This window comes from Python bivittatus, unplaced genomic scaffold (assembly GCF_059951505.1).
Source record: "Python bivittatus isolate LINGU-HERP-01145 unplaced genomic scaffold, Pbiv_v1 ctg000700_np1212, whole genome shotgun sequence".
Classification (NCBI taxonomy): domain Eukaryota; kingdom Metazoa; phylum Chordata; class Lepidosauria; order Squamata; family Pythonidae; genus Python; species Python bivittatus.
This window is the reverse complement of record NW_028277098.1, coordinates 78,503,887-79,657,319: the sequence shown is the minus strand read 5'-3', so window position 1 is coordinate 79,657,319 and position 1,153,433 is coordinate 78,503,887. Positions and strand designations below refer to the sequence as shown.

The window sequence follows — 1,153,433 nt, the reverse complement described above, 5'->3', positions numbered from 1 at the left end:
GATAATAGTTTTTTTAACTGCACACAGAATGTTTTTTCCCTCAAGAAATAAAGAGCACGCTCACACACAATTTTCTGTTTCCCCATTTCAAGTATATCCATGCCTAAAAACTATTTTTTTACATTATACAGTTGCTTTTACAGATATTACTATTAACAAACCAGCCTTGTGTATCAAATCAGATTGGTTTCTTCCCTTGAAACTCAGCATAGCACATTAAAAAATGTCATTCAAGAAATATATGTATTACTGACCTATCACCGTTTGAAAATGTAACTCAAAATAAATGAGTTCAAATGCCACTGATTCCAGAGTTGTTATTAAAACAGTTTGGCAGTGAGGAAATTGCTTTCATAAACATCCTGGTAGCTTTTCTTTCTTTTTATGTCTGCTGCACAGAGAAATGTACTTAATCTGTAAAAATTCACAAAATGCATCAATAATGAGACAGGAAAATGTATCATTTCTGGATATGGACATAATGAAACAGAGAATGGGACAAAAGAAAAACTCTCATTTGTCAGACTGTTGGAATATGATATACATTTTGACATAATGAGTGCTCTGATCTTGGATTCTTATTTACTCAAAAAGGTAACAAGTATATCTGGTTTAAAATACAATGAACCTAAGGAATCTGACTTGCTAGTGTAACCATAATTCTAAAATAGAATCAGTGGATATTCTTGGCAATACAGCAACATAATGGTTTGGGTGTAGCCACTGATTTATCTTCTGATTGGCTGTGAAGCATCTGTATTTGGTCTTTCCAGCATCATCCTTGTCTTGTCCAAACAGTAAACGAAGAATGGGCAACTGAAGATCCTCTAGAATGGTGATGAATGACAACCAATATAGATCACATTGGCTTTAGTGACTCTGACTGCCACCCATATAATAAATGTAAACTGCAAAATGTGTAGATTTCAATACTGCTGCAATCCAGCTTCACTGCTGCTGCTGAAATATGTTGTGAAGTTAGTTGGTTTTTAATTTCACTCTTTAAAGCAGAAAATATGAGGAATCATGGGAGCCTTCAAGGTAGAGAAATTTATAAGCATTCCTTGACCCTTGCAAACTGCATGGGACTCATGCTTATCTTCATGGTGGAACAGACTCTCAGGCATGGATAGCAGCAGCCTGAAATACTGATGTATAATATCCACTGAATGATCCATAATGTTTGAACTTAACAATTTAATACTACATCATTTAACCATTCACAACAGGTATACAGTATGGGGGTGGGGTGGCATTTAAAAAAATAAGACTATAGAAATTTAAAATAATTGCTCTGTCAAAAAAAATCCTATATTTAGAGGCAATAACCAACATATATCACATGAAAATAGCTAGGAGTGAAGAAGTACTGTTTTCATGTTCTAAATCAGGTTTCCCAAAGGCACACAGCTAATTGTAGCTGGACTAAATCTGGAGTGGATAATCTATGTGCTTCAATTTCTGTTAAAATATATGGGGAATCTCTAGATTGCCTACTCATGGACTAAATCATGAGAATTTAACAGTATGAAGGGAGATAATAATTTATTAAATGTATTTTAAAACATAATGAACAAAAATGAATAAAGAGGGCAAGGTTGACAAAACTGGACAAGAGCCAGACCTTCAAGGCCCTTCGAAACACCAGTAGGATGGGAGCTGTACTGATCTTGGGGAAAGATCTCTAGTCCAGTCCACTGCTTAATCCAGGCTCTTCCAGCTACAATATTTTTGTCTGATGCTATGCAGCCTCTATTTAAATAATCCCTATTAAAGGGAACCTAGTTCCTTCTGATGTAGTCTGTCCTACTATCAAACAGGAATTACTTACTAATGGGGAGATTTGCAATGTCCACCTGTTAATTCTAATCCTGCCTTTTAGATCCAGTCTTGCCTGGCCTGACCGGGGTCAGACATAAATGGTGATCCAGACAAGAGGATAGAAGTGGACAATATAAAGCAGGTTCCTTAGTAGACAAACAAGAAGACACGAGTGATAAAAGATATCTGAACCCTCCTGCCAAATATATCATATTGAATTTACTGTTACCTAACATGAAAAAAGCAGTTTTAAATCAGGATTATGCATTCCACTAAGTCATGATTTAGTTTGTTTGGTTTTGGCTTAGTATTCTGTATAAACCCAGCCATTATAGTTTGTAAACCATAGTTTGTTTACTATGTTACATAATGCCAGCCAACTGTGGTCAAGCAAGCTGTGGCTTAATGCGATATGTGAACTAGTTCTTTATGTCTTTACAATTTCCATATTTAAACGTTGAATCAAGAGTTGTTGGTTTGTCTGATATTACAAATAAATGGGTAACCTGGAATATCACCTGTGTACAACTTCTTAAAAGGTCACATCAGTAATATTTAGAGAATACAGTATTGGGAACAGTCTATTAGCCAGAGTTTTCTTTAAATGTAGAAATGCAGTCAGAATGCTGGAGAGAAATTGCTTTGATCATTGTCTTATGGAGGGAATGCTACCAACTGGCATCAAAAAGGACTTGTCAATAAGCATGCAAATGCAGGGATTAAAAACAGTACCAAATACTCCAAAAGAGATCAGGAGATTCTTAACCGAAATTCAGAATGTGTCAATATGCATTAAAGAACTGGACTGTTGTAATAAGAGCAGAATCCTTGGCATGATTTGTTTAAAATGTAAAGCCTACCAGTATGCATCTAGGAATAAATTATTGCATGGCAGCTAAATTGAAGAAAATTATGAGTATTTTTCCCCCCCATCCCTCCTGGAAATCTAGACATGTAGACCAATCTGGGTTGCTAGGCAACTGAGCCTGCACATGGCTGATAACACTCAAGGCATTATTTGCCCGCCTGACTGCACTGAATCAGAACAAAGGCCAGCTAACGAAGCTTTCAAATACTGTTGGTTCTTCCCGTTGATGGTTCACCACAGGTTTTCCCTGCACATTTGCGACAGTTACAGCATCCCCTACAAAGACAAACACCTCACAGGTTTGAATAGCAAAAATCCAATGAAAACTAGATGACGAATTAGATCATGTACGGCCAGCAAAAATGTCTGACAGAAATTCAGTCACTCGTTTTCCAAAATGGAGGAATACTGGAAAGGGATATGAAAGGCAAACTAAATGATATACATGCGTCCCCTGCCATAAACGCTTGAACTTATCTAGAGGGATCTTTGCATCCAATACACCTTTGCTACAAAGACTGAAGCGAGTGGCCCCTTACCTCAGAGCACACAGGTATAGAATAAACAAATTAAATGGTATTTATGAAACTTTCTGGATTAGATCATGATTCGGATTCAATTTATGCTGTGTATATACCTCTTGATAATTCATAATGTGATTTTTTTTTTTTTAGTTTAGCATGATATGATTTAACCCCTCATGGTGTAGGTTTATATGCATTAGGCTTATTCAACAATCCATGGTTAAAGAACATGGCACTGCATTATGTGTGAATGCAACCTTAATGTTTTAGGATTGTAAATATCTGTTTGTTTGCTTGGTGGTTTATAATTTAGATTTCTAGGACCACTCAGCCCATCAGCAACTCTGGGTGACACACAAAGTTAAAAATGACCACATAATATAATGCAATAGAATAGAATGCCAAATATGATTAACAACAATAACAACAACATTTATAACAGGGAGAGCAGATGTATGCTATCAATATCCAAGACCTGTTTCATAGTGGACATACACCCTGCCCTAGTCTATGGCCTGGGGAAAAAGTGAGGTGATCAAAGCTTATTTGAAGGAAAGAGGACTGGGGCAGAACTATGCTATTGTAGCACACACTGTGACGTAGAAGACGCACCTCTTGGGTTCTATAAAATGTCATTGCTTGATTGACGGCACCCAAAGCATGCCAACCTGGCCAGATATTACAGGGCAGGCCCAAACCATGGGAGTATAACAGTCCTTTAAATAGCTAAGCCTTATTCCATGTACGGCTTTTCAACCAATGCCTTGAATTGTACTGGGAAGCTTACTGGTAACCAGTGCAGCTTGCACTGCAGATATATTACATGGGCATGCCAAAGAACAACTGTAACTGCTTATGCTGCTATGTTCTGAACCAGTTAAAGCTTCTGAGTAGCCTTCAAAGGCAACCCCATGTAAAGCATATTGTAATAGTCTATCTGTGAGGTGAAGTTAGCAGCCTTCCCCATCTGATGATCTCCAAATGTGTTGGACAGTTTCCAAAATTCCTTGCCTTCATAAGCTAGGAATTTTGGGAATTATAGATCCAGGACATTTGGAGAACACCAGGCTGGAGATGGCTACAATATAAATTGATAGCTCTCCAAAGCAATACCAGCACCATCCTTCCAAAGCACAGGGGGGGAAAAAAGCCGATTTATGCTCTACAAATTATTTGCAAGTAAAACACACACATACACACTAATTACAGAAAGATTTAAAATATTCAGTGAGTTTTTTCTAAGATTATATCATGTTTATTCTGTACATTAAAATCCAGCTCAAATTGGAACAGGGTTTTTGTGTTGTTGTTTTTGCTAAATTAGGTTTCACTAGCCTAGGGCATCAAATTGTGGAAGGCTGATTTAGCTGGACAGTTACAGCTCTTGAGACAAATAAATAAATAAATTTCCATAAGCAAGATAAAATGACAGCCACTATGCCAACATTTACACAACTATAATGTAACTGGTATCTTCTTTGTCAACAAGTTAAATAGCATAGAAACAAAAATTTTGGCAGTCGTTTCTAAAATATGCCCCTGGAAACTTTTCCTATTAGGAAGTATGATTAAACCTCCATTTCAACAATATACTGTAGAAAAGACACTAATCTACATATAACAGAAGCAATATCAAGATGTAATCCCTAAATTCATTCTGTACTCCAAGCAGCTACTAGAAAAGCCAATAGTCTCTTATGGCATTTCATGCTTGTTCATGTATTAATGGCTCAATACTACACTTGGTTTTAATGAGATCATCTGAGGTTTGTGTACAGTTGTTACAAGCTTGTCTACTGGCGAATTGGGACTGAGACTTCCATGTTACTGCCTAGTTCCTTGGAGTGAACTTTCTCATTACTGTACCTTGTTGCACTAGACGTTAAATAATGGTGGGAGAAATCTACAAAATGTACAATAGAAAAGAGTCTTGACGCAGGCATTAAAATCAACGTGCAGTGAATTCTGACTATACCTCAGAGGAACTAAGTGTGCTTTGTTTTTTTATTTTACAGTGTTTGTGATATGCCCCAATCCATTGACTCACAAACTCTGGGCAACACACAATAAAATGACTTTTAAAGAAAATTTCACATAGAAATTAATACCTTCCTCCCGAAGATGGCCACTATTAAAGAATCAACTTAAGCTGAAAGCTAGTGGAATAAGGTTACTTTGACAGCAGGACAGAGGGGGCTGAACAAACTCTCAAGGACAAGGAATTCTAAAAGATGGGAGCTACAACAAAAGTCTTGCTGCTTAGTCTACATCCCACTAACCTCAGATGAAGTGAGGATCTGATTTTGTTCTTATCAAATGGGCAGTTTCAGTCTATACAAAATGGTTTGAAAAGTTTGTGACTAGTATAGTGCTATTTCTTTCCACTTAAAAATTAGAGGCAAGTTGGTTGATAAAGTTGCCTTCATAGGAACAGCTAATTTGTAATAACAGTTACTACAGTTGTAGACATCACTCACAATCTTCTAGGACTGATGATGTGCTTAGATTTGAAACTAATGTCCATCCTGGCAAAGTGGTCTGCTAATGAGTCTCATTACTACATGCCATTATCTGGATTGTTTCCAATTTGCTTCATTGGGTATATAGGTTTATTTAATTTATGTAAACTTTTCCACCAGTAAATAGTCTTTAGAACATCTATCTAATCCCTGTTCTAGTTACTGGAGAAAGGAAAGGGGGGGAAAACCCTTTTCAGATGGTTTCAAAGCATGGGAGCAGCCACCAACAAGGCTTTGTTTCTTATGCTGGCCTCTGATGATAGTGGAATCAAGAGAAACACATCACATTAAAATTGTGTATGCAATCTAAGCTATCTCAGATTTTATGGTATTCTACATGAGTCAAATGAAAACAAAAGCATATACAAGAGTGTAGAATTCTACCCTTGATTGCCACTCATTTCCACTCATCTTCCTGAGTTGTTTGGTCCTCCTCCTTCCTCAACATTCCTGCCTGGGAAATGTGCAGAGAGATGAAAGTTTACATGGAGGTAAGACACTAGAAAGTGAACCTTTTGCTCTTAAATTTGAACTTTTTCCACTTCGCCTATGACTGACACAGATCTGGGTTTTAAAACTCATATGTGCGGCTGTCACATATTTTTTATTGGTATACATCAGTTCTTTCTGCTTGCCAAGTTACAGCTACTCTTAATGATGCAGCCATAGAGCCAAAGAATGTCCCATATAGAGGATTTCTAAGGTGCACCATCCCCAATGCCTGTATGATTAGTATATATAATAACTGAAAAATAAAGATTATTTTAAGAATTATTCTCAAAATGCACTGTATTTGAAACAATATAAAACAGGATTGACCTTTTCAATCCTTTTCAATAGGAGATCAGCTAAAAAAAGATGTTTTCCCCCCCCCTGTTCTTAAATACTACAGTTAAAAGCTATATCTCCATGGACAACAATATCACCAATTTCTGGTGTCTATTTAAATCTATATAAAATGCTATAGCTGGCAGGCTAATGTGATAGAAAACTAATTCACTTAAGATTTGGCCTTGCTTACTTTCTTCTAGCACTCTGTGCATTTTATTTATTTACACCATTTTTGCATGAATACAGACTTTTTAATTCTCGAAATAATTTCATTGAATAATTGTTCTGCAAAGTACTGTACAACTGCAATAATAATAGAACATTATTTTAAGGGAAACTTGTACGAGAGAGCTTCCTGATGTCTTTTGCCCACATACAGCTGAATCTATTCTTTTAGACTATTTCTGACAGAAGAAATGGGAAAACAGATTATCCAGCCTCCCTATCCCTCCTGCCTAATCCATGATGAGCAAGGGTGTCTGTACATTCAAAGATGCTTCTGAATCATCAGTACATAAGATGGGCTACCGGGGCAACAACTGTATTTTAAAATGTGCTGAGACCCAGAACATCACCGAGGGGTGCTCTTCAACTGCTGCATTAAAAGGAACAAGAGAAGTCACAGTTGGCTGCTTAAAAAACAAAACAAGAAAGCTTAGCATCCCCATTAATTATTTTAAAAGCTTTGTAAAATATACCAGTTTGATTTTTCTCATAGGTGATGAGACATTTCTGGGTCACTTTACATACTTGTGTTAACTTAGTAAATTCACTTCAAATTACTTCTGTTGCTGCTGTTATTTTATCCAACAAAAATGTTAACAAAATCCCATACGCTAGTGGCACAACCTATCCAGTTTTAAATGTATGTTCAATAGATGAAGCAAGATCATGAAAGTAGGAAATTTCAGTGGGAAAGATAAAAGAAGGGCTGGAGAAAGGGCTGAAACAGGTATTCTTCCCAAAAGGATTCCCAGGCAACTCACTGGTCCAGTGTCCTAAAGAGGTAGCCATTCCACAATCTAAAGCTGAATTTGATTTTTTTAATCCAAAGATTTTAATGTTTCTGAAGATAAAACAGGTGGTTCATTCATAAAGCCTAGTAGTGCTAGGAGAGTCAATTTATCAACCCAGTCTCCTTTTTATTTAAACAATTGTTATCCAGACCTTTAAAATGTTGCAGCAGACCTTATTTAAATCTGGACTGCAAAAATATAGACAACTACCTGATAGCAGCAAATATAGAAAAATATTTGAAAATATAGAAAATTCTGCTCATATCTGGTATCTAACCCTAACCTTAATGCTATCCTTCCTTATCTCTGTACCAGACAGACTCATCTCAAGTCAATAAACATCACTTTATTTCAGCTTTTTTTTTTTTTTTTTTGTCTGCGCTCAGTCATTACTGACCCTGCAGTGACTGCTTGGATGAGTCCTTGCAGTTTTCAAGGCAATTGTTTCGGAAGTGGTTTGCCAGAGCCTCCTTCCTAGAGCAGAGCCCAGCTGGCGAGCGCAGGAGGCGGGGTTTCCATTGCTTCGCGCCCTTTTCGGGCGAGCGCAGTTTCGCACATACCGGCAACTGCTCCTGACTCCCGTGAAAGCAAGCACCGCCAGCATTTTTCCTCCCACCGGAGTGAGAGTACCCATTTATCTACTCACGTGAGTTTTCGACCTGTTGGGTTGACAGGAACTGGGGAGGAAACAGGAGCTCACCCTGTTTAACGCGAAGGCTGGACTCGAACTGCTGAAGTGTCGACCATTTCTGGCCGGCAACTTTCAGCGTATCCTCACAAATTCCCAGCCCAAATTCAGCATGCACCATTATGTAGAAGTTTCCTCTGCAATGCATGCCAAACCCTTGTCCCCTGGTACATATTGCATGTTTGCTCCAAACCAAGCATCACATTACTGCATCAAGTCAGTACAATCCACAGTGTCAGTCTGCTCTTTTCCTATCCTAGCACTATATTGCCTGTTATGAAGGAGCGCCAATATGGTGTGGTGGTTAAGGCACTAGGCTAGAAACCATGAGATGATACTGTCTCTCAGCCCTGAGAAGAAGGCAGTGGCAAACAACTTCTGAAAATCTTGTCAAGAAAACTGCAGGGACTAGTCTAGACAGTCACCAGGTGTCAACCCTGACCAAATGCACACACACACACAAAGTTATGAAGTCAGGGATGCAAGTAGCAGACTGGATTGGCAAAAATTCTGTATCTTCTCTACATCTGTTCTTTACCCGTAATTTCACATAGACATTCAAACTGCTCTCCTTGGAATAAACATAGGAGTTGATCTATTAACAAATTAAAATCAAACTTTATAACTAACACAAGAAACCAATAACAAAGAAAACACTTCCCATCTTTCCAATAAATAATACATGAACAGAAAGAATAAGTTCTTTAAATCCTGCTGAGAAACAGATAGGAGGAAAATGCTTCATTTGTGGAAAGAAGTTCCATAAATATGAGGATATGAATGAGAAGACCCTAATTCTCATGCCCATCAACCTAAATGATCTGAAATGTGGCCAGGGATCAAGATTATATCTGGATGAGTTTGTGCAGATTGTGTGCATGAAGATGACCCTCCTGCTGGATTTTCATGAGTTAGCAGGCCTAAAACACAGGCCCAAGAGCCAAGAAATACAGTGAGTCAGATGTGGTTGGGAGCTCAAATTTATTTACCAGGGCCTGGTTATCTGAGAGACTACCTATCTCCAATAGTTTATGCCCATCCAATAAGATCAGGCCAATAAGGTGAGCTTCAGGTCCCTTCTATTAAACAGTGTGATCTATTGGGACATAGAAAGCATATTTTCTCTGTCATGGTGCCTGCCCTTGGGAACAATATTCCCCTCGAGAGATCCATACAGTTCCTACCCTGATGATATTGGAAAAGGCCTGGAAAACCTGGCTGTTCTCCCAGGACATGGAGGAAGGTGGATGCTGGTTCCCTGTTAATTGATTCTTTGGTATGCTTTGCATCTTTTTTTCTAGATGTACATGGTTCTTTTCCTCTATTTTATGGTTCCAATTTTTTTAAAGTGTAAGCTGCCCAGAGCCATCAGGAGTCAGGCAGCCTCTAAATTTAAATAAATAACTAATAACTTGAACTAACTAACCATTCACTTTCTTCTGCTTACCTGTTGCTCTTACTTCTGAACTTGTATTAATCGGCAAAATAAAATGCTCAGTTTCATAGCATTTTTAACATTTTAATAAACCAAGAAGCTTCCAAGAAAATCATGTTGACTGAAATCCCTTCACTTTTAAAATAAAGAATTTTCTAGATATAGTATGACAGATTATGAATGAAATATGGTCTTAAATCTTATAATCTGTGTGCTTTCAGGATTGACATGCATAGTTAATTTAAACTAAATAGATGATGAGACTTCCCCAAGGCTAATAAAAATAAAATAATATCATAAGAAAAATATGAGTATGATTGAATACAGGATGTAGAGGACTACACTGATAAATGAATATGTTTCAAGGATGCATATCATGCTGGCTGAGCTTGGCTCATATTTAAGTCGCAGACACAAAATTCAATCAATCATCAGACCCAAGAACAGATGACAGTTTGAAGCAAAATTATCCCTATGTTTGAGTTCTGACCAGCAACATATGTACAAACCAAGACATGCAAATAACCAGTTAAAAGTAGTAAACAAATGGAAATGAGTAGCACACAGTAACTCGGAACAGTGCTTGTGAATAATATCCTAATGTAATCTTACAATTTATTCTTCCAGGAGGAAAGTGGAATACAAAAATAACTAACTACTGGTATCCTTTACCTTAATTTGATCCTTTCTAAATTAGGGATGAACAATGATAGCCCTTCAGATGTTTTTGAATTCCAGTTCCAATGGGGATGACATTGGTAAAGAACACTGGAAATAACTGTCAACACTTGGAGGGTTATTCATTGCCCGCTCCTTAAATAACCATTCCCTTTTATCCTTCTTTGCCAAATTGATCTCTGTTCTGTTTTTTATCTTTCTAGAAGACTGCATGTCTTACCTTGGGTGGAGACAGGTTTCAGTTCAATACACAAAAAGGAAATAATTACTTCTCATTTCTTCTCTTGAGTAAGCTTTAGGAAAATAATTGGTGGAATGTTTGCACCCGAATTTTATTTATTTAGGATAAATAATTTTATATCTGTCAGGCCTAGCCCAAGGAAAGCCCATTGTCCAAAAGACAATGCAAATTCAGTTCAGCTATGTTTATTAGCTACAACCTCTAGCAAGAATCTTCCCAGACTGAAATCCCAGCTCCCAAATCAGCCAGCCACAACATTGTGAATTCCTCAGGGAGGTGCCAGTCTCATCCTTTTGTATCTCCCACGCTCCTCTGGTGAGCTAAGAAAATGTTTATCTCTCTAAGCCTGGCCTTCATAATTCCATTCCATCACAATATCCCACATTTTCACTGTTTCATTAACAGTTCAAAAGCAGATATTGTTGATCTAAAAATATCAGATATCCAAGTCTGAACACTCCATTTAAGACTGTAATCTTAGGCAGGTATCAGTGTGTATCAATACATTCAGAAACAGGCAGTCCCTGGGTTTTTCAAGAACTTCATTCCAGGAAACCTTGCGTATGACAATTTTGGCACATGTTGAATTTCACACTACTCATGTGTGCAAACTGACAGCTATTATTTGGAGCATACACAAGTTGGTGGATGTCATTCTTGTGCCTTTGTGCATAAAATCAGATGTATAAAGATCAGACTTAGCAGGGACTACCCATACATTCTAGCTGGTGGAATGTCACCAGTAGTATGTTGGCGTGCAAGGCAATTACTGTATTAGTGATCCTAGCTTGCGTAGAATAATGTGAATATGCTCTTTTCATTTGGAGTATTAATTCCCAGTATCAAAGTCTTATCTCCTTGTAGGTTAACTGCTACCCCAGCAAACCTGCCAGTAGTCAATATAAGTTTTGGATATAGTTGAGAATTCATACACAAAACAACTCCATTTCTTTTTTTCATTTCTGCTGAAATAAATTCTTCACCCAAATTTTTGTGACTCAAATATTTTATATCCTTTTTCCTAATATGCATTTCTTGTAAGCAAATCACATCTTGTTTTAACTTTTTCAAATAATGATTTTTCTCTTTTGAGGAGTTTTTGCTCCACTTATATTCCACATTAAGCATTTATAATCCATAGTTATGCCAAGATTTTAGAAAAATCAATACCTATAGTGCCCAATTTGGTAACATCTTCAGTGTCCTGTTGTATTTGTTGTGGCATTTATTTAGTCACATCTGTCATTGTCACTTCCATTTGCATTTCCTCCAATTCTTCTCTGAATTTTCCCAGTAAGTTTCTTGCTTTCTGCAGAGAGTTCAGTCTGAATCTCTGCTGTTTAAAACTAAAAATCACCTTTTCCAACTTATCCCATCTAAACGGAATCTTTTTTTGTTTGAGTTTGTCAGAAAAAAAATACTCTTTTCTCTTGTGCAGTATTCTAATTTGAATTTCCTTAAGTACAATTACATCTGTATTTTCAATTCTCAATCTAGTATTAAAATGCTGCTGCAGAAAATCTCTAGTCTTCTTCCTGACAAAGTGTGCAAGGACATGTCTTGGAACATTTCTTAATTTTGCAAATTGTGTATTAATCCTATAAACTTTATCAATTTGTGTCATCTTCATTCTGATCCAAAAAGTTAGACAGGGACTTAACAATCTTTTCTCTGGTATCTTCCCTATGGTCTTCTGAAATTGCTCTAAATCTTAGACAAAATTCTTTTTTCTCTCAGTTCCAGTAATGCCAAGTTATCCAAATCTTTCTCCATCTGTTTATAACTCCTGCCTTGCTTTCCAAAACTTGCACTTTGTTTCACAGCTCCAGCCAATTGTCCTACAGATTCTTCAATCTTCTTAACTTCTTCTTTCATATCCTTTTTTATCCCTGGAAATCCTTCTTCCATTTCCTTTTTAAAAGCATCCAAACTATTGGCATTTCTTTCAGTCATTCTCTTGGCAAATTCCTCACAGATTTTCTGCAGTAAATCTAGCATGATGCCCTTATCTGTAAGTTGTTCTAGTGAACCTTGCCTTCTTTCTCCTATTTTTGCTGCTTTGCTTGTGGTTGCCATTGTAATATTTATGGCCCAAAGGTGAAAGTATGCAAATTACAAGGATGAAAGTAAAAGGCTAGCTTCTCCCCCCCCCCCCGCCGCCCCCTGGTTTTGCTTTTCCTTATCTTTAATACTTTAGTCCCAATGAGATCCCTGTATCTATAGTCACAGAGTCTGGCTCATATTACCTTTATTTTCTTATTTTGTAAAATCCACCAATTATCTACTTTCCTTAGTAATAAACAATTAACATTCTCATGAAGGTGTGGTCTGTTTGTCTAGTTAATTTTACTGTTTTCAAAGGCACTTTTGTCAAAGAAAAAAAATTCTTCTGTTTTCTAAAATTACTGTTTAAAACTTTCTTAAATCATAATCACGTTAAGCTTTTTGCTTTTAAGTCAAAATCCTTTAAGACAGTATTTTTTTTTCTCTTCTTAATTCCAAAAAGAAAGTGACTCACCGAGTGTCTTTATTCTTTCCTGCTGGTCGGAAGATCTCTCTTAAGTTGTAAATTATCTCCGAAGGTGTTTAAGAAACTGAGGCTTTTGCAGGTGAAATGTCGATAAATGCTGCATAGCAGTTTTGAACACGATGATAATCCCTTAGCTCCCAAGCCACTCAACCCACGATCAACCACAAGAAACTCAATTCCTGCAGTCTCCTTGTGAGGAGCATCTATCCAGAGCATAAGTGGGTGATCTCTTGATCTCTCCTTCTCCAGAGAGAATTTCGTCAGCCAGAACTTGCTGCCTGGCCACCGATCTTTGCCATGGTGCTGTTCCTTCTTCTTTTTTTTTTTAATAATTTTTTTTATTCTTTACAACAAACACAAAACATCCATAAACAAACAAGAACATACAAAGGCATAAAAAAAAAATCTTCCATTTTATACCGTGTGTCAACCAGTTACCAAATCGTTGGTGCCCCTTTCATAATCTTCACTCATTTATATAAATTCTCATATCATCTATTCAAAATATACTTGTATACTTATCAATTATCAATTATTAATCATTTGTAGCTAATCTATAAAATCATTTATTACAAGAAATTTTAGCTTTCATTATAGGATTAGTAATACATTTATATCCATCGATTATATATGTATATATATATAGTAATTAATATCAAATTTCTATTATAAAATTTCCTAATCCATTACATTACTATATTTTCTCATCTAACCATTAATAAAACAAATCCCGTGTCATATAAAATTGCTTATCTTCTTACTCTAATTTCAAATATCAATTTAACTCATCTCTGCACATTCCATAATTTTCAATAACTTCCTCCTGCATAGGTACTTTTTCATTCTTCCAATTCTTAAAAGTTACAGTTCTAATCACTATCAAAACATACTTCATTCTTCACTACATGTTTCAACAAGAATATCTCTAGTTTAAAATCTATATGTTACTATGTCCAACCATGTATGAATTTTAGTCTAATATCTTAAAACATTTACAATCAAATACAATTCTATACTATATATCTCAGTTTTATACCTTATTCAAACGCTTGCATAGTTTTAAGTTCACCCTTTTCATTCAATATCCCAAAATATCTAGCTGTTTATTCCTTTTTCTATATTATTGGATAAGAGAAAGCAATAATAAATGTCCTTTCAAACATTCTGCTTTTTGAAGCTTCTGTCAGTTCCATCATTGTTGTATTCCCCTCGTTTTTTCTTTAAGCATCTGGAGTAGTTTCTTTCAATATTGTTTTACTTCTTCTTTTTAAGTATTCTCTTAGTACAATTTTCCATTATAATCTTGTATAATCTTTTTCTCACCCTCATTACTAAGAACAAGTCTGTCCCTCTTCATTTATCAATTGATTAACCCTTTTTGATTCTCAGTTTATAAGCCTCAAAATAGTTCTGTTTAGTGTTTCTGATTTCTTGTGCTATTTCTTCCTTTTCCATTGATCCCGTTTTATGTTTAATTAAGTCCATTTTAGCTTTGATGTCTTTTTTTTTTTTCTTGCGGGAATTTTTGCAGCTCTTCTTCTAGTTTTTTATAGTCATCCTCGATAGTTTAAAAATCTTTTTCTGCATTGTGTTTCTCGTATAGTCTATTATCAAACCCCTTGTATAGACCTTCATTAAATCAAAGGATTCTTTATCTTTGTTCTTGCCAAGAGAAAAAAAAAAGAGAAAAAGAAAAAAAAAGAAGAGGAGGGGAAAGGCTAGGTCTCTTTAAAAGTCCAACTGGGGGGGGGGGAGAATAAAGAGCAAAGCAAAGCTTCTACCAGAAAGAAGAGCTACTGCCACTAAACAAGGCTCTTATGACTAACTCAAACTTTCCATCTTGAATATTTTCAAAATCGCTTTCAACTCCGCTTTCTTATTTATAGTTATTCGGATGGCACCTGTATAAACATGCACATCCCACTATCTTTTTAGAAAGCCCAAAGTCCTTGAGTATACGTCACAGTGAAAAAAAAAAAAACTATATCAAACCTCTAGATGGCAGTGCAACTTTCTTTCATTTACTTTCTCTTAACTCCACTTTCCCCATTTCCAAAACAAAAAATATAGATTTCTTATAACAATAAAAAAAAATCTTAATCAAAAAAGAAGCTTGAAATAAAAGATTATTGAGTATTGAAAAGAAAAAGCCAGTCCAGTTAAAAATATATTTTTTTAAAAGAAAAACATCTTACCAATTCCACTAAAAAGGGAAAGTTAAACAAAGATTTTTTCCCCCTTTTTTTTTTTATAAGGCTCAATCTCGCCGCTTAATCTACTTTTCTTCACTTTTAAAAATCTCTTTAAGTTACTTAAGGTGTTCTCTAAGAATAGTTGAATAGTAAAGGTCCATCTCACCCGGTTGACACCCCTCTCCTTCTTCTTCCTTTGGAGCTGTCCCGGCTTTCGCAGTCATTAAATGGCTGCCTCTCCTCCACCAGCTTCAAGAGCTTCTCCTGGGATCAATCTGGGACTTGCGGTGTCCCTGAGATCCGCAGGACGTGCCCTTTGCAATCACCGTCTCTATAGGACAGCTTAGGTCCATCGGGACCATCCGGGGGGGGGAGATATCGGCTGCGATCCTGGGAGTCCAGGATCCCCCGCCGTATCGCCGCGACGCCAGCTCCGCCCTCTCGGTGCTGTTCCTTCTTGCAGAGACACTCGCAGGGACATCTAACCTCCATAGGTCCTCACCCAGAAGCTGGTATATGTTTGATTATGAACGAAAGGCCAAAATGCGTGTCTGAATATATGAATTAGTGTCACCAAGATAGTTGTGGGTGCGTATAAGAACCCACAGGTTGGTGAAGCATGTTATATCCTAGTGAATGATAATGAAAATCCAGAGATAAGTTTTGGGAAAATGTGGGCAAAATTCTGAATGAATGTGATCCAGAAGGGAAAAAAAGTGATGAATTATTTCAAATTATACATAAATGGTGAAAAAAATAGAACAATTAGGTTGTGCATCTTGGTAGAAGATTTACTAAAGATGGGAAAATATATTATTTAAAATTATCTTAAATAATTTTAAGATGTGCAAATGCTGCTTAAAAGATAATGGGTATGGTCTATTGCATAAAATGAACATTTGTTGAAGGAAGCAAAAATGGCTTGTATGCCTCTGCCTGATTTATGATCTGGAAGTGAGAGTTGGGTATGTCAGGAAAACTAAAAGTAAACTGAATGCAGTGGAACTGGATACTTAAGTGTATATAATAAAACAAGAACATATATAGTCAACTCTTTGATTAAATGTCTTTAATTTCTTTGGTTTGCAATTTCTTACTCCTTTTCTGTATTTTTTTTGGTTTACTATTTGTTCTCCTTTTCTATATTCTGTGTCCGGAAGTATGCATAGCCTCTACCTTATTATTATTTGCAAGAAAACCAAAGCTATATTGTTCCAGTTTAGCCTCTGGCCACTAGTAGTTTTGAGTAACAGATGCATCTTATATATTTCATTTATGGCTTTATGATTACTGTATAAACTTTTACTTTATTGCTGTACACTGCCCTGACTTCTTTGGATTGGGGCAGGTTATAAGCCTTGCAAATAAACCAATAAGTAAATACTTTGGATATATTCCACTGACCTAATAATTATATTGCTTTAATAAACATTTTGAGTCTCACATGCATGCCAACAAATATGTTGGCCATTTTAACCATCGATTTCCTCCAGGAGTAACAATTTCTAATTTTCACTTTTGTCATGATTTCGATTATCAAGAAGAAGAGGGCTAATATTCTGTTTGCAGGATGTGATTTTCTGGGTCCAATTGGCTGGTTGGATTTTTCAATGTTTGACTGCTGAATGCTTCAAACTAACAATAATGCTCAGGGTTACATGCTATCATTTCTGTCTCATTCTGTCTCTTTGTAAATAAAAAGAAATTGAAAAGGCTGGGTTAGTGCCCCAAAGACTTTTTGAGTGTAAAAATATTCACATCACTTTTTATAATGTTTCAGATTGGTGTGGTTTCCCCAGCTAATGAAAAAAAAAACCCTTATTAATTGTAAAGTGTCATCTTATCCTATTTACCATATTATTTGGTTCACACCTTGAACTGGTCTTGGCTTAATGTGTTCTGTGAACACAGTTCGTAATAAGGTTGTTGTCTCCTCACTGGATGTGATTGGATGACTACTGAAGAAGCTGCCACCAATGCTGTCTGGAAGCATGTGATATGAAAGAACAACTGGAACAGGGTTTCCTGCAGAAAAGTATTGGGGAAGAGTCTCATCTCCATTTCTGGAAGCCAAGAGGAGAGAATCCTGTCCTTATATTAAGAGAACTACTTTTGCCAATCCATGATGGTCATACTGTCTCTCTGCCACTTACTGCTCAATCTTGCAGCCATATGAGGAGGCTAACAATGGAAAGAAGGGTTGACAATTTCAAACCTTTCCCTTGTGAAGGAAAATAAAATGTCAACAAATAGCTGCAAATTAATGCAATCATGTTCCAGAGACTGCTTCTGAAAGAGAAAAAAGAAAGCTGGCAATTCCGCGATTCTGTCCTTACGTAGTTTAATATTTTGGTTAAGAGCCCCAGGTTTTTATTTTCATTACCAGTCCTGGGCTTCCATCTATTAATGTGCAACATTATTTTTTAAAAAGGCTTCTCTTTCACTGTCCAGGTAACATCAGTGCTGAAAAGAGCAAGGGAAAATTGTTTATTAGAAGGAAAATTACAGCTTTGTGAATAATGGCAAAGGAGATGCAGCTGGGGGCTCAAATGGAGCCTCCATTATAGTTGTGATTAGGGATAATGTGTGAGGGAAAGGGAATTGCAGAAAAGCAGATTAGCTGAGTGGTGAGGGGACTAATAAACTTCAGATGTATATTTCATGCTTTTTCTACCTATCTGATTTTAAGAACATTGTTACTGTGTAAACAGAAGTGGCTCACATGCTAAGTCAGAAAGTACTTTGCTTTTTGAAGCATAGGATCTTGTATGAATGCTAGTTTACTTGATAAACTATGTTTAAAAATCCTGGCACAGTATTGTGTGTAAATCAGACCCCTTTTTTAGCCAAGCTAAATTATAGTTAAGAGGGTTGTCACAGTCTGAAAAAGGAATGGTTTGAACATATGACTAATACTGTAAAGTGTCAGAAAGTTCTGTATCTGATCTGCTTTCGATGTAGCTCTGTCCCCTGCTCCCCTTTTTTTAAAATAAGAAGAGTGCTGGAAATCTTGCCTGTTCCACCTTCCCATATGCCAAATGCCCTGTTTGGGGAATTGCTGCTATCAGCAGCCAGCAGAAGCACTGATTCTGGCTTATCTTCTAGTGGCATAGAAAGGTCAGTGTTGGTTGTTAATCAGCTCAGTATCTGGAGGCTCTTTGGGAAAGGTTAACAATGGTTGCGTTCATGTAACAGGGTTGCTATATAAAGAACTTAACTATAACTCTACTGGATGAAGACCATGCAAAATCTGCTTTAAGCATTAATTACTATTTTTAAAAAGTTACTGCTGCCAGTTTACGAAGTTTTCTCTCACTGCTTGAATTTATAGGGGAAGATGTAAGGTGGCTCTTAATAACTTCCACAAGTTTTCCTGACTCCCTCCAGTATTATCTAAGTCTGGCACCCCTCCTCCCTCTGTGATAGAGGAGGTGCCATCTGACTTGCATGACAGTGTTAATTACTCACATACATAGAACTTCAAAGGAAATAATATTTGGTCATATAGGCCAAATGAAATGCAAGAAAGATTTCTGGCAAAACAGAATGACAATTTATTTGACAAAAAACACCCTACAGTCCTTTGCCTGAAAACTAGGAAGGAACTCTGAATGCAGGGTGGGATTGTCATTAATTCATAGTGTGCTTCTTAGATAACATCCTCCAGAAAGTAAAGGAAAGTTATAAAAATAGCAATTGTAGATTTTACCTATGTTAATCTGCCTTCCAGATGTATACATTGATAAAAGCTTGGTACAAGAATACTTTATGATTTGGGAAACAAAAAATAATAATTTCAGATTATCTGTTTGTAATAAGACATGAATTCACAGCATCATGCAGTGTGACAAGGAGGCAAATGCTGAATCATGATTTTGCAATATCAGGATGCAAACTCTGTCGGGATTTTCTTTCTCATGGGAAAGGATTCATCCCGTTATCTTTACAACAATAACAAATAATATTTTGACTATAGAGATCATGTGAAAAACACCTGTTATTGTGTGTTGTGTATTGTGCTAGTTACTGCCACCTATTGGAGTGTGTATGCTAGTTACCCAGTGGGGGTGGCATAAAGCTATAATACAAGGAGAGGAAAATGTGCAGCCTCTCTGAGTAGTTGTTAGTTGTTTTAGTGTTAGCCACTATGTAGGTTTTATGGGCTACGTAGTTGTAACAAAGTACCAAGTAGTGTACCTCTTCTCTAAGAGTTTGTAGCTAGAGATTTTGTTAAGCTTGTGTTGCTAATAAGTCTTGGATGCTACATTAAATGAGAAGATGTGTTTTTCTTTATATTTTGTATGATATTTGCATTTTATGGAATGTTGCATTTTTATCAATAAACACCAGTTAGTATATATTTTCTGACTGGATTTCTTTGGGAAACAAGAAATGGACATTGCATTGTGTTTGCTTTCATGGCTAATATTTTCCTGGAGTTTTTGCTGCGCTCTGCACAAACAGGAGTGTTTGTGATTATCACTCTGCCCGACAAACTCCACCTCTTTTGTATGTGCATTGTGATATATATAAAGAAATGTACTTAAATAGATAAAGAAGATCAGAACTTGAGTCTTGGTGTCATGATGCACATTTCATTATTAGCTGAATGCTATGCTAACTACCTTGGTACAGGAAACTGCAATTTTCCAAATTGCAATGGACCAAATTTCATTGATTTATGTCATGTGCGTACCATTACACAAACTATGGGATCTGTATAATTTGCCTGATGATGTCATTGTGCCAATGATGCAAGTCATGTCATTTGCATCTTCTATTTATGTTAATTGCATAATTAGACAATTATTTGCATCATCACATAATCTGCATAATTGTTTGTGTAATACTGTCATCACGCAAATGATGCCAACGATGCAAGCAACCAGTTTTATTTATTTACAATATTTGTTAACTACCTTAATGATGTAATTTTGCTCAGTTTGTATTGTGCAATAAAGTACTCCACAATTTAGTAGACATTTGGAAATAATGGATATCTCCTCTTCATAATTAGTCAGTTACAATGAGATTCCATTATAGTATTTTGATATTTTTAAAACTCTAAACGTATTCAATAAGTTAAATATAGAGCAATAGCTTATACTGTACTTCCCGAAATCTGAGCACTGTTTTCCTCTTCTAATAGTTTTCTTTAAATTTGTTAATTAATCACTGAACTTCAAATAATAAACATTATAAACATTTAGCTCAGTTACTCAATGCATCTGAGGATTAAATCAAACAGTACTCCAATGGCTGTGTTAGCTTAACATCCTAAATCACAGACTAGCCAGTCACGTTTTAGTCCAAGATATTTCCAAACTCATTGAGACAGTATGCACCGTCTGCCATCCCAGACTGACAAACTGTTCTTCTTTTCTGATAATACAGATTGGGAGAAGGACAATAAGAACTTTTTCCAACAGAAAAAAGGGGAATGTTGAGTTGGCAAGAAAAGAAGAATGCTGGATAGATTTGAGAAGAAGTTTTGGAAAAAGAAAAAGATGTAATGGCTAGAAAACTGAAATGGATTCTAAGCAGTTTGAACTGATGAAGAAATGTGGTTTCAGAAAAAGATGTAGCAGGAGTCTCAAAGTGATCCAGAGAAGACTATAAAGAAGGCTGGTGATAATATTTCTTCTCAGGTGGCTTCTGGGGGATGCTGAAGGGAGAAGATGAAGTGTAGAGAGTAAGAGAGGTGATCTTGATTGAAATATGCAAAGGAGGCTGAAACATTCTTTAAGCCCTGGGAAGAAGATAATTTTCGGAAGCAGCACAGGCAATCACCTCACTGATTCATTGGATTATAAGAAGGAGGAAAGGTATAAGATAAGCAGACTTGCAAGATTCTTTTTTTTTTTTGAATAATTTTTTTTAAAAGATTTTACAAAGATTTTAAAAACTACAGAAATATAGAAGAAGAAATAGAAAAAGATTGTAAAAGGGTAAAAGAAAAAGTGAAGAATAACAAAAAAGAAAGAAAAAGGAAGATATCTAAAGAAGCAACTTTTGATGTTACAAATATAAACTAAACGTGACTGGCTAGTCTGTGATTTAGGATGTTAAGCTAACACAGCCATTGGAGTACTGTTTGATTTAATCCTCAGATGCATTGAGTAACTGAGCTAAATGTTTATAATGTTTATTATTTGAAGTTCAGTGATTAATTAACAAATTTAAATCTTGCAGACTTGCAAGATTCTGATCTTATAGCCTATTTCTTTAATGTGCAGTTCTGGTCTTCCTGTGGAATTGATTTTCTGGTCTGATCTATCTAGTGGGGCTGACATGAAGTGCTTCCAGCCTGAGAAATTGCCAATCAAGCCTAATTAATGATCTTCCTTAACTCTAACTCAAAGAAAAGGGAGCATGGAGGAAGTAATTGCTATTCACTTCCAGGTTATAAGGAGAGGTTGTACCTTCGAAGCAGAACTGTAGTTTATTTAGATACACTAAAACAGGTCATACATTCAAGCCATATTCTACTGGTATAAGGGAAAAGAGAGGGATAATTTGACACTCTGATTGTGTATCTAGATTGAAAAATGCATCACTAGTATTTATGCTTGAAAATGAAACTAAGAAACTTACCTATCTCTGCTAAGACTCTCACCCCCAAATCACCAGGAAGGTTTTGTGTGCTGTGTGTTGAATCAAGTTCAGAGGTCTCCAAAGCCCTTATAATATTTTTTAAAATTATGGTTTTCAAACAAAGCATTAAGATCCATTTCATACATAATACTTTAATCATAATGGATGATTCCCCACATTAAGCCAAAAGGAGTGTGTGAACCTGACTTAAGATATAATATAGTTTTTTATTTGCTTCTGGCTTAGTACATTATGTGGACCGAGTCACTTTGGCTTGCAAATCATGTTTTATGGCTTAGGCTTCTGTATGAATCCAGCCATTGTGATTGAGTCAATAAATATTATTAAAATAAATCATGGCTTAGGGGATAGGTAAACCCAGTTATAATGTGATGCTGACTTTATCACTACTTCATGATATGCACAATTGGAGGGTTAAATGTTGCCTCTCCAGCTGTTTTGATTTTGAAAACCACACCTCCCCACCTGGAAGTTAAGAAAAAGAAACTCTATTGGTGTCTCTCTTTTCACTTTGTGTTGACATGTCCATGAAGGATCTCTGAACATTGTGCCATTTTCTGGGGAGTGATCTAGTATAAGCATTCAAATTATATAGCACTGACTACTGTAGTTTTGTTGGATTATACTACAGCTTGGTGTGAATTGACATGCCTTTGGAATCCCCCCATTTCCCTGTTGCAGAGTGAAATGAATATTGGTTGAAAAATTGTCACTTTTCTACTATTAATGATCTTTTCTTTGACGAACTCCTAATAGTTCCTGAACAACCACAGAGTCCTCCCCCAGGAATGATAGCCTCATATTTGAAAAATTAGTTTTGTTTGAGTTAAGCTTGATTTCTGGTGGCTTCATGAATACATTTATTGTTGTTGCCCTAGTTGGGCAGATCTCTATTTAGGTTTGTGCATTTTGTTGTATTGATGTAAACAACACGATACTTAATTAGAACCAATTTTTTTAATAAAATTAGAAGACTGCAATGCTTTGGGAAGTTCATCTTTTCATCATCACGCTGTTTTCAGTCCCTTTACATGTGTGAAAGAAGCAAGGTCAAAGTTACAACATATAATGGTTTATCTCCCTCTCCTCCACCAATGTTTCGTTCACTTGCTGTTTCTGTTGTAAACCACTCATGTGTGAAATCAGACAGGAGGTTATATCAACAGCGAACATCTTGCCAGAAAAAGGAAAAGGATACCTGAGGGTAGATCATCTTGAACTATTAGGTTCCCTTTGATTTTTTTTTTTTAATTTGCAAAAGAACATATTAGACTGGTTCCAGTTAAGGGCCAAAATATTTTCATTGTTCTATATAGGTGCAATTTATCTCTGTTATGTTATGTAAAAGAAGAAATAAACATAAGAATAGCCTTGTTAGATTAGAATGGTCCATGCAGTTCAGCATCCAAATATTCAGTTCAATATCTTCAAAAAAGCTCCCAAGATGGGCTTAAAGGCACCTGCCTTAAGTTACTGACCACTTTTAGCTCCTGATATTCAGAGATAACTTTTCTCTGAATATGGAAGTCTCACTTTTCTAAGGTCTCATAGATTTCTCAATTCGTTGCAATTACTACCTCTTGTGAAAATTGAGCTGTGTCTATGAAAAAAAAATCATTTTGTTTTCTTATTCATTTTAATTATCAAACGTTTCATTTACTTAGTTACATAGAATTGCATTTTGATTCAAGACTAATCTGGAAATACTTCATTTGTTTCCATGATGAACATTTGTTTTTATTTGTTATTGATTTCTAAGAGGGTACACAGAAAGTCTTTTTCTGCCTGAGCTTTTGATATATTACATTGATGATGATGATGATGATGATGATGATGATGATGATGATCTCTAATTCAGTGCATTAGAATTCCCAGATTTCAAACAAAATAGATATGTGCATTTTAGAAATATAATATTGTCATTGGGGGCAGGGAGGAGTGGAGGAGCTCCAGTTCTAACAAAATGCATTAATTTAGTCACAATTGTAATTTCTGTGAGTGACTTAACTGACTAAATACCATTTATTCTTCCAATTCTACCAGATACATATGCATTGCATGACATAGTACTTATTTTGTGTTCTGATTTTTTTTTTTTTTTTTTTTTGGTGCCTTCAAGTCAGGGTTGACTCTTGGTGACTGCCTGGACAAGTCCCTGCAGTTTTCTTGGCAAGATTTCAGAAGTAGTTTGCCATTGCCTGCTTCCTAGGGCTGAGAGAGAGTGACTGGCCCAAGGTCACCCAGCTGACTTTGTGCCTAAGGCAGGACTAGAACTCACAATCTCCCAGTTTCTAGCTGGGGCCTTAACCACTACACCTGGCTCTCATGTTTTGAACTTACTCTGATCTATGCACTATGCACTATGCAAAAATCTATGATTTTTGGCTTCAAACATTATGAGAGAGAAAGAAAATTCACTATCTCCACTCTAACCATCATATCTATATGAATGATAGGCAACCTGGTACCCTCCTGAAATCCACTTCTATTTTTCATCAGTTAGCATGGCCGCCTTCAGTTATTCTCATGTTTTTTTTAATCTCACTGTTCCTCTTGAACCTCAAAATGGTCTCCCTTAATCTTATCTTCAGAACAAAAACAAACAAACAAATAAACAACAAAATGCCTATGAAGTAGGTGGGACTGAGAGATTACAACTGGCTTAAAGTCACTTCGTAAGTTCCAGATGATCAGTGGCATGGGACTGTGTTTCAGATACAAAATATCTGAAAGGCACCACGTTGCCTTTGTTGTTGTTGTTGTTGTTTAGTCGTTAAGTCGTGTCCGACTCTTCGTGACCCCATGAACCATATTGCGCCAGGCCTTCCTGTCCTTCACTGCCTCCCTGAGTTTGCTCAGTTTCATGCTCATTGCTTCAGTGATGCTATCTAACCATCTCATCCTCTGCCGTCCTCTTCTCCTTTTGCCTTCAATCTTTCCCAGCATCAGGGTCTTCTCCAAAGAGATCTCTCTTCGCATTAGGTGACCAAAATATCTGAGCTTGAGCTTCATTATCGATCCTTCCAATGAGCAATCAGGGTTGATTTCCTTTAAGACTGACTGGTTTGACCTCCTAGCAGTCCAGGGGACTCTCAAAAGTCTTCTCCAGCACCACAGTTCAAAGGCATCAATTCTTCGGCGCTCGGCCTTTTTTATGGTCCAGCTCTCACAGCCATACATTACTACTGGAAAAACCATAGCTTTGACTATGCGGATCTTTGTCGGCAAGGTGACGTCTCTGCTTTTTAATATGCTATCTAGGCTTGCCATAGCTTTCCTCCCAAGGAGCAAGCGTCTTTTAATTTCATGGCTGCAGTCTCCGTCTGCGGTGATCTTGGAGCCCAAATAAATGAAGTCTGTTACTGCTTCCATTTCTACCCCTTCTATTTGCCAGGAACTGATGGGTCCAGATGCCATGATCTTAGTTTTTTTAATGTTGAGTTTCAAGCCAGCTTTTGCACTCTCCTCTTTCACCCTCATCAAGAGGCTCTTTAGTTCTTCTTCACTTTCTGCCATTAGGGTGGTATCGTCCGCATATCTGAGGTTGTTGATGATTCTCCCTGCAATCTTAATTCCGGCTTGTGATTCTTCCAGCCTGGCATTTCTCATGATGTACTCTGCATATAGGTTAAATAAGCAGGGTGACAGTATACAGCCTTGTCGTACACCTTTCCCTATTTTGAACCAATCGGTTGTTCCATGACCGGTTCTAACTGTTGCTTCTTGGCCCGCATACAGATTTCTCAGGAGATAGGTAAGGTGGTCTGGTATTCCCATCTCTTTAAGAATTTGCCACAGTTTGTTGTGATCCACACAATCAAAGGCTTTTGCATAGTCAATGAAGCAGAAGTAGATATTTTTCTGGAACTCTCGTGCTTTCTCCATGATCCAGCGAATGTTGGCGATTTGATCTCTAGTTCCTCTGCCTCTTCGAAACCCAGCTTGTACATCCGGTAGTTCTCGGTTCATGTATTGCTGAAGCCTAGCTTGTAGGATTTTGAGCATAACCTTGCTAGCATGTGAAATGAGTGCAATTGTGCGATAGTTTGAGCATTCTTTGGCGTTGCCCTTCTTTGGAATTGGAACGTAAACTGACCTTTTCCAATCCCGTGGCCACTGTTGCGTTTTCCAAACTTGCTGGCATATTGAGTGCAGCACTTTAACACCATCATCTTTTAGTATTTTAAATAACTCAGCTGGAATACTGTCATCTCCACTAGCTTTGTTGTTAGCAATGCTTCCTAAGGCCCACTTGACTTCACTCTCTAGGATGTCTGGCTCAAGGTCAGTGATCACACCAGCGTGGACATCAGGGACATTAAGATCTTTCTTGTATAGTTCTTCTGTGTATTCTTGCCACCTCTTCTTAATCTCTTCTGCTTCTGTTAGGTCCCTGCCTTTTTTGTCCTTTATCATGCCCATCTTTGCACTAAACGTTCCTTTCATATCTCCAATTTTCTTGTAGAGATCTCTAGTCTTCCCCATTCTATTGTTTTCCTCAATTTCTTTGCATTGTTCATTTAAGAAGGCCTTCTTATCTCTCCTTGCTATTCTCTGGAAATCTGCATTCAGTTGCTTATATCTTTCCCTTTCACCCTTGCTTTTCGCATTCCTTCTTTCCACAGCTATTTGTAAAGCCTCATCAGACAGCCATTTTGCTTTCTTGCATTTCTTTTTCTTTGGGATGGTTTTAGTTGCTGCCTCCTGTACAATGTTACGGACCTCCGTCCATAGTTCTTCAGGCACTCTGTCTACCAAATCTAATCCTCTAAATCTATTCATCACCTTCACTGTGTACTCACAAGGAATATGATCTAAGTCATACCTGAGTGGCCTAGTGGTTTTCCCTACATTCTTCAATTTAAGCCTAAATTTTGCAGTAAGAAGCTCATGATCTGAGCCACAGTCAGCTCCTGGTCTTGTTTTTGCTGTCTGTATAGAGCTTCTCCATCTTTGGCTGCAAAGTATATAATCAATCTGGTTTCGGTATTGACCATCTGGTGATGTCCATGTGTAGAGTCGTCTCTTGTGTTGTTGGAAAAGAGTGTTTGCTATGACTAGCTTGTTCTCTTGACAGAACTCTATTAGCCTTTGCCCTGCTTCATTTTGTACTCCAAGGCCAAATTTGCCTGTTATTCCGATTACTCCTTGACTTCCTACTTTAGCATTCCAATCCCCTAAGATGAAAAGGACATCTTTTTGGTGCTAGTTCTAGAAGGTGTTGTAGGTCTTCATAGAAGCGGTCAACTTCAGCTTCTTCAGCATCAGTGGTTGGGGCATAGACTTGGATGACTGTGATATTGAATGGTTTGCCTTGGATACGCACTGAGAACATTCTGTCGTTTTTGAGGTTGTACCCCATTACTGCCTTTCCCACTCTCTTATTGACTATGAGTGCAACTCCATTTCTTCTAAGGGTTTCTTGCCCACAGTAGTAGATATAATGGTCACCCGAATTAAATTCACCCATTCCCGTCCATTTCAGTTCGCTGATTCCCAAGATGTCGACGTTCAATCTTGTCATCTCATGTTTGACCACATCCAGCTTGCCTTGGTTCATAGATCTTACATTCCAGGTACCTATACAATATTGTTCTTTACAGCATCGGACCTTCTTTTCGCTTCCAGATACATCCACAGCTGAACGTCCTTTCGGCTTTGGCCCAGCCGCTTCACTCTTTCTGGAGCTACTTGGAAATGCCCTCCGCTCTTCCCCAGTAGCATATTGGACACCTTCCGACCTGAGGGGCTCATCTTCCAGCATCATATCGTTTAGCCTTTTAACATTGTCCATGGGGTTTTCTTGGCAAGGATACTGGAGTGGGTTGCCATTTCCTTCTCCAGTGGACCACATTTTGTCAGAACTCTCTGTCATGACCTGTCCGTCTTGGGTGGCCCTGCACGGTATAGCTCATGGCTTCACTGAGTTACGCAAGCCCCTTCGCCACGACAAGGCAGTGATCCATGAAGGGGACCACGTTGCCTACTTCTGTCTTATTCCATTCCCATTTGCTCATCTTTTCCCTCTTTAAACTAAGATGAACTAAATGTTTTAGCATATTGCAATGGGTTTTGGAAGGTGCATTTTTTTCTCTTTTCTATACCTTTTACTGCTATAATTTCCCTGTAAATAACACTGTGCATATCACTGAAAGATATGCACAGTGCTATCTTGACGTATTATGTCGAAGCAAGTTTGTGCTTCATCCCTTTCTTAATGGTTTCCATTCTTTTGTTTACCCATATATTAGTTCCAGTGGACACTATGTTTACACTGAGAGTAAACTGTCCATCACAACTTCACGATCATTTTCCAGGGCATTCACAGCCAATTGATACTGAATGATGGTGTTTATGAAAATGATTTTCTAAGTTCTAGTATGTATTGCTTTAAAGTTGTGTTGAATCTCAGTTGTCAACTCATTGCTCATGCATGCTTTTTTAATGTTTCTGGACTCTGTGGTTGATTTAGTAACAGAAATTTGTATTTGTAGATAGATGTCTATGGTATCAGCAATTACTGCTATATGGAAAATTTGATATTACTTAACACGACTTTTTTTTGAATCAGTGCAGACTCATAGCCATAAACTGTAACATGACACTTAATTCTTCAACTCTACTGTACTGTTCTTAAACTTAATTCAGTCAGTTTCTGATTTTTCAGTGCAATGACACTGCTAATAACTTCAGTAAATTTACTTAATATTCCCCTCCACTCCAACTTGTGTTCTTGAAGATATTACTGACATATAACCCACATCCCAAATAAACTAGTAATTTAATTAGTGAAGGGAATCAGGGACAATAAACAAATAGCATCCTCTTAAATGAACTCAGTGTTTCAGAGTAAGTATTTGCACAGTGAATCCCTCCAGTGCTCCCATCAGGCCTAACCTTCTGCTGGTTTAGAATTTGCAGCCAGTTGCTAGAGAAGAAACTGTACCCACAATGAAGTCTTGCTGTTCCTTGACTCAGCAAGCTGATTGCGAAACATACAGTAAGAAGGACATTGGAAAGGGGAAACTCTATATCCACCATCAATTTATCCAAGTTTTATTTATTTTCATTTCTTTACATTACTCAAAGCTACACTGTAATTAACCCCAACAAGTTAATGATCAAATCTGGTGTATTTTAGAAGGTGGAAATCTGGATACCCTCTTTTGCACTATTGTGCATATTCTAGTTTTGTTCATCTGTACAAACATAGGATTGCTGCCAAGTTTATCGCTACTTACATGCCAAGCATTTGGGCAATAGCTGTAGCAGAAGGATGTACAGCCTGTAGGACTAAACATTGGAGGAACTCCAAGTGACTTTGTGGTATTGATTGGATGAACTTATACCCTCTCTTTTCTCTTCTGTTTGAGAAATAAAATCTATGAGATATTGAACAGAGCAGTATTGTTGCTGGCCTGTCCAGACTATGGTAGAAAAGGAATTCTACTGATTCCTGATACATAATCAGAAAGAAAACTTCAAATATGACTGTTACTTTCAGCAAAAGTATTTAATTACCCTCAGGTTGCTTTAAAAATGAAGGTGACTATCTGACTGAAGAAATTTTTAATTGATTAATCTAGCTAATCTAAATAGTCTGAAATCTGATATTGAGCTTCATTATGAGGTTATTTTAACCAGCTAATCCAATTAATTAACTCATTAAATTCTGCATAATATATTTTGAAGTTTTAGATTTGCTAAATATTTGAGAATTGCTTTGTGATATAAGCTTTGTAGAAATTAAACAGTATTTCTCCCCTATGTTGGGTCCAACCCCATTTGTGATCAAATGGGAACAACTGGGAGATCTTATGATTGCCACTTAGATAGCCTGGGCTGGCTGGGCTGGCTGTCCTGCCTGCCTGCCTGCCTGCCTTGGGTGTTATGTGTATGCACATCAGCCTGGTTTGTTACCTTCACTGCTGTCTGTTCAACATATGCCAATGAAAAATAAAATAGGCATTGCCCTCACATTTGGAGAAGCAAACAAGCAGGCATGCCAAGTAATATCTTGGGAGGAAGCATGCTGTAATTGAGGTTATTTGCTGTACCCCCCACTTTACTGCCTTCTTGTACAGAATGGCAGCATGGGCTTTCAAAAAACTGTCTTCCCTTCCACCCAGCACTCTAAAATTGTTGTGTATAATTACCTTCCATCTAAAATCTAGTTCCCCCTCCCCCTTTTCAGCTTCTTTCTGTGCAGTGGGGTTACCAATCACCTCTCTCACCAGGGAGCATTTCAAATGGCAGCAGGTCTGTTTAAAAATAAAATGAAAATTTAATGACTACAAAACACTTCTCTATTCATCAGATAGAATGTGCAATGATGAAGGGAAGAATAAAGGGGCCTGGGGGAATATCTGATACCCACCGAACTGAGTGGTGTATTTTAATTCAGCAAACAGAGTTTGAACAAATGTTTAACTTCCTTGTGTTAAGTCTTGGATTGCACACATAGAGCCATAATCTTGCGACTTCAGGATAAGTGTATGTAGTATTCTTCTGGTGTTCAGTAATGTGGATTAAAACCCACAATTTAAGATTCAGTAGTTCTCATGTCTGCTTTCAGGTTTTCCATGCTGTAACTGGGGAGACCATTCAGGTCTCCTAGAGTTGATTTGAACTTACTTCCTTGAGAAAGTTAAAGTCTTCAAATATTTATAGCTTATCAGTACAGCACCATAAGAGTGTAGGTGATTCATAGGTAGACCTCCCATGATTTTTAAAATATTATATAACTTATGGCAAATGTAAACAAGCAACAAAAATTTCAACACATTTTCTTTATCCAAATTGTCCTCCCCCCCCCCAAAAAAGACATAAAAGTAATACATTTACCTAAATGTAGACCTTCAGTTTTTAGTATCCTGAAGTTCAACTTAGCTTTCATAGATAATAGTTATTGATTGATTTTCACAAATATTTTACAAATATTTTTAAAAAGCAGTTGAGCTAATAATGATTTTCACCCTAATGAAAATGAATCTCAAAAAGTAAAGACAATTATTTTGGATTGTAAAGGAATTAAAAAACTGCATCTGTACCATCTGTATCTTTTGGTATCTGGTATCTGACACATCTTTGATCTGTTCTTCTTGAGAAATTGTGAAGCTATGAATAACTGCTGCTGGTCATTGAAGGTTCTTTTTCATGGTTTCCATGGAACTGAATGTTGGAAAACTTCCTGTATTTGTGACAGAGCAGCAAATGTAACAAGCAATCACCAGTAACTGAAAAATCTAGTTCCTGGACCTAGAAATATGGTCTATATAATAACATCCAGAAGGACATAGTAGTTTATCCATCTATCACATTCGTGCAAGTGTTTTTGCAAAGTTGTTCAAAACTACCAAAAGATTAACAATAAAACAATAACATACATTAATAAATAGCAAAGGAAAATATTGTAACAAAAGTGATTGAAAACCATTATTCCAGGGGAAAGCTTGCACTTAAGATCAAAATTAAATATTAAAATGGCAGGAATAAGGAATGTCATAGCTTGGTGTCCAAAAGACATTGATCTCTGTAGTCATCTCCATATTTTGCTTGATGAAGATATTTGAGGATGACCAGTGTCCTTGAGCAAGTGCACATAAATGTGTGTGGAACTCACTTCAGAGGTTTATTATTTGAGCATCCATGTAAGAAGCTATAAAGTGAGATTCATTACATTGAGCTGCACACTACAGTAAGGTAAACGTTCAAGCTGACCTTAGCCTGCAGATTATGGCTATAGTATTGAGCTATTGGGCTGAGATGATTAAATTGTGTGTGATACCACATCAGGTTGCAGAGTACTAACATATATTTGAATGTATGTAGAAAGCTATCTACACATAGTAAACCAGGATGGCAGGAGAAAGTTGAATTAAAATATAATGCTCATATACAGTGTAAAGTGGTGAAGCCCAAAGTCAGCTTTCTCCAATCTGATGCCTTCAAGATCTGTTGGGACTACAATTCCCAGAACTCCCATGCAATCAGAATGTTGACTGTAAATTTTGTGAGTTTGTAATCCAAATACACCTGGAGAGCACTAAGTTGAAAAAGGCTCACATAAAGAATAGAAGGATCTGAAGTAAGAGAATTCTGCTGGTTGCACTTCATTCAGTAGGAAAAGGAAACAAACAGCTAGAATGTTTCTGGAAATCTAATATGGAAATATTGATAGCACAGAGTTGCAGCACACATTTATTTTAATAAATGAGATTTCCTGTCTCGATTAATCTTCTTTTTATAGGTCTAAGGTGAATTGTTCCTCAAAGCCATCATGATTTTATATGAACAAATTACAATTCTTTATTGAATCATTTATATTGGTCATTTTGTTTCAGTTTGCAATAAAACCCTGTGTGCACCTAATGTCAATTAATTGTTTTATTTTAGATGTATACTTTGCAAAATACCCTGAAGCCCAAGGCCAGTAACAACCATTTTCTTTGCTTTCATAACACTTCTGAAAGACAGATAGCTATTTTAACACATGACAAACTGAAATTGTCGTATACAGTTTCTTACGCAGGTCCAGCTATTCAATCCATGACATTCTACTACTAAGAATTGAATATATTCAGTGGATTAAATAATGTATTTCATTTATTTAGTGTGAATTTATTAGGTGCATCCATATATTTGAAAGTGATGTTTAAGTAGAAGAAAAGAGGGAATTTCTAATGATGTACAGATTATTTTGTCTGGATTTTTTGTTTATTATCTTTTACTTCCAATATTGTACAATTCCCTAAGAATTCTGAGTGTGGTAGCCTGAAAATTCAGGTTCAAACCTCTGCTTAAAAATGGAGCTTTTTTTGATGGGGGGTTGACTTTTGGCCAATACCAGATTTTTCCTAAAAAGGGCTGTCATAGGTCTTTGAACAAATAGAATTTTGAGCATCTTCCAGCATAAGACAATGTTTCACAACTGGCTGTTCATTTGCCTTGCTAAAGAAAAATAAATAGAGGTACGGACTGGGGATGGCAGCCTGGGATTTTTTTTTTTTCATTGGTGCTTTTTTGCCTGTGGTCCTTTTTCCACATTAATAAATAGTTAAAAGGCAATTAGAATGTTAATTTGCAGGGCTAATGTGCTACAGTGGAAGCCACATGGACTAATGTGGTGAGCCCATCAGTTTGAATTAAGAGAGTAGGGTACCCAGGGAGTTTTCAGAGCGACTGAAAAAAGAAGAGGAAAAAAAAACAATCAGTGTGTTATCAAGGTTGACACTGAAAATGATGCAATCATGGTCAAATGTCCCTAAAGGACCTTATTACTGAATAAAGATAAAAGCTGTACTCAACCTTTTCTTTTATCATTTGGTTCACTGAGAAAAAAAGTATATTAATAGCTAAAGTGTAAATTTCACTCTAGAATCTTCTATTTTTGGTTTTCAAATGCTATTTTGCTTTGCTTGTGTATATTACCTTCCAAATTATATAAGCAAGTTTGGTAAATGTGGAAAAGCATGTGCTTTTGTGATGCAATTTTGTTTTCATTGCTACCACTACAGAAAAATCTGCTTAAAGGAAATAAAATGCTCCTGTTCAGTATTCCACTTAGTCAACCATGTCATCCTCCATAATATGCCATTTCATCCTCCAACCCAACGGTCAGTCAATATTCCATAGCTATTAAGCATGCTTGGTTCTCACTAACCTCATGACAATCCCAGCTTTTCAGTTTGGTGCTAGAGCATCTATATGAAAAGGACATGTCCTAGATATATCAAAAATAATTCTCCTGTACACAATAATGGCTTAGCTTTATGTGACATTGATATGTGCAGGAATCACTTGGGAGAATCATTTACTTACGCACTACCCAACCCAGCTAACAACAGTTAAACCCAATATAGAGTAACATTATTTAATGGGAAAGAGGCGAGTGGGAGAATGATTACAAGCATTATAGTAAAAACAGGAAAATGTTATCATCTAAGAAGTGACATTCAATACTGGGTAACATTTATATTACCTGTGGAACAAATGCCCACATAGGGAATTTGAAATCGGTGAAAGGCATCAGAGAGTGTACCAACCTAGCTTCCTGAATATCTAAGTTTGGCCCTTTCCTAACCAGCCACACTTCTGTCAAGCTGGAAGATAAAGGCTCTTCATTTCCAGTGCAGATAGTCTAATAGAGGAGGAACTAGAAGTTAAATCATCCCAGGTATTGATTGGATAGTATGAATTTCCTTCCCTGGAAGAGAGTGTAGGAAAAAAAATAATAAATGAGCCATTTGCAGACCTAGGAATCAGTGAAGATAGTGATGAGTATTTGCTTAGAAAAGAGAGCCAGATTGGTGTAGTAGTTAAGGAATCAGACTAGAAACCAGGAGACCCTGAGTTCTAGTCCTGCCTTAGGGACAAAGCCAGCTGGGTGATCTTGGACCAGTCACTCTCTCTCAGCCCTAGGAAGAAGCAGGCAAGGTTTCTGAAAAAACCTTGCCAAGAAAACTGCAGGTCCAGGCAGTTGCCAGGAGTCAAGACTGACTCAAAGGCACCAAAAAAAAAAAAAAAAGTCTGCTTGTTTTGAATGATTAAGCATATGAATATAAATCTAAAAACACAATTTATTTAATAATTATTATGAAGTTTAAGAGAATTAATGAAAGATACAGTGCAATTGAAGTTCTGAAAGTGGGACAGACCATTTTTTGATAATGTGAAGAGCAGATCTTGGGGAAATGGGACAAAGAAGAAAAGGATAACAGTGAAAGAAACAAGATTAAAATAGAACAAGTCAGAAAAAGAAAGCACATATTTTGTATGGAAAAGTAATAGAAGACAGACAAATCTCCCAAAAGAATAAATAGAAAGTGGACATAAAGAAGGGGGCATTGCATTTGCTTGGAACACAGTGAAAAGAATTAGGGTACAGAGTGCTACAGAAATATGTGCAGTTATGCTAATGAGTATGAAAAAGGTACTTGGTGGGATGATGAAGCAAAAGAGACTGTGGATGAGAAAAATGCATATAAAAGAATGCTGCAGAAATAGGATGAGGGGAAAGTATTGTGTAATGTTTATATAGGAAAAATATAGTTTGAAAGAATGTAGTCAAGAAAGCAAGGAATTATTGGAATTAAAAGAGGAAGAGAAAATGCCAGATTATTTTGATAGAAATAAAACGGTTTTGATAGATAGTGAGAAGGGCTAAAGAAGGAGCCTCAAGCAGACTGAATGCAATAATAAAAGTGATAAAATGATTTGGGATGAAACTGAAGTGAGGGTATTTTAGAGATTTGTATGGAGATGGTAGCAATATGTTGAAGAGTGATATTTAGTGATAGTATAAACACTAGAGCAAGAAAATGATGAAATGGAAATCAAAAATGCTGCCAGAATATTGAAAAATAGTAAGTTTACAGATGTAGATGATACAGCTGGGGAAAAAAATGGATGTGATTTTGTAACAGAGTGGCTGTGTATTTAAAATGTGTCTAAACAGACTTCTGTGCCTGATGGTTGGGACAATGCCATTATCGTTACCTCTTGCAAAGAGAAAGCTAGCAAGAGTGAATACAAAAATGATAATGGGAATATGTTTGGCATAATTCTGATTAAAAGGATACAAGAAGTGACAATATGCAAAATTTGGAAAGTGCAGTGTGCTTTTATGTTGGGCAGAGATGTTCAAACTAAAATTTTGTTGTTAAGCAGGTCACTGAGAAAAGGATTGAACCTGACAAAGAAAATGTATTGTATATTAGTTGATTTAGAAAAAGCATATGATGTGAAAAGTTTTGTATATGGAGTTCAGGGGCTGGTTCCTGAATGTTATAAGAGCAATGTATGATGCAAGTAAAGCATATCTGAGAAAAAATGGAATGTTTAGTGAATTGTTCAGCATTGAAGGATGTATGCTGTCCTTTGTTATTTAACATATATATGCAGAAATATATAAGGAAAGCATGTGGGAATGTTAGAGATCTGTTAGTTTGGGACATCAGTGCATGTGTATTTTTGTGTGCAGATAATGCTGTGTTTTTGCTGAGAACCTGAACAGTTGCAGTCTATGCATACTATGTTAGATAGTATGATGCAACAAGGAATATTGATCTGTAAACTAATGCATCAAAGATTATGGTTGTTGTATTTGACAGGGAAGATGGAGTGAATGCTTGTGATTTATACATAAATGAGAAAAAAGAGCAAAAAGATGAATTCAGTTACCTTGGTAAATATTTAATAAAAATATTCCCTAAAGAGGGAAATGAAGGGGCTCTTAAGATGCACAAAAGTTGTTGAAAGTGGAAAGTATATGGTTTGTTATGGATGAATTTTGTCAGAAGCAGCAAAAACAGCTTTGTATAAGTGTGCACATCTGCCTATTTGCTTACATGGAAGTGAGAGTTGGTTATGTCAGGAGTAAAAGTAATTTGAATGTAATGGAAATGGGATACTTAAAAAAGTGTATAGTAAAAGCAGAAGGAATTTGGTCAAGAATAAATGGGTCTTTAATTTATATGGACTGAATACAAAAAGTGAATAACCAGTGCAAAAGAAACACATTGAGGTAGATAGAGAGACCTAGGTCACATACAGAGAATGAATGAAGATCAAATTGCAAAACAATTATATAAAGGAATAAGAAAGAATGAATGGATTGAGAATAAAGGGAAGACTGAGAAAGTCATGGCTGGAGAATGTTGATAAGTTTCTCAAAAAGGTAAGAAGTAAGAAGTTTAAAGAACAAAAGAAAGTAGAAAAGCATGGAAAAGTGTAGAAAATGGTGCTGATGTGAACAAGTTTAGCCATGTTTTCTTTTCTTTTTAGCTTTTCATGCTTTTCATATATTTGGTTTATTATTTCTTATTCCTTTTCTGCACTCTGCATAATATTGCTTACCCCAAAAGAAAATAGTGTGATGGGTATGTATCTATACTGTCTGAAAGTTAACTAAATCCCACAGAAATCAACCTTATCGGGAAGCAACTATAGACTCAAGATTTATCCAGGCTGTTTAGTCCCACTAATCTCCTTTGCATATTGCTTTGGAAATCATTTTCAAGGAGTCATAGCCTTAATAAGTTTGAGTAATTTTAGGCTTTGTTTTATTTTGAAATCAACCACCCATTTCTAAACTTTTTTTCCCAGTTAAGGGTTTAATAGAATCAAATGGAAATGGGAATTGCTTTATTCCTATTTCTTGAGGTTGGTCTTCTTCATCTGCTGAAATCCTATACATGCTAATTTGTTTTATGGATAATAAAAATACCATAATAATGTGCAGTAAATCTCTGCAGTACAATAAAATGGTCAAAAATAACACACACACACATTCTAACAACAGCAAAACAGTGACAAGAATAAATAACAAGATAGTGATATTCAAACATCAAAGACTATCTTAAATTGTTCTCTTTTAATAGTTTCCATAAACTTAATAAGATAGAGGCTGCTTGAATTTTACAGGGGAGAATATTCCAAAGAACCAGACAAAAAAAACAACAATGTTTGTGGGACTCTATCCTGCTTATCCTTCTAAAGTGGAAATTATTAACTGATTCTCCCAGGAATGTCTTAACAGATGGAGAAGAAAGTCCTGCTGGCACCTTGTTGCTAAGCCATGTAGAGCTTTAAAGGTCCAAACCAGCACAAAACTAACATATGCTTAACTGTCTTACACAATAGTCTCTGGAATTCATAATACTGTACTAAATATTGGATGGATTGTACTTTCCCAATGAACTTTAGATGACACTCTGCTTCCTTTTAAATTTGATACATATTTCACTGATATTGTAGATGGCTGCTGCAATCCTTCTGACAGAAAGCTTAAGAAATATGGATAGGAATGGGCTGTATGACCCTGTGCTAAAAATAAGCACAACTAGCCAAACTAGGTACAAACAGCTTCTATTTATTGTATTTTCCAATTCTTTAAAAGCAATGTTCAGTAAGTTGGACTGGATAATCTAAAGTGTTTCCATGTAAATACTTAATGAAAAATTATTTAGAGCATTTTATCTGCATCATTTCTGCCTTTATACATTTGATGAAACAGGGTAATTTTTACATGCATTGTTTCTGCCTTCATGTAATAGATGAAACAAGCTTTTGCACACACAACTTTTCCCCACAAAAAAAAATATATCAGGCATTACAGAGAATTATCTTAAAGACTTGCCTGGACTTCACAAAACTGGAAGTTTTGTGCCAGAAGCATACACGCATGTTAAGATGTTTAAAAAGGGGAAGTGAAGGAAAAATATTATATAAGGCTAAAGGAATACCATGTAAATCTTTAAACGCAACTTTTTTCAAAACAAATAGAAGTTGTTTTTTTTTAATGATATATGCATTTTCATTTAAATGATTGGAACACAGTTTGGATGATGCAATGTTTGGGCATTTTTTCCAGTCTCCATGTTACTACAAGACTGAGTTATATCAATCTCTAATCACTTCAGTATAAATATTCTATAGGAGTTCAATCTGGCACTTCCCTTTTTACTATTTTTTTCCTGTTCATCATAAAACCTTTAATATCTGTTATATTGAAGCTTCTGTTGGCATTGCCAGTGAAAGAAGCAATAGACTAGACTGAAATTTCAGTATGATAGACCTGCATGTAACACGACTAGGAGCCATATTGGCCCCTTTGCATTAACAGTAGCACTTCATTACAATTTTGGTATCCAGTCTGAACAATCATTTAACATTATTATGGAACTGAATGCTTGGCAGAGTCCTGACTTTTATCTCAGAAACAGCAAAATTTAGTGTTAGACATACCAAAAATAATGTAACCATCAATGTATTGCATTCTCTCTTTTCTCTTATATTGGCTCTATCACTGTAGCTTCAGTTAGGAACACACTGCGCAAAATATGTGTTCTGTATCTTTACATATCAGAGCTGAGTGTAATGGCAGCATCTTTTAAAGGAACTTACCTTTATGTGCCATCAAGTTGTTTTCAACTCCTAGCAATCACATAAATAGATTCTCTCCATGATGATCTATTCCTAACCCTAACCTGTTCTTTCAGGTCTCCTTGAAAGGTTAGAGTAGATTAATTTTATCCCAAAGCATCCCAGGGGTGTTTGAGGATAAATAAACTTCTTCCAATAACTTCTTCAGCACAAAGATGAAATCTTAGTGTGATCAAGCCATTTGTAAATATGTACTGCTGGTGCACATAAAGTATTTGCCTGGGGGTAGCCTGGCTATGAGGCAGCACCTAGCCCACATTGGCTGCTCACAACAAGATAAGTCCAATTGGACTTGGTCAGTATTTGGATGGGAAATATTTCGGGGTTGTAGACTTGATTGAAAAGTTAAAAAGGATCCTGAAAGAAGGTAGTAACAAGACACTTCCATACCGGTGTCAAGAAAACAGCATATTTGTAGGCATGTAGTAACAGGAGCCAAGCTCAACGCAAGTAGACTTACTTTAGGAGCTCCCTTGGCAAGGGGGGCTGTGCAAATACTGGCCTAAGTTTTGGAAACTACATTGTCTGTCCTTCTGGGCATTGGGTTATTGATGAGCTGTCTATGGTACTGAACCATAAATAAGTGTAATGCAAAAAATGAAACAGGGGTGCAAATGAAATGTGTCCGGTATGACATTTAAATTAGATATTGTATCTTTCATTCATTTGATGAAATGTATGAGAAAGGAAAAAAGATTCCTCAAAGTGTAGAAGGTCATTAAAATCTATGGTAATAATTATATACATAAGCCTAGCAGGCTTTATAAATATTTTAGATTAATTAATACATAGCAAAAGCTATCTTGTGACCATATCAAAATACTTGTATGTTGTTCACTTTGGCATATTCAAAGCAGTTTCCTCCATTCTTGTTTTATTCTTGTGCCATGGCTAAGTAAATGAACTATGAATCAGGAAGCCCTTTAAATCTCACCTTTGCCATGAATTGGCAAGGAGACAAATAGATGTTTGAGTTCAGCTTGCTGTGAATTATTCCATATAATCCATTGGCTGACTCTTGAAGACAGTAAAACAAATTCACTATCACAGTCTGTAAATGTCATTGTGCTACACCTTTTTTAAATTTTAGACAGTACCTTGAGAAAGTATTTACAGTTGGGAGAGAGGGAGGAATAGGAAAAAAAAGTGGTATTTCATCAATGAGTGACATTTCTTTCATAGGTGATAACATTTTCCACCTTAATTGACCAGAAAAATGCAGAAGGAAGTCACCATTCTAAATGTACTTTTAGGAAGCAACTTAAAATGCAGAAGAATTTATATCATACTAAACATACATAGACTTACAGCATAAAGTGAGTTCCCATTCTTTGATTACAGTGCTAACACATGGGTATATTTTATATGTATATTAGTGTTTCTGAAGATAAAGAAAACAAATATTGTTCCAACTCCTTCCTTTTCATGGTGTGCTAAATGAGGTTATAGACTAAACAGATGGTATACTGGACTATACCAGTTCAGATTCCTGATGGGAATGTGTGTGTGATTGTGTGTGTGTGTGTTTTAATGGCTATTCCACTTTTAAAAAATGATCATGTATATTAAATGAACACATGGGATTGGTAATATGTAGTTAAATGTTTCCATTTTATGAGTTGGTTTATTTGCTTGGAGGCAAGTATTTTTATGGAGGGAGAAACATTCAAATTGTGATTTTCCCCAGTACAGAACTGTATAAGTCAGACATCCACACAGCCCCTGTGTTTTGCATACATCAGCCTAACTTGTATCCTCTGGCAGTGTGTTGGCACTGCCAGCCCCACACTGTCAGTCAGCATAAACATCCAGTAGATAGGAATTTGAACAGTTGCAGACCCCAATATAGCTAGAGAGCATCAAGCCGGGGAAGGTTGGCATAGCTAATCTGTAAGAATGGGACCATAGAATTTCTGATATATAGGAATGATTTGTCATGTTTATAAAGACACATCAATTTATTAAACTTAGTTATCTATATCTGTACACAAAATATACTTTTGATGCACAGTAACAACAAACTGGAGTAACGATCATCTTGAAAACTATTTAAAAATGTATTTAACATTATATTATTTACCAAAATAATTGTGCTGTGATAAAGTAATTAAATATATATATATTCTGCACTCCTTAAATGTCATTGTTTATGGCCTCTGGAATGAGGTTCCCCTGAGATCTGGACAGTTCCCACCCTGATGACAATCCAGATAGCCTTAAAGATCTGGCTCCCAAGTCTTGGGGTAGGATCTTGGGATAGAACCCCTTGCTAGATGTACCCAAGTACATTCAGTCTGGAGAGATTGATGTCAGGTTCAGCCCAAAGAACTCCCTGAGACAGTTCAGATACAGTTCTGTTGTGTTTATTAGCTTCCACCGCAAGACAGAAATCTCTCCAGACTGAATCTAACTTCCCAAGCCAGCAAGCCAAAACACTGTGAATTCCTTAGGGTGGTGCCAGTCTCATCTTCTTAAACTTCCCACGCTCCTGTTGGGGGCTAAGAGAATGCTTATCTCTCCGAGCACGGCCTTCATCCAACCATTCCTTCACAATTTGACATATGTTGCCTCTGTTTTGGTGTTAGTTGTCTGGATTTTCCATCTTATTTTCTTCATTGTATTTTTTTCAGAGCCAGTTTGGAGTTGGGACACACCAAAATAGAGTAAAATAAATAAATAATTGCATTTACCTACATAAATGATACTTTTTTCTGCACTCCGTTTCATATGCAGACTCAGGCCTAAAGTTATATGATCTTGGGTACAATCTACTTCTCTACAGAGTTTTTAGAATCCTATTTTTTAACATGATAGCATTTTAATGCATTTAATTAAGTTGTATATGTAGTTGCATCCTATGTGCAAAATGCATCTACATAAAAAATGCATGTATGTATCTCCAGTTCTGCATATATATAAAAATCCTGTGAGCAAACCTCAGCCATGTTATACTGAAAAAGGCTAATATCTAGGTTCTGTTGTGACCTAGCATGTTTTTCAAACCCTGCCTCTAAATCTGTTGTATAATAGGCATTTTCTGCTTCACTAGCTAGTCAGATAGGCAGGAAATGGTGTTGGCTGTAGGTCAAAGAACATCAAAAGCTGCCTCTTGCTGTCCCCTAGTGAGAGGGGTTTATTGCATTGATCTTAATGTAATTGCAGAATTTATAGGCCAGAAAATAATCCAGAAGGGTTGGGCTGAAGATTCAAAACATCAAGAGATTTGGGCATCATCTAAATTATTATTTTTTTTTTTTTTATCTGCGCTCAGTCGTTACCGACTCTGCAGTGACTGCTTGGACGAGTCCTTGCAGTTTTCAAAGCAAGTGTTTCAGAAGTGGTTTGCCAGAGCCTCCTTCCTAGAGCAGAGCCCAGCTGGCAAGCGCAGGAGCCGGGGTTTCCGTTGCTTCGCGCCCTTTTCGGGCGAGCGCAGTTTCGCGCTTACCGGCAACTGCTCCTGACTCCTTTTGCAAGGCGCCACCAGCATTTTTCCTCCCACCGGAGTGAGAGTACCCATTTATCTACTCACGTGAGTTTTCAAACTGTTGGGTTGACAGGAACTGGGGAGAGAACAGGAGCTCACCCTGCTAATGCGAAGGCTGGACTCGAACCGCTGAAGCGTCGACCATTTCGGGCCGGCAACTTTCAGCGTCAATTATACTGATAGAAAATTGCAATGCCCACTGAAGATTTTTCTATAGGGAATAATGTTGACTTGGGTGTGTAGCTTTAACAACATTGCTCCCGCATGAATTTTCTAGGATTTAACCATGTCAGTTCAGAGTTAAGAAGTGTATTGATCAGAAATAATAAAACTTCAGAGGAAAATGGTTAAATCTCCTTCCAGAATATTCAAGACTATCAATAGTAATTATGCATAGGGGTTATATATTCAATGTCAGAGTCAGCTTGACTCCCATTTCAGATTCCTAGAGAACATAAGAGGATGTTCTTGTATTTCATGTCTTGCTGGTGGCTTCCTACTAGGGTCTAGCTGGCCACTTTAGAAATACAGCATTTGAACATTTGTCTGATCCTACTAAGCATTTATATTGTTTTAACAATCTCTACAGCAATATTTAATGAACGTTTAATTTTTAATTAAATAAACTTCTAAGAGTAACAGCAGCTTGACAGTGAAACCAGTTACCAGGAAACTGATGGACACCCCTTCATAGGACGCTAAACAATAGGTACATCTGCAACAGGGGGTCCAAGGAAGCCCAAATGGTAGATGCAACTGCAGATCAAAGCCCAGCACCTTTATATGTGCACATATGTGTATGTTGTGTATGTTGATATGTGCATACTGATACATATACAAAGGTGCAAGTCTTCAGTCTGCAGTTGCACTTACCACTGGGCCCTCTTCATCCCCCCCACCCCCTCTCATAGACAGCTGCTTTACTAAACAGCCATCTGTCTGGGGTCCTTTAATTTGGATTCTTGCACTGAGCAGGAGGTGTTGACCTAAATGTCCCTTGAAACTCTATAATTCTATGAATTCTGAATTCAGAACCCTGATTTGCACTGCCATATTTACTTTCCAATCTTGTAGTTGTAAGATACAGCACTATTGCTGTGCTGAACTGATGGGAAAAGGAACAACACAAAAGGACTCATTTGATGGTGTCTCTTATCTCAGAAATGAAGCTGACACTATTGGCTCCTTCTGGGAGCTTCCAAAGCAGGATAAACAGAAATGATGGCCTGAGTTGCATGAAGCAAAGAGATATGGTGAAGAAATAATTCCCCATTGCTTTCATTCCCCCATGACCTGCAATCTACATTATCACAGTCCTTTTGCTTGTGTACATTTGGCAGTTAGTCACAATGAAAAGCATATATAATATCAGCATAAAATGTGTCATTGAGGCCTAGAGGGAATATCACGTGTCAATCATTTCTGAACAGAGAAGTTAGAGGAAAATAGTTGGTGCTGCAAAGCTTTCTTCCTTAAAATATCATTTATATATTACACCAAACAAAGACAAAACAAAACAAAAAACAAAAAAAACAATGTAGCTTCAGATATACAAACATTTTACAGGATACTTGAAGGATCATAAGGATCAGAAGAATATATAAATATAATAAAAATACAGGCTTTGGTTGATTATTTTAAGAATAATTATCTAAAGCTTCTTTTGTTAACAGGTGAGAAATAATGAAAGAGTAAATTTTAATCATTATTCTATGATATCAAGGAAATTTGAAACTATTATATGAATGTAATAGGGAATGGACAATGGAAGAAACAATAAAGATTGCTTTTCTGACAGTGAATGATAGCTTTTGTTTATTAAAGTGTACATTGTATTGCTCATCCTCTAATATCTCAAAATGTCACTTAGCTGAGCTCTGATAATATGCAGACATTTATTAACATTTATGAATCAATTATATTTAAATGTTGTTTTTTCATTAATAAAATGTAAAGGCAAATCAGCTAAAATCTGAAAATAGTTGTCAGCAAAGATTTGCCTGGAAAACTAACAGTGAACATGAAACTGCCAACCAGTCATTGATGAAATAAAATGCAATTCCAGAATAATAATAATAATAATAATAATAATAATAATAATAATAATTATTATTTTATGGGGAAAAGAAGAGTGTGCTTTTTAACTTTAGAAGGCAAATGGTGCTGGTTGGAGATGAGAGCTGAAGTCCAGTGCAGCTGGAAGATGGGGAAAGCTGGGGTGCATTTACAGAGATGGATCCATTGATTAGCCCTCTTTCATTTTAAACAGAAAGAATCATTACATGATTACATTTTTAGCAAGACTTTTTAAAAAGAAAACTATACGTTGATTCCATGCCATGCAGGACCATAGAAAAACTCAGAGACAGCAATCAATGGTGAACTTTGCAAAATACCTCTAGATACCAGCAAGTGCTCAAGCAAGTTATCACATTTATAAGTATATCCCTGTATAAATAGCAATGTTTTGACAGCATTGTGCAGTTAGACAAAGAGGGAAATTGTCCAAAAATAACAAGATTATCCTCTTCTTCTCCCCCCACTTCTGCTCCCTTGTGAGGGTTATAGATTCAGATTAAAAAAGAAAATGTTGATTCTTATCAAGCTCTGAAACAGATACAGGAGGGGCAAATATTTATTCTGCTATTGACCTTCTCTGGCAAACAGTGCTGTTAGGTGGTTTGCAGCTTCACACTTTAGGGAAGTGAGAAATCATAAAAAAGGAAGGTGAGAAAGGGTTGAAGAGAGACAACAGATTGTGCTGAGAGACTATAATGAATTCTGCGAATGGCTGCACTCTGAAAAGCCATTATCACAATGAATACGGCTAAATAAAATCCATGGATTTTTAGAGTGACATCTGTCCAAACAAAAACAACCTTTCCCCTTACTAGGATGCCAAGATTTCTGTCAAGTCTATTGAGCCAAGGAAATAATCAGCACCTGCTTTGAGCTATATATGCAGAGCTGCTGCGTGCGTATTTAGCATTTAGGTTTACGGATGTTAATTTTGTCACCAGGTCAAGGCTCTGCCATTAAGTGGATCAGGAGTCTTGACTCTCAGTCACTCATGCCTTGGTCACCTCCAGAATGGATTACTGTAATGCACTCTACATGGGGCTACCCTTGAAGAGCATCCAGAAGCTACTACTGGTGCAAAATGCAGCAGCACAGACAGTTATGTGTGCTCCTTGATCGGCACACATTACATGACTGCTCTGCGAGCTGCACTGGTTGACAGTTTGCTTCCAGGTTCAATTCAAGATGCTGGTAATGACCTATGAAACCCTGCATGGCATGGGGCCAGGTTATTTGAGGGACTACATCTCCCTGGTTGCATCTACCCATCCCATCAGGGCTGGCAGGAGAGGCATGTTACGGGTCCTGTCTACCAAGCTATGTCATCTGATGGGACCCAGGAGGAGAGCCTTTTCTGCCATGGCCCCTGCCCTTTGAAACATAATTTCCTCTAGGTTAGACTGGTCCTGACCCTGCTGGCCATTCAAAAGGCTCTCAATACATGGCTTTGTCATTGTGTCTGGGGATCCAGTGGTGATATGGAGCCTGTTAGCTGGCTGCATTGTTAGTCATTGTATTGATTGTATTCTCCTGCAAATTAAGTTTTAACGGTTTTAATTGGTTTTTAATGGCTTTCATTTTGGTTGTTAAATTATAACTATTGTTTTCTGTTTTTAAGTTTGTGAGCCATCCAGAGTCACACTACATAAATTGAATGAATAAATAAATAAATACATACATACATAAATAACCAAGCATCTGGTCAGCATGGGCCATACAAGTAGTCCTCTACTTATGGCATTTGTTTAGCCACTGTTCAAAGTTACGACAGCACTGAAAAAGTGACTTATGACTGGTCCTTGCACTTATGACCATCACAGTGTCCCCACAGTCACATCATCAAAATTCAGGCACTTGGCAACTGGCATATATTTAAGATGGTTACAGTGTCCCAGGGTCACATGACTGCCATTTGCGACCTTTTCAGCTGGCTTCCGGCAAGCCAAATCAATGGGGAACCATATGATTCACTTAACAGCCATGTGATTCACTTAATGACCATGGTGATTCACTTAACAACCACCACAAAGAAAATGTGGTAAAATCAGGTGTGGTCACATGATGCCTCACTTAATGACCAGACCACTGAACGATGAATTTTCCAGTCCCTATTGTGGCTGTAAGTTGAGGACTACCTGTACTAATCAATTTATGTGTTCCAGAGTGTGTCCTTCTCTCCCCCAGTGGATAATTATCATAGGCAACCATATCTTTTACAGGTGCATAGTAAGGAGCTGGATAGGCAATCCAAAATTTTTGGACAGAGATGCAAAAGTACAGATCTGGGTCACATCCAGCCTGCCAGCATCTCTTCTGTGTTTATGGCCTGCTGGAGGATGTGTCCTCAGATGAGGAAGATGGGGAGGAAGTAGAGTCAAAGGCACCCAGTAGAAGCAGTCCTGTTGCTGGATATTCTGGCAGTGGGGTTAAGGGAGAAGATGGGGACCTTAAATCTTTCAAATGCTGAAGACACCAATTTCAACCCTTAAAACTCCTGAACCCCTCCCAAAACATACCCCTTCCCACTTTTCACATGCAGTTCTCAAAGTGTGCAAAGCCTGTTCTAGCCCTCACACCATCAGAAATTGTACAGGAAGAAGGCGATGGCAAACCACTTCCAAAAACGTTGCCAAGAAAACTGCAGGGACTTGTCCAGGCAGTCACCAGGAGTGCAACACTGACTCAAAGTCACCAAAAAACAAAACAAAACAAAGTTTGTGTGTTTCAAACAACTGGGATGACTACAGTGAAGGCTCAACCTTGAATTGCCATGAAACAAATCTGTATAGGCAAACCTCCTAAGCTAAACTCAGTATGATTGGCATGCTGAGACCCTAGCCTCAATCCGTGGCATCTCCTGTTAAAGGAACAATTTTGTTTTAAGATCTTGGGAAGCTGCTATGGGACAGAGTTGACAATGATCAAGGGAATAGATATAAGTCATCTTAGTTTTATCCTCTGGAGTAATGGTCAGCACAGTGAACCTTAAGACTGAGTATGAATTTGAACATGGATTTTCCAGTTCTATTTTACAATTCCAATTGCTCCTCTAAGCCTACCATATCTGGGATTCAAAAACCTGAATCACTGTAAATATTTGCTGAGGTCATAGGACTGTCAACCCTTCAAGGTAAGCCAGGTTAGAAAACAGGCACTACAAGGATTACTGGAACCCTATTGTTTTAGGGAATAATAATAGAATCTTGGAAGCCTGTCTGAATATCTTTCTGCTCCTCTTACTTTGAGTTTCTTTCTTAGCCCTTCTTCTTTCCCAGGACTGAATTGTTGTTTACTTAACCATTCTTTCATTCCTTCTTTGAGGTTATTTCTGTTCTTCTCCACAAGAAGCCACATTTACAGGGGCTATTTCTTAGTTGCTTACTAAAAGACCTTGGCTATGGGTATTCATCTGCTTTGGGTTAGGGTGGTCCTTATTCTTCAAAGACGAGTTGCCTGACAAGATCATAACCACTGTTGGCTCCAGAGACTCAGGGTTGGGACCACATCTAGAATTTCCAGGGTTCCGACCCATTGGCTTTTCTCACTAGACTCTTGTATGTTTGAATCTTGGGCACCTCTTCAAGCCAAAATGACAACAGTTGTCTATTTCCTATAACCAACTTGGATAAATCAAGCTTGAATGGTATATAGGCCAGTTCAGTATATATTATACAATTCAGTCAGCATTGTGCTTGATCACCCTAAGTGCCACATGACACAGTAATCTTGATGGAGTCAAGTGGAACTGGCTACTAACTGGGCAAAACTACCTTGGAATTTTATGTAAGTCTCCCTGAATTGCTGCAATAAGTTGGAAACATAAGTCACCTTGAATTGCTTTCTTTTCATGGGAGAAAATCAAAATATGAATGTGACAAAGAAGTGCAGCCTTCAACCCCAGCAACCTTGAGCACAGCATTCTCTAACATCTCAGAGAGAAAAAAAATGACATTACATTTTTAATGTTTTAGAGAAAGACTCCTTTCTCTTTTTCCATCCACCATCTTTCTGTCCCAAACTGACTTTCTTCAAGATGCTATAATTTTAGTGAGTTCCTCATGAGAACTGAGACACTGCCACTATGCAATGACTCAAATATACCATGCAGATTGCTCCAGAGATACTTCTGGATCAAGTGATTTGTATTTAATAATATGAAAGAGTTCACATAAAGGACAGTGTCCTGTTGACAGTTTGCAATTTGAACTTGGGAATGTGTATGTGTTTGCGTACAGGCATGCAGGTGTTTATCCAGCTGACAGCTTTAATAATAATCAGATGGGGAAAGTGAAGCTATGCAGCAAACAAAGTTAAAGCTCCTGGCATCTGTCTGACAATTTGGGGGTATATCTATATGTGAAGTTTACAAGGTACCTTTTTCATGGCTTCTCCAGGATCGTCTGATGCCAACATCACTAGGCAAATGATCATCAAAGCACTGGGCAGATGATCATCTTCATAATGATGCCATTCATGGCTAATTTTCCAGGATTGGAAATGAACTGTAGCTGCTGCGGCTTCCACCTTTGCCGCATAGCAACGAGAGCAGAAAGTCAATTAATTACCATCTTGGTGGAATCCAGGGGCCCTTTCATCTTCAGCTCAGTCGAGTGTGTAATGGAAAAAGGGAGAGAAACAGACTGCATCTGGCCAGTAGGGAATTGAATGACAAAGTGAAAGATGAGCACTGGGGGGGAAAAAACAAGAGGGCGCACAATAGGAGGTGGTGGACATAAAAACTGGTTGTATGAGTTCATTTTGTGCACTAGCTGGGTGAGAAAAAATAGCTACTGATCACACAATTAGATTATTATAGAATTGTATCCTAATAAGCTTTGCTCTTTTGTTAATCTTACTATGGAATTTCAGAAGATTTATCCTACTAGGTCTTTATTATGTTGCTCCAGTGCAGATACAACTCCTCATCCTGTTTCTAAACATCTCAAAAGCTTGCCTGTTTGGCTTGAAAGGACTTCTAACCCTCAGTAAATCCAGCCCTTTGAAGACCTGCTTTCATCTATCATCCCATACTACCTTTGCATATTAACATAATTTTTCTTTTTCTTTTCTTCCTTTGCCATTCTGTGAGTCATAAAGTCCTACCGTGAATTACTTTTACAGTGTGCATCAGTTTATTTATTTTTGTCATAGTAAAAGTCAAACAAATCAAGCATATATGACTTTGGGAAGTAGGTCTCAAGACTTAAGTTACATTGACTCAGTAAAGGACATTTGTATTTTTAAATATAAACTAACCCTTTGCTTTATAGCAACTTGACTAAGATGCTTATGCTAATATCACTTAATTAGTTTTTTTATTCAAATACTTGTTTATTCAAATACTTTAAAAAGGAAGACATGTCTTATCATTGCTTAAGGTTGCACTGACTAATATATATATATAAGATGTTGGCTCTACTCTTTAGTAACTCATTGATCCTTGAAGCAAAGCATTAGTTCATCTGAATGTAACATTTGAATTGGACAATAGCAGTTAAAGCTTGAATGAAACACCATTTTTCCCAGTATTCAAAAGGAATGCTAGGTATAGCTCTTATCGCTTTGGCAATAATATGATTACATGCTTTCAATAGCTGAGTTGGCTTCAGTATAGGATTAGAACCAAGGGATGGAGAAAGGGATCCAAAGGAAAAGATATTGAGATTTAATTTACAAAATGTTATAATGCAACTTATGAAAATGTATATTTCCAAAAATAATAAAAATGAACCTGTTGGCAATCATGAATATGCAGATTCAAGTCCTGTTGCATCAAACTCCTGCGTGTAATTTTTTTACAAATAAGTCCATGCTCATTTTATGAACTGGATGCTCCCATCTCAGCAAAAGCTTTATTTGTAAAGCTTCTTGTAACAATTGATAGATCCTTTTCAGAGATGTTCATGCAGTGTAGAAATGTTCATGGTATATAGTGGGTCAGTGTCTATAGCTTTGCTCCAATATTCAGAATATGCTTTGGACAGGAACCTATGTGTATGTATCTTGAATTTAAGTAAGACCACCTTTACATGTAATCCATGATTTTGGATTATAAATAAGCCATGTGCAAAAATAAGCTTACTGTAACTGGGCTAAAAAAAAAATCTGGACAAACATCAGCAAAGAGTTAATTTATCTGGCTTTTAACAGCCCAAATATGGCAGGTCAAGCAAAAGAGACTTTAAATGTATAGTGATCCTATAGGCATGCTTTTACCTTCCTTGTTTTATACATTAACTTCTATGTTTCATGAACATCTGAACTTCTACATAAATTGAAAGTCAAATAAATAATATTTGACGATTTCTTCAGCTATTTTTGCTACCATGTCTGGACTGCAAAAATCTAGATGGCAGCAGAGAAACAGAAAAGTAACTCTGCTGACATCTACTGGTTGTTCAGATCTATACAGCTCAGATAAGGTAACCCTATTCCCTCCAAAACTTAGCCACTGCAAACAAGCTCTTGTTGTCTTAAGATGATCAGAAGTGGCTAGCAGCAAATGTACATGCTCAGCTTCAAACTTAAACAGAACTATTCTCTTAACTTAATCAAGTCCCAGATATAAGTACTTACATATCTTCAAAATAGTTTTCATCAATTAATTCCAACTCTATCTAATAGTGATGGAACCCTGTAGATCCATTTAAGAGATGGCATTGCTAGATAAAATGTGCATTTAGTAAAAGGGTGGAGGAGTTAAGATCAAAAACAGCATTTCAAAAACTTGTTCTCGCTTTCTGGAAGCCAATTTTCAATAGGTCCCCAATTGTCATGATTTTAAAACTTCCTTAATTTCTCCCCCAAACCACTCTCAATTAATTAATGGAAAAAAATGGCAACAGGGTTGCTTTGGGTGCTATAAACTCATAGCCTATGGACACCTATCAGTGCCCTGTTTGACTTTATTTTTTAATAATAATAAAAAAGGAAGCTAACCTGCCAGGAAGCAAAGCACTAGCCTTTAATATACAGCACTGTGCAAAGGTTTTAGGCAGGTGTGAAAAAATGCTGTAAAGTAAGAATGCTTTCAAAAATATATATTGTAATTGTTTATGTTTATCAATTTACAAAATGCAAAGTGAGGGAACAGAAGAGAAATCTAAATCTAAATCAAATCAATATTTGGTGCAACTATCCTTTGGCTTCAAACCAGCATCAGTTCTTACACTTGCATACTTTGTACACTTGCACAAAGTCAGGGATCTTGTAGGATTAGTCAGGTGTATGATTAACCAATTATACCAAGCAGGTGCTAATGATCATCAATTTCATATGTAGGTTGAAACACAGTCATTAACTGAAACAGAAACAGCTGTGTAGGAGGCTTAAAACTGGGTGAGGAACAGCCAAACTCTGCTATTAAGGTGAGGTTGTGGAAGAGAGTTTCATGTCACAGGTCATACACTGTGGCAAGACTGAGCACAGCAACAAGACACAAGGTAATTATACTGCATCAGCAAGGTCTCTCCCAGGCAAAAATTTCAAAGGAGACTGGGGTTTCAAGATGTGCTGTTCAAGCTCTTTTGAAGAAGCATAAAGAAATGGGCAATGCTGAGGACAATAGATGTAGTGGTTGGCCAAGGAAACTGAATGCAGCAGATAAAAGACACATCATGCTTATTTCCCTTTGACATTGGAAGATGTCCAGCAGTACCATCAGCACAGAACTGGTGGAAACCAGTGGGACCCAGGTACACCCATCTACTGTCCAGAGAAGTCTGGCCAGAAATGGTCTTCATGGAAGAATTGCTGCCAAAAAGCCATACTTCTGATGTGGAAACAAGCCTAAGTGACTCAACTATGCACGAAAACATAGGAACTGGGGTGCAATAAAATGGCAGCAGGAGCTCTGGACTGATGAGTCAAAATTTGAAATATTTGGCTGTTGTTGTTTAGTTAAGTTGTGTCTGACTCTTCATGACCCCATGAACCATATTGTGCCAGGCCTTCCTGTCCTTCACTGCCTCCCTGAGTTTGCTCAGTTTCATGCTCATTGCTTCAGTGATGCTATCTAACCATCTCATCCTCTGCTGTCCCCTTCTCCTTTTGCCTTCAATCTTTCCCAGCATCAGGGTCTTCTCCAAAGAGATCTCTCTTTGCATTAGGTGACCAAAGTATCTGAGCTTGAGCTTCATTATTGATCCTTCCAATGAGCAATCAGGGTTGATTTCCTTTAAGATTGACTGGTTTGACCTCCTAGCAGTCCAGGGGACTCTCAAGAGTCTTCTCCAGCACCACAGTTCAAAGGCATCAATTCTTCGGCGCTCAGCCTTCTTTATGGTCAGCTCTCACAGCCATACATTACTACCTGAATTTGGCTGTAGCAGGAGGCAGTTTGTTTGCTGAAGGGCTGGAGAGCGGTACAATAATGAGTGTCTGCAGGCAACAGTGAAGCTTGGTGGAGGTTCCTTGTGAGTTTGGGGTTATATTTCTGCAAATGGAGTTGGAGATTTGGTCAGGACCAATGGTGGCCTCAATGCTGAGAAATACAGGCAGATACTTATCCATCATGCCATACCATCAGGGAGGTGTGTGATTGGCCCCAAATTTATTCTGCAGCAGGACAATGACCCCAAGCATACAGCCAATGTCATTAAGAACTATCTTCAGTGTAAAGAAGAACAAGGAGTCCTGGAAGTGATGGTTTGGCTCCCGCAGAGCCCTGATCTCAACATTGAGTCTGTCTGGGATTATATGAAGAGACAGAAGGATTTGAGGCAGCCTACATCCACAGGAGAACAGTGGTTAGTTCTCCAAGATGTTTGGAACAACTTACCTGCGGAGTTCCTTCAAAAACTGTGTGCAAGTATACCTAAAAGAATTGATGCTGTTTTGAAGGCAAAGGGTGGTCACACCAAATTTTGATTTGGATTTCTCTTCTGTTTGTTCACTTTGCATTTTGTAAATTGATAAACATAAACAATTACAATATATATTTTTGAAAGCATTCTTACTTTACAGTATTTTTTTGCACCTGCATTAAACTTTTGCACAGTACTGTAAATTTTATTTCAAAGAATGCTTCTCAGCCTTACATAAGCTCACTGTCCAAAAATTTAAAAATGGTTGGGAGGACCTGCTTCAGACCTTGCATGATAATCTCTTAGCTATTCATTAAAAGAACCTGACTTGTTTTAGTCTTCCATGTGAGCCTGAAAAAAGGTGATATCACTTTAAGAGTTTCCATAACTTTAAGGACGGAATTCCTTCAAGCGGTATGTCAGGTGTGATTGGGCAGAATGGGTCACATCAGTTAAGCAGGGTCATCTTGTGAGACCCAGTAAGTGTGTCTTCTCTGTCATGACACCTGCCCTCTGGAATGATATCTCCTCAGATATAAATGGCTCCCACCCTGATGATGTTCCGGAAGCTATTAAAGACCTGGCTATGCTCCCAGGTTCAAGGTAGAATGAAGGTTGAGTCTCCACTCAGTGGATTTTCTTTAGCTATGTTATTTTGAGGGATGTTAATGATTCTTTTTTGTGTTTTGCATTTTTAGTTTTAATTGTATGTGGCCCAGAGTTATTGCAATTAGCAGCCTATAAATTGTATAATAAAGTACATAAATCTTTTTTGCAGGATCTCAGAGCAGCCTTTAAAAGGCTGGGTTCCTTTAAAGAATAGCAGAGTGTGCAGTTTATACAGTTGTGTGAGGTCTGACACATTTATTTAGCTGACTCCTTGACTAAATGGAGGAAGGGCTGTTCTCCACATAGGGTAGATATTCCAAAGTCCCCACCTACCCTCCCATTTCTAATGGCAACTGCAAAGTGAACACCTAATCTTAGGCTGACTTCACACAACACATCTAGTTTTTGAATTAACCTTGGTTTGCATAGTAACTTGAAAAGTAGCCAAACAGACTAGATTTATATACAACATTTAGCAGTAAAACAAAGTAGGGAAAGCATGCAGAACATGGCTTCTGGAATTCTGTACTGGAAGCTGCCCTAGATGGTATCTGTATTGTCTTCTGTGTAATGAAGTAATACATTGTCTGTGTAGGTGATGTGTATTTTTCTACTTTCCCCTTCTGTTGTGTCTGTGTATTGTTTGCACAGGGCAGCTGACATATCTGACCAGGAGGGGTAAATGTTAAGAATGGATCAGCTGATACCATTCTGACCAGCTGCCTCTCCCATAGCAATGCACTGAGGGAATTTGCTGGAAAACTTTTTTTTTTTTTTTTTTTTTTTGCAGCCCCTGGTCTGATTCAACCTAGTTTTGATCTCAATCTTTCTTTTGCTGACTTCTTCTACATAGCAAATTTGGTTCCACTTTGTTCCATTTTCAGAGTTAACTTACTCATGGACAGATATGAATGGAAGGACAGATAGAGTTGCAAGTCCCCTTACATAATTGCTTTCCAACGTTCCATTTCCATAACCTCATTTCTCCTTGATATACCTTTTTGAGCTGCATAGATGATGGGTCTTTCCTTGTGAGGCAGAAGCGATTCTGTGATTTGTCTTACTGAGATGCTTCACATTCTTCTGGGGATCCTTTGGCATGTTTAGCAGGCAGAAAATGCTTCTCTGCATATTACTGGGTGGACAGGAGGGGGCAATCACAGCTTCCTAAAGTGAACCAAAAAAGTATCTTCATTTCACTTTTGAGGGGGCACATTATTTCACAAAGCTACTGTACTTTGAAGTTTTGTAAAACCCTAGTAAAGGCTACTTCAGCGTAGCATATCAAGTGAATGCATCTGCTGGAGTTCACTTGTCCTGGTTAAACAACTTATCTGAACACAGCTATTAGATTCAGAGAGAAAATAAGGAAGTATCTAATTTTTAATATATCCAATAGGGAGTAGGGGTGTGAATGTAACACCTGCCTGCAACTACTTAAGCCAAAAGCATTTTTGTAGGATTGCATAGCAGCTGTGGAGGACAACCAAGTGATCCCAAGAAAAGCTGTGACTTTTTAAGTACTTGCAGACTGGCACATGTACTCTGAAGCATCCTTTTGCTTTACATCTGAAGCATTACATAGCCCTAATACCCAAGTTTTTAGTAGTTGGTGAATTGAGAGTTAATACTCATACTTTAAGCTGAGACCAGACATAAACAGGCACATAAACATCTAATGAATACATAACAGAGGCCTGTCCAGGCTTTGACATAATGGAGCATGTGAAAGGATGAACTCGCTGCCTTGCAGTTCTCCCTCCTGAGATCCAGGGTTTCATGATGCCTGGAAAAGAGGCTTAAAACAGCCCTACCTTCTCCTTATTGGAAAGCGTGTCTCATAAAATGGGCAAAAAACCCAGGACATGTGGAGTGGTGGTGAAAAAGGAGTTGAGCCAAGCAGACTGCAGAGAAACAGGAAAATCCTCCAATCCCAAAGTAACCAAACTCAGCAGCAGTCCTAGGACAATGTGAGGAACCACAAGCTTGGAGCAGCTGCCCAACAGGCAAGATGTGCTGAGGCAGATCCAAAAGACAGGGAGAAAAGCCCAACTACCAGCTGCAAGCAGCAGCCAAAACAAGCCCACAAGAGTTCCACAGACTCTTGTGAAATAGTCCACAAGAGTTTCACAAGCCAGGTCCAAGAAAAGAGGACTGTGAGGGTGGGGGGTGGGGGAGAGAAAACTCAAATACTGTAAGACTTTAGAGGAGGAGTGAAAAGAGCGTTCAAATATACAGTAAATGGACTGTGTTTGGCTACCAGAAATGAAAACCTGGGGAAATAAGAAAGATGCAAAGAGATAGGAAATACTTAAGAGAGGAAAACATACAGCTAAGAACACAGGGATAGGAAAATAGACATAAAATATAGAGGTAGAAATGTATAGATTAATTAAGGTATTAATTGTAAACTAATAGCAATAGACTCTAGGGTAAGCAGTAAGAAAATAAGTAGGAAGTAGACATAGGGTTAGTATTAAAATTAAACATAAGATTGGGATAATTATAAACATTTTAATTTTGTATAATAAGACAATCCTTAGTGAAGCAAAAGCAAATCTTAAGCTTTGTGTCTGTGGTCTGCACCAGCTTGAAATAACTCTAACAGGGCACCACTATTTGGAGGTTTAGATAAACTCATGAGCTCAGTTGTGCCTTCATGTGGTTCATTTGCCTTTTGATCAGCAATCATTGTCCCACTCAGGATAAAATTTAGGTTGCTAGCAGATTTGGAACCAAGCAGATTTCTGGGGTGGTGGTAGTGGAGGGCAAGACTAGCCAGAGATATTTTCTGGTACTCTTTGTGTACTGAATTTCAAGATAGTGGTGGGCTATTTGGCTATTAAGTGCACAGTGAGTTAAAATAGCTAAAATGGTCATAGCATGGGCAGGGTAATGTCCACTGACCAGAGCCATCAATTAATTCTCAGAAGTGCCATGAAGATGAAAAACAATTCCTATGACGTATCTGCCAAGTCTGTAGTAATATTGGAGGAAAGAAATTCTTTAGGGCCTGACCTAGGATCATGGAATTGGAAGGACCTGTGATTGATAGCATCCGTTGACACCTAGAAGCCTACCAAGAAGAGGCAAGTGTTGAAAATGGCTCTGGACTTTGATACTATCCCAAAGAAAGAGCTAGGTGAGACTTATCCATATTAATTTACTGCATAGTGCCTGCATTGTTATTCTTGCTGGCAGATCTCATTTCTAATGTGGCCAATAATGAGGTTTACCCAATCTAACAAGCCTTGTTCCTGGGTTGCACTAAGCTTGTGTAGATGGGTGTTAGAAATTGCTTTTCCATTAACTGTATAAGATGCTTAAAACAGTAAGATTGTACCACATATGATTTGATATCAAGGTTCTACAGTAGATGCTGTGAAAAATGTTCTGAAGTGACTCTGGGAGACAATCCCTGTGGGCTAGTAATATATGGTTTTCAGAATGCTTAGCATTTGCCTTTTGACCTAGTCATTGCAGCTACATAGAAAACCCATCACTTTTCAGATTGCTTCTTTGCACAAAAATGTTTAGCCTGAAGGAACAATACAGTGGTGCAGCATTATTTTTGGTGGAGTTTTCTTGGTGCTTTATTCATAATATTCTGCAGCTGTTGCTTAGCAAAGCTTGACAGTCAGAATGTTGTATCTTCCTTATATATATTTGTCTACATTTTAATTTATTTTTTACATGTATTTCTTGTTATTTCAAACAAAAACATTTAAAGCAACTTATATTAAAGATATTGATTAATCAACAGCAATACCAATTGGTACAAAATCAAACACTCTACAACACAATATGAGCATACTAAAAGCTTTTAAAGTTTTTGTCAATTGAAATCCTTTGGAGAAAATCTGTTCCATAGGAGCAAATTCATTTGCACTCTAAATGCTAACTCTCAAATTACATTATAATTACAATTTATAAAAATAATTGTGCTTTTCCTGAAGACAATTATTTATTAGATTTATGGACTTTTTGTTCATTGATTAAATAACCTCAAGGCAGAGGCTTAGTTTATTGTATGGGAAAGAAAGATCATAAATGTAAATAATAAAGATCATAATTTAAATAATAGGGATATGTGGCAATGATATTGAAATTCATGCATGAAGACAACTTCCAAAGGAATTCAGCCTCTGAAAAGCAGAAACCACCACTGCAATGCCCAGTGAACTGGCCTTTTGTCTCCAGAGGGCACCGAAGATTAAGAATAGCCTTCAGACTACAAAGAGTTGGCACCACTGCTCAAAGTATTGCTGAATGACAGCACCCAACAAATTCCTATAGCCTGGCATTGGCGAGAGATGATGGAAGCTGTAGTTCATCAATAAGTGAGGGGACACAGGTACCCAATCCTTCCCATACAGTGTTATAAGTATTTATCTTGGTTGATCTTAGCAATGAGAGGTTCTATGGAGACTTCCTACTTCCTACGGAACTGCTCATTTAGATGGCATGGCTCAATAAAATAATATGCATTAATATATTATTACATAGGTGGGTGTTTCTTTTTTCTTCTCTGGATTGTATTTTTTGGGAAAAGAAACTATGGATACAGGTACTTCAAAAGCAATAGGCACAGCGAGTCCCAGGGTGTACTCAGATTATTGTCACAAAAGTCAAGAGGACAACTGCAATAGTGTGATTGAAGCTGTGCCTGTTTTTAATGTGCATCACATTTATTTTATTTAAAAGACTTATATGGCCACCCATCTTAAGAGACACAACTCTGGGTAGCTCATAGCAATGATATAGAATCAAAACATCATAAAAACAATAAAAATGAAAAGCAATAAAAAAAAGTTTTATGTGCAATATACCATCACTGCCACCATCCTGACTTTTTTTACCACACCCTATAGACACTCCTGGCCAGCCTCAGTGACTGATTTATATCTCACTTTTTCTCTAGGGGCTCAAGGCAGCATACAAGGTAATTTTATCTCCACAACTGTCTTGTAAAGTAGGCTGGGTTAAAAAAAGAGTGACAGGCTCAAACTCACCCAGTGAGTTTCCATGGGTGAGTGTGAAACAACTTCACCACCATTCTACACCAACAGACCATACATTTTCTTTCTGTTAGTCTTGTTTCTCTCTCCTCATGATGCAGATAAAACAGATTGTACTTGTCAGAAATCTGAATGGATTGCTTGAAGTGGGCTTCTGAAATTAGGCCAAGGAGCAAAGGCAGACTAGCTCCCCAAATGGCCCAACCTGATTTATATAGTACCTTCTACAGACAAGTGCACTGTTTTGCACGGTATGAGCTAGTATAACAAAATTTCACTAAAGCTTTTCTTTATAATAAATAAAATATTCTTCCATAAATATATATGATGCCATTTACTTGAAAGAAGCTAGGGTTTTTTTCCCCAAACAATTCATCTTTAAAATTGGCCAACTTAGATTTACTAGGAATGCTATAATGGAAGAAGCTTAGCAGTAATTTTTCTGCCTAATCCTTGTGTGTGTGTGTTGAGAAAAGGGGAGGTGTCTTAAATTCAGGGTCCTCAAATTCAGGGTCCTCAATTTTTTGATGACACTTTGTAAACCCCAACTTTACACACTCAAATCACTATTTTCCTTTGTACATGCATTTAAAATGCATAAGTCTCTCCAGAGTTATTAACCAGGTCACAAGTTTCTCCCAAACTTAACTGCCTTTTTATAGTGTTTCATGTAACTCTTCATTATTTTGTCAGAATTCTATTCCCAAGACTCAGCCAAAGGAAAATGAAATAGGAAGAAGCCAGAATGAATTTCCACAGGCATACATGATTTAAAAACAAGGGGATAAAAAGAACTAATATCTGCAACTATTTTTGCTCTTCAGTACCAATCAACTCTCCAGCTAATCTGTGGCAGAAACAATAATTACCTACATATTTTATTTATTTATTTATTTATATATATATATATATATACACACACACACACACACACACACACACTGTATACACATACATACACGTGTGTGTGTGTGTATGAATGAACAGCTACTCCTTGTTTAGCAACCACAATTGGGTCCAGCAACTTGGTTGTTAAGCAAAGAGGTCAATAAGTGAAACGGCTATTGTGCTTATGAATCTTACTTCAGCTTCCTTTTGCTTTACAGACCTGTGAAGGTCATAAATGCAAGGATTGGTTGTAAAGTTTTTTTTCCATCAGTGTCATAACTGCAGTCGCTAAATGAGGCAGTCACTAAATAAGTACGACCTGTATGAGTATATAGATATACATACCCAAAAATGCAGTTTGTAGTTGCAAGAAATTATCTCTTATCCTTATTATGTTGTACTCTACATCTTGCTGTGGAAATAATATCCAATACATATTTTCACTTCTTTTAAGTTATAGGCTTTGCAACCTGGTCATATGCAAATAAATCTGTAATTTATCATGTTTCTTACAAAGGACAACCAGTTCCTCTCAGAGATTTAGAGAGGCCCACGCCATGAAATAAGACATCCCCTCCAAAAGTGAGACCTAATTTGAATATTAATAAAAGTCAGTATGATGTAATTATTAAGTTGTTGGACTAGGAGCAGGGAGACTCAGCCTCAAGTCCACTTTCAGCCACCAAAACTCACTGGATGATTTTGGGCCAGTCATCTCCTCTCAGTTCTACTTACCCAAACAGGTTTGTGGAACAGAAAAATTGGAGGAGTAAGTGTGCATGCCACTGTGAGCTCTTGAAGAAAGAAGAGAGAGATGCCCAATGAATAAACAATATTTTATTTATTTAAAATAACAGATGTTTCATTTTGAGATCTCTATTGAAATGAACTTTACTTTTTAAAGATAATTCTGTTGCCTAAATTTTTGGTAGCTAACATACTGAGACAATAGTATACCAAAAAAAGAAAAAAACAATGTAAGCATGCCATTGTTCCCCCAGAGTAAGAAGAGCTCCTTCTATACCGGTTCAGAGAAGTGATGTTTTATACAACCTCAGATTTGGTCATCAGAGAAAAAAAAGCTGAGGGTTTTACTGGGTTAGGCTAAAAGAGACAGAAAATGGTTCAAAGTTTTCAAGGAACAAATAAATGGTTCAAGGTTTTCTGGGAGATTTGTGGCTGAGCAAGGATATTAAATCAGGTGTATGTGATTCTAGTACAGTTTGCTAGCCTCTCTTCTCTATAGCTCTAAAACACATAACAAGAAAGACATAGAGTGGTATGACAATTTACAAGAAGATTGATTTAGAATTAACAGACACTGGTTCAAGTCTTGTTTCAGCCATGAATTTCATTGGCTGGGTTCATACAACCCAGGCCAGCCAAAGACCTAGTAACTTAGGTGCACAACAATTTAAAGTTAGCCTTAGTTTAATTTCTTTTTGTTTTGGTGGCTTAGTGTATTGTGCGAACTCAACTTGTTTGGTTAGTTTGTGATTATGCAATCCAGGAAAATAGGTTAATTCACTAACCAAATTAAGAGTATTGTGTGAACATAGTCATTAAGTGAACACTTAGCCTAACCTCTTTCATACGGTTGCTTTGAAACTAAAGGAGATGAGGAGTAAATTGTATATACAACCTTGAGCTCTATGTGGAAAGGGTGAGATAAACCTGTTTTGAAAAAGAAAAAAATTAACATTATGTTGTCTGTTATTAGAATAGAACCCTATTCTGTATCTAATAAATTATGAGATGAACACATGCTATTTTTCATTACCATTAAATATATGACATTGGGCAGGATCAGCTCAAGACATTTTGTTATTGCATTGGTAGCTCTTTCAATAGCCATCGTTGGGACCTGGGTACGAGGAATGGACAACTCCTTCTTCTTTTGGATCCTTGGTGGTATTTGATACCATTGACCATAATAAAAAACATACCTTTGACCTCTTGCAAATAGGAGTAACATACACTGTTCTTCAATGGTTCTGGCTGATCAGGTGACCAGTATTGAACTGGTGTTTGGAGGCAACATGGAGTCACTGTTTGTGCAGAAAGAATCTCTGTCAGTGATAACTCTTGATGGGGTGGCACTTCTCCTGAAAGAGGTGATATGCAACTTGAGGGTCCTCCTGGCTACTCCTGGATAGATAGATGGAGATTATGACCATGGAGGTCTTCCCCACATTTTGGCTGGTACACCACAGTAACATGTGCAATAACAGTAGGGTATGCATTTGCCTGGATTATTACAATGTGTTCCACATGGGCTGCCTTTGAAGACAATTCAGAAACTGTAGTTGGTCCGGAATGCATTGACATAATCCATATAATACCTGTTTGATGGTCACTGTGCTGATTACCAGTAGGTTTTCAGGTGCAATTCGAAGTGCTGCTTTAAAACTCTATATGACCTGGCACCTATGTACTTAGGTACTGATCCACATAGTAATAGCTTACCTGACCATCCAGTAAGTGCATCCTGTCAACATTTTTGGATTGTCCTCCAGGCCCGTGAAATGCAAGAGATGGGGACTCACATGCAGTTTTTTTCAGTTGTGGCCCCCTACTATCACCTTCATTACTGGCCTTCTGGAAGGGCATTTGCAGAGTCATGCTGTTACTATTGTGTTTACTTGCACTTTGTATCATTATTTAATGGCATTTTAAAGTTTTGAAAATGTATGATATAAACTTCCAGGAGTAATTTTGGACTGGTTGTATAATTATGTGCCAACAAGTCAGTGTCAATTCTTAGTGACTATTTAGATAGATTTTCTCTGTGACAATCTATCCCTAACCTGGTGTTCAGATCTTCCAATGGTACGCTCATCACAGCTGTAATTGAGTCCATATGCCCTGCTGCTAGTCATCCTCTTTTTCTCTTTCCTTCTACGTTTCCCAGCATTAGAGCCTTCTCCAAAGAGCTAGGTCTTTGTATAATGTGTCTGAAGTAGGATAATTTGAGCCTGGTCATTTGTGCCTCAAGTGAGAACTCTGAGTTGATTTGTTAGATGCTCTATTGTTTTGCTTTCTTGGCTGGTATTGTCAGGCGTCTTCTCCAACACCAAAGTTCAAATGTGTCCATATTCTTCCTATCCTGCTTCTTCAAAGTCCAACTTTTGTTTCCATAGTGCCACAGGGAATACCACTGCTTGCACAATTCTGATATTTGGAGGTGTAGGCACATCATGGCATTTGAATATTTTTTCCAAAGTCTTCATGGCTGTTCTACCAAGTGCTAGTCTGCAGTGTATTTCTTGACTACTTGTTACTGTACTGTTGACAGTTGACCCTGAAAGGCAGAAGCTATCTACCATGTTGATATCTTCATTGTCAGTTCTAAGGCTGGTTGTTGTACCCATTGTCACTAGTTTACTCTTTACATTTGATTTTAGTGTCATTTCTTCACTGTGCTCCTTTGCTTTTATTACTAGAGCTTGCAGATCTTTTGTGGTTTTGGCTAGTACTGGCTGTATAAAAACCCAATAAATAAATATGCATATCCCATGCCATACTGTAACTCAAACACACCATTAATTCCATCAAATATTTTTCTACAGTTTAATAGAATTTTTCTACTAAATCAAATATTTTTTACTGTTTCCACTTCCTCTGCTTCTATTGTTTTCTTTATGACAAATCTCCAGCTGTAAGCTCACTGGGGCTGGGACCTCTCTGATAATACATATTTAATAGCAGTATCAATAAATACCCTAGTCATTTCTTTCTAGGATTCCAGATGATCCAGGTGAAGTAATTCGAAGAGAAAATCCTATGAGTCCTGGACACCAGCAAGTATATTAATGAGCTGAACAATTCATTTCTGGAAGCATTGTACACAGCTTTGTCTGATACCTTCCTCAGGAACTGGCTTAACAACAGCTAATGGAGTAAAACATTTTCACTCTGGCTGAGGCTGATATTTTCAAATATCCAGGGCATTCCAGGTTTGGGTAGTGATGCACAGTCTAAATCACTGTCATGCCATAGGAAGAACACTCCTTTAGTCTGGAGGTAGAGAACCTAGAACATGCAACTTCCTTTTTGGTTCCTTCTTTCCTGGAACTCTTTCTGAACACACAATGAAACGGTAGTGGCACAATTGTCAAAAACAGTTTCTTGCCATCTGGAGGTGGCAAAAGTAAACCTAAAGAGGTGGAAAAATAAGCATCCATAGCTTCTCTAAAGCCCTGGAAAATCCTGGTCTTGCCTATGTCCATTACTCAGCTAGCCCACTTTTCATCATGATTCCAGACACCTCAGCTCTTGCTTCTCCCTGGAAACAATGTCTTGTTTCCAGCCATCACAAAGTTCCTTGTGGGCAATCAAATAAAGGTGGTGGAAAATGAGCTTTTATATTTCTAATTCATTCCCCTTTGACTATGTTGCTCCCTTCTTGGTTTTTTTTATTATTATTTTTTTACTTTGCAGTGTAATTGCAGCTCTGCAATTTCCTGGTGTTTGTCCATCTACATACCAATCCACCCTGCTTTGCTTTTCAAAATTAACAAAAATTGGCTAGGACCTGCCACCTAGCTGGGGTGCATTTGATTGGGGCCACTTATCTCCAATGGCTTCTGCCATCCAGTAAGATGTGGTGGATGTGCTCCATATCTCCTCAATTGAACAGTGTCGTCGATCAAGACCTAGGAATGATCCTTCTCTAACCTTCTCTGTCATGACACTGCCTTCTGGAATAGCTTTTCCCCCAGAGATCCATATGGCTCCCACCCTGATGATGTTCCAAAGGTTTCCAAAGACCTGGCTATTCCAAGCCTTGGGGGCAGAGTGGCTGTGAGCCCCTGTAGGTTTCTTTTTTGCTTGAAATATACATACATACATACATACATATATACATATATACATATTTCTTCTGGAAGTGCATGCCCTGTTTTTTCTTTTTAAAGTGTAAGCCACCCAGAGTCATTTGCAGCTGAGTGGTTTCTAAATTCCATGTGTGTGTGTCTGTGTATATGGTGGAACTGCTGTATATAATTGAACTGCTATTATTAGAGTGAAGAAGTAGCAGTAGTCACTGATTCCTTACCATTCATATAGTATTTGTTGGCAGTTATGAGAACTACAAACTTCAAACTTTGACATTCCTTCCACATAAGCAAATACATTTTGCCAAAAACGTATAAAAGAAAACAATGGCTCATACGTTTGCTAGAACTGATTACGACATCCAGCATTTTCTTGGTACAAAATCTTTCTTGCTACCATCCCCCAGTCCATCCTGTGCCAAGGAGGTTCAAGCCTTCTGTGGTTTTATTTTGTAGAGTTATTAATTCCAGATCTGCAGAGCACAGCCTGCTCTGAGGAGATAAGGGCAAAGCCATTAACCCCTTGGAGGTCTTCATAAGACAGTTTATCACTGTGCCCTTTGAAAGGTGATTGGCTTGCCGGGTGGATTCAGGTGGGATTTATACTTTGAACTGGAAAACTCTGGGTCATATGATTTTTCTTTCCCTCCAGGAATACTGACATAGACTTCATCTTTGAAATGTGACTGACCATTAAGCGCTGTATAGCAGAACAGGAAATGTTGCATCTTCCTTTTTATCCCCCCACCCCACCCCAACCTTGGCCTGTTTTAGATCTCCCTGAATGCCTCCAGGTATTTTACACATCTCTCAGGACCCAAGGACACTTGGTTTCACACACCAACAAGCATGCACCGGGGAATCAAAAGGGTTTGCAAATGGATTTTTGTTTGCCTCACACTAGTTCCATTCTGAAATTGTTTTTTGATCAGAAGCACACTCAGGAGACCTAATAACCTTTGAGCATTATTGGCATGTAACATTTTGAGAATAATTATGAGTTAGCAGGAGAGGGAGTAATGTGGCCTGATTATTTACTCATTTACTCTACCCTTTTCTAAAGCTGATCTGTTCTCCACTTGCTATGTGGATGATGTACTGATGGCAAACCAATCACTGGTAAACCAAATATTTTCCCATCTTCCTTCCTTCCTTCCTTCCTTCCTTCCTTCCTTCCTTCCTTCCTTCCTTCCTTCCTTCCTTCCTCTCCACAGGAGATGTGGTGATGGTAATAATGTATGATGTGTCTCATGCTAGCAGTAAAAATGCAGGAAAGTTTGGAAATACAATATGAAAGGCACAAACACTGTTGAAGCAAAATATATTGCAATTGCTGATTGATAGGTGCCTGTACTCTGCCTCTCAAGGGAGTCTGTCTACACAACCACCCTGACTCCCCTCCCCTCCATCTCATGGTATCTCAATCCCACATCAACCAAGCCATCTCCTGCATCCGAGGAAGTGGGCTGCAGCTCCAGAAGGCGTGCACCTTAGTAAAAGGGTTAGTTTCACAGGGGCAGCCAGGCTCTTCGGAATACGAAAGGTAAAAGGGAGACAGCACTACTCTATCAGCTTGGAGTCCCCTGGACTTGTTCGACTACAAGTTCCACGATGGCCAGACACTGGTGATAGAAGCTGCCGTCCAACCATCTGGGGGACGCCAAATCGCGAAAGGCAGCTGTCACAGCTCGAGCCCCGTTTCCCTCCGCCCTTTCTTGCCCTGGGATTTCTCAGACTCCGCTCCCTCTTCCGCGGTCTCCCGCCGGCCCCCCGAAAGGCTTCCCGCTTACCCGGGTTCAGTGCCCTCGAGGGCGGCGGGGCGTCTTCCCCGTGAAACGCCCGGAGCTGCGGCGGAAGAGATTGCCAGGCTGCTGCTGGAAAGGGGGCTGGGCGACTCACGCACCCGGCGGGCGAGGGTGGGCCGGGGGGCAGAGCCGCGGCGCGGGACGCTGAGGGGCTTCTTTTGCAGCCTGGCTGGCTGGCGGCTTGCTCGCTCGCGACCGCAGCTGGCGCAATCCAAGCAAGACGCGAGGCAGCCTCGGCGTCCGGAGTGCCCAGACAGACAGACAGGCGGGCGGGGGTGAGTATTCGCGGCGCTTTTCGCTCCGACGAACTTCTACCTTTTCCTGGCGCCGCTGATGGACTCTCGGAAACGGCGTCAATCGCCCTCGATTCTGCCGCCCACAACATGCCAGCTCAGCCGTGTGCGATAGCTCGCTCTGCTTCGCGGCGGAGCTGGCGGCATTCGCGGCCCGTCTCTCTTTGCGGAGCGACGGCGAGGAGGTCTGTCTCGGCCACGGAGAGAGGAGAAACGCTTCTGCGCTCGGCGGTGAGTTACGCGGCCCTTGGTTACAACTTCCTCTCCTTGAAGGGTGATCCCGGCCAGGTACCGTGAGAAGAAAGTCCGGAGAATCCAAGAAGTTACTCCCCGGTAGGTGTCGTTAGGCTTCAGAAGCTCCAACTACGAAAGCGAAGAGGGAGCAGCGCGGATGGAGCGCGGCTCTTCGCTGCAAATCACCACGACTTGCCTTTGTTTCCGCGGGCTCAAAACGCAGGTTCGCCTCGTCCTTGCGAAGTTGGAGTCAAAGAGAACGAGTTGGAACTCCCTTCCCCAACCTGGTGCCCCTCCCATTTTCCCCCTTCCCCATGTGGTTAGTCTAAGGCTAAAGTTTCCGAGAGTCGAGTTCAAGGTCTGGCGCCCTGGCGGACCCTTCCACGGACCTTTCTTGGACATCAGTAGGACGGGATTTGCCATTTTCTTCTTTTGGGCTGATTTTTTCGACTTCCTTACAGTCCTGGGATCTCCTGGTGGTGTCCAGATTCTAACCAGATCGCAATATGCTTAGTTTTTTAGCCAGGGTGGAGTTCCGTAATTCGCAGTCAGCTTAGTGAACCTGCTGACTGCTAATTATGGGAGTTGCCGTCCAACAAACCTGGGAGGCAGCTGAGGGGTAAAAGCCGATTTAAAAACTGGCCATCATTCTAAGCACCTTTGCTTTCGTCAGCTCCAGCTTTCCATCGCTGGGTGAACTTCTTCCTCTGAAAGAGCAGTGCCCCCGGGTCTTGTCGGTGTGCCTGAGCGCTCTTACCTGTTTCGTCCCTGCCGTTTGAGGCTGTTGGTGACGTTTATGGAGTTTTAATTCATTTGTAGTGCTATCGGTCCGCAGAGCACTTTACTCTAAAAAGAAATGAAAAAGAAGCAGTTATTTGCCCCAAATAGCGTCCTTGGAAATTAAAGATGATTTCATCGAGCTGGTCCCCTGGCGATTATATTGACGCCAGCAGTATTCTTGGCGATGGTGGCGAAGTAGTTTGCCACCGCCTTATTCCGAGATAGTTTTCAACGTCTCAGTCTAATTTGCAGGCAGTTTTGGTAGTAGCCCATCCAAAGCCTAACTTAGCTCCTGAGCCCAAACAAAGGAAATGCGAAGCTGGCTTTAACCCCTTCTAACTGGTGCTTCCAAACAGGAACTCTTAAGACTCCATTTTTTGACTAAAAATATTTCTTTTTAACTTTTAAACAAACCTCCTTACTTGAAAAGACTGTTGGGAGAAGAGATAGGTTTCCCGGATAAATTAATCTGGAGTAATTTTTGACGGGACTTTTATGGGTGCTATGTACAATCGAAACACTTAGGGAAAGTCAATTATTTAAATTGGAAGAGAAATTGGTCCCACTCTCCAAACTGTGCTCTAATGAAAGACACCATCCCCCCTCCCGGTAGCTTCTCAGAGACAAAATCGAGTGAAAGCAGAGAAAAAAAATGATGACGTCTGTGAATTAATGGAGGCACTTAATGGCTGTATTTATATATTAGGCTTAACCTGATTGGTGCATTAACCCATTTTCAGGGTTTGCACAATACGTTGAACTATAAACCCTAACCTAATGGCTTGGATTTGGAGAAAAGCTAATGCGGGTTAAAACCAAACCACTAGCCTGTTGTGCAAAAGCCCTCGCTAAATTTGAAACTGGCCTTGTTCAGTGCGTTATACAGACACAACTGTCAAATATTGATTGCAGCGCAATTAAGAGTCTGGGTTGTGTTTAGGTCATGGGAGACTACCGGAGAGGCCAGCTGGGTCATTCTTAGGATGAAAAGGGAAGTTTCTGAAACTTTAAGCAAGCCGTCGAGTTCCGAGCCATTCTTTTAAGTTCCTCAGCAGTGTCTCCCTTAAGGATATAACAGTTCAGATGAAGAACCTTGCACCATTTCAGTTTAAAGCTAGCACAACAGTAGGTAGCCCATTTCCTGAACAGCGCTTCTTTTTCCAGCATGGACAGGTCTAGAAAATTTCGGAATCAAATAACAAGCTACTGAAATAAAATTTCTTGGGAAAAATATTAACCTAGGAAGAGAGAGGATGCAACTGGATTGCTGCGGGCTGCTCGTTTGTTTCCTGAACTAGAAGGTTCCTGCGGAAGAGAAGGGAAGATGGGTGGGGTAAACGCGAGAGTGGGGGTCGCATTGGGAGGAGGCTTAGGAGCAGTGACGTCATCTAACAAAGAATACTTAATGAAGACAATGGGGCTTTCCCCGTTTAGAATTCACCCGGATTTCGGGCGGGGAGAAGCTGTCTTTGACCTTTCCAAGTCAAACCAGTTGTCTTGGGGTTACTAGTAGAAGGCTGTTTATTCCAACTCTTTTCTTTCATATCGTTTGCAAAACACTCAGATTTTAAGAGGGGTATGCAGTATAATAAAATAATGTATGTTTTCTCACTTGGGGTCAGTGTGGTTATAATCATATGTAAAACATATAAAACATAAAACATAGAAGATGCTTATTATGTTTTGGTTTTAATAGGAAATATACCTACTATTTTATTTCCTTTGGTGTGGTGGAAAGAGCAGGGAAGGGAAGAAAAAGAAGAATGCTATTCTTTTTTGGTTACAGGGTTTTTTAAAAAAAAAAATTCTAAGAATGGGCTATTCAGCTGTCTATGCTATGCCCATCAGAGATTGCAGCCATAGATTTTCCCCATTAGAAGGGCATATTAAAATTCGTCTGGGAACGCTAGCGTTGTTCCCTACAATTGTTGTGTTTTATTTAAAATCTCTGTGCAATCTGAAGTAGGACTGTTGACAACCAAAAGACAAATTAAATTAAAAGGCATAAATGGAACCTCATAATGGAAAGGATACCCATTCATTAATATCTGGCGTTACTTTAGTTCTGTATTACAAATGCCTTGACAAACATAAGAATTTGCCAAAATAATTTTTCTTTAGGTTCTGTGAAACGTGGGGTGTGGGGATACTGCACTGTCATTTCACAATGGGAATTAAAATTTGGATGCGGTTTGACTGTTCCTTTGGTTCATATGCCTGCTGGCTATTTCTAAATATGGAGCAGAGGACAAAACAAAACGCCTGCGCTTTTCTTCCTCGACCTATTTGTGCAACGATATGTGATAATTCCTTCTTCAAAGCAAAGCTGGAGATCGTTTTTGCTAAATTGCAGTTACATCTCTTGTCCCATTCCCTCCTTCCTAATTAAAGGGATGCTGAGAAAGCTATTCGTATTACGGGAAAATTAGCTTTATTAGCTGCAAATTTCAGCGGAGTGTAAGCGTGGCTCTATGAATCTTTATGTAACTCAACGTATTACCTTGGATTTTTTTTTGAACCCCAGGAACCTGTTTCTGAATAATGCCAACTATTTTAAGTCTTACTACTTTAAAAAATCAGCCAGGATGACACATATTGTAATGATATAATTTTTCTGATTCTTTTCAGGCTCTAATAAAAATATACAGGCTGCAGGTTTTACTGAAAGTTTATTTAATAAAGTGAAACATTTTATTAGTTTATATGGCATTTGTATACCATCCTACTTCAACAGATTCAAGGATGTTTATTAATTTATATGTAGAATAATCACGAGTTCACAGGCCCAACACGCAACTATTTATCACTAGAATAACGAAAAAGCAACAGGGCAGAAAGGGGAAGATCGAAAACTCCAACATCCAGTCCATCTTCCACTCTTGCACAACTGCAACTTTATTCATATTAACCCCTGTCTACAATTTCTCGCGATCATATATAGTTGGGAAGAAATGTGATAAGCACGGTTTCTTTTCTCCTTTGTCTTCCTTTTGTTCAAAATGCACAGTCCAAACCTTTATTCTGCAACTGAAGCCGATTTAGAAAACACACGTTTCAATATTTCGAGAAAAAGCATTGTCAGAACGGAGAGATCCTATTTTAGGAAGCTTTAATTGCCGTATTAATAAAAGAGGGAGTGATTGGGAGGAGGGGAAAGCGACCAATCAAATGAGCCACGAGTTGGCTGAAAGTGCGGAAGGTGCTTTCAATTTCAATTTCGCAACACCTGCCTGCCCCCTCCGATCTCCGCCCACGCAGCCGCAACACCCTATTTCTTGCTGCAGTATTTTATCCAGCCAGGTGCTGTCTAAAAGCTTGGCTAAAATTGAACGGTCGCTTTTTCCGTCTAAAAATACGATGGTAATAAACCGCAGGCAGTAAGGCGAGCTGCTAATGCCATACATAATTTCCAAAGACGATGAGAGAGATTCAGTACGCAGTTGGCGTGGCATCATACCAACCTGCTTGGCCATATAACCAGAGAATTCGAAGCAAAATTCTCTTACACGAGGATTTTCCTTTATAGCTTTAAAACCGAACAAATCGGATGCAGCCCCTCTCTGCTAGTAGCCAAAAGTCAGAGGTCCGGAAGCAATTTTGAGGCTAATGCATTTTATTAAAACTTTTTAATAAAATGTATTACATTTAATAAAATGTAAAATGTATCAAAAGGTGCTTCCGGGCTCCTTGCGATTTGGGGCTACCCTAGATTAACTCAGCTCTCATCCTACAATCTTTGCCAACAGGTAACTCAAGGAGTACATTTAAAAATCGCCATTTTTCTAGGTCTGCCTTGCTGGCTTCATCCGCCGTACTTTCCCCTTCATACTGGGGAAGGTGGTAATATTTAGGTCCCCCAAAGAGACATAATTCTTAGGAGATCTGGATCGAATGAACCCAGAGGGCAGTGGGTGAGAAAAGGTACATTTCCGAGCATATTCGAGGAGACAACTGTTTGGGGGGTTGCGGATGGCATAGGGGATCCCTCCCCCCAGATTTCGGTATAAAAGCTGGGCTTGGCTGCGTTCTGCATACCGCGCCTGGGAAGGAAGAAATACGTGAAGATGCTAACTGATCCCCCCTCCCTTTCCCTCTGCAGTTCGTCTGAGGCGTGGGTGTTGCTGTTGGGGAAGGGGGGGAGGGGAGAGTAGAAGTAGCTTTTGGTGGGGACCTCCCCCAGAAATGCAGCAAACCTTTCCTCAAGCTCCCTTCCCCCCACCCCACCCCGATCCCGCTTCCCCCTCCCCCTTCCTTCTGCTAGTTGGACGCGTGGGGACAGAGACGTGCCGCGCGCAGCAGAAGGCTTGCGTGGCAATCTGGTGACCACCGCTCGTCCCCCTCTCGCTTCCCCCTCCCCTCCAGGTTCCTCTGCATTGCATTGGCACCGCTGAGGCTGGAGAGACAGCCCGCCCGCCTCTCGGCTACTTAGGAAACAGAAGAAGCCGGAGAGGAGGAGGAGGAGGAAGGACGTTGGGGAAGGAGAGCTGGGCGGCCGCTTCCATCCCCACACCTGTCGCACCCGCTGAGGAGCCTATGCCCCAGGCAGAAGGCGAGAGCTGCCCCTGCAGGTGCCGAGGTCATGGTCCAAGGGACCCCGCAGAGGCGAAGGTCCAGCTCCAGGCGAGAGTGGAGATAGCGCCCTTCTAGGCTCGCCCTCAGCCGCCGGGACCAGCAGCAGCAGCAGCAGCAGCGGGACTGGCGTGCCAAGCGGGTCTGGCACCACAGTAACTGCGCCGGCTCCGGCTCCTTTCCACCTCTCTGCCCGCTGCCCGCCTTTGGGGCGTTTGGTCCGTGCCTACACCCGCACTCACGCACAAGCGAGGGAGCCTGGGCGAGCATCATGGCGACGCTAATTCGCAGCAAGATCTCCAATGTGGCCACCTCGGTTTCCAACAAGTCCCAGGCGAAGGTCAGCGGCATCTTTGCCCGCATGGGCTTCCAGGCGGCGACCGACGAAGAAGCGGTGGGGTTTGTTCACTGCGATGACTTGGACTACGAGCACCGGCAGGGACTGCAGATGGACATCCTGAAATCCGAGGGCAGCGAGGAAGGAGGAGAGCCGCCCTTGGAAGGAGATATCCACTACCAGAGGGACGGCACGGGGCCCCTGCCCCCGTCCGCTTCCAAGGACGAAGGCGTGTGCTCCGAGCTGTCCACTCAAGGGAAGCCCAAGATCACTGCCTGGGAAGCCGGCTGGAATGTCACCAACGCTATCCAGGTAACCTTCAGAGCTCCGTTTCCCTTTTCCGTTGGGTGAAATCCTGAGTTACTTGGGACTTTCCTTGGCCTTGGTTTCCAGTGGAGCCAGGGAGTCCAGACTGTTTAAGGGACTGCAGCAGTTCGTTCATCTAGAGCAGGGTTCGTGATGTCCGGCCACCTTGGATTATAGCATCTTAGAAGCAGAAGGCGTCCCCAGAGGGACATCTTATCCAACCCACTGCCCAACGATGTAAAGGGCTGCCTACCCATTTTCAAGTAACTGCACATTCAAGAAATACTTATGTAAAACCATTTTCTAATTCACGTTAAAAACACAAATCAACACATTCTAGGTGTTGTTGCACTTGCTCCCTCCCCCCATCTTTGTCTCCTCCCCCAAATTCAGCCCAGCTTTATCTCTGATGTGGCACTTTTAATCTGTGTTAATGATGACGGGATGGCAATTTAAAAATATCAGTTGTACTGTGCATTCTAAATTTGCATTAGTTAGTCCTTCCAGTTTTATCTGTATTTATTCCTGAATTCTTTATATGTTCAAGGCAGCATATGGTCCAAATGGGACAGCCATTCTCCCCTAGTTGTTTTATATTATTCCCGCTTCAGATAGAGGCATTTGCAAAATTTGGAAAGAGTGAAGCAAGCCCCTCCCCCTGGCCTTTTTTTTTTCTATTGTATATAAAGAATTTGGGGCTTTAATCTGCAAAAGCTGAATGTGTAATCGTTCATCTTAAATTTTGTTGATATTGTTGTTTGCAACAGTAATAGGATGCAACATAACACAGTTACATCCAGAAAAGATTTAGTCCTTTTCATTTTCAATCCAACATTGTTCAGATCTGAAAGAAAGAAAATAATATTGATCAGGAGATGAACTTTTAGGAAGATGAGTAGCATTTCTATATTTGAAATCAATTTTCATTCAGTAGTGAAGATCTGAAAGCAAATTTCCACAAGATTTCTGTTGCTTTCCTCCCGCCCCAATTACTGTCCACTGATTAATATCTAACTTAAATAAGCAAACAAACAGAACTCCCAATATTACTTTCACTAATTAGCATTTTTGGTGGTATTTCTAGCAATAATTATAAACTTCTAACTTTCTGCAAAAATAATGTCTGTATAGCTGCAATGGGTATAGTTTGAAAATCTGTCCCTATTTATCTGGAAATAAGCTGAAGTGAACTCAGTGAGACCTACTTCTTAGCAGACATGCATAGGATTGTTTTACAAAACAATTTAGTCTGTGCATTCAGTTCAGGTCCTTTGACCGAATTGGTTTGATATGATAAAAATGGCTTCTATCCCAGTAAACAGCAATGACGTTTACAGGTTGATTTATAGCAATCTGATGATCAAACTTCATTTCTTTTATCTGATGCTGCATCACAGACATTACAAGTTAAAACCAAAATAAGTCATAGTAATTTTAATAAGTGAGTTTACAATTATTGTCTAGAGTGATTAATACCTATTCAAAGAGATGCATTACTCAAGGAAGCATGGCTGGTCCCGATACTATTTTCTTTTAGAAAGCTTTTGAGGAGATGTCTGTTCTCCCAGACATTTGTAGGATAATCCAGAACCAAACTATCTTTGTTTGTTACATTGCTTTTTTTTAAAAAGTGCTTTAATTTTTACATTTATAGTTTTAAAGGTATTGGTTTTACTATAATGGTTTTATTTATTTGTTATTTTTAAATTGCTCTGGATTCCTTCAGAAAAGTGACATGGAAAAATGTTTGTAGTTTTAAAATGTATTCATTTTGAGTTTTCAGCTGATTTTTTTTTTTAAAGAAAACCAAACCAATTGTTTAAATGACAGAGGGTCTTCCCCTTTTTTCCTAGCTGCCTAAGAATTTATGGATGTAATATTTTTAAGAGCCTTTCTATTCAGGAAAATGAAGTCTATCCTTGCCTGTTTCTAAAAGTTTTAATTTTTACATGGGATAAAAAAAGCAAGTTCTTACTATTTCCATTTGTATATTTTCTGGGAGAGTAAATGCTCACTTGCAAATAAATCTGAGCGATACAATATCCATTTTCTGTCTTTCTAGGGGATGTTTGTTCTTGGCCTGCCCTATGCTATCCTTCATGGTGGATACCTAGGACTCTTTTTAATCATTTTTGCAGCAGTAGTTTGCTGCTACACTGGGAAAATCCTCATTGCCTGCCTCTATGAAGAGAATGAAGATGGAGAGATAGTCAGGGTGAGAGACTCCTATGTGGATATTGCAAATGCTTGCTGCACTCCCAGGTTTCCCACTCTTGGAGGCAGGATTGTAAACGTGGCACAGATCATAGAATTGGTCATGACCTGCATCCTGTATGTGGTGGTCAGTGGTAACCTGATGTACAACAGCTTCCCAAACTTGCCAGTCTCCCAGAAATCATGGTCCATCATTGCGACAGCAGTGCTCCTGCCTTGTGCTTTCTTGAAGAACCTCAAAGCTGTTTCCAAATTCAGTTTACTCTGCACCTTGGCCCATTTTGTGATAAACATTTTAGTGATTGCCTATTGCCTCTCCAGAGCCCGGGATTGGGCATGGGATAAAGTCAAGTTTTACATTGATGTGAAGAAGTTCCCCATCTCAATTGGCATCATTGTCTTCAGCTACACCTCTCAGATCTTTCTGCCTTCCTTGGAAGGGAACATGCAGAATCCTAAGGAGTTCCATTGCATGATGAACTGGACTCACATAGCTGCTTGCATTCTGAAGGGACTCTTTGCCTTGGTAGCCTACCTGACTTGGGCTGATGATACAAAAGAAGTAATTACAGACAACTTGCCATCCACCATTAGGGCTGTCGTTAATATTTTCTTGGTAGCCAAGGCTTTGCTCTCCTATCCTCTGCCTTTCTTTGCAGCTGTGGAGGTCCTGGAGAGATCCCTCTTCCAAGATGGAAACAGGGCCTTCTTCCCTAATTGCTATGGGGGTGATGGGAGGCTCAAATCCTGGGGACTCACCCTCAGGTGTGCTCTTGTGGTGTTCACATTGCTGATGGCCATTTATGTCCCACATTTTGCCCTCCTGATGGGCCTCACAGGAAGTCTCACAGGGGCTGGCCTCTGTTTCCTCCTTCCCAGCCTTTTCCACCTGAAGCTATTGTGGAGGAAACTCTTGTGGCACCATGTCTTCTTTGATGTGGCCATTTTTGTAATAGGTGGTATATGCAGTGTGTCAGGTTTCATCCACTCTTTAGAAGGCCTCATTGAGGCATTTAGAACCAATTCAGAAGACTAAAAGATGGGCTAAGTTGGTTGCATTGGAGGGAGGAGATCAAAGAATCACATTTACATAGCCAAAAGATTATGCATCCCCATAAAGGAGAAATGTTGTTATTTTAGTGAAGTACATCCAACAAACATAAGCAAGTTTCCAGATCAGATGCTTACCCAACAGACTTTTTAAATAAATGAAGAAACCCTATATATTTTGTATTATTTAGATATTATCAGAGAGAAAATATTTGGAATATTTCCCTGTCCTCTTCATAATCTACACATGTTTAATCTTTATAAAGAAAGTAAAATCCTCTATTTGGAAATAGGGAGTGATTTCATGGTAGTATTTTTGCAAGTTTTATGGAACTCAGCATTGTTTAAAAATAATATAACTGTCCATCCAGTTGCTTGGGATCATTATGCTGGATCACTGGAGTACCTGTACAGCTTAATGCTAAATTGTATGAGGAACAAATTGAAACGGCTCTGATGACCATCCACGAGCCTAGCAAACTGTAGTGTTTACAACTGTATATTAAAGCAATCTGTAAGAACTGCTTAACACTTCCATATCAGCTCACATCCAGTACCAGCATGTCCCATTTCGAGTAAAGATCTGCAGCTGATTTGCAGCTGAGATCAGAGACTTAATGTCAGTTATGGATTGAGTTATTTTTATTTCTATTCTTAAAAAAAAGGAATAAAATTGTTGGATTTGACAGCTATTATGGATATGAAACAAATCATATACAAGAAAACATTTCTGTACAACTACCAGGTTTGTGGAGCTGTTTCAAATGTATGTGTGGTGTAACTGTGGTAAATACAATGACAAATGTATATCAGAAAATTTATCTTTAACATAGAATGTGATTCATCAATATATCAAACAATAAAGAGAAACCATAAGAATTATGGCTGGTATGGTTTGTTCTAGGAATACCTTGATAGTATGTTCAAAGCATTTCATCTCCTATAGATATTTATGTGGAATTAAACTCCATTGACTCAGCACGTCTTTCTTCTTTGTAGCCACCTCTTTTTCCATTGCAGGGTAAGTCAGTATTATTTTTGCAGACACAAGATGAAGATTAAGAATCAGAGGCTCATCATATGATGCATATAACACATACGGTGAATTCATATAATGTACCAACTTTGAATGGATGATTTCTTGGCTCACAAGTATTATAGTTCAATGCATATTTATTGAGAACTAAATACCCAAGATTTCAGTGGAATTTTCTCCCTGATTAAGTACTGGATTATGAGCTTACTTTCTAACTCTGTTTAGGACATGTGTTATTCAGCCGAAACACAATACAGTATTCTATCAGAACTGTGATGGAAGTTACTTACCAATAATATTGCTAAGTTTTTGTCTCTTGGCTATTCATTTATTGCATAGTACTATTCAAAATATATTTGAGATGCTATATTTATTCTTTGGAAAACATTTAGCATGGATTACACTATATAATTTTTTTCTTCTCTCTTATTTTGATTTTAAAAAGCTGTCAGAACTTGGATTATAATAATTTCTATCTACTTAATGAATCTATCTATCTATCTATCTATCTATCTATCTATCTATCTACCTACCTACCTACCTACCTACCAACCATTTATTTGGTTACTTATGTTCTCTTCTTTATCTCTTTCATTTCAGTTTATTTGGTCTTTGGGAATTCCTGCAATTGTTTGGTTGAATGTATTTCTGGGTATTCAGTTTCTCAGTTCATGATTGACTCTCACTATTAAGTCTTTTCAGTCTGTAAACTATTTTTAATGTTTTGAATATTATTTCTTGCAACAAGATGTACTCTGATGAGTATTCTTATTTTAGAGAAGGGAAGATAAAACTGAGAGGGACTTATTCAATAATTGCTGTGAAGGGAACAGGAATAACAACAGAATCCTTGGGTCTACCTGATGTAAGAATTATCTGGTACTCCTCTTTCTGGACTATATTTTTTCAGAGTACAGGAAAGGCCTTCATAGTAATGGATTGCCTCCTTTATAAAGGCATTTTCTCTGTCTATTGTAATCTGCCATGAAAGGCTGAAGACTGAAGAACTTTGCCTCTCTCCTAACAATCTTAAACCCTAAACATGGATTTTAAAAAAGCATGCAAGAAGGATTCATAATGCCTGCGCAATCCTCTCAGTGCCATGCCAGTTGATAATTGTAAATCAGGAACCTCCTTCTCCAGCTTGACCCTGCCATCTTGTGTAGCCTTCTAGGGAAGATCTGCTGATCCCTTACCAGGAAGTAAGAGGCGGGTGAACCAGGAGGTAAGACTTCCTCATGGCAGCTCTCACCTTATGAAATACATTGCTCAAAAGGCAATGAAAACTGTACTTGAGAAAGGGGCATTGACTTCTGAGCATTTTTCTTTGAGGATCTGTTAGTCATGTCTTTTAAGTTATGGGTTTTTGTTTGCTTTAGGATGAGGGATTCATGGCACAGTTTATTGTTATTTATTGCTTGTACACCACCCTGAGTCTTATGAAAGGGCAATATAAAAATTGGGTACTACAGTTCCTAAATCAATACTCTATCTTTGCAATGGGTCTGAATAATGCAAAATTGAAATGACATGGAAGAAAAATTGTTCTTCGGATGTTTTCATTGAGGTTTAATTTCAGTTTAATTCTTTTCATGACAATCTTTTCGTGAAAATGTTTTATTTATTTATTTAAACTGAGTTATAACCTTTTTTGAACTGTTGAAGTAGTGAAAGACACCAGTGGATTTTTGCAAATAAGATGCTATTTAAACTAATTAAATTACTGGGCTTATTTGGAGATTACAGGCATGCTAAAATTGCCCAACCCTCATCTTTGAATAAAATTGTTGTTCAGTTCTACTATTATATGTTGCTTGTGAGCTTTTGGGTATTGTTCCAGAGTTCCTTGAAGGACAGATGGCATAAAAAAAAGAGAAAGAATACCATTTAACAAAATGTGAATAATTAAATTTCAGAGTACTGATAATATGCTATCCTATCCACTACAGTAGAAAATATAGTATTTACATTTACAGAAGGAAGATAACTTGTTCTCAAATTAAGCATATTGAAACTGTGATCATAGTCCTGAGATAGGGCACCTTTGACAAACATATTAAACAACAACAACAACAGTGGGATGTAATTTACAGAAACATATACTGGATTGGTCAACAAAGGCTGCACTAGGTGTCCTATTTCCTGGACATCTGGTGACAAGTGGGCTACAGGACTCAGGATTGTTGGCTAAGCAACCAGGGCCAGCAACTGCAGGACTACTGGAAGAAAAATGGTTTACCCGTTGCAAATATATGAAGACTGAAAACAAAGAAATAATGATCTGCTATTACACATCAAGTCTAATGAGAAGAGGATATCTGAAAAGAGTGTATCAGTTCTGGAAAGAACAACATCCAGAATCAGAAATAACAGAACAGAGGTTAGCAGATCAACATCAATTTATAATATGAAATAAAGTTTTCACAGAAGTAGAACTGGAAGAACTACAAAGGTCTACCCAGGGTAAAGAAACCGAAGCCTTGCCAGAAGTAGCTCAGAGTAGAAGCAAACCAGGGGGAGTCAGCAGTAGAGGAAGCCAGCATAGCTACTGAATCGTTTTCATTCCCAAAGCAGGCACCCTCTCCTCTGCCTTCTCCTCAGAAAGAACAAAGCCCTCTAACTAAAAAAGAGGAATTAAAACAAAGAATAACTGAGCATCTAGAACAGCACAGAAACAACAGAATAAGGTACCTGCATTGAAGCTTGTTACAAAGAAACAGCTAGCACAAGTATTAAACAATGCAATACTGTAATATCAAATGTAAGCACCAGCTCACTGCAAGAAACAAACCAATTAATGTACAGCATGGCTGAAGCTATAACAGAATACCTTGGATGCAAAATCACCCAAAAAGCCAAACCACCAAAATGGTAGATTAGGTTGGAAAATAAGATTAACGTGCTAAGATCAGATGCAAGCAAGCTAGAATAGATGAACGAAAAGAAGCTGAAGAATAAGAAGACCAAAGAATACCTGATCAAGAAATATCACCTAGAAACAAGAAGATCAAAGAACCACTGGAAATAATAAAGCAGGAAATAACAGCCATAGCCAATATCAGCAGATACGAAGCTCGAATCGTACAATATAGGCAATTTCCAATTTCAGTCAAACCAGAAACATTTCTACCAATCTCTCAATGGAGAGATTGCAATGAACCACTCAATATTTGACAAAGAAGAAACAGTGCAGTTCTAGGCACAGTTATGGGACAACAAAGAAATACAACAAGAATGTAGCTTGGATAAAGGAGGTGGATAAGAATAAAAAAATAAGCTGAAATGAAAGAACTTGTAATAACAGCAAAAACAGTGGAGAAAAGGGTAAGGAAGATCAAGAATTGGTCAGCACCAGGTGAAATGAACCGCATAGTTTTTGGCTGAAACATCTGACTACTCTGCACCCACTCATTACCAAGCAGTCTAATAACATATTGCAAGGAGGTGAAATTGAAGATTGGTTAACATCTGGCAACACCTACCTAATAATGAAAGATCCAGCAAAAGGGGAAACACCAGGCAACTACAGGCCAATTACCTGCTTACCAACAACTTTTAAATTGCTAACTGGTGTGGCAGCTGATGCAATCCAATAGCTTTTAGTTGAAAACAAGCTCTTTCCACCTGAGCAGAAAGGAAACTGCCCAGACAACAGAGGAACAAAAGATCAGCTCCTAATTGGCGAGACAATTTTGGAAAACTGTAAGAGAAGGAAAACCAACTTGAATGTAGCTTGGATTGATTACAAGAAGCCATTTGACTCCCTGCCACTTGATTGGATAATCAAGTGCCTAGAAATAACAGGAGTCAGTAGAAACATCAGAAGCTTTGTGCAAAGATCAATGGAAGACACAGTTGCTGGTCAGTGGTGATAGACTAGGAGAGGTTAATATCAAGAGAGGAATCTTTCAAGAAGACTATCACCACTACTGTTTGTCATTGCATTGATTCCTCTGCCAACAATACTGAACAAGTCAGGCCATAGCTACCAAACATCAAAAACATCTGTCAAGCTATCCCACCTCCTTTACATGGACGATCTGAAGCTGTATGGAAAAAACAACATCTGAAATAGAATCACTACTCAACACTGTCCAAATATACAGCCAAGATATTGCAAAGGAGTTTGGACTGGACAAATGTGCCACCCTTACCATCAAAAAGGGAAAAACAGTGAAAACTGAAGGAAACAAGGTGCCCTATGGAAATAACATCAAGAGTCTGGATGAAGAAGATCACTACAAATACCTGGGAATCCTTCAAGCCAATAACATCAAGTGCACTGAAGTCAACAAGAGGGCTAGTAGTGAATACAGCAGAAGAGTGAAGAAGATCTTAAAGTCCAAACTCAGTGGAGGAAATACCATCAAGGCAATTAACACCTGGACAATTCCAGTAATTAGATACACAGCTGGAATAGTGGACTGGACTCAAGCAGAACTAGAAGACCTGGATAGCAAGACCAGAAAAATAATGCAATGAATCATGCCCTCTATCCACAGAATGACTTACCAAGGAGCATAGGTAGGTGTGGAATGTTGCAGGTACACCAGACAGTTGAAGAAGAAAAAAGAGCATTGGAAGAATATCTGAAGGACAATAAAGAAGTTGCACTGAAGCTAGTACACCATGAAGGCTTACTGAATACTGAAGAGACCAAACCGGCCTACAAGAAAGACCAAATGAAGAATAGAAAAGAGACATGGCAAGGCAAAGTATTACATGGGCAGTACACACACACACACACACACACACACAAACTAGCAGGCAAAGTAGATAAAAATGAGACCTGGCAATGGCTAAGAGCAGGAAAGTTGAAGAAAGAGACAGAGGGGCTAATTCTGGCTGCACAAGACCAAGCCTTAAGAACAAATGCATACAAAGCCAGAATCGAGAAGACAGCAACAGATAGCAAATGCCGCCTCTGCAAAGAAGCTGAAGAAACAGTGGACCACCTAGTCAGCTGCTGCAAGAAAATCACACAAACTGACTACAAACAACAGCATGGCAAAGTAGCAACAATGGTGCATTGGGATATCTGCAGAAAATATCATTTGCCTGCAAGCAAGAACTGGTGGGACCACAAAACAGACAAAGTAATCGAAAATGAAGAAGCTAAAGTGTTCTAGGACTTTAGAATTCAAACAGACAAGCCCCTGCCCCACAACACCCAGACTTAACAGTTGTTGACAAGAAGGACAAAAAAGTCTGGCTAGTGGACATTGCAGTACCTAGAGACAGCAGAATAGAAGAGAAAGAACTGGAGAAGATCACAAGATACAAAGACCTGCAAATAGAAATAGAACGACTGTGGCAAAAAAAAAAGAAAAAAGAGAAGAGAAGAGAAGAGAAAAGAAAAGATAGTACCAATAGTAATAGGCACCTTGGGTGCAATCCCAAAACATCTGGAGCACCACTTGAAGACCATCAGCATTGACAAAATCACCATCAGTCAACTGCAAAAGGCAGCTTTACTTGGAGCAGCTTATATCCTGGGATGATTCCTTTAACACCATCAAACAACATCTGCCTATCCCAGTCCTCGGGAAGGACTCGATAGGTGGATAAAAATGCCAAATCCAGTCTAGACATCTGGCTGACTGTGCGAACAACACCAAGAATAACAACGTTTTTCTTAAGAGTTCTATGGTTCTTTATTTTTTCTTGCTAAATTCTGCCTTTATTCATATTTGGAATTTCAAATAGTGCCTCCTAGTGGGCGTTTAAGAATTGTTTCCCTAAAACTCATTCGAGAATGTCCAATATTTTTGCAATCTTGCTGAATGGAATATTGTTGAAATAAAAAGCCCTTTCAGACAATGTTCCACAAAAATGCCTTCCTAATATCTGTAATAGGTGTGCAAGATTTTTTTAAAAAAACCTTTTACTTTTTTGAAACAATGGAAACAATCCATTTCAAAGGGAACAAGAAACACTAATTCTTGTATTAAAATTAAGTCCAAAATGTGAAATTCAGAATTCTCCTATTGTATACAGAACAAAGACATTTTCTCCTTGGAAAGGAAAAGAGGAGTATGGAAACTGAGGCTGGGGTAACTACTTCCCTTAGATAAAAGTCCAGTGGAAACCGGTGAGAATAGTTTCTGAGTAGTCGGATATAGACAAGACCTTTCAGAAATAAAGTGAACTTTGAGAACTTGTGCACATAGGTGTGCAAGAAAAGTATGCATGCCTCCTTGCTGACAGGATTGCAGTCTATACCACAGCACAATTCGTTCACTTGACTTTATAATCCTCATAATGATAATGAATTATCATTCCTTCCTGCTCAGCGTCGCGTTACCTGCAGGACGTCACAATTGCATCGTGAAACTTTTGCAGCTCGTGCGTAGCCTAAACGGACCTACTTCGCAAGCCGTCGCCCGAAGCGTTGAAAGAACAATACGGCATTTCATTGTCTCCTGCAATAATGGAACCTTTCTCTATAGGAAGGTCGACCGTTTGCAAAATAAAAAACGTCTTACGATACAGTTTAAAAACAAGGATACTGTACCGGTAGGTACCTTTTTAAAGATAGGTCTAAACGAGCTCATCTTCCTGCTATAATAACCTTCCCCAACCTGATTTCCTCAAGAAGCGTTGAGAATATCCATTCCCAAAATCTGTTTTCCTGTATGGGAATTCTGATATTTAGAATCTCAGTCGCTCTGAGAGAATCCAATTTGGGGCAGGCGGTAAGCTTTTGAGTCCCAAGAAGGAAGACTTTGACCCTGTTTCTTTTGCAGCTCTCGTGTTTCAGACGAGGCAAATAAAACCGGACAACTGAGGGAAGAACCGCGCCAGAAGACAAGCTGTTGACCATCCTTGCACTTTTAAGTCCTAGCGCTACTTCAGGTAACGCAATGCAACGTTGTTGTACGATCTTCTTTACTGGACGTAGCTTTTTAACAGGTCTCTACGACTGACGTCTCGCCGTTTCGGGGAAGTTACGTTTCGGGACGTAAAACTGTCCCGGTTTTGGAATAAGATTCTACCCTTTACTTCCGACAGGGATGAGTCGCTGGTCGTTTGTTAGATGAAAGCTGTGAAATCCACCCACATTGGACTCCACTAACTAACGTGGTCTAAAGTTAAAGCAACCGATTGGGCCGAACGATCGTGAAAGGGGATCGTATTTCCCCCTTTCTTTTGCATTTATACAGGAGAGCCACGTTGTGCTGTTTTTTGTTTTTTGTTTGCAACCCCCCGTAGGATGTTTTTTGGGCACGTTATTCTGCCGCACAGAGAAAGGGGGGGGGGGGGCTGTTGGATACGCTAAGAGAAACCGACGGTGGGAGATGGAGGGGAGGGGGGAAGAAAACGAAAGATCTGGGCTGGCCAAGGGAGCCGAGACAGGTAGCTACGATGGGTGCAAAAGCAGAGAGAAGGCATTGAAGGGGGGCTTTTGCACGTTCTCCCGGCGATAACGAGGTTGAAAACGGTCCTGTTTAAACCAAAGGAGTGCTTTCAAACGGAACTGCTCGCCAAGAAAATCGGTTTGCAAAAACCGTAAGCCTGGAAATCGGATATCGTCACTCTTACCTCGGGAGGACGAAGATTGGATGACCGGACCAACCCCTGGTGAGGAAACGGCCCGTTCTTTAAGCAGGATTTCTCATCCTTAGCAACTTTACGATGGGTGGACTTCAACTTCCAGCCACTTCAACTGGCTGGGGAATTCTGGAAGTTGAAGTCCACCCATCGTAAAGTTGCTAAGGTTGAGAAATCCTGCTTTAAAGCAACTCCTGCTACCATCATGTGTACGTTAGGAAAACCTGCATGGTTTATTTGGAAAATATTTTCTGTTTCCCAAGATACAGAAGGTACCTTTTCTAAGACATATTCCCAGGTGTGGCTATCTGCTCAGCCACCACATGGACATCTCAGAGTATGATGGTCGTCTCTATGGATTCTAACCCCCATATGATTTATGATCCTCCCCAACCTGGTGCCCTTAGCCATGCTGGCTGGAAATTATGGGAAATGAAGTCCAGCATATCTGGAGAGTGCCAGGCTGAATAGAGCTAGGGATAGAGCCATGGCAATTAAGCCAGTTATTTATTTCAGCAGATTTGCTTGACTACCACTAAGACTAATTTCTTCATTTGTGATTAATAATGAAGTTAGCCTTTATTTTGTCACAGTGACAGATTGATACTTAAGACACTGCAAATCATGAGTAAATGGCCCACAACTGTGCTTTTGGGACAAGTTCCATGGGTTACTTAATGTGTGCCCCAATCAGAAGGAGCCTGATATCATCCTTTCTCACTAACAAATTTTATTAAAAGGTATTAGCTTTCATGGGCTGCAGCTCATTTTATCAGGTGCATAGAATAGCCAAGATCTGCTAATTTGCTTAGTTTTCTGAGTTTGCAAGCACCTTACCTTAAAGTAAACACACTAGCTGGATTTGTCAACATGCTAAGATATAAATGAGGTGGTCTCAGCAAATGACAAATGACTTTAGCTATCTCAGAAAGTAACCAGCATTGGCCCTGATTAATACTTGGATAGGAGACCATGTGGACCATTCCAAGGCTGAAGAGTAGACAGGGAAGTTTTCTAAAAAATCAAAAGAAGTAAACCATTTATTTCATGCCGCCAAGGAAATGGCATGGATGCAACCATCAGGTCACACTCATTTTGAGGATGTCTGTATTTTGAGTTAGGGATCTAATGTGCTGTTGGTCTGGATCTATTGGGTATTAAAGGAGAAATGTTTGAAGGAGCCAAATAGGACAGGCTCCATTCTGAAAATAATTGAGGGTTCTGTTATAGTAAACTATTCTATTGGCTGTTGCTCATGGAGGGGAGACATGCCTCCTGGGTCCCATGAGATGACACTTTGTAATAGATGGGGCTTAAAGCATGCCAACCCTGTAATATTTTATTGGATGGGCACAGCTGGATTTAGATGGTCCCTCAGATACCCAAGCCCTATGCCATATAGGGCTTTATAGGTGATGACCAGCACCCACAAGCCAACTAGTAACTAATGAAGCTCATATAGCATACTGAGGCATACCTGTCACTGCTCACACTGCTGCATTCTGGGCCAGCTGTAACTTCTGAATGATCTTCAAGGGCAGCCGCATGTAGAGCATATTGTAGTAGTCTATACATAAGTTATCCAAGGCATGAGGGACTGTGAGTAGGGACTCCCAACCCAGGAAAGGGTTCAACTGTCATGCAAGATGAATCTGTGAAAAGGCTTTCCTGGCCACAACTGCCACCTGCTCCTTGGGGAGGAGCCGTGGACCCAGACCTCCCCCGCGCACAAGTTGTGCACCAGTTCTGCCTGGGGAAGTGCTATCCCATTGAGAACTAAATTTGAACAATCTCCAGGATTGGTAAAATTCATCTGCAATCACTGTTTTCTGTAATTCTTGAATAATCTAGCTATATCCCTTCTTTTGGCTGTCACATGCTGCTGAATTAAATGCAGCCAAAAGGTGATTTGGAGCTTCCTCTTTTCAGAGTTTTCTCTGTAGAATTCAGATGTGGTAAATCAATAGACATGCTTTCAGTTACGGTAGGATGCAAATCCCATCATCCCCAGGTAGAAAGTTTGCATCATTAGTCCAGCATGAAGGATCACTTTCTGAAAGCGAAAGGTACATCTCAATATTGTACTTTTCCCATTCTCACCCCAAATTTAATGAATCTAAAATGGTCTCGGCATTTAAGTTTTGATTTGGAAAGATAATGGGAGACTTCAAAGTGTCCAAAAAACTAACCACCCTTCTGGTCCCAAACAATTTCTTTTTTCACTCCCTACAACAAAACTGCAAGAGGAATTGCTATTTTTTAAATCACCATAAGGCAGGTGAGACTATCTAACCCAGTGTTTCTCAACCATGGCAACTTGAAGGTGTGTGGACTTCAACTCCCAGAATTCCCCAGCCAGCCATGCTGGCTGGGGAATTCTGGGAGTTGAAGTCTACACGTCTTCAAGTTGCCAAGGTTGAGAAACACTGATCTAACCAGTTACATCTGGTTATCTAAGCAGTTATTGTTATCTAACCAGTATGTCAGAAAAGTGAGATTAAACACAGAACTCTTTTTCCTGCATGTTTAGTAGAACTCTTTGTGACTCAGAAACCTGCTATCCAACTGCTGTAGGATTTTCAGTGAAATAATAGGCTTAATGAAATACTAGCCTGTTAAATGTTGTATAAAAATTAGATAAATTCTGTTGGAATTAACATGTCTTAATACTAAGGGAACATAGGTACGGCTGCTCTGTTGGCCCTTACTACTAATTTAGATTTCAGTTTCTTTTCAGTGTACAAAATTAAGCCTGAGGTTCCCTCACTACCAAATCAAATCAAAAACTTTATTATGGCCAAAACCTAGGAAAAACAAATACAAAAAGACAAACCAATAATGAATATAGGAGGAACTTAGTCTTCAGGATGGTTCATTTGCCACATTCTTGAAACTAGATAACACAACTGGTAATATTATAAGCCATCTGAAAGGTCTTGTTGGCTAATAGGAAGGCTACATGATGATCATCTGAATGCCTTCAAGAAGGAGAAATAAAATGTTGGTGTAAGGTAAAAACAAAACAAAACAAACCCCAAACTACAATGTGTAATCGTTTTTTGTGATACCTGTCCTGCAGCGGCCCAGAGGGAAAAGCATTGCAATTGTCCATTGGTATTTAGAATAGACCAGAGTGTAAAGATAAGATATCATGACTCTTCCATCCAATATAGTTGGGGTCCTACAGAATCTGAATATTTGACCTTGATTGAACTGCACCTCTAAAACCAGGAAGCCTTGTGTGATCAGTTCTTTGGCCTGGTCCTTATTTAATGTACATAAATTATCAAGGAGTAAACCCCAAGATATTGTTTCTGGATAAAGGCTTATTCCCATGCTACATTTCCCCAGGATTTCGTCTAACACCAGCAATTTAAAGAGCTTCTTATCTCATGGAATAGATGTTAGAGCAGAGGACTAGGCCTAGGAAAGTCACTTCACAGTGGTTGTAAATCAGGTATGCATGCTTTTAAAAAATTTCCTGTTTAATGCTTTTCCAAAACTCTGTATCTTCCAATCTCCCTGAGTTCGCACAATGCCACTAATGATCCTACAAAAGTACACAGTAACAATCTCCTGTGCTTCCACAGAAACATCTTGCCATGCTGACAAGCCACAAACTGGATTGCTGCAGAACCAACTGGAACTGCAGAACTGCTGGAACTTGTAATACATTTTTTATTTTTAGCAGCCTTTTCCATCTTGCTGTTCTCCTGATGGTCTGAATTTCAATCCTTATTATCCATAGCCAGCAGATTACTGCTAATTATGGGAACTGTAGTCCAATACAAGGGAGAACACTGAGATTAGGAAAGGCTTCTCTGGAATCTCAAGGAGGATCTAGGAGTGACTCATCCTGGAGAACATCCAAATATCACACCTACATCTCAAAGAGGTAGGGGAAGGCAGCAAACATTTCAAAACTAGTGAATAATAAGCCAGCAAGCTTATGAAGATTTGGGGTTTTTTTGAGAGGTGGAGAAATTTATTGCTATTTTCTCCTTTTACTTATTCTGCTTATTTACTACAATAATCTACATGGACTCCCAGCAGTGTACATCCATAAAACACAAAATCAGTCACATTACAATTAAAATTAAATCATGGTACCATGATATCATCATATAAGATACTCAACAGAATACAGATGGCAGTCCCCCTCAACCCCCAACTATGTTGCAGAACAATTCAATTTTTACCAAATTCCAAAGCATAGGAGTTGCAACTATCGCATATGTAGTTCAAGCCTCTCCTGAGAATACTAGAAGATTTTGTCGGGGAGTAGAGAAGGCAGTCCTGCAGGCTAAGCCACGTATGGCTTTATATTTTGAATTGCATCCAGCACTCTGAATTGCACGCAGAACCTATTGGCAACCAATGCAATACAGGGATTATATGATTGCAGCAACTCTTATTCACCAACGAACAGGATGCTGAGTTTTAAACCAACTGAAGCTTCAAGTAGTCCTCGAAGGCAGCAACATATAGATTGCATTGCATCAATTCAGCCAAATAATCATAAGGGCACAAATTATCATTCCTAGGGGCTCCCATTCCAGGAAGGACCACAAATGGTGCCCCGGTCAAGTAGATTGGGGAGAGAAACAGTGAGTGGCCCAAAGTCATTCAGTGAGGATTCGAATCCTGATTTTCCCTGTCCTAGACCATCATCTTTACCATAATACTACATTGGGTCTCACTGTACCCTTTCCTCAGATTAGCAAACCCAGAGACGAAGAAATATGGAGCTCTTCCTAGGATTTGTGAGTGCACCAATGAATACTTTGTATATCTTTTATCCTAGTTAGATGACTGAGAAGGAGATTTGGGTGAATTTTGGTAGTAGGATGTCCAGTCCTAACTTATAGTAAACAAGATTTCAGGATAGCTTGCGATTTAATAATAGACAAAATGATTTGCTGTAACAGTGGGTCAGATTCTTTCATAATGCCTCCCTGCTTCATCAGAGCTTTAAATGCAACAAATAGACAACATAAGAGACAACCACCTTTCCTTGAGACTTGGCTTTGGTGTCACAGGAAACAAGAACTTTCTTCTGTGGCAATAGGTTAACGGACAGCAGCAGTGAGAATTCTATGAAAATCAGCATTTGTTCCAGAATCATTTTTTTTCACACATATCCAGTCACCAAGATCCAGTAGCCACATTCAAAAATCAATCAGAATGGCTGCAAAACTCGGTTACTTCTTATACCTTCCTGAAACTAAATAGTTGTCCAGTGCTTAATACATTACTGTGCTTATCTTAGAAGTAAAAATGTTTTAGCACCATTTTCTAGAGTTACAGCTGTGTGTATATAACTTTTTCCCCTGTTGATTAATCTGAGACCCCAAGTGCTAATACTTTAAAGACAGTGTTGAAAAGGCTGCTGTTCCCTTGTTTTCTCTAGGAATTTAGAAGTGGAAAGCTGTACTGCCAACAAATTATGGAATAGCTCAAATTCTTTCTGGCTAGGTTTTGTGAGTGCTGCAGATTACCTTGACAAAACTTCACATCATCTAGAACCATGTTTTGTCTGAAATCCATTGGGTTTCTGAGAAGCATTGGTTAATGGTGCTGTGCAACCCACATTATTCAGATATACTTTTAAAAGTACTTACACTCTGCTTGATATTTTATGATCTTAAAATAAAGCTGCATGGTCCATTTAGTAGCCAAGAAAACCTCTAATTAGTTTTTCGGCATAATACTAAATATACAGTACCACAAACAGCAATTACTAAAGTTTTAACGTTTTTCTTTCTGCAGTGCCATCTTATGGACACAAAAAGCAGTGCAAACTTTTAATTTTTTTGAATAAAATCTCAGAGTTATATATATCATTTTTCCAGTTGACTCATTTATTTTGATTTTTCAAGTAAGTTTTCATCAGAGCATCCCCACAAGAAGAGTGCTTTGTATTCCAATATGCCTGAATATGTGAGAAATTCTCCTACTGGTCTCTTTCATTAATCACTTTAAACATATAAAAAGTAGTCTGGCATATTTTAGAAACTGCAGCCATGAAAGGAAAGAGATTACATTCCAGGCCAGATAATGATTTACTGACAATCCTGTCTACAGTTGATCTTGTTACCTCATTTTATATATGAACAATGCAATACATAATAAAAGGAGAATACATTTAACAAACAAGCAAAAGGAACATCAGTATGAATGATCTGGCTATGAATAAATCAGTTTATATATTTCAAAGCCCTAAGGATGGATTTGTGATTATATAGATTATCAGACTAAAGATAATGAAGGGGTTGGGTTAGGAAGAGGCAGCTAAACCCTTCTGTTTCCAAAATATGAAGAATGATACGTTTTAAGGTAAGACATCTAGTTTGCAAATATTCAAATAACTGGTAGGTGGCAAAGAAATACAGAAAACACACTGCCCTCTAGTGGCCATCTGTATTTCTGCATCCCAGATATTGTAACCCTAGTACAACATTTGTCAAACTTTTTGCTACTGTAGATCACTAAAAAAGTGACTGGAAAATATGAGGATATCTCAGTTAAATGAACACTGACCCACCTCATTTTCAGCTTTAAAAGCATGAGAGCCCATGTTTTCCGGTGAATGAAACAAAGACTACAGTTGCATTTGTATATGCCTTCCCATCTGTTCATTTTAAATGTCTTTTTAAATTAAAATTTCTACCCCCAAATATCATTCCACATTAAGTATTTAATTACCACTTGGTGCATGCACAGAGGCAGTCAACGGCTTTGGTCTGGCCAGCTGACTGTTGGTGAATGTGGGGAGGCAGGCGATTGAGGCAATGAACAAGTTCTGGCCAATGAATATAGGGTGGCTGCAGAAGACCACCTGATGGACTTCTGTGGACCACCAATGGCCCATGGATCCTGGATATCACTGCTCTAGTATTTTTTGCTTCAGCATAATTCTAAAACTGGAAGTGAGACACGCTATATTCAATAGGGTGAACTTCTAGCTACGTGTATATACAATTGTTGCATCATTATTGTATCACGTAAGAGTGAAGGACAATCATTCTATCTGAAAGCAGACTAAACCTGTATCCTGTTGTAATGCCTACGAAGCCTCATAACTGTGGCCTCTCTCTCTTTAATCTACCTAGCTTCATTATAGATTTTTTATTTCTTGACCATACCTTCCACCCCACCCCACCCCACCCCCCAAAAGAGTTATGATGGATTTTGGAGAATATGGAGAATTAGCTCTTGATATTCATATCAGTGAAGTTCAGGTGCTGCAACAAAGTCAAAGAGAGATTCCAAGTGAGTTTCTATAGGGAGGAAAGACCTCTGATACATATAAACAATTTCGAGACTTTTTTATTTTTATTTTTAAAAAGACCTTCTCTTCATCCTCTTTGGCAGTTTTACTTTGCACTGTAAGTAGTGCAAGAATTTAATTGAAATATAAGGAATCAAATAAACAAATGTCCCTGCTCTTTACTGCTGACTCATTAACTAGTACTCTTTTTTGTCAGAAAGTAGTTTATTGCTTCTTCTGGAACACTGGATGGAACATTATGGGATATAGTGCTTTATATAAAAGTGCATAATTCATGATTGAACGATGCATAATTGCAATATTTTTGTCTCAGTCTTTTCTCTCTACATTGAAATATGTACTCTTTTATTAAACGCTGTATATACTGAACATCATAATTGTTGCTGATGAACATTGATAGTTGTAATCTTTTGATTATTTTTCCAATATTTCACGTATTTCACGTATTCCAATATTTATAGCTTACCTATATTTTAGCATTCTTATTTGTTGGTATTATGGTGGTAGAAATGCTATTATTTTATATAGTTTTTAAAATGTTTATCAAATGCAATTGTCTATTCTTTGACATTTTTGTAAAACTTATTAAGAAAGAAGATCTATGAAATAACAGACTTGTTTTCACATCAGGTAGGAGAAGTTAGCAAAAAACCCCAAAAACCTTCAGTAAATTATATTGTTTGTAAAAGGGTTGTAGTGATTAGATAGCAATCTGAGCACAAGTATACTTTTATATACTAAACATATACTTTAATTGTATCCCAATGGGTTTATCATCAGGCTGTACAAATGATGAATTATTACAGCATACAATTTCATAACTGAAAACACTTTGGGACCAAGATGGAGAAGTACTGTCCTTGAAATATAGGCTTTGAATTATATGTCAGCAATGATAAATTAAATGATTGTTATCTTTTTAAAATCTCGAACTCTTGATCTAGAAGCAAGGCAGGTGAAGGATTATGACCACAACATTCATGGTTTATAAATTTAGATCAGAGCTTGTTGCTATGCATGTGATTACCCATGACCTATGCAGTTGGCAAAGAGATGCCTATTTATAAATGAATAGACACGGGGTCTTTACATAGAAATGAGGAAAGCCTGCTTCAGACTTCAGAGTTACTTATAGAAGAGCATCCATGGATGTGGCTAGGTTATGAGTCAGCCAATTTAGCTTGAACCCTGAAGCCATATAATTTCATGTGATTATTGAGAACTGTAGAAAGAAGTCTTCTATATTTCTGGAGGCTCTTCGTGTATTAAGGACCTAATTATAATCAGAAAAAGGTTCTGAAGAGTTATAGGACTAAAAAAAGATCAATGTCGCAGATCCAAAGACAATGCTTTAATAGCAGACTAAGGCAGCTTTCATTGAAATGTAAAAGGTACCTATAGTTTCTTTGCCCCTTGAATAGCATTAGGCTGGTCTGATATCTAGTGGTATTCATCACTAGAGCTAAAGGAAGCAAATAGAGTAACGATTATGATCGTGATGGGAAAAGCAACTGATTGTTCCCACTTTGGGAAGGTCGGGGGTGGGGGGGATGATGCTAAGAAGCAGTGTTTCCTGGTAGCAATTCCAGGCCTTTGGAATGGCCTCTCACTTGAGGTTAGATTTGCTTCTACCTTGGCCACCACCTTCCAGAAGGTGTTGAAGACTGAACTGTTCTGGAGGGTTGTGATGCTTCTTTGATTGCTATTGTATGTTTTATGTTTTTAGTCTTTTTTTTCATATTTCTGTATTTTTGCTTTATTGTAACTGTAAGCCACTGAGAATCTGTTGGATTATGGCAAGGTCAAAAATTAACAAACAAATACGTAAGTTTTGATGTGTTATTTCTAGATCCTTTAAAAAATAGAGGATTAAAAAAGAAAGAAAATGAAAGAACCAAATTCAGTAAAAAGAAAAGATTTTCACTTTTTTTTCTTTTCAGTTTGTGATATAGTCCATGTCTCATGATCCCATTTATTGCATGGAGGCCCTCTAGTGAAGATTGTGGATAGACATGTTACCATTATTTATATTACTATTTATATTCATATAAATGACACACATTTATATAGTATGGACAACCTCATATGCATTTTTCTCAAATTCTTGCATTTGATTGTTGAATACCTTCAATATTCCCTTTATTTGAAAAATAGGCACGTTACTTGCATTTAGAATTTTGGATTTTTAGGGATACCTGTGGCCATTCTGTATTGTTGGACCATTAGTTCATTTTGCTAAATACAGTTTTCTATTGGCAGAAATTTTCCAAAGTCTGAGGCATTATGTTTTTTTCTACCCTTGCCAACTTTTATTTATAGAAACCAGAAGTTCAAGTTGGCTTTTAGTGTGCAAAGCTGTTATTTATTTATTCTATTTGTGTTTCCCCAAGTTTTCATCCAAAGAACTACCTGAAACAGAGGAAAACAGGAAACAGGATAATATTAAGCTAAATATCAAAACACAACACAAAAACATCAGACAATGTCAGAATGACTTGGATTTTAAATGGCTTAGAATTTCTGAAATTGATGGAAAAAAATGCTCATTCATTTCCAGACAAAAAACAGAATATATCCCATTTTAATTAGGTTACAACTGAATGGGAAAGTGACTCTGCTAAGCCAAGATAGGAAGTCACAAACAAGGTCACAAGAAATTCTGGGTAATTTATATAACCTGCTACCCTTGATGGTCAAGTTAGTATCTATCAGTTGGCAAGTAATATTGAGTTAAAACCTAATACTCAGTGTCAAGGGTTATTTGAATAATGTCTTCAATAAAGCATTGGGGTAATATAAACATAAGGTTAAATTTACAACAGTTCTGCTGTGCATTTTGCATCAATTACTGTATTATGTAACATTTTGTGTGAGTTTCTCATCTCATGGCCTAAGCGAGGGAAAAATTAAGTGCAACAAGGAAAATCAGGTAAGTATTTAGAATCAATATATTTTACTTATTTGCAAATGTTGTGGAATTCTAGAATACCAGCAGAGGGTGCTCTAAACCAGGAGCAAGGACAACATCTGGGAAAATACATACAAATCATCATTCACCATCACAGTGAATCGGTCCATTGTTTTAACCATGTACAGTGTATATTCTCTTCTGCCTCTTTTGTTAATAGATGCATTTATAAGTGATATGTATTTTGATTTTCACAGTGCAATTTTAAACCCTTTCAAACTCGATGGAACTTATCTTTAGGTAAGTGGATATTGAATTGCAAACTTTACTTTGGAAAAAAGTGAGCGAAATAATTGAGGTGGAGAAAATAGATGTAACAAACAAAATGGAAGCTGTACTCTTTTTCTACCTGTCTGGATGTGGATGTGACATGGGTCAAACCCAGCCCCTTGTTATGCCTAATCCTCCCTGCTTCCAGACACAGCCTACTGCAATCTAATCAAAGGATAGAAGCCACCTCACCAGCTCATAGTACAGACTGATTTACCAGGGAATTACAACAGAGTAACAAGGTGAGAAACTTCAAGGTTCCATCCTCAGTTAGGGACACTTGCCTGATTAGCTCGACCTTCCATCTCCTTAACAAAGAACTTCCCCAGCACTGCTCCTGCTCCTGCTCCTGCTCCTGCTCCTGCAGGAGGCCTGTTTTGCATAATAATAGAAATAACTCCAGGTTCATGACAAGGACCTGTCTAGCTTCCCCCAAAGTTGCCACAAATCTGATCTTTGGCATTTCCTATCCTGTAGCCCTCAACCTCTATAAAAATCTTTGCTTTCCCATTTTTGGGGGTTCCTCCTTCTTGTAAAGTTGGGATCCAACAATCATTGAATAAACATTTGGTTATTTCTCCCCCCATGTGCTCTGCTCTTCTGAATTTTCCATGACAATAATCAGATTTTCCGTATCTCCATATTTTGCAACCTTCCTGTACCTGGAAAACATAACATTTGTAAGCTTTGTTATTGTGAAACCTTTTGTATATTTATAACAATTCATTATTTTTCAGCTTATTCTTCCCCTCAGCACATTTTAATTCTATTGATTTCAGGAGGCCCCTCTGCCCAACTCTCTGCTTACTTGTGGACATTCATGTAATAACTGAAATCATCCAATATAGATATATGGCTCTGTACCTTACTGGTTAATATTAGAAAATCTGCATTTTAGTCTTAATTTTGAATTATATTAACAACTCAGTGAGATGGGTTCAGCTGAAGTTCAAATAACTTCATTATTACAAGCCAGGCAAGATGGATCAAGGTAAATATAGTAAGCTAACTCAAGGCAGAAGCCCCTTTGTAAATAGTGGCCAGAATCAGTACCATGGACCACACCAACCCACCTTTCCTGGCTGAGACTTTCTTCTACCAGGAAAACATGAAAAGTTAAATCCAATGAAAATTTCAGGTACACAGTGAACTCTCTGATGTGTTCAGCTCTGTCCTTTGGGATATGTTGCCAGACTATTAAAAGACTTTTATCTGATTTTACCATCTCCGATTTCTAACATGAAGGAAAAAAGGGCCAGCAGTAAGAGAATGGAGGTTCTTTTAAGAATTTGAGCGAAAAATAGGTAGAATGCCACTTTTTTTTCTCCTAATTCGAAAACAGTCAGTCATCACAAAGGTTTTATTTGCATTGGAGAGGTCTGTGCACTGGAGCTTCTACTCGCAGTTGCTAAAATTAATGGAAAAGCTTCCTGCTAATTTGAGGCAAAAAAAACCCACTTGAAAACTACAGCCTAACCCTAAAATAAAATAACCTGAATTACTTTGGTTTAATTAATGAAAATTAGTTTAAAATAGTTTTAAAAGTCATGGCTTGGATACACAAAATTAAAAAAAAGAGCCTTTCACAAAAATGGTATGTGCATGATGATATCATGATACAAATGCCACCATTTTTTGTTTCTGATGTCTGAGGCAAGTAAGCCATGGCATTTGTGTGATGATGTCATCACACGTATCATCATTTGTCCTTCATGCTGATTGGTCAGATGGGGAATTGTGAGGCATGCATTTGACACATTGACTAAGGAAAACGGATACCTGTCATAAACAGGCATCCTTAGAGCACCCTGGCCTGCTAAGAAATAGTCTCTTTTAACAAATCAGAGTCTGTAACCATAATTTCCTTAATAGCAAATACATAGTGGCAATTTAGCCCAGCATAACCACATACCAAGCTCACATTATATTTGTATCTGACCTTTCTTCATGGAACTCAGAAGTCTCATTACAACCTCAGAATAACATTGAAAATAAAGTCATATACTTATTATAAAGTCATCTTGAACCTGAAGAATGACAGGACTGAATTCAGAGTGCATAAATTAGAGTGAATTAGAATTAGAGTATTTGCTTGGATACATAAATCTCTCTTTCCAGATCATGTCAAGTGTGATGAATAACATAAGCCCAGCCAAAAGGTTGAACTGAGCCACACATGGATCCTTTCTCCTCCACCCCATCATGGAGAAAGGACAGGCTGCATCTTGTGATTTTCCCAGCCCAGCTCTTACTGTAGTGAAAAGTCTATTTCTGAAAGCTGTAAGGTGTTTTCTCTGATTTCAAAATCCAACATGGTTGAAAAGGAAGCTGTATAAGAGCAGAATGTAAAACAGCAGTTACCCTTGAGGTGAGTTCAGCTCTTGGTGATGTCTATATATTTTTTATGGCAATAGTACAGAAGTAGTTTGCCACTGCCTTCTGGAGTGTGTCCTTCATTATTTCCTAGCCTAGGCTACACTTCTGCAGTTCTCTGATAGTTTCCCATCTAGGTACTCACCAACCCTGCTTAAGTTCCAAACCTAGACAAAGCCTGGTGGGACTAATAGAAAAGCTAGTCAGCCATTCAACTCTTTCTCTCTCTCACTCTCTCTATAAAATAAATAATGCAAACTAAAAAACTTAGGAAAAAAGAGAAAGAGAATCCCACACAATAATACAGGGGAATGTATCTATTTTCTACAGTATAAGAATAAATAATATTGGTACAGATAACTATAGTTCAAGCTTTAAACATGAAATTAAATCTAGATCACTTGGAATTATATTGTTTGATCTTACCTTTCCACAAACAAAGTACCAGTTCAAAGTCTGGGAGTTGTCAAATTTCATTGAGCCAACTTTTAGAATCTGATCTGCATATATCCTTCCATGAATACCTAATCGCTGTTTTTTGAAACAGTCCAGGCATGGTATATCCAAAATTCACTATAAGTAGACAGACCTCAGACTTTGGGGATATAATTTAGTAATGCAGTGACATCTTTAACCCTTAGCTTTCTCCACAGTACCTGGCCCACCATAAAACTAATACCTAACTGAAAAGGAACTATAAATAGGCATAACCACAACATATGTATTACAATATGTTCAAATTTATTGCATCTCCCCAAAAAGGAAGGAAGATAGCCAACCTTTTATTGTCAACCATTGGAATGTCCAACAAACCTGAAAAAGAATTTTTGTTGAATTAATTTGGGTTTCAAATTGTAAGGAACATATTTAGTGCTCTAACCCTAACCTGAAATGTTGCTTTTGTTTAATAAGGGACAATCCAATTTCTTATTCCAAATTTAATATTATAAAATGTATTTTTGGAATTTTTTACATCAGTTTATAGAACTGGTGATTTGGTCTTTGTAGGAAACTGTTCCAGATCATTTAAAACTACTGGAATTTCATGGGAATCCTGACTAAATCAAATACTTGGTAAATGTTTTAACTATCTATATTGTCATTCAAATGTTTCTGGTAAATTATATACATTTTGCAATATTTCAAAGGTCTTAAATGTATCATTACTGATTAACTGATTAAAAGTGATTATCCCATTTTCCACCCATGTTTTTTTTTTTCAAAAGAAAGTTTTCCCCACAATATTTAGAAAGACCTTTCCAAGCCATTGATTTCTTGTGTGAACTCAGAGATATGTGCCCCTTTGCAAAATGTGTGAGAGAGGAGAGAATGAGGTATCTGTCCATGTTGTTCAGACTGGGATCCCAAGCTGCTAGGACCATATTATTGACCCTGAAATGGGTATTTGGGGCATGTGGCTGCCCTAAAAACTAATGCACAAGCTGATAATTCCAAGACTTTCATGTCAAACATACCTTAAGCAACCTCTAATATGAGGAACTAGGTTGGATTCTTAATTCTATGGCATGTTTCCCTGATTTCTATGAGGATGGTCCACTGTGTGTTAAATAGAAAGTTCACCCTACATTTTGAATACAGCTCCTTAAAGGCTTCTTCTGTTATATTTAAAGAAGATGAAGACATTACCAGCAGGTAAGGATGCTTCAGCCTTCCATTCTCCTTCAGACACAATAAGGATTAGTGGCAAGCTACAGGCAAAGCCTGCTATTTTTCATATAAGTGACTTTTGAACCTTCTTTGAGAAAATAAGGCATGTGACAATAAAGTATGGAGGAATCCTCATGGAATCTGTATCATTCACAGTTCCAACATCGATGGTGGTTCCATTTCCCAGTTTGAGTGGGAAGTTTCATATAGGTCTTTATGCAAAATCTCTCCATGGGCATTTGACAAAATACACAAAGAATCACTCTTCAGATCTTTCTGATCAATGTAGGAAGGATACAGTGGAGTGAGTACTGAAGCAAGTAATTGGACCAAGAATCCATGCTACATCCACATTTTATTTCCAGATGTGTTCTCCAGATACCCAAACAGAGATAGTATCTATGCAGGAATCAGCTCGTACTCAACAAATAAGACTAGTGATCCAACATTTGAGGGCTGTAATTGTAATCAAAACAGAAAGGAATAACAAACAAGACTTACTCCTGCTGTGTTATAACTTTACAACCATAAATATGGCTTTTTAAAAATTTATTTTGTAAAGGAAACAATTTCTTGGCTTCTGCTTTCCATGTAAAACTCCTAATAAATGTAGGAATAAATCTTCACAATCCTGCTGGGTGTTGGCACTGCAGATGGTGAGAGCTATTGCCAGTGTTACAATTGCAAGATGAATGGTAATTAGGCATTTAAAGTAACAAAAAAGTTCACAGAACAGGAAAGACTTGTATCATTCATCACACATGTGATCTCATTCCATACAATAATGAATAATAAGAGTAATAAATGCCCTATGTGTAGAAAAAATACATTTTGTCAAGTAATTAGAGTTTCAGTATCATCAGAAGTTCAAATCTGGGATGGGAAGGAAGAGATGTGTGGCTACTTATTAAATGAATTGTGTAACAAACTGAACAAAAATGTGATATTTTATACCCCCTACAGGTAAATAGCAGCTTCTATAGGGCTATATTAACTGTAAACAAAACATAGGGAAAAATTAACTCCTTAAACATATGGTTTTGTACTGAAATTAGAGTTGTCATTGCTACTAATTGTTTAAGTCTGAAACCTCCCTTTCTCCTGCACTATATCTGGCATGGTTAACAGTCAGACTTGACAACTGCTAAAAGAGTCCTCAAACTGTGGCTGAGCAATATTTTTCCTGTGATAAAAGGAAGTGTAAGACAATGTCCAGATATTGTGGCTTTGAGCATTCTAAACCTCAAGGGTTATTTCAGAAAAGGTGATCACAATCCAGGAGATAAAGTGATCTCAATAAAGCTTCACTGACTTATCATAGGGGGAGGGAACTGGGAACCCCAAACTGTATTGATTTGTCCAGTTTGTATCTTACCTACCCCCAGGAGCTCACGGGAGTACATATAGCATTCCTCTTTTCACCATCACAGTAGCTCTGTGGGATAGATTAGCTGTGGGATGGTGATGGGCCCAAACCTCTACAACTAGAATCAGATACCATTGACCAGGTTTGCTAGGGTGGTTGGGAGTTCTAGCTCAGCAGTGTCTGGAAGGCCATAGATGCCATACCCTTGATTTATCTCAGTGTTCAAATGGGACCATGGAACTCCCTGTTAGAATTATTTCCTACCAGTTCGTTTCTGAGTCGGGATCAAAGAGACAACAGGCAGTTGCATGAAATTAAGTTCTTTATTCTTCACCCAAGAGCAAAAGCGATGACAGCAAGCTGTTAGGTGGGTGCCTGCACTTGACCCCCTCCTTTTGGCACAATATATACATTTCATTCAGCTCCTCCTTAGAATACCACCCCTTACTCAGTCACCCATTTCCCACCTCAGTATCATTCCATATTAGGAACTTCCTTCCTTCCTTTACAGGCCCCTTGACCGTTAACTAAACACCTTTTCCTTAGGAAAAACTATCCTTGGAATGTACACCTTATCTTGTTTCTGTGGGTACAGCTTATCTAACAAGGTTAGTGAAAAAGGCCTCCAAACTTACAAACTTAAAGAAGGAAACAGGATTCAGAAAACCTTAATGAAAGCCTAAATGTCTCAGTACTAAATATGAAATGCATGTGTATGTAATTATATAAAATCTTATATCATCCCCACGAGCTATCAGACTTCTTAGGCCATTTAGGGCTTTAAACATTAGAACTAACATCTCAAATTGAGTCCAAACCCAAACTCATAAACTGAGTTGCTTCTAATCTAGGTTACTCCAGTCCATATTCTTCTATCAGCCATCAGACAATGGTATTCTAAACAAACTCTCAGAAGGCAGTCACAGTAATTGTATTTTCCAGTAGGCTTCTAGCCATGTCCAAACATCCTTGTAGTAAGTAAACAAGTGTGATTGGTAAAAGCCATTTCAACCCATAGAAGTTCAGGTGCCCTTGAGTTGTGACCCAGCTTGTTAAAGGAACACTGCCCTGCTGGAGAGCTATTTTCCCACCTAACTAATCCACTGAGCAGCTTGTTCTTGACATTCTGCATTCCCACCTTATTCTTCAGTATCTCAGATAGTTGTTCAGCCACCACCACACTTGGATCATGCAAAAAGGAGGAATAGAGCTAATCATTATCAGCACACCACTGAAATTGTATAATAGCCTTCCAGAACTTCGCCATCTCCAGAAAGCCCATCCAAGTGACCTCAACCAACAATTTCATTGAGTTTACATATGGGTACTTCTAATCCATGGTCTTTGAAAATGATTGTTGTCTTCCCTATTTCTTCCCATTAGGGGAGAAGATGAAAGATTTTAGTCTCTATCCTGGCCATTGTGGTTAAAATCACTGATTCCCCATTGCTAATTTTACAGTAGAAACAGTCATTGTCTCTGCACTGAGACTTCTGATAGTTACCATAGGACAGCAAGCTTGATCAATGTTAGTGGTGAGTTTTTAACCCACCCAGCAATCTTCCTTGGATTAAAATTTCTTCCCTTTCCAGCAGTTGTGTCTATGTGTGCATGTACATGCATGTCTGTGCAGTTGAATAGATGCTGTGTTGTAGTTTCATCCATCAGCCTTACCTACTTCTGAACTCCCACAAAGAGTCTTCTGTTTATATGGTTGCATGGTGTGAAATTCAGCAGTAAGAAGATTACATTATGAGCTTATCTTTTCTCTCCTAATTAAACATACTTTTAAAAAACAAAACAAAAAAACACCTCTGGAGAAGCAAGAAGAAGGCAGAACATACCATTATACATTTCAAGCACCCTGGGCAGTTGGGAGGAAGACTTCTTCACAGGAACTCAATTAAAGACTCTTTCCTCTAATTATTATCTCATTCAAAATGAGAAATATTAAGCCTTTTCCCCTTTTAGTGCTATTCACACACACACTGTTATTTTTTTGAAATATAGTTCTCTGTTTTCAGATTCAGCAGAGGGCAGCATCTAACAGTTTGGGCTAATCTCAGAAAGCTAAGCAGGGTGGAACCGGTTATTACTCAAGGACTTTTTTGCTGTTTACCTTCCCCAGATGTATGATGAGATTCAAGACCAGATCTGGATCTTTTGGATATAAATCATATGCTTTTTTTAATGAACTGCAGTCCTTCCTTTAAGACATTTAGAGTAGGGCAAGATCTCATTAAGTTCTTCCAAGGGATTATGGATCAATTTCCTGAATGATAATACGTCAACTACTGCAAAAATATGTGCACGTCATGAGTGATGATAAAGGTAGAAATAGTATACCTTTCTTTGTAGTTACAAACACTTTTGAGACACCTCACAAGATGGCGATATTGCATTAGATTATCGGTACCTCCGCTGCAGCAGAAAGGAACGAAGAACTACTGTTTACTGAACTATCTTTCTGTTTGATTCCAAAAAGAAGAATGAATGGTCAGAAGTCTGAGGCTCTGATGGAGCTCTCCAATTGCAGGAACATGTGTACTAATAATGTAATAAGCAGACATGTGCAGAGTGCCTCTCTTTCAGCAATAATTGCAGTGAATACTGATATATTAGGCAGCAATCTAAACTAGACAGTGTCTCCTATTGACCAGTGGGACTGATTAGACAGGCCCAGTCCCTGGTAAATCACCATCTTGAACTGTCTCAAGTGATAATCCATAGCTGCTACAAGAAAATTCCAGATATCTGTTTGATCTTAATCCAAATATATTGTTATATTTTCTTACATTCTCCTTTATCCCTCTTAGCTATCTTATTTTGTGTCTGTTATGAATCCTGGCTTCTGGCATTTCTCTTTTCATATATGATCCTATTCTTCTTTATAAGATCTGAAGCAAAACTTTGCTTCTATTAGAATATAGTGCAATGGTTCACTAATTTGCACAGTCTCTTGCAACTCTGTGGTTTGGCATGGTACATGCACTAAACTTGGGAAGGTACTGATTGAACTCAACTATTCTAGAGGAGGGGGATGGTGACTAAAAAGTCACACATCTGTGGTTCCTGAAGGTGGCAATCTGTGAGGGGGCATATAAAGAGCCAACCCTACTGGATCTTCTTGAATAGGCAGATTTTACTGAAGGTGGTCCTATAGATACCAGGCCCTGAAACATGAAGGGCCTTAAGGGTGAAAACCCAGCACCTTGAATTGCACCCAAAAGCCAACTGTGCACTTCTCAAAGTGGAGGTATTAAATATTGAGCTGCTGAGTTCTGGGCCAGCCATAACTTCTTGTTGGGATTGAATTCCAACCTGTTCTTCCCATCCAGACCCAGATAATCTCCAGGAACTTTGACAGAACTTCAACATCATTTTGGTTAGGGAACAAAATGTACAGTTGGGTATCGTTACTGTACTGATGACAATTGTGGCTATCATAACTTGTTCTGAAAGCTACTTGGATCTTTTCCTCTTTGAATTGTTGGGAAAAGTTTTTTTCAGTGTTGTTTTCATAGCGTCTCTTATATCTCCCCATAGCTGCTAAGGTTGTCTTTCACGTAAGTTAAGTGTACCTAATCTGTTCCTTACTTTTATCTTATATTCTGATTGTATATTCTCCAGGTAAAATCTTGCTGGCACACCTACACTCCTTAAATTTAACACAATAATTCATGGTATGTTATATAGTCAGCATCTGAAACTCTATCCTGGCTGACTGGTTTGCAGTTATCCATTTCAGTCAATTAGATTCCAATATTTTCCAGCTGGTGATATTGTTTATCATAACAACATAAACATACCATAGTGTTTATGTTGCTTGAAGCAGGTGTGAGCAATGAACAAAGAATTATCCTAGCAAAGTTTTATTAAACATTTTCTTTCATTTTCCAAATCCAAAGCTTCCTATAATTCCAGGTTCTTCCATTTTTCCAACTTTTAGATTCCAGTCACCATTAGTTGTACTACATCCTTTCTAAATGTTGCATTTATTTCTTGCAATTGCCATAACACATCCTCAGCGTCTTATAAGGTTGCACTTACTACAGATTCATATGCTTCTATAACATTGACATTCATTGGATATTCACTAGTTCTAATGCATATTATCCTGTCATTTTGGGGGCTATAAGCAAGCACATATTCAGCAATATTCTTTATGAGTATCATTACCATTCCCTTTCTTTGTATGACATTATGTCCTACATGATAATGTAAATTATCTGATCTAAAGTGATCCCTTCTGATCCTTCACTTATATCTAAAATGTCCAGTTTAGTACATTCATTTCCTTTTTGACCATTTCAAGTTTTCCTTAGTTCATACTGCTCACATTCCATGTTCCATCCATAGATGTCCTTGCATCATGAGTTATTCCTGTTTCAATACTGGCACTATCAAAGACCAGATTTCTTTGTGGATTTGGTCTGGCTACATCATTGCCTCCAATTTACTTGTCAAAGTTGTATGCTCTTCCCTAATAATTAGAGGAGTGCATTTTGACAGGGGGAGATCATGTATCTGGCCCCCAAACTCATCTACTTGCTACAGCCACATCCACGTAATCAAAACAGAAATGGCTTGCCATTGCCTTCTTTCAGATTTGATTCTGGAGTTCCTTCCCCCATGGCTTCCCTCATACCTGCAGAACCCTACTTGTCCTTACAGTATTGGTTATCCTTAACTTGTTTATGATTTCAGTTTACATCCTGCCTTTTGTACAGGAGCTCAACGCAGTGTACAAAATGCCCCTTCCTTCTCTTTTCCCCCACAAGTACCCTATGAGGAAGGTTGGGCTGAGAGAGGATGACTGGCCTAAAATCAACCAATGAGCTTCCATAACTGATGGTGGACTACAGCCTGGGTCTCCATCCAGTTTACAGTAGGTTCTGTCTGTACTAAGCTTGTAGCAAAATATAGAGACTTCTTTTCAAGCTGTGAGATTGATCCAAACATAGTCTTATTTCGATCAAAAATTCATTATTTAGATAAAACTTAGTGGGATTTAAGTTCAATGTACCCAACTCATGTACCATTAATTTCAGTCCTCCAATCACTTACCTGGGAGTGAGTTCCATTTATTTAGACAGGCTTGCTTTTGAGTGTGTGTGTGTGGGTGTGTATGTGCATGTGTGTGGGTGTGTATTTGCACTTGTATGTCTGGATATCATTCTGTGATTATATTCATATGATTGTCTTAGTAATCAAAGCTGCCTGTCCCTATCCAGTAAAAATGTGTATCTGTATGCTGTCAGATTCATTAATTCTAGGCGTAGTTTGACAGTTCTATTTCTTTACATTTATTTGTAAACATTTTAAAATATTTATTCCAGCAGGCCAGTAAATTAAACACTTGTGGTGGCTTTTTGGATTTGGAAACATTCAAACATTTATCTAAGCTGTAAATGGTACCTCCCTACGTGTAAGAGATAAATAATATGTAAGGAGAAACTTGATACCCAAAAAGATTGAGAAGCACAGCTTGCATATTTGGGTCATTGTGTCTAATTTACTTCTTTGTTTATGCATCATCAGTGTCTTCATCAGCCTAGATGCTGGGGATTAGTGGAACTCTGGAAAGCTTTTCTTTTCTTGCTTAATTCAAATAAAATGTATCCACTAGGATTAAAAAAGCTAATTTGGAAACAACTTTATTTTGCTTCTGATCAGAGCGGAAGACAAGAACTTTTTTCCTGATGTAGTACTTATTTCAGTGAGAATGCTTTGGGGACGATAGCTGTAAAGAATTCTGAAATGGCATTTTTGGAATTATGCAGGTATATGGACAGAACCCTTTAACCATCTCAATGAATCTGGGCATTATAATAGCGCAGCCAAGTTTTGAGTTTAAAATCCTTGTCTCTGGCTGTGGAGAGGAGGCACTGATGTCAAGGAGAAGGAGACCTGTTAGAATCTTATGGGAGTAAATGGAAATGTACTGGGTTGAGCTTCCAGTTACCATGGATTTCTGTAGGACTCTACTTTATCTCCAAAGGTGTTTAACAATGATGTGTAACCACTGGAAAATCTTACCCAGATGGTTTCATTAATATATAAATGACATCCTGCACACCTTCTCTCTCATTTTATTTCAGTAATGGGTGTTCTATACTTATGCCTGGGTGGGATAATGAACTGAATAAAGGCTAGTAAAATGAAAGTAAATCCAAACAAGTTAATTGTCCTTTGTTAGTTAGGACCTCGGTTCAGCCTAGCTTGGAGGGCAGTTCATTCCCTGTTAATCAGGGGAGCATTAACAAAGCCCTAAGAACTGCATGTCTCCTGCAGAAGCCTGGCAGCATTCAATAGAGAAAATCAAGACATTAGGTACAACAAGGAAGAAAGTGGGACAAAAGAATAACTCAACAACTAATTGAAAGAGGTTTCAGTTTCTCTCCTCTGGCTCCTCCCCTAATTGGGATCATGCACCCAGCAAGACAAAGAAATCCCCAACAGCTCAGATAATTTAATAAAATAAATCTAATATCCTGAAGCTAAAACCACTATTCCCTAGACTGCCTTCTTTTCCCTAGTTCTCCAACCCTTCTCCAGTGTGGGGCTCTTTTGTTTATGCAAGGAAGAAATGCCATTGTTCCCATGAAGAACTCTTTCATGTCTGAACCTCTTGGGATGGTACTTCTCCCTATTCACTATAGCAGGTAAGGCATATGCTGGCAGCTACCTCTGCAGAAGTCAATCATCCTGTCCCTCCTGCAACCCAAGTCAGAATGGCTATGAAGGGCAGTTCCTGGAGACCAGAGAGCCTACAGTGGACATAGAAGTTTGGCAGATCCTAACGTCATTACCAGGATAATTGATAAAGATCACAGATCATGTCCATGGTACGACTTGTACAGGAGAAAAGGAGACCCACTACTTTTAAACTAGAGCAGTTAAGCTGCCTCTGAGGTGAGTAGGGAGTGGAACGAAGGCAGAGTCATGAGGAGATGCTCTTTAACAATAGCTAGTGAGGCATCTTCAGGCTTCAGTGAGAGCCTGAAGATAAGCCCAGAGTCAACACCTCTGTTAAGCCATTTCTCTGCAGGTTAGATATGATTACATTTTGTAGAATGACTTGTCTGGTGTGTAATTAATTTCCCCCAAATGTGAACTTTCTGAAAAGGTCCTGAATTAATATTTGGCCTTAATCAGTGCTGGTAAAATCACAGGTTTTTTTTTTTTTTTTAATGCTACAGTATTTTAAAATACTTTTTGAAACATTTGGAGCACTAGAAATGTTGTGTTAAATATACTAACAAAGAACCATCTAGGGAAAAGGAGATGGAAAAGAAACTATTTTCCTTCTAGAAGGAATCTCAGTCTGTTACCTGTGAGGGAATGAAGCTGGGGTTGCTATCTGAATTTGGGAAAAGCAGCTGTAGCCAGGCAGAAGCACTTCCCAACCCCACTTCACCAAGGCTCAGCTCCTGCTTTTTCTCAAAGGCTGTAAAAGTTTACAGCCACAGAAACTAGAGAGGAGATGGGCTCATTCGCTCATTCATTCCCCTTACTTACCATTTACTCACAAGCATCCCCACTAGCATTCCAGGTGTCTGGTTAATTTCGTACCACTTTGAATTGTGCAAATCAGGAAAATTGTAGTGTAAGTCATGACGTAAGCATATAACAGTTATAAAACAAAGAAAACCAACACAGCCCAATTCATTTTGCAGCTGCCAGCCGTCATCCACCCAAAATTGCTCTCCTCTGCCCTTCAAAGGGCTTGGTGCCAGGGCTGAAGTGAGTTGTATGTCTGGTGCTCTGGTGGAGGGCCTCTTGCTTTGCAAGGACATGAACCGAACTGTTCCAGTTGGCTTCTGGACAGCCCTGAAGATGGGACAACCAGTTTATTTATTTGCATGCCTTTCCCATTCACACTTAAATTACAATTTGGAACCCATGTTTCAATTGACAAGGAGTAAGAAGAGGATGGAAGATGTGAGATCTTTTTTCCCCTCCACCTTGTATTTCTGCTTGAAATTGCTTTAATTAATCATCTTTCTCCCAACCTGGCTTGCTTGTGCTGTTGGAGAGGGGGTGTATGAAAATTGATTATAGTAATGTGTTCTAGTCCCAGTTGTTCTTCTGAAAGCAAAGAACAGATTTTCATATGACTCTGGTCCAAGTACTGATGAGATCTGACCCTTATTAGCTTTGCGGGATCAACCGAGATTGGCTAGGTCTTACCACTAATAAAAGGATGACAAGTCAGTTCATATCCATATTTTCTATTTTTTATCTGAATGCAATAATATTTGTAGACAAAGCTCCAAGATTCTAGAAGGTCAGTCTTTCTCAGCATGGTCTGGTATAATGTGATTAATCTGCAGCCAGGTGAACCATGAATGAGATCAAGCCAAATAGTTATTTCATATTTTCCAACTGATTAGATCATGTGTTCCCCTGGCTTATCATATGATTACAATATGTTAGAAAGGACAGTAGCATCAGATCTGGCCAAGAATCAGATTGATATATTTGTTGCTTTTATTTTCTTGAGCAGCTTTGATAAATGACCATTAGTTCTTTTTTTAGGTTAGCAATGTGGGAGTCACTACTGTTGACATCCATTTTGAAAGGAGTCACTTTTCTCTGTTTAACAAGCTTTAATTTTTCTCCAGTCTAAAACTTGACAATGACTGTCACCTTCATGCTGATATAAAATGAAGCATTTGGAAAATCAGCTTCAAGTACTATACAAGGACAAATGTTTCTTTAGAAAAAAAAAAAAGCTGAATATTAAAGACTTATCTTGTATGGACAACATGTGCAAGTCTTTCAAGACACAAATCACAATCATTTTGGAAAAAGTCTTTCCATGTATCATGCTAAATTCATAGCATTTTAGAAACAAAAGGATCAGATATCCCTGATAACTTCTGGTTTTCTGTATCTAGAAATATCCATTCAATTGACTAGATACCTTATCCATTTTTATTTAAATAGTACTATCAAAAATACCATATGTGACATATGTGATATACTGATAACTTGATAATGTGGTATCTCTAAGAATAGAAACTGAGCCAATTTGCCCTAATGGATTAAGGCATTCAGTTAAGAGAAGGGAAACCAAATTCTATTTCTGCCTTAGGCATGGAAAATGCCTAACTTGGTGACTTTAAGCCAGTCACTCTTTCTTAGCCCTAGGAAGAAGACAATGGCAAACCAGCAGACAGAGGAGGAAGGGAGGAAGGGAGGAAGGGAGGAAGGGAGGAAGGGAGGAAGGAAGGAAGGAAGGAAGGAAGGAAGGAAGGAAGGAAGGAAGGAAGGAAGGAAGGAAGGAAGGAAGGAAGGAAGGAAGACATGGCATCAGAGAGAGAGAAAGCAGGCAAACAGAATAAAATGATATAAAAAGAAAGAATGGCTGTCCACAGCCAAATTTGGATCTACCTCCACCTATTGGTTTTTCCACTCCCCCCCCCCCCCAAAATCAATGGTAAACAATGAGGCTTTCAATAGGGAGGGCTTTGACAGAAAAGAAATTATCCATCTCTGGGATAGGTCTACATGTCTGGTTAGAGTCCAGTCCTACGTTATTCCCTATTGATAAATAAAGGCAAAGAAGAGCCCTGTTGGGTCAGTTTAAAGGTCTGTTAGATCAGCATTCTGATTCTGATTAGGTGCCTTATGGAGACTAACAAGTGGGGGTTGACTGTTGGGCTTGATTTCAGAATTTAAATTAAAATAATATAATACAGGTTTTATACTCTGACTCCTTCATTTTATTGATATTCTGCTTATTTTGTAACTCTCTGTCTAGATCCTGGAATCTTCCTTTCAGGAACCCATTCATCCAGATGGATTTTTTTTTTTTTTTTGCATTTTGGGCAAAAAGATTCAAAATTATTGGTCTGTGCAGTTTATGTAACTATGGAATACTGAAATCCTGTAGAGCTTTTTAATTCTGCAAAACGATGAGTTGATATTACACTTTGATGGATGGAAAGTAATCAATTCACTTGGGTAGCAGTAAATTTTATGCCATCTTTACACTGGCTTGCCACATTGACTACAGTGGTTTCCTTGGGAAAATATATCTAGCATCTTTGCTCTTTTTTTAAAACGTAAAAAAAGAATGGGGAATGCCACTTGGTAGTTCTATGGAGAAAACACTGCTAAGCTTGCAATTCTGCTAAAGATAGCTCAGATTATCTTTCAAATAATTCCCCTCTTATTTCCCATCTTTCATATGAAGCAATGAATGCCCCTTTTATGAAGGCACTATTTCTGCAGGTGCTTTATAAGTAATTTTTAAAAAAGAAAATTAACCTGAAATATATTTAAATCTCTTCACCTCTCCCAAGCTGATTAATATAACTGAACAATGAAAAGAAACACTGCAGACTTGCTTATATTAGTTTGGAGGAAGTCACCCCCAGAAATCTAACTGATGTTTGTAGGGCATCCTGATTGCTTGTTCTGTAACTTGATGAATCTCTTGTGCTAATAGGTACATTTAGTAATATACATAAAATATGTATTGCAAAGTTCCTAAAATTATATAAAATTTTAGATCCAGATTGCTGTATTTGAATGAAGTAAATTTAATTAAAATCAACCAAATGTGGCATTGTGTGGAATTAGGGGCCCCCAGAGATCCATACCAATCTGAACATTTGGACTTTTGGCAAGCTGCTTAAGACTTGGTTGTTCTCCTAGGCCCTTGGTGAGCATGGTGGTTGAGCCCCTTTGGTTTTTTTTGGTTCTGTCTTCTGGTCAGCTGTATTCTTCTTTTTCTGATATATGTTGTTTTGTTTTACATTTCTTTAAATTTTAAATTCTAAGCCGCGTAGAGGTGCTTTGGAATTGGGTGGTCTCAAAATTGAAATAATCAATCAATCAGTCAATCAACCTTGTGGCATCTCCAACTCTAGCACATTAATTATGGCATATGTTTTTAGAGGCAAGTCCCCTTTCATCAGCTGGCTGACTTCCACATGTTTTATTCCGAATATTTATTTCAGTTTTTTTAAAAAATGATTTGTCGCCCATCTGAAGCAGTTAAAAATGATGCATAGCTTGAAAATTCAATAGCATACACCAAAAGTGTAACACCAGAAATGGCTCTTGCTTCATTCAGCCATTTCTTGAGGTCTCCCCCATGTATCACTTCCATGTCTTTTAACCATTCCATGAGTGTGGCTGTTGCAGGGGCCACATGCTAATATGATTGTTTGAGCAGCTCTGCATTAACAAAGAGTTAGGGAAAGAAAGTGGTAGATATCCACACAAATGCTGTCATAAGGTTAATGTATTGATATCATTTTGATCTCTTTTTTCTTAAATTCCTACCCTGTTTTTCCTCCAAAAGCTCAAGGTGGCTTTTGTGGGGATTACCTGCAAAAAGAATCCTGTAAATTAGGCTGGGCTGAGAGACAGCGATTGGCCTGAAGTCACTCATTAACTTTCCATGGCTGAGAGTAGACTTGAACCTGGGTCTGCCCAACCTAGTGAAACATCATTATGCCATAGTGGCTCCAAAGGCAGCAGTCTTGCCCATTGGCCAGACTCTTATGCAGGATTAGCATTACTACCGAAAGTAGTGGGACATTTGCCAGGACCTGCATGTGCCACTAGGGCTCATTTGGGATGATCTTGTTGCCTATCCCAATGCCTGCCGCTGCTTTTGCCCAATGAAAACAGCACCGCTGCATCCCCCTGTCCATCCTTCCCTCTCTTGCAGGTGAGCTTATCAGAAGTGGCAGCCATGTAACTCTTTGGGCAATACAACGTGGCAGCTGCTTAGCCTGAAGCTCCATTCCTGCTCCATTGCTATGAAAGCCCACATGTATGTGAGACAGTGTAAGACTGGTGGCTATTGGTACAATATGGTTTCAAAATCAAATAGGGGAGCAAGTCACATAGTAGGGAAACTATGCACCTGAAGATTTGTCTCAGAGCTTCAGGCAATATGTGAAAGAGGATAGCAGTGAGTCTAGCTGATGAAAATACAATGGAGGAAGTACTTCAGAAATCATAGGGTTGTCCTCCCCCTCCTCCAGTTCTGAAGTAGGCTTTGGTTAAATGCAAATTACATGCATGTGTAAAGTTCAGTAATGGATTATGGACATATTGAATGAAAGGGTCAGACACCTGAGCATCTGCTGTTGGAATAATATGGGACTCAAAAGCAGAGGGAGCTCATCCTGGGAATTATATAAAATATTTTGTGAACTGATTCCTTACCTCATGCAGCTCCTGGACAGTATGAAAAGGGTTAAATTCTAAAAAGAATTCTTTGGAAGAAAAGTTTAGGCTGTATTTTACTGCAATTACATACTTTTAGGAAGTGAATCCAAACTGCTAACCATTCTGAGATTCAACCATCACTGCTAGCAGAAAATTACTTTCCACTTCAAAGATGTATTAGTAATGATGGGTTTGTGTTCAAAGTCATTTTTTGGTTCAAGTTAACATATAACTCTTAAAATGTCTGAGAATTGCTGCAGGTATATGAGGTCCTTTGATCACTCTGAGTACACTGAATTCTGTGTTCATTTCAGACATTTCTTTCCTCTTTTTTTCCTCTATGATAATCTTCTCTCTCTATTTCTCCAAGAAAGAGGATAAGATTCTTGATCACTGTTGAAATTGTCACAAAATGGAGTAATAAACAATAGATTTGTTGGGCTTAGAGTGAACAGTTGGACAAGTTTGCCAGCTATTTTTTTTCTTCAGTTCTGCATTATATGACAACCATTTATCCTTCTGGAATTGAAACACACGTACCTGCAATGAGGGCTAACGGGCTGAGCAATCTAGAACGATTGATTCGGATAAGAAGCAGCTCAGAATTGTAGGGCCATGGTTTATTAGGTTATTTGGAACTGCACTGAAAAGTACATTGATGTTTTACCTGTGCTTTAGCTATGTTGTAAAGCTATTAATTTTCACCTGGGCATTATTTGGCAGAATTTCATGTTCAGAAATACCCTCTAATTCATGCCTGAAAGTAAAATCAAGAAAGCACCCAAAGGCCAAGTTTATTATATCTAAAGTCTAAAAACCTGCAAAGATGAGAAGTGATTCTAAGGGTTGCATTTGGAATATAATTCAATGAGATTCAAATCAAAATGGTATTATTTTAGGAAAGAAAAAGGTTTATAACCAGAGGCAGAAATAAAATAAAAGGGAGACATTTTGGAAAGAAGTACAGAATAACTTTAACTCCAATGGAATTTTGATATAAGACGGAAAAACTTTGAAACTATATATTTACCCAAGCTTAAAATTCCTTGGTTTTCTTTTCTTGTGGGCTGGCGCTGCATGACTTATCTTTTCTGCTGTGTGAAATGCACATGACATAGGTATATATTTTTAGAAGGGATATTTAATCCTCAGGAGGTATGATGAGAGGTTTATATCAGCAATCCTGTGGCAGACATCACTTTACCAACTGAGCATCTTCTGCTAATTCCGGGATCTGTATAATGTGCTCTGTCTAAAACCACAGCTCCTGGCTTTTTAACATGAATATCTTCACACTTACTTGCCTAGTGGTAAGAAATATCAATGCTTTTAAGAACACATCTTACAAAATTTGAATGCTCAAACCTCCAAGAGGTAGAAGGTCTTTCAAAAAGAGAAGGAAACCAAAGCTTGTTAGTAAAGTAGAAACTACACACTTTGGGAATAGAGCTATGAAGACATTATTCAGAAAAAGAAAGCAGGTGATAGCTGATGTTGGGACAAACATAGTGGAGTCGTATTAAAGAGCTGTTTCTCACACTCCTGTAAACCATTCACTCATAGGTTCTACCTATGTCTACTTTGCATGTGACAGATTTTAAATGTGCTTCTCAACCCATTTGTGAATGAGACAAATGTGTGTTTGCAAACATATTCATTAAAAAAATACACATTGATATTGGCTGCAGCTTTTTGCTGATGGTATATTTTATGTTCTTTCTTAGAGAGTTTTTAAGATTCCAGAGGAAGCTATAACTTAAAACTCTTTATGACACAACAGTTTTAAATTCAGCCTTCCTACAGTTCTCCATTTTTTTTTTCTCTCCCCCTATTAAATCCTCCCTTTTCCCGTCAGGCTTTAATGTCTCCTGGAATCTCTAGTACTACATGTTTCATAGTAAACCTAGATTTGCATTTCTACAATGGGGAAAATGTCTTTGGGATAAAAACCCAATGTAAAATAAGTAAGAATATATATTATGAGAAAAGGTTAAATAGAATCCAGAATAAACTCTCATATTCATAATGTTATGAATGTTATGGTGTCATTTGAATCTGAAGACCAGATGGACTATCAGCCTGGAGAGATGGCAGGCAATCAAGCAGCTAAGTTAGGCAATGGACCTGACCAGGTGGGCCCTGACTCAGCTGCTTTCAGTTTCTGAGTGACCCAGGTCTGGGCCAACTACTACAGGAGGCAGAGGTGGTCAGTTCATCTTGAGAGGAGAAGATGGTAACTCTCTTTTTTAAGCCATGCAACAACTGGGGTTACATAAGAGCAACCTCCAGGCTCTTTCTGTTTTGTTGCCTGGGGGTTGAATCATGGCAACTGGACTTCTTTTCTTTCAGTTTGATATGTTTCGCTGCTTCTCCAAGCAGCTCCTTCAGCCTAGAAAGTTGGTTAGGGGGGACCCCATAAATGTCTTCCAGTGTGGCTGCATTTCTCACTGACATGTTGGGCTTGTTGAAGGGAAACACAGCCATCCTGGAAGACATTTATGGGGTCCCCCCTAACCAACTTTCTAGGCTGAAGAAGCTGCTTGGACAAGCAGCGAAACATATCAAACCGAAAGAAAAGAAGTCCAGTTGCCATGACTCAACATCCAGATAATTCCACTTGGATGACTGAGAATCTTCATCAACATATTCCCTTTTGTTGGGAACAATTCTCCTGCTTCAGGTCTGCAATCCTGCTTCACAACTATCTTGTTCTTTGTCCTGGTTGGAGGAATTCTCTGGGTTTCAATTTCTAGACTTCTTTGGACTACTTTCAGGTCTCTGCCTCTGGATCAACTGGCAAGCTATTCAAGTAAAAGGTAGATAAAATCTCTTTGAACTCACCAAGTCTTAATTGCTCTTGGTCTAAATACTTGCATTATTACACAGCAATAAAGACTCTTGGACTTGTCATTACCTTGCATTGTGTTTGCACTGGCTTGCATAATACAATGAAGCAGAAAGAAAAGGAACCCCAATAAAATGGTCAAAGCATGTTGAGTTGATCAGAAGGGCTTTACGCTGACTTGTGAGGAAATTGGTATGATTATTCTTGTAACACGAATATAGCAATTGGAGGATAGACTTTCAAAAGAAACAGAAGCAACAGAAAGGGAGGGGTTGCATCACATGTGAAAAAAAATCCTCACTTGTGTATTAATCTTGATGGCATTTATTTTCATCTGGGTGAAAATAAAAGGAAGAAGGAATAAAAGCAGTATTGCTGTTGATGTCCACTACTGACCACACAACCAGGAATATGTAGATGTTTCTCAAAGCAAATGATCAATCTTTCACAAAGGCATGAAATACTCACGATTCGGGGATTAAATTATTAGGGCCATGCAAAGTTTCAAAGGTGTGCTTCACACACAAATTATTTCTTCAAGCCTACTTTACCAAGTAACACGCTCCCTGCTTCTTAAAGTGAAAAGAAGCCAGCTCTTTGCTTCACGTCATTTTCCTCCAAACTCCTCAACTAGCAGTTTTAATAGTTGGAAGAGGCTACTGGAAGAACAGGAGAGGTTTCTGTGCATGCTCAGTGCGTATGTAGAAGCCCTTTCAGGCTATAAAACTGCCAGATGAGCAACTCAGGGGAGGACAAAGTACCTTGCTGAGGAGAACTAGGCCATCTTATCACCTGAGACAAATGGAAGCAGTGGGAACTTGGATGCTGGACTTTGAAGGGAATGAAAGCTGAATGTAATTGAACCTCTGTCTCAGACATCAGAAAAGTATATTTTAATAAACACAGACCTGTAATAAACAAAGTTCCCTGGTAGGAAGAGCTAATGGGAAAAGGAATCCAAGTATTATGGGAATTCCTAAACAAGATGATACTAAAATCAAAACTGCAAACAAGAAAAGAAATAGAAGAGAGCAGAAGAAGCCAATGCAATTGTTCAAAAAGAAAGAAAAAACTGAACATTAGAAAGGACATTAGTAAAAGTTGAAAAAAGGGCCAGGTCACCAAGAAAGAGGACACACTTTAATCGCAGGGCTCTGTACTTTTGTCCTTCTACATAAGGCTGCTGGGTGAGATCATCCACTGGTTTGGGATCAGGTATCACCAATATGATACCCAGTTATACATCTTGACCCTAGACTGACCAGGCAAATGTTGTCAAAATCTTGTATGAGCGACTGGAGGCTGTGGCAGAGGAACAGCTTAAACTCAGCCCTGGTAAGACTGAATGGCTGTGGGTTTTTGGGTCCCCCAGGGATCCAAAGATGTTTCATCTTTAGTTCTGAATGGGACTGCACTTTCTCTTTCTGATTGGTGAACAATTTGGGGGTCTTCTTGGACTCACAGCTGCTGCTTGAGGATCAGGTGGCAGCTGTGGCTAAGAAGATATTTATATACATCCATCTTGTGTGCCAATTGCACACTTACCTGGAATGGGAATCTAATATCCACAAAAACAGTTTCTTTTGATTGTTTCTTTTGCATTCTTTTATTTTGAAAACTATCTCTGAAAATGGCAAATAGGTAACAAGAAAAAGGAGAAGTATTCAGCTTCTGTTTTGACACTGTGTTCTCTGAAAATATATGCATTTCATCGAATTATTATCCCTCCCTCCCTCCTCTTTCTGCTCTGGTGAGCACTTGAGGCAACTACCAAAAATCTTAAACAAAAATAGTATATAAAAAGTTAAAAATATAAATTAAAATTAGCAGTAAAATAAATACAAAAATAAATTAATATTAAAAGGCTAGGTGAATGAAAAGAAATAGCATCCTAAATTACTGAAGGAATTTGCTAATTCTCTATCTCTATCTTTTCTTTGAAAAATTTTGGAGAATGGGTGAAGAACCAGATGATTAGAGCAAGGCAAAAGTTGATCCATTTACAGTACTCAAATGTGCAGTAGAACCCAAGGGTTATAAAATGAATGATTTGACTCCTTAAAATGACTAATAGTTTTATCCATTCACCTTGACAGAAACTCAATGAATATTTTTCTCCCCATAGTATAAAATACTTTGCTTTAGTTCACACATCATGCTAAACTATAATGTATGCATGAATATGTGATCTGTGCTTGGCTTAGCATCATGTATGAACCCACCCACTATGGTATAACATTACAGCATGTGCAAATCAGGCCACCATATTTTATTCAACCAAACAATGGTTTAAAAAATCTGGATCGGCATTAAATTTGAAAATAGGCACTGGTTTGCTTTCTGGATATGCAGCTGTGTGAGGCAGCTTCAATTCACTCAAATGAGGTGCTTTGTGTCACAGAGGCAACACAATTTATCTTGTGAGGTACTTCACAACACTCTAATGGCTGCCTCTAAAGTTTTCAGCAACTGGAAGAGACTTCATTTTATGTGGAACCTTAATAAACATTCATTTAATTCATAGATTAGGTTAGGAACTCTTGAAGGGCTAATGTGTTTGTTTTTGTAAAGTGATGTCAGGTGAGAATATTAGCACTGACCCCACCACTTACTTCATCTTCCTTGCTGATTGTTTATTAGCAGCAATTATTTCCTGAGTAGTTTTTGATATCACCGCTGCAGATAAATGTTTCATCTAAAAAAAGGCCAGCTCTGAAATCTAGATAAAGCCATTGGCCTATTTTGGTAACATTTCAATATTTGGGTGCATATGATATGAAAGGAATGGGAGTTTAAGGAAATACTAATCAGAGAGTGATTATTTTGTCAACTTAGCTAATGGCCTAGTTACATCCTGCTTGTTTGGAAACTGCAAAATGAAGGTTTGAAAGGAAAGCTTTAAGAAATTCTGCCAGTCCCTTGGACTCTGTAATCCTGAGCTGTGAAGGGATCTGGTTTTATAAGACAAGAAACAAATCCTCATCAGATCCAAGTGCTTGTTGTATGCCAGGGTGGGTGAGGACAAGATGAGCAAATCATTAATGTTGCATGGGACTGGGAAATTAATGCTATAGTTGTGGAAAATAATGGCCAGCAGTGAATTTTTATTCATAATCAAAATGTTTTGCGAGTGATAAAGTGATATATTTACATTCAAATAGTTTGGAATTTTATTCACATGAAACTAACCTAATATATACAGAATGTGTTAAAATGAATAAGCATTCCTCAGTGGTTCAATACTATTTTAAAAGCATTTTAATAGTCCAAAGTCTGAGGTAACATGAACTATGATATGACTAGTAGTATGTACCTCTAATATTTTATCTCATTAGGATTTGTGTAGTAATGTCATACTGAGTTGTTATTTTCACATGTGGATCATCCCTGTTTGGAAAGTGGTTCCTCATTGTCAACATCTTTAAAAATATCTGGACAATCTAATATATATACTGTATATAGACTAAATATTACATATGACTAAACCATTATTCTCTTCAAGAAGAAAACCAATTATACCCAATATATTGCTTTTTATGCTTGTAGACAACTCCCCAACATAACTTTCTACGCATTTTTAATAGAAATGCAGAAGTAGGACCAGGGTGAATGCCTTCCAAGGTATAAAGTCTGCCATAAACAGAAAAAGCTTCCTGTGAAATTACTACCCTGTAATGTACTATCAACATTTGTGCTTCTGAAAGGTCAATTGGTGAGGTAAAGGAGAAAGACTTTCTAAAGTTGTTATAAAGTACAGTGGAACCTCGGGTTACGAATGCTTCTGTTCACGAACTTTTTGGGTGACGACCAGCTCCAGCCGCAAAATTTTGCTTTGGTTCACGAACTCCGCCTCGGGTTACGAACAGGATCCGCGGCCATTTTCCCTCCTGTGACCCAGTCTGCGGTCATTTTCCCGCCCGTGACACGTGGTCTGCGGCCATTTTCTGCCCCTGACACGTGGTCCGCAGCCATTTTTCCACCCCTGACACATGGTCCGCGGCCATTTTTCCACCCCTGACACATGGTCCGCGGTCATTTTCCGCCCCTGACACGTGATCCGCGGCCATTTTTCCACCCCTGACACATGGTCCGCGGCCATTTTTCCGCCCCTGACACGTGATCCGCGGCCATTTTCCACCCCTGACACGTGGTCGTAGGGAGGGGGACTCTCCCTCCAAGCAATAGCCGCCTCCCTGTCCTCCACGCCAGAACGGATTAACGGTAATTACATTGAACCTTATGGGAAAATTTGCTTCGGGTCGCGACCAATTCAGGTCGCGACCAGAGTCATGGAACGAATTAAGTTTGTAAACCGAGGTTCCACTGTATGTTATTTGTTATTGTGGAGTACAAGACACTTCATCAAGACAAATCTTGTGTCTTTCAGCTCCAACTTTACCTTTATGAATGAGGAGGTACAAAGTTTCCATTTATAGTTTAGGACAAATCATGATTTGCTCTTGGCTTAAACTCAAAACTATGGTTTGATGAAACATTTATTTATTTAAAGCATTTTATATGGTCACCCAACTCAAACAATGTGACTCTGGGTGGTATACAAAAATTGTCAACAGCAAACACAAACCACAAAGAAAAACAACACATAACATTAAAAACCAACTAAAACAATAAAATGGTGGCCAGAATTAATATACACTATAACTCATCTGACTGGGACACTTGATAACATAGATGAATCTCATATTATGAACCACAGCTGCCAAATAATAATATTTTGTTTGTTATAAACTAGGAATCAAAATTCTAAGCCTTCTTTAAAGGAAGGGAAGGTTTGCAAGAAAGGCTCTGCTGATTTCTGTTCATAATTGAACAGATGTAATAACAGCTATGAATTGTGCATGTGTTTTTCACAAGTATTGTTGAAAATACATGCAAACGATAGCCTGAATATTTTTGGAATCCAGGGATAGTTTATTAGTTCTTAGAACTTAGAGTTGGAAGGTCTTCTAGTCCAATCCTCACCCAGGGTAGGAATCCTCACATCGTCCCAGACAAACTGCTGTTCAACCTGTATTTGCAGCAAATATAAATAAGGGTCTTGTGGTACCCTAAAGGTGGAAAACAACAACAGCAACAACACCAAAAGCAAAACAAGGCATAAGTTCTGTGTATCATATCTACTGCACCAGATGTGTGAAGTATAGCACTGCATACATCCCATGAGGAGGATTGTGAGCCATGAAATAATTTGCAGTGATACATTACAATCCAGAGTTAAATTTCAGTGATTCTTAGTACATGTAAAGAGTAGGGTGCTACTTGGCAAATTAAAGACAAGTTTTCCTCAAGTTTGATGAGATCAGGAGTTTCTGGACAATGCTTTGGATTTAGTTTGCTTAGACTTCAGTAAGACATCTGATGAAGGTGACAATAGCCTCCTTTTTGACAAAATGGACCAATGTGGAATAGATGGTCCCACTACCAGATGGATTTGCAGTTGGCTGAATATATGGTACTTAATAGATCTATGTTTATATGGAGGAAGGTATGAAGTGGTATACCCCAAGATTCTGCCCTGAGCCCAATGCTGTTCAACATTTTCATAAATGGCTTAGACAAGGGGATAGAAGGAATGCTCATCAAATTTGTAGATGACACAAAGCTATAAAGAGGAATTGTCAACACCTAAGAAGACAGGCTCAAAGTTCAAAAGGATCTTGATACACTTGAATATTGGTCCCTATCCAACAATATACAGTTTGGTGGTGATAAATGTAAGGTTAAGCATTTAGGTAGGAAAAAAGCAGATGCATAGGTACAAGATAGGTAGCACCTGGCTTCACAATAGTACTTGTGGGAAATTTCTGGGCATCCTGGTAGATCACAGGTTAAGCATAAGATAACAGTTTGCTGCAGCTTCCAAAAGAACCAATGCAATCTTGAGGTACATCAACAGAGATAGAGTGCCAAGATCATGGGAAGTGATAATTCCATTCTATGCTGCACTGGTCAGACTGCATCTGGAATATTGTGTCCAGTCCAGACTGCCACAGTACAAGAAGGATGCTGAGAACTGGAAAGAGTGCTGTAAAGAGTGGCAAAGATGATAAGGGGTTTGAAGGGTAAATTCCCTGAAAAATGGTTAAACTGACCAAGTTTAATGTAAATAAGAGAAAGTTAAAGGGAGACATGATAGTGGTCTTCCAATATTTGAAAGTCCATCACAGGTAAGAGGGCATAGATTAATTTTCCATAGGGCCAAGAGTAGAACAAAAACTAATGGATGGAAGCTTTATAGAGGGAGATTCAAACTTGAAATAAGGAGATCTTCGGTGACTCTGAAAGTTATGAAGCTATGGAAAAGCCTAATTCTGGAGTCATGGATGTACCAGCACTGGAGCAAAGGTTGGACAACCATTTGTCTGGAATGGTATGAGAATTCCTGTCCTGGACCAGAAGACCTTCAAGGTTCCTTCCAACCCTATGATTCTATAAGCTGAGCTGAAGACTTCATGGATACATTCACGCAGTTTTTTTTTGGTAACAGAAAGGAAGTGTCTGCTGTTGCCTTTTTCTGAATTCTCAATCTTGTGTACAGTTCTAGAAGTCTCTAATGGTATCTCATTCAAGTACAAATGAAGCTTGACCTTGCTTAGTTTCCAAATCAGACAGATGCTCTTACCTGCTGAGAGAATAAACAAGTAACCTCTTTCTATTCCTAGAAATGTTTTAAAGTAAAGTTTGTAGCTTGTAGCTTGTCAAGGTAGCCTTATGCTGAATTCATTACTACTATTCATCTGGATATGACAAAGATGTGGAAAATATAAATTTGCTTTTTTACAGTTTGCCCTAAAATAGCTACTGCAATGCATTGGATTATTATTGTTACTGGTTGATTAAGCAACTTCTATTGTTTCTCAGTTACCTAGGACAACTTGTATATATTGTAATTCTTGCAGACTCAGTAGAGTTTCAGTTTTTAGAACTTTCAGTCAAGCAAGCAGCAGAACCCCCCCCCCACTTTTGACTCTAGTGTCTTTTGTTTCATCAGTGGGAAAGACACAACAGCTGTGACTACAGATGACAACAATAAAAAGATTATAAAAGATAAACATGGGGGAATGAGTGTTGGGGTAGCTTTAAAATGCTGGGGGTTTTTTTGTTTTTGTTTTTTGGCACTTCAATACTTAAAAACTGTAATAGTCATTTCTGATATATTCCACCAATGCATTTTGCTTCTGCTTCCATATCCATGTATTTTAGCAGCTATAAATAGTGCATTAAGTATTCATTTGTGTGCCATTCTTCATTATAAAGCACAGCAGTATATCTTAAATGATTATCTAATGAGTAGTTTTCTGCCTTTTTCTTACTATGCTTAGCATCTGGCACATAATCAAAATTGCTTTGGGTCTACTCTCTAAAAATACCACTAAAATATAGCTTGACTCAAATAAACCCACATTAAAAGATGAATATTAGTGTCTTCTTGAAAAATGAACAGTTCTTTGTTTAGTATAGTTCATATTCTGGGCTAAAAATAGATAAACCCATAAGGTGAAAAATGGGGCTGTGATTGTGCTGTGATGTATATAAATGGACAATAAATTTTAATTATTATTATCAGAATCATAAACTCATAAAGTTACAAAAGGCCATTTAGGCAACTGAGTCCAACACTCTGTTCAGTTCAAGAATCCAAATTAACGCAACCCTGACAGATGGCTACCTAGTCTCTGCTTGAAAACGTCCAATGAACTGTGTGAACATGTCCAACATATCCACCACTTCTCTAGGTAATTGATTCTACTGTCAAATTGATCATATTTATTTTTAATTGAAATTTATAAGGTTGCCCAACTCTTAGTAGCTGGACAGCATGTAAAAATATTGTGTCATTATGAAGAAGAAAATAAAAGATGGCCACAACCAGGGGAAAACAAACATGCTGCAGATATACTAAACACAGCCCCATTCGGATGAACACACACACCTGCTTAATCCAGAGCCTAGGAAAAAGCCAGGTTTCAAGACTCATTTAAAGGATAGCAGGGTCGGGGTAGTTTGAACCTTCAGGGGGATACTGTTTCAGAGGGCAGGGACTGTGACAGAGAAGCCACACTTCCTAGGTCCCATCAGATGCTGTCGATTAATGCATAGGATCCAGAGCACACTAATTTTGTCAGCAGTTACAGGATGGGCAGAAACAATGGGAAAAATGTGGTCTCTCATATACCCAGGCCCTATGCCATGAAGGGCTTTATAGATGATAGATAACCAGTACCTTGAGTTGCACTGGGACCTCCCTGGCAACAAGGAGAGCATAGCAAGAGTTTACATGAGCATACCAAGGCACACCCTGCTTGGGTCAGCGTATTCTGGACCAACTGTGGCTTCTGAGTGGTATTCAAGGGCAGTCCCATGTACAGTGTGTAGCAATGCATGTTAGGACGGTTTTTCTAACATTTGGTCAGAATCTGCCTACAAGTCAATGCGTTATTGGATTGTTCTATAGTAACATCCAACTCCTTTTTCTTAGATACTTGTGGTTGCCACTTTTGAGGTCCCTCTTTGCTCTGGGATGCATAGTTTTTAAATGCTCTTCAGGTATAAGATCTTGTTTGTGTATTGGTCCTGCTGTTTAATTCCTGCATAACAAAAATGTGTATAGCTTTCAGTGGACAAAATAACTATATGCATCCTTCTTCTCAGATTGGCTGCTGTAGGGTTTTTTTGTTTTTGTTTTGGCTTCTTTTAATTTGTTCATTCATTATTATGCGTGAATAGATTTATGGGCAGTGTACAAAATAAAAACATTTTCTTAAAAAAAAAACTGATATAAAATGAATTACAGAGCAGCATTCTGCTGGCCTTTGGTAAGTGGCTGCTTCTTCCTGTAGCTCCTCCCGGCTGAATTTCCTTTTCTATCATTCCTAAAGTTTTTACAAGCATATCCTAAACAGATTTGATGAGATCCCATCTTACAGTCTCTTTCAGTCTGAGGCCTTTGCTTTCTTTTTTGATTTTTATGGCTTAAAATATGAGTTTCTCCTGTAAACTCATCTCAAATTACAGGCCCTTTTTTGTGGGGAAGGGGGCACTCCTTGGTCCTATTATCATAGAGTTTAGACCAGGTAGTTTGCAGAAAGAGTTAACAGTCCCATTCAGGGGGAACAGAGATACCTGAAATTTCATTGATCCCTTCTAGCTCAACAGCTATGCTCACAAAAAAATTAGAGAAAAGACATAATTATTGTAGAGCAACCTGCCGGTCTGGGATTGAGGGATTATGCATTATCCTTCTTTATTGCCTTCCCTTTTCTCCAAAACATCTTTAGCTTTGGAGCTGGAAAAGGTAGTTGGATTTTTTTTTTTTTTGGTCATAAGACTACAAAACCAACTAGAAAAACAGAAGGACCCCAAAACTTCTGGGAGATAAGGTGGATGGCTATTTCTAAGCACGTAACTCATTACTGTAAACAATTATGATGTAGTCTTCAACCCAAGCTTAACATTCCTTGATCAATGCCTTGTTGCTAGCTATGAATTAAAAATTCTATCAAGGATAATGTTCATTCAGTGTGAAATCTCACTCTGAAATAGATCCTCGGGTGATACATCTGTGATGAGCTGTTTTAAAGAGGGAATGATATGTCTCAAAGATTTTCAGGCAGCGGGGAGGCAGAAATACTTTGAGATAATACCCTGCTAAATCAATAGCCAGACATCACAACCTTAATCTCATATAACAATTTTGCTATGCAAGCGGAACACTCTGGATAAAGATTTTATAACATGCAAACATTTGGAGAGATATGAAAAAGATCTCACTGAAAGGAGTTATAACTGAGCTGAGTTGATATGAGAGGAATGGGAAATTTTTGTAAGCAATCAGTATGAAGCCTGAATTAAACTTTTTTTTGACCTTGCTGGGCTTTTTCCTCGATCACTTTTGGTGATTGCTTTCATACATGCCCCGGGTTGCATGTATCTGTGTTTCTGTGTGTATTTTATCTTTTTTAATTAAAAGGAGTCGCCTGAATTAGGATTAGCTAACTGCAAGTAATAAAATTGCTAAAGTTTGAAACTGATATGTGTTAGGAAACACACACACTTCACACATTAAAAACCATTTGGAATGTTGTCTAAAAATTGTAATTTGAAGCCATTATGATTATAAAAGTCATTTAACTCATTCCCATTTCCTCAATAAATTGAACTCCCTACACGTAGTTTGAAGTATGTAGAAATATTTACTACTCAAACATTTATTAGTCGCTGAGGGTGAGGGCTAAATCAGTCTTCCCTTGATGAATTGTGCACCCCCTTTGAAGCTGCACAATTCACGAATGCAACTTGCCCCTGAAGCTTGACAGCATGCAATGTCTCCCCAGTTTGGTGATATATTTTTTGTTCATTGTGGAAATGTTTATTTTAAAATGCTTTGAAAGTGTTACATTTGAGTTTGGGTTTATATAAGGGTTTTTTGTTTTGTTATTTTTGTTTCTGCAGAATTACTAAATCTAACCCTGCCCAGTGTTTGGTCTTGTTCCCACCCACTTTTCTGGACCCTAACCCTCAGTGTGTTGTATCAAGATAAATGTGGCCCTTGACTTGAAAAGAATCTGCCTTCCTGCCTGTCATATCTCACCCTAGAGAGATGTCCAGATTAAACATTCTTGGAACCTCTAATTATTGAGATGACTGGGGGCAAAACTGGAAAGGAACTTTTGAGGCAATAGATGATATAGTCATCTATGGTCACATGCTACCTCTTCATCTTGTGGTCACGGGGGTTTTGCTTTGTTTGAAAGCAGAAAAAGCAGTGCCTCTCTTACTGCTTTATCTACTGATTCTAGTAAGGGACACACTTTTGAACTGGGCTATGGTAGCTATCCACATGATTGCTGCTATACTATAGGCACTTCAGCTTCTGGCCATGTCGACATCTTGATCACAGACTCCTGGTCGAATCCAGCCTACTGATGCGACATTCCTATTGTGCCAACTCCAAAAGAATTTTTCAGTAATTCATATGGAGAGAATTTGTCCAAGCTGGCAATCATCCTGTGAATCATCAATGAGACATAAAAAGCCAATAAATACATAAAAATTAACATCTTAAAACAAGACAAAAGTTCTTCTTCAAGACATAAGTTTTAATCCCTTTCTAAAGGTGAAGTGGGTAGGAGTGTGCTTGTAACTTGAATGCAGTGCAGGAGATGATGTCCTTCTGCATGTTTGACAAATAGGTCTCAAAAAGCAGGAGTTTTCTAAAGAGGGCTTCTCCTGCAGAGACAGAGTACCTTTTAGTACCTGGAGAGTTTTATAACCAGGAAGAAGGTCACTCAGACAGGATCTAAGATGCTTAAAACCCTACAGGTAGTCCTTGGTTAATGACCACTCATTCAGCAACCATTCAAAGTTACGACGGTGCTGAACAAGTGGTATTTACAACCGGTCCTGGAAGTTCCAGCTGATCCAGCACCTCGGTCCCAGCACTTCTGTGGTCACATGATCATGATCTGGGTGCTTGGCAACCGGCTCGCACTTATGATGATTGCAGTGGCCACGTGATCACCATTTGCAACCTTCCCTGCCGGCTTTCCACAAGCAAAGTCAGTGGGGAAGCTGGCAGGGAAGGTCACAAGTTGCTCCTGTTTGTTGCTCCTGCTCCTGCTGCATTTTCTCCTGAGAAGCCCAGCTACAGAGTATGAGGGGATCTCATACTCCGTAGCACATGCCTGCCCTCAGCACCCCTCCACCCGCACTCTAGCACATGCCTGCCCACCCAGCTGTGCTTGCACCAGGCTTCAGCACCTCCTGGCTGGCCGCACTCTTGCCGCACTGCAGCAGCCACCTGTGCACTCTCCACACCAGCTATCCCCCATCTGGCTATGCTTGCATCATGCCACAGCAGCCACTTGCATGCCCTCCTGCACTCCCTAGCAGCTCCCCCGCACCCGGCTGCACCTGCGCCATGCTGTGGCAGCCACCTGCACAACCTCCTGCACTCTGTAGCACCCCCTGCCCAGCTGCACTGACCCAACTGCTAGCTTGCTTGTGAGCCACCTGGGACTTGTGACTTTCTGTTGGCTTCCCCATTGACTTTGTTGTTGGAAGCTGGCAGGAAGTCACAAGTCATGGCCATGTGAGGTCCTCGCTTCATGATGACAACAGGGACTGCCAGGATTGCTGTCACTAAGCTATGTGGTCACATGACATTGTGCTTTATGACCCCATCACTTAGCAATGGAAATTCTGGTCCCAGTTACCATTGTTAAGCAAGGACTACCTGTAAAGGTTGGAAATAAACCTTGAACTAATAGTGCCTGGGAAATAATAATCACTGCAGGCTTTTCAAGCATGAATGCCACATGGTCCGAATATCATGAACTAGATATTTTGGAAACATTATGCAAAGACCCAGCTCCCTTGAGAAATCCATAATACAGGGGAAAGTAGAATGAAAGGAGAGAAAAGGATGACCAGCAGCAAGAACTTGATTACAGTGGAGATGGGTAAACCTGAAGGGCCAGGTTGGAGATAGATAATCCTGGGAAAGGTCTATCTATCTGGTTGCTAAGAGTTGACACCAACCTGATGGCACATAATCAAACCATATACTGGATAACATCCTATTTATCACATTCTGCAGCAAGGGAGCTTTCCAGATATTCTTAGCTCCATATAGACCACATTGTACCAACCATACTTGGCATGTCTTCAAATCAAGAAGCAGAAGCTAGAGAGTTTAAAGCATGTTAAAATGGTCACTTTCCCCCAAACTGCCTGCTGAATCCTTGATTAGGTTTTTAACTCTTGCCACTTACAGCTTTCATCAGAGGATCTCACTTCCTGGTCTCTCATTTGCAGACTTATTCATTTTATATTACCTTAAAATTAATCAAAACATGAAGCCTGCATTGGGCTTTTGTTTACTTATTCCTTTGAATGGGACAATTGTTTCTCTAATAACTGATATTATTAAGCTTTCTATGAGTAGAGTATGATAAAGGGGTGATGATGTTATTAGTAGGGCATTCATTGCTTTTCTTGGTAATTCTTTCCTGGGAACAAATAGAAAGAAAAATGATTACTTTTAAAAGAATTCAACTGAGTTTCAGGTGCAGATCACAAATCAGTTGAATTGAGTGATCTTGGCTCAATTTTTTATGAACATTTATTCTCAACAGAAAAAAATTGCCATCTTTCATAGCTATTTTTAAATAGTATAATAAGGATAGAAGAAGGGATACATTTATGAGTCAAAATGAAAATACATGAATAGACATGTATGAGGGAAACCCAAACAGTTCTATCTCCTGTCATCAGTTGAAAATTGTAGTTTTGGGAACAAAACCTTTTGAAATGCAAAAAGGAGCAGAACTAGGCAAATAAAGGAAGCAATTTTGCCACTTCATATTTAGTAGTCAATTATATAAGCCAAATAAATAACAGTACTAGAAGGCTATCTTTGTCTCAATTAAAAGAATCCAAAGCTGATTTTAACTCAGTATCAACAGCTGATGTTCTGGCTGTAGGAACCTGTCACAAACGCATGGCATTTCTTAGTCTGTCAATCTATCCATTCATGGAAGTAAGTCCACTTAATTTAGAAGCCCTTCCTTCAGAGAAGCAGACAAGCATTTAGCAGTCCTAGTTCTTCTCAGACATAATTGTGCATGATATGAAATAAACATTAAGGATCTCCCATTTTTAAAAAATAAATGAATTTGAGGTCTTCTGGCTCACATTAAGACCATGGCGCGCGCGCTCTCTCTCTCTCTCTCTCTCTCTCTCTCTCTCTCTCTCTCTCTCTCTCTCTCTCTCTCTCAATTATCCATCTTTATCATCTATCTGGGACATATCAGCTTTTCTGTTCTGGCTACCATTCTTCTGTAAGTTGTCTGCCTTCAGTATAATTTTCTTCATGAAAATGATTGTCTGCTAACATTGAGGAAAAAGCCTTTATAGTGGTGATGCACACTGGATTTGAGTTGCACCTTCTCCACATTTACCACTGAACGGTCATATAAAAGGAAAAATAGCTTTTAATATTCTATAGTATTTTGACTTGCCCTGAGTTTCTGAGAAAGGAAGAAATAAAAATCTGATAAGAGATGGAGCTGGTAGGGTTTTGCCTGTGTGAGCAGTTCTAAACCTTAGCAGGAGGATGAGAAGGGAAGAGCTCAACAATGAACTGAGTGCTAGGGCTGTGGTGGCCCACTCCAACTACCTGTCTACCACTAGATGGTGCTGCTATTTTGTGTTTCTCTTCTCTTTGCATGTTGCTGTAACACTGAGCAAGATAAACAGTTCTGAATGTTTATAACACTGAAATTGGGATCAGTATCTATACTGATAATTTACAATCTGCAAAAATAGCAATTCTGGAGATGTATCAGTGGGAAATTAAAAATGTGATATATTTTTGGATGAAGCTTTGGCAACAGTACAAACTGGGTAAAGTATGTGTTTCTAACACCTTTCACCAGCAGTGGCCATCTGTAGTTTTTTCTGTGTAAAGTAAAGTGTTGTGTTCATGTGTGCATTTCTGCTGTCCCCTGATATGGAATCTCTGGGCGTTTGTGTGAATATGTGAACTGGGGTACATAGGGGGGCTGCATATGCTTTGCTCTAGGTTGCATGCCCAGAAGGACTTAGAATAGAGCACATGTGGTTTCCTCTTAAAGTTCCAGTGTTATTGGCTGATATTCTTTATAAACAGAGGGAAAAAAAGGCTGGAATTTTTATTTAAGCATTCTATTACCTGTTAAACAATACTTTCTCCTTATTTTTGCAGATGCTGACTCTTGAGGAAAACTCCCTTATGACTTCCCCTCAAAATTAATATTTAATGACTTACTTTAAGCTTGCCATCAACACCTCCAAAATGTCTCCCCAGCTACACAACACACTCCAGACATGATGTACTGCATACTTCTAAAAGTGGTTTATATGGCTCTTTTTCTTGAAGAACTTCTTGAATTGGTTGTACAGGTTTGCATTGTCTCTTGTTTGCATTTTCTCATTTTTTACATCAATTTGTCACTGAATGTTTCAAAGATTCATGTTGGTCCTAGTGATAGGACTGTTGTTTGGTGGAATCTAGAGCTTTGGAAATGGTTTTATAACCTCTTTCAGATGATAGACATCAATGAAATCTAATGGAGGTCTTCATAAAGTTCTTTAAGTTGGACATGAATCTGTGTGGAGAGAACTGCATTGTACTGAGTGGAGCCAAAGTCTGTGAGATTTATATAGGTCAGGGCTTGTCCTTATAGTACTTGCACAACTGGCCCTAGGTATTCCTTTAATTGAATTTATTGATTTATAGAGATGATAGCATTACATGCTGGATGACAAGCACCAAATTTTGGTGTTATTTATCCATTCAGATTCTACTTACATGTCAATAAAAGCTTTGATAATATTAGTGGCAAAGATATGAAAACATTCTGAAAATCTGAAAGGGGACAAATACTTTTTCAAAAGCTGTGAATCCAGTCATCTTAGGTAGGCAAATTATTCTTCCCACCTGATTTCTAATCAGGATTCCTGATAATTTGGACTGGAATGACTCTGGGTAACAGCCTCTTATTTATTTATTTAATTGATTTGCTGTGTCTCTCATTTTTCTACAGTGGTAAGTAGTCAAAGTTTAATTTTGAGTTCCAGTGTATTAATATCTGTTCTAACATGTATTACTTTTCTTTTTCTTTTTAATGTTTGGTTATCTATTGGTGTATTTATTTCTGGGTTTTGTATTAACATAATTATGTATTTGGTTATTGCTTTTCTTTTCCTTTTATTATAGACAAAAGCAATGCAACTTATATTTTAAAAAGCAGCTAACATAGATCATGCACACTTACATAACTGGTCATGTTTATTACCTTTTGGGGTAAGCAGTGTTATGCAAAGTGCAGAAAATGAGTAAGAAGAGAGTAAAAGCATGAAAGTAAAAAAGAAAGAAAGGAAACTTAGCTAAACCAAATAGGGACAATACACAAAATGGGGAAAATGTTTGCTTATTTTGAGCCAAGAACATAAACATTTGGTTTACAGATTCTAGTGTACAATTTTGGGCTAGCTGCAGTTGGGTAGAACTGAAAGCTGGAATACTTTGATACCAGGTTTTGGACAAACCAAAATCTGGATGGGACAAGTAATGCGTGGTTGGTATGTATGGCCCCCTCTCTTTCCTCCTTCTCTGAGCAGTTTCCAGTCAGGGTATAACAGTGGCCCACCCACCACCACCTTTCCTTCCTTTCCTCCCTTCAGCCACTGCTGCTGATGTCTGGGTGTGGCATACTCCCACATATGTTCCTAACCCTTTCCTTCCCTATTTCCCTTCAGCTACAGATATTCTTGGTTATTTCCCCTGCCTCTATAAACCTCTTCTGCATGGAATAAAACAGCTTTCTTTTGCTCAATGTATGGACTAAGACACCTGAACCATGGGTGTTTGGATTGGGGCATGGGAAATCAAAATAAGGTGTTTCATGCATGAAATTTTGCACATCCTTAGTTTACACCAACATGTTCGATATACTTCTTCATACCTTTCTATCCCTGCAAACTGTCCTTGCTTCCATCATGTCCACACCGTACATAATTCATTGCTTCTTGTTCTTTACACTTTTCACTTCTCTCTCTTGAAGAATCCCATCAGCTCCATCCAAGCATGATTTTCTCACTCCTTCCCTTCTTTTTGACCCATTCAGTCTCCCCTCGTATATTTGTTTTGCAATGTGATTTTCATTCATTGATCCACCTCAACATACTTTTTTTGTACTGGTCACTTAGTTTTACATTCAGTCCGCATTATTGCAGTGCTCATTAACATTGCTCTTCTTGTATTACCACACACATTTCTTAAGTAGCTTATTTTCACTGTACTCAACCTCCTTTTTGCATTCAATCTTGAAGGATTTCCCTTCACGTAAGCAAATAATAATGCCATTCTTCCAAATATCAAGCATAGATGCAATCTTCCCAGATATATTAAACAAGTTGCACAGCCATTCTATAAGCAAACCACTTTTATATTTTAATATTACTTCAGCCTTACCATTTCCCAAAATTCCCCCAATGTTTTTGACCTCCTTTTTTCTGTCTCTTAATCTTAACTATTTATTGCTCTCTTTGAGTACATTCTTTGCAACTATATTTTTCTCTGTATGCACATTATGCATTATTTGTCTTTTCATTTTTGCAACAATTGTTCTCTTATAAGCATTTTCTCTCATCCACAGCATCTTTCACTTCATCATTCTATCAAGCACTGCTTTCATACTTCCTATTAGTGTAAGCCCACACTCTTCTGCGTTATTCTTTAATATAATGATTTTCACTCTGTTTTAGGCAGCTTCCATATCTTCTCTTATGTCCACTTTCCATTTATTTAGTTGGGAGATTATCTATCTTCTAAGACTTTCTCATACAAGGGTCATACTTTCTCTTCCTTTGGTCATTCTACTTTCAGTCTAGTTTCTTTCACTTCTTTCCTTTTTTCCATGTCCATTTTTTCCTAAGAACTCTTCTTGACACCACCAAAAATGGTATTTCCAAGAATGGTAAATAGTGGTACAGGTAGTCCTCAGTTAACAATGGTAATTGGGACTGGAATTTCCATCACTTCCATCCATGAAGTGGTTGTAAAGTGCAATGTCATATGACTCATCATTTAGCAACAGCAATTATGGCAGTCCCCATTGTGGTTGTTAAGCAAGGTTTGTGAGTCATTTAGTGAGGACCTTCTTGCAACTGCATGCCAGATTCCAACAACCAAAGTTAGTGGGGAAGCTGGCAGGAAGTTGTAAGTCCCAGGCAGCATGTAAGAAGGCCAACAGACAGCTAAGTGGCTGCTGTCAGGTGAAGGAAGGTGCATGATGGTGCGTGAGGGGCTGGTGCAGTGCAGCATGAGTGCAGTGAGGCTTGGAGTGGCTGCTACCGTGTGGGGGAAACTTACCGGAGTAACTTGTGACCTTCCCTGCCAGCTTCCCTATTGACTTTGCTTGTGGGAAGCTGGCAGGAAAGGTCGTAAATGCCAATCATGTGACCACAGGGTGCTATGACAGCCAGAACTTCAAGGACCGGTCATAAGTCCCCCTTGTTCAGCGCCTTTGTAACTTTGAATGGTCGCTGAACGAGAGGTCATTAACCGAGGGCTACCTATAGTTCCAAATAACCTTTGAGTTGTGCCTGCCATAATTGGGATTGGGCACCTATAGATTTTGTTACTTAACTTGATTTAATTGTTGTATATACTGTTATTCTATTTAAATCCTTTTGTGCTGTAAAATGCTGGGAGTTGTATTGGAGTATGGCAATATAAAAAAATTGGAATAAATAAATAAGAACCTGTCACTGCCCTTGCATCCTTCATTATTCTCTCAGTCTTTCATCATACAGTATAATCAGTTATGTCTAATATTCATTCAAACCATTTTTTGAAATAAAGTACTTTTTTTCTAAGTGGCTTGTCATGGGCTCTTTTTAAATCATGTCCAATTAGATTGAGCCAGACTCAAAAGAGACACAAAAGCACTGGACCTTGGACCAGGTGGTTTTTTTATAACTCCCTATAAGAGTTGGGGAGATGTTTTGTTTTCCAAAACAAAGATATAAAATAATATGTGAAACTTACAAATCCATATGTGAGTGCTTCCTATTACTTTTATCTTATATTCTGTTCTATTGCTATTATTTCTATACTACTATTATGACAATTGCTATTAATATGGCAATTACTGTTATTTTTACAATGTTTCCTCTATACTCTATACTATTACTATATTACACTCTATACTGTTGTTATTACTATTATATTGCAGTGACTTCTTCTTACAAAGCTTGTTCTGTCTTAATTCCTCTCTCTGGGATTTCTCCTAGTTTTCTCTTCTCTGTTAATGGCCAGTATGTAGAGCCCTTGCACTTTTCCATCTTGTGCTTTCCCTTGCTGGGCCTCTATACTTCTTTTTTATCTTCATTGGCCCTTCCGCATCCTCTGAAGAAAGAAAAACCACCTTCTTTCTTTCGGCTGCTGCTCATATCTGTTTGCTGGTGGCTGCAGAGCTCCAAAACATATGTGTCTCCTCCTGTCTCCTCCCACACCTGTGTCAAGGTGGCTGCTTCAGTGGCAACTCTGCCCTGCTGGCACTGGGGGAAAAGGCTCAGATGGGAGGGAAAGAAGGCAACACAGTTGTCTGCAATTTTGCCCGACAACCTGCTGTACCACACAGCTATTTATCAAATAATTCATTTTTGGGTTTCTGAATGGCCCAATCATTTTTTCTATAATCTCTCTTCTCATTCATGACACCCAACAGAACCATTTTTTCTCCCAGATCACTTTCAATCAGAATATTGTCCATTATGACCATAATATGCAACTATCACCCATCTATAATGCATCCACAGCAATTTAGATGATAACAATTCATACCTTCTGATATATATTTTAGCCCTTTTATTCATAATTAAACCTACACTTCTGCTTCCATAAATGTATTCACAAAGTCCACTCCACAAGATTGCAGCATCTTTATTCAGATATTGTCAGCCTTATGAGATAGTCCAGGTGTACTAGCTCTATCTTTATTGTAAAGTTACGCATTGGACTGAGGATGTTACCTTGTTGGGTAATGAAACGTCTGCAAGCAAACAACCAAGCTCAGAGAGCACCAAGGACTTCACAGACTTTTGCACAAGTGTCAATCCCCTTCTATTCACAAAGGGTGCCCCACAAATAGGAAAACTTCTCAGTGGCCACTCACTTAACTTTAGATAACGGACACTTGAGACTCATAGAATTTCAGACTATTTGAATCGTGTACAGAAATGGACCAGGAACCAGCAGAAATGTTTTAATTTCTTATGAATTTCATATTAAAAAGCTATGATAACATAGGTCTGTAATTATTCATTGGACCTCACCACTTATCTATTGCAATTCATGCCATATACTGTAAATCAGGACTGGCCAATTTCACTTTACATATATTTTTTGTTTTTAAATTGGAGACATGCAATTAACCACCCAGAATCAAATGCAAATAGAAGGAAGGAAATCATAATAATATTTCAAAGCACATGCACAGTTGCAGTCACAGAGCAATGCCTTCCTGGTTCTTCCTGTTTTGAATTTTGATTTGGAAGGAAAGAGCTTTTCTCTAGTGGCTAGCCAGAAATGCTTGGTAATGTACTGAAATCACCCAGAGAACTTCCAGCTGGTTTCTATTTATCTGCTGCCCACCTGATGTAAATAATGTCAAAGTACAGATTTGTCAGATGCTATTGGGAAACGAATTCCTGTTATGCCAAATGATATGGGATTGATGTCAAGAGTTCAACCTATTTTTCACATGGTTCAATAGAGGCAAGCAATCTGACCAATTTCTGTAGAATGAATGATCAGATTCTTAATACATGAAGAAATAGTGACCTCCACGCGTAGGCTGGGTATAGACAAGTACAGAAAAGAAGTACAGGTGGTCCTTGGGTTATGACCACTCATTCAGTGACCGTTCAAACTTGTGACAACACTGAACGAGGAGGACTTAGGACAGGTCCTCCGAGTTCTGGCTGTTGCAGTGTCCCTGCAGTCATGTGATTGTGATCCAGGTGCTTGGTGCCCAGCTCACGATTATGACATTGCACTATGCTGCATTCATGTGATTGTGATATCCAATCCCTACTGGCTTCTCACAAGCAAAGTCAATGGAGAAGCTGGCAGGAAATTGGAAGTCACAGCCACATGAGGTCCTCGCTTAACAACCCACGCAGTCCTTGCTTAATGATGGCAACCAAGACTGCTGGAACTGCCATCGCTAAGAGATATGGTCACATGACATTGCGCTTTATGACTGTGTCATTTAGCAACAGCAATTCTGGACCCAATTGCTGTCGTAACCTGAGGACTACCTGTATAATGACTACCTATATAAAGATATAGGGTTCAACTAAGTTGCATTAATGACTTATCTCCAGGGAAATTCCTAAGAAGAAAAAACTTGGAAGTTTTGTTATGGGAAACTTTATCTCAGTGCAGTAGAGAAACAAATGCTTTGCATGAACTTGCTGTTCTCTGTTGCTGTTATTAGCAGAGAAACTCATCTTGTTTCTACAGACTCAATCGTTTATCAGATGGCTTGGTGTGTGTATGTAGGGGTGGGATAAACATATTCCCTGGGCACTCTATGGTCTGTAAATAGAACAACCAAAAACCATATTTGGCCCAAGGGTTATGAGATACTACTCTAAGAGAAGAAGCCATATAGCTCAGGGAGAAAAATCACTAGACTATCACAAAATATAGCTGATTCTGAATAACACCAATTTTTATACATCAGAGCAGCTTATTAAATATCTTTCTGGAACTTCTAGGCATCTTATGTTTAAATCATCTCTTAGGTTGCAGTCCTTTAGGTTGCAGGACTGGGCCATGTGACTATTATCCTTTCTAAGGAACAAAGTAATATATGAAGTGTCCTTATTTGGGGGTTTCTTTCTCGTCCTTTAATCTCAGGCTTGAAAGAGCTCTTTCTATAATAGTAGATCGCAACTAATACTCAAATGACCCAGGTGAGAATGGCCTTCATTAAATCAAGGACTTGGAACCAATCCGGTATGTACTGTAATAATAATAAGAAAACCTTTGTAGGCTAAAAATACATTATACCAAGAATTTCATATATACGCAACCCCTGTGCCTTTGTAATGCACCCAGCTCCCTAGGCATTTCAAGAATATATAAAATGAAACTTCTGCACTTTTCCTTGCACTAATTGAATTTCAGTCCATAACATTTACCGACATTAAGAGAGAGACGATATAATTACCTTCTTTTTTCTTCTCTTAGATTTTTCTCACTCTCTATTTTAAAACTCATTGTATTGTGTCCTTTTACAGAAATTGGAATAAATCTTTTGTTAACTTATGAATTATTATTCCAAGTACACAAAGAACACAGGAATAAAAGCATCTAAGAGATACCCAGTGCGGTTTTCTGAATTTCTCTTTATGGTTCAATTAAAAATAATGTGGACTTCTGTAAGTTTGCTAGCATGACCTCTTCCAAAGAGAATTGCCTTTGCTATCCAGTGTTGACAAATATTTTAGATAGGAGATGGAGACTTATCTCATCTCTCTTTCCTTTGGCATTTTCCACATTGACTTGTAATGCAAAGATCAGCAAATGCCTAAAACATTTACCTTTTTGAACTATTTTTTCAGAAATAGTAGCCCATTCCCAAATCATGATGCATCCCCAGTTTAAGATAGATGAATGAAGGAGAAGAGGAACCCTTTACCCTTTGAAAGTTTTTTAAATGGATGTCTTACCACTTTTGCATTTTTATGTGCAATTTGATGTTCATATTAATGTATTATGCATGAACCTATGAACATATACAGGATATACAAATCTATGAAAATATACAGGATATACAGGTAGTCCTTGCTTAATGACCACAACTGGGACCAGCAACTCCATCACTAAGTCAGTAAGCAAGGACTACCTGTATCTATATTTTAGGATTTCTTGACTAAAGTTTGTTGATTGCTAGATTGTACATAATGCTACTGTAAGTCTTAATCATGTATGACACAAAGCCACAAGCAAATTAATAAGCTGCATTATGGTTTGTTATGGGTAAACTAGGTTACAGTGTTAGAGTTATACTTGGTGAATAATATGGCTGTAAAGTTTTCCAAGAATGTGGTTTAAGGGAATAATTCTTATATGTAAGGAATGATTCTGATATATATAATCATTCTTCTATGTAGATTCCTAATAAACAAAGCTGAGAGAGTTAAAAGTTGAATGCCTATCTCTCTAACAAATGAAGTCCCAACATGTCTGGAGGGCTGGGGAAGACTGCTTTACACTGTTGGACCACTTTAATTTTATAAGATGACCTTGCTTGAAGATTATTGGTTTAATAGAAATTGGAACAGTTAAGAAATTATTTATTTTGGGGCTTTCGGTGAGAATATGGCGGCTTAAACATCTCTCCACAACAGGAGAGATGATGACACTGCAGCTGGATTGGTGGCTGGCCACCCAACTTGCTCCAGATTAACAAGGAAGCAAGGAAATTGACCTATATGGTATTCGGACAGCCATTCCTCGAAAGCTAATCATGGAGACAGAAGCTGGCAAAATTGATGGTTTGACTTGAGATAAGACATTGTGTAATTTTAATGTTAATTGGAAATTTTATTTTATTTTTTTTACTTCTTGGGAGACATAGTAAAATGAAATTATTTTGTATGGGTCTGATGATTAGAAATAATATGGGTTAATAGAAATAATGGAAGTTATGTTGTAAATTTAGAGCAAGAGTTTGATGTACATTGTTACTTATATCTGTTGCGGGATGGGTCAGAAGTCAATTCTTTTGTGTGTGTGTGTGTGTGTGTTTTCTCTTTTTTTTTTCTTTTCTGCACTTTTTCTTTTTACTATTTGCTTTTTTCCCCAATTCTTTTTTTTTTCTTATTTTTTTTCCTTAATATTAGTTTTAGTTAAAGATATCAGTTGGTCCATAAGATGTTTAAAGAATTAACAAAAGTCTAACAAAAGTCTTAATTTTTTTAGTTGTTAATGATCTTAATGCTCTAGGGCAGTGTTTCTCAAATTTGGCAATGTTAAGACATGTGGAGTTCAACTCCCAGAATTCCCCAGCCAGCTCCACATGTCTTAATGTTGCAAAGTTTGAGAAACACTGAGCCTAGGCTCTTGCAGGATGTCAGTAGACACATGACATATCTCGAACAATTATGGTAGCATGACGATGTACATTCAAAATGCTGCATATCTAGATTTATTTATTGCATTTGATTCTTGATGCTACTACACTGTGATCTGAAGGATTTTTTTTTAAAGCAAAGCCAAGGAAAAGTTTTTGGCATAAAGTGAGAATGTGTTTCAGTGTGTATGATGAATATTTGCTGCCAACAGAGGCTTGTTAACATTGTCAGACTGAAACATCACCCTGCCAATTCAGTGGCAAAACAAAATTAAGACACTTTATTAGACTGTGCAAAGCATACAAAAACTGTTGATGTGAGAGTGAGGCTACTTGGCATTCCTTCTACAATATTAAAATAGATAGTTGGTAAAGGGCAACTCTTGAAATATACATGGAATAGATTTTTCTTCACAAAGCATTACAGTCAGTCATGCAATGTGTGAGTCTATAAGCTGTCATAGACATTATGTAGTTTTACAAACCTGTTAAATCTTTTTGCATTTCAAATAACTATTTTCTATTGCATTACCTCAGTCCTCCTCCCTGCAGTGGACCAGTTCACCCTCTTAGACTATTGCTTGAACAAGTAGCATGTCAGTGACCTTCACCCCCAGCTTGCTCCTTTCCTCCTCCAGGACTGGCAGGACCAAGTCTGAAAACCAGATACCATTTTTAAACTCTTCCACCTGACAGGGACATATCTTTGCCAATGGCTTGATAATAAATTAAGCCTTCTCGCCTTTCACAAACTCACCAATACCAACAAAGTACTATAATGATGCAAATTTTCCTTCAAAGTAGCAGAACTCCATAGGTCTTTGCCATCTCAGATCTTCTGGTTCTATCATCCTACTGCCCATAACCCCATGTTACTGGTGGCCAGCTATATCTACCATGTTAACTCAGAGACCACAAGTCCATTGCCTTTCTCAACGGTCAAACAGTTGTTTTGCCATCAGCACAGGCGCTCCAAAGATGCAGCACCAGCTAAGGAAAGGCTCTACAAGCCATTGATGGAATTTCTGTATTCTCTGTCTCAAGCAAATATTTATATATTTATTTGCTTATTTATTCAATGTAGGTGCTACCTGACTCCAGACTAAGTTTGTGCAGCTCACAATGTAACAAGACCGATAAAAATAGATTGTAATGTCCTTGTCCATCTCCAGCTCTCATTATATCTCTATTTCTTCTTCCAATCCAACTGTTTCAACCACAAACTCAGTCTAGCAAAATTAGCAATATTCTGACCCTTATAACAATATCCAGCCAGGGTCTTACAATACCACTTTTAGCCCCTAATATACTTAAATTTGACTCTCCGAGAAACCACCAGCAACCAAAAACATTCATGATTGGATTCCTAATGAGGATCAACTCACTGCTTAATGCCATCTGAATTAGACTAGTTTTAACCAGAAATAGGGATAAATAAGTTTTCCTGTTCTTTTTGTTTATTCTAATATGGATTTATTCTATCTTACATTCCATTCTTCTTGAATTAGAGTGCTGTGATATCATCTGAATGCAATACAAGGCTTAGTCTGCCTAGATACACTTTCTTCCCTGTATACCTATTCTTAGAATATTTTGAGAAAAGAATACAAGTTTACAGGAAAAATATGAGTAAAATGAAAAAGGCTTTGCTATGCTACATCTGACTACAAAATAAGGGGGATTCATCCATGAAGGGATGCAAAACAATTACTGAGGCCTGAAGCTGAAAGCGTGAAGAGCTGCTTGGTTGTCTTGGGTGATACTCAAACGGCTTCTTTCTGTCTCTGTCAACTGACTAAAAAGAAAAACAAAGAAATAAACAAACAAAACTGGAAGCCATGTGGCCCTCCCTGTTTCAATCAGATTATTGCAACTATGTATGTATCCCATTACACAGTGGTAGCAGCATGTGGGATTTGTATTGATAACAGACTCCATAAATTTGAGTGGCTTCCAGTGACTTTTACCCACCTTGGAGACGGAGGAGAGGTCCAGTTTCATGCCTAAACAAAAAGATTGGCTGAAACATGATTACTTCTGAAAGGGGGATGGAGGAGGAGAAAAATCTTTCCCTTGGGAATGGAAAGTCTGAGGGCTAAACTCATGAAGAAATGTTGGAGGGGGTAATCCTTGAACAATTTTTGCAAGTCCTTCCCAGTTCGTTCAGGTTTTGGTTCAAGAAAAGCAGCCTGACTTAGAACTTAGAACAGGAGCATTAGCTGAAAATGATCACTGCTTGGAAGATGAAGAGGCTTGTAGGCAGGTTTCTGAACTTGGCGTTCTTCCTAAAGTTGGGAATGGAACTCCTACAAAGGAAGTCTAACAAAAATCCAAGCCACATAAAGTGGCAGTTTCAGGAAAAGGGGAAACTAAAGAAACGCCAAAGGGCAGTACAGTAGCAAGGAAAAGGGGAAAAGAACATTATGTTGTAATTTTGGTTAGCCACTTGGCTACCTCTTGCACCAAGCCCTCTACTTTAGCTCTCCAACAAAATTCCTAAAAGAAAAAGGGAATGATACCCACTGAAGTCAATGGACAAAAAGCAGAAGCCTTTTGGACACTCACAGTGAAAGAATATTGGATAAGTCACATCTAGTAAAAATGCTTGTAACATGAGTTCAGAGGCCATCAGTAGGATTTGGAGGGAATCTGGAGAAATCCCAATGATTGAATCCTGGGCTCAGATTTCAGGGAAAAAGCAGAAAATGACTGTGAGTATTGTAGAAGAATTGCTTTTTAATTAATTATTAGTACTAACTTGCCAATTTGAGAGCAACTGATTCCTGAAAATCCTATATTGCAAGACAAGCAGGAAGAAGAACTAGCTTAGGTAACCAGAAGGGAACAAGCCAAACAACTTCAAAAGCTGAAGCAAGAGAGGGGGAAGGAACAAGCAGAAACAAATACAGAAGCCAGTTTGTTTTGACATCTAGGGTTTAGGTGCATTTCTTTGTATTCTCTCTGTGTTTGACAAACAACTGTATGCATGCTAAATCTTGTTGCAAACAGTTGGCTCTCTTCTCTATAGTGCTGTATGTTCTTCCCTTGGTAACAGCTCTTCTTTTTTTTGAAAGATAGAAGATTGGATGCATACTATCATGAAACATTTGCATTAATACTGCTCTCACACCATATCAAAGGCATCAATCTGTAAGGGAAATGGAAGGTTAAAGTACAGTGTCAAGACTGAGAGAAGTCATGATGTGTTTTTATTCTGTTTTGGCCAGATTCCACCAGTTCTACCATTTTGTTCCACAGCCAAGGACACTGGCAAACTGGAACACTCCAGAGAAGAGTAAGCAAAATGATAAGGGGCCTGAAAGAAAAAACTTAGAGGCCCTGGGTATGTTTAACCTGGAAAAGAAAAAATTATAGGGAGACTTGATAGCTGTCTTTAAGTATCTGAGATAACTTGTAGAAGACAGGACAGAATTGTTCATTGTTGTTCCAGATAGGAAAAGAATTAGGAGTTTAAATTACAAACAAGTAGATTTTGGTTGAATATCAGGACATTTTTCCTATCAGTAAGAGCTATTCAGTAGTGAAGAGACCGTTTTGAGACGGGGTTGAGTTTCCTTTGCTGAAGGCATTTAAGTAGAGGCTGGATGACCATCTGTTGAAGTTGCTGTAGTAAGACAGAGGGCAGGGGTTTAGACTAGATAATATTTAAGGTACCTTCCAACCCTTACATCCTATGATTCTATGATTTTGGGCCTTATAACAACTATTCAACTTTTACCAAATTCAGCCTAGTCTGTTTTAAGTCAAGTAGTCATGTACTAACTCATGATGGTGTCTTCAGAGCAAATGGTCTGCTATATTAGTTCCTGTGGTAACTGTTAACCTCTGCCTTACAGTACTACATTCATTTGAAAGGTTTTCTTTGTCAGGAATTCAGATTAAGATACGAATCAAGGATGAAGCCAGAACTAAGGCTAATAAAAGAAGAAGGAGAAGATACTGTCAGGTAAATGAAAGCTATGGTAAATCAACTTTAGAACATCAGTCTCACAGGGCTGAAGATGTACCAGATATAGAACATCTTATTCTGCATCTTATACTTGGAATTATAGAACCAATAAAATAGATTATAATGGTCCAATGTGAGAAAGAATGATAAATATATCTGTCTTCCCTTCTGTGGTTTTATGGTTGCATTGCAGGCAAAGCTTTCGGAAAGTAATTTTGTTTCCACCTCATTCTAAGTGAAAAGTTTTCATCTTCTATATTTTTGACTGTCACTGGTAATGATACAAGAATCCTACTAATCAAAAAGGCAATATTTCTGACCCTTTCAATATGAACACAGCACAATCTAAGCAAGAAGAGCTCCAGGATCAGGTGGAAATTTAACATCTACTTTTGAAATGGAAAATTGTTCGCTTAGTCTGAGGTAATTCTCCCAGTGAGATAGCACATGGCTGTACTTCCCCTTTCCTCTCTTCAAAACTTGTTATCAGATACAGTCTGTTTAGTATGCAGCATATAGTCAAAAACTGACTCCACTAACAAGAATGAGATGCAGCCAATGTTTGGGTGGACTTGGCGATGATCCACAGATAGCAGCTGTTATGAGCATGATTCAGTCTGTCTAGTGACGTTTATGGATTTGAGTAGGATGATCCAGCTATGGTGATTCTTCTGTATCATTGCCTCATCCTTTACCGTTGTTTTTTGGGCTTAGAAAGAATTAACTGTAGAAAGACTGTAGACAGGACTCTCAGAGCTTCACCCAAATCCAGTGACAATATCTTTGGGGCATGGATTGAATCTGCCCTGGATGTTTGTTTGTTTGTTTATTTATTTATTTATTTATTTATATTTCTCTAATAAAATACAATTCTTACAAGGTCCTCCAGAAGCCAGCTTGCCTACTTTACCCAGTTACTGGGGGTGGGGGTAACATGAGATGGATTCTGGATTCTGAATTTATATTATAGCAAGAAAATAAAGGGCCAAAAAGAACAAGTGAGAGGTACAACGGCTGCAGTATAAATAAATGGAATATGTCTTGGTTAAGGTCTTCCAATCATTACTGGTTCCTACCTGACTGGTAGGCCTTTCACCCCAAGAATAATATTAGCCAAGGGCTAAGAGATGTCTAGAGCACCGCTGGCAGAAAACTAAAGATGAGTCTGACACGGGTTAAAGCCGCTATTAAGGCCTACCTAGTGGCGGTAAGGGTGGTGAAATGCCAGTATTTCTCCACTCTTATTGCATCCTCAGTGTCGCCTGGCAGCCCTGTCACTGGTCACCCGGTCCCTCCTGGGTAGGGAGGGGCCAGAGGACTATTTACAGGGCCGTGCAGAGGAATTTGCTAAACACCTGATGGATAAAATTGCTCAGATCTGTTCTCAGTTGGAGGCCAAGCATGTGGCGGGCCCAGTGGAGTTGCCCAGGGAACGTTCTTACCTAGTTATCTGGGAATGGTTTGATCCAGTTGGCCCTGAGGAAGTGGACAGGGTCCTCAGGCCTGTTAGTGCAGCAACCTGTATTTTAGATCCTTGTCCCTCCTGGTTAATTAAAGCTACCAAGGAGGTGAACTTTGGGTGGATACTGGCGGTGGTTAATTCTTCCTTACAGGAGGGGGTGTTCCCAAAGCCTCCTCAAGAAACCATCGCTAGATCCCACCCTTCTGGACAATTTTCATCCAGTTTCCCACCTTCCCTTTTTAGGAAAGGTGGTGGAAAAGGTGGTCGCGCAGCAGCTTCAGAGGATCCCAGAGGAAACGGATTATCTGGACACCTATCAGTCAGGGTTCAGGCCCGGTTCTGGGACTGAAACAGTATTGGTCGCACTTTTGGATGATCTCTGGTGAGAGCGGGATGGGGGTAGTGCATCCATCCTTGCTCTTCTTGACCTCTCGGCGGCTTTTGACACCATCGACCATGGTATCTTTTTGGGTTGGCTGTGGGAGTTGGGGCTGGGTAGCACAGTGTTGTGTTGGTTCAGCTCCTTTCTCCAAGGCCGAACCCAATTGGTGTTGATAGGGAGCGAGAGGTCCAACCCATGGCCTCTACTTTGTGGGGTGCCTCAGGGTTTGGTGCTTTTGCTACTTCTATTTAACATCTACATGAAACCGCTGAGTGAGATTATCTGGCACCATGGGATGAGGTATCATCAGTATTCTGATGATACCCAATTATACATCTCCATCGCGGGTATCTAAGTGATGCTGTGACTACCCTCTCGTGGTGCCTGGAGGCTGTAGGGGCCTGGATGGGGGCCAACAGGCTTCAAGTGAACCCTGTTGTGGCTGTGGGTATGGGGAGCCTCAAGATCCAGGAGTTTATCATCTTTGGTTCTTGATGGGGTCACATTACCCCAGATAGACCTGGTGCATAATCTGGGGGTCCTCCTGGACTCACAACTCCTGTTCGAAGATCAGGTGGAAGTCGTGGCTAGGAGGGCCTTTGCGCAACTTCGTGTTGTGTGGCAGTTATGCCCCTTCCTCAATCAGGAGGCCCTCCGCATGGTCACTCATGCCCTGGTCATCTCCCGGTTGGATTACTGTAATGCGCTCTACATGGGGCTACCCTTGAAGAGTATCTGGAAGCTTCAGCTGGTGCAGAATGTGGTGGTGTGGACAGTTCTGAATGCTCCTAGGAGGGCACATATAACACCGCTGTTACACGAGCTGCATTGGTTGCCAGTCTGCTTCTGGGTCCAGTTCAAGGTGTTGGTCATCACCTTTAAAGCCCTTTATGAAACAGAACCAGGTTATCTGAGGAGCTGTCTCACCCCGGTTATTTCAGCCTGCCCCACTTGGTCCAGCAGAAGGGGCATGTTGCAGACCCCACCAGTCAAGGAATTTTGACTAGTGGGATCTAGGCAGAGGGCCTTTTCTGCTGTGGCCCCAGCTTTATGGAACAATCTGCCTCCTGAGGTCCGGTGTGCCCTCACTCTCATGGCCTTCAGGAAAGGGGTGAAATCCTGGCTATGCCAGAAGGCCTGGGGACCAGATGGGGGCTCGCACCAGTGGATGTGGCTTATGGGGTGATTGACCTTGCCCCCCCTCCCCCCCGTCATCTTGCATGTTTTTAGTATTTATGTACAGGGTTTATTGTTTAGATTTGATTTTTAATGGATTATTTATTTAACTATTTATGGGGGGATTTTTAATTGTTGATGGGGTTTCTAATTTTAATTGTGAGCTGCCCAGAGTTACCCACTGGGGGGAGATGGGCGGCATACAAATTTAATAATAAACAAACAAACAAACAAATAAATAATAAAAGATTGTGCTTTCTTCATGGTAAATCTTTCCATTCATACCTTTTCATTATTTTGGAGATATTCCAAGTGGTTGCCTGGTGATTTTGAAGAAAAATAAAGGGACAGAGTGAGTATTGAGCAAAGGCTTTTCTAAAGTTGGTGGGGTTTCAGTCTGGGACATGGATCCAATTTTTCCTTCAAAAAAATCTCTTCTTGTCTCCCACCTTCACATAAACATCTATTCTCACTTTCTAATTTAAATTCCAGGTTTTACCACAGCAACATGACACAATCTTGAGGTTGGCCTCTTATGAACTTGGGATTTTAGTCTGATTGCAGTGAAGAAACTTTGCAGACTTTTGATGCAAATACGATTTGAAGTGAGGCAATTTAAGTGGAGGATTGTGGGCCAAATTTGAACTATTGGTATAGTAGGCCCTTTGTGGAAGAGTGTCAGAAACCAGTTTCACTCTTAAATAAACATCACTCCCCACTCCCAGATGCATGATATCCAATCCACAGGAAATATCCAATAATATCCAATCCACAGAAAGTAAACTCACAATGTTTTCCAAATATAGAATAGGATTTGCCTCTTACCTAGGAATCATTCTAAAGGATACACAGATTTCAACCCTTTCCAAAAATGGCTGTTCCATAGCTGAAACCACTCTGAAGAACCAGCCATTCCTCTTCCACTTCAGCAGTGGTGAGGCAGACAGTAGGAAGCAAGCAAAAATCATCTTCTTAGTTCTTCTTGCTCCTCACTCTTTAATGTTTATTTTTGGGCAGAGGTTGTAATCCTTGCTCCAGGCATCACAGCCCTGACCTAATCAGCTTCTGCTTTACAAATGACTGATCTACTACGTTACATCAATCTGACCTTCAAACTATGCTCTCATCTTAGCTTTTTGGAAACTACACAGTCCTGTTAAGTGAAATTGTTTCCAGAATAGCTTCCTGTTAAATGTACAGCAATAATTACATTTAAACACTTGAAAGGTATTTCATAACTGAATAGTTTCTTGTAGGAGACTTTGTCTCTATGTATGACTCACAATGAATGTTTCAACCAGCTCTTGTCATACAACATGTTTGTTTTTATCATAAAAGTTGGACGTTAAAGGTGGAAGAGACATGCTAGTTATCTAACTAATTTCTTGGCATTCAAGTCGCTTTGTGTGAGATGGGCAGCTATATAAATGTGATGTATAAATAAAATAAACTAGCATTTGTTCAGTCCAAGCACAGCTACAGTATGTTGCAAAGCCTCAGTCTTACAAATAGCTGTTTTTCATGATCAGGAAGTAGGATTCAGGTAACAGAGATACTAAATCATATTTGTGGCTTTAATGAGAGGAAGATACATTATGAGAACATGATCAAGTGTAATCATTACAGTGCCATGTATCCAACATCTTCTCATTTGCACCATACTAAAAATTTGGCATGGGATCAACTTGATGAAAAGCAACATGAACAAAGACAATGTTGAAGCTGTTTAATCCTACTTAAGCAGAAATCATTTATCTTCTAGGATGTGATGGTGTTACAAAATAGTTCTTCAAGAACTGATGAAACTTTAAAGGTAAGTCACTGGGGAGGTGTTTTTGATCTCTCTCACGCAAATTGTTGGATGTTGGGTCTTCTCAAACAGAATAAAGCCACAAAGCATTGGAATAGAAATGAGTAAGTTAGCTAGAACAGCCTATTTATAATTTCTTCTCATTGCTACTAGACATTCAAACAATGAAATTGCCCGTTGGCATATTTTAAATTTCAAATGAAAGGAGGAAGCAGATAACAAAATATTTTAGTATTTAACCTTCTCCCTGTACCTACGTTAAAGGAAGACTCATTATTATTCTTTATATCCCCCAATCCCAATTCCTGCAACATACTGCATGAATCAATAGAATGTAAAAACACACATTATTTTTATGGGCTGAAAACCCATAGGTTTTCACAATAGTTTTAAGTGTCCTCTGTTTTCACCCTGATATTATTTAAAACACACACATACACACACACAGAGACACACAATATTTAGCACAAAATATTTTAGATATATTTTGCATTTTTTGAATATTTTTTTCTTCAAATATACTTAATATATTTCAAACTTACCCCCCCCCAAAAAGGAAGTGAAAGATCTGAAGGAGAATTGCTTTCTGATCTGCACTATACACTATTTAGAATATGTAGACCAGGTCAGTTCTTACAAGAATCCACAAGGAATGAATCTATCAAGAATATGTATCTGAAAGTGTATCTCATTTAACTTTTGTTAATTTGGAGTGATGTCCTTACTGAATTGCACAGCACATGGGATATTTCTTCTTGGGATTAATAAATAAGAATTGATAGATAAAATGCACAACTTTGACATCATAGTCTGAAGGCTGATGAAAAGCAACGTAGTAAAAAGAGAAGGAGAGAAGCAGGATTGAAGTGCCAATCAAAAAGACCTAGGAGGGAGATTGTCCTAGGCCCCCAAGGTACAAGGCAGAATTTTCATCAGATGATTCCACCAATTGTTCTGCAATGTTCATGAATGTACCTGGAGTGCCTCACTTTTTATGCATGACTCTTCCCTATGTATCAATCGTATCACCATGAAGCCATCTGTCTCTAGCTGTGGAAAGTCTTATCCTTGCACTTTAACACAAATATTTAGCAAAAAGCGTTATCACAATGCAACTTGCCTTTTTCAGAGCTACAGAGCCCCTAGATCATTGGTATTATTCTGTTCAAATAACTAAGAGAGAATGATAGAATTCTTGTCTGATCCTGAAAGTTGATACATTTTAGTTGGCTAATTTATAAAGGGCATTTCATATGAGATGATAGCTGTGAATTACAACACATCATCTGTCAATGGATGGGACCAAAACAACGATATCAGATTCCTGCTCCTGGCAATATAGGTGTTTATTTATTTTTTTAAAAACGTTTCTGAGCTTCTTTAATGTTTATGATGAAGCAGTGCCTGTAAACTGTGCCTAAACTGCACTGATTTTCTTAAGAAAAAATAGGCGTACACATCTTACATTTATTTCACATCTGTGATTTAAAAAAAAAAAATCCCATTTAAGCTATTTTTACAGGGACCTCATTCTTATACTTCAGCTTTCATACCCTTTGCTAGAATTATCAGTAATTTGAACATAATAAATAGGCTATATTATTTGTTCAGTGTAACCGGTGAATACATTGTAATGCTATAGAACTGATCCTGTGTTCTGCTTGAAGAAAGAAAGGCCAGCAGATGGTACTGAAAGAGAGAAGAAAGATTTGATATTCTAAAGTATAAATGTGGTGGTGCAGAGAAATTGATGCAACATGTGAAAAGAGACATTTTTTGTTCTGAGTTTCCTCAATTTGGCTATAGCTTTCCCTGATTTGGGGTTTGACCATATTTTCCAAGGCAGGTTATCTGTGGAGGGATGTTGTTCTCTGCAGAAACAATGCTAAGATTATCATCCTGATAAAGTCATGTATTCTGTGATAGGTATTGGGTTCCAGATTATAGGTAATCCTTTATAACTATAAGTAACATATTAAAATGCATAATCATAACAAATCTTGGCAAGCTATTGTATATAAACAGGGAGAAAACCCCACCCGCACTAACATTGATGATGTTACCTAGCTGGGTAGTGAAATGTCTGCATGCAAACAACCAAGCTCAGAGAACATCAAGGACTCCACATAACAAATCTAAACCTCAAAATAACTATGAGTAAACATGAATAAAACATATATGGATGGTGCTTATAGATTTTTTTAAAGACACAAAATGTTATCCTCAAACTTATTTAACCCAACATTTTTTTTTTTAAAAAAAAGACTTCAAAACCTGATGGGATTGGAACTGGTAGTAATCCCTGCTGTAATCCTATAACCACTGGCATCTGTAGGATGTAGGATTGCACAGAAGACTCATTAGTTTTAAGAAATTTCCTCTGTGCCAACTTGCATTTTTGAAGAGGAATGTTGCTTTTCAGTTTAAACTGAACTTGATGAGGGCTGTCTCTTCAATGTGTTGGAAACTTCTAATATATTTCTATTCCTTCTGTCTTTTCCACTCTGATTTTCCTAATGGTTTTGAAGACTCCTGATAGGACATCGGAGACCACTGGTGATTCCTGGACCATGCTTTAAAAACTTCTATCTTCTTTTGTCCTATAGCGTTCCCAATAGCTGTGTAACAGAAAGACATGGCAGTGCACTTTGTGAAAACTGGGTTTTTCTTTGTCTTTTATTGTGGGTTGCTTCAAGCAAGCTGATATGGGCTGACCAAGTCTGCACAAAAAGAGAAGTCAATTAAAAAAAAAATAGAACTATAAGAATGCTTGTCACAATTCAGATTAATATAGTAAAAACATGATATGTAGCATGGTGGTTAATGTGCTAGATTTGGATCAGGGAAATTAAGGTTAAAGCCCCATGGCAGCCACTGGGAAAGTTTGGGCCCACATTCTGTTTCACCAAGACATTCTACCTCGCAGGTTTATTGTTGGGAAGATAAAAGAAGAGGTCCCCATGAACATCACACTGGCTTTCAAGAGATAAATGGAACATAAATTGGTACAGAAATATAATGCAGCAATCCTTACATTTAAAGCTTAGTATACAAAACAGTTGCGGTGTATTTATGTGAATGTTTATTGATTCTGATTGTTATGGACATGGAGTGTTATAGTGTTCACCATGGATAGTCTATTGTTTATCATCATTTTTAAGTTGGGAAAGAAAAGAATTTCTGGAGAAGAGAAAATTATTCTTTCAGCTAAGGATTTTTTTTTTTTTTAAATAGAATGGTCTAGCTGACCATCTAGGGAGAGAAAGTCTAGTATTAGAAGAAATACAGCAGCATGCCCTCTAACTAATATTTCTTATCAACACCTTTACTTCTTGGTGACGTAGGCATGGCATGTTATCTTTTTCTTCCTAGCATTTTTTCCTGCGTGTGCAGGGTCCGCTTTCCCCCCCCAGATCAATGGAATGTTGATCCATTGGTTGCGACAGGAATTGACTGACTGGCTTGTCGCCCGAGCCTGACGTCAGGGGCTGAGAGAGAGGGACTGGCCCACAGTCACCCAGCCGGCTTTCATGCCTAAGGCAGGACTAGAACTTACAGCCTCCTGGTTTCTAGCTTGGTGCCTTAGCCACTAGAACAAAGTAGCTCTCTGGCATCGCATGTTATGATCTACAGTATTTTATTGCAGAGCCTTTGAGTTAATCCCTGAATGCCATTCATCACTACCTTTCTGAATTCTCATTGGCAATTGATTATGTCTTAGGGTTTATCAGTTAAAACTGTTGCTATATTGATGGATTGTTAAGCTGTAATTTCACTAATTTCTTTGATCCTCCGCTCTTCAATTTGTTTTCTTGTATCAAGATTCTCCTATCAATAACTAAGCCTTAAATTAATCCCTTTCAATTTTTAAAAAAATTTTTTGGCATAGAGACACCCTTATCTACTTCCTGAGTTTGGACTGCACATTTCACTGGAACCTCAGAAATCTTTTTTTTTTTAAATTAGAAATTAAAAAAAAATGTTATAATTAAAAAAAAATGTGACAACTATCAGTCAGCTATTGTTTATCACTGATATGTAGCCAGCCTTATCAAAACTAATGCCAATCTTCAAAGTTACTGAAGCCAATTCAAATCACACTTGTGTTTCTATATTCTATTAAAATAAAATTCTTTTCTGTGGGTCAGACTACTTTATAAGAGCTACGTGAGAAAATTATACAATTTAAAATGTATGGTTACCTAAAAGGCAAGAACACATCATTAAACATATTGAACAATTGCAATGCAAATTCTTCTTAACATTGTTTTTATATATAAGTTTTATAAGTTTAAAGTGGGGAAAAAGGCAACAGCTTCAAATCTTGATTCACCTTTATGGCCTTGTCTGATTCTTGACTTTAAAGCAGTATCTCACTGTGTAGACCATCTTTGAGATTTATTGTCCATTAAACCTTTTTATCAACATATTCCCATATCAGTTTTTATTCTTTCAGCATTACACATCTTAGCCATACAGAGATAAAAGCCCAGTACGGTATGGATTTATAGAGTATCCTGTGATCAGTGGTGTGCTGGAGCTGGCTTGCACCAACTCACAAGACTCCATTGTTAAATTTTCTGGAATTTTGCAAGCCTGTTGACAGCAGAAGAGAGCCTCCATGGCTGGTGCACCAAACAGCTATTCCATGGATAGCGGTGTGGTGCAGCAGTGGCAATGGAGCTGGCAGAAATCTTAAACATTTTACAGCATGCCACAAACTAGCTCTTCCTGTTTCCTCTCACAAGTTGTGAGATATCAAACTTCCTGCTCTAATCCCAGTTAGATAATTAGTCCCTACTTTTGTCTTAGCCAGGCACCCAATACCTGCCAGACATTTAGCAATGTAGCTAATCCTCATTAATATGCAATCTTCCCTTGCTGATACCTAAACTAAGCAACTTGGGGGGGGGGGAGTAGAAGAGCTATAAAACTTCCCCAATGAAAGCAATTCCTTTATGAGTTGTTTCTCTCTCTCTCTCTCTCTCCCTCTCTCTCTCTAATTTTTATAAAGAAAGGATTTTACACAGAATTCAAAGGCTTCAAAAACATAAAAAGAAAAGTAGAAAGAAGAAAAAGAAATGAAAGAATAAAAGAAAAAGTGAAAGGCAGGAAAAAACTAAGAAAAAGAAAAGGAAGCAACTTCTGGTCTTTGCAGCAGTTACAAACATAACAATTACCATTTCCACCCTCCCAAATTACATATCAAGGTTCCCTTCTTCCCATAAACTACTCTTTTTAATTGGTAAATCCCAAAATTGCCAATTCATTTTTGTCCATTTTCAGCAAAAAGTCTGTAAGGGTTTCCAGTCTTTTATAAAAGTAACTGCTATTCCCTCCTTAACCAAACAAGTCAATTTTTCCATTTCTGCAAATTCTACCATCTGCACGATCTGTTCCTCCATTGTGGTATTTCTGTGTTCTTCCATCTTTGTGTGTATAATAACCTTGCTGCAGTTACTTTTGTGAGTTGTTTCCATTGAAGATCATTCTTGCCACTTGGGCTCACTGCAGCTGTCTGGGGATGGAGTTCTCTGGTAAGTATTGGGATCTTTTAAATAAATCTTTATTAATTATAAATGCCCTGGTGTCTTTCTTAGTGTTTACCTATTTTGGCATCTGACCAGCAAACAGACTAGCCAGCTACATAGATAATGGCCAGCAAAGGGCATATGGTGCTGGAAAGGGTCTCTATTGTCCCAGCCATGTCCTTCAGCCCCACTTCCCTCCTGCCTATGTGCATGACACAGCTTCTGGTTATGTGTTATGTAGTACCTCTGCTACCATCCAACTTCCTGGAGGAGGGGAATGCCTTGACCAGAGTCTACTACCTTAATGCTATCATATGAGAGAGATGGGGCTCTCATGGTCTGAGCAACTTATCTTAACCATTAATTGAGCATAATGAAAATAAGGAAGATGGTGGTGATAATAGTGATAATGAAAAAAGAAAATGAACTCTGTACCATCATCTCCTGGGCTTGATTGTTTTGAGGCATGTGGTCACAAGAATGCAGGCTTGCCTTCTTTTGAGGAGATGAAATCAAAAAGTTCAATCTTATGATTAAAAAAAAATAATTTTATTAAAATAAGAAAAGGGAAAAGTAAACTTCTCTTTAGCTTTAGGGTTAAAGCCCAAGCAATTACAACTGGATGGAACAGGGCATTTTGGGACAATAAAGTCACAAGTAGTGGTTCAAATGTTTGTCTCCCACAGAATGCTGGGGGAAGGCTGGACATAGACCCAGATGGGTGCAATCTAAGGTCCAAATAGCTTAGATTGAACAAAACACATTAAAAATGGAGTTTGCACAAAGGCAATAAATGCTGATACAAAAATCAGGGGCAAATTCCTTGAAACAGTTATCAGACACATTCAACATATCAGAATCCATAAAGCAGAATAGCTTACCTTAAAACAAAGGATTCTCAACATAAATCCTGGCCCTTAACTTCTATTTTACTTTCCAGGGGAGGGATTTACCTCCATCTCACTTCTACCCGTATTTGGTCATGACCAAGATTTGACTCCCACAGATTGCCACCTTCAGATCAAATTTCAGTTCCTGTTGGTTCCCTAGAGATTTCTGCTTCATGTTTTGGCACCTTCTCTCACCTTCAGCCCAGAGACATTGAGCTGTGCTCTTACTGGCCCCAGACAGTGCACTTTGGCCAGTTAGAATTCCTGTCTTTTCCATGCCCTTGCAGGCCTCTGCTCTCTCCCTGAATCTTTTCTCTTTTTCTCTTTTCCAGATGTTCATCTTCTTCTCTTTCCTCCAAGCTTATTCACATAGTGCAGCTATCTCTCTCCCTTTATCTAATAAAAAGTTTTTTTTAAACAGGAGAGAATGGAGAATCTCCTCATTTTGCTTTGGCAAAACTTTCCCCCCATACACATTTTCTGAAGACCAGGATTCCAAAAACACCAAAGCTTTGTTTTCTCTAGCTAAAAGGGAGATGCTATGGATCATTTCTGGTGTACATACGTTCGAAATTGTTACGGATTCTCCTGCCTGTTTGCTCAGGCATCTGGGACAAAGTATTGGCTGTTTGGTTGAATGTGAGGGAAGGGAAGGGTTGGCCATGCCTTGCTTGAGAGAATAGGCAGTTAGTCTGTTCACTACAGGATTCTTTAATACAATATTTGGTTCAAACATTACTCCAATTATTTTTTTTCTTGTTCAGAGCCAACCTGATACATTCAGGTTCTGACAGTTTGTCTTCCAGTAGTAATGATCTTTTTTTTTCTTCATAGGATCCATAAAGCATCATGGTGGTTCAGGCCAAACCTCACTAGCCCCTATCTTTGTCTCATATCTTTTCTTACACTATTAAAATATGACCAGATTAATACATCTTTGCAAATCTTTAAAGAGGTGCTTAACTTTGAAAGAAGGTCTTCTTTTGAAGAGTCTTCTCAATGCAGCATAGCTCTCTTGCTAAGAAAAAAAAACAAACCCAAAGACTCACTTCTAAGGTCAGTCAGGATGGCTTGAATGTACTTCTATACGTGGACAGACCCTCTTCTGGTCAGCTGCAGGAAATGCCTGGAGAGGCTTCTGCACATATGCAATGCCTCTTCTGACTACCGGAATATCCATTAGGGCTTTGAGTTAAAGCCCAACTCCTCATTGAGGAGAAATAAGTTACTTCTTTACCTCAAACAGGAGGATACATTACTTCTGTGGCATGAAGGGTCTCACTGAGATAAAGCCAAGGTGCCTCACACAGCCCTGGAGACTAGCACTTTGAAGCAAATTTTCCACAGTCCTGAGATAATTGGATTCATGGTCTGCCTGGTATAAGCCAAGTTCTTATACCTCCATAGCTTCTTCTAAAAAACTCTAAGGAAATGGATTCAATGCTTTCTATAGTTAGGTTATTTAATACTGAAACTAACCTTCCTTTCCTATAGTTTGAACTGGGTGTTAACCTAAACTTAATCACCCTGGTTTGTAATATAGACAATTATAAGGATCATGTCTGGACATTTCAAACTAATGAGATAGAGATGTTTTAGAAAAAACAAAGCAATTTGGTAAGATTCCCTTAGGAAGAACTAGTACAATTCAGTAAACCAATCCCTCCCTCCCCCCCCCCCCCAGTCTCATCAGTATCTGCTGAAAAGTTTTTTTTTGTTTTTGTTTTTAGGAATAGTAGCATATAAAGGGGAACAACTATTTCAGGAAAATATCTAATAATTGAGTTTCAAGTAATTTTTTTTTTTTTTGCTTTACTTCCAATGAGATGATTCAACCATTTTTATCTATTACCATTGCATCTGGGCTTCTTCTAAGTGATTGAGATGGTAAAGATATTTCCCCTTTCAGTTCATTCTTGGAAAATCATTAAGTGCAAATTCTTTCTTACCTGCAATTATCAGCAAGTACACATACTTCAGTGATCTAGCAGTAGAGGAAGAGATCTTCCTGTATCATTTGATTGCTCCATTTCTCAGTCTATGGAGAAAAGATCTGCACAGACCAATGTTTTCCTCCTCATCAGACCATTGATGCCAAGGATTGGGACTTACAGGGAAGGAAAGTTGGATGGGGAAACACCAAGCCAGAAGTTCTTTATGCCTTTTTTTCCCAATATGAAGAGAAACCAGAGTACATAACCCTGTTTTATAATCATTTCACCAGTTCAAGGGTTTGCTTCTATTGGATTTCATAACCATGGTGCTTCCTCCAATTCTTGACATTGTATGATCTGAATAGAAAACTCTGTCTTGTTCCAAACTTTGGCATCATAAACCACCACCTAGTATATAGAGAATTTCCTGCTCCAGCAGTCTTTATTGTGTTCTCTCATTGTGGTGTCTTGTTCTGGGCTTTTTAAATTACTTAATATCCCCCATTGCTCGTTAGCAATGTGAGAAATAGCTTTTATATACCCACATATTAAACAAATAAAAGACATTTGGGGAATTTAAAACCACCTCCAGCTGCTTGAAATTTATAGTTTAAACTTTCATTATTTTTTTTTCCTTCTAAGGCAAAGTTTATTTATTTATTAATTTGGATTCATATACCTGCTACAGTGGGAAATGAGGTTATCGAAATATATTGGCGAAATGAGATCAGCAGAAAGTTTATTGGCCATGTCTTGCTCACAATGCAAAGCACTTTGAATGTTTTTTTGAAATGTCTTAGAAGGAGCTTGCTTCCAGATTCTCTCTAGGCCAGAGTTTATGAGCCAAAGAAACATTTTCTTTTGGTACACCATGGAGAATTTAAAGCTTTATTTTGATTTAGAACAATAAAGGAGACTAATTGTTAAAGAATCTGGTGCTAGGGCATTACATTTGTTGGCTGCAAGTTTTCCAAGTCATATACTGCCTCTTGTATGTGTAACTATGTGTATGGATGTATTGGTTTGCTGAACTGATTTCCATACCATTTCCCTTGTCAAATGACATATCTGTGCTGAGCTGCGTTGTGCTTGGCTATGTATAGATTCCGTTCATGCTTGAAAGGCATTGATCTGGATTGTACTAGTACCTTAATATGAAGCCACCATTAACAGCACAAGTAGAAGTAGTAACACAAATTCTGTCACAAAATTTTGGCATATCAAGGAGCAGATTGTTTTTGTCATAAAATTGCTTTGACTTTAGTTGGAAGAACTCTCTTCTGGTAAGAAGTAGATTCCACATACTACAGTATTTTCTTCTATTACAATAAAAGCCTTCACTTACATTTATTGCTATGCAAATATGTATGCGCTTCAGATACTGCCACGGACAATGCTTCGCAACAGAAAGTTGTACATGAAGTTGGACTTTTGCTCTCCCACAAAGTGTGTCTGTTAATCTTCCCACAGGACACATAGAGAGCCAGTTTGGTGTAGTGGTTAAGGCACTGGGCTAGAAACCAGGAGACTATGAGTTCTAGTCCTGCCTTAGGCACAAAGCCAGCTGGGTGACCTTGGGCCAGTCACTCTCTCTCAGGCCTAAGAAGGAGGCAATGGCAAACCGCTTCTGAAATCTTGCTAAGAAAACTGCAGAGTCTAGTCCAGGCAGTCGCCAGGAGTCAACACTGACTCTAAGGTGCACACACACACACACACACACACACACACACACAGAGGACACATATGTGTACTACTGTATATGGCAAGCTCAACTTACCCTACACCATTAATTGTAATTTATCTCCCAGTACTCTTGGATAGAAAGAATCATTTGGTTGTTTACATTATTTCCTAGGAATTGTGTTCTTTGGTAGAAGTAATTAATATTCAGGTTTGCTGAGTTCCATTTTTAATACAGATAAATACAGTATGGTTTATATTATTTGAAATAAAGATGGCTATTAATTATTATTAATGTTTATAATTCCATTTTTTATTTTCTTAGCAACTCTAGCATAACAACATTGCAGCAACCCTGGGTTTGGCTTAAGAGCAAAACTATAGAAATGATACTATATCCCGGTCTGGGTAATTCAGATATTTTGCACGTTTTAACCAGTTAAAAAATCCAGTGTTTTCTGAGTTTCTAGAGCTCCCAGAATTCTGAGACAATCAATCCCTGTTGCGTTATCTATCTCCTTTACTGATGGCATTCTTTGGTCTGTGTCCTGACAGTGCAGTGATTCCAAAGGAGAGTTTCTTACTCAACTCACACATTGCTATCCTCTAAGTGGGCATTAGCTGCACTGTCCTGTTCATTTCCACCCTGCATTGTTCTGCTTTTCTTGCATTTGCATACAAACACCTTTGAAACTTCTCAGGTGACCTATTTTCTCTCCAGTTATTTCTCCTTTAGTTTTATTTATCAGCTTGTTTCTCTTTTCTTCATCCCATAGGGCTCATACTCTTTTAAAAAATAGATATACTGGTTCATTTCTTTCTCCTCTGCCTATCTATATGTTGATTTTCTGCACTGTTTCCTTCTTCTCTTAGAGATTCAATAAAAATGAATCCGTCTGAACCATCCATTCATTTTAAATTTTGTAAACTTCTGGATTCTGTTAGAAAGATCTTCAAAGAGCTCTAGATTGGATTCCTACATCCAATACCCCCCCCCCTTTTCCCCTTGAGACAACAAATTATAAATTAGAATCAGTTTATACATAGTAACTGAGCTATTGAACTTTTTCTGCAGTAAGCAGAGATATTTGACAGAAAATGACAAGGAGAGTGCAGCAACAATCAGTTTGAGCAACAATTAAGTGGTCCCTTCTGCCTGCTCCTATTCTCTGGTCTAGATTTTCTGATCATTAGGTACTGACTTTTAGGAAACACTATTTTTATTGGCACTCTTATGAAATCTGCTCACCTATTTCCTGAACATTTCCATTCCTTCTAAACAAATTTCTATGTCATTCTCAGAGTACTTTCAATTTTCTTTACAGTTTCTTTCAGTGGTGCTTGTTAATGGTCTTTCTTATTACAAAGTGATAAAGGATGCTTCCATTATTGTTTCTGTTACCCACTTTCCATCACTCTGCAACCTCCTTGACTGCTCCTGCTTTCTTTCATTTTTTGTTTTGAATAAGTATACATATTATGTGGTTTTAAAAACTACAGATTATTATTTAGATTCAAATAATTTATAAATGAGCCAGGTTGGTATAGTGATTAAGGCACCATGAAAGCAGGAGACCGTGAGTTCTAGTCTGGCCTTAACCACCAAGCCAGCTGGGTGGACCAGTCTCTCTCTCTCTCAGCCTTAGGAAGGACTCCTGATGTCATTCCTGGGATCTCTTGGAGCCACTCTCCCAGCTTAGAAGTCACAGTCCCAAGTGCTCCTACCACTTTGGCCTTTACTTTCCATATCCTCCCTAGTTCCTCCTTCAGGCCCTGGTACTTCTCCAGCTTCTTATACTCCTTCTTCTTCATGTTGCTGTCACTTGCCACTGGTACATCTATCATCACTGCTGTTTTCTGGTCTTTGTCTACTACTGCTTATTTATACCACTACTTTTTCAAAAATATACTATATGTGTGTGTGTGTGTGTGTGTGTGTGTGTATGTATGTATAAAATTTTGTTCAGACATGTCCAATTCTCAGAGACTGCCTGAAAAAATCCCTGCAGTTTTCATGGCAAGGCTTTTCAGAAGTGGTTTCCCATTGCCTTCTTCCTAGGGCTGAGAGAAAGTGATTGGCCCAAGTTCACCCAGCTGGCTTTGTGCCTAGGTGGGACTAGAACTCACAGTCTCCTGGTTTCTAGCCTGATCCCTTACCTACTACACCAAACTGGTTCTTATTTTATTATCTATTAAATGTTTACTATTACTGTTGATTATATCTATATCTATATGTACAGTGGTACCTCGGGTTACGAACGCCTCTGTTAATGAACTTTTCGGGTTATGACCAGCTCCGGCCACAAAAATTTACCTCGGTTTGCGAACTCCGCCTCGGGGTACGAACAGGATACGCGGCCATTTTCCCTCCCGTGATACGGTCCGCGGCCATTTTTCCACCCTGACATGTGGCCCGCGGCCATTTTCCGCCCCTGACACATGGTCCACAGCCATTTTTCCGCCCGACACATGGTCCGTGGACATTTTTCTACCCCTGACACATGGTCCGCGGCCATTTTCCACCCCTGACACATGGTCCGTGGCCATTTTCCGCCCCTGACACGTGGTTGTAGGGAGGGGGACTCTCCCTCCAAGCAATAGCTGCCTCCCTGTCCTCCACGCCAGAATGGATTAACGGTAATTACATTGAACCTTATGGGGAAATTTCCTTTGGGTTGCGACCAATTCGGGGTGCAACCAGAGTCACGGAACGAATTAAGTTTGTAAACCGAGGTTCCACTGTATCTATATCTATATCTATCATATCTATCTATCTATCTCAACAGCAATAATGGATATTTAATAAAGAATAAAATGAGATTAAGAATTACAATAATTTCTATCCCAGCAGTTGAAGATCTATCCTTATTTATCAGACCATTATTTATCAGACCACTAAATGTTAGAATATTATGTCTTTATGTTAAGAGAGACCTAAATTTTGGATGTGATACAAATCCGTATGTAATATAGAATTACAACCCCCCAAAATGGTTGCCACGTTAAATTAAATTCTGTGTCATATTTACTTTTGAAATATGAAATTATTTTGGACATTGAAGAATAGTCCCACAACTTAATTAGCCATTCTTCCGCAGAAAGAACTGTACATACTATCCAGTAGGAAGTGTAGACTGCCCTTGCAGCAATTACTATACACAAAGCTAGTTTGGTATACTTTGTGGGGATGTAAGGGTTAGTAATATTTAATTTACAAACTAGCAGAAAGCAAAAGAGCGGAAATTCAAATTTCAGAATTTGCTTCATTCTATTATAAATAATTTTTAAAAAGTGCTGAACTTTACAACATTGCAGGTACATATTAAAAAAATGATCCCACCTGGTGATTACATTTCCAACAATTTTTAGAGAATAAACTGTCTATTTTAGCAATCAATATTGCAGTAAAACATCTTATATCAGCTTTCTCTACGTATAAGATTTAGTGTGAATTTAGTTTTGTCTTCAATTGAAATCTCCTTGCATATCAATTATTGAACTAAATTCTGCATTTCTTAATGATACAGTCTTTAATTTGTTTGGTTCCTAAATCATATTTCACCAACAATTTAAAAACAAGGCCTAGCAAATGGACTGTTCCTGCTTTTTGATATGAAAACAACTCCCCTCCAAAAACAAACCCCAGCAGAAGAATGCACTCATGCTGTCAACCATTAGGAGTTAACTGAAGCATAGGAACCCAAGGAAATAAAAAAGACATGATATTCACACATGGGTTTTTGCCATCTCAACTCTAAGACAAGCATACTGGTCTTACTTCCCACCAATCGGATTTGCAATGATATTTTCTTATGCTATGTAGAAAGCAAATGCTCATGAATACTATGGAAAGGAACAGCTTGCTGAAAATTGAAAAGTGATTGGGTAGTATTCACGGCATGAAAAGATGCCACCCTAGACAAAATAACTTAAGCTATAGTAGCTTTTGCTCTTGCAGTTAGGAAAAAAAAAAAGCCTTAGAAATGTAGTTAGTGTACACCAGTGTTTCTCAGCCTTGACAGCTTGGAGATGTGTGGACTTCATCTCCACACATCTTCAAACTGCCAAGGTTGAGAAACACTGGTATACACACACGTACACACACACACACACACACACTTCATCACATTAAAACAACAACAACTGTCTGACATGGAAATGTCTTGTGGAGATGATCCCAATGTAGTAATGAATATCTAAGAATTCAGTGAAACATACTTAGTTGTAGAAGAATAGCTGAAGTCATCTTTATTGAATATAATTTCATTTTAACATATTGCTATGTTTCTGAGCTATTATCTCCACTGTGCTTGGAGAATAAATTACATTGAAGCCTTTACTTTTGACCTATGACATCAGTACACGCCAGGGACTGATTCCAAATCTCTGGCATGGCTATTAAATTATAGTAGTGAACAAACCTTTTTAGAAATGAAAAATGGTGTTGGAGCTTTGACCTTTTACATTTCAATTCACAGAGCACCTTGTGCAAATGGGAAACGTTGATCAAAATCCAGTTACTTTAATTTGCTACACTGTCCTTTTTACACTTAACAAAGAAGAACAGGTTGTATATTCTTGCCTACAAATACTTGGGATCGCCATACTAAATTTTGCCTGAAAATGAAAAGGAATGTGTATGGCAAATATATTCTTGCAGCTAGAGATAAACACATCTATCTATTTCATGATATTTTACAAGTACAGGTTCATGCTGTTCCTTTTTCATATCAGTTTGTGACATTTATAAACTCCATATGCATTTTGATACACATTTCTATGCATATAGACATTCATATTTATCACTGCATACTTTTCCCCAATATACTCATTTATGCAAGCACTTTCTCTTAATGTATGCATTTTGATAAGACAACTGCATCACAAAAATCTGAAGAAATTTAAAAACAAAAAGAATTTGCAAATGGAGTCAGTTGTATTTATATATGAACCAAACAATTTTTCTTCATTCCTGCTTACTATGTATAAGATGATGACATGTCCAATTTAAATAAAAATCATAAGTTTATTAAGACAACGAGTACTAAATATGTTTCTCTGATAGATACAGTACTGTTTAAAAAAAAAAAAGGATCTCAACTCATAGGAGTGCAGCTATAGCCCAACAGTATACATCAAGGTTCAAATTAAAATTTACTGAGGCATGAGTCTAAATAAGTACCTTTGATGATTGTGCTGTAATTATGGATTCTCATGGACATGCTCCTAATATATTAAGTTTTATGATAGCCAAATATGTTGTAGTTTTTATAACTAGAGATGATAAAGTTAATCTATAACTGGTCTGTAATCATTTTATTCATAAATAAGTTAATTCATGAAGGCATTCCATCCCATTTCCACAATAATCTATTAATTAAAAAGTATGCATGCAAATTTGCTTTATTTTTTAATGTTAATATTTTATTTGAGAATATTGTTACAAAATTTAGATAAATCTGAAAATAGAAACTCTATTCTAGTTCTCATATTCATCCAGGAAATATGATTTGGTTAGTTTACTTTAAAATAACAATGAAAATCTCCTGCATCATAGTTGTAATTCTAATCAGACTTAACAGGAAGTAAGCCCAAATGAATTCAGTTTTATTTCTTTGCAAATATATTGCAGCATGTATAGTTGATGAAAGTACTTTCATAGAATCATAGAATATAAGATCTGGAAGGGACTTGGGGATTATCTTTTCCAACTCTCTGATCTCACCATTGCAGGAATCCATTAATGCAGGGCTCCTCAACCTTGACAACTTTAAGACAGGTGGACTTCAACTCCCAGAATTTCCCAACCAGTTTTCTTCTTTATTCTGTTTGGTCAGACCGCACTAGGTTTACTGTATTCCATTCTGGACACTGCATTTTAAGAAGGACATTGGCAAATTGAACCATATTCAGAGGAGCTGATAAGGGGCCTAGAAAGAAATGCTTACAAGAAATGGTTAGCATTCTTCTTCTTCATTCTTTTTCATGCATTCTTCTTCATGTTGAGTCAAAATCTGCTTCCTCTTAATATAAACCCATTGTTCTTGCCTTGTCTTCTGAAACAACACTGAACAAATTCATCCCATCTTCTACATGTCAGTCTCCCCACAGTCTTCTCTTTTTCTGTCTAAGCCAGTGTTTCTCAACCTTGGCAACTTGAAGACATGTGGACTTCAACTCCCAGAATTCCTCAGCCAGCATTGTCCAGAATGGAACACAGTAAACCAAGTGTGATCTGACCAAACAGAATAAAGAGGAAAACATGATTTCCCTGAATCTTGATGCTATATGTCTATGGATGCAGCCTAGGATTGCATTTGCCTTTTTTCAACTGCATCACACTGTTGGCTCATGTTCTGGTTGCAATCTACCAAGACACTGAATAGCTATTTGCAGGGTCTGTTGCCCATATATTCTCCTCCATCCTATATTTATGCTTTTGATTTTTCCTACCCAAATACAGAACTTTGCTTTTGGCCCTGTTGAAATTCATCTTGCTAATTTTTGCCCATTATTCCAGCTCATCAAGATTTGTAGAGAGTAGAGATGATGGCCTTGAAGGACAGAGGAAAGATCCATTACCAAGACAATGATCAGGTAAACGAGGCTTGATCCCATGCCAAGAAAGAGATTTATGAAAATGCCTCAGACAGTCCCCCCAGCCCAATTCACATGGATATAAATGAGGGAAGAGGGGAAGCACAGACTTGCAAGATTCTGTTACTACAGCTGTTCTAATAAAAGTAATTTTAGGCCTACACAGTGTTTGTTACTTAGTCTGCTCTACCTTATAGATTATACCTGACAAGATTGTCCTGAATTTAAGGTTTATTATCCCCCTCTATCTTTGTGTTGTCTGCAGATGCTTTCAAATATTTTTCTATGTTGTATTAACTGTCAGCAGTAATTTGATGTGGTGGGATAAAAATGTAATAAATAAATATATAAAATGGCATAATACAGCAATACTAAAATATTGGACCGAGGTGGGATTTCAATTATTTCATATGGAGTTCATCCTGTATTGTTTATCTAGCTGGCTTGTGTATGTATTTGAATATTTTATGCTGATGATAATCACTATAGCAGTTCTAATATCTGTGTGGTTTTATAAGGTGCTTGCAGAAATGTCTATTTGGGAATGCTGTCCAGTCATATGAGAAATAAATAAGTTGTCAGCACCACTTCTGAGCCTGAGGTCTCCTGGAAAGTTAAGCATCAATTTCTTTTACTCACTTTGCTATCAGAAAAGCTGAGTTTGTGTTAGGTAACAGAGAGCTGGACCTTTCTGCTAGCAAAGAGATCCCTCTAAACAGGAGCAGGAGCCTCTTAATTGGTTCTAGTAAACACACACATATATATATATATATATATATATATATATATATATATATATGCTTGAATGCAAGTATAATATTCCATGTGGTCCCAGGCCCTCCTTTATTTGGGATTGCATGAAGCTTTCTTGCTTTCTGGTGAATGCACATTATTTCCTCAGATGCCTTTGCTCAATGCAAGATAGCTAAAAAGAGGAAAGGGTGAAGTATAAGGATATAGAAGGTGGGACCAACATGCATTGCTTTATAATTTCACCCAATTTAGTCCTTATATGTTCACAAAAATTAATGTGTAGAGCTATGGAATCAGATGATCAGGAACCAACCGCCTTCACTTTTCTCCTACAAGAAATCTTAGGACCTGCTGTTCCATTTCAATATGAGGGAATTCTCAATCATATTGAACTCCTCTATCTAGAATAGCTCCATTAAAAAGCAACACAGAAAATGTTCTTATTTCAAAGCAAGCCAATTTTCCCCTCTATTTATTCACCTCAAAAGAAGCTAAAATGCAGTGATCAATTTTGACACATTTTGAATCCTACAAGACCACATGATCTGAAGTACCAAGATAATAGCTACAAACTCAATATGCTGGGTTGACTAATATATAATGCCATCATGAAAAAAAGAAATTAACTCGAAACCAACCACAGCAGTAGGTGCCACCACTCCAAAGTTTATTTTATAATTCTATATGCCTTTTAAAATGAAGGGTTTCCAGTAAATATATATTTACATACATACATACATACATACATACATATATATTTGAACTCCCACGAATCAATCTATGTTTAATTCTAATTTATATAGCACAGTAAACTTTATAAATTCCAATTTATATAGCACAGTAAATTTTATAAATTCTAATTTATATAGCACAGTAAACTTCAGAATTTTGATTAATTTGTGTTCTGATCACATCTCTTGTGCAGAGGGAACATGGATCACTTCTCATCTCTGAAACCTGCGCCCTCTACTGCAGGGCAGATATACAATCTAACCCTAAGTGCATATGGATAAGCCTTTTCCAAGGCTCGCGTTGATGCCCTCCCTTCAGCACTGCTGGTAGGAAGATTTCTCTTATTTACAGAGAATTTGCCTTGTGGATCCAGGTAGGTAGAAACTCTTGCTCATGTCCTTTTGCGGTGTCCTTTTTATGATGCCCCAAGACGCTCTGATCTCTCCATTCATTTCTAAATTTGAGAGCTGTACTGATAAATTTTATGTTTATTACTTTTTAAGGGATGCTGACTCGACACTCACATACCAGGTGGCCAAATATTTTTATCATGTTATACAATTAGTTATGTTGTTTTGTTATTTTGTTTTCCTCCTTCCCTGATAACAAATTGTTGTGTTGTTTATTTTTACAAAGGCTGGTTCAATACTGTAATACAGATAGATAGATAGATAGATAGATAGATAGATAGATAGATAGATAGATAGATAGATAGATAGATAGATAGATAGATTTATAACCTGGGCTTGTTCTTAGGCATAATAACTATATTAGGAACAAAAAGGGGGCATCTAATGACTGGAGCATACACTTTGGGCAGAAAATGGTTGGCACTGTTTTAAAATTGATTTGCTGGTCTCTTCATTAGAAATCATGTTGGGGGTGTTCTAAAATGCATTAATTGCATAAATGTATTCACTGAGATTTCACTTCTGGGTTGTCAGTAATGAATCTATTACATACTTGTTAAATCTCATTTGTTAAATAATTGCCATTTGGTATTTAATATGCAGTATGTATCCAATGAAATCCCAATGAAATTGTTTCTTTCTTCAGACAGAACATTTCATGTTCTCCAGTTGATTCATTTAGGAAGTGAAGTTATCATCAGAAAGAATCCTATGCGTGACTTTTCTTGTAGCAGTTAAGGAGAGAATAGTACCATTCTGCTAATACCATTAAATGTACTTGTATAATTAGACAGCACAATCTGTATTGTTCTGCTGTCCCCATATCTCGCTTACAAATTTCCATCACCCACCCTCTGCCTCAGGAATTGCCTTCCCAGTGAAACATTCTCAGATCATCACTGTTAGGATCTACATCTAGGAATTTGCATAATGTCTGGGATAGGATCACAGTATAGCTTTTCTGTTCATTCAATATCTGGAGATCCTTTCGTATGTATAACAAAAAGGTGGGATAATGCCTTAGGTTTATTAGTAAAAGTGACTCCTAAGTTGAACCCAGACCCTCATCTCAGGTCTGTTAATATGCTTAGAAATTAATACGCTTCGCAATATCAAATAACAGGAATATACTTCTTACAAAGTGGCAATAGAAGGAGCTGATATACTCAAATAATGCCCTTAATGTATAGCAGGGCTAGGCAACCTGGTGCTTCCCAGAACTTTGGGACTAGAGCATCTAAAACACTTTGCCATAAACTTAATTGGAGTTCAAGTGTTATTGTAGAATGATGAAGAATGAACTTTATGATTGTGTTGCAATGAGAGAAATGAACTTTATTTTATCACAATGTTAATAAAAGTTGTTCACCATTACAACTCTAATACATTTTTTTTGGTTGTGAGCCACCCAGAGTTTGGTACAAGATGGGAGGCTATATAAATGTTATAAATAAACAAACAAACAAACAAACAAACAAACAAACTGCAAAACAGCTGAGTGGTGATATAGAAGAAAACAATTCTGAAAGTTCCTTGGATAATGGATCAACTGGAATAGTTAATTCTATAGATCAGTATATGTTCAGTTCACTTTCTTTGTATCATTGTTCAATAGGCATTTACCTTCTTTTTTGTGTGGATTCATAATAATTACAATTCTGGGGCCTTCAGTGGGAGGAATGGATCATATTAGGTTAGTGCTAAATAAAGACCCATTCACAGGTTACAGTAAAGACAGGTGGATGTGGATAAACAACTGCATGATACTCATACTGAAAAAAATTGAGTAGAAGAACCCTAACGGAAGAAGTAATTGGAATTTGGAAAAAAGTTGTTTATCAATGAAGACTAAAGTGTCTAGAAGAATGTGCACTAGTGCCAACAGGTAGGAACACTCTCTCCCTCTCTCTTTCTCTCTCTTGTATTTCTGAATAATTAATCAGCATTTACAATGGCTTCAGAGCTCTCACATTTTTTTTACAGATTCTAACTAATAGCTCTCAAAGCCCTGACTGGAAGTCCACTTTACCTAATCTGTTGGGTTTACTGAAGTAGGCTTCAAGTAAGCTTAAAAAAAAAAAAAGTTCAAGACACTGGAATTTCAAAGACTTAAGGAAAGGAACAACCAAAATAAGTGAATTGACTCAGGCCCAACAAGTTTGTAGAACATACCCAAAAATGCTAGCATAGGCAAATGGCTAACTTGCCAGCAGGCATCAGAAAATGAAGAGAGGGGAACATTATAATCTCTGTATCTTTAACCATTCTAGTTTCTGAAACTCCAAGCTGGCTGCATTATTTGTATCCTGATTTACTGATTTTATGAAATTCTACAAACTATTTGCAAACATATTTTTTTTGCATCTTGTTTGTTTCTTTGTTTGCATCTTAATCTCAGTGGATCAACTGATTCTTATTATTTCAGATCTATTAGGCCCCTCAGAGAATGTGTGAAAAGGGTTGGATGTTACATTTGTTATGTTGGTGAAATGTGTAGGTTCTTTAACTCACATGATTTGGTTTTGTTCTGTAATAACTTTCCTTTGGTCTCAAATTAACATGTAAATATAATTTGGGGAAGAAATATTTAAGGATTGCAGTGTGAAGTTGAATCACATTCCTAAAGTATGGAATTTGTCATCTTATAAAGAGCTTTGCTTTATCCAGTTTGGAGTGCAGCAAAGAAGATAATCGTATATACCTGGAAAGAAAGTCACTTTTCTGATTTTAAGGAATGGATCCAGGATAATGTTTTTGAAAAAAAATTGTGCTGTAAAATGAGAAAATGACATATTACATTGCTACAAGTCCAGACTCAATGATAAGCTCAATACATGAATTAATTCTATATAGGCATTTATATTTATTTTATGGCTGTTTTATTTTTGTTATTTTTTTTTAGTTCCTTCAACCTCCCTTAGTTTTGCCTTCCTTCAGTGTATCGTGACTACTCAGTGTAGGCTTTTTTTTTTTTTTGTATTTCACTATTTTAACATTTAAACATTTAAATTTATCCCCATGAAAGCCCAGTGGAATATAATGAATATTTATAATTTCAGATCTTAAAAAAATAATAAATGCTATTTTTACTTTGAATCTGTTTTAAACAGCATGATATATCTTCCTATTTCAGAAAATTCAACTCCAACTTGTTGATCATCCTATTCAAGATGTCCATAGATGTTATTACTCAGTTTCACTGTCTTGCTAAAATGAATACTGTGAGACAGAGGAAAAGAAATGGGGGAAAATCTCAAGGGAAAAGAGCATATTAAAATTCAAAATGGAGCTGGAAGGAAATGTACCATACAAATTATACTTAAAAGAAGCTGAAAGAAAAGAAAGAGGTAAAGAAAAAAGCAAACTGTTCTTAAACAAAAATCATTGCTCTTTCCTCCTAACAGTTGACAGTTTAATGTAATATATGATTGCTAATTATTTCATACTGCCACAGTGATTTATATTAAAGAAAAACCATGTCAGGTTAAGGTCTAACAATACACCTCTCCTCAGAACCCACTTTGGAGTGATTGCTGAGGATCAGAGCATTGCATGGATAAGTCACACAGCAGCCAGTGTGCTTCAGGGTAGAAACGTCCTCTGGAACCTGTATGGGAGGGTTCATGTCCATACAAAGGAAAGGCCATGAGAAAAAGTTCATTAGAAAACAGGAAGAATTTTACTTCTTTTTTTGGTGAGAACTTAACATACATACTCCAAGAAAAATAAGGAAATAATGCCCAATATAGCGATTAGCAAGCTTTGATGCCCCAAACCAACTTATACATTCTAAGCTGTAAGTTTCAATATAATATAATATAATATAATATAATATAATATAATATAATATAATATAATATAATATAATATAATATAATATAATCCCACACCATTATATACATAGTCTTACCCATGGTAGAGAGAACAGCTGAGAGGAGTCAGGAAGAGGTTGAGGAAGATGTTACATTCTCTCTGTGATCACCCCTTCCTGGTTTTGAATTGGTAATTTTCATGTAGGAACTCATAGCATTTATATGCTTAAGGGAGTCTACTGTAAGACTACTCCCTATTATGTTTGGATGCAGAGATAAATGTAAAAGACATCCCTGGGGTATTACAACCAGGAGTATGCCCAAAGTCCTTTTCACCTTTTGAACTCTTGGCTTGAGCCAGGTAGACGCCTCTAGGACTTCTGTCTGAGTTTGCTATCTGTTTTGTGCCTAAGTTAGGGCTTTGCCTACGAACACTTTGTTTATCAGCAACCTGTACGGGAGTTGTGAGCAATTAGTGAAGCTAGCCTGCTCCCACCTTTCCGTTCCTGGAAAGCTACCATACAGGGCTGTCTGGTGATGCAACACCAAATGGTGGATGAATTGTCTTTTTGAACATGATCTACTGACAACTAGATCAAGCAGGTTTTTAAATATATGAAAGATAACTGTCTGGTATAGGCAATTGTAGCTTGTGGTAAAACATCTTAAATCACAGAATAGAAACTTTCCTAAAAAGGAATGGAGGTTTTGTGTGCTAATGTGTTCATATTGGCCACTAATGTATTTATGTTCTGATGGTTATTATTGTTGAACCAAAAACAAGTAAAACGTAGTATCAGGCTGTACACAGCAACAACAATGGGGCAATGGTTGAGGATCCGATTAGACTAATTTATTATATTAAATTCAATGGGTCATCACTAACAGGATGTAGTTTGGATTCAATTCAATGTGATTCAGGTTCACAAAACAGCACTCTTTCACTGGATAAATCTGAGGAAAAAAATAATTTTAAGAGCGGCTTTTCCCTCCAGTTCAGATCAAAAGCTCATACATATTTTGCATTTCAGAATGAAACCATTATAGTTTGCCCTTTAGAAATAATATCCACAGGCAAATGAAACTCAAAGTGCTCAGTTGAAATCAATTTCAATGCATCTTTTTAAATACTCTTCCGTAATATAAATTGGATTTGAACTTGTTAATTTTTTAAAGCCATTTTGCTCCACTGTATCACCTCAAGCTTGAAATACCCATTCCTTTATCTCCGTGTCTTAAGAAAAAAACCTTACTAAATTAAGGTGCTGCTAGCATGTGAATGTATGTATTTTTAAGCAATGAAAAGCCATATATTTATTCAACCGAAAATCTTATCAGTTAGTGGTCGAGTATCTGGAAAGATATTTATTTGGCTTAAGTTATTCTTCACATTGTTAACCATGCATATTTAGACTGATTTAACTAGCAGCATTTCTACTTACTACCATTATACATAATAGAAACACTTTTCTATAATCACCAGGCATCACAGTGTTTCAACCTGGTCATGGATTTAAGCAAAACCACACCTTCTGAAGGTGGCAAGATATCTTTATTTGCACAGTATTTACAAAACAGGATGCTGAAGTTCATGTGCTGGAGAAAGGGTAAAGAGTACTACCTGTTTCTTCATTAATGGATTGGATATTATTCATATTAATTGGGTACCTCTACTGTACAGCATCTGTGCTGAAGCACTGACAGCTGGCAAGATTTACTGAAAGAAGTGTAGATAGGAAATAAGGAAATCATCTAATCCAGTGTTTCTCAACCTTCTTAACTTTAAGCTATGTGGACCTCAACTCCCAGAATTCTTCCACACTACTTAGGGAATTCTGGGAGTTGAAATCCACACATCTTAAAGTTGCCAAGGTTGAGAAACCCTGGTCTAATCATTGCAATGGATCTTATAGGTTTATCGCTGTAATTTCTGTGCATTGGACTAAACCTATATCCAAATTTGAAGATGAGTAGGGATAATTTGAAACAGAATTTCATTTATCCCGGGTGGAATTAATGTTTGCTCTGTTCTGAATTCTAGCCTTCCACAAATCTCCTGTCCCCACCTTTGGTTCTGGACAGTGTGTTGCAAGTAGCAGTGGCTAGCAGACCTACCAAAAAGGCAGAAAAGGGATAGCTGTTCTGTAAAACAACTAATTTGGGAGTGTCCACTTTCAGTTACTCAAATAACAGTATCTTAGGAGAGGCAGCGAGAACTTGGGACACAGAATCTTAGGTTTACTATTTGCTCCATTTCATTACTTTCTACTTTCATCAGAGAATAAACTGTAACTCTCTCAGGAAATGGCAGGATTATTCCCAACCACCATCCCTTATGGTAACTTATATATCTGAAATTTGTTATTAATATTCTTTATGATAAGAACCATTTTTACTGCACAGTTCATGACATTCTGTCTCAAATTAGATTTTTAAAAAGAGTAGCCGAAAAACCTTTGCACAATTTTGGTGATATTTAGAATTCAATCATTTACCTATCTGCTAAACTACTGATGAAAAATAAAAAAGCGCTTAAAAATCAGTTGTGAAGGAATGTAATTCAAAATCTTTAGAGTAAATACATATCTTCTCATAATAGCCTAATCCTTCTGCAAATGTTGTCCTGTACCAATAAGCTTTTCTAAAATGCTTCAATGTCATGTGCTGTGGCACTAAAATGCCACAGAGTGGGATTTTTCGCAGAAGATTGAAAAAAGAGTCACAACACTTTAGCCTCATGACTTCCATCTCTTTGGGGAATGGGCTAAACAAACAACCATGAATAAGTTTCTTGCAAGATTTTTATCTCAATCACAAAATAGTTTCCATAGAGGTAAGAATTTCCCTTTCTTTGTAGCAGGACTCAACTGGGCAATTGAAGCCCCACACCTTTTTAACATACATTGCACACATCACATGCATGCACATAAAAAGGGGTGGGACTTCAATCATCCAACTGCACACACCACTTTGACATAGTTCGCTCCCCCTGCAGAAGCCCCTCTGGAGACTTACAGGAGTTGAAGTACACAACATCTGAGTGGCATAAGATTGGGGAAAACTCCGGTTTTTGGCCAAGCATATTTATATTAACAATAATTGGGTTTTTTATATAATGATTTTTATTAAAAATTATATTATACAGATAAAACTAATACAAACTACAAAAGATAAAAAAGAAAAAAGAAAAAGGGGAAAGTGAAAAAAGAAAAAAGAAAAAAGAAAAAAGAAAAAGAAGTAACTTCCCTCTTCTTCCCAGAAAGTATATACAACTTTGACAAGTTATCAGTATCCCTTAAAATACAACAAACAACCTCTTCACCCCATATCATCTCATTTTCTATCTATAAATCCTCATCTTCCATCCTAATCAGAAAAGTCCATTAAGGGTTACCAGAAATAACCGCATCTCTATTAAACTTAATGTAATAAGCCCACACAATTTCCTTTCTTTACATTTATATTTTCCATGGGGAAAAATAGAAAAGAAGAGACTTTAAACTAAAACATCAATACTGTTATATCGTTACAGAGAAATTATAAAAAATAGAAAGATACACTAACATTTCTGGTGGTATCTCAGATGACATCAGTGTTGAGATACAGACAATGAGGACAGCACAAATAATCAGCTTTGCAGCAATGGCTGACCTTATAAAATGCCAATATAAAAATAGCATTGCATCTCCTTTGCACTTACCCTCTTGTTTCAATTATGCACTATACTGGAATAGACATGAATGTTCCTGCTTCTTCTTGTTATTTATAAAATTCTATTTCATTGCAGGCTATAATGCACTCCAGACTGAACATTTCTAAGGAATGGTTGTAATTCACTGATGGTTAATCACTTGGCCTTTGGCCTTGTGGCTTATAATTCCATTTGACATGTCCTATAATTACTACTTGGAGAGTTTTATTACTTAATTATCCTATCAGCGACTGCAATTTAACATGCCATCAATCTCTTGCAACCACCTCTTTCAGCCCACAAACAAATCCTTACTCTCAATTAAGGCTCCTCCACAACTTTATGCATCACTATGTACTATAAAGCTTTGTTTTGATTGGGAAATTTCCTTTAAGAAGTATTTTTTCTTTAAATTCTTTCCCCCTTATTATTTATTTATTTTGCAGTTCTCTGATTTACCAGATTTCTAAAACATAGTTACAAGTGCTTGCATGAAACAGCTGCATCTTCTTCTCCTCCTTTTAAATGTGTCTCCTTCAAAACAAATTAGGAACCCATCAGACAAGCTGTTGGCTTGTTTGAACATCTGTTTGATACTTCATGGACTGTTTACAAAAGGCAAAACTAACCACGCTATCCAATGAACCAGCAGCTAGTTCTGCTGAACCAATAAATATTTGCAGGCATGATATCAAAGGGGGATAGTATATTTATTGTTTTCTTGAAAGACAATGGTCAGTATGCTATATGCTGCTTTCCTTTGCTTTAGTGTCTATGTGTGTGTCTGGGGGGGTGGGGGTAATTCACTGATTTTACTATTGTATTTGTTAAGCATTTAGCCTGGCATTTTATGTTTAACATACTACTGAGCATTGTGCAATTAGCAATCTGAACAAATAAATATATATTTTTTAAATTCAGCAACTTACATTTCCCCAAAATGTAGAAATGTTAGAGAAATCCACAACAGATTGCTTCTCAATTGAAATAATGTGATTAAAAAAAAAAAGAATATACTACGGCTAGGGCACATATTTAATGGAATTCACTAATTTCTTAATCAAAATATTTCTTCTTCTAAAATTGCATGTATATGAGGAAATTGCATTGAAGATGTTTACTGGAAAGTTCCTGTAGTGATTACAGTTCAGTTTGGTATTTATAGGAACAATATTTTTATCACAGAAAGTTTTTTCCCCCAAAATCTTGTGAAAAGCAGCACACACAGGGTTATGGTGTTGACAATCTTTTCAATTCTGTTCCTGATTTTGTCATCTTTATCTTGTGTCTAGTTACCTATTTTTTTTCCTAGCATTCAAAAGAAAACATTTTAGTGGTGGTCATCATGTCAGTGAGAAGTGCAGCCACCCTGGAAGACATTTATGGGGTCCCCCCAACCAACTTTTTAGACTGAAGAAGCTGCTTGGACAAGCAGTGAAATATAACCAAAAGAAAAGAAGTCCAGTTGCTATGACTTAACCTCCAGATAATTCCACCTGGATGTCTGAGAATCTTCATCAATAGCAGCCAAGAAGATGCCATCTTGGCCTTTCAAGATGCTTCCAAGGCTTAGGTACAGTTACTACCTCGTGTAAAGGAATACAGAGATGGCCATGAAGAAAATATGTGGCAACAGTTGTGGAAAACATGAACGTAGCCTGGGGAAACAGGAAGGAATGAGAAAGAAACTCAAGTTTGCCCCACTTTGACTCTCTTTGGTATAAGAGGAAGGGAAGGAGAAACAATCTCAGGCCTTTAGGGTTCTGTTATTATATCAACTTTACAGTACAGTTCTAGCATGTCTTGTGGCCTACCCAGAAGGGCTGCCCCTCTGTCATAGTTGGGACATAGAGAAGGACCTCTCCAGCAGATCTCAGAGAGCAGACAGATAAGAGAGGAGATTGTTTGTAAGGTATCCTAGACCTATGTACTTCAGAGCTTCAAGGCCATTATCAACAGTTTGAACTGAACCTGGACACAAATTAGTTATCCACACTGTTATTGCAGTACCAACTGTAATATGTTCGTGGGCTAACAACATCCCCCAAACTGCATTCTAGACCAGTTGCAGTTTTCAAAGTCTCTTTAAAGTTGGGCTGAAAAACATATTACAACACATTGCAAATGGCTAGTCTGATTGTAGCTAAGACATGTGCTAGATCTGAATGTATCAATAATGGATGCAGTTGGTGCACTAATTTAAACTGGGTAAAGACCTTTGTGGCTTCAGTCATCACATAAGCCTCATAGAGTCCTGCTAACTTCAGCCCCAGATCCATCATCTTCCTGGACGTTCTCCTTTTTTCGTAATGTTTTGTTTAAATTTTTATGTTTTATGTGTTTATATATAGTTATGGTTTTAATGTTTTGTGTGAGCCGCTCAGAGTTCTGCATTGGGGGGAGATGGGTGGAGAGAAATTTAATAAACAAACAAACAAATAAATAAATAAGTCCTCCTGGTACAAAGTTGAATCCAAAAATATTCCTAGACGTTCTAGACCAAGCCACCAGAACCTTCAAGATATTGGAAGAAAGACAGACTAGAAGGCATTTCCCTGCTTCCTCTTGCAATGGGCAGTCTGTCTATCACCACTATTCCTCCCACTGTTCACTAGCATTGTAATGGATGCACCCTGTTCTCTCTGTCAGACATCACCCACTTCAGTTTATTTCTTTGTTTACTGGACAGTATACGATACTCCGATCCAGCAAGACCCTTAAGTGGCTTACATTCCCTTTTAAAAATACATAAACAATTTATTGAAACAATAAACTACAGTAAGAAATTATACAATCATAACAAAAGTTACTAAGAAAGACATTAAGGCCACCAGGAACAAAAACATTGAAATACAAACCAAGGTGAGGGCTTTCATTTAGATTAGATTCCCTCCTAGGGCTTTCTTTAAAAGCCAGTTTAAGAAACTCTGGAATCCTTGGTGCTCTCTGGGCTTGGTTGTTTGTTTGCAGATGTTTCATTACCCAACTAGGTAACATCATTAGTGCGACTAAGTGTAGGTTTTGCTCCTGTTTAGATATAGTAGCTTGTCCTGCCAGTATTTTTCCTCTCCAAGAAACTCTCCTAAAACACAACAGGGTGAGGTCTAGTCTGATCTCAGGCAATAAATTATTCCAAAAATAGGGAGCTGCAGCAGAGAAGACTTGACCCCTTGGGTTTTGTAGATGACAATCTCTAAGTGAAAGGGCCTGGAATAAGCCTATTTTGCTTGATCTTATTGGACAGGCAGAAGCTACTAGAAATGCACAGTCCCATAGAAATCCAGGCCCTGAGAAACCATCACCTTAAATTGAATCTGAAAGCTGCTGACTGTTTCTTGGGACAACTTTAGAATTCCCATCACTACTCAAGCAGTTGCATTCTGGATCAGTTGAAGCTCCCAGAATGAGAGGTAGCTAAGACATGAGTGACACTGAACAGGGCCTATTAGACTAGGAATGGTTGCAACTAGCACACCGGATGTAAGTGTGCAAAAAACCTCTTGCCACAGCTGCCATATGCTCTTCAGGCAGGAGCTGTGAATCCAAAAGGACTCTCAAGTTACATACCAGTTCTGCACTCCCTTCGATAAAATCCATTCAAGATATCTTTAATGCGTAAAACTTTAGGGGTTGTATTATGGAAAACATGCCCAATTTGGCTCTCAGTTATTCACGTTGAAAAGTGGCCCTAGAAAGCATCCAGCAACCATTGTTTTTGTTCTTTTCTTCAAGCACCAGGTGGTCTAAAGGGAACGAAGTCTATTTGAGCTAAAGTCCACTCAGACTAATAGACCCTTTGTTAAAGATTTATGAAAGAAAAAGCTTTGTCTAATCCCTAGGTGATTTTCAGCTGCAGTCTCAAATAATCATCTGAGCGATGGAAGATATACCTGAACAGAGGTAGCCCAATACCTTTTACTCTGATATCCTGTGCATGTTTACCTGGAAAAAATGCCCAGTAAATCAAATGGGATATTCATTTAAATATATGCAAGATTGAACTGTGTGTGGATTTCAGAACTAGAATGGCCCTTCACTCAAGCTTTGGGCTTTCTGTAACAGTGGTTTGAGATTTATGTTGCTTTTACCTAAGTTGATTCTGTTGTGCTTTATAATTTTCCTTTTCCTTTTATTGCTTTTATTCTACCCTGAGATGGACAGTATCAATGGCTTAATTATTAACAAAATAACAAGAATGATACCATATAGCTTTCTTGGGAATAACTATTAATTTGGGTTACTAGTTACATGTTACAGGAATTGCCTTAGGTATCTAGCCAAATTATGGAGCATAAGGCTACTAAGGCTACAGTATTTGTCCCTGTCTTCAGCTTTGTAGGTTGCTAAGTACCATTTGCCAAGGAATGAACGATGTTCTCCTGGGTTTCTCAGAGGCACTTAGCTGGCAGGATACGGAACTGGTTAGACCTTTAGACTGATCCAGCAGGCCTATTTTTCAGTTTTTATTTAAAAAGCAATTTGGGAAGAAGGGGTGTACAATGGTTGAATAAAAACTACCCTCTGGCTTACAATGTAAAAAAGATTATGAGAAAAAGGAAAGAGGTATAACAAAGCAAAAAGCAAAACAAAGCACAGCAAAACAACAAGCAAAAAGCAGGGAGATTCTTGAGAAAGTATATGTGTTTTCAGACTGCTGAAAAAGCACTAAAAAAAGGAGTGTAGTTAGTTTCAGAGAAGAGCAGCAGCAGAAAGAAAAGACGGGAGGACCTGAAGTAACTGAACAGGCCAGCTAGCAAGGAGGAGTTTAAGGAGAGTCACAGCATAAGTAGCTTCATGGCACTTTTGATAATAAGTTACATAGAGAGCTTTATCTCCTATCTCACCCCCAACACATTTTGTGGGTTTCTCTTTATGTGCCCATAAATGCAGATACAGGATTTTATTCACTCTTAAATATTTTAATTCATTCCCTCAGCTTTAATTTGGAAAATGCTCATTTCGCTTAGAGTTCAGTTACTTCAGATCCTCCCGTAAGTGCCCCTGTAAACAGAGCAACAAGCTGAAGTGGGCTATCTATAAGTGAGTGCATGAAAGCCAAATAGTTAGGGGTGCCAGTCTCCATTGCTCTGTCCCTGAGAGACCAGCTCATGTTTGCCTCTGCTCGATGGTATTTCCAGGCAGATAGGGCCACCCGTTGGCTAATGTGTCTCTATGTTATCTAAGGAGAAGACTTGGACAAAAGGATTTACAAGTGGACCAGTCTAGCCATTGGCTACACCACTCCAAATCAGTCAATGGATAGATTGGCCCAAGGCAATTTTTGGCCAATAATTAGATGGGGCCAATGGAATCATTATCCTAAGCACAATTGTATTGCTTTGTGACTTTTGTATCCAATATCTTTTTTGTAGAAGTTCACATTCTGTGGGAATTCCATTTTGAATACATAGTTTTAATATCTCATTTTGCACAAATCTATTTTCAGTGTTAATCTAAGGGTGTGGGGGAAGGTGCTGCAAGCCTGGTGTTTTAGTAAGTCCCCAGATTCTTAAACTGGCTCTGATCAGGGTGCAAAAGACCCCTGAAAGTGCATAAACCTTGTTCTGGTTCCACAGATAACACAGGAGAGTACAGAAAAATAACTTAGGTTGCTTTTTCATCATTGTAGAAGTGAAGAAATTAGTCTTCATTAATTTCCTTTTTTTCCTAACTTCTTTGACTAATAATAAGCTTGGCAGAAGCATATTTTTTTCAGTCCCCAAGACTGATAAAGAAAAACCTGTGGTATACCTATGACTGGATGAATGAAGAAGAGACTCTGAATTGGAATAATTTAAATTCTCCCAACTGCATGCATAAAGATTGCAGTTTAATCAACTTCTCTCTAATTTTCTCTGTGCAAATTACTAATCATTCCCTTTAGGGCCACAATTTGTTCATGGTAAAAGCTAAGATGCTTTATATGCCTTTCTATTAATCTATCTGGCATAATTAATGAAGTATGTGCAGTGCATGACACATCTAATAGTATTTGGTGGACATAGCACATGTATTTATTAATGCTGTTTTACTATCCTTTTTCTTGAAATTTCAGTGGAAAGAGAAGCTTATAGTATGCAAAACTCTATGAATTGAAGATTCTTAATACATACTTAAAACAAATAAATAAACTGTAATTGCTATCGGAATGCTCCATTTTATAGTTGCAATTTACATACACATTTTTGAGAGTACATTTAAGTTAATTTGCATTCATAGGATCAGGTTGTATCAGAAAATAACCAGCTGTTTTGACAAAATCATCTGATTCTCATCAAACTGATATGCAATAGGAAATGGGTTTTTCAAAAACATGGAGGGGGGGAGAGAGAAATAGAAATGTTATGGGGAGAGGATGAAACCACAATTTATTCTTTGATTAATATCTGCTCAAGGTCATTCATGCAATTCTACTAGTCAATAATAATAAGATTAGTGTGATGTATTATTCAGCATTTATAGTGGCAAATTTATCATAGCAGCTGTAAAGTAACTTGGAATCACCTTTCATATTCTCTGGGTGCTGCTTGATGTTGACATACAAATGAGATGTGTGTATAAAAACTGTAGGTGAAACATGCTTAAGCTGGCAGAGGGGATTTTCATTCCTTAGGGGATGCTGTGTTAACAGAACCTAATTGCTTTTTTAACTAATTAGTACTCACTTGTAAAAGTTCTAAAGAATTTTAAAGTTAAGACATTGATTAATGAAAATAATTAATAAAATTTGTATACTTAAAAAGGTTAAACATAAACCTACATAGGATTTACTACAGTATAGATGAGGAGCCAGCTGCCCCCAGGGGACATGGGGCCAATGTTTTATACCTGTTCCATGTTCCAGCTCTTTGGTCTCAACCCCTATACCCCGTCAGCAGACCGTCAGAGGCCCTGGCTTCCGGCTGTTGCTCTTAAATGTCAGGTTGGTCTGTAATAAGGCCTACATCATCTGCAATCTGATCATGGATGAATGGCCAACCTGGCATGTATTACTGAAACCTGGCTGGGCCTGGAAGTGGGGTGCACCTCTCAGAGATGTGCCTAGCTGGGTTTCAAGTGTGGCACCAGCCAAGAACCCAGGGCAGGGATGGTGGTGTGGTGATTGTCATCTGAGAATTGCTTATGGCTTTCAGGGGCACTGCCCACAGGTTACTGGATGTGAGACTCTGTTCATTAAGTTGGGCTCTAGGGATCAGTCGGGACTGTTGCTATTATGCTAGCCTCCCTGCTACATAGCAGCCTCCCTGCCTGAGCTCCTTGATTCCATCTCTGGGTTGGTGGTGGAGTTCCCCAGACTTATGGTCTTGAGGGATTTTAATCTGCCTTCCCTGGGAGTGGGATCTGAGGTGGCTCAGGAGTTCATTGCCACCATGACAGCCATGAGCCTATCCCAGATCATCCGGAGCCCAACATGGGACAGTGGTCACACACCAGATCTGGTGTTCCTGTCGGAGTAGTGGCTATGTGATCTGCAATTGGGGGAGTTGTTGGTGTCCCCCTTGTCATGGTTGGATCACACCCTGATCACCATGGGATTCTCTGGCGCCACTATATACTGCAGGGAGGCTGGTGACTGATGGACCTGGAGGGGTTCCAGAGGGAGATGGGGGCTGTTCCTGCTGGTCTGCTGCCCGGCCCATCTGAACCCTTGATTGCTGCCTAGAATAAAAGGGCAGCTGAGGCTTTGGATCAGATCGCCCCTATGCGACCTCTCCCCTCCTGTGGATCCCGTCACTCCCCATGGTTTATGGAGGAGCTGACGGAGATGAAATGAGAGAAGAGATGTCTAGAGTGTTGCTGGTGCTCATCAAAGGATGAACTCAACCAAACACGGGTTAGAGCCGCTATTAAGGCCCACCAAGTGACGGTAAGGGCGGTGAAGTGACAGCACTCCTTTGCCTTTATTGAATCTGCAGATTGCAGCTCCGCAGCCCTGTTTTGGGTGATATGGGTCCTCTTGGGTACAGGGGGCCCGGACAACCTTTTGAGGGTTCTGTGGAGGAAGTTGCTCAGCATCTGTTGGATAAAATTGCTCGGATTTGTTCGCAGTTGGATGCTGGCTTTGCTGCAGGTCTGTGGGAGGATAGAGTCTTGCCTGGTTATCTGGGAATGGTTTGAACCTGTTGGGCCTGATGAAGTGGACAGGGTCCTTAGGACTGTGAGCTCAGCCACCTGCTCTTTAGATCCACGCCCCTCCTGGCTTGTGAAAGCAGCCTGGGGGTGTCGTGTGGGTGGGTTCTGGTGATGGTGAATTCTTCTTTGAGTGAGGTGGTTGTTCCTGCACCTCTAAAGGAGGCTTTGGTTTGCCCCTTCCTCAAGAAGCCATTGCTGGACCCCACAAAACTGGATAATTTTCATCCAGTATCCAACCTCCCCTTTTTGGGAAAGGTGATTGAGAAGGTGGTTGCGCAGCAGCTTCAGAGGACCTTGGATGAAGCACATTCTCTGGATCCTTTTCAGTCAGGATTCAGATCTGGATATGGTACAGAAACAGTATTGGTCGTGCTTTTGGATGATCTCTGGCGTGGGCGGGATGGTGGTTGTGCATCCATCCTTGCCTTACTTGACCTCTTGGTGGCTTTCAATACCATCAGCCATGGTATCCTTCTGGACTGACTCAGAGAATTGGGGGTGGGTAGCACGGTATTGTGCTCATTTGCCTCCTTTCTCCAGGGTCGGTTCCAGTTGGTGGTGATTGGGGAGAGAGATTCCATCCCTGCCCCTTGCTGTGTGAGGCGCCACAGGAGTTGGTTCTCTCACCTCTCCTATTTAACATCTACATGAGACCGCTAGGTGAGCTCATCCGTCACCATGGGGGTGAGGTATCATCAGTATGCTGATGATACTCAATTGTACATCTCTGCCCCTGGAGACTTAAACAAACATCCTATCTCGGTGGCTGGAGGCTGTGAGGATCTGGAGGGGAACAACAGGCTTCAACTGAACCCTGGCAAGACTGAGTTCCATCACCTAGGGAGATACATTTTGGCAGGTCCCAGGTGGCGACCCTGGAGAAAGGAGGCAAATGAGCACAATACCGTGCTACCCACACCCAATTTGAGCCCCTCTGGTTCTAGGATTTTACCATGTTTGGTACTGGATGGGGCCACACTGCCCCAAACAGACCCTGTGTGCAGTCTGGGGGTCCTCAAAGAGCAGGTGGCAGTCATGGCTAGGAGGGCCTTTGAACAACTTGTATTGTGCACCAGTTGCACCCATTCCTAGGTCAGAGGGACTTACTCATGGTCATTCATGCCCTGGTCACCTCTCAGTTAGATTACTACAATGCGCTCTACACGGGGCTGCCCTTGAAGAGTGTCTGGAAACTTCAGCTGGTGCAAAATGCAGCGGCGCAAGCAGTTATGTATGTTTCTAGGAGAACACATGTTACACCTCTGCTTTGTGAGCTGCATTGGTTACCAGTTTGTTTCCGGGTCCAATTCAAGATGCTGTTGACCTTTAAAGCCCTTCATGGCATGGGGCCAGGCTATCTGAGGGACCACCTCTCCCCGATTTCATCTGCCCAACATACCAGATCCAGCAGAGAGGGCATGTTATGGGTTCCATCATCTAGGGAGATACATTTGGCAGGTCCCAGGTGGTGGCCCTTTTCTGTTGTGGCGCCTGCGCTGTGGAAACTTCTCCCCCCTGAGGTGAGACTGGCCTCATCATTGTTGAGCTTCTGGAGGTACCTTAAGTCTTGGTTGTGCCAGCAGGCCTGGGGACTCCAGGGGACAGGGGAATTAGTGAGGTGGCTCCCTTATTTTTAACTTCCTTTTATTCTGTTTTATTTTGTTTTATATATTTTTAATGTATTTTGCTGTTTTTAGTTTTATTGTATGCTGTCCAAAGTTGCCTGTGGTGAGATGGGCTGCTATATAAATTGATCAAATGAATGAATGAATGAATGAATGAATGAATGAATGAATAAATAAATAAATAAATAAATAAATAAATAGCAAATATAAAATATACCTGTTTGCCAGAAACTGATTTGCTAGAAATCATTTTGCAGTCATGAAATGTAACCCATGGCTTCAATTAAAATATCCTGTCATATGTTTTTTAAATTAATTAATTAATTAATTTATAAGACTTGCATGGCTGCCCATCTAAAAACACAACTCTGGGCGGCTCACAGCAACAATAAAACCCAGAACTATAAAAATAAGAAAACATAACATCAAAAAACTGATATATTGGTGATTGTGTTTGATCTCTTAATTAAAACCTCTTATTTTTAAAAAAATAGAGTTTGAAATTGACCCATAATTTGCAGGACTGCTTTGGAAAAATAATATAGGAATGAACAGGCAGTTGCTGGCTATATATTGCAAGTTCCACGCCCTTAATACTGAGAAACTATTAGAATGTATTTCAGCAGCACAAATTCTACACAATAGCTCTTCTAACACACACTGAGTTCTTTGCCCTATATAGGTATTCATCTGGAGTGGCTGATACAGTGGTTCCTGATAGAAGCAGGAATCTTGGGGTGGGGATGAGGGGGGCGTGAAAATGTGGAATGGGAGTGGGAGGTAACTGACTTTCTGTAATGATGAGACTGATTTAACAAAAATGCAATTACTTCCTCTTGGGTTGGATGAATGCTCGTTATATAGGTGTAGAAGTGGAAAACTATACCTTATTATTATGGATCAATGGAATAGAATTTTTACAGTTTTAAAAAAAATCAGTAAAAAAGAAGAAATTATTTTCTCTACTTTCCCTTCACATTGTGCCAAAAAAATTTCTGAAGTTTTTTCAATCTGAGGCTTGATGGTAGGGTAAAGATATCAAGGATTTCCCTTGTTTAATTCTTGTATTTACTCTGCTTTGGAAGTAACTTGTAAGAAATAAAGAAAATGCACTAATCACTGCATAAGGATAAAGAACTAGTAGCTACTATATGTTTCCCATAAATGCTTAAAGTTATGTTAATAAGGACTCCTTTATTCTACGACACATATTAAGTATGGACTTGTCATAACTGATTAACTAGTATCAATGGCTGTTTATTCTGGAGCCTGAAGATGGCCAAATTTAGCATAGCCAACCAAGAAGTTTGTTTGGTTTAAGTATGTCCTGTTGTTTTGTTTTCATAGAGCTTGAAGTAGAGAACTGAATGCTGAAATCAAATATTAATTTCCATGCAAGAATTAGAACTTTGAAAAAAGTATGAGATGAGATAAACTGGTCTAAAACCTGTAATAGGGTGAGACTTCATAGTTGTGTACAAAGAAACAGACTTTGGAATTTATGAAATTGTACAATGAATATTTTCAGGGGGCAGATAAAAGTTTGGAATAAATGTGATCCTTTATAACAAAGATCAAGTCATTCCCTTTTAATAATGTAATTAATTTTAAAAAGCAGATTCATTGAACCCTTATAGCATCTTATCAGAATGTGCTCCATAATAAATTACGTTATGCAAGTCCTATAAAATCTGACTTGGAAAAAAGAAGCTAATCCCTTTTGCTTGCATTAGGATATAAGCAACTCTGTGATGGACTGAAAAGTATTTTAAAGACCATAAATACAGGACAGCAGATTAACTTCTAACAGATCCAGGCAAGAGAAGCTGCTCATTAGAATGTCTTGGGGTATTTGTTGGACCTGCTCTTATTTAATAATGACATTAATGTTCTGGAAAGAAAGTAAATGGTATATTAATTAAACTCACAAATCATCCTAAAAATGGAGTAGTGTTACAAACACCTGTGGGGACAGATATATGAGAGAAGGATCTATAATGAATGGACATAATATAGAATATTACATAGAGTTATCTGTCCTGGAAAGATGACTTTCACTTAAATTTCTGAATGTCTAATTCAGCAAAGAACAAAGGGCTTATCCTTAGCCTGTTTGGGAAGCACTGAACTATATTTATTTTTTTAAAGATGGCAGGGAAAAAAAAGAGGAGCTGGGTGAAATTTGTGGAATCACTAATGTTTACAGTATTCAGTTACTGATACCAAAACCATATTTTCAAGGGGGATATGTTTGCTTTCATTTTATTTTTGTGGACATATGTTCAAGGAGAGCCAGTTTGGTGTAGCGGTTACGGTCCCAGGCTAGAAACTGAGAGACCTTGAGTTCTAGTCCTACCTTAGGCATGAAGCCAACTAGATGACCTTGGGCCAGTCACTCTCTCTCAGCCCTAGGAAGCAGGCAGTGGCAAACCACCTCTGAAATCTTGCCAAGAAAACTACAGGGATTTGTCCAAGCAGTTGCCAGGAGTCAATAATGACTTGAAGGCAAACCCCCCCCCCCCTCAATGTTCAAGAAACAATCTTTTCTTTCCACAGCACCCTGACTACAGGTTGTCAGCAAGAGAATGAAAGTGGGTCTATCCACTGGGGGAGGTGGTGGTCCTGCCCAGCATTAGCTTGCGTTCCAATATTCATTGGCATGTACTCAGCAATAGATTATCCTTGAAGGGAACGTGGCTCTCACCAGAAAAAAAGTTGTCTGCACTTGGATGACACAAGAATAACATTTCAGATAGGAGTCTGTTCCAGGCCCATTTGGAGATGTTAGAGGTTGATGCTGAAGACCTTTTGGATGTAAAGGATGTGCTCTACCTTTATCACTGAACTATGGCCTTTTCCATTGTCTACTGAACTCTCTTGGTTTATAGTTGGAAATAGTTTATTACTATACCTTTATAACTCTGGTACAATGCTATGTATACCAGAATCTTATGACATTTTAATAGTAAATTATTAAGACAAAAAGATATTCCATTTGCTAAGTAATTTGTTTTACTAGAAAGAAAATTGGAAGCTGCAGAAAAACCATTATGAAAGATTAAAATGGTGGAGTGAATCTGAGTGATAGAATATGAATTATTATTTTGTCTGCTGCACAACTACATGTGCTATTATAAGTTTTTAAATTATAAAGCTAACAACTTAGAAAATTAAATCTTCGGGGCCAAAAACATATAAGCCACATAAAAATGAGAGTCAAGGAGAACTAAAAGTTAGATGCAAATATATTATGGAATTAAAGAACAGGCAGCCAGTGGATTTGTTTGTAAATGTTATTGACTTTAAATTTTATTCTGAGCTATCACTGTCTGTTTAAGCATCACTTCACTGGAGACACTAAGTTCTTTCAAATTTATTACATGCTAATCAATTTTGGTTTCCTGATCTTCACTCAGATCTAACAGAAAAATGCAGCTCAAAGTATCTCTCTGTGTGCTTGTGTGTGTGTCTCTGTGTGTGTGTGTGTCTGTGTGTGCAGGCTTTTTTGGCATTAGAGATTAGCTTCTGCCAGGTGCTGTTGTCTATAAAAAATTAAAATATGCATACGACTACCGGCCAAAGATCAACATGGTTCATCTTACCTGATGTTCAGCCAATAACATGAAAGGGAGAGTAAAAAATCTTGAGTGCTGCATTGTTGAAGAACACAGGGTTTGTCTGGCATAGGTATGTGTGTATTTTTTAAATTCATTTTCTTCTCAAGGATACAGTGTTTGACCTAGGCTAATTGCCTGGCAACAGTTGAGTCAAATTAATTGCTTGGAAACAGTTGACTTGGGTTAATTACTTGGAAAGAGAGAATGGTTCCACACTTTGCTTTGGATCTTAACTTTCTTTCCATGAACAAAATAGGTTTCTTCTTCTCATTTCAGCTTCTCATAAAAAAACAAAACAAAGCAAAACCCTACTGTTACACACTAGAAACTATGTAAGTGGGAGATGGAATTGAAGAGGAAAGGGGGAGTTGTCTACAATCACCTCTTTCTTTACAGGAAAAGTAATTTAGGAGCCAGGCTTTTTTTATTTGACGTATAAAGACCACAGTTCAAATCTGTGTATACTCAACTGCCAGTATATTGCTTAAGGAGCCCAAAAGCATGTTCATGCTGGTCAGTAGTGTTTGGGTCCAGCCAATTGACCCTAATTACCAGGTTCAGGACTTGGTGTGAGGTGAACAGAACACCAAGATGAAAATCAGACTTTTTATCCACTTTATTTCAGAGCTCTAAATAAATTGGAGACTCCCAGCGAAAGGAGGGAGTCCTGATTACACATAGCTTATATACGTTTTCTTCACAGGATCTACGTGACAGTTTAAACAAAGAAACCGGTTAACTTCTTACAAACATCAGGTCACTGTGATTTCAATCCTTCCATCTTAAACTTACCTTAACCCCATCTCTCTTCCCCTTACCCTGTCAGGATAAGAATATTGCAGGCATATAGATCTTGCATGTCCTGTCAGTTGGCCCAGTCCTGGCCCCTTATCAGACTGACCACAACTGGTCTCTCCCATCTCTGCTATAGGGTCAAGGAAATCACAAATCATACAAACATTCTTATCTTCAAGGATACAGTGAAAGCATTAGAATAGTATAGCTATATTTAAAGCTAAAAGACTACAAAAACAAGCAACGGGATTACAAGGAAGTCATAAGGCACATAACTATCTTCAGAAATTGCATGGGCATTCCTTGGGAAGAAATACATCACTCGTGACAAGAACATTGAACACAGTTTCTATCACAGATGCACACATTCTCATATGCTAGCCCCCCACCCATGTCTTCATATGCAGGTACAACTTCCATATACTCAGGTCCATTATCAAATTCAGACCCCATCAGTAGTATGGTAGAGTTGGAGGAACAAGTATATATAAATGTAGCAACTCTGGATCCCCTTCTGAAAAGTTGGTTGGTGTAATTAATTATTTTCTTGGTGAAAATAAGAGGGCATAAGAGTAAGCTGTGTATACAGACCAATACAAGCTTCCTTACCCAGTTAGGCATACAGTACAAGTCAAAGTCTGCATATTTATTGTACATATGTGACAGACTTTATCCAACATCCATTCCATAGGATTAGTTCTGGTTATCTGTTCTACCTACATGTGCTGGTAAACATATGTATGGCATATGATATAGTTTGCAGTGGGGTCCTTGGGGTTCTCTGAGCTTGGTTGTTTTCTTGCAAATGTTTCGTTACCTGGCTAGGTAACAGTGCTCTGCACTGAAGATGTTATCTAGCCAAGTAACGAAACTTTTGCAAGAAAACAACCAAGCTCAGAGAACCCCAAGAACTCCACAGTTCAACCCTGAGCTACACGTACTCACTTCTATAGTTTGCAGCTCAAGCAGAATTCAACAATAAGTAAGGTTTATATTGCCCAAAGTATATGTTCTGAATGAATCATCTATATGTGGGAATGCAAATGAAAGATGAAAGTGAGAGGCTAGCTGAATTGTGAACTGCCAACAAAGTTGTGAATCATTTTAGTTATGTTTAACCTACTTCAGGAATATCTGCAAAACACCACATGTACAAGAAATTTGATGCACGCTAATGTTCATAACAAATCATTGTTATGAATGAAAGTTTTGGTAGTGAAGCTTGTTCTTTGAAATCTGCTAGCAAGGCAAAATCCCAAATCTTCAACAATAAACATACTAGCAATGTAATTATCTGTTTCTAAAGTTCTTGACTGAATAGAAAAGTTGTATTATCTTTGATAGTGAAACTTCATGTTCTCTATGTATGGTCTTGGACTTTTTTTTTCCAACAAATTTTGTACAAGAAAGTGGTCTCCAAGACTAGCTTTCATATTAGATTCCAGTAATTAACTGGAAATAAAAAATACAAACTTCAATAATTTACTATATTTGTGAGAAATATACATAAATTTGAACTGAGGGCTAAGAAATGTTATCTGAACCCATACATGTTGATTTTGCAGTTAATCTGAATTTAAATAGAATTTCACACTAAACAAAATTAGAACAGTTTTATCTCATCTGAAAGCAGTTTTTCTCATGTTATTAATGAATACAAAGCTTAAGCAATATTGGCATTGTTCCAGATGAGGCTTTTAATGGGAAACCTCATGCCTTTCTGAAGGTTGAACTAATTTAGTAAACCAACTCAAATCTTTTCATCATGTTCCTACTTATTGTGTCATTGTGTTCTTAGTGCATAACAACTGTCAGGGAAGGAAAGGGAACAACCACTGTTATCTCTTGGAAGGAGTTGGTAGAAAAATATATGACGTAGGCTCAGCGGTGACCAGTTCTTAGAAAAAGTAACTGATGTGTTGCGCAACATAAATAATATAAAGAAAAATGTTGAAATAAACCTGATTGGAATCTTCTTGTTCATTCACTCTCCTTTGTATTTAGCAGAGCCTAACATGTCTGAGTAGAATCAAGCCCATTAAAAGCATCTAGAGCAGTGTTTTTCAAACCCAGCATGCTCGCTAGGGAATTCTGGGAGTTGAACTCCATACATCTTAAAGTTGTCAAGCTTTCCATCCTTGGTGTGGGGGAAAAGAAAAGAAATGGAAGAAAGTATTCTATTCTTCCCATAGAAAGTAGGTTAAAGAGAAGAGGAGAACCTAAGACAAATTTTCAGAGGAAAGCAGAGCACAGCTGAAGAGAGGAACAAAGAGGAAGTCCCTGAGTTGCTATCACTAATCCTAATGTTCCTAATGATCAACAGAATAGAATATACTAAGAATCAATGCTTCTTGAGCTGTAACTCAAACAATGCATTGAACCCGTAAGGGATGCTCTGCCCTTATTGCTAACCAGGCATAATCCAATTATAAAACTGATGAAATTAAATTGTGAACATTCTCAAATTGAACTAATAAGAATTACTGCTCATCCCCTCATAACAGTAATTCAAATGAAACTTACTTGCAATTCTCTAGCATTGTTCTTCATGCACTATTTTTAAATATTAAAAGTATATATTAATTTATAGTGGAATAGTAGATTAACAAAAGTAGAAAAAAAATCAGCCAGCTTGTTTTCTAACTAGATTAGACTGTGTAGTTAGATCTGACTGTGAAATGACTAGAAATTGGATGCTCTCATATGACATTGATAAGATTTATAGGCAGTAAATCTGTTCAGAATTAGGTTAGCTGCAATCTTCTTACTCTCTGATGCAGCACTCATTTAAAAAATAACTATTTTTTAAAATTGAAGATGCACTGATAAACCCATTAAAATGCACTTCATTAAAATAACTCTGAAATGCTTGCTTTTGAGCAAGCTGGCAAAAAATCTGCATGGTTACTATGAGACATGGAAAAGGAGAAGTGACAGTATTGAAAATGTCATGTTATCCCCACTGGAAATGGGAAATCATGTGTTACCAAAACTGTATAGGAGTTATTCAAACCAAAATATTGTTCTCACTCTGAGTTTATTTTATTTATTTATTGGCCACCCATCTTAAGCAACTCTTAAAACAACAATAAAATAATAGCTATAAAATAATCATAAAACAGTAAAACAATAAAATGATAAAACAAGTTTATCCAGAGTAGATAATTAAGCTGGCTTATGCTTAAATACCCCATCATGGATCATGACCTTTTAGCTGTGAAGGTATTACGAGCTTTAGGAGTGTATACTCCCAGAAGGGACACACATGGGACTTAAAGATCATAAAAGAGGAGTCAGTTTAAACATGGAGAAAGAAATAGCAACCCATCATGCTCTGCCAAGAAAACTAAATGGACATTCACAGCCAGGACTGCATCAATATGGTACTGAAAGATAAACCCTCCAGGTCAGAAGGTATCCAATGAGCTATTGGGGAACAGCAGGGAGCAAGTATGAGTAGCACAGGTATTTATGATATGGCTGGATTAAAACCAAAAAAAAATTATCCAGCTGCTGATGTGGCCAAAAGAAAGTTCAGAGCTGCAAAGAATGTCACAACCTGTAGAGAATCACAGAGATGACCCTGGAGAAGGTATGTGACAGGTGTTAGCAAACCATGAATCAAGCATGGAAAGGGAAGATTGTGGCAATGGGCAAATATGTTTACTAAATATGTACATATAAACATACAGTACCAGTGGTTGCATGGCTACTGCTTCTTCAGAATTAGATAAATGGCATGCTTTATGGTAGAGGATTAAAAAACAAAACAAAAAAACCTATGCCTTAGGCTCATTTTGTGTCAACTCAGGTCACATCTTCTTTAGAATGCACTCTCTGCAGAAATAAATAGATCTATTCCTCCTAGTTTATTTTTTAAAAGGCCACCAAAAAATCTCTTTCAATACACATTTAATTCTTGGTAATTTATTTATTTGTTAAAAATCTCTGTTTAATTGTGGGTTTTATGAAATGTATGTACCTCGTCCATCCAACTGGACTCTTGGCAGTTTACAGAATAGGTAATAAAGCACAACAATAATAAATTCAATAATATGAAAAAGTACAAAATGATATCTGGAGTTACATCATCCAAATTATTTATTTATTTTTAAAATAATGCTAGATAACAATAAGCATGTAGACTTATGTAAGCAGAAGCCCTATAGCATCCTGATGCTATTCAGTCCAGTAAGGGTTACCAGAAATTTATTCATCAAATAAACCAACTTTATATTCCTTCCTTTTACTTCTAACAATCTTAAAATCTTAAAATAATTTTTAAAAGTTCATTCAAATAATGTCAAAAAAACTTGATTTCTTTTCATTTTTCTTTGTCCCTTCTCACAAGATCCTTCAAAACTTTCACAAGCCTCTTCTGTAAATCCAGTATAGGAAAATTATATTACTTGTCACTCTCTTGGTTTATTGTTTGTATATCCCTTTTAATTATTAAGACTTCAGCCAGTTTCTTTTGTATGTCCAGTGTAACATCTTCTTCCATGTCATTCTTGTAGCCTGTCATTTGTGAATCCACTTTCAACTTAGTCTCAATCTTGTCAGGTAGAATTTGTTTCTCTTCCCACAAGATCTTTTAAATACTTTCTATCTATAGAGGTAGACACTCTTAAAATTAACTTCTAGGTCCATTGTTCAAAAATATCCTTCAATTTGTCCAACATTAGAATATTTTGCTTCATTTTGTAATTGTAAGTCAAGTTTATGTGTTCTTCTCCTTTAATTGTAATCTTTAGTGCCCTCTAGTTCCCTCATGTCCAATTTTTAAAATCTTATTATATTTTATTAAAAAATTCAAAACAAAAGCATTTTCCCATGGGAAGGATTCTTTATAATTAATTCCAAAATCTTATTTCAAATTTATCTGGACCCTTAGTCTATCTGTAATTTTCTAAATCAAAGTTTTAATCATCCTTTTGCTGTTTATTCCCCCCCCCAATTTTTTTTTTAAAGTTCTTAAACTTGTAGTTAAAACTTTCTTTCTCTAAGGATTGAAGGAAACCCACCCACTGCTGTAAAACTTGTTGATCCAAAGGTTCCTAATAGCTGAAAAGCAGTTAACAAGCAATTTCTGAAAGTGATTAGAAAAGGAATTATGCGAACTTAGCATCCTATCAAAGGCATTGACCATGGTTTGAGCAAGATGGCTATTCCCTCATTTCCCAGAACTCTAAACCTGCCAGAGACAACTATCTTGCAGTCTCCTCATGAGAAGCAGTCTAGAGCACTTGTGGATGATCCCAAGTCCTCTTCTTATCCAGAGAGGAATTATCAAAGAGCCAGTCTACTCACCGGTTCTTCATTCTACTGTGGTTGTCAGCTCCACTTTTTGGAGCAATCCACCATTTCTTCCTCTGGAAGTCCGACTTTGGCTACTCTTGATAAGCTAAGTAAGGTCATACCTAGTCAGTACTTAGATGAGAGTTATCTAGCTTACAACAATGAGATTTTCTGCTGGTATCCCATCCAGCTACTTGAACTATCTTTGTTTAGCTTTTTTGAAATCAGTCCAGGTCAGTTAGGTACTGTCACCTCTGGAAAAGTCTAATTAGATGAGTCCTTTTTAAAGAATGGCAGATGAGGCAGTGTGCCTGGCAATTTCCATTGACCCTCTTCTATAGAAGTGCTTTTGTAACACATAGATAACACAGGAAGGAAGCACGGAAAGACACAGCTCACAGCCGAAATGCCTATTGGCGTTTTCTCAGCTCAGTTATGTTCTGTGCTTCCAAGTCAAACAAATAATTGCTTTAAAAGTCCCTCTTTTCCTCCAGCTGCATAGAAAGCAGGTTGTTAGCTTGGGAGTGTTATTGTGGTTCCCTTTTCCTATCCAGAGGGTTATGGATGGAATCTTTTTCAATATTAAAATGCCTGTGGTCATTTTTTGGTAAGATTTGCTTGGCAGAATGAAAAGTTTTTTTAAATGGGTTCTTTCCCACCTTTCTACTTGCTCTCTTGGGACCTGGTAGGATCAGGCAGTTATATTTAAACTAGCTGATTTTTACCCAAGGTTAAGAGATCAGGGCTGTGAAAATAAGGATGACCACTAGATGGAAGCAAACAGTCACAGAACTTTACCTCTTTGGTACCAATGTTTGTGGTTTTCATATTCTATTTTTTTTTAATGATTTTTAAATTTTTATAATGATTGTTTTTATAATGGTTATTTTTATATTGCGGTTTTATTTGATTGTTGTACGCTGCTCAGAGTCACTTGTGGTGAGATGGAGGGTATATAAATTTGATAAATAAATAAAATAAAATAAAATAAAATAAAATAAAATCTAATAATCATGTGAATCTTTTTCAGCCCAGATCTGGCAGTCCTATTTTACTCTCCTGACAAATGCAAGCAGTAAATTGCCTTAAAAGACAATATTGTTGCAAGGAACAAACATATTACAGAAAGCTGTATTCTTTTTTTCCACCTTTGATCTTATTTTGAAAGAAAAAAACTTTTCATGTTTAATTCTTCACTGAACTTGAATTTTAACTGGGATGTACTTCTAGGAACCCATTGCACATCTGTCAAAATCTTTTCATATATTGGTTTGAATGCACATAACGTTTTGCAGATCTTGAATTCATCTTGAGCTCTTTGAGGATCCAGCAAAGAGAACTGCTGCTAATCTTTGTCTGTGCCACAACGAAGTTTTATGATGAGAGGCTTCCAGCTACCCCATATTGGATTTGCCATTTTCCTCTGAAAATACGGGGGTTTGCTTGAATTTGGCTACATTAAAAAAAAATGGCTTCAAAGGGAATAAGGAAGCCATTGAAACTTCTGAGAAAATTGCGCTACTAATCATATTTCCATGAGCAGCTCTCCGTAGCATTACAGTCACACAGTATATTTATAATTTGGTTTATGTGAGCTACAGTTTAAGTTGGAGAAAATTGGTTTCCTTTTCAAAATGTCATGTTTCTCATTTCCCTTTCTAAATTTCAGGCTGATTCAAGCTCTTATCAGCCTTTAAATCACTTGAAAACACAGTCCGTAATTAAAATGCAGCAAATCTGCATGAATCAATTTAAGTTTTTTTATTTGTTCTAAAACACATTTAAGTGAAGCTGAAAGCCTGTTCAAATGTGATATAATGAACGTGAATACAGATGAAGTGTGTGGTGTGTGTCTGGGAAGGAGAAAGGAAATGAGTGGGTAGCAGAAATTTGTGTGTGCTTGTGTGCCTCTGCATGTTTGTGTAAGGAGCAAATATATTGCAGATGGGGGTGAATGGTTGTGTGGACTGGAAGCTAACTCCGGTACCTTCAGCAGGAAGTATCAAAAGTAACTAAGCTCTTAAATACTTATCTAAGAAATGTGTAAAATAGGAAAATGTGAGTATCATGGGGCAGATGTGTGACTTCTTGGAAGTAAATCCATTGAGTTGAATGGGATTTACTCTCAAGTGTCTTGGTCCACAGTTTTAGGTAGGTATATTTAATAATGATAAAATGTATTCAATTAAATTTTTGTAGTAGCCCCCTCCCCCGAAAACAACACAGCTTACCATCTATATTTCCATTCAGTTCCTTCTGGATACTTTCATATAAAGAAAATATGTTTTGCCTGCTGTTTCTGCTGCTTTTAAGCTGATGGGTATTTTTTGTGTGTGCTAGATTGCCATTGTTATTTGCTGTTCCTTAAAATTGTTTTAACATTTGCAATTTGCTTCAGCTCTGCTTTCTGAATAACACAGTAGAAATTTTTTGAAAAGTCAGAATGAGTCAAGGTTCGTTTTGGAAATTAAACTAGCAGAAATTACTCATTGTCTCATTTCCTGATATTGTGGTATTTAATTTTCTGTTTTTGTTTTACACCAATAATGGAACTCCTCATTTAACAGGGGAAAAATCCACTCAACTGTCTGGGAGGTTACACTCAGAATATCATAGGTACAATGGCAATTCCATTTATGTAACTAGCAGCTATGAGACAGTTGTGCATCACAGGACATAGAAAGTGAACGCTTAACTCCTTATCTTCTATAATGGCTCCAAAAGAAATTGGTTCTTGGGCCTAACACATGAATTTTACTGTTTCTCAGGCTTCTTGTAGCTGTTGTAAATAGCATTCATTTATTGGTATCTATACTTGTGTGGGATACTATGCCAGGTATATGTGCCTAAAGTCTGCTTAATTGTTCCAAAATATGAATGAAAATGCATTTTCAACTTAAGAGTAAAGGACATATTAAGAAAGCAATGGCTTAGTTCAGTAATTGTTGAACTCATGAATTCAACACATACTGTTTCTAAGAACAAAATCTGAATTTGCCTATGTGGGAAGGGTGCTGTTTATGAAGTTAAAGATAAAATATGGCACAAAATCGAGCACTCTGTGCAGTCTTCTTTTCCAAATGATCTACCTTGCTATAAATCAATTATCAATAAAATCTAGGATTGTAGTCCTTATATTACAAGAAAAATCTACCTTGAAGAAAGGGAAAATGATAAAAAGTAGGATATATAGAATATTAAAGTTGCAAAGCAAGAGGGAAGAAGGAATTGTTTGCCTAGAAAGGAAAGGAAACTAGGAACTTTGTAACCTTTCTTTTGGGCCATATTGATTTAGGCTACCAAATTCCAGCTCCCTAACTCAGTTGCCATAAATAAGAAATCCTATTTCTCCTCCTAGCTCTACAGTAGATAAATAACCACTGGTGAACTGAGTTAAGGAGTGTATTTGTACAACCATATTTAATTGCAGAGGCATCTATGGTCTGTGTGTGAGACAGATTGGGGGTCAAAAATGTCAAAATGATAGTTGTGACTGTGCAATCAAAGCTCTGCCCCCTTTTTAGGCACACTGAGTGTGATCCAGGTAAATACAGGGGTGGACTTTAATTGTGTGGTCATGGACACCATCTTGACTTTTTTGATTCCTCCTTGCAGACGCTCCTGTTTAATTGTCAGTAATTTGGATATCTCGGAGGAAAAAAAGGAATCTGTTTTCTCCTTTCTGGAGCTTGGGTTTACCTGTGACCTTAACATCTGATTCTTGTTGACATAACGTGTAAATTTCTGACCTTGGGAAATGTTCATACATCTAATAAAAATGACCATCAGTTGTTATTGTCTGGTTTGATACTCATGTCTCCAGCTGTTGCCCTTTACCTTATCCTTCCATGTGCATGACTTCTGATCTCCTTGTGACTGCAATGTGCCATAGATTCATAGAATGCATGAATTTGCATGCATTTAGCCCAACCAAAAGATTTGAGTACTCCTTGAAAAATTAACTTGCATCACATGGGCAATTTCTTTATCATTTTTCTAGCCTGATATATTCAATGTCTAAGCACTTGGGAATCCAAATATTACATATTCATCATAATGAAGGGACCAAAACAATTTAGTGTTTATAGCAGTTTTGAAAAAGCCTTTTATCGCCCTCTTAGGAATTCTGGTGTTTGTGGCAGGTGTCTGCCTAACAGTATTGAAGATTCACATACTTCTGTTTAGATGGGAAAAAGGCACTTTTGTTTAAGAGTGGAGCAAAGTAAAGTAAGCTTCTGCCAGTAGAAGCAACTTTCAACGTTAATTTTATTATTTGTTTTTTAAACTTATCCATGCAAGCAGCATAATTCATCCATGGAGAGAAACAGGATTTCTTTAGTTGATAGTTCCATCCAGGTTGTGTTGGAAAGGGGTGCATTTCTTCCAAATCAGTTGTTCTTTCCTCCCAAATGACCTGATCAGAGTTATCTTTTTGGCTGTCTCATGCATTAAAGTGAACCAGAATTTTTAACAATGGTTTATTGAACAGTTATCCTGATTCATATTCAGCTTGGGCTTCATGAGTTATCTGAACTGGGAAAGAGTTCCACATTAGCCAAGGTGGAGAATTTAATCTCTGTTAGAATAGTTGCTTCATTTAACCATGTTTCATACATTGTCCAGCCTAGACAAGGCACAGCCAACAGCTAACTCTTCGTTCTGGTTTTTAAACAGAGTTGAAAGAAAGAAGCAGCCACAAAGTGGAGCTGTGCCTGCACAATATTTCCAAAAAGCGACCCGTTTTCCAGGTTCTGTTTTTCACTTCCTACAGGCATGCTTACCTGCCAAAAAGGAAAGCACTTGGGATGAATTAGGCAGCCCTGTCTACATGTGGTGGTTGCAGATAGACAAACAAACAGACACACAGACAGATTTTAATTTTTAAAAGCAGAAACTTAAAAAAAAACACTTGCCAGTCATCACAAAGTTAGCTGGAATATGAGCAAAGTAAGCAAAAGAGAGAGCATTAAATTGTGGTTGAAAATGGTTTGCTGTATTTTCTAATGCACTGCCCACTGTTGTATCCAAAATTTCTTACCCACACTTAACATTAAAATGAGGAAATAGTTAGTTTTGTTTTTGTTTTTGCAAACAAAAATAGATACTGTGCTGAAAAATTAAAGTGATTAAAAGTACACATGGCAAATGAATGAATCCAATTTAAAAGTATGATTAATCTGATGGTTTATGATGAAAGATTGAACAAATCAGTGAAGGATACAAGGATGATAAGTTCTCAATGCGGGTCATGCAATTTTTGGAAGTGTCAAGAGTGGCTCTTGTGAAAAAATGGACATGAAAGAAAAGGAAAGAAGTGGAAGAAACAAGAATGAGCTTCAAGATAAGAAAGCTTGCATAGTATATGAAAAAAGTATTATAAGATAAACTATTCTCCTAGCAGAATTAATGGAAAGTAGATATAAGGAAAGAGGTTGTGGAAGTTGATTGGTACAGAGAGAAAAGAGAAATATCACAGAAGGGTGGGGAATGTAAAAAGGAGAAGAAAAATGCATATATGAGAATGATTGCTGCAAAAAATGGGGATTTTTGGAAGTAGGTGAAGAGGGCTAAAAAAAGGAGCATCCAGCAGAGTGAATTGAATTAAAAATAAAAGTGATGAAATGATTTGGGATGAATCTGAAGTGAAGGAATCTGAAAGGAATATTTTAGAGATCTCCATGGGGATTATAGGTCTTTGACGAACAGCAGGATTGAAACAAATACTTTCATGTTATCAAGAAAGAAATTAAGAAAAAGGAAGCCATAAATGCTGAAAGAATGTTGAAAAATAGTAAAGTTGTAGGAATAAATGGTGTAATTGGAAAAATAATAAAATATGAGCATATTTTGCTTATCGAACTTTTTTGAATTTGGGCAGGTGAATAGAACATCTTTGTCTGATAATTGGTAAAATGCCATGATAGCTTCCCTATACTATGGGAAGGTAACAAAAGTGAATGCAAAAATTACAGAATTAATCTGTTAAGTGTGCTGAAAAGGTGATTGGCAGAACTGTGACTGAAATACTCTAGAAGTGACAATAAAGAAAGTTTGCAAATTGTGGTAGGGCTTAATGCCAATCAGGTGTGTGCAGATTTTTCCTCTGTAGCAGGTCACTGAGAAATGCATGAATGTAAGAAAGCAAGTTTATTGTACATGTGTTAAGTGTGTGATAAAGTGAATAGGCTTGTATTATAGAATGTCTTGCATGAATATGGAATTGAGGGTTGGTTGCTAATTGCACCAGTAGTATGTAATGGAAGTAAAGCTTGTGTGAGACTAAGGAGAATGCTTTGTGAATGGTTCAGGTTTAAGCAGGGAGTGACACAAGGATGTATGATGAAATGTATTAGTTGTTAAATATATGTATGAATCACTGTATAAGAAATGTTTCTAGACATGTTAGAACTTTGTTGGTAGGTACTTTTATATGCAAAAGGCCAAACATTACAAGGAATAGATGAATATGTAGCTTGGTAAAATTCTTATTAAAGATTAGGAATTGGATGGAGAAGTTTTCAGATGCGAAAGCCCTGGTAGAATAGTAGTGCATAATATACAGTATGTTATGAAGAATTAATGTTTGTCAAAAGAAACTAAAATAGCTCTTTCTGTGCCTACTTTGCTATATAAAAATGAGAGGTGAATATGTCAGGAGGAATATTAAAGTATACTGAGTGCAATGGAAATGGGTTCCTTCAGAAGTGTACATATGTAGTAATGAGAAAGTTGTGATAAGATGGATTTGATGAGATCTTCAGAAGGAGAGAGGTGAAAAGTTTAAAGAGCAAAATGCCATGGATGAAGCAATGTATGGACATGGTGGAAGAAACAATAGTTTGCCAGGATAGAAAAGTATGGGGAGATATAATGAATGGTGTTGATGAAAACTAGGGTAAACTGTGTTTCCTTTTTTTATGCCTTTTTATTTTATTTTCATACATTTACTTTCTTTGATTTACTAATTCATACGTCTTTATGCTCTGCAACACTATTGCTTACCATGAAGGAGATGAGTGATAGGTACTTTTCGTTCAAGGGAGGAAGGCAATAACACAAACTCAATCAAATTCATGAAGGATGACATTTCAATAACTGTAATGATCAGAACAGTTAAAGCAATGGTTTTTCCAGTAGTAACATATGGCTGTGAAAGCTGGATGCAGAGAAAGATTAGATGCCTTCAGATAATAGATTTAAAGATAGTTACTAAGACTATCATGGACTGCAAGAAGAACCAGTCAATCAGTCTAGGAGCAAGATGGATCAACCCCTTACGATGACAATCAGCAAGCAGAAACTCACATACTTTCAGCTTGTGATATAAAATTATGACAGACTAGAAAAAAATTATTTATGCTTGGCAAGGGTGAGGGAAGTAGATAAAGGACAACACAATTGATAATGTGGGTGGACAGGATCAAAAGGTTTACCCAAATGACTTTGGAAAACCTATAAGCTATTATTAGAACCAGGTTTGATAGCAAGTATTTGTCATCCATACAGTTGTTAGAAATTGAACCTGACTCAATGACAGTTAACTACTATGTCCCATAATAAATGGGTTTGCATATCATACTACTCCCAAAACAAACTGGCAAACAAAATACATTGTGGTTTACAATTACTAATGTCCAAGCTTAATGACTGCAATGTGTTATGCATGGACTGCCTTAAAAAGTCTTCAGAAACTTTAATTTGGGCTTTCCTGTATCCGTTCATCCAATGTTCAAAAAGGATAGTAATAAGATTAGATTTCAGTGACCTTTCCGTCTGTTGGAACTCAAATCCTGCTATGAATAAAAAATCTAAGAGATTCCTGATTTGTCCTGATGGCAGTGTCAGGTCCTGTCTCTTTACTCTTGTCTTTGAGCAGACATGCATATAAGGCAAGATATAGAGGACTAGAAAATATTGCTTTGCTAGCTAGTGCTTCAATTTAACCTGCATTCTTTAGATTCAAGCATTTCCTTGATACTAAAAGCTCTGTAAAAAGTTCTACAATACATAAAGTTTAAGTATAATAATAAAGTTCTATTGTCATATTTAAAATCAGTTTAATTATCAATGTTTACTAGGCATTATTCTCTGGCAAGAGGGTTTGAATTATAATTTAGAAATCCCTACCTTCACAGAAATTCAGTTCCAAAGCAAGGACTAATTACTTTGATTTTTTTAAAATTAAAAATTATCATTAGATAACTGTGTTTCATTCTGGTTTCTTATTTTCCTGTATTTTCAAGAAGGTAACAGTGGTGATATTACCAGGATTGGTCTTTGTTTTCTCCATGCCCAGATACATTCAAATAACCCCAAGATTATGCCAACTTAAATATGAAGTATTTCTATCAACATGTTTTGACATTGATGCTTTAATAAACAGCAGAGGGATGAGTAGACTCGTGCTTGTGTGAGGTCCAAAGCTTTTCTTTTAAATGGTTTTTGATGTGTTCACAATGTTAATGTTCATTACTGGATGAGGAGAGGATTAAATGGTCATTTGCATGTCAGAAACTGGTTGTTCTCTTTAGGTGTCAGATGTTATTTCCAATGCAACGTTTCTCAATAGAATAGTTCATCAATGGAAGGAAGAATGTTTGAAAGAGAATTGAATGGGGAGGGCAAGCTAAAAGCCCCTAACTCAAATACATCTTTCCAGGGAAAACAAAGCACTGTCTCAGCTTTATGGTGTCAAATCAGGCAACTACCCCCTCTACAAAGCACTAAAACTAAACCTAAAAACTAAAACTGGCAGCCCAGCCATAAAAACATTTAGAGGGCCAAAAATGTTGTTATTCAGCTGGGAAAAGATAATTGTTCTGGGAAAGCAAAGAAAGTAACTTCCTAGGAAAAAAATCATGTTCATGAAATACTGACTCTTTGTTCTTCCATAACCACCACTGCCTTTCCAGTCCTGCCTCATTATCTCATAGTTGCACATTAATGGCTTCACTGACCTCACTAGGCACAAGATATGTTGTATCTAATTAAATACCTGGTGCTATATCTAACCACATGCATAGTCTAATTTCCCTATAAAGAGGGACTGTAGTCCCATTCTTGTTTAGGCCGTTAGACCAATTTGTGCTTCTGTGCAATGTCTTGTGGTCTCTGGTTCAAATGTACCTCTAAAAAAATTCTACTATAAGACACACTAAGAGCTGATGAGGTCAGAGGTATCCGCAGAATCAAAGATTTTCATCAGAATGATGAAAGCAGTGTTACAGCATTGTGATGCAAGCTCTGGCCCTTTCATATATGCATGTGATGTCACAACTCACATACAAAGGGGGGGGAGCTTTTGTAGAGACACCACAATGCTGCTTTTGCTCCCCTTTCTCCCTTCTCCCTGTGGATGCCCCTAGATTAAATAATAATAGTCTTGCATGGGTGCATTGACTATAAAACTGCACAATAAAGCTTATGATCCTATTTAATTTTATATTAAAATTGAGACTATTCTCTCCCTCCCCCAACAGCATTTACCTGTAGAATCAGAACTGCAAAAATAAAATAAATAGGACCTTTCAGCTGGGGTTTTACCTGTTACTGAACGCTGGCTCATTAGGCAAAGTAATTAAAGAGCACCGCTGAAATAATTATAATGATTAAGGAACATTTGTGTTTCTTATTTGGTTACTCTCTTTTCTTTTTTTAAAGGATTTATATAAGCTAATTTCTTTTGTGAGGCTCATTCCTAATAGCAAGCACAATATACAGAGTGAAGTTCTTTAGTTACTTAGTTTAGCAGAGCTAAATATCCTGACTTGCTTGACATTAAAAAGCACCAATTACCTTACCACAGAACACAGTGTCCAAAGTGGAAATGATTACCAACGTCATTATTCTGAGTATTTTTTTGAGCAATCATTTAAAATAGGATGGTATAGCTATTGGTGCTAGTTGCCAGAAAAGCAAGGGAAAAGCCCAAAAACTCTCTTCTACTTTACACAGATTTTTTTCCCCCTGGGTGCTTCCACCATCAGATAAGTAGCATGTGAATAGCAGGGACAAGAATTCCTTTTCTGTTCCAGAACTTGGAATAATGCTGGGCGCAATGACCTTTTGAGCTTTTCATCAAACTTGTGTGCACAGATGCTTTCTCCAAAGGGATGGACCCCCCCCCCAACTTTCTCAAGGGCAGAATTCCTTTTTAGTGGGGACAATAGCACACCTACTGTGAAAGCTAATGGAAGGAGTTCCCTCATGACGTTTTCCCTTGGGATTTCATAGAAGGTAGGGAGGCTGCAGTCTCTTGGAAAGGGGATTTTACCATGAAAAGGAGGAAATTTTCCCACCCACCTCTTACGTTATTATATAAGTGCAAGAACATTGCATTTATGTATGAGAGTTTCTATGAACTTTTCCTGAAAGAATTCTAAAGCAAATTTAACTGAATTAAAACTGAGCGAAAAAATGCAGAAGTTCTTTGCTTAGCAATTTGGCACAATTTCCTTAACCAGAGGCCCTACTGCAACTTGGATTTATGCCAATGGTAGACCACCTCTGATTCATATGACTGGTAAGGACAGTTCTAGTTTATTGTCTTTCATGGTTAAGTTTTTTGAAAGAACGATAGTGCTGCGTGTTCATTTCTGTTTTTGTTCTCTTCATTTGCTCTCATGGTATTTACAGATCTGAATCTATTATATTTAGAATCAATAACTTCGGCATACTAGACCTAGGTGTTCTGTTACAGAATAGAGTAATGGGTGCTACAAGGATGGAGTTCACATGCTAGTCTCAAGTGTTCCCTTTATGCATGGATCTTTCCTAAGACAGCCAGCTATAAACCTTTTAGCTTGGCAAGAAGACTCCTACCCTTCCCAGTCCTAAATTATTATTGTAATTGAAATTTTGTGGGTCTCTGTGCTCTTTGGAGCTTCAGAAAGCCAACACAAGCTGTGGAGTTGGGGTAACTATTCCTCTTCCTGTATTAATTTTGCTTTCTAACATATGATTTAACCATTTCATTGTTGCACCATTATGACAATATTAATTTAGTATGTTGATTTTGTTCTATTTCAGTTTCTGTATTTTTAATGATGAGAATTCTGGGAGTTGAAGTCCACACATCTTAAAGTTGTTAAAGTTGAGTAAATTGCATTGTGCAGAGTCCACCGGGAAAAAGCAGAACATAAATTAAGCTGAAACAAATGCTAAGCAAGGATTCAACAATCTGTTGCCTTATTAATGTGATTTTTAGGCTTATGAAAGGGCAGCACCTGTTTAGCTGTTGCTATTGATTTTGTTGTTATTATTGTTTTACTAACAAGGTGGTAGAGAGGGACTGGCACAATTTTTTGTCCTGGAGCAATGAAAGAATTGTCTTGACTTGATTGGAAAGAATGGCACCAAAATATAAGCTATATAAACTTGATAAATAAATAAAATAAGGTACCACTGGGGATTCTGATTTTGGCTCCTACTCTGGTTTAAAAATGTATTTAAAGAAACAAATGGTGATTTTTTTTTCTTTTTTCTTTTTTGTTCTACCAGAACTACTTGCTTTAGGGGCATTCTTTTTATTCACTTATCACCTGCTGCACTCTATTGTTCCCCTGCTTCTGTTTGTTTACTTTTTTTAAAGTTAGACCATGCATGCTATTATTTTTGCAAAGGTTTGAATTTATTGAACCTTCCCCAGAATTACTAAACAGCGGCAGTGAAGATAACAAAGAGATTCGACTTCTGCAGGTACAAAAATAGGTGTATTAAAATGACTCTAGCATTTCCGCACACACAATCTAAAACCACATTAACTCTGCTGGAATTTATCTCTGCTCCAAAACTAATGAAAAAGGAATTAGAAAGCCTCTGTGGAAAAGAAAGGGGAGGGGGACGTGGACCTCAACCGAAATTAAAGCAACATGCTCCAGTTAATGTATGAGCTCAGCTACATCATTGTAAAAGTATTTTTCATTCCATTTCCAATGTACCTAATTAATTATTACATTTTATCTGCCTTGCCTTCACTCTCTGCACTGAGCAGACCAATATCTCACATTCTAAGACTCAAGCTGTCATAATAGAAAATTCCTCTCGCTTTGACGTTACCAGGCTAATAATTAAGAACTAATTGGAAGATATTAATGGTTATAAGCACAACGTTAGCTCGCATTGACTAGATGCAGCTGAAGCCTTTTCTGAACTTGAGAAATTTATTGCCTTTCTTTCCTTCAGTCTTTCTTTGGGGGATGTAATTGGAATTATAATTTTTATTGCTCATGGGCTACCAGATCATTTATTACTATACATCCCTTGATAGAAGCAGAAGATTAAAATCTCACCTAAACTTTAAAATGCCCAAACTAAATAAAAAGAGCTATTCCCAGAGCATCCATTTGCAGATGAATTTTTTTTTACTCTACTGAGTTTTCAAAAAAGTGGGATTTAACAATAACATACTATCACACATTTTTTGTATCACATGCTTTATGCTATGATCGTTTTCATTATTTTTAAAGTAAATATGGGTAAAAAGAACTTATCACTGCAGTCTTATTTCTTTAAAAATAATAGATGTTTTGCCAGCCAGATCCACAATTTAAATTTCTTGCTGTGTCCTTTTCTCCTTTCAATATTGTATATGTTCCATAGTTTTTTTTTCCCCCACACCATTACTACTGGAGAAGGAATTTTTATATCCCTTGTATATCTAGATAAAGATCTTAAGCAGCAGAATGGAAAAAGATGAGTTTGTGATCCTTAGGAGGAGTAGAATACAGACTGAGTTGTACTGACAGCATTGGATTGGACATATTATTACTCTGGCTCAGTATAAAAGGATTTCTCATTTCAAAAGAACTTTATCAAATTTTATAAACCCCGGTTTCTTTGAAGAAAGAGAACTGGTGTCCTTTCTTCACCATTCTTTCTTTTGGTCCAGTGTGGTGCAGTGATTCAGATGCAGACCAGGACCAGGCTCCAGTCCATCCATAGCCATGGAACATCACTGGGTGACTTTGGGCTCTCCCCCTAACTTACTGTATAGGGTAGTTGTAGGGTAAAATTGGAGGAGGGAGGGCTATGTTCATTGTCCTGAGCTCTGGGAGAAGAGATGAGATATAAATCTAACAAAGAAATTAATATACATCACCTAAAGGAAAGAATAAATAAATAGGTTCCTTCATGCCAGTATGGCAATAAGTGTATCAGATGCAGTTGCATTGATCCTATACAACAAACTGTACAACTCAAGGAAACAACTTCCAGTCAGAATGCCCAATTAATTACAACTTTATTATTGCTAATTTGGAATAATCGCTCCAAGTTTAGGGCTGGTTCACATAGTTGATCCACTTAAAAGTAGTACACCAGGACCTTCGTAGGGTGAGAGTTCTATAGTTCTGGAGTGGGATTAAAAAGTAGCTGATTCTGATACCCATCAGGTTACTATGTCTTGAAAATATATCAAAAGCTTCTGAGGTTGGTCTCTCCTTGTGGGCAGGATAATATAGATAATGGTAGTTCTAGGTGGAGAACTTACTTCTAAGTCTGCAGATAGCATTGGACAACCATTTGTCCAATAAAGATTGGACAGTCGTTTGAGATGGTATGAGGACTCCTGCCTTGGGCAGGGGGTTGGATTAGAAGACCTCCAAGGTTCCATCCAACCCTGTGATTCTATGATTCGATGCATTTGTTCAGGAGCAGTCAGCAAGAAGATCTTGGTTTTCTAATCTTTGTGCTCAGAAGTTTGAAAACCAGGGATAACTTTTCAAGATATGCAGGGGTACTTTGTGAAGAAATTCAGTTTGAAAAGTCTATTCTAGTGCAGGAATGCAACAAACCTCCAAACATTTTGTTGAAAAACAATAAGTGCTCTTGAGATATGAAGATATACAATTATAAACTTTTGCATGTATGGCCATGAGTAGAAGAGCAGCAATTTCTGCAATTTGTTAGGCATATTTTGCAGATGTGTCGGTCTCACCTGTCATGCCACATTTTGTCTGTATCTAAAGATTCCTGATAATCTCTGCATTTTCCCCAAATTTAATTGTCCACATGATAGTGAGAAAAAAACACATCATTCAACAACGCTTCTATTGCCCAAGGGGAAAAGACAGCCTTGTGCTTCTATGCATTGTGTCTGAAAATTTCTAAAGTTGTCAAACATAGTGACTGCTCTATATTGCTACATTACACCTACATTCTATAAAATGCAATAAAAATGCTAATGTTTAAAATAGAATAAACTTCACAATGGTGTTTTCTGTCCTTGACAATGTGAATTATTTCATAGACCACCCTGAGCAGGAATTCAATACATAATTTCCAAGTATAGCTGCATCAGGACTATTATACAACAATTTAGTTAGGGCAGCCTCTGTAGTAGGGGTGGACAACCTGCAGTCCTTAGTCCATTGTCAAAGGAGCAAGTCAGAACAATGGTGAGGACTTTCTATTCCTTCCCAGGAGCCATCTGATTGGGAGAATAAAATTTGTATTGGAGAAAGAAGAATGTCTCACAGAGGGAATGGGTGTCCCACAGCAATTTGACTCTGGCTCCACCTCTTCCTACCTTCAACCTTGCCTACCATATCAGCTCCAACTTTACTATTGCTAAGGTCATGCAGCCCTTGGAAGAAAAAAGTTTGCTATCTCTGTTCTAAAGCATTAGGGTGATTAATTGATCTGGGTTACATTAGTCAAAGAAAGAGGGTTTCGTTGCTGCTGCAATCTGTACAAAGGGTAATCTGCAGCTGAGCAGAATTTCCAACACTCTATTAGCAAATTAAATTCACACATAGAAATAAATATTCACTTTTTTCATACCATATACTATACCTATGCATTAAAATGAAACTGGGGGTTGCTGCAGAGGTTTGTTCTCATTTTTTTCTCTTTTACAGTGACATACTTACTGGTCCCCATTCTGGACAAAAATGTAAATGCAAATTAAGACAGCAGCATTTCTTAGTTGAGGGTTACCTAAGCTGTTTCTTCACCCTTGAAAGCAAATTTAGAACATAAATGAATGCATTTGGCTCTGTGGGTTGTCATGGCTGCGACAAAGATTTTCCAAATGTGGGAGATTGTATAATCAGCAAAGATGACTATTGTCATATTATAAACAGTGTTGGCTATGTACAGTAATGCATTTCACTTTTAATTCCTGCAGTACCAGGCTACAGTAGCAATTTGACACTATGATGCAGCATGGAAACACCTGCTTTTAAAGCTGCATTTTGTAACACAAGCTGAAATCTTCAGCACATCTGTTGGCTATATGGAATACAGGTAGTCCTTGCTTAATGACCAGAATAGAGACTGGAAAATTAGTCATTAACCAGTTTGTTCTTTAAGAGAATCACATGGTCATTAAGTGAATCCACCTTCCCCAATGGACATTTTTTGCTTAACAACCACATGATTCTCTTAATGACCATGTAATATGCTTAATGACTACAGTGATTCACTTAATGACTGTCGTAAAAAAAGTTGCAAATCACAATCATGTGACTATGGGGGTGGTACGATGGTTTGCAACAGTGAGTACAGGTCGTAAGGCACTTTTTCCAAGGCCATCATAACTTCAAACCATCATTAAATGAACGGTTGTTGAGCAAGGACTACCTGTAATATTATGCTACCTTCTGTTTTTCTGTATGGTTGAGATTCTTGAACTGACTTTATTGTTGGAGGTTGCCAAGACTGCTGGTACTGGCATTGGTTGTTTTCTGTCACTCCTCTCTCCATCACTTCGAAGTGACTTGCCTGGCTGCCTACACATCCCAAACTGAAGATGTCTGGTAAGAGGGATTCCCTTCCCTCGTGATGCTTTCCCTTGGGATTTAACGTAAGTATGGAAAGCCAGGAAGGCTGCAGCTTGCTAGAGAGATGACTATAAAATGAAAGATAGCACGCACAGTATCTCATAGCTAAGGTAAGTACAAGAACACTGCACCCTAGGCAAGAAACCTTTGCCAGAGTGCAGTCTAGAGGCTGGGTAGATGCAGTCAGAGGGCCAGGGTAGGATACTGAACTTGTCTGATTAAAAGAATTGACAAGATAAGAATATTTTGCCCTGCAGCTTCAAAGGACTCTGGATGAAAAGGATTATCTGGACCCCTTTTAGTCAGGATTTAGGCTGGGGCATAAGACTGAGATGGCATTGATTGCATTCTTGGATGACCTCTGATGGGAGCGGGATGAGGTAGTGCTTTTCTTGACCTGTCAGTGGCTTTCAATACCATCAATCATGGCGTCCTTCTGGACCAGCTCTAGGAGTTGGAGGTGGGGAGCATAGTGTCATGCGGCTTCTCTTCCTTCCTCTGAGGCCAGTGCCAGTCTGTGTTGATATTGTGGGTGGGGTGGAGAGAGGTGCAGCTCACAGCCCCTCCTTTTTGGGGTGTTGCAGGGCTCGGTTCTCGGTTTTTTCTCCCCTCCTGGTTTAATATCTACTGCTGGGTGAGGTCATCCAATGGTTTGGGGCGAGGTATCACCAGTATGCTGATGATACCCAGCTTTATATTTCCACCCTAGGCTGCCTGTGTGATGCCGTGTACATCCTGTCTCATTGCCTGGACGCTGTGGGGGCCTGAATGGGAGGCAAGAGGCTTTGGCTCAACACAAGCAACACTGAGTGGCTTTGAGTATTTGGACCTTCCAGTGCTGGGAAGTTTCCACCTTTGGTTCTGGATGGGGTGGCACTGCCTCAGACAGATCTGGCGTGCAATCTGGGGCTCCTCCTGGACTTACAGCTCTTGCTTGAAGAACAGGTGATAGCCATGGCTAGGAGGGCCTTTGCACACCTTCCGGTTGTGTGCCAGATGTGCCCTTTCCTGGACTGGGACCCCTGCTTGCTGTTGCTCATGCCCTTGTGACCTCCCATCTGGACTATTGCAATGCACTCTACATGAGGCTGCCCTTGAAGAACATTTGGAAGGTTCAACTGGTGCAGGATGTGGCAGCATAAGTAGTCAAATGGCACTGGTCATTTGGCACCATTAACACCACTACTCTGTGAGTTGCATTGATTGCTGGTGTGCTTCTGGGTGCAGTTCAAGGTGTTGGTTGTCACCTTTAAAGGCCTTCATGGCTTGAGACCAGGTTACTTGAATGACCGTCTCTCCCTGGTTCTTTCTACCCATCTAATCTGGTCCGGCAGGATGGACATGCTTTGGGTCCCATTGGCTAAGGAGTGCCAGTGGGTGGGGCCCAGAAGGTGCCCCTTTTCTGCCATAGCACCTGCCCTATGGAACATTCTCCCTCCAGAGACTAGGATGGCCCCGGCCCTGTTGGCCCTTTGTAAGGCAACAAAGACTTGGTTCTGTGCCTGAGTCTGGGGCCCTGAATGCGTAAAAGGACCTGTCAGCTGGCTGTATTAGCACTGTTGACTGTGTTGTTTTTCTAGGCTGCTATGTATTTTTTGTATTTAATTTTTGTGATTTACGACGTAATTGTTTTTGTTTTTGTTATTGTTTGCCACCCAGAGTCATTTGTTGAGATGGGCAGCTTTACAAATTGATTACATAAATAAATGAATAAAATTTTCTGATCCATTTCTCTGAGGAGGTTCAAAACAGCACAGAGATGTTTAAAGAGCTTTATGTGTTTGCAAAGTTTTTACTTTAATTTTTTAAAAATAAAAATTAACTTTAAAAATATTTTCAACTTTAAAATATTTCTTTTTAAATTACAAATTTAAAAATGTTTTACTTGGGCAAAAGTAGTTATGGTGCATGATAAATGGTACCATGAAGAAGAAAAACCTGCATTTCTTTCCTACCAGTTGTCATTCAGTTTGAATTTGCTTTCAAATTTTTATTTCAAAGATGAAGAAAATTCTGGTGGAATTCTCATGAGCAGAATGTGGTGCTCTTGCATTTTTAATTATGACATAATCAAAAGTGAATATCTTATATTTCATTGTGCAATGATTTCTCCTACAGTCTACAAATACTCTGGCTTCTCACACTTCAGTGAAATCCCATGAGTAAACTCCTCTCACGAACCTTTTCAGAGTGGGATGTATAGACTGCCAGGAACCTTCAAAACTATATCTGTATCATCTGTATCTATTTCTATATCAGCTACTTCTATTTCTATTTCTATATCATCTATATCTATCAGCAGTAGGCAACTCTGCCATTTCCAACAATAAAATAATCTCAAAAACACCACCAAAAAAAATAAAAAAGAAATGTTCAAGCATTCAGAGAATAAGGTTGAAAAATGGGGAAGTAAACTTCTGAAGTTATTTTTAAAGGTATGTGCTGGGGAAAACAAACACCTTTTAAAATAAGGTGTGTGTTTTAAAACAAGGTGTTGGGCTGTTTAAAACAAGGTGGTGATGTCACATTTGAGATTAGTGGCAACAATGTAATTTGAGGGCAGCCTTTGAGGACCAGTTCTGGATATAAACTTCCATAATGTGTTTGGTCTGTTATGTGTCCTCACCAGCACTCGGGCACTGGTAAATGTCTCTGCTGGTTTTACATGCTTTAAAGTTGATACCCTTGCCTGAACACTTCTGATGCCCACAGGTTGGAGGACAGGGATAGATACCTTTTTACACACATTTTTTACACACAAATAAGGATTTCACACATCAGCCTCGCAAAGCAGATCCTGGTATCGATCAACAGACCCATTAATCCAAACCACTTGTGTTTTTCTCACCTCTAACAGTTTCTGGTACAATAAACTTACAGCAAAGCTACAGTTCAGCACTAAGTGACAAAGAGAAATGGGCTATGTAACTATGGGTATCAAGGACAGAAGAAAATGTCTGTTGCTAGCACAACAACTATATTAAAAACATTAAGGTTGTGGAAGGAAATTCAGTTAGAAGAGAGTGATATGCAGCTCGGTACAATATCTGATAGGCAATGGAGGGAACTGCTTTGAACTTTTATTAAATTTCCAAGTTTTTATTGCCACCCACCTCTCTCCAAACACAATTTAACATACATCTGAGTGAGAATCTAACAGTTTTCATAGAGGTGGATGGAAATAAAAATGTACTAGCTACAATTGGAAATTAACACTGCTCTACAGTACAAAAGTTTAGGATCAGATTCTCCAAATGTTGAATTACTTTGAGATGTTATCAAGAAGACCTACCTGAAACCTTCAGTATTACACAAAATGGTAGCAGGATCAGACATAAATCATAAAAATTAAGTCTGTGAGTGTTGAATTAATTTGACACTCCATAGAAAATAGATCTGGTCAACTTTGGGAACTATTTGAAACTATAATTATGAAAAATGAGCACAATATCATTGTACAGTGCAGTAGCAGGAATAAAGGTTCTGAATTTATAGTTTCTATGGATCCCTTTTTACCCTAATCTTCTCTCTCCTGGTGTCTGTCAGTTACGAATATTAGAAATTGTCTTTTATGTGCTGGTAGAAACAAGAAAGTCTCATTCCATTTGCTTCCTCGTAGCTGTATTTAAGATTCTCTTTTGACTCTTTTTGTACGAACTGTTTCAATCTGCTAAATAAACTTTCAGTATAAAACATAACTTGCTTGCTTTGAAAATGATTCAGAGAAGTGCTTTAGACCTTTCATGAACACAGCACTCTCCATATTTATTAAAGCATGCACATAATTTTTAAACTTGCACATGAGCTTGTAAAAAGATTTTGCTGCTTTAATGAATTGAATAATTAAAGTAATATATCTTTAATGCATTTTTAAAGCAGCTACATTTTCCCCTCCGGGGTCATGCTTTAACAGACAGCAGAAGGTTGCTGTGGTTGCACTTGTGCAAGGTCCAAAGCACTTCTGAATCTTTTTGAAGCGTGTACAGACTTAATAAGCATGCATATTTATTTATTTGATTTAAATAGCTGCCCATCTCACATATGTGAGTCTAGGCAGCTTATAATAGCTTGTTTATTACTATAGCTTGAAAAGAAGACATTTGTAATTAAGCAACAGTAATGGCTATGGATGAGCAAGTTAGTGTGGATGATTCTGAATAAGCAAATAGTATAAAAAAGGCTAGAATAGCACAAATCAAACCACAGGCAGCCAGTTAAAAGGATAAAAAATAATAATACAGGTCAACTTTCTCCAATCTGGTGCTCCTCAGGTATGTTTGACTGCAAAATCCCAAAAGTGTTGTGTATATTATCTGGAGTTCCTGGAGGAAAGTCAGGGTATACATCAGACAATTAAACAAACAAATAAACCTAAATTCAATGAATCCTCAGCCTGTTCAGGAAATATGCCCACAACAATCTAAGAACAACTCCTGGCTAGTTGCCTGATTAGTAGTGTGATTAGTTCAATTAGTAGGGTGATTCAGTTTAAAGCATTGTCCATGGAGCTTTATGGGATGGAGGCAAAAAACTTCTGTATTCTGACATTGCCACATAAACTCCACCCCTTTCACACTTGCATCATGATATTGTACACACGTACACAAAGGACGGAGCTGGCATCAAGACACACATTTCACCATTCTGATGAAATCTCAGTGTGCAGATACCCCCACATTCATTTTTTACTGCTGTAGCTTGGACTGACATACTGCTTTTCATAGGGAGTAAATGGGGGCAATTTACACAAGATAAAAAGAAAAAAAATCTAAAGCTACAGCAATAAAAAAAAAAAGAGAGAGAGATTAGCGCCATATTTGGGGCCATACTGGAATCTGACAAGACAGAAGTTGCCTGTCTTTTATTATGCATGTGAAGGCCATGCCTGGCAGCTTTGCCCACAATATTGGAATGCTTCACAAACCTTGCCCTTGTATCCATGAGTCTGATGAATATGGGATCTACAGTCATATACTTGCAGTCACATCCATCTCAATCTCTCTCTGTGTGTGTGTGTGTGTGTGTGTGTGTGTGTGTGGTCGAGAAAGGTTTCTGAAGGGGTGGAAATTGATGCTTATATAGTTTCCTGTGGGTCAATTCTACTTTTTAGATCCCACACAAAGGCCTGTGTCTGGTGGGCAGTGTAGTAGTAATAAAGTAAATAATAATAAATAATACAATAATTATTTATTATAATAAATAATAAAAATAATAAAGTAATAAAATCAAGTAGTAATCAAGTAGTAATAAAGGAAAAAAATAGTACCAGGAGTAGGGCAAATAGATGTAGGACTATTCTCCTTCCTGGTGTGGAGGTAACGATTTGTCAGTGATTGTTCTATCTATGGATACAAGACAATTGTTGATGATAGCATGTTGCCTCATATAGAGGTGTGTGTTTGACAATCAATTGCCACTTTTCAACCCAAAAATCAAGGCTAGACCTACCATTAACCAGAGCAAGGCTACCTCAAGTGATATGGATGGATAGATGGATAGATGATATAGAAGTAGATATATAGATACACAGCTGTATAGATACATAGATGGGGTGGGGGAAAGGGAATGGTGGCATTAAGGTATTGGAGAGCAGTGTGGGCTACACATTCTGGCCCTGCATCCCTTAAAATAGCCCTTTGCTGCAATGCATTTTGCAATTCTATTACCAGTAAGATTCAGTTCCCACTCTGGTCAAACTTTGGTATATAGAACAAGGAACCATAATTTTGCCTTTCATCTCAGGTACTAAAATATCTTCCAAACATTCATCCATTACTGATAGATCTATTGCAGATTCAAGAGACAAGGTAGATAAGATTTCTTTTGTACCTTTCTCCATCTGTTTCAAGAACAGAGTTGCTGGATGAGTAAGGAGGAGATGGAATGCATGTCAGGGTGGGAAAACATTATTTCAATGTGAAGAAGAAATTTTACCTGGCAATTTTACTTGGCTGTTGTACTGAGCTGTCTCGAGTGAGATTGTTTATTCTAAGTAATATTCTACAGTCTATTACAGATAAGCAGAGTTTTGGAGTACATAGATGACAGAACATATTTCACACCTCAGGAACGCATTTAGCAGTTTGTTTCCTAATAAAAAAGCAAGCTTGCAATGCAGTTTTGCAGTTACAGTAGTATATTTGTAGCTAACCATGTTTTTCCTTTCAGGAGAAAAAGTATTTTGGATCTGGTTCAAATATCACAACTATGCTGGTACAGGAAATCTCCTTAGGTCCCAATGACATGGTAGAATGTATTGTTTTTAGTATTACCACATGTACATTGTCTCTCAGCAATCATCCAATCTAATTCATAACAGTTCCAAAGCAAGAGTAGGGAACCTGTGCTTCTAGACCTATCAGATCCAGGCTATAAAAATCTGGGTGACCTAATACATGGCAGCAAAGGGTTGGAATTTTCTGGACATCTGGATTTTTGCAGCCCAGATATAGAAACCTTATATGTTCCTCCAGTTGTTGCTAATATACAGCTCCAAGCTGAATTGTGAAGTCCCCAGGCAAGCTACTGTATATAAACAGGGAGCAAACCCCACACTCACCAGCACTAATGATGTTACCTAGTCAGGTAATGAAATGTCTGCAAGCAAACAACCAAGCTCAGAGAGCACCAACCCTGAGCTACAGATATTCTCTTCTGTTGCAACCAAGCAGCCTAGCCAGGACATCCAATGATTAGGAATGGTGGGAATTATAGTGCAGCAATTCCTGGAAGGCTCCAGGTATGGATAGTGAGGAAGATTACCTTGACAGAGATAGGCTAGATCCATGATCAAAGTGAAGAAGAGAAAAACATAGCTTATGTCCCAAACAAGCAGAAAATATGTGGAAGCATTTCAGACACCTTCCCTAATTCACATGGGTAGAAGAAGGGGAGGAGGCACAGCACAGTGAGACCTGCAAGCATCTGTTATTATAGCCACTCTCAGTAAAAGTAGTCTTAGCCATCCTGTGGAATTGATTCTTGGTCCAGTCTAGCTGGTGGGGCTGATTCCTTACGTGAGAATCTTACGTATTTTGCTGAAGCACTCAGTAGTATAGTAGCACTCTGATGCTGCAGTGATGTAAAATATCATTAAAAGTGATCATATCCATGTCTTGCCTTATTCTGCTCCTTAATCATTCAAGTGTAACTATTTTGTCTAAAGGGATTGCTCCTGACTGATTAAATATATCTTACAATACAGTGGTACCTCAGGTCACGAACTTAATTCGTTCCGCGACTCTGGTCGCGACCCAAATTGGTTGCGACCCGAATCAAATTTTCCCATAAGATTCAATGTAAATACGGTTAATCTGTTCTGAACCATATGTATTTTTTTAAAAAACCACAAAAATATGAAACAAAGTACAGTACAGTACAGTACGAAGAGAGAGAAGGCTAACCTTGCTTGAGACAACTTCTGGTGTGGAGGACAGGAAGGCGGGTGGGGAGGCAGTTATTGTTTGGAGGGAGAGTCCCCCTCTCTACAGGAAGCCACGACCACGTATCACGGCAGGGAAAATGGCCGCGGATCCTGTTCGTCACCCGATGCAGAGTTCGTGAACGGAAGCAAAATTTTGCGAACGGTGCTGTTCGTGACCCGAATTGTTCGTGAACAGAAGCGTTCGTGACCCAAGGTACCACTGTATATGGCCAGGAACCAGGATTGAATTCTTTAACCCTTAGATTGCAGGGTGCATCATCTCACACATAAAGTCTATGATGAACATATGTTTATATTATTGGAAAAAAGGATCCCTGTTAAGAATAAGAGATTTTGTGTCCCTATGACTCCATAGTATCAGTGAATGTATACAATTAATGGGTATAAGTCAAGAATCAAGAGCATAATTCATTGTCTATTATTCCAAAATCCAGAGGACAAATTACTCTAGAATTCGACTAGAAGCCCACAGGATTGTGTGTAAGCTTTTGAATCATCCAGAACTCCTCATCAGGTAGCAGTAGATAAAAGCAGGAAAAAAAAATGTTTGGGTTGTGTCTAGGTTTGTACTAGGGGTGGGGGTGGGGAAGTACTGGAATTGTGGTGTTGCATTATAATCTAGTTCCTCTCTATTTCTATTTTTCACCTAGCAAGGGAGGAGTTTATTTTAATGATGTAAAGCAGTGGATTTTTTAAAAACTTAAATTAAGATTGATTTATTCAAGGTTAATTTATTTCTGAATCCAAACTACACTAGCTAGGTAATGTCTGAAGACTTCTATCTTGACAGAGGGCTGTGGCATGTGATTTTGCAATCTTTGGGTATCTAATAAAGGTATTGCCTAATATGGATTGTAGTTTCTTGTAGCCAACTTACTGTTGTTACTTAATATTTTAAAGCAGTAAAGGATAGTCAACTGTACATATCATGAGATACTGTTTGCAACTTATTATTTATTCTTATGCTGAGCACAACATATCAAGAAGGGCTATGCAAAGCGTTTGGATGGACAGTAACATGAAGGGTGTTTTTTCAAAGCATTAAAGCAGCCGTGCCCTTTGCAAAGGCTGTGTGACAGCTTCCAAGCTGTCTGTGGTTTCTAGGGGTTAGGCAACCCTTCTGCTGGAATCACCATTTGGATGTGCAAGGCCTTCCCTGTCAACACAGTAGTGCCAGAGGGTGAAGGACTGCAATTATGGTGTGTGTCATCGTTATTTTTCCTTATGAATGCTTGTAGAGGACAAGGGAGAGGGGCCCTTTTCAGTTGTGGCACTGAATCTATGGATAGCCTACCAAGAAAGGTTTGTCAAGCCCCATCTCTGCCCATTTTTAAAATGGATTATAAAGCTATTTTATTCTGGCAACCATTTGAGTCAAGCAAGAGATCTGTATTTATTTTTATGCTGCTGCTACTATAATTTTTTAATGAGGAGGTTTTAAGGTATTTTATGTTCATTTGCATGTGCTGGGTTGTTAGGCTTGTTTTTAATGATACACTGTGATTTATATTTTTATTTGTAAATGGCCCTAATTTAGAGAAAGCTGCCTTGAATCAGAGAAAGGTGGAATATAAATACTCAAGCAAGCCAACAAATCATATGTATTATGAAGAAAGAGACATAAGAGGGCTCTAATTTGCCTGAAATTTACACAGACATACACATTTAGAAATGACTGTTATAAATACATCGGATCACAGTGGAGAAGCAAATGACCAAGTGATATGGTTGTGTGTCTTCTCGGCCTTCTGTCCAGCTACCAAATGGTGAAAGTCATCTTCAAGATTCATGCATGCTAATTTCAGGGTTCTTTGTTTGTAAACCAGGCTTGGACTACACAGGCATTCAAACAGAGGTGGCTTTCTAACAAAAGACTTTTCTGCCAGTCTTTCCAAGGGCAGCCAAGTAGCTACTCTGCAGAAGCAGCAGGGGGAAAAAATCTGCAGGCTTCAGTGCATAACTAGGGGCTGTTGTGAAGGGTGTTCAACTAGCTGTTTCCAACCGCACCCTCATAGCTGCAAATTTGCATGCCCTTTTATGTTAGCAACATGGCCATCCTGTAGTTGGTCCTCAGTATTATGTTTCTCACTGTGCTAAGAGAGAAAGGCAAAGAAAAAGATGAAGTTCAGCAGGTCTGCAGAAAAAAAAATTATTTTATTTATTAGTTTTATAACCCATCATTTTTTATGAATAAAAGATGGCCCAGAACTTACATCCTCTCCTTCCATTTTATTCCCAGAAGAACGACCCTAAAATGGCTACTCCACACACATGCTGTGATGCATAATGGGTTATAAAGGTGTCATTTTAAATTCCACCTAGAGGATTTTAGGGGAGGAATTAAAGCTGGAAAAAGCCAAATTTTATTTGTTGGGGGCAGTTCCCACTATAGTATCTTACAGGTTGTAATGCATAGAATTTGGGATTGAGTGATGCACCTCTGTATGAAATGGCTGAGACACTATTAAAATAAAGTTAATAGTTAAATTAACTATTAAATTAAACCCATGCCTACTTTTAAGGAAGAAGAAATTAGTCATCATTAAGTGCTTGAATTATTATTATAGTTCTTCTTCAAGTTAAGTTCACTGAGAAGAAAATATGTGATCTGAATTCTCTAAAATCAAAATCAATTTTTCCCCGCAAAGACAAGATTGCTCCATAACTCTCCAAAAACTGGGAATCCCCCCTCTCCATCCCCTTACAACTGAAGAATTTCTCCATAAAGCAGGATTTACATAATCTTTTATACAAAGTTTGATACTAGGTTGCAATTGACCTTCTTTGTCTTTTTTTCTCATCTTATGGTTCGCTGTACCACGTTAATGTTATTGACCATTACTAAGACTCTACATGCGTTAACATGACTAGTTTCCATGTAGTGTCAAGTAGGACTATGCCCACAGAAGTGCACCAGTTCTTGGATGTGCACAGGACTTCTGTTTTCATTAAATAAATATTGCTGCTTTAAAGAAAAGTTAATAAAACTGAATACAAGTCTTAAAGCAGTGACTCTTAAAGCAGGCCTGTTTGTTTCAGTTTTGTGACTTAAGAGTAAGCCTGTGTGAATACATGGTGAAGGGATGAATATAAATGTCAAAGCATAACTGATTTGTTTATGATGAAAGACTGACAGATTTACAAAGAATATGAGGATGATGAGAAGTTCTGAATGTGGAACATACAATTTCTTTGTAGCAAAGAGTAGATCATGGGGAAAAAAGACATGTAAGAAAAGAAATGAGAGAAACTTGAATGCAAGTAGAACAACTTTAGGAAGAGAAAGTATGAGTCCTGTATGGGGGAAAAAAAAGGGAATGGGAAGTAGACTTAAGGGAAGGTAACGGGGAAGTTGTTTGAATGGAATGATGTTTCAAAGTGCCATAGAAGTGTGTTCAATTGTTCTAATGGGAAATATTTAATAAAAGTTGGTGTAATTATGAGGTAAAAAAGACTGTGGATGAGAAAAACTGTAAAAAAGATTATTAATTTTGCAAAAATGAGGGCGAGGGAAGTATATTTTATGTATATATAAAAGAGAGCTGCAAAGAATGTAGTGAAAGAGAGCAAGGAACAGTTATAATTAAAAGAACCAGAAGAAATACAGAAAGAATCTGGTGGAATTAATAATTGTTTTGGAAGATAAGGGGAGGGCTAAACAAGGAGCTTCTAAGAAGATGAATGTAATTAAAGATTGAAGTGATTAAATGATTTTGGATGAACCTCAAATGAAGGAATTTATTTATTTAATATATTTATTTATGTATTTCATTGATTTATATAACAGCTGGAAGGACTGCTTTATGGGAATGATAGTGTTATGTTGAAGAGTGGGATTGAAAAAAAAAAATTATAGATGTTAGTGTCCAAGGAAAAAATGATCAAAAGGAAGTCTTAAATGATGTTATAATGTTGAAATATGTAAGGCTACAAGTGTAGATGGTGTAATTGGAGAAATGTTATAATATAGAAGCGATGTGTTTACTACGTAGCTGAATGCCTTGTTTAATGTTTATATGAAGACTGCATCTATGCTTGATTATTAGAAGAATGCTATTACTGTTCCTTTATGCAAAGGGAAAGCTAATGGGAATGGGGATTAACTTCTGAAGTGTGTTGGGGAAAATGCTTTACAGAATTCTGATTGAAAACATAAAAGAGGTTACAATAAGCAACATTAAGAAAATGCAATGAGGCTTTATGCTGGCATGGGATGTGCACATCAGATTTTTGTTGCTCAGTGGGGCATCATGAAATGTATGAATGTGAGAAGATACAATTCATAGTGAAACATATTGTACATCAGTTGATTTAGAGAAAGTGTATGATAGTGTATAGGATTGAATTATGGGATATTGTGTGTGAATATGGAGTTGAAGGTTGATTGCTGAATGACATAGGTATGTATATGAAAGTAAAGCATGTGTAAGAATAAATGAAATGCTTACTAAATGATTTAACATTCAACAGGGATCAAGACAAGGATCTGTGATGTCACCTGGATTGTATAATGCATTTAGAGATAAACATAAAGACTACTTGTGGTGACATTAGAGATGTATTGCTGTTGTATAAAAATCTAAGTCAGCACTATTACAAAATAGATCAGTGCCATTATCATGAAGTGAATCAGTAGACACATGTTCATGAAGACACAAAAAACAAAGATGCAATAGGGAAAATATGTGCAAATTCAATTTTCATTTGTAACTTTTTAGATGACTGCATTCTATGTAATTTTAACACCTTTGCCAATTACAGATAGTCCTCGACTTATGACCACTTGTTCAGCAAACATTCAAAATTGCAATGGCGCTAAACGAGGGGGACTTGCGACTGGTCCGCAAAGTTGCAGCCATTACAGCATCCCCACGGTCATGCGATCACCATTTGCGACCATCCCTGCTGGCTTCCCACAAGCAAAGTCAGTGGGAAAGCTGGCAGGGATGGTTGCAAGTTGCTCCCATAAGTCACTCCCACTGCTTATTCGCTTGAGGAGCCCCAGGGATTTCATATTCCGTAGCTCCCCTTTCTGCCCGTGGTTCCCAGTGCCTGCCCACTGCCCTCACCAGCCTGCCTGCTGCCCTTGACAGCCTGCCTGTGCTTCTTGGCACTCGCCCACTGCCCTTGCCAGCTCGCCCATGCTTGCCAGCACCTGCCCACAGCACCCCCCATCCCCTTGTTCTCCTAGGAGTTGGACTCCCAACTCTGTCCTCTTAATGACTGGCACAGTCCTGAGGTTAAGATGCCAACTGGGACTGCTGGGATTACCACTGCTAAGCAATGCAGTTATGTGACATTGCGCTTTATGACCACGTTGCTTAGTGACAGAAATCCTGGTCCCAATTGCCATTGTAACCCAAGGATTATATGTAGTAGATACCACGAGTTGGCCTGTTTTATGTGTGTGTAAGACACAATAAAAGACTTTGCTTATTGAGGCCCTACAATCTGTTCCCATGGGACAGATCCAAAGCTGTTGTTAAGTAGCTTAAATAAAAATAATTTTTCTCTTTATTTATTGGTATATTTTAATTGGGTAAGAGGAAACAATGCTCTACACATTGGCCAAGAACACAGTTGTGGATGTACCATTCAGATGATGTTGAGCTGTTGGCAGACAATTCAAATGATCTACAGCAACTGTTAGATAGATTGCATGATACAACAAAGTGTATGGACCTGGAAATGTATCAAAAATCAAGGTGGTTGTGTTTGATAGAAAATAGAGTGAACAATTGCAAATTATATATAAATGGTGAAAAATTAGAGGAAGTGGATGAATTTGTTTTCCTTGATAGAGTTTTTAGTTAAGATAGGTAAATGGATGGAGAAATTTTAAAATGTGCAAATGCTTGTCTTACTCAGTAACTTCCGTTGTTAAAGAAATTAGTGTTGGAAAATGCTGTCAAAATATGTATGAGCCCAATGGTGAGAAAGTGTGATACACTCAGCAAACAGGTGCTGAGTTCTGTTCAGATATTGATGACTAATCTGAACCGCAAGGAACCATTATAATTTTAGTGCTTCACAAAATAAAGTGAAGCTTAGTTTAATCAGAGAACATTCTGTTCAAAGACTGATACACTTTATATGTGTATATAAAACTCTAGCAATTATGCTTGACGAGTCATCATTGCTTAAGTACATGTCTCTTCTGCAACCCTGTGTATTTGAGGTGTGAGCCACACTGATTTCTCACTTGACACCCTCTGAACTTTAAACATACATTCGTCAGAGAAAAAGTTATCTGCATAATTTGTGGTCTTATGCTTTCCAGATAAAACATGTAGAAAATGTTGTAGATCATCAAGCTACAAAAGTACCAATCTTCCTTTGGGCCTGGAATCCTGATAGCATCTTAGCTGATGAAAGATGTACCAATTTTCTTGGGCCTCTAAGTATTTCAGGGAGTGACAGGTAAACTAATAATAAAGTAAATATCTCAGAATGCTTTCTATTTAATGGGCTATTGAGCACGATCTTGACATTCCAAGTTAGAGAAGAATTGGTGGGGAGGGGCGGGGGGGGGGCAAATGCTGCCATAAGGCAAATGGACATGATGAACTGGAGAAGTCCGAATACTGAATCAAGAAAATGCATACTTTGATGGCTCAGTAACTGAATAGAACATCATACAGCATGTTTAAAAGAGTCAGAAAATAAACAACTCAATCTATAGATTTTTTAAAAATTGCCATTATATGAAGTGAAGTGAAAAATTATCCTGGGTAATAAATTAGTCTTCACAGTAGCACAAGATTCTTTGTAACCTGTGCCCCAATTAACAGGGCTACTGCTCTGGATAACATTTGAGGCACAATTGTGTAAGTTGTGAGCACATTTCTTGTTTGTGCACATAACATTCTTGGAACGAATCCTATCCTGACATGGATAAACTGAGATTCACTTTCTTACAGCGCATCTCCCTAGAAGACTTGATTCTATAAATAAGAACAGTTAGTATGCTCTACTTCCTTTATAGCTTTTACATGGCTTTAAAAGATGCATTTTGAAATTTGAACAAGACTAAAAAAAAGCAAAAGGAAAAAAACCCGCAAAACTAAACCCAAATCCTTACAGATTGCATGAGTATCTTTGCTCTACATTCTTCATGGTGTGATATGTGAAGAAATTTGCATTGACTAGATCTTTTAATCAGTAGCTAATTACTGGCATTATGATGAGTAAGCAATTGGGACTGGGATGTGGATCATATTTGCTGAATCTAATCTGCTGTTTGAATGAATGTTGGCATATACAAGCTTTTCAGGCTGTTAGAAATTGAGCAAATACTTTCTTACAGCCTCATGGAAATTGTAGTTTGATTCATCCACAACTTGTCATTTATATAGATGTTTAAAAAGCATCTCCTACCTGCCTTTGCCTTCTCATGACGCATTCACAAAAATGAAGGTAAAAGAATATCAATGTGTTGAAATTCTCCAAGAATCTAGCTAGGAAGAAAAAACATGGGATATGGTCTGAGCTCTGAGCATCCCACAAGTTTAGCCTCATTATGAGATCCTTAATAATTACAACACTGGAAGAATTGACTTAAAAAAAAAAAAGAACAAGGAGGAAAACACATGGGTAAAACATTTCTGATAGAAAATTCAAAGAATAAAAAAAAACAGGAGGGTGAATTCTCTAATATTCTACAAGGCTGAATGAAAAGTATTGCCTTCACCTCTATAACTTTAAACAGAATATTTTAATAAATTAAACAGAAAAATAAATTAATAAATTAAACAGAAAAATTATCCTTGAAATGAGATCTTTTGTTGCCTGTATTTACTTTTCCACATAATTAACACCATTCGCTACAATAACAGACAAACTTTTTAAAGCTGTCACAGAAGAACTCCACATGCTTCGTTGTTTCAACCAGGTCCTGACAGTTCTTTCCACTTCTTCCTTTGAATCAAAGAGATGGCGAAGGCATTATTTCAATTTTGGGAAAAAAGTAGTTCAGTGAATTAGGGAGGCATTTGAACTGCTTCCATATGTTATCTCATGGTTCTGGTCTTAAAAAATGCTTCAGCCCCTTTTGCCTAGATAACAGTTCCTTCATCTCTCTGTTAAGGTTATCTTTCTTATTCTCTAAGACGCTTAGACTGTCATGTTGCAGGAAAGGTTTCTTCTGGTACTTCCAAGCTCTGCTTAATTGTTGTTCAAAATTTGAATTTTGCAATGTAGTGCTATGAGTTGATAATGGTGCCAGGTTCAAGGAAATCTATGTGTTGCTGTTCCAGGTCATCCACTTCGTTCTTGATCACACAAATCAGCTCTTCCTGGTTCACCATCTCCACATTTTTTGGCTCAGCAATGCACAGTACTCATATCAACATAGTCATAATCATAAATGGCTTAGACTCAGCAGTGAATTTCAGTTGGAGGAATTCCTTTCATAGTCAAAAATTCAGTCAGAATGCATTGCTTAAAACACACTGAAGAATACTCAGTGCAGGCTTCCATATCACAAACAATAACAACACAACCTTTTCTCACAACAACTTCCTGCCAATTTAAGTAAAAGAACAGTTGCTAAAGAATATGTCAGAGCTTCTAGAGTGTCAGTTGTCAACTTATAACATTGGAAGCATTATTTCATTCAGCCTTTGTATAAAAAGTAGACAAACATCAACATCAACATCATTTAAAAATTAACAGGAAAGTGAATGTCACTGGAACAAAACAAGATAAAGAGCATATATTCATATATCATATAGTTTTGTGCCAGCTTCCAACTCCTGGAGATAAGTCACTTCTCAGAAACTTCATATTTGGAATGCGTGATTTCACTTACACATTCACTTTTCATTTTCACATTTTCAGTGCTGCATTTTAACTTCTGGAAGTCTAGATAATGTTTTATATGCCCAGTTAAAAGTTAATCTTCAAGAACATTTTAAAATAGTGCTGCAATAATATGTAAAAAAGACTTTTATTACTGTTGGGGTTGAGTCAATGTATTGACCACCAGGAATTTAGGGATTTCATTTGCTGTAGGACCAATGAGCCCCATCAGATATCCAGGACTCTGGATAGGACAACATAGAATACTTACTAATCAATGTGCATATAATGGTTTATGGGATTTATTGAACAAATGTGGTTAATAGCAACTTTGGTTTTGAAAAAAAAAATCCACTCCCAGTTAGGGAATAAAATTCAGTCATGTTATATTTTTACATATATATTTGTTTTATGACAAAGAGAGAAGAGTTTCACTTTGTCTCTCAGTCTTGTACTATTCAAAAAATTGCATGAATATTAGCATAGAAATTGGTACAGGTTTCCTTGCATATCAATACACATTTTTTATGTGCACTTTTGCTAAAGCAAATTTTTCCATGTACCTTTGCCCAACACAGTGTGATTGGCTGGCACTTTTCCTAAATATACACTTTTCTGTATATAAAAATATGTTTTAATTAATACATGTGTATTTGCACATTTTTTTAAAAGTTGTAAATTGAATTGCAAAATTATGAAAAATGCAGATTTTGCTCACAGTGGCATTCTGGTTCATCTTTAGCTTGGAAAGTGTGTACTGAATATGTTCATATAAAAATTGGTTTGAAGAAAATCTTCCCTATTCTACTAATTGCTTATGATCTTCCAAATAGAGCTGTTATTTGCAGAAATGCAATACATCTCACTATAATGTGACCAGAACTCAGACTGAGTATGTTACCTGGGTTTCAAATGCTTCAAAACTACTTATAGTCCTTTATCTTTAAATCAGATTTGGATTGGCAGCCCTTCAAATAGGAGAAAAGAGCTTTCAAACAGAAGATGATCTTCAGTAAATTAGCACACAGCAGCCTGCCTAGTTTACAGTTATTTTATTTATTATTATTGCAATACTTCGGAAAATTCATATTTGAGTGCTTTGTAAGGCTTTGCTATCCACAATCCCATCATTCATATCTCTTAGCCATGATGGATAAATCCCCCAATGCAAAGTATGCTATGTTCAGTTCAAGAATGTCAGGGCTTTCCTAGTACATGTGCAGAGTTTGCTTTTATAACATAGCCACTAGATGGAGCTAGTAGATATCAGCCAACTCCCCTCCCCCCCCCCCCGTTTTTTTTAGTGAAGATATTTTCAGTGCAAAGGAATACAAAAAAATGACATTAGGGCACTCAGTCGCTGTGTTTCAGGGCAATGTCTCCCTTTAATTCAGACTTTGCTATTGATCAAGAAGGCACCCATCAGTTTGTTACTTTAAGTTAATGTCCAATGTTCTCTGCACACCCCCCCCCCAACCAATGTTATATTCTTCCTTGAGATATTTCAAATTAATATGAACATACATAATGCTATTAAGCATATGAAGATGAAGACACGTAATACTGATAAAAGCAAGATGAAATAAAACAAATTATGGAATCAATAAATATGTACTGCTTATTTTATTACAATTATTTATATGCCATCTTTTAGAATAATTTAAATAAAGACACAGCACATAAAACCAACCCCCTCCCCCACATTTCTAGGATCCTGCCAGCCCTTTAAGGTAAGCCTGTGAAGAAATAAACACTGCAGAGATTCAAAGAACACTACTTTATTGTTTTAGCAGAATCTTGAAAGCCTGTCTAACTTGTTTTTGCCCCACCTTATACTGTACTAAACAAAATCAAGGTGGAGTTATTTTGAATTTCTTTCTCACACTCCCTTCAAACTCTGGACAGTGTAATCTGTTTCCCAAGTCTCTCCTTAATGATTCAGTCACACCTTCTCCAAGGTCAGCTCTGAATTCTTTTACACTACTCCCTTTACATCACTCTCCCCTCCCGTGTGCGAAGACTGGCCTGGCAAGTCTTTAGACTCACCCCTCCTCCCTTGCTTGCAGATGGGCCTAGCAGCTTGCCACCTTCAAGCTCTAAAAGCAAGATTTGATGCCTCTCTGAAGAAAGAGTAGTATCAAACCTTTGAGGCCAGGTAAAGAAACATCACAAGGATTCCAGGAATGCTCCTTTATTGTTGTAATATATAATAACATAATTTTGAAAGCCTGTTCAAGCTTCTCTCTGTCCCATCTTATACTAAACAAAATCAAGGTAGGGTTATTTTTAGTTTCATTCTCATGCTTCTTTCAATGTCTGGAATGTATAATCTCTTGTCCAAGTGCCTCTTTAATGGGTGTCTTATACCTCCCCCAAGGTCAGCTTTAAATTCCTTTACAGATTTCTCTCACAGGGCAGTTAGTGGAAATGACTTTCTGGACATATCTCCAAAATGTTGGCCATTGCCATGTATAAAAGTGATGGGGCTTTGATCAAAATGTCATGCCCACCATATTGCAGATTTTGACACACAGAGACACCACTGCTTTTGGAGGTAGGAAGGAAGATTCTAGGCTTCTGGAAAATGATCATCACATCTTTCTCTCTTTTTCTTCAGGGTAGCTGTGAAAGGCCCTTTAAGGGAGGATACTTCTGGGGTGGTCATTGCTTGTCTCCCTCTCTCTCCATAAATGGATCCTTCCTACAGGGATTTTGTAACGATGATTCTATGGGGCAGTGAGAAAGAAGAGTCCACCTGGGTAGGCTCCTCTAGGGGTCACTGTCTGCCTTCTCCTCTCCCTTTGGGCATCTTTTTCAAAGGAGCCTACAGAGATCAACTCTTTGGAGATGATATTAAGAATCCACACTTTACTTTTGATGTAAGCCTCAAAGTGATTGCAGGAGTTGCAATATAAGGTAACATCAGAGCACTCCATCAGATAATTAAAAAATTAAAATAAAGAGGATAGCACAGTGAGATAGAAGAGCCAATTAGGCTAGAACCTACAGTGCCATGAGCTCTAGTCCCACCTTAGGAACAAAGCCAGCTAGGTGACCTTGGGCCAGTCACTCTCTCTCAGCTCTAGGAAGGAGGCAATGGCAAACCACTTCTGAAAAACCTTGCCAATAAAGCTGCAGAGACTTGTCCAGGCAGTCATCAGATAAAAAAACATTCAAACAAAAAAACTGACTCAAAGGCACACACAAACAGTGAGAGTAGAAAAGAATTTTAAAACAATAGAGCAAATTAACAAGGTGCAAGTTACCTAAAAATACCATCAAATCATATGAAAAGCCAAAGAGAACTGGCAGTGAAAAGACTGTAATGATGCAAAAAGTGAACTGTTTGGAAGTTCACAATTTGGGAGCCGCTTTAAAAAAAGGCCTTCTGTCTAATTGCCTCCTGTTTAATTTTAAAAAGTGAGGATATGTGGGGAAGGATCTCTGGTCAGGATCTTAACTCATGGGTTAGGTTCAGATGAAGAAACAACCAGCAAAAGTGAAAGACTTTTAATACTGCTATGATACTTTCTCAATGACAGTTTCCAGTTAACAACTCAGCCATGTCATTTTTTTTTTAAGAACATCTCATCTTCAAAGCATTACAACAGCTTAGCATAATTGTAACTAGTGCATGGGATAACTGTAGCCACCTCCTCTTTTTCCAGAAACTCTTTCCAATAAGTCCAAGAGTTGTCTCCCAGTGCCCATTTACTTACACATGAGGCAACCTTGCTAGACTTAAAGGAATGTGTTTATTATGGTATAGTTGTGACTGCCTTATTTACTGAGATGGGACAGTCCAGTGAACCAAACCACCTACCCAGAAAAGATATAATCCCACACACGGGGTTGGCCATGCCAATCAGACATTTGTGGTCAAAGTTTACCCTTTCCAAAGGCACCGGATTTAGCTGTCAATCTGTATCCAACCCAGTTTATAAATTGTGGATAAGGTGCTAATCCTCACTCTTCAGTTAGAGCATTGCTGCAAAATCTTTTGACCCTGCTAAACATTCTTGAACTAGAACACTGGACATTGCAGCCGTATGTGACTTTTGCTCTTAGCAAAGAGAGTTACTAGGGCAACAGCTAAAAAACCTGTTACTATTCAAACACACATCTTTCACTTTCTCATGCAATCCTATTCAGGCATAGGAAATTCCCTCTTAAGTCCTCCTTTTTGTGGCAGAATGGTGAACAACAGTAGGAATAAACCAAAGAGAAGCAAAATGCAATTTAAAACTTTACTTAAGAATATATTGGACACAGTTTAAGGACACAAAATAATGAGCTGTAATGTTTATTTGTTTTGATAGTACTGTAAAGTTCAAACTAAAATTAATGAAGCTGCAGATTTCATTTGAATGGGCAGCTCAGCTGATGATTTGATGACAGATAGAAGGTGAAGGATGAGACAGGGAAGAAGGAATGGAGAGGACCAGTTATATGCCACTGAAGCAGCATCTGATGAAAGTCCTCTAGCTCAGGCCTCCCAAACCCAGTTTTCTTATAGTTTCTTGGGATCCAGGTTACAGATCTCTATCTCTGGAATCAGGAGATGTAATTTGTGGTCCGTACAAACAGCAAACTCCCTCATCTCAGGATTGGTCCAATTAGGTTACATAACCAGTCACAGTGTAAAGATTTTGGTATCTTGCATGTACTGTAAGTTTCAGATATGTGCTTATCCAATTCCTCTTATCTATCCATCTCAGAGTGTTGTCTATGCCTCACCTTAAAAGATCACTTTATGTCCAGTCTGCAGCCACATCGTTTATCAAGATGTTCTATACTGGAATGGCCCCATGTTTTGCTCCCTTTCTGGCATATGATGCAATATACTTTACAGCAAATTCATAAATAAATTAGCAGCAGGCTTTTATTAATAGTATGCCTATTCTATTAATTCATTACCATTGCATTTAATGGAATTGAACAATCACAATGCAAAATTCACACATTAAAAGTATATAATGCACATATTAGATCAAAGTACAATAAAGCATATGAAGTCCCTTTCAGATTTTATCAAGACACAGAACATCAGGAAAAACTGATAACATGTAGTATGCATGCATCCTGCATTTCTTTCAAGGACACAGTGACATCTAATTCACAGGTCACCCAGTGAGCTTCATAGCAGAACAAGGATTTGAACCCAGGTCTCCTGAATCCAATTCTAGTTCTTTAGCCATTATCACATACTTTCGCACCTCCAGTTAGAGTGGTTACAATAGCGGAGTAATGGGATAATGGTTTTAAGTTACAGCAAGGAAAAGAAATCAATATACCAATTTACAGCAACTGAACAAAAATTGCTAACAACGTTATCACCCAATGCCAGCAGATGTGATTAGGCTGTATAACTATATGACCTACTGACCAGTTTGGAAGAGGGCTTATTTTGATGAAACATGAAAAAGAAAAGTCTGGGACTGCGAGAACATGTGGGGCTAGTTCCATTTCCTTGATGAAGTACTCTAGATCAACACCGTTTCCAAGCTGACTGAGAAGGAAGTCTGAAGGGTTTGGATCTTTGGTTATAACATAGGGACAGGAATTCCGATTGGCTATAAGTGCTAAAACAAAAGGACTAAAATGAGAATATTCACTTGTTTGGATCAGGAATTACCCTCAGTGCACTGTGGTAGCAGCCTAATTTTACTCACCTTTGATACGAGAGATCTGTCTTTTCCCAGGCTGCCTGTTCTATAGGAAGAGAAAGAAGGAGGGAAAGAAGGTGTTAAAAAGAAAAGGGGTATGGGAAAGAATGAAGTGTTCCTTCACTTCTGGCTCTGATGCCACCCACTGTTTATCTCAGCCCCAACCACTCTGTGCATGTACCCTCCTCCCATAGCAGGTTATTTCCTTGTGTCCTCTATCTTAGAGAAATTTGCCCACTGTTGCAGAAAGGGAATGAAAAAACCCTATGAACAGTCATCCTTATTCTGTGCAACCTGATTCAACACAACTCAATTTGCTTTGTTGAACTATAAGAGCACTTAACTGGCAAGGCTTTGCTGATTGTTTATCTTGATTCAGTGCCAGTTGTAACAGCTACTCCATTTGTCTCCCCTGCCTAGTCTTTAATACAACACAAATATGCACTGCTTCAGATCCATGTTGGTCAACACTAAGTGCTAATTGGTGGAACCACTTAGTTGCCAAGCTCAAAATTATTCAGAGTAGTCAAGATGTGTATATCTCTGAGCTTCAATTTATTAAGCTGTGAAAAAGCTTATGGAGTGGTAAGGCTATGAAAGGGAATAATGATTATCATAAGCTGTGTTTACATGATAATTTTTCAGAGACCTGAAGGTGGCATATTGTTGCCTACAGTCCACATATTCATTTTTTCACTCCTGCTGCTATTTCTGATCAAACAGATATGGCAGTTTTTCAAAGCATAACAACATTCTGGGGAAAAAAACCCTCCTTGACAAGTAACTAGAGTGGAAGAAAAATACATGGCCATGAGATTGGAATTTAGGCTAAATCAGAGGCTGAATTGCTAGTGAAAAAAAAAGCTAAAAATAATACCCCCGTTTAAAAATAGTCAAATTTTCCTTTCTTAACAATCTCATACTGTCTTGTGGTACCTCATGCCAGAATGCCAAAATCTTGTAAGAGTTTGTGAACTTGGAAGAAATAGAGATAGAGATAGATAGATATAGGATAGTATTTAGGGATGGCCTGGGGGTTACATTTCTTTTAAAACTGTAGATGGTCCTCTTTGAAGAACTTCCAACTCTGATTATTCATTCTGTCAGTCTAAATCTCTTTACCTCCTACATTTTCTTCAAAGTAAAGGAAAAAAAAAACAACAACACCCGAAACTGGAGATTAGGAATATAAAATAAATATGTCTTGGTGTTGTTCTTCTAGACAAAAATGCCAAAGTGGTCTCATTCTTTACCATGACATGGGCAACACAAATGAATGGAACCTGATTATGTCCAGTCATACCAGTCACTGTATTTTAAGAAAACTTACATAAAACCTTGCACATAGTAGGGAAAGTTTTAACAATGATATATGTTAGGGATTAGCTGCTGAAAGGTGAAGCATCTCTAGAGGAATGCTATGTGGAAAAGAATATTGATTAGATAAAGCTGTCTAGGAAAAAAAAAGAATAAGGGGTTTCTTGCATAGAAAAAAAAAAGAGACTAGTTTGTAAGTTATGTTAAAAATACACATACTCATACTGTGAAAAGGTACATTCCGAATCTATATACCAATTTGATATCCTCTGCTTTGTAATTTGACAAAATAGAATACTGTGAGAGCACATATGGTGTTCTCATGGAATGGATTTAGGTAATCCAAACAACTCTAAGCCCTATGCAATATCTTAAAAGAAATGTTAAACTGGAATGTAAATTAGAATGAGTTGCCCTGAGGTAATGCCTCCTAAAACCAGACTAAAAGTTGTTCATGGCCCATAGTACAGGCAGTCCCCAGTTTAAGAACGAGTTCGGTTCCCAAGGTCTGTCCTTAAGTCAAATTTGTATGTAAGCCGGAACAGTATTATTTTATAATATTGTATAAATAGTATTGTGTGATGAACTCCAACCATTGTGCATTTAACTCAAGCCATTGCGTATTTAATTCGAAGTTAGCTACAATAGGCTCCATTCTTAACTATGGGTCATCTGTAAAGTGGGCATTCTTAACCTGGGGACTACCTGTATTGGATAATATATCTCAGTGAGAATATAATGGCATAAGTGATGGGTGGAGATGACTCATTTTTATTTCCCTCTTCAGAAGGAAGAGGAATGAGTCAAGTCTGAGGATAAACAGAAAAATGATCACACACACACACACACAATCTATATCTATATCTATATCTATATCTATATCTATATCTATATCTATATCTACATCTACATCTACATCTACATCTACATCTACATCTACATCTATCTATATCTTCCTTCCTTCCTTCCTTCCTTCCTTCCTTCCTTCCTTCCTTCCTTCCTTCCTTCCTTCCTTCCTTCCTTCCTTCCTTCCTTCCTTCCTTCCTTCCTTCCTTCCCTTGGATTAATCCTGGAAGAGACACACCAACAGCAAAATAGCCCTCTATTAGAATTCTATGGTGCTGATTAGGTCCTCTGATTAGAGAGCTTTATCTGTTGGGATATTAATGCTATGAACATGTACCCATACTTCATATATATATTTTTAACTAAGTACAAATAAAATCCAAGTTAACTGCTGGAACTTTGAACAGTTCAGAGAAATAGGATGCTTGTCAGATAGGCCCATTACTAAGTCCCTTTATAAACATGGATCACTTGTGAAAATCCTGTTCTCTCTTTGTTTTCCAATATATACATTTAGACCATAAGTTTCCAGTATGAGAAATACAATACAAAATGAGCCAGTAATCACCACCATGAATGTGCCACTCTGTTCCTTGAGTCTTACTCCATATAAGAAGTAGAATAGGAAGAAGGGTAACAGAAATGTATGGCTGCATGTCACTAATACCTCAGTTGCCTTATTAACCCCTGATCTCACAGCATAACAAAACACAGTTATGAAATAGGAACACCATCCAGCAGTTATCAGATGGAATGATGCTAAGACTACACTGGTAGCAATAGGCTAACATGAACCATAGATGAACCATATATAAATATGGTTCAGTGACAACATCATGGAATAGATTTTTTTTTCTCATCTCAGTTGTTTTCCTTTCTCTTCTCTCTTCTTGCCTGGCACAATCCTTCCTTTCTTCCTTTGCTTAGCAGAGAGTTGTTGTTTGTTTGCTCTGTTTCCCATTCCTTGCTCAGCAGGAAGAGTCTTGCAGGAGGCCACCAAGACCCAGCCTCCCTTCCTGACCACCACCTCCCAGCCCATCTTTTCTGGCTAAGCCTTGCTTCCTGCTGCTTCTGCCCATAGAAATTGGGCCACCTTAAAAGCAGTACCCATCACAGAGTATAAGAGTTTGAAGGACTGCCTTTTCCCAGTTATATCTACTCAACCCACCAGATGTATAATACCAGGCATGGTATATTATGGATCCCCACCATTAAAGAGATTCATCTGGTGGGACCAAGAAAAAGGGCCTTCTCCATGATGGCTCCCTCCCTATGGAACATCACACCCCCAGAGATAAGATTGGCCCCCACCTTGATGCTCTTCCAAAAGGCCCTGAAGACATGGTTTTGCCAGTTGGCCTGGGGATCCCAGGTTGATACGGAGCCCATCAAATGGCTTGTCTGAATGTGTTGTTGTCACTAAGGGGGGGGGGGATACAGTGGTTTTGTATTTGGGTTCTGATTTCTGTAAGCCACCCAGAATCACCGTGTGTGAGTTGGGCACCCATATAAATTTGCTTAATAAATAAAATAAGTAAATAAATGAGAATAAGCAGGAGGTCCTGAAGGGTGGCACTGCTTGGGCTGTGAGGCTTTACAGCCCAGTTGACCAAGCCCTGCTGATGCCCAGAGAATTGCCAAAATGGTCTGAGATGAGCCACCATGTCATTCCTCTTCTTGGAGAACATTCTATGGCCTAGCCTGCATGTCCTCATGACACTCAGACCAGAACTCGACATAACTTCTTAATCCATGGATAATAAAATAATGGATAGTCATCCCAAGAGGAAACAGCTTTGGAGAAAACGATAATGGGAGATCTCCAAAGGGATCAAAATTTACATTATTCACAAGTACAGTGGTACCTCGGGTTACGAACGCCTCTCCTTACGAACTTTTCAGGTTACGACCAGCTCTGGCCGCAAAAATTTACCTCGGTTTGCGAACTCCGCCTCGGGGTACGAACCAGATCTGTGGCCATTTTCTGCTGTGCCACGTGGTCTGTGGCCATTTTCCGCCCGTGCCACGTGGTCTGCGGCCATTTTTCTGCCCGTGCCACGTGGTCCGCGGCCATTTTCCGCCCGTGCCACATGGTCCGTGGCCATTTTTCTGCCCGTGCCATGTGGTCCGCGGCTGTTTTTCTGCCCTTGATGCATGGTCCACGGACACCGGAACGGATTAACGGTAATTACATTGAACCTTATGGGAAAATTTGCTTCAGGTTGCGAACAAATCGGGTTGTGACCAGAGTCACGGAACGGATTAAATTCGTAACCTGAGGTACCACTGTAGCTGAGTTGGGCTTTTGTGACAAAACCAAAACAGTCTTGGGAAAACTGAGACTAACACATTTACCCTGGCAGAAGCTTTTGTGGAGTGCATTCATTTTAGCAGAGTTTAGATCTGCAAAAATTTATACCTAATATATTTGTTTGTTTATAAGGTACCATGAGACTTTCTGATGTTGTAACTTTATATTAAAAGTGACAGTCCATAATGGATTAAGAATTCTAGAATTTTGTGCCAGAAGAATTGAAGGTTTAGAAACCACTCTATGGCTTTCAGTGTCAAAACGTGTTTGTGTATGGCTTTTTGGTTAAGTACAAATGTTTCAAAAATAATTCACATTTCTTTTAAAAGATGAGAATAATTGAAATAATTGAAGCTAGTACTATATTGGGAGCTCATTTATTCATAGTCTTTTCAAACTTTTTAAAACGATCAAATTTTAAAGTTGTTCTAAACCTGTTAATTGCTCTATTGGTGCAGGAAGGAAGTTTTAGGGTGACTTTTCATTCTCTATTTTGTATTTTAATGCTGCGTTATATCCGCTTTTGCAAATAATAAATATTATATGAGGATAATATTATCCTCATATAATACTAATAATGACTGCCAATGTATGGAGTAAGACTGGATCATACTTCCAGAGAAACAAATAAGGCTCTTTTTTCACAACTGAGTATTTTCACTTCTTTATATCGGTCATGAGATTGCCCCTCAAATAGAATCTGATTCTTACAGCTGGCTTCTTTTAGCACTATTCAGTAGACAAACAACAAAGGTCTTTGTGGTAGCCGGGTGACAAAGCATCCTTCCCATCCAGTTACTCTTTTTCTTATACTTTGAAAATTGAGGAGAAGAACTCATTTACCAAGAACCGAAGGTAACTTTTTGCCTCTGTTTCAGCTCTTGAGTGCTCCTAATTCACAGCTATTTCCATTCATATCAGCTCTTTCTAAAATGATCCACACCTTGCCGAGTGAGCCAACAGGCGCTTATTTCCTGCAATATTTCATTAATCACACAGAGGTGCTCTGTTCTAAAGCATGTTGATTGAAAGTCTGCCTGTTTGATTGTTGACTTCAAAATTCCAATTAATGGTGAAGCTCTTTGTGGAAAAATTGTGGGATAAAGCAAACACATTCTGTTGTTGCTGTTGACCTTGCTGATTATATAAATTAACTCCCTGGCCAGAAAATATTTTGTTTGCTTTGTTTGCTTTGCTTTGCTTATGAAAACAGTCAAGATGCAATTGTGTGGCATCCTCTACAGGTATTTTACATTTAGTTCCAGAGTCATAATGAAAAAAACCCTGCAATCTTATATTTGCACACCACTTCCTATGTCAAAGCACCTGAACTCATTTTCATTAACGGTAGAAACAAAACAAAACATTAAACTAGTATAAAATAACCAATAATTCAAAATGTCCTCTCAGGCCGAGCATCTCACCTATCCACTGTGCATCAGGATGAACTGGTCGCCCACCAGAGGAGGTGTATTTGCACTTTCAAATGGCTCAAGGATTCACTGTAATGCTTGGCTTTTTCTCAACTAGGTGATTTTTGTATATGAGCAGAATCAGGGCAGGATGAGAGAGAGAGGCCTAGGACTAACCATGACTGGAAATTGTATACCAGGAACCAGGAACCTTTTCTATCATGTGAAATTACACAGTGGCCTGTGGGTTTCCCCAAGCCAAAATCTTGTATGATCATGAAGTCTCACCAGATTGTAGAAGTCTGATGCAAGATTGTAAAAATCTCATGAGATTTTACAATCTGACAAGAGTTCAGTATTAAAAAAAACCAAACATGTTGGGAAGGCAATGATATCTCTTAGGGTTACCCTGTATCCTGGCCCCCATAGTATTGTGGATCTTTGCTGTTAGACAGGTTTTTGATCTGATCTGATCTGATCTCTCTCTTTCTCTTTCCCCTTCTAATTCTCAGGCAACTTTAAGCAAATCTCTTGGCATTGTGGTTTCACTTCACTACAGCACAGATTATTCTGATTCAAGTTATAGCACTATAGCACAGTGTCTTACACTGTAGAATGTTTAATGCCCTATACTGCAGAAACCCAATGTCTTTTTCAATCAATACAGATATCATTGGAAATTGGCGCTTTGCTATTTTCCTTTCTGAAAATCTATATGTCAGAATGAAGGGTACAAAAACTCATATCTTTATCCACAAGGGTTGCTTAATCAGCCAACTGCGTCAGTCATACAAGTTGCCTCATGATCTCTGAAGGTCTGTATAAACAACAGCTAGGGATTCTGCTGTGCAAACAAAGATGTTTGAGTGTGATAAAGCACTCTGCAACACCTGAAATTATTTAAACAAACCTCGGTCCCCATTCACACCATGAACTGGGGAAACAATCAATATTTACCAAGTGGCAAAGAAGAGAATTGGCAAGTAAGAAAGGGTCTATGTATGTGAAGAAGTGAAATGATAAATGGCAAATATGATCCTGACTTTTTATCAGGCAACACAAGCACAACAGTAAGAATTTATAATAACAGCAGCAAGGCTAAAGGGTCTGAATTATGGGAAAGTATTAGAAGAATTAGATATGCTTGATGAAGCTTGAATAAAATATAGTGTAGAACATGCTGTAACATACAACAATTCTATTTCTCTTGCAGAATCCTGTTGTTTTTCTGAGAACATCAGCATTTATCTATTCCCTTGCAGAATCCTGAGAACATCAGCATTTATTTTAAATGTGTAAGTTTCTAGCTGATATTATCATAAAGCATATTCAGAGAATAAGTTTAATATGAATACATTGTATTCAACAGTGTTAAGAAAGAGTCCACCAAATTCCTGAAGAAGCCTGTAGTGTCCAGGAAGTTATGAAAGTTAAGAAAGTTTTCTAGGAGAAAAAAAGGAGCACAATCTCTGGCAGAAAAAGTGTAAAATTATAATAAGAAATATAAGAAAGAAGAATGTATGCCTCCCCACCCCACCCACCCCCAAAAAACCTTAAGGGAAAGAATAAGAACTTGCCAATAGAGGTGAATATGTGTAGCTCAGGGTTAAACTGTGGAGTCCTTGGGGTTCTCTAAGCTTGGTTCTCCAAGCTCAGAGAACCCCAAGGGCTCCACAATAATAACTTGTTTAAACATATTTTCAACAAGGAGTAAGGGGATAGTCAAGAAAGTTTTGGAGTTTGCAGAGAAAATGAATGGATTATTTACAACTTTCTTCACTACAGAAGATATAAGAGAGGTACTTGATGCTGTATGACTTTTGCAAGCAGGAAATTGGAATAACAGGCAAATTGAAATAACAAGGGAAGATGTTCTAAGGCATATTGAAAGACCACACTAACAAATCATTGGATCCTATTGTCCTTCTAGGAAAAATATATAACTTGTCTCTCAAATTGGACTTTCTGCCAGGGGACTGGAAGATAGACAATGTGTCACCAATTTTCAGAAAAAGACCCAGATTAAAACATATGCCAATCAGTTCAACATCTCTTCTGGGCAAATTGGTAGAAACAGTAATCAAATAAATCATGTGGTTTGGGTCCTAGTCACCTGAGAGACCATCTGCCTGTCCCACATGTTTCAGTTAGCAAGGTATGCTGCATGTTCCCATTCCCCCCTGAAGTTAAAGGAGGACAGGCAGGAAATCTGCCTTTTCTATTGCTGTCCCAGTCTGGTGGAATAGACAGCCCCTCAAACAAAGGATGGATCCTCCCTGCTGATGTTTAGGAAAAAACCTGAAACAATCTTTTTTCACCAAGCTTCTAGATCTTAACCTATTTGAGACTGACACTTTTATATTTTACTGGCTGGTTTATTTATTTATTCCAGTGCAATTGTACCTTTTATGATTTTATTTGTTGTTATTTATTGGGAGCCATCCAGAGTCAAATGATTGGCATGGTATAGAGAAAGAAAGAAAGAAAGAAAGAAAGAAAGAAAGAAAGAAAGAAAGAAAGAAAGAAAGGAAGGAAGGAAGGAAGGAAGGAAGGAAGGAAGGAAGGAAGGAAGGAAGGAAGGAAGGAAGGAAGGAAGGAAGGAAGGAATTTAGAATAATGTATTTCCTACACAATAGGAATAATGTAATTCCTACACAATACATAATTAACCTGTGGGATTCATTCCCATCATTTGGATAGCTTTAAAAGAGGATTGGATACATTCATGGAGGATTCACCTACTGAAGCTCATTAATTGTGATACTCAGTGTTACCTGTGCATTGGAGGGAGCATGCCTGGGTGCATAGGGACAATGATGGGAGAGGGGAATGTCTCTGTCTTCTCCCTGTGGGCATCCCAGAGGCAACTGGTGGGCCACTATGAGAAACAAAATGCTGGACTAAGAAGTGCTTTGGCCTGATTTAACAGAGCCATTCTGGTGTTCTTATGTAAATTATTGAAAATAACAAAACCCTAGAGCTAAGTGGCTATGGGTGGGAATGTTTCGTTATAATGTATATACAATTAAGTGTATAATTTTCCACTGGGACATTTTTATCACTAGAAGTTTACCTTGAATAATTTGGAGCTGTTTTATGAAATAGGTATCTAACTGATACCTGGGGATGCAGTGTTTAATACATTTGCTTTTAATTGTCCAAATTGGATCTTAGTTGATTAGGCAAAATAAGTAGTTATAAAATGCAAGGTACCATTAAGATACTATTACAAAAGATTTAAAAAGTGTTCCTCCTTACCTAGGAGGGAATATGAATTAGTCCATTGTTTAAAACCAAATCAAGCATTGCTTCTTGATTCAGAAATATACACAAATTTATTCCAGTGCATTATGTATTACTTAATACATTTCTAAAATGCCAATAACTGATATTCTTTGTGTTTCTACAGACAATTTTAAAAAGAAAAGAAAAACAGTGAAACAATAGAAAATACAGATATGTATATATGCCACTATTCCATTGTAGAGCAGATGCTTCAAATTAAACTGAAACACATATGATTAAAACTATTAAAAATCAAGTTTAACTGTATCCCTATTCCTCTTATTTTTGGCTGGCAGGAATGTGGAGCTGTGGCCCTCCTCTAGATCTGTTCCAGTTTCTCAGAATCCTTCTTAAACTATGATATCCAGACATGGGCATAGTACTTGAGGTGGGGTCTAATCAAGACAGAATGTAGTGAAATAATTACATTTTTGTGATTTTGCAATTATACTTTTGTTGATGGAGCCAGTAATAGTATTTTTTTTTTTAAGCCACATTGTGTTGCTGACTCTTATTCAGTTTGCAATCAACTACTATTCCAAAATCTTATTCACAGGTTACCATGGCAGTTACTTGTCACTGTTAAGTGCCATTCTGTTACTTTGAGTTCATTTCTCTAAAGCAGCGTTTCTCAGCATTGGCAACTTGAAGATGTGTGGACTTCAATTCTCAGAATTCCCCAGCCAGCTGGAATTCTGGGAATTGAAGTCCACACATCTTCAAGTTGCCAAGGCTGAGAAACACTGCCCTAAACTATCAAGATCATTCTGAATTTTATTTCTGTGTTCTAGGATATGATCCCATCCAGTTTTGTGTCATCGGGAAATTTAATAAATTTCCCTCCATTTCTTAATCAAAGTCATGAGTAAAAATATTGGAGGCCCCATGACTATTCCTTTTGATGTACTCTTGATATTGCTCTCCAATATCACATGATGTTGTTAGTTTCCAAGCTAACTATGTATCCATTAAACTGCCATGCCATCCAGCCCAAACCGAACTAGTTTGCTGATTAGCAATGCCATGGGGTAGTCTTTGAAATCACAGCAGTGGCAATGGAGTCAGTAGAGCCAGTTCTTAAACATTTACCAGCATGCTACTGAAGTTATCTATCAAATATTAGATAACGTTACTTTGACAAGATTGATTCTTTGCAAATCCATACTGAGTTCTGATACTTACATTGTTTTCAAGCTGCTTACAGTTCAATAATTTTATGATTTGTTCTAGAATCTTCCTAGGGATTGATTGATACATAATTGACTGGGCTGTAGATTGCTGGATTTTCTCCATTATGAAGATAGGAGCAACATTTTCTATCCTCCACTCATCTGTCATTTCACAAATTCTTCAGGATTTCTCAGAGGTAACATATAAAGGTTCAACAAGACCATTAGTTAGTTCTTTTAGTAACTTACAATGCAGTACATATGGGCCTGGAAATATAAATTCAGTCTACATACAGAGGTATTCCCTAACTTTGTTTTGATCAATCACAAGTTTCAATCAGGCTTTTCAGAATTTTCTGGTGAAGCCCCTCTTTTTTGTTGGAGAAGGCTGAAACAAAATAGAAGTGAGTAGCTCTTTCTTTGATACTTATTAATATTTTGTCATATTCATTGAACACTGGTTTGTTTCTTTTCATTTTATGGCAAAATACCTAAAGAAGTCCTTTTTTGTATTCTTAGCATGTTTTGCTAGCCTCAGCTCATTCTGAGCTTTTGCTTTCTTGTCTACAGCTCCGGAATACTCTGCCTGTACTCTTTGTTTTTGACCTGATCTTCTTCCCCTTCCTATATATAGTATGTCTTTTTTGTTATTGTTGAGATCCTCACTAAACTTTTCATGTAGTCACTGCCCTCCATTTTTTTCCTTCATTGGAACTGTGCTTATTATCTCCTTCTTTAGGAACTTCCAAGCATTGTAATAATCTTTTCCTATTAGCTTCTCCTGCCATAGATCCATTTATTTATTTGTTAGTTAGTTAGTTAGTTAGTTAGTTAGTTAGTTAATTGTTTATTGGATTTATAGGGTGCCCAACTCAAACAATGTGACTCTAGGTGGTGTACAAAGAAACAAACAAGAAACCAAGAAAAATGACCATACAACATTAGAGAAGAAGGAGCCAATATATAAAATGTAAAATGACAACCAAGCAGGATAATTAGACAACCAAAAGGTGACTGGATCCCAATGCCTGGGGGAAAAGCCAGGTCTTCATGACTTTTCTAATGGCAAGCAGAGTTGGGACCAGTCATATATCAGGGAAGGGGAAAAGGGAGATAGTTTTAGAGAACAGGGGTAGATGCCAAAAAGGCACTCAGAATCACTCTGAGTTTATCAAAAATCTGCTTTTTTAAAGACCCATATTTGACTATGTTCAGTTTTAATTCTTCTTAGTGAATCACCAATTATCATAACTCTTCTTGACTTACAGGTACATGGCTTACCTGCATTCTCTTTGCAGTTAGCAATCTACCATCCTGTCCGTTTTGCAATGTCTTTTTTATTTCCCTTGGAGACTCAGAATCTATTTTGTCTGCAAGAGCTTGAAAAGAATGTCTCAGTTGCTGTGACGCAAAATATCTGCTACATCTCTTGCCTCTAGTTGATGCTGTTATCCACTAGGCATTACACTAACTTCCTTATAGAAGGTGACTTCCAGTGACATTTCCTCTTGTAGATTGATTCTTTGAAAAGATGACTCCTTACCCTTACTCATCAACTGAAGTGTGGCTGTTTGCTGCTTCAGTCTTTGATTTTTTTTTCTTCAAGGACCACTATGAGCTTGCATTTCCTGCAAATATATTCCAAGTTGTTTGGGAGCAGGAAGATAAATGTTATGTAAGTATTGGAGATCATAGTTGCATACTGCTGTTTATTCATCTTACTTTTGCTTTTTAGGACATAGACATCACCACTATTTCTTCTTGTTCACGTCTCATGTCTCAGCTGAGCCAATACAAACTCTTGACTTGGAGATAAAAATTGTTAGGGTCTCCCCTTTAAATTACCCAATCTAATTCCCCTGGAAAATTCTTATTAGCTATCCTTGTTTAGTCACTCGCTATGTGAACAGTGAGTACGCTCACAATTTCTCCCAAATAAATTTTGAAGCACTTAGAGAATATAAGAAAAATATTCCCTCCCACAGGAAAAGTATATTTTTTAGAAACTAGAAGAAAGACGTCAGTATAGTATTAATCAGGATACAAACAATGTGCATTTAATGTATTTTGGCTCTGAAAAGTCTATAAATAAGGGGAAATTTGTAAAAGGATAACAAAGCAGTATGTAATAAAAACTACTGTCCAGTCCAGTAACTTGCATCATTCTATTGATGTGTGCTAAAAAAGTGCATTTGAGATAGCTGTTGTGAACAAATAATTAATTTCACAGTTTACAGCAAGCCCAGATGGCATTTTACTCCCATAATCACTTTTGATTCATCAGATCTGTTTTGAGACTAATAGCCCACATTGCTGAAGTCCAAATTCCTACTGCTTCTTCCAGTAACTATTCCATGTGCTTCAGGTATTCTCATTTAGTCATCTGAAAGGATGCACATTTATAATGCATTGAGCCCAAAATAATCTGAAGAACATGTTTATTAGATACTTTGACACCTACATATTGCTATTTACATCCAGGAGACAGCCAGGCAAATCAAATTTGTATGTCTCTTTTCATTTATACTGCAGCTAAATACAGGATATCAAAATGATGATCAGTGATAGAGCTTCAAAAACACTTCCTCTTGAGCAGACAAGGGTGATGCTAGCCTGTCAGATGTCATTCAAAAAACATCACTTCCAGAAGCTACTTGACATATCATCAACTCCTAAACCCATTTGGGATATTTTTTTCCCCCTTAATGTATTCTAACTTACTGCAAAAGTAGGATTGCCACTTGATTAAAACAATTAAACTAAGAGTGACTTGCTCTTCTGACTTTAACCACCCCCATACTTTTAAGGACAATACAGTCTACAGAAATGAGCAGCATAAAGCTTTTTGACATTGGAAATAAGTTTAACTGCTAATTCTACTAATTAAGGTACTATAAAATTACGGGTACAGCTACAGCTACAAAGTTGGCAATCCAAACTACAGAACTCAAACAAATATAACAAAGGAGTAGATCAAAAATCATTATAATTATTTAACTCAATCATTAGTTAACTTCCCCAGTCCATTGTACATACTGTACAATTTTCTGATGTTCTGCTCAGTGTTGGCCATAGCCTTGCATAAGCAAAAAATTCAGCTCCATGGGAATAAAAAGAACAGCCATGCTGCTGCTTGCATTAGTTCATGGAGTCAGAATCTTCTAAAAATCATAGCTAGGTGGTCTCTGCTTAGCTTCTTGCTTTACAATAGTTACACAGATATGCAATAAGCAGAATGAATAAAAGTCGGGAATATAGCTCTGGTCTTGAGAAGGAAGTGAGAGGGGTAAATGGTTGCTCAGCCCTGAGAAAGTAAAAAGTATGAGAAATGGACTGGAACAGCTCTGCCTTGGCCTTGTTATCCTTAAAAAGGGGGCAGTGACAATTTTGGACGGGCTTTCAAGATTCTCTCAATATAACCTACAACAGGAATGTAACATTCCTGGAATCCCTGTGATGTCTATTTTTGACCTGGCCTACTTTGCAGGACTGACAGAAGAGACTTAGGTTGTCTTTTCTAGGAGATGAAATAAAAAGAAGTGGCAATCAAACAGCTAGAGTGGCACTGAGAATGAAGGACTGTTGGTGTCTTATTGAGGGGGATTCTTTCAATCACAGAATTAGTTCTGCCCAGCTTATGTTTACTTCAGAAACTGTCAACTCATGAATGCAGCTGTGTCTTTTTTTTAGGCTTCCACAGAAGCGTGAAAAAAAGATACAAGCGCTTTAAAGAGGTGCTGTATTCATGCCCCTGCATGTTCCAAAGCACCACTTCTGAATTATTTTTCAAACTTGCACAGTAGACTAAGGCACAATAAAAAATTGTGAGTTTCTCCTGTTATCAGGATGGTCAATTTTCTTCAGGATGTTTATTTTATTAAAATCTTTGCTTCCTTGTTTATTCCTCCAATCCTTTGAGATGGTCTTGCAATCTCCCCCAAGCTTTCAGTTCATAAGTGATCAAAATGGAATGTCCACAACTAATACTATAATTAAACTGCTATAATTGGTTCTCATCTCTTACGTTTACCACCAAGAGAGTGAATGTACTGCTATTGTATCTTGAATACACATTTTCACTAAATCTGTTTAAATCAACAACCCATGGTTTATATGGTGGCCTTCTGTATATGCTCTGTAATGAGCTTAGAAACTGGTTCAGAGAGATACTTGTTTTTAGGTATACAAATTCACCAAAGGCAAGCATCAAAGCAGCATCGTAGATGCAGAGGTCCTTGCATCAAGTAGGCTTAACACCCATCAATAGATTGTGGGCAAGGCAGAGGAGAAGGATTCTGATCATGCCTTCCCTCACCTATTGGATGCAACATAATAAATGCACTGAACCTGCAGCCATACAGACTGTGTGAGCATAGAATTTGAATGTGCAAGGGAAAGCCTACGTTTTTGTGAGAATCAGACCCCAGTGAGAGAGAGAGAGAGAGGGAGGGAGGGAGGGAGGGAGGGAGAGAGAGAGAGAGATGATTATGATATATAGAGATATGTAAATGTCCTAGTATACTGTAGTTTCCATTTTGCTCATGTTCTACCATATACTGCAAATCCCACTCCTTTTTCTTTTGCCTCCTTATTTTGTATAGTGACTTGCTCTGGCCCCTTAGATTTTGGCTATAGGTTTTTGATCTTAGAATCCTGAAAACTGTCTACCTATCTCGTGAATTACTATGAATTTATCCTTTGATTTATCTCTGATTCCCCAATCATGACTGTGCCTTTTGACTTATGTTCTCATTGGAAATGATGTTTCTGTTTGTTTCTGGGTTTTGGCTTTGCTGTCAGCTTGTTTAATGGCAGAGGAAGGCCCAGCGATTTCTCTAGGGGCTTTAGAGACTTGGATAAGGAGTAACTGATTTTTTTCACAAAGAAGGTAGTATTTCTGAAGAGAAAGGAACACTACCAGAATCACATTTACAGCTGTGATGCTGCAAGACTATGATAAAAAGCTAACATGTGCTTCTCTTGTACAGAATCTTTACTAGTCTGGGACCAGAAATAAGTAAGGAAAGTATAGATTTAATATAGTATAGACTTATTTGGGATCTTGGTTATGCCTGGTCATGCCTGCAATTATTTTTTCCTTAGAAAGGCAAGGGAAGATCATACCAAATGTTCCTTTATTCAATCAGACAAACAGAAAGCCAATTCACACCAGAAAGAGTGCAGTAGAGAGGAGGGCTAAATAAATGGGGCTGGGGAGATGTCAGATTAATAGGATTGTATAAATGAGCTAAGTAGTGTTAGAAAAGATCAGCATTTACTCAGTGTTTGGCAATCAACTATCACTTATATTGACTAGTAAATATTTATATCTATTTGCATAGCTAATGCATGCATACAATTAACCTATTTGAAGGAAAACTTGCTGTATGCATAGATAATTTATCTTTAAAATAAAATATTACTTAATGGGCTCCATAAACTTAAGATTTATGCATATTGATGTGCTACTATGTAAGCAATGGCTGATTAACAAATGTGTATCAAGAGAACAGATTCCTTGTTAATCCAATGACATTTAGCAGAAAAAATAGTCAGACCCAGAGAAATGATACAAGTTGGATATTTTGCGGTCATTAGTAAAGTCAGATGCAATACCACAGATTCCCCAGCCCCCAGGAGTCAGATCTAGAAGGAACCATGTAGGCAAAGTATCAGTGGTGTCTAAAACTTGACAAAGAGCAGAAATAAAAATCAATCCATTCCATATCCACATAGATTTGTGATGAACTTGTTTATCCTCAGGCTACTGTCAAACTGAGACAAATGGTATAGGGTAGAGGATGCTAGAAGAAAAAAAAAGTATAAGTAATAAAGGACTTTGTGAAGTGTTATTTGGGCAGAAGAATCTGAGTGCAAGTCATCCTTGGTTCTAAAGCTCTGGTGGAAAGTTGCATGGACCACTTTCTCAGAGCCCAGCTTGCTGCCTAAGGTTCAAGCTAGGTTCAAATCAAGCTTAACTTCTAGTGATATCTAGACACATCCATGCATGTTTCTTGGCAACTTTATGGAAGTAATTTGTCATTGCCTCTTATGGGATTTTTATTCTTTTTATTCTTTTACTTCCCAGTCTAGCTTATAGACCTGGTATCCCCCCAAGGTCCCCCATTCAAGAATTAACCAAAACCACTCTGTTTAGCTTTCAGCCTAGCGAAAGACTTACTGCGAGGATAGAATAGACAGGGTGATTATACATGCTGCCATAAATCCTTGGAAGAAGAATGGGACAACATTTTAAACAAATAAAAATGCTTGGATTTTTTAGTAGTTGGAAATTAAATATTTGGTAGCCTGAGTTTAGTAAGTTGCTGGAAAGTGGGAGGCATGAAGACTTGTATCAGAATTAAGGATCTGGGCTGTTCTCTTAAAACTCTTCCAAAGTACAGTGGTACCTCGGGTCACGAATGCTTCTGTTCACGAACAATTTGGGTCACGAACAGCACCGTTTGCAAAATTTTGCTTCCATTTGCGAACTCCGCATTGGGTGACGAACAGGATCTGCGGCCATTTTCCCCGCCGTGACACGTGGTCGTGGCTTCCTGTAGGGAGGGGGACTCTCCCTCCAAGCAATAACTGCCTCCCCACCCGCCTTCCTGTCCTCCATGCCAGAAGTTGCCTCAAGCAAGGTTAGCGTTCTCTCTCTTCATACTGTACTGTACTGTTCTTTGTTTCATATTCTTGTGGTTTTTTAAAAAAATACATATTGTTCAGAACGGATTAACCGTATTTACATTGAACCTTATGGGAAAATTTGATTCGGGCCGCAACCAAAATCAGTTGGCGACCAAATTCGTAGGGGTCAGAACGGATTAACCATATTTACATTGAACCTTATGGGAAAATTTGATTCGGGCCGCAACCAAAATCGGTTGGCGACCAAATTCGTAGGGGTCAGAACGGATTAACCGTATTTACATTGAACCTTATGGGAAAATTTGATTCAGGTCGCGACCAATTTGGGTCGTGACCAGAGTCGCGGAACGAATTAAGTTCGTGACCCGAGGTACCACTGTATTCTTTAACTTTCAAGACGTCAATAAATGGTTAAGTGTTTATATCTTTTCATATATGTTTTCTCCATTCATGAGGACTACAAATATGTAAAGATGAGGTCTCCAAGAAGCCTTAGGCTTAATTTAATGTATTGAAAGATGTCTGGTTAGCTAGATTAGGCTATAGGGGTATTGAAAAAAAGTTGTGATACTCGACTGAAATTGGAGAAACAGAGGACTAGAAACAAACAGAAAAAACTATTTCACAGAATGCATTATTTTTCTAGTTTGGGAATATTGTTTAAGTCAGTTTTATAAAGAGTTTTAATTAAAGCATTAGGTACCTGGAGGATAGATCTGTAAACAAAACTCAGCCTCTGTACTATAATATATCTCTGATTATTGGGAATGTGGATATGCTACTACCTCTAGGGGTTTTTCTAAATATGACTCAGACTGGAGCCAACATAGTTAGTATAACCCAATCTATCAATTTTTAGTGGACTTTCAAGAATTATTTTCAAAACATTATATCACAGAAGTGTCAAGCAAAACCCTCAATGTTCATTTCTATTATTTTTCACCACTTAGAGCAGGCCCCCCATCTACTACTCTCTGATTGTACTGAATTATAATTCCTATCAGTCCAAGCCCTTGTCCCAAGATTGGGGATGACAGAAAGTGAAAAATACAGGATCTATCAATGCATTCCAGCAACAATGGCAACAACAAAAATAGTCCTACATATTACATCTTAATTTATTGCATCTTTATAACATCTTCACCATCGCCTTTCACCTGTCACTTCATTTCTCACAGTGATCTTTGCATCATTTGAGCTCTTTCAGGATAGACAGCAATTTTAGAGAACCAGTTTGGTCTAGTGGTTAAGGCACCAGGCTAGAAACCAGGAGACTGTGAGTTCTAGTCCCACCTTGGACATAAAAGTCGGCTCGGTGACTTTGGGCCAGTCACTCTCTCTCAGCCCAACTCACCTCACAGGGTTGTTGTTGTGGGGAAAATAGGAGGAAGAAGGAGTATTAGGTATGTATGTCACCTTGAGTTATTTAGATGATGATGATGATGATGATGATGATGATGATGATGGCAAGATAAAAAGTCTAAAAAAAAATTCAGGACTCAGAAGTCAGTTGATGGTGAACACTTACTGTCCTCTCTTTTTAAACTTAGTGGAAGCCTTCAGATAAGAAACTTCTCCAATGTTATTTGAGAAATATGCCAGTCAAAGGGACACATCAGTTTCTTTGGCAAATTTGTCGCCAGGAGATATAGAAAACTTGGCAGGTATGACTGGTACATTTAGATTAGGAAAGCTCTGTTTTGCCATCCAATGGATTTCCGTACCATCTTTCAGCCGATATCCATTTGCTGAAAGGAATAAAGAGAAATATTTATGCTTCAGTTTATATGTGTTGAATATATCAAGAGTGATATATTTCCTGCTGGGTATATTTGCATCTGTCAGACATGAAGGAAAGGAAGAGGAGAAAAGAGCAGAAAAACAGAGGAGAAATGTTTTTTTGATTATGTTAGGTTTGTGATTGAGAAATGCTATCTCTTTTCAGGTAGATGAACCCAGCCTCCTTGAGTATTCTTCCGTCTGGAGAAAGTAAATTATAAGCTACCTCTGATGATTAATACTTTTGTTTTTTAAAAGCAAAAACATAGTACAAAGAAAAGGGAAAGAAGGGGCATTTTGGTGGCAGCAATAGACCCCTTTACTTAGCATAATGTGTCAGTATGACCTCCTTAACACTGCCCATGACTGACAGCCATAAAGTACTCCTTTTTGGCTCTTCCTTTTGGAAAACAAATGTGCGTGTTATGTCCTGCAAAACTGCACAGACAGCAAGTTGGCAAAAATTATTAAATTCAAAATAATGATCATCACAGCTCTTGCTGAGTGATAGAAATTAATGTGCCCTCTGAACAGTTCCCCCCCTTTTTTTATCTCTCTGCTTTGTACTGATATTCCGCGTTTGAAACAAATCTCTCTAGGCCTGAAGGATATTTGGAAACAGCTGATGAGGCCTATAATGAGGATTTCAATCTTTAAGTCTCTGATCTGAAATTAGACATATGTCCTGGTGTGTTGACATTAATTCGCCCTGTTGTAGCTGCTAAAGGTTTTTTCCTGGAGTCTTTTAATAGAATTGCAGGGGAGATAGCTGGTCTGTTGAAACAGGAGCTGGTGAATAAAAGGGAGGCAGAGGAAGAGTTTGCTGAGAAAGCATTATTCCAAAGGTTAATTTAAAACTGCTTCACTTGTCACAGCTTTTCTGTTTTGATGCTTCCAGCCTTGATATTGCAAATATATTACTACACAGTGGGAAAAATGGGTTAGGCCACAGTTCTTTTTCCTGCTAGGGATAAGACATGTTCCAATATATGGTTGCTTATAAAAGAAAAATAATTTGATAGTGAGGTACGACTATACTCATCAAGAGGACACCACTTTCTTTCCTTCCAGCCTTAAGATTCAAGGTGACCTCCTATAAAAACAAATTAATTGACTCTTTAATCCTGAAATATTTTTAAGAGCACTGAAAAAAAGTGAGAGAATCACCATTTAAGCCCTGCCTGAAGTTAAAATACTTGGAATTTTGGAAAAACTGCAGAAGTAGTATGCAAGTAGCAGGTGGGCTGAGGTTCATTTGGATGGGTGGAGGGGAATCAAATGGCAAAGTGTGAGGTTTAGGTACTTAAGTTATTCTTCTTCTTTATCATTAAAATAAAAGCAGTAACAAAATTTAGACTGTTGTTTTTTCACTGAGCTCAGGGTGTTCTTTTTAGAGTTTCTGGCCATTCTTTAGAGTAAAACAAGCAGATCCGTGCAGGGCTGAGCTATGCTGAATCCCTAAGCTATGTGAAGTTTAAGGCTCCATAGCGTTAAAAAAAATTCAAATAAACGGATAATAAAAATAGAAAGAATAAAGGTTGTTTTTCAAACATACTGTATATACATACTTGGCAAGGTGCAATGAAAAACTAAGAATCTAAGAAAAAGTATTGTGAGGTAGCTTCACAGACTGCAAGCTGCAAAGACAGGGCTCCTCCACACAGACTACTTCCGGTGGTGGAAGAGTTCCTGCTCATCATTTATGGAGGATATGCCCTCACAATGGAACCTCCAGCTCAAAGGCAGCTTGCTACTGAGGCACTGAAGACATGCCAAGGTGTTCTGGTTTGAAAACAAAGACCTCCCATCTGGACACTCTGTGGTACATGGAGCAGGAGGAGGCTTAAGAAGATCCAGTAAGGGACAGCTATCTGATTGGCTATTAGTGGCCAGGCAAGTCTACTGTGGGTGTCTCTTTCCATCTGGCTTCTAGGCTCAGTGCCTGCTTTAGACTATTGTTTTGGCTGCAAGGGAGAGAGATTGGAACCCTGACCTCTGAAACCACTTCCTTTTTCTTTTTTAAAACAGGTTGGTTGACCACAAAATCTACAAATTAAGAAGCCCAGAAATTGGTGGGCACATCCTTAGCTTTAATTGTAGCAATTAAAATGATGCACTTTTGTGCTTCTGTAGACTTGTGGTGGGGATTTTCCTCACTAATGGCTGTTATTCTCAGGAAAATCCTGGCTTCTTAGTTTTTCTTCTCATACAATGCTCTTTTAAATGTCTGTTCCTTCATAACATGAAGGAAAACCAGGTACCAACATGGCTTCAACATACAGACAGGTTCTTTTTTTCTCCTATTCTTTTGGAATAATAAGAGCTATATGTATGCTGTGATTTGATACAAGAGTCAGTAAAGTGATTTCTCAAACCGCAGTTCTTCAACAATACTTATGTAGCAACTGGCTGCTCAAATCTGGATGACCACAAGATGGTAGCAAAGAGACAGAAAAACTACTCTGTTGCCACCTAGTGGTTGACTGGTTGATAGATCAGTATCATTTTATGGAAATTAGGTGGAGGTACCTGACAGAACACCACAACTAAATATTCTCTCTCATACACAACTGAACACCTTTCCTGAACTCTGGCTCCAAGAAGGCAGCCGCTTCATCTGAGCTGCACAGATCCAGATGACCACCACCTTGCAATTAAAAGAGACCAAGCCTTTGCTGCCATCTAGTGGCCTTTAGGTTAATGTTGAAAGTCCTTAGGGGAGGAAATAGAAAAGATACTGATTATATGGAGCTTACAAGCACCACCTTGGCACATATTTTGTATGGCAATTGTTGGTGGCCTTTCTTGCAGTTGGTGATGTTTCAGCCAGGGAAAACCACCAAATCAGTGGCCTTACAAATGCCATGAGGAGGAGCTTCTGTATGGACAGCAGCATAGCCTGGCCCCATTCCAGATATCCACTAATGGCAAGCTGTGGAGCAGTGTGGTTTATGCTGACATGATTTCTTCCTGTCTCTAGGCATTGTAAAGCAAATGCATGGATGAACCCTCAGATGAGCAATCAATGTAGCCAGAGGCATGACTTTTGTTCAGATCTCCCAGCCCCTCATTCTCATGGCGGGGGGGGAAGCTTTGTTCTTTTGAAATTAGAGGCAGAACTCTGGGGAATGAAAATCAGAAGTTGCTCTGCCTGACCTGGGCAAAGAGGGAGGGAGCTCTGAGAAATATCTAGATTTGCCCCTAGAAACCAGGGAAGATTGAGGGAAAAGAAGCAGAAGACTTTATTTAATTATTTATTTCAGTTTAGAGGCCACCTGACTCCAGACAATTCTGAGTGGCTTATAATTAAGATAGGAAAACACACACACAAAGGAAAAAAGAACCATGCGTGTCCAGGAAACATACGTTAAAACAAAAACAACCAACAGGCTTGATGCTCAGGACTTTCCTTTGGGATTCAGCTTATTTCTAAGAAATAGGCAAATGCTTTAGGCAGAAGCTGTGTTAAATCTTATTCTGTTGGTGGTGGTGAAGGCCAATATTTTTTACATCTCTATAAGCTTAGTAGTGGCTATTTGCTTAAAACAGTCTTGAATCATGTATCAGGCACATTCCAGAAGATCTAGTATTGTCCTCTTTAAAATCTAACAACAACAACAATAATATAGTTATTAATGTGATATTTATAGCATTGCATTGTCAGCTGATTTTTTTAAAAATCACAATTTAAAACATTTTCTTTTGTAGTTTTTTAAAAAGTAGCATCTTTGATGGTGTTGTCAACAGAGAGACTATGACGTTTTAAACTTCTATGCACATTGTGCTTAGTGAAAAAACCCTTTCTGGCAATATTGACTAGAGTTCATTCTTGATCTGTTTCAGCTACGAAAATTAGCTCTCTTCTGAACTGATCATTAAAACTAGACACAAAATGTACCACAATACTGCTTCTACTTTTGTGAGAGTCAACTTAATTTTATCTTTGATGACAACTTGATAAAGATCCTGATGGAATAGATGCCCTTCATTTGGGTCATTTTGAATGCTATAAACATAGAAATGGCCAGATCCCCAGCAAAGTCAACAATAACATAATCAGAATATTATTTAATTAAAGTTTTATACTTCCACACAATTTATTTTCTATGTCATCTGAATCAACCCCAAAATAAAAAGAGGAAGGAGGAAGGAGGGAGGGAGGGAGAGAGAGAAAGAGAAAGAGAAACTGTTGTTCAAGTTGGTTTCAATTACACCAATCTCAGGAAAAAAGGACTTCACTCAAAAGTTATCCCTTGGAGAAAACCTTCCATCAAGCATCAGGTGCTTTATCATCCATGACTTATTTTTTTCTTAGTCTTTTCCTTTTATTCACACATTTGTACTCTTCATGAGGTAGATTTTCTTTTACTTTCAACTGAATTACATCAAAGTGTTCTTGAGTTTCTTTCAAGAAATGAGAAGGTGACATGTAAAAGTTCACATATATAAGGGCTATATATGGATCCTTGGTTTTGCTGATCTTCTGGAACTGATTTAACAAATGACTTCAGCATGAACACAAACTCTAATTCCTCCATTTAATCCTGAAGAATGCCAGCTTCTCTCATGTCACATTTTTCACTGTCACTAGTCTGAATATGAGTAAGAGCATCAAAAATCAAATCATCCTCAGCTATGGTTTAAGAGGTCTTTGCATATGCTTCCCACCTAGGGTAAAAGAGATGGTTTGGTATTGTACAGTGCAGATCCCAAAAAGATTTAAATACTACTTAGCACTTTGTAGAGGCACGTAAGAAGGTATTTGTTTATTGTATAACAGCAAAATAAATTACTCCATCTAGGAAATCATCAACTGCAGCAGGCCCAATAAGATATAGTAAAAGTCCGGCATATGAAATATGAGTGTGTGTGTGTATTTTCTAGAAGTTTTTGCTGCATGACTTTATAGCTTCTTACTATGGTAGCAGCATTAACATATGGCCATGCTGCACTTACTGAAGTCAATTTTATATACCTTGTATAAATAAATCATATTGGCCATATTTTCACTACTAGGCTTTTCTAATTCAGGAGAGTCAGAAAGTGTTCAAAGGTAAAATGGTCTTCAGGAGATACTCTTACAAGAGTAGCCAACTGACCTACATGAGAAGGGTCTGATGCAGAGTCAACAGAAAAACTGAAGTATCCTACTTTTCTCAAATCCTCCAAAACTGATTATCTTGCTTTTTGAATATAACTGTTCTTCACAGAGTGTTTTTAGGCTTTTCTGCAGTGCAGACATAAGCTCCTTTATTTGTCTAAATCATATGGAAATGAAGCCAGCTTAAGAAGCCCTTTTCCAGATTTCAAGGTCTTCTGCTTTGACCACAGTGCTGGCCTGACATTCTGTTGGGTTCATATTTAAAGTGGACCGTGGTTGGTGGATCCCCCTGCTTCTTTATCCTTCCCATTCATGAGGAAAACAAGAACCAAGCATTTTCCTTTCTGGGGTGGATCTTTGAGGACATGTAGTTTCCATTATTAGACCTTTTATATGAACCCACCTTTGTTGACTCCCTCCTGTACTTGACACCTTCCTGTCTTCTTACCTGTGGGCAGGTAAGAAAAAGAAAACACCATAGTTTTCTATTTTTTCAGGTCATTTGGGCAAGAAGGGGAAAGTGGCAGAATTCTTGTCAATTATATTTGTTTAATTTTTTTTTTAAAAGACAGGTCCACCATTTCATCCTCCCATCCCTGAGCAAAGCAAAGCAAAGCAAAGCAAAGCATTTCATCCTTCCATTGATGAATCTGTAGAAAAAGAAATAGCTGTGAAGGACAGTGACCGTGACTGGAAGGAAAGCAGTGCTGCTGTCAAAGCTCAGAGTCGTCAAGTGGAATACAGGTGTTTGTTTACAATGAAATGAAGCACAGCAGGTGAACTGAACAGCATGACTTGTGCTGGCACAAAAAAGAAAACACCACTTTTGATGCACAGCAGGAAAAATTGGTGGATTTTTTCTTCCCCGTGTTCTGGAGGCAAGAAGAGGATGATGTTGTGCATTCCTGCCCTGGAGACACGGTCAGTGGCCTGCACTCATGCTGGGGTAAGCAGATCAGCCCTTAGACAAGTAGGAAGAGTTTTCACATTCTCAGAGTCATGTAACAGCCAAAATTACCCTTAATATTTTATAATAGTATTTCATTCCCAAATGCTCCAGCTGAACAGGCTGGCACTTTGCTCTTCTGCCAAGCTAAGGCCTCTTTCAAGCCACCTTAACTTGCTTGCCAGCTCCTTGTAGACCATAAGGCTTCATTATAAGAGAAGATTGCTTAATACAAATCCTAGTGTGGCCTTATTGTTAGGCCAGAGTATTGTGCAAGCACTGAGCCAAACAAGGGGGTACAATTTAAGTGCAGGTAGCAAATCAGATAACAAGGTATACAATGCAACATTTTGTTGCAGGACTCTATTTATCAAAGTATTCAATAACTTACAAGACAATTTCCACAACATATCTGTGGAATAGAACAGAGCATATGGATTTTTATGATGACTCAATATAGGAAGAGTTTACTATGTACTGTTTGTTATTTATCTGGTGTATTCTTCATTGTTTCACCTGTTTAAGCATGACAGTATCGTAAACTACTCAAAAGATGGGAGTTAATTATGGAAGTCACATATAAAAATAGTAAAACAAACAAACACAAGAAGACACAGGAAGAATAAATTAATTAATTTCAGTTAATAATGGTGATCGTGGTGATGCTGGTGATATAAGAACAAGTCTGCTTTTGTGGCCGTAGTATGCATCTGGAGTTGTTTAAGAAAGGTATTACCTATAGGTAGTCCTTGCTTACCAACCACTTGTTCAGCGACCATTTGAAGTTACGATGGTGCTGAAAAAGGAGATTTACAGCTGGTCCTTGAAGTTGTGGCCATCACAGCATCTCTGCGGTCATGTGCTTGCAATTCGGGCGCTTGACAACTAGCATGCATTTACAATAGTCGCAGTGTTCTGTGGTCATGTGATCACTGTTCGTGACCTTTACAGCCAGTTTCCTTGTTTGTTTATATATATATATACACACACACACACACACACATACATACACACACACAAATAATTTTATTGAAGTTTTTAAAGTAAAAACTAATACAAACTAAACTAGAGGAAAAAAAGAAAAATAAAAGTTCAGAAGGTGCAGAAAAAAGAAAAACAAAAGGAAAAGAAAAAAAGAAAAAGAAAAAAGCAATAGACAATAATAAAGAAGTGGCTTCCAACTTTTATCAGACTGAGCATAAGCTAATATAATAACTTTTCACCCTCTTTTAAAATTATGAATAAAAAAACTCTTCTCCCCATGGCCTATCTTTTATCTATATACAATCCAGAAATCATTATCTTTTCAGTCCTGGTTCAGCAAAATTAGGAGTTACTAGAAATATCAAACAAATAATTTATCCCTAATCAAATAGTCCAACTTTACATCCCTTTTTTTTGCTCTTCACAATCTTAACTTTTAAATCATTCCAATGGCATCACAGGATTTGAACTTTCATCACTCTTTGGCATTCAAGAGGAGTCTTCAAAGCATTCACCGGCCTACTTTGTAAATTCCATAAAGAGGCATCATCTAGGATTTCTTGTCACAGCTGTTCCATGTCCAGATCCTTGTCTTGATTTGTCTTTTGTATTCTCATTTTGGTGATCTCAATTTTGTTGTCTTCCATGCCTTCAAACTCTATAATGTCTATGTCAGGTAAAAGTTTTTAGATTTTTTTCTCATCATCTTCTAAAAATTTATCCATTAAAATCTGTATCCTTTCTGAGCTATTAGTTATTAATATCTCAGTCCTGTTATCAAAAAAAATCTTTAAGATAAGAAATGGTTATAGCCAGCTTAGCCATTTTAACTCTTTTCTGCCTGCTCCTTTAGTTCCCTTTAGTGTCCATTTGCAACCTTCATCAAGCCTCAGTTCCTAATATGGGTTTAGTTCCATTTCAGTAATTTCCCACAAGTATATTATTTATATTCCTGTTTTTCAAATCTTACAGCAAAAATAACCAATATTTCAAATCTCTCTGGTCTCCTAATCTGTTTAAAACTTTCTTACATCAAAATACCCCCCCCCTTTTTTTTTTTTGCTTTTTGCCAATTGTATATTGCCAATTCTTAAGTCTATGTTTAATTTTTTTTTAAATCCAAAGAAAGTAAAGCTCACCAAGTGTCAGATTAAGCTGGCAGTTTTAAAGGTCTCTACTACCCATAAGGTGGTTAAATTGAACTTTTCCAAATGTGATTAGAATGTGTGTTTGGCTGGCTTAGTGTCCATATTAAAGGCTCTGCCACTGCTGACAGCAAAGATGTTGTCTCCCTAGGCTCCTGGCACTCAAACCCATGGGAGACCACTGTTTCACAGTTTCCTCACAAGGGGCTGCCATTCAGAGCATTTGTGGGTGATCTCCCATTCTCTCCTTCTCCAGAGAGCTTCAAATGACTGGTCTACTTGCCAGTCTTTCATTTTACACACTGATTGTGGTCTCTGCTTGTTCGTGGAGATGTCTTCAGTCAGCCATGACTCACAGAAGAAGCCCTCAACTTCACAACCAGCTTCTAACAAGCAAAGTCAATGGGGAAGTTGGCAGGAAGTTGCAAGTTGTGATCATATGACATTGCACTTAATGACTATGGGTGATTCGCTTAACAACTGCAGCCAGAACTGATCTCGTAAGTAGGTGTGATCATGTGACATTTCACTTAACTGTGCCACTTAGTGACAGAGTTGCTGGTCCCAATTGTGGTTAGTAAGTGAGGACTACCTGTATAAGCAACTCCATTGCTGGCAACAGATATGGAGGGGAAGGACAAATAATAGTAAAAAGCCATTGTAAAACAAATGAAATAAAGGCAATAACAGAATTGCATAAAGACAGTTTCCAAATGAAGGTATATGATGCTCATGTCTTCTTAGAAGAGATATCAATTTTTTATTATTTTTATAAATATTTTTAACCCTGCTTTCCATCCCATTCTTCATGATGTGTCACAAACTAAGGTTTCCTCATTTCCCTAACCAACATTCCCAGTTAAAAGCTTATTTTAGTAGAAAACCTGACATGCAACTGGCCCTTGAGTTCTGCTGTTCCTTCCAGGGCTAGAAGGTTCATTGATCTGCCTAGATACAAAACATCTCTCTATTTACAGTGAGGATGCTTTTCTTAATATTCCACTTAAGTTTATATTCTTGCAACAGGCTGTATAAAACAAGGAAATCAATAGCTTAGTTACAGAATAGCTAATGTTCCACCATAGAAACAGGAATGTAAAGCATTGATGAAATCTCTGAATCTGATCATATGAAATGAGAGCTAATCAATTCCATTCCACCTTGTGAATTCATGTTCACAAGAAGAAATTATGCTGCAGTGTCATCTTTTAAAACACATGAAAACAGATAAGATCTCGTTCTTGCTCTTTTTATACTCTGAGTTTAATACAGATTGAAGGATTTTCCCAAAGGCAAAATCAGGCAGTTTCAACAGATTAGAACACTAGGTATGATGCAAAGGCAAAGACAGATATTGCTACATATAATAGGTACTAATAAATAGCCTGTCTTCTTGAAGATAACTTTACTAAATATTGTTATTTGCATTTTTATCACTTAGCAACAAGATGCCAAAGTGTTCCTGCCAGAGGCTAATTGATGAGTTTAGTAATTCTTTTTTTACACTGTAAATAACTGGAATGTAAGCACCTCTATTTGAAAGCATCTTCTTTTTTAATGACTACAGATATAGATACACAAACCCTAATGATAATAATAATAATTTATACACTGCTTTTCCATTTGAAAAGGCCACCCAAGGCTATGTTATAGGATGCTGCTGGGCTTGACTCTTTCCCAGTTTAAAATCTACATGAAACCACTGGTTGAGGTCATCCATTAGTTCAGGGTTAGGTATATCAATATGCTGGTGCTATCCAGCCATACATCTCATCCCCAGTGATACAAGGTTGAGATGCTATTGCAGTGCTTAGAGGCTGTCAGGGTATGAATAGGAGGAACAAATTTTGGCTCAATCCCAGCAAGACCAAATGGTTGTTGGTTTGTAAACCATCTGACTTCAGGGATATTTCATCTCTGATTCTGAATGAGGTCATGCTTCCCTATATTAACTTGTTTGTAATTTGGAGGTCCTCCTTGACTCACAGCTCCTGCTCAGAGACTGGGTGGCAGCTGCAGCCAAGAGATGTTTTGTGTAGCTTCATCTGATGCAGGGTCTTTTCTGAATTGGAGGCTCTTCTCACAGTCACTCATGCTTTCGTCACCTTCTGTACTCTTGAAGATCAGTTAGAAGCTATACTTGTAGCACCTTATGTCCTTATGGGTAAGCTTTGATTCACCTGTTTAACATTGCTAATTCAAGAACTGCACCAGTTGGCTTCTGGATGCATTTCAAGGTGCATGTGGTCACCTTTAAAGTCCTTCTTGGCTTAGTCTCCTTGCAATAGTTTCTGCCTGTCCAGTTAGTTCAGGTAGAGTGGATTCCTTCCTGATTTTCTTTCTAAAGGAATGCCATCCACAGGATTCTCAAAGGCAGGCCTTCTGGATCACTGCTCCCCTTCTCTAGAGTAGCATTCCCTGGAGATTCAACTTGGCCCAACACTGCTGGGATTTAGAAAGCAGTCAAAATCTATTTATTTCAAGAGGACTTTGATGGGGGGATGACTGAGAGAGATTTTTCCTATTTTTATATAATTATATGATTTTTTGTGGTTCTTTGGTGTAGGAATATTTTTCTGTGAAATATTTGCTATTTATTTGGTTTATTCTTAGTTTTAATCCTGTTTACACATGGTATGACTGTAAGCCATTCAGAGCTGTTAATAAATGGAGTAGCATATAAAAAATAAATAAATAACAAGAAGAGACAGGAAGAGAGTGATGGTGGGAGTAGTCATGGTGATGATGCAAAGATAATAATCTACTTTTCTGGCCCTTGAATTCTGTTTGAGAGAAATATTACCAATAAGCAACTCCACTACTGGCAACACAGATGGAGGAAAGCCAGCAATATAAGTGGGCAGCATAAAGTAAATGAAAATAAAGACAGTAATAGAACTACATAACGATCCCAATATTAAAAGTATATTAGAAGAGGTATCAAGTCAATAAATAATTAAAACCAAAGAGAAATGGTTTCCTTAATAAAACATACAGCAGACCTCAGAAGTGGTGAAGTACGCATGGGATCCTTTCAACAGCAAATGCTTAGATCTTGCATTGATGGACTACTGCAAAGCTTCCTCAGACAAGTGAAGGACTGATACAGTAACATGTAGCCTTGTAGGGAGGGGCAGATATTGAAACAAGGAAATAACTTCCTTACAATATAACCAGAATAAAATGGCAACTGGTATAATGGAATCATCTTGACAGAGCAGTGTATAGCCCTTGAGATTGCCCTGAATCAGATACAGGTAGTATTCAGGAATATTGGCATAGCTGCTTTATTCTGGAAAAATAGATTAATTTTTCAAATCAAGGTTAATCAGCCTTTTCCATTATTGCTGCTATATTCTCCTTTTCTCTCGATCACTGCTTTATTGTAAAAAAGTCATATTTTGCACTGAGATGCTATAACTTCACCCCTGGGGCTTTTCATAATGTTATGAATTCATACATACTTGCTTTTGGTTCTTACAGCACCTTTTCACTTTCCATTTGAGGAAGGTTACACTGCAGAATTCATATTTTCACTAGAATATGTCGGGAAGCCTGGACTTGTATATATATATGGTGTGTGTGTTTAGGAAAAGTTATATTACCTGCATGACACATATTCACATATTTTTCTCACAATAAAATGATCATCAAATAGGTGCTGACATTAAAATATATTAGTCCTACATGGTGTGAATACTTTGTACCATTATTTGATGATAATTAATTGCTAGAATAGACAACCTAGAAACAGGGTGAAAGCTTTTAGTTCTATTAACTTCTCATTCAAAAGGGGACTTTTGTTTGAAGATATGAATAACTGTGAGTAACACTAACCTGTTGAATTTTCTGCAGAGTAAGGGCATCATTTCAGATTAGTGGCAAAGGAGGGGCTGTTTTAAACTTGTCTTTGTTCTCAGTGACAAACTAGATGCTCAGAACCCAGAAATGGTGGGATGGTCTATAGTTTTAAATGCACCCTTAATGCTTGGGAAAAGATGGAATTAAACCCTATGTATTGTAATATTCCTGGTCAGGATCAAAGCTCACACTTTACCATTTTTTCATTGATAAACTGGGAAGCAAAGAGGAATCTTTGGCTTCCTCTGTCAACAATTTTTCCTTCCTTCTTCTCCTTTGCCCTGAAACCCATCTTGATCAGTTGGATAGAGGAAAATTATCATAAGGGAAATTGGAGAAGTAAAGACCTAGAAGCAAACTGATGAAAAACTCTCCCAAACTTGGGAGTGGAATGTTGATTAGCTTGCAACTGAATTGGATGAGCTAAAGAGCAAATGTCATCTGCCCAATTTAGTCGTGTGTTATGGAGTCAATGCTGCAAGTCACTTCATGGAAAGTGGACAATCTCTTGCCATTTCTTTCTGATGTTGGTTTTCCTTTTCCCCCTCTCCCAGTAAATTCAGTAGGAAAGAAAATATCTATGCCTTTCTGAAGCTGGTACACCATAGGACCTGACCATAAGATCTTACTTGGATTGAATGTGCTCTGAATCTAGTAGAAATGAAGCTTCTTTGGCCTCATTCTCAAAATACTAAGTTTTGGGGATTTCCAAAAGCACTGGGAATTCAAGGCAGATGGCCCCTGTTCTGGCTGAATTCCTCTCTGCTTCTATGGAGGGAAGATTGTGGATCCTACCAACCTCTACCAACCTCTGAAGGGCAGATCTGTGATTCCTTCTATATTTATGTCTATGCCATGATCTGATGAACACTGAGTAGTAGGAGAATAGTGATTCAACTTTTCAGGATACACTTTAACTCTACTTGTGAAAAAATCATCACCTCTTGGTCAGACTCTGGAAATCATTCTTCTAAGAAAAAGGGAAAGGATAAGCTTCTTCTCTACTTCAGGTTGGAAATTTGGCAAACACAGCTGAGAGAGAATAGTAGGAAAATGAAACATGCACATTTTAGAAAATGACATTGCTTGGGAAAGTCTTATAATGTGGACTACTGATTGCTCATCTGTTAAATAACCTTTTTCTTTATATTTTACTGCTGTAGAACAGCATCTGGTTAAAATATCATTTAAGAAAAATAAAGATAAACCTAAACATTATAATTTATGGGTTCCATACAGGATATGATTCTCCTTTTGTTGCTGATGTGCCTGCAAAGAGTGCACAATTCAGTGGATTTGGTGAACCACCCCACTACCTAAGACCTATTTCTACTCACAACTCCTTCCGCATTCTGTGCTTATTCTGATTATATAATTAATAGATTAGAGTAGATGATGCAATAATGTTTAAAATTTTCCTCCACTGAAAGGAATTGCTGATAGGAAAGGAATCTTGTTTATATATAGGAACTATACAAAAAAGTCCTGCCTTTCTTATATGCACTGCATAGTTCATTCATTCTTGACACACACACACATGTATGTATATGTATGTATATTTCTTTGAAAGCAGATATACTGCTAAAGCCCTTAAAGTCTATCATGATGTCAAATACAGTGGTACCTCGGGTTACGAACGCCTCTGCTAACAAACTTTTCGGGTTGCGACCAGCTCCGGCCGCAAAATTTACCTCGGGTTACGAACCGGATCCGCGGCCATTTTCCACCGTGACACGTGGTCCGCGGCCATTTTCCCGCCCGTTCCACGTGGTCCGCGGCCGTTTTTCCACCCTGCCGTGTGGTCCGTGGCCATTTTTCCGCCCTGCCGCATGGTCCGCAGCCATTTTTCCACCCCTGCCGTGTGGTCCGCGGCCATTTTTCCGCCCTGCTGTGTGGTCCGCGGCCGTTTTTCCACCCCTGACGCGTGGTCCACGGACGCCAGAACGGATTAACGGTAATTACATTGAACCTTATGGGGAAATTTCTTTCAGGTTGCGACCAAATCGGGTTGCGACCAGTGTCACGGAACGGATTAAGATTGTAATCCGAGGTACCACTGTATCTGCTACTTTGCATTATCCTTGGGACAAAAGCAAATGAAATCCCTTATATGTTTTCTGAGATGGAATTCCTAGGAGATCACTATGGTTTTTGCCCCATGCATTGCAAAAGCTATACAAATTAAAAGAGCAATTGCTGCGCTTGGTACTGTATGTATTTATGAACCAATATTTTTCGCTCTTTCCAATAACACAATTATGAGCACAGAGCCAGTCTGCTGAGGACTCATTTACCATCTTATTTCCTTCCTCACAAATCCCTCAAGAAAAGATAAAGCTATCTCTTTTTATTGGCTGTGATTTGGATTTAATGACTTCTTTCTCCTCCTCCTCTCTTTCCTTTAGGTCAGTTAGGAACACAGTGTGCATGTACTTGCTCTCAATTTTTCTCTTTTATTATCCACATCTGTTAACTTGGGTGCTGTATTTTTAACAGCTCAAGTGTAGAAACTAATCCAATATAGTCAGGAAGTATTTTTCACACGAAGCACTGGCATTTCAGAACACCTGCCCCTGTTTTTAACTTAGCCAGTGGCTAAAATGCTAGCTAGTTTTGAGTGAACTCCAGCATATTCTTGTGGCCACAAACCAGAGGTGAGTCCAAAACACTTAGCTTTGGTTTCATGACCCCTCCACAGGTGTTATTTGCACCACTCTCAGACAGGCTCTGTGTCCATGTAGCCACATGCAGATAACCCAATTACAGTAACATCACAGCTAAGGAACTTTGGCTTCTGTTGTGGTGCAAATGAAATTGTTGGGAATCCAGTTGGCAACATGAATGCTAGAGCTTCGAGACTGGTAATTTTCCATCAGTGTGACCTTCTCCCTTACCCCAATTCCTGGATATTTCCTCCCTATATCTAATAAACCACCCTAATACCACAATATCTTTGTACCAATCTCATAAATTTGAGCAGAGGGCAGCATTGCCACTCACCTTCTCAGCAATCAGGTTGTGGAAGGACTACAGGTCATCTCATACAAAGTTTCACGTATGAGAAGAATTGCAAGCTATTTTGGAAAATATTCTGAGGGTTTAACAAGTGAACATAGTGCCTGTGTAGAAATGCCATCATTCCTTTGTGAAAGAGAATCCCCTTTATTTTTAATTATTGGCAACGTCCTCAAGAATCTGCCTTAATTCCAGGTGAGCAGTCCACAAGTAAGGGGGTGTCCTACAGAGAACTGTCCAAACTATGAACTATTGTTGTTCTGTCAAATACAGTTTCTGAGGGTCTTGTTTCTATCATCCTTTCCTATAAAATTATTCAGGTGAAAGAAACACTGCAGAAGCAGTGGAAAACCACTCCACTTTATTTTCCCAGGAAAACCCTCAATGGCTGAAACAAGTACAGGGACATCAAAAGAACACAGAACAATGCTAGCTGCCAACCTCCATGAGGACACAGCAGTAAAAGAAGAAGAAAATAATTTCTACCAATTTGGTACTATGCTAGTTCCAATTTTCCTGGACCACAAGACTAGCAGGGGGGAAAAAGAAATATATAATTTCTGTTTGCTGTTATTATTATTATTATAGGATTTGTGTTCTGCCTTTCTCAGATATAGGTGTTTAGGGCAGCTGACAACAGCAATAATGTAAAGGATAAACTAAAAATCACAAGAGTTAATAAACCCACATTTTAAAATACAATATAACATTTTATGTGTAATAAATGTAACAATAATCTTATAAAATCAATTATTCAAAAGACTAAACTTAACAAGATGTGCCTTTACACCCTTCTGGAAAGCAGAGAGAGTAGGGACCAACTGCAACTTGAGTAGGTATGTTACATAATTCGGGAACATAGAAAAAGACCATTTTCTGATCCCTTAATGAATGGGCCTCTGCGAATGGGGACATTTACCGAAAGGCTCTTCATTCTCATCTTAAGGTCTAGAAAATGGGAGAAGCAGTACCTCAGATAGCTGGGCCTTAAAGCCCTACTTAGAGCTTTAAAAGCTAATAGTAATAATTTAAAGTGAAGTGGGAAAACATAGTGAGTAGAGTAGTAACCCTAAGGTGGTGAGGCTGGCTAGAATATTCTTTTTGTTTAAAGACAGACAGACAAACCTCTGTGTGTAACAGAGAATGTGTGCATTTTGCCAGAGAGAGATTCTTTGTTAAACAGTGTAAAGCCCATGTTGGAAATGTGATATTATTCCAGATGTTGTTGGAATGTGTGATCTATCAGTTCTGGAAAAGGTAATAGAGACTCAGTTTGGTGTAGTGCTTAAGGCACCAGCCTAGAAACCAGGAGACCATGAGTTCCAGTCCCACCTTAGGCGCAAAGCCAGCTGGGTGACCTTGGGCCAGTCACTCTCTCTCAGCCCTAGGAAGAAGGTAATGGCAAACCACTTCCGAAAACCTTGCCAAGAAAACTGCAGGGACTAGTCCAGGCAGTCACTAGGAGTCAACACTGACTAGAAGGTAGAAGAACGAACAAACAAACAAAAAATACTAACCGAAACATGCAACAGTATGGGTTACTATGCAGAGATGCTGGGATATTTTACAATAATATGTTGTACTGTTCATATTATAGAAGTGTATTCATTAGTACATTAGTGCCTCTTGATAAGTATAAAATATAAGGTAGTTTTTTTTTCCTCTTCTTTCTTTCCTTTTCTATCTTTTTTAAGTTTAAAGATTGTTTGGTTAAAATAAATAAATAAAGCCCATATTAACTGGTTTGGGGGAATGTAAATTAAAAAAAAAAAAGATTTGGGGCTATACATGACCTTGAGGATGCCAGCAGTTCTGTTTCAAACACAAGGAAAGAAACATCAGACATCCTTGTGACCAGTTCAAACAATAAGCACACCAGCAATTTTCTTTTTTCCAGATCAAGGGCCCTTTTCCACTATTCCAGGGTGGTCAGGGCTCAAGGCTACAGGAACAATAGTAGCGGGACAACATCAGCCACACTTCTGATTCATGAAATGATTTTATGAGGCCCTGTTGAGCTTGATTGCAAGTGGTAGAGACTTTCTTGTTCTGGTTGCCCTGGAAACCTAATGTCTATGTGTGTGTGCGGGTTGGGGATGGGGAGAGACTGAATAGGAATATAAAGGAGCAATCCATAAGTGCATGCACCTTTTTTGTGTGTTGAAGCACTTAAACTTTCTTGATGAGGGAAAGGGGGGAAATTTGGCTTGATAGGGAAAGAAAACCTTCCGGCGTGTCTATAGACATGCTACTGCATAACCCAAACCAATTCTCTGCAGTTCCAGGCTTGTAGCTGTTGGTGGCTGCTTAAAAAAATACAAGGGATTGTATTTGGTTATAAACAAGCTGGTTTCCTTTTTTTTTTTTTTAATCCCTGAAGGATGTGCCCTTTTCAACTAGGGCTGAAAGATCTACCCTGCAAGAATATGAGAGACCACTAGATGGTAACAAAGAGCTACTTTTTCTGAGTTTCTGCAGTCCAGACCTGATAGCTGTAGCTGTGTTTTTCAAACTTAGCAATTTCAAGATGTGTGGACTTGGACTCACCACCAGCTATGAAAAGAGTATGTAACTATTCCCCCAAGGAGAAAGCAAAGAATTTCACTGACAGACCTTGGATCTGTCATTCTCTACCCTAGAGAATTCTGGGTGGGGAATTCTGGGAGCTGAAGTCCACACTTCTTAAAGTCTATTTGCACACATTGCATACATTGAGGTCATCTTGAGCCCAGGATTGTTAAGGTTCCTAGGAGCTCAAGGAACAAATGCAAGGAACACATGAGTTTACATAATTATTATGCTATTGGAATAGTCATTACAACTGCAGTTTTGCCTACCTCTGTCTTAACAGAAGAAGAAACATCCTACTGAGTTTGTTTCTTGTATACCTGTTTAGGCGCTTGTCTGAATGTGTAAGGTCTTCAAATGTGTGGCCTCAAAAGACAACTAGGATGCCGTTATATGCTTCCAACCTTCCCACCTCAGATGTCCATTCTTGCCATGGAGTAAGATCTGTATAGGAGATCTGCATACATTCTTTGAATAAAATAAGAAGCTCTGATTATGCACACTTCCATGAAGTGTGATTATGCTTCCATGAAGACAGTTCAACTCATATTCAGATGAACCCGCATGGAACTTCTCTTTGCAACTTGCCATTCAGTGTGGTCATGATCAGGGATTTGACTGGGTGGGACCAGAGTCATAGCCCTTTGCATCTTGATGCAAGTGCCTGAACAGGTTTATAATTGTACCCATATCCATAACTGTTTCAGTCCCCACTGGAAAAATCTACTAAATAGATTCTTACCCCTTGGCAAACTGGCAAGCAGGATGTCCAGCCGCTAAGCGATTATTTGTAGTCCTGGTTCCAAAAAACAGCTTTTAGCTATCTTAATGGGCCTGCCATGTCTCTGTGGAATTGAGGATTGGTTGGGAGAGTTGAGCTGCATATATGAGGATTAAGTACAGAGTCCATAGTTTTTACACAAATATTGAACTGATATTAGTTTTCCCTATGGTGCTGTTTCTGTAGATTGTTGTTTGAGAGAGATGAAGCTACAACATTTGATTTTCTTCCAGCAAACTGTGAAATATCTGTAGCAAACTTGTAAAGTTGCAACTGTAGTGGAAAAGAAGGAACCCATCCGTCTGGTATAGAGTTTAGGTGCCATCAGAGTGCCATGTGTTAATAATTTATGTTGAAATGGAAGCCTTACTCATGTTCCTTAATCTTCTGACAAATCACATTTGATTATTTACAGCACTAGCTTAGCATTAAAAGGACTGTGCTACAATGATATGCGAATGGAAAGGATAGAGTAGTTATCATTAATGGCATAAACATAGTCTTCGTATTCTCCCTAATACCTTAATCAGTTTCAATTAGAAACTGCACTGAGCTCTGTCACCAGCATTTTTTAAAAAAAAAATTACTTTGTTGTTGTTTTTAAGAGAACTGGCCCAAGTTTTTGGAATAGATGACTAGATCTAGACAAAGGAAGATCCAAGTTCCAGTCATTTAATAATTTTAATCCAATCAGTCACTCCAGCTTTCTTCAGGTATAAAGCATCATCTTGTCAAGCTTCACCTGGAAGCAGGACTGGAAGCACTTGGATAAACTCACAAGAAAATCCAGGAACTGAGAATGAGTAATATTTATTGGGAAAAAAAATGAAAGCATTACCAAAAGAATTTCAGCAACCGCAGTTACTAATTAACTTTAACAATTTTCATAAATAAATAAAAAAAACTAGCCCAATTTATAAAAACATGGTTCAACTCCTCCTATGTTTAATTTTCATCCCACCTTAGCTAATGGACTACTTGGCCCTCTGTTTTATCAGGTTGGTTTATTTCAAACTGTCCTTCATTTTTACAAAGATCAGATTTATTCCTAACTTTTTTTAAACTGACAAATTAAGAACTCTCATTCATCTCATCTGATGGATTTTTGTGTCCAACCCCAATACCCTTTAAATATTGGCAAGTTTTTACACAATGTGAAGCTCCCCATTTGATTAAGAAAGGGCATTTTCTATAATTAAATGATTTTCTTGTTTACAAGATGTTTGATTTTCAAACACATAGAAGGAAATGAAGCTGGTAATAACAGACAGCACTGTTTTTCCAGCAAATCATGCAGAAGTGCTGAATCACTGTTTGAGTTCATTAATGGCCTGCATAAGGGCTAATTAAAAGAAACTTAATCCGATAAAATGGATTTACCATGGGCAGAAGGTTCTAATTCTAAGCAGATTCTAACAGGGAATCTGTTTGAATGGGATGGTACTTTTTTTGGAAAGCTCACGTTTACAGCCTGGGAATTTTCCTTGATCCAGTTTTGTTCTTTGAAGTGCAGATGCAGAGAATTTTCAGCCACCGCAGGAGGATACACCAGCTTGATCATCCTGGACAAGAACAGTTTGTAAACAGTGATCTGTGCTAAGATAATTTAGATGACAATAATGTAGTTTACTACTTTAAAGTATTGTAATTTGAGGTTTACAAAAAGTAGTGTATATATTTCTGAATAGATAAAATAAGCTATGTGTTGTCCATCAGGCTGTCCTGGAAGATGATCTGGAAGTTTGAAATCTAAATATGGCAGCTGATATATATCTTGGTCATTAGTTTATTTCCAAGCTCATTATTGGTATGAATAATTAGGAGACAACAGGGCCCCTGAATAACAAGAGGTCAAAGATAACTGATCAGATAGTCAGATGGATATCCATCTGAAACTTCATGGAGGCAAAAGAACCAGGCCTCCTTTATGTCTGCTCTTCTCTTCCTTATAAATTTCTAAAACAAGCCTGAGAGAAAATTGTCAATTACTGCGGTAGCTTAACACCTTGTGGTGAGCTGCCCTGATTGAGACAGGAATTGCAATTTGTTCTCAAGGTTAGGATTTTTTATTGATTTGCTAGCTCCATGCAAAGAGTCACATAGGTACCTAGAAGCTTTTCAGGCTGGTTAACACACCTGTAAGCAGGCACATCTGCCTTTTGGTGAAAATATATAAAAGGGCAGGTCTGTTAGGCAATGGAAATTGTTGTTGGAGGTTGTTGGTGCTATGAGAACCTGAGCGTTCTTACCCCAAATGCCAATTTCAATTGAACCCCGTGAAGCCCTAAACCCCCACTTGCTCCTCAAATCAGGCAGTTTGTGCTGTGTGAACTGGAGGTGCTTGTGTGAATCAAGGAACAAGGATGGAGCAATTGGAAGAAAGCAGGCACAGTTGGAGAGAGGATCTCTGGAGGAAAGAGAAATCTAAAACCAAGGAGTCAGCAGGGGCAAGCAGGTTCAGAAAAGCAAGATCTCTGGAATGGACAGGTGGGTGAAAATGGCTAAAGCTGCATTTGAAAAGAACAGACCAGAAGTTAATGAGCAAAAGTATAACTAAGGTACTGACTTTACAAGAGTCTCAAAGAAGAGTTATTTTCCCTCTTTCCTCCTCTTCTTTAATTTATATACAGTTAAGTGCAAGCCAAAAGCCAAATCTTAACAAAGCACTGATTAAGTTCAGTCCTGTGAGAATAAGGAAGGAGGACAGTAAAAAAAGCTCCATATATAAATGTATGTATATATATATATATTTAGTAGTCTGTTAAGCTAAGGCACTGTAACAATAAATATTGCTTGAGTTTGTAGAAGTAACTATGTGTTTGTGTCTGAATAAGTTCCTGTCCATTGAACTCTCCGACAGACCTGCTGTATAATCCTTAAAGGAAGAATCTTTAAGGACTTTAATTTTATTCTGTAATTGACTTGGTGTTGTGTTTGTTTGTTTATTTCTTATATGCTAGTCAAGGATCACAATATATGTTCCAACATTAATTTGAATGTTTTTAAGCTCTTCATGTATTAGGGCAGGAACCTTTCAGATCATTTTCTTGTTTATCAGCTTACCTAATCATAAAAGTCTTCCACTGATCCTCTTCCCAGGATGTTGCCACTATCAAAGATCAAAGTGATGGCAAAGAAGAAGAGGACTGTCTCATTGGTTCAAGCTTCATTAAGAAACTTCTTCCTTCAGGAAGCTTCCTGGCAACTCTGTATGATTTTTTTACATGACAAGCAAATACATTTTCAAGTTCTCAGGCATTTCAATGATTTGTATTTTCAACATAAAATATGTGGTATTCTAAACACTGAATATGACATTTTTACCTCTGCTGTTTTAATGGCTTAGTGATTTGAATTGCACTATGTCAGATTTTATTTTTAATGATAGACGTGGTGAAATATGATATATAGATGCCTTAAATAATTACACACATAAATAAAAAACAGCTGCTTTCCATATGGTAAAGGTTTCCCTGGCATTCAAAATGCAGTCTGTCGCTGAGTGTGGTTTAATATGGGATCTTGGTATAAAAGTGAATGATAAAAATAACCAGTCCTTCAAAATGATGAAGATTATGAGGATGCAAAGCTAGGTACAAGCTAAATAAACACACCTATGTTGACTAGCAGCTTTATTTATTCCAGGACCAAGATCACTCAGCATTCATCATGAGAAGAGCTAGTAGAAATGCTTCTATTACTACAACAGAGGCTTTCAAAGAAATGGAGAAATCAGTGTTTAAGAACCAGTGAGAAAAACATAGCAACCATCCTCTTACATTGTTCAGAGAAAGCTCTTAAGTGATTGATGTTATGCAGGCAACAACTTATTTCATCTAGAAAGGACATTATAAATAATAAGCAATTTTGCAAAAAGAATGCCATTTTTAGAAATGCTAAGATTTCTAGAAGTATAACAACTTGCCTAAGGAGGCATGGGTCCCTTCAGTTCAAATACCTATCCCACTCTGTCCAGTCTGTGATCTGATGTGGGGAGCCAGTATCTCATTAGTTAAGTCGACAAGTCATTAATGGGGCTGTGGTGCCAAATAAAGCAGTTTATGCTTCCCCCCTCCATGATATTTCTGGATAGAACAAGCATGTAATACCATGTAAGTCAAAATAAAATATAGGAAGATTACCATAACTATTTTCTTGGGTTCAGTTTAATCACACCCTTGTGGAGAACCTAACATTTTAAAAAGAAGTTTCATAGTATTATGTTTATATCTTCACTCATACAGCTGAAAAATGAATTTGACTAGAGGTATATAATTAGGTCCAAAGAGATTATCAGGAGAATCATTTATAGATGGCACCACAAGTAAACTGGTTCCTAGGCCAATTTTTCTCAGACAAAACATACTATAAATTATTTCTGAGTAGAGTCTTTTTTGTTTGGGTGAAGTCATGAAGATGAGAAAGATATGACTGAAAATGTTTATGTTCTATCTAAAGTCATATATGTTTGCTCTTGTGTTTGGCTTGTTTATTATAGTCTTATATTGCTTCCATTCCCCACTGATGTGTAGTTGATGTAAAAGATGTACATTGGATGCAAGCAGAACATAAAACTACAAGACAGAAGGAAATATTAATAGAGTTCTTATAGCTAATTTACTGTGGATCTCCTAGATCAAATCTCAGCAATTTGTGCCCCCCAAGTTATCTGTAGTCTATCAATCCACTGACCTTTTTAGAGGGTTATCAAATGCTTGTTCAAAGAGTGGGACTACAGATTATATAAACTATTGAATTCTTAATTAATATTAATACAATTCTTGGCTTTATAGCTCCTTTAAGGGTACAAAATGGGGAACACACTGATTATTTTATCAAGATACATGAAAGATTCCTCTTGGTCAAAAATATATATTTACATATTTGAACTTTTAAATATATTAAGATTGTATATGCCATGTACTTCTAGGACTCAGGGCAATTTATAGTAAATACAGCAGAAAAATAATAAATTTATTCTCCCCAAATATGAATAAAAGAACTAAGTAAGGCAGTCTACTCATCATCAGCTCCTGCAGAATATTAAGATGTTAAGTGCCATTTTGAAGGCCAGAAAATTAGCAGTATTCCATATTAAACGGGACAAGATATTCATTGAGTGGGGCGGCTGCTGCTAAGGATCCCATCTCCATTTCTTTATGTGGGGTGGGAATCCTCAGCTCTCTCCCTCAAAGAATGCATGAAATAGGCCAAATCTCTCCAGGAAAGATGGTCCTTTAAGTACCTGGAAACCAAGCTTTATTAGCTTGTAAAGGTGACAACCAGAACTTTGTACTGGACCTGGAAGCAAACCAACAACCACTGCAGCCACCATTTGGTACCAGTTCTACCTTCCTTAACATCTTCAAAAACAGTTCTGTACAATGCAGTAGTTGGGTCATCCCAGTTCAGAAGGTCTGCAGAACTTTCTCTTGCCATGGCATCTATCTGCTGCTCAAGCAAAAGCCGCAGATCCAGGAGCCTCTCCCCCCTCCCCACAAATCATGGACTCGCTCCTTTATGGGGAATACAATCACAACCAGAGTTGAAACTAAAACTAAGCCAGATTGATCATTGACAAACACCAGCATCCTCTTTCAGGGATTTAACTCCTGACAATGGTATTTCCATCCTATGCCCATGCCTGAATCCTGGTTCTAAGAAATGTATAGAAATTTTCTCTTGTATTTATAAGATTATGAACAGCATTCATCCTACATATGGTTGAAATTGTTTTTATTCTTTTCAACCCCAAAAAAATTGGGAAAGAAATAATGTAAAGGGCTTAGAACATCTCTTTATCTGGCAGAATGGGATCAGATCTGATGTGGGGGAAGACAGATTAAATTTGAAAATGGGCCAGATCAGGCCAGGGGCTGCAGAAGGAAAAAAAAAATCCACAGAATTCTCCCAATATATTTGGGAAGGCAATTTGCTATGGGAGAGGCATTTGGGTAATGACACAGAATGTTGTTGACTGTTCTATTCTAAGCCCTCCTCCCTCCTCCTAATTGGTAATGAGATCAAGAGCTAAGGATATGCAGTTCACCCTGTGCTTCCAAATATACATGTACAAATATACACAGATACATATGAAGGGGCAATAGAAGCACATACATTGATGCAACACATTTCTTCCTCACACAGAAGAAAATACTGATGCTTCCTAAGGCCAATACTGGTAAAGGGTTGGAAAGAATTCCCCAAATCACATTCTGCATGCATTTCCTACCTTACTTATTTTCTTCTGCAAAGAGAGCTTAAGTTTATTTTTATGTTACAGAAAAAAATGAGTAAAAAGTGTCTTTAGGCTTGAGAAAATATTTAATTATAGCTGAACTGAAAGTAGAGATTTTTTTCACAACTTTTATCAGCTTTACCCCTCCCTTTTAATAAACAGTGTATTGCAGTGGAAATCATGGTAGAAGGGATGGAACCTAAGTATTGTCTGAATAGTCTTTATGTCACCTCATGTTTTAGATGACTTCTCTGATCTTCAAGAACAGTTTTGTCCTTGATGTGTTTGCCTTTTGTGATGTCATCAGTTAGTTCAATCTGATTCTCATGACATCATTACATTAATTATGTGTCCTCTGGTTGTCTGGAAACAATATATATGGAGAAAAAATGTTTTTAAGGGGCAAAACCATGCCCAAGAACAGCAGATTGAAGAAACAGTAGCACTAAAATTTAAATATTTTCAAGATTATTTCAATTCCCCCACCTCAAAGTATCACTTTAAGTTACAAAACTGAAATAGACCATCCTATATGACTCAACTAGTTTTAATGCATTATGCAATAAAATTTATAATAGTTGACTCCAAATGTCTAGTCCTTGAAGGTTCCCCATAGCATATCCTATGGTTCATTTTTAAACAGATGCCATTCCATTTTGTTGGGGAACAGAATCTAGCAAAGATAATGCTTTCACTGTTTTTATCTGTATTTTTAGTTTTATGTGCATGCCTTTCTCTTTTTTTTGGCTAAAAAGCTGCCTCAGAATCAACTTCAGTTAGATGCACCCTTTTCAGACTTTATAGCTTCCCCTGATTTGTTCTTTTGTTTTCTATTTCTGAGACAGAGAAGAATCACACCTTTTTGTAAATGACTTCCTTCAGTTAGATTCTTACACACATGCTCTGCAAAAAAAAAAATGGCTGCTTTAAAATCTGCTAAAATGATCTAAAAATGGCTGTCTCAAGAAAATCACTGCATTTCACACCATATGTGGCAGCATAAGAAACATGTCACCTTCAGTTAATCAATCTTGTTTGCCCACTGTTAGGGCCTAGGTTGGAACCTATGTGCGGTTCCCATAGGAATCTATTTTTAGTTGCCAGGTGCCAAACCAGAGAGAAATACAATTAAGTGACAAATTCCAGGAATAGAGGGAATGGTGCTAGGGATTTGCAAGTGCTGCTGATGGCTATTTATAGTAATACATTCCTCTGAGACTCTCCAGATCACCACGCCTTCCATTTCCAAAACATTTACAATTTACCAGAAAATGATCTCTAAATAATTATACACATGTTTGTATTTTATAGAGAAGGTTAACCAACCAGTGTACATCCTTAGTAGCTCCAGTTTGTCCAGTAGCTGAATATTCCGCCCTCTGCCCTCCCTCTAATACTGGCTTAAAATGTAATTTTCCTTTCTACCTACAAAAAGAAACTAAGTAACCTGCTGGTGTTTCTCCCGCAAATCCACATATGATCTGTATGTATTTATATATTGTCTAATGGTTTGTAAAAAACAAAAACAAAACCTCCTTCCAAGGCTCTGTGGGAGGTGGGATTGAGGAAGTCATTGAATAGCTAACATGGCAGCAAGCCTGCATTCAAAATGGTCTTTCTGGCTGGGTGGCTGAGTCCCATATTTGTATTCCAAAATGTTCCCATGGCTATGGCTGTGGTGATGTGTTACTAAACCTCTGAGGAGGAGAGTGAAAAAGAACAGATCTAAACAATGCATGTGGGACATTGGAAGCTGATTGCAAAAGGCTAGAATAAAGCTAGATATTTGCAGAAGGGCTGTGCTGTGGTTTGGAAATAATTCAGAAAAAGAAGCTTGGGAGCACTAGGGAGCAGTCACTCTTTTACCAGGATTACACAGCTACTTTTTGCAGTTGCCAAGTGATTCTGGAAAAAGACACAGCTGCTTTAAAAAACTTCAGACAGGTGTTGCATTCTTGCTGCCCTAGGCTCAGAAGCAACTTTTTGGAACTGAATCCAAAGCATTTCACAGTCTTAATTTGCAGTTCCAAAGAACAAATGCATCAACCTAGTCCTGTTACAGTACATACATTGGAAATGTAATAAATGCCAATAATAAGAAGTATTCATCATTATTAATGCTAAAGTTGTCTCTACCAGGTACAATAAGCAAGGGCATTTTCCTATTTCAGCATAAGGGATAAGTTTTCAAATGGAACATAATGTACACTGATATTAAAATGAATGGAAAAGTCTAACTTCTGCAAGAGTATTTGCCTGCAATTTTAAAGAACAAATTTCCATGCCATTTTTCAACCCAGAATAATTAGCTGGCAATTCAGGCAAATGGAAGTGTACAATGACAAAATGGTTTTCAATAACTGGTCACATTAGCTGTTTCACGTTTAATATACGTACCTGGTTATAATTTGTTTCTCATAAAATTTTATAATAAGGTAATATACTTCAGAAGAAAAAAATAATTTTGACAAACTTGTCTGTGGTTTCTACTATGTGCAATGTGAGATAATTGGTCATGGGAAACTGATGAGATTGGAGTGTAGCAGAAAATGTGTTTATATGTAATGGCAGTGGTTGTTCTGAGATTACAAAATCAGATTTAGGAAATTCCTGTTCTAGCTATTCAGACTCTACTCCCATCCACAAATATGTGGATAGTCCAATATTTTGTATAATGAAGCTCAGAAGTGTTATTTCTTCCAAATATTATTTAGTGGCATCAAGCTTAGAGGTTGCATAGAAATTGATAACTAATTTTTTATCTTTGCCAAGAACAGTCACAACATGGTCTTTGTCCTGTAAGTCTGTGTAAAATTAAAGATGGCTTTTATATAGTGAATGAAAGCCACTGGTGGGTTTGATCTATTGCAATACTTTGGATAATTTCCATTCATTCCTTTTAATGACTCAGTAGTTTTCAAACTCAAATTCAGGTGCTCCTTGAAATCTTCTCAAGAGTTCTTCAGTGGGAAGATCAGTAATAAATCCCTCAAAGATCCTCCATACTGTTCCTGATCTTCCCTTGCAATGTGTAGTTGCAGAAAAATATTAGTTATATCCTATATCTTATCCTTATTTCACAATACAGCCCAACGGAACTGCTCTGCCCCATGAATTAAATTTATTCTAGAGTAGATATCAGAATTATCTAATGTAGAGTAGGTCAATGACAGATCTGTAGGAAATATTTCAGCAGTAAACTCAATATAAAAAAGATTTCCTGACAAAGTATGAACCTTTCAAGTCAAGTCATTGTATCCTAGCAATAAACGTTAGAGGCCTTTTGATAGGCTTAGTGTAACCATACAGTATGCTGGTCAACTGGTCAAGGCCCATAGATTACTAACAATGATTTGGACTGACTTGCTTGCCTGTCCCTGTTGGAACAACTTTTATTTGATGATGGTAGCTGAAAGCCAACCATATTAAACTGTCCCCAAAGTCCTAAAATACTAAAGCATTGGGGTACTGAGGAACATATTAAATGTAAATTATGGCATCACAGTTGGTTGTCTTTTGGTGTAGGACAATTCATGCTTGTCACACATGACTATACTATTGACCTATAGTCCTGTACTTCCTCCTCTTCTTCCTCTGATTATTGTTTTCTTGTGGTATTAAAGAAATCCTATTTATATAGGTGAGGGATGTTTAAGCCCTTTGTTAACTAAATAAAGTGTGTGCCAGTCCTTCTTGTAAAGTGATAGAATGCCAGTTCATAGGCATCCATTATTAACCATGATGCTGCAAAAATATTGAAATGTGCATTATAACATGATGAGACAAGCTTCACAGTTTTGTCTTTGTGTTGTGACATCACAAACAAGTATCTAAAGGATGGAGTTTGCATCATGGCATCACAACACATGTTCCATTACTTGTTCACCCTTATCCCCTTCCTGCAGATACCTATGAGTGGGAAGTTTTGCAACAAAGAAACAGACAGACCCAGGTCAGTGGAAATAGTTCCAACAAGAAGCTTTAAAGAATGCTTGACAGAAGAATCCATAGCACATATTAATGTCTTCTGTCTGTAACAAGCTTATGTCAAAAAACTGTGTAAACAACTGCTATGAATTAAGCCCCCTTTCCCCAAATCTGTAAAACTACAATTCAAGATGAAGTTTTTATGTGCTACAACAGTATATTTATTGAAAACAGTAGGCTTAAGAATTATCATGATATTGCAAAGAAAACTAAGGCTGAACAGTGTACAACCTCTAAAGAGAAATGTTAACCATATTTCAGAAAAAATACTAATCAACTTTTTTAATGTATTAAAACTGTCAATATCCATAGTAAGAAGATGAAGCTGTTGGTGTGAAGTAAAGAGGAAATTCCAAAAATAAGAATAAAAGAGTGATGTTCTTCTTATTTTGAAGAATCTCTTCAAATTGCATTTGATTATAATTTAAAACATAGTAAGAATTATTTTGCCTAGTGGATGTCACACATACTTTAATTTGAATACCATTGATGCAACGTAATTTTAGGTGACCTTGTTTCTGTTAAGTAGCTACATAACTGAAAATCTCTTGGCAAAAATGAAATAATATATCAGGAAATAAATCTAACTAGTGGTGTAAGAAAGGGAAATATAACATCCTCCTGTTTCCAAACCTGATTTAGCTTAAATTTGGCCAAGCTGATAGGATTGGATCCAGACTGACAGAATAGGACTGGATCATCTGACAGAAAATCTATTGAAATCAATGACACTTACAGAATTGGCTCTACCACTAGACAGGATGAGGCAGTCATCTCATGATAATTTAAGTCCCATTGATTTCAGTGGTCCACTCTAAATATGACTGAGTCTTGATTCAATACATAGTCTCAGGTAGAATGACAACAGAAACAGATGGGTCAGGTTCTACTGCCAATTTTCCATTACAAATTCTTCTTGACATTATGGTTGTTTCAAATTATTAAAAAGTGATAGGTATTTTCAGGAGAGAATCAGAAGAATGAAACATTATTATTATCTGCTGATCCTTTTCTCTGTGTAGGGGACAGATCATGCAATAGGATAAAGAACAAAATATGGGCTTGGGAGCCCATGTGTTCCTTTACAATGTCCAGTCAAGTGACACACAGTCATGTGAAACCTAGTTCTTCTGAACTCAGTGGGATGAACTTTCCTATGGTGGCTATGTCTTAATATTTCTTTTCTTACTACTTTTACTCTTGACAAGTGCAGTTATTATCCATATAATTTCACTTCTTTTCCAATTCATAGAATATTTGTGGAATTAAGAGGATCAGGATGGTGTTGCAAGGTCAGCTCAAGAATCACTCTTCTCTTTTCAACAATAATGGCTGGGGAGATGTTTCTAGATACACACAGGCAAGATATGAACACAATGGCAATCCAGGATTGTGTTTCATACAATGGCTGACCAGATGTCTCAGTAAAAGCCATAAACAGGTCAGAAGTTAATTCATCTAGAGGTCATTGATATATTTATTTTATTTTATTTATTAAATCAATTTATATAGCCACCCATCTCACCACAGGCGACTCTGGGCGGTGTACAAAGCTAAAAACATTAAAAATATATTAAACAAAATACAACAGAATAAAAAGTTAAAAATAAGGGAGCCACCTCACTAATTCCCCCATCCCTTGGAGTCCTCAGGCCGGCTGGCATAACCAAATCTTAAGGGACCTCTTGAAGCTCAACAATGACGAGGCCAGTCTCACCTCAAGGGGGAGAAGATTCCATAGTGCAGGCGCCACAGCAGAAAAGGCCCGCCACCTGGGGCCTGCCAAATGTATCTCCCTAGATGATGGAACCTGTAACATGCCCTCTCTGCTGGATCTGGTAGGACGGACAGATGTAATTGTGGAGAGGCGGTCCCTTAGATAGCCTGGCCCCATGCCATGAAGGGCTTTAAAGGTCAATACCAGCACCTTGAATTGGACCTGGAAACAAACTGGTAACCCATGCAGCTCACGAAGCAGAGGTGTAACATGTGTTCTCCTAGACACGCATAACTGCTCACACCACTGCATTTTGCACCAGCTGAAGTTTCCAGATATTCTTCAAGGGCAGCCTTAAGGGACATGGGCAGCCCCATGTAGAGCGCATTGCAGTAATCTAATGGGAGGTGACCAGGGCATGAGTGACTGTGAGTAGGTCCCTCTGATCTAGGAATGGGTGCAATTGGTGCAGAATATGAAGTTGTGCGAAGGCCCTCCTAGCCACGACTGCCACCTGCTCTTCAAACAGGAGTTGTGAGTCCAGGAGGTCCCCCAGATTGTGCACAGGGTCTGTTTGGTGCAGTGGGACCCCATCCAGTACCAAAGATGGTAAAATCCTAGAACCAGAGGGTCTTGAAACCCAAAGCCACTCACTCTTGCCAGTTGAAGCCTGTTGTTCCCTATCTAGATCCTCACAGCCTCCAGACACCAAGATAGGATGCCCACAGTATCACTTAAGTCGCCAGGGGTGGAGATGTACAAGTAAGTATCATCAGCATACTGATGATACCTCACCCCATGAGGAGGGATGAGCTCACCTGGTGGTCTTATGTAGATATTAAATAGGAGAGGTGAGAGCACCAAGCCCTATGGCATCCCACATAGCAGGGGGTGGGGGCAGGATCTTTCCTCCCCAGTCACCACTGACTGGAACCAACCCTGGAGAAAGGAGGTTAACCAGCACAATACTGTGCTGCCCACCCCCAATTCTCTGGGTCAGTCCAGAAGGATACCATGGTCGATGGTACTGAAAGCCACCAAGAGGTCAAGTAAGCAAGGATGGATGCACAATCACCATCCCAATCATGCCAGAGATCATTCAAAAGTGTGACCAATGCTGTTTCTGTACCATACCCAGATCTGAACCCTGACTGAAAAGGATCCAGATAATCCAGATATAGCTATCTATCTATCTATCTATCTATCTATCTATCTATCTATCTATCTATCTATCTATCTATCTATCAATCATCTATTTTATATAGCAGCCCATCCAACCATTGGCACTCTGGGCAGCAAACAGATGAAAACATAATATAGTTATCCAAATCAATTAAAAGAAATAAAAAGCAAATTGAGGATCCGATGAGGATCTCATTACTAACATGTCATACAGATCCATGCCAGATCTCATTACTAACAAGTCATACAGATCCATGCTCTATTAACATCCTTGTCCCAGTCCCTAAGAGGAAAATCAGGTCTTCATGGCTTTTGTCAAACCTGTTGCTGTTTTTTGTGACAGTGAAAAACATATCGCTTGCTTCCAGAACAAGACTTTAGACAGAAAATTTTATAGCAGTTCTATGCTTTGTCTAGCAACGAAATGTAAAAGAGGCTCCATCTATAACATTGTGATATATTACTTATTTAGGCATTGTAAAAATGAGCCAGTTTATTGTGAGCTGAAACTACAAGAATTGCTGTTACTAAACTTGCCTTTCTTACATTGCTGCAAATATTCAGAACATCCCAAGAACGCAATACTATTGGCAATAAGGACTTGTAAAATATCAAGTCAAAGTCCAATTTCCTTCCTTCCTTCCTTCCTTCCTTCCTTCCTTCCTTCCTTCCTTCCTTCCTTCCTTCCTTCCTTCCTTCCTTCCTTCCTTCCTTCCTTCCTTCCTTCCTTCCTTCTTTTATAAGACTGCCCCAACTTAAAACCAACTCTGGAAAGCATACAACTGAAACCAGTACAATACCTAAAAAAGCAAACACAGTTTTTAAAAAGGCATTAGCAGGGAGAAACATGGGGGGGGGGGGACCTGACTTATTCCAGATCTTGAGGGAAAAGTGAAGTTTTAAAAAAACATTTACAGACCTGAAGTGTCAGGGCAGTCTGAACCTCTGGGGAATACTATTCCAAAAGGCAGGCACTGCAACAGAAAAGGTCCTGGGTTCCATCAAATGATGTTGCTTAATGGATTAGACATGAAATACATAGTTCGCTGATGTTATAGGATGGCAGAAACAATAGGAGAAAGGTAGTCCCTCAGATAGCCAGGCCTTATGCTATGAAGGGCTTTATAGGTGGTAACCAGCACCTTGAACTACACCCAGAAGCTCACTTTAATCAGTATAGCTTGTGTAACAGAGGTTTACATGGGTGTATTGCAGTGATCCATAACTTCTTTTCCCACAGCATTCTAGACCAACTGTAGCTCCTGAGGGGTCTTCAAGGGCAGCCCCATTGCATGTTATAGCACACTGCAGTAGTCCACATGTGAGGTGACCAAGGTATGAGTGACGGTGAGAAGGCTCTCCCAGCCCAAGAAAGGATACTATTGATGTACCAGTTGAATCTGTGTGAAGGCTCTCCAGCACAATGTCTCCTGCTCATCAAGCTGAGTTCAGGATTTCCCCCCTCCCCCAAGTTGTACACCAAGTTGTACTTTGAGGAAATACAACCCCAAAGATGGAAAATCACTAGGACCAGAAGAATCATGCACCCATAGCCACTTGGTCTTGTTAGTATTAAGCCTGAGCCTGTTTCTCCCCTCTAGACCAAAACACCCTCGATGAGCTGAGATGTGATCTGGACAGGATCACTTGGTTGACCAGAAATCAAGTTGTACAGCTGAGTGTCATCATCATCATACTGATGGTACCTAACCTCATGTTGAAAGATAACCTTGCCCCACAGTTTCATGTAGATGTTCAACAGGAAAGGCAAGAGCATTGAACTTTAAGCCCCTCAAACCAGGGGATTCAGAATAGATCTCTTCCTACCTGGAGCTGGCCATGGAGAAAGGAGGAGAACCACCACCTTATTATGCCTGCCACTTCCAGACTCCATAGTTGGTCCAGAAGGACACCATGATTTATAGAACTGAAAGCCACTGAGATATCAAGAAGATCCAGGATGTTCATATCACCATGATCTGGCTCTGCCTGAGGTCATTAACAAGTGTGATAAATGCTATCTCCGTATTATGTCCCAGCCTGAAACCCAACTGCAATGGGTCTAGATAATCTGTTCCTTCCAAGTCCTCATGGGGTGTAGTCTGATTACCCTCTCAACAATCTTATCCTATAAGGGAAGATTGGAGACTGGATAAAAGTTGTCCAGAATCATTGGGTCCAACAGTTTCTTGAGGGGGGGTGCACCACAACCTGGAACCATGTCTCAAGAGGATGAATTTACCACTACGTAGATCCAACCACACATCACCCCTTGAAGAGTTTTAACCAACTAGGAGGACATGGATCTAAAAGACAGATAGCCAGACTAAGAGATTAAGGATTGTTCCTGCTTCCTCAGGTATCACAGGGTCAAATATTTTTCAGGTAAACAGGATAAGAGAATAATGAACTCAACAGGACCTGCCTACAATCTAACTCAGACCAGATCCAAGTGACTTTATCTACTATATGCTAGAGTATTCCTCACAATGGCCCTCTAATACCATTGTAATCTAGCAGGGAATGGATAATTTTAAACAGGGCTGCTGCTTGGTTCTCTAAGGACATGATAACCCTTCTAATTCCCCCCTCCTTACTATACTTGACAGCCCAGTATCAGTAGTAGAGTCCTTGAAGTTCTTGGGTTCTATAATCTCCCAAGACCTGAAATGGATGCTTAACATCACAACCATCATCAAAAAGGCACAACAAAGGATGTTCTTCCTGCATCAATTTAGGAAGTTTAAATTACCTCAGGAGCTTTTGGTACAGTTTTATAGAGGAACGATTGAGTCTGTTATCTGTTCCTCTATAACTGCCTGGTTTGACTCTGCAACCAAACAGGACAGATGCAGACTCCAACAGATAGTTAAGTCTGCAGAAAAAAATAATTGCAACCCGCCTGCCTTCTGTAGAAGATCTGTATACTGTGAGGGTTAAAAGGAGGGCAGAGAAGATATCTGCAGATCCCTCTCATCCTGGACATAAATTGTTTCAACTTCTTCCCTCAGGATGGTGCTACAGAGCACCGTATGTTGAAACATCTAGACATCAGAACAGTTTTTTCCCTCGTGCCATTGCTCTGCTGAACACCTAATTAATGCAGCATGACAGACTGACTGACATTGCATGATAAGATATGATTGCCAAGACGTGACTGATAATGCTCTGTTAAATGTGAATATATGCTAGACAATAGCTTCTCCTTTTAAAAATGAATATATGTTAGTCAATAGCCATAGCATTATTCTTCCTCCAATTCTCCTCTTCTGATTGCATAGTTTTAGTATATAATGTTATTACTGTTTATTATTCCTTATTTTCTGATGCTATGCAAACACACTGAGAGTTTTTTTGCACTGGTCAAATTCCTTGTATGTCTCATACTTGGCCAATAAAATATTCTATCTATCTATCTATGATAAGAGTGGGAAAATAATTATGTTTAATCTTTTTGCCACCAGGTAATCCCTAATATGGGCTGTTACACACATTTGGCCAGATTTGCTCTTTGTTTTTCTCAGACAGCACTCTGGACACCTCTTCTGTCATCTCATCTCCTGAAGCTTCTCAGAAAACCAAAGAGCACCAGAGGATCACTGCACATGGACAGACCACATAGGTCAAATCCAATCCAAGGCCTCATCACACACCCATTCCTCAGTTAGGCAGTCCACCTCTGAGTATATCACTCACTTGGGGAAGTCCAATCAAACAGCTTCTACCTCCATGCCGAGGGGCAACACCAGCAAACCAAAGAGCAACCAGAGAGTGATCTGACCATGGGCAGAAGGAATAACCTTGAGGAACAGGAGGAAGAGCCACTACCTAGACAATGGTCAGATAAGAGAAATCTGAGTCTGGAGGAGAACTATAATCTGAGTAAGCATCTCAGACAAGACCCTCCCTAGTTGTTATGAAGATAAAGGGAAGGAGGGGGAAGTGCATTCAGACTTGCAAGATTCTGTTGCTGTAAGCTTATAATAAAAGTAGCATTAGCATTCATGACTTTGGTTTCCTAGTCTGGTCTACCTTGAAGGGCTGACATCATGACAAAGGACTGGTGGTGATGTCACTATCGCATCACAACTGCCAAGAGTAAAAAGCCAGCTCAAATATGTGACTTCCAGCATGTGTTTGGGTCCTTAATGGCCGGTCAGGTCCATGGTTGTCATGGTGGCTATGAACTTCTCAGTTGCAACAGACTCTAGGTTGCATGAGGGCAAGTTAAAATCTCCCAGGACTACAGTCTTGGAGGTTCCACTGCCAAATCAGCAAGAGGCAAGCAGCTCAGTCAGGGATGTCACTCTCAGCGGGGAGGCTGGTGCAACAGCAGCTGCCCAACTGTTCCCTAGAGCCCAGCTTCAATCACAGGATCTCATATCTGGTTATCTGTTATGCACAGCTCTGAAAGCTGTTAAGGCCTCCTGTATAACAACTGCCACCCTTTGGATTGTGGCTGGTGCCAGACCCAAAATACAGATGGATGTAACTCCACGAGAGGAACACTCCCATCTGAGCCCATCAAGATCTCAGTTATACATCCAGGTCAGCTACCTTATCCACTATAAGATCATGGATGAGGGACACTTATTAAACATTGACCTGGCATTTAACAGTGCCAGCACCAGGGCCACTGAGGACCCAGTGACCTGGCAACAAGAGTGAATAAAAGGAGCCAGAAGGCAAAATCAGTAACAAGTATTGACTCTGCATTCCCTGTTTGTGACCCTTTCCCAGATTCCCACTCTCTGCCCATCACCACTTGGATGTTACTGCCTGCCCTATCTCCTCTATCAGTCCCATTGATCTCCAACCCCTGCCTCTTTTCCCCCTAATCCTGGGAATCATCTAAATTAACCATGCTCAGCCAACCACCCTCTGCCCACCACTGGTCCATAGACTCCTCCCAACCCTATTTCTGCTCTAGCACCCTCAGCAGATGTGGGGGAGCCAGGTTGCTGTGAAGGGTGTCCAAACACAAGATACTTTCACCCCACATATTCCTTGTACCCCTTGCTAGCTCCAATCCTTAGGCTTAGAAACTAGCACACTCCTGACTTTATCCAACAATAATAAACCAGGCCAGGACCCTTCCAAAGACCAATTATGTAAACAGCCCCCCAAAACAGTCCAGCAGGCAAGTTTCATGACTAGTTAATGGAATAGTGTCTTCCAGAATGGCACCAACAGGTGGGAAGCGTGTTACATGTGCACTAGGCCAACACCTAGGCAGTCTTAGGGCTTGGGTGAGTCCAGCACCTTACCACAGAACCACCAATAGTCTCTACTTGCCACAGGACCAGTTTGCTACAAACACAAGCCTCTGTGGCACCACAGCTCCTCCCAGTTGGCTGTGCAGCTTGGAGAAGCAAGATTTCAAACACACCATACCTACTCATAATTAGGTTTTTTCAAAATTAATATGGATTTAAGAAATACTTAAATGCTGCTTTAGAAACCAATAGAGGGTTACTTTTGAAAAATGCAGAAAAAAGGAAGCAGGTGAGCAAATTATATTAATGATGGCATTTAAAAAGCAGTCATTTTGACAGATTATTTTCTACATAACCAAAAGAAAAAAAGTGGTGGCCAGTTTAAGCAACACTTCCTCATTAGAAACCTGTGAAAAATGTTGGCTGGTTTGTGTAGATCCAATGTGATTGCCATTTAAAAAAAAAATTAAAATGTGTCTCCTATGAAATCTTCATTTGTCAAATTATCCTTGTAATACTCATTTTTTGTAGCAATTAAAGCAAATTCTTCCCATACATTTCTTGACAATGATTTCCCAATGAAGTGCTTTTTCTGACTGATGTCTTGCAATTTTCCAGAATGTAAAATGTATTGTTTTGCAGACCATCTGTTCTAAAATAAGGAAAGAGGATGCAAACTCTCTTCCTTTAATAAATATTTGCATTTAATTAAGGAATTTGGGTGATGACTTATCATTTACTATGTTGCTGCTAAGTGTGAAATATTAAAGATGAAAAATAATTCTCAGCAAATATAAAAAGCCAAAGAGAGGAATATATTTTCTCCCAGATGAAGAATCACATCACATCTTGAACGAGCTTTCCCAAGACTAACATATCAAAGGAAAACATCTACTGTACACTACAGACATATCCATAAGATGACATAGGGAGACTATGTTTAAGAGTTAATTTCTTCCTACTCATTCTTGGCTAACAATGCTTATTCATAGAAGTTAGTTCCATACCACAAAATATTTCAGTTATTCAAACATATGTAGGAAGAATTTTTGTTTTACATGTGTTTGAGCTCCTATGAAGTTTGAATCTACTCTTTATTCATATGGAAAACACATCTTATTTATTACTTGCAGTGTGTCTAAACTATGCACAATTGTTCTAGCATATCTTGTGTGACTAACACCTTTTAGGCTTTTTCCACTGAGGTCTATTTGTTATCAAATGTTATGGTTATTGGAGCAGAAGGTTAACTCTTGTGATGTATAGTTATAGTAATTACTGTTAACTCATGTTGAATTCATGGATTCAACATAATTTCAAGAGTAATTCTACTACTATTACCATCACACAGTTTTATATTTTGTTTCAGATTCTGCCAACTATGACCTTGGCGTGTCCTGGTATGTCCCTGTTTTTATTCTCTGCTGTTTCTCCCTTATATTTCTCCTAACTTTCTGCCTATACATTATCAGGGAAGGTGCTCAGGGACCAGTAGAAAAGTCTCTAGAACACCACAAGTTGCCCAAAAAGTACTTACTCAGCATAGTAAGAATCACAGAGAGGATGGGAAGTAGAGTTTGAAACACAACAAGGAATAAAATTTGAACATGAAAATATACTATATTGGCCTTGGACATCCTTTTCTGTGTTGGTTTAATTCAAGATGGGCTCTCTGGATCTTGTTCAGAAGTGGGTGTAGGTGCTATACTGCTTGTTAGAACTATAGAGCTTGCAGAATCACTGTTTAAGGTTGGTTTTAAAAAGTGTAGTGCACACCTTGGCTTTCAATGTTCAAAAGGTAGAGGAATGTTGCTCTTTATTTCTATCCTCCCTGGTCAGCACAAGTGGTTGAAAAAGCTGCCTGCATTGATTGATGCTTCTGTTCTGCAATATCGATTGGATGTGCTAAAAACAGTCAAATAAAATAAAATAGTATTTGGTTTGGTTCAGATTGAAAAATTCATCTCTGGTAACCTTTTACTGATCAGCTCTTACTGCATTATGTTTTGCCCCTTTGGTCTGGTCTGACATTAAAATGTCAAGAGGCTATTCCAAAAGTGTATGGTTATGTTAATTAAAATCTATTTAATATTTTGGGTCAAACTATCCATTAAAACCCCCCCATATTTCCATGATTCTAAATTATCTTTCAATTTAATAACATCAGAAGCAATATAAATAAGAAATGTGAAACTTTACTATCCGTAATGTACCATCACCCATTAATCATATTCTGTTTTGCTGCATTTTATGTAAAATTGTTGGCCCCAATGCTTGTTCCAGTGACGAATAGTGACATTATAATTGCAATGAAATCCTTGGAACAATTTAGTTGATTGAACTTAATTCCTATTAGTTGTAATAGAAAAGTGTCACTGTCTTCATCAAATGCATAGAGAACAGAATAGCATGTACTAACTGCGTGTTACACTGTATGCATATGTACAATTATAAGTACAACTAACACTTGCATTAGCAATCCTGACAGTGTGAAGAAAGTCTATGAATAGAGTTATATGCATAAACATTTTATTACATTCCACTAAAATTCAGAAAGGAGGAGGCTTAGTCTACGAAAGTGTAGAAATTTGGGATTAGGCCAGTGTAAATGACCCTTCACAATATATTTGATGAATACTAGTTTATGCAATATATCTTATATTGTACAGAAATAAATGGATAAATGTGGATAAATCAACATATAAGGAAATAGACAGGTTCACTAGACCGAGGACAGAAAAATGCTACTGTATTGAAATGAATGTGAGCTGTGAGAACTCAGAATTGTGCTTTGTAAGATTTACTCACATTTCATTCCAAAGTTTCCATGGAACCTAAAGTGAAACTCCCAGAAATGGGCTATTAAAAATGGATTGAATCTCCCAGAAATGGGCTATTAAAAAATGGATATCCCCCTCTGAGTGAATCAGAGCTGAGCCAGCTTCTCTTTATATTAGGTACATACAGGAACCACTCAATCCTTCCCCCCCAAATAATCACTTTATTACATTATAAGATGCAAATAATACATTATGAAATATAGATATTAGCTGGAAACAGTGGCATTCATGCAATATAAATTTGAATTTTTAAAAACTATAATGGTTTAGATCAGTTAAACCTTTAAAGATAAGGAGAAAAAAGTTTATATCAGTGTTAAATATAATTTCTAAAATGGTAATAAATATAAGGTTGTTTGGATTGCACAATTAAAGCTAAGAATGGTATTGATAGACAATTGCAAACTGCCTTAAATTATTTTATAATATAAACAAGGTTTTTATTTTGAGCTTAGTGCTTAATACTAAGGTCTCCACTGTTTTGTTGTTTATTATTGTTTATAAATGTTTAGGAAAAAGGGGGGGGGGAAGAACTGCTGGAAAACTAGATAAGTGTTTGATTTCTGACTTCTCCCTTCCTTATACTCCAACCAATTTGCAGTATTTATAAACATTCAGACCCCCTTAGAAACCATGCTCTAAGTGGAACTACTCAATCATTTTGAGGGGGATGTCATCTGGAGTTCTGGAAAGAAAAAATCATTGTTCTCCTAGACTGGAATGAGATTTGGGAAAAAAAAGGGAGTTTTCTTCTTCTATAGTCCAAGATGGGGAAAAAGGACTATAACTTATTTTCAATATAAAATTATGCTATTTGCTGGAAAACTGCACCTTCATTTTTATGAAACTTGTCAAATGTCATAGAAATTAATACTATATGGGAGTTTTTGAGTTGTGCATCATTCTTTTAGAACAGAATGTGATTAAATTTGCAGTAACAGACACTCTTATGGTTAAGAACACCCATGCCACATTTCAGACAGATAAGCTGTATTCCAGAAAAAAATACAAGCAGTTCTTCAATTGATTAAAGTTTCCTTTCTTATGGACTTGCTTTTTCTTTCTATATATTGCTGTTAAATGTTTGTTTCATACAAAAATAAAACTAAAGAGTAAAAATGAAGGGAAAGGGTACAAGTTTATAAATTTGTAGTCTAGATAATATACTCTTTAGCAGGAACTCTATTCTATTCTGACCTGTCAACCTGAACAGTATCGTGTTGAGCTTTAATGTTGAGCTTTGTTTTTTTATGTTTTTACGTTTTTCTGAGCTCTAACAGCACCCCATAAGAGGCTCAGGTACATACAAAGTTTTGAAATATCCCACTCAGCCTCATGACTTGGGCATCTGCTAAATCCAGTCCATACCTCAAGTATATATGGCTATGCTTCATCCTCCAGGCACCATTCATCCATAGAGTAATGGCAAGTGAGGTACAAGCGCTTATCACCAGCACCTATGAAAGAAGTATGTAACTATTCCCTCAAGGAGAAAGCAAAGAATTTCACTGACAGACCTTGGATCTGTCATTCTCTAGAGAATTCTGGGTGGGGAATTGAAGTCCACACATCTTAAAGTTGTGGACTTAAAGGCTGAGAAACACTGCTTTAGATCAAACATGTCTTCGAATATGGAGATATGGAGTGTGATGATAGGGAAATCTGCTCCTTTTGAGCACTGCCATGTCCTAGATGCATTTGGAAGGTTGGTGGAAGAAACAGCATAATGGCCTAGATAAACATATAGTCTGACCCAGCTGAGCTTTTTCTATTTTCTAATATGGAATATGAAAATTACCCTTTGAGATGGTATACTGCTATGCATTTTCTACTATACACTGTCAAATTAGCAATTTTATGCTCATTAAATAATTGTATATCTACCTTGGTGAGATATTAACAGGGTGATGACGCCATGAAGTGTCTCCATGTCACAAAGCCAATTCAGAATGAGGGCAATGCTTTATACCCATACTCTGAGCAGGCAAACATTTTTGCTTGTAACAGTGGACTCTTTTAGCAGCTTGAGAAAGCTTTTAAAAATGTATTCCTGTTCCTTCTCTGCAGTCAATGGACACAGGCTATTATCTTACTTATTTTTATTATGTTTATTACTGAAAGGTAATTGTTTTGCCTTCTTTAATTGGTTTTCTTCTTTTACAATAGAAGCCTAATACATTTGATGTCTCTGAAGAGCTTTTAACAATTTTATTATAGCATCCTACAGAAATTTTAAACCTATGTTAATCCTTAATAAATCTAGGTGGGAAACCCTGATAAATTTAGATAAAGGAATCCCAGGAACCATTTTGGAGTATTGATTGCATCTTAATTATTTTCCCTGTCAATGTGTAGGACATATTTTATTGACTTCCAAAAGTATAGCCTCCCTTTGTGCCTTGATCACAATTCCCACAACATTAGTTCATGAAGCAACAAATGCATTGGGTGTGTATGCATGTACTGTATGTGTACGTGTGTATGTATGTGTATACACACACATGTACACATACACACATGCATACAATATCGTACACATGTTTAAACTGCTGGGAGGAAGGGATGGGAATGGATATTATTCAGATGAACAGCTTTCCTTTTAAGTACATTCAGTTCACTGTGCCGTGAGAGCAGACAAAACCAGTAAGTGCCAGTGTTCTCAGTGCCTCAATTACATTTTTGCTTCAAGACATTGCTTAAAAAGGCCTGGGAGTTATTGCAGCAGGTATAAGTGAACATCAGAAAAGTATTGCTATAGCAGACTAAACCCCAGTTGGGCTATTTGGTTACATGAGAGCAGAAAATAGTTTTTGTGGCTTCTTCCTTGTTAAACCATACAAGACATAAAATTGCTTTATTTCTGGTTAACTCTTATCATATTATGATAGATCAATGTTCTATATCTCATGTAGCAGAAAAATGAATGTCTATAAGACTTAAATGATCCTCTCATCCATGATATGCTAAAATTAAAGTTGCTGATTTCCTGTGTCCAACAATTTCTGTAACTACAGTGTGGGATTATCTGTAATCCATGATAGAGATGTTTGGCTAGGGCTTTAGGAGGAATGGAGGTCATGGAAAATGCTATATAAATACTGTTATGCAAACTAGTTTTTACTTCTCCCACTCTTGCTATAGACCAAACATGATCTTATTTTGATCAAAGAAATTATGAGGAGGATGGAAGGAAGAGAATAGGAACCTGCTTCTCTACTTCACGATAATGTCCTCCATTCCTTGATGTGGAGTTGCAATCATCAGAATTTCAAAATTACTAAACTCTTTTGGTGCTATCCAACATCTTATTTCTGTGGCTCTTGACCTTCTACCTTACTACACCTCCTGCTGTCCTTGCTTAAGACACCTCTGTCTTAACCATGGCTATCATAACTGGTCTGGATTTCCCTGGGATCCTCAAATAACCATAGAGTGGGACAACAGAGGCTTGGAGTGATTTATTATATTTCTTCTCCAGGATAGATATAGCTAATGACAATACATTAAAAATACACAATGAACAATATCAACATATATATGTTATTGAGATATTTCCTACAAGAGGGAGTCTTTCCTATGAGAGAGAGAGAGAGGGAGCTCTCTTTATCACAATGTCTCTCTTTTACTTTTTGATGATGATGATGTTAGTCATTCAATCGTGTCCGATTCTCGGTGATTCTATGGACCAGCTCTCTCCACATTTTCCAATCTTGTATGGCTTCTTTCAGTTGTTTTATGCTGTAGTTGGTGTTGGCTTTGATGGTGTCTAGCCACTGTGTTTTTTGGCGGCCTTGTTTCCTTTTACAGCTGACCATTCTGAGCATAACTACCTTTTCCAGTGAGTTTGATCACTTGACATGGCCAAAAAAATAAGGCGGAATTTTATGATTTTGCCTTCCAGTTATATATCTGGTTTTATATACTCCAGAACTTGCTTGTTTGTCATCTTTCTTATCCAAGGAATGCACAGGAGCCTTCTCCAACACCACAGCTCAAATGAATAGATTTTCCTCCTGTCTAGTTTTTTCATGATTCAACTTTCACAACCATAGGTAGCTATGGGAAATGGATCTAATTTGTGCCCATAAAGCCTCAAAGAAACTAGCCATTGTCCAATTACACAAATATCTGTTTTTTAATATATGCAGATAATTGAAAGACAGTATGCAAAGCTATACTTCAAGCATCAGATAACATCACCAACTAATGATGAGAGCCTGTTCTATGTTGATAGTAAGCAGGATAGTATGGCAGTGTTCTCCAGTTACATAGCATCTGACTTTATCTGAGCTCAGAAATTAATTAGGGTGAGACCTGGGTAGTGCCTGAATGAAGAAACACCAAGGCTGTAGGCTAGACTTGGAAGATCAAAAACTATTCTGGAAAAGGGCATTGGCAAACTAGTTATTACTATTTCCAAGAAAACGACATGGATGTATCCATGAAGTTACCAGGAGTCAAGCTGGCCTATCTAGATAAAAGTTGCTTATTAACTTCAAAATCCATGGCTGTTTTTGTTGCATCATGAAATTTAGGATTTTTCCAGGGTAGAAAAATATCAGAGAAAAAAGTATGAAATAGCTCTAAGAAGATGCTCACCTAAATTACCACAAGATTGTTTTCACTTGTTCTACATCACTCTACTAAAGAGCTGTACAATGTATACAACATAGATCTAAACTTGAATGTTACAAATGAAACATAGGTGTGCAAAATAAAATGGCTTTCTTGAATATCTTTGCTATTTGTGAGTCTCAAGTATACAACTTTCAGCATTACAAACCTCAGTCAAAATGGTATTTGAAAAGTATCTAATGTACATTTTTTCAAGAATTTACCAAGGTGGTCCTTCAGAGTAATGATGTGATGCTTTAAATTCCTCAGGCTTATGTTTAGAGAGAAGACACTTTGGAGATGGCCATCTAAGCTGAATCCTATTATTATATTCTAATTACTAAATATAGGGTTTTTTTTTTCCTTTTGCTTGAAGCTGGTAACACATGCTGTTGAAGTTTAAGACAAATGGACCTAGGTCAGGACTCTATTGGCATTATTGGTTGAATTTGCCCCTCACTTCAATAAAACAAAAGGGTTGTTTTTCAAAGATAAAAACTGTATATAAAATACAGTTCTATAAGTAAAAATTTCACATTTCACTTTATTCTTATTGAATGCAGAAATGAATTTTGTATCCTTGTCTTGTCTTACAGGTTAATTCTATGGTAATAATCATTTATGATCCTTTTTCACTTTCTTGTTTCTCTAACCTGGGGCTCTTTAAATGTTTGGATTAGAATTCTTTGCATTTTTAGCCTCCTGTATTATAGGGCATACACACACATACACACACACACACTCACACACAGAAGCACATACACTGAATGTTTCTACTTGCACAATCAAAAATGACTGAAAAAATGTGGATACTCTTTCAAAACTCATGATTATACCTTTGTCTCATCTTTTTAAAATATCCTGCTGTTTAATACATGATTAATGTTCCTTTATCACATCAACAGGAAATGTGTGTGCGTGCATGTGGGTGGATGTGTAGGCATTTCTATTTATGGCAATGTTTATGCTACTGTCTATTTAAAAAAAAGAAATTGATTATTTATATACCACTCTGACATTGAGAAAAGTGTGTCTATAGCACTGAATACAGTATCTATCTGGGGTGTCATTTATATCCAGCATCTGGATGAATACTCTGGAGGTCACTTTTTTCCCCAGAATATTTTTGAAAAATATTACAATCAGAGGAGAAACGGAAAAAAAATCATAGTAAAAAAAAAAAGCAAATATATCTAGATCTGTAAACATTCAGCAAATATTCTTACAAAATAATAACTAGAATGCTTGAAATCCACCTGATAAACAATAGATATATAATAAAATAAGCAGAAACCAAATGTCAGCAAATACATCTTTACATTTTTAAAAATATTCCAGAGGTCAGTTCCTTCATATTACGCACTCCTTGTATGTACTCTAGAGGTTACTGAGATAGAGGGTTTAAAAAAAAAAGAGGAAGGGTGATTTACCCTATAAATTATATGGTAATTATATTAAGTCTTTAACATTTACTAAATAATTGTTAAATGGATGTTTATTTTGGAGTTATATTTAGGATATGCACTGTGAGCAATTCTGTCAACCATAAGAAATAAATAGCTGGAGTTATTTAAAAAAATGGTTGCACTGAATCTTACTTTATGCTTTAGGTAAATAGATGCTATGCCTATATGGATCTTAGTACTTTGTTTATAATATTCTTGGCTTCCTTCACCCTATCCTTAAAAGGAAATTTAAATGATTCTCCATATATAATATTCCTTAGATGTGCTATTCAAAAAATGCCTTAGAGTTTTTCCATCTTATGTGCTTCATATGTTGTGTTTCATCCGCCCCAGTCAAATAAGTTTTTCAAGAGCAATTTCCAGGGGACCCAATATAGTGCCAAAACATATGTGACCAAAGATGGGATACCAGTGGAAGAGAATGAAAACGTTTAATTAAAAATAATATGAGATGTTAAAATCTAATACTGGTGGTAGCTGCTGAAACTCACATAGACAGATACTGTATATCAAATATATTCCATTAGTAGATTTTAGAGTGGAGCCTCTGTAGCTTCATTTTAAATGGTACATCATATTTTATAGTGAGCAGTAACTGGCAGAAGTCCAATAAATCTCAGGATGAATCAATAGATAATTTCCAATAAAGTTCCTATCCCAAACTAGAATTTAGAAATAGAATTGACACAGCTTTCATGCTTTAAATATTAGCCACTATGTCAGTGACAGGGGTATGTGGAAAAGTTTAGATGATCCTTGGAATCTGAGCCTTGGAATTTAGTGTAAAAGTGACTTGGTTATCAAATTACATTTGATCTTCCAGAACAGGTGGTACAGTGAGAGTCAGAAGAGAGAAACCTAATTGGATTCTTAAAAATTGTTTCTCATACACTATAATATTCAAGGTATTCTCTCCACCATGAGTACAGAATGCATAACCTTATGTTGCCAGGTACAACACATTACTATGTAATAAATGTGGCCTAAAGATTAGGGAGTTTGAGAGCCAGTCTGGTGTACTGGTTAAGGCATCAGGCTAGAAGCCAGGAGCCCATGAGTTCTAGTTCTGCCTGAGGTACAAAGCCAGATGGGTGACTTTGGGCCAGTCACTCTCTCTCTCTCTCTCTGCCCTAGGAAGAAAGAAATGGCAAACCCCTTCTAAAAAACCTTGCCAAGAAAACTGCAGGGACTAGTCCAGGCAGTCACCAGGAGTCAAAAACTGAGTTGAAGACACCTAAATAACAAAGAAATAACAGCCCCATGTAGAGTGCATATTTAAACAAATAAATAAATGGAGATGCATCAGCTTGGGATGGAGTCTGAAACCTGAGATGAAGTGGGATGAATCAGAACATATTTAGAATTTTATTTTATTTATTTAAATTTTTAAATTTGGTCACTGCCCATCTCATGAAGAAGTGACTCTGGGCAGTTTACAATAAAAACAACAAATACATATAAATTAAAATGCAATAAAAATAGTATAAAATACAGTAAAAATACAATAAAAACCAAATACATCCATAAATAATAACTTCCAAGGTGCTGCTGGTAGAAAAGACATTAACATACAGGAGCATCTTCAAGGTGGGTGCCCCCCCTTTTTTTTTGCCCCATGCAAGTTGGCAGAGCCAGGTCTTAACTGCTTTCCGGAAGGTCAAGAGAATAGGGACCTGCCTTACCTCTGGGGGGAGGGTATTCCATAGGGCAGGGGCCATGGCAGAGAAGGCTCTCCTTCTGAGCCCTGCCAGTCAACATTTTTCGTTGATGGGGTCCACAGCATACCCTCTTTGCTTGACCAGGTGGGACAGGTCAATATAATGGGGGTGAGATGGTCCCTCAAGTAACCTGGTCCCATGCCATGTAGGGCTTTAAAAATGATAACCAACACCTTGAATTGGACCCAAAAGCAAACTGGCACTCAATGTACCTCCCACAGCAAAGGTGTAACATGTGCCATCTTTGGGGCACCCAAAATTGCCTGCGCAGATACATTTTGAACCAGCTGTAGCTTCCAGATACTCTTCAAGGGTAGGCCCATGTAGTGCACATTGCAATAGTCTATACAGGAGATGACTAGGGTATGAGCTATTTTATCCTCCAGATGCCCAGAAAACTCCTCTGTATGGCCCTGTAGGTGGGTCACTGGGCCCAACTTTCCCAAAAGAGATCAGGTGATCTTAAGCAGGGCCACTGGGTGGCATTCTGCAGATCCAATAAGAGTGGAGAAGTGTTGATGTTCTGCCACTCTTACCGCCACAAGGTAGGTCTTAATAGTGGCTCTAGCCTGTGTTCAGTCAGATTTGGTCCTGGTTTTCCTCCAGCGGCACTCTAAACATCTCTTAATTCTTTTCAGAACCCTCAACTCCTCTGTAAACCATGGGGAGTATCAGGCTCGATGGGTCAAGAGAGGTCACCTGGCTGTGATCTTGTCCAAGGCCTTGGCCACCTTCCTATTCCAGGTGGCGGTCAGGGCCTCCACTGGATCGTGCAGCAGATTCTTGCATGTAGCCCCCAGCTCCCTTTGGAGCCCCATTGGGTCCATCAGTTGCTGGGGATGGACCAATGGGATGGGTCCCGCTTCGCTGTGGAGGGGAGCAGTATAGGAGAATCTCAGGGCCACCAGGGATTCTCCTTACAAGAACTCAAAGAAACAGACGCTGACAGTTCTGGAAAAAAATATCCATTTGGTCATGAAGAACAAGAAGCAAGAAAATAATTGTTCTCTGGCTTCTTATTCTTCATGGCCAAATGGACATTGGACAACAACAAAATACTTATTGCTATGCTAATCATGGACACAGCCAAATATATCTCTTTTTGCAAATGTTCACAGCTCCATATATAGATCATCCATAAGAAGGACCACCTTAACATGTCCTTTTAAATTTCATTCCATGTCTTAACATAATTATTTTGAAATAACATACAATTCATATTTGTCATAATAATGCCCAAATATTTTACATTTTTTTCTCAAAAAATGAATTTTCTCCATTAGTTCTATTTGATCTTTTATTTTCATATTTCTTTGTTAACATCTTCATCTTCTGATTATTAATCTTAAAACCTGCTAGCATACCAAATCCTTTAATTTTCCCATTAATGTTTCTATTCCCTCTAGGGGATCCTCCAAAACTATCACCAGGTAATCTGCAAATGCCCTTAACTTATAAGTGTATTTTTAAATCTTAACTCCCACAATTTTCTCATCTTGTCTTATGTCTCTATTCAACACCTTAGGAACTAAAATGAACAAGAATCGAGACAGCAGGCATCCTTGTCTTGTTCTGTTTTGAATCTCACAAGGTTTTGTTAGTTCTCCCTTAACAATTATTTGTGGTTTCTGTGAGGTATAAATTGATTTTACCTATTTAATAAAATTATCTCCAAGGTTCATATGTTCCAGAACTCTAAACAAGAAAATCCAGTTCAAATTGCCAAAGGCCTCTGCATCTAAGAAGATCAATGCAGCTTGTTTTTCTCATTTACATTAATTTTAATGAATTTACATGTGAATTATTGTTGATTTTATCAAGTATACACTATTACTAGAGAAGTCTAGGCATACCAGCGAGAATGCCTTTTGGAGAAAAAGAAAAAAGGATTTGTAAATTATATTTAAATTTAGAGTACTATGTGGAAAAAAATCAATCCAGAAATTACACTGTCACTTGAATATAACACAGTAATTGAGGCATCTAAATATTAATGCATAAAGGAATTGACTTTTTGTCATGGCATAAAGTGAAACTATATACTGAGATGATCAGGGCAGCATAGTTAATTCTTCAGAATTATATAAAATTAATCAACAACACAAAGATGTGGGCAAAATCTCTGAGTTTTCTAAGAATAATAAAAAAAGAAGATAAATGACAGCTTGCTAGAAACTCTTAAAGTTAAAGGATTAGGACTATTGGAAGCCACTGAAGAAGATGGATATATCTCAACAACATCTATTGTACCTGTAGAAACTAGAGAGGCCCATTAATCAGTAAATGGAATGTCATAGTTCCTGTAAATTGAAAATTGATATTTTGAGAATTGTGTATACTATTCTTGTTGTCTTCTGTAAGATGAGCTAGCAGAAATGCAAGGCCAGGATCACCCCTGAGATCTCACAAGTGAATTGGTTTGTAAGTATGTTTTAATGCACCAATACAAAAAGGCTAAGATAGTGGTACCCATAAATCAAGGGGCCATTCAGAACCTTTGAAATATGACTGCTTTTTATTCATCTGCTACTGTTAGATGAAAATAAATTTTATCATCAACTTTTCTTTCTATGGTGCTTTAGGCAAAAAATGAATGAAAGGAAATACAGTAAACAATTTTTTTTCTCTCTCTTAGAAATGTCATCTGGCCCGGATGCATCATATTTAAAGTTTAAAATAAGATCTATTGTTTACATTGTGTCTTGATTATATTTTATATTCGTATTGGGAGGCTATATTTTGAAGACACTTAGACATACACACGTTGCATCCCTTTATTTATTTATTTATTTATTTATTTATTTGGCTTGTATGTCACCCATCTCCCCCACGGGTGACTCTGGGCGGCTCACAATAAAAAAGAAGAAATACAATTCTCTCCAAGATGGCTAAAAACTATAAATAATTTAAAAACATATTAAAAATACCGTAAAAAACCTCCTCTAATTTTGGCCGTATAAAAATCTGTAAGATGCTGGGGGGGGCAACCCATCATCCCACCAGCCATCTCCACAGGTGCAGGCCCCCCTCTGGCCCCCAGGCCTTCTGGCAAAGCCAGGATTTAATACCTTTCCTGAAGGCCATGAGGGAGGGGGCACACCGGACCTCAGGAAGCAGGATGTTCCATAGGGCGGGCGCTACAGCAGAAAAGGCTCTCTGCCTAGACCCCACCAATCGAAATTCCCTGACCGGTGGGGTCTGCAACCTGCCCCTTCTGCTGGACCGAGTGGGACGGGCTGAAGTGACCAGGGCGAGGCGGTTCCTCAGATAACCTGGTCCCGTGCCATGAAGGGCTTTAAAGGTGATAACCAACACCTTGAATTGGACCCAGAAACAAACTGGTAACCAATGCAGCCCGCGCAACAGCGGTGTTATATGTGCCCTCCTAGGGGCATTAAGAACTGTCCGCGCCGCCGCATTCTGCACCAGCTGTAGCTTCCGGATACTCTTCAAGGGTAGCCCCATGTAGAGCGCATTACAGTAGTCCAACCCAGAGGTGACCAGGGCATGAGTGACCGTGCGGAGGTCCCCCTGATCCAGGAAGGGGCGTAACTGCCGCACGACACGAAGTCGTGCAAAGGCCCTCCTGGCCACGACTGCCACCTGCTCTTCGAACAGGAGTTGTGAGTCCAGGAGAACCCCCAAATTACGCACCGGGTCTGTCTGGGGTAGTGCAACCCCGTCAAGAACCAAAGATGACAAAGTCCTAGATCTTGAGGCTCCCCGTATCCACAGCCACTCCGTCTTACCAGGGTTCAGCTGAAGCCTGTTGTCCCCCATCCAGGCCCCCACAGCTTCCAGGCACCGCGAAAGGGTAGTCACAGCATCACTTAAGGCACCTGGGATGGAGATGTATAGTTGGGTATCATCAGCATACTGATGATACCTCACTCCATGGCGCCGGATGATTTCACCCAGCGGCTTCATGTAGATATTAAATAGGAGCGGTGAAAGCACTGTGGCACCCCACACAGTAGGGGCCGGGGGCTGGACCTCTCACTCCCTATCAACACCGATTGGGTTCGGCCTTGGAGAAAGGAGCTGAACCAGCACAGCATTGTGCCACCCAACCCCAACTCCTGCAGCCGACCCAAAAGGATACCATGGTCGATGGTATCGAAAGCTGCCGAGAGGTCAAGAAGAGCAAGGATGGATGCACTACCCCCATCCCACTCTCGCCAGAGATCATCTAAAAGTGCGACCAATGCTGTTTCTGTCCCATAACCAGGGCTGAATCCTGACTGATAGGGGTCCAGATAATCCGTTTCCTCCAGGATCCTCTGAAGCTGCCGCGCGACCACCTTTTCTACCACCTTCCCTAAAAAGGGGAGATGGGAGACTGGACGAAAATTGTCCAGGAGGATGGGGTCTAGTGACGGTTTCTTGAGGAGAGGGCGGACCAAAGCCTCTTTGAAAGGCTTCGGGAACACCCCCTCCCGCAAGGATGAATTAACCACCGCCAGGACCCACCCTAGGATCACCTCCTTGGTGGATCTGACCAACCAGGAGGGACACGGATCTAAATCACAGGTGGTCACGCTGACAGCCCCGAGGACCCTGTCCACTTCCTCAGGGACAACAGGATCAAACCGCTCCCAGATAACTGGGCAAGAACCCTCCCTGGGCAACTCTTCTGGACCTACTCCACGCTTGGCTTCCAACTGAGAACAGATCTGAGCAATTTTATCCATCAGGTGTTCAGCAAATTCCTCTGCACGACCCTGCAAGTAGTCCCCCACCTCCCCTTTTCCCAGGAGGGCCCGGGTGACCCTAAACAGGGCTGCAGGGCAACACTCTGAGGATGCAATAAGAGCGGAGAAATATTTAGCCATCATTACTGGTTTTTGCCTGTGATATACTGCTGCAAATGTGTGTATTCCCTGGGATGTTCTCCATGCATGCAGGATATTGATGAAAAAAAAAATGATCCTGGTACAATAGAAAGGGACTAGATGATAGAAGGAATTAGAATATAACCTTTAATGGTATGCAAACCAATTGGATGGGCACTTGGTAGTAGTCATTTACTGATAGTAACACTACACTGTTCAGAGTGTTGAGGTGGCCACAAATTGAGCAAAAGATTCCCAGACTAATAGCACCACGATTTTGATGTGGCTACCTCTTAGAGGTACATTCAACTTGAATGTAGAAATGGAACAAATGCTTATCACAGTTGCAGATGGTCACAATTAGAGCACCAGCCAAAGCTGGGCATAGGCCTCGCTGGCCACTAATTCCACCTGTTGTTCCAGCAGGAGCCCTGACTTCAGAAGGACTCCCAAATCATGAGCCTGCTCTTTGATGGGTAGTGCTTGCTCATCTAACAGTCATGTAATTTACTGTTAGTAATCTGCTATCAATAACAGGACATTTTTGCCTTGTGTTATTATCATTTGTTGTGAAATGTTTTGGAGTCTTAAGCAAAGGATGAATTGACTTTTGGGTATCTATTATTTTAAAATAAAGGCCTGGATTTGAGAAACAGGGTCCCCTGAGATACCTAGGAGGGATCATTCCTATTCCTTTGTCGTTATTTAAATAAGCCGAATGGCACACCTCCAACTAGTGGGTCTCCCATTCTTGCAATAAGAAATCACATCTCCAATTCTGAATAGACAAAACAGTTTTACTACTTACTGCAACTGTGCAGACAGTATTATGCAGCTACAAGAATAGTAAGCTATTGGATTCAATGGTATCAATCCCCATTTTGTCTCAGCAGAGAGGCTTGCTGGAAGCTACTAGTCCATCCTTTCCTCCCTCCTTCCCTGCTCTCTCTCTCATATCCAAATGAATGAGCAGTATTAAAAGCATAATTCCCATTTAAACAAGCCAACACTCCCCTCCCTTACAAACTTGTCCAAAGGCAACAGCTGGGGTAGGAAACAGTTTTCTCACTCTGCTTCTGGGTTGGATCCCTTCTGACTGATCTAGTCCACCTCTGTCTTCCATGCTGTCTCTCTTGACTCAGGCAAGCTTTAATTCTTCCCAGTTGATTTACTGGGTGCTTTGGTTTCCCTGCTGCTGAAAACCTTCTGCTTCTCTCTTCCCACTGCTGAGCATTACAAACCAGGTCTCACTAATCCTTTGAATCACCAGACTGCTCTTCTTCCCTGCTTGCTGCAAGAAATGGAACCCCGCTTGGTTGGGTGCTGCAGAGGGAAAAGCTTCCACCCTTTATTTTGTGCATACTCATGAGTAGTGCTTCTTTTTCTCTTGTGTCAGATAAAGAAAAGGCTACCCAGAACTGGCTCTTGGGTAGGTTTAGGTTACTTAACTTTTTAGATTAGCCTTTTCCTTCATTGCCTAGCCATGACATCAGGCTAAACCTCTGCTCCCCTATCATCATCCCCCCACCACAACCACACCTGGTCTTTCTCCTGCACCAAATGTCATAGCTCACTTTTACATCTTTCCTAAATTCTAAGCTTTATTTCTTCCTTGGGGAAAGGACTTCTGCCTCTGAAGTCTCTATTTCACTGGATCTGCTAAGTCTAACAGCAGACCCTTTATCACTTCCTTTAATTGTTATCCTCTATTTACCTTTACATCTCTGAGGATTTTACGCTCTCTGATCCTTTAAACAGCAGCTACTTACAGATTTTGCAACCAGATTTTATTCTTTCACACATCCTCCTACTAATTTGCATCAAATTTTAATCCCTTTAATTATTTCTCAGCTCTAATGAAGCCAGTTGAAGCCAGTTGGATTGCAGGTGCATGCCAAAATTGTGGTGTGTGGTGTGTGTCATCTTCCAAATACTAACCAGACCTGACCCTGCTTAGTGTTTGTGATCAGCCAAATTAGCTCTCTCTCTCTCTCTCTCTCTCTGTATACACACATACACACACACACAGAGTCTCAATATTCTGTTGCTTTGGGAAAGAGGTGAATATAAATTTCCTGGGTCATGCTGATTTGAAAGAATACCATTATCCTGACAGAGTTCTTTATGACAATTCAATAGCTGGAATAGTTTCAATAACCTTTCTAAACACTGTACCTCAGAAATATTGTGTATTCATTATTGCTGGACTAACACAGTTGTAACTACAGAAAGTTGTTTAAAGCAAGCCTTCCCATATGACTTTGTAATGTCATTCCACAATTATGTGATTTACATATGCCAGGTATAGATGGTAATACCTGAGATATACAACAATATTTTTGTGCTTTTCATGTCAATAGAGGACTATTTCTGACATCTGGATGAAGCTTTATGACAAAATATTTGTTTATTCTAAACATATGTGCACCACATCATGACTGGGGAAGAACCCTAATGGCACTTTTATTTACATTTTGAGCAGGATAAGAATCATTATGCCAATTTCAGGAGATGCAGCCTATTTCAGTTGGGGTATAAGGAACAAATGAAATAATATTTACATTTATGAAAGAAGAGAAGCTACTAAATATGTTTTTCTTCATCATTTTTCATGCCATTTTCCTCCTTTTCCTAATCTCTCAGAATACGTTGAAGACAGTAGAAAGCCTTTATTTGAATCCCATTAATCACTGATAATTTTTCGGCTCACAAAAATGGTATCGTTATAACATAATATGCCCCTGTTTGTTGTATTTGACTTTTTATTACATCATTGCATTCTTAAATAGACTACCTCAAGTTGTGGCCAGAATTTTTTTTTTCCCCTAGGATTCCATGTGTAGACATGGACTTCTCTAAACATCTCTCTCTCTCCCTTCCAATGCTGGGAAGTTGGGGGCACATTTTACAATGTGTTGTGGGCATATCCACAAAATGAGGAGGTATGCCAATGTTTGGAGCAGCTCCTTTTGTAGATGAATTAAAAAAAACACACACACAGAAGAAAGAAATATGAGTGATGAGGTGTAAGTGAATGAAAGAAAGAGTGGAAAAGAAGGAGGTGAGTGGGTGGGAGAAAGAAAAGACAAACGGGAGAGGAAAAGGGGTTGATTAGTTTGTATCCTTTTGCTCACTTTGAATAGAGAGGAGAAAACCTCCTTTGAAATACCGCTGGATGGGGAGAAACTGACCCCTGACAAAGACTGTTCCCCAAGACATCATAGCAAGGGTAGACATTCTTCTCCTTTTCAGCTGTTTCTTCAGCATTTTTCACTCATGCAAGAGAATAGAGAAATGTGTTTGCCTAGGCCAGTGTTGTCCAAACTTGGCTACTTTAAGATGAGTGGACTTCAACTCCCAGAATTCCCCAGCCAGCCATGCTGGCTGGGGAATTCTGGGAGTTGAAGTCCACTCATCTTAAAGTGGCCAAGTTTGGACAACACTGGCCTAGGGAGAATAGCAAGTGACCATCTTTCTTAAGCCCTTTCTGAGCACCACTGTTTTGAGAGTTGAGGTGGATGGCTACATACCCAAGGATTCTGTACTCACCAATGGAATCTCATTTTAAGAAAATGATCTGCAAAGAGAAATACGAGAGGTACCTTCGTTACTGCTGTTTAGAAACCAAGGTGAAACGGACATATTTAATAGATCTGGGCAAATCTTTATTCTCTTCAGCCCTTGATAAATCCACCGACCTCTTTGGAGTGGCTCTCTGGAACGTGCAGCACTTCCCTTCAAAGTGCTTTGGACATGCTGCACCGCTTTGATCCAAATGTTAAAAGGCACAGCAGTGCATGCACGGAGGCCCATTTCTTGCAGAGCCAGGGCACAATGCCTCAAAGCAGAGCATGGCTGCCTAGGCAGACCTAATATTTGCCAGAGCTTTTAAATGACTGACTTGCTGTTTCTTTGGTGATTTACTGACTCTGGTCTTGGGTGGCTGCTTAATGACTTGTTTTTGGAAATGATGACTGTTTCTATCATTTTAATTCTTTGATCCACATTGAATTAATGTTCATTTCTTTGATTTCTGTTGGTATATGGCTTCTTTTTATAACAAGGCACTTCTTTGGATAGGTCTGTAGAAAAGTAGCTTGCAAATATTCAATGACTGAGTGCTTTATTTATTTGTTTCTTGTAGTGAATTTTCAGGGCTGGTACAATATAGAGAGCTAACACTGCCTAATGCCATCGGGTCATATAGCTCAGTCAACTCATAGCAACACTCCAGGGGTTTAGAGAAGAATCCTTCCCAGTCCTGCCTAGTGATGCCAGGAATAATGCAAAAGCTGCGTTTTGTGACTCAGTTACAGTCATTTCCCTTCTGTTATTCTGGTTTTCAATCATCCTGTCTGTGGGGAACTCTTCCAGCTTCAGTTCATCTCCATAATAAGCCTTAGGCATATTTCATGGAATTCTTGTATGTTGAAAGAGATTTATAGGGAAAGGGGAATAGGAGAGGTCATTTGAATACAAGCTTATGGGACACTTTAGAAACTGTGTTGCAATGATGAATGAAGCAAATATAATTTTAATGAAACAACTACAAAACAAATGACTTTCATTTATACAAATGGCATAATGGAATGGGATAGGGAATCTTCCTCAACCTTTTTTCTATTTTTTTTCTGGACATCAGAGGTTATTCCCAGCCAGCTTATATAAAACCCTTTTTAATTGGAAATACTGGGCATTGAAACTGGCATCTCTGCATGGAAAACTTGTGCCCTGTTTTCAGTTATATAAGCTCTGCTCCTCATGTGGCAATTGACTCTTGCAGAATGCTCATCCTTTCTTATTTCAAAGGATGTCTGTTTCTTTCTGCTTTGTACTAGCTGGATTTATACAACATAGTAATTTAAAATGTGGTTGGTTCAGTTGTAGTTCAGTTATGATGTGCAACTTTGGACACCTGGTTAATACATTAAACCATGATAACTATATGGTAGTCCTTTGGATTTGAAGAAGACCTGCTGTTGTGCAGCTCATCTGTGGACATGGAGGTGGCCCTGCAATTCCAGTCTGGAAGTGCAGAGTCTAGCACAAGGGGGGCACTGGAAATCCATTGTTGTACTAACTGGCTACCCTTGAAGAATATCCGGAAGCTACAGCTGGTCCAGAATGCGGCCGTGTGGGCTATTTTTGGAGCCCCGAGAAGGGCCCATATAACACCATTGCTCTGTGAGCTGCATTGGGTACCAGTTTGCTTCTGGGTCCAATTCAAGGTGTTGGTTATTACCTTTAAAGCCCTACATGGCACGGGGCCAGGCTACCTAAGGGACCGCCTCTCCTCTATGACTTCAACCCGTCCCACCCATTTACACAGAGAGGGCATGCTTCGGACCCCCTCAGTAAAAGAACTCCATCTAGCAGGGTCCAGAAGGCGGGCCTTCTCTGCAGTAGCCCCCGCTCTTTGGAACATTCTGCTCCTGGAGGTGCGATTGGCCCCCTCACTCCTGGCCTTCCGAAGGACCTTGAAGACCTGGCTCTGTCACTTGGCCTGGGGCAGGGAGGGAATATCTCAAGCAGGGAGATGGCTAGCCCCATAGTGGCCGGCTGTCCCCAGCCCGATGTTCCATCTTCTTGGATTGTTCTTTTTTAGTATTGTTTTAATTTTATATATATTATGCATTTTATATATATTTATAGTTTTAATGTCTTTGTAAGCCACCCAGAGTCCCTATTGTGGGGAAGATGGGCGGTGGAGAAATGCAATAAATAAATAAAATAAACTGTGGGTAACGCCACTCACGATTTTCTATCAGTTTTTGGCAGTGCCTGTCTTCAAAACTGGTGGAGGCTTCATAGCTCAGTGCTTGCCAGCAGGTTCTGTCAGCAGCCACAGCTTCTAGTTCCCTTCATTGGATGTCACAGTGACATAGGGTTTCTCTCACAGCATCTTTGTAGTGCTTGCATGGTTGACCTCAAGGTGTCTTCCCAGACTCCAGTACACTATAGAGCAACTGGCAAGGCATATGGTGGTCATCCATTCTGATGACATGTCCCACCCACCACATCTGGTCTCTCACAATCAGGGACTCAATGCTAGTGGACTCCTTGTAATCCAAGACCTCCAGATTGGAGACACAATCTTTCCAATGAATGCTGAGGATGGAGCCCAGAGTGAAATTGAAATTTCTCCAGTTGTTTGATGTGCTTCATTACAGAGTCCAGGAGTCACATCCATATAGGAGAGAAGGGATAACCACAGCCCTGTAGACTTTCAGCTTTGTGGAGATATGGAGGTTGTGTTGATTAAGCATTCTAGCATGCAGCTATCCCAGTGCCTGGCTGGCCTTGCTTATCCTGGAGTCAATTTCTTTTTCCAAAGACTCATCACTCGAGATGATGCTTCCCAAGTATTTGAAGCTGTTTACATTTGTCAGCTGGGTGTCATCAAAAGTGATTTTTGGTTCTACAGAGTTGGTATCGGCATGGGCTAGCAAAGTACTTCAGTCTTGTTCAGGCTGATAGTCAGGCCAAAGAGCACAGCAGCATCTGAGAATTTGTTTAGCATCAACTGTAAATCACTGTCTTTGTGTGCCCGAAGCACACAGTCATCAGCAAAGAGGGTTTCTTGAATGACTGTACAGAGGCACTTTGTCTGTGTGTTCAAGCAGTAAAGGTCAAAGAGAGAGTTGTCCAATCAGTACCTGATGTACACTCCTTCAGACCCTGACAGCACCCTCCTTACAGACACATGTAAGTGAAGAACAGATTGAACAGGACTGGGGTTAGCACACAACCTGGTTTTACCCATTGGGAATGGCAAATGAAGCTGATTATCACCGTTGTAAAGAGCCTGCCCTGTCATTCCATTGTGGAGTAGCTGAATCAACTTCACAAATTTCTTCAGGCATCCATAATGTTTCAGAATGATCCAAAGACCCTCCCTGTTTACAGTGTCAAATGCCTTTGTCAGCTCAATGAAGACAGAGTAAAGAGGTAGCAATGGAGGCGAATGTGTGTAGCTCAGGGTTGAACTGTGGAGTCCTTGGGGTTCTCTGAGCTTGGCTCTTTTCTTGCAAATGTTTCATTACCCGGCTAGGTAACATCTTCAGTGCTGATGTAAAGTAAAGAGTAAAGAGGCTTGTTCTGCTTGACACACTTCTCCTGGACTTGCTTCATGGCAAATATCATGTGTGCTGTACTCTGTTCTGGCCAAAAGTCACACTGCGCCTCTGGGAGGTTCCTTTCCGAGACAGTGACAAATCAGGAGAATGCAGGCAAAGATCATGCCTGCAATGGACAGCATTGAGATACCCCTGTAGTTTCCGCAGCCTGATTTGCTCTCCTTATTTTTGTAGAGAGCCACAATGAGGGCATCGTAGAAATAGTTAGGCATCTCCTCTGTGGACCAAATGTCTTCCAGGATGCCTTGGAACACCTATAAGGTGTTTGGGTCTAGTGCTTTGTAGATTTCAGCAGGAAAGGCATCCTGTCTTGTTGTTTTATTTGAGTTCATCTGTGAGATCGCTTTCTTGATCTCATCAGTAGAGGGAGGCAGGTCTAGGGCATCCAAGACTGGCAGCTGTGGAATCTGCTGTAAGACATCATGATCAACTGTGGAGAGCCTATTAAGTAGGTTGGAAAAGTGTTCAGCCCAGCAGTATTTCAGTCCTTCCTGGTCTTTGATCAGGCTCAACCAATCAGATGACAGCAAGGACCATAAGCTGATTTTATGGCACCAATGAACTCTCTGGTGGCATCTATGTCTGCATAGCATTCCACCTTCTCAGCCTTTTTCTGCCACCACTCATCCTGCATTTCTTGCAGTTCTATCTGTACTTTGGACTCCAGGTGCTTAAACTTGTCTTCCTTTGAGACAGAAGATGGATCATTCTGCCAGTCTGCATAGGCCTTGTTCTTGGCCTGGAGGGCTGCTGAAATGGTCTCGTGGTTTTCATCAAATCAGTCTTGATGTGCCCAAGTTTTCAATCTGAGTACAGTTGTTGCAGTCTGTGTGATGTCATTTTTAAGCTGCATCTAGTTTTCAGAACAGGTTCCTACAAGTGGTAAATTGCCAGGGAGTTTTTCATTAAGTACATCTTGGAAATGTTGGACTTGGCCTGGGTTTTGCAGTCTGCCAGTGTTGAATGACTTTCTGACAGTCCTTAGTTGCTTATGATGTAAAGGGGATATGTGCAGGTTGAGGACCAACCAGACCAGCCTGTGATCTGTCCAGCACTCACCACCTGGTATGGTTCTGGTGGTGGTGATGTCTTTAAGGTCGCATTGATGTACTATGACATAATCAAGTAGGTGCCAATGTTTGGATCTTGATCCATCCTGGTAGTTTTGTACTTGTTTGCATGTCTGAACATCATGTTAGAGATGCACAGGTTGTGCTCAGCACATTTGGTCAGAAGCAGCAGGCCATTTCTATTTAGTTTTCCTACCCCATGTCTCCTGAGGACTGTGTCCCAGTTTTTATTGTCTGTCCCCACCCTAGATTGAAGTTGCCCAAAATGACGAGTTTGTTACTGCCAGGGGTTATTCAAATAATCTGGTTCAGGTCCTTGTAGAAACCTTCCTTGTCTTCATCTGGACTCATGAGATTTGGTGTGTAGGCGCTGACAATGGTGATATACCGGGACTTGCTGAGAGAAAAACAAAACTTCATAATGTGTTCATTTATTCCAGCAGGTAGAGTAGAGATGTTCTTCAACAGAGCAGTTTTGATTACAGAACCTATTTCATGAGTCCTATTGTCAGTCTGTGGTTTCCCTTTTCAAAAGAATGTATATCCACTCGCTGCTTCCTGTAATGAACCCTCATCTGCCAGCCTGGTCTCACTGAGTGCAGTAATGTCAATGGTATAATGGCAAAGTTTGGCTGCTATGAGTGCTGTTTGTCTTTCAGGCCTTGACACCTTGTCTCTATCTGGCAAGATGCAGATGTTCCAGACTTCGAAAATGAGTTTTGATTCATTTTTCTTGATACTTGACCACTAAGGAGATGATCTGCCAGCCGTGGTTAGCTAGCCAGATGTTGTGGGGCAGGCAATGTTTAACGTACCTTTTCTAACCCCCTCCCTCATGTGAGGGTAGGCAGTGCTATCCTAGAAGAGCTGTCCAGTCACTCTGGATGCTGCTCAACAACTCTGCTGCCCCAGGTACTGAGATGAACAACCAAGGGCTGCCCATGTGTAGGTTTGTGACTACACTTGCCAGTGGTCATCTCCACCTGTTGCTTTGGCACACCCTCATTGCCGTAGGGCTCAATGAATTAGGTTTGAACTGATAAGATTTGCAGATGAGTTGTAGATGAAGATGAATTGCATAACAGAATCTTATGCATGATGTAATTTTAAGTGGATCAGCCATTGCATGGGGGCAGTCCCACTGTCTCAGCATAAGAGACCTTCATCCAGTGGCATGGAGAACCATTATGGCTGGAGACCTCTCCTGCTCATTGGATGATCAGGATGCCTATCTTGTCATGCACTTAGTGTTCCACAATGCCTGCTGGGCCTGCCTTCTTGACCATTGATTAGTCTCCTTCATTCAATCTGTCAGGGCCAAACTTCACACACTGGGATAGACAAAACCCCTATCTCACCAAGAGTCAAAGACCCATTGGCTACCCTCAGCTGGTTTCACCTGTTTACCAAGACGGTTTGCTGAGGTGTGGCCACTGCGCGTTATAGCTACTTGAAGCCACCAGGTGGAGGCCAAAGGTGAATGAGCAGCTCTAGAAAGGACACAGCTACCCCTCCCTGGACACCCCATACAAGTAAGGCATAGGTTAATGTGATATGACATGGCTTGAATTTCACCTTCAATTTTGACTTCTCTACCCATATGGGTTAAGGTATATTATATTGTCACTTCTTTGTGAGGGTGATTCAAGTACTGCATGTGTGTGTGTGTGTGTGTGTGTGTGTGTGTGTAATGATAAAACCTTTTGACCTCTATCTATCTGTCTACCTACCTTTCTACCCTATCTCTAAAGGCTTTTACGATTTGTATTAGCATTCATTTTTAACTCTGTGAATGCTCAGTCAGTTTAAGTGATACCAATGCTGTATCCTTTTGATATGGAGAAATTAATTAAAAGAAATTTACTTTCTCAGCTGCAAAAGCTTTACCAGAATTTAAACTGGATCCCATAGGAAATCTTGTTGTCTGCTTGAACAAATGCCAACCCTGGTTTTTAGCTGCATCTCTCAAAGGCATCTTTCCTTCAAACATCCCTTTATGCAGTATTTAGCCAACTCTTGGACATTACCCAAAGAAGCACGTTATGCTCTTTTTCTTTGTTTAACTAGCTTTAATTTTTGATGGACAGTGATACTTAAGCTATTCCTATAGCTTTGCAGGCATAACTAAACATGCAAAATGGCTGTGAGATAAACATCTTTCAGACCATTTATTCCTACATAAGGGTGCATTTCTTTCAGAAACAGCTAATAAGTTTTCTCTTAGCCACATGTTCTTTACTTGGCTTCAGAAGCTCTGCTTTCTGAGTTTAATTGGCAAGAGCGGGTTCACACAAAGATCACCGAGTAAAGATTGCGCATGTCTATAACTTTGGGATATTCTGGATTATATTAAAGCAATATGTGCTTTCACAGACAGTAGGAAGTAGCAGAACACAGCATTATCACATAAGCAATGCAGAATAAATTCAGAGGTTTGGGTAGCTGGTGACATTTGTGGATAGTGTGATGATCAAGAGTGGCCAAGCCACATCAGAAATATTGGCAGGCATGGTAAAGTTTAGGGTAGGTTTTTCCCTTAAAAAACAAAAACAGAAAAAAAAACGGTTAAATCTGCTTAAGAGCTTATGAAATCATTAGCATATATTCTCCTTAAAACAGCAGAAAAATGGCTTTTGTTCCAGGCCTAGGGTTAATTTTTTTAGGGTGCTTTTGTGCTTTAATGGTTGTTTTTAGTGCAGACCATCTTGCTTTGTTTTCTCAAAGTTAATTGTTTTAATTTCACATTATGTTTTGTAAACCACGCAGAGTGGGCAGCTATAATAAATTTAATGAAATAAATAAATGTTAATGAAATGCACCATCAGTTTTAGAGAGGACTGACTTCCACAACCTGGTCATATCCAGATGAGTGGCCTTCAACTCTCTAGCCACACATGTGGAGGGTATCCAACTTCGAGAAGTCTGGTGTTAGGCATTCTATGGTGCAAGAGATACCATGTGCTCAGTTTTTATCCTTATGGCTAATTCCTTAATGGAGTGTTCTTTCTCCTGCTAGGGCTCTGGATTGACTAATGCAGAATCAATCTTGGATGGATGGATAAAAATAGTGATTCATCGAAGAGACATTCGGAGATTGTGGAGTACCTATTCATGGCACATTTGGGTTTGCTCCAGTGATGATGTTTGGGTATGCTCTTGGGGTCAAGGTATGTGAAATGAAATGCTGTACATCAGAATAGGCCAAGCAAAGAGAGTTACCGTATGTTACAATTTAAATGAAAAACAAATTATCTTAAGAAATAGAAAAGGTTAGTATTTCTGACTCCTCATATTTTTCGTGGGATTGGTAGTGTCAGTCAGAGGGCTCCTCATGTTATCAACACATCACATATGATTCTGTTATTCATCGCCCCTGAATGACATTTGCTATAAATTATGAGTCACATGGAACATATGTTCATAGTTTCTGTACTCAAATACGCTCAGCAGGTAGTCATGAATTCTCAATACTTCACAGAGATACCAAAGAGGAAATCATCTGTAAGCTAACATTTGGTTTATTCACAAGGTCAAAGTAAATGGTATTAGTTCTTTACGTGAATCTTGCAACTAAAGAAAAACGCGATCAACAAAAAGCAGAATCTTCTCGGGAACATAATTTTACTTGCCCAAATTGCTTTCTATTATGATGCTGATTGTTTTCAGTCCTACTTTGATCAGAGCAAGGCATTAGGGAATGTAGCAATATGAATGGACACCACTAACATAATCCAGTGAGAAATTAATTAGTCAGTATTTGCAATTCATTTGGTGCTGCTCTGATGAAAGTGCCAAAAAAGAGTAAAATAAATAGTAAAATAAAAACATCCCACATTGAAAATATTGTGTATACAGTTGAGTGATTTACATTGATTTACATATAATTTATTCCTCATATATTTAGCTATAAAGGCTATGTAAACTAAGATTTAAAAATAAGTTTACATAATATTAGTAAACTAAAGCCAGATAAATTATGCACCTAGAATATTTTATCCAGTAAATTTTCATCCCTTTTGTGTTTATGAGTTACCTATGAAAAGCCTTTCAATTTTATGAATGTATTCATTATTCAGAGATTTGATAACACTTTGGACAAACTCCTTATGTGTCCATGTTTAACTCCATTTATAGCCAAAGAATTGTAGCAACCTATTTCTATCAAGTATTAGCTTCATTGTGTAAATATGTTTTAGTCTGTTTTCTGACTTCTCATCAAATATAGTAACTGAAGGAAATTCACATATTTGGTATTCTATTTTGCTCTGCAGTAAAAATGAGAATCTAAAAACTACTTATTGAAGGTGATTTCACACACAAAAAGTAACCCTGAACATATTTTTAATTATCCATTTGTTCACCAATCAGGAAGCTGAATAAAAGGATAAATCTTTGCTAATGTTATTCAGACCAAGACAAATTTCAGTGCTTAAACTTCCTGGGATACTGAAGGAAAAAACAACATTTGTCAGTAGGAATCCTTCTGGATAATAATAACGTAATATTATTTTATATTTATATTATTAATATTATATTAACATAAAAATAAAACAATTATATTATTTTATAATATTTTATAACATTTTTATTATTATTATTATTAATAATAATATGTACAGAGGCCCAGAAAGATTTCCAGATTTTAGTCATTCCCTTTCACTGTTTGAACCTAGTTAAAATTTATATGGTACTCATTATAAAGCATCTTTTTTGCAGTTGTTCTCTGATGGAAGCCATTAAAGGAAAAAGAATTTGGACTTAATTCTGAAGACAAGGAATTCATTAAGTCTGTAAAGTAGCATTGAGAAGTGTGTATCATAACTTTGCAATTTCCTGGCCCAACAAAATGTAGTATCACCATAAGTTGTAGTAGTGACCGCCCTATATAGTTAATGACTTCCTTGCCCCCATTATCTCACCAATTATTTAAGGGCATAAAGTTCTGCAAAAATTGCATTTCATATTTTAATAGAATAAAGCAGCACAATTTACCCAGAAAAACTCCAATGTCCCTTTATAATGTTTTAAGGTCATTTGTTTGCTTGGGTGTTATGAAATTTTACATTCCATAAAACTAAAATCAGTAAGAACAAAGAATGTTGGATGATCAAAATGTGTGGGAGCTATAAGGATCTCATTTGCAGTTGAATGGGAAATTTTAGAATGGACACAACCTTTTAATAACAACTCTGTCCTTCTTTGCTGGAACTAATTGTTAATGTAAAGTAGATTGCAGAATATAGTTTGCAAGGAGCATTGTCTGATGATCAAGGGCTTAGAAAACCCTGTAAGTCTTTTTCTATGCTTGCCATAATATTAATTAGAGCTTATCAGGCTGAATGAAATCAGAGACAAATGCCCTGATCTTAACTGGCCACTGTTCAACTTCTAGAGTAAGTGGATAAAATTCAAAGAGCCAGCATGATGTAGTCCAAGACAGCTTCCCATAACCTGGGTGCTTTGCAGATAGTTCTCCATCTAATTGGCTCCTGAAGGGTTGTTTAATAAGACTTAGAATCCTTACAGAAGGTTTTCTAATCGTCCATCATTTAGCCCGTGGAAGTTCACACATCTGGAGAATATCCAGGATACAGACAGATGGTAAAACAAAATCATAGGCAAGTCTGAAAAGGTCCTTACATGGGGACAGTACGGCCTCTATTCTGGTCTATTGATTCCTCTAGACTGCAGTTGTTGCAGACTCTGTTCCTGCCCCAATCAAGGAAACACTGTAAACCAGTTACTCTCTCTGTAAACTTGACTACCATTACAGAGGATGAGATGTAGAGTCTTACTGAAAAGCTTTCTTTCACCTTTGGTCTTATTTGGGTTCCACTCCCAAATCTTTACTCCTTTGCTCTGGAGCTTTCCTCTTTTTCTTTATTAAATGTGATGGTAACCTCCATGTTTCCTCATGCTGCTGGCATTGAATGTAAAAACCTGGCATAGCTTGCTGTGTGATGGATCGGGCAGTCCAACAATATCACTTGAGAGCTGTCACCAGGAGACTCATGTGATACAAACATAATTTCACAGTAAACGATCATACAACGTTATTCTGAAATAGCAACTCAGGAATAACCTTTGAAAATCTGTCTCTGCTACAATTCACTACCTGCTACAATTTACTGTGATCTGGAATAGTCTAATCATCTTGCAGCGGTGATGTGCTGAAATTTTAAAATTCAGATACATTCATGATCTTCTAGATGACAGACAATACACTCACTGCACTCCATCCAAATATAACAATTTAAATCTTTATTATAAGGATTATTGGGAATAATATAAATGATGGACGATTAGAATACCTTCTGTAAGAATTCTAAGTCTTATTAATCAACCCTGCAGGAGCCAATTAGATGGAGAACTTTGACAAGCTGTGCCAAACTTTATAGCATTCTTTTTTTTTTTAATAAATGGGGAGTCTATTTCTTAGGTTAGACAGTACTAAGATTCTTATCAGGGATAGGTATCTGCCAATCTTTCTGCCCATCAGATTTTAATTTTTGTAAAGCAGATTCCTTTATTTTTTAGAAAAGGGAAAGCTAGTAAGCTGAAGATACAAATATTTAACATTGATTTTATTTATAGGAATGCCTGTGGGACAAGTTCCATAAGCCATCTCAGAAAATAAACATAGGAGGCAGCGAAGTCCAGTGCTTTGGTTGGAAATATGTCCATCAGCCCATAAAATGGACAACAGTAGATGGAGGTGGTAGAGAGTATCTGTGAAGGCTAGAATGGTTATAAAAGCATCTCAGTCAGTTTGCCTTTTAGTAATTTTTTTTTTTTACAGGTGGTGGTGGTTGAATAGCCACACCCATCCTCGTACCCACTTTGTGAACAGACCTCTCCCTAGAGCAGCCTGTTGGCCAACAGATTTAGAGCATTTCAAATGTATACCCTAAAAAGCTACCTATCCCCATTCTAGTCCTTGTGGGTATGGAGAAAAAAGTGAAGACACAAAGTTAGGAACATGTGATGGATTGTTTATGTACGTCATTATTTGAAAACACGTTTTGATAGGGATTTAGCTCTTCATGTGGAGTATACCTCTGCATGAACTTCCAACTTAAAAAAAAAAGTTTTCTGGACATATAGCAGGTGCAAGGAAAGAGGAGAAGCAATACCAATGTCTCACCAATCTTATGTGGAATGGTATCAAGTGCTGCATTATTTTACATAGAAATATTCTCCTTGGGAATCTGTACTTCCCAGATCCTTACGGTATACAGTTTCTGGCTTAATGATTTAGTGCAAAGTCAAGCTGAGTGAATGAAACAGCTGTGCCGAAATGGAACATGGTGTACACATGATTATTCCCATTCATTTTCTTTGACTCCTCACTTCTTAAAAATGTATTAGCCCTAATTGCTGGAAATGATTTTACAAAAATTAGTGAGTTCTCTGCTCTGAGAAGAATTGCACATAGAGGTCAGGCTCTCTATTGGTTGGAGACTTAAGAAAGCAGATCAGCCATTTTTGCCTGAAGATATCTCACATAAATTCCCCTTTATGTCATTTAGCTATTGATATGACAGCCAAAGATTTTTGCTTTGGAATAAAGAGGGAATATATTTCTAATTCATCCCAACTCAGCAAGAGAAATAGAAACAACGAAGGGGAGAAGATGTGCACAGCTACTTAATGAATCATGTCTTTAAACCCCCATACCTTCATAATACTTACTATTGTCATTAAAAGAAAACAAAATAACAATAAGCCTTATGAAAAGGAATTCAGAAATTATCATAAATTCCTGCTGATAATTATTCAGGTATTTTGCTCAAGGTAGTTAACAGGATTTACTGATGTCCCCTTTGAGACCTTGAGACAATTCAGTATTCATGGTAAATATATCAGGAAGCTTCATAAGACAGCAGCTTTTAAAACCAAGCCAGACTAGTCTACTTAATAATTTACTGACACTGATAGCAAGGAGAATGTGTAATAACAAGTGAGGTTGACTTTCAAATAGAACATAGAAGATTTGGGGGTTTGTTAACAAATCAAAAGAAATTCTTTTTTAAAACAAACCTTAACCAGCATTATTATAATTAGCAGTATAGCCTCCTGGCACTACTGGGTTGTTTTTAACACCTGGGGCTACAGAAGTCAGGGAACAAAGGGATGTCTTAACTCTTCAAAAAGTTGCAAAGCCCTGTTCATATATATTTCAGAGCATTTCTGATTTCAAACAGCCTTGCATAATCATTGCCTTTGCCAAGTATCTTTATTTACATCTATTCCTTTGGAAGCGTGAAAATCCATAAACTTGATAGGACTGAATTAATAAGCAATCGTAGTAAAGGAAAAAGGAGCTACAGAGGGGAAAAAGAAGACTAACATCCTATCCCTAACTCTGTATCTGTTATTTTGGCTGTTGCGCTCTACCTTACTAAGTTTTCCAGTCAGTTAAAACCAGTTATCCTTAATAAAAAAAAAAAAGGGATTGTACTGTTGCTACCTTCAACATCATCTACTGTACAGATATATACTGATAATTAGTTTCTCAGCAATCATCTTGTTTTCCTTTGTATATCCCAGCACAATAATTCTCTATAAATTTCCTGAAATCAGTGTAAATTCTATATATATATTTTGTAGTAGTAGTTTTTAATTTATCCCTTTTTATGGCTTAGATTTATCTTGCCAGTACTTATGGGTGTTTTTATTCTTTTCACTCAAGCAGGCCTCCGTTTCTTAAAGTAGTTTCCTTATCTCTGGTCATTGTGCTTAAACATAGATAGTCCATTGACAGACATTTCCAGACATAAACCAATTGAATACTGAACTGTGAGTCTGAAGCATGGGGTCTCAAGAATGCAAGTACTGTATACTAGGGATATGCAAATCCTTAAAAAAAAAAGTGTTTCGTAAAATGATGTACCGTTGGTATTTGACACCAGATAAATTGTCAAAGATGTATAAAGGTATCTCAAATGTTTGTTGGAAATGTAATCAACATGAAGGTACATTCTATCACTTACGGTGGACTTGTGAAAAGGCTAAGAAATATTGGAATATGATATGTACTTTGATTCAAAAGATTTTGAAAACAGATTTACAATTGAAACCAGAGACTTTTCTTTTAGGTATGATGGATAAACAAATGGAAAGACAACATAGAAATTTATTTCTTTATATGATAACTGCGGCGAGATTTCTATATGTGCAAAAATGGAAAGATATACAAATATCTATTGCTGAAGAATGGATATTGAAACTAATGGAATTGGGTGAGATGTGGAAACTCACTGCTTTGCTCTGTCTAACTTTGTCTCTAACTGGAAACCACTCAGACTTTTTGCTTGATACTCAAAAAAATGCAACTTTGATTTTGGGATTTGCGGATTGATGTTATATAAATATCTTATATAAACTATATGTATTATTCAAATAGATTAATTTTTAGGAATTTCTCTGAATATTAGATCAAAAACTATACTATGTAGATTTTTTAGATATTAGAGCAAGAGGTGAATATATTTTCTATCTATACCTGTAACAAGGAAAGTTGGAAGCTACTCTTTTCTTATGTCCCTTTTTCTTCCCTCCCCCTTTTTTTCTCTCCCCCCCCCCTTTTCTCCCTTGATTTTTCTGTATTTTAACTTTTGTGGAAAAAATTAATAAAATTTATTTTTTTAAAAGTGTTTTGGAATATGCAGGAGTCTGTATAAGGCACCTCTTTTCAGATTGCTAAAGCAGCCAGGTCTTTTCTCAGGCTCTTGTGGTTGATTCAGAAGCTGTTCCTGGTTGTCTTTGAAGGGATGTGCGTGAATAGTTGTCATTATATTGTTATTGGCATTGCTATGTAATTATCATATCACTGAGGCGATGTAATTTTGTATCAGGTATTTCTGTGAATGAATATATATAAAATACTGGGTGCCTGAGATTCACTCAAAGGTAGCCACAGAGGCAAAAAAGTTTGTTTCTATCATGTCAGTTTATGCAGCATGTGGAAAAGTATCAGAATGAGGAAAAAGACATAGCAACAAGAAGGGTCTTCTAATGGAAGAGGGTTCTTAAAACAACAGCTAGTTCCCAGGTGAATGTGGCAATGGATGTGACCCATGGCATTCCAGTGGAAAAAAGTATCAGGAGATGGTAGAAAAGTGCCAAGGTGGCACTAACCACATCTTGAGGAACTGCTCAAGCTTGTTGGAAGGCATTAAAGTACAGGGGAAAGGTACTACTTTAGAGTCCACACCTAGCATAAAGTATCATACATGGTGAGCATCCTGCCCTGACTTTTCGAACTCATTCTATCCTGGCCAGCTAGACTGTTTATGAAAGAGTGAAGCTTTTAGATCAGCAAGTGAACAGAGAAATTAGTTCCACAATTTCTCCAAATAATTTCAGAAGTAGAAATCCTTCAACTGTTTCTCAAGGCAGGATCTCCCCTTAATGTAATCACTGCACTGCTACTGGAAAAGCCTAATGGGAGGTTTGCATTTCTTGAGTTTTAATGGAAACATAGCAAGTCAGGGAGGCTGCAAATTACTGGAAAGAGAATTGCATAATGAAAAACAGGATCTCCAAACCCATCCACTTGCTACCTTGCAATTAAAGAAGTACAAGAATATTCTACTCCCCTGATGAGAATTTCTCAAAAAAAATTCTCTGTTGAAAGAAATTTTTAAATTAATTTTCATCAAACTCAATAAGAAGTAAGAGAAACAATTACAAAACATTTTTTTCTACTCAGCACTAATCTAATTAGCAGTTTCTTCCAGACTGAAGAACAATGGTGTCAGTGAATCCTGAGGAGTTTTTTGACTAGTCAAACCAAAGCCAGCTCCTGTACTCTTTTATTGGCCTCCCAAGCACCAGGTGTTGAGATATCTATCTGTCACCTTGGAGGTACAATGGCAGGTAGACTTGAAAGCAGATGGCCTGAATCCCATCTTTTTGTATGGCACACAGGAATTCAAGGAGCCTGGGGAGGAAGAAACAATGAGAAATAGAAGAGAAAGGCTCATCAAGAGTGACAAAAGCATTTTACAATGACTAAGCAGTGAGGTTTCAACTGCCAAAAGCTGTCACAAGATAGAATAGGCCAACAACTGATATCAGGAAAGCTATTTGAGGCCAAGCTGATTGGTATGAAAAATAAAGGTTTTGCAATTATGTTTTCTCCCTGCCTTTCATGAAGTCTCCACAGCAAGACAAACCCCAACAATGATGGATAATTTTTATCATGCTAGTAACCATTATAGCTATGCTCACTGAGATAATAAGGGTAATCAAATCTCATGCTTCAGGGCATAAACTGATTGCTTGAGGGGATCAAGAAAAAAATTATTTCCTCTTCACCTAGAGCATTGCATATTAATATTATGGAACCATCTTGCTTGCTCCCTGTGAAGCATCACTGAATGCTAGAAATGGGTATTTCACTGAACTAGCTTGGGAAAAATAATTTTATATTGGTGACAATCACATAAATCCTCCAGTCCTTTAAGAGGCCTAAGATTCTCCTATTAAAATACAAAAATAGCTTAATACAGGAACCAGTCTTTGTTATAGGAAGATGCTATAGCATTGTATTGTATTGTATACATAGTATTGTACAGTATTGCTGTAGGAAGATTGTTATATCAACTCCATGCATGTGACTTGTAAAACAGGGGTTCATGACCTACCAGTGAATTATAGCCAAATGGAATTTTAGATTCAATGTTTTTTTCAAGAAGTGACATTGTAGGAAAGATCATTGGATTTTTAGGGATAAGTGGGACCATTTTCAGGGAATATGTGCCAAAAACAATGGGGTATTTTAATTTTTACTGACATTTTATAATAGTTATTATGATGCTTATGTTTTTTAATTATTTGATTTGTGAACTGTCTAGTGTTGTGTAATTATGGTGATATACAAACACTGGAAATAAAGATAAAAAATTTGAACAATATATGGTTATTTATACCTAATCTATAAATGAATTTATCAAGTGCAATGCACCCTTGTTTTCAATGGCTTATTTTCTATTCTATAGTTTCGTGTCCTCCATTGACATAAAAATTAATTAGCTCATTCACATAATCAGGGAAAATCTAATTGAATCCAAAATATAACATTCTGTCTAATCACAGGGATCAATAATGAATGAAAGCTCTTGCACTGAGAGTCAAATTCCAACTGAACATTCCAAAAAAATAATAGCAATATTGGGTTAGAATGAGAAGATTTTATTTCAAATAAAAAAGCACAACACTCCATCCAACAAACCGATCCCAAGGTGTTGTCCAATACAGAAGCTCAACTTCAAATTTATCTATGATATTTTTAGATGTGAGAGAACCTCTGGCTCCACCTGGCATGGTCAATGTATTTGCATATAAGAATTAAAACAATAAGAACAATAATAATATCAACATTGGTCATGGGTTTCTATAAAATTTATATTTGAAAGGCACAGCTAAGGATGGGGACTTCTGGGGAAGCAATGGCAGAATGAAGACAGCTCCGTGGAGAGCGGAGCTGATGGGTGCAGCGGAAAGAGGAGCCAGTGAATGGATCAGCTCCTTGGAACTCCTCTCCAGATCTAGGAGAGAACTAGGATCACTCACGTTTGCTTCATTCAGAGGTTCCTCATGAACAGATCATAAAATAGAAGTCCTTGGTGGGTTTTAGAGCTCTGGAAGCTGTGGGGTGGGGTGGGGTGGGGTGGGGAATAATCTTACCTAAGCCATGGTTTGGTGCCTTCAAATGGACACTGGGTTCACCTACTTCCTTTCTTAACCACCTTAGGAAATTGCTTGTTATTGATTTTTTGGATGTCAAGAACCATCAGAAGGGTAAGTTTCATTATGCTGGGAGAGTTTCCTTCTATCCTTGATGAAAGAAGTTTCATGTAATTTTAAGGATTAAAAAGAAGAAAAAAAAACTTGAAAAACAGCAAAATGGGGACTAGAACATTGATTTTGGAAAGATAAGGGGCCAGATGGACTTGAAAGAATATTTCTTGTGGGTTGTTTAAAATTTTAAGAAATGTATATGAAGATTTTGAAATTAACTGTAAGAAATCCTCCTGTGGGAAAGTTTTGTTGATTGAAAAATAAAAATATGATAAGACGGGACTTTGAAGGTTGGCTAGAGGAAACCAGAGAGAATTAAATATTACAATTAAAGGAGAAGAGACCTATTAATACAATGGGGCAATATTATTTGACTTTGGAAGAAATCAAGGGTATTTGGGAACAATGTACCCAGAAATTACTCTTAAGATTGTCTCCCACTATAAAAATGGTTTTAACAGAGGCTACAGAACAGATTTTACTGGACAAAATAGACACTGAGACTCATCTGAATATGGATCTGAAAATATACTTAAAAATGCCAGACTACAAGACTGATATGGGAAAAAATGCCACATTGGATTTACAAATGAAACCATCTGATGTCTTAACAATTAAAGGGGACATACAAATAATAAATCCGAAGAGTGACTTGGATAGCTTTCTTATCTTGAACTTAGAAAAGAGATGTGTTAAACTAGTGAAGGAGTTTCTGAGAGGAGACAAGAGAAAATGATAAGAAATCAACTTGGATATTATTTCAAGGGATTAAAGATCACATTTTTAAAAAGTAAATGGAAGGAATATAAAGTGGATTTATTTGATCAGGGTTAAAATATACATATTGTGGTTTCTGGTAGCTCTTAATGGAACTTTTTTTTACTAGGAATGAATGATGAGGCTTTAAAGATTTATTAATAGATAACAGATAAAATATGGGGATAGAAAGGGATAAGTTGGAATATAAAATGGATTTGATTAAGGTTAAATATGTAATTATTATTTCTGGTAGCTCTTAATGGACTTCTGCTGATTAGGACTGAATGACAAGTTTTTACAAATTGTTTATTGATAAGAGATGAGATATGGGAAGAAGAGATTTTTTTTTACTGAAATATTATAGAAGATGTTAAGTTACTGAAGTTGTTTATACTTGTCTGGAGGGAGGGGGAGTCACTTCTTTATGTGTCTTTTTTCTTGATTTTTTTTCTTTTTCTTATTTTCTTTTTCTCTGCACCTTTTATTTTTTATTTTTTACTTGTTAGCAAATTTGGAGCTAACTGTGGCAGAGCTAAGTATACTTCATTGCAGCAAAGGTAGCAGCAATTAGTACTTCTGTCTTTCTTCAGTTAAAAATTGAAGAACACAAAAAAGTCTACATCAGTTTGTATGTTTTAAACATTTTTTAAAACGATATAGTTACTTTTTAAAAACAACCGCCACCATGCATTCCGGAAATTTATTTTAAATTGCCCTTTTTGAAAAATTGATTATGTGCCATCAAATTGGTGTCGACTCTTAGCCTAACCACAGATATTCTCCATCACAATCTGTTCCTAACCTGGTCTTTTAGGTCTTCCACTGGTGATCTCATCACCACTGTAACTGAGTCCATCCACCTTGCTGCTGGTCATCCTCTTCTTCTCTTCCCTCCCATCTTTCCCAGCATTAGAGCCTTTTCCAGAGAGCTCAGTCTTCGCATAATGTGTCCAAAGTAGGATAATTTGAGCCTGGTCATTTGTACCTTGATTAAATTGCACTAGTGAATTTATATAGAAAAATATATATCAGAAAAACACATAAAAGGAGGCGAAGCAAGGGCAATTAGTAGAATAAAGACATGATGAGAATGTTTATATTTAAAATACCATATATGGGAAAGCTGTGTACAAAAACCTCGCATGGCATGGAAAGCTATACACAACAGATGTGGAGTTTTTAAAAGTTCATTAAAAATCCTGACAGGTTAGAATATTGCTCACTAATGCTGATAGTAAAACAGACAGAATTTTTACTGATCCACATGTTACCAAGTAATTGCAGTAGAAACCAACAAAATAAAAACAGATTAAATCACCCTAACATGAAGTTTCATCACATTACAATAATCAGCTCCTGACTCAAATGCTAACAGAATAGGAAGATTTTGACTGAATAGTAATTACTAGTCCACATCGTTCTTTAATTATTATTATTATTATTATTATTATTATTATTATTATTTAGACTACTTACTGATTTGACATACCAATATGGTCCATATGAAAGGTATTTTCTTCTCTTAAAATCTTGACCAATTTTTGTTCCATTTAAGTCCTATAGATTTCCATAAGATGAGGCTCAACAGCTTCCATCAATCAGCAAGGGTATTATAATAAGACATCTCTTAGATATCTTCAAGTATAGATCACTGACAACCCATGACTCCTTAACCACCCCCATTCTGTTATCTTCTGCTACTTCTTTAAATCTGTGTTGTCCAAAAGGGTTGACTAGCTGTGAACGTTCAGCCTTCCATGTAAAGCGATTTATTCTGTCCCCCTTTGTTGATATAAAGGTGAATCTGAAATTGGTATTCTTGAATTATGCATGCACAGAGTCTTAATTTCTCCCTAGGCAAGGAATATATTAAGGAAAACCTTATGTAGAAGACCAGTGCCAAAGTGTCAGATATCTATTAGCAATTTTATATTGCGGCTAGAATTAAAAAGGCAGCTGGTATCTGTGTTTATGCTCAGAGTTAGCTCCAAATTTGCTAACAAGTCAGGGAGAAAAGCTGAGGGAAGACATGCCATCATGTGGAAGAGTGGTGGGTGAAGTCAGATGGCCATTTTGCTTTATTGGCAATTGGATGTTATTTAGGATACCACATATTTCTGAACTATTTCTCTATGGCTAAGCTCAGGAGTCTGGCTATTATACTGAACACAACTGAAAAGTATCAGGCCAGGGAACACTACTTGATACAATATAGAAGTGAGTGGAATCTCTGTTCTAGGCAACATGGGGTGGATTTGATATTGAGGCAGTGCATGTATTGGTTTGGCTATAAGAACTACAGAGAAGCCAGCATTCTTTAAAATTGCCAATGTATGAGGGACATAATTCTCCTTAATCATTATCAGCAACAGTTGAGTTTTCCATTCTGCATTTGGTTTCTTCAATGCTGGTCAGCAGAAGAACAGCAATTTGGGGCGAGGAGTGAGGCTTACCTTTCATTGTTGGTGGGGTCAGGGAAATTGGGGATGTGTGACTCGCACAAATATAATGTAATATAGAGAACTATTCCAAACATATATAACAAAACATTGCATGATGAAATACAGTGAAAGGAAGCTTGAAAAATAGAAAGTAAAACATCCTAACCAAGCTGTAGCTGCAGAAGAGTACAGACTGCTAATAAACTATTGTGATTTTTAGAACCCTTCTGTAGTAGCAAATCTTAGTAGAACTAAATCCTATGGCAATAGAAAGAGTTGCAGTTATAATGAAGAATTGAGTTGACTCTCTTAGCTGTCCTCTGTGTTTTGCAGCTGGATGCTATCTAGTCATACCGAAAACAGCAGAATAAAGTGTGTAAATCATGCCTTAAGACAAGACAAGGCCAGTCTCATGGATATGGGGAGGGGGATTAAAAGGGGTTGCTAGACTGTTTCTTTGAGATCATAAATAACTAATGAATAAAGGCTCTTCATCTTCCCACATGTCAAAATATAATCATTATAGGGTACATCCAACACAATATAAATGGATTTCCAATTTCCCAATGGTTTCCTCTCTCTTCTCTTCCTCAAGCCCCTGTTTACTCTACAGCAGTGTTTCTCAACCTTGGCAACTTTAAGATGTTTGGACTAGGGAATTCTGGGACTTGAAGTCCACACATTGAAGTTGCTAAGGTTGAGAAACACTGCTCTAGAGGATTTCCCAAAGCTGTACAAAATGGTGCAGGGGACAGAGATGAACACTATGAACACTCTTGACTTTAACACTGGGACAACCTAATAAGAATATATCCTACACATTACAGTAGGGTTGGGGGAGTAATCTACCAGGTAGACAGAATGCAGAAAGTGTAAACAGAAGTAGTTGTTATTAATAGTGGCCTTCCACAAAACAATTGTCAGTGGACAATCACAGACATTCTTTAATGTAAGGTCCTTAAAAATAAAACTTTCATCCCCACTGTAGGGAAGTTTCAGTGAATAAATGGGGAAGTTCTCTCCTGCCTATTCATTTATTAAAGAGGCAATCCTTGCTTTCACATTACTAAGAATATTAAGGGGAAAACACATTAACCAGCTGTAATCTGCAATTGGCTTTTTGTAAAAGATGCGTACAAGCAAAATTAGTCCCTTTACAGAGAATTGCTGAGTCCACATGACATAAGCCACTTACCTTCTTCCTGAAGTTTTTAAAATTAGTTTGCCTTTGCTACTGCATGGAATTTTGCCTGGTATACATATCTATATGCTGGTCCTAAGCTTCGATAAATTGAGAGGGCTGGAGAAAACTTGGTGACCTACTCCAGTACTATCACTAAAGCTTTATGAAAGGTTCTCAAAGAAAAGTTCCAAAATGCTCCTGGAAAGTGAGACCTAGGCTAGCAGTTTTCAAAAATGCTACTAAGGAAAAGTAGTAATGTGCTATGAGTAGTCTAGGAAATAAAGATGCAGTAGGGGAAATGCCACTAGGAAACCTGAATGCTAATGAAGCTTATGACAAAAAGAACCATCTGCGCGGGTAGAAAAGGAACAAGACTGGCACATGGAACATATGAAGGATGAACCATGGGAAACTGGATATCATCAAGAAAGAAATGACAAGAATCAAAATAGGTGTTTTTGGTGTCAGGGAGAGCCCAGAAATGTCTTTCAAGAAGGGAGGGAGGGAGGGAGATAGTTGTCAGAAGAAACCATCCAAATTGCTGAACAGAGATGGAAGGCTAAAGCTATTGGTAACAGAGATAAGCAAGATAGCGAAATAGAGAATTTCAACATAAAGCTAGAAAAGACAAAGAAAATTGCTGGAATGAGCACTGCAAAGAAATGGAGGAAAGAAACTGAAAAGGACACATTTGAGATATTTTGTTCTAATAAAGAAAACTTAGACACCATTCACTGCACGCAAAGGAACAATAAGGGGTAGAGACAGGAAATTACTGAGTGATCAGGAGCAAATCAAAAATAGATGGAAGGAATACACTGAGGAATTCTATACAACTACTAATGTACTTCAACCATGTAACAAACAGAAATCTGAAGCAGAGTCAGATATATTAGAAGATGAGGTAGCCTGGGCACCAAAACAGCTGCCAACAGAACAGAACAGAACAGAACAGAACAGAACAGAACAGAACAGAACAGAACAAAAGCTCCTGAAACCAATGGCACATTGTCAGAACTGGTTAAATCCAAACCAAAAGTAGCAATTACAAAATTATGTAAAAAAATATGGGACACCAATGAATGGCTGAAAGGCTATAAAAGGTCTGTGTTCATCTCAATCCCAAAGAAACTGAATCACTCCAGGACATTTTTTTCTCAGTTCCAAAATCAACTGAAGAGGACTCAGTACTGTTCCAACTACTGCACAATAGCCCTGGTATCCCATGCTAGCAAAATTCTACTTAAAATCATACATCGGAAAAGAACTTCCTGACATACAGATCAAGGAAGAGAACAAGACCCTTGAGACCACAATGCAAATGTTTGCTGGAACATGGAACAAGCACATGAATTTAAAAGGATGTATATTTATGCTTCATTAACTATAGCAAAGCCCTCAACTGCACTGAACCTGAAAAATTATGGATGTACCTGAAAGAAATGGGCAATCTAGAACATTTCTCTCAGTTAATAAAATCACTCTATAACAACCAAGAAGCCACTTACAGTAACACAGCCTGGTTCAAGATTAGAAAAGATGTATAGCAAGGCCATACTGTATCCCCATGTCCATTCAGCTTATATACAGAGGCAGTTTTGCAGAACCTTAGCTTAGATGAATTCAAAATTCCAATAAAAATTAGTGACAGAAACATTAACAATCTAAGATATGCAGATGACACCATTCTAAAAAAAGTGAAGAGTATACAAAACAACTTACCCTAAAAATCAAGATGGAAAGTGAAAAAGCTAGATTCCAGCTAAACATAAAGACAAGTAAAGTAATAACCGCTGGAAATGGGGACATCAAGATAAAAATAGACAGCAAAGAAACTGAATCACTCCAGGACATTTTTTTCTCAGTTCCAAAATCAACTGAAGAGGACACACTGCATCCAGAATTAAATGCAGAATATCACTTTGGTGCGCTTCAATGATTAGCATGGAGAAGATCTGGAGGAAAGATATTGGTCTTAATATCAAGTGCAGAATACTAAATGCTACTGCTTTTCCTATAACTACCAACAGTTGGGAAAGTTAGGCAATAAAAAAAATGGACAGAAAAAAACTAGACTCCTTCGAATTATGGGTTTGGAAATGGCTACTGCACATATCTCAGACACCAAAAATAAAGAATAATGAGGTTTTAGGTAATGTCAAGCCATAAATAACACCACCAAGCTAAGGCTCTCTTATTTTGGTTGTGTCATGTGATCAAATTCCTTAGAAAATCAGTTCTGTTGAGAATGGTTGGAGACACAAAAAATGAGGCCAGCAAAAAAATACACAAAGTACTGATTTAAATCTAGAAACATTAAATGAAGTTGCAAAACATGTAAAGAACAGAAAGAGCTAATATTGAAGTAGGTTTCATTCAGGGATTACTTCTTAATGTATAAGATAGTTCTGTTAAACTATCATCTTTTGCAGTCTTATCTAAAATAAGACTCATTGATTCCAGCAGAACTTTCTTCTGAGTAAACATACAAAAGATTGCACTGAATATTTGATGATTTGGAACATACTTTTTAAAATAAGTAAGAACAAGTAACTTACCTAGCTTTTTCATTGAAGCATCATTTTTTTGCATATGTTCTTAAACACATACAGTGTTTGAAACCTGCTAGGCTTTCATTCACAGCCTCTGCTAATTCCACACCTACTTGAGAGCAGATGATCATGCTAGGAACCATGCACCAAAAGACAATGGTCCACAAAGGCAGGAGTAAAAATGGAACATGCAAAACCACTTAGTACATTGACCATTATGTATTCAAATGCTGATTCTTTTTACTACCAGTTCTACACCAAAGCATTAGATGGCCACAGGTATAAGTTGTGACCTAGTTTAAGAATTCCACGTGGATTATGAAGGATGCTTTGGATCAGTTTTTTTATAGCTAAAATCACCTAATTAACAACCCAGTCATATTGTAATACTGATTTAAGACAGCAGACTTTCTTTTTGTAGCCTATGAATTCAGGTTTGCTTTTTACAGGAACTTTACAGAAACTCACAAAATATCATAGAAATAAAAGGAAATACATCTTTAGATAAGCTCAATGTATGTGGAAAAGTGCCACCTAATGCTTGGAGGTGTCACATATAATGTTACACTACAATTTTTGGAAGTAAATCCCATGACTTCTAGTAGAGGTCGTTGTTGTTGTTTAGTCGTTAAGTCGTGTCCGACTGTTCGTGACCCCATGAACCATATTGCGCCAGGCCTTCCTGTCCTTCACTGCCCCATGGACAATGTTAAAAGTAGAGGTCTTACTTATAAAAAATTGAAACCAAATTACTGCAGTCATAATCAGAAAGCTTACTACTGCAGTGTTATGCCATATCTAGGGAATTACTGCTCCATTCCTGTATTCTGCATATTCCTTTTTGTTCCTGTGGCATACATGGATTTCCATTTGCAAGTATTTGAATGATGGAATGACTAAGAAAGCATGCTGGATTGGGGGGTGAACAAACTGAAATTAATTCCAGACAGGAATTATCCCAATTCCAATGTCCAGGACAATGATGCTGACTGTCAGTAGAAAATGAGACTTGAGCATTGGGATTCAACCTGTTTTAGAGCAGGTTCTACTCTCCTGAAACAGCGTCTTTGCATCCTGGGATACACCTTGACTTGATACTTCCTGTTGGTTCCTAGGTGGCAACAGCAGCAATGGGTATATTTGAACAATTATGTTTAGTGCACTGGCTGATCTAATTTCTAATGATCTCATTTCTGAGCCACTGGACCTGGCAACAGGTTTCCATGTTTCACCTACACAATGACTACGCTATCGCAGTGTGGTCCAATGGGACTATCTTTACAAAGAAACTTGAATGTTCAATCCAGTTAGGTTGCTATTTGGATATTAAGCCTTTTCTGAAAAATCTGTTGATAATTGTTCTTGTTGATGATGATAATTGTGATTGGTTTTCCAAAGGATTCCAAAATGGTTGCCAATTGCTTTTTGGTCTCAGCTTAAAAGACAGACTCTATATTTTATAGCCTTCATAGTGGATGCACACTTGCAATCTCCTAGAAGGAACTTTCTCAACCCTTTTCCCATAATCCCTCTTGCACTCTCTCACAAGTCAGGGGATAGATGATTTGAAACATGCTGCTATCAGCCACTAGTCCCCAGAGAAATCTTCTCTGGTGCAGAATTACTCAGGAATATGTAGAATGACAAACTTTTTTTCTTTTGTCTTCCTTTCCTTTTGTAGCTTGACCACACAGGAATAAACATGTATTAAAGTTAAATTCCTTTTCATAACGAGAGTCACTGATTCAGTGAGAATTCAAGTCTTTATTATGCATATCAAGGTTAAAGAATTAAATGGGAGTTGAAAGAACAGAAGGAAAAAAGAAAACAAAGAAAATAACTTCTTAAGGGGTATATTAGCCTGCCCCCAGAACAAAGACATCACAGCTTAAATACTTATCCATAAAATAAAACCAAAATTCTAATCCTTAGCTACCAATTCTTAGATTGCTATACTGTCTCTTGGAGCACTAAGTCTCTGGGTCAGGGGGTCTGTTATGTGGCTCTGAGCCAGCCCAGAGACAGATACACACCCTCTTCCCATCAGAGAAAAAAACAAAAAGTGAACCAGGCTTGCCTTCATCCTCTTTTAAAAGCTTACCTGAGAGGTAAACATTCTTGCTCCTGATTGGTTGATCAAGGTTTGATTTTTTCCAGGCTCTGAATATCTCTTCCCACTAGCTAGACTGACAGGTTAGTTGATTGTCAGGTCAGGTTTAGGCTATTCTTTTAACTCTTCCATGTCTGAATTTCTTGTGACGAAATTTCTCTCCATTCACTAAACCTTGAACAGCTTAGAGTTAGGTTATATGAAATATTGTTTGTATATTTATGAATAACCAGACTTGAAGAGGCCCATTTATTGTAATATGCAGGAAGGATCTTGTTTTAGGTCACACTTAAGTTGCAGAACACATTATTTTTATCTGTGTTTTAATTAATTTCCTATTTGCTATATTCCCAATTGTTAATTGCTATACATGCCATTTTTCTTTGGTTGAAAAGTAGGGTAGAAATCTATTTTGCAGCACCCATTTTGCTCCTTCCCAGATCTTAAATATATAAAGATTGGCTAAGGTTCTGGCTCTGTGTACGCTGAATGGGGTGCACAAAACCAATGCTGATGGACTCCATGTGGGGCCACAGAATAGATGCTCTGAGAATATCCTAGAAGACGCTCCTCCTAGAAGAATGGATTCCTAGAAATATAAGCAGCATACAACTGAACCAATTAAATGCTGGTATTGGCCCAGTGAGGACAATGGAACACTTTCTAGCCACTTCACTACCTTCATCAGTTGCATGCTTTCAAAGACTGCATTTGATTGGTTTAACTGCCTGCCATTTGTATTTCCATTTTCTTTCCCTCCAGGATGTTGAATGGGAAGATATGGCAATAATAATAATAATAATTGTTATGGCCACTGCTGCTAGATAAAAATAAAGAATACAAGGCAGTAGATAGGGGAAAGCAGCAGTTGATACATACATTTGTACAAATACAAATATATTCTCTGTCCTTCAAATCGGGATGAACTGGTGTCCATATTCTCTCAAACAAGGAATGAACCCCTTTACTCCATAATCAGTGGGAAAAGATTATAGTAGCAACTGAGGAAACCTTACAAGCTGCTGACAATGTTTTTAATTGTTTTCCCAGAATTAGCCAGCAGTCAGAACTAGGCCAAGAATTCTGACAGTGTGCCAGAAACAAGATTCTCACCTGAGCACCATACCTTGCCTTTGTGAAACTGGCTTTGTTCAAACAACATGTTTACCCATGGTTAACTGCACCAGTTACTTAATTGCCTAAATTTATACAACACATTGGCTGTGTTTGCACAATTCAATTACTCATGGTTAACTGAACCATATTTTATTCAGTCTTATTTTCTGGGTTTGCATGAAACCACTGAAGCACAAAGTAACCATATGGACCGGGTTGGGATACCATGCTAAGCTAAAATATGGCTAGTTTGTGATTCAGCATGCCATGTGAACACAGCCCATGTATCTGATTAAGATGTAGCCTGTTTTGTATCCAAATTCCCAGTAGTTTCTTCCCCCACCTGCTTTGGCTTTATACCCAACAGCAGACACAAAGTAACTTAGTTTTTGTGTCCAGAGCCTCTTCAGCATGGCCCACCTGCCCTATTTTCTGTTGATTGTTTCAAGCTGCCTCTTTTCCTTTAAGTTCCCATCTTATTTTCTGAGCTTTGCTTTCTAGAGTCAAATGTAAAGTTTATTTCTCTTCCTCTAAGCCTTTCTGAATTGGAATTCATGCTGGCATGCTGAAGTTTCCAATTTGGATGCTGCACACTCACTTTTACTATGCCATAACAAATGTTCATTTGGAAATATTGCCCTGTTATACTCCACAGGAATCTAGATATATTGTACTGTGGTGACTGCTTCAGTGCACCTACATTCATGCCAAACCTAAGAGTGGGAAAAAGCCAGACTATTCTAAAAATTATAACTGAACTGGCCTGGTACCATTAGCAGAAATGCTTCTTTAAGTACATGGACTTTCTTTTTGCTTTGCTTTTCCTGTAAACATGTTCATTTATTTACAATAAACAAAGCAACAGATTGCTTTCACATATCCTCACTACCAGTTTTCCTTTGCCTGATTGAAATGAACTGCAGTGCTGTAGTTCAAAATTTGAGGCGCAAGAAACAATCAGATTCCACTGGCTACAAAGGGTCATGACATCATTCTGTTTACTGGATAGGAAAAAACACGTGATTATGCCAAGGACAAACATGAAACAGCATGCTGCGGAAGAGATAATACCAAGCAGCAGCTGAAAAAACGGTTGCATTTTTTCAGGATATATCTTCCAACTTTTAGTTATTTGGGATGCATTTTGACCTCATTAAAATGGCTAGTTAGGACACATGAGCATACATGGCTTGGGCCCCACTGGGTTCCACAAAGGGGTGTTTAAGTACTTCATCTACTTCACTCTCCCTACAACTCCTGGGAAGATAAAAAGTGCTGCCACCACTTTTTTCCAGAGAAATCTATCTCTGCCCTGGTTTATTGAATAGGAAGCTAGCAGCAATCTTTCCTTCTTCAGGAGCTAATCTGATAGAGGACCTATGCTAAAGGCTTTCCCAAGCAAAAGCAGAGCGGATTCATTATGAATTCAAGTCTTTATTATACCTAACGAGGTTAAACAACTAGAAGTAAAAAGCACAAAATGAAAAAAAAAAAAGAAATCCCCTAAAATAATGACCTCTGGAGAACTTGATCTCAGCTCACTGTTCCTTTACCTAGGATTCCTCCCTCCCCCCCAATTCCCACATTCAAATCACAGTCGATAAAATAAGATCAAAATTCTAATCCATAGGTAGGTTTCCTACTCCCCAGTTTGCAGTATAGTTCCTGATCTTCCACCTGGATCTCTGTGAGTTGGGGCTTCTTTTCTTACCTGGCTTTTAGCCAGCCCCTGGGGAAGAGCTCCAATAGGAACAGATAACATGGAAAAACAAAATAGAACTGTCCCCCTCCTCTTTTTAAAAGCTACCTTAAGGGGGAAAACTCCCATTTCAGACTTGTTTGCACGCAATTTTCCTGGACTATGACTGTCTTTGCCCACTACTTGGATTGACAGGCCAACTCATTAACTCTATCAGTGTCTGAACCTCTTGGAATGAGACTTCTCCACCTCTCTTAGCTCCTATAATCCAAACATTGAAACTATGACTCTGCATAGCTGTGACTGAAATAATAAACTGCAGTTCTGTGAGTTGGTAGCTTAAGACAGCAGTGTCAATTTCATTTTAAGCTGGAATAAAGGTGACTAGAATAGGAAAGCTGAGATTCAAGGTGAGGCAGAGCAAGTCTTTAAAAATGATTATTTAATTACATAATGCCCTAATGTGGCTATTTATAATTAATGGAAGCTGTGAATAGGAAATTTCTATAGTTAACAGAGAAGCAGCTTTTGCCATTACTGTAGTGCATTTTTTTTTGTGGGACCTTTAGCCTGCACAAGAAAATCAAATCAAATCTTTACTGTGGTCATAGACCAGCATAATGCACAAGAAAAGATGCCTCTGATATTATGGTGCATCACCATAACTGCAAAAAAGCAGGAGACACACATTTCAGGCAAGGACAACCCAAAGGATATAGGCAATGTCATGTTCACACAGCTGCACTGGAGATCAAAATAGGGAATGTGTCAGAATGGGCATTGATTAGGAAGAAAGAAAGGATTTAGATTTTTATCCAGTTTATCAATTCGTAGAAGTATGAAACACATCAGACAAAATGAAGCTCTCTCTTGTGATAACATAAGGGCTGCCCTCATGTTTTCATAGACCAGTGTTGTCCAAACTTGGCCACTTTAAGATGAGTGGAATCAACTCCCAGAATTCCCCAGCCAGCTCTTTCAATACCCTGAGATGTAATCATCTGGTATATGACATTTGAATTCATTCAGAGCAACTTGAATTCATTTTAATTTGGAGTTTAACAATGATAAGACTAACAAGCCTATGCAAGTCTACCCAGCAACAGATCCCACTGAATTTAATGAGAACTTCCTGGTGGGCATGAATTGGATCCCTGGCTATGATGTCACAGCATCTCACCAATGTTTAGCATTTGAACTACTTGATTCCTGCTGTTCCATTCCCCTATTTTCATGGCTGCACACTTGATGGTATTTACTTTTATGTAAAAGAAAAGAAAATTTGGGTTATTGTTGCCATTGCTGTTTGTTTCTTACTTCATGTTTGTTAAAGTCTTTTGAAATGAGCATCCAATCCCTAAAGTGGGTGCAACTCCTTTCAGTTTTGAATCATCCAGTCACTTCTGGTCCAGCAGCTTGGGGACTTCTGTGTGTGTGTGTGTGTGTGTGTGTGTGTGAGAGAGAGAGAGAGAGAGATTGATTGATTGATTGTTGGCAGAATTCTTTCCCTATAGTTTATTACGTGTTCAGGTCAACACACCAGATACCGTAATTCTGAGTGCAAAAGTTTTATTTAGCACACAAGGTAGCACTGAGCATGGCTGGTCTCATGCAACTGATGCAATAGTGTTTTATAAACAAGTATAAACTACTAGTCTGCGCATGTCTTCAAGTTTTACTTTCCTAATAAGGAATCCTAATAAGGAAGAACAGGAAGGCCTGGCGCAATATGGTTCATGGGGTCACGAAGAGTCGGACACGACTTAACGACTGAACAAATAAGGAATAGCCTGTTCTCTCTGTTCTAATTGGCATACCTTATCTCTGTAGCTACGAGGGTAACATTTGCCCTTACATTCCTTTCTAATCTATGCGTGTGACTCTCCTACTTCTGTGTAATGGCAAAGCACTAACTCCCCTTCTAAAATGGCATTGGCTTAGCTTTTTAATAACTACTTTCTAGCACTTATATAATTCTCATGACTGATGGGTTTCTCTTCTCATACACACATCTTTCTCCTCACTTCATGCTTTGTCCATCCTCTCCCGCTGCATCTCAAAAACTGAACTGTGAAAAAGCTTTGTTTCACAGGACCTTCGTATCCAAGAAGAATGATATGGTCATGAGTTACTCTTAATGCAACAGCGGTCCCTACTGGCTATATAGGGAGTAACGTTGCTCCTCTTTCTACTGAGGTCTGTGTGACAAGAGGCTCGGTTTGTCCGCTCGGGGGTGGAGTATGGAAATAAGAAAAAGCGGCAGGGGAGAGCAATCTAAATAACGCAGGCGTTAAAATCGCGCTCCGCGAACTGCAAGCGCTGTTCGAAAGCACGCAGAGGTTTTCATGGAGGGCCACAGAAAAGCGTCCCCAAAGTTACGAGAGGCTGTTAGAAGTGAAGCTCCCGCCACGGGCGGGTCGGTGGCTTACGGCATTCATTGGGATTTATAAACCCAGGACTTGAGGACAGTCCCCAGCAATCGAGATGCAGCGAGCGCTGGAGAAGTGGGCGGCGGCGGATGTGTGTGCGCCACTAACAGTCTTACAACTCCTCCTTTCAACCGCTTGTAACTGTCGCCACTAAAGTGGGACCGTCCATCCGCTGCGCCACTCGGGCCCACGCGGGCGCTTTACAAGCTCGCCTTCGCTCGCGCACCCCTCGGCACTACGTTTAAAATCTGGGAGCGTGTTATGTCTCGACCTCCGAGTGCGCGGGCTGAGCGGAGGTATTTAAGCAGCCAGCTCGATCCGAAGTTAAGTGAATAATGACGAAAATTACTATTTTCAGCTGGAAATGTCTGTTAGCGCTTTTAGAAAATTTGATCTAATAATGGCCCCCCTGGAAACCTTGCATTTTTGAGACTTTCATGCTCATAGCAGGGGGCTCTTCTCTCTGCGTTGCGCAGTTTAACTGCAATCTCTTATTATTCTCCGGTTGAGGAAGGGTGAAGATTGTTTTCCTCCCTTCGTTTTATTTCTCTCCTGCCCTGCCCCCCGACCACACGTAACCAGCAGTGCCTTATCACACGAGAAACGACTACCTTGGCTCGCAGTTTCCGTGTGTCGCTTCCTGGGCTCCGGCTGGAGCGGAGAGCGGCGCTTACCCATCCCTTAGGCGGTGGGATACACGCCGCGGCACGCGCGCGCAGGGGGAAAACAAACCAGTCTTTCAATTGATTTTGCTTTGAGAACGTTCCAATTCCCTCTCCACGCGAGCTGGGCGTCCGGTATAGAAACGTCTTGTTAATGACTCGCATTTCCCCGCCCTCCAATCGCCTAGTGCCAAAACAAAACGGAATGCAGAATGGGTTTTTTTCCGATAGTGAAGCAGACAGCAAGTGGCGACTGATGCGTGGTGCTTTCTCTTGTTTATTGCCCTCTGCTCGCCTTCTCTCGCTCCTTCCCTCTTTATGAGCCGGAGAGGGAGAAAAGGCGAGCGTTAGGACTCGGGGGAAATCTCCCCCTTTTTCGCTTCTTCAATCAGCTTGTCCTGCTCCTCAGATCAGGGATAGCTGAGGCTTCAGCCGTGTTCGGGAGATCAGCTCCAGTCCCAACTCTTCGGGTTTATCAATGCAAGAGATGTTTGCAGGACGCACGGAGAACCGGGTCTGCTGCTGCTGCTATTGCCGTGGGAAGGGCATGTGAACTCCCTCAAAGAATGACTAGGATTGCTACGTTTGCCATTCTCTTGCAGCTGTTGCAAAGAACCCGGGGACAAGTCTTTGCAGGTAAGCGGCGCCCGGCTTTTGCGGGGAGCGCGGGTAGAGCTTTTTTGTATGAGAGCAGTGCTTTGCTTTGAAGTAAACCAGTGGTTCTAAGGCGACGGGGATTGCGTTGCGATGTCTCGTGTATCTTCTGCCTTCTGCCTCTCTCTCTCTCTCAGTAAAACTGGATCATGTCGCCATTCGCTCCATGGCTAAGTTCCTGGAGGTCCTTGGTTTGTGTCGCCTGCCTGTGGTGCCTTAGGTGTCAGGGAGTTTAATGGCTAAGGTCAAGATAACACCTTACCACGAGCAGTTTGGTGAAATACTTTCCATTTCCCTTATCTTAAAGACAACAAAAGCATCCCTTCAGTGCAATCCTATGCTCATTTACCTGGGTTGGGATTAATTTCCATGGAGCCCAGCTGGAAACAAACAAAGGTATCTGAAGTCTTTTGTTTCACACTAGAACTGGAATATCCAAATAAGTGTGCTCTCTTTCCATGTGGCTTGGTCTTTCGTTCCTTCTTTCTTTCTTAGGAACCTTAGTGATGTGCCATTATTTTTAGCCACAGGAAGCTTAAATGTTGCGCCTTATATGATACTGAAGGCATCTTCTCTTTAGAGTCAAGACACTCAAGTCCTTTTTATAGCGAACAGTTGGTCTCCATCAAAGGAAAAGGAGAAGCACCAAGCATTTAAAAAATGTACATCAGGATCCTTTAACTCAAAACTTGGCCAACAGAGTTAGACTTTATTGGGTGAATTGCCTCTACAGCCCTCTCCATTAATCAGCTAACCTCTTGGGATCTAGAGAGTTGGATAAACTTGCACTGGATGGTTGACAACTTCCATTTCCAGTTGCCAATAGTTGTCACTTTAATCTGGAAGGAGTTTGTGTTTCCCAGGGCATGGAGCTAAGGAAAAAAAAAAAGATTCTGAAAGCCTTTTGGAGTCTACTTCCCTTTGCTATCCTCTCTGATAATTTTTGCTCTAATGAACCATACACCCCATGTAGGCCAACTATATGTGAGTCTTACTTTATCCTACTAAGGAATGTGTCAGTGTGTGTATCTTAAATCATCATTTTTGTTTGGTGGGATTGGTATGTTTGTAATTCAGGAAATCTATATTTATATTAAAATGTCTGTGTGGCTGAAATTCCTTTATGCACACTATAGGCAAGGTATAGCTGTTTGCATATTACACATTTCCAAGGTTGGTTCCTCCTGGAACTTTCAACTTTGAACAGTTAAAAGGACAGTCTGTTCTTTCAACATTTTCAGCTTTTCTAAATATACTCATATGAGGATCCTAAATAAGCAGGGAGTTCACAGTTCAAATGCCTGAAACAACACTTTTTATTTTAATAGAAACTTTTTCATTAAATACCTATAAATGGAGAAATAGTGAGCATAGAAGTGGTCTTATTAAGCACTATAAAGCACAGAATGGCATGGATTGTGTTCCCTTTAATGTAATGGCATCTATATAATGCCATGTAAGATGACAAGGAATGGAATCTTAGATTTGGGCTTTTTTAAAAAAGGGAAAGATCAGTTAATGACCACTTCCTGTGAGGGGGGAGATCACTTATAGTGCTATACATGTCTACTAAGAAGTAAGACCATTCCAGGTAAATGTGTGTAAGATTGCAGATTAAATATCTTCTTCATTGTTAGCAAACAGTATTCATGAGTAGAGCATTTTATAAATATGTGAACTTGAAACAAGTTGTGTTCCATATCAACTTGCAAATTTAAGGGTTCCTCATTCATGTGATGGGTTTGTGCATCATGCTAAGCCATCGCTTATTTAATTATGGTTTATTGAATAAATCACAATTGGCTAGTTTGTACAACTGGCAAAGCCACAACCACTGGTTCACCAACCAATAGTTTCTGGGTTCACACAACCCAACAATCCCAAACTAAAGAAATGTGGCTTAGTGTAATATGTGAGAACTCAAACTGTACATTTAGGATTGTTATATGAAACCTAAGGTTGCATGAAAACCTTGACTATGGTGAATGTTACAGTCTCTGATTCTCAACTTAAATTCTTGATAGAGGCTTTGTATGATGATGAACATAACAGACCTTTACTTCTTACTGTTGCACTAGAATCAATAAAACTTCTTTAACATTTATGCATTGCCACCATGAGTCTTTCCAGATGTTCTGCAGAAGGTACAAGTGACAATTATCTAGTTTGACTAAATAGCAAGAAAGAAAGAAAAAGAAGGGGAAAGGTGCCTATTCAGGTTTCATTTTTAAACAGTAGCATTGTGATTTGATGCTCAAAACAAATTTTCAAATGGTATATGGACAGATATGAGAATATAGGCATTATTACAATTTTTAATTATAAACTAAAAGTGGATTGGGCAACAAAGATTAGCAAATGGGTTAGAAGCTTTCATTTTCTCTGTTTATTAAGGAAGAAGACTATGTGAGTCAGAATGTCAACTTTCACCCCTTTTAGTACTTTGCTGCTGAAAAAATAAGGAATACAGTATAGGAATAAACATGACTTGGTGTCTAGTTTTATAAATGAGATTATAGAGAATGTTGCTTCTTTCACCTTCAAGGTTATACTTAACTGCTGAAGATTTAATGCCTTGCAACCAACTTGCATGGCTAATACTCAGATAATGAAAGAAAAGACAAAACTCTGTACTCTGATGGATTTTAACGTTAAAAGTACATGAAAGCTGCTTTTGCAACCTATGCACTTCAACTGTTGTCCATCAGATGGTGCTGCCTTCACAGCTGTTTCAGCGTCATTATAGACTGGCACAGGACTTTGCCATTCATCTGTGTTTTCAGGACCTTTATGTATACGGTCAGTGTTTTTTCAAAATTTCCAGGGTATCCACTTGGGTGAAAGCTGGCTATTAGTTTTTTTTTTTATTTTGTTTTTAAAATAGTGACCCAGAGCACTGCACAGATATACACACAAGAACTGTCCTCCCATCTCTGCACCTAGGTTGACTGACTAAAGACTGACAACTCACACATAAATATAATGGCTAAGTTTTTGGTTTGGGTTTATTACAGCATGTGCGCTCAACCACTGTCATTTGTATACCATTGTTTTGCATTTTGTTTGAACTGTGGGCATCCATGGGGGGGGGAAGGGGAAGGAATACAGTAAGTGATATCACATTTGCTATCATGCAAATAATGTGATGATGACATAATTGTAGCTTAGATTCCTGTAGTATGAATCCAACTACTGTGGCTTTGTCACAAATAATGGTTAAAACAACTATGGCTTTCCATGAGGTGTAAACCAGTGAAGATATATGTAGTCTTCACAGAGGCTTTCAAATATTCTTCCTCCTAACCACCTTATTCCAAACAAGGTTGGTTTCTACAAAACTTCTGTGCAGTACTGAATATTTTTTGGCATCAGTTTCATCTGATACAAGGATAAAGTTTTTTGAACCACATATTTCATGGGAATGATTGGCATAGTACTGTTAAGCAAATTGCCTTCTCTACCATAACTGATCTTCTGTCATTGAGAAAAATTGTAGAACAGCTAAGATCAGTTCATGCCATGCCATGCCATGCCCTGGTTACCTCCCATATGGACTGTTGCAATGTGCTCTACACAGGACTCCCTTGAAGAGTATTCAGAAGCTATAGCTGGTGCAGAATGTGGTGGTGTGGGCAGTTATGGGTGCCTCTAGGACTGCAGATGTAACACCGCTGCTGCGTGAGCTGCATTGGGTCCCAGTCTGCTTCCGGGTCCAATTCAAGGTGTTGGTTATGACCTTTAAAGCACTTCATAGCATGGGCCCAGGTTGCCTGAGGAATCTTCTCATCCCCATTACATTGACCCATCCCACCCGGTCCAGCAGGAAGGGTATGTTACGGATCCCACACCTGGCGGGGTCCAGGAGGAGAGCCCTTTCTGCCGTGGCTCCTGCCCTCTGGAATGTTGTGCCCCCTGAGGTGAGATTGGCCCCCACTCTGCTCGCCTTCCGAAAGGGCATTAAGACCTGGCTCTGCCAACTTGCATGGGGACCCAATGGGGGTTGGCAGCACTTGGGGTGGCTGTTAGCCTGAGGATGCTCTCTCCGCTTTTTAATTTGCATTGCAATTTTAACTTTTTGGCTTAATTTTAACCTTTTGCAGTTTTTAACACACACACACACACACAAAATTTTATAGTTTTTATCTGTAATGCCGCCTAGAGTCACTTGTATAGTGGGGTGGGTGGCATATGTAAATTTGAAAAATAAATAAATAAAATGAATACCACACCACACCACACCACACCACACCACACCTGATCCATCTAGCCCATCATCCTTTTTTCCACAGTGGTTTGTTCCACAAACTATGTTCAACCATAGCATCTTGAATAAATCAAAATTGGCCGGGTTCCTGCAGTGTCCTAAGCTGTAAAATGTTTTACAAACCACAATGGTTGACTTTCCACAGCATGCTAAACTGAAAGCAAACAACCCCCATTTTGGCTTAGTATGTTACATGAACTGGAGATGTTTCTGGGAACATGAGGGGAGTAGCTGTGTGTTCCTCCAAAGCTTATAGTTATTGGTGTTGCTTTCAATAATGAAAACATAGGGTGTGTGTGTGTGTGTGTGTGTGTATTTTTTTCTGTACAAAGAGTTTCCATTTGTGTTTTTCAGTGGCTATTTGAAAATGATAGCTATCCTTCATTTGCCTTTTAAAACCACCTAAGCCAAACTTCATTATACTAATTTCTGATGGTAAATTATGTAAATTATATATTGTATTTTAAAAATATTTTTGTTTATCCTGAATTTATATCCACGTGTTGATTATAATCCTCAGTTCTAGCATTAACAATTTCCTGAAATATAGTTTGAAATATTTTTACTTGACTTCTTACAGTAGAGGTGAAAATAGATGCTTGTTCATATGCAACAATTAGCATGTACTTCCATATTAAGCATACCTGTGTCTAATGAAATATTTTGGGGTGATATTAAACACTTTAATACTAGACAAGATAATTCAAGGGACAGTGATGCAATATGGAGAGTTTGTATATATAGTCTGTATTTCTGTATTATTATTAATCTGTGATCAAAGATACTTGTGATATCTTGGGCATTTGGTTTTATGTTCTGAGCTTTCATCGCAGTGCAAGTAACAAAATGAAAGGGAGCAATTCATGTGCTGTTTACAGTGATCCAGCCTATTTAGTGGGAAGACCCTGGCAAAAATGTTTGAACTGAACTCTCTGAGATGGAGTCAGCCTTTGTCACCTAAAGATGGGAATACTCTTTCTGTCTGCTTGCAGGATTCTGGTGCAGCAAAGCATTTTTGCTGCTGGAATGCATGGAAATAGAAGTTTGGTCACTTTGGGCTCCCACTGCAGAGAGAGAGAGAGAGAGAGAGCGAGAGAGCGAGAGCACGAGCGAGCATGTTTTAATGTCTGGGGAGATCCCTGAACAGTAACACTGAGGGCAAGGATTGGATACCTTCTTCTCCTTTTTCCACTATGGGAGCAATTGCTTAAGAAATGTTGCTCCTGGCAAAGTAAATGGCCAAATTCAACCCTGTGTGTCTTTGTGTGTCTCTATGTTTAAACAACAATACTAGTGCCTACTTAGTCATGGTGTGAAATTGCAAGTTAACTTTTATCAGTTGCAATGATGCTGCTGATCTCATTGTTATGTACAGCTTTCATTCATAAATGAGGCAGTAATGGTAACAAAATCCAGCTACAGTGTTTTTGTCATTTGCCATCAGTAGTATGCTGGTCACTCGGTGAGACCATACTTTGAAATATTGTGGAATTGAATCAGTAGGGTTAGATAATTCAGTGGCTGGACTCACCTGGTACTCTGAGCCATCATTTGTTTTAGCGTTGGTTTGAATAAACCACAATGGCTGGGTTCAGATATGGCATGAATGCAGTAGTGCAAAAGCGCAGCCTAGGGATTGCATGCAGCCACTTCATGAAGGGTGTGGTATTAAAAAAAAAAGTCTTTTTGTTCTTTTGCAGGAAGCTAAAATTGGGCATGCAGTGCCCAATTTTAGAATGTGGCCCTCCAGCCAATGGAATTTCATGTTCTTGCATTAAGCTGTAAACTGTGATTTATAAGAATCTGGGTTTACACAATACATTAATATTTGGAATTGTTCTATGTATAATGAATAGTATATGGCAGGTCTTATGAATAAATAAAAACAGCCCAATCATATTATTGCTTAATGCAATTTGTTAATTCAATGCCTTGTTAACAATTACCATGGACATTTATCTAGGGAGAAATTTGTATGCTTGGGTTTGAATGCATGGAATTCTGTCATGTCAAACATGTAGAGTAGGATGGCAAATCATTTATGAGGACATTAAGCATTACCCCAGGCAAAAAGAACTGAAAGTTGAAGGAAATGGGGAAAAATCTGGGATATATTTAATTCCTTTTGCTTAGTTACTAGTTTCAGTATGTTGGTAGTGTGTAAAATAAATATCTATATGCCCTTTGTAAAAGGCTGTCCATAGCAGCTCCCATAGAATGGCAAGTTAACTCTAACTACTTTTTCATTCCTCTGGGAAGCTGTTAGCTGTACATGCTATTTTCCTTCTTGGCTCGCTTGACTTTTCTTCTTTCATGAAAGAATAATTAATGCTAACAATGTGTTTGGAAAAATTACCCTTTTCCTGTAACTGCGGGCAATTGGTCTGTCAGGGTGAAGGAAATTATTTTTGTATTTCCAATGTATATTGCATCTTCCATTCCGAGTTTACCCAGAATCACAGAACTGTTTTAGACCCATGGTTCTCAATCTTGCCTATCTTCAGTTCACCAAACACATTATCAAGCTACCTGGGTCCCACCAGATGGCAACCAGAAGTCCACTTTTTTCCCAGAGAAGGATGATGTTTATGAAGATACATGCTCTTATCACATTTATTATTTATAGCAAGTTTTTAAAAAAGTTTCAGTGATTTACCCTGTGCCCACAGAGATGACTACTGAGCCCCACCTGCATTTTGTGTACAGTGGAGAACCACTGTATTAAGCCATTACAGAATTCTGAAGTAGCCTTCCTTTAAAATAAGAGATCTCTTTTGGTTACCATGGAAACTACTGTGCTGCTAAAAAGGTAGGTACTGTAAGAGTTTTGTGGAACTCATGGAACAAGAATTGGGGCAAAGGTTATTCTTTTTTCTAGCAACTGCTATTTGTGACATTATATAGACCTTTTCCTGTTAATGGACTAAATAAGATAAATTGATTTTGCTTATTACAGCTTGTAGCTCCTCTGACTTTCCTTCTTTCATGATCAGGGAGTTTGTTTTTCACTTTTAGAATTGCTTTGTTGCCTGAGACAACTTTTCCTAGCAAAACTGCACTGAAGTAAAAAGATTTACACTAGAGAAAAATGGCATGTGAGCTGTGCAAAAGGTTGTGACATCTGTCTTTTTACTCTTTTGTTTCTGAGAGGTCTAAGGAACTAAGGAAGACAGTAAGGTGGTGGCTGTAGCTTTGGATGGAGAAGAGATTGCATCTGATGTACATTTTACTCCCAGATGACAACATTGAAGTACTTCTGTCCTGCTTGTAGGACAAAGCTGTGATTTGAGTCAGGATTTTTCCACAACTGTACATCAATCTGAAAATTTGCCTTCGTGTCTTCAAATACAAATGGAATGCTAAACAAAAATTATGTACTCTTCTCTAAATCCTGGAGAAAGAAATTCTTAATGGATTGACAAAGGATGAATCGTATCCTAATTCTCAGATATAATGCCTGATGCTTTTATGGTTCTATTGTACTTCCATTTAGCAATTGTTTCAATTATAGGACTAATAACACCAATGTTTTTCCCCATTTGAGACATTCTAAGGAAGACTGAGTGCTTGTGGATTGTTAATAGTTTATTATGTGTACCTGCTGAGAACCTATTCCAGAATTTCCTTTTGAGGAAGGTGCCTTCTTCCAGTTTGTGAACAGGTCCCCAAAATCAGTGTAGGAGAGGACATAGCTCAGAGATAGAACTTTGCATAAGAACTGAGACCTATTTATTTCTATAGGCAAAAGCTGAGTCTCCCAAACTGCAAGAAGAGGTAGATTGAACAACCACTCTGTATCAGGATAGATGTTCTACATTACAAGGACTCCATATAAAGTAACTGCGCACATCAAAGTTGGGCTGCTTTTCAGTTGCTGAGGGCCATTTTTAAAGTTGCTTAAAAAAAAAAATAGTGTGATGATGAACTGTTACCAGATAGGGCAGAATTTGGGATAGAATTTGTGCTTCTTTTGGGGGGTAGAGCAAAAAAACCCCTTTGTTTAAAGTACCCATTTTTATTTGTAGGCTGCTTATTTTCTTTTGCTAAGTGGCTGAAATCCCCTGCCAGCAAATTTCAGCATTTTTGAAAGATGCTAGAAGCCCCCCAAAACTGCTTAAGGATCACATGCAGCTACAAAGCATTCACTCTTGCTTTAGGTGAAAGAAACCATAATCCTCATTAAATATAAGTAGGTGGAGTATCCAATGTTTAGGATAATTGTTTCCCATCTTCCCTGCCAATAGCATTTCAGGAATAGGGCAGCTGAAGTTGGTAATTTTCTATCTCATAGTCTTATACAGGTGCCAGCTGAAAGATTAAGGAAGAGAAACACGCACACCTATTGATAAATGTTCAGACTGAATGATTTGGGTATCCAGTATTTGCCAATATCTCTAGATACTAGGAGGATTTGGCAGAGAAGGCTGAAGTAAAGAGGATTGCAACTGCTTCTCCTGCCATTTTTCTCTCAGTGCTGTCATCCAGCCTTCTTGGTCACTAGCGTGTGGCGTATCTTAGAGTTTTACTATTTTAGGAAGGTGAGGAAAGAGTAGGTAGATGAAGGGACCTATTGAAGAGGGAATATTGAGGGAAGCCATGCTCTATCCTTGCTGTAACGTTGCATTTAAACATACAGTTAGAGCAGCAATATAGAACCTACATGGTAAATACTGAAGGAAAATTATGTGGTTTTCTAGTCTCTAGTTCCCTTGCATTAGGAATGGAGCATTATGTGACTATGTTATATTCAACTTCATAAAAGGGCTTTGATGCTATTCTGATAATTGGATATTAATGTAGACCACTTGCCTCTTGGTCTCTGCACTGTGTGATCTTACATGCGTTTCTCCCCATATTTTTTTGGAATGTTCTCAAAACAGCTTCTGCTTCTCATCATGGGGCATCGTTTAAAGTGCCACATTGCCTCCTACTCCACTGCCTGTTTCAGTAATGGCTCTGCCTTTTTTCTTAGAAAATTGCCTTCTTGCATATGGACTCTGTTTTGCCATTGTAGGAAGGTCATCACCATTAAGCACAGTGGCACTCTTATACAAATGAGTAATACTCTCCATCTAAACAATTACTTTTTCATGAGTCAGAGCTCAGTAGTCTGGCCCCATTGCTGCAGAAGCTCCTGCTGCTACTAATAGAAAAAAACCAAGATCGTATTTCCTTTATGGGAGAAAGAAAATTGTTATATCTAATCTGAACTAAACATATCACATGTACCTTTTAATCACGGCTTCTGTTTTCTTTTTTTCTTTTCTAATAGCAGATAAGTGCATATAATCTTATTATGCAGTAATTCTGAAATGCCAAAAATGCCGAGAACCAGATCCTAGTGCATTAGATAATACCAGATGAGAGATTGTGATGATTTAATTGATACATAATGTAGCCCTTTGCTATAAAGCATGCAATTACTTATTTATTATGTATCATTACACAGGGAAAGTGTGGAGATTAGTTAGATTTTAGTTTTCTGCAGGAAAGGCTTTGTAAATAAGGAGGCAGAGATTTGGAGGGAGGCATCTCTTTGCTCTTTTTTCTTTTACTAAATCATAAGGTTGTGTTTTAAATAAGCAAAACCAAGTGTGTATATAGGGGGTGGAAACCAGTAATTTTGGGTTAACATCCACACCCAAGCATGTACAGTATTTAATACAAAGGGTTGACTTGCTTTGGTAAACGAGTCAATACAGGTCATGAGCAGGATATAGGAAGTTGCCTCATTCCGATTCAGATCTTTGACCCAGCTGGTTCCATATGTTGAGGTAGGCTATAATGGTTTCTTCAAGTTTTTAGGTACATTTTTTTCCTACTTGGAAATGGCAAGGTTTGAACCAGGGATCTTCTGTGAAGCAAGCTCTCTACTATGTCCCAGTAGCGTACCACTGGGAAGACTACCCCTTATCCCCAAATAAGGTATTTTCTACTTCAAATGAATTTCCAGTACAACATTACAAAAAAGTGGGTCTTGTAGTAGACCAGGAATTGTAGTTTAGTTGAGAGAGAGTTGCTCCAAATATTTTCTTTAAAAGTGCCTTGCTGCACTAGAGTAGATGGAGGCTTCAATTCCTTTATTACTGATTTATTACATTTATATCACATCTTTATTCTGCCTAAGGTGGCATACATGAGGACCTCCAGGCCCCTCATGTTATCCCCACAGTAAATATTTTGTAAAACAGATTGGACTGAGAGAAAGTGATTGGCTCATAGTCACCAAGTAAGCTCCATAATCAAGTGGGAACTTGCACTTCCTAGTGCAGCACTGTGACACTACACTGTACTGGCTCCGATTTGCCATTCAGCCCATGACATTTGTTCTGATTTCATGCTCAAATGGTACACTGACTGGTCTATCAGAAGTAAGACTTCACTTGTGCAACCTTTCTAAATGGCTACCATAGATTAGCAGCTGTGCCTAATGGGGGTTAGATACTAAAGCACCAACACCTTCAGTTTCGAGCAGCTCACTGTTGGAACAGCAATTGTCCCTTCTTCATGTCTGATGCTCTGAATGCTCTAACCTCGTCTCATGGAATCTTGGTGTGTGACTTTTGGTCAGCAATTTTCACCTATTGTTTGGATTTGTGTTCTTGACTTTGGGATCTATTTTTCCTTTTGCTGTGAATGTACCCTTCTTGCCATGGACTGACTCAGACATTCCCAGAGACTCCCTAATAATCTATGAGGGAGATATGCTTTTTGTCATGTCCTGGACATACCACAGTCTCTCCCTCTGCTAGAAATAGAATGGGTTTGCTTTTTTAAGAGCAAAGCATAATTGAACTAGGAGAAGCTAGGACAGAGGCTGGACAAATGTTGTAGTTCATCTCTATCGCTATCTGATAAAGTGGAGTTACCCCAGAAAGCAGAAGAATGTCTAGATATGTGAAACATATCTTATTTTGGAAATTATTCTTATAGAGATAGGTGAAAGACTAATTTAGAAATTGTGCTATTTTTTTTCTTGCTCTTTAAATGTAGAACTAAATCAATTATAACATTCTTATTTCTCTGTACAGTTGAGATATTGAGTGTATGCCTCAGCCTTGCATTCCATCCTTCAGAATGGGCAGGAAGAACATTTATTCATGAGTTGGGCAGTTGGTGGTATCACCTTGGAGCATGTTTGGTCTTAGTGGAAGAAAAGTTTTATTGGTAGCAGACTGCCATCATCTTGTGGTCTGCTGGGAACATTGCATGTACTTTTCTAAATTTATTTTAAAGAAAAATAGGTTTCATATATATTTTATTGTCATCTACTCTTCTTCCTCTCTGTCCTCCTCCTCCTCTTCTAACAAAGCTTGATTTTGTTTATCTCCTATGAGATTGGTCTGTCTCCCAAGGAGGAGATGAAACTTGTAGTCCCGTACCTCTAAGCTACAAAGTTAAAGAGGTTGCATTATAGCAAGTTTTTTTTTTTTTTAACTTTTAAGCATCAGAAAGTCAGTAAAGGTTGTGATAGTTTCTCTCTCTTACATATTGGGGTTGGAGAGGATGCTGAGTGAGGCATGACCCAGAAAATAGGGAGCTGCTATCCTGTGGTGTGAAGACTCAGAGGACCTTTGGGAGAAATGGTTTGAGATCTTCAGTGTTTCACTCTGTGGGCTTAGCTAATCCTGATATATTTTATATGCTGATCTGTGCAGCTCTAAGTTATCTTGTCACTGCAGAAGCAGGACATATTGCATTTATTAGCTTTGCATATATTTGGAATACTAAAAACATTGGGGAAATTATAATTATATACTATATAATTTCTTTCTAAAAAGGAGTTATTGTAGAAAGAAGCAAAATCTGAGTTCTGCATATTTTATCCCTGGCCACATGAGTCATCATTCCTACTCTTCACTGCTCAGATGTTCATCCAGAAAACACAGAGCAGCCTTCCACCACCTACATGCAGTCTGGATGTGTGGAATTCAGTTCCTTGAATTCTTCAGCTGGCATGGCCATTTTTGACAATTCTAGGAGTTGAAGCCACACACTTGGAGGGCACCCAAGCTTGGGGAAGGTTAGTATTGCCAGACAAAACTGTACAGATATATGGTTCTCTATACCTAACTGAGAAATTTGTTTTTCCATAGTTCCTAGAAAATGCAGAGACTACCAATATTGTTGACTGGGTATGCATAGACAGCAGATATAGCCTGCTTATCAGGAATGTAAAGTAAAAGATACCAACTTACATTGTTAAGTCAATATTTTGAAAAATTGTTGGAATCCCGGACAGTATTAGTACCACATAAAATTCTGCTGGAGATTTTATTCAGTTAGTCCTCAATGACCAGAATTCTATTTAACAGAAGGTAGAAATTAAAACTTACAAAATGAAATAAGATAAAAATAAACAACAATAACTAAATATGATTGGTTACAGCAAGTTTTACAATCAGTAAAATATAATTTGTCCACATTCAGAGAGACTGAATCATATTAGCTAATTACAACTGTACATAAAATAAATTTGAATGACCTGGAAATTTAGTTAATAAGGGGGATGTAAAACTTAGCTGTGCGTTTTTACAAAATGGGCAGTGTAACAATACATGATTTGTATTTTCAACTTCCCTTTGCCTTAAGGACAGAGTCTTAAAGAGTAAGGGATTTTCCTGAACTTTCCTTCAAGAACAGCTGTTGGAGATGTGTTAAAACATGCTAGGGTTAGTGCTCAATTTTGGGATCGATATTTGTTTTAAATATTTTGCTGGTCTATAAAAGGGAGACTGGCTAATAAAAAAAAAATTCTAGGGAGGCCGAGAAATCCAATTTCCGTTCTTTGTCTATAACACATTGTTTAAACTTGAAACTGCCTGCTTGTAACCTATCATCCGTAATAGATCCTGTGAAAAGCCATAACTCTGCAATTTCTGATAAATTAATATTCTCTCAGTCAATTCAAAGTTATCAACCAGGATCAAGGGACCTAGGCCTCACAGGAAAAAAAAAAGGAGTTGCAAGCAGAATGAAATTATACATATCCATATGCTGGTTTCCACTCTAATCACACCAACTTCATGACAAAGGACCACATTAGGCGTACTTTGTAGAAAATAACCCTTAGAAATTTAAATTGTACTCTTTCAACAGGGCAAAAACTATGTTGGCCTAAATGGGCAGCAGATAAGAGCTGTGCATGAACTTTTGCTGTGAATCCTTAAAGAATGGGAGATATAAATCATGTCTCTCAAGAGTAATAGAAAGATGCAAATCCTGTTGCCAGAACTTCTGTTGTAATACTTAATCCAGAAATTGATATGCAAGTCCACTTCTATTTTAAAAATGTTTTGTAAATAGAATACACTGACAGATTAAATGATTTCCATGTAATCAGTTACTGAAATTTTAATAATTCAAATTTATGTTAATACATAACACTTCACTGTTCAGAAACAGTGTTGTTAAACTGATCTCCCATCTACATTAGGCTTGTGCTGGTCATGTAGTTGGCCCTGAGTTCCAGCACTGGCTTCATGTTTAATAAATTTGAATTGTTAGCCATATGAAACAATATATCATAAGCAGACTGCAAAAATTATGATAAATGGAGATTTAACAGAACAGATAGACATAACAAAAGGGACGAGACAAGGTTGTCCACTATCGCCCTTGTTGTTTGTCTTAACATTAGAAGTGTTGAACAGGAATATAAGAGAAGAGAAAGAAATAAAAGGAATGAAGATCAAAAAGGAAGAGTACAAATTGCAAGCCTTCGCAGATGACCTAGTATTTATACTAGAGGACCCACTGGAAACAGCACCTAAATTAATTGAAAAGATAGAAGAATATGGAAAAGTAGCAGGATTAAAAATAAACAAAGATAAAACAAAGATATTAACAAAGAATATGTTAGCAAGGCAAAAGAAAGAATTGGAAGAAGTCTTGGAAATACAGGTCACAAACAGGGTTAAATACCTAGGGATATATATTACACCAAGATGTAGTACATTGAAGGAGGATAATTATGTTAAACTTAAACGACAGATTGCAATAGATCTGACAAAATGGGAGAATTTACAATTATCAATGATTGGGAGAATATCCACTATTAAGATGAATATATTGCCTAGGATCTTATATCTATTCCAGACAATTCCAATTCGTTTAGGGAAAGAGTTTTTTGATGATTTAAATAAAATTGTATTGAAATACATCTGGCAGGGTAAAAAGGCAAGAATAAAGCTTAAATTACTACAAGATGCAAGAGTAAGAGGTGGGTTTGCCTTGCCTAACTGGGAATTATACTACCAGGCGACAAATCTGATGTGGGTAAAGGACTGGATAACTTTAAGAAATAATAGACTATTGACCTTAGAGGGACATGACCTGTTGTTGGGCTGGCATGCTTTCTTATGGTATAAGGGAACGAAAACACAGGGCTATTTTAGAAGGCACTATATTCGAGAGACATTGTTTTTAAACTGGGAGAAGACAAGAAGACAATATTATTTAAAAGTTCCACGATGGATATCCACTATTGAAGCCTTTTCTTATTCAATAACATATAAAAAGGAACAAACAGTTAGATATACTGAGATATTGAATGAAAAGGGTGAACTTAAAACTATGCAAGCGTTGGAAGAACAAGGTATAAAAATGAACTGGTTCTCATATTTGCAAATACAATCTAGATTCGATAAAGATTTTAAAGCAGAAGGTATTTATGATGAGCTGACTGTTTTAGACAAAATTTTGATGGGTACTGATGAAAAGGTGATTAAAAAACTTTATGGACATTTACTAGAATTTAAGATGGAGGAAGAACAGGTTAAAGATACAATGATCGCATGGGGGAAAAATTTTGGATACGGAATTGATTTAGAGAAGTGGCAAAAATTATGGTCTCAAAACTATAAAATGACAATGTCAACTGCATATAAAGAAAACTTGTATAAGATGTTTTATAGGTGGCATTTACCTCCAGCAAGGATTGCGAGAATGTACAAGAACAAGTCTGATAAATGTTGGAAGTGCCATCAGAAGCCCGGTACATACTACCATATGTGGTGGACATGCCCAGAAGCTAAAAGATATTGGATTAAAATCCACACATGGTTGGAAAAAATGATAAAACAACATATAGACTTTAAACCAGAGATATTCCTATTAGGAATTATACCTGAAACATATAGTAAAGAACTGAAATATTTGATTGTAAATGTTCTGACAGCGGCTAGAATTGTATTTGCTAAAAATTGGAAAAATGAAAAAGTACCTATGCAGGAGGAAGTCATTAAGAAAATTATGGAATGTGCAGAGATGAGTAAATTAACATTTGAAATTAGAGAGCAAGAAGATAAACAATTCTATATGATATGGGATCTGTTTTATCAATGGTTGGATGAAAAGGTATAATAATGTAATAGATCAGCAAATTATATAATAGAAACTTGACAAACTGATATAAATTACTATATATATATATATATATATATAAAAATATATATATATATATGGATAAAAATGATATAAATCCTATTATGAAAGCTGGTGTTATAGACTAGTAACAAATGAATAATAATTGATAATTGATAAATATATAAATATGTGTTAGATAGATGACATGAGATTCTATATAAATGATGAGTGAAGACTATGAAAGGATGGCACAAATGATTGGTAACTGGCTGACACACGGTTTAAAATGGAAGATGGTTTTTTTAATGCTTTTTATGTTATTGTTTGTGTTTGTTGTAAAAAATAAAAAATTTATAAAAAAATAAAAAATAAATTTGAATTGTTTATTTTAAAGTATGTGTCACCTGCTTATATTAAAATAATATTTCAGTATCATTTCAGTATTATTCAGTATTGTACAAGACAAAAGTGGCATTCTTAAATTGTTTTAATAAAATAATTGCCAATAAAAATATCTATAGCTTAAACATTAATACAATCAATGGAATATTCCATAGAAAGGCAAGTGATGAGCAAAGTGAGAAAGCTTTACAGCTCTGCTTTATGTGTAGTGGGGAAAAGCATTCAAGAGGATGGGGGCAGTGGCTGAAAATATTTTTTGCTGGGTCACCACTACATGGCAGTTGGCAGCTTCTGATATCTCTTTGGGGGGGGGGGGGAAAACCTTCCTTAATGACAGAATGATCTAAAAGGTTGATAAAGGGGAGAGACATCTCCTTAAAATCCTATTCTGAGTTGCTTAAGGCTTTGTAGATATGAAGTCAAGCCTCTTTTGAGTCAAGTCAGAGTTCATGGATGCATCTGTCCCATTCTCTTGACCATCCCCATCTAACCCACAGGCCTCTGATTCCCTGGTGGATTCCCAGCCAAGTGCTAATCACACTCCATCCTGCTAAGCCTCCAAAGGCAAGTTCACTGAGATACTGTTTCCTGTTAAATTTTATATTGGCCCATCTTTAAAAAAACCACCCCATTGTTCTGAGTTAACATGCGCTGTAAGTTCTGTTCTAATGCTGTGTTGAAAATGAATTTGTATAGTAGAGGATTGTTCAGAAACTTAAATGAAATCTGTGGAGCCCTCACCAAAAAAGTTTAGTTTAAAAAACTAAAGTTCCTCTATTGGCATAGTCACACTGAATCTAAGATGATCCTCCTTTTTTAAATAGAAGATTAACTGCCTTGCTGTATCAGAGTAACTAAGTGCACCCTGTGTGGCAGTGGTATTTGAACTGAGTGTGCCCATCTGTGGGGTGACCCTGTGGCACAGATAATCAAATGCTATATCTGAAATCCAGATTACATCACAGAAGACATTTCACAGGATCTTTATTCATTTTGTATATGCTCTTTGGAATGGCTCATTCCCTAACTTTTCTAATACCAGATGAAAACCTTGCTTATTTTCCCTCTATTTGCTGGGTATTATTAAGTTTCTGTGGATATATTTTATGCTAGAATATTTCTAACGTTTTTACTGTGCTATTTGTGATTTTATCTCAATACTAGATTTTTGAACTGTTTGCAAGGGCATTTTTCCCATTTGTATTTTATGCCAAAATAAAATGGGAACACAAGTCAGTGTTAGAAGAAATTGGAACATGGTAGCTACCCAAAAAGAGGTGACAAGCTCAGAAATGAGCTTTTTTTTCCCCCTGGCATAGAATTAACCCCAAAGGCTGCCAGTTCCCAGAGTTGGAGAAATTAGAAGTCAGCAAACAGCGTCTGAATAATTAGTTATCCTTATATGAACTTGCTAAAGTAAATAGATCTTTGCATAAGAATGTTTCTATGATAGAAACATATGTATGATTGCTTTTTTCCCTTTATTTTTGTGTAGCAATGGAGTACATATTTTTAACAATGGAGTGTTATATGAACACTAGAAGATACATGTTTTAAGTAAAATTGTTTACAAAATCTAAATAGAAACAACTTTTCTTTATTGATTAAGCTTGGTATTTGCAGCCAAATGAACTTCATCAATTTTAACTTCAACAGTTTTTACCACTATAAAGATATAATTTGCTAAAGGGGAAGCATTTCTCACAAATGTTTTCAGTGCTGTAAACACATTCCTGTTCCTGTAATGGTCATTTGGACATTGGACAATGGACAAAGGTGCTTATCCACTAAAAATGAGATCTGTGTGGTTTAAATGTTTGCCTTCTGTACATAGCTATATTCTGTGAATTTTTCAGGCAAAAGTAAAAGATGCCACAGCTGATAGAATAGATTTTAAAAGGAAAAAGGTGCTTTGCAATGTGTACAGGTACTCACATAGCACCTGTCAGCAACTCCATAAATGAAATGCATATTTTCCCAGGATTGTGCCTGCAGCTGTGAATGGCAGCCATATGATCCTGGAAAAAAAATCAGCTACTTAGAGCATTAAATACAGTGGTACCTCTACTTACGAACTTAATCCGTTCTGTGACTCTGATTGCAAGTCGAGTTGGTCGCAAGTCGAAGTAAATTTTCCCATAAGGTTCAATGTAATTACTGTTAATCTGTTCCGGCGTCCGCGGACCACGCGTCAGGGGCGGAAAAACGGCCGTTGACCACGCGGCAGGGCGGAAAAATGGCCACGGACCACGTGGCACGGGCGGAAAACGGCCGCGGACCATGTGGAACGGGCGAAAAAATGGCTGCGGACCATGTGGAACGGGTGGGAAAATGGCCGCGGACCACGTGGAACGGGCGGAAAATGGCCGCGGACCACGTGGAATGGGCGGAAAAATGGCCGCGGACCACGTGGATCGGGCGGAAAATGGCCGCGGACCACATGGCACGGGCGGAAAAATGGCTGCGGACCACGTGGAGCGGGTGGAAAATGGCCGCGGATCCGGTTCGTAAGTCGAGGCAAGTTCATAAGTAGAGGTAAATTTTTGGGGCCGGAGCTGATTGTATCTCGAAAAATTCATAAGTAGGGGCATTCGTAAGTAGAGGTACCACTGTATTTGCAAATATTTAGGCATCCTGGAAGATGGGAGTCAAAATGATTGCTCACAATAAGAAATTCTGATGACATAGAAGACTTAATAGTGACTTCTCCAGCTGCTCCTTTTGGGTTGGGCAGAGCCAGGAGTTACATTATTCCAAAATGTGATACCCTTGGAAATACTTAATGCTCTATTTTTGCTGTTGCCTATTAATATTATAATTATGAACTGCTCTGAGAAACAACATTATTGAGAAGCAGCATGCAAATATTGAGTTGAATCAAGAGTAAAGTTTTATTGAAATCAGTGGAAATAATTATTTGATTAAGTGAAGTCCCAGTGATTTCAATCGAAATTACATGAAATTAATTATCCTGGAATAAATACCACTGAATTCAATGTGTCTAAGTTCCAAGTTGATAGATATACTGTGTACACACACACACACACACTAGTTCTGTTAATTTGGATCCAACCGGTTGTAAATTGATCTTGAAAAGAAAGTTATAAAATCTTAAATCAAGATTGATAGAAGTATAAGAAACTGTTAAGAGGAGCATCATATTATTTTCCAAGAAAGTTAGAATTGCTTTGATGAAGATTGTAAAGTCTGTGTAGTCCAGTATGTTTGTCTCCAGCAGTATCCTCCTGGGACATTTGCAAACAAATCTCAGATGATGAAAAGCCATAATGGTAGTTTGTTCCAGTACCTAATTAGATGATTTCTAAAAACACAGTAAATAAAAATTAGCATTTTTAAATTGAGTTATGAAAAAAACATTTTCTCAAATGTAGTAAAATACTGTGCATATTCTTGGAAATAATTTATCTGATTTTCCAAAATTAAGGGTGATATTTGCATGACAATGCAGTATTGCAATTATGATTCAGTACAAATGTACTATCTGTAATGTATGTAAATATATGAAGATGCTTAAAAAGAAATACATTCTAAAATAAATATATCAAATCAAATCTTTATTATGGTCAAAGACCAGCATAAAAATAAATATATGAATGGAAAAATTGCCCTTTCCTTTTCTCTGCATAATATTCATCATGAAATACTCTCAAGAAAGTTGACAAGTTCTATTTTATTTCCCAAAGAAAATCAGCATGTTTATTTAGCAAAGCAATTTAATATTGTCATCTAAGAAATAAAAGTGAACTTATTTTTCTTTCAATGTGTAATCTGTCTTTTGAGGACATAAATTATACACTATCCATTTAGGGAACTGGTTTACATGCACCTACAAATGCATTGCAAATAGCTCTCACACTTGTCTTTCATTGTTGTACAAATAAAGAACGTCCAAGTTCCGTATCTCTGGCTTCCTGCACAGGATTAGTTTGACCAGGTTAAGCATTAAATGTGGATATAGATGATGCCTACCTGACCTAAAGTGCTCAGCACCTGGAGTGACCAGGATGTCTGTTGAGGGGTGGGGTGGGGTGGGGAAACCAAAAAAAATCAAGATGGTGGCCATAGCAGTATGATCAGAGCCCCACCCTTTTCTGTGTATGTGACACACAAACAAAATGGGCAGGGCTTTGATCATGGTGCCTGAGAGGCATCTTGACTTTTTTTGATCCCCATCCCCATCCCCCCACGGGTGCCATTGTGGAGTGAGGTGTTGGTCTTCAGCAAATTCCAGGCCAATCCACTACATTTAAGGATATTTTAAAGACTTGAGTCTCAAGCTGTTTTCCTTAAGAAGAAACATTTAAGAAGCACATAAACAAATCGGTTTGCTCCTACATTTTGCAGTTATGGTGAAAGTGTGCTTTATGTACTGGGATGTCTAGGATGCAATGCAGCAATATTATCAATATTTTATAACTATCTTGTTAAATAGTTTTGTTTGCCAGTACAGCTCGGTCTTGATTAGTGTGGATAATGAATCCCATGAAGAGGCTACATGATTCGAATGTCCACTATTCGAAGTTATAATTATATGTAAAATATGGTAATTGGTTCCAGCTTGATGGAAATAGGCAATGAAAAATGTAATAATGAACCTCTTCTTTTGTGCTTGTAGTGTTTTTATCTGAAGGAATCCTCCTTTTGTCCATTTTGATAAGGGCACTTCTTAAAACAATGAAAGCAAATCATGAAAATGGCAGGCAGGAGCACATGTGTATGCGAAGATGAACAAGCACAGACTGAAGTAGCAGCATCTGAAACCCTAACAGTAACCCAGTAACCTCAATGCATATGTGCTAGCCTCACATTAACTGAATTTGGGTTTGCATTAAACGCGACCTGGTATCCTTGTACAATTCACACTAAATTGAGTATCGCATTATTTGAACATGCATTAATTGCAACCTTGCTGTACTGACGTGATAGGTAAAAAAAAATCTGGTATTTCAGAAATGGAGTGACAAGCAAGCAAGGAAGCATTAAATAAAAAATAGATTTTTTTTTTAAAATCAGATAGCGTTTTTGAAGAAGTTACCTCCAAAGAACCAGATGTCTTCAACCAAAACGGTCATGAGTGCTACATGAGGCTAATTGGGTGTTGCGGCTCTCAGACCCCTTTCAAACATTAATCCAAAAAGTCTCTAGTAGGTCAAAAATATAGAGAGTTAGAGTATTGAATTTAAACATTAATTAAATTAAAAAATGTTATCACAAAACAGCCATATCACTTTGGCTGCTTAATTGGCAGTGTTTTTCATTCACTAATTGCTTTTATTACTGGGTTGATACGTAATATTTTTTCAAGATTGCATCTAGGATAATATAATCTAGGAAACCCATCCCAGAGCTGCCCAAATACTGCTTTTCTTTTCTTTTTCTCAGCCGAGCAGAGAGGCCTTTCCTTCCTTCCTTCCTTCCTTCCTTCCTTCCTTCCTTCCTTCCTTCCTTCCTTCCTTCCTTCCTTCCATCCATCCATCCATCCATCCATCCATCCATCCATTTTATTATGTTTTCCAAAAAAAATTAAAATACAGAAAAATCAAGAAAAAAGGAAGGGGAAAAAAAGGGAAAAGAAAAAAAGGGGGGAGGGAAGAAAAGAGAGCATAAGAAAAAAAAAAAGAGTAGCTTCTGACTTTCCTTGGTACAGGTATAGATAGAGAATATAGTCTCCTATTACTCTAATATCTAAAAATTTACATAGTGAAAAATAGTTTTTAATCTAATATTCAGAAAGATTCCTAAAAAATTAATCTGTTTGGATAATGCATATGATTGGTACAAGATATTTCTATAAGTACAACATCAATCAGCAAATCCCAAAATCAAAGTTGCATTTTTTTCAGTATCAAGCAAAAAGTCTGAGTGGTTTCCAATTAGAGACAAAGTTAGACAATGCACTGTCTTTGAGCAAAGCAGTGAGTTTTGCCATCTCAGCCTATTCTGTTGGTTTCAATATCCATTCTTCATCAGAAGGTATTTGTATATCCTTCCATTTTTGAGCATATAGGAGTCTCACTGCAGTTATCATATAAAGAAATAAATTTCCATGTTGTCTTTCCATTTGTTTATCCATCATACCTAAAAGAAAAGTCTCTGGTTTCAATTGCAAATCTATTTTCAAAATCTTTTGAATCAAAGTACATATCATATTCCAATATTTCTTAGCCTTTTCAGAAGTCCACCATCAATGATAGAATGTACCTTCACATTGATTACATTTCCAGCAGACATTTAAGATTCCTTTATACATCTTTGACAATTTATCTGGTGTCAAATACCAATGGTACATCTTCTAACATATAATTAAGAGTAAACTTTAACCCTTTATTCCATATATTTTCCGACTGATCCAACATTATGTTATATCCAAAGTTTTTTGCCCATTTAACCATACAATGTTTAACATATTCATCTTCCAAATTCATCTTTAACAAAAGTTTATACATTAGCAATAAGATGTTCATCATTAGTACACAAAGCATAGTCAAACTCAGTTTTCTCAGTGGTAGATTCATAGCTTTTCTTATCTAATTTAAACCTTTCCAGCAACTGCATGTATGTAAACAATTGTTAAACAAAACCTTCCGATTCTAGAGAGGCCTTTCATTTGATTGTTTTCCTCATTTGCTTTCCCTCCCTCCTTCCCTCCCTCCCTCCCTTCCTTCCCCCCCTTCCTCCAGCAGGGAGATCTTGCGTGCTGTCTTTCCCATTCCTTGCCCAGCAGAGAGATCCTTATGGGCAGGGCAGCCAGACCTGCCCTTCTTCCTGGCTGCCTAATCTTTCCCTTGGGTGGTCTCAGCTTCCTCGCCTCGTCTCCTCATTGCCCATGCCTGGAGAGTTCATCTCTGTCTCAGAAGCAGTGCCGGCCATGGAGCATGACAGCAGGTGGAGGTTCCAGTGGGTGGTGTTGCTTTGGTGTGAGAGGCCTTAGAGCACTGACTAGCTCAGTCTGCCAGACCTGCTGTTGTCCGGTGAGTTACTTTTTTGGGCTGAGGTGAGTTATGAGGCTATCTATTCTTGGGGTGTTTCCTGCAGCCCAGCCTGTATGTTTCTGTTGCTTAGCATCCTGGCTTTGCTAGACAGCATCTTCAGGATCTTGTGGTCTGTAAAAAATGTATATTGTATATTCTAACTCGTTCACAAGTTGAGAACAATCAGCTATTCCAGGTGACTTCATGGATGTATCCTTGCAGTTTTCTTGGCAACAGTATGGCAGTGATTTGCCATTGCCACATTCTGGGATGTTTTTGGTTTCTCAATCCAGCCTATAATTCTTTTATTCTCTGATAGTTTCCCATCAAGTGCTAACAAGGCCCTGCCTTGCTTAGCTTCTGAGCCTATTCAAGTTAGCAAGTGCTGCCATTTACTGAGGCATCTTCATTATTAGAAAACACTTAAAAAGGCCTAGCATATTGCATACACAGAGGACTACCATGTTTTCTTGATTTGCCATGCCAGCTATTTATGATGATTAAAAGTCTACTTAGAGATTGCAGACATCAGATCTTGGAGTTGCTTCAGTGATAGTAAAGTTCACAAAAACCCTCATAAGGCCAGTAAGCTTGAAAGAATTAAAAAAAAAAAAAGCCCTGTTCTATTAAGTCAGGAAATAACCAGCTGCTATAATCTCAGCCATTTATTTTAGGAGATGATATTCAGGAGGTCATAACCATCTAATCAACTAATGGCTGGTAAGGCTCTTCTTTATTAAGGTATTTATAGAAACTTCCCCCTGAGCTTCACAGTGCCAACTATAAAACAGTTTTTTAAAAATGCACTTATTAAGTTGGGCCTACTTTTCTTTGGTGAGCAGATTGCTTGTTAATGGCAGACAGGGATGCTGATATTTTTTCAGTGGGAGCTAATTGGAGGTCTGGAGGTCTCTTTTGTCGGCCATCAGAGCTGACAGAAGGCAAAGGGCTTGCTAAGAAGAGGGTCTGATGTAGCAGCTCTGTATGAGTTGAAGAATATGGCAAACGTTTGTTTATAAGGTGGTTCTCTGAGGAGATCTGCTCTCTAGTTGAACTGCACAGCAAGTATCTAAGCTCTGTACATCTCCATGACATCCTTTCCTGCCATTAAGAGAATCAGAGAACCTCCATCAATGCCATTTGAAAAAGTCAAAGCAGCAGAGTGCTTAAAATATTAAGCAGCAAAAAGAATAAAACAGACTGACTATACCAGATCAGTTAAAAGCCAAATGAAATGAAAACTTCTCACATCTGACTCTTTAAGGAACCTCAACAGAGATGGGGCTGCCTTACCTCTTCAGTCAGAGCATCCTGGTGCCTGCAAGGGCTTATGTTTCCAGCTGTGATTATCCTAATCAGTTGAATACCCAGCAGAGCCAGTTGGTGAAACCACACTGTAAAACAAGGATAGCATCATCAAACAGAAAGGGAGTCACAAATACAGGTAATGCGTGCCTGGGTAGAAGCGTATCAGCAGTCCTGTGACTCTTTGGAATGCAGTGAGCATAACTATAAAATAGCATATACATGAAAAATGCATGGAGACTTGTTGCTTCCTTTTCCTATGCAAGCAAAGTTAGAAAATAATATTTTGCCAGAAGTTGATTATAAGGTGAAATAAAGCTGGTTTGGTGATGGAATGTTAATGGTTATCTCTGATGTAAATAATGAGAGGGCTGTTAGCTTCAGTGGTTGGGGAGGGGGGGTCATTCCTGTGCACAAACAAGGTGCTTTCTGAGTGACCTTGCAGGACTTTGAGCTACACATACAGTGGTACCTCTAGTTATGAACGCCCCTCCTTACGAATTTTTCGAGATACGACCAGCTCCGGCCCCAACATTTTACCTCTACTTGCGAACTCCACCTCGAGTTACGAACCGGATCCGTGGCCATTTTCCCTGCTGCCATGCGGTCGCGGCTTCCTGTGGGCGAGATCGCGGTAGCAAGGAGACGTTCAGGGAGGCTTGTGGTGTGTTTTGTGGCGTTTGGAAGGTTTTTGGTGTGCTTGTCAACATGGCTCCAAAGAAAATGCAGAGCAGGCTGGCAACTGACTTTAGACAGGTTTTTCCCCAGAACTGAGCCTGCAGCTAAGAGGCAAAGAAGAGAGGAAACCCCTGAAGGAGATCTCCCCGATGTCCCTTTGGAGGGGGACTCTCCCTCCAAACAATAACTGCCTCCCCACCCCATTCTCCCTCTTCATACTGTGCTGTACTGTACTTTTTTTCATGTTTTTGAGGTTTAAAAATAAAATGCATATGTTTCAGAACTGTTTAGCCATATTTACATTGAACCTTATGGGGGAAATTTACCTCGGGGTGCGACCAAATTCGGAGGGCGGATTAGCCGTATTTACATTGAACCTTATGGGGAAATTTGCCTCGTGGTGCGACCAAATTCGGAGGGCGGAACGGATTAACCGTATTTACATTGAACCTTATGGGAAACTTTACCTCGACTTGAGACCAACTTGAGTTGCAACCAGAGTCACGGAACCGATTAAGTTCGTAACTAGAGGCACCACTGTATTCGCCTCCATTGTGAGCGTGCAGGGTTGTGGTTGAAGCCTTCTAACATTCTTTGCATAGACACTAGTTTCATTCTTCCAGAGTAGCTTTCTATCTCATGAGGGATGATCCTGTTTGGGATATATTATGGCTGCTAAATGCAATAAGCTGATATACTAGCAATATGTGGTTTGGTAATGCAAAGATGCATTTATTGCATAGCATTTAGCCCTTAATCATGTTAAGCTGCAGCTGCATTTTAGTCCTAATAAGTGTTTTCTCATGTGCTGATCCATTCAGTCTTAAGAACAAAGAATCCTTTGATTAAAAAGCCATAAAGATGAAACATTTACTATACTTGGCGGAAGCTTTCACTGACAGGGATTAGGGTTTTTTATTTTTATTTTTTGCAAAAACTCATGTCATAATGCATTTCTTAGCCTTTAAGATGGCATGCCACAACACTTTTAATTGTTTATGAAGTAATAGACTAATAGGATAACCCATTTGGAAATCAGAAAGTTTTCTTTATGTACATGGTGGCTTTAAAAACATTAAACTATTGACCTGCACAATAGTTCATTTTCCTGAGTAAAAAATGTGGAATATTCTTATGAATGGACAGGTATAATGGCTGTTTATAAAATTCATTGGCTATAAGCAGAAGTACCTTCCATTTGGCAGCAGCGAGGAAGGTTTTAACTTCTTTAGTCAAGTATAAACAGAAAGGGGAAATTCAAAACAGTGAGATGGTCTGTGAGGGAGTAATAGTTTCACAGCAGATGATAGAAAATGTTCATTCGATGACTAGGAAGGAGGTAGGGGTTCACGGAAACTACAGTTTTCCATTGTTTGTAGCTTTTTGTGTTCTTTCTTCTAGTGAGAAAAAGGTTGTAAAACATGCAATCTTTTAAGGACAGTGTGCCATTTATATCTCATGAGGCTGTGATAAATGATGTCTTGTTTTGTTTTATTTCTGGCAAAGTACCTTGAATTCTGTGTAGAGACTGAACATATCTGCAAGAACTCCCTGGCAGCACGTTTCCCGTCCATCTTCAGCAAGGACATCACACAGGGTCTCTGAACGTGATCTCCATTGCAGGGCAGGCATCTTCTGCATGCTTTGGAAACTGAAGCTGCCTGGTCCAAGACCATCCTCACATAAAAGAAAAGCTCTGGGAAGCTACTCTTCAGGTCCACATTGAATCACACAATATTTCTGTTGATTTGCCCTCTTTTCCATTGCAATTTACAGCAAGAGTCCAACTCGTCTTTCTCAGGACCTATAAAAACACTTACTGGCTCTGGGGGTGAAAAGGAAGGAGCATTTAACCAAACGTTAATTGCTCAGCCACAGTGATTCAACCTGGCTAATTGTAAATAAAGATAGCTACTAGACCTCAGGTATCTGCAATCAGAAGGAAATAACTTCTAGTACATCATGTTCTATATGTGATTTAGATTTTTGCAGTTTTCCATTGACTTACGGTAAATGCCTGCCTCTTTTCTGAGGAATGTGGGAGATATAGTGTGAAATATGTCACCTCTTTACCAAGCATGTACTGTATCCTGGAACTGGAAATTTGCTGTTGTATATTTACAGGTTATGCTGATCTTATAAATGTTAACTTTTAAGTATATCTAGAACTGTTGTTTCTGAGAAAGAAGGTGATACTAACTATAAAATAAATAAAACTGATCAACTACTGGGCTAATCTGTTATTTCTACAAGCCACTGTTCACATGATTGTACCACTCAGCCTTTCCTAATTTGGTACCCTTCAGATATGTTGGAGCTACTACTTCTAGCCTAATGCAAGGATGTTTCTTTGTGTTGAGCACATACTACAGTACTACCACCCATTGCCTTTCTACCTGCATTTGCACACCTTAAAATGTATCTCATCTTTCATAAATATTCTGCCAGGTGACATAAATTCATCTATTTGCTCTGTTTTGTTACCTTTGTGTAGGGTTTGCAATTGTTCACTCCATTTCTCTGTCAGACATAACCACCTTGGCCTTTGATAAGATCATTTTTCAGATCCATGATCTTTGCCACATTGTACAATCTAACATTTTCTGCAAATTATTTAGGTTCCTAGCCAACTACTTAGAATTGTCTGCATACAAAGATACACATCTTTGAGCAACATATCACAGCAGTTATTGGTACAGTGGTTAAGATATTGGTCTAGGAACGGGGAAGATCTAGATTCATATCCACCCTCAGCTATAGAAATTCACTGGGTGCCTTTGAGGCAGTTACTCTTGGCTCAATTTTCCTCATGTGGTGGTGGTTGTAAAGAGTAAAATGATGAGAGATTTCCATATAAGCAACCATAGGTTTTTGTGGAAAGGCAGGACAAGGTATAAACCTAATAAGTAATATAAGTATAAATAAATAAACTTCATCAGAAGCACTCGTTTATCTTAATGACCATAGATCTGCCATTCTTTGGGTAGGATTGCCTCTGGGGATTTTCTTCCACCCCAGCCCAGTGCAAAGGAGAGGGGGAAAGAAATCAAGAGAACCTATAAAAGATTGCAACATATATGTTTCCATTCAGGAAAAAAAAAAGTTCTGTCAAGTTCAGATGGACTCCTAGATAAATGAGTACAGCATTATATCATGAGATAGGGAGTTCTATATCCAAGTGATACTTGTATTTAGAATGTTTGTTTGGTCCCTCGTCCACAACTTTATGTTCTCCAGATATATTGACTGGAAATTCTGAAAGCTACAGTCCCATTGCATATAGAAGACACCAGCTAGGGAAGATTGGGCTGAGGGAAGGTTAATTTGCAACTAAATATCCACTTGGCCCCAGTCTTTGCTATGTGATCTTGGTGCAATTGTTCATGCTTAGCCTAACCTCCATTACAAGACTGATATGAGAATAAAGATAAAGAAGAATCTTTTACATTGCCTCAAACTTCTTGGACGGAAGCTGGATAAGGATGTAGTCAATGGTTACATTAAAATTAAAAGCTACAGTCCCTTGCTTGTTAGTTTGAAAAAGAACTTCTAGTGATGCTTTTTCAACTCAATTGTCTGCCATTTATCTTTATTTGCTTGGTCTACTGTTTTGAATGGTGGGCTAGGCATGCATTCTGAAGGCAATTTAGTGATGCTAAAGAGTATTGATACAACTTGGTTTAGACAAGTCAACAGAGTGCCCTTTTAAGACTGTTACAGCAAATATTGAATGCTAGTAAATACTGTAGTGTTTTGAGAGTGCTTTATAAAGAATGTTTCATGTCTGATATCAGCTCTTTCATATAGATATATTTTTATTTTCAAGTGTTGGGGAAAGGTTAATATATTTCTTCTGAATGATAGAAGCACTTAATAGATGGGATTGTTCTTCAACCTAAGTTTACATACTTGAGCATTTATTATGTACTTGAATTTATTCAGAAAAGCTTCCTTCTCTATCTACAGAAGAAATCAAATGCAAGATTTATTGAGAGCCTTACGATTTTTTTAAAAAAAATCTGATTTATCAGTTTAAAACTTAATGCATCTGTTAGACTTCTCCAAGTCCAATACTTGAAATATAAAGCTTGTAATCAGAAATTCAATGGCACAGCTGTAATAAGAAACATTTATGGCAGATGCTTTCTTAAATAACAAAGAAAACCTGCTATTACATGCTGTAAGTTCCAACTCTTGTATATAGTAATCCTGAAGTTCAAATGGTATATCTTCCTTCTGCCCTTACTATGAACTGAGAGCCATTAGTATCTCTGCAGAAATGGTTGATACCTGTGCACCATTACTGTTATAGACCAGAAGGCTTTTGCTTCTTACTTTTCTTTATCTTGCTGAATCAGCATCTAAATGCTGTAGTAGAATCTACTGTCTATAACTAAAGGTGGCTATTAATATCTAAGGGTTCCAAGTTAGATTGTAGAAATGTGGGTTAGTGTGAGGTATTTGGGGTCTCTCTTTTTACTAGTATTGAAATACAAGTTTGATGTTTGTGTTACAGTCTGTAGGTGCATGCAGTCTTGACATGGATTGGATTTTTATTAATTTTTTTTTACTAATTTTTACTAATCCACTTATTTCTAGTGATAACATAATCTTGTAACCTGAACAAAGGCGAATATTTATGTATGGGTTTTTATTTTATGTTATTGTATTTTATCCAGTACTTTCCTCTTCATGTAATTCTCTTTCTAGGCAGGCTTTTTTTAGTTGGTTGCTTGACTGTCATTTGAAAATGGTCTCCCTGCTTTGAAATTTTGGGGCTAGGCTATTAAATATTGGTTCTGTATAGATATTTTCCCTTGCACATTTTCCAGTCACCCCCAATCAATTTGTTGGAAAGGAAACTGATCTGGTTATCTCATTCACATTCCAAAAAAAGGAAAGGAAAAATCCAGTGAGATTCCTGTAGATGGAATGTAGAGTCCTTGGTATTACAAGGTGGATGAAGGTAATGCATGAGTATCTCATCTTTCATTCTGCATCCTAAAAATAAGATAGAGAAGCAGAAACTTCTTTCATATGAGGAAAAAAAAAAACCTAAAGAATTTGGAAGGCAAATTTCAGTGCAGATTTGATAAAAGTCTTGAAGGTCTGGTTTCTAGAATTCTAGAACAAGTCCCATATCTGCATAGAGAACTGTCATTGACATCTGTCACTGTCCTGACATTTTCTCTATTGACTTGGGGAGTCAAATTATTTTTTAAAAGTTTCTGACAATTTCTGATGCTTAACCTGTTAGAGAAATGGGCTGTTCCTTCACTGTCCAGTCAGTTTTAAGGAAGGGGGGAACTGTATGGGCTTCTAGGATATTTTAGCTTCTTTTTTTTAGAATTCTCTTTATCTCTTCACTAGAGGGAAGTAGTTGATGGTAGTATGTCATAACTGTAAATGAATGTGCTGTAAGTGGATTTATTATTATTTTTAATCAGTAAATGCAGTTCCATTTAAGAGATGTGAGCCATCAAGCGATGGTTCCAATTTGATTTCTTCTTCAAGCTTCTTTTATTGTTAGGGCTCTGCTAGCAATGAAAGTTATTTGCTACACATAAGTGGGGAAAAGAGGCTTCCTGAAGACAGCTGGAGTTTGCGTTTTTAAAATTTAGCCTTTCATTTATTTGTGACCTAGAAACAGTGCAAGTATGCCCTAATGGTGTACTGGATAGTACATTTTTGAGTTGTGAGATTTGGCATGAAGAACAGTCAGCATGGGATTTCAAGTGTATAATCCATACAGTGTCTACATATTACCGTATTTTTCCATTAATAAGACGCCCCATGTATAAGACAACCCCCACTTTTCCAACCCAAAATTAAGAAATCAGTATTTTAAAGATAAAGCAGAACACATTTTTATTTAGTAATTAGGTAACATTTACATGATACACTCAGTGGAAGGAGGTCCAAACTGTCTCTCTGCAGCTCTGTTTCCATGCTGTTTTGCATAACTGATTACATTCAGTTTGAATTTTGCAGAATAAGACATTCGCTTATTTATTTTTTTATTTTCTGACATCTTTATGGGCTCAGAATGCTCTGACATTACCGGTCCCTGTCGCATCTGCACACTGCCTACACACTCTCCACCTCCAACGGGATGTGTTCCAATTGGTTTGTTCAGCATCAGCTGACGTCAGTTACATAAGGCTCGTGATTGGAGGAAGCCTGTTTGCAGAGACAAAGTATGGGCAGTTTCGCAACTGCCCGGTTCTCTCCTTGGCTTACTTCCTTGTATAAGAGGACCTTCAATTTTTAGTGTAACAATTTTAGAAAAAAGTATCATCTTATACACAGAAAAATATGGTATATTGCCAATCGCATTGGGCCCATGCTAAAGGTCTTTTTTTCTTCTACACATATTATACCACATTTTCAAGAAACATGTAAGAAGTATCAATATTTATGTAACTGCAGAACTGAATTTGTGAATGATTTGCTAAGATCAAACAAGAATTTAAAAAAAAACAGTTTTTAAATACTGATTCCTAATGGTCCAAAGATGGATGCAGAAGTTTCTAGATTTAATGTCCTGCTATAGAAGTAAAGGAATTTCTGATAGTAAATGTGAGGCAAAAAACAGCTACTTGAGATGCTAGGGAGCTGCTAGCAAGTAGAACAGATGGTATTTGTTTAGATGGACAAATTGTTGCATATAAAATGATTCATATTATCAGTGGCATCTGTTAGACTGCAGTCCTTGTATTGTATGCCTACCTTTATTGCTTTACCTTCATGACACCAACTTTGATTGCTGTTTCTTAGTAGAAGTATTAGTTGGTTTGAATGGATTCTGACCGCAGAAATGAAGTGGCGTCATTTAAATTAGGAATATGTGGAAATGCAGTTTGCAGGTTTGAATTGAAGGCCATTTGATCAGATCTCCCTACCGGATCATCAGATCGAATTTGTTGCCTCTGAATTGATCTGGACAATCTGGATAACTTCTGCATATGTGCAACTTTTTTTTCCTGAATTGATTTTAGAACACTGAATTAATTTGTTAAATCAATTTGGATGCCCAAAACAAATTAGATCAGTTTTCCAAATTGGAGGGCTGAGATGAATTAGATTACACATCAGAAACAATTATTTGGATTCTACTTGACTGACAATCTGTAGATCAAACCAGGGCCAATTACCTATTCTGAGGAGCATTTTCAACATTTCAACTTTTAGAAAGCTGTATTTTTGGGTAGAGTAGCGAGAGAAGTGGAGAAGAAAGTGTTGGTCAGATATTGTTACTAGGTGATGCCCCTGCAATTCAGAACCTAATCGGGTGTGCAGAGCCAACGGAATCCCAACCTCATGCAGAATACGATTCTTTTTATTGTAATTCATTATTCGTGGCTGTGGTCATTTTTACTCACTAATCCTTGTTCTTTGTTTTCAACAACCCTTGCTTATTTCATTGCCAGTCTAGTCATACTTCTGAAATCACTGTTTGAGCTTTTATGTAAAAGGCAAAGAATCCCTTAAGTTGAGCTCAATTTCTAGTGGCTACATGGACATACTCAGTACGGTTGTCTTAGCAGCAATATGGAAGCAACTTGCATTGCTTTCTTATTGGATTAAAAAACAACAACTTTCCATAACTAATCTATAGCCCTTTCCTGATATCCCCTCAGTGAAGTACAAACTAGGTCTGATCCTGCTTAGCTCAGCCAAGGTAGCTAGGTGCTGCCACCCACTGTAAGCAAGTCCCTGAGTATCCTTTCCCAATTCACTCAACAATATTCACCCATTTAATATCTGTTCATTATGTATAATTGTGCCACTTTCCTGTGCTGTTCTGTTCTACTATATGTCACTTGCTCATTGTTTGCCCCAAAGAAATTGTTTTGTCATTCATTTATGCATATTCAACCAGTGATGACTGCTGCACTGAGGAAGAACATCAACATTTCATATGAGCCTTAAGGACTAGGCAAATCTTTTGAAAGAGGTGCTTTGGATTGAGCGGGAGTGCATCCAGAGGGTTTCTTTTCAAAGCTTTAAAGCCACTGTGTCTTTTTCCAGCCTTGCACAACTGTTTCAGAAGCTGCTGCTTGAGTCTGCATGTATGTGTAAATGCATAGCCATTTCACTTCACAGTTTTACAACAGAATGTATGCATACTTGCTCTAAAAATGGAAGGAAAATTGTGATTTCCCCTCTCTTCTTCACCTTCCTAAGTTGTTGGTTTCTATCTCACTTGGCCTGAAGGAAGGTTTTTTTCCTTGTCAATCTAGTTGCTGCTACAGTGGGATAAGAGACAATTGAGACACTTCTTTAGAAACCATCCAGTTCTGTCCCTGAAGACATAGATGCTTGCTGTAAAGCTGACAGCAGGAAAAGCTCACATACTCAGTATTCCTGCAGTAAGCAGCTGAGCACAAAGCTTAGAATTGCTTTTCTTTCCTTGTATGATATTTGGATCAGCTGTGTTGACTTCCATGTTTTGCTCCCTTCCTATTTCTAACATTTCTCTGTGTTTTTGACCACAAAGCAAAGATCAGAAATTAGCTAAATAAGAAATGCTGGGCTCTTAGAGTTTTGTAGTGGAATATGTATATGTATATGCATATGTATAGCAAAGGTGATATTTGTCCTTGATGAACTGAAAGGCTATTCTTGTTCTGCACTGTGGCTTAGCTGATAGCAATAAAGGCAAGCTTATTAATTTTTTAAAAAGCAAATCTGTTGGGTTGTAATGACTTTATTTATTGTATTATAGCTGAATATCTTTTTCCTTTTACTATTTGGTAGCAGACTGAACAGCAATTTTAATAATAATAATAATAGCATTCCTACAGTTGAGGAAATTTAAAGCTACCAGGTCTGAGCTGCAAATCTGGAAAACTGCTAGATGGCAGCAAAGTGTTTTCTGTTTCCTACCATATGGAAGCAGCACTGGTGGCACTTGCTAATGACATCTGGCAGAGCTGGGATGGGGAGGATGTTTTTTGATCTCTCAGTGGTTTTTGATACTACAGATTGCAGTATTCTTCTGGACCAGCAAGGCTTGGGAGTTGGGGGCACCATGCTATGATGGTTCTCCTCCTTTCTTGATGGCTGGTTATAGTTGGTGTTGGCAGGGGCAGAGATTGTGCCTTTGGCACCTCATTTGTGTGGTACTTCAGAGCTCAACATTCTCCTTTTATTTAATATTCACATCAAACCGCCAGGTGAGGTTATCTATCAGTTCGAATGATATCCAGTTGTACATCTTGACCCCAGGCTGGTCAAGTGATACTGCCAATGTGGACTTCTTGGTGCTCTCTGAGCTTGGTTGTTTGCTTTCAGACATTTCATTACCCAACTATGTAACATCCTCAATGCAAGTGAATGTGGGGTTTGCTTAAGATGTTTTGGAGGGCTTATGTTGCTTTGTGATGCCATGTGATTCTATCAGTCTGTTGGTTGTTTCCAACATGTTTTTGATGTATGGGAGTGTTATCCTTTTCATAGATTGTCCTAGTTGTGCTGTAGCAAGTTGTGTGGTCAGGCACTTTTTGATAAAATTGTGAGGGTATTCATTTTGTTGGAAAATCAAACAGTGCAATTAGTTGGGACCCAGGAAGCAAGCCTTCCCTGTCACTGTAGAGGGCTGTCAGTCATGGCACCCGTCTGTGGAATGATATCCCCCAAAGAGCTGTCTGTAGTCCCCTCCCCTAATGACATTCTAGATGTCTTTAAGGACTTGGCTGTTCTCTCAGACCTTGGGGTAGGGTGTTTGTGGAACCTTGTTGGCTGTTTTCTGCTTGTAGGAGTGTGTTTTCCAGAAGCATGGAATTTTCTTTCTGTTTCTTTTTTACTGTTTCCTGTTGGCAGATTCAGAATAATTTCTTCTTGGGTTCCTGTTCCCTTCAAATAATGCAAAGATAAATTTAATGACTAAAAATAATCAGCAACAGGACGGCTGAGGACTTCACTGAAGGAAATAGATGAAGGAAAAAGGCCTTGTATGAATCAAAGGTGATTACAGCTTCTGTAATTTGAATTCATTCTACTTGCTGGAACTCTCTCCCATGTTTACAAGAGGTTAGGGATGGATGATCATCTTTATGTTTGCCTTGAAACTTGGCTGGGTTTTCTGAGTATTTGAAATACACTTGAGTGCTTGCCTCCTTTAAAAAAACCCTTCACCTCCTCAAAGCAATGGGAAAAGTAAAGGGGGATGCTCAGTGAGTTCTGAGCTTAAAAGTTCAAAGTATGGGTGTCTTCCTCAATTCTGCTTTCTGGAATTTGGACAAGGGTCAGCTGGACAACCCTGCTTTGAATTCTTGATACTACTGTAAACTGTACATTATGAGAGTGTTATGTTGTCCTTTTTCCATAAAATTGTTATGAAAGCCTGGAACCAATTCTTGATGTACTACATAAGAGATTTCAAAGCTTCTTCTCCAGAGATTTATTGCTTTAAGCAGCACTTTTATAGGCATCAAAGGAAACCCTTTTGATTGTGAAGGGAAGGAATGCAATTCCTAGCTTCGCACTTTCATCTAAATGAATTCTGAAAGCTTGTCCTGATTCTCTTTCCCGTGTGCAAACCTTATGTGGGTGGAAGGATGGATGTTTTCCATGCTGATAAATGGGCTCACTGAATGCATTTATAAAGCATAGAATCCTAAACAATTCAAGACTGCAGAGGTTGTAAGCTGTAAGTGTAGGAAAGTACCAAGATATATAAAATAAAGTGGAAAAACAGCCATAGTGCAGGAGGGCTGGTTAGGGTTAGTGGGGAATTAGATACCACCTTATTAAACATTCTTTCTAATCACTGTACTACTAAGAAGGTAGTGTACAGTATATCTTGCTGAACAGACCAGTGGGTGACCAGATGTTTCTGGGAAGCTTACACATAATACATCAAGAGGGAAGTGCTGAGTAGCCAAGCATTTTGCTCTTGAATATGAAGATTCAGTTTACTTATTGTTGGATTCCATCTAGATTATTGCTCTCTGTGCTGCATAAAAATAAATGAGGTGTTACTTCATGAATGTAATGAATTAGGGATTATCCCATGGTGAAGGGCAGTGAAGTATCAATATTTCTTTGTCATCATTTCTGCTGATAGCTGTCTAGCAGCCCTTTTAGGGTGACTCGCTCCCTGCTAAGTAAGGTTGGGCCACAGAACCATCTGCAGGGCCACTGTAAGGAATATGCTGGCTATTTGGCAACTACAGTTGTTCAGATCCATGCCAAGATGGACTCTGACTGGGCAGTCTGGCTGAGGGCACAGTGTGGTGGTGTGATCTGGGATGAATGAGTCAATCTCAAGGAAGTGGACAGGGTTCTCTGCACTGTTAGTTGGACCAAGGCCCCTCTCAAATCATTAAGGCAGCCAGGAAGGTGACCTGTACTTGAGTCTGTGCTATGGTGTTGGCTTCCTTGAGGGATGGGTTGTTCTAGTGATCTTGAAGGAAGCGTTAGTGTGCCCCCTCCTTAAGAGGCCATTCCTGGACTCAACTATTTTAGATAATTACCATCCCTTTTTAGGGATGATAGTTATTTAAAATAGTTGGGTTCAGGGACAGCCTCTTTCTAGGGAAGATTGTTAAGAAGGTAGTTGGGCTGGAATTGGAGAGCAAATTATCTAGACCCATTTCAGTCAGGTTTTAGACTGAGGTTCAGTATGGAAACAGACTTGGTCATGCTTGTTGCTGACCTGTGGCCAAACCAGAATTGAGATGATGCATACATCTTTGTGCTCCTTTATCTCCCAGTGGCTTTTGATACCGTCAACCACAGTATCCTTCTGGACTGGCTCCAGGGGCTGGGTATTGGGGCTATGTATTATGGTGGTTCTCTTCCTTCCTTGGGGGCCAATTCCAGTCAGTGTTGGAGGGGGTGGGGAGAGGATGCTCCCTAGGCCCTTCCTTTGCAGGGTGCCACAGGGCTCGACTCTCTCCCCCCTCTTGTTACACATCTACATGAAACTGCTAGGTGAAGTCATCCACAAGTTTGAGCTCCAATATCTTCAGCATGCTCATGAAACCTAATTTTACCCTTCGATCCCAGGATGGCTAAGCAAGGCTGTTGAAGCTTGACTCCAACTCAATGTTATCAAGACTGAGTGGCTGTGATTGTTGGGATTGCCTAGGTCTGATGATTTTCCATCTGGTTTACTTCCCCATTTAAGAGTGATACACAGTCTGGGTGTCCTCTTGGATTCACAGTTCCTATTCAGAGAGCAGGTAGAAGTTGTGATCAAGACAGTCTTTGTATAGCTCCCTCTGGTGTGCCAGTTGCACCCCTTCCTGGACCAGGCAGTCCTTCAGACAGTCACTCACATCTTTCTCACCTCACAGTTCTACTTGCAATGTGTTCTATGTGGGGCTGCCCTTGAAGATGACTTGGAAACTTCAGTTGGTGCAGAATGCAGTGGTGTGGGCAGTATTGGACTTGCCTCAGTATGCCCACTTGAAACCCCTGCTTTCTGAACTGCATTGGTTACCATTGTGCTTCCAGGTGCAATTCGAGGTACTGGTTATCACTTATAAAGCATAGGACCAGGTTATTTGAGGGACTGCCTATCTTCCACGGTTTCTGCCTGGGTGGTACAAGAACAGAATTGGTGTGCTCCAGGTCCCTTTGATTAAACAGTATCATCTCCTGGGGCCCAGGAAGTTCACCTTCTCTGTTGCCTTCTGGAACGAACTCTTCCCTGAGATCCATATGACTCCCATCTTGATGATGTTCCAGAAGGCCTTAAAGACCTTGCTTTCTCCCAGGCCTTGGGCTAAGGTGAATGGGCCCCTTTGTTAGTTGTGTTTTGTATATGTTTTCTGGTTTGTTTGGCTGGATTTCCTACCTTCATTATTTATTATGTATAATATGTTCTATATTCCATGTAGAAATAGAAGCTAGAGAGAGATTGAAGGAACTTCCTTTCCAATTACTTTAGAGCCCCACAGCCTGCAGCCCCAGAGACTTTACAGAAGTTACTACTTGCAGCTGTAATATTGAATGTGATTATATGGGGAAAATTATCAAAGGCATAGAAAGTAATTTTGTCAACAGTATTTAATTAAATTATTAATTTTTAAAATTAATTGAAATTGTCTTGGCCATGCTTGATTTGAATCATGACCTAGCCTGCTCTCTGACGTGTGGTCCCTGGCAAGTCATTAAAATGCCAAATGTGATGTTCAGGCTGAAATCTCTCTGTCTGTCTGTCTGTCTCTGCCTATCTAGATCACCTCTTATTGCATGGATGAAAGAACCTTTTCTTATCTGAAGGGGATGCTAATTTAGCAAAAGTACTTGTTGGATACAAGAAAATTAAATTTGATAAAATCAGAACTCTCTTAATAAATATTTAACCTGATCTTCTTGTGCACATTAAGAAAATGTACACATTTGTTTGTAAAATTATAAAAAGAACCTTGATATATCTAGTTGTCTAATTCAGTCAAAGTGCTGGGTATGAGAGATGATTTGTCAACATACAGCTATACATTGTTCTTCTATTTTGTCTCTGCAGATTGTTGAACTGTCATGTCCTGCTTTATTCCTCGAAGATGGCAATAAAACACAAGCTGTTTGAAGATAACATTAAATTCAGGGTCTTACAAATACAAGAAAAGAGCCATTTCCAAAGTTGGGGGTTCAGAGCCCCGGAGAAAAGACAGCATGATCCCATATCCAGAATAGTCTGAGGTCAGAGTGGGAGTCATGGCAAAGCAGAGGAGCTGAACAACAGGACCATGACACTGGTTATCTGCAGCTCCACTTATTGGGAAAGACAGCTCTTTGAGGGCACTCCTAGCTCACAGCAGCAACAGTGTATGACTCTAGTGGACCTGTACAGCCTCTGTTATAAATAGACACTGTATTTGAGTGTCTGCACTCTTACCAGTCTTCTCTCTTTAGGATCCTGGCAGAGGGATTTTACCTTGTCCGTCAAGATCAGCTGTTACATTCTCTGTAGCACTGTTAATGGCTATCCAAGCATCTTGTTGAGATGGAAGCTGCAAATCTGCAGACATCTTCTGGGTTTGGTGCTCCCCTTCCTTTCCCGCATTTGTCAGATCCCATCTGGAGCAATATATCCATTGATTCTGTGATAGGAGATAGATAGCATCTCCTTCGGGAGAGGCATAATATATCCTCTGATCACTCCTAACCTGAATTTCCTACCTAGATAATCCAAATAACTCTGGAAGGCACCAAGCATGGCTAATACTGATATAACAGGTGTCATCATTCTACTTTCCTGATCTCTAGCTTCAAAATTAATGGATGGATCAGAATATGATATGGTCCAGAGTCATAGTCTGCCCATATTCCCTAACAAGTTCAAAAATATGTCCTTCCTTCCTTCCTGAGCAACTGCAAAATGTAGTAGCTAATATATCCAAAGAAAATTAGTCCCCAAATAATGGTACTTTATGATATATTATTTCTTCTATGTACATTGTACCCTTCCCCCAAAATAGCAAAAAAGTATTTTTTCTCATGTATCGGTATGGGTTAGCTATAGGGTTTTTTTTTTCCCCCCCTTTCAGGAGGGTTAGGATGTCATCATCTTTGCACACAGGTGTTCCTGCAAAGTGTATTCCTTTGAAGTTTTCATAAATAATCCTCTCTGTCATCTCATAAACTAATAAACGGATTGTATTCTAAAAGAATCTAAAGTGGTTTAAAAAAAAAACTCTGACATGAGGTGGAAAGGACTGTTCGTCATGCATGCGATTTATAAGGATTGAATTCAGTTTGATTCGTCCATGTCTTGTAAATAAGTGAACCCAAAGCAGTGGCAAACTATATGCTGAATAGCATATACAAAATTTGTAAATAACTACAGACACATTTATAGTTCCTTAATATAGGTTGAACAAAGGGACCAGTTATCTTTTAAGGTGTTATTAAGAGAATCTCCAGTTAATACTTTTAACAAAGACCATTTAACTAAATTCAGTGGCTAGATTTTTCAGTGTATTTTTCATTATTAAAACTGAATTAAGATGTGTCAAAGAAAGAGCAAATAGGTTTCAATCTGATGTACAAGCTATTTAAAGTTAATGAGAGTTAATAACTTAATGATATTGTAGGATTACAGTCATTGGTGTCAGGATGCCATCTGGGTGACTGGCCTCAAACATCAAGATTTTATTAATAATAAAACACAACAATGTAGTCAGCCCCTAATTTAGAAGAGAGAACAGTATTTGAGACAGAACCCAGGGATTCTACTGGGTCAGGGTTCAGTACTGAATAAGATATGCATTCTACTTCTGAAGCACATTAGTAGAAAGTTCTGGGATGATGCTGGAGTCCAGTTTGCTTGTTGAACCTGGAGTGACTTCACAAAACATACTGAGATTAACCTGTCAGGATAGGAACGGCTTAGAACTTTATCATCTCCATGGTAGTCATAGATGTCTTCCAATTTCTATTTGATCCCATTCATTTAGTAAGCTATACTTAGAATCTTTTTGGCTGTTTGAGGTGGGATGGAGTTGATCTGCATGTGGGTTCTCTTATACTACCGTATTTATGGTTTTTGTGAATAGGCCTCTATCTGATGTCAGGAATGTTAATGGATCTGAATGGTTTCCTGACAATGTTTGGAAATTCTCTTGACACCTTGCAGGCAATACTCTTGAAACTTGGGTTCCTTGAAGGACTCTTCTCAAGATTTCTAACAGTCTTATTACTGTTAAAAAAAAAAAAAAAAAGTGCCTAAAATCAGCTGTCCTGTTTGGTTTGCATCAGCTTGTGCCCGAGTGGGCATAAATACCCAATTTGTAAAAATTCATTGAGATTATAGAGTGGTTTTCTTCTCATTTTCAAAGATGATTGTTCATTTTGGGATTTTTGTTTGGGGGGGGGTAACAAATTATGAATCTACCATACTATTAATATGAGTGGAGATAGATGGTGCCAGCTATTTTTTCCTTTTCAGTACCATAATCTCCATACTGTTCCCAATCTACCCAAGTTCTTAAAAGCATTTGGTAGGAAAAGTAAGCTACAATTCTGTAATTGTTCTACAGTTAATATTTCTAGTTTGTATTTTACAATTTGTATTAATATCAGTGCTTGACTGGCATTGAGATATTATGTTACATTTGGAATGCGAGTTTTGGTGTTCTGCACATTAATATCACAACTTTAATCCAAGAAGCATACTAAGCACAGGGTTAGTATTCAGTAAGTGGTTGGATCTGTAAGTGATGGTTGGATGTTGTGCTCCAAAGCTCAGCCTATTGATTTTGTCTTCTGAAGTGAGTGTAAACACACAGCCTGTAGATTACACAGAGATAGGGCCTTTCCACACTTGCATCTAATTGCTGACAAAGAAAAAGCAAGTGATGGGCTGGCAGATTAATAGTGATTAAGTGATGGGGAAGGGCAAGGTTCTTCAACTCATACTTTCTTTTGTGTGATATGATGTAGATCTGGCTTTGGAAATCGGTGATGAGTGAACAAGCTGTTAAGTGGGGGAGGGGGCTTTAAGAAAAGAGTACTCAATCCTTAGAGCAAAGCATGAGAAAGAAATTTACCCTGAGAAAGAGATAATCTTGCCTTGATTTTGTTGTGATTAAGTAATTAAGTGATGGGGCACAGAGACACTGACAGGCTTTTAAAATTCTGTTATTCTATCCTACAACAACAACAACAACAACAACAATTAAAAAAAAGCATTACTGGAAACTCTACCATGCCTATTTCTTAATCTTGCCTACTTCAAAGGGCTGATACTTTGGTCTTCTCCCCAGAGGGGAACTGTTTTCAAATGGACCTAAAAAATAACCCAAAGAATGAGTTAAGTAATGAGGTGGTTAAGGAATACTTTGTGACCAGGAACAAATTTGAATCTTCAGAACCAGACCAATTACACCTGAGATCCTCAAGAAACTTGCGGATATCCAAGCCTTGCATTCTATTATTCTGTGCTCTGGCAACCTTTTTTTTTTTCTTTCTGTTAAATCTTCATAAGATCCTCAGCTCATACTTGATGCAGTCTCAATTCATCACTATACTGGTATTAAAGTATTGTTTCCTAACAGATGTTTGCCATGGGTATTTTCTGACATACTCCACTGAAGATTTTGTTGGTAGCACAGTCAGGTAACCTCAAGCAGTTGGGATCAGGTCAACAAGGTAGCTGTGGGAGGGCTTTACAGAGAGGTAAGAGATGCTCAGCTCATGTTCTGTTACTTCATGGCACAGGTCTCCTGGTGCCTGTCAGTTCTTGTTTGGACTGCATTGAACACTGGTTTAGCATTCTTTTTCATTAGTGCTAAACCCATGTCCCAGAGGAGCCTGATTTTCAGCTGAAGAAACACACACAAAACACTTCCACAAAACCAAAGCTAGTTTCGATAGATGACCAAACCCATCAGTCTAGCCAACTGTGAACACTCAGACCCATCCTTTGTTAATGAGAATGTTTCCTGCTGGCTGGTAATGTTTAATGGGAGGAAAGGAAAAGAAAATCGGGGGAATTTCCCAATCCTTGTCCTTAACTTCCCCTGTTGGCAGCAGATGTTATGCTTGTAATAATTTTCTACTGGATAGCACTTGAACTCAGCCATGAGGAAGCTATATATAGCTAGTGCTAAATAGACAAATTTTATATAGGTTCTGTTTAGAAAAGTAAATTAAAAGGCAGAGATGGTCCCTGAATGTATTATAGATGTGTTTTGTCTGAATATCATTTGATTTTCCTCTCTTTGTTTTGACCTACTTTTTTGTATTTTCATTTTGACAACTTTGAAAGGTCCATAACTGAAAACCCTCAAACTGCTGTAAGAACCAGTTTTGCTGGATCATACCCTGGGGTTCAGCTTCCTGAATGCCTTCCACTTACATCACATTTTTACAGTTCTATTATCCTGATATTAATATACAATATATTAATTCTGGTCCCTCTCATCTCATGGTGACTTGGTGAAATGAGCCAAAGAACCTTTTTCAAGCATTCAATTGATGTGAGGAGGCATTGACTTTGAAAATGGGTTCATTAGATAGAAAATCATCTAAGATTTTATCATCTTTTTGACGTTCCATGAATATTAAAAATTCATGGAATTTTTCCATCGTATCATCGATCAACATTTTTAGTCATGTAAAGATGTTACATTGGAGCCAGAGAGTCTTACTGCCTAAACAGCTTAGGCCTGGCTTTACACAGGTTAGTCTAGACTTTACTAGAATTGCTCTGCAAAGGAATTCAGTGGCCCTCTGATGAAATCCAACAAACTTATCTATATATTGTGTGAAGTTAAGAATCTCATTTGCAAGTCTTGTTTTACAGATCACTACTTAAAGCAATGGTTGTAAACATATGTAGAATTGAATATAATTAACCTAGCACTTTTATTCAGTTTTGTTTTTATTTTTCTATTGATTTTTAAGGAATTTAAATAAGGGGAGTTCAATGAGAAAGCAATGAGGTTTAAGGAAAATGTTGCTTTTTGAGTAGACTGGAAGTATTATAAATAAAATGAAATGAAAACAAAACAAAAAAAAGACATGTAGAAAGAGAAAACATAGTCCCTGATTGTACAGAGATTTGAAGAATATTACGGTCTGTGCAGGAATAGTCCTTTGGCATGTTTGTGAATTATTACACTTTGGCCTGAGGAATTTATTTGTTTGTTTATATTTGTTTATATCTGTAATTCTGAAATGTGAAAAGTACGGTTAATACAGAGGAGTATGGAGATAGCTTTGAAGAAAATATATTGGGTTAGTCTGGAAAGACAAGTGAGGAAGAAACTCAGGATTGGCCCCCACCTGGGTATGAGGAGGGAAGGAGAAACCTTGTCAGCCTTGGTTATTATAACCTATATTAATTTAATTTTACTCTCCCTTGTGGTGTCTGTTTCTTGACCTGGTTTACCTCAGAGGGCTGCCTGCTAGGAACGTGCACCTCTCATCTGTTATTCCTATTTCCTTATTTCCTCATTTGTGCCTGAATCATTCTTTTATCCCTTCTTGAGGCATTGCATGTCCTGCTTACACCACAAAGGTAAATAATTTGTTGTGGAACTTTCTCATTTAGATTATAGTCCAAATCGATGCAAAGGGAGTTTCTCTTTTTGTATTGTTGTTGCTTGTTGTTGAGTCTGCCGCTTGCTTCCAACTCCTCGTGACCTGAACGACATCTTTGTGCCAAGACTGTCTATCAGCAACTGCTTGTATTCTTGTATTCTTCTGCTTCAATCATCAGTGATAGCATCTAGCTACCTGGTCTTCTGTCAGCCTCTTTTTCAGTTGCCTTCTGTTTTTCTGAATATTATTTGTATTAGGGATTGCAATACAGTCTGGCATGAAATACCTAGAGAGGACTGCATAGAGGTCTTTGGGTTCCAGATCAGATAAACAGCATGCTATCACCTTTGAGGACTCCAACTCTATGATGCATCAGTCCGCTTAGTTCCAAAACGAATCAGATTAGACTGAAATGAGTATAGTTGTAGAAAACTATGGCATGCTTACAATTCTAGTTAAGAGCTAATGTATAACTATGCTTATGAGTATAAATTGACAAGTCTTATGGTAAACTCATCACCCATGTGTAGATTTCATTACTTACCACTTTCACCAATTTATTACAGTAACTGAAAATGCAATGCTGCATATAATTTTTGAAGGAAAGACCCATAGGGTGGACACAAGATTGGAGTCAGTTTCTTCTCTGTAACAGAGAGGTTGATAGACACATCCCTTAAAGTGGGGGTGGGCAAGCATAGAAACTTAATATAATTACTCCAGCATGTTTACAAAGGAAACTGCAGAATCAGAGACTATGTAGAATAACAACAATAACAACAAAAAGAGCAGTTTAGTAATGGTGAGTTGCATCTATGATTCAAACAACTGCATAACATGCATATAGCAGCAAAAATTATGTTCAGTGTACATGTTCCAGATAACAAAATAATGTGATAAGTCCTACTTGTGCTCAAAAGAGAAACATTCAGTCAGGGGAAAAAAATGATTTATGCATGCTCTGAGGAAAGGAAATTATAAAGCATAAAAATTGGAATTGGACCTGGACTAAATGTATAGACTACAAAGATGATGTTTAAACTCAGAATGTTCCTCATCAGTTGAAATATGATTATATTCTTGGTTATGATTTGCAAGAGCCTGGAATAATAGGATGAATAGCATTTCCTTCTTCCCAGGTTGAATGTCAGATTCAGACTCTGCTGTTAACTAGGCTCTCTAAACATTATGAGGTTTTGAAAATCTAGTGTGACAAACTAGAAAATCTATCAAAGAAGTGACCTGTGTTTCAGTGCAGCCTGGTGTGTATCATTGTTTTGATATAGATGTAACCCAGTGGGAATATTTTCAGTGCAAGTTTCAATGACATAAAAGAGACTTTCATAGGAGCCCTTGAAAGAAAATATAGCTAGTGAATTGTTTCTCATCCCTTTTGTTGAATATGTACCTACAATTTTAGTTCAGGGCTGAGTTTCTTTTACTTCCTAGTATAGGAAACATCATTAGTCATTACACTATTTATTAATCTGTGTCAGAACATCTGATTGTTGTATATTTCAGAGCAAACATTAGAATAATTTTTCCTTGCTGAAATTTGATAATGGTATCTGTAAAAAGACCATTTGATTTAATTACTGAAATGCAAATTTCATGTACCATCCATTTGAAGTTGGCAATGCATATTATCTGGTTGAGAATATATTTAATGTTGGATTTCAGAGAAGAATAGAAATGTACACATCAAAGTTGATGTATCAGTTTTGACATTTTGGTAGAATGTCACCCATAATTACTGTTTTTCAGTGAATAGTACAAGTTAGCATGGGCGAGCAGCTGCATTGAAGATAGTAGTTTAGTGGTGTTTCCTTTTTAGTAAGACACATTATAAACAAATGACTATTGCTAGGATTGGAGAAGCAAAAGAATTCAGAAGTGTTATTTTAAGCAGGCCCAGATTGGAGGTACTGTAGAACAATGAAGGTCAAATAGTGTGCTACTTTAAAGGCTGCAACTGTATATTTTCTTTTTTAACATTGATAGTCCAAGATTGTTTTGGTATCCTGATATATGGAGGTGGGATTTAATCTGTCCATCTTCTCTTGCAATTTTATCAAAGGTTCCACATAGCTAGATTAGTCTCAGTGGTTTTTAGCCATATTAATTGGTGCCACATTAAATGCCACATGCACATTAATTGTGCATCAAAACAGTTGTGGATAGAGAAGATTAAACTGCCTCTCCTAATTAGAGGGAGGATTCCCAACTCTCTATATTTCTTTTTATATTATAATATTTGTTTGCATATAAAATAGATTAATAGCCTCCTTTTCAGGTTAGAATAGCATCACAGTCAATTAAAAGTTCAAAATATACAATCCTACCCGTAACCCAATATTTAGTGCATTAATAATTAAAATAACAAACACGATATAATTAATATTAGCAGATATATCATTTATTCAAGTTATATGGTAATAAAATTAAGTGAAGGTAGACTAGACCAAAATTAGTCTTCAAAATCCTGGTCCTGGTGTTTTGTCCATTTCACAGTTTTTACTGGCCAACCAAAAGCAGGTCTACAAATGCTGATATTAAAACTTGGGCAGAATCAATCCAAATTGTTTAAGACCTTAAAGGTTAATAACAGCAGTTTAAATTAAACCTGGCAATGAATGTATAACTAGTGTGGCTGGTACAGAAAAGTTATAATATGATTCAGGGGCCTAGCTTCTATGGTTCCCGCTGCTGATGGTTGATTTTTGTACCAGTTGTACATTATTGTCTTTAAAGACAGCCTTAAAGGGAGCAATTACAGTAATTGTATCAGTGTTATAGGAAAGGAACTCCATCTCCAAAATTGTCACCTGGCTAGTAATAGTAGCTATGTCCATTAGTTTCCATTAGTCTCCTTTCCAGTTGCATAATTGTGCATGGCACCTGAGTCATACTGTTTTCCTTTTTCCTCTTAACGGGAAAGGTTCTTCTGATACACTGCATTACATGATACATAATCAACCTTAGTTCTAAGCAAAACATAAATATAACTTAAAATCATTGGACTTCAAGGGGTATCCTTGGTTTTCTAATAATACCCAAACTTATTCAAAATGCTATTGGAGCCTTGATCCTTTACCCATTAATAAATAGACTCTCATTTTATTATTAGAGATTTCTGTGACCCAATTCTTATTTTACACACCTCCAGAATGTCTGCACATCTTCACATACACATACAACCTGCTTACTTGCATTTGAGAGGGCAAAAAATAAGGCTTCTCCCAGTTTAACTAGAAGAATCTGGTAAACAGGGATTGATGGCAGCACAAACACCCTGAAAAGATCTTGGATTTAGCCCAGCATATGTCAATATTTAGTTCATAGGAAAGTGGCAATTTGTGTCACTGCTCTTTTTTTTTTTTTTAATGTTTTTTTGTCTATTGGAGTATGAGCCTGTGAAAATGGACTTCTTAAAATATAAACAGATCTGGAAGACTTTAGGCTGTTGATAAAACAACCACCACCACATTCCTTCATCTAATCTCAAAATAAAATAATGCCACTTGCAGCTGCAACTTACATTCTGTATTTATTTATTTGATTTGTATCCTGCTTTTATTTTGTACAACTCAAGGCAGAGTACACAGTGTTCCCTCCTCCTCCTGTTTTCCTCACAACAGCAACCCTGTGAGGTGGGTTGTGCTGAGAGAGAGTGGCTGGCCCCAAGAATCACTTCTGCATAGTTATATGAAAAGTATTTTCTGAATGATGTCTGTATGCACAGATCAACTGAAAAAGAAAATGGTTTCCTAGAAAACGATATGCATAACTGTAAATCAGAATGTTTACCTGATTGAGATGATGCCGGAAGGGCATAAGTGTATTTGCAGTATATATGTGGCCAAATTAAAATTCAGGCAGGTTGCATCATTAGCCATTATATAAATAACTTATTAAGAAAGACACAGATATGTTTCTCTTAGCAAATTTAAAATAATCATTAGACTCTTTCAACAGATTGCTGTTAATTGGGTTGGGAATTAAGCAGCTTTGTATGAGTGCAGTTAATTAATAGCTCATTACTTTTTTAATAAGGCAAATTCACTTGTAAGTAAGGAAGATGCCATGGAATTTATCACAGACTTGAAATTAGACTGGGATTTATCATCATCTTATCCACTGAGAGAGTTAATCTTATATCTTGAAAGCTGTGGACTACGTCTAGAAAGACTTACATTAGCTCCTCTCAACTCCCTGGACATTAAGTTTCAAGAGTTTTTAATGTTATCAAGTGAATCTATGAAAGACAAGACATTATTTTCCTTTTTGTTTCTACATTTAATCAATATGAAGAAAGAAGGAAGAAATAGGGAGTCCTTTAGAGACCAAGGTCTTGCCTTAAAGAAAGGAAAGGAACATAAGTCAATGCAGGAGAATATATTTATTGCTAAATACTAAAATAAATGGTGGAGAGGTTGTTAAGTATTTATTTACTTACTTACCTATTTACTAAAAGCCTCTCCATTGCCTCTCCAGTCAAGAACTCTGTGTGGCTTACATTCCCCTCAACAGTAAGGTTGAAACAAGAAGTTATAAGAGCAATACAAACAATGGCATAAACTATTACAATAGCTGTTTGAAGGAACGGTATGTACATATATGATTTAATTTGTTTTGGTACAAGAGGGATTTTATGCTAAGAACCTTATTTACCCAGCAATTTATATGAGTGTATGGATGTAATTCTGGAAATTTCATAAGAATCTCTTATACAGATATTCCTCAAATGATGAATTGATATCCAAATAAAATGCAGCAAACTATTAAAACCATTTAACCAAAGAGTTAAAAATATAATTGTATTCCAAACATAACCATAAACAAGACTAATAGAAATACCAGAAAGCTTCTATGCAGCTTGACACAAATGAGGAAATTAAATGACCATTGTATGGAAGAATGTTCCAAAACTTTAGTGGTCCTGCTACATGGAATATACTTCCCAAAGTCTTAAATACCTATGGGGCAATTTGAATAAACAGAGCTTTCCCTTTCTCTTTCTTATTTCTTGGCTTCACTCTGGGGTCTGAATTCATGCCCACTGAGTTTCAGAGTGAACTGACCTCCTGAAGTAAAACATGTAAGTTATTTTTTGTTGTTGATACATCACTGCCCAAACAGTTCTTAGGAGACTGTTTATGGTTGCACTTCAGTACTCTTTTTGCACTTTTTAAACAGTCCATATTAACTCTGTATTGACACATTGATTCCTAAAGCAAGAATTTCAGAGGAGAAATTTCAGGTGCAAGTAAGAAACATCCTTTCATATGATACTGTAGGAATGAATCGCAGGTGTTTTCAGGAACAAGGACAAAAGCAGCATCACACTATTGTGCCAAAAGCTCTGCCCCTTTGGGACATATGTGTGTCATTGAAACACATATACACAAGGGGCGGGCTTGCATCATGACAACATGGCACTGTTTTGGTCATTGTCCCTATTGTCCCCCTCAGGTGAACACTGCTGGAATGAATACATTGCTGTATTGTTGCTTTTGTTTTTAACAGTTTTTCATCTGATGGATAATGAGCTAAATAATGTTCTCTTCCAGTGTGCTATAACAATGTACCATTTTCATTAAGCAAGCAATGTCCTTATTTCTTCCTTCCAGAGTCCATTGGAGTTGGGCAGATAATACATTCAAATAAATGAATGAATGAATGAATGAATGAATGAATAAATAAATAAATAAATAAATTCCAACTGTTCTTCCTTTTGTAGAAACCCTAACGACTGTATTTTTAATGGAACATAACCCACAGAATTAATACTTTTGAAGATTTCAAACTTCCTTTTTGTGGCATTTTGTAGTCAGTTTGTTAGCCCTTAAGGTGCTGCAAAAACTCTGTCTCTCAGAAGAGTTTTTATTTGTTCAATTACAAAATTCAGAATCCGTCTGTCTTAATAAGTGGAAATATGGCCTGTGGTCAAAGCAATAAATAAATTGAATAATAAGTGGAAATCCATGTTTTGATTTCTATTTCTATTGATATATTTTATATTTATATTTACTATTATTTAAATTAAATTTGTATTGTTTTCTTGTATATTTATTTGTATTGTTAATAGGGCTGTGTTGTCCTTCAGATTTAATCTCCAAAGACTGCTTCAATATATGCAGGAGTTTGAATATAGCACCTATCCGCAATACTGTGAAGCAGGTGTATCTTTTCCTGGGATTGCCCAGTTGCTTCAACACTAGGTGCTATATGTTTCTGTACACTCAGGCATCTTTTGGATACTGAAGCTGAAGTGCTTTTCTCAGAAGCTGGGCTCTGGATTTTTCCAGACTTCTTTCCCACCCCTTCCCCTGTGTCCCTTCAATAAAATGCACTAGAATATAAAACTTGACAAAGTAAAATCTTTAATATGAATGCCATAATTGAAATTCTATTGCTTGAGAACTTGAGCTTGAGAAAATTTTCTTAGTTCCTTGACAAAAAGGAAATTACCCTTGTGACATCCTATCACTGAACGCTTTAGCATTTCAACTTGAAGGGTCTTAATTCACAAGGTCAAATCAGCTGTTTGACTGTAACAGTGCCATTTACAGTTATATGCTGGAAATCAAGAATATGAACAACTGGGAGTCATGTTTCAGGGTTGCTAATTATATATGAGGTTTTGGTCACTATGTGTTGAAAATCCCTCAGAGACCATATCAGCACAGTCCACATTTCTTTACACATTTATTTCTGTAGATGGGACAATTTCTTGCATCGGAGATGTAGTCAGAACCTATAGAATCAGAGAGTTGCAAATTTTATTTACTTATTTATTTATTCTATAAGATGCCCAATACCCAAATAACTCAGGATGGCTTATAACTCAAAACTAATATATAAAAATACAACTGAACAGAACAGCAAAATACCAAAAACCAAAATAAAACAAAACAAGGCAAAACAAAGCATGTGCCACAATCACCCTGTTTCCTAGGTCTGGGAGGACAAGCAGGTCTTCAGTAGTTTTCTGAATGATATAAGGATGGGAGCCAGACAAATTCTGGTGGGAGTTCATTCCAGAGGATAGGGATCGCAACAGAGTAAGTATGGTTCTTGGGTCCTGCAAGATGACACCACCACGTACTGTAGATACCACCACAGGGACCCAATCACAGGTTACCTCCCAGGCAGCTTTAACCATCCAGGAGAGTTTGGATTTAACAAGCAAGTGGCTAAGCTCACAGAAGTGGAGAACCCTGTCCACTTCCTTGAGAGTCACAGAATCAAATAACTGCATAAGGCCTTGCTGTAGCTACTCAACTGGGCCCATCCAGTCAGAGACCAAAGTTGAGTGAATCGGAGCAGCTTTATCTGTCAAATAGCAAGAACATTCCTCACAGTAGCCCTGCAAGTGGTGGCTGGTCCCTCCCCAGCAGGGACTGGGTCTCCCTGAACACGGCTGCCGTTCTGCTACTGGCAGATGCAATAAGAGTGGAGGAATAAGAATGTTTTGCCAACCTTATTGCCAAGATGTAATTGCTAAAATGGGTTCTTACTCAGATTTTCTCGTTTTCTTCCAACAGTCCTCTAGGCATTTCCTCTTGCGCTTCATTTCCCAGAGTTCACAGAAAACCAAGATATACCTCAGGATCTACCCAGGGAGAGATGCCACATAAGGGCAATCAGAAGGTCTAAAGCTGAAGTCTTGCAGCCATTCTAGGGTGCTACTAGGGCCTCAGCTGAAGTGCCCCCCAGACTCTTGGGGAAAACCTCAAGGTTCCTCTGAAAACCAGGCAAGTCCATCTGACAGGCCCTGTCCCCCTGCCCTGTCACACTGTTGAGCTGAAAAGCAATCAGAAAGTGATCCTACCATGATATTGAGACAAAACCCAGAACTAATGTGCAACCCCTGATGGGGGTGGGGGGGTGAAGCCCCTGATGACCTGGGAAAGGTTCATGGTTACCTTGGAGGCCATGAGCTCCTGAGTTGCCCCAGAGTCAGTGTTGCTGGGCAGCAAATCCCTAAGGACTATAAGGTTGGGGTTCTCAACTATCAGCCCAGCAATGGAATCCAGCAGCTCAGGTTGGGAAAATGCTGTGCAACAGCGAGGAATTACAATAGAAATGATCCCATCTATTCCCTAGAGCCCAATTTCAACCAGAGAGTCTCACATCTGGTTATCTGCACAACAGGGCCTCTGGAAGCCATCCCACTTCCCCTCTGCCTCATGGCTATCAGATTGTGGATGAGGATAGCTTTATTATAGGCTGACCTGGCATTCAACAGCAACAGCCAGAGCCTGGGGTCCCCAAGGATCCAGAGAGATCCTGTAGGCTGGACGTTGGGATCACTCTCAAGCAGTAAGCCCAATGTTACCAAGTGTAGCCTGCTCCCAGGATCCCATCCCTCTGCCTCTCATAATTTATTAAACTTGCATGCCACTCATTTCTCAATGACTCTGGTGGCTTACAATAATCAAAGAAATTACAATAACATTAATAAAGATAAAAGATGGCAAGCATGATAGACCAGATGGAATGGAGTCATGGTCCTGATGTTCCAGCCTGCACTCTCATGTCCCCCAGATCCCTCCCACTCCTCACTCTCCTTTCCCAGGGCAAGACATCTATTCACCCCACCCACTCACACTCACCCCAAATACACTCCAAATGGAGATGGGCAGCATACAAATTTAATAAATGAATAAGTAAGTAAATATTCACACGCACACACCCATACTCACCCCATGCTCTCACAGCAGCACAACAACTCTACTATAGGCCATTCCTGACCTAGGCACTTGACAGCCCAAGGAGGGAAGTCATGCTACTATATCAGTTCCCTCAGACACCCCATTCACCCAAGCATCACTTCCATACCTGATTGGCAAACCAGGTGAAACTGGCTAGAGGGCTAAGGATTTGGCCTAAAAGAGGGAGCCAGTAGAATGATGTCCAGCCCCACTGTCCCCAGTCTAAATCCCTCTAGGTCCTCTTCAGGGCAGCTCCTAAAGTGTTTATCCCCTGGGCAGAATCACCCCAAGAAACTGAAGCACCCAAAGCACCAATTCTAGCTAACTCTTCTCCCCTCAACATGAAGGAAGACAGTGCTGGATGGACTAAGTGAGTCCATTGTGAGTAGTTCACTGCTCTCACCAGTCAGAGACCTCACCCGGTCCTTCCAACCACAGCTGGCATTGGGGACGGCCACCAGAGCAATTGAGCTGCCTCTAGCTCCCACACCTTTCTGACAGCCTGGTAGCACACTATGCTCCAGATGGCCTCTGTTGCACTTCCATGATCCCAGTCCAGATCCAGGCTAGGTGTGGACCACGGGTGATCGAGCAGTTCTTCAGCTTCTGAGGCAGTTCTTTGGCCCCTTCCTTCATTGAAGCCAACTTTGCCAGAGCCACAGATCCCCAGCTCACTTCTGCCTTTGTCACCACCTCTGCCTCCAAGCCAGCCTCCAACCACAGGACTACTCTATGGGGCCTCCAGGTGACCAGTGGTGACAGGGCTCCAAGGATACCCAGGATACTTCCTTGTGCATTTATTTTAATGTAAAAATTTTCCAAAGGAGCTGGATTGAAAAATGCAGAGTCTTTCTTTCTATCCAGAGTAAATATTTTTTAAGATGATGAATAACTAAGCTGATGGAATTTTCAATTTCTGCACCTCCAGCTGCATATAAATCTAAGGATATTTTTCCTTTCTAAGTACTGCTTCAAGGTAGCCTTCTTTCTTACAGCAACTTCATTATACTCAAAATTGAAAGAAATACCATAAAATGTTTAATACCAAAGGAAATACTTAAAACATATTGGAAACTTCCTTCAAAACATCCTGGTTTGTTCTCAGTTTTAAGAAGAACCTTCTTGAAAGGAGAGATTGTGTGTTGTACATCATAGAAATAAAGGATGTGCTGGAGAAGTTAAATAACAGTTAATGCTACTACCTTAAATAATTAAACTATAAGCATAGTTCTAACCTCAGGGTGGGTTTTTTGGGGGTCTTCTAGATGCTGCTGACCTAAACTACTTGATAGCTCCCACTTGCAATTATTGCATGGCCATCTTGTAATTATCTTTTTTTGTAATTATTTTTATTGTATTCTTATTTACTTATGGCATTTTTATGTTGCTCTTTATTCTGCGAGCCGCTGCATTATGATAATTATGATTATTATTATAGCAACACCTAGAGGACCATAGTCCCCCCTCTCTGCTTTAACCCCCCCTCCCCCAATTTTGCTATCTTGGGTTTTGAAATGAGCAAGCAGGGAAAATGAAAATGAATCTAATTTAGAACAGAAAGGACGTTTCACTGCTGTATAATTGGAATTAGGTATATGTGTAGTGGTGTTGTGATCTTTACCAAGACAGTGGTTTATGACAGTAATGGCATTTCCCATCTCCTTTTCCCTCCCAGTCACTCACTGCATGCTTGTCATTTCATTTTGCTAATGCCACTGAGCTTATCATTTCACAGCTGTTGGCCTTTGGTTTCAAGCTTACTGGGGACTTCCTCCCCACATAATATACCCACAATTTTACTTTCTTTCATTTGGAAAAGGGGCTGTCTTCCTATTGTCTCTCTGAAATAAAATTCCCCATGAGTGAGCATGTACATTAATACCTATTTAGTGCCACTGCCAAGCTGGATAAGCTTGTGTTTGATGGAGCTCGGGTGCTTCTTCTAATGGCAGTTTCTTCTCAAATATAGCCCTTTGGGGAATTTCAGCTATCCTGCCTCTGCAGCTGGTGCAGTGCTGTTGCCATTCAGATGTCAGATTGTCAAGGTTCTCTTTTCTTACAAATAGGACCCAAAGAACAAAGTCACACAAAAGAGATGATTTTTAATAAGGAATGGCAGGGTGGCAATGCAAGTGTGGCTTCTTCTGTCCCCTAATGGCAACCCGTTACAGAAATGAGTTGCATTCAATTCTAAGTATGCTTGGATTCTATTATCTCATTATAAAGTAATGTTTTATTTTATTATTGGTAGCACTTAGCTCTTTATACCTATCTCCAAAGAAAAATGCTTGTGATCTTTTTTTAAAAAAAAGGTCTTGAACCCCCTAAGTTTCTTAGAGGCTTCATCAACAATAAAGTATTCTCCTTGGCAGGGAGCATACAGTCTTACCAAAAGAAAAGGAGCAGTACTCATACATATATATCTGTATGCTGGCATTTCTGTAGCAGTAGAAGTATTTTTGTGTCCAGCTATGCAAAATTGTGTCCCTGATGCAAAATTCTAACACCATTCCTTTCCATTCCACTAGCCTACAAGCAATCTTAACTTTTTTGAAATGCTATTCTCCTTTTATTCTTTTATGAACTTTTGTTTATCTTTGGTTTGATTTTTTATATCTTTATTGTTTTTTAATTAATAACAAAAAAAGAAAAAAACACAATGGTAATAATGATGGAGATACATACATTATTCAAATATCAAAGAGGAAAAAAAACATAACAAGTGCTTTACAAAAAAGTGAAAAAATAGTATACTGTATGTCATTGTCATTATAACAGTAAACAGTTACAATTCTATATGTAATTATCTAATGCAAATATTATTCAAGTATGTATATATTTCTAATACATTTATATGACTATCGTTGTTTTTAACCTACTTTATTTTGTATAAATGAGTCCCATATTTCATTATACTTGCCCATACAAAGTCTATGTCCAGAGGTAATCTGCTCATCAGTGGCAAGTGCAATCAGGACTTCAATCCATTGAGTGAATGGGCCATACATTTATCTTTCCAGTGCTGCAATATGAGTCTTTTAGCCACAGTAAGGACACAGAGAATCTATTTACATTGTCCACTTGTCAAGTTCCATGTACTAGGTATGTAATTCAAGATAATATTATGTTCTGTTGGATTGTTTATGTGCCATCAAGTCATTTTCGACTCATAGTGACTACATAGATTTTCTCTATGACGATCTGTTTCTAACTGGGTCTTTCAGGTCTTCCAACAGTGCACTCGTTGCTACTGTAACTGAGTCCATCCACCTTGCTGCTGGTTATCCTCTTCTTCTCTTTCCTTCACTCTTTCCCAGCATTAAAGCCTTCTCCAGAGAGCTGGGTCTTCGCAGAATTTGAGCCTGGTCATTTGTGTCTCAAGTGAGAACTCTGGGTTGAGTTGTTCAGTGTTTCATTTTGTTTGTTTTTTTGGCTGTCCATGGTATTCTCTGAAGTTTTCTCCAACATCAAAGTTCAAAAATGTCAATACTCTTCCTATCTTGCTTCTTCAAAGTCCAACTTTCGCTTCCATAGAGTGTCATAGGGAATACTATGGCTTGCACAATTCTTATTTTTGTAGGTATGGACACATCACAGTGTTTGAATATCTTTTCCAGAGCCTTCATGGCTGCTGTACTGAGTGCTAGTCTGCAGCGTATTTCTTGACTGCTTGTTCCTTTACTATTGATGGTTGATCCTAAAAGGCAGAAGCTATCTACCACTTTGATGTCTTCATTTCCAATTCTAAGGCTAGTTGTTCTACCTGGTATTCTTTATATTTAAATGTAGTCCCACTTTTTCACTGTGCTCCTTAACTTTTATTACTAGTACTTGCAGATCCTTTGCATTCTTGGCTATCAGGATAGTGTCATCAGCATAGCTCTGGTTATTGAAGTTTCTTCCTCCACTATTAAAAACACACTCATCTTTTTCTAGTTCAGCTTCCCTTAATAAATATTCAGCATATACTGTAGGGTGAATTAATAAGGGAAGAGTATATGGCCTTGTCATATTCCTTTCCCAACTTGGAACCAGTCTGTTTCACAGTGTTCTGTCCATACTGTGACTTCCTGACCTGTATATACAGTAAGTTTCTCATGAGGTAAATGAAATGTTCTGGGATTCCCATTTTTCCAAGCACATTCCATAGCTTGACGTGATCGACACAATCAAAGGCCTTTCTATAATCAATGAAGCACATATTGACTTCTTTTTTGGTATTAATTATCTAGCATGGATCAGCAATAATGTCTTGTGTTTTTCAGCCTTTCCTAAAGCCAGCTTGGATACCTGCCATCTCTTTTTTTCTGATGTAGGGCTCTAATCTGCATGGAATGATTGCTAGCGTGTGAAATTAAGGATATTGTACAATAGTTTGCACACCCTGTTGTGTCTCTTTTTTGTGGTATTGGAATATAGATTGACCTCTTCCAATCTGTTGGCCACTGTGTTGTTTTCCTGATTTGTTGGTATAGGTTGGTTAGAACCTTGACTGATTCTTCTGTTGCTTGCCATATTTCAGTGGGTGTTCCATCAGTTCCTGTAGCCTTCCACTTGATAATGACTGGAGTGCTGATCTAGCTTCATTTTCTAGTACTAGAGGTTTTTGAAAGTAGGGAATATCTTCTAAAGTATCTTGGATGATGATATCTCTACTGTATAGTGTTTCAGGATACTCATTTCATCTTAGTTTGATCTCCTTTGAATTGGTTATTATCTGTCCACTGGTGTCGTTTAGCATGCCAATTCATGCTTGGAACCTCCTTCTGAGGTCAGAGGTCTTTTGACAGACTTTCCTCATTTGTCCACGCTTGTTTCCAACTTCAGTGTCTCTTTACAGATGTTGTAATATGGCTTCTTGCTCTTCTAACAGCTCTTTGAAACTATTTGTTAAGTTCTTTTTTGAGATGTTTGTGTTTCTTGGCCTTAGCTTCTCTTCTTGGCAATTTCCATGGTTTGTTCTGACATCCAGTTTGCTTTCTTCTCTTTCTTCATTTTTGGCAGTCTCTTTTCACATTCATCCTTAATGGCTTCTTTAAGTTCATTCTATAGTTCCTCTGCTTCTCCATCAATGAGGTTCAGGACTTCAAAGCAATTTCTGGTGTTCTCCTTGAAAATGGTGGGTATATATTCAAGATCATATGGTGGAAACTGGCTGGCTTTCTTCTTCTGTTTTAGCTTAACTTGGAACTTGAACATGAGCAATTTGTGGTCTGTTTCACAGACAGCATCTGGCCATGTCTTTGATGCTCTAATTGAGCTCCTCCACCTCCTTTTAGTAATAATATGGTCAATTTGATTTCTGTATGCTCCATCTGGTGATGTCCATGTATAGAGACATTGTTTTGATTGTTTGAACACAGTGTTAGCTATGAAGAATTCATTGGTGTGGCAGAAATTGATAAGTTGGTGTCCTGTTTCATTTTGGTTTTCTAAGCCATATAATCCAACTACATTTTCCTCTTCCATGTTTCCAACTTTGGCATTCCAGGCTCCAATCACAGGCAGCACATCTTGCTTGCATGTTGTGCTGATTTCAAATTGAACTTGATCATAAAAGTAATCATTAGATATTCAGTTTTAAATGAATCAGGCCACAATGATTTTCTTATCAAAAGGGGCTTCAGAAATTTTCCACGTGCTGAAGCAGAAATAGGGGAGTACAATAGATAATGGGCGGTTGGAGCATAAACTTGAATGGTCATCATATTAAAGAGTTATCCACAAAGTCTGATCAATATTATTTGGTCATTCATTGCATTGTAGCCAAGTACTGTTCTTGCTATACTCTTCCTTGACACAAGCAAAGTCAATGGGGAGGCCAGCAGGGAAGGTTGCAAGTCGCTCTGGTAAGTTTCCCCCAGCCTTCCTGCACATGCACCCTGCCACACCATCCACCTCCCAGCCTTCCTGCATGTACACCATGCTGCAGCACCCTCCTCCATCCTCCCCCAGCTTGTGCATGGCCTCTGCTGGCCCTCCCAGGGCCTCCCCAGGCCTCCTCCATGCTCCTTTACTTGGGACTCCCACCACTTTCCACTGAACAACTCTTCCATCCTGGGGTTATGACAGCAACTGGGACTGCCAGGATTGTCATTGCTAAGCAATGCGGTCACGTGATGTTGCACTTTACAACCACATCACTTAGTGACAGCAATCCCAGTCCCACTTGTAACCCAATGACTACCTATATCAGTTACAACAGAAGCCCAATATGGAGATGCTTATCCTTTTTAAAATTTGGATGTCTGGCAGGAGGGAATGCTGTACAGACATTTTCTGTCAGGATTCCCCTCCAATGGAACAACTTGGCTCCTTCCCTCACAATCTTCCAGCTGCTTTTAAAAACTGGATAGTTCTGAGTTAGAAGTGTCTGTGTGAGATGTGGTACCATGAATGCTATTGTTAGTAGAGGTTATTGCAATTAATTGTTTTATTGTTACTCTATCATCTGTTATCATGTCTGTTGTGACTATACACTGCTTAAAATGAGTTATGATTGATGCAGTATAACATCAAAGAAGCAAAGAGGACAGGAAATGCAAATATAGTGGTTTATATCAAATGATATCATTTTTTTTAGCACCCTACTTATATTCTTTGCAGAAAACTTCATTTTCAGTCTTGTATCCAGTAACTTAGTTTTTGAACATGCTTTTTAAAATAACTGATTACCCAACGATTATAACATAGCCTAACAGAATCAGTTGTAACTGAAAATGGACCACTTGCTTAAGAAAATAAGAGATTTGGGGATATAAAGATTTGGACTAGGCAAACTACTCTAGAAATAGATTTATCTAAATCAGGTGCCACTACAATGAAAGTAATTTCAACTGGTTGCCATCTGCCTGTCCTCAGGAGGCAAGGAGAAAGGACTTGAAAATAAACCTGCCTAGTAATTAAGGATTGTGGGAATAGAAAGCTGTACAAAGTTTGAAAAGTTAAAAGCAGTACTTTTATTTGAATAGTGTTCCACAGTACAATCTGCACTTTCCAACAAGTAATATAAGGCTAAACATGCATAATGCAACCGCTTTGGAATATTATCCCAGTAGTTTAGAAAAGTGACACTAGCTTTTGAATAAATAATTTATTTAATAACAAATATTCTCAGCATTATTGCAGTAAGCTCACTTTATCCAATAACAGCTGTTTTTTTCCCGTATATCTGAAATAAGTAACAGAAGCACATTTGTATATATTTCACATGCAGTCATGAGTAAAGGTGGAATGAATTTTGACTGATGCATTCTTCAGCAGCTAAAATAAAAGGTTGCAAACTTCAAATCGCAAATTACATCTTCTGGCAATATTCAGAGTGTAATGCATAAAAAAGCTATTATACCTCAATATGTGCCTTCCGATAATGGCAATGAAAGCACATTCCTTAGCAATATGCTATACAACCCTGAAAATCTCTTCTCAGTGTTTCTGATACTCGTCTGTAAGATTATAAGGATGGGTTTGCATTACATGTTCCTGTTATAGACAATTTTGATGGAGAACTGAATTCATCTACTTTGGGCTACCAAAACTCAAGTCTACAGTTGGGTTGCAAAACTTGTTTGGAATCCTGGTAGGAACAAATATGTGATTCTGCTTTTGGCAGACCCTGGAAAGGATAGATGCCAACGAGAGCTAATTCTGGCTAATATCTTTCCCCAGAAAATATCCATGGTGGGGATAGATGGGACTTCACTAATTTTAAAAGCTTTCTAGGAGGTTCCCTTTATGTTTTCTTTCACTAACATTTAAAAAGCCTGGTGTGCTTATAGCAGTGCTAGGCTGTTTCAAGAATACAATTTCTTGCTCAGCACTTCCTGGAATGGCTATGTGTACATGCAAATGATTTTTAAGTGTTAAAAGAAGAAAGGAGAAACGTTTTGAACTACCTTCTAAAATCAAACATAAATCCAATTCATGTCCACCCCTGGGTCTGATGGGGTAAATTTGCACTCTAATTCTAAAAATCGGAGTGGAAATTTTTAAACTGAGAAATATGTCCCTAAAGCACTATTAAATGGAGGATGCTTACACTGATTTGCAAATCTCTTACACTGGTCACACAAGATTAGATTCAAGTAAAACATAACCTAATAGCTAGGACCAGTATGATAGGGATACAGGGAAAGAGAGGTGATGTTCCTTATATCATATCTATGTAGGCACAAGACAGACTTGCAAACAGCAGGAAATGTAAATGAAACTTGACTAACTAGTGTTCATACTCTGTGATTCCCAAAGACTTGAGTGTGGCTCCAAACATTCATTCCAAAAGTTGCCACCTTTGGGAGTTGGAGGTTTGTTGGTTCACTGAAAATGGTCTAATGTATATCATACAGACACAAAATCTATTTTTTTTCTTTTATTTGACCATAAACAAAATGAGAAGCATTTCTTTCAGCAGTGCAGAGTTTTTAAGTCAAATTATATTATCTAAAGCATTTACAACTATCTCTCCTGGAGTTTCCCCACTCTCCTGCTTTCCTGCAATCCTTCTAAAAAAGGTAGAAGTAAAATAGAGCTTTGATTTATGCCTGGTCAAACATTACTAGGTTAACTCTTTCTATACTGCTAAAGCTTTCTGCTTCTAGAAAAGTCTACCTTTCTATGGGTGTAGCTGTTTTTATAACTGTCCCCACTTAGAGTTAAGCAAGGCATTAATTATTCTGGCTAGCAGTCTCTCTCAGGATGTCAGGACAGAGTCTACTATTAGCCACCTCATTGGGGCCATCTGCTCAGAGAATATATGTCACTAATTCCCCATCTTCCTTTGATGTCTTTTGGACCCCAACCAACCAGCCTCCTCATCAAGGCTTTGTAGCTGGTTAGAATGCATTTGAAGTCATCAGTGAGCAGATTCCTCCTTCCCTCAACCATTCTCTTTACATTTTTCCAGCTCTCTCTTGTCAGCCCACCAGCTTCCCTTTTCTCTAAGAAAGATTCTTCTATGAGAAAGATGTATTATCCCTTTTCTTAGCTTAATCTTTTAAAAGAACAGCATGCATGTCCTAACTTTACTTACTGGATTCTATTACACCACCAAAATTTTTGGTGTCTTTTAACATGCTGAAACGGGAAGTTATTAAATTCACAGAAATAGTAACAATGATTACATTTGATATAAACCAAATCAATTTTATCTTTGCCCTGGGCCCACTGCTTTTCTGTATCTCTGGCTTTGTAGTGTGACTCCTAGCATACCTCTCAAAAGGTAAGAGTTACCCTCAGGCCTGCAAGATTCCTGGCATGAATAATGGATTAGAACAGAATAGCACTGCAATTTTGGAATGATGATTGGTTGGAAGAATTAGCTGTCTGAAAAGATAACAAATCAGGAATGTATATAAGCCTTAAGATACTACCTTCATGTCTGTATCTGCTTGATATCTTGAAGGGATAAGTTCCTACATCTTCCCTTTCTGCATGCATACACATAACATGCAGATTCTGCCTGGAGAAGCCAGTCCCCAAGGTACTTGAGCCAAGCCAAATAGTACTTTATAATGCAAAACCAAAACTTTGATTTGGACATGAAAACCTACTGGCAATCAATACAGCAACAAATGGTGTAATATTACAAAAGCAACTCTTACCTGCTAATATTCTAGCTACTGCATTTTGTACCAACTGCAGATTCTGGGTTGTTTTCAAAAAAGTCCCATGTAAAACATGTTGCACTTGTCTAAGTATGTAGTTGTGAGGGCTTGAGTCATTATTACTAGGACTTCACAATCCAGGTAGAGATGCATCTGGTGCAACAGCCTAGGCTAGGCAAAGATCCCCATCCCACCCTGGGCTCAAGGTGGTATTCCAACAGGAGTTGTCAGTCCAAAACTCCCAAGTTGTGCACCTGTTTCTTCAGAACTCTCATCATGATCTCCATAGAACCAGAATGTTTCTGAACAAGCAAAAACTCTTGCCTTGCTGAGATTTTATCTGAGCTTGTTTCTACACACCCAGTGCCTCATATCATCCAGCCACTGAGTCAGTACTTCCATAGCATCTGTTGCCGTCATGGCCCTGGGCCATGACAGTTTCTCATCCTAGGGTGACCATGTATAGCTGGGTATCATCAGTGTACTGGTAGTACCTCCTTTCAGATTGATGGAAGACCTCTCTTAGCAGCTTCATGTAGCATGAGGGAGAGAACCAAGCCCTGCAATACCTCCGTTTGGAGCAACCATTAGCTCAGCTGCTTCTGCTTGACTGGAAATGCCTGCTAAGGTAGGAACAAAACCATTCCAGAAGTTACAGATGAACATATGGTGGATTTTGTGGTACATGTTTTTGAATTGCAGAATGCTGTAGAGGTTTGATGGAATGAAATAACTGTTGAATGCATTTCATACTGGATATAAATGGATCTAGATAGGTGGCTCTCTCTATAAATTGAGAATATATTTAGGATGTTGCTTATTTGGAGGGACAATGTTGGAAGAATTCAGACCAAAACCTGATTATAGACAACCTATTTTCAAGTGATGAATATAACTTGCATTTTGATAGTTACCTATTAAGCCTGTGCACTTAGCAATATGGTGGAAATTTCCACATGATCTTCTCATTCCATCTGATATGTATATTGTGACTGTAAAGACTGATAATCTTTTATTCTTAAATTGAGGTGTGATTTTCTTTTGATGCTGTTTATTGCAGAGTTCATGTTAGTCCCCCCAAATGCTATGCAAAAATGAAAGCTTGTGTTTGAAATTAATGATACTACTTATCTTTTTCTCCATTTATTACAGTCAGAATAAATGAGTAGTATGAGGTTTATTGGCTGGCACTTGGAAAATATCAATAGTATTTCTTTTGGCAAGAAAAATGGTGGCAGAACTCCATGTACCTGTGTGCATTTATACTATAGATTTCAAAAATCTCCTACATCTGTCAGATTGTAACACTCCAGTTTTCTTCAGGACTAAAGCAATATTTATGTCCTGGGGTAGCCTTATTTCTAGGAAAATATACCTGTAAGGTAGAATACCAGCCCTTGAATGTGTGTATGTGTGTGTTAATTTTAATAAACAGCAGAGAAATGTGATTTTATCTTGACCATTCATGGATTTTGACTTTTACTTGAGGCATCTTTTTTCCCTTTTCTTTTTATCTTAGGCAAACAGAGAGTTGTTAATTCTTCCCTGCCACATTCCTGACATTGATCTCAAGAAACATCTGAGCAATGCCAATTCCTTTGTTTTTCTTCAGCTGCAGAGCTGAGTAAATTGGAGGCACCTGTATTGCTCTCTTGTATTCTGACAGAGCTGTTGCTACAGCTGGACAAAAGTGTGACTATAGAAATCCTTAGAAGGAAATGTCTGGGTTAAGGCAGCAGGAGGGTGGGGGACGAGGACAGCGACAACCCTGTCTTTTCTTTCTTGCTTTTCTCTTTCTGCCATCACCAACTTAAATCATAGCTTTGTTGTTGTTACATTTGACATATGATTGGAGAAAGCTAGGAGAAAACCCCAAAAGATACAATTCCTGGTTTCCTGTCTAGTTCTGTGAATGGCATTTATTTAGATACTGCTGATACACTTCTTCAAAGCTTTAGCATCCTTACTTTCCACAAAGGAGATCAGTTCCTGCTTATTCCCACCTGCCAGCTTACTGAGTAACTTATTCCTTATTTTCTCCTGGAGAAATCCTTTGTTATGGGGGAAACTATGAGATTTATCACTTACTTAGAGAGATGGATGAGGGGAGAAGAATACTATTCCTTTTCTCCTTTCTTCTAATACTGATAGGTCCATTAGCCCTATATTTCCCTTTTTTTAAAAAATGAAACTTTATTATAAGCATATAGTTACTTTATATTCTTCAAGATGATAGTGAGAATAGATATGGAAAAGTGAGATGCTGAAACAAAGTAAAAAATAAGGAGGAACTTTTGATGGCACATTTTCCCTAGCTGCTAAATCAGCCCTGTATTTTCTGAAAGGAAGAAGTGCAGAAGGAAATGGTGGACAACATAGCACAGCAGGGAACAAAAGTTAGGATTTATTTCATCAAGGAAGGGAAGAAGCTCTGCACAGTTCAGTTAAAAATACAGTTTAAGTTTCTAAGCTAAAAATTAAAAAAAAAAAAAGACATGTTGGAATTGTGTGAAACAAGCACCACAAATCTCTCTGGGTTAAACAGAAGTAAAGTTTATTGAAGCGTTTACAAAGGCTGGAGTCCACACTGAAATACAGATTTCAGCAATTTTTAAACATCTCTACCCCCGGCTGTAAATCCCTTCTTGTTTCCTCATTGGCTGAAGTACTCCAAGTTACACTCTACATGACCGCCTACTTCCTGTTACCCCCTTCTACAGACCCCTACATACTACAAACTACATACATTACGTGTTCATGGTAAATAGGTGATTAGCTATGCAGGGTGTGGTTTTTGTTATGATAATGAAGGTTGGGATGGCAAGAGTTCACTCATTCCTAAAAGATCTCTGCTAAGTGTCACTTTAGACAGGTCAAATTGCTCCAGACTGGTTTTATTATACCTTGACCCATCCCAGAGATATCTCCCCCTCCTCATTTCCTGAGCTCCTTGGTAACCATGGCGATGTCTCCTGATCTCTCCCTAGTTGGAGGTAGAGCGTTTGGCAGCTAGGTACTTAGTATTGCAGCTACACTCTTAGCATGCTCAAGTTACTATTTCTTTGTCAATAATAACAGATATTTTATCCCTCTCTCACAGAATCCAAAAAAATTCTTCACCCAGTGCTGAACTGCTAGAGTTTCTTGAAATTCTCCCTGGTTACATTCTGGGCAAGAATGCAGTGATCGGTCTAGAGCCTGTGATACTGTCTGGCTTTGGATAAATGCTGTGTGTGGCCAGAAGACTGCTATTCTTTCCCTCACAATCATGACTTTTTATTTATTCTGTAGTGCCCACAGCCTTTTGCTATCTTAAATGGACAACTTTATCGCCTTTTAATTGTTTTTACAAATTTCTCATCAGAATCTTCCCACAGTTCTGATTCTCTAGTAAAAAAAAAGTTGGGATTATACCTCCTAAGGCCTGAAAAAAATAGGTTCTTATTGAGATTTTCCACAGTGGGCTATGTTATTTGGGTTGCACATCGATATACAGTAATACCTTGGTTCACGAACGCTTCTGTTCACGAACAATTCGGTTCACGAACAGCACCGCTTGCAAAATTTTGCTTCCGTTCGCGAACTCCGCATTAGGTGATGAACACGACCCGTGGCCATCTTCCCTGCTCTGACACGTGTTCATGGCTTCCTGTAGGCGAAGGCGACTCTCCCTCCAAACAATAACCGCCTCCCCACCCACCTTCCTGTCCTCCACGCCAGAAGTCGCCTTGAGCAAGGTTAGCGTTCTCTCTCTTCATACTGTATTGTACTGTACTTTGTTTCATATTTTTGTGGTTTAAAAAAAAATACATATGGTTCAGAACAGATTAACCTTATTTACATTGAACCTTATGGGAAAATTTGATTCGGTTGGCGACCAAAATCAGTTGGCGACCACATTCGTAGGGGTCAGAACGGATTAGCCTTATTTACATTTAACCTTATGGGGAAATTTGATTCGGTTCGCGACCAATTTGGTTCGCGACCAGAATCGTGGAACGAATTAAGTTCGTGAACTGAGGTACCACTGTATGTGGTTGCTAACTCACTAGAAAGCATACACATACACACATGGGTGCGCACATACCCATACTCAGGCCTGTGTGTTTTTATCTAAAAGGAGAGGATTGTGTGAAATAATAGCAGCTACTAATGTTAAGTGTTTCTGGTTTATATAGGTACCACCATGAAGTGACTTTTGCTACAAAGGGCAAATTCAAATGTCTGTAGGATTTTATGTTTGAACTAAAGCTCTGAGAATTCCCAGTTAGTACACCTAAAAGGCCCCAGGTTGGGGCAAAACTCTTCTATGCAATAACTGTTGCCTATCTGAGAGATGTTAACATAAAATGAAAACAATCTGAAATCACCTCTTTGTTAGCCCTTGGTTATTCATGGTGAAACCTTAGCTATGATTTTGATATGTTTTGTGGTGATGGTAAGTGTGAAAAGAATAAAGGACAGTTTCTGAATATAAATATGACTCAAATTTTTGGTGACTTGTTAATCATCAAAGAGACTGAAGACTGGGTGCCTTTTATCACCTGAACCTCCTTTTCTGTAGTTTGCTTTAAACAAGCTGTCTTTACTACTAAGCTAAAAGACCCTTTCCTTTTTCTTTCTGACTCTATGCCCTAATTTATAGTCTATCATGATAACTGGGGAATTCTGGAAGTTGAAGTACACATGTCTTCAAGTTGCCGAGGTTGAGAAACACTGGGTTATAGAGTTGCAAGTTTCAGAATCAGGGACTAATTACATTCCTGGACTTGAATTGCTTCGCAAGCTCCATTTAGAAGATTTGTCTAATTGACTGAGGAAAGAGTGTGAAGTAGAAGAACATTTCTTTTCATTAGTGCTCAAGTGAAGTGCAAATTATAGAACATCAAAGCCTCCATATTTCCTAATGATAAAAGCTGTAAGTAGAAGTAAGAAACAGAGTTTTGTTTTCAGATTTGGAAGAAATATATTTTTGGGGTGGAATAACACTTTTTTTTCTTTAGCATGGATTATGTGAAAGAAGTTGATTTTAGTAAGCATCTGATTTGTGATTTTCATGTAAGGATAGATTTCAAATTAAAGCTTGGACTCCTTATTGTGAAGAAGGCTTCACCAGAGTCCATTTAGCAAATGTTCTAGGGAAAAGATGGATTACCCCTTTCTGTTAGAGTCTTTACTCTTCTCATGATCCAGGAGTGTATCTTTGGATTCCTGTAGGACACAATCTTAATAGATACTAGTACTTGGTGAGCAGTTGCATAAAATTTGCCAGTAATGAATTTGTTTGGAACAATTTCATATGAATGTTGCTATGGAAAACCAAGGTTAAGGACAGTATTACCTGGGTAGTCCTAAAATATTGGAAAGAGGGATTGACTGAATTTGGACAGTAAACCCACCTTAAGCAGTTCCTCCTGGGGTGTCAGAATTGAAAATTATTTTGAGAGATCAAATGCAACAGACAGAAACCATGAGGATTTTCTGGAATGACGGTTGAAAGGATTGGATCTTGATCTTAAAAGAAACATGAATGATGAAGTGGATCTCAAAGGAGGCTTCTTACACAAAGCCTTACAGAACAGAGGAATTCAGGCTGAGAGCACAATTCAGTGTTTATCAAGGTTCCCTGAATGGTTGAGACTATTATAGCTTAAATACTGGTGTATATATATTTTAAAAGTTTGCCAGTATTACAATGACTGTAATAAAGTATTATTAATGTGACTTGTAGCTTAAAGATTAATTGTGAATAGTATCATGAGTAAGCAGCACATAATGCAACTGTAGTAGTGGTGGAATTTGAATTGAGACTGCTACTTTTGGAAAATGGTTGGTCTGTATGCTATTATTTTATTATTTTTTTTGCTATATAGCAAATATCAGCTTTGAGGTCTCAATTTATATTAGAAAATAATATGTGTCTTGAAACATCTTCCAAACCCTAGCCCTGATCTCAGTTGGATCCCACCTCCCAATAACTCTTTCAAATTAACCACGTAAACAAGGTTATTTTTTCCCCCCACTAATTGTGTCTCATGATGGCTGTCTTGAAAGTTATACCATAGAGTGGCTGTAGAGGATAAAAAAGCTTTATCCTCTCAAATATTTACCCTGTAGTGGTGGCCTTTTGATTTATTATGACAGCTTTCCTAGATGCTGTTGTGAGCTGCTCGTCTTTCAACAAAGGTACTCAACTGTTTTGTGTTTCTCTTCTCCTTGCACTTGTTGTAAAGAGAGGAAGATGGACTATAAGACTTTATGAGATTTTGAAGTTGTTCCAATATAATGCTTGCCGAAACTTGATTATCTGTCTGACACTTATATTTTTCTGTTAAAATGGGGCATGAGTTGTACATGAATGTCTGATCTTCTTATATATCTAAGCAGTTCAGTGATAGGAGAGATTATATCACAACACTTTCCCTCATAAGCTGACTTTCGGCCATCTGTTGATTTATGGAAACTTTAACACTTGTTATTGCCACCTGCAATTTAAAATGATATAGTCCTGGGCAGTCTGTAACATAATTTATATAAGGTGACACTTCTCACATTATATAAATCATGTTACAGACCCCCCAGGACTATATCATTAAATATTAATATATTAAAATTAAATAATAGTAAATTATTAATTTATTTTATATTATTTATACTATTAAATAATAGTAAATATTTTTGGCTGCAGTCAAATGGGTTTCTTTTGCTATTAAAATGATACTTTCATTTGCGTAAATCCCAATGGTATTTATTTATTCTAGATACTATACTTAACATTATTGTATGTCAGAAGAGAAAAAGCACAATATTTAGAGTTACTGCATCTTCTCCAGGAGTCTCTGAATTTCCCTGTACAAGTAGACCTTGCTTACCAACTGCCTCATGCGACTGCCTCATTTGAACTCATCACTTAGTTTGTATGGTCTTATGACAGTGCTGAAAAAAATAACTTTGTGACCAACGTGTGCATTTACGACCTTTGCAGTGTATCCCTTTCGGTCACATGTTTGCGATTACAGTCAGTTAGCATGCGTTGTCCTGTGCCTGACCTGGTTTTTTTTTCTCTTTTTTTCCCCCTCACAGAGTGGAGAGATTGCCTAAATAAGCAACCTCTTTAGGCAATCTCTCCTGTGCCTGACCCATTTTTTCTCCTCCCCTCCCCCACTTGCAGAGCAGAGAGATTAGAGAGGAAGGGATTACAAGAAAGTAAGCAGGTACACAATGGGGAATACACATCAAAAGGAGTGCTCTAGCACGCTAGGCAAACAGCTGGTGTTGATGCATTCCTTTTGATGTGTATTCCCCATTATGTGCCTCCTCACTCTCTTGTAATCCCTTCCTCTCCAATGAATGTAAATATAAACATTAATTCCCTTCTTGTTAATTATCCCAGCGCTGGGGTGAGCATTCCAAAAGGCAGGGGAGTGGGGAAAAAGGAAACCTGAAGTAAAATTACAAGCACAGTTGTGGTCCTGTGATTCTCTTAGTGGCTGCATCACTTAGCGACTGAGTTGCCAGCCCCAATTGTCACTAAATGAGGATTGCCTATATCTCATTCCTCTCTTCCTGAAATTGTTTCAAAATGATAATTTAAAATGGAAAAAAAAAGAATACACATTTAAGAAGTTCAGAGGTGAAATTTTGTGTTGTCAGAATAACTCATGCATTTTGAATTGCATTCTGTGGCATTTTGTGGAAAAAATATATTATTGTAACTTCTGAGAATATTAAATCCTATTTAGGATGCAAGTCTTAATTATTATTTGGATAACTATTCTTTCATAAGCTAACATTTTTTTTTTAAAAAAGTAGAAATATAAAGAGCATTTGTAAAGATGCCCATCAAAGTATAGAGAACATTTCCATCATTGCTGTCCAAACTTGACTCAAGGGGCAGACCACACTTCCTGAATCAAGTTGTTTCCTAATATTTAATCCCTTTCACATATAGAAATACATTTTCTGTTTCATTAGTAGATCTATCATGCAGTTAAAAGGAACTGGTTTAGTTATTATTTCTCATGCGTTGTTCATTCTAGATAGGAGTACTTAGTTTAGGCTAAGCACAAGCATGTCCATGTGCTGGAAATTTTATTGATTGGTTTTAACTCAGGAACACCTGCCAATGGAAGAATCTACCATTTTAATCCACCATTTTAATGTAGAAGTTGACATTTCTTGAGTTCCAGTTTCTTGACCAATGCGTCTATCTCTCTCACTCCCACATATGATGCATACATCATACCAAAACAATCAGGTTTATTGGCTATAAATAACTGTATTGTCACCAGTTTCTTCAAGTTCTGTGAACAGACAAGATTCAATTAATGTAAAATAGATATTCTATTATTTCTAAAATGATTTTGTGTGAAAGAAATTTTTGAGAGCTAAGCTTTCAAAGGAATTAACATATTTACTTGTTAATTTGCAGAAGAAGATAGGTTACCTCTTGCAATGGAACTATATAGTGTTTGTTACACAGATGAAAATGGCTGAAATTTTGTTTCTGGACTAGAACAAAATTGATTATGTCTTGTGCTGAATGCTCATTTTGTTTGTATGTAATAGCACATGTTGACTGGAGGAAAAGCTCAGTAATGAGAAGGTTTCCTTTTGTTTGCTATTGAACTCTGCCACTGTTTTCCCACACTGCATAGCTATTCAAATATTCAGATAGGCGATCCCGGAGAACTGGATATGATGTAATGGACAATATATTAAGATACTATGTAGCCAATGAAATTTTACCAATATTGATATTGCTTTGGGCACGCAGAAGCAATTCATATAGCTTTTATGTTATTCTGAAGTAAATGAGTGTTTGCAGGACTTGGTTTTAGGAAAGTCTTGGCAATCTGCCTACATGAACCTCCATCCTATATTTTTGTTTTCCACACATCCATAACATTTACATGGTAACAACAAGAGGAAGTTAGTGCTCCCATTTCAATTTTCCCAATATGATGCTGCCTACTTCCAAATTCAAGGACATTATTGAAAACTTAAGATTGTGGCTAATTTTAAATGCAGATGATCAAGGTTATGTTCAGTAAGCTGTCCCAAATTCCTGGCTTCCTGACACAGAGTCAGATAACAATACTGATCCTATCTCCTTTTGACATGATTGCTTGCCCCTTCAATAATCTCCACAATTGGGAAGGAGAGATTAAAAGTACATCTTTACATTAGATTGTATCTACCCATCCCCTCTGATCAGGCAGGAGGGGCATGTTACGGGTACCATCTGCTAAGGAGTCCCATCTGATGGAACCCATTCTGTGAGCCTTTTTTGCCATAGCACCCACTCTTTGGAACATCATTCCCCTGAGGTGAGATTAGCCCCAACCCTTTTGGCTTTCCAGAAATTTCTGAAGATGTGATTTTTCCAGGAGGCCTGGGAATCCCTTGGAAACAGGGAGCCCACAAGATGGCTTTATTATGTATGAGATTTTAAATACTCTCCCATGGTCTTACTTAGTTGTGTGTTTCTCTTGTTTTTTAATAGTTATTTAAGGTGTATTTTTATTGTTTGTTTTATTATATGCTGCCCCGAGTCACATTCATGAGATGGGTGGCTCTACAACTTTGATAAACAAATAAATAAAAGGCTTGGTCTAATATCTATAACTATTTGGGGGCTATTTTGAGGAAAGCAAAGTAAAGTTAAAAATGCAGCTGCTACAAATCTACAGTGAAAAATAATGCTGTAACAACAACTCTGCTTTATGTCCAACAAAGTCTTGGAGATAACTAGATTTGAATGTAGCTACGTAGTTCAGTAGTATAGTGCAAAACTGAAAGTCCAGCCTGTACTAAAGATCTCTTCATATCCCTTTGTCCAACTTGGTGTCTTCCAGATATGGCTACAATTCCTTATAGGCCTTGCTCAAACAGGCTGGAAATTCTGAGAGTTGTAATCCTAATAGCTTCTAGCAGTCATAGGGCATAGAGAGGGCACTAGATTGACGAAGACAGTGTCTGAATGTAGGCTTATTGCTTGGATAGATAACATAAGGGCTGGCTACTTATACAGTATTCTACTGTATACTCATGGAATACTCATATTCTATGAGTATACAGACTTGCTACATAGAAATTTAACCAAGACCTGTGAAAAGGATGTCAAGTATGTGAACAGCACCTTTCAATATTGAATGTCAGTAGCATGATTACATGGAATTTAAGTTAGTGGGGCATGATAGCATACTTGGTTCTTTTTGCAATAGACATTTCAATCCTACAGAACCCATTTCCTTTCTGTGTCTGTACAAGACACAAAATTAGCTTTTGATTTCACTAAATGTATAAATATCTTGGCCTAGAATAGGATTCCATAAACAACACTAACCAGCTTGTGTTATGAAGTCTACATGCAGTGGAATGGGTCAAGAAATATATCTTCTATCCTCTGTCTTGCTATTTATTTTATTGTAGTTTACGTATTGAATTAAGAAACCATCTGTTGTCCATATTCTTGGGCAGGATTTAGTTTGCATCTTTTCCCCAGAAATTAAAATACTTGCTATTTTAATACATGCTGGAATACAAATCTGGAGAAAGCTAAATTGGCTATGGCATTATTGTTGCTAGAAAAATTAGGAAAAGGTTTTTATACATTTATGCTGTGTATAAAGTCTGAAGTTTCCCAGATGACAAAATAAATATGATTTTAGGGGCTTAGGCATTTAGCATTTCAATTATTATTGAGGATATACACTACTGTTTTAAAAGAGCCAACATATTGTACTTGTTTTTATCAAATGCTTATACCTCACATTGTTACTTTTCTTTTCCTTGATAGCATGATATAGGTGGCCATATAACTCTAGCATGGGAGCTCATTACAGGTGGATTAATGGACTAAGTTATTATAGTAATGTGTTCCATTGATTACTAAACATTAGAATCTGGGTAACCTGAAGTTGTTCCTAAGGCATATTAGATGTTAATTTTATACTATAAGGTCCTTGGAACATCAAGCATCTAGCAGAATTGAAGTCATATAATTTTGTGGTTGAATGTTGAGCAGCCATCTTGCCAGAACCATGCAAGATGCTTCTTAAGAAAATTAAGATTAGCTTCACATTGCTACAAATCAACATCAACACAGTTGTGAGCCTTAGTAATCAACTACAGATGAGACTCCATCAGCCTGTGGCAGAGACAGAGGTTTATCTTAATGACAAGTTTGTCTAGTAATGCCATGTTATTGTGTTTGATTGAAGTACAGTGTATCCTATGTACAGTAATTCATGATGGTGCTGATAGCTCTACATTAATAGGCTTGTAGTAGCATGTGATAATAAGGACGTTGGAGACAAACATAGACAGCTGTAAGGCACTTAGATTTATTTATATATGTGTGAGTGGTGGGAAAGGAGAGAACCATTTTTCTCAGTTCAATTAATCTTGCTAGTCAGTGTTGACAGATCTGTTTTTCTGAAGTGGTTAGACATGCCTCCTGGATTGTTTCTTCTCCTCACACATATTGAACTGGTAAAGCTTAAAGAGACTTTAACTAAACAAATCCTACAAAGTGAAAATCAATATTAGAAAGGTAGGCATTCCCCAAAGTTTTGGTTTGTTGATGAAGCTTTAATGGACAACATCATCTTTTCACATCAATAGCAGATGGCTTTAAATAGCTGAACCAGCATTCCTTTATATTCTACAGAGCTGTGATAACCTACATTCTCTCAGAATAAAAATGGATGAATGGAAACACCAGAGTTATAAAAGTATATCTTAAAAAAAAAAAAGCTGTTCATTCTTAATGTTAGTGTTTTGACTCCTCAACATATTATATGGATTTTGTTTGTATCAGTAACATTAGTTGAGGTAATCCTTTTAAGTACAGTATAAATATTTCATAGCAGAGATGGCCTTTAAATGTTTTACTCACAGTTGATCATAGGAAAAGAAGGTACAAATATTTTGTTACGAAATAAACCATTGGTTTGAATATAAATTTAATTTTTGTAGTCACTTGGAATATTCAGATTTCCTTTCTTCCCTCAAATAACTATTAAGCATGAGACAGAAATTTGTTCTATTTGCATGTTAAATATTAGGATGATGATGGATTAGTATAGATAGACCTTGCTTACTGATCACTCGTTCAGTGACCATTTGACATTACAGTAGTGCTGAAAAAGGAGACTTATGGCCAACTCCTCAAAGTTGTAGCTGTTGCAGCATCCCTGTGGGTCACGTAATCACAATTTGGGCACTTGGCAGCCGGTGCACATTTATGACGGTTGCAGCAGCCTGTGGTCATGTGATTGCCATTTGCAACCTTCCCAGCTGGCTTCTGACAAGGAAAGTCAGTGGGGAAGCTGGCAGGAAGCCACAAGTTGCAGTCATGTGATGTCACACTTAATGACCCATGGTGATTCACTTAATGACCATAGCCAGAACTAACTGATATAAGTTGGTTGCGGTCACATGACTTTTCACTTTACAACTGCATTGCTTAGTGAAGGAGTTGCCAGTCCCAATTGTGGTTGGTAGGTGGCTAAAATTACTTTTACTGAGTTTGACTATAACAGTAACTTGCAAGTCTGATTGTACTATACCTCCTCCTCCTTCTTATACTCCAGTGAATCAGGACAGCATCTGCCTGAGCTGCTTCCAAATGTTATTTCCTTTCTCTGGATTAAAAAAAAAAAAGTTACCTTTTGCCTAGGTAACGGTTCTTGCTTATTTTTGTCAAGGTCACCTTCCTTACTTTCTGCAAGTATACTGATATATGTTTCATTAATGAATGGGATTACATACGTCAACATATTCTAATAGGAACTCCTTTTATTTAAAGTTAGAGGCAGATTTATTACTGTTGTCAAGAGGAAGTAGGAAGAGACCAACTAGAGAAATACTGAGGCAATAATGAATTAAAAATGATGGACAAAGACCTTTGCTTACATCTAATCACATATACATTTATGGCCTGTTGGGAAGAATTTTGAACTAGCAAAATGGACGCTCTAATAAAGCAGAACAGGAAAATCTAAACTGTGAATAATTTATGGATATAATGAAATATTCCTGATGCAAATTTAGCAAACTTGGCATCAATCTTATGCATACTTACTTTGGGATAAGTACTACTGGACTTGATGATTTGGGATTTCATATTTATTTGTTTCTGCAATCAAAGTGTTAGAAGGTCACTTTCATAATGTACAAATGAAAGTCTTTTGCAAACATCAGAAATGTTTGTGTGTTGGGGAGTGGAGGGGGAGTGGAGGGGGAAAGGTTTGTATATTTTTATTTTTATACAGGACATATGCTGCTTATTTAGCTGATTGAATGTAGGTTAATTTTGTTTGTCTAAGTCAGTATCAGAGATTCCAGCATGATAATCTAGTACTTTATGAAATAGCTACGCACTGAGATGACATTTTCATGCTGCAATTCTGTACTCACTTATTGAAGAGTAAGTGCTATTAAACTCAGTGGTGTTTACATCTGAGCAGATGTATATAGGATTAAAGTTGTTAGTTGTGTGTCCCATGAGGACTTCTTGGATTGTTTTTGTAATGTAACTGCCAATTTACGTTCCATCAGAATGTACGTGAAATGAGAATTCTGGTAGGTTGCTGCCATCAGCAAAGTTGGTGACCCGGCTGAATTTCATGTTATATGTATGTACGTAATTTGAATAGCACTGGTTACATCATTGAGCAACCATACTGCATCTTTACTACTTTATGAAAGCTATGCATTTAGTCTTGCCTCTCTGTTCCTTTTTAAATTCATTTCAGTACTCATAAAAGTACACTTTCCCTTCAATGCTAGATTTTCTTTTGAGTCATTGGGCACTGGGACTTTGAAAAATACAGTATGTTGGAATAACTATATTTCATATTTGCTGATACTCTCAAAGAATTTCAAATGATTCTTTCTTAAGATAGCATGCTTACTAGGCATGCTTATTCTTTTATATATTTAACAAGGTTATTCTATCCCATTGTTATCAGTTTATCTGGGACACTAGTTAGGTTGATAGAAGTATAAATTGCTAGATTCCCCTTTACTGTATATTCCTTTTTTAAAAATGTTACATTTCTACTGTCTAATATACTGCTAAAGAGACCTATTTAACATAAGTTACATTATACGCTCAAAAATAAGATATTGAATAAAAATTCATTTTTTCCTGTTTATGCTACAGCTTTATTATTTATCATTGTGGGCGTTTTAACTAACATATTTTGTAGTGAAGACAATTCATTGTTCTTAAGTAAAAGGTAGATGCTTTCGATCAGATTCTTTCACATTTCTCCAAATTTAATATCCTTACCTGCCATCCTTATTCTAAATAATAATGCTGCTGTTGCTAATGCAGAAGTGAAATATCATGCTAATATAAATGAAAGAGTAATCCTGGATCATTTTGCCACTCCTAACTGGTCTGGTCAATATTTTTGAGTCTGATGGAAAAGTTAAAAGAACAAGTCAAATGTAATTTAACTGAATAGTGAGACATCTACAACATCAGGAAAATAGCTATGTCATTCAATGCAATATTCAGTAATTCAACCAGTTATTTGGCCTCTGCATTATTAGTGTTGTCGTTTCAAACATTATTAAACTTTTTAAAATAAAAAGTAGCAGCATATCCATATTAGCTTGGCAATATGAATATTTAGAGAGCCAGTTTGATGTAGTGATTAAGGCACCAGGCTAGAAATTTGGAGCCAGTGAGTTCTAGTCCCACCTTAGGCACAAAGCCAGCTGGGTGACCTTGGGCCAGTCACTCTCTCTCAGCCCTAAGAAGTAGGCAATGGCTGATTGCCAAGAAAAGTACAGGGACTCGTCCGGGTGGTTGCCAGGAGTCAACACTGACTCAAAAGCATGCACACACACACAGAATATTTAACTGAAAGCTAAGAATGTAGATTATTTAAAAATTGATATGTTTTCAGAGTTTCCATCAGTGTATTTTATAAGAAAGCCTGCACATATATTTAAACTATCTCATACTGTGAGAATAAGATTCTGACCGATGAGCAAAAAATATGGTGGAATGATGTCACTGAAGTTCATAACAATAATCCAGTTTAGGGTATGAATGTGGTACATTGGTGATGAATGTTTAAGTTGCAGATCAGCTTCTGAATCAGATTTTAATACAAATTAAAGAATACCTTTCTCCCACTCTTACTACATATATACATGTTTCTAACACTAGAGCAAGGTTTCTTTGTCTCTGTTACAACTGGAATATTGCTATAGATTCATCTCAGGAATCTTAGGAAGTATATTATTTCCAGAATGCTTGAATTCAGTCAGGTACTGCAAAAGCTAGATATCCAAAGATAGTTGGGATTTTACTTACATGCACTGCTGTCAACCATCATCATTACCAGGAATAATAATTGGGAAAGGGGTTGTGGGTTAGGATTAAGGGTATGGGGCATAATACAGAGATGTCTAGGTAGGAACTATAAAGGTTATAAGCACGGTGGGAGAGTTCCTCAAACTCCATCCTACTGTAGAAGTGCAGTGAGGTTTATATTTGGGTGGGATTAAGCCATACTATTTGGGACAGGGCTGGCTTGTTTAGCTTGGTTTGTCAAAAACAAATGTGAATACAGCTAGAGGAGATTCATCAGTAGTTTGAATTCCTTATTTCGATGTTAGGATGAATCTAATCCAAAACCTTTAGTGTCACACACCTCAAATTCTATCATGGACTTACTATTATTTATTACAAAAGTTTTTAAACCTATCCCCCTTTCTCAATACTCTGGTGAGTTGCAGCATAAATTAGAATATATATATTTATATAGAACAGCAAGCTAAACTAAACCCTTACAACATCAGCCCAGGTTATCACTACCTTTCAAAAGTCTCCCTAAGTAAAATGGTTTTGACAATCTTGTGGAAAGCCAGCAATAAGCAGCCCAGCTGTAGGCCAGGGGGCCAAGTATCCAAAGCATTGGGTTACCACAGATAAAGCCTGCATCTGGGTCCAAGTCCCATTTATCTAACAGGGAGGTTGAAGCAGTGCCTCTGAGTCACCTTACAGGGAGGGAAAAATCATTTTGAAGGAAGGAGTAGTCCTTTAAATAATCTGACACCATGCTGTGTAAGGCTTTACAGATAATAACCAGCATTCTGAATTGGACCCAGAAGCTTATAGGAAACCAACACAGTGTCCGAGGAGTACTTATTTATTTCAACTTTTATGACCTCCCATCTCGCAATAGTGGCTCTGGATGACTAACACAGCTTAAAACCCCAAATACAAATATCAACAATAAAAAAGAAAACATATGGAAAAAAGCATGAAATAGCAACTGAGGATAAACCAATCTCAATAAATTAACAAACACTTTGTGGGCTCAACTAAACCCCTGATTCTCATTTCCAGAAAACAGCTTGGTCTTAAGAGCTTTCCAAAAGGCCAACAGGATTGGGGTCAACAGGATCGAGTGTTACAGTGTTCTGGGGTATAGGCGCCATGTCAGAAAAAGCTCACTTCTGGGGTCTTCTAGTTGACATTCTTTAATTGATGGGACCTGGAGCATGCTCCTCCTGTTGGACATGATAGGGTATATAGAAGTAATTGGAGAAAGGTCATCCCTCAAATAACTCATCCTCATGCCATGGAGAGCTTTATGTGACAACAAATACTTTGAATTACATCTGGAAGCATATTGGAAGCTAGTGTAGTTCATGGACCAGTTACAGCTTCTGGATGTTCTTCAAGGGCAGACTCAGAGTGCATTGTAGTAATCCATCTGGGAGATGTCCAAAGCATGAGTGAGCAGTGCCTCCCATTGTAGGTAGGGTAAAGTTGGCCCACAAAACGAAGTTATGCAAAAGCCCTCCTGGCCATGGCTGCTAGCTGATCTTTGAACAGGTGCTGGAGGTCCAGGAGGACCTCCAGATTGTACGGTAGTTTTAACTGGGGTATTGCCACCCCATCCAGAACTAAAGATGGAAAATCTGGGAGGCTCTAAAATCCAGGGCCACTCAGTCTTGCTATGGTTGAGCTGAAGCCTGTTCTTCCCCACCCAGTTCCCTACAACTTTTCTTGGTCAGTCTGGGCAGAGATGTACAATTGAGTGTCATACTCATGATACCTCAACCTGTGCCATTGGATGATTCCACTCAGCAGTTTCCTGTAGATGTTAAATAAGAGTAAAGAGAACATTGAGCCCTGAGGAGCCCTATACAAAAGGAGACATGGGAGTGAATCTCTCCCTCCCCATCAACCCCCATTGAATCAGACTCTGGAGTAAGGAGGAGAACCATTGTAGTACTGTGCTCCCACTCTTAGCTCCCAGAGATGGTCCAGAAGGATACCATGATCAATGATACTGAAAGCCACTGAGAGATCAAGAGAACAAAGATGGACATACCACTCCATCCCGCTCCCACCAGAGGTTATCCACAAGCACAATCAATGCCATTTCAGTTCCATACCAGAAACTGAACTGAAAGGGGTCCAGATAATCTGCTTCCTCCAAGCAACCACCTTCTCAACAAACTCCCCTAAAAAAGGAAGGTTGGAGACAGGATGAAAATTATACTATATGGTGAGGTCTAGCAATGGCTTCTTGAGGAGGGGGTGGACTCGCACCTCCTTAAGCTACCCCCTACTCAAGGATGAGTTCACCACTGCAAGATCCAACCATACGTGTCTCTTGGGGAGCCTTAGCTAATCTAGATAGACATGAATTTAATACACAAGTGGTCAAGCTCACAGCTCTGAGAACCCTGTCCAGTCCCTCAGGACTAAAAGGATCAAACTCATCCCAAATAACGAAGCAAGACTGAGCTTCAGTCATTTCCATGGAGCCTGCCTCATGACCAGAGTCCAGGTTGGAGCACATCTGAGTGTCTTTATCCTAGATGCCTAGCATATGATTTTCTAACTTGTTAGTACAATTATTAATGAAGTTAATAAAAAATATTGTTCTCTGGACCTATATCACATAAGCAGTCACTTATTTAAAGATATGATTATTATTTTTATATAAAATAAATGTTTGATATCTAATGTTATAAAATCGCCTTGACATTTGTTAATCATGCTATATTTGTGAGGACTCTGATACCATTAGCCTGATTCACTCTGTGCTCATAGCTGATATTTACAGCACAGTTTCTTTGGGGCCAGTATATTGCACATGCTTATGATACTTTTCTGGGTATATTATATTATCTAGCACTTCATTTGTTTCTTGAATGAAAGAGGATTCCTTTAGGCTCAGCAAGAGTCTTAAAAACATTCACTTGTGAGTATAAATAAAGCACAAAATGCAGCTGGTGAGCATGCCAGTGATAAAGAGAGCTTTGAGAAACCTGTTTTTAGTTTGCTCTGAATCCCTACAGTCTCTCAGCACCTAACACTGGCTCTATTGATTTTTTTCCCCTTTCTTAGAAGCAAGGCAGTTTCTTTCTTAGCCAAAGCTTCATAATGACAGATGTGATATAAATATGACTCAAAAGTTGGAATGTTTAAAAGTCTCTTCCTGGTTATTGTCAGCAGCATAGAAGAAAGTGAACACTGCTAGCACATTCTAATATAATTATTACAGTATACCAGGAGGTACTTGAGTTATGATGACATCTCATGTAGCTTAAAATATTGAAACAAAACACCTAGTTTTAAAAAATTTAAAAATGTTGCTAGTTCATGAATGACATCCAGTTTATTTCCGTGTAGCAGAAACCTAAAACAGCCCAATAAGTGGAGGGGGAGGGAACTTTAAAATATATAGCAATAAATGGAGTTTTTTTTTTTTATTGCGATTTTGGAGGGAAGAAAGGGCCTTTGGTGCAATTTATTTTGTTTGAGGGACCTCCTCTCCCCAATCCCCTTCATCGATCACTGCTGTGTCGTGGCGAAGGGGCTTGCATAACTCAGTGAAGCCATGAGCTATGCCGTGCAGGGCCACCCAAGACGGACAGGTTGTGGCAGAGAGTTCTGACAAAACATGATCCATTGGAGAAGGAAATGGCAACCCACTCCAGTATCCTGGCTAAGAAAACCCCATGGACAATATCAAATGGCTAAAAGATATGATGCCAGAAGATGAGACCCTCAGGTCGGAAGGTGTCCAGTATGCTACTGGGGAAGAGTGGAGGGCAATTCCAAGCAGCTCCAGAAAGAGTGAAGCAGCTGGGCCAAAGCCGAAAGGACGCTTAGTCATGGATGTATCTGGAAGTGAAAAGAAGGTCCGATGCTGTAAAGAACAATCTTGTATAGGTACCTGGAATGTAAGATCTATGAATCAAGGCAAGCTGAATGTGGCCAAACATGAGATGACAAGATTGAACATCGACATCTTGGGAATCAGTGAATTAAAATGGACGGGAATGGGTGCATTTAATTCAGGTGACCATTATATCTACTACTGTGGGCAAGAAACCCTTAGAAGAAATGGAGTAGCCCTCATAGTCAATAAGAGAGTGGGAAAGGCAGTAATGGGGTACAACCTCAAAAAGGACAGAATGATCTCAGTGCGAATCCAAGGCAAACCATTCAACATCAAAGTAATCCAAGTCTGTGCCCCAACACTGATACCAAAGAAGCTGAAGTTGACCGGTTCTATGAAGACCTACAACACCTTCTAGAACTAGCACCAAAAAAAGATGTCCTTTTCATCATAGGGGATCGGAATGCTAAAGTAGGAAGTCAAGAAATAATCGGAATAACAGGCAAGTTTGGCCTTGGAGTACAAAATGAAGCAGGGCAAAGACTAATAGAGTTTTGTCAAGAGAACAAGCTGGTCATAGCAAACACTCTTTTCCAGCAACACAAGAGACGACTCTACACATGGACATCACCAGATGGTCAATACCAAAATCAGATTGATTATGTACTTTGCAGCCAAAGATGGAGAAACTCTATACAGTTAGTAAAAACAAGACCGGGAGGTGACTGTGGCTCAGATCATTAGCTTCTTATTGCAAAATTTAGGCTTAAACTGAAGAACGTATGGAAAACCACTAGACCACTCAGGTATGACTTAGATCATATTTCTTGTGAGTACACAGTGAAGGTGATGAATAGATTTAGGGGATTAGATTTGGTAGACAGAGTGCCTGAAGAACTATGGACGGAGGTCTGTAACATTGTACAGGAGGCAGCAACTAAAACCATCCCAAAGAAAAAGAAATGCAAGAAAGCAAAGTGGCTGCTTGATGAGGCTTTACAGATAGCTGTGGAAAGAAGGAATGCGAAAAGCAAGGGTGAAAGGGAAAGATATAAGCAACTGAATGCAGATTTCCAGAGAATAGCAAGGAGAGATAAGAAGGTCTTCTTAAATGAACAATGCAAAGAAATTGAGGAAAACAATAGACTGGGGAAGACTAGGGAATCTCTTCAAGAAAATTGGAGATATCAAAGGAATGTTTTGTACAAAGATGGGCATGATAAAAGACAAAAAAGGCAGGGACCTAACAGAAGCAGAAGAGATTAAGAAGAGGTGACAAGAATACACAGAAGAACTATACAAGAAAGATCTTAATATCCCTGATGTCCACACTGTTGCGGTCACTGACCTTGAGCCAGACATCCTAGAGAGCGAAGTCAAGTCGGCCTTAGGAAGCATTACTAACAACAAAGCTAGCAGAGATGACAGCATTCTAGCTGAGCTATTTAAAATACTAAAAGATGATGCTGTTAAAGTGCTGCACTCAATATGCCAGCAAGTTTGGAAAACACAACAGTGGCCATGGGATTGGAAAAGGTCAGTTTACGTTCCAATTCCAAAGAAAGGCAATGCCAAAGAATGCTCAAACTACCGCACAATTGCACTCATTTCACATGCTAGCAAGGTTGTGCTCAAAATCCTACAAGCTAGGCTTCAGCAGTATGTGAACTGAGAACTACCAGATGTACAAGCTGGGTTTCGAAGAGGCAGAGGAACTAGAAATCAAATTGCCAACATTCGCTGGATCATGGAGAAAGCATGAGAGTTCCAGAAAAACATCTACTTCTGCTTCATTGCTTATGCAAAACCTTTGATTGGATAGATCACAACAAACTCTGGCAAATTCTTAAAGAGATGGGGGTACCAGACCACCTTACCTGTCTTCTGAGAAATCTATATGCAGACCAAGAAGCAACAGTTAGAACCAGTCACGGAACAACCAATTGATTCAAAATAGGGAAAGGAGTACGACAAGGCTGTATACTGTCACCCTGCTTATTTAACTTATATGCAGAGTACATCATGAGAAATGCTGGGCTGGAAGAATCAGAAGCTGGAATTAAGATTGCAGGGAGAAATATCGACAACCTCAGATATGCAGATGATACCACCCTAATGGCAGAAAGTGAAGAAGAATTAAAGAGCCTCTTGATGAGGGTGAAAGAGGAGAATGCAAAAGCTGGCTTGAAACTCAACATTAAAAAAAACCCCAAAACTAAGATCATGGCATCTGGACCCATCAATTCCTGGCAAATAGAAGGGGTAGAAATGGAAGCAGTAACAGACTTCATTTATTTGGGCTCCAAGATCATCGCAGATGGATTCTGCAGCCATGAAATTAAAAGATGCTTGCTCCTTGGGAGGAAAGCTATGGCAAACCTAGACAGCATATTAAAAAGCAGAGACATCACCTTGCTGACAAAGATCTGGATAATCAAAGCTATGGTTTTTCCAGTAGCGATGTATGGCTGTGAGAGCTGGACCATAAGGAAGGCTCAGTGCCGAAGAATAGATGCCTTTGAACTGTGGTGCTGGAGAAGACTCTTAGGAGTCCCTTGGACTGCTAGAAGGTCAAACCAGTCAATCCTAAAGGAAATCAACCCTGACTGCTTGTCGGAAGGATTGATTCTGAAGCTCAAGCTCAGATACTTTGGCCACCTAATGTGAAGAGAGGACTCTTTGGAAACGACCCTGATGCTGGGAAAGATGGAAGGCAAAAGGAGAAGGGGACGGCAGAGGACGAGATGGTTAGATAGCATCACCGAAGTAATGAGCATGAAATTGAGCACACTCTGGGAGGCAGTGAAGGACAGGAAGGCCTGGCGTGATATTGTTCATGGAGTCATGAAGAGTCAGACACGACTTAACAATTGAACAACAATAGCAACTCTCACCAATCACATCTGCCTGTTCCGTTAGGTCTGGCAGGAAGGGCATGTTGCAGGTCCTGTCCATGAAGGAATGTCATCTGATGGGACCCAGGAGGAGAGCCTTTTCTACCATGGCATCTGCCCTTTGGAATATCTTTTCCCCTGAGATCAGATTGGCCTTGATCTTGCTGGCCTTCCAGAAGGGCTTGGACATGACCTTGCGATCTGGGGGATGGGGATCAGGTAGCGTGGGTATGAAGCCTGCAAAGTATTGCTAGGGAAACTCTTCTGCAGATTATGCTTTTTAAAAGTTTTTGATTGTTTTTAATTTTTTAAATGATTTTTGTTAGGTTTTTGGTTATTTTGTGTATTGTTTTTTTGTGTTTTTAACTATGTACACCACTCAGGGTCATGTATATGAGATGGGCGGCTACATAAATGTAACAAATAAAATAAATAAATAAAATTAATAATTGGCTGCCTGAAATTGGTCCCTTCCAGTTCCCCTTCAGTTGGAAGTTCCATGTTGAAGGAAAGATGCCATTGACATGATTTTTAAAGTGGGTTTTGCTTAGAACAGTTTTCCTTTCATTGGGAAAAGAGAATCGTGTTATATAGTTCAAAGATTATGTGGTCAAGAAATCTGTTTTTTATAGCAGTGAACTAGATTACTATAGGAAGTCCAAAAAGAAAACAATGATAGATTTTCCATTGGTACTTCGAGAAATCATCTTGTGCTGCATGCTATCCCTGAATATAGAAATTCTATATAGACATCATCTTAACTAACATCCATTTAGAGTTATAAACTTTATGAATTAATGTGATCCCCCTTTAAAGCCATTGAAATTAAGAACCACTACTCAATATGGTTTTTTCTGTCCACTTACTTTACTCAAGGTGACAAGTCAGAATAGGGACTTAATGTATAAATATGAATCCTTTTCCTTCACTTGAACTCACTTATTATAAAAATAAAGTTAATCGTAAATATCAAGGAACAATAAATCCCTAGAACAGAAAATTGTAATGATTTCAAGAATAGATTTCACAAAATACTATATTAACTCATTCTTGAGAAAAAACTTTATTGCCCATAGTAACATGGTCTCCATAAAGGAAGATAAGCAAAAACAGACTCACTTTCCTTATCTTCTTTTATTCCCCCCTTTTTATATATATTAAAAGATCAGTTTGCTTCCCTTGTCTTCTAGCAACTAAGCTTATCTTAATTTTGAAATGCAAACTTTATGGTATGATAAAATGGAAATAGTTTCTCAAGGATTATTAAAGCTTAAGCTCCAGTTATTAGATAACACTGTGGTCTGGGATTGAATTGGCTCTCTCCATCCTTGTAAGCAGGTCCTGATGGAAAGGAGGTAAAAAAACATGTAGCTCTTGACACAATCATCAGGTTAGCATGGAGATTATTTCATTTCCACTTATTCAAGTTCCTTATTGAGGCAGCGAGGTTTATCAGACATCATTAGTTGGATTTTGGGCCCATGACCCTGTCATCACATCTTGCTGCAACAAATTAGATATGTACTCCTTTATAGTGCTAAATATTTGTGGACTATCTGGAGGGACCTTAAATGTAATGATGGCATCACTCTGAAATTGGCAGTGCCATTGTATGTTCCCGTGACATTATGGTACTTCCAGCAATCTTCACATGCTGAGCTGATTAATTTAGGAAGCTAATCAGCTGAGCAATTTCAGCTGCAGTAGAAAAGCAGCAGAAACAGATTAGCAGGCTTTCTCTGTAGGTGTAAGTTTGGTGACGGCTTCCTCACCCTGGCTCCTGGTGTTTCTCATCCTATTCTGAAGCGAAGGTGCCATAGCATCTTGTTGCCATTTGTACGTTGCTTTCTGTCTGCTTTGACAAATGACTTTGCCATGCTTCTTTGCAGGTGCCTGTTCTTGTTCCTGGTTATTTTTTCTCTCACCATAAAAAGCAAACACAGAATGGGAAGAATAAGAAAAATAGTTTGGAGCTGGCTGTTTGCGCTTTTTTATGCATCCCTGTTGATTAACTGAAGAGTGTGCTGGCTGGCTCAAGGAGGGGATTGAAGACATTCATAGAATACTGCATAATGGTGCAAGAATGCTTTTGTTGGGTGGGAGGATGAAGCCGATGGCTGTGTGGATAGTGTCTGAATCTGATAACACAAGGTGGGCCATTAGATACCCTCCAAATATTTTGAATGGTTACTTTTCCAATCTCTTTAGGAGAAGGTTAAAGATTTACCTTTTTATCCATTCTTTTTGCAGTTTTTCCATTGTACATAATGGTTTTGAGTCAGACAGTTGTGAGGTCAACAGGAACATGAAACCAAGAATGCTCTGGTCCTCCAAAAAAAGCTTTCACTGCATGGCACTCAGAGTGATGGACTGAGATTAAAACCGTGCAAGAGTTACAGCGCTTGGATGCAATGGCAGATGTCTCTAATCAATGAAGCTAAGGTAATTCAGTAGAGAAACTCTTGGAAGGGACATAGATAGTTCTTCCAACACCATTAGTCACTTAACATCAGTACTTGACATTTTATTCCGGAAGCAGTAGGATAGATATAAAATTGGCCTTATATCTTTATAATGTGTATGCTATGATGGGATGACCTGGGCTGGATTATTTCATTATTGTAACCATTTCTAACTTCATTCTCCCTATCATTTTGCAGTATTTCACAATATTGTTGGGCCTTTTTCTCAAGTGTGACAAAAGTATAAAGACGAATATGGTGTGCCTATTGTCCAAGCAAAAATAGTTATAAAAGTATTTCCTTGGTGCAACTAAAAATCCATAGTAGGTTCCAACTGAGGATTATAAAACATGGGTTGAACCTATGCAACACTATGCAGTTCTGAACTGATTCTGTTAAGCTTTGTAAATAATCTTATGTATAAATCATTATATAGACTAAGGTAAAAATTGGATAGGAGGCATACAGATGAGGTGGTTAAAATCATTGGGTTGCCCTTGAAGGGAGCACTTTGGCTGCACTGTTGTAACTTATCTTCATCATCTATTATTTAAAAGGCATCTCATACTTGCTAGGCAGTGTTCTCTGAATATTCCATTCAGCAGACAGAACTGTAGGGTCAACAAACTTGGGCATTTGCTGGTCTGTTTTGTCATACCCAGAACTTCTCAGGGAAGGAAGAGCTGTAAGCATTTCAGTGTTTAATAATAGAATCTTGCAGAAGTGGCTGATAGATCCATTCTACTGTGACCAACTCACCAAAACAGCCCATTTGTTTTGCAAAAAAGAGAAAGAAAGAAAACTGGGAGGAAGCCGTCTTATAGCTTTTGTGTGCTTATGTTTAAAGCATAAGCACACAATATAAAATCAAGAAAGGCAAATTATCACTTTAGAGCAAATACAAATGCATCAGGATGGGTGAGCCAGTTGTTTCTCTTATTTTTAGTGATATATGGAGAGGTTGGGGACTAGTGGGGCAAATAAAAGTAGGCAGATGACTTGATATTTAGAGAACTTCAATTGAGGAGGGGTGAGTTAAAACCCTTTTTTAGGATGTGAAAAAGAGAGGAGGAGTGGAATACAATGAATGAGAAATTCATTGGTGGTACATTTTTTACTGGTTTTCATGGCTTCTACCACAGCTGAAAAGGAGTAGCTACTGATGGGGACAGTAGAAAGTTGAGAGGATTCAATGAAATCAACAAGCTTGAGCTCCAGCTCATCCCATCTCATTTTAGTCAGGTTTTAGCTGAGATTTCTGTGCCCCCTTATAATTTGGACATTCGATTTTGTGGTGACTGGAGTAACATGGAAGGTGTCCTTTACGACAGAGCCTTGCAAAGTGTTGTTCATTGCTGTCATACAGTCTTGAGCAATCTGAGTCAGGGTGTGCTTCTGCTGATGTAAAATGTTTTTACTTGGAAATAAAGAAGGCTGTCTTCTAAGTTTCTGGTTTCCAGGGGGTCAGGGTTCAGTTCAACTTTGCATGTTTCTTTTAGCACAGTAATATACTCAGGCTAGGCAGAGGGGAGAGGTCTCCCTTGGAGCTTGTTCAGAATTCACTACAGAACCTCAGATCTAAGAAAAAGTAAATAATAATTATAAAAGGGAAGTCAGTTGTATTTTTAAATAAACATTGCAAAAACTGGCACACGCTAAGGGAGATACAGTATGCTGTAGTCACTGTCAATATACAGCTTCTTAGAAAATCAGATGTAAGTTGAAAGAAGAATTCTTATATATTTTTTAAAATATTATATGTCTGGAATGGTATGAGGACTGGGTGACCTTTAGATGTATGGGACTGTAAAACCAATGCTGACTCAGTACTCTGAAAGTTCCAGTCCTAGCATATTTGCAGTAGTCAGGTTAAAGAAAGCAGGCCTGATTATCACACTCAGCCCCAAAATTCTACTGGACAAGAGGTCCTACTCATTAACTTTGGAGCTAAGAAATTCTAATTAAGGGAGATATGGTATGTATGCTCATGTGTGCTGCTGATTGAAAAAGAGAGAGCTTGTTAACCAGAAGATGGCTCTGGTTTCCTGTTCTGTAGAGCAGGAAAAATGTTTGGTGACTATGAAAAGCTGTTGCAGCTATTGTTAAATTTTCCTCTTTTTAGGAGAGCCTAGAATGTTAGGGCTGCAGTGTGTGTGAGAGAGAGAGAATTTATGTAATCTGTAGTGTAGAATATTCTTGAAGAGGCGGCTCAGAATTTTCAGTTTTTAAAACAGATTCCTTTTTTACATTCCGAGGACAGAAATGTTTTGGGCACTAAGCCTGTCTTGGCCCTTAGATATCATCCTGCTGCACATTAGTTAAAGTTCACAACTCATTCATTATTGCTTAGTCTTCAATTTGCATTGAAACTCCAGGAAATGAGTGAACCATTGGAATGCTTGAAAAGCTCTCATTGCTGATTCTCCTCCACCCGTCTAAGTAATAGATGAATTAATTATAAGCCATAGTGATGGAGGAAAAGAAAAATAGACAGCAAGAATAAAATCCTGAAGTGGGGAGAAAGCTTTCATTGGAAAAATCCTTTTAAAGAAGTAGAGAGTTAGGTAGCTATAGAGGCCTATGTTTTCAAGCTGGGCTTCTGTAAAATATGAGGTTGGAGATTTTATAGCTTGAATGGATTTGTGATAATTCCATCTAATTTAGAAAACATCTGTACTGTTAGTTCACATAGGGACACCCTAGGGATAACTGTTGCAGAGCAGATGTTGTGTCCTGGTGATCATAGCCTCATAGAAGAGAGTTGCAAGGGATTTCAGATGTCATCTAGCCCAACTTCCTGCTTGCTATAAGATGTACTAAAGCATTTTGGCCAGATGGTTGTCTAATCTCTGTTTGAAGGGGAACATGCCACTTCACAAGGCAACCTGTTCCAGTAATTGCCAGTTCTTAATTTTGGGAAATTTGTCTTAAAATCTAATCTGAATCTACTTCCTGGTGGTTTCAATCCATTGATTCTGACCCTGCCCATCTGGCAACAAAGAATAAGTCCATTTCCTCTTCTACATGGTATCTGAAGTCTTCTGCAGACTACCCAATTCCTTCAAAGATTCCTTTTAGGAGTTGGTTTTTAGTATCTTCACCATCCTTACTACCTTTCTCTCTACTCGCTCTAGTTTGTTGATGCTCTTTTTAGATTTAGTGGTGCCATAGTATTCCAAGGGGGACCTGTCAAAACAGATTAACATGGAACAGTTAATCTGATTCCCATGATCTTGGCTAGATCAATGTCTGTCCTGGTTCCACTGGGCACCTGGGTGGAGTAGGTGTGGCTGAATTGGGAGGTAGTTCTTTGGGGGAGCGTGTGATGCCACAGGTCCTCAAGGCAGTGATGTGCTCCCTCCTGAAGAAGCCATCTCTCCATCCAGCTGAATTTGATAACTTTTGCCCAGTTTCCAACCTTCCCTTTTAAGGAAGGTAGCGAGGCTTCTATTCCAGACAATCCTGGAGGAAACAAATTATCTAGATCTCTTTCATCTAGGGTTGACCTCTCACTAGTCCATGTGATTTGAGTCCATCTGGATTATCTGCAAGACTCAGGAGTAAGAGGCAATATTTTGTGATGCTTCTGCTCCTGAGTACACAGTTCAAGTCGGTGGTGGTACTCCATTGTAGATTACTACAGGGCTTGATCCTCTCCCCCATATTATTTAACATTTATATGAAGCCGCTCGGAGAATAATCTATTACCTTGGCCAGGCCTGACTTGGAGTACTGTGTTCAGTTTTAAAAAGACATAGATAAACTGGAGCAAGTTCAGAGAAAGGCTACCAAGATGGTGAAAGGACTGGAAACCAAGTTCTACAAGGAAAGACCTAGGTATGTTTAGCTTGCAGAAAAGAAGGTTGAGAAGGGACATGATAGCTGTCTTCAGATATCTGAAGGGCAGTCACATTGTGGAGGGTTCAGACTTATTCTTGCCTGTTCCAGAGGGTAAGACTAGAACTAATGGGTTGAAACTTCAAGGCTATAGACACATCAGGAAGAACCTCTTGACAGTAAGACTTAATCAGTGGAGTAGGTTACTGCAAGGAGTGATTTCTTCCCCTTTGCTGGAGGTTTTCAAACAAAGGCTGGATAGTCATCTGTCAGGGATGGTATAGTGAATCCTGCAGTGTGCACGAAGTTGTACTTGGTGACCATTTAGGTCTCTTCCAACTCCATGATTCTATGATTCTTCTGCCTCCAGCATCTTCCTATATTGCTACTACCCAATATGGGTGCCTGATGGAATTATATACTTTTAACATATACTGCTGGCATTCTTTGCTTATCCCTTCTAGGAACACTCCTCACCAAAATGAGGCAGCACAGCAGGACTTGTTGGGTTGGGGCTATATGGTGATACATCTTAAGGAAGCATGATTTTTCCAGTCTGGTCTAAATATTGAAAGGAGGCCTATTAAGACTCCCACGACCATAGTAGGTAAGAAAGGGATTGGACAGAAGGCAGGTCTTCCAGGCAATGGCAGCACAGATTGGAACACGTTGTCTCCAGAAAAGTGCTTGGCTCTCACTTGCAATACAGTTCGGAAAGCCTTTAAAATGATTTTCTTCCAGTGAGCCTTTGAGCCATCTGATTCTAGTATTATTCATTATTCATTTATGTAACCTGCCTGAGGTCTTCTTTGGGGTAGTTTATAAGTATTGTTAAAAAGAAAGGCAGATAGATAGATAGATAGATAGATAGATAGATAGATAGATAGATAGATAGATAGATAGATACAGTGGAACCTCGGGTTATGAACGCTTCTGTTAACGAACTTTTTGGGTTACGACCAGCTCCGGCCGCAAAATTTTGCTTCGTTTTGCGAACTCCGCCTCGGGGTACGAACAGGATACGTGGCCATTTTCCCTCCCGTGACGCAGTCCGTGGCCATTTTCCGCCCCTGACACGTCTGCGGCCATTTTTCCGCCCCTGACACATGGTCCGTGGCCATTTTTCCGCCCCTGACACGTGGTCCGCGGCCATTTTCTGCCCCGACACGTGGTCCGCGGCCATTTTTCCGCCCCTGACACATGGTCCGCGGCCATTTTTCTGCCCCTGACACATGGTCCACGGCCATTTTCTGCCCCTGACACGTGGTCGTAGGGAGGGGGACTCTCCCTCCAAGCAATAGCCGCCTCCCTGTCCTCCACACCAGAACGGATTAACGGTAATTACATTGAACCTTATGGGAAAATTTCCTTTGGGTTGCGACCAATTCGAGGTGCGACCAGAGTCGCGGAACGAATTAAGTTCGTAAACCGAGGTTCCACTGTAGATAGATATCCTGATGTGTCGCGATTTCTGCTATAGATCCAGAGGCTAAGTAGAAACAGGTTATTTTAATATAACTGCCACTAGGGATATGGAGCTCATTCAAAATCAGCTTCATTTTTTAAAAGACTTGCTCATGCTTACAGCAGCTAGGCCTTTTATTTTGCTTTTTAAAAATTTATTTATTTTTTTTGCTGAGAATTGTCACATGAATAGCTCAGGAGGTTCCAAAAAAATGTGCGGAACATTTTAAAGGGTAAGGGGAAAAAATGGGGAATTGTCAACTACTTTGTACAGTTACCATAGAGAGTTCTATCTCTGTTTCTAGAGAGGGTTTTTGTTTATTTTAAGAATGACAAATACTAGCCAGACTACTTTTTTGCTAGGGTGTGTCCTACTCTGAATTTTTCTGGAGCAAAATGCTCAGATTAACAAGAACATGAAGAGAGTGATGCTGACTGTGAAGAAAGCAGATTGTGCAAATACGGTTACTTTAAACATCAAACATGAGATCTAGATCTCTATAAATTCTATAGCCATTCCTTCCATGGTTGTATATATATATAACTTGTCTGGTTCCTCCAAACTACTTTTGTGTCTTGGGAAGCTGAAGACCACAAAAGAATTGGCAATTGGGAGGATTCATTTGCCAGAGGTGTGCTGATAGACATGGCCCCTTTTAGCATGTACTGTAACAAGGAAAAGTTGCCCATGGCAAAAAGGAATGACTTGTTTGTACATGTACTGTATATTTATGGATGTATGTGCATGTTTTAGCTCCACCCATTGCTGGTCTGTGAATCCAAACTAATTTCTCTTCAGAAAATCTAAACCTTTTTGGAAAAGAGTTCCATATTCCATGTTTAAAGTGAGCTGACCCAGCCCTTTGATTCTTATCCCTTTACCCGTAATCATACTTGCCAGGTGCTTTTTCCTGTTTTATTCCTTTCCCCAGGTTCTTCAGTGATTCCACAACTCTTAAGTGGGTGAAAACAGACTGCACCCAAAAACTGCCTTTCCCCTGAGTCTTGGGAACACTACTCCCTTCCAATTATCTTAATGAATTTCAGAGCTCTTATATGTTTATTTCCTATCTATACTTTTTTCTATTTGCTAATGGTAATGTCTGTTCCACCCCTCCCCCCCCCAGAAAAAAGGGAAAGGGAAAGATACATACTGTACATCAACAAGTCAATAAATTAGCCAGGCAGGTCAGCAGTCACAGATGCCTGGCTAATCTTACCAAAATACTTGACTGAGTATGGTGAAAAGTCCTACCTGTCAGCCTGGGCAGCTCTCAAGCAGACTGGTGGGTGGGTGAGTGCTATGGAGTGAAGGTGTGAATGGGGTGCTGTGGCGCTGTGCAAGTGTGGGTGTGGCAGTTGTGGATGGGTGCATGCTACAGAGTATGAGATCCCTGCGATCTCGTACTCCATAGTGGGCTCCTTGGGAGAAAAAGCAGTGGAAGCGACTTATGGGAGCGAGTTGTGACCGTGGGAGTGCTGTGACAGCCAGAAGTTCGAGGACCAGTTGTAAGTACTTGTACTCCTTCAGGTTTCAATCACACATGCACACATCGTTTCTTGGGAGATTATCAATTTACTTCAGGAGATTATCGAAGCAAAGGAATGTAAATGAAGCAATGGCTTGCCTGCAAAATTTGCTTTGAAATAGCATGCAGAAGTGTCCAGAATTGGTCCAAGGTTTCAGAGAGTTGGGTCAAGGTTGTCAGCCAATCCAAAGGTCAGAGGTCCGAGAACAGAATCCACACACGAGTGTCATGCACAAGCTGGAGGTCAAACAGTGAGATGGTCAGATGTTTCCAGCAAAGAGCCCAACTAACAGCTACTCTTTCAATAAGGCTGCCACCAGCTGTCAACAATCAGAATGTTTACTCCTTTGTGTAGTGAGAAGCCTAACAGATCTTCTCAGTTCTGTTCGCCTGGTGTGGGGACTGGGAGGCTTTATGTCATCCTCACCTGACTTGTCCAGCTGCTCAGGCGATGCCTGTGATGGATCAGCCTCATGTGATGCCTGGCTTTGTCCTTCCTGAGGCTGACATTCCGCAGGCCCAGCTGGAGCAGCTTTTTCAGCTTCAGACTCAGAATCTAAGTCCAGAGCTTGGGCCATTACAGTACCACTCATTCAGCACCTGAACAAGTGGTTGTTAACTGAGGACTACCTGGTAGCATATAAAATATTTTGAAATGTTGAGAACTTTATGATCTGTCACAGTTCATAAAGCTTGAATTTTACAGCAACCTTGTCTGCTATTTAATGGCTACTGGGTCAGTGAGACAATAAGCCCTTAGATCAGATCCCTACTTCAGATAATCTAATTGTCTGATGCTTTGTTGTTGTTGTTTAACCAATGGTGATGACAATCATGGATCCAGCTGTTCTGTTAAGTAATGTGTTTTATTTTATTTATTCATTATTTCAAGGTACATGGCTGCCCATCTCAAATTCATGACTCTGTGCAGTTTTATCTTACGTCACCGATAGGATGTCTGGATTAAATTCTATATTCTAGATGAACAGACAGCTTCTTTGTCCTTGCCTCCATGCCAGCTTCCTAATACCATTCAGGGCTTCACCAGTTTCCAGATATCAATACATTTGCCTTTTCTACCTCACTATCCAAATGATTCCAGTGCTGCCTCTGTCCGTTCAACTGATGAGCATCTTGAGAGTTAGCGTGCAGAGTCTGTTTATGCTACTTGCCTTCTAAGATTGGCAAAAGTGAAGAAGGAATGTTCTCTTTGTGGGTTCTTCTCCTTTTCCTGAAAAGGGCCTGTCAGGGCTGATGGTCGATAAAGAGTGGAATTCTTTCTTCTTGGCAAGAAAGAAAAGGGGGAGAGTTCCAAGGAGGACATGTAGCTGTTGAGGAAAGGACAAAGGGGAAAAGCATCAAGTGTGGTTGAGAGAAGGAGGTTTTCAACCATGAGACAAGGAATGGAAAAAAAATTAGCAGAAATAATAACTTCGTGAAGGGGCCATATAAAGACAAGCCGTCTTTCTTTTTGTTAAGACTATCTCTAAGAACATATTGGTTGCATAGTTTTTATATATTAAATAAATTTGTGTATGTATTTCATTGAACTGCTCATTGAGGACTATCCTGTGATTGCTCGTTGAAGACTGACTTATTACATACTGATAAAACCTGGCTATTAGGATTTTCTCTTAAATGTCCAGTCCAAAAGCAAACATGCAAAGGGACTTTTTTATTTTTGCCCAGGGAGGAGTCTCCCTCTGCCCCTACACAAAAACACATGGTGGCAGCTTATCTTCATGAAAATGGCATCTCTTGGAAGGCAGTTTGCTGGAAAAACGCTCTAGAAGAGCAAGAGAATCAAGAGAAAAGGATGGAGAGTGAACTGGAGAAAAAAGGGTACCCACAGGCAATGAAAAAATGGAGGCAAACAGGGAGTCTTTTCTTCATCTTCATTTTCCCTGATACCCATTGTCTATCTTCTATCCTAAACACTTTTCTCTTTAAAGTAAATGGTAGATAGGAATAACATCTTAGGCTCTTTATAGCAGTGGATAAGGAAGCTTTGATGATATTAATTAATATCATTAATATTGTATTAGCTCATTATTTTTAATATTAAGCTTAAGTAATAGTTAATGATGCTGCAAAGTACACTAATAAAACTGCTTGTACTGAAGTAATTAAGGGGAAAGGTAAGGAGAGTCTCATGAGTATTCAGTCATGTACAGTTACAAATGAATCCAGCTTAGTTCACAACTTTGGGCTGCATTTATTATCTTCCTGCAACCTCCCCATTTATTTTATCATGGGTCCCGAGTCTTAATTATATATCAGAATGCTGCTCAGATTTTTACATTACCTGAGGAAAAAGGATACAGACACATGTGTCCTGACTGAAAACAATCTGGCATACATTTGCAGCAAAACAGTCCTTTGATAGGATGTGAATTATTCTTGAATGGATAAAAGCAACAACTGGAAACAAGAGATGTAGAATACATTCTGCACTGCTGAAATGGGGCCTCTTAAACTACTCAATGAAAAATCAGAACATTGCCTTATAAAGTTCATTGCTTTCATTGTCTATATATAGTAATGTTCAGCTTGAGCTGTTACTACAGAAAGGCAAATAGGATTTAATTGATGCCAAGGAGATTTTGCAGGATGACTTTCATGACTGTTCAAAGAGAGAACATATAAGAAATAGGACAGGAGGAAGAGTTACCCAGTATGTTAAAACTATCCATTCCTCCTTAGTAATACAAATGAATTCCCATACTTGCTAATGATTTAGAGATCATCCTGGATACGGAGGAAGAAATAAAAAAAATACCGTTGGTGTCTATTATTTACCAAACTGAAGAGAAGATGTGCAGCTTTCTTTTGAAAGGCGTTATCCACATGTTTCAGAAAGGCATAAAATAGTGATGGGAGATTTTAATGACTCCAACATCTGTTAGGAGACAAATCTGCCAAGCATGGTACTTTCAGAACATTCCTAACTTGTCTTGCTGACAGATTTCTCCTTCAAAGAATGGAGGAAGGGACAAGAGGATCTGCTATCCTTAACCTGAGACTTTGATGTGATAAATGTTAAATATATATGATTTAGTTGAAGAAGTGGAAGTAGCAGGAAAATGAACATGTAATGCTACATACAAGTGAATACAAGTGAACATGTAATGCTGGATTTCTTGCTTTGCAGAGAAACTAAAATCGAGCATACTTAAATGCTCATCTTGCACTTCTTTTTTGTAATAACTTTATTAAATTTTTAAACAAGAAAGATAAAAACTAACAAGAACTAACACTTAAGATAAAAAAGAAGATAAAGAGAGAACAAAGCCAAAAGTAGAGAAAGAAAAGAAAGAAAAGAAAAAGAAATATAAAGAAATGACTTCCAATTGTCTTTTACAATTATAGGTATAAATTTAAATTGAACTCTTACTCTAGGGTTACAACATAACTTGCATTTTTTCTATCTAATATTTCTTCTAATCATCAAACCTATATATCATAACTTCCTTTTTTTCTGTTTCATGCAAAAAGTCCAAAAGGGGTTTCCAATCGGCTTTGAACTTAATCAGTGTTGCTCGTCTTGCACTTTAAAAGTATCAGATTTTAATAAACTCAGAACAATTATAAGTAGGATTTTATAGGAAGAAGAGAAATTAATAGGAAAAGAGCTCAAAATGGATAGGAGTTGCTAAAGAAGGAGATACTAATAATACAATTGCAAAGAATTCCAATGAAGAAAAAAATAATGGAGGGCAGCAGAAAAAGCCAGTGTAACTATACAAAAATATTAGTGGACATTTGAAAACTGGAAGTAGCCTCAAACTGTAAAGTTTGTATCAGGAAAGAGAAAGTTCAGAATCAGTTGAGGTTAGGAAGGGATGCTAAAAATAACAAAAAGAACCAAAACGTTAAAAAAAAATCAGTATACCAGTTTATCCGCGTGGCAGGTGCTCAGCGAAGTTAGCAAACTGTTAAGTAACACTGTAAAAGTGGAACTACTGAACTCTTCCTTTGATTCAAACTTCTCTATCAGAAAAATAAGCGTCTCAACCAGGAAACTCTGAACAGCAGGAAAAAGGGGCAGGATTAAAATCTGAAATTGGTAGAAATATGGTCAGGGAATACTTTAGTTCGAATGAATTTAAATCTTCAGGACAAGACTAATTGCTTCCTAGAATACAGAAGGGACTGGCTAATGATCTGGCTGAACGCTTGTATATTACTTTTGAGAAATGCTGGTGAAGTGCCAGATGACTGGAAGAAAGGAAATCTTTTTTCCTATTTTGAAAAAGAAGGAAAAAGGAGATCCAGCAGAGTATAGGCCAGTCAGCCTAACATCTAGGAAGATTCTAGAAATTGTTATTTAAACACCACAAAAATCATATGTGATTATCAGAAGACAACATTGATTTATCAAAAACAAATCTTGCCAGATTAACTTTGCATAATTTTTAACTGGCTAACTTTCTTAATAGTTCAGCAGAATGCAGTGGACACAATATTGCTGTGTGGCATATTGTCCCTAGTAAAGAGATGATGAATGACTGACCACTTCCAGGTGCAGGAAGGTCAAGGAATTAGGGAGGAAGTTGACTGATTTACACTTAAACTCTCATTATTTCATCTTTCCACCAAATACAGCCTCCCTTTTTTGAAGCTTCATAGTTTCCCATATCAAACTATAATTTCAGTACACAATATAAGCTGACACCTGACAGGGGAATCCTGAATATTTCTACCTCCTTGTAGGCATTCCTTAGAGTGCACTTAGGAAAGAGAAATCAAATGCATAGCTATAAGACAGGAAATACCTGGCTTGGTTACAGTATTTGTGATACAGGTCTTAGAATAATTGCTTACTGCAAACTAAATAGCCAGTTTGGTCTAGTGGTTAAGGCTCCGGGCTAGAAAGCAGCAAGCTGTGAGTTCTAGTCCCGCCTTAGGCATGAAAACCGGCTGGGTGACTTTGGGTCAGCCACCCTCCTCAGGTCACCGCACCTCACAGGGTTGTTGTTGTGGGGAAAATAGGAGGAGGAAGGAGTATTAGGTATGTTCACCACCTTGTGTTATTTATAAAAATAAGAAAGGCGGGATAAAAAAAAAAACTTTAAAAAACCCTAAATATGGGGCAATATTATGATGAGGCTGCAAAAGAGACGAGTACACTTTTGTATATTTTCTGAATCATGGGAACTAATCATGCAGTTTATTTTTCTTTGATCAGACTTCAAGTATTGAATCCAATTCTGAGCACCACACTTCTGAAGGATTCAGAGATATTGGAACAAGTTTAGGGAAGGATGATAAGGATGATCAGGGAACTAGAAATTTAGTTTTGAGGAAAGATTGAAGAAGTTGGGGAAATTTAACACCGAGGAAAGATCATTGGAAGGAGAAGAGGCAGTACGAGATAGGACATGATAGCTCCCTTCAAATACCTGAAAGGATAACACTAAGGTCAGAACCCATTCTCATTCCAGACTTTAAGATACAGAATAATGGATTTATGTTACAGGAAGGTAATTCTGATTGAATGCTAGAAAACAAATTCCTAGCAGCAAGGCCTGTTCAACTATGGAACCAATTACCCAGTGAAGTGGTCTCATATTGCCAATATGATAGAAGAATTTCTGGATTCAGCTTAGAATGGGTTTATGTAAAGTGTTTTATTTTATACATTTTCATCCTTACACATTATCAGAGGTTGAAAGGATAGCCCAACAGAAATTCTCTTCTCTGTGAACGTTACCACACGGTCTTCCTACTCCCAAATGTCTTCCATTTTATCAGGTGACAGTAAAATGTTAACATCCCACAGCATCTCTTCTGATAAATACATTTTTCATATTATTTATTTACCTCAATTTATATTGTTCCATTCACTTCAGGACTCTACAGCACTGCTTCCTCCTATTTTTTCTGCACAGCAATCCTGTGAGATAGTTAGGCTGAGAGAGAGAGATTGGCCCAAACATACTCACTGAGCTCCTATGGCTAAGGATAGATTAGAACCTAGGTCTTTCAGTACCTAGTCCAACACCTTAACCATTACACACAGTGGCTCTCTCCTTTATGCACAGTAGATATAGTTCTTACATAATGAATTTGTAAACGTTGTACTAGAGATGTCAATATTCATAGGACTTCTCATAGTGGCCAACTAGTAGATTGGTATCCTATTGGTTGAGTTCCATAGCAGCTGCAGTTTAGCCACTTACAGATTTAGATACAAAGGTATGTCTCCAGAGTGATATTCATTTCAAAAATGCTCCATCCTTGCCCTATTTTATTTACCTTACTTGGAAATGGTAGAAACATTTCCATTAGGACGTCTCTGATGCCCTGAACATTTCTTTGGAAGCACACTGAATGCCAGGATGTTTGGACAATCTTCATTTCCACAGCAGAAAAGCCACTGACTGTTTTCATAATTTTTTGTTGCAACAGGTGACTTTGGGGGTCTATAGAGTGTAATCCATTGAATGGAGTTGAAATGGATATCTCTGAAAGAAGCAGCATTTACTACTCCTGAATATTCAAATGTCGTTTTAAAGCTTTGTTTAAGAATAACTTCTTGGGGTTTTATGGTTTCAGCAGATGTCAATGCTGGCTGCTTTTAGAAAGACAGGTTTTCAGGTGAAGGGCATGATGTGTAAGTTAGAAATGCTCCCAAGTTTACTTTTTAGAGAGTAATGCTCTCAGATTTACCATTAGAGAGTAAAAGCTATCAGATTTAGTGGACATTAATATTAATTGCAATTTTATCCAACTTTTAAACAATGATAAATAAATACAGAAAAGAAGGAGAGAGGTCCTACTGTCAAGGTTTCCAGAAATGAAAGGGGAGTAGAACAAGAAGTGTAAGAACTGCAGACCTTGGGAGTTTAGTCAGCCTAAAGTAAGAATGAAATACCACTTCCCCATACCCATCAGGAGTATCTAGATAATTATTGGGTTTATTGTACCTCTGATTGCTAAAAATGGGACCCCCCCCACTATTTATGTAAGTTGTGGGGGATATCAAAGGTCAATAGTATCTATAGGGATGTTAGGATTTTACTCTTTATTCTGTGTTTATCATCACTCTATTTCCCACTCTTTCTGAATTCAAAAGAACCATTAATATTAATTCTTCAGCTAGAGTACCTGCAGTATTCAATTAGTTTTTAAATTTATTTCCCACAATCCCATCCCTTCCTCCTATTCCAGATGTAATATTATTCTAAGCAGGAAAAAATCCTGAAGATTTGTGTACGTGTTTGTGCCTATCTGTACTCAGTATATGTATTCCTTTTTATCAATTTTGCAACATAACTTTGAGAGAAGTCTGAATTTTGACAAGCATGTATATTCTGCTCTTCCATAAATTTGGGAGGCTTGAGTGCACTGAAGTCATAAAAAATCAGATGGAATAATTTCCCATCTATATTTAGCTAATCCACCTCTATGTTGTCCAGTGGCCAGTAAGATACTGAGGGAACTTTGCCCTATGGGTTTGGAGGAACAGAGTGGCCCAAAGAAGACCCATGTCCTCCCTCAGAGTCCTACAGTCCTAAGGTAGAAAGTGATCCAGCATGAATCAGGGTAGGATTATGTAGAATTTAAATTCTGTCCTACACTGGTATCAAAATGGCTTACGTAAATTTGCCAAGTCACTATATACCCATCAGCGTGCCACACTTCTCTCTTTTTTTTTTTTTGCTTGTTTTTTTTACCTTCTGTGTCTTAATGGAAGATAGAATTTTTCAAACAATTTGGTTGAGTTTTTACATCCTTTGCTCAAGGAGGGAGGAAGATAGCCTTTGTATGTCCTTCCTATATCTGGAAATGAAACAATCAGTTCAAAATATAGAGACAAAGGAGGGAGAGGAAGATACTGGGCAAACAAAATGGAGTCACGGTAAACAACTGGGAATAACTTTAATGTGTTTTTAAATAATTCAGGTGTCTTTAATAGTTTACAAAATAAACAGGAAAGATGATCTCAGCTTTTTTGTCTTATACTGCTTCGGCATCAAGAAGTCATTAGTAAGATTCCAGACCAAAAAATATCTGTCAAGTTGTAAACTTTAATAAAGTCATCTGTGAAGACAAGTATAGATAATAACACCACAATTCTTTTATGTAATGTCCGTCCTCTAAGCAAATGATTTTCATGATGCTCGTTAGCAACCACTGATGTCACTATTTTGTAGGTATGTGTTTGTATGTATGTGTGTGTATCTCTATATATCCATATGTGTCTATAAGTGTATATGAGGAAGCAGATTATCTGTTGCATTACACTATTGGCTCACATTTATCTTATAATCCAGTAAGATACTCAGATATTTTCCACCCGTACTGTAGCCCAGTATGGCTTCTTCATCCTATACTCATGCCTTTAAATCTTTTTTATTCTACTTATTGAAGGCCTTTGCATTTGTCCATGCTGAAATTCTTGTTATTGGTTTCTGCCAATTGTTCTAGCTTTCAAGATGCTCCTAAATCTTGATACTGTCCTCTTAGGTGTATACTATTCTATTCTTTGTGTTATCTGCAAATTTGATAAGGATATTTAGCCTCTCACTCCATGTTAAATATATCCATATACCACATCCTTATTTCATGCTTTTTAATATTAGGGGACATGGTCTTGCATTGGCTGTCTTGCAGCTTAATACAGTGGTACCTCGGTTCACGAACTTAATTCGTTCTGTGACTCTGGTTGCGACCCGAATTGCTCGTGACCCGAATCAAATTTTCCCATAAGGTTCAATATAAATACGGTTAATCCATTCTGACCCCTCCGAATTTGGTCGCGACCCGATTTTGGTTGCGTCCCGAATCAAATTTTCCCATAAGGTTCAATGTAATTATGGTTAATCCATTCTGAACCATATTTTTTTTTTTAAAAAACCACAAAAATATGACACAAAGTACAGTACGAAGAGAGAGAACGCTAACCTTGCTCGACGCGACTTCTGGCGTGGAGGACAGGAAGGCGGGTGGGGAGGCGGTTATTGCTTGGAGGGAGAGTCCCCTTCCCTACAGGAAGCCATGACCACGTGTCACGGGAGGGAAAATGGCCGTGGATCCTGTTCGTCACCCAATCCGGCATTCGCGAATGGAAGCAAAATTTTGCGAATGGTGCTGTTCGTGACCCGAATTGGTCATGAACAGAAGCGTTTGTGACCTGAGGTACCACTGTATTTTATTTTCTCTTTTAAAATATTCCACATGCTACTTGTGCTGAATTCTTAGTAAGCTGGTTAATAAAAATCTAATGGAGATTGCTTTCTGAATCTGCAGTGTGTACATAGTATGTATTTACACATCTTTTTCAGCATTATGTAATGACTCTGAATATATGACTAACTGATATTACTCTGTACCTAGCTTGTGCCTCAGCAATATTCAGAGCAATAATCAGAGAATCACTTCCTGCATAGATGGCTCTTTCTGACTTGAGTGGTGGTGGATGAGTTCCCTGGCAATCTCTGTTCCACAACAGTGAAGAAAAAGAAACATTTTAAAAATAGCTAAACTTGTTATGGAAGAATATAAGGCAATTGAATTCACTTCCCCCGTTTTGAGCTGTGACAACAACAGAGTTCATGTTACTGTGATTTATGGGGCAGAAGGATGAATAGCTTAAATGTTGGTGACTAATTAAATGCAATAAACTTAGCCAATGTAGCAATCTGAAATGAAAATGAAGCCTTATGGAATGAAGAGGATATAGAGGGAAAGAAAATGGGAGGTGGAGGAGGAAATATAACGCAGAGCACAAACACACTTTGATCTCAGGGATAATTCAGAGCAGCCTAGTCCCTCTGCTAGTGGCATTAGATAAAAGTGTCATATTCCCTGGATGGATTTTACTGGCACTGCAAAGTAATTAGCTTTTGCCTGTTTGTAAAGCGAACATAAACAGGTACTGTGAAAAAGAATAAAATTTCCCCTCTAAAATGATTAAAGGCATGTCTGCCAAAGGAAGCACTAGTATTGAAGTTCTTCTTCTTTACTGTTTTACCATTACTAAGAAACATACTAAAAATGGGGTATCTACTAATAGGGGCAAAGCTCAAAATGGTCAACAAGTCACAACCAGTCAGGCATTTTCGTACTCAAGCTGTGATCCAGACTGATCATGAAAAACCACTCATAGTTCAATCCCACATCTGTATCTTCAGAAGAAAGTCCCTTTGAGCGACTTACTTATTGTAAAATCTGTTGACTGGAATTTTATTCCAAAGATGTTCTCTTGACCTGAAGTGATTAGAAGAAGCCACATTGTAAGTGGTCTAAAATCCTAGTATTGAAGTGAACTTTTTTATTTTACTTACTTTTTTGTAAGTAGAAGCTGATTTTTTTTTTTAAAAAAAAAACAATCTCTGAAACTGTTGGGATGTGCTAATGTGTGGTGTGATTAGGGAAATTCTGGGAATAAGCAAGAAAGCAAGAAAGAAAAGGGTGTGGGGATTGTCTGTTGCCCATCATTAACTAACAAAGACAAAACAAGGGTACATATTTATTGGCAGAAACAATGCCACCCTTGGCTAGTTTGCATCTCTTCTTCTATTCATTTTTAACTGCAGTCTTCAGGAAAGATAAGTTTCTTCAGTAGCAATAAATTAATATTAATTAATTTAAAATTAAGAAAGCAATAAAATAAAAATAGGTTGTCCTGATTTTAATGCAAAATATTTCGGGTTAAGTTAGTCTTGAATGGGCAAAAGACCCTGATTTTTCTTCTAAAATATTTGTTCCTGATGAAAACAGCAAGAAACTCTTGAAGGAAAAGCTGTGGTGGCTTCCATGATAAATCTGTACTTCAGATGTGACCATTACACCACTGATAAAACTTAAGCAACCCTTAAATGCAGCAGAATCAATGGGACTTAATCCCAGCAAGAGGTGCACTTAGAAAAATTACACCAGATTTTATAGGTCAATCCTGTACTGGTGGTAGGAAAGTCAGCTGGGAAGAAACAGCCACTTCCTATACCTCTATACTTCCCATACAGCAATATGGTATTGACAGGAGGAGTATAGTGTGGACGGAAGGATTTGTGCATGAATTGATTTTATCAAAATAATTTTTCTTCCCATTTGGCCTTTTAAACATTCTCTTCTCATTGATCTTAACATCAGGAAATGTAAAATTTGGTGTGATATTTCAGCCTTTGGGGGGATATGTCAGGGTATACTTTAATAAGGGGTTATCTACACAATATATTTCTATATTGCCTTCATATAGTAAAACAGCTTGAAGCACTGTGCATGATACTCAGTTAAATGAGGGAAGACTTATTGAAGTACAGGAAGTAAAATTGTAATAAACTAAAAGCATTCTACTTGGTAACACACATATATGGGTGTACATACATGTACTTGGTAGGAGGAAGCAAAAAATCCCAATCATTTCCACAAATAGCATTTGCACAGAGAAGGCCTGGATAAACAACTGTACCTTAATCCAAAGACATAAAAGTAGGTGTCTCCTGAATATCAGGGGTAAGCATTGCAGAAATTTGGGGACATGATAGACAATGCCTGCTTGGCCAATAAACTAGCAATAAGCATATGTGGATATTAGGAGGCTTCACAAGACACAGGTGCATATGGAGAGTACCTCTTTTTGAGAGTCAAAGCTGCCCTGTGAACAGTGAAATGAGTTAGGCATCCACACATGGAAAAAGATGGGGCCAGTTTCCAAAAGAGCTCTTTTGAAGGCTTTGCAAGTGGATATATGGTATCAGTAACTTGGTATCATTTACATTTCCTTGCATGCTGAAAACATCAGAAGACCTCTGGTGTGACTTGGTTGAGGATAAAGTTAGGGTAGTTTCTTGAAAAATGTTGGTGGGAATTGCTGAAGTAATTTAAGTGAAGATTTGCTCTAATAGAAATATGTACTGATCATATTGAACAGCTTCTTTCTCCTCGCTCCTAACTGATGTTTGCAGCAAATCTTTTAATTTTTTTAACCAATAATTCACCTGGCCTGCCTAAACCTCCCTTTGTGGGTTGTGGTTCAAGCTTTGGATGTACTGTCACTGTTCTGAATACTGTATAAACATTTTTGATTAGATATTGGATTGGGAATTGATCACTGCCTGTATTTCAGTTGTTATTGCCATTTCCCTTCTGCATAAGAAGCAGTCTTGCTAGCTGGTAATTCCAAGAGTGTGTTTCATGAAGATCAGATTCGAAGATAAATATCAATGTCTAACACTCCAGTGGAGGCATTGGTACTTTTCACTGTCATTGTGACATATGGGTTAGAAGATTTACTGCATCGGGAGAAATTTAGTGAATTCTCTGTGCTATATGCAATTTTTTTGCATATTGCATTACCTGTACTTCTATCATTCATGAGTTCAGGATTATTTCAGTTGCAAAGGTAAATAACCACATTTGCTTAAATCTACAGGTAGTCCTCACTTAACCATTTGTTCAGTTACCATTCAAAGTTATGGCGGTGCTCAGTGAATGGTAGTTATGGCTGGCCCTCGAAGTTACAGCCGTTGCAGCACCGCCGTGGTCACATGATCAAAATTCAACTGCTTGGCAGCCCGCCTGGATTTATGAACATAGGGTGCACCCACCTATTCTCTCCCACATCTCTGCCCTTTTGGCCATCCAGCACACCACCACTCCCTACCCCTGCATCCCCCACTGACCTTTGCCATCTTCTTCCTCCCGCTGCTGATGAGGTATGCTAAAAAGTATTTGTTTCCCAAACCCAAGAAAATTACATTTTTCTAATGTTATTTATAGAGGCAAACGATGTATGCTTAACTGACCTTGCAACTTGCAACTCTTATTCTTTTTTCCCCTAATGATTATTTAAAATAGAATGATTGAAAAGCACCTCCTGAGAACCTTGAGGCACTTACGGATATAGCCAATTACCAATTAATATCTCTGATGGCCAATTTTTGTCACTCATTGACATGTTTCACATAGAATAACAAAATATTTAAATCTAAAAATAGATTTAAAATACATTTAAATAAAAATCTAAAATACATTTAATACATTGATGTTAATGCATTTTAATTAACTTCAGCACAAAATTCAGAAGAATGAAAAGATTGAATAACATTGTTTAGTTTGTGCATAAGTCTGCAAAGTGCCAGCTAGGTAACTTCATATCCAAATACTGTAAATTACCCTTGATCCTTACCAACCACATAAATCTATTAAATTGTTATACAAAACATGATGGCAATAATCCTCTCTCATAGTTGTAACTCATATTCAGTTATACATTTATTTCAAAATAGCAATTGTGCTACTAATGCGAATAGAGCTATGATATCTGAGATGGAAAATTCTGCACAACTGCTAGATGGCAGCAGAGGATTAACATTTTCTATGTCTCTTTGCTGCCATTTAGTGGTAGTCTGGATTTTGCAACTCAGATATGATAACCCTAGGTGTCAGTAGGTTTATTGTTCACGGGCGTGTCATATGTCCTTTTAAAATAATCTCAGCTAGCAGTTATATCAGTGAGTTCTGTGCTTCTTTTCTCTGCTGCCCATCAATTTGATATTCAGTCCCTTGAGAAGAGAGGAAAAACATATATTGAACAGAGGTTATCAGTGCAAGGAGTGGACTTTTTGCAGTCTATTAAGACAACCTCAGCCACATAACTATAACAAGCTATTTTGCAACAACTCACAATAGCACCTAGTTTCATATTTTTATTGTGTGACTTGCAGTATTTCATTTTGTTTCCTTCTTTGTCACAAAAATATATATATATTCCTAGATTGGTGATTTCCATCATGTATAGAAAGTAGTAGCCTTTTTATATCAACTGGGGTTCTGTGCTACAGGAGAAGAAAAAAAAAATCAGCTTTTGCAAGCTAGTTGGCTATTTGCCGCTTCATAGTGTAATTGTGCATGACTCTCCCTCATTAGACAGCAGTATTTACCTCTGGGAAATGGGGATCTGCAGAACAAGATGAATTAAATTGAAACTTTGGCAAATGGTTGCTGCATTTGGCAGCTCTGAAATAAATGAACACCCTTCTTACAGTATGGAGGGTGTAGGAAAGAGCGAGTAACACCTGGGCTTTCTCTCATAGGCCCAAGACTATATGTTACTATGGATCAACTGGGAAGTTCACAAGGAGAAATGAATGAAAATAAAGGATTTAATTAAAAGAGGATTAGGACATTTAACCTGTCTTAGTTGCAGTATACTGGAGAGATACTCAGAAGACTTCTGTTTATGTCACTTTGCCTATAGAGGAATAGTGGAGATTGTCACTGTTTCTTGGAGAATCACATTTGTGACTTAGACACGCACTAATAGTTTAAAATCAGAAGATGTCTTTTTAATTTGAATATAGACTAGCTATATCTGCCCTGCTCCCTTAAAAGTTGTTGTTGTCACCTAATGAAACTGGACTCCTGTTTTGTACCCAGAATGTCAAAGATTTGAATGCAGGGAAGATGCTGTCTTAGGGTGGAATCGATACCATACTGAGATTGGTCTTTTGATTTCTTTCCGTACAAAAGATGCTTCTGTTTTTCTACCTGATTGGCCAGGTGCTTTTGAATATTGTTTGAGGATACTTGAGCTTACCATAATACTACGAGATAGTGGAGGATTGTTTCAGTTACAGGTTTCTCTATCACACTGCAACTTCCCTGGCTGCTTATTCTGATCTAAAAAAAGAATTTCCTCCTGATTTTCTTTGGGATTTAACTGAAGTACAGAAAACCATGGAAATTACAGAATTGGTTGTACCAATAATGGCAGAACTTTAAAACTATAATGTGCAAGAGCCCCCACATTTCTCCCTGAGTATTGTACATTTTAAGTATTAAAATTGTTTCACATTTTCTTCTCCTTTGAAAAAAAAATTGAAAATGATTTAGATCCCATCATGTTGAATGAATATATAGAAAAAATGCAAAAGAAATGTTAGATATAATATTAGGTGAAAAAGATACAATGGTATAAAAATCCACAATCCCATATTTAGTTTCCCCTTCTTTGGCTATATCAACATTTAACTATAAAAATCTGTGACCTGTCATCCTCACCCTGGCTGGATTAATACTTTGTGCTATATTATGTTTCATTAAAGAATTCAATTATAGTTTATTCAGTTGTGCCAAATAAACTTCCACTGTCTGGGTTCCTACAACATGCTAAGCCACAAATTATAGTTTATAATGCAGCTTGCTAGATAAAGTCAGACACATGATATTAACACAGCCATAGTGTGTTTTTTAAAACCTTACTCCATGTTACTGATTAGTGCCAATAAAAGTCAACCAAAGTTGTTATTCTGCATCATAAGCTTTTATATCTGTCATAGAGGAAAAAGATAAAAAACTCAGCAAAATAAAGATTGGTCATTTTAATGACAATCCCATTTTTATTTTCAAACATTTCTCATGCCCTTGTATATTTCTGACAGATTTGGCAAGTATATAACAACAACAACAGGCAAAAATCACCAAAAATGTTTGCATAATTAAATTACACAGTTGTTGTTGTTGTTTAGTCGTTAAGTCGTGTCCGACTCTTCGTGACCCCATGAACCATATTGCGCCAGGCCTTCCTGTCCTTCACTGCCTCCCTGAGTTTGCTCAGTTTCATGCTCATTGCTTCAGTGATGCTATCTAACCATCTCATCCTCTGCCGTCCTCTTCTCCTTTTGCCTTCAATCTTTCCCAGCATCAGGGTCTTCTCCAAAGAGATCTCTCTTCGCATTAGGTGACCAAAATATCTGAGCTTGAGCTTCATTATCGATCCTTCCAATGAGCAATCAGGGTTGATTTCCTTTAAGATTGACTGGTTTGACCTCCTAGCAGTCCAGGGGACTCTCAAGAGTCTTCTCCAGCACCACAGTTCAAAGGCATCAATTCTTCGGCGCTCGGCCTTTTTTATGGTCCAGCTCTCACAGCCATACATTACTACTGGAAAAACCATAGCTTTGACTATGCGGATCTTTGTCGGCAAGGTGACGTCTCTGCTTTTTAATATGCTATCTAGGCTTGCCATAGCTTTCCTCCCAAGGAGCAAGCGTCTTTTAATTTCATGGCTGCAGTCTCCGTCTGCGGTGATCTTGGAGCCCAAATAAATGAAGTCTGTTACTGCTTCCATTTCTACCCCTTCTATTTGCCAGGAATTGATGGGTCCAGATGCCATGATCTTAGTTTTTTTAATGTTGAGTTTCAAGCCAGCTTTTGCACTCTCCTCTTTCACCCTCATCAAGAGGCTCTTTAGTTCTTCTTCACTTTCTGCCATTAGGGTGGTATCGTCCGCATATCTGAGGTTGTTGATGATTCTCCCTGCAATCTTAATTCCGGCTTGTGATTCTTCCAGCCTGGCATTTCTCATGATGTACTCTGCATATAGGTTAAATAAGCAGGGTGACAGTATACAGCCTTGTCGTACACCTTTCCCTATTTTGAACCAATCGGTTGTTCCATGACCGGTTCTAACTGTTGCTTCTTGGCCTGCATACAGATTTCTCAGGAGACAGGTAAGGTGGTCTGGTATTCCCATCTCTTTAAGAATTTGCCACAGTTTATTGTGATCCACACAATCAAAGGCTTTTGCATAGTCAATGAAGCAGAAGTAGATATTTTTCTGGAACTCTCGTGCTTTCTCCATGATCCAGCGAATGTTGGCGATTTGATCTCTAGTTCCTCTGCCTCTTCGAAACCCAGCTTGTACATCCGGTAGTTCTCGGTTCATGTATTGCTGAAGCCTAGCTTGTAGGATTTTGAGCATAACCTTGCTAGCATGTGAAATGAGTGCAATTGTGCGATAGTTTGAGCATTCTTTGGCGTTGCCCTTCTTTGGAATTGGAACGTAAACTGACCTTTTCCAATCCCGTGGCCACTGTTGCGTTTTCCAAACTTGCTGGCATATTGAGTGCAGCACTTTAACGCCATCATCTTTTAGTATTTTAAATAACTCAGCTGGAATACTGTCATCTCCACTAGCTTTGTTGTTAGCAATGCTTCCTAAGGCCCACTTGACTTCACTGTCTAGGATGTCTGGCTCAAGATCAGTGACCACACCAGCATGGACATCAGGGACATTAAGATCTTTCTTGTAGAGTTCTTCTGTGTATTCTTGCCACATCTTCTTAATCTCTTCTGCTTCTGTTAGGTCCCTGCCTTTTTTGTCCTTTATCATGCCTATCTTTGCACTAAACGTTCCTTTGATATCTCCAATTTTCTTGTAGAGATCTCTAGTCTTCCCCATTCTATTGTTTTCCTCGATTTCTTTGCATTGTTCATTTAAGAAGGCCTTCTTATCTCTCCTGGCTATTCTCTGGAAATCTGCATTCAGTTGCTTATATCTTTCCCTTTCACCCTTGCTTTTCGCATTCCTTCTTTCCACAGCTATTTGTAAAGCCTCATCAGACAGCCATTTTGCTTTCTTGCATTTCTTTTTCTTTGGGATGGTTTTAGTTGCTGCCTCCTGTACAATGTTACGGACCTCCGTCCATAGTTCTTCAGGCACTCTGTCTACCAAATCTAATCCTCTAAATCTATTCATCACCTTCACTGTGTACTCACAAGGAATATGATCTAAGTCATACCTGAGTGGTCTAGTGGTTTTCCCTACATTCTTCAATTTAAGCCTAAATTTTGCAGTAAGAAGCTCATGATCTGAGCCACAGTCAGCTCCTGGTCTTGTTTTTGCTGTCTGTATAGAGCTTCTCCATCTTTGGCTGCAAAGTATATAATCAATCTGGTTTCGGTATTGACCATCTGGTGATGTCCATGTGTAGAGTCGTCTCTTGTGTTGTTGGAAAAGAGTGTTTGCTATGACTAGCTTGTTCTCTTGACAGAACTCTATTAGCCTTTGCCCTGCTTCATTTTGTACTCCAAGGCCAAACTTGCCTGTTATTCCGATTACTCCTTGACTTCCTACTTTAGCATTCCAATCCCCTATGATGAAAAGGACATCTTTTTTTGGTGCTAGTTCTAGAAGGTGTTGTAGGTCTTCATAGAAGCGGTCAACTTCAGCTTCTTCAGCATCAGTGGTTGGGGCATAGACTTGGATGACTGTGATATTGAATGGTTTGCCTTGGATACGCACTGAGATCATTCTGTCGTTTTTGAGGTTGTACCCCATTACTGCCTTTCCCACTCTCTTATTCACTATGAGTGCAACTCCATTTCTTCTAAGGGTTTCTTGCCCACAGTAGTAGATATAATGGTCACCCGAATTAAATTCACCCATTCCCGTCCATTTCAGTTCGCTGATTCCCAAGATGTCGACGTTCAATCTTGTCATCTCATGTTTGACCACATCCAGCTTGCCTTGGTTCATAGATCTTACATTCCAGGTACCTATACAATATTGTTCTTTACAGCATCGGACCTTCTTTTCGCTTCCAGATACATCCACAGCTGAACGTCCTTTCGGCTTTGGCCCAGCCGCTTCACTCTTTCTGGAGCTACTTGGAAATGCCCTCCGCTCTTCCCCAGTAGCATATTGGACACCTTCCGACCTGAGGGGCTCATCTTCCGGCATCATATCTTTTAGCCTTTTAACATTGTCCATGGGGTTTTCTTGGCAAGGATACTGGAGTGGGTTGCCATTTCCTTCTCCAGTGGACCACATTTTGTCAGAACTCTCTGTCATGACCTGTCCGTCTTGGGTGGCCCTGCACGGTATAGCTCATGGCTTCACTGAGTTACGCAAGCCCCTTCGCCACGACAAGGCAGTGAGACACAGTAATTAAACACTGAAAGTATAAAACAACTTTCTAACCATTTTTATGTTTAAAATAGCACATTCATTGATTAAAATTCCTGGGAGAATAAGAACATTTTTTGCTTGTCATTGAAGAGATGGTAAAGTTGGCACTATTTGAGAATCCGGAGCTAATACAGAAAAGGCCCAGTTCTGAGTATAACCTTGATATCTTGGGTATGGGGAGCCATCTGTGGGAAAATTTATTCCTTCAAATACTATTGTCCTACATTGTGAAGGGCTAATTTAATGCCAGCACTTTGAACTGGGATTGGAAATGAACTTGGAGCCAATGAAGATTGTGTTGATTATATGTTGCATTCTCTTTTTCAAAACTCAATCTAATGAAGTTACCTTGCTTCAATAGGCTTTATTTATTTATTTATGAAGTGCATCATCATCATCATCATCCCCTGTGACAATACCTTTAACACAATCAATCAACAGATTCTTGGGAAGGACTCAATAGGTGGATTAAAATGCCAGATCCAGTCTAAACATCTGGCTGACTGTGCAACCAACCATAATTGCAGCTACATATAAGAGATAAGTTGGCTTTTGAACTCAGCATTTTGCATTGAAGAAGTAAGGTATAATTTTAATATCTCTTCAAATATATATCATATACCATGCTTTTCAGTTTTCTCTCATGGAAATATTTTATTTTAAAAACATACTTCAGTAACTGAAGCCAGCTTAATAAACTCACTGGTTCTGCTTTTGCATTTTTTGACAATCAAGGGAAACTGGTGAGATTTAAATTGCTGTGAGTAAATGTGCAATTTTTGCAAATTTATTAAAACAAATTTAAATTCACTTTCTATCAGACAGAGATCTGCACTGGCAATTTGTCCCCACTGATTGTCACCAAATAATTTTCTTATTTTCTGTACTCACTGCTTTTTATGAGGGTTTTCCAGTCCTCTGGGAAAAAGAAAGAGCAAAATTCTCTTCTTCTCCTTTTGACATTACAGGGCTCTGAGTCATGAATTTTGTTAAATATGAGATTTTATAGCTTAAATTGTTTCAGGCAAATTAATTGTTAATTTGGCTGCTCTAAAGTTAAAATGCCAGTACTGAAACTCTTCTGTAGAACAATTGATTTGTGTCTGGTATTGAATCAAATATCAGCCAATGAAATCCTGCTTTTATGTTTCACCTAGATGCCTGGTTTGTATCAATTAAAAAGTTGCAATGTCCACAGGCCAGGTCTCACTCCTGGGACATGCATATATATATACATATACATATACATATACATATACATATACATATACATATACATATACACACATATACACATACATATGTAAATACAAATATACAATTATGTCACATGTATATAGTTTTTTGAATGCCTCAAGTGGAAGGAGTGGAAACATTTTGGACAAGAGCCTAAACCATTCTTGAATTTTTAGAACTGTTGTAATTCAGGATGGACGTGTAGGCTTACATAGCCTATCTAGAAGCCAAACCTTTAGAAAAGTCTATACTTTGCTTATAGACAGACTGCTTATAGCTGTGTACCTTTATATATTCTTTTGTTGTTGTTGTTGCCTCCTACATGCTTTGGGTCCCAGCCACAGAATTTAAGGATGACAAGTTAATGAACCATTTGAGCTGCAGTAAATGACCATCTTCATTTACACTGAATAATGTGGGCTGCAGCTGCCTGTGTTCCTGCCATCAGCCCTGACAGAGACAAGAAAATAACGGAGGAGAAGTCCAGTTTTAACAGAAAGAAAACCAGAATGGTTATTGTGAGAAGCTTTTTAAGTCTGATTGATTTATGGACAACTGTGTGACGGATGGTTCTCATGCTTCGAGCTACTTACTCTAAGCTGCTGCTTGTAAACATTATGGGAAGCACAGACATCACGTGCAGGAAGGGGAAGAAGAGTGAGATATGAAGCGGAATGAAATCTGTTCTGCAGATTTGCTTTAGTTGTTGTTTTTGTATGGTTCTATGCAATCATGAATGGTTTATTGAACAATACAATATGGATAGTGTGTAAATGAATAAACAAGAGTACCGTTGACATATTTTAGACTTGGGGCTATATGTGGGATAGGAAATTCATTGAGTAAGCAGGAATACTAGATAATTGAAATGGCTGTAAGGAGATTCTCTTGTTATTTAAACTGAATCTTCCATGTTACTGGAAGTGTCACAGGCAGATGCCTCAACATTCCTCTTATCTCCCATATTGACTAAGCACTGTACCACCTGTTGTATATAGGAAGTTATAGGTTATTACACCAACAGGACTAGCAGCATTATTGCAACCTTAGTGTGGGCTAAGGAACTTTGATCTGGTTCACCCACTGTGTTAAGCCGCAGCTTTATTTAATGATGATTCATTGAATAAAATATCTTTGGTTGGGTTGTATTGGGGGAGACTGTCCTTTAAGTAGTTGGATACCTAAGTTTGGGTGCAGTAATGGAATGGATACTGCTTCTTGTTAAGAAAGGAATAATCTTGCAGCATTGTCAAAAAGAGTCTGTTGCAGGACATCTGATAACTCTACCCTCTCAGATCCTCTCTTGAAACTGCTATCAAATTCATTTTTAATATAATTGATAAGGGAAAATTGTTAAACACAGGGGAATATGCATATTCACTTAACATTGAATTAAATCAAAATACATGTTTATCTTGAGCCCATTATTTTTGGAGGATGGCACTCCACTAAAGGTTAAGGACCATCCTTGGCCTGATAAAAAATTCTTGTGTACTCCAAGATTGTGGCCAAACACATATTTTGCACGTACAAACTATTTTCACCAGCAGGGCTGGGAAAATCTTTCTGAATCTCTTGGAGACCCTAACTGGATAGTTCACAACACTATGCTGGTTGGACCAAAGATTTTGCTCAGTATAAAGCTGCTTGGAGTACACATATATATTGTTTTGTAGCTGAATATTGTTCTAGTAATTTAAATATAATCTGATGCTTTGTTTTTAAAATGAGGTTTAACCCTGATTTGTTATAATGTGCAGTGTTTTGATAATTTCACATTCAAAAAGGTCTGTATAAATATAAATTACTTTGAAAACTATTCTCTTTTGGCCCTTTTTTTTTTTTTTAAAAAAAGCCTGGGTTTGGGATATAGATTTATTAATATTCACAAGCACTGCTTAGTTAAGCCTGCTTTAATTTTGCTGTGCGCAGTGTAAACAGGGATTACAGAGATTTTTGAATTTTGCATGCAAGATTTCTCTGTAAACTCTATTTATGTTCATACAAAAATAAGTGTGATATGTTGAGAATCTGTCTACTTTGCTCTAAAATGCAAGATACTCCTATTTTTCTTTCCCTACTCTACTAATACTGGAATACTTAATTCAGTATTAGGAGCTGAGCTTCCAAGATGTTCAGTGTGATTTAGAATCCCAAAGGCTGCAGAGGTTTTTGATCTGTGAAGTAAGCATGTTTGGCAGACACAGCTTAGCATTAATGCTAAGAGAAAGAAGCTTTCACAGTTTGGAAAGAAAAGCCAGTCTTGGAGGAAAACACTACTGTTGTTGAAAGTTGCATTCAACGGTGACAGTTGTATGCATTAGTTTGAAACCCCAGTAACACTGGCCAAATGAGCTGGAAAGAGTAGCAGCCTTTTCTAATTATGTTCCACTGTTGGAGGTCGTCTTGTAATGAAACATCTGTAATTTTAGCCGGTGGCTGGGTACAGATGAAAGTAAGTCTGATAAAAAGTTAATCTTTGACTGCTTTTTTAATATATTTTTAAGCAAGGATGGTGTTTATGAATGTGCCATATTAATAGCAGGTTTTAATTTGAAGCATGCCTCCTTCTCATTAGCCTCTGGTCTTGGTTCTTTCTTAAACATATGAAAGAATGAGAAAGAGCACAGTTGAGCATGTGAACAGTGAATTGCCCTACCACTAGGAAATTGTGGCTGCTAATCCTCATATTTTGAGTTAACTGGTCAAAAGTGTGGGACAGACTTAAGCCTAAATATGAAATTTATCTTGAAGATAAGAATTTGTTTCTTACCCTTTGGAAAAGGAATGATAAAAGAGATAGCAATTATGAAGTCTTCAAAAAACTTTGCAATACAGAGGCAGTTACGAATCATGTTTCAGAAGTGGGAAAAAGATTGAAGGCAGGAGAATGGTTTCATAAAGCAAAAAACACATAGCTCTAATACATAACAATATACATCTGCAGCATCTTTTTACTCATAGCAAACTCATTCTCAGTATTGATCCTTTTATAACTAAAATGGTATCTGTCTTTCATATGCAGCAGCGCACTATCAGCAGACTTGATGTGACCAGAACATTTACAGAAGTACTGAAAACTAAACTAAAAAATCTTTAGGAAAAAAAAGTTTCCTGGGAGGAGACTAAACACACAAAAGAGTATGAGTATTATTCTGGAATACTAGAATAGGCAAGCTGATGGAAATGGGTATCTTGGAAATGGCTGAGTAGAACCTGAGGAGCAGCACTCTATTCTGTTTTGTAGTTCTCATATGTTCTTAAGAAGAGGGATTGGGGCTGGTGAAAACCATTTGGGTCCTCGATTGATTGTAATTTGGGGGTTTATTATTGAAGTAACTAGAACCACTGATATAAAGTTTAACATTCCCGTGATCTCCATGTTCAGTTCTTCATCTCTCAATGTTACAGCATAATTCACTCTCATTCCTAAAGATATATCTGTATTTAAGAATGCATTTACTAAGGCTGTTCAAATCTTTTGAAGAATGTGTGGCAGGAATATGTGGGAGAACATACAAAGCATCTCTTTTCAAATCAATAAAGCATCTGCATTTTTTCCACACTCACTCCGCTGCTTTGGAAATTGCCCACTTATCTCTGTATGTGTGTGAGAAGTGACTTTGAAGTGCTGGAAGTGAACTGGCTATGCAGACCTAGTATGTGCATTCCTGAGATTTTATTAGAATGTTATATGCCAGAGCTAGGCAAGGGATTAATTGAGCTCTAATGATAGAATTATGGAGATTTCAAATAGAGAAGAATTCCTGACTCCAGCAATAGGTGAAACAAAATGGTTGTTTTTCTGAAATGAAACAAGCTAGGGTGGAGGAGGAGAAATCAGGTATGGGTTTTTGTAAAAAAGGATGATAAATTTAATTTAGTTCTGGTAGTTAACAACCTCCTCTTCTCTAAGACCAAACCAGCAAACATTAAAACATTAAACCAGTTAAAAAAATTCATGTATATAAATTACATAGAAGACAAAAACAGGTAAAGCTGTGAGGAGGGCACCAGCTAATTCCTATATGCCAAAGTTAGAGATAAAAAAAATTGGCACTGCCCTAGATACATTTAAAAATTGGTCACTTAAAAGGAAAGCAGTGATTATCTTGTCATGAAGGAGATTAAACTTTCTTAGTTATAAATTTGGATCACAGTTCTGTGTACAGATTGGACACTTTAATACAACATGGGTTACGGATTCAACCTCAGTATTTGAATATATAGAAGTACGATTTTCATATGGGAGGTTGAAGTATCCTCCACATTTTGCAAATCAAGATATTTTGTTCAGTTGAATGGAATATAAAATTGTATACATGCTGTGTCCTTTGTTTCTCTGTGGATATGCATGCATGTATGGTACATGTATTTTTGTGTGTCAAGACTTTCAGAGAGAGAAACAGAAAAAAATGGGTGCATATGGTTATCCTCAACTGGCCACAGCACCACAGCATATCTTTTAGTTTCTTGAGTTTTTTTTGCTTTGTTATTCTTGGATCCAGTTGGTTTTCTTTCCTGTTAATTCTGGCAGACATACTGGGTTAATTAATTCCTTTCTGCTGTTATATAATTTGTGCTAAGTTCAGTAATATATTTCAAACGATAGCTTTTTGTAGCTAGTACCCAATGTCTGTTGAACAACTTCTTTCTCCTAGGAATTCAGTCAGGTGTGATTCCAGAAAATATTAGCCTGGTTTTTCAACATTTCAATATTTGGAATTATATTTAGAACCGTTTTGGAAAGAGATGAAAACAAAGGTGTAAAATTTGCAGAGTTCAATTTTCACTATCAGTTTTAAGTAGACTTAGTTGCTTAAGTAACTTAATCCATTCAAGTTAATATGAATGAATTTTGCGTCCTATAATTTTCCAGTTCTTAACTAACCTCTGATTAATGCACTGTTGTGCTGCTTGATTCCAAAAAGATTCTGTTCACATATTCTTGGGGAGAAAAGAATGTTTGTTTTACCTTTTGCTAGTGTTGTTCTATTCTTTTTATTCAGAAACATAGGCAACATATTTGAGAATGTAGAAAATTACGTTTATCTGTTAAAATATTTGTTAATATTGCTATCTTTTGTCTACAGTGAATGAATTCACACATCACACTAAGCTGTCATTAATTAACCATGCTTTATTGAATAATCTACATTGTAGAATATTATGTTGATAATAACAAGGATAGAGCTTTATACCATGAAAAATGGCAACTAAGTCATGACATAACTGTAAATCCAAAAATATTACCTTGTTTTGGACCAGCTAATCTTTAGGAATTATAAATGTGTTTCAGGAATTCTGAGTTTTCCATTTTCCTTTCTGACCATCTGAATATTTTCGGGACTGTTTTGTTCTGGGCACTGACTGAAATGTAGTTGTTCTACTCAGAAGAGGTTCAGGGCAGTAAGGAAAAGACATTGACAGCTGTGGGGTAGTAGTAAAGAGAGGGGAAAGAGGATACTAGGAAGATTGGGGGCAAGTAGGATGCTGAATTTGTGATCCTGAGAGTTGCAGCAGCCTTTACTCTTTACTCATATAATCATTCTAGAATCATTCAAATTTTGTTTCAGCTAAAACTGGAAGGAACCAACATGTTCCCTCTCTTTTTCTCTCTACTAAATTGCAACCTAGCCAGAATGGTTGAGGCGGGCATCTGGGACCCAGTGTTTTTTCTAAGGTTAAAATAAATCACATTTTCTATTTTGTGCACACTTCACACGTATCTGGGCTTGCAGACTGTGGTTCAAAATTGCTTTTAAAATCATTTATTCAAATAGGTTAGTATAAGTAACTTTTTTTTCCTCGAATATTATACAATCGTGAATCTGGTATATAGTAAACATACTTATTTAATTTAATATACTTCCAAAGCTTTAACTCTTAACAGCACTGTATTTTCTGTACAAATCTATTATTCCAAGCTTTATTTATTTCACATCTGTGCCATTTCATAAACATTTGTATTAATTTGACACAGCAGCTTTGGTAAATAAGCCACTTTTAGGCTTAACATGAGATTTACCCAAAGCTTATTAGAATCCATGGATGCTCTCCCATTCCCTCTGTCTCGAAATTCATCCAAAACTCAGTGGTGTAAAAGTGAGTTTTATGCCAAATTCATCACTGAATTCCAGGAAGCAGCAGCTGTGAAGTTGACATAACACCGTTTCATGAACTTTCCCTCAAGTGTTCTAATATCTTTTAACATCTGTGGTCCACTCCAGGTTGCCAAGATGTTACAAGTCCACAAAGAGAGTGTGTGTACATGATGGATGTCCCAGTTTTACACTATGTTGCAAAAATTGTGTAGTGAAGAGCTGACTACAGGCCCTTTGTTTAGAATGAACCTTTAAGATTTTTCTATCCCCCTTTCCCCCAGCACTCTCACCTTTCTCTTCCCATTGATCCTATTGTATATGTTTTATATTTCACTTTTTATATATTGACATTTTGCTGAATGAACTTGCATAAGTCTGTACAGGATTTTATTAATGGAAGCTGTGGTTCTTTAAAAAGAAAATGAAGTAATTGGATAAAGGTGTTATATTTCTGAGGCAATTTTCTCCCTGCTCCCCGTTTGGAAGGGCAGTGACAAAAGGTTAGATCAAAATGTGTTCATGTACTTGTTCTTATGTACCTGATCTTTAATGGTCCCACCTTTTCCATAAGAAGAAGGCAGATAGACTGATTCCCACATTAGAAGCATCTCTTTTCCTGAGATGTTGAAGCGTAATCTTTCCCTTCTGGACCAGCTAATAGCTTCTCCAAGGGAAAAGACAGGCTTGTGTACAAATAACCCCCACCTGTCTGTAGAATGCTGAATTGTCTGCAGATAAGTGAAAGGATTTTCTTTACTGGAGAAAGGAAAATGACCCTCGGGAAATAAACTGAGTTGCCATTGTCTTTTTCCTCTAGGATACTGTTTGAAAAGTGATGAAGAAATCTCTCTCTCTCTCCTCTCTCTCTCTCTCATAAGGCATCTACGTACTTGGGAATCATGAGACATACTATATTTTTGAGATTTATGGTTATACTGTACATGTCTAGGGTTTGTTTCCTCATGGCATGCCCAGTGCCAGCTGTTGAAGAAAAAATATCTGGAAGTGGTAGTTGTTGTGGTTAATGAGTATACCATCCTTACAAGATGATTTACATCGTAGTAATTTGATTACAATGTATTGCAGTTCTCTGAAACTATAGTCTCAAAGTCCTTTAAGTGATATAATTAGGAATCAAGAATTTAAGACTGAAGTCAGAGTTGGGAATTCTGAATCACTGAGAAACAGAGACAATAGAGGTTGTCTTCAGACTGATCAGGAAAGCCTTACAGACTTTTCTGGTGAGAAGATCCAATACCCAGCCTGAGTAATCTCAAAATTCAATTGGGGAAATGTTGCAAACTGCATTCTCTGAAGGTTCACCAGATGGTCACAGAGTTGTAGATTTCTGATTCAAACCTCATCTTCTCCTAACCTTGTATTCAGATGGACTGCATGGCATAGCTTGTATTGGAAGAAGCTGCAAAATACTATTTTTGAAGTGGAACAAGAAAATTTGGATGGGACTGCCTTTGTGGTGAAGCAGAGGCCAGTTGTATGGATTATCTTGTATGTTCATGTCTTCCTCAGTTAGTGGGGCATCTTCATGCAATGTCAAGCAAGATGTGCTGATAAGCTCTTAGTATTCACAAATGTATTCCAGATACTTTCATATAAAAAGCCACTGTGGGGTGATTAGAATAAAGAATGCCACTCAGTAATTCTTTCTAAAAAAGTTGAAAGCCCTTTCCACTTTTCCATTATATATAATTTCTATAAAAGATAGCTAGATTTAGCATAGATTTTAAAACATTTCTCGTTGCTAGATAGCAGCCCAGAATGTGTTTTTAGTTGATGCTGCATTGTTCAGTGAATCTATCCTTTGTTTATATTTCACCTGCCAGTCAAATTAACATCTTTACTATACTTGCCTGTAAGAGGAAGAAAGGGAAATTAAATTGTGAGTGTGTGGGTAGCATGGACTTGATTGGCACATAAAATAGTAACAGACAGGTGCCTGTTTTTCATTTAAGGGCATTTTGCCAATTGACTCTAGTACATCATCAAACAGGGTAATTCCTTCTTTCAAAGAAAAGGTAATTCAGAGTTATTTCAGTCAGAAAAGGTAGGAGAAGCCAATAAGGAAGCTATTCTTTTAAAATAAACTGTTATTTTTCTGCATCTCACTTTTCCAAATGCCATCCTGAATCTAACATGTCTTGGTCTTCTTTTTCCACTAGAGGAAAAGTAACAGTCACCCCCACCCCCCCGCCATGGTATCCTGGTTAAGGTGCATTTGGAAAAAAAAAAAAGATTGTTTATGCTTACAAAGTTGTATGATGTTTCTTTCCCAAAAACTTTAATTTGTATTGGTATTAATGTACATATATCAGTTTCTCTTTCATTTTTATCATGTCAGCCCTTCAAGGTTGCCCAGATCAGGAAATAGACTCCACTAGAAGACTAGAACTAAGCTTTATTGAGAGAATCTTACAAGTCTTCCTGTGTTTTTCCTCCCCTCTTTCTTATACTCCAGTGAAGTTGGGGAGGAGCCAGCCTGAGACTTTTTCTAATACTATCTCCTTTCCTGGGGCTCAAGGAAAGTTTCTATCCTTTTTGATTTTGTAACAGCTTCTGAATATTCCCTCAAGGCCATCTAGATGACTTCCTACATAACATCATATGAGTTATCTTGAGTAGCTTATTTGGAATACAGCTGAAATGAGGGAATGCTGAAAGTGTATTTTAGAAACCTGTATAGGAGTGATAGTGATATGCTGAAGAGTGGAGTTGATATGACTACTATAAATGCTGGTATAAATGGTAAAAGTGAAGTTGGTAAAAAAAAAAAAAGGTAAAGCTGCAAGTGCAGATGATATAGTTGCAGAAATATTAAAATATGGATGTGGTTTGCTTATGGAGTAGTTATGTTTCTTCTTTAAGATGTCTCTGAAGACTGCATCTCTGTCTGACAGTGAGATAATGCCCATATTGCTCTCCTATACCAAGGGAAAGTAGAAGGAGTGAATGTAAAAATTACTGGAGGAATAATTGGTTAAGTGTGCCTGGGAAGATGTCAGAATTCTGACTGAAGATAAGTAAAATTTGGTAAGTGAAGTGATGTGGCTTTATGCTGGGCAAAGGGTGTGTAGAAAAGATTTTATTATTCAATTGATCGTTGAGAAATGTATGAATGCAGCAAAGATGTTCTTAATGTAGAGAAAGCATATGATAAAGGGAGTACTTGATTTATGGTATGTTTTATACAATATGGAGAAGATTTGCTCAGTGTGATGAGTAGTATGTGATAGAAGTAAAGCATGAGTGAGAATAAATGAAATAGTGAATGCTTAGTGAATGCATTAATACTGAGCAGGAAGTGATGTCTTCTTATTTGTTTGAAGCATTTATTGATAAATATATCAGGCATCCTTGTGGTGATGGCAGAGATGGGTTGGTTAGTGAAGTGTACTTATTTATTGAGGAACTGAATCATCTGAAGGAAATGTTAGACTATATGATGCAATGAGATGTATGGATCTGAAAATTAATATACCAAAGTCCAAGGTAGTTAAGTTTGATAAGGATAATGAAATGAACAATTGAAAGTCATACATGGTGAAAACTAAAGCAAGTAGATTAATTTGTGTCCTTTGATAGAATGCTTATTAAAGATGGGACAGTATATGGACAATTTTAAGACCTACAAATGCTAGTAGAAAGATGTGGATTAGTATGTGAGGTGTTGTGATGAATGAATGTCAAAAGAAGCAAATTGTGTATTAAGAGTGTGCTTCCATGCACACTATTTCACAGAAGTGAGAATTAGATGGATCAGGAGAAACACAGAAGTAAATTGTATGTGGTGGGAATGGGATCCTTAAGTCTGTGCGGTAAAAGAAGAAGAGGTGGAATTAATGAATTAATGCTGAATTAATGTGGATTCAGCAGAAAAGTGAGTGACCAGTATGAATTATATTTGTTGAAGAAATGTCGTATAATGAGAATCAAATTACAAAACAAATTTATAAAGATAGAAGGAATGGATTGGGAGGAAGGAGAAGACAAAAAATGTTGAATCGAGTCAATGAGATCCTCAAAAAGAGAGGAGTCGGAAATTTAAAAAAACCAAAAAAAAAAACCAGTATCTGAAATGATGTATGGATGTGGCAGAAGTAAGCATGGTTTACAAGGATAGGATGGTGTGGAGAAGTAGTGTGAATGGTGTTAGTGTAAACTAGTTTTTAGGTATGTTTTCTTATGTTATGCCTTCTGTTTTGCCTTACTGTTTTTTACTTTTTTGTGCTCTGCATATTGTTGCATACCCCAAAACACAACAGTGTAATGCAGGGAGGCAAATTTCAAACCACTGCCATGGGTAATTGAACTATAAAAAGGAAGGTTTTTGAATGCAAAATTGTGACTTTTTTTGACAATCCCTCACCCCACTACTCTAGTTAAAGTAAACTACTGTCTTTAGTTGGAATGGCCTAGTCAGTAGATTGTGACAATTTAACTTGAATTGCAGACCAGTATAACTTTTTCACATGAAAGTTCTAGAAATCATTTTGATAGTTTAAAACAAAGTTCAACCTAATATCTTTCTGATTTGTCATTTAGTGCTTGCTGATGTCCTCATTTTTCTGTGTCTATTAATTGATTTTTCTCCTTTTAAAGGTAGTCTTTTGCAAAGTTTTCAAGGGAACACAACTCTGACTGTCCTTTTTTGTTGCCTAGATAATTATCCTTAAAAGTACCTTCCATCAAGTGCCTCTCCTTAGGTTTGCCATTCAGGTTACATCCATTAATGACAATAATCTGCTTTATAAGCCCATTGTAACAGAGCAATCTTAAATTGCTCCATATAGTTTCTTGCAAGGTAGGTGGTAGTTAAAGTACAGCAAAGGGGGAACAGAAGATAAATGACAACCACTGTATTTGAAATCCAGGGAAATTTGTGATATAAATATCTCATGATTTCTTGTTGCTCTGAATATGGGCCAAAGTAAAATCCCAATTTATCCTAAATGGCTAATAATTTGCTGTATTATGTGTTATATGCCTTCTGGATACCACCATGCTAAGGCAACATTAATGTGTAGTATTGTTGGTTTAGAAAGGATATCTAATGCAGGATGCAGCTACATGATTTCCATCCCTTGGATAAGTATTTCCAGTGAAGTAGAGCCCATTATCTCCCAAGGAAGCATCTCTTAATGTGTGGCTGAAATCTGCTTTCCTGCCGTTCCTATCTGATAGTTCTAATCCTGCCTTCTAAAACAACAGAGAACAAATGTCATCTTCTCTGTGAAAGTCCACTAGTTAAAAACAGCTATCAAGTTTCCCCTTGATTGTTTTCTCCTCCAGGCTAAAATTACCCAACTCTTTCAGCTGTTCTTTTCAAAGCCCTTAACTACCCCAATTGGTTTTCTCTGGATTCATTCTAGTTTGTCAATGTAGTATCAAAAGTCTGCATTTTTAAAACAGGGATTCAGTACTAGAAAAAGAGGTAATGAATTCTTTTTTGTTTTTCCAGGATTTTCATTCTGTTCTTTTTTACCAAACCTTTCCTTAGAAAATTCTTATTTTGTGGTCTTTTCTATCTTTGTAACAATGCTTTATAGGACCAGAGCGAAGAATGCTCTTAGAGTAATATTGACTAATATCAAATAATTAATCAGGTGGATTGATGACTGTGTGTAAGTCTCTGTCCACCAATCCTCTTACCAGGATTATAGTATTTGCATAGAGTAAAGAGTATATTGAGCTAAACTGGCCAAGCAGATTTTTGTTCCCTTCTTTTTTTTGGCCGGGGGGGGGAGGCATTTTCTTCATTTAGTCTTTGGGACAGTACCATTGTTTAGTCAAGGTACCTGTCAGCCTTACCAAGTAGACCAGACAGGAAACACAACCAGATGAGCTAATTCTACTTTATTGTAAGGCTACATGAACAGAATCTTGCAAGTCTGAACATATAGTTCTCTCCCTGTCTCCTTTACAGCCTGAGAAACTAGGGAGGGTCTCTTCTGAGCCTCTTGCCCTGCCCACTATTCAGCTGTGGGCTATGCTGTCTCTTATCTGACTGTTCCCTAAGCAGTGTCTGTGAGCCCAGCATCGCAAGGTCATTCCCACATACCATTACAGTACCAGAAAGACAGTGTTATTTCTCTGCAATTTTCATAACACCAAAGCAAACATATTTCAGACATAGCTGACTGCAGTGTTTTGATTTATTTTTAAAGCCGTCATTTAGCACAAACCAGCCATGGTAAAGGAAGTATTGCTATTATTTCATTTCTTTCCTGGGGCGGGGGGGAAATCCTATTGACATGCACAGAGAGCACACCCAGGCAGCTAACCTAGAGGCTTAGGAGCTCTCAGTCACAGCAGGTCTATAAAACTCCCCAATGACTGTATCACGCAGCTAGCAAAAAATATTTTCCATCTTCTGGCTGCATTTTTGTCACTCAGTCTTTGAATCAAGGGACCAAGTAATGCCTTTCCAAGGTTTCATCTGAAATTCTTTTTTCTCTTTGGGTTTAATCTGATGGGTTTAATTTTCCTCCCAATATGGGATTTGGGGGATAAAGCCAAGGTAGCCTTCAGATCACTCCCACCTCAGGATATGTACACTTTAATTATTTCAGGGATGCATTGGCTTTTATTTATTTTTATATAAATAAATTATATATAAAAATTAATATATATATATTAAAAATAGCTTTATAAGTCATGCTAATTAATTTATTGCTATTATTTATTATTCTGTAGCTTTTACTTGAAGCCAATGACATTATTTCTTCATTGGACAACATCTGCACACTGTAGCTCTGGATGTTAACTACTGGATCTATGAAAAAGTTACCTAAAATCAGGTAAAAGAGCAGTGTCAAAGTACAATACAAAGGAGGTTTTAGATTGCTAGGAAATATCTGATTATAGAGGCTCATTCTTTATAGACAAAAGGTCATTTAACGTGGTTTTATGTTAATCCTATTGTCTTAATTGGGGTACTGAAAGTTCTATTTCTAAATGCTTTATGTGACCAGAGGAAGTATAAAACAATTGCTTGAATTTTAGTTACATAAGGATTATTCTACTTCACCTACATTTTCTTTAAAAGGTGACAAATTTCAAAATGTGCATTCTTGTTAGGTAAAAAACCTGTCTCTTCTCTCAAAAGCTGGGGTCAGAATATTAGGTGAGGCTGACTCTCATGGTTGAATGAGATATGTTGTTTCTTGTGGTCCTTGGCATATTGTATGGTGTTCAGATGGTTCTGCTCTAAGTTTTGTTTTTGGATTTTTTAAAGATGGACTGTAAGTCACCCAAAGTGATGGAAATAAGCTGGGTGGCTGTATAAATTGTATGTATGTACGTATGAAAGAATGAAAGAATGAAAGAATGAAAGAATGAAAGAATGAATGAATGAATGAATGAATGAATGAATGAATGAATGAATGGCATCCAGCTCTGCATCCATGAGTGATTTCATCTCTGTGGATGTCTGTTCACTTTTGAACTCACTTTTCAGCCAAAAACACTTCCAGAACATCCCAGATAGAATTTAGAGAGAAAATGACAGCCAGTTTAGAGTGTGTAAGATGTGATACAGAAAGAAAAGAAGATTGGGTGGAGAGAAAGAAAAGACATGTCCTTCTTCATCATGATCCCAGGACAACACACCTCTTATCCCTACAACGGCTCTGATTTAGTTAGTTAGTTAGTTAGGCTAAGTGAAGAAGAATGTTCTGAGTTATGATTCTTTGTAGATCAACTAAGTGTTTATGTCTCAAACGTAGTATAGATGAAGGGAAAAAAACCTAGTGTAAGCAAGCTCAGCTGCTAGATATAATGTATTTCTTTCCGCTTTTTGGTGGTTATTCAGAGTATCTTGTGCTAACTTAGAATAAGAGTTTTGCTAAATCAGATCAAATGCCCAGCATTTTGTATCTGATAATGGCTGACCAGAAGGAACCAGGAAGCTTACAAGCACGCAGAGAAGGGTAAATGCCTTCTTTAATTACAGCTTCCAGCTGCTGGGGTTTAAGGTAGGCTTGCTTGCAGTTTAGAAGTTTAAAGACATTAAGACTAGTTGCAATTGATAGTTCTATTTTCTTTAAATTTCACTTTTCCCTTTAAAAACTGGTGCCTATCACCAAATTTGATGGCAGCACATCCCATAGCTTAAGTTTACTAAGTGACATTCAGATTATTTTATAATTATGGTCTTCTGAACTACCTAAGGGAGCGGCTTTCTATCTCTTCCCAGCTGTTACAATAAAGAACCCAGAATAGGACCCAAGCCAGTGACTATAACACTTTATGCTATGTTTGCTAGGGCTATTTAGTAGTTTGGATTCAATTCCAAATAGATGCTTCAGAGCAAAAGTAGTTCCTATCATCAGCTCTTTAAAGAAGTTACATCTTTTCTTAGGATTCCACAACTGCTGCAGGATCTGTGGAGAAGGAAAAGCGACTTCCTTAAAGAGTTGCAGACCAGTGCCATGTCGTACCCCTGTATGCTCTGAAGCATCTTTGGGAATTAAATCCAAAGTATTGCACAGCCCTAATTGATTACTAGTATTCTGTACTAGTCTGCCAGCCCCTTAAGGCTAAAATATTTAAGTATGAAAAATTATGCAGTTAGAAACCCATGTAGAAATCTTGAAGGACTGCTGAAGAACCATTAGAAAAATAGTAATATTCCATTCTAAAGGTTTTGAATAAAAAAAAATGTATTACTTCACAGTCCATAAGTGTATGACTTTTGATAGACAGTTTGAGACATTTTTTTTCTCCTCTTAAAGCAAGGATTTCTCTAATTATTCATCACTATTGAGGAATGAATGACCTTTTAGGGGAATTACTTGAAATGTCAGACATAGAGATGCATACCAGAAAGTCATAGACTGCAAGTGAAGAAAATAAATCAATAATGTATAAAATAAATGATTAGTAATAATAATTCAAATGGAAAACGTAGTAATTATGAATTGAGAGTTTTGCAGGAAAGATTAAAATTTGGCATTTACTCCTTGATGTATTTTTTTAAAAAACCTTCTGGCTGAATTGAAATCACTGTTTAGAAAAATACAAATTGCTAATAAAATCAGTGTCTGAGAAATACAAATTACTGATTTCCTCATGAGAAGAACTGGTCCTCTCTAAAACAATACCTATTTTTATTTTAGCTTAGATGAGTCTTTAATCCAACTCCTGTGAATCTTATGCCTATAGTTTATACCTAAACTAATTGTCTCTTCTGGATCTTCCTGGATCCTTATCAATCCTCCTCAGCTTTCACCACTTCAGCTTCTTGGGAGTGGCTTTCTGGACTTCTTTCCTAGTTGACAGCTATACATTTATTTTCACCCCTACTCCTTAACCATGAAGTTAATCTGATGTATATTAGTAAATATGAATTTAGTAAACTTTCCACTAGCTTGTACACCATTGTTGCTTATTTCCTATTTCTAAATTTATTCTAATTTATCTCAACTTTAATTCTACTCTGATACTTCATTGCCCAGCTACCCAGCTCACTGGAGCTTTTAAAGAACTATTTTTTTTTCCCTCATAAAGTGATTTGTGGGTTTTGGAAAAGTATCAAACAACAAATCAATCTTACCATAGGTATACGGTGAATTCTCTGTTCATTATGGATGATAGCTCCATGTCTCACCCTGGAAGAGGTCAAACTTGACAGCACTCATTTGAAGTGCTTGCAAAACATTAAACCTTTCAATGCTTACAGAAGTCTTACAGATACATAAATGTTCACTTCTGCTGTTTTTCCCTTTTTCTAACCTGATCAATTTATCTTGTTGAAAACAGCAGCAGATGCAACACAGGCTCTGGTGCATCTTTCTTTTCTCTCTATCTCCCTCTCTATCCCTCTCTCTCCTTTCCCCTTCACTTGTGGAGATGAGGCTACTAGTAGAAATAGAGAAATGGGGGAGATATTGTGCTAGGAGATCAAGGCAAGGAGGTCCTTGTTTTCTGACCTTGAGTATTCACACTTTTGCATGTATCCTTTCAGTTTTATATATTAGTTCCATTTAGATCCAGTTAGATGTAAATGAGATCCATATGGCTAGTTTTCTTAATTTACCAGGTTAATTATATTCTTGTTTTTCTTATAATTCTCTTGAAAACAAAAAATAGCATGCTAGGTGACATGTTTTGATTTTCACCCATTCTAGGGAAACTGAAAAACACTATGTGAGAACAAGAACTTGGTTATAATAAGTCTGTTATTGTGCATTTCTGTCCTGAACTATTGGGAAAAAGAAATATATAAACTGAAGCAAATCAGAAAGTAGCTGTCTTGAACCTATCTTGGAACTGTCCAGAGTTCTGAAGTGCTGTACACTTACAATGTAACTAGCAAGGAATTCAATGAGGTCTTAGTCCTGATGTTTCATTAAGAACTATTTTGATATTTCATTAAGAATGATTCTACAGTATCAGAAATTAAAATTGTAAGGTTACATGAATTAATATTGTTGGACGAGCATCCATCTGGTTTCTAAAGCTATATGAAGCCTTTGTATAACTACTCCATGTGCACTGATCCACTGATAGACATTTAAGCATATGGTTAATTCTCCTACTGAAATCGTTGGGACATGAAAGTGTTTAATTGTGGATGAATCATGTCCCATGTTGTCACAGCATGACTGAGAGTTCTTTTATAGCTGTGTCTTTAAGGAGAACACTTGCTTCACAGAGACAGAAACAGGGAAAGCCTTTTTTTTTTTTTTTTGTTCTTTTACTATGTACAGGTATGTTTTCAGGAATTAAGGGAAAAATCAGAACTATTTAAGCAGAGAGTCCAAACTTCTCAGTCTCTAACTTTCTCTATCTCTCCCACAGATCTCTTTGCTAGCAACCACCCACTCTGTTGCTTAGCTACCAATTCACCCTACTTTCTCCTCCTCCCTTCCCCTCAGCGTTTCACTAAGAGAGAAACAGGAATGGAATTGGCTGAGTTACTTTCTTTGTGCTTTTCAGGACCTCCACAACTTCCCTCTGTGTAGATATTGTGGGATGCACCTCCCTCTGGGCTTTCTGCCCTGCCCTTCCTGGTCTGGGGCTTCCCTGAAGGCTCCAGGCGTCTGTCTGCAGGCCAGCCACCTCCCTCTGTCCCCTGTCTGCTTTGGGCCTGTCTGGGACTTCTCTTCTTTTTTCTCAAGGAAGCCTCCAGCCAACATCTTCACTCTCTTCTCCTTCAGGGGCCAAAAATTGGCAATTGCACATTCCAGTGGCCCAGTAACTAAGGAGCAGGGTTTCTCTCCCCAGCTTTAGACCCCAACAGCTATATAGTAGGTTTGGCCAATCAGAATGCTGACTCCATCTGCCCCACAACAGTCCTGGCTAGCAGCCAGGCAACTCATTTGCCATTATGACAGCATAGCTGCACTCCAGGACCATAGCTGAGCCTCTTCTCCCTGTCTTCTTTTCTTTTCCTCTGCTGACCCATGGCAGACACAACAACCATATGCTACATATGTTATAGAAAATAGCATACTGTAATCATTGACGTGTGTTTAGTGAAATGTAAATGTGCAGGGTTTTCTTTTTTTCTTAAAATTCCTAAGGTGAACATCTATTAATTGTTCAGTTAAAAAAATAACCTTTTGAATAATAATATCCACTTGTTTGCTTTAATTATGCTACTGTCAGTTAGATAGATGGGTGGGGTGGGTTTGTGTTTGTGTGTGTGTGTACACATACATACACATAATTCATTTACTTTGATGATTAATATTTAGAACTTTCCTGTACTTGCAATGAAAATATTTGTTTTTTATTTTCATTTTATTTGTAAAACTGCTTAATCATACTGTAAATGACTGAAGACAGTGTGTAAAGAGGATTAAAAACAGGTTCATAAATTGCCCAGGGCCAGGACCTACTGGAAGGGCCACATTTTTAAAGTCTTTCTAAAGGACAAAAGTATTGGGGACATATAGACTTGGGGGGGCATGAATATGCTGTTCCAGAGGACAGGAGCCAGTATTCCAGCACCTCAGTTAAGTTGCTGAATATACTCTAGACAACTGACAAATAACTCAGAACTCAGAATAACACTATCTTGAATTTGGGGACTCCTGGGCAAACTGAAGATGGCTCCACTAAAAGTGGAGGTGATGACCGTGGTGGAATGAAGAACCGGTGAGTAGGCCGGCTCTTCATAATCCCTCTCCAGACAAGGAGAGGACCTGGGATCAGCCACAAGTGCTCCAGACAGTTATTTCTTGTGAGGAGACCACAAAACATGGGTTTAGAGTTCTGGGAGATGAGAGAACAACCCATGGTTTTCCAATTTGCTCAACCCATGGTTGGCACCTTTAAGGACACTGAATTTGCGTACTTCCTTGTCTAATCACTTTCAAAAATTGCTCGTTAACTGCTTTTCAGCTATTAGGAACCTTTGGACTGAAAAGTTTTACAGCACTGGGGGAGTTTCTTTCAATCCCTAGTGAAAGAAGTTTTAAATACAAGTTTAAGGACTTAATTTTTTTCTGGAATAAACAGCAAAAGGGTGATTAAAAAAATGATTTTAGAAAATTACAAATGGACTAAGGGTCCAGTTAAATTTGAAATAAGATTTTGGAATTAATTATAAGAATCCTTCCCATGGGAAAATACTTTTGTTTTGAATTCTTAAAAAAAACAACAACAACAGGATGGGACTTTGAAGGTTGGACACTAGAGGGAACTAGAAGAAACTCAATATTAGAATTAAAGGAGAAGAAAAAATTGAGTTAATAATACAGAAAGAAGCAAAATATTTTAACATTGGACATCTTAAAGGATATTTTTGAACAATGGACCTAGAAGTTAATTTTAAGAGTGTCTGCCTCTATAGATAGACTGTGTTTAAAAGATGTTATGAAAGAGGAGCAAGTTTTACCTGACAAGATTGAGACTGATCTGAAAGTAGATTTAAAAATGACAGGCTACAAGAATGATATGGAAAAAGATGCTCCACTGGACATACAAAAGAAGCTGGCTGATATCTTAATAATGAAAAGGGATATACAAATAACAAACCAAGAGAGTGACCTGGATAATCTTTCTATATTGGATTTACAAAAGAGGGTTGTTAAAGCTTTGAAGAATTTTGTAGAAGAGACAAAAAATGAAAAGAAATCAAATTCTAGGACATTATTTGAGGGACTAAAAATTATTGTTAAAAGTAAAAGGTAGGAATATAAAGTTGGTTTATTTCATCAAGGTTGTGTTATCTCTGGTAACCCTTAATGGACTTTTGCTACCTTGAGGACTGAAATGACCAGGTTTTTAAGGATTTTTTAATAGATAAGAGATGGGATACAGGAAGAAGAGATCATTTGTTGTATTTTAAGAGAATGTGATAAGTTACTAAAATTATTGATACTTGTGATGAAGGGGAAGTCATTTCTTTATATTTTTCTTTTCTTTTTCTTTACTATATTCTTATTTTTTCTTTTCTATTTCTTTTCTGTTTTCTTTTTCTTTTCTGCACCTTCTATTCTTTATTTTTTTAGTTTGTATTAGTTTTTTATCATTGTAGTTGTAATTTTTAATAAAATTACTATTAAAAAATACCACTATCTTGAATTTGGAATGGATTAGACTGTACTGTAGGACCCAGTGCTAGCTCTCTGTGTCATCTTATATTTGCCTAAGTACCAGGTTAAGTTCATAATAGGTCTCCCAGCATCTGTGATATCTGTTATGAAATGTGGTAGCATGAATACTCTTCTGAGTATGGGTAAAATGAACTAAAGTTAGACTGACCCAACAGTTCCCTTTTAGATAGAATTCTTCCTTACGTAATAACTGCATATTATATTTTTGTAAAGGTTAGGATTCCAACTGTGATTATATATTTCTCATACTGAAGAGGACATGAACAGTTAAATAAAAGTAACAATATACAATGAATATGTTTTTGAGTAAACCACACATTTTAGATAATTAAAGGAAAAGAAAATCCAAGAGGATTTAAATTAAGCTTTTCTTTTTTCTGTGTGGTGATTGTGAAACTGCTCCAGATTAGTGGAATAGCATTGGGGGGTGGGGGGGGGACTATTAGAATATGCTTGATTTTTATCAGAAAATAAAATGGATTCAGAACTATGCAGATTCCATTTTATGCAGTATATGAATAACAGTAATTTTGGAGTGGATCAAATTTACACTGGTTTGATGAAATCAGTAACTAAAGGGATACCGAGGCATTGATGAACTTTCTACTGCTTTTCTGGGCTTTTACAGAGCACCCATTGACCATTCAGAGTTAAACGTGAAGTGAGACGTGAAAGGCCATTCATATAAATACACACACATAGACAGATGACTGAGTAAATAATAATTACAAATAATTACAGAAAATGTAAGAAAACTTTAAGAAGTAGTCAGCATGTGGCAGACAATGACCTTGTATTTTGAAAAGTGAACAAAATAAACAAACAAATAAATCAGTGCAGCACTGAATCATTTTAAAGTAAAAAGAAGTACAAGGGGATAAGAATTGAGGGGAAAGGTAAAATGCTGATAATGATTATGAAGTTACATCTCTGAAAAATTACAGGTTATAAGCAAGATCATGATGGATTGATGGAATTTATAGATTCTCCAATTTTTTTCTGGAAAATATCCTTAATTGGATTAACTTCAACAAAAAAAGATCAAGAAATGTTCCTCTAGTTCCTTAGATGGCAGCAGAGAGCAACCTGTCTACCATCTCTTTGGCCCTGCAGGAGACTACAGAAATTCCCCAGCTGTTTTCCATTACTTAATTTGTGTGTGTGTGTGTGTGTGTGTGTGTGTGTGTTCCGTGCAGCAGCAGCACGGGGATCAAGGGGAGCAAATGATGAAATGGGTGTAGTGCCACTGCACTGCAAACTCTGCCAGTTTTGTACATGCATTACAATGCTTGTTTTGTCATTTTTATGAAATTGTCTGATTCTGCAGATACCTCTGCTCTCATGGTCTCCAATGAACTGATAATCGGTGCTGCCATTCTCACCAGGAGTCATGCTTTGCCCCAGTGGCTCTCTTGTTCATCCCAGAGACTATTCTTAGTCTCTGGGACAACAGGGGCTATCCAAGGTGTTTCCCTGGGATCAGTGGGGTCATCCTCAATCATTTTAAGGGCCAAGGATCAGAAGTGATGGCGCAATATGACAGAGGCAGCAATTGCCTTTAGTATGTCAAACATGTGCTAAGGAAACATGGTTTACTTGATTTCTAGCTTGCTCTCTATCTTAAACATATCTCTACATTTTTGCTTTATTTACAGAAACTTCACCTTTCCTCTGACAATTGTAAAATACTGACACCTCAGTTTCTTACTGTCTTATCAACACTAATATGCAAACAGAAAGATGTACCTTGACAGGTGGCAATGCCTGACCAACTGTTTCTGGGCTTGGAAGCTAAGCAGGGTTAGGTCAGGATAGTACTGAGATGGGAGTTCCCCAAGGAATTCAAGGACTGTAGGCTAGATGGGGAAGTCAAGAATAAAAATCTGGAAGAAGAAAATACCACATCACTTCCATATTGCTGCTAAGAAAGCTGCATGGATGTGCACTTGATTTAAATTGAGCTTGACTCACGGATGACTTTATCTTTTAAGCAGCATTGTGTTAGCTTGCCGTTGAATTTGCACAGCTTTCTTAAGTCTTAATAAAGTCAAGTGATAAGTAATAATTGCACTTATCTTGTCTCTGCTCTTTTTCTGCTTGAGAGTTAAGCTCTTACGGTTATTTCCTTCTCTCCTAGAAGATTCAGGAGTGGGGTCAGCTCTAAATTCCCTGTTGTATACTGAGCAAGAATACTGAGCAACTGACTTCCTTGTTACTTGTTGGTGTGAGCAGCAGATGTCTTTACAGCATTTGCTGTTTTATTTGGGTGACTCTCAGTATACTTTACAAAGGACTTCATTAGTAGGTCAACCTTATTTTTGACTGAAGTCAAAAGTTCGAAGATCGAGATCACTGTTTGCACTGTGAGCAGGCATTGCCTAGCTATGAAGACTGTTACGTTCTCCATTTTTGAGTCCATATCATCCCCTTCTTGTATAAGCAATGCAGCTGCTGAAGAAACAGCAGCAGTCTGGGGAGGAGCGGTGTCCTCTACCAGGGAAGAAGAAAGTTCTGTAAGCTGTTGACTTTCAATTTCTGTGTGTAGATACCATTCCAAAGAGTTATAAGAGTTATAATTGTCATGTCTATCTGGAGAATAAGTAGGATCAGAGTTGCTTACTGAAGTTGTCTGTTTGTATATTCATCCATTTTCTGCTGCTTCAGAGGCTTGGGTGGCATCTGTGTTGTGGAGTGTACATGCTGTCACTTCTTCCTTTTCCCATTCTTGAGTCCTGTTTTATATTTTATTGAGTTGTAGCTGGAGCAGATAGATGACTTCCCAGTTTTTTATAAAGTAAATTAAAAGTATGTAAAAATGAACATAGCAAGTTGAAAGATAACATAGAATAAAACAGAGCATAGATTCAGAGCTGCTCAGCCATCAACAGCTTCACCCATTAATAGTCAAGTGATAAAATGCACTTACATTAATTGACTGGTGTGTTTCAGCCAACCTTTGATATAACAACCTCTGCAAGCACTGAAGACTTCATTTGACCTACTTTTTTGTTAGCTGTAATTAGAATAATAGTGGGGTATTGCTATTTCACTTTCAGTGGCCTGATTATACCAAGTAGTCAAAGCTTGAAATGTAAATGCAGTGATCTCTCCTAGATAAGTAAATACTCTTCCTAAAAAAAGAATGAGGAGTAGGCATGTGGAGACCAACAGCTTGATAGCCCAACTCAGTGTAGTAATTACTACTAAAAGCAATGAGCCATGTGAAAATCATTCACTGCTGAAGAATATTTTTAGCAAGCCTGACTTATAGTCAGTGGTCAGTCAGATGCATTTGTACAAATTGAAAGCAAGACAGGCTTTGAGGCATTTTTCCTTTTGGTGTGATAGAAACATCTCTTAAAGAGCCTAGTCTTCAGTTACTATTGTTCTTTCAATTCTCACAGTCCTTTTGGAGTTGATTCATTTTTTTTCTTGCTTGAGTCTGAAACGTATGTTTAAACCTCTTTGATGTGCTGATGCTTCTAATTGGTTTCTTACAGATAACGGTGGTGGTGGTGATGATGATGCAACCCAGTGGTTACAGGAAAGACTGGACAGGTTAAAGCTGTTAAGCCGCATATCTAAATTGCAAAATGCAGGAAACAGGGTTTGCAGAGATTTGAAGATGGAAGGCAAATGGAGAACAGTTTTAGGGATGAGATAGAAATCTCTTCCTGTCTGTGAGAAGTGCTGGTTTGGGGGTTTGGTTTAATTAGCGGCAGCCTAATCATGGGGAGGGGGATAGAACTGAGGGGCAGAAGCTAATTTTGGAAGGGGGGAGAGAGAGTGAGAGTGCACAAGCTGGTTTGGAAACTTATGTAACACTCTCCCCACCCCCACCTTCACCCTCTACCTATGGTTAGAAAAAGTACAAATCAGCAAGAGGTAATGGAGATAAGTCATGAGGCTATATGCAAAGATGTTCAGAACACCCCTTGGCAGAAATAGGAAGAAAACAAAAAAGCAAAAAAACCTGAATCAGTTCTTATTTTTAAACACCTCCGCCCCCCCCCCAACTGCTCCCATTATAAAGCTTTGTAAATATATGGCACTCTTTTCAGTTTCTTTCCCTAGGAATTTTATCCTGGGTATGCATACAGTACATCCCAAGTGGGGACATATCTTTTTGCCACATTTTTACTCTGCAGTAAGTAACACATTTTTAGTGTTGTCTGTAATTTCTTCTACTGGTATACATTTATGGAAGAAATTTCAGTATGGTGTGTGGCTCAGTTCAGTGGCATATGATCAACAACATACCAAATGTTCTGTTTAAATGTGAAAGTAGTGTTTTTGACCCTACCACCACATTCTGAATGTTTTTAAAATTTTGTCTTTATCCACTCCTGTTTCTTATTGCTTTTCTTTTTACTGGATGTGGGAGAGCACATTGGAGAATAAGCTATTTGCAAGTGTGGGAGAGCAAGCTGAAACTGAATTTGGACAGGACAGAATGAGTGCTAGTTCCAGGTGCTGATTTCTGGAATTGGGTGATATCTCTGTTCTTCATAGTGCTGTGCTCCCTCTTAAGTAACATGTTTGCACACTAGAGGTCCATCTAGATCCGGCATTGATAATGTATAGGCAACCTATATATGTTGGTGGCAAGAGGGGAGCTGTTTATCAGTGTAGTCTGATAGGCTTAATGTTCCCCTTCCTGGAGGACAAAATGCAGCATCAAGTGATGGTAATCTTAAGTTTGGATATTGAAACGTGCTATTTGTGAAGTGGACTTTAAGACTCCTAAAATGCCAGCTTCCCAAAGCAAGCCATGATACTGCTGTGTTGAAACAGCTGAACTCATTGCTGGCTACCTTCTGAGACCAGTTCAAGAGGCTCAACTTGGTGCACAAAGCCTTATATGACTTAAGCCCCTTATTTGCACAACTGACTATACTTGTAAAATCTGCACTATACTCTGTAGACTTCACTGGGGACCTTTTGCAGATCTTGTCTCAAATAACCTCAAACATCAACTGTAACTTCTGCTTTTTCCATGGTGGAGCCTTTATATGAGTTGAGGCAGTTCTGTCTTACTCTGTGGAAGGCAGTTTAAAGCATATTTATTTACCCAAGACTGAGCTACCTACCTTCCTTCCTTCCTTCCTTCCTTCCTTCCTTCCTTCCTTCCTTCCTTCCTTCCTTCCTTCCTTCCTTCCTTCCTTATTTATTTATTTATAATATTTTTGTAAACTGCCCAGAACCATTCAGGGAGTAGGCAGCACATAAATGTTCTAATGAACAATTTTCCCCCCTTTAGTTGCTGCTTTAGCAGGCTGTTTTTTTTTTTCATTATTGCATCTTATTCTCCTACAGTCAAGTGGGTTATTTTAATCCATTGGGGATCACATTGTGAACAGGATTATGCAAGGAACTTATGCCACTTACATGACTGAAGATAAGTAAAACCAATTCACAGTAAGGGAAATGTGTCATGCATAGTAACACCTTTAAATCAATCACAAAATTATCACTGAAAGGATCGTAATTTTTACTACTGCTAAAAATGTCTAGCCATATCTATATTTGGCTGAAAAGGCATATGATTCCAGTGGGAAAGAAGGATTGAAGTTTTGAAGAATTGATATGTGTAGCACGTTACTTCCCAGATATCGTGCTTAAATAGTACTTGTTCAATTGCTTTGGGGAAAGTTTAGATAAAATGACATCTAACTGAATCTACAAATATCAAAATGATGCTTTGGGGCCATGTCAATCAGGGCAAAAGTTCATATGACTTCAGAAATCTTCTATTGGATTTCCTGACATGTATTTATTTTCAAATGCAGTTGCTTCATATTTTTTCAGAATAGTCATCAGGGTAAAGATGCTAAACACTTTATCTCTACACCATTTTCCTGATATACCTCTCCCTTCCCGCACCCTTCTATTAACCCATTAGTATCAGTTCCAGAAACATTTTACTTCAGCAGGAATTCATGTATGATTTGTGCATTCACTTGGAGTCATTGTTTGCTCTAAAAACATTACTCACTTGAGATCAAACCACCACATTCCCTGCAGTTTGTTTTAGAATCTGAAAAATGCAAATAAAAATGTTATTTAGCTTAGAAAATGTGATAGCAGAGCTCTCAGAACTACACAATTTTATGATAGCTATTTCTTCCTTTTTGTGATAATTATTTTAAACACAGGATATTTTTATGTGGTAATTCCTGGTTAATATGTGTTACTCATGAGGATCTTTTTTATGTCGTCTCCTAATTAATGTTCAGTACTTTTCTGGAGAAAAACAATCCTCATTTCATGACATATAGAATAGTCTAGGTGAAAGGGTACATGTGTGTGAAACAGCAGGTCATCTACCACATCTTTTTCTTTTTTTTTCAATTTCCAAATGATTTTTAATTCCTCTCACTGATCTCACTGGGAGGATAATGCACTTTGGAAAATGAAGGAACCATGGAAGAACAAGATCTAGGGGTCACTACACCATGTAATGACAACCTACCAATGATGGAAAAATGATTGGTGGTAGATCTGCATTTGCAGAACTTTCCCTGTGCATATTGAGTTGCCAAGGGGGATGTGCACCCTCCCTGTGGAGCTTCTTTTCTCCACCATAAAGGCATTTCTATACCAATTTAACCTGCCTACCCAATAGGTCTGGGATTGCTGTATAATTGAAAAGCTGTCCTATTTGGTGTACCTAATAGTGGATGCCTCCTGACCAATGATTGTTTACAGTATACCTCTGTTGCAGTTCTACAAATTAAGTGTTATTAAATGTTTCATGAGCATTATTTTGTATAATGGACCATTTGATAGTTTAGAATTTACTGCTGTACGGATTGAAGAAAACAGGGAACTGTTGTAACCATGATCAGAATTCCTTGAGATTCCTTATGTATATAAACAAAAGTATATGTTCAGCAAATAAATGGGATCAGGAACTTGATGGTTTTAATACTAAGTTAACAGTCAAATAATGACAGATATTCTTATCTTTTCTTGGCAGAAATTCCTCGTGGATTAGTACATTATCATATGATTTTGAGATATGAATTTATTTTTATTAGTTTCCATTAACAATCCTGGATATATTAATTCTGTGGAACCAGTGGACATGATGGGAATATTGGTAATATCATAAGCTGTTAGTCTCAAGTGTGGTAACAATGTCAGACTCTGAAGCCCTGTGTGTATATTGTTTGTATTAAGAATTGAGAGAAGACCTTGCTAAGTGAGCAATTTTTCTTAGGCTAAAGGAATTTACAGCTGACCTTGGGGAAAGTATGAGAGAGTCATTAAAGGGGGGAGAGAAAGAAATGAGCCAGGGGTGTGTGTGTACTTGGTGGTGAGATTACACAGCCCTGAGATAGAGGGAGGCATTAGAAACAAACTCAAACTAACCCCACTTTGATCTTGTTTACTAGTGTAAGAAGGGACAGAAAGAAATGGAGAGGCTTTCAATATTCCATTACTCTACCTTTCTATAATAAACAGTTTTGGAATCCCTGCTGTGTCTGTTTTTTGATCTGGCCTATGAAGGGCAGACACACCAGTGTTGTTAACCAACCACCCAATGTTTATTGTATCCTAACAAAGGTGATAACTTTCATGCCACCTGCCTGTGCTGAGAAACTTCTCAGATTCTAGACTATTTGAGTCCATAATATTATCATTAGTACCGGGCCCATATCTCCCTTTCTGTCCCCATGCGCTACACCATTCAGAATTTAAAAATCTGATCTTTTGGAAAACAGCCAATTGCCATCCACCAAAGTTGATAATCTGCTTTTTAAACCAACATTACTCATGCCAGCTATGTACTGTACTTAGAGATGGGAAGCTATTGAAATGATTGAGTGAGGCTTCATCATTTAAACTCATTCTAGCACTAAAATCATTCACCAAAACTGGCAGCATTGGAATATTCCAGCAAAAGAGCTACTGTATTCTCTTCAAGTTTATCTCAGCTATTATGTACTTGGCATAACTACTGTTGTGGGTGGAGATAAGCGTTGACACACTTCTAAATATATTATCACTATTGCTTAGTATGTTGCATAGGATAATCAGAATGCTTAAAATCTGATGCTTGTTAGCCAGGATTTCAACACCCAGCCTTATCCCAAACTTAAATGTGGCTTTAAGTGAAAGCATTGTGTTCCAAAAACCTTTGGCTCCATGTCTCCTTAAGAGAATAACATCATTTACCAATTAAATTTAGTAAAAAATGGTTCATCACATTTGAAAAACCAGCTGGCAATGTTACTGAATATCAATGACATCTTATACTTAGGCTCTCCTTGAAATGATCTAAGGGTCAACGCAGAGACAGTGCCAGGAATTAATTACTGGCACAAGGTACATTTCATCTAGTGACTATCCTCTTGCTTTGTAGGTGATGACTGACCAAAAAAATTCTAGCCAAGACAAAAGCTTCACTATATATTGGACTGCCCTTGAAATACACCTGGAACCTGCAGCTGGTCCAGAATACAGTGGTGTGGGCAGTTAGGCTTCCAGATGTAAGTGAAGGTGCTTTATATCACCTCTAAAGCCCTTCATGACATGGGGTTGGAATACTTGTGGGATTGCCTATCTCTAATTAAATCTACCTTTCCCACAAGATCCAACAAGGTACGTATGCTTTGGGTCTCCTCCATAAGATTGTGACATTTGGTGGGACCCAGGAAGTGTGCCTTCTCTGTCATGGTATCAGCCACTTACCCCTTGAGATTAGGGTGGTCCAACCCTGCTGGCCTTTTGTAAGGGTCTGAAAACTCTCTGTTTCTCTGGGAACTGGGGCAATGTGATGGATGAGCCTGGCTGAAATGTGGAATGATTATGGATTGGCCTCAACTGTGTCATATCTTTGTTCTGTATTTTGTTTTTGCATTCATTTTTATCTTATGTTAGTTCTCCAGAATCAGAATTTGCAAGCTGGATGGTCGTATACATTTATTAAATAAATAATATATAGGTGGGACTGACAAGTGTTCTTAAATAGTTTGGACAGGGAAAGGCTCATCTCTTTCTGCCTGTACGGTGGGACAATCTTTGTAGCAGGAGGTTTTGCTTTGCAAAAGCACTCATTTGCTTTGAATGGTATTCTTTCTTTTTGTTAAATGCTTATTATACTGTAGTTTGTGAAACACTTTTCACAATTCTTAAGATTCAGATTAATTACAGTTCTGCTTTGGTTAACTCTAAACCAAAGTAGTTAAAACAACAGACTGTACAGTAAAATCTAACCGTGCTTTAACCAGGATGATGTCAGGACCAAGCTAAATTGATTTCAGTATTTAAGGCCCTCAGGGACACAAATTAGCCCTTCTCCCTAAGCTTCCTGTATGAATTAAAGAAAATTATATTAAATCCTAATAGAAAGAAGAAGGAAACACAATTATATGGCTGGCAAGGATTAATTCCGATAATTAAAATTAAATTCAGTGGATTTTTGGCAATTCGTTGCTGACTCCTCCTGGAGAAGGCTTCCTAGTGTAGAAGGATCAATCCAATCAACTATCTGGGAGAAGCATAATTCAACTCTTTTTTCGGTAACAACTCTTTTGAATTGAATCAAGAATGCATCTCTGACTGGTCATTGGAATCTGAAAATGGTAAGAAGATTCCCATCAAACTACTGGCAAACTAAAATTGATGGATAGGCCCCAGCTTTTGTGATTCTTGTGACTACTTACTGCCAAAGGCTTCTCCATTCAAATAGCTGAGAAATGGGGCCAGCCTATCACTGTACTTTTTTTTTTTTTTTTAAAGGAGGCTTTTCTGACTTATTTAACCATCAGCCAGTCAGCTTCCTGAGTTGATCAATAAACTATAGTATGTAAACTGTGTATATTGGAAATTACTAGGCAGGTTAACATAGGGTAATGTTCTGACTGAGAAGCAAGTGATATTCAGAGAGAGGAGATCAACATCTATACCAGCATTTCATCCAGGAAGCTTGTCTTTGTCATATTTGACTCATGAGTCAGCATCGTTGAGACAGGCTATTGTTAAGTTAAAACATTCCTCCATGGACTGGAGATTATTACTCCTAATTAAAATTCTTATGATGGTATTTGGCACTAGCTCTGGGAATGTGACAGCCATATAACCCATTTGTTCAAAGCCCTATTCACAAAAGAGTCAAGAAACTGTAAATTTTACCTCCTTTCTTTTTCAACATCTGTGTGAACTCTGTGATGCAAGTAGAGTCTGAAGTGTATTTTCATCCCCCAAAGTTAACAGACTCCTCTTTGTGCTTTTATATTCTGACAGTATGGCTATTCTCTGAAATGAGTCAAGCTGGCTTTTGGGCGGGGGAGGGGACTTGTCAGGTATTGTAAAGAAGAAAAAAATAATCATAGATCTTATCAAAATGAAAACTATGATCCTCTCAAGGAGAAGAATTAGTCAGATACAGATGGACAAAAATTGGGATAACTTAGAGCAATTTAAGGACCTGCAATTATCTTGGAGATATTTTCCAGTCCTCTTAGATTGAAAGGGAACAAACAAGATTTGTTTCTAATAGTGTCCAAACAAGTTCCAGGACTATCCTAAGCTTCTTTCTTACTGGAATGGCAATTATATGCTAGCTACCCTTGAAAGTTTTAAAGGCAAGATTATCAGAAGAGAGTTGTATGGTCCCACTCTGTATTCAGTGAAAATGTTTGAGTTGCATTTTAGATCTGCTGATGTATTGGATTTAGGGATAGTCCTTCTTGAAGCATGGGTGTTTGACATTTTAAGTTGATTTTTTTTTCAACTGAATCTCTGGCCTCCTGGTATTCCAAGATGGTTATACTTCATCCTGGAAAAATGAAATTAGAAATTGTCTTCAACATCATAGTGTCTTGGAGCAATCTTTGATTACTTTGGGTTTTAAAAGATTAAGTCTGAAGCTAGGAAATAGATGGTGAATGTAGACCATCAAAAACCCTGACCCATTTAAATGAAAGCGCTCAGATGAGGATCTTTACATCTGCAATTTATTATTTAATGTTGCCTATGCAACACATTGAAGAATTTCAGATTTAGCCACACTAAATGCTTTACCCTTGGTGCCTTTTGGAAAGGAAATACAGCATTATACCCAAATTAAAACAAAAATGTTCATGTGACGTTGGAGAAAAAGAGACAGTTTTCCACATAATGCTTCCTTCCCTATTCTATGGATTATTACTCTGATCTGTTAATACCACTTCTAAACACATATAATGGTAGAATGACTATATGATCCATTTACTAGTAGATGAATCATCAGTTATAATAAGGTGACTAAATTCTGTTCTGTTCCTTTCTGTTTCAGAGATCAGATTCTAAACCTTACTGTTGCATAAGGTGAAGTATGACTGTAAATGAAGACTATTGTTTGGATTAGATTATCAATTGTAAAAAATTGCAGCAATTCTTGTAAGGATGGATAATGTATTTCTAGTTTGTTTAAATTTCAGGTTACTTTAAAGTCAATCTGAAGACGTATGTGTCGTTCAGGACAGGAAGCTTTCGTTCAGACTGCAAAGCTGAAGGGATCCCCATTTTCTGTTAATGATAAATGGTCAGAAGACTTTCTCTTACTGAACTTGAACAGGCCATTCTGTGTTTCTGGGAATTTGGAGAGTGGTAGCCCTTGTCGGGTATCAGCATAGACACTGTGTTGTGGTGCTCCGTGAGTGTTGCAAAATAACTAGTCTACAGTCTGTTTGTAGAAAACTGTACACAGACTTTTACTGTACAATCTATACAGAACTTACAGTACACCATCCTACCAGCCACAGCTCCAACTACCAGCCACAACTCCGACCACCAGCCAAACCATAACCCATGGTGCACCTTATATACTGTAATTTGTGTTGTGTCATGTAGCCACGCCCTTCAGGTGTGAGCTCTGAGCGAGTTGAGTTGATTGCGTACACAGCTTAGCTGTGCTCTGTCATTGCCATGTTTACCCTGATAAATTTCTCCTCCAGGTAACACCCTGACAGCCCTGACAATTTTTTATATATAATTTTTATTAAAGATTTTTGCATAAGTAAGAGATAGACATGAAAAATATTAAGAAAAGTTAAGAAAAAGAAAAAAGAAAAAGTGCAAAGAACAGTATAAATAGAAAAAGAAAAAAGGTAATGAAAGAAGCTACTTCCAGTCTTCTTTACAGCAGTTAGAAACAAACTTAGTATCCCTCCTCCCTCTTTAAAATTATATTACATACAGTAGTTCCCTTCTATCCCATATGCAACCCATTTTAATCAGCAAGTCCAGAAATCACCATTTCATTTTTTTTCTGTTTTCAGCAAAAAGTCCATAAAAAGTTTCTGGTCTTTATAAAAGTACTTATTGTTTTATCCCTGATCAAACAGGTCAATTTTGCCATTTCTGCAAATTCTGCCATCTTCATAATCCAATCCTCCACTGTGGGTATTTCAGTATTTCTCCAGCACTCTGACAAGTTTTTAAGCTATCAGGTTAATGTGTGAAATAGTCAGTGTATATTTGTGCTAACCTTCGCAACATTATTCAGATGCAAGCTTCCTAAATGTAGTTTTCTAATTGAAATCAACTGGATTTTGAAGTCCTGAATTTCAACCTTTTTCTTTGTTAAAACAGTAAGTTTTACATTTGGGTTCCGTTAGGGAGAAGTTTTTACAGAAGAGTGAAGTTCTTTTTTGGCGTCGCAAAAAGTACCACAGTTTTGTGGTCAGAGGAAATTTGGCTCTGGAGGAAGAGTTTCAGTAGATTCATCTGGGTTTTGGATTTCTTAATAGGATTTTTTAAAATAGTTGTATCTGATCATTCCTAGAAAAACAAAACAAAACAAAAAATCAGTTTTTTAGGAATCTCATATACTCCACTTTACACATTTCTTTTTCACTCCTGATCTGCCTTTCTTGCTGCTGGTGTTTCATATAGATCTCAAGGAATAACATGACACTGTTAACTTTGAAGAAAACATTCTCATTTACTCCTGAAACTAAGTCACAAGATAATTAAAGGGAAGCCAATTTAAGAAAGAAATGGCCATGTAAATTCCTTGCCCAATAATCTGTTGAGGGGGAAAAAAAAAGAATGCTGCTGTTTTGTTTTTTGTTTTTAATCATCAGTCAGTATGGATGAGTGAGAGATGCATAAATGGCACCTTTAACATGCATTTACTAGAACAGCTGCTTTATTTCTTATCAGAAACTATGAATAAATAAATACATCTAGAATGAAAGCAATGCTCTCCCTGACCTTGTGAAAAATAATCTGTCGTATTACCATGTTGAGTAAGATAAAGAGAACATGACAATAATTTATAATCATCATCATCATCATCTCATTTTTGTACTATGCACAGGAGTGCATAGAAAAAGAACAACAAAATAATTAAATTGAATTATGAACAAATGTCCAAAAATAATTGGAAAAGCAGCCTTTCATCCTCTATGGGCTTCAGCAGGGTATCTTATGTTTTCTGCTTGGGTGCCCAAACTATCTGCCTAAGTTGTGAAAAACATCATTCACACGTCAGACCAATCACTGAATAAATAAATATCATAAACCAGTAGAGAGGCAATAAAGAAGAAAAAGCATTACCTGCCAGTATTCAGGAAATTCCTACTTGGAATTCCTTCCCCACTCCCCCAACTTTTTGCATATGGGCAAATTTCAAGGTAAGGCAAAGGTCTTACCCTTACAAAAGGGTACTTCCACCTTTCCAGCAAGGCGCTACAAGGCTGAGAACACCAGGTGCCATTCAAAGTGCTGGTTATCACCTTTAAAGCCCTTCATGGCATAGGGCCTGGCTATCTGAGGGACCACCTGTCTCCAAATTGTTTCTGCTCATCTGATATGGTCAAGCAGAGTGGATGCCCTCTGGGTCCTATCCAATAAACAGTGCCATCTTCTAGGAGCCAGGAAGTATACATTCTCTGTTGCAATGCCTGCACTCTGGAATGATGCCCCCCCCCCATATTTGTGCAGCTCCCCCCCTTGTGATGTTTAGAAAACTGTTAAAAACTTGTTTGTTCTCCCAGGTGTTGGGATAGGGTGGTTGGGGGTGGGGGTGGTTTCATTTTGTTATGTTAGTTGTGTCTGCTGAATATATTTGGTATGCCTGGTATATTAATTTGTACCTCCTTATGTTATTTTTCTTTTTTATTTGTAAGCTGCCCAGAGTTGTCAAGAAGTCGTGTGGCCTCTACATTTGAGAATGAATGAATGAATGAATGAATGAATGAATGAATGAATGAATGAGCAAACTAACCAACATGCTGTTCTATTCGCCTCATATTCTGTCATAGAGATACTGAAAGCTGAAACTGAGGATGGGACTTTATAAAAAAAACAGTGAAGACTGAAATCACAGGAGCGAGCAGAACAGGATGAAGGTTTAGTTCTATACCATTCCAAATGGACTCCTTTATTTCATCCTGTAAAAGTGAATTGTCAATATTATTCCTTTCATAGTAAATTTAAAATCTGTTCTAGATAGTGAAACTGAAGTTAGCCACACAGAAGTTTATTGCTTTCTCTTGCACGGGTAGTCCCCGGTTTAAGAATGCCTAGCTTAAGGACCACCCATAGTTAAGAATGGAGCCCGTTATAGCAAAATTCGAGTTAAATACACAGTGAATTGAATTAAATACACAATGGTTCAAGTTCATTACACAATACTACTCATACAGAGGTATAAGTACAGGTATTAAAAGCCTTGGAAAATAAAATGTTTAACATTTGTTAAAATGTTCAGCAGTATTATTGTATAATACTGTTCCACCTTACTTAAATTTACTTATGTAAATTTGACTTAAGGACAGACCTTGGGAACAGAACGCTTTCTTAAGCTGGGGACTACCTGTAGTAGAAACCTTTTTGTAATTGAGTCCTGGCTGTTTAAATAGTGACTTTCAGTTTTTCTGGCATGAACCGTTAGGCTATGTTGCCCAACTCTCTTACCGATGGTTAACTTACATATATGTAATAATTTTTATGGCATAAACATAATGGCATCTCAAGTTGAGCTGAACTTCAGTGACACATGTTCCCGGTGCTGTCTATATGTTGACTATATGTCAATATGTTTTGTTTGTTATTGTATTGCTTTAACTCAGTGTGGAATATTATACCACTGAGAGTTGGTTTGAGATTTGAGTGCCCTTAAGTGCCAATAAATGAATAAGGTTTTCTTGGCAGCGATAGAGAAATTGTTTGCTGTTGCTTTATTTTGGGTTGCTTGATCCATAAATTAATGGTACAGGCTTGATTCCCATCACACTCTAGACAAAAATGTGATTGAATTGTTAGCTGTACAGTGTGTCATGCAGACACAGGCTTTGATTGTTTAAACAGCAGGTTAAGAACATTTTATTTTCCAAGGCTTTTAATAAAAGTGCAGCCTGGGGAAAATAGTATGTGAAACAGCTCTGAACTAGGAAAGGCCTGAGGCAAATGGCATTCGTATAGATAAGTAATTCCAAATTGATTATGCTTTATTCTGCTTTAACACTTCCTGTGTTTGATTAATGTAACCTGTAACCTCATTCCAGCTGTTATTTTATGGGACTCTGAGCTGCAATAACCTCAAAGTCCCTTCCCTGGTTGCTGCAGCATTTGTTGCCACATTGTGTTCCTTAGTTTCACCTTAGTGTTTTAGCCTTTACTCTCGTGTTTTGAATAGAAAATGGCATTCGTTCTTTAAATATTTGTGGAATCCTTTGTTTGGCAAAGAACGTATTTCATAGAATTACACAAAAGCAATAAAATTTGTATCTCAGGATGTCATAGGCCATCTGTACAGTATGGTTGTTGCTATACCTGTAGTCCTCATTCGGTGACTGCCTCGTTTAGCAACCTTTTGCAGTTACTATGGTGATGAAAAAGTAACTATGATTAATCCTTGCATTTATAACCTTTGCAGGTCTGTAAAGCAGAGGAAAGCTGAAGTAAGATCATAAGCACAGTTGTGGTTTCACTTAGTGACTGCTTCACTTAATGACCAAATTGCCACCATTGAGACCCAGTTGTGGTCACTGAATGAGGACTACGTGTATATACTATATTGATGAACTGCTTATAGAAACTACATTTAAACAGCTATTTTTTCAGAAACTAGGCATCTCTGCAGATATCATGGGATTAATAATATTGCATCAACTTTCTGATGTCCTCCTGGATTATTTTATCCTACATCCCACATCCCACATCCTGGATGTGGGACTAACTGCATCACAAGATGTTGTCAGGTCTTTATTTAGCTTAGACCAATGGTGGGCCAGTATTGCCTCAGACTTTATGCTGTGCTTTTCATCAAAATGAGAAACTTGACATAGAATATTAAATATAATAAAAAAATTAATAAAATAGATTAATAATACAGTATTATTTAGTATTTATTTAGATAATGAAATAGTTTATATTTCATTGTTTACCTCAGGATAATAAATCCTTTAAATTGGTTAGCAAGTAATCTAAACAAATGAAAGTAAAAGTAAATATTATTGAAACAAGCTTCTAAAATTCTTTGCACAGTGCAATTTGTGGCAATGAATATGGGGACAGGGCACATAGAATACAGCTGAACAGATTTTATGCGCCTTCCTCTCACACACAAGTGCACAGGCAGAAACATAAACACAGATAGATAAACCCACACAATATTTGGACCTCAGTAACTGTGAAAGATGGATCAACAGAAATGTTGAATGAATAAAAATAGATTCCTTTGAACTCTGGTGCTGGAGAAATTTGTTGAGAATAACTTGGACTTTAAGAACACACAATTCAGTCCTAGATGAAGTAACACCAGATTGCTCATTGGAAGCACTAATTATGGAAGCAAAGCTCAAATATCTAGGACACATAATGTGAAGGTAGGAGTAATCGGAGAATATCCTGATGTTTGGAAAAATTGAAGGCAATAAAAAAAAAGAAGCCAAAAAAAAGACAAAATGGCTAGATACTATGACTAATGACACACGTGGGAGCTTTCAAGAATGTGAAGATACAGCTGAGGATAACAGTTCTGAAAAAAATGATGTCCATCGTGTCACAAAGAGTTCAAAGTGACTGAATGGATGAGTAAGCTTTAGTTTGGCTGTGCAGTTGGATTGAGGAAATGAAAAGGATGTTAGAGTAGCTAATGTTTCTTCAGGCTTAATTAAACAATTAGAAACTACCTCTTTAGTTTAAAATGCCTGTGAAATTGGCAAGAAAGTAAGGTGTTTTTTTAAAAAAAAAAAATCAGTGGCTTACAGAGTAAGAAAGAGAGAAAATCAGAAGAGAGATTTTAATGTGATAAATGATGCCTAGGGAACAAATCTTGGTAACTATGGCAAGAGAAAAATGGCTATAATGTGAATTGAAAATGAAGAGAATGGTTTGCCTGTACTAAAAAATGAGTTTTAGGGAGCATTTTGGAGGGATTTCTATATTTACTGCCATCATAGGTTAATGAAGGGCAGCACCAAAACTACAGTATATAAAATTGTTAGGTGAATGTTGACTTATAACCATATAGTACTGGTACTCTGTGTGACAATAGCCTATATTTCCTTAGTGGTTGATAATTTGCAGTTTTCCAGTATTATGGTCATAGTTTTGTTGTTGCTGTTGTTGTTATAATAAACAAAATTATTTTTCTGCTTGCACAAACTAAATTGAGTTTTTCTGTATTAGATCATATTGGTTATTCCATCCAAAGTTCAGCAAATCATTTTGATTTCACAAGAAAGGAATATATATATGGAACTATAAAAACTATAGTTGGTTTTGGTCACATTGGCTTACTTGATATGTGTATTTTAGTTAATTTCCAAAATATAATTGAATTATGATCAGTTTTAAATCTTCTGGCACAAAACAGGTTTTTTACAAATTGGAATGTGAATTCTAGCACATTGACTGGAATATTGTTCGTGGAACTACAGTGAAGTAGAATATGAAATAGTTAAGTGTGATAAGACTGTATTTAAGAATTTGGGGTTTTCAATTTTTGAAACAGCTGAGGATGGAGGCCTTCTCTTTTTATGTTTTAAAATATTTCACTCTCCAACTTTTTAAAAATCAAGATAATCTTTGCCTTTTGACCTTCTACTTGGGAGCTTGCTTTTCTGCAGATTGAAAATGATATGCTTTGACTTAAAAAAATAGCAGTAAAGTGTCTACTGTCTATGTGAATATAAATAGCTAGTTTGAGAAACCTCCACCAACAAAACTTTAACTTTATTAATTTGCTTCCCGTTGTGCAAAAAGTATAGTATCCCTTGCATTTCCTTCCTTCCTTCCTTCCTTCCTTCCTTCCTTCCTTCCTTCCTTCCTTCCTTCCATCCATCCATCCATCCATCCATCCATCCATCATCAGACTGTTTCCTTGGGGGATATTTTGTCACCTTAGTTTTTAGATGAAAGTAGCTAGTTTAATTATATAGAATCCAAGAGAGAACACATGTTCCAGCAAAAGAAAGAAGTTTCATTCTCCAGTTGAAGAAAACAAAACTGCCAACAGTCTCTGGAATCCCCCCGTTCATTAATCTTCTGTCAAGCTCAGTACTTGAGTAAGACCATCATAACTTCTATGGTCTTGGCATCACTATGGTATTTTTTAATGAATACATAAATAATATATTGACCTAATCATCTGTGTTTCATGAGCCACAATACCATTTGAAAATGTATTGACCAGATTTGTTATCCTTGAAGGAATGTTCACTGACATAAAAAAAAAAAAAAAAGGAATGTGTAGAAAACATTGTGGAAAAAACTCAGATACAGTCTCTCTGTCCTGAAGGCCCTATATACAAAACAATTTCAGAAGATATTTGCAGTGAGAGGGTGCAGAACTCAGCATATTATCTTGCTTTTGTTTGCCTTTGTTTGCCTTAATTTTTTTAGTTGATATATATCTAATTTTTGAAAGAATGATCGCCCACATAGATTCAACATTAGATGTTGTAATGATATATATATACATGCACACAAACCTCCACATCTCTACAACCAAGCAGATTTTAGTTGGCTTGGTAGATACCTCCCCTGTCAAAGCTGTAGCTTCCTGTGTGTTTATTTTAGGTCACATCCACTAAATATTTAATTTCCATTTTCCATGGAGTGAGTAATTGTGCTAACCATATATGTATGAAGCAGTATGGAAATACTGTAGGAGAAATTTCTCTCACAAATACCCCCAAGAGGTCATTTGAAATGGGAACCACTCCACAATTCCCATGAAACAGGAATTGTTTATCGTGGTACCAGATGCAGCAAAAGCAAACCTAAAGAGGATGGAGATTGCTTTTCTTCAGATATAGGTGCATTCTATGAAGTAATGGGGTGGAACTATAAAAACAAGCTGTTTATAAGCAACAGTATTCTATAAACATAGATACTTTCTAAGGAGTTACCTTTATGGGTTTGTCTTACATGCCTTGCTTCCCAAAATTTATGCTCAGCTCCTAATATCTTCTCCCAGCTTACTCAGCATTCCTGGCATTTCCTAAAAGTTTTATGCTTGGATGGATAGGTTCCATTGTTTTCCAAGTCCCTGGTAGGTAACTGAGGAAGAAGATATTTGCTTATTCTAACCATACCACATTTCTCCTATAATAGTCTATTCAACTCCTGCATGTTTGTTGACATAATTTTGGAGACTTTGCCAAATTCATTGAACCATACCCATAGTACTGTTGCCCATTTGCAGAGTTTCACTCAACTCATAGTGGCCTCTATATGCAAATGTCCAAGGGTACACATGCACAAACGTGTACAAACATTTTAGTAATTTGGCTATTAAAACCTATGCTACAAAGATTAATTTGTAAGAAAAGCTCTTCATTAGTTCAGAAAGTAATATTATTTCTTTCGTAAATGTCAGGAGCCTTTTAATTATGCAGGTTAATGTGACCAAAATAATGGGTAAAGCTGGATGTTTAAGAGTTGAGATTGAGAAGGCACTCTTAAGAGGCCTCAGTTTACCTAGCAAGTCCTTGCTTTGTTGTATATCAGTATGGAAAGAAAGAAGAAAATGTTAATCTAATATCAGAACCCATATGTCTAATCCTTCTGTGAATTGCTAGAAGCCTGCACTCTTAAGTGTTTGCTCATCAAAGAGAGATAACGTGTTCATTTATTTTTTTTTTTTACTTTTCCTTCTGGTATTTGTTGAGTAACATTTATGAGTTAGCATTTAACCTTAGATGGAGTTGCCTCCCATACTAGCTAGAGTATATTTTCAAGCAGAGAAAAAAACAAGAAAGGCCTCCCGGTGGCAAGAATTGTTGGCATCTTCTTCAGTAGAGTTCATCTTCAGGGATAATCTTGAACAAACATTTTCAATCTGGAATCTGCAACCATGTGCAGATACAGAAATACTTTGTTCCAAAGAAGACATACATAGAAAATTTTTATGTATCCAGAAGGTGTCTTTCATTCTGTTTCCTCTGTAATTGACGCTTCATGTTTTTCTTCCCTGAACACTACTCAAGAAAGACCAAAGGCGCTTCCACACTGCCATTTATTTTCACTCTTCAATTCTTCTAATTCAAGCAGTTTTCAGCTGATTCCTTTCCTGGTGAGGAGAAGGGGGAACTAACAAAATTGTCAATTTCACTCCTGCTGGTTCTCTCTAGGTTACAGAGGGACAGTTTCCAACCCATCAAGCTAGTAACATTTCTCTTATAAGACCTGAAGCTCAGGAATCCTGAGGAAAGATGAGGAGAAATTTCCTTCTAATGTGGAAATGGAGCTACAGAATCTTGGAATATACATCCTCCCCCAGCCACTTCAGCTGAGCTGTAGCTGAGCCAATAATAATTCAGTTCAGTACACCAATCCATAGAACACAGAAGTGCAGAGGTGTTTTTAGATTGGCTCAGAATCCTTCCATGGAAGGGCCTCCAGCAGTAGTCCTTCAGGACCTTGATCTATTTTTTAATGTGCAAAGAATCCCCGCCCCCCAATTTAGATACTAGATGAAATCCATTGTTTTGTTTTCTATTTGGTCTTTGGAGGGTAGTTTGGTGGCGGTGGCGGCTGCTGTCTGTTGCGTCTAGCAGTTATGCTGTATTATGTTTATATGAATTCATTGTGTATTCGTGTTTTTATATTTTATGGTTTGGTTTGTGATTTTTTTTTTTTTTTTACTGCTATGAGCCATTCAGAGTCTCAGATTGTTATGGCATGCAATACATATGTAAAATAAATAAAACAAGTTAAAAGTATAAATTCTTTATACTGTCATCATCTAAAAAGTAAAATGTGCAATTCTGAAATATGGGAAATGATTGGAATTAATGAAAATGTGGATTTAAAATATATATCTTATGATATTTAGAACTTCTACATGAGGTAGCTGCATTAAATAAAAATTAGAAATGCTAACATGAAGCCGCTTTCAGCGAGTCCACTCTTTGATTAATCTCTAGGTATCATTGTTACTAGTATGTATATAAATCTATGAATGAATGAATGAGTGAATGAGTGAATGAGTGAATGAGTGAATGAGTGAATGAGTTGGAGAAAAGTTAAATATGTAACAGCTGTAAACAGTATCTTGCGTGAGCTTCAGTTTCAGCTGAATTAGGCTTCCCTAACTCTGTGCTGGGCTTGTCAAGATGATAGCTGCCCAGATGGACAGCTAGGACAGCTAATAATCTATCTGGAGATTCTGGCTATTGTAGTCCCACCACATCTGAAAGAACTAGTTTGGGTAGATCTAGAATAGATAGATGCATATTTTGTAATGCAAGTGAGACTGCTAATTTATTGTTTTTTAAACAAAATGGCAATATCATCTGGTGTACTTTAAGCATGAGTTTAGCTTCTACAGAAAACAAGTAAATCTGCCAAAGAAAGTAAGCATGTCCATGTCATTTCCATACAGACCCATCCAGTTCTTTTCAGGCTTTGTTTTCTCCCTGATTCTTTCTGGTTAATATTGGAACTACAGATTCTGGCTGTTCAGTATACTTACTTAGGAACTGCTACAGTACCAATGAAAATTTGAGTTTTTTTCTGTTTCTTCTCATCCTTTTATTTTATGGAAGAAGTCCTTGGAGCCCCCATGGTGACAACAATATCTATTTTAAAATTTTTATCAGGTTTTTAGTATTAAAAGTCAAAAATCTATTAAGTTGGAAGGAAGGGAGCAAAAGGCAAATGACCTAATGCTGGGAAGATCCTCCATCAAAAATGGGTATGCGGTATCGTTTCTTCTGCTCCAAATTTAATCATATGTTTTGGTAGTAGATGTTTCCTTCAAGATTGGGAAGGATTGTAACATGCTGATAGAGTACATGTTTTGCATATAAACAGTCCCAGGTTTTATCACTGCCATCATCAGGCAGAGCTGGGAAAGGTTCCTACTGAAATGCCAGAAAGATGCTGCTGGTCACTGCAGTCACTGCTAAGCTATCTGAGCTAATGATCTGATTTAGTATATGACTTCTTCCTAGGTTCATAGCACATTTGCCTTACAGGCATTTCAAAAGCAGTGGTGAAGTTTATGGTACATATAGAATGGCTCTGCTGGTATTTTTAATGTGTACCAATCTAGAATATAGATAGGTAGAAACTTCTTGTGATAGGCATGTGATGAAAAAAGAAGCCCACAAGATAATATTCTCAGGGATTACAATATGACTAAGATGGCCAATATAATTGTCACTGAGGTTTCCTACACAGTGTATTTATTAGATCCTCCTCAAATAAAATTTCTGAAGAAAGTTCAAGGAAAGCTGAAAAAAGTGGTGACATTTCTCAGGGGCTTCTGCATCCCTGAAACCAATATGAATATCAGATGGGGGATGAGACTTCTATATTATTTATATTTGTTTAAATGTTTATTAACTACTACATCCTTAGCTTGGAAGGGATAACAAAACATTCTACTCACATTTCTTGTTTCTACAACATTTACCAGTTTGCCAGTTTAACCCTAAGGTAAAAAGATACTTTAAAATCTTGCTCAGTACATCTGTAATAAAGAGTAGCACTAAGTGCCATTACTATATGAATCAATTGTCTGGATTATATAGAAGTTATAAAATATGGTTATTATATGACTTTTTAATTTAAAAAAAAATCACCTTGACTCTAGCTAGTACACAAGGAACAACAGCTAAGAATCAATGAGACAAATACATAGAATGTGATGATAAGCCATAATGAAATTATAAATCCTAATGGCTGGGTTCAGACATTATATGAAACCAGTTCTCTTGGTGTGATGTATGCACTCAATGGGCATAAGGCAACTGTCAGCCCTGTAGGGTAGATCAGACTAAGAAACCAATGCCATGTAGGTCTAAAACTGCTCTTATTAGAACAGAATAGAATAGAATTAGAAAGTAACAGAATCTTGCAAGTCTGAATGTGCTTCCCTCTTCCCTCACTTTATCTTTGTGTGAATTAGGGATGGGACTCTTTGAGATGTTTTCTCAGATTGGCTTCTTGGAATGGACTTTTAAACCACGCTTGTCTGATCGTTACCTAATGGATCTTCCCACTGTCTTTCCAGGCCGTTCCTTATGCTCTGTTACAGGAGCTTCTTATGTTCCTAATAAGAAAACATTGGAAGTCTGTGACAGTGAAATGTTTAGCCTGGCCCGATGCTGTTCATATCAAACAGTAAGCAGTCTTTTGCAGAGTTAAAAATCACATGAATGTCCATCTCCAGTACTGTACATAACCCCCCTCCCAGTCATTCATGGTATAACATAAACTTCTACAGGGAGGGTATTTCATGTAAAAGGCTATATATGGAGAAGCTCTCACATGAATACGAATCCTGATATTGCACGTATACCTTTTGAATGTTTAGTTGTACATATAGAGGCCCTGGTCCCATAAATACTTATACTGCATACACTGCAGACCCAGTGCCAAAAGAGGGCAAACTTATGTAAATGTTTCTGATTAACTTACATGCTTTGCAGAATACTGGCTTTTATAATTTCTGAAATAAAAAACACAAGATGACATTAAATGAGTATTATTTATCTTGCTATAAATCAATAAAACATGTTTAAACAGTCAATTTTTGCAAAAAGAAGCATAATTTAACTGCGGTCAAATCCTCACAGCATAATACCACTTGACCATATGTACTCAGTTTTTGCTTTGGGCTCTGCAAAAGAATAATAATAATAATGTGGAAAATAGATTACAGGACTTCATTATTTTCAAGACAGGCCTTTGGAGCTCTATTAGTACTTTACTTAGGTTAGGATTTTTCTTTTCCAAAAAAAGAAACTGTTATTAAACATTTTAATAAGAATACCAGACTAAATAGTATTAGATAGGGCACAGAGAGTATCAAGAAGAAAAGGTTTAAATGGATCAGATCCTAAGTTACCTGATTCCCTGGACAGCTTGCTATCCACTTTGCAATAGCAGTGGCACCTGAACCTAGTATTGGTAGTCCTTACGAGCATTCATTCAGTGACCGTTTGAAATTATGACGTTGCTGAAAAAATGGACTTACAACCTGTGCCTGAAGTTATGGCTGTTGCAGCGCCCCCATGGTCACACGATCACAATATGGGCACTTGCAAAAGTGCCTCCCTGCACTTTTAACTGCAGAGGCGCTGCAACTCCCCCACCTGCCTTTTTTTTTTTTTTTAATCTGCGCTCAGTTGTTACCGACTCTGCAGTGACTGCTTTTGGATGAGTCCTTTTGCAGTTTCCAAGGCAAGGTGTTTTGGAAGTGGTTTGCCAGTGCCTCCTTCCTATCTACCTGCCTATCTCCCCCCAAATTGTGCACCCCATTCTCCAAATCTCCAGCCCCATTCTCGCAATTCATTCTCATGATCCCATTCTTGCGATCCCATTCTTGCAATCTCCATTTCCAAATTGTGCACCCCATTCTTGCAATCCTTTGGAAACCTTCTGGTCTTCTCCAAATCTCGCGAGAATGGGCGTGTGATTTGAAGAAGGAATAGTGCAAGTGGCTTGGAGAACAGAACGAGCAGCCTCTGGAAGAAGGCCTGGTGTGGCCAGCAGCTGCATCTTATACAGTAGGTCAGGCCTGGTGCACTTCATCAGCAGCAGGAAGAAAACAGTGAAGGCCAGCTGGGTGCAGCAGAGTCTGTAGAGCACAGGTCAGTGGGGGCAACTGGGGCTTTGTGCAATTGTGCTAGGCTGACTAGCTGTGGTGTGGGGACTGAGGTGGCATTTCTCAGTGGCAGTGGCAGCACTAGGGCTGAAGTAGAGGCCTGGGGAAAATAGGAGGAGGAAGGAGTATTAGGTATATTCACCACCTTGAGTTATTTATAAAAATAATAAAGGCGGGATAAAAAAAATCTAAAAAAAAAAAAAACCCCATTGTAGCTCTAATAGAAATTTGGCATTGCAAACATTCTGAAAACAAACTTCACTATTGTTATTTTATTTTGTTCCAATTATGAAACAAAAATGAGGATTTAGGGAAGTTATTTAAAAAACCCATTTATTTATACATATAAATATATATAAGAGGAAAAAGGGAAAAAAACAAAAGAACAAAAAATGAATAAACAGAATTTACAAGTCACATAGAATTAAATAGGACTACATTTGTTAGATAAGAATTTTCAATATTTCATTACTTAGTTTTACATAACATATCTTTTACCAGTTTAGAAAATGCAGGTCATGGTTAAAATGAATTAGCATATAAATCTCAATAGCAATAATCAGCACAGTAAAAAGCACAAACTGAGATAAAGCTTTACAGTAATTTTTGTCAGAACAATGAAAGATCTATCCTTATTTAACAGATAATTAAAAGTTAGAATATTAAGAATTTCTGTTAAGAGAAATCAAATTTCGGATGTGGTACAAGCCCATCTTTGGAATTATAATCCAGAAATGGTTTCCAAATTGAATTCAGTTCTGTGTCAGATGTATTTTTTAAACACAAAGCTATTTTGGACATTTGCCACAACTTAATGAGCCATTCTTCTCCATAAGGAACTACACATAAAATATACTTGCAGCAATAAGCATAGTAACTGAAATGTATTCTGAATTGTTGATAGATGTAGGCATGACTATTTATATAAGTTAATAGCAAGGATTCCCTTGGTTTTTGTTACATTGGTAGATATCAAGTCTTGTTGATGCAGATTTTAAAGGAATGTTAAAACATACTTTTTAATTACAATGTTAATGTGATAGTAAGATTCCTTAAGCAAGGAAGAGTTTCACCCCCCAAAAACTGGCTAATAGACCAATATGTATTCTGCCTTATGAAGATGATGCTGTCATACTATTACACGCCTCAGTAAGTCTTAGAAGAGCCATAGGAGCACTTATCCATTTTTGTAGGGAACACTCATTACAGATTAACTATGAGAAAACAAAGGTCATGCATTTTGCAAGGGGCTTCAGAAAGGTTTTCTGGACCCTCAGATGACACATAATTGAACAAGTTCCTTGTTTTAAAGAATTCCAAACAGAATTGACTTCAAATCTCAAGTCTATTATTTGAATTCCTAGTGATAGAAATCAATTGTCTTTCCTGAAAAGTATCAGAATACCTTTTCATAGGTTACGTCAAACCTCCATCCATTGTGCTCTTGCTTACACTCTTAGTTTCTGAATTTATGTTACATTTTTCTTCAAGCCCCAAAGTACATTGAAATATTTTAGAAGTGTTTTCACATTTGGAAGGTAAGTCGGCTCTGATTTATACTTTAATTTGGGAGCTACCTTTGTGAAGACTCTGGAAACTGCTCTCAGGAGACCATTATCTCCACATCTTCCTAAATTTAACAGAACCTCTTTTCTTTCCAACTATTCATTGGACAAAAGACGCTCATCCAAATAGTCTGTGTTTTTCACTGTGAGCCTTCTTATTAAGTCTGACAATATGTTATGGTAGTTTGATGGGTTCCAAACAGACAGTAAATGTTACAAATTGTTTCAGGCTTTGCTTGAAATTCATCAGTTAGCTCTAAAATATGAACAAGCAAATGTTTGTAAACAAACAGATAAGAATAAGAGAGCAATACAGAACAAAGAAATTATAATGAACATAGTTGAAAACACTGCCTGAAGCAACATGAAGACTGGTAGTATTATACTCACCTCCAATCTTACTACAAATTTTTAGACTAATGTTTCAAAGACAGAAGTTTAACCTTTTATTAACATATATATTGCAGGAAAACTATATTCTTTTGAGGGTAGAAATACTGTATTCTTTGTCACTGCAATTGGTCCAGAACACAGCACTGAGAATGCTGGTGAATCCTCATGGAGAGAACCATATTATTCTTGCCTTTCAAAGAAAACTTTGGCTACCAGTAAGTTATCAGAGCCAATTCAGAATGTTGTCGATGACCTTTGAAACCATATACTGTAGATTTAGACACAGGTTAATTTAGGGATTATCTTATTCCAAATCAGCCTATCTGCACTTTGAGATATAATGGAAAGTCCCTTCTCTGTGGGGCGGGTATTGTTGATGTGAAGAAGAAAGAGTCTTCTTAATGGTTGCACAGAATTGTGGAATTTCCTGCCCTGTGAAGCTCACTGATGAATGGTTGGTTGCTGATGCCGGATGTCTGATTTGAGAGGACATTTCTTCCACAGGGAATATAGATCTCGCCTATTGTGTTTTATTTAAACTACTATATATGCCTGCTTATATTATGAAAATATATGTGTGTGGGTATGAATGATGAAGTTTCTCTTGTGAGGATTCTGATTATTGCTAGTTGTCCTGAATATTACACAAGTAATAGAACAGTATGATAGAAATGTATGTATAAACAAAGCATACACATAGTATAAGCTTCCCACTATTTCAGCTCCTAGTTCAGGGCAACACTGCCCTATTAACATTATGTGCATTTTTAAAAGATGGGCAACTCACAGATTGTTAACACATGTTGAATGTTACTTGTGGCTCATACAAAGTCTCAGTCAACTGGACACTCTACTCAAAGCTAAGAGGTTAAAAAAAAAAAAAAAGCCCAATTGTTATTGAAGTTATGTGTGTTCTTAATTCCTTCACTTGAAAGCTGAGATTAATTCACTGACATGTTTGCCACTTAACTGAATCCAAAACAAGTTGGGTTACAGACTATTTCTTTGACAGCAGTTTTAATTTTGTTTCCTTTTGTTTTTGTATTCCTGTTCCCTTGTTTGGGTTTGAGTTTCCCCTTAGTCATTGCTAAGGGAAATGGAATATGCTATACTTTGAAAGTGTATTGGACAGTTTCATTTTCAAACAGCAATAAGAATTAAGTTAATTTCAGGTAGTTGCCTATATTCAGTTAGACTTTTATTAGCTTAGGTTTCTTCTGGCCTTATATTAAAAATCTGATGTAACATTTCTTTTGGGGTTCCAATCATAATTAAAGCACTTGAATATATTCCATCATTTAAGATATTCTTAAATGGGAGGTTTAGGAGATGACCTGTGTAAATATGGGTCATGGAAGTAAAAGAATTCATGCTCTTATTCTTCTTATTTTTTTTTAAAAAAAACTTAAACCCACGAGATAATACACCCCCAACACTTCATTCCTGCTTTGTTTTAAATGGACTGATTGGAAGAAAATGTGATCAGCTACTAGCTGAAGATATTCAGTGGTGGTTGTGACATAGCTGGTCAGATGTTAATACATAGGCATTATGTAATTATGTTAATACATAGGTCTTACATAATTATGTACTTTGTGTCAGTTTTGTCTGCCCATTTTCTTCCCCCGTCCCATGGACACCCAGTAGTCAAATGCATCTGATCACTTCTTAGCCCATTTTTCTCCTCAACTCTTGGTTTTGTGAAACTGGCATGAATTGTAGGATGTATCTGATTCACATTTGCTTTTTCAGCAGATTGGAAATGATGGACTTAATGTGGCTGTCACAGGCTGCAGTTCAAACTGTAACAACATTAGACTTGCTTTTTGAAATTGATTTCATCAACATAATTATTTCACAGCTTTATTGCCATAATTAAGTAATTCCAGGGGGTCTCTATTGGGAAGATAATTGCAGTAATAAAATTATTTTTGTTTTGATTTGGTTTTTTAAGGTATGGTCCATCTAGAAGCCTGGTTGCCTGCCTGCCTTCCTTCCTCCTAGAAATTCACAATAACTCATAGTACATTAGGCTGTTCAAGTTAAAAGTGACAACAAAACATCAAGAACATGTTGCTATTTGAATTGATGGGTGACGTATGGGACATTTTACCCAACATTTCTTTTAGGAAGGAGTCTTTTCTCCTCTTCCACATTTTAGAAATAGGGCTGAAGGAGTTTCTCTACTTTAAGAGGGAAAACATACAGTACTTAGAATTTTAAGTACCAAATGGTATTAATTTTAATTCTCAGCGCTTGCTAACTCTTTTTAGACGTTACTAGTGCAATGCTGAATCTTGCTCCCAATTTTGAAAATATCTTTGTTCCCTGTAAAAGAAGCATTGTTTTTCTGCTTCCCTTTCAGAACATGGAAGAATGTAGTTGAAAATTAATGGGGCAAGGAGTGGGGGGTGGGAGAGAAAGACATTTTGTCTCATTTTATTAAGTGTATGAGGTAGTTGAGTGGGTTCTCTCTTTTATACTGTCAAATGTAGGATTCTTACCACTTTAAAACAAATAAACATATGAGGTCTTGCAGAGAGATCAATCTGAGAGTTCTGCAGAGAAGACAAGCTCATGAACATCTTTCTGATTGACTTAAAGGATGGAATAGAAGGCACTCTTATCAGATTTGCAGATGACAATAATCTAGGGGGCTTAGCAAATACATTAGAAGATACAATTAGAATTCAAAATGATCCAACAAGCCAGTAGGATGGTGTTGAGTTGTGACAAGCATAAAATCCAGCATCTGAGTAAGAAAAACCAGAGATACAGGACTAGAGGGAACTGCTTGAATCAATGCATGTGAGAAAAATCTTGGAATACTATCAGATCAGCACCTAACTTGAGCAAACAATGGGCTCAGTTAAAGACCCAGTACAATCTTGTGCTGCATGAACAGAACTTCTCCTTCCAGATCATGGCAAATAATTGCCCCATGTATTGCCACCTGGTGGCCAGCTGGGAGTCAATAGGTTCTTTAGGATTCAAAGGCAATAGTCTCAAACCACAGTGAAATGCCAAAAAGGATTTTATTGAGTACATATTAAGAGAGTTAACAGAGAAAGATATACCAATCTGCATCCTTTCAGCTTTCCAAGAACATCAAGAATGGCAGTAGATGAATCCCCTGGGTCAGTAGTTGCATAGCATTGGCTTTGGGTCTACATTGGGACTCAACCTGACTGGGAGCTTTTGCTACCTTTTTATACTAGGAAGGGCCAGGGAATCTATATAATAGCACCTGGAGATGGCTTGGCAGTACATCTTATCAGGAACTTGATCATAACTTTAGACAGTGAAATCTGCCAAGTATATTTTTAGAGAAGGCAGGGTCTCTAGCAGTACCTGGGATGGTCTGATGACATACAGTATCTGGTCAATAATTTGGGTACCCTGATAAGTGATCCTTTGCTAAGACTATGTATGTGAAACCAGAGCTTTGGGTAGGCAGCAATTGTTCCCCCTCCCCTTAGCTAAGGTTAGATTAGGGTGTTGATGTTGTCCTCTTTATCTTAATTATTTCAAGTGGGAATAAGATATGAAGTGAGCAAGAGCGATTAACACTACAATGATAGAATCTGCAGAGCTTGCCAAGTAACTTCTAAGGACATGTGTGGAGGAATTTGCAATACAAAGCATGCTAAGTTACACTGGCAAAATAAACCTTTCTATATAGGTATAATATGTGTAGAAGGAAAAAAAGGTGCTGCGCTACTGTTTCCTCACCAATCTTCCATGGTGCCAATACATCCTGTTTTCCTCTGCCCTGGTCAGACAACCTCTGAAGTACAGTTAACTGAGACCAGACTTAAAAGGGACATGGAAAATGTGGAATGGGTTCAGATGGAATTATCCAATTGATAAAGGACTGGAAACCAGCCGCTTTGAAGAACAGTTTAACTGTTAAACCAGTGTTGTCCAAAATTGGCCACTTTAAGATGAGTGGACTTCAACTCCCAGAATTCCCCAGCCAGCATGGGGAATTGAAGTTGAAGTCCACTCATCTTAAAGTGGCCAAGTTTGGACAACACTGTGTTAAACCATTAAAGAGTTTCATTTATAAAAGAAAAAACTAAAAGGAGATATGAATACATTCTACAAATACCTGAAAGCTGTTATTGCATGGGAGATGTATTCCTTCTGTGTTGAAACTTGAGAGCAGGACAAGGACAAGGATTAGTGGGTTAAAGGTCCCTTCCAAATCAGACATTCTATTACTCTGTGAACAAAAACCTAGTCTGTACATTTGGAAGTATTATTCCTTCACCACAGTATTATTTCTTGAATAATTTTTTTAATTCTTAAAAGAATAAATAAAAACCACCATTACATGTTCATATATATCAAGCACACATACATACACAGAATTTTGAAGTGGGTGGAATTATTATTTCCTAAATAAAAAGTTCCTAATCTTCCTCTCCAACACAATTACTTATTACTTCTTACAACATACTTTCATGAATGAAGTTTGTTTATAATGCTATACACCAGGGTTCCTCAACCTCATCAACTTTAAGATGGGTGGACTTCAGCTCCCAGAAGGGTGGACTCAGCAACTTTAAGCTGGCTGGGGAATTCTGGGAGTTAAAGTCCACCCATCTTAAAGGTGATGAGGTTGAGGAACCCTGCTACTGTATACATTAATCTACAGTGTCACAGTTTGGGGGAAAATAAAACTGGGGAGGTCACGCAAGGTTTATCTTTGAATTTGTAGCAGTAGCATATACTGCAAGAAAACTTTATTAAGGATGTGCAGTGTTTTGAATTTGAAGGCAAAATATGCTTTAACAGATACAGAGGCACAAACATAGTACCTGTGTGGTTCCTTAAAACCAAATTAGTTTATTTTCAGGATCATGTGGTAGCTGTGAAGAGGAGCTGAATAATCCTGGGAAAAAGTGCAACTGCTGTAAATAATTACAGAGAGGTGTTGTGTTTGCCCCTCCACATGTTTTGAATCACCTTTCGATTTGAACCCTTCACAATCCTAATATATTGAGCTACAATTTTTATTCTTTCTCACTCAATAGAACCTTGGAAAGAAATTTTGTAAAGGGGTTTAGGACTCTGTCCATCTGTTTGTCTGTCACCAGAACAATTCTAAAAAAAAAAAAAAAAAATGAACAGAAGGGAAATAAATTTGATGTGCCAGTTAGGGAGTAGCCAGTAAAGCTAAATGGGAGAGGAGTGGAACTATTATTAAGGGATTGGAAAGAATTCCATAAGCCATGATTTGCATGGCTCCCAAGTTGGGTAACCACACCCAGATAAGTTGCTGCTTAAATGCAGATTCCACTACAATCTGGTGAATTAATTTTCCTAGATGAGTCCAATGAATTGCAGTTGCAGTTTTTGTTTCATCTGCCATGTCAGTTAATACTGTGTATGTGTGTGTTAAATACACACAGCTTTGTAATACTGCCAAGAAAAATTGCATCAGTGCAGCCACTAGAAATCAGCCGGAGGCCATTGATACCCTTTTATCGTTGAAACTACAAGTTATAAATTTGAGTCAGAGCCCAACCTGGATTTTTAAAGAATTAAGAGGGATGTGGTGTGGTGATAGCACACTGAAAGAAGAGTCTGCTGTGCTCCAAGTGTCTTAATAAATGTGGATATCCTTCATGGTAAAGGTAAATTAAGAGTTGTTATGCTAATTAAAATATAGTGCAAATGTTCCTGTCGCCAGTATAAACCTACAAGGCTAGAAGCTGCCATTAAATGTCCAATTACATTTAATTTAATCTAGTATTCTTAAGAGGAAACCTTAACATGAGGTAACTCTGCTTGTGTGTATTATTCTGTTGCTCTATTTTTGGAAGCTTAAAGTCCAGTGGTGATAGATCACACTTCAGGTTATATGCATTTGCAAAAAATCTCCTACAGTTTGACATTTCACAACATAAGTAAATTGGAAGGAAAAGGTATGTGAACTTTTCATCTTCTGTAATTCCTAATGATCCACCAACTTATATTTGAAACTGCAGTGTTACATCATGCATTCTTGTACTGGAAATGAAGCACTTATAATTGGATTCTCACTACATATTCTTGTTATTACACTTTTGCTATTAAATCACACTTTTGAAAAGGTGTTTCAATTTTTGCTAGCTTAACATGGTCTTGCATATGAAGTTACTTGCGGGAGAAAATGCTTTGCTGTGCCATGAGAAGAGATGTGTCCTTTTATTGCTGAATTCAATTTCCCAATTAAATAAGGACTTCAGGCAAGGCTGTATAGTACAGAACTACTTGGTAACGTACAAGGTTTTCCCCTTATTTCTGTAGATAGTTCCACTTTGTTGAAAAATGACATTGCATATTTAGCATGAAGATTTTCAGAAGCTGATATGCTAGTTTTTCCCAAAGATTTCATTTTCAGAATTGTTGGTTTGCATGTTACATCAGATTATTTGGTATTACTATACATTCCTGCTAATCTGGAGGCTACACAGGTCTGATTTAATTGTCCGTGGTTGTGGCTTTGGAGGCAAGTGATCAGCATAGGTTTTATTTTAGTGGGTTGCTATTACATTTAGTGATGATTCTTGCTTATCTTGTTCTTCATTCAATTGTCTTGTTACTTACCATGCAAACTATTTTGTTGTTTTGTAAGACTGAGAGATTAGCAAGAGGTTTATGTTTTCTTATCTTTCTATAAGGCACATTTGTTTACTACATGCAGGTTGTAGAACTCTTGATCCACAGAAAATCTTCAGGCAACTTCTTGGCTGAATTTTCATTAAGGATGTGCATTTGATTTATCTGAATCCAAATTCGGTGGAGGAGTCTGGATAATTTGGAAGAGTTTTTCATTTACTCAGGCCAGAGTGGAAGAGGCTAAGGGACATATTTCTACTATCTGGTTGTCCTGTCGCCAGAATGGGACAGCAATCATTTTAGAGGTCAGGAATGTACACTATTCTGTACTTATACCACTCGCCAACAAATGCAACTTTTGGCTGCATTGTCCTGCCAGTTTTAAATTATCTTTTCCCCCTTATTTCACCTTGAACCAGTCCCCCATGTTTTGGCTGGTGATGTCATTATAGGCTAACACAGTAGTTCATTGGTGACTTTGCAGAGAAAGGAAACCCTCTCACCTTTGTTAATGATAATCATGGTACCAATGGTAGTACTAAAGGTGAAAACACTTGCCTTTAAACTAGATGAATAGCAGAAATACTTCTTATTTACTGTTTTTCTTTCCCTGAATTAGCTGCTTTTTCCATTTCATTTTTCCAGTCACTTGGGGTAGAAGGTGGAAAGAGAATGAAGCACTAGACTTTTTTTTTTTAAAAAAAAAAGCCCTGGAAAAAGTAGAAAAATAATAATTAAAAAAAAAATTCTGCTGGGTTTTGTATCTGCATCCTTCTATTTTGAACATTATTCAAGCGAGCACAAATGCATTGCAGCAACCCAGAACAGCAGAAAAAGGAAAAAGACCACCTATACAACGTCTTCCAACAAAATGGATATCCATGCAACTTTATCAAAAAGTGCCTGACCACTCAACCTACTATAATACAACCTACACAAGCTATGAAAAGGATCACACTGCCATATATCAGAAATGTCTCAGAAACCACCAACAGACTATTACAACCACATGGCATCTTTGTAGCACATAAACCAACAAAATCACCCCAAAATATCTTAAGTAAACCAAAAGACCCAGTTACCCAAGAAGAAAAAACTGGAGTCATCTACAACATACAGTGTAAGGACTGTAACAAACACTATGTAGGACAGACAGGCAGAAGACTAGCAGAGCGTATCCACGAGCACCAACTAGCAGTCAGAAGACATGATGAAAACTCCTTAATCTCACAACACATGGACAGACTTAACCATAGTTTCAGCATTTTAGACCAAGCTAAATCCAAAAGTGCAAGAGAATTCTTGGAAGCTTGGTATTCAGACAAGGCAGCAATTAACAGACACATAAACAGCATCTACATACTATTCAAAAGAGACAAAAGATCAGAAGATTGCCTCACCAGCAATCATCACCCAGATCAGCAAAGGTTACCATCAGGCACACAATCAAGCAGTAAACATATGCTAATCAAAGAACTACCAGAGGAGCAAAACAAAACCCCCACCAGCACTGGCAAGGCATGCCACAGTATATAACTAAAGAGCAAACACCAACCCATTTTAGCACTGAAGATGTTACCTAGATGGGTAATGAAACGTTTGCAAGAAAATAACCAAGCTCAGAAAAACCCAAGGACTCCACAACCTTCCATTTGCAAGGCAAGTGCAATAATCATTGTGTCATGATAGTGTAAAGGTAGTTCTAAAGACTATTAGAGACCAAAAGGGAAGTAAAAAAAGGAAATTTTATTTTAAACTGGTTATTGTATTTGCATATGTATTCATTTTGATGCTTTAGCTTTGCATATGCAGGTAGTTCTCACTTAACAACCGTTCGTTTATGACAATTTGAAGTTACAATGGCCTTGGAAAAAGTGCTTTATGACCTGTACTCACACTTATTACTGCTGAAAGCCATCACACCACCCCTCCATGGTCATGTGATTGCGATTTGTGACCTTTTTATGATGGTCATTAAGCGAATCACATACTCATTAAGCAAATCATGTGGTCGTTAAGCGAATTCTGGCAAAAAATGTCCATTGGGGAAGCTGGATTCGCTTAACAACCATATTATTCACTTAACCACATGATTCACTTAACGGCCATCATAACAATGGTCGTAAAATTGGGTCCAATCACATGGTGACTCGCTTAACAACTGCCCTGCTTAATGACCAATTTTCTGGTCCCTATTGTGGTTGTTAAGCGAGGACTACCTGTATAAGTTCACCTTAACATATATAAGCAGCAGGCGTATGTGTGCATAAGCATATACTGTATGTCATTGAGATCTGCACTCAGGAAGAAAAGCAATTGGCAGTTGCTTTCCTAGAAGAGAAAGGTGGGAGGTCTTAGCAGCAGGGGAATTTTCCAGTGGGAGTCTGTAGTAGCTTGCTGTCCAGACTGAATACCTTGCAAGCTGTTGCCACAGTAACTGAGTCTGGTCAGGATGCTCTTGAGGATGCAGAGCGGATATGCTCTGAGGCCTCTTGGCTTGGATTCTGACTCACTATGAAGTGGTTTCTCTAGAACATCACCACTCTGCAAAGGGTGTCACCAAGGTAGTGGCAGTAAAAGGGAGAAGGGAAAATATATTAGTCCTCTACATGAAAGCCATAGTCAGTGAAGAACAGAATCTTGGATTCAGTGACCTTTGCAAGTTGACCAGCATTAGTCACCCTAATTACAGCATTTTGAAGGATAGAAAAAACCATTGGCATAAAAAGATGAGAGATCCTTAGTTTAACCATTCAGTCTATGATGTTACTCTGCCTCACTGACACCCCCATTCCGAGCATTTTTTGAGCTGTGTTGGCTAGTTCCTCTTTTATACTTCTACTTCCGCCCCCATCAGTTTCACTGGGGCATCATCAGTCCTTATGCCTACTTTCTTTTTAGTATAAAAACCCTCAACGCATTTGCTTAAAACTGGGGCAGATGTTCCCCATAGAAGGATTGCTACTTTTTGTTTTTTACAGATCGTTGCAATACAAGAAGCAGTAGTTGTTAAAAAAAATACCTAAAGAGCAGTAGCTTGAAAATCCTGGCACACTTCACATTTACTTAAAGGCTCTAGCTTAATCTGCAGATTTTATCCATTTTTCCATATGTTTTTCATTTTAATATACAGCGATTTCTTCTTTCCTATACAAGACTATGGACAAATAAATGTGAACTGTCCCATAAAGCAACCTGGACAAGATCAATTTATTTTTAGATTCCAGATCACTCTGAACTAGACTAGACTGTGTCATCTCTGCACACTACTATTTTTACTGCTCTCATTAAGATTTTTTCTCAACAAGCCTTTGGAAATGGAGAAATGAATCTTTCCAGCCTATGTTCCATATGTCTTCCGTCAGAAGTCTGGCTCAGTCCTGTTTCCTGTGTATGAAAATGAGATTTAAGTAGTATACATTTTCTCAAAATAAATATTTTGGATGCATTTTCCCCAAAATATGCATTTTCATCTGCAGTTTTGCAGATTGTATAATTTTTTTTGGTTTGTTTTTTGCTTTGCTTTAGCTAAGAATTCATATAATTAAGACAAAGCTGTTATTTTGGAATTAAATTTGTTCTGATCCAGATTTTCATCAGGGGAAGCAGAAGAGACTGGTTCACTTAAAAATGGAAATTGAATGATATTTTGTTCCATTTTGTTGTTGTTTTCTGCCAGCATGTTGTTTGTTTTAGGATATCATTTTCACCCAGTTTCAATTTATTTTCTGGCTTATGTAATTGGCTAGTTTTAGGGAAAAAAAGTGGAAGAGAAATATCAATAAAAATAATTTTGTTTAGACATAAATTGATGTTTATGTTTTTAGCATCATATTGGTTTTATTTTGCAATTGAATCAATGTTCATCCTTCTTACCTGCATAGTTGAATCGGTATTTGTTTGTTTTTAATCTGTTTTATTTGCTTTCTTTTCCGGGATTATATAGATTGGAATATTTCAGATACTCAGTTTTATAATTTAAGGGTTCTGCTGACAGAAAATCTGAATGGGATAGTGGCATCATTGTAGATACAGAGGCCTTTTTACTGTTCTGAATGGTTAAGAGCAAGAATTCTTTAATTGTCCGAACAATGCAGTTGCATCGCGTAGCACTGAAACATGGCCAGAACTAATCTGATGATCCTGGCTTTACATTACCTGCAATTTGTCAGCAGCTACTTTTGGCTAGGACAATTTTGAAGAAAAAGCTCAGAACAACAATGTCTTGTGATGGATGAGGTGCAAGTAACCATTTAAAGTCTTTCTACTTGTAAGGTTAAAAGATGTTGTAGAGAAAATTAGAAGCATGTATTTGAAAGGGATGGGAAAAAACAGCTAAAGTGATGGATAGGAGCATGTTTCAACCATAAGAAAGTATGAACTGTTGCTTCTTACTCTGGCTGTTGACAGTTATAGGTGCTTCTAACAAAGTTATTGGCTTGCTATTGTTTTTATTTTTGCTTCCACTGCTGTTCCTCCTCCCCCTCCTCCTCCCCTATATTAAGAGACTGTGTCATTAGTGTTATAAGGTATATATTTCTTTTTCTTTGTCCCACCTGTTGTCCTTGCTCTTAATAGCCAGATTTGGAGAACAGAACAGCTGGGACCTGATGTGTATGCCATAGATCAGATATTTTAAATGTAAGATATTCTGCTGTGTATTTGTAAATAGAAAAGTTGAGTACCCAGGAGGAACTGCTGTGGATTTGGAAGAAACTTTATTAAATGAGAATTGTTTCAGTTGACTCTAGTTGTTTTGTACAGGAAGTGCAATGTAAACTTAAAATATAGACAAGACCAATCATGTATTATGAGTTAATGTTTCTGGTGATATCAGTGAGGAGATAGATAAATTGTTAAGTGAGATCTAAGAAATTATATAATTTGGTCTTCTCTTTGTATTATGTTAAGCAACAAATCCATATGGCATGCTCTGGGTAGATGTAGTAAATTGTGTAGATAATTATATTATGAAATCTGGCAGCTAAGACTCTTTCTGAACAGTAAACAATGCATATGCAGACTTGGCCTTTTGGCAAACAGCCATATTTTATGCCATAATTTAAAACACCATATTAAAAGAGAAATGTTGGAAGAGGAAGACTGTGCAGGCCAGCACTCAAACATCAAAATCCAGCGAACCAAAACCAAAACTCCCTTCAAAAGAGTCACACTTAATAAAAACTGAAAATATACAATTAGAACAGTATTACAAAGCTTGAATAATTGTAATTTAATTGTAATTAATTAATTAAATTTAAAGACTTGTATAATTTTAATAGCAAACAATGAAATCAAAATTTGACAGCATGATCAGAAGTGGCTTCCATAGTTGCGCAAGAGAAACTGAAGAAATTATTTGGCAAAGACTGAGCCTTTTTAAAATATTGCTGTATGCCCTATGAAGGAGACTTTTGCTCATATTCACCTCATACTAGCTTTCCTGATGACAGAGGTGTTTATCTGAATATATTTGTCCTATTTAAGTTGAAAAGGTATTTTAGGACAGAATACCTCAGTTCTCTTCTGGGAAGAACATAATGATGTTAAACTTTAAAATTCAGGTTTATGAAGAAAGCAAGTTGAAGCAAGAAAAATGTTAGTTTAAACACTCTTTTGACTCCAAGGCCAATTTAAGGATAAAGAACCAAAACAAGGCTGAACATGGCCCTTGAGGTTTCCCATAACATTAATATGTGGACAGCAGATTTAAGTTGAGAATTAAGTCCCCTGTTCATTAAGTCCTAAGTCGTCTTCCCAACTATAGTAGAACACTGCATTCTATTTCTATGTAAACTATACCCATCAGTTCTAAATTTGCCTACCATAGCAATTACCCCCCCCCCAAAAAAATCTGAAAATAAAATAAGGTTCTCAAAACAGTGGAAAATCCCACTCACTCATCCCCCACAAATAGAGAAGAATATGTTGTAAGCAACTTGTTATCAGACACGGTTTCTCTGAGAAATAGCACTAAGCTCAAAATATACTGTATCTATTTTTTTTAATTGTTTAGTAAATTCTGGTGCTAACAATTTGGTAGTTCCTCTCTGCTTGTATTGTGGTGACTCTATTGTCATAGATTTGAATAGCTAATCTTTAAAACAGAATCAGATTCCAAAACTGCAAGTATGATGCTCCCCGGGGCCATTTCTTGCAGTTCATGCAAATAGACTTGTCTCAAGTTATTTACTTATTTATTTATCCCTTTTTTTAACCTTACTTTTTAACTAACACCACTGAAGAAGTATGTAATAAGCAGTCAGGCAGATAGATAGATAGACAGATAGACACATACATATATACATGCATACCCATACACAGATATACACATGCAAACATATACATAATTTAGAAAGCAATCTTAAACACCATTTATAAACTAGATTCACAATGCAGTAGGACCATTCCAACATATACATTACCTTTTCAGGTCCCACCCTGCTATATACCCATGACCTACTTTTCTAGGTATACCTAGTAACTTTTATTACTATCAGTGCCTAGTAAGCAGTCTTCCAGCACAACATAATGGATTTCCATAACATCAGATGTAAATTGGTCATTCATGATCTAAAAGCATTTATAGGCTATTAGTTTTATTAACAGAGGAAGGCAGTGCAATGTGCAAATTCCCTCGTTTTCTTATTAACTCTGATGACACAAATGATTCTGAAAATACAATGGCTGGCAAAACATAATGAGTTTCTTTACTCACTAAAACATAATCATAATTTTCTTGAAGCCATAATAAAAATGTGCCTTTTGATTATAAGTCAGCCTTACCCAAGCTGTGTAGCTTCCATATGTATCCACCTTAAGTACCAGTGTTCTCAGAGATGTCAGTTCTGGGCAGGGAATTCCTCGACATGAAGTCCATGCATTTCTAGGGCACCAGGTTGAGATAGACTAATACAGTCTGTAGTGAATACAGATTTAATTGGATGCATTTGATAAACACAAATAAGGATTTGTAAATCTTTATAGACCATTAATGGCTCTGTAAGAAATATATACACCAACTTGCAGTTATAAAAGAGGTTCAATTTCATTAAATATATCACATGTCACCTCCCACTGGGGTTACTGCTTGATAACTTCCATATTTAAAAGAAAAAAGATGCTTGAATCTTGCATTTAATGGTGTGCCATTAAAAAAGAAGTGTCTGCAATAAGTATTTTTGTTGAACTTTAACAATGTGCAAGGATATAAGTTGACATTTATGGAGATTAGTGCTGGCTGGGTCTAAAATATATGTGCATGTTAGAGCTAATTAATCAGAGGTTCTGGAAACTATTAGAAGAGGAGTCATTAGAATTTATCTTAAAGGGTGAAAATCAAGAATATGTGCATGTGTATATGTTAAGTCCCTCTAATGGGGATATTGTGCAGATCCTTCCTTTGCATAATCCATATCGTTTTCCCAGGGACATAAGAGCCAAGTCTTCCAACTGTAAAAATGAGGTTTGTTGTCAAAAACAATCATCTTTTTGATGCAGTACCTTCAAATACTATGTGGAGAGAGTAAGGAAAGCTGTTTGCTTTTGATGTTTGTGTTCTCTCTACAAAAGAACAAAAGGTAAAGAGCATAGGCAGCTACATAAGTTCCTTGCTATCACAGCTAGGAAGCAAAGCATAATGCTGGTTGTCCCTAGTTGACAGGATTGATGCCCCTATGAAACTGCACATATGGGTCTTAAAGAGTAAGTTGTATGGAAGGTAGAATTGACCTCTAGCACACAATGGAAAAACAATTATTTTAGTTACATGATTACTGAATCCTGCTGAGATGTTTTAAGAAATGCCATCAGAATAGAAAGGAACCGCCCCTCCCATTGGAGATTTAATATATATGCCTTCAGTGGTGGAGGAAACACAATAGCTTGCCTTCAGTTTCCATAGGGAAGTGTTTCTCAACCTTGGCAACTTTAAGATGTGTGGACTTCAGCTCCCAGAATTCTCTAGGCAGCTGGCTGGGGAATTCTGGGAATTGAAGTCCACGCATCTTAAAGTTGCCAAGGTTGAGAAACACTGCCATAGGGAAATGAAATTGTATTTGGCATGGTGTATCTAGGTATAATCTAGCCAAGACAGAAGTTTTCCTGGTCAGGAAACGGCCTGCTCTGAGTATAGTACAGGATTTTGGAAAGGCGAGTATCCCATAAAGATCTGTGGTTACTTCTAGATTCATCTTTGTTGCTTGGAAGCTCAGGTAGCAGTGTAAGCTTGGCAACTGCATTAACTACAGATCATATTATGATAGATAACTTACATACGACTAAACTGCATCATTGCAACGCATTCTACTTCAAAGTCTTCAAGAAAACTGCACTTGGTCCAGAATGCAAAAATTAGTATTCTATTGGGTGTTTTCAGAGAAGTCCATTCTATTGCAGACATGAAAGGGCTTCATTGGTTAGAGTTTGTTTCCAGGCTGAAGTTCAAGGTGTTGGTGATGGCCTTCAAGCCAAACGCTTTTTTTAAGGTACCAGCTGTGGTTGACCCATGATTGGTGCGGATGAGAAAATCATCCTAATCTGAGGAATTTCTTACTTCAAGAAGCTAGGCTAGTACCCTCTCTGATGATCTTTCATCAGTTAATAAACTTTCCTATTTCAGAAGGTATTATTTTCCCAGCAAGGGAATTTGAATATCTTATCTGCCTACTTTTGTTAAATAATATTTTAGTAATATTTATCTTATTTTTGTTTTCTTTTGAATGGCTTTAATTTTGCACTGGTTTTAATTGTTGTTAGCCAATCCAAGCGATCCATAAGCAGTAGAGGAGTTGGATATAATTTTTATATAAAGAAATATATTAGAGTCATAATGGAGTCAGGGCAGCTTATAAATTTTAAAAAATTAAATATGTATTTTATTGCATAATAAAAATATAATTTATTAAATTTATATCCATTTTTCCATTAAAATTATTGTTAAGGAGCTAATAGTAATACAGTTAAGCATCATTAGAATTAAACATAAATGAAACAATTAGAAAGAGAATAGAAATATAATTTAGTACATAAATAATAAGAAATCAATTAAAACTTAACTCGGGAGATAAATCAGGTTAAATGTGAAGTGCCTGGCTGAAAAATATTTGTTTGCTTTTGGTAGAAGAGCAACAGAACAACAGTTTCCACTGGCAGTGAGTTCCAAAGCTAGGAAATGCTATTAAAGTTTTTCTCTGTTTTTCCATCAAATGAGTCTTTGATTATGATAATATTTCAATAAGAACTTTTTGCAAGATCTTAAAGCCTGGGAAAACCTGCAGAGGATAATATGATGGTTCATATTTTCTAGCTCCAAATCATATATAGCTTAATAGATCATAATCAGAATTTGATTATTCTTACTCTGCCTGGAAATAGAACAGATGGCACTAAAGGTGCTGTATTGAAATAATATAATCACATGTTCCTATCATTGCCTCTGATAATAGATTGGCATGAAATTAAGTTTCTGGATAGCCCACACAAATCTGTTATCCATTACATTAGTAATGCCTGCCTGGCACAATACTAACCATTAATATATATAATATGAAATATTGGACAGGAATAATACAAATTGTTACCTATAGTTTTTGGTGATCACACGAATAGAACATTCCCAGACAATCTGGACTTTTTAAATGGAAGAGCACCGCTGATTACAAATTAATTTTAAAAAATGCTTGGACAAATGGAAAAATTAGAACTTCGTAATATTAGACTCTTGGGATGCTTCATTTCTTTAAATCTATAATTGTAATTATAAAGGTGTCCAGAGCTTAAAAGTTAGCAATATGGATTAAAATGGGAAAGATTTGGAGCCCAGAAGAAAACAGGTCTCATCAAAATGTTCTACTGGAACATTCCAAATTGGTTATGTTCTGCTGGAAAGTTCTGACTTGGCTGGGTTCTTTTGAACAGACTCTTGACTATTTTTCTTTTTTTTACAATTAAAAAAAGAGACAACTCTTTCAAAATACACATGCTTGGTTTCAGTCTCAGAATATATAAATGGCCAGTTCTGAGGTCAGTCAAAACAGCCTGTTTTAAGGTTGAAATGGCCCATGTTCAGTTGTGTTGTATGATTAGAGCAGTCAGGGTGACACTGCTTGAAAAGGCCAGATTTTGTTCTAAGAAAACTCTTGAATTTTCTTCCAACCTTGAAACCTGGAGCACTTGAAACTGTAGTTCTAAGTTGAAACAGTTTACATATACTTGTTAGAAATCTATATAACAGTGTGATTAATATTAAATAGAAGCAGTGTCTAAGAAATATGATGCTGATTGGGGGTAGGGGGGAGAGAAAGAGAACCTGCTAGGAAGTAGTACACATTCTTAAACTGGGGACTACCTGTATAGTTGTTTTGTGGAGAAGATGAACAGCAAAACAGATCATGAATGATAGCCCTTCCCTGCAGACTTTTTCTAAATTAAAGCTATTTGCTAGATATCAAAGAAGATTATCACTGAGGCTTTTAACATTTATGCATTTTCAAAAGTTGGTTTGTGAAAACCCAGATTTTCCTTATTGTTTATAACCAAAGTATCATAAGTTCTGATTAGACATACAAAACCTACTCTAAAATGTTTCAGCCCTTTTCTTCTCTTGGATTTTAAAGCATTATTTTACAGTTCAGATTACTGACTTGGAGCTAGACATTTTAAAATAAGTGTGTACAGGTTTAGCAAATATCCCAAAATTAATTGCTTGAACTTAAAATAAATTTCACATAAATCCATTTTAGCACAATGTCATCAGATGTGTAGCTTTCTGAATGCTCTTAGATAGCATAAATATGTAATAAGTTAATTCATGATGACATATTTGTGGTGCTAATAAAAATTATTATTTAAGATAAAGCTACCAAAATGAATGGGCTTGGCAGCTCTTGTTATTTTTTTGCCTGCCACTAGTGTCAAAATCTCATGTCCAAAAAGTTTTTGCCAGCTATAGACATATTGATTGGTACAATATTCTTGTTGTTATTACAGTTGGGGTTCATAAATTCTCAAAGGTAACTCTCAACCATAAATTGATAACCCTAACCCTAACTCTAACCCACTTGGTGGGGAAAAAAGTTTGAGAAAGCTAAAATAAGTAGATGCAATCAACTGGTGCACGAAATTCACTGGCAACCAAAATCTTTTTTGTGGGCAAAAAAGGTACAAGACTTGGCTTGGCTTTAACCTGTCAGAACTTTTATCATTCTTCTGTTCAAATATTCTTGATATGATAAAATAAACAAATAGGGCTTCAGGATATCTTCTAAAAATTGCCTTTGCAAGGGTTGTAAAGATACTCAATATATTTCTCTAAGAAGTTTGAAATGTTTGGTGCTGTTTTATTCTTCTTCCTTAGTTACTTTACATTGCAGTTCTGGAAGACAGAATTCTGCTGATGCTGTGAGTGAAGAACTTTTTTCCATCATTCCCAATCCTATTAATAATAGGCATCTTAACATGGAGTACTTTAAGATCTTTCCCCCCTTTTGGAGATGGAAAGAGAAACTACAGTACATGTAGTTCTCACTTAACAATGGCAATTGGGATCAGAATTTCAGTCGCTAAGTGACATGGTCATAAAGTGCAACATCACATGACTGTGTCGCTTAGTGACAGAAATTCCTGCACTTCTGGTTGCTGTTGTTAAGCAAATCATTGTGGGTCATTAAGTGAGGAGGTCATGCGGTTGCCATTTGTGACTTTCTGCCAGCTTCCTCATTGACTTTGCATGTAGGAAACTGGCAAAGAAGGTAACAAATGGCAATCACATGACCGTGGGACATTGATGTCATAATCATGTGCCAGGTGCTGAGCACTGGGATCATGATCACATGACTGCGGGGACACTGCGATGGCCATAAGTATGAGGACTGGTCCTAAGTACCACTCATTCAGCACTGTTGTAAATTCAAATGGTTGTTGAACAAATGGTTGTTAAATGAGGACCACCAGTAATGTGAAATTTTGAAACTAAGAATGAAAAAAGAAACCCTGTGAAATAGCAGAGTGGGGCAGTGCAGGAATTGGCAACCATTAAACCAATTCCTGTTTCTTCCTGCTTTCCAGCTGCCACCTTCTTTCCCAAACATATGTTCAAGTTCTGTTGCCTATGTCAGGTACATGACGGAGCTTGGAAGATGGTAGGAAAACAGGAGGTACTGGATATATAATGTGGTAGTTGTGTCACATAGTCTTGGTGAAAGGCAACCTGGTTTTGGTCTACCACAACTTGCAGTTAAATACAAGCTGTTTAGCTGTTGTAGTTAGAAAGGAGTTTGGAGGCCACAAAATAGAGGTTTAGAAGTTCCTTATGTCCCTATGGCAACAGGTTGTCAACCCTTGGTTTAATGTACGCTTTTTACTCACTTCTACATTGTCAAACTTGAATTCACCATTGTTGTTTTATATGCAAGAACAAGGGTTCATATTTGAGAGAAGTTCCATTGTAAAAAAGGAATGTGGCAAGAGTTTTCTTCTTCAAGAATATGTGTGATATCCAAATGTATCTGGTCTTTGGTTTATAATGAATTTGTCCATCTTTAAGGAATTATAAGTCTGTTTCTTATTCCTGTAACAAGCTAATACGAGTAAAGATCTCCTCCATGTTAGATTGCATGTGCCAAACATTCTGCTATACCATGGCTGTGTTTTGTGGTGGCAAGCATTTTACCATTGTGCTGTAGCAAGATGAACTTCCAGTGCAGTTTGGAAAAGTATGATTTTGAAGCCCAAGTGAAGGCCCTGATCAGTTAGAATGAGCTCCAGCAGTCATCACCATCCATCATAGGTTCTGGACGCTGCCGCGCAAAGGTTCCAAAATTGTAGTCTTAGGTTCAAGCAAGAAAGCCTCAGCAGGGCCATCAGAAGCAGAACCCATTAACGTTCAGGTATTATGTATGAAGCTAGAATAGAAAAAACAGGAATGCAAACATAATGGCGTTATTTCGGCTGACCCAGCAGAAATTCTTTGTTTCAATAATTGCTATTACCTTTGCTTTATAGGTGCACGTGTTTTAATCAGTCCAGCTTTCCTAACTTAATTTCCTTTTCAGTTTAGCATTCTTTACTCTTTAGTCTATGAGTTTTTGACATTGGATGACTTTATAAAACATTCCACTAATGGAATTTGTTAAAATAAATAAATCAAAAGCTAATTGGGATGTGCCCTTCCATTATTTTACTTACTGAATTAGATGTAATGGTGTGAAGTCCTTTTTATCATATTTGTGAACTTATTCAAACACCCCCTGGCACACAGTTCTGCAAATTCAATTATATATTCAAAGGAAGCACTCAATTTATGCCAGACCAGTTTACATTTAATGCAGGGGCAAGACTCAATAACTGATGATAGGTCTGTTCAAAATTAATTAAGATATTTCAAAGAAGCAGTCGCATTGGTACTAGCCTGCAATGTAAAACGGGTTATTTCAGTCTTTGTCATGATAAGTGAATATTGCAAGCTTGCAATGGGCCTGTGAGCTTTTGTTATTCTCTCTTAATTCTGAGAGATAAGTTGTTCATTTTCTTTGCCTCTTGGGAGACCAGATGGTTTGTTTCTTGTCTTGCTTAAAATTATTAGAACAGTGAAGTTCTTCGTAGTATAAAATAAAAGGCATAGCTGATGTCAAAGTAAATCTCCCCTAGAGCCACCCTCTGGGGGAGTTGGGCGGCATATAAATTTAATAATAAATAAATAAAATAATACATAAATAAAAATAAATCAAGAAATTGTATCAGGATCTGTTCTAACAGGTAATAACAATGAGTTTTTATTAACCAAACACTTCCCAAATGTTGGATTCTTTGTAGAGTTATATCAGCAGAAAAAGTAAAGACATGGTGGACTGGGAAACCTATACCCCCCTCCCCAACCAATCCTGTTAAACTACCCTGGCCAGCCTGTCTCATCACTGGCCAAGCTGAGACTTGGGTTGGTGATTTATATCAGTATAGAGATAATCAGCACAGAGAAGAATGTAACAGAGAACCATGGTGGCAGCTGGCTGAGACCGCTGAAGGCCCCGGGCCTCTACTTCAACTCCAGGGCCACCACTAAGGAGTGCCACTCTGCAGGGTGGCCAAAAGAGCAGAGATGAGTGGGAGATGGGTGTGGGAGTTTTAGAGGAGGCAGTCCCTTACCTTACTGAGTTTCGGGGCTGGGAGAGGCCAAGCCGGGAATGGCTTGGATTGGGGGGGGGGTCCTCGCCTAACGACTGGTGTGGTGGCAATGGGGACTGCCAGGGTTGTTGATGCTAAGTGATGTAGTCATGTGACATCACACTTTATGACCGTTTCGCTTAATGACAGAAAATCTGGTCCCAATTGCCATCATAACTCAAGGACTACCTTTATAAAGACTGCATCTCTATTGGACATTTGGAAGAGTGCCATTATTGTTCCCATATATAAAAGAAAAAGAATATGTCACTGGCAAACCAAAGAAACAAGAACCACACAGATTTCAGAAAGGAATCTTTGATACTAATCTGAGGTAAAAACATAATCTCGAAAACTGTAAATTTTCACCCTGACTTATAGTAAGTTAATTAATATGGAGTCTCCTTGAACTGGTTCCTTTCCACAGCTGCCACATCTGGGCTGGGTTGTCTCTTCTCATCTAAACTGCATTTCACCCCTGCTTCCTCCCCAAAGTTTCCTACAAAGAGGAATCCAAAAATTAAACAGTTTGTTAAGTGTGTCTGGGATGGGGTTTTGTAGGAGTTTGATCAAAAACGTAAAAAAGGTGACAGTGAACACAATTATGGGAAGTGGAGTGTGGTTTTATGTCAGGATGGCATGTACAGATCAGATTTTGTTTCTCTTCAGGTTTTTGAGAAATGTATGAATGTGAGAAATAAAGTTTATTATGCATTTGTTGATTTAAAGAAAGTGTATGCTAAAATGAATAGCCTTGAATGATGGAATGTTTTGCATGAAAATGGAGTTGAAGATTGGTTGTTTGATGTGATAAAATATATGATAAAAGTAAAGCATGAGTGAAAGTAAATGGAATGTGTAGCAAATAGCCCAACGTTCAGCAGAGAGTAGGACAAGGATGTGTGATGTCCCCTTGGGTGCTTAATGCATTTATGGATAAATATATAAGGAATAATTTTGGTGGTGATAGAGGTATATTGTTTTTAGACATCAATGTATTACCTATTTGTATGCAGATGATGCTATGTTGTTAGCAGAGACCTCAAATAATATGCATGATGCATTCAAATACATGGAGAATGATAATGTTGGCATAAACTAGATTGAGCCAGTTTAATGTATCTAAGATTAGGGTAGTTGTTAGTTGAAAACATTCTATGCATCCAGCTGGTGTGTGCCCAAATCAAATCATGCACCCACCCACTGCAGAACTGGGACGTGTGTTATGGGCAAACATATTCCAGCATGGGAAATACTGGGAAGGAACCAAAGCTGGTTGTGGTGTGGGAAAGGATAAGAGAAAGAAAGGGGAATCCTAGGTCAATCAGGGGAAGCAGTGGGTGGGCTGGTTGGGCTATTCCACATTTGAAGTGAAGTGTGGCATCAGCAGCAGTGAGGGGAAAGGGAAAGAAAGTTCTTGTGTGAGGACAATCATAGGAAGGAGGGTACAGACTTGCATTTAAGCTTGAGGCAGAAGCAGTGAAAGGAAGTGGGAGGAAGATGATAGTTCTGGATTTGTGTTGTGCTTGCATTCAAGTGAGGCAGAGGTCATAGTAGAGGGAAAGATGAGGAACAAGATGACACTGGGATGATTGGGGGTTGGAGTGGGTAGTTGTGGGCTCTTGGATTTTGTTGTGCTGGAATTCAGACATGGCCAAAGCAGCAGTAACAGGAAGGGGGAGGTACTGGAACTGGAGCAATTGGAGGAAGAGTTGGGATCGATGTGGGTCATTGGGTTATGCTACTTGTATTCACATGCAGCAGAGGCAGCCAAAAAAAAAAAGGGGGGGGGGATGAGACATGCAAATGCTGGTAAAGAGATAATGAGTAGGTAGTATGTGATCTGTTGGGAGGAGCCGAAGTATGTCAAAAGAAAAGAAAATGGCTATGCATAAGAGTGTGTTTGGCTCTCTTTGTTATTGGGAGGTGAGAGTTGTGTATGTCAGGAGAAAAAAAAGTTGAAAGGAATGGGAATGGGTTATTTCAGAAATGTTGTGTGGTAAACCAGAAGAGTTAGATCAAGAATGTGGATCCGTACAACAGCAAATGACCAGTATAAAAGAACGATGTTGTGGTCATTTGGTCATACAGAAAGAATTTATGAGGACAGAATCATAAGAAAGATATAAAGGCCAAATGAAAGGCTAAAGAGGAAGGGGGGGGGAATGAAGAAAGTCATGGTTAGATAGAATTGATGAGATCTTCAAAAAGAGAGGTGAGAAGTTTAAAGAGTGAAAGGTAGCAGAGGAAGCAGTGTATGGATACAGTGGAAGCAAGAATGCTTTTCAAGGATGACAACATATGGAGAGGTATAATAAATGGTGTTGGTGTGAACTAGATTTAATTATATTTCCTTGTCTTAGCTTATGCTTTTAATTTCTTTGTCTTAACCATCTCTTACCCCCTTTTTGCCCCTTACCTAGTATTGCTTGTCCTGAAAGGGAATAGTGTGATGGATATGTATGCATAGATTGTTTCTGTTCAACTAAAATATGGAACCAGCCTCCATACCAAATAACTGGAGAGTAGATACCAAGTGAACATACATAGTTGAACCTATGAACATCTCTGCTGAAAGGCTTAGAAGTTTAAATTGCACACTGCAAGGTTGGTGTCTAAAAACGTTTTCATCTGGCACACATTGCCAAAAATTAAACAATAGTAGAAGAGTTGTGGACTGCCCAAAGTCAGTGTTGTGCAGCAATTAAAATATTTAATGAAAATTAGCCACTTTCAGCATGGAAAGTCACTGGGTGAGTATAGACCGGTTACTGTCTCTCAGCCACGTCTATTTCACAGAGATGACATGGGGATAAAATTGGAGCAAAAAGTATTGTATATGTAATAGTACTGTATATGCTACTATATGGATCTGGAGGAAAGATGAAGATGAATCTTTATGAAATCTCCCTGGCCAGTATTGGATGGTGGACACAGGAATATTTCCTGTGATTCAACAAGCCCCTTCTTGTGTTCAGTAAACTGCATGTTTATCTTGGTATTAGCAAACAAGAATAATTTCCTCTTTTGAAAGGGGGAAATCTCATAAAACTTATCTGCCCTCTTCTCCTTTCCTACAAATAACATTCCAACTGCTTTTATTTCATATTTCATTTAAAGCACATACCCAGATAGGAAAAAAATTAACATGTCAGACCTCTTAATGGTGCAGTGAGTGGGATTCTCTGTGATTGCCAGAAAAACAAAGCAAAAGTTGGTCATAATTTTATGAACTTAGAATGTTCAGTTGTTGAATAAAAGAAAAAGGCCTTTCCTAAAAGTGACAGTTTTCTTATAATGTTCTCAGCTTCTATAAGGTAAGGAAAGTTTCCCTATATACCAGCATACCCTATCCTCTGGTCCTTTATTTAGTGCTTTTAAAATCTGTTAATCCTTTGATTGTCCATAATTGAGATACCAATGTCATTTCTAATTAGCTGATATTAAAAAGTAAGTATTTTTCATATCCGGAGCAGTTATCTGCTTCATGAGATAATTATGTCATTGTATTCTCTTTTATTTACTTGGCTTACATTATGATATTGACAAGCAATTAAATTCTGACCTGATGTAGATACATTTAATTATGTTGTTAAAGCAATCTATACTCCTGGGAATTTAGCAAGAGATTTCAACCTTAGGGGGAATATGGAAGGTAGGACATTGGTTGCAGTGAGTACTTGGATTCCAAACAAGAAATAATGTTACTACTACAATAGTAGATCACAAGCAATTGAACAATGGCTCTGTGTATTTATACAGAATACATGTTAAGATGACAACTTCCAGAATGAAAGTTGCAGCCATTGTTTAGAGATAATTTCCATCTTGGGATCTGACTATCTTGACTATTGTGATGACAGTCTACTAATTTAAATCTTCTAATGGCATCTCCCTTTCATACATATCAGCTTTGTTTATTGCTCTGCTATTGCTGTTACTGATCTGGTAAAATTTCACACAATCACTTTGTGGATTTATTTCCTGTTAATGGTTAGGCATTTGTTTGAATGCTTTGCCCATAAGTTTAACTGCTAGGAGCAAGAAACCATCTTCTTATCAAATAGTGATCTGCATGTGTTCATGAAGAGCATATTATCCAATATCATTTTTACTAATGACTTTTAGATGGAAAATAGGTAGGGACAAATGTGCTTGCAATATAATCTCTCCTAGAACTATGATCTGTTTTTCTTTCCCACCTTCAGCTAAGACTTTTAAAATATTGTTTATGTTACTAAGATATGTAGGTTTTTCCCCAAAGCATGCCAATGCTTATGTTAGCTGATGACATATTTCAAAAAATAGATTGGTATACATGAAAATCTCAGTACTGAGATGTGAAATTGTCAGAAAAACAGCAGAAATTTAGGCTATACCCAGAAGTAAAAAATAAACAACAAAATCCTCTACTTGGATATGTCCTTGACATTACCTGCAATTATGTTCAGCTTGAAGAATTCAGTGCAACAATAAATCAACAATGTAAATTAAACTAGAAAAAAATTAATTTAAGAGGAAATTTAAACTGCACATTTATCATATTTATTAAAAATATTTTTACTGTTAAAATATTTCAACCTAGCATAGAAAAGGCAGACCAAGCTACAACTTAATTGCCAGTCCTATCTCTTTTCTGTGAGTATTCCTCCCTCTGTTTCTGGTGCAGAGTTTCTGATGAATACATGTGTTCGAAACTTTCCTAGACCTGTGAAAAAGTACATAATTATGTTCCTTCAAAAGCCACCAAAATACTTAAGGAAACTAGCCATGAGCAATTTGGCTTTTTTTTTTTTTTTTCCTTTTTAATTCCTCGAAATGTCAGCCAGAAATAGTTTTAGTCCACTGGATAGAGAAAGAAATGGGATGTGCATCAAGGAATCACAGTTTGAATGCATCATAGGTATGAGTGTATGCTTTTGTTTCCTTACAAAGCTAAAAAATAAAGCAGATGGTGAATGCTGAACAGAGAGAACTTGAAGGGCCCTTCTGCTGACACTCTGTTGTTGTCCAATAACAATGCACCGCCACTCTAGGCTACTTACACTATGTATTATCAAGCATGTGGCTCTCAGCAAGGAATAAGAGGTCAAATCACATCTCTATTCAGCCCTGTTTCTTGGCATTGAGCACAGCAGAGCAAGTCGGTGGTTCCTTTCAGCAATACTAATTTGCCCTATGCATTTTCTGAAATTTACAGAGTGAAAAGAGTTTCCTATTGAGTGTCTTTTGGGAAGAGGAAGCAAATGATATTATAATTACCATGTCAGATGATTAAACCCATTTCTTAGGGGAAAAAAAAGGAATTGGGATGGTGGATTTGATGCATTCTGTTTTGATTTTTTTCTTATACACATTAGACAAGCTTGTACAACAAAGGTGAAGACTCTAGTGATTTCCCTAAGGTAGCTTTCAGAAGTAATTGGTTGTATCCAAGCCTTCCCCTATTTATTAAGACAGAAGGACTTGTATCTTCTGGCAGTGCATTGTATTTTTTCTACACCGTTCAGGGAGATCTACAAAAGAGTGTCCTGGGAAGTTGAAATGTTCTGACTTTGTCCTGGTTCTGAATCCTGATGACAAACTTGTGTCCATTAATTCTTTCGCACGAAGTTTGTCCCATTTGTCCTATATAGAGTCCATTTGTCCTGCGTAGAATTGCATGAGAACAAACATCTCAAAGTGTTTGTTTTGGAAAAATGAGACTTTAACAGCACCAGTGAGCAAGAGATTGCTGAACTAAAATACATCACAAAGTTTCAGGCTGTTTAAAAGCCTTAGCAAAAAAAAAAAAAAAAGTTGTTTTACACATTATTATTGATACTTGATAAACTAATCTGTCTCACATATAACCTGCATCTGCTTAACCAACTTGTCTTCCCCCTTCCCCCTTTCTCATCCCAATGTAAATCCTACATCAGTAGCCATTCCATGTATCTGAGGAAGTGACCTGTAGCTTATGAAGCAAGCTTGCTTTATTATTTATTTAATTACTGAATTTGTAAGCTGCCTGACTCACAACATCTCTGGCTATGCCTATTAATAAATTTTTATTAATCTGAAAAGGTGCTATCAGATTCCTTCAGTTTCTACTGTAGACAAAGATGGCTCTCCTCCTACAGTTGTGATAAGTGATTATGAGGGACATTACTGCATTCAGATCTACTTCCTGGACACATTGGGTAGGTCACTGTGCAAAACAGGATCTGATCAAAAAGTCCTATCTGGTCCCACAGTGGCCAGCTAGATGCCAATCAGAAGCCAGCAAAGGCTTGAGTTCATATAAGTTATATTCCCTAACACATGTATGTGTTCTTCTTGTGAAAAGTTCTGAACACAAACAGTATAACTAGATAAAATATATATTGTTACTGGATATCTACCTAGACAATGGAAGCTGGTCCTTTTCTCTCCCCCTGTATCCTCACAAATTTGTAAACAGTGTTGGAGTCCAGCTGGAACAGTTTCTGAGGGTGTAAAAGAGGTTTACTCCATCAGTAGAAATGATTTCCACAGGTAGAAGCATAGCAGTGACTTCCATGTTATAAATATGGTAGTCCCCAGGTTAAGAATGCCCTGTTTACGGACAACCCATAGTTAAGAACGGAGCCTATTGTAGCAAAATTCGAGTTAAATACACAATGATTTGAGTTCATTACCCAATACTACTTATACAGTATTATACAATAATACTGTTCCAGCTTACATACAAATTTGAGTTAAGGACAGACCTTGGGAACGGGACTTGTTCTTAAACTGGGAACTACCTGTATCCATGCCTAAGACTGACCACAGAAAAGTACATAAACCTGGGATATTTTATAACTCTTAACATTCTTTCCTTTGTGCTTACAAACTGAAATGAAAGTGGTAGAAGAGTGTCAAACTTTAATGTGCTGCTTATCCAAAGATGAAGCTGTCTCCTTCCACTGTACATGATCTTTTATGAACATTAGGTTTTACTGCACAGTGCCTGGAGGACAGTTAACTGAGATGTGAACACAAATCTTCAGATTAATGCTTGGCATATGACACCACTGTCTGGATTGTAAAGATTTAATGCTGTGGCTCAAAAAGTGATCTAAGGGGAAAAAAAAAATCAAATTTAAAAAAGGCAGGTCCATATGTTCCAAATATACATTAAAGATCTAGAAATCTTTGCTATATTCTCTTAGGGCAACTGCAAGAATTTAATGCAGTAGAAATTCATTTTATTTTTGCCTTGCAGGGTTTTTATAACAGGCAGTAATTTAAATGGAGTAACATGATGAGATAGAAGTAATTATGGCAGAAGTATTTATTCATTTCTTTTCTCCTTAGGCGGTTGTTCGTTTGATGAACATTACAGTAACTGTGGTTATAGTGTGGCACTGGGGACCAATGGATTTACCTGGGAACAGATTAATACCTGGGAGAAACCAACAATGGATCCAGCTGTCCCAACTGGTAAGTACAAAGCATAGTAGACAAGAAAACCTTTAAGCATTTTTAAATTTTCCAATGTCAGAAAAATACTGGTTAATGAGATTGTAAGAAGTTTGTCATGCAATTTTATAGAAAGTTGGTAAAAATTAGCACATCATAGTTACAACAATTTGCATTGTTTGACAATCAGAGTATATACTTTTTCAGATGTTTCTCAATAATTTCTTTCTACAGTATGTTGATTTTGATTTCCAACTTTTCTCTATTCATGTAAAAAATGTACTACCCTAAGGTAGTTATTCAGTTTCTACTATTTTTATTGGTGACATTGGTGTTTTGAAATGGGAAATAGATACTCAAGATACTCAGGGTCAATCTAATTCAACTGGTTGTCTTTCTGTTTCTGGACATACTTCAGATTTCTGATTATGAAATAGTAAATGGCTTTGGATGTGTGTGCCTTGTTATTGAGATCTGCTAGAAAGGTTTGTTTGTTTGTTTTTCATTTTTTTGGTGGGTCTGCCAGTAACCTGGTTCAGTTCATGACCACAAGAAAATATTTTCTCTATTTGCCAAGCTTTGGTATTCTTTCTTTTGAGAAATATGTTTAGACATTCTTTTATAGCTACCTTTTCCTGAAGGTAAGCTTTTGTGAAGTCAAAATGAATAGGTTTTTTCCCCTTTTTGTTTAATTGTTTAACCAGGACATCGTTGTTCTTTTAATGTTGGTTTGGATTTTATTCACTCTTTATATGATTTATTAGATTTATAATTTCTAGATTTAATTGGGAACCATTAAGTATGTCTTAATTTATGATGTCTGGCCAAATGTTCATCATCTTGACTTATTATCAACAACCCATAGCTGGTCCAGAAATAATCCTATGATTTCTTTGACCCTGTCCATCCACTGTATCCATTTTCTGATGCTTTCCCATTGCCCATCAAACCTCTCTTTCTAGTGGAGTTGATTTTGGAATAAATGTTATTTCAATGATATTATTCTATCATTGAATTCATAAAGAATTTCTGTATAGTCTTGTAATCTTTTATTTCCATTTGCCTCCATTAGCTCTTTTTCATGATTACTTTTGAGTATTCCTACCTTAGTTCTACATTTTTTTACACTTTTTATTTTATCAAAAATATCTCTCATTTTCCTTGCCTTGTTGTTTTCACAAAAACTACAGCACCAACAGGGGGGGAAAGACACTAATAATAGTTATAAAGTCAAGGAAAAAGATAGATGTTATGGTGATTAAAATACACTAAATGTGAAAAAGAAAAGAAAACTTAGACCACACTAAATCCAAAAACATGAGGGAATTCCTGGAAGCTTGGTTTTCAGACAAGTCAGCCATCAACAGGCACACAGAGATAAACAACATTTTACACACCATTCAAAAGAGGCAATAAAAAGGAAACAAAAAGACCAGAATACCTCCTGGCCAGCAATCAACACCCAGATAAGCAGGGATTAACACCAGGATTAACACGAGACAAACAACCAAGCAGTAAACAATACCCTAATCAATGAACTACCAACTCAGCTGAACAATCAAGCAGTAAACAACAGTCTAATGTAGGAACCAGCAAGAAAAAAGCAACACCCCCTCCAACACTGGCAGGACAATCTATTGTATATGAACAGAGAGCAAACCCCACTCCCTTCTAGCACTGAAGATGTTCCCTAGTTGGGTAATGAAATATCAGCAAGAAAACAACCAAGCTCAGAGAATCCCAAGGACTCTACAGAAAAGAAAACTATTCAACAGAAAAAATAAACGATACATACAATAACTATTAATAGCAATATAAAATGTATTCAGTCCTTATTAAATATAGGCCATATATTATAGAAACACATTGCTTAATTTTCTCATTATTAGAACAGAGATTTTTCAAAGATAGATGATAGGCTCATATCCTGGTTCCATTTCTTATAATCAGGACAGTAAGTTTCTTTTCATTTACATAAAAATTATCCTTTTTGCTACCCCTCAGGCTCAGTAGAGCCATAGCTCTTCATGAGATGGCAAATTAAGAAACATCCATAGTACTCACCAAATCAGATGAACATAATATTTTCAAGGAAGTGAGAACCAAAGATAGTTTTAATGAAAATCAAATTGTATGATAATTATCTTTCTTGGTATCAAGAGGGTACATTTTTTCTTACATACATACATACATACATACATACATACATACATACATATATTTGGACATTATGCCATATGTTTGTATATAACACAAACAGGGAACAGCTGTAGTGCAAACAGTGTGACACATATTTACTAGTCCAATGAGAATTCGAATTAGTATTTGGGGGGGAAGCAATGTATTTGGATAGACATTTGCAAAGATGTAAGGTAAGGTTACCACAGTAATGAAAGGCATCTACCTTTGCTTTTCTTTGTCCTAGAATCTTGTTGATACCAGTGCTAGCTTTTGGAGAATACATTAATTAATGTCTATAATTTTCATTTAAGGTGATTTTAACTGAAAATGTAATAAATTATAACTTGTCCTCAGCTAGAAACATGAAAATAGCCAAGTGTTCTGTCTTTAGTTTGACAGTTGGGATAGAGGAAGGCAAATAGAATAGTGATCACTGTTCATATTGTTGGTTTAATAATACACTATCTAATGTCCTTGGTAGACCATATTCAAAGCACATTTATGCTGATGAATGCAGGAAGTATGTCAGACCAGGCAGAATAAAAATGTACAATAGCTGTTCCTTTTCAGTTCATGAATAATATTTCACGACTAGTTATTTGTATTCTAAGTGGTACAATGTATTCACTTATTCTGCTATGAAGAAAATTGGATTGATACTGAATTCCATGATTTTCTTACTCGAGTTATTCTTCGAGGCACACCCCCATGAATATCATATATTGGTCATGTCCTAACACTCTTTAGCTCACTGTCCCCGAAATAATATACCTGGACTGAGTCAGGGTAGCTCACAATAATTTGTTGCTAATTGTCTTCCATAAAGGAACATGGCCAAGAACATGTTCCTTTATGGAACTTTAAAAACAGTGCAATAAAATATTATTGTCAGTTGATATGCAAAGAATCTTAATGCAATAAAGTAGACATAAATTTTAATTTTTATGAAATATTCATTTTGCAATGAAGCATTGCTTTTAGGAAGAGATGCGTTTTGGAAAAGCGTAGAAAACTAGGTGGGTCCTCGGAAATAGGTGGGGCCAGGGCAAAAAGAGTCTACATTTATGTTTTATTACATTAACACAACTACAACCTATACATTTCATAATTTCTCATTCTGTAACATTAAAAAGTATAATTTAATGGCACCTTTTGGGGACCAAGGGGATTCAGCCAACATTTTGGAAGGCTGCAGCTATCTGTGGAGTATCAGATTGTACACTTCTGTTTTAAGGTGATATAGACATGCATTTGCTCTAAAGAGGGATGGGCAACTTAAAAATCCCAGCCTCTTTTAAGCAGAGCCCAGAGCACCCTGCAGGAGCACGCATCCCCAAAATCAGTTATTTGCTTGCTTTCCATTTTGAGATGGGAATCATAGCACATATATTGTAAATCCTAAAATAGGCTTATTACAGTTTAATAAATGGAAACTAAATGAAGAAATCCCGAACCCGAAAAATAATATGAAAATTCTGATTCTACCCATAAATGTGATATGGAACATCCACTTTGCATCACCATCGCAGACTTTGCCTCCCCTCAAAAAATTAAGGGTGGCCGTCAGCCATAAAAAGGTCCCCCATGATGTTCAGCTTTGTAGACTGAAATACCTTCTATTTGTCTTCCAGCGCAAATACATTCTTTTCATCTTCAGTTTGATTCTTATTGTTAATCCTTAGAAGTTCCGTGTGTGCCAAGAATCTTTTTTCTTCTTCCTTTAATTGTCAGTTTAGAAATGTATCTGCCTGCCTGCTAGCCAATATGACATGGCTTGTGTGTCCTTTTAGATATTCTGCTAGGCAGCTTGTGGGATTCACTTATCTATAAGCAGTGGCTGCATGGCTGGGGGAACATCGAAATGACTTAGCCACTTGGTTGGAGGATCAATTGCTAGACCTTTGTAGTGGAATGAATTCTTGCTGATAAGAGGCTCCTCATTCCTGAAAGAAGGTTGAAAGAGCACCTTGGCATCTAAAGTTCCAGTATGAAATGCAGTGCTGAAAAATAATCCTACTTTTTCTTAGCTTCAGAGGAATAATGTATTAGCTTAACTGTGTATAATAGTCCATGAAATGTTAATAAATAATATTTATTTAAAGCATAACATTTGAAACAAATAGAGTTCAGTTCCATCCTTGTATATTGATTTATTTATATATTTATTAAATTTATGTGCAACCCATCTCCCCCAGACTTTTTGTCCATGGAAAATTAAAAGCTGAGAAACAGGCCTTGCTGAAGTGTCACATACTTGCTGAGTGTCACACTAGTTTCTATGGTACAGCTTTGTTGTTCATTCTGTGTATTTAACAACAACAACAACCTTCCATTTAATGTAATGTTTCCAATTCCACCTACACTTGTTTCCAAAATTGAAATGTAAAATATGAACTTTATAATTTGTGCTACATAAGCTGCAAAAACCTTGCCCAGAAACTTGTAGTCTTGTATTCTACAATGATTTTCCAAATGAGGATCCATAACTGTTACAATCAAGTTTCAGCTGCAAAGAATTATATCCAGACAGGTATTTAGCAGGTACATCTTCTCAGATCTTTTGATGGAGATGCTCTTGGAGAATGGGTGCCTGCTGTATCTCTATAGTGCTTCCCCAAACTTCTAAATATTATTATATCTTGTCAGGCAGAAATTGAATAGGTCCACAATCTATCCACAAGGTTTGCCTTAGTGATGCTTTGTAAAGCCATCATCACATGCAAGACTTTTATTTTATTCAAAGACAGCTTCCAGATGATTGAAAAAGTTGACTTGCTCACTCTTAGCTTCCTACTTAGAAAAAAAATCAGAAATCATAATTTTTGATGGTTTATGAGCAATTGAACTGTGTTTATACTATATGATGGCAAGCTCTTCTAAGGACAACAGAGGGAGGAGAGTTGCATTGGGTGCATACAGCAGGATACATAGGTAGCAGTGTAACCTTAAAGTCAATGGATGATAGGCTGGGCTATAGACTGTTAAACAACAGGAAATAGGATGCATCCTTGACTTACTCCTGTCTGGGGAAGGAATTGCTTCTGACAGTTGAGCCTCAAGATTATATGCAAGTGTCAGAAAGGTGTTGTAATATTTAACATTCAGCATTCAATATCTACTGAATGAGCAGCCACAAGCACCTACAGTATCTATAAAGGACTGCTTCAGTTTCCTCCATAGCTTGTCTCTAGATATGAAATCAAAAATAATTTTAAAATTAATCAGACTTGGATTTATTGTCCACCTGGTAAGGCATTCTAATTTTCAGCAAAATTAATCATTGGTCAAGAGTAGCCCCATCCTAAAACTTATGTTTTGTTTTGCTAAGATCTTCCTTCTATCAAATTGTTCTAACAATTTCCAGTTATGATCATAAAATCATAGCATTCTAGAATTGGAAGGGACCTTGGAAATCATCCAGCCCAATCCTTGCCCAACATAGGAATCACTACTATAGTATCCCTGAAAGATGGCCATCCAACCTCTGTTTAAACATCTCCAATGAAGGAGAGTCCATCACCTCATGAAGGTTGCATATAGTCATTGTCAAAACAGGGGTAATAACTGAAACCCAGGACCTTCCTGAATGATTTCTAGAGAGCAGATCCTGTAAATGCTAGTTTAATATGTGATTTTGTTTAGAAGTTGATTCTGAGGAATTAGAAGACCTTACAGAAGCATACAACTCTGTCAACTTACATCACACCATTGGTGATAAAATCTAGATCGTTCACCATTTGTATGCACAGGTCCATAGAATTGCAATGTCTGTTCTTGAGTTGTCATGGTGAGGGATATGTATTCTTATTTTTAGTATATGTGCTGTTCGGTTAGGCCAGTGTTTCTGAACCTCAGCAACTTTGAGATGTGTGAACTTCAACTCCCAGAATTCTCCAGCCAGCATGCTAGTCTTTGGTTTTGGTTTGTCCATAGTAGCCTTCCAAAAATCACTGCTACATATGCTGAAGAATATGGCTTTATTTATTTGTTTGATTATGAGTTAGAGATGCTGGACCAGAATTAACTCTAAATACATTTAATATAAACCTTTTTAAAGAAAAAGCCTTGAGCAAAGCATGTCATTCAGCTACATACTTGTGGCATTTTTCAATTCCTCTGAGCATTCAATATAATGATACAAGTGTATCAATGCAATGTGTTTTCCTTTGTCACAGGTTACCTGAAGGGCTTTAATGCATTCAATTCTTTTCTTTTCTTTCTTCATTAAATCACAGAAAACCAAGAACCGATTAAGTCGTTTCATTGTCAACCCCAAAGAACTTATAGGATAATTTGTTTTTGATCATTACAAGTAAATAGTTTTTGTAATAGGTTCCTGAGGGTTGGAAACCAAAGAATTGCTTAATTAGAGGATTAAGAAACAAATATTGATTTCCTTGCCGCACTTACCTTCCTTTTCAATGAATTCTCTATTAATGTTTCCCCCCCCCAAAAGCTAGTTATTGGGGAGTCAAATAGAATTTTAGTCTATCTTCCCTTGCTGTTTTCTTGGTTGAGTCATATCAGTACTCTATCATTGCCTACTTTTCATTGTGAGATATTCATGATCCTAGTCTTAAGTGCTGCTTTCAGATCTAACAAGTCACTTCCTTCAAGTATTTGTTTTTGCATTTCAGCCTCATTCATACTCCCAGTAAGTCTAAACCATTTCATTGTATTTCTTTTATTTTGGTCACTCACATCTGTATGTAGTCTAACATCATTCAGCACTATTTGTTCTTGACTCTATCTCTTCCCCATTTCTACTGTATTCAGCTTATTTTAGGGTTTTCCTATCATGACTAATTTTTTCTTCTATATAACAAGTGGGCAAAAGGACATTCTTCTACACAATTTTTTTTTCAACAGACATTCAATTCTTGTACAGACCCATCCTACCCACTTTCTACCAGTTTTTGCACATATTTTAATATATTTTTCCATATTTAGTGAGTGTTCTAAAAAAGGATATAAATTCAATCTATTTGCTATAGTTCTATGTACTGTATGTAACACTTGCCATTGTTCACTGAAAGTTCTATGACAAATACAACTACCTTGATCTTTGATATATTAATTTTCAGAACCGTACTCCACAGTGCATTGTACTATCTTATATTCATGACAAATCATTTGGGTTCTCAGTCAACAACATAGCACTGTCTGCATACCAATGTACTTGCACATTCCTGTCTCCAAACCACTCACCTTTAATGTCACCACAATCATTCCTTATACATTTATCCATAAATAAATTAAAAATGGCTTTTTCAGTTTTTCTAAGATTTACATCAGCCAGCTGTTTTTCTTTTTTCCTTGATTTACAGAAATATTGATGTGTGCAGGCTTAAGGTCTGGCTGTCTGAGGGACCACATTTATCCTGTTGTTTCTGCCCATCCAATAATAGCTGATACTGGAGGCTTGTTCCAAGCAGCATGCCTTCTCTTTTGTGGCACCTACCCTCTGAAATAGTATCCCCGTGGAGGTTTGAGTTTCCCCAACCCTACCATTCTTTAAATGGGCCTTGAAGACCTGACTTTCCCCCCAGGTACTAGGTTAGGAAACATACGTTGCTGCTAGGAATGTTCATTAGTGTGTTTGGTATTTTAATCCACCATGATCACTTCCTTATTGCAGTTGTTTGTATTGCTCAGAATTGCTGTGAATGGGCAGCCTCTACATTTGATTTATGAATAATTATATAAATATAAATTAATAAGATATTAAGAACTTTTCAATGGGAAGGACAAACCTCTAGACATTCTTTTATGGCTGTCATATGATGAAAGGGGTTCAGCTTTGTCATTGGGTATATATAGTATTTTGACTTCAGTTTCTCTAAAGCAGTGTTTCTCAACCTTGGCAACTTTCAGATGTGCGGACTTCAACTCCCAGAATTCCCAGCCAGCTTCCTCCTCAGCTTGCTGGCTGGAGAATTCTGGGAGTTGAAGTCCGCACATCTGAAAGTTGCCAAGGTTGAGAAACTCTACTCTAAAGAATGGAAGCAAACAAGTAAAAATACCACTATGAGCACAAATAAGATCTGACTATTCCAGAAAGACTTTGAGAATTGCTATGATATGTTTAGTCTTTCTCCCCATCCGCCACCCCTGATGGTGGATTATTTACTGTTTCAGTTGTGGTTCTTTAGGATCTTAAGAAATGTTAAGTATTTGTAATCTTAACATGAGGCTAATTCATTTTTCTCATGTTTACTGGTCAAATTTTTAAAAGGTTTGTTGTCAATCTCATTGTTTTTGGAAATGTAAAATAAGTGAGAGGTTACTTATTCATACATTAAGGGGTTGTTGTTCCAATTTGTTATAATATCAGTTTAATTGATATCAAATGCAATATAATCAATATAATTCCAATTTGCTATAATAGGCATGAAAACTGGCTGGGTGACTTTGGGGCAGCCACTCTCTCTCAGCCCAACCTACCTCACAGGGGTGTTGTTGTGGGGAAAATAGGAGGAGGAAGGAATATTATGCATGTTCACTGCCTTGAGTTACTTATAAAATAATAAAGGCAGGATAAAAAAATCTTTTAAAAAATCCATATTTTTTGTTATTATGATGTTACTCAGTTCAATACAGTTTAAAGATGTGAATGCACTTTTGGATTCTATATACAAACTTGGTATATATGAAGAATTGTGGATTTATCAAGCCTGAGGGACAGTATATAAAATTATTCTTCAGTGTTGTAATGACAGTGTAACCCCAGATTTATATTCTTGGATTTCTGATATATGTTCACTTTTTGGTAATGAACTGGCAACATTGTTTTCTCCCTGAATGAATGAATGAATGAATCTCTCTCTCTCTCTCTCTCTCGATTACACTCATTCAAAGTGTGCACAATTTTTCTTAAAATTCACCCCTAGTTGTTGTCAATGAGATTGACAACAAACCTTTTAAAAATGTGACCAGTAAACATGAGAAAAATTACTGTTACTGTGTCACCATTCACTGGAACATCACTATCTCCAGCTGTGAATTCCTGCTTTCATACATACCCACAACAACTTAGATGACATATTTTCCAAGATATATTGTAGATATTCATAATTAAATCTACATTTTCATTTCTTTGCATGGATTCATCAGTTCTGCTCCACAAGGTCATGCTACCTTCACTCAGATCTATTATATCCTGCCTCTTTTTCTTAATTTCAATGACACACAGCTTATATGTTTCCCTTCCCTTCCCTTCCCTTCCCTTCCCTTCCCTTCCCTTCCCTTCCCTTCCCTTCCCTTCCCAACTTGTGTTTTTTGATTATTTACCCTTCTTACATTCCAAGTTGCAATTTTCCTTATGTCACAATTATCAGCAAATGGGCCTACGGATACTGCCCATCATGGCTTTGGTCAAACAGAGCTTTCACATAACACTTTTTAATAAGATAGAGAAGGTCACCAGACCTAATTGCATTTATGACACATATATAGCATTCCCTGGTTCAGTACCAGTTTTGATGCATTTGGGCCAGTATGCTACATACAAAACCACTTAAACAAATTATTCTTCCCATATCTCATGTCTTTACTATAAACAAAATCTTAAAACCTCATCATTCATTCCTGGTCAGCAAAAGTCCATTAAGGGTTACCAGAGATAACTACAAATCTATTTTAACCTTGATCAAATAAACCAACTTTATATTCCTTCCCTGTACAGTTTTGATTTTATTAACCCCTTCAAATAATGTCTTAGAACTTGATTTCTTTTCATTGTTTCTTTGTCCCTTCTTAGAAATTCCTTCAAAACTTTAACAGGTCTCTTTTGTAAATCTAGTATAGAAAAGTTATCCAAATCACTCTTCTGGTTTGTTATTTGTATGTCCCTCTTAATTTTTAAAACATCAACTGGTTTTCATTTGCATATCCAGTATATCATCTTTTTCCATATTGTTCTTGTAGCCTATCATTTTTAAATCCACATTCAAATAAATTTCAGTCTTGTCCAGTAGAGCTAGTTCCTCCTCTGTAGCATCATTTACACACCATCTATGATGACAGACATTCTTAAAATTAACTTCTAAGTCCATTGTTCACAAATATATTTCAAAATGTCCAACGTTAATGTATTTTGTCCATTCTGTGTTAACAAGTCAACTTTAAGAATTCTTTTCCTTTAATTGTAATCTTCAGTTTCTTCTAGTTCCCTCTAGTGTCCAACCTTCAAAGTCCCATCCTATCATGTTTGTCCCCCCCCCCCCACAAGGAATCCAAACAACAGCAATTTCCCATGGGAAGGATTCTTATAATTAATTTCAAAGTCTTATTTCAAATCCATCTGGACCCTTAGGCATATTAGCCTCATGTTGTAATTCTGGAGAATAGTACATTGTCTTCTTCCTCTACTTCCTGCAACTGTGTATCAAACTTGGCAATTTTAAGATTTGTGGATTTCATATCTCAGAATTCTTGGTCCTTAACCAGAAGTTGAAGTCCACGTCTTAAAGTTTCCAAGTTTGAAAAGCACTGTTCCACTCTGCAGCCTTCACTGATTCAACATAAGAGGTACTGGAGGATAGAAGAACATAAAATTCCCTGAGCCTGGGTTGACCCAGTCACATTAGGATCACTCTGCTAAACATAAAAAATATATTGCACACAGGATGAAAAATACGATAAATTTTGCACATTAAAGGGTAACTTGAAAAAAACTCTAAGGGCATTAGTATGTGTCTTCCAAAAGCTGGTTATTAATACTTTAAAACTATCACATCATTTACTAATAAAGAAGAAATTGAACGATCAATTCTTTTTTCTGGCAATTCAGATATTTCCCCACACATATTTCCCTATTGTGTGGGGGAAAGCCCAAAACAACGACAAGGACATTTCATATCCACTGTACATGCCAGAAGCACTTTTCTTCTGAAATCATACATCACCCACAGAGCTTCAGAGACAGTTCATCAATTGCCCGCAGATGCCATCCCCCTAAGAACGTGGGGTGGGGGGAGAGAACTATGTTATGAAAGTGAGATTCTCAGGGAGTCTTTTAATGGCCCAGAATGAATGGTTCTCCTTAGGATCCATAAAATCACTACACCCTAGCTGTGTTAAATGGTAGGCCTGAACTATTTTGAGTCTGCTTTCCCCCTTCTCCTCAGCAAAAGCAATCAAGAAGTGAACACTTCTGGCTGTGAAAGTTAGCACCTTCCTATTATCACCATTATCTGGATAGTATCCGCATCAAAAACTCAAGGATGTGTCCTCGCAGAGAAGGGGAGATATAAAGGGAAGAATATACCTCGGCTTGTATTTTGAGAGTCCTGTGCCATTTTTAAAAATATCCCATTTTTTGGCATGTTTAGAAGTAGCATATTGGGCTAACATACTCCACCTTCCTATCATCCAGCAGATATCTCTTTAGCAGTTGGAGCCGGAGTATATGGCAGAAGACTCCTTGGGGATGCAAGAATATGTCCAGGTCATTGACTTAATCCTTCTTTTTTTTTTAACTGTCTCCCTTCAGATAACTGTTTCTGTGCTGTTCCCAATGGGCAAAGCTTTTGCTATTTTAATAGCTCCACAATATTAGAATCTGGTCCCCTTATCTCCCAAATTATGCAAAACTGTATGCAGCCAAAATAGTTGACCACCAGCTTCCTTTTCTGCATCCAAGAGATCTCATCTTAGCTTAGGAGATAGACAAAAGTAGGGAAAGGTTTTAGAATATGTGAGAAAGATATGAAAAGTGCTGATTGCCTCTGTGGGGAGGAGTGCAAGCGGGGGAAAAAAACATACACAACTACATTAATATTTCAGGGTGGCTAATATTAAGCATCAGAGACCTATTGCAGCATTTTCTTGGTTGTATTTTAAAAAGCTAAACGAATATGCAAATGTCATCCAAACAGAGAACACCCATTTTATATTGTCCTGCCTTGTTAGAAATGTTAGAAATGAGTGACTGATAATTTGTATCTGTAATCCCATGAGAGTTAGATTGTAATATTGTAAATTAGTTCTTGTTTTGCAGCTCTGATGGGAAAAATATAAATGCATTTTTGTTTATTAGAAAATATTGGAAAATTAAGTGAAGTAAAGTAATTTTCTGCATTTGGAGGACTTTTCAAATAAACAGCATTGCTCAGTGAATTCTAATTGTCTAGAACTTCTGCTTATGCTTTTTTAATATGATTTTCACTGAATTATGGGAACAGATGTAATTTATGATAAAAATGATGTGGGGTATGGAATTCAAAGACAAGCAACATATTTTTTTAAGCATTTGAACATTGTCCTCTGATATTTCCCCTGTCCTTTTTCTATATAAAAGACATGGGGAAAAAGAAAACCTTAGTAACAACTGTTGTTAATCACCTCTTCATGTTTAGCTAGGTCAGTTGAACCAGTTCTGATTTCTTATCTTCAATTGTGAAAATACTTAGCATTGTTTAGGAACAACGAATTTTATACTTAATTTTAAAAACTTGGAAGTATCCATATGAATGTGTAATTAATCTTTTTACTGGCAATATAGAATTATATTAGAGTAATGTCAAAATACTTTCTAATTTCACTGAATTGGAATACTGATTTTTTAAAAGATACCAACAAAGTTCTGAGGAGCGAACTCAAACATGAGTTTAGAAACCTCTTAAAGTGTAGCTCAAAATGGAAGAAGCTTCAAAATGCTTCTCCAGTTACTTTTTTGTTTAAGCAAAAGAAAAATTCCCCCCAGCTCTAAGAGCAAACCAATCAACACTTTCAGGGTCCCCTTCTTTTCATTTCATGTAAACAGGAGCAACAGAGTATTTCTGTTTTTTCTCTCTCTATAGATTTCCTTTATCTTATCAACAGCCACAGAACATAATACAGGGAGTTAAATACACAGTGATTCAAGTTATACACAATGCTTCGAGTTCATTGCACAATACTACTTACACAATAATACTATTCTGGCTTACATACAAATTCGATTTAAGGACAGACATTGGGAACAGAACTTGTTCTTAAATTGGGGACTACCTGTATTAGAAATTTCTAATTCCATCTCCAAAATCATTTTCCCCTCCTCCCAAACCTGCTATGAAAATGTCACAGACGTCTTGCACTAAACTGGTCTCCAGCTAAAGGCATTCCTCTTAATCTTCAACTCTTATATATTTGATTGAATGTGTATTCCTGGAGCCAATCAGCTTCTTTTTATAACACAGTTGGAATTCTGTTGTGATGGAATGCCTAACATACCTTGGGATTGCAGAAGAGGCAGCAAAATAGGTAAAGGAAGAACAGGGCCATTTCAGAAGTGATTATTGAGTCCAGGGGAGAGAGGAAGTATGAAAAAGAGACTCAGAGTAGCTCTACCATATTTACACTAAGTATAAGTTGTGTGGCACAATTTCCTTGCCAGGCTTTGAAGATTCTACTATATTACTCTACTAGCAGTGAGGATCTTTCCAGAAATCCAAGTGGTTCTTGTTTCCTGAGTTTGCCAGCCTTCAAAGCTTGACATCTATAAAGGAAAACTCTTCACAAAGACAAAAAGAAAAAAAAAGGAAGGGAAGGGAAGGGAAAGGAAGAAGAAAACAAAAAATGAAAAAGAAGAAAAAATGAGAGACTGTACATATGTATATTTGATCAGCTGCTGTTTTGAGCACATATAGAGCATGAAGGCTACAAGATAAACTTTGTACTTTATACTTACCACTCTTGTACTTGTTAATGAGTGCTGTTGGAAGACCTTTGAAACATTTTGCTTCCAATTTTATTAATTAATGTTCTGTTTCTAAACTGGCAAAACATTTTTGGATTGAGGTATAACTCCAGGCTCATCAGTACAAATGTACACAGTGCTTTGGTTGGTCCTGCTGTTGTGTTGCATGTGAGGTGGACTGTAGATAATTTGAGCATTGGCAGTGTGGCTACTTAGGGCTTAATTTGTTTCATGGGAGACCAGACACCCCACAAAGCTTTTCAATGCTAGGTCTTAGTTTTTGGAACTGAAAAATAGCAATAAAGAAGTAAAGCTTTGTTTACTTTTTTACTCCCTTTGCTTGTAGAGTGCCTTTCCTTCATTTTTAAGTAACCACATGTGATCTTCCAACATACATAGGATGATGGTGAAAGTCTTCCAGGACTGAGAATTAGGTGGACAGGGAGATATGAGATCCCTTTTTCTCAGTATTTTCATTTTCAGTCTTATAATTGGTAAATTGTTCAAGTGCTGTTGTTATTTATTTTACAGCGTATGGATCTCCTTTCAATGAGTCAGACTTCTCATCTATTTTTCTCAGTACTGTCTTTTCTAACTGTTAATTATTAACCCAGATCTGAAGCTAATGTATGAAGTGCATAGTCTTAACTCTGCAACAGAAAACAGCTTTGATGACCTTAACTGTCTTCAAAGCATCAAGTTCTCAGAAAACATTGATGCAGGATTGCAATAATTAGAAGGATTTAAATTCCTTTTTTTCTAAATATTTCTCAGTAAATATGTTTACTTATGTGAAGTCATCTGCAAGTAAGGAGCAATTTTCCACGAGACCAGCACTAGTAAAGGGGCTGGGTTATGAGAAAAGGGTTTCTGTGCAGTGCTCTCTTAATTCTCCTCCACTTGAGACTCATTTACGTGAATTGTTGGTATCTCAAAGATACTAATGACTAATGGAGGTTTGCTGTGATGTACAGCGCGTTCTTCCCAAACTAATTAAAATAATACTTTTGACAGGATAGTGTTCCAAAAGATACCAAGGGCTAAGGATCAGTAGGTTAGTGTATGTTTGCTCCATGTTACAATCCATTTTTAGGGATAGGAATATTATTTGGCAAATTATAGGTCCCATTTCTTTTAATTAAAAATTGTGCACATTCACAAGGCATGGAAAGAATATGGATTTGCTTTATACATTTTACAAAACATTTGAGAATAATCTCCCTCCCTCCCTTTCTTCATAAGAAGGCCTGGCACCTGACACTTTCTGCACCAGGTTCTTTAAAGCATAAAGATTCTTTTCCAGCTTTCCCTGGAATTAAGAAAAAATGTGTATATGTGGGGTGGGGTGTCATTGCAGAAATGTCAGGAATTTGCAGGATAGACCAGACAAAATACAGTGTAAATGATTGATTAACTATGTGCCATGTTGTTTTCGACTCCTAGCAACCACATAGATTTGTATTTTCTATCCAAGTGGTTTTCTTGGTAAAAATACAGGGGTGGTTTACCATTGCCTTCTCATGCATAGTATGAATTGATGCCTTTACCATTGTCACTAAAGTGATCATCTCCCTCCAGTATCTTTCTGTATCACTGCTGCCCAATATAGGTGCTTGCTTGCTTGCTTTAGCTGGGCAGCTGGGATGACCTTCATGCCTGGACGGTCATGTGACATGTAGGCATGAATTTCCATCTGTGCTAAGAAGTGGTACAGGACAGAGATGGGCTTCAGTAAGAATGAGGTCCAAAGTATGGGAGGCAGAGCCTCTTCTAAAACTAGTGACTTTCAATAATTTTAGACCTATACAAGTCAACCATATACAACCCACTAGATCCAAGTAAACTCAATTCAAGCAACATTTTATTGTCTTTCTAGGATAATGGTAAACAAAATTGTGTGTAAGGTGTGAGGAACCAATACATCTGAAGAGGTTTTTCTGAAAGTCCCACAATTCCTCTTCGTTGGCCATGCTGGCTTTACTGAAGAGAACTGGCATGTAACATCCAGAGAACCATGTATTCCCATTATCTGTTAGGAACATGTCTATGCTGTCTTTCCAAAAAATTTCTTCTGCCTTTAGGTTTAGCTAATGGATCTTGGATTTTTCTTTGGCAGTGATAAAAATATATCCATAAGCTTGTGGTTCATCTTATACTTGCCATTTATAATGGATATGAAATTATGTTTGTTTCATGCTGTGACCTATACAAAAATGTTGCAATAGTGGCAGCCAATCAGAATTATAGTATGAAGCATAATTTTGTCAGGAAATATAATTTAGAGGGAAACATCTTAAAAGCTTATTTTAATTGGATTTTTGTACCAGGTCCTGTCATGTTCACTTAGCGAGAATAAGCAGTCAAAGGGGGAAGGAAAAAGAGACTTAAGATTTCATCAACAGTTGCAAAAAATATGGTAGTTTATTAATTGCCTTTTTGTCAATTTCTGACAGAGTGTGTCACTTATCATTGAACACAATATGTCTCAAGGTAATAACAGTCAGGCAAGGGGAAAATACTACAACAGATTCCTCAGATAAAACCCAGAATTCCTTATGCTGACAAAAAAAAAGAAAAAGAAGAAAAAAGAAGCTTAAAGCATTTATTTGGAATACAATAAAGCATTTTATTCTTACTCTCTACAAATTAAAAAAAAATGTCTAGAGCGGTTAAAGGCAACAAGAAAAAAAAACACAATTGGGCTTTTATTTACATTGAAAATGGTCTTGCAGAGGCATAGGAAAGCTGTATAAACTGAGAAACAGACAACCACAATTGCCAAATTTTTACTTACTTTTCACATGGTATTTAAAACTGCCACTTCATTCCATTAGAAATCTACTAGAGTTTGGTACTTTTCTAATGTGTGTTTCTACATATATGTGCACTCCATCAATATTTGCATCTGGTGGATCTTTGCTCATGTATTCTTTCATGGCTTGCTAGTATCCTGCATTTCCTCTTATCTTCTTTATATTTTTTTTCTTCCGTACCAAGTTGCCCCCTTTTCCAGCTGCAATTTCTCTTTATTTAATAGATTTTTATTTACTGTAGTAGATTTTTAAGACTGTCCACTTGGGTGGTTTAAAGAAGGTAAAACAATAAAAAACCTGACCATTAAAAAAACAACCATGCTGGGAAGAACTGTTGAACATTATAGTTCACAGTAGAAAAAAGTTGCTATGGACACAGCCACTTTTTTCTGTTCACTTTTATAGTATACTGTATGTATATATTGGATTCACTGCATACTTTTTGTCATTTTTTTTTCCCTGCAAGATTGTCTTGTATGTGTATTTCTAACATATATATTTTATCTTGTTTTCCTTTAATGCAGAGGTGGGCAACCTGGGTCTGATGGACCACATGGATCCACAGAACTCCATTTAAGGTCACAGTGTTGAAATTTGATGGGCCAGATGATTTCAGACTGTTTTTCATAATTTGGGTGGTTTTAAGGGTGACAGTAGGAATGGTTAATCCATACCTAAAAAGCTGAAAAATGGTTAAAAATGCCAGCTGCAGTGCTTTCAGCAATATCATAATTCAATTTGATGTCCTCCTGGGTCTCTTCAGAAGGTTGGGGACAGCATTGCAACCCCAAGCCATTCAAATATTGCTCAATGAAGCTTTTTGTGCATAATTACAACTCCAGACTCTCTGGTATATATCAAATTGGAAATTGATATTTTAAATGTAGAATAATTGTTGGGATCCTTCTACCAACCTTAATTCCTTTGCCTTGATGTCAAGCATGAGCTGGAACAATATATGTATTACATTTTGTTGCCGGGTTTGAAAATAGGCATGGGTATCAAGCTAATATTTTAACTTAAAATAAATGTCTTGGGTGTATCTGATGAATTTAATTCTAATAGCTCAATGTTCAGATTAGGTGTTATTTTCAAACCAATTTGATCTTCATTACAGTGAATTTTGCATGCTTTCCTTCTCCATGGTAAAAGTGAGCACATTTTCTGGCCTGAAGAAATAGTGTAAATATACATTTGATGTTTTATCATTATTTCTCAAATTCTCACATTACAAACAAATTTATAAACAAAATGCCAAAAAAGGTGTTCTAACCTTGCTGGTTAATAATAATCATATACTGTTTAAGTCAGCTTTGGACCTTGCCAGTAATCAAACCCTGGGCCCAGAGAGTTTTGCCAGTTCCACTTCTCTGAGCCTAGTTGTTAAATAATTTCTTTCAAATTATTCTGGAAGTTGTTGAATTATTATCAACTTAGGTTTCTTGCTTTATATAGTCTTTAATTCATTTAAATGTATTAATTAAATTCATTTAATTAACATTGAACAAGCTGCAAGCATATGTAAACTGCTGTTCTCCAGAGAGTTCCCTCTCTGATATATGCCATTAAGAATGGCAGATGATTGAAAGAGCTTTCCCTACCTTCTAGAATGCTAAAACATTTTAAAGCTGGGTTTGTGTACTGAATGTATGAATTCTCCACAGTTTGTACAAAACTTGAACATGTATAAGCTACTCTGTATGGCTATTTCTCAAAGAATTCTGGTAGCATATATGATGCTAATATTTAGCATTTATATAGGGGTTTTGATCACAATGTCCCATAAGTTAGACAGCATAATTATGTCCCATAGAGAGCTGATTCTAAGTTACTGTAAGGTTACTTAGTGACATGAACATGGAGATGCCAATTATATAGCAAGACCATCTTCTGAGATCTAAAAATCTCTTGCTCTGAAGCTGCTTCTGAATCATCTAGGCATGGAATTATTCAGACCTTAATCAGGGTTGAGTAAGTAATGCAGAAAGATTTTAAGGGCAGTTACGTCACAAACTATCTCAGTTTACTATGCAGAGGACTAATCCAATTTGTATTTTGATTTGGTGACTCAGGAAACAGCACAAATGCTTGGGATTTGGTGCTGTTGAATAGATTCATTTCCCCCCATAAAGTTCTCCTTAGTGGCTGAATAATAGTGGAGGTCAGTTTTCTAGAACAATGTGATCCATATCATTCTGTGTGATCAAGTGTGCCATGACACACCTTTTCTCTTGACTTCTTCCTTACTAACTTACATATTTATTTGAGATAGGGAGGCCTTCACTTATAGGCCCCTTTGTGGTTCTCTTCAGACATTCTTAAATCACGCAACCCTCTGCAATTGAGAAGGAAGAACAAGAATCAGCACTGTAGCTCCGCCCCCTCTAAAGTAGAGTTGAAACATTTTCTTTTTATGAAATCGATGCAATTCAGGATTCAAATTAAAGAGCTGTTCTGGACTGAATGATTGCTTTGGAGTCAGTTCTGAATAAAGTAGTTTCCTCATTTGAATTGATTGCTGTACTTACACTCAAATGAATTCACTCAAGATCCCTTCTATGTGGATAGCTGGAAAAAGGCAGGGGTGGGGCTGCATGTGGACTTCCATTTTCTCTCCATGTTGTATTCTCCATACATTCAGTGAACACTCCTTCTGAATTTCTGTTTTATTAAGAAGTTCTGGTGGGGGAGGTTCAGATTCTGTGTTATTTACATAGAAGAAACTCTGGTTTGATCTGAATATGTCCACATTTTTTCAAATGAATCTGATTTGGTTCTAGAGTTGAGATTTTCTTGAATCCAGTGCATACCTCTACATTAAATCCTAATTAGCACCAAACTATGTATGATGCATATGTGTGTATGTATGTATGAATGAATGTGTGTGGGTATTCTTGATGATTGATAATTAATTATGTGCCATCAATTTGTTTTCAGCTCTTAAAGACCACATAGACACATTTTCTCCATGACGATCTGTCCCTAACCTGGTTTTTCAGCTTTTCCAACAGTGCACTCATTGCTATTGTAACTGAGTTCATCCACCTTGCTGCTGATCATCCTCTTCTCTTTCCATCAACCTTTCCCAACATTAGAGCCTTCTTCAGAGAACTGGATCTTCACATAATGTGTTTGAAATAGGATAGCTTGAGCCTGATCATATTATATTGATAAATATAGAGTGTGCAGACACATTATAACACCCGTATGGGCTCTTTGAATTATATGCAGTGATGCAAAATGTGTGACATTGCATCTGCTGTGGTTCAAGTTCCCCCTTCCCCCCAAAAGACAAGCAGTGAAGCTGAATAAGGCATTGCTAATGCTGAAGGGTAAGGCCAGTCATGACATTTACCCACAAAGCACTTCTTTGATACTATCTCTCTTACTGGATGTTGCTCCAGAAGATTATCTTTTCTAGAAACCTTTGGCATAGCTCAACTGTTTCTGGGTCCTGAGACAACTGAACTGGAACAAGGCAAAACTTGGACCCCAAACTACAGTACATTTTTTCCATACACAATGCTAATACCTATTACAAATAGGTGACTTTGAGGAAGTTCTTGTAGCAAAAATTGAAACATATTTTTGTGCTTGTGTTTCTCTTATGCTACATCAAGGAAGGATATAAACTCAGAAATAAATACATCCATAAGACATTCTCTACCTCCACGTATTTTATATAGTTATTATTGAACCCTGCTGTGGAAATGGTAGTGGACTAAAGGATTGAATGGTGATTCTTTTGTGAGTATTGCAGTAGAAACTAGCCCTCAGCCCCATTTTTCAAGCCCACCAATTGATTGTCTCTATTAAAATACTTTAAGTAGGACAGTATTTGCATCACTTTAACTACCAGCCACAGCTTTTGAGTGCTAAGCACAGCAGGTGATAGAGACATTTACATGTATAGTTTCTCTTTTCACAAGTCTCTCTCTCCCTTTTACTCTCTCCCTCTCTGTCTCCCCCTCCTTCTCTCTCTCCCTCCCTCTCTCTCTCTCTCTCTCTCTCTCACACACACACACACACACACACACACTCCCTCCTGAGCAGACAGGAATATTTTATGCTAGGTTATGGAAAATGCTTCCTCAGAACTTTAAATTTAAAATTATCTTAGCTTAGAAATATATGTGAAGCCTAAGTTCTAACCGTCAGAGGCTTTGATCTCTCTTTCCTTCCAACAGGAGAACATTTGCTCCATGCACATCTAAAGATACTAGCTATTTTTTCATTTCTACAGTTCCCAGAGTTTAAATGAATTTAATTTCAAGATACTGGAAAAAGAAAATGGGTTACTCCTTATGGCAATTTAAATGTTATAAACCAGCTGTTAGGGAAAATGAATACTGAATTCCAGTAAGAGACAAATTATTGCTGTGTTCTGTTGAAGAAAGTAAGGGGAAACATCCAAATGCTCCAGAATGTTCACAATCTTGCAACTATTCTATAGTTTTGAGATCTTCTTAATACCATCTATCAGCTACTTGGCAGACTTAGGTATAGCTTCAGCATTGGCTATTCCCCAACTGAGCAGCTTAGTAGCTGGTTCTATTGCCCTTTCATTGGGCAACTCTGAGGGCAGTTAGCTTTTATAGACACTTTTGTCACTATGTATGTCCTCTATCTGGACCTCTCTGTTCATGCATCTCTTCTCCTAACTATGTTTCCTGAAGCATGCTTGTAGGTGACAAAGTTGCCATTCAATTGAGTATAAAGGTAGTATTTTGACAAACAAAATTCATGAAATTCTGCAGATATATTTTCCAAAGCAGTAGTAGATTAAAAAGAAGACTGCAAGAAGGTGATAATCCAAATTATTGTGGTTGATTAATTCAGATTGAGAAAAACAAAACAGAAATCAATCACAATGTCTTTGTCTGGACATGAGAGGGAAGGAGCAAAGACTAGGCCATTCTGGGTGAAGGCTTGTAATAGAATAAGTTGATAGCATCAAACAAAGCCCCAGAACAAACAGGGAGTTCTATTCTCAATACTTGTACAGTAGGAAAGATTAATAGGGGCAGAGGGTGAAACTGCTGCCTTCCAGCACAATGCTGAAAGGCCTTCCAAAAACCCATTACAAAAAGCAAATACTTCTTGAATTAATAAAACTGGCAACACTAAATTGGAGATACCATTCTAGCTCCATATTAAAGGGCTAGGGAGGTCATGTTTCTTAGGAACCAATTTTCCTGTCATAGGAACTATATTATAAAATTGGAGTTGTTGCAAAAATAGGAACAGATTTGTCTTTAGGTGGTTACAAACAAACTTTGAGCCATTTGACAACTTGCTTTGAACTGCCATTGCCTCCTAAGGATCATTTGGAAGCACTGTTTATAATGGCATGCACAGTACGAGGACTGCCATTGCAAACTGGGTGTTGCCCAAGTAAGTTCTTTATTTAGCATAGTTTTACTGTCTCTTTTCTTAAAATTTGCAATCACTCATATTATACTGGTTCATGTGAAAAAGTATTGTCTGAGACAGTTGCATGTTGACAGCGAACTATAGATAATGAACTGCAAGAATCCTCATATAGTCAGTGAAAAACAGTAATAACATATCTGACCACTGAAGAAACAAAAGGCAGATCAAAATAGGACAACCTGCTGAAAAGGAAGGGCCAAGCATTCTGTTGTATAGGGCTGGAAGAAGAAGGAGATGCAAGAGGGTTCGAATATCGTTTCTCTGTATCAGGCTTGTTCTTAAAATATTTTCACATTTACTCAACAGGCAATATTGGATCCAACTTGGTTAGGAATTTCTTAAGAGCTTGCTTGCTGATTCCAATGCTGCCTGTTGAGTGAAGACTCTGATGAACTAATGCAATCTCCCCTTTAAAGATGTCTCATGTTTTCCAAGATAATGTTTCATCAGTTGTTTTCATTAGTTATAATGCAGGGATAGCATATATTGCAATCTTGGAATTGCATCTTCTTTCCAGCCTTTGCAGGACAAAAGATAGATTGATAGATTGATAGATGATGGGATAGATCAGCATGATATCACTTTTCCCATTAACCTTGCTTACAAACAGCAGCAACAAAGAATCTAGTGAGTGTTCCGGAATGATTTTAGCTAATACAGCTTCCAACCCTATGGTATTTATAATGGAATAGTGTTCATTCCTATTTTCTAGTCTTCTAATATAATTAAGTGTGTTGATACATCTGAGGACAGCCCAAAGACAGATGGTGTATTATATTCTGAGTCAATTTAACATGCTCATACATGGACTGAAAATTAACATGTCCACATTGCTCATAATACAGATATCTATCTACCTTATGTTTAAAGATTCTGCCTAGTCTAGCTGGGATTAATTCAAGTTATGGAAATTCCATATGTGCCCTTGGAAATCATTGCACAATCTAAGGGGCATCACCTGATAAAATTTTGTGATAGTAAAAATAAATAGTATCTTGCTCAGGTTCATCTTTTTCCTGTTCTATCTAATTAGAACTATATATTTGCCATATGCAAAAAGTATCTAAGTTCTGATCAATGTGTGGGATATCTTGATCATACGTTTGTTTTTCCCCAATCCATATTTAGGTTCCAAATATGGATTTGGAAAGCATATACAGTACAGTATTTTGTTACCAGGCTTTAGCACCCTTCTAATCCAGATGGCATAAACAACACCTTATTTATTTGGAGCAGCAACGGCTATAAATTGTTCTATTTGCATCAGACAGAAAGCCTGGCCCTAATAGAAATCTTAGCCATTTTAGCTCCCATTTCTATTTAAATGCAAGATGAAATACAAGTGCCATTCAAATTGCTTACAATATTTTGTAAAGGTTAATTTGCTTAAAGGGTTTTTCTCCATTTAATATACTGAGATCCTGGTAATTCTACCTGTATGCTTGGAAAAGAAAATGCTTTAGTGAGTACCTGCTGATGACTTATACTAGATAGAAGATTGTTGTTGTTGTTTAGTCATTAAGTCGTGTCCGACTCTTCGTGACCCCATGAACCATATTGCGCCAGGCCTTCCTGTCCTAGATAGAAGATGCTTCAGTTTATTTATGTACAGAGGAAGGATAGCAATTCAATTCTACATCATAGGAACAGACAACATTTTTAGCTGGGAGCTGCCCTTTTTGTTTATTTACCTCAGAGAGCATGTGGCAGTAACAGTGTCATCTCAACAAAGCATAGTACCAACTTTTTTGGCCTGGTTTTCCAGAGGAGTTGGAGTGTTTGCTTTTAAGGAAATAAGCGCTAAAGAAGATTTCTAAACCATCAGAAATCTTATTGAAATTGGCAGTATGAAAATACTTATGATAAAACAAAGAAAATGCCTGCCTGCCTGCCTTCCCTAAGAAGAATGCTTTGAAATGGGATGGTCCTAGTAACCAATCAGACTGGTCCAGAAGCAGGCCCTGTAGTGAATAATCTTCCATCATTGTTTCTCCCTAGTAATTAATACCATAAGCCAACATGAATTATAACTTCTGGAGTTATGGCAAAGAACAATTCTCAGGAACATACTTTGAAGCCATCTGTGTACTTTTCTATATACTTAACATAGTTTATATGCGGCTGCTCTTGAAAACCATTAAGAAACATGAGTTTGGGCAGAATGCTAAAACATTAGATAAAGTACTGTGGTTGTATGAGACCATTACCTTATCAGCTGCATATGTTGGTGGTTAATTTCAGAGTTTAATTTAATATGCTGGTTATTTTAAAATCCTGCTGACACTGTCCCCTGTAAATTTATCTACTACATTTCTCCTGTACGTGCCACATTGCTTTGAAGATTTGATGATAACGTTTTTTTCCCTTCTGTAAACAGTTGTTAGTATATAGCTGCCCAAGATATTTGACAATCTTCCTTTATATATATATTCTGTGGATGACTAAATACATTTCTTCATAAACATTTTTTGTTGCTTAAGTTTATTTAGCTCCTTTTGAATTTTTACATACATACAATATGTACATATTTCTCTTCATATTATTTCTAATCAGATAATCTTGCTCTTTTTTTTTTTTTGCTTTGTAAATACACTTTGCCATCTAACTAGTGTATTTTGAAAGGTGAAAGATATATAGCAAATGCATAAATCTAATATATTCAGTAGCCAAATATATTGCAGGCACAATCATATATATTGGCATTCCCCTTTTTGGCGAATTAAGTCAGAGTATGTGGAACAAGACTTAACAAAAATCCTCAGTGTAAGAGCTAGAAAACATCCCAAGAATTGGGGGGCTCTACCTAGTACATAACTGAATTGAGGGGAAAAAAAAACATCCATACATATCTTTCTTGATTAAATTTGGAGAGAATTTCCATGGGTTGGAATCATGATCTCCACATTTGGTTAAGTGTCAGGCAGCAAGGTGTACAAAAACATTTTAAGATAAACCAGAAATCAGTCCCCTAGATTGCAAAATAACTTAACTGAGGAAACCTTCCATCTCTGCCCAGATCCCAGAAGTTCATGGACAAAAGTGAATCCCTAAAGGAGTTTCAAAATATTGTTTGTTTGTTTTTTCAGTCTAAGACCTTCTCTTCTGTTTTGGTATTAAAAAAATTCAGAAGCATTTTCCATACTCCAGTATGAGTATATTTAGCTTCAGGGTGCAAATATATTGTAAAATATTTTTTTTGTAAATGAAAATAGAAGAAGAAAACTTTGTGCAAATGTTCATGATATATTTTACATCTGCTATTCAAGCCAGAGATCTACCCTGCTCACTCAGAGGGCCAGAAATATGCTAAATAGTGAACTATCATAATGAGAATTCATTGTTTCATATTCAAGAACCTTACTAGAAAAGGATGCAAACTACAGTACATATAACAGATTAAGTGATGCTTCTCAGAGATAGCTTTTTATCACATGCTATGAAAATTGAAATGAGATTTAACAGTTAATACTTGAGAAAATTGGTGCTGCTAGTATAGCTGATTTTTTATTCAATTTGTCTTTTAAATTTGGGTTGATTGCAGGAGCAATGATGATCAATCTGTCTGTCTGTCTATCTTTTTCTTTGTTTTGTTTTTAGAGTTTTTTTTATATAGTCAAACTAATCAATAAATTAACTGATTATTCAGTTTGTCTTTTGAATTTACTGTTACCAATGGTTCCTCTATAGTCTATAATTCCCTCTTTAGGGAATTTACATATTAGATTTTGTAGATTTGGCCAAATTACATATATGGTTTTGTGCATGCTTACTAAAGGGGGGTGGAGGAATTTCATCAGGTCCATATTTTAAAATGAACTGGCCTTGTCTACACATCCTTGGGTAATAGCCACCCTTTGGACTGTGAATTTCTCCCAAAATCATAATGCATAAACCATATATATATTTTCCATGTCCTGTGTGTTCTATAAATGTAATTCCTAGCTAATATGCAAAGTGAATTGAGGGAAATTATGGATAAATATATGTGAAACTGAAACAAAACAGAAATAATTAGATTTGTCTGTGAACCTCAGGGTTTATGTTTGTGAAATATTTTTTTTTATTTTTTTAACATTAATGTCTAATCTAAATACTAATCTAAAAACATTTAATCTCACTAAAGCAGCACATTTCATTATTTGGATTTCAGCTATCTCTGTTGCATTAGAAAGTAAGAGTTCAGGAACATAAGTGAGTTTCATATTGAATGTTTCAGAGCATCACTGTCCCAGTAGAAATAGTTTTTGCTGCTTTCAGGCTCAAAACTGTGGCAGATGCAACACTGTTCTTTACTTCTTTGGATTCAGCCCACAACACCCATTCAACCTATTGAAGCAAAACTGACAGAAGCTGAATTTTAATTCCAGTCACAGAGCAAAGACTCTTTAGGGGATTTTGGTTTATTGCACATGAGTACAATAAATTCTGTTTTGCTTGGACTGGACTTAGATCTAATTTAACTGTGTTGCCGCTAGGGCTTTCTTATGCTGGGCTGTGTGCATCATATACCTATTGGTAAAAATGAAGGAATTAAATTGAGGGATAGGCAGCTATGTAGACAACAGTACAACTGTCAACAAAGCTGCCTATCCCTTGATTTCCTTCCTTCCTTCCTTCCTTCCTTCCTTCCTTCCTTCCTTCCTTCCTTCCTTCCTTCCTTCCTTCCTTCCTTCCTTCCTTCTTTTTTTTTTTTTTTTGACCAATAAATATATGGTGCACATTTAACACAAACTTTTTAATACTATTCACTGTTCTGGGTTGCATCCCAGAATTACATATTGAATAGTTTGGAGAAAAGAGCCATGTTAGTCTATGGTAACCAAAAATTAGAAGAAGTCTGGTAGCACCTTTTCAGGCTAACAAATTTTATTAAAAGGCATATGCTTTCAACAGCTTATTTAATCAGATGCATGGAGTGGCTAAAGTGATATGGGATATAAATTGGATTAAGCAGAGGGGGAAAGGGAGAGGAAGACACGGTGGTTATACAGATGCAGGTTGCATCAGAGATCGGTTAAAGTATATCAATTAGCAGTTGTAATGTATTAAAGCTTATTGTTTTTATTAAGACCTGAGATAGCCTAAAACATTTGATGGATGTGAATTCAGGATTCTCTCACTCAATTGTGCTGGCAAAGTTTCTTTTTTTTCTAAAATGGCTACTTTGAGATCTGTAATGGAGTGTCCTGGGAGGTTAAAATGTTTCTCTCTCAATGAACAAGTTCACATCTACTACACAATGAACATATTAACATCTGTGGTTTACAGTTCAAGCCACCCTAACACATTATTAATAAGCTACAGCCCATGCTGGACAATGACACTGCACTTTCTCAGGCACCGGGTGGTGGAGTCATACTTGCTTACAGACAACTATTTAACTTAAAACAGCTTCTCATAAGCAACAAGAAACAATAGGACAGTGATGGAAACCAGACCCTGCAGCAAACCCAGATGTCTACTTTGCCCCCACAGTTACACCAACAGCACCATCACAGGCCTCAACAACTTCACATGCAATATTAGAGGCACCTTCACTTGTTCTTCCTCCAATGTGGTAGATGCCATCATCTGCCAGCAGTGCCCCTCTTGATTCTATATTGGACAAGCAGGCTAATGTGTGCAAATAATGGACACAAGTTGACATAAGAACTCAAAACAAGGGGAAAGTGATATCAAACCATTCTAACCTTCTAGGATACTCCATTGCAGAATGTGTAATGTAGCCTTTTTGGGAAAAAGAAACTTTACTAGCACAGTTGAGTGAGAGAATCCTGAACTTAAAAAGATCAAAAGGCTATCACAGAAGGTTTCAACAAACACAATGGGTTTTAACACTTTGTGTGTGTGTGTGTGTGTGTGTGTGCACCTTTGAATCAGTGTTGACTCCTGGCAATTGCCTGGGCAAGTCCTTACAGTTTTCTTGGCAAGATTTCAGAAGTGGTTTTCCATTGTCTGCTTCTCAGGGCTGAGAGAGAGTGATTGGCCCAAGGTCACCCAGCTGGCTTTGTGCCTAAGGTGGAACTAGAACTCACAGTCTCCCAGTTTCTAGCCCAGTGCCTTAACCACTATACCAAACTGGCTCCCCTTAACACATTACAACTGTTAATTGATAATGTAGTTGTAATCTTTCTCACATGCAACCTAACTAACTTGTCTTCCCCTCCCTCCTCCTCTCGCTACATCCCAGTTTATATTTTACATTAACTCCATGCACCTGATGAATGGGCTGTAGCTCACAAAAGCTTGTGCCTTTTAATAAAAATTCTTAGTCCGAAAAGTTGTAACCAGACTTGTTCTAATTTTTGGCTACGTATTAAATATTGTTTCCAGGAATTTCCAAGCTAAACTACATTCATCTAATGCAATTAGTTTTTTTTTTTTTTTAAAGTAGAGAATGACAAGCTGTAGATATGCAATGATTCATATGCCTATATGGGTAAAGAGAAACAATGGAAAAGCTATTTGTTTGGCAAACTGCTTGATTTGAATTTTTTGTCTTACAGTAGTCACAACAGTGAGTCACATTTTATATGTTTTGGTGTTTGTTCATTTTAATGATATATTTTGTTTAATATATCAGCTCGGGACATACTTCAACTGGATTGAGCATTTCTCTGCCAGCTCTATTTCATGCACTGGCATCTCATGACATTTGTCTGATCAATGGTGGTTTGAAATGGGCAAAAGGATTGCGGGAGACCTGAAATCAATGCATTTGTTAGCAAATGCTACTTTTGTAGAGGCAAATGAAAATGGAATGTGAACTGATTTGTAATGAGTGGATATGAAGGTACATATCTACAAACTCACATACCCATTATGATATTCTCTTTTAGGATAATGTGATGGAATGGAATTATGAAGGCCAGACTCAGGGAGAAAAACATTTTCTTTCATCTCCTGAGGCGAGAGGGAGAGATAAGAGGATGAGACTGGCACCACCCTGAGGAATTCACAATGTTGTGGCTGGCATTACTTGGGAACTGGGGTTTCAGTCTGGGAAGATTCTTGCTAGAGGTTGTAGCTAATAAACATTGCTGGACTGAATTTACATGGTCTCTTAGAGTTCCTTGGGCTAGGCCTGACATCAATCTTCCCAGACTGAAACCCCAGTTCCCAAGTAATGCCAGCCACAACACTGTGAATTCCTCAGGGAGGTGCCAGTCTCATCCTCTTATCTCTCCCTCTCGCCTCAGGAGATGAAAGAAAATGTTTTTCTCCCTGAGTCTGGCCTTCATAATTCCATTCCATCACAGATAAGCAGCATTCTCCAAAGTGTAAAAAAGGAATAAAAGAAAATAATAAGCCAAAGAAATTCAAGGAATGAGATAAGAAGAACAGGAATTAGAGCATGGAGATCCTGTTGAGAGTGCTTTGGAAAAAAAAGAATGAGAAAGAAACAAAAGTGATATCATTATAGGAGATTATTAGAGACACATGGAAGATAGGAAAGAGGCTTTTTGGTGTCAGATAACCAAACTCTCAAAAAGTTATCTGATGTTGTGCCTCAACAAGGCACAATTCGTAAACAATTTGAATTAGAAGGAAAAATGGGAGACATCTAAAGAGACAAGTGAGGATACAGAGAGACCTGTCTAAAATGATGGAATGTATGTATGTATGCATGTATGTATGTATGTATTCTAGGCAACCCATGACCCATTGGATCATCATTTCAGAGGTATTTCCTTACCTAAACAGAGAAACAGAATGACCAAGAGCAATAAAGCAGTGGGAGTGTGAGCGACTTATGACTTGCTGCCAGTTTCCCCATTGACTTTGCTAGTGGGAAACTGTCAGAAACCCTCCCTCCCTCGCTCCCTTCATTTCCACATATAATATAGGCTTGAGTCATTTGCCCTCCGCTCATGACCCTCAGGAGAGCCCCGATGAAGCCGCCTCCTTCTCCTCCTCCTGCCCCCTCCCCTTCTTCCTCTGCCTCCCCCTCCTCCTCCTCAGCTGAGCAGCAGAACTGCCTGCTGGGGGGAGGTGGAACAAAGGGAGCCATGGACTGTGAGAAGACTGCACCCCCGCTCTCCTTTCCGGCATGTCCCCAAGGGCCCCCTCCCTAAAGGGAGGAACAGGGCTCACACATCAACTACTGCCACCCCCCAACCAGCCCTATCTTGTCAGCAGACATCCGAGTCACTCCCTCATCCTTCCCTCACTGCTAGCTGCTGTTAAGAGATTTCAGATTTCTGCCTTATTTCCAAAACAGCCAATCTCCACTTGTCTGTCAGGCCTTGCTGCTAGCCGATTGGTTGCAGGGGACAGAGGGAGGCAGGAAAGAGGTCAGGAATGTGCGCAACCTGGGCTGACTGCTGCAGTGCAGTGCTGAAGCAGCCACAAAATCCCCAAATTTCAATCCCACAGGAGTAATGAGTCCCAGAATTTGGATGCATTCTGTAAGTTGGCCCATTTGAGGTGCCTTGGTTCAAAAATTGTTGCCGAAACAAAAGGAAAGCTTGTTAGGTCCATTATGAGGAGCAAGTAGTAACTTGGTACTGGGTGATGTCAAGAAGACAGAATATCTTAACTCATATTTTATGTTTGTCTTGTTGCAGAAGAGAAACGTAGCCCTATTTGGCCATTGTTGTGCCTCTAGTGGAAGGAATATGTTGCGGCTCAGAATAGATAAGGAGAGGATACAATAAAGCTTAGCTAATTTAAATGACTTTATCTCCAGGGCCAGATGAATTACATCCTAGAGTACGGAAGGATCTAGCAGAAGTGATTGTATGGAAGCAGTTAGGTTGATTGGATCAGGAAAAGATGTGACACAGACTTCTGTATTGTAATTTCTGTTGCTCCTTGCCAGATTGTACAACTTGTGCTTTTTCTGTAGTTTCTCACCTGTAATGAAGTCATCTTGGGACAAGCATAGTTTGTAGCTGTTATATTTTATATTACTTTAAAATGTATTTGCTGAAAAAGTAGAAGCACTGAAAAATTGAATTTTATATAAACAGAAAGATGATCCTTTTTTAAGAAATAATGAGTATTTTTAAATTGCTTTTAAATTTTTAAAAATTTTAAAATTTTAAAATTAGAAATTAGGCTTTGTTAGTCCCCACAAACACATTGTAGATGCTCTATTACATAACAATAATCCAGTGTTTTCCTGGTGATCTCAGGAAAAGTTCTTTTCCATCACTACCTTACCCACTTGTCTGAAATGTCAAGTATTGAATCTGTAATGAAGCATCTGGGGTGCATATGAAACATACACTCTGCCACAATACCTGCACTTGCTTTTTATTTCAACTCTGACAATTAGGAACAGGTCCCAATATCACCTGAAGGCAGCAGAGTAGTTTTGGAGGTATTCACAAGCTTCATGGCAACCGTAGTCCCATCTTGCAACAGAAGGAATGGCTGGGGACCTGTCCCTCTACTTGATGCAGATATTGCATTCTGTCTAATGGTAGAGCTGGCTCTGGGAGCATCTGTGTTACAATCCAGCCAGGTTAATTAGTTCGTGTCTGTTCCTGTGATTATATAGTCAATGTCACCCATTTTGATATGTCCTTAATAATAACCCAAAGCCTTTCCAATACTCTACTTGTCCTATCCAACAACTTTAGCCACCATTATTTTTTTAAAGAGGGAAAAGAAAGGAAAAAAAAAAAAGGAAATCAGCTAAAGTAAAAACAACACTGATGCCTTTTTCATGCTGAATATGTGTTTTACCACTGGAGTATGGGAACATCTAAAGCAAATGCTAATTAAATAATCAGAAAGCATCTTTAGCTGATGCTTTTGCCTCTTAATAGTCTCTAGCTACTTTTTTACTCTCAGAAATGCAGTTGAATGAGCATAATGATAATGAAGCCGGAAATCTGTGACAAACTTTTGTTAGACTACTTAAAGTGCCTGATCTTTGCTCGTTCCTCTATAAAAAGTCCTAATTCACAACTCTGAATTGTATAGATCAGCACACAGCTGCCCAATAGATTTGGTACCTCTTCAAATGCTGCAGTGCAGTTATTTACATTTCAAGGTAAATGTTGCAGTTCTACCTGGGGATTTATCACAGATATTCAAGTAAAATATATATATATATATATATATATATATATATATATATATATAGGGGAAAATATCAGGGAAAAGCATGCAAAAGTGACCCAGGTTGAACACTGAGAACATTATCCATTTCAAGAGGTTTATGAAAGCTCAGGAGAAGGAACAAAACTCAGTTCATGGTACTTGGTGCAATCAGGCTTACTCGTTCTGTCTATCTTTTCTTAAGTATAATTCTGACGTTTTATTTCTTGAACTTTTCATCTTATCTGCCTCAAGCTACTTTTTATTTTATTCTTTTTAAAAAGGCCTGGGTTTTGTTTTGTTTTGTTGCATCAGTGTATGATGGAATTTATTTAGGGAACTGAAAGGGTCTACTAAAAAATAGCAAGTCCATATGTGTCTATTAATATATTATTTGGATTCCAGCTAACTTAATTAACAAATGATATAATTCTTAGTAATATAAGTTTATACGCACTGCAACATTGAATAAGAAGCTTGCATATTTTATGCATAAGCAATTCTGTTGGATCAATTTTTCTCTCTGGAGATTTTTTTTCCCCCCAATTAAGTGATTTTACATGGCGGTAATCATTACAGAAAATTTTGATTACAATGTCATAAAATAAAGCTGATGTTGGGGACTTGTAAACATTTAAAGCCTCCGTACAGCTTCTGAGGCATGGGCCTCCTTTGGAACATATCATGAGAAGTTACATTTGCTTTTTCAAAGAGGCAATAAATTTCCTTATACAAAATTGTCTTCTCTGAGGAGCTCATATTGAAAATATCCTGAAATTTACCATGGGGGAAAACACCTTCTCCTCTTCCTTTGAAGTACACATAAAACAGACCATTAGTAGAACCAGCATTTAAAATAGTGGTTCATTCAGTCTCATTTAACTAAGCACGAAAACTCTTAATCAAAATGGTAGCTCTCACATAATCAAAGATATCTGTATTTACATCGAATTTAGTATCAATTACTGAGAATTTCTAAAGCTTACTTCAGAAACTAAATAGCAGGTACATTATACCAAGGATGTCTTCCAAGAACTTGGTAATAGTCAAGGAAGATACTCTTTTCAGATAGGATGTGCATGCCTGAACTGTAAGAAGTGGTGATGGTCCTTGGTTACTTGAAGATGAAATAAATGACTGAAATGTTTCTGTGCTTCTTGATCAATGCTAATTAACATAGTAGTTAATTTCTAAACCTGCCACTGCATATTTAAACTGCAACTGAAATCCCTCTATTTTGCTCTCTAGGGAAAAGAAGCATATAATCGTCAAACAGGTTTTTATGTGAAATTCTGTTTTTATAGTAAGACCTTGAATATACTTTACAAATAGCATTAGGAAAAGGTGGACATTCCTGTTTGGTACCCATATTTATTTGAAAAAAACAAAACTCCATATCTGATCCATGGATACGAAGTAGTGCTTTTGCAGACAATAAAAACACATAAATATATGTTACATGTAACTGATTATTCTAGATATAACAAAACTTCAACAGTTTGCTCTATCTAGATGTATTCAAAACATTAAGCAGAGTGGAACATAATTTTCTTTAAAAAATTACTGGAATAGGATTTGATAATAAATTCATTCTATTGTTAATCATTTAGAGTTGCAACTGCATATTTCATGAAAGGCCAAGATCTGTCAAATAGTTTTCTGATTTGTTTCATGTTTACCACAAAGACAGTTAGTTTGAGCCAAGTTGTCCTCTGTGAAAATTGGATAGCCTCTTAGCACAAAATTGAATATGCAACTTAGGTTTAAGCTCTTCCAGTTCTAGATTTTGGTTTGGCTCCTTTCCATAACATTTTTACTGAAGGTATTTAACAGTGGCTGCAGGTCAAATTGTGGAAGTCTATAACAAGATTTTATATTCTTACAACCTGATTATATGTATGAATTTGGAACACTGTTAAATGCTATCATCTTGCAAATGCCCTCCATAAAATGGACCAGTTAAGGCATTACTAATTGCAGCCTCAAATGTTTGCAGAAAAAATAAGTTACATTTGAGGCTTTGAAACATTTTAATTCTATTCTCTTAAAAAAATCATAGTTACTTCCATTTCTGAAGTCTTTTAAAGACTCTCTATTTTTAATTTGTGAATATGTTGATAAAGCAAATAAAGTTTATCAAAACCATCATTTAGAGTTGCAACTGCATATTTCATGAAAATGAAATAAATTTCAAACTACAGTATTACATATTATACCATTATAGAATTATATGTAATTAATATATAATATTAATTATATTAATAATACTATAGTAATCTATATACTACTAAAACTCTCATTGTGTTTATCTGTTTATCTGTTTGTACCCTCAGGTTAGCCCAAACGGTGCATTATATTGCAACAATTTTTGAATCAAAGTACCTAAAATCTGCTAACGTAAAGAATGTGTAAAAAAACCTGGGAACCATTACTCCTGTGGAATTGAAATTTTCACGATGTTCACACCAGTTTTATTTGCAAAGTTGTGGCTGTTGCAGTGTCCCTGTGGTCACATTATCGTGATTTCTGATGCTCCCTACCAGCTTCCCACAAGCAAAATCAATGGGGAAGCCGGCAGGAAGTCGGAAGTTGCTTCCGCTCCCACTAATATTTTTGCCTGCCTGTGGTCATTATGTTTATCTCTTTAGGTAAGTAAATATGGACTTATTGAAGTTTGTTTGCCACTACAATTATTTTTCTGTTTATGATATATACTCTTCTTCAATGTTCACAGGACTGTCCATGATTGGGGTAAAAAAATATATATATATGGTCAGCCTAAAATTTAATGTTCATTCTGGTCACATCAGACTGCACTACCTTTCTCTCAATGGGTCACAGCGTTGTCTAGTATTATATAAGGCGGGATAAAACCATCATCATCATCATCATCATCATCATCATCCACTGTGCATATTCTGACAAGCAAAGCACTACACTTCAAGAGAATATCTACTAGAAGTAATACTCCAAGTTTGACAACATCCCAAACGAACTTTTTGTTTTTCAAAAAATCAAATCCATTATAGTTTACATACAGTTTACATTGTAGAATAATGCATAATTATTTGCTCCTTAAAAAACAAAGAAATATATGGATATATAGTGTTAGCATATACCTCTGGATATGTTTGGTAGACAATGCAGAAAGGATGAGAGAATGAAATCTTAACAATATGCTTCCACAACCTGGTGCCCTTAGTCATGCTGATTTGGATTCTGAGAATTGTAATCCCAGGATAATTGGAAGACTAATTTATGGGATCTTAATGTGAAAATTTTGAATTGCATGCTGCAGCTATCAAAGTATCTTAGGAAAGACTAAGCAGCTGTTTCCCATTTCCTTCCAAAATAATTTTTGCCAAGTACACAAAATGATTTGGAGAAAAGAATAACAGGACACATTTGTTATCTTTATTTAATTATTGTTTTCCATATATAAAATAATTCAGAGTGGAACCTACAGCACAGTTAGTGACAAAGGATGGATACTGACTACGGCAAAGTTTTAAACTTCTGTCTACAAAGTTTTCCCCAATATCCAAGTTATTTTTTTGTCCATCCATCCATCCATCCATCCATCCATCCATCCATCCACCCACCCACCCAGACAAAATTCTTTAACTACCTCTTCATTTTTAAGGAACAAAATCACTAAATATGAGTGGATGTCTGTCCATGAGCTATTTTAAATCAAGTTTTTGTCTTTGTAGCATTATTTAATCATGTAGAATTCTCTCCTATATCGATTTCTTAATACCATAGTGTAGGAAATCCTACTTCCATTTTTTTCTTTATGATAAGTATGATGATTTTTGCCCTTCCTACTATGATTTTAGAGTTCTAGAAGAAATTCCCTACTTTCTATCCTTTTTCATTTTCACAAAACTTTAAACTCTTAACCCAGTGTATAGAGAGAAAATTGCTCCAACTGTCTCTAGTATCTATTGGTTAAGAAAATTATTTTTAGATCATTAGCTTCCTGAAGAAGATCAGCCTTTAAATGGAGCACAGAGATTTGTCTCTAAAGGAGCAATCTTTTATGCTATATTGCATCAGTTTTAATAGAAGATAGAAGAAAAAAATTCTTAGATGGAAGAATAGGAATATTAGTCCATTTGCAACAAGTTGTTGCTTAATTTCTTCTGAAATTGCCTTCAGGTTGTATTTAGACAAGTATTTCCCATTTTCTGGTTGCAGTCACTTCTGTAATCACTATGTCTTGGGAATCACATGAAACTAGAGATTAGCTGTGGAATCACTGCAGTATCTTGTCAGCATTCATCTTATTCAGTTCTATTAAGTTAAGCATTTTTTTTCCTTCAGTAACCAAAACTGGACGGAAAACAGATATTCGTGATTTTACCAGTAATGTTCACAGATAATAAGCAGGCATATGGCCAACAAACTATGACATTTTATTCCCACAAACAGTATTGTTTATGGGATTCAAACTACATGTCATAATCAATTACTTTCCTAATGTTTTCTGTAATATCTTTTTTTTTATTCTTACTAAATATGAATAAACGTGCCAAATGTACCAACTTTTTTTTTCCTTTGCTCAGCCCCACCCAAGAGCTCTGTGCAAAGGGACTACTTTTTTTTTTTTTGCAGTCTGAAGGGCATTGTTTTGATACACAATTTTACACTCTCATAATGTGTGGGCATGCATGTGATAGTGCACTCTATCTTATTTACAAAGGATTAACTTGCTTTGTAAAGAGCACAGCATTTCTTTCCCCCACCTTATCTCTTTGTTGAATGCCTGATTGCCTTCTAAGAGAGCACAGCATTCCCCCACCCCATTTCCTTTAGAAGCAATTAGCCAGATGCCTGACTGAACAAGTAAGCTATAAATTAGATTCGTACCAGGCAGGCAGAGACACCAAATTCCAAAGAAGTTAGGTATTTCCTTGATAACCAGAAGAAAAAGTTAAACTTAGATTCACCTCTTTAGGCCCACCTTTACTCCTCCCTGGACCATCCCAAAATTCCCTTGTATGGATATGAGGGGATGTACTATCTGAATACATCTGAATATGCCTATAAAATCTTTGTTGCTTGCTTTGCAAGGTGTGGTTCTGGGCAACACTCCTGCCACAGTGTTGACTTGAGCCATCCAGAAGGTTCCTTGGCCAATAAAACCTCTGTTAATTAAAAAGCCTCATCTCAAGTCTTCTTATTTGGCTTTATTGAAACTTGGGAAATAAAAGGTGCCATACAAATCGAAGCCTAGCCCAGCCTGGCCCAGCAGCCAGGCTGGGCACGCCTCGTCAGCAGCGGGAGCAAGAAGACAGCAAGGTCAGCTGGGACAATGGAGCGCATGGTGGCAGGGGTCTCAGAGTGCAGGGTGGTGAGGGCAACTTTGGCTGGGACTGGGCTCGGGCAGCTGCAGATTCCCAGAGCATGGCACCGAAGGACCAAGCCTGGAACGACTTGGGTTGTGGTGGGTCCTTGGCTAACAACCAGTAAAATTTGCTTAACAATGGCAAGGGGAATTGCCAGGATTCCAGTCGCTAAGCGCGGTCACGTACTTTATGACTGTTTTGCTTAGCAACTGAAATTCTAGCCCCAATTGTGGTTGTTAACCAAGGACTCCCTGTATTTAAGAACCGTAGAGTAAATTTTTTTGTGTATTTTTTTTTTAATGTCTTCTAGAAAATGGTGGGAGACATAGCTCGGGTCATGTAGCAACCTATGCTATGCCTGCAGAAAGATCTATGTTTCCGTCCTTTTTGTACATTAATGATGGACATTAATAAAACACCATAAACCCCTTTAATATTGTTTTACAAAAAGAAAAAAAAAAGAGCCCAATGTTTGAGTTGAATGTGAACAGAGGAAGAAGACTGCTTACGGTTTTTCTGGGTTAGGGATACAATTTTCCAGGAAGAAATTAATTCTTCAGTTTTTGGATAGATTGGTAGAGATTAAGATAGATCTCTAAGAGACAAAAATGGTTCCCAGTGGAATCTGCGGATATCCATGGAAGGAGATGGAATGCAATGCTCATGCTAAGATGTGAATGTCTCTGGAATGAAACATTCCATGTCCAGAATGAGCTTGCCTGTCTATTTCCTTTACAGTGGTGATCCCCAGGAAAGAGTTTATCCACCTAGGCAAATTATGGTGGGAAGTTGTCACGTACACACCGTTCATGATTTATGTAACTTAAATTGGATAGTTTAATGTTATAATTTTATTCCATTCTACAACAGAAATAAAAGTTTGATCTGCTCTTTTGAATGGCGTTTTATTTGCGTTATAACTTCACACATTACAAGTCTGCTGTGACTGGCACGAATTTCTAAGTATGATTAAGAACTTCATTTCATTTGGATTTTTTGTGATCAAAATAAACGTTTTGCTGGAATTCTCATTGTAACTCATGTGAGTGGGCACTTGTGTGCAGCAGGGTAGGAGGAACTTCTGTTTGAATTGTGTTTGCTCATTTTAAATATAACAGCTTGAGTTGTAAGAGAGAGAAGACCTGTACAAACAGGAACAATTTTGTTTGCCTCCTCTTTCACTGACTGTCTCCTCTGTATTCCATCCCAGTGTAGTGGCTTCCCTGGGTTTTTGCAGGGTAAGACAGCTATGAGAAAGAAGCCTCAGCAGATGACAGTACCTAGCCAAGTTGACTGATCGCAGAGAGTTAAGTATGGTTGGACCTCATAAATACTTGGTTGGAAGACCATCAGGAAATATCTGGGGCATAGGATAGCATGAGAAGATAGCAACAACAATAACAGCAAAAAAATTCTGGAAGGAGGCAATATTAAACCACATCTGTATCATGCTGAGAAAACTGCATGGACCTATATTCAGATAGTCACCAGGGTTGAGCTTGACTAGATCAAGCCTTTACCTTTTTACCTTTTACCATAAAAAAAAAGGAAAAAAAAGCTTTCCAGTAGAAGGAATTCTATTTCCAAATTTTTTTGAAGTCAGCCATGTTTTTAAGAGGACACCCTCTTTCAGCATCTTAAGTCTGATAACTGTTTTATAAAATGCTGCCCTTCTTAAAACACATATTAAAGATTGCTCTGAATAAACATTTTTATCACTGAGGATGAAAAATAACAAAATTATATCTTGCTTATTTATGGATTTTTAATAATTTTAAATGTGAAAAAGGGTTAGAAGTTTTTAAATGCACCCTGTGGTCATCTTTAATATCTACCCTATATGCCTAATTCTTTATTCTACCTTTAATGTTTTAAATTGTTTCTATACATCATGTTTTGGATTTTTAGTTTTTATTCCTGATTACACATTAACATGCTTCATTAAATAATCATTCTCTAATCATGAGTCAAATGATAATCTATTACAGATGGTCTGTAATTGCTTTAAAGTACCATCAATTTTCATAAAGAAATGGATAAGAAAAAAAAGTTAAACATAGATGAATAGAAAAGCAAGATAGGGGTATGGAGGGCAAAAAGTGATTTGGAACATTTGTGGGTGTACTCATAACACCTATCGGAACAGATTAAATCAGTGTTTCTCAAACTTGGCAACTTTAAAATGTGTGGACTTCAACTCCCAGAATTTCCCAGCCAACCATGCTGGCTGGAGAATTCTGGGAGTTGAAGTCGACACATCTTAAAGTTACCAAGTTTGAGAAATACTGGCTTAAATGAAAGACATGCAATCTGTTGGAGAGGACAGCCATACAAGTCCAGGAAAAGATGCAGCTGCTTTAAGGTGTTCCTGACAGGTATTATACGAATGGTCATGCATGTTCTCAATCACTTTCTAGCCTTTGAAGCTTGTACAACTGTACAAAGCTTTATTATAACAGGGATGCATTCATACAGTGAAATAATGGGAAAGGGCCATTTAGGGCATTGAATCCAGCCTTGGTCAATGCAGAAATCCAAATTAAAGCATCCCAAACACATGGCTGTCTAGTCTCCACTTGAACACCATCAATGAAAAGGAGTCAAGCTCTTTCTAGATAATCAGTTCTACTATTGAACTGCTCTTTGGTTAGAATAAGCTTCCCGATACTCACTCAGAATCTGTCTTCCTGTGACTTATATCCACTGTCCAATATCTTGCACTCTGAAACTAAACAGAAGAGGTAACTATCTTCTATGTGACATCCTTTCAGGTTGAAGAATACCATAATAGCCTTCCCATGCTCTTTTCTCAGGGCTGAACGTTTTAAAATCTCTTCATATGGCTTAAGTTCTAGGCTCCTGGTCACCTTTGTTGCCCTTCTCTAAAACTGTTCCAGTTGGTCTGAATCCTCCTTCAAGTGTGATGCCTAGAACTGGACACATTAGTTGAAGTGATAGCTGACCAAATCAGAATAGAATGGGACCATTAGTTCCCATTATTAGGAAACTACACTTCTGTTCATTTAGCCTAAAATTTCAGAATCTGTTTGCATTCAATTGCTATTCCAAGTTTTTTTTTTTTTTTTGCAAGAACTGTTACTAAGGCAGATATCCCTCACATCCCAAACTTCCAGATTTAATTTTTGTTTTATTTATTTGTATTTATTTATATTTCAGATTTAGCTACTGCCCATCTCACAAGGAAATGACTCATTTTCTGTTATATTTTTCTCTGTTACTTTTCAGCTTATTTCTCCAACCTATCAACATTATTTAACTTTATTCTTATCTTCTACAATTGTAGCTATCCCACGCAATTTTGTATCATTTGTATTTGATTTCCCTCTGCCTACTCATCCAAATCATTAATGAAAAAACTGAAGAGTAGAAAACTTCTGATCTTTATGGCACTACATTTAATACTTAACTCCAATCTGATTAGGAATCAGTGTTGGATACTTACGAAGTATGATTTTTGAACCAGCTAGATATCCACTAACTTGTCATGCCATCCAGCCCACGTTTAACTAGCTTGCTAATCAGCATGTCATGAGATACCTTTTTAAATGCTTTTTTGAACTCAAAGTTTATTCCACAGTCTGTTAAATAAGTTACCCAGTCAAGAAATGAAATAAGATAGCGTGGGAAAGTTTGTTCTTGACAAATCCATTCTGACAAGTGGTAATTACTACATTGATTTCAAAGATCAATCTCTTTATGATTTGCTGTAGAAACTGTCAAAGTACATAATATCAAACTGACTGGTCTATATTTTATGGAATATTCCCTTTTCCCCTTTGTAAGGTTAGGGACATTTGCTCTTCTTGTCATCTGACAAAGCAGTTGTCCACAATTTCTCAAACGTGATACATAAAGTTTTGACCAGACTATCAACTAGTTCCTTCAATACCCTAGGATACAATTCATCTGGTTCTAGTAACTTAAATTTATTCAAAGTTCAGAGATATTACATGAGCTGATTTCTATCACTCTTAAGTTTCAATCTTATTGTCATTCTACCTTTCACAATTTATTGATGAAACATGCTGTTTTTGGTGAAAAGGATTAAACCAAAATAAGAATTGAGTAGCTCTAATTTACTGTGTTATCTGTTCACATGTTTTCTTCTGCATTGAGCATCTAAAATACTGATTATTCTCTTTTCATTTTGTTTTAAACCAACATAAACACTTTTTAATATTCTTAGCACCCTTCTCTAACACCAGCTCATTCTAAAGAATGCCATTTTGTAACACCAGTTCTTCAGTTCCAGGCTGCTTGTACTGTTCCTTTATGACCTGACCTTCTTTCCATTTGCTATATGTGCCCTTTTTGATTTCAGTGCTTCATTAATCTTTCTGTATAATCATATTGGCTTCTTTTCTGTCCTCCATTTTTTCCTCCTCATCAGAATAATTTACAATTGTGTTTTTAATATTGCCTTATTTAGAAACTTCTATACATCCTGAATTCCTTTTCCTATTAGCTTCTTGTCTCATAGGAACCAATTTAACATTGTGCTGAATTTATTAAAATCCTTTGATTTTACTCAGTTGTGCTTGATTACACTCAGTTTTAATTTCCCATAACCCTAGCATTACATGGTCATTTCCCCTCAATGTTCCTGTTGCAAAAATTTGCTAAGGATTCCCTTTTAATCTCTGTGGATGAACTTTTGTTAGTTCCACCTTTCAGTTCACTATGTGAATTTACTTCCTAGAATCAGCTTGCCTTATATTCCTTTTACAGTCTCTGTTTACTCAGCAGGAACCACTCACAGTAGGCAATCAGCAGCTCTCAGGATATACTCTTTGCAATCAGCAGCTATAAGGGAGATTGTTTTTCCATGTCTCACAGATCAGCACTTAATCCCTCAGAATACAATGCTTTTCTAGTTACTCTTCTGTTTTCCTCCTTTGTAACTAGTCATATATCAGGGTTCACATCAGGGGTCAACAATAAATTACAGATCTCCAGAAACTTTTCCCTCATTCACTTCTTGGTTAGACTTGACAGAAGTCTCCTAGACCTGACTCATTAAGAATACAAACTGTATGGCAGGCTAGAATGTAGACTCTAATGCAAAGTTGATCACCTACTATAGAGCAAAATCTTCAGAGACCTATATGTATCTGTGCTCCAAAAATTAACAAGCAGATCAACAGGTAGAATACTAAAATGCTCTCAGTCTGGCTGCATTTTTGAAAATATATTTTTATTAGTTTTTAACAAATGATATTGGGTAACTACATTAACATAAATCCAAGATACATATGCTGTAGAGAAGAAAAAAAAAAGAGAGAGAAAATATAGAAAATATAATAGAGATATAATGCAATGTGAATAAAGAGACAGGTGCTGTACATATGAAAATTTGCCATAGATATAAAGTATATCAGAATATTGTCTATTGCTATTGGGATAAACCATATAATTCATCCAAATTTGATAAAATTGTGGTCTCATTATTTTGACTTTGTGATTTTTTTCTAGTGTGGCAATTGAAGAGGCCTTGTTAATCCACAACACAATTGTTATGTTATCTAGAGTTTTTTAATGTTGCACAATTATTATTCTGGCTGCTAAGATTAAATAAATAAGTTCTTTATTTTTAAGCTTATGGTTTGGTTCTGTAAATAAATGCAATAAGCCTAGCTCTGGGAACATTCAGTTCTTTGATTAGTGGTAGTACTTATTCCCACAAAGATTTTATACCAAAAGGTATATAATGTGATAACATGGCCACCACAAATGAAAAAAAATGACCCGTTTTTTGGACAACCTCTCCAACATTTGGAAGAATAATTTTGATATATATGTGCCAATCTAACAGGACCAATAGAAGAGAATCTATGTCACTCAGGGTTAAATCATGGAGTCCTTGCGGTTCTTTGAGGTTGGCTGATTTCTTGCAGACATTTTGTTATCCATCTAGGTAACATCTTCAGTGCTGGAGATGTTACTTAGATGGATAATGAAACATCTGCAAGAAAACAACCAAGCTCAGAGAACCCAAGGACTCCACAATCTAACAAGAGTCAAGTGCCAACTGTGTGTAATCTTCCACACAGTTCTTGCATTGAAGCTGAAATGAATCCACCCAGTTTCCATAACTTTTGCCAATTTGTCTTCTGATTACCAAGATCAGTATCCCAAGCTTCCTTTAAACCATATGGTGGATCTCCTATTTCTGATTGTAATAATAACCTATAATTTTTTTTTTGAAATTGTTGCTTTTGATTGTTCTAAATAATGAAGTTTTAAATTCTTGAAATAGGTATAGGGCTGTGTTGCTGAAGCTCTAATGTTTCTATTGCCCCAAAGAGATTTGAGTTAATACCAAAAGATCCATGGTAGCTTATCATCTATTCATTGCTCAATTTGATCTTTATTGAAAGGTTCCCTATTACTATAAAAATATTTTAGTCTATAAAGATTATATTCTCTCAATGATTTCATTTTAGCCAAATCATAATAATTATCCTGATTGATGTATGTTATTAGAGGAGTTAAAGGGGAAGTATTTTTCTCCCCCCTTTGAAAATCACCCTCTTCCCTTATCCCTCCCCCCACCCCATCTCCCACACTGTACCATGTCTCCATATCCAACCTCTTTACTCTCCAAACCCACTTAGACCAATGGCAAAAAAATTGCAGAGGATCCCTTAAGCGTCCTCTTCATGGTCTAAGGTAGGGGTGTGTGTGTGTGTGTGTGTGTGAGAGAGAGAGAGAGAGAGGGAGAGAGAGACCTACTGAGATTCCTTCTCCTCCTCACCAGCCAATAAACCCTCAAATTTAATTACAATAGGTCATAGTTTTACGTACATTATTATTTTATTTAATTCTTTACTCTTATTTATTTAACTCTCTCCTTTCCCCCTTTCCTCTAAACCTAAAAATTCAAAAAGAACAATACAGTCAATATAATTTCTTTTACTCCACAGCTTGGTGCAGCATTCTTATTTAATCTTCCGCCTATGGCTGAGCCTGCTTTCCACAGTTCCAAGGACAAGGGATAGATTGCTTCCTTCATCCTTTATTAGAGAGCTCTGTCAACAAGTTGTACAATCTCAGTCAAAGTAAAAATAACTTTTTGTCCTTGTGACATAAAAACAATTAACTTGAAAGGGAATCCCCACTTGAATCAAATCTCATTCTGCATAAGTTTTTCTGTCATGGTTTGAATTCCTTTCTTTGCTGTAATGTAGCTACGTTGCTATCTTGGAAGAAGAATATTCTCGCACTGTCCCATTTAATCTCCAGATCATGTGACTTTCTTATAATTTTATCTTTTATATTTGAATTTACAAATCTGACCCAAATGTCTTTAGGTATCTGTGTGTTCCTAAGAGAATAAACCCGGTGAGCATGTTTAATATCTTTATCTGTTACGTTCAAATCAAAGCTCAGTGGCTAACCACACCCTCAGTCTGGCTGCATTTAAGACCTTTTGGCTGCTCTCTCAGAAGCAGCCCTAACAGTGACTAATACCCCAGGAGGAAGGGGAGAGAAAGCTCCCTTTACAGGAAACAGACCCTAAAGCAGGTCAGAAAATTCCAAGTTTAGTACCAATATCAAAATCTTTAACCAGAGTAGTAAGAAAGACAATTTTAGTTTAAAAACCCATGAATGTTAAAAATCACTAAGTAACTTGGAACAAATGGTAGAATGGATTTTTAAAAAGCTGTACAAACTAATTGAAAGATCTGAAATTGAAAAGTTGAAGTGAAATAAAACTGGCATAAAGCATCTTAAGAAAGGTAGGAATAAAAGAAGTAGCCTGCCACACAACTCTGAGATGGAAGAGTGGGCAGTACCTAAAGAAAGCATAGCCAATGTGAGACCAACCATCGGAGTGAGCACAGTACATCCTATGGGATAATTTGACTCAGATACAGTTGTACTTCCCAGAATCCTGAGATTAAATAGGAAATAGTTTGACAGATCTTGGCATATTTGCTTCATTCCTTTTAAACTGATATGTATAAATTGCCCCAAACACAAGGACATTCTAACACAGGAGGAATGGAAACTAGATTGCCTTCATCCTGCACTTCAGTCCAAGATTACCAAGGAAGATATCACTACACCACTGCCAGAACAATTATTTCCTTCACCTCTGCAACAATCATCTCACAAGTATATGAATCTAAGAACTGGCTTGAAAAGAGTAGTATCCAGATAACTAGATAGTCCAAGGAGCAGCACTTATCTAACAGTAGGTATGAGGACATTAACACTATTTTAAAAACAAAAACAAAAAAACCCAAAACAATCACCTAAACAATTTAAGACCATTATTCCTAGAGTAAATGTATAGCAACTCCCATATTACCACCTATCTCTGGCCATGATGAAAATTCTGCCACAGCCATCAAAAAGTACTAGGCAGAAAGTAGAACCTATGCTTTGGGTGTACAAGACTGACCATGAGATACCTAGAGAATGAGGAACCAGGTGACAAGATGAAAATGCTTCCAGTTCCTGTTTCACCACCATTTGACATACATAGACAGACAAATGTGGTCAGAGTACAAGATGTTAAATTACAACATGATATACACCTACCCTTCCAACTTAATGATTCACCTAAGTCATATAAATACTCATGCTTCCAGTAGCTTAGAGTTTCCTTCTCAATAGAGCAAACACAATAAAGCATAACTTTCAATGACTGAATGGTGAAAACCTATCATACCCAGGCTTACCAAATGAGCAGCAAACAGAACTGCATCAATATAAAAGATGACATTCAATGCAGCCATCCCATAAGGCTTTATCAGTCCTGGTTTGGAACACTGCTATATGGAAAGCACAGGTTACAGATGGAGATTTTTCTAAGCTATTATGTGCCCTTGACGTTGTATGTCTACAAGAGGCATGGATCCCTGCACAACAAACTTAATATACAGACTTAATATACAGTATTTGCTGGCATTCAGAATCTAGTATATTCTAGTAGTCAAGACAACCTGATTGCTACTTGGCTTGTCCATTCTAATAAATTGAAAATGGAATTTGGAATCCACACACATTAAGTTAGACTTCTCCACTCATCTTGTAGTGGTGAAGCTTTGGATTGAGAGCAGGTTTTCTCTAATAATCATTAACAACAACCATGAATTGTTGTGTGAGCTTGATGTACTGTAAAGTAATTTCCCAACTTCTACCATCATTTTAGTAAGAGGCTTTAAGGCAAGTCTTGAGGGTTACAAAAATAAGCTCAAAAACTATATAAATATTGAACCAAGAGAATTATTAATATACTGTATTTTCCTTTTAATGGTGGCATGACAATCAGATTTCCTCTATAAATGAAACTCTTAAATTCTGAGTTGGTCCTATCCTGGAGACAGTCTGGGAAATTACACCTCTTTTTCTGTAAATGGGCTAAGCATAATCGACTGTGTGTGTGTGATCATCTCAAGGGGCTGTAGTAATCACCAACCTCTGACATTTCAGTACTTAGCCTTAAACATAGTGATTTGCTAAGTGAGCACAGTGGACACCTAGTAGATACTGAATTAACTAATAATATGATAATTAAGTCAGTTGAAATGAAGAGGAATCCATTCCACTTTGTACTTAAGTACACTAACAACATTCCATGAAAAATTGTACAGGCAGATCCTCTTTCTTTTGACATCTTTGGATAGCAGAATTCTTGCAACCAAGACTGACTCAAAATTGCAGCAAATTGAGCTGTTCTCAGGTCAGCAACCCCTGATGTGATGCCGAGTGCAGAACTGTCTGCTAATGCAAGATGATGTGCATGAAAGGCCAAAGAGAATTATTCACCCAGAATGATATCAGAGCTAATAAAAATCAAGAAAGACTATAAAATCCTAATGAAAAAAAAAGAAATAATTCCACCAAAAGCTGTTCTGGCATACCTCAGAGTCTGCGATAAGTTCAAAGAACTTTGGAGTATAATAAATAGTGACCTATATGTAGATAAATCCCATCTGGATGCAAGAGTCAAACTGAGAACTGTATTTCCATTCCTTACATACTTCCTTTCATGACTGTACTAATATCAATCCAATCTTAGAGCTTAATGACATAGAACCATGGCCACCAGTCACAAGAAAAAAAGTTGAGTCACTGATAAGGGCCATTCCCTCTAACACAGCTTCAGGGGGAGATTTCCTGTCTGTAACTTCCAATACACAATGGTGGAAGCCTATCTTAGTCAAGATCATTAACTATATCGGTTCCATCTCTCAGGAAGCTGAAATTTAAAGACTGTTATTCTAATCTTTGAAAAAGGCATTTAAAACTATCTAGTGAATTATAGACCAGTTAGTCTTATTGACATGGCCAAGCTCTGTGCCAAGCATTTCCTGCATAAACTGGAAGACTGGATTGTTAATAGCAATATTCTTTTTGAGAAACAGGCTAGGTTTCAACCCGGTTACTCTACCATAGATCACACCTTCTTATTTACCCAACCTATTTGATTAATAAGTACATTAATATCACAAAGAAAAAATGAGTGGGCATTTGTGGACTTTCATTCAGCTTTTGATTCCATTGGCTGAAACAAGTTAGAATTCAGACTGGAAGCTCTAAACATTGATAACAGACTGCTGACTTTAATAATGAGATTATAGATGAACACCCATATGCAGGTTAGGTTTTCCCCAAAAAGCCATCTGACAGATACCATCATTAGACATAGACAGGGTTGTGTCCTAGTTCCACTTTTATTGTATCTTTTAATGAATGATCTTGTATTGATCTTGAAGGGAGGAAATTCTTTCTAATTAAAACTGGTGATAAGAAACAGGCTGTCCTTCTCTACACTGATGACCTTATCTTAAGTTCCAGGACAGAATTTTGTTTTTGCAGGCTGTTTTGCAGACCTCTTTAGATCAATGTTACTGCTTTGACCATTGTTGTTGTTCAGTTGTTAAGTCGTGTCCGACTCTTCATGACCCCATGAACCATATCATGCCAGGCCTTCCTGTCCTTCACTGCCTCCCTGAGTTTGCTCAGTTTCATGCTCATTGCTTCAGTGATGCTATCTAACCATCTCATCCTCTGCCGTCCTCTTCTCCTTTTGCCTTCAATCTTTCCCAGCATCAGGGTCTTTTCCAAAGAGTCCTCTCTTTGCATTAGGTGACCAAAGTATCTGAGCTTGAGCTTATTAATCCTTCCAATGAGCAGTCAGGGTTGATTTCCTTTAAGATTGACTGGTTTGACCTCCTAGCAGTCCAGGGGACTCTTAAGAGTCTTCTCCAGCACTACAGTTCAAAGGCATCAATTCTTCGGCGCTCAGCGTTCTTTATGGTCCAGCTCTCACAGCCATACATTACTACTGGAAAAACCATAGCTTTGACTATGCGGATCTTTGTCAGCAAGGTGACGTCTCTGCTTTTTAATATGCTATCTAGGTTTGCCATAGCTTTCCTCCCAAGGAGCAAGCGTCTTTTAATTTCATGGCTGCAGTCTCCGTCTGTGGTGATCTTGGAGCCCAAATAAATGAAGTCTTTTACTGCTTCCATTTCTACCCCTTCTATTTGCCAGGAATTGATGGGTCCAGATGCCATGACCTTAGACTTTGACCATTAATCATGAAAAAAACGAAATTATGATATTTGGGCAGAATTATCCTAGACATAAACAGAGTAAAGACATCCATCCCATTGACCAAGTAACCTCTTATTTCTATCTTGGCCTCCTGTTTACATCAAGAAGCTGGTTGCCTGCCCCCTGGCCCACCCAATTAAAATTGAACAACTAAATGGACCACTGAAAAGGACTGGTAATCATCAAATTCTCCTAGCATTACATATCTTCAAGATGAAGCTTGTCATCTTTTTTATCTTCATGGATCTCCATCATAATCTTGATTTTTTTAAAAAAAATCCTAACAGCCTTTTTTGGAATCCCAAAGGTACCCCCATAAACTTCCTCAGCACAGAGACTGGCATCCAGCCTAGTAAAATAAGTGTAGTTAGAGCCTTTATTCCAGATGACCCAAACATTGCCTATCAGGGCAATGGGCAAATCCTTATCAATCCATGGCACTGAGTGGCATCACTTGCACATGTGGATATTAACCAGATTTTTAATTTTTTTTATTTTTTTGCATCTAGGAATAACTTAGCTCCACAAATTTTAAATAGGTTATTTAATATATCGGCACAAGTTAGGTTCAGCACTAATAACAACATTGCCCCTTTATATGTGACAATAAAAGCTAATGTCAAATTTGAACAATATTTGAAATATATTACTGTCTGCGCCTTACAGTCAGCATGAACAAGTTTACATTGCAACGAGTGGAACTAATTATATGTGGCAGTCTAGAAGACATCCCTGATGATTTACTTTAATGACCAATCTTCTGTGCCACATATACCAAATACTTAGAACCTCTTCTGAAAAGGAAGTATAGTATACTAGTCAGATTCTGTAAGATTGATTTTTTCTTGAAACACAGAAGACAGCTATCTTCTGAAGATTGGTAGTTTTGCTCGAGCAGCAGTTCCTTCACAGTGTAATTAAATGGAGATAATTTTATGTTTGTAACATTTTTAATGGTTATTGACCTAATTTTATATAATTTTAAATTGTATCTATTAATTGCCTTTCACTGTTTTACTGAATAATCAATAAATGTATATAAAATTATAATCCATGGGTTGCAACAATCAGCTATAATTGATTGATCAGTTGGATTGGTAATGAGGATTGTAGTGGGGAGGGAAACTTTAATTTTCCTTTATGGTTGTCTACTGTTATTTCTCATCATTTTAATTATGTTGTTATGGTTCTCAGTTTATACTAGTTCCCTTGACAGGGAAGGGAAGGAGTCATTTTGTAATACAGTGGAACCTTGGGTTATGAACGCTTCTGTTCACGAACTTTTCAGATGACAACCAGCTCCGGCCGCAAAATTTTGCTTCAGTTCGTGAACTCCGCCTCGGGTTACGAACAGGATCCGCAGCCATTTTCCCTCCTGTGACCCAGTCCGCGGCCATTTTCCCACCCATGACATGTGGTCCGCGGCCATTTTTCCGCCCCTGACACGTGGTCCGTGGCCATTTTTCCGCCCCTGACACGTGGTCCACGGCCATTTTTCCGCCCCTGACACGTGATCCGCAGCCATTTTCCACCCCTGACACGTGGTCGTAGGGAGGGGGACTCTCCCTCCAAGCAATAGCCGCCTCCCTGCCCTCCATGCCAGAATGGATTAACGGTAATTACATTGAACCTTATGGGAAAATTTGCTTCGGGTCGCGACCAATTCGGGTTGTGACCAGAGTCACGGAACAAATTAAGTTCGTAAACCAAGGTTCTACTGTATCTTGGGTGGGGGGGGGTTATCCCAAAAACATCCAACATGTCAATTCTGATTCCTACTTTCATCTTTTTAGTGAAAGGTATGAATAGCCTAGACCAGGGTTTTCAAACTGTGACACATAGAACCCTATGATTCCATAAGAACTTGTTGGGGTTCTGTGAAATCTGAAGGGGGAAAAATAACTTGAATGCAACCAATTCTCTATCACTAGAATTTTGCCTTTTGATCAGAGGTTCTCGGTATTTTATTTTTTTAACTAACAGGTTCCTGGGCCTGAAAAAATGTAAAAAACCCTGGACTATGTGGTAGTTTATAAAGGAGGATCCCATTTGTACTTTCAGAGCCATCCCAATTAGCTTTTGCAGAACATTTCAGCTGAAGAAGTTATGTTTGGGACTGGAGGTTAGCAGGTTGAAACTGATTTTTCCCATTGTATATTTACTAATCCCTACATTAAAAAAAGTGTGCACGTGCGCGCGCACACACACACCCCGATACAAAGCCCATTTTATTTATTTATTATTTATTTACTGAGTCTTATATGCTGTTCCAATAAAAAATAACTGAGTGGCTTACAACTCAAGATACAATTAAAAAAAAAAAGCTTTTAAAAAGAGAAATGCAACACAGTAATAAACCACAAAATATGTCAGCCATAAGATCAGCAATAGCAATACATAACCTTTTCTTGAATGAAACAAAGACTCTAATGTTCCCCCAGGGGCTCTTTGGAAGAGTCAAGTCTTAATGGCCTTCAGAAACCATAGCAGTTAATGAATATTAACTGAACAATCATCTTAAAGGTTGATCATATATACTATATATAATATGCTATATATTTACAGGGTATATAGAGTGTAAAAATAATTTTGTAATTTATACTAAATCGTAAGTTATGTGGTTTATCCATTCATTTTCATGGCTCGATGGTTAGAAGGCCTTTTGTTGGGGGGGGGTGTCAGGTAGCTGTCAATGTACTCTTTTTTTCGTTTTTGTTTTCCCTGAGCTATAGCAACAGAAGATTTCTCCCATATATAACTAATCATAATTCATTCCCCCAACACAGATTTCTGGAAGAGCCAAGTCTTGAGGCTACAAAAAGTATAAATTGTCATGGTTAGACCTGACTCTGAGAGGAAGGTTTGCAACATTACTTTGATGCATTGAAATGGCTTCTTCCACTTCTCCCGCTGACTGTCTGATCCTGAAATTTGATTTGTTACCCACTGTGTTCTTAGGCATTGAGGGATTACTATTATAATGCTGCAACAACATTGGCTATAGTTTGCAGGTTAGAAATCCCTGTCTCTAAGAAACTTAAACTTTAAAAGGTAAGGAAGGAAAGATAATCAGGGAAGAAACAAACAGTTGCTTCAGATATTTAATTACAGGTTGATTAGAGTAGGACATGAGAACTAAGCAGTGGTTATTGGTGCTCAGAGGAATTGTAAGAGTGGATCCCTCTGAGGGTCACTATCACAGAGCCAGGATGTCTTCCTCAGCAAAGTCTATACTTGGGAATATCAAAAGGCTGATTGTTGGTGATCATCACGATCTCCCTCCACCCCACTAACAATTCTTTTCATGCTCTCAGTCAACTGATTGGGCCCAGGATTGGGAGCATACCCCAAACTATCTGAAATGGTACTTCAGGAATTTACCCTAGTCAAACATTATGAATACAGAAATATTGTCCCTCTAGTTTATTATTCCTCTTTGAGGAGGGAAATGATAATGAGTTGAAGGAGAGGAGCTTGCATAAAGCTCACCTGGGTTTAGACCTACCAGGAAAGAGACAGGAGAGTGCACCTCTTGTTACTCCTGGATTGCTTGGGGGCTTTTGATACTATTTAAGCTTGGGGCTGGAAATGTACTTTATGTGATTCCATTCCTATCTCCTTGGGTTCAACCAGAAAGTAATATTGGGAGAATTTTACCCAACCCCATTGGCAACTATCCTGTTAGAGAGTGGGGAGGGAGCACTGTCCTATACAAACCCATCTGTCCTTTCTTGTTATTTAATATTCATATGGAACAGCTGCAGCAAATCATTCACAGGATTGAAAATCATTGTCATTGTTATGGTGATTATACTCAGCTATACTTCTTTCCTTTCAACAGGGGATTGGACATCAGGAGTTTTTACAACCTGGAGACTACATTCAGCACAGAATGGGCCCTACATTGCCCTCTTGTTGAAACTGGTTGCCAGTTGCCTTCTGAATCCAACTGGCAACTTGCTTGGGCAGCTTAAGCCCAATCTAGTTGCAGGACTGTCCATTTATTCAATCTGCCTCATCCTCTTTGACCATAAATGGGGCACCACTGTTTGACACCTAGAACAATTCAGTCCGTCCATGTCAGGACCTGGATTATGGAATAAATTGACAATGCTGTTACCACAGGGGCTTTAGGAGAGACTGAAGACATATTGATTTTCCCAGATTTTTAAATATCACTGTTTTTGCTTTCATATTTTTTTTTCCTTCCTCCTCCTCTTTCATTAGACTAATATTTTAATAGAAGTTGGTAGTATTTTTACTATACTTTGTAAGCCACCCAGATTTGCTAAAGGAGTGGATGACGTATCTAGATTTTTCTAAATAACAAATACATGTGATTTTTGGTGCCTATAAAAGAAAAAAGAATACTATAAAAGTATGGGACATGGGTAACATCAACTCTCTCTCCTAGTCCCTGTGACATTATCTTAATGTTCCAGATCATATTGGCAGAGAAAATATGTCAACGATGGGACCTCTTTAGTGAATAAAAAATTTAGGTTTCAGTGGGATCCAATACCAGTTCCATTGCACCTTAATCCCATGTCCTGTTTTGGGACCTAACAGTTGCTCCAATTACAGCCCAATAACAATAATTTTACATCCACTCAGATACCAGAAAGCACTTAGTGCTGTAATGTGAACAATTCTGATAGAATATAAATTCAAACAAGTATATAAATAATTTTTTCTAGACCTCTGCTAGATAGATGGCATACAAATGCTTTAGTTAAATGAATAAGTGCTACTATATTTTGTTTTTTGACATTATCCACCAACAGGATACTTTTTTAAAAGATACAATGCTAATATAGTATGTAATAATATAAATGTTGATCTAACATTCTATAAAGACCTTAATATAAATTGTATAAATAGATGAATTTTAATGTAAAGTATAAAGGAAAAAGTACACAAAGAAGATCTTAGGAAGCCTTACATTTGAAAGTGGGAATGATTACACTCTAATAAGTTGTGAATTTTGAGGTGTTTTGAGGTGCTTTGTCAGCTCTTTTAGCACCCAACAGTCCTCATGTAGTCCAATGGCTTGTCTTATATTCCTTGGTAAAAAAAGATGCTCCATGCCCTACTTGCTTCAGTCCTGTGCTATGTGTGTGTCTGGGGGGGAGGGGGTATCTATATATCTATTGTCCCATTCTTTGTCCCTCTAAATTAGTAGAATAGAATAGAAACCTCTAAATTAGTGGAATAGAATAGAAACCTACTGATTTAGTCATCCGACCATATCAAAAGTATAAAACTGATACAAGTATACAAGTAAATACAAAGAAAACAGTAGGACTTATTCATAATATTCTTTGTCCTTCTAAGTTAGTACTGTAATGTTGATTGATACTCAAATTCAAAGCAAGTCCTAAATCGCCTAAAGAGAAACACTTATTTTTGGAATCTGAAGGTAATGATCAAGCAAGAACAAACCATGCAATTGCTTAATTAACTCACATTTGCTGAGTTATATTGTTTCTTGTGTTTAATAGTTCAAGACTATTTGGAGAATGTATTCTTTTGTATCTGAACTCTTTGGAAACATTTTTTTGTAATGAAAATCTGTTGCTAGGGAGTTTTTTGTGCTTTGTTTTGTTTTGTAATCATTAGGAACATGATTGATTGGTAAAACTTCCATTCACATCCTAGAACTCAGGTACTAGAAAACATAATAATGGAGAACATTCACATATATTTTTCTTGTATTGGAAAGTATAGTATGTACAGTTCACTATGCTATTAAAGGAGGCAGTGAAGGACAGGAAGGCCTGGCGCAATATGGTTCATGGGGTCACGAAGAGTCGGACACGACTTAACGACTAAACAACAACAACAACAACAATTTTTTCCATTCCAGGAAAAATGGAAAATGATGTGATACAGGTTTATATCTCAGATAAGGCAACTGATTTTTGAACAGTTATTGTGGAAGTGTAGCATAAAGGGGAAAATGATGAGTTGCGTGCAGGAAAATATATTTCATAGAGTGGGAGAAAATGCAATCACTTAGACTTCACTTTTGAATGGGAATCAATATGCAATTAAGTCATGACTCCCAACCTTATTCTCAGAACAAAGGACATGATACATACAGAGGCAAGGGCAACTGTGTGCCTGTGTGTGTCTCTGTGTGTCTGTGTGCGTATAGTATGTTATATAGTATAAAGCTACTTCCAAAGTATGAATGAGCCATCAGTTCTCCATATTTTTAGCTAACTGCAATTGTATTTCAGGCTAATGACACCTTCAGGGTCTTTATTTCTAATGGAGAAACCTCTCACAACCTTCTATGCTTTGACTGGAGCTTGTTAATATACCTTCCCCCATAATTTACATATTTTTTAGACTATATTAATTTTAAGAGGGAGAAACATAAAAAACTGGCATGATGAAAGAAAGCTATAAAAAAAGAACATTTTAGGTTTTTTCCATATGGCAGCATTAAAGTGATGCTGTTCAGTGAAAGAGCTGATGCAAAAGTATGCCTGATCACTTACTTTGGATCACACTGTGGGCTCTTATTCTGGCTTGGCAACAAAGCAGAATAGGAGATTGTCCACACTGAGAACCCGGAACAGCAGAAAGACAGGAGAAGACTCATAGATGGGATAGGAGAACTGGCACCAAAAGAGCCATTTTCTGCCTTTCTCTCACCTCCCACTTCCCTTGCCTTGTGTAGCTGACAAAGCTGGTGAGAAAAGGAGGAGACAAGAGAGATGGTGGGAAAGTGTTCTTCTCATCCCTCCCTGCAGGAATGTAGGCTGCAGACCCACTTCCCATGGCTTCTCTTTCCTGGTAAGGTGTTGCTTTCTCTGTGGTCTGGTGCTACAGAGCCAAAGCTGGGAGGGGCATAGATAGGTGTCCCTGAAAGGCCCTCACACACCTGTCTGAAATCACAGATAGCAATCTCGATATGCTCCTGCAAATTCACTGTGGGTACAATACAGCCTTGGGAGTTTGGCAAATCTGCCAGGGGGAAGTGCTTCTGTAGGTGGCACCTGCGGAGTAAAGTGGACCTTCCATGGTAGAATCAGGTCTTTTCCAGGGTGCTGGAAAAAGTGGCACCAAAAAAGACCTTCCCCATCTTCTTTCCCTCCCGCTAGTCTTGTACCTGTGAAAAGAGAAGAGGAAAATGACTCCCTTACTACTGGTTCTCTGACACCACAGATATCAGAATATCCAGTTCCCTCTCCCCCTTCTCCCTCCTCTGGCTTATTGGCACAGTACCCAGCTCTGACACTCCTGCTGCCAATAGGCAAATACATTTTAAAGTCAGTAGTAAGGAACCACAGGGGTGGATGTGCCCATAATGGCCAATAGCAGTCCCCACTCCTCAGCTTAGAAAGATTCATAACAGATTGGCCACTTGGGATGGCCTATGGCAGCAAGAGTAGAAGAACACTCCTGAAGTGAAGCATGAAAAGATGAGAAGAGACTGCCTTCACAGTGGGCTGGGGACAGGAGTAGGAGAGTGTCCTCAATCAGTGGTAATGGGATATTTTTCTGTCAGGTAAGCAGTCTTTAGGGCCTGTAGTCTTTAGATGCTATCATGTGAGATGCACTTGAACCCCATCTTGGATTGGTTTCTGGCAGACATTCTCCACTTCTATGGGTCTGTGTTCTTTTGTTTGAGCAACAGAAGAACTTGTGTCTTTATTGGCACTCTGTAATTGTGATTCAGCAGGATGATTTTAAATGTAGATCCACTTTCAATTTGCTGCTTTATTTGTCTATCCAACTAATTTAAGTTAATTTTATTTCATGATGAAACAATATTAAAGAACTCCTTTTTGCATTTTAATTGAATTCAGATTTTTTTTCCAAATGCAGCTTGACAAAAAACATTAGTAAAACTTAATTATCTAGTAAATAACAGAGATTTTCTAACATAATGAGGAATGTAGAAATTAATTACTGATTAAGCATTTGGTGTGCAAGAACATGTTCTCTATATGTGTGCATGAAAGCATGGGAAGGGGAGGAACTGCAAATTTCAGGAGATATGTGCATGTGGAATAAATAGACACATCTGTCAAATTATTTTTGATTTACAGATTACACATATTACAACTTTAATATGTTGTTTCCTGAGTGTCTGAATCCATTGAGAGAGACAGCGCTGCAGAAGCTAGCAGCTGTTCATGGACTTTTTCTACATTACACAGTTGAATGAGGGAGAAAAATATGCACCCACCGTGGCTTAGTATACTACTATACTGAATAATTATACTTTTGGGTACAAGTTTGCAAATTTTAAATAATTGTAATTGACAGAGACTGAACTGATAAGTTTTGTGGGGGGAAGGGAAACAGTTTAAATCTTTAGCAGATCAAACGAAAAAAATTCCAAGCATGTTATGTCCTCCAATTCCAGAAACATTCTAGAAGTATGGAAATGTAATATGCAGGACAAAATCCAGTTTAGACCCACCCAATCTGTATTGTATGATGGTTGCTGCTAGTTTTTAAATTAAAATTTCTGTAATCTAAAAAATAGCCTCCCAGCAAAATACTTAGTAGAGTTCTTAAATTTGAAACAACTTGATTGAGCTATACTTAGGGAATAGTCAGCAGCATTCTAGCGTACTTTCATGCATTTTAGATGTTACCCAGTGGCCATTTCAGATGGCATTATCTTTTCCTTTCAAATTACAATTTAATTACCTTTGCAAGAAAGTGGGGAGACTTTTAAGATCTTAAAAATCAGTGTACCAGTCATGATAGACTGTATTTGGCTGGACTGTTGTTTATCATCTTGTACATGCTTCATACATTTCTCATCAGAAATTGTTTTATTTCTGTTTCAGCCATACTTAAAAGCACTCAAATGGAGTATTCTTCCTATTCCTTTTTTTCAGCAAATATTTTTATTTTGTAATATATGATACTGAGTTAGGCTCATTTGATTGTGACCAAATCCATCAGCTAATTAAGCATATAATTTTTATAGCTTAGATTATAGCTCATCATATAGTTTTTATAGCCAGTTTCAGGCAAGCATTCACACTGAAGGGAAAACTTTTGATTATCTAGAAAAACTTCATTCTGCCAGGACCTGTCCTCCACCAGTTACTGACATGAAAAGCCGTCAAATACTAGCTCTCAGATCTGGAGGAAAATGATATAAACCAGTGTATTTTATGAAAGTTATGGGCTGCATAACTTTGGTCAGTGTTATTTCAGGGTAGGCTACTACTGTTTCCTCATTCCCTTGCCATTGGTCATGCTGACTGGAGATAATGGGAACTAAACTCCATATATTATGTGTTATGCCGTCAAGGACATAACATTTTGAAGCAAACTTGTAAGAAAGCAGGAAAAGCAGAAGGGAAGAAGTAGAGATGGCTCTCTACTCTTGAGGGAGGGTTTCAACAATATTATGCTGAAGCTCAACTTTTTCCTCTATATGCAACATTTTAATTTCTAACTTTTTGCTATTCTGTCTTTTAACTTATTGTTTTGACAATATGGTGTCCAGAAATGAAACACATGGGACAAGAGGGGAACTAACTGATGCTGAATTTCAGTGGTATAGCTACTTATATATCCTCTTTCTAAATAGAGATTGTGGGTGGGTCTGTGTGGGGGTGTTTTGCTTATTCAGTGTGCTTGCTTACTGCTGCTTTGCTTTCCACATTGTGCAGGCAGCCCTCCTCTCTATGAGAAGACATCCATTCTATAATTCCATCTTAAATTATCAGTGGGATAGTAGGGGCTAGTGAAAGATACTGATGATTTAATTATGTCATTATTTAGCCGTCGGAAGCCTTTAAAACCAGCATCTAGCTTGATAATATCTGTAATTGACTGGTGACCAGGCATGGGAAGCCATTAAAAATGTCTGAAATCATCTGTTGCTCAATCTGGGGCCTCTCCAGAGAACATCAGTTGCAATTATGAAGCTCTGGGAAAGTTCAACTTTTGTAGTTCAGGTATTTTGTAAGATCTAGAGAATAATAGTCTATGAAGCTATAGAGCAAAGGAATGTTAATGAGTATGCAAACTGCTACAAAGTCGAATAATTTTGTTACTTCTTTATGGAGTAATCACAGGTTTCTATTTTTTAAAAATGAAATGTATTTCACCACAGTTGGTCTTCCTATTATTATTTATTGTTCCTCCCCTCCCTTTTCCCCCCTAAAGATTCTAGAAGGGTTTTTGTACACAAGAAATAATAAAATTGGTCCCCATAATGTCTAATGTATAGGATTTTTTTTTTAATCAGGAAATGAAAAATTACTTTTTTTGCACACTTTCTTTATTGTATCTGCCCTCAGTAAGGTCTGCAGCATTAGTTTCACTTTGCACGTTTTCACCCCACTTTTCCTTATGAAGCTTGTAGCTGAAGTGGCATTGATGACTCTGGCTGGTAACAAGGTTCACACATTGTTGTAAGCCACATTGTGATTTTAGTTTTGATTTAATGCAGTTTGTAATGTCAGACCACTGTGCTTGTAAACCATGGCTTATCACCTATCACTATGGTTGACCCCAAACAATTGTATTTCATTCAATAAATTGTAGTTTTAAAAATGTGTTATATTTCAACTCAGGTCTTTCTGCATACTAGGAAGAAAACTTCTGATTGGTAATTGGCCTTTCATTATTTTGTTATTTATTTGTGTTCCTTAATCAGAGAGTCAAGTTGTTTTGTTCAGTTTAAGTAACTTTAGTTTTTAAGTTATTCAGCTTCTTATATGACAAAATCATAGTGAATTTGAAAACCTGCAGATATATAAAAGTGCCTAGTTGAAAATATGAAGGAGTACACTTCCAAAGCTGGAGCAGTTCTTAAGTGGAACTGTTCTTTTCTGGCACCAAATTTATAGTATAACTATTGTCTAGGGCTCTGCAGTACCTTGGATTCTGTTTAGAAGAGGTGCTTCAGATACATGTGGGAGCATGAATGCAGCATTTGTCTACAACTCCTTAAAGCAGTCATGGCTCTTTCCAGGATCACCACATGACTGAGTTAGACTCACAGAGAAGTGACCCAAAGCACCTCTCCTGAACTGATTCTGAAGACTTATGGATTAGACTTTTTTATCAATAAATATTGATAGCAATTTCATGGTATACTCTATAAGAAATTAGTATTTATGTATACACTTTGTAGCCCACCTATATTCAGCAGGTAGCCAACTTGGGCTGAGCTCTATCAAGCAGAATTAGAACTGGTTAGCACTGATTCTCCTTCCCTTTAAAAAAATATCTTAGTACAGACAGACATTGGAGTTCTCTGAGCTTGGTTGCTTCCTTGCAGACATTTCATTACCCGTCTAGGTAACATCTTCTGTGCTGGAAGGGAGTGGGGTTTGCTCTCTGTTTATATACAGTAACTTACCCTGTCAGTGTTGGTGGGGGAGTTATTTTCTCCTTGGTAGTTTCTTGATTAGGCTGTTGTTTACTGCTTGATTGTTTGTCTGGTGTTAATCTCTGCTTATTTGGGTGTTGATTGCTGGTGAGGAGGTATTTTGTGTTTTGTGTTTTTGTTTTCCTTTTTATTGTCTCTTATATATATTATGTACAGGGCAAGCTACTGTATATAAACAGAGAGCAAACCCCACTCCCTTCTAGCACTGAAGATGTTATCTAGACAGGTAATGAAATGTCTGCAAGAAAACAACCAACCTCAGAGAAGCCCAAGGACTCCACAGTTCAACCCTGAGCTACATTTATTCCCTTCTACTGGAACAGACATTGGAGTAGTTTTTTTCAGAGCTGTGAGAAATGTTCCTGTTCTTACCACTATCCTCCGCAGCATATAGAGGTAGGATCCTGGCATTCAGCAGTTTGGGGAGACTAGAAAATACCAAGGCTGTGAACTAGACAGGAAAGTTTGGGGTGCGGTGGGGAATCACAGCAATGACAGCAACAAACCATTCTGTATTGTTGCCAAGAAAACTACAGGAGCTGAGCTCAGTCTGAAGGAGACTTTATTTTTAATGTACTTTTATTGAATTGTTAGCCACATCAGTTGCTCTGCTTAAGTGGAATAGTTACATCAAATGCCAATCTATTAACTTGTTACTGATATCCCTCTATACTTGCATTATTAAAGAAATCATCAGGAGATATTATATTCAGCTATGCAGTGAATAAGTCTTTCTTTAAACTCCCTAGCACCACTGGAATTGAATCCAATGTGCTGCAAATCCATACTGTCTGCATGTCCACTTACATAATGAATGAATTGATTGATTGATTGATTGATTCATTCATTCATTTGTGTTCCTTTTGGTCTTTAACTAGCATACAGTTTAATAACACAGGCAATACAGAATCACACTATTGTTGGATGTTTCTATTATATAAAGGCAATCTATAGTATTAAATGTTAATAAAATATATTTACTGTAAAATACCCATAGGGCTGAAATTTCTAAAGCTAAGAACTTCACTTAAATGAGACTATGACCTGTTGATGTCAAAAGGGCTTAAGTAGATATAGAATCATGCCATATATTTGTTCAAACTACTGTTCATGATTACCAACATTATGTTGACCAACCTTCATATATGTGTTCCGGGGTAAACTTTGTGAGAACTTTTATTGTTCCTCTTTGAATTATTATATTAATACAATTTCCAGTGCTTGTATTGCCACTAAATGTACTGTGTGGCCCATCTGTACCTCAGAAGGTTTGGGATTCAGTGAAATGCCAAAATTTGGTAGAGATTCAAAATCCCATTTTGCAATATTCCTTTTTTCTTAAATGCCAGGTTTCTGGATACCATACCATCCTATGTTTATTTACTCAGATCCAGGAAATAAACTTGATCTCACAGAAATGCACACAACTATTTTACTTTTGCACTCCAGTTCCCCTTCCCATTAAAAAATGTCTTAGTAAAGAAAGACTTTGGAGTACTTTTTTTCAGAGCTGTGGGAAATGTTCTTACCACTATCTACTATAGTATATAGAGGTGGGATCCTGGCATTCAGCAGTTTGGGGGGAGGACAGTGTAGATAGGAGGACTTTTCATCTCTTTGTTGTAGAATATTGTGCTGTAGCTGTGTTCCTTTCCTGCTCCTTTCAGTTTCTCTTTCTGGATAAAATCTGTTCTTCAGCTTTCAGTATAATGGTATCTGTCCTAAAGACAAATCAGAGTGAAGTTTAAGTGAGAAACATTACTTTCTGCCTTCACCCTGGGATCCTCTGGATGATACATCCATCAACTCAAATCGTTACATGTCTAACTGTGTGACCTCGGGAAGCAGTTCTCCTCTATTCTCTCGTCTTAGATTCAACCACTAGACATCTCCTAATGGAACCTGCTATTAAGAATCTTTAGAGTAGGCTTTTTCACATTGCCATCATTCCAGATTAACTACTGTTGAAGGGACGTATTTCCTAATGTAATTTATTGCTTTCATTTCCCATTCTCCTTAATGTATTCTTGGGGCATGCATTGGGTTCAGGGAAGTCTAGAAACAAAACAGGCTAATATGGATCTGCCTGAGTTGAAACAGGGGTCATCTCAAGTGGTCAGTCCAAATCTGGGCAATTTTGAAGCATTGTTGGTGGAGGGGCAGAGAATAGCTGAATTTAGGCAACTTGCAAAGTCAAAAGAAAAGGTGAACCATAAAGTGTATAAAGCTAATTTACTTCTTGTCACATAAAGCTTGTTAACTAAGGTCTGAGGCCTTGGTCAATAAGTCATACACAATTGGGGTTGGGAGTTATCAATTAACCATAATTTCTTCATATTAGAAATGTATCAGGGTGAGAAGAACAGCGAGGGACAAGATGTGATTTTGTTTTGGGACTTACTGCTCTGACACTTGTCGAGTGTGAATAGTGTTGCCAAGGGATATCGAAGTAATATATGCAAGGAATATTCCAGTGATCAGAGTTCTTTTTCCAGTTCTTTCTTCCAGACCAAGAGTATTAAATGAATTTTGGTGTACAGTGTAGCATCTGGCAGGAGAAAACTCTGAACACTTACTTACAAAACGTTGGCTGATAGAAACTGCTCAGCTTTGTTGCTATATTTATATAGCAATAATAATAGAGAATAATAATAATAGAGTTGGAAGGGATTGTTTAGGGCATTGTTTAGGGCATTGAATCCAACCCATTGTCCAGTTCAGGAATCCACATTAAAATGGCTCTCTGGCCTCCAACTAAACATACCCCGTCTGGGAAGCCTGTGAGGATTCTTTGTTTTCCAAGGACTGGACATACCACAGTGTAGAACTGTACACAGTACTTTATTGTGCCACACACCTTCCCCAACAATAGGCTGTTGCTCTGGGTTAACTCCACCCTCCTAGGCCTTGCAAGTTGATGTAGCCACATAAATAAGTCTTTAATACCCAGTCTGTAGCTTGTGTTCCTGGCAGTTGACTGATAGCCCTCTTACTTGTCTCTAATAGTTGTACATCCCAGATGTCGTTTCCTGCTTTCTGGTCTGTTGTTTTCTTGTCCTCTTTTTCTCCTACAGACCCACACTTTTGTAAGCTAAAGGCCTGGGTGCGGTGAGGCTCCCTGTGGACATCGGCACATTCCTAAAAACTCTAGGGTGTGGCTCAATTAGCCAGACACCTGGAATGCTGGCATAGATGCTTGTGAGTAAACTGTGAGCGGGGGGAATGAATGAATGAATGAATGAATGAATGAATGAATGAATGAATGAATGAATGAATGAATGAATCTATCTTCTGTCAAGTTTCTGGGGCTGTAAACTTTCACTGTCCTTTGGGAGAAGGGATGAGCTGAGCCTATTGTTGGGGAAATGGTGGTAGAAAGCACTTCTGCCTGGCTGCAGCTGCTTTTCCCAAATTCAGACAACAACCCCAGCTTCACTTCCTCACAGAGCCCATCACTTCTCTTGGGAAATGGTTTTACTCTAAGCTGCTCTTATTGTTAGGACCTTATTCTATGTCCTTTACTCTGGAATAATTTAGAAACCAGTCTTAACCTTCTGTGTGACATCCTTTCAGGTATTTGAGTGGTGCTATCATAATTTCTCCCTTCCTCAGACTTCTCAAGGCTGAACATTTCCATTTCCCTCACTCTGTCTTCATAGAACTAGATGCTAGTTCCATGTTCATCCTCACTGTCATTTCAGTTTCTCTGACTCCTCCTTAAAATGGGGGTGCTCAGAAGTGATATTTGATCAATATAAAATAAACTTCCTGTAATTTAGAAATTTTGATAATGAAGCTCAAGCTCAGATACTTTGGTCACCTAATGCGAAGAGAGGACTCTTTGGAAAAGACCCTGATGCTGGGAAAGATTGAAGGCAAAAGGAGAAGGGGACGGCAGAGGATGAGATGGTTAGATAGCATCACTGAAGCAATGAGCATGAAACTGAGCAAACTCAGGGAGGCAGTGAAGGACAGGAAGGCCTGGCGCGACATGGTTCATGGGGTCACGAAGAGTCAGACACGACTTAACGACTGAAAAACAACAATTTAGAAATTGTACTTTTGTCAATGCAATTTAAAGTTGCATTTATCTTTTTCTTAAATTTTATTTTTGTGTTCTACAGTATTAACTATCCCACCGAATTTTGTGTCATTAACAGATTTAGTAAACACAAATTCCACTTTTTCATCCATTTCAATAAGAAAAAAAATATGCAGAGTAGAGAACCCAGGGAGAGCCAGTTTGGTGTAGTGGTTAAGGCAACAAGCTAGAAACTGGGAGTTCTAGTGTCACCTTAGGCAGAAAGCCAGCTGGGTGACTTTGGGCCACTCACTCTCTCTCAGTCCTAGGAAGGAGGCAATAGCAAACTACTTCTGAAATCTTGCCATCAAAACTGCAGGGACTTGTCCAGGTAGTTGCCAGGAGTCAACACTGACTCGAAGGCCCACGCAAACATACAAAACAAAACAAAAAACAAAATTGAACCTTGTAGACTTCCACTCAGTACCTTATTCCAGTTTAATGAAGATGCCATCCTTTCAAATTTGTCCAGACCAGAAAACAGAGTACAGAAGAAGACTAGAACCAAACTTTATTGAGATACTTATATTAACAGTATCTTACAAGTCTGACTGTTTTTCCTTCCCTGCCTCTTATACCCCAGTAAGTCAGGGAGGAGCCAGCCTGAGTCTCTTCCTAATACTATCTCCTTTCCCAGCACTCAAGGAATGCTTCTGCCTCCGCTTTTCTTTTAACAGCTTCTGAATATTTCCTTCAAGGCCATCTCCATGGCTCTGTACAGAAGAACCACTGATGAACACTTTTTGAGTACAATATTTAAGCCAACTATGCATCCTCTAATTGTCATGCTATCCAGCCTACACTTAAACTAGCTTGCTAATCAGAATGTCCTGGAGTATGTTATCAATATTTTTGCTGAATTCAAGATATAGTAATAGGATTCTCATAATCTACTAAGAAAATTACCTGATCAAAAATTACAGAAGAATTAGTCTCATGAAACCTGTTCTTGACAAATTTATACTTTCTTTAAATGGCACTATTCCACAAAGGCCAACAATGATATACATGTAAATAAATACCTTTTAAAATATTAGTTGACAATAGTAACTTTGTTTTCCTGACATAGATCCATGGATTTCATATATACAACTGAAGGACAGGGAAAAAAAAAAAGCACTTACAATGGTTATTTACTTCCATTAATATTTACCCACAATGTTAAGGTGATGTAAATCACGTATTTAATTCCAGAGTAATTTAGCATGTAATATATTGTGTTTATCTTTGCTCATCTGGTGTCTGCAATAATTTAGCTTTAAACTTGAGGAGCATCTGAAAGGTGATGTTCAGGCAGCCTCAACTGAGCACATTCTGAGCTGGTCACAAGGGTTTCTTCTTGGTGGCTCATTTCTTCAGCTGTCATCTGTAGGAACATCGTCATGTAATCTTAATGAACAATGTGCAAAGCCATTAAAAACTCAATTATGGCTTTCTTTTTTCACTGTAGATGTGAGAAAATGCAATCATAAAGTGATGATGTGTAAACACAATAGACGCCATCTGCTACCAAGTACGATTTCAGCTCTGAAAAGAGGATATATGTTGCAGATGCATCAATAATAGGAGGCTTATCAAGGCATCATTATGCACCAAGGAGGAGGGGAAATGAAATTTATGTGTATCTAGAGAGTACTTCATGGTTTAATTCCCCAGTTTTATTTGTACGCTCAGTGCAAGCACCATTTTATGCTCCTTATCATTTTCAACTTTTTTTTTTAAGGATTCTTCTCTTTCTTTATTTAAACTGGACTGATCTGAGCATATAAAATGTATTTTTTAATCTTTGGAAAACTGGCAGCAACAGCAAGATATTAATTATGTTAACCTGTTGATCAAAGCATATTTAATACAGCTGACCTGATATCCAGTCTGTTTGCAAAACCAGATGTCCCAGTGTCTATATTAATAAGTACAAACCCCTCAGCATTTCACAGCATGCAGAATATTTTTTTTCCCCCTCTAAGAGTATATTGCCTGTAGTCTGTTTTCAAATGAAAATAGCAAATGGCAGTATGGATGTATGAATGCTTAATTTAGAAGGAATAATGATAAAATTGTCTTATCTTAAGTTACCAGTGTTTTATAAAATTACTAGCACTGGAAATATTGAGGAGAAATCATTTGATAGCTATTCTTTCATTCTTTTTCTCAGTCGGATAAAACAACGATTTGATTCGTCATAGAAATAAAATACAGGAATGCTCATAAATGCGTCCGATTGCCCAAGATCTGCCACTACTGACTTCCCCTTGAGAACAGGATGGTACTCACAAGAGCAATTATTTCCATTTAGCTTAATTGGTGGCTGAATTTGCCTAGTGGTCTCTACTCTCAATAGTCTTGGTACCCTTGTTCCAGGCTGGTATCTCAAGAAACATTATTTCCCTATCTACCTACAAGTCCCAAAACTGTCTTTTGTTTTGTGATCCAGGGTGTCTGTATTTGACATATCTAATTGGTAATACACACACACACACACACACACACACACACCTCTTTCTGTATGTGTATGGTATAAGGTACATGTGTGCATATGTGTATATATGCCTGTGCATTACCAATTAGATATGCCAAATACAAATACAACGTGTGTGTGTGTGTGTGTGTGTGTGTATGTGTAGTGTGAGCCTGTTCAGTAGCAGAGTTATTTAGGAAAATGCTGCCAAAATCTCTGTCTCTAAATATAATGCATAGGGCTGCATACTGGGTAGAACTGATCAGAATGTTTATCTGGCTTGTATGGGTGTCTTGCACTACAACAACATGGCACATAAAATGAAAAGGGGGAAAAAATCAGTAAGTTAAAAATAAGACAAGGCTTTCCAAACTCAATCTTCTGTGAATTGCAAGAAGGCCAGCAGAGAAATATATTTGTAAAATGACTTGGCAGCAGCCTCAGAACGGAGAATGTCAAGAGGGGTTGCATTTGATTAAAAATTACTATGTGTGACTGCTGAAATGGATATTTCCTTTTTCTCCTTCTCTTGTTTCCCTCCCCACAATCTGTGATTACTTGTTGCTTGTTTTCCTGACGGCATGTTTGCACACATCCCCAAAGTAGATTCTTTAAAGACGACGAAACCAATAATTCTCATTATTTTTAACATGTTCACCATTTATAATGTTGGTAGCAAAGGGCAATGATGAGCATCTAGAAAGGATTCTTTGCAGATAAGCTGCTATGGATTCCAATGGTTTAATTCTTTTATTATTTAGACACATATTGTGTGACATAATGGTATTACAATCCCATCCCTCTGTGGCAAATATGCAGGAATACTGTTTGCAGGAATGCCGGTGGGTCTGATTTTCTCCCTGACCCCAATGGTACTTCTTTAAATTCATGCATCTATTATTTTTTATTGCCTCTAGGTCAAATGCTCCCTTAGACATTTCTCCTCTATAAAAGTGCTTTCTGAATTATAAAAACCAGTTGGGTTACTCAAGATATCTAATATATGTGTGAATTGTCTGTATTTGGGGATTAAGCTCTTTGTGAACCCTGAGTACCTTAATGAACTTCATGTGACCCTTGATCTAATTTCAAAAAACCTTTATAAGTGGTAAGTTCAGATCCTGGGTGGGCATGATCTGTTCCTTCCTCTATAGCTCCCAGGATGAGGAGGATGATAAAAGAAAAATGGGAGTCAGAAAGTAAAAAAGGTGACATAAAAAGGAAAGAAAAGAGAATCAGTATCCCAGCAAACTTAGTCTACAGCCCCACCCAATGTTTACTTCATCCTGGGACATCAGTAGCATATGATGTGTTACCCAACATGACCTAGATCAGTGTTGTCCAAACTTGGCCACTTTAAGATGAGTGGACTTCAACTCCCAGAATTCCCCAGCCAGCCAGAATTCTGGGAGTTGAAGTTAAAGTGGCCAAGTTTGGACAACACTGATCTAGGGCTCATCTTCATGTCCTGCTAATCAGGGCACAACAATGCCTCACACACCATTTTTGATGTTGCCTTTGTCTCAACATCAGCTTACCTTTTAAGCAACATATATCCAAATTTAGGAGGAGGTTCCCCCCCCCACTTTTCCCAATATATATTTTGCCATACAAATGATCTTTGTCTTCTCCTCAACCATGCTGATGATGATGCAGTGAGGGTCTGTGATTTACTCAGCTTCTTGGCTACATGAAGCTGCTGGAGATATGCCACTCCTTAGCACTGCCCTCTGTGGCTACTTTTGCTGGGGTTGCAGGAGAGACTGGACACCTGACTTCTACAGAGGCAGATGCAAGGAGAGAGGGAAGGAGAGTGAAGAAGCTCCATTGAACTCAGTCTGCCCATTTGTATGTGTGCACGGAATTATATGTTTCATACAGGAAGGAAAGTTCCCACAATCCAAGGCATGTTTCTACTGCTGAATCCTATCCTATCCAGAGAATTTGAAGGGTCTTACTCCTAAGCACCCCTTCATGGATCAGTGCCTTGTCGTGGCGAAGGGGCTTGCGTAACTCAGTGAAGCCATGAGCTATACCGTGCAGGGCCACCCAAGACGGACAGGTCATGACAGAGAGTTCTGACAAAATGTGGTCCACTGGAGAAGGAAATGGCAACCCACTCCAGTATCCTTGCCAAGAAAACCCCATGGACAATGTTAAAAGGCTAAAAGATATGATGCCGGAAGATGAGCCCCTCAGGTCGGAAGGTGTCCAATATGCTACTGGGGAAGAGCGGAGGGCATTTCCAAGTAGCTCCAGAAAGAGTGAAGCGGCTGGGCCAAAGCCGAAAGGACGTTCAGCTGTGGATGTATCTGGAAGCGAAAAGAAGGTCCGATGCTGTAAAGAACAATATTGTATAGGTACCTGGAATGTAAGATCTATGAACCAAGGCAAGCTGGATGTGGTCAAACATGCGATGACAAGATTGAACGTCGACATCTTGGGAATCAGCGAACTGAAATGGACGGGAATGGGTGAATTTAATTCGGGTGACCATTATATCTACTACTGTGGGCAAGAAACTCTTAGAAGAAATGGAGTTGCACTCATAGTCAATAAGAGAGTGGGAAAGGCAGTAATGGGGTACAACCTCAAAAACGACAGAATGATCTCAGTGCGTATCCAAGGCAAACCATTCAACATCACAGTCATCCAAGTCTATGCCCCAACCACTGATGCTGAAGAAGCTGAAGTTGACCGGTTCTATGAAGACCTACAACACCTTCTAGAACTGGCACCAAAAAAAGATGTCCTTTTCATCATAGGGGATTGGAATGCTAAAGTAGGAAGTCAAGGAGTAATCAGAATAACAGGCAAATTTGGCCTTGGAGTACAAAATGAAGCAGGGCAAAGGCTAATAGAGTTCTGTCAAGAGAACAAGCTAGTCATAGCAAACACTCTTTTCCAACAACACAAGAGACAACTCTACACATGGACATCACCAGATGGTCAATACCGAAACCAGATTGATTATATACTTTGCAGCCAAAGATGGAGAAGCTCTATACAGACAGCAAAAACAAGACCAGGAGCTGACTGTGGCTCAGATCATGAGCTTCTTACTGCAAAATTTAGGCTTAAATTGAAGAATGTAGGGAAAACCACTAGACCACTCAGGTATGACTTAGATCATATTCCTTGTGAGTACACAGTGAAGGTGATGAATAGATTTAGAGGATTAGATTTGGTAGACAGAGTGCCTGAAGAACTATGGACGGAGGTCCGTAACATTGTACAGGAGGCAGCAACTAAAACCATCCCAAAGAAAAAGAAATGCAAGAAAGCAAAATGGCTGTCTGATGAGGCTTTACAAATAGCTGTGGAAAGAAGGAATGCGAAAAGCAAGGGTGAAAGGGAAAGATATAAGCAACTGAATGCAGATTTCCAGAGAATAGCCAGGAGAGATAAGAAGGCCTTCTTAAATGAACAATGCAAAGAAATTGAGGAAAACAATAGAATGGGGAAGACTAGAGATCTCTACAAGAAAATTGGAGATATGAAAGGAACGTTTAGTGCAAAGATGGGCATGATAAAGGACAAAAAAGGCAGGGACCTAACAGAAGCAGAAGAGATTAAGAAGAGGTGGCAAGAATACACAGAAGAACTATACAAGAAAGATCTTAATGTCCCTGATGTCCACGCTGGTGTGATCACTGACCTTGAGCCAGACATCCTAGAGAGTGAAGTCAAGTGGGCCTTAGGAAGCATTGCTAACAACAAAGCTAGTGGAGATGACAGTATTCCAGCTGAGTTATTTAAAATACTAAAAGATGATGGTGTTAAAGTGCTGCACTCAATATGCCAGCAAGTTTGGAAAACGCAACAGTGGCCACGGGATTGGAAAAGGTCAGTTTACGTTCCAATTCCAAAGAAAGGCAACGCCAAAGAATGCTCAAACTATCGCACAATTGCACTCATTTCACATGCTAGCAAGGTTATGCTCAAAATCCTACAAGCTAGGCTTCAGCAATACATGAACCGAGAACTACCGGATGTACAAGCTGGGTTTCGAAGAGGCAGAGGAACTAGAGATCAAATCGCCAACATTCGCTGGATCATGGAGAAAGCACGAGAGTTCCAGAAAAATATCTACTTCTGCTTCATTGACTATGCAAAAGCCTTTGATTGTGTGGATCACAACAAACTGTGGCAAATTCTTAAAGAGATGGGAATACCAGACCACCTTACCTGTCTCCTGAGAAATCTGTATGCGGGCCAAGAAGCAACAGTTAGAACCGGTCATGGAACAACCGATTGGTTCAAAATAGGGAAAGGTGTACGACATGGCTGTATACTGTCACCCTGCTTATTTAACCTATATGCAGAGTACATCATGAGAAATGCCAGGCTGGAAGAATCACAAGCCGGAATTAAGATTGCAGGGAGAATCATCAACAACCTCAGATATGCGGACGATACCACCCTAATGGCAGAAAGTGAAGAAGAACTAAAGAGCCTCTTGATGAGGGTGAAAGAGGAGAGTGCAAAAGCTGGCTTGAAACTCAACATTAAAAAAACTAAGATCATGGCATCTGGACCCATCAATTCCTGGCAAATAGAAGGGGTAGAAATGGAAGCAGTAACAGACTTCATTTATTTGGGCTCCAAGATCACCGCAGATGGAGACTGCAGCCATGAAATTAAAAGACGCTTGCTCCTTGGGAGGAAAGCTATGGCAAGCCTAGATAGCATATTAAAAAGCAGAGACGTCACCTTGCCGACAAAGATCCGCATAGTCAAAGCTATGGTTTTTCCAGTAGTAATGTATGGCTGTGAGAGCTGGACCATAAAAAGGCTGAGCACCGAAGAATTGATGCCTTTGAACTGTGGTGCTGGAGAAGACTCTTGAGAGTCCCCTGGACTGCTAGGAGGTCAAACCAGTCAATCTTAAAGGAAATCAACCCTGATTGCTCATTGGAAGGATCGATAATGAAGCTCAAGCTCAGATATTTTGGCCACCTAATGCGAAGAGAGATCTCTTTGGAGAAGACCCTGATGCTGGGAAAGATTGAAGGCAAAAGGAGAAGAGGACGGCAGAGGATGAGATGGTTAGATAGCATCACTGAAGCAATGAGCATGAAACTGAGCAAACTCAGGGAGGCAGTGAAGGACAGGAAGGCCTGGCGCAATATGGTTCATGGGGTCACGAAGAGTCGGACACGACTTAACGACTAAACAACAACAACAACTCCTAAGCAAGTGCTTAATTGGGCAGCACCATTAAAACAGTTTGCCTGCCCGTGCTTGATCTGCAGTCCAGGACAACTTACTACTGCTGAAGCACATCCTCCATCAACTTCAAAGGAGCTGACTCAGTACTTATTCGGATGGCAGTCCTGTCAGGAGAATACCAGCGACAAAGGGGAGCTGCTGCTTTACCTGCACAAAAAGATATACAGTTAGAGTCAAGATTAGGATTGATATGTTTTGTGAAGATTTCTTCAAAGAAATAGCCCTAGCCTTTGCCCAAAAGAAGCCCAACTATCCTTTGGTTGTTGGGCTTCTTTTGAATGCACTCCTGCAAAAGCATTTGACAGAAACGGAACTTGGATTGACTGATGACTAAATCTACCTCTCTAGCCATCTGCCAAAACTTACCTCTTGCCTAGCCCCACTGTCTGGTAAGGAGAGCTATCGGTGGATGGTTTTTTCAGGCAGCAAATAAAGCCAGGAGACTCCAATTGCTTTCTTTAACTTATCCCACATTTTAACTGTAAGGACAGCACTACTCCCTGGCTAGGTTAGAAACATATGTTTCTGCCTCTCCAGACCATGGGGAAGAGCCTCAATCCTGCATTTTCTCAGAAGATAGAAGTGCAAATCCAAAATGAAGGAAGAATGGATGCTGTCAGGCATACTTTCAATTCATATGAAACAAAACAAAGTCAGGAATGATATATTAGAGGGGGTTTGGTGGAAAATCACAAAAGTGCTGAGGACATTGTGGCACTACCCCATTAGTGCAGAAGTTATGATAAGGGTCTTCATCTCTCTCTCCTCACATTTAAATCCTATGAAGAGTGGTTAAAGGAACTTGGTATGTTTAGCCTAAAGAAGAGAAAGCTAAGAGAAGACATAATAGCAGTCTTCCAATACAGGAAGGGATGACACAGGGAAGAGGGTGTAGATTTATTTTCTAGAACACTCAAAGGTAAGACAAGAACCGGTAGGTGAAAGCTTTACAGTGAGAGATCCAAAGTTAAAATAAGGAGGACTTTCCTGACTGTGAGAGCTATTAAGCAGTGGAACAGCCTGCCTACTCGAGTTGTAGATGCTCCATCACTGGAGGTTTTCAAGAAAAGATTGGACATCCTGGGATGGTCTGAGGATTCCTGCACTGGGCAGGGGAGCAGATTCGATGATTCTAGTCCATGCTTGCCCTGATTCAGGGGAAGGAATTGGCTTTATCATGTTCATGTTTTTGGAGCTTAAAGACTCTTCATCTCCTGCCAGCCTTAATCCCCAGCCAAGTTTAGACAGATGTCCCTCAAAATAGAGTTTTATGAAAACAGAATTATGCTTTCTAGTCCTACCCTATTTTAATCCTTTAACTCCTTTTTTCAATAGTAATTTTATTAAAAATTATAATTGCAACAATAAAAACTAATACAAACAAAAAAAAAAACCCAAAAGAATAAAAAGGAAGAATAGAAGGTGCAGATAAAAATAGAAAGAAAAATAGAAAAGAGAGAAAAAATAAGAATATGGTAAAAAAAAGAAAAGAACTACATAAAGAAATTGCTTCCCTCTTCATCATAAGTATAAACAATTTTATTAACTTATTGCCTTCTCTTAAAATACAACAAGTGATCTCTTCTTCCCATATCCCATCTCTTATCTATAAACAAATCTATAAAAACTTGTCATTTCAGTCCTGCTGTCAGCAAAAGTCCATTATAGGTTACCAGAGATAGCAACATATCTATTTTAACTTCAATCAAATAAACCAACTTTATATTCCTTCCTTTTACTTTTAACAATCATGATCTTTAGCCCCTTCAAATAATGTCCTAGAATTTGATTTCTTTTCACTTTTTTTTTTTTTGTCCCTTCTTACAAAATTCTTCAAAGCTTTAACAAGCCTCTTTTGTAATCTAATATAAGAAAATTATCCAGGTCATTCTCTTGATTTGTTATTTGTATATCCCTTTTAATTATTAAGACATCAGCTGGTTTCTTTTGCATGTCCAGTGTAGCATCTTATTCCATGCCATTCTTGTAGCCTGTCATTTTTAAATCCACTTTCAGATCAGTCTCATTTTGTTAGATAAAACTTGTTCCTCTTCCATAACATATTTTAAATCCAGTCTATCTATAGAGGCAGATACTCTTTAAATTAACTTCTGGGTCCGTTGTTCAAAAATATCCTTCAATATGTCCAATGTTAAAATATTTTGCTTTATTCTGTATTATTAAGTCAAATTTAAGTGTTCCTCTCCTTTAATTGTAATCTTTAATTCCTTCTAGTTTCCTCTAGTGTCCAACCTTCAAAGTTCCATCCTATCCTTTTTTTTAAAGAATTCAAAACAAAAGCATTCTCCCATGGGAAGGATTCTTTATAATTAATTCCAAAATCTTATTTCCAATTTATCTGGACCCTTAGTCCATTTGTAACTTTCTAAAATCATTTTTTTAATCACCCTTTTGCTGTTTATTTGAGAAAAAAAAAGTCCTTAAACTTGTGTTTAAAACTTCTTTTGCTAAGGATTGAAGGAAACTCACCTGGTGCTGTAAAACGTGTCAATCCAAAGGTTACTAATAGCTGAAAAGCAGTTAACAAGCAATTTCTAAAAGTGATTAGAAAAGGAAGTATGCAAACCCTTTATCTTTTTAAAGGTACCAACTGTGGTTTGAGCAAGATGGCTACTCTCTTGTCTCCCAGAGCTCTAAACCTGACAGAGACTGCTGTCTTGAGATCTCCCCATGGGGAACAACTGTCTGGAGCACTTGTGGCTGATCACAGGTCCTTTCCTTGTCTACTCACCGGCTCTTCATTCTGCCATGGTCATCGGCTCTGCTTTATGCAGAGCCATCTTCAGTTTGCCATTTCTTCCCCAGGACTCCCTTAATCCTTTAACTTCTATGCTGCTTATGAAGGGTAGATAAAACCAAGCATTTGGGATTCTTAAAAAAGAATTTGTTCATTTTAAAGATGAACTGGCAAATGTCAATATTACTTAATGCCATGTTTTGGGTGGCCAGGTCCCTCCTGGGAAAGAATATTCTCAGCATCAGTCAGACAAGGTCACTCAACTTCTTTCACTGGCTGGGCAGGTCCTTTGAAAGTTCCTGAGACATGTTTGACCTTACTTATCTAGGAAGAGTTTGAGCTGGTCAGGAAGTAGATAGGGTCCTTGCATGGGTCCTGGACCCATGCCCCTCTTGCCTAGTGAAGGCCTTTCACGAGGTCTCATGTTGTTGGGTTCAAGGGGAGGGTGTTAACGCCTTTTTCTGGGGGGGGGGTCCACCTGCCTTGAATGGCTCCCTTCTCAAGAGGCCATCCTTGGACCTGATTGTGTCAGGGAGAAGTCTAGCCTGCAATGGGGAGTGCTTCAGTGCTTGGGTTTCTTACTGCTCCTCTTTAGCATCTACTAGGTGAGGTCATTCAATGGCAAGGGGTGTGATATCATCAATATGCTGATATACAGTTCGACTCCTGGCTGGGCAGATGACATCATTTTGCTGCTGACTCAGTGCCTGGAGACTGAGAGTCTGGATGGGGCGGAACCAGCTCTGACTCAACCCTAGCAAGATGGAATGGATTTGGGTCTTTGGCCCCCCTGGGTCCAGTGAGGTATTATCATTAACTCTTGAAGGGGTAATACACCCCTAGACAGAGTTTGTGTGCAATTTGGGGGACTCGTGGCTTCTGTTGAAGGCGAAGGTGGCTAGGGGGGCCTTTGGACAGATACAACTTGTGCACCAGTTGCACCTGTTCCTGGAACAGGAGACCTTGTTCATGGTCATTCATGCTTTGATCACTTCCTGGTTGGACTATGTGCCCCATGGGGCTGGCTTTGAAGACCATCCAGAAGTTACAACTGGTCCAGAATGTGGCAGCTTGCACAGAGCTTAGCACACTTTGGTTTGCCCATGCTACCCCATTAGTCCATGAGCTGCACTGGCTCCTAGTCTATTTTTGGAAGCAATTCAAAGTGTTGGTTATTATCTTAAAGCCCTACATGGCACAGGGCCAGGTTATTTGCAGGACTGCCTGTCCTGAGGATATCTGCCTGCTCCACTAGGCTAGGTAGGGTGGGCACATTCCAGGTTCCATCTTTTAAGTGTTGCCATCTGGTGGGACCTAGGAATCCGATGGATGGATGGATGGATGGATGGATGGATGGATGGATGGATGGATGGATGGATTGGCAATGGTAGATCAGGTGCCTGGTTGTTTTGGTTTTCTTGTTTTTGTTTTTATTATTGTTGTGAGCCACCCAGGGTTGCGTTTTACAAGATGGGCAGCCATATAAATCAAAGAAATAAATAAAGTATGCTATCTAGTTTAAACACTGAATAGTTTGGAGTCCGTGGATTTATTGAGTCTTAGGAAGAACTTCTACTATCAAACTGTGGAACTTTTTTTTTTTTCCCCAAGGATAATTTAGAAGTGAGGATCCAGGCAATTGCTTAGATGGCTAATCTCAGGGTTAGTTGGTTATTTATTGAACCATCCAGTCAGCAACTAAAGCAAATAGCACAAAAAGTCCATGATGTCTTCCATGCAAGTGATTTATAGCATCATCCAACCATTGCTTTGGCAATACAAACCCTGCTCATATTAGTGTTCTGTCACCAGAGTAATGTTGCCAGATGAAGTTTATATCACTGGTGTAGATTGATTCCATATGTGAAGTAGACTTGTGATAGGAATAAATGGGTTATAATGTAATATAAATTACTGTAGGTGTTCTGAAGTTGAACAAATCGGTAGGTACGTATGTAGGTGTGGGTGTTGGTTAGTTTGTTTATTTTGGTATGGTTTATTCTTTGCTTAGAGTGTGTGCAAATGTGCAATATGTGTGTAGATTATATGTGTATCTTTTTTTTTTTGTTCTTTGTTTTGCTTTGTCTACGACTAGGTGCTGTATTTGTGTGTTTCTATGAGAAACGTTTTGATTGTATTGTCAGTTTTAAAAGATAACAATTTTCTTGAGTTTATCTCAGTTCTACTAACTACATGAATACATCCATGCACTTTTCTTGGTAACAGTATAGAGGTGGTTTGCCTGTACATTTAGTTATCCTTTGCAGGAATAAATGTGTGAACTGGCATTTGGACTTGACCCACTGACTCATAGTCTCTGAGTCTTATCAGTTTCTCTCTCAAAAGCTGTTGAAGCAGAAAAATGAGGGTTCCAAAGAATGGTTTTAAATGTTGGATTTCAGTTCTCACCTTGTAGTTAGGTTCTTTAGTAAGTTTGATTCTTCTACCATTATCAATTTTCCATCTTGTAGATGAGAGCTGTGTGAACGGCCATGCCATTAAGGCAGTCATTTTGAAATCTCTGCCTAACACAATTCAGTGGTTCTTCCAAAATTTCAACTGACCTGCCAAATTGTAGGACTCTTGATATATTGTAATCTATAAATTTAGACATGTTACAAAGCAAACAGCTTAATAGTGATTGTGTATGCAATCAAAAGAGTCTGGTAGCTTATCTTCAGTACAGTGAAAAAGGAATATTATATGCTCTTCATGTCTGAAGTCAATATTTTGCTGTCAGTCAGTTTGAAATCCAAGGTGGAAAATCTGAAAATAATAATAAATGGCTCCCTTTAACTGATGATTCAGGCAGTGGATACAAATGTATTTGTCATTCCTGAAATTTTGATGTCTTTTTTCTCCCAGAAAAGTGCTGATAAAAAATAATAGATTTGAGTTCCTTGAAATAAACCCCTGTTTGGTTTCTGACTGTTGACCAGATTATTTAGAATTATTGACTCTTTAATTAATGTAATTTAGTTGTAATATGAGGGAAATAAACCATTGATCTTTTCTTTTCTTTTCTTTTCTTTTCTTTTCTTTTCTTTTCTTTTCTTTTCTTTTCTTTTCTTTTCTTTTCTTTTCTTTTCTTTCTAGGCTCCTTCATGATGGTGAATAGTTCTGGGAGGGCATCTGGACAAAAAGCCCACTTGCTTTTACCAACACTGAAGGAAAATGACACCCACTGCATTGATTTCCATTACTACCTGTCCAGCCGAGACCGTTCCAGCCCTGGATCCTTGAATGTTTATGTGAAAGTGAATGGTGGACCTCAAGGCAACCCTATCTGGAACGTCTCTGGGCTTGTTACAGAAGGTTGGGTGAAAGCAGAGCTTGCTATCAGTACTTTCTGGCCACACTTTTATCAGGTACATTTGAGATTTCTCTTCTTATATCATAGTGGTAGGCAACCTGCAGCCTGTGGGCCACTATAGCTTTTTGAAGTTCCTTGTGCTCATGAGATGAGCAAATTGCTCATTTTCTACAGCTTGGTTTTTAATTTTTTTAATTTTGCAATTAGGGGTGAGGAAGGGGTAAAATATTTTCTGTTAAATGAACCTCATCCTCCAGCACTAAACAAATAAATATTTTAGCCACATCTTCTTTGGTGACATTTCTGCATCACAACCTTGCTCCTTGAGGGCCTTGGAGGAGGAGGAAAAGGGTATTATTATTATTATTATTATTATTATTATTATTATTAATAATAAGAGGAGGAGGAGGAAGATCATCATCATCATCATCATCATCATCATCATCAATTAAAACTACCACAACTCACAAATCAAATATATGAACGTGTCCTAACGAGAGGTAAAATCTACTGATTTGTGCAGTCCGGTTTTCCTTGCCATACAGAATATCAGCCCAAATCCCAGATACTGTACACACTACATTAAACTGAAATGTTTTTTTTTTTTTAATCTGTCCTATACAAACCTAAGTGTAGATCTGACTGGTAGTGCTGAATTTTTGAAACTTGGATAGCTGACCATATTCAATCACTTACAAAAATTAATTTTTCTCTTATATCCAGCATGCTTCTTGCGTATCATTTACCTTGAACAATTCATTCTTTTTCATGGGTAAGCCTGGTCAAATGATTGAATGAGAAGGAAAAGTGGCACAGAGGGAAATGGAGGAGGTAGAAAGAGAAAGGGAGAATGGGATGCTACCCCAAATCCTGTTTTGGCTGTGCTTACTATTGGAATGACTTTTGAAAGATTACCCCTAAAGGAATTAGACAACTGGGTTTTTTAAAAATAATAATAATAATAATAATAATAATAAAAAATAATGATGATGATGATGATGATGATGATGATGATGATGATGATTTTCCCCAAACTGCTCTAGGATTTTTTTTTTCTCTGAATCTGAGTGATGACCCCAAATTATGCATCATGACTGAGCCAATTAGCCAATTGTTTGGGAGTTGCCAAAATCACAATGACTTACCTTCGTTTATATAAACCATTTGGGACAATTTAATGTATACATACATACACATGGATCACTCACTGTGCATGATAAATATTGCAGGGTAATGCTATTCGGATCACACAAAAAGAATAAGAAATAGTAAGCCCCCAAAATTAGAAGCATGAGATTAAAAAAAAAAAAAAGTAGATAAAACTAGTTTACACTAAAATGGTTCAGAAACCATTGTTGCTTCCACCATGTCTGTACATTGCTTCATATGTGCTTTAACTTCTCACGTCTCTCTTTTTGTGGATCTCACCATCTCTGTCCAGCCATGACTTTCTTGATGTTCCCTTCCTCTTAACTTATTCAGTCTTTCTTCATATGTTAGAAGGAGGCTTGTCCTCTTTTATAGAATTGGGACCATCCAACAACATCATCCCACAATTCCAGGGGACTATTGGTAGATTTTAAAAGCTTTATTCTAGTAACATAAGCATCTCACATCATTTAGATCTTACATACCAAAGATCCTTCTTGTTGCCAGGTAACAAAAGGGCATGGGAAATCCCCTTGGAGTGCTCTTCAAGATGAATCTTGATGGAATAGAAAATGGCACTTCAGATTTCTCTCCCCTCCAGCTCTTTTTTATAAGCAATGCTAGATTACCTCATCTTGATTGCTGGGTTACCTAAGCCTCACGCATTTTGTCATTATCATTTATCAAACGCTGATAGTTAACCATCTCATCAGGATGTCATTTTCTATGACCATTCCATAACCATAGGGAGTTCAAGAATCTTATCTGAAAAATGTTTTCAAGGGTTCTATATCCCTTCATAACTTGGCTTGGAACAACTTGATATGACCTTGCATGTGCATACTTTTCAGGTTTCTTCTGTGGTGCATTCTTTTTAACCATTTATTGTCTGGCCATTAATTCATTCTATAACATATATATTTCCTTTGCAATTCAATCCACTTGCATATGATCAAACTGAACATATGTCTTTCATAAGAGTAATTTATTCAGCATCCATACATTCTGGATCATATCACCCACGCAGAAGTACTCCATTCCCACTGCATTCATGTTCCTTCTGACATACAGAATTCTCACTTTCATATAAGTGGGTACAGTCATTTTTATTTTTATTTTTTCATCAAGCATTCACACCTCATATCACCTACTATCTTTCTACCAGGATTTGTACATCTTAACATTTCTCTCTCCATTACTCATCTTTTGTAAAAATTCTACCATGTCAGACAAACTTCCCAGCAGCATGCCTTATACAATTATTTCTAAATGCATTAAATAATCAAGGAGACATTATTTAGCCTTGTCTTGCTCCTTGCTCAATGTTGAACATTTCAGTAAGCATTCCATTTACTTCCATATTATATTACTCTGACAAATTCAGCAACTAACCTTCAACTCTTCTCTGGTTAAGCAGGTTATTCAGATGCAAAAAGGCAACACTTCTAGTTAGAAGAGTTGATTTCAGTTTCCATAATAACAGCCATTCTGTGTTTGTGTGTCATGCTATACCACAGATGAACCACTGATTGTAGTTAAGGAACTATGTGGGACAGGGATGAGGGAACATATGCCCATTAATACCTATGCAATAACCTTGAATGTCTTTTCCCTAAATTCAGCAAACCTATGCAATAACCTTGTGGACTTTTCCCTAAATTCTTTGTTATGATTAGCACATCATAACATATCCTAATGTGTTTTCCTTTCTCAATTTCCCACTAGTTGCAAATGGATTGAGATACAGAAAATAATATGATTATGTCATGAGGTTACTAAATAGGTTGAATAACATGCCAGGGGGGGAAAAAGGCATAATGGGTATTTAAAAAATTCACATTTCCAGTTCTGATTTTTTTCTTATAATTTCTTTCTGCCATCATAGTTCTGGGGCTTAATTAAGATATAGCTGGTTTCATGCTTATTTTTATTGTTAATACCGTTTTTTTAGTGCACAGTGTTGTACGTACATACATGCACATTTCTATTCTTTTTAGTGGAGGTGCTTTGGTGCTCTGTGAAATACAGGTAGTCCTTGTTTAGTGAATGCCTTGTTTAGTGACCATTCACAGTTACAACAATGATGAAAAAGTAACTTTATGACCAATTCTCATATTTACGGACTTTGCAGGTCTGTAAAGCAAAGGAAAGCTGAAGTAAGATCATAAGCACAGTCGTGATTTCACTTAGTGACCGCTTTGTTTAACAACCAAGTTGGTCTGAATTGTGGTTGCTAAACAAGGATTATCTGTAAAGCATCTATTACAGAATCTGAAGTTTGAATGCTTTGTACTTAAGCTATGTTAGAGAGATGGTTTCTGTATAATTTTCAATTGTTTACTTAATCAGCTTGTTGTCCCCTATGCATTTCAGGTCATATTTGAATCAGTTTCCTTGAAAGGACATCCTGGGTACATAGCTGTGGATGAAGTCAGAGTCCTTGCTCATCCATGCAGTAAGCATCTTTTTTCTCCCCCTTTTCCTCCTAACCATAGCAATGCATTTCATGTTCAAATGAGTAATTTACCCAATTTAGTCAGTTCTGAAACATTTTCTTTTATCTATTCCAAATGCTTGTGGAGTGGAAGCAATCAACCCTGAATAAATGCATAATTTCTCAAGTTGTACAACAAGCAAAGCTGCTTCAAATGTGCAGCAAGTGCCAAAATTTTAAACCATTATTAAAGGGAAATAAAGGCCTGGTCGTTCGGACCATTGAAGGGAAAGAATTACAGGGTTTTAGTGATTCCTTATAGAATTAACTTAAAGAAAGAAAGTTGGGGTGGGGAGGAGAACCTTCACGTATACAACTAAGCAAATTAGCGCAACATTCACACTGGAGGAAAAAAAGGCCTGGAGTGTTTTTCTTTAAAGAAATGTAAATCTTTGCAGTGCCTCTTTGAAAGAGTTTTTAAAAAATATGTATCACTTTCAAAGCATGTGACTCATACTGTGAAGTAGAGAAAGAAGTCAAAGATTGTTTTGCTACATTTCCTAGGCTACTGTATTTTCTTTCAGCTGTTCTATTCAGATTTATTTTAAAAGCATTCAATTAGGAATCTCTGTCAAATCGACATTAAAGATACCCAGTTCATAACCGTAAAGGAGCAAACTTACACAGTATGAATTTGGATGTTAAGTTAGGCTGTTTTGTATGCTCATGGGATTATCTGACTTCTTTATTTCTATGGAGAGCTTAATAATTAGGGCAAAGTATGCAGAATAAAGAACTTCTAAGTCCCACCAACAGGAGGATGCTAAGTATAGATTTTTAGATAAATTTCAAAAAATTTATGAGAGCCAGTTTCCTGAATAACTTAGGCCACGCAACCGCGCTCCAACTTACCTTGCCAGTGTAAGCATCCCTGACGGGTAAATGATGAAACTTGTGTGACAATGTCATCATACAAATGCTTTGACTTAGGCATCTTGGGTAGATGTCGAGACATCTAATAGTGGCATTTGTATGATGATGTCACCATGTTGTGCTGCCATTTTGGCATGATCACAGTTTGCTACAGATACTGCTGTATGTAAGGGTTGTTGCTGAAAGGATGAAATGATGTAGAACCCTCATCTATAGTGCCTTGTAAATAATGCAAATCAACTGTGGGTACATCTTTCACTTTTGCAAAATGAGCTGGAACTCTTGAATCAAACTGCCCTAAGTTGGTTCAGAAGCTTTCATCTACTCAGTGCATAATAAACCCATTATTAATGTGCAAAGAAGAAGCTTTGCAGATTGCCCATCTTCAAGGAATTACCAGAATATTCTTGGAAAATGATGGCATGGTGAATCATAGGTTTCAGAAAATTCAGATAGCTTGGCCCTCCTAGTGCAAAACATTTAATGGGATGCCCATTTCAGAATCTTCTAGAAATCTGTACTGAGAAAGTTGTGGCAGTCTGATTTTTCTATTCCCAGGTGATAAATTTAAAGCATCAATCTGGTCTTCATAAAAAGAATGTGGATAACCTGATAACTCAGTGTTTAATGAGTGTGACTGCAGCCTTTTCTTTCACAAACTTTGTCTCCATGCTTTCCTGATATATTTAAACTCAAAATTGTGATATTATGATAGAATTATTGCAAAAAGTAATATGACAACTAGTATTCTAAATATGAGTTTTGAATGTGAGATAGGGTCGTCTATACATATACTAGGTACTACATAAAGAGTTTGGGAGCAGAAGAATAGTACTGTCAGTCCAGTGTGTTCCTTCCACCCAAATTAGCAGAAATTAATCTATCTCCATTGTTCCAAAATGGCTATTCCTATTCCCTTTGCACCTAGTTATAGAAAAATCTGAAATTAATTAAAATGAGCCCTATCTTCATTAGTTATTTCAGAAATCTATAAAGTTCAGAATTCTGTAGAAGAATGAAAATTCAACTTCAAAGTTCTTCTGTTCACATAGCAGGACTTTTTATTTAAAGTAGTATCCTGATCTTAATTCATATAGTTAATGTGGCATATATAGTTCTCATTCCCTGCCTTTCAACCCCCCTGCCTACCCTTCCCCCCAAAAAACTCTGTGCAGAAAGTCACAGTGACTGGCCTAGTCATCCAGTGTGAGTTTCATGAATAATTCATGATTTTGAAAAGCTAAACAGGATCTTAATGCATGAATAGGAGACAACCAAAAAAAAAAAAAAAAATACTAGGGCTATAGGTAAGACTGAGAAGTTAAAAATTCTCTCACAAGAACTAAATGATAAATCATTTTTCTTTCATCACCAGGAAAACGACATGGATTTGTCCATGAAATTATGAAAAGTGACTTGAAGGAGAGTTTACTAACTTTCCAAGCTGAGCATAACAGAATATAAACTATTTGAGAAATAAGATTGCAATCAGCAGGGGTAGAAATATACGTACAACTGAGCGTCCACTAGCATCCTTTTGCAATAATTCTGCACGCTATTTTCCCTAACTGTTCTTGTCTATTTATGGTTAAGGAATTGTATCAAAATGTTCAAAGAAATTAAAACCAGCACACACACACACCCCAGCCAAAAAAAGGGTAATTGCATGGTGCTTTACATATCAGTTTGGAAAATGTAGATTAGTGTGGTTTGTATTAACATGCAAACAAGCAGATTTTGCCTGCTCCTATTAGTAAATGCTTCCTTTTGTTCTAAGTCAGAAGTGCCAGAGGACTTAAAATCTTAGAATTATTGTCAATTAAATAGGTCCATACACTGAAGTTGGAAGGAATGGAAGGCATTAACTGTCAAAATTGTTTGCTGTAAATATTCTACAGAAGCAGTATTGCTTTGTATCAAGGGCTCTCCATTTCAGATGACAGATCTATGACCCTGCTTCAGCCAAGAGCTAGTACATCAATACATTTTGACATGGATAAATTACTGACTGGCTAAAAGGGATGGCATAGCACTACTTAACTTGACTGACTGGATGTGGTTCTTCAGGAGTACAATACATGCTGTTAACAGATACTAGCTAGTTTTTCCTTATCATGGATGTTTATTTTGCTATCTGGAGCAAATAGCAGGTTTGGGGAATGATTTTAATATAAAAAATATAGATGGCTGAAAAGATTAAAGTCTTTCTTCTCCAGCACTGTGGTCATGATTGGATTCTGTGATTGCTAAAATCTGAAGGAGATTCTGATCAGGGATCTCCCATTCCACTTCTAATGGACTCTACAGTAAATAGTTACTGTAAAATGCTGTGGTTTAGCAAATCATTTACTATTAATCACGGATACATTTTCTGAGATGGAATCTTTGAAGAGTCAAATTTGGTGAACATCTTGAATTGTTTGCCTCTGGAATGCAGTTATAGCATAGAACCAAACATATTTTAATAGTGGGTAACATCAGTTAATAACATCCATGCATTGCATTTATGCAATACATAGAAATGAGTGGAAAAGGAAATGGATCTTGACACCCAAAAAGCATTTGCTTTGGTTACATATTTGAAATGCTAGTGACGTTATGAAAGAACAAGCAACCTAGTATTGGAGATATTCTGGAAGGACGGCTCCAACGTGAAACATGGCCAGGGTGCTCTTCTTTACCCTGGACAGGCTATAAACTTATGTATGGGGCCAATTAGAACTTTCCTCTGAAAGTGACTTTCATCTGAAAGATCCAGATGGCCCCCACTCTGCTGTTGTTTAGAAGAGCTGCAACTCTTCACCCAGGCCTTTGGTAAGGGAGAGTGAGACTCCTCGCTTCATTGCACTTGCCATCTTTTATCCTTAGTATTTATGTGATTGATATTATTGTAATTTCTTCATTTGTTGTGAGCCACCCAGAGTTGTTGAGAGTTGGGAGGCACAGAAGTTTAATTAATTAATTAATTAATAATTAATAATAATAATTAATAATAATAAATGCTAGTCAGTTATAGCTTCAAGCTGTATGGCATTGAGACACAGAGATGTGATTCCTTGTGGCTGGGTTATTCTGTTGGGAAAAATAATTACAGAGTTTGTCCTTAAGATAAGTGTAATATATATTTTATTGGACTAATTTTTACTTCTTTTACTTCTATGTTGTATTGGACTAATTTTCTTTCTTCAAATTGCCACTTTTACTGTTAATACACATGTAAGTTTAGTTAATCAGAGTGGAGAACTCATTCTACTGAAAGTTTAGCCTAAGTAAGTAGTAATGGAATAAAGTTAAGTTTACACTTTAGGTATCAGGCTTCATCTGATATTCACTTACTTAGATGCAACCCTCTTGATTGGATCTGTGCGGAATTGGATTGCATCGGTCTCCTCCTCTTCCTCATTTAGTGAGAAAGTTTGATGTCTCAGTTTGCAATAATGAGTCCCTAGGGCTGGGAGCAGTCCATCTTCCTATTCATATATACTATTAGCTATGCCAGCTACCTGAAATTGGAACTCTCCTGTAGATTTCACAGGCAACCTTATTGATGAACTCAACCTTAATTTTGTTGGTCAAATTTATTTTATTTATTTGTCAAATTTAGAAAGCCACCCAATTTCCAAAAGACTCTGGGTGCTGTACAACATTAAAAACAATAACAATAATAAACAAAGAAAAGAACAATGCACATCCAGAAGAGGAAACATTCAAGCTAACATCCTTATCTACTTCCTTGGCTTAAAGTCATTCCAGTTAAGTCCTCTAGATGATGGCTCAAGCACCTTGACAGGACTTGCACAGTCAAAGTACAACTCTGTACAGTTCCAAGTGACTTTACTAGCCAGATAGCTGGAATATTCCTCACAGCAGCCCTGCAGATGATGCTGCGGCTCATCCCTCCCAAGCAGGGAATGAATCACTCTAAACATAGCCACTGTGCAGCTATCTATGGATACTACAACTGTGGAGAAATAATTACCTTTTGCCACTCTTATCTTTACGATATAATCCTTAATATGGGTGCTTACTTGTGCTTGGTTGGATTTACTCTTCATCTTTCTCCAAAAGTACTCTAGGGATTTCTCCTGAGACCCCCAGTTTAAACCATGTCCCTTCTTGCTTGTAAAGGTTGCTCAGGAGGTGACATGTGGTTGTGTCCATGTGGTGACCAGAGCTCCCCAGAGAAAGGATCAGCACACATTAAGAGGCTGCATAGGAGCATTTGATCCACGCTCTCTATCACCTGCACATTCCAAGCCACAACTAAGTCATTGGCCAAACTGCCCAACAGATATCCAGGGTAGATCCCAAGCTCTCTTTGCACCTCCTTCCCCTGAGTCTTTTAGTTGTCTGGGACAGACAGACAGCTGTGCTAAGCGAAAATGCAATCAGTAGTAAAGGTCTGATAGTAATGTCCTCCACCACCAGATTATATTGCAACTGTCCAAAAACAAACCCAGTGTGTTTTGGGCCTTCAATGACTTGGGTGAGGTCCATGGTTGCCTGATCTGCCCCCAATTCTACATTACCTGGGGTCAAGTTGAAATCTCCAAGAACTAACAGGTTTGAGAATTCTATTGTTAATCCTGTGTTAGAGTCCAGCAGATCAGGCATGGACGTTGCTGTGCTGCAGGGATGGTGCTACAGCAGCAACAAACCCAACTGTTCCCTAGAGCCCAACTTCAGCCAAAGAGTTTCACATCTGGTTATCTGCAGGGTAGAGCCTCTAAAAATCATCGAAGCCTCTCATATGATAATAGCCACCCCCACCTCACCTTCCCTTGCTTTGAGGCTGGTGGCAAACATGAAATTCAGGTGGGCATAACTCTGTGAAGGAAAGTTCCCTTCTGGACTCACCCAGGTTTCAGTTATGTGTAGCAGGTTGGTTTACTCATCCATAATTAGATTGTGTATACTGCTATAAGGCATGTACTCTGAATAATTGCCTCATCCCATGTCCTAAGTGCTAGACTCAACCAAGCCATTAATTCTTCCACACACACTTACAAACTGTACATTTCAACCTACAACCATGGTTGAAGCTGTTGGGAACAGTTGGCTGCAAAATTACAGTGCCATGTTGTCATCACAGTCATCACAATATTAATGGGAATTAAAATTCATAAAGAATTATGTCTTGAGGACCAGGCAGCTTGAGTTTTTTGGTGTGTGTGTGCATGTGCGTGTGTGTGTGTGTAAAACAGCCAGGCAAGAATACACTTGTACTGAAAATATATATGCATGGAGGAACATTTTATCCTATTTGGTGTGGGTTGGGGATGATAAGCTTTTTGTTACTCCATGAACTACCATCCAGTAGTTGACTGAATGATGATTTCTGGGTTTGCCTAATAAACAACAGGAGAGATACAGAAACACTCCTAGTTGGATATTTTCAGTAATTCTGAGATCAGTAGCACCTTAAAACTTGTTGAAAGGATTGGGGAATAGGAAAGGTGCTTATGGAGGTATCTTACACTAAACAATGGTTGAGCATAATAGCCATGCACAATCAATGGTCATAAGTGGGTGTAACAACTGAGGAGGAGCTTTAAGGCTTAGCATAAATGCCTTTGCTTAGGTTTGTTTTACAAACTATTCGTTGTAAATGATTTACTCCTTGATTTCTCTCTTTTTAAAAAACATTATTTATCCATCTTTCCACAGAGGGCATTTGCTTTTTGCTTCCAACAAACATTAATTGAAATATACTCTTGGGCAACGTGGGATCCTTTTGTTGCAGAACAGTTATTTATAGCACACTGTTCATGCCAAGATGGTCATTGTGTTGCTTTTCCTCTCCTTAGCTAGAACAGCAAAGGCGGTCTGCATTTAAAAGAAGAAAACCAAAAGACAAGCTCAGCACTGCGTTGCTAGGTCATTTCTTCTGGGGGAAACTTGGCATCATTGCAAAACAAAACAAAACAAAACAAAACAAAAAACTGAAAGAAACTGATTCTCGTTCTACCTCTGCTGTCATGATGCATTATGATGGTCTATCCCAGTGATATTTTGTATTTTTGTTAGGAAAAGCTCCTCATTTCCTGCGGCTTCAAAACGTGGAGGTTAATGTTGGACAGAACGCGACATTCCAGTGCATTGCAGGAGGAAAGTGGTCTCAGCATGACAAATTGTGGCTACAGGTAAAAGGACAATGGAGCCTTTCTGTTCTTTAGAAGTTTCAAAGCGTAGATGGATCACCATATTTATCATCTATCAGCAAATAGATACTGTGAATCCTGTGGAGAATTTCCATGTATATATTCAGCAATTCCCTTTCTGTAAGAGAACATTTTAAAACACATAAAACAGGGTTTAAACGTGTGCCGTAAAAAATTATTCAGCTGAACATTCTTAGAGCCTTAAGCAGTTACATGCTTAATATTATAGGAAATATTTTATAAATGTGTGCATTTATCTACTATATTTCTACCCTACTTTCTTATTATATACCTTTATATTGCATAAATGAACCAAATGTTTCTTATGTTCCCAATGGAAAAATCAGAATTAGCAGAATTAGAGATCTGATTTCAGGGCTATGAAGAAAAAGAAAGGCACTAAAAGCCTGATCTTTCAAAAGAGTAGAATAAGATCAATGTGAGGAAATTTCAGGATGGCTTACCTTATTTCCACTTGAAGTCTTTTTAATTACTTAAAGATTTTATTTGCATGCATAATTTATTCCAGTCATACTACTTTATTAATCTACATTCATGGATCTGATCCTAATCATTTTCAATCACACCTTTTGTTAGAAATTGTAAAGTATCTCAGCTAAATCTCAGCTACTATTTTCTCAAGGATGGTTGTGGTTGTTACTACTACGACTACTTCTAGAATTGTTAGCTTTACGGTGAAGAACTGACTGTACTCTTTGTTCAGCTGAACAGATTGCCTCTGACAAGCATTCTCTAAACCCAGCACAAATACGTCCTGCCAATCATCTGAGTTATCTGTTTGTCCTTGAAAATAACAACCGATATACCTGTGTTTTTTTTTAATTCACAGCTAGCATATATGTTGAAAAAGAAATCAGAATAAATAAGGGTTTTCAAAAAAAAATTGAAGGCGGTTGTTATGATTCTTTCATCTGCCGTGAGGCAGTACAAGGCCACAGTACATGTTGAAACAAAATTCAGTGGAGTTTATCGCTGGATTGTGCATCCTACATACTTTTATTACATCCAAGTCAATGAGTTTTTGATCTCGGCCTAATATCTGCAGAAGGGAAGCCTGAGTCACTTTATACTGTCAGGAAGAAAATGAAATCATACATCTTACCCACTAGGTGACCTTTGAATCCCCATAAACTACACACATTTCAGAATTCTTACATTTGTACAAATCCAACCTTTTCTTATTTATAGCTTTTATAATGGAACAATGCTGTGCTGCAATCTGTTATCAGCCTGACTCAATCCACTGCAGGATGAAGGTCTCTTCACTGAAGGTTATGAACCGTAATCTACCAGGCTGGTCCAGTGTAGGCTGGTAGAAAGATGTTTTTTTGACTTCCCACTCTAAAGCTGATGGAGTGTGACTGGCCCAAAATCATCCAACCGGCTTCCTTCCCTAAGGAAGGACTACTCATGTAGTAGAGCAGGTAGTAAAATATGTGGTAACTACTGCTCTTGATCTAAAAGTGGAATTGAATTTTAGGAACAGACACTAAGTTTAAGTAATTCATTTGGGAAAACAAGTGTCATGTTTTTGTAAGAATTACAAAGATGGAAGCTAACATGAGTTAAGAATACTCTTTTCATGAGCATAAGATACTCACCTTGATCTTTCTGCCTCTGTTTGTGTGGCAGCAGTGGAATGGAAGAGACACAGCTTTAATGGTCACCAGAGTAGTCAACCATAGACGTTTTTCTGCTACAGTCAGTGTAGCTGATACATCCCAACGCAGTATCAGTAAATACCGATGTGTAATCCGTTCTGATGGTGGATCGGGAGTTTCAAACTATGCAGAATTAATAGTGAAAGGTAAGTGGCAATTAATTAAAAATGTGGATTTTGTGGTTTGTACCTGCCTCAAATAGAATGGTGTCTGAAGTACAAAATAATTTTTACCATAGACCAAAGAGTCTAAGTTCTGGTTATTTGAACATGCTAGTTCTATTTTTGTCCATGAATTCCAGTCACTTGACCTGAAGAGGAATAAAGCAGTAAAGATTATTATTATGATTATTTACAGCAATTATTAATTTAGTAAATATTAATAATGTATTATTAATTTTGCTAGCTTACTAAATGAAATCTTTATTGTAGGAAATTGGAATGTAGTCAAAAAATATTAGCTACTGAAACTTGAAAATTCTGTTTGTATTTTTAAAAACTTGGTGTGGTTTTAAAGACATAAACTGAAGTACTTTATGGGATATTGCTTATAATTTGATAACAAAAACTTCTGAGATATCCTGAAGACTAACACATATTGTACTCATAAAGATTTCATTGGTCATATTTTATGAAATATATTCCTGTGACAGATTTATTATATATCATACAGCTTTTCTATCTGCATAGCTACTCCTCCGGTAACTGTAATAATTCCTAAATCTATTGCAAAGTTAATTCCTGTTTTCAGAATTGCTGTCAGATTTCTACTGTCTGAGACAGTCACAAATGAGCTTGGAAGTTATGTTAAATGGTATTTTGGAATTTGAAGTGAATGTAGTGAAAAACTAGTTAGATTAAAATATACAAATTTCTTAAGAAACAGCAGATTCTGCTTATGGTGTAAAAAAATTGGAATCCCATCTTTGGCTTGGACTAGGAATCTCATCTTTTGGTCTGTTGGGGAGTGGGATATTGTAGCTGACTTTATCTTGCTTGGAAGGACAAGGCAGTATCCAATGTATCCTTAAATTCTAATTCCTAATTCCTTAAAATAAGATTTTTGACTGTAATTTCATTGTTATTCCATTGTTTTCAAGAACCTACAGCTATTCTTGGTTTTCAAAAGGGTGATTCTGTTCCCCCTCTCAATTTACCAACTCCAAATTTTGTTCAGCCATTTTTGACAACGATTTACCTCACGCCACAAAAAGTCTGTGCAAATAATTAGTTGCATTTTCATGTACATTTCTAGTGTTCATGTTTTCATTACTACACATCATTTTTCTAAGTTATTTTCCAGAATAAATTGTATTTTTAAGGTGTTCCATTCTCCAATATAGACATTTTAGTTGCAGACTGTGTCAAAATGTTGCAAAAATGTGTATTTTGGTTTGGTTACGCATTCCAAGTTTGCATATACATTTAGGAGATTATAAGCAAATAAAGGCTAATAACCCTACACATGCACTCAGGCACACTAAAAAGACTGAAATGGAAGCTATATAATTAGACCTATCACGTGATCACTTTTAAAGTGGGCACTGTGAGTTTATAAGTGCTCAAAACCACTCATGGAGCAAATATCAAGTGAGTAAAAGAAGAAATGCCAAGGTTTCTGAATAGCAAAAGAAACCCATAGCTGGATAAATAAAGCATTAAAAAAATTACAGTGGCTGTCATGTTGTAAATAAAACTGTAAACAGTGATGAGTGGCCAACAATAGACAAAACACTGATGGATTCAATGTTGGAAATAAAGAGATGGTGGGATAATAAAGGTAAGTTTTAGTTTGTCAAGACCTATTCTTTGTTTCTTTCCAGTTGATAAATTTATGACTGCTTCTTATGAGGTTAACTTAATGAAGTGCTGATGTCCGTTTGGAGTTATATGGATCAGTGCTTCTCAAAAGTTCTGCATAATTTTGGTCAGGATACTATCCAATTTGCAGCACTGTCCAGCAGCTAAAATGAAAGCAAATTTGAAAACATCATTCCAAAGTGCTGTTTATTGAATTGGATATGTTTGGATATGCATTTACATTCATCTGTACCGGAAACCTAGCTCAGCTGACTAGTTAATTGCTAAGCCTAGATGAAGACAAGCCTAAAACATGGGTTTGAATTCAGATATGTAGATGGAATGGAAGATGTGCCTTCTCTCTTGTCAGGCTGAGACAAAAATCTGATTTCAAATTCCATCCCAGAGGATGATCCTATCTGATTGAGGGAAAAAGTTATGCAGGATGAATGTAGATGGTTCATACGTTTCAGGAGGGAAAATACTAACAATACACCAAGAACTGAAGCCATCATAATTTCTTAGATTAGTGTTGCAAATCCATTAAACACATGTTAATTAGTTAATTGAGTTTTATTTTATTTAATGTGTTTATTACATTTGCATCATGTGCTAAAAATACTATTTCTGAAAGAAGTATGTGCTGCCAGATGAAAAACTGATAAGAAAAGCAAAACAATTTCTCAAAGTATTGCTCTATGACTTTATTGCTAAAAGACAATAAAGAATAAAGGAGCACCACATTGATTCAGTATCAGTGCTGGTGCACTAGTGTCTATTCCTCAGATTAGCTTAATACACATTGTTTCATCTTGTAACATTCATGTCCCATTATGAATGGAAGCCTGCTGTTGTAACATAAGATGGGCTGCCCTGAGCATTTTTCAAAGTATTTCAAGCTCAAAAGCAGAGCTGTGTTATGCTCCCAGAACACTCAAAGCAACAATAATTCCATGCTTCAATGGGTCAATGGGTCAATCTGTGAGGTTTCCAGCTCAGAATGTTTTGATAGGAGACATTTGCATACCTGTAAGGTAGAGAGATGTAGAGGAGGCAGAGAGACAGATAGAGACATGTGTATCCATATGTTAGAAAAGTCACATAATCTAAAACAGCCACAGGTTATATGCTTTTCACACTAGAATGAATTCAGTCAAATCTCTCTGATAAATATATGCATTTCATTAATAGTTGAAGCAACATAACATATGCAAATTAATTAATTTGAGCTATATTAATCTGTATAATTAGTAGATAAACTATGAATCCTTCATATACAGTATGAGAGAACAAAGAGGAAGATAAAAACAGCTATGCAGTTGACAAGATTCGATTAACTACACACACACACACGTTTCATACATACCTATTTATATTTTAGGAAAATGTATCATGGAACTAATGAAGTGAACTAGCACAATGAATGCGTTCATCTGTAAGGAGACACAATACTCTTCTAGTTTTTATTGTTATTTTTATTTTCCTTTGTGTATCGTTCTTTTGTTTTGATTGTTATGAGCTGCCCAAATTCACATCTGTGAGATGTGTGGCTATACAAGTTGAATAAATAAATAAAAATAAATATATAAATAAATACATGACCCAGACAATTATTGGAAAAGTCATATGAAAGATGATATAATTGTGAAATGTGTGTGTTATTGTGTAATGTCACTCAATCTGTTCTTACAAGTTGCAAAATAGCAAAGATAAGGATGAGAGTTTTTGTTTTAATTGAACTGTTCCTGGAATAGACACTTTAAAACCTTTACACTGTTACCCACTGAAGTTGCTCCAATAAAAATCTTTACTCTGTGCTTCATTGGCCATAAAAAATACATGGCACAGAAGATTGTTATGAACTCTGAGAAACTTCCTTGACCTAGCATTGATTTTGCAATAAGGCCATGTCCAATTCTCACTGCCAAGCTTGTTTTGCTTTGGGTCCATTGTCTTTGTTCCTTCTCTGTATGGTTCACCACAGGAATACTGAAATGAAGTCTTGAATGAGTAGAATCTTAACTTTGTTTCCATCATATTTAATGTTACATAAGAATGAAATAAAATCGGTAATGTAGGTGTTTAAATTCTGATAGTTTATGACTTAAGAGGAATGGTTGAGATAAAACAAATTGCAGGACAAATTCACGTCTGCTAATCCCAGCAATTCTGATAGTTGTTGTATTTTAATAACATTTCCTAAAATATATTCCTGTAAGGAATGTCTAAAATTTTATTTGAACCTGTTATTTCATTAGCTGAATTTGAAATAGTACATGTGTGCCCAAAATGAAGAGAAGTTGCTGGATGCATTAGATTTCATGGTTCCCCATGTTATCAGCTGGGATGGATTGAAATTTAGCTATTTTTACCAGCATGTTTCTCCATCCCATCTAAATAATGACAGTTTATTACAGCTATAGCACTGCATTGAGAAACATTCAGTAAGCAGAATATAGATGTATGACAAGTTGGCCATGGTTTTGATGTGCCATGTAATGAAGTGGCTCCATCCCACCTCTGTATGCTATATGGATGTAACCTCTGTGTGTGTGTGTGTGTGTATTTCTGTGTCAGCTGTGTACAAACTGTCCATAAATGCTAGATTATTCCCAATGTTATTCACATAGCTAAGAAAGGCACTTCTACTACTATCTGACAATAGGGGAGGGGGGAACTTGCATCATTTCCCCCTGCTCTGATTCTGTCATGATAAAGAAGTGGTTTAAACCAGAGCTGGCGCTGTCCTTGAATTAATAGAGGAAAGAGAGAGTTGTTAGGAGGAACAGATCATATTTTTAGCTCACTCATTCACATCAATTTTCATCATGCTATATTCTGAAGGATTAAGGAATGGCAATACATGGAAATAACCTGATTATTACTGATTATCAAATATCAGTATGGCTTCTTTGGGGGGGGGGTGAGTGAGTGAGTGAAAGGGGCAAACTTTTGAACTTGGAGTGAATTGCAGTTATGCATCCATTCCCCATGCTATTCATTCATTCATTCATTCATTCATTCATTCATTCACTCACTCACTCACTCACTCATTCATTATATTGTTATATTTATTCATTCATTCATATTCATAAATTCATAGATGATCAGTATTAATGAATAGGTAAAGACAAGGAGAATCATATCTAATGGTGGTAACCACTGTTCCTGTCAGTAGTCTCCTGTTCACATAATTTGAAGTAATACAAATGTTTCAGAAGAAAGGTGTTATATTCTGAAATCTGGAAAATGTATTTGCTTGATGATTATAAGGAGGAGAAGCTGGCTCCATTTCGGTTATGCCTTCTGAATAATGTATGCATTTCCTTCTTTTTCTTGAGAGTACAATGCTGTATTCTACTGGGACTGTTATTTTTTTAAAGAGAATCTTGTGATTTTTTTTTTTTAAATATCTTGTCTCCATTAACAGCGGCAATCAACATTTTTAGTTTTATTTTTAGTAGGATTAGACTTCTTGGGTAGAATCCAGTATAGTACACTGAAAAAGATTTGTTACTGTACACAGTAGCTACATCTGGCAGCCAGAAGCATTAGATAGTTCCCTTTGGTAGTATATATTCAATTTACATCACATTATCATTTAATTATGAGTTGCAAATGGGGACCAACCTAATTTCATTTAACATATCTATAGTGCAGGGAAGGGAGGCTCCATATTAATTGGTAAAGTTTAATATAAAACCAGCAAAACTAGAAGGATGTTTGTGGTGGGATGAGTCTTGTGGAACCCATCTATCCAAATAAAGCAAGCAAAGAAGGTGAATACATTTTCTTACAGATTTTGCACATTTCTTTTAAGAACATTGTTTGTAGGCCAATGTGATTAAAGAAAATGTAAAGGTTGGCTTGGGCAAGATAGGAAGAACAGAGATGGCTGCCTTAAGTTGTGTCTGATCATTAATCCATCTAGTTCATTCTTTTCTGCACTGAGTTGTACTAGATGTTTGTTCTTTATAAAATGGCTGAGACTGTTAACTGAACAACAGTAACTTAGTTTATTGAGAATAACAAAATATATAAACCTCTTTCAACTTTTATTCTGGTTTTCTGAGTAGAAACCTCACTCTCCAGTTAACTTCCTGCTTCTCTTCTTTCTCAGTTTTTGCTTTCAATTGTTGCTTATTCTCCTGTCTGCTGGCTAGGATCACCATTCACTACACTGGATCTTCAGAGTTTCAGATTAGCTCCTTTATTCCTAGACCTACCTGGAGATAACAATAATTGAATCTAGAATCTTTAACATAGAAAATAAATGTATTTTTATGGAATTATAGCCCAGTCCAATATAGAAGTCTGACTGAAAAATTTGAGAATTAAAACTGGAACCTGCTGTATGCAGATTATTGCCCGACCACTAAAGTATCATGGTCTCCAAAGAGAGAGTTGCTAAACAGACAATTTCTGGGAGATGTGTCATTGTTCTTGTGGGCTTTCTCAATAGAAATTGCATTGACTGATTTAATGGGCAAGACACGCATGACGAGTAAAGTTCAGCATTTCCGAAATGAGGCTTAAGTATTGATCCAAAAAAAGATGTGAGTCAATTGCACAGATATTTCAGACAAAACTAATTGCTCAGAGTTAAAATATCTAGCAGTTTTATCTTTGCTGAAAATGTTCAACAGTGCAAGTAGAATGGAGCTTGATTATATTCAATTGTAGTTTTTATTCCAACTGTGCTATTCACCCCAAGCCAATTTTCTCTTTCCCACTCCTTTAATTCTGCAAATGAGGTTATAAAGGCTTGTTAAAAGTGTAGAGCTATTTTTGTGGACTTCTTTTTGGGGGGAAGTTAATCTATTAGTTATAGCTGCCATTCATTAGTGTCATTGTTACTTTATTTTCTATTAAAGATCTTATTGTTGGTTTCTTGCTTTTTAAAACGTTCAATCAAAGCATTTCTCACACTGCATCACTTAAAATGCACAACTCCTAAGTTATACCTAATTAGAAGGATACACACACGCACATCCTCACACACACACACAAAACATAGCATGATTATTTTATTTAATTTATAACTGACATGCAACTTATTGGCACAATGAAGCCCTGAAATTAATTTTTGCAGTATCTGGAACCCTACAAGGTTCCACTGGAAAATTAAAGTTGCTACCTTTTTATGGTGAATGAAAATGTTAATGAAATAATGGCCAAGTGATATAGTGTAAGCCAGTTCACACATCTATGTATTTTCATTCCCATAAAACTATTTCCCTGCCTTTAAGTATTTGGTCATTTTTACTTTTCCTATGAAAGTTTGTGTTTGCCTAAATGTTTGTATGTATGTTTATGTGTTTGTGTATATATACATATACATATACATGTATATACACACACACATTCATACATGCACACACATACTAGTTCAACAAATTATGTTGATTTGGTCAAAAATAAAGAAATCGTATATAAATTTATAAACAACAGAAAAACATTTGCTGGAAATATTCATATGCTTTGGTTTGAGTTAATTCAGGATTGGAGTATTAATGGAGTCTGTGTAGCTCAGTGGCTAAGAACATGATTGTTTGGAAATCATAAATTGCTTAAAATCACTGGGATTCTATTCTAGTTAATTTATTTTGGAACTAAAATATGGATGATTCCCCTCCTTACTCTATTTTAAAAGTGGTTTTAAAATAGTCCCTCATAGCAGGCTTCAAGGAGTTGCTAGGTAGAGCTGGAAAAGCTCCCGCCTGAATCTACAGAAAGCTATTAACTATCATTCAATGGACCATTAAGCTAGATGGACCAGTGATGTAAATCAAGAAAGGCAGCTTCCTATGTTCCCTCTCTTGCCACATCTAAAATGTAACAAAGGAAAGACAGCTACTAACTTTGAGCCTGATTTTCTCTTCCTTTTTTCTACAGCTACATTTTCTATAGTTCATTTCCCGCACTTTTCACTAGGTTTTCTGCATATGACATGGATGAATACCTATTTTGATTAACGTTATAGGGGAAAATATAATAGAAGGAGAGAAATGTATAGTGCAAAAACAGAGTTTTAAGCCAGATATTCTTCATTTAGGTAGATTTACTGTAAAGTTATCAAAAATTGCTAGTAGGGGAGTATTCTCAGTTTTATGGTCTGAATGTTTCAAGCATGTTGGTTCCTCTTGAGTCTCTCTTTCTCTCCCCTTAAAGCTAAAGTTAGTTGTGGCGTAAGCATGGATCAAGGATTCAAACTGGAGATATAAGATTCAGAGTCAGTAAACTACTTATTCAAACTTCCAGTTCAAGCCTTAAGGGCAAACCAGTGCTTCTTTTAGGGCACAGTTATTGGGAAAGATAAAGGCTCCAAAATGTCTATCCTCTAGAGCAGGGTTCCTGAACCTTGACCACTTGAAGATGTGTGGAATTCAACTCCCAGAATTCTGGGAGCATGGCTGGCTGGGGAATTCTGGGAGTTGAAGTCCACATATCTTCAGGTGGCCAAGGTTCAGGAACCCTGATCTAAAGAACTTGGATAACCAATACAGAAAATATTGTACTTTGATTTTATAATACAAACATTTTCTTTTAATGAAGTCTCTCCTTTCCACTTGCTTTTCTGGGCTTGTAGGCTTGGAATTACACTGAAGAATGACTACATACTTGATCTTATGGGATAGTGTAGTTTTGCTGCCTTTGATCACTGAGATTTTTGGGGTGCTAAGAGAATTTGTGTAACTTACTGGCAAGCATGGTCCTTCCTGCGAAAGACCTCTGCTATCAAAAAGGTTGTGACAGCATTGTAGTTTGCTGGCAGTACTCTATGTTAGTTAGCTAAGAGAGGCAGCAGAAACAGATTGACCATGAAATGTAATGTCATAAAATAAACCACAGAAGAAGTGGCTTTTGTAACCTTGTCACCCTCACCCCTGTATTTGAAGCAGGAAAAGATCAGGCTGTCTCTTGCAAGTGTAAGTCTAGCAGCCATTCAGCCCTTTGTCAAGAGACTTACATTTGCCCCAATCATACAAAATTTAAAAGCATGATCTGCACTGAGTCTGTATTCAGAATGCTGAGAGCTGAGCTGAGCTCCCAGCTATATTAGCAGGACCACCTCAGATATGTAACTTCCCGTCAGCAAAGGAGAGAGCACAGTTAAAGTGTGTGGCTGGTCACATTACAGAAGTTGAAAGCTGAGAAAGGGAATGAAGCCCAATGTAATTAGTCTTGCCACCTTTGATAAGCAAAGAGTTTAATGAGGCATTAAACAGATTGGCTGGCTACTCATCTCAATGTCTGAGACCCTACACTATTACTTAACCCCTCCCCAAAGTTACAACAATGGCAACTATGTATGACAACCGTAAAAGCAGTTGAAAAGAGATCACATCTGTAAAACTATTTGAAAGGCTGCAGAATCTTTAAAAAGCTATAAAATATCTCAAAGCCTCCAAATCTGATTTCCTGGTTTGAAGGCCCTGAGTTTCAGTCTGCAGATTTGCTTCAGCTGGGTTATTTGGTTGAAGCTTCATCAAATCAAAACAGTTCTTCAGAGTTCTGCACAGCCCTAGCATATGCTACCAGTGGGTGTGCTTTTGCTATCAGACACATATGATAAAAATGCTGTGGTGAGCTTTTAGCAGTTCTTGAACCATTAAAAAGCCTTGTCAAATAAATTTCTTCTCAAAGAATGGCAAATCATTAAAAATGTACAACTGTTTAGTTCAACTTCGTGTGCCACAGTGACAAACCAAATTTGGGAAGTACACACAGTAGGATTGTAGGCCAGTAGTTCTCTTCCATTGTTGTTCCCCTGTAATGCTGGTGATTTTACCAGAAGACTGGTAAGAAAATGGGTAGAGGTTTGTATCTTGGATGCATGTTACATAGAACTTTATATTTCTATTTAATGGTTCAGTATATAATACAGAATTAAGAAAGCATTTAATCTAGTCATTATAGGGCTATACTTGGGTTATACTTTAAACAGATATATAAAGGAGTCTAAACAAATGCTCCTTAACCTGGATGGCCTCATTTTTGGCAGAACTGGACAAAACATTCCAAGTACAAGATAGAATGAACTTGTCCTTGGCAAACTCCAGTGAGATGACACTATTGAAAAGAGGTGTGAGTAATGGTCATCAACAGCCTGTACAAGCTGTCAACCCCTCACCCCCGCCCCATGGATAGAACTTTGATGCAGACCTATCTCGGAGGGTGCTGCATATTGGCTGGTGTTGAAGGGGTCCACCCACCATAATTTCTTTGGGATTCCCTGAATGATAGAAGGGACGTAGGGTCTTTTTTTGCATTCCTGTCTTCTTAAATATTCTTTTTATTGGTGTCTTATGTTACATGTTACAGTATTATTTCCTTATGTTGCCTTGGAATAAAGCCTTCAGTACTGATACTGGTCTGGTCATCATTTCTGAATCCTGCTAAACTGAAGACACAGCAATATAACCCCTTCCCCCAGTTTATATTTAAGTTATGCCGCCTGTGATCCAGAAAGTTCTATACTACCATCATGCCCAGTAAGGATCGATAGTCTTATCCACCATGCACTTGTTGAACTGGTGGGTATCATAGTCTCTCTCACGACAGTAAATTCCTCAATTTAAATATACATTGAATAAAGAAATGCTTCCTTTTATTGGTTCTGAATCTTCCTTTGTTGAATGTCAGTGAGTTTTGATACTGAGTTCTAAGCTTGTGTGAAAGAGTGAGAATAGTTTCTTTCCGACCATATTTTCCACCTGCTGCATAATTTTATGGATTTCTGTCATGCCTTCCCTTACCTGCCTTCATTCTAAGCTAAAAAGCCCCAGTGATGTAGGCTTTCTTTGTAGGGCTGGTCCTATCTCCATGCAGTCATTTTGGATATCATGTTCTGCACCTTTTACAATATATATGTTTACTTACTAGAAGTATATATATTTATATATATATTTACTTACCAGAAAATGTAATGGCCCTGTGACTGTTGTATATATATTTAAATCTTGCCTACACAGAGTATAATATTGCTGAATATTTCAGTGCTGATGCCTGAAATTTATGCTCCAAGGCAAAAGTTTCAGTTGTCAAGAAAGTAGAAGCAAGATATTAGTTTTGGACAAGTTTCCAGTCTGTACATGCAATAACTAAAAAGTGATGGGGGTGGGAGTGTCTGTGTCTCATCCACGACAGTCCCAATTTTCTGGCTCATCTGTAAATCTTTAAACACGTGTTGTTTAGTTCCACTAAATTTGGCTGAATGTATTGCATATCTCCTCAAAGCTGAGGACCAGAGGAATTTATACTGAGTGAGCAGCTTCATATAATATGTGAAGCTTGTAATAGGCACAGCTGACTGGGCACAGTTGACTCCTAACATAATTCCTTCAAATTGCATTATGGAAGCTCAGGAGATCTGTGTGGTCAGATTCCTGAGCAAGTACTATTTCCCCTTTGTGGTTAAAAGGCTTAGGAGAAGGCAGCTTGAGCGTTGTGTTCTTTTGAATTCAAAGGCTGTGGCTGTGGGGAATGAGAAGAAAAGACCACTCCAGGATCATGGAGAATAAATTTTCCAGGATTTAGAAGAGAATCAATTGTTTGCTGATTTATAGGTGCACTAAGTAAAACTGGTTGAGTGTGTATTTTATTTTAGATATGCTCAAAACTTTGCTAGATTTATTTCACAGCTGCTTTCCCAGAGGCTTAGTTTCCATTATGGACAACAATACCCTTTCTTCCTTGGTTTACACTTACTCTTTGAATCTAGTCCTTTTTCTCTTAACCCAACACCCCTCCATGTTTCTCTTTGCTGTTATATGTCTTAATAAACTAAATGCTATTTCGAACATGCATTTTTGGTAACAGTTTGTGCCAGGATTGTAATCTGGTAACGTGCCCCAGAAGGCATAAACCTTTGCAGATTATTAATATTCCAATTCCATGCTGCAGTGTTTTTTTTAAAAAAAACTTTTAATAGTTACAAAAATTCCATCCAATATGAACATTCACAACTTAACAACCAAACCAATAAAAAAGCTATTTACAACTAAACCAAACCCAAACTCCACAACCATGGATATTTAAAACAACACACTGTAGTATGTATCGGTGTGTGCACAACCATAATATTAAACAGGAACTGCCAACATTAATGAGAATAAGGTGGATAAACATACTCCCCAGCAACCCTCAGTCCAATAAAAAAGTTTTCAACCCCCTTTTGAAAGCCATCAGATTTTCATAAAGATGACAAGAAAGAAGAAAGACTAATTCCAGAGTCATGGGATCAGGTGTTTGAAGACCCAGAACCTAAAGAGAGCAGTCCTGGAATGGAGTGGCGGGTATGCTGTCTCCGGACAGAACATCAGGGCATGATGGTGTCCAAAGTGGAGAAAAGAGAGCCAGTTTGGTCTAGAGGTTAAGGCAACAGGCTAGAAAGCTGGAGACTATGAGTTCTAGTCCCGCCTTAGGCATGAAAGCTGGCTGGTGACTTTGGGCCAGTCACTCTGTCTCAGCCCAACTCACCTCAGAGGGATGTAGTTGTTGTTGTGGGGGAAATAGGAGGAGGAAGGAACATTAGATATATTTGCTGCCTTGAGTTATTTATAAAAATAATAAAGGCACGATAATTTTTTTTAAAAAAATCTGAAAAAGAATGTATTTAAGTCCACTTCATTTCTAACTAGTTTATGCATGAAACTCCAGGAGCATAAGGCTACAGTGTGCAAAAGCCCAAAGACTCAGAGTGGGGTTTTCTTCTTTCCTTCCTTTTAAAGAGCATTCCTTTCTGCCCTGAGGCAAAAGTATATCAAATTCAGATAAGCCCACCTGGGAAAAATGTGGAAGAAACGAAATAATCAAGACTAATAAAAAGATGGCCATAAAGAGTCAAATGGGGGGAAGGATCAGACCAGGTGACTGGGTTAGGTTAACAGATTTTCTTCTGGCCTGATCAAAAAAGATAGTTGGCCCTGGAAAGGTTTTCTAGGTTTCTTCTTTAGATTAGCAAAAGAGATTCCAGGAAAGGGCCTGTGTCATGGCCTCAAAGCCAGGCTTCAATACGCGTATGGATCAGGTCCCACCAGGCGCCATGCCAGAGATCCAGCAGTCACTGAATCAAGCACTGATGCCTTCTCAGGTCCCTCTTCAGCCGGCACTGATCCCTCTTTAGCCAATACGGGTGCCAAGAAGCAGGGCCTCCCCCACACCCTCAGCCTAACAACCCTGAGCCCCAACAAAGTAAGCACCTTGTGAGCAAGTAGCAAGACTTCTGTCACCTCTCCCACCCATCTGCTGCCGTTTCTCCAGCCAAGCCCTCCTGACACCTTCACAAGCCTCACTGCAAATGCTCCGCTCCAACCACCAGTATCAGTACCTTCCTTGTGCCTCCCCTGGTCCCCCCCCCCGGACATTTTTTACCAAACCCCTTCCGCAGTGTGTGCATTCGCTCCCTGGCACCTCTGCAAACCTTGCCCCAAACCACCTGCATCACACCCACATCTTGCCTGTCAGTTTGCATCGACATTTACCCTGTTCACTGAAGCCAAGACACGAAAGCCTATGAATCATTGAAAACCATGTGCCCATTGCTTTGACTAACAAAACAAATGGTCCAGGAAACATTCATGGTTCTGTCATTGTTTTACCGAGACTCAGCAATCAGCAGTTGTATTGTATGCCATCCAGAATCATGTATGTGAGATGGGCGACTATATAAATTTAATACATACATACAGTACATACATACATACACGCAGATCAGAAGACTTGAGGGACTGTTTGCCACTCTTAGTTACCAAGCTGCCTAATGTCAGCCTTGTGTCCTTTCCTATAATTTCTCTTCCCTATCATTATTACAATTACTGTATAGAAGCAGTCATTGAAGGAATATTCTTCAGAATGGAGTCCTTTACCTGCCTACTGGACTTTTTCTTGTACATGAAGGTATTAGTATTTACTATAGAAGGGAACTGTTTCACACAGTCAGTATTTTTGACCAACTTGTTCTATTTAGCTCACTGTTAATGGTATACAAACATGAAATCGAGTTGGGGACATATTTTAGAGCAGGGAGAAGGGGGACAAATCAAGTAACCCCTTGCTTTGGCCACTTTGGGGAAAGGTAAGGGTTGATCAAAACCATTCCTTCAGCTCTGTGTCCACTGATTACCTCTTTATTCTTTTATAGTCAACCATATCATCACAATGGAGAATGTGAAGATGAACCAGGATTTCCTGATAAAGCCTGAGCTGTTATTGACAAACACAAATAATCCCCAGAAGTGCTGCCTTTGCTCAGAAAGCACTGCATTGTTTTTAAACTAAGATCAGAAAGAGGAAGGTGAGTTTAGGGAGGCAAGAATAAGTGGGTTAATCCAGAGATGTACAATATGTAGGCTACCCACTTGTGATTCTGGATGCTACTTGGAACAGCAAACTCACATTATTTTTGTGAGGCTCTGAAAAGAAAGTTTGGATATTTGAAGAAGAGCGTTCCTCTTATTACCTATACACAGTGAAGTATTAGACACTGAGAATAAAAAAGAAGCAAGTTTATTTTTAAAGAGATGGAATATTCCTGTTATATAAACCATCCCAATCTTGTTTTTTCTCATTGAGGTTATAAAAGCGATCATTTTCAAAATCTTGTTTCCATAGTTGGGCTTTTGAATATATAGAAGTGTAAACCATATATCAGGATGGACTGTCCATCTTATGTGGTAAGCAAGAAGTGTTTTATGTTTACATCACAGTAGAGATATATTGAAAAGTTGAGTCAGTTGTGCCTTCTCACCACATGCCCAATATATAAGATTAATACAGGTTGAGTCTAATAGCCAAAAATATATAAGATCATATGAAGAGATGACTTTCAGGTAGGAATTTCATTAAGAACTATAGTTCTTTTGGGAAAGAAAACGTCTGTGTACATCATGTGGAGAAATGTCAGCCAGGCTGGGTTAAATTAACTTAATTGAAGGTAGTTTTCTCCTGTGGTTCATCAGTTTTCTGTATTTTTATCTCTCATAGTTAAAAGCAAGAAGATTCTAAACTGCCTCTAAACTCAGTATATCACTTTTGACCAATTAGCATTTCACTCAAGATTTTCAGACTTAATTGCAAGTTTACTTAATCAACAAATGCTGCCCCATTTGTTATAGAAAGCCTTAGGGGAAGCTGTTTCATTTTGGTAAAAATTAGATCCCATGTTTTTAATAAGGTCAGTGTGAATATTATAATAGTGTATTTTAATACAAGACACTTTCCTATTAACTGATAAAGGAAAGCACTAAACACCTCATTAAAATTATATTAACTTCATGAAACATTTTGGTAGCAGTAGTGGGGAGGAGAGGGAAACTATTTAAGATATAAATTTAATAATATGGACATCTGTCCTCCTTAGTTTTCCATCCTTCACGTGTGAAATAAGCATACAATACAAGAACTTGAGCAGTAATAAAAATAAGTTGTGGTCTTTTGAACCTTTTTCAGTTACTTGATTGCATAATTGATTGTATAATTTGTTTCAAGATTTTATTATCTTGTATATATTTGTAGCTTTATACTAAAGAAAATATTTGGAAAGCAGTTGCTTGATTTGTTAATGTAGAGGTCTAAGAGTATCAAATACTTATTGTACTCAAGGAACCTTTACAGTAATAACTGTTTTGTGTCCTAAAATGAATTTGTTTGCTAGCGGGCAACTCTTTAGATAGAAATTCATCAAAACTGTATACAGGTATGAACTCTCTTTCATAGGTCTGGGACTTCCATGGCAGGCAGATTAGAAACAACCATCCTTATACTAGTTGAAACATGGAGACAAGTTTAATGATCATGAAAGCCTTAAATGTTTCTTCAGACTGACATGTACAATTGGATGATTAATATATTACAAAAAATACTGAACCTCTGTGGGTATCTTGCATGAAAAATTTATAGAAAAATTTAAGAATTTCTTCCACCTGCCCTCAAAAGTGTAATAGTGGAGAGGCACTTTCCGTATCACTCTAATTTTTAAGAAAGTAAATATTTAAATATTCTTTGTGCTGCTTGACTGATGGGATTTCATAGATGCATGGATGGGAAAACATATAGAAACCCATCATTTGTGCCTCTAATTTAATTCTTCATTGATGACATGATATTATCTATGCATTGTTTGAGTACAGATATTGTAAAGATGTGGGCAATAAAACTTAAAGCTGAAGAGTATCCTCCATGATGTTTCATTATTTTTCCATGAATTGACTCTGTTCTGCCTTCCTCCAGGTTTAACATAGACAATGTCTAAAACTCATTCCAGAGTTAATGTGTTCATAGTGTACTATAGGCCTTGGCTCCAGCTGTTTAGATGTAGTGCTGCTGAAAAATTACCCATAAAAAAAGTACACAGATTGCATCAGTATTTCTTTTTGCACTGTGCTTTATCAATGCAGAAGAGCTTACGCACAACCTGGAAAAGGGAAAAAATGGGAAAGGGATGTAAATAAATAGCACAGTGATTCTCAAACTGTGTCTCTGGACTACCAGTACTCTATGGAGGTTCATGAGGTGGTCCACCAGAGCCTCCCCACTTACATTATTATTCAGTGGCCAGATCCTGTTTACATGTTCAGTTTGCCTCCCTATGTTTACCACCAGTCAGCTGGCCAGACTGTGATTCTACAAATGCTGTGGTATGATGAAGATGAAGTTAAAGTATGAATAGGATATGCATCAATGAATATCTTAAGATGAAATTTCACTGGGCTGGAGATCCACAAATCCCTAGTCCCTTAGTACTCAGAGATTTTGACTGAAATTAAGAGTTGTTATTATGATATGGGATATATAAAATAATTCAAGTAGTAGGTATTTGTTCTGGATTAATTGTTAATGGTTAACTGATTTTGTAGTTTGCTGAAAAATTAACCACAATTTGACCACAAAGATTAGTTTAAAGAGGCTTTGAAAAATTGAGGGAAGAATACACACATTCCATAATCAAACTTATTTGAAGAAAAAAATGTAGTCTAGTGCTGTTATAGGGAGGGAAACATAGATAAATATAGGAGTGAGTGTTTGTTTGATTGATTGTTTCCCACATTTTCTGAATATGCATTTAATGGCCACAGCTGCAGGGTTAAGAAACACTAGAATATAATGTCTGTGCACAATACTCTGTATAAGGTTCAGTAGCTAGGAAGAAGAGGAGGATAGCAAAAAGCTAACATATCAGTACTGTTTGTAAAATTTGGAATTCCCAAATCTCTCTGGAAAGTTGGATATTGAGAATTCTGTTAGCATTTCTTCTTCCGCAAGGGTTCTTGCAAAGCATTTGCACAAACATTACCAGTAATGCTTCAGCAGATATACAGATAGATTGTGAGATTCTATATGCTTTTCTGTAACAGTAGAATAGGTTTCATTATATTTAATTTTCTGGGCTGTTGCAACATTTCTGAGGAAATCACCTATCTGTGATAACAAAAAGGCAAGGTATTACGTTTCTGTACAACGAAACAAGTACTAAGTTAACTGTGGACTAATGAACTATTGCTTTTGAATTACTGTCCCTTGCTCACATACCTTTTAGCTTCCTGATCTGAGCTAGAGACATATACGGTATAATACAGTCTCTCTTTTTTTTTTTTTGCAGGGGAGGGGGTAAGGGAATTACTAACTTGTTTGATATTTAGCAGTTGTTACATCAGAACATTTATTTGAAGTCAGTTAAGAACTTTGGAAAGATTGGCATCAGCCGATGATGATGATGATGATGATGATGATGATGAAATACATAGATTACAACATTATATTTAAGTATCCTGGAGCCTTGAGAAGGACCTGATAGTCAAAAGTACCAAATCCAATCAGAACTATCTGGTAGACTGTGTGTAAATAAATAAATAAAATAAAATAAAATAAATAATAATGCCTCGAGACAGCGGAATAGAAGAGAAACAACTGGAGAAAATCACAAAATACAAAGACCTGCAAATAGAAATAGAACGACTGTGGCAAAAGAAAGCAAAGATAATAGCAATAGTAATAGGTGCCTTGGGTGCAATCCCAAAACATCTGGAATACCACTTGAGGACCATTGGCATTAACAAAATCACCATCAGTCAATTACAAAAGACAGCTTTATTTGAAACAGTTTACATCCCGCATCGATACCTTTAACATTATCAAACAACATCTGCCTATTCCAAATCTTTGGGAACAACTCAATAGGTGGATAAAAATGCCAAATCCGATCTAGACATCTGGCTGATTGTGCAACCAACAGTAATCATTTAAAACAAGCAGTGGGTAAATCTTAGTGATGTTTCTGGTTTGACAATGGCCAGAAGTTTAGATTCTTGAAAGCCATATTTGTTTTTCAAAAACAGATAAAAGAGATACATGGTCTCAGTGGAATTTCATTTTATTCTTAAAAATAGATGGAGCCTTGAGAATGCTTCTAGGCTTGACATTGTTTCTGGATCTCTAGTAGCAGCACTGCCAAGAGTACCTATTGCTAATATTTCAGCTTCTAGGAGATAAGAGACTTCTTCAAAATAGTAACTCATGCTCTTGATTTTTAGGGAGTGACTCATGCAGTACTCTGTTGGTGGGGCCCTGGGACCCACTTTGAAAGCAGTGATGCAAAATATTCATTAATAGGTTTGAATTAGCATACATATATTTGTGTATCATCTATTTTGAAAGATCTTTACTGGCTGCCAGTACCTTCCTAAGTTTAATTCAAAATGTTGTTTTTGGTCTTTAAAGTGCTGTTTATGACCTTACTATCGCAGTGATTTTTTCCTCCCATATTAAGGTGTAAAGCAAGACTTTGGTTCAGATTGTAGCTGAAGCTGGCCTTTTCCACTGTGACCTCGTGGTTCAGAATGGCATCTCATGGAAAGGTTGCATGGCATTTTCAGAGGAATGTCAAATTCTTCCTTCCCTGAAAAAGTTTGAGTTGCTCAGTTGCTTAATGTTGCCACTACTAGCTTTTGTATGATGATTCTTAGTTGAATTGGCATTACATATGATTACCAAATATTTTTAATAAATAAATGACGCTACAGGTGGAATATATTTGAATCTACTTTAATATAGTATCACTTTTTTTGCACATTATGTAGCAGGTAGGAAAGCCAGAACATGAAGAATGGAAGAAGAAGGGTTTCACACATTTTATTCTGTCAGCTTACTATTTATTGCATGCAAAACTGTAGTTGCCCTCAGTAATGTTCACATCACAAGCAGGGATATTAATAAATCACTACATTCCTGGTTTAATCAGATTGGAGACAGAATATTAATTATTCTGAGTATGACTAAAATTTCAAAATGTTTAAATTCTATTTTGAAAAGCCTTTTAGGGAGCTTAAACCATGCAGTGAAGACTGTATCCTTAACTGGGTTTGAAAGCCCTCAGATCACTGTTAAATCATCTGAATGTAGCCAGCAAAGCCAGTGACACCATCATGCAGAATAGTCAAAATGCAGGAAATGAAGGAAGCCAATTAAAAATGTTACCTTAATGATACTGTATAGTGTGTGTAATATGTTGTACCAAATAAAATCTAAGGAGTGTTAGGTTTTCAGGAGCTGGCTGTTGGATTTCTAATTGTCAAAAGCAGCTTCTGCTACAAAGCATTGCACTGCATTATTATTTTCACTTGTTCACTTGTGACCTGCAGATTGGATTCACACACAAAATACTTATGTAGGTCAGTGAAAAAATCTATCAGCTGCATTCACACAGTATGCTAGGTTTTATTAGTTTAAATCTTCGTTTGCTCTGGTGTTGCTAAGCATGTTGTGGAGACCAGCCTCTGGTTAGTTTATGATACAATATATTGTGCAAATCCTGGAATGGGTTAATTCGGTAAACAGATGAAAGGTGTTCTATGAAACTTCCGGTGCAAAACTGAAGTCAATGGAGGTTATAGGTAACTAGGTATGGTACTGTAGTCTTTTTTTTTAATATAATTTTTATTAATAATTTAATTACAATAATAAAAACTAATACAAACTAATACTAAACTTACAAAAAGAGAAGAGCATGGAAAGAAAGAAGAAAAAGTGCAAGAAAAAAGAAAAAGAAAGAAGAAAAAGAGAAGAAAGAATAAAGAAAAAGAAAAGAAATATATAAGAAGTGACTTCTCACCTTCATCACAAGTATAAACAGATTTAATAATTCTTCACCCCCTATAAGGTTAAACAGATATTTCTTCATACCATATCCCATCCTTGATCTATAAGCAAATCCATAAAACATCAACTTTTCAATCCTGGTGTCAGCAAAAAGTCCATAAAGAGTTCCCAGAATATTGCAAAAAATGTCTTATTTTAACCTTGATCAAATAAATCAACTTTATAGTCCTTCCTTTTACTTCTAACAGTTTTAATCTTTAATTCAATCAAATGTTGTGGATTTGATTTCTCTTCAATTCTTCTTTATCCCATTGCACAGATTTCTTCAAGGCTTTAACAAGGCTCTTTTGTAGCTCCAACTAGAAAACATCTTCCAGGTCATTCTCTTGGTTTATCATTTGCATTTCCCTTTTAATTTTTAAAACTTCAGCCAATTTCTTTTGTATATCCAGTAAAGTGTCCTTTGGCCTGTGATTTGTAGTTCCACTTTCTGTACTTTCTCTGTCTTATCAGATAAAATTTGTTCCACATCTACTATTCCTTTATTAGCATCTTTCAGACATAGTCTATCCATAGAAGCAGACATCATTACTGACAGTGTTGATGTTGCTGTTACTAATATCTGGCTCCATTCTTCAAAGATCTCCTTTAATATTTCTGATTTTATAATGCTTTGTATCATTCTGTAAGTCCCAGTATTAATTGACATCAAGCTTGTATTTTTTTTTTCTTCTTTAGTTCCTTCTAATTCCAATTTCTAAAAATCATCACTTATCTTTTATTATGACTTGCAATTCCCAGGCTAGAGACCAACATAAGTCTGTTTCCCATAAGAAGTTGTTTATTTTTTATAGTAATTCCAAAATCTTACAGTAAAAGTCAATATTCCAAATTTATCTGGACCCTTAATCCATTTATAACTTTCTTAGATCAAAATCTTATTTAGCTTTTGCTGTTTATTTCAAATTGTTTAAGTTACTAAGCTTGTAATTAATTTTTCTTTTGTTCAGAGTTGAAGATAAACGCACCCAATGAAGACTTTTCAATCCTGTCATTCCAAAGGTCTCTAATAGCTTTAGAATAGTTAACAGGCAATTTCTGAAAGTGATTAGCAAGTGAGGTTAGCAACCTTAGTGTCCTTTAAAAGGCTCCACCGCGGTTGGAAGCAAGATGGCTGATCCTGTTGTCTCTCAGTGCTTAAACCCATGGAAAATCACTGTCCTGTAGTCTTCTCATAAGGAGCAGCCATCTGGAGCACATGTGGGCAATCTCCCATCCTCTCCTTATCTGGAGAGGTACCAAGGGACCAGTCTATTCACCATTTCCTTGGTCTTTGCACAGTTGCCGGCTTCACTTTTGCAGAGCTGTCTTCAGTTTGCCATACCTCCCTCAGAAGCCTCAGTATGGTACTATAATCTTAAGGTGTTTTTGAACCCCTCCTGTTGTTACACATTTATGTATTTATTAAATATTTTGACATCTTATTTTCCAACTGCAAAGGGGGAACCAGAGCTGCCAACAAAGCATAAAGAGACATAATAAAAATGATAAAACATTCAAATATACTATTAAATCCCAGAAACATTGGGTCCAGTCAAAATTGAAATCATGATTGAGCAAATAAATAGTGCCCAAAGGAGCCAGTGCCAGAGAAGCCTCCATGAAGAAGACATTACTGAAACAGGATACCTTAACTGAAAAGATGTATATGGGAATGCTTCCTAACTTACTTCCAACTTTATTTCCACTGGAAAATAGCCTCAGAATAAGTTTCCAAACTCCAGGAAGGTTGGAGCTAATGACCAGACAAGACAAGAATGAAAGAAATAAAAGTGGAGCAAGTGGTCAAATAGCAGGAAAAAGTAATGTAATGATGGGAATGTATAAGGAGTGTTGTTTCAGGAATGAGTAGGCTGACATTAAGTGCAAATGCTGTGGGAGCTGCCCCTGAAGGCTGTGTAGCAATATTTAAAGAATATATATATATAAATTCTGAACGAGCTTAATGGATTTTAACTAATGTGGGAACAATTCCCATGTGAGAGTTAGAGTACTTGAAAATAAATGTGTGATTTTGGCTTATTGTTATTACCTGGCTTACAGTATACCCAGTGGGGAGAGGAATTTATTATAACATCTTTAAATAAATAAGTTCCTGGGAACTGTGCAGAAATGCACTTAATGATTCTGGGTTTTAGATCCCTTGAATACAGCAGAGAAAGAAAGAATAGCCTCAGCTCAGGGGAAAAACGAGGAAATGGGATTCTTTAATATGAGAACAAGAACTCTCAGGTATGTAGCATCTGAGTGCCATAGAGTTCTTGGTGCCAGGAATATTATATTGTCAGTTTTTAACTGTAATTATATATTGCATTTTTCTTATTGTGTACCATTGTGCTTTATTGTCATTACTGTCACACTGGCTGCAGCTGTTGTCTTTCATTACCACTTACAGTGGGTCACTTTGACTGCTGCAGTTTATAAATCCAGTAAATAAATAAATTAAATTAATACATGTTTCTATAACAACGATGCCACAGTCCTTGGGATGCACTGGTTATGCCCAACCCTTCAGAATACTGCAAGCCTACAGGCATTCCAGGTTCCAGACTAGGCCTACAATCTAACAATAAGCAGTAGAGCTCCTCAAGAAATGTTTCCACCACAACAGGAATATGTAGAAAATGGCTTTATACAGATAGAAAATGCAGTCAACAAATGACAACCTTCAATCTATTGGGTGTCTTTTTATGAGTTTCCCCTAGTATGTTTCTGTATTATGATATTTTTTCACATTATAATAATTTAAATTTGCATATGTTGGCATTCCAGGATTTGTAACAGAATATCACTTTATTTTCCTCAAAATAATAGAGGCCCCATATGTGTTTATTGGAAAATACGCCAAGCTGGGATTAGTTTTGGATAGTCCATGCTGGCGTGTAGTCTTAATTAGTCCTTAATTAGCCCTAATACACCTGCAAAGTGCCTAGATTAATGGCTGGTAATTGGCAATCATTGCTGTATATGTACAGCTGAATTATGCAAACATGAAAACTCTTGTCAAAGTATAAGTAGGGGAGAATTCTAGTATTTAATATTAGTGGCCTTGGAATTTAAGCAACACAATTTGACAATTCATTTCAACTACAGGCAGAGCATATTTTTTTTCCCACCACTGACTGAAGTTTGTTACATTCTTAGACTTTAACCATAAAACGGCAGTGGGAATTCCACTTCCAATCCTGGACTTTGTACTACTGGTGCTCCAGTCCTGGAATTTGTATTACTGGTGTTCCATTTCATTTAATTTTATACAATTGGAATAGGAATGGTGGAACAAACTGTTCAGTGAAAACCAGGGAGGAAATGTTGTTTTAGCTAAAAATACTTATCTGCTGCCAAGGGACCATGTGTCATGTCCCCAAGGTGTTACAGCATTACTTGGAGGTCCCTCAAGTATTGCTGATGAGGTCTATGAGACCATCCATTTTCTGGGGTAGCAAAATGCTCTACTGCACTTGAACCCCACCCTTAGAGACTAGTGGCTGTCATTCTGAGCATCTGGTCATCACGCGCATTGTAATACATGCCAGTTCCTCCATTGTTCTATGAATTTGGTTATCGGTTTCTGTGCTCAGAAGAATGTCCAGAACTAGAGAATTAGTATAAAAGTACAGAAGACTTCATCACATAGTGCATCCTCCAGAGGTTAAAAAAAGGTCATCAACATTTTTAATAGATCCTACCTTCCTCTGCCTTTAATATTTATTTATTTATTTACTTATTTATTTATTTGTTTATTTATTTATCAAATTTGTCACCGCCCATCTTGTTGAAATGACTCTGGGTGGTTTACAAAACAGTTAAAATCAATTAAAATTACAAAATTACAGTCTACTATTAATAAATAGAAAATAAATAGATCCAAGAATTGGTAGTCACTCAGGGAGTGTCATCATGGCGCTAGCCAACCCAATCCTGGGTTCTTATCACCCCATGCAAGCTGGCAGAGCCAGGTCTTTAATCCTTTCCAGAAGGCCAGGAGGGTAGGGGCCTGCAACACCTCTGGGGGGAGAATGTTCCAAAGTGTGGGGGCAACAGCAGAGAAGGTTCTCCTCCTGGGCCCCACCAGCCAACATTCTCTCACTGGTGGGGTCCACAACATGCCCTCTCTGCCTGACCAGGTGGGATGGGTTGATGTGATGGGGGTGAGATGGTCCTTCAGGTAACCTGGACCCATGCCATGTAGGGCTTTATAGGTGATAACCAACACTTTGAATTGGACCCAGAAGCAGATGGGGACCCAATGCAGCTTGTGCAGTAAAGGTGTTATATGTGCCATTCTTGGGGCACTCAAAATTGTCTGCGTGGCTGCATTTTGAACCAGCTGTAGCTTCTCGGCTAGAGTATTGCAATGCACTCTATATGGGGCCCCATATAGAGTGCATTGCTATAGTCTAGCTGAGAGATGACCAGGGCGTGAGTGGCTGACCAGATAGCCTCCTGATCCAGGAAAGGGCGTAACTGGCATACCACAAGAAGGTTGGCAAAGGCCCTCCTGTCCACAACTGCCACCTGCTCCTTGAGCAGAAGTCAAAAGTCCAGGAGGACCCCCAGATTATACACCGGGTCTGTCTGGGGCAGTGCAATCCCATCCAAAACCAAAGATGGTAAATCCTTGGATATAGAGGGGCCTCCAATCCATAGCCACTCCGTCTTACCAGGGTTCAGCTGAAGCCTGTTGCACCCCATCCAGACCCCCACAGCCTCCAGGCACTGCAAAAGGGTGGTCACGGCATCACTCACCTCACCCAGGATGAGATGTATAACTGGGTATCATCTGCATATTGATGATACCTTATCCCATGGTGGTGGATGATCTCACCCAGTGGTTTCATGTAGATTTTAAAAAGGAGCAGAGAGAGTACTCGGGCACCCCACAAAGGAGGGGCATCGAGCTGGACCTCTTCCCCCCAATCAACACTGATTGGGATAGAGCTTGGAGGAAGGAAGAGAACCAGCACAAAACTGTGTCATCCACTCCCAACTCCCCAAGTCGACCCAAAAGGACATCATGGTTGATAGTATCGAAAGCTGCTGAGAGGTCAAGAAGACCAAGGATGGATGCACTACCCCCATCCCGTTCCCGCCAGAGGTTATCATTATAGCCGAACTATAAATACTAACAAAACAGTTGTTGCCCTGTCTTGACAACCTCAACTTTCTTTTAGAGACAGAAACCAGAGTTTTTGAATAAAGAAATAATGTTAATTTTAATGCATAAGTATAGTTCCAGTTTTTGCATAGGATTGGGTAGTACAAATTGGATAAGTTAATACAAAACTTCAAACTGAATTAAATTCTCTTTCATCCCTATGCCTTTTGACCAAACTACTTTCCCCCTTATGTGGCTCTGTATTGTCTATTCTGACAGCGGCAACTCTCTAAGGACTCAGGTATTTTAACTGGAAATATCTGGAATTAATCCTGGGGCTTTGTGCATATCAATCATACATTCTCTTAGTATACTGCAATCCATATTAATATCTTGGGTGGCTCTTTCTTCTGATTTGTCACACAAAAAGAGCTAAAATGAAATAAAATGTGGTTCACTCGTACACTGTTCAGAAATGAGAGCTAAATAAGATGGGTTCTTTTCATTCATGAATAAGGCCTGTTCTTACATTTTGCTTTCTGATTACATTGAGCACTGAGAAAGAGGAGCACATGATGAGAACAAACCCTTCAGTGCAGTGATCAAATAGGACAATTGGAGATAACATCTAAAGAAATAACCATTCATATCTCCTTAATATGGCTTCACAGCTTAACAATGGTTGTGAGCATCATCCTGCTTATTTTTTTTTTCTTTTTCAATCCTATTCTGTCTTTAATTTTTTATTGTGAGGGGTTCTTCCATTTGCCTTCTTTTAAACCCAGATATGGTTCCAGTCATTCTGCATTACAGATTAGTTCAACCGATGATAGTAAAGCTATTTCTGAAAAAGAGAATTCAGATTTGTTATTTTTGTGCATTAATGTTTTAATATACAGTAAACATTACATCTGTTTTGCAAGTTAGCTAAATATTGCTAGAGCATGTTGTTCAAATTAACAAAGCATCAAAATGTAACAATTTCAGTACTTCACTATTTATGTTAGTTGATTGCCATACCTGATTATGCCAATTTTAATGTGTTGTCAAAATCCAAAATAAATATATTACTTATTACTTGAATATTGCCAGCCAAATCCAAGGATGAATAAATTAATTTTGAAGACGAAGATTTCTTTCTGCAGTGCAGTTACTTTTGCATATTTAACTCAGTTTGTCCCATGTCACTTTTAGCCCAATTATCCCAAAAGCTAACACAGAGCATGAATTAAAATAATTAGCACAATGTGACATCAATCCTTTTGGTATCCTTTTGGTAAAAGTGAGAATATACAATATTGACAAGAGAAAACTCAAATATTTTAAAAGACCCAAATAAAAAAAGAGTGGTGATCATCATGCACAATGTCTTGACAAAAACAGGAAAACCTGGGTGCCACCATGGAAAAGCTCTGTCCTGCATGTAACAGTATTTTTAATGGTGTTTGACTTCATTTGATATGTTCAATTATGGTTCTGATTTATCTTCATTTTAATATTGAGCTAGGGCTGTGAAGAGACAATCCATCTTTTTTTCATGGGATCCTAGACTCTGAAGCTATTCTGCCTTTTCTTGCATTTGGGTGGGGGTAATCAATTTTGGCTCATCCCTGATGCCAGAATGTGAGTTGGCATTGTTAGCATAAAAATGTTTTTAAAACTATTGTCCCCATCAGAAAGAAGTGTGTGCTTCTTTCTTTCTTCTGTTGCTTAGCTGGAAAGAACAAAAGAAGAAGTACACAGAGGTACATTAATTACAGAGTAAAAGAGAACAAAGCCAATAGATTAATTTCAGAAGGGATGGATGAAAGGGGAAGGGTTATAATAATATATAGTATGAAAGGAATATGGAAAGGAAAGGAGTTGGAAAGGAGAAGGATAGAATAAAAAGATAGAATGGAAGCAAGTGAAATGAAAGCAGATCAAGCAAACATGGGCAAAACAAGCATGAGGTTAAGAATGATGAAAAATAAATCAGTTGATCACAATCTCAGTTTGTTCACAAGAAAGAACACTATCCAACAGAACAATTTAAGACCAGAGCCTGAGCAACTATGAGGTAAGCAAAAGGAAATACACATTTCTCTCTGTAACCACTTCTCCAAAGAGCTACATTTTAATCACGGAAGTCACTGTGCTTTGAGGACAGGACGATTAATCACTGAAGCCATGTTCTCCCCCTTCTCTGTCTGATCAAGGTTTTTGAGTAAACAAGAATGTTTAAAATATACTGTATATCTTTTTACATTCCACTTTTTGGTGTGGCACTAATAATACCTTCAGTTGCAAGATAGTAGAGCACCAAGGTACTTATCAAGAGGGAGACTTCACTGAGGGCTTTGAATCAGAACATGCTAGATTAAATATGTCCACTCTGCCTCAATGCACTAAAAACTACTCCCAGTTTTTGCATGCTACACTAGGCTTCTCCCCAGATTGAAGCGCAGCCCTGATAAAAAAACATGAGAAAAACCCTCTGGATTAAGTCCATCTAGCTCAGCATTTACTAATATATAGTGAAGAATTAGATAGTCAAGCAGTGACAAGAAGACAATGCCCTTTTCCACCACTGCTCCATAGCAGCTGGTGTTCAAGATATGGAGCCTGAGATTCAGGAGATATTAGACAGATACAGATGAATACCCATTGATAGCTCTTTCCTCAATTTATGGAGTCTCTTTTTAAAATCATTTGAATTATTGGCTATCAGAACATCAAAACAATGAGATGTATAAGAGAATTACCATATTTTATCAAAACCTATTTAATTTCAATGGATGGCTCCAAATTCTATCACTCTGAGAAAGAGATACAAATTGTCAGTTGCTGTGGAATTATTCTTAGGTTGTTTTGCTGTTCTTTAAAAGGTCATGTGACAGGACAATACAGAAATATAAATGAACTGGGGGGCATTGGCTTGTTCTGCCTTTTGAGTCTTCATATTATTTCTTGTATGTATTATTTTAAAAGAGCTAATAAATAGTATGAATTATCTCCTCCCTGCTTCGTCTGGGTAGAGCCAATTAAGTTTAATATGCATGGTTGCCTAAAAAATATAGAATTTAGCTAAGTGCTTTCTGTAACTTAGAGTAACAAACTGAATGGAAAGCTTACTAATTTAAGCTAATGTTGTTTTGAACTTTTTTTCCCACATAACTTATGCATTTATTTTGATGGGGTATGTCAGCAGGTAAGTAACATTTGATATGCTGGGTTGGTTATGTTGTTGACATACAGTGGCTTGGTTGCAATAGATGAATTCCAATCCAAATCTATTTAAGCCTCTCTCTTTTGATATACAACACAATGTTCTCTTCTTTTCCTGTTTCTTTCTAAATTTGGCCTTGGAAGTTTAGCATCATAGGTTTTCTTATGAGGTTTTTAGAGTAAGAGAGGACACTGCAATTCAGTGATAAGTTCATCTAAAAGAAAATAATAACTTCTGTTAGGTAGACTTTCATACAGCAACCCTTAACTTTGTGTGACTACTTCTTTTCATCTAATTATGTAGGATTCTTGAGATGTATTGATCTGAAGAGGTTCCTTACAGCACTTACACTAAGCATGGAGATGGCCCATCTTAGAGAAATCAAAAAGGAGAAGGTTGGTTCATAATATGCATTTGACATGAGGGCCATTTTAAAGAAACTCTCAGAAGTCATCAAGGTCAAATTCATTGATTAGAGTTTTAGTTTATGGAGTGCACTTTGAAACAAAACATCCCCCCGCCCAAATATAAAACAGAGATAGTGTCTAAGCTGGAAAATACAGAACTATTTTTGGAACACACAGCTTTTGTTTTTCAAAAAACATTTCACAGATAATGCCCAGAGCTGGGTCTTATTCTCAAATACCAGGTTATGAACAAAAGGCAAACAGTAGTCATAGAAACATACAGGCAAACCATTATTCCATATCGGACCAAAGCCCACTCTCCCCCATCCCACCTCATCCCAATGCACCCCCCCCAAAACATGCAAATTACATACCACACTAAAACAGTTAATATACTATGTTAGCTAGCATTAGCATGTTAAAGCGTTCAGTCCAAAGTACACACATGACTGGTGGTTGAGTACATGACCCAGTGGACCCACAGGATTCCTTCAGTGACAGTGGCCCTGATGTCAGCCCCACTAGGTAGACCAGACCAAGAAATCAACTCCACAGGAAAGCTAAACCCACTTTTATTGGAATTGACTACAGTAAAATAATCTTGCAAGTCTGATTGTACCATATCTCCTCCCCCTTCTTATACTTCAGTGAACCTGTCTCAGCCTCTTCTGCAGATTTTCTGCTTGTTGTGGTCTTAAAATATGTTCTTCCTCTTGTCGCTTTGGTAACAAATCTCACCTATCCCTATCAAGGTTATCTTCCTTATTCTCTACTGTTGTGGACTTAAAATATTTTTCACCCCTCATTGCCGTAGCAACAGATCTTACATATCTCGGTCAAGGTCATTTCCCTTACTCTCTATATCTGGGGAGTGGTATTTTCCTTTATAGGGGAAAATCGCCTAAAATAATCTGGAAGGGTCAGAGGTGTGAATGCAAATAAAGCGGTACCCTGAATCCTAATATATTTTAAGATCTGGATCAGAATACAGTGTGAAAAAAGCAGTCTTAAGAAAAATGAATGCATGATAATCAGGCAAAAAGAAATTTTTGCAATGTGGAAAAATGTGTGGTTGGGTAGAAGAGAGAAAGCATACCTGCTATAATAGTGATCAAAGATATGAGAATTGTAGCCTTGCTCCTACAGTATATAAAAATATCCATATTTGTATCAGAATTCTTGGAAAGTTTGTAAATTCATTCCAAGTTTAATATCAGCTGTGTGACAGTGACCTCAGTGTTTACTGCTGAGACCGGTGATGAATAGTGGGAATTACTGAGCCTAGTGATACATTTTCTTGGACACTATTTTTGGAGATAATTTTAGCCAACATCCATCACACTGTTCTTTGTCTGCCTGAATTATCTTGAATTTGGCATGTTTTTTGTCCTACCCAAAATGATTGGCCAGTTCAGCCCTTTTACACTGCTTTTGAAAAAGTAGTATTATGAAAGTGCAGAAAGGTTTATTGCAGTGTATAAGTTCACTCTTATATGTGCCATTTTAAGCCCCTAGAGATACTTTTTCCAGGCCGAGCGCTACACTTAATCTTTGGCTACACTCCAAAAATTAATGGGTAAGACCCGAACAAAAATTAAATTTGGCTTCATTTCATTTACATTTAACATTAAATTAAAATTGAGCCTAATAAGATTACTTGCCAATCATGTAGTCACTAATTTCTCCATTCTGTCATGTTAATATTTACAATTTTGTAGCAACTTTTGATGGTTTCTAAGGACTGTCTGCAATGCTTTTTGTAGGTCATATGTAGCCTTGGCATCTCAGGTTGTGAAACAATCAAAATCTGTCCTGGAGGAGAAGCCGAATATAAGCTGATGAAGATGACAACAATAATAACAACACAAATCATAACTAAATTTTTCAAGACTGTTTTCAAATTTTGATTTATAAAATTCCACATGAAAAATTCTTGGGAAGCAGCTCTTTTTAAACATAATATGTTTTGTACATAGGTTTACTGTTTCTTTCACCTTTATGCACTTTGTTTGAATTTCAAATTCTGAAAAGTATGGATTTTAGCAATGAAGTATGTTCTGCTTCTCATTTGTACTTGAGAAGTATTTTATTCATTTATTTATGAATCCAATTTATATGGGCACTTAGGGCAGGGGGCAGCCATAGAAAACTCCAAGGCTAACATGAAGCAGAACATCATCTGCTCATGATGAAGGATTGATGACAGCATCCCCCAACTCCAGATCCCATCTCCACTGTCATGAGATAAACAGATCTAACATGTGACCCCAGGATGCATTGTCAGTTTTTGCCATGGTGGCCACAATGGCCACAACTCCTGAGAGATCTCTGACCCCAGGCCAAGTGAAGGCTGGTTGAAGTTCCCAAGACCATAAGCCTAGGAAACTCCACTTCCAGTTCAGCCACAGAGTTAAGCAAAGAAGCTGCCATGCAGCAGGGAGGTTGGTACACAAGTAGCAGTTTCATCTAATCCCTATAACCCAACTTTACAGATAGGGTTTCACATCTGGTTATCTGTGGAGCAGCATTCCTGGAAGTCTCCAGAGTCTTCCAGATGACAATGGCCGCACCTCCACCCTTACCTTGGAGTGTCAGTTGATGCCACACCTGAAACCCAGTTGGGCACATTACCGAAAAGGGATACCCCCACCCCAACCCCCAGCCAGGTCCTGGTGATACATGCCAGTTTGGTTCTGTCATCCACTGTTACATCATGGATAAGGGAGGCCTTATTGCAAACTGACCTGGCATTCAGCAGCAGCAGCAGGCCGAACCCAGGGCTACTGAAGCTCTAATGATAGGTGGAGCACAGGGGGCTGGAATGGTAGTGATGGGGGCACCATCACTACCTTCCAAACCTACCAATCACCAAGGCTACCTTCCCCAAGACCAGCCCTCCATACCTCCCCATGCCCGTCACCACCATGATATGTACACCTTACAGAGCTCATCACCCCCATCTTCCCCCAGGCCAAGCAACCCCATGCCACAACCCCATATCTTGGCAGAATAGCTGCTGGGCCTTGGCACCTGGGAGCTTCTGACCAGCACTATGTGATCTCACTATCCACACCCTCTCTCATACACTCTCATACACTCAACTTCACATCCCCCCAACACCTGCTCTCACCAAGTGGATGAAGGAAATACACTATCATACAAATTGGAAAGTTGTTCATTTGGTCCTGACTCTTCATTACCCAAAGGACATTATTTTATTGGGCCTCTTTGAGTCCTTGTAAGCTCCTGCTTGTGTCATCAGTGATTGCATCTAGTCTTCTTGTTTTCCATCAGCTTATTTTTCAACTGCCTTTCGTTCTTCTAAGCTTCAGCATATCCTCTGATGATTCTAGTCTTCGGGCTATATGTCCAAAATATTTAAGCTTTGGCTTTGTTATTACTACTCTCAGTGGTGCACACATATTTTTAAGAGCTATCTACAATTTGTTCTGGTCTACACAGTCACAAAGCAAAATTTAATGCCATTTTGGGACTCCCTTGCCTTTTCCATTATCCATGGGATGTTAGCAATTTGATCAATTTAGATAAGTCTACTTTTAAAGTTGAAGAAATTTCTCCATCAACTCTAATTTTATTTTTATACCTCTTCCCAAATTTATTTATATTTTTACAAATAGGCTAAACAGAGATGCATGTTTTAAAGTAATTGTGTAGTTTTTATTAAGTATAAATAGATGAGCATTTGTCAGCTTACTTCATATTGCCCAGATAAGAAATGCCAGTTCTAAACAACAGTTACTGAATGACATGCCAAGCTTGTGATTCTTCATTCTTATCTTTGCTTGTTTGCTAATTTATAGCAGCAGTGTGGATGTTCAGAGTAATATTAATCTTTTTGCAAGATATTGGGAAATGTGATACTGAGGATCAGTGAGTAACTGGGTCCTTGGAACTGGCAGGCAATCTGAAATCCTGGGCAATCTTTGCTGTTGCTTGTGAACAGATGCAGAGACCTGCCATTAGAGCTAAAATCTGGAAGTGAAGCTGAGTAATGGAAAGAGCACTCCATCCACTGAGAGCAAGTATCAGGGAGAGAGGAAAAAGGGAGGGAACGTTCTTGTAAGATGTGGTTGCAAGGGCCCCTTCTATTTCTCCTACTTAAGCAATTATCTCTAGTTGTCTTTGAATAATTAGTAAAGAAAGATAGAAGGTATCAAAATCCCAATGTTAATCTAACATTCTGCTGTTGTGGCCGCTATAATATAAACACACGATACAGTTACACTTAATTGTACAAAACAGGGCATGAAATTGTCTGCTTAACTTAACTGCTTAATTTGGATGAGCTATAAGCTTTTTTCTTTAAACTATGTCAAAACTATCCAAAGGTACCATTTTTCTTGACTTTTAATGTGACAGCTGTCAGAAAATTGCAGCCTTGCAATCTGGCAATTTGTTGCTGAATTTGGTAGCATAATGTCTGGGAATTACAACAACAACAACAACAACCAACAACAACCACAAATCAGTTGAAAGTGCACTGAAGCCCTCAGGCCACAAGCTGTGCCTCCATGATTAACAGTATAAACTTGTTTTATTGTGAACATAAAGATACAATACTCAACTGGGTATAGCAGTTGAGTGGTGGTTCAAATACCTGTAACTCCTTGCTTTCCCATAGCATGTGCAATCTATGTAGACACTTTTTTCCCCCCAAATCACAATTTTAAGAATATCTTTTTAATAGGGTACATTTGTTCTTTTGATTGCCTTGCATGTTCCTCTAGCTTCAGTCTTATACACAGGTACATAGGAGTATGTCCTACTTAATATAGGGATATGTTAGTAAGTTAATAAGGATATAAATATCAACAGGACTGTACCGTTAAATAATGTTTCATTTGTACTTTACAGCTGGAACAAAACCTATTAATTGTTTTCCAAGTCCTCAGTGGAATTTTGCGGTGACTCATTAAGCCAATTTCAGCTCTGAGGATCTCTGAATTACCAGTCATAAAGGAAAAGGGAGCCCTTCTCAAAGAGAAATAATTGGGTAGTCTAGTAAAATATTCTCCATATTCCTTACTTGCTGCATGTAAATGTTTAATAGCTACCAAAATATGTAATAAAAGAAGTATGCATCTAGAGAAATTTGAGGGAAAATGGGATTGTTATATCAATCTGCATAGAAATACTACAAAAATATTAATTCTAAGATTATTGTATCTGTAGTTTATAACCCAAGCATGTGTCAGTGCACTGCATGTACTTCTATTTGAGGGGATGTGGACAACAATATGTTGGCTTGAATAGTGATCTCTAAATTAGAGATCTTAGTTTGTATAGAATCGTGTGAACATGAACTAAAACTAGGTTTTGGTTGCACTTTTGGGACACTGGCCAAAATGTGTTAAACTGGTATTGTCCGTACCATTAGCAGGGAATGTTACACATAAAATAGGTGTCCGTATCTTCTCTGTCCTCAATTGACCAAAGCTATGATGAGCAGCTGAGATAAATATTTGTAAGCCTATCTGGGACAATCAACAATATGAAAGGTTATGATTTCTGTGACAATCTGAATGAATACAATCCAGGGGGAAAATGTTCTTTTAATGACATTAATTGATGGCTGGGAACAAACAGAAGAGTACAGAAGACCCAAAAATGAATTAGAATGGTGATGATTGTGTATCTGCTTAGAAAAAGTTGTGTTTTGTTTAGTTTTCAAAAAAGGGATTTAAATGTAAGTTTATTCATACATATTGTGATGGACGGCGTGAGCGGGGAAGGTTCTGGAATGGAGCTTCAAGGTTGCCAGGAGGGGGAAGAGATATTCCAGGGGAAGCACCTCCTCAGCCCCCAGCCGGCGTGTGGGAAAGCCAAGAGAATGAGACTGGCCCCTCCCTAGAGCCTCATGGTTATAGTTACTGTTGTTGTGGTATAGATTTAGTCTGGCGAGATTCTGTCTATTAGTGTAAGCTAATAAAGGAGTTAAACTGTTCTGGACTGTCTCGTTGTGGTTCTTGGACTGAACCTGACATATATACATGGCAAACACATATATGCCCATTATTGTTTATAATTATTTGTGATGACAGATTTAGAGAATTAATGAAAGAAAAGAATTATTACAGAGTGCCTTGTGAAAATATGTGAAGTTAATACTTTAAAAAAGCCTGCTGGAATGATGAAGTGAATGGGGCCATAGATGTGAAAAATAAATATAAACGAGTGAGCAAGATTAGGAAAGCATACCAGATTTTTGTTCTTCAACAGGTCACTGAGAAACATATGAATATGAAAAAGAAAGTTAACTGTACATTCATTGATTTAGAAAAAAGTACTGTATATGATAAAGTGGGTATGTACAGAGTAGTATAGAGATGGCCCTGAAGAAAACATACAGCAACTACTGTGAAAACATGAACTTGCTGGGAAAAGAGAAAAGTCATGAGAAAGAAACTCAAGATTGCCTCACCTTCGCACTTTGGTAACAGAGGGAAGGAAAGGCTTTCAAGATTGTGTTATTATACCCTATACCAGTAAAGTAGAATTCTAGTATTTCTTGTGTGTGTTTCCTGACATGGTTCACCTTGAAGGGCTGATGCTGCATGGAAATTATTTCCTCCTTTGTGTCAGTTATGTGTTTAAAGGTGGTTGCAATAAGAGAATATGATGGAAGGAAAAGTTTGCTTCAGAATAACTTAGTGATTGGTTCAGTGCTAAGCAGAAAGATATGTAATTTCCCTTATTTTTATACTGAGTTGATGCCATGTTTTTGGAAGAAGACCCAAATGATTTCCAGTGAATGGTGGATAAATTATATGATACAACAAGGAACATGGAACTGAAAATTCATGTATCAAAGATCACAATGGCTGTGTTTGACAAGAAAAATTGATGATTATATATAATGGCACACACAAAAAATTCTAGAGCAAATACATGAATTTGCATATCTTGGTAGAATATTTACTAAAGGTGAGAAAATGGATGGATAAATTTTAAAATGTGCAAATACTTGTAGAAATTTATTATTTCATACTCTTTTTCTGTGTGCTTTGCATAATGTTGCTTATCCCAGAAGTGATAGATATGTATGTTAGTATGAATCTGTTGTTTAAAAGGCAAGTCTCATTTCAGGATATGTGTTAGAATATGAATTTCGTGTAGTAGATTGGTTGATAATTTATATAATTCTATAATTTCCTGCTGTACTTTGTAATAATTAGTCTTCACATTGTATTAAAATTATTTAAAATTTGATTTGCCTGTAGTGAACCATAACATTGCTCAAACCAATGTCAATAAAGCATTGATAAAAATAAAGTGGGACTGACAGAAAAAGAAACCAGATAAGACACATTGCTTGTAGAAATTCATAGTTTATCTTGTTTGGAAAGAGATCAGTTGTTTTTTCTTTGTGTTCCAAATATGTATATTTTCACTCGATATATAGGAAATTCAGGTAATTTTTCTTTAATGATTTTTTTTATCTGTTTGCACTGATAGAATATTTGATACCACTTTTTTCTCTCATTTTTTTCAGTGTTCCTATTTGTTGAACATGGACTGTTCCACATGCAATCTGAAACATATTATGAATTAGGGAAATCTAAAAACCATCTCCTAGTAACTAACTGATCCTTCCCCCTGCCTAACAGCAGGAAGATTTTCTGTTTATCATGAACTATGTTCGATCCATTTCTAGCAGTCATGGCAACAGAGGCCAAAAATGGGGTATAAATCACATTGCTTGGTCTAGGTGCAAGCTCATTACCATTGTTAAATCCAGGGGTTAATCCGAACATCCAGTCACTGAGTTTTTAAACTCAGCGGTGGCCTAATAAAGACAGAAGTTTATTTATTATATTGTATCTACAAATAAAACATCCTTCCAGGAAGATTTTGGACAGAACAATGATCTTCATCCTGAGCTAAAACACCTATAACTAGGTCCTCATATTTTTTATCCTTGAGGCTGCTGCTGGATGTTCACAAGGCTTAGAGTTCTCAATGGACAATCTCATTGTCCTTCTGGTTTATTAAATGCAATAAGTTACCGCGTGTCTTTCTAAGGCTAACAGCTCTGTCTAATTGCATTAGCACTCTCAACATCTCCATTCAGGCACTGGGAAGTCTCCAGCCAAGTTCCCTTTTTATAGCTGAATGGCAGCTAGAATGGTCCTCTAACTGGGGTCTTACTTCACCTGGTTTGTTTTTTTTTCTCCCTGTAGGCATGGCTGAAAACCTAATCTCAAGATTGGTCTGTATATCCTCTGCAGTTTACAACTGATCAATTTCTGAGAATAATGGCCCTCCCAAGCTGGAGCTGTCACATCTGCTTCCTGCACTTACTTTCCTCTGAAAATTGTGTGGACTTTCTACCACTAATGGTTTCCCTATCTTTCATCACCTAGCAAAGAGACAGATTACATCCTGTGACCTACATAGTTTTGCCATTTTAAATAGCATACTTTCAGATGTGGTCTTAAATGCTGTCATCAAAATTCTAAACTTCAGTGCAAATTCCAAAAATTCCCAATACTGTGAAAGAAAAAAAATGGAGATTTAACAGTAATCTCTGCCTTCAGGGATAAAAATAAACAGAAGTGAGGTTTGGGGCCTGAGTGCTTAATAGGAGACTAGAGTATTAATGTCAACTTTATTTGAATAATCATGCAAAGTACCTTTTTATCTCTACATTTCAGTCCTCCTTAAAAGTCATGTACCATGATAGAAGCATTATTATAAGCTGTGATGACTGTCAGAGGGTTTATATTTTAGACAGGATATTCCTATTCTAATGGCAACCCAAGATATTCACTTCTCACAATCCTTCTGATTTATTAATCCATTTGATTACTATATGTGCTTAATAAATTACTAATCAATAAAACCAAACCTGACTTTCATCCCTAAACTGTGAAAATAACTGTAAGTTGAAATTAATAGAATTCAGCTAAACTTCATTTTTTAATTTTAATTTTATTCATTTCTATTTCATAATTTTTATCGTAGTTCTCAAATATTTCTACTGATAGTATTAAGGCAGCCACAGACAGTTAAATATAGAGTAAGATTATTGTATATCAACAGTTTTTAAAAACCCAGATGAAATCAATAAAATAAACTAAAACAATTACCACCAGTTAAATAAACATGAACTAGCTGCATGTATTTTTATATACATCTCTCTCTCTCTCTCTCTCTTAAATTGTCACATATCACTTTTTAAAGTAACTAAAGGTATGAATTGGTTTCTGAAGGCCATGTGCCATGCAAAATAAAATCTGTGAGCTGTACAGAATGTGGAAAACTTGCATATTTTGTACAAGATTTTGGCTGGAGTTGTTCAACTCTGTGATACATGTTTTCAAATGTTAAAGAGTTCATCCCGTTTTGATGGACATGTATCTTCCACAAATATGTGGTTGCTTGCATTTGAGTTCATATCCTACCTCTCCATCAATTATTAAGCGGTTTCCTAGGCTGATGGGGAAAAAAAATCACTGTTGTAGAGAAGACAATGTTGGATAGACAGAGAAAAGCTTCATAAATAGCTGGTAGGGAGCAAGTGATGTGAAGTTCTGAGTTGGCATTTCTCAGAAATGACTTTCTTCCTTGCAGTCTCTTCATATCATACATGCAGGTTGCTTGTGAATACATCTTTGGAACATCATGGAGCAGAGTTGCATTTTGGCAGGTCCTCAAAGCCTGGCACATGTCTGAAGAAATGATTGCTATTCACCTCAGTTCCTTTGATCACCATTAAATCATCTCTAGGACCATCGTCTCTGTTTCTTGCTCTTCTTCCAACAGATTATTGTAGCCATTGGGCTTTTTACTATGCTCCTTTGTTTATTATTTACTTCTCTGGTTTGGATTCTTGGAAAAAAAAGTAGAAAGTTTAGATTACATTTTTATGTCATTGTGCATCTTTTGATTCTTTATGTCATTAAGATGTCTTAAAGTTGATTAATGCTACTGAAATGTGGACATAAACTGCCATACTCTGACAGATAGCTTTGTGCCACTTGTGCTTGAGTGAAGGATATTTAGTGGATTTCTGCCATCACTGCCAAAGTTTCCCTATGCAGACACAATGTAATAATTCCTCATGCCTCAGGGCATTACTGTAGAAAGGGGTTGTGTGGGCAGGCAGTTCAAGAGTTTCTGGAACACCTAAGGGCACTCAAACATAACCAGAGGTTGAGAAGTCGTCTTTACCTGTTGCATCTGCATAATGGATATCTTCCTGTCCATCTCCTCCTGGTGCCATCAACAAGAGTCATATAAGTTCTAAACAATCAAACACATAAGAGTTATAGGGCTATCCTATGCTTTATCTATTGCTGAAAAATATTAGTTTTGCTCACTTTTCTTCAGGACATAATTTCTCTTAGAACCAATGAAAATCTGAACCAAGTGTCTTCCCAGAATGGGAATTAGTAGCTACTGATTGTTATGTTCTCCACATAGTGAGTCAAGACAATTGAGTTATCTGCCTCACTGTTCAGTGGACCATGTTTCCTGACATGTTTTCATGGGATTTCATTCTCTGTAACTTTATAAACATACTCGTTTGACAAGGGAACAATCATAGCAAAGGGTAAGGTTTTACTTGTGTTGCTTTATAATCCCAAAATGGCTTCAGTGGAGGAAAAACAGTAATGGTGTTGTTAACTGATTTGGTCCCCTCTTTTGTAAATTGGACTTCCAATTTGACTCAGGGTTTGACTTTAACTAGAGAGCCAGTTTGGTGTAGTGGTTAAGGCACCAGCCTAGAAACTGGGAGACTGTGAGTTCTAGCCCCGCCTTAAGAACCAAGCCAGCTGGGTGACCTTTAGCTAGTCACTCTCTCTCAGCCCTAGGAAGCAGGCAAGGGCAAACCATTTCAGAAATCTTGCCAAGAAAACTGTAGAGACTTGTCCAGAGAGTCTCCAGGAGTCAACACTGACTTGAAGGCACAACTAAATAAAATAAATTGACTCTAACCAAGCTTTGAATAAAATGTTATTAAAAAGGAACTAAAATTCCTTCTCAACTAAGGTTATTCATCCTCTCAGCCTTATCATGTGCATAGCTGATTGTTATATTTATAATAAGACAGTGACAGATTTAGCAGAGGGATATTTCCATTAGATATGTCTGACAATTCTTTTGATGACTAAATATACAAATACCCATATTCTCTGACTATCCTTTGATCATGCTCTGAGGAAAAGTGATTAACCAACCAGACACTGAACTCTGTTACTTATTATGTATATTATGTATATTCCTACATCTTTTTAATGAATGCTTTTCTTCAGTAATCACTGTTTAGTTTCATACTAGAATCTATTTCTAAATTCAGCCTTTATTTATCCTTCCTGTATTTCCTGTTTGACTCTTTTGGGGTTACATCCTATCTGCCTTAAAAATCATCCTTTTTATCCTTCTTTACAGCAAGAAAACCTAAAAGGATTAGGACCTGAGGCAATATTAGACTCAATCATATTGCAGCTCAAATAGGAAAAGCTTTTGATCTTGATGAAATAAACTTCTTGGCCGCAGCCTGACTTTCTCCATTGCAATTTACACCACTGTGGTAATATTTGGCCATAAAGCTGATTATAGGAGAAGGTGGGAGACTTTTGATCTGCTAGATCAACAGCAAAGGGAATTACCAGAAAGGTTTCTCACATGTTGGGGCAAAGGCTCCATTCCAGCTTGGCAGAACCATTGGAGATGTTTTTCCATTATTAAAACACTGGCAAGATGCTCCTAAGACATACATGAACTTTTGCAAGCATTTCCAGCCCCTGTGAACACTCTGAATGTTACCCATCCTTTGAGTAACACTTATAAAATTGTAGATATTGCTTAAACAGCAGGAGCCATAGAAGTAATTACCATGTAAGACCCTTGGAGATTTGAACTTCCTGTTTAAAACAGAAGGGAAGGTTGTACATATAATTATACTCTGTGAAGGAAACAAACTAAATATTGAGGTACTGTATAATTGGTAATTCCAGTGTTCAAGTTTGTCATGTCCTGCTGCTGCTGATCACTTTAGCAAGGGCCTTTGTGTAGGATTATCATTCACAATATCTTCTCTTTCACTAATCATTATGCCAAATAATTTCCTCCCATTTCTTCCCTCCTTTCAATCCAGGAACGAAAAGGGTTTCTTTTCCCTGTCAGATACCTTAGAAAGTATAAATATGGTCCTCAAACAATCAGAAAAGGGAACAGTAGGGATCCCTGCTTAGTTAACACCCTTTCCTTTCCTTTCCTTTCCTTTCCTTTCCTTTCCTTTCCTTTCCTTTCCTTTCCTTTCCTTTCCTTTCCTGTCCTGTCCTTTCCTTTCCTTTCCTTTCCTTTCCTTTCCTTTCCTTTCCTTTCCTTTCCTTTCCTTTCCTTCCCTTCCCTTCCCTTCCCTTCCCTTCCCTTCCCTTCCCTTCCCTTCCCTTCCCTTCCCTCTTTTCTTCTTTCCTGCCTTTGTATTGTATTCAAAGAAGCTGAGTCATCTTCCATCACATCCACTACTGCAAAGGAAAAATAATAATTTTCCTCTGTGTTTCTCTCTCTCCTAAACAAGAAATCCTTTCCCTGTTTTCTTTCTTCCCCTGCCAAAGTAGCACCTCTTTTTTTCATTTCCTAGTTAAGCTCAGTCCTGCAATGTGCTCAGGAGACCTCCACCTTAGCGCATGTCTATATGTGTGTATTAATGTAAAATCTTAAATTTCTTTCATTTGCGTAACAAGAAGCCTTAGACCCTTTCTCCATCTTTATGCACTAAGAAGTTTAATGTTACAAACTCATTTTGACCAGCAAGTTAACATCATATTGTGACATGTCAACTGCAACTTTGCAAGACATTCCAAATCCTGACATTTGTTAACCAAGCCTCTGGACCACCCTTATTCAACACTACCATTTGGACACCAGAGCTAGGTCTTATGTTGAGTCAGGTGGTACTGTCATCGTTACTGCATTATCTGGACAGTCCCACATCCAAGTCAGTGTAGCTGACTAGTAGCTATGGCCATGTGAAACATGTGGTCATAGTGAAGAACACCTTGCTTACCTGTACATGTAACATGATCATCTACATTCACATGGCTTTCCCACCTCCCTGCAAAGGTGTCTAAATACATGTGTTGCTTTTGTAAACCTACTGAAATTCTTTGGAATATTCTAAAATGTTCTGATAGCAAGAACTCACATGTGTAAATGCACAGGTGATTGCTTGAAAAATCAGTTATAGGTAAAGAACTGTTCTTTCTGATAAATTTTCTGAAAATGTTATTTTTGGGGAGCTACCCCTCAGTGGTTGGAGAATATCCTGGATAGTCAGTAAACTGTCACTTAATTTCTTAATCACCAAACAGAGGTAAGAACTTTAGAAAGCTTTCTTTGCTCAGACCTTCTATTTTTCTTTTGGAAATTGTAAAGCTAGATGGGAGGAAATAAAGTGCACATCTTGATTTGCAGCTTTTGAGAGACTGTTCTTTGGGTTTTGAGATTTACTTTAAAAGAAATGTGAAAGCTGGCATTATGTATCTACAGAAATTGTCTCATCAGCTATGTTTACTTTAGCTATACCAAATATTAATTATGTTCAGCTTGCTGTTGTATGTAGAATTGATGGCCTAATTCAGAAAATATACACAGATGGAAGATCATTTGGTTTGTGTTCAACTGTTCTGTCCTGATGTAAAAACAACATGCATCAGACTTCAGCAGACTGTCAGAATGGGGTTACCACCCCCACCAATTGCTGGTGTCCTCCTTCTTTATGCAACCTTACTCTTCTCCCCCCCCCACTTTATTCTTTCTTCTGCTCCTCAAAATTCTTTCTACTAAATTCTCCTCTTCCAGCCTACCTCCTTTCCATCTTACCCCTCTCTGCCCATTAATTGTTTTACCAAATTGTTTTCTGGAAGAGCTATATTATTTAATGGGCACAGGACTCCTGTCACTCTAAGTTATCTAAGCTCTGATACTAGACAATTAATTCCAATACTAGACAATTAATGTTGGGTAATTCAAGATGCCTTTCACCTGGAAAAGAGTAGAGCAGTGACTCACCTTCAATTCCAAAGCATAGTTGTCCTATCTGTGGAACAGATCTCATCAGATATGAGCCATGCCAAGGACACTCAGCAGTCTGCCAGCCCTTGGCAGCTGTCGAGCCATGGCCAACACTGAATTTGCTCTGCGGTACACTTGTATCCATATGAATTTCTTCCCTACAGTGTAGTAAAGATCATGAATCTGATCCAAAGGAACCAGTGTTTTACTGAGTACCTAAACAGATGTAAGCTTTCTGTTCTATGGAATTGTTTAAAAAGAAAAGTATGCAAGAATCCAGAAGCATCACATTCAAAACAATGAAAATAACAGTTTTAGGAATCCACCTGTCCCTCTTAATCTGAGTTACTGCATTTAGCACAAAATCAAGACATGCATTGGTCTCACCTTGTAAATACAAGTTTTTTTAAATATATATATATATGTTAATCCCACATCAGAATGGAAAAGGAAATGTTACTTCTTAGCTTGATTTGCTAATCTGGTTTAAGATGATTCAGATGAGGTAACATGTTTACATTTTTATATGAATGACCTGGTTTGCACTCCTCAGACTAGTATGCAATTATCCTTCAATTTCTGGCATTTCTCCAAAGTTTTGAGACACAGTTCTCTGATCAAAATGCATACAAAAAGGTGTATACTATGGACAATGGCATTAAAATATGTACATTATGGAAAATTGTGCAGAAAAATAATATATGGAAAAATCCTTGCAAAAAGTATACCTAAGGGGAAATTTTAAAGGAAAATATAAACTGTTTTTTAAAAAATGGTTTGAAAAAAGGATGGAATGAACATGTGCTTGTAAAAATTATTCAAAGGTTATAAGAGAATTAAATAGAAGAAAAAAAAATTGTCCAGCAGTACAAGTAGCACATGCTGCATGTAATTGTTTTCAGAAAGAAATTAAATGCTCAAAAACTGCATTTGGATGTTTTTCAGTTGAGCAGACTGAATATTTGATTTAAATATCCATTTCCAAAATTGGCTGAGAGACTTTCTCAGTGTTGAGCACTTGGTCCCAATGTGCCCAATGGGACTGTCAAGAAATTAATCTTATTTTCATATATTGTAGATATCTACTTTTAGAGAGACTACAGCAGTCAACCAGTTGATGTTTCGCTCAGCTGAATTATTTCACAAGCCAAGGCAGAGTTTTCACAGCCACTGCAGGCCTGTCAAGCAAATTTAAGTGGTTGCACTTCAGAGGCTGCAGGCCTGTTCAAAGTAGATTCAGAGAAATTGGAATCATCAGAGAAAATTCTTTGTAAAATGCCTCTTTAGGCTGGCACATAGTCAAAGCTAAAAAGGTTCACTCTCAGGTATTTTATAAATCAGACCAAGCAGTAGAAATAATGGAAAGCTTTGGTTCCCCTCCCCGCCCAACTTCCTTGGGGAGTTAACAAATGGTATTTAATAGCACAAGTTCTGTCAAGTTCAAGTGGCCTGTTGTGTATTCTTTTCTGTTTGGTGCACAGAATTAACTGGTTCATTCATCAAAAAAAGACTAGGTGTTTGGCAATGTGCATTCTAACAGAAATATTTTCTGTAAATGGATATTAGGAAACTGAAAAAAAGCTGAAACTTTTTTCCCACCCTTACTCTACATCAGATCATGGAGCCATCTAGCCCTGTGGTGTTATATTGAGTGGCAACAGGGCTCCAGGATTTTGAATCCCTGGGATCTTTTGCATGTAATCAAGAAGTGTGTAACCTCAGGCCCAGGACTACAGGTTCCCAGTGCCTTTATAGATGTTGCCACCAAAACATACTTTAGAATGTGTCAGAAAGGGAAAATTCTTACATATGTGGCTAATAATAATAATAATAATAATAATAATAATAATAATAATAATAATAATAATTCCTCTTCTTCTTCCTCTTCTTCTGCCTTCAAGCCAGTGCTGACTCCTGGCAACTGCCTGGACAAGTCCCTGCAGTTTTCTTGGCAAGATTACAGAAGTGGTTTGCCATTGCCTGCTTTCTAGGGCTGAGAGAGAGAGTGACTGGCCCAAGGTCACCCAGCTGGCCTGTATCTAAGGGAGGATTAGAACCTGGTTTTCTCTGTTCTGAGTCCAGTACCTTGACCACTTCACCATACTAGCTCTCTAAGTCTCCCCTTCTCAAAATTTTGACATATATGGGTAAGAGAGGGGTCAGTATCTGTAAGTCTATGCCTCTCTTTTCCTGAAATTAAATGTTCTGCCAGACTTAGGTTTCCCTGTGGATTAACTGTCTAATCAGTCTGGACAAACTCTTTATGGAGTTTTTAATACAAATATCTCCAATCACTTGCTGTTTCAGAGGTTATAGACTAGAATCCTTTTCTGCTGCATACAGGGATATGTCACATAGCAAAGCACATATCTGAATTGATACCATTGGTAAACCTTTCAAAAACTCACTGTCTTAATAATATCCTTTTTAGGATATTATTATAGGACAAGTAACATAGCAACTGATGAAGCTTCTTGAACTTAAATTGACCCAAAATCACATTACACAGTCTGTATGGCTCTGTCTTCTTTCTGCCAACATTTATCTCCCCTCAGTTTTTTGCATGGTGTAGATTACTAGTGCCAATGGGAGATTAGCTGCTTACCCATACAGAAAATTGAAATGGATTTAATAACATATGATAGATCAACCAGAGCAGGGCACAGAGTTAAGAATATGAGCTACAACTGATGCTAGGCCAAAGCATTTACTAGTGCGAGAAGCATTCTTTTGAAAAGAAGCTAGTGCCATTTGGGATTATATTAATCCACTCTAGAAGAAGCTTGGCAGATTTGCCAAGGGTCACTTATATATCCTTGGTTAGCCAGCTATCATGATTTAAAAAATCCTTAGTAAGCATACAGTTGAACAGAGCACGACTGCTTTATTTTCTACAGGGTAAATGAAAATACAGATAGAGCCATACAGCTGGCAGTGGAAATTGAAAATCATCTAGTTCAACCCACCTCTAAAGCAGGAGATCTCTTTCCATATTATCACTGACAGCTACATAAGCAGAATCAGATTAAAAATAGGGATTATCCACAGTTGCCACTGAAGCCAAGAAATACTGAATTTATCAGATATTCTTTTACCTGATATTATTAAATGAAAATTATCCTGGATTGTTGACGTTTATTGTGTATCTTTCCTCTTTGAAAATTAGAGAAATCATCTAATCATCTTTCAAAAATAAATCATCTAACCAGACAGACAGTTTAGATGATATTTCCTTAGATCCAATTATCAAATTATCTATCTGGTAGATGATTTATTGTAGACTCTTATAATGCTTATGATACTGCTTCTTTTACCTTATATTTTTATCAATGGATTCTCAGTTGATACTCCATGATTAGATTCATGGATTTGTTCATATTATACACATTCCTTAACTATAATGCTACAAATATTGGTCTATTCCAGCTTCACCTAATTTACTGCTATCCAGATATTTTTAATGTTAATCACCTGTGACAATCAGATTGTGAGACTGTGTTCACTGGGAGTCCAAATATTTGGAGGGTGCAAGCTCAAGAATCTGTTTTTTTTTTCATTCTGAATATATGATACCCTTCAGTCACTTGTTCCAGTCATGAGTTTCATCCCACTATATTTCAATGATGCCTTATTAAGTTAGATTTGTTATCTTATTTTAAAATGTCAAGTTTGTTCTGTTTATTTCTCATACTCTGTGCTATCTCAGTTTCTTTCCTGCTGTTTCTGGTACCTAATATTATGCTGTCTTATGCCTTTACTAAAATGGTTTAACCTGCACTTCCTCATCAGTTTTTGAGAATCCTGCTAAATGTACTTCCCCAGTGTTTATGAAATAAAACTCATTTCTTTCCTGAAGACCTTCATCACAGAATCAAAACTTTTCCTCTTAACATCTGTCTGCATTGCTAATCATTCACTTACAGTATTCTTATATCTCTTCCTAAGCTTTAAATAGGAAGTGTGATGAAAACACCATCTGTGATCCACCTTCCCATCCAGAGCCTCATAGTCAAGTTGTAATAAATTGAAAGCTGTGTCTGGCAATATTGTTTGTTTCTATATGAATCAGCAGGATAGGATAATAGTCAATGGGCTTGATGATTCCTGAATAGATTTTTTTGCCACATCTTTGATATGCACATCAGGATAATAAACATTTCCTGCAATTATTTGTCACGGCAGCCTCCATCCCTCTCAGGAGGGAGTCACAAATGAGCAACATGGTTTCCCCCTCATAGTTGCAGCAAAGTTCTTTCCATCTGTAGAAGCTTCTAAATGTTACTTTATTTTCTGTGGAACGAAATGCAGCTATTCTTGTACTTTTGGGCCAAGTTCATTTGTCAAGCTCCAGAACTGACTACGCAGCTACAAAGACACCCCATGACTTAAGATTGTCTTTCTCTGGAATATGGCATTCTTCCATGTGTTAGCCTCAATATTCCATTTGTTCCTTGTTATCCCTTATGTGCTTCCTGTGCTGAATCCAGAAGTTCTTTATCTTCCATCATAAACTGAAACATACATAAGTACAACTATGTACCTTATACCTCCTCTTCCAATAGAAACACTTCCCATTAGGGGCAATGAAGAAGATAGACATAAATAGATCTATAGAAGTCTATCTCAGACTCCCAGCTCAAGACCAAACTCATTCTCCTTTTAAAGATATATATTCCAATCTTGCAAAAAAAAAAAAGATTATTTTTTAAAATTGATCATATTGTTTATCTTTAGGAAATAAAACAAAAGAAGCCATGTAGGCTTAGAAGAAAAGAATTCAAATCCACAATTGACTCTACTAAAGATACTGCTCAACTAAAATGTTATGAAATGGCAGACAAGTTCCCAAAGGAGCAGCCATGTTAGCCTTTTACAGCAAAATCTTGTGACAGTTTAAATACTAGCCAGGAGAAAGCTGACATAAACATTAAGGCGAATGGGGGAAAAAATCAGATTCTTTGGTGTCTTGTACACTGAAGGCCATGGGATGGAACATATCCAGCAGAGCATTTTTATACCAACCATCACAAAAGGACTAGACCCGGTATAAGGCTATGTCTTAAGCACAGAACAGATAATTGGTGCAGATACTTCATGTCAGATGATAGTTTTCTTAATCAGCTTCCTAGAGAATTAATCTTGCCCCAGTATGTTAAGTATTCAGCCATGGAATTAAAAGAATCATCAGGGGTAGGGCCATCTAGTTTTTCATAATTGTTTCTATTATTATCCAATATTATTCAAGATGGTTATCTGAACTTATGCCAATAACTTTAAAGAAAATATTTGGAATTACATTTCTAATGATGCCGAGGCAGCCTTGGAGCATCACTATGAGAGGATACTACTAGAATAGTAGTGTTATATTTTTGGCAAAATAAAATAGAAGATCTGATTCATTATGTATTAGCTGTCCATTGAATAATGAGTCTGGACAGAGATATATAACCTCTTGTTAACATCAGGGTGGCTGAAAAACTATATTAGTGTTAGTTTTCTAGAAGATATTGACATATCAGCTACATATAATGTGGCCTTTTTTGTGTTAGCACCCAGGAAGATCAGAGAATGTTAAGTAACATTATTGTAAACCAGATTGAGGATCCATAGTTTTAAGGTTTTATTAGATAGATAGATAGATAGATAGATAGATAGATAGATAGATAGATAGATAGATAGATAGGAAGGAAGGAAGGAAGGAAGGAAGGAAGGAAGGAAGGAAGGAAGGAAGGAAATGGAAGATGGTTAAAACACCAAGAAATAGTATAAAACATTACATCAATTTATGCAATGACTCTTTGCTGACATTCATAGAAACTTCATCAGAAAAGGACAGCATGCAAAAGGAAAATATAAGTGAGTAATTAACAGACAAGAACAGAATAAGAGAAAAAATAAAAATTAAATATAGTTAAGTGTAATAATGACTTCAGTAATAATAAATTAAATCAATATAATGATATATGAATAATAAGTATAATGAAAACAATGTTTACTTAGTAATAACAAAATTCTATGAATTGTAGAAGAACTGCCTATACAGATGACTGGAGGGGATACAAGGAAGAGCTCAAACTTTACAAAAAGTGTTAATTATTTCAGAGATTATTTGTCAATAATAATCCTTTAATCCTGAATTAATAAAAGGCCAGTTCTATGATTGGTTATAGATAGAAATGATGGCTAAATTTTCTTATGCCAAGCTCAGACAGGAATTTTGCGGGTTTTCAAAAGCTTCTCCCAAACTATTGGTGAGCTGTTAAAGCTTCAAAATTCTTCTCAAACTCAGATTAAAATTTGGGGGAAGCCTTCCTTGCTCTTCCTAGCAATCTGGTTTGTTTGTTTGTTTGTTTTTCCTGGATTGATAATCTTTTCAGCTGGGTAGGCTTTCAACATGTCCCAGTGTAGGAAATAAAGAAACACTCCGAACTGGAAGTCCTTCTTCTCTCAGAGGTCAATATTTCCTCTTGATTATGTGAGTTAATGTGAGTTGTTAATGTCTTTCAAAATAGTGTCTTATAGCTATTGTACAGGTAGGAGAGATCTGTCCAATTATTGTGTAAGGTTACAACCTGTTTTGGATTGGATTGCATATCATCTTTTTAAAAATTAGGTCCATAGTCTGGGAATGCATATGAAAATCATCACTATCAGTGGTTTGGGGTGTTTTTTTAATCATCAACCATATCACTGATAGCCATCTATATAGCTATAGAAAGATGACTTCACCGCTGTCCTTTATGTATGACTTCCTCCAGATTAGACTGCAGTGATGTATCCAGCATAGGATTCTTTTGAAAAGAATTTGGAAACTGCAACTAAATAAAAATATTATTAGAGTAAGGTAAAGAAAACAGGAAAAGCTAAGGCAAGCAGAATATTTGTTTGATGTACATTGGTTTCAATTTTCTGCAAAGCGCACAAGAACATGCTGTTGCCAAGAAGTTACTGGTATGTCTTAGAAACTGAACATGTATTTAAATGAATATAACTTAACTGATGCCAACTAAATTAGATTGTCTATGTATTTTTAAAAGAATTGAAATATCTTTGTATTTTTTTAATATAGATTTTATTAAAACTTTTAAAGAGAACATAAAAACTAAAACTAATACAGCAGAAAGAAAGAAAGAAAGAAAGAAAGAAAGAAAGAAAGAAAGAAAGAAAGAAAGAAAGAAAGAAAGAAAGAAAGACATAAAAAGAAGCAGCTTCCAATTTCCTTTGCAGAAAATATAAGTATGGTTACAAAATTATCTCTTACTCTATGATTACAAAAAAAGTTCACTTTTTTCTATTATTCTGTTTTTTTCCCCCTAATCATTAAAACTACAAATCATAAGTGCATTTTTTTATACTATAAGGGGTTTCCAGTCATCTGTAAATGTAGATATTGTCTTTTCTCTGATCAAGGACGTTAATTTAGCCATCTCAGCAAGTTCCATCATCTTTACCAACCATTCCTCCATTGTGGGTAGTGTCAAACCTTTCCACTTTTGAGCATATAATAGTCTTGTTACTGACTTTTTTCTAGTTGCCTGTCCATTAGTCACAAAAGAAAAGTCTCTGGTTTCAGTTGTACTTTAACCTTTAAAGTCTTCTGAATTAATGTATGTATTTCTATCCCCCCTTCATGTTGTTCACATTTCCAGTAAAGATTTGAAGTACCTTTATACTAATAATTCTAGACAATTTCTCTGGTAACAAATACCAACAATACATCATTTAACATAATGTACACTTTAAACCTTTCAACCACGTATTTTTCCATTAATCCATTTGTATATTATAGCCAAAATTTTAGCCCATTTTATCATACATTCTTTCACGTGTTCTTCTGTCTCATATTTCAGCAAAAGTTTATACATTTTAGAAATAACGTGTTAATCATTGGTACATAATTCTATTTCAAACTCAGTCTTGCTTTATTCAAAACCATAAAATCTTTTATCCACCTTAAATCTTTCTGATAATTGTACATAAGAAAACCATTGACAAGTATATCCTTCTGTTATCAAATCTTCTTTTGATTTCATTTTACAATCCCCTTCAGAAAAACCTAGTACATGACAATAAATTAGCCATTTATGTTTACTTATCATTTCTCGTCTGTAAAATGCTTCTTGTGTTGATAACCACAAGGTGTTTTCGGGCACAACCTAGATTTATATTGATTCCATAAAAATACCTTTGTGTGTTAATGATAAATTTTCAATGTTCTAAATATTTTTTTAGTTTATTGCTTCACTGCCCTATATAATCTCTTCATTTTTATAAGCCATTATCCTATTTTCTAAATCTATTATTTTCTTTTTCACTTCAGAAAATTTTGCTTCCCAATTTATTTTAACTCTCCAGAAAATTAAATTGCTCACAGAAAAGTCCTATGACTGCTTTAATGACCATGCTATCTTTTCTTTTCTTGAATCATGACTATATATGTCTTTCTTCCCTTCTAAAAGTCATAATAAAACTTTATTTTTTATCAGTTAGTTCTATGTTTTAATTGAAAATCAATTACCAATAGTTATTCAATTAAATTTTCTAAATGCAAAAACCTATTTAATTTCTTCAGTTCAGAACAGTTTATCAGCCTCCATCATCATTACTTTAAATGAACTTGAAGCTTTTTACATGATTACAATTTTCATATCAATTCATTCAATTTATTGTATTTTACTAATTAATATACAGTACTTATTTAGCTTTTATAATATAACTTATAAATTTTATTACTTGAATGATCACCATGCAGTAAATTACATTGATCAGTATTCCCCATTATGGCAACAACCAATTCAGTTAAAAGAAAGAAGTGAATAATGATTGCCTAAGTATTAATTCTCCAATACATGGTCATTCCAAAAATTCTTTATTGCCTCAAATAAATTATATGGCTTAAAACAATTAGTTGATTAACCATCATCTTATAATAGATACATTGACAGATTAATTAGCATTAAATCATAAAAACTACATTGTAGAACTAAACCGATGTGAACAATTTTGCATGCAATCAACCTACCTAATGTCTTTAAGATATTCAAAGTAGAATTCAGTATTTCTAACATATTTATTAATTTAAATGATTTATAGAGCTGCCTATCTCATAGCAGTGACTCTGGGTGGCATACAAAGATTAAAATCATCATAACAGTATAAACTCATGATTAAGCAATAACCCTCAAAACAAAACCACTACACCATAGAGCTCACCTACCACCTAGTCCAAAAGCCTGGAGGAGCAGCCAGGTCTTCAGAGCTTTACAAAAGGCTAACAGCATTAGGGCCATCCAGATTTCTAGGGGGATGCTTTTCCACAGGGCAGGCACAGTCATAGAGAAAGCATAACTCTGGGGTCCAGCCAGATGGCATTGTTTGATGGAGGGGACCAGAACATGTCCTTCCTGCTAAATCTAGTGGGGCAGGCAAAAACAATTGGGACAAGTTGTCCTGCAAATGGCCTGGTCCTATGCCACGTTGGGCTTTGTAGGTGGTAACCAGCACTTTGAATTTAATTTAAGCCAGTGCAGCTCACGGAGCAGCAGTGTTATAGGAGTGTATCAAGGGATACCAAAAATGTTGAAGCATGCTACAGAAGCTATCAAGATGATATGCTATGCAATAAATAAAATGGGAGCATTAGCACAAGTTTAAATACTTGAATAATGATCAATCTGCTAATGCAAGAGTAATTCCCTACAATTATTTTGTTAATGACCTTTATCTACTTTATAAGCAATTATCTGCCTATTTTTATCATGGCCTTTTATTATTCCTCTGCTCCCCCCCCCAAGTGTGTGTGTGTGTGTGTGTGTGTGTGTGTGTGCATAAACAAACTCCTCTCAGAATAATCTTAGGATCCTGATCTTAGGTTCATCCAATACTGTTCCAGACTATTTGAAAAAGGGAGACAATGAGGTGCGCTAAATAGCATGTTTTAAAAATTAGCAGACTGTTGGATAGATGGAATAATTAGCTAGGAATAATCCTAGGAAAAACTACAACTTAACCCCTTCACCATTTAGTGTGCTATCCTGAGAGACATCAGAACCAGAACAGGTAAACTCTATTCCACTTTTTCCTATTTAGTTGCCAATATGCCAGATATAAGATTTTGCAATAGGAGTTGAACCATTTTCTATTACAACATTGATTGATTGATTGATTGATTGATTGATTGATTGATTATGTGCCACCAGATCATTTTAGACTCCTAGTGACCACACAGATAGATTTTCTCCATGATGATCTATCCCTAACCTGGTCTTTCAGGTCTTCTAACGGTACAGTTATCACCACTGTAACTGAGTCCACCCTTGCTGCTGGTCGTCCTCTTCTTCCCTTTCCTTCCACTTTTCCCAACATTAGAACCTTTTCCAGGGAGCTGGGTCTTCACATTATGTGTCCAAAGTAGGATAATTTGAGCCTGGTCATTTGTGCCTCAAGTGAGAACTCTGGGTTGATTAAATCTGATCCTGATTAAGATCCCCTGAAGGTATGCTAATGGGCATAGCTATAGAAGAAGTGGTATTATACTGGAGAAGGAAAAGAACCATCTTCAGATTGCAGTTTATATCTTGGAGACTCTCTAAAGGTACCACTAGCTATAGGTCCTAAGTGGATAATTCATAGTTATGTTGATTGTCTGCCATACACAGAATTCAAAGCTTCTTCAGGTTGAGACCCAATTTTAATTTAACCTTGGATCTGCCTAATTGGTTTTCTGTCAATAGAAAGCTTAAGGAACAAACCTCCTCCCCATTGTAGTACAATCTCTAGGATTCTGTACAAGTTTAGTTGATAAGCTTACTTCTTGCCTAATATTTAATTCTTAATTAATTGAAAGATTCAATTATTTTTGACTAGTTAAACTTTTAAAATCTTGGTCTCATGAACATAGTCTAGAAGCCTTGAATATGCCTTAAAGAGCAAACCTTCAGATTCATAGCCCCATGTAAATTCCTGACATTCTCCAATTGTTTATTTCCTCCAGCTACTCATAAATATAACTGTTGATGATATCTGAGTACTGGAGATATCTTTGTTACCATCAGATTTATGGTTCGCTGTGCAGCAGTTGGGATAAAGAAGAGACTTGTATTTTAAATGCATTTCTGTGTAGGGAAGAGGAGACAGAGATGTGAAACAAAATACAATAGATGCTATTGTTTAATGATTTTCTAGAACTACTACACATTTGTACTGTATTTGTGTGTGTGTGTGTGTGTATCACATCTGATTCACTTGCTGGATTTCCTTTTCTTTTTCTTTTTCCTTCATTCTTTTTCTTCATCATCTTTGCTATAAAAGAGCTATACTGATCGAGTAGGCTTACCATTTGTCAAAATGACAGGTAAGACAAGGCTTTGTGAAATACTGCCACTTCCCTCTCCAAGACAGACTTAGAAATGTTGAAGTGTTCCATAACATTAGTACTAAAGATGTTATAGAAAACGTTTGTTCAAACAAAAACACATCATCCTTTAAGACCAGCCACTGTTTTTGCCCCATTCTTCCCCTTGCCCCAATAATTATCTACAGCTGCTCCTTAAATATTGTGGCTAGCCATTTCTAACTCAGAAAAATGACTGAGAATGTGAGGGAGCGTAGCCCTAGCATTTTCCTTCAGGCTTGTTAAAAATACAAGAACCCCATATGCATGTCTGGGAAAGGTATTTTTACTCCTGAACTATTAGAGGTGGCAATTTTATTTTTTTAAAACCCTTTGCCTTCCATGTAAAACAAAACTAAAGGTTGTTTTTACTCAAAAGCAGACCCACAAGGTAATAAGGCAAATATATGTGTATCTAATCGTATTGCCCTCAGTGTGGGTCAGAAAAACAACACTGGAAAAAGGCCGCTTCACAAAAACTTTCCTCCCTCAAATTAGTGAATCAGTTTCATATTTTGAGTGGATGAAATCATTGTACTTTCTACTGCTATCTCCTGATAAAAGTTACTTTGTAAGTATTGGTTTTATTAACACTGGCTACAAGAAGGCTACAAGTCTTGCTTTTTTTCCCCTCCTTAAAATGTGTCTTAAAATATAGACACCAAAAGGAGCATTTTATTCCAGCTTTTGCAACATCCCTGATAACCTCTACAATGTGAGCAATTTCCATCTAATTCACTTACCTTACACTAGGAATGAAAAACAATTCCACTTAATCCTGTATTTTTATCAGTGAATGAAAACATCTCACAGAGATTTGGAGATAATATACTGTAAAAGACAAAAAGGGGGGGAAAGAAAAAAAACTATGAAAATCTCAGGAAGTAGAATGGCTTGATCATTCACCCTCTCATTATTCTCTGTTCTCCAGTTTTAACCTTCTGCTCTGTAAGAGAGGTTAAAGCTCTCTTTTGTTGTGGGGCAGCAATGAACAGAAATACGGGACAAGAAAGGAAATTAGGAAGAAGAGATCCAAAAGGAGATTTTCCTGAGCTACATATAGTTTCTTCTATTAGAAGATGTTTCCCTTTATAAGGCATCTGGGCTTTATAAACATTGTGATACTTATGGCAGTAATTTATACTTTGCTTTGATAATACTGGGGGCTTTAGATGTATTTTGCTGATATCTCTGAAACATGCTAGCACATTCCACTGCATGTTTATGATGGTTTGGAAAAAAACATTCATCAAAAGGACAGCTGAGCAGAGAGACAGGAAAAATTTAAATGATGTTGGGATCTCTAATGAAATATGAACAACGGTCCATTTGCTAATAATGCTTTAAAAAGCAACTATTTAAGCTGTCAAGCACCTGCGGTTTAAGATGTTCCAGTTTTCCCATTTGAAGACTGCCTTAAAACTATTGTGTAAGCAATCATTTGGAATTGTTTTTTTCAAAGCCAACTACTTCACCTCCACTCACATAAGAAAGAGCGAATCAGCTGAAGAATGAGCAGCAGAATAAAGCTGAACCTCTCTTCTTCTGCTTCCCCTCTAAACAAACCTGCCTAAATATTAATTCTAGAAGAGTGAAATGCAAACACACAGCAGCAGTCTCTCAGGACCTGTGCTTAAGCAAGTTTGCAGACGTAATCTCTCCAAAGTGGTGGGAAGTCAACTGGTTTGACTGAATGGCTTGAACTTTGAAGATTAATCACAATTTAAAGCTTCATATAGCTTTATAGATTTATATATTCATATATATAATCACATAACTGTTGGGCTCTCACAACATAGTAAGCTATGATGTACTAATCCCAATGGCTGGATTCATACAATAACAGAAGCCAAAAGTAAACAAACTACATAATGATTTAGTTTGTAATACGATCCAAACTGCTGTAGACTTTTTCAAAAGAATATATGCTTCTCCTACACTGAGCAAAACAAGCTAGGCAGAGTCTTCAAATTCATTTCCTTTTTACACACATTTTAAGATTGTCATTTGCCCTATCCTTGTTTGAAAGGAATGCCAGCCTGATACTTGTTTAGGTAGTTCAGCTGTATTTGGCTGGCTCAGTTTTGGTATAGGCAGTGCAGGACTTCAAGCCCACACAACTGTGAATTCTGAGCTTGAAATAAGATGCCTTTCAGCCTTTTCCTGGTTTTTATATTGAGACAATCCTCCACTGAAAGTTGTAATAAAAATCTCTGAGTCTTTTAATGTCTAAAATAAAATAAAAGAATTGGAAGCTCAAGGAGATAGCTAGCAACATTGTGTTTACAGTGCATACCATAGAAATGTCTTGTTGGAATGGTGAACATAAATACTACAATTCAGTGAATTCAGGCTACTGATTATCAAAGTGCTTTTTTAAAAAAGCCAATAACCGATAAAGTCCAGGGACAATAAATTAAATTGAATGCTCAGATGAGAATGTGAAACATTAATGGCAGGTAATAGTCATAAAACCAAGCTGATAAAGCAGCAAGTGAAAGAGTAGTGACATTTCCTTCCCTCTGATACAAATATCTAGGAGCCTCCAATGTTCCCATTTTTTCCCAGAAAAAGCTCCTTGACATTTCAAACCTAAATGGAAGAAGTCCATCATGTGTTATGGCTGCTTTTATCTTGTTATTCGCCCTAAAGTTATTGAGAAGCTGTTGGCAGAAACTTGTTTGGATAATATTTACCGTTACTTCCTTGGGGCTTTATTCACACAGTAAATTGCCAGAGAAACAGAATCACTTTTGTCTCAATGCAAAAAGAATAGAATCGTCCTTGCCCATTTTGTTAAAAACATACTATATAATGGGGGGCGGTGATTTTTTCAGGATGGTTTTTTTTGTTTTTGTTTTTTGGTGCCTCAAAAGATACCATGTGAAGTTGGAACATTTTTTTCTAGAAGCATAGCCAACTCAGAAAGTATGTTAATTATTATTTCCTATTATAAGCAGTTATTTCAGGCAGTGTTTATATGTCCAAGAGGATCTCACTGATATCAAGGTATTATTATTGTTTATATTCTTTTGCAACAGATGTTCTTAGTTAAACTGTTCCCCCTCTCCCAACCCCATTTGCCATTTTAATATATCCACACATTTTTATGAAACTGAATGTGAAACACAATGGACATTGTTTATTGGGTAATTCTTTATTTTTAGGAATAAAACATAACCATACAAACGTTTTCAGTTTTGAGGCATGTGGATATTACAATTGTCAGCATTAAAGTGTAGTTCAAAGTAAGAATAGGGTAATCTTTTCTTCAACAGCAAGAATGTTTCCCTCTTGGACATGGTGGCAATTGTAGAACTATATATTACAACTCTTTGGAATATTGGGGACAAGTGTGTATGCATGCACATGCAATGTATGTATGTATGTATGTATGTATACACACACACATACATACATACATTCATATTGGTATTTGGAACTGCTATAAAGTTGTTCTTTCTGGCTAGAGACCATTCATTCCAGTTTTGATTCTATTCATAGTAGAAATGGCTGAGGCATAATCAAAGTGTCTGTTCTCCAGTTGTAGATGATGGACTGAAATGAGTATTTTACCTTTTTAAGATATCAATGGTAAACATTTATTAGGGGTGGAGCAAACCTACATGCTTGCCATGGGGTGATGACACCACAATAACCATGCTTTGAGGATGTTAATGGATAGCATTTTAACTCAACACTATGAAAGCTGTTCTGAATATTTCACTGTTCATTTTTTCCATTCTAGACCAAGGATATCAAGTTTGAGTTCTCAGATTTGGAGACAGAGTTTTAGCTTATGATATGTACATTATTTTGAGTAAAATATTTGATTTATTTAATCTATAATTCATACATTCATTATAGTATGAGAGCAAATAGATCAGTCTTCTTCAGGTTTTATCTCCAGACATGTTGGAACCCTGACTTCTCAAACCATACATAATACATTCATTTTTTAATACAGCAAGTAAGAACCATTCCTAAATCAGAGATATTGATTCAGCTCCCTCAAGCTGAGTTAATTATGTGCAGTGTCATCTAGAATTGGGGATATTACCACCAGTTCCTTGTCACTCCCTGATGACCCTAGTTTACCATAGCACCCTACCCTTCCATAGGGATGCTGGAACTTTTTGATTGGTCCACCCCAGAACCCAACTGGGTTTCAGAGGAGCCTTGGGATGGACCCTGAGGCCTTGGTTGCTGCTTGGAATGAGGTGACAATCACTTTAGATCAGATCATGCCTATGTGGACTCTCACTGTGCACAGATCCTGGTGTGCCTTCCTGGTTTACAGAGGACCTTCAGAGGATGAAGTGATAGAAGATATGCCTAGAATACCACTAGGGGAAAACTAGAGCAACTTCAACCCGGCACAGGTAAAAGTCTTTATTAGGATCTACCTTGTAGTGATAACAGTAGTGAAATTTGTCTATTTCTCAGCTCTTATTACATCCTCTGGGTGTTGGTCAGTGGCCCTGATCAGGGTGACTCCATCCTTCCTGCAGCTGCCCTTGAAGACTATCTGGAAGCTTCAGTTGCTCCAATGGCATATGCATACCTCATTGGTCCCGTAACATTTCTGGGTGCAATCAAAGCTCTTGTTATCACCTATAAAACCCTGCATGGCATAGGACTGGGTTCTGAGACCACTTTCTCCCAGGAGTGTCTGCTCATTCTACATAGTCCAGTAGGGAGGCAACACTCCAATGTTCCTCTGCTGAAACCATGTCACCTTGTGGTACCCAGGAGGTTTGGAAGATGCTCACTACCCCTCCCAATATATACAGGTTAGCCCATAGCCCTTTAGAAAGGCAAGTAACACCTGGCTCTTTCCTCAGGTGCTTGGGTCAGGATCAGTAGAATTCACAATTGGTGAGATATTGTGATGGAAGGCATGAGCGGGGAGGATTCTGTAATGGAGCTTCAAGGTTACAGGGAGGGGGAAGTGACATTCCAAGCATCTCCTCAGCCCCCAGCTGGACTGTGTGAAAGTAAGGAGGAAGAGACTGGTCCCTCCCCAAGGGCTTGATGGTTATAGTTGCTCTTGTTGGGGAATTAGAGTTAGTCTAGCAAGATTCTGTCTCTTAGGTACTAGCAAATAAAGAAGCTGAGCTGGTTTCCAGACTGTCTCGTGTGATTCTTGGGCTGAACCTGACAGATACAGTATATTTTAGTCTTGATTAATGTTTAATTGTTTTAGTTTGCTTTTGCAGTATGCTTTTTTTTGTGTGTGTGTATTTTTGCTTAATGGTTGTGAATGCCACTCAGAGCCATTGTTTGAGTTGGGCAGCCATATGAATGTTTTAAATAAATGCATACAATTAAGTTTTTAAAGTTATAGGCAAAAATGTAGAGGCCAAGATAATAATACCAACTTTCCTACCAGATGTATCCACAAGGGGGATCAGGGACAGGCAAATGACAAAAACATTGCATTGTGTGGTGCGAACTCCACCCCTTTCGTATATGCATTTTGATATAACATGCATATATGAAAGGGATGGAGCTTGCATCACAACAGTGTGATGCTGCTTTTGCTGTTTTGACAAAAGTGCTAGATCCTGTGGTCATCTCTGATTCCTGTCTGTTATCATACTTCTTGTAGCAAAGGAGCATTTAGAGTCAAACTTTAAAAAAAAGGCTTTCTGGGAAGAACTTTAAACACAAGAAATTCTCGGTTTCTGCCTAACCATGGCTGGCTCTGATTGCCAGCACTACATAATCTCTGACTTGTCACATGCAGGAGGCAGCATTTCCTTGGGTTGGATAGTTGAGCATCCATTTCTAGGTCTGAATTACAAAGCCTAGAGTTAGGAGTGGTGGGTTCTGATCCCTTCTTATCACTTGTTAGGGCTGGAACTTCCTGTGTTGATTACCCTGTCTTGGTGGTCCCCCTTATTTGAGGATGATTCTTTGGTCAGGGAGACGATGTAATTTTGTTTGCTACAAAACCTTCTGGACTGCAGTGCAGTAAAACAGACTTATGGAGTAGAAACCTATGGAAAGAAAATTATGCACAGCAATTGTTTGGGTTGGTGAAAGTTTTGCCACTAGAAAAGAGGAGCTGGATTGAATGGAGAATTATGTGTTCTTCACATATGAGATTTCTCTCTGGCATTTTTAAAGTCACATGTTTTGTCGATTGTGTATTGGGGTATTAGGTATCTTAGAAGTTTTCTTTCTATTTTTTAGCAGCTGAATGCAGTGTTCTAAATAATCAGTAACCCTTAGGAATATAAAATATATCTAGTTGCTATTTTACCAGTTCATGTTATCATAGTAAACTGTTTACTCCAGCTAGCAGTCAAGGACATAAGAAATGTCCTTTGAGAGCATATCAGTAACCCATATTCTAATCTTTTAGTAAATTCTTTTCAAGGAGAATTAATGTTTATACCAGGTTATTCATTTCTATACAATAAAGTTATAAGGTTGTATTTCAGATTTTTAAAATAGTTTCCTTCAATGTAGTTTGTATCTAATTAGGACTGCAGCTGATGTTCTGAATAATGTTGGTACTTGAGTTTTTTGCGATATTGCAGTCAGTTGTGATATCACGAAGTCTTGTGCGCATACAAAAGCGCTGCTGAGTATGGAAATAGTGCTATGTAGGCCTGGGTCATCTTGTAGTCAGAAGTCAAAAACCATTCTTCTATACATGTCAAGTAGTCCCAATCTTCCCCACCTTCTAATCTTCTGTATATCTGTTAAAATTATAAATCTACTTCTACGTCTTCATCTTCAGTTATAAATCAGTTTGTGCAAATGTAATGAAAATCTGTCACATTTTGTCCCCCTTGGATCACATGTCCCACTTCTGTGGAGCCTGCTAGGTGACTATATGATGGTTAACTGGACACACTCTTTGTATGCTTTGCTGCCATTCTGTTTCTTATCTTGCTTTTACCTTATTTTAATTTTAATTTAAATTGTGGTTTTTAATGTTTTTTATGTATAGTATCTTGTCTTATTACTTATGCCACCCAGAGTCAATGGGTCAGATGGGCGATTATATGTATGTGATCAATCAATCAATCAATCAATCAATCAATCAATCAAATTGTGATTCATGAGTAGTGACTCATGATTTTCTAATAAGGTCCAATCTATTTAAAAATGAAAAGGATAGATGCACATAAGTTAGCATCAAACTCAGTATCATAGTGGCCTAATCCATAAGTGTTTTGATGAGACAGGTGTTCATCATACAGCAAAGGAGAAAATTGCAGTCCTGGTTATTTTAAAATTGTGCATATTTGTTTATTTTAATTAATTAATTTTATTTAATCGATTTGTAAAGCTGCCCATCTCAACAAGTGACTCTGGGAAGTGAACAATAACAAACAAAATACAAGCAATTATATCCTGAATACAAAAATTAAAATACATAGCAGCCAAGAAAAACAACACAGTCAACAGCCAGGTGATGGGTCCTTTCACACACTTGGGGCCCCATGAACAGGCAGAGAACCGGGTCTTTATTCCCTTATGGAAGGCCAGCAGGGTTGGGACCATCCTAATCTCCAGAGGGAGAATGTTTCATAGGGCATGTGCTACAGCAGAAAAGGCATGCCTCCTGGGCCCTGCCAACTGGCACTCCTTAGCGTGCCCATCCTGCTGGATCAGATTGGATGGGTAGAAACAACTGGGGAAAGACAGTCCCTCAAGGTCCCTGGTCCCAAGCCATGAAGGGCTTTAAAGGTGATAATCAGCACCCTGAACTGCACCCAGAAGCACAGTGGCAATGAGTGCAGCTCATGAAGTAGTGGTGTTACATGCACCAAGTAATGGACACTATTAACTAATTGTGCCACCACATTCTGCACCAGTTGAAGCTTCTGAATGCTCTTCAAGGGCAGCCCCATGTAGAGCACATTGCAGTATTCCAGACAGGAGGTCATGAGGGCACAATTGACAGTGAGCAGGGCACTGCAGACCAGAAAATTGGCGTAGAACCTAAAGGTATGCAAAGGACCTCCTAGCTACGGCTGCCACCTGCTCTTTGAGCAGGAGCTGTGAGACCAGGAGGACCCCCAGATTGAGCACTGGGTCTGAGGCAGCATTACCCCATCCAGAACCAAAGATGAAAACATTCTGGCATCAGAAGGTCCAAACACCCAAAGCTACTCAGTCTTGCATGAGTTGAGCTGAAGCCTGTTGCATTCCCATGCATGCCCCCACAGCTTCCAGGCACCGGGATAGGACATCCGTGGTATCACTCAGGTGGCCTGGGGTGGAGATATAAAGCTGGCTATCATCATCAGATACCTCATCCCGAGCCATCAGATAGCCTCACCCAGTGGCCTCATGTAAATGGAGAGGAGAGAGAACTGAGCCTTGTGACACCTCATAGAGCAGGGGCCATGGGCTGGACCTCTCTCCCTCATCAACACTGACTGGGACCAGCCTCAGAGTAAGGAGGAGAACCAGAACAACACTGTGCCGCTTGCCCCCACCTCCCAGAGCCAGTCCAGAAGGATATTATGAACAATGGTATCAAAAGCTGTAGAAAGGTCAGGAAGAGGGAGGATGGACGCATTACCCCCATCCTGCTCATGCCAGAGGTCATCTAAGAGTGTGATTAATGCCATCTGTCCTATATCCTGGGCTGAATCCCAATTAAAAGGGTTCCAGTTTCATTCAGTGTCCTCTGAAGCTGCAGTGTGACCACCTTCTCCACAACTTTCCCTAGAAAGCATATATCTGTTTCATTCTTATGTTTTAATTGAGAATTGAAATTGTTTTCAGTTGTCTGGAGATACCATAAAATATATTGTATTTCTATAAAAAAGATAGTGTTACAGATATATGTACTTTCTGTTGTATCAGTGTAAGGTGAAGTATTTTTGAAATCATGATGAACAAATTCAATGGGTAAAATTAATGCTGTATTAAAACATGATCCTTTATTTCTTATTTGTTCCTCTATTTTTCTTTCTTAACCACACAGGGCTTTAGAATTTAGATTCAGATTATTTTGGTTGAAGGTTTGTGTCTACTGTTTTACAGTAGACCAAACAAAAACTGACTGTGCCCTTGAAGTAACTGGCAGAAACTCACCTAAGGTGGACATGTGATGTTAGCAGATGATGAATTAGGAAAAATAATAATACTTCTCAGTGATGAGAAAAGTAGAAGGGGAAAGGGGATACTGGAATGTCTTTGAAAAAGTTACTGGGACAGGTTGGGATAATGAACATTTGCCCATGTCAGCCCAGAGCTGAATTCAACTCAATGGTATCAAATTAACTAATTGTTGCTGTGAAATAGTGGATGGGATTGTTCCTGTTACAGGGAGTCCTTGTTTAGCAACCTCAATTGGGACCAGCAACTTGGTTGTTAAGTAAAGCGGTCACTAAGTGAAAATCATGTGACTGCAACTGTGCTTACGATTTTACTTCAGCTTTGCTATGCTTCTTGTTACAGTACTTCCTTCAGCTGTGGGGTTCTTTCTCTTTCTCTCTGAGGACATCTTCTTATGGGATAAATAAGTAAGTGAAAATAAGAGCAGAGAGATGCTATGTAGGTTGTAAATGTGAGGACAGGGAGCTAAGTTGTTTTTTTAGCACTGTTGTAATTTTGAACATTCACTAAATGAGGCAGTCACTAAATGAGGATTACCTGTACTCAACTCTTTGTCCTTTTGCATCCTTCCCGGCTTTTCCCATCTGGAAAACTTCCACTGGATGATTTTGTTTAGAACTGGGTAGAAAAATGGCTTTCAAAATGGTTTACCAATTTGTGAGCAGCAAAAAAAAAATAAAAAATGGGTAGAAGCTTTTTCTAGTAGTAGTACTCCCACAGTTTCTGAAGACTAGGGCTCCTCCTTGAAGATAGTAGTGCCACTGGGTTTTAAAAGACCCTTTTAATGTCTTCCGTTGAGACTTAACTAAAGTATGGGAATCTAGGGATATTGCAAATTGTTGAAGAGGTGAATGTACAATGAATCCTATCCCTTGATCATCTTGTACGTGAAAGAACCTCAGACCTGAGAGTTTGTGAGTTTACCTTTCATCAGATTAATGAGAAATGGTATGGGAGAAATGCAGAATAATTTCCTAAATGACAGAATGGGTAAAATATATTAATGGAAATTGAAAAACAAACTTGCTGGAATAAAAATCTTTCTTCTGAAAAAGAGACTTGAAGGGGAAGGATTAGCATTCTCCCTCACCCTAATATGGATTAAACTACTTTGACTTATTTCTTTTTGAAATGCAAAGTGGAGTTTTACAAGATGTATGGTATGTATTAAGCAGTTTTATCTTTGCATGCACACTGCTCGGTGCATCCCTGCAAATTTTACTATTTTTTCTTTTTCTTTTTTGTTTTTAATAAAAACCTCCTAAAATCTATTTCTTTTCCATCAAATAAAAATGAAGGTAAAAAAAAATACAGAAGAGATCAGCATTAGCTAAAATACAGCAACTAGGCTGAATGCTGAATGTAAGCTGAATGCTGAATCTGGTTCCCATTTCTGAAATTACTGATAGTAGACTTGGAATTGCAGTGGGCTTTCTTGTGCCAGTGTATATCACTCTGCCTTTGTTGTACCCTATTCATTTCTGATGATAGCACTGCAGCTGTTTCCAATGAAAGGAATAAGCAAAACACATACTTTTGCAAGTTTTCTATTATGTTCTTATTTTTTAAGGTTACAAGTCACTATGAAAGCCACCTCAGTGATTACACTGAAGATTGTACCTGAATGCATACAATGGATTCAGATGCCAATCTGGCAAATTTACAGTGGATTTCTAAAGTAAGGGGTTTTAAGAGGAATGATTTTATTATGGTGATCTTACCTATTGAATTTGAATCCCTCCACTGTTTAAAATCTAGTTAGAATTTTAGGAAATAACAATACATTATATTTAAAATTCCTTTTCTAAGAACAGACAAATGTTCTGAATGTACTTAATACAAGTGGATGGATTTTTTTTATTTATTCAATTTATATGGTTATCGACCATGGTGACTCTGGATGGCTAACAACAATTAAAAAAACAAACATAAAATACATGATTGGCAGCCAAGGTAAAATCCAATCAGCAACAATTAACATAACCATCTCACAGGCTCTGACCAACAATCTAACTCCCATGCCGGGCACACAGCCATTTCTTCAGGGTTTTGCAAAAGGCTGGCAGAGTTGGGACCTATCTAATCTCTGGAGAGAAGATGTTTCAAAAGGTAGACATCACAACACAAAGGGCTTGTTTCCTGAGTCCTGCAAGATGGCATTCCTTAATTGACATTATCCATAATATACCTCTCCTGCTGGATCTAATGGGACAGGTAAAAGTCATCGGGGAGAGATGATCCTTCAAATAACCTGGCCCCGTGCCATGAAGGGCTTTATAGGTGACCACCAGCACCTTGAATTGCATCTGAAAGCATATTGGTAGCCAATGCAGTTTGCAGAACAGAGGTGTAAAGTGAGTTCACTGAGAAGCACTCATAACTGCCCACACTGCTGCATTTTGAACCAACTGCAGCTTCCAGATGCTTTTCATGGACAGCCCCAAGTATAGCATATCGCCCTAATTCATCTATAAATGACTAAGGCATGAATGGCTGTGAGCAGAGCTTCTTGGTCCAGCAAAGGGTGCAGTGGGCACACGATATGAAATTGTAGAAAAGCCCTCCTGCCCACAGCTGCCACCTGTTCCTTGAACAGGAGCCAGAACTGGTTTTGTTTGGGATAGTGCAATACCATCCAGAACAAGAGATGAAGTCCCTGGAACAATGTCCCTTAAGACCCTAACCTAATCAATCTTGCTAGGGTTGACCTGAAGCCTATTCTTCCCCATCTTCCCCATAGGATCCAGACACAGCATCACTTGGTTGGCCCAGGGTAGAGATATAAAACTGAGTATCATCAGCATACTGTTGATATCTCACCCTGTGCTCTCAGATCACCTCACCCAGTGGATTCATGTAGATGTCAAAAGTGGGGAGAATGTTGAGCCCTGAGACATGCCACAAAGCAGGGTCTGTGGACTAGACCTCTCCCGACCCCCACCACATCAACACTGACTGGAACCAGACTAGCCCTAACCACTCCTAAGCCCCAAAGCCAGTCCAGAAGGATATCATGATCAATGATATTGAAAGCCACTGAGAGATGGAGAGTCAGGATAGATGCACCACCCTATCCTGCTCCCACCAGAGGATATCCATAAGTTCAAACAAACATGCCATTTCCATCCTGTACTCAGGAAACTGAAAACTGAATGAAAGTAGTCCATGGAAGCCTTCCTCCTAAAAAAGAAAGGTTGGAAAAAGGACACAAATTGCCCAACACAGTCAGATCTACCAATGGCTTTTTGAGAAGGGGGTGAACCATTGCCTCCTTAACTGTTGGTGGGAGCAACCCTTCTATCAAAGAAAAATCCACCATTGCCAGAACCCAACTGCATGTCACCTCCCTGGAAGCCGTAGCCAATCAGGAGGGATGTGGTTCTAATATACAGGTGGCTGAAGAATGCTGTCCACTTCATCAGGACTAAGAGGTTAGATAAACTATGTAAAGTTTTTGTAAACATTGTCACCATCCAGCTACCTGTAAGTTATGTTGTTATTTTTCCCATTTCTCTGCCTTTCACCGATTCCTTTATGACCAAATCAGTAAACTTGCTGTGTCCTTTTATCTAGGGAATGGAACAAAAAGTGAGGTTGGAAATTTTATACAGGAAAAAAAAAAAGTCATATAGTTTACCAGAGCCCCAGTTTATACCTGAATGTATTCATCAGTCAAGTGTAGAATACTGATTTCCTGTTTGTATTTTGTGAAGATTGCCAGTTCTTGAAATCAAACATGTTCAGACACATGGAAGAAACATGGTTTTGGTAGGTGTGAGGCATATCATCGCAAACTCTTGTTTTATCAAGCATGTCATAAGAATGTAATATACAGTAGTACCTCGGGTTACGAATTTAATCCGTTCCGTGACTCTGGTCACAACCCGATTTGTTTGCAACCTGAAGCAAATTTTCCCATAAGGTTCAATGAAATTACCATTAATCTGTTCCGGCGTCCGCAGACCACGCATCAAGGGTGGAAAAATGGCCGTGGACCACGTGGCAGGGTGGAAAAATGGCCACGGACCATGTGGCACGGGTGGAAAAACGGCCGTGGACCACACGGCAGGGTGGAAAAACGGCCGCTGACCACGTGGCACGGGCAGAAAAATGGCCGCGGACCACGTGTCACGGTGGAAAATGGCCGCGGATCCGGTTCGTACCCCGAGGCAGAGTTCGCAAACCGAGGTAAATTTTTGCAGCCGGAGCTGGTCGCAACCCAAAAAGTTCGTAAGCAGAGGCGTTCATAACCCGAGGTACCACTGTAGTTGCAAATGCTAGTGTGTGATAATTTATTTTACAGAGTCTCTGAATTAGAATTTAGGCTTGAGAGTTGAGTTTATACAGCATATTGTAATAGCATATCTCTTTCAGTTGGTCTCATTTCCCCAGATTGGTGTATAAAAATACACAATGCATGTATATCCACGAGTTATGACAAGCAAATTATTATTTAGGGGAAAGTGAGAAAAACCAGCTTTTTCTATTTTAAGTTTCTAAAGTAGCCAGAAAATTAGCAGCAGAAACAACACCTGAACTGTTTTGTTTTATTTTATCAACTTTTACTTTCTTTTCATCTGGTAGAATAAAGTTAACTTTATTTCCCAGTTATTTTATAAGTGTAGAACTCTCATCATTATTATCAATTTCATGCTTTAGGTTCAGTATTTATTCATTATCAATGTGTGGCTCTAGGAAGATGTAGAGTTAGGAAAATACACTTTTTTATTTCTGAACATGTATATAGTTCACTCAGAATGCTTATTTTACCCATGTTCTCTAGATGTTTTAATTTGTTAATATATGCTTTAACCCTCACACATATACACATGGATAGAAACTTCTTTTTTAGTTACTGTGGCTTTGGTAACCAAATGTAAAGCAGGCTTAAATAATTCAGCAAAATGACCTGATCATGGGCTTTTAAAATGCCAGCTCCACTGAATGATGCAGTTATTCTAATTGGAATGATCACATTTGAAACAGAACAGAACACTATCTTTTGTAACATAGGAGATAAAGTCACCTTACTAAGTGCCTTTATAGAGTCAGTTTATATGTGTGTATTTCCTGAAAATTATCTAAGGGCCATAAAGTAATTCATGGCTTTCAAAATACTAAAGAGTAATTTGGGGACTTTTCAAAAGCATCTTAAAGTCTGTGTGCTCCCTTCTATCAAAGTGGTTACTCTTAAAAATAATTTCCCTTTACTTCAAGAGAAACCTTTCACCAATATGCTGAATAAGTAACGCCAGCTGTGCAGTGATGCATTTTTGAAAGGATAAAAGTGATTTAAAGCCTGTGTAGGCATGTACGTCACACCTGTCAGCTGCCCCTTAAGGAAGCTACATTTTTTTTCCTGGGCTTGTAATCACAGAAAAGCATGTTTGATTTAAGGAGGTCCTGACAAGTGTGACAAACATGTCCACAAACACTGAAAATAATTCCCCTTTGAATCCAGATTGCTGCACAGTTGTAGATATCTTTTCTGTATGAGCCATTATTGTGGTCAATAAGAGATTTAATCTGTGAATTAAGAACAAGTTCTTTGTCATTAAAACAGTCGCAGAGTTAATAGAATAAACCCAACAAGGTATGTAGATCTTTGTCCAATGGACATAGACAGAGATTATCATGTAAGTATTGCTGCTTTATATATAGTGTTTTTCCATTAATTTCATCTTATTCAGAAGTATGTTCCATGGGATCACACCTAGAATGGAATCTGGGCATGTGGGTAGAATGCAAGAAATCTTTAATATTTATCACATGCTGTGGCCCCAGTCCAGATTAAGCTGTATGCAACTACAATTTACATTGCCAGAAGGACAACCATTTGTTAATATTCATGGATCTGGTTTGGGGAAATGCAAGTTTCAGGCATGCTAAAATGTTGATGATGATTCAGTTGGGACAAAGGATAGAAGACTCCTATGTTTGTGCAGGAACCCAGGCTGAATGCAAATACCTTGTGTGACTACACTTGGAACGTTATATCTACACCCAATTCTGCTACGCCCATCCTATAAACTTCAGCATTCTCATTTTTCTTATAAAAACTCATTCCATCTTTCAAGAGTGGGAAAAGTTGCCAGCTAATGTGCTAATTGTGACAGTTATATATTTATATGGGGAATATGTTTTTTTGGCATTAGGTGAACTAATATCTTTTTCATTCTCAGTGAATGTACGTAAGTGTTACAAGCTTAGAGAATGTCAGGATTCTTTCTTTGGCAACTGGATTTTAATAAAAATAAATAAAAGTCCTTCATGTCCAGATTTGGTACTGATAAACAGGGGCACTAAGTTTAGATCTGAAATTTTGTTTAGAATGATGGTTTATGACCAAGATGATTGAGTTTTCAAGAAAGAGAGTAGTATTACAATGTGAATTAAACTATGTACAGGTAGTCCCCAATTTAAGAACGAGTTCCATTCCCAAGGTCTGTCCTTAAGTCAAATTTGTATGTAAGCCCAGCTTGAGGCTTTTTGTGCATTTTAGATTCATAATCAAATTATTATTTTCCCAATCTCCATTTTTCAGTATCTCTCTGTTATAATTATTAGAAATAGCATGCTTGTCCACACGTTAAAGAGTAGATATAGCTATCAAGCTGTTTCCCTCTAGTGTAATGTATTTGCCTGCGTGTATGTATGTATTTAAAATTTTTGTAAATAAAAGAAAAAAAAAATTGTAAGCCACAACAGTATACAGTAATACTGTATAAGTAGTATTGTGTAATTAACTTGAATCATTGTGTATTTGACTTGAATCATTGTGTATTTGACTTGAATCACTGTGTATTTAACTTGAATGTTGCTACAGTAGGCTCCGTTCTTAACTATGGGTCATCTGTAAACCAGGCATTCTTAACCCAGGGACTACCTATACTCATATCTGTGAGAGGAGGGGAAACAAATTATGCCCACTCAAATCAGTCCTCAGTCTATATGCATTCATAATTATTTACAAGCAGAGACTACTTATTGGTGAAATTATGGATTTGTAGGGTTCTCTTGACTATTCTGGCAGAGCCTGTTTGAAAAGAGCAGCTTACCCAACTTGGTGTTTTCAGATTTGTTAAAACTGCAACTCTCAGAATATATAATCAGCATGAGCAACAACTGGAGGTTTTAGAAACTAAAGTCCCAATACATGTGATTTCCAGATTGAGAAATACTGGCGCAGAATTTGTATGGATGCAAGTTCAGTTCAGAATTTATGCTGAAAGTTAATGAAGTCTCTGCAATTCCATTCTTATACCGGGTTCCTGAATAGGACTACAAAACTATTTCATGTGTGATTATTTAAAAGTTATGATTTATCAAAGGAATTATTTCTACACAAATGGTTTCTTGAAAATAAAACAGTATTTATTCCCATGCTAAAGTTTAGATGAGTATTTTAATCTATAAATTATCTCTCTAGGTAATGCTTGAAAATGACCTGTTGTTTCTTTCATATTGCACAATATCTTCTCAAATAGAGTGAGCAAACAAAAAACCTGAGTGTTTATATATCTGTTTTTGTTGTTGCTTCTTTCAGAACCACCCACTCCTATTGCTCCTCCAGAACTTCTAGCAGTTGGAGCCACATACCTATGGATCAAGCCAAATGCCAACTCCATCATTGGAGATGGGCCTATCATCTTGAAAGAGGTAGAATACCGTACAACCAATGGGAATTGGGCTGAAACCCACATTGTTGATTCTCCCAATTACAAATTATGGCATCTTGACCCTGATGTGGAATATGAGATCAGAGTGCTTCTTACCCGTCCTGGAGAAGGAGGAACTGGACCTCCTGGGCCTCCACTCACAACAAGAACAAAATGTGCTGGTAAGCCACCATCCTTTATGAATGCCATACAAAACATAAGAGCTATTTGGAGGGAGGGATGGAGAGATATTGATATCCTGTCTGTTTTTCTACTTTCTTTTTCTTTAATTGTCCAGTTATTGTCCAATTGTGCATAATTTTCCAGTTATTTGGGAAATATGGATTTCATGTTCTCTATTGTGCCATAGGCTATATCGTATTCTTTAAGTTCTGGGTAGCTCATAATACAAAAACAAAGCAATATTTTAGATGAAGGTACTTTCTGATTCAGTTCTATTTATTTTATCTTCCTAAAGCACTGTTCTGAAAAAGAAAAAAAGAAAGAAGTGTGAATTTGTTACTGAAAACAGCCTGGTCTTTTCTGCCTTGCACATAATAAATTAAGTCTTAAGCATTAAGCAATTGCATTTCTAAAAGATTTAATTTTCTCAGTGCAAAATTAATATTAATAAATCCACTTTAATAATAGCAGAGTGAAAACATGCATCCTATCTCTGTTTATCTGTGTTGACTATTTAACTAAGTAGTGTTTCATATTTCCTGATTAAAATCCCTGCACTCAGTGAGTTGTTTTAGGCAACAAAGTGTACCCAAAACACTTTATGATACACTAAAAGGATCAGAGCTTCTATCAGTCAGCTAAAATAGCACATGCAGTTCAAAAAGTATCCCTTTTTCAATAAGAAAGGATATAGTGGTTTTATATATAGTCCTGGTAATCATCCTGCCTCTGATCCAGGTGAAGTTGATTAAAAGAAGAAGAAGAAGAACACTTCTAGTTAGTAAAAAGTTTGAGAAGTTAAGCATGCCTCAAATGTGAGATCCATTACTTGCACTTTGCACACTGATTTTTAGTTATATGAATGGGGAAAGCCTCTGCCAATAGCTGCATCTACTATTTTTTCTCCTCCTGACAAAAATGTCCGTTCATTCAAAGTTTAAGCTTTTCATTAGTGGTATATAAAGCTCTAAATGTCTTTGGTCTAGGATATCTAATAGATCACCTTCCTATTACAAGCCTGTAGGTGGCCACACTTTGGACCCCATATTTCTCTTGGAGCAGATGTGTAGTGGTATGGATATGGAGGGAATTCCCACTTCCTCATTGCCCTGGCCAGATCACTTCCTGGTCCAGATGAGATTGACAGTCACAATACATTCCTGTAGGGTGAACAGGCCAATTAAGATGGTCCACCCCAGGTACTTTATGGATGCAGATTGTTTCCAGTGGGTCCTTTGTTGATGAGATTGCTTGGGGTTCTTTTTGACTATGGAGCCTGAGGAAGTGGATAGTGTGATTTCCTGGCTGTTTCTGGCAACCTGTAGGCTTGATCCACACACCTCCTGGCTCCCTAAGCAGTCTGATGGGGCTGTGGCAAATGGGATCTGGGATGTGTTTAATGCCTCTCTTTGGAAAGGGGTAAGGCCAAAAGCCTGCCTTCCCTGGAGCCATGTGTTTTTGATATCTACCATCTGGTCTGTAATCTTCCACTCCAGGAGAAGGTTATTGAATTGAGCTCACTGTATAGCTACAAAGCACTCTGGAGGAAGCAGATTGCCTAGCCTCTTTCCAGTCAGGGTTCAGACTTGTCATTGAATGGAGATGTCCTTGGTTGTCCTTGTGGATGACCTGTGTCATGATTTAGAGGAGGACAGTGAAACCCTCTTAATCCTTTTAGTCCTCTCTACAACCTTTGAAACCACTGACCATGATATCCTTCCAGACTGCCTGTAGGAGCTGAGATTAGAATTGTTCTGCTCCTCCCTCAGCAGATGGTTCTCATTTGGGGGCAGGGTTAGGGATAGGGAGAGATTGTCCAAGTAGCTGCTCTCTTGTGGAGTGCCATAGGGTTAGGTCATTTCTCCTCTGCATTCTAACATCTACACAAAACCAATGGAGATGTCATACATTGGTTGGATTACAATATTAGCACTATGCTGATGACAATTTGATTGTCCATTGCTACCCCAGGCTATACAAGAGAGACTGTCAATGTCTTATCCCAGGGTCTAGAAGCTCTGAGAGTTTTAACAGGACAAAACAGGCTGAAGTTGAACCTAAGTGAGACAGAGTTGCTTTTTATAGATTTTCTGATGTATCCAGTGTTCTCTCTTGATGGGGTGGTATTCCCTCTGAAAGAGCAAGTCCATGACTGGGGATCCTCCTAGAAAATAGCTACTGATAGATAGGCAGAGAAAGGCCATAGCCAGCTTGCATTTGCTCAGTTTCATCTGGTACACCAGTTGTGACCCTCCCAAAGTCCAAGGAACTTGCAATGGTAATTCATGTTCTCTGCACACCCATCTGGTCTATTGCAGTGCATTCTACATGGGGTTGCCTTTGAGGACCACCCAGAAGCTTCCATTAACTAGAATGTAATGGCTAAGTGCTGGCTGATAGACACCAGCCTGAGCACATAATATCTGTGCTCCAGGCTCTGTACCAGCTCCTTATTTGCTCCTAAGTGTAAGTCAAATTGCTGTTTTATGGGGTTTGGCACTGAGTTAATGGAGGATCACCTTCTCCAACTGGTCTTGACTTGCCCAACTCCATCCCAGGAGAATCTGTTTGATATGCCATGAATGTTGATTGGCTTCTTATGATCACTCATAAGAAGACCAGTTCTTGGGGGTCATGCCTGCTCTTTGGAAAGCTCTCTTCCCAGTAATTGAGGAACACCTATGATACATTGTCCATATTTTCAACTTCATCTTTCCTGTGTGAGTAGTAGAGACAGGTTTTTATTTCCTATCCATTTTTAATGTACCAATATTACAGTAACTGTTTTAATTTAATGTTGCTTTATTCTTGTTTTTGAATTTGATTACAAACTCCTTTGAGATATTTTATGGGAGGCAGTACATAAATGTTTTAATATCTATAAATAAAAATCAGCTGATAGGGAAAGCTTCCCCTGGTATCAGGAGAAGCTTTTTTCTTTTCTGAAGCTTTATTCCTGCATGGGAAAGGGCAATGTAAGAACATTTTGTAGATAAATAAATATAAGTCTGCCCCATTTAGAGACAAGGATATTTTAGGGAACCTACCCCGGCCAATCCCTGCTCCAAAAATTCCAGTCCAGATGAAGAAATGGAATTGGACTACAGCTGTCATTATCTCTTACAATTGGCCAAGTTGGCTGGGGCAAGTAGGTAGGTGGGTATCTGAATTCTTAATCTCTGTTGTAATGACATAGTGGGAAGAAAGAATGGGAAGGTATAATGCAGCCAGCAATCAGCTGCTGTAACACTGAAATGAAAAGTGAAGCAAATGGGGAAAAGCTAATCATTTAAGCAGTTCCCCTTGTTATTGCTCTTGTAAGCTCCATCTCTATTTTAAGGGCTGAAAAATATCTTCTGAAATGGCACCAAAATGGCTGCCTTTCATACATTCAATTGTGTCATGTTGGTGGCCTTGAAATAATGTTCTGAGCTTCCTTTTTTTTCCTCCCATCTTGGTAAATAAATTAAAAAAACAAAACAAAACTGTACCATCCTCACCAATCATAAGATAACTTTTATACAGGAAAGAATTGTTCTAGTTGCTACAGGTGGCATAAGCAATGAGAAATATGGATACTAACATCCCAACCAGCTCATTATTGGTGATCATCATGCCTGTACCATCTCCTGTTTAACCTTTAAAAATCTGTGCCTCTGTCATATTACAGCCTGCAACCAAAATTGGTTTTGTAAAAAATTGTTTTAAGTAACTCTAGTTGTAAAACAGGATGTTTCTGAAAAATCAAAATTTCTGATAATTATAGGTTGTTTGTTATAATAAGATATACTTGAGGCTCAGCCTTGGTTTTCAGCTACAGCTCAGAGTTTTTAATACAGACGTCAGTACTCATGAGAGGTTGCCATGTAACCAAAGAATTCTTTAATATGATGTTCTACATCTGCTGTGCTCCATGCAACTTCCATATTAGTGTCTGTCCCTGTTCTCTGTAGATGTTAAAGTAGCCTTGGGGCTATTTCCCAGCATTTAAATTGTGCCAAGTTCCAAATAAGAAGGAAATCCATGATTGAACATCTGGTTTCCTGTGAAGGAAAGTATTTATGAGAACATTAACGAAGAAAAATTACATGGATTTCAAGTTGCATGCTGACTGTTCACTAAATAAAAAGTGAAGTTGCACGTTTATACTTGCTGTGTTTCCTGATTACTGTGACATCCATCTAGATTTTAGCTCTCTGGGCTAATTGTTTTCCCTACCACACTCTTCCAGTCAAAAAGATATGAGAAGAATTTCAGGAAACTGTTTTAATAGGACTGCTTTTACCATTTGGCACCTTGAAATAGCAGAGTTTGAATGTCACAAAAGAATAATAAATTGTTAGCTGCTTACTATATACCTTGGCATGAATAGTGTCACTTTCTCTTCTGCTTCAGGTACCAAAATATTTTGAACTGGTTCTGAACTTTCAGCATCCCAGTTTTCTATCAGAGAATAGCATGTTTTATTCCTGTTCCTTGACATGGTGGGGAAGGTACAATACATTATAAACATTGCAACGTGTTTTTACTGTCCCTAGAAGTTCCAGATTTCTTCATATCAAAGAATTGTATCAGGAATAGCTTAATGTGAGTTAGAGAAATTGTGACATAACAGTTTGTGATGGTTGGAATACTTAATCATAAAGTGGATGCATTCTTTCAGAACTCTACAAAAGCTTTTGGTTTATGAATGGGAGTAAGAGTTCAGAGTGAATATTGATTATGAAAATTACTGCTTTACAAAAATGGTATTTTATATTAAACAGGATAGCAATGTGGATTTTTATTTATTTATTGTTAAAGTATAACTAAAGTATTAATGATAATGTTTTGGTGAGGCACACTTTTCTGGGTCCTTTGATGTTTACAGATTATAGTCAAAGAAACCTGCTGTTTGATTATTGTGAAAATTGCATTCTTGGTAACAAAAAGCATTTGTGAGATAGAAAACAATGTTGCCATTGGCAGGGCAGATTGAAGAAAGCCTTTTGTGGAGAAGGGAGGGAGGGAGGGGGACACTGTACTCTAGCTAATTTACATGGGTTGGCAATTAGTACCAGTGTGCCATATTTTATTTGCATATATGAAATATAACCTATCTAAGGGTGCAGAAAGATATATTTAAATATTTGTGTGCCATTTTAAATGTCATTAAAAATCACAAGGTGACTTATAATAAAATAATAAATGCAGTACTATAAAACAACAAATCCATTCTCTTCCCCCTCCCCACCACTAATGCCAAGCATTTAAATTTGTTTTGTTTTGTTTTGTTTTGTTTTGAAGTGCAGAACTGTTCTTTGGGTGGAGGCTTCTGTGCCATCAGGAAGAAACAGTCAGTCAGTATTAGCTTTTGTCTCAAACTTACTCTGTAAGTTTATGTTTACAGAGCCTGACTATGGAAAGCTACACCAAAGCCAGTCCTTTGGTTATTAAGTGTATAAATGTATGTGATATTTTATATTGTCTTCTGCCTAAGAAGACCTTCTTCTTGGAGACAATAATTCTGAAGAAACACCAGCCATCTACTTTATTATCCCTTACTACCCAAAGTTATATCTTTTGGGTAAAATATGTCATTTTAGTGGCAAAATTGAAGGCAGGAGATAGCAGATCATGAGTCTTAGGAAGACAGAACAAGCCATTTCCTATCAGTGGAAAGATGAATTTCATGACCTACTTGAAACAAAAAGTTGAACTAAAACATTTGGATGAAGGTCACCCTATGTTTTGTTTCATCTATATTTTGCTTTATGACCAATTGTTATGAGAAGAACAACCATTCCATCTTACAGAGAATGATCATCTTGTTGCTAGGGATCAATGAAAATTGGTCTGAAATTTGAACATTTCTTAGTTTCAGCTGAATGCAGATCAAGGTGGTGGCCAAACTGATTCTGTGTATGTTAAATTTTCTTTTGCACTGAACTAAATAAGGCTAATATACTGTTTTGTATGAAACAAATAAAAACATTGTGTAAGAATGCTGAATAAATGTTGTTGCTTAACAGAAAGGATTGAGAGAAGAGCTTCGTAGAGGAAAATCATTTTTCAGATGCTTTGTTGATTAGGAGGAGGTGGTTGTTTACTGAACATGTCCTTTTGTTATCTCTAAGCTCGAGGTGGAGCACAATACCTGAAACACTTCTGTTTTTCTGCTTCAGTTGGTAAATTTGGGAAATGTTTTGATTATTTTAATAAATGGTGACATAGAAATCTTCAGGTAATCTTTCTAGATCTTTACTCATTGTTGCAATGTATCTATAAGGTTTCCTTAACTGTCCATAGCAACTTCTTTCCCATGTCTGCAATGCCATTAGGTTTCTTGATTCATTCGGTCTGCTTTTTATTGTAATGTTTGTGTTGTAGCCAACATATTGTTGGGATATAATAAATTTTAAAAATGTAGTTCAATAATAACAGTAAGCAGATCATTGCTAACAAAGACCTACTCAAGAGCAAATTGTGTACCATGAACTTTCTTATCTGTGTCCAATAATGACTGTGTCTTTTTTTTCTTAAGAGGAGGTATTAACAACCTTTTAACTAGTTGATTGATTATATGCCATCAAGTCGGTGTTGACTTTTAGTGATTTCAAAAGTATTCTCCAGGATGATCCATTTCCAACCTGGTCCTTCAGATGCAACAGTGCACACATTGCCAGTGTAATTGAGTCTGTTCATCTTCATCCTTTTTTGCCTCTTTCCTTCCCCTTTCCCAGCATTATTATACACTTCTCAAGAGAGTTAAGTGTTAGCATAATGTGTCCAAAATGTGATCATCTGAGCCTGGTCATTTATACCTAAAGTGAAAACTCTGGATTGATTTGTTCGATGACCGTTTGTTTTCTTAGCTGTCCATGATATTCTCAGGAGTCTTCTCCAACACCAAAATCAAAAGCATTGATACTCTATTCTGTTTCTTCAAAGTCCAGCTTTCACTTCCATAGAGTGTCATAGGGAGAAACATTGCTTGCACACTTTTCATCTTTGTATGTATAGATACAGCCCAGCATCTGAATATCTTTTCCAAGCCTTTCATTCCTATGCTACCAAGTGCTAGTCTGTGGCATATTTCTCAACCGCTGGTTCCTTTACTGCTGGTAGTTGGTACTAAAAGGCGGAAGCTATCCACCACTTCACTATTTTCACTGTCAGTTCTAAGGCTGGTTGTTGTACCTGTTATCATTGGTGTGGTCTTCTTCATATTTAATCTTAGTCCCCTTTTTTTTCAGTTGCTCCTTGTCTTTCATTACTAGACCTTGCAGATCAATTGCATTTTCAGCCATCAGAATAGTGTCATCAATATAGTTCAGGTTATTGTCCTGCACAAACACACAGAGAGGTGGTTGCAAACTTTACTGATAAGTTTGTGAAGTAAATAAGCAAGTGGCAAAGGAAATGTGAGTGCAACTACACACATGCACACAGAAGAGAAACAAGTCCCCCAAAGTCCAGTAAGCTTGCCTTAAGAGAGTTCTAGTCCCAAACAGCAGGCACAAGAGTGGTCAAGCAAAGTCCAAGGGTCCAAACGTTGTACGATGTTTGAACGTCAAATGGTCCGGGTCCAGAATCAAAGTTGTAAGGTTTCAAGTCGGGAGTCAAGGCATACAGAGTCTGGGTAAACTAACGGTTGTTGCCAACAGAGAGGCTTGAGCTCACTGCTCTTCTTAAATAGAAGGAACCCCGGTGTTGCTCGTTTGGAAGGGTGAGGCTCCTTTCCTGTGAGGAGCCTTGCAGAGTGCCTTTGCTCTGTTCTCCTCTTTGCATGGTGAGTCTTTGCACTGGGGGGGGGGGGGGGTGGCAGCTCAAACTCCTTATCTTCAGAGATGGGTAGAAGCTCTACCTGCTGGTTACCAGACAGACTCACCTCCTCTGTCTGCAGCTCCTCAGGCAGCGGTTCGTCTGGCAACACTGGAACTGGCTGCTCATTGTCAGGCTCACTATGACAGCTATTTCTCCAGTTTTAAAACCACACCCATCTTCTAATCCAGCTTCCCTCAATATGTATTCCACATGTTGTTGTTCAGTTGTTAAGTCATGTCCGACTCTTCGTGACCCCATGAACCATATTGCACCAGGCCTTCCTGTCCTTCACTGCCTCCCTGAGTTTGCTCAGTTTCATGCTCATTGCTTCAGTGATGCTATCTAACCATCTCATCCTCTGCCGTCCCCTTCTCCTTTTGCCTTCAATCTTTCCCAGCATCAGGGTCTTTTCCAAAGTGTCCTCTCTTTGCATTAGGTGACCAAAGTATCTGAGCTTGAGCTTCATTATCAATCCTTCCAATGAGCAGTCAGGGTTGATTTCCTTTAAGATTGACTGGTTTGACCTCCTAGCAGTCCAGGAGACTCTTAAGAGTCTTCTCCAGCACCACAGTTCAAAGGCATGTAAATAAGGGAGAGTTTACAGCTTTGTCTCACTCTTTTGTCAGCCTGAACCCAGGCTGTTTCACCATGTTCCATCCATCCTGTGTCTTCCAGACCTGTGTATAGGTTTCACAACAGGAGATGTTCTGGGATTCCCATTTTCCTAAACACAATTCTCAGCTTGGGATGGTTAATACAATCAAAGGCTGTTCTATAATCACTGAAGCCAGTACTGGCTTCTTTATCCAGCAAGCATCAGCAATAATTTCTTTGGTTCCTCAGCCTCTTTCCATGTAGGGCGCTAATCTGCACTGGATGATCCTAAAATTTATTCTGCTACAATATGAAATTAAGGATATTGTACAATAGTTTGCACACTCTGTTACTACTCCTTTGTTTGGTATTGATATGTAGACTGACCTCTTCCAATCTGTTGGATACTATGTTATTCTCTGGATTTGCTGACATAGTTTGGTTGCTTGCCACATTTCTGTAGATATTCCATCAATTTTTGTAGCCTTTGTTTGGTAACAACCAGAGTGCTTCTCTGACTTCATCAGTACTAGTGGTTTTTGTAAGTAGGAAATATTTTCTAATGTATTTTAAATATTGTCGTCTCTACTTAAGGAATCTCAATATACTCCTTTCTTTCTTTGATATTCTTTGAATCAGTTACTGTCTGCTCACCAGTGCCATTTAGCATGCTAGTTCAAGGTTGGAACCTCCTTCTGAGTTTGGTGATCTTTTGGAAGACTTCCCTCATTTTTGTGTGTGTTTGCTTCCATCCATAATGCCTTTGCAGACGTTGTTGTAATACTGCTTCTTGTCTCTTCTAACAGCTTCCTCTTCTAACAATTTGTTCCTAAGATCTTTGTCTTTCTTGCCTTTGGCTTCCCTTCTTGGTAATATCCACTGATTGTTCTGATGTCCAGTTGGCTTTCTTCTCTTTCTTGCCCTTTGGCAGTCTCTTTTCACATTCATCCTTAACATTTTTTCCCACAGTTCCTCTGGTTCCCTATCACTGAGATTTAGGACTTCAAAGTATTTCCTGATGTTGTTCTTGAAAATATGTGTATGCTCAAGTTCATATTATGGAAACTGGTTGGCTTTCTTCTTCCACTTTAGCTTTACTTGGAACTTGCACATGAACAGTTTATTATCTGTTCTACAGTCAGGACCAGCCACATCTTTGCTGTTATAACTGAGCTCTTTCACTTCTTTCAACCAATAATATAATCAGTCTGATTTCTGTGTACTCCATCTGGTGATGTCCATGTAAATAGGCATAATTTTGATTGTTAGAACACTGTGATAGGAATGAAGAAATCATTGGTTTGGCAGCAGTTGATAAGTCATTCTTCTGCTTCATTTGTGTTCTGTAAACCATACAGTCCAGCTAAGTTTCCTCCTTAATATCTCCAACTGACATTCCAGACTCCAATACAAGCAATACATTTTGCTTGGATGTTCTGTCAATACCAGATTGAACTTGACCATAAGTATACTATGGTTTTTAAGATTTTGCAGAGTTTGTGAGATATTTTGCATATACCATGAAATTATGGTGATCCTTATGACAAAGAACATGATTTGTATTTATTCAGGGCACTATATGTCTTAGCTTTGAATTTAAATGTGTATTTTATTATCTTTTTACATCTATAGTAAAAGATACTACATTAGCAGTCCGGAGAGAAATAACCATTTTAGGATGAACAAGAATTCTGTTCATATCCTGCATCTTTTCTCAGATAATTCTATTTATAACCGGTGGTACAATCTCATGGCTAAAAAGGTATTTCTCAGGTAATACAATTGGTGCCTTGGTGTATTATCTGCCACATCATGATCATTTCATTGTTTGTTTGTTTGGTGGCCTCTGGGAAGCAGAGAGCAAAACACAATCTCATAAAGTTACATTCCTTATCTTATTTATTCATTTAACAAACTTATATAGCTGCCCATCTACCAGTGGAACTCTGGATGGCAAACAAAAGGTAAAACATAATACACAATATATTAATTAGTTATGTCCTGACTATTGAAGCAAAGAGAAATCAGGTTCTTTAAGGATTTGCATGGATACCGAAGAGGAAAGAGAACATTTAATATGCAAGTGACTCACTTGAGAAAGATTATTTTTCTTAATTGCTACAAGTTCTGGAACAAATCTTCATGGTCATTTTCAGAATTGTACTATGTGGCCTAATACCCATTTCTTCATTTTGCTACTTCCTTTGACATGGTTTAACCCATGAAATTCACATAAACTAACAAATCAAAGCAAAACAAACACTCCTGACATTTATAGCCTTTGAAATAGTGAGCTATGACCAGAATTTGTCTGATTTTTTTTTTTATAAAAACAAAATGCAAACAACCTTTTACAAAGAAAAAGGATTTTATTCCCTACCCTATAGAAGCATATTTCAGTTCATACCTATCTTTATGGTTGTTCTTAGTTCTGATATATTTAAATAATGAATTCTACTTTTTTGTTTTGCATCTCTCTATTCAGTAAACACAATTCAGTGATGAGTGCCATTATCTATGCCAGTAGCTCAAGAGAGAATGCCCGAGGCAGCAACAGTTATGAAAGGAAGTTCAAGCAGAGGAAGTGCCATGGCAAGACAAGCCCCTGCATGGGATGTACCATCAACAGGTAGCTGAGGTGGCTGACATTGGGAAATCCTACCAGTGGCTGGAAAGGTGTGCACTAAAAGGAAGCACAAGAACAGGCACTAAACACCAGATCCATAAAAACGGGTCAACCACACTAGGCAGGACCCAAGGTGCAGACTGTGCAATGACAGTCCAACATACAGTGGCAGGGTGTAAGATGCAGGCAGGAACAGTATACACTAAATGGCACAACCAAGTAGCTAGCATTGTGTACAGGAACATCTGTGCAGTGTATGGACTAGACCCTCACAAGTCTAGAGGGGAGATTCCACAGAATATCATGGAGAATACCAGGGCTTAGATCCTGTGGGACTTCCAGATCCAGATGGACAGGCAGGTACTGGCCAATCAACCAGATATCATGGTAATAGACAAGGACCAGAAGACAGTGGTGGTGATAGATGTAGCAGTGCCAAGTGACAGCAACATCAGGAAGAAGGAGTATGAGAAGCTGGAGAAGTACCAGGGCCTGAAGGAAGAACTAGAGAGGATGTGGAAAGTAAAGGCCAAAGTGGTCCTAGTGGTGGTAGGAGCACTCGGGGCTGTGACTGCTAAGCTGGGAGAGTGGCTCCAACACATCCGAGGAACAACATCAGAGTTCTCTGTCCAGAAGGATGCAGTGCTAGGAACGGCTAAGATACTGCACAGAATCCTCAAACTCCCAGGCCTCTGATAGAGGACCTGAGATTGAGGAAGACACATACCATCAATAGGGGTGAGAGGGGAGATATCTACCTACCTACCTACTTGCCTACCTATCTATCTATCTCAGGATTCTAATACAAAATGTATAATTCCAAAAAAGGATGAATAACGAACATTTTTATATTAATGTATTGATGTTGAAATTCCATTGGTCTCTACTAAAATAAATTTTAGCTTCCCATTTTTATACAGTACTTATTTTAACTGTAATTACTAAATTTAATTTTCAAGTTGCAGATCTGTAAGTTCCACAATTTCTTTAAATAATACATTAGAATGACTTTAGAGTTCAGTGGTATTATATTTGTAATAAATACATTTCTATAAGTTTTAAATTAGCCCAAGAATCTTATCCCTATCTCATTTTGATACAAGGGATATAGCATTTCAATGTATGGATAACATTAATTCTGATGCTCACTAACACATTAATTAGTGAAGGGGTAGATGTATGTAGGGATAAGAAAAAAAGAAAAAAACATGTTATAACAAAGTGTTGCTATGGTACAGGGATAGTTTAAGGATATATGTTGATTTGATTATTTTGTTTTCATAGAGGACCTGATGAATACTCAAAAAGTAGGGTATGTAATTATGTAAATATTAAGTCTGTTATGTATACCTGAAGCACAAATAACAAAGTTGATTACCAAGAATATTATTGGCACTATCCTGTAGGAGACCATAGCAGAAGATTGCAGTCACAATTCGTATTATATCTTGAAAAGGAAATAATAGTATTCCAAGTTCTTGGAAATAGCTTTTTCTCATTGCTTGTTTTTTCAGGATACTAGGGATTGAGTTCAGGACCTTCAGAATGCAAAGCAAATGCTCTGCCGTTGTGTTATGGTTGATTCCACAAGAATGAGGCATTATTTGACATGACTCCATAATACAAAAGTAGCAATGATGTAAGAGGGGATCTGGCCTTGGAAGAGAAGCAAGAATGAAGGAAAAAGTCAGAAATACAATAAATCTCAATCAGAGTCTTTACTTGAAAGATAGTTATTGTGATTTCAGAAACAAACTAATTAGCTCACACTTTTTAAAAATAGTTACTTCCGAGTAGTCGTTGGCAGTGTATTAGTGCATTACATTTGTCAGAGGCAGATGTCTGTGCAGTATCAAGTTCAGTCGGAAGGACACAGGTAGATAATGAAGCTTTTATGTGCATCATGAGAAATGAAAAAGGAATGAAGTCTAACCAATTTGCTAGTGCAATGTGAAAAGAAACCTTATAAATTTACTGAGGCATATTGCTCATCAATAGAATTTAGGAACAGAAGAGACAGACAATTGAAATATAAGATCTGGAATTTAGGAATGCTTAATAAGATCTGACCAATTCTTGGAATATAGGTGTATTATGAGTTTAATGTTTCTGTGGGGAAAATTATATCCAGAAAGATAGTGTTATGTGCTTAATTGTGTATTGTTTTGTCCTGTGAAGCATGTTAGCATTGATCCCCTGGAGATGACTCTTAACCGCTTACTTCATGAAGACGAACTCATTGGCTGGGAAAGGTTGCAAAGCCATTCTTGTGATGACAACAAAGGGAATCAGAGCAACAGGTGCTTCCCAATGGGGAGCTCCCAACACTACCAAGCAAAAGATTTAGGCAACTATTCAGCTACGTTTTTCTTCCCTTACATAATTTTTGGTCAAAGCCGGGGGGAGTCAAAGAAGGACTGGGACAAATGGAAGATGGCGTCATTTGGACTCCCCATGAAGGAAGGAGTTTCCTCTGTAAAGGCAAGTATTATTGCACATAATAGTTAAGTTTAGACATCATGTTAAGCCACTACTGTATATGGCTTACTTGGTATTTGGTTTAGCTTACTGAGTTAACCTGCACACTACAGTTTACAAATCATGTAGCTTCTTCAACTAAGTGTGAAAACATACACACACACACACACACACATATATATTGCTGTGTTGTATGAACCAAGCAAAGCACTGTTGTGCCTGTTAAAATGAAAACAGAAATGGTTGCAGGTGTTATCAGTATTTGCAGGATAAACAGCTAAACACTACAAAAAGAGTTTAGTCAATGCACACCTAATCCAGCATTCTGTTTTCAAAAGCGATTAGAGAAGATGCTGCTGGGAGCTTAATAAGCAAAGCCAGAAAGCAATAGCTTTTGTCCCCTTGTTTGTATGCAGCATCTAACATTCATAAATATAAACACAGGGGTTTCATTCACTTGACACCTTCTTGACAGCACAATCCACAGGTTAATTATACATCAATGCTGAGTGTAAGTGAACAACATTAACTTAAATTTATACAGTACCTTAGTCTGGAAATGGCTGATGGTTCAGCAGAATCCATAACATCTAAATCAACCAAAGGTTTTCAAAATAGTGCCCTTTATATAAAGAACAGATACAGTTCCATTATCTGCAAAATCCTCTTCTTAGGAATGTACAAGTCGAACAGATGGTAGGGAAGTTATACATGTGTTGTCTAATATTTTCTTGGATCTGGTCTTGCTTATAGTACAACCTACACTGCCACTGCTTGTTTTTTTTCAAGATCATCATGTAGCTAGCTTATTAATATAAAAGTATCTTTGAATACTACTGGAGAACCCACCTTCCTGTTGTCCAGGTTGTCTGATTTCACAGTGAAAATTAAGCAGAGCTTGAATGGGCTGTTCTGACTATTTATACAGTAGTTACTAGGATACTACTGAGGGCTTGTTTGATGCAGTGGTTAAGGGTCCTGGCTAGAAACTAGGAGACTGTGAGTTCTAGTCCCACCATAGGCATGAAGTCAGCTGGGTGACTTTGGGCCAGTCATTCCAATTCTGATTTCCAGCTGCTACTCTGGAATAATGGGATCTGGCAAGATGGGGTGAGCTGGTTATCCTCTCCAATGATGATCAAGACTTTCCTATGCAATCAATATTGTTGCTTCTGAAGCTACCCCATTCCCTAAAAACAGACATAGTTCAGCAGGAAGAAGGCACTGGTGGTTTTATTTTTACCTTGACTGCTGATTATATATGAATTGTGGCTTTATTATTATTTGTTTTTATCGCAAACACTTATGTTTTTAACTGTTCTTAGCTGCCCAGAGTTATGAATTTGAGATGGGCAGCCATATAAGAATGAATGAATGAATGAATGAATGAATGAATGAATGAATGAATGAATGAATGAAAACAGTCAGTGACAGAGTGAGGTGATCAGTGGACTCAGTTTGCATTAACATTGAAACTTTACTTCTACTTGGAAAATCCACATGTCACACATAACAACTGTTTTTTTAAATAGCCACTATCTATAGGTAGTTTCAATATTTCTATCTTCTCCTTTCATTTTTCCCCTTCATCCTCTTTCTCTTTCTCTCATCTCTCACCTCTCTGTGCATCCTCTGAAGTAGAATATGATCCACAAAAGCCCTCTTTCATTATAATAGGTTTGTCAGTTTTTAAGGTGCCACAAGTCTTTTTGTTACTTTGCTGCAACAATGTAACACACATACCCCAATGGAAACTTTATACACATGAGCACTGCCTTCAAAAATGTTATTGAGGAGCAGTCATCCTAAGGACATTTGGGCCTGCTTCCCCTACCTCCTAGATATATTTTGTCAAAAGTGGGCTGCAATTACTTCAGAGATGTTTTTTCCTCCCCCACCTCTGTCTCTGAGTGTGCATGTGTATAAAACACAGAAATAAGCATTTCCCACATTTTGCTTTGTGTTTAGCTATTTATTTCCACATCAAGCTGTGCTTCTATAAATTATTTTTGGTGTTTCAATTTCTGACTTCTTTCTAGCTGTGTGTGAACTGAACATTCTGTTCTGAGCAGCTAAAAGGATGATAATTAACAGACTACCTCTAAGGTAGTCTGCATGAACCTTATGCTTTTGTCAAAATAGACAAGTGTTCCAAGTTAGACTGTCTCTTGCTTGCTCCATATTAAAGTTGACCATAAGCTGCTCTTTCCATTTTATTTCTCTCTGGGATTTATTTATTAGTTATGTGCACTAACAGCCATAAAGGTTTTGTTTTCTCTTAATCTTAAGATCCTCTTTAGCCAAAAAAAAAAAAAAAGCTAGCCAAAAAACCCCAAAGTGTTTTATTAAGGTACGGTTTAGCCTGAGACTTACTTTGATTGACAGGGTTCATTCTTGGAGAATATGTGATGTTATAAGAAAATATGACTGAACATGTTAACTTTTGCTTTATGTCTAAATAACCTTAAAGATTTGAAATTAAAAGAATTTCAGTGACTTGAGAGGGAAAGATCATAATATGGCCATAGGGAGGTAATGGCAGATGGCGCAATCTTTGGATAAGGATCCAAACCAGAGGCTAATGATGGGTTTTGGTAATCAAAACTTAAGCAGTGTCTTCTGCACTCTGCAAACTTAAATTATCAGCTTAAGAAAATGACTATTTTGAGCGACATCATATAAATGCAATAGTTCAAGTGCATCTCACCCCCCAAAATCCTCCACCAACTCTCACAAAACAGTGATGAATCTCAGGTGAAGCTGCCAAAACAATATATACATACTGTACATACCCATTACACTATTCTCTTTTGGGATAAAGCACATAAAAGAAGTGAGAAATAATAGCCAAACAAATATAACACATAGATAAAGAAAAAGAAAGGCAATGTAGCTAAATCTCATTTACACCAACACTATTCACTACACCTTTCCATATCATTCTGTCCTTGCAAACCATCCTCACTTCCACTACATCCATATATTGTTTCTACATTGCCTTTTGTTCCTGAAACTTCTCACCTCTTTCTTTCTGATGAGTTCAACAAATCCATTCAACAACTTTCTCAGTCTTCCCCTTCCTCTCAATCCATTCAGACTTCCTTCTGTCAGTGCACCCAAACTTTTTTTTTTTTTGGTAGTGGTTACTCATTTTTAGATTCAATCCACATTCATTCTTTACCCCATCTCTTTTTGTTTTATCATAAATACTTTTATGATATTACATAAAATTAGGGATATTAGTATCCTATTTCCATTGCATTCAGCTTATTTTTATGCTTCTCCTGACATATTCAACTCTCACTTTCATATAACGAAGTGAGAAATAGCACACGTGCATACACATACATTTTCACTTATTTTGACAAACATTCATTTCTTACAATAGATCATGAAGTACTTACAATCTTTCTTCCAGCCTTTGCATGTCTTCATCCACTTTATCATATTTAGCAAACGTACTAGCAAGGCAGACATTTTCATTTACTTGCTCTAATTTTGTAGCCACGATATATATAACTTGCTAGTGTTCACTCCATTATCCTTGTCAAACATACTACCTGGGACTTTGATACATTAATTTTCAGATCCATATTTCTCCTTGCATCATATCACCTATCCAATGTTTTCTGCTAATTATTCAGCCAGCAACACGGCACTCTCTGCATGCACATTCATATATACTCAGTGGTGTGCTGGACTTGGCTCATACTGCCTTGCAAGAGCCAATTGTTAAATTTTCTGGAATTTTGCAAGCTGGTTGAGAGCAGAGCTGAGCCATGATGGCTGGCGCACCGATCAGCTGTTTATCGGCCAGCAGCATAATGGGGCGGCAGCAATGGAGCCGGCAGTGTAAGTGAGGCTTGCAGGCCTTGGAATTTTTTTCTTTTTCGAGAGCCAGATGTTAAACATTTACCTCACAGCACACTATATATTGATGTCCAAACCAGCATACCTATAAAATCACCACAAGCATTCTTTACACATTTATCCATAAATACATTAAACAATGAAGGAGACATCAAACATCTTTTTCTTACTCACGGATTAACTAGTTCCTCAGCACTCCATTTATTTTCATGCGTGCTCTGCTTATATTGCACACTACTTATTGCATTCAGCAACCAACCTTTCAATTCCATATTCAGGCAAAATATTTTATAGTTCAAGCCTATTCACTTATTATATATATTTCCCCTCCCCCCCACATTCATGCATTATTCACCGACCTGCTGAAAAGCAAAATTCTGCTCCACCCTCCTTCCCGCCTGCATAAAACTACATTGAACTTCCAACTGATGTTACGTTAATATTGCCCTATACAGTAGAGTTCAGTATAGTTGCAGCTCTGAGATAAAAGCTATTCTTCAGCCTATTTGTCCTTGTTTTTATTATCCTGTACCGTCTGCCAGATGGTAATAGTTCAAAAAAAAGAATGTCCCGGGTGGGATGGGTCCTTAAGAATGCTTTGAGCTTTCTTAAGGCAGCGGGAGCTGTAAAGTTCTTCCAGAGAGGGGAGAGGGCAACCAGTGATCTTCTGGGCAGTGGTGGTGACCCTCTGGAGCGCTTTCCTATCTGCCACTGTGCAATTAGCAAACCATACACAGATGCAGTAGGTTTGCCTTTGGGTTTGCTACTTTTCCTGTTCTACAGAGGAACAATAACAACATTCCTCCAATTGTCAGGCACAGCTACAGTCTTCACACATATGTTTCATGGCTTGGGCAGCCACCCTGTAAACAGTTTCTCCAGTTACACCATATACACCTGCAGCCTCACCATTTCTGAACATTTTCTCATAATATATATTTTTACATTTTATCAGCTCTTTCTTGGAGACTAACATTTACAGCATTTGAATCAGTTCCACTTTTCAATATATCATTATCATATCCACACAGCTTTCCCAGAGACTCCTTCCAGCATCCCCTTCATTCAGTTTAATCCCAAATAAATGAGCTGGAAAGTCTATCTAGCCCTCTTCACCCACTTTCAAAACATTTTTAAAGATCCCCATCAAAATTGCTCTGCGTTTACTTTCCTTTTTAAAATTTTATCTGTACCTTGTTATCTTGGACTACATTCTTGGCAACTATTTTTTTCTTTCTGTACAAATACCTTTATCTCACCTCCATTTTTTGCAGCAGTCATTCTTTTATATATTTTTTTCTCACCCACTGCCTCTTTTGCTTTTCATTCCACCAGGCATCCTTTTTCAAACCTCCCATTAGCACCATTCAGTTTGGTGGCACTCTGTAACATAATTCTCTTTACTTGGCTCTAAACAGTTTCCACACTCTCTTTCTTTATGGCCTCTTACCATTTTTTTTTCCAAAGATCTTTTAATACTTGCTAAAACAGAATTCATATTTTCTTTTCCTACTTTATTTAACTTCTTTTCTTCCATGTCCATATTGCTAATATCCACTCTTGACACTCTTCATCAACCTTGTATCCTTCACTAATTCTCTTACTTCATCATCAGAAATGATCAGATTAATTGTGCTTTAAATTTACGGCCAATCGTTTGCCAAGATAATGTAGGAATAAATTTAGGCTTCAACCATGTATCTGAAAACCAAAACCTTTTTCTAAACATATGCTGACTAAACAGTGACCATTCTCATTCATCCTTGGGTATCTAAATGGCCCGATTATGTTTTCTGTACTCTCTTGTCTCATCCTTACCACTTAAGTCACATCATCTAACAGAATAATTATTCAGAACAAGGCACAATTTTCCCCAACATTTGTATCTGTGCTTCCATTATCATCAATTATTGGAACATAACATACAGCTTCAGCTGGCTTATGAATTCCTATTTTCATACACTTAGTAGTCAAATAACACCAATTCATAGTTTCTGGCATATATTTTAATACTTTCATTCATAATTAATCATACATCTTCATTTATCAATTTCACACTACAAGATCAGACCACTAGACTTACTACATTCTTCCCCTTTCTCTTAAGTTTACAGACAGCATATTTCATTTCCTTTATTAATTCCTGTTCTTTAACATTTAATGAGATTTCAAAATTCCTGAAAGATTTCACAAGATTTGGAAATTCTTGCCACAGATTTAGTGGAATTTCAGTAATTTTTAATTTGGTCAGTTATAACGGATCTGGTGCTTGCTGTCACAGAGAATGGTGCTATACAGCATAAATCAGATTAGAAGTTTTTTGGATCTGAAAACTTAACTTCATGTTTCTGGTGCCTTGAAATACTATTGCTTCTGCTTTGGAAATATAGGATAGGACTGATTATGCCATTTATTTCAGTGTGGATTCTATAAGAATGGCTATAAAGAAGATACGAAAGTTTTCACATATTGCATAGCACAATGTGGCATATATCATGTTTGTAAATCATCTGTGCAGAGCAATACAAAAAACTCTATTATTTTATTTAAGAAACTACAAAGAAAGAATAAATCAGAAATCGGCAAGCCTTCCTCCACCCCAATATATATCACAATAAGAACATTGGTGACTAGAAAGAGGAATCTTACTAATACTTGGGAGTTCTTGTGAACTGATGTATTTAGTAGGCAGTGTATGTTTTATATTTAAACAATAAATGACATTATATCATTTCTGAAAAATATCTCAACCTTTTTCAGTCCTCTTTTAATAACATATAATCCACAGTAAAATGCCTTGCCATTACAGGCCAAATGCTAAATAAATGAAAATAAATACAATTACATTGAGGCTTTTAAGTTTCATCAGCTGAAAACACTTAAGAAAAATGAAAACAAAATCTCTTTTCCGTTAGCACACAATCTGCTGCTAAGGGTATTTTGCTCACATCGCATGGTACCTTCTACTGCTTGCTTAAGTGGCATCTTTCATAAACAGATGGTCTTTTCTTGCCATTGTGTTTTTGTGCGGTGACAGATAAGATTAGGATTCTTGATGCTTGATATCATGTAGTAGTAATCCGAAAAGCAGATAATATTAGCTGAATTAAACTTTACCCTAGATGCTCTGAATGCACCATCAAATCTGTTATATGATGTTTCCAATCTGTGGCTTGTTGCTACAGATTCATGGCATTTTGCTATTCTACAGTTCATATATTCTTTCTTACTTCCTTTAAGAGTTCACAGATGAGATCACAAAACTGAGTGTTAGTAAAGAGGGTAAGTTGGATAATTGGGAGAGAAATTAGTATTTCTCTCAGCTGACAGCAGCTCCTGTTTCAATTTGACTGGGCTCAATAACTAAGCAGGGTTGGGTTGGGTTAGTTTTTGAATGGGAGACCTCCAGGGAATACCAGGTTATAAGCTAGACTGGAAAGCCAAAAATCCAGCACAGAAGAAGGCAATCCTTTGTAAATTGTTGCCAAGATATCCATATATCCACGAACTCCCCAGGAGTCAACACAAAGAAGACTGTTTTATTCATATGAAACCACATCTGAGAAAAGAATGTTTGTAGCCCCCCTCCCAATACTTTTCTTCATCAGGGAGACTCTAAATCTCCTTCACCCTGGAATTGTATTATTCTAAGAATAATTTATTTCTTATGACTTCAAATCAGGAACTTGGGGCAAGAAAATATTGAATTTTAATTTAGAAGGCATTTTGAAAATGGATGGCTTAGATAGTTTTAAGATTGCAGTGGTGAAATAGAAAACTGGAGTTTTGGTACTGACTTGGTTATGAGAACAGCCCAGATAAAAATGGCTCAAATGAGGATTCAATCCAGATTACAAAGATGAAATAGGAAAATAAATTGACAGCCTTTGATGAAGAACTTGTCTCAAAAAATATAATACTGGGAGAATAGATGAGCAGAAATCAAACCCAAGAAAAATATGGATGTGCAGAGAAAGGTAAAAAGTAAGGAAACAACCAGACCAACTACTAGAGATAAGATTTGTCATAAAGCTGGTCACCAGCAACCATCAAGATCAGACAAGGTCCAGAATGACAGCTGCTAAAGGTAAGAACTGCATGCAGCAGGTTTTGTAATGGTCAATGAAAGGTTGAAGTGTTATGTGTGATTGATGGTATATACTCTTTTGTCCAAAAGAATGTGGTATTAAGCCTCAGCCACTCCTATCTAGCCTTGATGGATTAGGTATATTCCAAGGGAGATGTCCTGCATGTGTGTCTTAGGGAGTTTGAAGTGGGGGAAAAAAAAAATGAACTATAAACAGAGGAATTTTGTAGTATTTTGGTGGAAAATCACGGGGACATTAATTGGAATGCTCTTGATTCACATAGTAATTAGAATCATGATGCATCTTTGGAAGAAAATGTGTGAGGATGACTAAGGGTTTGAAAATTCTGAAGGAGATTCTGTAGAAGTCTTACAAGGATGACACTTTGAATTGGTCCTGGAGCTCAGGACTTGATTTCCAACCAAACCAGGCCTCCATGCCTAGGGATCCTTTGCTTCAGAAATCATGAAGAAAGTCATGGAATGAACAGCGATCAGGTAGGAATTGCTATAGCCATGGCTGAATGGTGTTATAAACTCTTGATTAGACATGAAAAAAGATTGGAGGATATCTGAACTTCTGCTAACCTAAGACAGAGGGATAAAAGTAGGAGTCTGAGCCAGGACTTACCTGAGTTTTTCCTGGGACATCTGCATTCTTGTGTTAAACAAGGTTACAGTGAGTCAGCTAAGTTCTTCATTTACTTAATTATTATAGGTTGCCTTGCTTGCTTCTGCTAGCATGGAGAAACAATCAAGAAACTCATAAAAGCATATCATCATAAAGACAGCAATCATTCTGGTTTCCAAAGCAGGAGGGATTTTGTAATAGAAAGAACAGCAGGATGGATTTTTAAAAGAGGAAGAAAGGCAGGAGAGAAGGAAATGCTAACAAAAGTTGTGTACAAAGGTCTTGCCAATTTTATCTTTGGTTGATGGAATTTTGGTGATAAAAGAAAAAAAAACTGCAGGTTTTTAAAGGAAAAGTATATTTGGATGAAATTTATTTAAGAAATACCTTGGCAGGACATCAACTGCCTCTCTATGGGAATTATATTACTCCTGTGGAGATGAGTTGGTCAAGCAGTAAAGATTAATTAGTAGCTAGCCTTTAAAATTTTAATAAGAAATTGATGAAACAAATGAAACTCAAGGACAAACTTAAAAACAGACTCCTCTTTAGCCCAACTTCTCAAACATGCAAAGGAAGAGTCATTGGAGAATTCTTAAAGAGCTCAAAGCTAAGTACATACAGTCATACTAAAATAAAATAATTAAAAACACACTCACCCACTCTTTATCAAGGGACAAAGATTATTACTATGTTTCTCCCCCACCCCAAACTCCAGGAGACTTGAGTAACTGAGATATTGGGAGGGGGGAGGGGGAGGGGGGAGGATCTTACTTTTATATAGTGTTGCAGCCCTTACAACATCAGAGAGATTGATGGCTTGCTGTTGACTTACTACCACCTCCACATTCACGGGTACTGTATGTGTGGGTCTGCTGAGCTTCTGGGTAGCACACAAAATCACAGCTTCTTCTACTGAGTCATTCTTGTCAATGTACACACAAATGCTTGGTCCATCAATTTTCCCCACAGATGTGGAAAAACCAAATACTATTCTAACAGCTGAAAATCATTCATTTTCACTGGAGAATCATTCTTTGAAATAAGTACGGTTGACTTCATTTTTCTGCCTTCGCTTTTTTCACCTTGTTTTACCCCATTTCTGCATCATTTTCTAAATGTGTGTATCACAGATCTGCACAAATAATTGTATGCCTTTCTGTGAATATTTATTCTAATATATACATATTACTGCACACTTTGCCAATCATGTCTACAAGTAATTTATCCTACTATGTCTTTTGTGTACACTTTTGCTTAATGTTTATTTTGCTTCAATATAAAGATTTTTGTGCTTTTTTAAAGTTGCAAACTACATTGCATAATTCTGAAAAATGCAGAGCTTGACATGGAAGTGTATTCTGATTTGCTTGTAGGTTTCTGGACTGCAAACTGAGTAAGTTTGCATTAAAATGCAATATGAGCAAAATAGTCAACTGCCTCTCTGGAATGAACTACTTTGTACTTCGGCCATGACTTGACTTGTTAATGCTGCGAATGCTTTGGATTCCAAAGCAAGAAGTTGGTTTGGAACATAGGGAGACATGCATATATCATGTGTTCCCTTCTCCTTAAATTGAAGGCATCTTTCCTGGGATTAAACTGCAGCTGTGAAAGGCGGCCACATAGTCCAGGAAAAGGGGTAGCTCCTCTAAGAAGTTGCAGTCAGGAAAAGAGGTAACTCCCCTTAGAAGTTGCAGTCGGTGCTACATGACTGCTTCTGCATGCTTTGAAGCACCATCTTTGTCTTCCAGTCTGAAACGCTGCACAGCTGTCTAATTCATATACAGTGGGGCAAAAAAGTATTTAGTCAGCCACCAATTGTGCAAGTTCTCCCACTTAAAAAGATATACCTCAACTATGAGAGACAAAATGGGGGAAAAAATCCAGAAAATCACATTGTCTGATTTTTAAAGAATTTATTTGCAAATCATGGTGGAAAATAAGTATTTGGTCAATATCAAAAGTTCATCTCAATATTTTGTTATATATCCTTTGTTAGCAATGACAGAGGTCAAACGTTTTCTGTAAGTCTTCACAAGGTTTTCACACACTGTTGCTGGTATTTTGGCCCATTCCTCCATGCAGATCTCCTCTAGAGCAGTGATGTTTTGGGGCTGTCGCTGGGCAACACAGACTTTCAACTCCCTCCAAAGGTTTTCCATGGGGTTGAGATCTGGAGACTGGCTAGGCCACTCCAGGACCTTGAAATGCTTCTTACAAAGCCACTCCTTCGTTGCCCGGGCGGTGTGTTTGGGATCATTGTCATACTGAAAGACCCAGCCACGTTTCATCTTCAGTGCCCTTGCTGATGGAAGGAGGTATTCACTCAAAATCTCACGATACATGGCCCCATTCATTCTTTCCTTTACATGGATCAGTCGTCCTGGTCCCTTTGCAGAAAAACAGCCCCAAAGCATGATGTTTCCACCCCCATGCTTCACAGTAGGTATGGTGTTTTTTGGATGCAACTCAGCGTTCTCTCTCCTCCAAACACGACAAGTTGAGTTTAGACCAAAACGTTCTACTTTGGTTTCATCTGACCATATGACATTCTCCCAATCCTCTTCTGGATCATCCAAATGCTCTCTAGCAAACTTCAGATGGGCCCGGACATGTACTGGCTTAAGCAGGGGGACACATCTAGCACTGCAGGATTTGAGTCCCTGGCAGCGTAGTGTGTTACTGATGGTAGCCTTTGTTACTTTGGTCCCAGCTCTCTGCAGGTCATTCACTAGGTCCCCCCATGTGGTTCTAGGATTTTTGCTCACCATTCTTGTGATCATTTTGACCCCACAGGGTGAGATCTTGCATGGAGCCCCAGATCAAGGGAGATTATCAGTGGTCTTATATGTCTTCCATTTTCTAATTATTGCTCCCACAGTTGATTTCTTCACACCAAGCTGCTTGCCTATTGCAGATTCAGTCTTCCCAGCCTGGTGCAGGTCTACAATTTTGTTTCTGGTGTCCTTCAACAGCTCTTTGGTCTTGGCCATACTGGAGTTTGGAGTGTGACTGTTGGAGGTTGTGGACAGGTGTCTTTTATACTGATAACAAGGTCAAACAGGTGCCATTACTACAGGTAACGAGTGGAGGACAGAGCCTCTTAAAGAAGTAGTTCCAGGTCTGTGAGAGCCAGACATCTTGCTTGTTTGTAGGTGACCAAATACTTATTTTCCACCATGATTTGGAAATAAATTCTTTAAAAATCAGACAATGTGATTTTCTGGATTTTTTTCTCATTTTGTCTCTCATAGTTGAGGTATACCTATGATGAAAATTACAGGCCTCTCTCATCTTTTTAAGTGGGAGAACTTGCACAATTGGTGGCTGACTAAATACTTTTTTGCCCCACTGTAGGTGATTCTCAGAAAATTAAGGATCAGGATGAACATTATAGCATTCCAATTAATTAGTACTTGGTTATACCTAGAAATCTCTGAGGAAAATATATTGATTGTTAGAGCACATGCTTCCTGCTTTATTCTTATTAAATTAGCTGATCCTAACCAAAGAGGCATCCCAGCCAATGAGAAATCAAATGGCACGCACAACATCAAGAAGTCAAACCAATATTAACCCCAGGGCATGTTTCACTGTACACCAGTTCCAAGTATCTCTTGATTGAATCCGGCCAATATGACATAATGTTCTTTCCCTTTCAGTTTTTTTCTGAATGGAACATGGGTGATTCCAAACAACTATAATTTGCTTTCTTTCTTAGAAAGACATAAAATAACCCCCCCCCCTTCAAAATATCGAAGTGCAGGAAACATCATACAACTTCAGCCCTCTTTTCAGTGTAAGAAAAAAAGAATAAAATTTTGCTCGAAGTTCTACTCTAAAGAACATCTATTTTTACATGATAAAATACACATGAACTGCCCAAATCTTAAAACAGTGTTTTTTATTCAACATACAATAGGAAAGTCTTGAAAGTTGCTCTTCAATTTCCAGTTCCCTGCTCATCTGTACCTTTTGCTTTTCAGGAGACAGCATGAAGGCTAAATGATGCTTTTATTTTATTTTTTTCTCCAAATGTATTTTTAATGTGCACAACCCTGTATTAAAAAGCACTCAACTAATAAGCAGCATTTTGGTTTACACACTTAAAGTGCCCATTTTTGACATTACTGAGAATGAAGTGCACTTTAATTGGCTTTTGGAAGCTTAAATGTATAATAAGAAGGTGAAGAAAGGGCCAGATTTAAAAGTACCCTGTTAAATATATTTTATAGAATTATGCCTTTAACTTAGATGGTAAATCATTTAAGTATTTTTGTCTTTGAATGTTGAATTGGTTTTCATTGTACCAGAAATTAATATTGCATTATTCCTCTAGCTCTTACCCCAGGAATGAAGGGTTGGAATAAACATGGTGCTCTGTATAATCTTCCATCTGTAAATTATTACCATGGTCTCAGTAGCATCAAAGTTTCTGGCCTTTTCTTTTTTAATACTGATATATAGCCAGCAGGGAAATGTAAAGAGAATGAAACAGGCAATCATCCTGAGATAAAACTCTGTGTCTTATATTTTTCTCACAGCACTGTTTTGATAACCCATTTTCTTTGTGACACTGCTATGTTTCAAAAGCACATTGGATTTCATTTTTTGGAACTTATCAGAAATCTGTGACATTGCTTCCCAATTGCAAAAGTCTTTCTCACACTAAAGAAACTGTTTTACATCTGATCCAGTAGGGTTAGATCAGAATATTCATGCCCAATCTTATGAAATTTAAATGTTTGTGATGGTCTGCTGTCCAGAGATATTTATCTGTCACCCTCCTACTTTTCCAGAGAGAGCTGAAAGTCAAATCACTCATTCTAAACATGATGCTTTTTCCTGAAAATGCTCATGGTGATACGTTTCCAGGTAGTTTTCCATGAAGGCATTAGGCTTCCCTAATTGTAGTAGGGTTGTTCCATCCCATGAATCTTATATACTTCTTCTTTAAAATAAACCAAATTACTCCTCTATACTTCCCAGCTCCGTAATGTGTTTGCCGCCTCCTGACTGCCATCCCTTCATTAACGGTAAAGTTAACAACTGTGAGATTATACACAAGGCAAGGCTGTAATTTAAAAGAAAACAACAGGAAGGAAGAAAAAACCAATATTCCTAAATTTTACTAACCATTACAAGCCAAAGACTGATGACCTTATAATTACTAATAGAATAGGATATATGTGGCTCAGGGTTGAACTGTGGAGTCCTTGGTGCTCTGAGCTTGGTTGTTTGCTTGCAGACATTTTATTACCCAACCAGGTAACATCATCAGTGCTAGTGAGTGTGGGGTTTGCTCCCTGTTTGTGTACAGTAGCTTGCCCTGCCAGTGTTGGTGAGGGTTTGGTTTTCTCCTTGTTAGTTCCTTGTTTAGGGTATTGTTTTCTGCTTGATTGTTTGTCTGCTTGATTGTTTGTCTCCTTGGTAGTTCCTTGATTAGATTATTGTTTTCTGCTTGATTGTTTCTCTGGTGTTAATCCTGGTTTATCTGAGTGATGGCTGCTGGAGACGATGTGTTCTGGTCTTCTTATTTCCTTCTTAGCTTTCTTATTGTCTCTTTGTGTAAATGTGGTTTATCTCTATGTGTCTATTAATGGCTGATTTGTCTGAGTGCCAAGCTTCTAGGAATTCCTTTTGGATTTTTTACTATAATTTTTCCCAATCTTATTAAGAAAGCTTCTGTGATGGTCTTTTCTCAGCTGTATTAGTTAGCTGAGTTGGTGTATCTATACACATATTTTATGGAAAAGACCACCAAGTTTATCTCTCAAACTTCAGACATCAACCCTGACCACTCCATTAAATTCTGGAAGAGGTATCATCTCTACTTATGGATGACATGTGACTTTTCACAAATCTTCTTTGACTTATTTCTACAAATTGACAGTTTTCTGTACCACTGCAATGTAGAACCTATACATTAACTTTTGTACATTTTATCACATTCTGCCCCTTCTGTACAAAATTATGGGCATTTTAAAACAATATAAATAATATTTAAAAGGAATATCATTCAAAAACTCTTCAAATTTATGCAGTTAGGTGCATTTTACCCCTTCTTAATCATTTACTTTGCCTGAAAACTTCATCCCATTTGTCTGAATTTTTTTGAAAAAAGATGTTATAGCCACTTGTGTTTTTGCAATTATAGTGAATACATCTAGCATATGTTGCATTGTTGAAAAGTTAACAACCCCAAAACCAGCTCAGAGATCTCCAACAATGAAACATTTGTATTTTCCCCATGTATCTGTGTGTGTGTGTGTGTGTGTGCGTGGATGGATAGACAGACGGACTATGTATTCCTTTTCTGAATCTGAGTATCAAGGCTACCACTAGAATGAGAAAGACCAGACATTTTGGAGTTTCAGACTGAATTACATAGTTTCTGTACATTCCTGTTAGGTGTAATGTGAAAGTTTGGGTGGTAACAATTCCAGCAGAAACCAGCAAGCACAACCTACCTTCAGATGTACAAAGACATTTATGAAATGTTAATTTCACTGTATCTTTTGATGATTGCTGAACAGTAATTTATACCAACGGATAAGAACAGCTTCCTTTTCTTTGAGCCGTTTTTGGCACATTCTGGCTGCATATGAATATGAAATATTGGGCCAAGATATGCACTTTTTAACTGCCGTAAAAGAAGACTACACAGCAGTATCCAGCGTTGTTTTCTAAACTACCTGGCAGACAGGAGAAATATTTACCTAATTCCATATTGAAATAAATTCTACACTAAGCAAGGATCTGGGATGTAATTAGGTGCCTCTCATCTTCTCAGTATTTTGTACAGAAATTGATTAGTCCCTTAATCCAAGGTTTTCTTTTTTCTTTTTGGTTTATTTACTTTAGCACATCAGATGCGAGACATTGATGCATCTGGACCCAGCCAGCTTCTCAACCTCCCCTAACTGATTAATGGAGGCTTATTAGTATAAATGATGGTTTCCCTATCTTTACTTTTGCAAACCTAAAGCCAGAAAGATATCCTCAGTTGTACTAAGGGATAATCTCCAGATCAGATCATAAAGACCCAGGCTGAAAAGAATATTGTTTTAGTAAATTGCAGTTTTTCTTCAGGAAATGCACCTGCACCCAGAAGCTACAGTTATTTTTTTTCCTGATTTTTGCCTTGATTTGCCAAATGGCATGAGACTCCAGTCCAGAAAGCAGTAGTGGTTAATTTCTAAAAAGAGAGAGGGGAGATTTGGAAGCTTCTTATGCCCTAGAGGCTATTAAATAAAATCCAACATGTTGGTACTGTTAGAGATTATTCAGTTTTGCATGGAAGGCAGTTTGCAGGTTATTACAAGCCCTGACGGATGTAGCTGAAACATCAGAGAATAATGTGTTATAAACACTGTTATTAGTGCTATAATTCAGGGCTAATACATTGGCGGGGGGAAGAATCACAAGATTATCAAATTTCTCAAGATTTTTGCTTCTAAATATGTAAGAAAATGGGAAATGGGTAAGAATAAAAGTCACCATCAAGATATCCCCTCCCCCATTCTGAACAGAATTTGTTCCGCCTTTCAATTTGTAAAACTTTGATGTTAAACTCTTTTTTTTTTTCTTTTCATAAATGGGGACAGAATTCAAATGGAATCATTGTTTGGCATAGCAACACTTTACATATATCTACAGATTCCTCCTTATTCAAAGAACGAACTATTGTGGAAAATGAAAGGTGGGTGGGAAACTTTTTCACACTTAGTTCTATTCTGGCAGAAACCAAGGTGCTGGTATCAAATGGATTTTTTCATTAAATTAAAGTTGAAATAATGTTGGCTTAAAGACTGAATTCTGGAATTCTATTTTATGCTAATTGGGGATCAGCAGTGAGAAGGTTAGAACATTATCCTAGAATAATGATTTATAGGTGCAGAAAAATGATATTTACTTGCATAATAAAAGAGATGATTCTAGGTTTTAGGGTAGAGTTTAATGTGATGTCTTGTAAAAAGCTCTAAAATGTCAGAACTAATATATAAATGATTGAAGTTGGATTGAAATATTTATCTTAAAAGTTAGTGATTTCCACCCTTATTTCCCATCCTCTTTTTAATAGTTATGTTGCTTTATACTTTCTATAATACCAACAGAAGGGAATATATGTAGCTCAGGGTTGAACTGTGGAGTTCTCTGAGCTTGGTTGTTTTCTTGCAAATGTTTTGTTACCCGGCTAGGTAACATCTTCAGTGCTAGAATGGAGTGGGGTTTGCTCTCTGTTTATATATAGTGGCTTGCCCTGCCAGTGTTGGGTGTGTGTGTGTGTGTGTGTGTGTGTGTGTGTTTTCCTGGTAGGTCCTTGACTAGGATGTTGTTTACTGCTTGATTGCATCTCTGGTGATAATCTTGGTGTTAATCTCTGCTTATCTGGGTGATGATTACTGGTGAGGAGATGTTCTGGTCTTTTGTTTTCCTTTCTATTGTCTCTTTTGAATAGTGTGTAGGTGTTGTTTATCTCTATGTGTCTGTTGATGGCTGCCTTGTCTGAATACCAAGCTTCCAGGAATTCCCTTCCCTTGGCTTTAGCTTGGTCTAAAATGCTGACATTTTCCCAGCTGAAAGTATGGTTAAATCTGTCCATGTGTTGTGAGATTAAGGGGTTTTCATCGTGTCTCCTCACTGCTAGTTGGTGTTCATGGATGTGCTCTGCTAGCCTTCTGCCTGCCTGTCCTACACAGTGGTTGTTGCAGTCCTTATACTGTATGTTTCTATAATAATATTTATGTTTATGAAAGGTACAATTTTTCAAACAAATTTATTTATTTATTTATTTATTTATTTATTTGCATTTATTGGCTGCCCAACTCCATTGGACTCTGGGCAGCATATAAAACTAGAAAAGAATATAAAAACAGCTAAAAGCATTAAATCAGGCATATAGCCCAGGTAAAATGATCTAATAAACAACAGAATTAACAAAACAAAACAAAAAATTGTGATAGATTTAATTAAATACTTCACAGATGGGATGCTGCAACTGAGCAAATGTAGAAAACACATAGGAAATCATTAAATAAATATGAATTTGATGTCAAGGTTTAACTTTCTGTAAGATGGACATATATCTGGCATGGAGAAGATAAAAGAAAACAATTAACAAATATCAAGTGATTTGGGAATTATTTATACATTTCAATAGAAACTCCATTAAGATGAGATGTACATATGTATGTGTGTATGTGTGTATATACACACACACACGCACACAAACATGCACACACCCCTAGAGTCATTGAGAGTTAGGTGGCATACAGATTTAATAATAATAATAATAATAATAATAATAATAATAATAATAGTAATAATTCCTCCCCATCCCCCCTCTCCCCTCCCCCCCCCTCCTCCTCCTCCTTCTTCTTCTTTGTTATTGTTATTTGGAACCATTCCTGTCTGTTCAAGTGTAATATTAATGAGTTGGTAATACTAGCAAATATATGTCTCCAAGTTATAACTGATTTTCAAATTGTGAAATATTACTCAGATTGTGTTGAGAATAGAGGATGACCTTGATGGAGAGAGGGAAGATCTGTTACCAAGGCAATGAGCAGATAAATCACCCAGAGTCATTGGGAGTCAGGCGGCACATAAATTTTAACAGGGAGGCAGCCAAGGCCTTGGACAAGATTGTGTGACCTCTTTTGGCCCATTGATCCCAATACTCCTTGTGGTTTATGGAGGAGTTGAGGGGTCTGAAAAAGATTAAGACATGTCTAGAGTGCTACTGGAGGAAAACAAGGACCAAATGTGACTGAACACAAGCTAGAGACGCTATTAAGGCCTACCTTGTGGTGGTAAGAGTGGCAGAACATCAATATTTCTCCTCTCTTATTGCATCTGCAGAATGCCACCCAGTGGCCCTGTTTAAGGTCACCTGATCACTTTTGGGAAAGGTGGGCCCAGTGACCCACCTGCAGGGCCATGCAGAGGAGTTTTCTGGGCATCTGGAGGATAAAATAGATCCATTCCCAGTTGGATACCAAGTGTGTGGCATGGCCTGGGGAATGTACTTATCTGGGAACAGTTTGATCCTGCTGGGCCCAAGGAAGTGGACAGGGGCCTCTGGACTGAAAATTCTATCACTTGTCAATTAGATCCATGCCTCTCCTAGCTGGTTAAGACAGTTCAGGAGGTGACGTGTGGGTGTGTCCAGGCAATGGTGAATTTATCCTTGAGGGAGGGAGTATTTCCAGCTGCCTTTAAAGAGGCACTGGTACACCCCCTCCTCAAGAAACCGTTGCTGGAACTTACTGTGCTAGATAATTTTCATCCAGTCTCCCGCCTCCCTTTTTTAGGGAAGGTGGTTGAGAAAGTGGTGGCACTGCAGTTCCAGAGGATGAGTTCCTGGAGGAAATGGATTACCTGGACCCTTTTCAGTCAGGTTTCAGGCCCGGATATGGGATGGAAACAGCATTGGTCGCACTTTTGGATGATCTGTGGTAGGAGCGGGATGGGGGTAGTGCATCAATCCTTGCTTTCAATACCATCAACCATGGTATCCTTTTAGGGAGTTGTAGGTGGGTGGCACAGTTCTGTGCTGGTTCACTTCCTTCCTCCAAGGCTCGTTCGAGTCAGTGTTGATAGGGTGTGAGAGGTCCAGCCTGTGGCCCCTCCTTTGTGGGGTGCTGCAGGGTTCAGTACTCTTTCCACTCTTTTTTAACATCTACTGTACATGAAACCACTGGGTGAGATCACCCTCCACCTTGGGATGAGGTATCAACAATATGCAGATGATACCCAGTTGTACATCTCCATCCCAGGTGACTTGAGTGATGCTGTGGCCACCCTTTCATGATGGGTTGTTCATGAGGGGAGCAACAGGCTTCAGCTGAACCCTGGTAAGACAGAGTGGCTGTGGGTTGGGGGCTCCTCTGTATCCGGGAGTTTACCATCTTTGGTTCTGGATGGGGTTGCACTGGCCCAGACAGACCTGGTGCAGAATCTGGGGGTCCTCCTTTGCTGAATTTCACATTGTGCACCAGTTATGCCCTTTCCCAGATTGGGAAGCCCTCTGATCAGTCATGCATGCCCTAGTCATCTCCTGTATAGACTTTACATGGGGCTACCCTGGAAAAGTATCCAGAAGCTACAGCTGGCTCAGAATGCAGCCACACAGGCAATTTTGGGTGACCCAAGGATGGCACATGTAACACCCTTGATGTGGGAGCTGCACTTCATGCCAGTCTGCTTCTGGGTCCAATTCAAGATGGTGGTCATCACCTTTAAAGCTCTACATGGCATGGGACCAGGCTACCTGAGGGACCGTCTCATCCCCATTACATCGAGCTGTCCCACCTGGTCAGGCAGGGAAGGTATGTTATGGACCCCTTCAATTAAAGAACATCAACTAGCGGGGTCCAGGAAGAGGGCTTTCTCTGCCATTGTTCCCACCCTATGGCATGCTCTCCCCCCAGAGATGAGGTGGGCCCCCACTCTCCTAGCCTTCTGGAAAGGGGTGAAGACCTGGATGTGCTAGCTCGCATAGGGCTTGAGGAGGGGTAACCAACTCTGGTGGGGGTTGGCACCCTGAAGATGCTCCTGTAGGTCGATTACCTATTATACACCATCGATTCCTTGGAATATATTATTTGTTTATGAACATTGTTTTTATTGTATTTTAATTGGTTTTTATTCCTTTTTTTTTTTATTGAAAACTGCCCAGAGTTGCTCTGTTAGTGAAATGGGTGGGGACTAAATTTGAAATATAAATAAATATATAATGATAATGATAATAAAATCACCATTGCAGAAGCTGGGATGAGGAGGGAGGGGCCCAGAAGCATCTCAGATAGACACCCTCTCACCCCACCCCCATCCCACCCAAATTCACATGAAGATGAAAGAGAAAGGAGGAACATCACATTCAGACTTTTAAGATACTATTACTATAGCCAGTGTTAATAAAAATATGTTTTGGCACACTTGGCTCTGTTTCTTGGTCTGGTCTATTTCATAGGACTGACAGATTGCTACAAGCTGCTAACAAGAAAGTTATCTCTCATGCTATTGTGTTATAAATTAGAGGTCTTAATGTCCTCTCCCCATAGAAATCTATACTGTTCACGTACTCGTCAAAATATACTTAAGAAATCTTCATTAAAAAAAAAAAAAGCAATTTATGCAATAATAACCAAAAACAAAAGTTGACATATATCTTGACTTAGGTGCAGAAATATAAGTGTGTCCTTAAATTCATATAATTGTATTTGTTTCTAAATGGAGAGGTGGGATTTTTTTTTTTTTAAGTATCATGTGATTTGCTACATTTATGCTGTGGCAGATAGATGGCCAAAGTAAATCTAATTATTCTAGTAGCATATTTATTATAGCATATATATTCAGTCAAGTGATATTATTAAATGTTCTGGGTGAGTAATTTAATACAGAATGAGTTTATCAGGAGCTGTTTAGCTGGCAGACAGTTTCTCTAGCTTTTTGAACTAACATGTTATTTTAGATTTTTATGGCTCAGCAACATCTCAAGAGTCAATCTGTATGTCCCATTTGCCTTCACCATGAAATGAAACCCACAATTTAAAACAGCTTTAAAGTTATTTATTAAACAAAACAAGAATATCAACATAAAATATATTGTAACTGAAAATAAGGCAATACAAAACACGACTCAGTTCATCTTCAAGCTAATGCATAAAGACAGGTTTCCTCACAGGACCTATGACTTGGCCTGTGAATTCCCTCTGAGATCCAAGATGACAAACAAGGGATCTGGAAGTTAAGGATAAGGCAGGCAGGTTGAGTAACCTGCTTCTTTGGACATCAAAGTCCACTAGCATCTTTTTTTTTTAAATTACACTGAAAATTGCATGCAAACAGGGGCAATTACATTGAAGAGAGTTTACACTTTTGGAATTTGTTAAAAAGCCATTGGAATGGCTTAAAAAGCCATTATCAGGGAAATCTCATCACAGAGATTTGATGGTCCTTGTTACAATAACAGTTATAAATTTGGAGAAGATGAATGGAAATCCTCTGTGTGCAAACAGGATTACAAAATGTTCTACATTTTTTTTAAAAAAAGGAAATCATAATAAATACATGTTTAAAAAAAAAACAAGCAAATACAGTGCTATAAAGAATATGAAAGGGGCCTGTGATAACATTACTTGCTATTTTATTCCTCAGTATAAAATGTTTGAGGCAGTGGTTGTCCTGGACAGTAGCTAAGGCAATTAACTCTTCTCCCTGCTGCTTTCCAAATTATTATTAATAATAGTTGTGGGAATAAAGTTGAAGCAGAAGTAATATTACCAGATCCTTTCTCTACTAACTTACCTAACTCTTCTATATTTACAAGGGCAACAGAGCGGTAGTGGGAATTCTATACAATTTAGAGGCCAGAAAAGAATTTATTGTGCTGTCATGCATATCTGAATACTATGTAAATCACAGCACAGTTGGAAACCCGGGTTTCCTTGAAAATAACTAACTTGGAACAGGCAGCTTTCTGGAAACTAACAGCCACTTGGTAGCAGTCATTTATTTGATCCTCGCTCTCCAGATCAATAAGACCTTTTAACTTTTGACTGAGAAGAGCCTGATGAATATAACATGGATATTTTCCTGTGAGGTGTTTATGTATGGGTGTGTGTGGAAGTCATTTCTTCTTTTGAATTATACTCTGTATTTTAAATATGCAAACCATCAGGGCCTGGACATTAAGCAAAATGAAGCAAATGCTTTGAGCGATAGACTGGGAGAAGTAGTGAATTAGGAAAATCTTGCTCACTCCTTTGCCCAGAAAAACCATTCCAGAGTGTCTAACCCCTGTGGGCTTGTCATTTGCCAGCTATTCTACTGCTGTTATTTCATGGAGGCTCAGAACATAGCTTGGTGACCCACTGAATGTAAGTGGTAGTGTTGATGCTATTTAGGAAATGGAGTATGGAAGAAAGGGGAGCAGTGGGCAGAGTAGGGGTCTTCCTTTCACATCAAATAGCAGTCTTTTTACAACCTTTGGTCTTGCAGTGTCACTTGGGTAGTTGATCATAGCTTTCCCCATCTGTAATCTCGGTCTTGCTTCAGAGTAGGTCTTGGCCATTACCTTCACAACATCATATGGCTCTTTTTCTTTTTTAAGCTCATCCTTATTAGGTTCTCTTCAAAAAATAAGAGCCGTGCATTGGTTTTCAGATAAGCGATGGAGAATGCTAGTTACATGCTTCTTTAAACCAACAGGATTAATGCCGAGAAATAGTTTTCCAACTTAAAATGCTCCGTGTTTATTTGGATGTTTCATAATATAAGCATACAGGTATTCCTTTATACCTTTCATTCCGTGTGTGGACTTTGTAAACTTCAAATAAATGCCAAATGTTCTTTTATCTCCTCAGTTTGTCTTCTTTAAAAGCTCATTTATTATCATTGTTCCTCATGGCTGCTGGACCTGTCTTCCTTTTGTTTCTGTAAAGGAAAAATACATATTTTTAAAATCCACATAGAGCCTTGGCTGGGCACAGCCGCTAGATGCTCCTCACTTTTAAAAAGCTGGTTAGAATGCCTAGCATCCTTCCCAGGTTCATTCTGAAGGGGGGGAATTACTCCTCTCCACCCACGATTATCATATTGTGGCATTCCCAGAAGTAGTCTGTCTAGATTTTAAACTAGCTAGCAGTTGGCTGATGTTTACAACTTTTTCAATAGCAACTTCTTTTTCTCAGGAGGGAGGGAGGGAGGGATCATGCTAAGAGCAGTGCCTTGCAGTTTCTTACTGTTCTGGAGTCTGAGCCAGGTGATGTCAGATGGACCTAGCAATAGTTCATTGATTAATCTCATTTGGGGCCAGAATACAATAGTTTGGGGTTAGAAAGAGATTCACACTGCACAAAATGTAGGTCACATCTATAAAGCCTTCCATGACATGGGACCAGGTTATTTGTGGGATGGCCTCTCCCTGGTTGTTTCTGCCCATCCCACTAGGTCAACAAGAGGGGCAAACTCTGGGTCCCTTCAATTAAAGAATGTCATCTTATGGGACCTTGGAAACATGCCTTTCCTGTCGCAGTACCTACCCTCTAGAACATCATACCTCCCCCACAAACACACACACACCAGAGATCAGATTGGCCCTGACCCTACTTGCCTTCCATAAAGATTGAAAACCTGGTTATGCTCTTGGGCCGGGGGGGGGGGGGAGAGATGGCCCTTTGAGAGGTCTATGACAAATGTTTTGTTTGGGTTTATCCTTGGTGATCATTTTAGATTTTTATTCTTTGCTAATATTAGTCATGTTTGCAAACACATTAATCATTTTGTCATTATTATTAGCCATGTATAAATATGTTCTCCACATGTTTCTTTTTTCTCCAAAATAGATGCTTTTGAGTTAAGTTCTATGTATCCTTCCATATTTCATCTCATGATATTCTAGTTACCATCCCAACAGAGGATTCCAAAGGGAGCTTGGCGTTTTCCCTAAGTTTTTGTCCAGCACTTCAGCTGAGGCCTTGGTTGCAGCCTGGAATTAGGTAAATGACTGAGGCACTGGACTAGATTGCTCTTATGTAGCCTCTCTGTGTGTCAATCACATGTTGTTCCGTATTCCTTCAAGGAACTTCAAGAGATAAAGTGCCAGAAGTGACATCTGGAGCACCATTGGAGAAAGACGAAGAGTGAATCCAACTAAATACAAGTGAGAGCCTGTATTTGGGTCCATATCATGGTGATAAGGGCAGCAAAATGTTATTTTTCCATACTCTTGTAGCACCCACCAATAGCCACCCTTTGTCCCTGTTTAGAGTGACCCACTCCCTGTTGGGAGGACTGGGCTGCAGGTTCATTTACAGGACCAAGGTGAGTAATATTCATGTTATCTGGTGGATAAAGTCACTCAGATTTATTTGGAGTTGGACTCAGACTGGGCACATTCTTGTGAGGTTATCTGGACTGGCTTTGATTCTGTGACCCCCCCCCCCCCCCAGGAAATGGACAATATCCTCCTGTCAGTTCAGCCACCTGTTTGTTAAATACTGGCCCTTCCTGGGCTGTTCAGGCATGTGGTGGTATCAGCCTCTTAAGAGATGAGGTGGTCCCGCCAGCCTTGAAGGAGACAGTGGTATGCCCCCTCCTCAAGATGTATTTCATGGACCCTTCCATTCTGGACAATTATCACCCAAGCTCCAATCTTCTCTTTGTGGAGAGGGTTGTGGAGAAAGTGGTCAGACAGCAGTTACCAAGAATCTTAGAGAAAATGGGTTATTTGGACCTGTTTCAGTTGGGTTTCAGACTGGAGTATAGTATGGAGACAGTGTTGGCTGTGCTTGTTATTGGTGGGATGGTGGAACCTGGATGGAGGTGGAGCAAGACTTGCAAGACTGATGTCAGCTCCACTATGTAGACCAAACCAAGAAACCACAGGCTAAAACTATTTTTATTAATATTGGCTATAATAACAGAATCTTGAAGTCTGACTGTACTTTACCCCCCCCCCCCCCACCTTATACTCATGTGAATTAGGGAAGTGTCTGCCTAAGTTGGTTTCACATATTTTCTGCTTGTTTTGGACTTAAGCCATGTTTTCCCCCTTGTCGCTTTCATAACGCATCTGACCTATCTCTGTCAAGGCCATCTTCCTTACTCTGTATACCTGTGGATCAATTCCCCCTACTCTCATGGTCTCCTGGAAGCTTATGAAGACCTGGCTATTTCTGAAGGACTTTGGAGATTAGATTATTGTTTTCAAAGGGATTTGGAACTATGAATGTTGTATCAGAATATGTTTATTGTTAATTGGTTTATTGTATCACTGTTTTATATAAGTATATGCTCAGTGTATACTGTTTAGAGTTGTACAAGACTGAAGCAGTATAAAAGTGGCATACGTATGCTGTAAATGTTAAGAAGATATGGGGACAATATGCACCCTTGATTCTGTCTTCTGAACCATCTGTTTCAGCTGTTCTGGTACACCCATTGACCTTTATGTCTTTCACATTCTGGCATGATCAAGATACTCAGAGGCTGTAATCAGTGAAACAAAGATAAACCTCCTCCTTGCCTTCTCCATTATCAATCTGATCTTGTGTTTCTGCCTTTCCCAAAACCTCCCAGTTCATTTAACATTTCTTTCTCCACTTGGCTCTATTCCTTTTTGTAAGAACTTAAGCAAACATTTGCTTGTGCAATGGTACAGTTATGTGCATCTTTTCTTGCATCTCCCTTCTTCTAGATATTTTTCAATCTCTAGATCACGCTGCCCTGTTCCATATTTGTTGTTATACAGCTGATAATGTTTTCACTATTTCTTCTACTATAGATTTAAACAATTAAAAGGTATTTTGTCATCTATATTTGATGCCTTGCTATTTAACTACTGCCCTATTGCCTGTCATACCTCGTTTTCTGATCATTTCAGAAATCATTTCATGAATATATTCTTTCTCTAATAAATATTTCTGTCATTCTCTAATCCTGTTTGTAGAGAATTTAAGTATGCACTTTCAATCTTCTTTTAACTTCATTTGCCTTTATTAGATCTCTTCCATGATTACTCTTGAGTATTCCTACCCTAGCTGTAAATTCTCTTGCCATTTTTCTGAACTTCTTAAAAACGTCTCCCATTTTCTGATTCTGGTTATTTTTCTGTTTGTTCACATTCTTGATGGAGGTACCTCTCCTTGACCTTTCTTGCTTAACATTGAAAGTGTTGCATTCAGTCAGTGTGTATCTTTCTTCTTGCCCAAGGCTTTCATTCTCCATCTTTCTTTGACTGTCACGATAGCTGGTTTTTAATGTCACTGGAATCATTTCCTTTTTGAAATGTTGGGAGGTTTTTTTCTTCTTTGGTTTTCACAATGTCTCTTATCTCTTCCCACAGCTCCTCAGGTTTTCTTTTGCATAAGATAAGCTTACTGAATCTGTTCCTTACAATAATCTTCTATTCTAACTGAATATCGTCCAGGTTAAGTCTTGCTGGCACAGCAATTCTTCTTAATTTTCTAAACATATCCCATATATTTAACACCAATAATTAATGCTTCACCTGGAAGTTACCTGGGAGACTAGATTGTTCTTCACCATATAATGTTTCCTGTTTTGTAGTTGATTTGATTCCATTGTTGTCCATCCAGTGATATTTAAGTATAGAGTAAGTATTTATATTGTCTGAAGTAGGTGTGGTCAATTTAAGAAAGAATTTTAATATTAAACTCTATTAATTCCCATCTTGCATTATTGCATTTTACAATCCAATTATTTTTGCAATTTCAATGACATTCCCATTTTTCCAACTCATTATTAACCCTAATATGTCCTATCTAAATGTTGCATTTAACACTTCTTGCAGCTTGTCACAAAATTCCCTTTCTATCCATTCCGTTTATGGTAGCGGCATAGACTTGTATAGCTTTGATGCCCACTGGAGATCCACTAATTCTAATAAATATAATCCTGATGTTTATTGGTTTATAGTCAAGTACATAGTACATAGTCCTTAGCAGTGTACAGTCAAGTACACAGTACTTAGCAGTGACTTTTTTGAATAACATTGCCATTCCATTCTTTGTATGTTTTTTATGCCCAGAATTCTTACTGTCAATTTTCCATAGTGGTTTTTGCATAATCTTAATTGTCTGTAAAATGAAAACACTTCTGTATCTTGCGATCTTGTGTAATCATTCTTTTCTATTTATGTTGTATTTGGTTAGTCATTTGTTTGAAGAAGGGGAAAAAAAGAACAATTGAATATTTGATTAGAGTAATATGTTTAACAGCTGGCATTATAAAGGAAACTGAAAGATAAAGGGGCCTGTTCTTCTGCAAAGAAATGGTTTGACACTACAAGCTTCTAAACTCAGTCTCTATCTCAAGAGATACCAGCTGACCCTCCCCAATTTCCAACAAAGAACTATGGAGAAAATATAATGGCATTGCTAACAGATGGGGGTGATGGTGTTCCATCAGATTCTCCTAGACAAAATGTTCCTTCAAAATGACTATTTTACTGAGATTTTACATTTTCTGTTTAGTACTCTTGGTATCATAACGGTGTACTAAACCTTTTTCCCCCTGTAGTTATGTTCCAACTAGGGGGGAAAATAAAAAGATTTTTGTGAGTTTGGGATAGCAAATCTCCTAATGGAGATGTTTTAGAATATATTCTGTATCACCTTTTAAAAATGGCAATTATCCCTTTGAGCTTTATATCACTATAGTGATTGTGCATTTAATCACATTTCATACTGGATTATTATCTAGCATGGAGTGGCATGGAAGAGAGTGTTATAATAACTCTAAGAAGTCAGTAACCCTGTTTGATTAATGGATTATGCATATGTGAAGTGTAAAACTTTTGGATTAAACCACTCAGTTCTCAATGTAGCTAATTTTCATCATGGTGTAATTATTTCTTCCATTGCCACTAGGAAAACAACTCTACCTATTTTCCCATTCCTCTTAATACATCTGATGTCCATTTCCTTGATTGAAACATTGGTACAATCATATTTCTCCCTTTTTCACCTTTGGTAATACTGAAGTGAAGGCATGATATTTTCAGGTGGTGGATGGGAGGTGTTTTGCTGTGTCCTGTTTCCTTTTCAAGTGTTTATTGAGTTTTGTTCAATATAAAAGACCTGAGCTGAAGGGCTTTTGACCTTTGGCAACTTAAGTCACAAGGTAGCTTGTGGTGCTATTTGTAGCTGAGGATTGTCGTGAGTTTTCTGTGTACAGTAACTACTGCTGCTAGAAACTGAACAGAGATTATTCACTTTATGTCCCCAGATCTTCATTTTCTAGTGTTTAGAGTCTATCTTAAGCTCCTATTAAATGAAATAAGACTTGATTTGCAGAGTATGTGTTTTGAACAGGAAAACTTTTTTTTTCCATATAGAAAATAGAAAGTAACCTATATGGAGATCATTATGTGTGATTAGTACTCTTACATAACATTTCTTAATATGTATACTGTACAGTATATCGGAAAGACATGTTTTTGCACCCACGCATAATATGTAACTGCTGTATATCACAAAATGCAAACAATAGTGTGATTGCCACGTAAGATGATATTGAGGAACGTATCATGCTTTCGTAACTGGTTCAACCTTCCACATCAAATATTTACCATGTTTGAAGTGGGGATCATATATATTTTGGTGGGGATCACATCTATTTTGTGAACTGGAGCTTCTCAAATGTGATATAAATAATGAGACAAAAGCAATTAAATAATTTACAGAGCAAATGAAGAATGTGGGGAGTCGGGATTTCTTGCCATGTGCCCTGTGTTTGGGCATTCCAAAGATATGCTGTTGCAAGTTTGTGTGAAAGCAGATTGTAATCCTTTTCTTTCCAGATGTAGACAGATCTGATTGCTCACATTGAAAGACAAGTGCTAAAGCAACTGAACAGATTTTGAGGCACAGGTTTAAGGTCCTTCCACATTCCAGAACAGCACTAAGATTGAGCACCACCGTTGAGAGTCTCCATGATGCCATTGGGCTTCTGAACTTTGGAAGCTCAGCTTCTTTTGCAGAAGAAATGCTGTGAAGACAGCTTTTCCTCTGGAGCTGCAGTATGGGTAGCTTCTCCTTAATAAAAACTCTGGCCTTATCCCACTACTTGGCTCCTGGGGTTTATTCTCTTGAAGCAAAGAGTCATGGTCCTTGGCTCTTGTTCCCCATTGCTTTTGGACTGCTCCGAGGAATACTACTGCTTACGGTTAAAAGAGTGAAGCCAGCAGTCATGTGGAAGAATATGCCTTCCAGTTTTAACTCATCAGTTCTTTAATTCTGCCTGCCAGCGTCTGTTAGAATATAATTCCAAATTAAATTGTTTCACAATTGTATTGTTACTTAGGACAAACTCTTTTGCAAATCACTGTTGGTGAGAATATCAAGTCCCAATGGATGTTAGTACTGGGACATGCTTCTCATATTGTCTGACCAAAATTTTTAGAATTATCTCAAGATACAAAATTGAATCTTTGGTCTTTAAAATAAAGTGTGGCTTGAATTATTTGCTTAAGGTACAGTACAGGTTCTGTTCATACACAAAGTTTCTAGTAGGGGTGTGTGAAACTGCAGGCTGATTTGTTCTCAAACTCAAAATAAAGAATTTCACACTTTTTGGCAGTGTCTCTAGCTCACAGGGTTTCACACTCAAGACAGTTAGGAATGAGCCATTTTGAATAGTCTTATTTTCTAGATCCTTCTGTATGTATTTTCTAAATAATTGTGTATTAAGGATATATCTTTAATATAATTTTTATTAAAGATTTTTAAAAAGGAAGATAAAAACTAATACAAATTAATATAAAGTAAGAAAAAGAAAAAGAAAAAGAAAGAAACCAAAGAGAAAGTTAAAGGTGCAAGAAAGGAAAAATAAGTAAAAGAAAAATAGAAAAAAAATAAAAAAAATACAAAGGAGTCGCTTTCAATCTTATTTACAACAGTTATAAGTATAATTATAACTTTACCTCTTACTCTATGGTTACAACATAACTTTCTTCTCTCTATAATCTATCCTGTCTAATAATCAAAACCACAAATCATAAGTTCATTTGTTCCTGTATTATGCAAAAAGTCCATAAGAGTTTTCTAGTCAGCAATAAATGTAGATATTGCTTTTCTCTAATCAAAGAACTCAGTTTAGCCATCTCAGCAAGTTCCATCACCTTCACCAACCATTCCTCCATTGTGAATAGTGCCAAATCTTTCCATCATTATGCACACAATAATCTCACTGCCATTATCATGTACAAAAAAACAAGTTCCATGACTTCTTTCCAACTGTTAGTCCATCAATCCCAAAAGAAAAACCTCTGGTCTCATTTGTATATTAATCTTTTAAATCCTCTGAATCAGTGTGTGTATTTCACTCCAGAATTCTCTACCTTTTTTACACGTCCACCAAACATATAAAATGTCTCTTCTTGTTCACATTTCCAACTTAAATTTGAAGTGGTTATATACATTCTAGACAATTTCTCAGGTGATATATACCAACAGTACATCATTTTATAAAAAATCTCTTTAAGATTATAACATAGTGTAAATTTCAATCCTTTCAAGCACATATTTTCCAATTGTTCCATCTGTATACTATAACCAAAATTTTAGCCCACTTTACATACATTATTTCACTTATTCTTCTGTTTCAAATTTCAGTAAAAGTTTATACATTTTAGCAATTACATGTTCATCATTTGCACACAATTCTATTTCAAACTCAGTCTTACAGTATTCAAAACCATAAACCCTTTTGTCTACTTTAAATCTTTCTGATAACTGTAAATAAAAGAACCATTGACAATTATATCCCTCAGCCACCAGTTCTTCTCTTGATTTTATTTTATATTCCCCTTGACAAAAGTCTAGTGACCCACGATAAGTTAGCCATTTGGGTTTGCCTATTATTTCTTGTCTATAAAATGCTTCTTGTGCTGAGAGCCACAAAGGTGTCTTCGGGCATAACCTGGGTTTGTATCTATTCCATATTCCCAATATGGCACATCTAACATAATGATTTTTAAAATCTACATTAACCTTAACTTTGTCGTGCCACAAATATCCATGCCACCCAAATCTCAGCTCATGTCCTTCTAACTCCAAAAGCCTTCTATTTTTCAGCAGCACCCACTCTTTCATCCAAATCAAACAGCAACCTAAAAATACAATTTCAAATTGGGTAGACCCAATCCTTCTCTTTCTTTTGTATCTTATAACACCTTATATTTAACTTGTGTTTTTTTCCCCTGCCACACAAATTTAGATATATCCTTCTGTCACTGTTTAATTAGTTCATCAGTTGTCAAAACAGGTATTGTCTGAAACAAAAACATCATTCTAGGTGAGACATTCACTTTATCACAGAAATTTTCCCCAGCAATAACAATTGTAGTTTCTCCTATATTAACATGACTTTTTAAAATTCATTCCATATCTTAACATAGTTACAGTATTTTGAAATAAAAGAGAGTTCATATTTAGTCATAGTGATACTCAGATATTTTACCTTCTTCTCTATCTTAAAACCTATTTTATTCATCAATTCTGTTTGATCTTCTGTTTTTCATATTTTTGTTAATGTCTTCATCTTCTTAATCTTGAAACCTGCTAATTCACCACATTCTTTTAATTTGCCCGTTAATATTTCAATTCTCTTTAAAGGATCTTCCAGAACCAACACCAAGTCATCTGCAAAAGCCCTTAACTTGTAAGTTTCTTTTTTAAACTTTACTCCCACAATCCTCTCATCTTGTCATATACCTCTATTCAGTATTTCAAGAACCAAAATAAACAAGTGAATAGACAGTGGGCATCCCTGTCTTGTTCTTTTATATCTCACAGGGTTTTAATAGATCTCCATTAACAATTATTTGTGCTTTCTGTGAAGTGTAAATTGATCTTACCCATTTTATAAAGTTCTCTCCAAAATTCATATCCTCCAAAACCTTGAATAAGAAAGCCCAGGTCAAATTGTCAAAAGCCTTCTCTGCATCTAAGAAAATGTTTTTCACTATGTTGCTCCAAATATTCTATAATGCCCAACACTTGTGTAACATTCTCCACTAACTGTCTTTTAGGTAAAAACCCACATTGATACTCATGAATAAATTCTTGCAAAATTATTTTCAGTCTATCAACTAGAATCGTTGTGAACAACTTATAGTCATTATTCAATAATGATATCGGCCTATAGTTTCTTGTTAGTCAAATCTTGTCTTTCTTTAGATATTAGTGCTATATTGGCCTCTTTCCAACTCCGTGGCACCTTTCCTCCTTGTAAGATAGAGTTAATTGTGTTTTGTAAAGGTTGTAAAAGTTCATTCTTGGAACATTTATAATAAGAACCTGATAATCCATCTGGTCCAGGCACCTTTCCTGATTTAATCTTTTTTATAGCTTCAGAAATTTCCCTTATTGTTATTTATTCATTCATAATCTGTCTCTGTTCCTCTGTAATCCTTGGTAAATTTTGTTTTTTAGATATTAATCTTTGTTTTTCCTGTAGAGAGATGTCACTTCCCTTACACAAGTTTGAATAATGTTGATGAAATACTTTTTGTATGGCTGCATCATCCATTAATACAGCATCTCCCTCTTGTAATTTCAATACCATTTTCTTTTCTTTTTCTTTTCATATTTTATATGCTGGCCACCTCCCTGGTTTATTTGCAAACTTTACACAATTCATTTTTATTTCCATTTCTCTTACTGTTAACATGGATAATTGTTGTAAAAGCTTAATTCGTTGAGAAATACTTATCTTTGGAAATTTGTTTAATTCTTCTTTTCTCTTTATATCATTCAAAGTAGCTTGTGTTTTCTCTTTTCTCTTCTTTTTGAGTTCACTATTAGGTTGTATGAAATAACATCTAATAAAAGCTTAAATTCCAAACTATTCTTAATTCAGTGCCTTTACCTAAATTATTTTCAGAAAAATTATTTTAATTTCTTCTTACAATCCTCCACTATTGCTTCTTTCTGTAGCAACATTTTGTTAGTCTCCATCTAAAACAATTAGATTTTCTTTTATAAAACAAACTCACAGGATTATTATCTGAAAAATAATAATAAAAAAGTTATAAGTAATATCTCTACTTTAGAAACCTTAGTAGCCAAGTTCTTTGAAATCCAAATTATGTCTATTCTTGAAAAGGATCGATGTTTTTCAGAGAAGTAGGTCTACTCTCTTGAGTTGCCATTTTTCTGTTTCCATATATCAACAACTCTAAACTGTCCATCAAATTTTTTTTAAAAAAAGTGTTGGTAATTTGCCTTGAGTGATTTTAATATTTTTCTCAGAAGTTCTGTCCAGTTGTGGAGAGATCACCCCATTCCAATCCCGCATCAATTTTCATAAGAGAAACCTATTAATCTGTCTGTAAGTCCTTTATAGAACAATACTTTGTTCTCAACGGGGGCATAAATTCCCAGTATCAAAGTCTTAGTCCCATGCAAATTAACTTCTGCCCAACAAATCTACCATGCTCATCAGTCAGTACAAGTTCTGCTTTTACTTGGGGATTTAAATACAAAACAATTCTATTTCTTTCTTCTTTTTCTTGTTGCTGCTGAAATAAATTCTTTACCCAAATGTTTATAAATCAAATATTTTATTTCCTTTTTTCTAATATGTGTCTCTTGGAGGCAAATTATATCTTGTTTTAATTTTTTCAAATAATTTTTTTCTCTCTCTCTTTTGAGGAGCATCTCTCTATTTCTATTCCACACTAAGCATTTGTAATCCATAATCAAGCCAAAAATTTAGAAAAATCAATTCCTGTAGCACCTAATTCAGTATCATCCCTTTCAGTTTCCTGTTGCACCTGTTGGAGTTTTTGTGTAGTCTTCTCTGACACCTCCATTTGAATCTCCTCCAATTCCTCTTTGAATTTTTCTATAAATTCTCTTGCCTTCTGGACAGAATTCAGTTGAGCCTCTGCTGTTTAAAAGTAAAAACCACACCTTCCAATTTGTCCCATTGAAATGAAATATTTTTCTACTTTAATCTCTCAGTCAAAAGAGAATACTTTTTTTCTCTTGTGCAAAATTCTAATAGGAATTTCTTTAAGAACAATTACATCTGTATTATCTGTCAATCTTCAGTCTTGTATTAAAATGGTGCTGTAAAACATGATCCCTTGTCTTCTCCCTGACAAAGTACACCAAAACATCCCTTGGAATATTTTTTATTCTGACAAATCTTGTATTTATTCTGTATACTTTATCAGTTTCTGCTTCTGTATCCTCCTCATCCTAATTCCAAAAAAAAAAAAAAAAATTGCTAAAGCTTTAATAATCTTTTCTCTAATATCTTCAGCAGAATCATCTGGAATTGCTCTAAATCTCAAACAATTTTTTTTCTCTCTCAATTCCAATAGAGCCAGATTAATTAGTTCTCTTTCCAACTCTGTCTATAACTTCTGTCTTACTCTCCAAAATTTCCACTTTGTCATTAATTTGTTCTACATCTTCAGGCGCTTATTTTACAGAGCTTTCCATCTTCTTCTTTTCATCTTGTCTTTCATTTTTACAAGTCTTTTATCCATTCTTTTTTCAAAAGCTATCAATTTAGTAACAAGTGATTCTGCTAACTTACTGGCCAGTTGTTCAAACATTTTCTAAAGCAAATCTGGTGTAATTCTTCTGTCTGCAGGTTGCTCTAGTGATTCTTCCCTCCCCTCCATTTTTGATGCTTTCCTGGTGATTGCCATTATGATATTAAAATCCAAAAATGAAAGTGTCTCAATCAAGGGAAAGAGAAAAAGCAAGCTTACCCCCCCCCCTTTTTCCCCTATTTTTTCTTCCTGTTCTTCCTTCCCTTCCTTCCTTCCTTCCTTCCGTTTTTAATACTTTTGTCTCAAGTGACACTCTGTGGTTACAGTCAGCATCACAGTCAACATCCCCATTGTTACAGACAGCATCACAATCTGGCTCATATAACCTTTATCTTTTGTTTTGTAAAATCCACCAATTGTCTGCAATCTTTAATAGTGAACAAAAAACATTCCATGAAAGTTTGGTCCATTTGTCTATTTTAATTCCAATTTATTCAAAAGCACTTTCACAAAAACAAAACAAAACAAAACATCTTTCAAAATAACAATCCCCTTTATCTGTTTTAAACCTTCTTACGTCCACTCCTTGTTAAGCTTTTTGCCAAAAGTGTTTAAATCTTTAAAACCTTTTTTTAAAATTCCTTTGTAATCCAGAAAGAATGATGACTCACAAAGTGGAATTTTTACGTTGCCACTCAGAGAATCTCTCTTTAGCTGTAAATTAATTACAGGAAGGCCTGGCGCAATATGGTTCATGGGGTCACGAAGAGTCGGACACGACTTAACGACTAAACAACAACAACAAAAGTGATTATGAAATGAGGCTCATGCAAACCTTATGTCCATATAGGCTGCATTATAGCTGTGAGTTTGATTGAAATCCCTCAACTCCCAGCCACTCAACTCATGAACCAATCACAAAAACCTCAGTTCCTGCAGTCTACTCACAAGGAGCAGCTGTCTGAAGTGCAAATGGAGATCTCACAACCTCTCCTTTTTCTGGAGATACAGCACCAGCCAGAATTCACCATCTTGCTACCAATCTCTGCTGGAATGCCATCCCTGCTCCTTCAGGGATGTCTAGTTTGCCATGAATCCTCACTGGAAGCCTAAATGCTTGTGATCACCAACTACAACTAACTGCTGATCGACTACCAAGTGATGGAAGATTCTCAGAATGTTAGTAGGCAACAATGGTCAGTATAAGATAAACAGGATAAAGCTGTGTACCTGCCAGCAACTAGAAGGGCTGTGATCTGAATAACAACAGCTACAACATATGGAGTACTAAGATCCCAAAAAGAAACACTTAAGACACAAATGTGAAGAGAAATAGTAAAGTGTGATATTTACCTATTTGTCTGCTCCTTATTACATTTAGGACAAAAGAGGTGTTTACTTGGACCCAGAAAGAATGGTCCCAGCCTCATTAAGGGGAGCCATAAAGAGACCACTACTGGGAGGGGAACACATCACTGGTCCCAAAATATGTAAATAACATTAAGTCTCAATTTTTATTGAGCAGATAGTGGCTGATCTGTTCCAGGCACTCTTGGGTGAAACTGATCTCCTTGATTCATTTCATGTAAGGTTTACACCTACTCTGGCATTGAAACTGCCTCGATTGTCTTGTAGGATGATCCTTACCAGATAAAAGATAGGTAGAATGCAACTTGATTGAGTTCTCCTGGATTTCTCAGCAGCTCTCAATGCCGTAAACTATGATATCTCTTTTGCAAAGGTTATCCAAAATAAGAATAGGTAGAAATGTCCTTAGTTCACTGATGGCATGCAATTCTGCCTCTTCTTTCTATCAGGTCCAGGTAAGGTAGAGGACATGCTTAATTAGTGCCTGGCTGCAACCATGGACTGGATGAGAGCTAACAAACTGAGGTTCAGTACAGACAAGACAAAAATATTGTTAGATAGTGGTTGGCTAATATGTCCAGGTAAGTGGTATTTAACTTGGTCTATCTAAAGTATCAGGTTCATAACCTGAGGATACTTTAGACACACATGCACATCATTAGCGACCCAAGTGACTTCTGTAGCATGAAACACCAGTTATAACAATTAACTTGATATAATCTAACATTTCATTTAGTTTAGTGCAATGTGTTTATATATGGAGCTTCCCTTGAAGACAATCCAGAAATGTTGGTTAGTTCAAATGCTGGCTGCAGTAAAAATACTGGCTGAAAGAGTACATTATTAATATATGGTGCCAATTTAGGCAGTCTTCAAGGAATCCCAATCCCTTTTCAGATCCAATGGAGTGTGCTGTGTTAAGGCCTTAAGATCACAGTATCTGAAATAATGCTTCTTTCCATATATTCTAAACATCTTCAGAGGTCCTGCTCTGGGAGTCCTCTCATGGTCAGGTGCAGTGAAAGACAGTATTTTCCATCCTAGTCCCCACTACCCCCGTATTCTGCAATGACCTCTTTAGTGAGGTGCACCTGGCATTAATTTTGTCTTTTTTTGGCACTAGGCAGTCATATTTTTTATTCTTTTAGTAGTTCTAATATATTAAATCATTAAATTTATATTGCTTTTTTTATTATTTCTGCCTTTATTGTATATTTTTATTATTAACCATGTGTTTAGTGTAATTTTAAGATATTATAAATCACCCCAGGAAAACCCAGGTTTGAAGGGCAGAGTACTAATTTCTAAAATAATTGGGGGGGGGGGTTCCCCTTTAAATTACAGGTAGAGGGACCAGAGTCTCAGTTGTTGACTGAACTGGTCATTAAATGAGATGCCCACATGACTGCTTTATACAATGACTGCAATCTGGGCACTCCCAGTTATGACGTTAAGCGATCTCTCAGGTCGTTAAGCAGATGGAGCGAAAGAGCTGAAATTCTTCAGCAGACAGCTCTTTCGCTCCGTCCTCTTTCCCCTCCCCTCTCTCAGTGGTGAATGGAGCACCTGAAGATTTGAGATCCGTAACTGCCCAGCACTGGGAAGTTTGAGTGGTGTGAAGGAATGGACCTCAAATCCTGAAGATTTGAGCTCCATAACTGCTGCTGAAAGTGGAGGGGAAACCTCCCAGCACTGGGCAGTTATGGAGGTCAAATCCTGAAGATTTGAGCTCTGTTCCTTCACACCAATGTGTCCCCTCTGCTTGCAACCTTCCCTGCTGCCTTCCAATGGCAGAGAAGATTGCAGATGTTGATCACATGATCATGGGGCACTTGGCAACTGGTCATAAATGCAAGCCGGTTACCAAGCACCCAAAATGTGGTCACGTGACCGTGGGGGGGGGGGTGGCACAAGGTTTCACAATGTCCAGAAGTGCTTCACGCTTCGTAAAGCACCCTTTCTGAGGCTGTCATAATTTTGAACCATCGTTAAATGAATGGTCATTAAGCGAGGACTACCTGTATTACTATTCTAAAAATACAAGATGAAACTATACCTATACAAACATAACTACCCTTCAATTATCTTCCACTAGTTAGTTGGTGGGGACAGGCCTTATCTCTGCATGTTATATTATCCTCTGTGCATCGAGACAGGCAGTGTCATGGCCTCAGAGCCAGGCTCCAAGATGTGGGCAAATCAGGTCACACCAGGTGCTGTGTTGGGACATGCCACCTCTGTTGGCTAGAGAAGGTTCGGTGCTGGCTGAGGAGGGATCTGAAAGACTATCAGTATTGGATTCAGCAGCTGTTGAATATTGGGAGAATCCTGCACCCCATCAAAGTAAGTGCCTCATGAACAAGTGGCAAGACGCTGACTCTACAAGCAAGCCTGATACCTCTTTATTGGCAACTGCTGAGCAGGGAAAGCCTCAGCTGTGCATGCTTGGTGGGGAGAGGATTTAACTGCACAGGTTAAACCTTCTATTGCTGGAAGCAACTTGGGTATCTGGATTTGTGAATTCCTGCCCTTGACCAAGTCTCTGGCTCATTCCTTGGTACTTTTCAAGCTATTGTGTGGTATTTGACTATGGACTGTCTGTCTTGGATTATGCCTTCTCCTCAAGCCTCTAGTAACTGGTGTGCACATGCACTCTCTTTCTTCTGCTTCCCCAACTCCTCTTCTGTTGCTTCCCCCTGCCTGCCTCTGCTGTCTCTCCAGACAAGCATTGCTCCTAAACCCACCACTACTTCTGCAGTGTGTGTGTATTCCCGCCCAGCACCTCAGTAAGCCTCACTTCCACTTCATGCCTGCACTTTGGCTGCCAATTTGCATGGGTAGAGAACCCTTTGTTGAAGCCAGGATGTAAAAGCTTGCTTCCAGCCCCCATACCTTTTCACAAACATTGTACAATTGGGCATAAAGATGGAGGCACTGCATCAAAAGAACCAAACACTTTGTGATCAGCTGGGCAGTTGGCTATAGCTATGGCCAGCCTGCAGTCACATCTGGATGAGCTCAGCACTGCTGCTCCCCACTGTCCAAAACGCCCTGTGTCTATGCCTGAGAAGGTTGATGGGCGCTCTGAGTTGTTTCCTGCTTTCCTTGCTCAATGTAACTTGTATATACATCTGCGTCCAGAGGCTTTCCCTTCAGAAGCCCATAAGGTGGGGTTTGTTGCAAGTTTGCTGACTGGTCCTGCTGCCAAGTGGGTTATCCCATACCTGGTGGCTGAGAGCCCAATCTTGCAGGATTGGGGGTGCCTTTTCAGGGCGACTCTGGTGGACCTTTGAGGATCCTGCCAAGGCTGATGCTGCCAATCAGAAGATAAGACACTTACGCCAAAGGGGGCACTCTGTGATTCAATATGCTACTGAATTTAAGCAAATTGCCCAGGGTTTGGGTGGAATGAGGCAGCGCTGCTGGACCAATTTCAGGAAGGCCTCTCTGATGCTGTGCTTGATGAGCTGGCTAGAGTTGAGTGCCCTGATTCCTTGCAAGGTTTAATTTAACTTTGTATGCATATAGATGTACATTTGGAAGCATGTAAGATCCAAAAGGAGCGTTCAAGCATGAGCAAGAGAATTAATTTGCTCCTGCCATTCAACACCGGCTCCTTTGTCAGTGGACTTCCGGTGGCCAGTGCAGAGGAACTCATGCAGCTGGGCAGCAGTGGAGGTCAATTAACAGATATGGAAAAAGCCCGTCAGGACATGAAAGGCAGTACATTTAATTTAACTAGTCTACTGCAGCCCCCATGTTAACTAAAGAGTCACAGCTTCATTTAATTAGTTCATCTCTTCTCTGCCTTTATTCTGGGGCTATAGAAAACTGTATGAAAATAGGTAGTCTGCCAATTAAGGTTCCGTGATGTTCTTAAGCACTTCTTTTGTGGACTTCTAATTATAGTGATTTCTGTGTGAGTTTGAAAATGGATTTCCTCAATATATTTCAATGTAATAATAACTTGCCAGTAATAAATACATAAATCAAGTTAAATGTGCCTTAAGAGTTATATGTTCAAGCTTTGTTTATTTGAATGGAAATTTTTTGAGCTGAACTGTAGTCATGATGACTTAATTTAGAAGCACACCTTTTCTATCATTGCATCTCCCCTCTGAAATGATATCTCCCTAGAGATCTGAATGGGGCCCATCCCAGTAATGCTCAGGAAGCTGTTGAAGGCCTGGCTATTCTCCCAGGACTAGGGGTAGGTGGACACCCCATTTGATAGTGTTTTGTTTATATGTCTCTCTCCTAGCTGCTTTTGAATAATTTTTTTTTCTTTTAACGGTAAGCTGCTTAGAGTCATCAGGAGCAGCGGCTTCCAAATTACTTAAATAAATAGATTCCCATACCTACATAATTTTTTTGGCAATAAAATTGAAGTGGCTTACCATTACTTTCTTATTGTTCCCTGTCTAACCACTGCCTTTTAGTATCTCAGACTAATGTATAACCCTGGGATTTTCTGAGGATCTCTTATCCAAATACTAACCAGATCTGACCTGCATAGCTTTCTGAGATCAGCCATTGAAGTCAGCTTAGTGTTGTCTATTGTGTGATGAAGAGTTAACCATGTGCTTAAATATTTCCTAATCTGGTCAGAGACATAAATGGCCTTTCATTTGGATCTGTGGTGTGTTATATCTTAGATACAAGTTTCTAGTGTTTTGACATATGGACATCCTGTTGTTGTTGTTTAGTCGTTAAGTCGTGTCCGACTCTTCGTGACCCCATGAACCATATTGCGCCAGGCCTTCCTGTCCTTCACTGCCTCCCTGAGTTTGCTCAGTTTCATGCTCATTGCTTCAGTGATGCTATCTAACCATCTCATCCTCTGCCGTCCTCTTCTCCTTTTGCCTTCAATCTTTCCCAGCATCAGGGTCTTCTCCAAAGAGATCTCTCTTCGCATTAGGTGACCAAAATATCTGAGCTTGAGCTTCATTATTGATCCTTCCAATGAGCAATCAGGGTTGATTTCCTTTAAGATTGACTGGTTTGACCTCCTAGCAGTCCAGGGGACTCTCAAGAGTCTTCTCCAGCACCACAGTTCAAAGGCATCAATTCTTCGGCGCTCGGCCTTTTTTATGGTCCAGCTCTCACAGCCATACATTACTACTGGAAAAACCATAGCTTTGACTATGCGGATCTTTGTCGGCAAGGTGACGTCTCTGCTTTTTAATATGCTATCTAGGCTTGCCATAGCTTTCCTCCCAAGGAGCAAGCGTCTTTTAATTTCATGGCTGCAGTCTCCGTCTGCGGTGATCTTGGAGCCCAAATAAATGAAGTCTGTTACTGCTTCCATTTCTACCCCTTCTATTTGCCAGGAATTGATGGGTCCAGATGCCATGATCTTAGTTTTTTTAATGTTGAGTTTCAAGCCAGCTTTTGCACTCTCCTCTTTCACCCTCATCAAGAGGCTCTTTAGTTCTTCTTCACTTTCTGCCATTAGGGTGGTATCGTCCGCATATCTGAGGTTGTTGATGATTCTCCCTGCAATCTTAATTCCGGCTTGTGATTCTTCCAGCCTGGCATTTCTCATGATGTACTCTGCATATAGGTTAAATAAGCAGGGTGACAGTATACAGCCTTGTCGTACACCTTTCCCTATTTTGAACCAATCGGTTGTTCCATGACCGGTTCTAACTGTTGCTTCTTGGCCCGCATACAGATTTCTCAGGAGACAGATAAGGTGGTCTGGTATTCCCATCTCTTTAAGAATTTGCCACAGTTTGTTGTGATCCACACAATCAAAGGCTTTTGCATAGTCAATGAAGCAGAAGTAGATATTTTTCTGGAACTCTCGTGCTTTCTCCATGATCCAGCGAATGGACATCCTGTAGCACGTCCAATTTCAATTCACAGTTTCTCATATGGATATTCCTTTTCATTTCTCCTACTTAATATCTTTAAAAAGGAAAGTCAGAAGAAGGTAAAGTCCCAGCATACTGTGACCTTGATGTCTTTCAGTGAAACTTTCAAATGAGCATAGCTTTAAAAAAAAATACCAAGAGTGGATGCCATCCTGGAACTAAAATACTCTAAGTACTTAAATTAGAAAAGAAATCTGAAATGCACATATAAGCTTTGCTGCCTAGGGCTCTGGAGTGTGCTCTGAGTAGAAGAGGCTGTCAGCAAACAGTACAGCATGTTCCAAGAGAACAGTAAAAGCAATTATCTTCCTTGGCACCCTTGCTTTGAAAAACAACAGTGTTGTAGGGCAGGGAGCTAATTGTTCCATCTGTTGCTTTGGGTCTGTGATGACAAAAGTGCTGTTTTGCTTCATTGTCTCTTGCCTGCAATAGCTGGTATGAAAATACCTCTCAGACTAGAGTGGGGGATAAGATAAAAGAAAATTTAAAAAGTATGGAAACATGCTGAGCAAGGTTTCTGCAGTTCTTTCCAATCCTTTCATAATAGCTCCATTCTGGGTCACATGATCTGGAAGGAGCAGGAGGGGGCTTAGAATAAAAGAGTCAGCAACGTTCCAGGCCATTGCCCAATTGCTCTATCATAAGAATGAATTGGAGGAATTATTCTGGATATTTTTCTCCATAACCTCTGTCCATATCTGGGCCTTTTCAAATTCAGTATTTCTTTTGCCAGCTTCTCCAATACACTAAATTGGGTCCTGTTCTGTTCAGATTTTGGAGAGTTATAGTGCTAGACAGACAAATTTGAGACCTTTATATAATTTCTTTCCAAACTTCTGTTTGGAAGCATGCAGAGAATGGTTTTTGGAATTCTTTCAAATCTGTTTATCACCAATGGCCACATGAGCCATCTATATTTTCTTCTCTATATGTATGTTCATGCTATTCTCTCTTGTTATGTTTGTGTATTGGGAAGTAGAGGGTAGGGTACATGAATTTCTGTCTGGGTCATGTAACCAGGACAAAGGAGGGGTGGGGGCTTTGAATGAAGGAGTTGTCCAAATACCTTTCCCATAAAGGATGCATCGGGGTGGGATGGGGAGGGGAGATAGTTTTAGGGTTTTTTCTCTGCAGCCACCAATCAGATCCAGAGTATTTTCAAACTCAATTTTTCCTTTGCTAACTTCTCTTCCCATGGTTCTGTGGAGAGAGTTCTGTTCAGTTTTTAGAATTATCAACAATCTCAGGATAAAATTAAAATCAGAAAGGGAAAGGAGCACAGCAGGCATCAGGTATGGGGTGGGGCATTATCGCTTGCACTTTGGTGCCTGTAGCTACTATACATGTCAGCCCCTGGAGTGAATGTTAGTATATTCTAACTTGTTATTTTTTTAAAGAAACATGCATATTAAAATGATTAAGGATAAGAATAATATAATTTTGTGTGTGTGTGTGTGTATACACGCAAACATATACACATACATACATACTTTCTCTGTGTTTGTGTGTGTGTGTATGAATTAATGAATGAAATGGATCTTTATGCCTAATTTTGTTTTGTCAGTGTTGGTGTATTGTGTAATGGTATGTGGGAAAGACCTTGGGAGATGGGGCGAAGAGATGCTGCTAAGGGAACAGTCAGATAAGAGAGAGCATAGCGCATGGCTGGATAGTGGACAGAGCAAGAGACTCAGAAGGGACCCTCCCTAGCTTCTTGGGCTGTAATGGAGATGGCAGGAGATTTGTACTTTCTGTGATAGAATGATTTGGTGAAGGCCGCGCTCAGGGAGATAAGCATTTCCTTAGCCCCCAGCAGGAGCGTGGGAAGGTTAAGAGGATGAGACTGGCACCACCCTAAGAATTCACGGTGTTTGCTTGCTGGCTTAGGAAGTTTAGGTTCAGTCTGGTGAGATTCTGTCTTGTCGTTGGAAGCTAATAAAAGAATAGTAGGCTAGCAAAATAAGTATGACAACTGTCTTAACAGAGGACATGTACCAGTACTATGTATCTTTCCACAATAATGCAAGCAAGCTTTCTCTAACTTATGTATATACCCATTGTATAAAATGAATAGCATTTTACATTAATATGCTTATATGTAAACAAGCTAAGGCTATGCTAATTAAGTATATATAGTCCCTTAAACTAAGGATGTGGTGTGCATCAGATCTGAAGGTACTTCAGTATAAACCGAAGCTGCCTTCCTTACATTTCATCTTTTCTTGAACTTGCACCAAAACTGCAAGATCTCAGGAAAATACATGTTTGAGTTAAGCAGCTGCCAACTGGTTGCACCAAGGTGCCTCAGAATGGGGGTGGACTGACCATCAGTGTCTCCTTAACTCAAATGTGCATGTTGCCGGGATTCAGCAGCTACCATGCAAGTGAAGAAAAAGACACAACTTCTTTAACAGTTGTCTGCATGTGAATATCTGCTCTAATGTACCTTTTTAGCTCTGAAAGCACAGCCATCTTCCAAAGACAAATATTTTAATCCGATTCCCACACCAAACATCATTTTGGAATTGTTGTACCATAATTCCAACCAGTTGTCCCTGTCGTAAAGTTAGCCTAGAAGATCACCTTTTTCTGATACCACTGAATGGAGCAATTGGTCATTGATCAACAGAAGTAAAAGAGCTTGGATGTAGACTTCTGGAGGGGGAATGAAGAGATAATTGTTCCTTTTTGTTTGTTTTCTTCTTTTAGCCTCCTTTCTTTGCAAATAATATCTCCCATTCCTGCTGTGGAGAACAGCCTTAAAATTAGGAACAGAAGGGAATTAGAATAGAAATATTTCCCTCTAGCTATACAGTTGCTTTTTTATTTCATGATGGCACTCTGCTCTCCCTGCCAACATTAGGAGCAAAGACAGCATGCCTCTTAATGTCAGTTCTCAGATATCACAGTAGGAGAAAACTATTTCCCCAATTTTCTGCTTCTGGTTTATTAGTACAAGGTAGTTGCTTGGCTTCTGTGAAAATAAAATATTGGTCCAGATAACTAGCTGACCTTGACTGATATTGAAAAACTAAGCAGTATTAGATCTGGTTAGTATTAGAATGGGAGACCATGTGGAAACCACAGGGTCATAGGCTAGACTAGGAAGGTCCCCCCTTCCACCCCCAGCCCCACCCCCAGCCCCACCCAAAAAAGTCCCAGAAGAAGCTGGTGACAAGCCACTTCAGTACTGTTACTAATCTTATGGAGATTTCTGTGAAATCACCAAGAGCTGAGCTTCACCTGAAAGAGACTTTACTTTCCTCTAGATACCTTTTTGCTCTTATCTAGAAAAGAGTGCTGCTTTTACTACCCAGTTGCTTCCTTGAAAGTGCTTTTTATCTGATTAGCTCATAACTATGCTGACTGAGGAATGTGAAGCTCTGGTTAATGAATTTGAGGTTTTGAAAATCTGGTTAACAAGTCAAATGCGTCATGTGGAGTGGCCTTTAGGTAGCTAGTGAGGGCCCCTCCTCTTGGCATCTGTCTGTCACTTCAGAGGGAACTCAGACCTGCTTTTTTAAAATCTCAGACATCAGTAGATTTGGGGAGCTGAGTTGGATTTTTTTTTTTTTTTTGGCTTCATGCTGGTTTATTTGAAATTGGAATGATGCTGGGCTTATTGATCGATTATTTCAATGCTCGGCCTTGTAGGTTTCTAATTCTATTTACATATTTTATATACCACCTATTTCTTGCAATTCTAGGTGACTTAAAATATACACAATAAAATTTAGATTTTTTTTTGTTTGAAGTTTTGTTCTATCTGTTACTGAGTTTTGCCTTTTATTCTTCCTCAGTGAACTATAATACTATTGTTTATTGTTATTTTGCTGTGGCATTTGTGTTTTGTTTTCCATTGTTTCTTTTTTAATCCTAATATGTAAACTGTCTAGAGTTTTTTATTGTCTCTTTTTTAATCCTAATATGTAAACTGTCTAGAGTGGCCTTTGTGATTTCACGCAATCACAAGTCACACACCAATTATTTGTTTCATAAGCTTGTTACACACAGCATAACAAGTTTATGAAACAAACAAATGAACGAACAATGAAATACTCATAAAACCAAGCCCATTAAAATCCATAAATGAATACTACTAATAGTAGGTTGCTCATTTATCAGTTTGATTATAATGTTTCCTGTCTATTAGTTGAGCTTCTACTTCATCATGACTCTGAGCTCCTTGATGTAAATAAGTTGCTGTTCATCATTTGCTGCATCCTAAGTAGAGAAAGTAGGGAGAATGATAAGGGAACAAGGAGAGCAAGCAAATTATTTGACTGATGGAAGTAAAGTGTCAGCTGTCAGATTCAGCCAGCGCGGCACAGCTAGGGAATTGCCCAGCTGCGCTGAGTCTGTTCCACCACCTGAGCGCAGCAAAGCGGAAAAGGGGAAGTGGGAAAACCGCAAGCTGATTAATGGGCTAGCTGGGACCGCTTAACTGAAACCGCAGAGCGGATGTTTTGAATTGGTGCCCATTAGCCTCGAGCACCACGGACAAAGGGTTGAGCAGTGGCGAGCGGCAAAGCAATCAGCGCGCGATTAGGAAAACCCCGGCTTTGCGCGCAACTGAAAGAACCAATGAAGGCGTGACCCTGGCCGGGGGGAACAAGCAATCAAAGACAAAAGAACTAAACTGAATCTGCCATTTCAGCGAAGGGGGGAATTACTGCGGGTGATTTGTAACATAGCAACGAAGCAAAGCGTGGGAATAGGGGACTATAAATTGTATCATAAGATGTGCCAAGCCAGTTCTGGCTTTGTCTGTAATTACGTACGTTATGCTTGAGTAAACTTCTTTGTTGAACACACATGTCATGAGAGTTTCTCTAGACAAACGGGGTAAACCTTACATCAACTACAGCAGTAGCAGCCCTGAATAAGTGCCACCCCATCTCACTGTATGTCAGGGGCAATCAAACGTGACATGGCCCTTCCTCCTCTTTCCCCTTTGACACTGAAATGGCAGAAGTCTTATTGACAGCACACCCCTGCTCCACAGAGGGGTCCCCTAAGGTGCAGCTCCATGACTTGGGAAGTGTGGAACCTCCATGACTACATTTCAGGCTGAAAACCTTCCTACCCCTACCTCTGCCACTACCCCAAACCTGTTGATAAGCATCTGGTTACTAGATTCAGTAGTTCATCTTTATAGTTTCCAGTAAGGCTTTACGCAAAGGTGAAGTGACAGCATGACACCTAGGTCACTTCCGCTCTTACTAAATGACCAAAAGCACTTATGTAAATTGAAATTAAAAATGTGAGTAAGTATGGGGGGAGGGGTAAACAATGTTCTGCACATCTCTCCTCTACTTGTCATTTTGCAACACAGCTCCAATTGGACTTAGGAGTGACAACATGACATTCCTGAGCTTTGTGTTATACCAGATGGCTGAACAAATATGCACATGTATGAAACCATGACATCAAGAGGGGGATAGTAGCAATACAATCATTTTCATTTGTTGTGGAATTTTGGCAAGGGATTCTTGTTTCAGCAGAAGCTATCATAGCTCAGGGGGTGGAACTGAAATGTCTTTTTATACTCTCCTATTGGTGAGCTGGAAGAGAATGTTGACTGATTGTTGATGAACTGAGCATGATGGCTGTGTTTTGAGGCCAGCAACAGTTGAGGTAGTTGCACAGTCAGATTTCAAACAGTTTGGAGGGATTGGAGTGTGGAAATGAACTAGGAACAGTGCCAGTTGGACAAGTCTCAAGTGGCACAGTGCACTAGTAACACTAAGATGAAGAAATAACAGTCCCACTGGAATTGACTTAGCAATTAAGGGTATATTTCAAGAATACTAAGAGGAGTGGGGTTGTTATTCTCACTCACTCACTCACTCACTCACTCACTCACTCATTCATTCTTTCAAGATAATTTTTATCATGCAAGATATTTCCAATTTTAACTAAGTTCTTTGGATCTTGCCAGAATTGTTCCAGTGCCATTCCAACTGTTCCAGAAGTATTCTGAGCTCAGAACAAGCTCAAAACTCTTTCAGCATGACTGGAACAGCTATTCCAAACTCAGAACAAGGCATGGATTTTTTTCCTACTTCTTCCCAATGCTTCTGGTGTTTTTATAACTTTACAATTTAAATAATAATAAAAAAAAACCTCAGTGAATTTAATGTTTTTCTTTGCAACCCTAGAAACCTAATAAACGACAATTAGTATGCCAAATTATCATTTTATATTTGTATGCTCTCTATAGACAGAAATCCACAGAATACAGGCAGAATGTAAGCTATATAAGCATTATTCTATGTAACAATTGTCTAAATATATGTAAAGTGAATTACTTTAAAGTGGTCACTTGGGCCTTTATATTACCATTGAGACAATTTCATAAGACATGAATGGCTCATCATTACAAAATGAATATGTTGCAAACATACCTCCTTTTTCCTCAGTTTTTGACAGGGAAAAAAGGCAGAACTGCTTTAGTCCTGATCATATTGTGCACAACTCTTCAAAATATCACTGTTCCCCAAAGTGTATTTATTTAATGGGTTCTCTGTGCTAGCTTTTATCTTCATTTTTTTCATGCAGAATAAAGTTGTAAATGTATATTTAATACTGGCAGCCTTTGGGAAATTGTCTGCCAAACAGTTTCACTGAACATAATAACAAAACAAACTTTTTTTTTTTCCCCCTGCTTTCCTTCCACCTGCTTTTGCAGCTGCTGGGTGCCACACGTCTCATTAAATCTGCATATGCACACACAGAGAACCACACAACCCTTACATTTGGTATCCCATATTTTTTAGTCACCAACTAACTGTTGTACAGACTAAATGAAATCATTTTTACTCAATTCCATCCTTCCCCATGAAAAGTTTATTGATGTACATTTCTTGCCCACAGGCTATATCAAAGGAGTGTTCCCCATTTCACTTTTCAAACTAGGGAAAAGCTGTTATCTCCTGGCCTATACTGCAATCGGTTTCTTAAAGCTCTATTTGCTATGTGAATGATATTGGAGATAGGATGGAATAGTCTTCTGTCACCTTAACACTGTGGTTGTTAGGGTTCTATTAGTGGTAGCAGAAGGGAATTATCTGGAAAGGAAAACAGGAATACAGAGAATGTAAACATTCAACCACCTTCAAAGAAAAAGACTTGGGCTCACGAGGAGACTAATCTGTATAGGGGAAATATGGGAAAAGAGTGTGCAGGATTTGAAGTAGGCTGGGTATAAATTATTTACCATCTTTCTTGCCCCTCAGAGACTTTTGAATTGCCTGTTATGGTTGCCATTCCAGAATTAAAAGAAACATTTAGTTTCTAGCTATGTTCATCCAAGCCTCTGGGGAGTTATAGTCCAATTCATCCCTGTGTTGAGGGAACCTGAAAGTCAATCCTCTGGAAAGGTATCCTCCCTCTCACAAATAAGCACTGTATCTATTGTGTGGAGAGTCTTTTCTTTCTATACATATCTAATGTGAGAAAAACAGATGTCTACATGCATTTGAATAATAATTTCCCATCATGCTCATTTCGTGGTTTTCCTTCTTTGTACAAGTCTCACTACATCCATTTATAGTCTCCTCACCCTCCTCTCTTCCCATTTGTCTCACACTTGTCTGTACTTCAGATACGTATATGTGCCAGGAGGAAGTGAAAATGGTCAAAGATAATAAAGGACATTTGTTCATAGTAATCAGCAACCAATTAGGTCTGTGTGCCTTTGAGGAGGTTGCATTTGAAATGCCTTGTCCTTCTACATATCTTTGATTCCTGGAATCCCTAGCTTAATAGGTAGGTGACCCTATTTTGTTTACAAAGCCAGTAGCCAGAAAGCCAACTCCACTGGGTGCATTTTAAAATAATCTAGATACTGCTTCATCTTTATATTACAAATAGATACTGTAAGAAAAAAGGGTTACCATGAAGCATACATGTGGGTAGTGAGAGATCATAAATTAAAGACAGGCAACTTTAGAATATGAAGTTTACAGTGAGATGGGTGGCGTATAAATTTGATTAAATAAATAAATAAATAATTTCCCTTAAAGATAGCCAGTGTGACCACTAGCCAGGGATTATGCAAGTAGTACCCCAAAGCATTAACCATGAATAGAAAATGAACAGGGACTAAAGAAGTTAAGATGCAGTTTAAGATTTCTGTGTAGGTGGCAGATGTGAACAGAGATATATTTGGCATCCTTGCAGCAAATATTTGTTTATAGCAACAATATTGTTTCACATTAACAGATTTGAAGAAACAAACATCAATGTATTGTCGAAGGCTTTCACGGCCGGCATACGATGGCTGGTGTGGGTCTTCACTCTCTGGGCACAGAGAGAACTGCTCCTGTCTGTGCTCCTGCCCTCTGAAGATGCCGGTCACAGGTGCTGGCGAAACGTTAGGAAACAAAACTTCCAGAACTCGGCCACACAGCCCGGAAGACCCACACCAGCCAAACAAACATCACTTTATGCTTTCTTCAGCATAATTTTTTTTTTCTTAAAATATTCCTTATAATAAAGTTCCCTTGTTCTACTATTACATCCTTTCAAAAATCTTGACATTTCCAGTTGGGATTTTCAAAACTTGAACATTGTTTTGTCAAAGTCGTTGTGCTTTATGTTACAGTTTGAACTATTTTTAAAGCATCTTTTATTATCACAGTGATGAAGGTTCTTATGTTTTCAGAATTTCACTGAAGTAATCATGAGCCAATCTGCTAGCTGCAGATGGGGACTTCCTTATTTTTAAAATAATTGTTTTAAAAAGGAAAGATTCACCAGTATTTATTGATGTATTCTGGATGTGTAATTTTGATGGTTAGGGCTTCATTCCAAAATTTCATTTGGAACTTTGCTCAGATGGATCAAGATATCCTGATTTGAGATGAATTTGAATGAAGGTAAGAAGTTTTAGTTATGAATAAACTTAGTATTTTCTGTTATTATTGTTGGTCACATAATCAGCCAGATATTTAGACTGGATTTGGCATTTTTATCCACCTATTGAGTCCTTCCCAAAGACCTGGGATAGGCAGATGTTGTTATTTGATGGTGTTAAAGGTATCATCGTAGGATATAAGCTGTTCCAAGTAAAGCTGCCTTTTGCAATTGATTGATGGTGATTTTGTCAATGCCAATGGTCTTCAAGTGAACCTCCAGATGTTCTGGGATTACACCCAAGGCACCTATAACTATTGGTATTATCTTTGCTTTCTTTTACCACAGTCGTTCTATTTCTATTTGCAGTTCCTTATATTTTGTGATTTTCTCCAGTTCTTTCTCTTCTCTTCTGCTGTCTCCAGATATTGCAATGTCCACTATCCAGACTTTTTTGTCTTTCTTATCAACAGTTGCTAAGCCTGGGGTGTTGTGTGGCAGATGCTTGTCTGTTTGAATTTTAAAGTCCCAGAGCACTTTAGCTTCTTCATTTTCTATTACTTTGTCTGTTTTGTGGTCCCACCAGTTCTTGCTCACAGGCAAATAGTATTTCTTGCAGATATTCCAGTGCACCATTGTTGCTGCTTTATCATGCTGTTGTTTATAATCAGTCTGTGCAATCTTCTTGCAGCAGCTAACTAGGTGGTCCACTGTTTCTTCAGCTTCTTTGCAGAGGTGGCATTTGCTGTCTGTTGCTGTCTTCTCAATTCTGGCTTTCTATGCATTTGTTCTTAAGGCTTGGTCTTGTGCAGCCAGAACTAGCCCTCTGTCTCTTTCTTCAACTTTCCTTCTCATAGCCACTGTCAGGTCTTGTTGTTACCTGCTTTGCCTGCTAGTTTTTTGTGTGCTGGCCATGTAATACTTTGCCTTGCCATGTCTCTTTTCTATTCTTCAATTGGTCTTTCTTATAAGTCAGTTTGGTTTCTTTGGCATTCAGTAAGCCTTCATGGTGTACTAGCTTCTGTGCATCTTCTTCACTGTCCTTCAGATATTCTTCCAATGCCCTATTTTCTTCTTCAACTGTCTGGTATACTTGTAACATTCCATGCCCACCTATGCTCCTTGGTATGTAGAGTCTTCAACCTCACTGTGTGGATGAAGGGCATAATTCATTGCCATTATTTTTCTGGTTTTCCTATCCAGGGCTTTTAATTCAGCTTGAATCCAGTCCACTATTCCAGCTGTATATCTAATGACTGGAATTGCCCAGGTGCTAATCTCCTTGATGGTATTTCCTCCACTGAGTTTGGACTTTAAGATCTTCTTCAATCTGATGATGCATTCACTATTAACCTTCTTCTTGACTTCAGTGTGCTTGATGTTGTCAGCCTGAAGGATGCCCAGGTACAGTGGTACCTCGGGATATGAACTTAATGCGTTCCGTGACTCTGGGCGTATCCCGAGTTGGTCGTAACCCGATGCAAATTTCCCCATAGGGTTCAATGTAATTACTGTTAATCTGTTCTGGTGTCCGCGGACCACGCGTCAGGGGTGGGAGAATGGCCGGGCGCGGCGCAGTGGGAGAATGGCCAGGCGCTGCGCGGCGCGGCGGGAGAACGGCCGGGCGGCGCGCAAGAACGGGCGGGCGCCGCATGGCACGGCACAGCAGGAGAATGGCCGGGCGCCGTGCGGGAACGGCCAGGCGTGGCGGGAGAACGGCCGGGTGCCGCGGGAGAATGGCCAGGCGCCACGTGGCGCCGCGCGGCGAGAGAATGGCCGGGCGCAGCGCAGTGCGGCAGGGGAACGGCCACGGACCACGTGTCAGGGACGGAAAAATGGCCGCAGACCACGTGTCAGGGCGGAAAAATGACCGTACCCTAAGGCGGAGTTCGCACATCGAGGTAAATTTTTGCGGCCGGAGCTGGTCGTAACCCGAAAAGTTTGTTAGTAGAGGCGTTTGTATCCCGAGGTACCACTATATTTGTAGTGATCTTCTTCATCCAGATTCTTGATGTTATTTCCATTGGGCATCTTGATTCCTTCAGTTTTCACTGTTTTTCCCTTTTTGATGGTCAGGGTGGCGCATTTGTCCAGTCTAAACTCAGTTGCAATACCTTGGCTGTATATTTGAACAGTACTGAGCAGCGATTCCACTTCAGATGGTGTTTTTTCCATACAGCTTCAGATCATCCATGTAAAGGAGGTGGGATAACCCAGCAAATGTTTTTGATGTTTGATAGCCATGTCCTGACTTTTCAGTATTGTTGATAGAGAAATCAATGCAATGATAAACAGTAGTGGTGATAGTGAGTCTCCTTGAAAGATTCCCCTCTTGATGTTAACCTCTCCCAGTCTATCACTATTGACCAGCAACTGTGCTTTCCATTGTGCCATTGATCTTTGCACAAACCTTCTGATGTTTCTACTGAGTCCTGTTATTTCCAGGTATTTGATTATCCAGTCATGTGACAGGGAGTTAAATGCCTTCTTGTAATCAATCCAAACTACATTCAAGTTGGTCTTCCTTCTCTTATAGTTTTCCAAAATCATCTTGTCAATTAGGAGCTGGTCTTTTGTCCCTCTGTTGTTTGGGCAGTTTCCTTTCTGCTCAGATGGAAAGAGCTTGTTTTCAACTACAGTAGATGCTGCTAGACTGTATCATCTGCCACACCAGCAACTTGAAAGTTGTTGGCAAGCAGGTAATTGCCCTGTTGTTGCCTGGTATTGCCCCTTTTGCTGGATCTTTCATTATTAGGTAGGTTTTGCCAGATGTTAACCAATCTTCAATTTCACCTTGCAGCATATTGTTAAACTGCTTGGCAATGAGTGGGTGCAGAGCAGCCAGATGTTTCAACCAAAAGCCATGCACTTCATCTTCACCTGGTGTAGACCAATTCTTGATCCTCCTTGCCCTTTTCTCCACCATTTCTGCTGGTATTACAAGATCTTTCATTTCAGCTTCTTTTTTATTCTTATCTACCTCCTTTATCCAAGCTGCATTCTTGTATTTCTTTGGGTTGTCCCATAGGTGTGCCCAGAACTGCACTGTTTCTTCTTTGTCAGGTGTTGACTGGTTCATTGCAGTCTCTATTGATGGACTGGTAGAAACATTTCTGATTCAACTGAAATCGGAGATTCTGCCAGTAATGTGCAATTCGAACTTTATATCTGCTGACCATCTTGGCTATGGCTGTTATTTGCTGCTTTATTATTTCCAGTGCTTCCTTGATCTTCCTTGTTTCTAGGTGATATTTCTTGAACAGATATTCTTTGGTCTTTTTGTTCTTCTACTTCTTTTCTTTCATCTGTTCTAGCTTGCTTGCATCTGATCTTAGTATGTTAATCTTATTCTGCAACCCGATCTTCCATTTTGGTGGTACACTGTTTGGCTTTTTTTCTTGTTTGTTGATTTTGCATCCAAGGTATTCAGTTATAACTACAACCGTGCTGTACATCAGTTGGTTTGTTTCTTGCAGTGAGGTTTCGATTTCTTTGCCCTGGGTAGACTTTGCAGTTCTTCTAATTCTACTTCTGTGAATGCGTTATTTCGTGTTATAAATCAATGTTGTTGTTGTTGTTATTGTTATTATTATAAATTTATTAGCTACCCAACTCCAATGAACAATATGCACACACACATACATTGTTAATAAGATTTATATCCTTCCACAATCATAGAAGACTCTCAGTGGCTCACAGTAATAAATGAAACGCAATAATTAATTTAACAAAAATCTTGCGAATGCATTAAAACAATATGAAACAGTACCTGGCCTCAGTCCTCTAAAATCCTCCAGGCGTAACTGTAATCTTCCTCCACTTGTTTAAAATTCAGAGTATCAAATGGGGTCCTTAAATTCTGGTTCTTTTGCTATTTGGCAGCCAATTCCTTGAAATAGTAGGAGAAGAGAAAATGATTGTAAGCAAATCAGTGGCAATGGAGAAGTCAAGTCCTCATGCTCAGGGGCAGGGTCATGAATTAAACCATGCACTAATATGCCCATCAATTTCAGCAGGATCATGTTGGATTTAATGTATGTCAGGTCGTTTTAGTTTTCAATAGAAGGGGGATATTTATTTATTTATATTTTAGTTCTTCAATAAAAGGGGGAATATTTATTTATTTGTTTGTTTGTTTGTTTGTTTATTTATATTTGGTATAGCCACCCAACTCCAAAGGATTCTGGATGGTGCACAAAACCAAAAACAGTAAAAACAATTTAAAACATAAAACAATACAAACAGCCCAGACTTTAACAATCATAACAGCAACAAGAAATCATGACAGCCCCCCTCCCCACAAAAATCATTAACCTCAGGCCTGGGACCAAAGCCAGGTTTTAAGAGCTTTCCAGAACTCCAGAAGAGAGAGGGTGCTGTCCATGTCTCTGAGGGGATGCTGGGGGCCACAACAAACAAGGCATACTTCCTTGGTCCCACAAGATGGCAACATGCAATAGAGGGGACCTGGAGCACACCCCTCTGCCGGGACATACCAGGATGGCAAAAACAAATGGAGACAGACAGTCCCTCAGATATCCAGGCTCTATGCAATGCAGGGCTTTATAGGTAATAAGCAGCACCTTGAATTGTACTTGGAAGCCAAATGGCAACCAGTGCAGCTTGCGTAGCAGTGATGACACATGGGCAAACCGAAAAGCGCCCATTATTGCTTGCACCACTGTATTTTGAACCAGTTGTAGCTTTCAGGTAGTCTTCAAGGGCAGCCCCATGTGTAGTGTATTGCAATAATCCAGTTGTGAGGTGATCAGGGCATGAGTAACTGTCTGAAGGGCCTCCTGATCAAGAAAAGCATGCAACTGGCACACAAGATTAACCTGTGCAAAGGTCCTCCTGGCTGTAGCTGCTACCTACTCTTTGAGCAGTAGCTGTGAGTCCAGAATAAAATTATGAAATAAATGAAATTATTTTCCCATTCCGCATCCTGCTTGATGTTGTTTATATTCTAATCTCTCTTTCAGCATGATGAATGACATTCAAAAGTTTAGGACATCAAAAATGCAATGTATAAAAGCCAAAACAGTTCATTCCCTAGTGCCGTAAATACGTATATCATTTGAAACTGCTGGGCATCAAAATACTACCATAAGTTAGTCTTACTGAATGCTTTCTCTAGAATGCTTGTTTCAAAGAATAGGTGATTCCAATCATCTAAGCTTCACAGATGGGTATTTATGAACTCTTATTTGCAACTGAGTCATTGTTTGGGGTTTAAAATGCACTCTTAAACTTTGTCAAAAAAAAAAAAAATGGAAATATTTTACCACCATCCTTCAAAAAATAGTTGGACTCAAGGGGAATATCCCCTTCCAATTCCATAATTCTAGAAGCATCTAAAATATGATTCGGAAAGAAAATTATAGTAGTGCCCATTCAAAGCCTGTGCTAAAAGATTGTAAATACTGTAGTATAAGTCATAGCTCTTGTTGTTTTACTTATGTGAACCTTTGCCATGAATTCAAAGGTGTATGATTGGGCAATGTACCTGCAAAATGTTTTATTAAGCGTTTTTCTGTGGAGTTTTATTTTCTTTCCAAACAAGGGCCAGATATCCTTCAATAATTCTAGGACTATCTGAGCTCCTGTAAGCTTTAAAAATAATTTTAGCATTCTCCATCACATCTGGCACATTCATTTAAGGAAAAAATAGGATCATTATTAAGTTTGATTGTAACAGGAGTGAAATTAGAAAAAGAGCTACGGGTATGAAATTTGTTCTTGATGGTCTAAATGCTCTTTGGGCACTGCAAAATAACTGAATGTTATAAGTTGTAACATTCTGCATATACCTCTGCATAAGGTATAACTGTGCTGTGAGCATTTAAATATGATTCTGACATAAAGCAGACAACACCAATTGTTCCTAAAATAAAGTTCTGTATTAGAAATTGCATATTTGTTTTAAAATTTTAAAATTATCATGAATGACAGCTGTCCTTCTGTTGGGCCGTCTGTCAACATCTCTACTTTCTCCCTGGCTCCAGATCAGGTATCTATAGCTGATGCTGCTGGAGCTTACTCTTGAGTAAACATGAACATTACACTATGACTAAAAATTAATATGTAAATAGGAGGTAAGGTGGTGCAGGACTACAAAGATGGTATTCATGGACATAGTTTCTGTCTAGGGAATTTTTCTTTTGCTTGTGTCCTGGTACCTTTTCCCAGCCTATCAGTTTTCGTTGACCTTCTCGATGTATTATGGCTGAGCTGATAGTTTCCCTAGGAAAGTGTATTTGGGAGAGACGTATTCTACTTGCCTGATTTAATTCTTGAAAGTTCGCTACGTGTTTTGGATTTAGAGCCGAATTAGGGCTTTGTTTTCTCTGGGAAGAGGTATTTGGGTTAGGTGCTTTTGAGCGGGACCTCCAAAATTCTCCTTCAACTAAAATCTGCCTCAAAATTCCTCAAAAGTATTCTTCTACTATGAAAGAAGCTTCTGTTTTTATGCCTCATTGTGGTGCTTGAGATCCCTCCTTCATCCGATTTGTGGTGTTTGGGATGTAATGTTATTGCTGGAAATGGCAGAAGGAATTAATGCTGCTGCTGTTGTTTCCTGTTACAATTTTTCCATGCACTCTGAAGGCTTCTTGGCTGCCCATAAATGTTGAAAGTAAATTTATTTTTCATCAAACAGAACTGGTAGAAAAAATGCAGGGAAAAAAAATCTGGGCAGCACTACTCTGTACACAAGAAAACTACTTCAGAGACTTAAAGATGGAGGGAAAACATGATGAGACGAGAGTCTCTGTTCTATGCAAAGCTTAAACTGATTGTACTTTGCGCTTGCAAATAATTTCAGAAAATGTTACAAGCATTTTTATATGATAATATTCAGGTTGGCCTACTGAAATAAATGATTAACAATGTTGACACCAGGTATAATAAAGACAACTTTAAAGTCTATTTCTCTTCATCGTAAAGGAAATAGATTTACAGTTTAAAGATCATCAGCCTTACTAATACTTGTTTGAAATAATCTTATCTGGTAAAGAAATTGTGCACATTACATAAGTTCAGAGTGGAAGCAAATATGTCTCAAATTAGGCTCTAATAAGGTCAGATTCCCACTGCCTTTTTTTTTTTTTAATGCACATTTGCATAGTTGGATCTGCATAGCCTTTTTAGTCATGTCCTCAGCACAGCTTATGGGCTACCTTTGAGTGATTGCAAAATTTACAGTTGAGAGAAAATAATTTAAAAACCACTTTCGGTATATTATTTTGAGGGTTTTTATTTTTTCCCCACATTTCTTCTGGCTTCTAGAAACCCTAGAAAATAGAACTTTTTAGAGTTGTAGAGTTTTCTTTGAATATTTTTCTGGCTGCTATTTCCCTCCCTGACATAGTGCTCCAGGCAATACCTGACACAGGGGTCATTGCAGAGGATGCAGAAATGGTGTCTAGGTTATTAAAACAGGCACTGCCACTTTCAGCAACAGCAGCCATAAAATAAATTCTTTGGAAAAAAAGGCTGAGCTATTGCCAATACTAATGGTGAGCTCCCATTCATGCAAATGATGGGTAGTTTATCTTCCCTTCTGCCAAATTTGGTTGAAATAATTACCCCTGTTTCTCAGTTCATCCACAGAATTGATAATTTTGAGCTGCCATTTTCAGCTCTGCAAAAAATGTTCCTGGATGTGTCAGAAAGAATCAGATTGAGAACAGCAGAAAGGACACACTCTCAGTCTGTTTGTAGATGCCCTTCTGCTGACTAAAATAGCTCATTTAATTTCTCTGGCTTGGCCTGGTTGAGTTTAGGCAAAGTTTTGGGATGGGTTCACACTGCACTGAAGCAAACTCCAGGTTAAAAGTCATGCATTAGTTTAATGTGTAAATTCAGCTATGTTTTTATGGTTTATTTATCTTCATCTGATATTCTGCAGCCTTAGACAGATTCATTCAACTCAAATTTTGCCCAGTGAACATTTTAGGTTTATTTTAAATTTGGGGATAATGACCATTGAAGATTCCTGAAATAGTGGACTTTACTCCTACAGATGTTCAGTTTAATGGATTGGCTGCATATGTTCCATATGTGATAGTGTGCCTGATGGGGAAACATCCCACAGAACAATGAAAATGGAGGCTCTTAAAATGCTAATGTTCTGCCATCCTAATTAGGAAATCCTGAATATCTTGAATTTCACTATTAACTGCAGTATATGTTATCTCAGTACTGAAATAGTTTGGTGGGAATGTAACTAACGTCTTTTAATCTATTAGCTCATTCAGTTATAATGGGTAAAGAATAGGAAGATATTGTGGGTGTTTTTCATCCCCCACCTTTTTTTTTCTTAAAGCAAATAAACAATTTTGAAGGAAAATACAGTGGGGACAAAGTCTTATTTATAGCTATGGCTCTTGGCAAGCAGAGTGTTGTCTGCTATAAATTCTGCTTGTAATTGTGGGATCTTCCATGTGGTAGCAGTGTGAAATAAGAAAGGATATATATTATGCTATAAAACCCAAGTATAAACAAAGCACAGTGGCTTTTTTTTTTTTTTTTTTACTCCTAACGTAGCAGGGAAACATAAAAAGGAAAGCAGAGGTCTAGAAAGCAAGATCTTGTTACAGAAAACCTGGCAAGATTAATGTTTTGGACAGTGGTATTTGGCTGTTCTAGCTCCTGACTTTCAATTCCCGGAGAGTTTATGTCAGTTTTTTTTCTTTTCCCTCTTGCTTTCTCGGGTAATGTGCAGGGTATTTTGAAATGTTGTGTAAAGCTATTTAAAAAATGCAATAATGCTTTCCTTTTTCAGCAGAATACATTCAAAAGAGGATGAAAGCTGGGAATAACACAATATTCTTCAAACATGCCATAAAGAATATCCTTTGTTTTCATGTCACCCTTAAGATACATAAAAAGGGTCAGTTAATCCATTCTCTCCTTGCCCCCCATGCCCTTCATGACATTGTTGACTCTCATTCATTACCTGGATTAGTAGTTTAATCCAAATTTCTTGAAAACTCCCACAGTATATCTCAGGTATGCCATCGGGACCTGGAGCTTTGTTCAAATTAATTTTTGTTTTTACTGCTTAAGTTTCATTTTCTTTGCCCATTTTATATAGTTCTGAGCACCTCTTCCTAATTTTGTTGTAACTTTTACTTGAACCTTTTCTTGTATTTGTTTTCTCTATTTCATTACAACATCTGTATATTATCTATCCAGGAATGGCTGTGTGTACCCAAACTTTCCACTTTCTGTATACTCTAAAAGTCAGGTACACTGAATAAAACTGGATAGAATAGGAAGGCAAAATGTAATCTATCACTGTACTTTAAGGCAGCTAAAATTATGGACAAATGCACAGGCCACATCTTTGGATATTACCCACAGATTTTCCTCAAATACTGCTGTGACAATGCCACATTAATTCTACTATTCCTGAAGTTTGTCCAGGATATATGTGTAAATTTATTTTTATTCATATCCGTTTATGTAATACCTGTGAAATAAATGAACAACTTCTGTCAGTTGAAAGGTCCCACATCTACTAACTACTTCATTATTAAGTTTCTCAGCTCTAAGCTCAATTCTATTGTTCCATGCTGGAAATCTTTCTGTGCACCTTGAAAACTTATTTATGATGACCTAAAAATAAGAATAATATCGTAAATTTGGTAACCCTTCTGTACAATTCATCTGTAATCTGGTCTTGATATTTTCTGTGACATTAGTAATTGTGACTTTGGACCTCAATTCTACAATGAACAATGCAGATACTTTTCTACTAACCTTTGGACCCCTTATTTCTGTTTGGGCTATTGATTTATATCCTTTCTTTTCTTAAGATTTCCCCCACCCCTTGGTGTGCCAAAGAACATATGTCCCAAAATAATTGTTTCTGTTCTGTTGTTTTTAAAGAAGCTATAATGCTACCTCTTTTATTTGTTCTTTTACTAATTAATCTACCCTTTCATCAAGCAAACTGGGGATGGTTTGTTCCCCAGTATGTGGTTTAGCCTACTAATCCCACACTTTCCCATTCTTCTTTTCTTGCTCGCTGTATAATATCCTGCAAATGTGTCAATGATTTGCCTTGGCTGTAACTACCCATTTGAGCCCAAACTTCCATATACTGATTTGTTCCATTTAGCACATAAGTATTTTGTTACAGTGTATACTTTTTATTCCATCGGTCCTCTTTCCTGTAAAGGAACTTGTTACCAACCCCATATTTCTGCATTTTGGGCTAAATGGCACTCTCCCAGGGGATCACTTTTTTTTCATTTCCAGAGAAATGCCCTCCTTTGCCATTCTCTTAACTTTCACCATCAGTAAAATAACCCCATATTTTGTCATACATTGTTTCTCTAACTCATTTTCTCATTGTGTCTGCTGTATGGTCTCTATTCACAAATCTCTCCCTTGTCCCAATGTTTCCACCTGTGTTCTTTGATTTAGAATCCCTTTGGGCTAATATTATATTGCTAATATGGGACATTTTCATTCTAGGCAATATATATTTAAAAGGAAAAAATTTAGTCTGGAAAATATTTCCTGCTCCAAAATATAATGTAAATGTTTCTAGCTCCCATATTGCAGCTGGGCACAGTACCTTTTTCACGTTCAATATCTTTTGACTATCATAAGCTTAGCTATTAATTTTCTCATATTATTGGGTTTTTTTAATAACAGATCCTGCAGCCAGAGCACTCATACTGTAACTAGTTTGGTTATAAAAGGTTTGAGTTGGATCAGGACACTGCAGTGGAGATCTCTTATTAACTAGAGACTTTGAGTCCCCAAAAGCCTGTTCTTCAGACTCCCCTCATTCCCACTTTTTTCCCCACTAATTTCCACAGTGGTTTGGTTACTTGAAGAAAACTGGAATGTGGTTTTGTTCTTAACACTTTCAAATTAGTAGGCCTTTTTATTTAACACAAAACTTTGACCTTGTCTTCATCTGCAGCCCTTCCTTCTAATCCCTGATGAATGTATAGGTACTGTACTGTTTTGGTCTGTTTGTTTGTTTGTTTGTTTCACCCTAGTAGAGCTTTGTTGACATTTACTTTAAAACTTACATGCATTGAATTCTGTATGAGACAGGTAGTTAAATGTCTTTCCTGCTCTTCCTCTTTCCCAAATTCCAATATATCATCCACGTTCAATATTACATGCTCCTGATCTTTAGATGTCATTGTTTTTATCGTATCTGTTTCATGTTGATGGGCTATAGCAGAGGTATTTTGGAGGCCTTGGGGCACCCCATTAAATATTTACTGTATAGAACATCACAAAAGGTAAAAACATACTCTTACTGCAATTTGGGAGTTGGTGTGACAAATAAATTAGCAAAGTCTGGTGCTGAAAACTGCTTCTCATCTGAACCATCTTTAATATATCTGGTGTATTGGCTACAATAGGTGCCACCATTGGAATAGCCTTATCGATTTATTGATAATGGTTAACCTTTAGCTTTTCCATTTGCTTTAATCACTGACCAAATTAGGTTATTGAAGGGATTATGTGTCTTCCTTATTACTCCTTGTTGCTCCAGATCTTCTATTATCTCACAAATGCCTTACACTGCTATCTTATGTTGCTTCTGGGTGCTACTTATATACACACACACACAGACACACACAAACACACACAAATTTCCACTTGAGCTGTCTTACATTTACTATATTCATCAGGATATTGCTGCTATATTTTAGGAATGTTTTATTCCCCAAATTGCTCATCTAAAGTTTCTACTTTGTTCTGATTACTATGTAGTTATGCTGTCCCTCTAAAAACCCCTGTCTTTCCCATTTTTTTTCTCTACATATTTTAAAAATTAGTCCAAATGAGTGTGGCTGGTGTGCCTGATTCAGTATCTTTTGCAGTGTCAATCCCTGTTCAGCCACTATTTTCCTGTAAAAGCATTTTCTGTGGTATATTTTAATTCATCAAATCCATGATGTTGTCACCTGTGTAGGTTTCCCACTCAGCATTGGGTATTTACTAATATGTCTTTCTGTCCATGTATCTATTAAAGCCTTTTTACTTTCCCCTGTATGTACGCATGTGTATATGTGTGTGTGTACACAAACTCACACATATTCATGCACATGTGTATATGTATGTGTGTGTATGCAAGGTTTCCATTCCCATTTTCCTTGGATACTTCTCTGAGAACTTGGTTCAATAATCCCTCCAAGGATGCCCATCTGGCGATTTCTCTATTGGTAATCAGATCCTTCACAGGAATCAAAATCACCCAAGAGGTTTTTCTCAGTTGAATCTGTAATTGCTGCATCAGACACAGGCCTCTTTGAAGCTGGTGTTATACTCAGTAATTTTCTTTTCTCCATCATCCCATTTGCCTATCTTTTTCAACAGCTTCTGATTTGTTTGTTCAGATCTTTAACTGCTGTTTGTTTGTTTTCTAAGGAATCTGGTGCCCACTGTGGTTTCTGATGTAATTGTTCAGTTTCCTAGCCTGGCTTTTCCATCTCTGCTTCAGCACATTTCTTCTTGTTTTTCTCTTGCTCATATTTCATGTCTCTCCCTCCTGAGCAACTTGCAAACAAAAATCGTAACATAACTACCTGTTTCTCCTTCAAGGCTGGTTTATGTGCTTCTCAGTACTTTTTTTCCCCAAACAATTGTTCTACTTCTTTTAGCCTGGCTCTCTCCAGCTCTTTGGCAGCTGCTTAGACCAAAAGTTATTCTTTGCCTGGCACAAATCTCATAGGGTTCTCTTTAGCAAGATTTACTGAGATGGGTGGAATGGGGTTACAAGAATTCCAGAAGCTGAACTATTTTCAATTTAGAACCAATATATCCCATTATTTAAAGTGAAGATTTTCTGATGTTCCTTCTAACTGCCTTCTGATGAACCAGCAAGGTCTCTTCACTGTTAATGGGGAAGTTTACAGGGTAGTTGTTTACATAATAATGTCTATCAGTCTAAGAAACAGTGTGTACACTGGTAATGCTATTCATTGTAATGTCCCTCATTTCCCAGGTAGAAATTAGCAATACATGTATCATCTTTTCCCACTGTATGGTTCTCATCTTCACAGTGCCCTTTAAAATATTTGTTTGATCTGTCCCCAAGTCTTGCTCAGACTCTTGTTTGCAGGGATGTTGATTGATTATGTGCCATCGAGTTGTTTTTGACTCATAGAGACCACATAGGTCAATCATTGTATATTTTCTTCCTATACAGTTTTCTTGGTAAAAATACAGGTTTACCATTGCCTTCTCCCACGCAGTATGAATTGATCTCTTTGCCATTGTCACTAAAGTGATCATTTGCCTCCAGAATTTTCCTGTATGGCTGCTGCCCAAGATAGGTGCCTGCTTACTGTAGCTGGGCAACTGGGATGACCTTCACACCTTGGGTGACCCTGCTGGGAATATATAGTCTTGGCATACACTCCTGGCATTCTTTGCTCATCCCTCCCTCCCTCCCTCCCTCCCAGGAACACCCCTCTACCACAATGAGGCAGCACAGCAGGACTTGAGGGCACGGGTTGCAGGGATATGCCAGCTCCCTATTACCTTCTGAAACATAACGATTCTTAATTTCTGCTAATGGAGCCTGCCAATTGTGCCAATTATATCACACATAGGGCCAGAAAACACCTTAAAAATTACTTGAAACATTACATAGAAACAAATCCAGGTTTACAACTTTTATTATTCACTTCCTGGACTGAAAACTTTACACATGCATATACTTATACACACGTGTGTTTAAAGCTTTCAGTCTAGGAAGTGAATAATAAAAGTTGTAAACCTGGATTTGTTTCTATGTAATACATGCATACATACATATATACATACATAGTGCCTTCAGATCAGTGTTGACTCCTGGTGACTGCCTAGACAAATCCCTGCAGTTTTCTTGGCTAGATTTTCAGAAGTGGTTTGCATTGCCTTCTTCCTAGAGCTAAGAGAGAGTGACTGGCACAGGGTCACCCAGCTGGCTTTGTACTAAGGCAGGACTAGAATTCATGGGCTCCTGGTTTCTAGTTTGGTGCCTTAACCACTACACCAAACTGGTTGTCATTCATTCATGCATTCATACAATTCACACATTTACCCTCATGCATACTGGGTTGAGCTGGGTAGCCTAGGTATGAATTCCAAAATAATTGAGGAGGGTCACCCACCATGTACAGTACCTCATTCTGTGTGACGGTTCCATAGACAGTGACCATGGCCTCTGCTGGTATAATTATGATTGGGGTAGGCTTAAAGATTATCCTCCCCTTGGAATTGTGGCTGGAAAAAAATGCATGCCCAATTTCCCTACCTGGCTTTGCAACATCAAGTTCACTTTACCTCATGCTCTAATATTATTACATTATCTGTAATAATCTGTGGAAAGAGTTCAAGGATGTAAAACTTAAATGGTAATAAGATGGAATGTTTTTGGAGGAAGTTGTATATGAAGAAGTCTGCAATGCTGTAGTAGTAGAACAAAGTGCTCAATTAAAAAATACAGCAGCTACTACCACCCTTTTTATATGAAATAGACATTTCCATTTATTTTCCTGTCGTCTTACCCTAGAGCTGCTCTGTTCATTTAACACCTTTAATGGAATTCAGAAAATGTGCTAAATGGAAAACAGAGTTTGTTTCTTTGCTGTTCTTGAAATGTAGGCAGATGGATCCATTATTCTGATCCTTTTTTTATTTTTTTGCCATTTAATTGTATGCATGTAGTTTTTGAAGAAAAAATTCTTTGAACACCTCCACATCTCCCCTAAGACTTTTCTTTTTTATTCCTTAAAGCTGGCTTTGCTTCCCTTCTGGAATTAAAACATGACTATAAACTCCTTTTATTCCAAGGGATAATGGATGGTAGAGAATGGCTGTCTAAATAATTGGAAAATATAATTGAAATTATATGTCTCACTATTGGTATCCCACCCCATGTCTTTTGAGTTTTGCTTCATTTCATAACACTTCCTCTTCTCTGCTCATTCTTACCAGCCTTATTTGTATGTTTTCTGACTTACTTCTAAAAGAGCAAGTTGATGAATTACCTGATTACCAATTGGTGACATGGCAGGTGTATCATTAAAATCTAGTGCCTTCCTCCAAGCACCGTGGTCTATGCTGTACTTAGTCTTAATTACCAGTGTTTTAATAACTCACAGAGCTGTGTGAGATCTGTTCAAAATAGTCTAATTCCTAAATGGCTGTTTTGGACTTACCAATCTGTTAGTGTTTTTAGTGGTTTGCTAAAAAAGATGCCATTAGGGTTATTAGTAGAACCTATTGAGAAGATAACAGCATTCTTGCTATTTATTTCTACTGGGGAACACTGACAAGTACTAATATATACTCACCTGACAAAGCTTGGCCTAGAGATACTGGTGAAAGTTTGTTTGGATTTTTTTTGGGGGGGGGGGGTACCCATAGTATAATAGTGGTAGAAAATCTGATCAACTGATGGACATAGCAGAATATGTACAGAAAAGCACTGTATTTCTGCAGACAACTCTGGTGCAATCTAACAATGACACCAATGCATACTAGTGCCTGGAGTGCTTTCACATGGCACATGCACAAATATTGGGTTCTGAACTCATCATATAAAGGGTTGAATCCAAGCTTTGCTCCTTCCATCAACCAAGGAATAAGCTTCTGCTTGGGGTACTCTTCTCACAGAGAGGGGGGAATGATTTCTGCCAACTGCTCTTTTCCCTGCAGTTCATTGTACTCTCTAAAAATCTATTCCTCAGCTTTCCCAGCTGAAACAATGAGCAGTAGTCCTCTTAATCTATTATGTTTTCCTACCTGTCTTCTTTTTGTTGTTTGTTTGTTTTCATAATACTTAGGGCCAGAAGTATCCTTACATTCCTTCCCAGTGCAGGAATCCACTACTAAAGTTTTGAGTTTCTGCTCGATTCTGAATTTATCATGTATGTTAACTCAACTTGTACAATAACAGGACAAGTCTGCCTTTAGTTCAGATACACTACTTGGAACCGCTGACATTCCACAGTGTCCTGCATTTCACTTCTGCTCATTGTCCATGTGGCTGGTTGCTGCTTTTTGCACTAATTGCAATTTCTCATCACTGTTCAAGGTTAGCCCCGCACAGAGTGTACTCCAGTGGTCAGAATAGGTGGTAACCAAGGTATGGATAATGATCACCAAGTAATGCCAATTCAAAAAGAGTCACAGTTGGTACACTAGCTGTAATTGTGCAGTCACTACTTGCAAATGTATTGAAAGGTGGGTGGGAGCGGGGGTTCAAGAGCACTCCTAAATCTTAATCTGCTGTTTCTGGTGAAGTGCAATCCCAAGTAAACAGTTATTACTTTGGACTCAATCCCCCAATCAAGTTTTTTTTTCCCCCTTACCAATAGGCTCTCCACCCTGTCTGGGTTTAATTTCACATTGTTCTCCTCATCCAGATCAATTACTGAAATTAGGCAATGTTCAAAGGTACTGATTGCTTTCTTGAGCTTGATGATACAGAACAGTAAACCTGGGAGTCATCAGCATACTAATAGCACTTCACTGGACAGCTCAGACTGATCTCCCCCAACAGTTTCATGCAGATGTGAAGCAATGTGAAGAACAAGATAGAATTCTTGTGGTCAAGAAGGCCGATGTCCAGTAGTGGTTTCCTAGTACAACCTTCTGCACATGGCCTGTCAATAAGAGCTGTTGCAAAACAGTGCCCCCAAAGCCCAAACATGCCTTGTCATTGATATCAAAAGACACTGAGAGGTCTATAAAAGAACCAGGTTTATACTCTTCCTAGCATGTTCCCAGTATAAGTCATCCATCAAGACAACCAAAGCAATCACAATGCAATATCTGGGGTACCTAAGGACTACCTACTCCAATGAGTGTTGGCCCAACCTCTTAGAATATCCAGGTAAAACCTGCTTATAATCCCACATTTCTGAGAGGTTTGGGAGACAAAAGAAATCAGCTGAGGCTCCTATAAAAAGCTCAATTCTGCCATATCACATACACCCACATTAGAACTTGAACAGCTAACATCCTGAGCTCAGTGCCTCAGGGAATTGCTAGGTCTTCACAGCCTTCCAAAAGGCCAATAGAGTTGGGGCCTTCATAGCTCAGGGGACAGGCTGTTCCATAGGGCAGGTGCCATGAAAAGAAGGCACTCTTCTTAGAACCCACCAGGTGAAACTGTGTAACCGAAGGGATCTGGAACATGTTCACTCTTCCAGATCTGGTTATATGGGTAAAAACCATTGGGTAGCTGGCCCCATGTTATATAGAGCTTTAAAGGTGACAACCAGCACCTTGAATTGGACCCAACTGGAAGCTAGTGCAAGGCAACTGGAAGCTAGTGCAGCTTACACAGCAGCAGTGTTACATGTATGCACCATCATGTGCCCAGAATTGCATGTGCTGCTGATTCTGGATTAGCTGAAGCTTTCTAATGCTCTTCAATGGCCACCCCGGGTAGTGCACACTGCAATAGTCCAATGAAGAGGTGACTAAGACATGAATAACTCTGAACAGCAACCCCCCAATCTGGGAACAGGCGCAGCTGGCACATAAGTTGTGCTGGGAGTTAGGCGGCATATAAATTAAATATATATATATATATATATATATATATATATATATATATATATTTAATTTATATGCCGCCTAACTCCCAGCACAACTTATATATATATGTGTGTGTGTGTGTGTGTGTGTGTGTGTGTGTGTGTGTTTGTGTGAAGGCTCTCCTGCTCACAGTTGCCATCTGCTTGTAGAGCAGGTGTCATCAACCTAGGAAGACTCCCAGTTTGTGTACCAACTCTGTCTGGGGTAGTGTAATCCCATTCAGAATTAATGATGGAAAATCACAAGATTTAGGGGCCCCTAAAACCCACAGTGACTCAGTCTTGACTTTACAAATAGGAATTCACATCTGGTTATCTGTGGAGCAATGCCTTGGAACTCTCCAATGTCTTTTGTCTTGGAGTCTCACCTGATACCACACCTGGAACCCAGTTGGGCACATTTTAATAGGAGATTTTTTATTTTATTTATTTATGTATTTCTTTATTTATACATCACATTTATATAGCTGCCCATCTCACACAAAGTGACTCTGGGCAGCGACCAATTAAAATAACAAGTGAATAAAAACAGGCATTATAAAAAGATTTTTAAAATGTTAGAATATATTATCACACATTTTATAACATAGATTTTTAAAATATACAAACCCCACAGAGAGAGCAGAATATCAATTACAGTGGAGCCATCTAAGAAGGAGATCCCCTCTCTCCATTGTCAACCAGGCCTTGGTAACGCAAGCCAGGTTGGCCCTCTCATCCATGGTTACAGAGCAACGTGGCATGCAGTAGCAGCAAGGGAAACCAGGGACAATGAAGCTCCAATGTCCAGGCCTTGGGGCACAGCACAAGGGGCTGGAACACTGCTTCAGTACTAGACCCCAAGGCCACCGTCCCTGAGAGTAGCCCACCCGCCTGTCTCCCACATATCTCCTCATACCCACCACCACCAAAATGTCCCTGCTGGCCTTACCTTTTTTTTTTTTTTATGGTTTGCGTTCAGAGTTTTTATGCTGTGATTGTGCTTGGTTTTTAATCTGACTGTGGATGTTTCCATTTTTATCTTATGTAAGCCCCCAAGAGTCATTGTGGCACACACACAGAGAAGCTCAGATGGAACTGCAGCTGAAATGCATTGAGATACGCCTCCTCTAAATGCATCTGGAGCTGCAAGGCTACCACTTTCTCAATCCCCTTACTCAAGAATGGAATATTGGAAACTGACTAAAATTGCAGAGGCCAAACATAGATACCACAAAGAAAATGATCATCTCTCCATATTTTTGGAAACCAGAGGCCACCCACATGCTTAAATCAGGGAGTTGAGGTATATACAGCTGACGGCGTGGTATAAAATAACAATATTTTTATCCCTCATAACTGAACCTTCTGAGCAATCTTAGAGCAAAAGAGAGGTCAAAGCTTATGGCCCAGGGCAGAGCTTTGAAGGAAGGCTTCAGTTTGACAAAGCTTCAAGCAAATCACCTGTTCAAAGCAGATTTTGCAAGTTGAAGTTGGAGTCTCTTTCAAAGCAGCAAATTGAATCAGGTGACTTTGTAGTCTTTCAAAGCACATTTGCGATTTGATGCCTTTTCTGTTGTTTCTGGAATTGTTAGAGACAATATATAGTGCTGCAACTTAAAATAACAATATTTATTTTCTAAGTGATAGAAAGTGACAGATTATGAAAGTCTAGTTTCTAAAACTCTTTTTGTGATGTAAAGCAAATATAGAACAAATGAAACTGTCTTTTTTCCTCTTCATGATATACTGTGAGATTTTATCCCCTACACATACACACACACATCAAACCTGTGAATATAATTCATCTGAAAATTATTGTGGGCTATGAACTTGGCCCGTATGGAAGCATTTCTCTGTGTTGTAGAATATGGGAATTGTCTAAACAGAATATGTGGGTGAATGTACATATTGTTGGCCTTGGAAGCCTGCTCTCGCACATAGCCAAGTTGTTCTTGGTGGTGGTGGTGGTGGTGGTGGTACAGGAGGAGGAGGAATATATTACAAATAAAGAAGTCTGAGGAGAAGGGAGTATAGAACAGAAGAGTCTTGTGGGACTCAGTGACCAGAGTTTGGAAAGAAATAGAAAAACAGTCCAATAGGACAAACAAAGAAAAAAATGCCTTCTGAAAGCTACCACAAAATGGACTCCAGCATAGAATAAGCAGGTTTAAAATCAAATTTTCTTTGGATCTTATATGTACGCTCTTGTTCCCCATTGAGAAATTGAAACCCTTATATGCTTTTTAGTTTCTTGTTCTCTTAGGCAATCCTATTTTTGTAAAGGAAACTCCGTAGTTTTTTATTCATTGTTGTTCTTGCATCATTTTTAAATTTATATTGAATATATCATCCTCCCTTTCCCCAAAGCCATAGTAGGGGGAGAAAAATCACAAATCACACTAGAGGCATCATAGAAGGATAATGTCACTGTGTGGGCAAGTAAAATAAAAAATAAAATAAAATAAAATAAAATAAAATAAAATAAAATAAAATAAAATAAAATAAAATGGTCAATGAGATGGGAGCACCTACTTTTCCTTGACTGAAAGCCAAACAGGCAGCCCTAGTTAGAACCTGGGTGGAAGATCATCTGAGAAATCCAGGAGTATAGGAGTGAACAATAAAGTTTAAAAAAAAGCAGCAAAATCCAAAAAAAAAAAAAAATTCCTGGGAAGACACATTGGCAAATATATCATGTCAAGGAACTGTGAAACTTAAGTATCCATGTTTAGTCATCAACAATTGAGCTTGATTTGAAGGTGACCATAATTGATTTTAGCTTGATTCCTCATTAGCTGGATTAGCACATGACCTAGAATAATGATAAGGTTCATCAGCTAAATGGGCTCCCTGCAGATATGTTTATCACAGCAAGATATTCACCAACACATAAGCATTCACTTAAGTTTGATTCATTCTTTCCTTTTCCCTACATCCATTTTAAAAAAATAATAATAATTTTAAAAATTAAGATTAGAAGTTGAGACTTTATGCAGATCACTTTCTTGAAATCTTAGGATTCAGTCAGAATGATTTTTTCACTTTTCAATTGCCTTTTCCAGAATCAGGGTGAAAATTATTACTGTTTAAATGCTAACCTAACATGTCAGACTCATACTTTGTTCATGTTCATAATATACCATATTTTTCCGTCAATAAGACGCCCCCATGTATAAGACGACCCCCACTTTTCCAACCCAAAATTAAGAAATCAATATTTTAAAGATAGTGCAGAACACATTTTTATTTAGTAATTAGTTAACATTTACCTGATACACTCGGTGGGAGGAGGTCCAAACCGTTTCTCTGCAGCTCTATTTCCATGCTCTTTTGCATAACTGATTACATTCAATCACAAGTGAAACTGCCGATAGCTTGTCTCTGCAAACAGACTTCCTCTGATTGGTTTGTTCAGCATCAGCTGACATCAGTTACATAAGGCTCGTGATTGGAGGAAGTCTGTTTGCAGACTCAAGCTATTTCACTCGTGATTGGAGGCTAGCAATAGGAGGAAGCCTCTTTGCAGACACAAAGTATGGGCAGTTTTGCAACCGCGCGGTTCTCTCCTCGGCTGGCTTCCTTGAATAAGACGCCCTTCAATTTTTAGCGCAAGAATTTTAGAAAAAAGTATCGTCTTATAGTCGGAAAAATCCGGTAAACTTCAGAAAAGGGACATTTTGCAACAAAACAAAGGAAGACTAGGAGCCCCCATTACTTTCTCAGTGAATATGTTATTTCATTTATTCTTTAATAAGTGTTTTAGTAAGATGAGTAACGTTAAATTTTAATGCTCAGAAGCATATTTCAGTAATAGGAAAGAAAATGCAGTTGAGAAAATAATATGATAAATATGGGGACACTATAATGTTTACAAATATCTATGTTTCTGATTAAATACCTAATTAAATATGGGCACCTCACCTTGATAATTAAAAAGTAAAACATATCAGACAATGCTGTTACTGTAGATGATTATAGTCTTCCTTGGGTGATGATATAAGTTATAAGGTTGAAGATTAATGTGTTTTAACCAACTGAGAAATTAATTAGTTTCCTTGATATTTTCTCTTTGAAGTGTTTTGTTGTTGCATTTGCAAAATGGACTGTAAATAAGCAGTCATCTGCCTTTTTAATGAGTATTTTAGGCAATTTGTCCAGGATACCTCTGAATGTTGCAAAAGACATTTAGCACATAGATGCATCTACCATTCATGAAGTTTTCATTTTGATATTCATTTATCTTTCCTGTATAGTCCGGATATTCATCTGTCTTTACTGCATAGTCTCTTTTTCACAGATCAGACTGAAGAGATAAACCATAAATTTGTAGCTGGCTTAACAACTAGTAGAACTATGATATAAGAGATTTGGTCCAGCTTTTTTGGAAATCTCTTCTAAATTCCATGCTATCCTTTTGACACATTACTCAGTTATTCACCATTCCAGATACAAAGACTCCATGCTAGGATTCAAGCACCTAGGAAAATTTGGGAATTAAAATTATCAAGAGGATTCAAACAACTAGGGAAAATTGGTTTTCTCTGTATCTCTGCAGAGTTCATGGTGTCAGGGAGGAAGACAACAGATTATTTAAATTCTGTGCTGAGAAAAAAAGAAATGCTGTTTCATTTGTAATGCTCTGAAAACTTAGTTCGACCATATCACTGTTTGTTCCATGCCCAAATCATCTGAAAAACATCTTGGTAGCACTGTGCCTTGTCTTCCCTTGTATTGTCATCATCATCACCACCATCTTCATCATGTCTGTCAGTCAATTTTTATTTCAGTCATGGAAAAGTATAAAACACGTAGAATTACAATCATTCAAAGAACAAAAATATATGGCTTAGCATATTAATAATATAATTATAGGGATTACTAAAATAGAATTATAAACATCTGTAACACTAAGGTCTTACTATAAGAACTGTACTTATCATTACTACTGAAAGTATAAAGGCTAAAATATGGTAATACAGTATAAACAATAACACAATAACATAACATAAATGAAATAAAACAAAAAAAATTATTAAAATAGCAGAGGTCGAAAATCAAGTCTACATTGTGATATTTTCATAGATTTCATGATATAAGAAATTTGTTAGTATCATAAGTGGGCTATATGAACTCCACCACCTGGGACTTTAGAATAAAATAGTATTGGATTATTTCTTAGCTAGTAAAGGAAGAGTATATGCCCTTATAAGTTCTGACTGCTGTATGTAAATGTTTGATAAAATGGAAGACATCAAGCCGGGGTAGTTGCTTTACAAAATGTGTCTTACATATCACATGTTTTTTTTCCAAGGACTGGTAACTCAGACTGATCTTGGTCAACTTTTTGGATCCTTGATTAAAGGACATGGGGAAAAGAATTATTCAAAGAATTTTTGTTTTATTTGTTGCAATAATTATTCTTTTCTTTGTTTGTTTTATTGAACTATCATAGTTATTCCTGTCTATGGAGCACCTCAGTGAAAGGCTCCATAAAAGCAGCATCTACTGCAAACGTAGCCATAACCATCATCGCTACCTCTTATTGTACAGGCCAGGACTTTTTAAGTTCTCCTTCTCAGGAATTAGAAGTAGTGTGATATAGGAAACCAAGGTAATAATTCAGGGTGCATGTCAGCACATTCTAGGATGGGGAAGTGACCAGTCAGCATTTTGAAATACCATTTTGAGAACAAAGGCTCTTCATATGTGCAAAACTGTAAAGTTTAACCATATAAGCAAAAGCATATATCAAACTGATGAGAAATGGGCACATTGTACTATGTATGTATAGTACTATAGGTACTATAACCATCCCAATGCTGGTATTTGCTCCAGAGAAACAGATCCAGCAATCATTACTGAACTATTATCTTTACCTATTGTCCTCATTGGGTGCAGACTCATTATTCCAGATCCCTTCCCATCATAGTTCTGCATACATGACTCAAGCCCAGTTTTAATCTGTAAATTTTGCTGTTAATGGTTCTTAGTTGCTCAGAGATGAAAATTACAGTTTCTTCAGTGAGATGGCTGTGTCTGGTCAGCAAGACTAGATTAGAGTTTAAAGGGAGTGGGCAGAATGTCCTTCAGCAGGAATTTTTTGTATCAGACTTGATGAATGGAGAGGACTATTAATTAAGCTCTCTGTCTGCTCTTTATAAGGGTTATCTTCATCTTCTTCACACACTAATTCCTCATATCCTGAACAAAGTTGTCTATTACTGTACAGTATATTTGTTATGTATTTGGAGACAGTCTAAAGCATTTATTTTACTTTGTGAGTCTTGAAGAAGCATCAAATCTTCCAGTTTCTGCTGTTTAGAGCTCTTAGCTCTTGCTTAATGTCCAGAGCTTATCTTGTGGTGCTTTTTAACTTTTGCTCTTTTAGCTACAGGTGCTGCTTGGTTTGTCTTGCTGCTCATTTTGCCCATTAAAGCAAGGACGATAAGAAGTTTCACAAAACCATGCTTGCAGAGGCATTCAGTCTGGTACAGAGAGATAAAAGTTGTTTTCTACTGTAGAGCTCACTGCAAGGACGCTGCTACTTTGACTATTTTCCCCATCACTAGCTCTGACTTCTAAGTGCCATTGGCATGATGATGTGATTCTCACCCACAGCAGAAGATCAGTTCTCCAGCCCTTGCTATCCCCACTCTGGAATGGGAAATGGGAACTGGGGGAGGAAGACTGCTTCTCTATTGCATCTGAATATGCATTCTGAAGCATGGCAAAACCAAGTCTGTTTCTCTAAGGGAGGCCAAGGCTCCACTTTTCTTTCTGCTTCTGGATTGTAGGAAGGAGCACGAGAACACTAGGACATGTCTAGAAGTAGTGGTAGGACTCAGTATAAAGCAATTAAGTTTTAAATTCAACCCTCCATTACAATCTTTGGTGACACAATTACTGTAAAATGACAATGACAATTTGCTGCCCAGTTTGAATCACCTGTTTAGATGATCAGAGATGTCTTTTTTGACATCATGGGTGGGGAAATAATTGTAAAAAATCATTGTTAACCACAAAGATTGCAAACACTGGGTTACCTTCTCCCTCTAGTAAAGGGCATCACTATCACCAATCCTGCCAAAACTTGTTTTGTATTAACGTTTCTTAGATATTCTGCTTGAGCACAGTATTTTCTGTGAAATTTTGTCTCAAGACAAATTTGATAACTACTTCTTTGTAGGTGTGGCCTGTGCCCTCATGCAGACAGAAAATTATCAATCTTTACAGGAAAGACTTGGAGCAGTCAAGTTTTATTTTATCCAGGATTAAGTGGTTGATCTGCCTTGCAATCTATGGTTTTATCTATTTATCTATTTGTTTTTTAATATGGCCAGCCTTCACAAGGTGACTGTCTTAACAACTGCATCTAAATCAATAATTTCTGTTGGCTGTTTTCTTTCTCTCAATGCTTCTCATTGTCCAATTTGTACAGATATATATTATGAGTGGGAAAAAAGCTCACAGTTGTTTTAGTATCTTTATTGACATAGATATGGCCTTGTTTTCATGATTCATCATAATATTCCTCCATAGGATTAATCTCCTCTTTATTTACTCAACACACTGTTCATTATCAAAATCTACCACTTCCATTTCTTTGCAATAGAACAGAATATGTGTAACTCAGGGTTGAATTGTGGAGTCCTTGGGGTTCTCTGAGCTTGGTTGTTTTCTTGCAAACATTTCATTACCCAGCTAGGTAACATCTTCAGTGCTAGAATGGAATGGGGTTTGCTCTCTGTTTATATACAATCAGACATACAATCAGCAGTAAACAATACCCTAATCAAGGAACTACCAGAGGGAAAAAATAAAACAAAGCCCACACCCCCACCAACACTGCCAGGGCATGCCACTGTATATAAACAGAGAGCAAACTCCATTCCGTTCTAGCACTGAAGATGTTACCTAGCTGGATAATGAAACATTTGCAAGGAAACAACCAAGCTCAGAGAACCCCAAGGACTCCACAGTTCCATTTCTTTGCCATCAACATTTGAGGTCTTTAAGCATGCTTATTGATATAACCTTTGTTATCTTAATATTTTCAATTAATAACGATTTTTCACTTTCCATTTTACCTTTATAATGGTCTCTTCTAAGTCTTTACTTAAAGCTAACAAAGTGACATTCTCTGTATATGTCAAATTGTTCCCATTCTGACCTCCAGTTTTTATTCCAATTGTTATCTCTTCCAACTGGACAATATACATGCTTTATGAATTAGGCAAAGAAACAATATGGAAAATTATCTCACTCCCTTGCCTATTCTGAACCTCTCTTTCTCCTGACTCAGTTTTTACAATAGCTTCTTGTTTACTGTAATGGTTCCTCAGAAGTATAGCATGACCATAAGTCTTAATATAATCCATTAATATATTCCTCTATTAGACCCTCTTAAGCAGTATAGTACCTTAGTTGAAAACATGTCCTCTGATTTTTCTTTTCTTAAAAGTACCTCTCATTTTCTTGTTTTGTTATTTCCTCATTTTGCTGCTATTCTTCACTGAGATAATATTTCCTTGTCCTTTCTTGTTTGACTTAGACTGCATTCAAATGCCATACATCTTCTTTCCTGCCCAAGGCTTTCATCCTTCATCTTTCCCTGACCCTGACTAACATGATTGATTTATTGATTATATACCATCAAGTCAGTGGTGACTCTTACTGACCACATAGTTAGATTTTCTCCATGACAATTTATCCCTAACCTGGTTCTTCAGGTCTTCCAACAGTGCACCCATCACCACTGGATGGATGGACCTTGCTGCTGGTCATCCTTCCCCTCTTCTCTTTCCTTTTACCTTTCCTAGCATTAGTGCCTTCTTCAGAGAGCTAGGTCTTTGCATAATGTGTCCGAAGTATGATCATATAAGCCTAGTTGTTTGTGCATTGAATGAAAACTCTGGATTGATTTATTTGATGATCCATTTGTTTGTTTTCTTGGCTGTCCATTTTCTTAGGAGATGACTGGCCCTAAACAAATGTAGCACAACACTATTCAATAGCTCTTTTTAAGTAGGCATTTTAGAGAGTTGATTTCAAGGGTGTTGTAGGTTTACATTAGTTTTAGAATTTGTCATTTTAGTGTTCTTGTTCACTACACTGCTTTTAATTTTTAAAATAGTTTTATTACATTGAGTTGTCTTTTTTGTGCTTTTACAGATAAAGGAAGATCAAAATTGTTATTGCAGATAATAAATTAACTTTCCATATCTGTCCTTTCCCCATCTCCTGAGTTGTATATTTCATATATGCTCTTTTATTATCTCTGATCCCCTTCCTAGATCTGAGATTTTGTAACACAAATGCTTCATGCCACATTGTAAGGTTGATGAAGATTCACAAGTTCCTCATTGGAACCAGATTCTGCTTGGGATGAGCAGTTCTTGCTATTAAAATGCATTCCTTTATAATATCTCCTCTCTGTTCAGTTGCTGCTTTCCATAAACAAACCTGCCCCAGTTACAGAAGATGGTTCAGCTTGTCATTTCAAATATGATGCCTGTCATCTGTATATTTTTGGTGGATGAAATATAATTGCTCCTGTGGTTGACACTGATGAATGGTGTTGACTAGAATGCATTTCTCTGATTGCTTCAATGAATGATGCATGCACCATGCTGACTTCTGACTGACACTATGCATTCACGCACAGACAAAAAAGGCATCTTGGAAAAGCATAACAATTAACCTCTAAACAATGGAGATACTAGTGGGATACAACACCTTAGTAAAGTATCAGCTTATATTCATATCAGTGCTGTTGCTAATGTTTGTATAGAAGTTAAAGCTGCATTTTCATACCCATTTAATTGGCAGTAAGTTCAGGTGAATTCAGGAGTATATATTTCTATGTAAAACAATATAGGATTGCTCTGAGTAAACTGCTGGTAGCATTATGTGTGGATAAGTACTGTAATTCTGAGATCTGATACAGTCATAATAAAGGCTCTTTTAAATAGTGGAGTAAATCATCAACACAAGATTACTTCTCCCCACCCAATCCAATCTTTCAGTGATGCCACCATACAGATACTCATACCAGGTCCTGGGTTCCTTCTGCTTCAAAATGAGGTTTGAGGCAAATTTGGTTGAAACTATGCAACTGGAGCAAGCGGAATTTGGAAACTGCTGTGTTCACATATACCAAGTCATGGTACTGTGGGAAGAAGGCCTTTATATAAGACAATATCCTGAGGCTGAGAAAGAAATATCTCTAAACACAATCAGTCAACAGATGGGACCCTGTTACAGCCTTATCAAATAAACAGTTTTAGTCCATCATGGAAACATTCTAGAAAAAAGAGATTCAAAAATTCAAGACACCACCTTAATGAACTTACTAATAAAGGAGAGTTGGGGTCTTCCTATAATAGTTCTCAAGATTTTGTATTCTAGTCTGTTAATTTTTGGCCTTAAAGCTAATTTAAAAAGCCCACGTGAATCATAGTTCCTTGACCGTGCTTTACAGTTAAGGAGTTTAATAGGCTGCTGGTAAAAGCTGTAAACCCCCATTAAAATATCTAGGTTATTCTAAACAGTTGTTATCAAAGTTTACCAATTATTCTATATAAACATACCTCTAAGAAAATGGCATACCACAAAAATTCAGAGCATTTTTTAGGTTGAGCATTCACTTCATGTTTTAGTTCTAGTCTTAAACTACAAAACTATGAAGCCTATGGTTCTTCATTACTGTGCCTCTTGTCCAAATCATTAGCTTGCAAAGTGGGCAACCAAGGTGAAACTAGGAGTAATAAGGGGATATAGATTTGTTGTCAAGAAAATATTCCAAAGAGAATCTGCTGCAGCATAAATGGGCAATTAATTCACTTAGTCCATGAGTTTCCATCTCAAAATTTTTTGGCTCAAAAGCTACATAACAAAATGCATACATTTCAGAATGCTATCTATCACAGAGTGAGAGATGTATAGGACATGTGTGTACTCAATACACACAGACACTACACACACACACTATGTATATATATACTCTGTGCGTGTGTGTATGTATGTATGTATGTATGTATGTGTATATATATATATATATAGAGAGAGAGAGAGAGAGAGAGAGAGAGAGAGAGAGAACATTTTGATAAAGATCCTTACAAAATGCATATGCTGGGAATAGTTAGATGCAACTGTGGACTTCTTTTATGTACTGTATTTCTTAAAGATAGAATCAATGATTATTTTAATACATTCCATAATGGAATTCAACTTTGCACTGGCTTTTTGGGCCTATAAACCGCTAAGGGCAATAAATGTAGAGATAGTTAGCAGAACGAGTATGCATTTTTATCTCTTTTCCTGGTCTACGTGTCTCTTATTGGCTAGACTGATGTTCTCAGAGCTTTCATCATTTCCTTCCTCTCTTAGTTCAATTTCTTTTTCTGACTCTGACCTTTGGAGCGTAGTTACTTTCTTGACTCACTGTCTTTCCATAATGGAGGAAAGCATACTATAGGCTCTTAGCTGTAGATAGACCTACTGTAAGTAACTCAGGTTCTCTTATTACCATGTTCCTAAATACAATTATATTTATATTTCTTTCACAGAAGCATTAGTCTCAGGAATACTTTCTCATCAAAGTTATACTCTGAACTTTACTGTTTCTCTCACTACACTTTCCACTATATAGAGCTATCTGCTGTCCAACATTCCATACTGATGTGGACCATGTTTAAATCAATCTGCAACAGTGGAAAATACAGTATCTATAGCTGAAGGTTCAATTCTTGGTTTCTTCATTTTCTCTGAGCTTGCTTTTCTTCTTGCAGATGTTTCATTACCAGGCTAAGTAACATCACCGCTGAAGATGTTACCTAGCCAGGTAATGAAATGTTTGCAAGAAAACAGCCAAGCTCAGAGAACCCCAAGGACTCCACAGCATCACCAGTGCATAGAAGAGTAAAATTTGATGGCAGCTTCATTCCCACATGCACTGATGATGTTACTTAGCCTAGTAATGAAACATCTGCAAGAAAAAAAGCAAGGTCAGAGAACACCAAAACACCACCTTAGGCACAAAGCCAGCTGGGTGACCTTGAGCCAGTCACTTTCTCTCAGCCTTAGGAAGGAAGAAATGGCAAACCACTTCTGAAAAACCTTGCCAAGAAAACTGCAGGGACTAGTCCAGGCAATTACCAGGAGCTTGTTTTTTTTTGTTTTTTTTTTAAAGGTATGAAACTCGAAGGTACCAAAAAAGGGGGGAAATTACTATAACATGTTATTTAGCAATGGCAAATGAATAAAAGCTATATGTTCTTTAACTGAGCATCTTTATAACTTGACTTGAGGGCAGGTTTGCTGTTTCCCTCTTCTACATAGCATCAGCCTCATTCCTTTTATCATGTGTATTCTGCAGTACTATATTAAGACACTTTGGGGTCATTTGTTAATGATATTAGTAAGGTTGTAATTTATATTTATTTCCACATTAAATTGATTATTTCTTTACATACTCTACTTCTTTGTAATGTATTGTACATACAGGATTCTATTTGAAAGCAACAACAACAACAACAACAACAACAACAACAATAATACCTTTGAGAAGTACATGTGAATTGTTTCCAATTTATATTCATATACAAAAGAGAGGTTATTGAAGTACAAAATAAACACTGTGTATACAAATATGTATGCAAACAAACTTAATTGTATTTATGCTTAGCAAGGGAAATTTCATAGATTGCTTTATGATATCTACCTGCCAGGACAATTACATAGTAGCTACTCGCTCACCACTCATCTTCATTCTGTGATCTTATGCATGTAATTGAAAAGCCAGCTAGTTTCACCTACTGGGATGTTTACAAATTCAAAAGAAGATATTATATCCAAGATAACCTCCTCAGAAAAAGAACAACAGAAATTCACTAAAATATGCATTTGTAGCATCATGTAGAGAGAATCTGCTATCCCCATGTGGTAATAAGGGTTTCTACCATTTTGTACCATGGATGCTGCAACATGAACTTGTAACATATATCAGTTTCAGCATAAGTAATTAACTGGTCAGTTCTAATCTCTTTTTCCATAACCAGTTTCCTTAAATCAGCTACTGATTTGTTATTGTTAACAGTTATGCTAATTATACCATTTTAAATTATACTTTTAGGTCATTTCATTATGAAGAAATTGCAGTTTTGCTTATGGGCACCTTGTATTTATTACTTTTTTATAGAGTCAGAAGTTATTATAATTATGACGAAGGGGAAAAATATGAGAACAAAGTATACCAAAATTCATTCACTTCATACCTCCAGATCCCAGCATACACTTGTACTGAATACCAGAATATGCTGAAACATGCTTTTCAGAATGGTATGATGTTGTAATCATTTTAGAATCATAGAACTGGAAGTGGATATTTAGGCCATGAAGTCCAACACCCTGTTAGTGCAGGAATCAAATGAAGCTTCCCAGGCAAACGGCTCTCCAGCCTCTGCTTGAACATATCCAGCGATGTTACCATTTCTCTGGGTAATTGGTTCCCCTGTGGAATGACTCTCAAATGTCCCATAACTACATGATCCATGACTGCAGAGTCACTCTTAGAAAGGAAAGTGATATACAACCCTGCATTGCTTGGAGTAAGCAGACATTTTCACTATATATATATATATATATGTATATGTGTATGTATATGTATATGTATATAAAAAGACAAAAACCCTAGTTATCTTGTGAATTTCAGAAATGAATACAGTAATACCTCAGTTCACGAATGCTTCTGTTCACGAACAATTCGGTCCACGAACAGAACCGTTCGCAAAATTTTGCTTCCATTCGCGAACTCCGCATCAGGTGATGAACAGGATCTGTGGCCATTTTCCCTGCTGTGACATGTGGTCATGGCTTCCTGTAGGGAGGGGGACTCTCCCTCCAAACAATAACTCCCCACCCGCCTTCCTGTCCTCCATGCCAGAAGTCGCCTCAAGCAAGGTTAGTGTTCTCTCTCTTCATACTGTACTGTACTGTACTTGTTTCATATTTTTGTGGTTTAAAAAAAAAATACATATGGTTCAGAACGGATTAACCGTATTTACATTGAACCTTATGGGAAAATTTGATTTGGTTGGCAACCAAAATCGGTTGGTGACCACATTCGTAGAGGTCAGAACAGATTAACCGTATTTACATTGAACCTTATGGGAAAATTTGATTCAGTTCACGACCAATTCGGTTCGCAACCAGAGTCGCGGAATGAATTAAGTTCGTGAACCGAGGTACCACTGTAGTTTTTTATCTCTTCTCTCTCCCCCACATCCCACCATACCAAGCTTGTATCTCTCCATGGATGAACTAGGAATAAAAACATCCGGAGCTGTTCCCAGCTGGATCCAGGGCAGAATTATTTACTTTCTGGGCTTCAAACTTTCCTCTGCATGCATTTAATGCCCTTTTGCTAATGCAGTATTTCTCAACCTTGGCAACTTTAAACTGGGTGGACTTCAACTCCCAGAATTCCCCAGCCAGCATGCTAGGAGTTGAAGCCCACCCAGCTTAAAATTGGCAAGGTTGAGAAACTTTGTGCTAATGATATAGTGGCTGAGTATGGATCCAACCATAACTTCTATATTAGAATTCAATGTGAATATTTTTTGGCAATAAGCTCTGTGAGAAAAGCTAAGAAAGGGTTGTCTGAAAAATACTTTTTTTCAAGTGTCAGGAATAGTGCCATCTGGTTCATTTGTCTGAATAAAGGGTAATGCTCATCAGTTTATGTTAGAGATTCCAGGTATTTAATTGTTCACCCTATCCTATCTTCTGTCAAGTTTTTCTGACAGCCACGAAGATGTGAAGTTTCCAGCTCAACAAAAAATGCCTTCTTTCTTATGCTTAATATATTCAAGGTATAATGTGTCAAGTGTAATGCTGTCATTCATATTCCTATCATGCTGAGTTTAAGAATGGTTGTGCTGCCATTTTCTATTCACTTCTCTCCTTCTCCCTTTTTCTATCTTTATGAAAATCATAAAGAATTGAGTGTATAAAAATGTGAATATAGCTAATGCAGAAACCCTTCTCAGAAGCTAATACGTGCAGCCCCTGTGCCCAATTGTACTTTGCTATACTCATATTTATAAGAGTCTTATAATTTAAAGCCTTGAATTCAAGGCATCCAAGGCCCTTTTTCATTGGATCAAGTCTGACTACCTTCCTAGCAAGCATCCATAATTGACATGCTTACAAATCATTTTCCTTGCCCTCCCACTAGGTTGAATATGGGGACAAATGCAGAACAGAGTTTTAAACAGAATGGTACCCCATGGTGTCATTATTTCTTAATACAAATTGCAGGCTGCACCAGTTTGGCTCTTTCTTCTCTTCATAAGCAATTAGCAGATGTGGATTTACTGACTGTATAGCCGTCACTCCCTCACTGCATTTGAAATATCAGTTTGAAAATAACAAAATGGATTCTCATCTACGGGCTGGTATTTCAGCTGATGGGCTCAGTAAAGTTGATTTATGGTTAATTCACTTAATATGAATTTTCTTTAGAAAGGAGGCAGCTACATACATTCATTGACATTTGCTCCCATGTGCAGTGTTCACTTTTCAGACTTGTGTCTTCAGAAGCATAGTTTGTCACATCTCTGATAGGGGAATTGCCTTCAGCAAGATATCTGCCCTGTAATTAATGATGTAATGAATTCGACTAGCTCTTCTCCCATTTCTTCCAACTCTGAGGCTACAGGCAATTTAAGACATTCATTGTCTGATTTCTACACATCAAACCTATCTCCCTTTAGAAGCAAGAGGAAAAGCTCATTTATCTTTATTATTAGGTTGGTAGATTTACATGTTTTGTTACCATTGTCAATGCTGACAACATAACCAATATTCTTGCAGGAAGCCTCTCCTATTTTGTAGGGTGTTCACAGGTTCTGACAGCAAATTGTTGCTCTGTGTCAATATCTGTCTTTCTTAACACATTTAGTTGGGTATACATTGATTAATCTATAACTTCAATTGAAATGTTTAATGCAAACCTCAGCAGGGTTTTCTTTTCTATTTCGGCAATAGGAGTATTTAGCACCATTATTTCTCATCCAATCAAAGACAGAAACTTCCAGATGCCTATCACTGGCTGTTTGGGTATCAGTATTTAGTCCATTCCACGAGACGTGCATCATTCTCTCCAGACCATATTATCTTCACTGAAATAGGTGAGCTTCAGAGATAAAGACTTTCCCAAGGGCATCCAGTGAGCTTTATAGGTAAGTAGGTGTTTGAATGTTGGTCTCTCCAGCCTTCGACTAGTACTTTTATTACCATCCCACAATGGGTCTCAGAATTATTTTGTCACTAGATTTAAGCAGCATTTAGCCAAACTTGATTGATCTTGAGAAGGCTAAGCAGGGTCAGATCAGGTTAATACTTGGAGAGGATATGAGTAGCAAGTTGGTCTGGAGTCAGGTGGAACTGCAATTAAATCAATCAGTCAGTTAGTCCCAGGGCTGTAGACAAGATTGGGAAGTGAACACATCATTTCTGAATAGCAAACCACTTCCATGTTGCTACCAAGAAAACTACATGGACATGTGCATGAATCACCGGTAGATAAATTTCATTTAGTGTATTTGTATATAGCTTTCCTTACCATGTGAGCTCACACTGGTAAAGAGACCTGGATCAGTTTGCAGTCTATAACCTAGTTTATCCATACAACATGGCTAGTCTTTAATAGATGTAGACTTCCAAGAAATGGATCTCCAAAATTAAGAATTCCAGCATTATTTTGTGCCTAAGAATCATATTAAGGAATATAGGAGATGCTGATGATATGGTGAGGCCACAATTGGAAGTGGATTAGAATTTTCCATTCTTCTTTTTTGCATATTGGAATCTTAAAGAAATGGGTGGTTTAAGCATATTGGAGGATAAGAATAGTTATTTTGCCTTTTTTTTTAAGTGAAAAAACATGTACCAGGAATTTGGTGCCCCCAAATTTAAAGAGTGTGATTCTGAAGGACCCTAACCCCAGGCTGCAGAAAAGGGCCATAGATCACATGAAAGCAAAGGGAATAGGCATCACACATGATGTGAATTGTCTGACCTCAATCATGTGACTTAATGATATGCAGATAGGTGCAGTAATATTCAAAAAATTATTACTGGTGAAGTGTGGTAATGAAAAAAAAACATTTTTATGGCAAGGTAAATGGCACACTAGCTTTTTACATTTTCAAGAATACTTTATCTTATAATTTAAAAAAAAAACTTGCATCAGCTATAAAAAACCTGGATGTGGATAAATGTGGGACAATCTCATACATTAGCTTTAAATGTGAAAGTACAAGCAACTTATTTTATCATAACATCTAATGGACTTCACTGCATTATCTTTCCAACCCATTAGCTTCCATCCTCAGTGGCATAAGACTGCTTAAAAAGCTGTCAGTGGTTGCCTCTGGCTTTGAACACTGATAGTATCAAATTAGACTTCTTTCACAGTATAGAGTCCAGAGGGAAACGTTGTGAAATATTGATGGGGATGGAGATGGAAGTGAAGTTGTGGGGTTGGTACAATAAGAAAGCTCTTCTTTAAAGTTGGAGTTTACATGAGCCCAATCCTATCAACAGTTTAATCTGATGGCTAAGTGAGAATTGAGTAGCACTCTATAATGTTTCCATTATACCATTCAGTGGGGGTGTGCAAATCCTTCAAATATGTTGCTTGAGAATACCAGGAAAAATGTTAAGCAGAGAGTCAAGTGCTTATAGAGACAGTCTTGAGCAGCCACACAAGCCTGGAGAAAGGTGTGGCACTTAATACTTGACACAGAGGTCTTTCATGTGCACTCCTTCAAATTTGGAAGCGTGCCATTTAATCATTTGCACAACTCTGCCATTCAGTCTTCAACTAGCATTCTTGTCACTGTATTTAAAGTTTTCCCTCAATAACCCATACTAATGCTCTTGAATATGGAAACTACAATTTAATTGACTGCTGGTTAGCAGAGGGGTGGAAGGAAAGAGAAGGAGATGACCAGCAGCAAGGTGAATGGACTCAGTTACAGTGGTGATGAAAGACCTGAAATACCAAGTTAGGGACGGCTCGTCATGGAGAAAATATGTATATGTATATGGTCACTAAGGGTCAACAACAACTTGATGGCACATAACCAATCAATCAGTTTAACAATGGGCAGCATTTCTAACAAGAAATCCCTCTCCTAAATAGTGGATAGTAAAGACATACAGTAAGGAAGACTACAGTATCTTCCTTTAGTGGCAAAGAATACTAGTTGGTCAGAAGTATCTACAGACACACACACATACACACACACACACACACACAACCTTTGATCTTAGTTGAAAGGCCAAGAAGCCTAACCTAACCTTTACTAAAGACGTATCATTTTCAGTTAACATAACATTAGAATTCAATTAGATACCAAATAGAATTCCATGGTTATATAACAGTTATATGGATTCCTAATGGAGAACATACTTGAAGGTCCATGAGACTGAATAATTTTTCTCTAAATTCAAAGTGTCCTGAGTGCATGACAGTAGATTGTGCCTCCAACTTGGCAGGGAGTGGGGAACAGTTAAATGGCTTGCAAAATAGTTTCTATATTAGAGATTTTAGCTTGCATAGAATTGGTTGACCATGCCCTGGGCTTTGATTGCACTTGTGGTTTGTACCAGATCTCACTGGTACTCGCCTTATGATTACTAGAAAAGGCAGCATGCAGCATAGGTACGACTAAGACTGGTAACTTAGTCTACAGTTTTTCTATCAGGCTGCAAAGCAATATTCCGACAGCCTTGATGAGCAAAGTCATGTTGGGTGGCCAAGTTCAATATCTGTGGACCTATCTAGTAATGACCATGGAACAGGGAAGATTGGAACTAGGAATGTATGAATAAATGTAAGAGGAGTAATTCAGGGAATTTAAAAAAAAAAAAGGAAAGAAAGAAATATAAGTATGTTTGTGTCTGTGGAACCCATTTTCCTCTTCTGCAATCACTTAGAAACATATGAACGTGAGAAAGTTTATTTTATGTATCTGTTGATGTAGAGAAAGTGGATGATGAATTGAACGGTCTTGAATTATGGACTATTCTGCAAAAATATAGAGTTGAAAATTGGTTACTGAATGTAAAAAAAGCCCTATAGAATGGAAGGAAAACATATGTGAGAATAAATGGAATGCTTAGCAAGTGGTTCAGCATTGAACAGGGAGTAATTCAAGGATGTATGGTGTTGCTTTTATTAAATAACGTATTTATGGCTAAAGAATGCATGACTTGATTTCAGAGCTGTGTTGACTGGAGACATGAATGCATATATATTGTTGTATGCAGAATATGTGCTGTTGGCTGAAAACCTGTAATTTGTGCAACAAACATTAGCTAAATAGTATGCATCTGAAAGTTAATGTATCAATGATCAAGGAAAAATATGTGAGTGATTGCAAGATATAAATAAATGGCAAAAAAGAGCATATAGATGAATATAGCATCTTGGAACAATGCTAACTAAAGATGGGGAAATGGATGCAGAAAATGGTAAGAAATGGAAATGCTGGTAGAAAGATAGTGGTTATTATGTCATCTGTTGCAAGGACTGTTTGTCAAAAGAAGCAAAAATTGCTGTATATAAGGATGTGTTTCTGCCCACTTGGTGGGGAAGTGAAAGTTGTCTACACCAGGAGAAACATAAAAGTAAACTGAATGCATTGGGAATGGGGTAAAAACATTAGTAAATATGTATAGTAAAATAAGAAGAGAGTTAGTATGAATGGATGTTGAATAAATATGGGTTGTATATGAAAGTGAGTAACCATTACAAAGGAGTACATTGAGGTGGTTTGGACATCTAGACAGAATAAATGAAGATCAAACCACAATACAAGTATGTAAAGGAAGAGGAATTGTGTCAAGAGGAAGGGGAAGAATGACAAAGTTGGTGACTGGATAGATTGGAAGAGAATCTGAAGAAAAGAGTGAGAAACTTAAATAACAAAAGGCAATATATGAACCAAAGGATAGTTTGTAAGGATAGAAATGTATGGAGAGGCATAGTGACTGATGTTGATGGAAACTATTTTTAGTTACATTTCCTTTTCTTATCTCATGTCTTTACTTTCTTTGGCAAACTATTTCTTACTCTTTTCATTTGCACAATGTTGCTTACTCCAAAAGGCAATAGTGTGATGGCTATTCATGGGTGCTAAATTTCAACTCAAGTGAATTTCAAAAGGAATTTGATGTTTCCTATATGGGCAAAACAGCCAAATAATTTCAAGCAAAGCAACTATAATTTTAACAACGTTAGTGACATTTTTAATTATCCATATGTCCAGCTTTCAGATATCCTGAAGGTGAGCAGTAAGGGAAAAAACAAGAAAACCATCTATTTCCCCACAGAGTGCAAGTACTTGAGGTCATCCCAGTGATAAGAAACCTACCCAAAATAAATCAGAAGTAGGCATTTCTGTATAAAATATGCAGCCACTGTAATGTTAAGTATTTTTGAAAATATTAAATGAGCACATTTGTTTATTCATTTCTGTATCATCCTACATTTGATAGCATCTAAAAATGCTATGTGTTTAAAAACAGAAAATAGTTTTGAGGTCTTGAGCACTAATCATCCATAGCAAAATAGTACATGACACAGCAGATGCTGTACTTTACATTAGTCACTGCTCATATTAGAAAAATGATTTATCATAATACTAAAAGTCAGTGGGTGCTTAAATCATCCTATGTGCCATGTGAACTCTTTGGTAACTGTCAATGTTGGAATGTAAGCAAGCTGAAATATTAGCCTAGTCCAGCATATTAAAGTTTGTGCAGCTTTTCCTAGCCTTATTTTTTGTTTTTCAGAAATACTGCATTGTAGAGCAGCTTTATGGTAAATAAGAATTGCGGATTTGATTTCCTCCAATATTCGAGTTTAGTTAGCAGTCTCAATTTCATTCCATGGGTAAAGCCTTCTTTTGCTTCTTTTTATATTAACACTTCTGAGATCTGTTCAGCTAAGCATACCATGAAAAGCATTCAGCATGAAGTGTGTGCTCATATTCAAATGCAGCTTCCTCAAAAGGTGTGGGAAATGAAGGGAGTGTGGGATATGAGGTTTGCAAAGCATGGAATTCTGAATTTTCTTTATGAACCTGAGAAAATAAAGACATACTTCATCTCTAAGGAAAGCAGTAGGTGTATAATGGACCATGAAAACAAGTTCAAATAACGACACACTGCTTATTTCAACATGGGCATTCACAGATTAACACAGAATTGTGACAAGGCTTAGAGGAAGTGTAGGCAATATTATCTTGGCAGAACTGCCTCTTTATTTATATTTTTATATTTTCTACCACGATAGGTGTTTTTTTTTTTTAATTTCTCTTATTTAACGTTGCAGAGGTTTGGACTTTGTTAAGAGTATTTACATGTTGCTAGCTTTCAGCTATCTTCTTAGACAAGTAATGTACACGGTGAGAGAAAAGCATTATATCTCATATTTATAGTAAGGAAGTGCAGAGTCACTTGTCCCATTGAAACAGCTTGACCTCTGCTGGGTCAGTCTGTGGATAATCCAATCCAGTTTGGTGCCCAGTTCAATAGGTTGAGCCCACTTCAGGCACTGTGAATGTGTGAGGGCCAGGATTCTGAGAGAAATATCAGCCATGCTCCTACAGACCTTTTGGAATCCAAAATTTCAACCAGGTTCCTGCATTCTGATGTGCTTCCATCAGAATCAGACTGATACCCTTCTGTAACATATGCTACTGTTTTCAAAATTCTGCCTCTTGATTTGATGACAGTGCTTTAAATGTTGAATCGCATATCAGTATTTTCTCTAACAGAGTATTATATACATAAAATTGGGAGGATACTATCTTATCCCCTATTTTTCACTTGTCTTTTCTTCTCTCATTTATGTCAAATAAAAAAGTTCAGTTAATTTTTTACAGAAATGTGGCTATCAGTTTTAAACCACAGCATTTATGAATGGGTTGCTAATGGTCTTTAAATTGGCTGTATTTCTTTTATGGAGATTTGTCCCCCTTCTTTTTAAACTAAGAAGAAGCATTGTGCTGGGAGCACTTTATCTCTGTATTGATTGTTGTTTTCCTACGGAATTCCTATTTGGATTACATTGAATCTTTTTACATTTTTAAATGATAAAACATACAGTCATAGAGTGTAAGGATTGAAAGGAGTCTCGGGAATCACCTAGTTCAACTGCCTGCTTAATTCAGGAATCTACTATTACAGCCTTCCTGGCAGATGACCATACACCCACTGTTTAAACACCTCCAACAAAGAAGAGTCCACTGCTTCCAGAGACAGTTTGTTCCACTGTTGAACAGCTCTTACCATGAGGGCGTTTTTTAAGTCCAACCAAAATCTTCATCCTTGCAACTTAAGCTCATTGTTCTTTGTTCTGTCTTCTGGAAGAATCTTGAATGAATCTATCCTGTGTTCCATATGACAGGCCTTCAGGTACTTGAAGATAAGTATCATATCTCCACACAGACTTCTCTTCTGCACACTAAACAAATCCAACATCTCTACCATTCTTCATCCGTTTTTCCTTCCAGGCCCTTTATCATCTTGATTGCTCTCCTCTAGATATGCTCCAGTTTGTCAATGTCTTTCCTAAAACCTGGGAGTCAGAACAGGATGCAGTCTTCCAGGGCTAGCCTGTTTAACACAGAATACAGACAAATAATGACTACACTTTTGCTGATGTAGTCCACGATTGCATTTATTTGTTTGTTTGTTGTTGTTGTTTTGCAGCTGCATTATACTGTGAACTCATTTTCATTTTGTGGTGTAAGAAGACTCCCAGATCTTTTTCATATGTACTAGTGCTCAGGATGGTCCTTCAGGATGTCTATAGCTATGCCTTTGATTTTTCCTGCCCAGATATAGAACTTTGCATTTGACCCTGTTGAAATTCATCTTGCTGGTTTCTGCCCATTGTTCCAGCTTGTTAAGATTTCCCTGAATCTTAAAAGTGTTTGCTATCCCCCTTATCTTTGTGTCATCCAAAAAATTGATAATCATATTTTGGAACCCTTCATACAGGTCATTTAAGAATATATTCAGCAGTTCAGGGCCTAGAACAGAAGCTTGGAGTACATTATTTTCTTTTGAAATAATTCAGTAAAACTGGCCTTATAAAGTTGGTTGCTAAGATGATAAGCTCTAGGGGGAAAAATCATAAACAGGATTGGACTACCAAGTGGGAAGAGGATATCACCACCAGATTGAAGATCATCTTGTCCTGGAACAGCCTACAACAATGGTGTATGATAATAGATAATAAATGATCCTCTAAACATAATAGTATTATTACCAGTTTTTTCATCCTCACTGTTTATTTGAGGTCACTGTTGACCTTTCTGCATGGATGGGATGGGCAAAAGTAGAAGAATGTCTGAGCACCAACCCGGCCCTGTTGCCAAAGCACTGCAATCTGGATTCATTTTTTTAAGGTTGGCTTGAGGAACAGCCAAGAGCAATTCAGAAGACAAGCAGGCTGCTATGCGGCAAAGCCCTCTGTGTCTGAAGCCTAAGAGGGAAATCATTAACTGAAGATAGGCAGGCACTGAAGCATAAAGAAAACTATTCCTAGTCCTTCCTTGACACTTGCACATCCAATATCTGTTTTTGATCTTTCCCTTTAGACAACAAGGGGAGAAAATAAAATTTCTGAAGGTATCAGCTGGGCAGCATCTGAACAGTTAAGGGGAAATGACTGAAACTTTGCAATCCAAACCTGTGTCATTTCTCTTTTAAAAAGAGTTTCAAATAAATGCTGCTTTTTCTTATCCTTTCCTTCTGCATGGTGAGACATCAGTATTAAATTGGTGGGCAACAGCGGATTACTCTGAATGTGTTTCTGCAGTAGGAATTTACAGGAAATAGCTGTTTCTACTCTCTCACTGGGCTTTGCGATTTCCCCTGGACAGTTTTAGTTTTTGTACTTGGGGCTCAGAGCTTCACTTAAAGCAGTGAGGAGGAAAACTAATCTTTTCTGCTTGCTTTTCTTTAGTAGCCCTGCTTATAGACTGATCCTAATGGGGTGGAAATGGGCTCAGGAGCCTAATTCCATTGGAAACTCAGACTGTTTCGTGCAATGGATGGTCCTGTGCTTGCTTGCAGCCTTCTTGCTATAATGCCACAGCAAAACAGAAGCCAACGTCTTTTGAGGCAATCAGTGACATAGAAGGGGCTTAAAAAATGCCTTAAAGGCCCACTGTTCAATTTCTTAAAAGTTGAATGTTTGTCTGATGGAAATTATGGATGTCATTTTTGGTTCTCTCCCCTCTCCCCCCAGTTTTTCATTTTCCTGTCCATATGCTTGGTTTAGTTTATTTTCCCATCAGTTTTCAGTTGTGATAATCAACGAAAAGTTTTTCTAGAATCCAAACTCTTTGCAGGTGACTTTTCTTAATACACATTTTTGGGCACGTTTTCTTCTAATGCACTAATCTTTGTAGACATTTTCCCTTAATATATATGCATTTTTTGTGTCTAGAATACTGAGATGTGTGAATTCCATGCACCAGATTTTTGATATTACTGGTTTTTGTTTTTTGTTTTTGTTTTTATTATTGTTGTGAGCCAGCCAGAGTTGTGTTTCATAAAATGGGCAGTCATGTAGGAAGGAAGGAAGGAAGGAAGGAAGGAAGGAAGGAAGGAAGGAAGGAAGGAAGGAAGGAAGGAAGGAAGGAAGGAAGGAAGGAAATTTCAGTTTTCCACCCCTAAAAGTTAATATCTTCCATTTCACTTACAAGAGGGACATGTAGGTGCCATAAGGTTAAGCCCAACCCTGGTAACTTATGTGCAAATGCTGCTGTCTCAACGTGTCCCCAGCAATAATCCAGAGGTCTTAATGATCTTCTACCTTATTCATTACCTTCCCCTTCTACTTCCCACAATGTTGCTAAGTAGTAATTTTTTTCTAATCCATCATCCACTTAAATCACACGTTCAAACTCTTCTGCTTCCTAATTATTACCTCAAGGAAACAATCAGGCTTTATTTTGTCCAGGACTGAATGATTGATCCTTCTTACAGTCATGTAACCATTTCTAGATCCACAACTGGAAGATGTCTACTTTTTTTCTCACACTCTTTCTCTTAGCCCAGCTTTTATTAACATACAGTATATTTGCACTGGGAAACCATTGATTTAAGTATTCTGATATTTGTGTTATAGAAATATAGTTATGCTTATCTCCCAAGATTAACTAATCCGATGCTCTCTCCTTTATCTATGGCTGAGCCCAAGAAAGCAAAGTAATCTACCATTTTCTTTGCTGTCAGGCATGAGTTCTGTAATCATGGTTGTTGACATTACCTCTGCTCTAGTATTTAACATTCACAGATATTTTTGTTTCCCATTTTACTTCCATCATGAAAGTAATAAAATGGTATCATCAGCCTATCTGACATTATTAATGCTTTTACCTTCAATTTAATTCCACCTATCATTTCTTCCAATCTCCATATATCTGCTGTACAATTTAAACAGATATTGGGACAATGTACATTTTTGACTCACTAAATTCCCTATTCTGAACCACTTCTCCAAACTCAGTTCTTACACTTGCTTCTTGTTCTCTACAGAGGTTCGTCAGAATAATCAGATGTTCTAGCAAAAGCATAAGCCTCAATATATTCCCCAATCTGGTATGATCTATAAAATCAATGGCCTTGCCTCATATTCAGTGAGAGAAAAGTAAACAATCTCTTAGTGTCATTATCTGTCTTATGTTAGCTATCTGAACTTGTGTCCCTCTACCTTTTCTGAAATCTTCCATTTCATTTGTCATTGTCTCTCTCCATATATGTTCTAGTTTAATTTGTAAGATGGTTAAAGAAAACTTTGCTTGCATGAGGAATGACTAGTTTACCACTGCTTTCTTCCAGCCTTGATTTTAGAATTTGTTCTCCTAGATGGTTGGCTTCCTTCAGGCCTGCAGAGTCCAATTAACCTGTTACTTATCTTTATTTTCACTTAACCTCCTTTGAACATACTAGCAAGAGTAGACCCCATCATCATTCTCCTACTGACATTGTTCTCTGTGTTACTGAAACTACTGATCCACCATGTCAATCTGGTATTCCCCTTAGAGCATAAATGTCCCTAAATTTTCAGCATACCTTTAGTAAAGATGGTTTGGTTGATTTTAAAGGCTGGGTTCTCATAATCACGTTAACACGTAATGTAGTTTGTTTCATTTTCACTGAGCTTGTTCAGTGGGTTGTAAACCTTGATGTATCATTTAGAATGATGTGTGAAGCCAGCTAAACTAATGGCTTAGTCAACAATCCATGACCAAACAAACCATGTCTTAGCATGATGTGTGTACCTTACCATATCCTGAGAGGTACTCTGTTCTTAATTACCATTTTTCATCTTGTCTTGCCGAGAAACAATACTGATAAAGGGTTTAGAGGCTGTGAAGTAGTAAGGACTGAACCCAATACACTGCACTGATATTTCCTTTCTGCTGTTATTATTAGCCATTAAAACCTTGCTTGGGTTTGTTACCTGGGCAATGCAGATTTCATTTGGGATTAGCTTCGTACTCTTGTGGAAATTTCAACAATTCTTTTCCTTTTCCAGGATGTGTAAGGCTTGCAACTCTTGGTGCAGATAGCACACAAATCTGTACTTTCTGCAAAGTGAATGTTGCACTGTAAACTAATGAAGAGAATGCTCTGGTAATAGAAACATTAGATAATGCATTTCTTGTCATGTGACTGTTGAAAGATTTACAGGCATTAAAGGCATTTAGGATCACATACAGTGAAATTCTGGGGAGGCAGTTAATCCACTGTGATTTTCTTAAAAGTGCCAAAGATTTTTTGTTTTGTTTTAAACTACAGCCAGACTTTAAAGAATGAGTTTACAGTAAATACATTTTGTCAGGATGACAGGAATCTCTACACTGTGATCCTCACATGGCTTCTTGTTAGATAATATTAGGAATATAGACTGGAAACTAGTTAATTCTTCAAATGGCTCAGTAATTACTTAAAAAGAGAAAAGAATCCTTTGGTTTACAATTGTCATTTTTTATTGGAATAAAGGAAGGAATCTGTATGTATATATAAGTAGTTTGGCTTGTAACCATTAATTTAGTTCTCCTGCTTTTGAAAGTTTGTTCTGGAACAACACAAGTAAATGAATTAAATCTGAATCCTGTCAAGATAGAGTTCCTGGGAGTGAATTGAGTTGATCGATCGATCGATCGATTGATTCATTCATTATGTGCCATTGAGTAATTGTTGACTTTTAGCAACAATTGCTACTATAAATGAATTCACCCATCTTGTTGCTGCTTGTCCTTTTTTTCTCTTTTCTTCCATTTTTCCCAGGATTGTAGATTTTTCAATGGAGCTGGGTCTTCACATAATGTATCCAAAATATGATACTTTGAGTCTGGTCATTTGTGCCTCGAATGAGAATTCTGGATTAAGTTGTTCTTTGATCTATTTGTTTGTTTTCTTGGCTATCTGTGGTATACTCAGGAGTCTTCTCCAACACCAAAATTGAAAAGCATTGATACTGTACCTCACTTCTTTAAAGTCCACCTTTTGCTTCCATGCAGTGTCACATGGAAAACCATTGCCTGCACAATTCTGATCATGTAGGTATGGGTATGTCATAGCATCTGAATATCTTTTCCAAGGCCTTCAATGCTACCCTATCAAGTGCTAGTTTACAGTGCATTTCTTAATTGCTGGTTCCTTATTGTTGATAGTTGGTGCTAAAAGACAAAAGCTATCTACCATTTCAGTTATTTATCTACCTGTAACAAAAAGCAATCATTGTGGGGATTCTCTTGTGCTTAGGCTGCAAGTTCCAGCTAATGCAAAATGCTGTAGGAACATTATTTCATTGAGTATTTAACCTCTTCCAGATAATGTCATGGCTAAAAGAACTGCATGGGCTAGTCATCTGCTACCAGGTCATTCTGGTATTAAATCTCAAATAACTGGGACAAAGTATAGATCTACCCAGCAACTGCAGTCATCACTGAAGGAAAATTTGGTATCAAACAGAAAAAGATCATTTCCTTCTAGGGCAACCAACTTCTGGAACATCTGCACCTGGAATTAAAGTATGTGACAATACTGTTACAATTCATGCTCATGTTGAAAACACGTCTATTCACTTTAGCATTTGGTACACCATTAAGAGCACTTGACAGTGGTGTTAATATTTTATGATTCACATTTGATTGTTCTTTAAATATTGGGTAATGTTTTACTGAATTATTAATGTTGTGTACCACCTGACGATGCTTTGCATAGCAGATGATTGATAAGTATTTAAGATCAAGAAAACAATTCAAAAAGAGCCAAATCAATCTACAGAAGTATTTTGAGGAGGTCGATCAGAGCTGGTTCTTTTCTTCCACATTCGAATCTTCAACATTCAGTAACCTTATTATTTATCAAATGAGCCTTTGCATTCAGTGTTTCAAATGGATCTATACATATTTCATTTCCACACATTATATCTTTATACACAAACAGGTGATACAACCAGATTTTTCTATTGACTCACTCAATATAGAAATGCACTGTCAGGTTCCCTGATTTGAACTTGGCAGAAACTATTCAGACATTCCACATTGGCATAGTTGAATAGAAATCTTTATAGCATACTAGGATGAAGCTTGGAGGAATAAGAATCAATAACCTGCATTATGCTGATGATACTACCCTGACAGCCAAAAATGCAAAGGATTTGCAAGGTGTAGTAATAAAACTCAAGGAATACAGTGAAAAAAATTGAACTAAATTTAAATATAAAGAAGTCCAAACTAAGGTAGAACAACCAACCTTAGAATTGATAATGAAGATATTGAAGTGATAGATAGTGTTGTGGGCAAAACTTGAGTCATCTGAAGCAACCTGATCATTTTGAAGATACATCATAATGTTATTAGCCTGCAAACAATAACAGAGTATATACTGGGTGTCAAGCAAAGCATTGGCACTTTGCTGAGCAGCCCTGAGCATAGGCAAAACTGTAGCTGATATACCTTTGGCCTATGACGTTGCAAAGGGAAGACAAAAAGGCAGAGACAATGAACATTACATCATGACATTGGAATGGTTTAGATAAACCCATCCATTATTTATCCCTTCCTACTAGGTCAGCATGCTAGCCATACTATCTCTGAGATACAGTCAGTGACTAGAAACAATTTGGTTTACTGGGCCATAAGACCCTGACTGATTCTTCTCCCTGTCACCACTGAGGGTCAATTCAGCTTTCTGTGAATGTTTTCTTACAAGGGCACTTGTAAGAAGGTGGGGAGCATCTCATAAGTTTGGTAGTGAATGCAGCTCACATGTATGGGGATGGATATCTTTTACAACACATTAGCTTCTGTCTTTTAGGGTTAACCATCAACAGTAAAGGAACAAGCAGTCAAAAAATACGCCACAGACTAGCACTTGGTAGAGCAGTCATGAAGACTTTGGAAGTTATTCAAATGTCTTGATGTCTCTATATCTACAAAGAATCATGCAAGCCATAGTATTTCCCATGACACTCTATGGAAATGAAACTTGGACTTTGAAGGATCAGAACAGGAAGAATATTCACACGTTTGAACCTTGGTCTTGGAGAAGATTCTTAAGAATACTGTGGACAGCCAAGAAAACAAATGGATCGTCAAACAAATCAAGCCAGAGTTCTCACTTGAGGCACAAATGATCAGGCTTAAACTTCCTATTTTGGACACATTATGTGAAGACATAACTTTCTGGAGAAGGCTGTAATGCTATGAAAGGTGGAAGGAAAGAGAAGAGGATGACCAGCAGTAAAAAGAAGAGGATGACAAGTTACAATGGCAATGGGTACCACACTGAAGACCTGAAGGATGAGGTTACGGACAGATCATCATGGAGAAAATCTATCTATGGGCTACTACAAGTTGACAATGCCTTGATGGCACATAATCAGCCAATCAGGATGAAACCTCTTAAAGTAGTTGATTGCCCTTTGGCAACATGAAAGTATAATCCCTTCTTATGCCCATTATGGTTTAAATTCAGTACTTCCTGCCTTTTCCACAGCTTAGCAAACAGTTTAGCCTTGTGTTTCTCAGGCTAGGTGGCAGTTGGATGTTGGCTGCAATTGGCATTCCTACTTTGAGAAACTCTGGCTTCCAGTGTAACCCCCACTTGTAACCCCCACTCTTGCTTGGCTTATGATGCTCAGGTCGATGAGAGTGTGTGCATATTTTTTCAGTCTTCCAACTTGGAAAGATATAAAACAATGTGCATCCAAGACATAGACAAAAATAAATGAAAGAGTAAACCAATATGATATATAATTATGAGTCAGCACTCAAAGGAGACATGTATGTATGTATGTATGTATGTATGTATGTATGTATGTATGTATTGGGGAAGAGGAAGAGAAGTACTCCCCAAAGATGCTGGAAAGCATCTTTCCAATTTAAATTTGGAAAAAAATGAGGCACTGAGCAATATTAAACTCGATACATTTATTCATCCTTATTAACCTCAATACTTCTTTCACCCCTGTGTGCAATATAGGGATAATAATATAATCTGGCTTTAACAAAGTTTTATAAGTCTTCCTCTGTCCAGTGCCCTCCAGATATGTTGGACTCCAATAATTCCCAGCTAGCATGATCACTGGTCAAACTGGCTAAGAGTTATGGGACTGAAAGTTCAGCACACCTGGAAGTCACTGGTTTTGAAAAGGTTGCTATAAATTATTACTGTGATAAAGCTTGTGACATACTTTGGCATGGGTCCAGGTTACCTGAGGGACCATCTCACCCCCATTACATCAACCCATCCCACCCGGTCAGGCAGAGAAGGCATGTTGTGGAGCCTGCAGGGAGAGAATGTCAGCTGGTGGGCCCAGGAGGAGAACCTTCCCTGCTATTGCCCCCACCCTTTGGAATATTCTCCCCCCAGAAGTGCAGCAGGCCCCTACCCTCCCAGTTTTCTGGAAAGAGCTTAAGACCTGGCTTTGCCAACATGCATGGAGCAATAAGAGTTTTAATCAATCCTGGGGATGGCTAGGTTGGTTATTCACCAATTCCATCATTCTTGGAATTATTTATTATTTTAAAAATTGCTTTTATATTGTATTTTAATTGATTTTATCTCCCAGAGTTGCTTTTCAATGAGATAGGCAGTGACAAATTTGATATATAAATAAAATAAATAAAATAAAATACTTTGAAGACTCAAGAAAAAATGTTATAGAAACACAAAGTGGAAAAAACAATGTGGAAAAACATTAGCACTAATGTTTCAGAATAATGTATAAGTTACTGTGGGAAGAAGTACACTCCACAGAGAAATAACCTTTTATAGTAAGTAGTTCAGTAAGATCATGACCTATTTGTTAATTAATTAACAGTATAATAATTGGCTTTGTTCTTTCATTGGAAGGGTTTATATTTGTGATAAAGGGCTCCCATAAGTAATACATATAAGAGGGATCTTGTTTTCTTATTAACATTAGCTATTTGACATAATCATAACATTTTCTCCAGGACTGTGGTATTTTTGGTCCTTGCAAGCTATCACTGTGCCAGTATTCATCAGTGGAAAATTGCTGATGTAATGACAAACAGATTCTTGTCCTCAGCTTCCATAAATGGAAATTAAGAAGATAAAAATAATATGAACATACATCCCTTGCTTAATTGTTACTAGTAATGATCCATATAATTCTTTTTAATCAGTTGATAAGCATTAAAGTTAAGAATCCAGAATTGTGTTCTGGATCACTGCGTTCTTGTAAGTATAGGTCCTTAAAAAACATTATTTGTGCACATTTGTTTTATATGACTAGGTAGTAATATATTTCATGAAAATTAAGAAAACAATCTGCTCCACTTAAAGCAAACTCAGTAGAGTAAAAGATGACTGAAACTCCAGAAGTATAGACATGGCAAGTATAAATTTTCTCTTTCTGATCCTAATATGTGTCTTGATTGTAGAATGCTAGTTTGTACACCCTCGGTGGCCATAATATAGACATTTGTTTGCCTCTCTCTCTCTCTCTCTTTTTTTTTTTGCAAGGACCAGTTCACTGCTAATGTACACCTACATTTTAAATATACACTATAAACAGAAATCTAGGAATGCAGTTCCTGTTCCCTGGGGGTCTTTGGGAACTGGAACCGTTCTCAGATGGCTTCACTATGATTGATATTCTGCCCTCTCCATGGGGTTTGTATATTTAAAATTTTTTGATATTTTTTTATTTTAATAATTACTTTTTATCCTTTTATAATGATTGTTTTTTATATATATATATTTGCTGTTTTATTTAATTGTTGCACGCCACCTAGAGTCGCTTTGTGTGAGATAGGTGGCCATATAAATGTGACAAATAAATAAATAAATACCATATTCCAGTGCCATGGATATGCATATTTTAGGCACCCCGAATAGTTGTTGTTGTTGTTGAATATAATATAAGTTTGTTAGCTAAGCCAGATTTCTTGCCATCTCGTATGTGAAAACAGAAAAATAAAATATTGCAGTGATAAACAAAGGGTCCATTCCCTAAAATTACTGTAGCTGGTACTCCTTTGATCAGCTTCATTGTGGGTGAATTTGGGTATGAGAAAGAAACAGTCTTTTCAGCCATGACAACACTGATCAAGCTACATCTGCAGCACTATCCTGGCAGGAACTGGAGGGGAAAGTACTTTATTTTAATTTGTGTTTACTGTGAATTAGACTGACAGAAAAGCCAGTATTTTGTCCATGCAGATTGCACAACAGAGAACAAAAACGTAACTGTGAAAGAGAAATGCTTATCAACTGAAGCAATCCTTTGCCTTTTTGTTGTTGTTTTTTCCCCTGTATAATTCAAGACAATAGCAATTATGAAAAAGCGTCTCTACTTAAGCAAATGTTTCTACAGCCTTCGTTCCAAAGCCTAATTATGTACTTGCATGACAGAGGGAGGGATTTCATTTTTTCACAGTGTAGAGGTTAGATTTGGATCAAATCAAATCTACTGACTGCACCCATCTGAGTTTTGAAAAGGATCTTTTAAAAAGGCAGACTAATAACATCTCTTCCTTTTCCTTTGTAAATATGTCACAGCTCCATTTCCACTTATTTTTCACTCCTTTATAATTAATTCTTAGAATAATTAATAATGCATACTTCATTCTTAATGTTGACATAATTTTGCAAATGCATGATGGATACTTTTAATTGTCTTTCATTGTTGCTACTTTATTTTTAATGATACTTTTTGTTCAGTGTCAGATATCATAAAGATGGACTATTGACTATTTTTAAACTTTTATGTAATAAGACTGTAACTGGACAAAATATATTTACATGGATTGCACCCATAAAGGATTGTGTGTGTGTGTGTGTGTGTGTGTGCACCCTATGTAGAGCAACACACAACCAGAATTGTAAAAAGCAGTCCCAGGAAAAAGCCAGAAGATTTGGCATTATTTGCTCAGCATCATTAGTGCTGGATTCCAAGCTTTTACGGGACATCAGGAGAACAGTTGAAAAGGATAGATGAACTGTACTCTCTCAAGCTAATACACAGAAAACTCTAAGTTCAGCTCTTCCAGAGACAGAACCAGATGACCAAAGAGAAGAAATGTTCTGCATAAATTTCTGGTTCTGCTCTTGGTCTTTATGAAGAAAAGAACAGGTTTTCTAGGGAGAGGGTTGCATTTCTATGTTTTACTCAGAAGGACAGACAGCCCCCAAAATAGGGATTTTGTAGTTTATGGGATTTGATAAAAAAAAAAATTAAAAATGGAAGGAAGTAATTAGTCAGTAGAATTAAGGAAGAAAGAAATTGTTCCTAGTTTTTGTTTTATTTTTTCCTCCCTACCAAGTGGGGAATTAAAATATGATTTGCCCTTCTGTAGGCTGAGAGATCATAATTTAACCTGGGAAGTTTGGCTGAGTTACTCTTTTAAGTTCTTCTGCATGTTTATCTGTATCCTTGCTTATCCTACTTGTACACTTTCCTTATTCTTTTCCTTATTCTGTATTGGCTGGCATAGCCCTTAATCAAGAACACACAGTAGATGTATACGTGGATGGACATTTTAAGACTGTTGAACTGTCATCTGGGTGTATGTGTGTGTACATGTTCAGTTTTTGAGACTTCACTTCCATTTTAATTCTTTGTTCTGGCTGTGCTGAACAAAGGCCATTATTTTATATGGCCATTCGTTCAAAATGTATAATTGTTTTTAGTCTTTTTTTTTTTTTTAACAAACATCATTAACTGAATGAAAAACAAATCCTTATATTTGACATATTATTCATTTCCATACTATACCTTACACAGAAGGATATCAATCCGCTCAAATCCAATTTAAATCATTGAAATTATTCAGGTTATCTGTCTGATAAGGAAAATGGATTCAACTCATCAAATTATCATTTCAGTTCAGTGATGTAAAATAATTGTTTTCATTATCTAATTTCTGAAAGTCTCTCATAGCTCTGTTAGATTAGATTAGCGCTCAGGCCAATAGGACAGTACTGCTAAAATGGATGGTGATTCTAACACAAAATGGGAATGCTTTTTGGCCCTACTGTAGAGACCATGTTCAGTGCAACAAAGTCATGCATGAGCTACATGCAAGAAAGGAGAAAAGAAAAGAAAAAGGCAGAACTACTCTTGTCCCGCCAGGAATTTGTAAAGAGTGGGGTGCAGGAGGAGAATTGAAACTTGAGATTCATAGATGTATGATAAAGTGATATTTACTTTGAGTTTAAATCTCCAGGCTCAGATCAAAAGTATCCAAATATATACACATCATGTATAGCTCTGTATTTATAGTCATATGTACAAATATTTATCCAAGATATCAGAAGGAAGTCCTTTACTTAGATGCCATTCCTATGGCAATTGTAACATACTCCAGCCTTAAACTAGCATGCAGTAAGCAGAGTGAAAAATCAAACAAACATTGACATGAGAGTGGCTATAGGCTTCAAAGTCTAATCCTCTGGTCAGTGCAGAAAGCTGAATAAAACCATTCCCAAGATGGCTATTTATGGCAAGTAGAATGTTCTGCTTGAATATTGACTAAAGAGAAGCCAACAATTATAACTATTATTTAGATCAGCATTGCCCGACTCATCAGTTGTGTTGCAATACAATTCCCAGAATTTCTAGCTAATATCAATTCCACACTGGCTGGAAATTCTGGAACTTCTGGAAATTGGGATGGGGAAGACTGGTTTAAACAATGCTGCAAACAAATGACTTCATCCATATATAATAAATGAAATAACCAACATTTATACTCAAGTTGAACTGCCAAGGAAAATAATTTTGTGATCTGAAATGTAGCAACTATAAATTATAAAGAAGGTAGCATTCCAGACCCTGGCTATGTAAAATCCTTTCAGGTGAATACAGAAAAGTATTAGGACTGAAATATGTTTGCGAAAAGGGGCCTGAATAAATGCAAGCTTTGAATAGCTATAATTCACAATGGAAAGGGGTTTCCTGCCTGCCTGAATTCTGTGTTAACCCAAAATCCACATAATTGGAGCACCAGAAGATATTTCCATGAAAATGTTGTATTATATTGCTACATGGCAACAATTGTCTATGAAAAAATAGAAATTATACTGTTCTCACAAAGAATTTCTGACCAATTTTGTTCCACTCCTTAAATTCAGAAAGGAGGACTGAAAATCATGTAATAAACTGGTGTGAATAGTAGAAGCTTAAAAATATTGGGCTTTCATTGTTCCTTTTCTGCCCCAAAGATCAGTTTCTGTATGATCATTTTTCTAAATAGTTTTTGTTCCTTTTAGCTCAAGTCAGATTCCTTTTAAGCACAAACCATTTAAACATGTTTAATATTCTCACCTTGAAGTAAGAATACAGCTGTGGTCTGAGTCTCTTGTCTGTTCAATTCTTTCAGCACTTCTGAGAATCTTAAAAATCTGTTCTGCTTTCATTATCAGGGTGTTTATAGTTCTTGGATTTGATAGAATCTATTATACAACTTCAGTTCATTGATCCCACTATGAAAAGGAGTTATCTCCTCAAAGAACAAGTGGGGAATGAGCAAAAGGAAAAATGAGCTTAAATTTTTAGTTTTAATTTAATTTTATTTCTTTAAAAGCAAGGTCTTTACATAGTTACATAGATAGGTTCTTCTTTGTGCTCCATGTTATTTTTCCATTCACTTAGATCATTCCATCTGGCTTCTGCCTTAATTTGCAAATTAACCACATGAAAATCAGCATTTCTATATTTTATAATTTCCCTTTATGTAGCATTAAAAAGTGTAAATTGTTGCAAATTTTTGAAGGATTTGTAGACCACATCCAAGATTTTGAGAGTTGCATGAGGCTCTAGAATATGCTGTTTAGCTGTAGAACTATGGAAAGAAGTGATCAGCATGGGGAGATGTTAGAAAAGGAAATCTGAGTAGTTTCCAAGGTGCCATCCCTTCTCCCTTGGATTTTGCAGTTAGCTGCAAAAATGTGATAAATTACAGTCACCACCATTTTGTTGGACAATATAGGAAACTGTCATATCAAGGGATTATATTTGTAAACAATGATATGTTATAGTTAAGTAAATGGTTGTCAAACTTTTGAGGTTATTGTTCAAAAATCAAAATGCCAGATATCTTCAAAGAATTGCATTCAAACCACAAGTAAGAAAACCAGCATTTTTTAGCTTAAGATTGTCTTAATTTATTTAAAGATTAATTATAAGGTAGTTAGGAGGCACAATTAGAAACTACACTATGGAAGAAAAATCTGCTAATTCTACAGATAATGTGCTGCTACAAAACCGTGCCAAGTGTTAGCATGCAAATTAGCCCAGCATTATTTTATGCAGTGTGACACCACCACTGTGATATTTAAATTTCAGGGTCTTTGTTTGTTTCAGCTGTCATCTGAGCATTTGACATCATGTATAAATAATTCACTGACATCCAAAATGTTTATCCTGTCTATGATGCAAAATAGCCCTGACCCACTTGAGCATTTTATATGGAAACAACGATGAAACTGATTACATTTACAATCCAACTATTTGCCCTGAAATTACAAAGAGGATGATAATAGGTTAATTTGTCTAGTCTAGATAGAGTGGCCTTCACTCCTCACCTTTCTTCCTTAGTTAATCATAGTGATAATATTCCATAACTGCTTGACTCCAAAAGCATTCTGTGTAGAATTCTTACCTACAATTACATATTGTCATCACAAAGGATTCTTTAAGTGATCAATAATTCATTCTTCTGACAGCAAGATAACAGGTAATCATTTCTGATTGGTTTAGTTTTCATCTATAAGTCTTGGAGATCCATGTAATCTGGTATGAGTGTTAGAAATTTTGTTCCTTAATCTAGGCTGGCTAGATGTTATTTTGTATTAATTTTCTTCTGCTTTCTTTTGTCTTTCAAATCATTCCTTCCCCTTAAAAAAATTAGTGTGTTGGAAGTGTGCTACTTACTTGGAGACAACCTAAGGTAATTCTTCCACTTGGCTACAGAGTTTAGTTATGCTATACCTTATCAGCTATGTATATTGCTTTGAGGAGAAAAGTATGAAAAGGAGTTGTTTTTCTCAGCAGTGACTGGAAGCATAGCTGGCTTTTTCCCTTCCTGAGGGAAAATTTCCAGAGACTTTCAGCCTAGGAAAGAATCACAGAATGGTGATAGACTCTCAACAAAGCAAATGTGGGACAAATAGCCTGCCTTGTGGAAGGAAATGCACAACGATAAGCTGATATAGAGCAGATGAAAATTAAAATGATATAAAAGTGTTCAAGAGTTTTCCAAAATCATCACAAACTGAAAAGAAGCTTCTGAACACCCTCCGTAACAAGAACCCAAAGAAATCAGCCCCAAATGTATATGGAAGAAGCAAAGGGTAACACAGAAGCAAGCTTTCATTAGAAAAGGAACCATGGATGTAAATAAATTTCACATGAACTTTTAGAACCACAGTGCACAACCTGAGGCCTCAGGCCCATATGTGAACCCCCCAAAGCCCTGATGTGGACTCCAGAGCTTTCCTAAAAGTTACCATTTAGTTGTCTTATTAAAGGGACAGAAGGACAAAATTATTAAATATACAGAAAGAAGTCACATTAATTATAGTAAATAAAATTCAATATTGGAACTCATTACTCTGCTGGAAGTAGGATCCCCTTCAGTTGGATGTGTTCAAGTGGAGGCTAGACAGCCACCTGTCAGGTATGCTTTGATCTGGATTCCTGCATTAAGCAGGGTGTTAGCTGACTCTATGATTTAGTGAAATTTGAATAATACACAATGACATTTAGTTTTTGTCCTAGCTGAACCTGCTTCTTTATCTGGGCTCTAGCTACTTCATGAAGCATGGTCCCTGATGCAACACTCAAAGCCAGAATTTTGTGCTCAGCTTGCAGAAGGATAAATGGTATATGACAATTTGAGAGCAACTGGGAATTAATCTCAATCCAGTACATATCAATATGGCATATAGTCATGCACAGAAAGAAATATCTGTAAAATACCTAGATTCTACCAGGACTGAAGGGATGGATATATTGCAGGCATGCATAAATAAATAATGCAGTTGTTCCATTATATTGGCATATATACTGAATTTACCCTAAAGGAAGATCCTGAATTTAAGATAACACTTCTGGGGGAGAAGCAGGGGGAGAAATATTAGACCACAAAATGGTTATAAAAAACACACAAGTCCTCTACATTGCCCAATTGTCAGAAAAGAAATTGAATTGATAACATGAATTACATGTATAAGGAATTGAATTCCCATATGTGTATACATATAAACAATTCTCTCATACTCAAACCACTTTTTCATGTACAGACACCAACACAAATCATTCACACAAAAACAGACTGCAGAAATGTGGGGTCATGGATGTATGCTTTGTGGTATGTACTGTTGAATCAATGGCTGTTACTCCCAGGTTACTATGCTTAGAACCTATGCTACTGCTTGGTTTGCGAGAACCTATTTTCTTCTTCTTATTCCCCTCCACATACAAAGAGTAACTGTCTGCAGTGGAGAGCTGCTCCATATACGTGGACAGAGTGACTCTCCACCAAAGATACTCACTGCCTATGTGTTGATGGTGACAGGAAAAGGGCAAGGCTAACATCCTTTGAAGAAACAGCCACAGTTTCTCTTTCTCTCCTGCTTCTCTTGCAGACACTTGCTTTTATTGATATAGGCTTCACGTCCAGTATCTATTGGGCAGTATTGAGTTTCAGGGTTTAGTGACCATGAGCCTGGCTTCTGAAGATGCCAGCCACAGTGGCCAGCAAAAAAAAAACATCAGGAAATCTGCTGTCTAGACCATGGTTACTAAACCCTGAAGCTCAACACTGTCCAGTCTGCTTTTATTATTTTGACTCCCCACTCATTCACTTTTTCAATAGCGTCTTGTATTATTAAGGTATTCTCAGCAAAAAAGTACAGGATTCTTCCTCCTAGTGGTTGCTGCTGCTGCTTTCCTGCCTTCATTTCAGCCATTTTCTGTCATGAAGGAGTGGAATACTCTTTCTGCCCATGTATTTACTTTGAGCAGTGTCTTCCTTTATCAAGATATTTTCAGCAAATATAAAACAATTCCCGCCCTCTATTTCTAGATAATTATATTGGGAAAGTACATTATCTTCATATTGGGTAAGCATGATATATTTTTGTGAACAATTTCTGCACCAAAAATGTTGATCCAAGAAATATTAAGGTAAACACTAACCAATAGTGGAAACAGGTCAAATTCCATTTGGCAGATCACATTATTCTGACTGAAAGAAAAAGAAAACCACTGACAGATTCTTTTCCTGTTCCTAGTGGGCAGAAGAAGAATTAATAATATATCAACTTTGGCCAACCTGGCTTGGAATTCTAGGAGTATCAACCTCAATGACTTTTCAGGGTGGCAGATTGAGGGAGTCTCAGCTATTCTATTTATTGGGGAAAAAATGGTATGGTGAAGAAAATTACAGGTAGTCCTCATTTAACATTCACTTGTTCAGTGACCGTTCAAGGTTACAACAGTGCTAAACAAGAGGTACTTATGACTTATCCTTGTAGTTGCGGCCATCTCAGTGTCCCCACAGTCACATGATTGTGATTTGGGTGCTCAGTGACTGGCTTGCAATTAAGACATCACAACGTCCTGCAGACATGTGACCACCATAGGTGACCTTCACTGCCGGCTTCTGACAAGCAAAGTCAATAGGGGAAGCTAGCTGGAGGCTGCAAATGGCAATCATGTGACTCAGGGATACTGTGACCACTCAGGATTCACGTAACGACAGCAACTGAGACTGCCAGAATTGCTGTGGTAAATCAGTGTGGTCACATGACATCACACCTTACAACTGCATTGCTTAGCAACAGAGTTCCCAGTCCCAGTTACCATTGGTAAGCAAGGGCTACCTGTAATGGGGGGCTGATTAATGTAAGTAGTGATTCTTACTGTTTTTCATGCATGCAAACTTTTAAAAAGTCTGCTCCTGATGTTGTTGAACTCCTATGTTGAAGTCCCACAATCCCTAACCAACATACCCAAAAGTGAGGGATGATAGGAGCTGCAGTCCAACAGGGTCAAAGACTGTCTCCTCCTGCTATAAAGATAAACTAGCTGAGAAATTGATTCCCAACAGAGATCAGGGAAGCAGCAGCTCAGCTTCAATTTAGCATCCTTGGAGATTTCTTCATATACATACAGAGAGTTGCATTGGAAGGCCACAATTTCTTTTTGTATCCAGAACCTTACTCTCTCACAGAAACATGCTGTATCGGTCTCCTACAGTGAAAGCATCTCATTTTGTATTATTCCATTTTTTTCTGCCATTCCTTTTTGACTGGTGATTTTCTTTACACTTCTGTGATTGCTGGCTTATAGGAAGCTATGCAACTGAGAATTTTGATTTAGGTTCTTGTTAGTAAGAGTTATCTGCCTCCCACTGTAAGCAGATAGGGAGGGAAGAGACAGCTTCTATCAGATTGCTGGGTTTGAAAATGGGAGGCTTCAGCTGAGCATGAAAGCTAAATAGAAACAATCAGGTATGGCCCTTTAGGTTAACTACTTGCTGCAAGGGCCTAATTGCAAGAAACTGTTCCTGTCATTAATGAAACATCACTAGCTAAAAGATGGGCATATTGCGTTGAGTCCCTCAAAGCCCATTTGTTATGACCCGACTGATGGCACCGATGCACACACAGTTAAATTCAGTTTCCCACCAGTCAATTACATAATCATTGTTACGAAAGAAAGAAAACAACTTTTAAGAAGATCTTTCCAATCTTTCATCTCTTGGATCAATGTACAATATTATTAAAAGAAGAAATATTGTTTATCTACCTTGTTAGGTTGAAACATAGGATGTCTTGACATATGGATATAGATATTTTGCCAGTTATGTGAACTCAGGATGCTAAACAAAACTGTTCCATGGCCTCAGAGGGTTTCATGTGATTGTATAGTTTAAGGTGACATGTTTGCATCTGCACACACAATGTTAGTGCAGCCAATCTTAGCTTTGGAATTTGCAACATTATTACATTAACAAATACAAGTATTGTATTAATTCATTCAGACTATTCATAATCATGGAACCTTAAGAAGTTTTTTCCCCCTCCCTGTACCCATTTCAGCCCAATAAGATAGAGTCAAGCAAAAATCGCCATGTGATGGCTCCCTTATAAAATTGGCCCCTGCGTCATGTGGGGGGAAGTTGTTTCTCTGGAATGGTTTATAAATGGAATTGTTAATCCTTAATTAAACTCCAATGAATTAATTTAATTCAGGACCACATTCTCCTATTGAAGTTGGCCTGGCCAGTTCAGTCTCCCCAGGAAAAACTTTTAGCAGTGTCCGCCTTTTAGGGAAATGACAGGGCTGTGGAATGGCTTCTCAGTGGACATAGGGTTGGCTCTCACCCTTGTCTTCCAGAAACTGGTCAAAACAGAGTTATTTCTGAAGAGATTTGGCCAAGCTTTGATTCCATCTTGATTTGGTTATAGTTTGGTTAATTTGATTTACTCTAGGCTGTCCTTGTTTTGTACAGGAAGGTGAATGTATATATGCATGAGTTATTCCTCAGTGTTGAGGAATTTTGTTGTTATAGATATTGTTGTATATTTTTTAACCTTAATACAGATTCTTAGTAAGAGACCCAGAGTCAACTACGATTACAGTGATACATAAGTCAATTAAATGAATATCAGACTAAGCAATGGGTAACTCGTACTGCGCATGACAACACCTACCAGATCTTGACTAATCCTGGAAGCAAAGTAGGATTGGACCTACTTAGTACTTGAAATAGGAGACCATCAGAAAATCTGCAGGTTACACAAGGAAGTAAAAAACAAAAAACCAAAAGTCCAGAAGAAGGCAATGGCAAACTTCTGCATTACTGCCAAAAAATTACATGTATCCATGTAGTCACCAAGAGTCAAGCATGAACTGAGGGAGTTGGGAGTTTTTACTTTATGCCATAGCTCAGGTTTGTACAATAAATATATTGTGGTATCTGTGATGAAAGAAAAACACCAGCCTCCTTTTGAGTAAATCACAGCAACAGAATAAGTGTGTTTACAGACTCTGTGCCTGCTGAGCATAAAGGCTGCTCCAGTAAAAGAGAAGTATGAGAGTTAGAGAAGAAGGTTGAGGGAGAGGCGAATGCAGTGGACAACAAAGCAAAGCCTGCAGAGAAAGCACCTGCTGGATTACCCTTATCAGGCCTGTATAAACAGACTCCCTCACCTTTCTATACTGCCTGGCCTTGATGTAACTCATTGTCCAGCCAGAGAAGGGAGCTGGTTCCTCAAGCTGGAAAGCCTTCCCCAGAGGGAAGGAAAGGGGCCAGAGACTCCATCAGTAGGGAGTTTGTTTGTTTATCTATCTATCACATTTATACAGCCGCCCATCTCACAGAAATGGACTCTTATATGCTCACAGCTGAGGCTGGAAGGCTTATTGAGACTGTTGATGTGAGAACAGAAGAAGAAGGCTCAAACTGCCACTACCAGAAGAGTTCATTTCCTTGATTAGATATTTTATTTTGAATGTTACTTTGAGTTCTAGATTTGGACTGCTGAGGCTCTAAAAAGTTTCCTTTTGTTTTCAGCCTCTGTCCCTAAATGCTCAAGGGACTGGGGAGAAGAAACTTCAGTAGATTCTCTACATCTTTGGAGAGTCCAGAGTTTGCTTTCTGTTACTCACTAGTCAGCTCCCCGTCTACAAGGGTCATTGCCACAGTATCTGGAAGCAAAAAAAATCATCAGCACACATTTGATGAGTTCCTGGTGGGCCTACTCAGTTATACATTAGAAATGCCATGGTACCAAGCATATTTTATCCAGATAACCTAGCCAGAGTTGTTGAATCCTGTTCCAGAAGAGAATGACATAGACTAAACTGTCCCCCTGGGCTATGACATTGAGGGGTGAAATAGGTTTTCTGTCCCTGTTTTTCATTCTCCAAGATGTTATTCTTATACAAAAAAATATATACTTTTAATTTCCTAATACTTGCCAAAATATTAATTGTTCATACTCTGTAAATCCATGTAACATCAGCAATAAATAAAATGATGAGATAGGAAGTAACTTATGTCAGCTGGGAGAAAAAGATTGACCTTTGCACTCACCCTTTTCTTTTATTTCCAGAAATTTCATGCTAAGAATCCCTCATTGATTAATTGCTTTACATGCTTACGCATTTGTGCTTTCTGCAGTATTATGGGAATCATCGGGTTGGAAAAGCTATCTCATCTCTGCATGAGAAAACTACACTAGTTTAACCGAAGCATGTGGATTTAATATTCTTTAGTTACATTTGAACAGATACTCAGAATGAAACGTTGAAAATGTTGAGCCTTATTTCAAACAGATCAGGATTCTTAATTCTTAAGGCTTGGGTGCGTGGCTAAACCAGTTTCAGTGATGAAGGATGATTCATTGCAGGTGACAGATTTTCAAAACATGTGCTACACTGGATGAAGGCCATCTAACAACCACATAACAAGCTTAGAAAAGATACTAAGCTGCTCTACCTGGTTAATGCACTGCTATTTTCTCTAGCAAGGACTCTAGCTAGAGTCCTATATGACTCTAAAGTTTAAGGCTATCTATAGCACATATGGCAAACGAACTTGGAATAGTCACAATTTCTGGTTAGCACAGAATAAGAAATCAATTTCTAGCCCTCGTTTTACACTTTGATTACTGATATCTGGTAATTTGGTACCAGTTCTGTTAGTTAGTTAGTTAGTTAGTTAGTTAGTTAGTTAATTAGTTAGTCAGTGGATTTCTCCCCCACCCATCTCCCCCACAAAATTGGTTTGATTTGGGCATAATGCATTTTGTAAAGCTAGGGTTATGGAGTGTAAACTTTCATTTATGGCATAGCATGTATAAGAAAACAGTTATGGTTTATTCAGTAAACTGTGGTCTGGCAAGCCACAGACTAATGCAAGATGCAAATCTAGTCAGAATGAAACTTTAAGGGTCTTTGCTATATATCTTAAAATCAAGAGTAACATCCATATTTCTTTAAATGGACACACCAACAGAGTTTTCCCATCCATGTGGGAAATACTAATTTTACATGTTTAGACTGTTGAATCATTCTTTTGTTTAGAAAATAACACATTTAAAATAAATGTGACTATACAGTTTTTTTAAGAAAAAAACATCAATTCTGTAGATAGAAACAGTGCAGCAGTTGTTTGTCTATTCCTTATTTATGAGCAAAGTAACAAAATAGATTTTGTTCTGCTTCCTGAACGTATATCAGCACACTGCATGTACCTCCTCCTTGATGGGATGCCAGTAACAGTATGTTGGCTTTTAAGATGGTTGCTGACTTAGAGATGCTTGGGGTAAAACTGGGTTATGTTTGCACTTCTGGCACACCAGACAAGCTGTGCCAAAACTGACCTGAACTGTCCTGACCATTAGAGGGGAACACTGTATGTGGCATGGGTGAAACTAAGATTGCTAATCTAGGCCACATTTTTTTCTGTCTTACTAAAAAAAAATGTTATGTGAACACTTTGATTGACTAGTGCTGGGATGGGTTTATCTGTTTGCAGCAGTGATGTATGGAATGTAAATGGTAAAGACATGAATTAATGGATGAAGTGAAAGAAATGTAGCTATGTTGTGCAAAATAAGGAGAAAGGGAAAAGATGTAACAGATTAGAATGAAGGTGGTCTAATCTTGCGGAATGGAATTGATGAATACCTACAGGGAAATAAAAGTGTTGGTTTAATTATTTATTTTATTTTATTTATTTTATAGCCGCCCATCTCAACCAAGTGACTCTGGGCGGTGAATTGTGAACGAAAGAGGTGAAATGCATGTCAGAAAATATGAATTGGTATGATCTTAGGTTGCTGGGGATGTATATTAATCTATAAGTTAGTGATAGTTGAAGTGCTGATGTTCAATAATTAATATGATCTGGGGAAATTCAATCTGTTAGATGGCATGGATGGATGGGTAGAAATGAGACATAAGAATTTTTTTTAAAAAAAAAGTGATTAGGTCATTTGGAGCTCCAAGCATGAATGGAAATAGTGAATACTAAGCATTTGATTAGAATATCTCTTTATTTTGAATACCTGGTGTAAGCAAAACCACATTCCTTAAAAAAGGAAAAGGAGTGAACGAAGAAGCATAATTTTTAGTGCAAGGATGCAAAGGTGGTGAAAGATTCTGAATGTGGGAGATTGGTAATTTGGCTATTTGGTAATGTTGATTCTTTGGTAAGAATGGATCTTTGGGGAAAAATGAGTTTCTGTGTAAATAGAAATAGCAACAAACAGCATAAAGCCAAAGTCTACCAATTAATGAATTTATTTTCCTTGTGCAGAAGTTTGTTCCATAAACAGCTTTGCATGGGGGAAGGACTGTGGATGCTGGCTTTGTTTTTATATGTGAGATGTAGTCCACCAAGGGGTGTGGCTTAATGACTTTCTTTTCAGGTCACTCCTAGTGTGTTGTGGTGGTACCTTTCCCTTAGTTCCCTCAGGGAAGGAACATACAGATCAGGACATGAAATTATTTGCTTGAATTTTACACAACAGTTGCATACAATCCGTTCAAAATGCAAATATTTGTTTATTTTAAAAATGTTATATTCCAGACATGACTACTAGTGCTTTACACATAAGAAATGCATTGTTTTAATCTTGCAAGCCTCTCAGAGTCACTTGTGTGAGATGAGTGGCTATATAAATCATATAAATAAATAAATGTATGCATTTGTTTTGCTAATTAGCTGCTTTGGTTTACAATCACAAACATAAATAAGACAATTAGTAACCTCCACTGACACTCAGTTCCAACTGCGACAAATTAAATATCAAATGCTTTGCAGAACAACACCATTTTCATGGTCTTTCAAAAAGTCGTCAAAATGGGCACCAGCCAAACCTTGGGGTTGGGGGGGCGGCTATTCCTGCCTCTAACTTCCTCAACCTCTAAGACCCTAATTATCCCTTCCCACAATTAGAACGGAATAAAGTTCTCTTTGAAATAGAAAATACCTGGGATCCAAAGCATGAAGAGCTTAAAAACTGGCATTTTGAATTGTACTCAAAAATCAGTGCCTGCTACTATGTAATGGCTCTTGAATACCAGCAAATGGACTCTCATATTCTATATCAAATGCAGTTTTCTAGCAGTCTTCAAAAACAGTCATGTGTAAAGCACTTTGCAGTGTTATAGCTTTGAGGTGTTAAAGGTGTGAATTGCCATCATCAAAGCCACTTGTTCCAGGTAGATGTACCAGCTGAAGCTTGCAGGTTTCTCCGTCCACAGTCTCTACACGCAAATCCAGCAGCTGCTTTGAGTTTCATTTATCATTAACTAAAGCAACATGTATTTTTGCTCCACAGATCCAGTCCATGGTCCCCAGAACGTAGAGGTTGTAGACATCCGATCACGGCAGTTGACTTTGCAATGGGAACCCTTTGGTTATGTTGTGACTCGTTGCCACAGCTATAACTTGACAGTTCATTACCAGTATATATTCAACCAGCAGAAATATGAAGCAGAGGAACTAATTCAGACATCATCACATTACACGTTGCGAGGATTGCGACCCTTCATGACCATCCGATTGAGGTTGGCTCTTTCAAATCCAGAGGGCAAGATGGAGAGTGAAGAATTGGTTGTGCAAACTGAAGAGGATGGTAAGAAATAAGTTGTCACTATTTAAATTGTTTGGGGGGAAAAGAGAATTAAATAAGGCTTGAAGTCAGATTGTACTGGTAGATAAAAACTCAACCAATATGTTTCACAGCTCATTCCAAAAATAGAGTACAATTTAATATTGGGAAAATAAATCTCTGAAAATTGTTGCAGGCTAAAATTATAGCTAATACTAAAAATGATGAAGCTTCCCATTTTGCTTTTTGGAGAATTAGTTCTGATTACATCTTAGCAAAATCAATAACTATATGTGTGGGGAGATTTTGGTTGTCTTCTCCAAATATGAGTCAAAATGTTACAGCTGAGTTTCAGTTAACTGTAGCCCATGTTTTTAAAGCATGTTTAAGAATTAATTAATTTATGTTCAAGGGCACATCAAAGTTAATGATTTACTGTGTGTTTTTTTTTTTTTTAATCTCAAATTAATAGACAATGTGCTAACCAGGACATTGTCCTGAATGGAACAAATTATTCCTTACTGCTATTAGCTGAAGTGATAAATCTATTCTACCACACTCTAAGGAGGCTAATAGTTCAGACTCCCAGGAGGCTAACAGTTCAAGAGAAGGAAAGGAATTAATGATCTATATGTTGTTTAAACATATCCCTTTACTGAAGTCAGTAGCCTAGTTAATGGAACACAAGCAAAACCAAAGTACTGCAGCTGTAGCTGATCTGAAATTTTGTTTTCACCCAAAGCAATTTTACTTTCATGGACATAAAAGCAATTGGTCATTTCAAGATTTGTGGTATAACAATAGTAGCAATATAATAAATATCTTATTCATAAAACCAAGATCAATTACCCCATGACTCCACATTTCCTATTCCTCTTAAAATTCCTGTTAGAATTGCAAGGAAAATAATCTAACTCAGTACACAGCATGTCAGAAATTAGAGTAAACATTGATTGTGATGTAATGTGATGTTAGGTTGTAGGGGGAAAAATGAAACATTATGATTTACAAAGTTTTCATTTTCTTCTTAGTTCCTGGAACTGTTCCCCTTGAATCAATTCAGGGAGGACCCTTTGAAGAGAAGATATATGTTCAGTGGAAGCCACCAAATGAAACCAATGGAATAATTACCCTCTATGAGGTAAGACAGAATGGATGCCTCAAGCTGTACTTCTACCTCTATCCAAGATGGACTTTATAGGTACCTTTTGGGCTGTTGTTATTGTGATATGTTGTCACTTGGCAAAAAGGAGTGGAGTAATTGGGTGAACAAGTTCTGCATCTGTTTGTTCATCCGTGAAGAATATGGTAGACTAGGGACTTGAATTACTGGTGTCCTACAACTCCTTAACTCAAATATCCTGATGCTTGTACCAAACAAAATTCATGCTCTTTACTTTCACTTGTAATTGATGGCATAGTAGTAGATATCATGTAAAGCAGATCCTACTCATGAAATGAAAATGATTTATAGTCATATATCAATGCAAACATACCTACAGCAGAGCTGAGGTGAGATTAATGTCACAAATCTTAAGAGCAAATACTGCCTCAAACTGGTATAAGTCTTCACAAATTTGTGGTTGAAATGTAATTACTGCATACATAATGAAGTCCACCGCATATCTGGTCTGTGCTGGGTATAGTTTTTGCTTTGGCTGTATTACCAGATATAACTCAGTCTCACTAATCAGATACAGCAGTTTTTCTTTTTTATTGTAGTAGGAGTTCTGGAGAATGGAGGATAGACATTATATATTCTTTGTATCAGTTGGGATGAATTCTTTCAGGGTTAAGAAATTCAGAGTCCCAAGTTCCTAAAATGGCTAGACTATGATTTAGCATTATGAGAATAAAACAGTTTTTCTCTGGGTTTGTACAGTCTCCCTTTGCCTTTCTCTGTGGAATGTAGTCACATGGAGATTCAAAATTTCCATTTCAGATTGATTGCCACAATTAATTGCAATTAGTGATATTAATCAGGAAGCCAAAATGAAGGCTAGAATCTCTTGCATGTTACTCATGGTGTAATTCCTGTGTTCTGGCAAGAAGAGATTCAATGTGTATAGTATAATTCCACCTTATTTCCTACCTGATGTTTTCTTGAAAGGTTCAGTTGATGCAGCAAAATGAAAGACTTTTGATATGGAATATGATCTTGTCTGTTGTATTGCATTTTAGTTTCTCATATGTCTACAGCAGTTCTGTTAAAATGCCTCTGCTGTAAAAGCAGATGGCAGAAGGTTGGGGGTTTGCAGCAAGGTTAATGTGCTGAGCCTTTCACATCTGGAAACATGATTTTCCAAAGTGGTTTGGGTCAAAGGAAGAAATTGAGTTGAATGCTTTCAGCTGAGTCTCTGGTGGATCTTTGTGCATGTTGCTGAAAAGCTTCCCAGTTTGCTGCAACTAGTAATCTCTGCAGCAGAAATTCTCCATTGTGATTTGTACATTGCAGACCAAAGTATTTTAGGTTACAAGTTGAGGAATGCAGTAGATCTGTAGATCTTGAAAATAAATTCAGACAGTATCATTACCTCTAGGATAACAGTCCTTAAAGAGCATGTGGCATCCTTACAAAAGAAGTTCAACAAAAACCAAAAAGCTATGTACCAACTGCTTCAATGTAATTGAAATATTTCCAGTGGGAATTTGGATGATCTGGTGTTATAAAAATTACCACAAGAAGTTACAATACAGGAAGAACACCCTTTAGATTTTTTGAAAAGATATTTCCCTCTTCTTGCCAAGAAAACTAATGGACATGTTCATGAAGTCAAGCTCAGAAAAAAATAAATAAAAATGAGACTTGACTTACATTTTTCTTCAGATATGTCCATATGGAAGAAAGGTACACTCATTTGTCTGTAACAGCATTTCCAAAATGGATGAGAGCAGTGTAGGAATGCCAAGTGAGCACTTCAACACAACCACTTCTGAGCGTTGTTGGAGGTGTTAGGTAGTGATGAGAGATATCCTTTTTTTTTTTTTCCTTCAGCAAAAGAGCATATGTTCGATGTAGGCCCATTGGGGTGGGACGTGGGCAAGGCTTAGATAAAGAGGTATGTCTTGGAGAGAATGCTGGGAGTGGAACTGACTGAAATTAGAAATACTTCTAAAAAGATAGCAGCTCTTGTCCATGGGAAACACTTCTGATGGCATATCGGTCTGCACTGTACATTATTGTAACAATAGACTACACAGTGTCTGTTATTTGCGGAATCCAAGAAAGAACCTACAACTGTACATTTGGATTATGCTTCTTATGCATTAGAGACTCTAGAAAAGCAAAATTCCCAACATATCAAGGAAGCTGTTCTTGTGTGCATTTATAAATGTTCCCCTATTATGTTTGTTGTATGTGCTATGACAAAAGCTATGGAGAATTTAGGTTGCCCATATAAGTACTTTAATATATGCAGAAATACTGTAACAGGCTATTGGTATAGTGATTAACCATCATACAGGTATTTCAGTTAAACAGCCATTTAAAAATAAGTGATTTATAAATTTGCAAATGAAAATATAAATCAAAGTGTGTGTGTGTGTGTGTGTGTGTGTGTTAGGCAGTCCACAGGAAGTCTTCTCCACAGCCATTCCAGGAACCTTTATGTAAAATAATTCTCATGCATGTTAAATTACATGCTGTACACATGGGTCAAAGATAGCCATCCTTTTTGTAGCCCTTGCATAATGTTGGAATTACAGTGGTACCTCAGGATACGAACTTAATCGATTCCGTGACTCTGGGCGTATCCCAAGTTGGTCGTAACCCGACGCAAATTTCCCCATAGGGTTCAATGTAAATCCGGTTAATCCGTTCCGCCCTCCGAATTTGGTCGCACCCCGAAGCAAATTTTCCCATAAGGTTCAATGTAATTACCGTTAATCCGTTCTGGCGGGAGAATGGCTGGGCGCTGTGCAGCGCGGCGGGAAAAAGGCCGGGCGCCGCACCATGCGGCAGGAGAATGGCCAGGCGCCGCGCAGTGGGAAAATGGCCACGGACCACATGTCAGGGGCGGAAAAATGGCCGCGGACCACGTGTCAGGGCAGAAAAATGGCCGTACCCCGAGGCGAAGTTCGCACATCGAGGTAAATTTTTGCGGCCGGAGCTGGTCATAACCCGAAAAGTTCGTTAGTAGAGGCATTCGTATCTCGAGGTACCACTGTACATAAACCAGGGCTTACATAACCAGAAGCTACAACCAGAACCATACTTAATCTGCAATTTTGTATTTATTGTCCATTTTGTGGGGGTGGAATAAGGTCAGAAGACCCAGGCTAAAAACATTTTTGGCCATCTTAGTCTTCTATGCCAACTACTTGGATAGTGAGAACATCACTGTAGTAATCCATACCCCAATAACTTCTCATTTAGATTACTACAGTGCATTATAAATGGATTTTCACACACTGATGAGGTTCTGACACAGAATAAACAGAGTAATTGGCAGTTTGCTAGTCAACTATCCCATATTTGTTCATAAAACCATGAATCAGACTGGAGTCTTTCTTCAAAGATACAGGGGGCAGGCAATCATTGTATCCAGGGTTCCAGCAAGCAGTCCATGGCTGTCAGACCCAATCCAAGAACAACAGGAAAACAGTTCATCCAAATTCAGTTATTTAATTGCTTAAACTATATAGACAGAATCTTGCCAGACTAAATCTGTACTACTGCAACTAGTGGATACACCCTGGGAGATTCTAGGGAGTGGCTATTCCAACCCTCTTACACTTCCCATGCTCCTGCTCCGGCTTGTGTTGTCTCTCTGCCCTTCCTGGAATGCATCCTCTCCTTCCTGAGAACCTTGCTCTCTACTGCAATCCACCACATCGGCCAATATCAGGTTCAGGGGGTGAGATTGAAGCAAATGTCAGATACAATCCAAAAATCAAGGAAACATATAGACAGAAAACTCACAGCTCCAAAATAAGGTTCTCACCAAAACTGTTCCATCATGAAATCTAAATTCTGAAGCAGCCTTTAAAGTCCAAGTCTTCTGACTTCCCTATCCAGAAGCAACAGAAGCAAAGCAGCTTTGATTTTGCTAGGATCCAATCCTGACAAGAATCAGCTTTCATCTAAAACCATCCCCTATTGACAGCTACATTGTTGCTTGGCTAAATTTGGGGTTGCTAGCTGTTGCCCCAGAATTTTCAGAGGACATAGGTGGTCTCAGAAAGCAAGAGGGCAAGTAATGAAATGTGCATGATGATGTCATGATACAAACCCCACATCAAATGTACTTGCGTCTGCCATTAGGATGCAGTTATGTAACGGTGCAGTAAGCATTGCAATATCATTGTGCATGAGTCATCATTTCTCCATCATCAGAGCTAGCTGTGGATGCATATATGGAGACTGAAAGGAATTGTCTCAAGTTGTAAAAAAAAAGTCAAGATGGCAGCCACAATAGTGTGATCAAAACTCTTCCTGTTTTATGCAACACATGTGCAGAAAAGGTAACGCTTCAGTCACACTCTTGTGGCTGCCACTTTGACTTTTTTGACCACACCCTGCAAACATCCCTGAGTCTAAATCCTCTGTATTAGAGCTGGGAGTAGTATGATCTGCATCAGGTTTTTCAGTGCTGAAAGTAGGTTGGTTCCTAAATGCCAGATTCCCCATGTTGTTCCTCTTCTGAGGAAGATGACATGTCCCAGAAAAAGACAGCATAGAAACCTCAACAGAAACTAAGGCAGCCAGAATTCTGAATGGAAATTAATATTTGACTATTTTAGACCAGTGTGCATAATTGTAATTGTTTTATAATTTTTCCTATCCTAATGTAAATTATTGGGACTAATTTTTAATTCTCTACACGGATTAGTGCTCCAGTATCTGCTGAAACACTTCTTCCCATAAGTTCCTAGACCAATACTTAAGGCACCTCCATGCTGGGGAGTGGGCCTCTCACTGGTGGCGCCATGGCTCAGGATGCCCCAGTGTTCAAGGCTTTACCTTACTACCTTTCAGGGGCAGGCAAACATGCTGTTATTCTCTGGGGCCTTTTAATAAATGATTACTTTGCAATGGATTTTCAAAATCTAATATATTTCTGTTATCTTTGATAGTACTGTTTGCTTTGCTTGAGAGATTTTTAAATTGAAATTTGAGTATGTTATGTGCCAGCCTAAGAAAGCCTGTCTTAAGGGCAGCATACACATTTTAAAAAATTAGAAATAAATAATTCACCCTCTCTCAAGGTTATATTCGGTTCCAGATAGAGTCTAATTAAAATGTCCATCCTCACAGTCACTAGTAAATTCAACTTTCATGACTAGTAAACCCAACTTGCAAAAATGACCCCCAGGACATCGTGCAGGTAATATAGTGCTTTAAACATCTCTGAGGGATGAGAAAAAATGGATGAATTATTTACATAATTTAACATATATAATATAATTCATATATCAAATCATTTTTAAAAGGGAAATTAGGATATCTAAAATTGACTACCTGAAAGTTTTAAAAGATTTTTTAGAAGTGATGTAGAAGTCCTAAAGAGTTTTAATAGTTTTTTCTTGCCTCAGCATTTGATGTTTATCCTATATATAATTCCTGGAAGGTGACAAAGTGCTGAATACAGGCAGTCCCTGGGTTAAGAATGTCCAACTTACGGACCACTCATACTTACGAATGGGTTGCCTATTACTAAAAATGGTGGACCGCATTCTCTTCCTCGAGCCTACAAACCACTGAAGTTGCCCCTTTTTAATATACAGCCTGTTTTCAGCAGTTTTCAGCAGTTCATGAAAACATTGTGTGGCTTAGTCTGCCATTTTTAATAATAGGCAGCCTGTTTGTAAGTACAAGTTCCAACTTACATACAAAATCACATTAAAGACTGACTTAGGAACGGAACTCATTCTTAACCCAGGGACTGCCAGTACATGAAAAGCACAGCTTTGTTTTTAAACTTTGAATTTACTTTTGTTGGTGGTTCAGTCAACTCAGGAAGAGGGGGATGACAAAATACCATGTCAGTTTGCACATGCGTGCATGCACACGCACACGTACACAAGAGTTATAAAATCTGTATGCAGGCAGAATCATTTCCAAAGTAGCAGGTAACTACTAGTCAAGTGATTGAAGATGTGATGGAAAGGGGATGTTGATAAGATAAAGTCATAGGTTACCAGTAAAAAGAGAAACCAGCATAAAGCATTTTAAAAATAGTCAGGGAAACAAGCTGACAAGTGACAGATCTAAAATAAAGATACTTTAATTATATGATGATATTATAGGGAGTCCCATTCAAATTTTAACTCTGTAAGGCAAAAACATGGTGTAAAATTTAAAATGAAAATAAGTGGACAGCTGAGATAGGAATGGATTCTCAGTCTGATTCTTAAAATATTTCCAGTATTGAAAACTATATGGATTTGGGTGGGTTTGTTTTGAACCATGCTAATATTAAACAGCAAACCCAAGAACTCATTAGTGGTGTATCAGAATAGACATTTATATGTTTATATTGAGGCTGTTTTTACTGCCCAAGGCAGGCTAAATTCCCCACTCATGCCCATTTGTGTATTTTGTGTACAGAATCCAACTGTGTGTGAATCCTTGGCAACATCTGTCATCGCATTTGAGGGCAGCAGACTAGCTTAGTAGACACAGGACAGGTAATTCAGTAGAATGAGGTAAGATGGCGAGGACATGCTTACCAGTACCACCCCACTTTGTGGTTTCTACCATTGAAATAATCCTCTTGTTTTGCCTGATAGTAGAGTTGGCCCTGAAAATGCTCCACAAAATCTATCTTCTCGCTAGGTAGGAATGCCAGAGAACCTAGTGGTTAAAGATTTGAATTCAGCATGACCACTTGTTAGAGGATGTGCTCCTAAGATAAGCAAAGTGCCGAAAAAAAACTGAGTAATTAAGTTGCAGAATGTTATATAATTGTCTTGGATGCAGGATATGGGTATAGCCCGGCTCTCAGTGAATGCTAACAGACATTCATTATAACTGAAGTAAAAAGTAGATTTATTAAGAAATACATGAAATAGAATAGCCACATTTCTACTTAAGCCACTTCTTAAAGAGACAGAAGCATGAGAGAGAGAGAGAGAGAAATTCCTTTTTCTCTTAAACACAGAGTCTCATTTAACTAACTATAGGGAAGATGAGAAGCAGACAAGGGCAGCTGTGAGGGGTCTTTCCTTTAAGTATCTCTCATGATTTGCCCCAGTAGTAAAAACAGCTCAAAAGGACAAAGATGATGCAGCCTCCAACACCAATTTACCAATTATGGGTTTGTTCACTTTTTTTCAGAATTAAACCCTCTCTACTTGTAATTACACAGATTCAGTACTATGGAATATCACAGGAAATATTTACAGTGGGAGGGAAATTTTCATTAGTTATTTTATTTCTCTAAGAGGGCCACTTTGTAGTGCTTAAGGCATCAGGCTAGAAACTGGGAGACTGTGAGTTCTAGTCCCACCTTGGGCACAAAGCCAGCTGGGTGACCTTGGGCCAGTCCCTCTCTCTCAGCCTTAGGAAGGAGGCAATGGCAAACCACTTCTGAAATCTCACCAAAAAAAAAACAAAAACCTGCAGGGATTTGTCCAGGTAGTCACCAGGAGTTAACACTGACTCAAAGGTACTCCCCCCCCCCCAAAAAGAAGCTTCTAGGGTTGTCTGTTATTTAACATTTAAATAACACTTCTGGAACTCTTGGGGGAGTTCCAATCCAATCCATATTCGTTAGAAAAGGTCTCTATTTCTAGGTTCTGAATTGTTCTTTGGGCTAGATGGACTGTGCTTGATTTCTTCCTTTTTCTTATTCATTAATGACTTTTCTTCTCAATGCTGAAGAATGGATTCTTAAGGGATTACAATCTTCCTAAGGGATGTTTTGAATGCAAATGTTGGAGAATATAAACAATACTATTTTAAAATGTGAATAAAATGCAACAATTCTGTTTTAAAATCAGAGGCTTACAGACATGGTACTGTTTCCTCAGTTCTTCTCCTATTTCTCCTCTAGAATTCTTCATTTGAACAAATCATTGCATTTAAAAGAAAATGACAATTCACTTCAGGCATTCAGCAATTAATGTAATTAATTGTGCTTGAGGAAAAAAATGACAGTAATATTAAGATTATATTTTTAATAGCTATTTGAAATAATGTATTTTTATAATGAAAATTGAAGAGTTCACTATGTCAGAGACACATTCCCTTGGAATGGCATTACACACCATATGAGGTTTATTGTAGCAAGTAAAAACACAGCAAAGCAATAACCAAATTATTTCCTTATTTTGCTAAGGTGGCTGGTCTGGATGTGATGAGGCTTGGAATTGGAAGACAATCCTGTGATTTGTTACTATCTTGACAGCATTTTGGCAGTTTTGCAAGGCATAAAGTTTCAATTGTCACCATATCCCTGTTTGGATGGAAAACTCAGACTGGGTAGAGATGAGATGTGTAGAGTTGGAAGGCATAATTAAGGCCACTGAGTCCAGCCAGCTGCTCAGTGCAGGAATCCAAGCACAAGTATCCATGACAGATAGCTCTCCAGCCACTACTTGAATAGAACAAGTGAAGGGAAGCACACCACCTTTCCAGGTAGATAATCTAGTTTATCACATCAATGCTAATTGTGAGAACAAGGCTTCAGTATCTATTTACAGACTCATCACTAGTGCTGTGTCCTATTAATTAGAACAAGAGGAATCCAGAATGGCATATGTAGCAGCAAAATTAACATAATCCCTAAACCACCATAACAAATGAATGTATTCAGCTTTCATGGTCCAGATCTGATGTTGTTGTATGCACAATGTTTACCAGAGCATGCAGAATACAAATGTACACCAAGACAATAAAATGAATATATTCTTTCAGGGTGTGGGGGACTCACTTCTCACAATAACTATAATTTAATGAGACTGAGTTCCACTTCAGTTGCTTCATACTGAATTTTTGTTTGACTCTTGATAACATTACAGTGATTTTAGGATATATTATGGAATGTCTTCAGAGAACTAATGGTTTTGTTATGTCATTATTTTGGATCAGCTGGTACTCACTGGAAATGGTAAATCAGAGGAAATGATAGTAATACTAAACCCAAATCTTTATTTTTTTCTCCCTTCTGCTTCTCTAGCAATGATACTGAGAAGTTTGCAATACTGTAATATAATTCTTTAAGTCACGAAACTAGATATACCATACTGTGGTACCTCCTCAGCAGCTTTCTACCATCTTATCTTTTATTTAGGACACTGTTCCAGGTTGAGAAAAGGCTTAGAAATAGGCAGTATCAGAGGTGTAGGCTTAGTTCACAGAGAGCAGAATGTGTGATTCCCATCATGCATATATACTGTAGTCATCTTGTGGGTAAGTGGATGGCCTGTTCTCTTAGCATTTTGGAATGATGGTTTTCCTTCTAGTAAATTGGTGGCACTGAATAATTGCTGGGCTAGCCTTCTCATCTCTGCCTAAAAGGAAGAATCCCAAGGCCTGAAACAAAGGCTTGTGCTAGGTTCCAATCAGGAAACAGGGACAAGCATTGGTCTGCTATACGCTTATTATCATGAGAGGAAAACTGAAAATGAAAATGTAAGACAATGCTTGTGGATTGTCCAGAAATTTGTATTTGTGTCATTTAAATCTTGTGAGATTCTCTAGAGTCAACAGAAATGTTTTTGGAGCGCATTACTGCTCCAAAACTGAAATTCCAGAAGACTAACTTGCTTTTATTCTCTTGCTAGTAGTGACTTCTACAGAGAATATTCAGATATACTTTTTCTTTCTCTCATGCATGCATATATGCATGCATACTACAGCATGAAAGACAAAGAATTACAGCAAGATTGCCCAATCTTGCCACTGTATTTCACTTTCTAAAAATGAAACACTCTTTCCCAACTCCCTACCAAATTTAAAATCTGTGTGTACTGCTTCCTATTTTTTAAAAAAGGCTCATTTCCAGTAAAACACAACAATTAAAATAATGAAATAGTAGTGAATAAAAAGATAACAATTAGCATTAAGAACATAATGTCTCTCTCAAAACAATCTCTTCCAAATACCATGTTGTTCTTCTTAACTTGACTTCTGTTATAAATAAGGGACCATTCAAACAAGTAACTTTCACTTTGCCTGCACCTCTAAACTCCATACTAAAACCCCTGAACTCTATACTAAAATAGAATCATAGAACTGAAAGGATTCTTTGAAGGCAATGAGTTCAACCCACATTATTCCAGATTCAAGCATCCCAGTCAGAAGGCTGTTTGGCCTCTGTCTGAAATGATCCAATCAAGAGAAGCAAGAACTTCTAATATCCATCTGCTGTTATTATATATATGCAAGCTGAAACATGCACAAATCACTGTGATTCAGCAGAAATGTTTGGGAAAGGGCAATGGGAACCTAAGGCATTGGCAATGGTATACAGTAGTTCAGTACTTCCTCAAGAAGTAGGAAAAAGAAAACACTAGGAAGATTGAGAGGTTGGTGTGCTGGTTGTATATGCTGCTCTTGAAGCCAAATTAGATGCTGCCATTGTCTTTGGCTTCAAGCGTGATATGTCCAAACTGGCCTACCCACCCTTCTATCTTCCCAGCTCTTCCTGTACTTTACCTTCCCTTAACCAACACTTCAGTGTATTTATGGTAGGGAAAGGAAAGTCCTGGGAAATTTGAGCCAGTTGGATATGCCATACTTGAAAACAAGGAGTAATTTGTCAAATCGTTTGCTGAAATCAAGATGCAGTATGCCTACAGCATTCCTGAAATTAAGTTACTTGATCAAAAAGTGACCAAACGTTAGTCTGGAAGGATTTGTTCTTAACTATCCATGTTGGCTTCAGAGAATGCAATGTTTTCAAGGTGCTTCAGATCAATCTGTTTATGATCTGTTCTAGAATCTTCCATGATATCAGTGTCAGACTGGTTGGTCTACTTTATAGTTCCCTGGATCTTCCTTTTTTCCTCTTTCTGAAGATAGGAACAACTTTTGCTATCATCTAGTCATTTAGCACTTCACTAGTTCTCCAGGATTTTGCTAAACATAAAACATAAGGGTTTGGTCCAGGACATCAGACTGTTCCTTCAGTACCCTAGGATATACTCCAATCCAGCTTTGGAGATTAAGCTCTTTCAAGAGTAGTCCCTGACTATGTTCTATCAGTCGCAAGCTTCAATCGTACTCTTTCAGCTTGCTCTTCATAATTTCCTGTGTGTGTCTGTGTTTGTGAATGTATATACTGCATGTCTGTATGTGTGTGTATTTGTTGTTAGAGAAGCCTGAACCAAAATAGTAGCTCTTAAAGTTACACATTTGACTATGCTTAGTTTTCCTTAAAAGCAGTATTTCCAGCCTTACACAGCCACGTTCCCTTGATATTCCTTGCTACTTTCACTTCCTTAACTAAGGCCATTTCTCCTGTAGCAATCCCTTAGAGCTTTCAAGCATCATCCAGCCATAGCTGAAGCAATGTAAAATCTGTCCTCATTAATGTTATTTTAACACAGCAGTGGTTGTAGGACTCTAGAAGATACTATTAAATCACTAGTGAAAAACGACTTAAGTCTTCCACTTCCTTGCCTAAGTCTTCTGTGCTCTTTCTGCATCCTCATAAAAAAGTATCTGCCACAAAATCCTTCCAAATGGAAGAAGCTGTTTTTCATACAGGAATTAACTCAACATTAGAAATAGCAACAGGTAGTTTTGACAGTTGACCGCAATATGTACTCTATGCCAAATCATATTTATGTATCTAAAACAGGCACCTAGATAAGAGTTTACTGGGTTTGAAGGCTGGGGATTTTTTCCCCCTTCTGAGTCTCTGATTTGTCAAGATCATCAGAAAACTATTAATTAGGCCAGACAGTCTTTCCTTCTCTCATTGCTTTATCATAAGAAAATGGGGCTAGGGAGCAGGGAGAATGTGTACCTGTGAATATTGTACCAAGGAATCACCTTGCTTGATTTCATTAACACAGGACTGAGAGATTGACTAAAGAACACCAGTATTGAGAATTGGATCAGTTATAAATAAGAGGAAAAGGGGAAGTTGTTGGGTGGGTTCAGGCATTTTATTTATTTATATTTCAAATTTAGATAGGGGACTGATTTCATTTGATAGGGCACTGATCCTCTTGTTCTAATGGATCAATCTATACTATTTTGAATATCTGATTTATCATATAGATTGCTGGATTCTCACTGAAAAGGCTTTACATTTATCAATTGATTTTGGTTAGCATTCATTTTCTTTCTTCCCCTTGTTTGTCTTAAATTTTAGTTGTAACATTTTAAATCTGTGCTTATATAAATAATAAGGCACAAATGAGAAATTGCTGACAGCTTTGTATTTGACAAAGTAAAATTTCTGGGAGGGCAGAGGATACATAAATGCCAGCTGGTTCACTTATACATATCTTCACAACCTTACATAAGAACAAGTAATAAATGAATTCTAATGTACAGATATCCAGCCAAAATTGTACCACTGACATCAGAATATGTCATTCACTATTAATGATAAATATATACATTCCAAATCATATTATGTCCATAGTGTCTTTTCAATGGTAGCTTAGGGTTGGCACATGGAATTGTTGGCGTTCTCTGAACTAGATTTTGTTATCCTACTAGGTAACATCATCAGTACAGGAGTATTGGAGAAGTGAGATATGTTGGGAGGCAGGAGTTATATATATATATCCTATCTTGGCTGCTTTGTACTTGCTTTAGATGGAGTGATCCTGTGGGCAGATGTCATTTTGCAGCTGACTGATGCCTTCTTGGGAGATTATTCATTTGGTCAATAAGGGGGTGGTTCTGTCTTATCTGCAAATTCTGTGACTTTTGGTGGTGGTTGCTGTGATGGGATGGCCTGTTGGCAAGGCGTTGATCTTTTCATTTGATTATCAAACTGAGTATTTTGCAATTTTTGTCTATGTAAAAGTAAGTGTAAAGGACTCTAAACAAGATCAGGTCACTGTCAGTAGATTGGAGAGGCTAAATATTTTCTGTGCCGCTTCCCTGGGAGGCAGAATTGTCATGCACTCATGCACCAAATAGGTGCTCAGTGTGTGTGTGTCTGTGTGTGTGTGTGTCTGTTCATTCTAATGGGATATTTTTGCCATTTGTATTTTTGGCACTGAGAGGGTTGGAGTGGCAAGAGAGAGAACTGGGTCAAGAAAGGATTAAATTTCCCCCTTCCATTTATCAGGAGCCTTATTTGGATTGCCCCCAAATATGCTCAGTCTTAAGTAAAACAAAACAGAAACATGAATTGAATTGCATGTTATGCATATAATATAATATGTAGTTTGACCCTACATGTGGTTAAATTAAACATTAACTCTATTTTTATGTCGTAGTGTATATTGCAGAGGTGCTGACCCCTAGAAGTGTGAAAATCTGATTATGTTTGCATGTTTAAATGTCCTATTCTATTTGTATTGATACACTACCATAAAACAATTTCTAAGATGAATTATTTGCTCTGCTATTATATGGAAGCTTTGGAAAAATTAATAAACCTTGAATAGATCCTATGAAAAGCTGGCACAGCAAATTGTGTGTGTAGCAAAATATTCAAGCCTGAAGGACTGAGAAAGGTACAATACAGGAGACTGAGCAACCCCTCAATGCTTTAATCTTATCAAAGCAATTTCTATATGTGTCATTTTCTGTGCTATTAAACTGAACAATATTGTTCGCCAATAAAATCATTTGAAAAAAACAGCTCATTAAAATGATTCCTCTAATATACAGCTTTCTAATTAATGTCAGTGGGTTACATAGCTTGGAAAATGGAATAGCAGAATTGCCTACAATATTTAAGAAGTACAGTGGTACCTCGGGATACGAACACCCCTGCTTACGAATTTTTTGAGATACGACCAGCTCCGGCCCCAAAAATTTATCTTGGGTTGCGAACTCCACCTCGAGTTACGAACCGGATCCGCGGCCATTTTCCCTGCTGCCACACGATCACGGCTTCCTGTGGGCGAGATCGCGGTAGCAAGGAGACGTTCGGTGAGGCTTGTGGTGTGTTTTGTGGCGTTTGGAAGGTTTTTGGTGTGCTTGTCAGCATGGCTCCAAAGAAAATGCAGACCAGGCTTGGCAAGAATAATTTATTTCCGGAGGGTTACGCAGCGCAGGAAAAAACAACTGACTTTAGACAGGTTTTTCCCCAGAACTGAGCCTGCAGCTAAGAGGCAAAGAAGAGAGGAAACCCCTGAAGGAGATCTCCCCGATGTCCCTTTGGAGGGGGACTCTCCCTCCAAACAATAACTGCCTCCCCACCCCATTCTCCCTCTTCATACTGTGCTGTACTGTACTTTTTTTCATGTTTTTGAGGTTTAAAAATAAAATGCATATGTTTCAGAACTGTTTAGCCATATTTACATTGAACCTTATGGGGAAATTTACCTCGGGGTGCGACCAAATTCGGAGGGCGGAACGGATTAACCGTATTTACATTGAGCCTTATGGGAGACTTTACCTCAACTTGCGACCAAATCGAGTTGCGACCAGAGTCACGGAATGGATTAAATTCATAACCCGAGGTACCACTGTATTCTGTGTGTGTGCTTGTATGTATGTATGTATCTGTATGTATGTATATCTGTAAAAAAAAAAAAAAAAAAAAATCCCCTCTCATCCTTATGAGTGGTACATGTCTTCCTCAATCTTGTGTGCTCTACCAGTGGCCTGGGAGTTTGAAGGTTCTGCGCAGTACCTTACCTGTTCCTAGCACTGTACTCTTCTGGAAGAGCTCTGATGTTAATCCTGGGATCTGTTGGAGCCACTCTCCCAGCTTAGGAGTCACAGCCCCAAGTGCTCTTACCACCTGTGGGTCCACTTTGACCTTTACTTTCCACATCCTCTCTAGTTCCTCCTTCAGGCCCTGGTACTTCTCCAGCTTCTCATACTCTTTCTTCCTGATGTTGCTGTCACTTGGCACCACTACATCTATTACCATCTCTTTCTTCTGCTCCTTGTCTACTACCACAATGTCTGGTTGGTTGGCCAGTACCTGTCTGTCTGTCTGGATCTGGAAGTCCCACAGGATCTTAGCCCTGTTATTCTCCACAATCTTCTGTGGAAACTCCCATCTGGACTTGGGAGGGTCTAGCCCATACACTGTGCAGTTATTCCTGTACACAGTGCCAGCTATTTGGTTTTGCCATTCAGTGTATGCTGTTCCTGCCTGCATCTTACACCTTGCCACTATGTGTTGGACTGTCTCTGAGGCCTCTGCACAATCTGCACCTTGGGTCCAGTCTAGTGTGATAGACCCCTGCTTCTATGGATCTGGTGCTTAGTGCCTCTTCTTGTACTGCTATGATCAGCTTTTCAGTGCTGTCTTTTAGTGCTACCAGCCTACTGGTAGGATTTCCCAATGCCAGCTACCTCAGCTACTGTTGATGGTACATCCCATACAGGGGCTTGTCTTCCTCTGCTTAAACTTCTTCCCATGTCTGTTGCTGCCTCAGGCATTCTATCAGTAGCTCATCTTTGGATGCCATCTCACTGATGCACCCCTGGATGCTCTGGGTTTCATCTAGGACAATGGCTTTGACCCTCACCAGACCCCACCCGCCCTCTTTCTGGCTGGTGTACACTCTTTTGGTGGAAACCTCCGTACATTGTGAGGAGCTTCTGGGTCTTCACATCAGCAGCCTCCATGTTCTTCTTTGGCCAGCTCACTATACCAGCAGGGTATCTGACGACTGGCAGGGCTTATGTGTTGATGGCATGGAACTTGTTCTTCCCTTTGAGCTGTATCTTCAGGACCTGTCTTATCCTTTGGTGGTACTAATGTTGCTGTCTTCCTTGCCTCCTCATTCTGGCTCCCATGTGACTGTAGGATACCAAGGTACTTGTAGCTTGCCTATATGTCTGCTATGTGGCCCATTGGTAGTTCCACCCCATCAGTCATAACTACTTTCCCTTTCTTTACTACCATCCAGCCACACTTCTGCAGTCTGAATGACATCCCAATGTCCTCACTGTAGATCCATGTCAGGTGGATCAGTGAGTTGATGTCTTGTTCACTCTTAGCATACAGCTTGATGTCATCCATGTAGAAGAGGTGGCTGATGGTAGTTCCACTCTTGAACTTGTACCCCTATCCAGTCCTTGTGATTATCTGGCTGAGGGGGTTCAAGCCTATGCAGCACAGCAGCAGGGACAGTGTTCCACCTTGGTGTATGCTGCACTTGATGGCCACTTGTGCAAGCTATCTTGGGTTGATTTCCAGTGAGGTCCTCCACACTGAGTTCTTGAGGAAGGTCGTAGTGTCCTGTTGACTTTGTATAGTACCAGGCATTCACTGAGTAGCTGGATAGTATAGTAGTTAGAGTGCTGCCCTTTGACATAGGAGACCAGGGCTCGAATCCCAGCCGATACCTACCTTACCAGTAGGAGTTCTTGGGCAAAGACCCCCTAACCTTTCACCTGCCTACCTTGGATATGAGAATGACATGAACTAAGAGAGTCATGCCGGCTTGGACTTTGCCTGGATTAACAAGGTCCATGCCAGATGTTGGGGAACCAGGACAATCTAACAATGTGGGCTACTGGAACAAACCATACATGGACAAGACAAGAGAACCTGGAATTGATGGAATGCTACTATAGCAACAGACCTAATAAGAGGGGATATATGAAACATATGAGGGAACTATGGATAGACAGAGACCTACATCCACACTAACTGAGAAACAGCTAGTTACCCAATCCTTCAACATAATGAAGACGAAGCTGCTCTTACAACATGAGATAGACCAAATACACATTACATTCTGGACTCAAGAAGACCTAGAAGAACAACTGGATGTGCAGCCAACACCTGAAGCTGGAACATCACTGCCATCCGTTCCATTACAGAGCACAGCAGCTGATATGAAGCATACAATCATGAATAAACTAGCTACAGTCAACCCTTGAGATCAATTACCAAGGCTCAGTGGAGAAGTACCGTCAGATAGTATGCTAGAAGAAGCCAATATAGCCATCAAGATAATCCCTACTACCACCATAATTCAAACCAATGAACCAGTATACACTGCAGCCACTGTAATCCTTGACATACTTGGCTACGTGATCAAGAAGAACATCAGTACATATCCCCCCCCCCCTCCTGCCAGGAAAATGAAGTTGGAGGCTAAGATCAAGCCAATCTGGAAAAAAGTTAGTCAGCTGGTAGAACTATAGAAGGATGTGGAGATTAAGGATAAGACTCAGCTACTGAAAAAATACACGGGCCATCTGAAGCCCTAGAGACTGCTAAACAAAGGCTCAGAGCACTGGCTACCAGGCTAAGGAGAAACACTAGAGAAGCAGAGTCCAGGAAGATAAATGCCCTGTTCTCCAAAGAACCATCCAAGTAACAGCAAAGCCATCAACAGCAGAAACTGAACATTACTGGAAGAACATATGGGAGAAAAAAAAGACAGATAATACCAGTGCAAAGTGGCTGCAGGAGCTGAGAGGAGACCACAGCAATCTCCGAGAACAGGAACCAGTCACCATCACAGTAGCAGACATCCAACAGCGGGTCAAGAACATGAAGAACTCGATAGCACCTGGCCCAGACATGATCCATGCCTACTGGCTAAAGAAACTAACAGCAGTGCATGAATGTCTAGCAGCACGGATGAACCAGCTGCTAGCAGCAGGCTCCCACCCAGACTGGCTAACACAAGGAAGGACAGTGCTGATCATGAAAGACCCCCACAAGGGAACAGCACCGTCCAACTACTGGCAAATAACATGCTTCCCTACTACATGAAAAGTCCTATCAGGCATCATAGCCACCATATGGGCTATGATGCTTGAGCACAGCTCAGAAGGGCATTGGAAACAACACCAGAGGCTCAGAACACCAGTTGCTCATAGATAGAGCAGTTGCTTTAGACAGACCAATCTGAGCACAGCCTGGATTGACTACAGGAAAGCCTACGACTCAATGCCACAGACATGGATCTGTGAATATCTGTGTGGGTGTGTGGGTGTGTTTTATTTTTAATTACGAAAAGAGGAAAAAACACATAAAATTGTTTATTGTTATAATAACATATTAACAGTTTTTTTTCTCTTGTATTTCTTTCACTTTTTTGTTAAATAACATTTTGTGTGTGTGTGTGTGTGTGTGTAACATTTTAATGAAACCCTTAATGGTCTGCATTTATCACATTTATCACAGTGGGGCTAACACTTGCTTTGTTCTATTTTTTTTTTTCTTCCATTTTTCCATTTCTATGTCAATTCATTTAGTTTTATTTATAGTCAATGAACATCATATCATTTTAGGAAAGTGGGTATAAGATAGTAATAACAAGAGCACAGAAAATGCAGTGGCTTATGTGGAATGGAGTATTTTACAGATCTAGTTTTGGAGGAATGCAAATATTAACTATTGTTGAGAAGTAAACATTATCAGCAGCCTTAATTAGCACTTACCCACATTTTTTTTTTTCCTAATAAGAAACCAATCATACAGATACGATGCTACCAACCTCTCTCCTCAGCAGATACTGATTGCCTGCTCAGGGGCACCTACTACTGATATGCAGGAAAAAATCCATATTAATCACAATTGAAAGAAGGTGACTCAAGTTGAAAGCAAATCCTTCCAATTTTGCTTTGTTTTGTTTTTTGCAAGGTGCCTCATCCAAGTTTTATTTGTCCTTCCTTTCAGCTTATAGCATATCTCAGGCCTTGCTCTGACAGGTTGGCCCTCCAAACTTGCTAAAAGGGCTTTGCAGCTTCAGGAATTTGCATGAAACACCCAGCAGCAAAGCAATACTTGATGAACATTAAACATTAAATTTTTAAACACTCATGCCATTTTATTACATTATCGGAAACTACCATAAGACACAATATTATACCAAGGTAGAGTTTTTATAAAGCAAAAGCATGAAATGTTTTTGTGCTTAATGCTGAAAAAATCAGTGCAAATTCTTTTCTAATTGAAAAGAAAGGTTTATATCATTTTCAGGAAATTTGACTTTCTTTTGAAGGCTCCTTAGTCCAGTCAGTCCTCCACAGGATGAAGTCTTCTTTATTGAAGCCTATGTTCAGTAATCTACCACGCTGTCCAGGACAAACTGGCAGAAAGATATTTTTCAACTCTCCAGTCTAGGTCTGAGAGAGAGAGAATGACCGTTGACCTCTGTTCCTAAGGGAGGGCTAGAACCTGGATCTCCCCACACCTAGTCCAGCACTTTAATCACTATATCACATTTACTCTCTGAGATAGACAGACAGACAGACTTTTTAATATCGTATATGATTACTTTAAATCTTATTCAGTTGTAGGTTTGTATAACTCTACTCTGAAGCTTGGATGTACTTTGATAGATTTATCAACAGAGGGCCTGGGTTCCAAGGAAATTAAATGTAGCTTTTAATAAAGCAATCAAAACAGCATATTTTCCCAACTGCAATAGACAACTCTTTGCCTAGATCCATTTATTTCAAGAGAAGAATGAAAATTAAATTGGAGTGGATAAAGACATTGTGTAAAACTTTTCCATCTTGCTATGGAAAGCTTTATCCTAAGATACCTTCCTACAGGATACTTTTGTCCTGTTATGTTCTATGAGGGACAAACACTATGATTTGGATGATGAACAGTAATTTGTGGACATAGATTAGGGGTAATCTGATTTATAGTAAGATCAGGATGTGTTGATTTGATGAGCCCATCCACCCTTAAACTTGAATAATGGTATCTTAATTCTGCACAGCTTACATTATATGGTCATAATGTAATCATCATGAAATATCTCTGTAAATATAATTAATCTTACTACATACAACATAATCAGCCTATTTGAAGACATTTAGATGGTACGGTTGTCCAGATGGCTGCCTAGATAAAAAGCCACAAACTTTATTTGTGCATTAAAACTTTATTTGTGCATTACAAAATTACACATAAAACAGGTTGTCTCTAAATGTTGCTGTTCAAAATGTTTGTCTATCATCCATCCATCCATCCAAATTTCTTCTGAGCTTCAATTTGATCAAACATTTGTTGTTAATCTATTTACCATATATTAAAAGTCTGTGTGCAAATGTCCTCAGGAGTATTTGCTTCCTTAATCCCCATGACAATAACTCCCTTGGCTACTGCACCATCATAGGGTTGGGAAGGGAATCAGGGACCCCACTGCACAAGTAATACATAATGTTCTAACGACCTTGACTAGGTAGCAATAATGAGACACAGCCTCAGGCTATAAATCACATTGATTTGGGAATTGAAAGAACTTGTTCTGTTTTGCCTGAGGCAAAGGTCTGCTCTGCTGTCAGCAGTGTTTCCTAAAGATTCCTGGATTCCTCTGTCATGGTAATCAAGTGCCAAGAAGGCTGTTTATAAAACTGCATTTTTTTCTTACTAAATCCCCAATTACTCGCTACCACTTTAGCTCATGTGTTCCCAGTAGTAAGATGAGTGTGACACCAATGAAGATTCTATTGAGAAAAGTAAATGAATATGTATATACGTACACATACAGAGATATCCCATACGCACATTGGAAGTATAGAAGAATCTTCTATAGCAAGTTGGGGGGGGGGGCATTTTGTAACTCTCAAATAAAGATGCCTTACCAATAAAGTGCTATCTTTTATTGAAAGCAAAATGTTGGATCTTCATTTGCTTTCTGGATTCTTTTCTTTAAAACACACAAGCAAAGAACTTTTGTTAACAATAACAACCATGCAAGATCAACATTTTGAAGTGTACATCAAGAAAGTGTTGTGCTGCTGTAAACCAAAACATTACACAGAAGGGCTGAAGATGCATTGGAAATGGTATGCTGGTTTGTCACATCTCCAGAGGAAACTGGAAGCTGCAGGAAGACTAAAAAGGCAGCAGCTTTATTAAATATCCATTTCTAGCAATTTGAAGCATTCGTGTGCATCAGGCAGAGCCCCAGGAGTATTTGCCTCACCAACCCCTTGGCATGAAGTCCAGGAATGTAAAATGGAAGATGAATGGTTGTGGGCAAAGAGGTGTGGCTTTTACCCTTTCAGCTTGTAAGACTGTTCTACAGAAAACAAGATACCCAAAGATGTTATAAAAAGTATTGAGTTGAGTGAAATAATCCTCTAGTTAGGACCAAACTGGATGTCATACAGCAGTTGCCATTCCTTTCTTTCCTTTTAAAATGAAAAATAGTGAAGGGGAGCTGTGATGTAGAATAGAAGAATAATCAACTCTGAAGCTGCTTAAACTTTCCACTCAGTCTGTTGTTGTTATTTCTCCCTGAACAATTAGTCTCAAACCTGGTTTTCTATTTTTTATTCTCTCTCTCTCTCTCTCTCTCTCTCAAAAAAAAAAACAAGCATTTTTCCTCATCTTGGTAGAACAGCAGGTTGAGCATAGTGGAGGATTTGTAAAAGATGGTGGAAAGCAAAAAATTAACTTTCCCTGATAAACAATATTTTTGTGGATATTTATTGTAATCCAATATTTCAGAATCTCCCTTGCCAAATGGATGATACAGACACAATTTTGCAATATTGTGCAAAAGAAGACACATTGGTATATAAAAGAGATGGAGTAGTAAAGATTCCATGCTTCAATTAGAAAGGACAGAACAAACAGATGATTAAACTTATTTGACAAGAATGTTATCATTTACCCTGATTACCCATGGAAAATCCAGATACTTCGTTTGGTAGACAAGAAACAGTGTATTGATGTTGCATGTATAGAGATTTGCATTTCATGCAACACAGTGGAGTCATGATCAATATTGCATTTCACAACATACCACTTTCTGAAATAATCACTTACAAATATTTCAGCTGATAAAACATATCACTTATAAATATAGCCAGAAGCAAACCACATTTCAAGTCTGGTATGAACCTACTCTGCTTTGCCAGTGTCTTGCAAAACATCTTTTATTACAGGAAGTTAACATCAAATCTGGCAGAACTTTTCTCTAAGGTTGCAATTGTTTTAATCACCAATGTCACCCGGGTAATTTTAGATGAAAGGTTTAAAGCTTTGCTGCCCACAAAGGGCCCTGGAGAGAAGCATGCTTTTAGTGCAGTGTACTAAACACTTAGCAGTGTGAAATAAAGAGTTTTAAATCTCTGCTGCAGCCTTGAATGATTCCAATTATAAAATGAAGTATTGACAACCAAGACATGAAATATGCCAGTCTGTTGAGATGTTTTTTATCCATGCACTGGTTTGAAAACAGCACTTGATTTCTGATTAATTCAGTATTCTTGAATTCTGATGAGAATGTACTTGAGATACACTTCCTAATCCAACTGTACATCAAGACATAATTTCACATTTTTCTGAATTCACCTCTCGAGATTAACTATTTATTTATTAGTCTTACATCCCATTTTTATTTTGTACACTTCTTCCTCCAATTTTTTCTACAACAACCCTGTGAGTGGGTTGTTGGGTTGGGCTGAGTGGTTGTTGAGTTGGGCTGAGAGTGACTAGCCCAAAGTCACCCAGCTGGCTTCTATGCCTAAGGGTGGCCTAGAATTCATGGTCTCCTGGTTTCTAGACCAGCACTTTAATCATTACACTAAACTGACCTATATGCACTAACATGTATTTTGAGATGTATTTTATTCAATCAAATGTGCTTCAAATTGCATATTTTGTGAGAAAACACTTTCAATAATTCATATTTAATTCTGTATTTATATATTTCATGGGGTGCAGAGGATAAACTGTCATGCTGTAGACATAAAGAGATCACTGTATCCATAAAATATAGTTTATATTCTGGACTTCAGTTGGTTTTTTAGATTATTTTCATGTGTACCTTTCCAAATTCTAAAATAAAGATAATTATTTAAGAAAATCAGAATGAGAACAGAACCTAAAAGACCAGTCCTTGTATGTATCAAGAGACACAATGGCATCAAGTCTTATTTATTTCCATTTATCTATAGAGTAACCAGAAAGGACAGCAAGCTCATGTATTCATGAAATCAGGTTAGAAACAGACATTTCTGGTTTGCCTATAAAATTAATATATCATTTACAGCATAGTCTTATATTCTGCCTCCCCTACTGTGATCCATTTTATTTTCTGAAATTCTAATAACCAGGCAAGAAGTTATAATACCATATTAAAAAAAGAAAAACAGGAAGGGAGCCTCCTTGGCTTGTACCACAACAAAAATCTAATTACAAAAAAAAAAAAGACACACCACCTAATAATCTATTATTGTCAGAACTGTCATGGCTCCAGAGAAATCCAGCCAGTACAGTCATCAGGAGAACAACTGTAAAGTGCAAGATGATAGCTAACATTTTGACACCCACAGTTCTCAGACAAATAGATCTGTAATTGGAAAACATAGTACAATTCTTGCCTATCTTGGCCCCCACCCCCTGAAACTGGGCTAGAAATCTATTTTAAAAAGCTTCAGTGTATAGCTCCAATAAAATAGGAGATATTGTATCACTCAGGTGGAAAACTACCAGGGTTCCTTCTATAGAAGCCTTCCATAGCTTCTTAAATTTATTGTAGATAATATTTTTTGAAGAGAAAGGGTGAAGTGAGGTTACTAATCTTGTGTGACAGCTGTGGAAGTCCCACTTTCAGAAGAAAATAAACTTTCTCTGGTCTGTTAGTGAAAACCTAAACTGCACGCTTTGTTGTTGTGTTTTAAGGTTGATTAATAGATCTGGAATTTGTGTATCCTTTCTTATAATAAGAGATACAGTATTATGTTTGTTTAAGTTGAAAAGCTAGTAGCTTATTAAACTTCTCTTTCTCAATAAAAATTTCCTGATGAAGTGCAATAAAAAACTGTATTTCAGAAGCAACTTCTTGTAGGTCCTTCAGGAATGGTACAGTCATGGCAAGGCACTTGCAGCTTGCACTAGGAAAGAATGTTTTATCACACAATTATATTCAATATAAACGATGCTTATTGAAGGGAGGATGTGGATTCTTATAAGTTATATATCTAACTTCATCTCTCTGTAATTCTGGGGGTTTGTTCTCCTCTACCATATTATCTTATTTCACTTATGCATTCTCTCATAATAGACAAGTATAGAAACTTAGCAGCTTAGCTTTTCCTGAGTTTTTATTTATTTCCTTATTCTGAATTTTATTGTACACCATTTATTCTTATATACAGTATATTGCATAAAGCTATGCACTAGTTCTAAATGTCTATTCTTCATTCTGTTTTCTCCATTATTATAACTTTATCTAGTCAGCTTCAAACTGTTAACCTTTTCTTCTTCTGTCTTGTTCTCCTCAACATATTTATTTGTCCATTGGAGGGACCTTTCTATTCTATATTATCGCTTCTCCTCCCTTAACCTTTCTGGTAATTCATTCTCAAACTTTATTTATGATCTCTTCTCCTCCTTCCTCCCTCCCTTGTGACATCCAGAAACTTCTTCTAAATGTCTGGGTACCTGGGTCTGTAGCCACTGATTCTTAGTTTCTTTTTGGAGTTTATTATGATACTGTCTCCTTGCAGGTTAGATGTCATCTATCTACTCTCCTTGAAGCTACAGTATACTATTTCTTCCTCTTAGACTTCCAACTTCTCCTGAAAGCTTCTGTGGAAATTCTCCTCCTCTGTCTCTGGTGCATACTATCTGCCAGCACTTTTCAGGATAGTTCAAGTGAGAGTGCAAGATCCTCTTGGTGGCTCTGTCCTGCTTTCCCAGCCCACATGGATTTTGCTCAGCTGCTTTCTGGCCCCCTCTATGACTCACAAGCATCTGCTCCCACTGTTGACTCACCTCATTTCTCTGATGATGAGCTAGCCATGCATTAGGACTTTTGAGCTCAATGTTCTTGATTCATGGAAGTATAAGCTACTACTACTGAAACTTTCTCTTCCCAATACCTCTGCTCTCTCTAGCTCCTCTGCCCTGGAGGTTCTTTACATCAACTGATTCCCTCTCATAAACATGTACCTTCCTCTCTTCTCCCTTTTCCATCAGGTCTTTCTTAGCCATGGATACCTTCATGTCTCACTTCTGTCTTCTGGACATATCCTGCCCTCTTAGATACGTACTGGGGGCTGGGGAAGCTTTTACTTCCCTTCTCTTCTCACTTTTCCATCAGATCTTTCTTAGCCATGGATACCTTCATGTCTCACTTCTGTCTTCTGGACATATCCTGCCCTCTTAGATACTTACTAGGGGCTGGGGAAGCTTTTACTTTCCTATTTTCTTCCTCAAGAGCATCACCAACAAGCCATTCTGATTCTTGCCTGTTCCCTAATGAACATCTAGCTAGCCCCTCCTAACCATACCATATCTCTTCTAAAACATTTCACCTTCTAAAAAGGTAATGGTCTGTGTGCATCTGGACACACTCTTCTGGTTAGTTACAGGTGGTGATGTCCTTTGTGAAAGACAGGTAGAAGCTAAAGTCCTTACTACTAGAAACCAGCGATCCAAATCAGTCAGAGAATAGATAAGATATTAGGAGTTATTCCATTCTCTTCTGGCAATTTAACTTTAAGTAATAGTATGTATGTATGTATGTATGTATGTATGTATGTATGTATGTATGAAGCTTTGAGTAGCTTCTTGAATAAAAAGTAGCCCATCCATGGTCACTGATTTAATCAAGTCCGTATTAATAAGAACATTTTCTATGACCTCTTATTTCATCAGTGTAATGAAATATCTTTCATTAATGATATTTTCATAAACTGTTGGACATATATATTCAAATTGGTGTCAAATAATTATGAACTACACAAGAACATAATCTGAAATAGTATTAGCATCTATATCATATGCTTTAACTTTAGTTATCGAGGAATGAGATAGCAAGAAATAATCTAAATGTATAACTAAGAAATAATAGAAGGGCAAATATTCACTAAATTAAATTCACTCATAAATTTGCAAGGATTAGGAATCATTTATGTGTATAGAATGTTACCAGAAGAGTTTCAGGATCTCCAGGTGTTATATGATCCACTGAGTTGGCATTTGTCCTGGACAATCTGTAGCCAAACTGTTGAAAAGAATTAAACATTGGCCTCCATATATAAATAGCAAGTGTGATGAATGTAAAATTTGGAAAGATGCAAAAATATTATTGGGTGATTATAATGCAAAAACTGGAAAAGTGTAACAATACAGAATTATGGAAACAATTTAGTCTGGATAAATGCAAGTAATGCAAGGAGATAAGTAAAGAGAGTTTTTCAATGAGAATTCTTTTTCTGTTACCAACACTTCCTTCAGGCAACATCAGTGCAAACTCTTTAGCTGAACATCATCAGATGAACAATGTCAGAATCAAATAGACTACATAAATACACCTGTATTTGTGTGGATTATTGTGGATTATTCTTATTCATCTTCTTTCTACAGACAGATTATGGAAAATCTGTCCATAATTTATTGGTTATAAATTATTGGTTCAAATATAAAGGTTACATTTGGAAAATTTAAAGTAATAGTTTGTCAGCAAGATTTGATTTGGAGGGTATGTGCTGAAAATGTAAAATCAGTGTAAGGAATGGATTCAGCTTAATTTATGTGGAAGGGAACTTGAGGACTTATGGGAAGAGACAAGAGAAATGTTGAAAACTGAAGTAGGGGGGAAAAAACCTAATCCTAACTCAAAACTGTAAACACAACTGGAATGTAGTTTGCTGTAGTAATTGAAATAGTCATACATTTGCATTTACAAAAACAGCATTCATTGTCCTGCCCCTGAACTGCCATAGCTCCTATGGTATAAAACATTTATCATCCCTCCCACGTCACGCAACAGAAAAAATAAATTCCAGCTGCCTCACTCCCTCCATGTATATTATATGCGTTTCTGTGACCATTTACTGCTCACTTATTAATTTATTTATTACAGCAGGAAGCCACCCTTCCATGAAGACCCTAATTCTTGTGTTTGTATGGAATAGCTTCTATTAGGTGTGGTGGTGCAAAAAGGGTAAAATCCAGGGTGATCCACTGATTAAGATGCTGGACTGGCCCCAGGAAGAGCCAGATTCAGGTCCACCCTCAGCCATGGAAGCACACTGAGTAGCCATGACCCAGTTTCTTTCTCTCACAGATTTGTTATGGGGGAAAATGGAAGCAAGGAGCCCTATTGTTTACCACCCTGAGCTTCTGAAGGAAAGGCAGAATATGAAGCTAGCTTGTAAATAAATAATGCAATGTTTCTTTTTGCCACTGCTGCTTTTCACAAGAGCTTTAACTATGATTATAGTTTATAATATATAGTCTCTTTGTGTATGCTTGGGGAGAGAGGGAAGCTTGCAAGTAATGACTCCACATCCTGGAGTCAGGATGAGGCAAGTATTTGGTGGGTACTGCAGTGCTTATATAAGCCAGGAAAAATCAGGACAGCAGTTGTGGTTTTTAGGGGATTGTGAGACTGACTAGAGACTGGCTAGAATAATTACAATCTGGTTTACTGCTAAAGTTCCTTGTATTCCTCCTCTAGCATAGGTAGCCTGTGGTACACATTGAGCAAGAGCTTGATTGCGCCTTGAGGCTGGGCAGCATGTTGAAGCAAGCACAATGCCAGTAAAAAAAAATAAAATGGATACCACCCAAATTCCAACAGCAGAGGAAAAATTCTACCTCTCCTTCAGTTTCAGATAAAGCATTGGGGATTCAGAAAAATAACAATTGAGCCCTCAGAATAGATTGCCATCATGGAGGCAGGCAAACCTGAAGCCAATCCAAGAATAGTGAAAAGGCCCATGGAGCTTTCTTCCCAAATCTGAGAATATGGCTCCTGGATTTCTGACTAGGGAAAGACCTAGATACATTCAGTTACATATATTTGAAGATAATGAACACATGGCCATTAGGAATAAAAACAACATGCATAATATCATTTTCCCCCTTCATGTGTTTAATAGACTCTGGTTCTTCATCCATGTGCACATACAAATTTACATTTATGAAGACACAATAGAAGAAGAAACAAATGAATATTTTTTTCTAGATTAAATAAAGAAAATCACTTTTTTTTTCAAATGAGAATAAATAGTCTGAGTAAATCATACAGAATAATTAGTATTAGTAGATCTCAGATTTTAATATAAAAAGAGACATGTTGGATTAAACACAAGGCTTATTTTATCTAATTTTCTGATCTATATTTGCTAACTAAATAAGCTTAGATCACAAAATGCAGAAATATTTTTGCCACATTTATTATCATTGTCAATAAAGAAAGGGATTAAGAATAGTTTTCATTTTCTCATAATCCCAGGTAGCCAATATAATATGAAAGAATTATCATAATTAGAATGATACCAATATTCAAGGACAGCTGGTAGATGTGTCCTTGAAATTCGTTACAACTGTAAGTAGCAATAAATGTGTCTCAAATGTTATTTTGTGTCAGAAGTTTAAAGAATAAAGTTATTTTAACTTTTTATATAAAAGTTGATACTGCAAATACAATCCAGAACTCTAGCAGGTCTTTGAAGCCTTATCACTTACATTTCTGCCCAGAAATAAGCCTTCCTTGATAGATCTTTCTAGATGCTTGCATTGTTTCCATAAGCCTTTCAGTTTAAAATAGAACTGCAATAAAAATGTTAGAGAAAAAAGCCATTTCAATATAAGTGATCTTTTATGTAGCTCTAATTTAGTTTTGTACAGTAAATTGATGGCAGTAGATTGGGGCCATCTTTTTATTCTTATGCTTGAAGTAATAGGAATTTTATCTATTAATGGAACTTCAGTATTATATCCTAATATAGCTGAAATACTCCGTTAGATGGCAGATCTATCCAACCTTGGCTGGTCTTGGAAAACTAAGCAGCATTAATACTTGTATGGGACCACTGGAAGAAGCAGTGATAAACCACTTCTGTATTATTTCCAAGGGAACTACATGGACCAGTCTATGAAGTCACCAGAAACTGAGCTTGACTCAAAAGAGATTTTACCTTTATAGATGGAATATATTGATTTAGGGTTTCCATTAATGGGGAAATTATTCTTTTATATGTAATGGATGTGATTTAGTATGCTGTATGATGCCTGAAAAAAATACAATTCAGGGTGCCAGAATTAACCTACAAAGCTTACCAGATTTGGGCCCAGGGTATTTTCTGGACCTCCTCCGCCAAATTGACTCTGACTAGCCTAGTCTGTGGAAGAGGGGAAGCTGGGGTCTGGAAAAGGGTTTCTCCATTGCTGTTCCATAACTATTGCAGATTAAACTCCCCCCTCCCTCGAAATTCAGAGGGACACTGCTATAAGAATGCCTTTATAAGAGATTAGCCAACAGTATGAGTGGGAGAAATGTAGGATTACCTGCCATAGCTTAATAGTATTTCTGGGTTTAGAAGTACCATATTCAATACTGTAATACCATATTCTTGCAGTTGTTGAATCTTGTCACTCAGTCATTCTAAAAGTATGAATAGATAAATTAATATGCCTTGCAGTGAAACCAGTTTCAGTTGGTAGGTGCAAAATTTCCCATGGTTTAACTAATGTTTTATGGGTGTAAAACAGTAACTTGTTTATTTAGGTCAATCAACTGTATATAATTGAAGAATCAAAGTATGGAAGAGCAATATATAGGTGTAAAACATCGAAGGAAACTTCAGCTGTTGTCCCTTAGACAGTGGCTATAAAACAAAGAATTGTTTTCTTACCTTTAATTTGAATTGATAAAAAGCTTACTTTTCTTTAATGTTGTGCTTATACCTTCAGTTCTCCAAAATACTGTTAAGATGGCTTTATTTTCAATTCTTTAGTTGATTCTTATAAATATAAGCAAAAATTTTATTCATAGCCTTAGCTTATAGAAACCGTTTGGCCCCTTCTATGAAATGTTAACTTTATAAGGTTTCTTCCTTTTATATATTTATGTACTATATATATATGATAGTTACTTAAACATGTATTAATGATATGCTATATATATCTATATCTATATCTGTAACTAGGTCTTGGACCATAAATAAATAAACACATTTCTTTCACAAGTATTAGTTATAGTGAAAAATGTAACATTATAATCCTGTTGAGACAGCACAGCCAGTATCAAACCATTCCATGATGGAATTCTTACTACTAAAACTGTAACAATTTAAGCTCCCTTAATTTAGCTTTAAACCAAACATTGAAGTTTGCTTTAATGTTATAATCTTCAAAACACACAAGAAGCAACAACAAAATCCCTACTTTCTCCAAGTGACTTGTTTCCATATCCAGACTAAAAAAGTATTAATTATGTTTGCTTTCTGAGTTATTTGTTCAAGCAAGAAGGTAATTTTATATTTGCAAAATTGTCATGCCCATAGTCACATGTGTCAAGCTTGTGACAATTTTACTGCCTACTCAGATATATATGTATTGATGAATACACTTCTAAAAGTTGAGTGGCAGTCATCCCCAAATTTTAGAGTCATCACTTTTATACAAGCTGTAATGCTGTTGAATAAAGAAGTAGCCATATATTTCTACTGAGATCACACAGTCTTTGTCTTATTTTATTTATTTGATTTAAAAGTTTAATAATGCTTCCAGGTTTGCCACTTTAGAAAGAGTTCATACATATGAGAGAAATAATTCCTGGAAATCCTTGTGACATATAACACATTTGTCAGGTGATAATCTATGGGCTAAATTGCACAACAGGTTACCTTAATGCAAGTATGGGCCACTAATCATTTCTCAAGGGCATGGACAAACAATATTGTCCTCTACCCCCTTCCCACCAGGAAGGCAACTTTTGTCTGTTTTTTTCTGCTACCCATTAAAAATATTGTCTTCCAGCTTGTGCTAGCAAAACATGTTTATTTCTTTAAAAGACTTGTATGACTGCTCATCTTAGAACCACAACTCTGGGCAGCTCACAACCATGATATAAAAGCAAACATCATACAAAACACACACATACACACAGTAAAAACAGAAAAAGAGAACCTGGCACCACAACCAAACTCCCTGGATGCAAGCAGCAGCATCTCTTCCACTCCAACTTCACCCTATCCCAGCACTTGGGGGAAGTGCCAGCTCTGTATGGCTTTCCTCTTATGGTTAAGAGGGTCGGGGCCTGATGGATCTCAAGGGGGAGGGTTTCCACAGGGCCAGGGTTGCCACAGAAAAAGCACACTTCCGAGGTCCCAAAAGATGGCAACATTTAAGGAAAGGGATGTGGTGTGTGCCTACTCTATCTGATCTGGTGGGACAGGCAGATACCCTCAGGAAGAGGCAGTCTGGCATATAACCTGGCCATGTAGGGCTTTAAAGGTGATAACCAGCACCTTGAATTGCATCCAGAAAAAAACTGGGAGACAAAAGAGGTGTAACATGGCAAACCTAGGGGTGCTCAACACTGTGTGCTGCTGCACACTGGCCAGCTATATGTAGACACAATAATGGCAGAGAAGTAGATTCATTTTGCTGCCCTTATCACCATGAGGTAAGTCGTAATAAAGGCTTTTACCTTTGCTTGTTGTCTTCCTCCAGTGGTGCTCTAGGCATCTCTTATGCTGGTTCATCTCTTGGAGCTCCTTGGTAAACCATGGTGCTCTACAAGATCTGCATACACAGAAAGTCTCCATGGGGTGACTTAATCCAGGAACCCTGCCACATGCTCATTCCAAGCCATGACAAGGGCCTCTGCTGAACTGCACACCAGAGCTTCAAGGGGGGGGGGGCTCTTTTAAACTGCATAGAGTCCATGAGGCCCCTGGGGTGGGCTTATCAAATATTTACATGCTATGCTTCATTGTATATTAGGTAACTGCCTCTGTTCCAATTGGCTGCTATGCACTGAAGCAGGAACACCCTGTCTGTCCCCTTCTGAAAGAACTTTGACCATGAACCTATGGGTTCCCTCCCTCCCCCTTGAATCACTGGTGGACTGATGTAATGCTGTACCTTTTTCTCTTCTCTTCTCTTCTCTTCTCTTCTCTTCTCTTCTCTTCTCTTCTCTTCTCTTCTCTTCTCTTCTCTTCTCTTCACAAATTCAATGATGGAACAGAAGACCTTGCTTTTTGTTTTTTCAAACCAAGTAAAATTGACAAGAGTTCTTCTAGTTTCTCTTTCCAGCCCAAGTGACAAGGATAATGCTAAAATGGTAGTGTTTTCTTCCTTTTATTTCCTGGTCCATTGGGATCGAGGTTTTCAAGAAGGGGGGGCAGGTCAGTACAGTTGGACTCATAACAAAGGATTACCAATGGAAAATTTATTTTCTGCTATTCCAGCATGGGTGGGAGGAGTTAAGAAGCAAGGAATCCTCCAATCAGGAGTTGTGGTAAGCATTGTTTGGGCAGGCCATCACTGTGGTCAGAGTGGAGGAAGGATCTGAATATGGAATTTTTTAAACAGCTTTCATGTCCAGCCAGTTTTACGTGGGCATCAAGCAATTTAAGGTTGCAGTATGGAAAAGCCCCTACACCACCACCACCACCTCCTCCCCCTCCCCCTCTTCCTCCTCCTCCTCCTGAATTATCACCCCTTCAAGGTAGATCAGATCAGGAAACAGATTCCACAGGAAGACTAGACACTAAGCTTAATTGAGATAGGGTATGATAACAGAAGTCTGTGTCTTTCTTTCATTTCCTCTTATGCCCAGGGAGTGGGGGTGGGAGGTGGGCAATAGGCTAGTCTGAGTCTCTTTGTATCACTCTCCCACCTTTGTAACACTCGTCCACCTCTCTGGACTTGACACGTTTCTTCTGCACCTGGTGTTTCTCTAATGGCCTTCTCCAAGGTCATCTTCCTGGCTCTCTACAAGACTTGAGCAGGGAACAGGATCCAGACAGGTGCAAGTGGTCCCATTATTGACAAACACAGGTGGGGAAATGATTTTCAAAAGCAAATAATGTGGAAGTAAGATTGAAATCCCCTTTCTTTATGCATCATTATCCCATACAGATTACTTATACACATATATACTGTTGCTATAAAAAAAAATGGATTTGACTAATATATATTCCATCCAAAATTTAGGGTACAAAATGGAAGTGACAAAAAAGAGAGGTGTCTGCTAATGATAGCCTTTCTTATGTATGGAAGTAAAAGAATTTCACACAGATTTCCTTTCAATTCTTCCACCATTGCTAACCCGGCAATAGACGGACTAGGAACACCAGCAAGAACTAGCAGAACTGAATCCATAGAAGGTGTGGGCATTACAGCAAATACTTACAAACCAAGAAAAATAGTTTCTTCTTCAGCAGGAAAATTATCCAAAGGTCTCCTTCCCCAATTTTTCAATTTTCTTTTGCTACAGAAGCCTAATGAGGTATAACTTTTAAAGAGCTGCCAGATCCTAATGGGATCAGCTTAGTTTTGATACTCCCAGCATGAAGAAGCTTAAGCTTACATTCTTGACAATTACCCTTGGTCACCTCCATTCATAATTTTCAAATAGTTGGATGTCTTCTGTGGATTGCTGACTGAGGTACAACACTTGGCAGCTTTCTCTGTTTAAGCAAAGGCATTTGTGTGGTAGGACTCTTGAAACTGAGGCTGTGGACATCCTCCTATATGACAGTGAGCAAAACAGTTGCCTTTCTTCTTGAATGTGGCCAAGCAGTTAACATGGGGAATTTCCTCAAAAAGTGAGGACAAGAGAGAAGTCTGATAATTGCTTGATAGTGCCAAAACTTTAAACTTGAATGAAATATTGGCTTTTATGACTGAGCACATGTAAATTGTCATTCTGGAGGAAACTGGCTTCAGAAAGAGAGAACCTTTCAATCTCTTCTGGTCTCTTGGAGGTGAATTTTACAGTTCATTAGTGAAAGGACAAAAAGGTGAATTTCCTGCCTAGGTTTTTTTGTTTGTTTAAGCATACATTAATGTTTAACCTAATCTTTACTGTTTTGTTCCCTGGTTATTGTGACCATTTCAGGTTGTATAAATAGGAAGATTAAGCTGGATTAAACTGGGATAATTATAGTTTCAGAGATTTCTCTCATTTGTATTTTTTCCAGTTAAAAAGTCCTATTCAATTCTTTAGCTAATAAATAATATGTAGCTTTTTCTTAACTATTCTCTCATACTGATTTCAAGGGCTGAGAATAAGAAAGGCTAACAGACAAATCAGGTTTTCTTAAAGATGTATTAATTTGTATGACCTATCACAAGTAGCTTCAGTGTGGCAGTTGATGGTATCATTGACAGATAAAGAAGAACCTGATGGAAAAAGATCCTCTGCCAGGATAAAGGTATCCCCAAAACTCCCAGTGTCCATGGAGAAGCAGCAAAAAAGATATGGTGTACAGATTGCCCATCCCTGTTCTACAGCAACATCTCATCAGGATACAAGAGATATAATTACAAATTAAAATGATTGGTTTTTTAATCATTTTAAACAACTGAACAACTTTTTCTTTTGTGCTGCTGAGTCCCCTGGTTCAATTTTTTTAAAAAGCAGAATCTCCCAAAGGCTTACATCAGCAACTGCTTCTCATTGCAAACTCAGAAATTTGGCCTGAATGCTGCCCAGCCTTCCTTCTTCAAAGCATCTTCCAATAAAGCAGCAGATCATAATATGGAGAATCATACTTCAGGGTCAGTTTAAAAAAAACGAAGAATATTTAATTATCTATTGAAATGATTTATATGGCCACCCACCTCACAACAGTCATCCTGGGAAGCATACAAAGTTAAAACAACAATTGGCCATCTAAACCATGATGCTCAAGATTAAAACGATAAACCCAAGTCATAAACGTAGCATTACCAGTAGAGCTCGCCTAACCTCCTTGCCTAAATGTCCAGGAGAACAGCCTTATAAAAAAGCCTTATAAAAAACTAATAGGGTCAGGGCCATCTAAATCTCTGTGGGATACTGTTCCACAAGGCAGGTGCGGCCACAGAGAAGGCATGACTCCAGGATCCAACAAGATGGCATTATTTGATGGAGGGGACCAGAACATGCCATCCCTGCTAGATCTGGAATAATTACTTTCTGAAATAATTATTTTAAAATAATGTTCTTAACCTTCATTATGAAGTTCATTGCAGCCTAAATGAGAAAGATTTCTACCTGCTTCTGATTAATCAGGTTAGATTGTTACATTTCTCAAACTTTCCATGACCAGACTAGGAAATTATTCTGAGTGAACAATGTATAGATGTTAATTTAAAAAATAGAAAATTAATGTTAGAAAATTGTACAGACAATTATTTCCTTTTGTCCCTTGCATTGAAACAGCTTCCTTTCAACCTTCCTTGGTGAGCTGTAACTCCATCTCAGGCAACTTGACAGTGCAGCTTGAAAAGCCACTTATACAAATAGCAATCAGAGTCATTGTTTCAAACAGACAATGACAGGAAATGATGATGGCTTCAACTTGCATGCTTTTTTGTCACTTCACCATCTTGGGGCAAAGCCAGCAGTAAACTCTAATAGTAAATGAAATTATTCTTCGACTAGCAAAGCATTTTGATTGGTTTAATACTGTTTTTCTGATAGCAGATTTCAGTCAAGAATCCTTTCTACCTAAAAGACTAACATTTTTCAGTCTCTGAACATTGAGAAAAGGACTGTTTTGTGAATCTCAGTGATGTCAGCCTGGTGTCTTTGTATGGGAAAATATGAGGCAAAAAATCGACATAAGGGTAATTTGATATGGACTATTCTGTTACTGAGTAGAAAAGTGTAATTCATCTCCTCTCCCATGTTCCTATCTCCAACGCCACGCTTGAAATCTAGATTGTTAGGTCCTTCTTGATATTAGTACTTGGTTAAGAGTTATTGGACTGGCAAACTTTCTGCAAACTGTCTCTTACCAGTGGTCTTCTATACATGCATTATTTTAAGTGTATTTTCCTGCTCACTAAAGTGCAATCCTGTGTGATTTCTGACCAGCTTTTGGGAGTCTACTTGATTCTGTTAATTCTATATCTCCTTATCTATATTTGTGAATTCACTTGTTGGACGATCATAGTATTCCTACTATAAGTATCTAATAGGCCAGTGTTGTCCAAACTTGGCCACTTTAAGATGAATGGACTTAAACTCCCACAATTCCCCAGCCAGCCATGCTGGCTGGGGAATTGTGGGAGTTGAAGTCCACTCATCTTAAAGTGGCCAAGTTTGGACAACACTGTAATAGGCTCTCAGAAGCTTTTGCCTGATCTTTGGAGGTATTGAAATAAAGCAACCTACACTGATGGCTCTCCTGATAGAATACTGGGAAATCTCAGCACTTTGAAAAATGAAAAATAAACTTGATTTAGGAAGCCTGTACAAAAACTTGAAGTTATAGAAGTTTTTTTTTTGTTGTTGTTGTTGCTAAGTGGAACAAAATAATGAAGATTTCAGATAAAGTTGCTTCAGGTCAGAAAGTTTATAGAATTGCATTGTTCATTCATTCTTTTCTTTTTTTCTTCTTCTTCTTTTTTTTTTTGTTGCCTTTGAGTCAGCATTGTCTCCTGGCGACTGCAGTTTTCTTGCCAAGGTTTTTTGGAAGTGGTTTGCCATTGCCTTCTTCCTAGGGCTGAGAGGGAGTGACTGGCCCAAGGTCACCCAGCTGGTTTTGTGCCTAAGGCAGAACTAGAACTCAGTCTCCTAATTTCTAGCCTGGTGCCTTAAACACTACACCGAAGTGGCTCTTTTTGTTGTTTACATTATATTACAATATTCATATTATATAATGCAATACAGCTCATGCATTACATGAGTTTAATTTTACTGAAGACTTTTCAATTTATTTGTATTTATCCCCCATAATAAAATAGGTGAGTAAAAATGGGACTGGTTGCAGAGGGGCTTTAAAAAATGAGAAATCATTGGTTCAGGACAAGTATGCTAAAGCTGTGAGTTTTGAAGGGGGAAAAATTGAAATAATTTAATGGTTTGTGAGTATGAAATGAAGTTGCTTGGGACAGAATACTAAAATTGAGGAAGGCCCAACAGCCAAAGAAAACAAAGAGAGCAAAATTATTTAAGATGCTGTCAGTGTCACTGTATATAGTTATGTTCCTCAGTCAAGGACAACTTTAATTTCAGGAGACAATTCTCTGTTATGTCTTTCTTTGCCCAGTTGAATTGCCTCTGCTATAAACAAAACCCAGAAATATGCCTCTAGTAGAAATTAGTGATAACTTCAAGATAAATGAATCTAAAATATAACTTCATTTAGCTTGTCTTGTTCAAGTATATTCAAAAGAAAAGTCTTGTCCAGAAACTATACCAATGCTAAAATGCTTACATTGGGATTAGTTTCAGTTGATGTGCTATTTTGTGCCTATACATTCCATTTGCCATGAATTGGTTGACTTAGATGTTGAAACTCTGGTTGGAATTTATGTGTGGGTGAGAGATTTTAAACAAAGGGAGGAATATAATTCACAGAACAATGCCTCCTTTCTGAGCAATCAGGTTTGGCAGGGCGTTCTCAGAACTGAAGAAATAGGCATACCCAAAGCTAAACAACATATCAGTAAAAAGTTAAAAGCATTTTGCAGCTTCCAATTGTAGTTCATAAAACCAGTAGTTACAATATTGCCTTGCAACCACACTGCTACAATTTCCAAAGGATGGTGTTATAATGTGTGTGTGTACCAGGAAAGAAGGTCACATTAACAAAATATTAAAGACCATGAAAGCATTAGGCAAATACTACTATTATCTGATGGCATTTATAATTTCCAGCTTGGTCCAAGCCAAAGAAAGCACCTTTTCTGTAAAGCACCAAGAGTCACTTTTTAACAAGATGGGCAATGACAAATTTGATATATATTGTAAATAAATATATAAATAAGTACACCAAGACAAGTTTATACTAAACAGATAACACTGGCCTGGGAAAGTCCATGTCTCTGGTCTTTCCTCTCTAGGAGAACAGGAGTTACAAACAATTTGGATTATTCATAATTCTAACATAACCTGATGGTATGCAGTATGCATAGTTCTGCAATTTTGAAGGTATTGTTTAGTATTGACACTTGCCACAGAGGAAAATTAGTCTGTATGTGGCACTGAGTAAATTGTAAGATCAGGTGAGCTAATAAACCTTCTAATCTGAAAGAACGAGTGTGGTGTTTGCTGCTTGTATGCAACAGCAGAACTCCTCATTGCCACCCACCTCATTTCCTATGCCTTCTTGGGCTGTGTTTGTTGTGTCTTTTCTACCGATCAAACAAAAGAGTAAGAAGTGGGGGTGAGGGGTGGGGGAGGTCTGCTACTTACTTTACTGAAACTTTTTGAAGAACTAATTCCAGTGTGTCCACAAGAATTACAACATATACGGGCAGCCCATGGTAACTGAGGTACAATAGAACTTTACAGACATGCTTAATCAATAACAATTGTAACCAGTCCACTGCAGCAGAGGCACCCAAATTTTCTCAGTTCATGGTGCCCTTAGTGTCTCAGTAATTTTTTCACAGCACCCTGCCTTTCCCAAACTGTGTGTTGCAGCACCCCAGGGCACTGCAGTGCAGTTTTGGAACTGTGAGCTTAACAGACACAATGCAGGATATTGTACATTTTTGAGGAAACACAGTGGTACTAGGTTAGTAATTTGTGCAGTGTCTGACAGATGTCAAGAATCACTGCTTCCCTCAAAAATTTAAAATATACTATTCCACCCCTCTGAGTTTGCTGTGGTGACCTGGGGTGCCCCAATGCACAGTTTAGGAACTGTGGCACTACAGGGTTAACTATTACTGAGTCAGCTGCTACTCCAGGCAGTTAGTTTTGTTTTGTTTTAATGTTATATTAACCGTCGAGAGTCATAACTTGCACTTGGCCACCATATAAATTGACTAACTAAATAAATCCATACTATTCCTCCCTTGTTCCTTTTAAGTATATCATATGAATAGGACCAGAACAATGTGGCAAAATTCAGCTAACAGACTGCTTCCACTATTTGAGCTCTGAGAAGTGAAAGAAAACCACCATGTGATACAGGGTTCAGATCCTGGTGTGATCATGAATGCAATGACCTTATGACTTTATGAGTCCTTCTACTCATTCACATATCGCTACACCATTTGAATCTTGAACCTTTAATAAGTTTGTCTCAAATTCTTATTAAATAGAAAGATAAACTAGACTAAGGTTTTTGGCTGAATGCAGCCAGAATTGTCATAATAATTTACACCAAAACCTGGATTTTCTGAACTTAACTAGAAAAGTCCAATACCTGTGATAACATATAATAAAAATAACTGCTGGATAAGAACAAATATAGAGTAAGTGTGTGTGTGTATATATATATATGGGTGTGTGTGTGTGTATTTCTTTCTCTCTCTCTCCCTCTCTCTCTCTCTCATCTGGTGAGTGTCAAAGCCACTGTCCTAGATGAAACCCAGAGCATCCAGGAGTACATCAGTGAGATGGCACCCAAGAGCTGCTGAGAGAATGCCTGAGGCAGCAGCAGACATGGGAGGAAGTTCAAGTGAGGAACTGCCATGGCAAGACAAGCCCCTGCATGGGATTTACCATCGACAGATAGCTGAGGTGGCTGACATTGGGAAATTCTACCAGTGGCTGGAAAGGGCTGGACTAAAAGATAGCACTGAGGCACTGATCATAGCTGCACAGGAACAGGCACCAAGCACCAGAGCCATAGAAGCAGGGGTCTATCACACTAGACTGGACCCAAGGTGCAGATTGTGCAGAGAGACCTCAGAGACAGTCCAACACATAGTGGCAGGGTGTAAGATGCAGGCAGGAACAGCATACACTGAACAGCAGAACCAAGTAGCTGGCACTGTGTACAGGAATATCCGCACAGTGTATGGGCTAGACCCTCCCAAGTCCAGATGGGAGATTCCACAGAAGGTTGTGGAGAATAACAGGACTGTGGGACTTCCAGATCCAGACAGACAGGCAGGTATTGGCCAATCAACCAAGACATCATGGTAGTAGACAAGAACCAGAAGACAGCAGTGGTGATAAATGCAGCAGTGCCAAGTAATAACAACATCAGGAAGAAGGAGTATGAGAAGCTGGAGAAGTACCAGGGCCTGAAAGAAGAACTAGAGAGGATATGGAAAGTAAAAGCTAAGGTTGTCCCAGTGGAGGTAGGAGCACTCAGGGCTAAGACTCCTAAGCTGGGAGAGTGGCTGCAACAGATCCCAGGAACGACATCAGAGCTCTCTGTCCAGAAGAGTGCAGTGCTAGGGACAGCTAATACTGCGCAGAACCCTCAAACTCCCAGGCCTCTGGTAGAGGACCCAAGATTAAGGAAGACATATACAACCCATAGGGGTGACAGGGGAATTTATATATATATATATATATAAGACATACATACATACATACATACATATCTCTTTTGCAGAATCTCTTTTTCATGTAAAGTTTTATTTTTCCTTTCCCCCTCTCTCTCCTGCTATTTTTTGCCATTCTTTTGTCTTTGTTTCCTTCCTACCATAAGAATTGGAGTTACATAATTACATTGTTGTTGTTTAGTCGTTAAGTCGTGTCCGACTCTTCGTGACCCCATGAACCATATTGCGCCAGGCCTTCCTGTCCTTCACTCCCTCCCTGAGTTTGCTCAGTTTCATGCTCACATAATTATATAGAGATTAGCAAAAGGAGAAGATTGGGTAAGTGGTGTCCGTAACAAGCCACAATGGCTTCAAGTGATAGCATATGTTCCTTGAAGTTGTCGCGTCAATTATGTGATTAAATAATGACATAATGATGTTTGACCTGAGCACTTAATTCATGTTATTTGATGACATCAACACACAGATCATCATTTGCCTTGATCTTATCCCCCCCCCCCCATGGACACCCATGTTTGGGATTGGATGGTTTGTAAAGATGCTATCAAAATATATTTGTATGTACCTATATTCTATTGAAATGAATATGAGTTACATGTATTGTGAAGTGTTCAAAAGAATTTATATGTTTATATATTTATATATTCCTAAAATTCTCAGGATGGGGCCCTTAATAATGAAGAACAGGGACCTGCTAAATATTGTGAAATATTATTTCATTTTGATTTTTAATCTGGTTCTGTATTCCATTTCATATGGGTTAGTTGACTACATAGGTTATCCTATTTAACACAGATATATGGTGAGAAATTAATCCATGATAGTGAAGGATCTGTTTTACTGATTTTTTCCCCCCAAAATATATATTTCCAAATATAAATTCTCAAAAATTCATTTTAAACGTATTTTGATACAGTATAGTCTTTCAGTGGAAAATTTGTTGGCACCTAAATAGAAATGTGAAAAATGATAGATAATTCAGTGCAGATCCATATGGCATTTTCGGATGTAAGTGAGGAAGGAAGGGCATGGAGTGGCAGGGTTGCCTATGCACCTTTTTTTATAGGTTTTTTTTCCCCCTGCACTCAATCGTGACCGATTCTGCGGCGACTGCCTGGATGAGTCCCTGCAGTTTTCAAGGCAAGGTGTTTCGGAAGTGGTTTGCCATTGCCTCCTTCCTAGAGCAGAGCCCAGCTGGTGAGCGCAGGAGGCGGGGTTTCCGTTGCTTCGCGCCTTTTTCAGGCATGCGCGACTTCCGCACTACCGGCAACTGCTCCCGACTCCTTTTGCAAGGCGCCGCCAGCATTTTTCCTCCCATCAGAGTGAGAGTATCCATTTATCTACTCACGTGAGTTTTCAATCTGTTGGGTTGACAGGAGCTGGGGAGGAAGCAGGAGCTCGCTCTGCTGCGCGGAGCTGGGCTCGAACCGCTGAAGCATCGACCATTTCTGGCCGGCAACTTTCAGCGTCATTAAGCCGCTGCGCCACTGCGTCCCTTTTACAGTACCTTTAAGGATTAGTGAAGACAGCCCTTTAAAAATGGTCTTGGCTAGAAAGGTTTGTGGTGGTGTATAAAAAAAATGAAGAGTTTGAGTGGAAGAACAGAGAAAGGGGAAAGAGAAGAAAAAAGCTGAAGTCCCAAAGATGCTGCAGAAGCCAACCTGAAGAGCTGGTGCCTAGTAGCAAATCCAGAAGTGATGTTGGGTGGTAATGGCTGGGATGGGACAGGCTGGGATAGCAGCCTTGGAAGATTATGTGAGATCAAGATGGAATTTAGATAAATTAAAACACTTTTAGATTTCTTTTATTTCAGTGAGAGTTAACATCTTGGTTGATATCAGTATTTTTTTTCCCCCCCTAAATGTTAATTCTGGCTGGATCATGCTGTCTGCTTTCTTTTTTTTTCAATGTTAACAGCAAGAGTTCTGTACTTCAGAAATAAATATCATTCTACCCTGATTATTTGTAGAATATTTTCTGATTAAGCAATGTGATTTCTGGGTAACAGAATACACCATATTTGTGATTTTCCCCTGTCCTTATGTTTCTCAAACATATTATTCAGACAAATTGGATTGTAGCTATTATATATATATATATATATGTATATGTATATATATATATATTCTGGTTTTGTTTAGTTGAACGTTTGACAAGCAATTTTTTCCCTCTAGTATAAAAGCAGAGTTTTCATTTCCTCCCTGCCCCAAAGGCTTTCTCATACACCTATGAATTTGATTTTTGTGAAGCATTTCATAAAAAATTGAGGATATGTGGATATTAACATACATTGATTTATTCACAATGTTACCCTGCACATAAGTGAGGATCCTTGTAATATCAGGAAAGGTTAAGGGAGCAGCCGAACACAGTATATTTTATTGACAACTCTGCTGAAATTGAGCCACCTTTGGATTGAATTTAGAACACAGTAAAGAAATTGGTTGGTAAATAAGTCATGAGTTTTACCTCTGAATATAGCTATATAATTTGCACAGTTGCCATTAATAAGCATAATAGTGGAAGTCAGACAGAATTTCAAAGGTGTGCTTTGACATACAGCAAACTAAAAGTGTGTTAGTAGTTGCAGCAATGTTTGTAGTGATGAATATTTGCAGAAAGTGAAGTGTAAACTGACCGGAAATTTTAACAGCTGAGGAAAATACTGAATGACATATGTAGGAGAATTAAGGAGAAGAGAGTAGGTGACCTCTGGCTTCATACTACATATATACATACCTATCATGTTGTTCCTTTTTGAGGCAAGCAAACTTTATACAAAGTGCAGAAAAGAAATAAGATGTTTTTTAAACTTCTCAACTGTCTTGTCTTAAGAATGTCACCAACTCCATCCAGCCGCTAATTTCTCAGTCTTTTCTCTTGACCCATTCTCTCTTAGGTTATGTATTTGTTTTGTGATTTGATGCTCATTATTTCTCTCTAGATGACCATTAAACCACCTCAGTGTATTCCTTTGATACTGGTCACTCACTTTTATATTGAATCTATGTTCTTTCAGCACCCATTCATTCTTGGTCCTACCTTTTTTTTATCTTAAGTGTCCCATTCCCATTTCATTTGTATAGGGGAACTGTAACAGCATTCTTCAAATGTTAAGGACAGATGCAGTTTTCACACATATCCATCAACTGCATCCATATTTTGACTTTTCTCAAGTTTTTCTTGTTATGCCCATAGTCTTATCATTTTTCTCAGAGCACTTATGATTTTCTTTTCATCCTTTTTTCTAGGAAACTCATGTTTACTGCATTCCTTTCACTCTTCAGCTATCATTCTCACCCAGATCTTTAAACTTGAACTTCATACCTCTAGTGCAAGATTAGTGGTTTTATATCCAATATGTTGTTGTGTGTGCACTTAATACAATGCCTCACCAAAGTGCCTTGTCCATTGCTTTGATTTTAGCTTGATTCAAATCCAGTCTACAATGGGCTAAATCAGTTTCAATTTGCCATATCTAGGTTTTCCTTGATACCATGCATTGTTCCTTATATCCATGGGGTCATGTTCTCCAGAATAGCTTATATGGGTAGCAAACTGGATCCATTCTGCAAAAGTGCCCAAATCTCAGTTGCCAATTTTGGATTTCATTGTTGACTGGTTGATGTATTTCTGCAGATGGTTTCATTTCTTATGCAATCCCTTCAGTGTGATGCAAGGTTCCTTTAATGTGAACATTGCTGACTGAGATATCATGATCATGCTGTAGGAACCGTATAATCTAACTTCCCATTTCCTCAATGGCAAGTACTTTCCAAAGTGTGGGTTACAGCTGTCAGAGGTACCTACAAAATCAATTAATGATATAGTAAGTCATTTGTTTCATTAGATTAATTTTTCCATGACTTGCTGTGGTGTAATATCTGGTCACAGCAACCCCAGTTTGGATGTAAACCAACCTACTCTTTGTAGACCTCTTGTGCTCTTTATTTTTATATTCAGGGTTTTATTTATTTATTAAACAAATCAATTATTTATTTATTCATGCATTTATTTTTGTAAATTTATTTTTGTATTCAGAGTTGGATTATTTGCATGATTATCTTACTGACCATTGAAAGTAGATTGATTCCGTGGCACTTTTTACATTTGTGGCTGTTTCCTTTTACAAAAATGGTGTCTATGATGGCTTGTTCCATGAACTTGGTACTTGCTCTAATATCCAGATCAACCGAATTAGTGAGTGCACTCATCTTTGTAAAGGATCATCTCCTGTGTTGTGGCCAAAACCTGGCTCACCTGAAGCAGCCAGATCACTTTGAAGATACAACATAATTTTATTAGCATGAATCAATAAACTGTGTGTGTGTGTGTATACACATACATACATACTGAGCTCCCAGCAAAGCTTTGATACTTTGCTGAGCAGCCATGAGGAAAAGCAGAACCAAAGCTTATATACTTTTGGCCTACTACATTGCAAACACAAGACAAAGGCAGAGACAGTGTAAATTACAGCATGACTTTGGAATGTTTTAGATATGGTCAGTAAATAGAAACAATTTGGTTTACTGGGCCACAGGGTCCTGACTGAGTCTTCTCTCTGTCACCACTCAGGGTCAATTCAGCTTGCTGTGATTGTTTTCTTTCAAGGTCACATTAAGCAATTCCATATGTATTGGGGGGGGGGCATCCCATAGATTTGGTAGTGAATGCAGCTTACATGTATATAGGGGGCTCCCCTTACCACCACATCTGATTTCAATGCTTTGGCTATGACCTCATTGCATTTGCCTTGCCAGCTGCTTTGCCTTGCTTTAGTTGTTTTTATACCTTTTTTTATTTCTCCAGTGCTTGGCACCTCCTCTAGTACTGGTTCTCAGGGGGGCCTAAGTTGTGAGATCGTTGTGCAGGTGGTGTAACAGGTTCTTGATGGTTATATAATTGATGACAATATTCTTTCCATCAGTCCAAACATTCAGTGCTGGAATGTACAAAGGTACCCAAGGTGTTGCAAATGTAATAATTGATGCTATGTGTACAACCACTAAGATGATTCAGTGTGGTACACAGTATCTGGTATTCATATAAGTTTGCCTTCTTGCTTTTTTACAGCAATATTATCCCTGCACTGACTGCATTCCAATTTCAGACAACATCGGAAGGCATGGTGGAATTGGTATTGGGATACATCAACAGATTTACATTTCTTCCTTTGGTCAATCATATCGAAACATTATCTGATATCCAGATCTGGATGCATTGACAGGGGACAGGGCAAAGACAAAAACATCTCTTTTTTCAGCAGTCATTCCCTTATATGCCTTTTATTCCTCATCCACAGCTACTTTCACTTCATCATTCCATCTGGTATCCTTTTTCATACTTTCAATTAGTGGACTTCCACTCACTGTGGCGCTCTGTAAAATTTTATTTATATATACACACACACACACACACACACATACACACACATACATACATATACACATAGAGACATACACATACAGACACACACACACTGTTCCAAGCAGCTTCTATATCCTCTTTCTTTATATTCGCTTTCCATTCATTTGTTTGGGGGTGGGTGGGTGTTCATTTATCTTCTATTTATTTTTTAAATACAAACCATGTACTTCCTTTTCTTGTAGTCATTCTATTAATATCTAATCTTAACGTTACCAAATTGTGATCTGACCCAAATTCAGAACTTCTCATCATCCTTGTAATGATCACACTAATTCACTAATTCTGTCAATGTTTCATCAGAAACAATCAAATCAATCCTGGTTCTGCATTTATATACACTTTTTTGCCATGTGTATGTATGAATAGACTTCTGTTTAAAACATGCATTTGAAATCTGCAGTCTTTTATAACCAAATACTCACCAGTTGGTCATAATTCTTATTCATTTTTAGGATTGCAGTTGGCCCAATTACTTTTCTGTAATTTCTCATGTGGTTCTAACCTGAAGAATTAACTTTGCAAGCCAATATACAATTGCTAAGCAAAATTTGTTTCTCTCCAATACCCAGTTCTCCAAATTAAGAATTGTAGTCAAAGTACTATATGGCTGAACTGACTGCTTGTTATAACGTACTATACAGTCATAGTGGCAGGAGACTTTTACATTATTTCTCAACAGAAACCTGAAGTTCATACAATATTGTATACATTCTTACAACCCAGTTCCCTAACAATCAAAGCTACTTTGTAAGTAATGAAAAGGAAATCCATTGCTTGCTTTGCTTTGCTTTCATTACATTTTCCTTGTTTCTTATTTCTTTGTCTGTTACCTAAGAAAAGGTGCTTCCATAAAATACTTCTACTAGTACAGGGGTTGGGCACCTGTCAACTTCCAGAGATTGTCAGATTGCTACTCTTGTCATCCATTCATTACAATGTAATAGGACCTTCTGTAGACCCAATGAAAATTAGAATAAACAACTGAAGAACCTTGAAATGCCCAACTGTTTTGTGGTGCTCTAGGTGAGGTGAACTCTGTCTTTCCGTTTGGAAGGCAAAGAAAATATAATGAAGTGTTAAAATAGTATGGATAATAAATACAAATGAAATAGCAAAAATAATACAGGGTGATAAATATTAAAAAAAGAAAATCAATCCTTTCTCCCTGAGATGCTTTGATTGCAAACATGGCCAGATCTTCTCCACTGTTGCTAAACAGATTTTAGAGGAAAGAAATTAGGATTTCATCCAAAGTGTATAAAGCAGAGATGGGCTGTCTTTTATTTTTAGTTTGGTTTAGGAACATACTAGAGGGTATGAGGCTGATATTTTCAAACCTGCTCTGATTTTATTTTTTTATACTCTCCCTTTTCTTTCAAGAATTACCAAATCTTAGAACTTAAGAGGTAGAAAAGAAACAAGCAAAAATTATTTATCCAAAAATCACATTTTTTCTGCCAAATTTTGATGGTATGAATTTAGGGGTCTCTTGGAACCACAAAAAACAGAAGCAGGGTTTTTTGGAATGTGGGGGAAGGAACCAAATAGTCACCATGTTTTATGCTGATGCCCAACATTCAGCTAATTTGGCTTGTGGAGTTTTCTCAAGAGTGGCCAAGCTCACTTCTAATTTATGAAGTTTCTGTAAATCCAAAGGATTGAGACTTTTCCTGAACTGTGCCATCATCAGTAGTTAAAGGTTAAATGCTGGCTTTGGAATTGTTTATTATTCAAGGCTTAGTAAAAATTTTTAAAAATTAAAAAGAAAAAAATAGAGAGAAAACATTTTGAGTGGCAACTGAAAAAAAAAAAAAAAAGACCCTCTGATTGTACAGGTGCAGAATCTTCTTTCATATTCCTGGCCAGGTTAAACCATCTAAGCAAAATTGTCTTGCTATATCATTATGAACTGAATAATTTTGACAAGATCACAAATCACCAGAAATAAATTGTTTTGGATACATACTTATTAACTAGTAGATGCTGCCCTTTTATCAGCTTATCATGATAATGAAGATGCAGTTTAACCAAAGGGTTTTGGTGAATCTTAAGACATAATAAATGACAGCTATTTTTGACATTTTCCATTCTGACATTTTACTGGAATTATAAAATTCCAGTAAATATCAGTGGTGTTCTGACATTTACACTAACAGTGATCCCTGACTGTTTCTTTTACTCAGGTACTACATTTTCATTTAATGTTTTTAGGACTGTTCATAAGTGAAAGCATACCAATATGGTGACTATAGGCACTGTCTCACATGGGAACCCCAGATGGCATCTATGGATCCCAAAATGAAATATAATTATGATTACATAAATATAATCATTATGGAATATCTGAAATGAAAGCCATTTCAGTCTGGCTTCAGGCCAGGGAACACTACAGAGACAACACTGGTAGTGCTTGCTGATGACCTTTGGCAGAGCTGGGATGGGGATGGTGCAGCCATCCTAGTGCTCCTTAATCTCACAGTGGCTTTCGATCCTGTCAACCATAGTATCCTTCTGGACCAACTGCAGGGGTTAGGAGTGGGAGGCACTATGCTTTAGAGGTTTGCCTCCTTTCTCAGTGGTTGATTCCAGTTGGTGTTGACAGGGGAGGAGAGACCACATCCGTGGCCCCTTTTGTGTGGGGTGCCTCAGGACTGGTCACTTTCCTCTTTCCTGTTCAACATCTACATGAAACCACTGGGTGAGGTCAACTTTACAACTCCATCCTGAGTGGCACAGGTGAACCTATCAATATATTGACCCAGTGCCTGGAGGCTGTTTGCGTCTGGATGGTGTAGAACAGACTTCAATGACTCAATCCTAACCAGACTGAGTGGCTATAGTAGTTTGGACCTGCTGGGTCAGGAATGTCACCATCTTTGGTCTTGGATGAGGCTTGCTTCCCCAGTCAAGACTGATGTGCAACTTTGGGATCCTTCTGCACTTACAGCTACTGCTCGTGTATGCTTGTGTGCCAGCTGTACCCTTTCCTCAATTGGGAGGCCCTTCAGTCAGTCACTTGTGCCCTGGTCACCTCACAATTGGATTATTGCAATGCACTCTACATGAGGCTGCCCTTGAAGACCACCCGGAAGCTACAGCTGATTCAAAATGCGGCAGCATAAGCACTAATGGGTGTCTTTCAGTGTGCCCATGTGTCACCACCACTACGTGAGCTGCATTGGCTGCCAATTGGCTTCTGAGTGCAATTCAAGGTGCTGGTTATTATCTATAAATATTATCTCTGTATGGCATAGGGCCTGGATATCTGAGGACTGCTTGTCTCCAACTGTTTCTGCCCACCCAGTATGTTCCAGCAGAGTGACTGTGCTCCCGGTCCCCTTCATTAAATATTGTGGTCTTGTGGGACCTAGGAAGTGTGCCTTCTCTGTTGTGTCAGCATCTTCCCAAAGATACGGACAGCACCTTCTCTCCTGGGGTTCTAGGAAACTTTGAAAACCTAGCTTTGGTGCCAGGCCTGGAGTTATGTTTATTATTTGTTCAATGGACCCTGTTTTGTTTTGTTTTGTTTTTCTGTCCATTAAATTATTTTAGTCTGGGCTGTCTGTTTGATTTAATGATTTTAGCTGTTTTTATGTTTTCTCTGGTGGACGGCCAATAAATAAATAAACAAATAAATAAATAAATAAATAAATGTAATATCAATAGCCAAAATCTTGTTATATTTGGTGATCTCATAAGATATCAACCATTTAAGAACAACTGAATAATAGTTGTTGTTTTTACTGTTGTTGTTTACTTAATTACCAAAATCTTGCAAGACTTGGTGATCTCACAAGACCATGACCATTTAAAAATATTTTGAGTGCATTTGTCTTTATTTATATTTCAAATTTGTCACTGCCCATCTCACTGTAGAGTGACTCGTATGTGTGATTGCACTTGTGTTTTGCTGTTGGACATAAGTGATCTAAGTGTTTCAAGTTCAATATAGTAACTGTATAGCTACAACTATACAAGATAAAACTGTATTACTTTATTACTGAGATGTGGCTGAGTAAGATATAACCTTGCTGGATATAAGAAGGTGTGGGAAAATAAGGGATGAAATATTTGAGAATTTATCTCAGAAGATGCAACTCAGTACAGATGTGAGAGATATCAGAGAAAAATAATTTCAGAAAGACGTGGCCTTAATTAACCCACTTTAACTGACCTGGGAATTTACTGTTAATATTTTTCAAGATTCTGAAATTACCTCAGACTAACATTAAAATTGCCTTCCTGAAATTCATGTCACTCTTGATTTCTGAGTATAACCAACTAGATGGGTCTTGCCACCAGAGGTTTGCCTTCCTGGGCTTCAGGTCCTCCAGCAGCCAAGATGGAAAGGGCCAAAGTTGGGTGACTCCAATCATTTGTAATACCTCTGTGGTAACTAGGTGTGCTAATCAATGGATCTTGGGTTGTTTATTGAGTTGTAAGGACTGAGACTCGGCTGTAGGGAGAAGTTGGGGCTCTTTACGGCATATTGTCACCCTACTGCCATTAGTGGCCCTTCCTAAACACCTACAGATGTAGCTGGTAGTATAGATTCCTGAAAGTTCATACTGCTCAGGGTGAGGTCCAGATGTGTTCAGGATTTCATGGCCATCATTGCCAAGAAAGCCATGGACTTGTCCCTTACTCATATGGGCAATCATAGGTTAGACTTGGAACTTGTGTGACATTAATGGAATTCCTTGCCATATGTCTATTCACTTTCTGGTCAAGCTGCACAATACCACCATCCAGCAGCATCTGTGGAGGGGCAAGGGAGTCAGAGTGACATAAGTAGTGGTGTTCTGGTGCAAACCAACCACTTTTCTATATGTGATGTGATGTTAAATGCATGTCCCAAAGGAGCAGAGCTTCTGGCACGTTGCTTTCATCATCGTGACATAAATAGTGAGAACCTGTGGACCCTGCTAACCCTTTGACATCTGCAAGGATGGAAGACCCATAAGAATGGTCCATTCCAGCTACCTGATGGATCCAGATCATTTCTTGAGTGCTCTTGGAGATTTTCCCAGTAATCTGGTGGGCAGTTCTTCCACATATCTGATTGTGGTAACAGCCAGCTTATTGGATAAAAATGTTTCTGAACAGCCATTTTTGAATCATCAATTTCTTTATTAAGGAACCAAAGAAAATAAACAAGATAAGGGATACCTAGAGTAATGGTAGCAGAAAACAAAGAGCAGATATGATCAATCACAGGTATGAGTCCTTGCTTGTGCTTATATTATAGTGAAGCATACCTACCTTTCCACTCTGATTGCATCTCTCATTAGGATAATCCATTCATCATTGGAAGATTCTTTGCAGAGAAAATATATTTGCTCAGAGACTGATACCATTCAGAATTTAACACAATAACTCTTTGTTTGAATATTTGGTTTCTTTGATCTTGTGGAAGCTGAGGAAATGGATTCTTTGTCCATTCCACAGGGCCTCTTACCTGTGGGCTGGATTCATGTTCTTCCTGGCTTCTTTGGCATCTGGCAGAGTCCATGTGTGGCTGGAGTTTGGAGGTGCCACTAGCCATGAAACAGGCAGATATGGCCTTTGCTTGAAGAAATTCTCTTGATCTAGCCATACGTGATAACATTCACTTTGTTGCCAATCCTTCCTTTCTGGGGAAAGTGCTGGAGAAGATGGGATGGAATCAGCTGCAGAGGATCCTAGATGAAGTGGATCATCTAAATTCTTTCCTGTCTAGGTTCATGTCTGAGCATGGGACAGAAACAACTCTGGTTGCTGGGGTATGGGAATGTGTCCCCCCCCCCCCAGTCTGTTAGACCTTTCCCCTGCTTTTGATTCCCCGGGCCGTCATATATTGCTGGAACACCTATGGGGATTGGGAATCAAGGTCCCCTTTACAGTAGTCATGCTCTTACTTTAGTGGGCAGTTCCAGACTGTAGTATGGGGAAAAGAGCAGTCAAGCTCATGGTTCCTGCAATATGAGGTACTACACCATTTGGCTCTCTCTGTTGCTGTAGAAAGCTGCAGAAAGAGGCCATCCATCAATATGAGATGAACAATGTATCATCAGTTTGATTGTTTTTAATCCTATATTATAAACCACCCAGAGTCTCAGGAGTTGGACAGCATATAAAGATATGTGTGTGTGTGTGTGTACAGTGTATACACACACACACACACACACACATTGGAAAAGTAGCATTTAACAGAAATCAGCTGAAGTTAGCTGCTGTTTATTCTTCAGTTATTCTAACTGAATTTAGATCTATGTAGATGGAAATATAGAGGGAATTAGTTATACATTAAGATCATACAAGAGTTTTGATTTTTCTTTCATTCATTTCAGATTACCTACAAGGCTGTTGGATCTCTCGATCCTACTGCTGACTTGTTGAACCAGAGAGGAAAAGTCTTCAAACTAAGGAATGAAACTCACCATCTCTTTGTAGGGTTATACCCAGGAACTACCTATTCATTCACCATTAAAGCCAGCACAGTAAAGGGCTTTGGACCTCCCATCACCACACGGATTGCAACTAAAATTTCAGGTACTGTTAAGGGGGAAAAGGCATGCTGAGAAAATTCAGTTCTGGCTTTGAATTTGGTAGACAGAGATAAAATAATTAGCGTTCTGTTAAAGCTAAAGCAGTTAGCATCCTGGGCAACGTTTTTAAAAAGTGTTCCTATAGGGAAAAGAACTTGTCAGATTCCTCATTAAACAGTGATACAACCCAATCATTTACTATTGTGCACTGTAATAAGTAAAAGACTAAAGAATAGGATTTATGGACGTAGTGGGTGGGGCTTTTTGATTTGTTTTGTTTCCACTTAAGCATTGCTTTCTGGAGCTCTTTAATTTTAAGTAACTCAGAAATTAATCTAGAATGATGCAAAACATTCCCGCCACTACTGAGCTTTGTCCTGTCCAACTTTTAATCTGCAGATGCACCTAGCAACAAAAATCTCTATAATTTATATCTGAGTTATGCTCTGCAAATATTTTCATATTCACATATAAAGAAATTATAGTACTGCCATCATATAACACATTATCTTTTTTGCTTTAATATAAATAAGGGGTCAATATTTATTCATTTAGATTTTGGAATCATTGATACCCAGTACTGAGATTCCAGGAAAATGAGCTTAATTCCTTTTGTCAACTTCACGCTTTGTGTTAAAGCATATGATTTGTTTATTTTGGGCTTAGGGCAATGCATGAATGGGGTCTGCTCACATGGACCATTGCATTTCCTTGGTAACAGCTTCTTGCAGAAGACAGCTGTAAGTCAAGATCTGAAATTGGAAAGGGAGCAGAATATAAACATTTCCTTTAAAAATATTGTAAAGGAAATTTATTAGAATTCATCCAATCATAGCATTGTCTAGGTACTATGAAACAATAGCAGATATGCACATATGTTCTTTAAACTAGAGTAATAAGGTTGAGACCAAGAGATACTTAATCAAACCTAAAGGAACACCAAGACAAAAATAGCAAGAAAATCAGTTCTTCCTAACTGGGTTAAAATTTTAACCAAAAGTTCACTGCCATGAAAGAATAAACAGCATCAAACAGCATCTTGTATTTGATCCCCTTCTACCTCTTGATGTCCAGAAACATAAATATTTCTGTTGCTCCACAGCCCCATCAATGCCAGAATATGATACTGACTCCCCTCTGAATGAAACAGAGACCACCATCACAGTCATGCTGAAGCCTGCACAGTCTCGTGGTGCACCGGTCAGGTAATGTTCTTTTCTCCTTGTTTAGTCTCTCTCCTTTTTCAAAGATGCCATGACACATGTTATTCCATATTTCTAGATTATGTAAAGGGAGAATTATAACAAAATAATAAAATAAGGAAAGCTACAATAACATCATTATCTCAGTGGACCATTGTAGCAGAAAAAGATACCGAACAAGTATCTCTAAAAATAAAATGCTGCAATTGATGGTGATTGCTCTGTTTTTGGTTCAAAAGGCTCAAAATTCTATGATCTCTGGAGCATAAAAATGTGAAAGAGTTCTCCATGGGTTCCTCTGGGAGCTAATTTAGGCATTCTGCTCTGTCTGGACTTCATAGCAGAATGAATGCTAGCATCAAACAATGTCTGCTAATATTCATCTTTCCCCATCAAAAAGTTACACCAAAAAAAAATGCATCTGAAAAAAAGTGCTATTGAAAGTTGTGGGCAAACAGCTGTGATTTAGCTATGCTAATCTTTGAAGGGGCACTTAACTTTGACTGAAACTTTGTTGAACTGATCCTTTGAAGCATGGCTATGAAGTTGTACCCTGCTTTTAAAGGTTGGAGTTGAACGGCTACCCTTCTTAACTTTGAGCAAATAAAACTGTCTACAGAGAGTTGGCTAGTGACTCTGTTTAAGGTGACTTGGCCCCTAAACAGATGGGGTGGGGGAGCAGGTGAACATATGTGGTGTCACTGTGAAGATTATTTAAGGCATCCATCAGATACAGCCACTCAGCTATGTCTGAGTTGGACTCCAGTTGTACAGGTCCTTTGGAGCTGATGGAGGCACAATCTATCTTGGTTATCAAGGAATTCTGTTAGTCCCTTTTAGGTAAGGTTGTTGTTAAGGTGATCAATTTTCAGCTCCAGGAGGCTCTGGAAGAAACAGACTATCTGGACTGATTTCAGATTGGTTTCATACTGGAATATAGTACTGAAATAGTATTGATCACCCTTGTAGATGACCTTTGGTAGGACTACTGGGATGGAGGTTGTATATCTATCCTGGCCCTCTCTGCTTTCTCAGTGGCCTACAATACATAGAATCCTTCTGGAGTGACTTTGAGTATTAAGAATAGGGTGCATGATGTTCTAATGGTTCTGCCCTTCATCCAGAGCTGGCTCCAGGTGGTGTTGGTAGAGGGAACAGGTCTAACTCTAGACAATTGCTTTACATTGTTCTTCAGGGTTCCATACTCTCTACACTCCTATTTAATGTCTACATGAGGACTCTGGGTGAGGTTAACTGCCATCATGTATTGTCAATACACTAATGATATTCAGGTATACATCTCTACCCTGGCTGACCGAGTGATGGCATCAAGGCTCTTTCCCAGTGTTTACAGCTCTGGGGATCTGGATGGGGAAGAGCAGGCTTTGACTTAACCAAAGTGACACCGAGTGCCTGTAGGTTTGGGGGGCCCTTGGTTCTGGAGACATTTAGTTCTATATGGGTATACTTCCTTAGGTAGAACTGGTGTACAATTTACAGGTTATCTTGGACTCTTGGTTCCTGCTTGAAAAGCCAAAAGGACCTTTGCACATATATATTTTGTGCACCAATTGTAACCATATCTGGATCAGGAGGCCCTGCTCATGGTCACTACCCCCTTGGACTATTGCTACATGTTCTACTCGGGGCTTCCCTTGAAGTTACAATTAGTCCAGAATGCAGTTGCTTGGATAGTTGTGAATGCACTATAGTATATCCATATAGTGCCACTAGTGTGCAAGCTGCATAGGCTTCCAATAGGCTTCTGTACAATTCAAGATGCCTGTTGCCTTCTGAAAAACCCTTCATGGCACAGGGCTGGTTTATTTGAGGGACTGTGCCTATCTCTATTTCTGCCATCCCACAAGTTCCAACAGGGTGGACATGCTTTGGGTTTGCTCCATGAAACAATAGAGAGCAGATCACCTAGCAAGATGCTGGAATTGTACCTTCTCTGTTATAGCTTCTGTTATTTGGGACAGCCTATCCCACAAGATTTGGATGGCCCTGATTCTGTTGGCCTTGAAAACTTGGTTTTTCATCCAAACATTGGGACAGAACATTGAATGGGCCTGCCCTGAAATGGTTTGGGAAATGTTCATTTGATTGCAGTTTGGCTTCAGTTGTGTTTTTTGTAGTTTTTATATTTATCAGTTATTTTGTTTTGTTCTTTTAATCCTATGTCAACCACCCAGGGTCAAAATTTGTGAATTAGGCAACCTTAAATGTAATATGGATGGGTGGATTGAGGGATGGAGGGATGGAGGGATAAAGGGATGGATGGATAGCCATTTTTTTTTCATCAGCTGGTAACACTCTGCAGAAAGAAGGCAGCAATGTTGGAGGACTCAGCTCTTGTCTAACACGTGTTGCACATGCATAATTGCTACCATTCACTGGTGCAATTACAGATGCAACAGAGGCAAGTAGGAAACATCAAGGGATAGCAAATGTCATGCCAATGTAGTTTTTTGCAAATTAAAGGATGAGTGGAAAGCACTTTAAGTGAGCAGTGCAGTCTTTATCTGTTCTAACACGAGGTTATAAAATTTAATGGTGTCGCTGCTACAAGTGTTTCTAGTTTCCTGACTGACCTAGTACAAAATATGCACCCATCAGTAATAAAGCTGTTGCCTTGCTCGACTAATGAAAATATACTAGTAGTCCAGTTGTTAGCTGTAACTGAGTTAACATAGTGTATGTTTTGCATCTAAGATGCTGGTTCCAGGATGCATCTAAAAAATTATCCTTCAAATTTCATCTAAGGTCAATATATGCATGTTTAGGTTTGGTAGATATTGGGATACTTGTTCTATGACAATAGTCCAAATATGTACAGAATTTCACCAAAAGCAAAAATCTTCACCAAAAATTTTGCATTATATATTTTCAGTTCATCGGTAATATTATGCATTGGTTGACATCAGTGTTTCATTGTCCAAGTAAAAATGAAGGAAAATGCTTGTTTGGGATAGGATGAAGAGAAGAAATGAACAAGCTTGCTGGTTACTCCCAAATGATTTGCTCTGTATCGGTCTGTAAGAATTCATATCAATCATCAGAATATGAATTTCTTATTAAGATGGCAGTAATGGTAGATCAGCTTATCATACTTAGGAAGAGACTAGTAACATTTAAGCATTTCAGATTTTTAATATAAAGGAAGATATTTAATCAAGTGATTATCACTTTCCCAGTTAAGTTAACAGATATAGTGTGGATAGTCTAACTTTGCCTAGATTATGCCCCATGTAAATCCCACAGGACTTAAATCTTTAGAATGAAATGTTTATAATAGAAATATGTTTGGATTTCAGTGATGCGTGTGGACTCCAAAAGTAACTAGTTAACTTCCTCTCATATTTCTTTAAAACAAAAGCCTTCCCTACTTCTGGCTTTTTCATGAATAAATGACCAAGTACAGACTGAGATGATGGAAAGTAAGCAATCATTCATTTCTTATTTTGGAATATGAATGAGAAAGCTTAATTTATCACTCAACTCTGTCAGTTCTATTAAAACTAACATACCAATTTTTGCTTGTATTGTGTTTGTGTTTGTCCATTAGCAGACTATATAGGGTGATTACTATATGCTGTTGGAGTCCAGAATATGCTGTGTTATATATTATAGATATTTTTTTCTAAGTCTCCTGCTGAGTTAAGTTTTGCTGTTTTTTTTCTTTTTTGATTGAACAGTCTTAAAAACAAAAACAAAAAACAAAATTAAGCTCTCCCCTGCAAATCAATAAATATTTATCAAAAACTGAGTCCATTGTGAAAATCTTTCTGAAAACATTATTTCTTTACAGTTTCTTCTATAGAAATAATTGAAAAGTCACATGCAAATACATACAAACATACTGTGTCCAACATGTGATAAGCCTATTATAATGATGGGGTTTTTCCCAGACAGGTCTCAGTTGCAAAGTCAACATGAGCTTTCCTTTGTCTTGAGTTCCCCCCAAATTGGATTCCACATGGTCTTTCATTACATCAACTTTCCATTCATTCTATTAGGAGATCTGTTGATCTGCTAATACTTTTTTTATATAGGATTTGTACTTTCTCTTCCTGCAGTCTTCCTTCCTTCCTTCCTTCCTTCCTTCCTTCCTTCCTTCCTTCCTTCCTTCCTTCCTTCCATCCATCCATCCATCCATCCATCCATCCACTGTTGGTTATACAAAAAAATGGAGTGTTAAACATTCAGATCTCTCCCAGTTTCTCATCATAAAAGCTCAAAACTCCATCATGTTTTGCATTCATTGCTTTCCCATGTGTACATATGAAGTGACTTAAACCAAGTTTTCAAAACACTTTTTTTTCTCTAAGTGGATGCTAACCAAACAGTCATCAAATTTTTAGGTCTCAAAATAGCTCTTGTCTCATTTCCGCTCATCCACTCACCTTACCTAACAGATTAATATTTTTCCCCTGGATTGCATTTGTTCAGAATGTTGTACATTTTTTTCAAAACACATTCTGTCATTTGGTTTTTCAACTATCATTATTCACTGAAGTGTAACATGCAACTATCACCAAAGTCTGCATTCCTATTTTTCATATATACCCACAACAGTCCAGACAACACCAGTTCATACTTTTTTACACATATTTTAGCCCTTTTATCTTTAATTAAACCTATACTGTCATTTTCCTGCATGCATTCATCAACATCATTCCACAAGATCAGGCTATTTTCATTCAGATTATTACATCCTCCACTTTCCAGACATAAATGTACCTATTTTCCTTTATTTTTGTTCACTCATTCATGTTAATTACCATTTACTCCTCTTATATTCCAAGTCAAAATCTTCCACATGCTGAAGATCTGCTGAAAGATTTTTTACCCTAACTGCCAATCACAGCCTCTGTCTACTGAGATTTGATAAAAAAAAAAACACCTTTCTACTAAGAAAGAAAGGTGTTCCTTACATTACCAATCTTATTCTTAGCCTTGCTACATGCAGCAGGATCACTTTTATGCAGATAGATAGATAGATAGATAGATAGATAGATAGATAGATAGATAGATAATTTACAGTAATGACAGTACTGTTTACTTCTGACACAAGTACAACCAAAATTGAGTTTTACTGTTGCCCACATCCCACCAACTAGGAAGTATATGCAGTGTACTGACCCATATTCAGGATGCACATATCAAATTACTCTAAAAATGAATTATTATGCTTGTTTTTAATAAGAATAATACAAAACAGGATAGGATAGGATATGAATAAGTCTACCAGAATCTATTAGAGTAGAGTAAATTTTATAGTTGAAGACAGATGCAAACTCTACCCTCTGGTCCTGGTATATAGTGAGCAATAAGTTCCTCAAAGTGGAACTCTTCTACCACCTCAGGGAATATCAGAGTAGGCAGCTCAGAGTAACCCTAATTGAAAGTTTATACTGCTTTACTGTGGGCATTGTGGTGGTCTGCTGAAATGTCACTGTTGAAGGGTGGGTCAGGAGCTGATACACACACACCCACAGCTAGTAGTTAAACAAATGAGGATTTTTATTCTGGACACCATGATATCAATGCTAATAAAGTAGTGTGATCTCATATATACAAGCAAATATACTATTTACAAAGCTAGTATGTGTTTCTATGTACAGTATATACATTATAGTATAAGAAATATGAGAAATCAAGTTTTAACCTACCACATATACTTGTGGATACACTGTGAATTTCAGCTGCCAAAATACATCCAAAAAATTGGGTTTGGCTTATCTGTGGAGGGGTTTATCCACAAGTATATATGTTAGTTTTTTCCCTCAGCTTTTGTAAAGTACCTGTATATCCTGTATACACCTGTGGATAAGCCCATCTGTGGATAAGCCAACCCTCATTTTTTTAAACCAAAATACTATGAAAAATGTGCCACCCATGGATAAGCCATTTGTGAAAATTAAAACATACAAAAATTTTGAGGTTGCCTTATCTGCAGGTGGCACATTTTTCATGCTATTTTGGTTAAAAATTCAAGGGTTGGCTTATTCACAAGTATACATACATTACTTAATTTTCCTCCCTTTCAAATTGCTTTTCCTCATTTTCCGCTTCTTCTCCCCCTCTTTATCTCAATTACTGACACTGGCATGTCTGTGAGTTTTCTCCCAGCTGTCTTGCTGCCAAATCACAAAGTTCCACTGTCCAGCACCTGAATATCTGTACCCACAATACAGTCCACCCTCCTGGCCTTTCCACGCTTTCATCAGCTGCTCCTGGTTTTTCCTCTAGGTTCTTTCACCTGATCTCAAGGCTGGGATCTCTGGACTTTGCAGGCCAGGTTGTTCTTCCACTCCTCTCCACATTAACCAGGTGATGTCCTCACCATCAACATGTCCCGTGGCATCTAAAGTTGCCCCTCCCCTTCCCTGCTTTTCCTTACTCTTTTTATATTCTATATCCAAGGCACATACATGCGACTAGCATTTTATCTTTCTCTGCCTATGTGCTGTTGGTCTTGTCCTGAGTTATCTGCCTTCCCTAAAAAAAATCCATGACCTCGGCATGGATCCAACCACTTTTCTCTAGCCAGGTACCACACCCTGCCACAGTTACTGCTATAGGACAAGCCATAGCAGAAACAGATTTAGATTAAGTTATGGACCAGACTTAAGTTTCAAACAGTCTAAGGCCTAGTTCACTTAGAACTATGTGCAACAATGTATTCCAGACTATGACTGAAAAGTGATTCAGTGGAGTTTAATACTATACCTTGTTTTGGCCAATATTTTATAACAAGAATTTCGCTAATAGAAAGCTGTGGATATACATAATATATGGTAGCAGGATCAATATCTTCTAAGTCTTCTGAATATCTAATATAGAAAATGTGGATAACTAGTAAAATATATTTTGGGGACAATCGTCCTACTTCCACCAGAATAATATCCGTGTTATATGTTCATTTTATGAACATAGCTCAAGATCAATTTAAGAATCTGTTGCTGAGATTTTTGTATAAACTGAAATTGACATTGGCTACTAATGAAGCATACAGGAAAGTGCTTCATGCAGGAACAATTTCTTCTACAACTCTCCATTAATATTGAATACCTGCTTTGGTTTGTGTTGTCTTCAGTAGGGGAAAAAGTATATTTACTCTGCAAGCAATAAACAAACATAGGCAATATACATTTATAGGTATACTGAAATGGCAACGTAAATGAACACACACACATAGACTTACTGTCTGCTTTGTTGAGTAGATTTCTGGTTTGGAAAATTTATATCCAGATTTTTAATAAAATATTTAGACATACATTTGCTGGTCTATTTAGGAACAGAGATGAATTTTCTTTATTTCTGAAAGTGAGCAATATGGTTAAGGCTTTTTTTCTTATTTGCAGCTTGGTCTAGAGTGACCGTGTGATATTGCATAATCATATGGATATTCTAGAAGGTGTGTCAAAGACAAAACAGCCTCTCAAGTGTGGTACCATCCTAGATAACCAGGATTGGTAGCACAAACTCTCTTCTCACTCTTCTACCACTGCCCATTTACTTTTCCACATAGTGGAATAATTGTCTTGAACTGTTTGCTGTAGGGACTCCCTAGAGTTGTTTTTCCTGGTGGGGAAAAATAAAATCTCACCATTGGATCATGCCAAACATCTTTGTATTTCACTATTCCATCTGCCACAGAAACCATCTCCCAAGATGGTTAGAAGAAGGAAGAAGAGATGATACTTCCTCCATAATAAATAATATTTAGACCCATGGTTTTTTTTTTACAATTTCAGTAGATTTAGAAATTGTCACTCAAATAAAGAAAACAATTTAAAAAACCGGTTGCTGAGGTCCCATTAATATGTGGAGAGATGGAGGATTTGTCTCATGTACCTTACAGCAATTTCATTTCTATTCTCTCAAATATTTGGAGATCATTTAATCACTTTATTTTGTTAGATTTTTTTTTTATCATTCTATAGATTGAGTTCACCATCCTGAATAGTATGATGTTATTTGTAAACTTCCTTGTCTTACTGATTCCTCCTGGCTCTAACAGTAATTAATACCTGAATAGGAATATCACTTGTGGAGCCTCAATACAGATCTAAGTAATCTAGTTCATGCCAAGTCTCTGATTCGACAAAAATCTGGCACTCTGCATCTTTTCATTCCTTATACTAAGCCATCTGGAACAAATGCATTCTATGCTTTGGATCTAAACACAAAGAAAGAGATGACTAAGCTCTACTTTTTTCTGTATATGACTGAGGCATTTCAAGACTTAATTATATCACAGGTATATAAATTATGGAAACATGTTAATGCTCCCATGATTAAAATTATAGAGGGCCTAATTGAAAAAGCATAAACTGAAAGGAAGAATTCCTAATTATAGTTTGCTTTGAGATATTAATTTTCCTCCATAATGAATGCATAATTCTTGAAACAAGAAAAAGAGACTATTGCATTAATGTGTTAGCTGAAGATGGAATCAGGGAATTGCCATAAATGCATAGTGAAGATACAAAAGAAACTAATTAAAGTGTTTCACTAAGAATTCTTTTGTCTAGTTAAGGAACTAGCTAACTAAACTTTTGTCTAGGAACTAGCTAACTAAAAATAAAAAAATGAAATTTACAGAAAGTTTATGTGTATTCTTGTGAACTTTGGGAGACAGAAATGAAAATGTGTAGAGTATTTCATAAGTACATCTCATGTGGTAATTGTACCCATTCCTGGACCAAGAGGCCTTGCTCATAGTCATTCATGCCCAAATGTTATGATTGGTCCAAAATGTGTCAGAGTGTGTAGTGTTGGGCGCCTCTTGGTTGTCTATATCACACTGCTGTTGTGCAAGCTGTACTGGCTCCTGGTTTTGTTCTGGGTGCCATTCAAGGTGCTGGTTATTACCTTTAAAGCCCTACATGTCCCAGGGCCAAGTTATTTGTGAGACCACCTCTTCCATCAGGTTGATAGTGTGAGCATGCTCCAAGCCCTTTCTCTTAAATGCCACTGTCTAGTGGAACCAAGGATGCTCCCTTTTCCATAGCAACCCCTGCCCTGTGGAATACCCTTCCCCTGGGATCCAGCAGGCCCCCAACCTTTTGGTCTTCTAGAAAACCATAAAGGATTGGCTTTTCCCCCAGGCACTGGAATAAGCTGAGGTTGGAACTGCTAGAGATTGTACTGCTCAATGAATTGGATACTGTTGGTTAAGACACCAGGTTTTGCATATTATTGTCTTTTTATTATTGTTGTGAACCTGCCATAGTTGTATTTCATAAGATGGGTGGCTTTATAAATCAAATACATAAACAAGAGCGACTATTTTTAGGCCAGTGTTTAAAAAGGGATTATAACCATTATTTATTCCTTTTGATTCTGCATGATCTTTTGCAGTAAGTATTTGAAATGGTGGCCGCATTTCTAATAATTCTCCATGAAGGAGGATTACCCCTTGATTTACTGCGGAGAATGTAGGTTTGAGTTCAATGATTCCCAAGGTCTTAGTAAGCTGGATCTGTCTCTGTGCCCCTGTCTTTGCTCCCCTTGATGTGTTTCAATGTTTCCTTGCATTGTTCATAGTAAACTGATTTATTTGGGAGGCAAGAAATTTGAGTTCCATGAAGTTAATCCTTCAGTCTGTGTAAATTCACATACAAATTTGTTGAATTTAAAGGTTATAATGCTGGAGTATTTGTCATAACCAGGAAGCCAAGATATATTTAATAACAATTTAAGGTAAATTGGGATATACTTGTTGTAAAGTAGAAATGTTCTAGGAACATGTGTTATTATATTTGAATTTCATAACTTAGACAAACAGGTGGCAGCACATGACTGACCTTGTCTGAAGTTAGAAACTAAGCAGGATTGGTCCTGTTAGTAGTTGGATGGGAGACTAACAGAGAATACTATAGTTGTAGGCTAGCCGGGGATATCAAGAAACATCCAGGAAGAAGGCAGTAACAAACTACTTTATGTAGCATTGCCAATACAGCTACATAGATGTGTTTGTGAAGTCACCAGGAGTCAAGTATAATTCTAAGGAGACTTCAGCAGCATTATTAAAAACATATTCTAAAACATCATGCTAGCTTACACACACACACACACACATAATGTACTTAATACAGTATGCCAGATATTCCAATATTAGTTGCACCAGAGAGACTGTAACAGTTTTCAAGATGCAAATTGAACCCAAATGTCATTGGGATGTTCTCTTTGATTTCCTTATCCAGAAAAGAATTTGGGGGACCTAAAATTGGAATGTATGACAAATTAAACCGGTGATTGAAATGTATATTGAATGCAGTGAGTGTTCATATCCCTAGTACTTACCATTAATGCTACTCCACCTGGGCTGCAAAAATCTGAACAACCACTTGATAAGAAAGGCTGTCCAGTTTCTTGCAGCCTACATCTGGTAACCTTACTAGTGAAAAGTTGGATAGAATGATTAGAATTTTTGAATGTTGTTTATTGCTTTATTTGCCATTCCCTTGTTTCCTAACCCTAATGTTGGTGGGGCATTCCTGGATATGCTTTGGGCTTGTCTTTTTGACACAACATGCTTCTGAAAACAGCTAAAACAACATATGACTGTCAGTTCCCTCTTAGGCCTTCTATCAAACTCTCCTGTATAAAAGTAAAAAATGCAACAGTAAAGATGGCCCCAACACAGAACCTGGCCCTGAATTCAAGGAGCCAATTCCCCAAGAGATCTCCCAACAGGATCCCATTGAGCTCATTTAGAATTGTAAACAAGCCTGTTGCCAAATGTTTTAGCTAGTGGGGCTCTAAGGGGCAATATACTTCCCTTCTGGGGCATTCAATAAGAAAAAAAAAATCCTACCTCTCTTATGAGCTTTCTGCAGCTGTTACTTATATCATTAAGAAAAAAAAAACATACTCAAACACTTGGACATTAAAACATAGGTACAATAATTTTAAGGAACACTGTGTTATTGAATCAATGGGATTAATCTTCCAGTGTCCTGGAAGAAGGCTTGTTCAGAACTAACAAGCTGTCTTCTCTCACATGCAGTAGACAGTTCCCTCAAAGGTACAGTACATTTCAAAAGCTCAGTATTTAAACAAAATGTTCTTCCTCCGTCTCTTGGCAAAAACGCTCATTATAAAAAAACAAAAACAAAACCCTCATAGAGCTATTGTTCTCCCACTCTCTTCTTGGCTGCTTGATCTTGGCTGCTTGATCCCTCTTCTTGGATCAGGTTTCCAATCTGCTTCTCTTCTTAGTTTCTTCCTGGCTGCTCAAACTTTGATTCCGCCCCCACCCCCAGCAATTCCCTGTGCAATGTCTTTGCTGATGAAACCACTAAGTCCCCTGCCTTCTTCTCTGCATGTTGGCTTACCTGCCAAGTGATGCTCCTGACATCACATGACCATGACAGACTTATGACCCCATTTCCACACGTGGCAGTGTGACCACAATTTACAGTTTCACTGCCAGCTTCTCCATTGACTGTGCTTGTCAGAAGCTGGCTGTGAAGTGTGCAAATGACAATCACAAGACTGTGGGATGCTGCAGTAGTCATACATGCCTGACAGTTGTGAAGTGCCCAAATTTCAATCACGTGACTGCGGGGACGCTGTGATTGTTGTAAATGTGAGGACCAGTTGTAAAGTTACTTTTTCTGCACCATCATAACTTCAAACAGTCACTAAACAGGGCAGTCGTTAAGCAAGGACCATCTGTACTTTTCCTAACATTCACTTTCTTGCCAGACCACCCCCCATACTATCTAATCTTAGGGCTAGTTAAACTGTGACCCTGGGCACCAGAATATATAACAGTATGGCATTCTGATTATAGTTCTTACAATTCTGCACCTTGCTTAACACTTTAACCTTTTTCTGACTTGGACCAACTTTGCTTCCCAACACACCTGCAACCATTCGAACTATTGCAATGATGGTAGCTCTGTTAAAGGTTTCAGCCTAATTTCACAAGGGTATGAAGTTCATGCAGAGATGTACATTTGGCTGCAACTCCAAAATTTTTATTCGTGCCAGTGCTGGCCCTTCCACTAGTGATGTTCATTCAACAACTGAAGGAGGATTCAGTTGAATGTGCTTATAAGCCTTCCAGAATTCAATCAAACTTTGTTGTTCTTTTTTTCCTTTCTGTTACGCATTCCAATTTATTTGGGACATCTTTTGGACTTAAGGTATGGAAGCCAGTTGGTAGGAGCATCTGAAAGAGGAGTTAAAAATGTCATCACAGCCCCAAATCACACTACGGGCCACACATTTGATCTGGTTTTTGCCTCAGAGCATGTAGTATGTGAGCTGAAAATGGAAGACATCAACTTCAATCATTTGTCATGGTCAGATACTGTAACTATCTGTTCACCTTGGGACTCACAGCCACCACTGACCTTCTTAGAGGGTTTGGGGCCATTAAGATTTCTCCCAGGTACCTTATGGATCCAATTAGTTTCTGTCACACACTTGGGGAATTTCTCAGTGATCTAGTAGACAGTTGTGTGAGTTGCCTAGTTGAGTTCTGTAATGGGATGACAGCAAAAGTGTTCAGTAGGAGTACTGCCAAGTGCCAGTCCAGCTTCAGGCCTACATCATAGCAGTAAGGGCAGAAAAGTGCTAATACTTCTCTGCTCTTATTACATCTGTGGAATGCTGGTCAGCAATGCTATTTACTGTAACTCTTGTGATTCTTCTAGAATAAATGCAGACACTTGGACTCTCTACCTGACATCCTATTTTTTTTTCTATTGTCAATGCTTGCCTGAATTGGGGATTATTTTTAATAATATCTTTTGCTTTCTTAAATTGTTTGTTCTTATCCTGTTAAATCTTCCTGATTTTTTTGTTTTTCAGTGTCTATCAGCTTGTGGTGAAAGAAGAACGGCCACAGAAATCACGAAGAGCTGCAGACATCATTGAATGTTTCTCAGTTCCAGTGAGCTACAAAAATGCTTCAAGCCTTGACTCCCCCCATTACTTTGCAGCTGAGTTGAAACCAGTCAATCTTCCAGTTACACAGCCTTTCACAGTGGGAGACAACAGAACATACAATGGCTATTGGAATGCTCCACTTTCACCATTGAAAAGCTACAGCATTTATTTTCAGGCTCTTAGTAAAGCAAATGGGGTGAGTGCATTATGAACAAAATTCATCCAATCTAGAAATAAATGCCCTGGATCCTTAAAAAACCCATGCCAATATTTCTCTGGGATTGTTTTAATATTTAAAAGTAAACATATTGTATTATGACAAGTCTACCTGGAGTGCACAACACATTTGGTTGATGTTGGTAGAATTTAAGTGATTGTAACTGTTCACTGCAACATATTTTTGAATTTACTTGCAGTAGAAACCAATGAACCTGAGCAGTATCTCTTTGATGTAAGGGAAAAAGACTCCTCCCACCCCACCTCCATGATCCTGCACAAAATCTCTGGGAGGGAGAGGGACTACATTTTCTGTCTCTCAAGAGCCACAGGGTAAACCAGCAATGTGCAAGTGGAATTGCTCAGGTGTACTTTTGTTGGGGGGAGGTAAAAAGCTCCACTCAAGTTTTCTGTAAAGGATATGGGAGAAGGAAAGATGAACATACGTGTGTGATTGTCATTTGTACTCTTGTTTGAAGATCTGCATCCCCAACTCATAAAAAATGATACCCCAAGAGCTGAAATAATCCCAAATCTTGCAGATATATAGAAAAACATGTTTAGGCTTCATTCTGTAATTATTTAATGAAAGGTACCAGCTTCTGATAGGCTCCCAACTGCTTCCAGCTATCCCTTTTCCTCCCATCAACTTCACCTGATAAGCATGACTTGTCATGGAAATGGTGCATTAAAAAAACCCTCTTTATTTGATTGCGCTGTTAATTTAGGATTCTTTCCTAGTAACTAGTATCTCCTATTTTCAGCACAATTTCAGATTAGCCTCTTTTAATGAGATTTGTAATATATATATATCAGTGCCTAGCTGGTCCCTCTTCACATAGTGATTTAATTAAATATGAATTGGTCACAGTAAAAATGAAATTTTCATGTTGATTTTGTCTTCAACTGAATCATTTAAATCAAGTAATATAAACAAAATGGTTTAATTGGATAGAAATTGTAACCTCACTTCTGTCTTCATTTATAATTATTGCTTTCTGTTCTTGATAACTTTCTTGGATTTTCTTCTGCGGTTAGCAGTGCAGCATCCAGAATAGTTAAGGCATCCTTAACAACCATAGACAGCATTCTCAGAACAAAATTAAATAGAACTGTGTGAGGAAAGGCAAGATATTTATGTTTAATGTTTTAAATAAGTAAATCAGAATTAAATGAACACATTAATAATTGTTGAAACCTTGTAAGATTACCAAATCTTGTGAGATTTTGGTGTTTACATCTAAGATTTTGGGGATAAAAGCTGAGCTTTTGAGAAATGCGAATGGTGAGATTGTTAAAAACTTCAGGGATCTTGTGAGACTAAAAAAATATTTTTGGGCATCCAAAAATCATACAAATTATTTTTTACCTTATACTACAACTTTGTGTCCTGTCTGGAGGCCCTAGAGACCATCATCTGTGATACGGTGATGTCACTGGCTGAGTTTTTTGAGCATTTTTCTGAATGAAAAATGAATTTTTTGAGAGTAGAAGGGGTAACATTGATACCTTAACTGTTGCAGAGGCTTAAGACACTCATTTTGCTCCTACCCCTCCATCAGAAAAATTATATTGATGGTTTGAAAGGGTTCTTTTTAAGGGATGCTATCTTATAAATCTCTATAAGATTTAAAGCACCCATTGTACTGTTTAAATCCCCTACTTTGTCCAAAAATTGTGGCGGGGAGGAGGGGAGAAGGATTGAACCTTTCAACTCCACCCAATTGGGAAGGGTTTTGGAATCTTAAATGAGGTGCTGGGGACTGCAGATTTCTAGTCTGTCAGCATTCCCATGGATTGTTGTATGATTTAATTGAATCAGGAACCAGTTGTATTTTCTCTGTACAAATCTTTGTTTTTGTTTTGTTATTTTTCCTTTACACCCAACTCTGACACATTTCATTTAAGCATCTGGCTTTTGACAAGTCCATAGAGTGAAAATCACGCCATTCAGTAAACAGGTGGTTTGTATAACAAAATGAAAGAATATTCAGTTTCACACATGTTCTATTTAGACTATCTTTGGGTGGAGATCCAGAAAATTCAGCTCCTCTGTGACAGCCCAGAGACTAGAACACAAAATTCTATCCACACACGTAACACATATTACACCAAATATGGCACATTGTGCAATAAAAGGCAAAGAAACAGGTGATCTAAGTTGGCTACAATTTAACATACATTTTATATAAATATCTATTGTGTCATTTTTCAAGGCAACAGTCTTAGCTAATGAGATGAGAGACTGAAAGGCAACAGTAGAGCTTACTCGGCTACAAACTGGAGCTCTAACATACAAAAAAAATATATTGTTTTATTTTTTTAAAAAAAAGGGGGGTAAACCTTTTCATTTTGTGTGATAAAATTTATTCCAAAGGGAATGTTAGTGAAGTTTTAGAACAAAATATAAATTAACATCTAGAGGAAATTATTTTTAGAAATAATAGGAATTCAAAGTAGATGCCTCATTATTATCCTAACCCAGCCTATAGTAGAAGGATATCAGATGTCAAGAAGGCATACCATTATCCATAATACAGAATTTAATTCCAACTGAGACCTAATAAGTAACCCAGCTTGGCAGTGCACAGTGCTCATATTTCAGACTTTGAGCTATCCCTGTTCTTTATTATATGTGTTACAAAACTGATATAAATATGCCCACAGAGTATTATACTAAGCACCAGCATTATTATGGGCCTCAGGTATCAATCCCGAAACACAAAGCTGAGCTATTATTATTTTGTTCTAAGAAGCAAGGGAGGCAATATGGAACAAACTGAGTTTTCCCCACCCAAAATCTGCACCACAACTGCTTATTAAATATGGCAGTGTGGATTGTCCTTAGCAGGATGGCATGTCCCTCTTGTACAACCATTTTTTCTTTTTTTTTACTAGACATAAACTAAGGATGAGGGGACTCTGTACAAGGCCGTATATCTAATGCATGAGAAGTGAACAGCAGCTCTTCTTAGTTGCCAAATTGCCAGAAGCCCATCTCAATTCAGTGACAATTGGATTGGGGACTTATGCAGAGCACTCATGTGATGTACTCTAGAACTTTGACACCCAAACAGGGCTCATATCTCTCCAAAATTTAGTGTAATTCGAAGCAAAAGAAAATAAATAGAAAAGTAAAGCCCTGATAAAGACATTCCATAACTGGAAGCTAGAACTGTCAATCAGAAAACCTCTGGCTGTGCCTCTGCCCACCCATCTGTCTGATCTTTTTATTTGATGGAGGCTTTGACAGGTATGTCATACATTCAAAAATATGGGGTTAAAATATGTTTTTAAAGTACCTTCCTAAAGTCTCTGGATCACCATTTCCTCTTAGACTTCTTCAGATCAAAGTTGCTTCAGATATGGAGGTGTTCTAGATACTTCTGAAGTGGGGGATAGTACATTTTAAAAGGTTCATTTGGTAGAGCTGCCCTCATGTTGGTCAACTGGTAGAAATGATAACATTAGGACAACCTCCAACTTAAAGAAGTATTGTGGGAACAAGAAATAATCAATATATGGGTGCCACAGGATGTAGAATCATGTTTTCAGCTTATCCCACCAGAAATTTTATTTGCTATAATGAGGTATTGCTCTAATTTTTTAAGAATTATTATTATTAAAATATGATGATGAAAATCTTAAATATATAACAGTGCTATATTAATGCTTGGAAAATGTGCACAAAATAGCCATATTAATGGAGACCTATTATAAACAATAATTTATACAAAATTTATTTGTTACCAGGAGACACATGTTTTACAGTGCAAAACGGAGGAAGAAAGCGACATCTGTAGTTTATTAGCACCCAATAAATACATTTTTCAGAGCCATAAAAACAAATTACAAGATACAATCTGATTAAATATCATATGGGTATGAAGTGTGTGTTCTTAAATTATGCATAAACAATTATTCTGAACTAGAGATATGCAGATGAATCTAAATAAAATCTGTATGGTTTCCAAGGTTTTCCTATATTTTTATATTCTGTCAGTTTTCTGCAAAAAAAGAAATCATTTGTAACCATCCCTAATACTCTTCTGTCCAGAGTTTTGTAAACATTTTTTTCAAGTTTTACATTCTTATGCTAGCCATATCTTTCTCAAATATACATTTCCTTGTATGTATTTGTGAAAATGTTTGATTAGAGCAGGATGGATATTAGAGGACTCTATTTATGCCCATGTATTTTATCCTTTTTGGCAGGCTGCACCATTTCCTTTTCACCAATGTGCATATTGAATTTATTTTGTATCCCTGATCTATTGCTTGACAGTGGCACTTGGGTTGTATGCATGGTGGTATCAATTTGCATTTAGTAGGGCTGAATACTCTTCAAAAATGATTTGGGTGAAGTGCTTCAGGTCTCATGCAAAAATAACATTTCTCTGCTGTTCATTAAAGCAACCTGATCTTTTTTCAGGTTTCCATATAAGCATGAAAAAATGGTATCCTTTAAGGAATTCATCATCAAAGGTAGGGTGACTCTTAAAGCAGTTGGAATCTGAAAAAGATTATGTTCCTTTGAATGAACAGTAGATGAGAGGCGTATGCTTGCATTCATGTCAGGTCTAAAGCATTTCTAAACCATTCTCATTGTGTGCATAGCCCTATATTTATTGTGCTTGGCATAGATAGTCCAGAGATACTCTTTATGTATGACTCTAGCTGAAGGATATTGTTCCTCCTTAAATGTTTCATAAAGAAACAATCTGATGTTCTTTCATATTCTGTCATTTGCAGGAGACCAAAATAAATTGTGTTCGACTGGCCACCAAAGGTATGTTGAAGATCTCTTTCTCCTATCCTTAATCATAAAAACAAATTCCTGCAGTGATGTAAAGTACAAGCACCAAATGATCCTTAAGATACCCCTGGATCTTTCTTTCTTTTGTTACCAGAGAATAATAAGGCTGCTTTTCTAAAACACAGTTATTTTCATTTGAACTATACTTAACAAATAAATTGGAAATGAGGGGGGTGCCACAAAGTGGAATATCCATATGTTGATTTAAGCCAGAAAAGGCACTTTTGTTGTTGTTGTTTTTTTAAAAGATATCTTTTTTCTCTCTACTTTCTTTTGAATCGTTCTTATGCTTTTAAGAACACAATGCTCTAGGCAGAGCTTTCAGTTTTTATAATGATATGGAAGTGATAATCAAGCTTGTAAACAGAATTCAAAAGCGAGTACATGCCTTGATTTCCAATGAGACTGTTTTCACACTGTCTAAAAGTTCAGTCTTGATTTGATACTGGCTTTGTACAAGTTTCACTGATGTACCTCCAGGGACCTTGACAAGAATGACTTAAGATTAATGCTAATTCAAGGTGAGAAATCAGACCATTGGCCACATACTAGTGTCTAGCTTGATCTAAACAGAATAGCAGTGCTTTGTTAAAATAAATTTGTCACCCCTCAATCTAAATGACAAAGATGTGATTCCTGTGTAAAGTCATGATAGGTGGCCTGGTATATTTTTGATTATTGTCATTCTTATGAGCCTCTGGAGAATGTAAAAGAACCAGGCAGGTAGCTTTGCCAGCGAAGGGGTCAATAAAACAATTTATTTGTAACAAAATGTAAAAGGGGAGAATTTCTGTCTGCCAAATCTCTATCCGTAAACATGTCCTTGAACACAGTTGCAGAAATGGGAAAATCATATATTTAAAAACTGTCTTACAATCAGTTTAACGTAGAGAGTTCTTTCCCCAGATTTCACATTGGTATCAGGCTGAGTAACAGAATTATTATTGTTCAATTTATTTCAATTCCCATTTTCTCATGTTATAGTTTTATTTTTCCTGTAGCTTCCATTCTTGTAGTTTTATGTGAAATCTAAATCTATAATTTGAACGCTGTCAAGATACAAAATTCACTGAGAATTAACACAGTATTTAAATATCTGAGGAAACCTTTTCTTAATGTAAAACATTTAAGGAGTAAGAATAAGACGAGTAGCTGTCTACACATTGTAAATGCTCCTAATCATCCTGCACACTGTATCTTCTGCCTTGTTTAGTGATTTAAAACAACATTCCAGAAATAAGAAAACTAGTATCAATGGAGTCATGGGTATCTTCACTGGTCTCTTATTTTAGTAGAAATAACTAGAGCATTTTAAGACAATACAGAACTTCATCATAACATTTAAATTTCATTTATAGAATATCCTTTTGCTTCACAATATATCTTTCACATTGACAATAAAATCCTCTTTATAGGCCTTTCTTCATTAGCTATATTTATAGCATCAAAGGAATGGCTTGGCAACCCCAGTTCTATTCTCTGTTTCCATGAGCCTGACCTTGTCCTGTCTTTACACCAAGATTTATACTTGATTTATATCCTTCTGCTTTCCATATCACAGAATACCACCCAGCCACAAAATAATAGTGAAAAGAGTCAGGACAATTCATCATTATACTGGCAGCTGTTTCCATCAGCAAAAGCTGTGTTCTGCTCAAGTTCACAAGTATGAAAAGGCTCTGTGATATGAACTAAGACATCATGCCATTTGCTTAGTTCCAGCTTAATACAGTGGAATTTGTAAAAGCAGGTTTATGGCTTAGCATTATGTGTGAACCCAGCCACCGCGACTCATTCAGCAAACCTTGGCTAAAACAAACCATTGCTAAGGCATGTGATGATCCTAGAGTTCAACTCATTGGATCACATCTGAATGTAATATTGCTTTGTATTATTTCTCCTCCTTAAAAAGGAGGGGAATTGGTAGAAAATCTTGAAACACTGATGCAGCGTCTTTCGGAAAACCATACTCTAGTAACAGAAATGCAAGGAAGTTTCTCTGCAACTGTCTTGAAAGGAAACCTCATGCTCATGAGAATTGCATTAAAATGACATCAAAAATCCTAAAAAAACCCCAAACAAACAAGGACTCAGGTTAAATTGGAGCCAGAGAAAAGTTCTTAACTCTTCAGACTTGTCATCCAAGGGCCGTCCCGACTAGTTCACAGAAAACATTCATCCCGCCACTTTCCTTTCGCTTTCCTCCAAAGCAGTGGAAAGGAGCAGCAGATACATGCATGATGAAATGAAGAACAGCCTTTTCATGGAACAAATCCTGCTGGTTAAGAACTCCATGTCCCATCAACTACTGGCCTTGTCAGTTTGATATGCTATTTATTACTGTGCCAGAGGGAGGTGTTAGAGGGGAACAAACTACTCCCCTTCTCTTATACTCCTGTTGTTTTTCCCACTATAATTCATAGTTGGAAAGAAAGCTAAGGGAAGTGAAAGAATGAGGGTGTTTTCAGGGCTGATGGAGTTTTAAACAGTGAGAGTTCTGACAGGGATACGGATTAACATTTTTCTTAGCTTCTTTCCTGAGCTTTGAAAAAAAATGTCTATAGGTAGTCCTCGACTTACAACCATTTGTTTAACAACCATTCAAAGTGATGACAACACTGAAAAATGTGACTTACAACCGGTCCTTGCACTTACGGCCGTCACAGCATCCCCGTGGTCATGTGATCAAAATTTGGGCATTTGGCAACTGGCATGTATGTACAACAGTTGCAGCAGCCCGCGGACACATGATCTCCATTTTTGACCTTCCCAGGGGGCTTCCGAAAGGCAAAGTCAATGGGGGAAGGTGGATTCACTTAACAACCATGACAAAAAAGGTTGTAAAGTCAGGCATGACTCACTTAATGACTGCATTGCTTAGCGATGGAAATTCCAGGCCCAATTGTGGTCGTAAGTTGAGGACTACCTGTACCTCCTTATTTTACAAAAAAACCCAAAATCATGGGAACTTAGACTGTGGGTTGCAGTTCCCTGGGGTATCCTGAACAACTCAGAAGGAGGCCATAAAAGTTATTTATAGCTGATCAGGCTTGCAGGGCCAGAGTGGGAGTACTCTATTGAAACTTGCTTCCATTTTACTAAGGAAAAGTAAGGAGCAAAAGCTCATAGCAAGTTTTGAGAGATAGTTAAACCTATAGTGATTGGCAGATGGTTTCTACCAGCAGGTAACTTCCAGTGTGGTGTGCAGTTATGTATCCATAGCCTTTGGTGTTCTTGTAGAAGAGTATGTGCTGGTGAAATTCAGTATTTTTATCCTATCACTTATTTTTTTATTTCTAGGTTTCCAAATGGAAAAATTATTTTAATTTAATGTTATTTTATTGCACAGTAAAAGATAAAACAAAATATGCTGAGGGAGGGGGCAGGGAGAACAAAGAAAAGAAAAGAGAAATGTGCTGTAGATAACCAAGAGTTATTTTTTTAAAAAATGGAAAAGCTAAAGATGACCAGTCAAACAGTAGGGCTAAGCTGAACTTCAGAAAGTATGTTAAAAGCTGCATATTTGTTTATTATTCATTTCTTTTTTTAGGTGGGTATAGTATGGTGAAGTTTGAGAACCCTAAAAGTTCAGTTAATTTCTGAATTGTTTAATGATTCATGCCAAGAAATTTGGACTTCCTACTTTCTCTTTAATGCCTGGAAGTAGATTCTTAATTCACCTTTTTCCAAAATAGCAAAAAAAGAGCACTTTTCATGTTGTTTTGTTAGAAACTCTTTTTTTCAAAACAAACTCAGGTATTTTTAGCAGTGGAGTGTGAAAGATGAAATGTAGGTATAAGAAGGAAACATCTGTACCCTTAGGCATCTATCAAAAGAGTTAGAGTAGTTATTTCATTTATTAATTTCATTTATCTTTATCTTCAAATAATTTTATAGTAGCAACATGTAAACATTTGAAGTATATGGCAAATTAGGATATATATGTGTGATCTGTTTCTGTTATCTGGATAAATAAGGAGCTCCAGAAATAACACTAGGGTATGACAAGAAAAGAAAATAAGTTTGGCTGAAAAATTGTAATAATATGGCCTTTGAAAGAGAGGCAAGCAAGAACAACTATTTGTTGTTTACAACTGCTATACAGACTAATTTTTGTCTTTTCTGACGTAGAAATGCCTGTTGAACAAATTATTTGAGATATTTTTCAATCTGTGTCTTCCATAGGACGACTGTGAAGTCTATTGGAGTGGGCAGCTATAATAAATTAATAATAATAGTAATAGTAATAATGAGAAGCACCCCTTAGAGTCCTATTCAGACATATTTTTAAGAATAACCTTAAAAATATATAGAGTCAATGTAACCATTGATCATCGTATCTTTTTGGACCAGCTACAGTGTCTGAGAGTGAGAGGCATGGCATTGTGGTGATTCTCCTCCTTTCTCTGTGGCTGGTTCCAGTTGATGTTGACATGTGGGAGTGATCCAGCCTGAAGCCACTGGTTGCAGGCACCTCAGGGCTTGATGCTCTTGCCTCTCCTGGTTAACATCTAAATGAAACTGCTGGGTAATATCATTTGTCGACATGGGGTCAGGTATCATCAGTATGCTGATGATACTTAGCTGTACATCTCAACCCCTGCTCAGTCAAGTGATGCTGTCAAGATCATGTCTCAGTGACTGGAAGCTGTTCGAGTCTGATGGGGAGGAACAGGCTAAACCTGAAAAGTCCAAGTGGCTATAGGTGTATTGATCTTATGGTCCTGGTGATTTTCAGTCCTTTGTTCTGAATGGGGTTGTGCTTCCCCATTCAGAGCTGGTGCACAATTTGATGAAGAGGCCAGGAAGGACAATACATATTCATCTGTGCACCAGTTGTGCCCTTTCCTGAACCAGGAGTCCATTTTCATGGTCACTCATGTCTTGTAGACTGCTTCAATGTGCTCTACATGAGGCTGCCATTGAAGACTATTCAGAAGTTACAGCTGGTCCAGAATGCAGCAACATAAGCAGTTATGGACATACAGTACCTCAGTACTCCCATGTAATACTTCTGCTAAGTGTTCTGAACTGGTTACCACAGAGCTTCCATGTGCAGTTCAAGGTGCTTGTTACCATCTATAAAGCCCTTCATGGCATAGGGCCAGACTGTCTAAAGGTCCATCTCTTTGCCATCATTTCTGCTTGCCCCATAAGACCTGGTGAAGTGGATGTATTTTGTGTCCCATCCATTAATCAGTGTTATTTAATGGGACCTAGGAAGTATGCCTTCTCTGCTGTAGCACCCACCCTTTGGAATAGTATCCCCCAAGATATTTGGACTGCCCTGATTGTGCAAGCCTTCAGACTATCTCTAAAAGGTTGGCTTTATCGAAAGCTCTGGACTGTTTGATATGTGTTTCCCTCTGTTATGTGAAGTTTCTTTTTTACTTTTTTTTTTTAATGTTATAATGGACTTTAATTGTACATTGCTCAGAGTTGGTTTTGAGTTATGGTGACCTTTAAATAAATAAATAAGCAAACAAGCAAGCTAGTTAACTAGCTTCTCCATGTCTATTACTCAAGTACATAGAGAACTAGAGATCTAGAACAGTTGGTAGCTCTGATCTGATTCTGTGCCTTCTGCCAATGTTGTTGAAATGATGTTTTCTCCCACAAACAGAGATACCATAGGTTTAAACCTTTGCATATGCAGTGTAACTATATACTCTTTGGCTTCCATATAAACCAGGACCATTTTAATGCAGGCTCCTGGCTTGTATGGAAGTCAGTGAGCTAGAGCTGTACATGTAAAGGCTTTCAACCTTTAGGTAATTATGCTAAACATGCAACAGGCATCTCTTGAGTAATATCTGTGGAGATGGAGTTTATCTGGAATAGAACACCTGAATAGAGATTATGATATTTGAGAAAACCCTTGGTTCCTGATGAAGGTCATTATTACATTAATACACTTTGGATGAGTAAACAGATACAGATACAGATACTGCTATGTTTCATATTATAGAGGCCTTTCTTTTAGTTCACCTGCAAGTGTGTATGGGTGTTATCACATGTGTGAGTGTGTGTATGGACAGTTTACTTTTAATAAAAATATTGCCTAACCCTAACCTATATTTATGAATGTGTTCATGTGTGAATTGCCTTTTCTAATTTCTCTATTTTTCCTCAAACTTTTAAGAAAATAGTAGTCAAAAAGATAATCCCTTGTTTACAATTTGATTAGCTTGCTATTTGTTACCATAGGCTGGCAAAACACATTTTTAAAATTGTTCCTCATTATTTCCTACCAATAATTGACTTAAATTATTTTCCTCACTCTATAATCTCTGAAATTTGGAGTGTGTTTTTTAAAAAGAGAGGAAAAAGAAACGTGTGTTATCAGAACTGAAAAAGTCAACATGACTAAGTTTCTGGTTGTGATAAAGATGTTCTCCACTAGATTAGGCTCCCTTAAACAATTGAAAAGAGGGATAACTCTGAAAATCACCATTATTCCTTTTTTCCCCCTAAGGACAAGACATGAATCCACATAGCATGGGTGAACAACATGTGTTTTCAGGGCCCTTGGGGCTGCCTCTAACCATTAATGCCGAGAATTAGTGACACAATTTGTCATCATTTTGAGGGAGGTAATACACAATATCCTCTCTTATAATAGACTTATAATAGAGTTAAAACATGAAGAACTGTACAAATTTTCCCCCAAAACTAAGGGGAAAAAACAGTTCCTTGATTAAGCATCATAGTCCCACCAACTGTGGTCCTCAGGCTCTCCAAAAAATTAAAGTGTGGCTCCTAGTCACCAGTCTCAGCCCTAGGAAGGAGGCGCTGGCAAACCACTTCTGAAATCTTGCCAAGAAAACTGCAGGGACTTGTCCAGGCAGTCACCAAGAGTCAACATTGACTTGAAGGCATACACAGACATGTAGTCACTAAAGGCCATACAGCATGCATGGAGAAAGAGCTCCAAATCCTTTAAGAAAAACATACATGTAAAAACTTTGTTCCCTCAAAGATGAAATGATTTATTCATCATTGGCTGTTCACCTTCATGTTTGTTTACTGTATGTCATAGAATTTCTTTCTACACATTCTGCTCTCTTCTGAGATAGTGGAGGACCAGTAATTTCTTCCCCTTTGGCCCAAAATGGCTTCTCCAAAGGCACCCTACTCTTTCCCCGATTTCTTTCTGCCTTTGTTCTACTGTTCCTGAATAAACTGGGAAGCTATCTGGTCTCTTGTTTAACTCTGTAGTCTTATTGTGGAGTATTGTGGTCTTCCAGTATGGGACAGCATTTCCAGTTATAACAAACAGTAATTACCAGTGCCCCCAAAATGAAGTATTAGAAACTGGTGTAAAATATCAACACAGATTATGTTACAGTTAGTAACAAGAGTATCTGACATAAAACCCCACGACAATGGCTAAAGAATGTAGAAACTAAGGCAAAATTAATTCTTTTTCATTTCAGGAGTTTGGGTGAATGGTGATTTATAAAACAAAATATGAAATTCCCTGACATGGAACTAAACGAGGTGGGCTGGCTGAAGCAATTTAGAGAGGGGAAAAATACAGGACAGGGATATTTAATATCAGCACCTGGGAGGTAGCTTCTTATCTTTCTACTCATTTATTTTCCTCCTATCGAATTTTTCTCCTTTTTTAAAGTAATGTCAAAGTTACCAATTCCAGTTATGTCAATCTGGTAGTCCTTTCATGGTAATCAAATAGTCTTCAGGCAACATGAATTCATTCTGAAAAATAAGAAAAAATGCACATAGGTTTCCCTTTGTAGGATGAAAGTCCTGTTTAATTAAAGGGGAAAAAAGAGTGGATACCAGGTCTTTCTGCCATTTCTGTGCCTCTGGAACTGAATGAAAAAGAAGAAAACATTGATTAAAAAATTAATCCTTTTCTTGATAATCATTTGGAAATCAACTCATGACTCCTTAGCCAGTCCTTGAATGAAGCTAGAATTGTCTTCCTAATTCAGCTCAAAGTTCAATCAGTTTAGTCCTTGTTTAGTGACCACAATTGGGACCAGAAACTCAGTCATTAAGTGAAGCGGTCGCTAATGAAACCACAACTGTGTTTATGATCTTACCTCAGCTTTCCTTTGCTTTACAGACCTGTGAAGGTCATCAATGCAAGGATTGGTTGTAAAGTTACTTTCTCATCACCATCATAACTGCGAACAGTCGCTAAACAAGGCAGTTGCTAAATGAGGACTACCTGTACCTTTTGTGTGTATGTGTGTACTTATAAATTTAACAAGGATGCAAATAATTTTCCTCTTAGTTAGGTCAACTGGAAAGAAAAGGCTAAGTATATGCCTCTGATATTTATATACAGTAGATCCTGTTTTATTCCAAACTGAATTTCCTGAATTTATTATAAATGTTCAGTATATTCAAATATACATGTTAGCATTCAATATGATTGATCTACTATCTGCAGTTACTCTACACTTCATTTACATATCTCTCAAATGGAATACAAAACTATCTTCCTTTTTTTCTTTATTATTAGTATAATCTGTTTTGTGCCTTTAGTCTTTTTTCATTCTTCAACTTGTATCCATGACAAACTAGTTATGTTTAAATGAGAAAGAGGTGGGACTCTATCCAGGATAAAAGAAAAAAACAAAATAATGAACTTGTTTGTCAACCTGAATGTGCATCATTAGTGAAACTAACATTCTTTTCAAATAAGATGATAATTAAACCTCAATTTATTTGTTCTGAATTTTAACTGAACGAAAAATCTGTTGTTGCATCTTTAGTTTATCTAATGACATATATTTTATATTCTTTAATTTGAGCTGGGTTTCTTTTTTTCTTGTGAACTGATTTTTCCCTTCTTCCCGAACAATAGCTGTTAGTATTTACACTTTATTTGTGAAAATTGCATTAGTTTGTGAAGGCTAAACAATTGAGTCATGTAACGGAATACATGTTTCATTAATTCTAATGGAAACAAAGGCAGAGGGCTCATAAATGGTTCTTTATTTCATATATATACATATATATATATATATATATATCTATATATATATATATAAATTCTGAGTGCAAATTCTTAGAATTAAAATGCAGTTTTCTGAAGTGGCACATTTTTATTTTTATTTCCCTTTTTCTTTTCTCTCTTATGCATGCTGCCTGGAAACTGTTTTTCTTGTTCTTAGCAGTAATAAGTAGGCAACAGGTGACCACCCGAAACCCACCCAGCCTCATGAGCACAGGTGATTATCAGTTCAGGAAAGGAACTGTCATAAAAATGCAAACATTTTGACAGTTACTGGATTGTTATGTCATATTTTGTCTGCATGTTGAAACAAGTATGCTCTCAATTCTCATTCTGATTTGTTTAATAGCAGATTTCTTTTGGATTCTGCCAGCATAAGTGCAGTTTGAATATCTGCAGGTAGCAGTTAAATAATACCTTCATCCTGAATGATTATACCCAGAATGATACTCCATTACCAAACTAGCCTTGAAACTTCAGATATAATACTGGGAGGTAGTGATCTTTGGATTGTTTGCAATTCTGGATATTTTTCTGGTAAACAGTTTTTGATTGCTAACAGTACTTCTTTTTTTAAAAAAATGTTGAAAATCAAAAAGGGATATAGAAAAAGTCAAGGCAAAAGTAAATAAATAGAGTAGTATTTTCAGTATGGTTGACATGTTGGAAAATATTACACTAGTCAGAAAATAAACAGTTTAATTTTTAAGTTTATATATACAGCATGATTAATTTGGCTTCTCCATGAATTTTGCCAAAATCTCATCCAATCCATGCACACACAAGATAAGATACATATACAGTGTTTTCCCACAAATTGGATACCAAGGAAGATGAAATTTTTGGAAACAACAATGGTTATAGTATACTCATTGAGTATACTCAGAATAATAAATAATAAATACCTTAAAATCAACATGCTTGTTTGGCTTATGAGAGCACCTTTATTTTGAAAGGATGATCATACTTTATTAAATAGCTCTTGAGTTGCATTTTTATTATTGTTATGCTTATTAGCTTAATATAACCACAGGTATTATTGGAAAATTTAGATCATTTACAAGCAAAGTCAATGGCATTAAGTCTAATTCTATGTGGACAATTGCTTTTCTGTTCTACTAATATGCCTAGACATACATACATACATAAAATGGTAAAATGGAAGTAATTCATTCATAATCACTGAACTGAAACTTTTCTTAATATTAACTTTAATAACAACTATGTATTAAAGAAACATTTGAAGCAAACACCAGAATATTCAGAAGTGGGAAACAGTTTACATGAATCTATTTGAAGATGACCTGGACAACATTTCCCTTATTACATAATGTAGGACAAATGAAAAGGGTAGTTTGCAGTAAAATCACTTATCCAGAATGGCTGTACATTTCACAGGGCTTTATTCAGCTGATTGTCATCTATATGAAGAAATGAAAAAGCATTACAATGAAGGAATATTACACTTTTGGTCCTTAAGGAACAAAATCTGTTTCACTGGAACAATATGAAAGACCATTTTTAATTATCTCTGGTCATTTCAAAAGGTCATCGTTAATATATCATAGCTATCCAATGTCCTTAAAGCTAAGCTTCCAAATTCATGATAAGGCCATACTCCTATTAATAAACCATACCTCAGTTTTCTTGAGTATTCATCTGATTCCGCTATTATCATCCTTAATACATTAAACTTTTTTTTCATGTATATTTGCTAAACAATATATGCAATATTATAAACTTTTAATAATAACACTTGGAAAATACAGTTTTTGGAGAAAGAGAATCTATTCACACTAGTCAGGAGCCTTACGTGGGCACCTTTGGAGAATGTGGAATTGGTGGTGATTTTGTGATCAGGAAACATTCACATAGAATCAGTGCCTACTTGTTTTGTCCATACCATATCCCTCTTTTTTTTCTTTTGCAAGTGAGAAAATAATCCAATTTAAATTGATGAAAGTAACAACATGGTGAGGGGGGAGCCCTGTTACGATGAGTTTGTGTTTCCACTTCACAATAGCACAGAAATCTGTCTTGGTAAACTTTTTTTGATCTTTGACTAAAGCTTTTCTCTTTCTTAGAAATTTCTCTGCCCACTTAACAGGATTTGGGGAGGATCAGGTAGCATTTCATTTTACTGTACACTTTCAAATTCCATCTTTTCATTGTATATTTATTAGATTATTTATTGTACAGAATCTGAAAAAAATATTTTCCATTTGATTTTCCATTCATATAGATGACAATCAGCTGAATAAAGCCCTGTGAAATGTACAGCCATTCTTGGTAGAGTGGAATGTGTTTTTGTGCAAGTCAAATGTTATAGAGAGGAGATGGTTTCCTTTTGACTCCAGGAATTATGATATTTTCATCCAGATAGACAAGATTATATCCAATAATTTACCATAACAGAAAAGAATGTGTCATTACATCATAAAATTGTAGAGTTGGTCCTACTGTTAAATTGTTCTTCATGTTAAGCAGTTTTCCCAATAGACAAATGAAATCTGATTGGTTGCAACTTAAGCCCGTGTTCCCATGGTCTAGTTTTGGAAATGATGCAGAATAGGTCAGGTCTTGACCATCTGTGCAGTGACATATTTGAAAATTGCTGTCACATCAAGGCTAAACATATCCAATTCCTTTTATCTCACAATAAAGTGTTGCTCCCATACTTAAGGTGGGGTCAGATGAACACCAAATGGAGTAGAATGATTGTTTCCCATGACCTAGAAACTATAATTCTGTTGCTGCAACTTAGAATTGTGTTTGCCTTTCTTGTAGCCATATCACATTGCTGAGTCATCTTCCTTTTGCACATAGCTACTATTCCAATATATTTTTCCAAATATTATTACCAAGCCAGGAATCCTTCATTTTATACCTGTGAATTTGATCTCTTTTCCCTAAGTAAAGAATATCACTTCTGTATTAAGTTGTTATTTTCAACCCATTCCTTAACCTTATTGAAATCATTTTAACATAATTTCTGTTTTTAGCATATTAGTTATCTTTCCTATTTTTGACAACTGTAAATTTAATAAGCATTCCATCCACCACCTCATTGAAAATTAGAGAACATGGACTGAATTTTATGGTACCCCACTCGAGATCTCATTTCAGTTTGATGAGGAAACTCTCCCTGACTATAATTTTTGAACCAATTAATGTCAGCTAATTCTTAGCATCCCATAAGCATTTTTATACATTTTCTTGTTCACTTTATAATTAAATAGCTTCAGTGTTAGCCAGTGCAAGAGAATGTAGTCAGTGATAATAAATCCAATAGGTATCAAATACATTTTTGGTACAAAAGAAGCAGAGATCAACATAGAAAGTTTTCTCCCAGTTTATTGGTTATCTGGCACAACTGTATACCCTGCCTAGCAATAGCAGTGTGTGATTTCATTCCTGAATGCAGAGACTCCTCATCCTGGCATAGTTGGTGGGGCTCAGAATTGGGATCCTTTGCATAGAAGGGAAACATACAGCAACTGATTCCATCCTTTCTGTTTTGTTTTTAATTTGGCATTTTTTCAGCTGGACTGTTTGATTTGATAAATACCACCTTCCAAGAACTAAATATTAATTGAAACAATCAAAATAAAACAATGAAAATATCAGAATAAATAAAATAACTGCATTCTGATTGATTAAACACTGCTTTATTGGTTTTTTAGCAATCTGGCTTTATTTGCTCCTTAGATGTAGGTGCCAGAAGATCATGGTGGCATTCCCTCCATCAATCTTATTCTACAACAATAATTATGTGAGATAGTTTGGGCTGAAGTGACTGGCCCAAATTTACTCAGTGCACTTCCATGACAGAGAGTAACTTGAGCTTTCATTGCCCCAGTTCTAATCTGACAATTTAAGCACTATGCCATATTGGCTCTTCCATTTTAAATGATTAATAAATCATATTATTTTGTTGTATTTTTGTTTGAAGATATGTATACACACATAAGCACACACACATACATTCTAGAGGTGAAATGGTATAGTATCTCAGGATGAGAAAAGGTACAAACAAAATTGAAGGTCCCTTATTATTGCAAAAAACTATGAGGATGGATTAAAACAGGTGTCCACGTTTTTGGACTGGAGTGCACATTTGGAATGCTGACCATGCGCTGTAGGTGCTTTTATAAAATAGGGGGAGCTTGGTCATTTACAAAATGGCTGCCACAGGGATATGATTAATTGCAAAGTACTGATTAAGAGAACTCTACCTGTCATCCTCTCTAGTGCCCCTTCTGCAGGATATTCAGTACTATCCTTGATAAATTATGTTTTGTTTTGTTTTCCCCTAGATAGGGGCGCATGCTTCCAAGCAAAGAATTTGGTTGCAGTTATTTCTAAATACAGATATCTAGAAATTAAGAGAAGGCTTGAGGCTTGCACTTTGCTTTGCAGCATGTAGTCTCTGCAGGTACTTTTTAGTTAAAAGCATGTTTAAAATATGGGAAAATGGTAGGCACCAAGGGATATATCCATGGGGACGTAAAATCAGGGATTTCAGAGGTAGAAACATGTATACAAGGAACCCAAACTGGTGAGAATCATGCACTGAATTAGCAGCAGAGAAAAGATGTACAGTCAAATATATAATTGTTAGACGATACAGTTTGAAGCCTTGATTGCTTTGGGCTTGAGGTCTAAGGAAGTCTAAGAAACTGAAAGTATAAGAATCTTCTCCCCATGCTTAGTTTTCTCACCACAGAATTCTTTCACTGAAAAGAGAACTCTGCTCCTGAAGAAATCTGGGGGTGGTGAATATCAACAGAAAGCAGTATTCAAACAATAATCAAATTTATTGAAAGGGAAGAGAGATTAGATTACTAAAATCTCGACAACTGGATGCTATCGCTTTATCTCTAAATTCATTAGAGCAGGCACTTCCAATTCTCTTCATTAAAAACAGTCTGAGGAACAGGGAGGTGGCTAACTGTTTTCCTGATCATGGAGGAACTATACAGGTACTGAGCTAGTAATTTTTTGCAAACCATTATTCACTTTCTCAGATTCTGAGAAGCCTAATCTTGCTTTCCCCACAATATACTTTCAATGGCAAAGTCAGCAGTTGTTCAGTACTGAAAAGATTAGTTCCCTCAGAATCAATTAACCCCTAATCTTTAAATGATGAAACAGGGCTTGCAACTGCACACACATGCACAGTCACACACACATCACTCACCCACATACATGCACCCACACACAGTACACTCTCTGCATGTAATTAACTTGCTTTCTCTATGAAAAACCTTCATTGCACAAGAAGCAATAAATATCTTCTCAGAAAGCTAAGTGCAATGAAGCCAAAGTACTGCAAAATTCATTTCACATTTTTGTAGCTTAAATTCTCAAAGAACATAATCTTTGAAGAGCCAGTTGTGTTCATATCCTGAAAAGACAAGACAGAAGGAGAGAGTTAGAAAGGTTGAAAGCTCCAGAGAGCTGCGAAACCTAACATCTTGACGCTACACAATGAAAATATGTTTTGTATGACTCACTTGTTAGCTTTGTATGTTAGATTGACGTGTTTTGAGGTTTTTATGAATATCAGGTATAAAATATGTTTGTTTTCTATAGTTACAAATCCTATCCCCCCAAGACACAACTTTTCTGGACTGATACAATTAGTGGCCTGATAGAGGGGGCACTTTCTGCTGGATTTCAGATAAATGTTTCATGTTATAACAAAACATACGTTGAGGCTGTGTAATACTTTTGGTTTGCAGGGAAAAAGGTACTTTGAAGTGTATCTTTTCTCCAGACTGTTCCTCAGCTGGAAAGGGGAGCTGTGTGAACTTGGGAAAAGATGGCACTGCTGTAAGCTGCTGCTGACAGTAGCTACGTGATCACCCCCATATGCTCTGAAACACCTTTTTCTCTTTGCCTCTAAAGTGGTGCACAGCTGTACAATAGATGAGGGGTTCAAAGCTAAGGTAAAAAATTGACACCAAATGAAATGAGTCAGTTACAGAAGTATTTTAAAAAAAACTACTGGAAAACCTATGATAAATTGTTCCAATACATTTTTAAAATTGCACGTTCTATTGACATCATGATGCGGATTTTTGTGTGCCATTCATAAAATGCTGTAGACAAGCACAATATTTTTTCAATCTTAAATGCTGTAGCTGTTGATACATTATGGCCTCTTCCATGGTACACATCTTCCCCTGATGACAGGAGAACTTGAAGTAGTACCTATACTCAAAACTTACTTGTAACTTCTTAGATAATTTATATGTAACTTCTTAGATAATTTATCTGTGGCAGTAGCCATTGGACATGTTAGCTAATGGAGAATTAATTTTCTTATAAATTATTACAGACTGTTTATAATGTACTCTGCACTCCAGTCCTTACCTTACCCTTCCCTGACAGTTTGGAAGGTGAGTCATTAGGAAAGACATATGAAAGCCTATCTAAGTTTCTCAGCCTTACCAATCTACTTTGTTTATGTTTTTATTGATTATGTGCCATCAAATCAGTGTCAGGTCTTAGATAGATTTTCTCTGTGATGATCTGTTCCTAACCTGGTCCTTCAAGTCTTCCAACGGTGTACCTATCATGACTGTAACTGAGTCCATGGACCTTGCTGCTGGTCATCTTCTTCTTCTCTTTCTAAAATATTATAGCAAATTAGTCCTCATATTATTAATTAAAAGAGCTGAAGAAATCTATTGATATGGAGGAGATTTGACTGTTCCTCTGAATTTGATTTTCCCCATCCAACTCTTTGCAGAATAAATAAATGTTTGTTGCAGATTGGCTAAGAAGTCCAAGGCAATGGCATTGTACCATGGATATTTTATTGCTCAGATTGTAATTTGTTGAGAGTCTCTTGATTGTAGTGATAAATAAATAAATAAATAAATAAATAAATAAATAAATAAATAAATACTATAGTTGATCATTTATTTAGATCATATATGACAAATTACTTTAACCAGAATTGAATTTTTATTAATCAGACAAAAGTCATGTAGATTGAGGATATTCCTTCTGTTTTATTCTTCAGTGTTCTTAACATCTTTGATTTCCAATTCATGCTTGGCTTTTATTTTCAGAATTCTATCCTTCTAATGCTTCTTTTCCTTCTGTTGAAGGAATTAGTTATTGCTAAGTCAGGCTTACATATATACACACATACCTCTGCAAACACAAGCAGTGAAAATCATGTAGAATTTTACTGTGATCTGAGATGAAATGCACAATCTGTCTTCCACTAACTGTTAATGTTGTAGCCACAGAGATTGAACTTCTTATGGTATTTATTCACCCAATTTCTTTATAGAGAAACTCTGTGTACCTTGCAATAAGGAATATACAGTAGCCTCATGTACTTACTATATAGTGTTCTTCCACTATAACCAGATAGCTGAAAACTCTTCATATTCTTCTGCTGGTATTCAGTGTATCCTCTTAGCAGATCATATTCTCCAAATGCAGCCAGCTTCACTTGATTTTGTTTGAGTGCCTCCAGAGATTGAAGATCCAATTTTACCAATTTCATCTGAGTGTTTCCTGGTTTATTGGAAACCCTTAAGGGCATGAGAAATACCACTGCTATTACAATATGTTTCTGGACAATTGTGGCAGTTGGATGACATAGATCCCATTCAGATGCTCCCTGAATTGCCACAGGCTAGAGGCAGTAATCCATAAAGTATAAGCTCTTAAAATGCAGTTCTACTAGTCAATGGGGATACTGGACAGAGCACAACAGTTGTTGAAATTTCTGGCAGGGAGTCACAGCTAGGCATATTATCCTTGTTTGCTTCATTTAGTAAATTAAGCAAAAATATTTTGCTGACTGAAAGGGAGGGATGCATATTTATGACAGCTATCGATATGGTAAAAGATGAGCAGAGCTATATTCTCACTTTGAGATCTTCCCACTTTTCAGCTATTGAGCTTTGACAGTTAAAATGATATTCTGCTATTGGTGATTGTAGCCATGACAAGACAGGTCAATTGTCAAAGCTCCAGGAATATGAGATGAGGGGTCTTCTCAATCTTAATACCCCTATAGAAGTTGAAGCAATCCTTCTTATAAAGAGCACAGTGTATTAAATACATACTTGAATTAATGGTTACCCATTTCTTTTCATTTGACATAGTTTTCCCAGGTCTGATATCTACATTAACAATAGAGAGAGGAATTCAAAATTACAATATGTGGTAATGCATGATAAAGAAATGGTAGTAGGCCTAAAACCATCAGTTTGTTTTTTCAAACTATCTGAAATGGGGTTATGTTTGCTATTTAGTCTGTTATATCAGTGAGTCATTGCATACTATTGGAGGGGGGAATTTTTATTTTTTTTTGGTCATATTTGGGGACAGAGATACATCTCTCTTTCTGTTATGCCCAAATACAAGTTTGGCCTTTTGAAATAACACTGTTCATTTGTTGCATTTAAACAGTTGTTGAAATCTGATTTGCCTGGGATTTTTCAACAATGCTTTTATTTTCTCCTTTTCTACAACTTCTTAAGGAGCTTCTACACAGAATTCTAATGTGGTGGAGCCAGAAAAGCAGGTTGATAATACTGTGAAAATGGCTGGAGTTATAGCTGGTCTTCTGATGTTTGTAATTATCCTTTTGGGAGCGATGCTTACAATCAAAAGAAGGTAAGTTTCTAAAATCTCTAAATTGCCTTGATTTGGTATGTTTATTATTGCTGTTATATTTTGTTTAAATACTTAGCATTTTATTGGTACATATTTTATGCTCATTTGGGAAAGCAGAGAGTGAGGCAGTTTAGGAGGGTCCCCCCCCCCCCCTTTAATGGAATTTTAGATACATGGCTAAAAGCGAAGGTTCGTTTTTGCACGGGCATTACTTATTTTGATTTTGTGTTGTGTGGCTGTGATGTATGTATATTTTTCTTCAGCCATTTGAGGGAATAATGATGTGTGATTTTCTTATCACTGGCTTGGTGAGTGTGGGAAATATGCAGATTTTTTGGGATATTTATTTACCAGGGGGATGAATACATGAGTGTTTAAATATATAAAAAACAATTTGAAGTCCTACGTTCTCAGTATATTTTGTCATATCCATAGTATAGCTTTATGCTGTTTATAAACTCATTTTTCCTCCCAGAAAAATCTGGGATTTGTAACTCTGCCAGTCTGGGAAAGGAAGAGTAATCTATAACAGAATGTTCAAACTCTTACCAAATTACACTTCCCAGGATTCTTTGGTTGAAGATATGATTAGTAAAGTATTACTCCAATAATCAAAAACATTGTAAGTTTGTGGTTTATATAGGGCCAACTTGTATTACCTGAGCAAGTCATTTCACTTAGCTACAAAAAGAAAAGTAGTTTTTCACAGGTTGATTATTGAACACTTCTACTCCCTCAGTTGATAAGTGGTGTAAACATATGTACACAGTTTTATTAACATTAAATATTTGGTTTTTTTCATACTGGAATAATGCATTAGGAGAGCATTCTATTCTAATTGTGTGTGTTGGGCATATATGTGTGTGTGTGTTCTTGAAGACAGATAAACATGCAGTTTATATGTTATGGTCAGTGTTGTGCAAACTTGGCCACTTTAAGATGAGTGGACTTCAACTCTCAGAATTCCCCAGCCCAGCCCAACTTCAATTCTGGGAGTTGAAGTCCACTCATCTTGAAGTGGCCAAGTTTGGACAACACTGGTTATGGTGTTGCTCGTCTGCTATTGTTTTTACAAGCTGTGAAATGTATGGGATGCTTCCAAAAACTCCCTTTCTATTCTTTTTTGAAGGAGCGGTGCAGTAGATCCAAGGTGATTATTAACCTGCTAACTGTGGCTTGACTGTGCATGCTCAATGACAGCCATTTTCTCTGGATCATCCACTCAGATGGACAAAATGATTAAGATTTGCTTGAGAAAGAAGGGCTGTATGAGGATTTGTTTCAGTTCATATGACCACCACTTTACAAAGTTGTTGCTGGCATGTATTAGAAAAAAGTTTTGAAGCAGTCCATCTTTTTTTGCATCTGTATATGCTTTCTATGTGAATCACTGGCTATCACACTTTGAACCAGCATGGCATGTTGAGTTTCTTTGCTCTCATTTTATGACCACCATGCCTACTACATACTGTGAATTAGTCATTCAGTTAACTTGGCAGTTTCTAGCATCAAGGAAGCATTTTGGTATGGTTTTATGCAAAATCTACTTCTATTTCAACCATAGTTAAAGGAAACCCATAGTATGCCAATCTGAGCACTATGATAGTCATGGGAATATGCACATACAAATAGATTAGTTTTTCCTTTTTAGTTGTGTTTAACTGAACTCCTTTAATTTTAGAACTATTGCTTGCTGTATTTGTGCCGTAATTATAGATTACCATAAAAACTGTTCTAGTATCAGGGGAAAAAAAACAACACCCTGTTTAACACGTTTTTCCTGTTTCGGAAAAAAAAATATTTTCTTAGAGTTGAATCTAAATTATAGCCAAGAAACCAGTCCATCAAAAAACATGCATAAAATAAATTCTACTGCACTGAACTTAACATCAGCTCCCATTTCTCTCTGTAAATCCTGAGGATGCTTACAAGCAGCAATCTACAAATATACCCTATACACAAGCATTAGAGCTCTTTTTAAAAATATCCTGCATGTATTTTCTTGCAGTTGTATTTAAATTCAGTCCAATGAATTAAATATATTACACTTTTCCATCTCTTTTGTAGTTTTTCTTGCTGGAACTGGGGTGGGGGGTGGGGAGCCCTCTCTAAGGGTGTTTAAAATGTTTGAATTTGAACCCTTTCAAATGTTGAACCATTTTAGTTTTTGAATTCAAATACCCATTTAATGTGTGAACCAGCTGTCAATGTATGATTATTTTGGAAGTGTTTTAAAGTTGACATAGAGTGGTTTTCACACAAAGCTCTTCAAATGGCAATTTTTTCATTCAGAATGAGGCACTTGCTCTTGAAGTGGCCATTTTGGATTAAAAACAATTTGAACTTAAATCATGTGGTACATCTCTAGTCTCCTGCATTAAAAGGAAATTTTACACAATTAAACTAAATTTCTGTGCATTTGTTCATAGGCCTGTTTCCACCCTCTGCTAATTCCAATAAAATGTCATTGAAGCAGTAACTGGAATAAAAATAATACATGTATTTTGTAAAGGAATCATTTTATATGGAACTACATTCTACCTTTATTTACTTATGAGTAACCATTGTGTTTAACTGTTAATTACATTTCACTATGTTCCTATTTATCATCTAATTGTTCTAAAGCATACTTATTCATGCAAAAATTAATATCAGTTGTTGTGGGATGGAAGGAAAAAAGAAATGTATACATTCTTTTCATTGAATTATTTATATTTTCACTAAGTGTAACCAGACAAGAACAAATATTTTGGATAACAAAGATATGTATGTATGTATGTATGCATGCATGCATGCATGCATGCATGCTATAATCCTGGTTTAAACTAATATTTATACATATATGGCATATAAAATAATAACAATATACAAGTAGTTTGTATAGAACCACCCATCCTTCAGGAAGAAGTCGTGTGGGCAAGGAACCAACTGCCAAACAACAAAGCTCCAGGTGTTGATACCATCCCTGCAAAATTGCTGAGGCCTGTACCACCTACAATCATCAAAGCCTTGTGCCAGAAAATTTGGGAAACAAACACATGGCCCCAGGACTGGAAATAATCAGTGTTCATTCCATTGCCAAAAAAGGGTGATTCCAAGGATTGTTCCAATTACTGTACAATTGCCCCATCCCTCACGCTAGCAAGATTCTCCTTAGGATCATAAGGATGTCTTGCACCTACAATCGAAAGGGAATTACCAGATTTTCAAGCTGGCTTCAGAAGGGGTCGTGGCACTTGTGACCATATTACAAATCTACGCTGGATCATGGAAAAATCTCAAGAATATCAAAAGAGCATCTACATCTGCTTTAGTGACTACAAGAAAGCCTTCGATTGTGTTGATCATGACAAGCTATGGAGAGCCTAGAAGACCTAGGGGTGCCAACACATTTGGTCAAGTGGTGCAGTCACTGTACAAATCAGGAAGCCACTCTGAAAACACCATATGTAGATACTGATGGGTTCAAGATAGAGAAATGGGTATGGCAAGGTTGCATTCTTTCACCTTATTCAATCTGTATGCCAAAGTGATCATGAGGAAGCTGGAACTTGAAGAATCAAAAACCGAAGTAAAGATTGGAGGAATCTTCAATATGCTGATGACACAACTCTCCTCTCAGAAACCAAAGACGACCTGAAACATCTGGTCAAAAGGATTAAAAAAAAAAAATGAGAAAGTTGGCCTCTTCCTGAACATCAAAAAGACCAAGCTCATGACCACTGCAAGGAATGGAAATGTCAAAATAACTATTGATAGTGAAGAGATTGAATGCATGCAAGAATTTGCTTTCCTATGATTGCGGATTGATTAAAGCCGTGAATGCAGTCCAGAAATAAAGTGTCGAATCACTAGGTTGCACAGCAATGATGAGCATGAAGTGAGTATGGAAAAGCAAGGACATCAGCCTGGCAACTAAATGCAGATTAGTCCACACTATCATGTTTCCCATAGCTACCTATGGTTGCGAAAGTTGGACCATGAAAAAAACTAGACAAGAAGAAAATCGACTTGTTCAAGCTGTGGTGTTGGAGAAGGTTCCTGTGCATTCCTTGGTCAGCAAAGGTGACAAACAAACAAGTACTGAAGCATATAAACCAGATACATCACTGGAAGGCAAAATCACAAAATTCCACCTTACTTTTGTCATGCGATCAAACTCACTGGAAAAGATCATACTCGGAATGGTCAGTGGTAAAAGGAAATGAGGCTGCCAAAAAACACAGTGGCTTGACACAATCAAAGCTGACACCAGCCAGAGCATAAAACAGCTAAAAGAAGCTGCACAAGATCAGAAAATGTGGAAAGAGATGGTCCATAAAATCATTGAGAATCAGACACAATTGAATGGATAGCATCATCAGTATTATCACAGAAATGTTGAAACCTGTAATTATTTACTTCGCGTTGATAAATATTCCCTAGTAAACTTAATGACATGTCAAAGTATCAACAATCTTGAGTACTGCAAAGATAAATTTGCATATAAATTTATCAGTATTGTGTCCAGTTCTAGATGCCACACTAGAAGAAGGATTTAGAGAAATTGGGAGTGTTTCCAGGAAGAACAATTAGGATAATGAGGGGACTAGGAACTGAATTCTATGAATGAGTTTGAAGGACCTAGCTATGTTGAGCCAGGGGATAGGGGGATATGATAGCACTGTTCAGATATTCGAATAAGTTGCATGTAGAAAGTAAAAATTGGTTTTCTTTCATTTCAGAGTGCAGGACAGAGAATAATGGATTTAAGTTAATAGAAGGCAGGTTCCCTTTGAATGATTGGTGGGGGAGAACCTTCCCCAAAGTAAGGGCAATGATCCTGAGGATCAGATCAGCTGAAAGAGCAATTAATGGATCAAAAAGCATTGAAAATAATTGTGATAGAAATTCCAGTTTGCTTGACTGGTTTTGTTTGACTGAGTTCCATCTAGGTTTCCATCTAGATAGAAACCAGTTTGCTTGACTGGTTTCCATCTAGACAGAAAAGGGCCATATACACCATAAACCTACTCTAGTTTTACTAATTGAGTCCTATACCTCAGGATTGGAATATATATATATATATATATATATATTCTTATCAGGACTCTTCTTATCAGGACTTTGTTTGCCCCATAGTGATTTATGGCAGGATGGTGGTGGGCAAATTTCTAACCTTTAACTTCTATTATGAAGAACAAATTTCAGAAAATGAAATATTGCCAGGAAGGTGAAGCTTGTACCCAGGAATTTAATATATACTGTGTTGAGATCAACAGTATTTTTATACAAACACATTTTGCAGGTTTTATAATCTTGCACACAGTTAACTTTAAAGCAACAGTTAAGAGCAAGCATGGAAATAGACATTAAACAGGACCGTCTCTTCAACAAAATCTGTTGGTGCCCTGAAGTTACCTTTATGCCTTCATCTAATCAAGTAGGTCAGAATTTGTACAATAATTGGATCACAGTGGAAAGTATTGTCATATTGAGAGACATATGGTTTGCAAAAATCTATCATGCTTTGGAATTAATACAAATTAGAGACAGTGTGAAATGAGAAGCAAGTGAAAAACATTGATGAGCTGAAATAACTGGGGAATAAATGGATTGAGTCTTTAAAAACCCAGAATAAATAAATAAATAAATAAATAAATAAGAAAGAAAGAAAGAAAGAAAGAAAGAAAGAAAGAAAGAAAGAAAGAAAGAAAGAGATTACAAAAACAAGCATCATGTAGCCTAGCCACTCTGAATTCACCCTTCAAGAAAATGAGTATCTCCCAGCCCACAGCGCAACTAGGACAAGATTTTCTTGTCTTTCAAGGCAATGAGGCAGAAAAATAGTAATTTAATTAGATAAACTTGAGGCACTACCTTCAGATATCAGAGTGACATCTGCTCATGGCCTAGGGCATTATGGCTGATCAGCAACAGATACAATTCATTTAATTTCCCTGAATGCATTTTGCTAACCAAATGGGGGAATGATAGCAGTGCAGAACTATGTAAGAAAACATTTTGGAATTAAACAACAACAACATTGCCAGAAGAAGTAAATATGATTGAAATTAGGGATGGGTGAGTAGTCAAAGACTTCATCTGACTGACATAAACACACACGCAAATTGAGATGCTTCTGGGAAGTTTAATTACTTCAGGAAATTAAAGTGATTCCTTGTCGAATATAAGCACCTCAGATCCATTTGACAATACTCAGGCCTCATAGTATTAGTAGTTTCCGGTTCAATATGTTTCAATGAAATAGCCTTAGCACTGTATACAGAAGATCTACCAACATATTTAAAAAGATCCTTCCCCCTCTATTTATCTATTAGTTTCAGGTTCAAAAATTAAAAAGACGTTCCTTACACACACTTCCATCACCAAAAAATATGGGAAACAGATACTAGTGTGTTTAGTAGTAGAAACACAAATTGTGTGTTTCTTAATTCAAGAATGGCAGAGGCTGCAGCCGTGGCACCTAGTGATAAGTAGACCAGAATAATCCTGTTCTGTTTAGTGGTTGGCTTTTAAAGACCGTTTTTCAATCTGACAATTATTGTTCTAATTTTTAATTAACAGTACATGGAAAAATCAATAGATTGAATTTAGGGGCAAATGAAGACAGGACTTTAAAAAGTTGAGGTTTCTTCTCTATCCCTGTATCTACAATTTTCCCACCCTCATCCTACTTAAAAGAAGAAAAAAAAAAGCTTGGTGTGGTTCCAACAGTGCTGGGCTCTGAAACCTAGAGGCTTCTTTCCAAGAGCTTCTTGGACAGGCCGGATAGCCACATAGTATTGTCTGGTCACATGGTCTGTCACGGAAGCACTAGGAACAAATCCTCTTTCTTTTGTCTATTCAAACTTAAGAAGCATTTTTGCTTTTTAAATCGAACGTTAGTTGCACAGAAAAGGTGAAAAGTAGAAAGTAGGATGGAAGCTTTTAGCTCACCTATAAACTCCCTTCTGTGGGGGTAATCACCCTTTCACTTTAAATAATAATGAATGAATGTGCTGTTGAATAAATCTACAAATTACCTTAATCCATTAAAATGAATGCTAGAACCTTTAAGACTGGCTTAGTTTTATATGCAGATTCATATGAGACAACTTCTTGCGAATGTTAAGAATTTATCACTAGACACATAGCAGGGAAGGGAGATTTGGAATTCAATGAAACATGTTCTACATTTTAATAGCAATACTAAAAATGTCTTCCTTGTAATAGCTCAGATACCTATTCCTTGTATTTCTCTTTCTGATACTCCATTGATCAAACCAGATTATATTCTATCTCTTCTATTGCAAGAAGGTATTACTAAAATCTATCTATGTGGTCACTAGGAGTTAAAAACAACTTATAATCAATCAATTCATCACTAAAATAGGATCGACGCAAGGTGCACTTCATCACACCCCTTTAGGACATCAAGCAAATAATTGTAGAAATGTCTATTTTCCAATGATTCAGAATCAATATTGGGTGATTTTTTTTCTGTACTTGGAATATTTTGCCCAAATTCAATAGTGGCTTTAATATCTTTGTACAAGCATACTTCTTCATGCAGTGAGACTAATTCAGTGTGTTCTTTTCCGTACAATTCCCATGCATGTCATGGAAGACTTTTCTGACAGTTCTACTCTATTTTGTGAACCTCAGAGAGAAAAAAAGTTTCTGACCTGAAATCTGACAAACTCTGAATAGCTTTTACATTTCTGTAGTGAGACACATGTCCACTGGGGAAGAACAGCAAACAGGTCACAAAATTAAAAGAAATAAGAAGCCATCATAATTATTCAACCAGTGTTTATAAAAATTACCCATATGTGCAGCAATTCAAATGCATCCAAAATCAAAAGATATTTAATTATTGAAAGGAACATATGGAGAGGAACCTGTGTACTATTAAGAGAGGATAGAAGCAGAATGACAAGTACCTGGGTACAAAGGGTGACTAAAACCCCAATAATCACAGAGGACATTTGGAAATTAAGCCACAGAGGGCTTAAAAGAAGGGGAGGAAGAAGAAAAGGACTTTTTTTTTTTTCCTGAGTGCTTTGCAAAGTGCTGGGACAGCCATGAGAACATTATCACCCTGGTGTATTCTAGGCAAGCCTGCTTTTGGAACAGCACATGCAGAAGACCCTTAGTCAAAGATCATAGTTCCCGGGACGCCACATACAGAGGAACTGTTCCTTCAAGTAGGTGAACAAGATTTATATGTAGATTTGTATGTAATAACAAGCATTTCTAATTTAACTAAGTGATCTGCTAGAAGTCAATGCAATTTAGCCAGGAAAGTGTCATATGCTGCTATTTGGAGGCATGGATCAATAAATAAAATCCATAGAATGGAAATTCACTTAAGGAATTAATATGAATTCATCAATGGGATATTTTGGTTGATAGAATAGTGGACAGAGAAACTTTCTGATCTTAAGTTTATTATTAAGAAAATAATTAATGCACCTCTCTGTGTGGATGTGTTGTTCTACATTCTTTCCCAAGACAATTTTTTCTCCAATTTCTCCAGCATTATGTAGAGATTATCTAAAATATTGGAGGCTGTGTCATTTTGTAGTAGCCAAGTGGGAAAATGAAATCTTTTTATTATCATCAGATCAAGTTGATTCTACACTTAAAATCTCCCATTGAAAGCATTGGATCTAAATTAGTCATAACCAATGTCTTATTGATCTAAATAGAACTAATCTGTCGGATGAAATCTGGAATCAATCCATTAAATAGAATGAAATATGGTATGCAATGATGTTTCAAATGTGCTTGAAATTACATTTCATGCATAAGTAATTGCAACATAAATATTCAAGCTTTTAATTCCATACATTGGTATCATAATCTAAAGTACATGGAACTGGAGCTTTTAAAGGATTCAGTAGACTGTGAATGGGGGAAAAAATCATGCTATTCCATGAGTTCTTGTACAAGTTAGCAGTATAGAGCCTTAATGTATCTGGGTCATGGTACACTGAGCACCTCTTTGCTTAACTTCATAGTCAAATGCAGTTGTAGCTTTGCTTCCTAGAACCTCATTCTGGTAAGGTTGCTGGTAAGCCTAGGGTTAATGCCTGAAGCTGCAATGCAGGGTATATATGTATAAAGGCTGTGAAAAGACTTAATACGTAAGTCATTTATTGTATCATCTCTGTACATAGAATATTTGCCTTTGGAAGTTAAGAATTCCCTTTGTGCTAAGTTCCCATTTGTATGTTCCTGTTTGTTGGAGATGGAGAAAATGATGTGGTTCATTGGAAACATATACTGCAGTTTGAGACATGTGTTCTTCCCTGGGCCTTAGGTATTTTTAATAGGAAATCAAGACTGTTGGCAAACTTCTATCATCTCTTTTGGCTTGGAGCAAGGAGGCATGGGGTGGTCATCACTTTTGATTAGAAGGCTAGCACCCAAGACACAAATCAGTTTTGGATCAATACTGCTTGATCACTTCATATTACTAGAGTACGATCTGGAGAAAGATTTCTACAATATTCATATATGAGAACACTGAAATGATATTCTTTGAACTAATTGACAAATTAAATAAATAATAAATTGGTTTGTTTATACTACATTTTATATAAGATAGTTTGTATTTTGAAATTATGAAAATTTTCAAAATACATTTTGAAAATGTATACATTTTTTGTCAAATTTAGTCAAGTGTACCTTAGGATAAGATGCATATCATGTTCTTATTCAGTAATATTTAATATATATTTTAAAAGTAGGGTGATGTTTTAACTTTGTTTTTCATACAAAAGTGTAATAGCATTGTCTCAGAATTAAGAGTATGAGGGTTTTTTTAGGTTTCTTAGATTTTTTTTAAAGTGTTGTAAGAGTTCTAATTTATATTATAAAATCTAAGTAAAAGGAAATAAAGAACATTAAATTTGTAGTAAATTAAAGCATTTTCCACAGTGACACTATAGACTTTGGACCAATAATAATCACCTCTTGCAGTCCTTTTTTAAATTTATTTAATTAATAACAAAAGAATAAGAAAAAAAGAGAAACACAGTGATAATAATGGTGGAGATACATACATTGTCAGAGAAAAGAACAAAACATACAGTAAAAAGTACTTTACAAAAAAGTGAAAGAAGTACGCCAAAAAAAATAGTATATGTCATTATAACAGTAAACAGGTATAATTTTATATATACTTATCTAAAGCAAATATTATTCAAGTTCGTATATATTTCTAATACATGTATTTTTTTAACCTACTATATTTTGTATAAATGAGTCTCATATTTCATTATACTTGCCCATACAAAGTCTGTGTCTATAGGCAATCCGCTCATCAGTGGCAAGTGCAATCAGATCTTCAATCCATTGAGTGACTGGGGCCATACATTTATCTTTCCGATGCTGCAATATCAGTCTTTTAGCCATAGTAAGGGCACGGGGAATCCCTTTACGTTTTCCAGTTGTCAAGTTCCATGTACTAGGTATGTAATTCAGGAGAATATTATCCTTTGAGAATTTTAGCTTTTGGCGCACAGTCACATTTATATGGTCCACTGCTTTCTCCCAAAACTTAATAAGTATAGGACATTGTAAAAACGTGTTTTAAAGAAGCACTGTCCTTATTACATCTCCCACAAAATGCTGCCTTAAACAATCCTTTTCTAAGGATTCTAAGTCGTAATTTAAGGTCCGCTGACACTCTTGCTATAGATGTAAAGACGTTCTCCCATTGTCTAGGCAACATAGGAACCTCTAATTCTTCCACCCATCTCTTAGCATCTGCATGTCAAATTGATTTATTGATAACAAATATCTATAAAAATGAATAGTAGGGTTTTTTAATGTTTTTTTTTGTTTTTTACTTTTAAAGGATTTAACAAGTTGTTCTAGTATCTCAGGTGTCTCAGAAGCTGAAAATGCTGCTGGTCCAAACAATGCTGTTAACAAATGTTGTAACTGTAAATATTGCCATTGAGTTACATCTGATAGATGATATTTATCTCTTAACACAGCATATGTTAAAAATTCATCATCATCATCTATCAACTGGTCCAAAGTCAATATCCCCGCTTCCATCCAATGTTTCCATATCACCATATTTTTCCCAATTTACCTCTTGCAATCCTAATAGTCAGAACAGATATAGAAACATTCCATTTTATCATTTCCAGTATTCAGGGAGTAGAGATGTTCCATTCAGGAGGATGGAATGGAAATTTATGTATATTCTATGTGATTCTCACTTGCAAGAGAGCTTGGAAAGAAGAGAAGGAACAGTTGTCTGTAGTCCAGGAATAGCTCAGCCATTGCAAAACAGACAAGAGATAAAAAGACAGCAACAAAATTGATTTTTACTCTGAACCGTATGCATGAGAAATACATTATTAGCCCTATCTGGTGCCCATAAATCATTTAATCTGGATCAGTCTAGTGATATTCTTCCATTTTTACTTTTAAAGAGTAAAAGATTTGGAATTCCAAACTATTTAATTATATATTGAAAATGGAACCAGCTTATTCGGGTATTCCTCATTGTCCCATGGTTAATTTTTTAATTTTTTTTAAAAAAACTAGATTATTGAGTATATCACATTTGTTTTGTCTCACAGTGCCTTCAGTTCATTCATATCTTTGCTTCATTTTATTTTCATATGAACATTTATAAAACATTAACAAGGAGTTTCACATGTGTAATTGTAACAGAATACTTTCTATGTGGTGTGTATGTATATCAAAATCAATTGAGGTGTATGTAATACATTTATTTTAAGAGTTCTTTTCTGTGGCACTTGCAATAATGAATGTGTACATCATTAAAATATAATTAACATGGTTATTTCCAGTGTTTGTAACCACTGGACATGTGCATGCTGATAACACAGAGAAGAGAAAGGATAAAGGAACCAAAAACTGTAGCAAACTATGCATGTTTTAATTACTTCTAGTCTTAGTTTTACAAATTGTCTTAGTTAAATTGAAATTCAGGAGGATGGATTGGAGAGCAAAGATAAATTAATCAATTTGCTAAGAAATCCCATCCCTGTTTACCTGAAAAATCGTTTAAGGCTCTTTTCTGACTTTAGAGCAGTGGTTGGTTAGTTGGTTGCAAAGATGTTTTAGATACCAATTGCTGATATGCAAGAACCACCAATAATCATAGCTCTTGAAACTGTAGTAATATTTTCAGTGTGTTAAAACATTAAGTTTAGGTCATCGTATTTCATCGTATAGTTTTTGCTTTTGTCCATTGCCTGTAACAGTACATGACACATTTGTCAAGAGAGAACAACTTGTACCTTGTTTTACAAGGTGACTTTGAGGTGTAACATTCCAGTATGAATGGATGAACTTCAAGAGGTTAATGATTAAGTGGGAAGAATATGATATATCATCAGCAAGGGAAGAAATTGAATGCTAGGAGTTTTTGAGAGAGATTATTTCTAAAGCAGATTATAGCATGCACTGTGTTCACTGGCTGTACTTGAGCGCAGTTCCAAAGTGCTTATGCAGAATTGCCAGTCCTATTCATGTATAGCTCCAATAAAATTCACTGCAGAGAGGAAAGGGAATATAAATCATGCCAAATTCTTTCCTAGTATGACCACCGATTTACTATTTTAAGCTATGTGTGTACACTCTAGTGGTTTGACAAAACCCATGTTCTGTAGCTGTTTTGTATGTCTCATAGGTGGTTTGAGAGACACATAAGAACTGATATTTTAATGCTCCAAGGAGCTAATATATCAGTGGGATATTCAAGATGTGTTTGCATGTGTGTTCATAATGCATGACAACTCAGGTTTAATTGTGAATCCGAGATTTACAAATGCCCAGATTAAATATGTATATGTATATAACTGGCTACAAGTGTCTTTGACATTGTTTGAATCTTTGCCAATACTCTTCCCAGCAAGTTATTCTACATCAGCTTACTCATAGAGGTGGCATTTATGTCTAGAACACGTAATTATGAATTAAGAAGTGCAGAGCTTATTTATTACATTTTCATATGCAAAAGCAATTCCATTATTGGAATACATAAGAAATGAAATGAATTATCAACTTGTACTTAGTGGGGCTCAGCCAAAACATCCATTACTTCATCTTGCTGTTTTCACATTGCTCCTTCCCTTGATTATTTTTGGGACAGCCTTGCAAACTGTTTATTCATGTAGTAAGTCCATTCTTATTGTATGATTGTTCTTCTTTCTGTTTTTAGTCACTGTCCTGTCATGTCCCCCCACCCCCCGCCCTTCCCCGGTTGCTTTCTCTCTTCATCCAAGTGAGAATATAGAATTTTGCTCTTCCACTGATTTGGCTCCAAATGATGTCATGTGGTCTAATGTGATTGGCTTCTCTGTAGTGTGATTTGGCTCTGCAGTGACATTTAAAGAGAGTCAAAGTAAATATATTTCCTGACTATTCTAGTATCTTGCAAGTAAAAATTAGATGCGATAAAGTATGTGTACTGATGTATGGAGTGCAACCATTGTTGCTGCCAAGATCATGAATAGCCCCTTCTTCAATCCTCTAAAGCTTGCTAATGAACTTTCAATCTTAATTTTAGACCTTAGTTACCTCTAAATTTTTGTTCTTCTTTATGCCTAAACAGGCTTAAAACTGCTCTACAATAATCGGTAGGTATTGTTATTGTTTGGTGAGGAACGCAAAGCATTGTGAAGTGACTTGCCCAGGACTATACAAAACCTTAGTAGCAGTTGTACTTATCATGTACAGACATTCCTGTTTGAGGAAATTAGCAATCAGACTTTAGAGCAGTATTCAAAAACTAGGGGAGATCAAAGCAAATTTGGTAGTAGAGACAGCTCTGCAATACTATGTACAGTTCAAATTTAAAATCCTTGATATGAAGTCTAATTATGCTTTTTTCCTTCTTCCCCACTTTTGGACATTTCCTTCATCTGACTGCATATTTAGAAGAAATGCATATTCCTACTCCTATTACTTGTAAGTACCTAGCTGGATATAACCATTTCCTTAAGCATGCACAGGACAGTAGCAGGATTTTGTTTCTTTGTTTATAAAATATTTTTCTTGATTTTTTTTAATTATTATTATTATTTTTGGTAAAACTTCACATTTATAAGGATATCATCTATCCAATGCCCACACCATTAATATCCCCAACCGCGTATTTAAAGGGGGAAAAAGTAGGGGAACCCAAGAGAGCTTAGCTTGTGTGTGCAGAAATAATCCGTTCCCTTCTCACTCCTTTAATCCCATTTGTAGTCTTTGACTGTCATCTCTGTCTATTTAGGCTCAAAGGAAATGGATACAGTAACAGGCAGGACTCTCATTACTATCCCTCGCATTTCTGAAAATCAATACTTCACTGGAAACATTCAATAGTTTTGATTCCTTCTTTCATTATAATCTGCTATTTGGGTGCCCTTTGCTAAGAGTGCAGGTTGTGGGAAAGGGTCCAAAGGAGAAGAGAAGGTTGAACACTTACATATTTGCTGTTCTAATCAAGATAGAAGCAGTGGGGGACCATAAGTAAGATCCTTTGCATTAAAAAGATCTGCAGCCATGTGCTTCTGAAGGGACTGTGGTTCATGCCAGCACCTTGATTAAATATTGCTTCAACAGTCTTATCGTTTGGGGGGGGGGGGACAACAACTATTGGTCATATTATTCCTTAGCATCTCAAACTCAGTATGGCCTGCAGCTATTAAAAAGGAAGCAAAAACTGAATATTTTTAACAGAGATCATGTCATTAAATCTAAGGAAGTTCCCCAACTAAAAAATGAACTAAATGCCTTTTAGTGTTTCACTGTGTTTAGGCTACCTTTTCATACATTCATATACATGCCTCATGTATGGATCAGTTTGGGAGTCCCCTGTTAAAAGTGCTTATCATATTATTACTTTAATAAATTTTGATTTCCAAGGTTTTAAAACATACCCTAGTATGTGAGTTCAATTATTTTGGGCCCTGCTAATGCTTAAATTATGCAGGAACAGTACCTTTGATTCCTCTTTTGGCTGGCTTCCATTTTCAAATGTTTATTTTTTTAAAAAGAGCCAAATGTGACTTAGCTGAAAATGAATCATACATATATTTGTTTAAGTTCGTTTCTTTATTTCCAAGTATTCATATCTCTAAGAGCTATAATCTTGTTTTAGAATATCTTTTGCAGTTAACAGGGAATTGCTATAATATTTTATATATATTAGATTTTTTTTTATCAAAAGGGAATTCATAGAAGCCTTATGATTTTCCCAATTAATAAAAGGCAAGAACATTTATGCTCCTTTCCTCTTTTTCTTGCTCATTAAATTAATTCTTTTGCTTCCTGAAATGTGATTATCCTTGTGGTTCAGCCTTAGTATGTTTATAACGTTAGGTTAATATTACTCTAATGAATGGATTAATATTACCCTATTAATAGGATAATATTAACTTTTGTCTCCTATTCATATTCTGGGGAGAGTATGGACATAATATATGGATATCATTTGGTATAATATGACCATAGATTCAATCTCCCTGTTCTCTTTAAAAAATTCACAGTGCCTTTTCAGCAAATATATTCTCTAGCTCAAGGGTGCAAAAAGTGAAGCCCGTCATCAGCTGTTTGTAGTTCTTGCTTTAGATTCTTTAGATCTGTTTATAAAATACATAGCCATTCAACTACTAGGCCTAACTGCAGAAAGCATCAGAATTTCAGAAGGTGATCCAGAGATGGAGGGTATAATTTCCAGTTCAAGATTCCTGAAATGAGACACTGAAGCTGGTGGAAGAGCTAGTGGGAAGGGGCATAAAGCTAAGCTTGGGGTCTTAAATTCACGCTTAACTATACAGTTCCAACTGGATTCAGTGCCATTTAGGTTGAATCACAACCTAGTTAGTTTTTAATTCACATTTTCATTCACAGAATACTCATAGCAGCTAGTATATTTTAAAGAAAATGTTTTTAAAGATAAAAAAAATCAAAAGATGTTAAATATATAAACAGATGCTAGTTTAACGCTTAGTCTACATTGTCCACTGCTTTCCACGGAACCTAAATGTGTGATTTAACATCATCTAGATCAGTGTTTCTCAACCTTGGCCGCTTTAAGATGGGCAGACTGGGGAATTCTGGGAGTTGAAGTCCACCCATCTTAAAGTGGCCAAGGTTGAGAAGCACCAATCTAGATGAAACCCACTTCCTTTGCTCTGGTTACAAATGGCCTGTAATGTTAACTCTTGTATCCTGCCTTTCTAATATTGTGCAACTTAAAATGCAGTTAATAGTATTATGAAGTAGTCGATCATCCAGGCAGTGACTAGTTGTAGGCTGGCTTAAGTTTATATTGTTATACCTTTAGATTGTTCTTTATGCTACTCTAGAAACTTGAATAAAATATTGTTTAATATCTTTTGAAACTTTCACAAGTGCAAAATGAGAACCCAGGGAACATATGCAACCCTCTGCTTGCTTAATATCTGCTGCAGAGCATACATTTGATTTGCACTGCAGTCTCATACATAAAGTAATAGAGTTGTTAAAAGAAGTGATTCAAGTAGAATCATTTGGATAAATAAATAAATAAATTTGGATAAATCTGTACCAACTATTTTGTGAAATGACACCGTTTACATGCTAAATCTGTCAAAGATAGAAAATAAATATAACATTGAGTCTCCTTATATTTTAAGGAAATAATCCAGCAAGCATTGCTGTTATAACATCCTTTATATATTTTAAAGGTGCAAATAAATTTCTTAAGTCAAATCTCTTTGAAATGAATGGAAAGAAAACTGTACAATTGCAGTAATTTTAGAAGCTTTGCATTTGGACAAAACTGATTATTCAAGCTCCTTACCATCAAATCACAACAAGGCCTCATACTGACTGTCACTTGCTCTAGTAAAATTTTAGCATGCAGAGTTGGATTTGCTGCCTTTGTGAACCTAGTATTGCCCAGAGGAACACAGCCGTATTTGTAACACTCTCTTCTGCTTGTCTTAATCATGTAAATTTAGGGTGTTCAGCAGGAACAGTTTTGCGTCTTTTTAAGCATTTAAATTTGACCTGGGTTTCTCTGTGAATACTTGTTCTTTTTCATAATTTATGTATTTATTCATTTTGCCGTCATCCTTCATTTCTTCCAAGGAATTTTACAAGGGCTTTTCCCTTGCTCATTACAGCCCTGACAAATAGGTAGAGCCAGATCTTGGTGACTGATCTAGATTTACTTTCAGCTTTAAGCTGCCCTCTGATTTCAAGTCCTGTCTCCCTGGTCAAAGTCTGACATGGTATTCACTATCTGATTCAAAGATGGGATCAAAGTAGAGATTTGAACAGAATTTAAGGGTTTATCTCAGATGTTATATAATTGTCTGTGGTCATTGCATAGCCTAATTGAGAAATCCAGTGCTTATTAGGTGCTGATCAGGTTACAGAGAGGCTTTGTTCCTTATTGCCTAAAAAAATCGTATTAATAAATTACATTCTTGTATTCTTGTTTTACTCTTGGTCAAATGAATGCGACGGATGCAGGAAATCAGTTAACTTAAGCATTTTTCTGTGTCACTTATCTCAGCACACACTGGTTACATTCTTCTCTGACATAGCCTTCTGGAAATTCTTTCTTAACGATACACCTTGTCATTTGTGTAATGAACAAAACATAGGTACACACACACACACTGTCTGATAACTGGCAGGTGAAATTCTTCAGAATTTCACATTTCATAAGCCTGTGATCTGTAAAGGATTGACACAAATGTGATGAAAGCCACTTTTCCTAGATGCTTCAGTTGTGTTTATGGGAAGCTGGTCAAGGAAGGGAACAGGAATTATCATGATACAGCTTGTCATGACTTTAGAAATAGCATTTGAATTGCCTTCTTTGTGGAAGGTAAGCATTTCAGGTAAATGCTTCTGTCACTCAAAAGACAGCACAGCACATGACAGGTCAGAACTCATGTTCAGTGCTTTATGTTTCATCTTTTTTTTTCTTGACACATCTCACAATGGAGGAAAGTAACTAGAACTAGAACTCCCCCAGGGTTCTGTCCTAGGACAAATGCTTTTTAACATATATGGTCTGGAATCGGGCATGACTAGTGAAATCACCAAGTTTGCTGAGGATATAAATTGTTCTGAGTAGTAAAAACAATAGAGGACTGTGAAGAGCTCCAAATGGAAGAGTGGGTATCAAAATACCAGATGTCATCCAATGTGAGCAAGTGTAAAGTGATGCATGTTGATACCAAAAATCCTAACTACTCATATAAGCTAATGGGATCAGAGCTAGCATTGACTGACGAGGAAAGAGATTATGCCAACAACATAATGCCCTTAATCAATGGTGCACCTGGAATACTGTGTTCAGAGGAGAACAACTAAGATAATCAAGAGTCTGGAGCAGTTTTCCTATAAGAAAAGGCAAATGAGAGGGGGCATGATTAAGGTGCACAAATTATGTATGGTGTAGATAAAGTTTACAAGGAAAAGCTGTTTTCCCCTTCCCGAAATAGTAGAGCCAGTGGTCAATACAATGCAATTGAATCCTGGAAGAATGAGGACAAAGGAATGCTTTTTTTATATAATGTATAATTAAATTTTGGAATTGTAGAATAGGTTGGACCAATTCATGGAAGTCATGGGGATGAATGGCTATAAGCTTTGATGGCAATGTGACTGCTTCTGAAGGCAGATCTTTAATCTTTAATCTTTAATCTTTATTGTCATTGTACTTCTCGTACAATGAAATTAAATTAAAATAAATCTGCAAGTCTAGTGGGCTTCCTTGTACGGTTGGTTGGCTGACGGTGAGAACAGATTGCTGATCTGGATGGGCCAGGGGTCTGATCCAACAAGGCACTGCTTATGTTCTTAAGCTGACCTTTTTAAACAGAAATAAGAAGCAAAATAAGCCTCCAATAGGCTGAACACTTATTTTATTTTAAATCTCCCCTAGGCCTCCTCAAATGTTATATAAAGGTCATTTTGGTCCTACTTTCTCCTGTGATGTTGCAGCATCAATGTCACACTGTAATGGGTTTAAATTGCTTCATTCGATTTCTTCAGTATGTAAGCATACCATAAGCTCCTGCTATTTTGGATCATCATATTGGCATATCCGGTTATTTGTGTGCCACATAAACTGGACATGAATTCTCCCCAAAATATTGATATTCTTTCAATATCCAGTGGTTCAGGTTCCCCTCTGTCATTTAAAAAGCAGCAAGATGATTTTGAATTCTTTTACTGCAGATATATACCTTTAAATCTATTACTGTGGGCCATTCAAAATCAAAATTATATGATTTGTCTGCAGCAAAGCAAAGAAACAATGGTATTTTGTAGTTTATCAGTCCCAGGATGGAGGTAATATACCAATCCTGGCCCTCTTGATCTCTTGGCAGCTTTTGATATAATCAATCATGATATCTTTCTGGGCCAACTGAGAGGGGTTGGCTGTGGGAAGCACTGTTCTTCAGTGCTTCTCCTCCTTCCTCTGAGGCTGGTTCCAGTCAGTGTTGGTAGGAAGGGAAAGGTCCAGATCTACATTGCAGGGTGCCTCAGAATTTGACTCTTCACCTACTCCTATTTAACATCTACATGAAACCTCTGGTGAGTCATCTGTTGGTTAAATCTGAATGGGATAACAAAGTTGGTGTGCAATCCGAGTCCTCCTAGACGTGTGAATCCTGCTTGAGGAGCAGGTGGCAGTTGTGGCCAGGATAGCTTTCACACAAATACTGTACATCTTGTGCGCCAGTTGCACCCATTCCTAGATCAAGAGGCACTGCTCATGGTTACTCATACCTTAGTCACCTCTCCCCTACACCCAATTGGACTATTACAATGTGCTCTACATGGGGCTGTTCTTGAAGAACATTTAGGAACTTCAGCTTGTCCAGAATGCAGTGGCACATTCAGTTTTGGGCACACCATGGTACATCCATGTACATCTATGTGAGCTGCATGAATTGCGCTGCCTCCCAGTAGGTTTCCAAGTGCTATTAAGGCGTTGGTTATTACCTTTAAAGCCCTACATGGAATGGGACCACCTACCTCTGATGGTTTCCACCTGTACCACCAGATGTGGCAGGGTGGGTTTGCTCTGAGTCCCCTCAGTGAAGCAGTGTCACCTGGTGGGTCCTAGGAAGTGTGCCTTCTCTGTCATGGCACATACCTTCTACAGTAATCCTGCCCCCCCCAGAGATACAGACAGCCCCAACTCTAATCGCCTTTCAGAAGACTGTGAAGACCTGGCTCTCGTTCTATGCTTCAGGGCCCAGATCTTAGTTACTGGAATTCTGGTGTGGGTGCATGAGATATGTACGAACTGAGGTTTTAATAGGGGCTTCTACTTTGTTTCTTTTTGGTTTTAATGGATTGTTATATCTTCATTTTGTTCACCGCCCAGAGTTTGACTGGAGAGATGGTCAGCCATATAAATTGAGTTATAAATAAATAAACGCTTTAAAGAAACTGAAGTATTAGGACATCTAGGCATTTAATGCAAGGTATCATTTAAATTTATTTTAATAAGCAATATTCATCTTTGTTTACAGCCCTTAATAGTGTTTCAGTGTTGGCTAACCCCAGCCGCCTAAAATTTTCATTATGATAGGCTCATCATTTCAAATTAGCATTTCCACTGAGAAATCTGATGAACTCCTAATATTAAGCAGTTCATATAGCTGTATTCTATTAACAGTCTGGAATACTACTTCTGCATAAACTGGATAATTACCTAGCTAGTTCGTACAGTATATTGCTGAATCTATTATTGGTTATATGTTATGATATAAAATGTGTTTCCCCTTTCTTTATAATATTTATTGTATTCCCATCTTAATGCTTTGCACTTACTTTGAACTGCATAAAATGGTGGAAAATATCTTCTTTTTATCACCCAGTGCAAAAGTGGTGCCTGCCAGATAAATTAGTCCTATAGGTTCCCCTAGCTGTAATTTATTGTACAATGTTTAGTTTACAGTACAGTAAATCCAGGAAATTGGGTTATTTCCAAAAGCTGTAGGTAAGTTAACCATGGGGAAATGTGATGTTTGAATGCAGCCTCTTATCTTTTCAGAGAAGGCATGCCTCTGCACATGAGTTCACTCCTGTGTCAATATTAATGATACCTCCCCATCAGACTGTGAAACCCATTTACTAGTACTTATATGGTGAAAGATTAATTATAGCCCATCTCACACCTGCATTGTCATGAAATGGATCATGTTGTGCCTGTCATTAATCATTGCAGAGTAATGAAGCCATAACAAAATGCACACGTGTTTGTTAAAGCTGCTTCCCACATTAGAACAAAGTAAACAGGAATTCTGTATCATATGGTTGCATAGGATCAAGCATATCTGTTTTGAATGTGGGAGATATTCTATCAGAACGTAATGAGCATGGATACAGATTTCTTAATCATATGCCAGTCTGGTACTTCTATTCTAGAGTTCCTTTGGAAATTCTCCTTCTCTAAATTTATCCTTAGGAATTCTGAACTAATTGTTCAATTGTTGTTTCTGAAGTGGAACTGATGCTGTGCCATTTGCTTATTTATTTCTAAATTTTGCAAAACACTATACAAATGTATAACATGCCACAGTTTAATGTTTCATCAGTTACTTTCTATCTGCCCTTCCATCATGAACAGTTTTACAGCAGGATATATAGATCAGCCTATATGAGGTCCTCATCAGTATTACAGATATTCTATTCATTAGGCATTTTGTTCATTTTCTGCATCATTCTGCATATTTAAAAAAAGAAAAGAAAAGAAAAATCCTAATATTAATTATGCAATATCTAATTCTTCTTAAACAGTAACATCTGATAGGGCATTGCAAATCTTTAAATTGCAGAATGTCTGCTCCCTCCATTCAAAAGAACATGGCCATGCCATTTGCATCTTCATAATGCAGAATCCAATTTATAATTTTTATTGATGTGAAATAATCAGTTTTGACACACAGGAAGCCTTCAAGGCTGCAGACAGAAGTTCCTTTGTGGGTTCAAGGTTAGGGCTACAAAGGGACATAGAGAGTGGGTTGGCAGGATGAAATTATAGGTAGAAGTTGTTTCTCCCTTTTCACTGTTGTCAGTATTGGTGGTTTACTTTGTCAATGCTTCAAGCTTTCCAAACAACTTCATGAAGCAATGTAGTCCCTGCTTCTTAAAAGACAAAGCAAAGTTGCATCATTGTTTCATTTCTCATCACTCCGACAGCCTCCTCTGACACACCCAATGCTCAGAAGAACCCTTCTGGCTAGAGAAAATGCCAGAGGAATTTGTAGGAGCAATGAAAATTGCCCCAGCAACATGGTTAGTGTTGTCCCCATTCCATGAAAGTTTCATAGTAACTTTTCTGCATGAGAGGTAGACAGTGTTCTTACAGGATCAAAAATAGCTATTGTTTCAAATCACAGTCGCATGGCTTTCTTGTTTCTAAATGTCTGCAATATTAAATAGCCATAGCTGATAAATCATTGAATAGAAAAGATGGATTTCCTAGGTAAGGATCAATTTAATTTTTGCTTAAAGAGAAAGGCATTTTTGGGGTCTTTTGTTCCTATGAACAAATCAATTTATTTTACAAGAGGAAAACTGCTAACATATTTTTATTCAGATTTTATTACTGAATATATTACCATACAAAGAACGACCATAACGTCCCTAGTTTCTCTCTCTCTCTCTCTTTCCCTCTCTCTCTGTCTCATTTTCTTATCAATGGAGATTATGTGATGTTCTATGAACATCAGAAATCCATTTTTAAACAGTTGTTCCCCTTCCACATTTTCCCAAATAGAAATGAAAACTAGAGTGGTCAAATGTCAACAGAAGCTGAGCTATTCAGTCATCTCCATGTTCATAGTGTTGGCAACCAGAAGAAAATTGGAGCTCTTTCACTGGTGGGTGGAAGAAGAAGATACCATTTTTTGTTTTGTACCATGTGTGGTTAACCCATGCTCAAAACAGATGAACTTCTGATGGCTGTGTAAATAAAAAAAAGGCCTCTTTCCTTCCTTTATAGGTACAGCAATTTATTACTATACATGTCTCCCAATCTGTTTAAGGAAACTTGGGGGGGGGTAGAGAAATTCTGGATTTTTTCCCTATTCATTCTCATTCAGTTTGATGAAATAGAATTTGCTTCTGAACTCATTCTGACAAGGAATTTCAGAGAAATTCTTAGGAGAAGAGTATGGTCCTCTAACTTATTTAGTCATAACAAATGGATGTATGATTGTGATTCTCTGAAATCCCCTTTCCGGTGGTCTGAGACATTCCTGGTTTTCCACAATTAAATCCCAAGTGAACATTTCAAGAAACAATATCTCCCATGAGGCTTTTTCACTAGCAGCCTTACTGTCATTCCAGAGAACGAATTTTAACTTTGAGAAATTTTTGAAGAATATCTTGTTCTGGAGAAATTATCTGAATTTTTCTGCCCCCAAATATGGTAGAGAATATTTGAAAAGCCATTTGTTTCCAGTTTCAAAAACAAGTATAAATGTACTCATGCCTGTTCAGTTATTTAAAGTAATAGTGCAGGAAGTATTAACATCACCAATATTTCTTCTCTTCAGCTGTGTTAAGAAGAAGAAAGCTCCATGCAAACAAGAACATGTTTGCATGACTTATCTTTCTCAAGGTTTAATATTACTAAAAGAAAGCAACCATAAGGTGATCATTCTCTGATCATCTGTTCTTTGGAATGAACTTCCACAAGCAAACAGTTGATACTTAACAGTTATGAAAAATGAGCAATTTTCCTTTTTCCTCAGGCTTGCATCAAAATGACTCAGATAATAATCCAAGGAAAACTTTCATTTCAGAGAGGAGATGGTAACTCTCTGACCCTACTCAGCTCCCCTGTCAATCCCCAGTAAAAACAAGAGGGTCATCTCTTTTCCTTTAAGTCAGGCGTGCCACATTTTCTGGACAAGGGCTGCACTTGGCTTTTAGATCATCAACCACTGGCCACAGTCCAAAATATGGGTGGGATCTGGACAATAAATAAATTTGAATACATTAATTAAAATTACATCCAATTAATTAAATGCAACTAATCTTTATGCCCCATGTATTTAATGTATTCCCCCTTCTGTCACATTAAAATTTACAATTTGCTGGCAACTTCTGGAGAGACTCTGGAGGCTACGCCCAAGGGTTGCTCCTTCACTCCCCACTCTGGCACCTTGCAAGCTCAGACTTATGCTCCAATCTAGCAAGCATCACTGAAGTCTTCAACATGTATTGCTTTCTGCTCTTGGCTTTCCATATTTTCTCGAGATATTAGAAAGTTTGGTAGAGTGATATTGTCTGCAGTTTTCTGAACCTATCAAACAAGTAGAATGCAGGGAATCCAGTCCTTACTTCTCTTTTCTTCTCATCTCACAGAAACATACCTTGGGATAGAAAAGGAAACAGTAGCATTAGAAGTAGGTTCTCTATGGTGCTATTTTTTCTAGTTCTGCTTCAAAGTTAGTTTATCCATGTGATATATGAGATGCTTTAAGAGCAGCATTTTGCAAGTGTTTGCATTTTGGAGTCACAAATAGTAGTTTTTCTTAGTGTTTACTTGGAACACTCACAAAAGCTTGATTTCTTTTTGAGCCAAAGGCAAGATGCTGGTGCATATTTTAATGGCTTATTCTCATAGAAACTTACTACAAAAATTATTTTTAACTTAATTTATTTTATCTTTATTTTTATATTAAGTTAAGGGGAAACTTAATTTGTGGTATCTTTCAGAAGATCAGAAACAGCTGTGGAAACAGGCTTCTAAGTGGTTAGAAATTGCACAGATGCAAGAAAAACATATCTTGATTACACTTTATAAGAGGCATTGGAAGACTCTAAGTGATCTAGGCTATTAGACCAAGGGTGGGGTTTTAGATTTTGTTTTAATGTATATAATATTTAAAATAAATGTAAATACACTTTTGTTCAGGGTAAACTTGGAATTTAATTGTCACTCAACTATGGAAAATGAAAATATAGCTGCTTAAGTCTCATATCAATGCCTCATTATTATTATTAACATTTTTCTCTTGGAGACTAATCTTTGGCAAGAGATTAGGGGATCAAGGTCTCACCCAAACATATTTTACTCAGCAGACAGGTAGCTTTTCCAGTTGGAATAGAGGCTGACAGCATTTCGAAAGGGAAGTATACTTGGCCAGGAACCAAATTATCAAAGGAGCTTCCATGATTACATTTATATAATTGCCTGATATGATCCCATTGCTGTCCCATTTGGTTGTGCTCCCCCCCCCCCCCAAAACTTTGGATTGCTGTTAATTTCCATGGTACTCCATTGCTACCTTTCATATGAACTTTCCATTGCTAACTCTCGCAAATGGAGATGTATCCTCATATCTGTAACAAGCCTGCATGTTGTGTCAAGCCATATATGCACACACAGAGACACACATACTATTTGTTGACTTGGTTTTATTTCAGTTTCTTTTTATTTAATTCATGAAGGAAACTAACTAACTCTGATTCCTTCCCTCTTCAAAACACCTTGAAGGAAACTAGCCAAGAAGCAAAAAGAGACCCAAAGCAGCAGTCAACGAGAAATGGGGCCTGTTGCTGCTTCAGACAAGACTGCTACAAAACTCAGTGCTGCTCACAATGAAGACACTTTCACTTCAGGCTGCCAAGATGTTAATGGATTCAGTAAGTTTCACTTGTTCATGATGGTATGCTCATGCTCAGGAAGATTTTGGTAGTTAAATGACTTGCATCTCACTGAAGCAAACAAACAAACAAAAAGTTAAAGATCTTAAATTAAGCATTAAGGAAAATACCTCAATGTCATTTCTGTTCTTCTCCTCTAATTCTTGGAAGCAGGAAGAGACCTTTCTGACTTTTGTAATCCCATTTCAAAGCAAATATGGGCAACCTGCAATGTCAGGGCTACCTGAAACCCCAAAACCCTTTTATAGCTTTCCCTAGAACCTCCTTTTTGGCTTTTTGTCAAAAGCCAGTGCAATGTTTCCTACATTTTGAGACTAGAAACACTTACAAACCTATATGCCCTAATAATGTTAACACATTTAATAATAGAAGGAATAAATTTATTTATTTATTTATTTATTTATTTATTTATTTATTTGATTTCTCCCCCGCCCATCTCCCCCACAATAGGGGACTCTATTATACCCCTGACTTAAGAGCAAACTGAAAAATCTAAGTGTGTAATATTTTGCATCATCCCACTGCCCAGTACAAAGCTTTCTCCATCACTATATAAGAAAAGTGTGAACTTTGTTTCATTTTAGCTTGAGTATTCTGAACAGGATCCACTGTGTGAATGTGGTTTGTAGTCTCCATCCTGAATACATAATGGTCCTATGGCTCTTTCAGCAACCATTGATGGCTTTGCATCTGGTGAGAGCAGTAACAGCAGTTCCATATCAGATGCTGCGTGCCAAAAGTAACCATTGCCAAATAAGCTGCTGCTTCTGACATCAATGCTGGAAGGGAAGCCACGTTCTTGAAGTGAAGAGCTGAGGAATCTACCCACAGATTTTACATTTTCTCATGGAAAACATTGTTGTTGTCAGGAATGAACAGCTAATGAAAAGCACAGAAAACAGAACCTTGTGTTCTTGTTTTAGTTGTCTGTGCTGCCTCTGTTACTCCATTTTAGTTTCTGAAATCTCATTCTTCAGGATAACATATGGTTCAGTTATTAATCAATACTCTCTAAAACCATGTTGAGCAATTGAACAGGAATATGCACTCTAACATGCAAAACTATGAAACCAGGTGCCAGTGTAAAAAGCCCCCTATGATTACAGATCACACACATTTTCACATACTGCTGCTTTCTGTTGAGCTGGTCCTTGACTTGGCTGATATGAAAAACAATGAACAGCATTAGGTAGCATTTGTACAGTGATAGTCATAACTAGGAAGGAGCGGCAATGATGCATTTTCTCCCCTTTTCTACCCTTTTCTATTGTGGTGATCAGAGACATTCTAAAGAAATAGCTCTAGCCTTCTTTGGGAAACATCCATAAATATGTTGAGTACTACTGTGCTTAAAAGGGGAGAGTTCACTCCTGCTTCTATTTCAAATTCCTCTCCCAAGGAAAATAAAATAATTAATTATTTATTATTTTGCGAATGAGGTTTTAGAAATTTTATTTCTCCTTCTCCTCCTTTCAATCTTATGAAAGATAGAAAGCAAACAAAAAATAAAGCTAACTTTGGTGAAACTGCGTAGGAGCAAGCTTGAAAGGCAGAGGGAAATGGGGACATCTGGGAGGTGTGGTGAACTGAAGATGACCATGGCAAAGACCAAGGAACTGGTGAGTAGACAAGTATCTTGGAATCTTTCCAGATAAGGAGAGGACAGGAGATCACCCACATATGCTCTGGATGGCTGCTTCTCGTGAGGAGACCGCAGGGCAGTGGTTTTCCGTGGGTTTGAGTGCCAGGAAATGACAGGATCAGCCATCTTGCTCACAACTGGGGCAGAGCCTTTTAAAGGACACTAGGTTCGCAAACCTCACTTTCTAATCACTTTCAGAAATTGCCTATCTTAAAGCTGTTAGAAACCTTCGGAACCACAAGTTTGAAAACTCTTCATCAGGTGAGTTTATCTTCAACTCTGAACAAAAGAAAAATTAATTACAAATTAAAGAATTTGAAATAAACAGCATAAAGCTAAATAAGATTTTGATCTAAGAAAGTTATAAATGGATTAAGGGTCCAGATAAATTTGGAATATTGACTTTTACTATAAGATTTTAGAATTAATTATAAAAAATAAACAACTTATCATAGGAAACAGATTTATTTTGGCTATCCTGGCAATTGCAAGTCATAACAAAAGATAAGTGATGATTTTAGAAACTGGACACTAGAGGGGACTAAAGATTTTAAGAAGATGAAAAAAAAATACAAGCCTGATGACAGCTAATACTGACACTTACAAAATGATACAAAATGTTAGAACATGGGAAATATTAAAGGAGATCTTTGAAGAATGGATCTAGAAGTTCGTAACTACAATATCAACACTGTCAGTAACAATGTCTGTTTCTGTGGATCGACTATGTCCAAAAGTTGTTAATGAAGGAATGACAGATATGGAACAAATTTTATCTGGCAAGATAAAGTACAGAATGTGGAACTATAAATGACAGACCAAGAGAATGATTTGGAAAGGGACGCTTTACTGGATGTACAAAACAAACTGGCTGAATTTTTTTAAAATTAAAAGGGAAATACAAATGATAAACAAAGAGAATGACCTGGAAAATGTTTTCTTGTTGGATCTACAAAAGAGGCTTGTTAAAGCCTTGAAGAAATCTGTGCAATGGGATAAAAAAGAATTGAAATCAAATCCTACGACAGTATCTGATTGAATTAAAGATTAAGTCTATTAGAAATAAAAGGAAGGAATATAAAGTTGGTTGATTTGATCAAGGTTAAAATAAGACTTTTTTTTTTTTTTTTGCAACATTCTGGCAAACCTTTAGGGACTTTTTGCTGACACCAGGATTGAAAAGTTGATATTTTATGGATTTGCTTATAGATAAGGGATGGAATATGGGATGAAGAGATATCTGTTTAACTTTATAAGGGAGTGAAGAGTTATTAAATCTATTTATACTTGTGATGAAGGTGGGAAGTCACTTCTTTATATATTTATTTTCTTTTTCTTTATTCTTTCTTTTGTTTATTCGTTCTTTTTCTTTTTTTCTGCACTTTTTATTCTTTCTCACCGTTCTCTTCTCTTTCTCAAAGTTTAGTTTGTGCTAGTTTTTACTATTGTAATTAAAATTCTTAATTAAAATATATATATATATTTTAAAAGGCAGAGGGAAATGGCTGTTTATAGGTAGATATACACTTCCCCATTTTTTTTTTCCTGTTACTGTTGTAGTGAAAAGAAACAAGCCTAGACTATTTAGCCTAGACCATTTCATTCTTTTCTTGATGTCAAGGAAGAGAAACACAAGCTTTGAATTACAATTCAAAGAACTCAGTTTTTTCAAAGCAACTTTTTAATCTATTCTGAAATTTTTTTTAAAAAAATCACTGTACTGTACATCCAGATGAGGAGTGATGATCAGGTTAAAGCCAAAGCAGAACTACTGAGAAATAAGAAGGAAAAGTTGGCATGTTCATAATTTGCATAAATAAAAACACATTTTTAAAAATCTAATGGAAGGACCCTGCCCCACCATAGTCTTAACTAATAAGCAACAAGAAATTGGGTTAGCAAAATCAATAAAATCCAGGCTCTTAGAAATGCAAGAGAAGAACTGGTTTTGGAGCCAGGGGTTGAGAAGCAAAGAAAGACAAAAGATGGCAAATTTATCAATCCAAAGAATTGTATGAGGAAATATCCATAGCAGTCATGGTAGGAATGTTCATGGCACAAAGGTCTACAAAGTTGTGACATTGAATAGAAACTGCATATATGCTGATATTAAAGGAGTCTCCTTGCTAGCAGAGTGGTCAATAATCTGGAAATCCCTGGTCCTGCAAAGCCTGTTTCAAATGGGTACTGCATCTTTTTTAACCTGGTCATGAGTGACCTTATTTATCAAGATCAGCTACTGTATTTTCCGGCATACTTTAGACTATTATTCTCTTCCACTAGAAGATTCAAGTCTGCAGATTTCTCCTGAGCATGATCCTCTATATCTTCTTCTTTGGACAAGGAGTACTCCAAGAGAGGTGTGACATCATCAAGTCAAAGACATTATGTTTGGAAGCCTCAAAATATGATAAAATGACAGCAAATGTGTGTGGGGGAGTTTCTTGCTTGGAAGAAACAGAATAGTGTTGTTCCTATTAGGAGAGAAGGAGATACTGTAACAGGCCTCACTTGTTTTAAAAACTGTCCTTCAAAAAGTGTACAAATGCTTCTACTGCTGTTTCATCTACAAGTATAGCTTAATATACCCACAGGCATCCATGCATTTATTGCAGAAAAAAATCGCATAAGTATCTGGAATGAGTTGAATTTGAATTTGTTCTATAGTATTCCCTGAAGGGGCTATGATTTTACCAAGTGGCTCACAGAATAAATGGATACTGGTGTAAGATCCATAAAGAAAAGTGGAGACAGGGGGGGAAAAGTCCTTAAATATCTATTGTGTCCAATTCAGCACGTATTCTGCAGGTTCTTACAAAGCAGGTTCACATAGGCTGACATCCTATGACCAATAATGCACTAATGACACATCCAGCATGGAGGCATTTCTCTGTTGACACCCTCCTGATGGGCTGTCATGCAGGACTAGAGAAAGTGTGACAGAATGAAGCCCTAGGACATTATGGATATACCACATTCCCAGTTGAGAGAATAGTAAAAGAAAAAGATGATTGTCAGAACTCTGGAATATCAAGTTAAAGGAAAGCTAAGCAGTTCCTCAGGAATATCAGGCTGGTGGTTCAGATATATCCAGTTGGGACTAAGACAAACAATTTTGCTTTGAAAAGAAATCCCCCCCCAAAAAAAAAATCGGAAACAGTCTATTTTAATCCATGAAAAGACTTTATGTTAGGATGGAGGAACTAGGATTTTTGACTGAACATTCAAAGCCATGCTGTCATGAATCATTATAAATTGAGCATTGGTAGATGCAATCAGGGCAAAAATGATCTATCACAAGAGGTGAGTGCATAAGATCCTGCTGTTGGGGCCATGGTTTTCCACATTGCTGGGTGTGTGGGGCAGACTCCCAAGCCAAAGGAAGTCAGGAGATTTTCTGAAATCCAATTTGCATTCTTGATTTGTGAGGGGGGACTTGTTTCCAACAATACATGTATTGAAGAAATATTTACAGTATATGTTAAGTAGTACATGACATCTTTTAGGGAAAAAAGGCAATTATTTTGAATAATTTCTCCACTGAATATTATCAAAGGTTCATTGTGGTATTTTCTGCTTACTCAGGCTCCCTTTATATATCAGCAGGACCCCCGTGTAGCTCTGATAACACACAATGGCAAAGATATGCAAAAACTCAGAAAATCTGAAAGACGGCCAATACTTTTGCACTAGAAAAGTAATATTTTATAGCTCTTCTAATTTATTATGGACCTCAAAGGGAAGACTGCTCCAGAGCCTCAGGATAATTGAGTAATTCTCTGCTGTTTGCTACAATAGTCCTGATTTATGTGGACCTGAATCTTGGAGTGGGACCTGAAAAGTAGACCTAAACTGGCTTGGGAGACAATATAAAGACAAATACACTTTATCCCTCCTCAGATATTCAATAACTAAAGGTATCACACAACCACACTTAATAATGCACACATGAGGAACAGATTCAATGAAAGGACTCAGTTCGGATTGACTCAAGATTTAATTCTGAATTTGATAAAATATGCAACTGTAGAATTTAATTGGCAAGGATCCAAATATCTGTAGCCGTTTTGTTTGCTGACTTTTGTTTTTGCAGAATGCAATGAAAATCACAAGGAAAATAGAGGTCTGTAAAGCTTCAGCAGATAGCTTCAAGGGTTTCATTGAAATACATTTTGGGCTATTTTCCTTATATCTCTTTTGAGGTAGAGAAATGTAGCAGGAACAAGGCAGCCTCCAAATTCTCCTGCAAAAAGTACAGAGCGAGACTGTGTTACTTCAACTTAAAAAAATGTTTAAGTTCTCACTAAATATCCAAAAGCTCTCTGGCTGCTTGTTTGTCTAAGTTGGTAGACTTGTGGGCCAGGTTCAGTGGCAAGGTTAGCCTCTTTGGGATCCCTGTCTTATGTAGTCTGTGCAATATTAAAAAAAAAAAAAGCCTGCTATTACTATTGCATATGTATGAGATGATGTTTTAAAGAAAGTGTCTATATGCAGTAGTCCTACAGCCAGTACTCTGGCTCAGATCCTGTGGTACAATAAATAAATGGATTGTCTCCCTCTCTTCCTCTCCCCCTCTCTCAAAAGGAACCTGCCCAAATAAAGTAATAAAAACTCCTGCAGAGCTCCTTACACCATTTATCTCCCTTCACTTTGTCCTTGTATGAAAGGAAAGCCACAGCAGTGTGTAAACTTTTGCAAAGCCAAAATGTCAATGAAACTTTAGATTCACTTTCAGATCTCTCCAAAGTGATTTGAAGGCTCCTGATTTGATCTGAAACATCAAATTTGTTTGTTTGTTTGTTTGTTTATTCATTTGATTTTTATCCCACTTTTATTTTTGGTCAGCTCAAGGTGGAGTACCTAGCGTTCCCTTCTCCAATTTTCCCAACAGCCTTGTGAGGTGGGTTGGGCTGAGAGAAATTGACTTTCTCAAAGTCACCCATCTGGCTTTCATGCCTAAGGGAGGACTAGAACTCATGGTCTCCCCATTCCTAACCCAGCACTTTAGCCACTGCAGCAAACTGGCTCTCCAACAAATTGATTCAGACGTTCAGTCTGAAGGGAAATTGATCGAATCTCATTTGAACCAAATCACTCATTTGAAGCTTTGCTCAGCTGTACTAAGTACTACTGCTCTGACTCTCTCCTCTCCATTTTGAAGACATGATCCCTCCAGAACATAGACATACCAGTTGGATAAACTGGAGGGTAACAGGAAACATATAGCAATGACGAGTGGACTATGTACGATTACAAAAGGAATCAGGAGGCAGCTGAGAAACATGTAGAAGGGACAGAGATGGTTTAAGAAGGACTTGTATTTAGAAGAAGAAATTATTATAGCACTAGACAGCATCACTGTAGTCTGCCCTTACAGAATTTGTCTCCAAATTGTCCTGTATTTCAAAATTACTCACATGAAGTGATATGTGTTTGAGATCCAGGTTCTCCTTTATCTGATCTACTTGCAACCCAAGATTTTGTGTTGAGCCTGGGATAGGAATATTAGAAAATACTGGTTGTTTCTGCCCTTCTGCTTCTGCTCTCTGTGCTCTCTATCTATGATCCTTCCCTAATCTCTTGAGTACTTTCTGTGACCTAAACTCTATCTGAGCTGATACTACAAGTACTACTACTACTAATAATAATAATTTTAAAAACACCTTAAACTGATGGTGATGTATACTCTGCCTTTTTGCTAAGAGAGCATTTAATTCATCATAACTCACTTGCCCCTCCCTGTAGCCTTGTAGAATATCATGGATTTGTCTATGGCATTTCCATTTTCATACTTTTTTTTTTTTTTTTTTAAGGGAGTGGGCACAGAGGCAGAAGGAAATTGCTCCTCTTTAGAATATAATTTCTCTTCCACCAAAGCACTGCATGTATCCTCTTGAAATTTTGCAGGTTTCTTAGCAAGGGACGCTCTGTACTAAATATCGTTTCCATGACAATTACTCACAGAAAATAAACACACTTTGCAGAAAGCTTCAAGTGGGAAAGGCTGCTCTTGAATAAAAAATACTGATATGGCATCATGTAGTGGTTAAGAAGTTTGCCTAAGACTGGGGAGGCTGAAGTTTAAGATCAGCCTCTGCTTTGGAAACTCACCAGGTGACTTGGAGATAGTCACATTCTCAGTACAGGCTACTCTGTGGATTGAGAGTGCAGATAAACTGGAGATCCCATGGAAGTCCTCTTAAGCACCTGGAGAAAGCTGGGAGGAGGAGGAGGAGGAGGAGGAGGAGGAGAGGCTAGCATTTAGTTCGAGCTTCCTAGTTGAATTAAATGACCACCAAATTGGACAGACATAAAATGACTATGCTTTTAGACATGCTGGAAATATTATTTGCATGAAACAATCTTCTGCCTCAGCATTATTCTTTCTCCAATTGATGGATTGATTATAATTATATAAATATATTGATTATATTTATTTGGTCAATGACCAGCAAATTTAAAAGAACAAAAACAGAGTGAAATAAATTGATACAACAATATACTAAGAGACAAATCACATAATAACATTACTTCTGCTCATCTATTACCATATTAATACAATACTAACCCTAGTAATAATACATCTAAAAAAATATCTATGATATAAAACATGTTTTATATCACAACTATTATTTTTTTTATTCTTTCTGCTATGCCAGCATCTTTAAAGCCATCTAAAGGAAGAGTCTTTTCTGCTAAAAAGAGGGATAAGTCTAGCATCATAACTGACAATCCAGAACCCATATCTAATGCTCCTTTATCCCTCCAACACTTACTGTATATACACATATATCTAATATTATAGTGATCCATATGCTTGGAACGCCTTTAGGTTATTTTAATAAAGTCCACTTAAGATAATCATGTTCTTATTAGATCATGGGAGTTTTAATCTTACACATCTGAAGGGGAACAGTTTGGGGTAAATGATCATGGCAAAATTAATGAGTATATATGGTCTTGCTTTTCTTTGCTGTAAATTAATAAGAGTAAAGTTTCTGGAATATACTTTCGGGAATTTATTCTCTTTGTTGAATGAAAAAAGATTGATATAACTAGAATATGCTTGCTTCTTTAATTATACTAGTCCGGTTTATTCAGAACTATCCTATTCTCTGTGGAGTTTCTCTCCCTGTTCTCCTATTTCAGCTTACTTTTCTAAAGTCTTTTCCTTATGTCTTTCCTACTTAGCACCATCCTCTCCATGTTCATTTTCTGTCCAAAGCAAAACCCTTCAGATCAAATCATTGTTGAATTCCTACTACTCAGGTACATATGTCAGACTTAATTTTTAATTGTGATTTCTGTTGTCCATTTCCCTGTAATCAGATGTGGTAGTAAATATGTTTTGGCAATATTCAAAACAGCTAACATGTTTTTATTTTATTTTCCACATTATTTTCTTCCTGTTGGCCTGTTGGGTTCCATTGATCCTGTTCTGTGCACAATTGGAATTTCATCTCAAAGTATCCTCAGACACTGTTCCACCGACCACACTGTTAGGTAAGAGAATTGTTACAATGCACAAGCAGCTATTAATTAGAAAATACATTAGTTCTATCTGAAAAGAATAAAGAGGACATTGGCAGATATACTCCAAAATGCTATTTGCTATAGTTGAACCTTCTGTCAGGAGTGTCCATGAGGAGCAGGTTAAAAAAAAAAAAATCAAGATGGTAGTTGTAACTGTGATGGAAGCCAGTTTCTTTGTACATGTGTTAATGTCACATGCATGCCCAAAGGGGCATGGCTTTGATCATGCAGTTGTGCACACCATCTTGACTTTTTTGACACTCCCACCCCCTTCCCTGGACATTTGCTTCCTCCTTTCATATGGTAAAGCTTCATCACTTGAAAAAGAGTAGAAAGTGTTATTGACTGGTTTTACCATATGCATAGAGCTAAACCATGCTACCTTATCAAATATCTTCCTTAAAAGTTTGTCTACAAAGATATAGCCTTACACGCACACACAAAAAATCCTTTATTACAGACTTCATTTTTGTTTAAAATATAAGGAGTTAAAACCAACTCTCTTCTCATAAAAAAAAATTGATCGGGGAAGCTTGGATATAAAAATAGTTAGGAGGAAAACACTTAAGTTCTTCAGCTTTACCCACTTCCCTTGGGAAATAAATCAGGTTTTATCTGCCATTACAATGTGCAGATGCTTCATAACTCGTGATTAGCTGTAGCATTCCTGATTTCTATAAGCAGATCACTATGTTTCTAATAAACTCAACCATAGGCCTTAACACTGAATGCTTCTGTGTGCAGACAAGCACAAATATTCCCACATTAAAAGCTGAACTTCTTAAGTTCATAAGAAACACCCAATGAAAAAGGGAGAAATAAGGATTTGCGAATATATAATCCCCTTTGTGGGGTTATACATTTGTGAATATAATACTTGTTGAAAAGAAAGATATTTGAGCTGCTTCTTCACAACAGATTCTTAACAATTATATATGACTTTTCTACAAGTTTACTGAAAGCACCTAGGCACATTTCTATACCATACACTCAATCTCATATATTCATATAACTAATGGAGTTATCCTCAGAGATTTCAAGAACTCGTGGTGGGAAAAATTAAAAATTTCTTTAAAAATTCTTTTTCATATTGTTTTCCTTGACATTTCACTCTTCCTTCCCATTTTCCACTTCTACAATAGTTTTCTCCTCCTCCTCCTCCTCCTCCTCCTCCTCCTCCTCCTCCTCCTCCTCCTCCTCCTCCTCCTCCTCCCACATTTATTTATTTTTGGCATTTATTTGTTTTTGAGATGTTTCTCCCATAGTTTTGGTTTGGTAATAATTTGATAAACATGCAATTGGAAAACTATTCTGTGCAGAAAAGATCCACTAAACCTTTTCATATCATGTATGTCTGGGAAAGGAGTGGAATTAATTATTAGTAAACCGTAAATATAAGTCTTGATATCTATATCTAAACCTATATCCAAAGTATGAGAAATTTAGAAAAAGCTAGTTCTTCTGATTTTATTATAAAAACATTTTTCTGTGACAAAGAAAATTTAGCTTTTCATATTTTAATAGGTATTTAACAGTTCTTGCAGTGAGCATTGAGCCCAATAATAAATAATATTAAAAACATCCAACTGAGATAAGAAACAGAGTTAACATTGTATTCTTAAAGTTGTTTACTGCAAAACTACAAGAGCACAAATGTGAAGCCATGCAAGTTAAGCAGTAATTATTTGTATAGCAATCATTGTTCATTACAGACAAAACCACGTGGCATTCAGGAATTAGCTATTGTGCCATAATTGTATGTGATGCTCTATATCCATATATTTTAGGAGGTGTAATATTATTTGGTTATTTCATTTTCTGGATAAATATGTCATAACTTGTAATCATTGCAATATTTTAGAAAGGAAATCAGGCCTAGTTTTTAAGGGTAAACTTTTGTACCACGTTGCAATAAGAATCAGATGCTATAGAAGCAGAAACACTACAGAAAGATGACTGACCAGGAAATAACAAGTTACTTGTTTTAATATAGTTATATGAAACCACAGATATGACTAGCTATTTTATATTGCAGTATGATTACTGTAAGAATTATTTATTATCTAACAGCTGATAATTGAGGAATCTGATTGGGGTTCGGTTTTTGTTTATTTGTTTGCCTTTTATTCTGGGACTTAGTCCAAAAGATTTGCATCATATTTCTTCTCCTAAGCGCTCATGATGGCAAATCATCTTGTACTTTGTTGACTCCAGGTCCTGACAGGAGTCCTGTCATCCAAGTCTTCTTTTTAACTCAGGATGCCAAGAGCTTAACCTGTCAGTTCCCTGTGCAGGCTGTTCTATCACTGAGCGATAGCTTTTTCCTCCTCAGGTGATAATGATGCAGTTCATGTTGAAATTTAATTACCTCTTAGATTTATTTACTTATTTAGTGCCTTCAAGACAATATCAGAACTCTTTTTTCTGATGCTTTGCATTCCCTGGTATTTTCTTTCCATTATTACTATCTGGCCAGTGGTAGAATCAGTGGCAGCTTGAACAATTGAAGACTTTTTATCCCTCCATGCATCATATGCAGCAAATGAAAGATACTAATAAAAGTTTATATAGAATTAAGATGTCTCTTCCTCTCCTTCTTGTCATGGTGAACATTGGGATTTGTCACTTTCCAGTGGGTTACTGCAATGGAAGACAGATATAAGATCTACAATTCTTTCCTCCAGCTGTATGTTCAGACAATGCAATACAGTGATGTTGAAAGAGAGGGGGGAAGAATAGTGGTTCTTCTGTTTTTTTACCCCAGATACATGAAGAGCAGTATAAGAAGAGACTGAAGAGAACAAGCCACACATTCTTCTCTGCAATGGATATCTCCTTTGAAATGGGCATTAATGAGCCCCCAGTTTTTTTCTGAGACTAACTTGGAACTTCATTGGCATTTCTGCTCACAAATTCACAATTTGAGTTTGTTTGTTTCTTCTTCTAATGAATAAACACATAAATGAATGACAATCCTTATTTGGTCTATACAGTCAAGTGTAAGAAGGATTCACTGTATTTTACTTCCTGGGAATTTTGTTTTCTTGCCATGTGTATCTAGAGAGATTTTTTTAAAAAAAGTTACTGATGGTACATGATAGCTGTCTTTCAACATCATTAACCTGAACTGAAGTTTGGAAGTTTGGATTATTTCTGTTCTTTGGGAAAGGAAGGTTATTTCTTTTTTTAAGTGAGAGTTTAAAAACTCAGGATTCAATCCATGATAAATGAACTGCCACATTCTGGTCTATTCCAGAGTTGTTATAGGGGCAGGATCCAGAGATTTGTCTGTAAAATCGTACAAAACTGAAGTGTAAGATAATGTGATTGATAAACATGGATAAGCAGTGTGATTGATAACAATCCATATGGTCCTTTATTGGCTATGAAGATGGGATGGGATGGGATGGGATGGGATGGGATGGGATGGGATGGGATGGGATGGGATGGGATGGGATGGGATGGGACGGGACGGGACGGGACGGGACGGGACAGGACAGGACAGGACAGGACGGGATGGAGTAGAGTAGAGTAGAGTAGAATAGAATAGAATAGAATAGAATAGAATAGAATAGAATAGAATAGAATAGAATAGAATAGAATAGAATAGAATAGAATAGAATAGAATAGAATAGAATAGAATATTAAGTCACGGTGCATTTGATATAAGATCTAGAAGGAAAATCATGAAAGATAATAAAATCAATTGCCTATTTTTATTTTAAATCAGAAGAGCATTCTACCTATAGAATACCTAGATGCCTGAGTCCAGAAACTGACAAACTAAATAATAAATTCAGCAAATAAAGATACAGCAGGAAGCAAATTGCAGAATAAAATGATTTTGCAAAAGATTTTGCAAAATTCAGATTTTGCAACATAAAATTACCTCATAGAATCAGTTAATTTCTCATTGATTTTGACAGTTGTGGTCAGGTCCAGATGCCAGAGGCATAGAATTTTGGCAACTAGGGTGACAAGCAAACTACATTACACTTCCAGACTAAAGGTGATCCAATAGCCCAGTAGTAGTTTGGAAGCCAGGAAAGACAGACTGAAAGAGAGTGATTTCCTCAGAAACATGTTGTTCATGTAGGGGTGAGCAAAAAGTGAAGTTATATTTATATTCATCTTTACTACTTCAATAAAGTAGTAAAGTAGTAAAGCAAGCTCTTATTAGTTTGAGCTCTTCATTATTTAACTATCAATATTTTTTTTTGTAAAAGAAACAAAATCCTGCATTATATTAAATCAGTAGTGTGATAGCTGATCTCCCCTCTTCCTTTGGCAAGGGGGGGATTATGTTAGATTAGTGTATTACCTTGAAGTAAACAATTTGTCATGTAATAGCCAAGTCAAACAAAAAAAGACAATCTGTAAGCCAATTTTATAAGTATTTCCTTTACCATTAGGATAACACGGAAAGTAATATTAGACATTCTGGAACTTTGCTTAGGAAATGTCAAATAAATAACAACCTTTTATTTCAGAAGAGTGAGTTTGGATGTGTGTGTAATTAAATCCATTGTAAACATCACTTCAAAAATAATTTATTTTGTGCAAAGGATGTCTTTTCATGTTATACACTTGCCAAGACTAACAGAATAAAAATATAAATGGATACGATAGGCTTATCATATCAAAATCAGAATGAGCTGTAGCGATTAATGGAGGAGTTTTGAAACATAATTTTCCTTTTTATATTCAAAACACAGTTTGTTGTGGCAGAACTTGAATTGTTTGAACAGACCTTAGTCTTATTGTTGTCACACTTCTGCACTCTACACAGACTTCTCATTTCACCAGATTGATATTATGGCATGAAGAGAGAGAAGAATTTGAGCTTTTTATTCCTTTTTTAACTTTATAACTTATTGGACTTGTGATTTAAATATATAATATCAGAGAATAGTGGGCTCTTATGGCAAAACCAATGCTTTTAATTGTTTATACTGTTTTTCCAGTAGGTTACCTATATGCATTTCAATGAGTTTCCATAAGATTATTTCTACTAGAATACATACATTCTAAATGGAAGTGGGCAATGGATGAGGTTTGGATTAAGACAGGTATGTGCAAACCAGATGAACTTCAACTGCCAGTAGCTTCAGCCAGCATGATCAGCATTGGGGGACATTGGGAGATGTAGTTCAGCAAAATCTGGGTTGCCAAACCTTAGTTCTAGGAGCTGGTGCCCCAATGCACAGATTGAATACAAAAACTCTGAAGTTGCATTAGCCCATTGAAGCTGCACAATAAAAGGCATTGTATAAAGTATTAGAATGAGAGAATGATGGTGCCAAGTGGAATCAATACACACTGACTGAAACATCAGGATCTTCAGCAGCCTCATACATATAAAGGCATACGTGTTTGTTTATATTCACCAAACATAGTCAGACGTGATAATTGTAGTATGTTTTAGCAGTAATAGTACAAGGTAGAAAGGCAGTTTACAAAGAGCAAATCAAGTGACTGGTGAGCATGAACATTAAGCATGCTAGGCGAGGGATCCTGTTAATTTATTTTTTCAATTATTTTTAAAATTCTATATAGCAAATACAGCAAATCACTCTAAACAATTTTAATATATTTTTCTTCTGTTATGTAGAACTCTATAGGGCAGAGAGAAATAGAAGAAATTTAAACTATAATAGTATCTTCAGAAAATTCCTCCTATTGATTAGAAACAATAATTTATTACTCATACTAGGGCATATTAATTTGTTCTGGGATTGTAAGCAGTATTCCTAAGAGATGGCAAAAACCATTTCCAGACTATCTTATGAGCATAGCTACATTTATGCCTAGACATCATAGAAATAGCAAAGACATCTCTAACACTATGTATTACTTGCAGAAACTGAGTACTGGTGTTGTTTTGAACTCAGAGATTATCTGTGAGGAAAAACTATATACTGCTTTTTGTTGCTGCTTATTTTACAAAACAGAGAATCAGCTTTTGCTTACAATACTAGAAATTGACCATTTAGAGCTGGTGTGAAAAATTTGGCTGACACTGAAAAATCCATGTTCAGATTTTCTCTACAAAGGATCCAGACTCATATATTCTCCTCTACTTCACTGGGAAAGGATTGAGGAACTTCATTACATTTTACAATTTGTGAATGTAGCTTGTGACAAAGTCCTTTGTGTTAGTTGGAAATAGTACTTACTTACAACTTTGCAGGACACATCATCCCATTTAGTAGTGCAAGTTAAAATAGCAGAACATTGGAAAAGGAGTTTTTTTTTTTTTCATTTCTCAATACCATTGAGCTCAAGCAGAGGCAGTAACTCACTGTAAGACCCATATGTCATTGTAGTGCCATTTATATTAGATTGTTTATATTTATATTATTATAAATATTTATATTAGATTCTTAATGGCTAACCCAGATTATGTCATCATCTATTTCTTTTTTCTTTCTTCAGATGTTGCTTAAAATACTGCTGCATAAGTAGCTGGCTGGCCACTGATATTCTACAGCAGTGTTTTTCAAACTTGGCAACTTTTTTATTATAAAACTGAAAAAAATGGCAGAGACCAAAAGAGCATTTAATCTAGGCATGGGAAATAGTAATTACACTTGAACATGAACGGAGTAATTTTGAATAATGACGTATCCAGTGGCTTTGAATATGCTTTAGCAAGTCTGTATTACTTTCAATAGTTCCCTCTTGTAATGGAAGCATGCAGTGCTTTTAATTGAGATTCATAAAAATGTACAGACCATGGAGAAGCCACTTGTAAAACTAGGGTGGAATTCAGTGTAATGTTGGAAAATTAAGGATAGTAAGTCCATTGGGAATGGCATACTTATAAAAATATCTCCTTCTTTATTAAAGGGGGTTAATGGGAAATAGGATAAGGAAAGATGAATTGAGAAAGTAAATCCAGCCTGGAGAACTAATAAGCCTTGAAAATCCCCTCTGTTCAGAGTCATTATCATTAGCAATGACGTTAGACTTGTTAATTGAATAAATAAGTGCTTAGTTTGCTACTCTGTTAAGTCTTCACCCATAATAATGGCTGTACACAAGCCAAATGTTTAACTTTTTAAAAATATTTATGCATTGCTGATAAAATTCTGAAAACTGCACTGACACTTACACCTTTTATATTTTTGGCCATAACTTTCTTCTTCAGAGGTGTTTTCTGCCCTCTAATTATCTGGCTTAATTTTAGACAATAGTGGCTGGAGAAAAATATATTCAGGAGTGTAACAGTTGACCTATTCTTTCCCTTCCATGGCAGCTGTAGAAAACTAAAAGAGAAAGTGAGAAAGCATCAAAAGCATTCTACATATTTCTTCCATATCACATAATATTGAACTTTCAGGTCTTACTGTCTCTTCTTTATAATTTATTTTTTCTCATTCTTTCTACCCTATTGTCCTTTACTAATTCTGGACAGATAACACTGAACAGAAATGTTAAAAATGCAGATTAGTATTGTATTATATAGCTTTAAGAATAACATTCACATACATATATCTCAGTCACAAGATTGTCTGGAGATTTCTAGTGAAGAATTACAGACCTGCTGCTCTCCATAAAAAGAGCTTCATCTTCTCTTAGTGCTCCAAAACATTTAAAAAAAAAAACCCCACAAACGTACTCTATTTTTTGTAATGTGTAAAGGACCGGTGAGACCTCATCTAAACTCATTCAATTTAAGAAGAAAAAAATGAGAATTCAATCCCATATATGAAAAGTATGAAATGCAGAATAAAGCACATTAAAGAAGCATCTAATATTTGATTTCCTAACATCTCCATATAGGTTAGCTGATGTGAGAAAATAGAAAAAGAGAATTTGCCACATATCAGTTATCTTATTGAAATTCTTTTAGCGTGCCTGAGAAAAAGTCAGAACCCCATTTCTTTCATATTTTTAAGATGCATTGACATAAAGCAGTAAAACATTTTAGGTTCTCCTGCCCTAATACTGATACTTAGAATGGTCACATTCTACATTGCAGTCCTCTGCTAGAAGGAACATCCACACTGAGGGCCTTTCCCCACTTCTGAACAGAAGTGCTGTTCACACACCTTTGCGTTGGGACAAAAATAATCTTGGCATGAAATTTGCTGTTCCCATTGCCAAACCCTATTCTGTATTGATTGCTTCAGTTCCCAATCACTGTCAGTCATGTACAGTAATTTCCTTCCATGATAATGAGTAAATGAACCAAGCAGATTTACTTAACTTGAGGCTACCCTCGAATAGTGTCAGAATAAGGGGTAAAGTAGAAAAATAAATATTGCCAGGCCATGTTCTAAGGGAACAAGTTGGAAAAGATCCTTAAAGTCATTCAAAAATTAAGAACCAACGGAAGGAAAGCAGGATCCCTGAAGAGGACATCAAGAGTTAGTACTAGTGAACAGAATAAGCAGCAGATCACATAGTCCCCACTCTTATGAGATATATTGCCTTATTATTTAAATCATAGCAATAATATTTGAAAAATGTATGTAAATCTGTGTTGCGTTTGCCAATGTGTATCTTCAGTTAGACAAAGCATAAACTGCCAATCTATCAGAGCTCTTTGTTCATCCATCCAGTTCCTCCACAGGCTGTAAAATAGCACTGGCACCCTACTTGCTTCTGCTGGCAAAAAATAAAGATGGGAGAAATAACCGGGGAAAGTAGATATCACCTCTCTGTGTTATGTTCCTCCCCTTCAGCTTAGAAACCAACAGGCAGAGCAGGGCAGGGTGGGTGACTATTTCGTGTGACTAGATAGCATGAAAAGGATGCTTCAGTTCTGATGTCAAGTGCATCAAAAAGTCATATTCTTCCTGCTGTTGATAGAACCGTTTCATGACTTCGTTGCTTCTGTGTTTTCTTCCTTCAGCATTACTGGGTGGCATTGGGCATAGATGGTTTCTCTACAGTCCTTTACTACCCATGGGGGGTAGTTCAGTTCCCTACCCATGGGGGGAAATTAATTCCTGGGGGAAAGAAAACAAATGCACAAGTAACAGCTAGGTGAAAATTTGTTTTGCCTCCCTATCTTTAAAACAGACAATAGCCATGGGGAGATGACTCAACCGACCCTGACAATCCAGACCCATCCCTATCGAAGCTGTGACCCGGTGGAAATGTCCTATCCCAGGGGACAGTTCCAGCCAGCAATCCGAGTGGCCGACTTATTGCAGCACATCACTCAGATGAAGCGGGGACAGGGCTATGGATTTAAAGAGGAGTATGAGGTGAGATGAACATTCACTCACTTGAATGATGAGAAAAAGAATGAGATTAAAGCTACTGAAAATCAAAATAAGTCCTGATTTTATGGAGAAGTGCCTCAGTAGTTAAGAGTCTTATTTTTACATGCTACTGGTCATGCTTTTCCCCACCCTTTCTTCCCGAGTCCTTGTTGGAGTCCTCTTTCTGTTGCAGAGGCCCCTGTCGTTCATACATTGGCAAATTTGAAACTGGAGTTTATGACATTGAGTCTGTTTCAGAAAGTGTAACTGGTTCAGATGCAGCAGCTGGGGGTGCTCATGATGCAAGCTGTTATATTTGTGCTGAAAGATCTGTACTGGCTGCCAGTCTGCTCCTGGGCCACCTTCAAGGTGTGGATGTTAGTATGCAAAGCCTTCAACGGCTCAGGACCAGGTTAACTTAAAGAATGTCCCCTGGGATACTAGTCCCCAGTGGTCTAGTATTGCTGTTGTTCATGTATGGCTTGTGTGGCTCACATTCATTTAATAAGAATGTGAGGTGAGAATTCTCTGCAGTGGCACTTGTCCTGTAGAATAACCTCCCCTCTGCAATACATCAGGACTCAGCACTGACAAATTTTGATTATTTTATATGGGTCACCATCATCCCCTGCTCCCCTTATATTTATTTTTAATTAATTACTTTTATCTTGCAATATAATGTTTATCTGTTTCACTAACTTAAACTAACTGGAGGCTGCATTATTGTTATGGTTGGTCGCACAGTCAGCCAGATGCTTAGACTGGATTTGGCATTTTTATCCACCTATGGAGTGCTTCCCAAGGACCTGGGATAGGTAGATGTTGTTTGCTGGTGTTAAAGGTATCGCACAGGATGTAAGCTGTTCCAAATAAAACTGCCTTTTGCAAGTGACATCATCATCATCATCACCATCATCACCATCATCATCATCATCATCATCATCATCATCATCATCATTGTTATTATTATTTCTGAGAACTAAAGGTATTTAAGCTGAATGTTTCCCAAGAAGTCCATATGTGCAGCAGAATGCAATGCATTTTCCCCTTTCATTGGGATGCAAAAATATAAAATTATTACAGTGGTTTAAGAGTTGGTTTAAAGATCAGACTCTTTAAAAAAAAAAAACGTTGACAGGCTTCTGAGTGTCTATAACAGCTAGCAGCTCTTCTGACTGCAATGTGTCACCTATGAAGTGTCAAGCCTGACACTCATCTGTTCTTTTGGCATGAGGCTCTTCTGTGAATGAGCCTTAAACTATTGGAATAATTCTGTCCATTTTTTGAAAAATGTATTTGAAATTACAAAGGATTGTGTGGCTAGAAAGTGGAATAACACTTCTATATTCAAATGTCAAGACAAGCATCTTATCCAGGAGACCTTGGATGCCAGAGATTTTGTAATGACAAAGTCAAAAGAGTGGCGTTCTGTTCTGGAAATTATTTTAATCATTCCTTGCCCAATCCAGTAGTTAGTTTACAAATTTAGGGTGAAATTTGTTAGTAGTATAAATAACAATTATCTGCACTGATAATCTTCTGTTTAAATCAGGCACCATTGTTGGGTATCTGCTGCACTTGATCACCCAAGTGGGATCTAGTTGTTGTAGATTCCTGGCCACATGCTCAATTAATCGTGATAGACATTTTAATTTGTCACAAAGTCTAAAATCAAATATTTCTCTGGATATTCCCATACCCTGAGAAAGGAAAATGACTGCTCATTATTGCTACTACTAGGTAATAAGACCCACCTCAGTGGAGATTCATCATACATCACTTTGCTGAAAATTGAAACTGGCCCTGACTACCTATTACATTTTTTTCACCATTCCCAGTGAGTGAGATTTCATCCTAGTGACCCTAAGATATAAGTAGGCTGGAAGGTTAGCTATTTGGTACATATACTTTCAAAGTGCTATTAGAGCAATTCAGTAGTATATGGTAGATCATGGATTCATTCATCATTAATATCTGGAATATAATCATTATGATACAGTGTTGGGCAGGGAGATAACTTGGAAGCATGTTCCTGTAACTGCCTTTGTCCTTTAGTTAGTTGTATCCCCATTGACTTGGTAAGATTTTTTTCCCCCCTGAAATGGAACTTAGGCCTGAGGTCTTTGTAGAAGCAGTGGGCAAGAACACTCAAGATCCAGTGACTGGATACATATACAAAATAATGGCTGATGGCAGAAAAAAAGTCTCATGAGAGCAGAGCCAACTGTTTACTGAACAGCAGGAGCTATATACTGAAATGACCTATGTATATATATAGAAGTCTATATCTGAATTACTATGATAAGCACAAAACTAAGACTGGACAACTGAACTGCAAAAAAACCAATTAACTCTTCTATTTTACAGGGGAGGAACATGAAGGCTAACTTAAAACATTGGCTGTTCTGTAAATCATCAAGAGATTTGTCAATAGAGACAAATCTACTTTCTCCCCAACTGTATCTTATAGTGGTTTAAATGTACCAGGTTTGGACAAATCCAGTTTTCAAGACTTGTGAAGAGTATCTGCTGTTTTATTAAAAGAGAAATTCAAGGATGACCTTGGGAAAATTTAAGGCTGGGTAAACACATGTGTTGAACTCCCCTCCTTTTTGCTGCCTTTCAAGCTTCCAGAAATTGCCACTGAATTTAGGAACAAACTGCCAAGTAATAAAAGATGAAAAAAAATAATAATGGATATGCCAGTCCTTAAAAAAACCAAAAAACCCAAAGCTTTAATATACTGAAAAATAAAGAAACAAAAAAAGGGGGGCGGGGGGAGAAAACCAGAAAAGCATCATAAAGAAAAGAGTCATTTAGCCCATTTCTAAAACACATCATTAAACCCTGACACCATAACATAATATTGATCAGTCTTTCCAGTACAGCAGAGAACAGCTATTTCATAGACAGAAAATGAACTCAAATCACAACAGAAATCCCAGCCCTGTTGAAACTGATTCTGGAACCATGCTGTTCAAGCATTTGCCTCTCAAAAATATAATTTTGAGTCTCTGCCTCCCTTCTTCCTCTTCTCCCACCATGTTGAAAGATTACCCTTCCCTGATAGAAGTCCTCACTTCTTTCCAAGTGAAGTAAATGCACTGGTTTGGTGGGAAAATAAAAAGCACCTTACCATATTTCTTAAAATACAGTTCTTCACTAGCATAATTAAATATGTGTTGATATGCCATCAGAATAGCTTAGAATTTGGATAAATCCACATATTTTTATTTGATAATTTTAACATAATTCTCCTTTTAAAAACAGACATACAATTTGCTGACTTACAAAACAGAGAATTGTTCTTTTTTCCATCTCCATATAATTTTGTTTTGTTCTTCCTAATAACATGGTTGGTACTGTGTTACTGGGTGACCATCACAGTATAAGAAATTAATGAAACGTGCCCAGTTCTGTTGAAGAATAAAAAGGAAATTTTCTTTTGTGCACCTAGTTTCCTTTCTGTATGTGATTTTTGAATTATGAAAAGAAAATACTCTGTCTCATTGTTGATGCAATTGCTGCAATAATACCATACAACATAATCTATCTGAGAGGCTGAAATTCCAATGGAAACATTTATTTTTATATCAACTGAAATATTTTCTTTTGGGATATTATTAGCAATAAAATTGTTAAATTAAAAATAGAATTTAGACATTTAGAAAACATTATGCAAGGCACAGAAAAAGGAAATACAAATATCATTCAGCCATTCATGCTTCCACTATGACTATAACCTATTCAGGCATTGCCTTCTGTTGTTTAAACATCTAACCTCTTTTTTTGAGAATCCCATTTCCATCAGCTCTATCCAGCCACAACTTTCAGAGTCTTCCCTGGCCACTCCATCCATTCAGTTTACTTTTCCTTCATATATGTTGGGGCATTGGCAAAGGACCATGAATTATGGGAAAAGAATGCTGAGAGTGCAGAGATGTTACAGAGATGTTACAGATGGGTGGTGGTGGTGGAGGAGGAGGAGGAGAAGATGAGAAATCAAAAGCTAGATTTGGATTGGCTAGAAGAAAATACAGGATGTGGAACTTATCAACTTTCTGAAGTGACCTCTAATCTGTTTGCAGTGAAACTAACCTCTAGGCAGTGTTCCATGATTCACTTTTCAGTCGGTGGTCTGGAAATGTATTTGTTTTATGATTCCATCCTTGTTCATTTTCTCCATGTGGCCAGACCATATCAACATGCTACTTTTTTCCTGGTCACTCATTTTTATTTCAGTCCACATTCATTAAATCATGCCTTCATTCTTGACTCTGTCCCTCCTTTTTTATCCCACAAACTTCTTAAGTACCCTATACCCACTGCATTCAACTTACTTCATGTTGTCCTGACATACCTGCTCTTTATTTCTATATAACGAAATAGGCAAAAGCATACTCTTCTACACATTCATGTTCAATTTGTTTGACAAACATTCCTTGCAACATAACATCTACTAAACATTTTCCTTCTACCAGCAAATTTTGGGGGGGGGGGGGGTTAGTCAATAACACACACATATCTGCCCCAACAAAACAAGCTGTCTCTATTCATTTCTAACTAGAAACCAGTAGCCAAGCTCCCTAAAAATAACCTTGAATTTTAAAGTTGAAAACTCTCTTTGACCAAAGGCAAAAAGACAAAAGTATGTGAGGCAGCTTGGAATGATGGACGTATTTGTGCATAATGACTCAACTTCCCACAAGTATTGCAAGTAGCTCCCTTTGCAGGACAAAGACCTTTAGGAGAATATAATCCAAGTTGGCTGACTCTGCTCCACTTCATTGTAAACAATGTATATCCAATGTGATATTCAGCCATTTGCTTTTTCCTGCCCAATAGTTGGAATACATACATGGTTTCTATTCAGGGAGCATGGCTTTTTTGTTCTATTATTTGAAGATACTGTTCAGGCATTTTACTGTCATGAGCTGTATCCAATATCTTAGCTGACATTAGCAAAAGAGCATCTCTGTATTACTTACACTTGCAGTCATGGTCTATGTTTGTAAAAGCCCAAGATCTGGCTACTTGACACAAATAGGTGAGAAAAGTGTTCTTAGTTTGTTCTTCCGGTTGGCAAGTCAGATGGAAATTGTATTGTCAAAGTCTGTATTACAGGCAGATTTGAAATACTTGAAAAGCACGAGCTTAGTTTTCTCATAATGTACAGCTTCTCCTGGGTTAAACAGCCTTTTAAAAATCTGATGAATTTCACAGCCAGAATAATGCAACAGCGCTGCTCTCCTAGAGATGAAACCATTTTTTTAAGGAGAAGGGATAGAGCTTCTGGCCTCCCTTCCAAGTCCTAAAGTAAAGGAAGAACCATACAAGAAAAATTCAGAAAGCATTCTGACAACACTAGGCCACAGAATGGTAGCTTAATGTATGAGAGAGAGAGAGAGAGAGAGAGAGAGAGAGAGAGAGAGAAGGAAGGAAGGAAGGAAGGAAGGAAGGAAGGAAGGAAGGAAGGAAGGAAGGAAGGAAGGAAGGAAGGAAGGAAGGAAGGAAGGAAGGAAGGATGGATCTACTTCTACTCTCTAAATTTTATAGGAAAGAATGCATACAGGTACCTTTGCATTTCATGCTTCCAGGTCTCAGTGAAGTCTTATTCCATCCTCATCACCAATGTTGCATTTCTTGAACATTGTCCCCAAAGGGGTGCCAGAGCCAAGGAGGTATTGCAACAAACTGTATTAACATCAAAAGAGATCCAGCCCTTTCTGCCTTTCATTACATTGGTTCTTACAACTGGTTCCTGGCCACCTTGCTTGGGTTAGTTCCAAAATCAGGTCTGGCTTACTTCTGTAAACTGGTGTCCTGACAAGGATTAGGAAATGGCTCATAATAGAAGACACTATCTATCTTTTTCCCTAAACAAACCAAAGGGCTAAACAATAGCTAATGGATTACAATGGAGCATTACAGTGCTCTTCCCATTTATCCTTTTGGTTGCTCTTCCATGTCTGCTATATAAAACTTAAATTAATAGGGCCAGAACTTTTCTGGGTGTCAGGTTTTCCATTTCAAGACAGGACCTAAGTACACATTTTTGGTGAGCGTAGTGCACACCATTGCTGAATGGGTACTTGACACCTTAATAGACTTTTTTGCTTGTGAGTTCTAGTATATATATCTCCTTTCAGGGTGAGGACAGCATTGCAGGACCATGGCTGCCTATGTGTGACAGATTTGAATATGGTTTGAGAAAAGTATGAAGCATATATACTTGCAGATAAGCCCATCTGTGGATAAACCGACCCTTGAATTTTTAACCAAAATACCATGAAAAATGTGCCACCTGCGGATAAGCCAACCTGCATTTTTTTCATGGTATTTTGGTTAAAAATTAAAAAGCTGAGGGAAAAACCTACCTTATATACTCAAGGATAAACCTATCTGCAGATAAGCTGGGGGTGCATTTTGGCACCTAAAATTCTCGGCTTATCCACAAGTATTTACAGTGTGTGTGTGTATGTATGTGTATGTATGTGTGTGTGTGTATACATACATACATACATACATACATACATACATATATATATATATATATATATATATATATATATATATATAAAGAATTTAGCCTTTGTAGTTAATAAATGTGGCCTCCTGCAGACATTATGGCCCTTTATGACATGTGCTAAGCAGCTTTGTAAAGTATAGATAAGATGCCTTATGGAGTGTTAATGGGCTGTGAAGAGCTGAATTACTCTTACTCTGATAACCTCAGATAAAGTTGCTGAAATGCTTAATGTAAGTGAGGGCCAGGTTTAATTTTCAGCTTCAGTTTCTGGCAGCTGTATGGCATTTTAAATTATATCTCCACTAATCTTAGCACTTTGATACTTTTACATGCAAGGTCATATTTTGTTTCATGTTCTTTTAAAGGCTGCAAACCTAAACAAATATCAATGAAACCATTACTCCATATTCAGTTTCTTTTCCATGTTAATAAGTTTGTGACCAAGGACATTTCATCATTCCTCTTTTCTTTCTGTTTTGAAAGCAAGGAAATGTACCCTGGTTATTTTATTATGCCCTATATCAATTACGCTTAATTACATCCTATCTTGCAGGATAGAAATCTTTTAAAGAGAAGCAACAAGATCATTAGTAAAATCACAAAACAAAATTTTTAAAAGCTCTTTCTCACAGGGTAGGTCTTTTGCTGCCTTGGGGCTGTTCTTCATTTTTCGTGGATGGCAAAAATAAAATTAGGATTTTCTGACTTTTTGCCTTGTTTTTGCTTTTGGAGAAGGGGAAGGGATTGTGCCCAGAGGTGGCTCAAGTGCTGCAAAGAAAGTTTTAGGGAATTGCTGGTCTGGGGCCACAGTTTGTCCACTGTCAGGGTAGATCTGGGCAGGTGGCTTCTTAAAGGGAGGAATAGTCTAGGTGGAACAGACTCTGATTGGTCTTTTCTTGCATCCCTTCTTCTTCCTTGGATGAACTGTTGAAAAATACAATTCTTTTCTTTCACCTCTCTGGTCCATTAAATTACATCAAGTCTATAGCTGTAATCCTCAATACTCTTCCAATGTGATTAGTGAGGTTTAGACTGAAAATACCCTTGAAGGCAACAGAATGAAATGATCAAGTCAAGAGATGGTTGAATCAGCAATTCAGCAATGCTTCAAATAAGATTATACTTTTTAACAAGTACTCCTCACTGTAAAAAGCTATCTGTCGAAAGAATACTGATTCTGCTAATGTTCTACTTATATAAAAGGGTGTTTTATCGTAGAGATGAATATTCAGAGCTTTTGGCACCTTCCAGCTCTGTGATTCTTTGAACACTTGTACACTTAGGGGGAAAGAGAATGTAGTCAAGCACATGAATAACTACTACAATTTTAAACAATTGTGTGCAAATCTCTACTGTGCAGAGCACTGAAAATTTCTGAGTGGCACTTTTTTGGGGGGGGCAAGGGGTGGACAAGACTGAAGCAAATAAGATTTCAATAGCTACAGCATACCTGTTTTTTTTTCCCCCGGTTGCATTTTCTGGCTTTTTTTAAGCTGCTGATATAACAATTTTTCTTTTCTTTTGAACCTGTCAAAAAGAGTTTTGGACTTCTGGGCTGTCTGTATTTTTCCTTCATCTTCGGCTCTGCATTTCTATCTTTTTAATATCATTTTGTTATTCTTGGGCCATTTCCCTAACGTATGACGTCTGTTTTTAATTTTATTTCTGTCTTCAAGGTTTTAGCTATCCTGCCCAATTTTGTATCATCTCCTTATACATTAATTCAAATGTTGAAGAAACAGAGACCAGGACTGAGCCTTCTGACACCCTTCTTGATGCCTGCATTCAGTTCATTCATTCATTCATTCATTCATTCATTCATTCATTCATTCATTCATTTATATTATTTATATGGTCACCCATCTCACAACAGTGACTCCATTTGATGAGGAAACATTAATACATAAAAATTTGACACCATTTACTGTATATATCCACATAATTGTCATCTCATGTAGCCCCCAATTAACTTGCTAATGAGAATGTCAAATGCATTTCTGAAATCAAGATATACTATGGCTACAGTATTCCCACAATGTACTAAAAAGAATAGATAATGAAAAATGTGATAAACTTAGTGTATTAGTTTATAAATCACAATGTGGCAAGCAATTCCATATATCAAAAAATCCAGATCTGGTTATAAAATTAGAAAGAGTTATCAATTTTCTCCAGTATTTCCTATGTACAGATTAAATTCATCCCTTTTTAAAACTAAAAGGCATTTGTTCAAAGCTATGAATAAGGGATGTTATTTGTTTTTGAGAGGTCAAATTTACCATCCTATGTACAGTACATGAATAGCATGGCAAGTTGTGTTTTGGTTTTTTTTGGTTTTTTGTTCTGGGTTTTTTTTTTTTGGTAGCACATGATGCAACCAAATTACTGTTACATTTTTCTGGACAATTTATTGAAACAAGATACAAATGTACAAATAATACATCTTTGTCTTTGATGAAGAAAAGGGCCTTCTTTCAATTACTTTTTTCCTGTATTTTTCTCCACTTAGAACATTAGCTGCTATTAAGTAGCACTTTCTTTGTACAACAAAATGGAGCTGTGATCAAAGATCTTCCCATTTGCTGAAACATTATTTCATACACAGACATGGAGACTGAGATAGCTCTAACTTAGTACCCATTTTACCGAGAAAAGCAACCTAGTGCTTCCTAGGATTCCTGCTTCACAGGACTTTTATAAACTAGTCTGGCAAGCTCTGTCTTTTTAAATAACACAGTTATGTCACACCAGCATTTCCTACAACATCACAACCAAAGAAGATAGCATTATTATCAGTTCTGGGTTTCAGCAGAGTGCCTATTAGTTAGCAATAGTAAATGGTGAATGTTTATAATCATGGGTTTCATATAACAACATTTTGGGGATACCATTCGTGATTATAGGTCAAATTTCTCGCCTGGGAATATTAAGCTAACACCAACTCTAAAGCCATTATGTATTTAGTATTTCAGACAGTGCTGAATGCATGAGATTTTGGGATTTCATCACAGCAAAAAGACAGAACTCAGTGAGAGCTTTGTCACTGGTGTGAAGGTACTCAAGCAAGAGTTTGTAATAGCTTCATCTCCAATCATACTGTTGCCATTCCCATCGTCACTTTTTGTTCTAAGTTACCTGAGACTGTCAATGTATATGAATTATCCAAGGTTGCTTTTTTTTTTTTTTAATTGCCCCAAACTGATGGAATAGAACACTATATGAAAGCTGGCAAAAGAGATTTAAATTGATCCACTCATTCATTCATTCATTTATTAAATTTGACCCCACCCATCTCCCCCCAATGGGGGACTCTGGGTGGCTCACAACTCATTAAAAACAATAAATAAATATACAATTAAAAGCCTATATGCACAGTTACTAAAGATAAAGGAAAAAGTCCAGGAGGCCGATGGTTCAGGGCAGCAACGCGAGGCCTCTAAGGGGCTAGCCAGCCCCACACTTGATGACTTCCCTCCCCACCCCAGGCCATATGGCAGAGCCAGGTCTTCAAATACCTCCAAAAGGCCAGGAGTGAGGGGGCCAATCTCACCTCCAGGGGCAAGATGTTCCAAAGGGCAGGGGCTACCACAGAGAAGGCCCGCCTTCTGAACCCCGCTAGTCAGAGCTCTTTTGCTGAGGGGATCTGGAGTGTGTCTGCTCTGTGTGATTGGGTGGGATGGGTTGAAGTCATGGGGAAGAGGCGGTCCCTCAGGTAGCCTGACCCCATGCCATGTAGGGCTTTAAAGGTGATAACCAACACCTTGAATTGGACCTGGAAGCAAACCGGTACCCGTGCAGCTTGAGGAGCAACAGTGTTATGTGGGTCCTTCTTCAGGCCCCAAAAATAGCTTGCGCGGCTGCATTCTGGATCAGCTGAAGCTTCTGGATACTCTTCAAGGGTAGCCCCATGTACAGCACATTTCAGTAGTCTATCTGGGATATAACAAGGGTATGAGTGACCTTTTGAAGGGCATCCCGATCCAGGAAAGGGCATAACTGATGCACAACCCAAAGTTGTGCAAAGGCCCTCCTGGCCACGCCTGCCACCTGCTCTTTGAGCAGGAGCCGTGAGTCCAGGAGGACCCCCAGATTACTCACTGGGTCTGTATGGGGCAGTGCTACCCCATCCATCACCAAAGATGACAAAGTCCCGGATACAGAGGAGCCATTAACCCACAGCCGGTTCGAGTCCAGCCTTCACGTTAAACAGGGTGAGCTCCTGTTTCCTCCCCAGTTCCTGTCAACCCAACAGGTCGAAAACTCACGTGAGTAGATAAATGGGGACTCTCACTCCGGTGGGAGGAAAAATGCTGGCGGTGCCTTGCAAAAAAGGAGTCGGGAGCAGTTGCCGGTAAGCGCGAAAAACCGCACGGGCCCGAAAAGGGCACGAAGCAACGGAAACCCCGCCTCCTGCGCTCGCCAGCTGGGCTCTGCTCTAGGAAGGAGGCTCTGGCAAACCACTTCCGAAAAACAATTGCCTTGAAAACTGCAAGGACTCGTCCAAGCAGTCACTGCAGGGTCAGCAATGACTGAGCGCAGACAAAAAAAAAAACAACAACTCCGTCCTTGATGTGGGTGTGTTTGTGTGCACATCCACATGTATTTATTTAGACAGTTATAATAGATGGGAGGATTGTATGGAAAACTCCTATACTCCCAGATACTTTGACTTTTTAATTTATAGTACAGCTTCTGGCCTCAGTTTAAATGCCATATATGTATCCTGATATTTCATATGGACTTGAGAGAGAAAACCCCCGTCTCTGTGTAAGAGATGGCAGCATAGTAACCCTGATAATAATACCCGCCCAGACTCCATTGGGGTTGGGGAGCTATAAATAATAATAATCATACATAGGTAGAAGCAAAATCCTTTCAATTGTTTTTGTTCCAATTATATTAGCAAAGCTATTGTAAGTTAGCATAAGCCATAGGATGCTAATGGTCTCTTCGTTATTGTTCATCATTGTTTTCTTGTGAAAACAGTTCTCTTGGCAGAGTGCTAAATTATATACTGCCTCTCTCTTGCCCTCTCCTTCATTACGTTAAAAAATTTGAAGGCCTCGCCTATTTTATAAATATTCCACTGTTTAATCTGCAGGCTCTACCTGAAGGGCAGACAGCATCTTGGGACACCGCCAAAGAAGATGAAAACCGCAATAAGAATAGATATGGCAACATCATCTCCTGTAGGTGCAAATTCAAACTGAACTGAACTTCCTGTGTGTATCTGTAAGCATCTTATATGTATAAGAGCACAACTGTAACAAAGAATAAGAGCGTAATTTCCTAGTCTTTGGAACATTTCTACTTGATAACAGCTTCTGTGTTAAAGTTCTCCCCTCCCCCAGTTTGTTCATTGATTTATTGTTCTTTTGTACCTCAGGTATCCATTTGTCTCAATGGACTCAAATGACAAAATTCTGCTTTTCTGGGTGGGGGGGGGTGTCTTCTCATATATTGAAGGAGGACTGTGAAAAGAGATAGGAGAATAGCAATTTCATGATATCAAGCTCTTCTCCCAGCTGAGCATATGTCTCTTTGTTGGCCAGGAACCTATTTTCCCAGGGCAAAATGCATGCAGAGCCCTTGATGCACTTTGCTATTTGGGGCATGGCGTTTTCTCCACATATTCTAAAGAACATACAGAAATTGGGTCAGGAGACTTCCTCTGTCACTGTTTCAGTAATACAGGCTGATAGGCCTTTAGCAGAGAGATGTGATGAACTTCCAATGTGGTTCAAATCATAGGTAAAAGATGAATTAACAAGATTCATTTAAATGTATAAGATTTGGTGCCAGCTGCAGGTAAGTGAATTCCACAGATGGGGTATTATCACCAAGAAGGACTTGTCTGAAGTCACTGGTCCATATCCAGAGAAGGAATTGGAAACAGAGCCTTCCCTCTGATCTCAGTGCATAAACTGGCTGGTATATAACACCCCACGAGAAATGATTCCTTCAGTTGAAAAGAACAGGACTATTACATGTGAGAGACCTCCATGTATCTATTGGCTTTGCTTTGGATTACAGGGTGAAACCAATATTGACATTATTACCAGTAGCATGGCAGCTAGATTTTCACGATTGCCATGTGTTGTCAAATTGTTACTTGGGACAACTGTTTAGCTTTACTTGGCATATTATAACACAAGTTAAAGAATACTTGTTCTATATAAATACTTATACTTGTTCTAATAGCATGAACTCACCGATCCTGATTTCTTTAGAAAGCTTTGCTCCACCCACATGTGTCAAAAAACGTTTCTTTCAGAATTTTGGCACAACACAACATGTACAAGATTGTATTGTAAATATTTTACCTCCAATAATACTATTATTCAATAATAATGTAAGGTAACATAATGTAAGGTATAATAATATAATGTAAAATAACAGCGTAATGTAACAAACATAAAACATAACGTAACATAAATATGCACAACTATTTGAATCCGAAGTGGAAAAGCTTTGGAGAGGATTTGGACACACACTTGCTACACCTCCTTAAAAAGCCACACTTTTTTCTGGAGTTGCATGTACTGTTAGGGTACAATGACCTTGTCATGCCCCCTTGGTGCTCCTGAAATAAACATGTATTTTTCTGGGACTGTGTGATTTCTAGGTGAGCCCAAGAAGTGGCATTTTCTTTAAGGAAGTGCCAACAGATGCAACATATGATCACGTTCTAAAACATCTTTTCCACTTCAGTTCAGAATAGCTGCACAAATGATAACGCTTTGAAAAATGCTTGGCTCATGTAAACTGTTTTGATGATACAAACGTAACTTAGCTGTCGCTGCCTTAGACCTTAAAGCAGCTTCTAGTTCACATAGATTAAAATAAACTGAATTTAGGATGTATAAGCAAAGTTGTATAAGAGCACAAAGGAGGAATGAAAATTTATTTATTAAGTATGTTTACGGGGAATAGAACATTATGTACAAGGTAGGTACCTAGGAAAGTGCCAAGAAAGCACTATCAAACTGATTAAAAGGATGTTAACCTTTATGAAAATGTTTACTAAGCTGAATCATCGTTCAAGAAAAGGAGAAGCTTAACCATAGCTCTAAATATATACACAATACTGTAAGTATAAAGAGAGAAAAAGGCTGAGTACAAATAAGGAAATGTAAAGGGCATAAAACATGAGCATACGAGTTTAACTCAATGAAGGTAATGATAAAATACTGAGAGACTGCTAAAATGAAGACATATGATTAAAAAATGCATATGAGACTATGAATATAAAGACATGGAAAATAGATAACAAGATAATGACTTTTTCTCCTGGAATAATTGCTGACTTGAATTAAGAAAGCAATTAATGTGGGTTCTTAGAAATAGTAGGAATAATCAATTTTTAAAAGTGTGGCAATTAGGAGTGACACAAAGTGGAGGTCTTTGCTTGAAACAGTGCTCCGTCCAAAGTCAGATTAGTACCAAATCTGCTGGCATTTAGAAAAGCCACTAAGACAGTCTATCTGAGAATACTTTGGGGGATTGGAATTATGATTGCTCCCCACCTGGCAGGAGGTGATTGAGAATGATTTTCCTCAGTGTGACAATGAGTAGGAAGTTATATTATTATGTATGTTTGGTCACACAGCCAGCCAGTTATTTAGACTGGAATTGGCATTTTTATCCACCTATTGAGTCCTTCCCAAGGACTGGGATAGGCAGATGTTGTTATCTGATGGTGTTAAAGGTATCATTGCAGGATGTAAGCTGTTCCAAGTAAAGCTACCTTTTGCTATTGACTGATGGTGATTTTGTCAATGCTGATGGTTTTCAAGTGGTGCTCCAGATGTTTTGGGATTGCACCCAAGGTGCCTATTACTATTGGCACTATCTTTGCTTTCTTTTGCCACACTTGTTCTATTTCTATTTGCAGGTTTTTGTATTTTGTGATTTTCTCCAGTTCTTTCTCTTCTATTCTGCTGTCTCCAAGTATTGCAGTATCCACTATCCAGACTTTTTTTGTCTTTCTTATCAATAATTGTTAAGTCTGGAGTGTTGTGTGGCAGGTGCTTGTCTGTTTGAATTCTAAAGTCCCAGAGCACTTTAGTTTCTTCATTTTCTTCTTCTTCTTCTTCTTCTTCTTCTTCTTCTTCTTCTTCTTCTTCTTATGATGATGATGATGATGATGATGATGATGATGATGATGATTTAATGGCTGCCCACTCCAGTGGACTCTGAGTGGCTTACAAAATCCAAGTTCACAGTTAAAACAATTAAAAAACATAAAAGAAAACAGACAGCCCAGACTAAAAACAGCCATAACAATAATGGTCATAACAATAACAATAAAAATACAAGAAGGGCCTCATAACTAGTACATTAACCCCAGTCCTGAGAACAGAGCTGGGCCTGAAGGGCCTTCCAGAATCCCAGCAGAGTGGCTGCTATCCATGCTGTTCCAGGAGTGGGAGGGGCTGCAACATAAAAGGCACATTACCTTGGTCCTGCAAGATGACAAGGTTTAAGAGAGAGGACCCGGAGCACACCTACTCTGCTGGAACATACAGGTAGGCAGAAGCAATTGGTGATAGGCAGTCCCTCAGATAACCAGTCCCTATGCCATGAAGGGCTTGATAAGTGATGACCAGCACCCTGAATTGCACTCAGAATGTTATTGGCAGCCAATGCAGCTTGCATAGTGATGTTGACACATGGGGATAACAAATGTGCCTGTTACTGCTCACACCACTGCCTTTATGTTGTAATTTTTATGTTATTGCTTTATTGTATTTTTTGTACTATTTGTAAGCCACTGGGGAAAATATTGAAAATTCAAAAGGGTTCATAAACATTTAAGCACCACTATGTTTAAGCATCCCCTTCATGGATCACTGCCTTGTCGTGGCGAAGGGGCTTGCGTAACTCAGTGAAGCCATGAGCTATACCGTGCAGGGCCACCCAAGACGGACAGGTCATGACAGAGAGTTCTGACAAAATGTGGTCCACTGGAGAAGGAAATGGCAACCCACTCCAGTATCCTTGCCAAGAAAACCCCATGGACAATGTTAAAAGGCTAAAAGATATGATGCCGGAAGATGAGCCCCTCAGGTCGGAAGGTGTCCAATATGCTACTGGGGAAGAGCGGAGGGCATTTCCAAGTAGCTCCAGAAAGAGTGAAGCGGCTGGGCCAAAGCCGAAAGGACGTTCAGCTGTGGATGTATCTGGAAGCGAAAAGAAGGTCCGATGCTGTAAAGAACAATATTGTATAGGTACCTGGAATGTAAGATCTATGAACCAAGGCAAGCTGGATGTGGTCAAACATGAGATGACAAGATTGAACGTCGACATCTTGGGAATCAGCGAACTGAAATGGACGGGAATGGGTGAATTTAATTCGGGTGACCATTATATCTACTACTGTGGGCAAGAAACCCTTAGAAGAAATGGAGTTGCACTCATAGTGAATAAGAGAGTGGGAAAGGCAGTAATGGGGTACAACCTCAAAAACGACAGAATGATCTCAGTGCGTATCCAAGGCAAACCATTCAATATCACAGTCATCCAAGTCTATGCCCCAACCACTGATGCTGAAGAAGCTGAAGTTGACCGCTTCTATGAAGACCTACAACACCTTCTAGAACTAGCACCAAAAAGATGTCCTTTTCATCATAGGGGATTGGAATGCTAAAGTAGGAAGTCAAGGAGTAATCGGAATAACAGGCAAATTTGGCCTTGGAGTACAAAATGAAGCAGGGCAAAGGCTAATAGAGTTCTGTCAAGAGAACAAGCTAGTCATAGCAAACACTCTTTTCCAACAACACAAGAGACGACTCTACACATGGACATCACCAGATGGTCAATACCGAAACCAGATTGATTATATAGTTTGCAGCCAAAGATGGAGAAGCTCTATACAGACAGCAAAAACAAGACCAGGAGCTGACTGTGGCTCAGATCATGAGCTTCTTACTGCAAAATTTAGGCTTAAATTGAAGAATGTAGGGAAAACCACTAGACCACTCAGGTATGACTTAGATCATATTCCTTGTGAGTACACAGTGAAGGTGATGAATAGATTTAGAGGATTAGATTTGGTAGACAGAGTGCCTGAAGAACTATGGACGGAGGTCCGTAACATTGTACAGGAGGCAGCAACTAAAACCATCCCAAAGAAAAAGAAATGCAAGAAAGCAAAATGGCTGTCTGATGAGGCTTTACAAATAGCTGTGGAAAGAAGGAATGCGAAAAGCAAGGGTGAAAGGGAAAGATATAAGCAACTGAATGCAGATTTCCAGAGAATAGCAAGGAGAGATAAGAAGGCCTTCTTAAATGAACAATGCAAAGAAATTGAGGAAAACAATAGAATGGGGAAGACTAGAGATCTCTTCAAGAAAATTGGAGATATGAAAGGAACGTTTAGTGCAAAGATGGGCATGATAAAGGACAAAAAAGGCAGGGACCTAACAGAAGCAGAAGAGATTAAGAAGAGGTGGCAAGAATACACAGAAGAACTATACAAGAAAGATCTTAATGTCCCTGATGTCCACGCTGGTGTGATCACTGACCTTGAGCCAGACATCCTAGAGAGTGAAGTCAAGTGGGCCTTAGGAAGCATTGCTAACAACAAAGCTAGTGGAGATGACAGGATTCCAGCTGAGTTATTTAAAATACTAAAAGATGATGGTGTTAAAGTGCTGCACTCAATATGCCAGCAAGTTTGGAAAACGCAACAGTGGCCACGGGATTGGAAAAGGTCAGTTTACGTTCCAATTCCAAAGAAGGGCAACGCCAAAGAATGCTCAAACTATCGCACAATTGCACTCATTTCACATGCTAGCAAGGTTATGCTCAAAATCCTACAAGCTAGGCTTCAGCAATATATGAACCGAGAACTACCGGATGTACAAGCTGGGTTTCGAAGAGGCAGAGGAACTAGAGATCAAATCGCCAACATTCGCTGGATCATGGAGAAAGCACGAGAGTTCCAGAAAATATCTACTTCTGCTTCATTGACTATGCAAAAGCCTTTGATTGTGTGGATCACAACAAACTGTGGCAAATTCTTAAAGAGATGGGAATACCAGACCACCTTACCTGTCTCCTGAGAAATCTGTATGCGGGCCAAGAAGCAACAGTTAGAACCGGTCATGGAACAACCGATTGGTTCAAAATAGGGAAAGGTGTACGACAAGGCTGTATACTGTCACCCTGCTTATTTAACCTATATGCAGAGTACATCATGAGAAATGCCAGGCTGGAAGAATCACAAGCCGGAATTAAGATTGCAGGGAGAATCATCAACAACCTCAGATATGCAGACGATACCACCCTAATGGCAGAAAGTGAAGAAGAACTAAAGAGCCTCTTGATGAGGGTGAAAGAGGAGAGTGCAAAAGCTGGCTTGAAACTCAACATTAAAAAAACTAAGATCATGGCATCTGGACCCATCAATTCCTGGCAGATAGAAGGGGTAGAAATGGAAGCAGTAACAGACTTCATTTATTTGGGCTCCAAGATCACCGCAGACGGAGACTGCAGCCATGAAATTAAAAGACGCTTGCTCCTTGGGAGGAAAGCTATGGCAAGCCTAGATAGCATATTAAAAAGCAGAGACGTCACCTTGCCGACAAAGATCCGCATAGTCAAAGCTATGGTTTTTCCAGTAGTAATGTATGGCTGTGAGAGCTGGACCATAAAAAAGGCCGAGCGCCGAAGAATTGATGCCTTTGAACTGTGGTGCTGGAGAAGACTCTTAAGAGTTCCCTGGACTGCTAGGAGGTCAAACCAGTCAATCTTAAAGGAAATCAACCCTGATTGCTCATTGGAAGGATCGATAATGAAGCTCAAGCTCAGATATTTTGGCCACCTAATGCGAAGAGAGATCTCTTTGGAGAAGACCCTGATGCTGGGAAAGATTGAAGGCAAAAGGAGAAGAGGACGGCAGAGGATGAGATGGTTAGATAGCATCACTGAAGCAATGAGCATGAAACTGAGCAAACTCAGGGAGGCAGTGAAGGACAGGAAGGCCTGGCGCAATATGGTTCATGGGGTCACGAAGAGTCGGACACGACTTAACGACTAAACAACAACAAATGTTTAAGCATGTTTTGGTTTCATTAATTCTTACCTGCTGGCTTTTTCTAGCTCCCGCTAATATTTATAACTTAGGTAGATGGCTTCATTGTTTCCTATAATTCATAAAATCATAGAATATAAGGATTAAAACATGATCTAGTTCAAACTCCTGCCCAGTGCAGGAACCTCCTCTTACAACATCCCTGACGGATAGCCATCCAGTCTCTGTTCGAAGACCTACAGCAAAGGAAAGACCATCTCCTATAGAAATCTATTCTATTTTCGAACAGCTTTTGTTATGAAACTTTTCCTGATATCCTGCAAAAAAATTTCTTGTAATATAAACCTGTTTACTGGTCTTTTGGAACAACTCTGAACAATTCTTCTGCATCTTCCAACACTTTTTCAGATATTTGAAGATAGCTATAATAGTCTTGTCTTCTCCAAGCTAGGCATAACTTGTGCCTCCAACTATTCTCCTGAGTGTATCCTTCTTGGCCCCTTATCATGTTCCTTGCTCTCTTTTAGACATGCTCTAATTTCTTGGTGTCCTTTCTAACACAATGCCCAGAACTGGACACAATATTCTAAGTTTTGTCTGCAGAATAGAGACAAATGATGACTTGATTTTGACACTATACTTCTGTTGATGCAGCTAGGATTGTATTTGCTCTTTTGTAGCTGCATCATTCCATGGATTCATGTTCAGCTTGTAATCCACCACAATATCTAGATCCTTACATATGTACTGCTCCCCAGTCTGCCCCCATCATTTTACACTCATGGCTTAGCTTTTTCCTACCCTAATGTATGTGTTTGGATTTGTCCCTGTTGAAATCAATCTTGCTGGTTTCTGCCCATTGTTCCAGCTTGTCAACATACTTCTGAATCTTGATACTGTCTTCTCAAATGTTTGCAATGATAGTTAGTATTTTACAGCCTTGCTTTCTAAGCAAGGGATTATTTTATTCTCACTTTTGTGACCAAACCAAACTCCTATTGAAACCAAAACCTCATAATTCTTGCAGTGCTTAGAATCTCAGTAAGAAAACTGAATATTAAGAAGGAAAACTCTTAAACATATTATGGTGAAGAATTGATGGGAAAAAAAATTTTTTTTTGCTGCCTTCACTACAACAGATAAGCCTTAAAATTGCCTGTTGCCCATATTCAGTTGAAATTGACCCATGTTCTATCTACCTAAGTGCTTTATTGTCATAAAATGTTCATTAAACCAAATAGCCTGAGCTCTGTTGCAAGAGCAGATGGTGCTTAAAAGTAATAGTATAAATTGGCTGGGTTACCTCCTCTGATTAGTCTACTCTTCTGGTTCCTTATAGGGCAGGTCTTTAAACAAAGAACATGACCAGATAGTCATGTTAAAAGCTGTATGTTGATTCCTAGCTGATCCTCTCTTTCTATTAATTTTAAAATAAACAGGCACTGAAGATTTTTATTTATTTATTAATTTGATTATATTTCAATTTTGGTCACTGCCCATCTCACTAGGGAGTGAGATGTGAAATATCATCTAAGTACAGATCATCCAAGCTATTTATACTGTATGTATTATTTATTTATGTATTTATGTATTTATTTATTTATTTATTTAATTTCTCAACCGCCCATCTCCCCCCATTGGGCGAACTCTGGGCGATTCACAATAAACATTAGATGATGATGATGATGATGATGATGATGATGATGATGATGATGATGATGATATTATGTACCTATCTTGGCAATTTACAATAGAAACATAAAACCAGAGTCGAATCCTCAGATATTAACTGAAAACGTAAACCTCACTCTTCGTCTTATTAAAAAAAATGACAATGTTCTGGCACATAGATGGTTTGTATGATTTAAATTATCTTGTGCAATGATTCAACTATGATCCAGCAAATCCCATGGTATAAAAGCTGTACCAAGTTCAGACTGTATTAAGTTCAAGCAGAGTGCTAATAAGTCAGTATTTACAGTAAAATACATAATGAACATATTTCTGAATAGTTTAGCCGTGGTACTTGGAACCGATCTTATGTACACTTAAATGAAAACATAAGCATGAAAAGAAAACCATCTTCCTAGTTTTCTCCATGATTATACATTTTTACATTCCTGTTTGTTTTGGTTTATATGTTCCTTTATTTAACATTAACATTTTCCCCCAATTATTTGCAGATGATCACTCCAGAGTGAGACTGCAGTTGCTAGATGGAGATCCCCATTCAGATTACATTAATGCAAACTATATTGATGTAAGTGTTATGAAAACATATTTGCACAGAACAGTGTCTGTTTGAAGACTCCCTAAGCAAATTGTCTTCTGGTGTGATCCCTACTTAGTGAGATGCATTAGATTTAAATAACTATACTGTGGTAGGAGACAGCAGCAGTACTCTAGCCAGTACCTTCTGTGAACATATACTCAACCTTTAAATTTTCCTAGAAGAAATTAGATTGGAGCATCATGGTAAATTAAAATGGAGCTAGATCCAGCTACCTGCTACTCCAGGTCAGGAAAAGAAGTCAAATGAGATTTTGCAGGTTTGAGTGATGCATTTGCCAAGGACTGGTGCCATCCTTACTAACAAAAGAAATAAGTAAGGGGATGGAAATGATTGTTACTAGATCACATCCATGTCATAAAATAAAGTCCAGACTTTTAAGAATCAGAGGCATTTCTTCAAATAGAATTTTAAGGAGGAGGAGGAGGAGGAGGAGGAGGATGCAATATTTGGATCAAAGTTTACATCGAAGAGCCAATGCATATTAATGACTCCCTAATCAATTAAGTAATAGAATAAGAATGACCCATGGTGTTCTTGCAGTTTTCTCAGTTGTTGACCATGTTTGTTTGAGTGGTATTATACAATTCAGGTATGTTTTATTTTGTTTTATGAGCATAGGAAAGTGCCTTATTCTGTGTCAGATTATTTGCTCATCTTTCCTGGATATTGGTCTATTTGCTTAATACTGTCTATACTGACCAGCAATCACCTTCCACAATCTTAGAATTTTTTGTTTAACAACCTCAATGGAGGAGGAGGGGGAGGAGGATTATTAACACTACTGGGCTAGATAGCATAAGTCTACTTTCTGGCTTTTTGAGACTGAGCCCAGGGATCTTCATGTAAAACATCAGTTTGGTAACTAAACCAGGGCATCTGTGGGTAGTCAGACAGGGTAAGATAAGGGACATGGCATTGTGATCCAAGCCCCACCCCTTTTCTTTGTGTTTCAATGTACATAAGAAGGAGGAGGGGCAATTGCAAGCCATGTCTGCTATCCTGCCTGCTTTTGTTTTTAATGTCCTCTGTGGATACTACTAAACTAAGCCATGGCACTTTCTTTTACAGAAGAGATAAAGCAATCAGCTCTGTGTATCTTAAAGAATACACAATCTAATTGTGAGTTCAATGGAATTTACTGCTAAGTAAACACACAAAGAAATGAAGTCTCTTCAGTAGAAATGCTTAAATAGCCTTCTTCAGATTTTGGCAAAATAATATTATGGAGGGATGGATACAGATATTGTTCTTTTTCCCACAATCCCAACCTCCCCACGTTGTCAGACAATTAGAAGTGTAACTGTGTTTAATCAATATTTTGACTCTTGCAAAAAGACCAGGAACTCGAAATGCATAGAATTTATTGTAAATCTGTATATAAAGTATCCTGAAGAGGTCTTGTGAAATCAAAGAATATAAGCTAACAGAAAGAAGGATGCAGTTTACAAATTAAATATACTCATCTGACTAATAAAAAACTGAATTTTGAAGAAAATTAAGTCTATAACTTCTAGCAAAGTACTTAACATCCTCTTTTTGCATGTAGGTCTCTTTAATTGCTAATTAAATCACAATGTTTTTCAAAGATCCTCCAATTAAGAAAAGGGAAAACATTTAATACTGTATATTCCACACAGTTTTCTTTACCAAAAAACAAAAAACCCACACGCTAATACCTTATTCTGTTTTGACAAGAAACAGATGTGTGTGTTGCAGATGAGGGGACACAGATTTTTCCATGTTCGTTCTGTTACCACAGAAGTTAACCTTCCTAAAGTGAATGTGGTTTAGGCAGACAATATGAAAGTAAAGTCTGGTTTTTATCCTTGCCTAGTCATACATCTCCTTTATTATTGATATATAAATGGTTTCAGAACTTTTAGAACTATAAGGAAATCTGAGGCAGTTCCTACCATGAATAATTCAAGTGAATATCCCCATGATACAATGCTTCCTTTTCACTCAAGGTAGTATTATGTGATAAATGTAACACAGTAATATAACTAACAAGTGATCTTTGGGAATCTCTCTATATCCCAGTTTAGATGTGATCTTTGGAGGTGTGCAATGGTCATCTTGAAAAAGACTGATTTGTTTTCCAGCTGAGAAGTAAAATACTGTCTGGAGATTTGACCTAGCTCTTTGTCCCTCCCAGGCATCCAGATATTGGCTCTCTATTCATTGAATCAGTGATTCAGTGGCAACTAGAGGATTTTCTGCCACTGATACCTGAAGATATATAGGAAATGCAAGTTTCATATCCCCTTTTCCTACTCCAGATACATAGTACTTTTTCAAGACAGCATTGGTTTTTGTGATCTTAAGCAAACTTCTAGCATGTCAAATGCATATCTGAAGAGCCCCTGAAACTGAAACTCTTGGGTTTCCCTTCCTTGTCTTCTTTTTAGGGATACCATCGGCCTCACCATTACATTGCAACTCAGGGTAAGTACCATGAAATCAGAGTGTGGCCCAAATGACATGATTCAAATGTTTTATATAAATAATAAATAAAAGACGTAAAGATGTCTGAAAGCAGGCAGTGCAATTAATTTAGGAGATAGATCATTATAGATGCTTTTGGGCCAAGTATAATAGAGATGTACTTAGTTTATTATTATTATCCTTGTCACTTTCACATGGGTTCACTTAAGTCCCTTTTCAAATTAATTATGATTTCTTTAATAACCGTATGAATACTTCATTTAAATATTTCTTTTTGCACATAATCTGTGTTTTTAAAGATAAAAATAAAAGTTTAATTTAATTCTGATACAGTTTTGACATGAGCATTGTGTTTAGGACAACTCATATACACTTTTTTTTTTTTTTTTGCTACATACTAAATGAAATTTCACATGTACTGGCCTTGGTTTCATAGAAGCCATTTTCCAATCCCCAGATTCTTTATTTCTGTTTGTAATTAATTAAACATGTGTTCCATCCTTTGATGTTATTTTTTTTTTCAAAATGACGTTTTCTTTCAGCCATGTTTACAATACTTTTTTTTTTTTAAGTGATTAAAAACACAATCAGAAATATGAAAAGCAGCACCTAGCACCAAATTCTCAAAGGGGCTGAAAAGATTTCTGTTAAAAATCACACTTTCATTTTATAATTAAGATGCAACCCATGAGTGTTATCACCTAACATCTCACCATATAATTAAGGGTGCATTTAGAATTTTAGGTGCCATTTATACTTAGCAAGTATTCTTTCCAGACCTAGCACTATATTCCTGTATAAATTAATATTCTATATTTGTCTCATGTGTTACTCCAAAGTGACCTTCAATTAGGTGTATTTATATCTGTTTGCAATACTTACTGAAAGTTTGGCACACCATTTTAAATCCTAGTTAGATTCAAGAGATGTATCACTCAGCAGACCTCACCTAAGAAAATAAGCAGGCACACTCATGAGACTTTGTAATAGAAGGGCTGTTGGCAGAAAGACAAGTACATTGAAATGTTTGTGCTGAAGTGATCTTTGGGGGGGGGGGTCCTTTCTGTTTTACTTATTCTGCCCTCAGGGCCAATGCAAGAGACAGTGAAGGATTTTTGGAGGATGATCTGGCAGGAGAATTCTGCAAGTGTTGTCATGGTCACCAACCTGGTGGAAGTTGGCAGGGTAAGATGTTAATTTCCCAAAGTTATCAGTCATATATTGTGGTTCATGTCATTCTTACATGTGCTTGTTTTGAAGGCTGCTATACCCCATTGCTGCATTAAGTGGCAATATATTCAAAATCCACTCCAGATTTGCATTTAAATGCACATTTAAAAATACATTTTGGTGTTGTCACAATAATATGCATTTCTAAATGAATTTGCTATCTAACTGTGCATTTCTAAATCTACACAACATGTATTTAAATAAATGTTTGAGCTAAGAACTCAGAATTTAATGAAGTGGAGAATCTGAAAGATAATTACATTTTAATCTGCACGTTAGGTGAAAATCAGAATAAGTTCATATCACATTGCACACAGACCAAACTTTTCAAGCAAACTTACTCTGCAGTAACTTACATTATCACTTCTAGTCTATACTGCTCTGATTTCCCAAATTTTAAAGCATTTGTACAAATATAATACTTGCTGTCTGATATGGCTTAAAATTAAACCAGCTGACTCCAGGTCAGCAAAGGAGTGAGACAAACTGTATATCTCTTATTTATTCAATCTACTGTATATGCTGAATACATATTAAGGGAGGCTGATTTCAAGAAGATGAATGCAGCTTTACAACTGGAGGAAAACCTGAACTATGCTGATGACACTATTCTGATAGCTGAAAATGCAAACGATCTGCACGTTCTAGAAATGAAAGTCATGAAACACAGTGAAAAAATGGGACTAAGATTAAATATAAAGACAAAGCTAATAACAGATACCACAACCAGCTTTAGAATTGACAGTGAAGACATTGAAGTAGTGGACAACTTCTGTCTTTTAGGATCAATTATTAACAGAAAAGGAACCAGCAATCAAGAAATATGTGCATGGTCAGGTAAAAATGAAAGCCATGGAAGAGATATTCATATGCTATAATGTGTCTATACCTATAAAGATCAGAATCATGCAAGCAATGGTTTTCCTATGACATTCTATGTATGTTGAAGTTGGACTTCGAAGAAGCAGGATAAAGAATATTGATGTTTTATGAACTATGGCATTGGAGAAGACTCTGGAGAATACCATAAATAGCCAGGAAAACAAAGAAATGGATCACAGAACAAATCAACCAAGAGTTTTGATTTGAGGCACAAATGACCAGATTCAAACTTCCATATTTTGGACACATTATGCAAAGACCAGCTCCCTTGAGAAGTCCATAATGCTGGGAAAGGTAGAAGGAAAGAGAAGAAGAGAATGACCAGGTGGATGGATTCAATTACAACAGCAATGGGTATGCCATTAGGAGATCAGGCTGGTGACAGATCATCCTGCAGAAGGTCTATCCAGATCATTCTGGAGAAGGGTGAATATATGCTAAGAGCTGACACTGTCTTGATGGCACATAACCTATCAATAAAAAAGGCTCTATATCTAGCTAGAGCTTACAATAGAGCAATTTTATACAATTACCATGTGTTAGTTTTGCATTTCTTTTCCCCCACCATCTTTCTTTTTCACTCAACTTTCCTGATGTTATCTTTTCGCCCACATTGTTTGAATTTCGTTGTGTACAGAACTCAGATCTGACAAGTTTAGACTGGATTCCTTCTATCTTTCCTGACTTTACCTACAGTAAAATCAGAATTAATTATTCAGTGAATGAACAGTATTTTATGTATCATTTTTCCAACTCTAATATAGATAATTTTATTATGATGAATATTGTTAGGATAGCAAGTTTGCAAATTGGTTAACAAATATTACTGCAATCATAATGGTATATGTTCCTATAACAATGTTCATATATGTATAATTATGTTTCCATATAAGTACATTGCTAGTCTAATTTAAAGTGTAGTACTGCAAATATAGGCTGAAAAGAGATCCCATATACAGATGGGTTTCATATGTCAAACACATATACCAAGACAAACAAGTTACATCAATGCTTATTGTTCTGTGTCCATGTTCCTGATAACTATGTTCTGAGTTCTTGATAACTGATGTAGACAGCCATGTACATGACAGGTCCTATGCAATTCAGTGTCCTTCTGATTTCTTCTTCTGCAGGAATGTATATTTTAGGCCCATATGAAGACCTACAGAACAAAGACTTGCAGTTAAACATCATAATTTTTTTTTTCCCCATAGGTAAAGTGTGTCAGATACTGGCCTGATGACACAGAAGTCTATGGCGATATCAAAGTGACCTTAATTGAGACAGAACCATTGGCAGAATATGTCATACGTACTTTTACAGTCCAAAAAGTAAGGATATATTGGCCCTCCCTTCCTCATCAGCTAATTTGTTTTCCAATATATCCATTTCTTTCCATGTTTCATTAAGAAATATAATGGTCAATATGGAATCATCAGTATACACTTTAGTATAGTGTATTAGATAGAGACATGGAGGATAAAACAACATGGCTATGTATTATCTCCAAAATCATAGACCACACATCCGATACAGAACAACAACTTTCCCGTATAGCTTAATGACTTCCCACAGACTAGAAAGACAAGGAATTCATGCCAGTGGTAAGAATTCGGAGAGGTTCCTTAGGCCAAGAAATCCAATTTCCTGTCCAATATTTCTTTGACATTATCTAGCAAAGACAAGCCCACCAGTCCCTTAGGGTTGGTTCAAATGTTGATTGTGTGAGGTTTGCCCCGTTCGACAGAGAAACTCTCGTGACACGTGTGGTTCACAAAGAAGGTTTACTCATGCGTAACGTAGTAGTCACAAGCAAAGCCAGGACTGGCTTGGTACAATTGCATTACTTGTTATATTCCCCCCTTCCCGCGCGTTTTTCCCGCCTCGCGATCACGTTGCTGCTGCGGATTATCGGCCCTCCAATAATCCCCCTTGATTGTCCATGATGGCAGGTTCGGTCAGGGTCCATTGTCCTTGATTGCCAGTTCCCCTCTGGCTGGGTTGGTCCCTCCCCGTTACGTGCAAGCCCGAGGGTTCTGTGCTGCGTTGCGATCTTGTTTCGCTGCCTGCGGCCCCGTTCATTGTTGGCTCGCGCCGTTATCAGTTTATAGTTAAAAGCTTCCGCTGCGGTTTTCCTGTTTGGCTGGGCGCAGGTGGCTCGTTAACTAGTGGCGCTTTCAGTTCCTCTTTTCCCCGCTAGCTACCGCCGGTGGATTCCGCGTGGTCTGGCTGCGAGCTTCCCTGAAGCCCTGTGCTGACCGAACCTGACATACCGCCCCCCTGAAGACAACTCCCCCCCCCGGTTCTATTTCGGTTTCCCGGGGTATTTATCGTAAAAGTCCCGCACTAGGTCCGGCGCCCTTATGTGGGTTTTACTCACCCATTCGCTGTGGGACTTGGGAAAATGTTTCCATTGCACTAGGAGCTGGACCTGCCCCTTGTGCCTCCTGGCATCCAGTATCTGGTTGATCTCGAAATGCTGCTCCCCCCCGACCATGATGGGTGGTGGCACTCCCTCTGTCTTGTGCCAGGCGTTCCCCGGCTGGTGCAGCTTTAGCAGGCTGCAATGGAACACCGGGTGGATCTTCCTGAGGCTTTTCGGGAGCGTCAGCCTGACGGTTACTGGATTGATGATCTCTGCAATGGGGAACGGCCCCACAAACCTCGGGCTGAGTTTTTTCGATGCCTGGTGCGTCTTTAGGTTTTTGGTTGACAGATACACCTGGTCCCCCACTTTCCACTGCTCCTCGGGGAGCCTCTTGCGGTCCGCGTGTTTCTTGTAGTCGGCTTTGGCTCTCTGCAATGCCGCGTACGCCGCTCGCCGGGTCGCGTCGATTTGGGCGAACCAGGCGTCCAGGGAGTTGATCTGGGATTCCGCTGAGGCAACTCCGGCATGGGGACGAAGTCTCTCCCGGTGGCTACTTTGAACGGAGTGAACCCGGTACTCTTGTGGACAGCGTTGTTGTATGCCACTTCCGCGAATGGTAGTAGCTCCGCCCAATCGTCCTGTTGGTGCCCCACGTAGCAGCGCAGGTACTGTTCGAGCCCCCCGTTCAGGCGTTCCGTGGCTCCGTCCGTCTGTGGGTGCGCCGCGGAAGAAAGGGCTTGCTTCGTTCCCACCCGCTTCAGGAACTCCCTCCAGAACCGCGCAACGAAGTTGCCGCCCCGATCGCTGATGACTTGTCGGGGCGCGCCGTGGAGCCGGTAAACATGTTGCACGAATAGTCTCGCCAACCCCTCTGCCGTGGGGACTCGCCGGCACGCTACAAAGTGCGCTTGTTTGGAGAATAAGTCCGTAACCACCCAAATGGCGGTCTTCCCCTTACTCTCCGGGAGCTCTACTATGAAGTCCATGGCGATCTCTTGCCATGGGCCGTCGGGTTCCGCTACCGACTGGAGTAGCCCTCTAGGCTTGCCTTTGGCCCCTTTCGCCGTCGCGCACACCGGGCAACCCCCTGAGTACGCCTCCACATCCTTACGGAGCGTGGGCCACCAGAACTGCCGCCTAATTAAGTGGAGCGTCTTCACGAAACCGTAATGCCCCGCGCTCCGGCTGTCGTGGGCTCTTTCCATGACCTCCCGTCGGCAACCCTCGGGCACATACAGCTTTCCTTCGTGCCACCACAACCCCTCTTGGCTGGTTAGTGCCTCTCGGTTCTGCTTGAGCCAAGCGTCCCACTCCGCCGCCTCCATGAACCCTTGCCTTATTTCAGGCGCCGCGTCCCGTCGCTCTCCCTTGGTCTGGCTCCGGGTCACCGCCTTTGCAGCCAGTCTGCTGGCAGGGATGATGGAGTCCACAATCTCCTCCCGTAGGCTGGCGTGCTGGGGCATGCGAGACAGTCCATCGGCTAGGAAGTTGCGCTTCCCGAGGATATGTTTTAGGGTGAACCTGAACCTCCCGAAGTATTGGGACCACCGCGCCTGTTTGGGGGATAGCTTACGTGGGGTCTTCAGGGCTTCGAGGTTCTTATGGTCCGTCCACACCTCGAATGGTTCAGCTGCCCCCTCCAGTAGATGCCTCCACGTGGCCAGTGCCCACTTGACTGCGTACACCTCTTTCTCCCACACCATCCACCTCCTCTCCGTCTTGGTGAATTTGCGGGAGGCGTAGGTGCATGGGTGGATGGCCCCCTCCGGGCTGGGCTGGAGCAGGACTGCCCCCGTTGCCACGTCTGACGCATCTACTTGGATTATAAACCGCCGATCTGGGTCGGGATGGCGCAGGATCGGCTCCGCTGTGAACCGCCGTTTTAGCTCCTCAAACGCCCCCTGGCATTCTGCAGTCCACGCAAGTGTCATGCTGGGCTTGGGGGGGTTTCCGGTGCCCTTGGTTTTTAGCAGGTCTGTTAGGGGAAGGGCGATTTGGGCGAAGTTCAGGATAAACTGTCTATAGAAGTTTGCAAACCCTAGGAAGCTTTGAAGTTGCCTCCGGATTCGCGGCGCCTCCCAGCCCAGGACATCCTTTACCTTCGCCGGGTCCATCTCAATTCCCCGGCTGGATATTTGGTAGCCGAGGTAGTCTAGTTGCTCTCGATGGAACTCGCACTTCGATAGCTTCGCGTACAGCTGTGCCTTCAGCAGTCTCTGGAGCACCGTGCGCACCAGGCTCACGTGCTCCGCCAGGGTTTCGGTGTAGATGAGGATGTCGTCCAGGTAGACCAGGACGCCCCGGTAGAGTAGGTCGTGCAGCACCTCATTTATTAGCTGCATAAATACCCCCGGGGCCCCTTTTAATCCGAACGGCATCACGGAAAATTGGTAGCTTCCGAGCGGCGTGTTGAACGCCGTTTTCCACTCATCGGTGCTGATTGCGTTCAGCCCCCGGTAGTCCACGCACATTCGGAGCGAGCCATCCTTCTTCTCCCGGAATAGTACCAGGGCCGCTAATGGTGACTTTGCGGGTTGGATGAATCCCCGCGCTAGGTTCTTGTCTATGAACTCCCGCAGAGCCCCCATCTCTCTCCTTGACAGGGAGTACATTTTCGGCTTAGGCAGAGTCGCCCCTGGCTCTAACTCGATGGCGCAATCACTGGGCCGGTGTGGAGGGAGCTGGTTGGACTCCTTCTCCCCGAACGCTGCCGCCAGGTCTCGATACTGCCTCGGGATTCCGCCGCCCGTCATGGGTTCCCCGGACCCTGCCTCTCGCTTTGCAGTTGTCTCGCCAGTCGCCGCTGCCTCCCCATGCCTCGGGATCGTTGCGAGTCTCCGGGGTCCCGGCGCTGCTGCTGCTGCTGTTGCCGCCCAGGTCTCAGTCTCCATCTGTTCTCGCCCCGTCTCCCGGGGTCTCAGATCCTCCACTTGCCCGTCTGTGGTTGCGGCCGCACCCGTCTCCACGGCTCGGTCCCCTCTGCTCTCGCACTTCGGCGGTCTGTCGACCCCGAACCGCACTGCCTCCACCGTCCAGTCGACCCGTGGGTTCCGTCGCCGCAGCCACGCCAAGCCGAGTACCACCGCGTAGTCGGCCACTGGGACCACCACAAATCTTAGTTCTTCCCGGTGACTCCCGATCGTCATCTGGACCGGCTCGGTGTAATACTGAGCTGCCCCCCCCCCCTGCCAGCGTGCCGTCTAGCTGGCTGAATGCAATGGGCTCTCGGAGGCGCCTCAGCTGTAGTCCGAGCCCCGAGACCACAGCTGGGTGCATCAAGCAGTGGGTGCAGCCTGAATCCAGTAGCGCCCGCAGCTGTGCCTCCCCTCCGGATCTCACCCCCCGGATGTGTATTCTCACCCGGAACGGAGGGCAGTCCTCATCTCCGATTGGGTCCGCGCGCCTCGACTCCCCTGCTCGCACTGGGACGCCGTTCAGTGCGAGCGCGCCTCGTTTCCCGCTGGCTCCGAGTCCTCTCCAGAGGACGCCGTCTCCAGGGTCGACCACCCCCCACGTCCTTTTTCGGTCACCGCCGCCACTGCCCCCTTCCGTGGTCGGTCGCCGGCCCTTTTCCCGGTCGCACGTGGGGGCTTGACTTCGGGCCGTGGTGGGGCTCCTTCCCGCTCTGTCGGGCACTGCGCCACTCGGTGGCCTCTGCCTCCGCACCGGAAGCACAGGTTCGGGGCTCTGGTCACCTCTCACCCCCCAGTGGACTGCCGCCGACTGCTCCGCCTTTCCTCGGGGGTTCTCTCCCTCGTCTGGTCCCGTCGCCTCACGCTTTGTTGGATCTGCCGCCATGCCGATTCCACCATTCCGGCCAGCCAGATCCAATCTTTCACTGTGGACGGGTCGTCCCGCCCCAGTGCCCGCTCCAGGATCTCTGGATTGAGCCCCCTCTTAAAATACTTCACCCTCAGGGACTCCGGCCAGTCCGTGAGCTTCTCTGCCAACCTCCGGAACTCCAGGGCGTACTCCGATACCGACTTGCCCCGTTGTCTGAACTGCAGGATGTCGTCCTCCGCCTGCTTGGCGCTCAATGTGTCCTCGAATCTGTCCCGGAGCGCCTGCATGAAGTCCGGGAAACTCCGTAGTTCCGCCGCGTTGGCGTCATATAGTCCGATCACCCAGCTAGCTGCTTGGCCATCTAGCAGCTCGGCCACGTAGGATACTCTATCCTCGTCCCTAGCGAATAGGTGACCACCCCTCTGCATGAACCCCCTAACGTGCGTCAAAAATTGCGGCAGCTGTTCAGGGTCCCCTGAGAACTTCCCAGTGATGCCTCGAAGTCTCAGGGCGTCTGCCGCCCGTCGGTCCACCGACCGGGGCATCGTGGGTGGTGCCGGCTGGGGTGCCGGACCGCCACCCCTGTTGCTCGCCCCATCGCTCACCGCCGATGGTCCCACTCTCTGTAGCAGGGTCTGGAGCATCGCCTCCATGGCGTCTAGGCGCCGCTCGACTCTCTCCTCTAGTCGAGCGAACTTCTCGTCCCACTCGCGGTTCCGGGACCCTGAACCTCGGGTCATCGTGACGCCTGAACCGTCTGGCCCTTGGTTCACGCACATCGACCACCGCTCGGCTGGAGGGCGCCCAGTCCTGGTCGCTGTCCCGTCGCTCCCGGGTGGCTCTGACCATCCCTCCTCGAGCCTGGGTCCCTCGTGCTCCAGCTGACCCACGGATTCCTCGTTGCTGGTCATGCCTGTATTGGAAAGGGAAACGTTCCTCGGTGGTACCGGGTAGCGCTAACGGGTAGTCCTGGCTTTATGTGAGGTTTGCCCCGTTCGACAGAGAAACTCTCGTGACACGTGTGGTTCACAAAGAAGGTTTACTCATGCGTAACGTAGTAGTCACAAGCAAAGCCAGGACTGGCTTGGTACAATTGCATTACTTGTTATATTCCCCCCTTCCCGCGTTTTTTTCCCGCCTCGCGATCACGCTGCTGCGGATTATCGGCCCCCCAATAATCCCCCTTGATTGTCCATGATGGCAGGTTCGGTCAGGGTCCATTGTCCTTGATTGCCAGTTCCCCTCCGGCTGGGTTGGTCCCTCCCCGTTACGTGCAAGCCCGAGGGTTCTGTGCTGCGTTGCGATCTTGTTTCGCTGCCTGCGGCCCCGTTCATTGTTGGCTCGCGCCGTTATCAGTTTATAGTTAAAAGCTTCCGCTGCGGTTTTCCTGTTTGGCTGGGCGCAGGTGGCTCGTTAACTAGCGGCGCTTTCAGTTCCTCTTTTCCCCGCTAGCTACCGCCGGTGGATTCCGCGTGGTCTGGCTGCGAGCTTCCCTGAAGCCCCGTGCTGACCGAACCTGACAGATTGATCTCACTATTACAATAAAGTGACATTCATCTTAAACTCTTATCATCATCCTACATTATAATATTTTTCTTTTTCTTTTTCTTAAGAAAAAGGATAAAACTTTGTAGGAGTAATGCCATAGTGAAGAACATCATGATCCTTCATACCATAAGTGTAGAACTTGGTGGAACATTGCAAAAAACAGAATGCTAGCCTTTTCTCTCTGCTTTCAGATGGGATGTTGATATTTCTTGACCACACAGCAGTATGAATTATTTCAATGGAGTTTTTCATTATATGTTTATTTGTTTTAAGCATTATATTGCTAATTATTGGATTACGTATATAAGTGTGTTTTTAAATAATTACTACTTCTTGTTCCCGAGTGCCATTCTTTAGCAGAATGACAGGTAAAAAGCATACTTACATAAATATGTATTTTGCATACATAAATAATACTTCAGTTTTCTATCTTCCTTTTAAATATAGTATTTTTTCAAAAGTAGCCAAAATCAGAAAAATACATCACTGAAATACTAAAACAAGCTAAAACTATATCACTATAATTTTTATGATTATAGAATTTTCAGAATAGTTATTTGGCATGTTTCCTTGTCCTTAATTTAGATTTTAGCCTTACTGAGCACACTTTCCAAATGAAAAAAATACAGATACCTGGCTTAATTATGCACCACTTCTATTTTGGAAGTGGGATACCTCTACTTTTTTAAAAACTTGTTTGCTACTGCTTAGTGCCAAGATATTTATCATCATATACTGCAAGTTTTATTATAAGTCTGTGTGACAAACATTCAAGCCCTTCATCAGTTTGCCAGATTGAACGAGGCAAAGTTATGATTGCTTCCTGGTACACAGGTTTTTGTGAAACCTTTGTTCAAGGAATGATAGAGGATAATTGCATGGCATTTTCTTGAAATGGATTCATGATACTTTCATTAGAATCATCCAAATTGTGTACAAACATATATGGGTTTGTGTGTGTGTGTGTTGTGTGTGTGTATACCCATACACACATACATACACAAACAGATTATATCTTTCTTTCTTTCTTTCTTTCTTTCTTTCTTTCTCTTTCTTTCTTTCTTTCTTTCTTTCTTTCTTTCTTTCTTTCTTTCTTTCTTTCTTTCTTTCTTTCTTTCTCTCTCTCTCTCTCTCTCTCTCTCTCTCTCTTTCTTTCTTTCTTTCTTTCTTTCTTTCTTTCTTTCTTTCTTTCTTCTGTGCACTTTCAGGAAAGAAAAAATATGCAGATGCAACTAGGTATTTATCTGAAGGAAAGATCATGTATTTTTTTTCCAAACAGTTTATCTTCAAAATTGCATGACTGTTTTAGGGGATATAGATAACAGAAGCAGGGTTTTTTTCTTTGTAATCTTTTGGGGAAGGTGGCTTTTAAGATATAAAAGATATAAAGAAGGCTTTTATATTTAGACTGATTTCCTTTTCAATAAATCTGGCATCAACCCCAGGAAGTTGTAAGATGTCTGGAGAAGGGCAAACCATTGATAATTAAGTAGTAGCAATTGTTATGAGAAAGAATAGGATATTTGTTTATTGTATATCCTTCTCAGAAAGGCTACCATGAGATTCGAGAGATTCGTCAGTTCCACTTCACTAGCTGGCCAGACCATGGGGTTCCTTGTTATGCTACAGGTCTCTTGGGCTTTGTTCGACAAGTGAAGTTTCTCAATCCACCAGACGCAGGGCCTGTTGTTGTGCACTGCAGGTACAAATTTTGTTTCCATCTGTCCTTTCCTTTCATCCATTTTCTCCAGTGCTGCCTGTTTCCCTGGCTTAATAGGCATTCCACTGTCCTAGACAGAATGAATGTTGTATCCTCCAAAACCTTGCCATAAAAAAGCCCTCTACCTATCAACTGCATTTGTTTCTCCCATTAGCTCCACTGCTGATTAATCTCTGTTTCACAAAAATGTATGGAAGAATAACTGGTTCATGGTTCCACAGTAACCACAGGTATATAGTTTTTGGTAGATACCTAGTATTTGACTGCTATGTAGTAGACTAAATTCGGTATAGCTCAGTAACTTTCTGAGTGGGGTGCTGAAACTACTGCATTTCAGGTAAGTTCTAAACATTAATTACTTTCATTTACCAGTTCAATATCATGTTCAAAGTGCAAATTTGGTAAAAGCATTTTTTATTGTAACAAAGTATTTAAAGCATGCTAGACAACCCATGGCCCATTGGGTCATCATTTCAGAGATATTTCCTTACCTAAACAGAGAAATACAATGACCACAGGTGGGCAAAAAAGCAGTAGGAGTGGGAACGACTTCTGAATTCCTGTCGGTTTCCTCATTGAGTTTCCTTGTGGGAAGCTGGCAAGGAAAATCAGAAACTTTCTTCCCTCCCTCCCTCCCTCCCCATGTACCTTACCCCCGAGCCTCTATGCTTGTGCCACACTGGCCACTCACACACCCCTACGCAGCATCCCCAAGCCACACCGCACTCCTTTGCACCCTCCCCAACCTGCGCTGCGCACTCATGACCCTCCTTGACCTGCACCATACCTCTCACAAACCACCGCGCACCATCTCTGACCCTCAGCACACCTCTCGCGCACTCAGTCTCTCCCTCCCCCACCTAGCAGCAGCCACTTACCAGCCTGTTGGCCTTGAACTTGCAACTTTCTGCCAGCTTCCCCACTGACTTCCTTGTGGGAAGCTGTCAGGGAGCGTTGGAAAGAAGGATCACGTGACCGCAGCTGATCATGGCAGTGCTGAAGCGGCCCCAAGTTTGCCAAATTTCAGGATGGGATTTTGGATGCATTCTGTAAACCCATTCTGTAAATTAGCCCATTTGAGGTTGCTTGGTTGAAAAATTGTTGCCCTATGATGCAGTGTTGCACCCAACTGAAGGTTACAAACAGACAGACATAAGAGTTTTAGTAGTATATAGATTACGTATTACAAATACTTTTAAAAGCAGGTAGACAACTAGATCAAGATCCCAATGGATAATGTTCTGAATATGTTTGTTAATTTCAAATGACTAAATGACAATACTTAACCTTATTTATAAAGATTTAAGTATCAATACCCAGCTCATAGTAGTCATGGCTAAATTCTCCCTAAATGCTTCCCTTGGTCATTAAGGCTACCAGATCAGGGCTGCAAAAATTCAGGATGCAATCTATTGAACATCTGATTATTGTTATCTGAAATCATTATGGATAGTATGACTCACTACTTATGAAGAATACATTATTTTAAACATATAAATTTTATATTTATTTGTTACAATTCTGAAAAGCAGTAAAATGAATTAAAGAGAATGAAATGCCATACATTCATTAAAATTATACCAATTATCTCTTCCTAGCTCTAGTTTAATCTGGTCGATAATTCATAATCCATTCACATCTGGATTTTGCAGTGTTTCTTTTAACTGCATTTTCATCAAACCCCGGAAAGGAAACTGTATGTTCTTCCCTCTTTGCAGAATGATATTACACAGTGGGAGAAAGGAGACATGGAAGATGATTTGCATTTAGAGGCAAATCACTTTTTTCTGTCCTACCTGAACAACTGTGCATAGCAGAAATAGAATGTGAAATGATTTTCTAGTGGGACTTCCTGACTGCCATTGTGAGTCAATCAAGGATGAAAGTTTTGGTAGTAGCAGTGGAAATACTCAATGTCATGCAAGTATGCAATTTTAGAAGATTAATTTTCCATGGTACAGACTGCTGACCTTATCTTGGGAGACTAACAGCAGTCAGCAACCATTCATATGCACACTGATGACTGAATTGCTCCTTTATTGATAAGGACAGGAATTCTCCTTTAGCTACCAATTGTCCCATAGCAGCAGCCAATGGATACAATTTGTAATCTGCTTCAGCACCTACTGATGATGGTCGATCCCAATTATTCCCAGCACCATATCCAGTGTATCAGTCCTTGAATAGGGGATTTAATGTTATATAGAGTAATTTTAAAACATGGCCATAGTGTTAATTTGGATTTTATTCAGGTAATAATTTATTGTCACCCTGAGTTATTTTTAGGAATACAACAATTTAAGGAATAAAATATACGCAGAGTTCAAAATTTTTGCCGCTGAGAATCAAACTACACCATTAGCAACTTTGCAGTATTGACCTCTTGCATCCCTTTGGATTGTGGGTTTTTAAATTACTAACACAATTCTCTGCAGTTTTTTGTCAGGCACTTAGTATGCTTTAAATGAACTTTGAGTTAATGCAATTTTGATATATTTAAAATTGATTGTGTGAGCAAAAATTATTTGTGGAATATGCAGTATATAACTAAATAAACTTGAATTACAAAATTAGGACATCAGGGGAAAAATTCTAGCCCAGCCTTTTCCTTCACACATTATTTTCATGTGTGCAGAAAGAGTCCTTTCTCTTCCTTTCCTTATCTTGCTAATACAACATTCAGTGTGCAAATTGGACTCCCTGCATGCCAGATAAAGTTGATCCAGTACTTCTCCCATTCCTGAAACATTACGACACTCAGAAGAACTGCAATTGCCCTGGTCATCTTTATAGAATTGAGACTACTGGTGGATAGATAGCAAGTGCATAGTTTATAGGGGAGAATTTTCAATATCTAGATCTTCAGAATGGTGAGAAGCTTGCATTTGAAACATTTTGAGATCAGGCTTTAATTTCCTTCCACCCAGATGATCTGCCTAATCTTCAAGGGCCAAAGTACAGGAGGAAATATGCAGATTTTTTAGATGTATCCCTTCTGAAGAAACAAGAAACTTGCTTAAAACAAAGAAAGTGAAAGGAGAACTTTATGTCTTCCAAAAGATGGAGTTAATCTCTCTTTCCTGTTACCTAAAAAAAAACCAAAAAACTGAGTTATGTATTTATTGTTCATTGCCCTGGAGAGATATACTTGTGTCAGTTTTCATTTAAGAGACAGCCTAGTCCCAAGCTTGGTATTTTTATTTTCTGTCTTCTCTCTTTCTCTCAGTTCCTTTTTTCTTAATTTTGTAGCTTTGCCATTTCCAAAGAGAAGCTGAAATAGGCAGTGAGGCTCAGACCTTTGTGGCAAAGAGGGACTAATGAAAGAAGACAGCTGCATTTGCAACACACACACACACCAATCTGCAACACACACTGAGTGCTGTGCATCTCCATGGTCCATTGACTAGATCTTTATTCTGGTTTTCATCTCTCTTTCAGTGCTGGTGCTGGGAGAACAGGGTGCTTTATTGCCATTGACATCATGCTTGACATGGCGGAGAACGAAGGTGTGGTGGATATATTTAATTGTGTGCGGGAGTTGCGATCCCAGAGGGTTAACTTGGTGCAAACAGAGGTATCTTTTTTCCCTTTCTTTTCTTTTTTCTTTTCAGCTTATTCCCAAGCAAAAGCTCAGCACTTCCAGATGGATACAAATTATTTAATGGAATAAAAGACAAACTTGTGAAAATATGTGATATTTCAAAATAGAGTATGCACAGTAGCTTAATTTTAGTAAGTTATGTTAGCTTAATTTAGTAAGGTTACTTTCCATGCTATAAAATACTCCTAAGCTCCATTATTACTTAGAGATACACAAAACATACAATTATTTTTACTACAAGTGTTTACAGAAACAGAGGTGGTTACAACCATTTTAGAAAAGTCATCTTTTCCAAATGCCACTCTTAAAAATGTATGAATGATTCATACAGAAATAAAACCTATATTCACCACCAGATTCAAACAGCATGATTGATAATGGCCATCTTCATATTCATAGTCTATTCTCAGTTGAAATACTTAACCCACATCAGTTTCCATGAGCTGAAATACAACCAGCTCCATAGGCAACTTCCTTTGATTTCTCTAGCAACCCTTAGATTCAAGTACATTCCATAACTCAGTAGGTTAAGAGGTTATTTTATGAGATTCTGTGGTTGAAGGTAGTCTTTTGACTCAACTTTAGAATTTTAAATTATGTTGATTCTTTCAACCTATGAAGCTGTCCAAAGTCCTTTTGGAGTTGGGCAGCCTAGAAATTCAAACAATCAACCAGTCAATCAATAAATAAAGAGTGCATATGATCTTCTAGTACAGGTTCATTCGGATATATTTATTGATCAGGGAGCTGTCACTGCCTTTATTTTCCTGCTGGCAAATGATTGATTATATTAATGAGCAAAATAACCCAGTCCGCTTAACAAACAATAAAACTAGACAGAGTATTTCATGGTTAGAAGATTTCATGGAATCAAAGTCTATGTTCATTTAAAATATTGAAGATTTGGACCTAGCAATTTATTCAGGCATATAGGCAGTGTAAAATGGCATGAAGGTTAGATGGCTCTGTAGACTAGACATAATCAATTGTAATGATAAAATGGATTAATATCTAAGCAAAATAAGCTCATTTTCAACAGTTTTTATCTACTGAAATGCTGATACTTCTTTAAATATAATCATCACCGTACAGTAATATATGCTTGCTCTGGATTTTATTTGTCTGGGCGGGGGGGGGGGGGGAAGCTTCCTTCTTTTCCATGTACATCCAATGGTAAAATGTAAGCACTTCTCACATCATACACTTTTGTTGGATGGAGACAGTGTTTTGTTTTCTTGTTGACTTGAATACTCTGAGATAAATTCTTGGAAGTTTCATTAAAGTGAGAGGCATTACAATGGCTTCTGAAGGCCCTGACAGTGATGAGTGATTAATACCTTTTAATAGTATTAATTCCTATTAATAATTAATTAATACTAATTAATTTTTGGATGCGTAGGAGCAGTATGTCTTTGTTCATGATGCCATTCTGGAAGCATGCCTTTGTGGCAACACCGCCATCCCTGTTTGTGAATTCAGATCTATATATTACAACATCAGCAGATTGGATCCACAGACAAATTCCAGCCAGATAAAAGATGAATTTCAGGTAAGGGAATGGGTCAATAATGCTCCTTATATTTCCTCAGTCATAGAAAATTATGTCTACCATGTCTGTGTTCAAGTAGATTTTATAAGGATTATAAAGGATTCTTAAGGATTAGTAAGGATTTTCTCAAGGAAGAAGTGAGAACTATAAACTTCAAAATCCTTTTCAGGTTGAAATCCACCCAGGAAAGTCCAGCCAAGACTTTTCCCACCCATGTGAAACTGACAAAGACATCCAGGAGTCCAGCAGCCTTTGATAGTCTGCATCTAGAAAACATACGCAAATTAACTCAGGACAACGGTGTTTGTGGAGAAGCGCCCCCCTTCCTCCAAAAATGTTCCTGGGAACATTCTATTTACCTCTTAACTAAAGTCTCTCCTCTGTACGCAAAGGTGCCATTTGTAACACTGTCTATGTGGTGCTGTCCTTGAAAACCACTCAGAAGCTACTGCCAGTTCAGAATGCAGTGGCATGGGCAGTGATAGATGTGCTGCGCTATATACATATGTCCCTGCTGCTTTGTGAGCTGCACTGATTGCCAGTTGGTTTCTGAGTGCAAATCAAGATGCTGGTTATCATCTGTAAAGCCCTGCATTGTCATAGGGCCTGGTTACTTGAGGGACCACCTGTCTCTATATGTTTCCACTCGTCAGGTCACCCAGACTGGGCACACTGCAGATGCCATCAATTAAACAGTGTCATCTTATGGGACCTAGGAAGCATAATGATGGCTGTCAGTGATGGGTCCTGCATTTTGGAATGATATCTCCCCAGAGATTCATACTTCTCTCACCTTTCTGACTTTCCACAAACTGCTTAAGACCAGGTTGTTCTCCCAGGCTGGTTATTTGGCTTTTGGGGTCTCTGATCAGCTGTCTTTTTTTTTTCCCCTCATGTGTTTTGGGTTTTTAAAATTTTATCTCCAAGCTGCCCAGAGATGCTATGGAATCAGGCAGCCTCACAATTAATTAAATACATTTTTAAAATGTGATAACTAGGAGTTTGTTAAGTAGAGATTTCAGAGATAGATGCAGATATACTGGTCAGCCTATTTCCTATCTCTCCAGAAGATTATTACAAAAAGCCTGGCTAGGAAAGCTTACGTCTGAAAGCATGTAAACTTTGACTGTCAAATAGATGGTGTGTGCAGCTATCCAGTTCATATTGTTTGGAAAAGAAAGGAGCCAAAGAAAATAGGTCAGGCTATTTCCAAGTTAATTTTGTGTGAGCCTTAAGTGTCTCATCCATCTTTAGCATAGACCTGCCTGCTTTAGTGTGTGTAGGTAAACCTTCTTCCCTGTTTAAGATACAGTGGAACCTCGGGTTACGAACGCTTCTGTTAACGAACTTTTCGGGTTACGACCAGCTCTGGCTGCAAAATTTTGCTTTGGTTTGCGAACTCCGCCTCAGGGTACGAACAGGATACATGGCCATTTTCCCTCCTGTGACACGGTCCGCGGCCATTTTCCCACCCGTGACACGTGGTCCGCGGCCATTTTTCCACCCCTGTCATGTGGTCCACAGCCATTTTCCGCCCCTGACACGTGGTCTGCGGGCATTTTCCCGCCCCTGACATGTGGTCTGCGGCCATTTTCCTGCCCCTGACACATGGTCCGTGGCCATTTTTCCACCCCTGACACGTGATCGTAGGGAGGGGGACTCTCCCTCCAAGCAGTAGCCGCCTCCCTATCCTCCACGCCAAAACAGATTAACGGTAATTACATTGAACCTTATGGGAAAATTTGCTTCGGGTTGCGACCAATTCGGGTCGTGACCAGAGTCGCGGAACGAATTAAGTTCGTAAACCGAGGTTCCACTGTATATGATTTTAAATACTGAAAAAGGAAGAAGTGGAGACCAGAGATTGAGAAACTAAATTTGAGATGATGCTTTCTAGTCACATGAATAAATTTGCAAAAGTCATTCCTGAAATATAGATAGGAAATGTGAGTGCTTCTGAACATGCATGACAGATTTTCCATCATTATTACAAAACCACAAACCATACTTAGATATCAGAGTTACATTCTTGAAAGGTGTTTATCCCAGAGCGTTATAAATTAACCACTGAGATTAGTTATTTTTTGATTTACAGTTGTAGTTTGTATCAATCATTTGCTCTGATTAATGTTCTGAGTTATGCTCATATGGCATTACTTTCATATTGCATTACTTTACAAGAGTGCTGAAAAGTTGCAATTCTGTGATTCAGAGAAAATGTGATTAAAAGTACCCCCCACCTGCTCCAAATTTATAGTACTTGTCAGGCTCCACACGAGGCCTTGATGGTAAATCACAGCTTTTCCCACACATAACCCTTTGGCTTCACTTGGCAGAAAACTCTCATACATGACTCAGCAAGATTAGAATCTTTACTGCCATACAAAAGTGTTACAGTCTATTTTTATATATATAAAAAAAATAAAAATAAAAATTCCCCTCTCACACCTATGGGTGGTACGTGTCTTTCTCAGTCTCGGGTCCTCTACCAGAAGCCTGGGAGTTTGAGGGTTCTGCGCAGCATCTTAGCTGTCCCTAGCACTGCACTCTTCTGGACAGAGAGCTCGGATGTTGTTCCTGGGATCTGTTGGAGCCACTCTCCCAGCTTAGGAGTCACAGCCCCGAGTGCTCCTACCACCACTGGGACCACTTTGGCCTTTACTTTCCACATCCTCTCTATTTCTTCCTTCAGGCCCTGGTACTTCTCCAGCTTCTCATGCTCCTTCTTATATACATATACATACTCCAGAGTTTAGTCTTTTTCCTCCTGCCCTATGTTAAAAAGTTTAGCCTTTTTATGCCTTGGGAGGCAGCTGAAAAATGTTTACATAATGGTTATTTCTAGCCTAGGAATCACTGGTTCCCACCTTGCATCACCTTTTGGTATATTTTCGTTCACCTCCACTAGTCTGCAGGTGTCAGGTGTTTCTCCCTATTCCTCCTCCTAATTGTAAGCAGGTGGAGGCAATGGTGTTCCTCCTTCCATTGCCATTACTTTTTTGACTGAAGCTAATAATATTTCCTCCCTTTTATCTTCTCTGCTCCTCCATTCTTCTAACACCAGACAGTAGGAAGGGATTAAGAATGTGAGAGAATTAAAATGGGAAAAATATTGGGCCTACCTGACTTACCTGTGAGATATTTGTGTTACAAACTCTTGTAGTCAGAACAGATTTCTGTTGGGTATTCTGTATCTTTAAGGAGATGGAGCCAATGCTGCAAAGCTTCCTTGATAGCCAAAAGCCTCTTGTTAAAAACACTGTAGTTCCTTTTAGCTGGAAGAAGTTGCCCAGAAGAGAATGCTCAACTGTAGGAGCATAGCTCCCAGACTGAAATCAGAAGCATCAGCCTATACAATTAGGTGATGATGGATCTGTACAAGGTGAATGTTGTTTGAGCTGAAGAAAGCTTTATTGGACATTGAAATCTTACTTAAAGGCCATTGAAATTCACTTATTGATAAGATGATTCAGTGATGTGGACATGGTAACAAATTTAGGAATAAATTTATTGTAAAAATTGGCAAAGATCCCAAAAATGTTGTATGACCCAGATGTTCTTGTAATGTTTTTTATGGTCAAAAGCCCAGAAGTATAACCTAAATAGCTTGGATGGGGGGGGCGGGGTCCAAGACAGAACGGATTCTACTATAGCTGGATCCATGAATTCCTTTTAAAGAAATATGGTAGCCCAAAACAGCACAGTTTAGCCTAGATCTGCAGAATAAATCAGCAAATCATCTAGATTTACAATCAGAATAAAAATTCACAGACAATATGATTCACACTTTTGAAGAGCATACATATGCTCATACCGATAGAAATGGCTGTTATGAAAAGAGTGAAAAGATGCAGGCTGCCTCTCCCTCACAAAAGAAGCATGCTTCTAGTCCTCATAGAAAAAGCAGAAAGAAGTGGACAAAAACTGCCTCTCTCAATTGTTTCTATATGGTTTCATTTGAAAATAGAGTACTCACTGGAATTTGTATTGAATCTTGCTTCTAACACATCATATCAATCAGAGCAATTAGATTCTTGTTCCTTGAATTAACTGTTTGCAATCCAGATTGCGGTGGGGGGAGGGGGGGCAGGGGAGATGGAAGGAGGAACCTGATAGGTCCATAGGGCCTAACCGTATAATCAAACTTCCCATAACAAGAATCAAAACCCTTGGTCATGACAATCAGATTGTGATTGGTTTAGTTTGGTAAAAAGGTGTGTGTTCTGTAGCATTATAAGAGTTCATAATGCAAACTATAATGGTTAAAGAGTTCAAGAGCCAGTAATCATGGACCACACATAGGAAAACATCTTTCTTCTTGACAAAAAAAGTAGACACATTACCTTTCTGCAAGTTCTCACTAATAAATTCCTTTCAACAAGCTAGCTCTGTATGTGACTGAGTAGTGGTGTTTTGTGATAATTTATATTCAAGGAACAAGACTGAGTATGCAATGGTTCTATTACTGCCTGTATTTTCAGGCAAGGTGCAAGGGTGTACTTGCTGAATGAAGGTGAGTGTAGATGGTTGAGATCCTGCAGCTGTAAGTCTTGCATACAATTGCATGCAAGGGAGTGCCTTATCAGGGGATTCAGTGTGTGAAGTAACTGGGTTCTCCACAATACAGACATAGGCTTTTTGTGCATGAGCACAACCTATCTTTGGCAAATATTGGGGCCTTGCTAATTCTCAGATGCGTTGGTTCAGTTTCCAAAATCTCACATGCATGGTGATGAGGAGACAAAAAAAGAGAATAGTAGTGACTTTCCTTCCTGACTTTCTACAGCATTTTATCACATCTTGAACTGTTGCCGAAGCCAACCTAGATTAATGCTGTCATATTCTCTGCAATGCATTGACAAGTGGGTTTGTCTCATATTTCTTCTGACAGACCCTCCCTGAATTGGTCAGTTAAGCCTCTTTCATTCCAGCCCACATGCTGAACTAACAGCTGAATCTCAGCAGCATACTCTTGCACTGAATGCTTATTCTGTAGCAAGTGATGGATTTTTCACAGTTAGCAGTCATTTGTTTGAGTCAATTGTCAAATTTAACTCTTTGACCATGCTATTAAATCAGTATGGTTGTCCAAGTCTGGGTTCTTCTAAATCAAAGGGGGGGGGGGAGGTGCTTTTACATCTGTCACAGTTATTAGGTTAATTATTGTAGGGGGGGAGCAGTGTCAATCTATGGTAGCCAAAAATCAGCAAGAATCTGTTAGCACCTCTTCAGACCAACACATTTTATGAAAAAGCATAAACTTTGGTGAACTGTAGCTCATGCATAGAGTGGTTAAGCTGATGGAGGATTTAAATTGGGATGAGGCAAGGTCGGGGCAAGAAAAGGTAGTTATGTAGGTTACATGTAAGACAGATTACAACTGGCAATTGTACTATTTTAAAAAAATGTGTTTGTTAAGACTTTTTGAGATAACCTGAAATTTTTTAATATATATGAGTTGTATAGTCTCTCACTCTATAGTGCTGATGTAGTTTTGTTGTTCCAAAACAGCTACCCTGAGATCTATAATCAGGTATCTTGGGAAATTAAAATACTCTGATATTACTCTGTCCTTGTTTTGACTCCTGATGTTAAACTCATGTCCATTAATTGTTTTGCACAAATTCTGGCCTGGTTGTCCAATGAAGAATCCAGAGGAGCATTGCTGACAGATGATGGCATGTATCTAATTAAAAGAAGAGCATGTGAAGGTGCTGCTAATCTTGTGTGTAAAGCTGTTGGGTCCTGTGATGGTACTGTTGTTGTAAATGTGGGGGTAAAGTAGACATCTGGGTTTGTTGCAAGGTCTATGGTTAGCATCATTGCTTGTTGCTTGTGAGAATCTGTTTCAGGTTGGGTAAGTATAAGTAAGTATGGATCAACTACCCAGTGCCTTAGAAGGGTATTGTGGGTAGTGGCTACCACAGCTAAGATCCCAAAGAAAGAATAAATGCTAGATGCCAGAATGATAGTATATGACAAAGTTTTATTAATAGAAGCAATAACAATAAAAACGATATACTTACTAAGGGGAGCTCTTGTCCTGCTCAGCTGGATGGATCAACAGCAGGAGAGGCTACTCGTAATCACTTGTGTCTATGCTTAGGGGTCTTTTAGTACATGCATTTATAGCCCTGGGCTCTCCCCTCCTATCTGGCATGAAGAAATGGTGCCAGAGTGATTAATCACCAAGCTGGTATTTTGGCATTCATATCAGTAAAAATGTATGTGGGGAAAAGCATTATTTCCTGCTCTCTAAGCTGAATGGGGGAAATTGATCAATGGGAATGGGAAGGCAGTTATGTGGCTAGCAAGAGCAAAGGGTTAACTGCCTTGTTAGTTAGAGCAGTCAGGTCAATTACATTGTTAGCACAAGAGTGGTTACACTGTTAGAGAGTAGAAAGGAGAAGAAGGGAAAGCTGCAAGCTCATTGTCTCTGCTTTGCAGTGTAGAGCTTCCTTTGGAGAAAAGAAGAAAGCACGGAGAAGCTAGCTTGACCAAGCCAAGGTTGCTGCATTGATCAGCTGTGCAGGATAATTTTTACATCGAAAGGGCAGTATCATTGTCCAGTATGGGTTATAGCTTATTAATATATTTTAGTGACTAACAGCTGGGTAAATCCTATGAGAATTTGGTTGATAGGAAAGCCACCTGGTCTCGGGAACATACAGTTTGTATTGTATGAGGAAGGTAATAAATTGGATTCCCATAGTATGTGTCATGCAAATAAGCTGATACTTGATGTCAAAATGGCTTTATTTGCTGCAACAATGGCTGCAAAGGCTTGTGCTGGTGCAGAGATCACCAGTTGTGAGGGAGATTCTAGGACACTGTCTGGCCTGAGTCTACATGGGGTCCTTTGTTTTGTTCTGGTCGATTGTTGTTGGTTTTTTTTGGGGGGGTACTGTTTCTGAGACTGGATTAAGCATAGATTACTTGGGGCCTTGAATGATAGTTAACAAGTTTGTTAGAGGACCAGTAACCCTAGTAAAATGTTTGAAAGACCACCTTTTCCCAGTTTCACCTGCCCAACCCACCATATCAGGGAGGTAGGGTATGCTATGGGTCCCCCCTGTTAAGGAGATCCATCTAGTGGGACCAAGAAGAAGGGCCTTTTCCGTGGTGGCTCCTTCCCTGTGGAACATCGTCCCCTCAGAGACAAGACTGGCCCCCACCTTGATGCTCTTCCACAAGGCCCTGAAGACATGGTTTTGCCAGCAGGCCTGGGGATCCCAGGTTGACCCAGAACCCATCAAATTCTTAGGTTTTAGGCAAAGATTCTCCTCCTATAGAGTAGGTTTGGTGGTTTGGCTTTACACCAGGTCTCAGTGTTACATTTCAGCTGTTTGCACTCTTAACTCCTTATTCAGCCTTGGCTGAATAACTCTCAAGATACTGAGGCAACTTTTAGGTTTAGTGTACTCTTACAATCTATTCAGGTTCTGTAACAAAAATACAACAATGTCACTTGTGGCAATAAACAAAATATACTGTTTCCAATCACCAAATTGTTTCAACTTGCTTATATTACTAAATGATTTGGATATTTAATAACAATGAATTTTTAGAAAGAGTTTGACTTGCTAAACAGAGTTCCAGACTGAGTTCAGCAGAAGTCACCCCTTGCTAGACTCAAACCATCTGGAGATCAATAAGGTCTTGCACTACTCTGAACTCTGCCATCTTTTTAAACATATTTTGCATTAAATGTCTTTGTTGTGAATTCCATTCTCTTTTTGTAATGCATACAGTGTATTTTGTGTCTGCTGTCCTTATAAAACCATGCAGTTTGGCATAGATTCTGTTTGATTGCTTCTATGTAGAATCAGGACCTTAGTCTGCTAAACTGTCTAAAAGATTTAGATTCTGTCCCTCAAAGAAACCTTGTGAATGACTACAAAGATTGAGAGAAAGAGACTTAAGGTAGCATTAATAGGCAGAGGTTTGCTTATATTTAGAGCTAACTGAACAATCTAGAACTGCACGCATGTTGAGTGTTGATTTATCGGATTAGTGAGAAAGAGACATTGATGAATCACTAAGAGGCCAAAAGTGTACCAATTTGCATGATGTAGCTTATCATGTGCATCCTGGCAAAGGAAGGATCATTACAAGGGATTTTAGGTTGTGCATTTTACCAGATAGCTGCCTGATGCGGCTCCATCAAAGGGATTTAATGGTATGTATTCTAGCATAAAAGCTTTGAGGGCAGGGGAGAATCTAGTTAAAACATGCATCAGTTCTTGCTGAGATCATAGATTTAAATATCACACAAGTTTTGTCGATACGAAGTCTTTCTGGTTTCAACATTTGGATTCACTATGTAAAAGAGTAAATGAATGTTACTCAGTATAGTACTAGACTGATACATTTCATGATATGTGGAGGACATTCATCTATTAATGGCTGTATAATTTCAGAGATGAAAGATTATATGACAAGTTAAAACTTGTTGAAGGCACCAAATGCACTCATTTTTCAGCTGAAACAGATATAGGACCTTCTGCCAGTTGTACCTAACCACTGCACAAAGATGTTGTGGCAATATCTTTTTCTATCATGTTCCCATGAAGTTGCCTTCATCTTCTCCCCAGCCCATGGTGAGAGAGGCTTAAGTTGTCCTTAACTGTACCCATGATAAAAGTAGTGTTTTTCCACATAATGGTGGTAGTAACAGTTGGCAGTTGCATGGCATAAAAAATCTGACACACTTCACTGCTCTTACCGGGTGACCTGTAGAGTTTGGATTCAGCTGGGTACATATTAGGCATTTCAGGCTGATACAGGCACATCTCTCTCTTCTAATTCCCAGACTCCCACCTCAATCAATCACTATTCTGTTTCTTGACATTCCAAAAACATAGGAAATGACTCTCCCACTTCTGCAAAGTGGTAGGAGCTACCTTCTGTCTGATTTTTCAGTCATGTGATTATACTCTGGGTGCAGAAATAGCACCAGTGGGAGCTTCTACTGCTTCTGCAAGATTGATGTGGGGCTGTTGCCATATAAAGTAGACTTGTGCAGTTGTACAACAGTGCTAAAGCCATTACTCATTTACCATATTTTTATATGCTTGCACACATATTGCATGTGTGTGACTTTGTGAACCTGTTCTCTTCGCAGTTCCTTTATTTATCAAAGAAAGGGCTCACAGTCAACAGATGCTTCCCTCTTGACACATTGCAATATGATTGGTGAATGTTTTCTTACGAGGTGTGGAAAGCCACAGAGATGGCCTTGGAGAAGCTATGTGGAAACAGTTACAAACCATGCTTTAAGCCTGGGAGATGAAGAAAATATTAGAAAGAAACTCAAAGAGGGAACCAAAAGCACACTCTCACTTTCAAGATTTTGTTGTTATAGCCTGTATCAATAGAGTTCCTATCTTGTTTGAGGAGTCTGTTTCCTGTCCTGGCCTTCCTGAAAAGGTTGACATCAACCAATTTCAGAGAAGAAAAAGCAGGCAAACCTGGAGAAAACAAGCAATCACTTTACTTAACATGCCCTCCAGAGGCATAATAGGACACCACTAGAAGCAACAGAGCTAGGATAAGGATCTGAATAGAACTAGCAAATGTTATTACTATATGGTTTTCTGCTGACATAAGAATGAATAACTACTACTACATCTCAGCTGTAGAGAAATCCCCATAGTCAGGATATACAATATCTTTTGGCATACATTCCTCCAAGCATCACATTAATGGGTCAATAGGATGTAAAATATCATTGTCACACACTTTTTCATTAAAAGATGTTGCTTTAGCCCAGGCCTGCACAATTTGTAGAGGGGAAAGGGCCACACTGATAAATTAAAAATAATTGCAGGCCACAAAGAATAGCTGGTGCACCAATTGATTTTTGTGGCCTAGTGGTACAGTGGCAGCAATGCAGCTGGCAGCTTCAGTAGGGCCTGGAGGTGTGGGAAGTGCTCAGCGGTACATCTTTTGGGTATGATGGAGTGATGATATTGATTTACCCCTAAAATCAAAAGGAAAGACACTGCTTAATCCTTGATATTTCCCCATTAATAATTAGTAAGACCTATAGTAGAGAAATGAGAGGAGCTAATGCATATAATTTTCTATAGCAGATAGGCTGTTTAACATTTTAAACTGTTCTGGAGAGACAATGAGGGACCACATAATTTTCAAAGATAGCTACTTTTCCTCAGATAGCAATCTTCACTAATCGCAATTTTGTCCCCTTTTGGAAAAGAGGAACAAAACCTGTATCTATCCTCCAGTGCAATGTAACAAAACAATGATGTTTGTTTACATTTCCTAGGAAAATTTTACAAGGCACCAAAATGCCTGGTGGACCACAGAACATGTTTTTAATTGTTCCCACTCCAGTGTTTTCAGAGCTTTGTAGAATTCTCAAAATTAGCTGAGAAAGACATACTTTATTTGAAACTGATATGGAGAAGTAGTTTGGATGTTTTATGTAATACAGAATTCTGTATGGGCTTTTATTAATCTACCTGAGCCCAAGCGCTCTGGCTGGATCAGTCCAGTTCATGTGAACTGATTTTTTTTTTTTTTAATAAATCTAAGAAGTCATCTAGTTTGGGGCAAACTTGGATCTATTGATCTCTTCCTACACATGAGTAAGTTGCTTCCATGCAAGGGGAAATCTCCATCCCTGGGAACTGTCATGGAACTTGCTTGCTGGGCTGAGCCGACCAAGGGCACAGCAAAGCCAATTGGAAACTTGGCTGCAGTTTGCAAAGAAAAGCCTGGGTCCAGTTATCCCCATGAGCTGTCCTGTACATCTCACCCACAAGGGGAGGAATCAAGCTGAAAGGAAAGAACAAGCACAGGAGAATGGATTGACCATGTGGGGGATGCAAGGTCTACAAAATAATCTTTCTAGGTAGAATTTTTTATAGGTATATCAGCCCCACCCCACCTCTCCAATCATGATCCTTTAGCATTCAGCCTGGGAGAAGTATGAATCAGCTACTGGGGATTGGGGACAAAGATATATGGCACCTGTTGCCTGCTTGACTAAACATCCCCAGGTGTCCACATGTTGTTGAACCTCTGTACAATCATCAGGACAGGCTTTTCCATAAACAAAAAGCAGCACTGGAGGAGGAATTCAGAAAAGAGAAAGAATGGCTAGAAAAAAAAATGAAACCCCCTTTCCCAGAGTGTAGCTTCCATATATATGAGAAAAAGCATAGGAGATCTTGACTCCAAATCTCTCATATCATGTAACATCCTTAACTTTTCTAACCCCAACCCATGTTAGGGAGAGTGATTAATGGATGCTTTTCCCCCCCCTGCCAGCTGGTGACATTTAGTGGGAGGAGAAACAAAGCAAATAACTTTTCTTAACTTGGCTTCCAATAAATCTGTAGGATAGTACAACTCCCTTGTAACTGAGGCAGAAAAGGCCATACTTTCTGCCAGCTGAAGACTGGAGGTAAGGATTTTAACATGGCCAGGAGAAAGAGCCTGTAGACATGATCAAGAGTGGTAATTGCTATTATGTATTAGATGCATTTTTCTTGATCGTATTATTCAAATTTTTGACTGCAGTAACAACTTTGAATTGTTTTTAGACAGTTGCTCAGAAATGTTTGAATTGTCTGCAGAAAAAATTATTCAATATATGTGTATTTCATATATATATGACTGGACTATATATATATATATATATATATATATATATATATATGTGAACTAGTTCCAGAGTTGGTTACTGAAATCATCAGTTTAGGCCTTCCGCAACCACTAGAAAAGTTCTGGATCCCCTCTTCCTGTGTACTGGTATGAGGGAATTTGTAAACTCATACTTTGAAAGGACTTCAAAGTTCAGTCTATCCACTATTGAAAAGAATACAGTATTTGTTTTTCATATTGGTACCCACATGCTCCCAGAAAAGTCAGTCTGATGCAGTATACAACATTAATTGGCAATTAAACTGTTATTTAACATAAACAAAAATAACAATAAAACCTTACGTCACATTATTCAAACAACCATTAATACCTGACATCAAGTATAGTTCAGGAAGGTACTGCTAGCTTATCAAAGTAAGTTTCCAAATTAGGTTTGAAAGTGATCAGAGAGGATAAAGATCATATATGAGTGGGGAGGAAGTTCCATTGCACTGGGGCCACTAGAAGGAAGGCTCCAGACCTGGTTAATTCCAACTGGCCTCTTTCCTGGGCAGCATTTTCAGCAGACACTTAGTTGATGAGTGGACAAGACAAGACGGGGCGTAAAGCCACACCTTTAGCAAGTCTAATAGTAATCCATCCCTGGTTTTGCCCCAAATACAGACCCTTAATATTGTTACTCCTCGAGTACGTCCAGAAGATTGCAGCATTGGACTTTTGCCAAGGAATCACGACAAGAATCGCTGCATGGATGTGCTTCCTTTGGATCGGTGCCTCCCCTTCCTTATCTCTGTTGATGGAGAATCAAGCAACTATATTAATGCTGCACTCATGGATGTAAGTAAAACTCTTCTTATGTGTGTATAAAACTGAATAATTTGGGGCACTATTGTCTTTCCATCACATTTGTATCCCCTGCTTCTTCCAAAGAACTGAGAAAGCTATAAATACATTGCAACTTATTTTTATCCTGTTTGATCAGTTGGACTGAGAAAGAGCGATTGCCATGGCTGGAAGGGAATTTGAACCCAGGATATCCTGGTCTGAGTCCTGCACATTATCCATATAGGGAGCAAAGGGGATGGCCTCGAGTAAAAGATTCAGAAGCCATTACAAAAACAAACCAAGTATAAGCATGCCTTGAGCACTGGGAAAGGAGAAAGTAGTAGGAAGAGACTCAGGCTGGCTCCTTCCTGACTCCCTGAAGTATAAGAAGGAGGAGAAGGTACAACACAATGAGACTTGTAAGATTCAGTTAATATGAAGGTTAGTTCTAGTCGTCTTCTGGACATCCTTGAAGGGCTGATAATCTAGTAACCTATTGGCTATGGCAGAACATGAGAATGTAAAGGCAATAGGGTAGGATTACAAAATATTCAGTAAGGTCTTCTTCCTGTACTTTTTTATGTAATTTAAGGCTAAATCTTTCTTGGCTTTTCATTCATGGAAATTTATAGCGAAATGTAACATGTCACCTCCCCAACCCCATCGTGAGAAAAGTTAATGGATTAAGAATGGATGATAACATGCTCAGTTTCAGTAATGCCTGAAAACAGCTTCTGTGAAAATATTCCAATTCCTCCTCTTTCCTCAGGCAGGGACAGAGAGGTAACCTAGCTTCAAACGCTAAAGATGGCTCACATGATATGCTAGTCCCTAATTAAGAACAATTCCAACTTCTATCAGTCTCAGTCCTACCCGCTTTAGGAAATGTTATTAAGATAGTGGAGAGTCAGCTACGGATAATCCTAGAGGAAACAGATTACCTGGATCCCTAATCAGTATTCAGACCCAGAGGTAGGATAGAAACAGCATTAATCACTTTGGTAGCTTTGGATCATTTTCCTCAATAAATAAATGAACAAATATAATATTTTTGACTCATTTCTTTAATTGGGTTCTCTTTAGTTTTAGGACTTATGTGGAAAACAGATCACATTTTAGGTCATACTTAGGCAGAAATATTGACAAGGGTTCACAAACTTTTAAGTACCATGGTAGAACAGAATACAGCAATCAGCTGGGCTCTAGCTAGATCTCTAGCAGATCCCAGCATTGCAGAATAACATCTATTTTATGGTCCCTGCACTGGTTCCCAGTAAGTTTCTGGGCCCAATTCAAAGTGAGGGTCCTTACTTTTCAAGCCCTACATTGCACAGCAGAAGGATTGCCTTATCCATAAGGAGTCTTCCCATCCTGTTGGAGTGAACTGAGGGGAACGTGAGCCAGAAGACAAGCCTTAGCAGTCATGGCCCCAACTCTATAGAACATGCTAACCTGGGGAGACACTTTTGCTCCTGGGTTTTGACCTTCCTTTTCAGTGACCCTCTAAGGATTAGTGGCAAAGGGGATGACTGTGTTTTATCTATTCCTGATTATTTTTTATTAATAAGATTGCTGTATAGATTAATAAGAGTGCTGTACACTCCCAGAGTTGTGAGACTGGGATGGTGTAAAAATTATATTGATAAATAGTGAAGGAATGAAGTGTGCTAATGGTTATACTGTAGGTTATAATACAATGATTTTGATAATTTTGGCCTAATGAAAAACACCATGGTGCACGTGCTGTAAAAGTATGCAATGGACATAATGTGTATTTTACAAATGTGTAAACGTTAATATAATTTTAGGATCAAAAGCATATAAAATATGAAAGAATAATCAAGCCTTTAAAAAAAAAATAGGCAAAAATTGGATAAGGACTGGCTTTATGGCTGAACACATATAAAAATGAACCCAAATTAAAATAATCAGATTCTATCAACATTAGCTAAAAATGGCCTGACTCCGTGTAATATTCCTTTCATCCTATGAATGATCACTTTTAAGAGCATGATACGGGGAGGATGTCTTCCACAGGTTAATTGGAAAGTGACATGTCATAAGGAGAAGCGGGGGCGGGGGGGGGGGGACCCTGATGTGTATCTTCCTGTCTAGCACATATTTACTGAAGATTCTATGTCTTATATTCAGCTGTCTGGGGTACAGTTGTTATAAATCCTTGAATCTAGCTTTGAAAGAAAGAAATCCAAAATGTAGTCCCATATTTTTCCTTCCTTCTCTCCTCTGTCCTAACACTTCCTCAGTTATGATTATCAGGGAGCACCCTTGCTACAAAACCTAAGCTTTGCATGTTTCACAATTTAAATAAATAAATGCCTTCAGCTGCAGTATGTAATCTTGTCAGAGTGACTCACAGGCATTGTGATAGCAAGTATGCATCTGTTCCCTAACAGTTGAGTGCACAGGGCCTTTACTGCTTCACTAAGCAAAAGCTGTTATTTTACACAAACCTTCTGTGTCTAACTTTGGGCAGCTGCCAGCAATAAAACTGTTGGAGTATTTTTGTTTTTGTTTTCATTTATCTTTACAAAGATTCCACACAGAGACAAATTCCACACTAAACACTTAAGGGATTTTCATGCCTCGTACCTTCCTTCTGACCTACCTACCCTACCTTGATTTCAGACATGGCTTGCATTTAGTTAGGGGATAACTTTACAATAGGTGCCTAACTCTATAGTCGTATATATGGTATCATATTCAGGACATACCAACATGATGATTTCATTCCTGTAACATCTCTAACCATATATATATATAAAAACTTTTAAAAATGATCAGACAATCATATATAGCAGTATCTCCAGGTGCTATTCTGTCCCTTAAGTAACAAAAATATTCTTTTTGTTTTAATTATTTAAAAGCATAGCCCTCTTTTCATTAAAAATCATCCCCGAGCAGGATAAATACCATTACATATGAAAATTGAAGAAACAAATGCTGGTTCTTTGCCTCTCTGGGAAGGACACTTTTGGCAGTTGCTTGGGGAACAGAAAGGGAATGTCAGGTTGACCTCCTGCAGCACGTGGCTGCATCTTGGTGTCCTTCCAGTGATGACTTGTGTCCTTGCCTCACTAGTACAGTGCCAGTGTGTTCTAGGAGGCAGAAATTTCAGAGACAATTTCAAGGAAGAATCTTCTGCTGATGTACATCTAAGCCTGGATTGAGAGAATTAGCTCAGGGTTTGGACAGTATTATTTCTGATATCTCCATCCACTTTATCCATAAACAGTTGTTACCTTGATGTAGATAAAAGAAAGTTCCTGGTTAATCTGGAATTTTCTTATATGCTGACTGTGTATTTGGATGTCTCTTTCTTCATAGCAATTCCAACCTTATTTGTTTTCTAACATGGTTTTATATTCTGTCGAAGCTTTGCTTTACAGGTGCTTGATGAAGAGTAAGAAGGGTTTGGATTTCCTGTTCCCCATTGTAAGATTCTCATAAGAAATGGCTGTTACTATCTCAGCGTGGGGCCTGATTTGTTTGGGTTTCAGAATGTTCTAAGTACTTCTCAAATGTGCTAGTTAACTGCTTTAAGGAGATGAATATCTCCTTTTCAGGCTTACCCCAATTCCTAATCCATGTATATTCTACAGATGGTAAACTGTAGGCAAAATGCAATAATACTTTAGGTATGTAATCTCCTTTTCATGCCAGCAATTTCTTATACTCTAAAGCACAGACACTGTAAATAGCAGGATCTGACCCTCTTAGCCAAATGTTTGTCACTAGATTAATGAAAATCAGTAGTGGACTTCTGTAATCTTAACTGTTGTATTGAAAAGGAATGTTGGCAGAAGCAATTTTTCAATCACAATGTTTCAGAATTAGATAAATTACATCAACTGAATTCTTCTCTGCAGTTATCAAATGTGCAGGCTGCTATAGCATCTTGTTACCCACTGAGGATCTATCCAAAATCTTCAGAAAGTTAGATATATTTCTGTTTGTTTAAAATAAAATCTAGTTATCAAGTCTGTGGTTAAAGGATGAAAGGATGAAGATAACACCTTTGGTAATCTGCAATTTTACTATGAAGCATTATCACTCTCTTTCAAACACATAAATACACACATACATAATACCACAGTCAGTCTACACTACATAGATTATTTTTTAAACCCTTACTTATTGCCAGCTTTGGTGGAAATGCATGGGGTTTTCTTCCACTTATGGGGAATAAGGAAGGCTACTATTGTCAGCATAGAAAAGACAGTGAATGATGAATGGTGAGGGAGGGAGATTGTCTCTTATTAGGAAGGCTTGGTACATTTCATCAGTATTATTTCTGGGATTGGTTTCAGTGTTAATTTATTGATTAGTTGATTGACCATACTGAGACACAACACAGTATCAACAAACAAAAGGATAAAATAGGTATAAATATACCAAAGTACAGAACAAATTATACTCCCATAAGTGTATCATCTTTGCATGAGACCCCAGCCTGCTGTATGTAACAGGCCCTCTGTTGAACAGTTTGACTATAAACTTCTGCTTGCTACATATTTCTGAATGCCCTGAAGGAAGTAGGACAATCTGTTGTGAGGTCCTGATAGGCTGTTCTGTGAAATAAAGTTTCTAAATACTGGGCCCTTCCTGGGCCATATAATTGGCACTCAAATAAGACATGTATCTAGAGCTCCACGTACACACTTCCTCTCATAGAATGGTGCATAGTAGAATTGCACATATTATTACCATGGAATCCAGCAACTCATATCTTGCTCTGGTAAGGGCTGTTCTTTGATATTGTGTCAGACCCATTATAAGATATTTTTCTATTGGAAATGTCATTTTATTCCTGGTCAACCATTTAAAGGTCTGATGCTTACAAGTGACCCTATGTCAGTTTGGGTACTGGATATTCAGGATTCTCTGTTTAAAGATTTCCTAGGTCTGGTGTCCAGCCCAAAGTAGATATTGGATTGATAACATGGACAGTTTCTTCCACAAAGTATCTCTATTTATGGAACCAAATGCTATACTAAGATCTATAAAGGATGTGAACAATTGTTTGCTTTCTATTATGTATTTCACGATGAGATAATATAGAATAAAAGTTATCTATTCTAGAATGCCCAGGCTTGAATCTGACTGGTTCTTCCACTAAGAGATTTTTCTCCATCACCCCGTTTTTAATCTTACTCAGTATACTGATAAGGCTTATGGACCTATACTTTTTGGGATCTCCTTTATCTCCTCTTTATATATGGGGACAGTGATGGAGAGTTCCCATCCTGCTTGGACACAGCCAGTATTATTCAAGAGAACACCCCTGCCAGCAGTGGGGCCCACCAATTAATGTATGTTTTTTCTGTCTAAGATTTTATGTCTAAGTCATAGAATTATCTGAAATTCAGGCTCATCTTCCTTTGGGATAGATGTGCTGCTTCTATCAATCACTAATACAAGTAATTGGATTAAATGTAAAGATGCCCTTAAGTTGACATCAACTCTTGGTGAGTGCATCCGTTCAGTTTTCTTGGCAATGTAATAGAAGTCATTTTCCACTGCTGCCTTCTGTTTCTTGTTTTTGTTTTACTCCCCAGTCTAGCCAGCAGCCCTGGAATTCCCAGGTGGGTTTCCACTCTAAGGGTTAACATCTACCTAAGATAAATGATGCTTAGGGAAAATATGTCAGAAATGTAATTGATACATTCCCAATTGCTTTTAGATTTAAGAGGAGGTCTAAAGGTAATTTCTTTTGTAATATAGGGGTAAATTGTTAGATAAAAAGAAAAAGAAGGGAGGGAAGGAAGGAAGGAAGGAAGGAAGGAAAGAAGGAAGGAAGGAAGGAAGGAAGGAAGGAAGGAAGGAAGGAAGGAAGGAAGGAAGGACGGACAGACAGACAGACTTGTGTAAATTTAGGGCAGCAGAAGCTTGTTGCGTCAAGTTAATCTATCATAGTCTAGCTTCCCCATTATTGATTTCTGTAGGAAAAGTCTTGCTTCCAGCTGGCATACTGAGTCATTTATTCTAATTGTTATGCAAAAGGAATAATTCTTGTTCCTATGCTTCTTCCCTAATGATATGAAGCCCTATTATACAGGCTGTATCCATTCAATGTGTGGCAGAAACAGAGTATGAGCTGTGATTTGTATAATCTGGTTAGGTTAATCCGTTTGCCTGTCCATAGGCTCCTAAGTGTCGATAAACAGTGACAGGTTTTTGTCGCTAACATGGATTATTTTCTCCCATTGTTTTTTCTTCCTCTAGAGCCACAAGCAACCTGCTGCCTTTATAGTTACTCAGCATCCATTGCCCAACACTGTAGCTGATTTCTGGAGACTGGTGTTTGATTACAACTGTTCTTCTGTTGTGATGCTGAATGAAATGGATGCTGCCCAAGTAGGTGGATTTTTGAGGACATAAGTATGTATGGGTCAGGCACTTTTAGTTACTACTTGGCCCATGTTGGATAAATGCATTAATCTGATTCCTGTAATAAATAGTTTGATCAGATCTGATAATAATTTCCCTCAGCAAGCAAGGGTTTGGACTAGTGAGATTTCAGGATGAACAATCCTTTGCTAAACTAGGACTGAGGATCAAGAGAATGAATTCCTTTGTATCTGTCATTAACATTTTAATGCTACATACAGAGTGTGTTCGAAGTTTCCTTAATATAAGTTAACACTCTAAGATTTTGTGTGAAGGTTGGTATTTTGCATTTCCCCTTCTTTCCTCTTGATTTGTGTTTGTTTTCCTTTCACTATGATCAGCTTTGTATGCAGTACTGGCCAGAGAAGACATCTTGTTGTTATGGGCCAATCCAAGTGGAATTTGTTTCCGCTGACATAGATGAGGATATTATTAATCGGATATTCCGGATCTGCAACATGGCAAGGGTAAATAGAAGTCAAATAATTTTCTATCATTATTCAGCCTCCAGATGTTAATTAGGATACCTTGGAATAATATAAGAGAGATGATAATCTTTGTTGTGTTGTTGTAGCTGTTCTTTCCCATGTCTGCCTGTCTCTTTTGAACATAGGACATCAAATGGGTTAGAGTTATCGAAAGGGGTCAAGTATAGGAAGTGAAGCCAAAATAGTTGTCTTGTTTCATTCTGTTTCTTCCTTATTAGAGCTTCTTTGTCAACTAGGCTTGAGAAAATTTTCTTGGTTGTCTTATCAGGTGAAGCTCCAGTTTCTACTTTCCTGAGTTCAGAATTCTGGTTTCAGATTTCTCTTTACAAAATGTTAGAATGATCTCCCCTCTTTGTTCATATCCTGCTCCTATAGTTTTGGACCCCCAGCCATTGTAGCAGTGCCAAATATCTCTATAGCTGGGGCTTAATTCCTAATTTCTGTCCTGTTTTTCTACAAGCTATATCTTATCTCTCTCTCTCTCTTCTAGCTTTTCTCTATTTGTCCCTGAACTTGAACTTGAATTTGGGAAGCATGGAATAGAGCAGGATGACAGATCTGAATCCAGATTTTCCATGAGAAAGGTCAAGGAAATACCTAATCTAGGGTTATATCTTCTATGTCCAAGAATATAGCATTGTAAATTTTAGTGTCCATTGGCTATTGTCCACAGCACCCTATAGTATGGGCAGTCAGCTAATATAAACAAAATAGAAGGACTAACATGGTTAGTGGATTTTTATTTTAATATTTCACATTTATAAGAATTGGGAGTCTCCCTTCCACTACCCTGTCAGTATATCAAACTTAACTCTACACTCTGCTGCAAAGCATTGATGATGAAAACAATTGCTCTAACAACAGATAAGGTACAAAATATCCCCTTTAACTTATCACTTGTAAGTATAATTGTGCCTGCAAATGAAGAGAGAATAGTCAGACTACTTATCAGCTACAATTTTCCTTATAAAGCTTTTAGAAAAACCTTGCAGTATGAATGCTAAATATGACCTTGATATTCATTCTTTTGAAGTAATGAAATGAATACCATTATTGTTTGTTAATTAAAAAGGTGATTTCTCTTTCCTTTTTTTTTTTTTTGTTTAAATCAAATTTAGTTTTTTATGCTAGAGCTGAGATTGCCCCCAAATTTGCTCATGGCATTCAGGAGAAAACTTACAGGTTCTGCTAGTTAATAGTAACTGTGTCTGTGTGGTAGACTTATATTTCCAGATGACAATTACAAAAGGCTGTCTTAACATGGCATCACCAGTCTCCACTCTGAAGCAGGAAAAGTGTTTCCTTAATTCTTATGATATAACTTAGGGATGTTCCAATTTATATGTTCATTAAAGGGCCAGCTGGAATAAACACTTCTGAAAATATTCCCCAGCTCCTGCAGCCGAAATGAACGAGGAATCTTCCTTCGCAGTTCTTAGGATCTAACACATGGTCTTCTGAGGGTATATAGAAATTTCCATACATTCCTTTTCACAATTCAATTAATCTGCACTCTTTTCTCTAGCCACAAGATGGATACCGTATTGTTCAGCACTTGCAGTATATTGGCTGGCCAGCATATAGAGACACTCCTCCTTCCAAGCGCTCTCTCCTGAAGGTGGTCAGGCGGTTGGAAAAGTGGCAGGAGCAATATGATGGGCGAGATGGACGGACCGTGGTCCATTGCCTGTAAGTATTTCTGCATCCTGGTTTTCTGTACTAAAGAAGGATTGCCTGTCTGAAAAGAAGGAGAAGTTGGTTACTTTGGTGGATTACCCTGCTCTATTTGATACGTGTAATTAAAGAAGTCCTAGAGATCCAAATGTCTACACAATACAGCATTATAGTATTGTTGAGCTAGAAATCAACACCTTGTTTATGTGTTTGTTTATCATTAAGCCCAACTCCCAATGACTCTGGTTCAGGGGTCATTCTAGACTGATCCCCTTCTCCATTTATAGGTATTAGAGTATATTGTGGTGGCAGTATTAGCATGTCAAATTGCTGGGTTTAGTATTTCCCTCAGTACTCCAAATCACTGTGAGAAATTTGAACGGTGGCTAAATCCAGCATGCACGCATGCTGCTTGGAATGTACAGCTGGAAAAAGAAAGTGAAAGTTTCAGCTATCCAAGGATGTCAAATATTGGCGATGACCTGTTCTTATTAACTTTCTGTCCTGAATCTCAATGTCATTTAGCTATTTGTATGCAAAATATTCATGCAAGTAAATTATATGTATGGCTACATATATAATTGTTAGTCTTGCATTTGGGTGGATCTCTTAGATCCCCTTGAAGTACTCTTCTGTTATGAACATGTGTAATTTCTTAAACCAACTCTTACTGTTTGTGCTAGGAATGGCGGTGGCCGCAGTGGCACCTTTTGTGCCATATGTAGTGTTTGTGAAATGATCCAGCAGCAGAATATCATTGATGTATTTCACATAGTGAAAACCTTACGGAACAACAAGTCCAACATGGTGGAGTCATTGGTAAGCATAAAAGGCTGACAGCTTCCTGTTCCTTGAAATAAAATATTCACATTCCCTTTTTGGTTTCTAAACATCCATTTTGGATTTGATATATTATTCAGATAACGGTAGAAATTGCAGCTACGTACTTAAAAGCCTGCTAAGGACTGCTTCCTTTAAAATACATTTCAATTATTTTTGTTTTGAAAGGCAGGCAAACAACATCTATCCATAGTGAATAAAGCCTATTAAAATGAAATCTGTTGCAATTCAGCATTCGTAAAACCCTTAAACAAGGTGGGGCTTTGCACACTTTGAGAATGATTCAGAAGAAGGCTGCTTTACCTTGTACAAGCAGAGCACTTCTCTGCTATTCAGTAAAGCTTTTCAAGCTTCTAGGTGAGTCTGAATGAAAGGTGTGGCTGCTTTAAGAATTGCTTTGAAAGATTCACAGTCTGCTTACACAAAGGCTGTGAAACCCTATTCAGAATTGTTTTCAAACTCTATGTGCAACCCTAAAAGAGAGACCTTCAGAGTTCTACATGTGTCTTTTGATGTTAATCTCTCCAGTACAGAGAGAATGATGTGAGATAACTTGTGTCTGTGGGCATATACCTGCACAGCAGACGCCGCCCCACCCCACAGACACATACATCTTTGAGGGTGGTGTGTGTTTGTTTTTTGAGAGAGAATTTAAATAATATATTCTACAATCTGAGAGAAGACTACTATATACATGTCCAGTAGTCTGGACATGTATACAGTAGTATGGGCTGTATTTATTTCATTAATAACCTTAATACTGCCTACCTGTCTATTCAAGGGGGGGAAAAGAAGCAAAACTGAAAAACAAAACAGCTAATTTTAACCATATTGGAAGAATAAAATATAGAATATTCATTATTTAAATAATATAACTTTAAAATAATATAAAAATACGGATGATATGATGTATACCTTTTCTAAAAAGACAGTTGTAGTCCTGGGGAAGAAATATATTCCCTTATTTGACAGTGTTATAAAAAAAAGTCCTTTCCTGTATGCCTGAGAAGCAGATTTCTGCAAGTGTCAATTTTTTTCAAACTAGCCCCTACAGCAAATCATAATAACTGGATAGATTTATAAAGAGTTAAGGGGCTTTATATAGGGAGACTATAAGTAACTCAGAGCTTTAAAGTTTAAATAATTCTTTAGAACTGACCCTGAAAAAATATTAGTGGCAAATGCAGGACTTTTTATGTTACTATCATAGGATCTAGGTTAGCCACTGTATTTTGGAATAATGGAAGCTTTCAGATATTTTACTTGAAATGTGATGTAATTAAGATGTGGATAACTGTTATCAGTCAGTTATGGAAAGGTCACTGGTGGCACAGTGGACAGATATTACCATCAACTGAGAATCCAAGGACAACATAAGGTCAAGGAAAGACTACCTCTCCAGACACTAAGTTGTCCAGACATGGTGAAAATTTCCATATAGTAGAATCTGCAGGAGAAGCTCTTTTGAAGATGCCTCTACTTTTACAGAAAGTTGTTTATCAGGTACATGGGAAAAGGTCTTCTCCTACATCACTCTCAAGTTATTAAAAATTCTCTCTTGGGAATTAAATTTGGCCCTCTAACTCTCCACCTTCAGAAGAGCAAGGAAGGTACAGGTTTTACAGGAGGCCCATATATACAGTATTTGTCTGTGTGTGTGTGTGTGTGTGTGTGTGTGTTGTATTTCTATCTCTTTTTGTATTTCATTTTTTTTAAAACAATGAATTTAGCTGATGTGAGTGGTCAAAGAAATTCCAATTATGTGCCATACTCTAAATTGCTACTCCTAAAATTGCCGATATTCTTCTAGCTTAGCAATTTGATGAAAGGGAACAATAATATCCCAGGGGTCACATGGAGCATTGAGTGCAAATTTGGAACCCTTTAACTTATGTATGCATCTGTGTGTGGGATTTTGGTGGGTTTGGGAGTCTAAACCTGCATGTTGAAGTAGAGCAGATTGAAAGGATGAGTCACCTGAACATTCTCTTGATTTATCATTGATTTATCATTGTGTCCTTTTTCTCTCTCTTTCAGGAACAATATAAATTTGCATATGAGGTTGCACTGGAATACTTAAGTGCGTTTTAGCTCATCAGGGCAGGGAGCTAAAAGATTCCTAAAGCCTTTGAAGGACACCGGTTCCCCACTTTACTTCAGAGGAGTAACGGGCTAAAGCGTATAAAGCTCTTCATCCTTGAATGAGAAACCAGGTCAGAGCTCAGTGCCGGAGGAGAGATCTGCTGCCATCTGTTTTTAGAACATTCTTGCCTTTTAAGCAACCTACTATGGCAACAGCAAGAGGCAGGCTGGAATATTCTGCTTTCTAATCCCTTCTGACTGCTTCTCCCTGTCATTTTGGATGTGTCTTTTTCTCTCCCTTGATGCAAACAAGGAGGGTGTGGGTGTGGGTGTGGGTGTATGTCTGTCTGTCTGTGTGTGCGTGTGTACACACACACACACACACACACACACACACATATATATATTCTATCAGCTCCACTTTCTGTGTTTCCAAAAATTCTGTTTGTTTTTTGAATTTCCTATATAAGCCATTTTGCATTAAACGGAAGCTTCATTGAACAGCAGAGTAAACCGTTGTGTTAAGTTTTTCAGATGAAAAAAACCACCATCATAAACATGTGATTTTCTGTCTGCTCTTATTGTCTTAGAAGCAGGCTACGGAATGAAGAAGCTGCCGGTTAATTTTCTGCCTTGGTTAATTCACAATGCTACTAGATTTCCAATGTTCTGCATGGGTTGGTTAAATCTTAATGGTTCATATCAGCTGCAGTGCTGGTGAAGCAACTCTGTAAAATTGCACCTCCTAGCAAAGTAAATTGAGGTCACCCTGATATTATCATCTTGTTTCAAATTATTATTGTTCCTTTGCTTGGTAATGAAGTTAGTTTCATTTTATCATAAGTATTTGGTTGTGTGCAGTGTATATTTACAAAATGAGGGAAACTGAAGGATGGGCCTAAAATTTATACCTTGGAGATTATTCTACCACCTACACAGTCAAGATCTGTTATGTTATAGGAAATGGTATAGTTGGTGGACTCATTACATACCTAATTAACTGATGTGGTAGAAAGCAGTGATCTGAAATATCCTGATCATATAGGAATGTGTGATTGCAACTTCATACCTTCTGATGAACTGCATTTTATGGAAGATGTGTAACATATATGAGCTCACAAGTTAGACTGGCCTACATTTGCAAGTTAGATTGGCCAAGCACATTCCCCAAATAAGGGACATAATGACAGACCTTCGTATTTCATTATCAGAGGAGAGAAGAGAAGAGATATGAATAGTCTTCATTAACCCATGTGTTAGCTGTCTTTTCTGTAAACAGTTCTACTGTTCTTTATGGTATTCATGCCTAATGCCTCATAAAAACTACTGCAGCAACAGGAACTTTTAAAATTATTTTTGTAAAAGAAACTAGCTTTTATGCCCTCATTTCCAAAATCAGAACTGCTTTGTCTCTGAAAGGAAAGATTTTGGATGCATTATGGGAGAGGGGATCAACGTTTTTGTTAAATTTTAAGAAACAATTTTTGGAAATGAACACAAGACCATTCCGTTCATTGCCTCAAGTCAATATTTATATTCTGAAGTGGTAGAACCATGTAGGAACTGGATAATATGAAATTGCCAGATTTTGTTTTATTGTGAAACTGTCACTTGTTGAAATGATGTAGCAGTTATACTTTAGTATTTTTAAACGTTTAACTATCCTTAATTTAGCCATTCCATTTAAAAGAAAAAAAGAGCCTCAAGCATGGAATTAATGCAGCAGTATACTTCTCCCAGATAAGAAGAATCTATGGAGAATGTAATGGTTTAAACTTGGCATGTGACAAGTAAAATTAGCTCATACAGCTATTTTTAACTGTAACAGCTCTCAGTAACTTTCTTAAACACGTGTTCATGCCATGCCCAATTTGGGGATCCAACTACATACTATATTGTATACATAATATACAGCTGATTCTTGTGCCCTCAGACTAATGCAAAAAAAACAAAAGATCAGCTAAACCCTACCCCAAAAAGAAATTTAACACTTTGATCACCACCACAGATTTCTTTCCTTGAAAATACTTGCATCTTATATTTAGAACATTTAGCTGCAGAAATTGAAGTGTGGTATTTCTCACAGACATCTGCATTACAATTACTCATTAAACTGATGTTGTTACAAGGCTACCCACACTTGTGGTTTTTAATGTCATATAGCAGCACATAGCTGATCTTGGGTGATTTGAAAGGTTAAACAGGGTCAGACCTGGTTAGTATCTATGTGAGTCCATCAGGAAATTTTAGGGCTGTACTCTAGAATGGGAAGTAAAAAAAAATATATCCTGCAAGAAGGCAATTACAAACCCCTTTGATATTACTGCCAAAAAAACTATGCAGATGTGTCCATGTACAGTAGTTGCCAAAGACTGAGCTCAATTGAAAGCAATATTTATCTTTTTTACAATTACAGGCAGACTACAAATCATTAGTGCAGATAGCCTCTTAGTCTTATTCTTCATTTGAAAGTGGAGAAATATCTCTGATAATATTTCCAGTTCCAAAATACACTTGGAAAGTGGGTAAGGGAGAGGAGGATCCATTTCAAGTGGGGAAAACTAAGCATCTCAGATAAAGAAGGTAGAACAATCAGTGGGCTACTTCTTGGTGCAACATTAAAACAAGGCCAATGCAAATAGAAGAAGTTTGACAGAAAAACAGAAAAAAGGATTCAACCCTGAAAGAAAAAGATTGAAACCTACATACACCAAATCTTAGTTGAACAGCAGCTAATAATTATGGGAGAGAAAAGGGTTTTGGTTGGTTGGTTGGTTGGTTGGTTGGTTGGTTGGTTGGTTGGTTGATAATACAAATTTCTACCACAGATTGGAACACATTCTGTTCTGATCCCTGTATGGATACTTCTCTGCTGCTTACAATTTTATAGGATTACAGTACAGGCATGGATGCATACAACCCCCCCTCCCACCCCACATTGCCTAATGAAAACCATTCTCTCAAAGCTATTATTTGTTCTCAATATATGTATACGTGTTTGTGTGTGTATATACCCATATACACACACCCATACACATTTATAAGAAAACTTGACATCAAGGAGTAGAATTTAAGATGCTTTCCATATGTCATGAGTTTCCTGTGGCGGCTATTTGTAAACATTTAAAGTATCTATTTTGGCCCTAAATCTTGTTATGTTAAAAGAAAAGTTCAAATACCTAGCAAAAATGTTCCTGTTTTCTTTTTACTTATTTTCTTTGGGTCAGTAAGAAGGGTTCCTTTCCTTAAACACTGTGTGCATATTTTTGCTGATGTGATTCTACCCTCTGGTCATTTCATTAATAAACAAGCAATCAGGTGTTACATGCATTGATTTTTGACATTTGAAATACAGTGTTAATTTCCACTTTAAAAAATAATAAAGGGGCAAAACAACAGTAGCTACAAAACATCGTAATTTAGTAGGCACCTTTAATTAGTAATCGTTTTTGCTCTCAAGACATAATTTTTGCAAGTTCACCAGTGGGATAAAACTATTAAATCCTGGTGAAACAATTTGAGCTCTAAATGTGCAAATAAAACTGAGGAGTAGCTAGAAATGGTAGTATCTGAAGTTACACATGAAGTTTTCAAGAAAATGTTGAATGCTTCAGTAACAAAGAGTGCTTGCCATCAAACAGGACTGCTATTTGCGTGTGACAGCATTTTCATTTCAGATCATCTTGATTATGGGGAACCTTCATTGCTACTTCCTTTGGGAATGAATATGCAGTTAATGCAAACTCCAAATCTAAGGTCTCTGCAATTCAAATATCAGGCTTTCCTGTTTCATGTTCTTGGACTTTTGCTTGTCTTCTACCCATGCAACTTCATAACAGAGTTCCCATATGACACGTGTCCATTTGGGGACATGTAATAATCTAGTTAAATCTTGCTTGAATGTAGTGAAACTATTCTTATGAAAAAAGTTAAGGCTTGTTGAATGGCAAAGATGTTGCACCATGATAATGCTGCAATTAGATACTAGGATCAGAGGAAATGTTAGGTAAAATCTCCAGAGGTGAAGATTATATTTAAATAAATATAAAAGATGCTGGAAGAAAGGTTGGTGCAAGGAAAGTAATAGAAGAAGATGAAAATGGAACTCTTATGCATGAGTTATCTTTTCCTGTTTAATTTAACTTCATCAGTTAACCCTGTGGCCTCCACATGTGCAATCCATGCACATGAAGGATGAACAGATGCCCGTTGGCTGAAACTTTGGGTGGATGTGTGCAGGGGAGAATCTGATGTACTGAATCAGTGCATCAGTCCACAGAAGAACAACCTCCTGGATGGAAATGTATAGAATGTAAAAGAAAAAGTAGGGAAGTAGAGAGGAAGAGAGAAAAACATGTTGGAAACATACAAGTTTTGAACTCTTATTTCCAGAACTATATTTGAGAGTAAAAAGAAGGGTGTGTGGGAGTAAAGAACATCGTTATTAACAGTAACATTTTGTCATAGATTTGCTACATTGCACCAGGAAGATATGTTTATTGTTAATTTTAAAACTATTCTAGCCCACGTCTCATCCGACTCAAGGTGGTTGAAGCCTATTTGAAAGAACTAACAAACTTCTAAAACATAAGCCAATTAATGTCTCATCATAAAAAGAGAAGCTATAATACACCTTAATTCAGAACCTATTAAAGCAGAACAGTAATCAGCAGCTGATACAGAATCCCACAAAATAGAACCAAAGGATCCACTCAGCAGGGATGGAGAACAGATAATAGCCCTGACAAAAATTGTAGAAACTACATGAAAGCAGCAGGAATGCCAGGATGTATCTATCTAATTTATTTGCCATATTTAAGCTATTTTTGTGGGTTTATATCCTACATTAGTGCCCTCTTCATATGAAGAACATGTGCACAAATTTCAGAAGGCAAGTGCTTATTGTTCAGCAGCAATATTCACACAGCAAGGCTATGTGAGAAGCTCTGCAATGCAATTCTTTACATGTTTACTTAGAAGTAAGCCCCACTTGTAATTAGATGTGGAGATGGCAGAGCTCTTTTAAAAAATAATTGATTTTAATGAGGGCAAGAAGGAAAAAAGATTCACATGGACATCCATCACTCATTCAGTTAGTTTTACATATTATGTCCCATTGTATTTTTAAGTTAATTTTTTATATATAAATTGGTTGAGCTAAAAGAAAAAGAAACAGATTAAATTTACAGTGTAGTATACGCCGACAGGAAGTAGAACCCTTAATAGGAAAACTATACTTCCAAAAGCCTCTTTGTAGAAGCTAAATTGGAAGAGATGCACTTGTTTTGATGTGGACATGAAGGCAGAATTGTGTTGTAATTTGCTAAAATAATACCGACAAACTGTCTCTGACGTGAGATTATACATGAATGACAAATTATGTTGACCATTAACTGTGCATTAAAAAGCCAAAGTGCTTTGCTTGATGTGTTCCTTGAAACTTGGACATCAGTATTCATGTTGAGTCATTATTAATGGGTATTGTAGGTTAGTATTCACAAACTCAGTAGCTGGGAATCTTAGTACAACCTCTCATAGTTTGCTTATAGAAACCAACATTTTTAAAGTTTGTTGCCTTTCACAAAAGGCCATCTTCAGAAAATTGATTTTCCCACTCAATTTAGTGTGCAGAAAACCCTACCTATGCATCATGGTACATGCACATAAGCTCAATGATCAGCCTTTCAGGACAGAACTATGTTGTCTCATTCCTACGGGTATGCTAAGGATTGAACATAGTGATAGTAAGGGATATCTAACCATTAATATAACTCTAAACAAGATGGAAAAAGATTTAGGTTTCTTAAAATTGAGAGGAGTGGCTTCTATCAATGCTGGATTCATTTGCAACAACTGAGTTCCACTTATTTTTTGTTGGTGAAAGCCCCCCCCCCCCCAAATTACTTGTAGGAGAGGAAAGCGGTTTTAACTAGCAATGGTATGATTGCAGAAAGACTATTCCATTGTAATGCCATTCCAATATTTGCAATTGAGAAAGAGAAAAACAGGACAGTACCCCAGTTTCCATATCATAGTGATAATTAACATATCGTGATACAGATAATATCTTCATGCTCCTAGGTACATAGAAAATACACATAAATTTTCTATTCTCAGATTCAAGAGAAGAGAGATTTACTGTGAGATACATCTGGAATGTTCAGGGGAAAAAATCTACAATTATATAATTTCTGCAGGTCTCATCAAACCATGTTTATCCTACTTTATTCAAGGCTCTAAAGCTCATTCAACAATGCCTTTGAATCAAGTATTCTTCATTGTTGTGCATTTTCTTAAGCTATAGAAGTCTTTTATTTCCTCAGACTCTTTTCCCCACAAATAAACCTGACTGGATGAAATTAAATATTGTGCATTGTATAGTGGAAAACTTTTCAAGCCATGCCAGTACTCTCTGCTTTATGTTCATTGTTCATAAATAGACTCTGAACAGATCTGAAGCATATTTAGCTTTTCTGAAATCATCTTTCTTGTAGAATTGGAATTTTAAAAAAGAAGAAAATTGTTCAAATACTAATCATTTAAAAATGATGTGACACTGGAGCTTATTATGTAACTTCATTATTTTCACTCACCTGTCCAGTATGTCATAATAAAACAGCAAAATTTAACATTCTATATTAAAGTGAAGCATTTCACACAGAGAGATACAAACACCAAGAAATGTAGATCTAGATTTTGAATACAGTCGGTACGTACAACTCTTTATTGAACAACTGGCTACTTTTTGGGGGGAGGAGGTGAGGTAATGAGTAATGTCTAGAACATATTAAAACAACAAAACCCAGCTAATCTTTTAAGAGAATAAATGGCAGCTAGACTCAATGTAAGCAAAATAACAATAAATCTCTCTCAAATTTCTTTGCGCTGCAAGCAACACGATTGCCCTTTTCAAAAGAGATCATTTTTCTCAACTTTTTCAAAAAAGGTATCAGTCTAATAAATTCCTTTCTGTGTCTTGGCCACCAGAACAATGATTGCTCTATAGTAAAGAAATATCTGACAAAAAGGCCAGTACTTGTAAGTTTTCAGGCAGCAGAATTATTTGAAAATTTGTCCTTATTTCATGTCTTTTTAATCTGTTTGCTTATCCAAATATAACTTTTTGCTGTTATTCTGCTATTTATTCTGGTTTTATCTCAAAAGCATTATATTTAAGAGTTCATACTGTCTGGCACAAAGAAGAAATGAAATACCATTGATGGCCAGATCATGGTCACTGTGATTTGAGGGAATGAATGAAATGACTGAGGTTTGCTGTCATGGAGTTCCTTTTGCTAAGTTTGGTAGGCACATGGATCTCCATGAAACAATGTCAGGTTACTGTTTAGAGCTCCAACAGAAAAGCTAACGTAGTACATCATTTTACTGTTTTCTAGCAAGATTTTGCCAAGTCAGTTACTGTGAAAAGGAATGCATATGGCTGAATTACCGTGTCAGCATTTGCAGAATACAAGTTCTTTTATCAATCATCCTTTTTACTATACTAAGATCCAACTGGCAGGAGTTTTTGACTGGGAAATCTCACCACAAGGTGATTCTCAGTGTTGTCATTGTAAAATCATCCTGTAAATTTTGTAGGGCACAATAAGAATACAGCTTGCCATGTCCTGAAAAAAATAAATTTGTTTTCTGAAACATTATACTGTTAATTGCATACATTTCCATATCCAAGACTACTTAGCAGTGCTAAAGAGGGAGAAAACAATTTGCTGACTTTTTCTAAAAGACTTTTTTGTGAATTTTTCCAAAAGACTTAATTTTTTCAGATCGTTTATTTTCCTTTTTCTCTCTTCCTCCTTATTGAAACCGTGATATACGGGTCAGCAGTCTGGGCTGGCAGACTCTTGTTATATTAGTGTACGGTACAGGTCCTATAGCTCACCTACTGTAGTGACATGGCTGGCCACAGAATAAAGCAGTTGGGGTAGGGAGATGGGTGTATGCCAAGGGAAGGATGCATGGGCACATGGTGGGCAGAGCACCATGTTGGGGGCCCAGATACACTGTCATCCCAGAAAGGTATAGTGCCTCCAGACATGTAATTTTCTCCCTGTAAGCTTTGGGATGAGGTCCTTGTAGTGTCCCAAGCTAGCAATAAATTTGTGTCCAATTCCTTTGATCCACCTCTAAGCTAGCTGTAAGGCAGTGTTGTCCAAACCTGGCCACTTTAAGATGAGTGGACTTCAACTCCCAGAATTCCCCAGCCAGCATGGCTGGCTGGGGAATTCTGGGAGTTGAAGTCCACTCATCTTAAAGTGGCCAGGTTTGGACAACACTGCTATAAGGGATTGTTACCTGAGAGCTGAGTTTATTTTCTTTTACAGTATTCCCTGGATGCCTAAGGTTGCCAATTAAGCTCTCTTGTACAAGTTGGCTGTTTGATAGATAAAGCATGTATTTAACACACACACACACACACACACACACACACACAATATATATATATATATATATATATATATATATATATATATATATAATTCAGCACTGTGCTTTCAGAGTTTCTTTTCTTTCTAGTTTACGAGAAGGGAAGGTAAATAATGTCAAGTCAATGAATATCAGATATATTTTTTGACTGTACATTACAGTGAAGTGTAACCTTTTTTTTACTACTGCAAGTCCATCTTATTTATTCTTGTAAATGTTTCCCAGACAATGTTTGTAATATGGGCTGTGTTGCAAAATCCATACAATAAACCTGTGATCCAAGATTAATGTTTTACTACGAAATTCTTGCACTAGTGTTTTTTGTTTTCTTGTTGTGGAATTCATTGTGCTCAGAAAGAAAATTATGATGTTTAGCAGGTTTGACAAGAAGAGGCAAAATATGCATTATATCTATTAAGTTTAATGGGAATATTGTTAAGACTTGTTGCAAACACACACAAGAATCGTCACTATAAGCCTCTATTGCTTATAAAAATGGGATAATAATAAGACATGGCTTATTTTATTTGATGCCATTTTCAGCTGGTAAAAATTACTAAGATGAAGTAAATTAAAAAGTTCTGAAAATTAACATTTATATTTTATGCTCCAATATTATCAAAAGTCATCCCATCTATTTACTGGAAATTACTGGTTCATTATACAGGTTCCTCAAGGAGGGACAACACTTCAAAAAACTGATAAAATTCTGAGCCTCAGACCAAAAGAGTTTCCCAACCTCATAATGGCTGCAGCAGCAACTGCTGGCAAAACTAATCAGTTCAATTCCTTTCAGTGAGAACAGAGAACGATGTTCAGCAGTTGGGTTATTGATGAACCTCATCAGGCTTGCCCTGTGACTTCCAAAAAGAAAAAAGAAGTACTCATTCAAACACGGTTGATTATTGAATGGATGTGCTAAGAAATAGTTAGGTGTCTAAGCAGATGGGAGCTCATGGATGACCTTTTGAAAGATAAACTGGGTTAGGCCCAGTTGCTCTTTGGAAAGGAGGCCAACAGAGCTGTGCATAAGGCTGGAGAGTTGAAAAGCATTTTCAACAAAGGCAGTGGCAAACCACCTCTGTACTGTTGCCAGATAAATTACCTGGTTGCATTCATGTAGTCATCAGGTGTTGACTCCAGGGCACCTTTGTCTTTAACTAACTGGTTAGAAATAAATTTGAGAGTCACTTGTTGAGATGGGTGGCAGGCAGGAAGGCAGGCAGGTAGGCAGGCAGGCAGGCAGGATAATAAGCCTATTCGTCCTGTTAAATAAAACAGCAAACTGAGCCTAAAATCTTGACTTCACAACAAGGGTTGTTGAGCTGATTTGGGGATGGGGCAGACATTGCTGTGAATGTTAAGGGGGGATTTTTAGCTTTTGATGAGGGAGCCAAGAGATGTGTGTATCTCTCTCTCTCTCTCTCTCTCTCTCACACACACACACACACACACACACACACAAATTGATCTCACAGCTACAGTTTTGGTGTTGAAGAAAATAAATATTTTCATCACCCTAAAGTGAAGGATTTTTTTTCAGAAAATTCACCTGATCCCTCGGATCTTAGAATAATTTTCCATTTGCCCTTCTTCCTCTACCCACATGCATCTTAAGCTAAGCACATTCCTTTATTACTTGCTTAGACACTCCATGATCATTTTAAAGTTATGATTTCTTTTTAGTTAAATAAAGATGCTGAAAAAAATCAGCAAAAACAACTATGATTTCCTGTACCTAAATAGAAAAGAACATTGCAATAGCATTGTGGATATCAAGATTCTATATGTCATAACATGCACATGTGTGTGTGTGCGCACATTAAGTAGGATTGCAAAAATTTCATCAGAAAAATATTTAGTCCCTAAATGACCTAATCCTATGACCTACTACTTCAGTGATGTGATGCTTAAGATTCATTGTCTAAACTGCAGTGGTAATGCACCATCACAAACCACAAATTATTATTGGTTTTACAGACAAAAATGTTGATTCTAACATCTAGAGTCAATAGGTCATTCCAGCTGAAAAGTCTGTTGGCAGGCATTGGAAGAAGTAGTTAAATGTAGAAAGAATATGCACATCCTTGTACAAGAAATTGACAGCCGAGGAATAAATTCTAAGGATAGAGTAGATAAACTTTTGCACCTTTGCTGATTCAGAAAACTTAAGCACGGGCCTGGCTTTAGGCTAAGGGCAAGTAGGCCCTGACCTCAGGCGCCAAAGCTCAGGGGGTGCCAATGCCACCACTCCTTCCAAAAACAAAGGCCACAAGAAGAATTGTTCAGTTTTAAAGTTAGTGTCCTAATGCATAAAATGTATATTTTTGTAAGTACATACGTTGTTAAAATAATTCTAAAAATGCAAATCTTTGCATTGATGGGAAGCACCTTATACCCTTGAGAAAGCACTGCTTAAGCAGTGTCAGTGATGGATTGATGGATAGAAGATGATGGATGGAAGATCATTAGGAAATCCCAGGACTGAAAGCTATATTAGGAAGTTAAAAAAAAAAAAAAAAGGCAAACGCACAGGAGGCAGCAACAGCCAATCTCTTCCCATATACATATTTGCCAACAAAATAACATGGATATGTCTACATGGTCACCAGAAATCAAGCATTTCTTGAGATTCAAGGCTGTTTACCATTTAAAACATATCATTCAGTATAATTTGGGCATAACATGAACTTTAAATTCTGAAATGCTATATGTTCATTCATGGAATTGCAGATTTTGTTTCTGGCTGCAAATTTGCTGCTGCTGCTACTACTACTGATGTTGATGATGCCAACATGACAACATAAGAAACTAGGTATACCACATCTGATTGTACTGGTAACTAAGCAGTCTGGGAATTGGTTCTGTTAAGACAAATAGCCTTAATTTTAAGAAATTAGCGCACTGGGTCTACTCCCATCTTTTTGAGTAGGTAAACCTAGGATCCACTCAATATATTTTTACTTGTGACTAAAATATTGGATCAAGGTTTCAAACTGAAGGAAGCCATTAAAGTTTTAAAACACTGTTTATTTTTCATTTATTGTCAAAGACCAAGACCTGCGTTAGTATTTAATATACTGTAAGTAACATACTGGATGAAGGAAAACAAATAATTGCTTAATGTCTCCTTTCAAGGAAATCCATTGCAGTTGACTATTATATTTCTAAAAATGAGATTTTGGCCAGATCCACACTATCTGCCATTCTAGGATGCCCACCATTTATTTAGGGTGGGAATGGATGACATTGTCCTCCAGCACCCTGGGCCCACCATACTCCTGCCCACTTTTGAAGCTCTATTTCTTGGGTATTATTCTCCATCCTGAGCCATCTTAAGCTCTTGCAAGTTGTTAGTTTCTGTGCTTTAGTCTAGTCTGGCAATATCCCCAGATCCAATTTACTACAGTGCCAAGCACACCCTTTCCCTTTCAACAGCTGGTTACTGCCCCTATATAGCCATTTCATCCTGGGCTGCTGGGCTGTTATGATCTCTCTTCCACCTTCTGTTCCTCCTTTTCCTTCTTCCAGCCAGTCCAACAATGATCCATAAAGACCATGGCGATCAGAAAGTCTCCTGGCCATTATGCACACCTTTTCTGCCAACACCATTCAGTTCTACCCTTACATCTCCCAGTAGACACTCTGCAATCCAGACTGAAATTTTTAAAGTTGGCTCCAGGAACATCCAGAAGCAGCACAGGAGACAAACAGCTTAGGTTGCTCTGCAGAATTGGCCTTTGTGACAAAAATGCTTCAGGAAAAATATACTTAATTGTATTGTGGGATGGAGCCACAAATGGCAGGAGTCGCTTTCATTATTTATCAACTTTTTCAAAACATAACCCAAACCAAGTAGCATGCAAGAAGCTTGGAAAACATTATCCAGGAGCTTGAAATAAAGGGAGGCCATCTCTAAATTGCAGTTTGGTTGGAAAACAATAAGAAACAGCGGGCATGGCTCTCACTGTTATCCCTGACCTTTTTAATCTGCTACACTCATGAGAACACTCAGTAGGGTTAAGGGCATTCACCCAGCAAGCTGATAAGCTTATTTACAATTCCTTGACATAACAAAACAGAATTGTTTGCTTTTTGTGGTATAAGCAACAACTGTGTTGTATTTCTTCCTCAACTGCCCTCAGTTCCTGTCTCGGTAATAATTGTCTCTGTTACAGAACCAAACTGGGCTAGGGAGAGGTGTGGGAGCATCTTCCTGATGCTATTTCTGTGCTACCAGGGGACGATTATAAAATCTGACAGCAACATACATTTCTGGAGATCAAATCATATTTTCATGGTAATGACTCAGTTGCTGAAGGAGCAATTATTTACTATTTGCTTTTCTCTGCATCTTTCTTGCAAATGTGGGTAGAACTGGAAAGGATTAAGAGATATCCAAAACGTGGCAAGTTCAGAATTTAATAAGAATATGCTATTCTTAGAGAGCTAATAATCTTAAAGGTAACATGCAGATAGATTGTCTTTTTTGAAAATAAAGTTATATTCTGGCAGGGTCACCATTAATTTAACAGATTTCCACTAGTTTCACTCCTCTAGCTTTCATTTCACTGGCTTTCATTTCTCAAAACTTTGCTCTTAACGTTCTTCTATGAAATTTCAAGGGGTGGAAGGGTGGGATGCTGTAGAACCTCAGCTTCCAATAAGTCCATAAAAAATTTCCATATAGTGGCACAGTGAAATATTAAACTCGGAAAATTTCCAGTCTAAAAACAGTTTTCATTTGGACATTTTAATAGAAACCAAAAGTTGTATACTTTTATATTTTGAATGAAAACCAGAAACTGCAGCAATACTCATTTACATGTGGTATTTTCACCATCACAATTAGTGGTATCCAATTCATCAGTTCCTTTATAAGTTATGGGAGACAGTGATTTCCTACCTCCCATTTACCCATAACTCTGGTCTAGAAAATTAAAAGATCCTCCACATAAGAATTTTGGGGAATATGGCAATCAACATGGGAGATGAGAGATGGAAAGTCTGTTGTTCAACTTTGGGATTACTCAGTTTCTATGGGCCTTTTAACCCTAAAAATCTATCCAGAGTAATACTCAGGGTTGTGGTGGTCTAAAAACAATGTGATTGACATTTACAACATATTAAGTGTTATTTCCTATTGTATGTAAAGCTCACTCTGTTGACAGTTTTTGAAGATTTTGACTCATGAATTTATTTTTGCAGTTCATTTGCCATTTCTCATCTATGATTCTAAATAATAGATTGTAGATTCTGCTCAATTTTTAAATGAGTTGTGTCTATTAAGAAGATGGCCATAACTTCAAAAAAACAACAACTATTTATGCTTCCCAGCAAAGAACTTTAGTATTTCGTTATCATATTGCATTACAAGTACATTTCTCAGCCTTTGCTGAAAGCAAAATCCTCATCAGGTGGCTTACATACAATACAATTTCAAAAATAAGGCATGAACAAATAACAAAAACAGCAACAGTTATATCTACATAAGGAGATTGCAAGTACAGGTAGTCCTCGCTTAATGACCACTTGCAGTGACCATTTGAAGTTACAACAGTGGTGAATGAGAAGATTTACGACCAGTCTTCATAGATGTGGCCGTTGCAGCATCCCTGCGGTCACATTATTGTGATTCGGGTGCTTGACAACCAGCTCACAATTATGATGGTCACAGTGTCCCTTTGTCACGTAATCGCCATTTGCAACCTTCACTGATGACTTCTGACAAGCAAAGTCAATGGAGAAGCTAGCAGGAGCTCGCTGATGGCAATCACATACATTGCGCTTAATGACCACATGGGATTCGCTTAACAACAGCAACCAGAACTGCCATTGTAAGTTGGCATGGTCACATGACATCACTTTACACTGCGTCACTTAGTGATGGAGTTGCCGGTCCCAATTACCATCGTTAAGTGAGGACTACTCTTGTTACAAGGCTACTTGTCAGTGATTCAACTATACTGAAACTGTCTCATGAAGGCATGGTTGGAGTTGCAGTGACACAAGAAATCATCTGCACCATTAACTCAAGTATTCTAAGGGCTTCTAGACTTTTTCTTACAGCTGCAATCTTTATAAACAACTATTCTAAGCCAATACACTCTAAATTAAAGTCATTTAAAATCAATACTATTTTCTTCTAATTAATCAGCTTAAGGCTAGGGTGCAGGCTCGACTGAACCCTGACAGTTATTTCCTTTTATTTTCTCAATTGCTAATTGACTTGTGGAGTTGGTAATAGGGAAATGCAATAAATAAACATTTTTTGTGCATCAGATTTGAATGTGTCTACAAGCACTTGGGGAAGAAGGAGGTAAAATGAAGGTAAGCAAGGACCACTAGGTTTCCTATACTTGCACAAAAAGGAGCAGAGGGTCACGAAAACAAAAACAAATTCCTATCCAAACATAACCTCAAAAGACCTCAACGAGAAAACAGTGCATGTATATTTTCTTCATACCACTGAAGAATAGTCTTGCTGAAGAGCTGGCATTAACCCATAGCATGACTGAGCCTATACTATCATTCTCTTCTTTCTTTAATTTTATCTTTAAGTCGCTCTTGAGGGTGAGAAAAGAGCAGGGCCAAATGGCTGCAACCACCTCATCTTTCATAGACCCCATGGGCCTCTGTCTCACCATAGAATTCTTCTGCAATGCTGTTTTGGGCCCTGTGGCTATTCTGGGGAAATGAGAATGAAGACAGCAGAACTGGTCTTTCCAGTGGTAAAAGGAGGAAGTTCCAGGCAACTGGAATTGTACCTGCTTTCAGCATCATCTGTGCCTTATATCAGGGTTCCTCAACCTTGGCAACTTTAAAATGGGAGGACTTTAACTTCCAGAATTCCTCAGCCAGCAAGGCTGGTTGAGGAATTCTGGGAGTTGAAGTCCACCCATCTTAAAGTTGCCAAGGTTGAGGAGCCCTACCTTTTATCACTGCTCAGTTCAGGGCAATTGTCTCCCCTCCCATTACTAACCACTTTTACTGTCCTCATCACATGGTAGGTTTATTTGGCCAGGTGGATGACCCCAGACCAGTGTTAGTGTAAACCGTGTATTTGAGTTATAAGGGTGATTTTTTTTTTCAATATTTCAAATGTACACACAAGGAAGGGGTAACACGCTGTTTGGTAAGCATTGTTTTGTTACACTGGGCCCTGTTCCCCACTCCAACATTATTATGATCATGATTATGATTTAAATTTATGTGCCACCTGACTCCCAGAAACTCTGGGTGGTTTGCCAATGATTTAAAACATGAAAAACATGACAATAAAAACAACAGGAAGCCAAAAAAAAAAGGTAGAGAAGGCAGAATGACAAACCAGGTGGAAACAAAAGAATACAACCTAAGTTAAAAGGAGGCCTCAGTCATCCCCACCAAAGGCCTGGATAAAGAGCCAGATCTTCAGGCCCCTTCAAAACACCAACAGGATGGGGGCCATTTGCATCTTGGGGGGAACCTCATTCCAGAGGGGAAGCACTGTGACAGAGAAGGTGTGCTTCTGGGGTCCTAATAGATGGCATTGCTTAATTGAAGGAATCTGGAGCATGGCAACCCTGCCAGATCGAATCAATGGGGCAGATACTATGGGAATTGTAAACTTTGGGTTTGAAGAAGGAACTTGGCTCAGGAAAGGGAGACTTGATTCAGAAGTTGCCTTTAATTCCTCCCTCTTCATCTGATTGTGTTTCTCACAAAGGAAAGTCATTTTCTATCTTCCATATACTCATAAAATTGTGAAGTTAGAAGGGACCATAAGATAAACTGGTCAAAACGTCTGCAGTTTGCATGAAAACCAATTAAACCATCCTCAAGGAGTGCCTGTCCAACCTTTTTCTAAAAAAGCATTCAGAGATGGATAACTCACAACCTCCATAGGTAGACTGTTCCACTGTTGTATAGATCTTACCATCAGGAAGTTCTTTGTTATATTTAAGAGAAATCTAGTAGTTGCTACTTGTACCCATTGTTTCTGGCCCTGGCTTCAGCAGCACCAGCTTCCTTATGGCACCCTTTTATATGCCTGAATACCAGATACTGAGATGTCTCCCCTTAGTCTTCCTTAATCCAGACTGAACATCTCAATATCCTTCATCTTGTCCTTACAGATTGTGTCCTTAGATCCTTACATTAACTTTGTCCCCTCCTCTGAACCTAACTTTTCAATATAATTCTAGAAACACATTGCCCCAAACTGTACAGAGTACTCCACATGTAATCTTACCAATGCAGAACAGAAACAAATAAGGAGTTCATGTGTCTTTCATACATGCTTTTCCTAATGCAGCCCAGAACTGTGTTAGCCTTTATATTGAGTTGTATCACACTGCGACTCATGTTCAGCTTGCTATTTATAACCACATCTAAGTCCTTCTCCAATGTAGTGCTTCCAACCTATGAATGGCCAATTGCATATGTGTCCTACATTTTGCCTCCTTAAATGTAACATCTTGAATGAAGATGTTGACGGACATCTTGCTCCTCTTAACCCAATCTTCCAATTGGCCCAGATTAAATTGCAGCCTGGGTGTTGGCCAGATTTCCCAAAGTTATGTCACCCATAAATTTGATAAGTAGCCCATCAACCCTGTTATCCAGGTCATTAATAAAAATGTTGAATAATACTGGCTCTAAGACAGATCCTTTGGGGAGCCCACTGATTACTGCTCTCTAACTCAATGTAGAGCTCTCAGTGCTGATCCCCTGAGTGCAACTAGCCAGCCAGTTGTGGACCCCACCTTATGGTACCATTCCAACCACACTTTAACAACTTTCAATTTTGGGCCAGTCATTCTCTCAGAGTACTAGATTGGAAAATTGAAAAACATCCCAGAAGAAGGTAATGGCAAAGCACTTTTGAACATGTGGCCAAGAAAACTGCATGGACTTTTCTATGCAGTCACCAGGTGTCAAGCTTATCAACCCCTCTAGATAGACCAGACCAGGAAATCAACTCCACTGTAAGACCAGAACTACACTTTATTGAGATTGGCTATAATAGCAGAATTTTGCAAGTTTGATTGTACTGCATCTCCTCTCCTTCTTATATATACTCCAGTGAATCAGGAGACTTTTGCCTGAGCTGCTTCTGAATATTATCTTGTTTCCCAAGACTTAAGGAATGTTTCAGCCCCCTTTGCCTAGGCAATGGTTCTTACATATTTCTGTCAAGGTCAGCTCCCTTACACTCTACAAGATTGATGTGAAGGACCATAAGAACAATATGTCCACAAGATTCCCTTTATTCAGTAATGCAGTTACCTTGCCAAAGAAGTAGGTGAGACTTATGTAACATGACCTATTTTTGAGAAAACTATGCTGAGTCCTAGTAATCATGGCATTACCTTCAAGATGCTTCCAAATGACCTGCTTTATTATGTGCTCTAACATATTTTCCAGATACTGATGTTATGTTACACTGGGATTCTCTTTCTTCAAGAGAGTGCATTTGCTATTCTTCAGTTGTCTGGTCCCTCTTCAGTTCTCTAGGATTCCTCCAAAATAATTGACAGAAGCCCTGAAAGCTGCTCAATCAGTGTCCTTGGGATTCTAGGGTGTACTGTATGCCGTGAGGGTCTGGGAATTTGAAGGTCTTCAAATTTACTAGAAGTTCCTTTACCTGATCCTGCCCTGAACACCCCCCCCCTTTTGTTCCCAATCTCTGCTACTCAGATCACCATTTCCTTTGAATGTAGAGACAAAGGTAACACAGGAATGGAGTCCTCTGCTTTCTCTTGGTCATCTGTTAAGATGTTTTTTCCTAAGTAGTGGAAGCAGTGAGCTCATCACCACCTTTGCCTCCTTTTGCTGTTGATGTGTTTGAAGAAACCTGTCTTGCTGGATTTTGCCTCTCTTGATAGCCTTAGCTCATTTTCTGGTTTTGCCTTCCTGACCTCATTCCTTCATTTCTGAGCTGAAGCTTTATTAGATTTTCTTAGTAATTATCCTTTCCTCCTAATTCCACTTAGTATTCTTCTTTAGTCTAAACTTCTTTGCAAGCTGCTCATTCAACCACATAGGCTTCTTTAGATATCTCCTCATCTTTGTCCTCAGTGTTATTGTTTGAGACTTCATTATCCTTAATTTCCTTTTCAAGAAGGCCTAGTCAGTTTCAACACCTTTTCCTTTAATGTCCTTTTCTCCCAGCATCCTTCTTACAATTTACCTTAGCTTATTGAAATTGACTTTTCTAAAACCCATGGTTTGTATTTGATTGGAATGGGAGTGGGACTTCATTTGCTCTTTACCAATCTTTTTGTTAAAACCAAGAACTCTAACAGTGCATGGTCACTTGTAAACAAAGTTTCATCACCTTAATATCTTCAATCAACTCCTCCTTTTCAGTAAGGCTTTTGGGCCTCATGACATCCAATTTACCTTACATTAGTCTGGATTAATCTACATTAGTGTAGAAGAATTTATAACAATGTGTTATTCCCTATGTTCAGTCTCCCTTTTATTTTTGTATTTTCTTTGTTAAACTAGTAATTTCCAACACAATTAGTTTTGCTGCTGTATTTAATCCATTATTTGCCAATTTATAACTCACCAATGATCTTACAAATCCTATTCCCTTGTATTCTAGTTTAAAGCACTCCTGCCCAAGGAGGATGTAGCTTCCTTCTTTTAGCGAGATCAATTCCATATCTGCAAAGCAGCTCCTTGTCCCTGAAGTTTGTACTGTTGCTGAAAAACCCAACTACTTGCACCAATTTTGCAACCAGGAGTTCACTTGAAAATGTTTCATTTCTCTTTGCTGAAATGCTTTCTTAGATGGGAAGTATCGATGAGACCACTATTTGGGCCAAAGCTCCTTCATCTTCCTCCTCAAAGCCATGAAATCACTCTTGATATGTTGGAAGTCATGCCTCATAATATCATTTCTGCCCACAAGGATGAGGAGGAAAGGTCTGTGATAAACTTTGTCAATCTTTCTGTCACATCTCAGATTTGGGAGACAGCATAAATGTCAAGATGAAAGAACTAGATGACAAACAGGAGCTTCTGTGCCTTTCAAGAGGGAGTCACCTACAATCATAATCTTTCTTTTCTACTTCTTGGTGATTGGTAATGTATAATTTTCATTTGGAACTAGTGACAGAGCTTCAATTGTAGGAGTCTTCATCTTGATGAAAGGGCTATAGAGATGATACTCTGACCTCTGGCTCACCAATCTTTGCTTTCACAGCTTCTACTGAGTGACACTTTATGCAGTCCACTTTGACTTCTGGTAGAAGGGCAAACAGGCAAAATCTCATCTCTGGCTGTGATATCTTCTCTATACCGTAGAGGAAAAACTAGGAAGACAAAAACAAAAAAAGAGGAAGTAGAATTGTTAGGTTTTGCATGCCATCAAAATGCACCAGGGATATCCAGATGATCCCCTTGTGTGTCTAATCCTTGCCCATATCATTTTCAGGTTCTCTTAGCATTTGAATCCTGCCTTTTCTCATCTTTACTCTCCTTCTGAACTTTGAATAATCTACAGAATGTGTACGTGTGATGCATTCATTTTGTCTCATGAGAAATGAAGACACTATCAGGAGTTGTATGAGTACCAAAAAGAGAAAAGTACATACATACACACACACACTCACACACTCACACACACATATATACATATATACCTTTAAAAAAGAAGATTAAAAACTAATACAAATGAATATAAAGTAGAAGAAGAAAAGAAAAAGAAAGAAATCAAAAAGAAAGCTAAAAGTAGAAGAAAGGAAAAAAAGTAAAAGAAAAATATAAAAGAAAGAAAAAAGATGCAAAGAAGTAGCTTTGGATCTTCTTTACGGCAGTCATAAGTACAGGTAGTCCTCGACTTATGACCACAATTGGATCCAGAATGTCCATTGCTAAGTGATATAGTTGTTAAGTGATTCATGCCTGATTTTATAACCTTCTTTGCCATGTTCATGAATCAAATCCAGCTTCCCCATTGACTTTGCTTGTCGGAAGCCCCCTAGGAAGATTGCAAATAATGATCACATGACCCAAGGACACTGCAATTGTCATAAATACATGCTGGTTGCCAAGCGCCCGAATTTTGATCATGTGACCACTGGGACACTGCAATGGTCTTAAGTGTGAAGACTGGCTGTAAGTTGCTTTTTTCAGCACCACTGTAACTTCGAACGGTCATTAAACGAATGGTTGTAAGTCAAGGACTACCTGTACAATTATAAATTTACCTCTTTTTCTAAGGTAATTTCTCTAAGGTAATTTCTACCTTTCTCTATGGTTACTTCTTTCTCTTCTTTCTATAATCTATCCTGTCTAATCATCAAAATCATAAATCATAGGTTCATTTTTTTTTTGTTTCATGCAAAAAGTCCATAAGGGGTTTCCAGTCAGCAATAAATGTAGATATTGTCTTTTCTCTCCTTAACAAAGTCAATCTGGCCATCTCAGCAAGTTCCATCATCTTCATCAACCATTCCTCCATTGTGGATAATTCCTTCTCTCTTAATTCCAACAGAACCAAATTATCTAGTTCTCTTTTCAACTCTCTGTCTGTAACTTCTGTCTTACTCTCCAGAATTTCCACTTTGTCGTTTTACATCTCCAGACACTTGTTTTACAGAGCTTTCCATCTCCTTAGCTTCTTTCCTCTTTCATATTTACAAGTCTTTGATCCATTCTTTTTTCAAAAGCTGTCAATTTAATTTCAAGTGATTCAGCTAACTTATTGCCTAATTCCTCAAACATTTTCTGAAGTAAATCTGGTATAATTCCTCTCTCTGCAGGCTGTTCTAGTGATCTTTTCCTCCCCTCTGCTGGTTTTGCCACTTTTCTGGTGGTTGCCATTGTAATATTGTAATCCAAAAGTGAAAATGTCTCAGTTGCAAGAGAAAGAGTAAAAGGCAAGCTTCTTTTCTTTTTCTTTTTCTATTTTGTCTTCCTGTACCCTTAATACTTTTGTCTCAAATGGCACTCTGTAGTTACAGTTAGCATCACAGTTGGGCTCATGTTACAGTTGTCTTTTGTTTTGTAAAATCCACCAATTGTTTGCACTCTTTAATTGTAAAGAAAAAACATTCCCACAAAGGTCCAGTTTGTTTGTCCATTTTAATTCCAATTTGTTCAAAAGCACTTTCACCAAAAAATAATATTTCAAAATAACTCTCCCTTCATCCATTTTAAACTTTCTTACATCTACTCCTTGTTAGGTTTTTTGCCAAGTTCCACATCTTTAACCCTCACCCCCACTCCCCCCCCCCTTTTGTAATACAGAAAGAATGTTGACTCACCAAGTGGAATTATCTTATCCTGCAGCTCAGAAAATCTCTGTTTACCTGTAAATTAATTACATCCAAAAATGTTTAAGAAATGAGGCTTGTGTGAATCTTGTGGCCATATAGGCGGTATTACGGCTATGAGCTTGATTGAAATCCCTTGACCCCCAGGTATTCAACTCACAAGCTGATCACAAAAACCTCAGTTCCTGCAGTCTATTCATGAGGAGCAGCTGTCTGGAGTAAAAGTGGACGATCTCATGATCTCTTCTTTATCTGGAAAGTCTGTGCTGGCTAGAATTCACTGTCTGGCCACCAATCTCTGCTGCAATGCCATCCTGCTCCTTCAGGGATATCTAGTCCACCATAAATCCTCACTGGAAACCACATTTAAATTTCTGAAGACCTTTAGAGACCTGCTCAAATCTCTGTGCTCTGTAGATAAGAAATGTGGTCATGTGAACCGCCGCTTCTGACATGAGCATTTGGCAAAGCTTTGAAGCTATGAATGGCAAAAATATCTTTCCCCACCAATCCATTTGGAATGGCAATTGAAAGAATATGTTTCTTCCTATTTGTTCCCTTTTCCCCCAACACTTGCAAACAGAGAAAACTCAGGATGTGATAAAGAGCAACAAGAAACCTAGGCGAATCCTGATAACCATGTCTAAAGAGATGGTTATTATCAAATGTCATTATTTCTTGCTTTTCAAATCCCTCAGAGGGCTTTTTGTGGCAGCATTTCTTTGTGGGAATTCCAAGTTACAATGACCTTTCCATATCAACCTGAGGGCAAAAATTTACATAAAAAGGAAAGCTGTTTTTAAAAAAATTATTATTATTATTCAAAGAACATCCCCTCCCTACTTGATGTGATAAAATGTCAGCAAGGAGCCTGAGGTTCTTACCAAATATTTACACATTCCACATTTCCAGATGTAATTTAACAATGAACCTACCTAGCTACAGAGGGGGAAAGGTAGAAAGGATGGAAACAAGATGTGCACATTTTACAGAAATCTTTAGAGCTGATTTATTGTCAAGGAGAGAGTTCTTCAGATCTCAGAAAGATCAGCCACACACATCTACCTTCAAATGGAAAGCATGTAAGTAATGAAAGAGTAGATAATGGTTTCAAAAGCTTCAATTGGTTATACTGCTTTAAACAATATTATAAAACAAAAGAAAAAATACTTATCTTGGTTAAATTATACTTGATATATAATACACACAGGCACATGCATATACATACTAGTGTTGGGCAGTTCTGCATTCCTGGGTTTTTTTCGAGCGAGGGGGTTATTCAGTTGGCAGAAAGAGAAATTGCTTTAGCTTATACATACCCCACTGCAAATGAGGAAAACTTTTGGAGAAATTCTCATTGGTGAAATATGATGTTCTTAATCTTATTTAGCTACAAGGTGAACAAGGGCTGTGTGTTAATATCTCACCAGTGGTCTGCACATTTTCTTGGCTCCTGTGAACTTCCAGCAGAAGACACCATGAAATAACAGCTTCATTGTGGCTTTTTTAGTAGCAATTCTATGGACACCATGGAGGGAGCGGGGGAGAATTTGTTGAACAGTTTCTTCTTTTCCTGGAGATATTTGCAGAAAGTATCCAGCCAGTTTCTCTGCCCACAATTTTAGTAGATAATCAAAAGGCCATTTCTGCCCAGCTCCAACCCACAATAGGAGCTGTATCTTAAATTTGGGTATATGCCTTCATGTTCAGCTTGCTTGCTTGCTTGTTTATTTATTTATTTAGAGTTTGACACCACACAAAATGTTATGGGCATCTTACATTTTAAAAGTCAAGAATAATAAAACAGAATAAAAGATCATAGACACAATACCCCCTCCCCCATTGCGGAAGGTATTCTTTGTCGCTTCTTCCTTTTCCCCATAACACAAGGAGTTAGTTGCAGCTTTAGCTGTTATCCAAGAATACTCCAGAAGGGAGGGTTGTACCATCTTATATTGCAAGTAAGTCTTAAAGTTTTAAAGGATATGTGGATTTAGAAGTAGAGAACCTTTTAGCAGGAGCTCGTTGTTAAAGCTGCAGCCTCGTCGCCATCTTGTTTTCGATCCGTGTACCAGTTGTGTTTGTTTATGTAGCATTCCTGCTTATATAAGAATACAGGTAGTCCTGGCTTAATGCTGATAACTGGGACTAGAATTTCCATCACTAATCTGTGGAATCAAAATGCAGGACACAAAGGCAAAATAATCAAGGCTTCAAGGCTGCAGTGTTTATTAGGCAGTACGTACTGGAGGGGGACCCCACCAAAGGTTAGTGGGAGACACTCCCCTGTAGGCAAAATAGATGCCCTGATATTTATACAGCTCTACAAGAAAGGGGAAGGAATGTATGCATACGTATACATATTTATATGATGATGCAGGCATACCTAAATGAGCTATACTTCTCAAGTTACTTTCTGTCCCTGTTCTTGGCCGCTATCTGCAAGGACGGAACAGCTGCTATCTATAAGGAAAGCAATAGTGTCAGAGGGGAAGGAACAAATTGCTCAAGGTGCCAAGTGCCAGGAAGAAGACACCCTCTTCTTGGGATGTTTGTGATAAGGAGTTTACCATCAGTCCAGTTTACACCAGCTTCAAGGGTGCTGCACTGTGATGGAATGGAATTATGAAGGCCAGACTCAGGGAGAAAAACATTTTCTTTCATCTCCTGAGGCGAGAGGGAGAGATAAGAGGATGAGACTGGCACCTCCCTGAGGAATTCACAGTGTTGTGGCTGGCATTACTTGGGAACTGGGGTTTCAGTCTGGGAAGATTCTTGCTAGAGGTTGTAGTTAATAAATATTGCTGGACTGAATTTACATGGTCTCTTGGAGTTCCTTGGGCTAGGCCTGACACGCACATTCCTTTATGTTTCAATTTTATTAAGGTGATCCCATTCATCTGAGGCCTCTAAAAACTTGCTTCTTTTACCCAAAGATTCCACCCAAAGATATATTTTCCTCATTTTCCTCACAAAGGGATGAGGTTAGTGTGACATCACATGAGCACACCACTTAGCAACAGCCGCTCTGGTAGTCCCTGGTTACTGTTATGTGAATTGCAGTAACTACAGTAACCACAGGTCATTAAGGGAGTATTTCACGTGACTGTGACTTCTGACTTCCTGCTGTCTTTCCCATTGAATTTGCTTGTGGGAAGCCAGCAGGGAAGGTTGCAAATCGTGATTATGTGACCCTGCGATGGTGGGAAATCCAGGCCAGTTGCCAAGTGCCTGGATCATGATCACGTGACCATGGGGGCACTGTAGTAGCCAGAATTTCAAGGACCAGTCACAAGTACCACTCATTCAGCTGGTCACAGTTCAAATGGTCGCTGAATGAATGGTTGTTAATGAGGATCACCTGTATAAGGACAGCCTAGCTGGATCAGATCAAGGCTCACCTTTGTTCAGCAATTTATTTCTCACAGTGGCCAATCAGATGCCTCTGTGGCCCTCTTAAGCCGAAGAAGGAAATACTGTAGCCCTTTTCTGTTGTTGTTTTCCTGCACTGAAATTTAGAGACATGCTGTTCCCAGTCCTGAAGTAACAGTCTTTAAGGGCAATAGCCCTTTATAGACTTGTCCTCCATGAATTTATCCAATTCATCCACGTTCACAGCCATCACCACATCTCATAGTAAGAATCCCATAGAGTAATTAAGTGCAGTATGAAGTACTTTCTTTTCTCTGTTTTAAATCTTCTTCCAGTCAAGTTCATAAAAGGGCCCAAATTTCTAGTGTTTTGAGAGAACACATCCATGGTATCATACACCTCAATCACATCTCCCCTCACTTACTTTTTTGCTAAGCTAAAGAATCTCATATGTTCCAACCTTTTCTTGGAAGGATGGTGTTCAAACGCCCTAATTATAACTGGTTGTCCTCTTCAGTGTTTTTTTTCCCAATTCTATTATATCCTTTATCAAATGTAAATGGCAACTGAAACTGTACAATATTCCACATGTGGACCTATCATATGTTTATATAAAGACATTACAATGATATGAGTCTTATTTTCACTCCCTTTCCACATGAGCCCTAGCATGGAATTTGCTGCCACATTCTGAGTTGATGTCTTCATTGAACTACCCACTATGACCACAAGATTTTTTTCTCTGGCTAGTTATAGCAGTTCACTATGAGCAGCTTGGGGAGGGTTTTTTTTTTTTTTTGCCCCAATGTACATCATTTTGCACTTTTTAACCTGAACTGCATTTGCCATATGAATTGTCTACTCACCCAATTTGAAGAAATCCTTCTAGAGTTCTTCACAATAACTTTTGGACTGCACCATCCAGAGCACATTGAAATGATCCATAAAATTGGATGAAGTGATGGGAGCTCAATTAATTTTCTCAGTGGCTGCCCTTGCCCTTTGAAACAACTTGGTTTCCTTAGCCTCCTTGTTTCTAAGAAGACCTTAAAACATTTTTATTCCACTAGGTGTCCATCATGCCTGTGAAGATATTCCAAGACCCATAATATGTTCAGATCACATCCTTAAGGTAGAAGGGTAGAAAAGGACATCTGCACCATAGGTCCTCTGTTGATGAGCAGCTTTGCTGTTGTGGTTACCCCACTGTATGTGCTCCGGAGATGGTTTTGATCTACCTTGGATGCCTTTTGGAAGAGAAAAAGTGAACAACTCTGGAGGTGGCAAAGTTACTTTCACATTCATTTGAATCAAATGTGTGTGGGCTTGTATGAGAGAGAGAGAGGTTCACAGCTGTCTTTCCCCAACTTTTTTCCCTGATCCATAAAATTGCTCTGTAAATGAATATTTCAAAAAATATTTGTACAAATAAAATGTTTTTTTTTTAAATTACATTTTCAAAAACTGAAAATCTGGATAGGAACAGACTTCCTTCTGATAGCAGCCCAATTTCCACCGTGCTTTCATCAGTTTGATGCTGTCATACCATCTTAAGAACTAGTCCTATGAGTGATTTATACAAGACAATCTTCTCTCATGCAACTGTTGAGCCCCTGGCAGATGTGGCCCAGCTGTTACTATAACAGGCATTATCCCCTGGCACTGTTAGAACAAGAAATGGGAATGGCAGTTATAGCCACTTTGCCACAGACAGCAGTTTTTGCAAATGTTTCCAGAGGACATCTTTAATTTCCCATAGAAAGAAGCAAGACTAGTTCTCTTCTGTAGGTTCAAAAGAATATATGAGTATTCTTGGTGAGTATTTAAAGTGTCTGTTTTCTTACAGGGAGGAAAAAAATCTTTTATCTTCCTCATATATGACATGCAACATGAGAAGATGGAGAAATCTACAGTGTATCATAGGAGAAGCCTGAGGAGATAAAGTTCGGAATAATCTGTAATCTTTATCAGCAAAGAATAAAACATATTCTGGAATGCAACTAGGATTCTAGTTTAAATCAAAGCAACCTGAATGCATGAGCTAATTTAGAAAAACAACTATAAGCATTTCCAGAAAACTGGGGCTGACAAATCAAAAGAAGAATGGGGTTCTTTCACCAAGCTAGGACTCATCTTTTTTTTTTTTTTTAAAAAAACTGCTTCTCTCCTTTTATTCTATTAGTGTTTGGGTTTGTTTGTTTGCTTTTTGAACTTTTTTGAACTCTTAACTTTGAATGCATCATGGGAACCTTTACTCTTCTTTTTCCTCCATATGGTGCTGTCTATCTTTTAAATTTATGAAACTTTTGGATGTGTGTGTATGAATATATGTGTACATGTGTGTGTATTAGATGTTTATATATGTGTGTGTGTGTATATATATATATATATATATATATATATAATACATATATGTATATATGCATGTGTATGTGTATTTGTGTATGTGTTTATGTATCATCATCTTTCATTGCCTTTGTATGTCTCTTAGCTCAATCAAAAGCTCCTTGTGCATCCACAACTATTTCTTCAGCTGCTGCCCCCTTTATCTCAATGAAATGATGTGTGATTGTACCCCAATATTTTATTTTTTATGAATAAAATGTGTATTAAATGTATACACACACACAAACACACACACACACACACAAATATATATATATATATATATAAACAAACACTGGAGTACTGTGCTCCCTTTAATATGAGGACTTTTGTTCAAAGGATCCCACCTAATATTTCTCCAATTCTGTTGAAAACGGTAGTTCCAGAATCTAATCTGCAAGTACGATTATGCGCTAATTTCCCTATCTGTAGTATCAAGAAATCCAAAATAGATTTGCCACTTCCTTCTAAGGTTCCCATGGCTTTTATTTCTTCCACCAGCTCTTTCCTATTGGTTAGGATCAGATTGTTTGCTTAGTTTATTTATTAATGTATTTTATTTGATTTTGGCACTGCCCAACTCCGGACCAACTCTGGGCAGTTCACAATATAACAAAACAAGATAAAAATTCAATATATAATAAATAATGAACAAGATGGAAAATATGAATAACACAGGAAAACATACATAAAACACAATCAACAATGGGCCCCATCTACCCTGGCCCAAGGCCTGGGAGATTTAGGATAGCTGATCCCCTTCTGTCTTCTTTAACCTTCTAGAAAATGAAACAGTTATCAAGACCATTGAAAGATTTTTGGTATCTTGTAGGAATTAGTTTTCCTACAAAGGTCTCTGTAGTTGAAGTCTTTCTTCCCTGAAAACTCTGTAATCTGATTCAGAAGGGCATTATCCCATTCTTCTGCCTGACTTCACTGTATATAGCACACCTTCACAATAATATATTTGTTGCTTCCCTTTTCTTGTACTCACATTCCTGGATTTCAATATATGTGTGCACTTTCTTTATGCATAATGCTACGGTCAGCCCCACCAGGTAGACATGACCAGGAATCAACTCCACAGAAAGGTTAAAGCTACTTTTATCGAGAATGGCTATAATATCAGAAACCTGCCAGTCTGATTGTACTGTACTTCCTCCCCCTTTTATATACTGATGTGAATTAGGAGGTGTCTGTCTGAGCCTTTTCCACAGATTTTCTGTTTATTGTGGATTTGAGACATACTTTTTTCCTCCCATTGTTTTAGTAACAGAGCTTGCATATCTTCATCAAGCTCAGCTTCCTTACTCTCTATAGCTACTCCTCTTCCCCAAATGTAAAAAGTCAGGTAAGACAAAAAGCCGGCTGAGGACACATTGTCATACCCATGTGCCACACTGGATACCCCAGAGATGGCCTACAACAGTGTTGTCCAAACTTGGCCACTTTAAGATGAGTGGACTTGCTGGCTGGGGAATTCTGGGAGTTGAAGTCCACTCATCTTAAAGTAGCCAAGTTTGGACAACACTGGCCTACAACAAAACAGGCTTTTATCAAAAACTGAATGATGTCCCACGCTCCCCAATCTATTACAGATATGCTGAGACAGCACACCGTGCTTGCTCTGAAGCACCTTCTCATGCACTGTCAGTGCTTCCTAACCTTAAACACATATTTCCTTGGAACTGCATAGCTACTACGAGTCCAAAAAAAAAAAAAAATGCAGCTTCTTTAAAGAGGCAATGACAGTTATGGCATGCATGCCCACACCTAGTCCAAAACACCTTTTCAGTTTTGGATCCAGATTTGGATCTAGTTTTGCCTTTTTAAAGAAGCTGCATCTTTTTCTGGACTCATGTACACAATCCTACAGTCTATCTCCAAGGATGCTTTCTAACATAGTACCAAAGTGTTGTGTTTTCTAGATAGGTAGGCACATTCCAGTTGTAGCATTAGATTGCAACTATCTACCACTCATATTTAAAGAATGCTAGAAATTGTCACTTTGCTTTGTCACACACTAGCTCCCCCTACCAAGCTTTCTAAAAGTAAAAATATATTTTAAACACTGAGGCCATGGGCAGGTCATCTGGTGGCTTATAAATAGGAGCATTATTGGCACATTGGTTTATATGCACACTATGTGGCCCATCCTTGAATTAGATATTATAAAGGGAGAGGTGGGCACTCTCCAGTGGGATTTCCAAATTTTTGTCAGCACTTAGGCTACAACAGGATAGAAAACTGAAGGCTGTAGTAAGAATTCTAGGCTATCATACTTTGCTATAAAGCCTATTGTTCCTGATTGACTTACCCTTTTCCACTTACTGTGAACATTTTCATGTTCCTTACTGTTAGCTGTGATTAAACATTGTTTTATACAGTCCAAATTGCTCTACAAGGCCATAAATTGAGATCTAATATTCATGATGGTGAGATCCATATTTTATAACTTCTGAGTATAATGGCCCAGGGCCGTCACTGTGCCCGGGGAAAGACAAGCATAAAACAGAGCTGGAGTGGAAACTCTGTCAATGACAAGGGGCCAATAAATATGCATTCAGCTGGAGGTTTGCATAAACGTTGCTTGGGTATTGTGAAGAATGGCTGTCTCTCCTAATATAAATAATTAAATGGAAAATATATATCAACCAAATATAAAAGAGCAACAAGGCATTTGGCAGCATGCTTCTTCCACAAAAAAAAAAAAAAAAAAATGTTAACTAGAGTTGTTGAAAATGGATGAAAAATGCAAATATACCCAATCTGTAGAGCTTGGGTAGACCCAACACAGAAAACAAAAGGAATCAACCAAACATGAATTGCAACCTGCCAGGTGCTTAATAGTACTGTGTGAATGCTCACTGGCACAAATGGGACTGGAAATGTCAATAACGGCCTGCCATTTGTCAGTATTAGGCATAAGGACGGCTCTATACAGTCAACAAACAGTTGGCACTGCCTGCTCTCTTGGCCTCCAAAGTCACATAGCTCCTTCTAGCCAATCTAATGTTTATGCATTTCAGTTGTTGGGGATGCTTACATCCATAGACATTCCCCCTGCAAATATTTATAATATAAAACTTTATAATATAAATTTTAATATAAATAATTTATAATATAATTTATAATTTATAATATACATTTATAATACAAATATAATATAAAATTATCATATTTGCATGCTTAAAGTGTAGACATTCAGGGCGAGATTGCAAGAAAGCACTTAACTGCAGAAGCAAGCCATAATGCCACGGAACCCTTCTTTGTATGTACAATGTAGGAAAAGTCTTAAGATCAAACACTTGAGGGGGGGAATTCTAAGTTTTTCTTATTTATTTAGGTCTGTTTTATATTGTATTTTTAACTGATTTTAAACTGCCCAGAGTCAGGTGTTTTTTTAAAAAAAATGAGATGGGCGATGACAAATTTGACATATAAATAAATAAATAAATAAATAAATAAATAAATAAAATAAACATATCCTGATAGTGCAGAATATGCCCAGACTGATTTTCCACAAAGTGACCTTCCCCAGCCTTTCTGATGGTTGACAGTTATCCAGAATCCCCATCCAGCATGGACCACAAAGTATCACAATAATCCTTCTCCATGCTGATATTACCTGGCATTATATTTTTTGCCTTAGGTTGCCTGTTTAATGTTCTCCTAATTGGTGTCCCCTTCTTCATCTCTTCCTTTGTAAAGAGCCAATCAAACTTTCTGCGTGCTATCAGGCAAAATTAGTAAGCTGTGTTCAACTTAGAAGACCATGGGATGTGCGGGCTTGAAATATCCACTGGGTCAATAGGATTTGCATATGGTGCAGATTATGTTATGTTCTCAACCAGGTGTCAAGAGATTGAGCGAGATGTACAAATGTAAGGAAGAAGCCATATGATTTGCCTTCTCCAGGAAGTGGTGAACTTCTGAGAGCTGCCCCTGTAGCATGGGAGGTACTCCGTGGTAATGGTTCTCTTACAATTTCTTTATCATCTAAGTTTTTAGCTGCATAACCATATAATAGCAGACTTAAATCTTTGGTCTCAGTTTGAAGAATTCATTAAATTTAAGAAAAATCCTTGTTATAGAAAGAAACTTTGAAACAGTTGCCAGGTTAGAGCTAAATCAACTCTACTAGTCTGGGAAGAATGAGGTTTACAATCCAGATGAAAGCAAAATTTCTTTTCAGTATTGAAGGCTCCTTTTTTCTTCCAGTTTCTAACTATACAGACACATATTAACTAAATCCCATTCCTAAAGTGGTAGTGGTGGTAGGAATTTGCACTGGAGACAGATTGAAAATGAACAAAATATATTCTTGTTCCATACATACTTTCATTACAAATTCCATTATTTTTTTAAAAAGTGAAAGAGAAAAAATTCTTAGCAATTTCAGTTATTATTTTGGAGAATTAATTTAGGTCAAAATACATCCCTGAAACTAATAAACATAACTGCTTATTACTTCACATCCCATTGTATGGAAAACCAAGAATTCATTTTAAAAATTCATTTGCTGCTGTAGCAAAAATGCCATGATACTAGCCCATTAATGCTTAGACTTCCTTAATACTTACATGATGTGGCCTTGTATATCACATATGCTAATATAATATGTATACCACCAACATAAGTGTACACACATGCTAATCTACACAAATCTAAAAACTGGAGGAACTGTACATGTGCAATCTTCTGAATGCCAGAATACATTCTCTTTGAAGATAAACCAAATATATACAGCATAGGTCCATGCCAGCCAAGGACTGAACTGGCTTTATGTTTCAAAAGGAAGGTAGGACTGTATTTCAATAGTCAAATACATTTTGCATGTAGAAGGGTGCAGAACCAATCCGTGATGTCTCTATAGGGCTTGGAAAAACCCATCTGACATTCAGGGCTCTGGAAGGCACTCTTGGCACCCATAATAAACTGTGCTGCACTGATGATACCACTCTGATAGCTGAAAATGCAAATGATCTGTACATTCTAGGAACAGATGAAAGTCAAGGAACACTGTGAAAAAATGTAACTAGGATTAAATATATAGAGAAATCCAAACTAATGACAGTAGGTATAACAACCAGCTTTAGAACTTACAATGAACATATTGAAGTTTTGGATAGTCTCTGTCTTTCAGGATTGACCATCAATAATAAAAGAATCAGCAGTCAAGATATATGACATAAACTAGCACTTGGAGGGTAGCAATGAAGGCCATGGAAAAGATATTCAGATGCTGTGATGTGTCTATATCTACAAAGATCAAAATCATGCAGGCAATAGTTTTCCTTGCGATAGTCTATGGATGTTGGTTGGATTTTGAAGAAGCAAGATAAAAAAAGTATTAACATGTTTTAAACTTTGGTGTTGGAGAAGACTCCTGAGAATACAGAGATAGCCAAGAAAACAAACAAATGGATCATAGATCAAATGAATCAAGGATTCTCACTTGAGGCACAGATGACCAGGCTCATCAAAAATTATCATACTTTGGACATATTACATGAAGACCCAGCTCCTTGAGAACTCTATAATGCTGAGAAAAATTGAAGGAAAGAGAAGGAAAGGACAACCAGCAACAAGGTGGATGGACTTGATTATAGCAGCAATGGGTGCAAATTAGAAGATCTGAAGAGCCGGATTGGGAACAGTTCATTCTGCAGAAGTTCTATGTATGTGGTTGCTAAGAATCAACACCAACTTGGTGGTACATAAACACAAGTTTATGTACCACCAATCAGTCCTGAAGTTACTGAAATATGACTCTCTATTGGGAAGTTTCCTGGGGTAATTTTGGCCACTGGATTTTGTATTAACTATAGCTTCCTGGTTATTTTCAAAGGCACATGGAGTGAGACCATGATCTAGAACATGTTGGCCATTTACTGCAAGACCCATTATCATTGCCCTGACCATCATCAGACCACTGATTAAAGCTTCATCACCATCATCATCATAATTATATTAAATCTATAATAATCTTTAGTATGGATTTAATCTAAAACAGTGCCTATTAAAAGTTTCTTTTAACAGTCTGGTATATTATCCATCAAACCCTCAGTGCTCTTCCTGATCTGATGTACTTGCATTTTATTTTTTCCTCTTACTCAAGTTTCAGCAATATATATTTTTCTTCTATTTACTTTTCTGATACTTTCACTCTCTTTTTGAAATTCTGGATTCTTTCAGCTACATTCCAGTGTCAATTTTTGCTCTAAAACACCCAATTATTATGTTAATCCTTTACTCTTTCTTTGATTTGACACTTGGTTGACTTCCAGCATTCACCCATTGCCTTTTCATTGCCTGAGCTAAATTAACACCAACTAGATTAATTCCAGCGTTGTGTATCAGGCTTTGTGGCACAGGAATCAATGACTAAGATAGACATTTTATTCTTTGTCTATAATGTATGATGTCTGGATGAATCTGAGCCATTTACCTATATCTATTAAACTTGTTGGACTTCCCATTTCTGTTTTCACTGCCTTATTATCTTTCCCAAGATTACTGGTTTAGGGGTCTTCCTCACAGCCACATTAATGCATTCTTCCAGTCTACAGAAAAGTAAGCTAGCACAAATTGCTTTGCCCTGATGGCCAAACACTATTCTGCCTCAGTGATGAAGCTGACAACTGGTGCTGTCCTTAGAAATTTAACGTTGAACAAGTTAAGGAAAGTTAATGAAAGTATGTAATTGGTGGATTTCCTGAAGCTGGAAAAACATCCACCAATTGTTTTCCCTAATGGGGGTGGAGCCAGAGCTGGAGAGAAGAGGTGAGTTCTGAGGGAACCTAGCCATAGGGTTTCTCCTCCTGCTTTGTGGGAAAGTCCCACCCACTCTACAGATCCTGCTATCACTCTTCCCAATAGGCCACTATGTCTGGGAGGGATGACTGGAGAAGCAGGGAGTCAGCCTGACAGCACCCATCAGCCAGCCTGAGAAGCAGCACTATCAAGTGTTGGGAGGGGTGCTTTTAAACATATTGCATATTCAGAAGAGCACTACACATTGTAGAAATAGTTCTGCAAACAGCTGATGGGGGATGATTGCAAGACACAGTGCAGAAGCTTTTTCCTACTTCAATTCACTCCCAGCACTTCCCTGTGTCTGCCAACTCCTTTAGAGCTATTTTAAAACATACTTTACTGTTCTTCCAGAACAGCTATAAACCCATGTTTAAAAGTAGTCCTTCCAAATATTTAATGCATGCTGTGGAGTCTGTGCAGTGAAGCAGAATCTCTCCTGCTTTACTATGTCACCCCGGCAGTGTTTTTTGATTGGCTGACAGACTCTGGGTGAAGGGAACTGAGCCTTTATACACTTGTTCTGTGATTGCACAGTTCAGCTCTGTGGGGTTGGCGATTTGGGAGATAAACAATTTGCTCCCTTTGCTTCTCTTACCATTCTATCCTTAGGAGGGGATGTGCACCTCCCTGTTTTCTGATCCCCAAAATCTTAGAAATCTTGTAGAGAAAAAAACGGTCCTCTCACCTGTTTCTCTTGCCTTCCTCCATAGCCTTGGCAGCCTGGAGATCACCTGTAAGATCAGGAAGGGGTGGCTGGAAAACCATAAAGACTTTAGTGTGTATAGGAGAAAAGTTTAGCTTCAATGAGTAAGCCACTGCTGAGAGATCAGAGGGGAGGAAGTAGGCCTGAAGCAGCCTGAAGTGGTCAGTAGGAACTGGGCAGTGCTGCTTCTTCATTAGCACTGTTGAAGAAGCATTGTCAATCATGTACATGACAAAAATTGCAATTGGAAGAAGAGGGGAAACACTCCTTAAAAAGTGGAACATAACTTGAAGGTGCTTTTGTAGCAGGCTGAGGATGAGATGAAGGCAGCATCCTGAGGATATGTCACTTCAGAACAGTTAGTAGGGCATCATCATGCTGTGATTACAGTAATATGAGGCTGAGGTTTCATAGAACAAAGCTGTTTCATATTTCCTTGCCAAATTTCTTTATGTTGTTAGTAAAATCAGACAAGTGGTGATTGCTCCTCAACTTCATAAATATGGAAATTTTAGACTGATGTCTTTGTTTTTGGCTTATGTATCTTAGATCTAATCACCAGCTTATAGCCAGAAATATAGATTTAATGGGAATTACAGAGTTACAGTGTCAGTACTAACAACAATAGTGATCTTAGTCTTAAGAATTATAGTATTTGCCTTATTCTGTTTTTTGATTGAACTCATATTCAAGCCCAGCGTTTCTGGTTTTGATTATTTTGTTCTATTAAAATTGTTGGGTTGATTGTGCAAAGCTACGCTGGTCAGTGATTGAAATAAAGATTTGATCTGATATTTCTGTGCCAGTTTTATGCACTGTTAATCTCTTTTTATATTTCAGTAGAAGATTCTTCATATGTTGAAGTCAATTCTTGATTTCAAAAGTGGAACAAAATATTCTTAGCACTGAATTTTTTTCTTTTATTACACTTAACCCTAATAGTTATCTATTTCATAACATTTATTATAACCACCCATTCCAACAGACTCTGATCTTGTTATTTTTATGGATATTAATAGTTGTCCTGTGATTGACCTGCATTTTTAATTAACACTAGGAAGAGAGGCTGCTTAGACAAGCTAGCTCTTTCTATTAGCTTCTCAAACTGGCTTTGTGCAAACTGTGAGATAACAAACTCCTTGCTCTGACCCTAGTTAGATAATTATTTCCTGCTTTTGCCTTAAGTAGACACCCAATATCTGCTAATACATAACCTTCCCTTGCAGCTTGGGTGTGGGGAGAGGTTGAAGAAACATGCTCAAAGAAAGTAATCCCTTTGTGAATATAAACTATGGCATTCATTTCTCACTGCTGCTCATGCTTACCATGGCTGATTGCAAGTGGGGGGAATCTCTGCAAAGCAGTAAGTATCTGGACTTAATAAATATTTATTAATTGCAATTGTCCTGGCATCTTCTGCTGTGCATCCAACCCACAAATGCTTAAAGCTGGATAATATTTTTTTATCGATACATTTCCTTTTTCAGTATTGCATTATTGTTCCTCTTGTTATTGCTTTTTCTACTTTTATATTGTGAGGAAAATACATTTTTGGGTGAAGAAAGTAAATTTCTAGAGGCTTCAGATGAATGGGAGTGCCTTAATAAAATTGAAACGTAAAAGAATGTGCAGCACCCTTGGAGCTGGTGTGAACTATCAAGACATCTGTCTTGAAGGAGGATGCCTTCTTCCTGGCATTTGGCACCTTGAACTGATCTGTTTCTTTTTCTCAATAAGGCTATTATTTTCCTTGTAGATAATAGATAACAGAGGGGCAGAAAGTAACTTGAGATCTATTACTTAGGTATGTATGCCTGCATCATCATATGAATATATATGTATGTATTTGGGCAGGGGGTTGGACCAGGAGACCTCCAAGGTCCCTTCCAACCTTATGACTTATGATTCTATGATCCTTTTCCCTTCCCCTTTCCTGAAATGTATAAATATCAGAGCATCTCTTTTGTCTGCAGGGGGTGTCTTTCACTATCCCTTGGTGGGGGTTCTCCTCCAGTACATACTATCACTTCACTATGCAGTGAAGCCTTGATTATTTTGCGTTTGAGTCCTGCATTTTGATTCCACAATATTGTCTACATCAATGTTTTTCAAACTTGTCAACTTTAAGATGTGTGGACTCCCAGAATTCCCAGCTGGCAGTTCCAATCCCATTCATTTCATATCATTTGGAAAAGAATCTGTGCTCCTTTAAAAAAATGCTTATTACTACTATAACATTTTAACTATACCAGCTAAACTGTTCCATTAATCAAAGGGAGGACAAATTGGCTTAGAGAAATATTTGCAAATGTGATCTATAATGGTAGTGTTTGTATTAGAAGCATGCAACATGTAACAATACGATCCAAAATTACAAACAAGTCTCCATCTGATCATGTTAGCTGATTAATAACTCCTGAAGCAGTTTTTTGTTCAAGTGACCTCCTTGAATGGGGAATGAGGGTTTCCCTAAATGAAATTGCTTTGACACTTCTATTGTGAAAAAGTTGAAGGCAGATTAAATTCTTCCATAATATTGCAATACAGTTATTTTCTTTTTCGTTTTAATTATGGGATAAGTAACAAATCCTTTTCATGTTTTTCTTTCTTATGAAACTTCTTTTCATCATATGGAAGAAGTTATTCTGCACCCCCTCCAAAAGATTTTTATGAGTTTAATTATAAACAGATAAAGGAGTCTATATAAAACAAAAAAACCCTCTTGATTCTGCAATTAAAAGTCCCTCAGAAAAAGAATATTTATAAAATCATTATGGCAAAGTTATGAGAAAGGTGTCTGTAAGCAGAAAACTAGTTAGATTTACTTATCCATATACTTGGTTTTGGCCTAGGCACATCTTGTTTTGTCTATATCAACTTCCACCAGGAATTATGTCTTGCTAATCACAGACTCCTTTTGTTAAACTTGTAATTGAGGTTGTCTGTAATGATGAAAAGACAGGACAGAAACATTATAAATAATAAACAAATAAGCAGCTGTGATTTCCAATTTATAAAACTGTCTCACTTTGAAATTCAAGCCCCTAGAAATCCCACTGCCAACTACATTTAAATATCAGGAACTTCACTTCAGAACTGAAGTACCAGAAAAAATATAGGTAGCCCTCACTTAACGACACTAATTGGGACCAAAAATTCCATGATTAAATGACATGGTCTTAAAGCGTGGTGTCACGTAACTGTGATGCTTAGCAACAGAAGTTCTGGCAGTCCCAGTTGCCATCATTAAGTGAGGATTGCATGGGTCATTAAGCAAGGACCTCATGTGACTGCAACTTGTGACTTCCTACCGGCTTCTCCATTGACTTTGCTTATTGGAAGCTGACAGGGAAGGTCACAAATTGCAATCATGTGACCATGGGGACGCTGCAACGGCTGTAAGTATGAGGACCCATAGTAACTACCACTTGTTCAGTGCCATTGTAAGTTTGAACAGTCACTGAATGAGTGGACATTAAACGAGGACCACTTGGTATGCCTGAAAAGTATGGTGCACAGGCAGATACAGTTTGAATCCTTCATCCGATGTATTGCACTGGGTAATGTCAGGGCATTGGCTTAATAAGTCCTGCCCCCTTACATTATCCACTCCTCCATGGAGGTATGTACAAGGAACAATCTTTTCTCATGTCCTGTGCACTGAGGAAAAAAAAATCTGTGTAGGATGAAATGGGAAGAACACTCCCAGCCTTGCCTTATGTAAAGGACTTTTTCCAACATGTCTTCTCCATCAGCTAAGAGATGTAGCAAAAGAATTACCAAAACCCACCAAGATGGGTTTTGCCTGCAACCTGCCTTTTCCCCCTCAAAGAGAAGCAGGTGGAAGTGAACCTGCCAGGTTTCCCCCCCCCCGCACACACACATACCACCTTTCCCTCAAAGGGCAAGGTTGTGAGACTAGGCTGAAGCTGCCATAACCTAAAGATGAAGCAGGCAAGTAAGCAGAGAGGACAAAAGCCAGGAATCTTATCTATGAGATCCCTTCAGGGAGGTAGATAAGAAGGAAGCAAGTCGTTAAGGAAAATTAAGGAAAAAACAAAGGACCTGAACCAGAAAGAGGAGGTTGGGCCTGAGCACATGGAGGCCCTCACCCCAATCCCATCAACTTGTCCTTTTGGGGATAAAAGGGGTCCCGAGGCCCGCCCACTCTGAGTTGTCTTGGTCATCTGAGTCATCCAGACTTGGCGGCTTCCGTCCCTCTAGCTAGTGCCTGGCAGCCTAGTTGGGAAGAACGTGGGTAAGTGTGTGTGTGTGTATGAGGAAGAGCAAATATACCTTGCAACCAGTAAAGTTTTGCTGTTACTTTAAATTCACTGGGTCTCCGTGTATTACAAAGAACCTCTTGTGCCTCAGTGTTCGGTTGGAAGTGATTTGTGTGTATCCCCAATTATTTCCCCGCTGTTGACCAGGGCTGTGTGTCTGTCTGCTTCAGCCGCACCTATCTGGAAAACCCAGGTAGAAATACCAATACCAATACCAATACCAATACTTTAATGGCCAAGTATAAAACATACACAAGGAATTTATCTTCGGTGATAACAGCAAAGCAAGGGGGGCTGACAATATCTGCGTGCCTCAACAGGCTGTGAGTGTGTGAGTGAGTGACCATAAGCCGAACCTGGGAGCAGCGTGTGTAACAAGGTGTGGCTGCAACAAAACAGAAAGCAAGCAGTGCTGCAAATTTGGGCTGAATGCAAGACCTCCAGGGAAGACTATGCTGGAGTAGCCCTGTGGGTTGGAGCTTCCTTTTCTACACTGTAGTGTTCTTGCAGTGAGTTGTACTCCTTTTGCCTTCTTTAACAACTTACTAGGTGAGAAGAGGAGGGAGAGTTTTATTTCATCAAATGTATTGGTTCTGATATTTGCCTGTGATGCTCTCACCATAACATATTAACTCTCAGGTTAATATTTTTTTAGGTGTCCAGAGGGCACATAGGATATGTATCCGGAACCTCTGAATTAATCACTGAGTGAATTGGAGTAGTTTAGGCCTTAACTGTGCATTGTTAGTGATGAAGCATTCATAGGGTTTCAAAGCAACCTATACATCATGCTAATTTTTTTTTAAACAAAAGAGGAATATAATATTGTATGGCACTTTTATTTCCCAAGTTTCAATAAAATGCCAATAAGAAGACTTGAGATGAGACTTCTGATGAATAGCAGATGTATTTTGATCAAGACACAGCTGGGTGACCCCAATCAACACATTAACAAAAGATGTTGATGTAATCACCTCTCACAAAACAAACATCAGAGGCTTTATAGACATTTAAATCTGTAATCAGATAGTACATCCCCTCATACCCATACAAGGGATTTTTGGGACGGTCTGAGCAAGTGAAAGGTGGTTCTTAGGAAGATAAACTTAACTGTAACTTTTTCTTCTGGTTACCAAGGGAATGGCATACAAGATTTTTCTTATCTCTCTCTAGAATGTAGGGCCCCACAACTGTTGCAAAAAGCTTGGTACAACAAACAGCTTGTACTCGGCTAATTGCTTATTCGAAGACAATCGGGCATTCAGCAAAGAGATAAGGGGGGAAGAAACCAGTGCTCTTTACAAAACAAAAGCAAGTTAACCCTTTAGAAATAAAATAGAGTGCACTGTTACAGGCATGGTTATACATTATGTGAAGCATATATATACTGTATATATATAAAATATAAAATTGTGTATATATAGAATATAAAATTGTGTATCAAAATAACGCCCTTCAATATCATGAAAGAAAGTGGGGAGGGGGAGGCAATGTTTTTTTAAAAAAATACACATACACAATTTTAAATTTTAACCCTGGTTGAGAGATGTAAATTAACCCTCCATTAAGGAACTTAACTAGTATGATAAACAAATGTATTCCAATATGAATGACAATAAGTTGATACCAAGCAGCGAACTACAGCTGCTGCTACTTTTAGTGTCTGAATCCAATATTCTCCATGTAAAATCAGAAGAGTTCTTTGGGGTTTAATGAAGTAAATTTGTAGGTAGTCAATATGAATTCTAATTACATACAGAGAATGGGTGGATTGATAATGAGAGAAGAACTAAGGCAGCCTGTTTATACTGGGTGGCCATAATTAGTTGTCACTTGGCTTTCACTGTAAATCATTTATAAACATATTCCAAATGTTATGGCCTATCAATAGTGCATCCAACTGTTAATGAGATACCTTCTCAGGTCACAAATTGAATGTCATACACCCCAGTATGTTTTTCACAGCCTTTTAGTTCTTGCTTTCTTCTTTGTGCAAATACCCCTGTATCGATCAGAGTAACTTATTGCTGGTTATTTCTTCCAAGAAGGGCAGCCTTATTTAAAAACAAGGTTTGATTTGATTTTGACAATTTCCATTGTCTGTTCTTAGAGCACATCTTAAAAATAAAGCTTGCAAGTGTGGTTTAAGTAGCTAAGGTCTTAGCTTGGGACAAGGGACAGCTGACTGTAAGTCTCCATGCAGTTATAGAGCTTACTATCTCAGCCTGGACTACCTCACAGATTTATTGTTGTGAGAATTACGTGAGGAGATTTCCATGTGTACCAACTTTAACTTCCAGAAAATAGTAGCATCAGCAGCAGCCCTCGCTAGAGTTCTAGGTCCTAACTGCTAACAAAATATCCTACTATTAATATCACACTGGAAAGACTTATGAGTTCTTGTTTCTGGGACAGAAAAGGACAAGAAACTAAGGCAGACAATTCCCCACATGCTCCTGAAGCTTCAAATCCTCTCCCACCTCTTCAGATGCTTGCTTATAGATTTGCATGAATTTATATGCTGCTTTCCTACAGTGATCTGGGTCCCAGGTGGCATACTAAATATTAGTGGGTCAAAATACTTATAGGTTTTTTTTAAAAAAAAATATTGTTCTTTCATGTTTGAAGAGAAAATAACTCAAATTCAAAATCTGGTGGAAAAAATTGTCCAGAATTAGAAAGATCAGGAGGATAGGCATGCATTATTTATAACAAACTTCACCAATTCTGTAAGGTCGCTGTGCCTGCCATACAGATCCTCCCCATCAGTATTTTGCCACAACTCACATCCTTCAACTATATTGCCACCTGGCCACCAGTCTCTCATCTGGAAATTGTTAAATTAATTAATTGGTTAAAAAAGGAAAGCCCCTGGTAGAGAGCTAATTTTCCCCAAACTTCTGAAAAGTAATGTTAATTGATGGGTTTCCCTCTGGCCTCCCTATTTAAACACATTAATAATGTACTCCAAATGTCTAAAGACTAGAATTGCTCTATCGTTGATCCTCTTGTTAAGAAAGGCAACAACACTGTCACTTCCAGTGATCACCCCATTAGTCTCCTAAGCATTCCTAGCTAAGTAGATGTATTTTTTCTATACATGTACTTCTGGACTGGCTAGAGCAGGAGAAATTTCAGTAGGTTTTGGGGAGGACTATAGACCAATGCATTATCTTACAGTTCTTAGTAGAGAAATACAGACACAAATATACTGTTCATTATATGTTAGCTTTATAGATTTAAAATCAGCTTTTGATTTCATCTCTAGAGAAAAACTCTGTGTGGAAGTTGTTTCATTCATCTATAGATCTGAGATTACATTGATTAATTAGGATGTTGCAAAATAACCCACAATTACCCAAGATAGAAATGGTAGGGACAGCTATCTTTTTCTGACATTTCAATTCAGAAAGGAACGAAACAGGGCTGTATTCTGGTCCCCTTTATCTTCAATATTTATATGAAATTGTCACCATCTTGGCCATCTACAATACCACCCTCCTAAATTCAACAATAGACAACTGTGCTTCTTTATGCTGATAACATTGATATTCTTTAATTCAGGTCAACCTTAGAAAAAAACTTTGTACCTTAGTGGACAACTTGAGGGAAGCTAGGCTCATGATAAACTAAAATCATATTTTAAAATAATAAATCTGTTTTTGATAAGGCCAATCAAGAAACCATACTGAGGGTTTTTTTCCCCCCACACTGAAGGAACTAAGTTCATACCTGCTGCCATAAAACTCTTTAAAACCAAATCCATATCTCAGAAAGTATACAGCTTCTAAGTATGTGCATAAGGCCTGTGAAAGGATGACTATATTGTAAAGGAAAAAAAAATGTCTTGACATTTCCTCTCACCTCTGTTCACTTGAAAGCTTAAGCACCATTCCCTCTAAAAGGAATGCAACTGCTTAAAACAGGAGGGTTGCTTGCTGGTCTCAAGGGCTGGACTTCAAAGTTTCAGAAGTCAGAAAAAGAAAAGTTAAAGAGCTGAAGAAGAAAAGGAATGGAAGTGCTGGAAAGAGGAAGAAAGCTGGAAGAAGAAAAGAAAGAAGCCCAAGGAGGCTTTGGGAGAGAGGTACCAGCAGGCAGCAATGTGTTAGTGGGAATACTTGTGTGCTGTGTAGGGCTGTTGAAAAATTCCTCAGTAACAGAGGAAGAGAGGAATAAATGGTCTTGGCATTGAGAGTCCAGAAGACCCAGCCAAACCTGGGATAAGTTGCAACAGGCTTGTGGGTAGAGCCTGAGTAAGCTCAAGTGGGGAAAATTCTCTAGAGGTTACAGAGGAGCAGAAAGCCTGGAAGGGAAGGACTGTGTCCCTAGAGAAGTGACCAAACAAGAAGAAGAAAATGAAAGTGCTTAGTCTCCCTATCTGTGGAGTGCTAAGTAGCTAGTGTAAGAAAGATCCACAAGGTTTAGCAGAAGAGCCTCAGGAGGTGTCTGAAAAGCTGGGTTGATGATAGTACAACCATGATAACTCAGGGCCTACAACCAACCATGCTAGCAAAAACCAACTACATCAGCAATTACCCCAACTAAAGAGAGAAGGGGACAGTAGAGCTCAACAGAATGCAATGAAAGACAACTGAGAGAGAGGAGCAGAAGGGCCAGGAAGACATGGTGAGAGAGGCTTTGTAAGACTTGAAAAAGTTGGGTGGTAGCAGTGGAAGACATATTAAGGGAGTCAGTAATTGTGGCCATAGTAGTCTGCCACAACATCAACAGGTGCAAAGAAAGGGTCAAGTCACAGCTGGCCACAGGAAAGGAGACCAAATGTACCAAGGGGCCAAGAGGGACAAAGCCAGAACAGGGCTACTGCCACAGAGCCAGATGAAGCAAGAGCCAGCACTACAAGATGTGACACTGGTGGTGATAACAAGCAACATCAGGGAAGTTCTAACTGGTCAAGTACAGCTGAATCACCTGACAAGAAACCAACCCAGCAATGAAGATAGCCAAGGGGAAGTAAATTGAGGTATGTAGGACTGGGGGACCAGGACAGAATTCACAGAGAGCTGAAACTAGCATTAATAGAAAGAATAGAAGCCAGGTAGTTAGGGTTTGGGAAGACTAGCAACAGAGAATAGAGATAAAGAAAATAGACTTAAGGTTAAAAGATTAAAACAGCTTTTAGCAATATTAGACCTAGACAGAGACAGTGATTGTAAATTGGGATGTGATAGTCTTTCTTTTGTAATCAAAACATAACCAACATATTGCCAACATATTTCTGGTAATAAAACATTTTCCATCTGTGCAACCTGCTTGAAATCTGAGCCACCCTGAAGCCATGACAAAATTTATCCAGACCAGGATCATAAGAGTGCCATTTGGGGTATCTTGCTGCATTTCAAATGTGGCAAAATTTGCCTAGAAACAGGGATGAGCCTGCTGGGATCAAGAATAAACAATATGTTGGCTCTACTCTTGGCTTAAGCTTCACCTATCCGGTGATTTTATCTAACTGGCTGCCATAGCCCTGACTGACATTTTTTCCTCTTCCTGGAAAACTAGAATCCAAAATGATCTACATCTGTGTGGCTTCTCTTGTCTTCTCTTCTCTTGTTCTGCCGGCCATTGAAATATTAAGAGTTAGAACTGCAGTTCAGCAGTTCAGCATTTGATATGGCTCTCCAGGTAGATCAGGGTGGCAGGATATATACACGGAACTCTTTACGCCAGCAAATTACACGTTCAGTAATACCTGTCCTGCACACCATAGAACTCTCTCTTGGCCTTATTTTAATGACTTGCCCTTTACCTTTCTGGAGGAAGGCTGTAACAATAGTCCTTTTACAAAGCAAATGTACCCTTGTGATTTGGAGGAATCTGAGACTCTAGTCCACATGTTTCTTCAACCGCCTTTCTGTAATACCTTGTACTCTACCTTGCTAACAGAATTTCTACTTGTTCTGAGGATAGTTTTATTTGCTTTATATTACCTTAACATCTCTGGCACAAAATTTCCTGCAGCTGCCATTGGTTTACTCAGGAAAATAACATCTTAATTCTGAGATTTTATAACCTTGTTAAAAACTGGTTTTTATGTAGTTTTATGTCATTTTGTCACATCTGACTGGTCAGTGACTGCAGTAAAGGTATACTATCATGTCTGCCAAATGCAAAGTCTGAATAGGTATATCTGACCTTAGCTCTTCAGTGCCTAAGGATTTCAAGGCTTAAAATTATTAGCAAAAAAAGACAAATCAGAGGAAATAAAACACCCTGAAGTAGCATTTTGGTATGAACTTCCTGAACCTCTAATGCTTTTTATTCTTATTTTAGTATACAAAAACAGAAAAGGAAAAAAAAAAGAAATATTAAAACACAAAATCAAACAAAAAAAAAAGGAAACAATATAATCAAACCTTGACCACTCAGATTAATATTTATATGTCTTTCCATTACATTAGTCAAAAGTCAATTCATTAATAGAAACTCCTTTTTAACAAACTGTGAATCTGGGATTACACTGTCTTTCCAAATTTGAACAAAATCACTTTGCTGCTCCCCACCCCCATGCTAGTAGGTTCATAATTTTCTTGATATAGTGATTTGTTCCAAGATTTTGGTATGTAATTCAAGAGTACATTCATATCTTTAAACATCATATTAACAAACCTATGAATATTAAATCAAATATGAATAATAGTAGGGTATGTCCATATCATATGAGTAAGTATTCTCTCAGAATTTTATATTCTGACATAGAAAGGTTGATGGCAACCCCTTTTAAATATTCTCTTTGGTAAATGCGATTTTTGTTGCTGTTGTTGAATTAGTTTTGTCTTATGATGATATGAAACATATATATAAGACCCTTAAAGACTGATTTGTTAATATGAGTTTGTAATGAACGGGCAGGCAACTCCTGTCTCACACTCGCTGGCAACCAACAGCTGGAGATCACATACACCGAGGGATACCCCAACTCCCCTCCCTTTCTGTTGGAGTAAAAAAACCTGTATTTTTAAAATAGAGAAGTTGGAAACGAGGCTAAGAGAAACAGGGTTCACTTTATCTCCCCATCAGCCACAGAACTGTCAGTAATCTCCAGGGATCTAGCAGAGAAGTCCAAGATTATTTGTTTCCAGAAAACAGCTACCTTTGAAAAGATCAGTAAAACAAATTTAGTTAGAAAAATTCCATACGTTTAATTTTTATTTTGCCTTTGTGTGTTTGAGTTCTAATATTATGTCTCTGTAGAAGTGTTTTATGCCACTTGGAACCTATTTATTTATTTATTTATTTATTTATTTATTTATTTAATCAATTTATAACAAAATAAAAATTTATTTTATGGCAGAATTATCTTAGCAGTAAACCAGGATAATCTTGTGGCTGCCCAGAGCTTGCTTCATTTATTGTCATGGCTTATAGGCTCCTCCAATCTACCAACTCTGATCAGTATACAACGCTCTAATATGTAATTGGAATTAAAACCATCCAATCAATTTAAAGGAGATGGGAATCCTACATAGTTTTAGGGAAACAGAAATCACAAATAAAAGTTGCTGGGAGTTGGGTGGCATATAAATTTAATTAATAAATAAATAACATAAATAAATAATAAAAACCCAATCTCACAATCCAAGAAGTTCAACAATCCAATCCCTTTGGCTTCAATGAACCACCAGGTTTTCACCAGTTTTCTAAAAGCCAGGAGGGAGAGAGTGGGGAATGCATTCCAGAGGAGTGATGGTGACTAAGAAGGCACACTTATGTGGTCCATGAAGATGGCAATATCTAATCAAGGGGACATGCAATGAGCCTGCCATGTTGGTGGGCACATGTTATATGACAAAGTAGTTCTGCAGATACCTAGGTTTCAAACCATGAAAGGCTTTAAAAGTGACAATTACTTTGAATTGCACCTGGAAGCCAAGTCACAACCAATGTATCTCTCAAATTACATTGTGTTAATGGGTGCCTTGGGGTAGATCCTTCTGTCACTCCTTGTCAGCCTCACCAGGTAGATCAGACCAGGAATCAACTCCACGGAAAGGCTAAGACTACTTTTGCTGAAATTGGCTACAATCATAGAATCTTGCAAGTCTGATTGTGCTGTACTTCCTCCCCTTCTTATACTTATGTGAATTAGGGAAGGTGTCTGAGATGCCTCCACATATTTTCTGCTTGTTTTGGACTTAAAATATCTATCTCCCCTTATTGCTTTGGCAAGGTCATCTTCCTTACTCCCTATACTACCTGAGTCTCTGGGCAGCTGTGCCTTTTGAATGCTCTTCAGGGGCATCCCTTTGTAATAGTCCAATCAAGAGGTGACTAAGGCATGAATGACAGTAAGATGAGCTTGCCATTGCAGGAAAGATCATAGTGGGAATTATGCAAATCCCTCATGGCCACAGCTGCCACTTGTTCCTCAAGCAAGAGCTGTGAGTCCATGAAAACCCCCAAATTATGAACTAATTTTGCCTAGGAGAGTGCAACTCCATTCAGAATTAACAATGGAAGTAGCATGCCTTTAAGCTCAAAGCCACCCCATCTTGCTGGGAGTGAGTTTTAAACCCTACATTATGCCCCAACTAAGGAGATTAGGGCTTGATCTCTTCCCCCCCCCCCCCACTGGAACTGCCTGTTCAGGAAGGAGGAAAACCACTGTAATGCTGTGCTCCCTACTTCTAGCCCTCAGAGATGGCTCAGAAAGTTAACATGATCAATCATATTGCAAACCACTGAGATATCAAACAGGACCAGGAAGGATGCACTACCACTAGCTCTGTCCCATAAGACATCCTCAATAAGTATAAGCAATAGTGTCTCCATGCTGAACCTGGGCCTGAAAGTAGGCTGAAACTGGTCTATGTAATCTGTTTCCCCCCGGACTCTCAACCCAACCACTTTCTCCATAAGTGTAGAGAGTCAGGGAAATGACTTTGAAAGAAATAGGCAAGAAGACTGAAACATTCCTTAAGTCCTAGGAAGCAAGATAGTATTTGGAAAAGACTCAGGAAGGCTCCTCTCTGATTCACTTGGATATACAATAAGGGGGAGGGGAAGTAAAGCACAATCAGACTTCCAAGATTCTGTTACCATAACCTAACTCAATAAAGTCTAGCTCTAATCTTCATGTGCAGTCACTTTCCTGATCTAGTCTACCTGGTAGGACTGACAATAACCCTCCTCCAAAAGGGAGGAAGGTAAAACATTATCTAATGTATCTAGGTCAAATGATGGTTGAGGAGGGGGCACCCTCTGGATCAGTGGACTGGAAGAAGCTATTCAGGTACAATTTTATCCAGGATTGCTGGTGCTACCCTATTCCAGTAGGCAGTTAGGGCATTGATGGAACTACCCACCATCAACTTGGGAAACTCCACAAGTGCCCTCTGAAAGCCAAGTGGTTCCATTAAATATTGAGGGCAGAGAATAAGCCCATTCTCCCACAGAGGCTTGTGACACTAAAGGACTCCTTAGCAATGAGGGAGTTATCCAACTATGAAAAGAAGCAGATGCCCTGCAGAAAAACCCACAGCGTGAATTGGGCCCTGGATGACCTGGGACAGGTCCATCATTTTCATGGTTGCCATGAACTCCTGGGCCATCTTTGACTCCTCTCCCAAGGAGGGCAGGTGGAAGTCCCTGAAAACAATCAGCCTGAGGAACTCTACCTCCAACCCTGCAGTGAGGTCCAGCAGCTCAGGCAGGGAAACTGCCCTGGCAGGGAGGACGGTACATGATTAATAGTCCGACCTCATCCCTAGAACCCAACTTTATCAAGCCTCACATCCAGGTATCTGCAAGACAGTGCTCAATGCCATCAGAGTCTCCCAGATGACAATAGCCACTACACCTACTCTGAGTCTGCAGTGGGTACAAGACCTAGAAAGGCATATTTCCATGAAGACCTTCCTTTGCTCCAACCAGATTTTGGTAATACAAGCTAGGTCTGCCCTCTTATCCACAATAAGATTTGGAATGAGGCAAGATTTATTACAGGCAGACCTGGCAATTAGCAACAATAGCCAAGTCACAGCCTCAGAATCTGGTAATGTGGTCTTTGGGTTGAGAATAGGAGGCTAGAAATGGAAATTGGCCTCAAATAGCCTACTGTATCAAAGCTGCCAGAATTATCCCTTTCCACAATGAGGTATTGTCTACCTCCAGCCATGCTGTTAATAATGATGGTTGCCACATTATCTAGGAGTATTACAGTTACTGAAGATGTGGCTCAGCCAGACAGTGCTGTTCTGTTTTCCACTGTCTCACTTCCAGGGCTGACTCCCTCCACAAGGAATTAGCTCCATTGTTTCCAGATAAGACTGCATCTCTGTCTTGGGAAGCTATAGAAATTAGTTTCCTAACCATATTCCTCTCTTTCTTTTCCAAATTTCCAAACACCTCCAGGTTAGGTAACATTCTCTCAAACATCACCTTCTTTCCTTGACATCAGCAACCCATTCCAACAACTTCAAAAGGTGCCATCCAAAAGCCCAAGCAACTCACAATCCAAAGCTTACATTCTTCAGTTTGTTTACTCCAACTACATCTATATTCCAACACTTTGTGAGAATAGCCACCATTCAACACCATTCTAAGGAAGTAACCATATTGCAGAAAATTTATTATTCTCTGTATGACACTAGCTTTCTATAAAATAGGTTACTGCATAGAACAATATATTCCTGATCTTTTCAAAACCTGACCCTCCATAAGACCATTTGTAAAATTGTTTGTGACAATGTACTTTGATGGAATTTATATTTAATATCCTGACATTCATTCCCACTCTTTCTCTTACAGTCCTTTTCCATAAGCACTTCAACTCATCTTCCACGATGACCCTCCCAAATTTACCTTGATATGTATCTGCTGATTCAATCCATTATTGAAGGCCTTTTTCTCATGACATAACATAGTCTAGTCTATCTTTTTTTCTACACGTACTTTTAAAAACATGTTGTTTCAAGGTCTGTCTTGGAGATTTTGAAAATCTGTGTAGAAAGATGACCTTCAACAAATCTTTCCTCCATCTTAAATTATGAGGAACACAGATCAATCCTTCAAAAAAATGTTCTGCCAGTACAGATTGAAGTTTACTTATGGCTTAACAGTTCTTTAAAAAATCACCGCCTCTTCCTTCTCTGGGAAATTGATTTTATTATGCCTTTAATTATCATTTACAGAGAAGCATAATGATTATAATAAAAATAAACAACATTGGGTCAATATTGGTTAAGCCATGGCTGCAAGGTTCCAAAATGGATCACAGTGAGTCATTTTGCTTATAAACATCACTGCCAAGACACAAAGAGCAGATTTACTTCAGTCATTAACCAGCATGGCAGCAAAAGAAACTCAGTTTTCCAGATTGTTCCAAATGAGATATTGTAGGCCTGACTTATTTATGCATCTTCTGATGTTAAGAGTTATTTACTTCCAGAATATCTAATGAACTTAACTTGGTACTCTGTGTTTTAAGATGCCCAGGGATACTTCTGTTTTAAAGATGAAGTTTTCTCAAATCAAAAGAACAATATGCAATACTGCAGTTGCCTTCTAGGATTCATTTTTAAACTTCCCAAGCTAGTCCAGGAATTTCCAAGAATTTTCAAGAACAGCCCAGGTTGGCTGAGTGGTGCCAGCTGCTGTGTCTCTTCTGCTTTAGAATCCCTAAAAATGCTGAAAATAAAAATAAAACATGTGCTCTATAAGAGAACCTGCCCACTAGCAATTTAAAAAGAGGTCTTCCTCCCAAATGGAAGAGCCATCCTCATAATTCACCTCAACCTGTGATAGATATTTCTGTTGTTATGCCTGCTTTCCCCTCAAAGACATGGAACTGAACATAAGATGACTTGTGGTGCATTAGGGACATGCAGCATTCTAACACCTCTTAGTTCCTGACGTATCCTCATATATAGCTGAAAAATACACCAGGCAAAGAACTGCTACAGTCTATCCTCTCAGAGTGGAAATAATGCCTCTTTTACATCCTGTAAATGATGCTGTGCACTTTTTAAAAAAGGTCTTGATGTGCATATTTCCAAACGATTGCTTCAGCATGTTTTGAAACATTTACATGTGCATTCAGAACATATTTACATGTGCATTTTCCCAACAAATAAACCTGAACTGCTTCTATAACTTAGAACTAAGAATTTTCAAACAGTTTTTGCCAGTCAGTTGGCTGAGCTCTTTATTTCTTGAATTTCTAAATAAGGCAAGTTTCTTAACTTCTATTTAGAGCTTCAGGAAAACAACCTGAAATAAAATAAACAAAAAACTTTTTTTAAAAACGTTAAAACAAAATGCAAATGCAAATTATACTCCCTGTTTTCCTGCCTTATAATAATGGTTCAAGATCTCAGGGTAAGAGATGAGCATTAGATTACATCTCTTTGATTTGAAAAAAGGTTAAGGTTTGGAAATCTCATAGTTTGCAGCTCTACCTTGAAAATACGTTGTTGAGATGAACAAAAAGTATCAGGAGATATCCATTTAAACCCAGAAACTCCAATTCCAGGGGAAAAAAAACCTCTTCTGAGAGACTTGAGTGAGTAAATTGTGCAATTCAGCCAGTAGTCGCCCCTTACCTGCACCTAGCTATCACAAAGCCTCATTTACCATTTTAAGCTCGGTCTGATTGAAAGAAAAGATCTCCACAAGCTCCTAAATTTCCTCCTGGGAAGTCTGTTGCACCAATTCATCAGCTCTATTACTGCTTCCTGATCTGTGTTTTATTTCTTGTACAGCATTCATTCGGGGAAAACATGTCCTTTCAAAAGAAATGTTCTTGTCCATCTTTATATTTCGATCCGACTAGCCAAAGATGACAAAAAGTGTTGAGCTGGAGGAAATGGATACAACCTTTTTTATATAGAAAAAACAAGGACAAAACAAGATTCTATGAGTATTCCTTGTATGTATGTATGTATGTATGTATGTATGTATGTATGTATGTAAATACATATACATACATACACATACAATAAGGGCCAGTGTGGGGTAGTGGTTAAGGAGTTGAGCTAGTGCTCCCTTAGGCAGAAAAGCCAGCTGAGTGACTTTAGCCTAGTCCTTACCTTTCAGCTCTAGACTGGGAAGTTGAAAACCTCTGTTTACCAGTCTGTACCAGACAGTGCAGTAAATTAATGTCCATACCCTTCAGAGAGGAGCCCTTCATCCTGCAGTGGACTGATTCTTGATGACGATGATAACAATAATGTACATATATACATCAACATGTTTATTTGATTTGCTTGCTGCCCCATGCAAACTAATCAGACTCTTGGAGACTTACAAATAAGATAAAACAATACCTCGAAAGCAAGAGCAACAAAATATAACAAAAAAACATAAACATCCCAACTCAAACAATCTCTCATCACACCCCCAATACCTTCTTGAAGAGCTCTGTCTTCAACTTCTTTCAAAAAGTAGCCCAGTAGGACCTAATCTGATCTCAATAGAAGGCCATTCCAGAGAATCAGCATTGCCCCTGAAAAACAATACCTCTGGCCATTTTCCTCATCAACCTCCCAGAAATAGGGAACAATTTGTTGCTTATTCTGACACAATAACAAAAACTAATACTAACACTAAGTCAGACCTTACACCAAACACTTATGAACAACCTTATGCTCCCTTTGAAGCCCAGTGGTGTGGACCAGTTGAATAGGTGCAGAAAGCAGCACCAGGACACCCCAGGGCAATCAGAAGGTGATCTGAACATGACAGGGGAATGATGTCACTCTTACCAAATCCACATCATGCTGCCCTGAGATGGAAACTAGATCAGGCAAAAGACCACCATTATTAGTCAGGCTCTTGATGACCTGGGTCAGGTCCATGGCCACCATGATTGCCATGAACTCCTGAACTACCTCAGATTTCATCCTCAGAGAAGGCAAGTTAAAGTTCCTCAAAACCATAAGCCTAGAGAACTGTACCACCAACCCAGCCATGGAGTCAAGGAGCTCAGGCAGGGAGGTTGCAACCCAGCAGAGAAGCTGGCACAGGAGCAAAAATTCCAACTGATCCCTAGAATCCAACTTAATAAACAGGATCTTGCAACCAGTAATCTGTGGGACAGCATCTCTGAAATCCACCAGAGTATCCCAGATGACCATAGCCACTCCACCACTCTTTTCCTAGGCTCTCGGCCAATGACACCTGAAACCTGAGTGGGTACATTTTGGAGATCTTAGTGATACATGCCAGGTCAGTCCTTTCATCCATAATTAAATCACAGATGAGGGGGCCTTATTTCAGGCTGACCTGATGTTCAGCAGCAGCCAAAAGCCTGGGGTTCTGAAGGTCTAATGGACGGAAATTGGGATGGGAATGCAACACTAGTACCAAACACTGAAGGTGCATTCCCTGAGTGTTGCCCGTCCCCTGCATCCCATCATTTCTCCCTCTATCTATCATCTATCACAATAGAACCAATTTCCAATTAAGATGGTAAAGAAAGAGGGAGCCACATTCAGGCTGTCCTCATGACTGTTTGTGTGGTGTGCTTGTGCAATGTTTTTTTTTGTTTTTGGAGGCACTTATTTGGACGAACTGTTGGCTGTTCAGGCTGTTCAGGCGGGAGGTCCAGGAGGGGGCCAGCTGGGACCAGAGCCCAGCATGCTGGAGGATGGCCACATGTGGTTTTTGCTGCATTTATTTATTGCATTAGGCAGCATTTTTGCAATGTTTTGCTGGCTGTGCCTGCCAAGCCATTGTTGGCTAGTTGCGCCGTCCTTGATATGGACTTGGCAGTGGATTTTAGACCAGTCTCCAGCTTCTGGACTGTTTTGGACTGGATGCCAGCTTGGGTCTGTTTCTTCAGAGAACTGGACTGCTGCTGGATGCTGTTGTTGGTTGCTTCTGGTGGAAGCAGATCCTAGTGGATGATGCTGCTGGATGCTTTCTGCCACTAGGGCTTTGGCTGAGGGCTTCTGCTGCTGGACACTTTTGCTATTGCTGGGTCCCTTCCTATATCATCTATTCTTCTTGGGGGTGTGGGTGGTGGCTGACTGGGGGAAGGGAGTGGCAGTAGAGTGGCAGGCTATTTTTGCCTACCCCCTGGGTAGCTCTGAGAAGAAAGGAAAGAAGATAGAAGAAACAATGTGGCTCTATCTGTGTGTTGAGTGCCTTGGTGAATTTGACTGATTCCTCCTTCTGGGTGAGAGCCAAAGAAGGAATTGCTGGTGGGTAAATAAGGGAGCCCTCTACCAGCCAGTGAGAGTGGCCACTGTGACAGCCATGGGCCTATCCCAGGTCATCCAGAGCCTGATATGGGACAGTGGTCACACTTCGGATCTGGTATTCCTGTTGGAGCAGTGGCTATGGGATCTGAGATTGGGGGACCTCTTGATGTCTCTTTTGTCATGGTCAATCATGCCCTGACTTCCATGGGATTCTCTAGAGCCACTGTCCACTGCAGAGAGGCTGAACCCATTAGAAAGGGTGACTGATGGATCCGGATGGGTTTCACAGGGAACTGGGGGTTGTTCCTGTTGGTCTGCTGCATGATCATCTAAAGCCTTGGTTGCTGCTTGGAATAATGGGGTGGCTGAGGACTTGGATCAGATTGTCCCCATGTGACTTCTACCCTCTCAGGGATCTCATCACTCCCCATGGTTCATGGAGGAGTTGAGGGAGATGTAACGAAAGAAGAGGTATTTAGAGCATTGCTGGCACTCAACAAATGATGAACTTGACGGAACACAAGTTAGAGCCCCTATTAAGGCCTACCTTGTGGCAATAAGGTCAGCAAAGCACCAGTATTTCGCTCGTATTACATCTGCAGATTGCCACCCCACAGTCCTGTTTCTTGTGACTTACCCTTTTAGGTAAAAGGGACTTGGGGAACCTCTTACAGAGCAATGTGGAAGAATTTGCTCAGTTTCTGTTGGACAAAGTCACTCAGATTCATTCCCAGTTGGACACCGGCCTTGTTGCAGGTCCAGAGGAGATGCCTGGGGAAGGATCTTGCCCACTTATCTGGAAATGGTTTGAGCCTTTTGGACCTGAGGAAGTGGACAGGATCCTTAGGACTGTGAGTGTAGCCACCTGCTTTTTAGATCCATGCCCCTCCTGGCTTGTGAAAGCAGTTCTGGGGTGTGTCATATAAGTGGGTTCTAGCAGTGGTTAATTTTTCTTTGAGTGATGGGGTTGTTCCTTTACCTCTTAAAGAGGCCTTGGTTTACCCCCTCCTCAAGAAGCCATCACTGGACTCTACCATACTGGACAACTTGTCCAGGGTTCCACCTCCCTTTTTTGGGGAAGGTGGTTGAGAAGATGGTTGCACGACAGCTTCAGAGGGTTTTGGATGAAGCAGATTATCTTGATCCTTTTCAGTCAGGATTCAGGCCAGGGTATGAGATGGAAATGACTTTGGTTGCACTCTTGGATGATCTCTGGCATGAGTGGGATAGAGGTTGTGCATCCATCCTTGCCCTACTTGACCTCTTGGTGGCGTTTGATACCATCAACCATGGTATCCTTCTGAATCAGCTCAGAGGATTGGGGGTGGGAGGCATGGTGTTGTGCTGGTTTGCTTTCTTTCTTCAGGGTTGATTCCAGTTGGTGGTGATTGGGGATGAGAAGTCCCACCCTCAGCCCCTACTATGTCGAGTGCGACAGGATTCAATGCTCTCTCTTCTCCTCTGTAACATCTACATAAGGCCGCTGTGTGAACTCATCCATTGCCATGGGATGAGGTATCATCAGTACACTGATGATACCCAATTATATATCTCTGCCCCTGGCAAATTAAGCAATGCTGTGAACGTCTTATCCTGGTGCCTGGAGGCTGTGAGGGTCTGGATGGGGAACAACAGACTTCAGCTGAACTCTGGCAAGACTGAATGGCTCTGGGTTTTGGAGCCTACTGATTCTAGGTCTATGCCATCTTTAGTTCTGGATGGGGTTGCACTGCCCCAGGCAGACCCAGTGCGTAATCTGGGGGGCCTCCTAGACTCATGACTTCTGCTCAAAGAGCAGGTGACAGTTGTGGCTAGTAGGGTCTTTGCAGAGCTTTGTGTTGTGCACCAGTTGCACCCATTCCTGGATCAGGAGGCTCTGCTCACAGTCACTCATGCCCTAGTCATTATTGTATGCCACCTAGAGTCACTTCTGGTGAGATTGGTGGCCATATAAATTTGATATATAAACAAACAAACAAACAATAAATAAATAAATCATAGCAATGTTCCTGCCTCCCTTCAACCCCCCCCGCCAAAACCCTCAGCCTCCCCAATCCCATGCCAGCCTGATTCCAGTCCAAGGGATCCTATCCACATTCAATGCCAGTATCATCTCATCTAAAAAAAAGTGTGTGTGTGTGTGGGGGGGGGGGTTGACCCAGCTCATAGGTGCACTTCTGAACCAAGTACTCAGAGCTTCAGGTCACCAAGCCCTCACTCAACCCACATCCACATTCACACATATAAAAGCATCCCAAAATCCACATGCTCTTGCTAGACTATTGGGTGTGCACACTCCCATAACCTTTCTAAAAGTGGTTACAGGGTAGTGCTCCCCCCTCCCCAGCTCCTGGGGAGGCTCAAGTGACACCACAGCTGGAATAAACCACCTTCCACAATCCAAACAAATCCACTTCCTGATGGAAAGTCCAAGTCTAAAAAATCACAAGCCATGGTCAAGAGGAAGAGGAAAAGTCTATGGAAGCAGACCAACAGCCCAGCACTTCATAAGTTGCCATGCTATTCTCTCTGAGTTGCCATGCTATCCTCTCATGCCACAATGTAGCAAGAGCAAGATGGCTACCAAATCAAGGCAGCAGTGTCAACCTGCAGCTGGAGGACCCAGGCCAACCTAAAGACACCATTGCCAGAGTGCTATCAATCCACCACCATCAAATGCTGCTGCTTTCAGGAGGGTTCTACTGCTGCCACCTATTCCTTCACAGCCAAGTCCACCCTGAAAGACATACTGTCAAGCTCCCTCAGAGTCTCCAGACTTCACTGTTTCTACCAGCTCCATTTTCACTGCCACAATGTATCACTGACCACCAAACAGCTGACTGGTGTGTCAGCAGCAACAACTCAGTTCCATTCTCACTGATGATCCTCCGGAGGTCTCTAACACCAGTGTCAGACAGATAGGAAGGCAATCACCAAGTACTTTTGTTCTCTGATCACCTAAAGGTTCCAAAGGAGACCTGATCTGTACCAACCAGATGGAGGCTTGATTCTATGCTCCAGGGTCCAGTCCACTACAACCATCACAAGTCCACAGACCCTGTCCAACATATTAAAAAAGGTGATTTGCAAAGTCCCAGTCATCAGACACAACAGACTTCAGGGCCATTTCCAAACTTTCTTGTGATTTTCTTTTCTATTGTTCTGCACAATTCTCTGCATCACTGGGCCTTGATAACCTCAGTGGGTAGCTTCTTCTTCATCATAATTTTTTTAAATGCAGAATTGTGCATTTCTCATTCCATTGCTCCATAGATGGTTTAAGATTTACTTCTAGATTTTTTTTTTACACTCATCTCAGACACAGGTGACACCAGGAATAATAGATTCTTTTAAATGAAGAATATGCCATGAGAGATCAAATGCCAGTGCTATTGTATATTGCAACAGGTATATCAAGCTGTCCCTCTCCCTTTGAATTATCTGTTTCCTTTCTGCTTGAGCATTCTGAGTGCAAAATGTCAAGTGGTGAATAGAGGGATCATGTGGTATACTAATCGTACATCCATTTTGCTTTGAAGTACAATGGAGAGGCAGGGGTTGTTTGTTTATGCTGAATTTGATTTTTTCCCCCCTCTGTACAAAGTAGGAATAACTCCAGAGGAACATTAACCAGGTCTCCAATAAAGGAACTATGGTTCAGAGTTAAACCATATGTTTTGGTCATGGCTGAAATAATACATTTTCTTTCCAGGTCTCTCTCTTTCCTTCCTTCCTTCCTTCCTTCCTTCCTTCCTTCCTTCCTTCCTTCCTTCCTTCCTTCCTTCCTTCCTTCCTTCCTTCCTTCCTTCCTTCCTTCCTATGCTGCTCCATTCGAAAGGGTCTGAGTGGCTTATATCCCCCAATAAACATATAGTTAAAACAATAAGTATAGTCAACAAAAAGGCTACTTCATCCACTGATTCTGAATTCCCCAAAATGTCCAACTCAATGAATGCTAGTTCAATTCAGCAAATTTTAGGAATCATTAACTTAATTTCAGCAGGATTAGATTAGATATTTCGTTATGCTTTATCAGTAGGATGAATCTGTATGCTGGGAACAATGTATTTCCCTGTATTTCCCAGGTGTGTGTTGGAGATGATCTTGAAGATCTGGCAATTGCAAAGTTAATAAGGTACTATTACGTGGTGATAAGAAAGAGTTACATGCTGAAACACTGGACTTGGGTAACATAAATAGGGAGATGTCTGTTATGGTTAAGACTAAAATGAGGAACTTCTCTTCAGTGTACTGCAATTGTTTTCATCACAGGAACTGGAAAAAAATGGGTAACCAGATCTTATACTTCAGATGGCATGTGCAGGACTATTAATGAAGATGATAAAAATTATAAGGATACTCAAACCTTTCATTTTTTTTCTCTTTGATCAGAGCAACATAAGATATTTGCCAACTGTTACTGAGTTCTAGTAGAGTTCAGGTGACCCTGAAGGATTTTTTTTTCAGACTGGTGATATTTTATGAACAGACCATAATTGTCTCCTAGACCTGTCTGTGTTTGGGGGTAGAGATAACACAAATATACATAATGTTATGCAAATTGTACTAAAAGCACAGTCAGGCTGCCTGTTTAAATGCAATAGCAATGGCAGCAGCAAAAGGTGCTGACAAATATAATTAACCAACTGAACAGCAACCAAATTTTGCTTTCGAAGCTAGAATTTAAAGAAGTTGAAGCAATTATAGAACATAAAAGGAAATCCAGGGAACAGCAGAAAAGAACCACTGAGATCGCTGTAACCAACAATATCCAAGGGAGTCCTTGTAGCTGAAAGCTGTAATTTTCGAAAATGTTACCATAAGATCATATGATATAGACCTCCTTCATAAATAAAAATGCTTTTTAAAAATCTCTATTACCTTCCACATCCAGAATTCTTCCTCACAGTAGGCTAATGTGCATTCCTCCAGTCCTTGAATCAGCAGAAAGTTATGCCTGTATAATTTGCACTGCCCAGTGGCCAAGCTGTAATCTTCCTCAGAAGTGAGACTTGTGAATGGCCCTGTCTTTACAGCTTTACGTGGAACAATTTAAGAGTAGTGATTAGTTGTTGTTGTTGTTCAGTCGTTAAGTCATGTCCGACTCTTCATGACCCCATGAACCATATTGTGCCAGGCCTTCCTGTCCTTCACTGCCTCCCTGAGTTTGCTCAGTTTCATGCTCATTGCTTCAGTGATGCTATCTAACCATCTCATCCTCTGCCATCCTCTTCTCCTTTTGCCTTCAATCTTTCCCAGCATCAGGGTCTTTTCCAAAGAGTCTTCTCTTCGCATTAGGTGACCAAAGTATCTGAGCTTGAGCTTCATTATCAGTCCTTCCAATGAGCAATCAGGGTTGATTTCCTTTAAGATTGACTGGTTTGACCTCCTAGCAGTCCAGGGGACTCTTAAGAGTCTTCTCCAGCACCACAGTTCAAAGGCATCAATTCTTCGGCGCTCAGCCTTCTTTATGGTCCAGCTCTCACAGCCATACATTACTACTGGAAAAACCATAGCTTTGACTATGCGGATCTTTGTCGGCAAGGTGACGTCTCTGCTTTTTAATATGCTATCTAGGTTTGCCATAGCTTTCCTCCCAAGGAGCAAGCGTCTTTTAATTTCATGGCTGCAGTCTCCGTCTGCGGTGATCTTGGAGCCCAAATAAATGAAATCTGTTACTGCTTCCATTTCTACCCCTTCTATTTGCCAGGAATTGATGGGTCCAGATGCCATGATCTTAGTTTTTTTAATGTTGAGTTTCAAGCCAGCTTTCGCACTAAATTTTGCAGTAAGTAAAAAGCCTAAATTTTGCATTAGGAAGCTCATGATCTGAGCCACAGTCAGCTCCTGGTCTTGTTTTTGCTGTCTGTATAGAGCTTCTCCATCTTTGGCTGCAAAGTATGTAATCAATCTGGTTTCGGTATTGACCATCTGGTGATGTCCATGTGTAGAGTCATCTCTTGTGTTGTTGGAAAAGAGTGTTTGCTATAACTAGCTTGTTCTCTTGACAGAACGTTATTAGCCTTTGCCCTGCTTCATTTTGTGCTCCAAGGCCAAACTTGCCTGTTATTCCGATTACTCCTTGACTTCCTACTTTAGCATTCCAATCTCCTATGATGAAAAGGACATCTTTTTTTTGGTGCTAGTTCTAGAAGGTGTGTAGGTCTTCATAGAACCGGTCAACTTCAGCTTCTTCGGCATCAGTGGTTGGGGCATAGACTTGGATTACTGTGATGTTGAATGGTTTGCCTTGGATACGCACTGAGATCATTCTGTCGTTTTTGAGGTTGTACCCCATTACTGCCTTTCCCACTCTCTTATTGACTGTGAGGGCTACTCCATTTCTTCTAAGGGTTTCTTGGCCACAGTAGTAGATATAATGGTCACCTGAATTAAATTCACCCATTCCCGTCCATTTCAATTCGCTGATTCCCAAGATGTCGACGTTCAATCTTGTCATCTCATGTTTGACCACATCCAGCTTGCCTTAGTTCATAGATCTTACATTCCAGGTACCTATACAATATTGTTCTTTACAGCATCGGACCTTCTTTTCACTTCCAGATACATCCACAGCTGAACGTCCTTTCGGCTTTGGCCCAACCACTTTACTCTTTCTGGAGCTACTTGGAATTGCCCTCCGCTCTTCCCCAGTAGCATATTGGACACCTTCCGACCTGAGGGGCTCATCTTCCGGTGCCATATCTTTTAGCCTTTTAACATTGTCCATGGGGTTTTCTTGGCAAGGATACTGGAGTGGGTTGCCATTTCCTTCTCCAGTGGACCACATTTTGTCAGAACTCTCTGTCATGACCTGTCCGTCTTAGGTGGCCCTGCACGGTATAACTCATGGCTTCACTGAGTTACGCAAGCCCCTTCGCCACGACAAGGCAGTGATCCATGAAGGGGGTAGTGATTAGTGGATTCCCCTAATTTCATTTCCCCTCCCATCCAGTATCACTAGCCAAAAGGAAAGACCTTTAAATTGTTCTGTGGAGTGTGTTGGCCTTGAAGGAGTGTGAGGAAGTGTTCTGTATTGATAACCTGTCATTTGGGTCTTTTATGAATATGTGTTGACTGATCTTCTGGGAAACCAGTAGCCCTGTGTCCAAAAATAGACTAGCTGACAGGTTGATGTGGAGGAAGGAGGTGGGGAGAAATGGGAGATCCTCCCAAGGCACATCAATAAAACTGCCTCCTGCTTTATCCTGGGCCTGTCCTTTACCCCACTGATCTATCAGCCATGGTTCATGTCAGTAATCTACCACAAAACCCCTTGTCAGCAGAAACAGCAGAAAACCTATGATGCACTCATTTGGAACAGAACCAGTGACATATTTCTTTCCCAGTTTACATGTTGGTCAAAGAGTGTAATAAAGGTTTACCTACCTACCTACCTTTCCCAGTTTATATTGGTTGGCAGCCCATTTACTCACAAAAGACTCTTGGCAGCTCCCAAAATAAACAAACACAATAACAGTACATAAGACCATCTTATAAATACAATTAAACCCCCCAAAACAGTACATGATGTTAGGCCCCAAAAGCCTTCTGGAAAAATCTGTCTTCAACTTTTTCCAGAAGGCAGATAATGTTGGAGACAAACAACTTCCAATGAGATCTCATTCTAGAGGGCTGGCCCCAACATCAAAAAAAGTTTTAAGCTTCATCCCCATGACCTCCTAGGTATGGGGGTCAATCACCTGCTTCTCCCAGCATGATCCATGTGGTCAGGCCAGCTCTAGTGGGGAGATGCAAAGAATTTCAATTAGAATGAAGTATTACTTTTTAATTTAGGAATGTGGTTGTATTTATCAAGTATATCCCTGGGTTTTGTGCCATTTGTAGAAAGCACAAGGTAGAAAGAATGGTAACATTATCTGAAAATTTACCGAGAGCCCTTGAAAATATAAACATGTTAATTTAGAATCCACATTTAGTGGTGTATCTTCCATTTATAGGTACAGGCAGTATTTTTTGCTTTTATAATTTCACCTCCTGTTTTCTATTTGATCTTATTTCCTTCAAAATACTAAAAATAAATATTTCACTGTAAGAAAAAATGAGCAGTTGCTGATTTGTAGTATCTTCTCTAACAAGGAGAGGGCCATAGAATGCCAGATGCTTTCAAACAGTAATCTACTTGTATGTGTGCATTGCATCAATAGTGACATTTTAATTTATTGAGAGAGGGGTGACAGCTCTTTGACTAAGTGGACTTGCATCTGCCAGGAGGGCTGAGAAAACAGAAGTTCTTGAAATTATGAGATGTATGGCATGCATAGAGCAGGATGACATTTTGTTAAATAACTACATAAGGCTTTGTTTTGGGGAGCAAAAGGTTAGGTAGCAACATGACCAGTGCAAAAGAACATTCTTTATATATAAATATGCAAGGATAAGCCTTTGCAGCTAAACACTGGCCAATTTGGGAGGTTATTAAGATTTCTCCAAACTCATTCAATGTAGTTGTTAATTAAACATCTATTCTAGAAAAAGAAGAAGTGAAAGCACAGGTGTCAATCACATAAAAGACCATGGCATATACTTTTCTGGGTCATAATTCCATGCAGCTGTAGTTTACATCTGGACGATGCTTACAACATTGTTTCAAAGAAACTTTCACTGCACAAAAATCAGACCAAAAGAAAAATAATTGTGTTCAGTGCTAACAAAAAGAACATAGGAATGAACTTAACAATAAGAACAAATGGGAACTTAAACAGAATTTCTAGTCCAAATTCTTAAATAATACTATAATTGGCCAAATATAGAGAAATAAGTAAGTTCTTTAGACCATTGCATAAATGATGCAAAATTAGTATCCTTCCAATCTTATACTATCAGTTTTTTTGCAGTACCTATTTCCATTGTCATCAAATTAGTATATAATTCACTGGTATATAACTGAAAAGAACATGGACATCTACACATAGTAGTGAGTCTTCCAATACAAAATTCATATGTGAAAGAACTCACTATAGCATATGATCACATCCTATGAACCAACTGTAATGTACAGTATCTATAACAGCTAGTTGAACCAATCACTTCCTTCCAAAAAGAAACATAGACTTGAAATATATTTGTGTTGAAGTAATTTTGACTTTAAAGCTACAGAAATGTGACATATAAAAACCCAAATTGTCTTCTATTAATGTTTATGCTCCAGGCATTCCAACTTCTTATTCCATGTCTCCCAATTCTCTTTCAATTAGATGTAATCAGTGCTATATATCAACTTGTATGACTGACATGAGTCATACGAATAGGTAGTGCTAACTTAACAGAAGGATGTAGCATCTTAGGTGAAGAACCTTCATTTAAATCTGGATCAAGAATTTTATTAAAATCCTCCACAATTATTAAAAAGCTGCAGATAATGAGGTCAAGGCAGTGAAGCTTAGGCAGTGATAAAACATACCCGGTGTATCTAACTTAGAAATATAAATATTAACCATGTAATTCTCCCCCCCCCCCAAAGTCTTAATCTTCATAATATCACTGTTGCATAAAAAAGCCAAGAAAAGCCCTCCAAAACATCTTAAGCAAACCCTAAAGACCCAGTAAACAAAGAAGAAAAAACTGGAGTCATCTACAACATACACTATAAGGACTATAAGGTCCACATGTAGGATAGTAAGGTAGAAGACTGGCAGAATGTATCCACAAACATCAGTTGGCAGTCAGAAGACATGTTGAAATTTCCTTAATCTCTCAACAGAGAGACAAGTTCAACCACAAGTTCAGTTGGGAAACTGTTGAGAAGATCAAGTCAAATCAACTGTTGATAGATCAAGCCAATTTTTTTAAAAAAATGAAATCCTAGGGAATTTCTGGAAGCTTGGCATTCAGACAAATCAACCATATAGAGATAAACCCCTCAACATAACATTTAAAAAAGGATACAAGCAAATGTCAAGGAAGGAAACAAACAGCCCAGAGTGCATCTGCCCTAGCTGCTAACACCCAGATAAGCAGGGAATGGCACCTGATAAACAGTCAAGGAAGAAACAATACCCTAATCAAGGAACCACCAAGCGGGGGGGTGGGGGGGGGAACCATACCCCAACCAAGACAGGGCAACTACTATAAATAAACAACCAGCCAAATATTTGACTCTGATCAAGGTCCATTCTCTTAATTTATTTCTTCCTTAGTTGTAAATCTCAACATGTTGACAACAAACAGCTAAGAATAGCTATTCTGATGAGCTTTCTCTGTTTGGGTTTTTGTTGTTGTTGTAAAAGTAACTGCTTGCCTATAATGTAACTGAGACTGCTGTTTCTGTGCCATGACTTAGAGGGTATCTTTAGAATTCTACATTTTATTCCCTTTGAAGGCATCTTAAACTATTTCCCAACTATATCGACAAAGGTAATAGGAACAGAGCTGTAACTTACTATGCAAACTGGAAATTCCTGATGGAGATCAAATGGCATATTGCTATTGACTATAACAATTTAATCTAATCATGACAGCTTGTCCAGGTCGAGGGATTGTCCTGCACAGATTTTCATCCAGTGTGATGAAACAGAATTTGCTGTGGATATTCTTTCAAAATGGAAAAGAATTTCAGGGATATTTTCATGGGTGAAAATGTAGCATTCTTGCACTAATTTAGTTATAAAGTGGCCAAATGGTGCACGTGTATGTCTTTTTTTTAATTACAATCATCTCTCTAGTAGTCAGCAGTGCCCCTCCCCTCCACTGACTCCCATTCTTAATTAAATTTCATCATGAGGAACTTCCACTAGGGAGTCGGATGGATTCAGTACTAGTAAGAGGGAGTACAACTCTTGTGAAATTATGGGACAATTGCTCCCCCTGGAGAAATTCAGAGAAACCCTATACCCATATTTAATGAAGAATTTCAAAAATTCATTTGTGCCCAGCTCTAAGGAAAGCCACTTGTAGAAATATCCTCCATGAACTACATGCTGTGTGAAAAAAGTAACTCCTTTTTATTGCTTTTGAACATTCAAACCAATTGCTTCAGAGCATGACTATGCTGTACATGATTTTATAAACCTGTTATGCCCTCCTTTATTACCTTTTTTTAAACTAAAAAGTCCCAAACACCATTAATTTAACTTGGTGACTGACTGTTTTAATATTCTGGGTCCTTTTGGGAGGGCGGAGCTGGCGTCGCGGCGATACGGCGGGCGATCCTGGGCTCCCAGGATCGCAGCTGATATCTCCCCCCCCCGGATGGTCCCGATGGACCTAAGCCGTCCCGTAGAGATGGCGATGGCAAAGGGTGTGTCCTGTGGATCTCAGGGACACCGCAAGTCCCAGATTGATCCCAGGAGAAGCTCTTGAAGCCAGCGGAGGAGAGGCAGCCATTTAATGACTGCGAAAGCCGGGACAGCTCCAAAGGAAGAAGAAAGAGAGGGGTGTCAACCAGGTGAGATGGACCTTTACTATTCAACTATTCTTAGAGAACACCTTAAGTAACTTAAAGAGATTTTTAAAAGTGAAGAAAAGTGGATTAAGCGGCGAGATTGAGCCTTATAAAAAAAAGGGGAAAAAAATCTTTTCTTCTTAACTTTCCCTTTTTAGTGGAATTGGCAAGATGTTTTTCTTTTAAAAAAATATATTTTTAACTGGACTGGCTTTTTTTTTTCAATACTCAATAATCTTTTATTTCAAGTTTCTTTTTTGATTAAGATTTTTCTATTGTTAGAAACTTATATTTTTTTATTTGGAAATGGGGAAAGTGGAGTTAAGAGAAAGTAAATGAAAGAAAGTTGCACTGCCATCTAGAGGCTCGATATAGTGTCTTTTTTCCCATTGTGACGTATGCTCAAGGACCCTGGGCTTTCTAAAAAGATAGTGGGATGTGCATGTTTATACAGGTGCCATCTGAATAACTATAAACAAGAAAGTGGAGTTGAAAGCGACTTTGAAAATATTCAAGATGGAAAGTTTGAATTAGTCACAAGAGCCTTGATTAGTGGCAGTAGCTCTTCTTTCTGCTAGAAGCTCTGCTTTGCTCTTTATTCCCCCCCCCCCAGTTGGAGCCTTTCCCCTCCTCTTCTTTTTTTTTTTTTGCTTTTTTTTTTCTTTCTCTTGGCAAGAACAAAGATAAAGAATCCTTTGACTTAATGAAGGTTTATACAAGATAATAGACTATACGAGAAACACAATGCAGAAAAAGATTTTTAAACTATCGAGGATGACTATAAAAAACTGGAAGAAGAGCTGCAGAAATTCCCGCAAAAAAAAAAAAAAAAAAGATATTAAAGCTAAAATGGACTTAATTAAACATAAAACGGGATCAATGGAAAAGGAAGAAATAGCACAAGAAATCAGAAACATTAAACAGAATTATTTTGAGGCTTATAAACTGAGAATCAAAAGGGTTAATCAACTGATAAATGAAGAGGGACAGACTTGTTCTTGGTACTGAGGGTGAGAAAAAGATTATACAAGATTATAATGGAAAATCGTACTAAGAGAATGCATAAAAAGAAGAAGTAAAACAATATTGAAAGAAACTACTCCAGATGCCTAAAGAAAAAACGAGGGGAATACAACAATGATGGAACTGACAGAAGCTTCAAAAAGCAGAATGCTTGAAAGGACATTTATTATTGCTTTCTCTTATCCAATAATATAGAAAAAGGAATAAACAGCCAGATATTTTGGGATATTAAATGAAAAGGGTGAACTTAAAACTATGCAAGCGTTTGAATAAGGTATAAAACTGAGATACATAGTAAAGAATTGTACTAGAGATATTTTTGTTGAAACATGTAGTGAAGAATTAAGTATGTTTTGATAGTGGTTAGAACTGTAACTTTTAAGAATTGGAAGAATGAAAAAGTACCTATGCAGGAGGAAGTTATTGAAAATTATGGAATGTGCAGAGATGAGTTAAATTGATATTTGAAATTAGAGTAAGAAGATAAGCAATTTTATATGACACGGGATTTGTTTTATTAATGATTGGATGAGAAAATATAGTAATGTAATGGATTAGGAAATTTTATAATAGAAATTTGATATTAATTATTATATATATACACATATAATCGATGGATAAAAATGTATTACTAATCCTATTGAAAGCTAAAATTTCTTGTAATAAATGACTCTATAGACTAGCTATGAATGATTAATAATTGATAATTGATAAGTATACAAGTATATTTTGAATAGATGATATGAGAATTTAAGATTATGAAAGGGGCACCAACGAGTTGGTAACTGGTTGACACACGGTATAAAATGGAAGATGGTTTTTTTTATGCCTTTGTATGTTTTTGTTTGTTTATGTATGTTTTGTGTTTGTTGTAAAGAATAAAAAATTTTATTAAAAAAAAATATTCTGGGTCCTTTTTTCTAGAATTTTCTAGCTCCCTTTTTACAGTTGCAGTAACCAGAATTGTGTATGGAATTCCATGTATGACAGGATATGGATACATGTGTGTGTATTCACGAATATGCAGAAGAAAGGATCAGTGTTTGTGTGTATGTGCAAGCAATTTATTTTATTTACTTTTTTCATGGAATAGGAATGAGGGGAGATGTAACTTTAGGGCCTATAGTACCCTAGAGTGGAGTGGTGACTTTTCTTTCTTGTTTTTGCAATTACAAGTTCATTCTCAGACTGCTTTTGTGGTGGTAGGGAATAGCTGAGGCTATAACATCAAAGGCTGGAGTGTCCTAATCTGCTTTATCAGATGCCTTCTGGGTCTTCATATCTTGGTCCTATGTTCTGCACTGATGCAGCAGCTTAGTATTTCCCACTGCCACTACCTATCTTCCAAGAGGTATTTCATTTGGCATCTTCCCCCATGTTGCTTTGTGAGAGAAGTAAAGCTTTCACACTGTATGCTGCCTTTCCAGTGACTAAAGGGTAAAAACACAAAGAGATGGGGAGGGGGGAAGAAATAAAAGAAAAGAAATAATCTCAATAGTGTCACCTCTTGACTATGTATCATAAATATGTAGTTGCTAAAGAATTCAGCCCTTCCTTCCCCTTTTGGGAGATAAATCAATCCCATAGGAGAAAAACAAAATCAAACTTTATTAAAGAAGAAAAAAATTAAAAAGTAGCTTTGAATATGAAAATGCAAACATTCAGTCTTGAAGAAGATCAATGACAAAGCTGCCCCATGTGAGAGACTATGAAAAAGCAGGGATTGAGATATTTGACTGTGTATCTTAATACAAGCAACTCAATCCAGACACTGAGAGATGTGGAAAAAAGTATTTCACAGATTCCACCTTAAGTTAACTTATGATAACTCAGACTGGGAAATTACATTTTCAAGATTCTGTATTTATCTCAGACTAGCTTAAAAGATACCTTCCTGAAATCCATATCATTCAGCTTCTGAAAATGAACTAATTAAGAAAAATCCCAAAGAAAATTTAATGCTTTGGACAGAGCATGATATGCCACCAAACTGTTACAAATGGAACTTTCTCTCCTCATATCTCAGAAAATAATGGGCAGCTTTCAAATAAAACTTGCAGACTACAAGAAGTTTCTACAGAAATGTTATAAATTAATGAGCACAGCCTGAAGGATGGATGAAAGCTGAAACTGAAATACCTAATTTTATAACTTGAACAAAGATTAAAAAAATGAGATTTTAGCACAGCACAACACGGAAATTAAACTAGTGCAAATTCCTGGCAAAGTTTTAACAAATTCTACAGAAATAGCAATTGTCTGAAGCTGAAGTTCCTCTGCTTCATTGACCTGGACTTCCCTTTTTCCCAGGATTCCAAACTTCAATCAGAGGTTGCGGGGAACAATGGTTGTCCTTTGCTTTTCTCAGCCTTGCTCCACAGACATCAGTGGAGTCCTTCCCCAGAGTTCAGCCTTTGTTTCTATCTCTAGCAGAGGCAGGGCTGGGGTCTCTCACTTGATACAGGACCCACAGCCTCTTTCCTTCATGGGGAGTCTGGTATGAAAGTCTGGCATGAAGAGTTGGCAGAGGGATTGGGGAGTAGAAGCAGTGGTGAAAAATACCCATTAACTTTTTTTTTTTTTTAAGCTGGATCATTCACACACTGACTTTTATGCTAGTTCTTTTTCATGTTTTCTTTATCCACTCTACCTCTTCTGGATCCTTTGTGATTCTAAAGATTTTGAGACTGGAAGAAATCTTTCCTTTTCATTATATTGAAGCCAATTAAAATGCCTTCTGCTATTCATCAAAAAAGTCCAGTTTTTTTTTTTTTCCAAACTTCCACATGACCCTGAAAAACACATGCTGCTGTTTATTTGTCCATTATTTGGGAGGTGTATCTGGATGGAAATCTGGTCTATTGTATCCAAAGTCTGCTAAATGGGGCTCCCTTAAATCAAGGTTTCAATGTAATTGGAAATACAGTGGTACCTCGGGATACAAACGCCTCTACTAATGGACGTTTCGAGTTACGACCAGCTTCAGCAGGAAAAATTTACCTCAGGTTATGAACTCACCTCTAGTTACGAACCGGATCCGTGGCCGTTTTCCCTGCTGCCACACGGTCGCGGCTTCCTGTGGGCGAGGTCGTGGTAGCAAGGAGACGTTTGGTGAGGCTTGTGGTGTGTTTTGCGGTGTTTTGCGAAGGTTTTTGCTGTGCGTGTTAGCATGGCTCCAAAGAAAATGCAGAGCAGGCTTGGCGGGAGTAAGGCTCTGAAGAGAAAATTGCCTCAGGTTGCGACCAAATTCGGGCGGAGGGCGGAACAGATTAACCGGATTTACATTGAACTCTATGGGGAAATTTGCCTCAGGTTGCGACCAGATTCGGAGGGTGGAACGGATTAACTGGATTTACATTGAACCCTATGGGAAACTTTACCTTGACTTGAGACCAACTCGAGTTGCAACCAGAGTCACGGAACGGATTAAGTTCGTATCCCGAGGTACCACTGTATAAAGCATAATTATTTTTAGCAGTTCTTCAAAGTTATGTCATGGAACTGTAGACTACTGCAGCTTTTCCTTGGAGTATGCTTATGTATTGTGAAACCAGTGGCTATTTCAATAATTAGTAGATTTTTTTTTAAAAAAGCAACATCTTCCTGATATTTGTTTATTAAAAGGCCAGCTTTTGTTTCAAAATTTATTGTATTTCCTGCAGGTGTCAGGGTTAGAAATAATGTGAGATCACTGCAGTGTAATATGACAGCATTATCGCTGTGGCATATATCATAGTTGTCTTGGTAGTACAAAATAATTGATTTGCAAATAAAACCACAGAGTTCAGCATTCTGCTATGATTCACTGGGTCACATAATTTACTATATAAAAGTAGAAGAGCAATAGAAAAGCTATTCACATCAACATGGTTTCAAAACTAAAACCTTCATGGTTTTCAGCATGAATGAGTTTCATAAATAAAAACTCATGTTCAGAAATGTGACTGTTTATTTCATTATTATTATTAGAGTAGACATATGCGCAAAACATAAGCTGAATTTTTGAACATGGACTTAAAGAGGATTCACACAAGCAATTAAAACAGAGTATAGTGTAAAAGAAAACAAAAAGCCAGCAGTTCTCTTCAAATGAAGTAGCATGTTTGTGACTTACAGAACACCAGTAATGAAAAGGTCAACAGAACAAGTAAGCAACTAATAAAAGGATGCTGCAGGAAAAAAAAAAAAAGGACTTAGCAAGACATGAGATCATGAAGGGCCAAGAGAAGTTTGTAATAAATTTGCTAATTTCATATCAGTTAAATTATGAATGGTATTTGTAGCACATAGTAAAGGAACTTTATAGGGAATTTTCAGATGATAAATGCAGGGCTCAGTATAAGCCTATTCAGGTTTATATTTTGTTACCATGTTATCAAAACTCTCCATCAATTTACATCACATGAATATAAATTGTAATTCTGGCTTTATTTCAGAGATCAGTTAAGTCTAAGATAGAATGATTGATTGACTGCTTGTTACATTGTATGCAGTATTCTTCAAAACCAGTTTCCCAAGGTAGAAAAACTGAAATCATGCAAAATTCCAGAACAATAAAATGATATAATAAAAGACATAAAAGTTGATAAGGTTGGTGTCAAACTACCTTATTGGGGAGGGCATTCCAGAGAAGGGGAGTGCCACTTGAAAGTCCTGTTGTCTGCATGGTGGGACATCCAGAGCAGGGTTTCTGAAGACAATCTCAGGAAATTATAAGAACATATGGGGAGAAGTTTCCTTTCAATATTGTGGTCCCAAGGGTTTAATAGATCAATATTGGAAACCGTAGAAGCTAATAGATATTATGTAACTCTGGCATACTGTGTTTGTAATATACCCAGTTCTAATCAGTATGCTGGTTTCAGTATTTTGTACTAATTAAAGTTTATAATCATCTTCATAGGTAGCTAGGTAGCCCCACATATAATGTATAACACACTGCTGTACTCCTAAGTATCCTCATTATAACATCGGCAAGATCTTCAAAACTAATCTTCTCCAAATTAAATGCTGAAAATGCTGATGATACCAAATAATGATCTTTCAAAGTGAATTATATGATTATAACTCAATCCTCATTTGGAAGTAATACTCAAAAATGTACTAAAAATCATAAGAAACTAATTGATGTCAATAGGAAAGAAGTCTCAGCTTATACGAAAAGCTGAAATCTAGGACAGCCAGACAAATTAATGCTTGGCAAACTCCCTTCTTTTCTATTTGGAATTGGATTAGTGTTTATGAGCTTTCTTAGCTCAGAATAATATATATATATATATATATATATATATATATATATATATATATATATTTTCCCCAGGAATTCTTACCTAAGTTGAAATGTTGGCTCATGTTTATAGGGTTAGAACTATATTTAGAGCAGGCCCACTAAAGTTAATAGTCATGAGTAGTTTAAATGCCATTAATTTCAAGGAGTTCATTGAAAATCCAACCTAATATGGAGCCAACACATGGTATCATGTGCCTATGCCATGACTCCTATACCACACTGACTCCTATACCATATTGACTCCTAGAGATTATATCTTGGTTGCAATGTACCTTATTATGATGGAATGCCTTCCGGATTCCACTCCTCCTCAAAGAAATCCATTTTGATGTAAGTTAAAACATTTGATTTTGATAAAAGCATAGTCATTACATAAAATGTTGGTGACGAACATTAGAGAAGATATGGCTCAAAGACTACCTGATCAAATGGTATAATCATGCAGGGCAAAGAAACTTATAGTAAGCAATTATCATTAAATAATTTCTAACTGTGTGTATATATATTAAGCTGATTATGTTATACTTTATGTAGCATCATAATAATCAGTGAAAAGTTAATGAAGAGGAAGAGCTTAATGTTAAATAACTTTGTGCATATGTCTACAAAGTTGCTGACTTTGGCCACCTGCTCTTTTAATGCTGACCCTGTGTGGTCAGCATCTTAATTAATATTACACGCAAGAGGAGAATGTTCAGTGAGACTGACACTTGATTTTTAATACAGCTGAACATTATGAGCTGGACTAATATTTGTATACTGAACCATGCAATTATGAATTCTGGAATTATGAATTATGAGTCAGTAGTGCAAATCACATTGACAAGGTGCAATGTTAAGCAACAGCAGCAAGCTTTCAAAAGCAGTAACAAGTTTGGTATTGTTATATAGCAATTCAGCATTAAAATAGGAAATGCCTTAGAATACTAAAATTAAAGAAAATTCACATTTCACATTTCACAACCACATTATTCTACCATAGAAAATATAAAGAATTGAAGCTAATATAACCTTGGTGAGACTGATAGCTAAAAACAGAAAAAGCAATATTGCATTGATGTTTTCTAGAATCAAGACAGCAACAGGTCAGCAGAGATAAGATGGAATTGTATGGAATATTATATAGCTGCACAAAGAAAACACAGAGTCATTCCAATCTATGAAAATGTGTTCTTATTAAGTGGAACTAGAAGTAAGCAACCATCATTTTTGTGATCCCCACAACAGAGCTTCACCAAATGGCTTAAATCATTTCCCTGTAATTGCATTCCCAAGCTACCTAACAACTTCAGTTCATTTCCATTAAATCTCAGGAGAGTCTGATCATTTAGCAACTCTCAACTCTATTCCCTTTCTCACAAGCCCCATTCTGTAAATCATCCAATTAGGTGTTCATCATCATCTGAGTCTAGAAACCTAGAAAGAAGAAAAAGCAATGGCAGCAACATTGTGCTGTGTGATTATATCAATGAGCAGCAGAAACGGAGTCATTCGTGAACTGAGTTACTAGTACAGCTCTCCGGTAAATCTTCTCCTAAATTTGCATTGATTGGTTTTATTATTTTAAAAAGGCTTTTATCTCCTTTTCAGCATTTCATCACCAACCTTAGAGTGAGAATTGAAAATGGGTAGGCTTCTTTTCAGTAGCAAAAATAGATCCTATTCAATTTTAACCATTTCCAAAATAAGTTTAAATTTTCCTTGCATTTTAAATACAGATGAATATATCTGAAAAGTTCAGTTTCAACCAATTTCTTATTTTTCCAGTCTGAAATTTGTATCATGTCACTTAAGTCTCAGTTCTTTTTTAAAGCCAGCATATAGATTTGTACAGAATTTTGTGTACATGTTCCAATGAATGCCTAGTACATGAATGCTGTTTTTAGAATATACACATTTTTGCAATATATTTCCCCTAATGTAATGCCTTCTGTGGATAACTTCCCCAAATATATTCAATTTAGTTTAGTTCTGAGCTGGTTGCAAATTAAAAAGCAATACAGATTTCAACAAGAATAAGAAATGCAAGTGTTTCACTTTCTGTGCTATTGTAAGCATAACTGCTAAATCATATTCTTTATGAAAATTAAAGAATACAGCAAGACAATTAAAATAACTTTAAAGTATGTACACATATAAACTGAGTAAATATGTATTAAAATGTGACCTTAATAAAATTCAGCATCTCTATGAAACTGGTTTACCAGAGACATTTTGAGTAATTTATTAAACTCACCTTTTTCTGTGTTACATAAGAAGAAATAAACTAGCCAGCATTTTTTCTTTTCTTTTTTCTTTTTTTGGAAGCTCTCTGACTGATATAACAAATGACTAGGTAGAGGCTTCACAGAAATTCAAGCTATTGAGTGGACAGCTCTGGCCACCAAGACTAACACAGCCACCAACCTCTTTAACAGGTCACTATAAGCTTTTGCCAAGGTTCAAAGGTTGAGGCACTTCAATACACACAGCAACATTTTGACTTATACTTGTTGGCAGACAGAAGTGTGGGAGGAACGATCTTCATTAAAAAAAAAAAAAAAACCCTTCCACTGTACACAATAATAAAAAAGAAGAAGAAGTAGCTGGAGTATTGTGGTTATTTAATGCTACTAAGTTGTATGTCCAGGACATTAGTTAACCACGGATAGCAGAATAGCCCATTTCTGAAAGCTTCTGGCTAAAACTTAGTACCTGCCTATCCTCACATTTTGGGTGTTTGTATGTGCACGTGTGTGCATGATTATTTCCAACTTGTTTTCCAATAAATTGCTTCAAAATGAACTTAAAGCTATATAAATTTCATTCCTTTCATAAATAGATCCCCAAATGTGTTGCTGTTTTAAATCAAATTTCTTATACTTTTTATAGAATGTCATTTAATGCAAGATGTGAACTATTCTGATGGCGAGATCAAATTAATGTGGTAATGGATAGTTTAAATTTTCTTGTATCTTGGCTATTGTTCTGGTTTATTGCTGCTTCTTTTGAAGTTACCTTAACCAATATGTTCATTAATGTTTTATTCTAATTCTCCCTAGGATAACCTGATATATAATTTTATTGTCATTTCTGAGGGTTTTGTACATTCTGTTCCCTCATGTATATATGTATAACTTTCAAGCAAAATAGGATTCAATTTAACTGAAAAAGCCATTGTTACTGAAGTTACCACCACACATTTTTGGGAGTCTAGATAGGATCATTGGCTAGGACAATTCCTATCTATAATAGGCTCTATAGACGGAATTTCTTGCAGCACCCTGATCACCAATTGGTAAATGGAGAGGATAAAATCTCAAGCAGAACATGCAACTTTTCCATAGAGGATGTGGATATATTTTTCTGTCAACACAAAGCATCATTTTCTGATTTAATGCAGCAGAAAAAGTCATGCTAGGGAATCATAGGAACAACAGGAGATTGTCAGCTGCAGGAGAAAGGATCAGTCCTCAGTAGTTTCACTGAATACCGTCTTCTGAGAAACATCTGCCTAGATCATACTGATTATTCTTATTAACAAAATATACTATACAGGCATACCTTGTTTTATTGTGCTTCGCTTTATTGCCCTTTGCAGATATTGCATTTATCAAACAGCATCACATGGTACAGAGAAATCTTTCATGAAAGGAAGAGTCAATCGATGTGGCAAACTTTTTAATTTTAATTTTTTAATTAAGGTATGTACAGTATATATATTTTAGACATAATGCTAATAATGCACACTTAATAGACAAGAGTATAGTGTAAACATAACTTTTATATGGATTGGGAAACCAAAAAATTTGTGTGACTTGCTTTACTGTGATATTCACTTTATTGCAGTGGTCTGGAACTGAACCCACAATATCTCTGAGGTATGCATGTATAGATCCTGTTTTAGCTATTCTTAGAAAATATGGCTTTGAAGGATAACTTTCAAATTAATCAAATAAATCAACAGCAAGATTCCCTGCTGGTCCTTAGTCATTACTGCTATGAAATCAAGGGCCCACATAAGAGTTAACAGCAGCTCAGTTTTAGTTTAAGAAAAGTGGCCTAAAGAAACAGATGAGAGATGGTTTTCCTCCCATTTCTTCCCCCATTTACGTTAAGAGGTAGAGAAGGTAACATTTAACTGAACAGGAACACGAACCCAATGGCAAACTGCTTGCAGGTGTCCCTCCATTGCATAAAATATTTTGTTTGTTTGCTTATTGTCAAAGAAAAATAGTAATGCATATTGGATTATGTTTCCTGTGGTGCTCTTTGCCTTTCTACAATATTGTCTCCGTACAACCCAGTTGTCTGTTGCTAAACTAAATTGTAGGGCTGGATTGTCCTTGCTGTTAGACCTCTTGGTGTACGGGCCTACCCTTTAACCAGCACCTCAGATCAGGTGCACGTGTGGCTGGGGTTAGAATGGAGAGGAAAAGGAAAGGGAAGAGGGAAGCCAGAAGCATGCAAAATCCCTTTGTGCTGAGTGTGGCAAGGCAGGAAGGACAGGAGGCAGGTAGATAATTAGGAACATATTCGCCTCCATTGCTACATTTATTTATTTTTGGGGGGGGGGTGCCTTTGAATCAGTCCTGGACTCTTGGAGCCTGCATGGACAAACCCCTACAGTTTTCTGGCAAGATTTCAGAAATGGATTGCCATTGTCTGCTTCCTAGGTCTGAGAGAGAGTGACTGGCCCAAGGACACAGAGCTGACTTTGTGTCTAAGGCAGGACTAGAACTCACAGTCTAGCCTGTTGCCTTTACCACTATACCAAACTGGCTCTCAGTTAGGAAGTAGCAGAGTGGGAATCCTCTCTGGGAGAGAGACTACTTACTGTACCAGTAAGTGAAAGATAAAAGAGAGAAAGCACAAGGCTTTTCTCCCTCCAGCACTTCACCCAGTTGGGATTCCTATCCCTGAAGCTAACAAGGAGAGAAAGTGAGCTTGTGGGTTGCAAAGGATTCAGGAAATCCATTGGGACGCTCAGTTCCCATAGAAGAGGCAGAGGCTGGCTGTTTCATCAGTGAGGAAATTGCCCACTGAATTGGTTGGGGGGATGAACAAGGTTTGGAGAAATGAGAGGAGGAAAAGCAGATTGGAGTCCTGACCCTGAAGGGGAGGTCAAGCAGCAAGAAAACAGAAACAACTGTCACAATGAACATTATTGCCTAAAGAGGGGTTGGAGAGTCAGTTTGTTTCAATTTGCACTGTGCTTTTGAAATCCATTGCACCTGAAATGGGATTGCTCACTTGTGTACATAGGAGAAAGAGAAAGAGAAAGAGAAAGCACTGGCTCTGAGGAAGCCCCACAGGACTCAGGAAGAATCATCCCATTGAGTTCAACAGTTTGGTGTTGCTTGAAGTTATTTCTTTATCCACATGGTAATGTTTGTATATTTGCATGGTTATTGTTGGTCTAACAGAAATAGTAAAGCTCAAAGCTGTTCTTAACTGAAGGATTATTGTTATTGTTGGTTGCATAGTCAGCCAGATGTTTAGACTGGATTTGGCATGTTTATCCACCTATCGAGTCCTTCCCAAGGACCCAGGATAGGTAGATGTTGTTGTTTAATGGTGTTAAAAGTATCTAAGCAGGGTCAAAGCTGTTCCAAGTAAAGCTGCCTTTTGCAATTGACTGATGGTGATTTTTTCAATACCGATGGTCTTCAAGTGGTGCTCCAGTTGTTTTGGGATTGCACTCAAGGCACCCATTACTATTGGTATTATCTTTGTTTTCTTTTGCCATAGTTGTTTTACTTCTATTTGCAGGTCTTTGTATTTTGTGATTTCTCCAGTTCTTTCTCTTCCATTCTGCTGTCTCCAAGTATTGCAATGTCCACTAGCCATACTTTTTTGTCCTTCTTGTCAACAATTGTTAAGTCTGGGGTGTTGTGTAGCAGGTGCTTGTCTGTTTGAATTCTAAAGCCCCAGAGCTTCTTCATTTTCTATGACTTGGTCTGTTTTGTGGTCCCACCACTTCTTGCTTGCAGATATTGCACTGCACCATTGTTGCTACTTTGTCTTGCCATTATTTGTAGTCAGTCTATGTGAACTTCTTGCACCAGCTAACTAGGTGGTCCACTGTTTCTTCAACTTCTTTGCACAGGTGACATTTGCTGTCTGTTGCTGTCTTCTCAATTCTGGCTTTATATGCATTTGTTCTTAAGGCTTGGTCTTGTGCAGCCAGAATTAGCCCCTCTGTCTCTTTCTTCAACTTTCCTGCTCTTAGCCATTGCCAGGTCTTGTTGTTATCTGCTTTGCCTGCTAGTTTGTGTGTGTGTGTGTGTATGTGTGTGTACTGGCCATGTAATACTTTGCCTTGCCATGTCTCTTTTCTATTCTTCATTTGGTCTTTCTTTTTTTTTTTAGATTTTTTGTAATCTCGCCTTTCTATAGATAACTCAATGCAGCAAACATACCTAATACTCCTTCCTCCTCCTGTTTTCCCCACAACAACAACCCTGTGAAGTGAATTGGACTGAGAGAGTGGCTGGCCCAAAGTCACCCAGCTGGCTTTCATGCCTAAGGCAGGACTAGAACTCACAGTAAACCTTCATGGTGTACTAGCTTCAGTGCATCTTCTTTATTGTCCTTCAGATATTCTTCCAATGCCCTTTTTTTTCCCCTTCAACTGTCTGGCATACCTGTAACATTCCATGCCCACCTATGCTCCTGGGTAAGTAGAGTCTGTCAACATTGCTGCGTGGAAGAAGGGCATGATTCATTGTCATTATTTTTCTGGTCTTCTATCCAGGGCTTTTAGTTCAGCTTGAGTCCAGTCCACTATTCCAGCTGTATATCTAATGACTGGAATTGCCCAGGTGTTAATTGCCCTGATGGTATTTCCACCACTGAGTTTGGGCTTTAAGATCTTCTTCACTCTTCTGATGTATTCACTACTAACCTTCTTGACTTCAGTGTGCTTGATGTTGTCAGCCTGAAGGATGCCCAGGTATTTGTAGTGATCTTTTTCATCTAGACTCTTGTTGTTATTTCCATAGGGCATCTTGATTCCTTCAGTTTTCACTATTTTTCCCCTGTTGATGGTAAGAATGGCACATTTGTCCAGTCCAAACTCTGTTGCAATATCTTGGCTGTATATGTGGACAGTATTGAGCAGCGATTCCATTTCCATTTCAGATTGTCCATGTAAAGGATGTGGGGTAACCTGGTAGATGTTTTTGATGTTTGATAGCCATGTCTTGACTTGTTCAGTATTGTTGACATAGGAATCATTACAATGATAAACAGTAGTGGTTATGGTGAGTCTCCTTGAAAGATTCATCTCTTGATGTTAACCTCTCTCAGTCTATCACCATTGACCAGCAACTGTGTCCTCCATTGTGCCATTGATCTTTGCACAAAGCTTCTGATGTTTCTACTGACTCCTGTTATTTCTAGGCACTTGATTATCCAGTCATGTGGCAGGGAGTCAAATAATAACAACAACAACAACAACAACAATAATAATGCTATTCCAGAAAGGAGGAAAATAGGCCCTTAGAGTCCTTATCCCCACCCTGTAGGTGGAAGATTTGGCAGCAGGATTGTTTAAAATAAATTATAAGGGATCTGAAAAGGATTCCTACTTGGGCGATCCCTGAAGAAATTATCTCCTTGAACTTAGGAATAGCTTCTGTGTTACAGAAGGGGCATTATCTATGTGGACACTTACCAAGCTTTACCAGCCCCCTAGGGATATTAAGCCAGATGCAAGATCTGGGCAAATGTGCTGGGAATGAAGCTAAAGTGCATTTAGCATCTGCTGGATTCTTACTTGTACCCTCTGAGATAGGAGAAAGGCCACCAGTTTTATTTTCTAATCCACTTCAGTCAAGCAATTTTCTTTGAACATCTAGTTGGCCCTTTAACATCAGACACGAAGCACTTGTAATCACAGCTTGAATTACTGAATTGTATTCTGAGCTCACATTGCAAAGATAGCCCTTGTTTAGTTCAGCTGCCAAAAATTACTTCAAAAGCATAACATCATTTTTCTTCCTCATCATTCCTATACCTCAAAGGATGATGGATTTTTGTTTTCTATACCATGAGGAGCCATATAGCATATTTCTATTGCTTTCTTTGACATCTGATTGTACACAATGCACACACAAAGGCTAGGATAGATTCATTGAAGAGAAGGCCTGGGGTCTTCTGATAGGTAATAAAATAATAAGGTGAAAAGTATCATGGACAATTGTTTGCCTGTTTACTTTTCTGGAATCCTAAGATGAAAAAGTGTTGTTAGTTTTTTGCGGTCACTGCATGTCAGATGCCTTGTTATCAGGTAGTTTTCCCCATATCACTGTAGTACTATATACCATTAATCTCCTGTTCCATATTTTTCAAAGTTCTGTAGTGACATGGAAGTAATAATATAAGAGACTTACCATATCAGGCCAATAGGCCATCTTGCATTCTTTGTCGCACAGTGGTCAACTAGATGTATTGGAGAAACTCTCAAGCATGGATAGGAAGATGATACAATAGCTCCTTTCACTTTTGCTTCCTAGAAGCTGGTCTTTAGGTATGCTACCTGAGCAATACTATCTAACAGCAGCATTAAGGAAATCAAAATAATAGCTACCCTTTTTTTCCCCTTTGTATTTGTTCCCTATTGGCATACAAATAAAACTATTTAAACATGTTTTAGTTTCCTGAGCAATTTGTATCAGCATCCTGGGGTGTAATATGCCATCCTTTGATGACCCATTTCCAGTAAATTGGAATATAATTTAATTTGCAACTTTTCCAGGAGTGACCTGTAAACTTTTCCCTGTCTTTTATGTTGTTTGATTGTAATTTACATTTGTCTGTGAAGCCTCATGAAAAGTAAAACAAAAACAAAAAGCAATTTATCTTCCACTGGTCATGTTCTGCACCCTTTCAAGTTAAACCATAAATTAAATCATGATTTATTGTATTTTGCATTCTAGATTTTATTGTGTTTTTATTCTTTGTAGATTACCTACCCAAAGAAGATTTCTTGTTAGGCTGACTTAAACTACATTAAAAGAATTAATAGCAAATAAGTGTTCTCAGTTTGCCTAGTCTTTTGTGTGTGCATCCCATGGTGACTGTCAACTGTCAGTCAGCTAAATGTGGTAGAATATAGCCTTCCTCAACTATTGCTTGGTTAATTTGACATGCTAGCAAAGGATTGTGGGAGTTGAAATCCAGCTCCTCTTGAAAGTAGTAGGTTGGAAATATCTAGAAGTGGCATTCATATATACATTATCCTTGAATAGTTCTGACATAATAACAATCACACTGTGCTTCCATCCCACTTGAAGGAAGGAACTAAATCCGCAGCTCCTCCTATCAATATGTTCCATAGAATGCAATTATTAGGAGAATGAAGCATGATTCCTGTGAATCGATATCAGTATTGTTGTGACCCAATTCCCTTAGACCCTTCCATCAGAACCTTCCCAATCCTAATATTGCTTGTAATAGCAGGTGTGCTCCTACAGGATGCGGGCCAGATATGACTGATGACTAGCTGCCACTTTCCCCACACTCCACAGCAGCAATGCTATTACAGCAAGGCACACCTGGTGATGGAGAAGGCTTTGGGCTGCTTGGAAGTTAGATGGGGTCCCATCAGTTCCTTTTGGCAGTGGGAGACAACGTTATCCCTAATATTACATGAAGTATACAATAGGGAAGGATTATGCTTTCTGCTGCCCAGTGAGATGAATCTTGGTTCCCCCAGCCTGTTTCATGTGTTCTCTATTCTTGTTGGTTGTTCTGACACTGTCAGCCTTACCATTTAGATCAGACAGGAAACATGACCATATAAACTATTTCTACTTTATTGTAAAGCTACATTAGCAGAATCTTGCAAGTCTGAAAGTACAATTCTCCTGCCATCTCCTTTACAGCCTGAGAACTTAGGGATGGTCCCTTCTGAGTCTCTTGTTCTGCTCACTATGCAGCTGCAGGCTATGCTGTCTCTTATCTGACCATTCCCTTGGCAGCGTCTCTTTGTCCTGTCTCCCAAGTTCTTTCCCACATTCCATTACAGGCACCTTACTTTTCCCCTGGGACTTATTGTGCTAAAAAGGAACATGGAGGTAATCTAGATGAAGGAAAAGGATGAAAAATGACAACTCAGTTCTGGGAAAGCAGAAGTGTGAGAATGAAACCCACCTTGATTGTTTGGTAATAGAGGGGGCAGAGAGAAAATCTGGCAGACTTTCACGATTGATGTGGGCTTTTTGAGGTAGCTCAGGTTGTCAGGAAACAGTTATTAATGGGATTACAGAAATTCTACTGTATTGTTGTAGGATATAAAAACAGAAACTATTCTGAGGGAATGACCCCCTCTCTCAAAGAGTCCAGCACCACTGCATGGACCCAACCATCCTCTATGGCCTCTACTCAGTCCCTTACTGTCTGGGCCAAGCCTTTTACAGGACCCATTGGAGGAAGCTGAGCCCACTGACAACCAGTCCAATGGGAAGGCCCCACAGGCCAATACTTTACCCCAGAGCTCTCTCCAAGTCCAGAAAGGTAAATGTGGCAGCTTCCTCTCAGATGCCACCTCCATCCACCAAGTTCACCACTGCCGACTCCTCCAAACTTGCTGTCCTCACCACCATGGCCAGTCAGTTGCTTTCTGACTGGTCATCTTGGTGAATAGGATTTCTCTCTGAAAAAAATGTGTGATTGGCTCCTCTCTCTTATTTTAAGCCTATTGTTGTGCAGATTCAACAATAGCATGTATATAACAGAAGGTGCTGATATACAGGGAAAGAAGCAAATAAAATTGGTACATAGGAAATAAATACAAAAGAAGAATAAATGAAAACAAGCAAATAAGTAGGTAATTACCATAAGTTACCATATGTTGTAATAATAGAAAGGGGAGCTGTACTTTGGGAGGGAAATATAATATTTTCTAGTGTAAGAAAGGTGATTAGAAGATGGACTTGGGTCTAGGAACCATGTAATCTTATTCATTTCTATATGGAATGACCACAAGCTGCATGTTTTGAGCATCTCCTGAGAGTGCTCACCTACATCTTTTCAAATAGATGAGTACTATCATATACTATTAGAGAAGAAATGGATGCTGGCTGGTACAGCTTATGCCATGCATGCAGGATGTTTCAAGAGCACTCCCCAGAATTTCTTGTTAAAAGGGTCAGGCAGAGAAAGTGGACAATTGCTGCTATTTACAGCAAATAGTAGTGAACCAAAATGGATACATCATCTGTGGTGGAGTACAAAACAGCGTTCTATGTACTGTCAGTTATCACCGGGATTGAAAGTAGAATGCCATGACTTCCATTAGTGCACCAACACTTTCACGTCTCTCTCTCTCTCTCAATTTACAAAACTATTTCCAAATTTAGAGAGCGCTTCTACCATACCATGAGACTGAAAGCAGGAGTTACGGTGGCATCTAGAACACTTGGACTTTTTAGAACTTGACACATATTCCCATATGCAGCTGCATCTTTGATCTATGTCTTGGCACTGACAGACCACAAGAGGTAAATCTCTAACAAAATGGAGCCATGGCATTCCCCTGTCATCAAATCAAATTCTAGCACCCCTTCAGTCCTTTCAAACTTCAAACAGGAATGTTTAATGCTAAATCTCCCTGCATGTGAAGGATCAAATGCTGTCAGGTATCAACATGAGATATAAAATATTGAAATCAAGCACTGCTGAATCAACTATTCAGCAAGGCTTTCAGAATGGTCCTTTTGAGAAATTTTATATCCAATATTCAGTGAATATTGGTTATTAACTTTCCTAAGGGATATTTCTGAGAGGTTTTAGGTGAGCAAATTCATTGGAGTTCCATACAATGTAATAATGCCTCTTTCAGTTTGTTTTCATATCCTGTGCATGGGCTTTCAGTACCAATAAACTTTTAAAATATGTGTTCCATGGAAGCACCAAAAAAAAAAGCTAATGCATTCTGCATCACTAGACCACAGCTTCATTTGCCCATTGATCTTTCCATAAAGGAAGCCTTGGCAGATAACAGAAAGATATTTGCCTTCTTATTTATATACATGCTCTAGACAAGGTCTCATTTTTGAACCATAAATTCTTCCTATTCCCATAAATAAAGAATAATTTGCCACATGGAGACACAAACAGTCAGAGTGGGTATCACTGAGTAATGGGGTCTGTTTTTCTGTAAATTAGGAACGCCTGGTCTGACATCCAACGAGTTGTCTCCATCAATTTCCTTTTTAACCTCAAGCTAGTGCTCCCTAATAAAGCTTCCTATCTATTTCAGATCTACTCATGTATAATATAAATCCCACATAAGACAGACTGATTGCGAAGCTTAGAAGATCACCATTGTTGTTTGCATGAAGATGTGAAAATGGCAAAGTAAATTCTTTTTCCTCCCTTTTTTAATCTTCCTGGTCCACCATAGCTTCATCACAAATATCCAGATAGTCTGGGGAAAGAATGGCTCAAATCTAATGTTCTACAACTAGTATTCTGCTTATTTAACAAGACTTTCACATCTTTTCCTCTCCCATATAGCTCCCTGCCTCTCTATTTGTCTCTGACAACTTCCTGGAAAATTTGGGGCTGCAGGTTCAGGTAGAAACTAGATCTGCACTCTTGGCAGGATGCCGCTGGAAAAAAAAATCCGGCATGTTGTCATCAGCTGGATTCTGTTCTTTTCCCCAAACCCTCAGGGTGGATAACAATGGCTTAGAAACCAAAATATACTTGTACTAGTACAAGTGCATTCATTCGCAAATAGGCTGTTTTGACTTAGTGGAAGAACATCACAAGTGTTTATCTGTTTACACAAGGCTTTTCTTGATACTGTTCAGGGATTCATTAAAGTTTATAAGCTATCTTCTTCAACTGTGTTTCTTATATCAATGGAAATTGGGCCTGGATACCTGAGGGGCCCACCTATCTCCAGCTGTTGCTGCCTGCCTGGTACATTGTGATAGCGTGGGGATGCTCCCTTCTATTAAATGTCAACTTTTGGGACAGACAAAGCATGCCTTCTCTGTCATGGCCCCTGCCCTCTAGGACAGCATCCTTCCTGAGATATGGACAGCACTTAAGATGGGGCATTGATTTCAGGCCTGGGGTTGATGGGGTTGTGGGGGCACCTGGTTTGGTTTGGTTTCATTAGTTACTGTTTATTTTAGTGTGGGTTCTCTATGGGGTTGTCTATTTTTAACTTATTTTTTTATTTTCTATTGTATTAGTAAGCTGCTCAGAGTCTATGGGAGTGAGCAGCTATAATACGATTATAAATAAATGTATAAATAAATGAATGAATGAATGAATAAATAAATAAATACCTTATATTGTACTTGCCATATTATGATGTGATGCAATGTGAACACTGTACAAGAAGGAATGTGTGTGCCATTTCACAAGTGTTCTAGAATGGCCAGGCTCTTTCCAGATGTGTCTATACAGTTACAGTTACACATCTAGCTAGCAGGCAAAGGAAAAATGAATTATAACCTTGGGGGAAAAAATACAGTTTCAGCTATGGCAGTTTATTCAGCCACACCCTCACTGAAATCATTTAAAAATATGCTGAACAGCACAGAGGCTACAGCAGAGCCCTGTGATATTCCATTTCACATTTCCCTCCAGCTTGATGCCAAGCTGCTGACATATACTAGCTGGGTATATGTCAACCAGCTAATGGTAGTAGATATCTATCTAATGGTAGTGTAGTCCATTGTCTTCAAAGATTTCAAACAGCATGAATAGGTCTACACTTGTGGTTTTCCTGATGCTAACCAATATTTATTTATTTATTGAAAATATTTATATAGCCACCCATCTTGTACCAAACTCTGGGTGACTCATAACCAAAAGATGAAGCAACATCTATTTATAATAAAATATTAAAAGTATAAGTATTAACCCCCCCAAATAAACAAAATAAAAATAAAAAAGCCATATCTGACATCATAGCTAAACTTTCACGTGCAGCCCACAACAAGTTCATCTCATCAATTTCATCCTATCCCAATATGCAAATTAGAGATTATAATTTACTATGCAAATTATTACTTAAAGATTTTTGTTTGCAGTCATGTTTAGAGTAGGTAAGATGGTAGGGAGTGAGGAAAGTAGAGGAAAACAGCCATGGTGCCCTCCGTGCAAAACCTCTTGTGCAGTGCCTGGGTAAAGAATTTAAGTCAGTGTGGCCCAAAGATTCCCTCCAATGACTTCATTGGTCTGATTGTACATCACTGCTGCTGCAGAGTAACTAATAATTTTAGGAACAAATGAATAAATATTTTCCATCCAGATGATACACCATAGTATCATAGCTCTTGACCTCTATACATAAAAAAAGAAAAACATGAGATGTGACTGCATCTTGAATGTACCATGGAGCTTGATCCTGAGAGATGTTATGCAAAGCTCTTGCTTGGCAGGGGATACCAAAAGCTGAATACAAAGCATTCATTTTACTATTCTAGGGAAGGCTTTGTCTGTTGAATTTTACTTGCCGTCCAACTGTTAAATGAACAGAATGTATATAAAAAAGAAGCTTGCCTATCTTTTATGGCCATTCCAATCTGTGTGATTTGTGAGCTAGAGATAGTTTGTCTGTTAGTAGAACTTTGTCTTCTAATTTACTTTTCCACAATCTCCAAGTAGCATCACCCCTGGATGAAAGAAATATTTATTTTTCAGAAGTCCATATTTTAGTTTGGGTTTATGTTTACTTTTTAAAACACTTGAGCCTTACCTCCTCCCCTTAATCCCTAACTAGAGTAATCTCAACAGGGGTTACGAATAGGAAATGTTCCTGGTTTTACACAAAGCTGATACAAAATACAGCCTTTGATGCCTAACGTCCTTGTTCAAGTGGAACTATAGAAGTCTAAATGAAACTTCACCTTGGGAACTAAATGAAATCAGACGAATTTCCCCAGGCAGATGGTAAATGTTTTGTGGCTGACATGTTTAGGAAACCGATTGCTTCTTTAATCCCATTGAGTCCAACATTAACTCCAGAACACACGGTTAGCAAAGAGAGGGGAACAGCTGTATCTTTTAATGCTTGGGGATGGGGGATCAGAGAGACAAATAGAAAGGAAGCAGAATATATTCAGCAAATTACATCTGCTTGTTGAGGTCTGTTGACTGAAGACTGTTTATTTCAATCTATGTGACTGAAATTCTTAGGTGAAGAATTTATTTAGCTTTCATTAGCTTTCAGCTACAAGGTACCATAACTGGTCAAAATCCAGACAACCCCTAGATGGCAACAATGAATTACAGCTTGCTATGTTTTTTTGCTCACATCTAGGGCTTCTCAGGATTCTTTGCCACTCAGACACAGTAACTCTAGATATCACTACAGTATAGGGATTGTACATGTTGGGAATTTAAAGCCAAACCATTTGCGCAATAAACTTGTCAGTTGACCAGGGAAAAAAATTGCTGGCTTGCTTTTGTAGATTTAAAAGCATACTGATGTGTAGAAATGAACAAGAGATATTGGATATTCATCCCTAGAGCTGAGTCTAATAGGTATCCTGCCCATGTTCTTTTTTCTATATAACAATTCAAATGGAAGGAATGCCAGATTTCTTCGCATCTTATCACCATGCCCACACAGTCTTACCACTATTTTAAACAATTAAAATAGATCAAGTTTCCTCAATAGATTTGGGAAGGGAAAGTTTCTTCCATATACTTAATCCTACTGCAGAAATATTCACTCCGATCAATATGCTGGTATGCAAACTGCCAGTATGCAAGTTATTGAAATACATAAAAGTGGGGGTTTTTTGCTTTTGGATAAAGAAAGCAAAATTATGTTTCTAACTGGGGTATGGATAATGTATTTTACTTAGACAACAATACTTCAATATGGAGTATTTTTACTGGCTATTTTTTAATTTAGATCTTTAAACAGAAAGACTAACTTCAATGACATCTTTTTACTGTATTCAGTACAATTTGTGTGTGTGTGTGTGTGTGTGTGTGTATAGGAATCACTGTGTGTGTTGTTTTCTTATTTTTATATTTCTTCACAGATTTGCTACCACAAAAAGAAAATAAACAAGCTGGAAACCACTTTTAAAAACAGGGTGGCAATTTAATAATAGTTCAACAGATTTAAGAGAGAAGAGTTTGACTTTCAGGATGTTTCAAGAGCCTGTACACTTTAAAGTTCTTTAATCTCTAGCATTTAACACAGCTAAACTATGCTTTATTTTCTTTTTCCTACTAAATCAGAAAAAATTAGAATCTTAATAGCTGCTATGTAAAAGGATTGTTGCAAGCTTGTTTATATTGTCTCTCCAGTAATCTGCCATAGAAATGTAAAAAACAACAACTAAAACTGCATCCTTTGCATGCTTATTAACATTTCAGAATCAGAAATAAGGACATGTTCATTTCATTATGTCTTGCACATATGTCTGTACTAAGCTGCACCATACTGCAATTTAAATTTTTTAAAAAACACCTTTATTTTTGATTCTAGGAAAAAGTCAGAAAACCCTGGCTTCACCCATGTATGTTATACTGATTCACCTACTTAGCTTCTTAACCCTCAAGCCTAAACCTTCCAGAAGGTTTACATCTCCTGCCCTCCAAAGATTGCCCATCCCTGATCTGGTAAATCAAGATGCCTGTACAAGGAGCATTAGCTAAGGTTCAAATAACCAGAATGCAAAAGTAAAAGACAGTAGGTAGATGTTCTTTGTCCTTCACAAGAGATGGAATTACTGCTTAAGTATGAAACCTCCTGTTAGATATTTTGAAATGGTGTCAGAAAAACTAAATTTGCTGAGGTTGATGAAGCAAAAAAAGAGTTCGGGTTTTTTTAAAGATACGTTCATAATAAAAGAATGAGAGAAGTATCACTACACCACTGGTCAGTGAAGATGACTAAACACTAATGGGCAGCAAAGAAAAGACAAACCTATTTTGATTCAGTCTTTTTCAACAATACAGCATTCTTCCATTAAAAAATGATGAACTGTAGGATGAGGGGACATCACTGAAGCTTTATGGAAGCATGCCTACAATACACTTAACTTCCTTTGAATTAGTTGAAGTGTTCCTACTAATGTAGACCAGTGGTTCTCAAAGTGTGGTCTAGGGACCCCTGGGTGTCCCTGAGACCCTTTCAGGGGTTCAGCAAGTCAAATATTTTAAAATTTCTCAGTTTTAATTTCTAATACAGTAAATACTGATAGATATAAACCACATAAACCAAAGCTCTTTGGGGTCCTCAATCATTTTTAAGAATGTAAAGGGTTTCTGAGACCAAAAATTTTGAGAACTACTAGTCTGGCTGAATCTTTATATATTTTTGGGAAATCTGAAGAACAGGCAAAATATGTGATGACTGAAGGAGACCAAGTGTTGCTTCTGTCTTCAAAAGTGGTCTGACAAAGTTTCCAGAGTTCTACAGATGAGATAATCTGACATTGATACTGAAAAGATTCTAGCATCCTGTAAATGCTATAATGTTTACCAGAAGCCAGTATGGATTTATCAAAAATAGATCTCACCAAACTAACCTAAACTCCTTTTTTGATTGCATAAGTATCTTAACAGATTGTGATATAGCATGACTTCAGCAAAGTGTTTTACAATGTATCTCATGACATTCAAATCAGTTAGCTGGCTAAATGTAGGTTAGATGGCATGATAATTAAGTGGATACACATTCAGAAAGTGCTCATCAGTGATTCATAATCAAATTGGAGAAAGATAATAACTTGGATAACTGAAGATTCAGGTTTGCTATTCTTCAATATGGTTATTAATGACTTGGATGAATAGATAAAGAGAAGGCTTATTAAATTTACAGGTGGCTTAACTGGGTAAGAGCAAATACTGCAAAGACAGAAATAAACAGAACTATCTTATTAGAAATATCATTTGAAAGTAACATACAGAAATTTTATAGAAAAAATGCTCAGTTCTTCAAATAGGAAACAAAAATCAAATGCAAATGTATAGGATGGAGTAGTACTTATGAAAAAGATATTGGAATAATAATTTATTGCAAACTGAATATCATCTAGTTATGTGAGCTGGCTGCAAAAAAGACAGCTACAATTTCTTTGCTGCATCAACAGCAGTAAAATAAATTCACTTTATCTTGCTTTGATCAGACTATCTAGAGTACTGTGTCTTGTTCTGGGCCCCATATTTGAAGGAGTTGGACAGATGGAACAGGTTCAGGATGATCAGAAAAACAGGAACTATGTAGAGCAGTGATTCTCAACCTTTTTGAAACTGCTGCCCCCCTAAGGAGCGGAAACTTTTTCAACGCCACCCTTTGTGAAAAATCCTGTAATTTAGGGTATGGGGGGGGGGGGGGAGTTACTGAATTATAAAAGGCAAAAATTTTAAGTAATTTTTTTCAGTAGACTTACACACCAAATTTGTTCGATTTAACTCAATACTTTTGCCCTGGAAGGTAATGGCATTCCTTTTATTAAAATTAAAATGACTAATGCAAAAAAAAAAATGCTTAAATGTTCTTTTATGTAAATACATTTATTTCAAAATGCTGTAAATACATTTATTTATTTTTTTGATGCTCGTTTTTTAATTTTTTAAAATTTTTAATTTAATTTTTTTATTTTTTTGCAAATGCTTTTTTCATGCTTAAAAATTTAATTTATTCTTAATTAGATAATTAAAAAAAACAGCAAAAAATATGCTAAAAGAGTAATATCAATGAAACATGCTTGATTATGTCAGTGGGATGGTTGTGCTTGATGGTTCAGAGCCATTTTCTGAACGTTCGGTTCAATATTGTTAGAGAGATGAAGGCACAAGTCCCCTCTTTCCATGATTTGGAGTCGACTTCTCTTTTTTGTAATTAGATCAGTCACAGCATTGAATCCTCGCTCGACAAGGTAGGAGGAAGGGAAGGCAATTAAAAAATTTTTGATGATAGTCCACAGTCCTGGGTAGAGGCAATTGATGTTACTTTGAAGCCAAAATTCTGTGAGACGATCACCATTCTGGAAGCTGGCTTTCAAAGTTTCATTAGTTGAAAGTTCGGCCAATTCTTCCTGAATCTGAACCTCTGCTGTCTCAATATTCATAAAAGGGTTCATGACCCATTGAGGGACTTCCAGGGACAAAATATCCTCAAAACGCTCAGAAAAGTCCTTGTGCAAAGACTCAAAGTGTTGACAGTAAACTTGTGTTTCATCGAAGGGGATTTCACTGCTCTTATGCAGATCCAACAAGATTGGAAACTGGCTGAACTTGTTGCGACCAAAATTCTGCTTCCACAAAGTGAGTTTTTTTAGGAAGGCAGAAATAACAGATTTTGTTGTGATCAAATTGAGTTCTTCGCCTTGAAGCTGCAAATTAATTCCATTGAATTTTGCGAATAAATCGGCCATGTAAGCAACATCAATCTTAAATTGTAGCAATCTGTCTCTCAGAGCTACATCTTTCTCTTTGAGGAACTCAGGTACAGAGTCGAAAAGATTCCAGAACCTATTGAGGCAGGCGCCTTTGGAAAGCCAGTGAACCTCGGTGTGTAGAAGCAAGCGATTGAATTCTTCATCGTTGTCCTTACACAGCTGCCCGAATAATCGATCATTGAGAGCATTACTGCGAATTTTGTTCACAACAGAGATGACATATTGTAATGACTGATGCAAACGGTCGAGGTTTAGAGGTTTTTAGAGGTTTTTTGCAATTAAATGCTGTCTATGAATCACGCAGTGAACAGCTAAAATACCTGGTACCTCTTTCTTCAAAAGGGCGATGAACCCATGATGACGACCCACCATTGCAGGAGCTCCATCGGTGGCAACAGACATAATGTTTGCAAGAGGAATATTTTTCTCTTTAAAATAATCTTTGACAGTATTAAAAAAAGATTCACCTTTAGTATCTGCAATCAAGCTTCTTGCAAAAAGCATCTCTTGAATAATTTTTCCTTCCTTCACAAACCGGACGTACGCTAACAGTAAAGCCTCATTAGTACTTGGCAAGGTTGATTCATCAACCTGAAGAGAAAATTCGGTGGGTATCAAAAGTTTGCATAAGGAAGCTTCAACATCTTCAGCCATCTCATCAATTCGTTGTCGCACTGTATCATTGCTTAATGGGACATTTTTTATAACTTTGGATGCGGCTGGATGGTGTAAAACCGTTTCTAAAACTTCCTTGACAGCCGGCAGTATCAACTCTTCGCCGATGGTATGAGCTTTCCCTGATTTAGCAATTAATTTTGATATATTATAAGAGGCTATCAAACCATCGTCGCATTTTTTTGATGAGGTTGCTAGTAAGCCTGAGACAGACGGTGCCTTCAGAAACTTGTCCCTGATGTTTGTGAAAAACAACAAATCTTTATTTTGTTTGTCAGGATGAATTTTTTGCAGATGTTCCTGCAAACGAGACGGTTTCATTGCCTCATTAGATAACACTTTGTTACAAAGTAAACACATGGGTAGTTGCGAATTCAACGGCAAAGGAACAAATCCGAACTTCAAGTACATGGAACTGTATTGACGACACTTCTTTTTATTAACCGACATCGTTGGCGGCTGCAAAATATGATGAGGGAAAGATAACTATTTCTCAAAATTAATAATTCACGACCACGATAAAGAACTAATAAGTGCACTTACCTAGCCGATTGGCCAAATAAACAATGAAGGTAAATCGAAACTGAGGGGAAAAAACAGAAATGAAGTGAACGAAAAGCAGCTGAAGAAACATGGGTCAAATCAAACATTCATATTGAAAGGACGCTCAATGCACACACTGTGATTAATCACGCGGGAAGACAGCTGATGCACGCACTGCAATTAATCGCGCGGGAAGACAGCTGACGCACGCGCTGCGATTAATCGCGCGGGAAAACAGCTGACGCATGCGCTATGCTGGTTGGGATCGGAGAAGAATCGTAGTGTTGAGTTCTTCAAGGTCAGCCTACCTAGAATACAAATTCGTCTCACCATTCTTAGAAGTGCATGAGGGCAGCCGTCGTGTAAGTTCGTTTTATTGCTGGTACAAATGGTGTAAACCGGATAATCGATTTAATAAATTTTTTTGGGAGTTTTAAAATTAAGTTCGAATCCCAAAACATGCTCATCACCCCTCTACCGCCCAAAACATGCCCACCACCCCCCTACCACCCAAAACAAGTTCACCGCCCCTCAGCATCCTCCCACTGCCCCCCGGGGGGCGGTACCGCCCCCATTGAGAACCAATGATGTAGAGAGATTAAAGAAACAGGCATGTTCAGCTTTAAGAAGACTGAGAGGGGATGCAATAGCACTTTTTCAAATATGTGAAAGAGTGTCACATAGAAGAAAATCAAGGCCACTTCTCTATTTTTCCAAAGTGCAGGACATGAATGAATAAATTTAAATTACAAGAAGACAGATTCCAATTGAATGTTAGAAAAAAAATTCCTAACAATAAGTTTAACAGATCCTGTTATACATGGTGGTAATGGGGTTCAGTTGACTGGATATGTTCAGACAGTGGCTGGAAAGCTGTTTGCCAGGAAGCTTTAATTTGATTTTTGCACTGATCAGAGGGTTGGACATGATGACTTGTCCAACAGCCCTGCCCAATGCTATGATGCTATTCTATCGGTGAAGTATATTTAGCTAAATGTGCATATTTAGGTCACTTAATGTACAGTATAACCATTTATTTTAAAGTTATTATACATTTTCTTTGGCTCCAATAAAAGTTTATAGTGTATTTAATTTCTTGTGTTATTCTGCCAAGAGAGAATAAAACAAGGTAGCAACACAAATAAAACCAATCACCCAATAAATTTTCAGAGGATATAGTAACTTTTGCTTCCCTTCTCAGGTAAGTTGTGGGTGTGTATTTGTGGATAGTGCCGTGGATAATGACAAGAAGCCAGCCTCTGTTCTTCTATCTCTGCACTTTTGGGGAGACATATTTCACAGAAAAGGCTGTTTGTTGCAGGATTTGAGTCTGCCAGAGAGCACTAAAAGAAAATGAGTGATGAGAAGAGTCTGAAAAGGCTACAAGAGAGAAAGAAATGAGAAGCAAGCACAGCTATTTTTATTCTAGTATAGGCTATCTGTGGTTCAGTTCAAGGTAGAACTTAGTGCTGGTTTTAATCTTTAAAGGCCTAAATATTTAAAGCCTAACTATCTGAGAGACCCCCTATCCTGTGGGAAGTGAGCTGCAGTTCACAAAAGCTTCTGCCTTTTAATAAAAATTGTTAGAAAAGGTGCTATTCGACTCCTAATTTTTTGCCACCAGAGTCTAACACAGCTCTCTTCCTACAACACCTTTCCTGTTATGAACTGCTCAGACTTTAAAATCTGCAAGACAGTCTCTTATGAATTTAATTCCCTGTTTTTAGAGGTATGTTTATCTGACATACAGAAGCCTTCTCCTGCATTACAGCTAGGCCTGCTACATCTCTTATGCCAGGCTTTTAACAGTCTCTGAATTCATTATTCATATTTTTATTTATTTATTTGCATTCTTTATGTTTCAATTTATTTCCATTTTTTTCTCTTTTGTCCTCTGTGTGTACAATATGTATTTAAAATTATAATCGCCTTGAGCATTCACTTTAAACAGAAAAGCAAAATATAAATCAAGTGAATAAATAAAGTCAGTCTCTAAGTTAGATGTTCTTAGATCCAAAATATCCTGGCTAACTCAAATGAACCTAAACAGTTTAGTCAACCTTGATTCCATAGACCAAGGGCTGACCACACATAGAGCTTTCATAATGTCTTTGAATGCAACAATGAACCTACAAATTAAATACAGATTTTTAAAATGCCTGAAAACTTGTGGCATCACCAAATCTCACAAATACTGTATATGCAATATTTCATTGTTCTCACATGAGCTGTCATGAGACCTTATCCAAGAAGGATGAAAATTCAGGAGGGAATTTGGGAATGACCAAATCTCATAAGATTTTGACATTTTCACATAAGATAAGGGGGCAATTTTTAAAGATGTTACCTTGTGAAATTTCAAATTAGCTATTGTGCAATTGTATGCAGTAGTGCCCCCGTGAAAAGATTGCTGCCCCCTTACATATTTGATGAAGGACACCTGCTTTGAGTGTCATCCAGTATGATAACAAAAGTTGAGCAAGAATTACAACACCAGCTTCCCCGTTCCTTACTGACGGACATGTGAGCTGAAGATTTTCATAGTAATAGTGATAAGAATTCTGCAATCAAATCCAGTTATGAATCCAGACTGCAAGTAATCTAGATAATCCCTTTTCTTTAACAGGTCGTGGAGATGCAGTACCACAGCTTTCTCCATTGCTTATCTGACAATACTGTATTCTAGTCTAGAATTGTTTTTAAGCATGGATCTCACCATTGCTCCTTTCAAGGCAGCAGGAAATTCTTTATTCTCAGGTAATAAAGTCATTGGTAGGATGGACTTTATGGATAAACTTACAAGACAAACTGGAGAGAGTCTTGTCTCATGTTATGTTTGCTTGAAGACCCGCAATCTTGAAGCTAGGCAGCCCTCTTTTGAGCATGAGTAAGCACAGTCTGGTGATCTGCTGAGATTGCAAGCCAGAAATTCAGTCCCATACCTGTTTCCCAATTAATATTTAAAACAAGAAAAATTGAACCTTTCCCCCACAACAAATAGGACATGGATACTGTGGCAAGATGAGATGTCAGTGATTAGATTAGATGGTCAGGCAATTAAATAGTGAGAACAAAGAGCTGTTATACTGCAGAGTGACTTTTTCTTAATTCATTCAAATATAATTGAATAGAAATTGGTTCTATGTAAGCCACAGATGAAAGAGCAGACAGCCTCTGTTAATTATTACCCTAGATTTCCATATCCTTCAACATTTCACAGATAGGAGTAGGGGCATGGTTGTAATATTCCTGCTCTAAAACCAAAAATATCTATCATAATAAAGTATATTATACATTGCAGAGAACTAGATGGTGTATTTGTTTACTTTGCCATATTCTTTCTTAAGAGCCAAGTAATATATTGGAAAAATATGCCCCAGCATATGCTGTTCAAAGGTCAAAATATATGTTAGAAACTGCACTGTGTGAACTGATGCTCTGTAAGTTTATTAATATTTATGCATATTATGTTATGGATGGATACCACCAGCTTCCATTTCCCAGTCAGATCCAACTTCTATAACCTCTGTGTTGAATAGCTGTTTACCACACCTTTTTTTATAAGTGGTTTTTCATGACTATTAATGTGTGGTTTAAGAAATGTAAGAAATTCATCCAGATGTTGAGGTTCTGCAAGAAATACAATTTATTGCGGCAGAAGACAAACTATCCAAATCTATTAGATTTCTGTAGATATTTTTTCAAAAGCTTTGCAGAGTGAACAAAGATGGATTCTTGTTTTTTACAGTAAAACTGAAAGAAAGTAAATATAATACTGAACTTTTATCTCCAAATTCACTTTAAAAAATACTTGCAGTACTGCTACCACAGAAATGAATTCTTAAAAAAAAAAGTTAGAATTAAGCATTAAAAAGCAAAAAATTCTTTGGGTTTTATGTTAAAATCCATCCAAAATTCTAATTCTACTTCATGAGAGGTAGCCATCCAGCCTTTTCTTCAAAATCTTCAGAAATGGCAAACCCACAACTTCTGTAGGTAAACCGTTCCACTGTTCTATAGGAAGGTTTTCCATATATATTTAAATGAAATCTAGGTAGGTGAACATTATATTCATTATTTCAGTGGCCAAAGAAAATTGTTCTTAACCATCTTCCCTGTAGCTTTCCTGTATATACCTGAACTTGCTTATCATGTCTCACCTAAGTCTTCTTTTCTTCAGACTGAATTTCCCAATTTTTTTCAGTACATCCTCATGTGGCATTATCAGATCCTTGTATCATATTTGTTACTGTCCTCTGAAGTCACTCTCACATGCCAATATCCTTCTGGAAATGTGTTGCCCAGAACTGTACACAATACTCCAGGTATGACCTCACCAGGGTTGAATAGAGAGGAATAATGAAGTCATCACAGGATCAGGGGTTTTGATCACAGATCTATTATAATATGATGCTAAATGTTCACAGATACTTCAAAATTCATTCACTGAAATATCTGAAAAACAACTATAAATACCTAGAAAAACATTCTCAGATTGCATTTGAACGAAATCTTTAGAATTATTACATTAGATTGGATAATAACTTATTTTGTCCTAAGACAAAAGTTCTAGTCATACGTAAGATTAAAATTTAACTTGATCCAGCAATCTGGAACAAATATGCCCTGGATTTGCATATACATTGCAGAAATGAAGTGCTGGAAGATAGCTTAGCAGTTTAATTCCCAATGATGTCATTAAAGTTGTATTCAATTTTGCCCTCTAAAGAATAAGAGAAATCTGGAAATACTCTTGATAAAGCTATGCAGGAACAGTTAAGGGAAAATAAAAGACATCTCAGTCCTGGGAAAGGAGAAGGTGTAAGAAAGGAACTCAAGATAACCCCACCTTGATTGTGTTTGGCAATAAGAGAGGCAGAAGGAAACTCTGGCAGGCTTTCAAGATTTTGTTATTATACTCTACAACAATAAAATTGTGTTCTGGTAATCCTTGCACTGTCTGTTTCCTGACCTGGCCTACCTTGAAGAGCTGACATAAATCAGAAACAGAACTCTAATTTCAGGAAGGAGAATAACAGGTTTTCATGAAGTTACACATTCTATTCTGGTCATTTTGGAGGAAATTCTACATTGGCATGGAATTCCTCTGAACTGTCTCTGTTAGATTCATGAGTCAGGGTACAGCCAAAACTGATATGCATCCCTTCTTTCTATTAGTTTATAACATGTTCATTTGTCAATATAGCTGAGGACAGTTTCAGTGTGAGAAGTAAAGTTCACTCAGTCTGTCTCTGAAGTTTAGTGAGCTGCACTAGAGTATAATGCCCTAAACACAGGAAATATTACAGTTCCTGTGATCCTTTCCTTCTCAACAAATTTCAAGAAAAAAAAAAATCATTAGATGCTTTTCAAAAATTAGTGATACTAGTATTTGAAAAAATCTGCAGTTGTCATCTAAAAGTGAGTAGCCAATATCATGCCACAGTTTAGTGAGAAATGTATTTTAACAATACACTTTTATGCAAAGCTGGAATGGTTCAAAAGTGGTAAAAGATGGATTGCTCTAGCTTTTTAAGTTCATGTTCATGTGGAATGAGAATGTTAATCCAGGAAAAGGTTGCTTCTCACAGACAAAACTATTATGACAGTATACGAACTCATGGAAACTCATTCAAAGTATTTTCATATCATTGCACTTCTATAACAATTAGAGCAATTTCAGTTATAACAATTGCAATTATGACAATTATAATCTATCATTGCAATTACAGCAGTTCTTTGTATATATAATTGTAGAGCAGAACCAGGTTATATCGGCATTAGCTAGTGAAGACTTAAGATGTCCCTAATGCATAAAAAGTTGTAGATAGATAGGGATAGGGGGGAGTTTTTCTCTGTTCATGTCTTGGCTAGGGACCTCCCAAATTTGTGCTTCCTGAATCAGAATACAAACAAGAATTTCATTAGATAAATATTGGCCAGCTAAATTAGATAAATAATAATAAATGATAAATAAACAGAAAGATATTGAAATATACAGGTTTCTCTACCACATGGAGGGATGAACCATATATGTCCCTAATCTCTCTTATCATTTAATCATTTATCTTTAGAATAAAATGTAATTAAATGTGTTTGTCATCTTCATTTGAGAAACATTGGATTTGGGAAGGATTTACGTTATAAATAATTATTGGCATTATCCTTCAAGTGGATCTCTGAAGAGATCATCTGTAATGAGCAAAAGGAAATAATTTCACTTTAGATGCCACTTATACTTAAAAGAATTCTGGGTGTGCATGTGCATGTCCATTCCACTGTTTTAGAAAAGACCTTTGGAATATTTTTTTAAATAATTCAGAAGTAGTTATCTATTTTGAAAATCCTGCTTAAGCCACAGACTTCTATTGTTTGCTAATTACACTGACAATTTTAGCTGCATTTAAATTCTTCGGCTTCTGAGGATAAAGGGTATATTTAAACATCTATTTGCATTTTGTCAACATCAGAAAAGTGGGGGGAGGGGGAATGATGGATGGCGGCAATTACAGAAGGCACAGTTGTATTACCGTGCCATTTTGTACATGTATGAAGTCTTCATCTCTGAGGACTCTCTTAACAACAAGATTTCAGAAGGAATATTAAGGACCAGTTTATAGTGATTATTCTTAATCGCTTGTTTGCACTTAGATTTCACTATAGCTGGAAATGATAGTTCTAATGTAGAGATCTCAGGTATAGTACAAACACTGTGTATGAACTTCACTTTTCTGCTGAAAGGTGTTAATTTACCATGTAAAATAGGTTATTATTTCTTGAAGCTGAATATGTCCATGAAAAATGTTTAAGTTTCTTGTTGACTGTTGTGAAGGAAGGGTTTCTATCAGGGACTCTTCCAATCCAGGATTGAACAGATTAATGGTGCAACATGGCAGCTCTCCCTCCCCCCAACAATATTATTTTGTGAGGCATAGTCTGGACTGATTCAAATGTTTTCATTATCAAGTGAAGGCTTTTGAAAAAAAAACGTACTGACACGTGACTGCTTCATACTGGTGTGTGCAGAGGGAGGGAGGTATAATTTTTGAAATCTGTTAATATTCCCTACAACTATCTTGATTTGAATGTATTTCCACATTGTGAATTTCAAGATATATTATCTTGAAATAAATGCTTGTGCTACTGACTATTGTATAATGTATATACACGGCTTACTGTATCTTTTAGTTCTTTCATTTCAACCATGAATTTTCCCTTTATGTAGCTTATGCACGGTCACTAAACATTTGAAAAATAGCAATGTCATACAGATAGTATAGACGGAGTCTAGCAAGATAGTATAGTCTTCCAAGTTTACAAAGCTCCATTAACACCAGTTTCAATTTTATATGCAATTATTTAAGAATAAGTCTCTTTGAACTTAATGAATCAAATCCAATTTAGCCTTGTTAAGAGTAGGCCCACTGAAATCAATGAACAAATTAGTCATGGTTAATCCTAAATCTCATATTGATATCAATGGGTTTGCTCTAAATATCTGAAATCTAGATTCTGCCCAAACAGACTAAACTCTAAATAGACATTACAGCATCCTGCTGAAGCTCTTGATTTATTTTTAGATTCTATACATTCTTGCTGGAGAAGCAATCATTGCTGTTTGATACATAAGCTTATTAAGATATTATTTGCAGAAACATTGTAGAATGAAGAAAACATAACAAAATAAGGGAATACATTTTATATTTAATAAGGCCACTGGTATCTTAAAGCATTACAAACTTACATCACATTAAAAGAGAGAAGAATCTAATCTGTAATAAGCAGAAATGCAAAATAATGATCCCAGATTATTACTTTGAATATATGTCAGTTCTTCTAGTAGCAAACAAAGGTTGCTGTGGGCAATTTTAATCAGTTGGTGCAGCGCTCTAACTCAATTCTGTATTTCACCCACTGCACCAATGAAACATACAGTAGCCTCCTTAAAAAGTAATTAAAGCCAGACCACACAATATATCTGCCCGGCATTGCCACCCATTAATGGGAATGATGGAGGCTCCACATTAATCTTGCTGCAGTTACAGTTCTATGTCCAACGTGAGAGAAGCAACATGATTCAGTAAAGTTACCTCCTGCAAATTGTGTGCATATTTCACCCAATAGCAAAAATCAGGTTTGGATGAACTAATCCTCATTTAACTGAGCTGAGCTAATCTAATGGTACCAAGAGTTGAGATGCTGTAAGAGTCTTGCAAATAGCAATATTTCTGGTAAGCACTATCTTAGACTCTACTTTTGGCACAAAGCAAGCACAAGAGCTCAAATTATCAATGAAAAATAAGGGCTAAGTTATGAATAAATTCCATTCCCCTCTGACACCCCTCACCTTTAGCCAAATTGTGTTACCTGATTGCTCTCCAGAACAACAGTGGGAGGGGCCTTCACAAAACAAATGGCACTCCACCACCTTCTGGTCCTCCTCTTTATTCAAACAGTGATTATGGGTCTTTGCTGAAATAGTAAAAATCCATTTTCTAACTTCTTGAAAGCTTTCTTCTTCTACAAGGAAGGCTTCTGTTTCCATCACTCATTCTCAGAATGCCTTAGCATGTCTTTTGGTGGTACTTATCAGCTTACCTGCTATTTGTGACAGGGCAGAGGGCTTTTTCCTCTGTTACACCTCTCTCCATCATTTCCAGCTTGCAAAGGAAATGAAAAAAATTACATTTCATTTCTCCCGGAGGGAGAAAAGCAACTTAGAAAGGGGGATTTTGAGCAGAGAAATGTAGGCAGCTGATGGGCTATGCAACCCATCAGTTGGATAGCTCTTTATGCTGCATCTCCCCAAGGAGGTCAACAGTTTCATAAAATTGGTATTTTGTAATGTATATTGCAATCAAACTTTAATAATGTTTATTATTGTTTAAGTGAAAGAAATGCATGGCATCACAATTCAGTGGAAAAAAACTGTGACCCAGTGATCTGAGTGCCTTTTGCTCAGTCTGCTCTCCCAAATGCTAACTGTGGATGAATGGTTTCAAGAATCTTGCTCTCACATTATCATTTTTCATCTTTAACACTGAAAGGTACTAGGACCAGACAGGCAAGAATGCATTTATTAGGCTTTCAGATACCTTTGTTCTTTTTGCTGCAAAAGATTAACATGGCTATCATGCTATATATTACTAGACAGTAGTATATTCTTACTGGTAAGACACATGTTTTGCATAGAAAAGGTCCCAATCTTCTTATCTCCAGGTGTGGCTGAAAAAAACTCCTACATAAAACCAGAGAGAGCCACTGCCAGTCAGTGAAAATCTAATGGAAAAACGTGCATCAATAGTCTGACTTTGTATAGGGTGCTTCCAGTGTTCCTAATGACATTGTAGTGTTAATGTAATTGGTTCAAGTCAAAGTCTACAGCATAACTCAAGGGACAGAAGTAGATGCTGGTGTGTGTGTGTGTGTGTGTCCTTTTCATACCACATCCTGAGAATCAGCAGACTTCACCTGCAAAGTACACTGCATGCAGATATGTTATATTCCAGGTAACTTGATGAGAACATCATGGCTTAGTTTGACATGAAATTTCATCTTTCATTCCTGGCTCATCTGGCACGTTAAATTTATTTTCCCTTTCTAATACCTCTCTGGTCTCTGTGATCAAGACTGATGCTGCACCCCTAATAAGTACTTTGTTGATTACAGGATAGAATTGTCATCTTCCTGGGAAGGCAATCAAGGAATGGAGAGGGGAAATTTGCTAGTACTTGTCAATGGTCCTTGATTAAAAAAGGAAGCACTTAACTATCCTAAGCAGGAGAAAGAATTGAGCTAGCATGGTGATAAAGCATGTATTAGCTCTCCTGTCCCAGTATTGATAGCTCTCCTGTGTTCAGGTTTGATTCATCATGCAATAGCCACCATACATATTCTTTTTATCCAGCTTCATATTAATGATACAATAGGATAAATTATATCAATGTTACAGTAAAAAATATATTTTATCTTTATGACAATAGAGTACTAAAACTATCTTATTTAATAAATAGAGCCCTTCCTGAAGCTTGATAATATATTCTAACTCTCAAATATGACATTATTTAGCATGACTTTCTGATTTACTTTGAACATGAAATATGATCACTGCAATCACCCTGGCCATTAGCAGGGTGAGGTTCTCTATATGGGAAGATTTTCAACTGTACACAGGCCTTCTCTTTTAATTCTTTCCATATCATGAGCGAAAAGTATTATCTTTTGTTTTTTGACATGAGAAGGGCCACCTTTTTAGGTTTGTGTTTTATTAGTATCATACTATGGATTCTTCCTGTTTTACACAAGAGTTGAGAAATAACAAAAATAAACAAATATCCACCCTTTTGCATGTTTCCAAAATGAATTAATCATGGAGTTGCTTCATACCAATTATAAATTCTGTCATATCCTAACTTCAAATATGTGGATGTGCGTAGGTTTGCTTAAACATAATTTCTGATTTCGGCTTTTGAATGAAATACAATTTCTATTTCCAAATGTAATCCAGTGCTATCCTTTACAGTAGAAAGTTTAAGGTGATTTCCTCCCAATGATGCCAACATTGTATAATGATAAGGCCAATTGGTAAATTGTTGTCCTTTTACTGTTGGGTTTTACCTAACTTAGCACTAAACGTATTATAAGCTTGTACCCATTTCTATATACCAAAATACACGATTTTATCATCATTTGTGATCTCTTACCAGACTAGAACAATTGAAAAGAGTAGTATGGATTGCTTGGATACTGGAATAATTACTTCCCTCTGATAAGTTTTTTCCCCTAAAATTGTTTAATATATTTTCATATTTTCATTAAGAAACATACCCCAACAACATATCTTTCATCCCAAAATCTAAAGACACAAAGCTTGCACTATGTAATAGAAGAATTCAAAGAAATGGCTTCATTATATATTCACCATTCGCTGCTTATAATTATAGGCAAAGCAGATTGCAGCTGCTTAGTTATCAAAAGTTGCTAACATTCTCAAAAGTGAGTCAGTTAAGTGTTATATGGCAGGAAGAACTGGTGTTTGTGATTTAGCTGCTACTGAATCCTCCAGAGAATTTCTGTACTGAGAATTCAACTTTTCAGAGTCCTAACTCTGCTTCCCCTCATTGCTAAAGATGGTGAAGAAAGCTGATACAATAGGTAAATTGATTTAAAATGGACCACTATTTTTGGCTCAGCTATTTTACAGCAATTAAGGAAAGAAAAGAAAGAGACCACTTTTGAAAACTGTGGTGTGACAGAAGAAAATCTGTAAACTTTTCCTGGAGTAGATAATTTGCTTTACCCAATTGGAACAGCAGTGAAGTAATATGTGTGGGTGTGTAGATGAGTGATTCCTGGCAGCTATATGGACAAGTGCATGCAGTTTTCTAGGCAGCATTTTTGGAAATGGTTTGCTGTTGCCTTCTTCCTAGGGCTGAGAGGGAGTGACTGGCCAAGGTCACCTAGTTGGCTTTGATGAATAAAGCAGAACTAGAGCTTGGGTTTTCCTGCTCCTAGTCCAGCACCTTAATCATTAGACCAAACTGGCTCTTTATGTATGTCATATGGGGGTTAATTTGTATAAAAATCTTGTGTAGCTCTTTGGAGCAGACAAAAAGCATGATGGAATAGGGCCATTTCAATAAAGGCTTCAGTGAACACCCCACAACTTTGTGAAACCTTCGGAGCCTGCTATATTTTCTTAAAGGTGAAGGCCGAGAGATTCTGATGCCTGTTATATTAGCTTTGTCACATAATTAAAATTAAGAGCATCCCTCCCCCCACCCCCCGGAAAAAGTTCATAACATTTGTTCCATTTCACCTGGAGAAAGTAGACTCCCCTCTTTCAGGGATCAAATAAGGTTTTATCCTACCTATATTTCAGTATTAAATGAGAATAGTTTATACCAATGGCCCATCTACTCTGGTATTCTATTGCTACAACCCAATCAGATGCCGATAGGAAGACCAGAAGCAGACCAGAAGTACAACAAAAGAAGACTTTTCTTTTTTTTAAGCAACTTTATGGAACACATTAAGGAGGATACATTAATACACTAGAAATACATACATACATTAATACACTAGAATAAATGCATACATACATACATACATTAATACTCTAGAAATAAATTAAGGAGGATCTGTTCTACTTATATTTATGCATCCTCCAAATACATTAAATGGATTAAACTCCTTTTCCATCTGCCTGACCTGGATGGTTTTACACAGGGTGTCACTGCATCCAGCCCTGAATGGCATTAAGACATGTGGTTTCTGCATACATGTTCATAGCAGCTATTAACAGTAGAATGCAGCCTGGAAGAGCCATAGGTACCTATGCCATTCCCACCTTTTAGTCTGTCATTGACTGCCCATCTATTCACCCATGGTGTCATAATAGAGAAGACATCATTTGCAAAGAAGGAACAGTTATTTTTCTTTGTTGCTAATCTGTCTGAAATATGTGGACTTCTGGCACTTGTGAAGAAGTATAATTCAAGCAGATGTTCATCAACACTTGAAAAATAGTGTCACATGGGGTCAAGGTAGTCAAATAGTTTTGTTGCAGATTACAGCTATGTAAAAACATGATAAATTGGTGGCCCTAGTAAACTCAGTAAAATTTGTCTATTCTAAAACATAAGGAGCAAATTTGGTAATTTAATGTATTAATCAGAGGTCAAATTCTTCCCAAATCAAATATTGTCCCTGCTGAGACAGTGAGGAAAAGGGTTGGGCCCATCAATGTATGCACAGAACAAAAAGTGCTACAGTACGGCAGAACCGGTCTATTAACAAACTTTGGAAACTGGAACTTAGTCCATTATTTCAGGAGTGAAGTCCAAATAAAAACTTAGTCCATTATATCTGAAGCCCATTAATTGGATGTACACACATTGAGGTTTCAATATATTTACTGCCTTTGCTGAAATCTTATATTCAGATATGTACCTACTAAATACTTCAGTACTTTCCAGTTTCTGTCATTTGCCCAGCTCAGATTTTAATTGAAGTCAGACTTCAACTTAGACTAGTTTGATTGATTTGACTAGACTGTTTAAAACTGAAGTAACTGAACTCAAAAGAATATTGTCATTAAGATTCAGATGAAGTATATGTAGACAGACACTCGTTTGATTCTTCCAGCTATACAGTAAAAGTCAGTGATTTTACTGAAGTTTCCTTAACTTTTCTGGACATATTGATGAAGAGCATAATGATTCTGTGACTGAAAGGTATAAGTAAAAAATTACAGCTGAGTGAAATAAGTGGCACACACATATAAATTTAGCATAAAAAATTCCAAATGTGGTGAAAAAAAACTAAACTTGCATTTCTCCAGTATATTTTCACAAAGGTGAATAAAATATGCACATTAAACTGTACCAATAGAGGCGAATATGTGTAGCTCAGGGTTGAACTGTGGAGTCCTTGGGGTTCTCTGAGCTTGGTTCTTTCCTTGCAAACATTTCATTACCCAGCTAGGTAACATCTTCAGTGCTAAAATGGAATGGGGTCTGCTCTCTGTTTATATACTGTGGCATGCCCTGCCAGTGCTGGTGGGGGTGGGGGTTTTGTTGTGTTCCTCTGGTAGATCCATGATTAGGGTATTGTTTACTGCTTGATTGTGTGCCTGGTGGTAATCTCTGCTTATCTGGGTGATGACTGCTGGTGAGGAGATGTTTTGGTCTTTTGTTTTATTTTCTATTGTCTCTTTTGACTAGTGTGTAGATGCTGTTTATCTCTATGTGTCTGTTGAAAACAAAAGCTTTTGTAAGCTAAGGGCCTGGGTGGGGTGAGGCTGCCTCTGGACATCAGCACATCCTTGAAAATGCCAGGGTGTTGCTCAATTAGCCAGGCAGCTGGAATGCTGCCATGGATGCTTGTAAGTAAACAGTGAATGAGGGAGGGAGTGAATCAGCCCATCTCTCATGTTTCTGGGGCTGTAAACTTGTACAGCCCTTTGTGAAAAAACATGAGCTATGCTGAGCCTTGGGGAAGTGGGCTGGTGAGCGTTTCTGCCTGGCTACAGTTGCTTTTCCCAAGCACAGACAGTAATCTCAGCTTCACTTCCTCATAGACTACAACTCCTTCCACCCCATTCTCTGACCCAAATGGATAATTGCTCTTTTCCTCTCTCCCTTGGGTGGGCTGAGTTATTTCATTTTGGGACTACGGCTTGCATGATTTTGGGTGGCAGGTGCTATCTGGTCTGTGGGCAGTTAGTTGCCAGCCTGTGACTTTGATTCTGAATATATATTGAGGGATACTGGTTTGGGAGAAAATGAGCATGGTTTTAAAACTGGAGATAGAAATATCAATAACCTGTGCTATGCTGATGACACAACTCTGATAGCTGAAAGTACAAATGATCTGGAAGCTCTAGTAAGGAAAGTCAAGGAGCACAGTGAAGAAATGGGACTAAGTTTAAATATAAAGAAGACCAAACTAATGGGAATAAGTACCACAACCAGCCTTAGAATTGACAATTAAGATATTGAAGTGGTGGATAGCCTCTGTCTTTCAGGATCAACTGTCACCAGTAAAGGAAATAGCAGTCAAAAAATATACCTCAGACTAGCACTTGAAGGCCTTGGTGTTAAGATGCCATGATTGGTCTGTACCTTCAAAGATCAAAATCAAGGAGGCAATGGTTTTCCCTATGACATTTTATGGAAGTGAGAGGTGGACTTTGAAGAAGCAAGATAGGAAAAAAAAATGGTACTTTTAAAATTTGGTACTGTACTATAGAAGTCTCCTGAGGCTATCTATTGGCACAGATAGCCAAAAAAAAAAAAAAAATGGTTCACAGAACAATCAACCAAGAGTTCTTACTTGAGGCACAAATAACCAGGTTCAAATTAGAATATTTTGGACACATGATGTAAAGACTCATCTCCCTTGAGAAGTCCATAACACTGGGAAAGGAAAGAGAAGAAGAAGACAACCAGCAGCAAGGATGGACTCAATTATAGTAGCGAATGGATACAAGATTGGAAGACCCGAAGGACCACTTGGGGACAGACTGTCCTACAGAACATCTATCTATGTGGTCACTAAGAGTGGACACTGACTTGATGGTATGTAATCAATCAATCAAAATACAGGCAAAGGGTGAACTGAATTTGAAACAGGAAAAACTGGAGAGAAGCTATAGATGGCACATTTTCCAACTCAAGGACAAAATTACAATAAGGCCTTTGGGAAAGTTTGGCACAACCTCTCTGAGTGGCTGATTTTGTTTTCACCTTCCCCATTATTAGGTGACTAGATAATCCTTCTGTTTCCATTCTACTTCTTCAGCTTCAGCCTAAAACTGAATGTCAAGCAGCAGGTTATTCAGTGAGTCAGATTTTTTTTCACTCTGACCACATTCAGTAGAACCACATTTTTAAATGACAGTGTTCAGGTTTATTTCTAGCACAGTAAAAATGGTCACAGTACTTGGAACTCTTCAGCCTGCTTTGAGCACAGCCCTTCACTTCCTTAGAATCCCATTAGATTTAGTCCAGCAGCTTTGCTGTCAACCTGACTGAGCCAAAGAATCAAAATGATTTCTTGACATATAATGAGCAGCTCTACCGAGACAGAAACTGCTATATCAGCACACTCTTCACCACACCAGTGGAAAAGAGTTTGGTTTCCGAACACAAGGAGCTGTTGTCTGCCATCAAGGTTCCAAAATTTAAAAAGCTAAAAGGGAAAAGAAAAAGCTTTTTTCTCTCAGTAGTAATGGTCTGCTGAGTTCTGAAGTCTTCTCAGAAAGATTGCAGAAGTGTGTAAGAGCATCATGCTAGCAGTTCTGAAGTACTGTCACAAAGAACACCCACCTGTCATTGCATAATTGCAAGACATAATGCTGGGTCGTGCTTCCATTGTCTTGCCAGGTTACACTTCATTATGCAAATATTACAAAGTTTGTTTTAAGAGGAATTGACATAAAAACTTTTTTCCTTCCTTCCTTCCTTCCTTCCTTCCTTCCTTCCTTCCTTCCTTCCTTCCTTCCTTCCTTCCTTCCTTTCTTTCTTTCTTTCTTTCTTTCTTTCTTTCTTTCTTTCTTTCTTTCTTTCTTTCTTTCTTTCTTTCTTCTGTCTCTGTCTCTGTCTCTTGCATTCTTGTTCATGTATATTAATGAACACAGACTATTCTTAATGCTAGAATAATGGTGTATTTATATGCTTGGGATTCAGGTATTTCAAGCAATGCTGTGCTGCAAATCTATTTTACATTTTTCCCTTGTGAAAGAAGCTTCCATTTCTCAACTTCATTCTTAGAATATTTTAGAAAATATTTTCCTTTCACCACCCCACTACTATACATTTGTAGAGATAGCTGCTGCCACGTTATTGTTTCTCTATTACACATTTCTCTATTACTGTGTACTCTCCTTGGTTTTCTGTTTCTGTTTTCTCTTCTTCCTGTTCTGAAGACTCATGATAACTTCCTAAGGGCTTGAAACATGGGGAGCCAGGGAGACGATTAAAGATAGCAAATCCAGCCATATAGATTATAGGCCTGTGCTAACTATCCAAAGGGACATTGCTTGTTGTGCTGAGATGATCAAATCTGTTGAAGATTCAACAACTTATGAGTGTTCATGCACTTGCACAAAATTTTTCCACTAATATTTAATCAGAAGAGATGAGACAGCTGTTTTACTAGTAATTCCAGCAGAAATATTTATATGTATGCACATATGCATACATAATCAGACAATCAGGAAAGAGCATCAACATGGGTGCACAGAAGCTTGAAGAGACTTGGGCACCTTGACACTCTGAGCATCAGATTAGGACGGCCCTGTGATTCATTTCACAAAGCCAACCTCCAAATGATTTGTGCAGCCCTAATGTATCTACCACCTTGAAAGTACAAGCATCTTCTACATCACACCTGAGGTTTTCACTCCTTAGGGGAAAAATGGTCTCCATACCTTTCTCAATCAAATTAAATGAGAATACTAAAAACAGAGCACCATCTAAAGGATCACTCTCTTTCCAACTCTCTTTTGTTCCCCATTTTTCCCAAATTTGCCTCAGGGCAGAAATTGCCTATAAAAGAAAGAGGAAAAGCCTACCTCTCCATCTTTTCCATAACAACCCATTCCTAGCTGAGGTCACTCAAGAGAATTGCAAAGAGGGACAGCTAGTTCTGAGTGCTTCTCCTTGATTGCCAGGCTTTTGCTTATCTGAGAGAAAAACTTCTTTGAATTACCTGAGGCCAGATATCCTTCATAGATTGGACTTGAGCCAAGCAAGTGTGACCTTCAAGCAGGCAGAGGCCTTTCAGGGCCCTTCATCCAATGAAGTACAACCTGAAGGTGGCTTTGGGACCTTACTGAAGCTGAACTGAATCCCCCCAATATATTGCCTTTGATAGCAGAGTCTTCTTGTTTCCCTAAAGCAACTCTGCTAAGCTGGGTTTCAAAAGGTGGAAGAGCTAGCCAGCTTCACCTGATCAGCTGGATCCAGACTGAAGAAGCTGCTTGGACAAGCAGTGAAACATATCAAACCAAAAGAAAAGAAGTCCAGTTGCCATGACTCAGCCGCCAGATAATTCCACCTGGATGACTGAGAATCTTCATCAACTCTTTCTCCCTTCTTCTATAGCAGAATACTATGCAAGATGAATCAATTCTTGAACCTCTCTCCTATTTCTCCAATCACTCTCTGAAAGTCTGCTTCATCTTTCTCTCACTGAATTGATTGTACTGGCCTTGTGGCCTCTTACGTTTCTCTCATTGAATTAAATGAATGAATGAATTATTTTTTGGTCTTTAATCTTAAGTATTATTTAATAAACTGTATAGATTAGTTATTAATTAATTATATTTTGGGACTTTGACATTCATAAGCTTCTTTAATAAACTATAGTGTCAATATCCCAACATCCTGGCACTGAGGCAGGCCCCTCTTCATGAAAGGGCTAGCACAGGAAATTAATATTTATAAACAACTGCACTTCCATGCATATCAATAGGAAATAGACCTAACATTGAAGAGAGAAGAGATGTACAACCTGAAATCCCAACGCTGCCGAACCCTTAAGGACTTCTGAGAGTAGTTACTATACTGCAATTTTATGGAGACAATTTTGGAAGTGGACATGGATTACATGATTAGAAAGTAATCATATTAAGTGTATTTAATGTATTTTTGAAACAAATTTAATTTTTATTTTGATCCCACTAATTCTGGAGTGCTTTTTAAAGTCTTAAACTTGGAATTTGGCTAAGAACAAGCTGTACCTGCCCTGGAACCAAAGTAGCTTTTTAAAATTCTTCAGTAGAGTATTTTCATTTGTTTGTTTGTTTTAGGTAGATCTGTCTTTTTAAAAAAACAAAACTTGCTCAACTGTCTGAGCATAAGAATCAATGCATAGGAAGAAAGCAGAAATGGTACGTGAAAGGGAGAGAAAAAGATCAACAAAACTCAGATCTGCTTTGCACAGTGGTCCATTACTTTTCACAACCAAACCTTTTCTTGTAGTTTGTACATGAAGATAATAGCCACTGGAAAATCTGTCCAGTTCTTAACATATGGCTACTAAAAGTGGATAAGCAAGTATAGTTTCATATTAGCTTCCACTGGTTTCGGCCTCTTCTGCATTCCAACACTAAGGAGCTGTTTCCCAGTGTAGAAGCTGCCCCACAAGTATGCTAGCTGAAAGAAATGCTGTATACATTCCAGCCCCATTTTGCCTCAGCAACAAAGCAGAATATGGGTTCTGTCTGCATTCAGAGCCTAGAGGATGAGATGCAGTAGGAAAAAAACCTTTCATTTATCGCTAGTTACTAGCAGCAGAAATCCCACAGCCTTTCTGCAGTCAGTTCTCTGATCTCATCAGTGGGATTGGAGAACTGGCACTTAAAGAGGCATTCTCTGCTTCTTCTTTCTCTCCACTTCTCTCCCTCCAGCTTTTGCTAACCCACATAGCAAGAGTTGGGACTGAGAAAAGGCCAGTCCCCCTTCCTTCGCTTCCTTGCTTCTCTTGTCATGGATGGCAAGTGAAGCAGAAGAAAGGAGGACACAGGCATCTTCCATTGTTTTCCTGCAAGAGCATGGCTGCAAAGCTGCTTGATCCAGCTTCCCTTCCCATGGAATCTCTCCCATGTCGAGACCACTTCCACAGTAGTTTCGATTCTGTAAATTCCAGATCTGATAGGGTGGACAGAGATTATAAATCTAAATCTGTGAAAAGGTCCCTTCTTCTTCTGCTCTTCCTCCATTAAAAAATTCATTGCATGTATATCATCGCAGGCTTTTTAAAGAATAAAGGCTTCCGGCATTTCCTAGATTGACCTTGTAACTATGCATCATTTTGTGGTTCCATGGCCAGTTCCAGAAATGCCAAGAAAGAGGCCTCTGTTATTCAATGAATCCAAATTTCTTAAAAGTTAAAAAAAAAAAGGGGGGGGGGAGAAAAAAAATATTTTCACCACTTCATAAAGCTTTGAAAATAAGTGAATCCAGAATTACTTTAGTGAAATTTCCAAATTCACTCCTACCAGGTTCCATGGTGGATTTTTTTTTAAAAAAAATCAAGATTTATTAAACTCCCAAATATAAAATCTTAGAGCACTTGCATATTTTGGATATCCCATCTCCCAGTTTCCTTATTGTCATCAAATTAGTATTGCTTAGTACTGAATTTTTTTGTTCAGTTGCCCTGACTCAGCAATGAGAAAGTTAATGTGCTCTTACTTATTCCTTTGCCCTAGATATCTATTGTTCTTAAACACACACACATAGTGGGAGAACAGAAAATGTGTAGTTCATTCTCTTTGTTTAACACATTAAAACAACCTCTATTGTTTTAGTTAACTAAAGCATTTTCCAGACAAGTTCACTTTCACAAATGTTCTGTCTAATTACCATTTTCCTTTTACAATATGTTGTGTCACACAGTTTGAGAGTGTGCGCATAGTGAGAAAGAACACCAGGATGGCAAAGGAGATATGCGCCAGCTGTTAGACAGTTTAGTGAAGCACTGATTTTTATATCAACATGTAAGGATGGATGAAATAGTTCAGAAAAGAACTACTCTAACTGGTGAGGTGGAAAAAAAGTAGACTCTAACCTTTTTAAAATAAAAAGATGTATTCATAAATTACAAAGGACTTTTGTCCTTTTTAATGTTTTCATTCTGGCAGTGTTAATACATCTATATAGCTATGCCATCGATGTGGCAATTTTTTAGTATCTGAATTTTTGTAGCCACTTTATTGTGATTGCTGCTGAGTTACTCATTTGGGTGCACAAAACCTCTAAGGGTAAGCACATCAAGATTTCTTACTAGCTGAAAATAAAGGCAACATTCTTTAATGGGGCTTACTCTTGGGTAAAATATTTATAGAGTTATAGTATATCTTAAACATCTAGCTTTACTCATGTAAACTTTGCATGCAAATTTCAGTTGTTAACTTTTGCAGAGTTACATGTACATAAACTTAAAATCATTTGCTACACTGGTTATCTTAGACGACGTTATATATTTGAGGAACAATAGGAGGTCAGAAAACAGCGACTGGAAGAGTGGGCCCACCATGTCTTCAGATAGGAGCAACATGAAATCCATATGTACTGTACTGAGATAAGAATGTTCTTGCTTTCCTCCCCTCACTGCTCTTAGGTCAACATAATTAACCCTTAAGGTCTCTTTGTAAGCTGAGTAGGCATAAGAGGTAAGAAGACACAAGCAAATGACTACAGCAAAAACTATAGTTCAGATACACACTGTGTTGAAATTAGTGATGCAATAAATAGGTTTTGTTTTCTACCAAAATTTCAAGAAGTACTAACATTTCTGCACTGCAATACTGCAATATCAGATGATGCAGTACATCTTGCTCTCTGACATGGCCCCTGTGTCTTAAAAGAATTATCACAAACATAGAATCTTTATATTATCCAATATTTAATATTATGATTTTTCTTCCTCCAGCTCCAGTTCATTATGCTCATAATAATAAATAAACAGGGAAATTACATCTTAATGATACGGGAACTAGGTGCTTAGTAAGAAAGGGCATTTTGTTCAATTACAGTTGTCAATAAAATCGAGAGAGGGAATTCAAATATTTTTCCTCATTTTCATTAGAATGATATTTCAACATACTTCTTTACATTCTTTCCTGTTTTGGGAAACATGTCAAGATTGCAATTTAGATTTTAAGAAGTCATTTTTCCCTTCTTTTATATTCTCATTTTTTCATTAAAAGGAATTCGGGGTTGACTAATGATGGTTGAGAGTCTGAGTTTTAATTGTGACATTTAAATAGAATTCCCATTTGATGGCAAAAAAAAAATGCATGACATCAATGCAAGTCTATAAAGATTTCTTAAATGCTGTCATATCCTTTATAACTGCCTTAATATGTGCCAAGAGAGGGTTTTGAATCAAAGATATCACTGTAAATATGCATCATTGTTGATTCTGTCCCCTCCCCCACATCTACATTGACTTGTGATGAAACTGATTGTTGGTGTAAATGTGTCCACTTTTAGGTAATCTAACTTCCTAGATATAAATAAAAGAAATAACTCGCCACTATACCAAATATCAGTATTAAAAATATTCATACTAGTAACAAGGGGAATGTGACTGAATATTGTTTTGAGATGTCTAGTTGCAGTACAAAATAATCCCAAGTATGGGATTCAGACTGTTAGTTGGAGCCCATGAGGTTGTTGATTTATGGCAAATCAGTTTTACGTTGGTTGCTATTACATGTATTGTTTCAGATCATTTGTAATTTGTTTTTAAATGCTGTTAGCTGCCTGGAGTCATCATAGTGAGATGGGTGACGATATAAATTGAATGAATCCATATACTACTAAAACTCTTGCATCTGTAACCTTCAGCTGGGTAAAATGATGCATCATACAGCAACAATTTTTGAACCAAGGTACCTCAAATGGGCTAACTTACAGAATGTGTCCAAAATCCAGGACACATTACTCCTGTGGGATTGAAATTTGGGAAATTTGTGGCTGTTTCAGTACTACTGTGCTGCTGCACTACCGTGGTCAGCCCAGGTCATATGATCATCATGGGCATATCCCTGACCTCTTTCCCACCTCCCTCTGTCCCCTGACCCAATCAGGGGGCAGCAAGGCCTGATGGGTGAGTGGCAATTGGTTGCTTTGGCAACAACACAGAAATTTGAAAACTCTTAAAGGCTGTGGCTTTGAGGGAAGGATGAGGGAGCAACTTGGATGTCTGCTGGTGAGGTAGGACTGGCTGTGGGGTAATTGACAAGTGAGCTCTCTTCCTCCCTTGAGGGAGGGAGGGAGGGAGGGCACCCTTGGGGACATGCTGGAATGGGGAGCGGGGGTGCAGTGTTCCTCATGGTCTGCAGCTCCCTTTGTTCCACCTCCCCTCAGCAAAGTGGCAGGCAGTTCCACAGGTCACCTGAGGAGGAGGAGGAGGGCAAATGGTGCAAGCCTATATTATATGTGGGGGGGAGGAAGGAAGGAAGGAAGGAAGGAAGGAAGGAAGGAAGGAAGGAAGGAAGGAAGGAAGGAAGGAAGGAAGGAAGGAAGGAAGGAAGGAAGGAAGGAAGATAGATTTCTGATGGTCCCTGCCAGCTTCCACAAGCAAAGTCAATGGGGAAGCTGGCAGAAAGTCTCAAGTCACTCCCACTCACTGCTTTTTTGCCCTTGGTCATTCTGTTTCTGTTTAGGTAAGGAAATATCTCTGAAACGATGACCCAATGGGTCACAGGTTGTCTAGTGAATATATGTAAGTACCTAAATAATGCCAAAATTTGAGTAGATTTGTTTTACTCAAATATAATAGGTTGAATCCAGACAAAGTTGAACACAGATACAGCCCACTGAAATCAAGGAAGAGAGAGAGAGAATTTAACCATGACTTAAATTGAGCCATGATAGAGTTTGGGGCATAGATTTCAATATGACATTGTTGGAGATAAGATGGGATAAAGCTAGCAGGATCAAGGATGTAGTGGATAGGGGCACTATTTACTCAAGGAGTTACAACAGTTTCTCCATCGTTTTATGAATAGTTGAAAATACACACACCCATACCCACACGCTGTGCTTTGCATCCTCAATACATCCCCAATACTTAAGAAATTGAAAAAACTACAAAAGGAAATTAATTTCAAAATACTTTACTTTTTAAATAAGAATTATGGACAATAAGGCAGATGGAGTCTGAAGCAGAGATAAATAAATCTATCAATTTCATTCTTCATTTTTCATTTTGTCCATTTTTATTTTACTTCATCCTATTTCAGTAGTAGTCTGAGATATTTTTAAAAACTGCATGAGAATTTATATCCATTTTCATGCCTATTTCTCCTGATACATGCATTTTCTCTCCTTACCTTAGCCCCTATATGTGTTACTGGTGCTATTATATCTTTAAGAGGGACCATAGCACAAAGTAGAATACCTACTTTGCATTCCAAATTATTCCAAATTTGATCTATGAGACTTCCAGTTAAATAGATCAGTGGCTGATGGTGGCCTGAGACCAAACAGACTCCTCCTGTCCTGTCCTGTCCTGTCCCATCCCATTATCAATCATCTCAGATTCTGAAATTATAGTTATGTAACAGTCTCATGGACACCACTTCCAAACATATGAAATAAAGATTAATAGATGCAGATAAAGGAGTAACTGATGCTGTCAGAAAGTGATTAAAGTATAGAGTAATTTTCCACCTCAAGCTGTCATGCTGCAGCTTGCTGTTCCAGTCAAAGGAGATGTTCTCCATTCCTGATGAGTAAATGACAGAGAAGATTTAAATTAAGTCTGTGTCTCAGGTTCAGTTCTAAAACATTCAGAAGCTTTCTTTTCTTTCCTGCTGTTCTTTAACTGATGCTGACCTATTATTAACACATTTATAGATTCAGTTTACAAGTAAATTATTATGGACTAGTAGCAGGTAGCCATCAATGCAGACATGTCTATTCTTCTGGATATGACAGCTACCTGCTTTTATATATAATTTCATGATGGGAAAGGCAAGAAAGTTGAAATTCCTAACCCAGGAGTGATTGGCAGTTTGACTAAGCATCTACAAAGTGTGGACATCTTGCCATACAACAGTTTATTGTATAAATTACATTGTTTGAAACTTTTATATCCAGTTATTGAAAAAGACCACCACTGTTGGTCTCAGACTTTCAATAATGTTGTCATTACTGACTAGGGATTAAAAGAAAACAGCATAATGTTTTCATTAATTACATTGTTCATTTGCATACAAACAATATTTGGGAAAGTTGAGAACAAAAAGATGTCTATAAGCATCAGTTGCATATACAGGTAGTCCTCGGTTAACAACGGCAATTGGGACCAGAATTTCCATCACTAAGCAACGTGGTTGTAGAGCACAATGTCATGTGACTGTGCCATTTAGCAACGGCTGTTCTGGCATTTCTGGTTGCAGTCATTAAGCAAATCCTACACCATCATTAACTGAGATATCACATGGTTGCCATTTGCAACTTCCTGGCAGCTTCCCATTGATTTTGCTTGCCAGAAGCTGGCAGTGAAGGTTGCAAATGGCAATTATGTGACCGTGGCATGCTGTGATGGTGTAATTGTGAACCAGTTGCTGAGTGCCCGGATCACAATCATGTAACTTCAGGGACCCTGTGACAACTAGAATTTTGAGGATCAGTTGTAAGTACCACTCATTCAGCACTGTCATAAGTTTGAATGGTTAGCGCTGTCATTAGTTCAAAAGGTGGTTGTTAAGCAAGGACCACCTGTAGTAGTGAAACTAGCATATATATAATTTCATACAATCCCTCCCCTACCCCAACCCCCAAGTGGGAGGGAGGTGCCTTAGAGTTAGTCTTGGCTCCTGACAAAAGGATTAGTTCCTGCAGTTTTCTTGCCAAGGTTTTTTGGAAGTGGTTTGCCAATACCTTCTTTCTAGGGCTTAGAGAGAGTGACTGGCCCAAAATAACCCAGCTGGCTTCATGACTAAGGCAGGATTAGAAATCAGGGTCTCCCAGTTTCTAGCCTGGTGCCTTAATCACAACAACAAATTGGCTGTCCTCTATGTGCGTACAGAATTGCATATATTTAGGAAACTAATCCTGAACCCATAGAGCAACTGGATTTTGTGGTGAATTCAGTTAAGTCATTGAAAAAAATATTGCAGAGAATAACATATGAGGACATGTTGCAGTGATATAGCCCAGATTTACAACTGTTCCAAATTCTGTGCTAAGATGGATTGAATGAACGTTTAGTCCTAATGAAACTTATATAGCTTAAGTGAGTTCTTTTTTTCTCTCTCTCCAAATTAATTGTTTTATTATATAATACAAATAATGCGTTGTAGAATACAAATAGAAACTAAGTACAGTGGTGTCTTAAGTGAGTTCTGACCAATTCATTGCACTGAATATATTTTCTAACTAAATCTTCATCTGATGCAATGCTAATACGTGCAAACTAAGTTAAAATTAATGTGATTTTTTTGTTTACTTTTTCATACATAGAATAAAACAATCATATTTTTTTTTCTAGGTGATGGCTTAATTTATCTATAACTAAGCACCTCTATTGCCATGAGGGACAGCAGTCTGGAAGCTGACTATTATTATTATTATTATTATTATTATTATTATTATTATTATTATTATTATTTTGATCACAGAAGTTTAAAATTAAGTTTACAAAATAAATGAGTTCTGAAGAGGTCTGCCTCCTCTGCAATATATCAAATCCCACATCCCATTTTGTATAAAATATTGTTTCACAATTCTAACATTACCAGGCCATACAGTATTTTCACTTTTCCTCCTGACCAAAGATCAGAGCATCACTAGCTTGTTCACTACAGTGCAGTAGCTAAACAGATATATTTATATTACTGTTATATGGTGTATTTGTTGGCCTAGACATGATCATAATATGCATTTAATTCCATTCGACTCAACCCAAACCTTTTAGAGTGCATTAAGTTGAAACAAAAGACTGCTTGACTAAAGTAACTCATCTTCTCTAATCCTCTGGAGCATGGAGGGTGATTCACTGCTGTTTTCTCCTTAGCCTTTCTTAGCCTCTAATTTATATATGCATTTGCTCTTTTCTTTGTTTGAATCAGTGATATTTCAGGCTAAGGAGATCATACAGAGCAACTCTCAACTCAAGCCATCTGTCTCTAATTTCTATCCATCCAAAAATAAGAAATTATTTTATGCACATTGAGACTCAGCACTCTCTGTAATTATCGGTAGCACTGCTCAAGCAGAGCTATTTTTCCCCAACGTCTCAGAATTCTCCTGTTTTTCCTCCTGTAATCTGATTAGTCCCCCAGCAGAAATTGTTTGTAACATACGCAGACACAGAGAGAAAATTTAGAATTTTAGTGACTCCTAGCAAATGGTGGATGCCATTTTTTTTTTAACTGCAAGGATTTAGAATGAAGGCAGGAAGCATGGCTTTCACTCTGGATCCATTTATTGCACTCACTCATGGTTTCCTAATAACCAGTTATGAATAAAATGTAGTTGCCTGGAATTAGGTTGGAATAAAACATAACCAGCAGACAATATATTCAGCAAACCATTGATTGCAAAGCACAATGTCTGAATTGACCCCAAACACTAAGCCAATATTAAACAAAGCACATTATTGTTTTTTGCATTAGATGTACCTAGTTCACTGATTGTTTCATGATAATATCACATGACAATTCCGTGTAATGAATAAAGTCAAGTCAAAGGGAATACAGGGCTGCTTCTCTTTCTTTTTTTAACAAATGGACCTCACCAGCAGTGAAGACCATGATCCTAAAATACGGCCATAAGCAGGTAGTCATAAAAGTGAATAAATGTCAGTTTTCTGAAGCTTTTTCTATATTACACCAAATCCTATGTTTTGAACTGAACAATCATGAAAAAAAAATGGGGGGGGGGGTTCTAGTATAAATTGTGGATTTGCTGGCAAAGGGCTTTAATCACTCCTTGGCGAGGCCTCCACTTCTGTGTATGTATTTTATTACAATTACTTTTACACTCCCCAGTCAGTTTTATGAAAATAGGGCTGTATGTATCATCGCATTCTTTACCTTGGTGATACCTCATTAAATCTGAGAATATTTCTTTTCTTTTTTTTTCCCCCCCTTCTTTGAAGCAGGATTCTAAATACATTGAGGTTAAAACAAGGAGTTACCCTTTTCCTATGAGCATGCCCCAAAGATATATTGTTCAAGTAGCATTAAAAAACGTTCACCTTAAAAAACTGCTTGTTTTCACAGTGGCATTCTCTATATGAGATAAAGACAAATACTGTAAATTGTAATTTAGCAGATTTTCTTAGATCCTGTGCTAAAGAAGCTCATCCTGTTCAGTAGAAAAGTCAACTCCATTAAACAAAAGACAGAGATGGCTCATGATCAGTCCCTTGATTTGAAAGTGAATTTTGTACCGTGTTCTTCCCCATAGCATTGTAACACTCTGAGTCTGTAATAATTAAAATGCCATTTATTTACTTACACTTTGGTAAATAAAACAAGAATGGCAAAACCCAAGGGAATTAAGCACTTAAACATTCTACTGATTTCAATGGGAAATCTAGTAAAGGACATCTTTCCCACTGAAACCAATGTGATAAAAGTATTTAATTCTGGCCAGATTTTTTCAATTTGCAAATAATATAGAAGTGAGCTACTCACAGCTCACTTATGAAAATGGACGTAGTTACTGTTGGTTTACTTAGTCACATTTCAGTTTGGGACTCAGTCCACACATGTGCGATCATGGACTAATAATTCATTTATGGTTAAGCAATCATTAGTCCTCTTAGAAACCAAGGCAGTGAGCAGAAGCAGCTGCAACGGAACTCTTCTGTAACAACATTCCTGCTGCTTGCTTTTCTTCTATCTCCCCCACTCCTGTGAACACATGGGGAAATGTAAAAGCAAAGGTTTAGATTTTCCTCACCTTATTTATAGTGGCTCCAGTCGTGATCCAGACCACTGCTTTTAAAGGGGAAAAAAATGATAAATAAGGTGGTTGAGATATGTAAACTCAGAAGAAGCCAGCCCAAAAAATTGCTGGAGGGGGTTTAGGTTTTAACTTTTTTTCCAATCACCCTTAACTTTTGTTTTACTATTTAGAAGAGTGTTTTATCTGATATTCTCCTGACATTTTTGTATTTCTTTCACTTTCTTTCTTTTTTGGTAATAATTTTATTAAAGTTTACAAATACAAAGATAGAAGCATAATACAAACTAAGAGAAATATAAAAAATGAGGAAAAGAAAAAGTGTAAAGAGAAAAAAAAGAAAAAGAAAAAAGAAAAAAAGAAGAAATATAAAAGTGACTCCCCCCTCCCTCCAGACAGTATAAACAACACCTTCTGTAGTATTTTAATAATTAAAAAAGGATCTCTTGTTCCCATAACTAATCTCTTATCAATAAACAAATTGTAAAAACTCATCATTCAGTTCTATTCAGCAAAAGCCCATTAAGAGCTACCAGAATTATACATATATATATATATATATATATATATATATATATATATATATATATAAACCTTAATTAAATAAATCCATTTTCTGCTCCAACCTATCACTTTCCCTAAGGAATAAAGCAAAAGAAATCTCTCCCCAGTTGCAAACAAATCTTTAAAGCATCATCATTCTGCTCTGGTCATAAAAAAACCCCATTAACAGCTACCAGAAACCTATATACACACACACACACACACACACACACGCACATATACATACATACACGCATATATATATATATATATATATATATATATATATACACACACACACACACACACACATATACACACACACACATATATACATATGTATACAAACGCATACACACACACATACATACATACGTTTGTGTGTGTGTGTGTGTGTGTGTATTAACCCTGATCAAATAAAATCACTTTGTAGTCCTATTTACTTTTAAAAAGCTTGGTCTTTAATCCTGTCAAATGATATCCAACAAGTTAATTTCTTATCATTTTCTCTTTGTCTCCTCTCAGAAATTGCTTCAATACTTCAGCATGTTCCTTTTGTAAATTCAAAATAAGAAGGCTATCCAAGTCACTCTTCTGATTTATTATTTGTATGTCCCCTTTAGTTATTAAAACATCAGCCAGTTTCATTTGTAAATCAATTGTGGTATCTTTTTATTCCTTTTATAATCTGTCATTTTTAAATCTGTTTTCAAATCCACATCTTCTTTTTCCAGATCACTCTTATAGCCTGGGATTTTTATAGAATCCATTTTCAAATCCACATTCATGTGACCTTTAGTCTCTATTTTATCCAGTAGAATCTGTTCCTCTTCTGTAGCCTCTGTTAGATCCATTTTTATAGTGACAGTCTTGAAAGTAATTCCTGAGAACTTTGTTTCCAGACAGCCTTAATTTCTTCTATAGTCAGATAATATTGTTCCATTGTATTAATAGGTCTCTTCTCCTTTAATTGTAATCCTTAGTTCTCTCTGGTTACCTCTAGTCAACCTTCAACATCTCCCTTTATCATATGTTTATTCTCCAGTCAGCAAAAATTTCCAGTAGGAGGATTTCGTATAGTTATTTTCAAAATCTTCATATATACCTTTATAAAATTTTAATCAACACATAGGAAATATTCTTTCAAGTCCATCTGGCCCCTTAACTTTCCAAAATCAATATTCTAGATGCTCTTTTGCAGTTTTAAATTTTTCTATTTAATCTTTAAACTTACATAAACCTTCTTTCATCCAGGATAGAAGGAAAATCTCCTGGTGTGATGAAACTTGCCCTTTAGAAGATTCTTAACATCCAAAAGGTCGATAATAAGTAATTTCCTAAAGTAGTTAAGGAGAAAGTGGGTGACCCCAGTGTCCATTTGAAGGAGCCGAACCGCGGCATAGGCAAGATGGTTTTCCCCCAGCTCCCAGAGCTCTCAAACCCAGCAGAGATTGTTATTTTGCAATCTTTTCATAGGTGATCCTTTGTATGGAGCAAACTTGTGGGCGATCCTAATCCTGTCCTTGATCCAGAGAGGGGTTTTAAAGAGCCAATCCATTCACCGGCTCCTCTTTCTGCTGCTGCCATCAGCTCTGCTCACATGAAGCCATCTTCAGTCTGCCATTGCTTCCCTAGAAGTTCATATTTCTTTCATTTTCTTAGTTGCCTTTCTCCATGAAATGGAGAAAACTTACTAAGGCATCTTAGTAAGTTAGTTAGAAAGGCTGAGCAAGTGGAACACTATGCAGACATTCATGCCACCAGAGAGTTCTTCAGAACCATGAAGTCAGTTTGTGATCTTTCTAAATCAGGATGCTTCTCCCTGCTGTCATGTGATGGGTTGAGCCTAATCAAAGACCAGGAAGGACTGAAAAACCACTGGGATGAACACTTTTCCAACCTACTCAATAGGCCGTCCACAGTTGATCATGATATCTTGCAGCAAATTCCTCAGCTGCCAGTCTTGGATGCCCTTGCAAGAAAGCGATCTTGCCAATGAACTGAAGTAAAGGACAAAATGGGAGTTCTGTTGAGATCTACAAAGCACTAGACCCAAACACCTTACAGGAGTTCCAAGACATGTCTATTTGATCCACAGAGGAGATGTCTGATGACTTCTGCAATGCCCTCATTGTGGCTCTCTACAAAAATAAGGGAAGCAAATCGGACTGTGGATATCAGGGGTATCTCACTTTTGTTGATTGCAGACAAGATCTTTGCCCGCATTCTCCTGAACAGACTTGTCACTGTCTTGGAAAGGAATCTCCCAGAGGTACAGTGTGGTTTTCATCCAGAACAGAGTACAGCACACATGATATTTGCTGTGAGGCAAGTGCAGGAGAAGTGCATTGAGCAGCACAACCCTCTTTACTCTGTCTTCATTGACCTGACAAAGGCATTTGACACTGTAAACAGGGAGGCTGTCTGGATCATCCTGAGACATTATGAATGCCCAAGGAAAATCATGAAGTTGATTCAGCTACTCCATGATGGAATGACAGGACAGGTTGTTTACAACAGTGATATATCAGCTGCATTTGCCATTTCCAGTGGGGTAAAACAGGGTTGTGTGTTAGCCCCAGTCCTGTTCAATCTGTTCTTCACTTGGATGTTGTCACATGGTGTCCCAGGTCTGAAGGAGGGAGTATACATCAGGTACTGATTGGACAGCTCTCTCTTTGACCTTCACTGCTTGAATGCATGGGCCAAGTGCCTCCATACAGTCATCCAAGAAACCCTCCTTGCTGATGACTGTGTGCTTCTGGCACACAAAGACTACAGTTGATGCTGAACAAATTCTCAGATGCTGCTATGCACTTTGGCCTGACTCTCAGCCTAAACAAGACTGAGGTAATTTGCCAACTACCAACCCCGTAGAACAAAAAATCATTGTTAATGACACCCAGCTGACAAATGTAAACAACTTCAAATACTTGGGAAGCATTAGCTCGAGTGATGGGTCTTTGGACAAAAAAATTGACTCCAGGATCAGCAAGGCCAGCCAGGCACTGTGGCAGCTGCGTCCTAGAGTGCTCAATCAGCACAACATCCGTATCTCCACAAAGCTGAAAGTCTACAGGGTTGTGGTTATCCCTTCTCTCCTATATGGATGTGAGTCCTGGACTCTGTACTGAAGACACATCAAACAACTGGAGAAGTTTCACATGCATATTTTCTGCTCCATCCATGGCATTTGTTTGCAATACTGTTCTTCAACATGGAGGTCTTGGATTGTGTGGACTCCATCAGCACTGACTCCCTGATTATCAGAGCCCAGATGCAATGGGTGAGACACACCATTAGAATGGATGACCACTGTATGCCTTGCCAGTTGCTCTATAGTGTACTGAGTCTGGGAAGAGACCTCAAGGTCGACCATGCGACTGCTATAAAGATGCTGTGAAAGAAACCCTATGCCACTGTGACATCCAGCCAAGGGAACTAGAAGCTGAGGCTGCTGACAGAACCCGCTGGTAAGCCCTGTGCTATGAAGTCTCCACTGGCTCTGAAGACAGGTGCCACCAAAAACTGATAGGAAACTGAGCAGCATCACAGACTAACACTCACAGCTACTACAACAATGGACTTCCAGTGATTCCATTATGCTAGACTCTATACTTCCAGACTGGGACTGCAGAGCCACCTCCATGTCCACAGATGAGCTGCACAACAGTGTGTCTTTTTTGAACCCAAAGGACTACCATGTATACAGTATATAGCAAACAAGAATTGATTGGCTCACAGTTCTCTGTCCTTAGCTGTTGGCCAGAGAAGCTAAACACTGATTGGCTGGCATTTCTCTGCAAGCTCCAATAGGCTTGCAGACCCATTGACCAAACACAGTTCCTATGTTCAAAACATCCTGATGTCAGAATAGATCTGATGATTATGAAAACAGCCTCAATCTATTTTGGGTGCATATTAAACTGGATTCAGGATTTGCAGATTAGAAAAGTAGTATCTTAGTTATTAACCTGCACTCAGCAGCTTTTACCATTAAATATTGTAGCTGTGGAGAAATGCACTAAGTCTTGACACCATTACCACCTTATAACACTGTAAACTCAGATATTATTTGCCCCAGACTCATGATTCTGACAGTTCAGGTTGATATCCTCTAGATACAGCATAGTTTAGACCGCACAGGAGCTCCCTCAAGGCAATGGGGGGGGGGAGGTATTTTTCTTCAGAAGTGTGCAACTTAGAAATTGCATTCACCTCTTTCAGGACTCAGATTTTATATATAAAAAATATAAACATGGAAAGAGAGAGGGTGAAAGAGGAGGTTTTTTTTCTTATTTATAAGCAACTTTCTTCCCCATATCTCTTATGTATTTTATATATTCTGAGATTATGCTTCAGTGTGGGGGAGCTCCATTTATTTCTGTGGAATAAGCAAGCATCTGCAAAGAAAATGACATTGTCTTGTCTGGAGCATGAGAGGTAGGGAACGATTGATTCTTCCTTTATTGTTGAATGTTTTCTCCAGAGGCTGAAGCATGGATTTTCAACTTCAGTCCCCTCAGTTATTGACTGGCCTTCACTTTAATGAGCACCCAGAGGGCAATTCAGTACTGCCTTGCAGCCTAAAGGGCACAACATCTGGAAACATTCAAGATTTCACACTTTCTTTCCCAGGAACAGCCCTGCTGTTACATTTAATCTTTCTGTGACATTAAGGCAGAAATAGAATTTGTGTTTCACCAATCTGAATGTGCAACTTCCAACATTCTTTTTTTCAAGATTTGTTAATATCCAGCTTTTGGGTTTGAGATTTTTAATTTATTTATATAAAAACTAACCAACCAATAAAAATAAATATACAATTATATTCATTTGATAAGAGAGATCCTACCTAAGCACCCTTCCATGGTGTGGACCCGTATTTTCATCAGAAGTAAAAAGCTCAAATATGCACCACGGCATAAACTGGATTAATTTTAGGTGCATCCTGACTCTCTGGCTAATTCAAAGATAAGCAGTCCTGGCTTCAGAAACATTAATTTTAGCACATTTCTATTTCTTCTCTGTCAGGCTTTTGTCTGTTTGCTTTGCAACCCACATTTACTAAGCTGAATATCCCCATTCCTTTAATATCTCTGTCTATATTTTTTAAAGGCAATACTTATCAATGTTATTTCCTTGGCATCCCTCAATTCTGTCATGCATCAACTTCTCAATTATCTCTTTAAAGTTTCATGATTGGTCTTACTGTATTTCATTGCACAGTATGCACACCAGCAAGCTTGTTCCTCAGAATCCTGACCTAACAGTACAGTAGGCTGTTTTATTCCAGCTTTCCTTCTCCAGGTCAGCAGAGCACAAGCAGGCGGGTATACTTCTTAATGATGCTGCAATTGAACTAAATGAGAATCCTATACTGTACTGGAAGCAAGGATCTAAAATTCATCCCTACATTTAACTGAAAGGGTTTTGGTGGCTCTGAGAGATGAAGCTTGACAAATATTAACTGGAGTGATTTTTAATAACTTGAAATCAAAGCAAAGGTGGGGGGAGAGAAAAGCAAAGCTGGAGGAGAAACAGAAAGAGAAAGTGAATTCACAGCAATCATTAACTGGCAGACTCTATTTGACATGCAGGTCTTAGAGAATGTGCTTATTGAAAGTTTAGTGGTGCAGAATGTACACCTAATAGGATCTCAGGGGATCCATCCTCTTGCCCATGGATAACACAGTGAAGAGACAAAGCTGTCAACTTGCTCTGATTTATTCTTCCTATTGCAGTGAAAAGAGATAAAAGTTCACATATCTCCTAGCTAACCAGGCAAGTGGTTCCTAGGCAGCTAGCCTTATATTTGAATGGGAGAAAAGGAACATGTCAGTATTAATCAGATATGAGAATATGAGTCTTACATGGGAAGGAAGGAAGGAAGGAAGGAAGGAAGGAAGGAAGGAAGGAAGGAAGGAAGGAAGGAAGGAAGGAAGGAAGGAAGGAAGGAATCTAGAGTAACATCTGGAAGCAAAGAACCTCTCCAGATTAGTGAGAAGGGGATGATATACTAAGACACAGAATATTTTTTGAGGTGGAAGAAAAAAATACCACAGAATAATTCACAGATAAACACACACTGGTTTGCATATTGAAAACAACTATTGACAAAGAATTATAGAATTATAGAATTGAAAGGGGACATTTAGGCCATTGAGTCCAGTTATCTACTCAGTGCAGGAAACTAAATTAAAGTATCCTGGACTCAGTGGATCTTATTTTTAACTAGAATTGCCCTGGAGAAATATTCTTCGTACCGTTAAAAGCAATGAATTGAAACTAGAAATATATTTTGATTAACCCTACAAATGTAATAAGGTTTAAATTCATTCTGTAGATTTCAGTGGTCTCCTCAAAGTGTAATATACATTAACTTTAGTATGTTGGACCATTTTCTTCTGGAGCTGATCCTATCATATGGCAGGGGAAATTAATACTCTATGCGCATTACATTTGAGATTCTTCTGAATGTTCCAGTACCGTTTGTGCGACATAATCATTCCTTGCTTTAAAATGTAGTGCTCTGTTTGTGAGTTGGAGTGAAATTTTGCAACAACAACAAATGAATAAACTTCTATTAGAAGTTAGAATCAACTTTTCTCCAAGTTAGCATAATATCAGGGCATTTATTTGTCATGCATGCATCATAGCTTTGGGAAAAGCTTCTTCATTCTGTATCTGACAGTATTTATATATCTAACTTCATAAACAAGGTAAGCCCAGGATCTAAAACCATGAGATTTTAATTAAGGAAATATAAACTGATGGGGTGCATGGAGTGGGGCAGAAGGAATGTCAAAGCAGTAGAAACTACTCTCTATAATGGCAAGATACAAGCTAAAAATAAAATAAAATTTCATAGAATTTAAGGGGTATTAAACTAATTTCTTCCCCAGATAAGATTTCCTAAACATCAAAACTGGGAAAGATTTCACAGGTGCTACATGGATTTGTGTCAATGGTCATGCCCCTAGAATGTCATTTAAGTGTGGACTCCTAAATAGTAATGTTGGAAATTGCCCAGCTTTGCAAAATGGTTCACAAATCTATCTATGACTTCCTACTAGGCATCATTATTTATTGCTTCCTTTCAACACCACCATTTTAATTTTCATTTCTTGCCACTTGCTTTCTGCATATTAGCCATTATAGTATTACAATAGGACTTCATGTCTGAATAATAGAAGTTAATTAGGTATACTGTCTCTATAGAATTAAATAGGAGCATGCAAACAAGCAAGTATTATAAAAATTATAGAAAAACACAATGCACTGAATAAATCAAAGCACTGAGCTGTAAAGCCATTAAAAGAAAAAGAGAGGGGAGAAGGAGAGAGAGAAATTACAAGCCACAGTCAAGGGAGAAAAGATTTGTTGAAATGAAGAAATGAAGAAGCAATGCGAGAAGTGATGCACAAATGATGAAATGAAGAAGTAATCCAATCAGCTATGAAGGGTAGGGAAATCCTGGAAATCTCTTTGCTTAAATGGTATTTCTAATTAACTCCCTGATGATGATAGCATGAATTTATCATTGTTTACAGTGTCTACACCGCCCAGTTTTTCTGTGGTGTAGAATTATGTACATTATCAACATTGTAATGGTACAAGGTCAGCTGTATGTATTTTTAAAGATGCCCGATAGGGAGGCATTATAGGAAGAAGTTTCAGAAAATATTCTAAAAAGTTTCTTCAATTAGCATGCAAATTTTTGTTAGAGGTTGTTCTAGAGGTTTTGCATTCCTGAAGCCAAGAGAAGATGTAAGCAAATAGAAAAAGTCTGGGCCATTTGAGAGCTTTCTTTGTATCTCTCCCACACCATTATGGTATCTAAAGCTACTCAAATTGAGAGTCTACTCAAGCACATCAGAACTCAGAGAACTATAGAAAAGTCTGGCAGAAAACATCCATATGGGAGCTGCAAGAAGCAGCTCAGGAGCCCTTGCCTTCCCCCCCCCCCAAATCAAATCTAAAAGCATCATTTTATAACTTCCAGGCCACCTATCACAGTCATTGCCTCTTATCTATATTTTATTTTCCATGTTAAAGAGATAACACCTTGGTGAACAGAAATGACTGGCAAAATGTGGTGTTAACAAATTACTGCTGGAGAGTAGGCTGCTGCTGTTAGTCACATAGAACTGCCCCAAACTAACAGTTAACCAAAATCATTGGCCAAGCAAGGGTGATGTTTTCATAGTTTGGAACTGTAAGGGGACTTCTGGTAGGTCAGGGGAGTTACAGAATTCAGTGGGAATAGCTTTGGTGAACAATTCCCAGTTCTATAAAATAAACCTAATTGTCCTATGCTTCCAGATTTGGATAGATGGGCCTCACTTATATTGAGTATCTTGAGTAAAATTAATACTTTAAGAATGAATGTCTTGCCATAAGTAGAACGAGATGGTGTCACTTATCCAGACTCTTCCTTTTTAGTTTATGTACATTCTTGTTTTGTTTTATTCTATAACCTGCTCAGAGTTGTGATAGATTGCAGCAGCATATAAATTCTGTACATTTCATAAACAATCCAACAAGCAATAAACCAAGATGTAGCATTCATGTATATATCCCTAAAATGTATTTTCAGAAACTGAATGCACTGTTTTGGAGGATTATTTTTGGATAATCCTCCAAACACTTCAGTTTGAGAAGAAGGTTTTATTTCCAGATTTATGTTTATACTATCATGTGTTTTGGGGTTTTTTCTCTTAGGTTAAATTTGCCTTCATCTTCAGACTAGCATCCTTGATCACCTCTACCAATTGGAGAGTGTCTGGGTCCAATATCATGGAAATTTATCATCTAACCTATAAGGCTCCTAGGGAAGTGTGATATGTAGTAGCACACCAGTTCCAATTTAATCCTGATGATCCTGCTAAATTAACGTTATGAGGAAATTCGAAGTTGAAAATAGCAAGGCAGTCTTTTATTGGAAGCTGGATGCAGTGTGGGGTGTATAACCTAGTGCAATTAATAGATGATGATGATGATGATGATGATGATGATGATGATGATGATGATATTTGAAGAACTGCAATTCAGTATTCAGAGTAATAAAATTTCAGTTAAATCATTTTTTGATACCTAGATATGGGTCAATCACCTTAAGTGCTTCAGAATTTCCATTATAAGATTTAATAAGTTCTTTACAAAATAAAATAGAGTTTAACAGCTATTTCTAAATTGTTGTCAGAATGCACTAAACTAAATGCTTGGGAGTTCAGGGATGCTAGACATAAGAAATTGAAATGTCTAGTTACATGAATGTCAAGAGAATACAATTTTGGCATTTAGGTGTCACATTTCTATAAATTTAAAATTACAATTAATTCAACAAAAATATTAGTTCGTCTATACATCTTTTTGGTAACAAGTTGATCAGTTCAGCTAACCATTGAAGATGTGATGCTCAAGATTTATTTATTTATTTATTTAACAAATTTATATAGACTCCATCTACCAATGGCACTCTGAGTGGTGAACAAAAGATAAAACATAATTAAAAAATCAAAATCAATTAAAAAGACCAAGTGGAGACTACAGTAAAGAAATGTCTGGCAGGTCTTCACAGCCTTCTGGAACTTCAGCAAGGTCAAGACTATCCAAATATCTGGGTATTGCAGGTGACATGACAGAGACGGCACATTTACTAGGACTCACCAGATGACAGTGCTTCACCAGGGAGACCTACAGGATGTTCACCATGTCAGATCTAGTGGAATAGGTAGAAACCATCAGGGTTTGGTGGTCCCACAAATAATCTGGCCCATACACTGGAAGTCTGTGCAGCTCATATACAGCAGTGTGAAATGGATTGTACCATGGTACACCCAATAGTGCACATGCTGCTGCATTCTGGACCAGCTGGAGCTTTCATATGGTCTTCAAGGACAGCCCCATATACAGTGGATTGCACTAATACAATGATGAGGTCATTAGGACATGCATGAACTTTGGTTCTTATTACATGGTTGTGTGTTATACTATCTCTCTTTTGGACACAAGATGATTTCACATATTAATTTTGCCCCTGAAGGCTCACCAGCTCTTATAGAGGCCTATGTTCTTTTGAATGATATATGAAGGGTTTGGGAAATAACATGAGGATGATAGAAATAGATACTGCATGGATTAATAGTTGAAAAGTGGATCCTACGCAGCTAACAGTATACCAGTGCCTTGTCAATTATACCATAGATTGAAGAACTCATATCTCTTTCTCAAACTAAGAACAATTTTATCACAAGGAATCCCAACTGGAAGACTGTTAAGAAATCTGTTTTCCATATCATAAACTTTCTTTATCACTTCTGACCTAATATTAAGTAAGCTAATTTAAATGTTAATAATATGCTATGATTATATAACTTATGTAAGAATAATTTTATTTAATACGTAAGTCTGTACTTCTGGATTTTCTTTTTTTGTTTGTTTTGTTTTGGGGATTTCTTGAAACCAATTAAAAAACAATCAAAGAAAGAGTAATGAAGTTCAGAATATAAAAAGGAAATTTTAAGAGGTCCAATGCCCTCCAAACATATTGGATACCCATCCATAACTGGTTATTCTGGCTAAGTGCAAAGTGCTTGGCAGGGAAAGGCTGTAGTAGAGTTAATCTTGATGTATGCTGACTTGGCTTAAAAAAAACAAACTGAAGAATCGTCCATCATGTCCTGATTGTAAGCAGGATTAGATATGGACAAATGGGGTATTTGCAGTGATAATAATAAATTGATTGATGACCAGGACTGGAGAATTATAGCCATCAGTTTCTGGCATGTGAATAGGTGTGTTAAGCAGGATGTCATTGTTGCAGTAGCAAATTTTAGAAGCCAACATTTACCATCTAATATAGTGAGAGGATGAGTCATCATTCATTCAAAGGAAATGATTAAAAATATAAGGAATATTGTTGAGCCATGTTGGATTAAGTCCTTGAAGTCTTTATGCAAAAATCAAATCAAATACAAAACATCCTTTGGTTTCTTCACCAACCCAGTACTTCATCAATATTATTTGGGAAGTCATGAAATGCCACTGAACAACACAATATTCTCTTTCTTTCAGTAAAATGACACGTAATCTCCTACTCTCAAAATCCCATTGGATCAAGCCAATGAAGGCAAAGGTGGAGGATCATTTTTATTCTTTGCAACCTAACAGAATATTGGAAAGAAATTATGTAAAGGGGGTCAAGACCCTATCTGTCCATCGGCAGGATAACTCTGTGAAAGCTAAACAGGACAGGAATGAATTTGGTGTGTTGAGAGAAACTGGAAAAAGAAAGGTCATGTTTAGAAAATGGAATGGGACAAGCTGGGGGCTGCAGAGACAAAAAATCTAGGAAAAAACCCTCTCCAATTCATTCCTATGGAAGAGACAGCTGGATGCTGCTGAGTGCCCTATTCTGACCCCAAGCCACATGACATGAGGCAGAGTTGTCATGAAGAGGTTGGAAAGAATTCCCAACCTGTTCTCTGCCAGCTTTCTCTACCTTGTTTCCTCTTCATTCTTCTTTTTAATTGTCCCATTAATTAATTGTCTCATGGGGATGAAATTAACTCGACAGCACCAAAGTAGTACTGAGGGACCTGATCTTGGATCCCTCCAGGTGAATGAAAGATACTTATATCTAGGAGACTGAAGATTCCCATGCCATCTCCACTTCTATCAAATACATAGCAACTAATAAAACAATAATTTGCTATTATTCGCTGTGGGTTTAGGGGAGGGGAACAGGAGAATTCCCTCTCTTCCAAACACAGTAGTAGTAGATAGCCAAAGTTGTTCACCTAATAAAGAATTGTAACTGCTGAAATGCTCCCTGCCCCCACTAGTCATATCTATCCATTTCTGATAAGGACAAGAATATGACTTTCTGATACTCACTTCACACTGAGTATATTCAATTTATTGGTCACAGCAATCAGTTATTTCTGTAACAAAACATTTTCAGTGGCTGATGCTATACCAAGCTCCTGGTGATAAGCAATGAGCTAACTTAATGGGAAATCATATTCCATAACTCTCAAGATTCCAGAACTTTAGAAGCCCAGCTTGACTACATATCAAGAAAATGAGTACGGTCTAGCTGAAGTTTTTAATACTCTGGCAAACTCATATAAGTTTGACTCCAAAACTACATGTTAAAGGATCAACCCTAGACATTAGCTCATATTCAAAGAGTACAAAAGGAATTCATCAAGAGATGATTGCATAGGTTCATCGCTTAATGAACTAGTATAGCAGGCTAGTCATTTATATGTCAAATACCTTATTGGATAGCATACCTAAATACTAAGTGGTGTGTGATCTTACCCTGCATCTCCAGATTAATCTGATTACTCACCCATCAGCACATCCATTTCAGCTAAGCCAAATATTATCTTTTGCTTTCCTCAGAACCACCACTGTTTGCAAGCATCTGGTAAGGGCACTCACTGCTACATCTATGTAAGATAAGAGAAAAATGGAAGCTGAGACAGAGGACTGTTAACATTGTTTAAGATGCACACACAGTTTTTCCTTCCTTTTTCAAAAATAAACTGTTATATAGAAGGTTTTATTAATCTGTTCAGCATTTTAAAAATAGAATCAAAGGATTCAGTGCTTTAAATTGTGCATAACTGATGTGTGATAATAGATTATTGCATAAGAAGTCAGATATAGCAAAAGCCCTATCTTTTAATTGGATCACTTTTCCTTTCTTTTCTTTTTCTATCTTACTTCTGAAAAAAACAATAATTTCTATGGAAAATGACAGTATCTGTATTTATGCTAAATACATTTTTGAAAAAAGAGTAAAAATGAGCCACTGATATACATCCCCATGTAAAAGTTATACTATGAACCAAATTTCAGTAATCATGGACAGTGCAAGGAAAAGGACTCCCACAAGAACATTGTCCTGGATTCTGTACCAATGACACATGAAACAACTGGAGAAATTTCATGTGCATGCTTTCTGCTCCATCCTTGGCATTCCTTGACAAGACCGTGTCTCCAACCTGGAGGTCTTGGATCATGTGGACTCCACTGGGATTGAATACCTGATTATGAGAGCCCAGATGTGGTGGGTGGGACAAAAACACTGTGAAAGAAACCCCACGCCACTGTAACAAATTGCCTCCATACAGACATCCAAGAAACCCTCTTTGCTGATGACTGTGCACTCTGGATGCACAAAGTCAGTGATCTACAGTTGATGCTAAACAAATTCTCAGACACTGCTATGCTCTTCAGCCTGACTATCAGCCTGAATAAGATTGAAGTACTTTACCAGCCCATGCCAAATACCAAATCTGTAGAACCAAAAATAACTGTTGACGACTCCCAGCTGACAAATGTAAACAGCTTCAAATACTTGGGAAGCATTATCTTGAGTGATGGGTCTTTGGACAAATAAATTGACTCCAGGATCAGCAAGGCCAGCCAGGCACTGTGGCAGCTGCATCCTAGAGTGCTCAATCAACACAACATCCATATCTCCACAAAGCTGAAAGTCTACAGGGTTGTGGTTATCCCTTCTCTCCTATATATATGTGAGTCCTGGACTCTGTACTGAAGACACATCAAACAACTGGAGAATGCACATTTCACATGCACATTTTCTGCTCCATCCATGGCATTTGTTTGCAATACTGTTCTTCAACATGGAGGTCTTGGATTGTGTGGACTCCATCAGCACTGACTCCCTGATTATCAGAGCCCAGATGCGGTGGGTGACACTGTGAAAGAAACCCTACGCCACTGTGACATCCAGCCAAGGGAACTAGAAGCTGTGGCTGCTGACAGAACCAGCTGATGAGCCCCGTGCCATGAAGCCTCCACTGGCTCTAAAGACAGGTGCCACCAAAAACTGATAGGAAACTGAGCAGCGTCACAGACTAACACTCACAGCTACTACAACAATGGACTTCCAGTGCCCCCATTGTGGTAGACTCTATGTTTCCAGACTGTGAGCCACCTTCGCGTCCACAGATGAGCTGCAGAACAGCATGTCTTCTTTGAACCTGAAGGTCTACCATATAAATATGTATAGTCCACAAAATAGTGATTTGCATACTCTTTGCATCAGATAGTATCTAACAGCATACACATCTTGCCTACAGCAATGCCAGTCTATGGGGAAAGAATGCATCTTCTGTTTGTGAACTCAGCTTCAATATTGTCAATCAGATATAAACACTTTAGAAACCCGGTTGTTATGATGCAAATCAGCTAAGACAACGCATCTACTTTATAGCATATCAGACTATTTTTTTAAGTTTCCTGCCTCAAAATAGCAAGGAATAATGATGCTGATTTTCAAGAATAGCTGTTGGGAGGCTTTCCAGAAAGGGATTTTAGGCGTGCATGCATCCTGGGTTCAATGGTCATCCAGCTTGCTGTATTAAACATATTGTGCTATTTCCAGGATATGAGCACTACAAAGGACCTATGATATCTGAACAATACATTAAGCCTTAATGATGGAGGGCTGGCATATCATATCTACTGATCTCCATTTGTAATCATTGAGTTACAAAACCTCAGAGTTTCAGAAAAATCTCAGCACAATCTTGATCTTTTTTCTTCATTTTATAAGTCTTCCACTAAATATACTTAATAATATATTTCCTATGGGCCTCACCTCTGTGGAAATTACCAGTTGTCTTGTTCATTGTTTTAGCACATACTTGGTACTGCTAGTCTCACCAGGCCATGAGGTTCTTAAGCAACAGGTCATTTCCTTTCTCGGAGAATGTTTCCTAGCAAGGATGCCTCCATAACTTATATTTTATTCAGACAATTCAGAATTAAATTGTTGTTCAATGGGTAAAATATCAAGCTTTTTCTTATAATCCCAAGGAACAGAGAAAACTCTTAGAGTAATATTAATGGTAAATCAGTTGGCAAGAAAGAAGGAGGATGAGCTAGAATATAAATATGAATTAAGTGTAACATTTGAGAAAGCAGTCCAAGTGTGAAATACTTCAGGCAACAGAACTAAAAATATAAATTGAATACCTTTAACCATGGACTGGAAGACAGCTTCTGCTACCTTAATAATGGGTAACAGGAGAACTACAGAATAAATGCATCACTGTGTCTTGGATAAACTGATATTTTACTGGGATAGGAAACTTGGGGGAGTAAAGTTGAATAGTTTTACACACTATTCAAAAGAGACAATAAAAAGGAAACAAAAAGACAACACCTGCTCGCCAGCAATCAACACCCAGGTAAGCAGGGATTAACACCAGATAAACAATCAAGCAGTAAACAACAGCCTAATCTAGGAACTACTAAGGAAAAAACAACTCCCCCACCAACACTGACAGGGCAAGCTACTGTATATATACAGAGCGCAAAGCCCACTCCCTCTTAGCATTGAAGATGTTACCTAGACTGGTAACGAAATGTCTGCAAGAAAACAACCAAGCTTAGAGAACCTCAAGGACTCCTCAGTTAAATGAATACAATGCAAAACTTGGAATTTTTGTTTTTCTAATGCCTAAATTCTAGGATGCATTAGGCTAAAAATTATTAGGTTTGTTTGTCTGTTTATATTTAGGTCCTGCCTGATTTCAAAATGCCTCTGGGCAGCTCACAATATCAGACAAATAGCAACATAAAAGCATAATACAATACAATACAATACAATACAATACACAAGATGGCATCAGACCCCTTGATACATAACATATACAAAGACTTATCTGACAAGGAGGCCCTTACATGTAATTTAAATGTATAAAACAAATTATCCTGTATTAATTGAAGCTAAATAACAACATTTGTACAGGAAATCACTCTTTCTCAACTCTTTCACAAAGTTGTAGTAAGGCTAGAAAGGTGATATCCAAATGTAACAATGTTTGATACAATAACTAAAGGATGTCAAAGGCTGGTTTGGGAGAGCAATTATGGT

General features: G+C 37.9%; 2 protein-coding genes across 2 annotated transcripts; both read left to right on the top strand.

The window, feature by feature from the left end:
• The first annotated feature begins 72,571 nt into the window (after positions 1 to 72,571).
• Positions 72,572 to 76,193, top strand: SLC32A1 (solute carrier family 32 member 1). Its single transcript, XM_007435616.1, has 2 exons — positions 72,572 to 72,949; positions 75,006 to 76,193. Exons 1-2 carry the CDS (start codon positions 72,572 to 72,574, stop codon positions 76,191 to 76,193), a joined length of 1,566 nt encoding a protein of 521 aa, XP_007435678.1.
• Positions 76,194 to 338,233: 262,040 nt separating this feature from the next.
• PTPRT (protein tyrosine phosphatase receptor type T) lies at positions 338,234 to 1,016,834 on the top strand. The gene is made up of 32 exons (XM_088154570.1): positions 338,234 to 339,060; positions 527,505 to 527,630; positions 605,718 to 605,989; positions 609,457 to 609,538; positions 616,478 to 616,593; positions 618,265 to 618,439; positions 689,036 to 689,329; positions 818,072 to 818,368; positions 819,376 to 819,485; positions 871,293 to 871,494; positions 872,593 to 872,695; positions 885,530 to 885,803; positions 890,576 to 890,612; positions 908,142 to 908,277; positions 922,195 to 922,224; positions 933,779 to 933,927; positions 943,058 to 943,093; positions 952,154 to 952,341; positions 963,969 to 964,056; positions 973,088 to 973,164; positions 975,606 to 975,642; positions 976,730 to 976,827; positions 978,969 to 979,085; positions 987,001 to 987,155; positions 990,612 to 990,747; positions 992,174 to 992,323; positions 1,004,618 to 1,004,791; positions 1,011,023 to 1,011,154; positions 1,011,529 to 1,011,654; positions 1,013,201 to 1,013,364; positions 1,014,033 to 1,014,168; positions 1,016,227 to 1,016,834. Exons 1-32 carry the CDS (start codon positions 338,991 to 338,993, stop codon positions 1,016,278 to 1,016,280), a joined length of 4,341 nt encoding a protein of 1,446 aa, XP_088010696.1. The 5' UTR covers positions 338,234 to 338,990; the 3' UTR covers positions 1,016,281 to 1,016,834.
• The last annotated feature ends 136,599 nt before the right edge of the window (positions 1,016,835 to 1,153,433 follow it).

What these genes read in the sequence shown, in the direction of transcription:
- SLC32A1 (XM_007435616.1), top strand. Translation starts at nt 72,572, where the DNA reads ATGGCGACGCTAATTCGCAGCAAGATCTCCAATGTGGCCACCTCGGTT. An exon ending in ATGTCACCAACGCTATCCAG is followed by an intron (nt 72,950 to 75,005) that starts GTAACCTTCAGA and finishes CTGTCTTTCTAG; the next exon opens with GGGATGTTTGTTCTTGGCCT.
- PTPRT (XM_088154570.1), top strand. Translation starts at nt 338,991, where the DNA reads ATGACTAGGATTGCTACGTTTGCCATTCTCTTGCAGCTGTTGCAAAGA. An exon ending in TATTCCTACTCCTATTACTT is followed by an intron (nt 922,225 to 933,778) that starts GTAAGTACCTAG and finishes AACACCTTGAAG; the next exon opens with GAAACTAGCCAAGAAGCAAA. An exon ending in GGATCTGCAACATGGCAAGG is followed by an intron (nt 1,011,655 to 1,013,200) that starts GTAAATAGAAGT and finishes TCTTTTCTCTAG; the next exon opens with CCACAAGATGGATACCGTAT.